We start from the raw sequence: 1,153,433 nt of genomic DNA on the forward strand, positions 1-1,153,433 counted from the left end.
AGATCACCTATGTAGGTTTATTAGTAAGGAAAAATGAACACTTCTGATCCCCCAATAACACTGCAGTCCTTCCCCAAAAAGAAATATTTCTGCATATAGGCCATGAGCGTTTGGAGGTTTAAAGAAACCCCCCCAAAAAACAACCCCAAACAAAAACTATCCAAGGCCCTTTGCAGTTGTGTCTTAGCTCCTCCCCTTCCTGCATGTGCCTCATAAAGGTGGTGACAGCTAAGGCTCTTTTCACCTGAGAGTTACTCTGCGCTTCTTAGAGATGCAGCATGTTATCAGTTAAGTCTATGCATGAAGTGTTGTTCCCCCCCCCACCCCCCCCGATAACTTGTTGTTATAATTGTTGGTATTGCTGTTATGTTCCTTTCATTGATCTCAATGTATTCAAAGAGACTGAGGAATGTTAATGATCCCCTTTCTAAAGACTAATAGGAGAAGGAAATCTTAATGCTTTTTAAAGTATTCCCCGAGTATGGATTTATTGGTTTTGGTGTATCTTGATTTTGTGACTGGTACAAAGAACCTGTGTTTTCAAGCCGAAGAATGTGGTTTCTCTGTAGAATGGTAAAAACTGGGGCTGGAAAGGACTAAGGCATCTCTTACCCTTAGGCAGGGAGCAGCTCTACTTAGACTATTCCCAGTAGGTGGTTATCTAACCTGCTCTTAAAAGTGCCTGGTAGTGGATGTGCTGCAGATCTTTTTGGCAATGTAGTTCAGTGTTTAATTATTCCTGTTAGAATAAAAACACTTTCTGAGTACCTTGCCTTGTGTTGATGGTGCTTAGTTTAGGATGACTATTCTCATTTTGTTTCGTTTTTTTTTTGGTTTTCCTACTGCTAGTAGGTTTCAGAGTTCTAAGTTGTGTCCAAATTATCCTGAGATGGAAGATTCGAAGTGCCAGGTTATCCTGAACTATATGCTTTGTTAATTGTAGCTACTAAGTTACAGGAAGGGCTAAATCTAGGTCTTGTGAATCTCCTGTCTTCTCCTATGGTTGCAGTTTTAGTTTCAATAGGATTGTTAGCTTCCCGTAACAGTTCTTTTATTTTTCTGGTTGGACTCATCCTCCCATAGAACTAACTACAGTTTGTAAAAAAAAATGTAGTAAGAGACTTAAAAATAATAAGAACATAATTTTTCTATGTATCTCAGGTTATCCCTCTTTTCTTAATTTCTAACCCCAAAATACTGGGACACCTCCTACCCTCCCAAACAAGCCCTCCTAGTAGAAAAATACTTGTTTTCTTCCCTCTAAACAGGTGCTTCCTGTCTACCTCTAAGACCTTTCTTCTTTTCCAGAAGTCTCGTTTTCCCTGTATCCTTGCATGTATTTTTGCACTTGCTTTAAAATAAAACTCCTGCCAAAATTCAGGTGCATGAATCCTGTACAAATTGCGCTTAAATAATCCATGAAACTAATATTTTGCAAATTGTGGTTTCAATCATTGCAATTTAGACCTGCTCTAAACAAATCAATTTTGGAGCTGGTTTTAAACCTGTCTTGCAAACTACTACTTTAATGAACATACAAAATTCTTTCCAAGCCTAATTAGCTTTTCTGTTTGCTTGCACCAGGCTAAAGTTAAGAACAAAAAAAGCCTTAGTAATTTCTGAAAGAAAATGCTGAGGCTTCCCCTTGTAATAGCAGAGCTTGAATCCAATGAACTTTACACTTTTGACATGACACAAGCTGCTTGTTTACCAGAATTAGGGAGCTTTCATTGCATAAGTTTGCTCAATGATGAGTAGTTTGGGGCACTCAGTTACAGAACTATTAGATAGTACTGTTACATTGTTTTGTTTGGGAAATGGCTCTCTAGAAAATTACTGGCAGTTGCGAAATGAACTGAAAGTTGTGTACCATCCTCTTCTGCTTTTTATCATTGTTAATACTTAAACTAAACTGCCCAGTGACTGATCAGAGGAGGATGACTTTTTATGCCACTTCTGAGTATTTGCCCAACAGTACAGACGCTCAGAACTGACAGAAACTTTAATTTCATTTTTTCCCTTTCCAAAAATAAAAACCAGTGACTTTGGTGGAACTGCTCTAGTGAAGTAGGGCGCAATATATGTCTTTGTAGTGTTCAAGTTTAGGATAGTGAGGCAGGAACTAGAAATGCTTAAACCTTTGTTTAAACCGTGGTTTTAGGTGAAAATCTCTGGCCACGGGCAGTTGGGGTTTTACAGGTGGGACCTGGTTGAAATGAACTCGGGCCGAGTAAAGCCTGACAGTCAGAAAAAGCAAATGAAAGTTCTGCATGCCCACAGAAGACTTCCTGGCACGGCAGCAGGCACACTGCAAATAGCATTAAGGGCCTACCTGCTCTAGCGAGGCTGGCGTTGATGTAACATGAAGAGCTTAGATGGGTTGGGACTTGCACCACATGCAGTTTACCCTGTGAGTTTGCCTGAACCTCATTGCAGAATCAGGGTCTGCCTGACCTTTTGTTAAGCATGAACTTCCATGTGGCAGTATTAAGATGTGACTCAGCACTGTTTTGATAATGGTTGTTAATTAAGTGGCTACACACGTAGAGACAATTATGTGAAATTAAGAATGGGGAAACATGGGGTGAATATTGGCAAACATTTTCTAGGAGCAAAGGCTGTTAGGCTGTGAAACGCTCTCCCGAAAAGCAATGGAAACGTCTTGCTGAGACACTTCAAGCTAGACAGAATGAAGTACAGAAGAGACTGCTGTAGGGAATTACATTGCCCTGATGTTAACCTGCATACGACCTCAGATGGCTCAGCTATTACTAAATTCCAGTGATAATTTTGGTGATAATTACTCCCTTTATTTCTAAACTGAATTGTTGTAATTCATTATAGTCTTATCTAACGGGTCAAATTACTGGGAAACTAAAGCAGATACAAAATGAGTTGCCGATAGAGTTCTTCTTTGGGGCCTTTGATCAGTGATTTGACATTAATATATCTATTTTTATTGGCTGCCAGTCACATTTTACATTTTGATTTTTAAGTTGTTCTAACTTCTACAGTTCCTGATTTACGCTGCTGTGAACTGACCACTCTGTATGTAGTTCACTGGCCTTTAACAAATACAACCAGAAATGCTTTTCTGTGGATCCTTCTCCCTCTGTGTCCCTCCCATTTCCTGGAGATGTTCTTTAGTCTGAGCTGAAGGGGTTTGTCTGTAGCATAAGCATTAGTAATTAAAGCATGATCAGGGTAGATAAATGTTCATTAAAGCTTTGTGCTGTTGGTGGTTGTGTATAAATTTAACATAATACAGTTACTGTCTCCCCAGAGCACCTGAACAAATGCTTACACTCCAGTGAAATCAAAGGGGCGTAAGTATGTGCTTACGAACTTTGAATCAGACCTGCAAAATGCATTCTTGCTAATTTGCACTAACCATTCATACTAGTGTGAATGCTTGTGTTGTCTGAATTAACAAGCAAGTGAACACCCAAGCAAAGATTGTGATTCCCAAGATGTCTTACTAATTACCCTGGCTGTAATTTAATGTTAATTATTTATTATACTTCATTATATTCTGTAGCTCAGTTAGTTCAAAACAAAAACCTGAAATGTTGGAATTATGATCCATCCTTGTGGCACCATGATATTAAATCTTTTCTAAGAGGGATTTTGTTTTAATTATAAGGTATGTACTAAAGCTTCATTAATTTATATTACAGAGCTCATTGCAGGTCTTTTTGCCCCCTTCTTTTTAGTGACAGAAGTTCTTGAAACAATGCTCATTCTACTATGAGGGCCAAATTCTGCAGTAATTGTACAGAAGGCAATGGATGAATTGGACTTTATTTGCAAATTTTCCTGCCAAATGGCTGCAGGACAATTCTGGTTAGGGTTGAAAAGGATGTTTTTAAGGAATCCTGAAAAATGAGGAATGCCAGTTTTCATTCTGAATTTGGTATTGACTAAACACGGCCACAAATTTGTAGAACTGAGTGAATTTTTTCTTGAGCTCTGGGAAACATGGACCTGGGTGTTAAGAGAAGGGCCTTCATGCTGTAGTGGTCCAAAAAGAGCCTGTCTTGATTGTGAATGTTTTCAAACTTGCAGTGTGTTTATTTTTAGATTTTTGGATTGCTCTCAAAATGGACTAAGCAAAGTACTTGGTTCCAGATATTCCCAAACTTAGGTGAGTTGCAGTTCTTTAGAATGCCACGTGTTGAGTGCTCTTTCAAACGTTATTATTGTTTCCAAGATTGTTTTCATTTGCATGTGCAATCTTTATCAGGGATGTAGAGATAAACCTGCGTTTGTCGAAAGTAGCCTATAATCCAACCTAGTTGTGGGTTCCCAGTGTTTACTCTCAAACATTGCGAGCCTGACTGTTTGTTTGTTTAGGAGGTGTTCAGTTCCCACAGTTCTGTGTTTTGTGCTGTACTTGACTAAGGATTCAATGGTCTTTCGTTTAAGAAAAGCAGTCTCTTGCGTGTTTTGAGCTGGAAACACAAAGTTAGTGTACATGATGACTTAGGAGACTTGTTTCAAGGCATATTGCAAGTTTGTGGCAGTGCTGGGTTTGCAGGATGAGCTCATGAATCTCAAAGTGAAATCTGGATTAGCAAGCTTTCCCCAGCCTGAGAAGAAAGAAAACGTTTGCACAAACATCTGTGAAGGGAAACTGATGACTTTCACAAGATCTTAAATAGATTGTACTGAATCAATTATCCAAGTCCTGTATGTTAACTACAGCTGAGACTTTAACTGGGACCCAGTGAGCTAAAAAGGAGCCTTCATCCTTTCTGAGCCAGCAGGAGTTGTGCCAAGCCGGGCTCGGCTGGAAGTCTTTCTTTGTAGATCTTGCTGGCTGTCAGCGTGAAAGGTGGATGGAGGCTAAAAATGGCTCAGAAGCACGGCTGGGTGTATGCAGGGAATAGCAGTGAGAATAGCGAAGACGCGCTTGGGTTCTCCAGTGAAATAGGAGACCAAGTCTGCAGACGTTATGGAAAGCATCCAAGAGGGTGGAAAATGTGCATCAAACAGGTTATGTGGCTACGGCGAGGAGCTGCTGCAAGAGGAAATGGCAGGAGAAGGAAGTGAGGGAGTGGAGGAAAGAAAAAAACCCCAAACCAAACAACGACGGCAAGCAAGGGGGAGAGTCAGTGAATGAGCGAAATAAAGGGTGAGCCTGCAAAGCATCCTGCCGAGCAGGTAGGGGACGGAGGTAATTGGGGCCCTCGGAGGAGCCTTTCCCTGCAGGGGACGAGCCCCCGGAAAAGGCCCGGCGCTGCGGCTGCCGCCAGCCCAAGCGCCGAGGGGACCGCCGGCAGGCGAAGCCCGGCGTGCTGCCGCGGGGTGCGGGCCGCCGGCGGCTCGCCATGCCGCCCGCCGGGCCGGGCCCTACGGGCGGCGGCGAGGGACCGGCCGCGCCGCCCCGCCCTCTCCGGAGCCCCGCCCCGCCCGCCCCCCCGCGGGGTGACGTCACCCCCAGCTCGGCCGGCGCCATTTTGAAAGTGGAGCGTTTGGGGGGGGGCCGGAGCGAGGCGCGGAGCGGGGGCAGCCCCAGGAGCGGAGCCGGCCGCACCCCCGCCGCCATCCGCCGCCATCCGCCCCCCGCCGCCGCCCCCGCCCGGCACCGGCGGCCCCGCCGCGCAGCGCCGAGACCGCCCGACCCGCCGCGGCCGCTATCGCGAGCCCAACATGGCAGGTAAGGGGAGGCTGCCCCCGCGGGGCACCGGCCCCTGCCGCCGCCGCCGGGCGGGGGGGGCGCAGGTGAGGCTGCGGCAGCGGCCTGCCGGCCGGGCGGCGGGGCTGCCGGCCGGGGGCGGCGGGCAGCGCCGCCTCCGTCCCCCGCCTGCCCCGGCTCGCTGGGGTTTTCTGCCCAGCTCGCGGAATGCCTCGCAGCCTGCCTCTGCCTTTCCCGAGCCGCGGCTGCCGGCGTGCCGACTGCCCCTGCCTCGCTCACTCCCCCGTCCCCGCTCTCCCATTCCGCCTCGCCTGCGCGTTCCTGATTCCCCCCCCCCCCCCCTTCTGGGAAATCGTGCTTTCCTCCCACCCACCCCTTCTTCCTTTCCCTCCCTTATCGGGGAAAAAAAACCCACCAACATGAAAGAAGCAAGGTGGAGGGGCTTCGATGGGGGAAGTGGTGTATTTTGAAGTTCAGTATGCAGGAGGCTTGCAGACAGGGTGGGTCTTTTGCCTTTTTTCTTTTCCCCCCCCCCCCCCACAGGCTTTTTGAATTTGTATACGTGCTTGTATGTTGCATTTATTTCTCAGGTGGAGTTAGTGAGGAGGACTGTGCAGAGAAGTGCTGCTGTGCACGGGGAGGTGTTCCAGGGTGCAGACGTGCTTGTGTCGAGAGTACAATTGCACCCTTTTGTAGGGTGCAGCTTTTAAGCATCTGCAAATGAGAGTAAAATTGGGTACAGGATGTAATTAAATAATACAGGTCTTACTGTGTTTTCTTTCTCATTCCTTCCTGTGCTTGCTCCCCATTTTGCATCCTAAAGTGCTCTTGGTAGGCTAGAAGTGTGTATGCATAAGGTATCTCTTCCTTCTTACTTTTCCTTGTGATTTCTTCATTTGGAAATATATTCATCCCCCTCCTCTGCAAATGAAGTGTCTTTTCAGCGCTTTGCATTTGGAGGAGCAAGCACGAGAGGCTGTACTAGGTTTGTGCTTTGCCTTTTTCCCTACACCATATGCACATGCTCCACCCTCCTCTTTTTGTTTTAGTTGGGGGGGGGGGGGAGTGCCAACTTGGTTCAGGTAAATTCTATGACAAATAGAATTTTAGCCTTAAGTAGAAAGAGCAGTGATTTTTCTTACAAGCTGTCCCCTTTAAATGCTTCCATGGTGCCAGCTGCTAAATGACAAATGGAGAGGTTGGAGAGAGGAAGGAAAATGGGTTGTACGGGTTTTGGAGAATGGGAGAGAGATGTGTGTGGCAAGCCTTTCCCATGTATCTGCAAAAAGCATTTTGACATCTCGTGCATAGATGGATGCTTGTACTTGCCTTCACCTTGTCAGGTTATGTAGCTTGCATGTGTATAATCCTTCAGAAAAGAAATCAAGGAAGCAAAAAATGCTGGCTGGGCTCTGATTGTATTCCAGCACTTCAATTAACATTCTGAGACACTTGGTCTTTTTTGGAAGGATGATTTTGGGGCTTCTGATTTCCTTGTCTTTGACTTTTCCCCCCTTAACTTAGTGTAGAAGAAGGAAGAACTCCGTTCTGTATTCTTTGTTATCCCAAAAGCCAAAACAGAGCTCTGGATTAATGTGTAAATGCCATCTGTTGCTCAGCCTGTTTGAATTGTGTTGAGGAAAGTTCCATTTTGACAGTGGCTTTCAAAAAAAAAAAAAAAAAAAAAAAAGAGGCAAGCCCATTTCAGCTCTTCCTGTATGTACTCAGCCCTGCAGTGATTTGCTCAGAATGAAATGCAAAAGAAATGGGTGGTGATTTTTTGTGTGTTTTGGTGGCAGGGTTCAAATGAATCACTGCCTTCCGCTGAGGCAGTAATGTTCCTGAAGTTTTCTCTTCGATCCGTTTTCTATGGTAGTAGAACTTGTTAACATCAGATTGCTTGTTTGCTTTTCTGCTCGGATTTGCTGCTTTTTTAAGGCTGATAATTGCTTTCATTACTTCTGCGAAGAGACTCTAAAATTGTGGTAAAATTTTTTATCTTTAGCCTTTAGCATGTAGGTTCAGTTCAATGTTTTTGTAAAAGAAGGAAATGAATAGCGTGCTTGGTTTATATTGAATGAAAGATTGAAATTTTCCAAAAATGTACAGCTTTTTCTGACAGTTACTGTTTGAGTTGTTTGAGCGTGTTTGTAGAGGGTTCCGACTTCTAAAGTAGGAAGAAGCTTCGTGTGAAATACGATGTTCATGCACTCTCATTTAAATGCGCAGTTCAAGTTAGCAGTAGCAATGTTACTTAGTCCAGCGAGCTTTTGGTGAGAGAGGCTTTTATCACTGTTACTGCTTATGCTTACACTGTTTTTGACAAACGTTGCATTGAACGCTGGCAAACCACTAATGACAAAAACAATATCTGTAAAGGAAAAAGGTGGGGAGGGGCAATTTGTAATTGTGCCGACAGCGTTGCTGAGGAAGTAGGCGTGTACAATGTTGTCTGAAATTTTCAGTTGGTAACTATTGTGTGCTCTTTGTGTTGCTGTGGGGGGGGTCTCATTTCTTTGATTGTGTTTTTTAGGAGCTGGAGGAGGAAATGACATTCAGTGGTGTTTTTCTCAGGTGAAAGGCGCTGTAGATGATGATGTAGCAGAAGGTAAGAGCAATATTTTTTTACTGAATGTTTTCTGACTTTTTAGCTACTCTGTAGGTAGGGAGATGTAAATGCAATCTTACTAAAATATCTCAGTGTTGCTGTATGCAACTTGAGCAAAGCAAATAGACATTTAATGTGCATTCGGATACCCAGATTCAAGATTAAACTATGATTTGAGAGTACTGTTCAGCACACTTTTAAGAAGGGCTGAATTCAGGCTTCTTAAATATTTTGCTGGAATTGTTTTCCAAGATTGTTAAGATTTTCCTGTCACTCAGCTTTTGATTTGTGTTTTTTCCTAATCTGCAAAGTGGGGAATGTGGTACTTGCATTCCACAGGGAGGTGTTGTGAGAATTAATTAATGTTTGTACTCTTTGAAGATCTAAGTACTAGATAAAGATCAAGTAATTTTCCCAATCTTTCCAGCTTCTATTAACCAGAAGAGGAAGAAACGTGGATATTTGTGTATGCTTACTCATTAAGAGGGGTTTTGTGTTTGAAGTAATATTGGAAATTGCCTAAAACTTTTCTAAACTGTCAATGACAAATGTCATCTTACACTAAGATGGCTGCCTCTGATTGTGACTGCAAAAAATGTACTTGTTATTTTCTTTTACTTGGGTTGGGGATCATTAGAGGAATCATGCTTTCTCTGTGCTGCTCTATCGCTGTGCTAGAGAGCAAAATTTCTTCTGCGATCTTTTTTGAGAAAAGTCCCATTGACTTCTAAATTTCTTTGGCCATAAAGTCCTGTTTGCACAACACAGCCTGTAAGATGATGAGTTAAATTTTTTCTTTTGCAAGCAGTTGGCCTTGTCACTTATGTAATTCCCAGGGTTTTTTCTTTTTTTACATATCTTGAATGCTCTGACTTACAAGTGAGATTAATGTTCTATTTAGAAAAGAGGTAACTACAGTTTCCGTTATTTCCCCATTTGATGTGTGGTTCAAATTAACTTCCAAAGGCCAAAAAAATCGGTATAAGCTTAAGTGGCTTGTTTTTATTTATTAGCTGCAGCATGTGGCAAATGACGCGCTTTCAGACTCCTGTCATTTACAAGCTGAAAGATGGCTTTTGGAAACAAGAAAGCTGTAACAATTTTTTTTAAAGTTTAATTTTAAGTTCTTCAGGAAGTATATTTTAAAGCTTGAACTCAAAACTACTGTTAAATGTAAAAATTTTTTCCCTGGCAGACTTTAAATTCTGTAACCTTTATTTTAATTACATATCAAACTAAATCCTTAGTTAAGTACAAATATTGAAGAAGTTGTGGTTGTGTGGCAGGTGCTTGCTTGTTCATTAAAATAGACATGTTGACATGCATGTGATAGTAATGAACTTGATATATATATATATGTAGGGTAAAGTGGCTTTTACAGGGATCTGGAAATGCAGAAGTCAGGAAATAGTCTGTCCTTAACTTCCTTAGCTGTTCTGAAGTATTGTACTTCATGTTACGAAAGATGACTTGCTAGCCCTATGCTTCCTGACAGGTTAGCAGCTGTACTGTATATTGCTGGAGTCACAGTGGGTGGAGTTCAGGGAAGCCTTCACTGTAAGTGAATTAACTAGCTTCAGTTTCAGCAAGCCAGTCAGGATGGTTTCCAAACAATTGTAAGAATGTCCATTTTTGATTTTATGGAGAATGTGGCCTTCTGATTTTGTGACCCAAAGAGCAAAGAGAAGTTTCGTTTCATTGTCAACTATAGCTGGCTTACGATGAGTCTTAAGGTGCAAACCCCAGAGCCTTGAAATACTGCAAGACATCCTGAAATTTAAATGCCTAGATCCTGGAGAGGGGTCCCAAGGTTGGTATTATACTTGGTTGTAGTGCATTTGTTGAGCTGAAATTCTCTCCTTTTCCTGTATATTTGGCTCCCACAATTCATGCAGGAAATTGTTGAAAGCCGGCTGTCTAATGAAAGTGCAAGTTTAGCTTCCATGCAATCCTTCGAGTTCCAGTTACGCGTTGAAATGTCTCCCTGTGATACTGTTGGAAGGGTTAATAACGTATCAAGCTGGTCACGTTTTTCCTTCTATTAGCTATATTTCTGGCTTTAAGGTTCACTTCAATGAAACGGAGCCTTGTGTGGTTCTTGTAAAAATTGGAACAGCAGCTTTGCATGCTTCCGGTCCTCCTTCAGAATACCCAAGGACAAGTTGACAGTGGCTCTAAGTGTAATCTGAGGACCTTTTTTCCCTCCCTGCCTTTCTGTCTGCTTTCTTGTGGCAGGCACCATGGTGAAAGCTAAAGAAAATCTTGCTGTCTGAAACTTAAATGATTGTTTAACCACTGTGGTCTGCAAGCTAACAAGTATGGACTCTAATCATGTCTGTGACTGAAGACAGTACCAATTTGTGTATGGTAATACCTAGGGTGTGGATTTTTGTTTTTTGAATGGCTTTAGAGCTCAGATTTTAAAAACTAAGTTTTGTTGTGGAATGCTGAGACTTCACTAAAAACGAAGTGGAGAAAAGAAATCTGAAAGAAATGGGAGGTTTCACTTTCTATTTTCTTCCTGTTCGTAATACAATGTTGCAATGTTTATATTGGAAAGCTAGCTTAAACTAAACTAATAGAAGTGTTAACCAAGAAAACTGCATCTGTTTAATTGCATTAATCGGTAGAATGCAAAACCAGTGGTCTCTTTACAATGTTGCCTATTAAACAGGCCAATGGAGAATAACATTTTTAATACAATGATAGTGGCAGCAACTTTAAAAAGCTTACTAAGAATGCTAGTACATAGCTTCCGGTATATTTGAGGTCAGATCTGACCTCGTAACCTTCGCATAATATGTGTAACCTATAATTCTTTAGATACTTAGGCTAGAATGGCTGTCTATTACAAAGTCAATATTTGGTGGCTTTGATGGCTGAAACATGAACTCTGATACATATAGTTTTTAATTTTCTGGCTTTCTAAGCACTGTGTGATAGATGGATGTGACAATGTTTCTTTTAGAGCTAATGAGGGTGGAAGGGAAAGAAGGGGGAAAGCTGTTACTAAAGCTTGAGGAAAGAAGATGGCAATGTGTTTATATATCTGGGGCCTGCCTGTGTCATTCGGCTGTGGCAAAGCTTTTCTAACTTGAGGAATATGGATGTGTGAGGAGCTGAGAAGTAGCCTCTCTTCTCTGGGTATGTATGGAATTTATCCTTGGTTGTAAGCTGTGACCTGGCCCTATCAGATCACAAAGTTAAGTACAGAAATCGGGTTATAAATTGAAATCTGAGTGTCAGCTTCATTATAATTGGGGTCCTTAATTTTAACTGATGGCAAAAGTTTGCCTTTTTGTGATTTAGCGGTCCATTGCATAAGGGCAAGGGTGTTGTAGCTTGTGCTGCCTCTGTTTCTGAAATAGCTGATTCTTTGCTCAACAGAAGTTTTCCTCCCTTCTTAATTTTATATTTCTCTTGCTGGAGCCCAGTCCTACAACATATTGGTGTTCAACTTTTCCGTGTACTCTGGAGAATCCAGAGCCAGGACATTAGATTAGATGGGACTTCTCCAGTGGAGAACACAGAGTCATTGTGCTTGATAAGTTCAATGATCAGGTTATCAAAAGCATCTGTAATGCATGGATTTTCTTTTTCTTTTGTGCCATCGCTGTTTCAGTGCAAGTAAGAATTAACTGTCCAGAAATACTCGAGAGAAGACGTTACCGTGTTTTCTTAGTGGAAGTTTCCTTTATGGGAATGATTATAGAAAAGGATTACAAAGATTTTCTGCAGCAGTTTTGTTGTTTTGGGACTTGTTTTTACTCTTCTGCTGTTATGTTCTCCAAGATGTGGCATAATGGCAACTCCAGTTGGAAACAACTAAGAATTGTGAGTTTAAACTGTCTCTGAAAACTAGACACTTGCTTAATGGAATAAGTTCATACTTCAGAACAAATTAAGTCAAATTTGTTTAATTACTTGGCAGAAGGAAAAGAGTCAAGCTGCTGTATCTAAATGTTCTTTCAAATGTAATCCAAAGATATGCAAAAGTCTGATAGTCTGGGTCCAAGGCTGGGAGCCAGGAACTTAAGTCCTAAGCTTTAACCCTGAGTGATTACCGCTCATCTTTGACAAGTTGTTTAACCGTTTCATGACCAAATTGTCTCTGAGAGAAGTACTGGAATATCTGCTGTGGGTGCCGATTACTGACTTAATTTTGAAGTCTGATGCTTAACCATTCTGTGCTGCTTTGTTGATAATCTATGACTTGTTTCATGTTTCCTCTTTTATAGCCAAAACGTTGCTGTAGTCTGTTTCAGTTTGTGCAGATGATGAACAGATGAAGTCTCTTACATTTCTATCTCCAGCCAGCTCGTGTGTGTGGTCAGAGATATAAGCAAGATTTGACTTCTCCCTTGTTCAGGAATGCTTTCTGTATTTGACTCTAGGTATGTTGTATCTTTCAAGTGTAGTTTTGTGTTTATTTTTGGCAGACTTCAAAATTGCAGAGCAGCTATGGGAACTGTTGTTGCTTCAGTAATGGTAGTTTGTCTTCAGTGCACGAAAATAGTTATCTCAGAGTAAGGAAAATTGAAGCCAGGAATGAGGACTGCTGTAAAAAGCAGTTTACCACAATCTGGAGTTCACTGTCTTTTTTTGCCTAACCAGAAAGCTTTCTCTTTGTCAAGTAACATGTATCTGTAATAGTGGATTAGAGCTGCTGAGCCTCCTTCAGAAAGTTGGTTAACTCTGTCCTACCAGACTGTTATTCCTGGTAGCATGTCCGGTTCTATAGGTGTACCAACAACTGACTCATAGGGGCTTATACCTTGTAGATGGAGGGATGTTGCTGGGATCAGATGGGAAGAAGGGCTTCTACCGAGCTGTGTTTGTGGGCAGGAGACACGGAAGAGAAACAATGGCATTATTGTAGAAGTTGCTGATGGGCTTTTTTAATGGGAGTTGATGGACTAGGAGGGGAGGAAAAATTCTCAGGGAAAAGTAGCAAGGGTGTGAGAGGTTGCGATGATAATGCTGAAGAAAGATTGGGGTATAGTTGTGGGAGGGAGCTTAATTTGGGTTTTTGAGGGCTGTGGTTATGTTCTGTATGCTCATAAGGTAACATAGGTTAGAAGGAGCAAGGACTAGTAACAGGTTTGGTTTTAAGGGGTAGTTTGGAATACGGTGTAGGTAAATAAGAAGACCCAAGGTTATAGTTCTATTCTGTATTCCTAAGTCTGCTTCTGTATTTTAGCTCTTTTGTCTTCAGCTGTTGTAGAATGACTGTCTGTATCTAGAGGGAGAAATAGGCTACTGTGTTCTAGGAACTGCTGGTCTAGATTGACTAAAGTGCGCATTTAAAGTGTGAAGTCCCCCAAAACAAAGAGCATTTGGCAAACAGCTAAATAGTAAGTGGCTGTTTAGCTCCCTAGAAGTTATTCAGTACTCTCTTGACATGGGTTTGGTAGCTAGGGCACTTCAGCTTGTCAGTCATGCTGACCAGTATTGTTCTGTTACATCTGTGATGCTTTGCTGTTCTTGGAATCTTTTTGGCTTAAATTAAAAATTAGCTGGAAAGAGGGGTGAGTTTTTTTGTCCTAAGTACAGCAGTTATAGTGATCAAGCAATCAGACTCCAACAGTAAAATGAAGGCAGCTTGGCTATCAGTGGCAGTCCTGGTGGATTACAGCTCTTGATCAGCTTTCTGAAACCTCATAGCTTTTGGTTTTAAAGGTGCTACCTAAACGATTCTGGTTTGGGTATTTCTAGGGTAGAAATGGGTTTCTGTGGTAGCTGTAGCTTCACAGAATGTGTTTTGAAAGAACTAAAATGAAGGATGAAACTCCTAGTGGATGCAATACTGAAGTAAGAGTTAAGAGCTGGGTGTTCCTAGCTGTACCATCTGCCTTTTTTTTTTTTTTTTTTTTTTCTTTTTCTTTCCCCTCCTTCCCCCTCTTCTTTCTGTTCTCTTCTGACTTGCCTATTTAGGCCATGGCTACATGTTTGGCAGCATTTCTGCTTAAAGAGGCACTCCTTCCCACTTTGCTGGCACAAGTGTTCATGTAAATGCACAATGAACTTGTTTGGGAAGCTGACCCAGCTGAAAAATACTTAAAATTGTGGTTTTGACTGGATTATTTTTCAGCTGAATTGAACCCTGATCTGGTTCTCAGTGCTCTGCGTTTGCCTGTGCCAGCATAGTGTGGAGAGTAATCAAGTGGCTCAAAGGAACACGAGGAACTCTGGAAGAGGGTTGGTCTCTTTATAGGACTTAATGTACAGTCGACACGAGACCCTGATCTCTTAAGTGCTATGCTACTACAAATGGTAAAATCAACTGATAAAAAGGACTTTAAACCTTTGCTATTCAAGATACATACTTTGAACATGTGCTGTCTGAAGGCCAGCAATAGAATATATCTAATACTGATACCGTAACAGTAATCTTAAGAGACTGAACTAAAGTACTGGCCAAATAAAATAGTTGAAGCTTTGGTATGGTACGCTAAAGCTTGACAGAGATCCTGCATCACTGGTGATCTTCTTTTAGATGTAAAGACGGAAGTTGGTCCAAGTCTGTGCTGCTATTGAAAACAAGTGGACCTGTAGATTTTTACTGGGTTACATTGCAGTTGAATCAGATCCCTGAACTTAAGGCTGTGTGGATGTGCAAACACTAGAAGTGTAAAGAAGGGGTGGTGAAAACGTGTGCCTGAGGGCAGATGGAGAATGCAGAACTACCTCATTTGGTAGCAGCGTGGATTTAGGTATAAGCCAGTTGTCAAACTGCTGTGCAGTGTGACAGTTCTAGATTTTTTTGAAATTAGATATCACGTACACATGTGCAAACGCACAGGCGGGGACACACACACAATGTCATTTATCACTACATTGTAAATAATCCTTTTGACATTTTTTTGCAGCAAAACTCGTACACATGGAATAGGTTTTCTTCCTTCAGTGTCCACACAAGCAGTATGTGGAAATGAGATTTGTTTAACATTGTTACTAGCTCTGTTAGTAAAAAGAGCTGTGTTAATATCAGTACAGTTTAGTTTCTTGGAAGTTGTTGTAGAAAAGAATACCACTTAAATGGGAGATGGATTACTTACTGATTGCTGTGCTGTAAAGCACTTTAAAAAGATAATCTGACAAATGATAATCTTCTCTTATCGTGTCTTATCACTCTTAATATGATTTGAAAAATTGATCCCTTGTTTGGGGTTTTGACTTCACCTAAACTAATGTATTGTCTCACATTTAGAGGCTGTAGAATTAGGCCTTCTTTGTTTTAGGTGCTGTTTTAAGTGTGCATACAATTAAATCTGCTATGTACTGTACCTCTTGTAGTAAAAACATCAATTACTGATGGTACTAAGTTAAGGCTACCATTTTTTCTTTCCTCTTTAGGAAACACTGTGCTCCCAAAGCAATTTCATTAGTATAAGACGCTTTTTTACCTGCCTTAATGGTATTTTCCAGACCTTTTTTCATATTTTCAATGCTCTATAATATGCAGTATCATAACTATGTCTACAGCATTTTTAGTATGGAGTGAAAAGTTTTGCAGAATAAGTCAGTGTTCAGTAATCATGTGACACTGAGGTTTACCCTTTTAAAGAAGTGATTGAAATGAAAATGATTGAAATGAATGAAAAGTCTTGGCATAGGTAGGCACTTATGTTGTGAATGTGGACAGAGACAACAGTTACCAGGTTTCTATGAAAATAAAAGGAGAGAAATACAGGAAGTATGATACTTGCTCCAAACCAATTTAGAATAATCTCTTTCAAGAAGCAGCAGTAGGTCTTATCGTCAAAGTAACTACATCTGGACAGTTTTCTAGATTTTAAACTTGAGTGGAATATGTGTAATTATAGCTTTGTTATATTGCTTTATAGCTCAGTTAGGCTCTTACAGCATGCACTAGCTAAATGCTACTTTTGTAGGGTTAGTGTGTAAGCTGGAAATAGAAAGGACATTGTCATTCTTTTATGCTGTTACATGAGCCTTTGTGAAAGTGGGGGAAGCCTAAAAAGGTGTCTTGTCCTAAGAGGTGAAGTATTGGTACTTTGTGTGTGTGTGCACTTGTTAATGATTTTATATAGCAGGACTTACTTTGTTGAATGTAGTGTTGCTCACTTTCTGGCTCCCCAAACAGGACTGCTTTAGGACATTGCTCTGGGCAGCAGGTAGTGTTACATGATGGTGGTCTTTCCTTGTTCTTTTCTGTGGCTGGAAGGTTTTGGGTTGTTACATTTGCCTTTAAAATGAAGATGCTGGCTAACGAGACATCAGGTACTGCTACTGTGGGTTGATAATATTACTGAGAATAATTATTTGAGGCTTCTGTGTATGACTGTAATTCAGTTACAGAAACAAGCGGCTCTAAGCTTCTCCCTTCTCTCTTCTAACTTATCACGCTTTTGTTAAGCACTGGAGGAGAAATTATTAATTTCGTCAGCCATTCTTTATAAAAATGTATTTCCCTCTTAGCGATCCACAAGTGATAGCACCATTAAGAAAACCAGCATATTTAGGTCACATGTTAAACCCCTTAGGCAGTTTTGCTTGCATCTAATTTTGGAAGAAAATTTTAGGGTCAGGAAAAGAGGGTTTAAGAGAGTTGTATTGTAAGAAAGATTGATTTCCCAGGTATACAGAATGCATTTTGTGTGGAAATGTTTCTCTTTGCATTTTCAATTGCAGTTCTTAAATTAATGCTCTGGGAATAATGTGGTCTCCAAACACACACAGCTGGCACTCTATGTTTTTGAGAACTTGAGAAAAGATAATTGCATATATTCAGGAACAGTTAAGGTAATTGAGACTTCAGACTATAGTTGCTTATTTAAAATTTGGAGTAATTTCGAATATGTTCTTATCTGTTAAATGCTAGTAGCTGTATTTTCCTTTTTCCCTGATGAATATAAAAAGTATTCCAGGAACCATTCTTTGATTCTTAAAAGTAGTGACTTCAGCTGGCCTTTCTCCTGTTAGTAGAAGGTTAGAAGATGATTTGCAGAAATTATGACCTGTGTGTGTTTGTGTGTAGTGCTTATAAATGTAGTCTGAAGGACTTAGTTTTTTCAAATAACTTAAAATTTTAAAGTAAATTGGTCCAGCAGACAAGAACTACATACTGAAATAAATTTTCAGCTTCAACTCTCATAAATATATAATGATTCTCAAAGACACTTGTTTGAGAGTTCCTGGACTTTTTTCCGATGGAATTACGTAACAGAAACCTAACTTCTCAGGTATTGTTCTTGGTGCATTGTGTAAGGATTCATTTATAGAAATATTGGAGATAATTTAAAAAAAGAAAAAAAAAAATCTTGGATTGTCTTTTAGTAGTTGCCCTGTTCAGCTTATTTTGGAGTGAAGTGGGGCCTTGGTATGGAAAGAGGAATTAGAATTCAAATTGCATCCTAACTTGCCTGTATGTTCATTGTCACTTCAGGTAGCTGCTGCTTCTGAAAGAGATGGTCCTTCCTTGTACTTTTACCAGTTACTGCTTTGAGCTGACACAGGTGTTCGCTTAACTGCAGAGTGATCACTTTGGGAAATGGACCTGAATGAAAATTACATGTCTTGGATTATTTGCTATCAGATTAATTTTATCCTGAGTTAGCTTCCCCAGACTGATTTGTCAAACTAACAAATGTTTGTGTTGGCATAGGTAGTGGTGCTACAGGAATGGGACAAGAGATAGGAGAGGTGAATGGATGGATTGCTTTTCTTGGAGACATGATAATGGTTTTAAGGCAACGTGTGAAACTATGGCATTGTGGACGACTTGCTCAGCCTCTTCCTCGGCCTTTTTGTGCTTACAGTTGATATGTGCTTGTTCATAGACTGCCTTTCATATGGAAAGTTCTGCTTTCAGTGAATTGAGATTCGTGTTTGAGGACATCTCTTCTAACAGATCAATATGAACAAACAGCAATTGAAGTTGAAGCCCTCAAACTTTGTCATTATATAGTCTAGCAGTGGGAAAATGGCACTGCTTTATAGAGGTAATAGTGAAACATTCATAAGCTATTTTAGTGGAATGTGGAACTGGCAGGAATGGCTTTTTGACCAAAATTTCAAAACTTTCTGGGTAGTCCTTCTGCCTTTTCTCAGCCTGTTCTTATCACAGCTTCATGGTTTGGTTTGCCTTTGGTTTGATTTTTCTTTTTTTAGCTGAATCTTACTTTCTTTTTGTTTTCAAGAAATATCCAGGATCTTTCATTTTACTCCAGACCCTTTTGGAAGTGATAACCCACTCTTGAAAGTGGTGGGGGCTGGTAACATACCAATTCTGTTACTGGAGCAGAACACGTGCTGTGCTTAACCCAGCAGTTTTGTCTCTGACAATATTTAGATGCCTCAGAAGAGAGAGAGCATTTAAAACAAACCAAAGCCAACCACTCAGACATTCTGCACATCAGGTTGTTGGCTCCCTGAAGCTTGTGGATTCTCTTCCTTGATTTGACCTGAAGAAGCTCGTACCAAACCTGGGAATAACAGACATCCGCTTGTTTCTGTAGCGTTCTCATCTTCCTGCTGTTTCTGAAAATCAGGGAAGTATGTTCTAAATTGTCATCTACAACTGGGCTACTAGGTCATCTCTCTGTTCTGCTGCTCGGTGTTCCTGCACAAGGGTTATTAAGCATGTATGTTGTTAGAAAAAATGACACGACCGAGTGATTGCATCCTGTGTAGGAGCACTTCTGGCTTAATCTTTCCTTCTTGCTGGTTGCTATCGTTTTGAAGAAGTCATCAAGAGAAGATTGTGTACACAACCCTCTCTGGTCTTGTAAGCTTGTTTATGTATACGTTGAAATTCTTTTTCGAGAAGTTTTGCAATTACATAACATTCAACTGGAAGTTGTTTGGCACCTTCCAGTTCACGTTCTTTCTAACCGGTGTCTTTTGACTGAGGCTCAAGTTTCTTACAGAGCTGTTATTACTCTTTTACTTTTTACCGAGTTTAAAGTTCAGATTTAAATTTAATTATCCTGGGGGGGGCGGGCGAGATTGACAAAAAGGAAGACTAGAAATGGCAATAACCGAAAGTAATCATCCAGAGTTGTTTTATCTGGAAGGTCACTAAGTCATTTTAACCTGTCCATGCTTTGTTTTCTGTATCTGTAAGACTAGCGTGCCTGTTTCCCAAAATGAAGTTCCAAAACTTTTAAAAGTTATTGCAAGGAACTTTGAGATCCTTGCAGGACAGTAACACTACTAAATGCTCTCTCTCTTGTTTTCAGCTGTTACACAACTCTGCCAAAATCCAAAGAAAAGGTCCTAATCTATAAATAGAGAAGGTGAGAGATGTAAAATAATTAACTTAAAAATAAAGGTCAGTATTTTGCTCAGATTAGTAGACTATATATATATTTTTCAGATGTGTTACAAATATAAGTGTCTGCCTTACAGAATTGTCAAGATTTGTAGATTCCATTTTCCATCACTTGGAGAAGTGAGTGTTAGGAATCTCTGAAAGTCCAGGCCAGAAACTAGTATTGGTCTCTGTTTAATAAAAATTTTTGTTAAGAAGCTGAGGCATGTGTCAGAATGTCTAGCTTGGGCCAGAATAGAAACACAGGAAAATACTTGCCAAGTGGGGAAGAAAAAATAAGAGGCAACTGGTAAAAGCAAGACTATTTTTTCAGGTTCCAAGTGCCACTAAAAATGCATCAAGTATTAAAATGGACTGATAAAGGAGTGAATGCCCATAGTGAGTGAAGTAATCAGAAATTTTTATTCCACGGTCACTTAATAGTCAGAACTGTGCATTCATCTCTGCTGGAAACTTCAGTTGTACTTGTGACCTTCACAGGCGCTGTGCTCTCCGGCAAGCTGCCTGAAATTCATCTAGTGAGTGTGCCTCCCTTCCTCCTTCCCTCCCTCCCTTCCATTATGGTAGGTAAGAGTAATTTTTGCTTTCATTTTCCTTCCTTAGAAGGAGGCACTTTACACGTTGTCTGAGGTACAATGGTCTCTTGCATTCTACAAATGAAGATTAAAAGCCTTAGAAATTTTTGGCCTTAGCTTTTGCACCTGAAGTAAAAGCTTTGGTCACAGAATGTATGAGAAGAGTCTGAAACAGTATGATAGTTTCTAGGAGTTGTTTTTTATATCTACAACAGAAATGCACACCAAGTCACAAAATGCTAGTAGCTGGTTTTGAAAGGCATTGCCAAACTATGATATTTTTTTCTAAAACACTGCTACTAATTTTTAACTCGCAGTGCATGTTTTGGAGTGGCTTCAGCAAAAAGAGAAATTCAAGATATTCCAGTGCTCTTAGTCTGTAGCATTCTCAGTGACAAGAAAGGCATTGCCTAAAGGCTTCTGTTATGTACATGCAAAACAATAGCACAGTATGTTATTTCCAAATATATTGTTATTTGCAAACAGAAAACTAACCACTGGCTTTTCTGTGCTGTGCAGCCTATTGAAATTCTGGCTGTGATTCCAGCCGAGGTTTTTCCATAAATAGCTCGGTACTACTTCGGAACACAAACAAGCCCCTGAAAAGATCTAAAGTAAGGTCTTCTGAGGGGACTATTTAGCCTATGTTAGTGTGCACTTCAGTGTAGATACTATGGTGGATGTGAGGAATGTTTCTATAGGTTGAGGTGGGGGGCTGTCAGCAGGAATTGAGAATTAAATAGTTACTGATTCAAATTACTTTCAAGGACTCATGAATCACCTGGCTTGAGCATAGGAAGAAAAAAAGGATGATAAAAATGAACAAATGTAAGCAGAAGCAGGTATGTTTTCCTTTTAGTATTGAAGTTCGTTTTTCTAAAAAGCCATTAGCTAATGACTTTAGGCATTAGGTAATGATTCAAGCAAATACAACTTGAAATAGCAATGATTTATTCTTTATTACAGACATCCAAATGAAAGCATCCTTTTAAAATTTTTACTCATTGGATGTTTGGTTATGTGAATTAATACACAGCTAATTTTGTAGTGCAGGTTTTTCAGTGCTGTGTAGGTGAACATCCTCTTGAATAAGTAATACAGGGGCAACTCTTGTGTAGGTATGTTCAGTTGTGAAAGAGCATGAAAATAACTTTGGCATTTGTGAAATACATGCTCTGAGTGGTAGACTCTTCAGTGTCCTTCTCAGCCCCTGGTTATCAAGCAAATGTGTTCATCAGCTGTCACAACAGAATGAGGATGGTATCACACAGAGAATAGGGCTGACAGGACCTTGAGAGCTTGTTAGTATGTTCTTGAAATGCAAATCTTTCAACTATACCTATTACTCCTGTTGCATGTTTATTAAAAAACCTTCATCTGTGGAGATTCTGCAGTCTCAGAAGCATATATTTGAGAGCTTAGCTACCCATAGCCTTGAATGACTTTTTTCCTAATGTCTAAAATCACCTTTGGTGAAGGAGCACCTAAAATTTCTGTGTGGGGATTGCACACTGGTCCTGAATGGAGATTAGCCCTGATACCCATACAAGGCAGTGACTTCGTGCTATTAACTGGATATAACTTAGGGGGAAGAACAGCTTAACTGCTGATGCTTTTTTCTTTTTTTTAAGGCCTAGATGGTATTTCTGAGCTTATTGAGATTCTCCCCCCCCCCCCCCCCCGGAACATTCTTTTTCATTCCTCCTAGGCGTATTGAGAACAGTTCCCCAAGAAAATGGAAGTATGAATAAAACAGCTAGGCAATATAGCAAAGCACTTCTGCTACCAAGGGGTAATTAGCCTTTTTTTGGAAAATAGATACATTGCTAACCTCCTTATCACAGTGAGAAGAAATAAAGCTTGACGAAAACTTAGTCCAGTTCTTTTAATGTGTTTTGGGGAATCCTCATACTATGTATAACTTGCATTTCGTAGCATGTCTTAGGAGAACTATGGAGCACTTCTAAGCATTATGTATAAATCCTGAAGGAGCCTAGTGAGTATGTAGTACTGCAGCTTAGCTCTAAGAATACAGGTTTTCCAGAGAGCAGTGGCTTGAGATGGGAGTTCTGGTCTCCTGAATCTTCACTCTGCATATGGTTAATAGGATGTCCTTTATCTGCAGGTCAGCAGGAATGTTTTCAGGAAGGTCAGAAATGGCAGCGCTGTTCTCCTCTGAATAGGCTGTTTAATTTCTCTGTTCCAGCATAAAGTTTATTCCGGAAAATCAGTAAACCTGAATTTTTGTCCTCAGCAGTACTAAAATTGAGATGTTACTTTCTTGGAAATCAGATATGCAGAAACAGTTTTGCTGTAGCTTTATTAATGATACGTTGTAAAGTAAAGCTCTGCAGGCAGAAAATGTGTTGGAACAAGTCATGTACCAGAGTACTAAGGCTAGACAAATGCTGTGTTAGAGCAGAAATAATCAAATCTGTTTTTATAAGCCTTTTTGTCTCAATTCTCCTCGTATTGCTCAGTAAGTCCCTCAGTTTTGTGAGTGATAGTGACAGAACATTCGGGCACCTAAGGGGATCTTATATGAAGCAATTGTGGGCATGAAGTTAGTTCCTGCTAGAGTTAATTTTGTTCCCCTATAATTAGATATGTATGATCTGTATGTGATTGTACCAAGGACAAAAATGATGAGTAACTCCTCAACTAAATTCTACACAATACAAATATAACTTAACCCTTCTGTCATCTTTGTCCAGGAAGACCTCTCATAAATCAGTGTAGGTTTTGCTGGCTGAACAGTGTTTCTGTAATGGAAATATAACTAGTGTGGACTGTGTATCTTACTGCTTAGTACAATTACTTTGTTTAAAGGGATAATATATTGTTGAAAGGCACAATCCTTGGGACAGTAGATGTTTGAAACAGGAAAATTCAAAGGGGAGGAAGCTCTTTTTCTTTCTTGTGTCATTTAGTCAGTTTATCACTGTCTGCAGTAATACTTAAAATGCTTCATCTATAGTATAAACTGTAGAAGCAGAGAACGCTGACACTGCCAGTTTCCTCCTTCAAGCAAACCATAGACTTCATATTCTACGGGGCTTACATTTTTAGCTAGGATTTCACTTGGGGTTTAAAAAAAAAAAGTTGTTTTTGGGTAGAGTTTTATTGCTGCAGCACCAAAGAGCATGTGTTTGTTTTCAATTTTTTTAGTGTATTTAAACCGCTCGAGGAAGGCTTGGTTATATGAATGTTCTGGGCTGTTATAAACTTTGTTGGTTGCCAGAATTCTGTGGCACTTGATTGAAGCCTAAGGTTTGGGACTTCTTTGTTTGCATCTAAACAGGGACACTGAATTTTTCCAGGCTGAGTGTAATTGATGCATGCTGTGACAAGAGTGGGGCACAAGCATACCTAGGCCAGGTATCTGAAATGTCAGATGGCTTTTTATTTAGTCGATGATGCTCTCAAAATGAGTAAGTTAAGAATTATAATGTATTTTGTTTTTTAAACACAGATGTTGCTTAGGTAGTGTATTTTCTCTACTTCACGTTTCCATTCTTTTTGTTTATATTTCACATCAAAAGCGTCCTTTCTGATGGAGTGTTAAATAGCAACTTAATTTAGGGGTGCATAGCCTCTGAAGGTGATGTTATCCAGAGGCTGGAAACTAGTGTTCACAGTCTTTTTTTGATAATCCTAACCTTGAGTGAAGAGGAATTTTTGTTGCAATTGAAAGGGGATTGATGCAAAACTAGGTGTGAGACATCCTTAGTAGGAGGGCCACTCTTCTTTTCCCCTTTCCCCACCTGAAAATAGATTTAAGCTTCACAAGTTGGAAGCTCTCAGTAGCTGAATTTTGCGATGTTCAGAAAACTGAACCCCATGATAGCTTTCACATTGAACAGCTGGCTGGTATTTAAAAATGCCGAGATGTTGGATTTGCTGTTGATTACTTTTTTGTTTAAAAGCAGAACAGTTCTGCTGGTTGGAGGGTGGAAAGCTTATGGACAGACTTGAGCTTTTTTTTTTTTTTTTTTTTAATAGTATTGCAGTGGCTGCAAAGAACAGGCTCAAGGAGAAGCTGAGACCTTTAACTGCTTGTTCCTAGTTGTGAATAAATGTTGTAGTTCCACAACCTGTGAGATTATTCACCCGCCTTTCCAAGGTTATTTAAGACGGGTACCAGGAGTGGGTCTGGATTTCTGCCACTTATGCCTCTTATGTTTATGATATTAATAAACTGGTGTCAAATGTCCTGGGAACGGGTGATGCAGGTTGAAAGAGCTTTGTTTCGGCCAACAATAGACCTGAATTAGTGTGAATAGGAAAAGCAAATAGGCACTTCCTGCCATATTTTAAGGAATACTTGAGTTTGGGGAAGCATGTGTATTAAGAGATTTAAACTAAATACTCATCATTTGCTTTTTGTCCCTAGTAAAATGTTCCCTTTGTATGTAGGCATATGTATTAGTCTTTCTAAATATGCTTGCACTACTAATAAGGTAGAATCCCATTTGTTTGCATAGATTCCTTATGGTATTCTTCAGGGGAAAAACTGTAAACCTATGTAATGAAGATCTAAAGAGGGGAATTGTCTTAGTTGTTGCTTTCCTAACCAGGTTTGTTCCTCAAGTTAAAACTTAGAGGCCTCTTGCACAGACTAGAAACTATTTGAATAAAAAAGATCTGGGTGGTGCTTCACACCACCTTGAGGTTCAGTTGCCTTTCGTAGGGTATTGTGAAAGTCCAGAACAATGCTGTTTGCAGTTTCAAGGCAGAGGATGCCTTTAAAGACTCAAGGGAGATCTTGTCAGGTATTAAATAATCCTTTATTACTGAGTTTGCAGTATTTTCAGGTTGATCTAGCTTGTGTTGAGTTGAAAAATGGCTCTGTCTTGAAGCGGTAATGTCTCCACTTTGCAGCAGCGTGCATATTGAATTATTTTATAGTGATAGTCTTCCAGAGTTGCGGACAACTATAAGAAGCTGCACACGCACACCCCAACCCCCTCCACCCCCCCAATTCCAGAATGGGAAGGATCATAGGATAGATCAGCTTAGGTGTATGTGTAAAATACACCCTCAGAGGTCCTAGTAATACATAGGTGAAGGCAGCTCCCAGAGGACCTCGGAACTGCACTGATAGGGCTACAACTAACATCGTGCTAGTTCCACAGTGTGTTACATTTTTTACATCAACTAATTCTGGAGCTAAGTTAACTTTATTAGTTACATATGCAGTGCCTAAGTGTGGGCAGCCAAGTAAGCAGTAGTTTTTTTGTGGTGTTTGCATCTGGACTGATCTGTTGTAAATGTATTTAGTTTCCCACTTTAGACTGACTGCTCCTTACTCTGTTCTCTCAACAAGGTGATGTCTAGCTTAGGGGCCAGACAAGGTACTGGGAACTCTGTTGGTTTGCAGCTGCTTCTGAACGAAAGATACTGCTGTGGTCAACTTATTCTCTTTCACCTAGCGGAAGAAGGGAATTTGCCTATTGGTTTCCTATGCATGTGTTCTGAAAGGAGCTGCAGTAATGTCTTGTCTTAAGGTTTAAAAATAGAAAGCAATTAATCAGAGTGATGAGGGTTAATGGTTTCTATCCAGAAACCAAACAGCTTTGCATTTGTTTATGTAGAGAGAACATTCTTCTATCTGCTGTTGTAACGAGTTTAATATGAGAGGATTTTTCACAGTAATTTTTGAAGCACTTTATTAATAACTAATTTGGGGTTAAAACCAACAAAACCAAAACTATTTAATTCTCTCATCAGATGAAATGGTTTCAAGGCACTAGTTCAAGATTGTTTTCAGCTAACATATACTAGCCCTATAGTTTTTTTTTTTCCTCTTCTGTAGGTTTACAATGAAGTGTGCATAAAAGGAATTCTAGAATGCAGTGCCAGATACGGTGAGCAGAAATAAAACGTCTACAGTGAGGTGTATCCCAGTGGTTACAGTAATTGTGCTACAGGTATTGCTTCACCAGTTCCATGGTGGATCACAGTTTTAAATCCATTTAAGGTATAAAAGTTCTTTCCCAAAGCTCATACTAATTTTTAATGTGACTGTTTTAACTCTTTTCACGAAGATCAAACTTTAAAGCAATTTTATGTCATTTTAACTGGTAGGAAGCATGGACCAATTAGTTCACATTAGTGTATGACACATCTGGTTTTGGAGTGCTTTGACCTGCTACTGCTTGTCATCTCTGTTTTTCTCTATGCCACCACAGGTGTCTTGGAGTCGTGTACTGGAGACTTTGAATTTCCTACTATAGATGGAGACAGGAAGCCAGTGGTCTGAGGTTTAGATCAATTTCCTTTCTGTTCTAGCAATGCCGAATTCTGACCTTGTTTAGCAAACTGTTGTAAGTGTAAGCTTGTGGAGACTGCGTACATATAGACAGAAATGCAGTTAATTGGCATTTTGGTTGTGGGCTTGATAGCCTTTTGCAAATAGAACTGTGCTGTCTGGAGACGTGGTTGCTCGTGAGCAGCCTGTTCCTTGGCTGCCGTGTTTCCCCCGCTTCCCCCCCCCCCCCCCAGCAAATTTGTTCATATAATGCCTTCAGTTCAGTCTTAATGAACTCTGTTAGCATAGCAGAAAACAAACTGCTTAACGTAACTGACGTGTTAGGGATCATTCACAAAAGTTTGAGGTGGTAGTAATGTCTGTCGAAGGTGGTGGTTATTGTGTTCCCTGTAGTGATTTCTGCTACTTCTGAAAGTTGCTGTTGTTTTAGCATGCTTGTTCATTGGCCTTTTGCCTTAGTCCAGAAATGGACCATGGGGGAAACTAGTCATAAATTTGATGGTGGAAACCTGACCTGAATGGAGATGTTGAAGCTTACTAATGTTGGCCCACAAACAGCAGTTGCCCAGTGAGGCACAGCAATTGTTTACCAAACACAAGGATTAAAATGTTTGGTATGCTACTCCCTATACAACTTAGATTGTAATATTGAACGTAGAGTGTGCTTTCTATGAGTTGTGTTTAAATGAGGAAGTTGCTTTGATGTCACAGTTAACTGAAGATCACTTAAAGATTTCTGAATGTGTAAGGAGCTGCTTTTCCAGATGAGAGGCACTGTATTTTGGTAGATGGTGATTCTGTTCCCTACTTTACTATTACCTCAGTAAAATACTTCATCTGTGTATTCGTTATTATTCCAACTTGTAAAGGGTTTTGAGAGTCACTTCTGTTTCAGTTCTGTTCTCTGCAGTTCTAATGCCATCTTCTCACGATTGCTTTGCAGACAGGAGCAACTTCTGTTGCGTAGGGCAGAGGGATTTGGAGTTGTATTCTTCTCTGAGCAGTGAGCCTAGTAAAGCTATTTAGGAGAATTACTAGCCTTACATAAAACCAATGGCAACAAGATGAAGGCTGGTATCCGCTGTATTATTTCACGGGGAGGGAACGGAAGTTTGCTGCTCAGTAACTGTTGTGTTTTTGAAGAAGTCCCGAGGCTTAACAAAAACAGCTGTTTGCATAAACTTATAAAACCACAGAATTAACATTGTTTTGAGCTTAGTACTTAAGTTGCGTTATCTCTAGACTATCTAAGAACATGTTATAAATGCACCTGTAAATTCTAAGCCATCCTAATACATGTATATCCTATGAAATAGTTGTCTCACAGTACTGGTTTCTTCCCTTAGCTTGTATTGTTCCTGTTTCCATTTAAAAAAGTGACTGAATTCAAGCTCCTACTTCTGAAGGCTGGTGATAACAGAGTTCTTACTGTCATTGCTAGTATGTAGATTTGACAGCATAAAGAGTAATCTCAGAAGGCTGTGGTGTACTTAAGGATTCTGTGTGAGCCGTGCTTTGCCATTGAAGAGTAGAGCCCTGCTTACCTATCGGCCCACAGTGAACTGAATCAGAGTTGCAAGATAGGCATCGGTCATGTTAATGTAACTTAGGAAGCTACAGGAAAAAGCTTTACCAAGAGGGGCCCAACCTTTATTTTAGGGAACTGAATAGAAAGTTAAAATTAAGATGTGTAATAAGTAAATCACTCTGGCTTTCAAATCCAAAGTTGAACTCCTAGTTGAACTAGGACTTGCCTGTTCTAGAAAATGTTTTTTTCCTCAAAGATTGTCAAAGTTGGAGACGGAAGGGGAGAAGAAAGAGTGAATAAAAGAAAAGAAATGGGAATATAGGAAAGTCCAAGAAGTAGAGAGAAAGTATGGGGCTTTAGGACTGCGTGACGAGGTTTATATTTGGTTATTTTACTTAGGGTGAATAGTTTACGCAGTGAACTTCGGATGTGAAGTACTACATGTATTCGCTATTTGGAGACTGGTATCTTGCGTGTGTATATGACACATAGATACATATGTAAATAGGACTGGGAGAGTCTCAACACTTAAATACATCTTTACCAAACAGGCCTAGAATGCTTTCAAAATCAATGGGGAAAATGACGAGTTTATGATGATCGCATGTTTTTTATTTTCAGCGTCATAAGGCCTGGAGCACTTGGAACGAACGTGGATGCTAGGGAGCACTCTGTAAATCTTTCTCCCTGTGTGTAAATTTCCCAGATTTGCACAAGCCAACAAAACCAGCTTAATTACTGTCTGCAGCTTGAACTGCATCTTCGGCTCCCGCATGTTTGTGTTCCAACACTGGTAGGGCCAGCAGCAATGTGAAGCTAGCTGGCCATCATACAAATTCCACGCCCCTCCCTGTTAAGGAGGGGAGCTTTGTGTGCTCTTTGTGTGCAGCAGTATTGCAGGACTGGTGCTTAGGAGAGAACAAGTAACCAGCTGGCTCTTGCAATGCTTCATGGAGTGAGAATTTTTGCCACAAGAGTAACCCCTTTCTTTACTTCTGTGTTGCGTGGATTTCATCGCGTCCCCATATTTCTGAGGAATTAATATATTTTTAATGCCCTCTCCTAGTAGAGAAGAGGTCTATTTAAAGGACTCCTGGAATGACTCTTGAGAAGTAAATGGAACAGTAGGAATGCCTTATCCCGGCTGCCTTTGGTTTTGTTGCCTAGTCACTTCTGAGAGACGGAATGAATGCAGAGAATCGCTCTTGAAAGTGAATGAAGAAAAGGGAAATGAAGTCAATAGTAAAACTGGTCATGGCAACTTTAAAGTATACAATCCTTGAGTTCCCTTCCCCCTCTCTACATACATAAATTAGGGATGAGGCTGGAATGCAGAGGGTGTGTTCTTTTATACCATCAGTACTAAACAGTGCTTGTCATTTTGCTCTCTTGTTCTCTCCCTGGTGCGTATAGTTGTGGTATCCTGTGTCAGGAGCTCTCTTCTCTGCAAACACACGTGTATAGTCACTCTTTCTTAATCTTATTTAAATAGCCTTCCTGTTCACTTTGAGAGTAACACTTTACTATCTAGCTTCAGAGACTTAATACATTAAAGATTTAATATATTAGGACTCTTGATAGGTGTGGTAAATCAAAATCATGCAAACAATGGGGTGATGGTGGGATGACTCAGACATTCAGAGTGCATTGTGTAGCTTCTTAAAGTATTTGAAGCCTTGGAGGAGCTTTTGTTTTCTCTCCAGTGTTTTTGGTTGGTTTTTTCCCCCAACAATGAAGTACGTAACTCCAAAACAAAATCATTACGGGAAACAAGAGAGTCCAATTAAAAGTCACAATTTTCTGTCACTAGCTGTGACCTGAGCTTGAGTTTTTGGAAGTTGCATCTGTTTAGTAGCCTGAAGCAGGAAGGTTTTGCGAACAACTCACAAGTGATTTCCAGACACTTAAGGTCTGCAAGTTCTCCTGGACAGATACTCTTGCTCAGTTTGAGCATGTTGACTTTATCTTTAGAGATAATCTAGGAAGAATGGCTCAGGTATGCTCAGTAATTGTGTGTTGAATTCAAATACTTCACTGTCTTTACGCCTCATTATGTTTATCCATTCCTCTGCTGCTTCCTCGGAATTAAGTAATAATCCTAAAAGTTGGTTTCTTGATGTTTCCTGTTCCAGACAGTTTCTGAAGTATCCTTGGAACGATCAATTGATGTTTAGTTTGATCAAAATAGCTTCTTCTATACTTGAGGCTGGCAAACTGAGGAAGTGGGCTCCACAGTTGGTCAGTGAATTGTCTTTTTACTCCTTAGGACAGAATTAGCAACCTATAAGTAATCTGCTCTACATTATGGATGAGATTTGTTTGAGTTGCTCCTTTGGAAAATTCCAGAAATGGTATTTTGAGCCACTGGGAAGGTGTATAAACAATGAAGAAGTACCAAAATGCTTTTTAAATACTACAATTCTTTGTTCAGCCCTTGGAAACATCAGGAGATTGCTCCACTTGTGTAAACATACTGATTTACTTGCTCTCTGCTTAGGCAGCAGATCAACGCGATTCCAAAAACTTGCACAGAAACCTTTTAGGTCTGGTGAAATAAAGACGCTCTTTGTTCACTGCCATGATTGACTTGCTGCTGTAGAGTAGGTGACATGTTTTGCCTACCAAGCATGTTTTATAAGCAGAGTTTATAGAAAGTTCATGGTACATTAAAATAGATAGCCTCTTCTGTACTAATAAAATACCTTTTATTCTATTATTGGAAACAAATTTAATACAGAATTGCTTTTCAGGTTCACAGTGGGCCTTCTGGAACTAAGTCATTGGATTACAGCATTTTTTTTTGCTTGTTTGGATTGATAAAGCTGTTTATTCCCTTGTTCCGTAGACTTGTCGACAGTGGTAAAACTTCAGCACAATATTCTCTAATTTCACAAAATTTCTCTAATATTTCAGAAAACTTGCTCATGATAATGCATGTGTGGTTCTTGTTCATCATTCACTGAAAAGTGTGGAAGGCCCTCAAAGTGTGAAAATGTGTTTTAATATCTGTCACTGAATTTTTCTTATTTCAAACATTGCTTTCCTTTCAAGGGGGAAGAGGCATTTGAGATCTGTTGGATTCCTTTATTCATCTATCTTTGAACAGTGTAATATGCCTATTTTCATTTGAACTGGTCATCTTTCATAAGTGCGCTGGCCCAGCGCCTCACTTTTTCAAACCATCTGTACGCTGCCTGACATGACGGGTGAATTACTCAAATAGCAAAAGTTGGTGTAATAAATATTGACTAAAAATTATGAAATTGTAATTGTTATCTTCAGAAGCCCACTAGGAAACAAGTTAGGTTTGTGTTGAGTGGCTGTTCTCTTGTGAGATGGTTAATCAGCAGAAGTGTGTGTCTGCCACTGGTTAAGAATTGCTTGGGAGCTTCTGGTATGTCTCCCTTTCACGTGGTGAACTGCGAACATGTTACTTCAAGCATTATCAAAACTTTGAGATAAATGTCTTGTGCAGCCCCCCCCCCCCCCCCCCCATCACGTTCTTTGTCAAAGTTGGACACCTTGTTTTGATTCTTTTGGTTCTTCAGGTTCCTGTCTCCATGTCTACCATGGGAAAATCTAGTCTTACTTGAATCTAGTGAAGATAAGACCTTGCGGTGGTTTTGATTCCTATTGGAGCACTTCAAGTGAAGATGCATCATTGAAGCAATACATAAAAAGCATAGAGCAGGTTGTGAAAATAAAGATCATGTGCAGAAGAAAAAGCAACCTTGACAGCAGTTGCAAGAAACTAGATTGTAGCTGCTGTATCGAGGAGAACTGTCAGGAGGTTTTGAGGACTCCTGGGAAAGCAGACTCTGCCCTCTTGGCACGTGCTGGTAAGGCAGGGACCAGAAGCCTCTCTTTACAGTTCGGTGGGATTTTTAAGATCACTGACTTGGTTTGGCTGTAGTGTGTTTTGTTTCTTTGAGGTAGGGATACAACTGTACAGTAGTTCTGTGTTTGATTCATAGCATTTCATTCCACCTGCTGCAAAACATTTTCCCTCGGTGATGTACATGCGCAACAATAGTAAATGGCCTTCAAGTTGTGTAGGTAATTCCCCCCCCCCCCCCCTTTGCTTTCAGATCACTGAAAACCATTATTTGGAAGTATTTAGTAGTCTCAGAAGGGTTTCTACAGTGTTAACAATAAGTGTCTATGAAGGGATATTTAAGTGGAACTAAAGGACAACTGTCTACATCTGTGCAAAGAAGTACTTTTAAACACCATAGTAACCCCTGAGCTGTCTATCCCAAGTTATGCAAGAGGGAGGAACTTAGTACAGGTATTGCAGGTACACTACAGGAATGTAGATACACATTTCTGTCCTGTTTTTTGCTTTTGTCAGAATGATGTCTTCATCTTGTGTGTTTGCTGACCTCAATCTCAGCACTTGAAATGTCACGCTTCATCTTGGTGTCAAAGATGTCTTAAGATGCTTGGGGGGGGGGGGGGGGGGGCGGGGAGAGAGACAAATCTGATCTCCAAGGCATGGGTAACTTTGTGGAAGTCTGTTAACAGATAATGCTATCTAACTGTATCCTGTGAGGGGTATGGTTATCAGATAAGGTTTTGGTGGTTATTTATCTCTGATATACTGGTGCTTGAAGAAGAGGGCATTGAAATGAATTCAGCAGTAAACAGTAGAATGCATCGCATTCCAAAAGCCATTGGTGTTGGTGACAGTACAGCACTGTACATCTGCTTCTCCCTTAAATATTCCTCCCTGGTGCTCTTTGCGTGTAGAATGGATCATTTACAAGCTTCTGGACAGTGAGAGCAGCCCTCTGTGTTTGCAAGACTCCCACCTAGAGACTGTAGCGAAAATAGCATGCACAAAAGGGAGGAGGCAGAGAGAACGCAGCACGTTCTGTAGATGCTCTTTTGCCCGTTGCGGTGCTGAAGGACTAAAATAACCCTACATGTAACTATCACGGGAATTATAGTTACCATTTGAAAAGAAAAGGGTAACACTGATATTTTTTTTTTTTGGCAACGAGGGTGTTAATACAGATGAAAATACACAAGCGAATCAGTGCACTGCGGAAGATGAAATGCTTCCCCTGTCAATTCTCAAACACTATTAAATCCGCCCAGTGCAACACCAGTGCCTTGATGTCTGTCTCTTTCTTTGACCAAGGTATGGGAATACAATATTATTAACGGTGAGTTATTGGATTTAAAATGTATGATTGGTTGCTTTGCTCTCCAGTACTGATTTTTTGTATAAAATATGCATCTCAGCCCTGGTTTGGGACTAGTTAAGCAGAAATCATTTTTATGCCTACTTTTTTAGGACGTTTGTTTTGTCCTTGGAAAGGGAACAGTCCAAGATTACAGTGTAGAAGGTACATTGGATTCTATAGATGTATCTTGAGTTTAAAAACTAATCGATAATTTTCTGTTGTGATTGCTGCTAAGGAATGTATTTTGTTTCTAATCTAAAATTGATCCAAGTACTTGAAAAGATCTTCCTCATAGTGTCGATCAGGCACTGGAGAGTTTTGAGTACCTTGTCACCACTGACTGAGCCTGCTGGACTTTCTGGAGGCGTGGGGATGTTAGTACTGGAAGTCCGTTCATGCAGTTGAGTCTGTAGACAAAGCAGAAAGCAGAACTTGCATCAGCTTGGAGATCACGAATGTTAAGTTTGGATGATCTTGAAAGTTAAAATAAATGCAAAAAGTAAGAATGTCTAGAACAGTTACAGAAAAGTGGTTAGCTTTCTGCTACATATGAGACTTGTCTAATTATTAAATGCAATATATATTACATCAGCAGACCTAAGAAAATGGAGGTTTTATCCCTTAATTTAAGGCTTTTCTGGCTGTTGTTGCTATCTGTTCTAATCGTAAGGCTTCAAGCCTAAGGCTTTTGACCTTGTAAAACTTCTCAGTGACTTCCACCAAATAAGTACTATGATGAATTTATCCATTTATTCTTAGATGGATATATAAGATTTTTAAGGCAATTTTTTGTTTGCTATTCTCCTTCCACAGGTACATATTTAGATCTGCTGATAACTTGCTGTATCGTCTTCTCTGTTTTAAGACTGGCATAGCTTGCAGTGTTAAATCTCTCAATGTTTTTCAAAATAGTAATTATTCTGTATACTTCTCACTATTGAGAGGTGGGTTACCTTGTTTTTCTTCAATTAATTGATAACTTCCTTAAGGTCTTATCCTATCAGAGGATTACAGCAATGTGGTTTGCGTTGTATGGAATAGTCAAAATTAGATTGCTTGGTTTGCGCTTTACTCTTTCTGCATACTGGATTTGATTAATTGTATGTTATCTTTATGTCTCGTTCATCTGTGAAGGGTACATATTGAATGCCATATCTTCATCTGAATGGTATGCAGTCTTAAGTCTTAAAGATGTGAGATAAATCACTTAATCTTGTTCACAAATAGGTGACTGAATGGCTGAAGTAACTATTACCTTCCGGGGGAAAAAAAAAAATTATGTGCACTCAAATCAAGGTTTTTCTATGTGTGATCTGGATCCTGGTTTATCTACATACAAGCTTACATCATATTTATGTCCTTAACACACTGTTCTTGAGAAATTTCAGCCTGTTTGTGTTTCAGCAGTGCCAGATAATCATGGCAAGGGAGGTCGATGGAGATAGGATAATCTTGTGTTTATCCTTTGTTATATGGCAGTTTGTGCTGTATATATAGAAAACACAACTGAGCTGTACGTACCCGTTCGTGCCAAGAATCTGACTCTGCATCTTTTGCCTCTGTTGGAGGATTTTGCAGCTGAGTTTGGCCTGCTTGTCTAGGCTGTCTTTGCATTGTGCAGTTTTCAGAGAGATGCGCTGCATGCTTGTAGCTGCTGTGTAATGCCGTTATTAAAGAACAGCTTGCTAATGTCCTCAGAGGCCGCTGCTCATGTGTTTGGGACAACCCGAGGATGATGTAAGTTTCATTTTGGTATTAAAATGAATAAGAGGAAAACCCTGCATGTTTCACTTCTTCAAAATGAAATATAACCCTATTGCTGTCTATGATAAGATAGCTTCCGTGATATGCTGCACAATAGTGTCTGTTTAAATTCAGACTGAGTAGCTTTTGTTTAGCAGTAGCTTTCAGTCTGTAGAGCAGGTACCAACCTTTTTAAACTCTCAAACAGAGAATGAAGAAACCATCCAATAGAAAACGTGGATGTATTGTTTATCCACATTAGACTGGTGTGAAAGTGAAATAGCCTGAAGACTTGCATATGTAAAAATCTTAGGTACTTTCTTCTGCAGAAAATTAGCTTTATATAGTTGTATTGCAGTTTGAAGTTGGCGTTCGAAGAACGGTTTGGCTTCTGGTTCTACTATTTGAAAGCTTGAGGGGCACGTCTGCGTTTGAAAACGTGAATTGGTGTGCTGGAGCTTAAGTCGTAGTTTGTTCTTTTTCTTTTTGCTGTATAAACAGATCAATGTGATACTAGGCGTGACTTGTTTTTTTGTCAATGTATATTCCCAATTTAATCTTAGCACTCCATATAAAAATACTTGTGGTAATGTAAACCTTCCTCATCCAGAAGAGATACTCAAGTTCTTTAGAGACAGTCTGTTGAATTTATTTCCTGATTTTCTGTTGCTGTTTTTGTTCCACATCCTTGCATTCCTTACACACTGATGTCTGAACATCTCCACCCTAATATGTTTTTGCCCTTAAGTTGTCAAATGTGTAGAGTCCTTAAAAAAACCAACCAACCAAAAAAAAAAACCCACCAAAAAAAAGAAAGAAAAAAGGCTTTGAGATCATATGGGTAATGAATGTATCTAAATCTTCTATCAGAAAGAGTGGAGAAAATAAAGGTAGGAATATGTATATACACAGTCTCTCTGCTGTTACAGTACATACTGAAAATCCATTTCGATACTATACTAGAGTATCAGTCGTAACAGAAAAACAGTTCTAAGAAGTGACGATATAAAACCTTTAAAAACAGTTTAGTGGACAACACTGAAGTTGTAACTCTGGCATGGTGAACGAGTAACTGGTTTTCAAATGTACAGCTTTAAAAAGTTACTTCTATATTTTTTTTAAGAAATCCGTACAAGTATGCATTTTCTTACTTATAATCGTAGCTTTCTTGGCCACTTAGTATGTAGAAGAATTACTAACTTGTGGGGTTTATTTTTGTTTCTGTGCAGCGGATATAATTTCTACAGTAGAATTTAACCATTCTGGAGAGCTGTTAGCAACAGGAGACAAAGGAGGTAGAGTTGTCATCTTTCAACAGGAGCAGGAGGTGAGTGCTAACTACTTAAAGTACATTTTATGTTCTCCTCTGTTCCTATTCATTTTCTTTTTAAAGAAACGGAGCATGCTTTTATAAAAAACTTTACACAAAGTGCATGCCTGTGTAGTAAGTGATTAAAATAATGAAATTTAAGAGTGAAGAAATTATTGAGAACTTTGTGACACTGTTAGAAATTAATTTCTCTTTAAACAAAACAAAGAAATTTGTTTTCTCTTGTGAAAACAAAAAAGGGAGGCTAGGACACAAAAAGACCTTGGGGAAGGTGAAGTTGGTTGTTTTACAGTGACTCTACTTGGCTGTGATTATTATTTCAGATTTCACTGTAGTTAGGGAAATAAAAGTGGCCCTTAAGTGAGTATGTAACCGTGACCTAAGATGTCCTTTTCCATTCTGATATCGATCAGGTAAAATCATAGAATCATAGTAGCAAAGGTATCTTTTCATTTTACACTTGTTCTTTTGGTCTTTGCAGAATTCTGCAGACAAATCTTCTTATGCTAGGAAAGGGCCTCTACTCCCACATTAAAGGTGGGAAGGCTGAAATGGAGTGCTTGGTTTTTAACTAAGGCTGTAGTTAGAAGTTGACTTGGTTAGAATTTGTTTCAGGGAGAGGATAAAAAGGCACTTCTGTCATCTCTCTGCCTAGAAAAGTCATGCTGCTACTTCTTTCCTTAGTGTTTCATTCAATTTCAACTCTAAAAATCCTAAACGTTAAGAATTCCACAGTTCTCCAGAACAAGTTGCTTTCTGCCGGTATGCAGGCAATTCGAGTGCAGTACTGTCTCTTTACGAATAAATCACTGTGGTCAGTGGGTGCCATCTAGTGGGGTGTTCCTGACTGACGAGCATCTTCCGAAGTTTCTTTGGCTGGAGTCGAGACGAACATAGTGTGTAGAGTATCCTTAGTGTAATCTTCCTGTAGTTTTGGGCACAGACTCTTGTGGTGGGTGGGGGTTTTGGGGTTTTTTTTTTGTTTTTTTTTTTTTTTTTAAACTCTGAGTTTTAGCTTGCATCCTTTAAGGATCTTTTAATGTAGGTTAAATCTTAAGTAGTTAATTGCCTGTTCTCAAGTGAGTTGTCTTTAAATGACTGCTTTTGTTTTGTAACATGGATGGGTTATGCTCATATCCCTATGATCTGTGAATCTAGGTATAGTAAGAACCACCTGGATTATCAGATCAAGTTGCTCAGAATTGGTTTTGGCATAATTTGACTCCTCGGTGTTTAGGGAATGAACAATGGGGACTGGATTCCCTAATGCATTAGTAGTTAGTTACGCCATAAGCACTACTGTCTAGGTCAAGTTTTATATGTAAGAGTATCTAAAAGACAATTGTTTAAGTATTTTGGTTGGATTTATGTACCACCTTCTATCAGACTGCATTCCAGAGTGCTTTATAGACCATACATACGGGAAGAAAAACACTAAACCACAAGCGTTCTGTAGAGAGTTACACAAGCTTGTGTAACTTCACCCACTGCCGAAAGGCTGCCACCTCTGGGTTGGAATGTGGCAGCCCTTCCGCAGTGCAAAGCAAGTGACATTACATAAGTATCAGGCAGGAAATGAATGCTGTATCTAATTGAAACCGAAGGAGGAATTTGTGTAGGCAGCCTGTAATTACCTAAATTGGAATTTAACATCAGGCACTCGGGCCAACACCTCTTCTTGTTTTGAAAAAATTTTTTTTTTTTGAGTGCCATGAGATGGTCTGATGGTTTAAATTTTGCTTTTATCCCAAGGATGGATTTCATATGTTATTGCTTTTATATATTATTCTAGTCCTGTAGAGTTTTACTAGAATACACAAGAAGTCTATTTAAGATTCAATCGTTATGGCAAGTATGGAATTGAAGGAAAGTTCACTCTGAATCATGACCAGCATTTCCTAAAGCACAATACTTTAGAAGTCGCCTGTTCTCGGCAGTGACCTTGCTTAACTTGTTAGGTCTAACTGAAACTTAGAACAAAGTTCCTTCTGTTCTCTAGGGTGGGAAAGCCAGTATAATTGATAGGTGTGGTACAATATTCTAGTGCCAAATTTTATTTATAAGCATTTTGTCCACTTTTCCCTCCCCCGCAGCTTATTGTAAATGTAAGAATTCCTGCCAGCTATTAACGTAAGGGTATGAAGCAAGAGAAAATGATGCAAGGAATGTGTCAAATGTGGGCTAGCAAGGATCATATCAAGAAGTATGTTTTAGTGAGGTATTAAGGGATGAAATGAATGGATGGACGTGAGGGACATGAGACACACAAGAGAAGGAAGGAGCAAAGTCCCTAGCCAAGAACATTTCACAGGAAAGGCATCTGATGGTGTAACCTCTTGAAATTAAGCTTGAATTAATTTCAGGTACACCTAGCGAGTGCTGTTTCAGAAATGGTTCCAGTTTTCCGTTACCTTACCCATTGGAGGGAGTTCAAGGTTCGGTCCATGCAGTGCAGTATTAGTGCTAGGAAGCCATTGCCTAAAACATAGTTTTTAGAAAGAGGAATGATGCAAGTTTGGAGGTTTTTCAGTTTTCCAAACAGTTCCATCCTGAACAGGCTAACTGCAGGTGTGACTTCTAATGTCAAAGATGTATTCAGCAGAGGTGTTAGGCTTTCTTTCCTCCCATCCTCAGAATGAGGAAGAAAAAGCTTCTTAAGCAGTTTAGAAGGTCTCGGAGAATGTGGGGATTATAAACCAGAATAGTGGAGCTGCTTGTATAAATTTAGAGGTGACGTGGGATTTCTGTAGTGTGCCTAGCAAGCCGAACTTACCCACAGAGTAGATTTGCCATACGTGTGGCTGTGTATTTCTCTTGGGGAACATTCTCCATAAAAAACAAAGGTGGAAAAATTAAAGATGAGAGAATGATGAAGATTTTTGAGTTTTTTAAGAAAAGAAAACTTATCATGCCTAGAATGTTTAGGCAAAATGTTAGTTTGTAAGTTCGGCTGCTCAGAATTAGTATGAGAACTTGCTGGAGATATTCACGTGGCTGAGGGGAGTTTCTGGAAACTTTAGGGATCGAAAGCTGCTGCGATAACTGTCTGTTCTCTGATCCTTTCTTAGCCAAAATAGTAGAAACTCTAATCAAATTCTTGCAAAAGAGATGATCCTCATTTTGTCTGTTCTACAGGCTCATTAAAATAAGGCAAGTTGTAGACCAAAGGATACTCACGGCAGATCTGGCATAGGCAACAATAGCGTGTAGAAGTCTTAACCTATTCTTGTGCTAGTTAACAGTCTGCCGATGTATCTTGCTGCGTAAATACCTAGTTCTGGCTTCTGCCTGCAGCCTTGAAAAGCATTCTGTAAACCGCATACATATCTTGATCATTTAATTCTCTTTTTAGAACAAAACCCAGTCTCACAGTAGGGGAGAATACAATGTTTACAGTACCTTTCAAAGCCATGAACCAGAGTTTGACTACTTGAAAAGTTTAGAAATTGAAGAGAAGATCAACAAAATTAGGTGGTTACCCCAGAAAAATGCTGCTCAGTTTTTATTGTCTACAAATGGTAAGTTATGACTTAATAGTTAATTTTGCATGGTAACCTATTGTTACATAGGTACGCTATTAGGATTTTTTCTAATCCTCTCCACTTTGAAAAGGCTGGAAGCAAGTTGTTTTTAAATGCAAGTATCAAGGGATGGGGCTACACAAGAGTTACGCTGTTTAACTATACTGCTGTGCTGTTTTACCTGGATACAGGAGTCCTGCAACATGGGGTGGTACATTAGTCATTTCTGATTTGGTTGCTTTATAGCAAAGGGGCTTAGCTATAAGCTGTCATTCAGTACCTTTGTATGCGTATAGCTAACTGTGTGAGAGCTTATATTAGTCATTCATAACAGTCCTGGTTCTAACTGAAACTTGCTGTAACTTTTATAAAAAGAACAAACTGTGGAGGAGGTCTTTTTAATGCTTTTTATCTTGTCTTGTTTTCTCCAAGTAGTGGTTTTGTCTTTTTTGGTACACGTAGGTGGTCTTGTCTTGTTTGAAGGCTTGATGTTAAAGTGCATCAACTGTGAAGACTAGTAGCTTTGCTAGTGCTTTGATTTTAAACTGTGGCTGGTTTATTTCAGATAAAACAATAAAGTTATGGAAAATCAGTGAAAGGGACAAAAGACCAGAGGGTTATAATTTAAAGGAAGAAGATGGACGGTATAGGGATCCTACTACAGTTACAACACTACGGGTGAGTAGTTCCCTCTCTGTGAATTAGTCACGTTCAAGTGACTTCTCCTCTCCCTCCCCCCGGCACACAGATTAGCCTGTGGCTCAGTGAGTACCTGCCCCATCAGATTATCAGCTTGACATTTTCTGTGATGCCACTTGGCAGACACATTTATTTCGGAGGTGATCTGGGGATATTTTGATTGGCTTGGTGTATTGAAGGACTGTGATTATGAGTGCCAATGTGTTCGTAGTACACGTGCACCTCAAACTTCCATTGCTTTGTATTTTGCAGGTGCCAGTATTCAGGCCCATGGACCTCATGGTTGAAGCTAGTCCACGAAGAATATTTGCCAATGCTCACACGTATCACATCAATTCCATCTCCATTAATAGCGATTATGAAACGTACTTATCTGCAGATGACTTGCGGATTAACCTGTGGCACCTAGAAATTACAGACAGAAGTTTTAGTATCTTTTTTGCATTGTTTTATATGACGGGAGCAGCTCGGTTACAGCAAAACTGTTGGATTTTATTTCCTTTCATGAAAAGCTTTTTATATAGCATGTTTCTCCATTTCCTGGTGGTTTCTCCCTAGTAGTTGTAAGGACTTTTACTTCTGGACAGGTAGCTCAGCGTGAGCAGTATAAGGAGAACCAGGGATTTGCGTGGTGAGAAACAGACTCTTTTAAAGGAGAAAAAAGCGTAAGGTTTCAAGTTAGATGAGCAGTTCTGGAAGGCAGCATTACAGTAAACTATCTTGTGAAAGTTTTCTTGACTTGCAGTAGGAAGCAAGTCAGAGGAGTACCATCCTTGTCTCAACAACGTTTATTCTTTTTTACCTTGTAACTAAACCATCAGCCCCTCTCGTATGTGCACCTACAGATGTTGCAGGCAGTGGGATCACAGGAACATGTATTCAGTCCCATTGCTGGGAGCAGAGGTTTGTGGACAAATCAGCAGGATCCTGAGCAGAAATCACACATGCCTTCTTTATAGTAGTAGTGTAATTAGAATTTAAGCAAAATAAAGTTCTATGTGAAAAAACTTGGGTGACATATATGTGGTATAGAATTAATTACTGCTGAAGTGGAGCAAAAAATTAAGCAGGCTTGTGCTGTTATCAGAATCAACTTCAGACCGATATAGAATGCAGTGTTACAGTCTTGCTTTCTAGGCAAATTGTGGAACTTAATTTTAACTCTTATGCAGTTTTTGACTGGGTCCCGCAGTCTTTGGCATGAAAGTCTTGTCCTGCTTCCTAATTTCAAGCATTATTTTGCTTTTATTGGCTTGTTTTAATTCTGTTTGGCTATTTCAGATACACTTTGGTGAACTGAAGAAGCATTGCTGCATACATTTAAAGCTGAAAAATATGTTATGAAAACTGGAGAAAGTTTCTTAACAAAATGCTGTAGATATTGTAGATATTAAGCCTGCCAACATGGAAGAGCTCACAGAGGTGATAACAGCTGCAGAGTTCCACCCAAACAGCTGTAATACATTTGTATACAGCAGCAGTAAAGGAACGATTCGTCTCTGTGATATGAGAGCATCAGCACTCTGTGACAGACACTCAAAATGTAAGTTCTGTCCTGCATTCTTTATTGTCTTTTTGTGGAATGTGATGTCTTGCTGTTAGATGAAACTAGGCACTCAATAAGAATCTGTTAAACATTGAAGTGTGTGTATTTGTGTTGGATTTCTGTAGTATATTGAATAGACCTAAAATCTAAATAAATCTTAAAATTAGATTCATATTTTGCCAGAGTAAAAGTAGTGAATAAAATTATTAGCAGCTTACGCTGGGGAGTCTGCCTAGACAATAGGACTGGGAATGGCTTTCTGCAGACTTCAGGAGGTCAAATACTAGTTGTTTGGTCTGTAATTGATGCTTGATGTCTTACATGTGTGAATGAAGACTCCAAATATTAGCGAGTAGTTCGCTTACTTAGAAGGTGACCTTGACTGGCTACGAAAAAATATTTCAGAGTATGGCAATTGTATTATAAGGCTTTCTCATTGAAAGCTATTTTATATAACACAGGCAGACTAGCCCAATGTGGCAAGCTTACTGAGAAAATGTTAACCTAATTTGTGCATATCTTGTATTGGAAGAGAGGTAAACTTACCTTTTGAAATGCCTATCTTATTTTTATACAGTGTTTGAAGAACCAGAAGACCCTAGCAACAGATCATTTTTCTCTGAAATCATCTCTTCCATATCTGATGTCAAATTTAGCCATAGTGGTCGATATATGATGACTAGAGATTACCTGTCAGTGAAAATCTGGGATTTAAATATGGAAAACAGACCTGTGGAAACATACCAGGTACTCCGTGAAGATGATGTAGGCGAGAACTTAAAACCTTGAAGGACACTGAGTCTTACTAATAGTCTTGATGTGGCAGTTAAATTTTTGTCTATAGATCACTATGTCTGGCAAAGCATCAATGAGGTTTGTGGGTTCCACGCGGGTGCTAAAGGATCTTGCTATTTGCAGGCTGATTGCAGAACCCAAAGCCATGTTTGGGTATGAAAAAGCCTCCCTCTTACACGATGGAAATGTGGAAAGGTAATCTTCAGCCATGAGATAGCGCATCTCTCTTAGAGTCTTCAGTTGACTTTATATTTTCCTGTTCTTTCCTGGAGAAAATAGGAGGTAAAACATTGCCTTTGCAGAAAACGTTTTTAGCCGGCACTGAAAATTGCTGTGGCGTTTTCTTTGTAAGAAAACTTCTGAAGGGACCCTCTTCATAGGAGGAAGATCAGTCACCCAAGCATGATTTTTAGAAAGAAGCGAAGTCTGATAAATCCGTTCAGATAGCTAAAAGGGTAGCGAGGGTATGACAGCTGCTCAGAGAGGGAAAGATTCTGAAGAACTGCCAAGTTTTGGGAGATGTCTCTTTCCCCACCCCGAGTGACTTGCTGCTATTTGAGTTCATTTGAAATCTCTGTAGAGCAGCCTATGTTAATTCATACATCTGTTCATTCTGCTCTTTATCCGTACAGTCAGAGGAGGGAGCTGTGTGCGCTCCTGTGGATAGGGTGTAAACACTGTCAGATACTTAATTACTTTTGGAACAGAATCGATGAAGGTTATTTTACAGGTATGCAAGTTCAATATTCATTCAGTTTATCTAACTAATTTTTTTCCAGGTGCATGAATACCTCAGAAGTAAACTGTGTTCACTGTATGAGAATGATTGCATTTTTGACAAATTTGAATGCTGTTGGAATGGATCAGACAGGCAAGTTTAATTCTTCTCTATATGCACTTAAGACCTTTCCAAGTTATTCTTAAAACGGGCAACTTGAAGCATGGCCTCAAATATCTGTCTGGTTTTATTCATGGACTGGCTTGGATAATATTTTAGTACTTCAGTAGACTTAACGTATGTATATTAGCTCTTAACCCTTGATGTTGTAGCATAGGATTATAGAGAATTGCCTTAGTGTACTAAAGAGATGTACAATTTGACTAGAAATTGGGTTTTGTCACTTTGCCAGAATGAAATACTTATCAAATGTTCCAGCTGCTGAAACTGGAGAGATGGGCGAAGCAGTAGGATTAGAGATGGTTTTCTGCAAACTTTAACTGGTGAAATACTACCGATACCCTAATCCACTAAGTTTATTATCCCTAGTGTTTCTCTTTTTGGGGTTGTTTTTTGTTTGTGGTGGTTTTTTTGGGTTTAGTTTTTTTTTTTTTTTTCCCCTCTGTGTCATCTGTTATGATCCGACTTCGGAATGATTTGTACGGGAATAAGGCCCATGTACTCAAACCCTGTTGTCCGATTGATGTTCTAGCTGTAAGAATCTGCACCAGGCCTGTTGGGGAACCTGTGTGTGTGTGTTCTATTTAAGCTGCCTTGTCAAAAGGTAGAACGCTTGGGAAAAACATTCTAGGCATTTTCTTTCTTACAATGAGTTGTCAAGTTTGCCTCGCTCAGGCATGGCTGACTAGCTAATAATACCATTTAGGACAGCTATCGCTTTTGTGTTAATCATGTCATTAACTGCTTATTTGCTAGATCTAAGTCAGCTCATTCTATCCCCGTCAGTATTGTCAGACATAACTGACTGTATCTGTCTGTTCAAGTCTTTTTTTTTGAGGCAAAAGGAGGACAGGAAGACTTCTAAATTTATTTGTCTTGCTGAAAAGCTGATGTAGAATAAGGATCTTCTATAAGGTGTTATCACAAATTAGGTATGTTAGTACCTAAATTCATGCAACTTGTGTGTAACTAAAATTACATGGCTAAAAATCCGATGTATTTGCCTTTCGTGAGATCACTTCCCCATGCGTGCATGAGAAGCAAATTGAATGATGACACTCGAATTGAAGTGCTTAGATAACAAAGCGTATACCTTAAAAGGTCCAGTTAAGGAAAAAGATACCTTTTCTTTTTTTTAAATCTATAAAACATTCAAATGCCTTAGTTTCACTTAGATTGTAGAAGGTATGGGCAAGGATGCCTGCTTTCTGTGTATCTAATAAGGCATGATATTAGTTGGGACCCTGAGGTTTCATAAAAGGAGAGGTTATTTTTGACTGAACCGTTACTTTCTTCCTTCCCCCTCTCTGCAGCATTGTCATGACGGGATCTTACAACAACTTCTTCAGAATGTTTGACAGAAACACAAAGCGAGACATCACCCTAGAGGCATCCCGGGAAAACAATAAACCCCGTACCGTTTTGAAGCCACGTAAAGTATGCGCAAGCGGTAAGCGAAAGAAGGATGAAATCAGTGTTGACAGCCTAGACTTCAACAAGAAGATTCTACACACAGCCTGGCATCCTAAGGAAAACATCATTGCTGTAGCTACTACAAACAACTTGTATATATTTCAAGACAAAATGAATTAGGGTTGGCATTCCTAACTGAAGAGTCCACTTCCTGCATAGTTGAAATAGTTGAATCTAGCATTTGTACCTGTAAACGAGAGCGAATGAGAGGTCCATTATGGCACCCCTTTCCAGTGTTTAAAAATGTGCCATATGACAACACACTTTTATAGCTACATGGAGAAAGCTCTGTTGATCCGTCACTGCGTTCTTCTCCATGTCTGCTAGCCATTTAGGTGAGGATAGGGCACTTTTTAATTTAAATGACTACTTGCACCATCTTGCCTAATGGACTAGATTGGACTGTATCAACATCGGTTTACTCCACTTTTTATGCCTTCCATTGTGATGACGTCAAACACAGGGAAAGCCTTCAATCATGCTATGGGATTTAATTGTGTAACCTCATTACTGTATCATTCGTGGCCCCCTTTTTTTATTAAATACAGCTCATTCTTGCTGTGGCTTGTAGCATTCCTCCTCCTTCTGGCCTCCTGGACTCCCCCTTTCCCTTTCATCCCCCTCCACCTAGCCTTGGTGGTGGTGTATAGAAAAGAAAAAAAAAAAAACAAAAACAAAATAAAGCACATGAAGTGGGTCCGTTTGGGGTCAGTGGTAAAGGCGGTCTGTGTTGCAACAAATGTTTTAATAAACAGTTGACTGTAATCACTCCTTGCCATGTCTGGCACCAAAAAAGAGAAAATAAGGAAAAAAACAAACAAACTACTGAATAAAAGTGACAAAGAATGGAGAATCTGTTTTCTTTTTTTTAATCTACCTCTTTATACAAATACTCTGTGTTTTACCTTAGATGCATGAAAATAAAATGATGTTTTTTGTAATGATTTTAACCAGTATTAATTATTTTTCATGGGAATGAAGAGAGGGAGGGATTTCACAAGTATCTGCATTCATTCATGAATGACAAGAATACCAGCCGTAGTATGTGTTGAGCACTTCCATTTCAAAACCATAAACTGCTGTCAGATTTTGCCGTAATCTGAACAGGTCTGTTAATGTTCCAGTGTCCTTGAAGGCTCTTTTTTTTTTTTTTTTTTTTTTAAACTATTGCTTAAATTGGAACGGGAATAGAATTTTCAGGTTTTAAAATCCATTTTGTGGGACTAACGTCGTAATGTTTAGTTTCGTCCTGGTTTCTTTAATGCCTTGTTTTAGGATACGATACCTTTAATGCCTTGTTTAGAGTATGAAGTCCCCTGTGGCTTTTTAAAAAGTTGTCTGAATTCTTGTCTGGCAGTATGATGTTATGTAGTACAAAATACCAAGTGATTACATAGATAATTACTACACTGCATTCTGAGATGCTCTATTTTCTGTATTTTATTGCTATCAGTAACTGAGTGGAAATGTAGTTTTACCATGCAAGTGTTTCTTCTGGCTTTTGGCTTTGCAAAGTTACTGCACTTACAGAAATGTTAAATGGTGCAACGATCAGAAAATATGTGGAGTACAGAAGCTGCATGAAATAAGTGTTCATAGTTATTTGAGAGATTTAAACTCTTCAGCAAATAAGGCTTATCCAAAGATGAACTAGATATTGATGCTTTATAAGGCTCATGAGTTTTTACCTCCAGGTATTTTTGCTAATTGTGCTTTTAGGTTTACTTTTCCTTCACGGAAATGTTCAGAATGAAGTTTAAAGTCGTAGTGAACTTACCTTGACTGGGAGAATTTTCACTTTTCAGTTACCTATATTTAAATTATTTCTGTGGCTTAGTTATAGGTAGTTATTATAATGCCTCTATTATTTGATCAACTAAGATACTGTTTCTGCTGTAAAATTATGGCGGGGTTAGAGGTTGTTAACAAGACTACTGTTGCAACCATACTTTAATTTCTTTAAGTCCTTGTGCAGTGGTTTGAAAATGTAAAAATTCTAATATTTATTAGATCTGGTTCTCTTAAATACAGTATTTGTCTTGTAACATGCATGCCTGACCATGAGCCTTTGTAAGGATTTTACCTTTTTTTTTCACCTGTTAGCCTTGTAAAAAAAATTTAACTGCCCCAGGGACAGCAACTCTTTTCCGATGGGTGAATAAACTAGTAGGCCCTACTCCTACTTACTTAGCATGTGACTAATTTTACTCAAATGACTATACTTGCTAATAGTTAAGGAAACAACTTGTTGAGTAACGTTAATCATGTGTATAGGTGTTTACGGGATCAGGGCCAAGGTTTATTCTTTATCTTCTCGCAAGGGCAAAGAGGTAATTAGATGCTTCTTTTGCATCAGAGCTGGTAAAATTAATCTCCATTTTGCGAAGAATGGCGTAGGTTTAATGACTGCTATTTTGAGAAGATTTGAGGGTCGTGGTATCGAGACTGCCGCTCTTGTGCGTATTTATATCCCGGATGATGCACTGAATACCTGAGAAGTTGCTTAGCACAGACACAAAAGGAAGTGAGGATGTGAAGACGACACAGAACTGAACAGGTAGATTACACATAGAACAAAGTGCAGCCTCCTAGCAATACTACGTTCAAGCGACACTGCCTCTCGGACCTCAGCTGTGCATGTTGGGATGGAAGCAGGGGTTTTAAAGCTAGTCTTGGGAAAGATTTTTGGTTTTGTCAGTAGCGGTGATCCCTGGCATGTCATCTGAGGTTTAATTTATCCTCACCAAAACCAGCTACTGACTTCGGTGTCATACTATCCAACCAGATAATTCTCTAAGCACACTGTCCATTGACATATGCTGTAAATCTTATATTTTATTAATAAAAGTATGCATAGAATACATTTTGTCAGGTTGCTTTTTATCCTCTTTCCTGTCCCTCTCCTTTTCTCTATTTACAGGTATTTTTGAAATTACTGATCTCTTCCCTACTGCCTGCTGAACGATACTGCATTCTGCTAGGTTCTGTGTTGCGATTTCTCGGCCTTACCCTAGACAGCTTGCCAGGCAGGGTGGGTGTGGGGGTCATCCTGCCCTCTGCCAACATACACAGTTAGAGAAAAGCAGCCGCCGCACTCCAGCGGTCTCTTCCCGTGCCCAGTGAAACCAATGCAAATTCTCCGTTCTCAGTCCTTGAATACCAGACTAAATACAGAAAAGGAGTTCTGTTCCCTAGTGTCTTGATCGAAGCCAGCGATGCTACCTAAATGCCAACAACTACCACTTAAGCGGTTAGTATCTGCAAAATTACAACCATGCTCTGAACCACAGTGATACTACTGCCAACAATTAACGTTCAGTGTAAGCTGGTTGTCCGACTGCTACAATGCTGAGGTGCAGGCAAGTTCTCTGGCTGAAGTCCCTTCACCATTTTCCGGCTGAGAAGTGTCTGCTCCCTTGAAAACATGTTGAGTATGCAGCAACACCCTGCTTGCCTTTACTGTTCTGTTGAGGCAGGACTGTAACTTCTACTCCAGCATTTAATATTTAAATACATATTCTTTTATTCTCAGCCTAATTGGAAAAAGCTCAGTTAGTGCTGATAAGCAGAAACCTGTACTTTTCCCCCTCTTGGAGAGGGGCTGCTGGATGATGGAGTACTAGTATTTTTGTATATTTTTTTTTTGTTGTTGCCGGCAGCTCTGGAATTGGTTGTTCTTAGGCACAACATAGCTAGAAGTAATGTCCTGTGCACTGGTCTTCAGCTCTTCATCTCGGGCTGTAGAGAAGGTGTACAGTCTCCCAATTCACAACATAATGCTTCTGACTGTAATCGAACAGGAGATGTTTCCTTTTGCCCTTTCCCATGTAATCAGGTGGTGTAAATCGAAGGATTGGCGTATTGAATGGCGGTGGGGAGAGGTGTGCTGGAAGTGAGGTTGCTGTGTAATGACTATCGGTGGCTTGAATGATTTGTCTGTGTTTGCTCTTAGCAAAATTGAACCTGGTATAGAAAGGTCTGGGCTTGCAAAAATGAGCGGTGGAAGAAAGCGATAGCAGTGGCTGGAATAAAACCAGTAAGCATTTCCTTCTACTGTGATACAGCTGAGAGACTAAGAAATGCTGTGAATTCCATTTCTCTACACAGTCTACCCTTGAATTTTAATGATCTCAACCCTTTGCAAACAACTCATCTATTGTTTCTCTTTTACAAGAAAAGAGCGCTTGCGGTTTTTTTCTGATGGGGGTTTTTCTGTGTCGGTGCTCTCGGCTAGGACGCAAGATGTCACCAACGAGAGGCGGGTGCTTCAAAAATGCAAGGGATCAAGGTTAGATGTTGTGACTGTCCCTCGAAGTCACCTTTGGAATCGCCAGTCGTCTGCAAGGACTGTATGTTTGATCAGTTGTTGCTAAATAGAAAATACAAGAAAAGCATTTCCAGTACACATCATCACTACCTCCAGCATAAAGAAACCAACCGACGTGTGTAGGGAAAAGACTGCCTTTGTGTTTGCTGGATGCTGGGGTGGCATCCATCTTAGCAACAGGTTAGCATTTTTTTCAGATCTGGGGCATAGAAGTACTAAATGAAGAAAATAAAAGTAATTGTAGCATGTTTAAGACTTTAGATTGTTCTTTACTTCAATTGCTTCAAACATTTAGAACACCTTGGAACCATAAGAATAAAACAGTGGGATTAGCTTGGCTCAGCTCTTTGAGATAAATCAGGTGGCTTGTTAATTGTTTGATTTCAATCAACTTAAAGGCTTTTTATAACTTTCTAGAAGAAAAACCTTTTTATTGCACTTCAGTACAAAAGGCCTTTCCCAGGAGTTTACGGCCATTGTTTCTCTTCTATTAACATGTGGTTTTTCTGTCCCTCCAACCTTGCTATTGTCATAGCATTTTTCCATCCAAGGATTCAAATTACTTTACAAACGTTAATTACATCATTCAACTGCCTTAAGGAACCTGTGTAGTGGTTAGAGCACAGGGCTGAAAGTCAGGACTTGTGAATGCTATTTCTGGCTCTGCATTGACTCACTCTATAATCTTTATCAATTTATTTCTGACTCAGAAATTTTAATAGTCCTACTTTACTGATAAATATTCATGCCACAAGTATTATGGCAAATGCTTCCTGAATGATGGAGATGACAAATACTCATGATGCTAGCCTGTGATTGTTAGGATTGCAAAGTAGGATAGGGTTACCTAGGCAGGTTTTCTATTCAAAATCATAAGTAGCTCATTGTTCTGATTCCAATCTAGAATGTACCTGTGGCCCTTCTACCTGTAAACAGCTGGTTTATTAAATTATTTAAATTCCTGCTTTCTTTTTACTACATGTAGCTAATTCTCTTCCAGTGATATCCCAGAGACATCCAGATTTTCCACAAAATTAGACATTCGGTACAGCCACACAGGGTATGCAGTCAATTTGGTAAGAAAGGTCAGCGTTACAAAAGGCGGATTTCAGACGTCCACCCTTCAGTATTTGGACGCTTGTCAACATACCATAGATGAACAGAAGATGAAAAACGTTCGAAACTGGTATTCTAGTATGGGACAATTATGACAGTTGTACATACAGGCTTTTTCTCTAGCTTGAAATAGTTCTGACACAAACAGAAAAAAAGTGATTTCTTTGCACGTGTAATGGGGAGATAAAGAACACTAATGGAAATGTATCTGCGTGACTTCAGTCTCTAATGGTATTACTGTTACTGCACTCCTACTGTGGGTACAGTAATGTAAAAAAATGCAATTTATATTCTCATGGCTGCTGATGGGAGGGGTTTATGATATAAAAGGCTCCTTAACTGCTGTTGGGAAGCAAAATGCACATATATTTATGTATGAGAGGGGGCTTAAGTTACAAAGTTCCACCAAAAAGACTCTAGGCCTCAAAAAAACCCTTTAAGTGATGTCAAATGGAGTGAAGTTAGTAAAGATGATTTCTCAAGCTGTGAAGGCAAATTAAATAATCATCTGTGAGGAAGTTAGTCTTGCTGGTTCTTTTTGTTAGAGAATGTGAGTGGAAAAGGAGATTAGAAACAGAAGAATCCTAGTAAAGGTTCTGCTAACCGCCATACCAAATATCTATGAAAAGTTGCTTTGCCTTGAGGAATTGACTTGCTTGATTTTCAAGATTAAATTGACTCTTACCTTCAAATTAGAAATATAGAAGAACCTTATTTTCTATAGATGATTATCTCATGAAAGCGACTCAGAGTAGATAATTGGTACAGAAGCTACTCATGTTACGACTGAAGAAAGCTCAGCAGGATAAGGTAGATGTTTGCATCTGTATCCCACTGCATTTGAAAGTCTCTTCCATGGAAATTCAGGGTCACTCCCAGTCTCACTACAGCAGTACGTGCACAAATAGCCTGAGGTTGCCTCTTCATTTTCATATTCAAAGGAAACTGTGGCGCACACCAATAATTTCACTTTTTTTCGCTATACTTTTGCATCCCAGTTAAGAACAAGTCCAATTTTGTTACACAGAGGCCATCTTCTCTATCTTAACTATCTGCCAGTAATTAAAAAAACTGCCATGCATGAGGTTGGTCTGTCTGCTAAACACTATCATTTCAGATGGGTATTAATCTTGAAAACCATTAGTTCTTTCAGAGTGTCTTAACTATATTTCACAGACCTACTAGTTGGCTTAAAATTATGTGAGGCAAAAGCAAGACTGATGAGAGGGGAAAGAAGTGTTCGGAAACTCGTACCATTGCGCCACGCAGGTTTGACAGGTTACCTCACACCCGTTGCGCTTAGGGAGGAGGATCTGCTGCAATCTCTCATGTGGAAACACGTCTGAGCTGGAAGCTTGATGGGTACTGCGATATGGGTTTGACAGCACAGAGTTGTGAAGGCTGATCTCGTCCTCTCGGGCAGCGGCACAGGATCCACGGCCTGGAAAAAGGCTGGAGGCCTCGGGCCTCAGCTTCCAGCCGAGGTGAGGGAACGCGATCAGCTGTCTCTTCTGAGAGGACAGTGATGTCGGATGGCTCCAGAGAGCTGTGTGGGGAGGGCCGGGCATCTCCAGCCCCCCTTTCCCGCTCATTTGAGGTTCGTGAGGCGGCTGGAGCCGGCGGCCGGCACCGCGCACGCCTCGCCGCGCTCCCGCGCCTTTTCCCTCACAGCCCGCCCGCCCCCGGCGCACGCGCGGCGGCGGCGGCGGGACGTGCGCAAGCACGGTGAGCGCCATGGTGCGCGGCACGCGCCCCGGGCCGGGCGGCGCGTGCGCAGCGGCGGAGGGCGGGAGCGGCGCGGGCCCGCGCTTGCGCAGTGCGAGGAGGCGGGGTGGCCGGGCCCGGAGCGGAGTCCAGGTTTGTTGTTGTTGTCCCAGCCCCAGCGGCTCCCCAGTCGCCTCAGCCGCCGCTCCTGCGCCGCCATGTCCAGCCCTCAGGAGCCGCCGCAGCACAACAACAACAACAACCCGCCGGCTGAGGGGACGCACACCGAGCCGGGCCTCAACAGTGAGTGCGGCCGCCGTTAGCGTATGGAAACGAACGTTATTGGGGGGGGGGGGTCGGGGGGGGCTGTGAGGGCTGCCCCGGCGGCCGCGACCCCCTTCCCCCTTCTCTGGGCCGCGATTGGCGGAGGACGGGGCCGCGCGAGCCGCCGGGGGCCAATCGGCGGCGGAACGGGTGTAATTGGTTCGGCGGCGTTCGCCGGGGGGGCTGTGAGGAGGAGGCGGGTGGTGAGGCCTGAGGGGGCGCGGGGAGGGGGGCGCGCGCGGGTGGGCAGCGCTTCACCGGGGGCTGCCTGAGGGGGAGCGGAGTTGGGAAAGGGGTGGCGGGGAGTCCGCAAGAGCTTGGGGCAGCGGGAGCCGTCGGATGCCGGGCTGGGAAAGTGGCAGGGGGCTGCGCGCCAAAAATGGGGTGAGCGCTCGGGGTGCTGTGGGGAGGGCCGTGGCCGGTGGGTTTCGGGGCCGGGCTGCTCCTCGCAGGAGCGCTGGCGGCTGAGGCGGCAGCCGGCGGGGCTGAGGTGAATCGGCCACGGCGAAGGCAGCCGGAGGAACGAGCTAGCGCTGTGGCTCGGTGCGAGCGGAGGAGAGCAGGAGCAGGTTTGTTTCGTGGTTAAACTGAGTTTATTCGGTGGCTGGTATTAACAGCTAAGATGGGGATACAGCAGGGTAGGGGGAGGAGCGTGACTGTGGGAATGAGTTTATTCAGTGGCTGAGTCAATACCACTGACGTGAGCTATTTTCCTCTATATCCGGCATCGATGTCAGCTGCTCTGCTGCATCCTTTTGTTCCTAGGATAACACTAGTAAGGCACATCGGTGGTTTTTCTGTAGGCTCTCGTACTTACTTGGCAGATGCTTTTCCCCGTTTTAAACAGCTACTTCAATGTGTCCTTTCATTTGTTTGTAATTATTAAGGATACTGCAGTTGAAGAGGTGAATAAATTGCATTAATGATTAACTGTTACCTTCGTGGTTTACAATGAAGTTAAACTGACCACGAAATATATTGGTTGGTTGATCTCCTGTAACTCAATGGGAATTGTATTAAAGAAGAATAAACTATGCCCATTTCATAACACTGCTATTGTGTTATGGTAACGCTACCTCTTGTAATAACGATGGCAGTTTACAACAATGTTCACCTGAGTCAAATAGGTATTTTAGCAAATTATTCAGGGCTGTTAGCATACTTAAATAACAATTACGCTGTCTTAAAGTTGCCACATGCCTAGTGCCTAACTCGATGCTTACTTTAGAAATTGCGATCTTTGATCCTTCTATATTTTAATGTTTCCTTTTTGTTTTCTGTCAGTACGTTAACTTACTCTGTGTTAATCTGCTGTAAGATAGGAGCGACAAGAGATGAGTGCGCTGTAAGCCTGTGCTGGATCTGCCCACGTAGATCTTATTGCTGGATCAGCACGTAAAGGCTTAGCAAAATCAATGTGATTACTGAAGGTGGTGAGCACAAGATATGAGAGGAAATGTTTGATAGTCTGCGCTCCGTGAACAAAACAAATGCAACCAATCGGCTCCATGTAGGCTTAGTGCTGCTTTCAGATGTTCAGCCGCTCCACAATGCTTTGGTGTTATAGGTACATTTTCTGCCATTATATAAGCTTTTCAGTGAACCTTTTCAGGCTAATGAGCTTAGACACTTACTCATTTTGTTCTGTATGTCATTTGTGCATGTTTAGGGCCTTTCATTCAAAGATCCCTTAGCACTTGAATTGAAGGTCAGAAGACCTGGGAATAAAACTGGTAACTGAACCTATGTTTTGTTGGGTTCACAAAAAAAAAAAAAAAAAAAGGCTTGCTTGCTCTGGGAATTCTAGATACTTGCTATATTTTAATTATTATAAAGCACTGTTACATATTGACAAAAAGAAGAAATCCCTCCTTAGGCAGGAACCCATCTAGCTCTGTCATGGAAAGTCTGCTTAATAATTACCATTATGGCAATCTGAACAGCTTTCTTTTCTTCTCTCTCTTTTTTGCTTCTTTTTTTGTTTGTTTGTTTTTGGTTAACGGTGTACTTCGTTGTAAAAGTGATACTTCTTAGTTTATTCAAGTTGACTGTGGCTCAGACTTCTTGTGAGCTACTAGTATGGAGTATTTTTATATATATAAAATGTATATAAGTATATAATTTATATATTGTCCTTGATATCTCCCCACCCACCCAAGTGAAATCACAGAGTGAATAAAGAAAATGAGACCCCTCTTCCCCCACAAGTTTAGCTACTGCTGTTTAAACAGTCCATCAGTTATGGAAAAACATGTAATTAAAGTCAGTGTGTATCAATTCATAGTGAAATAATTAGCCTTAGAGCATGGCCAAAATTCAAACAATTTTGGAGAAAAATACCATTCATATAAACAGTTGTGGCTTGCTTCCCCCCCCAAAGTGTGTGTTACATGATTTGTGAAGGGAGGAGAATTCTACCATAGTTCTTAATTCTGCCACTCTTAATTCTACCATGTTTCCCATTTTACTGTCAATTTGGAAATACGGTAAAATTAAGAGTTCTCATGTGGGTGATTAATGTAACTTCCTTAGTTTTGAAGAAAGCTTTGGGCAAAAAGCACTCTCTGTTACTTGGGCAGTTTATTCTCAAATATATTCCTGTGCATCTGCTTAAAGAAGCAGAGATTTCTGTGTCTCTAATCAGAGTCTTTGAAACTACTAGGGCTCTCTGGCTCCCTCTCCCAAACCGGTTGTGACTGCCAGTGGGAGTATGTAGCATGTTTTAGCTTGATGTCAGATTGCGCTTCCTTGAATGTATTTTGACTCATTAAAAGTGAGGTCAGATGGAGAACGTGCTGCTTGTCATGTAAACTACTGCTCGACTTGTTGGAACTCTTTACTCACAGTTTAATTTGAGTGTTCTTCCTAGTATGGCCACAACACGTTTTAGATAAATGGCAAGTTTTGCCAGTCTGGGATAAACGTTAATAAAGATTTTATTTGTGCGTAATCTTCAGTGCTGTGGAGGTGTGTTTAGTAGCTGCGTACTAGAGCAACCAGTTCTGATCATCTTCTGCTGGGCTTTTCTCTGCCTGTGCTCGGTGTCAGAGGAAGACATCCCCTTGCACCTTTGCCCTCTGTTCTTTTCACATTGTTTGTCACTCACTGCTGATTTTTTTAAAAAAAGATGTATTTGCAGATCCTGAGCATTGTAATTCTCCCAATAGATGCTCTCTTCCAAAATGGTTATTGGGGAACGTATAGCTTTCTGGCCTAACTGTCTTCTCACTGCAGTTGCCACACGCTTTTCTGCAGGTGTGGCCTCTTGCTATGAAGGTATTGCTACAAGGCAAATCCGCCTTTGTGATGTAGTTCTTACAGTGTGGCCTTTTTATTTTGAAATTTAGACACCAGCAATCATCATAAATCTGAAATAATATGGTCTCTGTGTCACATGCTGACTAGTCTGAGCAAAGGCTGCCTTTTCCCAGTTAACACTTCATTATCTGAAAGCCCAGCATGTAGTACAGAGTTGGCGTACATCGTGTGATTGTGCACAAGAGCTCTGTGCACACCCTGAATTCCTTGTTTGTGAATACAGCTTGGAGAAACCAGACTGTAAACCACCAGGACTCTTAAGAGTATGATGCTTCCATCGTCATCAGTATAATGGCGTAGTTAATAATTGGTACTAAGGATAAACTCTGTTTCAGCTTCACAAAATCAAGGTGAAAATAGGTGAACTCGTTATGACATACATCCCTTCCTGTGTCACTGATACAGTTCCCAGAGCCAAAACTTTGCTATAAAAAATAAGTGCAGGCACTCAAAGGTGCATTTCAGAAGTCAAGAAATCGGTGTTAAAATTTAGAACCTGTACAAATAATGTTTAAAAAGTAGTTTCAGCTGTTGTATTTGTATCTTTAGGCTTTCTTTTATTTCTTGAATATTTTTACCTCAGTGTTGAAGATGTCAAAATGTTATAAAAAATCAACCAAACACAAAAAACCTGAAAGTGCTTACCTTCAGGTGGCATAAATTAAATTACACAGGCGTTGTGGTGACATAATACACATGTGTGAAATCATTATCTGACCGATAATGAGAAATAATGTTGCATTGAAAACAGTATGCTTTTGAGAAATTGGAGAACTTTCCCTCCATAATCATGGCTAATAAAGTGGCTGGATGGTCAAATGATTCTTGTTACATGCCTTAATGAGAAGGCTGGAATTGCAGTTGGATAGGGAATGTTTTTATATATTTGGAACAGATAGAGCAGTACAAGTCTATTCTATCTTTACCCCTCAGGACATCAAATGGTATGTTTATGAATTATTTCCAAAACCTGTTTGTTTCCCATTGTTTCCAATTGAAACATGTCACTAATGAACATACCGGTTTTGCATTTAGTTAATCTGCACATAAAAAACAAGTGAAGACATTTAAAACCAAAAATAAAAATCCTCAACCTAACTACAGAGTATACGAACTTTTTAGCAGATGCTTTTATCATTCATGATACACTCTTCCTCTTTTGTCAAATCTCAGTGCACACATGGATATCCCATACGTATAACTACACAAAAAAGGGGGAAAAACCAGTAAATCTCAACTTGTAGGCTATACAGCCTTCCCTGGCTAAGGAAAGAAGAAAAAAGGGGGGGGGGGGAGGGGAGAGGTTGAAGTGATGGCATTGAAATTATTAACTGTTGCTACATGTGAGAACTCTGGATTTGTTATGCCACTCAGTTCTTTATTTTGGCTTATTAGCAGTGAAATCTTTTAATCTAATTGCAGTGAAATGTATGTTAGCATGGTACTTCAGCTGTGTAAGGAAATGTAATGCCTACCGCAAGCTTCTGATGGTTTGAATGGTGATATGACCCATTAAGGTTATGGTAGGATAGGAGAGGTGGCAGATGGCATTGAATGGGAGATGTTTGTTAGAGGGCCACGGCAAAGACAGTTGAATGAGGCCTGAGAATGGCAGCCTGCGTGATGTATATAAAATTAGATACATAGAAGCTTCAACCTGCAGAGAGAAATGTGGCCTATTAAAGTATTAGTAGTTGAGGAGAGAGGGGACATTTTATTTGACTAGCTCCAGAGGCAGGTAGCAATAAAACATAACCTTTTAGGGGTGTTTTTGTTGATGAAAGAGAAGGAAATGTGTCACTCTTGTCTCCAGTACATGTTTATGAGCTTTCTCCCAGCAGCAGTGTATGTTATCTGAATTCACCATATTCATGTTTTTTTCTGTGTGTAATTGATAAACTTAAGACGGGTTTTAGTTTCACTGCTTTTAATGAAATGACGTCTGTCTGGCTCGACAGGTTCCTGGGTGGAGTTACAGATGAATGGCAATGGCAATAGCAATGATAATGGCAATGGGAAAAATGGAGGTCTGGAACATGTCCCTTCATCATCCTCCATCCACAATGGAGACATGGAAAAAATTCTCCTGGATGCCCAGCATGAATCAGGACAGAGCAGTTCAAGAGGTAGTTCCCACTGTGACAGGTAAAGAACTGTTTGCTGTCCTGTATGCAATTTATTGCAGTTTTTATCCTGTAGATGTTAATGGAGGGGTAAAGCTTTTTCTCAGGCTTAAGTTTGTCCTGCTCCAGTATTCGGAGTACTTGCTGGCTTACGATAACTGGCTACCAAATAAGACATCTGACTTGAAAAATACATCATTGCTACAGAAAGCTAAGGAATCCAGGAGTGGGAAAGTCACATCAACACCACAGTTGAAATTCACATTGTCATAAATCACACATGGTATTAAAAAAATATCTAATTTTACTGGCTCATTAATAATAATGTTATGTACATGTGCTTTATATTTAGTCAAGCATAATAAAATTTATCACTGGGCTTAGCGGAAAAAAAGATTCTCAGAACTTGTACTCCTTGGTTTCAGTATTCTACTTTTTTTTTCATGTGAAGGCGAAATATTTCTTACCTAACAATATAATCCTTTGAGGCACATGTGAGCATTATGATATTCTTATGTGTTCATTATGCCTTTTTTTCTAGGAAGTTTTGGGGCAGTTTTGGAAACCCTTGAGCTGTTTCTATATATAATTTTAGCTGTCCTGCTTGTGCCTCCTTTGGTTTTGCTGGGTGAATGCTGTCTAACTGTCATGTCTACTGTGTAGCTTATATAAGTAGTTGATCAAGTGTCAAAGCTATTTAAAATTAGTTAGGCCTGATTTAATTACTGAATGTAGTAGACTGTTTGAAAGGAATCCATGTGAGTATTTCAAATAGAATGGTTACATTTATAGAAAATAAAGTTTGTTACATCTAGGTTGCTAAGAAACTAGCTGTCAGTAGTTTAGTACTTTCTAGTCCAACCAGGAATGTTTGCTAGATGATGGTTGTATAGTTTCTTTTACTAGCATAGGATTTTTTCCAATCATTACCCATGTCTTAAGTATTTTTTTCCCCTTTGTATTCCTTTTTTTTTTTTTTTTTTAAACTTAATTTTCCACTTGTTAACTTTTTGGTAATTCTTTTCCCCTTTTGGCAGTTGAAGTAACATACAAGAAAGGGGAGGTGCTTTGATATTTTGCATTCTTTTCTAAAAGTTCTAAACAGTAAGTTGCTCTTAAATGTGGTGGTTTGGGTTCTTTTTGGATATTTCTAAAATACACCTTTTTCGTGAAAGCTTAAGTCAGGTTAAAAAGATGCCCTTAGCGTTTTAATGAGACACACCTGCGTTGGTGCATCATACACCATTTTGTGTTGTTCCTGACTTAAATTCTCTAGCGTTCCCTTGGTTGAGGTGCGATAGTTGATTAATTTGTCAAGTAGATTACCAAATTTTTAATATTCAAAGTGAGCCTAACAAGGGGAATATGTATTCTTGCCAAGCATTAGAAGGTGTTTTGATGTGTGATGTTTCCACTTGTAATGATACAAAAAGAGGTATAACTCACAATACTGGCAGTGTTATCTAAAAGAAGGAAGGGATCTACATCTTCTGCGTAGCAGTTGAAGTTTTGGGCAATGCTTTCCTTGCTTCAGTGGAAGGACCATCAACCCTGTTGAGAAAGGTAGGATTATAAACGGAAAAAGAATTGAAAAGATAAGGGGTTTTGGAAGACTTTCTAATACTTATATTTGTGATCTGTAGTGTAGTCTGTAACTCATCTGAATAGTGTGCAGAAGTGCATGTGGAAATGATTCAGCTGAGATGCTATTTACACTAATGATTCTTTAAGTGACAGAGTGTAGTATGACAAAATAACATAATGAAATCAATTTTTCTTTAGCCCTTCACCTCAAGAGGATGGACAGATAACTTTTGATGTGGAAATGCACACAAGTAAAGACAGTAGTTCTCAGGTATTTTCTTCATTAACCTTAAAATACATTTTTCAGAAGCTAACGTATTTTAAAAGTTGTGGATGTTGTATATAGATCATATATATAGGTCAGTATTGGGAGTACTTGAAGGGTAGAGCAAGCTCTCTGTCATGTCAAAAGGTCTAAAAAGTTATGTATTTTATGTGTCAAAAAGTGCATTAAAAAAGTGCATTAAACTACTGCTTGCTAGCAATTTTTATTTTCATTCTGAGACCCTAAACTTGACTGTTAGCTGCAGTACAAGCAAATGAATTATATAAAACCTTACTTATTCAAAATTTGGAGGTGTCCCGTAGTCATTTGGGTAAGGCTGTTTACTTGTCTTGTACGTTGTTGTTGCAGGTTTTTACTCAATCTTTTTTATTAGAACTTTATATAGCACCTGCCGGTAAATAGGTATAGTAAATAATTTTTGTGCACTCAAGCTTATGTCAGTTTAATTAAATTATCTTTTCTTTTAAGGGGTTGTTTTCAGAATAAAGTTTTATCAAATTAAAACACATTCCAGAACAATTATTTTTAACAATGAGGCAGGGTTAGTAAACTCTGTTTAGGCTTACATTCTGTATTAACTGAAATTTGACTTGTAGAGATTAATAGGTTTGGAGTGAGGGGAAAAATGAAGCTCCGTCTCTAAAGCTGAGAAATGCCCTGTTTAGTAGCAGTCATATTATTATTTAACACTGCTTGCACTGTGTGTGTCAAACCTGTTTTGTTTTTGAAATGTGTATATTTCTGCACAAGATTTCAGGGTGTTCAGTTTACTGCTCTACAGATAGTTGGCTCACATGATAGTGAGTAATCTCCATAATACAAACTGAGAGGAGGCTAATGCTGAACTCTTAGTTCGATCATTTAATAGAATTTGCTGTCTTCAGCAGTATAAATAAAAAGCATTCCTGGACAAATGAAACCTTGCATTTAATTTTGTCAAAGACCCGGCCGAACAGTAGGGCTGTTGCAGTTCTGCCCTATAGAGCCAGAACGATCTGAATGAAGTTGTTGGTTGGGTCTGCCATCTCACTTTTGTGACTGTCACGTTTGATTACTTCTGGTTTTGGTATGGTTCCCACTTTAATGTTGTAAGTGGTTTATCTTATTTTACTAAGGGTCACTCAGGAAATTGTTTTAATACAAAGGAGGATTTTTGTACCAAAGTCAGTGCTGTTCTCTAGTCTTTCTAATTTATTTTTTTCCTATATGGTAACATGTGCATCTAATGATGTAATGTTAAATCTTTGGATCAAGACAATTGTAGTGAGTGCTTGCCTTTCCCTACTGCATCTGGGACGCACCCAGTAGAAGCTGCTAGTTGCAAGTAATATGAATTTTAAATTACTAATAACACCTTTAAAAAAAAGTCAAAATACTGTTTTTGAAACCTTTTCATTTGGCTGTCTTTCTGTGCTTTAGCCACGTTCCGTATGCTTTAAATAGAATGTCATCAACTCAGTTTTTGCCACTTGTAAAAACCTTGTTTAATATTTTTTGCATAATGCTGGTTTATTACATTTAGGATTAAAATAATCCTTTTTTTGTTAGTTTTTAAAAAAACAAACAAACAACTTGCAATGATGTGGAAGTCCTGGATATAGTAATAAAACTTGTGGTATACTGCCTTCTGTAGATCCTCCTGTTAGCATAATAAACTCTCTTCTAAATAATCAGTAGTCCACGAACACTTGCTCGTTTATCAGGTGCCACCGTTTGGTGCTTATCATTTTACCACTGTTGTTGCTCTCAATTTAACACCGTGAGGAGGAGCTAATTGAGTGTTGTAAGGCTTGTCCCATGTATATTTTCAGTCTGAAGAAGAAGCAGCAGAAGGAGAGAAAGAGTTGGAAGTTTTGAAGAAAAGTGCTGACTGGGTGTCAGACTGGTCAAGTAGGCCTGAAAACATTCCTCCCAAGTGAGTTAAACTCTTTTTTTAATGAATATTCTTTTATATGAAGGAGAGAAGAATCATAAGTCACAATTGCATGGAATTACTTTGGCTCTCCAAATAAGATCATCTTAGAAAAAGATAGATTTCTCTTTGGGGAGGCTACAAAAAGTCAAAACGGTGAAGTTTGAAAATCTTAATAGCAACAGAATTACCTTTTATTGAAAGTAATATAAATCCACAGCCTGCTGATTACAAGGTTTCTTGACAGAATTCTAATTATTGGGAGAGCTGGGTACTTGGAGCTGGGATTCATGGGATTTAGTTTTGGCTTATTGAATGGAATAGTGTTGAGCAAGTCTCCTAAATTCTCTGTACCTTTTTTTCTTTCTATGTAAAATATGTAATGTTCATCCACGGAAGGGGAAACGTTGAGATCCTTGAATGCAAAGCATTTTTATTAAAATAGAGGATGCTGTCTAAATCTGGCAGACTTCTGTATCTCTGTTTGGAACAAAAAATGAGGCTCTTGCTAACAAATCACATCCTGAAATTCCCTCTCTCGGACCTACCTCTCTCTTCAGCTACTGCTCCCTTTGTCTCTATACTGTCTGTGTAAGTGGTCTCTCCACAATACCTCCTATTATTCTCTTTGATTCCTTACTCTGTGTAAGGGATCTCTTGCTTTGATCTCTAGCTCTTTGTACTTTAAAAAAAAAAAAGTTCCTACAGAGATCTGTGCATTTGTGTGCAAAAAAAAAAAAAAAAAAAAAAAAAAACCAAACAAAAAAATCTTGTTGAATTTTTTTCCCCCTCCCCCTCTTCTTTCAGGGAATTTCATTTCAGACATCCTAAACGTTCAGTGTCTTTAAGTATGAGAAAAAGTGGAGCAATGAAAAAAGGTGGCATTTTCTCTGCAGAATTTCTTAAGGTTTTCATTCCATCTCTGTTCATATCTCATGTTTTGGCTTTGGGACTAGGGTAAGTATTAACCTAATTCTCACTTCACCTTTTGCATCTGGCTTTGCTTTTGCACTTTACTTGTACGTCGGGTGCCTGCTGGAAAGGGCTTTATCTAGAGTAACTAGAGTATTGTCGCACCTTGCTCAAGATAGACTCGGTGCACTTTTTGAAATGCAGGAAAACTTTGCAGCAATTAAGACTTTGCAGCCATTAATATGTTTTATTTCTAGAATAGGTCAAGTTTCTTACATTGAAAATGCATGGATTATCATGAATTTGCAAATAACCTTTGCAATTATAACGTGCCATTTGGTTATCCACACCTTCTACTTAAATGCTTCAGGTTATAATGTAGGGAAAGTAAGAACAGAGTAGGTGGAAAACTGCTGTAACTTTTACTAACCATTACAAAAACACATTGTACAAATAATGATGCTGAAGTTCTGTGTGTATGGCGCACACTCTAATTTCAATGTCTAATGCTGCAGTTGTGTGATATTACTGAAAGTCAAGGTTTGAATACTTAAAGATGCATGAAATACTGATATTACTGAAAGTCAAGGTTTGAATACTTAAAGATACATGAAATACTGGATGTGTCCTGCGAGATCAGCTACGACTCTGCTCAGCAATGTTTTCACTGCCTGCGTAATCTGACATAATCTCTCGGCTTGCTTAAGTCCTTATGTTATGTTTATCCATCTTGTGTTCTTCTGTGATGGGGGCAAAGACATGTGCCCAAAATATGTTTTTATTTAGCTTCATATTTGTTTCTGGGGGTGTAGTTCAAGTGTCTCTTTAAATTCTTGTAAACTATCAAATAAATTAGGAGGATAGAATATATGAGAATATAATGTTAGATATTTGTGCTATAGCAAAATTGTGTATTTCTGTGATGAATTAAATCTTGCCTGGATTGATTTGTTAGAAGTCAGCGTTTGCGTAGATCCTCAATGCTCAGTATTATAAAGCTTGCCCCCTCCCTTTATAGGCAGTACTTTATTTGTTGTACCGTAATAATCTGGGAGTATTGCTCGGCTGTTCAAGAGCCCGTGTGTCTGGTACTTTACAAACAACACAAAAGCTTTTGGACAGGGGTTTTCAAATGAGCTTGGGACTGGAAGAAACCAGCTTTCACTGAGTGTCGATAGCATCGGTCCTTCTAGGCTCATCTGAAAAATCTCACTCTTTAAGTAATTTTATAGAACAGAAGTGAAGTCCTTGGAAGAATCTCATCAAACTTACTTGAAAGACAAATTAGAATAGCCGAGTGTGTGAGGACTGTTTGGAAAACAGGGAGTATTTCTGTGAAATACGATATGCCTTATACTTTTTATTTCAGCATCTACATTGGAAAACGACTGACCACACCTTCAGCCAGCACTTATTGAAAGATGGAGTGCAAAACCTGGAAATCCACGTGACCTGTGAAGGTGTTACTGTCTCATTTAGTACATTTGACTTGAGACCATTTTAAGCATGACCCTGACTTCACCCTTTCCTTGCATATCCAGGTTTTCGCTAACTCTGGAATTCAGTATTGTGTTGGAACTCTGTTGAGGTGTTTCGCTATCCACGTTCTTTCCCTCTCTCCTCCCATTCCCCTGCCTCTTGGCCTGCAAGACACGTCAGAGTTGCTGAACGGAGTTTACAACTGTCTATATGTTGCAAGGGCTTCTCTCAATGCAAAATGCCACCAGCAAGTTTTAATTTTATCAGTGATGCTGTTGCCTCCTTAGTGCAACCTGACTTAAATTGCAGTTGTGCATGGTATAAATGTTGACTGTATTATGGTGGTAAAATTAACAGTCTCTTTGGAGGAAAATTATTGATTGGAGTGAAAATGAATTTTTCTTTTGAAAAACAAGCTGGTTGTGAAATAAACTAAGAAATCACTGGCAATAAAAAACAGTTTAAATCAGCTTTTGGGGGAATTTACTTGGCCCCTTGTATTGGCTAACACCATTTGATTTGCAGGAGGCAAAGACTGCATAAATTTTAAAGTAGGATAACTAAATCCATCAGCATATTTTAATATTAGGTAATCGTTGTAATCTTGTCTTTTCTATGAAGTCAGCTCCTTATTCCTTGTAGGAAAACCTGTCTGATGCCTAGAAAATATTAGAAGAATTGCATTGTTTGCATGTGAAGAAGCTTTTCTTTTCCTTACCTGTTTTCTTAAGGGAAAATTTTAAATGTGAAATTTTCCTTTTAAAAGTAGTTTTAAATTAAGGAAAAACCCAACAGCTGTAGGTGTAGTTAGACTCTGTATAAAAGGATATGATTCTGTTTGTTGTGGAACCATTTACAATTATGATGATATGGCAATTTCAGAAAGTAAAGCGTTTGACTTATCTTTAAGGGGGACAATCTTGCAGGTGCGTAAAGATTCAGAAATTGTAAAGCTCTGAAATGTCTTCTGCAAATGAGTTTTCAATATTCCTCTCTCTCATTGTTTACTGTACAGTCTCCTCTGGGGATACATGGAATCTGAAAGTCACTCGTGATGTCTCATGTTAGATAGACTTCTCACTAATGTTGTTGAACTTCTGTCTTAGGGAACATTAAGCCTTGTCCTCCTTCAGTGACACTTCTTTTCAAAATGTGAAGCTTTAGTACCAAATTGTTACAAAGCATTGGGACAGTCGCGTCCTTAAATAGATTTTATTGGATTTTGGAACATGTAGCATGACTCTGAAGGATAGAATACTCTTTTTTTATATATATATGAATATATAAAAAAAAAAGATATAGACTTTAATACTAAGTATTTAGGGAACCAATGCTAATTTTAAGATTGCAAAAATCTCATTTAAATAAAAACTTTAGTAGGCTGACTTGCAGAAAATGCTCAGAAAATATGGTCAGCCAGTCCGGAGAGAACAGCTACCTATAATTGTTTGCTTGCGTCAGACTTTATAAAGTTGATTGTTTGATACAGCAGTGATCGCTTGAAACAGTTGATGCATACAAGCTAAATCCCAATTGAGATTTGGTTTAAAAGAACATACTTAGCTCCCAGGAAGTAAAAAAGTTAAGTATAAATCCACTGCTAAACTGTATTTATTCTCTACTTCTGAATGCTGTTAGAGAATGCTTTCAGGGTGAGAGGGCAGTCTAACAAAAAATTCTCTTGAAGACATCTGCTTTTTTCCTTTTAGTTGCGAATATTAGTGGCACTTGAGTTGCCTACAACTGCATACTTGTTTCAAGCGCGGATATTGGGTTTCACCCAAAGGTGGGGGAGGGAAGGGGGAAGTGGTGAAGGGTGTTTTAGATAGTATCAAGTACATCATTTTACAGTCCTAAAAACTGAGGGGACGGGAGAAAGGCTGAAACACTTTCAGTTCTAATTACAGCACCTTGTTTTGTATGGAAATTGGAATAGTGGAAAAATAGATTTTTACTAAGTAGGGAGTACTTTTTTCACAAAGAAGAAAATTTGCCCCTTTCTAAATTAAAAGGTAATTCTTCTTCAGAATATCTGATAAAAAATATTGCAAGCTTCTGGCTAGAGTATCAACACAGCTTATAATATTTGAAGGAGCCGTGAAGTAAAAATTGTGAAAACTATAGATGAGGAATGGATACATGATCACTGTAACACTTGCTATGATACAATGCAGTATTTATTGATACCCTACTCTAAGCTTTGGATGAAAGTCTACAACTTCTAGTTTTACTATGAACAGAAACAGATTGTTGTATAATTTGAAAAGGGGTTTCAACTATTGATAGTTGAAGTTTTGTTAAGATAAATGTTGTTTAAAAAGCTTTATACCTGTTTACAGTTTTGGAAAAAAAAAATGCAGGCTTCATTTTTCTTACATTCAGTGAAAACTGGCCTAGAATATTTGTAAATAGGATCAAGAAAAATGCATAAACTCGCACATTAAAAATGCAGCAGGCTAACTTAACTGCAGCAAATGCATATTTACTTACTGTTTTAAAAAGTGAAAGGTGAAGATTGTTAGAAATTCAAATTTTTTAATTGACATTTGTTGAAATATTGGAGTTAACTGAGCCAAAGTGATTATGCATTCTTCATAAATTAGTTAGCACTTTGTAACATTATACAGTTTACAGTACGTGTATAAGTTGTAGCTTATAAACATTTTGTGCCATTAAAGCTCTCACAAAACTGGTTGTCTGAAATTACTTCATGCTGCGCCTTTCTTTTTATTTTCTTTATTTTTACAAGACTGCTTTGTATAATGTTTTATGAAGCTATTGTGTTCTGGGTTCTATGAACATTGAAGCTGCTTTTTATGGACTGGAATAATTTTTTGAAAGATTGCTTGGGGTTTGTTTTTTTTAATGACTTGGGATCATCCGCTTCTTTTCCTGAAGCACTTAATAAAACTATTTCCATTGTCAACAATGAATACCTGCACCAAGTCCTCCAGCACCTTGTCAAGGAAAACTTGTAAAGCAAAATAATGTAGTGGCATATGAAATGTAAAGTAGAATTGATGAGATTTTGTATAATTGGTCAACTCTATTGTACTCCTTGTATTTCTCTTCTGTTTCCTAATTCTGTTAAATTTGCAGATTAAAGAATAAGGGACATAAACCCTAGTTGATAATCTGCCTCCATATTTTTGGTTCAAGAGCACTGGTTATTTGTAGGAGTATCGTGTGAAGAGTTGTTCATTCTGAGTGTGAAATGTCATCGTTCTGATACTGTTACTGCCCGTTTTAGTTACCTGGTGATTATTTTCCATGTTTTTAATGTAAAAATCCAGAACTTTGTGAAAATGGGATATTTTTTTTTTCTTTTCCCCCTGAGGAATAATATAGATAAAATTATAAATCCTGCTTTCAGGAAGTTTAGATGTCTAGGACTTACAGTGAAACTTGGGCTTGAAGTTTTGAATTACTACTACTGTGAAACTACTTTGGAGAGCAGGGTTGTAGGGGTTTTGAGCAGATTGTTTCTCTGCAGCCAACTGAGATAAACACTTTTATTTAGTAGGTGTTGCAGGAAAAAAATTCCATTGTGTGTTTCAAAACTGTTTTAGTTGTAATGCAATGTTTTGCAAAAGAATAAAAACAAGATAATATTGCATAAAGCATCAGAATCTTTGCACTAAGGTTATTCTGGTATAAATCACATTTTGATGGAGTTTGAGGACTGTCTTCAAGTTTCTTTTCATTCTAGTACATGAGTGTTCAAGTAAAGACTGAAAAGAAGGGATTTATTTGCATACTTAATTTAGAGCAGCATAGTGGTATTACTTATCTGTTCAACTAAATGCAGTGTAGCTAGACAAGTGAGCTGCGTAGTGTCTTGCTTTCCTCTGTAATCAGCACCAAGAAGTGTGTTTCATGTTACATTCTGGGAAAGTTACCTTCTACGTTTACTCAACTACAGTGCGCCTAGAGATTTAGCTAAGTTAGCTGTCCACATGAGACTGACGGGGGATGTTGAGTCCTACTTACACTCCGTTTTCAAACTTAACTGTATACATATGAAAAGATTAGAATTTACTTTGAATTCTTTATGTTTTATGAAAAAGTTCTATATAAAAATGTTTATACGTTTGTGTGTGTGCATACATGTAAAAGTTCTATCTAAAAATGAAATCCTGATTCTGTGCAAGTGTTTGTAGGATCTTTGCCTTGTACTTAGTTATATATGAAGACTCCTTTGTGTTTTGGGTCTTGAAAACCAAATAAAATGCTAGGACTCTTGAACTATGCTGCATAGGTCAATCATCACTTCAAAAACAAAACTAAAACCTTAAGATACTCCTGGAAAAAAATCTCATGCTGCATACAGCATCCACATGAAAAAGAAAAAGCTAAATTGATTTCCGTTTCATTAAATCACTCTTTGTGTCCTGCACTGTATGTCAGCTTGGCTAAGCGCAGCTGACTCAGCCAAACTTCTGCTTGCAGTACTTAAAGCATGATTAGTCTTGACATTAGGGGGAGAGCGAGTGGTGGTTTTCCATTAAGGAAAGTAAACATGACTTAACTTTTTGAGCTGCTGCCAGAAAATTGAGAGTATGGAAACTAGCATTTTCTATTTTGAACTGTTTCCTGACACTTTTCCGATAAGATTGTGGAGTTTGTTTAGAGAGACTTTTTTTTTTTTCAATTGGTACAGTTTGTTTAACTTGCAGTTTGTTTCTAAAGACAAATGAATTTTAAGGCCAGAAAATACCATAAGTGCTTATTCTGGTGTATACAATGAAAGGGAAGAATAGTGAGTCCTACAACTGTTTAAGCTGTTAGAGTTAAGGTAGATAATTTAGGTCACAGAAGGATGTGTATATCCTTGCAAAGATTTCAGTGTATGGATTTGTGCTGGACCTCCCACTTGATTCGGCTGTTACAGCCTTTAATTTACATCTTTCTTTGGATTGAAGTTTAAATTTCAGCCACTGGAACCCAGAATGCCTTTCTGTGGTAGATGAAGGAGCCTTTGACTCTCAGGTGCATACTCCTTATAGACTGTATCTTCTAAATAAGTGTTTTAATGAAAATTTCTGTATTTTAAGACAAATATTCTCTGGGAATTTTGACAACCTTTTACTACTGACATGTAATATGCATCTAAATACATGCTGGGAGACAGTCATTTATCTGTGACCAATAGAAAAATGTGTGCAAAATCTCCAGTGAAACATACTTCTTACCCCTCCTTTCCTAAAATAAAAAATATTCCTCACTTCAAAAATGTTACGTGAGCTTTTGACCAAACAAAATATAAAAGATGCATGTGTGTCACTTCAAACGGAAGTTATGCTCATCATTCTTCCAGACTGTTTTGTGAACAGGAGCAAGCAATTTGGTTGTCCTTCAGGTAGTGTAAAGAGCTTTTGTGGGACCGTTCTGACAGATCTGCAGCTGGAACAACATGCCTCCTCTGCAGCTTACTATTGATTGAAAACCTCTTGCTTCTGCTTTTCCATTATTCACTGTAAAGTTCATTGCTTGGATGCTTCTGTTCTCATCTTGCTTCATCACGCTCCTCTTTCCTATGGTCTGCCCAGTCTTCTTTGTTGAGTGCTCCTTCCATTTCCTTCATTTGCTTGTATTTTCATGCTGCTTTTCATTTCTGGTCGGATAACATGAGCGAGCACAGTCTTTTTGTGTACCCACGTATTTCATGAAGAGTTTCCGTTCTTGAGACAAAATATTGCCTTGTTTTGTTGTGTATTTCTGGTTCCACAAGATCTGCCATTTCTTCAGGTAGGTATGTGGTCACTTACACAGCTTCAGATCTTGCACTCTGTTCATCTGCGGTTGATCTGTGTAATTGGATCTGGTAAAGCCCAGGAGGGTGTCTGTTCAAGAGTCACTGTTTTGCTTTCACCTCAAAGGAAGTAGGTTATAAAGAAAGTAGTCTGTCATGTTCCTAGGTAAGAGGGTGATGCAGGCGTAATAAGTAAGCTGAATTGGGATTCATCTCCAAACGTGGAATCATCTTCTGGACTTTGCTGTCTGAGAAGTCCTCCCGAAGGCCTGGAGGATGCTTTGTGACCAGTGTTCACTTCCAGTGGTGCTGGATAAAATGTAATTGCTTACAGCTCTGAAATTCATACGGAAGGGAGCTCGCAGAAATAAGTCACTGTTTCTGCCAGTGTTTTGCTTGTTGTTGGAGATGAGATGAAGAAGAAGCTATAGCTGCCAACATTTGAGTTTCAGAAAGACTAGTTAGGTGTTGGTGAGAGGGTAGTGAGTCAGGCAGGCACTGACAAAAGTCTCGGTCGTCTGCCTGGTGCTCTGCAGTCTGGTTCAGATGGGCAGAGGTCCGTAACGATCCCTGCCTCTACCTAGCAGTGTAGCAGAACAGCAGAGGTCTGAATGAGCTGTGGAAACTGGCCTCCTGGGACAGCGTGGCAGGGTTTGGCATGTCTGTGCTGCCCCGGTGCTGGGAAAGAACAGAGTGTTCCTTTTCCTGGGGTTATCTAGTCAGCTCTAGTTGCAGGATTCTGTTCTTTAAAAAATAGAGATATTTTGGTAAATGCTAATAAGGTAGGAACAAATGTTCGTATCGGAGTCAATAAAAGCAAGATGGATACTGGAGTTGGATTTTTCAGCTTGATCTTTGCAAACTCGGAAGTAAAACCTTGTAACGTGTGACTGCTATCCAGAGTTGGAGCAGTGCTCAGATATTTTTGCAATGAGTGTGACATAAAAATCTGTTTGTAGTCATAGGCTTTTTAGGTGCTGCTGAGTTAGTTGGGTTTAAAGCTGTGTGCCTAGAGTACCACCTTTTGAATTTTCGCAGAAAGGGCCTCATTTTTTTCCTCTCGCATGAGTAGGCTGTACCAGTACCAGAAGACTATACAGACTTGCTTACTTGATGTACCAATTGTCATTTTATTTCAGTGAGAAGCCATTGACAATTACAGCTGCTTCTTTAAGAGCACTGTTTGACAGGTAGAAGAGATCTCTGGGGTTCCTACCAGTTATTTTAATAGCTTGCTTCATCTTGTGAACAATATTACATGCCCATTTCCTATTTCTCCTAGACGGCAGCTGCAGTCAAGTACCTCTGGTGTAAACACAGCATGCACTTGCAAGCCTCAGTTTGCAGCACTGCAGCTTACCCTGATCTGATGTTGAGCTTTGCTCTGTGTGCTGAGAATTAGGTCTTGTCTAGTTAAATTAACAGAGGTATCTGGGGAAAGTCAGAACGTAGCCCTAGCTTTAAATTCTCCGCTGTCTCTTCGCAGGGTTACAGGCATGATTGGGCTATCTGGCTGGAGGTGAGTTGCTTTTAATATATTTGGGATAGAAATACAAAGACTGTTAGCTGCACAGTGTCATAACAATGAGTTAAAACGATCAGTGACTTAGAAGAGGAAGCTTCTTCCTCCCACTGAAATTGCTGAACAAAAATGTGAATCTCCAGAACCAGCAGGAAGTTCTTACATGAATCACTGCCAAAAGCCTGATACTCAGAAACGGATTTTTGCTATGCATGGTTGTTTTGCCTCCGCTGTGTTCTCTGTGAGTGTGTGTGTGCGCGCGCATGCATGCTGGAGTGGGAAAGGGGAAAGGGAGGAGGTGTGGCAAGATAAGCATCAACAATAAAAGAGTGAGTCCTTTCCCAGTGCTGTAACATTTTCCTATAGGCTTCCCTGCTAGGTGAGAAATAACGGCTGCATGAGAAACCTCCCCAATTGGCTGGTAACATAGTGGTATGATAAGTGATGTCACCCCGGCAGGCCTATTCACAAGCTTGTGTTCTGGCACTTTTCAGGCTTGGGCTTTTATTTCTCAGCAGAAATGTTTATGAGAGAGAGAGAGAATGGTGCTGGAAGGTGCTGTGTTCCATTTCCTTCTGCAAAAGGGAAAGTTGCTTATAAATCATTACTGTTCCTCTTAGGAGTGCAGTCAGAGCAAAGTTAATGTAAAATTAGTTGGGCGGGCGAATTAGGTTTCAGTACTCCTGCACAAGAGTTATGGGTTTCCGAAGAGTAGGCAAAGAGCTGCCGGAAATACTTCTGCTGATAAATGCATGAGGAAGACAAATGCAGTGGCACTGGAAGTAGTATGTTAGTCCTGAGCGTTTATGAATAGGTAATTGGATGAGTGTAACAAAAAAGAAGGAGAAAAGGCACAACAGAAGAGGTTTTCTTCCCAGCCTGTGTGTCACTTAACCCTCTGACTCAGGTTTTGTGATACTGAATTCTACAAACATGGGAAGACGTCGTTTTTGCCCCAAAGCGCTTGTATGTTGTTCTTGATGTACACACCTAGTTGAGCATGCAAATTTGCATGTATAATTGACACACCCACTGAAAGCCAAAACAGTGCAAGCTGTACCACTTCACTGTTTACACCTTTTGCTTACCAGTTTATTTTACTATTTACCCCTTCTGGTGAATTTGACCAGGTTTCTTTTAAATGTGGTTTACTTTGAATGTGTTCTCCCAGCGTTAAGGATTTTTTTTTTTTTTTTTGATTGTGCTAGAAATATGAATTGTGGTCTTGTTTTCCAGGATGAGTACTTAAAGGAGCAGCCTTCTTTATGCCACTGACTTAGTACTGGCTCTAGGAACGTCTTTGTGACTGGGTCCTCATCTGTAAAATGGAAATATTAACCTACCGTAGAAAGGTGTTAATGACGTCATTTAAAAGCAAAGGATTTCTGTAATCTTTTTGTGTGAAGATCTCAAACACCAACGATATTTTTCCCAGGTTCTCAGCCAGTGTAGATCATTTTAGTGTCAGCAAATTGTATGCAGATGTATGCTCTCTGACCTGTTCTGGTTTGATTAGTTTTTAGATTATATGGTATGCCTGTCTTTGCTTATAAGGCCAGATTTGATGACCCATGAAGCAATTACTAAATTTATATTCCTGTAGAAGAATATTCCTGTGAGACTCAAATTTGTGTGGAACTCGATTTTTGGTGAGCTGTTTTTGTGGGCCATATCTTAATGAAGTAATGAGATGATGGTCTTTAATCTTAAATTACTGAACTGGACTCGCATGTTAGCATGCTGAGTCAGTAAGTGTGTTTTTAATCTCTGTTTTTAATAGATAAAGTGTTATGTGAATATTTCACATCCATATACAGTACAACACTATTTGTTCAGTGTGATCAGGCAATGTGATTGCCGTATGAACTGTACCGTGAGCGTCAGGATCTGAAAATCTATTGCTTTGTTTCTGCAGTTAATACATGTGGAGCCTCACTGGAGAGCGGTGGGTCTGTGTTCAGTGTCTGTGGGTATCAGTTTACTTGCGTGAACCAAACTGGGATTGTGGCAGATTCTGTTGTGCAGCATAGCTGAAGCCTATAGACATACTTGTGCATTAGAATGTAGATGATACGAAGTGGGATGACTGATGCTCTCATGTTAAGATCTTTTCTCTTTCAGTGCAGACACAGAGCCTGTTACATAATCTGTTCCCTACCATTTTTATCAGCAAGGAAATCTGCATTGTTCTCAAGGCAGAATCCAGTGGCCTTCCCAGACCTCCTATGGAGAGGGATGAAAACCTCATTGGTAAGCCTGAAATGCTTTTATCACATGCAGTGGGGCAGTGAGCCAGAAACTTAATGATGATCTCTAGAGGTGAGGCAGAGCGATTAGAATATTGGTTGGACAGAATAATTTAAACCTCCTGAAGGCTTTTTTCCAGTGCACCACTAAATATCTTCTTCTTTTGACTTTAAGAGAAATGGGGCTTGATTAACATTCAAATGTACTATGCTGGCACCACTGGTTTCTTCCTTAGAACTATGATTATATTCAATCAGCAGCTGCTTTTTCCTGTTCCTGAAGTAAGTTTCTATGTCTTTTTGGTCAAGCTTCTAAAAGCTGGCTAAATAAATTTGATTTTCTCATCTCTGCCTGAGTTGCTAGCCACCTGGAACAACAGCTTTCGGATGGATGAACTGTCCCATGCAGGACTGTGTTGGCTGTAAGACCTGCTCTCGAGAGTCTGTGACATCGTCGTGCTGTCAGAGGGCTCTGCATGGCAGATAGTGTGCTAGAGCTGGGTCACACACCCGAGCTGCTGGGGGAAAGCTGTGGCAAAGTGGGTCAGGGTGGGGAAAGTTCCTACAAGGGTCCTGGAGGAGCAATGGATGCTGTGCAGTGTCCTTGCATCTGTCAGAGGAGGACTGGTCTAAAGTATCGGGCAGAGTGGCCGAGGCTTCTAGGCAGGCTGGGCACTGGATTAGAGTTACAGTAACCCAAGTTTGTGCTACGCCTCGTCCTTCACTGGGAGTTGTAGATTTCAGCAGGGTCATGCAAAGGCTTATTTTCTGAAGAATGACTATATGAAATATAAGCAGCTTTAATTCATCAACTGTACTGATAAGAGACGTGGGTCAAGTTCCCCATGTACAGGCCTTCTTTTGTGGGACATAAGTGCTGCCCAGGCCTTATGCCAGATCTCTGCTCAGAAGTGAACCTCACTCAGACCTCTTGTGAAGCAAATGCAAAGCTCTTCTCCAGTGTTCTGACCTCCCAAGTGATTTTGGGTTGCCATGGCCACGCAGCATATTAGTGGCAGAGAGCCTGATTCAAAGCCAGGGTAAGTCTTTCCACTGGCCTCTGCAGGCTTCAGCATGAGGGACAGAGCATAGGAGTCTCAACTGACAGCTATTCCTTCTGTCTTCTTGTTAGTGATCTACGTTCCCCAGCCCGCAGCAGAGATTTAGTAGTGGTCTGGCACTCGGGAGCCAGCATGCTGACACGCTTCTTTCTGTGAGCTCTTCCGCTGCATTGAGTTCAGTTCTGTCCAGATGCTCTCCACACAGCACTCGAACATGCTGTGCTGCAATTAGTCTAGCAGGTGCCTAGCACTACAGTTTATTATTAGCCATCCCTAATACCGTGCTGCAGATGGACATGATGCTTTGCAAAGAGAGGGATGGAGATTCCTTGCCCCAAGCACCCGTTTCCCTTTTGTTCCTGAAACCTCTATGCCCTAGCAACTCGGTGCCTCACAATGATTTCTTCCCCACCCCATGTGTATTCTGACAGATAATTAACCTTTCACCAGCTTGATTAACTGAGAACTCCTGCAACCTACCCTTCCTGGTAAAGCAACAACTTCCCTAGAAAACCACACTTCTCTCCTCCCAGCTTGATTGTTTAAAAAAATTAAATTGATGGACAGTGATTCTTTGTCATGTGACCTTTGTGTGTGTTGGTCCTGTGTAACATATGAAGGAAACCCAACATCTGGCTTGTGGCTAGAGCAGATTATAATTTTGAAAAGTTTAAAAAAAATCATCTATAACCTAGGTAAAACTGACACCATATTTTTTTCACAACTGTAGAGAGATTTTACTGTTACTATTTTGAATGTTTAAAAGGAAGTCTGCAGTCTTTTTTTTTTTTTTTTTTTCCCCTCTTGAGTAGGGGGATACTTCTTTGAGATAAAAGAAGATGTTTCACTCTGCATAGATTACATTGTGTTTCACTTTGAGGATAAGTACAAGGAGATTTGGCCCAAGATGAAGGGGAATAAAATGAGGAAAATCTGAATCTATTTGAACGGTCATATGAGCAAAGAAGAAGGTGTGATACGCATTTGTAGTATTAGGATCAGACAGGGAAATAAGGAATAGGATTTAGCCTAAAGATGCTTCTGTAAAGCATTTAATCACAGCAGCCTGGACAGCCTTATGTTTTACTTGTTAGGTGGTATTTTCTCTATCTGTCCGTATTTTTCCTCTCTAAACATATCAGGGTGGGATAACAGAAATTTTTATAAGGCCTTTTATACATGAGTATAAAGCTTGTAACAACTGTCTCTGTGCTGAGCTGTAGTCTCTCGCAGAGTACTGGTAGATGCATAACTTTGGATTAATCTGATGAGAAAGCAATGGCCAGCCTAATTGCAGGCGTAAGTGCAGGTAGGCTTTCTTTAGAAATTGTCTAGATTGTCAGATGAATCCGGTCCAAGCAGGTTCACAAAGCAATCTGCAGAGGGAAGGCTAGCAGCTAGGAAGCGGCTGGTGTCTCCGCGCAGGTCATGGCTGGTAAAACCACAGTACAAATGCAGTTGAGTTTCTGTTCTGCTTGTTAGTCCACTGGGGAGCCTTTGTTTCCTTCCCTTCAGCCAGTTTCTTGGTAACCATTTAAGTACGGTGACATGTATTGCTGCTGCCCTCCCTTTATTTTTGCTTGGCCAGGTAGCAATCAAGCAATGTGTTTGTATTGCAAAAGAAATCACTGTTGTCTTCCCTGAGTTGCAGCTGTATTTATCCTCCCACTCCCGTTGCTCCAAGCACCTGCATTGTTCTGTCCCTTCCAAGAGGGACGTAGAGTTCCCTAGATTTAAGCAATAAGCAGCTTTTTGTTTATGTGCTTTCACAGATCCTTGCAAACAACTCCAGCCTGAACAGCATCTCGTAACTATTCTGTGTCAATTAATGCCCTGATCTTGCTGTAGGCTGTTCTTTCACTGGTTGACTACTAAAATATCTGTGATTCAGAAAGGTAATTTTCCAAGAACTTTATAGGAAAAAATATAGATAGATTCCTATAGATTAGAACCTGTTATGCCCTAGGTAGTAGTTTCAGGGCACCTTGGGTTTACTGAAGAAGCTAAACTCTTTCAGAGGGCTGTTGCAAAACTGGGCCATGTCCATTGCTCGCACACATGCTTATCTCTGCTTCCTGTATTAGCAAAGCAGTACAGACTCTCGCCACCATTTAAGGTTGTCTCCAGGGCTTTAAAGCTCCCTGCAGCTGAGGCCCCTGTTCAGTGGCCTCTTCCTACCTCTTTCAGGGTCTCTGTCTGACGAATGAAGGGGGTGGGCAAATAAATAAATAAAAAAGCAATACCTTGTTCCTTCCCTGAGTCTCATCTCTCTTTCCTTGCCATGGAACAGAGAGATGAGAACATCTCTCTGTTCCCATGTGTCAGGAAGTTTGATGCACAGTTTGCTGGAGGCAGGCACACTAATAGTCTAGGCCTCTGTAAGATGTCTCAAGTTGGGAATCTTAATTGCTAAGCACTTGAAATCCTCGCTGTAAACACTTCAGGGTTTTTTCTGTCAGGATGGGTGTCTGGCCAGTGGGTTTCTATTCTGCACCCTCCCTTTTAACATCAGGATCTTCAGAAGCGCTGTTTATGACAATGGTGTTGAGTGTTGGGCTGCTCCCAGCTGTTATTTCTAGGATCGGCTGCCTGACTTTCCTGATTCAGAAATCATAAGAAAAACAAACACCATGGCAGGAAGTTGCTGCCCTCGAGCGCTGCAGCCTGGCTGTCAGACCCAATATTCCTGAAGTGTCACAGTAGATCCACCCATGTATGTGGGTCTGTTTGCACTAGCTTGCTCGTTCTGCTGTGCACTCCTTGATCAGACTTGTGTCTGGTGCTGTGCTGTTGTTGAACTTATTTGCGCTTATGTGTTAATTCAGAGGTGGTTTTTTTGTTCAGCTCTGCATAGAACCCCATGGAATTATTAAGAACTGCAGGTTTCAATGCCTCCCCATCTCATATGACAGGGATGAGCTGACGGAAGGACTTGGCCAGCTGAGAGCCTCTCCCTTGCCTGTGTCTGAGCGAGCAAAGGGAAGGAGGTCAGTACAGAATGAGTCACAGACTGGATGAATTGTTCTGCCAGGGCCTGACCCTGATGTATTCAGATGTATCCAGGCATAGCTGAATGAAATGTAATGGTCTGAAGTTCTGTGATGATCTTTGCCTATATTAGGGTGGGTTTTTTTCAGTGGAAGTCTGATATTTAAGCCCCTTCTGTTTCTTTACTCTGTCCAAGGCTTACTCCCCTCCTGCCCCCTGAGTTTTAAGGTTAGATGGCCATGCAGGTGCTGTCTTGTCTCCCTGCAAAAAAAGAAACCTGCATGTTTGCTACATCCAGAAAGATAGCAGGCAAATCAGAGGTACCCCAGAGCTGTTCACTGTGGAGTTCGGTAAAGGATAGCAACCCCCAGAGTGTTTTGGAAATAAGTTGCGAGGAGTGTAAAGGCCTTAGGTGATTTCAAAGGGTTGCTTAGGATTTCTCCCCCACCCCACCCCCAAGTGAAACAACATTTGTCACTAAGGTGGAAGAAATCCTTTTTTTCCTCACAGACAGAGACTCCTGCAAGAGCACTAGTTCATTTTGTTAGTTCTAAGATAAAGGAAGACACTTCCTTTTCTCGGCTCTGGGGAGTAAATAGCAAAGTGTGGCCATTTACAGTAGTTCCTCTTTCAGGATGACTTCCAAGTGTTCTACTGATGTGATGCCATGGGAGAGAGAGGGGCAACTTGAGTTAAAAGAGGGAACATGCAAGAAGGTCGGAAGCTTCAATGGGCTAAAGTAGGGGGAGAGGCTTGGCATCCATCAAGGTCAGCATAGCAGTAGGAGATAGTCTGAAGAAAGAGCCAAGTAGAAACAGCAGAAACACCTAGAGCTCTGTCAGCAATGGCAATTTTATGTATTGAAGCAGATGATAGTTTTAGGTGGTGAGGAGTTTGGAGCAGGCTCAGTCTGACAGTAGGGACTGCCTAGCACCCAGTGCAATAGGTTTGCACTTCACAACTAGAATACAAACAATTGCAATGAAAACGTTAATATCAAACTGGTAGTAGCGTGGACAGCTCGGCAGAGTTCAGTTTTGGTAAAGAACATCTAGCCTTGATCACAGAGTGTAGATGTGTAACTGCTTTCTATGGCATGGTCCTGGCTGGGACTTCTGAGCAGTAGCGCCCGCTTGAGAGCAGCATGGCAAGGGACGACTGGCAGCACGGTCAAGTGTTTGTCCACACAACAGGAACAAAGCGTGGCCAGCAGCCATGTTATACCACCCGGCCTGCAACTGTCCTGGAGAAGAGAGGTCCCTCATTGTGTCTAGGGGCCAGTCATCAAAAAGGGGTGACTTGTGATGCTGAGGAGAGTGGGGGAAAGGACTCTTGGCTAGTGTGTTAAGTGCGTAAGGATGATCATAAGCTGGGCCCTTTTGGATGATTGATTAATTACTCTCATTTTATTAAGCAAGGTATTAAGTAGGGTTCAGTGCACTAAAAACTCATTAACTAGGGCAATTGGGGACAAGCACAACGAGCACATGCAATGTGATTTTCACAAGGGTTGCAAAACACCCTCACGTATACACAAAACCCCTTTGAAGTCCCAACTCATCACATACTGCAACCTGGAAGAGCAGCACAGCTAAACTGCTCCACCTAGTACTGTATGTCTTGCAGAAGGCCTTTGCTGTCAGGACCCTGTCTTCGGAATTTAGTGGGACTTTTGCTTTGACATCTCTATAGTCAAAACTAAAAGCTGCTTGTAAACTGCTTTAAAACTGTAGTGAAAGGAAGGCAGCTGTGTGTGTGAGGAGAGCTGTGGGAAGAGTTGAGAGGCCTCGCAGCAGCCGAGTGATTTAGCCTGCATCCTTCGTATGAAGGAGCCGGTTAGTTGTTTGGGTGAATGTAGCAAACGGGCATGAGTCCGTAGTCCCTGCCTGGCTTGGAATAAAGTGCTGCCGAACTGAATTCGGGTTGGAGGTTCTGACAGGGTCTGGGCAACAGGCAACACCAGAGTCAAGTAACTCCCTAAGAAAGCAACACCAATACACATCCTCCCAACTCATTTTAGTGCACAACAGAGCGCTGCCTGATGCACCCGCAAGCCAAAGTGGGAGCTGGATCTTAAGTCCTCTTTGCAAATCTTTGGCTGTATTGTCAATAATTGGGTTGGCAGTCTGTTGTCAACCTTGAACATTTTGTGGAGATTGGGACCACTTTCGTTATCATAACGGAACTCGTAATGAAAATGTAGTTTGTTTAGTGTGCAGTATGGCTCAGTGGACCATTTACCATGGCCCCATAGACATTAGTGCTTTGTAGTTGGAGAACCATTGACCTAATGCAGTGCTGAAAGGTAATTTTACTGTTACAGTGATGGATACAGCACAGTAACAAGGGTAGAAAGTAGTGTCTATTTATAGGCCTCTCATCAGGATATATGAACTATAGAATGAAACATTTTCTCAGCGACAATCTGAAGAATTGTGTGAGAACTGCTGACAGCTTGGACTACAGCCTGTGGTGGTGAGGTACAGAGAAGCAGGAAAGATGGATACAGCAATTATGATGAAGGCAAAGTCAGCTGACAAATTGGCCGTTTCCTTTTTTCCATTCAGTTAGGAGTGACAAATGGTTTAATTTGTATTACTTCCTTACATTAAACTACAGCATGGCCAACTGCCTGGAGATTAATACAGTCTATGGATCTTGCAGATCACATTTATTTTAATGTGTTTTCTTTTTGAAGGTTCATAGTGAATTGTGCTTTTGGTTCTAGTCTGTTAGGTCCCTGAAATGCAGTGTTTGCAAGAAACCTAGCTGAAAGGATTACAGTGCAATTAAAATTCCTTGTCCTTTTTCTTTTTCCTTTTTGGCACTCCTGTGTGTAGGGTGGATTGTTTCTGTCTGGAAGATCTAATTAAGCTTGCAACACTGAAAGAGATGGTAAAGAGTTAGAGGTGGCCTTTTCAATTCAGTATAGGGTGGAGCATGAGAGCTGCATGATATCTTATGTATTTCATGTTCTTATATAATTTGCACTTGATTTGACAATTTGAAATACCATTAACATAGATAGGAATGAATGGAGTCACATTGATTTACAGTGCTGAGAATGTGGCCTGTACTTCCCAAAAATGGGATTAACCGAATCTAACTTGCTCTCTATGCAGAAGAATGCAGAGAGCTTTCTCAGTATGTATTAACATTTTAGTGGCTCTGAATCAATTCTCCCAGCCAATGCTAAAAAATAAAATCAGATGTTATTTTTAACTGTGTAGTAGTGGATACGGAAAATAGCTAGCTTCTAGGAACAGGAGAATAGTTAACAGAAACAGTAAGCATTGTTTTCACTGGATTTGGCTTCATTTTCTTCTTTAGATTTATCCACTGACACATCGAAGTTTTTCTCAATGTATCTGTTTATCAAAAGCAGCCACTGATTAATCTCTCTGTAAATTTTGGTCTGTGCTGATGAGTGTTCAGCCCTCTTAATCCAGGCTGGTTTGAGTACATGTGCCAAATACACACCCCCAGCCCTTGCCTAAGACCTGTGTGGAGCCTTCAAATCTGACTTACATGCTTTTTTGAGTAAGTTGAAATAATGCATAGGCCTGAAGTCTGCTCCTCTTGACAGAACAGAAATCACATGTCAGCAGTTACCTGTTGAGGAAGAGGAGGCTACTGACAGGGGGGGACGCTGATCTTGTGGATCCGGTGCCGGGTGAGGACTGAGCAGATATGGTTTCAAAACGGGCTGAGGTGAGGGGTACAGGCTGTATGAAGTGACCGAGTGTGTGCCCCTGCTAAGGATCTCGAAGTGGCAGCTACAGCCTTGTCGCTTCCTGCCTTTGTCGTTCACTTTGCAAACTTTGCAGACCCATCTGCTGCGCTCTTTAGAAATCCTGCCTCTGAGCTTGCATTCTTCCTCTGTAAAATGGGTATAATGGGATTTCTTTCCTCCCTTGCCTTCATTGGACTGCGAAGATTTGGGCTTTGTGCGGCAGGGACTGCCGAGGACTTGAGGCACACGCAGCACCAGTGATGCCCCAGTTTCAGTTCTGTCTCGCCGCCGCTGCTAATTGACAGCAGAGTGAGTGCCAGCTCCTCAGGATATAGGCTGAGCATATTTTGCTGTGAAACCTACTTGCGTAGTCTTTGTGGCTAAACTAATACAGTGGTGTCTTCTGCTGCTGTTTTCGTTATTTCTCACTGACCTTGTGATTTATACAAGACCTCATGAATGATGCACATCCAAGGGCATTTCCCTCAGGTTTTTTATTTATTTAATTTATTCATTTAAGTCCAACTTTCTGCTGTGCTGTCTGAGAGCAGAAATCTCTCAGTAGTATGAAAAACAGGACAAAACCAAGGCGAAGGTAGATCTCGACAGAGCTTGCAAAGGCCTATGCTTGATGATTGGTAACCAAGGCAACGAGGCCTCTTTTGAAATAAGTGCTTGCTGCAGACTCCCATTTTGTGCAGAGAACTGGTCAGCATTAAAAATTAGAGAAGACAGGGTAAGATCTATTAGGCAAACAAAGCCATCAGACAGGCAATCAGAAGTGCCTGCCATCTAGCTGACTAAATTAAAGCAGGCACCACGTAGGGACGAATGTGCACTGCTGGTTTGATCATTGCCTTGCAAATGGTTAAAGAGGCTGTTACTGCTAATCAAGAAACGAAAATATAGGTTGCAAGGAAAAGTTTTTATGTAAGAGTGGCCACAGTCTGCTCTTTTTTTACGCTGTAAATCTGTGGCAGAACTCAAGACTGCAACTGTTGTAATAGAGGGTGCAAATGTAGCCCAAAGCCGTCACTGAATGGGAAAATTCCTACAGGTCTGATTTTACTTGCTCGATTTGACATGGGGATAAATGGGAGGGAGACACAGGTGACCGTTTTAAGCCACTTTTGTGCTCCCATCATCTGTTAAAAGACCTGGGGGTTAACAGGTATTGTAGCTGCTTTAATTTACATTCATAATGTAATGTTCTTCAGCTGATAGTCTCTTTCTTTTCACTTAATAGCCCTTCAACATGCCCTGCATCTCTCCTGGTCAATATTTAAGTTGTGATTTTAGTCTTTTAGAAAATGATCTGTGGTGTAGAGAGAGGATCTTGTATGGACGTGTCTGAATCAGACCTCTGTTGTGGGTTGCTTGCAATTGCAGGAGGGTGGTCTCTCTCCCAGTCAGTCCTTCTGGTCCAGTATTCCCCAGGGCTTTTCTGCATTTGTGTCTGGACAATTAGATCTGCTAAGAGATGAGCTTAGTTTTGCCTCAGCACGTATGGAAACTTTGATCCCTAGAGCTGAACCAACAATATTGTATTCATTTCAGATGAGCCACATCCAGGACTCATGTGCTGCTTAAGCCTTAGTTGTGTCGAGTCCCGTAGTAGGGGCTAAGTCAGTCACTGAGTCCAGCTCTGCAGGTAATCTTATGGCAAGGTTTGAATCTGATCCTGAACATCTGTGATGCAGAATCCTTTGCAATGCACTTGTCACGCTGCTGGCCAGTGTGATCACATCCATTCACCAGCAAAACTTCAACGTGTTGGAAGCGGACAAATCTGTTCCAAAGCTAAATGCGTGATAAACTGTCTGAACAAAGGCATTAGTGGAGGAGTCTGTAGCCACAGATGTTTTTACTGCCCAGTGCTTTTCGTCGCATAAAGTGAGCCCAGCCTTTTTATTGTGCAGCCATGGGTTACCTGGAGAGTAAGTGGGTGGATGGTTGTCTTTTGTTTTCAGCTGGGCCTCATTTCCATGTTGTTTAAGCTGTTGAAGCTAAAATTCAGTGATCTACAATATAGGGAGGGGGGTGTATGGGCGAACTGGAGCTGATCTGTGTTTGGCAGCCGCGAAGGGTGAAGAGAAACGGACCCCTGCCTTTCTTTAAGAGCTCTTCCTGCCTCTGAAGAGCACCCATTCTGCATTCTGTTGCTATTGCTATAGTAACTTTCTGCCTCCTGATTTTGTTACGAATGGCAATGGGAAAAGCCTCCGTGCAGGCTCCAGCTGATACCCTGCTGTTTCAAACATCCTCAAGGCTTGCTTTCATTTTTAACCCATGAATGGATGGTGCTTTTTAGCTGGGGATTCCTTTGTGAGCCTGTGTTTTCTTCCTTTTGTCTCTGTGCATTCAACAACATGCCATCTGTCCATTGTACACAAAGGAAAAGTTTGGAGCAAGCAGCTTTATACAGGCAAAGATCTGGATCTTTGGAGGAGGGAGTGCTGGGCATTTTTGGGAGGTGGCAGTTTATAGTGGTGTTTTTGCAAAATGAACGAGAGCCAGTGGGGTTCAGCAGCTACCAGTGCTGGGCTCTGAAGGCTGACTTTGTCTTCCTTTATCACGATCCAGGCATCCCCTCTCCAGACACAATGCAGCTCTTTTCCTTCTGCCAGCACGCTCTCCCTCTGGGACTTGCTGCTACCATGGAAAACAGCATAAAGCACGGGTGAATCTATTCTTTAACCAGTTGTGAGCAGCAGGTCAATATTATCGCTGCCATTTAACGAATGTGTAGATGGATCCCACAGAAGCGAAGTGGCTTGCTCAAGTCAAAAGAGTGAACGTCAGAACTGGGGAAAGAGCTCCAGAATTTGGGGATGCTGGCACATTAACAGTTTTTGTTTGGAACAGTACCGAAATGATGTGACCTTGAAAATGACCTAGTGCTAGAGGCTATGCATATACAGGTAGCTAGCAAAAAAAGGATGGTGGAGGAGATAGTCACAGGCAAGAGAGAGACTGAATTATTGTCTCCAATGCAGAGACAAGTTTCCAGAGACAGAGTTCCTTGTGTTCTCATACAGGAATCAAACCCAACTTTCCAATTTAATCATTGTTCCTAGAGATAGTGGTAACCATTTCCTCCCAGCACCCTGCAATTTATCCTCAGTTAGAGCATCTTTTCTGCCTGACCAAAAAGTTTATCCCCCCATGCTGCCCAAGGTGCTGTTGAAAGATTTTTCAAGATTTGCCTTAACTTGAATTTTGCTGCTGCTTGTTAAAGTTCTAGGGCGTGAATATATTTTAGGCTTACAGAATCTGTCCTACCTTGAATTGAAAGAGAGAGATCCTTTGAAAAATGATGTGCTTTAAAACCCTGCTCCTCCGAACTGACTGGACTTTCATCGATTTTCGGATGATGGGTATACTGTTCGTGCTAAGTTGTGCACACGTTCTTATTAGAAAATAACTGCTTACCTTAGCACTAACATTTCTCAAACCTGATTTTTGAGATGCCGATTAATTAGTGTACAATGCAGTAGACCTTTTAAGTAATTTCATTTTGTTACTGTGGTTTTTTTGTTCTTTAATCCCCACATCTGAAATAATTTTCTACTCACTAAAGAATTAATGGATCTATCATCTTTGCAGATAATTAGTATTATTGCCACTTAATAGGCACAGGTGAATGCAGTGACATGCTGAAGGTCACAAAGTGAGTCAGTTGCAGAGCCAAGCAGGGAGCCCGGCTCCCCCTCTGGTATAGCAGACAACTGGCAATGCTGCTTCTCTTGACAGGTTTTGGTATGCAGCATAGACCAGAGAAGTAAGCATGATGAAGTAGGCTGGTTTGCTTGTAAAGACTCACTCAAGTATGTGTATTTATTTCACTGCAGTACCTAGCCAAAGAAGCCTTGCAGATTACAGTCCTCTGCCTAACTCTTCCATTTGCATACATTAGCAAAGCAAACAGGAAATTGTAGAGCAGCCAGTGCATATTTCCCACTGTAATGCTAATTTGTTGGCTTCTGTTTGGGAAAGAAAATGGTGAGTAATTTGAGGGAGATTGTTTGTTTGTTTTTCCTCTGTAAGACTGGAAAAACTGATCCAGATTAAAAACTAATTGGGCACTATTGGACTTGGGGAGAATTCTGCCATATTGTGGGGCTCAGACTTCAAAGTGTGGAGCATTGAATTCTGCGGAACACCTGAATGGTGGCTTAAATCTCAGTGGGAGAATTGCTCTATCAATACTGCTGAGGCCATAGCATGTTTCTGAATCTGGGCTGGTTGTTTGCAGGGAGATGCACAGATCAGTCAGGAGATGTAGGTGTGATCCATTTTCTTTTGCATATCAGTATCAGTATTGAAGCTGCTGAAGAGTAACATGTTTCTTCCTTAGAGCATTGCTGTCAGAGTTATATACTGAAGTGATGCTCGTTTTTTGGAAATGTTCTTACACTTGCAGTGGGGCAGTGCTGGCAACGCTGGGATCCCTGGGGTATTCCCTGAGTCTGTGTGTCTTCCAGATGTCGGCTAAACTGGCTTGGGTCTGGGCATTGTCCATGCTAGAGATTTGTAGTGGTTACAGTGTGAGACCTTTGTGAATATTCTTTATCCAAATGTGGGAAGTGAGTATCAAACCTATGCTTAAAATGGATTTGAACACTTTGTCAAAATGTTTGAGAGAGAATTTCTTTCCTTTTTTTTTTTTTAAAGGGTTAAAATATTCATGCTGGTTCTTGAAAAACTGCAGTTCTTCATTTTGAAGTCAGAATGTCTTTCTATGCAACCATTTCCTTTGATCCTACGAAAAGTACAACTCAACTTTAAAAAAAACCTGCTTAGCCCCCAAATGAGATATTCCATATCAGATGGAAGGCAGGTCAGTCTGAAATTTTACATTTTGATTCACTGAAGTTTGTTTAACAAATTGTTTCATGTTGTTCTCAGATCATTAAAACAAAATCCCAGCATACAAGGAGGAGGAAAGGCTGCTTTGCGCAGAATGTGACACAGAGCTTGACCTCTTGGTACTGCTCTTCTGTAAGAGTTAGTGATACCCTGCATTTTCACTACATTTACAACAGGCTCTTTGGATGATTTTAAACAAATATTTCCACATATACAGCCCATATTGGAGGGTATGCAACTTGTACTCCCTGTGAAACACCAGTACCAAATGTATGTGGATGTTAAAGCAGCATCTCAGATGCTCCCGTCCTCCCTTACTGTTTAAAAGAGAATATGCATTTCACTGGTGGGGGAAACAGTCGCACTGTGTGTCACTCCTCATCCTGCCCAGGGAAAGTGGGGTGTGACACTGGCATCTATCTCTGGCTGTGCAGGGATATCCTGGCAGAGGAGGATGAGGGGTCTCCATGTGCTGGTGACAAGTTACTGTTCCTTTCAAAAGCAGCAGCTGGCAGCCCTCTGATTAGTATGCTACAGATGGCAGCAAGATGCAAAGGGCCTCTCCCATCCCCTCACCAGAGCACCCTCCATGCTGTCACCTCCCTCCCTAATTCAAGGGAACTCATTGCTGCTTGCTGGGGTTTCCCGTTCTGACAGTCGCAGCTGCAAAGCAACGAGCTGCATCTAGGGCTTTGGCCTGTAATGCACGCAAAGTGCTCTGAGCCTGCTCCGGTCCTTGGGAGCCATGTAATCGGCAGGGATGACGGTTTTGTCAGGAGTGCCTTCTGCAAGGCTATGGGGAGGAAAGGCATAGTCCATTCAGGAGTTAATTCTCTGGGTGATCTGGGAGGCACACAGATTTATGAAATAAAAGCTTGTAATGCAGTTTAATAAGATTAGATTTATTTAATAAGTGCAACTTGAGGACGTTGGTTCATGTTAGCAGCAACTGCAATGCCCCCAGACTTAATGGGTTCTACAGAGCAGCTCAAAGAGGTCTGGTTTTTGCATTGCTGTTACTGTTTTGATTCTTCTTTCTTACTACTACTGTTATTCCTGGCTTTTGCCTGCTTCTGCCCCTGCCTAGAAAGAAGGGCTGAAAACTATGAGGGCAGAGTGAATAGAGCAGTGGTGGTGGCTAGGAGGATCCCCAAATAGGGCTGACTACAGACAAAGAAGAGCCTGGACCAGTGTCTTGCTATTGCTCCATGTCACAGGCTGCTTCTGCGGTTTTAGGTGGGTCATTTGAATTTCTATGCCTCATTTCCCATGTGTACAGTGAGGCTAATAATGCTGCCTTTGTCTGTCCTGTCTATTTAAAATGTAATGAGATGAGATTTTCAAAAATGACAAATGATTTTCGGTGCCTCATATGAGTGCTTAGCTAAAGGCGTCTTCAGAAGTGACTGAACTCTCTCCTGCTGGGCAGTATGGCCTGGTGAGGTTTTCAAGCTGTGTCAGCAAAATGAAGAAACTGAGCAGTACAGCGACAGCCCAGTGCAAGTTTCTGCTTGAGGCTTTTTCTTCTTAGCTTAACTTTTAAATTCAGCAACACCAACGCATCTTAACAGTTAGCATTGGTTCTCCCAGACATCACACTTGGAGAGAAGAGAAACCTTTGTAAAAACAAGGAAGAAAAGTGAAGTTTTTCTTTTTCTTGCTTTCCAAATTGTGGGGTTTGATGACTTGATTTTACTTTTGCTTTGAAATTTCCAGCGTGAAATTTTTGTTTAACTATTTGTCCTTCACATTCTTCTTTCTGCCATTGAACCAAATCCCAGTTCAGCATGTCCCTTGAAACACTGGTCATCAAGAAAATCTTTGCTTGAGACATTTGCGAAAGACTGCGTCTTTTGTGTATGTTTATAATATTACATAGCAGATGACATGCTGCAATAGTAATATGGAGCATATTGGGAAGTTTTAGTTCTATCCATTTCACTTGAAAGTATTGCACTACTTGGAAATCTGTTGGCTTTAGTAGGGTTATTCCCTGTTTTTGCAGTTGGAAATGGTATCAGCCTGGCACGATGGCCCAGCTTAGCCATAATGTTCATTAGCTTTCCAGTGTAGTGATTCTCTCTTCTGTACTATTGTCTCTGGTTGGCATTTTTATTGCAGAATAAAGCATGACAGTCTATTTACCTTTATCAATGGACTTCCCCTTTCTCTCTCCTTGGGTTCACCAAGTAAGTCATTGCGTGTGTGTAAACATGATTAACAGTGTATTCAGAGCTGTATTCTAAATACCTACCTGTGCAGACTGGTGCGATGTGTTTAAAATAGGCTCTAAAGCCATCACCAAACACAGAGCCCATGAGGTGAAGCTGCTTAATGCAGCTTAAGGGTAAGATGCTTTTGTGCTATGAGCTGGCAGAGCTTTCATCCAGTGATGTTGAGGAACAGAACCATCAGCGTAAGTAACGTCATCTTCTGAACTCACCTAGGCATTTTCGTCCAGCATCCCTTCTTTACCTGGACCCTGGACGTGCCCTCCCTCTCTTTTAACTTGTGTAGCTCGGATCTCTGCAGTGAGAAGTCTTGAGTCTCTGATAAGGGATAGGGGAAACATTTCTGTGCTCCTGGGACGTGCGCATGTGCACGCATGTGTAATGGATATTCTAAGCACAGTTCTGATCCAAGTGTTGATTAAATTGCTGCCTGTGAGTGCAGAAAACTGGTTTCAGTGTCCAAGGAAGCCTTCTCTGAGCCCATCATCCTGTATTATGGCCCATCATCCTATATTATGAGTGCAACATAGCAGATGGTGTCCCAGGATATTCTGTAGAGATAAGTGTTTCCATTCCAATAAATGGGGAGGCAGTTCCACTTAGTGGGAAGTGCTACAGGAATTGCCATGAAATAGCAGGGACAGGAGAGAGCAATTCTAGAAAGGGAAGGTGAAGCTGGACTGCATCTTCGATACAATAGCAGCACGTTAAGCCAAGTAGTGTTTGTTTATTGTGAGTCTGGGATGCTTCTCTTGTCGAGTTTACTGCTGACTTTTCTTTTTAGTGCTATTGTGTCCTGTCTTAAAGGAAACCAGAGTGCTGTAACACTCAAAGTCAAATGAGTGAATCATTCATAGAGCATGATATGCTTTATGACCCTTACTATTATTGTTGTCATCATTATTTATTAACATAGTGCTTAGAAGGTGTGTGAAGCCATGTGGATCACAGCTCTGGCATGCTTGCAATGGAAAGATCTTACCTGGAGAGATAGAGAGCAGTCTAAGAGATCCCAGTGACAGGACATAAACAGTAATATTCACCCATTCTTCTCCTTCGCTTTTTGACCAGAGCTCCCTGCCTTGGAAGGTCTCTATTTTAAGCCATGTTACAATAGTAAAGATTGTCATTGTCTGTTTTGGGTCCTTTTGGGAAAATGCTGGCAAAATTGTAAATAATTTCCAGTCCACAAATCAATAGCTATTTCCTGTTGAGTCCCAGTTCCATACAAATTTTAATGGTGGTAAGCCAGTAGCTGTCATATTCTTAGAGAGGTGTTCAGAGGAAATGTTAATATTTAATGATGCCTTTTTGTGGTTAGACGGGTGAGTTCTCTTAATGACACTGTCTGGAAGAAGCATACCTCAATCCTCAGCCGTAATCAATCCACACAACCCATTGCGAGGCTTCAAAATGTCACAGGACATTTACGGACCTTAATGAAATCAGCAGTTTTGCTGGAACTTTTGTCTTAAATCCTGAACACTTCAGAGAGATTTCTATTGCTCCTATCGATGATTATCATCCTGGGAACAGCTGAAAAATGTCTGATTTCAGAGCAGGCTGGTACCTTTCACATGCATGTATTTTTATAAAGACTGAATTAGTAAGGAGAGATTTTGAAGGCAGTGAGGCTCTCCACTCCCTCTGGAAGTCAATGGGAGTTGTGTGCCTAATTTCCATTTGTGCCTTTGGAAAATCCCCTTCTAATTGACTAAATATTTGTACTATTGGCTGTGGGCACGGTGGCACAATGCGGCTTTCAAACCATCTGTTTTCATGGACTAAAACCCACTGGCAACAAACCTTGATTGGCAGAAATTCACCAGGGCTAGTTTACATTAGTTGAGGTTGCTGAGGACAAAACCATAAAGGAAGAGAGAGGCATAGGATAAGCAGAAATAAAAAGGACCATGGAAATAAATGAGCTTTGTTTCAGCATTTGAATGGACTTTACTCATTTATCAAAAGACTTTCTTCTCGTCTTTAATGTTTCTGAAATAATGTGTCTCGTCTTTGAGTGCTCAACGCCAAGAAAAGCTGTCAACCACTCCAGCAATTATCATATCCCAAAGGAAAGCTGGTTAATGATTTCTCTGTAGACAACTTGGTCTTTCAGGTTTTTTGCTATGCCAGAACGATTCCAACCCAATGAAGCAGTTTCAGGATTTGGTTTGATTCTTAATGTTGAAAGAACATTCTGGAAATACATTCACTGCCACCTCTTGATACTGAGCCTGCGCCTTAGAAAATGAAAGTTACAGGGTCAGATGCAGGGATGAGCTATCGATAAGGCAACAACCAGAGAGAGGAAAGATGGCTTTCCCAGCTTGTGGTTAGGCAGGGAAATTCACAGGCTATTGCAGTGACGCATGCAACAAGTTGGTATTTTTAAGGGCTGCATAATTTTGTAAGCAGTGGTGGTTGCAGAGGTCAGCACAGGCTATCCCAAGCCCTTGCTCTGAGCATCCTTGAAATTTGGTTGTGGATTTATATTCAGGCTTTGTTCAGCTTCTTTTTGAAAATCACTTGCTAGTGTATATAAGAGTAGTCACTGGATCTCTGCTTTTAGCCTCATGCTCCCAGGCATCATGAAGATTTTCCTCTATATTCAGTAAAAGCAATTAGCTAACTTCACCATGGAGACTCCTCTCAGTGGACCCAGCTGAAAGCACGGTATCAACTTGATTTAATTCTGAGGACAAAACTGTATTCTTAAATTGTGACCCAATGAAACCTTAATTGAAGGATTGTCATTGACTTAAAAATGTCTAGTATTTCACTTGAATTTGCTCCTGACTGTGAATGTCGGCTGTGCTTCAGCTAGCGTAAGCCCATGTTTTGGCACATGCACCTGCTCCATTTGTATGGATAACTGCAGCTTTCCCTGGTAAGGTTTTGACCTGTGCTCCTTAGGGCTGTTGTTCAGATGGTGGAGGTACCTCTGCATCCAGGGACAAGTAAATCTCCCCTGTGCAGAGGGCTTTTTATGTTCGTGATTATCTGCCAGGTATCTGGACGAATATCTAGTTGCCATGAAAACTCTGGCCCCGGCTAGATCTTAGGGGCCCTACGGGGGGTCCAGGCTAGAGTTCTGTAAGCCGTGCCTTAAGATGGCATGGTGGCTCATACCGGTCTCTTTGCTCATTGTCACTGGAGAATGTAGGTTTTGTGGAGTTCTGCTTTTGCAAATATCCAGATTTCAATGGGATCCTGCCTTGCGTGATAAATTTTGTACCCACTGGAAGTATTAATAATTATTTGCAATAGGAAGAGCCCCAGATTTCGAAGTAGTTGCTGTCATTATTATAATAATGGCAATTTAATGGCAGAATATACTGCTGTAATTTCTGGCTGGGTTCTTAATCTTTAAATAATGAAGAAAATTCTGGATTTGCAGCAATTGTCTCACCTTAGGATGGTAGGCAAATAAAGCAACATAGAGCTTATATTGCATTGTTTCTAATTCAAATCAAGTTTGATTGTTCAGCCTTACCCTGCACATGTAAGTAACTATGGCAATGAAATGTAATAAAGCATCATTCGTCATTTTATGCATGAGAAGTAAGTTGGCACGTCTCAGCCAGACAGAATAGGAGATCAGAAATCACTAGAGCCGTTGATGCAACGCAGGTTAGTGAAGGAGTCCTATGCTCCTGAGTTTGTCTAGGCAGGCCACAGATGCCAGAGCACTGTAGCACAGAGGGAGTATTAGTATGTAAGTAGAGAGAGCTAATTTTCCACTTGTTTGGCGAGGAGCCTGCCTACTTCATATCTTTGTGCTCACATTTTCCCCTCTATATCAACGTAAATTTTTTTGCAAAAGGATCCTTGTGAAATCCTCGTGCTCTTCATGGGGTCATTTTTCTTGCCTTTGCCAGGGCAAATCCCCAGGCAGGGATTGTCTTTTGTCATGTGGTACTGCAGTGCTTAAGGTAGTGAGTACTTATGTCACTTAGGACTTTTGTGCGCTAGCATAAAAGAATCTTAAATTAAGCCAGCTCTGCCACAGCTTTCCTCTGCAGTTTCAGGCAGGCTGTGCAAGCTCCCTATTCATCACTTTCCTTTTTTGCAGTGTTGAGGTATTACTATTAGAAGTCACTTGCCCAGAAGTGTCCAGCGTGTTATGATGTTAAGAAAACCTGATGTTGTGATTCCACTCAGTTTTCCTCTTCCGTTCCTTTTAATATATGGTGTGTGGATAATATTAACTGATAAAATTAACTAAGTTTTCATGTATTGCTAAATAGTTTATCTGCAGATAAGTGGTCAAGTTAGTTGTTCTCCTCTGCATACCTGTATCACTGTGATATTGCAAGAACCAATTAATGCTCATTACAGAATTCGAATATGAAATCTGCTGCATGGAGACCGAAGGCTACCAGCGTAACTCCGACTGGCCTGATTCGTTTCTCAGGTTGTGTTTATGTCACTATTCAGTGTTTCTCCTCCTTTGTTGTCAATAGGGCTAAGCATGATCTGTTAGCTGAGGAATTTTTCTTATTGATGCTGGGTTTATGAAATTCAGCTGAGGGTCAGTGTCATTTTCAAAGTAATTTATGTAGTTCAGAGTGAAAATAGACACCCTGTGGAATTATTAAGCACACACGGATTATCAGTGTCTGGTGATTTTTCGGCAAAATTTGGTTATTTCCATGCTTAGAGCATGGGCAGCTGGTTTAATATATTACCACTCAGGAGTTGTGTCATGCTAACTAGCTGTAAAAAAACTCAAACTGAAATGTAAGTTGCATCAGCCTATACTCTTTTTATGATAACAAAGTTGGTGAGGAATCGCATATATCTGGCTGGGAATTCTGGGATCTTAAACGAGACCTGTGTGTCAGACATTGTAGAGGCTCAATGGGACTCATGTAGACACCAAGTTTCTATGGCTGGTCCTAAAGTCAGAGTGATTTGGGGGGTCTAAGTTCCCAGTGCACTGGCTGGTTGAGCTTTACTCATGATAGCATTCTTCCTGTAGGAAAAAGAATATCCTGGGAATAAAGCTGTGGAGTCACGTAGGTGTATCAAAACGTTTCAGTTCAAGCATAACAAAAAGAATGAGTAGAATTTTCTACAAGTGGCCATTTCTCCAGATCTGATACCTGAGTTTCACAGGTTGGAATAAAAACTTTTGAAATTACCCCAGTATTTTTCAGTGTCCATAAAAGGACTATAAAGACAGAGTGAGTGCTATACAAACACCCTGTGAAATATCCAAGAAGAAGAATATAGTCAAAGGAGGATTCCTTTTAGTAGTTCAGTGATTCTTTTGGAGTGCCTGAGTTTCCACATGGGTGATTGAAATCGTCTTTGGTTTGATATGTGAGGCCAGTCAGAGACTCAACAGATCAGCCTGTGGTAAGGTGTCTTTGATAGACTTCCAGTGAGCACAGCTGGAGCTGAACACAAAATAACTGAAGACGCTGCTGAGTGTATCCTCAAGTACATGTGGGAAGGGGAAATACTTGGAGGTGGCTGTTCAATATGTGATTGTTGTCCGTGTTCTGAGGATTTATTGGAAGAGGGAGTCAGATCTGTATGGTAGGAAACCTCAGCTTTTGGGATTGACCTTTACCAGGTCTGAAACGTTTGGAAGTTGCAGTCTTGTCTGCAGGATTTCATTCTTGTCTCAGTCACTTCACAGCCTCCAGGCTAGCTTAGTGGCAGATCATTCTCTTTCCATCCCTCCACAGAGGCCTGTGTCTGTGGCCATCTGAGCATCTTCCAAGGATGTGCCAAGTGATGGATGAGCTTTATTTAAGGCTGTCCCTGAAAGCCACTGCATACGTTTCAGCAAACTGCAGAACGTGTCAACACAATCGCTTCAAGGCTTTCAGCTTGCTGGGGCCTCTGTCAGCACTCTCTGCAGCTTCTGTGGACTGCCTGATCAGCAATGCCATGACTATTAATATTTATAAACCTTAAATAATACAGGACTTCAGTGTACCTGAGAGACCATATGTTGGCCTCCAATCCCCAGCAAAGCACCTGAGATCAGCGTGGCTACAACCCTGGCTGTTCCACTGTTATGGTCCCAGAAGGGGAAGGAGGTGGAGCTTTTCCCCTGGAGGGCCTCTGTCTTTGGATTTCTCCCTCCTTCATTAGTTACCAGAGCACATCATCTTCATCCTTCAGGGCCAAGCTGCAGGCTTTTTTCTTTCCTTTTAGTCTGGAGTCTTTTATCACTGTGCTGTGCATTTATTACAGGGCTTCACTTGGTTGTGACCTTGGTTTTGGTTTTTCCACCTTTGGTACAAATGCATAGATTTGGGTGTGGTTTGCAGGGAGAGAGGGCTCCGAGATTTTTTTCTTTTAAAATTATTTATTTATTTTTTGCTTTTAGTGTTTTTTTTGGATCTTGCAAAGGTGCTTGGTAACCATTTGGACACAGATGCCTCAATTAACATTTAATGTATGCATGTGCAAAGATGCATATCAATGAATAATGCATAGTAATAAACAGCTTGGTGATTGGGTTTGGCTCAGAGCGATATTGCGTATGGATTAGCCTTAAGGACCCAGATCAGTGGTGTTAATAACATGTATCAGGTGGAGACGGCCAAGCTAAACCTATTGTGTGCTGCACCACTTACCTTTGTGATAAAAATGTCTGTCCTCCCCTGTTCACAGCCTCAGCCGGACTCGCAGAGCTATTCGGTGTACTCTGCTGAAACAAGCCCTTCGGAAATGACTAAGGCAACCCTCCCTCCGCATCGCCAGCCGCCAGAGCGGTTTATTTAGGTACAAACCCGAGAGAATAAGTGAAAAAAAGATCCCTGACGCACACAGCTGTACCAGCCACGAGGAGCAGGAGGGTGTGTTAGAGCCCAGCAGCTCATGCAAGGCCCTGCGTGGCGGAAAGGGGGCTAGGGGTGGGCTGCGAGTGCCTGGACGTGGCTCTGAGCCCCCCCCGGGGCTGGCTCTGAGCCCCCCGGGCCGGCTGCTGGGGCCGGGCGGCGGGTGGTGCTGAAGGGACAGCGCCGGCGGCCCGGCCCGCCCCGGGGGGGCTCGCCCGGCCCCGCTCGGCTCGCCCGGCCCCGGCTCCCCTGCTCCTCTGCCCCTGCTCCCTGCCCCTCGCCTTCTCGCTCTCTGCCGCCTTGCCTCCGTCTCCCGGCGCAGGGACGCTGTCGGCATGGGCAAGAGCGGGGAGGCAAGGGGCTGCTGCTCTGTCTCCTTCTCTAGAAACCTGCATTCAGCCGGAGCCGCCTTTGGCTGCCCCCTCTGATCCCCCGCAGGGAGGGACTGGGGGCTGCTGGCATTGCAGAGGCTTAATTGACTTGCAGGTCACTAATTTCGGCTCCTGGAGGTAAGTCCTGGTTAACGGCTCATTTTCCTCTCTCCCTCGGTTCCCAGACCCCTCTTCCATCTGTCTCTCATTCTCTCTCTAGTGCCATCAATCAACCCTTTTCTCCCCTGAAGAGGGTCTACCCGAGTCACGGCACCAGCGAAGCCCCAAAACCCAGAAAGATGAGTCAGCATTTTGCCTCCCACTAGCCCCAGTAACCCAACCGCGATCTCATCTGCTCCCCGCCCTCCGGCTCCGCTGCTTTGAGAAAAGTGAGGAACAATAGGATTCCCGGAGCACTCCCTGACTCCACCATTGCGGGGCTAGGGGAGGAAGGGGAAAGGGTGGTGGGAGGAAGGAAGAAATCCTTTCTCCCCTGCCTTGGGAACACGCCTCCAGAGCAGCCGGAGGTGAGGGGGGTGCTCAGTCCCCATCAGCCTCTGTGCAACTTGTAGCAATAGCAGCACGCTGGGGAAGGGGAGGGGGGAAAGGGTGTGTGTGATGGGGGCTGTTGCTCCAACCTGATCGAGTCCATTTGCCAATTCACCAGTCGCATCACTTCCGGATCAGTCCTCAGTTTCTGCTGCAGAGTGAGGATTTTTTTTTTTTTTTTTCTCTCCTTTTCCCTCCCTCCCATCTGGATGCTGGGAACTTGAAACCTCCTCCCTTGATTGCAGCAGGATCTGCCCCAACCTTCCCTCAACTTTGCACTGCATCAAAGAAAACAGAGCGAGCCACAGGCTATATTGTACCGATGGGGGCAGGGGATCTGCCAGGCGCAGCCCTTTGCAATTGATGTGGCCGTATCTCTAGGACCCAGAGCGATCTCTCTCCTCTTTTTTTTTTCCTCTTCTCTTTTCGTGTGTGTGCGTGTGTGTGTGTGAAGGATCCTCCTGGTTACCACTGTTGTTATTTTCCCTTAGCAGGGAGACCACACAAGCCATGGCTGAGAGGAAGCAGTCTGGCCGGCAGGGTGAGGAAGAAGAAGTGCCAGCCTTCTTCAAAAACCTGGGCTCGGGCAGTCCCAAGCCCCGGCAGAAATTCTGTGGCATGTTCTGCCCGGTGGAAGGCTCCCTGGAGAACAAGACCATCGACTTCGACTCCCTCTCGGTGGGCCGCGGATCTAACAAAGTCGTGGCAAAGCAGAAGGATGTTGCCCACCTGGGTCCGGATGCTCAGTCCGTCTATTCCAGGCAGAGCGGGAAGGGAGGGGAACCATCTGTTGATTTCGGGAGAAAGGTGGAGATCAGGAGTGCCACTGGGAAGGAGGCGCTGCAGAACCTGAATGACAAGGTGGGTACATCGTGTGTGTGTGTGTGTGTGTGTGTGAGATGCAACTTGAACACGCGATAGGCTGCAGAAGGGATGTATCCTTTCCACCCTGCAGTTTCTTGCTGTTAATGTCACTTGCATGTATGTGGCAGTCAATGTCTTCCTCTAAGAAGCAGCATCTCTCCTACAGCCTTCTTGCCAGACCTCTAATGTTATCCGTGTGCTCTCTGCAGGTGTGTGTGTATGTGCACAGGGAGGAGGGCAGAAGAATAAAGGAGCCCCTGCACCCACAAACACCCTCCCTTTCCCCGCCCTGCCTTCCTATTTGGTGATAGAGACCGACTTTTTTGTTTCTTAGGCGATTTCCCCCAGCACAAGGTAGCAAAATGCCCCACCCAGCTAGTGAATGCAGCTCACGGGAACAGAAATGCAATTGTTAGCAAAAGAGCATCAATGAGCCTCCACCTACAGGGATCAAATCCCTGCAGGCTTCTTCCAGGGGAAACTCCTACCCTCTCCTCCCAGGGGAGGACAGACTCCAGAGTGACCCCTGGGAGCTGTATTTCAATACCAGTTTTGATCAAGGCCTCTGGCTACAGTGGGAATTTTTGCCTCGGGAAGATCTGGGACTTTCACAGGAATGTGGCGTTCTCTTAGAAACCCACTGAACTCCTCCCAGTCTTTTAAGACTCCTGAAGCTATTTTCTCGCTCTCTGTATGTGTCATGGTGTAATAAAGCCTATCCTCTTCCTGAGGCAAAACCCATTCAACCCATAGGTCTAGCAGACCACGCACATTTGCTTTCCTCAATAAATAGATTTAAGCAAGCTTTATTCAGATCTGAGCCATGAAGTACTCTGTGCGTTCCTCTGACAATGCTGGCTCCTATGCATAGGCTGGAAGAGCAGAAATGAATGAAGCACCGACCAGCAAACTGAGAAACTCCTAGCATACTGGGAAAGAGTTTCTGTGAGTAGTCCCCCAGTGGGTTTACAGAGCAGTCCTTTCTTCGGGGAACTGTTTCTAGGATGTGCCTCCTGATTTTTTACTAGTGGTATGGATTGCATATACAGGGCAGAAGTCTGCCTCGAATTTATAATATCGGCTTGTTCGCTACTTTCTCCTGCTTTCAGAAATGTGAAATATTACTAGGAGTATTATTGGGGGCTCATTCTCCCCAAATCAGACCCTACTCTGCTTCTTCCTACTACCGTAACCTCAGGGCTCCATCCAGCCATATTTACATGCGTGAACAACTGCCGTTTACGGTGAGATCACAAAGGTAGGCCCTGATTTTCAGAAGTGCTACGCACCAACCTTTAATTAGGAGTGGGATATGCTCCACGCCGCTTCAAACCTGATTTGCCAAACCCAAACAAAAGTTTGCCACTACAAATGCCTAGGGTTTGATTTGACCATGCTGAAGTGCCTACTAATTGAGTAACTTTCCATGATTAATTAGTCTTGTTGGACTAACCAAGGTGCATCTCAAGAATAAAGGGCATACACCTTTTCATCTTGGGGAGTCAAAGGTTTTGCAATTCAGGACACTTTCAGGACTAATTTTGGACAATTTGATGCGGTGACATAAGTATAAACAGGTAATATATTAATTCTGAAAAGATCAATTATTTTGTGATTAAAGGGTACCAGTATAATAAAAAACTTTAAGTACAATATGGTGAAAAATCCGAAGTCCACACAGAATATTAATCGCATTTTTTAAGAAGTGTGGGTTTTGGTTCTGTTTTAAAAGATTGTCATATAAATGTTAACTGAGGGTATGAAATAATGGGATAGTGAAAAACATTTGAGTTGTTTCTCATTAGCTTTACATAACACTGATGCCAACGGATTGTGTTGTGAGGGGTTGTGAGCATTTGGGTAAGTGCAGTCTTTTATTATAAATGTCTTGCTATGGATTGGCACTTTACTGCAGGAGTGTTTTAGCTTTGATGGTTTTCCAGCTGACTGCATCTATAGCTTGAATCAATGGTTAGATCCTCAGCAGGTAAAACTGGCTTTACTTCAGTGTAGTTAATAGAAATGTTTGTACGATGATAATCAAAGCTCAACGTATTAAAAAAAAGGTAAAGAAAAATAATGTTGCAGGAAGTGGCATTAAAGGAAACAGTGCATTAAAATAATTTCAGATAGGAGTTAAAAGGCTTCTGAAGTTTTGCAACTGAATTTGGCCCATTATTTTCAAACCTCTGTCTTAAGCATTTAATAACACATCTGAAATAGGTTCTCCCTGGATAGACTGTACACTATTTCCATGTGGTAGGAATCTAAATTATAGTGGAAAGGAGCAGTATGCTAATTTATAGGATCTTGAATTTATAACTTGCATGAATTATTTCACAATAGGCTAGAAATCTTACTGCTGCTTTTTATTTAGCTTGAGGCTGACAGTAGTTGCAATTTTTATCAATACATGTAACAATCAACGTACAGGATGGTCCATGCTCTGTTTCAGCAACCAAAGGACCATATCGTGAGCTGATGGGAATGGGTGCCGAACTGGAGGCAACAGAGATAGGTGGAAGTATTGTAGCCAGTGACTGGATCCAAAGTGGGTTTAAAACAGTCATCCTTTCTGTCACTGTATAGAAAGATCTTGTATTAATCTCCACTGAAATAATTAGCAAAGCAAGATGGACAAGCTATTTTTTATTTTTCTGAGCTCTTAACTGTCCAGAGGATAAAAAAAGGAATGTAATTATTCCACATTAAATTGCAATAGATTGTTCTGCAGGCAAAGATAAGGGTAATCAAATCTCTTTGTGTCTGTCCTGTCTAGGGTATTCTATAGGCATCTATCATGGCCTTGCTTTATTGCCTCTGGGCCATGCTGCCTCATAATTCAGGGTTAAGATCATCTCTAGAGGCACCAGGAAGGCTCTCTGTCTTAGTTTAAGCAGCTCTTTACAGTTAGGCCTCTGGAGGCGGTGTGACCTATTCAACAGGTCTGCAACTCAGCAGATCTGAGGCAAGCTCTGCTACTTCCCAGCTGTCAGGCCTTGGAGAATTAACTGGGCGTCTATTTCCCATCTTAAACTTTGTCATCTTCCCTGTTTAGACTGTTAATGCCTGGTCCTGGAGCTACTTGTTCAACGTCTGAGCACTGCTTAGTGCTTTGAGGCCCTGACCTCAGCTGGGCCATCACTGCAGTCTAACAAGAATGTCATGTTCAAACTTGGGATTTCTTGAATGAGACAATAAACACTTGGCCTGGCTTTCATGAATTCCTGTGCGCCTGCAAGCCCATTTCCTACAGTGGGATTTGGTATTCAGATAGCATCAGGGCAGGGACCTGTGGAACTTACTCATACCACTGCTTTGTAGTAGTCAGTGCAGGAGCTGCAAGCTGCCTTATCTCAGAGCAAGGGGACTGATAAAATGGCTTCCCAGGGCATTAGTCCTCTGTTCCTTAGGTGAACAGTCTTGAGACACATGCGTTCATCTGGATTTTGGAAAACCTTGGCCATTGCTTGCTTGACCTGGGTCATTTCTCTGTGTGTATTTCCCAGATTCCCCATGTGTATAATTGGTATTCCTTCTGTCTTGCTCATCTGTTGAGATTCTTTGGGACAGAGACAGTCTTTTAGGGAACATCTAGAGGGAGAAGCAAGGTTTGATTGCAAGAGGGATCAGCAAGCCTGGGGCTTGCTTTAATCTAGTTTCAACAGAGAGCCTCAGTAGGTGCTAAGGCACTTCAGCACAAGTACAAGCCCTGGGATCTTGTCTTAAGTTGCTGGCTAAAGTTCCCATTGCCATCTTGTTAGTCCAGTGATTCAGGTGGTTTCCCTGTGCAACAGTCGGTCACCTTTACATACCTTTTTCGCATTCCTTAGAAACAGTTCATGGACCTTTGGGAAATGCAGAGCACTGGGTGTAAACTACTGGTCTAAAACAATAAAGCTATGTCTTATTGTAATAAGATAGTAACAATAATGAATAAACAGAGACTAGGAAAATATTTTTATTTTAGAATTGACAGGAGAGGAACCACTTGCAAAACACAGTGTCATGAAGCTTTTGACATGACTGGACTTTTTGCTAAAACCTCAAAGCTCTCAGGACCATGGTTGTTCATTCCTGGAGAGAAATAATGAATAACAGGATGTTGTTGAGAGCTCAAATAATCATAGACTCTGGAACATTGTGGAACTGTTGTGTAGAACAAAGAAGCTGTTCCAGACAGCTGGAAATGCAGTTCTGAGTTTAATTTGTTACAATGCCTGCAATTTTTCTAGTCTCATTTCGACAATCATTGCTTGCAAAATAATCATACGGGAGGATGACTTGCATGTTCTTGCAATGGATCATAATGGTTTGTCTGACTACTGAAAAAAAAACCCATAGAGAAACTAACAGTAATGAGCACAAATGCCAAATTCCTCTTAACTTCTTAGATCCCTCTCAAAGCCATCAATCTGCATAGCTGGCACGTGCCACACATCGAATGGGTGTCTCGTGGAGTGGTCTGTTAGTGTTACGTCAGGAATTTACCAATACCGCTCTCTCTCGTGCAGAAATGAGCAAGGGGCTTTGATACATGGCCAATTTATTATTTGGGCTAAAGACTGGAGGGAAGACTTAAACACCTAGGGCCAGATCTCCCCGCTTTGGAGCTGAGACAATGCAGAAGTCTGGTCTTTCAGCAGCACCTTGCACTTTATCTCAGGGGATAGATGCAGCACCTGGCACAATGAGACTGGCAGCTTTGCATGCCACCCTTATGCCAGTGCTTTGGTCATCATTTGACATGAGCCATCTGTTTTTAGTAGGTGCTGAGCAGTCATTTAGGCCTGCCTGAAATTTTGTACCTGCAGGACCATGTCTAACTCCCCACATCACTTGTCTGTCTTGTGGCACATTAAATCTGAGTCTGTTTTCTGTGGTGTTGTTATAAAGTTGGGAAATGACGCAGGCAGCAAAGCTCACATGAAGTTGATGTGTGTGTTTTGCATGAACTCTCTTACGCTAAAAAGGGACAGCATCTGGGAGCAGCGCTGTAGGAAATCTACCAAAACCCAAACCTCTTTACTGTAAAATTCACATAGAAGCGCAATGTCCTGTTCTTTGGTCACCTCCCAGAGACCCGGAATGAATCTCAGGGTGAGAGAATAGAGGTCAGAATTTCATTTTCTCATTGTCTGGAGTAATGATTGTCCTGTACATCAGAGGTAGGCAGAGCTGACTGACACAAGCAATGACAGCAATTGCTGAGAGCCTGACGCTTTGCCCTGTAGGTTTTTGGGGAAGGAGAAGGGATTATAATGTTAAGAAACAGCGCAAATCACTGTGAAAATAGCCATTTCTTAGACCCTACCCATGGTTCCCATGGGCCTGGAGATGCTAAACTCTCTCCACTGGATGGAAGGGAGGAGCAATGACAAAGATGCCCAAATGTCCCATGCCTTTGTTCCAGAAATGCTGTATTTAACTACAGTGAAGGTCACAGCATGAGTGCAGGCTGTAAGCTGTTGAGAGCACATTTTTGCTCTGTATTGTACTACCCATGACAGAGTGATCCCTGTCTGGAACCCTGAAGAGGGCTGTCTCTTTCCTGATAACATGACGTGATAGTAAATTAACTGTGGAGCAGCGGCTGGGGCTTGTTTAAAGACATTTAAGACTGTAGTACACCTGAAATGCTCAGGAGGTTTCCTCTAAGAAACACACTGTAACAGTAACAGTCTTCTTAGAAGGTTATTTCTGAACCTTCTCAAGGTTTCCTGGGATTTTAAAGGAAACAAAATCAATTGGAAGGTTAATTTCAATTTGCAGATCAAATGTACATTTTTATCGACCTGTTTGTGCGGCTAGAAAGTGAATCTCCCCCTCATAATCTAAGGTAGTCTGTATTCAAAAAAGATTAGGCTGTTTCTCTGAGAAGCTGTATGATTTTTACCTCCTCATAGTAGCACATTTGACCTCTATGGTCATTTCCATATCATGACACTTAATTTTAATTTTCTCCTGTAAGATAATAAAACAAACGAAAGATGCCCATTGGCAAGTATAATTCCCCTCTGTAATTTAATTTATAGTGATTAATAATGGACAGTTCTTTCATCATCTTTTGGGAAGGACAGATGTACTCCTTCTGCCATGTATCAGCCTGTATTTAATCCTCCCAACGCTTCTTAAGACGCAGGGGGTTGCTGGATCCATGGGAGAGTCCTTTCAAGTCATTGAGACTCGGAGCTGATGCAGCAATTGGCATGGGCAGAATCATGACAGAAAATTAGGGCCTGATCGGTGAACTCATGAAAGCTCTTTTGGCCCAGTCCTGCTGCCTCTGATCGCAGTAACAAGAGCCTCGCTGACTTTGGCAGGGGGTGATTCCCCAATAGGGAGTGGGGATTATTAGCATCTAACAAGGCTAAAGGGAAATCTACAGCTTGTTGATGCTGTAGTGCGAGAATTTCAGATACTTCCAGGAATGCTTTAAATCCATCTCTGATCCCTCTTTTCATTACATCTTAAAATGTATATTTCCATTGGCAGGTTTTATAATTTCATAGCAAAATGTCCTTGTGGATAAACCTTTAAGAATTCAGTAGGAGTAAAAGCAATCAGGTGTTGCAGAAATTCTGTGGGGTTTGTTGCAATTACACTAAAATTCCACAGAGAAAGAGACTCTCTTAATAGTTTTTTCCCAACCATCCAGTAACTCCGCAGTGGGAACAGAATTCCTTGCTAAGTGCATTATGGTAGTCCACAGAATCTGTAAAGTTAAGATTCAGAGCTGATGTAAATTGATTTCCACTGATGCCTGTGATGATTTATTTTAGCATAGATTATCACTGTATAGAGATTCTCATATTCTTGTGCCATTTTCCCTCTAGACCTTTCCAGAAGACAAATTTAGACATAGACGTTCCTTTAACATGAAATGCGTTTCTGCTGCAAAGGGCCTGCACAAGATGTCCTACACCAGCTGACTGCTGTGCAGAAATGGCTGACGGCAATCTTGGGTAGCCACTGGCCCATATACCCCCCAACTACCCTAAGCCTCAGGATGGGCCAGAGACACTCTGCCAGTGCAGAGCGCAGCTCTGTATGTGGCCGGGGTAGAGGCTGGCACTGCAAATGTGGGCATAATGCTCTGTTTTGTGCATTTCCTCCCCTGTTCTGCCATTTGGGGAATGTTGTCAGGGCCCTCAGAAGTGCTGATGTAGCATAATTGAAGACATTTATGTTCTTTTGCTCTTCCTCTACTGCTGATGTGACTTGGCTGCAGCAACCTTGCTGGTCCTGTCGTAGCGGCTGCAGTCAGGGAGCTGGGTTGGGCTGGCCAGCCATCCTTCATCGCTTTCCGTCGTTAACGTTTGGCAAGGAAGATTTGGCAGTGCTTGTTCTCTGTAGCACCTTCTAATTTTAGCCTGCTCAGCCTGCCGTGTGCATTAATAGACCTATGGAAGACAAAGTGCATCAACATTATCTAGAAATCCCATCACTTCCCGCAATACCTTGGCAGGTAACGGCACCACTGTACGACAGCCAGACTGGATACGAGCCTGCAAGGATTTAAGCAGCGGGTTCAAGTCTCCTCTTTTAACCTAGGACCTGACTCCTGCCCCTGACCTTTCATAAGTAGTTATCTTTCTTCATTTAACTTACAGGGAGAATTTATACATAAACTATAGCTTTACCAGAGGAATGAACCAGCTTTTGTCTTAAAAAAAAAAAAAAAAAGCACATGTACATCTCGGTATTTTCTGACTCTGTTCCCCACTTGTTCTCATCCCAACGTTGTCCTTTAGCTAGAGCTCTTCTCCTTCCCTCCTGATCACCTCCCCTCATCTGTGTTTATACAACAGATAATATCCATTCCTTGCCTTTGTTTAGCAAGGCTAAATAAGCCAGTTTGCAACTACATTAATAATTTTTAAATTATTTATTTTGACAACCTTTTAGCTCATCGCTAAAAGGAAAGAAAATTGGGCCATATTGGCGATTGGTATAATGGAGCTAGAAGATACACCTGGGAGCTCAGTCCTGGTCCTTTGGGTACACGCTAAATCATATGGAAGTTTTTAAAATTTGGTGCCATGTAGATGTTGAATATTGAACAACCATGTTTTTCAGCCCTTTAATCTCTTCATGTATTTTATTCTGTACTACTTAGGTTCTTGCAACAGGGTGATGGGACGGAAAAGCTAAGTGTCATCTGAAGATTTGTTATTACTTTCTGAACCTAGTCACTACTGGATTCAAGTTATGGAATGTATTCGAAGTTCAAGAACTGCTGTTCTGAATTAGGCCCATGTGCAGTAAGGATTGCCTTTTAAAAAAGTATTTTAAATAGCTATCTTTGAGCAGATGAGAATAGCTTTAGAAATATTAGCGTGCCGATGACATCATCCCCTTAAAGGTGCTTCTATTTCTTCTACCGGTACTGCTGTTCCCCAACTTTTAGCATAATGTGGAGAAATGACCTGCCCAAGGTCGAGGAGGGGAGTCAGTGCTGGAGAAGTACAGTTTCCTGCACCCATGTTTGTGGTCGTTCCTCTGTAATCACGTTGCTGCTGCCAGGGCAGGATCTTGAAATGGTAGCTGGACTTTAGCACATCTCAGATCAGCTGCCCAAGGGCCTTGATGCTCTCTCTCAAACCCTTCGGCAGTGTTTGCTTCCTCTTTGACAGCTGAAGACACTCTTTTACCTGGCAAGCAACGACAAGAAACCATTCAGATATAAAATTGAGGAAAGCTAGCATTAAAGAGAAAAAAGGAAAAGTTGCACTGTCTAAATTTAGAAATCTGATGTAGATGCTTTCTGCCATGTTCTGAGCAAAAATATGCTGAGGTTTCAAAACTTCTTCCAGCACAGATCAGAGAGGGGCAGGATAACTCATTTAGTATTGTCTAATCATTAAATCAAAATAAAACCCTACAGGCTAACAAATTAATCATTTTGCTACTGTCATAATGAGCCACTTTCTCGTTTGCTACTAATTGGATATTAACTGATTGGCACGTTAGCTACTTAAATGTTGCCTGATGCCCTACCTATACACAGGAAAAGCTCTTTTACTCTCTTCCTTATAGCCTCCTGTGAACTAATGTACATAAAAGGTCCTGATAGTCATCTGTGTGAACAGATGTTGCCTTTATAATGATTTACTGCAGTAATATACTGAAGGTTTTAATTTCTTATGGGCTGTGCACAGTGTGTTTCACAGAACTACTTGGGTATGTAAAGATCACTACATTTTGTGATAGGAGAAGCTTGCAGTTTGCTTTGTGTGATGTGAAATTCACTCATGATTGAGGGAAGAAGGTAAGTCTTTGTTGGTCATTAATGGTCTGTTACAACCTTCAAGCAGAAGTGGATTTATGCTATTTATGAGTTCTCCAAAAGGTGTCTTGTACCTTCCCCCAGAGCAACTGCTGTAAGAGGAACTGGTGTAAACATGTATTTTGAATGGTTATCCCACACTCTGGCCATGAACGCCATCTCTCTTCATTGCACTGGGCAAGTGCACTGTAAGTAACGAGGAAATACTTATGCCATGTAATGCATTTCTTTCCTTGAAGTACCAGCTTATGGAGTTCAGGGACTGAGAAATTTAGGACTCCAAGCATGACTGAAACATTGAACGTGGAGTTTGCAACACTGGAATAGTAAGAAATGGCCAGAGTGACTGGAGAGGACCACCATGCCTGTGTGCGTAGCTCTGATCCCAGATTTCCCTGGCACTAAAGCTTCAGGTTAGTGACCGCAGGAGGGGGGACTTGAAGCCGGGCTGTATTTTCTGGACGAGGAGGTGCGGGAGAAGGCATTTAGAAAGCATGGCTGACGTGCTGGGAAATCAAAGGGCCGGGAGTGGCTTCAAACCTTATTTTTTTTTCCCCACAATTTGCTAATGCTTCCGAACAGCGTTCCGCTCCGGTAGCGCCAAGAAGGGCGGGGTGAGACAAAGAAGATGGAGGGCAGCGCGTTTTCCAGCGCACCGGCTCCCCGGGCAGCCTCCTCTCCTCCCGCTGGGCTCGCAGCCCCGGCGGGGGTAGAGACAGGGTGTCCGCAGCCCCCGAGGGGGGCCGTTTCGCAGCGCCCCACATCCGCGCTTGCCGCGCCGCAGGTGCTGGGCCCGCTGCGGGCGCGGGCGGCGGCCGCCTCCGCGTTCCCCCTCCCACCGGCGCGGCAGCTCCGCTGAATCCGCCGCTTCGCAGCAGCCTGGCCCCGCCGCAGGGCGGGGGAACGGGCAGCGGCGGCTGGGTTGCAGCGGGGGGACCGGGCCGGTGCAGCGGGGCGGGGGCGGCGCCCGGTTCCCCCCCCCCAGCGCTGCAGGACCCGCCGCCGCCAGGAGCGCGCTGCCCCGCGCCCGCACTGACGTCTCCATTGCGCCACTTTGCATATCGGCGCCTTCTCCTCTTCTCATTGCACGGCGGCCGCCTCTCATTTGCATCCCCGGCAGGCGCTCAGCCAATGGCGCCCCGAGCTGCGCGGCCCCCCGCCGGGGAGAGGGACGGGAGCGGCCGGGGACGCATGCGCCGCTGCCGCCCCGCTCCGTCGCCGCTGTTGTTGCTGGCGGCGCTCGCCCCCTCCCTGCGCGGCCGGGGCTGGGCTGGGCTGGGCTAGGCTGGGCTGGGCTAGGCTAGGCTGGGCTGGGCTGGGCTGGGCTGGGCTGCGCGGGGCTGGGCTGGGCTCCGGGCAGAGGGAAGAAAGGGAGACGCGCAGGGGTGGCTGCTTCTCCCCTTCCTGCCATTGCGGAGAGCAGGGCTCGCCTCCCCGCCGCGCCGCGCCCTCCCCGGCGGATCCCCCCCCCCCCGCTCCCCTTCCTTGTGCTCGCATTGATTTGGGCTTGGGGGATTTATTTTTATTCTTTTTTTTTTTTTTTTTTTTTTCCGGTGGAGGGGAGGTCGGGGAGCAGTTGCTGCACGGGAGACAATAGCGATACAGCAGCCGCCCCGCTTCTCCAGGGAAAAAAAAAAAAATTATTAAATAAATAAATTGGGGAGTGATTTCCCAAGATGTCTTATCAGGGGAAGAAAAATATTCCACGGATCACGGTGAGTTGAGTGCACGGGAATAAAAGCGGGGAAGGGGGAGGGGTGCGCGGGGATTAAGCCCTTTGTGTGCTCGGCGAGCGATGGCAGGGGTTTGTGGCAGGATAATAAGATCAGGGTCTAATGCAGCGCTTCCTGTGCTGCAGCGCGGCTGGACGCCCGGGGGGGGGACGGGGGAAGGGGGGGGGTGCGCGGCGGTTTAAGCGGGGTCGGGAGAGCCGCGGGATGCTGAGCGGGCGGTGGGCGGCGGAGCGGAGGCGCCCGGCCGGGAGCGGGGGACGGGGGGCGGATTTCATCAGCATCGCCCGCGGTGCGGAGCCGCGGTAGCGCTGCAGCCGGCCCGGAGTCGGGTGTCACCGGCCCCGGGAGAGCATCGGCGACAGCGGTACCTCCGGCCGGGGGGGGCTCCCCTGCCTGCCGGGTTTGTGCCCGGGGAGTGGGGGGGAGCTGCGGGGCGGATGGGGATGGAGCCCCCCCGCCGCCGTCCTGCCCCAGCCCGGCAAAGGGGGGCTCCGAGGCGGGGTGGGGTGGGGGGGATCGGCCGGAGCCCCCTGCCCCGGCGGGCTGGCGCTGGGGATGGAGCAGGATTTGCTTTTCTTCCCCAAGAAGCTTCTCGCAACGCGCGCGTTTCGGTCCACTCCTCGATGCAATCCTGGGGGAAAAGGGAAGGAGCCGTTATATAAACCCCTCCCTTGATTTCGTTATTGTGGGAGCTGATTTAGGGCAGGTATTGCAGATCCAAGGATACTAACTTTTCGTTACGTAAGGCAAGATACTCGCATCTAACGGGCTGTTGCAGCCGTTTATTTTTTTGACACGGAGTTTTTAATTATTGGCAGCGGCTCCTTCTCCCAGCCCCACGGACACACCCATCCCAGTCCTCCTTCCTTCGCCTCGGAGGCAGAAAAGTGAGCTCTGAAATGGAGCTTTGAAGTGTGACATTTGTGCAGGAGCTGCTGGGCTGTACAATTACATTTTAAATGATGTTTAGGAAATGCAGGGGATGCACAAAATTATTATGTGATAAATGGAGCTTCCTCTTTTTTGGGGGGGGGGGATAGTTCCCCTCCAAGAGTCCAATGGTAGAGAGTTTAAAAAGATGCCTACGTTTAAATAACGATGAAGGTTACTGCTGAATCGCTGTCACGGGCCAAAAGTATGACGCATTTTTCTTACGACTGAATGCTCTGATTGATGTTGTGTGCACCCGATGCAGTTCTCTTGTAAAGATAAGGGATAGAAAAAAATCAGATTCTGGTCTTATTTGCTGTTGTATAAACCCGGAATTGATCTACGGAGGCTAGTGCTTGAAGAAGGAGGATAATCAATGTCTAGCTGTCCTATTTTGGCTGCATCAGTAGGGTAAATACATACAGATTTAGTGGCAGGCCCTCGCACGGTTGCAAACTGCGTGCGCTTTTGTCTCCAAGGTGGTTGAAATGAGCAGAAGGATTCACACTGATTTCAGAGCCTACCATACCGCCGCAGCAGGAGACCTGTTTACTGGCAGAAGCATTCAGAGCATCATGAAAATGGTCTAGGCTGCATTTTTGTTGGTCACTATCTCTCTTTCTCTCTCTTTTCTTCTTTCCTGATGCCCAGTGCATTAGGACTTTGGCTGTCGGTGACATCGATGGCCAAACTGACTGATTTCAATAGTAGCTGGCCTTTTTAATAGCACAAGGAGTCTGCACTAGAAGTGGGCATAAATACTGCAGTGTTTCTGGAAATGGTAAACGTGTGGGACAGTTTGCTGTAGAGGCTGGCATTGAAAGACAAGTGGGTTTTTCACGCCCCAAGTTAATTCATTCAGGCTTATTGGCATTCACAGCAGATCCTAAATTTAAATCTTGGGGTTTTCTTTCTTTGTTTTTCAAATTGGTGGCGTTATTCAGAGAAACTCTTCGTTGCAGTAGTAGGAGGAAGGAGAAGGGGAAAAAGGAGGGGGAAGGAGAGACACTTAACATCTCATAGATGTTTAGCAGTTGTATAAAAGATGGATATAATGGTATAAATCAGTAGCTGATGCAATTCGTGTCGCCCTTTTGGCGTTAAAAGAGCCGTGTCAGCTTCTGTCAGTTGAGAATCTGGTGGTCCAACTCTTCAGTTTTATTATAAGCCCTTTGGGAAAATGCCTGATTCTTTTCTTCTGTTTGATCAGCGGAGTCCCAGCTTGAAATAAGGGCGCTGAGCACCAGTCATTGTCTTATATGTATTTGCTATAAGTTCAAAGCACCACTAAGTTAGAGTCCTGCTTTCTACCCCTTCTTGAAGTCAGCTTTTGGTTTCACCAATCTTTGGCTGTGCTGTTCTGGTATAGCTTTGTTCTCTCACAAAGACGTTTTTGGGAGGAGGAAAGAGGATCAGAGTAAGTACAAGTACAGATATAAGGGCCAAGGTGCAGTTTAAACTGATAGCTGTATAGCTTTGCTTTAAATATATGCATCTGTAATGTAGGGAATGAAGGAACCAGAGGAACATAGCAGTCGCTTTTCACTTTCCTCCCCATCAAGAGCTCTGCAGAGTGTGTTTCACTCTTGTTTATGACTACTGCAAAAAAAAGATAAATTTGGTTTTGACCTAGAATCTCGCAAAAGCGAGATGTAACCTGGGCTGCGATAAAAGCACATCGCCCGATAGCTGCCATGTTATAATTACCTTTCTGTTCCTGCCAAACTGTCTTCTAATTTGAGGAAATTTTAATAACCTTTTTTTAAATCCTTCTCAAACTGATTTTGCTAATATGTCCTTATTTCCATCTGGTTATGCAGTAGTGCTCTGGAAAGGCAGTAAAAGTATCCACTGCATCGAAACATCACCAAGTTGGACAAAATGAGTTTGTTTGTGTTGTGTAACCCATGGCAACAGACTTTTGGTCCATTTCCCTGACAGCAGTTGACTCACAGTTAGCCAAGTAGTGACTCCAGTGTGCGGGTGCATATAGGAAATTTTGCATACAACCAAGGCAGAAAAAATAGAGATGTGGCTATTACGCATCCCTCAAAGTATTACTTAATGCTTTTGCTGTAGGTGATGGTGGCAAACTTGCAGGTATGAGTGAAGCTGCCAAGTAGACAAGCCCGCTGGAACCCAATTCCTTTTCCGTTCTGATTTTTTTGGATCATTAGTGTGATGAAAGGACTTGCAGATGAAATAAAATATCTTTCCAGTTGAAAGTGCAGCAATTGACTTGTGTTTTGACATGCACTTTTGAATAATGCAGAGGTTTTTTCCACCTCTACTCTTTCATCTCTGAAGTGACACTGCAGACTGTCAGCTTTCTCACAGAATAATTGTGTTGTTGTATGCTTCTTTGTTGCAGAGTGATCGTCTTTTGATCAAAGGTGGTAAAATAGTTAATGACGACCAGTCTTTTTATGCAGACATTTACATGGAAGATGGGTTGATAAAGTAAGTGAAGCCTGATACCATGTTGTGATTGGAAATGTGCAGAAATGTACTGCAGATTAGCAAGCAATAACTTAGTGTCAGTGAGCTATATTAAATTGCAATGAAAAATGAATATTTTAACAATATCCTGGTGTTTGATGGAGGAACTTTAAAAACAAGGTGCTGAATTAAATAAACAAATGGGCCAAAACCCCAGTGTTATTAAAGCAGGGGTCAAAGGAGGTGCTTACATGTGCTTAATTTTAGCCATGTGAATAGCCCCATGCTGAGATGACACATATGTTTGAAGTTATCTGTGTTGTAACATTTTACTAAGTTATGACTTAAGATATTTTGAATCCAGAGTTCGGCATCCTAATACAGGTAATTCTGTTTTAGGGTAGGAGGCTGGACTTAGGTGACCTCTTGAGGTCTCTTGCAGCGCTGTCTTCTATGATTCTATGATGCAAGGGTCAATCCAAACCCCCTTAAAGTTAAAAATGATCCTGTAGTTTAAGGATTGAGGTTGAGACCTCTTTCCAGCACGCTTCTGTGTGTTCAGTCCTGAAACATGCGTTTCTGGCACGTTAAATATATTACAGATTTCTTTGGAAAATTACTCTTAGGAAAAAATGGACGAGCCAGAGGTTACAAACAAGGAATTTTCCTGTTCTGGCTAAATGGTCAGCACATGTGCTTTGTTAATCAAGGTTAAAAGTTAAGGGAGCCAGCTAAAGACAGCTAATTAATTGCAATGTGTCATCCACTATTGCACTTTTAAAAATCTGTTTGTGAAGAGCTAGACTGGAGAGACCTTTGAGGGTCTCATCAGGAATTTGGTAACTGGTGTCTGCATGGGTTTATGTTTGTGCAGGGACTACATAATATTTATGCATGAAAGGAAAGTAGACAATATAGAGGCAAAAATTCTTCCAGTGCTCTCAAAACAATACTAACATCTAAATTGCTGTTAGATAGCTAGAATCAAGCGTTGAACTGCCACTTGGCAACCCCGGTCCATTCCCAATAAAGCTGCTCACAAGGCTCTTGCTGTGTTTGGTGCAGCAATCATCTGATTATCTGCGTGGTCCCTTCTCCAGCTGCCTGCCAGTGTGGCTCCTTCTTTTCCTTCCTGTTAAGTCTAATATTGCCCTGAGGTCCTGAAGTAATTGCACACTTTGCTCTCAATTATGCAACTGCTTCAAGGGGAAGAATAAAATATTATCAGCTATGTATGCTGATCCTGTGTGTTGCTTTATATGGAAAAAGAAAACACTAGCCAAGTTAAGTAGCACAAGGGTGTATGTTTACAGGCTGTTTGCCTTGTTTGTGTCTGACTTGCCCTTTGAAACCTGTTTACCCAGGCAAATAGGAGAGAATCTGATTGTGCCGGGGGGAGTGAAAACTATTGAAGCCCATGGCAGGATGGTGATTCCTGGAGGGATTGATGTTCACACCCGCTTCCAGATGCCAGAACAGGGGATGACGTCTGCTGATGACTTCTTCCAAGGGACCAAGGCTGCACTGGCTGGGGGCACCACCATGATCAGTAAGCTGGCTGTTTTTTCTCTTCCAAGAAAGCTTTACTTTTCTCTTTCTCAGATAAGTACAGAAACTGTGGGCTGTATAAGTCATGTGATATTTCGGACCGGGTACCAGCAGTGGGGGATTTCTGATGTCTGTCCAGGTTGCTGAGGAAAGCTTGTGTAGGGGTGGGAAAAGGGGTGGAAAAGCAAGACCCCAGGATTTCCACATCTTGCAGCTGTCAGTCATTTCACTCTTGTCTCCTCTGTTGGCAGGGTTTACCTTGCTACTTGTGTGACTTTGCCAGATTCTTGGGTCTGCTCCTGCTGAAACCAGTGTCACTTTGACCTCTGGCTCCAGTATGAGTAGCAGATTCTTCACATTCCTGTGCCTCGGTTCCTTTCTCCGTGATGTCTGTGGATAGATGTCCATCATATGGTTCACACCCAGAAGCTTGATGCTAGTGTACTACGTGTCTTTGAAAATTGGGCCACTTATTTAAGGATTTGCACATGCCCACTTACATATGCAGCTTTAGCACCAGGATTTTTGTTAGCGTTGTTCCTTTTGTGCTCATATCCTCTTTTGGAGGAAGAGAGAAATTGGGAAATGAAAATATCTCAAAATAAAAAGACAGACAGACTGACTGTTCTGCTGACTCCAGGATTAGACACTCATGATGTTCCCCTCTGGCTCTAAAATGCTTCATGAATGACTTCCAGGCTATCTGTCCCTGCTTGCGTTGGCTACAAATGCTTGGCTTGTCAGAGCCAGGATCTTAAAACTCCGTGAGTCGTTGTTAACCTTGTTTGAGCTAGAGAAAAAAAAATAATCTCTGTTGCAGTGCAGCTGATCACGTGTAAACTGTAACACGGCGTCCTGGAGTCTGCTGCCGCATATGGGAATCAAGGATAAAGGTGTGAAGTGATACAATATCTGAGCATCTTGCGTTCTTTCATGTGCTTTGAGGTGCTGCTGTTTCACAGGAGGGGAGTTAACGTACAGAGAAATAAAAGAGCATGGTTCAGAACAAGTACTAGTGTCTATTGTCCGATCCACGGATATGAAGAGACCTTAGGCACAGCCAGGAATCAGCCTAACTCTCCTCAGTTCAAACCTAGCTCCTTCTGGACTAGAACATCCTCACCACTTGGAGGATGGTTATGAGCCATCTTTGATCCCTGGCCTGGTGGGCAGACTCGGGTTGATTCACATGGAGGTTGGGAGTAGGAGCCAGCGGTCCAAACACAGCTAGACTGTCTGTGTTTCAGAAACAAATCTTTCTGGGACTGGACCTTGCAAAGAGGTTGTGTCTGGCCTATGAACTTGGTCTAATGCTTCAAATAAATAACCTTAAAATAACCCGGGAAATAATTTTTCACTTTGGAATATGAAGTTTGTGTATGAAGATAACCTCGCACATACAGAGAATGTAAAGTGGGAGTGTAGCTGTGGATGGTCTCATTGTGCATACTAATATCCAGTTTTTCTTCAAATTTCTGCTGTCAATTTAAATTAATAACACTGAAATGGTATTTTCTTTTCAGCTTCAGTTCATGGACCTTGTTTCATTGGCTGTTCCTTCGTTATTAGTACACCTGGTTCACACTTGAATTATCATTGTGTTCTTCCTTGTTAAGTTGAATTAGATCAAAATAACATTCTCTGTCATCTGCATCTGACCTTTCAACAACATTATTTCCCCCGGTGGCACTTGTTAAAACATTTTAAGCAGAAATTGCTTAGGCAAAATTTTCTGAAGTAACCTCTTACTTTGGTTGCCCAATTTTACCTATGCAGAGCCTCATACTTCAGAAATGCTTGGGCCTTTCCGTACGTGCATACATGTATATTGCCTTTTTGACTGTAGTATCTGAATATCTCACTAGTGGTGTTTGTAGCACATCTCTGAGTTAGGGAAGTTGGAGGAGAGTCCCCCATTTTATAACTTCTCATGTTACAGCTGTGAAAAATTAGCACAATGTAGATTATGACCGTGGGCAAACCATGTAGAGGAGGCTGGTGGCTAAACTTGACCTTACTGCCTTCCTGAGTGTCTTGGATTAGGATACCAAAATACACAATCATCTCTGAACAAAAAACATCTTCCTAACGCGTGGCAGCAAGGACAGTAACTGGACTGCTTCGGATGATGGAGAGACATTTCTTATGGGCAGGTATCAGCAACTGGAGCTGAACAGTGGAAAGCAGGATAAATAATGCAACTAGACTTCAAAGCTTCGGAGACTCTGCTCTGTGTCAGCTCAGCTGTTCTCTTAGCAAAATTATACACATTTGCAAAAATGTTTTTCCTCAATGAAGCATGCAGAACTGCCCTTGTGAACATGCTCTTGGTGGGTGGCCTTTGGTTTTTCCCAAAGCAGGTGGGAGTTGTGGTTGATTGCAGCATTTTTTTCTTTTATGATAAATAGGACAATGTTTAGTGAACTAGATTCATAATATCACAAACAAATTGCAGCCTGAAAATGACATGCTAATGTTTATATTGTATATCATTGTATATTTTAAATACCGTGCCTGGGACTTTTCAAAGGAGAATGTGCTCCTCTCATGGAAACGTGTCTAGGCGCGTGCCTCTGTTCTTTGGGCTTTTTTGGAAAAGTTAGCCTCATGGATGTGAGTTTTGTGGAAAAAAACACCCATGTTTCTTCATTTGTGCTTTAAGCAAACTTTGTATTGTTTATCTACAAATACCTTTACTCCCATCTGTTTTTTTCTTTTATAAATAGCCCTCATTTTGGGTAAGAAAACAGGTTAGTTGGCTTCATGCTTCAATTTGTTTCACTTTTTCATGCAGGAGGGCACTTTAAGGCTGTTTACAATCTTGGTAGGGAAATATTTGTTTTATGTACATTTTTCAGGGGAATTAAAACAAGAATCTTGGATAGGTTTCTATTGGTTGTTGGTTTTATAAAACCTGTGGGTGAAATCCTGGCTTCGGCGAGGTAGCAGAGAGTTTTGTCATTGACCTCAGCAGCGCCACAAATTCACCCTGTATGTCTGGGTTGGTTTCAGTGAACTTCATTTTCAGCTCAGATCAAATTCAATGTTGTTCCTTTAATTCTCATGGCAAACGCATCCAAGGGAAGCACACAGGAGTTCAAGAATGTAACCTATTGTTTCCAAGCCCTATTCTCATTTACTTCCGTTGCCCTTTACAGTAAATTCATTACTATAGCATCAGAGATAGGAGAATCCGACTCTCAACTGGTATCGAATGGAGCAGCCCCATTTTCTGTGTGGGACCAGTGGAGATTTATCCTGGTGGGAAGCAGATCTGGCTCCAGTCCAGTGCTTCCCAACTCATCCCCTGGTCAGCTGGAATGAGGGAGAGTGGCTGGCGGTGGTGAAGTGAATTAGCCCTTTTCTGCTCTACATCACCTATGTTCCCCTAGGGCTCTCCAGTCCTTGCTTTCCTGAGCCCTCCTCTAGGTTGCTTCACTCAGGAGTCAGGGCTGATTTCTTTTTCTAGCTACTCGTTCCAGGGAGGCCATCTGAACAGGAATTCCAGCTATAATCCTTCTGTCTCTATCCTCTTCAGTGCCAAAGGCAAGACTACAGCTGACTTTGCTAATGTATGAAAAAATATAGTTGGTTTTGCTGTGCAGAGCTGCTGAGAGGTGAAATGACATATTGTGATATGATTGATTGTTTTTCTGAAACGGCAATTTGCATGATCCTTTCTCTGTCCCTACCTTAAAACAATATTAGTGTAGGTATGTCAGCCGAGGGCGATCAGCACTGCGCATGTTTTAGGATAACGTTACTCTGGAAAAAACTTGGATTATCGCCCTTTCAAAATGTCAGAATGCAGTGTTTGTACATTAAGTTGAAGGGAGGATTCCAGGATGATCCGCAGAAGACTTTGGAGGAGAGAGGAGTATTAGATAGGCTCCAGCTCATTCAGCGTAGCTTCCCTAAGCTCCCCTGTATTCCACGGAAAGAGAACAGTCCTTCTGGAGTTTTGGAAAAGGACTCCGTCTGAAGTTGCCCTTTACAAGAGGCTCTTTCTCATCCGTGGAGCCTACGGAGCCACAGTTTTGTTGAGCTAAAGATGGCATTTTTGAGCCCCTATTGTCCCAACTTGGGATAGGTTGATGCCCTAGGATATAAAACAGTCGCTGGAGCTATTAGAGAAGAAAGATATCGCTGCGAAGAACAGGGTGGCCTCTCTAAGTCTTGTGATGGTTTGGTTGCTTATTAACTGTGATGGGTGAAATCCCTATCAAAATCAATGGTAAAACTCACCGTGATTTCAGTAAAGGCAGGATTGCCTTTCTCTGCTTCTAACCCTTCAGAAAGGATGAAGCTAAGCTGTGTGTATTTGCTGGCTCTCTGATCCTCTAGCCTGTTTAATGTCCTAGTGAGAACTGCAGCTATCCGGGCCAGCTCCCACACACATTTCAGCCCCGCCTCCCGAAGACTGTGCTTCTTCCTGGATATCTGCTGTCCTTGAGTGAAATCGCTTGCTGACATTGCCTGTGTTGACTCAGTCAACCACTGTTATAATCATAGAAATTACAGTGAGAGAAATAATAGCTCTTTCTGGCTTGGTGACTTGGAAGCCAGCTGCCTTTTGAACTTGACTAGCAGTTACCCTAATAACATAGAGAATGTACGCTAGGGATATGAGCCTTTGTATCTTGGGAGGTTCAGAAAATGAAGGGGAACTTCACATGGGCTGCAGTCTGCTTCGTAATGCTTTACCCTGCTGTTAAAGAGAGAACTCGTGTGCAGGATGGCAAAGGTTTTCAGGAGTGTGTTAGCTGCTCAGCTACAATCAAATTTATAGTGAGTTGACACCAGGTCTCCTAGGTCATCCTGAAGATCACCACCTTGCTAGAAGGAAATGTTTCCAGTCTAGCATGCTTCCTCGCCTCTTGGTTTTTGAACTGAGCATGCCTTGAGAGAATGGAGCCCGCCCCAAAGGAGATCAGAGTCTAAAACTGCAATAGTGTGAGCTTAGAGCAGGGTTTAGAAAAGGGCAAGGGCAACTTGGCATGGGATGGTATTTAGGCCCACCAGTGAAGACTAGATCATATTCTACCCTACTGGGTGCTGCTGTTTTATATTATCAGGGTTAGTCCTGTCCTGGTAGAGAGCAAGAGTCTAAATGGTGGGCGGAGGAGGAGGACGGAAACAGAGACACAGAAGGAGGTGACAGCAGTGGTCATGCAGTAATTTGTGGCCGAGCTGGAAGTATAAAACCAAGCGTTTTGAATCCAAGGGCAGTGACCACAGAGCTGCAGTGTCTCACCAAGTCTCTGTGGCTGTGTGTACACAGCACTGCATTGTTCCGCAGACGCCAGCCTGAATTTTGTTTCTTTTTGCACCCAGTAGCAGAGATAAAAGAGGAACTGTGCGGCTGGGGCCTAGCACTTTAGATGGGCTGTGTTGGGGTGTATGGCTTGTTTCACTTTCTAGCAGCTGGCGGTGGTTCTTCTGCAGCAAAGAAATGTTTAATTCTATAGAAATGTAATGAAAACGTCCACTTGCTTGTATAAAAGATTGTTGGTGATTTATATGGGTAGAGGCTTCCTTGAACTCTGTTACTAAGATAATGACATTACCACACAGGAGTGCAGAGTCCCTCCGGCCCTTTCTCTCCTCTCCCCAGCTCCCCTCAGTGCTTTTTATACCCCCACACTCTTCAGCCTCTGCACTGATTCACGCTCAATCTTGTTCGCTTCACTGACTCCCAGCTTGCTGCTGATGTGTTTGTTGCTTTCATTCAGAGCGGGCTTAAAATCATTAATGAGAAAGTCGGTCCGTAAACAGAGATGGGCACTCCCCTGTTGCGAGCTACTCTTCTCAAGCTTTTAAACCCCTCTAAGTCCATTAGGCATCTCTGCCTGCAGTAGCGTGTGTAGCTACTGTACGGACGACAGCCTGTCTTGCTGGGGCCGGCTCTGCTTCCAGCCATCCCTGTGACGCTGACTTTCTGCTGAATGGGATCGCTTCTATTGTTCTGGTGGGGTTTCCAAAGGGGTCTCGTTGGAAGTGAACGAAACGAATCTGCCAAGCCCTTGATGTCTCTTGCCAGTTAGCAAAGAAGGAAACAGCTGTTCAGTCCTCAGCATGCGTTGTGTGTTATTGTGTGCGTTTTGGTTTTTTTTTCCCTTTGGGCTGCAACTATTGTTTGTCATCTCTTTGGCGCTGAGAGAATAGGGTCCTGTGAGGAACAGATGAGGACTTTAGGAGCTGTGTAGCTTTGCCTGAGGTTATGCAGGAGGCCTGCGGCGTGATAGTGTCTTTAACCCTGGCTGTCAGATATTCAGGCTAATGACTCTGCCTACCAGCTGGGCGATCTTTCCTTCTTAGTGCTGAAAGGTGAAATCAGCAGTGTCTGGTTGTGGGCTGGAGTCTGTGAAACCACTGCAGTCCGGCACGGCTTGTCTGTAAGTCAATCGGTAGATTTGTCCCCATTTTCCCATCTTCTGCCTTCTCCAGAGCTGCTCTGGATCCTGGCCCTCGCTCCTCTCCCCGCCTTCTGCCTCTTTGGCAACACTCATTTTTTTTAAAGAGCCGATGAGCGGGGCCCTTGCTCCATTTCTGTTTTGCCCCGTTCTGCTCTGGACCCCCTCTACCCCTGTCACTGCAGGGGACGGAGTGGACGGAGGCTGGCCCACATGTGCTGGAGCCTGGAGACTCTGATTTAGTTATGAACAAATGAATGTTGAAATAGCAACGCCACTGACAGAGCAGCCGTCTTCCTGCAGATGTGAGTGACCTAGATTTTTCCATGCATCCAAAAAGAGGGATTTGGCACTCACTCAGGAGAAATAACCAATGTTGTCTGTTTATGCAATAGCACTTAATACCTCTTATTCCGTATAACGGTTGGGATCAGTAGTGCTGCTTTCCCACTGCATGGAGGAGAGTTCATGTTCTTGTGTTTGAAGAGCTGCTTTTAAATGCTTTTCTTGCTTTCACGTGTCCAATGCTCTCATTCCAAGTCCCAAGCCTTATGGATGACGTGCGGGAGAAGTAAAGAGCTAACGGATATCACCAATGTGTTGTGTCTTACACAGTACCTTACATCAATGGAAAATGCATACGATACTTTGAAGGGTGCAGGTGTAAAAGTGGGGTCCTACAGCTAAAGCCTGTCTACTGTAGATAGAACAGCAATCTTAAAAAAATAAAATACAATTATCCACCTCCATTAATGTAACATCATTAGCTGTCTGTGATAGGTTTTCAGGGCCTGTGTGTTAGATCTTGCTGGATAACCTGCCTTAATCACCTTCAAGTTGAGACAAGGTCTTAAAAGAAACAGCAGGAAATGGTGCCTCCAGCTCTTTTCTTGGCTTGTTTTTCTGGGCACGGATTTTTGCCTTCCTACCAGTGTTCAGTCCCTTGGCTTCTTTTACCTTCCCATGAGCTTGACTCAGCAGAAACCATCCTTGTCAGATAGGAATTTTTAACTTTCCACGTTGGGAATTAGCTTTGCGTGTCAGGGGAAGGAAGCAAGTGATGCCTGAAAGAAGTGATGGCTGAAACTAAATGCAGTATTTCTCACTTAGGCTGGATTTGGGCGAGTGCTGTCTGTAGAGTGGAATTTGATGTCTTGGGTCAGCAGAGTCTTTTTCCATCTTTCCTTCAGCCACTGTGCCTTCAGTTCGTAGATCCCATCTGTTTCTTAGAAACTGGATTTTTTTTTAATCTTTCTGGTGAGAGGGAGAAATGTTTAAGGAATACAAATTAGCTCCTCCTGTCTAGCATACTTTAATCATGCTTATAAATTGCCAGTTGTTACCAACTTGGGGCTGTGCCTGCATCTTTGCACAACCCTAACTCCCATGGAAGCCATGTGCATTTAAAAGGAATGCAGCGATGGGCACTTAAGAGTTATGGCTTCTGGGAAAACTCTTTTCTTCCCTTGATACACTACAGTTAGTGTTAGGACTACCTCTGTGACAATGGGTATGTCATTTAATTTCTCCATGCTAGTTGGTAGTTGTCCATAATGGGAGGTGGCTTTGTTGATGATGTAAGCTTTAATTCAAATTAGTTAAGTTCACCTAGACCCTCATATTATAAGTACAAAGTGATTATTTTTATGTAGAGCTGCCTGAGAGTCCGACGTGTGAAACACTGGATGTCACCTAGCAATGAGATAGTCCCTGTCCCTCCCAGCTGGGATCCATGCAGATGCAGACACCCAGTCCCTGCAGCTCATGATGCACAGCTCTGGTTACTGTCAGGATATGAATAAAAGGAAAAACCCTGTGTGAGGGAGAGACGAGGTGAGCCCTGTGTGCGTAAAGTGCTTTTGGCTTCCTGGATCCTGAAAGCCTATTTTAAGTAATAGGAGGAACCGTTAGACTTTAACATGCACAGGTTCACTGGGAAATCTTTCGGTAAATTTTCAAAGCCCATCAAAAAGGGCTGTGCTTTTGGAAGTTCCCCTTCCTGACCGCTTCTAGGGCATATTTTCACCAGATTGCTTTGTTCCTGAAAGCAGTTACATATGTGCAGTGTGTATATTTTTGGAATCTGGGGGACTCTGTGGTGTTTTACATATGAATGAAATTCCCTGGCACAGACTGCAGGCAACGTGAGCTGGTAAAGGAGTTCCTTGAGAACTATCCTGTATTATTACACAGCACTGCTTTTGTGCAAAGGAGAAGAAGAGGGAAAGTTCCCAAAGCATAGTACAGCAAGAGATAGCGTAACCCAGTGTTGCTTCGAAAATCTCATTCCAGAAATGCGTGTCAGTTAATGATACTTCCCAACAGACTTTTCTTTATTTCAGATAAGATTTCTCAGGATTTGTGTCAGTGTCCAAAGAGAAGAGTCCAGCTACTGATGGGGTACAAAGTACTTTTCAGACAGATGTGCAGAGACTCTTTATCCACTGTCAGCTGAAGAAGTTTTGGAAAGTCTTTATAGCACGACAGTAGCTGGAGAAAAATGTAGATGTGCAGGATGTTCTTACGTGAAGTAGAATTAGACCATGGTACCAAGACCAGAGTTTGCTTCTGCTGCTTTGTGAAGCAGTTAGTCCTTTTGCTATGCAAACGCTCTATAAAAGGGGAAAATGGCAGCTGTATGGAAATGAGTCACACCGGGCTGTCCCACAGCATGGATCCAGGGGCAATTCAGGCTATTGATCAGTCTGGCTTTCGTGTTTGAGACAGGAAATTAAGTTGAGGTCTAGAATGTAAGAGTTGCCTCTAGAAGCTTAGCTCATGGAAAAAATAAAAGGCAGCGTCTTGTATGTATGGGTTTTCCTAACCAGTTTGCTGTAGGGGTCCTGGATTGGAAGAGCCACAGGCTTAGTGTCCATCTTTGGGTTGGCCAGATCAGGTGATGCCCAGGAGTGCATCCTTTTCTACCTCAAACGTGCTTTGTGCCCCCAAACAAGGAGCGGTTTCGTGGGTCTGGGAAGATACCAGACTGCTTCAGAGGCTGGACAGGGCTATTTCAGACGTGGAGGAAGGAAATTCAGCAGCTGGGGACTGTGTCACAGAATTCCTATTTCAACTAAGGATGATCTAGTTAGGGCCTCCTACAGGTTATTATTACAGCAATCTCAATAGCTATTTTTGCAGGCAATATTAGCCTTACCAAGTTGATAGAAAACCAGCAGATGGCTCGGTGTAGTCAAAAAATTGACATGTGCAGTGTGAATGTGCTGCTTGATCTCTGTCCTACAATAGGTTTGTTAGAAAATAGGTTCTGCTGCACCTCCACATCAGATCCCATAACAGTTTTCTCTATGGACACATGGACATTTGGGTCTGATTCAGTCCTCGCTTCCTTGTCTGTAGTTCTGTTTGACAGTCATAAAAGTCAGTGGTTTAACTGAGAACGAAATGGGGACTCTTAGTGTCTTACCAGCAGTGGAAGTGGTATGATGGTGATTGATGAAAACCTCTTCCTCAAAGCATGATGTCACTTCGTCAGAGCCACGAGAAGAGGAAGTGTCTGGTCCTTGTCCAGCGAGGGGAGATGTTTATATGGCAAATACACAGAGGGAAAGGACAGGTTCACCAAGTAGATTGTGTCGTCGTCGTCCCCCCCCCCCCCCGCCCTTTCCCTCACAAGCTGGTTAAAAAAAAAGAAAAAGTGATTCTATAGAATCAGAACTCTTTGCATTTAGTTTATTTTGGTGGGGGAAAAATTCATCTTCCTAGTCCTGAAAACATACAGCCCTTTCAGAACCATCACAAATTTCCATTGTAAAAATTCCCGTTCTGCAGTTGTGTTCCTCTTCATCTCCAACGCCCCCCCTGAGACAACCATGGGCAATGAAATGAGGGTGAGAAGCCAAAATCTGGTCTTGGCGACAATGATGCAAATCCAGAATTGTTCCAGCTTCCCGGCTAGTGGAAAAAGCCTGACGGGCAGGGTATATCTCCACTGACCTGAGAGGGACAGAACTGGCTTACGGCACTTGATCTTTTGTTCTCTTGTTTCTGATCAAACTTTTGCCCCTTGGATGTGGTGTTATAGTTGTGTTTTGCCTTGACTTGAAATCCATGGCTACAAACAGAGGTTTTCTCAATCCCATTCCCTCAAGGTTTACAGGCCAATTTATATGGAGTCTTTGAAGTCCTGTCTACTTTTTTTCGTGGGCTTCAAGTGTGGAGTATGCCTAAAAGAAAGAATAAATCTTGGAATCACTTAAATATCTCTTTTGAACTTGGCTCCCCGCCTCCTCTATTATGGTGACCTCCTGAGATACAAGCATAGCTTGGATATACAATAAACCTGTACTGTAAAGAAATGGAGCCTTTTTTGATCTGATCTAAATACGTAGTTATTCCAGCTGCTGAAGAGGGTCATTAATTACTGTTTGGACATACAGACCCCTATTCTTTACGTTTGTGTCCAGCTGGCATTAAATTGTTAATCATATTTTGGATCTAATCAGCTAAAAAGACAAGTCAAATATCTGTATGACATCAGTGAGGGAATAACAGAACATTGCAGTCTGAAAATGTAATCAGTGTAGCACGGATATGTCTAATTCTTCTGAGCCCGGTCCAGCTTCTGATTCTCTGCATGGAGTCTAATAAACTGGATCTAAACTGACAGAAAACAACACGCGATGTCATTTAGCCTGCCTTTTCTTCTGTTAGTTTGGCAGACACATACAAGAACAGTCCTTGTGTGGTTGTATTAGCACGGTAAATGCTATTCTGTGCAGAGTGTTGTTACTTTTCAGAATAATCTCTTTATTTCAGTATCTTTTCTTGGGGGAAAAAACCCAGCAACAATAAAATAATGTGGGAATAAATCCCCAGAAATATGCAAAGCTGAAATCTGATTGCTGGATCCAGGACGTTAAGAAAATTCTTCATTTGACTTTTCATTACCTTCAAGTGTATCAGCTTAGGTATGCCAGATATGTGAAATGGTAACCTTAAAAGCGATCTTGTAGGTATCCTTTCTTGTCCTAGATCAAAAACATGACCCGGAGTGTGGTTTAGAGGAAGAACTGGGTATGAAATCAGAATATAGGAGATGTGAGGCTCTTTTAGGTTACTCGATTTGGGATTTTTGAGCTCAGAAGAAAAGCTGAGGTCTCTTTCTAGCCTAAATTGATGCAGAGCCGGTGAGCTGGCAGTTGTGTTTCAATACTTCAAGCAGAAGTCTTGTTGCTGGGAGGCTTGACTTTTGAACAACTTTGTTACTGGTCAGGGCAGCTTTTGGTAGCTCAATTTCTTGACATGTAAAAGGGTCATAATGATATATAACCAATAGTAGAAGGGATTGTGGTATTCTGCTAGCTGAGAGTTTGAAGTCTCTGGATGCAATAAGGTCTGTGATTATGGGATAATCTTCTGTGAAGCTTCTTGGGTCAGTCAAGGGCCTGACTTTTCAGTTCACGTATATTATTTTTATTCCACTCACTTTCATAGCATTACTCCCAGTTCACACCAGTGCCAGGAGAATACTACTGCAGCCATAGACTAGCAACAACTCCAGACTTCTAAGTAGCGAGCTGTGCAATTACCAGGGCTGAATTTAATTACAACCTCTCAATAAAATGGCTTGCGACAGAATGTACAACTCAATAAATTCACCAGATTTCATCACATGCAGTTGCTGTGAAGATTAAGTAGTATTAAAAAGGCAGATGTGTTTATAGTGATCAAGCTGCTATTTAAAGTTTTGGGTAGGGGAAATCTGCCTGCTAACAGTTAAGCTTAAATGTTAAGGATTTTCACCTTATAAACTCCTCTTAAACAATAGGCACTTTTAATGCTAGTAGAAGCAGGAAATAATGTGTAAAACTGCAGTTTATAATAGCAACTGGAACCCTGCATACATGGTTTTATTACACAATTTTTGTAACGTCTGACCATAATTCACGTTTATATTGTCCATATCAAATAGTTTCTCTCTTTCCTGGTAGTGGTGTTCATTAGCTGAAGACCAAGAAAAATTTCATGCATGCTTTAGATGACACGTAATTAAACCAGCTGAAAAAAACCTTCACAGGGGAAAGCTGGAACCAAGGGCTATTAATAGAAACTCCAGGAAGGGGTTCTTAGCAAGCCAAGGCCTGCTCAAATGAGGCAGGATGCAAAAAAGAAAAAAATTGAACATGCCACAATACCAGGAAGCTATAAAACCCATTAATCCCCACCCATGAGGACATCCATCCAAAAAGTAAAGTTGTGTTTTCAAGGCAAGGCAAGGCTAATATCTGAATTCAGCTCTCCCACTGAAGCAATAATTTCTCTTGAGCTTAGTGAGGGGTCAAAAATATAAAGGCATGGCTCTTAAACTGCATTTTTTTGAGAGCTTCAAAGTGCCAGAGAGAGATTATATGGGATTTTTTATGGCTTCAGTCTCAAAGCATCCTGCAGGCTGTTGGTTAAATTCCCCAGGCTTCTGTGTGTGTGATCCCTCGTGCCCATGCAGAATAGCTACCTCCGTTCTCAAACTGGGCACTTGTTCAGGGCCTGAGCCAGAGCCGCAGATATCCCCCTGCTTCAGAAAAGCTCTTAAGGACCAGAAAGCCACAATGTATCTGAGTTTGTAAAAGGAAGCCAAGATGTGATGCAATATTTTATAAAGCTACTGTTTAAAGCTGAGATTGGCACCATTTTAAGTGTGCTGTGCAGCTAGCGGGTCGGTATGGTTTTAAAGTAAGGGAGAAGATACAGCAGCTGAATGAAGAACAAAGATCTGTTTAAAGCCAACCCTTAATACGCACGCTCACCGGTGATGTGATTAGTAAATGCTAGTGCTTTATAAACTGATGCTGTCACTTCTCCTACCCTACTTAGATTTTTCATGCTTATGTTAAAACAATATTACTTTATTTTCCCCATACTTGGAAAGTTCCCTTTAAATCAATTCCTCTAAGTTTTTGCCTTCCCCTTTCATTTAGCACTGAGTGCCAGATGCACTGGTGGTTGTTATCTCTCCCCCACAGCATTCAACCATTTCTGCTCATTGGACACATAACATTTCAATGTGGCTGAATGCCAGCTCCGGTATATTAAAGCCACACAGATAAGCTAACAGTGGTTAGTGGTGTTGTCTCGCTTCAGCTTATTGTCTGCCTTTAATCTTGAGCCGATTAATCTGTCCAAGGAGGAGCGAAGGATCATGAGCGAGACAGGCAGAAAAACAGCCATGGATGATGGGTGGGTGGGAGCTGAAATACTTGGAAGTAAGAGCAGATGCACCTTGTAAGCAATGTGAAATTGTATGTAGTGACAGGAGAGCAAAACCAGGCACATCAGAGAGGTAATTAATAGTCTTAGTGATTGTGGCTGGAACAATCATGGCATATGGGTACGCAGGTGCTCAAATCCCACTGCCTTCCAAAGGGAGGTGAACGCTCGGTTTGTCTGGGAAAAAGATAAACAGACTGTCCAGTAATTTTGGAATCTTGTCAGTATTTTACTGAGGGAAAAATTAGGTCATTTGTAAAATACAAAGTCCTTTTTCTAGGGTTTTTTTTTTTTTAAAGCAGTTACTTTGCTGATGTAAATGGGCTTGCTTGCTTCTAAGCCATAGGCTGTTGCATTTTGGATTCTGCATCTCAGAAGGTTAAAAGATAAATCTACAGAATGTTTTCTGTTCCTAGCTGAGAGACCACTGTAATCCTAACCTTGGCTTTGCCATGTAACTTGCTGAGAGTGTGTGTTAAATAAAGCGAAACATCAGGATTAGGCCTGAAATTTACTCTGATTCAGGGAGCCACTACAAGGACCACAAGCTACTTAATTCCTCCTTTGAAGGTTTCAGTACTGATGAAGTGATACTTAAATGATCTTTTCCTTTTCTCTTTTTGTCTTCGTTTTGTTTCTGGTTTTGGAGCAAGCTTTGAGCTTAAATTGAGCTGGCAACTTCCTTTTCAGACCTCAGCAGCTGACATCATTTGTACAGCAATAACCAACAACAGGAAGAAAACATCTGGGCTTGGAAGCACGAAGAGATCAAGGCTGTAGTGGTCTAGAGAATAAAGGGGTGACAGCAGCCTGTGTTGCAACAGTTTGAGTGCATCCTGCAGATGTGAGGGCACTCCAGCAGCTGCAGGAATTGAACATTCCTGGTTTCCGAGATGATGGAATGAAAGATGGGGCAGTAAGCTGTCGGGTTCCCTAGAGAGAAGCGGTTCAGTGAGGTCAGGACAGCACACTGCTTTTCACATGGGAAGCCTCCAGGGTAATCTCCACGGCTGGGTTTGCTGCGTGCTCCGGTGGGTCAGAAGACCTTGTGTCCGTGGTCCTGTGGCGGATCATACCGAAGGGTCATCTTGGGAACCTAGGGCTGTGGGAATGCAGCGGATGGAGCTTTCATCAGCTGCTTTGTGCTGCTCTGAAGCACAGGGACCTTAAAGAAAAAGCTTTTTGTTTTACTCTGAGCCCTTGAGCTGTGCCTGAGGACTGGAAGGAGAACTTCCTCTGAGCTGCATGTGGGCGATTCCTATCTGTACCAATAGGCAGAAGTAGTTGCAGTGCTTAGTTCTTTTAACAGCAGGTGAAGAATCAATCTTGACTCTTCTTTAAAGGATCTAGGCTCATTCTTACTTATTTGGGCTCCCAAAAACCCCAACCCTAGCGTGTAGGGATGTAGGCCATGATCTTGCAACGTAGTTGGCCCCTTCCATTGTAACAAGGGATGTTAAAATTGAGGAGACATTTGCATTTGTGTCTAAATTACCTCTAGTCTAGCACTTAGGGTTACATCCACCTTCCTCATGCCTTATGTGCAGCATGTACTGCTTCTGCTGCCCCACCTGTGGTAACACAGCTTCCTTCCTGCTCCAGGGTGCTGTGTGTCAGATATAGCCGCTGAGCAGCTGCAGCTGCCCTCCAGCACTTGGACCCCTGTCCGGGGATGTCCCTGTCACTGTGACTATCCCATGGTATGCTCTATCACGTTGCACCTTCCCTCAGTCTCTTTGGACTAGTTAAATCATGGGCTTTTGAAGGCTGTTGGCTTACCTTGCACATTCAGGCCGCCTTCTTGCCGACTTCTTCCACGTGAATATAACGAAGTGGTTGATCAGTGATATTTGCCTGGCAGAAAACTGCTATGGAAACAAACTGTGTTCTATTTTGATGGGGATGATGGGTGATTTGGCTATCGGTGAGCTCAAGGGAGCTGCTATGCGACGTGTCGGCAGTGCAGCTTCCATATGAGATATTCCTAATCCCCAGAGTTGACTTTCATGCACATATGCACCACTGCCTCCATCCCTTATCCTTATTGTAACCAGCTGTGGTTTGACTTTGTCAAAGATCTGATAGAGCTCCCTTACCCCCTCTCCCACTCCCTCCACAAACTCCCATTAGTCATACTTGGGCAGTGCATGAAATAAGATGGTGATAAAGCTCTGATCCTAGACACCAGAGTCATTCCTAGGGGCTCCGTGCTGGGCTGTGAGGACTCCACTGTGTTAACCCCTTAGTGCCTCCAGGCAGAATTTCCTAATGCCCATAAGGCATGTATCATCTTGAGGTTGATAGAGCTCTTAGGGCACCTTTCATCTTAAGTAGAGATGGATTTATTACTGTGATGTGTTAGAGATTAAATGGGCTTTTTTGGCTTTTTAATTAGTCAGTGGGCTGAGGAAGACAGCTCTTGTGTTAAGGCACTGGCCATTTGTGAAAACTTGGGTTTTCTCTGTATCCCATTGGTAACGCAGAGAGAATGTTATTTTTCTCCTTGTTGTTCATACTACTTAAGCTGAAGATTAACTTTGGCAGAGTGACAAGGGGCTACATACTGGCCAAGAAACAATTCAGTCTGGAAGTTAGTGGAAGGTTTCTGACCACTGGGGAGGAAGAGATCATGGAACAGAAATTGGATGATTTTTTTTTTTTAAACAGGACAGTTTATCGTCTAGTTAAACTTGGGTTGCTTTTCCCGAGGGTGGTGAAAAGCACATCCTTGATCTGATGCCAGTCACCAGGCAAATTTCAGAGCTTTCACTCATAGCATAGATTTCTCTGATGGGCAGGGCACTACTATCTGAGCAGGCGAAGGCCACCAGCCACTCCTGAACCCCTAAGGCACTGCTGATCAAAGCTGCAGCTGTACTGCCAATGTATCAGCAAAGAACTGTACATTACATCCTTCCCTTTGCAGGCTAGAGTGATACTTTGAGGGGCAAATGCAAGCCTTCTGAAAAAGCACAAATATTTTAACTGCTGTTTTGCTATCTGTCACGTAGTCACCTTTGCAAAAGGGAGAGAGGGTGGGCAGAGCTTTGCGGAAGGATGATTGTTTTGGGTAGTCCTCTCGACTTTCTACAGTGTTTGCACATCTCAAACATTGGAGACGTCATTATTGACTCGGGTGGCTGAAGCTCATGGGTCGTTCAGGAGAGCTGTACTGCTTTTGCAGTGGGTCGAGAGCTCCCAGTGTAAATCCAGTTCTTAAGGCAGTGCAAAACCAGTAAATCTAGCCTGATGTGTCTGCGTGGGGGTGAAGCAAAGCTTTGTACTTCACTGAGAGCGAGTAGGGCCCAAGGACTTTGCCTCTTATCCCAGTTGTGATTTAGAGCTAACTGCTGAGCTGATTGCAGCCTAGATACTCACCAGTAAAGTTAAAAATAAACTGCTTGAATTTCTCTGCTGATAATTGAAGCAACTTTTTATTATTTTTTGTGTGATTTGATGTAAGTCAAGCCAGGGCTCTTTCCTCCTCCCCAACAGTGCCTGCCCAGTTTGTGACCACTGAAGTCCTGCAGGCTTTTCCTACACTCTCAGCAGCAGTTCAGTTTCTGAGATGCTGGCTTGCTTCTTGTATTTCACTCTGTCTAGTGAAGATCTTAGAGATCCCGTGCGTTCAAATAAAAATTTGAATGCTATTCAAATTACTGGGAGGAACACTAAACCTTCAGATCCAAATCTCTCTTGTTACCCTTTGAGGCTGTCTGCATCTGTAGCACTGCTTCAGTTGGAGTATCCTGTAGCTGCATAGGACCCAGTTGCTGCTGGACCTAATGTGTTAGGCTAGAACGAGGATCAGACTGAGCAGATGCCAGAGGCAAGCAGGACCGTCTTGTTGTCAGGAGGTGTCTCTCCAGCCATGACAGACTGTTGGTCCTGCTTCTTCCAGACCTCACTTGTACGCCGTCTCTGGAAGGTGCTCTTGGTTGGGACGTGTAGCACAAAGCAGCTCTGATCCATGCGTGGAGTCCTTGGTTGTCACTGCGTACGTGCCAGCAGTAATACATCTTTGCACTCTTTGGACACCTTTTCTAGCATGTCCAGAGGCACAGACAAAGGCGCTGCTTGAACATGAGGTGCTGCGTACTGAAAGCTGCTGACTGATGCTCGCAGGGGATCTTGCCTGTGTCATTGTTTATTTGTCACCAAACAGGGGAGCAGTGTTTATAGAGCTCTCTGCAGTGGTTTGGGTTTGCTGCCCTAGGAGTTTCATTTGCTCCATTCACAAACAATTGCAGTAAACAGGCTGTAGTAATTGAACTATTTCCTTCAGCTTCTGCTCTGTCATGAGCTTCCTGGCTGCATTCTCAGATGTGGGGCTTTAGAAACCAGGTCTTGCAGCCTCAAATGTTTTAAGGGGAAGGGGATGTCTTGTTTTTGCGGCAGCCTCTGCAAAGCATGCTTTCTGTCTTGGACATCCAGGAAAGCTACTGCACCAGCCATTTACCAATGCTTTGGTTGTCTTTCCCAGTTGATCACGTGGTTCCTGAGCCAGGGACCAGTTTGCTGACTGCATTCGACCAGTGGCGAGAATGGGCAGACAGCAAATCCTGCTGTGACTACTCTCTGCATGTTGATATCACCGAGTGGCATAAAGGTGTCCAGGAGGAGATGGAAGCTCTGGTTAAAGATCATGGTAAGTTCAGTTACTGAAAGTTCAGGGAAGTCTTTCCCCTCCTTATTTTTTTAGGACTGGCTCCCCTATTTTTTAGGATTGGCTCTTGTGAATTATTTTACTGTTGCATCCCAATAAAGCTGTTTTGGGCCCTGATGTTAACTTGGCCCATTCTGGCTTCTTGTGAAGGTTTGGACAGTCACTGTTGTAGAGGGCAGGGAGGATGGTACGCACTGGCATCGCTGCAATGTGTTAGGTGGGTGAGCACTGATTTTGCAGAGGTGAATCTCTTGCTGCTGCCGCCATGCAGAGGAGCACCTTTGTTCAGTGGAGGCCCTTTGAATTTCATTAGTGCAGGTAGGTGATAGCTCCAGCCATTAAACTGTTGTAAACAAGGGGAGGATCGGGCCCAGAAGGAACAATCCAGCGCTGGTTGCTAAAAGTGGAGAAGAGCTGAATAAAATGACCTCATAGGTTTTTCCCCTCTTTAATTTCCTTGACGTTTCATCCTTAGGCTAGAGTAATTTTCCATCCTGTTTGTAGTTTAAAAAAACAACCTTTTACATCCTAATGAGTGCTTTCCCACATGTGCTGGGTAAGAGGTTTTACTGGTTCAGAAGGCAGGAGAGGGAAAGCCAACTTAGGAGCACTCCCTGTGCCTTGGTCAGCATGAACATGGTGGAGGGGGACATGCTTACAGACACAGATTTCCCATTGCTCTCGCAGGAGGGAGTGGGGGATCAGGCAGCCAGGCCCAGTCTCTGCTTTTGTGCGTGATGCGTTTTGCTTATATTTTTTACTCAACCTCCTACAGTGCTGAATCCACAGAATTATTCTTATTTCAGTGTTAAGTGGGAGCCTAGGGGTTTAGCCGTCCCCACGGCTGGAGTGCAGGCTCCTCTGTTCTCATCAGTTGCGTTAATAGATGCCACATGGCTGAGGAGATCCTGGCTTTACGCTGTGATCTGTTGAGAGTGCGTGTGTCTGTGTGCGCGCACATGTGTGTACACGTTTCACAGCAGATTAAAGTAATTTATTTGTCTACCCATCATTACTGTTTGCTGGGGGGCTGATTGAGGGGGATGTGTTCTCTCTACGAGAAATGGTGTGTTTCGTAGCTTTATCTGTGCCTGCAGTTTGTATGTCAAAGATAATTCCTTTGCTCTCTTTCTACTAGGTGTGAACTCCTTCTTGGTTTACATGGCTTTCAAAGATCGCTTTCAGCTAACTGATTCTCAGGTAGGAAGGCTTAATGTTCACATGCTTCTGTCACTGCAAGCTGTGCATTAGTCACATATAAGAGTTTAAATTAAATACACTGGGATCTGACATTCTCTTCTGGTTTCAGTCTTTGTGTGCATAACAGTACCTAAGATTTGCCAACAGTACCCAGAGCTCTGGTTTGAAGGTTATTTTTTTAATAAAAAAACCCAACCACCAACAAACCCTGAAAGGCTTGGCTGGGGAAAGCAATGGCAAAACCCTCATTTTGGGAGATCTAAGGTTCTATTCCAGCTCCTTTGGTGTGGAAGCAGTGGCAGTTTTATAAATTGCTGCTTTATGCCTAGGCACAGGGCAGGACAGTGAGATCTCTGGCATAACTACTCTGTGTTTATAAGCTGAAACTGATCCTGGTCCAGAAGTGGGTTTCTGGCTTTAGTGTTAGAATCACTGGGACCTTAAAAAGGAATTGCCCTCCCGTTTGCTCTTCTGGTGGATACGTTTGGGTACATTTAATTGTTGAGATGGGCAGTTTATATTTCTAAACGTGGTGGGAGGAGAGGAATGCCTGGGAGTCATTTGGAACAGTGTAGGAGGCAGTGGTGTATGACAGTTATCTCTAATGACTCTGGTAAGCATTTTAATGAGTGACCACTGACGGAGCCAGCGTCAGTTGTGGGTTACTCAACCTGAGCCCTCTCAAACTGGTTGCTGGAGTGGGAAATCAGACTGCTGCTGTCCCAGGCAGTGAGAGGGGTGGGTGCAGGTTCTCCGTGAAAATCAAATGTAAGGGGTTTTTTTTCATGCCAGGCACCAGTAAATGAAGGCACGAAACAGATACAACTCTGTGAGCTCTTTAAAATCACTCCAGATGTAGGCCTGTGCCGTTGCTGTTTCTTCCTCCAGTGTGGTAAATATACCAAACCTGGCTTTAGAATAGTGCTTCTTTGCCCTATCAGTAGCATCCGACTGTACAGATTGGGAAATTCAGTTATAGGCAGGAAAATGGATCATATCTCTCCAGCAAACCACATCTTACATTTCTTAATGTTTCTCTTTCTCTTTTCCATTCTGCAAAATTCTGTATGCTGAAGGAGTCTGGAGCATACACTTTATAATAGGTGTGTACCCGAGTGTACACTCAGGGTATATTGTAATGAGTGTTTTCTGTCTTCCAGATCTATGAGGTCCTGAGCGTAATCCGGGATATTGGCGCGACAGCTCAAGTGCATGCTGAGAATGGTGACATCATTGCTGAGGTATGTTATGTTTATTCTGTGGATTATTAACTTCAAAATGCTGGGAGGGATTTAAACTCTTAATTCCTTCTTTGCAAACAGAAAATCACCAAGACTTTTAAAAGCATGGCATAGCTGTATCAAGGATGCAAGCAGAGCTGTACATCAAATCTTATCCCCTTCATTACCCCTGATAAAGCAGGTTTTCATGGCAGCTTTCAGTTTGCGGTGGATATCGGCCATCTCTGCCTTTCTCCCCATAAGTGAAAGACTGTGTCACTTGGGTGTGACTGTCGCTGTGTACAATAAAATGTGCTGTGGTAACTAAGACCAGGGGGAATGGGAAGGGAAATAGCTTCATACAGTACCTGGGATGCTGATGTTTGGGATCTGTTCATCCTTTAAACAGCAACAAAGAAGAAATATTAATAATGTCTTTGGATTTAATCTGATCTCCAACTCATTTTATACATTATGTCTCAAGCATGCAAAACTTGGTGTTGCAGAGGATTTCTGCATTGTCTGACTGGGGGAGAGCCCACCTGAGTCTTTGAGCCCAGTGGCCTGCAGTTGCAGGATGATTTTTTTCATGAGATACTGTTTTGCCACATCTTAGAGATTATTTTATAGACGCAAATGAGTAGTGAAAGTTGAAGGGCTATGAACCCAGTGTGAAGCAAATCAAAGTAAAAGGTTTCCCTGACCTCCTGTGAACAAATCAGCAAGGGTTTTGTGAGCTCTGGTTATTCTCAACATGGGAGGTTGGACAAGACTCTGGTTGTAAGGCCCTTATGTAAAGCCCCATGTGATTATTAGCTAGCACAGATGCCTAGGATCTCACTTGTACCTCTTTCAAACATCTGTGTTTGCTGCAAGAAAAAATGCGTGTTGCTTTAAATCTTTTTCCTGCTTTTTTTACTCTCTGCCTTAGGAGCAGCAAAGGATCCTGGAACTGGGGATCACGGGCCCTGAAGGGCATGTGTTGAGCAGACCTGAAGAGGTGAGGACTTTACTGCCTTTGCATTTACTCCCCCAATTTATAACATGTCTGCATTGCTGTCAAGTACTTCATATTGGGATGAATGTGGCCGGCAACACGATTTCATCCTGGCTGTAAACATTATTGCTATGTGGGGTAAGGGAAGAGGCTAAGACACTTTAGGGACTAACTAGTAACTAGTCCCTTCTAGAGACTAACTGCTATGGGTACTTACGAGGAATTGAGGAGCTCCCTCAGCTTCTGTACTGGAGAAGGGGACATCTCCAGGGAGTCATTCATCCAGCCTAAGATTTGATTCACCCTCTGGAAAAGCTCATCTCTTTCTGTTAATTATTGGAGATAGTCTGTAAACGCTCTGCTCACACATCAGGTATCTAAAGTGAAGTGAGATGTGTTTGAACCACAGAGCCCATGATAAACACTCAAGACACAGAGAACTGTTGGTACTTAGCGCATCTTCAGTTCAGCCCTTTGATAGTCCAAACTGGAATCCTACATTAGGAGAGGTAGAAAATGTTGACCCTGCAGCACAGGTAGAGCGCAGTCTACCTGAATCAGCAATTCCTTGATTCATCTGCTTCACAGGAACACTTTAAGACGAAGTCCCTGAAGAATTACATGTTCTGATTGATGATGTTGGTCTTTATGGAGCTAGACCCTGCAGTTCTTGTAGTTTCCCATCACTTTCTGTCAAGTTTTGCATGAGTAAAGACTTCAGAATTTGGGTTTATGTAGGCAGGATTCTGCCACTGACTTTTCTAGATCCCATCTCTTGGGCTTCTCTCTTGGTCCTTATTTTATCAAGACTTCCTCTGAATCAGCAGAAATTTGTAATATATGCCCAAATCCTGACATTCTGTCTTAGGCACTTGCATAGCTTCCATTACCATAGTATTTGATCAACATTGTCCGGATGGTGGATTTTTTACACCAAGGGACTAAGTTTGCTGAAGGCACAGAAAGTACGTACCAGAGAGGGGAGCTAATTCTCAGATGTTAGCCCAGCACTTTAATATAGTTAACCTCCATGCTTCCCCACTGATTTCTCTAGGGTCAAGCACCCCAATCCCTCTCAATCCCTCTAAGTCTTTAAAATAAATCTCAAGAGTAAGAAAGAACCTTAAAACTTTGCTTTTCAGGTCAGTTCCCATTGCATTCTTCATTTCCAGTCTTTCAGTATGTCTAAGCTAGACATCTCACCATGGCATTCGGGGTTTGTGAAGTCCATCTGTTATGTACAAGTTCTTTCTATTCCTCCAAGATATTGGGGCTTTGCTGACTACCAGATGCGACAGCTGGAAGCTGGGTGTGTGAGATCATCCACACGTGCCCCTCTTGCTCCCTCTCTATTTCCTCGCCTTGGTTCAGACAAGCAGCATCCAGAGACATTTCAGTAGGAATATAAATCATTCAGTTGCTTCATGCAGAAGGGGAAAAAAAATGCTTGACTTGGGCAGTATGTGAATCCTCACAGAATTTGTGTTTGGCTCCGGGAGCTGGGATTTTTTGCTTCCTGAAAGTTGTGAGCAAACACCTGCACTGAGCTTTCCACCCATCCACCCCTGCATTTTTTTTTTACATAGTTTTTGGCTTGCATCAGGAGAGCAGGAACAGATGCTGACATGACACTTGGGGCTCATCTGTGGAGCACCCCTAAACTTTTGTTGACTTCAAAGGAAGGCTGCTCTTTACCTTAAAGGATCTGCCCTCAAACTAGCCAAGTCTTGTCTGGCTACTTCAAAGCTCGTCCTTAGTGGAGCAGGAGCTTTAAAAGTGTGAACTGTGTGGTTCCCTGGCTTGGTTGGTTTGTTACATCTGTGCAGAAATGTGTTCTTTCTCAGTATAGCAAGGAAGGCTGCCTGAGGACATGTGGCTGCCTCAAATGAGGATCAGTAAAGCCTCTTCCCAGTGTCACTGGGCAGCCTCTGTGCAGCTGAACTCAGCTGTGCTGTCTGCCCAGAGTGGAAGCATTTGGTCCAAAATTCTCCTCCTTGAAAGTCATAGGAAACAGAGCAGGAAACGATGTCATCTGTTTCCCTCCCCTCCTTTTCTCCAACGCGGGAGTTACTTTGTGTTTTTAAAAACATACAACTTCCTTTAAGCTGGCTGATGATAAAGGCCAGATTCAGAGGGTGGCAGCAGATCCGTAATTCCTGTTGACTTCAGTAGGAGTGGATGTTTCTTGGCATCCTTCTGGGGTGCTGTTAACACTAGAATTGGCTTTTCACGCTGCCCCTCACAGAGTGTAAAGCCTGTCCTAAGGACTTCATGATAGTTGTCATCTTACTGAAGAGCTGCTTAATTCAGACCTCCATCTACAGCAAACTAGCAGTTGTTGTTGAACAAGTCTAAAATATTTATTAAATCAAAACTCCCACTCAATTCAGTGAGACTTACGTCAGAATGAAGCATTCGGGGTCTGGCCACGTGCGTTTGTCTTACTTGGAGCGTACACACCTTCTGAATTCCCAGGTTGAGCAGCAGGCATGAATTAAGGCTTAAGTTTCACCGCTGACTCACGGATTTAGCTTGCTCACCTCGGTAACCTGGGTTGAGCCAAGGTGACAGTATTCAGCACGTTGTTCCAGCCAGCAAAGGGAGCCTTAATTAAGACACCACCATCCCAAGACAGCATCACCCATCACTTTCTGGAAAACTCTCCCCCTCATAGCTCAGATCATTCTGTGATGACTTTTCAGAGCGATCCATCATTTTTTGTTTGTATTTTAGCCACAAAAACGCTGAAAGCACAAGCAGTCCAAGTGCTCCAGGAAATGTCTGTCTTTTTTTCCAAAAGAACTGCTGTGCTAGGGCTTCTAATGCGTACTGGTAATTGCAAACATTCCCTTTTGGACTAGTCGTTGGGTTATTGTTATGTGCCTGTCACCATAGCATCTGGGCACAAGGCATGAATTCAGCAGCCTTGTTCTCTTCTGTGCAGAAAATATTCTCCTCCTGCTTAGCAGTTGCTCAAACGCCTTTTGGTCAAAAGCCCGGAGGTGCATGTTGTTTATCCCTGCTTTGCAAGTGGGGAAACTAAGGCACAGTGTGGAAACGTGACTTCCAAGTGCTGCAGTGACAGAGCTGTGCGTGGGCCTGCTTTAAGTGGGCAGTTTGCAAAGTGATGCCATTGCCTGGAAGCATTGGCCTGTCTGAGTTTTCTCCTTGTCTCTCAGGAGGGACAAGTATGCTTTTCTTGGCTCTTCCTTTCAGCCTCCGTCTTCCCTGCAAGTGCTGCTGGCTGTGGCATACTCTAGTCAAATGTCCTGGAATAAACACCTTTCCTTGCAGCCTTTTTCATTTGCGTGGGGCAGCTGGGCTGGAAAATGTCTCCTTCTGTATATCACCCTGCCTGGGGAGGGTTAGTCACAAGCCCTGGAGTGGTGACAGGCTAGGGCTTTAACCCTTTTGGCACTAGAGACCAACCTACTGGGTCTGGGGGGCTGGTTTTCTTTTAAAAACTCCCAGCTGTTGTCATGTTGTTTTTCTTGAGCGGTCCAGCTGCAAACAGTGCAGTGTTACAAGTGGTGGCTTTGTCCCTGTGAGCAGAGCTCTTCTGGGCACTTGGACATCAGTCTGGCAAATACGCAGTTTCCTAAGCTGATGGGTTCCTAGTCTCAGGTACTTCTTTTGGTGGATCGAGCACAGTGCTAGGAGCCAGCAGTTAATGTGTTCTGATTCTGGGACTGATGATGATTTACGGCACTTGGCCTGCAATAAGTCACTGTAGAGGAGATTTTCAAAAGTGCTGAGCGTGTGCCAGTCCCACTGGAGTCCACGGGAGGTGCTGGTAGCCTCTTGCATTTGGGAATCAGGTGGCTGATTGCTCTGGGTTTGTTTCCTGTGTTGTTCGCTTGGAAAATGTCTGTGGTATCGCAGGCTCAGTTCTCCATGGTAGTAGGCACTATGAGCATTACCCTGCTGTTAAATCTGTCGTCTGGGCTGCTTTGATAAGGATGTGTGATCTCTAAAAGTCGGCAGAGTGATGATGTTCATCCTAAGGCTGTAGTTATAAAGTGACCCTCAGTCTTGCTGAGGTTATCTCTCTACACATGCAAGAAAAAGTCGTTGATTTATGGGGTGGTTCACACTCTGTCAGATCCCAGGCCAGATATTGTAGTGGAGGGTACAATTTAGAAGGCTTGTTTGCAAATGTGGCTTACCAGAGTATGTGGCTACAGCATCTCTCCTCCGCGTGGGCTGGAATATGAATAGTTTTGTTGAGTCAACATTTAGTTGCTTATTTTTGTCTAGGTTAAAGAAGGGACTTAATCATTCTGACCTTGAGCACCTGGAGTGTTATTTTAGGACTTAGTCTGCTTGCAGAGAAACTTTGAAGCAGCCTGGGAGAAAAGGTAGTAATGAGAGGGCACTACAGCTTGATGTCATTTTAATTATCGTGATTACACTGTACATTTTTCTGGCTCAGAATCGGAGAGGTGGAGAGTCTCTCATCTCGGCCCTGCACACCTTGTTTTCCCATGAAAGCAGAGGCTGTGACCCTCTGAATTGAATGGGATATGCTAACGCGCGGGATGTTACTAACTTGCTGCTGACTTTGTTTCTCAGGTGGAGGCAGAGGCTGTGAACCGGGCAATAACCATCGCCAACCAAACCAACTGCCCCCTCTATATCACCAAGGTGATGAGCAAAAGTGCCGCTGATGTCATTGCTCAAGCCAGGAAAAAGGGTAAGTTATTTCCCTTGGATGGAAGCGCCCTATTAGCTCATGCAGTTCACCTCCTTGCCAGCATAAGCTTCATCCCTACAGGCAAGGTTTCTTTTTCCAGTGTCATCGTCCAGGCTGTTTTTTAAAAGGTCCAAAGCAACTTCTTCTGTCTCATCTCCCACAGACAAGTATTCAGTGGTCGTTTCGGTGCCAGGAGCTGTTTCTTCTGTTCAGCCTAGAGCCTCTCTCTTCATACTCATCCTACCACATTGAGCCATGCGCTTTCATGTTATCGCAGGGTAATTCCATGCTGTCTACATTTAATGAATCCCCCTGGAGATTGCAAGCTGTGTCCTCCTTCCAGCTGCTGTGGTCTTTGCTTGGTGCTTTTTGCTGAGCTGCTTCCTGGGGTCAGAAGTGATTGCAAGAGTCCTGACGGAGGTCTCGACTCACAAGCCCTGTTGGATTTAGTTGGAGTAGCCAAAGAGGTTACCGACTCCAGCTATCCATCCACTGTGCTCCTTGCTTGTGAAGTAAATACTCCTCATGTGCTGTAACTCACAGCCTGGCATCCGAATAGGAATTGGGATCAGTAGTCTGGGTTAGGCTGGGAATTACAATTGCCTCTGATAACTCTGCCTGAGGATGCTGCAAGAAGCAAGACTCAGACCTGCCGTGGATGCTGCTGCCTTGTGTCTCTTCTCTCTAATCGAGGTCTGTGAGGGAGCTGCGCTGCTCTGAGCGATGCAGTAGCTTCTCCCAAGTCCTGACCCTGCTGTCTTGCCCCCAAGGAGCAAGGGTTACAAAGCACAGTGAGTGCCTGTCTCCCTGCTTTATTCTGTGACTAAACCCTTCATTTCTATTTAAAGCGGCTCTGGGTGGGTGAGTAAGCAGAAGGGATGATTTTCCCCCTTCTTTCCTCAGAAGGGTTGGATTTAATTTTATGCAGTCTAAATAAGCCTGAATGGATATACAAATGACATCACTTTCCATCTGGGTGTTTGGTGCGAGAAGAGCTAATTTCCTACCAGAGCAAACAGATTTGTGTTTGTGTATTGGCTCAGAAGTATTTTGGTCCCATGATTCCTGTTAAATGAGTTCAGAGTTGGTGAGGAGGACTGATTTCCAAGGCATCTCTTTCTGTTCGTGGCGTGGAAGCAGCTCAAGCTGTTCGGGATAAGCCTTCCTCTCCTAGCTCCATTAGTGGAGATCATGCTGAAATGAGAAGATGTGTTGACATGGCAAAGTGGCTGCATGTTGCATTACCCGAGAAAACAACTTGATGTTATTGTGCAACTCAGTCCTGTAAGCCAGGGAAGCATCCCTTCCTTTTTCTAGGTAAAGTACTGGAGACATATGCACCACAGAGATGGAGCAGCAACAAAAACACCTTCTTGCTTTGCTCACTGTCCCCTGAGACCACTAGCTGGCAAGTAGAGAGGGGCATGGGGATGAGGGACCATACACTTCTATTGCAGAAGCCGTAAAACACAACCTGACTTAGGTGGATATTACCCTGCCTGTGAAAGGTGCTGGGATTGTCCCAGATGAATGATGCATGGAACTCACTTTACTTAGCCTCCTGAGTGAGCTAGCTTACGCAGTTTTCATTCAGATTGCATTTTCTCCTTATAAGGAGAATTTGGGGTATAAATGGCACGCTGTTCTCTGTTCTTTTATTTAAATAATTCAATTTAAATGCTGTGCAGTTACCCAACTGGGTAACCCGGGAGGGCCACACACACTAGCCTTGCCCTCCCAAGCAACAGAGGAAACATAACTGAAGACTATCCAAGGCAAAAACAAAACAGAATTGATTTGCTAAATGGAAAAGAACGAATGTTATTTAAAGCCAGATGTTCCCGGTGGCATTTGTATGGAGGAGATTCCCTGCAGACTCTGTCGTTGGCAGATCTAGGCGCTCAAAACATTGCTCCCTGCAGAACAATCCTCCCAATGTATTGGCCCACAACAGGCCTCCCATTAATAGCCAGCGTGTGTTTTGCCTTGTTCTGATTTCGTAACCCTATTTGTGGCAAGTGATGTCAGATGGCCTCTTCCTCTGCTGGTGGATCCCCTCTGACAAAGGCTGTTCCTACACCTCCTGTTTCAGTGTGGTCCTGGAAGCAGCATGAAGCCAGTTAACGCATCGTTCTGCCTCAGCTAATGCGCTCTTTCCCAGCTAGCTTGAGAGCCTATAGACGTAACGGCAGCTCAGACAATATGGTGAAAGAAAGATCATATTTTTTTACTCTGCACGGTGAGGTGTGTGAGACCCTGCTGGCCAATTCTGGGGTTGCCTTTGCCAGTCTTTCCTGATTGAAGTATTTAGGGTTAGTATTTTAACTACCCATGTCTTTTGCAGGCAGATACAAATACATGAAGTGTCTGGGCTCAGAAGCCAGATGGATAGCTATTTAACAGAGATTTCAGGAAGGTTGCATTTGGTGAGCAGATCTGTGGGGCTACCAGCTTGCTCCGCTTTTGAAGTTGCAGCATCTTGCATCTGCTTGGTGTGCAGATGTTGCTGGTGCATTCCAGCTTGCAAAGTATCATGGCCTTAAGGATCCGCTGTTCCTTCATGTGGTTCCAAAAATGTTAATGAAGAGGAAGGATGCACTGGTGGCTAGCGCACTGGACAGAGTGTCAGAAGATCCAATTTCATTTCCTAGTTCTGCCACACATTTTCTGTGTACCCATGGGGGAATCACTCAGTTTCCCTCAGCTGCATTTGTGAACCAGAAACACCAGTACTTCCTCTGTGATGGGCTTTCTCTGTAGGCAGGAAACTTTCCTGATAGGAGTTTCCTCTTATCTGATCTATGCACAGAGCCTGCTCCAAGAAACTCAGCCGTGTTAGATCTTTAATACATACACATTTATAAAAATATTGCAGGCGCTATTTTTTTCGTTCTTTTTCTTCCAGGTCCCTTCTAGATCAGACTGGATCTCCTCATGCTCTTACAATTCCCCTCAGCCTCTTTCATAAGGTTCTTGGCCCAGGATACAATACAATGAATCTTTACAGTAACCCTTTCAAGCACAATTAATCAGTGCCAACCTCAGCAATTGTGTAAAGGCATTGTGCACATTTTGCTGCTCCAAGCTCTTATAAGTAACGATATCTTTATTATTAACTCGGGTATTTAGTTGTTTGGATACTTAGTCTGAGGGACTGATTTTTGGAAAATGCTCAATGTTTCCTTAGAGATCTCAAGATAGACATGTAAATTAAGATTTTGCTTGTGAAAACATGCCCCTAGTAACATAACACAGTTTCTGAGGAGCATTGAACAGGCCAGGAGTTTAACGATGTGTGATCATCTGGTTATGCAGGCCAGTGAATTCAATCCAATGCTGTGTCTCCGTGATCACATACTTAAGAGAAAGTACCAAGAAACCCTGCAGCGTGCGATGCTGGCGTAACTTACCCAACTTGTACCATTTCAGAAGGATGCTTTGTGCCTGGAAGCCAGGCTGGAGATGCATGTTGCTTGATGCTCACAGTGGCTTTGTCTGTATTCTGGTCCTGTAGGCACTGTGGTGTATGGAGAGCCCATCACAGCCAGCTTGGGTACCGATGGATCTCATTACTGGAGCAAGAATTGGGCTAAGGCGGCAGCTTTTGTTACTTCCCCACCACTGAGTCCTGACCCAACCACTCCTGATTTTCTCAACTCGCTACTGTCCTGGTGAGTAGAGCTCTTTGTGTTCATACAACATGTGCTTCATCATGAGACAAGTGGGTGATAAAAATAATAGCTGTGGTTGCCAGCAAGCAAAAGGCTGTTTTACCTTGAGGAGTAAACCTGTGACAATAAAATATCTTAAATACCTATCATTGTCTTTCCCAGTGGAGACCTCCAAGTCACTGGCAGTGCCCACTGCACCTTCAACACTGCTCAGAAGGCTGTTGGGAAGGACAACTTTACCCTGATCCCTGAAGGAACCAATGGGACTGAAGAGAGGATGTCCATCATCTGGGATAAGGCGGTGGTATGTCACACGTGTCATAGGCTTAGGCTGCAACTAGACATTCAGAGCTGACAGAGCTGCAGCAGTGTGTATTAACTCCCCCCAGACCCTCGTTATGGTCCTTCCGCTTGAGGTTTTTGCCCCTATAGAGATCATTGGGAATCTGCTGTGTTGTCAGCTCTCTGCTTTTCAGAGTGGTCCCCACCTGGCTAATGCAGTGACTCCTTTCGTCTTTCCCCAGGTGACTGGCAAGATGGATGAGAACCAGTTTGTCGCTGTGACCAGCACAAATGCAGCTAAAATCTTTAACCTGTACCCGCGGAAGGGCCGTATTGCAGTGGGCTCGGATGCTGATCTGGTTATCTGGGATCCTGACAGTGTCAAGACAATCTCTGCCAAGACTCATAACATAGTAAGGATGTTTTCTATGATGTGAGCTCTGCTGCTCATTTCCTCCTCTCTTCCTTCAATGTCAGACTGTACTGCCAAGAACTAGAGCTCATGACAACTCAGGGCTTTGTTTTCTCGATGCCCCAAGCCCTCTCTGGTCTTACACCCAGTACAGCTCAGTTGTGCGAGCGGAAGGGAAGATGATTGAGCCCAAATCTGAAATCACATGAATACCCAGAGATTCCCCTCAGAGAAGAGAGATTGTCTGCTCTTTCTGAGTTTTGGATGCTGGGATCTGAGCACACAGAAAGCTCTTTAAATCTTCTAAAATATCAAAAAGCCTCTTATCACAATGTGTCATTTATGACCTTCTGGCTCGCTAGCAGTGGGAATGTGAACTGCCCCTTTTCTAGTCGGGGTCAGTGAAGCTTGTCAGCTCGTGGACACATTTGCTGGAGAGCTGATCCAGATCAATGAGTCTGAGTGGATTTACACCATGTACTGATCTGGCACGTGTGTGTGGAGTCATACTTAGACATGATTTTACTGGTGATCATCCCAATGTTAGTTGGCACAGGGAGGCACAAGGCAGCACCCAGACCAACCAGACCTTCCCCTTATTTCTTCTGCGGCTTTGTGGTGGCACTGTTAGAGGCAGTGTTTGCTTGTGGCCCGCAGCTGTGTCCCATACCCACATACCTGGCTCCTACAGTGAAAAAGCTGTCCCACCCCGTGGGAAACTGCAGAATGGTCCCAGTGCAAAGGTCTGGTTGGAGTCTCCCTGTGACATTCGAGCACTGTCTCAGAGAAAGCAACCACTGTTCGCATTTGTTGACGACTTGTTTCACTGCTGGCGATGAACCTATGGAATGTTTCCCTGGAAAAAAACTCCTTGTTCTTTTTTCCGTGAATGCTTTCATTCACTCTGGAGCTGAAGGAGCAAAATTTTCTTCCACACTTGGATCCCTGGGCGCATTCACAAAGAAACGTTTTTTAAAGGTTTGGTTCACTTCCCTGTGACTTAACTGTGTGTCAGAATTGGTCACAGATGGCCTGGATTCATCCTGCCTGTGCTTAGACTTCTAACAGAGGCATCCAGACTCAGAAGTGTGGTCACTTCAATCACCTTAGAGGTACTTCCAGACTCATCACACCTCCAGTCTGGAGAGGAACGACTTAGAGGGGGGAGCCCAGGGACATACTGCTATTAGGTGCCAAATTTAGTGGTCTGAACCCAGTTTTGTGCTTATGAATGGCTCAGAGAGCTGAAAGTAGCTTGCTGGAGGGAGTATTTGAAAGTCATTGCATTTAATGGCTGTTGTCTTTAGGAAATGAATTGGACTCTTTAAATTTCCTAACACAAAACTCAGAGACTTTATCTTTTGTGGATATGCTCCAGTACAATCAGGATTGACTCCATGATTTTGCCATGGATCTGGGCTCGGCTGAAGGAGAACCAGATCCACCATGGAGCGACCATTCAGAAATACTTTATACGCTAAGGACTGCAGATCCCCCTGAAACTCTTGCACCATGTAAGAGGCCTCAGCACTCAATGATCAGCTATTGCCAAAGGCTGCATCTTTAAGTTGTGCCAAGACTATGGAGGATGAAGGGCTCTCGTTTTCCAGTGGTTTGTTTAGAGCTTGAAGGGCTGTGTAAGAAATTGCAGCTTTTTTCCTTACACGTCTAGCTCTAACCTCTTCCCTGTCATTGCATCGCCTCTTATACCTGGCATTACACCTGTTGGGCGATTCTTTTGTGTCTCACACTGCACGTGTGCCTTGTGTTGGAGGAGAAGTTGATATGAGTGATGCCTTCAGAGTCAAGGCATCCTGGTTTGGTCATGTATAAAACAAAAGCCCCTTTGAAAGTCAGGCAGAGCTGTTGCTGTGACACAGGGAGACGTAGTGATTATGTGGCATCAGATGATTGTTACTTTTTTAAATGCTAGAGCAACATGTGGATATTTTCCAAGAATTCACACTGCTCTTGCCACTGTCTGGCAAGGAAACATTAGGAGCTAGAGAGGGAGATAGTGTTGTTCTTGGAACCAGCCTAATTCATAAGCTTCTAACCAAGCCTCCTCCTTTGCCACCACAACTTTTTTTCAGACTGGACCTGGTTCAGTGTCGGTTTAACCGCCATTCTAGCTAATTGTAAATCTGCAGTCAAGCCTACCCATACTTATAACACACTTCAAGAGCGAACTCCATTATTAACTCAGTAAAAAAGACCTGGATTTGTCTCAGAGATGGTCACTAGAGTAACAGTCCCCAAATAATATGGTTGTAGTGCATCTCATTCCAGGATGCTTCATGGGTGGGACATTTACCAGTGATTTCTTTAAAACTTGTCTTTTTTCCGTGGTGTAACGTTTCCAATCCTGTTAATTGAGGATGAGCAATCCCATTAGAGTAAAACAAGATTGTCCTGGTCCCTGACCCATCAACCAAAACACTGGTTTGAAATACAGCTTTTCAAAATTATCATTATTTTTAGTATGAAACTCAGATAAAACTTTATTTGGCTCCTGAATCCCCTGCAATTCAGAAGAGAGAGGTGCCTAAATGCATTTAAACAGGTAGGCTTTGAGATATTCTCATTTGAAACTGTATTTCCTCTTTATGAATCTTGTTGCAGTGGAAATTTTGCATGAGTAAATCCTTAATAAATTTAGACTGATAAAAAAAAATCAGCCTTTCTATTAAACCACAGCATTTCCAACTCAGGTAAATGCTGTTGAGTTTGCTTCCATCTGTCCTTAAAGTTTTGGCAATTAGCATGACTGGTGATTGCTAATTAAAGCACAGCAGGCTTTGCTGGGATGAGTATGTTTGCCTCATGTTGTCTTTTTGTTTGTTCTAGTCTCTGGAGTACAATATCTTTGAAGGCATGGAGTGCCGTGGGTCTCCCTTGGTGGTTATCAGCCAGGGGAAGATTGTGCTGGAGGATGGCAATCTCCATGTCACCGAGGGATCTGGACGGTATATCCCCAGGAAACCGTTCCCTGACTTCGTTTACAAGCGCATCAAAGCAAGGAGCAGGGTGAGTATAAATGGTTGGATGCACATTTGTTCTCTCACTGAAACTCCTGAGTTAAAGTGGGTGGAAAACAGATGCTGTCCCCTGGTTTGCAGACACACACTTCTGCAACAGAAAATGTTCCCTGGATAGGAGCCATATTTATCTCATTCCTCTTTCATTTTTGCTATTCACTTGAGTCATTACAGGAATATGCTTTGGCTTGAGCTTGGATTTTCTGCAGATTTTATTTTTCTGCTCTCTAATTCTTATTCTCTGTCTTGGGACACCTAGACAGCTTGTGTCCAGGAACTGTCCAATTTGGACATGAGTCAATCTGCAAATAACCCGGCAGGCTTCTCCTGTCACAGAAGTAGCGAGAGAAGTTATTGATAGCATTTATATATCAAACCTTTCAGCAACAATTTAGAATTCTAATTTATTGTTATAGATACATTATGCTGCTTTCCCTTCTGTCAGATATGATCAGATGCTCTTGTCTGGTGACGGGTGAGTCACAGGCACAGCCTACTGACTGTTTAAATGTGAGAATTTTCTATTTTTAAGAGGCTAAAATTGTTGGAAAAGTGTTTTTCTAAAATACACCCATTCAGAACCGAAACTGCCTTTTGATATGCCTTTAGTTGGTAAAAACTGACAGAGAAGATGACACTGAACTGAGCTGCAACTTAGTTGCTGGGAATTTAAGAAGTATATTTCTAGATGAAGTCAGATTTCTGAGGAGAAAAGTATTTTGGTGTTTGAAGTGTTGCCCTCTCCTGGACAAAACCAGAGCTGTGTTAGTTCTGTGGACTGTAGGTAATCTTCACATTCCCTGCAAATGATCTTTCCTTAATTGTTCTTTTGAATAAATTGCAAGTTATCAAAATTACAACCTCAGATAATTTAGCACTGCAGAGAACAGATCTGTGGTTTCTGTTGTGTTCTGGTCTCCCACAGAAATACGTGTCTGACCTATAAATCCAATTGGGCAGCATCTCAACTGGAATAATTGCATTTAACCCAATCTAAAGCTCCCAAGCTGGCGATGTGAAGCTAGCCTGGCTCCTCTTTATGCAGACCTGCCTCTGTCTCAGCATTGTTTTGCTTTTTGGGGATGAGTAATAAGTTTCATTTGAGAGTTGTCAGGAGCCTTTAATACAACAGCAGGTAGGTTGAGATCATTAAAGGACAGAACTGCGGTGCAGGGGACAGACTGGCTGTCTTCTGCAGGCTGCTCACACCAGCTAGCAACTAGCTGGGGCCACAGCAGCCCAGAGCGCGTTTCATTTTATCCGTGCTGCTTCAGAGACCAGCTACCACCCGAGGAGCAGCGCGGAGGAGATGATGGATGCTTTCAAATCCTCTTACCAAAGACAAATCTTGAAATGTGTGTCGTTGGCTTAGCAACATCTGGCCGGCTGTTTAGTTCTGTTTTGAAGGCTGTTTTGACCCTGAAGGCTGCCTGCTTCTGTGTTTTGCAGCTGGCCGAGCTGCGGGGTGTGCCTCGAGGCCTCTACGACGGACCCGTCTGCGAAGTGTCGGTGACACCGAAGACCGTCACACCAGCGTCTTCAGCTAAGACGTCTCCTGCCAAACAGCAGGCCCCACCTGTGAGGAACCTGCACCAGTCTGGATTCAGCTTGTCTGGTACATTGGGGCTAAATTGCTTTGAAATCACAGCTTGTTTATACTCCCATACTCTGAATTAATTCTGCTGAAATTGGAAAGCAATGAGAGAGACTGTGATGTGTTTTTAGCTTAGAGGTTACCCTTTAGAAATGAAGAAGAGCAGTATAGGAGCTATCATAAAGTCCTGCTTATTTTCATGCTGTGGCATGAACGCTGAGTACCCCATTGCGTTCTGGGCTCGGTCCTCAGCCGGGTGTCTGAAGAGGGCAGATGGCACCAACTTCAGCAGAGCTTTGCCAGCTGAGACCAGCTGTGGATCTGGTATGTGGCAGATTTGATTTCTCAGCGTGCTGTTTCAGTGCAATAGGGGAAAACTACAAAAAGGAATAAAAAGGCTCGCTAAGGGAAAACCATTTAGCCAGCTCTTATCTGTGCAGGGCTGGGTGGCTCAGGAGTGTGGTGCGGAGATATTAATGCAGAACAGGTTTCAGCAGAATTAAGGCACTGGAAGCCAGTAAAGGCTTTGCCTCCAAAGATGATGCATTTTGGTGCACACCGTTGGAGCCTGGCCTAAGAGGACTTGATGGGTTTCAGCGCAGCCGTGGTCTCCTGGCTCCCTTGTCCTGCCACTTGCTCACCTCAAACTCTCGCTGGCCTGGGGGACCTGACGTTGCTTCTCTCTCCCGCAGGGGCACAGATCGACGACAACATCCCGCGCCGCACGACTCAGCGCATCGTGGCACCGCCCGGCGGACGTGCCAACATCACCAGCTTGGGCTAAGGACCGACCCCTTCTGTGCCCGCCTAGCGGACCAGGGGACGGGGGCACCTGGAGACCCTTTTTGATTCTTTTAGAGCCTGTGACAGTTACTGCGGGCAACCGGTGAGGGGGAGCTGAAGTAAGGCGCCTCTTTCAGTCCCCTCCAGTTCCCTCCTCATCTTCACCAACCCCTCTCACTTCCCCCCTCAGCCCCTACACATTTAAAGAAATAAATCCTGTTTTGACACCTCTGACATGCAAAAGTAAATGTAAAGAGGATGTTCGAGATATGTGGCCTCTGACCCATTCAGCATCTTTCTTTTAATAAAGGAAGGATAAAGTGAATTTCCCGGGAGCTGCCTTTAAGACACACACAAAAAAGGAATAAATAAATAATAAATGTAAAAAATAGCTTTTTTTTTTTTTTTTTTTTTTTTTTTTTAATTGTTAAGCAGAAGAGTAGTTCAAGGGTTTTAAACTGGATATTCTGTAGGGTTCTGTGTTCCAGCAGAATAGCTAGGCAAGCACGAAGGGACACGAATCCCAGCCTGTCTGTAACCATTCCCCACCACCGCCTTTGAGGTCACTGAATAGCTGTCTGCTGCCAAGAGAGAGAAGCAGGACCCAGCAGTAGGAATTGACAAAGCGCATCGCACCCAGCCACCGGGTGAGCTAGAATCGTTGGGGACTTCGGTTCTGTTGGTTTGGTTTTTCATTTTTTTTTTCCTTCTGGATTTTGCTGCAAATTAGGTCCTTGAGGAAACTTCTTTTTTATGTTTGTGTGTGTGTGTTTTAATGTGTTTGTATCGTTGTGTTTACGAAGCCTTATCTGAGAACTGGGGATCTCCCTGTTCTTCCCGGTCCTTCCCGAACCTCATTCAAGTTACAGACTCCCGCCAGTGTCGCTGCCACTGCCACCCTGGTACTTCAGGTATTCCTAGGTTGCATCATTCCAGCCAACGCTTGCCACTTAGCTGCAATGGGAGGTCGCGGAGCAGGTCCATAAGCTATGATCTTCACTTTAGCGTACTAGGTCTTGAGCTGGTGCAAACAAAGGGGCTGGATACCAGCCGAGGAGCTGGGACGGAGTCCCTGAGAAGTTTTTAGCAGTTAGTTTGTCTTCTATACCTGGAGGTGGAAATGGATAAGCAGGGGGCCGTGGGCAAAGAGCAACATGTTGCTTGAAAGATTTCTGTAGCAGCCGTGTTCCCCCTTCCTGGCCATCGATGAGTAGTTATTTAAAGCTTTACGAGAGCTTACCTTTAGCTCTCGTCGAAAGGCTGGTCAGTTGAGTGTGTGCCCGAGCATCTGTGGCAATTCCAATTCGAGTCCAGATGCCCAGCTGTTGTAACTGGGAGCCTCAGAGCAGCTCGATGGGTCAACAGCAGCTGAGAATCTCTCATACATGGTGCGAATTTCACAGTCACTCATTCCTTCAGGCATCTGCATTTGTGCAAAGATTCATGAGAAGGCCTGGTGTTCCCCACCCTTCCTCAGATGCCTGCTGCCTCAGATTTGAGAAACCAGAGGCCATGAGTGGTCCTTAAATGAATTTAGGAGCCCCAGCTTCTGTGGCAGTCAGCAGGATCTGGGCATTTAACTATCTGGGACTGAAGGTCTTTTAGCCTTGGTATTGGAGGCTTATTATTTTCAGGACACGGAGAATAAATCTGCAGCATTAGATTCCCACTTAAACTTAGCTGGAGGGCTCGGCGGTCCCAAGGACTTGGCCTGTCTCTTAGCACAGAGAGCTTTTCTACCCGCAGTTAACACAGCATTACCTCCACTGTCGGTATGCCCTGGCACTTGGCTGCATCTTCTGCTTTCTCTTCTTTTTGTACTTTGCCACGTACATTGACCTTGTTTTTCCGTATTTGTGAGTATTCTCTTAAATGGTGTTTACAGGTTCTTTTAGGGAAAAAACTATCTATATGAAGGCTTTTAAGAAACAAGTACCAAATTTGTTATGAAGTATCAATGCTGGGATTTGCAAAGGATCTGGAAGCTACTTAGGTACCCAAACCCTCCCAGCTTCAGCACCTAATTCCTTTAGGCCCCTTTGAACACGAAAGTTAAGAAAAACATTGCCATATTCATCCATGCATTTTGCATTTAGGTTTAACTCTTGGGTCTTTTAGTTTTGCATAAAAGAGTTTGCACTTTGTTTGTTAAGTAATCCGTGAACTTAATATATATTGCAGCTATTTTCATTTTTTTTCACCTGTATGTTAAAATCAATTTGAACGAGTTGGGGAGAAAAAAAAAAGAATTGCAGATCCGTTTCAATTCTACGAAACACTTGCGGCTCTTCAGTATTCACTTAAGTCTTCCTTTTTTTTTTCCTTCACTGACTCATGATGACTTTTTAGTTTTAATTTGTTCTTCAAAAGGAAAAAAAAATCACAAAAAAAGATTTTTGCAGGCTATGTAAGCATGTTTTTTCCTGTGAGAGCTTGTCTGCTTTGTGTCTGTTTAATGAATGTCATATGTAAATGCTTAAAGAAAAAAAAAGACGATGACTTAATTAATTAATTAACCGCAGTGACTTGAAGCTCTAAAAATAAAAAAAAAGTAGAATTTAATACTAGCTGGTTTTAACCCTTGGATTTGTGATTGTGAACCATGAGTGGAGGAGCTGTAAGTGCTAAAGCTGATCATGTGTGTAGACAAAAAGAAGTACTGATATTTGACCATTGTCTCAATGGCAAAAACCCCCACCCCAACCCCAAGTCTTGTGTTTTATTCCTTAAGAACTCTGTGTTATATTACCATGGGAACTCCTAATAAAGACAAAATGTTGTTGTTTCACTAGGTGCATCTGTGTCTCAACGCGATACCTGTTCTGTGTAACTGCGTACCTTGGCTGGTGCCCTCAAGAGATAAAAACTGACTGAGCTCTGAAATCAGCATTAATGTAGGCTCATGGTAGTCCTGTGTAGGAGTGAGATGTACAGTAGCAGAGCTGAAGATAAGGTCCCACGGTTCCTTGGAAGATGGTGACGGTAAAGAGGAATCAATGGTCCACAGTGCAATTTCCTTTAGAGAAAAGCGAGCCTCTTCTCAGGGCAGTTGTCTTGTTTAAAACAGTATTTGGCAAAGCAGAGACATTTGCCTGAAAAATCCTGGCTCCACATTGCAGAGATCACTGATGAAATGCAAGCAAAAGAAGCTAAAACTATTGGCATAGCCCTCGGCCCTCCAATGTGTTTCTACTTGGACCCTCCTAACAGCCATGGAGGAGGGGAGAGAAAGTACAGCCGTAAATAGAAGCCACACACAGATAACTGAATGGGGAGTGTTAGGGCTGGCTGGAAAAATGCCAGGGAAACATTCAGCGGTGGTGGTTGGGTTTTCCTGTGTTGCAGAGATGCTGTGAGTGAGAGCGCAGCAGATCGTGGGAAGGGCTCAGAAAGAGCCAGCATCGCTGTCAGACGCTCAGACCAGTGGTTGCTGCATCCCTGCATCCACCAGATCAGCCCTCTCGGTGGTCTTCCCCCAAATCCGAGCACAGCTGGCGTTTGCAACTGACTTTGCAATGGAGCTTAGCTCTTGTTCCTTGTCTGAACAAAACCAAATGTTTAAGCACTCTGTGAAATGCAATTGGCTTTCTCCACGCAGCTTTAAACCTGGCACCCCTATCCAGTGGGAAGTTTTAAGAGGGTTTCCTTTTTATCTGTTGAGAAGGGACAATGGTCATCCACTAATAAAAAGACTTCTGGTTAATGTGGGGATCCTGGCTCTGTCACCAATGACATGCAGTTATTTGGCTACTGGCAGCTTAAATTAGATACTAGCACATATGCAATCAAATCCCACAGAGCAGGGTTAGTGGGTTGCTGTGTATAAAATTTATTAGCCTGTCCCAACAATAATATCCCAATGAAAGAGATGTTCAGCCTAAAGCACTGGTGTTTAGTTAACTCACATCTGCAGAGCCTCTATTTGTTTTTTATTCTACCACTATTTCTTCCTTCAGCGCCTAAATTGGAAAGAAAGAAACCTCTTCCTCAGGAAATCAATTCCAGGGACTCGGTGAACCTGGTCCATGTTGGAACAGGCTAAAAAATATCAACTGAAGCGTATAGAAGTTTTTGATGTCAGGAAGAAGTCATCAACAGCCAGATCTAAACCTAACGTGTACTGAGGAACCAAGCCAGTGAGAAATCTCGGGAAGATACTCAGGTCAGTGGGGCAGTGCTGGTTTGCTGCTACAGAAGAGCACAGGAATAGCCGTATTTTGTCAACCTGTTAATCCAGGTAATTCCTTATGCTGGCAGCAATGAGGCCCAGCTCATGGCTCATTACGGGCACACTGATTTGGCCTCCCATTGACTGGTCTGCGGCCATGCATGTAAGACCCAATACAGATCTAATCTGATCTTAACATTGATACAGAATTAGCGGCTAAAGGAGAAGAAAGAAAGTAGACGATGAATTTGACTCCGTGACCTGGAGCACTAGCTGTCAGCTCGTGAGGAGGGGGGGGTTATCAGAGCTGAGGACAACATGGCTTGATTTATTCCTTAGTGGCAGAATGTTTGGAACAATAATTGTCACTAGTCCTTGCATCTCAGCTGTCCTGCTTCAGCGTGTGCTGAGACCTAGCGCAGCATTTTCAAAGGCAAGGCTTCTCTGACCTGGGGCTCATTTGTATCTATAGCTGTATGTGGTGGGTTGACCCTGGCTGGACGCCAGGTGCCCCCCAAAGCCGCTCCATCCCTCCCCTCCTCAGCTGGGCAGGGGAGAGAAAATATAACAAAAGGCTCATGGGTCGAGATAAGGGCAGGGAGATCACTTGCCCATTACTGTCACGGGCAAAACAGACTCGACTTGGGGGAAAAAAAAAAAAACCTATTACCAGTCAAATCAGAGCAGGATAAAGAGAAATAAAACCAGATCTTGAAACACCTTCCTCCCACCTGTCCCTTCTTCCCGGGCTCAGCTTTACTCCTGATTTTCTCTACCTCCTCCCCCTGAGCGGCGCAGGGAGACGGGGAATGGGGGTTTCGGTCAGTTCATCACACGTTGTTTCTGCTGCTCTTTCCTCCTCAGGGGGAGGACTCCTCACACTCTTCCCCTGCTCCAGTGTGGGTCCCTTCCACAGGGTGCAGTCCTTCAGGAACAGACTGCTCCAGCGTGGGTCCCCTGCGGGGTCACAAGCCCTGCCAGCAAACCTGCTCCAGCCTGGGCTCCTCTCTCCACGGGCCACGGGTCCTGCCAGGAGCCTGCTCCAGTGCGGGCTTCCCACAGGCCACAGCCTCCTTCAGGCATCCCCCTGCTCCGGCGTGGGGTCCTCCACGGGCTGCAGGTGGATGTCTGCTCCACCATGGACCTCCATGGGCTGCAGGGGGACAGCCTGCCTCACCATGGTCTTCCCCAGGGGCTGCAGGGGAATCTCTGCTCCGGCGCCTGGAGCACCTCCTGCCCCTCCTTCTTCACTGACCTTGGTGTCTGCGGAGTTGTTTCTCTCACATATTCTCGCTCCTCTCTCCGGCTGCAATTCCTGCTGCACAGTAACTTTTTCCTTTCCTAAATCTGTTATCCCAGAGGCGCTGCCACCGTCGCTGATGGGCTCGGCCTTGGCCAGCGGCGCGTCCGACTTGGAGCCGGCTGGCATTGGCTCTGTCGGACACAGGGGAAGCTTCTGGCAGCTTCTCACAGAAGCCACCCCTGTAGCCCCCCTGCTACCTAAAAGCTTGCCACGCAAACCCAATACACTATATGTATCTGTATAAAAGCATATATATGTGCCTCTGTCTAACCCAACCGGTTTTGCAGCAGACGGGGTTAATTTGCACTATTTTCCTACAAGCCAAAACGAGTGTTTCTGCAGCGTAATACCTTCCACCACAGTCATTTGAGGGTGTCTGAGTGCATAGGCCCCCAAGGCTCCTTGGCAATATGGACCTAGTTGCTTTGCACTTCAAAAAAACCTACTGTTGGGTAACCCTTAGTGTGGGTTACCATGCCTGGCACCTTCACGTGGGCTGGGAACATGGTATCATGCCCTTCACTAAGGTACTATATATGGCTGTAGATAGCTTGTGCAACACAAAAAGCCTATGAATTAATACTAAGTTTAATTAACTTAAATTTCCCGAGATTTTTATGACTCTCAAAATATAAAGCATTTAGTACTTTTAGCTGCTTGCCCCGCACGGACGGAGGCTGTAGCTTCAGAACCGGTTTCCTCCCCTTTTTTAGCACAAGAGGTGAAGGTCGAGCTCACTGCCGTGAGGTGGCAGCAGGACATGCAAAACCGAAAACACGCTCCCTTGAGGCACAGGGATCGTCTTAAGAATGATGTAGGATGTAATAAATGTAGAACATGCACAGGGCTTATGATTACTGTGACAGAGAGATGACATACACATATATCCTCTCTATTACATTAATATATTGGATAGTATTTCAATGTTAAAGAATCATCTGAGTGTATTCTGTTATAGTTCAAGCCTAACAAGACACCCTCCTCTAACAAAAGACAGAGCAAGCCATAAACTTTATCTAGCAATTTAGTTACAGGAAAAAAAACCCCAAACATTCTTTTTTTAAACAGATTTTGGCTTTTCTCCACAGAACTATGATGTCCAAGAGCAGAGGTAAGGTAGATCTGAAGAAATGGTGGGGCTTTCTTTCCTTTGAAACGCTTCTGTTTCTTCCATGCCATTTCCTGCCCCTCTTCTGTGGTTAACAAATTTTTTGGCTTTTGGCTTTGTGCAGCCATTCCCTGCATAAGAAGCTACTGGTGGAGGGGGAAAAAAGAGGGAAAGAATGAATAATTGTTTGGTTTATCATATTAGCTGTTCCACTCATTTCTCATTGAGAAAACAGTAAAAAAATAGAAGTACAAAAACCCCGTAATGATTCTTTCCCTCTAACCTGGAAAATATGCAGATTTTTTGCTCTGCGTTGTTTTTACCAGTAGCAGGAAAATTTTTCCCTTAAAAAAACCCCAAACCACTCAGAGAAAACCAAATAATTTTCTTTCTCAAAAATAATCAAAACTAATTCTGTTCAGCACTAAGCTGTGCCACCATCTCTTTCCAAGAGCGAGCTGCTGGCTAATACCCACAGGAGAATCGTTTCCCTCTTTGCTATTGCTCCTCCTATTCCTCTTTCTTCTTGTAAAACTGCAAACTTTGCCAACTGATGGCTCTACAGTTAGAGGAGATTATCTATTTTTTCTCCCACGTAACACAGGCCAGAGAAGTTGCCCTCTGCTAACTCCAGTCAGTTGCGATTGACTTACAGCCTTGGCACTCTAACTGTGGATTTACCACTATGTACTTGAGTGCGTTGTTCTTTCCACAAGCATTGTTTTTGACCATTAACCAATAAAACTTGGCGGATGCCTTATAGTGAGTCTTTCAGTGCTGAGTTGCGAAGCCTCAAATGGCAGAAAATCCCTTGGTTATTCATTCCATGGATTAATCATCTTCATGGTTAATTTTTCTCCCCGCTTCTGATTTGAATTGGCCTGCCTTTCATTTCTCACCAGTAGTTCTTGTTATGCCTTCCCACAGTAGAGGAAAGATCCCTCTAAGACCTATGTGGGACTATTCTCTGGGGTGAAACCGGGTGGCTCAGCTGCCGAGCCGAATGCGTGGCTCTGGCCGTCTTCCACCCCACATCCCGCCACGTCCTGCTGCAGAGATGCAGCGTGTCCTCTTGTGTGATGAGAGCAATGGATCCGCAACCAACATCACACTGAATATGTATAAGCTTATCCAGCTAATGCGTGCTGATGAAGGCTGCCGTGCCCCCCTCTCGCTGACCCTTTGCTATTCATCTGAGTTACAGCCCGGCTAGCCCAAACTGATGAAAGACTGCGTTACTATAGAGGATTCGTAACACCATCGAAAACTGTGGGAAGATCTGACCCAACGAGCCTGCATTCTTCAGGTTTTGGCTATGGATGTGGATTCCAGTTGCTGGTATATGTAAGTGCATATAGAAAATGAAGAGCCTCTTTTTGCAGCAGTCCTTTTTTAAAGTTGCAAATAAGGCCAGTATTTGCTCCCCTTAAGTGCATTTTAAAAAGTAGTAATGCTTATTGGTCAAAAAAAGTTTTAAATTGCTCATTTTTCCCATGTGAACTGTGAGTGTAAGAGTCATCACATTTAACCAATGGTCTTGAGTTGTTAGGATTGGAATGTAGAGGATGACACGAAATTCATGCTTCGGTGGGCAAGCCAGACCCCATACAGCGACTGAGGGCATTCATATTTAATGTCTGTCATGCAAAACATTCCTAAGATGGAAAGCAGTGCAAATGCAAGAATAAAGCAGATCACAAATCAGTGTTACCTAGACAGTTTTGTCCGATGATAGCTTGTTCTGCTTTCTGAATTTCAATTCCAAAACATGATGATTACTCCCCTTTTTTCTGCTTTGTTTCATTTAGTTTTCTGAGACAAGTGTTCAGAAACTTGACTTAAGCTTACACACATAAATTCCAATTTCATTTGTGCAACAGCCGTATCTTGTCCTCCACCAGTCCCTAAAATAGGAGCAAACAGAATACAGTGTTCCAGTACAAACTGTCGTTTAATAACGGTTAGCTGATACGGGAATGGGCTGTGATTATTACAGCTACTCAAATAATCTGTAAAACTATCTCAGTTGTTAGCCCAGAAAATCACACAGTAGTTTTTTGGAAAATGATTAGTTAAATTGCTAACTGAGCTCTAGTTTCTGTCAGTCTTAGTCTTATTCTAAATCCAAAAAGTAATCACTACCCCAGAGACTTTTCTGCTCATTAAAACCGGCGAGGATTTGCTCCTTTCCTCCGCAGTGGCTCCTTTCCACGGGAGGGCACCAGATACACGTGTTTAAGCTGCATTTCTATTAGTTTCTTGAGGCTCTCTCTCCCTCCTATTCACATTGCTTCCGCCACAAACAGATATGGACCTACTTAAATACAAAGTACACAGGCCTTGGCATTTGCTTTTCAACACCAAAACCTGCCATATTTTACTTTGTCTTAGATTAGATAGATGCTGGTTCATACACAACTGAAATAATATTTTTTTAAAATCAAAATTGGCTGTAAGTGTAATAGGGAATCATCTGGTTTTAACTGCGTTTTTTAATTCACACACAAAATTCTGCAGCAAAGCTATAGTTTTAGTAGTGATTTTCTAAAAGCCCCGTCAGAGTCACCCCATAGGATTTTTCTACAGGTTCTTGCAAGCTTTCTGTTACAAGATAGTCAAAGCATGATGAAAACTGCTGCATCTCTCTCCCTTAATGACATCAGCTAAGCAGGAAAATGTCCTGTTTTATTCATGCATCTCTGTGTAGCTTTTTCCTCCTGTAGGACAAAGCCAAACGTAGCATGGGAGAGGCAGAGAGGTTTGGAGGTGGATGTCATCTTGGTGGAGCCTTGCATTTCTGGGAAGGGAAGTCAGTTGCCGAGTCAAACAGCAATCGGGGGTTGGCCTGGGACTCGATGACATTCAAATGTCACAGCTCGTCAGCTACACTCAGGCTTCTGGCTCCAAATGCTAGACAATTCCCAGGAATGGCTTGCTTTGTGTGATACTTTAAAGAGCAGGCACATCGTGAGATTTAATGTGGCTTTCCTTTCTGGGCCATTTCATACTACCTCTTGGTCAGAGAGAAATGTGAAGTCCCAGGGGACTCAGCCCAGCTGGACATTTCAAGGCTGAGATCCAACTTATCTGTGGATTGACCAAAGCTCTACAGAAGACCCTGTGGTTTTCTCTCCTTTGCTCTCATACCTTCTCTAAAGCTTCTCTGGTGATAGGACCAAGCTTTCCCAGGCTCTGGGCCAATTCTGTAATGAACTACCATCCCACATTTTTGCTTTAAGCCAGTTGTATTTTGTCCTTTCCTCTAACAAACTTGCAGCAGTGGCACTGCTGAGTGCAGGAGAGACCTTACAGAGGCTAAGCGGGCTCCGCTGTGACCAGGGCTTAGCACTCAGTTTGAAGTCTCCTGGGATTTTGTATTTTAAGAAATACAGTGAAAAAACTCTCCCTCTCATAGAATATCAGGATAAGCATGGAAATGAGCTCTTCCTGACTCTGCTAGCGTGGAGGCTTGGAGGAATCAGCATTAATTTTCCAGCCTCCTGCGAACCTCACTCCTATAATTAGATCCACATATTGTGCCCACGTAGAGACATAACTGGGGCTGGAAGGTTTCTTCTGCTCATCTCCAGATGTGTCTCCTACCTCAGGCCAGGTAAATGGTAGGATTAACAGCTCCTAACAGGCAAGGTCATTCAAGACATCCACTGCCCCAAACAGCCACAGCAATGGTGCTATTGCTTTGCCTCGTTCGTGGGTACCACTGAGGTTGTGTTCATGCAGATGACATTCTTTATCCTTCCAGTATGCTAAGGAGGAATTTGTTTGTTTGCAGTAGACTATTTTTACTGCACCTGAATTCATTAATCTCTCCAAAAATAACATTTGAAGGCACATGCATAGAAAAGCATGCTTTCAGTTTGCCACGGACAGGACTAAGCACCCCCAGTGAGCGCTTTACTGATGGCATTGATTTAGTATTTTTGCATGCATGCAAAATCAAATGCCAGAAAAGCACAAGCGAGTAAACTTTATCTGAAAAGAGGGAGGGAAAGGACCTCTTTTCCCTGAGCTACCATTGATTTACTGTGATGAGAGTTTTAATCAAGCCCTTGTACCTTTAAGCCATAAGTTATTAGAGGAGAGCAGGGACAGTCTTTCTGAGGAGTTGCTGACACTCTGAGCTTTCAAGATTATTAATCAAAAATGTGGTATTGGAGGAGGGGGTTTTTTGGGTTTGGGGTATTTTTTTTTGCAGGCACTGCTAAACTGCCAAATAATGTCAGATGGTAGAGAACAATGTGAATCCCCCATAGAGATCTATAAATTACAGCTATAAATGTGCCTCATAAATTACTCAAAGGGTTATTTTCTCCTACCCGCATTCCCTCCCTCACGTTCAAATTCAATTTTATTCATCCGGTTCCTCACCCTGCGCTGCTGTGTGGGAAGCTTGGGTAGAAATCTCTAAATGGACAAGGCTGGAGCTCTGCAGGGGAGATTTGCACCGTAACAGGCACAGACCAGTGCTGCAGAGAGACTCCCAACCTAATGCCAGAGCTGGTCCCCTTGTAATATGTCCCCCAAAGATGCCACACAGCCTCTCGGTTTGCCCACTGACTAGGTTTTGTACCTGAAATGAAACACAAACCGTAACGGGCCTGAGTCACGCTCCATGGAGAAAACCTGTGGCATGACAAGGTTTTGTTTCCCCCTGAACAATGTATTGGTTTTGTGAAGATCCTAGAGGGAGGGAGTAGTTCTGGTTTAGGCTTTTGAGAAGGACAGACAGAAGGTTTAAGACAAGCAAAACACAAGCTAAACAGTGACAATGGAGGGGAAAGGTCCTACCCGGCATCCCAAAATAACTCAGTGGGACAGCCAGAAATACAGAGAGACTGGCTTTGTCAAACAGCGTTGTTTCAAGAGGCATAAAGCAGTCCAGTGGGAGGAGCAAGACACAGATGGTAGATGCTGCGTACGTCTGTGTGCATGTGTGTATGCCTAATACCTCAGAAAGGGCAATTCTTGTCCACCCGTGCCTAAGCCAAGGTAAGCACTGGCGTAGCCATAGGTGGTTTAAAGTGGTCTCTGCTTATATGTAAAGATTGCCGCGTATGAAAATGATTAATTGGCAGATTAGAAATGTGACCCCAAACAGTATTGTTCTCTGTGATGAAAGACGAGCCTGGCCAAGGATTTACAGCCCAAGCGTCTTATTGCCATAGTAGGGCTGTGCTTGCAGGCGAGATTATTATGGTGAATGTTAATGATGACTGCATCTGGGTAAAAGCCTCTCCATCACCTCTCGCTGTCGCTGCCTCTTCTGTAGCTATGGAAATGGCACCTTCTGTTCAGCTGCTGCTTCTGATTAAAATTCAAGTGGAGAAGGATGGGGAAGGAAAAGCCAGGGGACAAACACAGCTGATGAGCCAAGCAGCGTGGAGAAGAGGGAGGCTACAATGTACCTGTTCAGCTTCTCAGAGAGAGAGAGGGTGCTGGACTTAGTCTGGTGGCAGCAATTTAGGGTGAGAGCCACTGTCCCATTTGCCCAGCATGAAGTCTAGATTAAGAGAGTCCCTGCCATGAGGAACTTGCACTTGGAGTACCCATAGGAATGGCAATGCCTATGCCCCAGACATCACCAACCCTCTCCCTTGCAGAGCCAGGTAAAGAGAGGGAGTTTCCTGGCTGCTGCGTTGCTTCCCATGGTTTTGGCTGCTGATTAAAACCCCTCAGTAGTTTTTGTCTCTTTAAGTCCGTAAACACATTTGCAAGAACAATAGCAGCTTAATGGCAGATTTCAAAAGTCTGTCATACATCATCTTCTAACGCAGATTTTGTGTAACTGCCTCTGGCTTCAGAAAATGGAATAAAGAAAGGGGCTCCTGCAGTATGTGTAGGAAAAGAACCACAACTTGGTTGTTACAAATTCATGCTATTATGACTATGACACAGTGGCAGTAGAGGAGCATCCAGCCAAAACTGGGGCTCTGCATTGTCTGAGGCAAACATGACCGTGCAGAGCATTCATATGAAAGACAGACAAAGGAGGTGTGTTATTGCCTCTGACACTCTCCATTTTAAAGCTGGAGAACAGAGGCCCAGAGAGGTGAAGTGAGTCATCCCAGGTTATGCAGGAATCCTGTGGCAGAACCGGGAGATGAGTCAATCTGCTGATCCCAGCCTAGCGCTGGGCTGCAGGGCACGAGTAAAGTGGCTGCTACAACATTTAGGGCTGACTCCTCAGCCTAGCCCTGGCTCCTTAGTCTCGTCTCCTGGAGCCTCGCTGAACCACAAGGTCAGAGGCACGCTCGGCAGCCTGAGGTTGGAGGGCTACGGGGAGCTTTGGCATTGTGAACGGGGCAACATCTGCTTGCTGAGCGATTTACAGAGTCAACACCTCATTTTGACAAATTCACCACAAAGAAATAGAATTTGGAGCTGTTCCATGGCCCTGCTGTGCCATCTTGGATCTCATCCTCCAAAAGCTTTTAAGGCATAACAACATTCTTTTACTGTTGAAATCCTGTGTAAATATTGAATTATCTGCCTGATCTCAGCACAAGTCGATTCCCTGTGTTTGAAAGCAGCATATGCTGTCAGCGTTGTGCTATCATTACCATCCTGTAGCAGTGCACAGCCTCCCGGGGTCAGGAGTGCTGTCCCTGGAGCACTGCCTTGATGGCTTCCTTGTCATCTTATTGCTTGGGCATAGGTCTGGAGCGGGGTTTGAGCTCAGAGACACCTGGATCAACACACGAATTAAAGGTCCAACCCTATTAATTTGCAGATAATGGGATATGCCATGCCCTAGCCACTACAGGGCAACCATGGCTCCCAGTGGACTAATTCAGGTTAGCATGAATGATATTGCAGAAGTGCTGAGTCTCTTTACCATTCGGTGAAGGTAGTAGGTAGAGATGACAGAGCGTCAGGGCTTTCTAGAAGACACCCTGCCGAGGCTGCATAGTGGGACTATAAAAGCATCTGTGCAGGAAACTGCCCATTAAAACTTATTATAAGCATAAACTTTATTCTGACCTGCCTCTTGCCAGTGCAGTGCTCTGACACTTGTGGCTTGGTAATGTTGAGCCTGTGCTCAGGGTTCAGCCTTGGGGGGACGGACCCTTACTGGAGAAGCCTAACCCACCTCCAGCCCGTGTCTTCAGAGAAAGCACAGGTTTGACTCTAGATGGATTCTTATGTTTGCAAGACATGACATGTCACTTCACTGTTCCCCAAAGTATGAGAATCAATATTTCAGGAAGCATCCTTGCTGGCAAACCCAAAGCAGGCTTATCTTCCCTTCTTTAAATGTGAATACAGTACTGGTAACAGTTACTGGTAACAGATTCTCCAGTCCTCGGGATGTCGTTAAGGCATTTGCTTACCATCACTAGATTGCACCAGCATAGACTGTGAGATCTATGGATTTGACCAACTGCTTAGATGTGAAAGACTTTGTATTGTAACAAGCTTTGGCTCAAAAGGCGTATGTTCAGATCTATTGAATCTGCGTAAATCTTTCTATTTTATTTTAGCAGAGCTACTCTGGAGTCTTATCAGATTTTGATCCCAGTTTTACTGTTGGGACTCTTACTGTTTTCACAATGTTCCTGCATATCCACGCTGGGTTTGGATCTGAGGTTATAAGGTACAAATCACCCTTGGCATGGAAAGAGTTAGAATGAGCTTCATAGGCTGGTAATTGAGATCAGATTCTGACTTACAGCATCTCCTCCCTCCCTCCAGCTCTGGCTAAACAATTGTGCTGGGAACTTCAACTAGAACAAATGAGCTCAAAATAATTCTGAACAGTTTGTTTTTTCAGTTAGACAGCGCAGACAGAGAGAGAGACATCCCTATGAATAATTATGGATCTTTTCCTTGCTAAAATCGTCACTTTCCCTCCTCCAGATTTCACTCATCTCCACATTAGCACCCAGAACATTACCTGCTTTAGTGGACAGCAATGACTCACCCAGGCAAGGGAGTACGCGTTCTCGCAGCCTGGCAGCCCCATGGGTCGGAAGACGAAGCAGTAGTTGATACAGAGGGAACATTGTGCCTTCCTGAGGACTGGATCCAGGTGGGAGGTGAGCTATTATTAGCATCTGTGTAGGTGCTTTTAGAAATATGGCTACAAAATCAGGAGGGGAAACAACGTGCCGTGGCAGAGGGGCTTCTGGTAGCTCTTGCAGGAGATGCTTTTCAGTTCATCCCACATTGCAGCCATACATCTGGCTTTGGACCATTCCTCTATTTTGCACTGCTTTACATGCACTGATTTTAAAGTGCCCATAGGACCACTCCAGGTTCCATTTGTAGGAATGGAAAGAATATATTTTGGCATGCATGTTATTGTACAAACAACTTAGCCGGCATCTTCTTGCCTCAATAGAAAGAATAAGGAAAAGAGCCCCAAAGGTGCTACTTAGAGCTCAAATACAACCCTTGTGCTGCTTTGTGATTCTGCATGTTCAATCGTCGTTTAAAGCCTGTTCCCTCCCAGAGTGGGCAAGGGGGAAAGGCTTCTCTCCTGGGACAAGCTGCAACAAGCCTAAGAGGGCTTCTTTCCCTATACTGAGTGGCAAGAGTCTCTACTCTTCTAACTCAGCAGGGGATGCCTGCACTGAAGATGCTTGAAATTGGTGCCATGCTTATGTCTGCTTCTGGTTTTGGGGCTGGCTTCGTGCCTCAGTTTACCTTCTGTAAAACAGAACTACAATTCTGACCACCTTTGTAAGCAGCTTAGACTTCTCCTCATGAAAGCTGTCACACACGAACTATATTATTGAACTAAATATGCTTAGGTTTATTCTTATGCCAGAGCAATAAGTCAGATTCTCAGAAGCAAAAAAAAACCCCTCGGGCTCAAAATTTTTCAGCCCAGATCCATTTTCCTCTCTCTTCTCACAGTCCAGTGTTGATTTCAACAACAAAGATTGTGTCCTTCGCAACCGAACTGCTCTGCCTTTCACCAACATTAAAAAATCACTGAGTAGAGCAGTTCCCTTAACCCTGACAAGGTCTAGCAAACCCTCAGAGCATCCCTGACCAAATCCCAGGGCTGCAGTGGGAGGAACCCGGCTGCAACAGGGGCCCTATGATCTTTTGGGCAACCATCTTTGTGGTTTACTGGCAATCAGTCTTTATCAAACGCGTGCGTATGGGTGGTGCTGAGTTTTATTGGGCAGCGCCTTCTGATGTGACGAACAATGGAGAACTCATTAGCACAGCTCTGAAAAATCCTCCTCCAGCCCCCCTTCGTGCAGCTGAACAGATCAAAATCTGGAAACATCAGAGGGGAAAAAATAGAAAACAGCGTTTGCCCTTTTTGCTCTTGTGGGGCTACTCTAGTGTTAACAGACATTCATTCTCTGTTACTGCAGACTTCAGCCTTCCCAGCCCAGTGAGGCTGGCTGGCGGTTTTTTCCCTAATCCAGCTCTAAAGCAGTTTTTCCTGGTACTTGATTTCTCGAGTGAGCAACTGCCACCAGAGGGCAAGAGTCCCCCATCCTGGGCTGCAGAAACCTCTCCCCCTGCAGCCATCCCATATTAAAAACAGGCTGATCCAAACTCACTTAAATCAATGAGAGTATTTCCATCCATTTCAGTGGTCTTTGGATTGGGTCCTAGAGTTCTTTTAGTATTAAAAAAAACCCAACAAAACCAGCAAGATGTTTTATGTAAACTTAGAAACAAGGTTTTATAAACTGAAAAAAGCCCCTGGCATTTATACACTTTGGGTTTCACTGTAACTTGTCACTTGGATGTTAAATGGTCCTTTTTATTTATAATAAGTTTATTTTTTAAATACCCATGTTATGAACAAGCCACAGCAACAGAGGGGATGTAATCCAAAACCCTGCAACTTTTCTTTTAAATCTTCTTTGAAAAGCTGTGTCTGCCTGGTGTTGTAATGGGGCTGGCAGTGCTCATTAATACTCGCATTCCCAGGTAGGTGCCTATAAGACAGTTTTAGGCCGTAATTCAGCAAAGTATGTTGGCATGTGCTTGGATACAGGCATAGTACCAGCTCATTGACTGCAACGGGAATTGATGAAGCCTGAGGTTTGAAGTCGTGCTGTGCCTCCCAAAGGAAAATCCACAGTCCTAATCCCAGAGCCCAGCCCAGATGCTGTCTGCAGAGCTCCCGTAACCAGCCCCAAGGACATGCGGAAGGGAGCGATGGAGACGACCCCAGCCACACAACTCACAGCTGGGGAGGAGCACGAGGAGAACTGGGCTAAATTTTCCCTCTTCTGTCTGAGTACATCTGAACCTATATTTTCCAGAAGTGTGAATATAAAGAGCCTCCGGGTTCAACACACTAAATCCCTCACCGACCCATTGTATGATTCAGGGCAAAGCCACATTTTCTAATTTTACAGTTGAAGAAATGGACATTAAAAACCTTTAATAGGGCTTAGACAGCATCTCAAAAGCTGCCTAGCTCCTCGGGCTGCCCCAGGGAAGGACAGCAGGAATTGTATATTGCCTTCAGCGGGAGAAGAGCTTTGGCCCATGCGAAATACTTAGAGAAAAATCTCCCTAATAATGTTTATAAAGCCCTTTCACGTTCTCTGATGAAAGATGCTATTGAAGTGCACTGTGTTTGCTGGAAGTTTTCCCTCCCACCTACTGCACTGTTTCTAGGCAAATATCTTGCCCTTTTGAATAATACGATGTGGAGTGAAAAGATAAACTCCTGTAATTATGCCTTCCCTTAGCGTGGCTGTGCTGAAAAGACAAACTGCCTCCTTCAGCATTACTGCTCACAGAAAAATTGGACCTGAAGCGTACGTGGGAAGATTAGACTGACTTTAAAACATCTTTCCTCATCCCCTGGTTCTTGAGGATGCTACAGCAGGGTGTAAAAACAGTTCAAAAAAGCCCTGGGGACCACCAAGACCTTATTTCCACAAGGAAAGTCATCATCTCCAAGCCGTAGCAGAGGTGAGGAGGAGCCTGGGGTGGAGGAGGAATCACTGCCAGTTTATCAAGAAAGCAGGAACGAGGAATGTGCCCAAACTCTAACACAAAGCTCTGTGTCAAAGCCATTGCTTCAACGAGGTTCTCCTGCGAGCCCAGCTGGCCTCCCCACTGCCTGGTCCCACTGGCCAACATACGTATGGTGGTCACCAGAGAGAAAGGGTTGGAAACATGCTGGTTACCCTGGCCACCCTCTGTTTTGTGTTGAGATTATTTCAGTCTTCGGGGCTGCCAAAACTTACACTAGCACTAAAACCACTTCATCTGAGCACCAAAAGAGCTTAGGAGAAAGCTCAGGAACATCTGAGAAGATAATATTAGCACTTCTCCCAGTTTGGAAGTACAGTTTGCTACCCAATATCAGGGGAGAGTGGAAACTCCTATTTTGAGAAAAACCTCTTGGCATCAGGCCTGCCCTATGAGTTTGATTTAGAAATCAGGCTGACTGCAGATGCCATAGTCATAGACCTGTGTTTGCTCTGGGCCAGAAATTATTCACCCACTGGCTTTGTGTTGCATGAAAGTATTCCCAGCGACAAGCACTCACGATGGAAAGATGCAAGAATGACTTCAGCCTGACGTCCAAAGGGAAGAGAAAATAATCTAAAGCCCTGAGAGAGGAAGGCAAGTGCTTCCTTTCTGGCTTGAACGTGAGAGGTAATGAGCTAACGTGGTACAGACTAAAGACATTTCACTGGGGAACCTTCAATAGAGACGGCGAGGACAGAAGCGTCGGTCTGAAAGCATAAGGAGATCCTACCAGGAAAGTGCCCTTCTTGTGCTGCCTTCCTTCTCCAAAGAGATTGAATTCATTAGGTACAAGTAATGAGTTGTCAGGCTACATCCAGTCCTATTTCTGGTTGCTGCAGTTCTCTCTGTAACAATCTGCAGTTTAAGAATAAAGAGAAAAATAAAATGCTGCTTCTCATTAGAAGAGAAAGTCTGAAATAATGAAATATCTGCCAGAACAATGATCTGTGCCTTTGTGCACTTAGAAAGAAGACAACCATTTGCAGTTTTGTAGCTGTCAAAGACGCTTAGATTCCTAAATATTAAGTCTTCTTTTAAACTATGATTCTTTGGTTAATTCCCTGATTTGTTCCAAGATCAGGCCCAAGTGTTTGAGGCTGAACTATCACATCCTTCAGACACTCATTTAGTCTTATTAAAAGTCTTTCAGAGACGAAGAATTTGTCATGTTGCTTGGTAATCTGTCTTGATGGTGTTTTGCTCTCACCAATAAAAAAAATGCATCTGATTTCTAATTTTTCTTCCAGACACTGACTTCTTTAAATGAAGCAAAAAGATAGAAATAGTCTCAGTTTCTTCAAAGAGATCTTAGTGGTCCCAAAGAGAATGGAAATCCCATTGCTGTATCATGCTGCTTATACTGAGCTGTTCTCAAGCTGCAGGATTGGAAGCTGCTGGATAATATTACCAATACAGATCTGAAAGAGGCAGATTCCTTTTTCTTTGGTTGTCTTAAGCGATGACTTCTGATTTTTTTAAATGTTAATTTTTTTCTGTGGCTTGATTCTTTTGTCTTTGAATAATTCCAGCCTTGCCATTTACTGAGAAGTTCTCTGTTCCAAATTTAGATTAGAGTGTTATTTGCTTTCATAAGAAGTGCTAATACCCCTTAGGTTAAGAATAATTAGATGTTAATTTTCAAAACCTGAAAGGAAATTATACCTCTAATTCATCATTTAGAGTAAAATAGCTGGTTTAAAAGGCATACATAGCTACATTAAACAAAGGTCTAGCCATTTTTTTCCTAAACAAAAATTAACCTCGATACAAATTAAGATGATATGATTCTAGTTAGATTAATGACACCAATTAGGCTAACACGTTTCTAAAGCTCCCAGAGTTCATGGGAGAAGAAGGCAGAAGATCAGCAGCTGCAAAGCAGCATAACTTCTCTGGCTGCGTATTGCTCTACCAGCTCTCAAGTCTCCAGCATTAACCCGTTTAGAGCAGCTGAACCTGTGCCCCACTGACAAGTTGCTGACAACCCGCTCTTCCCCAAAAAACCTTAGGAGCTGGGTTTGCTCTGTTGGAGTAAGCAAAATTCATCCAAAAGGAACTGGGGAACGTTGGCTGTATAAAACAAGGGTCAGAAGACCCTTGAGACTGTTAGCTCACTGCGGTGATCAAAAAGTTTCACGTGAAGGGTTAATTTTGCCATGCCAATCTTCACATTTCCTTCGCCTTCTGAGTTATTTGCAAGCATTTTCTGCTGATGTTTCTGAGGCTGAAGTTCTCCAAACGTGCCTCCCTACTGACGTCTGCCTGGCTTGCTCCGGCATCTCCCCAGCCCGCTGCGACACCTTTGCAGAGTCACCCATTGCAGGTACCTATTCAGGATGAGCCTATAGATGCCTGTATTAGCCTATACATGCCTCAAGCAGTAGGAAGGTAGATTTTCCTCCCTGTGTGTTGCCATTATTGCTTGCGGGTTCAGAAATAAAATCTGGCAGCAAAGTTCATGGCTTTGAACTGCCAGCATAAATTGGTTGTCCCATTGCAGACAGCGGAGCAATATACTGGTGTAAAATGGAAGGGCAAACAGATTGGGGGCAATTCCCTGTCTCCCCATACTTTTTCCCCATCTTCATGAGTTAAAGTAGCACTGCTTTCTCTTCCCAGCTGTGCTGTTAGATCCTCTTACCCCAACTTTGCTTTCAAACTTGCAGACCCGAGTAGACCGCAGGACGGCAAGGCCGTACAGCACATGCCCAGAACAGCTCCTGCGGCTGCCGCCGGGGTTTATTGGCCCATTTGCTGTTTGCCACCTGCTTCGAGAGATACTGAATTGTAGTTTTATACGTAGCTTCCAGCAAAACAAATGTCCCCAGTGATGTGAACGCTGGACTCTGCAGTATTTAGGCACGATCCCTTTGCAGCACCAGGAAGGGACATATGATTCTTATGAGTCCTCTGGAGCCTTTCAATATGCCCAGATCCATATGTAAATATAGCTTGAGATGAGATTTATATTCAGATATTTCCCGGTGAAGCCAGCAGACACTCCAGGCATGTTACAAATGAAACAACAACCCAACCAAGCCTTGTAATTTAATTTAACTGCCTCTTTTTGGGTATGTGTCATGCATTCAGAATTAGACAACTGAATTCCCAATCAAATGTTCTTTGGATATAGCAACATAGTGAAAGGCATAAAAGTGCCTTAAAATAGCTTGCTAACAACCACATGGAACCTATTCTTTTGGCAAAAGGAGGCGGCAATTTATGGGTCTGGACTCAGTGCTCATAAATAAGTACATGTTCCTTTTTCTTTGCGTTGGCATGTTTTTGGCTTTTCAGATTCAGCATGCACTTTATAAATTCTCATATAACTATTCAGACAGTAGATGGAAATGCACAGGCTTTTTTGGGGGACATGAATTTATCCCATTTGAACTGTCTGACACAAGTTCTGTTAACCTTGCAAGGAAATTCCTCCTGGGTTGGTTATTCGAACTTTTCCTGCAAAGCCTATTCTGCTTTAACATCCTGAGACCAAACAAGCTGCTTGTTTTACTGAACCTGTTCTTAAATATTATTTTCCTTAATGGGAGCAGCAGCAAGTGAGTTAAAGCAAACAGCAATTTTAGTTTGTTGCCTCCACGTTTTGTGATATTTGGTAGCAGCGAAATGCCTTTCCTGAAGTAGGCAAGTAATAGGGTTGAGTCTGGAGTGGAAAGACAGGCAGAACGGCAGAAACACACGGAGTCTGGTGCTTAAATGCAACTGTCTCAGTACAGGCCACCATGCAGCTGTGCCTGAACTAAGTACTAAGAAAACCAGACTGAAGAGATCTTTTTCCCTCTGATTATGCTGTGATGGGATTCTGAATGAGGAATATTGAAACTGGAAAAGAGAGTCAGTTTTCTAAGACTGTAGAGAAATGTAAGGACAATGGAATAGGAATAATCATCATCATCATCATCCCCAAACCAAATAAACCCCATCCATCTCTGAAATGGATCTCTTTCAGGATTTTTGAGAAAGCCTTATTTCTTAGAGGTCAGTTGACACACTGGATAACATAATATGTGATGAAAAGGCTGGGTTTTGTAAAAAATCCTAATATGTTAAAAAATCCACAATGGGTGAGAGGACTTAAAAGCTTGAATACAAACAAAAAGCTGTAGGTTTTATGTGTGTTTTAGGAAAAGGTTGCTCTTTGTACTGTCGGTTGTCTCCTCCCTGCACGCCCGAACATCTCTGTCAGAAATGCCAGTTTTCAGAAGGGGAAGCAGCTCTCCATGAGATCACCTTTACATTATCCCTTTGGAGTTCAGGGGTGGGATATTGCCAGACCGGGCATCCTCAGACTATAAAAGCCACTGAAAGAGGTTCTTTCCTTTTCCAAAATAGCTGATTTTTCTCTAATTCTTAGGATTAGAACTAAATAAATAAAATGTTAGGAGGGGTTTGGTGTCTTTTACTTTTGGGAGGGTGATTAGTGACCCCTGGGTTTAACAATGCTGCCTGTAACCAACAGATTTGGTTTGTCCTCCCTTTTACAAGTGCTCAAGGAAATAAATGCTTTTAAAACCTAAGACTCCCTGGTAATACTCTTCCTGCCTGCCCCCTCCTCCGCTACATCTCTGGATATAGCACCATTAGTTTGAGATTTTTATGACTCTCAAGGGAAACGCAGAACATTCCTGAAACTGAAGTAGCATTTTGGAGCCCCTGAGCTGGAGTTCAGATAGCACGGTCTCTCTCAAGAATAAATCATGGGAGCTGCCAACACAGGGGATATTTGGTTTAAAAGGCATGGGGCCAATAAACATCGATACCGTTACTTGATTCACTAATATATAGTAAATGTTTCATCTCGAAGTAGTTCAGTGTGATTTCCAGCAGCAACGTGATGATAAAGAAGCATCACAATTGAAGGTAGGTAGCGTTAGCAAAAAACTAACTTGTCATGAAGGCTTCGTTCGCTGCCAGCTGCCTCCATCTCAGCAGCTATAATGAGAAAAAAAAGACCAGTAAAGGAACAGGCAGCAGCTCTTCAGCTTGATGTCGACACCAAACAACACCATGCGATTGTGAATTTTAATAAAAAAGACTATTTAATGGTTAAAAAAAGAAACAACCAGTAAAATAAAAAGCTCTAGTATAGAAGAGCTTTAGCTGGGCTGACATACCGCCCTGGATTTCATTGAGTGCAAGAGGAATTTCTCTGGTTTTCACCCTGAGGAGCTGGTCTGTTATGGTTAAAAACTCAGGAGTATTTGAGAGATGTTTGATGGGAGGGAAATATTGTACTAGCCAGAGAATGTGTTGCTGCGTTCGTATACACTTCACTCCTCTAAATTATTGCTCCTGGGTAGGTTAACATGAAAACTGGACAGAAGCTGGGTTCAACATTCATCCGCATGTGTTGTTACTTCCCAGCTGTCAACTCCCCTTTTCACTGTATAGGTTAGGACTAATGCTATATATGTTATATATAAATAAGCCTGCCTAGCCCTAGATGCTCTCCTGGCAAACCCTGTTTTCCATGAGCTTAAGCATATGTAACTAATGAACAAAACTGAAATGTGAAAATGCTGTCTCCTCAGCATTAGTCGGTAGAGGACTCGTCGCTCAGTAAGGAAGCAGGACGCAGCTGCAAAAAGCCCCATTTTCCACAGCCTTGGCCAGCTCCATCAGTAGCGATCAGCTGCTGAAAGGAAAATGAGGTCTGTGTTTTAGGGGCGAGCGAGGGAAAAATGCAGAGCCACGTGCAAATGTGAGTGTAAGGCTGTCCATAGTGAGGAAACAAGCAACAAATGAGCTATTTAATGAAGCCCTCTAACACTTTCTTCCCTTTGCTTTGCAACAGATACAGGAAGAGGTGAAGAAACAAGTTAGGAATCTGCAAAATCAGGTATGTGCTCTTACTCTTGGTCATAAGTTCAGGGCAGGTTTTTCGATTTGAAAATAAATCTCATACAGAGCTCAAGTTTCTAAAATAAATCTTTAGATCAACTGATAGGTTTCTACTTCTTGCAGACTATATTTTTTCCCCCAGTTTTTTCAATCAGTGAAAATGCCTTCAGACATTGAATAGCAAGCTCTGGGCTAAGGTTAGACAGGATCTGCATGGGTATACATATATACACAAATACATATATGCACACATACGATAATGTGATACTGAGTGGGTTTCAGTCCATCCACTGTACCAAGTTTTCTTCTCTCTGGAGGTGCAAAGCAACTGGTGTAGTCTGGATATCCAGGCTGAAAAGGAGGTGTGCTCCTTTTAGTTAGCAGATCTATGAATGGGAACTTAACTTGTATCCCAATCTATTACTGTGCAAAGGGAACTTAAATGCTGTCTTGCCACTACCTGTGACATCACAGGCCTTTATTTCTGTGTTGCACATAAGCCAAGTGGGGAATAAAACATGTAGGTCTGGAGAATCATTTGCTTGTGCTCATTTCATTACTTGTTAGATCAAATTGTGCTCGGTTTTACATCCAGTGGAGTCCCAGTGAAGTTAATTGTTGCCAAGGTCTCGGGGCTTTGTCTAGAAGGTGATGTTACACCCCGTATGAAGAAAGGGGTGAGTTTATACTGATACGTAACAGAAGATCCTCAACCCAGTATTATATGAACGGGCTTTTTCCCTCCTATTGTTGGGGGGACAGCAGTACGACACATGAAGACCGTCAGTTTGACTCTCTCAGTACTCTTGGATCTGCAAGCATTTCTTGCTCATCCTTCTAAAAACTAGTATTGCTACTCCTTTACCTCCAGGGAGTGAATCAACAACTTTCAGCCTGTGATACTAATGTGCTGGTAATCACTTTTGTGAGATTTGGTTTGCATTAACCAGGCATACTCCTGCTGGAGGTTAAGGAGCCCAAGGTAACCCACTGGTGAGCTGTCCTGCTGGAGCTACTGGGGTTCCTTGGTGACTGACTGCTCAATATGGGTAAGGAATGCTGGGTCTGCTTCAATATATAGTTTTAACTAGGTTGAAGGGAAACGGGATCAGCCCTTCATTTTTTTTGGATTTGGGAGGCATTCATTTTTTTCTAGTTTTTTTCCTCTTTTCTGCCAAAATATGTCAGGAAGAAAATGCAAAAGAAAAAGAAAACATACCCAGAAAGCTTCTATCCATCATGTACTGTGTTTTCTTGAAAGCAAAACAGAGCACTTCAATTATAACAACTGTAAAAGCTAAAAGACATGCTCTGGTGTGGAAGTGTGTTTGGATACGATCCTCAGCTGAAATTCAATGCCACTCCTTATTTGTTGTATCTCTTCTGTTGTGTACAAGCCCAAGCCGTGATTTCAGTTAAACTCTTAGAAATGTTTATGCAGAATTTCTTACCCATCTCTCTGATGCATTTTCTGCAGGTTCTCCTTGCTTTGGGAGATAGACTATTATATTAACAAGACCACTTCTAATTATATCTGGGAATCTATCCCTTATGGAGCTAATCATTACAGTGATGAAGCCAGAAGCAACAGATCACTGGAAGCCTGTCCATACAGCTGCTCCGAATCGATTTACTTCATACAAAAGATAATGTCAACTGCATGTCCAGGCCAAATCTGGAGAACGGAGTTAGGCTTGATAGTGGGGAGAAAAAAGCCCTTTCCCCAAAGTCGTTCAGTCAATTCTGCAGCTTTCTGATAAAGATCAGCGGCTGGTAATTGCATTATGTGAACTAGTGGATTTAAACAAATACCTGTTTGGCTCACTTACCACTTTAATGAACAGCAGAAGTTTACTGTAAGAACTACGATAGCATTAGGCCAATAACAAGCTGAAAGAAAAACTGGATGTTTTCTGTCTCTCGCTTCTCCTGTAATTGCCAGCACAATGTCACTTACCATTGTGAAAGTGTTTGAACCCCAATAAAGCTCCTGACTGCTTTGACCTTTGCCTGCAGCTAGATTAACGGAACAAAAGCCGCAGCGCTAAGATTTTTATCCTGCAGGGGACCGTGATTAAAACTGTCATAAAATTTCTCGCGAGGCCTGAATCTTTATGAAAAAACCCTCAATAGTTCTTGAGAGCATTAGCAGAATTCCTCTGGAAGATGAAGCGGCACTATTAGCATCACCCATCCATGGGTTATTAAATACTGCATTCAGACGGAAAAATGCAGTTGTGTTGACTGTGTTACTGGGGCCAAAGTCCTATTTGGGCAGTAATATTCTGCCACTTGCATTTCCCTTGAAGTTCTCACTGGTGAGGGAAATAGCTGTTTCCTTATCAAAGCTGTAGTGTGATGTTAATGTAGATACTAAACCAGATGGTTGCTTTCACACCAGAGTGGAGGATGACTTTACCTTTTCATATAATTAGTTTAAAGTTACATTAAATTAAAGTTTATGAAACAGCTTGGGAACCTTTAAGGGATCTGTATAATGCAGTTTCTGTATTGGAAAGGCTTAATTAAGAAATGTTTCTAAAAGCGCTTGGAGATACTTGACTGAAGTGTAGTGCATGAATAGTACTTAGGGTATTTTAGCGACTGTGGCATGTATAACACTGTACCTTGTAATGGTAAGAAAACCCAGAGCAGCTCTGGGATTTTTTGGTGGATGACATATAAAACCGAGAATTGTTTTACGTTATTTGTTTAAACGTTATTTGTAATGCAGAGCACAGACATTAGTGTCGAAATTAATGTGTAGACCAGAGCTGGGGAAAGTGGAAATGTTGCTTTTTCTCTTGATTATGTAATTTTGGAGGAAATCAAAGACCTCCTGAAGCCTCCTGCATGTGCTATTTCACCCTGATGGCTCAAGACAGAGAAATAACCCCTAGCAGCCTCAGAAGTGGCCCTGAGCAGAACTTCTTGGCGGTGAAGGATTTAGCTGTCCTGGCCCATGGTCAGGGCATGAATGAAAGCTGTTTTGCCTTCACATTTAAGACAGGCAGAGGTAGCAACCTAATGGCTCTTCTTCACTGTGCCATTAGCAGAGCAGCAAGAACTCTGTCCTACCTTGGCCATTACAAAAAAGGATGCAACGGGGACAGTTTGTTGATGAGACTGAGTGGACAGAAGCTGCTGAGAAACTGGCAAAGACATCTGAGGAACTGGAAAGAGGTAGTAAGTTTATCCCCCAAAAAAGCACAAGCAGAATTTGCTGAATCCATGTACTTGTAATGAAATTAAACAAATGCACCAACAGGTTTTATTTTTTTCCTGTCATATGTCAGCTTTTCAAAATCATCGATGGTATTTTATGAGGCTCAGCATTCCTGGGACAGTTGGGATATATCACATCCATTGCGCAGAGGGGAGTTTAGACACAGTGTAAATGCATTGACTTGCCTAAGGTCAGAAAATCATGGCCCGATTAGGAAAATAAAATCCTCATCCAATATGTCAGAAAATGTAACTCCTTCCTCTCCTCAGCTGGCAGGTTCACAGCAAGGGAGTGTGTCCTGTAACAGAGGAAGGACCTATAGCCACATTACTAAGACAGACTGACGTAGTACTACGTAATCTTAACTGAGCTGGATTTATATTATCAAGCCAAGCAAAAACGCACATTTCCTACCATTGAATAAAAATAACTCTGCTTCTTTTACCTGACAGTAAATGTAGTGATCACAAAGGCATTCTGACACTCTAAGTTACTACTTACAGTTGCAACATTTTTCATGTCCATCTGTAAGTTTAGATGGGTATTCTTTAGAGCGAGGTCTGTATCAGTTAAGGACCAAATCTCGGTCCTTAGCGAAGCTCCCAGGCTCTAGTGCAATACAAAATAACAGCGAGTGAATGCACACTGTAAGCAGAGGAAGAACAGACCTGTAAAAGAAGCAGGAGGGCAACTGGTTGGGTTTTTTTTTCCACTTACAGTTTTTCTCCAGAGTTTCCCTGAGACCTAGGATGAAATCTTCAAAGGTTTCACCAGTGACAGCTACAGCCAGGGCTGTCTAGGTTCCTCGGGTATCAGCTGTTTTGGAAATCTGTCTTTCCTTCTCTGTGTCTCAGTTCTCCCTTTATAAATAATGGAAAATAATAATTCAGCACTGTCTTTCCCAAAGAGGATTTACATTCTTGGGTTGACAGGGATTGTTCTCTTTGTGTTTGTTTATAAGGGATACAGCAAAATGGGCTGGATTTCATCTGGGACATGATGTTTTACTGTAAGCAAACTGAATAAGCATGGTAAGGATCTGGGGCCCAAATGAACTTTTCAATTTCCTTTCAAAATTTTTTAAGAACTTGACTTTACCTTTTTACAGTAGAAATACAAGTTTGATTCCTTTATTCTCCTTGTACCTTACTCCCACTAAACCCCACTGAGATCAGCACTATTGGTAGGAATCTCTACCTGATCCTCTGCCTGAAAAATTTGTTGAAAGGGAGAAGTCACATTTGTATAAATACTTTCGGGGAAAAAAAACAAACAAGCAAACAGACTTGTAGCTCACATGTCACAAAGTGCACATTTCCCCCAATAATTTATTTGTTCACCTAGCAATATTTCATATACATTCAGTTTTGTTCAAGAAAATGACCGGCATGACTGTTCAAACATGTTGCATGATAAACAATGGGCCTTTAAAAACAGCACGTAGAAAATCCAATGACATCGGAATACCATGTTCAGAAAATGCAGTGCCCGTTTCAAGAAACATCTTTAAAAACCACTGGCAGCCAAACTTGTACAACATGCAGGCAAAATGCTGCAGCAGACAGAAGAAAAATAAAACATTTTTGCAACCAAAGACCGGCAAAGCAAAAAAAGCCCAAACCAGCTTGCATACAGTTCCCACAGTCATAACGTCAGTAAGTAGAACTGAGTATTCAGCGATATTCAGCAAAGGTTTTGTATCACACAACAATGATGCTGTGATCATCAGCCGAGTGGAATTGCTTTTTAAGTGGAAAACTGCTGAAATACTGGCTAGATTTGTGTTTTCTTACTTCAGAAAATGGTTTACAAGGACCAACTTTTTGCAGATCATAGAAGAAATCTGGATCAATGCAAGAAGGTCTTGTCATTCAGTCTGAGACAATGAGTAGTGGAAAATCATTTTTGCTTTTCAGTATTAAGTCTTGGATGTTTTTGACTCTGAAAAAGATCTTAATGTTATCATGGTGATAAAGGAGAGGGTATTTCTCAGCCTGGGCTTGAGCTCAGTATAACAGACACTAATCTGCATTAACTAGATCTTTGAGAGTGTTGTGGAACTAAAAGATGCGTTATTTCTTATGTGATAGTTGCTTGCAATACATAGCTCTCCTCCTTAGCAATTCATTTCCCCTTAGCTCATGCTTGCTATTTTTCTCCTTCTCTGTCAGTATGAGAAATATGCAGCATGCTCTGTGTAGAAGGCATGACATTTTACTCGAATCCCTAATACAAATGCTTAATCTCTTCCCAGGAAATAAGTGATTCAATTACATTTATCAAGCTGGGTGGAAGATCTCTATTTTAATGCACCACAAGCTATCTCCGTAGCGCCTTGGATTTTCATAATACTGTCATATATTAAATAATCTCCTTGGGGATACCTTCAAAAAGCAGTTGATTATGCTTATGGATTAGCTCCCTTTTACAGATGGAGAAGGTTTAGTTTACCTATGTGCATTGATAGGAAAATACAGGATTAGTCTGGCCAGACAGTCTAACGTCCTCCCTGTGAGTCTCATTATAATTATGCAAGAAACAGAATAAATATTGGATAGCTTCATTCATAGAAAGTGCTAGTTGACTCTTGGGCTTCTTGGGAAACAACTTAGAGGCTGATGTGCTAGTGAGACTTAAAGGCTCTGGGCGGAAGGGTGACTGGAAGCAGGTATGAGGAATGCAGCAAGCAGATAGAGAGCAGATACACAAAGCTGCCTCATTACAACAGCTCTCTCGTGAGCTATTAGATACCTTTTCCTTCTGGCAAACGATGACACTGCGTGGTGCAGGTCCCAAATATGCCTTGAGTTTAGTGCAACATCTTGAAGACCAACTGGCTTTTCTCTTTGGCTCTGTTGTCGGAAGCAATCATCCAGAAATAATTGGTGTCAACAGCCTGTCCTATTGAGTTGGTTTTCAGCATTGCCTTGCTTATCCAAACAATATTAAGACAGGAAAGAGGATAAAGATATCTCTAAGTAGGATACAGAGTTAATTACCAAGCATGGATTCAACATAGGACAGCTGCAATCTTCCTTGAGCGAATCCCTGAGTCACTCTGTGCCTCAGTAGCTTTATCTTAAAATGGAGTCCTAATAAAAACCCATTCAAACATGAGTGTTAGTTAACATGAGGCCAACAGGCATACCTAGGACTAAGCAACTTCCACTTCAGTAAAGCAATAAGCTCTTTTTTAACTGACTTCAATTGGTACATGATACTCCAGACTGTAACTGTTACCTTTCAGAAAATTGAAAAAGTCAGGCAGGGAAATCTTGCAAGTAAGACTGAAGAACCTTTGTGAAATCTATTTGCTGACTCTGATGAGTAGAAAAGCAAGAAATATTCCTAGCTTAATCTTTCCTCTTTTCAATGCCATGGACTTTCAAGACATTAAAGCCTGGCAAAGGAGAATATTCTTTTACACGATACATAATTTATCCTTGGACTTGGCAGAGCAAAATTAAAAAAAAAAAAGGAGGAGACATTTATTTGGATAGTGGGCAGATCCTAAGTATTTGGGATTTGAATAATCTTACAGAGTACATGAAGCCTCAAAAACATAAGACAGTAAATCTGAATGAACATTACCTGTGGAAACTGGAATACCGAACTTTCCCTGCCCTATGAGGAAGTGAGATTGATGATCTGCTTAGCCTCAACCTGTGTAAATTGAAAGTCATCTCTATGATGCTCTAGCTCTCCACTCGTTGCAGCAGAGACTACCTGCTCCACTCAAGATGGAAATCTTGGCTGTCTTTCTCAACAGACAAGATAGTGGGATGTCATATGTGTCCCTCAAAGATTTCAGTCAGGACACATCAATTGACAGGTCGGTGTGGTCCACTGGATGTGGCTTTGAGGGGAAAATCATGGCACTCCACTCTGTTCTTACCTCCCGTCTGACCACCTTCTGCTCTCTGCTCTGTGCTCTTACGGTATTTCACATGACAGAGTCCTGATCAGTAAAACATTTTACATGTGATGATGACAGATGGCAAGCCACTGGGACATCTCTTGTTCTGCTAGTGCTTTTTAGATAGACAGATACATTCAGCCTCTGTGCCTGCAGCTCTTTTACCAGTCCCAAGTTCACTTTAAATAACAGAAAAATATGGGCTGCTTAAATCAGCACTCCTTTTTTTTTTCCTTCTTTTTTTTTTCTTCCTAGAGCTCCTTCTATGGTTTTTGAGACTTGTCAGTCCAAATGTCCATCAAGATGACAAGTGCCTATGACCCTGCTTGCAGCAAGGGAACGGGCAGTTTTCATGCAGAAATTCTCTGAGCGAGCCAAACAAATTATGTATTTGTTTTTGCTGGCAAATGTGACAGCAGCAGAGGTGTGGCTGGGACCAGGCTCGCCTGATGCTGAGGTCTGAGTGCTTTTCAGAGTCACTGGACAGAGAGAGATCCTTTAGCATCTGTCTGATGACAGAAAAAAAGGATGAAGATGAGACCAAGTCTTCATCATTCTAACCTCCGCCTCTCACAAGCGGGAGTGCTGTGCCACAAAGGTGACAATCCTTGCCTGTCTATCCAGACATTGCCACCTGCATGGTGACTTATTTACCCTCGTCTTACAGATTCAGATTATATTGCTACTTCAGAATTGCTCTGGAATTAAATGACTAATCCATTTGTGTCAGCCTATGTGTAGCTCCACAACAGCCCCTCGCCTGACACCATGAAACCTCAACAAATCTAAAATTGCTGGAGAGACCCCGTGTAAATCTCCCAGCTCCAAAGGCGAGATGGCACAAATGACCTTATTGGTTCAAGTCATAAAATAAGTATACAGATAGGGTTGGGCAGCAAGTGTGTGCAGTGAAGATTTTATATCTTGCTAGTTTTGCTCCATTTAATGGGTGTTTTTCAAAATGTTGCAGAGTTCAGGTTTTGTTCAAATAAGCGTCCCACGTATGTGAACCCCGTGAGACTGAAAACCTCGGCCACGAGTCTCATGTGACTTTCTTATGAGATTTCCAGCTTTTCTGCTTCTGGTCTTGGCTTGAAGTACCATGAGAATATTTTTTTCATGGTATTTCAACACTTCTAGTTTCAAATTCTAGACTTTATTGAAAAACCCTAAGAAAAGCTTTAAGGGGTGGGGTGGGTTTCTTATTTAAACTAAAAAAGTGGGATAAATCCCAAATAAAATGGGATATATTTGCTGTCCATGAGTGCATGCTTTTGGAAATAAATAAGGGTTTGGGTCCAGGGATTTGATTTGAATTCTTCTCTAATTTTAACCTGTTTAGGACATTCTGTATCTTTCTTATGCAGCATTCATGTGGAAGAACAAATAACTATTTGCTTCAGCTAATCAGCTAAACTAGATATTTCATTTTCCCTGTGTAAGAAGAGGTAGACAGTGCCATTCACTGGCCTACCAAACACAACAAAAGCTTAATGGTCTGAAAAACACTGTGCTTCCAAATTCAAGTGTCTTCTCAATGTCTTCAGGACCACTGCAGGCTGAGTTGAGAACTGTTATCTTCATTTTCCCTATCCCCGTTTGTTTGAAGGCTGGGAGAAGCAAGCCCTCTGCTTGACGTGACATACTAGCACCTGAAAACACCTATAAGATGTATATCTGAGCCAGCAAGTGCTGCAAGGAAAATTTACTGGCACACACGGGACCTGAAGTGTTCTTGGTTATTACACCAGAAAACAGATGCCAATTTTACCAGGTCTTTTATGCCTTTCTTGTTTTCTGACATAGCTCCATCAGGCTGGTGTTGTCTGAGTAAATACTAGTGAATCTGCCCAAAGACATGATTCTTACTTTTACAGATTTTACTTTTAATCCTGCAAGATTGGCAAGATCTGTAAATGGGCACTTTGCAATAGGTTTCCTAGGCATACTGATATTACGCAATAATTTTCATGCCCTGAGAACAAGGCCAAATGTAGGGGGAAAATTAGCTGGCTTGTTCTGCCTCTGTGAATTGTCTACACAAAACACAGGCTTAGGTCCATCTGCTCTCTTCCTTCACTTTGAGCTCAACATTTATTTACAGTGGCAGTGCTTGATTAGCATCCTGGCCATGTATAGATGTGAACTGCATTTACATTCTGAGGTTGCTTTCTGTTTCCAGGACTGCGCAAAGCAACAGTATTGCAAGAACTCCAAGGATCAGATTTTACTCTTGCAAATTGTCCGATAATGTTCTAGCTGCAAATATGTGTTTGCAGGAGGAAAGAAATCTCATTCATGCATAAATAAAAGACACAGAAGACTGAAATTCTCTTGACACTGGGGACTTAATACTGAATGAGAGATGAATAAACAATGATTGCTCATCAATAATATCAAGGCGTCCTTTCAAGGCCCTATCCTGTAAAAGCTAACCTTATGTTAAGCCCTTTCCCTTTTCAAGCCAGCAGATATTCAGCACGGAAGCTGACATTGAGACATGAGTAAAGGCTTATGTGTTGTTTCAAGAAGCTGCGTTCTTACTTGGCAGGCTCAGGAGGAGTTATGTCAAGAGCTGCTTATTTCTAATATTGTACAGAGAATTCCTCCCACTATTTCTTCCAGATGCTGAACAGCTCATTTATTTATTTATTTGGATTAGCTATATTAAAAAATAACATGCTTCCAAATGCTTTTCTCCCAAATTCCCAAAGGATGGCCCTTTCTCATGGGGATGTAGTCCTTAAGTCATTTAATGTGCTAAACTCCCACTGCTCAGAACGAGGGTAAAGTTCCTGACTGCAGGGTACCCAGGATCTCATAGAAAGCTTAGAGCACTCAGTATTGAAGGAGTCAGGAAAGGAATGTAGCATAACACTGGGCAGGGAGACAGCAAAATGTCTGCAGCTTTTCCCGTGACTGTGGCACTGACCTGACTAGCAAGCACCTGAGCAAGGAGTTATTGAGTCTTTAAGCAGGTCCCTGCTGGACTCAGAACAAGGAAAACAAATGGATGAGTGAAAGTGATCTCTTTGAGCCTTCTTTGATGATGACTTACCTACTTTTGAACTTTATTAGACCCTCATCAAAGTGCAGAGACCTTCCAAACAAACCTAGGATGCATGCAAATTGTCATTTGGTTTTGTTGGGAGATTTGGGAGATTTGTTGTACAAAAAAGAACAGTTCTGGTTGACCTCTGAAGCTAGGTGGAGTGCAGCCACTTGGATCAAGTTTCCCTTGGCAATGGAGTTTACTGAAATCCACAGCACAAAGGGAAACTTCGAGCGACTCCAAGCAGGGCAGGAGCCAAGAGAGTGATTTTGCTATGCCCTGTGAGCTGAAGTGACTGCTTTTCCAGACAGGTTGAGGACAAGCAGCCTTGTGGGCATCACAGAAGACCAATTCCCCATCTGGTGCAGCCCAGGAATGAGGACCAATGAGGCTGCCCAGCTGAAGATGCAAATCCAAAGAGCTGCCTGTGCTCTTCAACAAGGCGTGCAGGACCTCACCAAGCCAGGACCTGGACAAGAACAAAAGAGGCAAGACATGGTAGGAAAACATTCTTGTCCACAGTCCCTTAACGAAAAGTAAGCAGAGATCTGTAAACACTGTCCCAAGTCCTGAGCCTCCCAACCTCAGCTCTCCTGGCTGCTGGATCAAGGTTTAGCTTTTTTGGGGCAGGGCAGAATCACAAAGTGGCTCTAAATGTGGAGCTGTCTGAAAGTATCCGTGCTGAAATCAGCATGGGGTCTTTGTAGTTTGCTCTTTCTCCTCATTTCACTTAAATCAGAGCAGTAGGAACTTTGAAACAGGGGAATACAGTGAAAAATAAAGCCTTTAAATTTCAGGCAAATGGCTTGCAGAGGCCAGTCTCTCGGAAGACCGTAGGGTGCTCACCATCCACTGAAGCCATTCGCTGTCTTTAAGGGGCTTCGTTCAGGCTGCCAGCACTCAGACACATCACTCCTCAAAAGATTTGGCCCTGTTTTACAGTATGCTATTTGTTTCACCTGGATCCTTTCAACTGTTGTAGCATCTACTTCTACTTCCCAATAAAAAGAGTAACATTCCATTAGCAGAGCCACGAGTTTGCCAGCCTACGGTGCTAGGCACATTCAGTCCTTTAGACGTCCTCCCCGTTTTCACTGAGGGAGATGGTGTGTATTTTAATGGTTGGCACTTTACAATTTTCATGGACAAGGTTCCCTGAAGTGCCTGCACAGCAGCATTCCTGGAGGAAACCTTTACTTTTCACTTTGGCTGCAGTACAGTCTTTGGAAACTGCATTTTTTGCAGGCATGCTTTGCACAGCGGAGAATATCTTCCATTCGCAGACCCCATCCGACTTGGAAATCTTATAGAAGGTTTCTCCCGAGCCGACAGGGATACGGACCACACCTTTGCCACTCTCCATGCTTTGGCTAGCGGGATGGTTGAGGTTGAAACTTGGGGATTGCTTCTTTGCTGCTTGCTTCCTTGGGAGGCACTGAGCTCTCAGGACGTTTTGGAATGCTTTCTTAAACTCTTGACTTGAGCACGGGTAGATTATGGGGTTGATGCAGCTGTTTAAATATCCAAGCCAAAATGTTATTTTAAAAAGTGTGTCCGGGGGTTTGATTGCAGGAAAGAAAGAACCTAAAATGGAAAATACACAGAGTGTTAAGGCAGAGGCAGTGAAAAATTGCAGGTAACCAAAGAAACTTAAACACTGGAAAAAATAAATAAGATTCTGTTCTGTCATGGAAAATTTATGACGCGAAGACCAATTCCTGCAGGAACAAGTCTTTCAGAATATATGGTGTCATACAATCACATGGATGTTCTATCAGAAATCAATTCAAGACATCTACTTTATTATACAAGCGTTGTATTCCCAGTTACAGCCAGAGAGGCAAGCAAGAGGACCGATATCAAGTGATAGAGGAAAATTGCTTCCTCCGGGACTTCTAATTCAAGATTAGTTAGCCAAATAACAGTCATATCTAGGAGGTTATCAAAAGGGGTTTCAAACGGCAAGAAAATCGCACCTTTTCAGAAGTCAGAGTAAGTGAAAAGTAGGGTTACTGAGTAGACTGCATTCCAGCTAGAAGTCTTAAAAATGATAAAGTATTGGGTACTCATTTTCCCTTGAAACCTTTAGAAAATCTAACTGTCCACATTTTTGTGTCTCATAGAATGCATCTAAAATTCAGAGAAGTTAAAGGAAAGGTTCCTTCTTACATCAGTGAACACTGGAGAAGGTCTCATGCCCAGCCATGATATATATATACTGACATATACTTGCAAGGTTACCTCCCAGAGACGATTCAAAGAGCAAGAACTTAGATGGCTCCTTAGTAAGGAAAGTGCTATGGGACTTTTTATTCTATAGAAGGCTGGATAACATTCAAAAAATTTGAAATCTTTTGACAGAGCTTATTCAGCATATCAGTGACAGAGCCATAAACTGTGCATTCATTAGGCCTCACTGTCTTGGCACAACAACAGTCAACTACAAGTGACCACGCAAATTGAAAATTAAATAGCATTACTAACATCATTTTTTAAAATAGATTATGATATGTGATGACATAGGATTTAATTATGAATTATCTGCTGATTTAAAATCTTGGGAACATTTTTCCTAATGCCAAACCTTTGGTATTTTGTTTAACTACAACTTGAGCTCCTTACTGCCTGTATAAGCAAGTTTTTAACTTTAAATGATTTGAATAGGATGTCAGTAAATTCTTAAGAGATGTACTCATGAGGAGATGTTATTATAAAGCTACAGAGACATATTTAAGATATCACAGAGTCAACACTGCTGCTTATGGAGAATTGTTTAGAAATTTGTTGCTTTTCTTGAATGACACTGGAAAGCATCCATTGTAACAAGATCCTGTAATTCTCTTATTTGGTACTTCTCTTTGCCTAGAAATAAAAACAATATTATCTGAAAGTGAATGAACCAGAAAACTAAACTCTGTGTGATGCTGGGGTGGGAGTAAGTAATAAAAGCACTTCTAAGACCAATTTTGCAAAATGAATGTAGAACCAGAGAAAGAAAAAAATATTTGCCGTATGTTGTCAAGGGGAAAGGCTGTTTCTTGCCTCCTTTAAAAGAAAGGGGAAAAAAAAAGTGGTTCTATCGTACCAGTGTCAGTAAGTAGTTTAGGCACAGGAAGAAAAATAATTTCCCAGAAAACATAATTGGCTTGTTTTGGACTTTATAAGCAGGTTTATAATAAAAGAACTTTTAGCACTGACAAATGTTTGTCTTTCTGCTTTCCCCCGGAAAAATTGTAAGCATGTGCATGTTGAAAGAAATACTGTGGAAGATTTAGGCATCGATACATTTGTCATCCTCTGCAGTTCAACTACATCTGTAAGCAGCTCCTAAGCTTTACAGGGATCGATCTGTTCATTGGGCCTCCCCTGACTTAGCAAAAGCTAATAATGCAATCAGAGGGTGTTCTAATTTAATTCTGAGAGCTGCTGAACTTCGGTTTGAATCTTTTTCTTCCCGTCTTTGTCAAACAAAGCTACAGCAAGTGCAGCAAACGCTTTCAAGCGGCAAAAGCCAGAGAGGAATTCTCAGGGTCTTTTTGCCTGTGTGAGAATGTATCAAAGGATTGCCTGAACCAGACACACAAAGAGTGCAGTGTGATTAATGACTTGCTCATTCTGCCGAACACAGTCTCTGCTGTGAAATGCGAAGCAATGTCTTCTTGCCGTGGCACCAGCTCCTACCCTCTGAGTGGAGCTCATGGGCCCGGAGGCCACGCTGCTGTCAGGGAAGAAATTGGAGATGCGGCAGGGTGAGAAGCCTTCCAGTTATCTCTGACTTGGGAGAGGTCCCCTAAGACCCAGGTCATCTGGTGTATGGTGGAGCAGCAGAGAAGTGAGACTGAGTCAGAATACCCAAAGGCAGTGGAGAACGTGCCACAGGAGCTCGCTCTTTGTCTCGGAGCCGCTGAACCTCTGATTGATTCCAACCCCAGTTACAACCTGGGCATCAAGCACGAGTCTCGCTGCCTCCGTGATTGCTTCTGCGTAGCTCCAAGCTAGCTAGGTAGAGCAGTTTCACCATCAACCAGTTTTTAAGACCAAAAATGTTGTGCTAAAGAAAGCAAACGCTGTTTTGCAGTTAAGCATGAGCGAGCAGGCATATCCACGACCTAGAATTTTTCTCAGCAAATTAATGCTGCTCTCCTTTAGTGAAAAACAACTAAATAACGTTCTCAAAGAACTTTCTGGCTGAAGTCATTGGCAGATGAAAAATAACGAAAGGCTTCTAAATGCCCAAATCATGCTCAATTTTTCCTTTATTTCCTCATTTAATTGCAGCATATCTACTGCTTTCCCATTTTGTGTTAAGACAAAAGGTGAAACAAATCTCGGTTTAGGGAATCAGCTGTGTGAGGCTGAGTGTAAAAATGAGTAAACAATAACAATTCCTGTTTGCTGCAACTTGCTGGCTCACTCTAAATGGAATGCTAGTGCCTTGCCAAAGTCTGTTAAAAATAGAAAATAGCCAGTGTCAGAGTCTGTCTCTTGCTCTTTTTTTGGGGTGGGGATCTGCATGCTAATTTATTAATGTAACCTTTTTTGGTTCATCAGTGTAGAGACTTGTTGGAACAACACACAGTGAAAAGGAAACGAAGTAGCTTTGACAGCATATAAACTTTGCTATCTGTAGACCCCATCACACGCTGTCTTTAACGCTTTCTTTCCAGTGGTGGATACAACTTGGGCTTTAGGACAGCAGCTTTGCTCTGCTGTGCATTTGGTTGTGCCAGCCAGTGATGTTTCATAAGTTTAGACCAGCTAAAGCTCTATCTCCAGGCTTCATTGTAACTGTGTGTTGTCACGTGAATGAAACAGTACAAATGTCAATAGGAAGAAATATTGTCAGTAGCATCTTGAAAGGGCTGAGGCTGGAATTGATAGTCAATGGACCCAATATGTAACAGAGCTAGATGTAAAATCAAAGTAGAAATAATTTGGACCCTCTTCTTACTTATGCCGACAGCTTATTCCACTTCCAGAGCGACATAAATCAGCATGTCTAAACCTTGAGCCACTGAATTATTGTGTAGGGTGCAAAAAATATTTCACCTCCTGCATCTTCTCTGTCTAATGAGCAAAATCCTTCTGTATGTTGCACAACTGCTGTGAGGAACTATTGACATGTCAGCATTTGCTTAGTGCCTCTATAGAAGTGTGATGTGCTATTCAAAGGGCCACAGAAAGCAATGCTCTTCTATTGCAGACACCTAGTTACCTCTGTAGTTCAGAAACTTTCCCTAATCTTTTTTGTTGGCTACCTGAGTATCTGGCAAAAGGGGAAAAATATCATATTCTCCAAGTCCTTGGGGAATCGTGTTCCTCCCCACAGAATGCTAAGAATGTGTTCTTTTCTTCCAGGCCTTGCATATTCAGTGATGTTGCTGTCATGATTAATATCAGTGGTCAATGTATCTGGTAGCAAGTGGGAGTCATTTTCAAACAGTGCTGCTGAGCCCGATGATGAAGTGTTTTGTTCAGTGTGCTGAAACATGGAAACGGGCAGTGGCTGGCAGCTCAAGTCAGATGAGTTTAAAGTAGAAATAAACATCGGCTTTGTGTTTTGGGTTTTTTTTATAAACAATGACCATAATCAACCATGAGATTAAACAACGAAGCAGAGTGGTGAATTCTCCCTTCTTTAAGATATACAGTGTAAGACTGTCTGATTCCTACGTAGCAGCGAGGCAGTACAGAGAAACCAGGTGGAACTGGGGCAAGCAGTTCAGAGTCCATGACCACTCAATCCTTGACCACTTGGCGGCTGCCAATTAGTGTCAGCTCAGGTGTGGACACTTGCCTACTAGCAGCCAGGACTGAAAAAACAGAATTATTATAGCATCTAACTCTCCAGAGTAAGCTTTTCCAACTCTCTCACTCTAGGCTAGGTGTAATCATAGATTAATAAAGTGCTGCCATCCAGGTATCCTCTAATAGAGCTGGATAGTGAGCAGCAGTTGAGAAGTGAAAAGTTTTCTTTCTTAAAACTAATTCTCTACCCTATTCACAGGCCTTAATATCTTCTCCGGTACACTGTCAGGAATAAAATGGTAAATAGTGGCAAAACTGATTACAGTTTAGAGGCTTCATCTTCCATTGTCTCCCTGCAGTCTGTGCTGGAAGGACAGTAAAGAAAACATCAACTGATCTTTTAATGCCTTAGAATTGTAGATTGACTAAATGATGCTTGAATTCCTGCTTTGTTTTCGAAAGGCTGGGGACTCTCAAGTGTCAGTAGCACAATTCAATTGCTTGTTATATGAAAATTAAATAAAATAAAATGTACTATTAGCCTCCTGAGATTCTTTGCCATTAAGTATTTCATCACTCACCCCTGAAAATGTCAGGATTGCATTTTCTTCCCTCATCATTTATTTTCCTGTTTGTCAACTCGAAGTTTCTTCAGATCTGAGAGATAAGTTTTCCATGTACCTCCTGGTGAGTAAGTGCCAATTCAGTCACAAAGATGTAATTTGACTTTGTCATTTGTCAGAAGTTATAGAACTGCTTGATTATAGGTTGTTTAAAAACCAGTACTGATGTCGTGCATCGTTTCACTGATGGACAACAAAGAGGGATTTAGAAGCTGCCAGACTACAGAAACTTGTGTTGTTTACTCTGTATTGTCTCCCTCAGCACCAAAGGAATAAGATCCCATACATTTTTGTGACCTGTGGACCCACAGTGGTGTTAAAATCCGTCTCTGCTACTAAATCTTGCATCTCTGTTTAGGTTTGCTACTTTTTTCCCTTTTTATGTTGTATGGCACAAATCTGGCGATTGAGTCAGAGCACAGGAGAAGGCAGGCAAGGGTGTATGGCTACATTGGCACATGGGTGAGATCAGGGCTGTACCCATGTGCGATGAGAGACCAGCAATAACCTGCAAAGCAGTCATGCCCGTGTATTCAGAGCTTGCAATGAGTAGCTGCCTGCAGTACCTAGAAGTCAGCAGCTGCAGACTCCACTCAGGAGACAACAGCAGTGCCTGTGCACCTTGTGAGCAGAGACCCAAACAGTATTTGTTAGTGTGCTGTTATCAGGGCTTAAAGCGTCCCAGGCAATGAGGAGAAGTACCCATTTTAAACCTTGCACAGAAGTCAAACAAAAATCCTAGCATCTCTTGCCTCTGACGTGTAGGAAATACGCCTCTGTGCTCACAGCAAACTGGAAACAGGGATAGTGGTCTGGTTTACAGGGAGGCAAAGCTTAAAACTCAGGTCCTGGGATCTGCCCTTAAGGAGTCAAGCTAGAGGGCAGCAGCTATTCCAGAGCAATTGCCCTAAAGACCCAGAGGATGAAGCACAGAGCAGCACTGATGTCCCCACGCAGATTAACTCTGTATCGGGGCACCCTAGATCTCTCATGAGGCAGTCTGCTCTACAAACATTGATAAATGTGTTATATCTTGTGTTCCCAAGCTCAATGTTAGCACTGAACTTTATTCCATAAGACTGGCATTCTATACTGCATCTTGGGTCAAAACACAAACCACCCTCTGGAAAGTATATTTATATATACATGTATCGCTGCAGCCATGCAACAGCTGCGCTCTGTACATACATGCTCTCCCAGCACGTCTCACCCTGCTGCTCCCTTATGGAAAGTATTTTCTGTGGGAACAAAAAATGGGATCAAAGAACCCTTGAACAGTAGGAAACACTTCTGGGTTTTGTACAATCAAATTAATGCAACAAATGCAGAATGACGGCTCATAGACTTGAGGAAGGGTAAAAGCCTGCATCTGGCAAGTCTTGCACGTTTACAGCTGTGCCTGTCCCAGGGCCTGGAATATTGCGGCTGATTCAGGGAGAAAATAAGAGTGACTTTGTGCCTAGATATCCCTGACCCATAATAAACAGATGTAGAAGGAGGAGTGAGAGTTTGTTTTTCTTCACAAGGGCCTGAATTCAGATCTCTGGGGCATCAGGAGGGTGCGGGTGCTGGGACACAGGTGAGAGGTGGCAAGGACAGGCAACAAGAATGGGTCAGTCTGGGAACGGTGCTCTGATTATTTGGATTTTTTCAGACCTAATTTATGCTCTGTTTCATATTGTACCCACTTACGATGGATGATATTTCTGGCAAAGAGCAAACATCTCAGCAAGCAACTATTTCCAGATTCACTGTGGGCAGTTGCAGATTTAGAAAGCCGATAAAAAACCATGGGAAGGTAAACTGAGGTTTTGTTACCCATGTAAACCCAAATAATCACATTGTTTTACAAATCAGTTTCATTGTCGTTGAAATTCCAGCTCCCATGCTGTTACTGCAGTGGAATGATTCTGGATCTCGTTGCTCACATTTTTAAGATATTTGATATTTGTCCCAAAGCCCTCACTCTCGGAGTCATGCACTTACAACAAAATCTTAGCTTTCCTTTAAAAATTGAAAAAAAAACCAAGCGCGTGGTTCAGAGAATAGTTTGAAAAGATGAGTCTATCTCAGCCTGTCTCACGAGTTTGTCACTATGCGGTTGTCAGTCGTGATTTTGGAATCCTTGGGGTTAGCAATACAGGAATTATCTTCTTCAGCAGAAGCTGAGTATCTCTCCCTTATGTATCCAAATTGAAGACAAATCCTGACATTTGCTGGGTGGGGTGGGAGAATCACTCATCGCCTTTCAATCACCGACAAATCCTAAATTGCTCCATGACATTTGAGAGCGAGTGAAAAATTACATTCCTGGTTCATTTACTCCAGGGACTTGCAAGTGGTGACTACACAAAGCAGGAACGTTTTGAAGACAAGGACAAACCTTCTCTGACAGGTAGTGCATGCAGGAGAGCCATAGAAGTGAATCACGAAACATAGCACAACTGACTCCACTTTCTCTCTCTTGTTTTCAGTGTAAAGGGCTATTAATATCGCCAATTCCTTCCGCTGCTTTGCTGTGTTATGAGTCAGTGGGACACAACGTTTCAGGACTCGATAATGGTAGAGAAATGTTGGCCACAGGGATGTCAGCAGGATCTTTGCCATTGGCTTCGGTGTAGCTGAGCTATCAACCTAGACCAACAAAGCCTTTCCAGTCTGTGTTTATGAAAAATGCCCCTTGTGATTAGCAAAAAACCCCCCAACTTGCCAAGGAAATATCTTGGCTGTTTATCTTCATGGCTTATTTTCTCCCCATTCAATGGCTGACACACACACACTTGTGCTCCACGACTCAAGGAGTGTAAACACCCTTCTTCTCCCTGACCTGTGCTCCAGAGAACGAGCTGGGGCTTTATTCTGGTTTTTTTTCCCCTTTATTTCTTTTTTTCTTTTTGTTGCTGAGGGAACACACTGAAATACTAATGTGGGGAATCTAGCTCTGCATATTTCCTCCATGGCTGGAGTTCAGCATTTTCTGATATGAAAACTATGTTGAGGGTTAGGTTGTCACAGCTTTTATTCATTTTATTTTATTATATTATTATCAGCTGAACCACGAAAAGAAAGGGGACTCAGATCCTTGTTTCTCTAGATATCTGGACAACCCAGCCATGACGATGTCGAGGGAGTGCATGGGCTGCTTGCCTTACTCTCTGCCCTCCAAGTAAAGGGGTAGGAAGGACAGGAGGATCCCGTGCTTATATTTACTGCTGTGAGACCATCTGTCCAATTCTAAAGAAGAAAAGAGGTGATTCACGAAAAGGAGTTAAGCTATTTACATTCTGTATGGGGAAATGCCAGGATAGTGATTCCCTGGAAGACTGGTGCAATTCTACACAGTTCTGCTTCCCAGGAAAACTTTTGCTTTCTCTTCCTTATTTTCCTCATCAGCAAACTTATTTACCCTCCCATCAGGTAAACACCTTCTCTTTAACACTGCCTTCACAGGATAAGACAATACTACCCATTGCTTCAGCATCATCGATCAAAATTGTCTCGATTCTGCAGGAAATCGGTGACTTTCTGTTCAGCTCCTACAGTTAACCTGTTACTGAGGGATCCCAGCTCACTGCTGAATCTCACACCGTGGCAGTTCCCATTATACTGCTGCTTAAACTATGGGGGATGGATGCCTTTTTATGCCCCAAAAAGACCCTAAGAAACATATTTAAACTGCTCTCAGAATCTCACACCAGTTGAAGCCTGTGTGTTACTCTGAAATGGTGTTCCCAGATTTTGCTGATTAAAACACCGCTGTCTGAAGGAGCCGGTAGGTAGGGAAGAGAGTGAATTGCAGGGTATAAACTTCAAGACAGTAGCAGGTATTTGAACTCCTGCTGTGATAAGATATGGGTGAAGCAGAGACCCTGGCTTTACTTTCCCTGACCCGACTCTGTTGTATTCTGGTTCACGATGACAAAAGAACATGGTCCGAAGCCCAGTTACTTTGACAGTAAGTGAGCAGGACGCAGGATGGCTTATCCAGAAACCGTGGGAGTTCATCTGGAGATGTTCTGGCAGGAGAACACATTGAATCGAGACTCAGATGATCTTGAAAAGAGCAAGAGGCCATAAAGCTATACCTGATATGTTTTTCACTGGTACCAAAAATCAGATGGGTCCTTGAAGCACAGCCTTTGGGAAATACTGTACCCTGACAGATAAAATGGAAGCTTTGTGTTGTCCCAGCATTGCAACATAGAGGAGAACAGGTCAATCATGCCTTAGCAGCGTGGTTAAGGTAAATGTATTTCTGTATCCGATAACAGACAAACAACTGCAGCTTTTCTGTCATGTCTGGCCACCTTTGACTTCTAAAAATAAGTTTCCCATGTACAGCTGAGTGGACTGGGTGTGAACTCATGCCTCTGGAGCCCAAGCAAGGTGCCATAGTTAAATCAGCCACCTTATTAAAACAGATAACAAGTGATGATATATACAATAAATGCAAACCTCACAGGAAAACACAGGGATAAATCCACCGACCTCCAGACATTGCTGCATGTTCCTGCTCCTCACCTTGTGACCTCCTGAGACATTGCATCAATGGTAGAGATAGAAAAACGCATTTTATTTTTCTGGTTTACCTCTAGTGAAAGCAGAGAGTCATTCTCTTTGACTCCATTTAAAAAAACAACCACAAAATAGTAATTAGAAACCAGCTGCAGACAGGCATGTAGACAGGATTAGAGGATTCCCTTGACAGCGTTTGTGTCAGCTCACAAGACTAATTTACTACTCTACAACAAATATAAATACCCTCCAGCGTATCCTCTTTTCTGCTCTCTTCATCATGAGAATGATTGACAAATGCTAAAAGCCTTCCTCTCCCTTGCCCAGTTTACTAGTCTGGATTTTTTTTCCCCTGTGACATCCTGGCTCAGACTTTCCCTTTTTTCTTCTTTCTGCTTCTGAACACAACATCTACAACCAGACAGATTTAAGCTAGCTTGCCACAGAAAGCGGACAACAAACAAAGCTCTGTGAGTTTGTTTGCTTCTGAGGGTTTGTTAAGATAAACCATCAATCCCAACTTAGGACCATTTTCATAATATCCCAGTTCTTTTTCTTTTTTCCGTGAGTTCTGTGCATGTTTCACCTCAAAACAACCTCCAAGCGCTGTCATCTATGTTGTTGAAAATAAACCATCTGAAAAATTCCCAAAGCAACCCACAAGTGTCTTCCAGCTACAGGAAAAGGTCTGCTCTGGCAGCTGGCACCACTTTCCAAGGTGATGTTGAGGACGAGGTTACACCACTACAGGCATGCACTGAATTTCTGGGCTCTTCTAGCTCTGAGTATTTCTTTCTACACCTGTCTATAGCCTTCTCTAGCAATTGCAAGAGGAAAACAAAAAACAGAGATGGAAGAAACACGCTGTGCGGCAGGCTGTTAGTGCAGAGTGCCAGGGCCCAACAGGCCTTAATTGCCTAGATGAGCCTCATCTGCGGCCTCTACCCACAAACCCTCGGCCTAGCAGCTGCATGTAAGGTCGGCTTAACCCTCTCTGAGTGAGGTAAACAAGCTTGTGCTTGTTCTTTTCTGGCTCTGTTTTGTTATTTTGTGTTTGTCTGGTGATTACTGGACTGTTAGCTGAACCTACCATAGATGCCACCTCTGACTGCTCCTGTTCAGGTACAGTGAGTGCATGCTTTTGGGGAGGGCATGGCTGTTGCCTGTGCTGTTGTCACCCTCTGTTCCTGGGTTGTACTCCCTCCTGGAGCTGCCCTGCTCTTGCTGCTCCTTGATGTTCAGGTCTCTCCAGGAGCTTGTTCTCAGGTTTCTAGTTCAGCTTCAAGTAGTCCCTGCTTGCTGGTGCCTAAGAAAATGCAGTTGCTCCAATTTGAAAAGCAGTGTTGCTTACTTTAGGGCTTTTTTTTTTTTGCCTGAGGATCTTAAAGAACTTTGGCAACATGCCAGAGAAGATCTTCTAGAACTTTGGGAAGAGAAGCAAGGTTTCACTTTATAGCTCACTTGGAAAAAAGAAACTTGGTGATAAGAAGGTTTTGACTAATGCAGAAAACAAAAATGCAGCTCTATCACCTGCTAGTCCTCCTGGCTAGATCATAGATCTTAATTCCCTTCAGGAAAGCAGTGTATTCTTGTTCATGTAAAGGAGTGCATGGGGCATAATCCCCTGTTCGTGACACCTGGCTTGTACTCCTCCTAGCTATTTGAATGGGGTGCTTTAGTGCAGTTACGTTTTGAGAAAGGAGCCAAGGACAGGGTAACCAAAGTGTGAAGGTCACCACTAAAAAGCTTTTCAAGCTATTCTTGCCGTGTAAATTAACATGAGGGGGTGTTAGACGGGGAAGCTCAGGTCACTCCTAAGTGGCTAGCAGTTGGGAATATGGTGATTAAGTGTTGCAGAAAAGAATAAGAGATTAAGAAAATGATGCAACAGGTGTAGAAGATGATATGTGAGAGCAATAGCCTTAAAGGGGACAGGGAAACATGCTTTCCAGCTATCTTCTCTGAAGGGCTGAATAATAGACTGCCTGGATGAGGTAGGATGCTCTTGTAGTCTGCTTGGCACAAACATAAGCGTATACTAAACAAGTGGCAGCCAGTGAAAGTATTTAGAGCTCCTAAACAGGCAAGCAATATATTCAGAAGATTAACATTTCCTTCGGTTTAATATATCCTTGTATACTTATCCTTATAGAAAAGTGGATGCCTAGTGTAGAATGAGGAAAGATCAGTGGACTTATCTGAAAATCTTCTGTTTGGGAAGCAATTGTAGACAGCTGGAGATGTACGTGGACTGCAGTCTTTACAACCTAATATTAGGGCTAAAGTGTTGGACATGATTGCTCTTAGGCAATGACATTTATAGGAAGCGTCTGTGAAGAATTCCTCCAATAAAGTTAATTTAGCAATGGGTTTACAGCTTTTTTTGGATAATAGCAATTCAAAGGAAGGTTTGCAGAATAAAAAAGCACTTTACACCATCAAACTTCCAGTGCTGTCGAGCAAAGCCAGAATTTGAGCTCACTAATAGGTGTCTTGTATAGAGGATAATGGGTGTAGGCAAAGGCCCTCACGGTTCTTGCTGCCTCTTCGATTACTCCTATTTAGGTGCCTATTGCTACCTCTTACCCTGCACGTCAGTCAGTCTAAGCCTTCCCTAAACAATCATGGAAAAGGACCTCTCATTGCACTAGGAAAGCTACGTGTCTAGAGAGGAACCGAGATTTAACTAGGGGAATACAAAGACTGCAGATCTAGTTGGGACAACAGTTTTTTTTAAAATAGTTTGTGAAGACATGTTGAGTTCAAAGCTTTTACAGGAAAACTTTGAGGCTAGGAGCAGATCCACTGGTCAGCTCTAAAGAGGGAGAGAAAGTGCATGCAGAAATGAAAACCTGACTTCTTCCAAGGGAAATCAGCTGTTTTGACACTCTTTTATGTTACAGAAGTTTTGTGAAGGGTGGGTTTACATTCCAGCATGCAGAGAAAAAACAAATCTTAACCTCACTTATTTTCATGCAACAGGATTATCATTCCCTGGCTTACTCCACAAACATCAAAGCCAAGTGAGAAGAAGGTGTATTGGACTACTGGACTGAAAGCCTTTGCACGGACCCTTTGTCCGGAATGAAACTTCATCCAAGAAGGTAAGACAGACATGACTTACACAGATTGCAACTGGCACCTTTACACACCAATTTCAATTAAGATATTGTCTTATGGCAGGGATACTCAAGTTGTTTCTCCAGTTACTTTCAGCAGCGTCTGCCGATATGGATATCATGCCTTTACCCCTTCTTGATATCCTTCTATCACTCTTGCCCTTCCCATACCTACACCTCCAAAGTTTCTACCCCCATTTGTTATGCACTTTAACAACCCTGGTGTTTCTTGTTTTAAAGTGGTTCTTGGCTGGTAGAGTTGATGTTAATAGATGTGGGGATCTTGAGGATGCTGTAGATCACAGTAATAGAAACTTATGTTTTGGGAACTTCTGCTGCATAGAGTGGTAAGCACCCGCCAGTTGTCTGAAGTGGTTTGTGTAGCCGAGTTTAAGAACGTCTGTCTCACGGGCAACCTTCATTGAGGGCGGCCTGGCTGATGGGACCGTTTACAGCTCTGTCCCATGGTCACAAAGCTGCAGAGCTAGTCTTCTGCACAACAAGGTTCTTGTTGCCCAGCTGGCTGTGTTGTGAACTCCACAGCTGCCAATGGTTTCAGCTACGGAGTATTCGGCACATCTGAAAAGCCTGACCTCTGCCACTAATCTGCTGCGTGATCCTGAGCGGATCACTTTGCCTCCCTATGCCCACCTTCACCTGTCTGCAGAACAGATCTGAAAGTGGTTACTGTCTTTTGGAAAGTGTTCTGCATGGTGTAGGTGTAGAGTGCCACATGCAATCATCTCCGGGTGAGGCTCTGGCTCCGGGTGGGACAGCCTGCCTCAAGATGTGGTTCCTCGTTTTTTCTGAAGACATGTTTTTTTTGTGCCACTTGTCTGTTTAATAGTGTTTTGTCTTTAAACAAAAGTAGCAAATAGGTTTTGAAAGACTTACAATAGGCTTTAAAAAATAACATAGTAACCCCACAAAGACAGGGAAACTAACCTCAAGAAAGTTTCCTTAGAAGGGATCAAAGAAAGATGCAAAGCCACTCTTGAGTCCAGAAAATTTCTTAAATCCAAAGCAAATTAATTAACAACAGCTCTGTGCGGGCAACCACGTTTGCAGATGAGAAGCGTGTTTGATGTGTTCTCACAAACCCTTTTTGGGTATGTTTCAGACATCTTGCAACCAGCATTCCAACATGCTGACATCCTGGACAGCACGAGCCAGGCCTTTCAGGGCTCCTCCTTATGAAACATCTACATCTCTTACTCCAGCACTTCCCAGCATTGACCAACAGAAAAGATTCTATATTTTGGGTTTTTTCACATGGCAATATTAGCGACAGGTTTTTGTAGAGCAACCTGGTAATCTTGGTAAATCCAGTAGAGGTTAATTGAAAAAGAACAGCTTTTTATAAGGTTCAAAAAAAAAACCTAAAAAGAAAATCCCCAAATCTTTCTTTTCATGTTTAGGTAAGCCTGGTTTTTCTTTTTCTTAATTGTACACATTGTTCTGTTAATAGCTAAAACTTAAACACAATCTTACTTTATTTTTCCTGTGCAGCATAATCCCTTTCCATAAGAAAAGCTACTGAAATTGAGCAAGTCACAGATTTAAGGTTCCATGTTTCAAAACCTAATATTTAGTACAGTTGTTGCAGAACAAACTTCAGTGTGATATGCCACATACATCACACTCAGCTATAGGTATGAAATTAGTATTCTGCTTTTAAATCCTGAAATCACATCAAAGGTGACTGAGCAAGGCTTAATTAAAATTCTAATTACTACTTTATATTTCAGTGATAGCAAAGCAGAACAAATCCCTGACTTTCCTCCCCTTTAGAATTACAACTGGTGAATAAATATTCATATTCAGCGTGATGGTTGAAGCCAGTGTTTGGCCAGTGGGCTCAGTGGGTTTCCACAATAGATGCAAGCCAGAGAAATATAAAATTAGTTTGAAGGATCCTCACTGCTGTCTTCTGACTGGCATACGTTAAATTAAAAAATACATTCATTTCCTTTGGAGTATGGTATCTAATAGTGTGAATTTCCTGATAGGAAGCTGATTTTTTTTTTTTCCCTTACAATGGGAAGTACTAGGTGCTGAGCACTCCAGGAGATCTGGCCCCAAGTCTGTGAACAGCCACTTTGACCCTGAATGCATTTATATCTTGACCTTTTACATACTTGTATCACCTGAAGAACTGGCTGCAAACTTAGATATAAACACACACACATCTAAAGATATTATTCCTACAGCAGAGTTGGTCAGAAATAGCAGTCCTAGTTCTGAAAGAGTATTTTCTATATGAAAGAGTACTAAATCCTTTCCATTGTTTTCAGAATTTTATGCTTCTCATCACCAGAGATGTTTTGTTTCATTTGAGACTTTCCTTTTTTATTTTCACTGCTTTGTGATGGAGAATGTTTTCATTTTGACAGCTTTGCAATAGAAAATTATTCCCTCAGAGCTTTTCTGATCAGCTTTATTGTACACAGGCGCAACCCTAGCCCTGCCTCCAAGGAAGGTGCTGTAAAAGGTAGAGGGTTTTGCTTTACTTACCAAGAGGCATTACTACAAAAAATGGAAGCCAGCAGAGAACGAAGCATCCCACAACTATTCCCAGGGTCTTGGCAGCTTTCTTTTGCCTGGAGAACTTGAGGAGACGCACTGAGAAATGATGCTTGCTCTTGGGGTTGGATGTTGATCCGCTCGCTTCAGGAGCATTTTTACGATGGATCCGTAGGGTCACTTCTTCGGAACGAGATCTCTCTGTCTTCAGACCAGAAGTCAGACCTTTGTTTTCCCTTTTGGCCACTACGTACACTCGGCAATACATCACCAAGATAATAGTCAGGGGGAGGTAGAAGGAGCCTAGAGCAGAGAACAGCACGTAGCCAGGCTCCTCGGTGATTTGACAGATGGTCTCATCTTCTGGTGCCGGTTCCTTCCAGCCAAAAAGAGGTCCAATCGATATTACCAGAGACAATGCCCAAACGCACAGTAACGCCAGGAGGCCTCTCTTCTCTGTCACTATACTTGGGTATCGCAGTGGGTAGCTCACCCCGATGTATCTGTCTATCGAGATGATACAGAGGCTCATAATGGAAGCAGTGCAGCAAAGGACGTCAACAGCTGCCCAGATGTTGCAGAAGATTCTCCCGAAGGCCCAGTAGCCCAAAATCTCCATAGTAGCTGAGAAGGGCAGGACAGTGGAAGTCAAGAGGAGGTCAGCTACAGCCAGGTTAATTATATAATAGTGGGTAACACTCTGAAGATGTCTGTGGCAGGCTACAGAGAGGATAACCAGAATATTACCCAAAACCCCAAAAACTATCAGCCCCCCTAGAATAACACCTAGTAAAATGGCCTTTGAAATGTTCACAGGCCCCACAGAGTGGGTGCAGTTGGAGCAGTCAGAGGAGTTTCCAGGGAGGAAAGCCATGGTGAGTGGCTGATAATGTTCACGCGAGGCTGTTGTACTTCACTCCCTTTTCAGGTAGAGAGAGTGATGAGATCAGTTCTCAGAAGGTCCTACAGGCAACATTTGCCTGGCTTTGCTGGCAAAAAGAGTTTTTAAGAATGTCTTAGAAGTGCAGCACCAGGAACAATGAGAAGGATCCAGAAACATATTACAAAATCTACCTTTCTCCCTAAGTTTTTACCATTGTAGCACAGTCAATAGCCACCAATTTCAAGTCAAATTTAACTCCTTTTGCATTTTTCTTGGCGTGCAGAAGTGAGACTACACAAAACAGAGGCTATTTATCCTACTTTCCAGGATTACGTGATAAGAAATATTGGAATTGCAGGTTAAAATCATTTCTGCCTTTTTGGGAAGATTCAATATTTAAGTAACATAAATATTCCAAAGGGTCTTAAATTTAGGTTTCTCCCAAGAGGAAATCACTGATGCTTTTAATTACCTTGTGTTAGTCCTGATTCTGCCTTACAACTGGCTTAGAAACTTGACAAGGTGGAGGCTGCTGCCGTGTCTGCTCAACAATGTCATTTGAGATACCTGCCACTACCCATCTTCAAGGTCTGAAGTGTCAATCAAAGCTTCTCCAAGCTGTGGAGCAGTTGTCACTTGAGCTCCTGGATTGCGAATTAAAGTTCATTTACATCAGCTTCTGGCTTACTCTGAAGGGGAGAGTGAAGTTTGCCGTGTCAACGATGCATGCTGTTGTGCTCTTTGCAGATCGTCACCCCCCTGAAGGAGACAAAGACACAATATGATTCCCAGAAGCAGTGTTCGCTTACTGCTATGGTTCCCATATAAGAATAGAGCGGGAGGCTATTTTAGGGAGCCTTCCTCCAGCTGGCTCCAGCCAGTGGAACCAACCTTTTTCAGCCCAGTATTGTTTAACAACAACTAAGAGACCAATGTGGATTTTGTTGCCTGAATATTCTGGCCATGTTCTCAGCAGCAGTCTGTTCTCCTTTAGGGACAGCAATCAATCCTAATTATCAGCTCACCTGCAGAGACCGGCTCTAGGAGAGAGAGAAACCTGTGGGACACAATTCAGGACTACAAACTGTGAAGCAGATTTATAAGTCCAGAATTTAGTCTAAGATTTCTTTATTAAGTGACTCCTTTACCCACTGAACTGCTCGCTAGTCCAGCTGAACTGCCCATTTTAGAAATCTATAGGGGAAAAGCAATTCCTGCCAAGCAGAAGATGTTGCAAGGAACAAGTTTCTTACTGAGTGACACAACGTTTCAGAGTATCTGGAAGCCAAGCTCAGCCTTAGCTGACTAAATATGGAGAAAAGGTACATCAGATGGAAAAGTGAGGATAAGCCTGGGAACTGAGACACAGGGGGCACAAACGGGAAAGCTACAAGTGTGGGCTGAAAAGCCTTTCACAGCACCTAGATGTGGATATAGTGTTCCCATCCAAAATATTGATCAGACAGGCGAAAAACCACCACTAAGACTACTCTTGTTAAATCCGAGATGAGGTAGGACTCTAAGCGTCCTAATATTCGGTCTTTCAGATGAGTCCCTCAGATCGCACTTTACGCAAACACTGAGCAGCAACAACTGTCACGTAGCTGAATCTCAAAACTGAATTTTCCTGCAGGCAAAGGCATTTAAAAGTCTGAACCCCTGAAATTCCCAGTTCACAAGCAGGGAGGATGGGGGAGGGGAGATGAAAAGGTATTGCACTGTGGGAATTTGCCTTCTGTGCACTGAAACGAAACTGGATCTTTATATTTTCTTTCCCACAAGAGGGAACAAGTTGGAGAATAAATCCAAGAAAAGGACAGATTTTACTAAGCACATCAATGAAGTGACTGTAGCATCAAGCATCTCTAACTATTGTAACTGTGGTCATTATAGGGTTGATGGTGGACTAGAAAATTAAGAAATGATCAAACTTGATTTTTTAAGCACATGAAGAAAAACTTCCCAGTAAGTCAAGGAGATGCAGCAGAAAGGACTGACAGATATTCATGCTCAAAACCAACCAGATAATACTCAACCTGTGGAGAGAGATGGTTTGGGGAAGAGCATACCCTAGACTCTTGTGCCTGCCCCAATCCACACTCACCTCTGTAGTCTCTAGAAGGCAGCACAGCTCCTCTGAGCATCTGGAAAGGAGATTCACAGCACAACACAGCAGGCTCCTCTCTTCATGCAGAGATGGGACTTTGTGCCTGAAAATCCATTGCTTTTCTCCCTTTATTTCCCCACTAGTATTTTGACGGCTCCCGGTTGCGCTGGTTCCCTGTATCCCTGTGAGGGGCTTGACTCCAGCATCCCTCAAGGGGTCCCTCCCCAGTTGCAGTGCTCAGCTCCACACTGTCAAGGAGCAGCAGTAACTTTACTGCTCTGCTGATGTAGCAGGCAGTATCCTTGCCATTACCGTAATCCCCTGCCATTCCCGTATTGCTCAGAAAGAAAGAGCACTCAAGCTGATGACAAGTGGTGTGTTAAACTTCTTTTTTTCCATGCAAATCTACCAGTTCCTGCAGAAATCATCAGAAAGCGGAAGGCAGCTAACGAGCTCCTGTCTACAGGCTAACAAGTAATTCTTGTGATATAACAAGAGAATTGCCTGCCAAACAAACTGAGCGTGAAGAAAATAACAAGGAGAGATCATGCAATCTGCATGCTGGGACAAAGTACTGGGGTAGGCAGCACAGCTAGCCTGGAGATGGGGGTTTAAGTATGAAATGCCTTGAGCAGAATGTGCTGTTGAGGCAAGACTGATTTTTCACATGGCTTTAACTGCTTTTTTTTTTTTTAAAGTGCCCCAAGTCACTGAGGATGAACAGATGAATATAAAAATGGTGTCCTGAAGTGAAAGGAGGGGAGCAGAACACAGATTGGGATTTTACAGCCAAAGGAAAGCAATTCCTATAGCCACAGGGAAGCAGATGAACCATGTGCCTGTTCTTGCATGACAGACTTTCCACCTCCTCCTCCTGGGCAGTAACTTTGAGAGGGAAAGTTTGTTGGATTCACGTGTTACCTGAACAGAGGCAAATTTAAAAGTGATGCTCATATTGCCCCAAGAGACCACCAAATGCAGAGCTGGGCTTCTCAGTAGCCTTAATCACTGTTCCAACAACTTTACAAGGGGAGGGGAAAAAAATTCAAACTAATTTTGAGAACCTTGCAAACTGTAAAAACGAGAGGTGATTTGTAAATGCTCAGCTTCCATTTCTCCGCAGTTTTCTTGGCACCTGTGCTGCTTGTTCTGTAGATGTAACACTTGTTTTTGAAGGCTGCTGAGAGGTCTTGAGCTAACACTGAGCCCTTGCACAGACTGGAGTGTCAGGCTGTACCGCAGTCCTTCCCTGAGTAACAAAGGATGTTGGGAGACAGTGAAGTCTAAATAAATAAAGGGAATCTTGAGTTACTAAAGACCCTTGAAGACCATGATTCAGCAGACCTATTTTAGATACCTATCTTAGGATGAGGCAACTCTATTTCACTCGATCAATTGGAAAATGAGTCTAAATGACTCAGGGGAAGGAAGAGAGATGAACCCCACCCTGGGTTTTGTTTCTACTGATACATAGGACGTCTTCATACTGGTGGCTTGTTCCAAGCTCTTAAATGCACAATGGAAATAAATTTATATTCATAGCTTCAGTCATCACCACTGTACTCAAAGTATCAGCTCACTTATGAGTAATACCCTTGTTAGAGGACATCTTTCTGGAGTGGAGGGAAGCAGAAGGAAATGTCAGACAGTAGGTTTTTTCTTAAAATCCTCAGAGAAAAATTAATGCATCACAGCAAAGTACTCCTACACCCAGAGACCACTAACAGTCCGAGGTCGGAAGGGTCACGGCACAAAGTACAGTATGTTATCAGGTACAGATGGACAGGACAGGATTACTGTCACGTGTAAGTTTTATGAAGCAATCTTTGTACTTAGCTCTGGCAAGACATGCTGGAGTTGCGTGTCCAATTTAAAAGTTTTGGACTAATCAGAAAGTTCAGGAGAAAGCAGTGAGAATGATACAAGTCTGGAAACCATGACCTGCGAAGCTGGGAAAGGGGGAGCTGTTCAATCTCAAACTTTGTATCTCTGAAGACAGGTGAAAGACTGCCTGTAGAGGTTATGAATATCCATCACTGGAAGTTTTCAAGAACAGATTAGGCAAAGATCTGTCACAGTGTTTAACTTTGCTTTCATTCTCTAGTGAGAGAGGACTAAATGTCCCGTAGGGTCCCACCCAACATGGTTTTCTACGGTTAAGATCTGCAGAGAAAGGCAGGTCTCTGAGTTCAGGCAGTGGAAGGAACAGAGTTCTGGACGTGATCCTTGTTTCTACTGCAACCTTCTTTGGTGATCTTTGGCAAGTCTGTTTCTAAGTGTAGCTTCCCTATCTGTGAAGTAGAGGAAATAATGCTTTTCTCTCCCTTCTCTTACTCGCTTGGACTGCAATCCTTCTGGAGTAGGGGTTGTATCTACTCTGTCTAGATAGCACTCAGCACGAAAAAGATCCTATGCTTTCTGCATTGTAGATTACACTCATTAGGATGAAAGAGTCCCCAAAGGAGGGCTCTGGGCAACGCGCAGCTGCTCAGCTGTTTCTAAGCCTCTGGCCCTTCCTTATTTGCCAGCTCTGCTAAAATCGGAGCCTTAAATCCTGGCTTTTGGCCAGCGTTGTCTTTTCATTACAAGTATGTCATGCAAAGGCCCAGCACCCGACTGCTTGTGTCTGATGCCGTTTAATAAAGTGCCATTGTTAATCTGCTTAGCTCCGAGCCACACCATGTAGGCAACCTGTGTCTGGGACCAGGATTGGAATAACTTCTCCGAGGTGCTAAAGGCTTTGACATGATTAGTTATTCACCTCTTCAGAAAGTAGTGAAAAGTATTGCTTTGAGAAACCATCCCTCAGTGTTTAGTAAGGGCTTAGCTTCTGCTTGGGTAAGAAAGAAAACCCACCCAAAAGCAAGCGATATTAAATGTTGTCTATTAAACTTGAAGCTGGAAGTAGACTCATTCCTCTGTCTTTTAAGATTTGGGCAGCCCGAAGCTTATAACACAGCTGAGTTGAAGATAAATTGCAAACTTCTGAGTATTTAAAAAGAAAAAAAGAAAAAAAAAATCAACCCAGCATAGTTGCTGTTGGGCTGCAGCTGCTCATACATTGAAGACAATCAGTTTGCATTGAGAATAGGGACTTGGGGGATACAGCTACACGTGGTCTGAGACTTGGAAGAGAGCAGTATGTATTCAGTACTGATGATTTACTTTTCCTGAACAGCCTCATTTGCAAGTACAGTGATGTTTAAATCTAGGGGTGACATATTGATGGAAAGATCTATATGTACTAGGTAAATGAAGTAAAGATGAAAATTATCCACGTCATTTGGAGAACTCAAAGTGAGCATTCAAACTGTGGGGTGAAAAAAGTGTTGGGCAAAAAGGGCTGAAATTTTCAAACAAGATAGATCTGCCTGTTGATTTCATACTCACTTTAAAAGTGAGACGTCCAAGTACTAGAAGTGTCTAAAATTCTCCATCCTGGGATTCATAGGGACTTTTTCCACCACGTTCCTAAATCACTTAAGCATAGGCTAATGCTGGGTAAACAAGATCCATGCTTTTGCATAAATTGAGACAGCTTCATTAAAGCTAAGGGTACTTTCTTAATTCCCAACAGATGAAGACTGGATTTTGTGTACGGCTGCAGGTCTGAAGGCTGCCTAATTACACAGAGAAGCTGCTAAATGTTTATTTCTATGTAACTCCTGAAGAATTTCCTGGTTTGATTTATTACCTGGATGATCTGATAAAGTCTAACCACATACGGAGGACAGGGCTATTTTGTAGCCTCAGTAAGATTGATTTTTACCTACTGCTGAAACAAATCTATCCAGAGATGAGTGCCTGCTTCAGTTTTCATCCCTCCTGCTTTTCTTGTTTACCTCCTGTGTCTAGCTGGGTCCTTTCCCATGATGTTAGTGCTGCTTCCCTTTAGTGAGAGTTTATGCCACCTTCCTCTGCTTTAGCTTGACATTAATCTTTAATATGGAAAATAGTTTGGGGGAATTGAAGATGTGTCTAAATCATACCTAGCTTGGACTGTCTCGTTTAAATACTTCATTTGTTTTTTATCTGCTGCCTGCCCACATGTGAGAAGCAATGAGATCCAATGCACTGAAACACCTGCCTTCACGCTACTGACTTGATTTTCTCCCTGAAGCATCTCCCTCATCTCCCTTACTCCTTCCAACTTTTGTCTGGCAAGGCAGAACTCTCCTTAGGACCAGAGCTCTGACTGCGTCCAGTGTGGCACATCCAGCTCTTTGTACAACAGTCCTGATTGCAATCCGTATAACATCACCGTGACAGAAATAAAACCAGCGTGCTGCTTTATCTTTCCCAGATCTGAGCTAGATTTAGGTCTGGTCTTGTGCCTCAGCATTCACTACAGGCCTGCAAGCTTTCTTTTCCATCCAAAGCACACAGTACAGCAAATTCCTTGACTACTTTAGAGAAGCGTGGCTCTGAAAAATCCTGGGGAAGAAATTCTGTCTTTATTCAGAAATGTTCTCTTATTCCAGGGGGGCTGGAAGTCACTGTGAGCTTTATTAGTCCCCTTGTGTTGCCTGATTGTCCAAGCTTAGGGCATCTTGCATGGCCGTGCTAGATTTCTCTTGCCACGTGACTTTGTATATAATTCTGTCACCTCTGCTAAGCCTCCACCTCCCTACTGTGCCCGAACAGCAGCTTTTGTCCACGTAATCTTCCAAGCAGCTCAGAGCATAACGATAAGTTACCTTTGATATATGGAGCCTCTCATCTACAGGGAGCCTGTGGTACTTTGGGATTGTAATGCAAAGCTCGTGTCACCCACTGCCGTCTCCCAGGCAGCAACCCCTTGCTAGCAATGTTAGAGAAAATTGTTTAGGGAAAGGATGTAGTATGTTAGTGATGTATTGGTCTTTCCATAGGCATATATTTACCCATATTTGCTATCACAGCATCTTGTCTGAGATCCTCTTGAAATGGAAGGGGCCCAAGCTGATGACAGAAGAAGTCAGCAGCTTTAAAAGAAATGTGGCAACCGCAAGTACTTTTGGTAGTGTGTTACAGGGAGCAGCTTTCTGATGGCAGCACTGGTGTGGGCAGAGATGAGACCCAAAGCCCCCTGAAGTCAAAGTCAATAGCTGGAGCTCCAAAAACTTGTCTGCTGAGGTTACTGGGCCCTTTCTCTTAGGCACAGGAATTACCATGCCAGAATAAATCAGTGCTCAATCTAATTGAGGAGCCTGTCATATAGTGGCCAGCACAGGATGTTCCAGAGGACGAGACGTTTGTAGCTTAAGTCCACAAATCTACAGATGATCAGACAATCAACGTCATACCTATGCGAGATCACTGTAGCCACTACTTTAACCTTTTCCAAGCCAACCTGTTGCCCTGCCAGCCTGCCTCCTCAGCTGATGACTTTGGCCAGACAGATGGTGAGCCATGTCGTCTTTTGCCTGGGCTAAATTCACTCCCTTCTCCTGAGGCGCCTGTTTGCTCCTTTACCCATCCACTGTGTTATGTCTTAAGCAACGTGGGGTTGGAGCTGCCTTTTAGTTCAGACCTGAACAGAACAGAGCATACTGTGTTCCTAATTAAGATATCAAGGTATTGCGATAACACCGACAACATAGAACTGTGCTTTATTTTTTCTGTCCTGATGGGTCTTTCTCTTAAGAACCTCAAATCACAAAAGGAGTTAACAGCTTCCATGCGCCTAGTACTACAACAAAAATCACTGCCCATTTCTTCTTTCATTTCCATTAATTGCCTCAAATTAATGCTGTCTGTAGAAATGTATACAGTTTGTATCTTGATGGCATGCCAGTAGACATAGGTGTTTGAGAGATATTAGACAGATTTTTATTCCCTTAAAGCAACAAGCTGTAGCTTTCTTCCTAAGTACGTGAGCATTTTAGTAATGTGTTCTTTCTCCTGTCTCTTTTTTTTTTTTCTGGCTCTCTAATTGTTATTACTAAAATACACACACCAATAATTCCCTTCCTCCGAGCCAGGCTCTTACGACTGCATAACACAATTACTGCAAATTAACATCTCATGAAAAACAAAGAAACAACACAAAGCCCAAAAACGCAAGCAAACCCTCCCAACTGCCTGACATTTTAAAACTCTACTTAAAACACCAACAGGCAAGAATGGTAATTAGATTTGCAAAGCAAAATGTTTTTACATGTTAAGGACTTAATTCAACAGTACTGTACATTTTACTTACGCTCAGAGTCCGTGTCGCTGGAAGACTTGTATGCGAAGGAGAAATGTCTTTTCTATTATGTGGCCTAAACCTGTAGGGGAAGGGAAGATGCATTGTGCTATTTATTGCCCGCCAGACCCCTGGAGATGAGGCAGGTGAGGAAAGAGGCCTTGGAGTAACTTTGAGGGCAGCCACAGACAGCTGTGATGGTGGACCGTCAGCTTGTAGATGACAGCCCCTGCTCGCTGGAAGACCAGAAGCATCCTGAATCCCCTTCCACCAAGCTGCAACTCTCCCAACAGCAAAGCACGGAGACTTGTTTCTGTGCCTTGGGTCCTTTCAAAGAGGAAACTCTAAAAGTAGTTACATTACAAAGGAGCATCTTAGTGTCCAGAAGAAGGAAAGAAACTATTTCCTATTAGACTTCCCCCACTTCTCTAAAAGTGAGTTCAAATCAAACCTCTTGTGCCCAGATATAAAGCTGCCAGTACAAATTCTCCATCTTAACATTGGAGAGAGCAAAAACCCCAGCTGCAGATGTGGCTGAACTTTTGATCAAACCCAGCTTTGCTTACTGTTTGTTAGAATACTCATGGTTTAACAAGGGTGGGGAGGGAACCCCCAACCAAATTAAAAACCATAAATGAAAATATTTATATTCTTAAAATACTTTTTTTCTACAACACAATGTTCATTTTTAATGTAGAAGGATAACGGTAAAACTGCCCTAGGCTCATTTAGCACAAATTTGAGCTTTTAGTGAGAATTTCGAGATGATACATGCTCAGCAACCCTGTAACAAAATATGAACCCAAATACGTGATTTGCAAGATTCTCTATGTCTGTTTTTAACATCATATAGATTAGAAAGTGAGTAGAAATAGACAGGACAAATCATTGAATTAGTCTCAGAAGCTCTTCAATGTTCATGCAAGGAATAGTCTTACATGAAGAAGGTGATGGAGCAGGAATTAAAGAACTTGCTCCGAATTCATTACACACTGTTTCAGCCTCCTGGAGTACCTGTTTGTAAAGCTGGCTATGGCAAAAGTTCCCCAACTATTTTTTCTATGCTGATGAATTAAAGTTCAAAAGAGCAGAGATTTATTTCTGGCATCTTTCACTGTAGCGGAAATTACTAAATAACTAAAATAGGAAATGACAAAGTATTTGGGTGAAAGCAGAATAAAAAGGAATGGTTTGTTCATTACACTGTAAAGCCTTTTTAGAGAAGAAATTATGTGTTTTGCTGTTCACGGTTCTCCAGACCCAAGTATAACTGCAAGCAGTAGGTTTTCCAAGAAACTAAGAGTGCAACTACAAGAAAATACGTATTTTTTTTGCTGACGCTTTCCAGGGAATAATCTGGCTATGTATTAAATACTAATTAAGAATGTGAAAGGAATCAGGGACTATTCCACTTGTATGGATAGGCTATTATCTAGACATACGGAGTGTTTTGTGGTTGGGGCAGTAGAAGTCGGATTCTGACTTGTTTTGTGCACTTGGGCCTGCTGGTGGCAGGTAAATGAGGTGAAAGGAGCCGTGCTGCTCCGGCAGTGGTGCTGTCTAATCGCGTTCAGATGCCTGGCAATGGAGAGTCAGCTTTAGGAGTTATCTTCTGGGTTCTGTTCTTAGTTCTCCAGCTGACACTTATGTTGCCTGTGTTTTGAGATAGTAAAAATTTATCGTTACTGAAAACACTGACTCTTAGCGTTATATGGTTGTTATCGCCTCATAAATGCCATCTTATTTCAGAGACATAAGACTCTAGCGATTCCCTTGATATCTTTTACCCTCTCCCCATGGCATATTGTATTTATTGTAGTCCTTAGATATTTCTTTTTTTAATAAAGTGGTTTCTGAGTTTTAGTGCAGAGTGTGGAACTGGTTTTGGCCTGTGGCAAAGTGATTTGTAGAGATGTTCTGCGGTCCTTTCTGAGCTGACACATGGTTGTTAGCGTTCACACAGGACTGAACTTTGACTTAGGGAGCTGCTCTTGATCAGTCTCGGAAAGATGACCAAAATATCAAGTGTCTTTATAGCTGTTCAGTTGTAGCAGTTTCCCTAGTTTATGTTTGTCACTAGGGAGGACCAGTTCAAAGGCAGACATGTTCCTAATCATATCCATGTGTTTAGAAAACGCTCGTTCCTTAGAGCTTCAAAACTCACGCATGTGAAGGTGTGAATTTCTCAGGCTGCTCTCTTAGCTTGAAACTGGGCCCCAGTGAACATGCACGGATTTTCCCAGGCTGGCTGGTGTCAGAGTGCCAGTGCGCGCTGCTTTTTGGCAGAAAGATGGGGCACGATGTTCTTTATATACTGAAGAATGGACCCAAACCAAAACGATTTTCCCCTCCAACATTTTCCATACACAAACAATACACAGAATTCCTGTGACTCAGCGTCAGAGAAACCAGTCTCGAGTGCTGGATTTTGTAACGAAACTTTGTCCTAAACTTAATACAGCATGGGGGAGGTGGAGGAAGTAGTCGCATCGCTTATTTTTAGGTGCCTAAGTGTGTTTCTAGGCAATAGAGACAAGTACTTCACAGTCCTAAGAACCTAGAGCAGGACACTAACTGCTGAATAATTTAAGTTCTTGTCTCATAGACTGGAAAATCCCGTGCAAAGAACAATGATCCAGGAGACATTTGAGTTTAGAAAGCGTGTGTGTGGTTTTGTGAGTGGGTATAGGGAGTGTTGCTCCTTTTGCTGCTTATTTGACTGTTGGTCTAGTAGACTCTGAGGGTAAAAAATGTCCCTCTTGCCTAATACTTGAGCCTGGTTTGCTCAGGAGAATAATAATCTGGGGGCACACTGTTGTTGAACTTTATCTTCACAGTGCTCCAACATGCTGGGGCTCAAACAGTGACTCATTTTAGCAAAGAGATGAAGGTGAGAAAGGAGGAGCAGTTAAATGAAGAAAAAAAAAAAATCTGTTCATTAATTCAGTTAATCAGGTAAAGAATCAGCAATATCTCACCATGTGCTCTTCTGCAGATGAACTTCCTTACAAAACCAATACTCAGGATAATAAAAAAAGACCATGCTGATTTCCCAGTGTTAACACTAACCAAGTAGTATTACCTTGGAATACATAAAAAATCATGTTGAATAATCCACCTTTGAGAGGCTGGAATAGTGTTCCTTTTTTCATATCAGCTGAGGTTGATTGCTTCCTGCACAGGGTTCTTATTCTACCCCAGTAAAAATGCACCTTAAAAATTAGTTGTGAAAGCTACATTTTCTTTTAAATGAAAAGAGCTATATAACTGGATTTTCCTCCTTTTGTTCAGCATCATGTGGGAGACTGTCTTAGTGAACGGAACTATAAATGTTTTGGTGATGGAGAAACCAGAAATGAATTGTTGTTCCTTGCAATTTTTTCCTCCTGCTCTCTACAGCATACCAGAACACAAAACTCCCAAGTCATCAGAATTGGCCAGAACTGCAGCAGTTCTCTCAGAAATTGAGTGTCTGGAGTGATGCATGGTCTTTAATAAATAAATAAATAAATAGAATACTAGGCAGCAAATACAGGTTTTTCTGCATGACGCCAGTTCCAAACCTGTACGAAGGGTGTTTTAAGACACTTCACAGACAAACAGGAGAAGCAGAAAGCCCTTAAGAAAGGACCTGGAGTACTGCGTTCAGCTCTGGGGCCCCCAACATAAGAAGGACATGGACCTGTTGGAGCGGGTCCAGAGGAGGCCACAAAGATGACCAGATGGCTGGAGCACCTCTCCTATGAAGACAGGCTGAGAGAGTTGGGGGTGTTCAGCCTGGAGAAGAGAAGGCTCCAGGGAGACCTTATAGCAGCCTTCCAGCACCTAAAGGGGCCTACAAGAAAGCTGGAGAGGGACTTTTTACAAGGGCATGTAGTGATAGAGCAAGGGGTAATGGCTTCAAACTGCAAGAGGGTAGGTTTAGATTAGAGGTAAGGACAAGTTCTTCACTGTGAGGGCGGTGAGGCACTGGCACAGGTTGCCCAGAGAGGTGGTGGATGCCCCCTCCCTGGAAGTGTTCAAGGCCAGGCTGGATGGGGCTTGGAGCAGCCTGGTCTAGCGGAAGGTGTCCCTGCCCATGGCAGGGGGGTTGGAGCTAGGTGATCTTTAAGGTCCCTTCCAACCCAAACCATTCTATGAATCAGTCAATGAAACTGGAAAGATGTGCAGCATCCATATGTTACATCAAGGGAAATTCAGCCAGAAAGGCTCTTGCTAGAGCGAGTTACCACTTCAGTGAGTCAGTATCAGAGAAACCTCACTAACTTCACGGCCATTTGTGCAGTGACCTCTCTCGCAGAAGGCAAGCTATCGACTACCTGTGCTAACTTCCAGCAGCTTCTTTTGTCCAAAAAATACGTTCTGAATTATTGAAGGCTTTGTGTTGGGACCTGGCAGTCGCTAACGGATAGCAGAAGCAGGAATTCTTTCTTTAAAGACTTCAACTGGACCTGTGCACATATGTAATCCCCTTCCTGACCTCTGTCCAAAAGTATTCATATTAGACCCAAGTAGGGGAGGATAAATCCATTTTGTTATAAGCGCTGAACTTTCATATTTCATTTTCATTCCGCATTAGAACAGAAGCAAAATCTTTCTCCAAAAAAGAATGATGTCAGTACGTCTGCTTTGGGATTACATGAGTGTTTTCATGCAGATCTATCCTTGCTCTTCTCCTTTAATGTAGGTCCACCAGCTTGCTCGGAAATAGCGAACAACTAAAAAGCTCTGGACAAAAGCTTCTGCTTGACAAAAACTGTTAAAGCTAGCACATCACTGCAAGAGAATTCACTTTCAAAATTTCATTGAGCTGAAAATGTTCTGATCAGTGGTAATTCACACTCCCCTGGTTTCATTCTCCTTTTGTGCATTACTGCTGCGCAGTGGATTGCATAAACTCAGAAGCTAATTCTAAGCAGATGGACCTGATTTTAGTTGCTTTTTTTTGCCAGCCCCTCCATTTCTGTGCCAGCAAGAAATCCAGCCACATTGGGAAACATCCTCCTTTTACTTCTATACAAGGCAAACCAAAGCTCTTGTGCTGTAGCATTTACTTTTTGGCCCCTGCAAGCTAAATGGATGCTTTCAACCAACAGCCGTGGCTTTCACTTTAGGTCGGTGTTCAAATGGTTCCCAAGCTTTTATGCCTTCTCTCATTGAGCAAACAGTGGATTCATATTTTCATGCTGTAAAACTTTTCCTGTTTACTGGCACTGAATATGCCTGTAGTATTGAGCTCTTAAGGGCAGACCACTCTGTACCGGACATCTGGGAAGTGCCTAATGGACTGAGCTGTGAGGTTAAAGTACAGACAGCAGCACGGCTCCAAACATTTGTGTTGGAAAGGATGTTTTCTATAGAAATTGCCAGGTTTGACACATTAAAATAACAATAATGCTAGCAAAATCCATAGAATATAATTTCAAAACGGAGGAAAAACTGGTTATTTCAAACTACTTGACTGTAGAATTTATTTAAAATAGCAGAGACATTAATATGGTTAAAATAAAAATGAAACTTTCTAGTATAATGGAAGGAAATGTTTCAGCTTATAGCAGGTAGTTATTTTCTTCCATTACTGATTCCCCAAAACTCCTGAAATTGGGGCTTTTTGGCCATCTGGCTCTGGGATTTGAGCATGTTTCTATGGCTTATGAGATGTGCAAGTTTCACACACTGAGGCAAGAACAAATACCTCCTACTGTTTCCTCCCTTCAAGCTAGAAGGGGGTACCTACACTTGCTACCAAAGCGTTGCATCCTTGATACCACCCCTTTTCTCTTTACTCCTTGAGATTTCTGTAATACAGTGTATTGAGGCCACGTCTGCTGTGTCATTGTTTTAATTATTTTAATTTTCTAACTGTGGTATGAACATAGAAATCAGGTCCGTTAGCCCAGCAAAGTACGTCCTGTTCTTTGATCTGTGACCTTCCATTTGCGCTCTAGCACCAGGACAGGAGTTAACTTCGTCTCATACTTACTGGCCCTTCACTGCTCACTTACTCATACTCAGATACTCTTGATGATTCATTGCCCTTTGCAGAAATGGCAGAGTATCTGGAATAAAATCTTGGTAGCCACTGGTTTATAAGCAGGGGTCCAACTTAAGGGGTTAAAAGATACAGGGAACTGATGCTGCAATACATAGCCATCCATAGCTGCCTTAATTCTAGCTCACATTTCGAAAGAGTAAAAGTCATACCCATCATTCAGCTATCTGGTGCCTTACAGGAAAGTAACATATGTCGTCAAAACACTGGAGGCAGCTCCAACTTTGCAATATTAGAGAGCCTCCTGAATGTTAAACGAAACAGCCCCTTTGATATAGGAAAGTGTTATTATTTTACTGGGGGGGAACCTGAGACAGAGATTAAATAATGTCTTCTGGGAGCATAGAATTGATCCCAGACATCCCAGATAACCTTCTGCTCTACCCTTGTGGCTTTCTCTTTCTTGTTGGTGCCACATGTCTGCAGCCATCTATAGACCTGCTGCTGCTTTGGGTTCTCAGCGAGACTTACAGCAGCTGATCGGTGCAGACTAATGACCCTGTCACAGTCAAACGTAGTGCCTTTAAATTCAGTGCTGAGGAACACTGGCAAGGTATAAGGGACACTTGCTGCTAGACTTACTCTTCGGATATGTACTTGTATTTATTTCTCCCCATATGCTATACCATATTTCACAAACATGACATTTATTAGAGATCAAGATAAAAAATAGTACAGCAGTATGGGAAGAAAAAGATTTATGGTTTAGGTACAGAGATGGGGAGAGCAAAGCTCTCCATTTTGAGTAAGGTTTCTACTTTGGTCATAAAATGGAGATAAAATTATCTTTCTTTAGGGCTATTCCTAAACTAGACTAAGTATCTGTGTGGCGTTATTATCATAACAAAGCCGACAATATAATACTCAGGACTACTTTGTTATTTTTATTTATATCATCCATCTTGTTATTGGCTTCTTCATCCCCACATCCCAGCAGCCGCTTTTATAGCTCTCCTGCCACAAAGGAGCAGTTGCCGCCTGGATCTGAAGGTCCGTGCTCACGAGGTGAGGCAGGCTGTTTCTGCGAGCATTCGCTCGCTCAGGCTGAGGATTCGAAACCGCTTACGGTGCAGAGAGCAGGAGCAAGGAACGAAGTAACTAATTCTGAAATGTCTGTATTTTTAGCAAGCTGACGTTACGCGTAAGGTGATATATTGGGAATCTCTTTGGTTTAAATGAAGTTACTCTCTTGCATTTAGCTGGCAGGCCATTCCAAGGCTTTAACATTAAAAAAGCTGGTCATTTGTGGTTAGCTAAAATTTCACTGTAACTCCATTAAGAAAAGAACAAAATGGAGAAAGAGAAACAATTAAAGTACTTCTAATGTGTTAAAGGAGGGGGGGAGTGGAATACCAGTGCAAGCTCTTCCAGGTTTCAGATTCACTTTAGTTTTTATTATTTGATACAAATGAGAAGTCTGTCTTTAAAAAATTCCTTAGAGCTCCTGGTGGTTCCTGAATTCTCTTGTACAGTGTTTGTGTGACCAGATGAGTGTAGTGCCTGGCTGCGGGCAGCAGGGAGATGTCTGACTCCGCAGGCGTTCCCGACTGGCTGCAAACCATCAAACACCCGCTGAAAATGGCAGCCTGAAATTGCCACCTAAGGAAAATCAGTCCTTTTGCCCGAAGAGCAATCCTGATGACTACATCATCAAAAAGATTACAGCTGCTGGTTTGTTCACAAAAAGCACAGATGGAGAACACCAACACCATCTCCCAGCTCTGCTTGCAGCGTTATTCCCTCTGGTTTATTCTCTATTTTGCTGATGTTTGTAAAGCATCTCAAGAGGCAGGGGTTCAACGACTCCCAACGGGAGCCAATCTCACCATCTAAAATAGGACATTTCTCTTTATTCTCGAGTAGGATGTTAGCCATCCTGGGCAATGTAGCCTGCCACAACAAGGTAGCGTGTCTGACTACAAATATCCTTCTTAGGAAGTCTGCCTCCTTTCCTGGTGATCTAGAAGATTGCATTTCATCTGTAGGAATGCTCCTTGCCTGCTTTGAAACAGTGTTTGGATATTACAGTAAATACCGCTTTAGGTGAAAAACAATCTAAGCAGGGAACTAAGCAAAATTATTAACGCTCTGCAGTCAAGCGGGGGCTGGATCCATTCATTTACTTTGAATTCCTCTGGTTTTGTAATGCAGGTTTCGCTGTAGGAAATGGATTAAACAACGTCCATGAGGCATATAAGAGAGAAAAGTGATGTATCCATTTTCCATTTTCATGGATTTATTGCTACTTTAAAGATGCTCTCAGGGCACTGGTGTATTTGGGAATTATGGTGTTGCTGGTTAGCAGCCAGCCACAGCAGTAAACTTGGATCAGCCTGGCTTACCAGAAAAGCGGTGTTTTATGGTTATCCCAATTTTTTGTTCTGCATTCAAAGATATTTCCTGACATTGACTCATCTGACTTGGAATCTGCCCATGAATCAAAACATCAAGGTCAGGAAAGCGTATCATCAAGATGCTTATCAAGACCTCCTGCCTGGGCTGAATTTGGCCAGAAACCCCATAAAGCAGGCAGTGAGATCGCTCGCGAAACAAGGGTAACTTCTACTAGCTAAGGACTGGCTCACACATTCTGTGATTGATGCCTTGAAGTCAAAATGGGGTTCTGCTGACAGGCATGGGGAGAGTGGATAGTCAAAACAAAATGCAGTCGACTGTAGATATCTATTTTTAGACCTAAGGGAAAATAACTGGTTCCAGAGTTTAGCTGAGACATACATTACTGGCCTGACTTTCGTTTACCCTGAGGACTCCCACCTTGGATGGAGCAGGGAGTGGTTTGGTTTTTATTAATGTGAGACAGTGAGAAAGGATAATAGGGCACAGGGTCAGCAAGGACCGTTTAGTTGGCAACTAGAAGAGTTTTGCAAAGCCTGTGGCTTAACCCTGGGTGAATTCAATTTTTCTGAGTATTCTTCAAAAGCAAACCTCATTGCCATGCAGCAGCAATGCTCACAAATCCCATGCTTACACAAGCAGACTCGTATCAGTGACTGCTGACCAGCTCTGCCGCCAGCCAGATCCTTCCAGGCTACCTCAAGGCAAGGAGGAGAGCCTTTGTTTTGTGAGCAAATGTAAAAATCCAGACAGTCTTGAAAATCCTGGGGGGGGAGAGGATCAGGCTTGATTGCAAAGAAAGGAATAATTTACAAAAATAACTATGGATTTCTAAAGCAACACTACTCCTCACTTGTTTCTCTGATTCAAATTCGTGTTTTTAGAAGTTGCTGTTACGGGGAACAGAGTTGTGAAAACCTAAAGCTTTTCTGCCTACGGTATGATTTGTAGCAAATTTATGTAGTAGGCACATTATATCTAAGGATCCTTCCTTTAGTTAATTTGTTGGCAAAGTACACAAACGCAGCTTCAGCAATACTGGACTTTTGTTCTCTGTAAAGTAACTTGGCTAGTGTATCAACCTGCTACTCAGTAAAAGTGCTCCGGCTATCCCCCAAAATATTAGAAATAAAAGGATATTGGATTGTGCTGCTAGAGCGGGGTCCAACAAAAAGCTTCGAACCTGAGTAATACTTATCTGAGCTCTCAAGGGAAGGTCTGGCTGGGTCACGTCTCAGATCTTTAAATCTTCCTGGGACTGAGTTGATTTTTCCCTTGCCGCCTTGGTGCTCTGATGTGCTCCATGTGCATGGTGCTAAGCAGCGAGCCGTATTTCTGTGCATGATGCTGTACTATCGGTTCCAGATCCCTGTCTAGGGGAGGCTTTACTGTAAGGCCAACAAAACCCTTTTACACAGTTTTCCCAGGGGAAGGAAAACCTTCCTATCTGAGCTCCAGGATCGGGAAATGGCCATTCAATAACACAGACAAAGCCTGAGCTCTCAAAATAACAAAACCATGCCGCACTAGCATAAATTTTCAATATTTTTAAGAGGAGGATAGGAAAGATACACTGAATTATTTGTTGATGGAGAACGGATAAAAAGGGAAAGTGTTTAATTCTATGTGTAATGTATGTGAATGTGCATATGACATTAGAAATCTGATGAAGGAGAAACCGTACGTGCTTGAAATTTGTACAAATCTTGCTATTATATCTTACCTGATCCACTTAAAAATAGACTGGACAGGGTACTTGGAGAGGCACAGAAGAGAACACCCACTAAATTGCTTCATTACTGATTTCCTACATGCTCTGAAATGCGTTACCTGATCAACTGGGCCTTCATTCGGAAAAGGACTTGAACTGATATTGATGGAAAACAAACCCAGTAATTTTTGTATTTTCCTCAATAATAGGGTTTCTGGAATGGGCATCCTTGAAGGGGGCAGGGATTAGGAACCTGCTCCCATGTAATTAAGTTGCAAAACATCACTTTTTTTTCAGGACCGAAGGGACGTTCCTTTCAAATCATCTCGTGCTAAACTGCAGTAAGATCTTCTATAGCCCATTCCTGCTCTCAGCATCCCTCCCTTTCCCATTCATTTGTGATCTGATTCAGACCCCTATTTGCTGGTGGTGCCTGCCTTTGCATCCTAATTGTTATGCTGCCAAACAAGCATATTAATTAGTGCTCTTCACAGTCCTACCCCTGTGTGCCTGGCAGGTTTCCACAGATACTGTTAGCCCAGTCTCTCTTTTTCTTTAGCCCGTTGCATAGCTAAGTAAAAAATGCGGCTTTGAGACAGGGAACAAGTTCTGCGGTGCACATAATTATAATTACAGTAGCTTTTTCTTTCCCAAGGTGTCAGATATCAGCAGTCTGTTCATATTTAGGTTCTAATCAACAGTACAGCTTAGAAGAGGTCTTAAAATGGCTGCATGGTGATTTCAGCCAATCTGTCTATTTAAGGTTGGATCCAGATTCCTGGGAGGTACGGGAGGGGCAAATTGGCCCACGTTTCTAATAACTTCTTCCTTTGTGAAAGCAGAGAGAACTATTTTTCTTCCAGGCTCTTTCCATCAATAGATATTGACCACTTAACAAAGCTGGTCTTTCAGCTACGAAAGGCCTTTGATTAAAATTTCACTTGGCAGCCTCTTGGATTAGATATTTTATCATCATCATGAACACTAGAGCCCCATAATATGAAAAAGGAAATTAAATGAGGCAGCAGTAACCTAAAGTAAGAAGTGGAAAATTATGTATTAAATGCCAGACACATACTCTTAGATACTACTGTGCCACTTTACATATTGTACAGCCAATTAGATTTCATAGGGATGGGTGTAATCACTGCAGAAAAAATCTCAGGGGCTAAAAAGATTCTATTTAATCTAAGCATTCTGGATAGTACCTGTAAATCTTACTGTTTTTGTTAAGAGGCTGTAGATTTTCTGCTGTGTTCTTGTGGTAATTGGAATTCTCTCTGCCTTAGAAAACTCAGTTTGTTTTGACTGGGAAACAAACTGTCTGCTACAAAATCTGCTCTGATATAGCTGAAGTTTCAGCTTTCTCTTTGTTTTTACCAGAAAACTCCATACCACATAGGGAGATAGCTGATATTACGAATAAATGTTACTGCAGATGAGTCAGCTGCAGAGGAGGAGGGGACTGTTCAAGTAACTTTTTGTAGAAAGAAAAAGATATCTTCCGAGATCCAACAAAAGGGAAGAAGGCAGCACTTTATTTAGCTGTAAGGCAGCAGAGATGATCAGAGATGACAAAGGAAGATTTTTTTTTTAATGCAAGAACCAGGAAAAAAATTAATCTATCGCAAGTGATCCATTCTGGCACTTTGAGGCTATTGATAATGTCTAGGTGGGTGGTTTAACCCTTTCTTATGTGGTTCTTTCAGCTGTTTCAGCAAGGAACTCTTTAGGGGACAACACAGCTAACGCCGCATTGAGCTGAATAATGAATTTGGTTAAATGTGTTTCTCCAAAACAATATCAATTTTTAAGTTCATGATAAATAGTTGCAACCACAGTCATTCGGAGAGACTGAAGTAGTAAAACCAGATGATAAAAGACTTACAGATCTTCTGCCATTTCCCTCAGTAATGGGACTTATTTGGGGACCTCCAATATCAAAGCTCTGGAGGCTTGAATATTACTCAGGAGAAACGTGACCTTCTTTCACAACAGAATCAAACTGGTGTTGAGGAGGACATGAAAGAAAGCGGACACATGACAGAATGTACTTAAAGCTATTAATGAACTGTAAATTATTTGGTTTCCTGTGCTGCTTCCAAGTGCTAACACATTAAGTCAGCAAATCCACAGGAAAAAGTTTGGTTCAACAAAAGGTAATAAGTGCCACTTTTTAGTTACTCTGTCCCGGGCAAGTGAATTAGTATATTCATCTAAGTCATTTCACCTATCTCTGCAATGCACGTGCTGATATCTGACTTAGTTACTTTGGTAGCCTTTATAATCAATAGACAAAGACACACACATACACGCAGACAAAAAGCGAAGAACTCTGATTTTTATCAAAAAACTGAAGGACCTACAGCTTATATTATCTCTCCCACTCTGTGGGAAGATAATTAAGCAAAAACAGCGATTTCCTGACTGGGGGGATCTCTTATGACCTCAAGTAGAGTATGGGAAAGATGGAAACATTTTTGTTCTATTTTAACCTAATTCTCTCACCAGGCCTCTTCTTCAAAGGCCACAGATCTTTTTTTTTTTTTTTTTAAATAGTTATTAGATTTTTATCTGTGAGTAAGAAAAATAACACAACATCTGCAAAGGTTAATACTGAGTTGACCAATCCCTCTTTAAAAGGCAAAGCCATATTTCTGTGACCTGGAGCTGCCAGTACTGCAGACATTGTGCAGTTACAGGATACAGAAACCATCTCATGGAGACGGGATTCTGTGGAAAGAACCACCAGGACAGGAGAGCAAATGATATTAAGGGGAGGAGAAGCTCTCACAAGTCCCAGTTCTCACATTTGAGGTTTTGTGGCTGTTGAAACTGAATTTGAGTTGTTCTTTAAAACCTGCGTGCCTGCCCTTATACTGCACCCACTACATAACAGAACTAGGTAAAATGGAAACACATTTGCTGATTCAGAAAGTGCCAAGTGGTGTATCACCTTCTTCCTCTTCTTTGTCTTAACGTTATAAGGTCCAGATGTCACTATGACCAGAAAAATAAGGCTTCAGAAATCACTATTACTGAATGTGCTGCAATGTAGGTTTTCTATTTGAATAAAAGGCTTTCATGGCACAGTACTGAGGATCTGATCTCAGCCTTTCTGCCTGTTTGGTTGTGGTGGGCTGGAATATTTTCTTCATGAATTTTCTCGTCCAGTCATCATTTGCAATTATTTACCGTAAATGATAATTTTGCTTGCTCAGCAGTACTAGAAGCTAATAAATTCAAAGAAAACTATTTGATACAAACAAATCAACACTCATTGATTTTACTTTTTCACCTTGAGTCTTTTGTCTGTCATTTCACTATATTAATGAACTAATTAATAGTTCTGGAGAAGACTAAAAGTTATGGCCACTCAACTCAATCCATCAGTCGCACACCAGACTGGGTTATTAAATTATTGCTATAATGGAGAGAGCAGTGTGGGTCAGTCTTCTACTATTCATACTAAAATATTTTTAGATCTTAATAGCTCTACTTTGCATTGACTCATGGGCGCATGCTATACGTATTAATGAGTTACATTCCACTAACAACAAAAGCATGATGTTGTTTTTCAGGCAACGGCATCTTTATTTCTGGTTGATGTGTCACTGTTACATGTCATCAGCCTGTATCAGCCCAACAAATCATGACACATCAGTCTTATCTTGGCAGACTATCATGCACACTTATCTCAACACAAGATATTTGCTATTGTGTTTTAAAACAAATAGGTTGCATTGCCTTGATGCTGTTGTGACAACCTCCTTTGCTGCTCTGTGGTATTGCTGGACATGGGCCAGTAAAGGTTATATACCCTGTACATACGTACAGGCATGAAGGACTTCAGCACCTGGGGGTGATCTCTCTAACCTCAGCTGAGTTAGAAGCACTGTCACCCTGGACTCTCTCTGCAGGCAATGGGGACACACAGCCATCCCCAGAGTTGGTGGGATGTCTCTGTCTGGAAGCAGCCAACTCTCCAGGGCCTGTGAAGGAATCCTTTGGTGACCGCTTCTAGCCTGAGTGACTTCAGTGGGTGACATGAATCTGTGATCTCGTAATTAGATCACAAGCCTCAGACTCCTCTGTTCTCTAAGTTAATACTACTAATCAAGGTGAATGGTTGTATGGCTAGAAGGCAGATTATGTTACATATGTAACTAAATCTCAAATCACACGAAACAGCTCATATTTATAAGACAGACAGGCTTAAGCTTTCTGTATCATTAAGGCCTTTTTTTCTATCAGATAGGGATGAAATTAGTTTCATTTATCAGTATAAACCCCAAGGCTCTGGTAGACGGCTACAGTGACTAAGTTTGCACTAATGGCTGAAATGCAGCCATCCCGGCCCTCTACACTCTTTCACTGAGGTTGTCACAGCCACTGTGTTTTATAGCCTTGCTTCCAGTCTCTTCCTGCCATGGCATGGTCCCAGTCATCCAATTATCCCAAACGCCAATCTCTGTGATAGCCTGTGCTTAACAGAGCTAGTGGCACTCAAGTATGAGAGGGCTGGTATTTCTCTACATAAAATGATCTTGATAAACTCAAGGTTATCAAAGTTTAATAATCAAAGGTTTGAGGTTGGACAACCTCAAAATATTAATAATATATATTAAACTAGGCTGCCTGTTTTGGCAGAATAGATTATAGGTGGGTTGTATTTGATTTACAAAGGCCAGAAGACAATATTAACTAAGTGTATCCCACAATCTTACGAGCTTTAAATTACCTTCTATTAGGCATACCCCTTTTGTGTTTTAGCATTCCAGAATAAATCATCCTATTTTTGTTGCTACTCCCAAATTCCAGACTAAAGTAAACCTCAGTGAAGAACGTCAAGAACCCAGGCAAGAAGGAAGGTACTAGATAAGGCACGAAAGTATGGAGGCACCAAGGCTAACAGGCAGACAAGTAATAAATAACAATCCAGATTCTTATACCTGGATCCCAAAGCCGATTGTTTGTATTCAGCCCCAAAACATAACAGATTGAAATTAATTTAGGCTATGATATTTTTCCCTTTGTTGCCTTATTAGTTTGGAAACAAAGATATTACTGTTGGATGGCTACTCAAAACCCTGAACAGTTCTCCCTCTGGGCTTTAATAATTAAACCCATTCAATGAAGTGAATTCATTGCAGTGCTAAGACAAGGTGGTTTCAAAACCATCAGATTTAATGTTGATTAAAATATTTCCCTAGGCAGTGATAAGCAGCCAACAGCTGACTCAGAGTTTCTTGTTAAGTAGGATTTGAGTGTCTAATTCTCATACCTGTAGAAAAAAAACATTGTTATAAAGGAAGAGGTCAAAGGGTGCACAAGCCAGAATCCACTATTTAATTCTACATTAAGGCGAGCTTTAAGTATAGTTGTGTCTGCAAAATGGTTGTAGTTAGGGGCGGGGTATTTTTGAAAGCCAAAGTGCCCGCTCTTAGCAGAATCACTCTCACTGAGTTTTAAAGACAGGTGGATGAAAAGATAGGCTGACAGAATTATACCCCCGAAAGGTTAAGCCTGTCAGAAACCAACCTGAAACACACTGCATTAACTTTGCCCTTTATTGAGGTAAATATTTATCGGCCACTGAAACAGAAACCTGCACATTTGTTGCAGAGTGCTCCCAAATTCATGCAAAAGACTGTGGAAGAAGCAACAAATGCAGAAGCACAAGCTGCCTGAGCTTTCATTTGTTTCTCTCCCCATTTCGATTCACAGCTTACAACGTGTTTATGATAGCACAGCTACAAATAAGTTGGCTGTTCATCCACCGTGAAATGATTTTTTAAATTTGTATCCATTATCTAAGTAGGAAGAGGCACTGCTCTTCTTGTTTATTGTGCTAGCAAAAGAGCTTCCAGTAACACAAAGATTATTGAAAAGGATAGCCGGATGTCTTCTTGTTTTGCTGACTACATTGAGCTAGTTTGCAACATCAATGCCAACTTCTTAAGAATGTTTGTTAGCCTCATCTTCTTTCAGCTAATTAGCTGGATATAATGGTCCTGCCTGAAGCATCAGACAGAAGAGTATAGAATTTGTTAACGACTGGCATTCAATTTGAAACTGATTCCTTAGCAAGAAAACTTGAGACACTATAGGAAACCAACTACTATTTTCTTCCGTGCTTTCCAAACTTTTGCTTCAGTATTTTATAAGACAGCAGATGATACAATTCCTCCAGTCACATTCAAACTGAAGTCAAAACTGGCAGATACTTGCATGTTTTACCAAGCGTATGCCTGCAGTTTATCTACTATGTGTCACAGGACAGAGCCTGGGTGATGATGTCATGCCAGTGGTGTTCACCTAGCAAAAATGAGCTATTTCTTAGCCTATCCTACCCACATGAGTAGTTCCAATCTACACTTGTAACAAAGACAGCTCTTCTATTACTGACTACTGCTCATGGAACGTATTTAGAAAGGTTTTAGCTCCCGTCGTAGCATCTTTACAGTATCCGTGTGTGAATTTCCAGTCCTAACTATAGATCTGGCATATCTGAATACGTTATAAACTTAGTTTTCAGTAAAAAGATGCTTTACCAAATAATATAGTTAGTTAGATAAAAATATGCTTTGAAACGCCAACAATACTGTTTGGTATCACACAGTGCTGCACTATTTCTTAGTAACTGGAAAGTAAGTATATCTGAAAGCAGATGTAAATTGTTCAGCCTAGTGCAATTATTTGCACTCAGTGAAAGGTTGAAAGTAAAGATCATAAAGCGAACATTTAAATTTCTTCAAATTTAATCATAAAAGTCTTTAGCAAATGATTTGACCTTTAACAAAAGTTTTTCAGTATTTCTGAAAAATGTAATGATACTCTCTTCCATTTAATTGCTACTTGCACGCAGATGAGCTTTTGTTTTATTCTTAGTACTTATGATTGCATTTGAATAATTGTCCTCCATTGGTGTGTGTATGTAGACGTCTCTGAAGTTAAAGCAAATCAGTGAGGCAACTATAATTCTACATTAGTGGTCATTTTAAATTGTAACTGTAAAAAAACCTATTCTTTTATTGGTAATTTACTTAATAGCAAGCTATACATACACTCATTCATATACAATGTAAATAAAAACAACAAAAGTTTGATTTCATCTACTGAAAAACATTGATCTAAACATTGCATTTTAATCTCCTTTAAAAATATGTATGCCTTGATCTCGCAATGAATTCCTCTTACAAACTTGAGAACAAGTACATACATTGGTGTTGATTTGTTATAGGCTAGTAAATGCTGCGCAGTGCAAGATGTTTATGAAGCTGCAAGTATAAGAAGGGATTATCAGCCGTTAATAACAGAAATGGTAGGGGCTGATGGTTGAGTTGCGAAACAGGTAGCTTTCTGAAGATGGGGAAATAGCTCAGAAACTTGTGTACAACCACAGGCGTTCTGCAGCAAAGCAGGAAGGAAATTTAACTTCACCCCCAGTGCCACATTTTAATTTCCGCAGTATGTTGTTTCTCAGGACCCTCTGGAGTACTTTGGGACCTCCTAGCTCTTCTGATTATATGAGAAGATGCTAAAACCCAGATGGAGCTGTTCATTTATTTTGCTGCTGCTAACAATGAGACGTAACAATGCTTGTCTATATTATTTATAGAAAGAGCTTTCACAATGGTTCGTATGGGACCAGCAGACGCTTCTAACCACTGTGTAAAGTACTGAATGCCCACAGCTCTCCTGGGTCACTCAGTATTGATCAGCTAATACCACGCTGTGAACAGCTGGTTGTGCTAGATTAGAAGTGTGACCTGCGAGGGTTAGATTCTAATGAACTAGCAGAGCCACAAGCTGCAGAGACCAAATGATTCATATCCTCTGAGCTTTCACAGAACAAATACTGTCACCCTAAGAGCACGCAAAACCAACAAAGAGGTTTTCTTTGGAGGCAAAGAGACATCTGCTGTAATTAGAGCGGGACACAGATGGGAAGCATTGTATCCAGGTTAACTGTCCCTTATTACAATATATGTTGTTCTCTTTGAATCCAGGTAAGCTGTCTTTTGGTGCTAAATATTCAAAGCCTCATACAAAGCTTGCCACCTTATTTTGCTGTCTTCATAGGGGTTATATGGTCCCACAAGCATGCAGTTCTAAAATAAGTAGTACTCACCCTCGCAGTGTGTGGCCAGAGAGGCTGTGGTCATCTTGCAGTGTGAGATGAAGTACAGAAAGACATCTTGCAGAGGGAGCCAGTCTTGACAGGACAGTGACCGATAGAGATTTGCAAGATACCGTTATTTGAGATGTACTGTCTCCGCATTAGATATTTTAACAACAAATGATAAGGACTCCTTGCTCTGGCAAGATTGAAACCTAAAATAGACAAGACAGAAGAAGATAGAAGTTAATGCAGATTCCCATTATATTGCCCAGTCTTCTGGATGGTCTGCAGTAGTAGGAGTTGCACCCTCTTTTTTCTGTATTTTTTAGCAGTATCTGTAATTGTGGGAAAAACCGTCGATGTAACTCACTTAACCGCTTCCATCTGTATCTCTATACAGCTCTTGAAGACTATGTAATTTAACTACTCCATCCCTCCCAGGGCATATGCAACATTTCTTCCCTTCTACAAATTATTTGGCAAGTCTAAATGTAAACATATGAAGATGCTTTAATCATCTTCTCTGAGACAACCTACAGCTTGTCCTATTCTAGAGAGATGTAGGAAGCCCATTTCAAAAACAATAATAGAACCAATTAATTTGCAGTTTATTCCTGTTAGTCTTTGGGAACTGCAATGTCTGGAAAATGCACTGCCTCATACAGAAAACTGGCAGGGAAATTTTTCTTGTTATTTAGAGCAAATTGTCAACTAGATGAATATGAAGGCTTGAGAAATCCATTAGAAGGTTCAAAACTAGTTGGTTATCTCACTTCATTCTTCTACCTCTGCACTTTGGCATGAGTCTAAGAGATTTCTGTCATCGTTTAAGAGTCATGGCTTAAATGGAGGAAGACTGAACTTGAAAATGGAATCATTTATCTACAGGCTTAAATTAAACAATGTTGAGAAATCTTTCTAGTTGCAAAGGAAAAGAAATGGAAGCTTTTCTCTCTGCAAAAAATGCAAACTTTACAAACAGTAAGAGAGAGCCGGCAGTAATCTATTCCAATGGTATTTGAGGAGGCATATGTTTATGGCAAAGTAACTTCAAGGTACCACAAAAGATAATCATAGGAGCTATTTTAGTCTCTAATATTTCACAATCTACATCACAGCATGATCCATTAATATATCTAAGTTGTAAACTGTTCTCAAAGTTCCTTGCACTCTGTTTCTCTCAAGCCCCTGAGCAGAATAGCTTTAAATGAAATAGAGTTAAGAGTCTGCTGTTGGGGATTGTATGAGATGAAAGAATGGAATGGACCTTTACTTGAAAGAGCTGTTGAAGAGATATTTGTGTTACACCACAGCATTTTTAGTAGGAAGAGGTTTAAGTAAACATAAATACGCTTTATGGTTCTTTAATGCTGCCAGCATGAGAACCAGACCCTCTTCATTGTATAGTGTCTTAAAAGGTTTTAATATAAGAAGTGGAAGAGCTGCATGGAAAGACAGAGTACCTTCAAACAGATAGAAAAATAAGTCAACTCTCTTTTTCCCTACTCCTTCAAAAGAAGGTTGCTCATCCATTCTCATCTAATTTCCCACTTTGTGCTGCCTTAGACTGCAGCGTGTTGCTTCTCTAGCCACCTCCAACCCCTTCTAGGCAGGCCTAATTTGCTTTTTTGAGTCTGACCTGAAACATGCCAAAGCTAACATCTTTTCCCATTGACTTCAGCAACTGCTATGCGAGGTCCTTAAAATACAGTTCTGATCTCAGTTCTGCTGGTGTTGCATTGATGTAAATTCATTGACTGCAGTGGAGTTTTGATAATTATGCTGTTGTAGAATAATAACTAAATCAAGGCATCAGTGACAAATGATGAAACTGAAAAAATAAACTTTGGTGTCAAAGTCCACTTCAGCTGGGGGTTGTGCAAATATTCTCCCAAAAAGCAAAGCATAAAGGGAACAAGGAAAATAAACTATCTAGCAGTTGTCCCAGCACTTTCAGGCACTGGTTCCTGTGATTCCATGAACAACAGAGAACTGAAAATATTTACCAATCCCTTTTTGAAATATTTAACCATATTCAGCTGTGATTCTTAAAGAGAACACTCACTGGCATGTAATTTCTCATGCAGAGGAAATCTACTCTTTATATCACCAACAGGTATTTTATTCTGCTTTCGTGAACTCTGTGTCAGCAGCATGAAGGCATTTCTTATCTGTAGAAATTCCCAGGAGAAGTTAGTGACACAAACAGCAGGAGTTTGAGCAGCAGCAAGAGCAGGGGAGCAGCGTGCTCTTCCCATGTTCTGTTGGTGGTTCTGATGACAAGTCTTTGGCATCACAGGATGCTCACTGGAGCCAAGAGACCATGGGCAAACTTCACTGTTTCTATTTTTGTGATTTGTAGGGGTTTTTAACAATTTCATGCTCCCTTTTCTGCTGGAGCAAAGCTGCAGCGCCTTTGTAGTCAGACCTTTCCTTGTTGGCTTTCCAGAATATTACATTACTCAGCCAGATCTGTCTAAGTGCTTACAAGGACGTGAGCTATGTTATTTACCATAAAACAAGAGGAAAAGTATACATGACACCCCCATTCCCCTGGCTGTTTTGGCATCAAGGGAATCATAGATTAATTATGAGTCCTGCTGGCTGCTTGACAGTAAAATTGTCAAGAATTAACTTCTTCAATAAATTACTGAAATGTGAAAATAATTTGGTACAATCTAGGAATGCCTTGGCATTGCAATATAAGATTTAATAATAATTCCTTGCACTTTCTGTTCTCTGGATGAGAGGTGCTTTATAAATGTAAGAGGATGTTTATTTCAAAAGAGCTCAACTTGATGGGTGCAAAGCACCTCTAAGACTGTAGGACTCTGGTTGCATGTTTCTTTCCCTTCTGTGGCAACTACGTTTCCAGAGACTCCCCTGTTCCCAGTTTCACAATTATTGCCATTTCCATAACACTCAGTTTTGTTGTTTCATATGATTGTACAGCCACGCTTTAAACCTGATTTTGTGAACAGCTCTGGTTTAAATGTTCAGATCTGCCTCATGGTGGAGGCACCAAATAGCTGGAGTGGCACTGCTGTGGGAAGAGCATTTTCTTTCCAAGGGGAGGGGACGACAGGCAGGAGACGCAGAGTGGAAACCAGATCTCCTTCCCAAGAAGGAGCAGCATGCAAAAACAGCCAAGGGGGGCAGCCAGGTGCACTGTGTGCTAAAAGCCTGTTTTATGTTTAGACACTTAACTGGCAACAGAGAGATGGAGGCTTTTAAAGATATGGATCAGCATCTCAGGGATTTTGAAGAGCACCTTGGCATACGAGCTGCCTAATTCCTGTTCATCTCAAGGCATTAAACACCTCTGAGGACCCCTCTCTTTTGCAAGTACGGACCCCGAGGTTCCAAAGGTATCCCCTGCTCTATTTGCCTCATTAGTTTTAGTGATTTTTTTCCCTGCGTATGCCCCCCACCTCTGTCTCAATCTGCGGTACCTAGGTGTATGCTGCTTTTGGGAGGCTAGTAGTGTGCGCAACATGAATGCTAAAGAAAACCATTACATTAGCAAGAACTGACAGAGAAAAATGCCGGTATGCTGGATGGCACTGGTAGTAGCTTTTATTTGCTTTCCAAACATATTTGGACAAAAGTGTTTTGCCAAGAAAGACAGTAAAAAGGAAAAAGAGCGAGTGAGTGTTAAATATAGAATGTATTTCTACATTGTGCTAATATCATCATGAGGACGTGGGTCATCCAGGCAACAGAAACAATCCATGAAGATCTCTGAGCTCAAGCATGTGATATGAATAGCAAGGCCTTAAAGCAGTGGCTGCAGTAAATGCTTTGTGACCAGGCAATTGCCAGGGCTGACTTATTCAAGGAATGGGTTATGAATATATCATTTCAAAGCAGCTACATTCCTAAAAATCAAAGCCTGTACACGGTCATTTGAAAAGAGATAAGGGAGCTACATAGACCCACTTGCTCCCCACAAGCAGCTCACTCAGGCGCAAGGTGTGTAGCCTTTTCCATGTTATACAGCTGGACAACGGAAGAGCATGGCGATTAAATGATTTGTCCTTGCTATGTATGCAGAGGACGGAGAAAAGCACACCAGAGGACATGTTAAAGCAACATGTCCATCTACCCATGCAGGTTTTTTTTCCCTGTGACAGATTTCCCTGTTCAGTTCCAGGTAATGTGAGCAATAGGGCACTCGAATCCCTTGGGAATTGTGAATACAAGGCACCTGACAACCACATTATTTACTTACACTGGAAGAGGTCTGCTATTCTTTTAATACATGTAACATTTCCTATGTCTCTGTGCAGCAGGTTTTTTTTTTTGTAGCAGGGATTTAACCTTGGATCTTTTAATTTAAAGAACAAGGCTTCGTGTCTACAGTAAAAGATTGAGCTGTTAGCTTATACCATCTTAAAGATTTCAGTCACTAGAGGGTGACAGAATTATGTAAGGGAAGCACAGACTACCCACTTAACAGCACTCCTGGTTCTAACTCATAGCTATTGAGTTAGCAGGAGGTTGTGAAAAATTTTCACATCGTTACATTAACGAAACAATTTCATTGACAGTGATTGAGCCAATCTGTTCAGCCGTGACAGTGAGAAATCTCTTCTCTGCCTGCAAGCGCAATTTGTGTAATTATATACATGTCAATGAAATGAGGTAAGGAATAAATCAGTGTCAGTGTACTAAACCACAGCCTGTTTCTTCCATCAACATGAAGGGAAGTATCTTCTTGTACCAACATCCTTTACATTTATTGATACCTTTTAGTCCTCAAACATCCTGCTTTGTCCACAGAGGATTAAGATTGTTGGTTTTCAAAAATACCCCTCATTTTTCCATCTGCTACAGAAAAATAACCCCTCTGTCCTATCTGAGAATATTGCTGTCCGATGCAACATTGCCAGGCTCCAGGACGGCAGTAGGATGGAGAGGTGAGAACCGTCGTGCCCTTAACTTCTACCAAAGCACGTGATAGCTGTCAGATACTTGTATGCTCATATATCCTGTAAGTCCTTATTTCTACAGGCAAAGAGCCAGTGGACCCAAGACAATTATTGCTCTTAAATTTAACCAGTGTGCAAGGTTTAAAGTACTTGGAATAAACAAATACTGTAAAACACAGGCTTACTGAGACTGCATCTTAGAGAAAGCTTTGTAAATAGCTGCCATCTCTCACCTTCCTTTAGATATCTGTGCCATACTGATAATGTGTATTGCCAAGACTGAAAAGCCCTTTTAGTCACGAACTAGGCAGGATTCTTGTGTTTCTCTTATAAGAACTAGCAATGGACCCTGATTTAATTTGGTGTCTCTGGATTATGCTATAGTGAAAATAACTGCATAACCACCATAACAATTGCAATAGTAATTGTTGCTCCAATTACTGTAAAGCTCTAAACAATCATCACTGCAGGGTTTTAGAAGCAGACCTGGTACAGCCAATAATAATTTTTAAGACCTAGTGTTTGATTCTCAGCATATGGTAGTCAATGGAAAGCTTCCCAACTATTTTCATTAGGTCTGGTTGAGTCTCTTTCCGTCACCATTTGAGCACCACTTTTGAAAAATATACTGAACAAACACTGCAGTTTACACCTTGTGCTTAATTCCAGTCAAGTGCAGGGTTTCACATCTAACTTGCCTGCAAGTAAAACTGCCAGTGGGATCCTCCTATACATCACCAAAAATCAGATGCTTCTTTTAAACTGACTTTGCACAGCAGAATATTTTACTTTTAGCAAGGTCAGAGTAAGTCCAAAGTGCAAATAAACCCAATTTCTCTAGCTCCGATAAATGAAATCAGTATCTTGTAAATGTCAGTGCCTCCTTTCTATGAACCAAGTGATGGTGGGTTGAGACAAGGTGTTCTCATCTGTCGTTGATTAAAACATCAACCTGCAGGCTGCTTCCTATGCTTTCTTTAGAGGGGATGCGTATCGCTCCCTGCTGGCTACCAAACATGTTGGCTGCCCTTGAAAACTTCATCACTATTGTTTGTAGGAAAAGGTAAAAAGTTATCAGCAGATTTAGAGGAAGTAAAAGAACACAAAAAGCTGAAAATGGATAGCCAGTATTAAAAACGTAAATAAAACTAGGTCGGATGGCTTGAACCATTTAACTGGGTGACTTAGCAGTAGATGTAGAAGAGGGCAGCAAACTTCAGTCTGTACAAAACCACTGAGGAGTGAATGCCATCCAAACACAGCTGAGAATTTTCTACCATTCCCTTTCCTGTACTCTCACATAGGAGGAAAGCACACAAATGGTAATGGCCCACTTTTTACAATGCTATAGCTCCAACAGATGAATAATCAGGTAAGCCATCTAAGAAGTGACAGGTAAGAGAATTACAAGAATTCAGTAGCTGTTTCTAGTCTAGGGAGGAGAAAATAATATTCATGACCCATTGGGCGACTTCAGAGGATAATTTTATGCCTCATCACAAAAGATCACCAAGGCCATTTAGGGGGATTGAGGGAAAAGAAGCAGGCGTTTTGAGAAATAAAAATTCTATATTATAATAATGAGGGTTTGTTGCCTTTTTTTTTTTTTTAAATAAACGAAACAAATAATCAACTGAAGTTCAAAACTCAAGAGCTTAGGAAAAGACTTATTTTCCTCCAGTAACAGGATTTCAATAACTGACTACTGCTGCTCCTTACACCTTGCCCTGTGGTATACATTCTCCCTGTTGCAGGTTTGGGCAGTGTTACTGACTTACTTCTCATGGCAGTTTGTAAGGTCCTCCTTACTTGCTGTGTGTTAAATCCACCACCGTACTAAAGACCAGCAGAAGTGCTCTGCGCTTTACTCTTCAAAGCGAGTCCTTGGACTTGCCTTTACTGCTGCATAGTCTATCTGCATCAAGGGTGAGTTCTGCCCTGAGAAGACAGCACACAAAGAGTGGGAAATGAATTCCTCTGGGTTTCAATTTTAACATATTCACACCTAGAAAGAGGATTTGTGCAGCTTTTCTTGGGTCTGTTTCTGATCAGCTGCTGTGAGAGCAGCATGCTGTGAGAGCATGGCCTGACCAGATGCCGCCTCATGCCAGAAAACAGCCCAGAAACACAAAACACAGCGTCCTCCTAGATTTTCTAATATCCTCTTAACAACTGTATCCTAAACTGGGGTGTTTAATGTTTGTGATGAAAAAAATTTCAAACAAATCGTCGATTTCCTCATTGACCTCTCTTTCTGTTTGTACTGTTCTAGTATGTGTGAAGAAGAGCTGTTGGCAGAGTTTTGAGATCGCAAATGCTCTGATTGCCTACAAACGAGGTACAGTGTGGCACTCACAAGACTTAAATAAAATTCTTCAGTAGTGACACTGAGAGCATTTGACCACAACAGTCAGTAATAGCTCAAAGGCCTCCAAGGAGCAAAGCATTGGTATTTATACCTCAAAGTCTATCCAAATTCAGGAACAGACCTGACTCTTTTACTGAGTGGTGCCCAAGCGTGTAGCATATTCCACTCTTTTTAATGTCTGCATCTCTCCTTAGCAAGTTCAAAACGGGTGAAACAAACCTCTGCTCTGGCTGGTACGTTCTGGAAACCCCTTAGATCTGATACACAAAAGTAACCTGATCCTGCTTTACTGAACTTAGCCTCAGTCTTTTGCAGCTGATCTGAGGAAACTTGTTAAAATAAAGCAGAAATCTTAAGAATTGCTGGAAAGGCAACCTAGCTTAATGAAACAAAAGAAGTATAGAGTTTAGCAGTAAAGAAGGCCAAATTCTAAAGAACCTGAATTCATTGAAATGTATGCAATTAATTTCAGTGGGAGCAGAAGTTGGCTCAAAATAGACTTGATTAATTAACAATAATGATATTTTGGCAGACTCCTCCTAAGCCACAGAGGAGCAGTCTATGCAATTACCATTGCAAAATCATCATAAATATTTGGCTGCATTTGCTATATTAAATAAAAAGTCTATAGAAAGCTAATGGATTGAGTGAACTTTTTATGTAGAAGAGGGCCCATGATTAAGCACCAGACTGCCATGGAGAAGAAACATGACTTCACAGAAGTCCATGGCAAAATTCCCACAGAGTTCAGTAGGATGAGATTTCACTTACTGTGACTGTCTGTGAAGGTGGGAACATTTGCCTAATGCTAGCTTTGTGCCAGCACGCTATCAGCTCTGTGAACAAACCGGCATCTGTTCCAGCTTGCCCAGACCTTTAGCTGAAAGCATCTGCTACATTACGAACTGAATTCCCAAATCCCTCCTGTCCCCTGGGTGTGACTGAAATTCTGTGAGTGCGTGACTCAGAGCTTTAACTTGCAGCCTGGGGAAACAACAAAATAAAAGGGAAACCAAACCTGACTACTGGATTTGAAGTGATGGAAGAGGGCAAAACTTCCAGCTACTCTGAGGATGGTTTTGGTTTCCTTTGTTCAACAGCCTGCTAAGTGTTAGTCACTCAGACTGTTAACCACAGGTGGAAAGAAAATTATTACTAGGCTTCTTAATAATATAAACCATTTCTAGGCTTAGAATCAAACACTTATTTAGGACTAGCTAATTAGGTGTGTATCTTGTGATCTGCTGTGTTCCCTAGAACGAACACAGTGATGTTGTTTCATTGAACAGGTGGAGAGTGACACTTTTAACCTGGATAAAGCAGAACTTCTCACCTTACTGCCCTCAGCCCATCTAGTCCTGAGAGAATGAGAGCCAACACATCCTAGACACATGTAGTAGTTACAGAGGAATGGCCAGGAACACCTCACCCTGCTGTTTCCCAAAATCCAGGTTAGCTCCCCTGCCAGAGTCTCCTACAGCAGGCTGTGCATCATTCGGTGTCTGGCTCATCTTTTGCAGCAGTAATTTCAGTGGGATGGATGATGCTGTTACTCTGCATTGCTAAGATAAAGTCTCATTTAATTCCTATCTCATTGGCACTGAGGAATAATTGAAACACAGTCTTACAGTTTGGCTCTTTATAAATAACAGTCAGTAAGAGTGGAGAATTTTGTCTTTTGAATTATAATTATGCTCATCTCTGAACTATATTTTATTAACCACGCTTTATTATCCTCCCAGTGTATTGTAACTGCACTAGTGGGGAACTGCCAACCATATCGTTCGCTGATTGACATGTGATTTTTCTACTGTGTGATTAAATGAGGGAAAATCAGAGAGAGTCCAATGTTCCCAAGACTAGCACCTTCAAAATGCTCCTGGAATTCCTTTTACCTAACCATAACCTGCTGACAACTGCGTTCCTTGCTGATATTTTAACTGACTTTCAGGAACAATGCAATATTAATTAATATTTGTCTAAAACATTTGCACATTTGATGGTATGGCTTGTTTACTGCTAGATCATGGCAAAAAGTAAGGAAGAGAATCCTGTGACAGGACAAAATTCCTCATCATACTACTCAGGGGAAAGCAAAATACAAGGGGTTAAGAAATCAAAGAAATTTAGAGCCTGTTAATGAAGAAAATCATGCAGCCTTCTTGGAGGCTGGAAAGGCCTTTGAGAGAAGGAAGGGTATTAGTGTGGCGGCCATTGATAGTATTTTCAGTCTGCATTTGGAGACAGCGATGCCTTGATCATGGTTATTGCTGTGCTATGTAATAAAAGAACTCTCCATATCATCCTTCAGCGTAGGTTTACTGTCCAGTACAAATTATAACTAAACAAGCTGAGACAGACAGCAGAAGAGGAGGAAGGAAAGAAGGAAAAGCAGACCTATATTATGAAAAAGCTGTTTGTTAAAGTAGTATTGACCCTCTCCCTCTGAATTTCTACACATAACTTGCTCAAACTCGCACTGAAATTGTTTATCCCATTAATATATCTTCCTGTAATATATACTACCGGTTTATGATAGCTCGAGACAATGAAAAGCTATGAACAATGTAGTGTGGACCCAGACATTACAACAAACTAATCACTTGTGACTGCAGTGCAAGCGGTGGTGTTAACCATCTCCAGCAATATTTTTTGATCTCTGTTGTCCGAAAGATTGCAATAAACCCTGTTCTGACCTTGCTGTCTTTGACTGAAGAGGAAAGGCTTTTTGAGACTGATTCTTCAGCTGCAGACAAAACTGTTGGAGTGCCTCAGGCATTGGGATATCCTCATTGGTATGCACTGAATTAAAGGACATCTCGCCCTATGTCCAACTGGCCTCTGGCTGTTAGGAATGAAAAGTGGGGGAGACCACGCTTTTCAGTGATGTCAGACATGTAGATGTGGGGGAATTTCCAGGATTGTCCAAGGAAGTACAGCTCCAAAGCCAGAAATGCTGCACTCTGAAATCTTCTAACAGGATTCTCAGACATGAACGCATACAAGATGCATGGAGCCAAGCTGCTCAGAAGCGTATGACAACTGTGTGGCTTTGCTCACTGCCATTAATGGATGCTCTCCCTCGCTGCCAGATCCTGCAAGAGGCCGTGAAAGCAAGAGCAGACCTCAATGATGTTACAAAGCCAGTCTGTAGTTTATGAAGCCCTCATTTACTACTCCAATGGGCTCTGTGAAAGTAAGCCCATACTTTAGAAGAAAGAATTGATTAAATCTTGCTAATAGTGCTCTGAGACTTCACAAAAATGCATACTGAGGAGGATAACATCATCAAGGTAGTCTTGGTTACCGCACTTATTCTGTGATATCTACCCAAGAATGATGAAGACTTCCTAGCAAATCCTGCTGGGATGGTAAGGATTTGATATCTGGCATTTATATAGCTAAGCCATTCTCTCAGCATTTAGACCTATGTGTATGCTCTCGTCATGGCGATATGTCTTGCTTCTGGGTTCTAAAATGAGCAAGATCCTATTAGCAGTGGGAACTGAGCGTGATTGGCTAGAGATTTGGAGATGTTCCAGTTGTGCTAATAATACTTTTTGCTTGGAGACAATAACAACCCAGTTATGTTAATTTTTTGCCTGGCGCATACAGTGCGCGATGTACAATAATGTCCATAAGTGTTTTTATGAGTGCTTAACGCACACACTTAAATTTTGCAAAGCAGCTGTCAGAATTAAATGCGTAACAAATCAGATGGATAATCAGCATGTGAATATGTAAGGAACTGTGTCTGCGAACGAAGCGTGCTATTTTTAAAACCCTGGGGAGCTCTGCCACCAGATGGCCTTTTTTCAGCTACGAGTATTCCTCAAAACAGTTTGGTTTTGGCGTTATACGATATCTAGTAACTTTTAAATACCTTTCTGAAATTGCTCATTCTGTCTCGTAGATATGCAGCTGACGTGGGCATCCTCACCTCACTAAGGGGAGCCCTTGTTTCAGGCAATTTAAGCCTTGCTGTCCTGTGATATTAATGGCTGCGGGTGATTACATGTGGATGTTTTTGCACGTACAACCGTGTTCTTTTCATTCCTATTCCACATCGCGTGTGTTGTAACCAAGTCACCTAATATTTTAGGTAGGGATTAACCAAGACTAAAGAAGTTAAGCCCAAACCTGCAAGTATTTAAAGATGTAAACTCTACTGATTTTAGGAGTTAAATGCCTAGATAGGAATGAAGTTCCTACATACCTTTGTGGCCCTGGGCATTAAACATCCAGTTAATTCATGAAAACCAGTGTAAATAAACCACTTGACATCCTTAGGCTATTTGGAAAATGTTAGGTGGGGTTTTGTCATATATAATTCAGACTTGATCAAACCATATGCAGACTTGAGAGCTTGGATTTTAGAGGAAAGTCAAAGCGCTGTAGGTAATAGCACCTGCTATTCCGTAGTTTTTCTTCCTGTGTCTCTAATGTGCTAATTCTTCTCCCTGCTCCTAAATAAGCAGGGGAGCCAACTTCCACTAAAAGGTGCGTGAAGTGGATGAGCTAGAACACAGAGGGTTTTCTACTCTTAAATGTAAGTTCCTTAGTCTCTGAAATTACTGACCAAGTGCTCAGTTGTATCATATTCCACCTTCACGACAACATTATCTGCTAAAACTCATGTCTGCCATGACTTTGCTATTAATGCAACGACATGATATGCCTCTAGCAAACTTCCCCAGGATTTCAGGCTCTAGTCTGAACAAGACAATAATATTTACTTGCACTAAAAAAGTCTTGTCAAGAATTTTGAAGTTTCTTATGGCCATTAATTAAGCTCAAAAAATGCATACCAGCACTACTATTACCACTTCACGCCTGGCTAAACCTATGCAGAAAGAAGTGAAGACAGCAGTTTGATATGCTGGTGAAAAAAATGTGCAATGAGGAGAAGATGATACAGAAACATTAATACAATCAACAGAAAACTTGTTTTCCTAGTTTGATCAAGGACTAGAGGCTCATCTCGTAACTGTTAAATATTCAAAATACACCACAGCACGCTATCAGTTATTTCTCTTTGCATGCAAATAACTACTGGAACAGGACTTCAGTATCTCATATAAATATCATTAGCACTCATACTTCTAATTCTGGGATAGTGAAGAATTTTTTCCCTCCTTTTTTTGTTTTTCTTTGTTTCCCCTTTCTCCCACTGTGACCAGGAATACCATTTTTGTTGCGTGTGGTACGTAAGTTCCCACGAAAAGTTTGAGTTTTGAGAAGCTGATCTTTTCCAACGGAAGCCCATTTCATGAGAAAATCTCCAACCAGCCCCTTCACCAACTACATCCAGTGTGCCTTTCATGGGCCCGGATCCAGCAGCAATCACACAAGTATCAACAAAGCTCATTCCATGGACCTCACAAGAGAGATCCCGACAGCAGAATCTGGCCCACTGGAGGGATGTTAGTGGGTTCTGCAAACATATTGGTACCAGCTGTTTTCATCTGCGCATCAGCTGCGTACATCATACACACCATTGCCTTAAGTTCTGATTAAGTAAATACCTCGTGCAGAGGTACCCAAAATCCAGCTTAGGCTTTGGTGGTGGCCTTCCCAAGCTATCCCAGCTCAGCCTGCTCCTGTAGAGAATGTTTATTACATAAATTTCTACCTTATTCTGGGGTGCTACAATGCTCTCCCTGTGCGGCCAGGGAAGACCGCCTGTTTTATTATAAATCTCCCTCCTCCATAGGGATACAGGCATAAAGAAACCACTCCAGAAACAAAACATGGAAAAGGTGTTATTTTGTTTTTACTGACAGTTCCTGCTAGCTTTCTTCCCCTGGGGAATGTATGCTCCCAGATTTGACTCTCGGCTCAGAGCAAAGCGCAGCAGACTCCTTCAAGTGCTCCTTGAAGATAATTTGGCTTCCTATAGAATTAAATCCACTACAGCATTAGTAAGGCTGCCAGGACTTTGCCACAGAGAACAGCAACATTACTGCTGCATACAAACCATATACACGTCACACTTAGCCAACTATTACTCCCTCCATTTTTAAGCTCATTTGATGACTTTGAGGGAAGAGAAGGGAAAGGGAATCAAGGACGGTAGGCATCTTTGGCTCATTCTTAACAATCCCAAATGGCCAAAAGGACAGAAGAAAGAGAAGAATGTGTAGTGACAAAAATGCTGCATGGCTTTAGGAGACAATATTTCATCTGAATTAAATTAAGTGGGATGAATTTCAATTTTATATTTGTGGCACAACTACTGACTTTATTGAAGGCAGTCTTCTTTATAGATTGCATTGATTCTTCAGTTTCCCGGAACATGCTTTACTTTCTAATTGTGAGTGTGCACTGTGGCAAAAACAGATTTCAGTTTGCTCTTCATCAGCAGACACACACATTACAGGAAGAAAATAGAAGAAAAGGCAGAAATTCCCACCGGTGCATAGCAAATGCTTTCCTCTGTATTTGCAAAATGAAAGTCATTGTCTAGAAATTTTCAGCACAAGATTCTGAGAAAGAAAAATGATGTATTATATATATAAAAGTCTGCCAAAATGACAGGATTTTTGCTAAATTTCTTATTTCTAAATTTTATCAGAAAAAAAATCTACATTGCCTCACTATTTTATTATGAAATGAAAAACAAATATCAAAGTTGTATTTCTTTTAGAGTTGTAAGGTAAGTATAGTTAAATACATTTAAAAGGCAAACACGGTTTGATTGATCTGTATTATTTTTCCCTAGTGTCATTCACATCTCATTTTCTTCTTCTGATTTTGACCAGGATTCTTTTCTTAATGCCCAATATTCTTAAAGGGAAAAGATGCTCTCCTCCCCATCTAGCAAGCTATCCTCTGCAAATCAAAAAGGAGAACACAGTTCCCTTCCAATGAACTCCGATGATCATCTCAGACCTATTCATCTGGACTGTAGTTTTGGCAAATATTCAGTTGTGAAGTAGACTTGAAGTATTTGGAAGTCACAGTCAAGCACCGGTGTAAGTACTGTGCTGGACAAAGCTTAGGTACACGCAGAAAGCGAATTTTAACAAAGACTGGGGTGACTCCGTGCTACTGCATTAAAAATAGGAATACTTCTCTTTCAAACATTCATTTAGCTTTTCATAGTACAGAACTGGAACAGGAAAAGAGCAGTATTATCTATCAGTCATATGGCTCTCAGCCTTTTGGAACAGCGCATGTTGTGCACTATGTATATTTACCCATTAAAAAAGTCTGTAGATTCTTTTTTTTCTCTGACATGAAAAATGTTGACGGAAGCACTAAAGGATTAGAGTGTCTCTGTGAGTTGCTTGCTAAAGTAAACATGAGCCAGTACTGTAACCAGATCACATACTTGTGGTGGAGTAAAGCGGCTAATTTAATTTTCAGCCACACTGAGAAGCAGCAGAAAGTGCACCAGGAAATAGACTGAGCTTTCTTTAGTGTGGGAATGAAAACACATGTGGGACAAATGGGCCTGATGGGGATTTTTGGCCTCATTTTACCTGTCTTGGCCTTTGGGATACATCAAGAAGAATAGTTCAGAATGCAATTATAAGGATTTTACAGACAAGTAATAAAGCGGATTGCTATTTCTTCCTCATAGAGCAGTACAAGGAAAGCCAAGCTACCAAATAACTGTAGGAGCGTTACAGTGGGAGGTGGGCTCGCTTCAGTTTCCAGGCTTTTCCTCTAGTCACTGTGGCTGATTGGGATCTCTACTCTCAGACATTGATTTCGACACAGAAGGGGAACAAGTTATTGAACTGCAGTGCTACTGAGAGGCTGGCTCCAGCCTCCCCACAACTAATCTAAACAGGGAATCAATTATTTATCAGCTATGACTTACCCAACTTCTCTTGTGTTTGCAGCAAGGCGTATAGGATTTTCTGGGGTTGCTGCTATCGTCAATTCAATGTTCGGATCTAGCTGTGACTCAGCTGCCAGGGACGGGAGAAAGGCGATGAGTCAGGAGGCTTCCAAGTCATCCTCCAGCATATTAGGCCTGAGCTCCAGTAACAGGACAATCTGGTGCCAGAACAGACTGGAGCAGTAGGGTCCCACACCCTTTCCACATGAGATGTGCTATTTCAGAATACAGTCCCGTTCCAATAAATGATGCACAGCATTTTAGCAAAATACGTAGTACCTTTGATCCTGCTGACTGAGGACGTGACAAGTAGTCTTGAAAGACATCACTTGCTTAACATGATCAGAAGTCAGCAGTAAGCACTAATGCTGTGCTGTAAGTCCTATTTTACAACGCAAATGACTTCTTCATGGATCTGTGAGCAGCAAATTGGATTTTGAGGGGTGGGTTTTTTGCAAGATTGTGGTCAGATTTTACAAACTAATCTTCAATAATTTCCATTTTAAATGACTGATAGTATCTATTTTTACTATGGTAGCGTCTGGGCAACCAAAATAGCCCACCACCCTGCCATTGTACGAAGTACTGAGCAAAACTCACAGTATGTACTGTAAGAGCACGACCTCCGTTTAGTTTAGGAAAGGATGTTTCAATGCCAAAGCATCATGCTGTGGTCACAGAAAAAAAATCCTTTCTGTCCTTGGATGCAATTGTGTCACTTTGGATCCATTCGTTGAATGGATAGTGTGTATCTGGGAAGATTCCTTAGTGGATATTGTGAAAGAATTTGAGAGGCTCTTACCAACCTGAAACACGCATGCTGCTCACAGAGTTTATTGCAGCCTGGGGGTAGGTTTGGAGGGAATGCAACCTGTCTGTTTCTGACTCCTGAAATTTGGTCCATTGCCATCAGGAGGATGCTTCAGAAAGAAGTTTTTTCAAATAAAAATTTTCGGGTACTCAGCATAAAGATATTTCACAAAGATGACCTCAGTTTTCATCTCCCTGCTACAATCAGGAAAAGAGAACCTGGTGCCTAAAGATAAATAATGTTTTCTGGATGTGGTTAGATGCAATGCATAAAGGTAAGTTAGAGAAAAAGATCGGCACTGTCCTGCTCGAGCAATCTTTGCAACTCCCCTTCACTAAGCACGTGTATTGTGGCACTTCCAGGCAGGACGGGGGCTGCACTGCTGTGCAAACACATGGCAAGAGAGCCTTTCACTCCAAAAAAACTTCAGTAGTTCAAGTGCAGGAAGGGCGAAGACCAGTACTGTCAGTCCCATTGCACTGATTGAAGTGTGAAGAGCAGAAATGTCACATATCTTGGCTAAGGTCATCGAGGCAGCTTTCAGCAGACACGTCCCTTGAGTCCAAGCATTTTTAGCTGGAAGTCACAGGAGGTCAAGTTATAAAACATGCTCTTTTCCTCACCAGTAGTCCGTTCCTTCCTTCAAGCATGTTTCTGTGCACACACTAAAGAGGATTTAACTGTAAAAGGCAGAAAAGTTTGATAATCATGAGAAATGCAAGCTGAAAATGGCACTTACCAGCTTACTCTGGGTAAAGACAAGCATAACCACAAGTAAAAGGGCTTAAAAATACAGGCTAAGAGCACACAATGGATTTAAGGCAGATGGAAGATAAAGTATTCTTCTTTTTAAAAAAATAATAACACAATAATGAACCCTTCCTGCTCCCATAGCCTTCCCACTTGGACATGCATTGCTGCCTACTTTACTTTGTTCTCCCTGCATCACAGAGATGGCACAGAGAGGTCAAATATCTTTCCTAAACAGAATTAACAAGAGAATCCAAACTCAGTATGGCAACCTTTATTATATGACTCAGACCAGCAAAAAAAAAATAGCTAGGAAACTATGGAACTTAAAAACATACACATGCTTCAAGTCTTACTTGCTGGCTAATAGGTGAGACAGGACCTTCCACACCGGGAAACTTCTGATTTGATCTTTTCTTTGGAAGGTCTGTGGAAACACTCAAAACATTTCATTGCAACTTCTCTTTTGCACGAGACTGCAATATATTAACTGATGACAAAACCAAGCAAAAGTTCTGAAATACTTCAGATCGAAAATATAAAAATGGGATGCTAGTGCTTCGTCAGAACTCCCCCAACCACCAAGCACATGCTTAAGAAACTGAAACTTATAATGGCAGTTTGAAGTAAAACCAGACTGTCCGCGATCTGAAACCAAGCAGAGCTAAATTGAGATTTCTGGATAAATCAAAGTTAAGGCTTGTCCACCAAGCCCTCGAGTTTGACATGCCAATGTGTGGGAGGGTTTGTGTTCAACCAGTTGGGTAAAGATGGGTTTGGACTTAAGCCCGTATTTAAATGCAGGAGAGACATTCTCTGTAGCTACTTGCTGGCTGTAGTCCCCATCACTTTCAATTAAGTTTTAAGTGACCTTGGCTCTCATTCTTGAGATGCATCTGGGCACCTAATTTCTGTTGATTTTGAGCGTCTGAGCGTTAGCCCCTTTCGGAACCATCATAAATTCTGACTATATCTTGCATTAATACATAATAAAGCCCTTTATTGTACAGTATTTAAATGTCAAGTGGCAAAGTATGAGCCACACAAGAAACTGGACAGTCTGCTCTAAGCGCTAGGTGAAAAATTCCTTCCAGTAATGGCATACTGGGCTCTGTATACCATATTCCTTGTTTGTTTTACAAAGAATAAAACAATCCAGATTCTCTGATGCCTGTTCTCACACAAGGAGACTGCTCTCTGTGCTCCTTTAATGACTTCCCAGGGGTGGCATCAGCCGTTACATTCTGATCTCCTAAAGCATAGAGGCTTCCCTCTGAAAGAATTATCTAGTTTAATTGGCTTTAAATTAATGGAAAGAAAGCTTGCTTATTGCAGTCACACCAGCTTAAGACTTACAAGAAATTAACTACATAACTGGGAAACAAAACAAAAGAAAAACTAATATTCTTCCTGTGAAAACATCAGTTTGTATTTCCAAATGCAATCTGGATTTCCAAATGGATACATCTCTGTTCCAAGTGAAGGAACAGCCAGCTGGAGTAAATCAAAATTCTCATCATGAGTGGCAAGCTGACGTACATCAAAGAACAGCAAGACCTCTAATCTCAGGGACTTTTAGACATAGTCAATATCTTTAGGTGCAAAATTTTGAGTTTTCTCAAAAAAAAGAAAACAGTGCAAGTGCAGAGTATTTATTTGGCTCTGGTCTGAATTGTCTTCTTTTCATTTCTGCTGGCCTTTAAAATAAAAAGGAGAAAATAGGAATATATTTTAGCAAAGAAGAATGATGTGTAAAAAAACCTGAGGTGCAAACCATGGGCCAGATCCCATGCAAACTCACCAACACTAACATGAGCTGTGAATGATTAGCATTTCTGTAACTTAAACCATTTTCATTTAGCTGTCTAACAGTATAAACAAAAGACATTCACGGATGTAAGGTGAATCCTGCAATGTCTGTCCTCCCGTAACCAGGGCAGAGCTGTCTGATGCTGTCCAGGATCCCATAAAATGCCTCAAGTCTTCGACATAAGGAGATCTCTTTACAGCTTTTATGGAGTCTTCCCTTTGGTAGCTTACAGAGATCTCTTCACTGATGGATTTTATGGAGTCCTCCCCTGATTACCCACCACAGCAAATTTATCCTTGCTGCAGGGCAGCACAGAATCAATGTCTTCATTACACAGACAGGGAGTTGCGCACTGGGAGGTGAAGTGGCACGCACAAGTTCCCTTCATCACAAGACTAGACATTTTGGGACGTGTTAGAAAAGGTGAATCAGCTCTCATTTTTGCGGAGAAGTACCAATTTATAAACCGAGTCATCCAGACTGTGTATTCAAGATGCTACAGAAAATGATTTGAGAGGCATACGGATGCAAATCACTGTAATAAAAAGGGTTATGTTTTGTTGAACTCCCAAGAAAAGGATGGCTTTTGGCAGGACACACAGATTCAGAAGCATAATATCCAAATTCACATGGTACCTGTCTACTTGGGAGATGAAACTATTTTTTCACAGCTTAAATTGTAAATGCAGTCTGGACAACAGTCAGGAACTTCCATGAAACAGTATGTGAATTTTGAAAAATTAGTGCTTGAGTTTTAGGTATCTCCTATCAGCTCAGTTATGCTTTAATAAAGGTGGTGAATTACACAGAGGCCATTGCCTCGACTAGAAGGTTTTGTACAAGGCAGAGAAGTGACTCATGAACCTATGAGTCAAAAGGGCAAAACCCACTAGTTCTGTGGCTGCTCACTTCCCCGGTATCTCCACGCTGTTTTCCCAGGTGCTTGCCTGGGACTTAATTCTGTCTTTCTCCTTCCAGAGCCCTCCTTGCTAAATTGTTGTCAGCTTTTCATGATTTATAACAAATGACAGGAAGTGCTCTGCCAAGTCACAGTAAAATGACTTGGTGAGCAAGGACCTGTTTCTGACACTGCTGACAGCAGACGTTTTAGAAGACGGAATGTGAAATTCAGAGCGTGGGTAATGGAAGAGAGCCTAGGAAGAGGATTTTTTCCCTTTACCTCCAACACTAACAAGGTAAAAATAACTGGGAGGGCTTAATCACATATGTGGATAGGAAATTGCCTGCAGGTCAAAACTTCTGAGCCGCTGAGTGTTCAGCTCCTCCTAGGTGCCACCCTGGGCCCATCTTGGGAAGTCTGCCACTGCTGTTGGAAGGGCTAGGATTCTGCCTTCTCAGAGAAAAGAGATAGTCCTGTGATAGTGCTAGAAATTTCCCTCACGGACTGGAATCTCACTGTAGTAGGGCTCTACAAACACTGAACAAAAATGGTCTAGACTGAAACGCTGAGATTTGAAGAAAAAAGTGTTCCTCAGGGTGCAGGGAATCTCGGGTTTCAGTCAACGGCTTTAAAAAACATACTGTATTTTTATCTGTGGAGCCAGCAAGATATTGCAGGTAGTATTTGACGGAATGTTAATTTAGCTAGTTCTAATGCTGTGTTAATGAATCTATGCAGTTGTGGATGGGAACTCTTTCATGTCTGGCCAGCTCAGAGCTTGGGTTTCTCCTTAGCCATCCGTGATCCAAATTCTCTCTTTCTCTGTGTACCTCTGTCTCTCTCACGTCCAGCTCACAAGATGGTAAGGAGGGTTTCTAGACAGATCTAATTGTGAAGTTCAGAGATTCTTAGGTTCAAAAATTTGATTTCTCCTGCTAAAGCTGCAAAGATGCCAACTGTGAAGCATTAATGGAGAACAAATTTGCTCCGTCATCAGACCAGGAGTTTCTGTTTCTACTCTTAGCTGCATAAACTGCTATTTGTTACAAGTTTGAAGTAATGCTGAGAAGCTTCACGTCTGATTTGACTTGAAAATGCTATTAGCTATTCTGAAAGCAAAATCAACCACTCTCCTGAGAGCTGTATGAGTATAAATCAAAGCCTGTGGATGCTGTTGCTGCAACAGTGACAGAAACAGAATAGACATCTAGTGTGTTTCACTATAATAACTTCTAAATTCAGGAGAACTTTGAAGTGCTTCAAGAATTCCTACCCATAGTTACCTCACAACAGGTAAGAATTAGATTTTTTGAAATAACGTTTTTCCACCTGGCATAAATTTGAAAAGCACTGCTGAGTTCTAAAAGGGTTGTATTTTTATTTTTATTTGGCTGTTTCTGCTGTTAAATCACAACAAGTTGCAGAAAATTGGATTAAATTAAAAGGCAAACTACATCAACATAATCAGAAAATTAGCATCAATCAGATTCTTATTTGAACTGCAAATGCATGAGTCAGGAATAACGCCACTGAAATTAATGACATTTTGGAGGTAATAACTTTTTTTTCCTGTCAAAAACTTAAAAAAAAAAAAAATCCCCCAAACCAACCCTAAAAGGAAATCCTAATGATGCAAACATTCAGATGGTCCTAGGATAACTGATAATCTAGAAAGTGAACAAAGGAAAGCTAGTGTCAAACTGAAAAATAAAGCACCATCTGACTTTCCACCCCCGCATACACACAAAACCAAAGCCCTGAGAAAAGCATTGATAAACAAAACCTTTTTTTATTAATTCCTACAGTGGGCATGACAAAGGGAAGGGAAGTCTCTCAATCAGTTCTGTCAGTGTAACGCCAAGCACACTATTACACTTAGACCTGGTCTTTCTGGCTGTTGTCTTTTTGTGTGTGTGTGTGTGTGTGTGTGTGGAAATTTAAACATCTTTATGAGGCTAAATATGCTGTAATTCAAAACGATAGATATTATTTGGTTTCTGCCTATTAAGCTCGAAGGCTTAGCGTGCTAGTAACGTATATAACGTAAGCGGTAAGCAAGGAGCCCCGGGAGGGGACCCTGTGCCGAGCCGGCGGCGAGAGCCCGACCCGCTCCCGCCCAGCGCGGCCCCCGCCGCCGCCTGCCCGCGCTCTCTCAGCGGTTTCTGGGCTCCCTCTCGTGGCTCCGCCGCTCAAAGCTTTGCTCCGTTGCAGCTTTTCTTGCCGATCTTCCGGATCTGGCCCTGTAGAGTTTCATTCCCCGCCGCCCTTGTAGAGCGGGATTTGAATATCGCAAATTAGCCAGCTGGCAGACTTGGGAGAGTAGCGACAGAGCCGCAGCCCTGCTGCCTGCTGTGCCGCAGGCTGGCTGCGACCGCACCCGCCCACACCCAGGAAACCTCCCTTCAGCCACCCACCCACCCATCCATCTATTCTTTACCTAATAGTTGTTTGTTGGTTTTGTGCTTTTGGGTTGGTTTTTTTTTTTTTTAAGATCTCTATGCTTTCTAAAGAGGCAGTAAACAGCAACCAGAAGCTTTCTTGCTTCTAAAGCATCTCTCAAAACTCTTGATTCTGACTTGCTCCGTAACGTGGAAGAAATCATCTAGAAGGAGAAGTGGACCATCACAGGCTTCAGCCATCGCTGACCTGATGTAACTGCCTTACCCTGTCACTACACTCTCTATTAGTCTGCACAGCACTTAGTCCCAGAGGTCCACGACTGGGATACCTACTACCTTCTTAGCTATGCGGAATATAAACCACTGCCTCACGTCTTACATCATCACAAAGACACCCTGATTGCACGAAAATACCAGACCATGAAAAAAGTCAGGCGTTAAATACTCAGTGTTTTCTAGGTTTTGTTTTAGATAAGAAATCTTGCCAAAAAGGTGCAAGGCAACGCCTGAAATGCTCTGTGGTTTTTCTCTTCGCATGTGAATTAAAAAAGGCTCCATAAATATAATGCATGCTGGTCTAAAAATAAGGAACGCTCCTATTTGCAAGCAGTATGTATTGTTCCCCTCCGCACCCTGAACTAATTGGCGTATGTTTTACTGTCCTGAGGTTTTATTAATGAACAATATTTCATTCAAAGCTAATTAAAATCTCTAGGCAGACCATGTTTAGCAATAGAGATGCCAAACATGAAAGCAGAGAACAGGTGAGCAGACAGCCTAATAACTATAATTATTTTGTTGGGAAGTAGGAAGGAAGGGGAATAAAGCCTACACATTAGAGACTCATAAATACAAAACACTTAAGAAAGTTGTCAGGTATCTTGAGCCACCATAAGTAATTCACTGATGCTGCTTTAAAAACCTTGTTTTAAAGATATTATTCTGCAAAACACATTTAGATCCTGTTCTCAGGACATTGCTACTCTGCTGAGGCAGAAGAATCGTACATCAGAAGACTTCTGCTAGGATGAAAGGCCCCTCCCATAGAGCGAACTTGTTGGAGAATGAGGGGCATGACACACGTTTTTTCAGTCTTTCAGAATATGTTGCTGGGGAACAGAAGGAATGGAGCAAAAAACTGCAGTCTAGCCATTCCTGAACGCTCTTGGAGGCTGTAAGAGCTCGTAGGAATTTACAGCAGCTCTGGAACTTCTTAGACTTTTTCTTAGACTGCACAGGGAAAGGGGAAATAAAAAATTTATCATAACTTCTGGCATGGGTCATCTCACCCAGGAGGAATGCGGTGAGGTGGCTAAGAAGCCATGACAGCTGGGATGTGCGCACCATCTGGTGTCTGTCTTTTACAGAAGGCAGCAGGCTACTTTGCGGCCTCCGCACTTCCCCAGCCTCATCTTGGAAATCACATTTTGCTTTATTGATTTATTTCTCAGCTTTCTCGTGAGAGGTTCCTCCCCTGTTATTTCCCCTCAGGCTTTTCTATCATGCAGAATTTGATTTCCTCCTAGCTGCTCCTTACCTGCTGCTGGAGTTAACCCCTGCCTCACTGCTTGGAGCATGTAAAGCCCATCTCAGTTACATCTAGAACAAAGCAAATCCCAAATGGTTTCTGTTACGCCAGCTTGCTGCATTTCATGTATCTAATTACCTCCCTCAGACAGTTGAGAAATCTTACACCTAGAGCAGCTCATGAGGGGGGGGGGGGGGAATCTTTCTTCTTTACTTTCACAACAAGAAGAAAAACTGGAGAAATGTGGATTTTTAGAGTCCAACCTGTGAAAAAGTTTCATGTAGTGTGAGCTCAGACATCTGAAGCTCCTTATCTGCAGTCTGGCACTCAGAGCATCAGGAAGTCACCTGAACCTGCAATCAGGAGACAAGAAAACAGTCTGATTCAAAATATTCTGTGAACTTTATCCTCTATTGTAGTCCAACACTTACCTACTGTTACTGCTTTAAACCAGAGCCCTGTTATTCTGTGAGCTAGAGAGATTAAGAGATGTCTCGTTCCTGAAGAACATAAATATAAGAGGCAAAAGATAAGAAAGGAAACAAAATAACAGACAAAAGCAAAGAAATACAGGTGTCTGAACACCTTTAAGGATCTGAACCTAACTGTTCCCCAAACAGCCACGAAGGGGTTTCCACATCATCTCTCATGCCCCTTGTCTCCAACCCCACTCCCCAATATATCTCTTTTTGAAGTCTCCTGTGCCAGCCTTATTCTGTACAGCCAGGCTCTGGGCACCAGCCTGAGGCAGCATGCCGAGCTTGAATATCCACGATGCCGGCTGAGCAAATGAGAATGTCCGCAGTCTGCCACTGCTAGGTTTTCCGACACATTCTTGTTTGAACTTCAGATAAAAGAGGAAAGAAATAGAAAGGGAAATGTACTGAGACGTGAGCAAAGATTTCTCCATTTCGCTTTTGCTGTTGTACAATCTTGCATTAGCAGCTGTAATTAGTCAGTACCAGACCATCAACTGTTATTGAAGTGTCTGCAACTAATTTGACACAAGATTTTGATGGGAATGAGCCTGTTAACCTAAGAATTTACACTGACTGTTCTTCTGAAATGATGAGCGCAAGGCTCATCACAATGCCATTTCTGCTCTCGGAAATGGTTTTAACGTCAGCCATAGCCATCAGTGTTAGAACAATTTCTCATGCCTTCTTTTGCCAGTGAGAGGCAGGAATCCATGCTAGCTGGTCAGTTTATGAAGACCTCTCTGAACTGATCGCTGGAATTTGGGAAAGGAATTTGAATTTGCCCTTAAATCCTGTCTCTTGTTACGTTTATCTTTACCCACTGCAAGTAAAGTCAGATACACAGAATATATTGGCCTGCGTATTCTCTATACACGCTGATATTACATACAGGTGATGGAAAGCTAGAGCTCAGATTGCTTTGATAGACACATCTCCCCTTTTTAGGGCTCATTTCCAGAAGCAATATTGCTCTTTCATTGCCAAATGAAACTTCAGGGTCTGCTATGTCAAGCAGCTGGCAGGAGGTATTTAGTATTACACAGGACTGAATGGCACTGTCCGTGGGCTAGAATTTCACATGCTCTGTCTGCATATATTTTCATCATTTAATGTGTGTAAGGAGTAAACCTCTCAATGTTAGGCAATAGTTCTCAAACTGGGTGGGAGGGTTATAATAGATAAATCCATTTAGAAAGAAAATGCCAATCCTGGTCAAAATCTTGGCTGTCTGCAAAACTGATCCTTTTTGGAAAGCACTTGAATTTTCACTCATGCTATATCTTATTGTTTGAGTGTCCATCAATTAATGTCAAAACACCATGAAATCTCCAGACCGGCTCTTGACACCCACTAGAATACAAAATTAATTCACTAATGAGCAGTCACTCTGCCACGACAGTCCCCAAAATTCATGACGATGGGGTATTTAGGTGCAATTCATTAAAGAGAAACGGACTGGGCAGAGCTAAGCCACCTTGTAAAACTTTGGGCAATACGGCCTCCCCGTCGGCAGGGACGGGGCCTGCGTGGCTGCCTGTCCTGCTGGCGAGCTGGCCAGCGAGCCAGCCCTGTACGCCGGGCTTGTCTGTCACCAGCTGCGGAGCCCTTTGTCCCCTGGAGCAGCTCGACCTCCCTGTAAGCAGGGCTCAGGCGCCCGCACTGGTGCAGCCCGCTGCTTTAGCCAGCGACCAGGAACGACCCCATCTCTCCCTCCTTGCCTCCCTCTGCCCTTCACGGGGGCCGGTTGAGGAAGCCCTCTGCTAGAGGGGCCGAGCAGCCCCAAAAAGCAGCAGCTTTTTGCTGGGGTGACCTCCCCCAGCTGGGGTTGAGGTCCCTGCCTGGGCTCCTGAAGAGACAGCGCTGAGCTGCGGCCAGGATGGCCAGTGCCTCTCTGGGGAGGTGGCCAGAGACCCCTGTAAGCAGGCGGGGGGCCGTGCCCCTGCCTTTCAGAGGCACGGGGCGAAGCTCGGGGGAGCAGGGGGTGCCCTGCCTGGAATGAGGGTGTGGGCCCCAGCTGGCCTGGCCTCTGGCCGCTCTGCCCTGCTGTCCTTGCTGTTCTGGGGGGGAAGGCTGAGCTCTGGGAACCCCGGGGTGTCAACCTGCCTGTAAGCAGGGTCTGGGTCTGTGTGATTCCATGCTCAGCCGGCAGCTTGTTTGGGGTGACCCCTTGCCAGCGGGATGCAGGCCAGCATGGCCCTGAAGCTGAGAGAAGGAGCCTTCTGTGTCCCCGGGCGGGTGCCCCATAGCTCGGGGACTGGCAGGTGCCCTGGTGTCCCTAGCCTTAAGCTCTCCCACCAGTGCGCTGAGCCCCTGTAAAGCAGGGTGACGGCTCTCCGGCCTTTCGTGCCCACCGAAATGTGCCCAGAGTGCCCGCCTCAGACCGCCCGGTGTTGTGCAGCCCGAGCTCCCATCGAGATGCCCACGGGGCTCCTCCCTTGCAGGCAGAGGTGTCAGCAGTGCTTGCTGGTGAGTTGAGCAAGGGGCTTTTTTTTTTAAGCCGAGGAGGTTTGGGGGGCACTTGGGAGGGAGTGCCATGTATATATAAAAGCTAAGAGGTCAGAATATATTTGATTTGCAGTTTCTGGTCTTCTGTAGTCCAGAATAATCTTCCTTGTCAGAAGGGCTTTTGATGTGATTCATCCTATCTTAAATTTATACGTTTCTCTTCCAGAAATCAAGAGGTCCAGAATGTTTTACCAATCATTACAGATACTGCAGCTTAATCTCTTCCTTAGTGTCCTGGATGTCTGTTTAATTCTGTGTCTTTAACGTGGTTCTGTACTGTTCTCCTCATAAGCACAATGATTTCTCAATAAAATGCAATCTCAAACTTCAGGGGTTTTACTTAGCAATTTTCCAGCCTGTGTCGGCTTTATTTCACACCAACCAATTATATCGTGTGTGCAATTTTACCTGTGAAGTGGTTCCTGTTCTTAAAATATGTAGTTAATGTTCATTCTCAGATGGGTTTTTGTCACAGTCTTGTTTTCAGAGATACTGTATGCTCCCAGGTCGTCTTTGGAATAGGAGTGCTTGCTACCTCTGAAAACAAGTCCTTGACTTTTGGTTGTTTCCAGTGTGTTTTTCGTCAATTTTTGTCTGAAGTCAAACAAAATGCAGAATTTCAGAAACACTTGAATGCAACCAATTCCTCTCCAGAACAGGTGCTATTGCTTTTAATGAAGTGTTTGGATATAATACTAGCCTTTGAGCACAATGCACAATTTTGGCACAATTAGAGACGAGGACTCTTGCTGAACCACCGTTAACAGTGCATGCCACTGAGTACCCCCCGCCCCAGGCAGGGCAGAACAGCTTTGTATTTTTCATGTTGTCATTATTTCTGTGCTGTTTGAGCCCCTTGAGAGCAACCTAGAAGGGAGCGACCGAAGACCAATATGACTTGCACAGAGGCCACAGCTAATCAGTTGAGAAGCAGCAATAACGAAAGCTATTAAGAGCCTATCTGTTTGGGAGGGGGATTGAGGGGAATGACATTTTTCCTGGGTCTGTATGACATGACAGTCACAACGGTTTCATTTCCAGTTGAAGACTCCTTTTACCACTTCCTTTCTCCCCAGCTTCAAGTGGGGGGTTTAAAGGCTAATGGTTTAGAGTGCTCCTTCACTTATAGGCTACCTGGTGAATATATTTAAAATCCAACAACCCAATATGTCATTTTTTTCTTCTCCAACCCCTTTTTCATCTTGGATGATGAGTTCTCTGCACTATGGCCTGGTTAGCTGTGAAAGCAAGGAGGCATCCTGAGTTAGATTAGAAATGATATTTTGGTGCCTGAGCTGCAGGCACACACCTTCCGGTGCTTAAAGTCCATGTGTGTAGACACCCGGCTGTTTCTGTGTTTGGTAAATTCTACTCGGTACCAATTGCATTTCAGATATCTATATAACATTAAGTTCAATGAGCAATGTTTTCGGCGCACCTCTGGGATGAATTACTAATGAGGGGAAATGAGTGCTAGTTACCGTGGGGTTTCTCCCAATTCTTTTTAAAGAACAAACACCTATTGACATTTGTGCCAATATATTACAAAATTGTTGGCATTTTTTTTCTTGAGCAGTTTGTGAGGATTTGTCCAAATGCAATTCAATTTTGCTGAAAGAAAACAAGACAGCTTTAGCAATTAACTTTCTCCATGTTAATTGACTTACAATTAACCTGCCGGAAATGTCTTTAATGTCAGTGTCATGTTTAAAAAGATACCTTGTTGCTTTAATCGATTGTGTAATCACAGTCTTCATAATCTGCTTTAGCTTTGTGCTCATTACACTGAGACCTGAATTGTCACCCAGAATTATTAAATCTAAAAAGTTCTCCCTTTAACGGTAATTAACATTTAACCAATTCATTTTAAATATGTAGACTGAGATATGATTAAAATGTTATTCACTCTTGCTTTTGTAATGCAAAACGTGGCTAATCTAAAGCCTTGTTTTTCGGATGGAAGGCATTGCCACCAGGAAACGGGTTGCCTTACAGCTACGCGTTTGGTTTGTTCCCGGTGCATGGGCACGTTTCACAGCTCTTGCGGATGCCACTGTCTCACAGAGCAGTTGTGTTGGCAGGAGACGACGTACACATGCATGGGACCCCAAGGCCTACAGCTGTCAAACTGTGTGTGGCCACGGATCTCATCCCCTCTGACAAATGGTGGTGGCTCTCTGCTACAGTCCTTCAGGAAAGCAGCTTATTCAAGCGACAGAAAAGCCAGGTTTTGCTGATTTGCCTCCACAGTTTATGTAGGCATCTGAATCTTTGGGGGCAAAAGTAATTTTTGTTGACCCATCTTTGAAATGTGTCTCGGGGTGAAGACTTTTGGGGTGTGAATTGTATTAGCTTGTTTGTACTAGCTAGTGTACAGTCGGCGTAGGATTAAATACCATGGTAGCTGACTATTTATATACGTAGATTTCTCTTTATAAGACATTAGTGGCAGAAGTATTATAATTATCCAGGAGACCATATTTAAAATTACGTAGATGCCTAACTATGGTGGTCTAGTGCGCTAAATTGTAGCTGTATAGATCTTCAGATGCCTAAGCACATAGCCTTCAGTGACCTGTGGCTGATCGCTTCATCCCTGACTTAAGTCTTATCCCCGTGTCACAGATAAGGTTAAGTCTGCCTCATTTAAAGGGCATATCTTTTCACAGGCAGGTATGCAGAATACATATATGAGCGGCTGTAGGTACGTGAGACCTGGAGGATGACATTGTGAAGACACGTAGATGTCAAACTTCCAGTGGCAGTTTCAGTCTGTGAATCTCTGGAGGAGGCCTTCATCCTGCAGCTCACACATAACTGTCTGTTTGCATGGTTTAGTGATTTTTTTATTGTGGTAAATATTTGCATAGCTTATGGTGTGGTATTAAAGTTTATCACCTTGGATTTTTACCTTCAAATTTTGGAAAGTAGTCTCAGAATCACTCTAGCTATGTTATCTGAATCTCAGATGACAAAAAATGTGCAAAAAAACCTGTTTGCCTTTTTAAACTGAGATTTATAGCCAGATTTGCCCATACATGTGTATCTATATCTCTAAATATGTGTGTGTGTGTATGTATGTGTACATACATATATATATATATATATAAAAATTCCAGATGTAAGCAAGGCAGGTTTCATGAGCAGGTCCCTACAGACGCCAAGCAAAGAGCTACCTGCTGCACCTCGGGTGGAGGTGACGCCATCCCTGCCTCCCTGGGCTGTTCCCACCAATTCACTCACTTCTAAGAGTGAAGCGATGTTTTCTTTCCAAAGGTGACCTTGGAAATGCACCTTCTGGAACGTGCTCCTGAAATTTCCATCATTCTTCAAAGAAGTAGTAAAACAAAGTAGCGTTCCAGCTGTTCCTGTATTTCTGCAGATTACAGATATTATTCTATTGTGCTTATTTGAACATTGACTTAATTTTTAATTAGGCTCCTGTGCCTAATTGCTTGGGAAATACACCTCCTAGTAAAAAATGTTGCTCCTTGCTACTTACAAGAAGCTAAATACCTCATCACAAAAACACGTTGCATTCTATAAATGTCTATGTTATAGCTCATTAGGCTGATATTTTTAAGTCATTTTAAATAATGTGGTTTTCTCTTTAAAGCTGAACAGAATAAAGTATTTGCTTGAAAAGGGAAAATTAAATCATGGAAAATAATAATTTATTACTCTTGCTCTGACAGGCTAGACATCAATTTGATGTTGTTCAGCTAGTACTGCAATGGCATTAAAAGTTGCCTTCCCCTCCCAAAACAACAAATGAGTTTTGATTTCTCTTCATTAAATGCATCATTAATTCCTCCTCCTAGTTTCTGTTTGTTTTCCCTTCCATACTCTCTTGTTCCTGTAAATTTAATTCAGGCAGTGCATCCATCACATTCTTGTAATTAGCACTTGGAAATATGAAGTCTTCCAGGCATTATCACTCCTGCACGAGTGCTGAGAGATGGACAGGTCTATTTGCCTCAGAACTTTGCGCTGATTCTCAAAGAGCCTTAGTAATTTGGAGCTTGAATTTGGACTGAGCAGGAAGGCTACGGGTGCTTTTTTCAAGTTCTAGCCACAAACCAGGCATTTCCCGCTTTCATCATTTGAAGTCTCCATTTTGATTTTCTTTTCACCAACGGAAATAAATGCAGCGTTACAAGGACTTGTTTTAGAAGAGCTATGCCTTTGTTGTGATTGTTTGGATTAAGTGGGACCCAGGACCGAACCATGTTTAGCTCTTTGGAATTTCAGCCTTTAAAGAAACGATGTGCCTGTCAGTCTGCTGTTCACTGAACAGCCAACTGGTGCCAGAGTTGGAGGATGCAAGGCTTTCTCCCTAAGGCTTTGCAACTTCAGAGAATTTCTATTCAAAGTACAACATTGTACCCCGATTCATGCTGACGAGGACATGCCCAGCTGTAAACATGTGGCTGTGAAAATAAAGACATATTGAACGCCAGTTGAATTGTGTCCCCCATCTGTAAGGACGTTACTGCTGAAGACCTTTGAATAATTTTTTTACTGTTAAAAAAAAAAACAAAATCTAAACAGCATACTTGGCTTTCTCTGGCTTTTTTTTTTTTTTAACTCCCCTTGGTCTGTCATAGTTGGAAGGAGTCGCAGTTTCTGTTGGCCTAAAAGTATGTTGTGATTGAACTGGACATTATTATAAGGCATCATATTTGTACATCATATTTGGGAAATCCAAGGCGGTACTTTACTGAGGAGGAGCTGAAAAGGCTGATGAGGGCCAAACAGGGCAGACCCTGCACAGGCAAAACCCTTATTGCTTTAAATGGGAGCTTGCCTGATGCAAGACTGTGTAAGCTTGCGTAGGCTTTCATTATTCTTTCATCTATTTTGCTTTTCCTCCCAGCTCTGAAGATGGCTTTCTGTCTCAGGACATGAGCAGTAAATACCCTCCCAGACGTAATTGTTTCTAAAGGTGAATAAATAAATGGCAGCGTATTGAGGACTGTAGTACAGAGTAATGAGGCCGTTGCGCTGCCTCCATTTATTCCTAGGAGCTCGGGTGAATTTAGTTTTTTGATTTAAGGAGCTGCATCCTGTGACTACATCTGAGTATTGCTGGACAAATAACAAATAACTGCTCTTCACCAAGCCACAGTTTATCTGTCCAGCTGGGGTAATGATGCTTATCTCCTTTATAAAATCCTTTGAGATGTACATTTGTGAAGTTTCATGTAATAAGTAGGTTTGATAAATTATATCACTATTTTATACATGGAACTGAAATTCTATCCAACTGCACCGTGCAAGGTCAACCAGCGTGTTTGGTAGTTGCAGCAGAGTCCTTAGCTGTCACCTTAGCCATGGTGATTTTTCTTTATGTACTTTATACTCCACTGTCTGTTCTGACCGTGGAACAAACCTTTTCTTTTGCTTCCCTCTCAGGTTGCTTTAATGGTTGCCTTCATTCTCTTTAATGATTTTAAATCACTGCTTTTGATGTCCAGTTTATCTTCCCAAAATGTAGCACCTCTGACTGCATCAGATTCACTCCTTAATCCCCTTAGCCTCTCTGATCACTCAAGACTAGAGTTAGATAAACTATCTCAGGTAGCCTTTGACGTCTTTCAAGAAGCAGCTGAATGCCATAAAAGATCCATCATGCTTTCCTTGGTGTCAAAAAGGTTTTGCTATTAAAGATTAGGGAGGCTGGAGGTCACTCCAAATCACAATATTGTTCACTTTATAAGCCCATTTTATCCTGTCATCTGGTATTACACTTTCAAGTTGTTTCTGAGGAGTCCGTGGCATATATCAATTTCTTGCCCTTCAGTCCTTTTAAACACTAGGGTTTAAGCACTGATTGATTCATTAAATGTCTCCAAAGTCAAACGATTTATCTTTTTCACTGTATTTTATTGTCTCTATTTCCTTATGCCTGACTTAGAAACCTCCAGCACAATGCTGAGTTCTTCTGTTCACTTTAAGAATCTGTGTAAATACAGGGTATTTTTACATACATGAAGAGAGGCACCCACACATGCTTTTACCCAGTATTCAAAATTGCAGTGTGCCTTATGGGAATCCCAGTGGGTTTTTGCTTTGCTTTTATAGTATAATTTATTTCCAGTTCAGATTTTCACTCTAGTTCTTTTATTCAGCCCTAGTTTCATTGTTTCGCTTCATGTTTTTAACCCAGTTAAAATATGGGATATGCCTGTATCTATTTAGGTAGTTAATGTGCCAGAAACAAGAATATTAGAATACACAGTTCTGTCTATATGCTAGTAAGAATCGACAAAGTTGCTCAATGCTTTGAAAATTGGCTTTAGCACATAGCTCCTGCTACTGCCCACCCACCATCCGACCCTTTCTATATCGACTCAGAGAGACCACACCAGGCTTGTGAACAGCATAAATACCAACATACAGAATAGGTTGAATTTACAAGGGGTATGAGCCTTTCACGTGGGTTTGAATTCAGTCTTTGAGATTTCTTCTTCCCGTTAGTTGATGTCCTTTGAGTGGGCCTTAAGATATTATGAGACATGAAAGCGCTGCTGCAGCCTGCAACAGGCAAACAGGTCGTCTGATGTCCTGCAAACCAAAAAGCCTTAGTTGAAGGTTTTCTCTGCTGTTCTTGACACTGGCTTCAACACTGCTTAAAATAGCATTTTTATTACCCTTAGGAAGCTTGCTTACCTTGATGTCCTTTTTCTTGACATACTCTGGCACTTACGCATACCCTTGTCTCCTTTCCTGCTAACACCTATTACAATTTTTAAGCTTTGCTGTGCAAATGCTGGTTCTCTGTTGAAAAGGCTCTCGGAAAACTTCACTGTTAGATTTAACATATTAGCTCACTATAACAGAGACCACAGAAGTTGATTTTGAATTAAATCTTATTAAATATTAACATGTTTACACTACGTTAGCCTACAGTTATACACAACCCTGGTGTATTCCTTAACTGTCATCTATTTTTTCTAGGCAGGCTTCCAGCCCGGGCTAATCGGCTTTCTTATGGCTTCTCCCAGCACAGATGCAGTTTCTGACTGCAAATGCTCCTAGACCGTTTCAGTGCTCTGTCAAACAAGTTCCTTCAAGCAACACTGCAGATGCTTTGAGCAATTTTGTGCTGAAACACAGCCGCAGCCCTCCTATGGGCAGTAGCCCTGTCTCAGCTGAGCAGCGAAGATACAGTGCAGATGCTGCCAGCTCTTGCGCAGCTCGGCTGCCAAGATGTGCCTGGCTTCTAGAAAAAAAATCTGTAAGTAGGAATCTAATCCTGTCTGGGGTCTCCTGTGGGGAAAGTTTTAGCAAACAAAGCTCCATAGGAATTGGCTGGTTTCATATTAATCCTTAAATCTGTATGTGTTCACATGGCAAACCTCAAGTCCTGTTTTGGAGTGAACGCTGTGGCAGTGCCAACTTTTGTGGGCCACAGATGTGGGCACAAGGCTTGATCAAATATGTTGCGATTACACCCCTAAACATGTGGCAAATATAAGCTGGAAAGGCCTGAAAAATGAAGCTTCAGCTTGCACAGCAACCATGATTTTTCTACAGGGCAGTTCTCAAAGTGAATCTCACATCTTATTTTCTGTAAGCAGAGTTACAAATGCCAACTGATCATATAAACTACTGGAAAATTTTCTCCATGGTGCTCTGCACAAAGAATCTTGTCATCCCCAAACTCATTTGGGGCAGAATCACCCAAATTAGCATAAAGACCTAATAAATTAATCTGACTCTGCCTGGAGAAGATTAGGAGCAATCACATCAATGTTTCTGCTGGTGGAAGGGTGGTGGTGATAGCTTTTAAATAGAGGGTGTGGAGAGAAAGCTTGATCTATTAGCAGCTTGGCCTGGTGAGATCCAAAGATGATACTGGGACTCCAGCAAAAAGGTAGGGGTTTAACCATGAGAAAATACTCTTTATGCAATTTACATTTGGTCTAATCTAACTTTCCAGTAGTGTTGCCCTTGATCATCTATCTGAACCTTTCTGTCTGAGTTCGGGATTATATTAATGATAGTTGTGGGCAGCATGCTACCAAATACCTGTCCTTCCTTCTCGCATTTATCTGCCTTTGGTCAATTTGAAAGGATTCATTTGTTCAGTTAGAAAAAGAACTAATTCATTTGATAAACTTTGAGTTGTTTTGCATGTACTTACTCCCTGGGCAGTGTGGTCCTTTCTCTTGTGTTAAATAAGTTAACGCACAGTATTGTATCATTATCATGTTCCTAAATGAGTGTGTGGTAAAGTGTCTGTTCTTAGGGGATGCTTCTTGCACTGTGTAAATATTTAAGAATCATGATAAAAATCCATTTTGTTTAATTAGTGCTTAAATTATGCTGGGAATTATCCAAAGCACAGTACATTTGTTTCCACAGTGAGTAATTGCAAGTCAGCGTGGATATAAAAAGTCTGATATAATAACAGAGTAACACATAGCCCAAAGGTCTGCAAGACTCAAAGTACAGTTTATTTAGAGTGCAAATGCCAGGTAAGGACACACACACACACACACGCACCCCCGACTCTCCCAAATGAAAAGCCCAAATCCATGTGTTGGGAATGTAAATCCCTAAGGACTTTTTCCTGAGTTCCCTCGCCTGCTTTGCTGCAGTGAACATTTGCTATGGAAGACTTGACAAATTTGTGTAGCCACAGAGGTTGATAATAGATGATGTAATCTAGCGTTCATGGCAGGAAAATAAAAATCAGGGCTGTTGTAAGGTCAAAAGCAAGCCTTTCTGTTCTTGCGCTACCCATTGCTCAGTAACATTTTAGCAAATGTTAGAAAATAAATTTAGATTTTGATCCCAGTTTAATACAATTTAAATGCAATGTATCCATCCTCTTGATCTTTCTTTATTCGCATTTAAGGAAAATTGATGGGAAAGAGAACAGAAGCTCTGACTTCTAAAAAGCATTGTTTTTCAATTTTTCCATTAAGAAAATAACATTTCTACCAAAAGAGACTTTTATGGGGGGGGTTGGGGGGTGGAGAAGCACAGGTTTTCCTCCACCATAATTAGCACTAGAGAATTGAAAAAAGCAATACTTCCAAGTAATTTGTCTTGAAGTGTTCAAGAACACTTTATATGTCGTAAGTTTTGGAGAAGGCAGAGTTAAGAACATGTTTATGTAGGATTGCCAGATAGTGTTTACTAAACTAGTTTGCCACTAGAAAATAGCTCGGGAAGCTCTAAGAAAAGTTATTCATTGTCTGTGAAGTATAGTTTCAAATACTTCTTCAAAAATAATTTGTTTCAGGGAGGATCTCCAGGGAAATTTTGAAACAAAAACGTTTTGAAATGTTGAAATCACTGTCAAAAGATTCATGGATTTTGATCGTATCTTAGTATAATAGCTTTAAAAGCACAAGGTAGTACCCTCTTCTTATGCCACTGAAAACAGCACAGAAAAAGAAGGCAAGCTACAAGAATCAGGTCTTTGTTATGGGAAACATTTTCTCCTCATAACAGTTTATCCTTCCACAAGGTGGGTATTATTCCAAGACTGGCTTTCTAAATCTTCCAGCTTGCAAACTGCCTTGAGAACACCTGAGAATTGTGTTTTGCCTAATGCATTTTTCTAAGCACAGGCTGCAAAACCTTTTTGTCTGGGGCATTGGTTTAACAGAAATCCCTACGCAGAGACACATGAGTCGGAGAATTCACCATGAAGCAAAGGAGTCGTGCCCTGGTTTGGACTTTGAAGACTGGTTTTAGGCTGGTGACAGAACAAGGCTTTTATTTCGCTTTGGCACTAGATGGGGCTAAGGGACTAAACAAGAAGTGAAAAAGCAATGGCTGAGCCCCGGAATGTGGAAACCCCCAGCAACACCCCAGGAAAACAAGAGGGAAAAGCCTGCAGAGGCAATCGATGCTACTGAAGTCCCTTCACTCACTCGGCTATATGATAGAAAAGAAGAGAGAACAGAATCTGACTCTGAAGGTATTGGTTTGTCAGCGCTTCCGAGAGGCCAGGGACGTGTTCTAAGATGGGGCGAGGTGCGAACCGTGAACAGGGCGCGTTGGGCAGTAGCACTCGGCAAGCATAACTCGCTTTCAAACAATTCTTTTAACTGAGCCTTTCCCTGTGTGTTATAAAGGGGCCTTTCAGGGAGCAACATCCAACGCTCTTCAGCCCCCAAACCTGCAGCACACAGAAATGGCACCAAGACACAGCGGTGCTCGGTGGAAAGAGCTCGTTTTTATGGAAAAGGAAACAGATTGCTGGGCCCGGTGACTGCAGTGTTTTACTGGGTGCCTTTTTTTTCTTTTTTAATGTTGCTGCTTATAGATGTAAGAGAAAATTGGCTTTTTAAATGCACGAGAAACCTTCTCCTATTTAGAATGTTATTCACTGGACTTTCACCTAATGTCCTGTCCAGGTAAAAGACCTGTTGGTTATCAGATAAAACAGGGAAATAGCATACTTTATTCTGAAACACAATATCCTTTGACTGTCACAGTTAAGGATCTTAACTATCCTTATCAATCCTATTGTAAAGATCTGCTGTCGTACCAGCTTTTGCCCATATTAACGTGAGTGTTAGGATCTGTTTGTGTGTGCAAGCAAAGATTTCAGTAAAACTGCGCAACCAGCTGTTTTCTCATTTGCTCCACCAGTGTGGAAACACTTAATGAAATTGCTTAAGGTTTAATGATTTGTATGACACAAAGGATGTTTTCCTGCTGTCAGTCCTCGGCCAATCTCAAATTGCTTGAGGATGTGTAAACATGAGAAAACACACCCAAACAATTTAATTTGAAATGCCTAATGTACCTGGTGAGAGATTATCTGCTCTGGTTGTATCGTTTGTTGTATTTTAAATCTTCGAGCAGCAGGAGTTCCTGTTTGTTGCTCGCTTGTTTATTGCACAAATGCTTAAGTGTCAAATAATAGCACAGGGGTGAGGGAATGGGTTTTTTGGAGGGAAGCACCAAAGAAATCCAGAAAGCCTTTTAAGCCTGCAATTTCACCTTTTCGAAGCAGATTGGAACAAGCTCTGAGAGAAAAGACAGCACTCTGGGACATGGGCAACAACCAGAGCTGTAGACAGCAAGGAAAGACTCGCTCTACAAAGGCAGCTTTGGGGCAAGAAAGAGTTTTTAGTACGCAATTACCATTTCATTCAGCATGGTGCTGAGCCAGCTTCAGCTTGTATGTTCTTGACTTTGCAACTGATCCAGGGGTCGTTCTTGGCATGTGCTTTTTACCTTCCTTCTTTTGTCCATCTTGAGTGTAAGTGGGATCGAGATGTTTGTGTGGATCAGGAACTGCCTTTCTCTTGTGTTTGTACAAAAGCTTCAGTCTTTACCTCTCTTCATCCTTTTATTTGCAAACATTAAGGGCTTGAAACGTTTATAAATGGGTAGCAAGCATTGATTCTTTGCATCCAGCAAAAAAAAAAAAAGGAGGAAACTCAGGATGTAGTTGCAAAAGCTGGCAACCTTACCGAATCCTGAAACTCCCTGCTTCGTTGCAAATGAAGCACATGGTACTAAGGCCTCAAACCATTCCCTCTGGCTGTGCAAAATAGACCTGTCAGATTTATAGCATAAATAACATTTTTGTGATCATTAGGGCAGCAATCAAATTTCCACTTGGTATATGCAACTTTGAGGAAGGTGGCTAATCACCAATTAGCGGCATTCATTTTTAAAAGGCGAGAGGTGGGAAGGCGAAGGAGCATGCCGCTTGAATCGCACACTGGCTTTGGCATTAGACAGGCAGGAACAATATATTAAAGAGAGCGGCAGGAAGTCTGATGCCACCTACCTTCCTCCCATGCAAGTTTTAATTATAGCTCTGAACTTGGCTGAGACATGTCATTGGGCCTTGTGTTAAGACAGCTTCTTTATAACTAAAATTGGCTTCCAAGGAGGAAGTATGTGTAGCAAGATGTTGAAACGCAAATGCATTTTGAAGAAGTAGTTCTGGGTAGAATTTCAGAATTAAGCTAGACCTCATAGCAAGGCAAAGAGATTAAGCCAACTAGCAATCTTGTTTTATGTTTTTCTCTAGTTTTTCCTGGCTTCTGAGGAAAGCTAAGAGGCAGCTCAATTTGTGCAATGAACTTGTGACTGCGAGAGCTTTATGGTTTTCGCCAAGAGACAGTCTGTAGTTGATTTCCTTGCACTGGGAAAAGTTATGTTTTGGAAACAGTGTATTACTTGCTACTGATCTAAAGGAAGTTTTCAAGGGGAGGCCTTTGGCATAGATGGAAAGTTCTAATTTGATCAGGCAAGGAGTGAGACTTTGCAATGCTCCACCTGGATATTGCTGTACAAAGGCTTTCTTGGTCTTAAGGCATTCGCATGGAAGAGATGTGTAAAAATAAATTTTCTGTCTTTTTTAGATGTGAAACTTGCCTTAGCCCTTTGGTTCTTTCATGACAAGTCACTGCTTGAGCCCACTGGGTGACAAGAGACAATGTGGCTAGTCACAGAGTTGGAAATAGTCTGGGAGTCCCTATTATCTTATTCCTCTTCTTTCCTAAGCCTTATTGTAATAAAGCATAGACTCACAGCTGGAATAGAAATGGAAAACTGCAGCTGCAATTAAACCTCCCTTCCCAAAGCCTTTGCAAGTTGTATTTTTACTGTCCCAGGAGGATGTCTTTTAGTCCAGTGAGGCCAAAAGACTGGAGATGTGCATTGCTTTAGCCTTTAGAGTGTATGTGCAAATGCCTTTAATACTTGCTTCAAGAAACTGAGGTTCTGCAACAGCAGTAGGGATGCTGTCAAAATAACAAGCAAGCTTTATTTTAAAGACATTGGTTTTTTGCTTGAAACATCAGCTTGGGGCATTTAAAATCATCTGTTTTCAAACTTCTGAAACTTTCTGTCTGTTGGGGCTAGATTCTCCATCATCCTAAATCCCTTTTCATGCACTCTCGTAAAATTAAGCAGCTTCAGTGTGGGCAGAAATGGCCATACTGAAAGCTGTATGAAAGCTGTATGCTGGCATGGCTCCCAGCATAAGATGTTTTAGAGGCAATGTCAGAGTATGCTTTGCAGTACTTATTTCTGGGGATCGTGTAAGGAAATGGGAAGCACAGTGTAAAACAGAGCAGCCTAGAGGGTTAGGTCATAGCCTGGATCAGTTCTTGGAACGGGATGTGAGGAGACCAGAAATTATTACAAAGCCTGCAGTCTCATATCTTTTTCAGCCTTCAACACTGGATGGTTTTAGCTCTCTGCCCTTCTCTTACTTTCTTGTGCTACATCAGAAATAAACATTTTCTATTAACTTTTGATGGAAAAAATAGAGCTTGAAGAGCTCCTGAAAGGTTGTTTTGAGGATGTAGGTCTAATCTGTCCTTTGAAACTTCTGAGCATCCCCAGGTCTCAAAGGCAAACCTGTAATGTTGCTTTACACCTTCTGAAACTCGAATCTTTCTGTCTGTGTCCTACCTGAAGTTCTCTTGGTTTGGTTTTCAACTCAGGATGGTTGAACTGGTGTTAAAGCACAGAGGGCTTTGGCTCTGCCTTGGGCCTAAGAAATCCCATACAGGGATATAAGAAAAAACCACCTATATGAAACCTAAATCTGTGGTAGGATAGAAATACATCAGTTGATTGGCTCTGCCAACATCACCCTCGATCGAAGAGTAGTTGAATGCGGTATTTTGAGTGTTTGTTTTGATAATCCCCCATTAAAGAAGTCTTATTTTGTAATTTCTGGTTTACAAGTGAACTCTGTGCTTAGAGACAAAGTGGCTTGCTCAAGGTGACAGAAATGCTGTGGCAAAGAGGGGAACTGAATACTGCCAGTGAAGGACTCCCAATTAATGGAGCAGCTTTTTCTCTGAAAAAAAACCCCATTCCTAGATAATTTACTGATAGCCACCTGGATGCCATTAAGATTGCTGGATGCAAGTGTCAGTTCATATTGTGGGTATGGGAGTAGATGTAAATGTGGCTGTCAAAGCGGAGTATATATTTGTGTATCTTTAATGCAAGACCAGTTTTAAAAGACAGAGCCTTTCTAAAAGAAATGAGTCTTGAAATCTAAGCCTTGCTGGGTAACTAACCCAAATAACATGTTACATTATTTAGGTTGTATGCAATAAAAAATATTCTTGCTCACAATGGAAAGATTTCTTCATATATACTTGTTTCTGCTGTAAAGTTGATGGATCTGTAATGTACTGCATAATTAAACATTGCAGAGGTATTACTTTGGAGGGAAAGCAAGTAATGAAGGGGATATAGTAAATTTTGGTGATTACAGATACAATTGTTTAGCCCAAGTAGAGGATGGTCTGCTTTGCTGATTAAAAAAAAAATCCGAAAGAACACAATTTTGATTAAGCTCTGCATTGCTCTGCTAGCAATGGATTAGGTTATTAAGCTATATTTTTCCATTAATAAAACAAATGTTAATGCATTGTTTGATGCTAATAATGAAAGCATTGTAAGAAGCACAGCTACTTCCATTAACATTTATCACCTCATTCGCTACATTTTGTCAAGGCTGGGGATGCATTCAATACTTTCATTTTTTTATAAAGGTGAATTGGGAAGGCACAGCACGGCTGGAACTGTGCTGCCCGCTTAGTCTGCTTCATGTTTGCTGTGTTCTCATGGACAAAGCTGAACTTTAAATACAACCCATTGAACCATCTGCCACACCACATCACTGGCTTCATTAAATTGTATTAATTCATAGTAGAGTGAGTCAAGGAAAAAAGCTGCTAACCTTTTCCTGTTTCTAGAATCTGCTACCAGGCTGTAAAATGCTCCACCAGCTATCATGTTGCTGCGCAGATAAAGATCTGCTTGTCCTACAATTTTTGCACTGCAGCTTGTGTTCAGCACAGCAATATGCGTTGCTTTTGAATTCACCCTGTCCAGCAAGTCCAGCATGGTTAGATCTGGCTGTCTTGCATGCGCCCTGAGGTAGGCACGGATGCATTGATCGGGGGATGGAGATGTTTAATACCTTGTCCAGCTTTTAAAAAGCTTGCTTGTTAATACCTTGTCCAGGTACTTGGGAGAAAGTCCTCTGAGCTCAGGAGGAAGACTTCTGGTGTCTTCAGTGGGCCTCAAATTGGGTGTTGCTCGCTGCAAGTAGAGGGTCTGAGTCTTTTTCCCCATCTGTGTATGTCAGAGGTAGTTGTGCATTAATCCTTTTATCCTTGGCAATATTGTCAGATAGTTGGGGAGAGAACAGGAGATAAAGCACCTGCATGCTGTTTATTCTTACTGTTGTAAAGCTTTCTGCAGATACTTAAACTGCAGACATTATAATGCAAACAACTATAGCTGCAGAAAAAATCTGAAAATGTCAGCTTAAGAGAATGGCTGGAGTCTCCCTCTCAGTGATTTTGGTAATGCTGCACATGAAATTTCCTCTACAACTGAGTTGCAGAGGGCACAAACAGCTTTCTGAAGCTGTTAGCGCTGGTGTTCAGTACGAGATGTTTTCAAGGTCTGCTGGAGCTTTTAGAACAGGGACACACTATACACAGGTGTCTGTCACAAATAGGATGTCAGCAGCTTCAATCAGAAATAAATGAAGTTGAAGTCAAAATATGTTCCTAGGTATCGGAGGGCTGCAGCCCACAGCTGTGCCCTCTTTATCCAGAGCAGCAATTTAATTTATTTTAAAGGACTATAAGGGAAGCACAGTTGGTGAGTCAAAGGCATAAATACCCCTAACCAAGCAGGTTCAAAGAAATGCTGCTGTGCTATTAAGGAGAATATTTCTGAGTTCTCTAGCAGCATGACTGTGTCAATTCTAAAATATAAAAATTTACAAATGTGGCTCAAAGTAAACTCGGTCATTTACTGTGATGCTTCAGAAGTCTGTACAGACCTTAATTTGTCTTATCAAAGAATAATCTATTGTGTCAAGACTTGGAAGAAGACTTGATTAAAAAAGCAATTGAAGTATGAATGCTGGCATCTGAATAGTGCAGAAGTCGTATTTATTTAAATAATGAGTGAATTTCGTAACGTGGCCTGTATTTAGAGTTGCGTCAATGACTCTTCTTTCAGCAGGCTTAGACACAAGTCGAGACTGGTCATCTTTTCCTGCAAGACTGCTTTATGGCAGTCTCCAGGCTCATGGTGTTAGACGCTGGACAAAAACAGTAGGTTCAGCACCCTGAAGCTTTTCGTGAGAGCCGGGAAGAGCAGCAGCTTGGGATTTGGGGGTTCAAAGGGCTGCTCTACCCTCATGCACTCTTGTGGCAGGTCATCTGGTCTTGCTGTGCCTGGTTCCCCATCAGCAGGGCGCAGGTAACCAGACTGCCTTGCCTTGTGTGAGCTCCTACCAGCCAGGGCACAGTACGGGAGTGTATAGCTTCAATTTTGCCAGTATGAACAGTTTTTATAAGAAGTATTTCAATTAAAATGACTGATCTTAAAGCTTTGATTAAATAACAAATGCAACCCTCTCCAACTCAAATGGAAATAAACTATTTTATTTTGGTATGAATAAAATTTTCCAGTAGGCTGCAAACAATTATTCCTTGTGGAAAAAAGCTCTAGCTAGAGCTTTGACACCTTCAATACGTAGTCCTGCCCTTCTGGAGTTACACTGTACGCAGACGTAATGGTTACTCATTCATACCTGCAAATCTTCTTTATGATCACCCATGGCTGCTATTCATGCGGAGTCACGGTAAAACACCGCTGTCATTTGGAATAATACTGTAGCAGGGGACTCCTAATCTGTTTTCTCCCGATAACACTGTTTTGTGTGTTGGGCCACATTAATGTTATATAGTATTAAGTGAAGCAAATGCAGTGTATTTGAATGTCTGCCCTATAATTATGTACGACACAGTTCGGTAGCTGGAAATAAACTAGGTTTTGACTAAAATACGAGTGTTTCTGCTAACAGTAACTGTAGTGCTTGGGCTTATAATTTCCCTCTTGAGCAGAATCTTTGTTTTTTTTCTGAAACACTTAAGTGGTACTGTTTAGGTTTTATTAGTCTTTTTTCGTTTGCCTATATTCTCCAAAGTGTTCAAAGTGTCCCCTGTTCAACTCATGTAATTTTGATTAAATTCAATAGAACATTTCTTCTTTCTGTATTAATAGATCTGTGTTGGTTCTTGTAATACTGTCCCACATATTGTGATTTTTGAAATTCAGCTCTTTCATAAAAGAGAGGAACATAAAAAGAATACAGCTGCTGAAACCAACTGTTGGAGCAGCACGCTGATGAACATAGCCTCCTGCTCAGGTCTGCCTTGCTCAGGTACAAAGCATAAAATTCTGTTCTACAGGCAATTTCCTTCACATTGAACGAGACTTGGAAACTAATTAATTGTTGAAGAGGTTTTGTATCTTTCAAAATACTCTGTAGGGGAGTGTTGTGCCTTCCTACAGGGCACACAGATGAAGTTGGCATTATCTGTGTCACACTGCTGATGGACGAGATTAGGCCTGGGTTAGCTGGCTGTTGCATCTTTCGGCATATCTGGGATGTCACAGGCAACATCGTTGCCCTTCAATGTTCACAGCAGACAAGTGCTGCCTGTGAACGCTGTGGGCTGGACAGGTTGCTCTGCCACTTCTCAGTGTTGGTGGAGTGGTGGATGGGTTTGGGTTGCCCAGGGGAGGGAATGGATGGAGAAGGATGGATCACCAGCTGATGGTTTATGTCAGCTTATTAGAGCAGCCTTTCTGCTACTGTAGCCAGAAAAGGGATGCCCTTTCTTACTGCTGGTGAGAAAACACCTTTTAAAATAAGACGTTCTTGGTCTGCATACTTCTAGTTGTGGTTGGCTATTGGTCCTGAGCTCCCTGGAACTGCATTTCAGCCACTGCTTCCCATATGCTCGCTTGGCTTGTGTGACTGTTTTATAAAGCTTTTGGAAGGGCTTGATGGGCAGTCATCCAATAGGAGCCATATCTTTCTTTGCAGATAATGTTGTCTCTGTTAACAGCAGAAAATAATCAAATATTTAAGGAGGATTGGATAAAGGCCTTACAAAGAACAATTAATTTGTTGCACTGAAGGTTTGCAGATCAATTTTCAGCCTTGGACAGCCTTACTTGACAAGCCTAAATGATATTGTCACAAAAAGGCCTGGACTAGGATGTCTGTGTGATGCAAATTTTTTGATGGTTCCTTGCTTGCTATATGTGCACTGCTATGGGAGACTCCTCTATCACCATACATCCAGGTGATCTTTTGAAGCACACTGATGTAAACCAAGCTGACACCTTTCCCCCCAGCATTCACTTCCCACCTCTTCACCAGCTTGCTTTGTGGGGTGCAACATCAACATGTTATCTGTCATGCTGTAACTGTTCCTCCATGCTTGATGCTTCCTATGATTGCTCCAGCCTTTGGCACATCACGGCCTATATCTTTCTTCTACCTTGACAGCCAGTGTGGTTTTTCACTCCCTTTGTCCGGTAAGCACAGACAATTTGATTTTGTTCTCTTGCTCAAACAGCCGTGTTGAGCAGCCTTGTGTGACAGGCGAGGAAATGATACAGCATCTGAGCTGAGTTTTAATCAGGCCCAAAAGATGTGCTGATTTTTTAAAGACAAGTAGGACCTTTCTTTGCCTCTGGCTGGGTTACCTTCTGCTCTGCAGTGCTCTCTTGGTTGCTGATCGGGAGTGAAACTGTGTTTCTGTTCCTTAAATACTGTCTTGGTTGTCATGCTCTGTGCCTGTTTGTATGCAAGCATAGTGTAGCAGCCATTTGAGCTTTGTCTTCATGGAAAAAGGTGTATATCCTGATCTGATATGGGTTGATATCTGAATGAACGCAAGGAGTGGACAACTAACACACGAGAAAGTTGAAGTGAGCCTTTTACCTAAGACAGCATAAAAGCCCGCGGTTGCGTTAACTGAAGTCCTTGTTTCAGAAACGCTGTGGCTGTGCTGGTACCTATGTACTCACTCCAACAGCTGCTGCAAACCCCGTACCAAAGGCGGCTGCAACAAGTCTTGTGTACCCAATGTTAGCTGGGTGCGTCTTCCCTCTCCTAGCTCACATTTTATCATAACAATCAAGATGAGCCTCAAGATGCACTGTGTAGAATAGAAGGAACTGCCAATGATTACACCCCCACTGGAAAAGAGCAAATACCTTTTAACAAACAAGTACTGAAAAATAAAGTTAAATTCTTTTGAGAACTCTGATTTTTTTTTTTTTAATTCAGTATTCTAAACTGAATTTTTTTGACACTTAAAATCCTGTAGTCTTGTCTTTCTATTATTTTTACCTCTAGATACATAAAACTAATTTGCGAATGCTCACAATAGCTGTCACAAGGACTTCAACGTGATTGCGAAAGACAAGGTAGTTGTTAACAAGACCTGAACGCTTAGAGATGCTCATGTGACAAGCAAGCTCATGAACACTGCAGGTAGTGGTTAGGAGTTGCTTTGTGCTGCTAAATAACTGCCCTTAGGTCTGCTGAAGTCTTTTAATCAGTTATAACGCTTAAGGCATATAATGGTCCTGATTCAGCATTTTAAATAGGCTCTGCTGGACCTGGAGCCTATATTAATGGAAGACTTTCAAGCTTTGTGTAGTGACAACAACAAAACCAAGTCCTCAGCTGTGATATTTCCATGGAACTTTCATGCTTGCTCCCTGAGAACCTAGTACAGTTTACTTGATCTCTGCTGCTCTTCATAAAATTGCCCAAGATAACTGAATTAAAAACACACAGTGTGGTTTCATAGCGTTCCTGGGACATTCTGGTCCTCTCTGCTGTGTTGTTTAGTGCCTAAGCCATGCCGATTGACTTTGAGCAAAAATTGTTGCAAGTTTAGTGGTCAAATTTATGATTTTATAGTACAAGAAATAGTAGGAGCTAAAACCTGGTGTGGCCATTCTGTGCAGTGGTCCTACGGGCTTTCAAGCTAAGAGTAGCTCTTCACGAGAAAATGTTTACTTGCTTTACTGCTGGAACAGTGTTTTGTGGAGCACACAGGGAGGAATATCTAGTAGAGCTGACCACCAAAGCTGCCATGTCTCCTAACTTCCATTCCCTGCTTGTACAACTGGATCATCTTTTCTCTTCCATCTAATATTCTTTTTTGTCTAGCACTGTGGCAAAACCAGCTGGGTTGATATGCAGAGTGGACCTGTGAACCTAGCAAAAAAGGCATTTGTGGCCCAATCCTCTCATCAGTTATTTTTCCTCCAGGCTCAGAAGGTGTAGTTAAGCCTGTTCACATAATTGTCAAAGTATTTGCCTTTTATTTTCTCTCTGCTGCTTCACTACAAGTTCCTCTACCCTGTCCAGGAGGACAAAATCCTAATTTTGCATTGTTTTCATGCTTGATAGAGAAAATTCTCTCATATTCTGTGTGCGCTCTACTTTTCTGTAAGAAACTAGATTTGGGCAGTTTCCACGCAAACAAATTCCTCTCTTAGAGGTCACTTTACCTGCTATTGCAGAAATCTCCAGAATCTAACGAGAACACAGTGGAATACAGTGATTAATTTCTTGTAGTTAGGATCGTACATCTATGTATTAGTTGATGAAGTTATTTGCAGCTCAGCTGTTGCCATGTGGTTGCCTTCTGTTTGTTCTTTAACAGTATACAGGGAAGGAAGTTACAATGTCTGTCTTCTCCTTTAAATCTGTATTCCACTGCTGTCTCATCTGTTTAATACATTTCCTTTACAAATCTAGACTTATGTTTTAGCTTAATGCCAGCAAGAGCTCTGGAAGGATTTATTCTTCTGGACCCTAATGTAAAATGAGTAATGCTAGAACTGGCTCCCTTGGTAGCAGAAACAGATTTTACTACTGATTGTCAGAAACAATAAAAAAGAGAATATGTTGGTAGTTTCTGTGCTACTTGCTTCCTGGGATTTTTTGTCCTGAATTAACCTCCACAGATATATTGCGTGAGTAACTTTGGAGAAGTTCTCGGCCTGTGTGTAGGAGAGAAACAGGGAAAAGAAATCAAGTTGTTGCTACAGTTTTTAGTAATAAACATCAAGGAAACGAGACATTCATCCCAAGACTATATGTGGCCCGTTGCACAGTAAGTGTCGGGCATCCCACTGTATTCTTCAGAGGGTAGAAGTCATCCACTGCCAGCATGTACGCTGCATACGCACAGCTGTAATAACTTGTGTTACAACTCTGCCTTTAATCTGACACAGTCTGGGTGTGTGCTGCAGGTAAGCCTTGATTCAAAGCCCCTTGAAGTCCAATTCTCTTAAAAAAAGCTGTGATTTGTCATATTCTCTGGGTCCTAGCACAGTCCAAGGTCCCAGAGATAAAGGTGTTCTTTTAAAGCAATGGTTAATCAGTTGGCTCGGTACCAGTACTCATCAGAAGCAGGATTTGTTTTATTAGTTTTGCTGGGAAATGCAAGTACTTTCTGCTCTAGTTATAAAATAATGAGCATGTCCTTATTTTATAGATACAAATACTATAAAAACTAATTTGTTAACAACCCTCCAAGGTTTGATTGAGTGGACAGAGAAATCTTAAGTGCTGAGTGTACTCTAGCTTTTTCAGTAAGAAGTTATAGGAAGTTATAAAAGGAAAACTAATGTTTGTATTTCAAATTGAAAGAAAAACAAGCTTGATATTTGAAAGTTGGTATAAAGGCCCACCTTAAAGCATGTCAGGAGTGCTTTCAGACTGCCCCACCTGCAGCTTGATAAAGTTCCTGAGATTTTTTTAAGAGTGGCGTAGGTACTATATTGCTGTCTCCAAACAACGTTTTCAGGTTTAATTCACTTTTTTGTTGCCAACGTTTCCTTGATGCCATAGATTCACAGCTTTTTCTGCTCTATTTGAAAGGAATTACAGTGAGTTATCTCTAGATTTGTGGCTATGACAAAATATCCCGAGAGGTAGAAACTTCCTTTGCAAAGGAAGCTAATGGCTAAAGATTTCTCCAAGTTTCCAACTTTTATGAAGACATTATCGGGGGGGGGGGGGGGGGGGGGGGGGGGAACAACAAAACAACCTTTCTTTTCAAACTTATGTCTCTACATTCCCTGAAGTAGTTTATCTGTTCACAAGCCTCTTCTGATCTTACTTCTTTTCAAGGGAATTGTGTACAGTAGAATGATTTCCCCCCCACCCCCCCCAAGTTTTGAGTGTATTTTTTTTGGCTTTTTAATTGCACATGCATCTGTTTAGACAGAGTTGGGGGTAGTGACTTGGAATAAAAGCCTGTGTGGTGTGGGATATGTTTGTGGGAATCGGCTCTTCACATTCAAGATATGAACCCACCGAATCCCTTTGAACTTTCCGAATGATGCTAAAACATCTGAAGTCCTTCCCTTCAAGAAGACTAAGTTAAATTTGTGGTAAACAGGTCTGAAAACTGGCAAAACAAGCTGCTGAGGAAGGTTAAAAAATCTGCTGTGAGAGTTAACGCCTCTCTTGCACATCATTTAGTCTTAAAACACATTGTACCTGGTATTTAGTGTTTTAATAATGTACTACTAAAAGCTCAGCTACTACCTTTCTTTTTCCGAGTGAGGAGGGATGGTTGAGGGGAATTGATTCCAAGAACCAGCACCTTTGGCCTGCTGGGCTATTGGGATAAATCATCCCAGGGCCCTGTGTAACTCAGGAGAGACCCGGGCAGTGAGAGCCTCTTCCAAAATACCTGCAAAGGCCCCAAGGCTGGACATGAAGCTCACTGAAGTCAGTGGGAGCCATTAACTTGATCATTAATCATTAACTTGATCAGGCTGCAAATCCTGAAAGGGGAAACAGGTTTTATTGGGTTTAGCTGCAGAGCTTTCAGGCTTAGTTGCCCACAGCTCTCCTCCCAGGCGCTGTGCATGTGTCTCTCCTTGCAGGTCACGTTCGTTAGCTCTTGGAGCTTGCATTCATGCTGTGGTTTAGGGTAACAGGCCAGGCTGACTGAACCAACAGCACTGGAGGAACCACTGAACTCAAGTGGAAACACCTTCTTTCCAAGCAAAAACTGGAGAGGTTTAGTGCTACAAGCGCAGATGCAAATCCTACTGCCTTACAGCTACGCTGCAACACGGTCATATGAGTGCAGATGCCCAAGACAGTCGACCAATACAAAGGACTGACAAAATGCTACCAGCAAATCTAAAGTTAATCTTGGGTTTTGTGAAGCTTAAAGAATACGTCACCTCAGAACTGAAAGCACTCTTTTTATTAGGAAATGTTTAAATTCTTTCTTTAGAGGTTTGAATACATTTGGAAACTTGCTGGAAAATATTGAAGTTGTAGATGGTGGAAAAATCAAAAACTGTGGTTATGAAAACTGTTAATTTCAATAGTTTTAAGAATCTTCTTTCTGTTTTCCCTTTTGTTTAATAATTAAAAGAATCAAAAGTTATAACATTTTCCTCAGCTATAAAGGAAATGATCCAATAAAAATTACAGAGGAAAATGTCCCAAAACTTTTGAGGAGGAGCCTTAGCAAGGAGGAGCCTTGCAGGGTCTAGCACACCCCATTTTGTTGTTATTCAAAATACTTTCATGACCTGTGACTGTCACAACAGGAGTAAACTGAAGTCCGATGTGAGAAGAGGCTCCAGGGAAAGGGCTCTTTCCTTTTCTCTGTGGAGCTAGGATGAAGGAAGCATCACGTTTCTCCTTGGCCAAAAGAGATTTTCCAGAGTTTTAAGGTAGGGACCTGTCGTCTTCTGATTGCTGTAGAGTGATGTTCAATTTAATGCCGATCCATGTTGTCCTTAATGACCTAATGAGATGTCTAATGCAGTTTGCGCCTTCGTTCCACCTCCAGATCTCTGCTTCCATTTGGGTCTTAGCGGGGAATATTGTTCTCCCACAGCAGTATCTACTGTTTTATCCTTTGCCATTCCCTGTCTTATGCTATGGCATTTTGTGATAGATGTGTTAAGCTACACAAATAAGTTTTTTAGAGCAGTTTCTTTGGCTCATTTTTTACAACAGTGCAAGTGGTTAAGGTTTACAAAGCAGAACAGACCCGACTGTGTTATAATTTCAATGAGTTTTGGACAAAACTGTCCCATTAAAAGTTTTCCTCTTGGCCGTGTGTTTGTGAAGTTGCTCTTCAACACCCTCACTGTGCTGCAAAGGACACGATAAGGATTTCACATTTGTTTTATGTTTGTTGGACTAAACTTCCAGAGGTTTAAAATCTAATATTCCACCTGTCCTTTCTATCGTTCACTTGAGAAGGACGAAAGGCAATTAAAATCACCAGCGGTGTCAGGAACATGACAAGAGCTGACGTTTTTAGGTTGTTGAGCGTTCCTTGCGATGGATGGTTCTGCAGTAATTGTCACATCTCATCTTTGTCTCCTGCAATGAAGCTTGCTTTTTGAAAATGCTGTTGGGCTTTCCAAATGGCAGTGCTTTAGCAACAACTACCATTTTTTTTAAACTTTTATTTTTATCTGGACAGAGGTACACGGCAGTGCTCACTGTAGTGTCATCAAAATGGTCAGCCACCAGTGCAATGCAGGAAGGTAGAGGAGTGTGTGTTTCAGCCCAGAGTCCCCGTCAGCAGTGATCACGTGTTTACATAATTAGAGCCCACAAGGAAAATCACACATTTTCAGTTTGCTGTGATTGGAAAGCAAACTTTGCATTGCAATTCATCCAAGGCAGCCACCACTGTGTAGAGAAATTGGTTGTAATGAGACACGCAGGATGAAAAGTAAAATTTTTTTCCTACTATTTAGCCATTCTACTCTGGTAGAATCCCCATGTTTGTCACATCCGGGCATGCCTGGATAAGCGATTATAAAATGTGGGATGGCTTTTGCCTCAGAGTTTATGACCTAAATAAATAGTTCACACCACAAGGAGCTTTGGGTTGAAGCGTACATCGTAAAACTGCCCAGGGAACTCTGATGTAGAGATACCTGGGCAAGCTGGATACCAAAATCAGCCCCTTCGTAGGTGGGAGTTGGTGGTGTGGAGTAAATATTGAGTGTGATTTGAATGAAATCCCTTTGGCTTTTTTCCCTGGCTCATGTTCATTCCTAGCCTACCACTTTAAACCTTATTTTGGGAGAACTTCAGTGAGGACTTGAAATAGAGTTTGCAGCTGTGAGTGTCAGCTCTAAAAAGGAGAAATAAACACTGGGTTTGAACACCTGTGAGTTTGGGATTTGGCTCTAAGCTCTGCGCTGCTTCCTCATCTCTTGTTGGTGTATATATAATCGTGCTTATGATCTGTAAGAGATATGTTTAAAATATAATTTAGGTGAAGTGTGACTCTCCGTTTGGTAAATAGCAGAAGGAAATACAGAGGAGGGAAAGGAAGTCTGAGATTTTTCAGAAACACAAATGGGATTTTGGGGCTGGATGTCCAAGTCCAATTTGTTTAAAGCTTTGGTTTATTTATTTGAAAAACTGAGCTGCAAACTTTTAAAAAATGACTTCCTAAATTGGAATAATTTTGTGCTCAAAATCAGCTGAAGAATGGAGCTTGTAACAGTAAATGATGCCTCTGGGAAACCTGATCTTGCTCTTAGCAAAAGAGATTTATAGAGAGAACAATGAGTGGAGATAGATGCGGTGAACTTAGTCTTTGGGAACTAAGACTGATTTATAAGTTTTGTTTTTGCAGTTTGTACTACCATCAGTACCCAAAGATTGATTTATAGTTTCCTATAGTAAATTCATCATCATTTAGACAAGAATTTCTTTCTCTTTTTTTGAGGAAGGTTAGATCCCACTGAAAAACCAAGCAACCTTTTTGACTCAGATATTTTTTTCCCCTTAAATAATCAAAACAGATAAGGAAACCCCACTTACATGTGTTTGCAGGCCAGCAGGGTCGACTTGTAGCAAATTACATCCTCTTGTAGAGGAGTGTTTCTGCTTGAGTGGCTGAGCCAAAGGTCCCAGATGATCCTTTCACTGGAGAGGGAGACTGCTTGTGAGTCTCCAGGTCCCAGCTTGACACCCGCAGTACTGTCCCACTTACCCATAATTATCAGTGAGGATGGAAGTCCAGCCTGTGCAGTGGGAGGAAAAAGCTCAGTCCCTCTGAAATCTGATACTTCATGCTGCTCTTCAGCAGGTTTGATAATCGTCTTTATCACTTATCTGAATGCTTGCAAAGCAGCTTCCAAATTTATTAATGGGTTTAGACTAGAAGGTGCTAAGTGACTGACTTGGATGCTAAGAAGAGTAGTTGTAAGAGCTTTTCTGTACGCCTCCCCATGACGTACCTTGACTCGTGTAAGAGCTCTTGAAATTTTCTTCTAAAGAGTAGGAAGTTAAAGGCCTAGTAAAAAACTGACTTCAGATCAAACTTTGGAAACCTAAATCCACGTTGGTCATGGTACAGTCGGAGTTTATATGTTTGACTTTTGGAGCTAAGGTCTAGCTTAGGGACTTTGAAACCTGTGGCAGATGTGAAGGGGTGTAACGCTATAGACAAGCCTTGAAAATCACAGAGGAAGTTGTTTTATTTCGTCTAGTGAGGAAAGTTACATAAAAACCAGAACATGAATTTTTACTCTTTTATTGGCTTAATATAATGAGAAATATCTAGGGGAGTTACTACTAATACAATATTGTACTGTAGGGAATGTGGGCTGATGATTAAAAACCTTGCTTTGCCATCCTCATGTCAAGCACCTTGCTGCTCTCCGAGCAGCGCCAGTGAAATCTATTTGCTGTAACTGGCCTGGAGTTTCTCAGTGGCACAATGTTTTCCCAGGACAGGCAAATAGAAATCTGAACTCTCAAGCTTTTGTTCACCTTTGTCACAGATATTAGATGGATCTGTCCACATTGCCATGTCTGAGCTTATTCCAGCACACAAAGCCAAATACCTGCCTAAAGGACCGTTAGGAGCCTTAATGAACGTGTTAAGCACTCTGAATTCCTGCTGTAAGGCACTATTCAAATGAGCACAATCATTATCCTCCTCCTGGCATTATTTCGATGGCTCAGAAATTCCAGATGACATTCATATAAAGCAACTTGTGAAAGCTGCTTCTGGTAGTCATCTGTTAGTGCAGACACCTTTCTGAATAGCATTTCTCACTAGAGCTTGAAACCCCAGCATAAGTTTTTGTGCACGTTGTGGATGGTGCTGTAGAGTAAGAAACAACTCTTGCCAATTAAACTGGAGGTGAGATGTGAACCAGCAGCACAAAGATGAAGTAGCTCTCTGAATTTGCCAGTGACAAAGCTCCATGCAGGACCTTATTCCTTGTTTAATGGCCTGCTTGCTGGGCTGCTTCTTGGGTCAGACTGACAACAGCATGGTAAACTTCAGCCTATGTAACTTGCTGTATGCTGCCTGACATACTTACTGTGAAATAATTGGTAGAGTCTGTTACATAAAACCATTAATTTTGATTTTCTTAGCTCGTTAATGGGCTTGCTTCATCTTTTGCCTTCGCTGTACAAAGCAGCATTATATTTAATTAGCATTGGTTGACCTTCTTTTTTATTTAGCTGGTAAAAAGGTTATTTAAGTCCTTAAGAAGAATTACTACATCTATAGTTGACCTGATAATTGGTATATTGTTGCTGGGGGTAATTGTGCTGGCTGATAGTCAGGCTCATGAAGTCTGTGCGCATGTGAACCTACATGGCATACAGGTACGTATGGTGCACAGAGAAGACAGTAGGTATAAACTAGTATCGTTCTCTAGCAAGGGTCAAGACACAAAGTAAGGAAATAATAAAAGCAGTGACAAACCACTTAACGGCTGGTAGGTGCTTATGAGAGAGATTGGCTCTGTCAAAGGCATGTCCTTTGGAACTTTCTGAGCAAACATTCAAGTTTTTCTTCTAAACACAATTAAGGATGCAATATAATGAATACCTGGGGTTCCTCCTGATGATGCCTGGCTAGGTAATTGCAGTGATTAATGGGGAAAATACTAGTAAGCTTGACTGTTAAAAAATTGATGTCACTTTGGGTACAATTATTTCCTGTAGAGGTAAAAACCACAGTCTTTGCAGAAGCTAACAGAGATAGTAGCAGGCAACTGTGTTTTCTCTACCTGTGTCAGTTTAATCATGTGTATTCGTTCTTATATGTTAAGTTTGTTCCTTTATTATCTTCAGTTTGCATCTCTTAAAAACAAATACTGATGTTTGCTGCACTTGGAATTGCCTGCTGTCCCCAAAGCCTCGCAGAGCCTGCTCTGAAAAATGAAAACAACAGACATTCATTAAAACTTGATTCAGAGACAAGTTCAGATGCTGAGCTTGTTTTTTGCAAGTTTCCTTGTTGAAAGCCGTGGGAAAACACATGCTTAAAAGGCTTCTTGAATCCAGGTCTAAACCACAGATCTCTTCAATTTCTTATACGGTCTCTTTTGCATCAGGCTACAAACAGTGGAGGTATCTTATTGCTTTGTCCTGTTCAAAAAAACCTTCTGACTTCTTTGAAGGTACTTATAGGCACCGTCCATTAGCACATGTTCTGTAGAAATTCTGCAGGCTGCCTGTAGGTTATCTTCCTGGATCCGCACATATCTGACAAACTTACCAGAAACTTGAATTATAATTATGTAAAACCTCCAATTATAATTATCTGAAACATACCTTTTGAATTACTGTAATAAAGACTAAGTATTATCACTCTGCCCTTTAGGGTTAAGTGTGCTCTGACTATCAATCTGTTTTACTGATCACAGACTCTAACTTGATCAAGCATCTGTATTTGCAGTGGCATAAATCTGCCAGTAGTTATGTTCAGGTCTCCACCTACAAGGCGACTTAATAGCCTTTTATGTTAGACATCCTCAAGGATACGGCGATAATGGGGTTCGAGAGAGCTGTTGAGGATCTGTGGAATAAAATGGATGTGAACTGGCTGGCTTTATGTTGATAAATTTCTTTTCATTATTTTACTCACTGTTGATAGATTGATGTGAAAAAGGTACGTAATCTCCTCAACTTTCTGGAATTAAAAGCAGCTCGCCCAGCCCCTGCGCCTTAATGTTTGTTACCTAACTCCTTTGTTGAGGTTTGTCACAGTTGTGAAAAACAAGATGGGGGTTTCAATCCCTCTCTTTCTTTCTTCCCTTCTCCTCCCACGTCTTCAGTGGCCCATTAATTCCCTTGCCATTCCAGAAAGTTACTTCCATAGGGCTTTGACAATAAGAACACAAATGTCACCTTACACGAGCTGGTCGCAGTTCTGCTGCTAAGACCAGGTTACTTTTATAAATGCTTTCTTGGTGATTTGAAGGAGAATTTCTGGCAGTGCAAGCAACCACGGGAGCTCAATTAATATTTCTGTTAAATGTAACAAAGACAACAACAACAAAAATGCTAAGAGTTTATTTAAAAAACCAAACCAAAGCTAAACAGAGGAATTAATGACTTTGGTTGATGGTACCCAGGTAATTGTCCGCCATCTACTGACAGTCTTTCTAACACTTAACTGACAATACACTGGTGTGCAGTGGGGTGGTTTCCAACATCTTCTGAAGTTTTGGTTTTGGCTGCTGGCAGAGCACGGTCTCAGTGCAGGAAGGATGGGTGGATGTACAGAGTGTTTCGTATAGGATAGATTATGGGGATATTTTCCAGATAGAGTTTCCCAGTAAAATTGTGTTATAGGTGCAGATGATACAAACTTGCCTTGTGCTAGTTATGTTTGTTTGAATTGCAGAAGCAGAAACAGATCTATAGATGTTGTATTTGTGTTACAGGGTGGGATGGGATATTTAACAAGGCTACTCATGAGAAAGCAAGTTGCTTTTTAAAATTTTAAGTCAAAAGTCAAAATACTAGGCTGACTGGAGTGGAGGCAAGCCAGGGAAATTACCGTTCCTGTTAACAGATGCTTTCTTTGAATGATCCAGGCATCCGTAAAAGTTGAGTGTGCTGCTAATTCAGGACACTGGCTTTTATTTTTATTTTAGCTGTTTATGGGGAAACAAAATCTATACACTGTAGATATACCAGCTGAAGGTAACAAAAATCCAGAGGCAGAACTCCAGTTGTTTGCCAAGGCACATGCATATTTGACATCCTTTTTGTCTGAAGGTTTAATCTTGAGAAAGAAACTTGGTCCAATCAATTCTTAAAATCTCTACGAGGCAAAAAATATTGCAATGGAAAATACATTTTCCTGTCCGCAGTGTTTGGTTCAGCATAATTAACATGAATAATGCAAGACAATTTTCTGATAGTTATTATATTAGAGAGCTTAGCTGACTCATAACTGCCCCCATGACATAGCCAGAATGCAAATTACTTGGATAGAAATAGCACAGAGCTGGTTTGATTAAAATGTGATACATATTTTGAATTAAAAATATTCAAGGTCTTGCAAAATGACCTTAATGTCATTTCCCTCCCTCCCCCAAGCCACCAAGGAATTTTGCATAACCACTTTGAGACAGCTTTTTTCTTCTCCCCCTGTGAATTGACAGAACCTGTCGTTCATGGAAAAACAGGGTGTCTTATTTTATTCCTTTTCTGAGCTCAGCTACAGTAGAATAATGATGTAGCATTTTGTCATCGTGCTCTTTGAGAACCTGACTTCTTCATCGTAATTACAAAGATAATGCATCTCGGGCACAAACCTAACAAGAAACCATAAGACTGCAATCCTCGTTAAGAATCAGACCCATCTCCGTATCTTTCTACTTGCAGCCCCTCAAATCTGACTGTGTCGAGTCACTCCCAAGTTCCTGCAAATGGCTGTAGTGAGACACAGAATGAAACGTTTGTTGAACTTCTTTGAAAGATTTTTGTGTGCTCTTAACTTTGGCTGAAGAGTCTGTAAACTTGGGGCACTGGGGTCTCTTGGGAATCTCTCTGAAAACCCTCTCCTACGGATGTTTTGCTTATGCAGCCATCAAACTTTTCATAGAATCATAGAACGGTTTGGGTTGGAAAGGACCTTAAAGATCACCTAGCTCCAACCCCCCTGCCATGGGCAGGGACACCTTCCGCTAGACCAGCTTGCTCCAAGCCCCATCCAGCCTGGCCTTGAACACTGCCAGGGAGGGGGCATCCACCACCTCTCTGGGCAACCTGTGCCAGTGCCTCACCGCCCTCACAGTGAAGAACTTCTTCCTTACCTCTAATCTAAACCTACCCTCTTGCAGTTTGAAGCCATTGCCCCTTGGCCTATCACGACATGCCCTTGTAAAAAGTCCCTCTCCAGCTTTCTTGTAGGCCCCTTTAGGTGCTGGAAGGCTGCTATAAGGTCTCCCTGGAGCCTTCTCTTCTCCAGGCTGAACACCCCCAACTTTCTCAGCCTGTCTTCATAGGGGAGGTGCTCCAGCCAGCTGGTCGTCATGGGAAAGAGTAGTGCACTGGATGGAAAAGACAGCTGATAATTAGAGAGGAGCAGTTATTACACAGACTTGCCCCAAAATACGTGATTTCAATGTCAGCTTTTGCTTGGCATCTCTCTTCAAAAACAAAACGAAATGGCTTAATGAGATTCTGTGTTACCCACTGTAGCACACTTGATCTGGCAGTCAGACACATTTACAGGTAAAAGGATTATTTTGCCCATTAACTGGCAGCCCTGCAAATTCCCCTTACGGCTCTGAGCGAAGCAGCTGGTTTTGTGTGTATTCTTATGAGTATATTTTACATAGGGTACAACCTGCGTGTGGTTGGCATCTGAGGCTGTTTAGTGCCTCTATGGCATAAGTAACGATTTGTATGGATTTGGGGCATAAAGCTGTCTAAACCACAATGCCCTTTTTGTTTTCAACCAAGCTGGATCCAGGTTCACTCAGATTTCAAAACCAGTTTGAAGGACTTGAGGTCCAACCTTAGTGGACCTCCTAGCAAACCTTTGTAGGGGTTATTTATTTGAAAACACGTCAGACCAGGTAACTTGCTCCTTAAATCTGATTTATGCAGCCAAAGTACATGCCGAATTTCTAGCATGGTTTAGCTCCTGCTCCCACACTCTCTTCCTCTGCTGTATGAGATTGTTTTGATGCAGTATTGGGAACAGATATGTGATAAAAGCTCTTTTACCAAGACTTTTTTCCATTTTATGGCCCAGAGACTTATCTTTTGTCTTCCTATTCCCTGCCATTCGTTCATTACACACACTTTTCTTTTGACCCTTTTCTTTGTTTCTCCATTTTACCTGGAGATATGCGTGATAAGGACTTATCAGTTATCACTAATCCACATTTATCTGCAGGGATGCTGCCTCACTCATCTATTAATCTGTGCACCAGAGTCTGTCTATTATTCTTCCAGCTACCGCTGTTTGGTATTACTCTTCTCTTGTATGGTTTTCTGAGAAATTTAGCAGAAAACTAATGCCAATATTTTGTAGAATGTTTTTCAGGCTAAGGATTAAAATGTGGAAAACTTACAACTCTGGGCTGAGTTAAAAAAAAAATAAAGGGCAGAGGGGGAGGCCTGGCTTTGAAATAGGTGATGCAACGTGACCATTGCTGAATAAAGAGGCAGTTCCCCCCAAGGTCATCCAAGGAGTTGTCAGCACAACTGGGACTGAGGTGGCCCTTGTGCCCTGGAACTGCTTCCCATCGGGATGGTGCCGGGTGCTGAGCCCCACTGCTTTTGGTGCAGCTCCTGTCTGAGCGCTGCCACTGAAGGTGTAAGTCCTTTTGGTTGTGACTGCAACTGCGCTGCTTGCAGCGAACTCCTCGTTTAGTTTTCTCGTGGTTATAATATGTAACTCCATCTGAATTTCATTACGCATGGGAATTAATGTCTTCATTTACGTGCCACTGCTGTTGTTTTTTGTGCCTCTGGCACATAGATTTGTTTTCAGTACCAGCAGACGCAGTAATTGAGCTGTTCCCTGACTTTACTACCACTATTTGCAAAGGTCTTGATTCTCTCTCCTAGGGAATGAACAGCTTCTAAAGACCCTGCTTTTTCCTCCTGTAACCTAATAAACCTCACTCACTGTAATATTCAGTATTGGAAATTACAATCCGTAGCGCGGAGGGAGTAGATCACCAATTTGCCTGAAGGTGGCATGATCCCATTTTATACTCTCCTTCTCAGCAGTGGGAAGAGTGGCCTTCACTCAGGTCAAATTGTTGAATAATTTGTCAATCTTATTACCAGTTTATTAATGAAATTGGTTTAAGACAGCTGAGGTAGTAGGAAGGACTGTTTTTTCCTGGCTTTAACTTGGGTTTAATCAAGAGTTCATGTCCATATTACAGCTTCTGCTTTCTATGTGACTGAAGTCACTGGACTTGCCTCCATTTCATGTGTTGTATTTGGTCGCAGACCCTCAAGACATGAGGAAGCAGATGTTAGCCTAATTCATTACTCTTGTATGCTTTTTAAATACATAGTACACTTTTTCCAAGTCAAGGTTCCCCAAAGCAGTCTTCAGACCATGTAAGGGACTTCCCAACTGTTTCAAATCATGACATATGTAATTATTTGTTCTACTCATGTTCTTTATTAGTTTTCTTGTGTGTCAGTTCATTTGCAATTGCAGTTATTCGTCATAGTTGGATGAAAATCTGTTTGGGAGGTCTCACTCTCTCAACAGCAACGATGCCCAGTTATCCCCATACTGGCCTATACTTTTCGGTCAGTAACCTGCTGATTTTATAGAACATGGTATGGGTTTTACCTAAATGTGTTCCAGTGCCTAATACAGGTCTTGGGTTTACAGGTGATTCAAAGCACCAAAATAAATTCTTTCCCTATTGCTCGCTTCAGCCACAAGTAATGCCAGCTAACTTTGTTGTGACATTTGCTCATGGCCAGGTTGATCTTCCCACTGACCCGTGCTGCCTCTGACCCATGTCCGAAGCGATGGGTGTTAGATTCTGGCTCCTCGGTGTTGTACAGCTGAGGGGCCCATCCTTGCCAGAGCCGTTCCTGACCTGAGGATGTGCCAAGCACTCTTGCAAGCTCAGACAAAATATTTTGGCTTGTATAATGAAACCAAAATGTCAGTGACACTGTTTAGTTTCCCAGTTACCGATTGATTGGATGGAGTCTAAACCATTGACTGTTTATGTATGCAAGAGCTGCATCTTGAGCTAAATCTACTAAACAAATTACACTAAACAGATAGTGAAAGCCAGAATTTCATGTGTCATAAAACTGTATTTTTTTTTTCCCATGGTTTTGTTTGAGGAGATATTTTTCCCTATAATGAATGTTCATTAAAATTTTTAGCTCCAGGATTCATAGTGGGTGATTTACTGTAATTGTAAAGATTTCTCATGTAACATTAACAAATACAAGAGTATAATTGGGTACATGAGGAAGCATTAGCCAAGCAGCATGCTGAGCTAGGGCTGGTACATGTTGTATCAGCCAACCAGTTCTGAAATTGAGAATACTCATTATGCAGCCTGACCTGTTCTGGAGCAATTCTGCTGAGAGGTGCTTTGACTGAATTTTTAGTGCTGCTGAAAGGTGGCTGATTGATGGCTATGAATAGTAACAATAATAATAAACTTAACACTTCTCACTCGCAGAACTCGGGGCACTTTTAGATTTCTCTGTTTTACAGATGGGAGAATTATGACCAATTTTCTGCAAAGTCATGAAAATGTGTTTTGCAGCTCCTTCATCACCTGTGGTTATCTGACTCACATCCTTCTTTCAAGAGCGAGCCTATTGCTGCTCCAGGATGCCAATCCCCCAGTGCATTCAATTTTTCTGCTCTGGTTTATTTGCAGCCCAGAACATGGGAAGAGATCCCTTCTGGCCCGATCAGCAGTGATTCGATTGACCCGTAGTCTGCCCCACAAGTCTTTTTCAAGGTGAAGTCTGAGAGAACATAGTTTGAGAAATTAAACTAGGCCAATGTAGACCTCGGTTAATTGTCACACAGCATCTGTCAAGAGAAAGTGTTGAAACTGTCTTCTGCCTCTCGCAGGGCACTGAACAGACTTGGCGCAAGTGCTGTTTTTTTGTTGTGCAAGGCTGTTTCCTTAGAGATGCATATTTGAATTGCTATCATGCTTAATCTGGGCCTTCTGTACACATCTCTGCTGTGCTAGGACCGATCTGTATAGTGGAGGAGAGCTCGTGTTCCACTTGCCACACAGTGGAAGACAGCAGCGACTGACCTTCCTTTTGCCTGCGCTCGCACACCCAGGGGGCACGGGATGGTGCCGTGCAGAGAGATTTTTCTTGGGCCTGGAAGCAATGTAGCATCACAGGTTATTAGCTGCAGTGGAACGCTGTGCTGACATAGCTGTGCAATTTGTTTCTGGATCTAAAGTGAGAGAGACAATAGTAATCTGTCTCTTTGCTCATGTATCCTGCTACATCTTCAAAGGTGTTCGATTTTCTTTCTTAATTTTATTGGATTCTTTTTTTCCAAGATGGTAAAATTGTTTTGGGAGTTGTCATCCACTCGCAGAAGGGCAGATAAGTTCAAATTAAAATAAATAACTCTGCAGGAAGCAGTGTTATAGCTTGAAATATGAGGGGTTTTTCTTCAGCACGTTTCAATACCTGGAAAATAGCTGTACGCTTCTTTGTGTCCTCCTCAGCAGAATGGGAATGTCTCCGTGCCCCTTTGAGGATTTTGCAGATAAATGCCATAGGGGCTGCAAGGCACTTAAGCCATACATTATTGTTATCAGGATAAATACCTAACTGAGACTGTTAGCCCAGCACTGTCCGAGTCCTGCAGAAGCAGCATGCTTGGTGCTTCTCAGAAAAGATGAAAAAAGTATTGTTTCAGTGTATGCGACTAGCATTAGACTTTTTAAAATGCTATAGGAAGACTTTTCTTACCTTGGCTTATTCCTTAGATATCGCAGTGATGAATATTTATGGATAGGTTAGCTGCCTTCATGAGAAGGATCCCCACGGAAATTGCTACTCTAGGTTCCCTCTGGACTGTTATATTCTTTCCCAAGTGATCCAAAGGGAATTCTTCACATGAAGACGTAATAAAATTGAGTGAGTGAAAATAGGAAAAAAAGGCATTTATTGAAGCGGAATGGAAAATAAGAGGTCTGGAAAACTGAGCTGCCTCTGAAAGCGATTGAGTCAAATGCCTGCAGATGCAGGCACAATAGATTATGGAAATTAGTCAGAATAAATAGGCCTGGATGGCCTCAGCAGCACTGTTGTGTCAACGGGTCTCATTGAATATGCTCAGAAGCAGGTAACTGTTTGTTTCTCTGCCACATACATTTTTCCACAAGATGAGGAATGAGCTTGAAAATGATGCCTGAATTAATTTGTAGTTTCCCCTAGACTCTTGGTGTCCTGTGGAAACAGAGCATTGGTAAAGCAGATCACATCACACTGCTGTTCTGCTTTAAATGGGTCCTCAATGGTGAGTCTTTTCTGTTTGTAATCTGTGTTTTACTGATGATTTGCCATTGGGCTACATCAAAAAGGTTTAACACCCCCCCCCCCCCCCAAATAGCAGAAATCTGTCATTTGTAGAGATGCTATCAAGGGTTGGATGTCCAAAATTTGATTAAGGAAATGAAACCCTAGAATGGATCAAATCCTACGCTGTTTTGACCTTCATCATGTTTGCCGTCACTTTGTACTCACTTTGTATTCATATTTCATGGTTATGAATTTCTTGGTTAGAAATGTTTGATAATATTTTCAACTGTTTGCTTTGGCAGAAAAGTTAGGCTTAACATGGGAGAGAAAAAAAGACTCTTCAGACTGAAAACAAACACTTTAAACTTCCTTCTCTGGTTCCTACATGTGCACTGTAGTTCAGTTACTTTTTGGATACATTCTCCTCTGACGGCCCAGTTCTCTGGCTAAGCACTTGCAACTTGTGATACATCGCACTGCCCTTTTTGCTGAGCTGCTGTGGTGTAATGCTGTTATACTTTGCCATAGTAAATCAAGAGAGATTTAATTTGGAAATTTAATTTAGACATGCCTTAGGGAATATAAGTCCGGAGATACTGCAGTGACGCTTTTGCCTCACTGTGTGTGTAGACATATGTATCTCTCAACTTCTCAGTCTGGTTCCCCCCAGTGAAAATTTGAATTGCTCTGCCAAAAGTAGACTCTTTTTTGGGGAATAGAAACCCAATATTGTGTTGAAAAACAGTGCTTCAACAATAATGCAAATGCACGTGCACAGTGCAGAGCAGATGAAGAGGCAGGCCCCATCTCTCTTTCACAGGAACTCTGTTCTTCACTGGAATTTACTTGGCGGGAGGGATTTAATACTGGAAGACCATGACTAAGGTATTTCTTTAGCTATTGTTCAAGCCAACATATTTTAGCTGCTGGCAAATACTTTTTTTTTAAAATTATTTAAGTTCGGATTCTTTGTGGGAAGAAAAATACTAATAACATGCGTGCAGGTTCAGTAGCAACAATCAGTAAATACAAAGCTCTGCTCTTAATCTTAAAGACAAATGCAGAACGTGGTTAAATGGCTGAAAAGTGAAAGGTAGATAAATTTATATTGAAAATATGATGCAAGTCTTAGTAGCCAGTGTATTTAACCCTTACCCAAAGAAGAATGGGCTGCTTAAACCAAGGCCGATTCCCTTCTAATGAACATGTGCCAATTGAAGCGCAAACGATTGCACTCAGTAATATGTGTATTTTGGGGTAAATCAGATGTGTGCTTTATCTGCATGACTTCAGTGTCTTGTATTCATGTGGCTTGTGAAAACTAGCGTTATATCCAAGAGCTGCATCCAAAAGTTGGGCTGGGGCTGGCCTTCCTTTACTACATTGCTGCATAATTTAGACTACGGATGGAGGGGATGGCTCTTATGTAGCTTGTGTGTGCACAGCTGCATCAATGGCATTGCAAACCGGCTGTGCTCTTCATTCAGATCTGGTTTATTTGGAACATTTAAAATTACAGCTAGAATTTAATGATCAATAGATCATTCACAATTCTTGAAATGCTGCTTTAGAAGAAAAATGGCTTCTGTTTTAAGGACTTAGAGCCCATCACCTTTGAAAATCCAGGAGTTCAGCGGGGGTAGAAAACAACTCAAAAAAGTTGAATTGCTCTTATTGGGTTGAAAAAACCAAAGGGCCAGCTCTCAGTGGCGTAAATCAGCCTGCCCGTGGTCTTCAGTGAAACACTGGAGACTGGCATGGATTCTGGCCTTGTCCCCACAATATTTAAGCTTCACTTAAAGAGGCTCCAATACTTGGGCTGCTGGCTTAGATGCCAATTAGCTGAGACAGCTGTATGAATATATCTAGTTTTGTCAGTGTGAGCTGTAGAAAAAAGGAGGTCTCTTGCTGTGGACACAGGATATGAACCTGTAGATCTGCATGCTCCTTTGGAATCACGTCATATTTTTTTTGGTCTTATTTGGTCTTTTTTGCTAGTTGATTTCCTTGATTAATAGTAAAGTAACTGTTCAAGTAGGAAGAACAAGGTAGCTCCATGGTTCCTTTGAAAGCACTAGAGAAGGGGAGTAGTAAATCTGCTTAATGAGCATGCATTGACACTTTACACTCCTGTTGATAACTTCAATTAATGTCAGGCATGGAGCTGTGGATAACAGGGCAGGGACAGAAATCAGCCTTTTTAAAAAGCAGAGAACTTCTCTGCTGCAACTGGTTGAAGTTATTGCTAACTTCTGCTGGGGGAAAAAAACCCCACCATACTTTCGAGTGTTGAAGTCTCCTTTTCAAAAGACACCTAGTAATTTGGGTTTCTGAAGAGTTCCTATACTGTTCCACAGGCAATTGGAAAACATGGACTGATGGCAACTTCAGAAACATTTACCCAGCTCCAAAAGACTGTTTGCCTCCTGCGACACAGCGTCGTAGATCTTACACGAGGTAACTAGAAGAAAGACCTTCGGTGTGCCTTTAAGCGGTTTGGGGGCTGAGGGGGAAAAGCAGCTGGGGAAAAAATGTGGCATGCGGATGAAATGATTTAGATGGATTCTGTTTGTATGATGCCCATATGTGTTGGGTTTGTGTAGCGAGGGAGGGGCTACAGGGGTGGCTCCTGTGAGAAGCTACTAGAAGCTTCCTTGGCTCCAACCTGGACCCACCTCTGGCAAGGCCGAGCCCATCAGCAGCAGTGGTTGTGCCTCTGTGAGGGGAAAAAAAACTCCTGAGGTGGTGAGGGTAAGATGGAAGGAGAAGAAGAGCTACAGTAAAAAAAGATTCCCGGGGTGAGAGGGTAAGATGGAGGAGGAAGAAGAGGAGCTCCAGTGAGGAGTGGGATGTGAGAGAAACAACCATGCGCAGACTGAGGTCAGGGAAGATGGAGGAGAGGGAGGAGGTGTGCCAGAGCAGAGACTCCCCTGCAGCCCGTGGAGGACCCCACGCCGGAGCAGGTGGCTGGGCCCAGAAAGGCCGCGACTCTGTGGGAGAGCCCTCGCTGGAGCAGTTTACAGAGGACTGCGGTGCGTGGAAAGGACCTGAGTTGGAGAAAATCATGGGGGGCTGACCCCCGTGAGAGGGACCCCACGCTGGAGCCGGGGAAGAGTGCGAGGAGCCCTCCCGCGGAGGAAGGAGCGGCAGAGACAGCGTGGGACGCGCTGACCGCAGCCCCCATTCCCGCCCCCTGCGCCGCTGGGAGAGAGGAGGTAGAGGGGTCGGGAGCCGAGCTGAGCCCGGGAGGGAAGGAGGGGCGGGGGCAAGGTGTGTTTTTAAGATATGGTTCTCTTTCTCATCGTTCTGCTCTGATGTGGTTGTTAACAAATGCAATTGGTTTATTTTCCCCCCGAATCGAGTCTGTTTTGCCTGTGACCATCAGTGGTGAGTGATCCCTCCGTGTCCTTGTCTCGACCCACGAGCCCTTTCGTTGTATTTTCTCCTCCCCGTCCTGCCGGGGGGGGGAGTGAGCGAGCGGCTGCGTGGTGCTTTGTTGCCGGCTGGGCTTAAACCACGACACCACAGAAACCTTATCTAAATCTTGGATATATAGATCTTGATTATGTTCCTGGTTCTGCCAGTGGGCTATAGAGTGATTTCTGGTTTTGGGGGGGGGAGGCGAGGGGGGAGGTAATATGTAAAATCAGTGTAACGATACTGTCCTCATTTGCGTAGTATCTTCAAAATTATTAGCATAAAAATCTAGCTGTGTTTTTTGCAGCAGTACTTCCATTAAAATTGCAAGTAACAGAGAGGCATCCATAAAATGTTTGAGCTATAGCTTAATCTTCAGACAAGCTTTGGAGGAGATGAAATGATGTTTCCTTCTATTTTCCTCAGTCCGATCTTACGTTTGCTAGTAAGACTAGCTTGAAGTGCAGACATCAGAGCTGAACTTGACCTATATTCAGGAGACATCCACATGGGAACATACTCTGATTTCTATTTCCTCTGAATTTTAACTGAGTTTTAAACTGATTAGGGCAAGGAGTAAGCCTGGAGTCTAGAAATGCAGATGTACTCATAGGGTCTGAGGCTACAACCCCCTGCAAGGCACTAATGTTGAACAAATGAGTTGTGGAGGAATGAACGGGTACAATTTTCTGTTGGTTTAAATAAAATGATGAAGCTCTCATAATTAGTAGAGGGTTCCACAAAATGCTGCAGAGTAGGAATAGGAAATTGGTGATTGCTTTGAAAACACCATCCAAAAGGCTTTTTTCCAAATGATTTCTGAATTCTGTTCTCTAAATGGCAATCTAAACTCTGAATTTCTCAATCTGTTTCTGACATCTGTAGAGCTATAATCATAGTAAAAAAAAAAAAAAAACCAAACCCAACAAAACAAACCCCACAACATTGTTTGACCTGGGTTTTAATATGCAGAGTCTGACTTTGCTGTGGTAATTTGTCCTCAGGTTTCATAATTTGAAGAACAAAGCAAAATGTTTTGATTTGACATTAAGTAGGTGATGAGTATGTCAAGTGAGATTTGACTGATGTTTTCTTTTGCTACTCCAATGGAATTTAAATGATTTATTCTTCGGTTAAAGTGCAGGCTAAAAACAAAATCCCTCCAAGAATTATTAATTTTTTTTCTTGTTGCTGTGGTGGACAAGGTTTTATGAAGAACTATGAAGCTGCAGTGCACATGCTCACTGGTATAAAACAGTAGTGAGTGGAGGTTTACTCTGAAACTTTCTGCTTTGTAGTCAGTGTGAAAGTACAAGTATTTTCAATAGGGATATAATTAATTTTTACTTTTTGGAATTGAACTAATTGTTCTGGTATTGGCATAGATGTGTAAATGGTGTTACCACAAAACTGAGACCAAGATAGTAAGCCTTGCTGAGAAACAAGTTGTTTTACTGCGAAGGTGGATGTTGCCTGTACAGTTCATTCTCCATCCTGTGTGGGAACAGAGCCAGGTCAGCATGTCAAGCTTTTTCTGAGGGAAGCCATATGTATACAAGGTGCTTGCTATCATGGAAAAAAAAAAAATCTTCTGGTATATCTTTGCTTAGAGGAACGGTGAGGGTTAGGCTTCTCTGGAGGACTGCACTGCATCTATACTTGTAAGTGTTGCTACCATGGTATGATGACATATGTCACTGTAGCTGGTGAAAGATAGAGGAATCCAGCAATATTTTTTTCTATTATTTCACCTCTACCCACAAGAAGCAGTTGAGAAGAAACCGAGCATAGTCAAAGACCATAGTTTTAATTCCTTTTTGGGTAATGAAGCTTTTCAGTTCTTAAAGTACAGAACTTTTTTTCCTGGAATGAATCATTTTTCTTTTCAGCTTCATGCTTTTTGCGTATTGGGACTAAACTAATTTTTTACAAACGTCTTAAAAGATCTGTACATCAGATAATGTACATAAGGATGAAACCTTCTACCTCTGAGAGAACATGTAACCCAAAGAAGAAACCTAAAATCTGATAAACTGGGATTTTTCTCCTGCCAGCCTTGAAGTCTTCGATGGTACCTGCATATCCTTCTTGACAAGGAACATGCAGTGAAGAGACGGCCCCTGCTCTGTTTTTTTCCCCATTTGACTAAACTGCCACTTTTCCAGTTTAGGTAAGAGCTGACACAGTTAAGAGTAAATCTACTGGTATGTCTGTGTCTGCTACAGAGGCAGGATTTATTTCTTTCTTGCCTTTATTCTGATGTTGTAAAACATCAGCTGTTTACTTTTTAGAAAAACTCTGCCTGTTTTTCTGGATGTATTATTAGTTAGTAGGCTTAGTTTCCTTCCTCAGCCCCTGTAGCGAGATGTTTGTATCAGGAAAGGACATCTCTCTGCCAGTATGTTTCTCTTGAAGGCCATATTTCAGTTTTAGAAGTTGAATCTGAGAACTGTTATGAATTGCAGTCAGTGCTGAGTTGCCAACCACCTTTGATGGAGGGAGTGTGAGATGATGTGGGAATCTCTGTTGCTTCTAGTGAGGATCAGCTTCCTTTTGCATCTACCCAGACTGTATTATGCACCCATATGCCTTTGTAAACCTGGCCCTTGTTCTGTTATGAGCCATGATAATTCCTGAAAATTTTACTGTAAATATAGTCTTAATCTGTGTTTAAATGAAATAGGTTTAACAATTAGTTTTGCTCCGTTCATTTTAAAGCAAGGAAGTTGCTGAGTGAACAGTGCTTCCAAGGAGTTTTACAGATGTCATTTCTCATCATGATACTTGAAGGGTATAGTAATTAGTTGGAACAGCTTAATTATCTTGAAAACAGGGCAGCACAGCTATTGTGTGCCTCCATATTTCAGTCAAAGCATGTGCGAGGTTGAGAAATCCTTGTGGCGGTGCTAGTTGTCCCTTCTTAGCCAACAGTTAAAACTGGGCATATCTTTAGTGCTCCTTATAAATGCGCTGGAAGTCTTAATGCGACAGGATATGTTAAAATCAAATGTAAGTTGTATATACAAAATGACTGACTTTTTGTCCTTGTCAGTCAGAGCTCTTGGAAGTAGCTTGATGGGAGGGTATGGACTTGCTGTCTTGGGGTTTGTCAGCTTAGGAATAATATAGACCAGTGTAGCTCTTGTGTGCATTTAAAATCTGTCTTCGAACCAAATTGCAATTTTTGGAGGGCACAATTTCATACAGAAGAGTTAGCATTGAGCTGCTGCTCTGGATGCAAGTCTGCCTCGGCACGGTTGTGGCTGTGCAAATATTCTAGAAGTAAACCACAGTGCAAATGACTGACACCTTTTCATACATTCCCTGAAATAAGAGAGTATTCCAAAAGAGTATATATTTTAAAATTTTTATTCTAAAAAGATACATATATGCATATGCACTTCTGAAAGAGCTTTTTGTACAGTTCTTTGGCTTGCCTGGAGATGGCAATGTGGCAGTATAATTGTTACACCATGGCCTACTCCCAGGAATACATAGAAATTACATTAAATTAATAATAAAAAATAAAGCTCAGTTTGAGCCAGCTCTGCAAAAATATAGGGAATAAATACGTTAGAAACATACAGATAATGTAGCTGAAACACAGCTGATTTAACTAAATGAGAAGCTTTGTGAATGGTAAATTAATTTTTTATTGCACCCGGACACCCAACATACTTTTAATGCCATGTAACATCCATTTTAGTGAATGACTTACAATAAACATAAGCAATGGCCCTTCGCTGCCGCTCATCGGCTGTGTAACGCTGGCCAGCACCGACGGCTGCCGCAGCAATAAAGTCGGTGAGTTACCTGAGCTCTCAAGGTGGTCATTGCCTTTATGCTCCTGTGCCTGAGTAAGGCAACCGAGGTTTCTTTTTTATCAACTTAAGCCTGGGAGCTTAAATAAGTTTTTCAGAACATTTTGCTTGCTTGTAGCTGAGAGAATTTTTTGAAAAGGGGAAATGAAAAGGTCTTGTGCTTAATTACAGTACTAACTGTAAGAATGCCTGCTCTAGTAGAGTATGTTTCACTTCAACTTCTTTCTAAGAGTTCCGCTATAAGTATCGGTGTTATCCTCGATTCACAAATGGAGAGACTGATGTGCAGGGAGATGGACCTACTCAGTGCCAGGTCAGCCTACAGGCTAGTGGCAAAGCCAGGGAGATAACCCAGGTCTATTGAACCCCAGTTTATTAGGCTATGCTCTCAGCAAAAGGAACTCAGACAAGATCTCCTATGTCTGTATCTGAGTAGTCTTAAGTGCAGAAAATCCCCTTGGGTTCTTTGGATCATTAAGAATACAAGGGAAAGGGTAGATGATACAATTTGGGAACCCACTTTTATATGAAGCTCTAGGGATATTAGAAGTCTGATTGCAGAATTTTTTCACGGGAGGCAATGTCTGCAAACTAAACGCAATGGGTTTGTTCACTAAAATGATCTGGCTCAAAGTATTTCCTTAAATTCCCCTTTGGGGTCAAGACATCTGAGTTTGGTGAACTGTTTTCTTTGCTGTTCCAGGTTGGCTATCTCTTCCACTGTGTTATTTCTGTTGCTCAAGCACCCACCGTTCTGTTCTAATACCTTTGCTGACGGGAGGTAAATACAGTATAAATTGTCACTTTGACATGTTACGCTTTGTACTGTGTTGAATAATGCATTTAACACACTGTCATGATGTACCTGTACCTTGCCAAATGTTTGAAATCGTGTCTGCTTGTTTTGTACTTTAAGATGTGGCTATTTGTTTATGAAGCACTTCTTGCTCCAAGAAATCGTGTTTTGCACAGTTGCTATCACTGCAGATATTCAGGGAAAGGACAGAGGAGACGTTCTAGCAAATAGGTTGAATGGCCCCACAAAATGAAAGAGGATGACTTTTCTCTTTTGGGTGTGGTGTTTTTTTTTTTTTTGTGTCGTTCCTCTGGCATGTTATTTTTTTTACCTTGGAAGCTGTTTGGAGAAGAAAGGAAGATTAGCTCTGATCCTCACAAGCGCTGCATTATATTTTTAGTTCTGTTACAGATACTTTACGTTACCCTGGTGTGCCACTCCATCACACGTAGTTCCCCAGCTCCTCAAATGGTGGCTTCGATACCTCAAACCCTTCCCTATCCAGGCATGCTTAGCTGCACTTTTCTAGACCTAGCTGTGTCGGTTGAAGACCTTACTGTCCCAGGCTGCTTGTGTGGAATATACGCAATCTCTGGCAGTATCTCGCTGATGTGATTTCGGATACAATATGAAAGAAGCAGCGTTTATTGCATAGAAATGCTTTAAAAAGACTTGAAGTCTCATAAAACTTGGCCCCATAAAGTCAGGTTCAGAAGCACCCTTTACCTTTTCTTTCCCAAATATAAACTGAGCATTTGTGACTAGCATTCATCCACAGGAAGGCAAAAACCCAAGTTCTTCCAGAGTGTGTCTATGCGGGGCTATATGGGAAAAGGAAAACTGATATTCAGTTATCAAGTGTCTCATTTGGGCACACTTAGTTAATTTGAAAAGCAAATGAAGGAAGGACCTCAACCATCTGCCTAATGCTGTGCTGCTATTCCTGAGTCTTTTTCTGATTATAATATTCTGGCAGCGCTGTGGCATCTGAGGCTACGCTCCAGACGGAGCAAAGAATATAGAGAGTGTAGGAGCAATTAAGCTGCTGTTGGGCCTGGGCTGTGTGTCATTGGAGGTGTTAGTAGAATTAACTGTGGTCAGTCATAGGAGAATAAAAGCTGAATAAACTGTTGTTAATCTTTTTACACTTGGATTAATTGCAGCAATTGTAATCTCCCAGTTGACTTCCAAATGCTTAGTTCAGGTTGTGAGTCAACTGTTCGCTTGGACAAGTGCTAAACTGTGTGTCCAGTGCCTGGGGAAGGTGCAAATGTGGGTTCCTAGAGCTGTAGTCTGACCACTTGTGGCATGCTCTGCTTGGTATTCCTTAGCCCAGATTGCTAAGAAAGCAAGTGCAGGATAAGAAGGATGACTGGCGACATGGCTTTCAATTTAGATTAAATGATAGAAATTAAAAATCAAGATGGATAAGAAGAAGAGACAGAGGGAATGATTACTGTGGGATGCTCTTTTTCACAATACAAGAAGCAGAGGGGCACTAGAAATTAGAAAGCAGTGGGTTTCAAAAATAAAATGGAAGTAGTGTTTAAGAAAGCAAGTGATTAAATTGTGGGACCCTTGCAATTGGTGCTGCAGCAACTCGAAATATAGATTAATTAAAAAAAGGGTTAAGGGATGTCCTGGAGGACGTATCCGCCAGTGTTCCAGATGCCACTTCCAGCTCTGAAAAAATGCAACTCTCTTGATTGTTAGGAGGCTGGGTAACAAATCATCCTGTGCTTGTCTTTGATTACGCTGTTCTTTAAGTATCCACTACCAGATAAACTGGGTTAGGCGGACTATTGGATTGACCTTCAGCTGGACTTGCATTTTCATGGGGAGAAGTGGTTGATAACTATATTGTTGTCTTGTGGAGTTGATGGCGCTCTCTGTGTGGAATGGAGGTTTTTTTTCACATGGTCTGTGAAGTTTGAAAAGCTTTTGAATCCTTGCGCAGCATTTGATACAAGAGGGCTTTTAAAATGCAGATCATTATTGTTCTGTGTTGAGCTCTGGGTAGTGAATGTGGATGTATTTCCTCTTCAGAAAGTTCTATTTATGCTGCAATGATGCTGCAGGCCAATTTCTGTATCATTTCTGTGCATTTATCTTTGTTGATGATGGTTTATTTGAAGAGGCCTGTCTTTATATTGTCAGTGACTTAATGATGAGAATCAAAGCTTTAGGATTTGCAGGAGAAAGGAAGTGCTTGACAGGCACTGCTGAAATGGTTTAGCCAATGTTTCATTTTAACAACAGGAAAATAAAATAACCCAAGTGCAGAAATAGATATTTTTGAAGCAGAACGTAATGCTCATCAGCATAGATAAACACATAAAGGATTGATGCGTTTTAAAACTGTTCAAAGATTCATGTTCAAAAGCCATGTTAAAAACAATTGGAGAGGGCTTGTTCTGCACGTCCTATGTTCCAGAATGGATTAAAAGGGGCTTGACAGGAAAAGGACTACTGCCTGGAGATAGGGGTCTGGAATGGCTTTTGCTGCTTGCTTCCATGCTCTGCCAACTGCATACTCTGACCCTTTGGTTAAGACTCCTGTGAATGAAGATGATTTGCTAGTTGCAATCAATTTTGTTTCTGAACTCTGAAATGGTGGGAGTGTCAGGAAACAGGAGTGTCATCTCTGCCAAATCAGTGCTCCAGACTCTGGGATAAGTACTGTTGCATTGAAGAAAGCCTTGTTTCTCTGGGGCTTTAAACTACAGCTTTAGGAGAAATTCCTGGTGAGGATCACAAAGGTGAAAAGCCCATCTGTACCTCAATTTTCCTGTCTGATTACAATGAATATTATGTCATTTCCAGGTGTATCACTTCATGGACTAATGTGTACATAATGCCTTATGAGCTCCTCCAGGAGCTCCAGCAAAGACATAAAAAGGTGTTTAATATCAACCCATTCAAGCGCATTAACAAAACAGAGCTAAGAGCATTGATTTCAATGACGTGATTCCTGTTTTCCACCCCGACAGCATAGCAAATATTGCCAACCTTGCTTGTGAAAGAAGGGTTGCTGCCTAACGCTGCAGTAATACTGCCTGAAACTGCAGTTGCTGCACCGCTGGGCTTTGTTTCTTCCCAGCGAACAGATACAAGCCTTGTGCTGGGACTATCATGAAAAGATGTTGAATTCACGTGAATACCTTCTAGAGTCCCAGCCTGGTCGCATATTCTGTGATGAGGATTTCTAAGGAATTTTGCGTGGTACGTGTAGTCCTTTGCTACGTTAATGAGAACCTAGCTGCTGTGGGATCATCCACACCTTTTTAGAGCTTCAGTAATAGTGTGAAGTTCAAATACGTTGAGTCGCTAAACAACATCTTGCCCTAAATTAGGCTGTCCTTGTTTGCAGCCAGTAGCAAAAGCCTTTCTAGGGCTGCTCTGCCAGCTTAAAATATCCATGGCAAAGTCATGACTTAACTATTCATGACCTTCTGTTAAGCTTTCCAGGATGTCTGCAGTGAACTTGGAAATTTCTATGGTTGTGTTTCACAGCGGCTCTCCTGAAGATAATTAGTTGGTTGCATAATTGCACAATTGTTCCTGTTGGATTCTGGAGTGTTTCCCTTCCTCCTTTTCCCCCTCTGTGGTTAATTAAACACACAAAATTAGTTTGAAAAATTGTTTTTAAGGCAAATGCTTGTTAGGGATCGGAGGAACTTTGTGGGCTGCTGAATGCTATTTGTCTAATTGAGAGACTTATCCCTGATAAACACATGCTTCGACCTCATCTGAGGTCCACAGAAATTAAGCAGATGTTCTGATGCTGTTGTGAACTGATACTGCTACGAATAGAGTTTACACACTACATCTTGTAGGAAGCAACGAAACAAATCTGTTCTTTGTGAACCTCAGTAGGAAACTATAGGAAATATGGGTGCTTTTGAAAATGAGATTACAGATGGCATTAATGCTGACCTACTCAAAAAGCAGCCTGTCTAGCTGTAAGTATTTCAGGAATATCTGTCATTAAGATATGCTTTTGGTAATGGTAAAGAGCTGTAGCTGAGTACTTTCTAAGACAGCATTTTTCCCTTGGAAAATACAAATCTACTGAAATATTTCACATGGTGATTTGCCAATTTTTTAAATGGGATGTTTTGATAAGGCCAGAAAACGTAATTGAAACTTTTGTTACCTAAATTAATGGGGAAGATACCAGGTTGATTTGATGTGTCTGAAGTGAAGTACTTCAGGGTTAGTTATTTTGCTTGTTTCATGGAGAATATATTTGTTTGCTTTGTACTTATTTGATGAGAGAGGATGTTTTAAAGTCTGGATGTTTTGCCATTTCCAGCAGAATGGTAACTTATGTTTTTAAACCACCAAAACCCCTCTGCTTGGAGGAGGTGAGTTTGCTTGTTCTTTGCCTGTGTGCTCCGCACTTGCAACAGAAGAAGAAATATAATGCTGTTACTGTTCACGGTTCTTGTCACACAGCAAAGTCTCAATGTTTTTAGAGGAAGAGCAAGGGAAGACCTTGGCTGGATTTGTCTAGCTTTCAGAAGCTGTTGGTAAGAATGTTTTGTGATGTGGTAAACTGAAAGACATGAGTCCATAGTAATATTTGTTAAAGATTTGAGAATTTCTCTCAATATAAAAGAGCTTTGAGTGATAAAGTCCAGATACTTGCTAAGTCTCTCAATAGCTGTGCTAGGAGAAATTAGCCAAAATTTGAAATGTAATTATAATGAGCAGCAAAAATTCTGCAAAAAGAAAACTGGCATTTAGATGTCTGACTTAAAGGGAACTGAAAAGGGACTAAAGGCCATCTGCACTCCTGCAGATCTCCCAGATAAAAGATGAAAGTCCTGATCTTTCACCACTTATTTTAAGTTTGTCTGGCAACTTAAATATTGCACGCTTGAATCCTTACTGCCTGTATTCCAGATGCCATCCCAGTGCAATCAGCCTGGCAGAGAGAATTTTACCTGGCAATATGAGTTAGGTCAGCTGCATCGCTGCAAACAAGTGTGTAAGTACTGTCAGTGTGAAGGGTTTGTACTAATTCAGTTACACACGCGGCTGAAATATCCCCCTGGATTCTGGAAATGCCAACACCAAAAGTAATTGTAATAGATATTTTCAAGAACTGCTCGTGACTTCTGGCGTCCTGACCATTGAATCCTGTGACGATATTTGCAGCTGGGTTCCCCAAATCCCCAGTCATGCAGTTCTGCCGCGTCCTAGAGAAATCCATCCTTACATGATGTGCGTATTTATGTTCCTCGCCAAGAAAAGTAGCTTCCAAAAAGCTTTCTTGGTGTTTAAAAAAAAAAAATAAATCTGCTAAGTTGCTGAAGGTCAGTGTATAACGGCATGACATCAGATGTGACACCACTGCTAATCTAATAAGAGGAAAACAGATGTGGGAAGCTCCTATGATTTCCTGCTTATTAAGATCAGATTTGTCCTGTGACTATGAGTCTTTTTTGCCTTCTGGAGATGTGGACATTTAGACAATGCTCTTAAAGATGCATTTGAGAATTAAGAGCTGGTTTGGCATAGTGTCTTCCCTGTCTGCTGTTGGCAATAGTTTAGTAATGAGATAAATGTTATCCCCTTCAGAAGTAATTAGGACAACTGTTTTATGTGTGTGTATATCTCGGACAAGTATGAAAACGCCACAGATTTCATAATCTTTGCCATTTTTTCTAAAGACAATTATCTGGGTAAAGCAAACTCTTTGTGGCTCGGTGGCCAGACTTTTGAACAATGCCTGCCTGGTTTTATTTATTATTTACTACGTAACATCAGTTACGTGTTTCTATTTACAGTGTCCTATGTTTCACACTTGATTGGATTTTTGTTTGAATACTTCCCAGTGCCAAACACCTACTTACACCTCTACAGTTAGGAGAGCTGATATTTCTTGCGGTGTAAGTCTGTGGAGACCAGTTAATTAGTACTCGTGGGGTGGTTACAAACCCTAAAACTCAGTTACATGATGGATGGGAGAATGGACTTGAAATCTCTGTTATTTTCCCTGTAAATTTATGATATGCAATCATACATTCCTTCCCTAAAGCTACGACAGGCAGCGTATTTATCCTTTCTTGGTGTTTAATAGCATTGCCAATTATCATGAACCTGTAAACAAGAAATGCCAAAGGTTCGTTAATTTTAAAACCAAAGTGAAAACGTGGACTGAGGTAATGCTCTAAAGGATGCCAGAAGGGTGGCCAGGTGAGCGTGAAAGCACATCAGGGGTTATTAGCTGAATCCCCATAACTCCAATCTGCCCAAATGAGTACACCGCAAGCAGATGTTTTACTGCCTTCGCTCAGTGTGGTGCAGCTGCCGTTCAAGCTTTGGAAATACCAGCTCCTTAGATTAACAAAGAAATCCAAGGTTGAAGGTAATGATGTCTGAAAATAAACTAGAAATGGCAGGCTGGTGAAAATTAGGTGGGGTTGATTAAAAAGAACATAAGGATCTCTAGCAGTGTTAAATACACATGCCACCATGAGATCATTTGAAACCTGTGTTCGTTTGATCGTATGCCCACTTGCACATGTCCCATATCCTTCCCTGAGAATTTAAGTGATGCGGTGTGGATGGGATGGAGGGAGGAGGGATGTAAAGTTACTTGTAAGAATTATAGCCTCAATCCCCATTGTCTTTGTAGTTCCCCTGTGAACCTGCTCCAATGTCCATCAAATCGATGAATACTGCTCTTAACTCAGTTAAGGTTGGAACCCAAAAGAACAGAGCTGTTCAAGGTTTGTCTGGATGATCATGAGTCAAGAATCCAACGATGCTATTGTAGTCCCAGAGCTTGCCTTTGGTTGCAGCATCTCTGTGTTCATTGAAATGGCAGCACAAAGCGCTTCTTCAGGCTTTGACTTTTCATCGGAGACGGATGGGGCACAGATGGCAAATACCGCAATCCTTGCTTGTTCCAGTGTCTGCAGGGAAACTGTTCTTATGAAAAAGGGCTGTGGGGTCAGACCCATGCACTTTTGTAAGATTGAATCCTCAGCTGGAATTGCATCTGCTGCACTCCATTGGTTTTACTTTTGCTTAACAGACCATAAACAATTTGTTTACATAGACAGCTTTTCATCTTCCACAGTGAATCATAAGTGAGTTCTCTAGGGATCAATCCCTGGTCTGGTTGTTGCTTTTCATTTATATACCAGGCTTGGATGATTTAGATCATCAGTGTTTCCATCTGAATTCAAAGGCAGCTGGTTTATGTCCTTTTCCTTGCACAAAGGATCTTACTAAAAATCTACATTATGGATCTGGCAGATTAAGCTTTGCTTTGAAATACTTTGCTATAAACTAGAAAAGAGATGTTGTGACCCATTTGCCACAGAGAAGAGAACCCCAGTCCATCAAGGCTAAAAATACAGGTCCCTCTCTCCAAGTGGTCGTACTTTAATGGTCCTCTGGCGACAATGATGAGCTCTTACTCTGTATGTGCTATTGACTAAAGGGAGAGAGAATGTGTGTTACAGAGGGACAGTGCCTTACAGACAGAGCTAGAAAAAGATCTGAAATGACAGAATGGGCTGAGGTGATGCCCTAAAGGTGACCAGGTGGGCATGAAAGTATATCCAAGAGTTTTTAGCTAATAACTGGACTCTATAGCACAGAGTCTGAACATCTGTGCTGTAGAGCCACGGGATGAGCTACAGTTGTAAGCCTCCTGAGAAGGGCAGCCTGGGGCTTAGGAGTATCTGGAACCAGAGAGAATTGAAGAGAGACCCTCTTTTACCTGCAAAGTTTCATGCCCAAGGCATGACTCATTTTTAGTCATCTGCATGGTAACCTACAGAGCAAGCGTGGCACCCGATTCTGATGAGTCTCAGATCAAAATTGCTGGCTGTGTTTTGAAGAGTTTGAATTTAGTTTTAATTTTTAGGTTTCTTTTTTTTTAAATGTACTTTTTACAGTTTTACATATCTGATTCAATGTACTTGTGTTTGTGTAGTTATGCCTCCAATGGCTGAAGGTTTCCAAAATGACTACCAGCTGTCCATGTTTCACATATCATTAGTTATTTAAAAACTAACCTCTCCTTCTTCTGGAGCCCTAATAATGCATGAATATTGATTAAAACCATTTCCCCTGAAATGTCAGTGTTGGGGTGATTTTCCTTGCTCAGTTGCAGAGAGGTAACAAAGATTAATAGACCATGGTGTTAGTATTAACCTTAGAGGAAAGCAGATGCTGCAGCTACTTAGTTGTGAAAAATACTGGATAAAGTAGCGTGATTATTCTTTGCAACTGCACCAAATGTACTTAATTCAAATTAAGTCTTAGAAGGTACTGCTTTTTCCTGTCAAGTTGTTTATTTAAAAAATTACTTTGGAGCAAATAATTCATTACCTTCTCACCTTGCGTTTGGTGATTGCTTATAATAAAAGTCCACTTGGAGAAGCAGTTGGCTTTTTCCTTCATTACATATACATAGACCCAAAGAATTTTTTATACTCCAGTAAACATAATTTGTATTTCACGACATGTTATGAGTTTCTCGTTGTATGAATGTCTTAAAATGAATTTATAAATAATTTTTATGGTTCAGTGAGAAAAGCCATTACGGTGTTTAAAATGTTTGGAAGTGCAAGAGTTGAAAGAGTAGTTTGATATATATGGTGCAATGGGAGTTGGGAGCTGTAAAGGAATGCTGTTGCAGTTTAGCAAAGAAATCTAGAGGGCTTCGACTAAAAATTATTAAAATGACTAGTTGTAGAAATAGTATAGAAGAGAATTTAAAGATGAAAGAACATGACCAACATTTAGTAATAATAGCACAGTGTTCATTTACTTATTGTAATCTATTTAGATCAAGGTAAATGTTAAATGCATTTTTAAATGTTTAAATAAATATGTGCAGGTCTGCAAAGAACCTAGCTGGTAGGGCATTAGCAACAACTCCTTCCCCCCCTCCCTGCAACTGTTTAGTCTAAGAAATGCCGTTGCGGTCCTGCAAAAATCTGGTGTTGGGACTCCAGGCTTGCCTGGCAACACTTAATTACTCTGGACAACAGAATAGGTAAGAAAACCACTGTATTATGTGAATCCTGGAATCTCAGAGATGAATTTCTGTTCACACATTTCCTTTTTCTCTAACATGAAAACCATAGTGCTAAATTCATGGGTAATATGTGTAAGTTGAGTGAAGTATGAGTCTGTGCTGAACTATATAAACTTTCTGCAATAAATTGCTTAATCGCCTTCATTTGGAAGAATAATAATTAATATCAGATCTAAATGGCTTACATGTCCCAGGGTAAGGTTTCTTAACTCTATTTTTGTATGGCATTTTTAATTAACTTAGAATGAGCATTTGTGCATAGAAATATCAATGCAAACGTGTGCAGGCACTTTTATATATGCATCCAGCTGCCATGCTCTTCAGAAAGGGATTTGGTTTCATTCTGGTTGCTCTTGCCAGCTTTTCCTGGGCAATGTGCCGGCATCAGCCGACAGTCAGAAGAGGGACCAAGGCTGCAGCACGTACACAAATGCCCGGGTTCAAAACGATCCCTACCCATTGAATCTCATAATAGATTAAATTTCTAGGTACTATTTATTTAATCATCTGAAGTAAATTACTCAATCTCTTACCATTATTTTAGCCACCAGCTAAATGATTACACTGCTAATTAGCAGCCTCAGAGTATCATGTAGTTTAAGGCAACTAGTTTTGATAACGTATGTGTGTTGAGGCTGGCAGGAGAGGTGCTGTCATGAAGCATAGTGATGTGTATGCTCAGCAAAGGCCTTTTTCAGCACGTCGATCTATATAATGTATGTATATTGTGTCCAGGTTTGCTTCATGGTCTTGAAAGACACATACTAACCTTCTGCATTTGAAAAAAGTAAATAAAGCGTAAAACCTAGTTATTTATTATTTCAAATGCTGGTTGTGGAGGAAGTCTGTAACCGATAGAAAATAAACTGGGCATTTCTAGGCTACTGCTAATAAACTGATAGGGGAACTTTAATCCTCTTGAGCATTAAAATGTTGTAGTTGATAAGGAATTTTCTTATGTAACTGCATAAGTCAAGCTGTTAATTTAAACAAACAAACAAAACCACCGAACCCACACACAAAACTAACAACCTGAAACCAAAAGCATTTTCTACAGAATGCTTCCCTGCTAGAAAATGATGCATGAAATACATCAGTTTTGTCAGAGTTTTATTGTACAGCAGAGAATCAAAAAGGGGCTGATGGCTCTGGTCTCGTCTCAGAATCTCAGGTTTTGAGGTGACTAGAGTGTGTAGACATTTAGAAGGACAGATTAGCTTATGGTCTCTCATTTGAAGCTGCCAGTGAGTGTCTGGGTAGGCTTTTTCTTTAAGGAGACACTTCACTAAATAATACATCTTACATAGCATGTAGGGATTGCCATGGCAACAGTTCATTTTGAATTAAAAAACAATTAGATATTAAACCCCCACATAATCCATCGCCATGTAAATTACTGCCAAAAGGCAGGTAGTGACTTAAACATCTTCATTTCCGGGGGTTAAAAAAAAAATTCAATTTGTGTTTTAATCTTGAATTTGTTACTCTCCAGTTTTCTTCTGAAATTACATCACTTAAAGAAGAGGATGGAGTAATGTCTTCAGGAAATGTCTCCTGCCCAGGGAAGAGATATGTGGTAGGAGCAGAAGTACTGGAATGGACATTTGTTAGCCACTAATCCTTCATTATCAACTGGACTGTGGCTGGATGGATTCAAACTAAGTGACTGCATTTGGATGCGCCTAAATTCTTTGGTTCCCTGCTGAAATCAGTAACTTGACTTCATGAGAATCAAGGTTTTTGCCCTTTTCAAGTTAAGGGAACACTTCAGTTCTAGATTCACGTGAATTTTGGGAAAGATGGACCAAGACAGGGTTTTTTCTGGTAGAAAACGGTGCAGCTGCAGGATAGGGAGGCTCTTCTTTATCATTACGCAGTATTCTTTTAAATCCTGTGCAGCATAACATAAGGAAACGGGCTCTGATTTTACCTGCAGCCTTTAGGTGCAAGAACTGGACATATTTCTTAGAGACCTCGAGCAATGAGAGTCAGTTAAAACAACTGGTGTCAGGTTTTTCTTATGAGAATTGGTGCATTTAGACATTCCTAAAAATACTTCAGGTTTTAATTTCAAATTACATTCATATTAAGGTATCTGCAGGAGGTTTTAAAATAAGATGATGTCCTAGTGCAGAACAGGAAACTTGTTTTGTATTGCTCTCGCACTGCACGAACAGGCACAGCTGAAATCTCAATGAAACAGGAGGTGGGGGAGAGGAAAAGACTTGTAGAAAACCCAACCACTGATCTGGAATTTCACTGCCCTTACAGTTCCCTTGCTGTACATATGGTAAGAGGTGTCAGACTAGTTGAACATGCAGGTTCACTTTCACTTGAGCTACATGAATAAAATTATATGCTAAGGAAATGGCATCTAAGGCTCTTGACAGCCTCTTATCACCTCTGGTTTAGCAAAGGCCTGTTTGCATTTGCAATTACTGAATCACTCTTGTGGCCTGAGCTGCTATTTCAGTATAGAAAATCTTTCCTCAAAGAAGTGGTTGGTGTAATCTAGAGGAATAAGATTTTTCTTGTGTCAGTGATGCTCCTCCTTAAACGCAGGGGTGAGCCTAACGACTCCTGAGACTTAAAGCACATGTTTATCACTTTATATTTAAATGCTATGTTAAATAGCCTTGCTGAACGAAAGATCATCTACTAAAAAGATGGGCCTGGCTCCAATGGGTGGCCAGCCATTATGTCTAAAGCCTCAAAATCCTGCAAAGGGTGCCTTGCTATAGGGTTCTTCTATCGTGCTGCACTGTGGGCTGAATACAGTCAGTAAATGACTATATTTGGGAATGGAAATAATTGCTTTTGGATTTGCAGGCTGCAACCACAAAGTATTTCCTGCACCCCTGTTGTCAGAAGAGACTGTTCTCGTATTTCCAGCTGAGAGACCCTTTGTGTAGCTCGTGCTGTCTGCCGTGATTAGATGGAGTATTGCACTGAAAAGCTCCTTAAAGTCTTACTTGAGTAGAAATGTCCAATTCCCTTTTGACTGAATTGGTGTCCTGTAATGATAGTGGCTTTACTTTAATTAAAACAAACCAAAAAGACAACACCATCCCTCCCCCCCGCCCCAACTAATGTATTGCTAGTGACTGACCTTTAGTAGGAAATGGTCACGTTGTCTTTCAAAAACTTTCATTGGGCAGCTTCTTAAATATTTTATTTTCATTAATGAAAACACTCTGGTGTTTTCATGTAGGAAGTTAGTTGGTTTTGCAAATTCCTTGCAGGAGTTGAAAACTTCTGCCTCACTTTCTAGGACGTTTGTCTGTGAGCAAGGCTTGAAAATGAGAGGTTTTCTCGATTGCTGGAATTCCACAGTAAATGTCAGTATGAATAGAATTAGAATTTTTATATATCACCACCCCTCTCTTCTGCTGTAGGTAGGCAGCAAAATACATGTGCTGGCTAATGGTAAAATGTCATTGCTCTGTTGTAAGCACTTGTGGGTATAATCCAGATGTGGGGGTGATATTTTGTCTGCTAGAGGTCAGTTGAGAAAAGGGCATGGAGAAAGAAGGGGAAGGAAAAGGACATTCTGTGAGCTGGAAATGATGGTAGAAGTTTTGTCTGCACTGAAAAACTGCTGTTTAAGCAATGTTGGTGTAATTGAATAGCACGTTTCCACTTCAGAATTAGATAAATTGGTATAGAAATGCTTTTTACGCAGGTAGCGTGTCCCTGTGAGAACAGGGGCTGCTACCTGGGTAGAAGGCATCTTCATGACTTGAAGTGCAAGTGTGTCGAAGCTCTGTTTTTACAGATAAAGGTTAATAAAGGTTAAAGTAGCTCTGCAGAACCATTGAAATGACAATAATGGCACGAACTCAGAATAACAGCAGAACCACTTCTGGTTTTTATTAGAAGGCAGCACCGAGGCAACTTATGTATGGCAAATTCCCTCTCCTCCCGTGGCAGGAGGCACTTGTTGCGTCTTGCTGTCACATCCTTGAGAGAGGGTCCCTTCTGCTTAGGAGCAGTTGGATTGCAGTGGCATCTCTTTATTAGCCTTGTTTCAAGGACAGAGGAGTTGTAACTAAGCTAAAGCTGGTGGTGGTGACATGCTTGCATTAAACATGAGGGGGTGTGCTGCTGCCTGTGATCTATGCAAAGCCGATGATAATATACTCGCGCCTCTTCCTCAAAACTCATGTCGATGAGGATAGTGAAAGGTCATCCACTAAATCTGACGTTCCTTAAAACAAGAGCCTCCGTTCACAGGACAAACTTGCTAAACATGTAACTTCTGTTTTGACTGGTGATCCTGTGTTTGGTTTGGTTTTTTTAAGGGAGCAGAGATGTGGATGTGGCATTATTGATAAAGGTTCCTACATCTCTTCTTCCCCCCCTCTCCTCCACCCAGTGTCTGGTAGCAGCACTTGCCAAATTAGGTTTCCATCTTAATTATTCCTGACATTTTTTCCAGGATGCTATGATCTGCTTCAGGGATTTGCAGTTTAACATGCTAGTCATTTTTATTGCATGGAAATGTGAACTGAATAAATTGATACGGGCTACTTTTGTTGTGAACTGCTTGATTTTGTATGATTGCATCAAAGGATGCACTTGAAGGATGTCAGCAAGCATGGTAGGCTGAGGGTCTGTTGTTATTAATTGGGATAGCCTGATAAGGAAAAAAATGTTATTCTGAGTATTGATTTAAAAAGATACTCTTGGGGAAATGGAGAAACTCAAATTATGTCAGGAGGTAATCTGAAAGAGTACAAGCTTTTTTACCCTCAAGTCAGCCTTTTCTGCTCCAAAGTATAGATAAAAATCTAAATAATAATATGAGATTATGTTGCTAGCTAATACAATGGGGGGGGGGGGGGCAGTTCCTGCACAAGTGATGCTTAGGACTGTATTCTGTGTTCTTAAAGAATATTTTAAGAATAATGGTATATCCAGTTTAAGGAAATTCTGGCATGCAAGAAGTATTTGAGTCAGTATTAAATAGTCAAGTCTGATTGGATATTCTGTAGTAGTTTTTCAGAAAAATTAAAATGATGCTATTAAATGTTGACGTTCCTGTATGTTAAGTTAATAAGTAAATGAATTAAGCTGTTAAATTTCGGAAGTCTGACATGTTTGGAACGTAATGAAGCAAAATGTTCTGTTTTCATTTAAAAAATAAAATACAGCAATGAACAATGGAATGATTGAAACCAGGCTTGTAATTCAGCTTGTGTCACGCTACCCCACACTTCAGTTCTGGGTAACTGGGAATATCTGTGCTGCTTGACTGTACGTTAAGTAACGTTTGTTGGCCTGGTGATTGCTGCTGGACCAAATGTGTACTGTGCTCTGCTTGTTTCCTTCAGTGGAGATCCTCAGTGTGGGTCTTTACTTTCTACCTTTCCAGGACCCTTGTTTCTGAGACTGGTTTTCATTATTTCAGCAAAAAACCTGAAAATAAATCCAGTCTTTAAAAATGGATTACACAACCTCTTCACAGGATTTTTTTTTTTTTTCATGAGCTGCTACCATTAATTAATGGCTATAGAAGCAATCTAATTGGGGAATAGAAATAGTATGACTTGCTTGATATCGTGAAGCAACAAAGTACACATGCTGAAGAACAGATACAGAAGTTTTATAGCTTCCTTAAGAGGGGGGAAACCTAAAGCCTTCAGGAATATTACAATTGCCTCATGTACAAAGAATGTGCAATTAAATAAGCAATTAGTTATGGATTATTCACTCAGCTTGACTGTTGGATATTTGAGTAGCACGTTAACCTTGAAATGACTGCTTTTATAGCCCTTATTGTTCACCAATAAATTAGATCTGCATTTTAAAAAAAACACTCTTCCTGGGCTTGATCTTGCAAAGAAATTTCGCTGCTGCTTATTGTATTGCAGCTGGGAGACTGAGGCATCAGTGGTACGAGCTGGATGCACATATGGAAGATCTTCCCTGCCTAAGATACTTTTAAATAACTGGGAGGAGGGGAGAAGAGGTAGGGCCCTTTTCTTTAAAAAGGGCAAAGCTTTGCAAAGAACTTAAAGGTCAATTGTGTTTTTTAACCAGTCAATCCCTATAAAAGCCTAAAACCTTCCTCTGGATCTCACTGAGTCCAGCACCCAAACGCAGGTGTCCCTTCCCTGTCTCAAACTCATCTGATTATTAAGGGTGTTCAAAACTGGGCAGGAATCAGCCTCTTGCAATGACAGGCAGCCTCAGGTCGTGCTCCCAGGGCCATGTAGTAGAAAGGATTTTTATATGGATAGTCTCACCTATCTGTTGCAGCAGGGGAGGAGAGAGAAAACATGGCATGAGACTATTTGATATGATTAGTTGGCAAAGCGCAGTCACTTGAACGTACGTGGCAGGACTTGTGTATGCAGCAAAGGATTGAAATGTGTGCTGAACATGTTCAACTTGTTTGGATGTTCAGTGGCACGCTACCCTGGTTATAGGTGTGCTCCCAAACTGGCACCATATGCCTGTGTAAATTGGCAATGACTGGAACGTATTTTATAAAATGAGTGTAATTAGATCAGAATTGAGCTAACTTTTTTCTGAACAGCGTGTGTGTACTCCACCCGCTTTGTGTTGTCCAACAGCAAAAGCGATGTTCAGCTTCAGTGTGTTGGCACCTAATTTTTCTTCCAGTCTTGTCTAACCAGGTAATGAATTTTTTTGTTTCTTATTCTCAGCTACCTTTCATTGACTGATACATATCTGCTTGGCCTCCTTTTTCTCGTTTCAAGTTAAATAAATAGGAAAAGAAGGAGGTAGTTCAGAGATATTGGTTGCTGTCACAAACACACATGTGTCTATGCCTTGTTGCCTAAATCCATTATTGCGTTACCCTGGTATAGACCAGTATGTTTCTGTCTGACTGCACAAGCTAAACAATCTAAGGTGATTGCTATTAAATGCCTCCTTACATTTCTCAATGCAATCCATCACCAAATAAATTCCAGATGCAGTCAAACAAAATCTAAAGCGAGCACATCCGAACGCAATGAACTGTGCAAAAGAACTGATACAACACATATCTAAAAACCCCAGAACCTTCTTTGTGAGATTGGCTCACGATGTGATGTCTGAAGGGAAGCTGATGGATACAGTAGTGTTTGGCGTTGTCTGCTGTTTGCCTTGGCGCTGACACCCTGTCCTCCTCGGCACCCGATAGAACTTTTGATTGAGCTCATTCTTCTCTTTCTGCCAGGCGTGATCCCAATGGTAGCAGGCGTGTTTCTTCTTTTGCATTATTTGTTGATTGAAAGAGGGAACAAGACAGATGAGAGTGCTCCTTCTTTTGAAGACTCATCATTGTTTGAAGTGCTGATGGAATTATATTCTTCATTATTGTATTTGTTACCACATCAAAACAAGAAGAGGGAAGAAGCTAACCAAACTCTAGAAGAAAGATGATGTTTTTGCTGGTTTCACCTTCAGATTCTTTTTCAGTGTAATGAGACAGAGCAGTGTATTACACCAAGCAGTAGAGACATAATAACATGGTCACTTAGCAGAAAGAAAAGCTGAAGAAAACCCCATCCTTCTTGTGGAAAAGAGTTGGTTTCATCTTTCCATTTTAATGCTTATAAAACCGAGTCATTTCTCATCAGACACCGCATTCTCTTCAGGGATCTGATACAAGGGCAAATGCTTTTCTTGGCAATACTTAAAACCCAGGACAAGCTCCTGGGCTGTTGCATGTTGGTAAAGTGTTGTTTCTCCTAGGGATTAATGAAGTGATAGTTAGCTTGTTCAGAGATCTGTTCATAGTGACTGTGTGGATCTCCAGTTGAAATACACAGTATGCTTTATGTTTAGGAACATTTAGGGATAGAGGACACATTAGGACTTCTCCTGCTACTTTTTTTTTTAAATGTCATCATAAAGAAAGAGCAGGTCTGTGATTGAATTTAGCCGTTTCTGTGCTTTAATAAAGAGAAACAGGGCTAGGCAGACAGATTCCCCCTGTACACCGTCAACTGATCACATTAGAAATGTAGAACAAGTTTTCATTGCTTGAAGAAGGAAAGTTGGTATTTGAATTCAAAATAAATCAGAAGTATTAATGTATTCAAGAAATTAGTTTAATGATGTATTTAAAAACTATTAATGTTTCTCATTAGTGGCACAGCCTAATCATTCTTTGCAAGCAGAGGGAAGAAAGTAAAGCAATATCGTAAAAGATCAAATAGTGATTCAAAATTAATTAATCCAGCATTATATAAATCAGGTAGCTTCAATAAAAATACTAGTTCATTATTCAATTCTTATGGGCAAAATTAAAAATAAAAAATGCCTTAATTAGTGCCTTTTCATTCAATCCAGCTGACCTATTTATTTTTAATTGAGCTACAGGGTGCTAAACATTCTGTGAAAGTGATAATTGCAGTAGTAAACTTTTTAACATTTCCCTCTGGACTTAATACCTTGTTTTCTGGAGAATATCTCAGAATAGTGAAGAAAATTGGTACCTTGCTGTGCTGGGAATTGCTCTTCTGTTTCTTCTCCGGTTGCTGACCTGCTTCATGTTATGTAAATACCTCCTTGCTCTTGTTACCACATCTGTGCTTTGAATATGCCAACATTTACTTTGCATGACATGGTATGTGAACTACTAAAAAGAACTGTTTGAATGGACAGTAGCGTAATAGATGATGATGTTAACTTCAATAATTTGTAAAATTAAAAGCATGGTATGCTTGACAACTCTTTTAATGTACTATTACTTTTATATTACATTTATACCAATATACCTCTTTGCACTGAAGTTTTCTTGCAATCCTGGAAGTAGACATGTTGTCCTGAAACAGTTTCATTTCTAATAGATAAATGAGAGAGGAAAACCAGATCAGTGACAGAGTGAAGAAGGGACTGAGATCTTCTCATGAACCTCATCATATGCGCTGAATAATGTTATCGTGGCCAATGATGTGAACTGGAGCGGAACGACTGGTATTGTTGTTAAACTGGTATTTCCCATTGCTGTTTTACTAACCTTTTTTCTGGAGATTCAGATTTTACTGAATTTTCCAAATGCTAATCCCCAGAAATGCTTTTCAGCATTGCAGCCTGAAGAATAGCTCCCTCAAAATAGGCTCTTCTCAAGCTTTCACGTGAAGAACTAAAGCTAATCTGAATGCCCAATGCTGAGGCCTCGAGTATTAGCATCATTTTGGCAGCTCTTAGGTGAGGTTGTGAAAGCAGCTTTGTTACAGACTATCTGAGAAAATATTAAAAGCCTAGATAAGATTTATGCAGTCCCCACGGTGGTTTTTAATGAAGATAAGTTAGGCGTCTAAGCCTCACGTCGATTCTGATTCTGGGGAAGGTAAGAACATCCTGAGCCTGCCTGACTCCTCCAGTGCTTAAGTATGCATTTAGCTGCTAGCGTGCAAGAAGTCAGTTTGTATTATTCACTTGATTTAAAGGCTCGGCATCTTGTAGAATTGAACCCATAGATCTAGTTCATTCTGCTGGGTCATAAATGTGATTCCATCTGGCTGACAACATTTGTAGGTTCCCTGAAATGCCTGTACGCTCATACACATGACAAACAACTTCTGCAGGTAGAATGACCTGTAACAGGAAGAATAAAAGCAGCAAACAAACATGAATTGGATTTTGGATTCTGTCTGGTTATTTTCTGCCTCCCTTTCTGACCAGCTGATGCAGTGAGAAGAAATGTTCTAAAAGGCCAAGGTCTGGAAATATTCAGCCTCATGTTAGACTTTTAAATTTGTATCTTGATCACCTAAATATTCATTACCAGTCCCAAATATTCAAAAGTCACGAACCAGGATCTCTCAAAATAATGTCTTCTGCTTCATCATCATTAAAGGCACACTGGCATGGTATGTTCAAGTTTTGGCCACTGTCTTAAAATATCTTTTAATTGAACAAAACTCATATTCTCATACATTCCAACAGCAATGGCTTGAGGATCACTTTCAAATGATACAAATCACAGAAGTTGGCAATACCAAAGATGAGGGTCAACTTTCCTGAATATACAGAGCAACCCAATTGTCCCTGTCACATACTAAGGTAGATGTACGTGCACATGTTTTGTAGCCCAAGTGTTCAAAATGAGACCTGAGCTTACATATTACCTAATTTTGGTAAAAGCAATGGAACATATAGTGAATATAAATCCCTTGCAGACTTATGATGGAGCTGCTGTTGTCCTGAAATTGTGCACAATCACTAGGTAGGAGACAGTGTGCTGGTGGCAGTCACTGGTCTCTGAAAAATAACGTGGTCCCATGCAGAAGATGATGACTGTTGAATTGTCTCGCATGTATGTGTAGAAGAAGTCCTGCTCTCCTCCTGATCATCCTTTTCCACTCTCAGACTGTCCCACAAAGCTGCTGGTTGCCTGGAAAGCAAACTGAGACTGTCAAGCTCTGCAGTCACCACTCTTTGCCAGTTTTACTGTAGTTATTCTTTATGTAAAGCAGCATTAAGGAGTTATTCAAACAGCTGTAGTGGAGATAATTTTGCTGTAGCTGAAGGAGCTATGGACCACTACAGCGCTCCAAGCGAAACTGAGACCACCAGTCTTTAGTTCAGAAATGACATACAATGAAAGGGTTAGGTGCATCTAGAACAGCAGCGTACCCTCCCCAGTACACTTGGGGATGGGAACAAATGAATACAAACAAGAAACAGTTTGAATAGAAGAAGATGCAGATCTCAATTCTGAGAGCTCAGTGAACCCTGCGTACTAGAAGATGATGAAATGCTGAAGAAGGTCAAAGCTCAGCACTTCCTCATTTGGCCTTGGCTTGTGTGGAGCATTCAGTTCAGGTTCGTGTGGCATTCCTGGAATTGTCCGTGAGCATCTAACAGGGACATTTGGGAAATTCAAAATGAAGATTAGCCGCGATCAGAAGTCAGCACCTATGTTTCAGCCTGACTTGAGAGACGGCTGTTTAATTCTCAGACTTGCCATGCCAAGTGAATTTGCAATAAAGAACTTCATTGTTTATTGATTTTAGAGATGGATGTGGACATAAATACTGCTCTGATTGTTTTAAATTTCCAGAATTGCATCTGAGTTTCAAAAGCAACCCAAGACCTCTGAAAGCCTTGTACTCAACACCATGAATCTGAATATGACTCCAAACTTTATAGTGAGGACCTGTCTCAGTTGGAATGGTCAGACTTTGCTCTTAAAACCTCTCTACTGCTTATAATGCTTTATAAGCGGAGGATTAAGTGGTAAGGATCTTACACTAGATAAAAGCATATTGAGGAACTGAGATGGAGACAGCTCACATGGTGCGCTGTGTGATCCTACAAACCTTATCTGGGGTAGCACCTTTGAAATGGATGGAGTTAATCCAGGTCTTCATCATTGTAACACAGATCAACACGTGGTCTGAATGTTCGTCATGTAACATGCTAAATTCTGAGGTTCTTCTCCTGGCACCAGTTGCTTCTAGACTAGGGTCCTTATAATTTGCTTTACAAAGGTAATATAAGTGAATTTAGATACGGATTCAGTTTTCAAATGCTTCCAAGTTTTGAGCGTCCACTTCAGTAATCCACTATTGGATTTTGGTTGGACTTCTTATAGTCTGACTGAAAAGCCCTGTTGAACCTAATTTAATTTTTTCCCACCATTTAAAAAAGAACAGATAATTGCATCTTTTTAAAAGAAATCTATTCGATGAGTTAAATCTGCATGTTTGGCATGATTTCTGTGAAGCCCTGAAACTCCCTCGCTAATTCTTTCTTACGGTATAGATGTCTCCTACCAAAGTAGCTGAATATATTTTCAGCGTTGAGGTATTTTCCTTCCCAACACCCCTGGGAAGTAAGGGCTGAAGAAACCAAATGGGTCACACAGATTTGTGCTTTTGCTTTTCCAAAAGCATCTTAAGTCCATGGGAAGCAGATGCTGTACCCAAGTGCTTTTGAAAAGCTCTACCCACATGGCTTGCTCAGTGACACTTGAGGGCTTTGTGGGAGAGTTGAGAAGGGGGTCCTGACTCCTTAGGGCCCCCACCCTTAAGTACAAGGCCAAGCTTCCAGACCTATGAGACTGCCATAAGGCTATTCGTCTTGCAAGACTACTTTAAAAAACATGGGAAGACTTTTCCTTTCTGCAGACGTGCTTCTAATTTAAATAAAAGGAATAAATCATCCAAGAATGAAATGCTGTTAGTTCCTTGTGAAAGCTTAAGAGAGTATCGCCTGTCTCTGTTATTTCTCCTGTGTAATTTCTGTATTTCTGGAGTTCCTGTAAATTTCTTTAATTCTTCTCTGCTGAGGGATTTCTTACAAAGCTTCAGTCTTAGCTGTGTGTTATTTATGATGCTCTAAAGGTATTTTGTTGTGGACAACTCGTTCTTAAATGATAATGCAAATAAATTGAAATCTCTAGTTGCAAGGGCTCCGTACTGGAGGATTGTTATAACAGATCATAAAAACCTAATTTCCAAAGCTCTCCTGAATGTGTAAATAAACAAGGGGGCAGTTCAGCCAACAGTTCTGAGAAGTTTGCCCTCTATTCAGAGCGTGCAATTATTTACTAGAGAAAGATGATTTGGCCCTGGGACTGGGAGTGGTTTCAGGCTGACACCCGTCCCCCCCTCGGCTTGGCTCTGCAAGACAGAACACCACTCTCACTTGGAGCTTAATTACAGGCTGCTGCCACGCTCGTTATCCAGGGAATTCTAAGAAATGGCTTTTGAAGGGTTCAGCTATGGTTTCAGTGTGTTAATAAAGAGCTAATCACCTGTTTAGGATTAGTGATTAAAGAAGTGTATTAAACTAAATAAAGTCCTTTTATTCTAGAATAGCTGTCTCTGTATGGTTATTAAAGAATATCTATTTCTCTTTACATTCATGCCTGACTGTAACCTTGAATTAACTTTCAGGTGTAGATAAGCCCCTAGATTAAGGTGTTTTCTGTCTGGAAGGGGTGGAGGGAAGAGAATGAGACATATAGATAGGGATGAGGAACTGCCACTAATACAGTCTTCCCATAATGTTAAACAGGGGAGAGACTGGAGCCTGGCCAGAGGAGTGGGAATACTGGGACATCTCAGCATCTAGAAAATCTCCATTACAGTATTGTAGGTACAACAGCTTCCACGATGGTTGAAACCAGTTTTGTTTCTCATGTCACTCTGAAGCTTCAAGTAGCTGCAGATTTACAGCAGCATGACACATTACTGTATGTTATTATATTAGAGAACTGTACCCATATACAGTCTGTTAGGTCCAGGCACAGTTAAGGATTAATGAGTGGCCAGGCAATCTGCCATTTTGATGAATATCAAAACTGCATGTAAACAACTAAAGTGCACCCCAAAGGCTGGCAGAAAATGGCTGGTGTCTCCCATACCCCATTACTGGACTTTCTCACCCCACTCCGAAATAAGAAATGAATTGCATTTCATTTCTAGCGATCACACATCATTTCACATCAAACAACGTGCCAGATCTTTAATACCATAATTACAGGGTATGCAAAATATCAATCACTGTCTAACTCAATTTGATTACACACCTACTGCTTTAAGTGATAGGGCCCAGCCATGGGTGCCCACCTGGAGGCAGTACAGTAAAAGTCAAGCTTAATTTGATTGCCGTTCAAAATGAAAGTAAATCGCAGTTGATATTGGGATTTAGTGTTTTCAGCACTAGAATTTAACATAAACCAGAGCCTAGACAGGAATTCAGTGGCCGTTTGGCTGCGGGCATGAGTGCAGGCACAGCAGGAATAGGCAGAATTTAAGTTTTAGGAATAGCTGCAGAGGCCAATCTGACTCAGATGGCCCTGTGAAATCAGTTGATCCCCCTGGTTTTATACAAAGGCGACTGTGGCGTTGGTTTGCTGCTTGGGAGAAACCAGGATTTGGAGGTCTGTGCAGCTCGGTGGTGCAACAAGGCTTTAGGATGTATCTGCTATGATAACAAAGGGATGGGAGGAAGCCCTGCCTGATTATCCTTTATTCCAATTAGCCTTTCCTCCCCCCCCCCCCCCCCAGCATTACAACAGCTCTGAGCAGTTCTGGTGTTGGCAGCAAAGATGCTGAAGCTCGCTCTTAGCATGGGCAAATACTTCTGAGCATCAGCAGCTTCTGCAGAGCCCGCAGCAAAGGGTGAGATGGGACTACATGGGAGAGAGCGTGAGCGTAAAAGTGGAGATGATCTGAGAGTATGAAGGCTGATGGATTTACCTTGGGGTCCTAGCTAATGAGACAGGGATGGGAAAATGATGTTAAATTTGCTAGCATAATTTGTTAGTCCTAGAGCACAGAAAGCTTTTCTACACTGACTTCAGGTCTTTGAAACCTCCATGTGAAGGGTCCCAAGAATAAAAGGCAAAAGGCCTGTTGTAAATATGTCTCCTTTGATGTTGTGATGAAACTAAAGCTCTCTGAGGAAAAATACTGTTTTGGTGCCCCTGTAAACATTTTGTTTTGGTCTTAGGGAGTAAACAAATAGACAAGTTGCAAAGTGTGAAACTGTCAGTGAAAAAAAAAAAGCATCTCTGAGTGGGCCATAATCATCTTGGAGGTAACTCTGTGTTAAAAGCTTGTGTCAGGATAAGCCTGGCCTATTATTCTTGCCTTTCTTTGCTTTAATATTTACAGGTCAACAGGTGCCACTTAAGACACAGCTCTCTCATGCTCCTGTTTGCTTTTTTGCCTGTTAACAGTATAGCCCAGCCAGCCAGAAGCTGCTGGGTAAATATACAGAAAAGCAGAGCCACTTGTGAGGTTATAAACTGAACAGTTTACTTGATTTCCATTTGCGCAGGGAACTGCTTCAAGTACAGATCATGTCAAATAATAATACAGTTTCTGAAGCGGCTGTTTGGTTAAATCTGCTGCTTTTGGGCTGCTGCTGGCTCTGGCTGTTGCGTTCTGCGCTGACCTGGAGTCAAACACGCTGTAGCAATATTTGCAAGTGCATGTCTGAATTTTACCTGCAGTTTAAATTTTATGAGGCAGTTATGTGTTAGTTAAAGGGCCTTTTGTAATGACTAAAAAGATCAGGTGAATTTTAAAATATCGGACATTTAAGACCTCATTGCTATTTTAATTAAACTGAATTTTAATATCTGAATGACATCTTTGTTAATACATTAAATATGTTTAGTGCTATTAATTGATATGTGACTGGGTAGCAGTGGATTTATTATGTGGCTTAAAATACCGACTGGTGTGTTAAAGCTATTTCTGCTTTGCAGTTCTATTAAATGCCAACTATAATTTGCTATACAGACTGCTGGAGACCTGACTATTGATTAAGTTACCTACCAGTGTGGGCTCAATTTCTGTCAGTGAACATTTATTATAAAATGGGTATGAAATATCTTGTTTGGGAGCATCAGCAGTGTGAAGGCTCTGAGCTGAAATCTGAGAGATGAGTGAGATAAGGGGTGTACATGACACCCAGCCAACAGTTTGTGCAAGGACAGGGATGCTGGCTTATCAAGTGGCAGTTCAAGCATCATTGGTTTGGCTGATATATGAAACAAGGTCACTGACGAAGCTTAAAAAATAACCCTGCAAGAAGAAAGGGTTGCTATTAACCTAGTTCTGGTTTTTAAGTTGTGGTTTGTTTTTTTGTTTGGTTTTTTTTTTTAAATTCTGACTGCCGTACAGCCTCACAAGCAGTTGTGTCTGCCTGGCTGAAAAGGCTGGGAGAGGAGGTAAGAGGGTTAGTGGAAGTGATCAGGGTTAGACAGGGATCTCAGCTGCAGCCCCTTCTGTAAAATTAAGGGAATTAGCCTTCTGTTATCTCTGGTTTTGCCTCTCTTGCTTATTTAAATACAAGCTTTTCAAGGAAGTTATATAATAATCTTGACAGAGCCTTATGGCAGTTCAATGTTATGTGAAGAACAATGATTCTCAGGCTCTTTCCTATTTCATATGCTGTCTTATGAGCTGGAGTTTGCATTTATGTATTTTCTTCTAGCAAATGATTTGCTTCTCAGGCCTCTGCTACGGGAATTCACTTAGGGTACTCTAAGCAGCATATTTATAGTGACAAAAATCTAGTTAGACTGTGGAAAAATGTGTGAACGTTTTCAGAAGGTGTGCTTGCTTACTTGTATCCCATTAATGTACGGATGCTGCAACAGAGACAAGGGCTCATTCTGCTAATCTGTATTCAGAGGCATATCAAGAAGCAGACTGAGCCCCAAAGAACTTACAGTCAAGGTCATGTGTGGTAAAAAGGAAGGTTTATTCGCTGTTTTTATTTTTCCAGGTGGGGGACAGAAATAAAACGGTTTGTTAGAATCACATAGGAAATCTGGGAAAGGTTAAGGAAACAACCTTTTTCTTTTTTAAAAGCATTTATCAAAACAGTGAAATCACCTTCTTTCCATCTCTTGAAATCAGTTTTATTTTGCTCTTATTCAGCTTTGTATTGACTTCGGAGGCAAGGACATCATTTGGATGGGGAACAACATGATGTTAACAATCACCCTCTCAGGAGAACACCACCTTGCAGCCACCTTCCCTTTGTAGCACTGTAACTATGTTGGGTTTTTATGATCTCTTGCAACTAACCTTTGTAGAAATGAGCTATGATGTCTTGCTGTGGACAGTTAGCCCTCATGGATCCATAGGCTTAAAATATTTTGCTTTGAATGAAAGTTGTCACTGGTGTAGTTCTGTTGGAGTTGGAGGAGAAGCTGAGTAACCTTGGGTTTTTGTTGAGTTTTTGGGGAGGATTTTGAGAAGATTCATAACGCTGCACAGCAGAAACATTACCTCTCTCTGCCTCTGGACTTGCTTAGGCTTTATGCAATCTATGGACCATATCGTTGTTCTCCTTTCAAGATGCCACAGCCATCAGAAAGGAATGTGAGGAGTTGTTAAAGGTTCACTAAGTCATCGAACCATTACCCTAGCATGGGGCACCTTTGCTGATGTAATGATATTCATGAAAGAACCAAAGCACAAAGGAAGGGAATCTAATAAATACCTGAACTTCAGAAGGCATAATATCACTGCAGGTCTTTTTTCTAAATTATTTAAGCACGGTGTTTGCTATGCACTTCTACCATTTCTCAGGTGAGGATTTATTACCTTTTAATTCACTTAAATATCTAAAATTTATTTGATTTGGGAGGAGAAAGCAGACAGGAAGGTAAGAAAAATGGCTTTGCTCCCTTTATGGAAAATTTAAGTGATGCTACTGGTGTTCACTTTCAGCCAGAGGACTCAAGTAAGATGTATGCAGATCATTTATTGTGGGTGTCTCTTACACTACTTTGGCATAACAAAGACTCCTATGTGAAAATATTCCATAGTGCAATAGGAATTAGACTAATACTTATGCATTTTGCCTCACAGTAAAAATATTCTGAAGTTTAAGATGTATTAATACAGTCCTGTGAGATACATTGATAAAAACAAGCTTTAAGTACACTATATGCATAAAAGTGTGTTTTTTAAATAACAAAAATCCACCTTAGATAAAAATTGCAGATGTAGGTGTGGCCTGAACCAGAAAATTTCACTTGTGTATCTTTATGAAGGGAAATAAATCATATAACTCTTCAATTCTATATTAAAAAATATAAATTATTTTTTCTGGTTTTGATTTATAACTTCACATCTCTTCAACATCGTTAGTTTCCAGAGGCAATGCTAGGATGTGTCTAAAACTTGAGGACCCATTTTGCACCAAATCCTGAACAACTTCCAAGATGCAATGGGTTGTCTGATGATAATGTAGAAGGAAGTCAGTCTTAAAGTAGATGTTCTCAAACATGTAAGGGATTTAGGAGCCGGCTCCCACTGAGTTTCATGACTGCCACATTACAGACAAACTTCCACAGTTTAATTTCTGAATTAACAGAAATTTTGAACTTGGAGTGGATTAATTAAACCACATTGTTAATCCTCATCCAGATTCAGAGTAGCCTTAGGTCAATTTCTCGTGTTCCATTTATGAAGGATATTAAACTGCACCGAACAAACAGTCTTCATGGGGATTTAATACAGTTTAATAAATCAATTTTAGGACTTGATGCAGATTAGTTTTATTGTGTTCTTCTGTAACAATAAAGATTTTTAAGCGGGGGGAGGAATTTTTAGAAAAATTTAAAAATTTTTAGTTTCAAGCTAAAAAAAAATTACTTTTTTTTTTTTGTGTTAAAGGGGGAGTTTACAACCCTAGAAAACAATACATTATGCAAAATTTAGCCAGTTAATCTGTCCATTATTTGTCAAGCAGTATGGTGAGGCTGAAATATATTCTGCAAGGGATAACTTATTCAACAGAGCTTAATCCTCCCCATCTATCACCAAATGACTTTATACTTGCATAAATTTTTCCATTATTTGACCAGCTTTTACGGTGCTGGAAATGTAATGCTTGGGCTGTTAAGCCTCTTTTCCTCTATGCTGCTAGCAACTAGCTTTGCTGCTTATAATATTTTGTGCCAAGTGAGGTTTTTCCCAATGATTTAGCCACTGTTTGCTTCAAAGCACCATCAGCCCACCTCATTGATTTGTTGCAAATTTTTTTGGGGGGGTGCAATAGCATTTGCTCACATTGAAAGTAATTTTGCAGAACTCGAGAGTTTGGTTAGGAGCTGGAATTAGGGAAGATGCTTTCCAGATGAAGTTCAAGGGAATGTGAATTAATCCACAGTTAATAAATTACAACAATAGTAGCAGCGTATTTGTAACTGAAATGAGAAGAAAGAAGAGATGTCATCCTGCTTTTGTTCCCCAATCCGATCAGTCCGAAGCTCTTTGCCAGCCATGGACCAATTTGCGTCTCTTCTCCATCCAGGAAATCCGCTGCATGGAACTAATAGATGCTTTCAGAGCCAAAAGTGTAGGGAGAAGACGTAGCTGTTCATCATTTTACGGTGTCGTTCTGTGACTCTGCCCAATGCCTATAACGTGATTCACTGAAAGGATAAAAGGACACTTAAAAATTTAGAGACACACATTCTTGGTTTTTCCTCTCCACTTCTCTCTTTCATTAAGCTTAGGTAATAGCTCAGGTAAGAGGTGTTTCCTTCCCTAGAGAATTCAGGAATAAAAATGATGCTATCTATCTGTAGAGGTCTACTTTGAAATATTTAGTCTGTTAAGCTATTTCCAGCTACTGATAATATGGATCTTTGCTCTTTGAACCAAACAAGTTTGAGAGCAAACTAGTAAAGCTTCCATATGAGACGGTTGCTGCCATCCCTTATTGTATCTCCTTTTGACAAAGTCGCCGTGCAGGGCAGGCAGGCTTCAGATAAAGACAGTTTCTCATTCACCTGGGAGTTACTCATCTGAATTTAATGGAGTCACATCAGACTAAAAGGGGAATTGGGCCCACTCAGCTCTTCCCTTAATAATTTCAGTTCAAGCTTTCCCATTGACTTCACTGGCAGTTAGGACTTTTTGGTATTGCACTTGGTTTTGAATTGTTTTGAGGTTAATAACGTGAACCCTCAAGAAAAGGGCCTCGGCTTGAACATAAGTTTCCCTGTCGAGGATACCTGGCCACTGTCTTATCTTCTATCTTGATGGGTAAATTTTCAAAGGCACTTTGAACAATCAGACATCTTTTCCCCAGAGCTGATGGCATCTGGCTGCTCCATTTGTCTGCCCCTTGCAGAGCAGCGAGATTTTCAGCAAGCAGTTTCTTTGCATTTATTTCTGAAAACCACAGTCGTGTGCCATGCAAAATCCTTCCTCTATAGGGAGGAGCATTCTCTATTGTAAAAACATTGGCACGTGAATCAGCCGGGAATGTTTTACATGTGATTTTGTCTCTGATTGTCTGCGTATGCATAATGATGGGACTCTGTGCGGTGATTAGATGAGGGCAGGGGTTAGCTGTGCATGCTCCATTTCCCCCTCTCACTGCTGCAGGGTGCAGCTCACAGAAGTACTCTGTTCTGGCACAAATGCAACAGGTTTAAAAATTACACTAGGATTTAAAATAGAAGCTTGACACTTCAGTGCTGAGTATACTTTTCCTGCACTTCTTCAAGGCTGGGCGAATTACTGGTAGTGTCTTCGGAGAGGACAAAAGTGATGGGAGGGCCTACGAAGGCTGAAAGAACCTCTCAAGTTTACTAATGCTTTGGGAACTGGAGTGAAGTCAGCTTAGGTACTGCTTCTGTTGTGTTTAAATTAAAGGGCTTTTAATTTAGTGTCTAACAAGCAACGCTGAAATGCATTTAATAGAAAGCACTGACAATTTCAAAGCTGTGGTTCAGGATCCCAATTGATGGATGAATTTATGCTGCCGAATCCCTCCTCCAGGAGAGCATTACAGACACAGTGTTTTGTTTCCAGAAAGCCAAGAGCATCACAGAGCTTTTTTTCCCCAGAACAGGAGTGTTTGTCTGACTAAGCTGAGATGATTCAGAACTCTGAATGAATGCTATGGGTTTTGCAGGGGCACACAATATCCTTTGCCCTGGTGGAGAAAGCTTCCATGAATTATATACCTGCTGCTTCTATTTTTTAAATTGCTAGGATTAAAGGCTAAGAGTGATTCCTTTGGTTTCTTATCTGGATGTTTTCTATTTGAGTTCACTTCTAATCAGAGTCTATTCCACCCAGCCCTTCTGCAAATGCCTAGGACAAATCACATGGCTGATTCTCTAATGGCAGCTCTGATATTATTGAGAGGCAGTTTGTCAAGGAAACATCAATGGAAAAACAAAGGTAACAGGCAGTAGGAGCAAAGTAACCATTAGTACATATGATGGTAGAGAGGGCCATTTGGTGTTGACTTGATAAATGCCATCACTACAAGGTCATGATAAAATACCTAAAAAATGGGATGTGTACAACCCTGCCTAATCTCCAGTTTCATATAATTGTACCATGACAAATGGAGGCATTAGACCTGATAAGGTTTTAATAAAAATGCAAATACAGAAATCCTGCACTAGAAATGCACAGGTGCCGAGTTTGAGCTAGAAGTAAGTTCTTAAAAGTAAAATAATCTACTTGTTCTGGGCATGACAATGATGAATATGAATACACTCTTTTGTGGGGCTTTTTATTCTAAATATTGTGGAAATATGGTCATGGGGGAATTGCAGTTGTACTTTGAAGGCTGCTGCAGTCCAGAGAGGGACCAAGTGAAACGAAGACTCCATTATACAGGTTGCTGTGCACACACATTTCTGGCCTGGAAAAATTTACAGTCCAAGTATTTAATATATAATAAAGCATGGGAGAGAAAACAGTAGGTACAGGGAAATGAAAGGACTTTTCAAAGTAACAGCAGGGCAGTGACTGAACTGAGGTTTCTTGGCTCATAGCCTAGTGTCTTATCTTACAGTCAGCCATTTCCAATGGCTTGTAAATCCCAGCATTTCAGTAGTGATTTGAGAGGTATCACAGTCTACCTGGGGCTTGACTGTAGGATAGAAGTCAAATGTCAACCAATTGCTCACTGGGGAAATAAAAATTCTCCTTTCCTCAGATGCTACTCAAATCCTCATAAAGTAAAACTGTGGCAGTCAACACAGGACTAAACCCCTGATTCCTGTTAGTGGCAGAGGGAACAAGCCTGGAGTTCCTCAGAGGTACCATGAACAAATAGTGCTGCAGGGTGCCAAAAGCTGAGGATGCATTTGTTTTGTCCTTGACCGGGAAAGAAACCATGAGTTAAAGGCCGGACAAGGATTGTGTGGTTTGTTTCCTTGTGTATGATGGAAGTGACGTCTCTTTAGAACTAAGCAGAGTTTTAAACTACCTGTGCCAGAAAACCTATTAGAAAAGAAGCCTGTGAAAAGGAAGTTTGACTGATTTGGAATTGGGTGGGGTGAGATCCATTAGCGTGGGGAACTCAGGAATGAGACAATCCCTTCGTACTAAAAGAAAACAAATGTGCGGTTGGACTGTCTGAGTGCCTGTCACTGGGGAGATGGGCTACCCAGCTAATCAAGGTTTCAATCAGTACCTTGTTCAATTAGTAAACTGTGCGATGCTCAACTGTCCCAGCCATCCTTTCAGTGCTCTTCAGTGTGACAGTTTTCTGTGCTGCCACAGAAATTAGACTCTTCACTGTACCCCTGGAATTATTTGCTTGGTTTTAGAAATGATGGTATATGTAGATGGTATATATTAGATGATGGTACGTGTATATACATATATACACACATGCACACACAACCGCCTCCTCCTTCTGATGTTTTTGGTCTGGCCCTGATGCTGGACTGTAACAGTGACAGCTCATTAGTGTGCTTTGCATTACTACTGAGTTTTGATTTTTCCTTTTGTTTCGTGTTGTCAGTGTGACTGAGAGTTTTGACTGCACCAAATAAGCTTTGTATTCCTAGTGGCCAGGTCAGCTCTGATAGTCCTGAAGCTGTTTGGTCTGAACGATATCCCTTGTTAACAAGTTACAGAGGATGAGTGAATCTATGTATAGAAGAATTTAATAAGAGAGAGTAGAAGTCATCCTGCAAAGCTGTCAATGGATTAGTGCTTGTGTGACCCAGATGAGAATTTGGCAGGCAGAGAAGCCATTTATTTTGATCAGATGAAGACAACATTTCTGCAGTGGTATGAATTTCTGCGCAGGTAATTAATAGATGATCCCTGTCCCAAATAACTTAGTCCTGTTATTGATGAGGGTGCAGCATCCCATTTCCAAGGGTCACAGTGCAAGATCCAAGCCCTCTATTAATAGGAAAAATAAATACCTACTGCTATTGTTTATATCTGTTTGCCAAGTGTTATGAAACAGAGCTGGGGAAGAGCCTGCTAAGCTGATCTGAAGTTGTAAATGAGGAACGCGAGTGGTGTAATCAAGGGTCTGGAAGACAGTATGCATATTAAACAAAATTAAAAAGCTTAGAAAGCCAAAGCAACTACATCAATAAATCATTAAACACTTAAGACTATTTTGTAGGTGCAAAAGCCCATTGTGAAATTCCCCATGGAGATAATTTTATTATTCTGTTTTGTGTGAATAAAATGAATCCTTTCGCTTTACAATACATCCCCAAATAGTGCAGTTCAAAAGGCTGATAATTAGCATAGACCATATGGAGGCAGGGAAGGCTTCTTTTAATAAGAGGCTGAAGCCAATTTTAAAATAGCAGAGATTTCACCTGAAGTAGAGAAATGCTGAAGAAATTGAGTAAATTTGATGATGCAAGCCTTTCCTTAACTGGGAGTGATCTATGTGACATCTTGTTGCTCAAGATGAATTTCTAATTGAGTATGCAGTACTCAAAAGCACCTTTCACAACACGAGTCTTGATGCAAGAACAAATACAAAGAAAAAGAGTTGTGACAGGCTAAGATACAGAATGAAACTTGCTTTGTAATAGCCCCAGGATTATGTATTTGCATATTCTGTTTAGTTATTGAAAAAGATATGATTTGTTAGATTTTTATCTGCCTTTGATTATTAAATGTCTTCCATCTCCTCTCTCACCTTCCCCTGCTTAAGGTTATTCCGATGTTATTAACTCCAAGAGTTACAAAATAAAGCAGTTGGTTTAAGTCCTGTGACTGTTTAGTCAAGTAACATTTTTAAAAAATTATTTTCCCTTTTGATGTTTAAGGCTTTAGGGTCCACAATGACTAATCTTCCCTTACACTCAAGAGAAGCAAACATCTCATTTTTAAATAAACTTCAGATTTTCATTGTCTTTTAAAATTACTTTGTGAGCTGGGGTTTGAAAGGAAAAAAAAATAAATCGCATATTAAGAGAGTAATTATAAAAATAAATTAATTAGCTATTTTGCATCCAGGATACAGCTTCTATATGTACCTAAAACCAAACTATCCTGCCAAAAAGCCCAACCTCAGTGTTACATGGAACTCCTTCAAGCACTCATGACTATGCTGCATCCTTCACATTATGTGCATATAACACAATGCAGGGCCTTACTCCAAACTCCAGAGAAAAGAAAGTGAATATAACTTTTTAAAAGGTGGTTGATTTTGCATGCCCAACTTGAGATTATTGAAAGAGACTATCTTTTCTGAAGGTAGGCATATGGCTTGTGCTTTAGGAAAATCAGGCTCTCTTGCAGCGTCTGAAGGTAGGCATCCAAAGCCACTAAACCTTTTTTAAAAACCCATCTGACTTTTATTATATGATAATAATCAATCTTTATTGACTTAGGGCCTGAAATGAAAACTACTGCTAATATTCACAACACATTTTTGAGAGAGCGAATGAGCAGGGAGACAGACCTTTTTTGCAAGTAAAGGAGTTGGAGCTATCAGACTTTAATATCTGCAATCTTGCTTTGAGACTATTTTAATAAATTTTGGAAATGAATGTTATATTATTGAGAGGTGAAAGGGGGAAGGAAAGGAGGAGCAAAACCGCAGTGCCATATGAATTAGCTCTCTGGAGGAGCACAGGAATGATTGTGTCTTGTAATTGCTCCTGTAAAATGCAAAAGTTATAATTATATGTAAATGTGTGTGCATGTGCACACACAAACATGATTGCCACCTATCTGTGTGTCCTTTGAAACTGAACGTATTTCTTTTCTACTTATGTGCCTATGATCTTAGAAGGCCTCCAGCTACACTGAAGCTTCCTACGAAAGGCTCTTTGGCTGCCCTGATATGATCCTTGTACAAAGGATCTACTCTGCCCTTCAGAGGGACTGCAGAAAGCCACAGCAAGCCGAGGCACAGGTAGGGAGTGAAGTGACTGACTGTAACAGTTGGATCAGTCCATTTAATTTGCAAGTTCTAATTAAAGCACGAAGGACAGGATGGAGCCCACAATACAATTTTGTTCACGTTTCTACCACTGTGATTTTCCGTCAGCAAGAGAAATCAGCTTTCTGGGTCTTAGTCTTCTATGAATTTTTGTAATTTGCCTACTGAGTCTTTGAGTTTTCTTAATAAATACATATTCAGTATCCAGCATCTCTGGGATCTAAATGTTCAATTCGGTTCTGAGGTTGGGGCGGTAGAAACCTCAGGCTTCAGTCTGGACACTTCCATAGCTTGATCACATCCCAGTCACACCAGGAAATAGTAACGCATTATTTAATTTTCCCCACTGTTTTCATTTACATATACTAAGTTGATGGATACTTTTGTGTTTTTCTTATTTTGGCCTGAAAATATGGATGGTTAACTGTGGGGTTTGGTTTTGTTTTTCATACACTAACAACCAAGATTTTGCTCCTGATGTTGACAGAAGGGATTGAGTTATTTTCCTTCTGAATGGATTTTGTTGACAGGATGGATTTAGGCTGTTGACAAAACACATTCTGTTAGCATGGTGGCCTAAAGCTTTGATGAAATATGTTTTATTGGCAGGATGGATTGAGATTGTGGTGACAAAATGCAAACAGCCTAATCCATTCCGTTGATAAAACACATTTATCTAACTATCAAATCCATCCGGTTGACAAACCCATTTTTGTTTGAAACTGAAAAGCATCTTTTTGAGAGGAAGAAATAAATTCCCACAGAGCTGCGGGAAGCAGCGCAGCTTATTGAGAAGCTGTGCTAGAGCTTCCCTCGTGCGCTGCGGAAAATAGAGATGTGGACCTCTACAACAACAGTATTAGAAATGGTAGTGAAGACAACTGCAAATGGAAATATCTCCGTTTCCGCAGCACGACGCAGCCCTGCACTGAGTCTACATGCTTCATGGATGCTTTGCAAGTTCTCTACGTCTTATAGCATTCTAGTGGACTTTCAATGGAGATCTAAAAGCTATGTTCAAAGTTGACCCTGAAAATCAAAATTAATCTCTTAATACTAAAAATCATACTGTCAATAGCTATGTTGGGTTTTGGTACCTACAACCTGTGTGTCAGTTAAAGCAGCTGGGTTTCACCAGCGATACCTGTCTGTTGTTGGTCTGCTTCCCTCTGTCCAAAGACAGTAAAGACTTGGTAACATTTCTGTCTATCTGTGAGGACTAACTCTTCCTTTCTCTTAGGCTGTCCCATTGGTTAATATAATTTAGTTCTGAGTTTGTCCATTCTCTGCTTCAATCTCAGTTTCTTTCTCCTGAAGAAATTGAGATTTTGAGAAACTGAGAATTGAGAAATTGAGATTCTTTCTTCTGCTCTGAGTTCAGTCTGACCTGTTAAAGGCTGACAGACAGCAAACAAATGACAGCAAAATTCAGAGCTGTCTCTTCAGGCTTTCATGTTTCAGATGTTTTCCTTTAACTGTATGGTCTTGAAAGCAGGTATTCCCCTCCCCTGCGTACGTACAATCTGTTTCTGATGCACAGGAAGGGAATATCATGTCTTTCCTTGACGTGTTATCAGAGGTAGCATTTTGACCATATTGACATTTAAAGTAATCAGAAATGTACTTTTCCACTCTGCCAATGGAATCATGTTCTTCATGTGTCAGAGAACGTAAGAATCAATATATTAATACCACAAAGCAAACATTTTGACATTTGAAGTTGTTTAGTTTACAGTTTCTATTTAAAAATATTAGATTTGATCAGGCATATGAGAGATGCAGAAATTAGCATTCCTCCCCCAAACTTCGTCTTCTATAAGAAAGTTTTAAAACCTGAAATTTTTATTAGCGGCTTCTTTTTTCTATACATTGAGAGCAATTTTTCCTTCCCTCTACAGGGCAGTTAACAGAAAATAAAATGATGTCCATGTTGGGGAGAGGTTTTTGGCCGTTAGGTTAGCTCTTGAAACATAACTGTGTGCACTCCTACTGCTGCAATGTAGGGGGAAATGTGTGTTGCTTATAACCCTCCATTCAAAACCGTTATTCTTTGGCACAGTATGTTTTGGGCTAATACAGCGAGGCAAAGAGCATCTGTACTGCTGCCAAATTAAAAGCATTTTACGTCAGTTGTGCTCAAAAGTAAATGACTTCACAAACGGTGAAGAAACACCAGGGTGAGCAAGTCTGGAGTGGTGAGGCAGTTTTCCTCATTAACTGTTTCAGTCTTGGTCCCAGCGACTGCCTGTTTGACACCCAGATCTAGCGAGGCCTGGGGTCCTGGGGAAGATCTGCTGCAATCAAGCTTAACTGAGCAGTAAGGACAAGCTAATGGTGTGGCTGGATAGACACTGGGGAAGGCTTTTTGTGCAAGAATATTCCTTCAAACCCTGCCATCAGGGCAACTGTCTGACTGTCAGGGTGACTTCTGACTTAGAGGAGTGTTTCCCTGTATTTATAAGCCCAAAATACAGCAGCGGCAGCTCTCGTAGGCACCTGTGTTAACTGAGGCGGGATACTGGCATCTCAGCATGACTAACATCTTGTAAGCAGCGATAGTGTTTTGCTTCTGTTTGTCAGAACTAGCATGCTTTCTACCTCCAAGGTTGTAGCCTCAGTGGCGTGGTATTAATCACAGAGGTGGTGGTGTGTGTGAGGTTGTGCTTGAGGAGCACAACTGGTTCACTGAAGATGCAAAAAAAATCTGTACAATATTAAAGGCTATATTATTTCTAATGACCTTTTTGCAATATGGGTACGTGCATATGTGTAAAAGGATGAAGAGAAACAAATTAATACTTCTGTTCTAGTTAACTGAGTCCCCAGAAAGAGTTTCCAGGCAATGGTAAGGTCTAGGAGCAATCAGACCAGTAGGAAGATATTTCAGTGCCAATCTTGCTGACAGTCAGCAAGACAGAAGGAAAAGGGAAAATGAGCCATAAATGCTTCCGTACACTACTCTCTGCTCACATTGTGCCTAAAGGCAAGGTCTAACTCTGCCTATGGAGAGCTTCAAACCTCCAGTTAGTCTGGTTTCCAGCATCTTTCCCGGGAGGTGACTCCACGGTATAATACATTTCCAGCAATAGGCAGGTTGCATTTCTCTTTGTTTCATCCCATTACTTCCAGCTGTTATATTTTACTATTTACTGAGTCCTGGCAATGTGTTTAGGTCCTTTGCGTCGTTCTGCTGTGTCTCCTCTTGCTTTGGTGTCAAAATGGGTTTACCTGACCTGTGTGAGATGGTGTTTGTTCTACCATCCTAATTAATTATGCTGACATGACTGGTGAAGAGGATGCCAAGCACCGTGGCATTAGCATTCCGAAGCATTTTCTCAGGATGAGAAAGGGCAGAGCACAGAAACAAAAGAAAGCGAAGAGATAATGAGGGAGTCTGTGACCTTTCCGAGGTCTCATTCCCAGAGACTCATGCATTATTTCAGCGACTGTGCAATTAACTCGTGTCATTACTGTACACGTGTGCAAACCCTTCCAGGGAGGTCCCGCGGAACCGAAGGGAAAATGACAACTTTTTAGTAGGCTTGAAAACAGAAAGCTGGGGCTGACTTTTGCACATAACAATATTTGTCCTGAGGGCTTTGTTGTGCAGATATTAGTGTAGAACCATGTGCAACAGCTCATTTCAAGGAAGTAGAAGCAATCTAACAGTTCTGTATGCAATATTTATTGTCGTACTCTCTAAGAAACATTCATTTGCATATGAGAGTCAACGGAGGCTGTAAAATAGCACGCATTGACTGTAACCATCATTGCTGAATAAGTTAAAATACCAAATGATTTATGAATGTTATTTTCCTTGATTAAAGGAGATGACGTTGGTTCCAGAGGGTGCTGGCTGTTCAATAGCTTTCCTTCCTCAAACTTAATGCCACAGTATAAATTTTGCTGAGTGAGAGCAGGCATGATTATGAAATGCTTCTAGACTTGCTTCTAGGTCTGATTTGAAAATTTCTAAGAGGGCAGCTCTGCCCGTCATTATTCCAGTCTTCCTGCCAATTCCCCCCTGTCCCTTTTACCTCTGCCCAGATCGTACCGAGAAACAGTCGGTCCTCGGAGAAAGATCCTGGGTCTTTTGGCTCTAATGTGCCTTCTCGAACACGATGTTTTGTCTCAGTTGTCCTTTCAGTTCCTGATTTAACAAGTCTAGGCTGACTGGTTTTTGTTAGGGACTGTCTCTTTATGCAATGTCTGTATGGTCATTGGTACAGGGGAGATGTGGTACTACAGTTTGTTCTGGGGTGCTGTTATTATAATAGTAATCCTCATCCTGGTAGTACAGACTTGTTTCGGGCAACTCTCTTTACAACTGAGTTTTTCTTGAGTATACAGTACAGTTTTTAACATATTACCCACCTATAGTAAGTAATGCACAAAACCACTGCCCTATTTCAGAAGAGAATGCCGCAAAATTTCTACTCCTGCATAAGGTCTGACTTACTACGAAACTTAGGATAAACTCACAGGATTTCTGCGCTTCCTTGATATTTCTTTTAATTTGGAAAGTCTGGGTAAATATTGGCTCCACTGAAGGTGATGGAAAAAACCTCAACTCACTTTGATGAAGCCAGGAGTTTATGCACACGATTTTGTCCTACGTTGTGCAGTGTTTTGAGATTTGGGAATGAAAATATAGAACAAGTGCAAAGCGGAGTATTTTTAAATGAAAACGAGCCAGAGAAGATTAATCTGCAGTGAATATATTTTTCTTAACGCAAAGTAGTATCAAAAATCATTCAGCTCAGATAGATCACTAATCTGATGGTTTGTGGCTGTGAAATTCTGGGGTTGAAAGAAGCTGGGGACTCTGAGCATCAAAAAATAGGTGATGATTTCAAAAACACAAACAGCAGCTGTTAGCACTACTCCAATAAAAATCAAGTGGAAGACAAGCAGTTGATGCTGGACAGTGAATTGAAAGGCTGAGTTTTAATTTTGGATTTCCAACTCCTATTGCTGTTGAATTTTAATTAATTTATATTTCTAGCACCGCTCTTTCCTTGTTTAGCTAATAAAACTTGGCTGAGTTTTACATAGCAATTACATTTATTCTGCAGTTACCTTTTTCAACTGGTACTGTAGTTACCACAGCAACAGTAAAATGGCTTAGTTATAATATGAAAACTTTCTTTACAGAAGCAAATCTGATAAAATGTCATGAACCGTCTTGAAGAAATATGTATGTTCCAATAAAAATCACTCAATGTTTCTGGGGTTACTGTAGCAATACAATAACAATTCTATAGTTAAAATCTCGTCGGTATCTCCCTTATAAATCTGCCATAGTTAGTCCTGAAACCAGCCTGAAATGTTGCATTGCCAGCTCTCAACTGGGGAATGATTAAAAAATGGCACTCCAAAACAAATTGATTCAATTGAATGCAAAAAGAAGCAGCTCCTGTTACTTCCCCACCCAACATGTATAGAAACACCTGAGGACCGATGATAAAATGAAGGTTTGAGAAGGGTATTTTTTAAATTCATGTTTCAGCAGCATAGTTTAGTAAGCGGTAAAGAAGACAGTTAGTAAGATGTGCCACTCTGGAGCAGAACGAGGGTAACCCTTGCCTGGCACCTTGCTGCAGGCATGGCCGGTGCTGGGTGCCCAGCTTTGTGCATGAAACCCATCAATAACCATTGACTGCCATGGGTATCTATATGGCTCCCATTTCAATGTCTGATACTCCCAAGGCTTTCGGTGTGTTTATCCTTTTAATACTAAGCCGAGTAGAGCAGCAGTGCTGTTATTTCTGTTACACGGATGAGGTGTGGGAGAATTACCTGCAGATTTTTCTTTTTATCTCCCAATAATTGGTTCACGCTGTGAATATGGAGAGTTTATATCCCTTTTAGTCTTCTCAACCCATCACCTTCCCAAAGGCAACAGTACACAATAGCATTTTTATAGCTAAATCATGGGTAGGAGGGGGATGAAGGTTGAGGTTATTCTGCCACTGAGGTATTACTGTTCAGAGTACTACACTGTGCTTGGAAGTTGCTGAGTTTTTATGCCACCTGTTCCCATGCGGTTATTCACAGCTCTGCCATAAATACAGGAAATTAATCTATATATTTCCATCCAAAGATGAGAACTAGGGAATGAAATTCAATTAAAAATCTGGTTGCTGAGAGCCATGGCAGAGAAGCACAAGAGCTGCCCTGTCTGTAAGAAATCCTCACGGACCCAGCAAAGCCACATCTGACACACATCTGGAAACCAGTTACACTGAAAAAGCCATCTAACTCTGTTATCCTACATTTCCAGCCAGAATTCTTGACACCAGTATTTTCACTCGATAATGAGTTGTGTTGGGATTGATTTTAATAAAGTTGCTAGTTAGGAAGAGACAGTTTTATACCAACAATGTACCGATTAGTAGGACTGGTGTACAGTTTCAGCAAAATTTAAGCTTAATGGGAGCTTTTTTTGAACTAGACCTCTGTGACAACATGACACACAAGCAGCCACTAAGGTTTTGAAAACCTTCTCAAACATTTCTTGCCTGTTAGAGTATGATTAAAGATGTGGAGCATTAAAGCAAGCATTAGGAAGAAATATAGTTCTAAGGAAAAACAGAGAAATTCTTATCAGACAGTACACTGGGGCAGCTGGATGTCTTTATGTGAGAAAAAAATACTTACAATCCTCTTAGATAATCAATTATGTGGAGACCTGAGTGCCTCTAAATTCAGGCGTCTCCCCGTTTGGGAAAAGAGGACACGGCGTAATGGATAGTGGGAACAGAGAGGCCATTTCGTGGGACATAATCACACCTTTTGGAAGATGTGGGAAACGTGAACCTTCAAGCCCTTTTCTCACTAGTGGCAGATGCCATCCCCTGTGTAGTTCAGCGCAGATGAGTTGTAGCGTGAGAGCAGGAACAGAGGCATCACAGGCTGATCCACCGGCAGCCGACGCACCGCACTGTGCCCACTGACTTAGTCAAGGAGGGACCCTGTCCAGTGGCAGATGGCAAAACACTGACCATAGCAATAGGAAAGGCCCTGAGGATCCACTGTATCTGGTGACCCTCGTAACGCGTTTTTGAGGTCTGAGCTGCAGATAGGAGGTAATTCATCAGAATACCTGTGCTCCTTGACAGCTACGATGAGGACTCTGTCAAGGTGGATAGCAGGTTACAGGCACACCGATGGCATGTCCTTAATCAAGGGAACATCACTTTAGATTTTCTTGTTGTGCTACAGAATATGATTGCAGAGTTGTGAATGGGTAGCTGCACGAGTTATATCAGCCCTTCTGTCTAGATATCAGCTATAATTATATTTTTCAGTATCTGGCCAGACTATAAGCGATTAACCTAGCCAAATTATCTGTAGTCCAGTCTTTTTACACTAGCTGTTGTAATCTAATTTGATCTGGTTACCAGTGAGGGATCTTAATTTAATATGTAATATATTTTTACTTTTTTTTGTTTTAAAATGCAAAGCTCAAGATGAACAGTTTGGGATTTTTTTTACTGTACTTTTCCTTCAGGCACGGACTCAACATTTTTCAAGCAACCTCAGAATAGCTTTTTGCTTAGGGACTTGTTTGAATACTTAAAATGAAAAATGATTTATTTCATTTGGTTAGTGTGAATGGAGTGTACTCTTTCAATGCCAGCTGGCAGAATTAGGTAGCTGGGGAAGAGATTGTGTACTGCAGTACCTAAAAGAAAGATGAAGATTTCTTTGATTTCTACAGCAGGGATATAATTCAACTATTCAATTTGATCAAAGAAAACTAGATCAACTCAATTTGCTATTTTTTTAGAGTAATTTTTGTGAATCTTTGGCTTTACAGCTGGTAGGTACATTTTTATTCCCATGTGATCTGCTTTTGAGACTGAACTTTGGTAGCATCAGTCTGACAGTAAAATTGGATTTCAAGGCATGCTGCTGTCAAAATGTCCTCTTTCTTTGGTGAACTTACACACTGATCACAAAAAGAAATTTTCAGCCCAGCCACAATGTCTCACCTGAAGTAATTACCAGCTGTGCAGGTCTGGGGTTAACCTGTGGACAGTTCATTAGATATGCAGAGCAGCACAAACAAGCAGCAAAAGGAAGAATGAAATATATCAGAAAAATGGTTTCTGGGCTCTGCTGTATCTTTTAAAATCAATGAGTTCCTACCCTAGTCTCCCAGTACAAGGGATGCTCAAATAGAGCTACGGATGCAGGTCGCTGGAGGAAGGCTCGAGCATCAGATCTGGGGGCTCGGGTTGTAGTAACAACTCTTGTTATGCCCTGATATGTCAGACACAGACCTACAGCCGGGCAGGGTCCACCAAGCATCACACATAAGTGTGTCCTGTTGTGTATTGCTAGCCAAATATCCCCGCCTCCTCCCTCCCACCTTCCATGGTGAACATGGTTTCAGTGTGAATAAAATTACATGCACTAGCAGGTAGATAAAAATCTAGTGAATGCTGGTTAACATCATGTTGAGCAACGGTAGCGCAGGCTGCAGCATGCATTTGCATACACCTTGGTAACGCTCCTGTCCATGATTATTTGTGAATTTTGGGGTTACTTTGCTCTTTGCTCTTTGCCTGTGTTTCAGTATTGATAGCCAGACGTGGTACGTTAGTGATATGGTGTGGACTCTTTATGTGATCTTTGCTATCCTTCATCTCCTTGCTGAATAAAACCAGTGCACATGCTTAAAATATTTCCAGTGTCTCGGTGTCATGTCGTGGACAGGAAAGAAAGGAATTGAAAAATAATATTTCCCTACCCCACAGGTGTTGTATGGAGATCTGCTCATAAGCAGCCTTGGATAGAAGGATGTATATGAATGCATTGTCATCATCACAGGCATGGCATACGCTAACCTTTTAACAAAAATACAAGAGTTAACATATCTGTCCCTACAAGGACAATAAAGCTGCATGCAATGCAGTAACTGTCTGGAAGGCTTGCGGAGGGGATGTCACCAGCATTCAGCATGAACGGCTAAAGTCCTTTTGCCTGAAAGAGAATTTGGAGGAAATGAGAAGGGCAGTTGCGTTCCCTATAGAGCAGAGAGTTTATTTCCAGAGGCAGGTCTCAGAAGCGTGGCCCCTGTTTGAGCTCTCTTGCCTGCATCTGAGACACTAATCACAAATGTAAAAGCAAATTTTGCAAATATAGGTTTCTCTGGAGATAGTATATTGTTCTCAGCAGCGGGACAAGCAGCAAATATTCTGAAGAACTAGTAAAATCCTGGAATGGGATTTAAAGTGAAGGATTCTTCTTTTTTCCTGGGAGTGGCTGACCTTCCTAGGTGAATGGCTGAAGACTGCTGTCAGTGCTACCACTAGGTTTCTTATTCAGATATGAAAGTAGCCTTTTAATTAACTCAGCTATTTGTGGTGTACATACTAAACCCAGCTATTTGCTAAACTTTATCTGAGCCTGTTATTGTTTCTTAATTACATAACACAGTCACAAATTGCAGCCAACTTCAACCTCACCTGTTTGAAACTGTATTGATTTTACCTATAACCTACCTGGGGCTCTTCTCAATTTTCACTTTGTCTTTGGTGGCTGCACCTCCCAGAAGGTGTATCAGTGCCTTTAAAAGCACCATCAGTGGTCACTGCCAGCCTTATTTGCCATTTCTTAAGTATGTGGCTAGTTTGGAGAAAGAGGAATTGGGTAAATAATCACTGGAGGAAAAAGTGACCAAAAAGTCTCCTCTTAATTTGGTATCTTCTGCTATTTGGCAGAAAATACCAACTTAAATTGCTTAAATGCAGTGAGTTTGCTTGTGGAGCATGCTAGTGCTGACTCTGGGTAATAGTACAAGACTGGAAATCCTTTCACCTTCTCCTGAAGTCTCCAGTCCTCGTACTTAGAGTCTCAGTGGGCAAAGTAAGGATCGGGAATAGTGTTGTCCTTGCTGTTTTACACGAAGAGGAGTATAAAAGGGGATTATGAAACAGTCAGACTTGTACAGAACTACTTAAACCTGGCTATTACTGCATTTTTTATGTCTTCCCATTATCTCTAAAGCTGATGGAATAAAAGAAATAAAATAATTTCTAAAAGGTAATTGCATCTTACTGAGATATTTGAAAGGCCACCTAATTCATTAAGTCTTAGACCAAAGTATTTCAAACTACATTAAAAAAATCCCATCCAATGTTCTCATTGAGTAGGATTCATGTGAAGGTTTCTAACGTCTCTAATCTGTCCTGAGTGCCTTAGTGATGTGCCATTTTGTACCCATGATTTCTAAGGCAGAGTAGACATAAAACCTTAACCAGTATGTATTTATCCATTTTACAGTAGGCATTGTCTCTCTCAGCCCAGCAACCCCTTAAAAAAAAAGTCTCTACTTTTAATCCAGTTTGGGGAGAAATAACACCTTTTATAACATTTACTTTTTCATCAGGCAGAACTGTTTTCCCAGCAGCTCTATTCCTGAGGTGCATCTGTAATATAATGAGGAAGCAGTTTAGGCTATGTGAATTGAAAATTCAAGTGTTTAATTATTTCAGTGAAGCATGCTAATTATAGATATTTGTGATCTTGCTCATTGCACAGCAGAATTTCTTTTATTAAGAGCAACTACAACTTAGAGAAACTCCATTTATTTTCTCTGAGGGCTCAGAGGACACTTTCAAACAGAAATGTAGATAGTAACTGAATGTGTTATAATACAAATGTTTTGAGGTAAATAGCCTGTTTTCTTAAATGTCATCAAAACATTTGTTGCATCAACAAATCCTCAAGAGTTTTCATTTTTCATATACATTTTAATACATATACAAGAAGCATAAATTTGCAGTTTAAGACACACTCCCACAGCACCAGGGCTCTTTTGCTCTGTAATTGTCTCTCTTAAATGACTAGTGTGAAATACGTAGCGCTCTCCTAAATTATAGCTTGCAGATTATTCTGTCAATTTGCTCACATATTTGTAGTCCTTTTTATTATTATTTAAAAAAAAAGTCTTTTTCCTTCATCTTCACAATCTCTGTGGGTCAAATGCAATGTCTTCCTTTCTGGTGCTTTATATCTGCTTGGAAAAAGCAAGTATCATGCTTAGTGAAATTTCTCTGTTTTAAAGGAAAATATTCAATAAGGTAGAAACAATTTAAAGATTATTTGTGATTTTAAGTTTAAGTTAGTCATTAGTGATTTTAAGATTAGTGATTCAATTATGTTTAAGAGCTGGCTCTTTCAACAACCAAAGGTAGCCTGTCATCATGGGTTGGCAACCTGCATAATTAAGCTGCAGTTTTTCCTGGGCCAGAATTTGCAGAATGAAAATAAGCAGTTGATTAATTTAGGTTTGTATCACAGGTATAGCTGTTTGTTTTGGTAGCTTTTTAGTCAGATTATTTTCATTTCTGCAAATAACTCTATCCTTTTAATAATCAAACCTCTTCTTAGTATTCATTTTCATTCAGACTGTGACAGTGTTGGATTCCTTGATACCTAGGGTAAGACACGCAGATAATATAGATGTTATCATGTCCATCAGTCACTCTCCCTTGAAGGGCTGGGGATATGACAAATTGCATCTCTCCATAGTTGTTTATTGTTCAGCTTCTTGCTTTCTGCCAGCTCTTCTACACTCTTGATTCATACTCGTTTTGATTTCTGTCTTGTGCATCTGTGAGTAATTGCTTCACCAGGCAGTCATCTTTATAAGCCATGTGACTAAAATCTTAATTTTCATCTTTTCAATTTTCTCTGGACCCTTACATTTTCTTTCTCTTAGAAGTACTTGCACGTGTTCACTGGTATGAAACTTGGGCATGAGGGACTGGAGAATGCTCTTTTTGGCTTGTCTTTTATTTTGGGTGGTTTTTTTGCTTAATTTAATTCTTCTGTCACTTTGCACATAGAGACACCAGCACACAGGCCACCAGGGACCACGGCGGCACCTTGGGAAGTGCTCTGGATTCCCCCGTGTTGCTTGGCTGATTGCATTATCTCAGCGGTGGAGTGAGAAACAGTAGAGCACAAGCCCTTTGGGGAATCACTGAATGCCTTCACACCAGCTAATTTACTGTTAACAGCATATCGTTGCTCAACCCGGGTATTTGTCTATGCTAATTCTTTTAAATGAAGAATTACTATCATGGTGGTATAGCTAACAGGAGGCACTTGAGCAGTTTTATTCTCATCATCCCGAGTCTTGCCAATCGTGATAAATATTCCTTTGGAATTAAGAGAACCCAGTTTCAATACCTAGCTGAGAATATGAGACTCAAAGTGCTTTTTTCTTCAGCACTTGTATTCTTGGGACACACTTCTTCGGTCTCTGCAAGGCAATGAGGCTGCTCACATACTCTCAGTCGTGGTCAAACAGCTGATTTTTCCTAGCTATTCAGTTGAATATATTATAGATCAGAAATCTTTAAAAAGGCCCTGCTAAGAGACTCTGCAAGAAAGCTGAAACTGCATCTTGTGAGTCTGTCGAAAGGACTGAGTGAAGGTTTTGGGCAAGCAGCTGCTTTGAAAAGGATGCATGGCCAGAATCTTGAATGCTCTGGTCTTACTTTTCATGACATTAAAAAGGCTCCCTGACCCACATATCCAGGCAGCTGTGGCTTTAAGTTATGCTCTTAATTGCCTTTCACTAAGATCTGTTTCCTTTCCTTGCAATGACTTCTTGCCTGACCTTGGATTAGTCCAAAGGGTTAGATCCGAACAAATTTGTCCAACACATACCTCGGGCTCCTAGTGAAACCCCCAACTCCCGCAGGCTTAGTGGTCATCACAGCATGAAACGATGGGAACTCGTTCTGCTTTTGTGAACTGAGAAGCATGAGTGGCTGCAGTCTGAGACTAAAGTCCTGTTTAGATGTGACACGGGAGAACACTTAACACATGCTTCCCGTGGATTGCAGAGATGACTCGAACAGCAGCAATATTTGCTATTACAATGAACAGTCTGTAATGGCATTATTACTGTCCAAATAGAGATATGAAGATAATTGCAGTCTCTATCCTCTGCCTGTGAGTGGAGCTCAGCAAAAATGACTTTGCGTGTCAAAAATGAGAAGAAATTGGGAATAGCACTCTGAACACAAGCAAGGCCAGGCAGAATAGAAAGCTCTGCAAGAAAGTTTTGTGTTGAATTTTTTGCCTGTGACAGAATCCCTGTATCTCTGAGCTTAGAGAAGTCACTTCTGCTCCTTGTATCTCATCTCTTGCTCTAAAACTAAGATGATTCTGTTTTACCAGACGGGATAAACTACCAATCCAGTTTAAGTGTCAAAGCCAAATTTTTCTTCTCTTTCCCCATATTTTCAAATAACTCTGATTGTAATGGTTACATTTGATTAATAGATATTCTTTCCCCCTCCCTGGCAACAACTTGTATACAAACTTGTCTTTTGCTTTGAACAGAACTATGCAGTCTTGGAAACCCTTGCGGCAGGGAAGGTCTTCAGGAAAGTCTCTTCAGGATAAATAAAAACAAGTGTGGGACGAGGCATGCAAACTTAATTAAATTCAATCATCTTGTAGTTTGTCTTCTCCTCTTCATGCAGCCCTGTATTTAAGATCAATACATGTTTGGGTAGCATGAACCCAATTACTGCATTTTAAAAACAGCAACAGTTGACTTTCTCCAGGTGAGCTTTGTGGTTTTTTTTTTCCTCATCAGGGTCTGACTTCAGCCAAACAGCACAGAGCAGCTCTACCATAGATCAAGATGCTCTGCCATTATCTATATTTCATGGTGTCAGTACGACAGTCACTGTCTGCAGAGCTGTCACTTGAGTCAGTGCTGTCAGCCTGCATTCTGCTCTGTCTTAAATTAACATTACTTTCTGTTGGTGTCCAGCACTCAGAAATTCCTTATTATCAAAGCGATCACTGCAAGGGTTTTTTTCCTCATCCATCACACTGTCACTGTACCACTTTCCCTTTTGCCATAGTTGTCTTTTACTTTATTCTGAGTTTTTACATGAGACTTCTTCTGTCAAGTCCATTTTTCTGTAGTAATTTGGTCACCTCTCCAGATCTTATGGATTTATTGGGATCCACAGCTGCTAATAAAATTTAATTTCTGTAAGTTCAGGGAGAACAGGTTTAGTGGTTGGGTGAAGGTCTGTTTGGGTTTTGGTTCTGTGAAGCACCAGCATATCCTTTCACAACTCTTCTAATATCTCACAAAACCTCCATGTGAACACTGGCAAATTTGTTTTAAAAAAACAGTTGAGTTGAGGTACACATAAACCTGTGGAAAGGCAAGTTTTGCATAAATCTGACTAAACCCACAGGCTGCATTTCAGCCATCTCTTGGTGCAACAGAGTTATATAAGGAAAATTGCAACAAATCCTTATTAATAATAGCAATTCTCCGAAGAAGCAGTTAGCTTTCTCTCCGCTGATGCACCCTGGTGCTTAGTGCTGAGAAGCTGTCATACTAATCAGGATGAGCCAAGTGTGTATAATGAATACAGTTTTGTTAAGGACTCATTGTGAAAGTGTGTATTGGGTTTGCGTGGCAAGGTTTTGGTAGCAGGGGGGCTACAGGGGTGGCTTCTGTGAGAAGCTGCCAGAAGCTTCCCCTGTGTCCGACAGAGCCAATGCCAGCCGGCTCCAAGTCGGACGCGCCGCTGGCCAAGGCCGAGCCCATCAGCGACGGTGGCAGCGCCTCTGGGATAACAGATTTAGGAAAGGGAACAAGTTACTGCGCAGCAGGAATTGCAGCCGGGGAGAGGAGCGAGAATATGTGAGAGGAACAACTCCGCAGACACCAAGGTCAGTGAAGAAGGAGGGGGAGGAGGTGCTCCAGGCGCCGGAGCAGAGATTCCCCTGCAGCCCCTGGGGAAGACCATGGTGAGGCAGGCTGTCCCCCGGCAGCCCATGGAGGTCCACGGTGGAGCAGACATCCACCTGCAGCCCGTGGAGGACCCCACGCCGGAGCAGGGGGATGCCCGAAGGAGGCTGTGGCCTGTGGGAAGCCTGCACTGGAGCAGGCTCCTGGCAGGACCCGTGGCCCCGTGGAGAGAGGAACCCATGCTGGAGCAGGTTTGCTGGCAGGGCGTGTGACCCCACGGGGGACCCACGCTGGAGCAGTCTGTTCCTGAAGGACTGCACCCCGTGGGAGGGACCCCACGCTGGAGCAGGGGAAGAGTGTGAGGAGCCCTCCCCCTGAGGAGGAAGGAGCGGCAGAAACAACGTGTGATGAACTGACCGAAACCCCCATTCCCCGTCCCCCTGCGCCGCTCAGGGGGAGGAGGTAGAGAAAATCGGGAGTAAAGTTAAGCCTGGGAAGAAGGGAGGGGTGGGGGAAGGTGTTTTTAAGATTTCATTTTATTTCTCATTATCCTGCTCTGATTTGACTGGTAATAAATTAATTTTTTTTTTTCCCCAAGTCGAGTCTGTTTTGCCCGTGACGGTAATGGGCGAGTGATCTCCCTGTCCTTATCTCGACCCATGAGCCTTTTGTTATATTTTCTCTCCCCTGTCCAGCTGAGGAGGGGAGTGACGGAGCGGGTTTGGGGGGCACCTGGCATCCAGCCAGGGTCAACCCACCATGAAGTGTAAGAATAAGGAAGGGGGAGAAAGTAATGATGGTGCTTTTGAGGAGAACAACAGGGTCATCTTTCAACTGAGCGTTCAATGCCTAGGGGGAAAACGGAGCAGGGAAAAACAGGTCACAGTAAGGATACACTGAATGAAATTTTGTAGAGCTAAAGGACGAGGACTGATTTGTAACTGTTATAGATCAGCTAAAGCTGCACTGGGAATGTGGAAGCTGACATGTCTAGCTCCTACTGTTGCTTTGATTGCCAACCAGCTTGGGGATGCATGCTCTTTCGTTGGCAAGGGTCACGTAGCTGAGTAGGGAGGCAGAAGGATGCAGCTGGGAAGTTATATATCCATAGGTTCAGGTTAACTGACAAGTGAGGCAGATAGCCCTGTCAGTATAGGAGCTATCTCGAAGTACCTGTGAAATATCAGACACAGACATCCATCTGCCTGCGACATCAAGACAATTGATCTTTCTGAGATCAAATTGCTCATGGTGGTGTGCTGCTTGACACTGTTGCCAAATATTCCCTCCCTGCGGCAGCGTTTGTTCAGGCCGCAGCTCTGTAAACACTTGCGTACTGGCTTTATCTAAGAGTTGGCTGAAATTAATGGAATTACTCAAAGCAAAACATACAGACAGGAGCCTCCTGTGCAGGTTGGCAATGATGTTTTTCCATTTCCAGTTCCCCAAACCGTGTGGTTTATAATCAAAGTAATTAAGAAAATGATAGGTAAAATAGTGCACAAGGGTGGTTTTCCCCTTTTTAAGCTTATTTTAACAAATAGGTATTTGGTGGAGTCTGTGTTATTTTTTTTTTTAGCTTCAAAGTGCCTAAATTTTAGCAATAGCTGTGTTGATTAACCTAACTAGTCATACATGTTCAGCTTCAATTTTACTGGTTGCTTCAGAAGTGAAAAGGATTTATCTACCCAAACCCTCGCTTGCTTTTTCGAACTGTCTATAGGTTGTTAACACTTCCTCTAGTAGATAGAATCCAGTTGTACCGTTACAGACCTAAATTATGATGGCTTTATTCAGCGACTTGGTCACCATCTTGATGGGTTTGAATTGCTACCGTTCCTTTCTTTCCTGAATTTTCCTGAATTTTCTCCTGCTGAGGATCTGCCTTTGTTAGCTTACCGGGTATGTTTGCATCAGGCATTTTGGTTTGTACTGGACCCTGGGGAACATGCAATGTTGGAGCCAGATATTTCATCATGTGACAAACGTCATGTGACAAACGTCATGTGACAGACATCACACATGGAAGCTTGAAGCACAAATGTTTAAGGGAAGTCTTATATTCCTGATTCAGCAAGAAATACAAGTACGTATTTAATTCCCACCGCAACTGAGATCGAGGACTTTGTCCAAATATTTTGCAGGTAGAAGGCCAGTGAAACTCGGTTACTTTGTGCTACGTGCCGAGCTGCCCTGTCAGCAGCGGGAGGTGCGCCACTCGGCATCTGCTCCAGCTCCAAGGGCTGCAGCAGAACACTGGGGCGGTTTTTGTTTATGGGAAGTTCAACAAACTAATAGTGAAAAACTAGGAGGAATGAATCGACGTAGAGCTACCACCAACGGTAAGATAACTCTTGGGGTTGCAGGGGAAAAAAAAAAAAAAGCTGTCTGGCAACTTTATTATTGCTATTGATCACATTTATGAAGATGACATGAAGTTGCAAACTGTTATAATACCAAAACAAGGCAGTTACAGCAATGCAAACTGGTCTATCACATAGTGTGTGTGACAACTTTATTGCTGCAATGGACTAATATCGCAGTGGGGAAATACAGTACCCGTAAGTTATTTTGAAACAAAACACAGTAGCCAACATGTTACTATATAAAATTTATTTTTTATGAGCCTCAGTAATTATAGTGAGCTGTTACCAAAATGTACAGACAAAAGGGAGTAAAGTGAGATGTCGTAGCCAGAGCAGCTCCTTTTTGTTTCATCTCTTACAATCATTTTGTGCATCTGTTAGCACTTGAGTTCATAGGGACTGATCCAGCACCAGCTGATGTTGATGAAAGGGTATCTAGTATCTTTAGGGGCTTCTGGATTAACACCAGATTTATTAAAACTTTCAGCCTGGGCCCAGTTGGCAGTTTGGAAGGTGAAAGCATCTTGTTTCCACCAGCGTCTTAAACACAAATTATCTAGGATGTCTGTCACATACTCAGTATTTGTACAGGTTTGAGGACTCTGTTAGTACTTTAGTAGGTAAAAAGGTGTATAATATTGAAATGGACTTTCAGACATGTGTATGTAACGGTCTACTTTGCAACTGAAGAAAATGCTTGATGTATTTTTGTATTTTTATTCTCTTGAAATGTCTTCATCTGGGACATTTAAGCCGAAGTGTGTAGAAGAGGAGTTGTTCATATAAAAGGAGAGGAGCTCTGAACATACAGGCTCAGGTCCTGACTCTGGCTTCACTTGACTAAGTCATAAAATCTAGACTGTATCCTTGTCTGTAAAGTACGTATATTAATACTTCCTTATACAGGAGGAAGATTATAAAACCGTTGATGATTTTGAGATCCTTCGCTGGTAAATGTGATATTGAAAGGGTGGATGGAAAATGGAAATATATCAGACATTCCCTAACTTTTTCAAAACCTGCTTTGCAGACTATAACCTAGAGGCTAACTCACCATGAAATTTATTATTCACTTAAATACTGCATTGCTATATTGTGTTCCAGCTGAACAATGTTTCCTACTGTTCGCTATCAGAGGGAACAGTCTGCTGCAACTGCTCCATAATTGTTCTATTAATGTATACTTTATTAAACTCCTGCTGTTTTCTTGAGTGGTTTATCTACTAAAAATAGTCTGATTAATAAAATGGATGTCAGATGTATCCATCTTTATGTATTTTTCCCATGGAATTAGACAGTGCTAAACAGTAATTTGATTTTTTTCTTTTTCTTTTAATGTTAAGCAATGTCAATTACTCTCTGCAGTGGTGCTAGTGGATTGCTGGTAGGATATTATAAATTTGAATTCAATTCAGGTTGGCAGTGATGAGAATTCAGGTGTTAACTGGTCTGTTGTGTCATGGCAACCATGGAACAAATTACGATGCCACTAGCCCAAGTGAACCGAGTCTGGATGAAGGCCCTTTTCTTAGATTTTTAACCTTACAAAATCTGAAAATAAACATGGTTGGGAAGCCTTCATTAAAATCACATCTGCATAATTACATGCTATGTACTTTATATTCCCTCTGTAGTTTCAGATGGATACAGTACAGGTTTGTGAGTCTGTCCCTTGCCTGCTTCTCTCCAAATCACAACAATTATGACAGCATTTCTCTGGCTGTTTTCAGGCTGCAAAGACATTTGAACACAGCTCTGGTGAATGTCGTATGCAGATGTAAAGCAGTATTTCATTCTTCATCTGTGTTATATATTCAGATGTTAATGATGTATTGTTTGGAAACTACAATTATGTCACAGGATATCAGTGAAAGAGACTCTTGACTAAATAGTTCAATGACACGATACACTACACATCACAATATTTGTCCATGCCATTTGAGACTCTTGTATGTTCCCTACAGGGTTTTGGAAGGAGAAATGGGACATTGCAGAGGGCTTGATTATCCTCTCGTCAGCAGCCATGTCACTTGGTTGATGTGATGGCATTCCCCCAGCCTACAATGCTATAAATAAAAGGAGGATCAAGTATTATGCTTACAGAAACAATGTGTTAAATTAATCCATTAAAATAACGCTGTTGGCTTCACTGGGATTACTCTCCAGGATTAACTTGTGTTTTTCTCCAGTGGTATGTAGCAGGCATTCACTGCTCTGAACAATCATGGAGTAGGTGTCACACAATCCCTCTGCATTTCTCATGTGAATGGCATCTTTCTACTTCAAAAAAACCTAAATGTGAAAATGAAAAGCGTCCTTTGTAGACATATGCAGTTTTCTGGGCAGGCTGTGAGGTGCTGCTCTGAAGCGTGGCATATCTTCCACTTCTGTCTTCCCATGCGTTTGATGAAGAAGGTCAGCAGAACACTAAAGAGAATAAGGTTTTTCTCTGTGAGCATCCATCACCTGAAATGGGAATGCAAGTTAACATCAATTAGGGTTTGACATTGCCTTAGCTGTATTCATGCTCTGTGCAACATAGAGACCGTGAGGATCCTCGCTCTATTCAAACCAGCTTCCTTGCTCAGAAGTACCAATAAGTTAAAAGACATGCCAATAATTCTCGAAGTGGAAGCTATGCTCTGATACGACCAAGCTTCAAACATCAAACTAAAAACTCAGAGGTTTTAGAACTTGACACTTCCAGTAGTATCTCTGCCTGTCAAGCTGGAGGGCACACGTATGGCTTTTTGTACCATACTTTAGAGTATTTCAGCCTTCTAAGGTGTTCGTCTGCACTGAGCCTTTCTGAGAAAAAGGGCAGGCAAAGAAGCGAGCCTCCGGCTTGCTTAATTTCAGCAAGCACAGTAAAGGGTTTCGCATGAGTCTCATTGGAACATGCGAAAACTGTGAAAAATGTTTTCCTGTAACAGGACTGCATTGATCCTGTGGATCTCTGCCATTCTTTTAATTGCATTTCCTTTTCAGTGTGAGTAATCAATATCAGTAAGTGATATTTTCTCTCCCAAACAACGAAAATCCTTAGCTAGATTTGAGGCTAAATCCTCGTGCAGAAAAGCACTGCAAATAAAGGGTTTGGAAACAGTATAATATACACGTGTGTCACACATGCATATTGCATTTAAAGTACAGAGCAACGAGGTTGGTCCATCTTGCGTGCAACAGAAAAGGTTGACGAGTGCAGTCAAATACGAGGCTCAGCAGTCGTCTTCTAGCTAGGAGTCGCTTTCTACTCAATAGTTTTAATCTTTTCTTCAAATGGAGGGTTGCAGCCTGCTCTTCAGTTGCTGATATGCTTAATTCACTCCAAGTGCCCACAGGGATATCATATTTCATACTGGCTTTTGACATTTTATATTTTAATTAAGCTTACCCTGTAGGAAATAAGATGCTAACAACTAGGCTTACCTCACTGACACAACATGATGCCTAGAATGAAATCTGCTGCCTGTGCCCCTTCCAAAGCCTGCACTTCTGTTGTGTATAACATCTCCAGAGAGACCAGGCAGGCTGTATGCAACAGCCGAGCCTGCCATTGTTAAAACAGGGCACACTTAATTTCTAGCTTACTATTATTGCATCTTCGTCGGGGTGGGAACATTTGTGTAGTTATGCCATCACATTGTCCCTGGGGAGAGAACCAGAAACGAACATAGATTGTTTATTTTAGAGGGGAAAAAAAAGTACTGAAGATTTTGGGAATACAAAGAACTTTCTTGCTTTACAGGAAGAGTGCCTTGAGAGTACAGGGGTCTTATTTAATTTGTCAGCAGCACTCAGTTTGGCAACCTCCTGGAGTTGAGAATAGCATACAGTAAGGTTTTCACCCACTTGCCCATGTTTAGCACTGGAATCTGATTGACAGGGAACAGTATTTGGCAACTTAATGTAATGGAGGGGGCCTTTAATACGTTTCAGACTCCAAGCACAGACACTTGATCAAAAACCCGTGGGGTAATAACTTACTGTGCACCAACTGATATGTGGTTTCGTGATCCCATTCATGTGGAGTGCAGGGTAATTCAGGTTGATTTAATCTTCTTTCAGTGGTGGTTAAATCAGTTTAAATCACCTTATATTTGCCATGGGAAGCGTGTATTGATGTGGGCTGGAAAGGTGTATTTCATTGCTCTGAAGTTACCCTGTGCAGTGCCAAAGCCGTGGTCCATGTACAGTACTGCCTTCTGCCAAGTGGTGAATATTTTGATAGTTTTCAGACTCGTATACTGCTTTAACTGAAGTAGCCAGCCTTTTTTCTGGGCTAGTCACTGAAATTCCAGAAAACAGCTACAAAATTTCTAGACTTAAAGAGCTTACAGGCAATGTATAAAACAAATGATGAGAAGGGATAGGGACAGAAAGGAAGCCCAAGGAAACAGTGAGACAGCTCTGACTAGTGTGAGAGGGACTGATTTCAGCATAGCTTTCTAAAATAGGAAAGGAGGAGGGAGAGTTTTGCATTAAACTGTGGTATTTTATCTCCTGCTTGCTGCAGTGACATCGCTTTGTTGAAATTTGTCCTGTCATATGTCCTGGAGCAGGAAAGCTGGTTAAGGAATAGTTTATCTGTATGTGGTTTGCAATGTTTACCCCTTTTAATCCAAATATATTTGTTTCTTTTTGTTTTGAAAAAGTTTTGAAAAAGAATAAAATGTAGTGGCAGTGAGGAATGACTATTGCTAGGCTTGAATAAAACTGCAGTGTGATTATGTGGTTTTCTTCATTTGCATTATGGGAGAAGAGCAATATTCTATTCCAGGAACACAGCTAAATCACAGGTGGCCTCAAAACAATTTTCAGCTTTGCCAAATATTTTTATGTATCAGATGATACATTATTTAAATATTTTCTTTGCCTCCATTCTCCATTTGCAGTGTATGCTAATACTTCCTTGCAACATACAGATGTTGGAAAGATGAATGCATTAATATTTTACAGAAGGGAGTGTTCAGATTTGGTATGAGACCAGGGTAGCAATGCAGATACTTAAGCTACTGAGGGGGCTAAAATGACTTTTTCGAGACCAGTCAGAAAAAACAAGTTTTAACAGTTAAGTGCCTCACAGTGCTGCTATGATCAAGGAAAGAAGGAATGTGACAATTGGGTGATCCCCACCGTTTGCTCATGCTTGGCTTTAATTGCAAACTGAATTACAGCCCTTTTGCAAACTACTAGCAGAAATTGTGGGGATGTACAGGTTTGTAACACCTATATCTTACTCTCATGGGCTCACTTGAACTGACTGCGGTAGCTAGAGATCCTGTGCTTCATGTGGGACATCTGAAAGGATGACCATTTACAAAAGCTGCTTCTGCCAGTTTAAATAGTATCCTCAAAAGACACAACCACTTCAGTGTGAAGACTGAGCTGCATCGTTTCCCTGCCCTCTTGAACTTGTTTTTCTGATGCTAGACTACTTTGTTTTTCATTTCTCTGACCTGAAACACTCAGGTCACAGATGTTTGGGAAGTGATGAACAGAAGTTGCCCACATGCACAGTCCTATTTCCAGCACCATACAGTGTGACAAGCTGATTTAGATGTCGAGGTCAAACGATTCTTTTCAGTTGACAGCGTCAGCCATCGTGGGTGCAGTTGTTATCTTCTGTATTAAGGCTTCGTCCTGCAAGGTGCTGGGTGCTTTTTGTTATTTTGACTGGACTGGAGCACCCAGTTAGGACATTGCTTCACCAGCCTATGACTGATGTGTGTCACACATTTGTTGTCAAAATGGGACACCAGCGTGCCAGCTTCCCTCTGCCTTGCCCAGACCCTTCCAACACAGTGTGGTTAATACAGCCAGATGTGATATGATGTGCCCAGGAAGAAAGACTGCAGGACAAATCACTTCATGTAGGTGCTTCTGGAGAAGAGAGACTCAGAAAATGCTTTGAAGGCTTAAAAAAGAGAAAAAAGACAAAGAACTGAATATAAGTCTCTTTCACAGGAGAGCAAAGTAAGGGATCTGATCCCTTCTGGACTTAAAATGATTGAATCAGTGCAGCCTGGTATTGACCAAGTACCTGAATTGCAAATATGTATAGTACTGGTTTTACTGGTAGGAAAACCAGAAAAAACAGTTACTATTGTTTCCATAGTACCTCAATATAAATAGCATCCGGTGGTTTCTATGCAACAGCGGTCAGCAAACTTAATAATGTACTTTGTGTTTATTAAAGATGGTGATTCTCGAGCTTTAGCAAGCTGGGTTAAATTCAAGCTTAGTAAGAAAAACACAGAGGAAGAAAATCAATGAATCACAATGGTTTTCCTTTTCCTCGATGAAATGTAAAGTCTGCACACAACTGAATCCTTACAGGTTGTATCATTTGCGTTTGGACTCATGAAAGGTCCAGGAGGGATGATCTCATTGCCTTTGCTCCTGACTGGGACTCTGAAGCCCCAGTTGACTCCCCTGGTCATTAAAAAGGGGATATTCAGATTTTTCTTGTAGCCTATCACAGGTCATTTCTTCTTTTGAATGGACACAGATAGGCAGTAGGCTGCCTGCAGATCTGGGAATAGACGCTGGGTTTGAATCCCGGGTTAATTCTTTGGCCACGAGCCCATACTTGTAATAGAGACTGGAAATTCCTATGTAGGTCCTGTTGTTGCTCTTAAGTCTGCACAATCTTTTAACAAACTGAACAAAGCAGATATGTATGGCAGCAGTCTTGCTGGCTGCCTTCCTGAGTGTGTGCTTTGCTGACTTTTTCTGAAAAAATAAGCATGCAATTAAAAAACCCAACATCCAAACCTCTTGAATGCTAGCAGAAGCTTGTTTTTAAATCACATTAACAGGTTGAGACTTAATGAAGAGATGCAGTTTCTGCTGCCTCTCAGTCACAAGTAGACTTCAGCATCCTTCTAGCTTTTCTGATTCATGAAGCGGTCTGTCTGGGAGGGGTTGGTAGGGGTTTTTTTTGCTTCGTGTGTTGTATACAGTCTTGCTGGTCCTGTAAGCCTGTGAAGAAGTGAGAAGGTCTTTACATTGCAGTGTTGGTCTGAGGCTCAGTAGATCTGCTTTTTATTTCCTGGCTTAATCCGTTTGTACCTTGGCCCTGTGTTGCCTCAGCTCTGTAGAGAGGGGACCGAGCCAAGTCTCCCTCCATCTGAATCATTATGCAAAGTAGTTCTAATATTGGTCTTGATTCTGTAAACATTTCTGTGTTTACCTATTTGTGGTGTTAACTTGAGTGGTCTCCTTCAGACGTAAAATTAGGTATGTGTGTTGCTATTGTTTCTCAGCCTCAACTTTTTATCAGGCCTTGGTTATAAGCACCTCTCATACAGATGGTGTTAGGAAGTTAAATTACAGTTTTCCATGACTGCATTGGCAATTGCTAAATTTAAACCTAGAATAAAGTACTGTTCAATTCCCAAAGCTCTGCACAGTCTGTTAGTCTCTCCTGTGTTAATATTTATTAAATAGTATTTTCTTGAATAATTTTTAGTAAAAAGGTCATTGACAATCCATCTCAGTGCCATTGCACTAGTGGTAAAGTCACCTAGGATGCTACAGGTTTCCACTAGCTTTCATAATTTCTTTTCTACTGTATCTGCAGTTATAAGATACAATCCAGAGGACTGTAAACCCTTTGAGTGATGGTCTTCCATTAAAGCATGTTTTATACAGGCTTTGCTGAGAGCAGTAATGCAGAGTGTTTTGTTCACCCCAAGCATGCCATAAATAATGCAATGTAATTTTCACACGGAATCGTCTATATATACAATGCCAGTGCAGATAAACTATATCACGGTACAGATAAGCTATATTACAGTAAGTAATTGCTCCCAAAAGTTTTGAAGTAGCGATATTTTGGGGGCTCCCATGAAACAACAGAATGTGCTATCTGTCTCCTGCTTAAAGGACTAAGCTTGGTTAAATGAAAGGACTGTAATCCTGAGATGCAAAACCAGCTTGGGAGGACAAGAAGCTTTTTCTAGTCTCTGGTTTTCCAAAAATCAAGGGTTGGGAATTTTGGTTAAATTGGCCAGCTCTCCTTGACTTTGTCTTTGGAGAACTCGGCAGCTGTGTGGGTAGGTGACCGGTAAATAGGGAAAATACCGGCAGATGGGCACTGATGAACGCATGGACTTGGTCCTGGGTTGTTTTGGGAGGCATGAGGCCACTCGGGTACTCCAGAGAGCTTCCCTGAGAGCACATCATTAACTCATTCTTTCACTTTACATCTGACTTAATTAGTGGAGTTAAAATGTCGTTTTCTGGGTCAATGGCATGAGCTGCAAGGATTTCAGTATCCCAGTGGGTGAGTGAACAGACATGTGCCTGAACTGTGGGAAATGATAACTAATACATATCTAGATAACTAAAGTAAATCAGAGGTCTGCCATGCCAGAAATTGTACAAAACTGCAGAGTGACATTGTTCCTGTCCCAGATACTGCAGTTCTAAAAGTGAGCAAAATTGGGCTGTATATGGAAGAAATAAAGTATTACTTTCACCATTTTAGATGAGGATGTAGAAAATGGATTTAGGGGCCAGGTGCTCAATACTCAGCAGCTCTCATTAAGAATTTCACATGATGTTTTAATCAAATTTGAGGTCTAATATAAAATTGCTGGCCAATTTCTTTTTAGCTTCTGTATTTGACAAAATTTATGTATGTGAGTAATTTCACCATTTTCCTTAAAAATTAATTCCCCCAAAGGAAAAGACCTTTGCAAGCATACAAAAAAGCAAATTGAATAATAGCTTATAATGAAAGTTTAAAAAGGGGTGGGGAGGAAGAGAAAAACTAGGTTACAAAATTCAAAGTGTTTTGTATAAAAATGGATCTTAAAATAATTAGAGTAGACGAAATCTCTTTAGCATTGTGCCTTTATTAAAGCTTGTAAAGTGATTTGAGATTACTTGGGGGATGGAACTCTGAAAGTGAAACTTGTCGTTGCATAGTGGAATTAAATCCCTTTTTCTTTTTTAAAATCTGAAACCAACATGCAATGCTGAGGATTTTTCATCTCAGCTGCTTAAAAGGCAGGAATTAGTTTTTATCTGAGCAACCTTGTTTATCAGAAAAATCCAGAAGTTCAAAGGAAGATAACTGAAGGGAATGGAAGAGTTGAAACAGGCTCACAAATACATTTCTGTCATGGCTTTATTCTCTGGAAATAAGTAGTACCACTGTTCTTAGCTATGCATAAATAAAAAGTCAGGCATGCCCTGAAGCAAGCAGAAAAAGATCAGTTTAACACCCTCGTTAATACTTTGACCAGCAGCCAGACTCCGTATCTGTATTATAGGTCTGCACAATTCCAGAGCCCAGATTCCCAGCCACCCTGCTCCCTGTTTTGTGTAACCTTGCTTCTCAGGGGGGCTGAAATGGAGACAAAAATTCTTGATTTCCCCGTTAATTTCTTTTCTACTTGTAATGCTCTGTTTTTTCCCAAAAAACTGCAAGCAGAAGTCAGAAAGCCTTTCTCCGTTCTCACCATGTTTGCTCTCTTACTATAGTGTCTTGGACGTTTCATTTTCTCTTCATGTTAGTCATAGACTATTTGAGACAATCCTGATTGTACGTGTCCTGTTCCTCCCCTGGAGTGCTCTTGGCAGAAAAGCTGGCTTGGTGAACTCTGATCTTTGTGCTTTCTAAAAGCTGACAGCAGAGCCTGGAAAATTGCGTGTTTCAGGGGAAAGTAGAGTGAGGTATCAGAGGTTGCCATAAAGAAAAGCACCCCAGAAAACCAGGCGAGTTGGATGGTCAGGAGCAGAACTGATGCTGCAACAGCAAGAAAATGTGAGTGCAGAAACCTGGTAAGACCAAGGGTCTGTGCAAGGAGATCATGCTTTTCAGATAGGAAAGAAAAAATACATCATTATGACCGTTAGCAAAAGAATGGAAGTCTGCATAGGAAGGAAAAATGCCTGAAATACAGCACTAGAAATATTAGAAACAAAACAACCCCTCTCCCCATGCACAGTGTTTAAAAAGGGCTAGTGAAGCAGCTGAATAACTTACCTGTGTGGTATGAATAGCTGGTTCCCATCTGTACTGGGTTTAGACGTGATGCCTGCTTGCTTCTGATGTACTCCATTTCTCTACGTGATCTCACAGTTATTCTTTAAAGGAAAGACATTTTTAGATACTCAATACTGTTGTAATTTAGTGCTGAAACAATAAGCATGCATATAGTGGCAGTTCAGTTGTTATTGAAATTATCAATTCCTCCCCGTAACAAATATACAATATAAGAGGCACTAATGGGAAGAAGGTAGCCTTGTGTGCAAGAATGGGAAATTTACATCATACTTCTAAAAAATTTATTTCAATTCTATAGTGGCTCCATGCAGTGTTCAGAGTGGATCTGAGGACATACAAAGTTTATGGCTGAGCCGTACCAACTATTTTTTTTGCAATAAATAATTTTTTTTTCACCCAAGACTAAACTGAACTGTAAGGTTGAGAGTGTTTGTGTTGTCTTTAAGAAATCAGAAGGAAGTTTTTTTTTTTTTAAAGATAAGAATATATAAAATGCTAACTTCTATTTTTCTGCAATTTTTCCTTCAATTTTCTCGATGCAAGTCGTTTACAAAATCAATTTGAATTTTAAAAACACTTTGGTGTTGCCAATTCTACGGCACTGCTTGGCTCTCTTGCATTTTTTTCCAGTGGAAAAAATATCTGAAATGTAAAGTTTCAGTTTGCTCTAGTCAAGCATACCAAGTAGGAAATGGGCTTTGCACGCAAAGATGGAAGCTGTCCAACGTTACAACGTTATTTATAGTGTATAGCAATTTTTCCTGAAGGAATGCCCGTTGTTTGAGGGAGAGCGAAGGAATTGAACAGGAAAGCCTTGGGGTCTGTGGTGTGCAGGTCACTGGAAAATCCACCAATTTTCATTAATATTACTGGATGTCTCGACTGATTTATACAATACACCGTTTCCTAATTGTGTCGGGATCTGAGATTCTGAAGTGAAAATGTGGCACTGCCACTTCAATGGCAGCAGTAGGTGGAAGATGGGTTGAAAGAAATCAGTGAGTATTCACCATTGCAGTGTTATAAATGACAGGACTAATTGCAGTCCTAATTACAGTGGTGTAATTCTGGAAAAATAGATTAAGGCATTAAAGTTAGACAAATGTAATGGCTATTAAATGACAGAGATAAGAATCAGGCTATCATTTTATCTCTCTCTATGTATGCATGTAATCTGAAGGCTTCTGTAGCTTTAAACCAACAGATTTGGATATTAGTTTATTCCAGATATTTTTTTTTTAAAACAGACTATGAAAGGTAAGCCAATAAACTTCAAGTGGTTGTCACTGGTGAATGAGCAATATTATCTCTTAGCACCCAGGCATGGAGCAATGGTGATATATTTTCCAAGCAAACACAGACATTGTAATTTCATTACCATGTTAAGTACGGTAATTGTTTGGAGTACTATAACTACATTCCTTTTCCCCTCTGAGCTTGTTCCCACATCACGAAATTAATCCTTGTTTTGACCAAAGTGTAACTCTCATGGCATGCCTGCAATATTCTTGCCAACGTTGCTCTAATAGCGCTGTGGCACTCTGTCATCAGGCTACCGTCATTTGGATAATCCATGGCTGTAATACATCATTTATGTGCTATTGTTTTGATGATGTATGAAAGTAATGCATCATTACAGGACTACCAGCAGAAATATCCCAGAGGCTGTCATGCTTTGTAAGAGGGAAAAAAAAAATCTTTATAAATGTGAAAAAGAGATTAGTTATTTATGGGAGTTGAAAAGGAGGGAGGTTAGAAGGGAAATAAAGTGAGGAGAGAGAATATAATATAGGGATGTTTTGCTTTCCAGAGGTACCTAAATCAATAGGAGCTGCAGGTGTTTATTAAATCCTAAAATTGGGAAAGGGAATTTCTGTATTTCCAGTTGCATGCTTTAAGTGTAGTGCCCTTTTCCCCTCTTTATAACTGCTGAAAGAGTGATTAAAGCACTATCTGGAGCCAGGAGACATGAACTCAGTGCTGGGCTCTGCTAACTGATGTCCTTCCCCTGTCAGTTCATACATATAGAATAGACACTTGATGTTCTGATCTGTCTATCCTATTTTGTGCCCACCACTAATGTCATTGTTAGAATTAGATGGGTAATTATTAAAATTACAGTATTAATAGAAGGACCTTTTATTTAATACTGTATATTCACGTACTGGAAGGCTACCACAAAGAAATTCAAGGCTAAAGCCCTGATGGAGTTTGGCACTTAAATAGCACATGGTTCAGGCATCTGGAGTCACTGTCAGGCTCTCTGCAACTAAGGTCCTTATTGAACCTCAGCATCAGCCCTGTAAGCAAAGATGACTCACTATGATTATTTGAATAACTTGGCACAGCAGATGCTTTTTGTTCTACTAGTAGAAATACAGTGTGTGCAAAGATGGGCTGCCTCTGGACATCTCAGTGGTTACCCTTTTTTTAAAGAAGGCTGTGTGGAGAGACCTTTGATTTCATACAGCATCTTTCATATTTTAGATTTCTTGTTGCTTTTCAGGCCAGTGCCAGCAATCTGGCTGGTCTGGTGACATCTACTCGCATTGCCTCAGTTACTATCCCAAAGCATCCAGGTTTAGGAGGCTTTCTGCAGTCCTCGTGAGCGGTCCTGTCTGTTCACAGATAAGGCAAACTGAGGAACGGAGGAAGTGTAAATATTTGTGATTACTGGAGATTAATAAGAAGCGAATAAATAAAAATACATTGAACAGACTCTGTCATGGCTCCTGGGCTGTCAGGGACTGCATGTTTAAATCACAGGCTGGGGCCTCATGAGGACCTTCTCGTCGTTCTTTTCCTGCTTGCCAAACTTGTACCTCCTTTCTCCTCTTCTTATTTCTAACAGGCTGTAAAGTCTCTCTCTGCTCTTTTCATTCTGAACTGGAAAGTGAAAAAGCCTTTCAGGCTCAGTCTCTCTCCATTTTAGGCGATTACAAAGTCGATTGTCCTCATTTCTTTTCAGCCTGCCTCAGAAGCCCTGGTTTCTATTTCCAGCTTTTGATCACTAATTCTTTCTTTGGTGAAATGCCTGTCTGTGTTGCAGCCCATCTGATTAATATGGTTTGCAGTAATCAAGAACCAGCACCTAGGTGATAGGACACAGACATCATTATGTGATGGGCAATACCTTCAATGCAGGCTTAGACATCTGGGATTGTTTTTTTGAGGAGATAAGCTGGCCAGAAAAGTGTTTGGAAAATTATTAGGGCATCTTGAGATTCCATTGGGGTAGTCCTCTGAGGCTTAATCTTACTTTTGGGGTCAAGAAACATCTCTTCATGGTTAAACAGGCTTTAAGGCTTGAAAGTTAGTTTTTATACTTGTTCTGTATAACTTCAACTGATGTGCTTAACTTTGGTTCTGACTGACATGAAAAATGTGGAAAATGAAAATGAAGAATGAATGTACATTTGGACAAGGTTTCCATAGAGCTCAGCTCTGCTTCAGAATTGGAATGAAAGAGCTGGAGTCTATTGGTAACGAGCTGTGAAAAATCTCATATGAACTGTGAGTATGATGCACCTAAAAGTTTGGACCTGGATGTTGTTTGGTTACGCCTTTTTTTTTTTTTTTTAATTGAGTAAGTGATTAAATTTGGCTTTTTCCTTCAAGTCTTTAATTCTCTCATGATCCCATTGACATTGGGGGAATTTTGAGTGCAGGGCTGGGTAGGAAAGACTTGTTGGCAAAAAAGAATACCATTTCTTTGAGAAACAAGTTGCCAGTGACATGGTTGTGTGTTCTGCTGCCTCGTCCCAACTTTCATTTTTACGCAATGTGAACTAAAATAACACACCTTGGAGAGTGAGGATAGCGCTTGCAACTTTTCACCCAGAGTGGTTATGCCTATTCTTACTTCATTATCACAAACTGGAGAGCTTTTCATTTTAATATCAGGAAGCGATACATATAAGCTGAAGATACCTGTTACCCTGGTTGCACTGTGAGCCCCGACCAGTGCCGGGTGCATGTTCTCCAGCTGCTGTGGAGCATGGCCACATGGGTTGGCTTACTTCACTGGCATAAGAATATTCACACGAAATTCATGGTATTTCCATTGTAGCTTATGAATGGGCTCTGCTAATTATTGGGGCAAAGATTGCTGCTTAATACACTTGTGCAGTGCCTTGCTAAGGGCCTTCCTTCTCCCATTGGAGGTGTAGGGGTGCTGCTGTGATGCAAAAAATATTCCCTCTGATTGTTTCCTCTCTGTCCTCAGCCTCCTTCATCTGCTTGTTGATCTCATCTCACCTGCTGCTTTCCTTTGTATGCCTTGTTTTCTCTTTTCTCTTCAAACAGTATAAACATGAAAGCAATGTAAGCTAATCCTCACCTTGCACGTACACTCTCAAAACAAATCCCATTTGGAACAAGCAAAGCAGTCCCTTCCTGAATGTTATCTCAGGGCTTCAGTCACTCAGTTTGGCTCCTGTACGTGATGCCAGTTCAGGTTTTGGCAGCTCAGCTAGTATAGATTTCTGCTTATGATGATCCCTGCAAGGAAGCAGTGGCTGGCATATAGACATGCAGAGCAGAAATAATTTGTCTGGCATCCATCTCTGTCTGATATGTTAGGTGACACCAGCAGTCCTCATGGGTCCTGGAGGATGTTAATGCTAGAAGATGCAGACTTACAAGCATAAGTGTGAATTTTGGAGACTGTTCAATGATTGTGGCTTAATTGTCCTGTGGATATGCAGTATGAATGCACAAAATAAAACTAAGGCATGTGGAGTTTGATAAAGGTGATGGCTCAGTTAAATCTTAAATTCTCTGAACACAGGAACTCGCACCAAGAAGGTAGTGACTAAGCAGGAACTCTTTGAAACTACAGTACTTAATGGCTCTCTGCATTGCCTACAAAAGAAAATGAAGCCGTTTGGGTTTGGTTTTTCAAAAAAGAACAAAAACAAAACAGTGATGAAAGACTTAGGAAACGACTTTTGATCAAAACATTACACTGAGCTACAATCAAGCTCCTCTAGTTGGATTCATGTGGAGTAATATTTACTGTTGGTAACTCAGTACAATGAAATCATAGAATCTAAAAGATCAAATCGTATTGTGAAGTTTGACTGGGAAAGTGTAGTTTGGAATGAGTTCAGAGTCAGAAATTCTGCATATGCGTACCAGCTCAGCTCGGCTGACTTCAGCACATTTCTAGGTGTTCCTGGAACAGTCATCCCTTTTACACCCCGAGGTGATTGATGCCTGAGTGTCCAGTTTGAGCCATTTTTGAGATAAATATGCAAAGTTGCTTGGGATTATGCAATAATAAAGCAATAAATAAACCCCTCACCGGTCCCATTTCAGGCCCGCCTTGAGGTTTTGATGGAATTGAACTGGTTCATAGTATTTGTCCCAACTCACTGCGCTGGACTGAGTTGCACTGAGAACGCAACAAATATTAAATGTTCAGACTGCAAATATGCTTCAAGTTACCAACCCAAGACTTAGCACTGAAGAAAAAAAGAGGAAAGAAGAGAGAGTGAAAAAAAGAATCCATTGTTTTCAGCCAGAAGATGTTTAGTACTTTATCATTTCCAGTCTCTTTCTCTCTCAGGATCAAAACTTGATCCCTTGTTCTGTCTTTACAGGCGTCTTTAACATCTTCCTTCCCCTTGATTCAATTTACTAGACCTAAATGATTGCTAGTTAAAATACACGTGTAGGGTATTCTGTGTCTTAATTGTCTGAGTGCCATCTAATAAAGAAAGAAATGGATAAAGAGAGGCTGTGATTCTGAATAAAGATTTATCTGATAGGAGCATGCCTTCCTTTCAAAATACTGGATATTTCCAAAGTAATTTTTAGACAAAGTGGCTGAGATTGTTTACCTTCATGTCTGTTCAGCAAACTACAGCTGAGGATTTTAAATGACATGTAATTTTTTTTTCCCTAGTTGGACTACTGGGAGTGGACACAAGGGTAATTAACGCCGCATGAATATGTTTATCCAGAAGAATCACATCATGGAAATGAGGGTAAAACCTGGGAGATTTGCTTCTTTTTTAATATTTTACAGAAAGCCATGCTAACTGTTCTAATTTGTTTCTGTTGATTATCATCACAGAGATTATTTCCCTTAAAAAGTTGGGGTTTCCAGGGTATTTAGAATGTCTTTAAACTGAGGAGTCCGGTCATGTCTTTTTAGCCTAGGAAGCTATTTTGTGAGCAATTGTCTTAGCATGCTCCCAATCTGTAGGATTTTTTTCTATAAATCATCCTATGAAGCTTTTTGAATGGATGAGGCATAGGCAGGTGTTAATATGTGGTGATCCAGGCCAAGCTGGACTCCAAGCCTGGCTCAGGATGTGCTGAATTTAACTGGGTTCATGTGTAGGTGTAGGTGGAAAATATGTGGTCACTGAGTTTTCATATGCTTGACTTCTTTCACGTGTTCTTCAAATGGTTATATAGGTCCAGCAAAGGAAAATAAGCTTCTGGTTCATGGCTATGACCCGTACGTGGTAAATGATTGTGGAAGGGACAGGAGTAGCAAGCGTTGCTTGTGTTTCATGTGTTGGAGGAGCTGTCTGGTTACAGGCAGATGGCCAATGCACCAGTTGGTGTTTCTCCTTTTTCCCCTCGCTTTCACCAGAAATTTAATTCTTAGCGAAAATGGAGTCTGCGTGTGTGGTTGTCATTTAGTGTGCACCAAGCCGAACTTTCTCGCAATAGCACTGTGTATTCAGGTTTATGGGAAGTGAGTCATAGTCTCTTGTCATTTATAGAATATGAAATAAAGTCCATAAAGAGACAGTGTAACAGTTGGACCTCCCACATAGCACAGGTCAGAAGATTACAGCTATTAACTTCATACTGCAAGTGTTAATTACCATACACACAATGTGCTTAATTCTCTTTTCATAGATGTTATTGTTTAGTATAATGCACAAGTTTATTTTCGTCACCTAGAGTGGAGTTATTCTTATCTCGCTCAAATGCATTTAGGCAAAGATATTGTGGCAAGCCATCGGTCTTAGATATACTAATGATAAACTTGCAGATACATAATGGTGACAGAAACACCAAAGGTAAAGAAGTGGAGTAGTTTACCTTCTTGTGAAGGGAACCTATGGCAGACAGACATACAATGAAGCTGTCTTTATTCTCTCCCTTTCAGGAAATTCAGGTTCTATCAGAAAACATTATTCTCCTCTAAGTTTGATCGTTTTTGTAGTGATACCATTCAAAATCAGAAGCAATGCAATTTAAATGAATATGGTTACAATTCTGTAAAATTGATGAAAAAGCCCACTGAAGTGGGGAGTAGGGTTGTTTGCATTCCAGCAAATGGCCTCGCAGCTCCTCTAAGTGCTTTTTATTCTTTGGCAAGTGGTAACAGTTTTAATTTTCTGCTACTTTTAAATGACTTTATATTGATGCTTTATTCAAATTTCAACTTTTTCACACAAAAAGAGCAAGAGTTTTATCTTTAATGAAGAAAGCATGGGTGAGCACCTCTCATTTTGTAATTAGAAGTAGGAAAAGGGATAAATTTCAGGGAAGATGTTGCATGTTTTCTAACAGGAACTAAATGTATAAAGGGTCGGATCATGCAAAAGTTGTAAGAAAGAGAAAAAAAATTTTGGCACTTTCAACACTCAGTCTGATTGTCCCTTTGGCATTTTCTGACAGACTGAGATGGAAATCAAGTTGATGTAGCAAAGGTTCTATCAAAGTGCAATGATTGGAACTTTCCCATAGAAATAAAACATTTTTGCAGATTCTAGTAAAAGGCCAGGTTAACTCATCTCTTAATGCTTGAACTTTATGCTTTGCTGTAAATCCCACATATCTAGAAAATGCAAGGGGTCTTTTTTTGACTTTCTGCACACATTTTATTTCTTCTGGTGGTCCCACTTCATTAAACATACATATCTTCTCATTTCAGCTGGTTTAGCTTGTACTTGAAATGCAGGGCCTCTGTATTCACAATTCATAAAGCATCCTTCCCAGTAGTCCAAGCAGGAAATCTCAATTGCCACATGCCATGTTAAGAAGAGCACAGCTGGGGGAAGAAGGATTGGAAATCTGCATGTCCTTGGAGTTGAACATCTCAATCCACCAAAGAAAACTTCATGGATTTAAGGCAACTGTCAGGAACTTGAGAGCAAAACATTCCATTCTCCGCTCAGTCACGGTACCCAGTGTGACCCCAGACACGGCTTTTACCTTCTGAATTTCAATTCCCTCCATATCAATGTCATCTTTCGCAGCGCAGAGTTAGTGTCAGGCTAAATTCATTAACGTCCATGAGATGCCTAGATACTACTCATAGCCTAACGAGTTCTGAGGTGTAGTGGAACAGCGCAGGACAAAAAGCAGATAGTGGTAGTGAAGAGAGAGGCTCAGCAGTATTATTGTATTTAATTTCTAAGCAGTTTAATGACATAGACCAGATACCACTAACAAACGCTCCCAGAAGAACTGGTAAACTGCTTCACAGTGTTTGCAGGACCAGGTTGCCTGGTTTCTAGTTATTTGGTACAAATTATAATTGCCTTTTTAAGGTAAGCTTCAGGTTTGTAAGTCAGAAGCATGTGTCATGGCGAACACTTTTGTGCCTTTGATCAATCGTGCTCCGCTCAAGATAAAGGATTTGCAAGCAGATTGTCCTGTGACTTGTGATTAAATTGCACTCTTGAATGTTTTATCAGGGACTAGGAAGGAAAACTGTCTTTGAAACATTGATAATTAAATAAATTTAGATGAAGTGTTAAACAATTTTGGTGTTTCTTGACAATTATGTTTTTTTAAGCAGTTCATTACGTGTTACCCGAAGGCCTTTTATCCAGCATGTTAACCTCACGGACCGTCCCAGCGTATGGGCTCTGTGAAAGCTGAGGGATCGGTTTCACTGCATTTACTAACTCTGGAGTCAGGTCTCCTTAGCCAAATATGCCGTTGTTTTCAGCTGGGTTTTTGACCCCAAAGTTCATACTGAATAGTATGAACATGCTTAAATATCCCTATTACACAAATACTATTAATTTGTTTTGTGTGAGGAGCAATGTGGCATATGTGATTTACCCCTTTTAAATACTACTCTCTTCCAAAATCCAGAATACCTGGATGTACAGTTCTGACTTTGGGGAAGAATTTTCCCCAATACGAATGCTCCAAATACGAATACGATCATTGCTGTTTACGCACCTCATATATGCAGTCAGGAACACCAGTACCACATGTGTTACTAGGTGGTGCCTCTCTTGAAAGGACCATCCTCGTTTTGAGAAGCCCTGGATGGAAGTTGAATAAACTTCATATTCAGTTGTGAGCTGCCTGGTAGAGGTACACACTGACACCTCATCCAGTCAAGCATGCCTCCACGTACGTTTTCCATGCTATGTGAAGGATGAAGTGTTCAATTAAAGGGAATACAAATGTATAGTACAGAAGGGGGAATATTGTCACTGGTTCCAAGTGATGGATTGAATACTTAGCTTTAGTTTTTCTTGAACTTTTAATAGGTAGCTGGCAGAATATTGGCTAGGCTCCACTGAAAAGTGGTGTCTTACTGAATTCATCTTTCCAAACTCCTGTGCTGCATGTCTGTCAGGTTTTGAAAACTCTCCTGTGTTGTTTTGCAGAGAACCTAATGTTTGGTGTAGCTGATTGAGCTAATATTGTGACACCGCGCTGTTGTAATCTGCCACACACAGCATTCTGCAAATAAGCACGTTTAGCAGTTCCCTTCTTCCATCTTGCACCGAGCCTGGTCCAGAAAGAGCAAAATACCCAAAGCAAACAAGCTGTCAGGAGCCTGCTGCTTCTGTGAAAGCTGAACCAACTGTGCAAGGAGCAAATGCAGGAACCGTTTTGGGTGTGCTCTGACTTGTATTATTCACTTCACTCTTAGAAGTACCGTGAACAGCTTGGGTCATGATCTAAACAATCCCTCTTTCAATATCCCCACGACCCCTTTCACTGCAGTACGTGAGTACTGGATCAGTGGAATGGTCCTCCCATCTCTCCACCGAAGCTGAATCATCCCAAAGTGAGATTGAGGTGTCCAAGAGTTGGAGAAAACAAATGTCGTTTAAGGCATGGAGGGGGTAAGAGGTTTTGTCATGGGGAAATCTGAGCCAGCTCCTTAAAAATCAGACAAAACTTGCACTGAACTAAGGCAAGGTGTTCCAGTGAAATGTGAATTTTAATCTCAAGTGAGAAGAGAGTCAAGGGCTTAGGATTCAAATAAAAAAGGCAAACAAACTGTTACATAATGATTTCTTCTTCCATTAAGAAAACATTGCTTTAAATATCGGGGTTCTTTAATGACTATGTTTGATTGCTTAGAGAACCTGTGCATAATGAAATCTTTTTAATATACAGTATGAATGGTTCTGTTATCATATGTATTTCCAATTTGTAATTAAGCACCTTTAAAAAACTGCTCACAATTAAAGTGTCAGTGCTTTCTTGAATAGTCTTAATTTCAGTAAGCTTTTGATGCTTTATTCATGGAGAATATTAAAAGGCACTTAGTCATCCGTGAAAATATATGCATGGTGTATAGGGCCAGAGTCAAAAGGATAGATGAGGAATAGCAGTCAGAGGTGCCAGTTCTCATGGAAGGAGAGATTTAACAATTTTCAAGAGTTACTTCAAAAGCAGCAAAACATGTATATGTTAATATCATTTCAGATAATTATCTTCCGTTAGCTAATTTGGGGCTCAGTAGTTAGATGGCTAAAAACTCAAAAACCCTGCACATATTTTATGTGGGCCAACCTTATCGCAGAGTATTTTTATACGCCTTTTCTTTGTGCCAAGTCAAGTTTCTCATTTGTCTTGGAGGAACATGGCTGTCTGATTTGGTTTTTTTCTAGGTGTGGGGTTTTGTTGTTTTCTTTTTTTTTTACTTTTAGTTCACTTCCTACATAAATGTTAAACAGATGCTGATTTGAATGGTAGCCTGGTACATTAATTACTGCACATAATGAATCTCAGAAAATGTAATAAAGGACTAATTGGTGTCAATAAAAATAACACTGACAAATCCCTTCTTGTGTAATGTAAGCAATGCTCGGTATTGCATAAGCAAGAGAAAAAAAAAATCTGCCTCCCATGGGGAATACTCTGCCATTTGATTTTCTTCTGGAAGAAAGGCTTTAGCTGGATGCTAAATAAATAAGACAGTGAACATATGAAGTACAGGTGTTCGTCAGCCTTGTTGGCTGTTTGCGTTTGGTTTTATTGATTTCTGCCCAGGAGTATTTGTTTTAAGCTCAGGAGAATTTGAGCTGTGACAGTGTGATATTGAGGCTAAAGGTGATGGCACCTTGGCTACTGTATTTCTTTCCTGCTGTAAAAGAAATGTATCACGGGGTGGTGTCCTGGTTTACATGCCCTAGACAGACACAGTGCCCAGGGCATTCCCATGGCCTCCAGAGATCCTGGATATGTTCAGGCACACCAGATGCTGAACCTAAACCCAAGGGTGGTCTGGAGTGTAGTGTGACCCTACTCACCTGCTCAGCTGGAGCCTTTCTGCTGACTTTCCTACGTTTGATTTCAAATTATGTGAAAAGGGATAAACTTGACGGCTGGTGCCACAAGATGCCAAGAGCTCAGCTCCTGGTGAAGTCACGATGTTCAACGGAAATGGCTCATCAGACAACTGTTGTAATTTCGTATCATCCCTTTCTCTTTCCCCAAAGCACAGGGCTTCTGTCAAGCACGGGGAAGGCAGAAATGACTGAGAAGGAGGTGCCAAGAGTGAGGAAAGGAGGAAAAACGTAGCTTTTGAGTTTTTATTCTGCTTTCCTCTTTCCCGCACTCCAAATCCTCATGTGTTGACATGTTCTATTTTCATTGCTTTGCCAAAAAGTCTTTTCTCCAAATGTATTTATTAGCACCCATCTGCCTAGGCTTTCTTACATCAGTCTCTTTTGCTCATCAGGCTCTTGTCATCGGATTTGCTAATAGCTTAAGCATGAATTATCAAGGTCAATGTAAGAATAATGTTGCGCTCCGATGTGGAATTTCTTGTTTGTCCTAGCGGCACTGATAAAGGCTCAGTTACAAGAACACTGCCTTATCTGCCTTCTGCTGACATCGTCTATTTCACAGTTTAGGGTAATGTTTTTGACATGTTCTTTATTTCCTTTACTTAAGGCTCTCTCAGTAAATTTCTTTCTTGTTCCATTCTTGACAAGTTTCTCTTGATGGTTCATTAGCCCTGATGCCCGTCGCTTCTCTGCTCCTCTGTCCTTAAGCACTGCACCCTTCCGTTTGCTCGCGTGCTCCTACCCTTAATAAAACCTCACTACCTTGATGAGATTTCAAAGGAGATTTGCAAAGAAACAGAACATCAGAGACATGCAGGAAAGCTCTGCGTGCAAAGAATGAATTTAGCAAGCTGGGTGGTTTACTCTTTATCCCCCATCCCAACTTAAATGTCAACACTAATTAAATTTTCCCTAAAAGTAATCCAAAGCTTACTCAAAGCTTGGGGTTTTATTTGGTTCTTTCTTTCTTTTGCCTTTTCTTCTCCATCGTCTCCTCTTCCTCCTCCCCTCTCCCTCCACCCCATCCCTGCTAGTGGAATTCAAAAGGTCTCAAGCAGACCTATTGCAGGTTCACCGGTTCCCCTACTGTCCATTACACAGAAATTCACAGCACTTCTATTCCCCGCTTCTGCCACTGACCTGCTCTATAACCTCCCCTTTACTTATTCTGCTCAATTATAGCTGTGATGGATTCAGGGCAGAGATGGTCCCATAGGATGTGTGTCTGTACCACACCAAGAATCCAGAGCTGTGGTTGAAATTTTTATTGTGTTCAGTAATTCATATTCAAGTAGTAATTGGCTGAGGAATGGAGATTGGAGACAGGTTTAAAAAACCAGAAAAATTCACATGCTTATTCCTTTCTTTTTCTGTTCTCTCCTGGAACAGTTTTCCAAAAGAAGTATGTACTTGGACCTGATCCAAGTATGGCAAGGACCAAGTATGATACAAGTATGTACAAGGACCTGATCGTGTGTGTGTGTGTGTGCAGATTTTTTTTTTAAATTTTCATATTCATACCCTTGCTCAATGATGCAGATAACTAATTTAGCAAAAAGCGTAATATCCAGAAATGGTTATTTAGCATCCTTACATATGTGCAAAATTCTCAGTATTTGGGTCTCTAATTTTGTCTGTAGCCTTTAGCTACAGGAGTATTATCAATAAGCTCCGTGTTGTGTATCTGCAGATGTTCCAAGATCTCTTTTCATGGGGAGTTATATAGCATACTAAATTTTCATGCAAGCAGTCTCTCCACCACAAAGGTATAAAATCAGAAAACTTGGATAAATCCACCAAGGCAACTGAAGGAATATGGTTATTTTAGGCAATAACTGTAATAGAATGGGCATATATATAGCAATAAACGTCCCCTCAACTTTCCAAAGAGCCTGGCAAGGGTCACAGCACAAGGTGTTTATTACTGTAAGAGTCATTAGTGCTGAAAAGACAGATTTCAAGGCATTTGGATTGTCACTATCAAATGTCATCTTTGATATAAAAATGTAAATTTCACAACTATCTGTCGACTCTTTGTTATAATTTAATTATCAGAACAAGCACTTTTTCATCTAGCGGATGCTGCTCTCAGCAAATTGAAAAAGGAGGCAATTAGCAACTGCCAGTTTCCCAGCTACACGGGACTGTTGCAGCTTCTTGTTGTTTTAACAGGTACGTGAAGTGATGTTCCCTTATGGGATCAGCCTAAAAACCTGCATGGTGCTGGAGTTCTTCCACTTCAGGCTTAACCACTGACGTAGTGACTTGCACAGCCTCGTAAATTATGGGCAGCATTGAGTAAGAGGCAAAAATAGATTCAGGTGGGACTTCGACTTCTTTACAAAATCAGTCTGAGAGCATTTTGTAGACTTAGGGCTCAGTTCACCTTTGTTTGTGACTCTGAGCTGGCTGGCGTTATTCCTCACTTTGGCAGAGGTTATTTTTCTGCCTCCATATAAAATCTGTGGAGGCTCTCGTGTGCATCAAATATTTCAGAAGGCTGCTGTGAAACTTGCTTTGATACGTTTGCAGAGCCTGATACTTCATCAAGGCTGCTAATCCATGTCTTTATTACATCTTTTAAATCTTGGGACTACTTATCAGTCATTCATTTCTTGATTTGTATTTCCCAGGTAGGGAAATAATTAAGAATTGACTTTGAAACCAGGAAACATGTAACCACTTATAAAATAAATAAATAAATAAAAATTATTGAACCAAATCATGCAGGCGAGGCTTGTCAAGGATTAGCAATGTAGCTGATTTGTAGCCTGAATGCTGTCACTAACTTTATAGAACCAACCACTTTATGAACAAAGTAATTGACTCCTGGATGCCAATTATGCCTTGTACTAGTTAGTTTTTTATAGTGCTTATACATTTTTTCATCAAATGTGGGGTTTGCATTTTAAATGCAAAATTCCACTTTAATTAACTCCAGGAAAAATTGAAGGTCCCCATTCTCTGAGGTAAAAAAAACCAACAAAGAAAAACCCTAAACCCTCAGAACGTACCCACTGCACAGTAGGAAACCTGTGTCAGTTTGGGCAATTCATCTATACAGCGTTACGTTATCCAACACTTTAGAACAGAAATAAGAAAATAGTGCCTATCTAATATTAAAGTATAGCTGCACTTTTTCTAATCTTCCTCTTTTACTTGCAAGAGCCATAGGGTGATGTGGCTGCTTGATGTTGACAGGATCAAAGTCAGATGTGCCTTTTTTTGCTAATACAGTCTTAAGATGTAGTGATTTAAAGTGTGGAGAGATTTCTGAAGCTCAAGTATTTGTCAGGTAGGTATATGAGGAAGAAAAAAATCCTTTATAATTTGTATTTGTGTTACTCTGACATATGCAGTAGATTATGCTAACTGAATGGTTTATGGAAATGAAGCCAAACAACTGGCAATAAAAGTGTTATGCACAGAAACGCGTAAGTGGCACCTGGCAGAAGCTGACTGACAAAGTATAATAAATATTTGACGTGTCCTGTAAATATGTGACACTCGGTCAAAATCCATTTGAGTCACAAAGCACCTAGGGCATAATAAAGCTTAATAGCACCATTTCAATTTCACCCATTTGCTTATGATGTTTTATTATTGGGATCTTTCAGCTATAGATTTTTGAGCTCTAAATTCACAATTTAAAGCACGGGGCTTCAAAAAGTATCAAAGGACTGACTGCCTTAGATGTGAAAGATAGATTTAATCTCCCAGTATTTATAATTTTCCATCCTTTTAGCGCAGCTACAAGTTGTGCTGAAAGCTTTCCAATGAATCGGTGTCCCCTGGAATGGAAGGAAAAGCTGTAAACTCTGCGGCCTCGTTTGGGCATCGTGTGAAACACTGAGCAGGGTGTACAACTGAAAGGGAGAGAAACAAAACAGAGGGCACCCAGAAAGAAATGAACTGGAGGCAACAAACCCAAAGGGAGGGAAGCATTGTTTTGTTGCATTGTAGTAGATGAAAGTTGGGTGAAACCAGTGATTTGTGCAATCCGACAGTCAACTGGTGATCAAAGAAAGCAGCAATAGCTGATTTTGTAATAACTTGCCTTCAGGAAAAGGTTCCTTAGCCCTCATCTTTAAGGTTGATACAGGTCATATGGTAGTTCTTTAGAGGAGGGGAATGCTGTGATTAATCAGCTGCTTCTTTCCTGGAGAAAGCTACAATCAGCTCACAAAGCAGAGGGATGCTATGGGGAAGCTCTTGCAGGAACAGCGGGGGGAAAGTGCGGCTGAGAAAATAGAAATAAGGAGGCAGGAGTTGCTTTAACTTTTTTAAGCAGAAAGTTGATTGATGTTGAAACAATAAATGCACCCCTGGAGCCAGGGACTGAAATACAGATATTGATGTGCTGCTCTGTAGATAAAATAGCTTATGAGGGGAAAAGCGGAGGCTGCAGCGGATTCTAGTGCCATGTAAGTGTTGCTCTGCAACAAAATTCTTGTTTATTTTTGGAGGTCCCTCAAACTGTAAGAAAATATTCCCCGTAAGTCTGTCTGCCATAGGTGTGCTAACAGGTTCCACAGAGTAACAAGAGCACTGTATTAAATCTTATGCTGTCTCCTTTTGAATTAATTTTGAATGCTTCTTTTCTCATTGCTTTCTTCAGCTAAGTAGTTACTTATGCCCGTAGCTGCTGTAAAACATGAACTGCGCTCCCCATCCTGGGTTGTTTATTTTTGGGGGTTTGCAATAAAGTGCAGATAATGTTGAGAAGGACAGTTTCAAATGTGTGTACAGTTTTTATCCCATTTCAAATGTCTAGAGGCCTGTTTCATCTGAAAATTAGTGTGAAGGCAGGCAGGAATCCCACATACGGACTTCACCTGGAAGGATCACAAATCTAACATAGCATTTGTTAGTGGCCTATAGGGAAACTTTGCTTGCTTGCTTTTAGCAGCGCAGTTATTCTCCTCCTCTTCTGGGTCGATTATTCACACAGTAATAATAAAAATTTTCTTTAGATTAGCAGTGAAAATAAGTAGCAGGAAAATCTGATATATGAGCGGGTCGCACTGCCAGGGTAGTGCTGAAGCTAGTAGAATATTATAGGGACAGAAGCTGGCTCAATGCTATTTAATTTGAACTCATAAAAGCTGGTTGGTTATTCTGGGCCTGCATGTATCCCTGCACAATTAGATATATGTTTGCCCTTGTTCTGTTTGTGAAATAGCCAAGTGAGGTTCAAATTCTTTCTTCCACAGCAGCTTATTGCCTGAATTCAAGGAGCAGACTTTAATGAAGTTCATGGACCTGATTATTTTTAGTTGACCGTTAGGAGCTTTGTCCCAGTTCAGTTCCCAGTGGAGGGTTGTCCAAGTTACAAAACCTGCCATTACAATTGGCACTAATTGGGCCCCTCGTCGCAGTTCTAACACGATTTCCAATAATTCAGTGGCCCAGGCATTTGAACCTCTCTCTAGGCAAATGCTCATTAGCCTCTGATGGTATCTGCTCTGAGCATAGGGACTCATTCAGCAGAGAAACTTAGATGAATGGCTAAGTAGTGCAGTGGAAAGCAATAAGAGGTATTTGTGTAATCTCCCTCCTTGGAAAGCTAAATGACAGTGTCACTGCCTTTAATGACATTCCTACAAATATTGAGCTTGTGTGTCAGCATGAAGGGACATTTTCCTGGCAATCTCTCAGCTGTTGTGCCGCTCTGCGTTACGAAGCAGCTGGGAATCTGTATGACTGGGGAAACTCTTGGTGTAACATGATGATCATTTCTCTTCCATCATCCAGTCTTACCCTCCACCCCTTTCCCAGAGGCAGGAGAACCACGTCCCCTCCTCTTGCTGCTCAGCCCTTGGGGCCGTACTGCATTTCTTAGCAGCCATTGCCATCTTGGCTGAGTCTGGAGGCCCACCTAAGGCTGATCTTCAAGGGCGATCAATCCTGGTTGCTACCAGGATGTTACACTAATTAGCTAAAGGATAGTCTGTGTTGAAGTTTTCTGTCTATAAGTGAAGCTGAATATCGCTTCAAATCTAGGCTTGTTCTATTTTATACTATTTTATTATTACCTCTCAAGCAGCTTTTGCAGGCTCTACCATGCAGAAAAGCAAGCCAATAAGGGCTAAGTTTGGCAATTTGTTTTCAGCGCATGTAGAATTAAGCACGTGCTGTGTTGTGTGGTGAAATCTTGTCCTGATTCAAAGCAGTGGAATTATACAGTGGACATGAATATGATATTCCTTAACACGTTGAAGAAAGGTCTGTTGTCTTCTAGTAGAAAGACTGTAGAGTAAATATTTCCCTCCAAGTTTTAATCTTCTTTCACCTTCTTTCTCATTTTTATAACTTCTGTTAATCCCCTTCGTTCCGGCTTACTTTACTCCAACAGATTTCCATATATAGGGAAAAAACAATTTTCTACTGCCTGGCTTTCAGTTGTAAGTCAATGGCAGATTTATTGGTGTTTTCCAGCAGTATGTTACATATACTTTTATTTATATTTGTGATCAAATACTGGCCAGGTACCTGGTAACTGAAAGGATATTTAAGCAAATAAATGTCACCCTTGCCTAGAAGGAGAAATAGTACTGGAAAGAGATTAGACTTATTCAAATTTGTGGACGATATATAAAGGATCCTCATGTTTTTTTCTTCTATGCAGTCTGTAGACTTAGAATTGACAAAAGATATGCAAGATACTCTTCGTAAAAATAGTTGGCCCGTATTTCTAGGGCTTGGTGATTAATAAGTCATGAATCATGTCACAGGTGGTTTTACATTGCATATTAAATACTTACCAGTCATCTATTTAAAACGAGTGTCAGTAATTTATACATAGGAATGGGTGATGGGCAGGGAAATATCTGCTAATCTGTTTCCAAGCGAATGAACAGTTTTGAAAATCCCATCCCAAAAGTGATTTAATCTTTAGAGCCTATGTAATTTTCATTAAGGGAGAAGGCAGAAGTACAGGCAGATCTGCAAGCTGTCAGCATAGCTGAGTTTGTACTTCTGAATGAGATTCCCCAGAGACAGGATGTACAAGAAAGAGAAAAGGACATCAGGAGCGATTCCTCTCCATACAGACAGTTGATGTGGGAGGGCAGAAACAATGAAACAATCTGTATGAATTTAGAAAAGAAATGGAGATGAGGCATTAGCTGGAGAAACAAGTGTGGTCAGATTTTTTTAATTATTATTTTTTATTTATTGAGAGAATAAAATACATCTGTACTATCTAGGGAGGGGAGCAGGTGTATTGTATCAAGGGGAAGAGTGGGCCAAGGGATGAGAAGGGAGATCAGGAGGTGGGGTGAAATCACTGCGGATGTAAAGGAGAAGAGGGGAGGATATTCCCCAGAGTGTGCTGGGGAGGAGGAGAAAAGCTACAGGATGGAAGGAGAGTCCAAGGAGGAAAAACAAGATGAGTCACTGGCAGTCGGTTTTCTTCTGGGGAAAAACCCCAAAACCCACAGTATATTGTGGATAAGAGAGATGGAGATCAGAATGGGGGAAGGTTTGCAGAGTAACTGATGGTGAGGAGTGACTGCTCTCAGTAACTTATTGAAAAGTTATTTATTCTAAGGCCCCACAGGGTAACACGGAGAAGGTTAATTAAGAACTGAGCTATCCACTATTCAAGGTGGAACAGTACTTTAAACAGGCTCAAGTAATACAAGCTTTGCTTTAGAAGAGGTCTCAAACTCCAACAGCTGGTTTTCTTTTTCCCCTTAGCTCTTTCCTTATTCCATTTTCCAGTTGCCTGCTTTTTTGACTGAGCCTTCTTCCTATCCTACCTTTAAGACTGAGCCCGATTAATACTGTGATGTGTTTACAAACACAGTATCTCCTAGCTTGTTTCCCAGTAATCCCACAGGGAGTGCGCTTCGTGGTCTGTGTCCGTGTGGACACCATGATGTCTTGCTGTGTGGTGCATTGCCATGGAGATTCGGATTGCCATGGCAACTTGCACCTTTTCGAAGGCAGCAGTGAAGGCTGAATAAAAGGAGCTTTGCAAAAGTGAAATAGTAAAATCTTGGGATCTGATATTTAAACATCAAAAAGAAGCCAAAAACTTACCTGGTCTTGCATATTCCTCCTTTGCTTTGAGGATAACCAAAGCATTAAATGCTTAAATAAATGGAGTTTTCTTAGATTAAGTATTAGTAAAGAATCTTTTGAGCAGGCTTGGCATTCATACAGGGCTTAACAAAAAAGGAATATATTTAGGAACAGCCACTGCAGAATAGCAGTTGCTATCCATCTTTCTACTGCCAGTGAATTTAAAGGCAATCAGTTTAATAGATATCGTTGCCTCAGTTTCCACAACCATAAAATGGGTATGCAAAGCAGATGAAAGGAAGGTCATGTTGTTGTGGGAGGGGGCTTTAGGCGATGGGTTGGGGAAGAAACAGCAGCAGCAGATTGTAATTTTAGTCCCTTCTTGTAGGAGGGACCTAAGAAATGCCTGCTGGGCCATCCTCACCTCTGTCCTCTCGCTGATGAATGGCAGGTAGTGAATGATGAGGAATGCTTAGAGGAGATCTAGCCTTGTATGTAGGCAATGCAGTAGTGTGCGGCACTGTAGTTACGTGGCTTTGCCCCCTTGCCTTTGGATGGGAAGATCCCTATCTCCCTGCTAACGCAGACAGGTACCACATAGCCTGCTTCCAAAACTGGAGGATCTCTGGTCTCTGCAAACAAACCACTCGGATCTATCAGGGATTTAATGTATTGCCAAGGAAAGCCAAAATTTAAAAAAAGCCCACTTACTGTATGTGCCCGTCAGAGTTTTAAAAAACTCTGTTAAGTATGAGAAAATAACTGAGTAGATCATCAAAATCTTTTCTTTGTTTTATTGAGATTAATTTTCTCCAGAATAGAAAAGCTGTTTTCACGTATTTTCCGTATGTGTTTTGCAAGTTCTGAATGACTTTTTAAAATATCGATAAGATACAGGCTTTAGGCAAAATTACTTTTCAGCCACTGCTTGGTGTTTGAGAATTTTTTAATGTTAATCTGTGCCTTTGTTTTTTAAATAAAAATCCATGTGGAGAACACAGCCAATAGCGTTGGAAGCCATAAGATCATGAAACTATATGTAACCTTTTTTCTTACCTTTAGTTAAAAAAAAAAAAAAATTAAAAATTCCTATACATATATCTATATATGAATAGTTCCAGCACTGACCTGTCTTTGTGAGAGGCGAACACGTTCTATGAAGGAAGATTTCTTTTGTGCAATGGTAGATACAGATACTTTTTTGTGGAGGTGGAGAGAAAAAGGAAAGTGCTTTTCTGGCTGCCTGTTTTCAGCAAGAAGGGGGTCCTCTCTGAAAGCCTTTTAACTGACAGACTAGCAAGCTGAAGCATACCACGTATAATTGCAGCCAATCACAAATACATAATCATCGCTATAGTGGCTGCAACAATACGTTTAGTGGGAGTGGATGAATCTACCTAGACAGGAAGAATTGAATCTTGAGCGAGATATATAACGTGTCAAAGGAAAATAATTTCAGTAATGGAAAAGTCAAGGTGACTTGGCCTGCTGGCGTAAATAGTCACTCCTAACTCTTTAGGTATGTTTACACTTTGACAGTAGGACACAACTGGGTGGAAGAGAGGTGCCTTGGCTTTGCGTCTCATTGGTATGGTACTAGGCTGGGTTTCTGTCTTTGCCCTCCTCGCTGTTGCTAGTGTTTTTCTTTCTCTCTCCCTCACTTATCCTTGGCTCATCTGGTAAAATAACATCTTCCCAGCCCCTTCCATAGCTACTTCTGGTCCTTCACTGGGTTATACAAAATGATAAAATTTGCATAAAAGCCTGCTCTTGGAGGAGTTCATCCTGAGTGCAGCCTGGATGTTTAAAGAAGTTTGCTGTATACTGCACTTGCTGCAGTCATTTCAATTCAACATATTCAGGCTACTGGTGAATGATAAAAGCATACACAATTTAGAAATCTTTAGCACTTAATTCTTAGGAATTGTGGTTGCTCAGCAAATGTTATGGTGTGCCCTTTATTCAGCAATCATGAGACAGCAGTAAATTGCTAGAAACGAGTTCAACTAAAAAAAAACCAAGGCAAAGAAAGGAGGACCCCCCCCAGTCTACAAATTACTATACACAAACCCACATATTTCATTTCACTGTAAAGATGTATTTCAAACCAATGCAGAAAGATTAAAGTTGGCAACTTTGCAATAAGATGATTTTTCCATCTTTTAAGTTAATAGCATGATAGATATAACTTTCATCTCTGAGAAGTCAAGCTTTTTTCTCTTTCCCTTTTAAGTGGTATTTTTCTGAAAGGTACAATCAGTTGCTTTTGTTGCAGGCATCTCAACATGCACTTTCTTGTGTGAGTTAAAATCAATGTCTGATATAATCTCTGTTGGAAGTCAGAAATGGAGCTGCTGGTTGCAGCTACTAAGTGAAATTTTGTGAAGATTCACTCTGGCAGTGTTCCTTTCCAGATGTCTGAACGTCTGAAGTTTTGTCCCTAAAACGACCGTGGAAAATAAGTTTTAACGGCCCGAGCTGCTACTGGAAAGTTTGCACTTCAGTGCCTTATTTTGATGTCATCTCTGACTTCCATATTTGTGTTTTAAAAATACTACAGTGATGACTACTGAGACTTCTGTAGGCCAGAAGTTGGGGGCCTTCCACATGGGAAGCTGCTTGGTTGTGTTTATTTGTATTGGCAGGAGAACATTTGCTGGTTTGGAAAGCCAAGCTTCAGGAGATGATGATTGTGTTCACTTTAAAATAAATAAGTAAATAAGAATGTGGAAAGAAGATTCTTTCAAGTGGCATTGATAGAGTATATGAATAATTTAAGATGCTTCCCAGGAGGTCTTCCAGATGAGCAGACTCCCAAGCTGCTTATTAAAGAAGAAGAAATAATTCTGTGCTGTCTGCTCATGGGATGTCCACAGACAGATCATGATTTTAATGGTTAGGTCCTTCAGCTGCTGTTCTGCTAGATACTATTCAACACGTAAAGTTGCGTCTCTCTTGGATGGTAAAAGGGATTTGGATTAAGCCCAAGAGGAGAGCTTGGCAGACTTTGGGCTATTCATACTAGAAGGTGTCTAACCAACAGCAAAATATCATGTCTAATGTTCCACAACCTGTTCTGCTGTGGAATTAATGGATGGGCAAAGGGTCATCATGGTTGCCTGGGAGAAAAATGGAGCTTGCTGTCTTAAAGGCAGTGTGGGACCCTGTGGGAAGGGCCGTCTTCTAAGCATTGTCACTCAAATCTTTGCTGAGCCTACTTTGAACATAGCTCAATTTTATTAGCTGCCTTTAAAAAAAAAAAAAAATCTTTCTTAAAAAAATAAAAAATCAGAACACCTGTCAGGGTATTTTAAGGACACTTGTGAGAGAAAAATTGCAGCTGGTCAAATCCTTAATTTTTGCCTACAGCCTGGCCATATAAACTGCAATGACAAAATCAGCTGGACCACAAAAAGCAAACAAAATAAATGGATATTTTACAATATGTAAACAATTACAGAATGACGTTTGGCTTTCAGTTAATTTCTCTGCCTACTCTGGAAAATTGCCATCTGTAAGCAAACATATTGACTAAATTATTTTCAATGATATAGAAAAAAGGGCTAAAGTACTAGGATTTCAGATAATGACATCAGCATTATTATGGAATTATGTTAACTTAAATGGCAGGTGGAGAAGTAAAATTGATCTCCTATGCTAAGCTGTACTGCATAAATAAAGATTTTATTTTTTTGATATATTGATTCTCTGTGGATTGCTTGCCAAGAAGATGCTAACATCAGCTTATCTGAATTAATACATGGTATTAGAGGAGGAAACCAACATCAATATTCCAGCACTTTGCAGACCACAACCTGCATTAAGTCATGATTCAGATTCATTGTGACGTACTTTCCATTCAGGAAAGTCCTTGCACCCCTCGGGCAATGGATAATAAACCTGGAATATTTAAATACAAGCCCGTAGGATGTTTAAAGACGATGTGTTTCTGTTGGTGCTAAGGTCTGGCTTGTGCAAAGCAGAAGCAGCTCTGTTGTCCAGCTGCTGGTGCCACGTTCAGTGGATTACGTTTGGCCGTGGGTCTTGTTTTAGGGTTGCAGAAGTGGAAGGGACTGTATTCGGAATCCACTGAAATCACATCGTCCTTTCATTGCTGTATGAACTGAAGCAACTACAATGTTGTTACCATTAATGGCATGTAGGAAGGATGCTTTTATGGCTGAGAAGTGGGGTTTGAAATACTTACTAACATCAGTTTTTAACTGCATGACCCTGGGAAAAAAGAAATCAGAAACACTTTGCTTTTTCATTTGTCTTTTTGATCTGTTTTGTATTTGTACAGCTCCTGGCACAATGCAGCCACAAACTGAAAAGGCATATGTGTCCCAAGTAACAATCCAGAAAGGCAATAGTATTAAAATACGATGTAACTCAAATATTCCAGTCATGCAAAATCCTTAATTTAAAGAGGGTGAATAGTCCCATTTTACTACAGGAAGACTACTTCAAAGCCTGAAGTTCAGTATGGAAATTTTTTTTGAAAGTCTAGACAGTAACAGAATTAACTCATAAAGATAAAGATCTAAAGATAAAGATAAGTGTTTTATTATATTTCAGCCCAGTGCTGATCAGGATGGCTAAGCATTAACCATGATAAGCAGGGCTTTGTATTTAAGTGAAAATCCATCAGGAAGAATAGACTTACAGGATGTTTCCTTAGTTAGACTGTAACAGTCATTTAGATATGGTCTTTGACTTCTTGCCCCATTTCATTTTCAGCATGTAATTTTTAAAGAAAAGAAAAGCAAATTGCCATTTTTGGATCATCAGCAATGAAGCACTGAATTTTTTAACGTAAGAAAAAAATAAGCTGCTGGAGCGCAGTACTGAGTTGTAGCCTGCTCACTGATGCTTGGTAAATTGTATAATGGTTTTCAGCTTCCCTTCATTGCTACAGCTGTTGGCTTCAATCTGTTTTTGTGGTTTGATTAAAATAACATTTTTTTTTTTTGTAATTTGTCAGTTGCCCAGTGTTGGATAACATAAACGAACTCATCCTTTTTTCTAAGCTGAGTCAAGGTATCTACTTAAGAACAAATCACCAAAATACCTAGATAAATGATACAGGAGGAAAGCAAAATAAAATCTAGGACTTGAAAAATTTTGCATAGAAAAATCAGTGTAGAAGAAAACCTGCGGAGGCTTTGTACTGTGTTTAACCTATTTAGCTAACCTCACCTCTTTTGCATGTTTAAGTCTTGTCCCACTGAAAGGGAGGACAATTTGCCATGGTGCTACCTTCACCAGACTGGTTTAGAAATGCCATATCCTTTTGTCTAGTGGAATTACTTAAGAATTTTTTAAAAAGCTCTAAAGAGAGACTGACAGTAAACTGAGGTAAACTATCGTATGTTAATTGCTAGAAGAAACTAATGAGCATTTCATAGGAAATGCAAATAAAGATGCAAAATTCTTCTCCAAAGACTGGGATGTCATTATTTTGTCTTCGTGGAAAGCAGCAGTCTTTTTTGTGCAGGGTGTCAGATTTAAATAGGCCAGAGAAATGAAAGTTGGGCAAAGAAAGAAATACTGTTCCCGTTTTACGGGTGGGGAGTTTTAGCACAGGCAGTTGAAAGAACTTACAGAATCTCATATAGGAGCAGTCAGAATCTGAATTCAGATTTAGTTCCAATAAGCAGCTTTTATCACAAGATTGTTTTTCTTCCTTTTATAACTTGTAGTTATAGCATATGCATAAATAACCAATAGGCCTTTAAAAACGGAATCCCTCTACTTCTTCTATTCCATTTCTAATTCTATTCCTAGTTACATTGGCCAGTTTATTATCTCAAATATTTACTTTCCACTATAAATGGAAATTACTTCTTTCCCTTCTTCTTCATGTTTCATGCTCATAATATCCTCTAGCGTTCCATTATCTCTTGGTACCTATGATAGATCAGAATCTTGTGACGTTGCTCTTTTTGTAATAAATTAAATTGACTATAATAGGAAACTTAAGTATCTGTAGGGTTTTTTTTATAAGTAATGGGTAAACTGGACTTTCTGTAGCTGAAATTGATTTCTAAATCATTTATCATGCTATGTAAATTAATGTAAGAATGCACGGTGTAAGAGTAGGAAAATAACCATCCAGTGTCATTCTGAATAGATTGTATATTTATAGGGACATTGTTCATTAATTTTTGAGAACAGAGTCTGAACTACTATTTATCAGACACATTCTTGGTTCAATGCTAGTTATACTGCAGTCACTTAGGTCCTTTAAAACCTTGCTGGAAAAGGGGAAAATGTCAGGGAAATTTGGATCAAATGATGCTTTAAGCATCGATGGAGATAAAAAGCTCTTCTAAATTTATGCCAATTGTCACAGAGAAAATAGGTTTACCTATAGTGTGTATTTGAGGACCCTTCTAAAATATTCCAAGTGGAAAGCTCCTGTTGGAGTTCTGGTGCTTCAGTTACAGTTTCAACATCAGTTTTTGTTGCTCTCATATTTCACCAAAGCAGAAGTATTGATCAAAACACAGAAAGTATTGGTGCTTCATCTTGAGTTGCAGTTTTGTACCTCTGTTTTGTGTTTTATAACAAACATTTTGACACCGAGCCCTTGAGTTGACTGATAAATATCTAACAGCTTCTCTGTATGCTAAATGTCATAAACTTAATGCACGTCATAATTCATTGCGTACATGTTACTCTGCTGCAAACATAGCGGAGTGGAATGGGTCATGGTTTGTTTGCTGCTCTTGAGAACTTGCTGAAATGAGACCACTGATGTACAGCAAGATGACGGGGGATGGAGAGTGGGTTTTTTGGTGAGAGACAGAAGTTGCTCGCTGCTTTGCAGGCGGGGTGCTTTGTATGCGCTGATCACCGTGAATCACCTGGTTCAGGCTTGGAATTAAGGTGAAGTACTGCTGCGGGAGTTTACATCTTAACTACAGATCTATGCACTATCGCTTTCAACCTCGGTTCTCAATTGCATTTATCAATGCACATCTGGTACATAAGGCATGACGTTACAAATGGACTCAACCTTCAGAGGATGCTTTCTGCCTAAAAGTGGCAGAGATTTAATGGAGTTACTTTACTCTGCCCCATTTTGTGGCTTGAACAGGGCATGTTGTGGGAGAACAGGAGTTCTGGGTGGGCGGTAGAGTGCTTAACTGAGCACTCCTGCAATAGCTCTGACTTGGGCTGGCGGCTGGCAGAGGACAACAGTGTTGCAAGGGCAATCTAAAAGCCTTTCATTCCTTTGGCAAGCCTGAATTAGGAGGAGAGAAGAATCTAGCTTTGCAATTCAAATTTATTATTTTTACTGTTTTTTCCTATTCTGATTTTCCTGTTCTTTCTCCTATACTGATTTTCCTATTCTTTTTCCTCTCACAAATAGTGTGTTGGCAGGATTTTCTGTATATGTACACACTGCTGTGCACTGATATTTCAGAAGATGGCTTGACTTGGTGTGGTGAGGCTCGCGCCAGTTTGCTTTACTCCTCCTTGTCCATTCTGAGCCTCTGACCTGGTCCCTGGGTGCCCTGGTCCCTGGGTGCCCTGACTTCACGAGAGATGAACTTAATCCTTATGCCAGAAAGTCTCCTTGTGCCTGAGGAGTGGACCTGTCAAACATGGTCCTGGTACTAGAGCTTTAGATGATCTTTTAGGTATTCAGATGGTCAACACTGCCCAAGGCAACTGACAGCCTTAATATCCATAAGAGGAACAGCCTCAGATCCATCATTCAACACAGATCATCTGTCAGACAGCGTAACAGCGTCTTGCTACTGTGGGAAATCCTTAAATCCATAGCATTATTGTGATGGGTTTATGCTTATCCTACGTGGATAAGAATGTTTACTGTAGGTGCAGAAAAATCTGGGGAGCATAAATACCTAAAGGAAAAACACCAGAAGCGCTTGGCAAGCCAATAAACCTGTGCTTTTGATTTACAGGTCTTCGAATGAAGGATGTCTTTTGGTGGGCTAATATAGACACCTTTCAATAACAAAACTAAGTAGTACCAATAAGAGAAGTCATTGGTTCACTGAAAGCAATCAATATCTAAAACTTTAATGCATGCAAAAAGTAACACAGAATATGTAGGATATGGAGTAAGCAGTAAGTTTAAATGTAATTTTTTTTTTAAAAGCATTTCATTAACTTGATGTTATATTGTTGTTTTATGCTGGGTTCCTTAAGTTACATACAAATTAGCTTTTCACTTCATATAGACTGTGTGCTTAATGAATATCCTAAAATGGTGTTTTATTAATGTGCCGCCTTAATTAGTGGATAAAAAAGGCTCCAAACACCTTTAAATTGTGTTATTTCCAAAGCAGCATGAGGGAAGCAGAAAGTAACAGTGAATTTCTAATTCCCTTCAGAAAATAAAAATCCAAAGTAATGGCTGCAGCTATTTGTGTCAGACATAAAAATTGATATAACATGTGGTAAACCTCCTATTGGGTATTATTACAAATGATTGATTTCTCTCTCCCCCTACAGTTTAGATGGCGCAGTGCTTACTGTACAAACAACTCATGAAAAGTCAACATGTTTTATAAGTAAATAATTTACAGCCACTCTGCGGAATACAGAATAATATTTTACATTAAGTGACATTAATTAGGGTAGAAATATTCAAATGGTGAAGAACTGGGAGATGACTGTTGCAAAGAAAATTTTTTTACTTGCAGTCTAAATGCAAATCAGAAGCTCAGAGAGTCACGAACACATTGCTCTTGAGGGAGAAATAATTCCCATTAAGTACCCGGCTCTAAAATTATTGCAAGATTTTGGGAATGTGAGCCAAATTCAAGTCAGTGACAGTCTCAGCCATTGCTGTCATTGAAGGTTTTAGATGCATTTTACATCTGTTTTAATTAGAGGTGAGATATATCTCAGAGTCTTGGGTCTTAATCCCATAAACATTAAAGCACATGGTTATCCTCACCCACAGCAGCAAACCAAGTGACTTAGCAGGATTAGTTTCATAGACCTGGATTTTTAAGGTCAGTACAGACTACTGTGGTTTAATCTTGCTCATAAAATGTGCGCTAGAATCACACGCAGTAATTCCTGAATTGATCCTGATGATAACTTCTGACTGAAGTTAAGTGTGTTTTTTCAGAAAGACTTAGTGATAGATTATCTACCACTTTCCGGGGGTGGTATTGTGTTAGCAAAGAAATCGCTGTGTGTCCATTATGGGTTTGTCTAATTTTACCTGTCCGCTTTGTGCCACTCTATGCAATTCAAAAAGTGATTTGATATTAAAAATCTTACCTGCAAATAGATATGTGATAGATGTACTTCATTGTTATTTTGTAAATTTGCAGAGGTTTGAGGGTTTTTTCAGTTTAAGCCTTGCTGCAGAATGAAGAATTTCTTCTGCTAAGCAATGCCTGTGGACATGCAGTAAAAACAAAGCCCAAGCATGTGGGTCAAGTCCACCACATACTTAAGTCAGTGCAACTCTGTCGACTATAGAGGGCTATATAGGCTTGTGTAGAAGAGGTTTTGACCACGTGTATCACATGCATTCTGACCTACATAGAGCATGAAATGAACACACCATTTGTCTGCTAGACTGTGTTAAAAATCAGATATTTAATAAATTTTTTTCTCCTTTGATTTGAAATCGGCTTGATACGATTGTTCTGCTTTACCAGTATGAATCTGCCGAGAGCTATTTACTGCAATTGGCTGTGTGCAAGGAACTCGGGGAAATAAAAATCTGGAATAAAAGGAGGTGAGGAAGGGAAACAAAGCCTGTTGACCAGACTTCTTGCACCAAATGTTGCTGCACCTCCATAAAAAAAAATTCAACCGATACCCTGAGGAGAGCTGAGCTGTAGTGTCTCTGTGTAGCATTTCTGCTCTAGAAACCTTCATTGGTTTAAGCCACCTCCTGCAGCCTTAACTGGATGAAAGGGAGTGGGAGACGGTATTATACCTTCTGAGGTATAATATAACCCTGTATAAAAAAAGTCTATGTATGTATATGTAAAGGTTAAAACAATAAAGGGCAGCGATCATCAAAAGTAATTAGAAACTTAAAGGGAAAAATTAATGGAGGGAGGGAAGAGATCTGGACACTGGTTTGGGGAGGGGAGAAACAAGCCATTTGAGATAGGAAGCCTTATTTAGCTCCTCAGTTTCACAGTACGTACCTTAAAAATCACCCGCCTGGTGTGGGAGCTGATGATAGAAAGGCCTGGACATCAAGTTTCATGTGCAAAGTGATTTTTTTTGGTTGCACACTGATAAATGTTTTCTAAGAAGTTAATAGCATGTGTACGTAAGATGTACTCAAAAATGTGCCGAATTTAATTTTTACAAACTTCCAATTTCTGTATTCAGAGTAGAAAAAAATGAATATGTGCTTTCCCTTTCTTTTTATGTGGAGATTTGTTTTATTTTGGAGTTAACTGTAAATCTAATCAAGCAGTATTATACTCTAAATAATCACTTAAAATATTGGGAAAAAAGAGCTTTTTCAGGATTTTTTTTTTTTTCACCCCCACTCTCACCAACTTGTTAGTAGTTAGAACAGATAAACACAATTACCTGTAATAAAACTGATGTGCCATTGATGCAGAACAGAAGACTTCTTTCTCTTGGAATTGGGAGGCATATTGATGACATATAATTTTCTTACAAGCATTGTGACTAATCTGGATGATTTACTTTGGGATTTCCTAGCTCTCTAAACTTCACTCAAAACCAGATTTCACGTATTAGACATCAATTAAGCTCTAATATCTTAAAAATAAACACAAACTAAGAAAAAACGTAATATGGCTGCTGCTAATTGCAGTTAAGTAGCCTCCTACATTTGCACTTAATAATTGGGAACTGCTGATGTTTGTACATTGTGGAATTTTAAATGGAATGTTCATGCTCCCTGTAGAAGTAATTTATATTATGAATGATTGTATCAAATATCTGCTAAAACTGGCAGGATAATTAAGCGACTGTTCTGTTGCTTGACATGCTACAGAAGCCTCTCTGCTCTGCATTGGGCTGACAGAGCTGCAAAATGCTGTAACCAGCTGCTTACTGCTTAGTTAACAGGAGAGAGGGTGTGGAAGGGAGGGAAATGTTTTGGGACGATGGAAATGGTGGAAATTGGATAGAGGCCCCTTTGTGCCAGTTCTCCAGATTCTTCTGTGATGCCTGATTTATTAAGGTCAGTGGCAAGGTGTTGAATAAAACACAAAGATTTGAATCTAAACCTTGAACTTGGAAGTTTTAAACATGTCTTTTGAAAATATCGTAGGTTTTACATTCTGAAAATTCGCTATGTACAAGGCAATTAAACTTAAGTGTTTTAAAGTTTGCAGATGGTACGTGGTCTTTAATGAGCTGGTCCATCATTACATTCATAAAAATATTTATATCATATATAGAGTATTTGTTACCTAGTATAGCTACTTCTGTTTTTGCAATGCTGGCATAAACTTAAACCATACTTACTGATGCAATTTCAGCCCTGCTAAGAATTTGCTAGCTGCCTTTCTGCCTAAGAAAATTGCAGAAAAGCAGTAAGTTAATGTTAATTAGCAGTCAATGGAAAAAAAATGGAAATCACTGTTTAAATAATTGATGGAAAGAAAAGTTGAGGGGTCCTAAGCTTTGTACAGTTACGCAGATTAGTGAAAAGCCATTGCAGTATAATATCAGATCAGAATAAAAATGATGTATACCCTTTTCATGGTTATAAATAATTTCACAAGGTTTAAGGCGGTGAAGAATGTTATGAAAAAAACCTTCTGTAATCTCCTGAAGTGTGAAAATTAATCACTCATAAGCATTTGGCAGCATGGGCTCCATACTTATAGCTAGAAACTTTATCTAGCAGTGAAACTTTTATTAATTTTCAATTTACCATTTATATTTTGCTGATGCTCGTTCATTTTTGTAGTGACTTTATTTGAAATTTTCGTTGACAAATCAACATCAGACTGATTATGTTGAATCTTTCAGAGGCAGTTAAGAGCCCCTTATGTGCCTCTGCTTTTGGTCCAGCCTAAATACATTTGTGCTTTTGTTCCTTCCTATGTCTACATATCCTTTGCTGTGGATCATCTGCTCGTCTCTGCACAGCATCTGATTGAAGTGCCGTAGAAGATGAGCACTTCAGATCGCACCTGGCATTGTGCAGAGTAAAATAAGTCTTGCCAATTAACTGTAAAAGCACTCTTGCTAATTATCTTCTATCCATTCCAGTTTATTATCCACTAACAAAAAAAGATGAACTGTACAGAATCTTGTTTATAAAACAGTATCATTTAACAGGAAATTAAACTCCGTGGTTCTCAGTGTGCCTGTACATCTCTGCTGTTTATCCGAGTTGTTTAAACATTTCTGTGCAGTCCTACGCTCCAGTTCTGTGCTTCTCCTCCCGGCACCTTCAATATGCTTGGCCTTGCAGAAACTGGTGTAATTTTGTCCTTTCTGATCTTGAGTGCTCTTTGTTTCACTTATCCTGCCAGCCTTTGGGGGCAGTCCATTTTTCTTGAGACATCACCTTGAATTTTCATCAGCCTTTGCCAGCTGCAGAGGAGGGATGTTGGCATTTACAGTATGGACGTGGTAGAGCCCAGTGCTGCCTTCTCAGGGGGATGTGCGATCCGTTCGCCAGTTCATGACACATATTGCACTGTACTACTGCAATGTGCATAGATGCCAATCACAGCGGTCTACGTACTTTAGTAAAATCAATAATCACACGACAGCCTTTTTTTTTTTTTTTAATCCATCCCATTCTTTCAGGGCAAATATTATGCTTAAAATATTGCTGATTTTGTTTGGATAGGTTGGATCAGCTCCTCTTTTGATCTCTCCTTTTTGATAGTTTTTAGCTGCATCCATTCATGTTATTTTGTCAGTTTGCTAGCTTTTTGATCCTCAAGTTTCATGAACTGCATGAACTCCAGAGAACAGTTGTCTGTGCGTTTTCCATCCTCTGGAGCTTGCATGTAATAAAGATGAAAACACTGTAAGTCTGATGATGCACAGTGCTAAAAGAAGGGTTGGGTTTATGGTTTAGGCACTAAACTGGCATTTGATTTCTGAGAGGAAAGCCAGAGTTCTCCTACAGGGTTTCTGTGTGATATCAACAAGCCAACTAGACTAAGATTTTAAAATAACTTAAAAGCCTCACCTGTGAAAATTACATTGAAATTCTGTCTCTCTGGGTTTCTTAAATGCTTATATTCTTGAAAGAAAAAAAGTACCGACCTTAATTTCTCGGTGTCTCAGACATTTTTCTGCCCACTATTCCTAGATCATATACATGCAGAAATACCCTTGTTATATCTATGTATGTGTTCATGGATCCACTGAGTAAGCAGAAATTGTAAGTATTTTTTAAGTTTATAAGCATTTCTTCTGCTAGATGTCAAAGCTATCCTGTGAAGATGAAAAGCCATTGTAGCTCTGCTATGTCAAATATTTATGAATTTATGTTTAAATCTTTATATTTTCCAAAACTTTCTTGAATTAACACTTTTGGGGTACTATTCTATCTTATGGAAGAGTAAACCATGGCTGAGGTTGAGCGACTTAAAGAAGTAACATCACACGCACCCAACAGTGTAAAAACTCCCAGCTCCAAACAAGTTTTGGACTCGGAAAGCTAGGTTGGTGTTTTTTGCAGAGTTAGGACCTGATCTAAGCTTTAATATCTTAACAGTCCCCAAACTTTAAGGGAGGCTGGTTGCAGGTCTGAATTTCATAGCCATGCCAAGCCAAAACCCAGGGTCCAAAGCACCTCAGTTTCACAAAAGTTGGATTCTCATCTGAGGTTAGGAGCTCATACCTGTGAAATTCCGGTCCCAGAGACACAACAGGGCTTTTGCTATTAATGTGGGTGGGAGAATTATCCTATAATCACCCAGGGATGCAATCTCACCAGAGGTCTTCAACCCATGGGACGGATTGTAACGATATGTTTTGTTGTCCCTTTTCTGTCTTTATCCCTTACCCAAGTTTGTCATCTCTTTAGGTCCTGTCTCTGCTATAAAAAGGATCTTCTGTGTTATTGTTCCTCTTCAACACCTACTTCATACAGGTTACACATAGATGCTCTTCCTACTCATTCTTTTTAAGTCTAAGATCCGCTGGGAATACAGTTTCTTGCTGAGATATGCCGCATAATATATGAGTCAACAAGTGTGTATGTGCTGTGGTTTAACCCCAGCTGGCAGCTAAGCACCACATGCTCACTTCCCCCCGGTGGGATGGGGCAGAGAATCGGAAGAGTAAAAGTGAGAAAACTTGTGGGTTGAGATAAAGACAGTTTAATAGGTAAAGCAAAAGCTGCGCACACAAGCAAAGCAAAACAAGGAATTCATTCCCCACTTCCCATGGGCAGGCAGGGGTTCAGCCATCTCCAGGAACGCAGGGCTCCATCACGCCTAACGGTGACTTGGGCAGACAAACGCCATCACTCCGAACATCCCCCCGCTTCCTTCTTCTTCCCCCAGCTTTTTATTGCTGAGCATGACATCCTATGGTCTGGAATGTCGCTGTGGGCAGTTGGGGTCAGCTGTCCCGGCTGTGTCCCCTCCCAGCTTCTTGTTCACCCCCAGCCTCCTCGCTGGTGGGGCGGTGTGAGAAGCAGAAAAGGCCTTTGCTCTGCGTAAGCACTGCTCAACAATAACTAAAACACCCCTGTATTACCAACACTGTTTCCAGCAGAAATCCAGAACATAGCCCCATACTATGAAGAAAATTAACTCTATCCCAGCCAAAACCAGCGCACACACTGTGGCTTAGCCATTATGGCACCCAAGGGAGCAGCCTTGCCACACAACCACTCCACAATTGATGGGTTGGAGCTATATGTATTATAATAAACAGATTAGTCCTATTAAATTAGCTTGAACATGGGAATTAGCTTAGTCCTGGGAAAATTCATCGTGCTCCAACATTCAGCCTGTCTTTGGAAGTGTAAGAGGAATGGGGAATGTCAAAGGCAATTTATTTATCTGTAATATGTTTCCGAAGGTTGTGTCTTGAGTTCTTTATATCCACAGTATTCGGCTGCACAAAGTAATATAATGACGCGGTTGCTGCACGCTGTCAGGGAGAAAGTCTTTAGTTATAGTGCCCCATGGAGAGCAGAAGACAGCAGCTGTTGTCTTCGCTCTTTATAGAGCTGTTTGGGAGGCTCTGCCTAGCGTAAGGTGAAACATTCAATTCAATATTCAATGTCAGAGTTTGCTGACGGCAGAAACTTTTGATTTATTCCAAAAGGATAAAGATATGAATGCGTTGCTAAATCAGTCTATGGGTAGCCTGATTTCTGTACAGGGAGAATAAGATGTGGGCTAGTATTGGGGTCTTTAATAAGGTTTCCGATCTCCGTGCTATCACTAACTGTCTGTGCTACCTTGGCGAAACTATATAGGCTTGGTTTACATGACAAAGTCTTTGCCTGAACATTTCGTAAAGTCTTAGTAAAATGTGGAACACATCTGAGTGCTTCTGCCTCCTTCCAGTGTCCTTTTCACTTTGTTTATATAGCATCTCCCATCCAGGAGACTTCTTTTTCTACTTGTGAATACAGAGATCGTATTTTAATATTGTAAAATACGAACTTTTGGGCCAAAAGCAGGTGCACCTCATACCTTTAGATATTTCCCTTTGCGTCCTATCAAAGCCTTAGTATTTCGACAAAACCTTCTGGAAGGAATCAAAGCAGCATTTTATAGCATGGAGAAAAACAGGAGAGATAATGTCTGATTTTTCTCCTCTTCCTGCCAGCATGAAAATCTGTTCCTCAGCTTTTTATTTCCTTGCCCCTACTAATGACCTTTCTTTCACTGCCGGTTTCAAAATCTTGACAGCTCGTTAGGATCAGGAGAGACTTTGCATGATCCGAGTGATAATTTTCAAATCACTTTGTGGCTGAAAGTAAGTTTGGGAGCATTATTTATTCAAATTACAAGCATGAAGGACCACATGGGAAATATGGAGGAGTGCCTTCTGTAAATGACAGCTTAGGGAGAATTTTCAATTGCATGAGACAGCTGTATCCCAAAACTTAATCTAATTACTGTAGTGTAGTGAAAAATGTCACCCTGAATGAAATTGATACCATCATATATGTTCATGGTAAGTTTTGACTTGCATATGGCTGTGTTCGGGATAACCTTTAAATTCTAAATCCAACTTGGGGCTGATGTAATGCTTTTGTAATCAGAGGAATTTGAGCGTGTGGAACTTCTTCCTTGCTCTGAGCAGATCAGCTCTGCTTGCAGCTGTACAAAGTTCAGAACAGCCCTTTCCTGGAACATATGCTTCCTTCCTAGCATACATAACGAACGGTATATAAACCTTTGTTTTGTTTCCTTTTTCAAAACCCATATTTCACAATGTTTTCCAGTTGCGTTTCAGAAATGTAAAAAGAGAGGGAAATTACTCACAGAGCACTGGTGTGCCGCCCCCATATGCTTTTTCTGTTTTGTTGCACATGAACAATTGTATGATGACTTGAAAAGTTGAGTTTCTGGAAGGCCTTCATTTTCAGCTGCTGGTGGATGCCAACGAATCTGAATATTAAATCAGATGGAAACCAGCAGCTTGAAAACATGCAATCTGCTCTGTGCTGAAATGCACATCTGTCTGATGTGTACTGCAGATCTTTGGCTCTCACTAAGGTTGTTTGAGATAACAAAAGAGCATGTTTTGAAAGCTCTGAATGTTTTTTGTTTTGGCTTTTTCTTTTTTTCATGTATAAAATGCTGAATTGACTGTACTGGAGCCAACAGCTTCTTGATTTTTCACAAAAGCAGATTTAACAGAATATAGAAATGCCAGCTTTCCTTACCCTGTTGAACCAACGTGCTCCCAACCTCTTGGTACTGACAGCGCCTTTCCTCCTGGAACGTTGTCTCAGCTAAAGACGGTGGAGAGAAATACAAATATTATTGACTTTCTGTATCTGCTTATTTCCCAGTGAATTCAGGGGAGTCAAGGACATGCTCAACACCTCAAGGACTGGTCTTGAAGAGAGCAATCAAGCAGGCATTGTGTGCGTCGGTTAGCGAAGAACTTGAGAACTGATTTCTGCCAACAACAGGTAAAAGCTGCCAGGGTCTGTTGCTTGCCTAGGAGAATCCACATCCAGCTATTTGGTGATAAACAGTTTAAGAATAACATTTGCATGCAGCAAGGAGAGAGCAGACCTGCATTTCAAACTGCTGAGGAAGCCTGTAGGCAAGCCTGGTATTTTTAATCAAAGCATCATTGAAAAATGGAATTGGTACAGATGTGTGTGTGCATAGACTATATCCAGTGCTGATGATTTTCTGGGGCTAGCTGCTGCACAGCAAAAGCTCAAATGGCTGTTGGATGTGTCTCTTGCATAACTAAATTTTTCACATGGAAGTGTACTAGGAAAAAGAAACTGTATAAATATCTTGTATTTTGAGTTCTTTAAAATAATATCTGGATTTCTACGAAGTTAACAGCTAGTCCAAGGACCCCTCCTAAGTGGACAGATCTATATCACGTAGGGAGGTTAGATGACATTGCTGAATCAAGGCTTCCTGTGTTTATCATGTTTGCTATATAACGGCACGTTTATGTATATTGCAAATTGCTAGCAAGTAGGGATGTCCTTTTGTTGACATGAATCAATACCAATGACTGAGGGCTCAAGCAAAGCTGAGTCCTAGGAAGTGGCAGTCTAGAGACCTGATTCTGTTTTCTTTCTACCTTTGTGAATTAACTTTATTAGAGACAGACACTGCAAATGTACACACAAGAGGGAACATGGAAGCTGTCTAATCATTTTTGGCCCAACCCATAAAATCTGAGGGGGTGTGTTGGGTTTGTGTAGCGAGGGAGGGGATACAGGGGTGGCTCCTGTGAGAAGCTACTAGAAGCTTCCCCGGCTCCAACCCGGACCCGCCTCTGGCCAAGGCCGAGCCCATCAGCAGCAGTGGTTGTGCCTCTGTGAGGGGGAAAAAACTCCTGAGGTGGTGAGGGTAAGATGGAGGAAGAAGAGCTAAAAAGAAAGATCCGGGCAGAGGGAAGAGAGGAAGAAGAGGAGCTCCAGTGAGGAGTGGGATGTGAGAGAAACAACCATGCGCAGACTGAGGTCAGGGAAGATGGAGGAGAGGGAGGAGGTGTGCCAGAGCAGAGACTCCCCTGCAGCCCGTGGAGGACCCCACGCCGGAGCAGGTGGCTGGGCCCAGAAAGGCCGCGACTCTGTGGGAGAGCCCTCGCTGGAGCAGTTTACAGAGGACTGCGGTGCGTGGAAAGGACCTGAGTTGGCGAAAATCATGGGGGGCTGACCCCCGTGAGAGGGACCCCACGCTGGAGCCGGGGAAGAGTGCGAGGAGCCCTCCCGCGGAGGAAGGAGCGGCAGAGACAGCGTGGGACGCGCTGACCGCAGCCCCCATTCCCGCCCCCTGCGCCGCTGGGAGAGAGGAGGTAGAGGGGTCGGGAGCCGAGCTGAGCCCGGGAGGGAAGGAGGGGCGGGGGCAAGGTGTGTTTTTAAGATATGGTTCTCTTTCTCATCGTTCTGCTCTGATGTGGTTGTTAACAAATGAAATTGGTTTATTTTCCCCCCGAATCGAGTCTGTTTTGCCTGTGACCATCAGTGGTGAGTGATCCCTCCGTGTCCTTGTCTCGACCCACGAGCCCTTTCGTTGTATTTTCTCCTCCCCGTCCTGCCGGGGGGAGGAGTGAGCGAGCGGCTGCGTGGTGCTTTGTTGCCAGCTGGGCTTAAACCACGACAGGGGGTTTGCCCAGCTAAGTGTTTTGCTGTTGGACTTGATCCTCCCAGGTATTGATCAAAGCAGAGAAGGAATTGAAAGAGCTCAAAGTTTCCAAAAACAAGATCCTTAAGACTTGCTTCTGGTCCGCTCATGCCAGTAGCAGAAGTTGCCTTGTATTCGGAGGCCAGCCATAGCTAAAGCCAAAAGCGAATGGGCGCACATCTGTGGCAGCGTCACGCTCTGCAGATTGCATGAACATCCAGAGCTGTGCTGCAAAAGATGGCTGCGGGGGGAGGGAAGAAGATGAGAACGGAGCTGCTGGCTCCAAGACCTGAGCTAAAAATCCCTTTGGCTGTGGACAGTTTATCTGCTAAAATGCCATGCAGCCCTGATGCGAGCGGGTGGTATTTCAGTATCCTGGGCCTGGCGCCGAGGGACAGCACTGCTCCCAGTACCAGGACTAGCTTCCAAAGCCTGTTGCCATTCTTGCCTTCAAGTTGCGGTTTGAGTCTCATTTGTGGCTGGCAAATCATTAGCATCAAGATTTTATCTGTGCTATAGTTTGGCCAGAGTTTGAAAGTGGTTTTTTCTTGTTTTATTTTTAAACATATAGTAGAAAAATGTTGCCTTTCTTGGTGAAGAGCTGTCACATGCAATGTGGATGATGCGCCATGTGCTTCCTATATAGTCGACTATCATCTTAGGGTAAAATCCTGTCTCCATTCTGGTCTCAGTGCATCACTCCAAGTTCAGAAATTCTGACTGAAAGCAGTGAGATGATGTCTGTGTAGAACTGTATATGGAATAGATATTAACCCATGTGTTTTCTAAAATATATGTATGTGTAGGCGTGTACAAAGGCATATTTTGTATATGTATGTGTGTACACACACGCACACTTCCTCTAGTTTTAAGTCATGCTCCTGGTAAGAAATGCAACAAATTATATTGGTGATTGACTGGGTAATGTTGTTCTCCTCCTGTTGTTACAGAAACATACATGTTCTTTATGAATGGATAGATGGAAAATAAAAAGTACATTTCTTATTTGCAAAAACTCAAAGTCTGAGCCATAAATTCTCTTGTTCCAGCAAACTAAAAATACTCTATGACATGCACACAGCTGTAACTGCACTCCAGTGTGGTTATGTCTCTGTTCCACAGCGACTATTTTGTAAGAATAGCTTTATTTGCCATTGCTAATGGCCAGCATGGATATTTACCAGATACAGGCATTTTAATTTCTGCTCTGTTACTCGCAGCTACCCTGCATACTAAAAATTCCCTTATTTATGTTGCAGAAAATGTGTTTGAGGACTTCTCCCCTGGCTCTTCCATAGATGTCAAGCCTCAGACTACACCAACGTTGTATCAAAAAGGTATATGTTAAGCATTACTTCGTGTTTCCAAAGCCTGGATGCGTATATTCTGATGATGAAGTTAAACTGTATTAAATGCTAAGTTTACTTGAGGGAAGTACTGCTGTTTGGCTAATGACCAGTGCATGGGGCTCCTGTGCAAGCCACTTGACTGGGTAACTGTCTCAAGCTGTCCTGTTTCTGATAGTATATGTACAACAGAAAGTAGTTGGAGTGGTCTGTGGATTGGATGAAAGTTCTGTGTAACATACCTGTTCTTACCACCAGTGAAACCAGTGACAGTCTTTCTGTGGTCTCCAGTAAGCTTGGGAGCATGTCCCCTGTAAGAAATGCAGAAAACAATACTGGTGATTCAATAGATAACATGACTTTGATGCCACAGCCATTTCAATTGCTGTGTAATTAGATGTCCCAAGACACAGTCATAAACCATTATGTAGGCTTTGATAATGGAAAATCTCGGATGTAACCATGTGGAGCTGGGACTAAGACTCAGATTTAGAGATGTGTATGTGTCGAAACAGTCAGGTGTGTTAGTGGGATTTTCAGGAACACTTGATTGGGTTAGATGCCTAACTCCATAGAAATCAGTTCTGGATTAAACATAGTCTTTGAACATCAAAGACATTTAGGTTCCTAATTTCTACTAGGCATAAAAGTGTCTTACTAGTTAGGATCCCACAGAGAGTTACACATGTGATCTTCGGGAATCTAGGTCTGTTCCTGTATTTTTTCAAAAAGTCCGCAATGTGCCCTTCTGCATCTTTCAGAGTTTAAATTATTTTTGAAACCTAAGAACGTCCAGTAAAACCTGTCTCTAAGAACAACACCTTTTATGGCATTTATACTCTCGTTTATAAAACCTTTGGGATAAAATGTACTCAATGCATGTAGTAGCTGTTGTGTTTTGGTTTTTTTTAAACTGACTGCTACCATTAAGTTGTATAGTTATGTCCATAGATAACTTCCCCTAAACTTACCAAAACATAGCTAACAGTAATGATTTGTTTTGTAAGGGTCCCTGAATATGGTTCGGGAAGTTAATTCCTTCAGTTAAAGATGAGCAACACTGTGGACTGTTGCTGTTTAAAGTGTCCGATATGCAAAAGATCAGACCTTAATTATTAGTCTCTAAGCACCGCTGACTTTGAGTTATCTGCTCCAGGCATCATTCGTTTGGTACATCTCTGACCTTGGTTCATTTGACTGATAACAAACTTCGGAAATGGGGGGGGGGGGAGGGAAAAGCCCAGTGAATATAATTAACATCTGCTTATTAACAAAATTATTTACGAGAGCGCTGACTCGAGTTCAGTTAATGGCTGGAATAATTTTGACAAGAGAGAAAACCTTGCCTAATTGTTGAGGTGCAGCTACGCAGCCTGTTTCCAGAGCTCGCTGCCTGCTGCAGTTTTGAGGCTAGATGCTCAGTCGATGCGAGTGGGCTCCAGCCACAGAGCTGTGCTGATCTACGTCAACTGTCCTGTCAACTCTGAAGCTGAATTTATACCTGCAGGACAGGTTCATTGATAGTGTTGCTTGGTGCATCTCCCCTTGCAGTGTTAATTCTGCAGTTCTCCCAGAGCATGAATCTGTGTTGACTTTGAAGATAAATTAATTACCTTTGTACTTGCCATCGGCCTTCCTCTGTTGGTTAAGGATTACCTTGTTCCCCCATCTTCCCTTTGTGGATCAGAAAGTCAATTACCTCGTTCCCCATCAGACTTGAAATCTGGGGGGGAATCAAACTTTTCTAAAGCTTGGACTGGAGCTTAACCAAAAGTTCTTTCTCATAACTTTGCAGCTCAAGGCAAGTTTTTATTTTCCCTGTAACACTGAGAATCCTTTGTTCAGTCCAGATTATCAGCTGAGGCTGGTTTATTTCCCAGATTCTCGCTTATTTTGTGTGTTTTTAGGCTGAAAGGAAGTTTTTATTGTTTCTCTGTTTTTGTTTTTTCTCTCATAAAGATACATTTATGTGAGTGAAAATACGAATATGAAAAATTAGGCCAACCTATACATATTCCACTATAGGTCTTTCATTTCCATACAAGAACAAATAAACCAGTAAGAATGACCTTTGTACCGACAATATCTTATCTTTATTAATGCAGTATTGTTAACAAGGTGCAAACTCTATGGACAGATAACTCCTAAGTGGCTAGAGACAGCTTATGTGGTAGGATGAAAGCGTATGAGGGATGGTTGGTAGGAGAAAAGATCTAGTTGTACTGGTTCTTCTGGCTCTTTTCTAAAGACCTGGGTTGTAGATCCTTAAAACACGGGAAAACTTTGCAAGATTGGGCCTAATTCTCTGAAATATTGACCTTTCCCAGATCCTCCCAGTTGCCTTTTGGGGTGGGGAGCACAGAAAACCCCATGCCACGTCAACAGAGGCGTTTAAATTACTGATTAAATTCCAGATCTGAAATTCCAGAAGGGTTAGCACAGCTTCGCAGCGTAGTGAGCCCTGCCTTGCCTAATGCCTGTCTCCCCCTTGCAGCTGGTGGAATGGCGTGATACGAGCAGTGTCTGATTTGAGTTGTAAAGGTGTAAATTTTCTTGGGTTTGAGGAAATAGTCCCTCTCTCAGCTGGGTTGCTGTGCACTACAACTGCTGCACCTGCTGCAGCACAAGTCTCTGAAGTCTCTGAATCATTGCCTTTTTCTCAGCTGCATAGAAAATAACCCAAGCCCCTGGGTTCTTCAATCCAGAATGATTGGGAATATTTTTGCAGAACACAAGAGTCACGCATCCTTGTAAGCAGGTCGTATTTCTAAAGGGATTACAAAGGATTACGATGAGTTACTAAAATCTGTGCATCTTTATCGGGCCTCTTGCTGGCATAGGATTTATTGATTTAGAAAAGTCTTCATGAAAATAGCAGATTTTCCCAGAGACAGCAGGGAATTTAGTATTCCTTTTGCAAACATCAAACTAGCCTACTTTGTTACAATTTCATTGTAAAAAGTCTGCTTATGGCTCTCTAATAAACACCGGTTCCATTCCCACAAAGTCACACTTGCTGAATAATGCGTTACGGCTCTCAGTGACTCCTTCCCAGAGACTTATCGTGAAATCTGCAGAGATAATTACCACAGTAGGAAATGAATACAAACAAATGCAGGTTCCCTCTTGTTTTAGCAACTTTCTGAGATTGCACTCTCTGTTGCCAAGTACATTTTTCCTATTTTTTTAGTATCGTTAAAACGATTAGATTCTGATTCATAAGATCTATCCACCTACTTAAAGGTGATTGCAACAGTCCCACTGAGTTAAACTGGAGCTGCAGCTTCATCCAGAAAACAATTGCTGTATGGGCTGAATTATAACCAGTTTCTCAAATCACCAAAATTGGTTGTCCCAGACAAGCACTAAGATTAAATCCATCTCATCTGATATTAGGCATTAATGTAGTCAGCCTTGCTTAATACACTCCTACATCAGATCTGACTCGCCTGGGAATTGCCTCTCTCATCATCTGCTGTTGACTGAATTTATCGTGTGCAGCTTCCTAATTTAGATGAGTTGAGTGCAGGAGTGAGTGCGAATGTAACGTGAAAAAGTTACCTGCTGCACTTCATTCAGTTCCTCAAAAACCAGTGATACATAGGGTGGTGCTAACTTGACTAGTGTGCTTCTAAAGCTGCAAAGATTTCTATTCTCTAAGGTTTCTCTTTAGATGAGTGAGTTCATCTTCTTGCCATGGTTCTTTGGTCTTTTAGTTATGGTTATTTTCAGGTTCTCTGTCTTGGAGTGACTGTTTATCTCTTTCCTTTGCAAAAAGAAAAATATTCCAGTCCTCACTAAATTGTGTTCTTTTTTTTTATTATTTCCTCTAACAGATGAATTTAATTTGTTTTTAAAAAAAACCAACAAAACACAAAACCAAAAAACAAACCAACCAACAAGGTTTTAAATCTTTAGATTCAGTTTTCTAGTCCAAAAATTATCCATATATTAGGATACTGGGAAAAAAAGCTGGCAAGTAGGATGTCACAAGAGATTGTAGTCTCAGTGTAAATAAGATTGATTTATATTTCTTCTCCCTCTTATATCCAATATGATTTAAGCAAATGTGGCAATTATTTCCCATTACATGATATTTTTAGCTTGACTATAGCAGTGTAAGGGGAAAAAAACACACACACACACAAAAACCCTGTAAGAGGAAACGTTTAAGTTTAATTCTGATACAAATAACACTATAAAGATGGTACAAAAATAAATGTTACTATTCCATTTAATAGTATGGTATTAAACATGTTCCCTTTACTGCAGTATGTAAGTCTTTTGTATATTCTTTATTTAGTGAACTCTTCCACCATCTTTTTATTTGTTTTGGATTATGTTTTCAGGTGCTAGTTGTTTATGATCACTCCATAATTAGAAATTTAAACTTCTCTGCAGTTGCTGTTATGGGATCAGGCAGGTTCTCTGCTGCTGTAAATTGCCACTGTTGGCATTAAAGTCCAACATTTGGTCTGTGGTTATGGGGGCTTTGTAAAGATCTGGTAGGTCTCTGCACTTTTGTACAGAGTGAAACTAGAAGTGATTCATTTTTGTTTATCTACTTTCATAGGCAGGTCCCATATTTCATAGAATGAATCATAGAGTGGTTTGGGTTGGAAGGGACCTTAAAGATCACCTAGCTCCAACCCCCCTGCCATGGGCAGGGACACCTTCCGCTAGACCAGGCTGCTCCAAGCCCCATCCAGCCTGGCCTTGAACACTGCCAGGGAGGGGGCATCCACCACCTCTCTGGGCAACCTGTGCCAGTGCCTCACCGCCCTCCCAGTGAAGAACTTCTTCCTTACCTCTAATCTAAACCTACCCTCTTGCAGTTTGAAGCCATTGCCCCTTGGCCTATCACGACATGCCCGTGTAAAAAGTCCCTCTCCAGCTTTCTTGTAGGCCCCTTTAGGTGCTGGAAGGCTGCTATAAGGTCTCCCTGGAGCCTTCTCTTCTCCAGGCTGAACACCCCCAACTTTCTCAGCGTGTTTCATAGGAGATGTGTTCCAGCCCCCTGGTCATCTTCGTGGCCTCCTCTGGACCTGCTCCAAGTCCATGTCCTTCTTATGTTGGGGGCCCCAGAGCTGAACGCAGTACTCCAGGTGGGGTCTCACAAGAGCGGAGTAGAGGGGGAGAATCCCCTCCCTTGAATCAACATTCTTTTGATGCAGCCTGGGGTATAAATGAGTATTTGTAATACTCAAGTAGCGTACAGATATCAGTGGAAGTTCTTTAGGAACATAAGTATAAGAAAATATTGAGGAATAGCTTTGAGTTGAATACTGAGTTGTTTTGCAGCAGTGGAATTGCAGGACAGAGTTTGAGTCATTTCTCTGTGCAGACTGTAACACAACCAGGAACTCAAATCCCATCTTCTGAACCCAATTCCAGTATTTTAGCCCACAGGATAGTGCTTATCACTGTTTTCCATTGGCCCTTGTCTTTTCAGTGGATTGAACCAAATTATGGATCCACACTTTCTGCTCTAAACTTCGATTGTCACCTGGGCTTTGTGGGCCAGCTGGATCTGCTTCAGCTAAGCTGCGAATAAGCTGCTTAGCCTTCAGGAGTAATTGAATCAAAGCCAAATTCCCAGGCCCAGAAGGTTCATCCCTATTTAAACAAAGAGAGATTGCAACATGTGTGTATCTGCTACTGAGGAGGAGGAGGAAATTACTCCTTTGAAATGGAATCCAACAGGGAGATTGTATGTCTTTACACTTTGTGAATTTTCCAATAAATGTGTTTTCGTCATGTTAGTTAGCTCATAAAAGTGCTTTACACGAGTCAGTCTGAAAGACTTTAGGAGAATAAATACCTCATCATCAACTCACCAGGGCAAATTTTTGCCTTTAGTGGCCACTTTTAGTCATCCTGATTTTCCAGCAGAATTTAATTTATCTATTAAGTAGATAACAATCTGGATTCAGCCCAGCACCTGTCCCCATGGAAAATTTTGACCTCAATGCCTTAGTGTAGAGGTGAAAGCTATGCACAGAGCACAAGCAAGGAAATAGGAATAACTGAGGTATTTTGTCAAACTTAGACCATCTAGTCCTTGCTTTCTTTGTTGCATCCATGTGGGGTGTGTAAGACAGATAAATTTGAAGAAATTTAGCTAAGAGAGCTGTAAACAGATAAAGTAGCAAGGCTTCACAAATTTTTATTCATTTTACAACAACTTTCTTAAAAAAACCAAAACACCAATGTTTCCAAATACTGAAATACTTTATTTGAAAATTTAACCTATGAAATACTTCTTCTATTCCTTTATTTGCAATCACTGCTTGCTTCAAATGCATTTGTTTTCTAAACTGTTAATGAGGAATGAAGCTTGTTTTCCTGGATTCCAGCAGTGAATTAATTCAGTTTTGCAGCTTCTGGAGCAGAGCTGACACCCATCTGATTAAGGAAGCGTGTAGCCGGGGTATGCTCAAGTGCGCCTACAGCTGTATGCACAAACACGTACTGGATGGTCCAGGAGATGCAATGGGTTATGCTCAGTTACATTCACCATCCTGTAATCTGGTCGCTGCAAGATCTACCAGATTGGATGACCTCTCAAATCACTTTCTCGTTGTTTTTTAAAATTCATTTTTCAGTTCTAGACTGAATTTTATAGTGCTGGATAAACGTGGAGCACTTTTCCATTGCTCAGTACGCATGTACGCAGCAGTCAGTTTTACCTAGCTGTTTCTCCAAACTATCTGTTTTTAATCATCTGTAATTATTAAAATGTTATGCTTTTTGATTGTATATCTATTCAGGAAAGCCAAGATGAAAGTCAAATATGGTAACGTTTTTCCGTCAGTTTATTCATAAGGCCTCAGGAAACTAATGAGATTTATTCTGTGAATTAGTTTATAATTGTGCTTTAACTGCACTGTGACATTTAATAATGTCAGAAGGATTTTGCTTTAGGCAGAGTGATTTCAGCCTCTGTAGAAAATTAATTACCACTTTCTGAATAAACTACTTTCTCTTTTTTTTTTTTTGTGAGCTAAGTAGTATTTTCAAGGTTAAGCTGCTTTCTGATATTTTGAGGGAAAAAATGCATTGAAGATGTAGATCTAGTTTCCTGGTTCACATACAAGAAGCTGACTGCATTAAGTAATCAGAACCTATTGTGATTATAAGATTTTTCAAATGCAGCCTTAATTTTGGTGTTCTCCAGCACCCAGACCTTGTGTGCCTGGTTTGGGGAGCTGCAGAGAAACCTGTAGCGCTGTGCAGAGCTGTGGAGGGAGCTGCTCCTGCTCCTATCACCCTTCATGTTCATATATTCCACTGTTTTGCTGGTTCAGACAAAGCCTTAACGAGAACCCAAGTCTGTCCTGCACAAATACCATCTTATTTTGATGCACTTAACAAGAGGGTGCTAGCTTATTTGCTCTTTCATTGGACCTGCAAACCTTTTCAGTACCAAAACAAGTCTCAATTATATTTTCCTAGGGGACCTAGAGGAAAAAACAGCTACTGAATTTACACATTTTATTTCACAGGATCTGAGTTTAATTAAATATTTCACTGTTTGGAAAGTGTGAATCAAGCTAAATATTGATAAGGCTTTCTTAAACATGATTATATAGGAAAAATAGCAAAAAAAAATTTTTGAGGAAAAACTAGAAGCTTGATATATAGGATAATTTCAAGTGTGCTTATATGCGTGCATTAGATTATGAAACTAAATAGATGGAATTTTTTGGGGAAAAAAAATTTGAGGTTCACATATTGCTATAAGCTTTAAAGTGTATTTACATATGCATCTCTTAATAGGAACTGCTAAAACTGTTGTAATTGTTGCTTTGCTGTGATGTCGGGAATAGGTACTTATGGGCTTTGCAAGGGTATAGCAGCAAGGCAGATTAATTTAAGCTGCCTAAATGGCAAATCAGATGGATTAATGATTTTCAAAATGACAGCTGCATTTACATGCCTTGTAGCCAGATCACTTTATATCAGATCTTCAGTGCTTACTGAAGTCAATGGAAAAAGTGGCCTTTGCTTTAAAGGGAGTGGAAATAGTATTTATGGACAAATATTTGTCCATAGCTGTATGTACTCCAGGCCTTGAAATTACTGCAAAGTTTCAGAAACTTTCAGTATTAATAGTGTGCCTGCTCCCTTTTCCTGTGGTTGGTATTTCCACTGACAGCTTCCAAAATCCTTTCACTGCAGCTGATGTAGTGAATAACTCCTTGATGATCTCATCCAGGCCACTACTAATTGAAAACTTATTTTAGGTACTTGGCACACTAATTATCATTGTCCCACATTCTGTAACAGATCTGTTTAAAATACAGCTCAGTAGGAAATTGCGATTGTCTAAAAATAAATGACTGAGAGTAAGGCGGTGATGCACAGGGAGATCTCATCAGTGCATTTTTCAGGAGGATTTTCCACCATTTCCAAGTTGGCAGGGTGTTAGCTCTAATCTGTCGGCATAGGACCATGGACACCAGTGCACTGCACTGCACTGTTGGGGAAGTTGGCTTTGTGTGTCCACTGTCCCCCAAAGCTTTGGGGGAAAGCCACAGGGACATTCTAAATTCATTTGTCTCTCAAAGAGGTGGTATCGAAGAAAAATGATAGTGGAATGACACTGGCTAGAGGTTCATTGATGCTTTGGGAACCAAAGGTGAACAAAGCCAAGACGAAGCAAGCCAAGCCCGCATGCCAAAGGGTGAGTTTCTCTTATTTACCCTGTTTTTAACATTCGTTGCTCTCCATTCAGCTGGTTCACGGAGTGTATTTCTGCCCTGCAGGTGGGATTTGAGCAGAGCTGGCTGGCTGCTTGAGGCAAGGAGGAGATGCACTCCCCAGGGTGATGGATTTAGGCTCTGGTTCATAGGAACACAAAAAGGACTGTTGAAGTTTCAGGAGACCTCTGTTATTGCAGTATAAATTTGTCTCCTAGCATCTACCTGCACTAGGGATCCTCATGCCATGGGCTGTCATTGAAAAAGCCTCCATCCTGCCAATAAAATACGAGTTAGTCCCTGAAATTCATGCTGCAATCAATAGGAATTTTTTTTCATTGACTTTTATTGAGCTAAATTTCAATCCATTTTTGCCTTTGGAGGCTCACAGATCAATCTGATACTGGAATCTCCGTTTTGATACGACTCAGTAGTTACTGCAGCTTCTCCTGTACTTGGTGTGTTGCTGTCCATGGCCGTAACCCCTCCCAGCCAGAGCTCACACAGCAGTTAGAGGCAGTTTTGCAAACATTCACCCATTTCCATGTAAAGGAGGGTGCTCGCTAGCCTTCAGTGGTTTCCTGTTTGGCTCTGAGTTGGGGACTCTGTGGGAGTTGCATTTTTTCCGTTATGACAACCACGTCTGTGAAAGCTGTCACAGCGCCACTGCAAGTTAGATGATTGTGTTGGCTTGATCAAATAGCGTGTTGACATGGAGTGGCATTAGCAAGGGACAAGAAAGGACTTGATCCGCTGGGCTATGAGCTGCAGGTGTTCACAACAAGAAGTGATCTCTAAATATCTTACAGTCTTGGTGGTGTTCAAGGTGGGAAGAAAGAATGATCGTTGACTAATGAGTGTGTATAGCAACTCGGCAAAAAAATTAGGAGCCATTCCATGTCAAATATGCACGTTACTGGTCTCAGAACGAGTCAGATACAACCACTTTCCTTTGGTGTTAGAACTCATCAAGAACAGTAGTGTTGCCCAAACTCCTCAGTTTCTCATTAAAAACCCCACACTTTAAAACAGATGATTTCTGCCAAATATTTAATCATTAGAAGTTTCGTTATAATAACAACTTCAGGGTGCTTCCAATTAACTTAACAATAACTGTATCTTGGGCTAATAAATGTTCAGCTGCGGGCCTTGAATTTATTAGCCCGGGAAAATGGTTATTGCCTCATAAACAGGAAGCACCTTCAGGTGATTTAATGACTCATGTTTCTCTCGCCCTTCTTAAATTTAATCTAATAAACAGTTGAGATGAGAAAGATATTAAAAGTAAAAAAGCCAACAACAACAACAACAACAAACTTTCCACTGGCAATTACTTAATGACAAAATTGTGTTAATACATATTTGAAAAGTCAGTCCACAACATTGCAGAATAATCTGAAGTTGTCGCTCAAGTAATTCACACAATGTTAGATAACTTCTATTTTATTTTATTATGTGAAGAGTTGAATAAATAATTGTTAGGGTAATACACTGCCTTTGCCATTAACATGATGTCCTACATCAGTATTCAAGGACTGCACCTGAAGACATACAAATGAATTGCATATTCTTAATGAGGATAACAACCTGCTCATTTCATCAGGCAAAATTTGATGTCAAGGTTGTGGGCTACTGATTTTCTGTTTCATTTTTAAAATGCTGGGTAGTATGTTACCAAAAAGAAAAAAAAAAAAAAAAAAAAGAGACTGATTGTGGTTTTTCATATGTATCCTAGCAAATGTCTTCCTCTTCGGTAATGCCTAAGAAGCAGCATTTGGGGTGGAGGGGCAGCTGGTGGTGGCCGTAAAGGCAGGCTGGTTAGGATATTTTGGTAGTGCATTATGCATCTTAGTTTTATGATTATTTCAGTGTGGTCCTCTTCTCGTATATCTGCAGCCTCTTTTCACATTCATTCAGTTCTCCTTATTGTCCATTGCTTTCTTGTTGCAAAATAGGATTTTGTAGTTTTGTAAAACTGTGAGCCAAGGACATCTAGCACCATATTATTAAAATCAAAGCATGGCTCACTTTTTACATGGTTTAATCTCTCCCTGTAAGAAAGTTCAGGACTGTGAATCCAACAGATAGCTCTATGAATAGTTCTGCACTGGTTTTTAAGAAGTTTTAACTCTAACGTTCTCTTATTTCAGCATGGTGATTTTTTTTCACAATCTAATTTGAGAGTCTGACTTTCCCTTCTCTGTTTTTCTGGACTTTTTGAGATCTCACATGTTGTGTCTTCTTGCAAACAAGTAGGATTCGCAGTGCTGAAGGCCACTTCTGTAAGGTTGTTCGGGCATTCACAGTGTGGATAGGTGACTGGGATTTTCAGAAAATTCATAATTTAAAAATGAAACTTAAGCTTCTAAATCTCTTGGACACTATTGTGAATTTTTCCTTAATCGCTTGTGTGCCTCTGAAAACCCTAACTTACAAGGCTTATTTCCAATTAATATCTATTCTGTCCATGAAGAATAAATGATACATTTCAGAAAGTTTCATTAATATTGATGAGCTTTACATATGGCTAGTTAGTATTCAAAGTATTTCAATTTGTTAAACAGAAAGAGTTTCAACCATTAATGATGTTCTGGTCATTCAATTTTCATCAGATTGAATAAAGTAATGTGTTGGAACAGAATGATGTGTTTGGACTAAAAATATCTTCACTGTTTCTACCCAGAAGCAGAACAAAAATGTGTTGCTCAGCATTTTTTTCTACATTTGCATGGCCTATATTTCACGTATTTATTTTGCTTTGCTAAGGTTATATACAAATATATGTCCAAAAGGAATATGCATGTTCCTTTGTGTTGGAAATATTATTCCTGCTTGCTTACAGATGCAGAACTGAGGCAGGCAGGGGCTTGGGTTTACATAAATATTTAACTTAACTGAGATAAGAGCCAAGTATAATTTCATGGAGGGAAGAGTCGTATAGACCTCTTACATCAGGGTAAAATTTGAATTCAAGATAATTTAATTCTCTTTGGATCAGAACTGCTACAAGTTTTTCTACTTTCTCTTAAAATGCTATAGGACTGTCCCAGTAAGAGGTAAGGAATTGAAGAAGGTAAACTTGCATTTTTCATGGCTGCCTGCAGAATATAAAGTTTTGTTTTTCATATAGGGAAACATTTTTATGTACAATGGAAATGATTGTTTTGACATGCATTTGTGTGTGCACACATCTCTTTCCCAAGGAAGCTTTGCCTTTATTATCCCAGATGACAGAAATGAACTGAAACTGTATTTTCTGTTTTTGAAAAACAAAATTTGAATTTTTGAATTCCATGTTGTTTTGGCAGAGTAAGTATGCTTACTATTTCAACAGGCAAAAACACATTGAAGTGCTTTAACAGTGAATTACACAGAACATCTAACAGGTACAAAAGAAAGCAAAGACACAGAGGGGATCATCTTTGCCAGTCATCTTCTTCAGCATTGCAGCCAATTTGGAAGCATCTTATCTGTGCTTATTTGAATGTTGCAATTACACACTTGAAAAAATACCTCAGGGTCATATGATGCCACCACACAGTAAATTAATCCAACCCATACTTTACATTTTAGCAATTAAATCAGCTATGAAATATTTTAATTAAAACCAAGCAGTTTTGCTTGTTTTTCAGTTGTTAATGAACTGTTGGTTGCAGCTTACTATGGGCCAAAGAAATGGGTATTTAAGATACTGGAAAGACAGTGGTGTTCAGACTTCTGGATCATTTAAGCACTTCTAGAAAGGTTACCCTAAATTAGCATTTTATGATGCCTACTGCCGCTATGCAGAAAATCATTCTTTCATTTTTTCTTTCCCTAAGAAGATGTCACTTTAGAGACTCGGTAAATTCCTAAAATAAGTCTTCTGTAGTTACTGTAAAAGTACTTCTAAAGTGTCAGCAATGCTCTGTCATTAGCCTGGGGTAAAAATTTAGATCCTTTCCGTAGTGTGTGTCAAAGTATGCCTTGTGGGCCCCAAGAATCGCTTTTTGAATCATTTTTATTGGGGGAGGGGGGTGAGATGGAGAATGACTCTTAGATTTTTGGAAAGATTTCTCTCCTTTCAGTGTTTCCCTGAATAGCTCAAATGCTGGCATTCACCATCGGAATCATTAGTGCTGTTAACTCAAAGTCACTTTGACATTAAAAAAGCGGTGCAGAATTGACTGCTGATTGCTGAAGAGCTCTACCAGTGCACAAATGGCAGAATATAATGGGTTTTCCCCGTTAAATTATCTCAATACACTTGCATTACCAGCTACTGAGTACTCTCCCCCCTCCGCCCCCAATTTATGTGCTCTCTGTGCATGAGTCTTTAGACTGACACCGCAGTTGACTGCAGCTCAGTGTAAGAAAAGGGGCTAGAAAAAGACATTTATTACTATTCAGAAAGCAAAGAACTGGAAATAACTGGTTATCCTTGCTTTGAACAGGGGGTTGGATCAGATGACCACGTGAAGTCCCTGCCAGCCTTAGATATTCTGTGATTCTATGAAATGGAAAAGGATGCGATGTTAGATGCTTGCAAAATTGCTTGAAGTGGAAGGAGTATTTTTTTGTTTGTTTGTTTACAGTTGGTGAATTGTAGCTCTGCTGAACAAGAAAAATTGAAAAGGTTTGTTGTTGATATTAGTAAAGCCATTTTTTTCACATTTTATTTAGGTTGCTTTTATCAGAACAAAGTTAATAGGATTACCAGTAGCCAGTTTCGTTTACCCTATCTCAGCAAACAATTCAGACTGTTTTATTTCAGAAATGGTGTCAGCAGACTTCAGTGTATGAGAATACTCTCTGGTTTTTATGCTTTTATGTTTTTGCTGGCTTCAAGAATGGCTTGAAATGAATCAAGTCTCATAGACTTTGAGAAGTCCTTTTTCATTTGTTCTTGTTTCCTGCAGTCAAGTGCCTACGAAACATGACTATAGTCAAGTAGCCAGGTATGATTACTGCTTCAGAGGAACAGATTATGAATTTGAAGGGTGTAGATCCGAGATAGTTGTCTGCCCATGTTGCCATTTTGGAGGCCAGAAAGAATTAAGTTCTATGGAAAGGCTGTGGTTGTGTTTTTGTTCCTTAAACCTTAGGGGTAAGGCTATGTCAGTGGGTGGCCTGCAGCAAGATGTGCCAAGTTGGAAGGCTTCTCTACAAGATGCCATTTTCAATCCCAGCTCCTTTCCGTGTGAGGTTTAGGTTTTGGGACTAAAATTGCCACCCCTTGGGATGGGCTAAAACTTGGTTTTTTTGATAGGAAGGGGATGCCTGCAGCTAGCAGGAACAGGCGAATGTTGCTGAGCTGCAATGGTCCATGGCTCAATCCAGTGTTCAGGAGGTCATTGGGAAGGTTCTTGTTGGCTTTAAGTAGCACCAGATCTGGCCCATGTCAGGATTCTCTGAAAACCTGAGATTGTCTTTGCATTTCCATATTGATCACACTTCCAGTTGCAGTGGTTTGTCCCAAATCAGAGGCTTGTCCCATAGCTGAGTGAACTCAGGAGACTGCTTTATTCTACCGGTCCTTCAGCTACCCAATCTTGACTCACCATGCAGCTGCAGTTCAGTTAAATTTCTCTTTACAACTAATGCGTTATTGCAACAGGTGCCATGTTGCAGTAAGTGATTGCAAGATCTGAGTAACGTTTTAGTAGCTTGGATCTAGCTGATGCGACGTTCTGCAGTGAGGAAAGGCAACTGTTGGAAAACACGCACCTCTTAGGCATGCACATACAGAAACCATTTCTCTTCTTTAAGGAGTCTAATCGAAGACATGAAGGACTGCGTTTTGTTACTATTAAAATTAAGCACTATTGAGACAGTTTTGGCTAAATCCGGGTCTTCAGACAAAGCAGGCGGCCTGTCATGAACCATTTGGGAATGTACAGGAAATGTTTTTTAAACATTTAAAAGAAAAGGCTGTAGAATCACTTGCATTCATAAAGCAGGATAATCCCTTGGCTTTATTACCAAGTAACTTTGATGTAGCATTAAAACAAATTTGCATTTTAATACCTAATTCTCTGTATTTCCTCTTTGAGGTAATCCTCTATTTTGGAGAATTTTTTTGAAGCATACTTTGGTTGCTTGTAATAGTGATCCTCTAATGAGAGATGGAATCAATATGTTACAGAAAAGTTCATGCACCGGAGAGATCTTAGGAAGATGGTGCTTGGAGAGATGTGACATTGAACTACCTGCATTCTGACTCTAAGTATTCTCCTTTATCCAGACACTCCCAAATAGAAGTTTTTCCTGGAGAATGATAAACAGTTGTTGTGTGATGAAAAGGAAGTCCCTTAGCATCTCTGCATCTTAGCTGCACTGTTAATGATAGAGTATTTACAGGGCTGTTGTGAGAGAAAATGTACACACATAGTGATGCTCAAAGGCATCCCTACTGTGTTTTGACCACACCTACAGAGGAGGAGGTTGATGCAATTCCAGGCTGGGAGCCTGTATGCCCCGAGGGAAAGGACTGTTCCATCTTGTATCCAGCAAACTTCTGCCACCACTCGATTGAGAAAGTTAGTGCGCTTCCAGGTCTGAGGATTCTTTGTGGGGTTTTTTATTTATTTATTTTTATTGGCAATTTTCCCTGCTGTGTGACTCTGCAAATCTTTTTAGTTGTGTGCCTCTGGTTTTTTTCATGTATAAAATGATGCTATTGATAGCTTCCTAAATGACTGTGTGATCCAGAAATATGAAGCACTACACGGAAACAAGAATGCTTATGGGTTTTTTTCTGTTAATAATGTGATTTTTTTTGCCTAAGAATTTCTAACGTCTATTCCACCAGAATATATTTCCAATGCTTCCAACTTTAAGTTGACCACATTTGTCAAATGATGTAATTTTTGTTTAATATATATAGTGTCCTAGAAGCCACACTAAAATACAAGATGTAATCCTAAAAGTTTTTAAGTTTCTTCCATACATATCCATTCTTGTGTCAACTGAGAACACTTCAAGCCTTGTAGGCGACATTCAGTACCATGGAAACGATATATTTTTATTCTTAGGGTCAGGTCTTCCTGAGAGTAGAATTTGGACCAACAAATTTGTCACTCTATTAATGGATCATAAAATAAACTTCAGTGCCGCAGTTCTGCCAAATCTCCACTAAGCGTTGTGCAGGAATCAATATCTTGTTTTTATATTATAGAAAGCTCTTTAAATCTTAAAGAACATGAAGAACAAGAGATCAAAGGAAGCATTGGAAAATGACATGTACAATGAGAAAATTTAGAGCTAAAATAGTGCCAGTGATCAGGTGTTCTGAAATATTGAAGGTCTGGGTGTAATTCTTCTGGAGCGCTTAGTGTAGCAGCTCCTGTGCTCTTCCCGGGAGCACTTGCTGCAGCTGGGCTGTTGCTGACAGCAATGTGGACAGGAGGGATCAAGAACCCGACCTGGACGGGCGATTCCCAATTTATTAGAATCTTCCCTAAAGCTGATGTTAGACTTCTAAATATCTTTTTGGTTCTGTTATCAGGTAGCCCAAGACAAGGAATATTCAAGGGCATAAGAGAAAATACATTATTTTATTTCTTTTTATCATGCATATTGAAAAGTGATTTTTTTTCTCTTTCTTTTCTTCCTGTGGAGCCAAGTAGTTAACACCTTCTTCTGAAGAGAATTAAAATGGGAAATATCTTTGAGCAAGAATTACAGAGGTGTATAATAATTGCCTGGCATTTCCATACGCTCTGAAAGCAGTCTGAAGCTTTAAAGCAAGCGTATTGTCCAATTCATCATCTTCCATGCAGCGTTTTTACTTTTAGCAAGGGACATACATCATAAGGCTCAGCAAGTTTTAGAAATGGGTTCTCAGCACAGACAGATGGTGTTTAAGATGCCTGATGAGAGGGCTGACTTTCTCAGAGTGTGGCAATGTCAGAAGAGAAGACAGCTTCTTGGGTTGTTGTCTTATTTTCCACGAGTGACCAGTGTTTGAAGTACAGCACATTCAGCTGCTGCAGCACTGAGCCCAGCAAAAATTCTTCAACAGACTTGAGGCAGCATTGATGTGAAGCAAACAACTACCATCCACCTATGTGCTGGCATCCTGGAAAGAGGGGCAGAATTTCTGAACTTGAGATTATGGTCTTGCTGAGCTGGGGGGCTCCTGACCACCCTAAGTGACAGATTTGTGAAACATTTTTTCCTCCCTGCTGCAATTGGGAAAGCTATCCTAAAGGGCTCCATTGCATGTTCCAGAACAGAGATGAATTAATAGCGTGATTTGCACCATGAGCAGTCTCAAGTAACTTGCAAGATTTTTGTGCTTTGAAACTATCCATGTACTTGCAAAGGTCCTTCCGATCTCAACTTCCGTTTTCTTTTATTAAAGTAGAACATCACTTTTAATCAGCTTGTGTATACATTGAGCATGCCAAGTTTATGCAGTTGCAGTAGCTTCCCAAGCAGTAATCCGCACCAGACAGCTGTTAGATGTGCTGTACACAAAATAAGACCGCCCACATCCTAGCACTTTTATTTTAACATAGGAACTGGAGCTGGGAGAAGCTAAGCTTTTATTCTGGTGCAATAGCAGGGAGAAAGGGAAATTACTTAACCTCTCAATTTCATACAGCAGAAGGCTGCAGTATATTTGGGAGCATCCACAACTCATAGGCATCGATTAGGATCCTTCTATACCACATATTAAGCAGGCAGGGAACAGAAAGACCATAAGAAATCTTTCAGTAGAATTTTAATATCTGTCTATGTGCCGCTTTGATATCTCAATATCATTTTGTCCAGGAATGGTTTGAATATTGTATGCGCTTGAATACTGAATAGGCTTCAATGATGAGGAAGCTGAAAGCAAAAGTTAAGCCTTTCACTCTTTATATTCCATGGAAATTTTATGTTTTCTTTAATATCTTGGCTGAGAAAAACCCTAATACTTGAAGATCTTTCTTTTACCTGTTTTGCAAGAGCTTTATACAGGTTAAATTTTAATTAATTTTTTTTTTTAACAGCCCATAAATGAGTAACACACGTAGCTGACAGCTTTCTACTAAAGAAGCCTTGTAAATTGTTCTTTAATGGGACTGTCAGTTTCCTTTTCCTTTAACTGAAGTTGCTTGTTTTGCAAACCTTGTTAAATATCTTCATTTTAATACATTAAGAATATTCAGAAAGAAATCAGGTAATTTCTGGGTACATCTGTCTGTACTACCGTTATTATCAAGTACTTTTTTTTTTCCCCCTTCTTCACAGATACACTTAATTGGTTCTCAAATGGTTAACCAAGGCAGGGTTAACATCATAGCACGTCCCTGTAGCCTAGGGAGGGCTACTCATTTTCTGCTCCTGAAAGGAAGATAAACCATTACTGTAAATTTGTCAAGGTCTTTTGTACAAGCATAAGCAATTAACATTAATTGTTCAAGATCATTCTTGTTCAAGATCACTCTGGTATTATTTTTCACTAATGAAAGTAGAGAGTTAATTAGTTCATTCTTACTAAATGTTTTAGTCAAATATCCTTTATCTCAAATGTGAGTGGGCATTTGGGCTACAGGACACGCCACTGAACCTTGAAAAAACATTTGGGAGAGAAATGTTGCAAGTTTTGCCACATGGTGGTAATATGTACTTGCTTTTTTTTTTCGGTCTAGGAAGCCTGTATTTTAAATTTCTGTAAATTTTTTTTCACTTTAGCTTGTCTTGTGTTAGTGATCATTTTGGGGTAATTGGCTGGCATTGGTGCATTGCATTTTGTTAAGATGGAAAACTTTGTGCTGGAATACTTTCAAATTAGCCAACAGACTACCAGAAACTGTTATTGGTGACAACCAGAGGACAGCAGGGTTGTGCTTCTGCTCTGCCTCAGATTTGATGTTAGCATACTGTGATTGCGAATACATGTAATGCATGCCAGCACCTGTGGATTGTGACTTTTGGTAGTGGCCCACAGTTTGTTTCCGTCTTGTCTGAAAATGAAACTTTTTTTTAATGCAACCAAAGTTCTATTTTGGAAATCAGAAATGTGCAAGCACTTTCTTGTGTGTCTCTGATCCGTTGTGATAAGATTTATAATTTTTAGATGCTCCCTTGTTCCTTGTGTGTGTGCTGACATGGAATTAGATATTCATCATCAGCAAATAAAACTAAGTGGAATTGAATGGGGTTTCCAAGGAGCTGCCTCTTCAAGGTGTTGAGTCTTCAGGCTGAGGTATAAAGAGCAGCTTTTTTATAATGCAGATCACAATATCATAGAATCATAGCATGGTTTGGGTTGGAAGGGACCTTAAAGATCACCTAGCTCCAACCCCCCTGCCATGGGCAGGGACACCTTCCGCTAGACCAGGCTGCTCCAAGCCCCATCCAGCCTGGCCTTGAACACTGCCAGGGAGGGGGCATCCACCACCTCTCTGGGCAACCTGTGCCAGTGCCTCACCGCCCTCCCAGTGAAGAACTTCTTCCTTACCTCTAATCTAAACCTACCCTCTTGCGGTTTGAAGCCATTGCCCCTTGGCCTATCACGACATGCCGTTGTAAAAAGTCCCTCTCCAGCTTTCTTGTAGGCCCCTTTAGGTGCTGGAAGGCTGCTATAAGGTCTCCCGGAGCCTTCTCTTCTCCAGGCTGAACACCCCCAACTTTCTCAGCCTGTCTTCATAGGAGATGTGTTCCAGCCCCCTGGTCATCTTCGTGGCCTCCTCTGGACCTGCTCCAAGTCCATGTCCTTCTTATGTTGGGGGCCCCAGAGCTGAACGCAGTACTCCAGGTGGGGTCTCACAAGAGCGGAGTAGAGGGGGAGAATCCCCTCCCTTGACCTGCTAGCCACACTTGATGCAGCCCAGGATGCGACTGGCTTTCTGGGCTGCGAGTGCACATTGCTGGATTATATTCAGTTTTTCATCCACTAATACCCCCAAGTCCTTCTCCGCAGGGCTGCTCTCAATCCACTCATCGCCCAGCATGTATTTGTGCTTGGGATTGCCCTGACTCGTGTGCAGGACCTTGCACTTGGCCTTGTTGAACTTCATGAGGTTCGCATGGGCCCAGCTCTCAGGCCTGTCAAGGTCCCTTGGGATGGCATCCCTTCCCTCCAGCGTGTTGACCGCACCACACAGCTTGGTGTTGTCAGCAAACTTGCTGAGGGTGCACTCAATCCCACTGTCCATGTTGCCAACAAAGACGTTAAACGGCGCCGGTCCCAATACCGACCTCTGAGGAACGCCACTCGTCACTGGTCTCCACTGGGATATTGAGTTGTTGACTGTAACTCTTTGACTGCTGCCCATGGAAAACAAAGTTTCTGTTGAGTCAATTCTCTGTTGTGGGTTTGTCTATCTGCCCTGACCTATAGGAAACTCACGCTATTATTCACTTCTACAGATGTTCCTAAGGGTAGGAAGGTTTCATTTTTAAAAACAACCCTTGCCCCCAGCCACCCTCCCCCAAATAAAATGAACCCTCTTATCATTAAATTGCCTTTCGTGCAACATCAGCCAGTAACAGCAGAGGCTAGCAAAGCCTTGTCTCTTCTCTTCCTCTGCGGACTTGTAAAAGGTTAAACATCTGCATGTCCTCGATGTAATTAGCATGTGATGGGACAGTGTCTTCTTCCCACCAGCTGCCAGTGAGCTTGCTTGCATGGCTCAGGCAGTCCTGAAACACTGAGAAGGGTCAAAAATAGTACGAATCCTATTAAAAACCATATGTATAAATGAAAGCTTTCTGCTCTGTGCTCAGTCTCAAGGACATATTGTGAATCTCAGCTGGTCAGAATTGGACACAGTTCATCTGTTTTGTGTGTTTAGTGCCAGGGATTAAGGAATGTGAGCTGAGCTGGGGTGGCTGAATGCCCGCGTGAAGTGCAGAGGGAAGAGCTGGGTAGATTAAGGGCAATTGGATCAGCGTGACCAGGCCACCGAGATGGCACGGCGGTCCAGATGGCAGGGTCTTAGAGTGAAAAGAAGCAATGAAAATATTTCTAGCAGCGTCAGCTGGGTGTTTTGTCTTAGAAGAGAGTCTCAGAGCGGCTGACAATGGAGATCTCAGACTGAACCCCTTGTGTTGAGGATGCAAGGGTTTGGTGCAGTTATATCAGCCAACCAGTTACTTTTATTAGAATGTAGTTTGAGAAAAAAATCAGGAAGCAGGAGAAGCCACTTAATGCATGAGTAGAAATAACGGTGGCCTGCATTTTTCATTTTACTGGAGGCTACTCCAGACGGATTTCATGCCAGAGGAAGGGACCAGGGAGAACTACTTAATGCTGCAAAGTTAAATGAACAAACAAAAACCTCCGTCACCACTGGGATGGCGGCAGCGTCTCAATCCCATTTTGTCTCTGTAATGTGTTTATGATCCAGCTTTGCTCAGTGAACTACAGGGATCAATTCCACTTTTTCTTTGCACTCTGATATTCTTCCTGACTTTCCTGCATCAACACAGGAATGTTATTCTTCGGCTTTGTAAAACAGAAATTACTTGCTTCCTCACGGAGTGCTGTTAAACCCAGAGATGGGAGTTATGCGGTATACGATCTATCCCTTTTTAGCAAATGTAATTTAAAAATATAATCAACTGTTAACCTAGTTTGTTCACATTAAGTTTTAAGAAACCATTTCATACGCTAAATGCATTGCTGTTTAGAGATCACATACGTGCTAAAGGTTGTTGAACTGAGGTTTGGATTTCTGATATAAATGTTGCACTAAAACTAATGTTTGGCTGAGATTCAGCCTCAGATAGGGTTTTTGAGGATGTATTTTGTGGTACTCAAGTTTTGAGAAATGTGAAATAGTTTTTTTTGTTATATTTCTCCAGTCAGTCCCCTGGGTGAGTTGTTTGGATGAAACTTGGCAGATATATAGAACTTGCAGATATCCCATCCTTGATTTTTTTTATCATGGGGCCTTGTCACAGTGTCAGAGAAGAGCAGAACTTGTGGAGGCAACAATTATGAAAAAGGGATTTTTTTTTTTTCTTAAATATAAAGCTGCGAACAGTAAATAGAGTTGTAGTGGTTGGCAGAAAAATATGCAAAAAGCCATAAGTTTTGCTTTTCTTTATTTTGACCTGTACTTAAAAATGCCTTGCTCTTCAGGTGGGTACTTTTGTCTTGACAAGAAATTGAGAAACATCACCTTTCCGATGACTCTGGTAACCTTGCACACCTAATTTTTGAGAACTTTGTTTTCTAAAATTAAGTTGCCTGTTGCTGTGGCTTTAATGTAAAGAGATTATAATCTGTTTGTAATCCTGTTCTCCTTTGTTCACTTGGGGACATAAGAGCCTGAGGATGCTGGACAATGTACGCTGCACCCTGTTACCAAGCGTGGTAGTACATATAAGGCTGATTGTTAGAAGTTGCAGGGCCAAAGACCCCCAAAATATCACAGCTGTGCAGTCACTGTCAAACTCAGGCTTCAAATTCATCCCTGCTGTCTTTCTGGAGAAATCCAAGCTTCTCATTTCACCTCCTTATTGACCAGGACAGAGTTCACATGCTGAGTGAAATTATGCAGGAGAGCAAATACAACACCACAAGCAAAGCTCTGCGGCCTTTCAGCTGCAAAGTACTGTGGTGGGTATGCATGGATCTAGATGTCAAATCAATTATCTGAATTTTAATTAGCTGTAATTAAAGTGACCTCTAATTTCCTATTACCTGACTGGAGTATACTAACATATGCCCTTTGCCTGTCCACTTCTGACTTCCTTTCCCTTAAAAAAAGGTGCTGTTGCTAATATGAGATCTATGGAAATGGCAGAAAAGTAGCAGTCATTTCTGCATATATTTCAATTTATGAAGAACATGAGACCCTTTGACTTAAAGGGCATCAAAGCAGACCAGATTCTGGTCCTCCTGTTCAGAGATGCATCTAATTAGTGCTAATAAATGGGTTGACTTGTGGTGAATTGTTATTAATGAAAAATAGCCTTCAGCTCTGCCCCATGGCGACAAACCACCCATATGAGTTCTCCACCCGCTTCCTCCTCCTCATGACAAAATTGTTCATTTATTCTCTCTACAGAATAATAACCTTTCCTAGCAGGACTATTATTTCCTTATTCTTAATCATACAGTCCTCATAGGGCTGCTGTAAATATACAGCTGTGGTAATAGTACACCTATACAGCATGTGTGTGTGGACTATTCTTTTAAATAGTCCATCTGACCAAGGCGAAATAACTTTTTGCTACCCAGATTTAGGAAGTGTTCAAACACAGTTAAGGAACTGATTTTCTTCATTGCTTTATCCCATCATTCTTCCTGCCTTCTGGTGATAAATTATGCAATAGCCACTCACAGCATCTGAGACTCTCTTCTATTTAATTTGCTATGAGGATATCATCATGGCAGTCACACCAAGAGCCTCTTCTGGGAGCTGGGCTGCAATTTGATGTATTTGTTAATAGAGCCACACTGACAATGTCTTCTATGATATAATTGATTGGAAAAGTAGCAGTGTTCCCAGTCTGGTCTAGCAGGTAAACATGCAATAAATTAACAAATAAAATGGGGGAAATAGTTGCCCAAAGGATTATAAACTGAGGTGACATACAAAGCACTAAAACCCACGGGCTTATGCAGCTGTAACCATTCAAAAGGCACTTACCAAATTACAGAAACTAAACAGGATTTGGCTGAATTAGCCGTGAGGTCGGAGGCCTCTGGGGAGAGCCCAGGTGCTGCCGATGCACGGGTTCAGCAGGTGCTGCTCAGTCACCAGGTAGTTAATCGGCGCCCCGGGGGAAGCGGAGAGGAGGTGAAGCTGGGGGTGGCTTGTGCTCTGCAGCTTTGTGAGGGTAGCTGCAGTGTTTCTGCTACCCATCAGTCTGAAGGTAATGTATATTCAGATTTCTTAAAATGTACTAATATTTCAGTTAGAGAAAAGTTCTTGCTGCTGTACCCTTGGAGATGTTGGTGTCTGAAGGTCTTTAGTGAACCAAGCTGATCCTTCTTCTTGAGAGCAGCCTGTGAAGTGCTGTCGGTGTTTTGAAAAGTATGTTTGGGATGAAGGGAGATCCTTGATATTTGTGCTAGAAAAGCCTATGCTATGTTAGAAAATAAGCATGTTGACAGTCTTTTTTGATGTGTATGTGATGGGTCCCTGTTGCTTATTTAGGAACTACTATAATAAAAGTGACTGGTAGTGGTGACATACAATGTGAGTCTTCCCCTTGATTTTGGTGTTGTTTACCATCTTAAGATCCTTTTTTCTTCCCTTGCTATGCATAAAGTCTATAGGAAATGGCTCTTAAAATAGCAGGAGTGTTCTGGGACTGCTCCTAATTTATCTCAAGTCTGCTTTACACCACTTTTTGCAGTACTAAAAAGACTAGAGGACCTTTTACGTGTCTATAATGGTGTTAGAATACATGAGAATAAAATCAAGTTCTTCAAATTAGAAGGTTCATATCCTGATCTAATCCCCTAGCTGCTAGGCAGACAGAGAGGATTGCTTCCTCTGTTCTTATGTACATTTTAGGATCACAGATAATACCCTGCTGGCCAGGAGCTCAGTTAGCAGTGGCATCTGCCATCCTGCTTTTCTGTTGCTATCTCCTTTTAAATTCTTGGGAAATGTGGAGCCTCACAGAGCATGGTTTTTATCAGTCAAGGGATGAGGAAAGCAATCCTTCTCCCCACCCCCGGTAGCATTTGAGGAGCTTCTCTAGATGTGTTTTGTAATATTTTGCCATGCAGGAGTGCTATTGTTTTTCTATTTCTGAGTGTAACTCAACCTTTCTCAACTTCTATCCAGCAAAACCCTGTCACTTTGTAAAATCTGCTTATGACAAATGATACTAATAACCTTTTTTGCTACCCAAACTGATTGGTGATCATGCTGGTCTCAGAGATCAGACAGGGTCAACACCTCTATTTCAAGAACCTGTGCGATGCTGAGGTTGAGTTAAAGCACTCCAATTCCTTTCCTCCACGAGAGGGAAACTTGTTTTCGACCAACAGTCCTAACAGTCCCAGAGAGGCTTTGTGCCCTGTTTTTTTTCTTGTTTTATATCTAGTGCTGAGAAGAGGAGAATACTAGCAGTCTTAAATGTATATGATTATACGAAGTTCTCTGCTTTCATCTCATGTGCTTTAAGTAAACTTCATCTTGGGTAATATTTGGTCCTTTTTCAAATGCATTAATTCCTATAGAGATCAGTAGTTACAGAATAGACTGAAATCTAATTCTGAAATCCACCTCCATTGTGAAGGTGTTTGCAGAGGAGAACAGCACCAATAGTATCTCATCTGAATCGATTGCAGTAGACGGCAGGAATACAAATGTTGCAGAAAGCAGGGAGTCCTACAGTGTACTGGCAGCTCAATACAGAGGGAATACGAGCTACTAGATTTCTATTTGTGAAGTAGGATGTTTTGTGTAATCACAGGGAAATAGTTGCCTCGTTAAAATTCATCCTCCTTTTTTCTGCACTCCATTTTTTTGTGTGTTATGAACCTTTCCTATGCACTACAGTAATATTGCATAGCCAAGTTTAAAAGAGTGTTTCAGAGGTCCCCTTTGGGCTATCCAGTTTTATGTAGACAGGACACTGAGGAGCACTGAACTGCCTATTACTTTGGAGCAGAAATGGTGCTGCAGTGAGATTGATAGCAGCCATGTGCCTCCATATACAATGCTAGCTGCATAAATTACAGCCTCTTAATGATAAGGCATAGCTAAATTTCAGCTAAAGCGTAGTTGTGCCTCTGTTATTTCAGTTCTCTCTAATACATGAATATGTAAATATGTATGCCAGGAAATGAAACCAGTATCTGAGGTGGGGAGGGAGTGTAGCTGGAGTATAAACAAATGAAAATTGCAATTAAATCTATAGAATTCACTGTATTTGAACCACACTGGATCTCAAACAGCTTGGCATTTGTAACATGGCAGGATGTTTTATTACGGTCCATTCCCACAAGGTGAATTAAAATAAGGATTAAAAAGCTCCTATAAATCAGATTTTATAGCTGCCTAAACCACCTGCAAACTGTTGGTACTTGTTTTCAAAATCCACCATCATTCTGCTGTCAAATTGATTTCGGTTTCATTAGCAGAGCTGGCATTGCCTGTGCTGGCATAATCTACTGACTGCATAAATTACTAGGAGTGTAATTGTAAGCAATGTCTTAATTTTGTCAACAGCATTCCAGAGTGCCAACGATACCCTTTATGCACTATTTTTAATTGTCTCAGCTGGATGTTTTTTCAGCAAATTTTACCTCAATGGGAAATAACACAAAGAATTATGTGAGCCTGTAGTAGTTAGTACAGGCAGGAAGTACACATGTACATGCTGTACATGAAACCCAAGAACAACATTTACCAAGGGACTCTCCAGTATTTGTAAACAGTTTCTAATTCAAAAGGTAACCTCTTAAGTACTGAGGGTAAGTGAAGGAGCATGTTTTGGTGGCCCTGTGTAGTCTAGAGGCACCAGAAAGTATTGCAAATGAAAGCTGATAGCGTGAGCTTTGCTCCAGGTGGGAGAGTTAAGCTTTGGCTCACAGTCAAAATTGTGTGAGTGCTACAGGTGATGGGAACTCTCTGAATCGTGGAGGAAGAGCTTGGTTCCCCATGGCTGTGCAGCCATTGCACCATCAGGAGGCTGTTTGCTCAGGTCGGTATTTTGCAACCTGCCACAAAGTCTAAAAAATCTGCATGAGCCCCCAGCATGTTATATGTGACCAAAATAAACATCCAGGGGTGTTACGCTTCACCTCTTCTTAAGGTTTTACCAGTGTTAGCCGCATTAAACAGACAGAAGAAGATAATGGGCTGCATGGTCTGTGTCTTCAATTTGGTGAATTGTCTCAAAATTGTTCTGTATGAATGAGGTGTCTATAAATACGTAATTAATGAACATGAGAGAAGCTAACAGCCAGCAATCAAATCTACGTACTATAAATCCTGGGTAGTGTGTGCTCAGTAAGTTACTCTGTACCACAATTGATTTTTACAGTTGAAGACTTCAAGTAGAAGATATCTTTTTCTATTTGGTCGTGAGTAAATGTAGGCAGTGCAGTAAGATTCATATTATGATGCGAGGGAATGTGTTTGCCCTGTAAATGTGGAGAGTTAATGTTGTGGTGTATCTGTGCATGAAATAAGTCTCAGTAAGGTAGTTGATAGGTTTGTTCCCTTCCTCATTCAGAAGCATTCATTATTAGCAATATTCTGTATATTAAATGGACTAGTAATGGATTTGTTAAATGTGAACGTAAGAGTCCTTCTGTTTCAATTTAAAACCCGTAGCAGATTTTGCTAATGCATGTTTTACAAGTAACCATTTATTTCTCTGAAAAACCAAAGGTAGAGCCAGGGAATTCTTAAAAGCTCTCCAAGGCTGTCTGCTGTGCTGTGCTCCAGCCTCTCTCCTTCCTCTCTTCCTTCAAAACTCTGGACCGAGATGACCGTTACAGGAAGAGCTTTTCACATCAATCAGGACTGGATTCTGGTTGCCAATACGCAGAGAGGCAATTTAGCTGTCGACTTGAGTATGTGATCTAAGTCACACTGAGGTTAAAGCCTTATCTAAATCCTATTAAAGCCAGTGCTAAGACCCCATAAACTTAATTGGGTTTAGTGTAGATCTCCTTTACAGATTTCTTTTCATATCTTAGCACATTTTGTATTTTTTGATCAGTGAGCACCTTTTGATAAGCTGTTGTTACAGGGTACTGTCCCAGACAAGTTTATCCTTACCTTCATTCTTTTAAATTAGAGTGGCGTATGTAATCTGGGAAGACAACTAATATGTCTATATTGAAGAAAAAGCATCCACAAGAAGTGAGCCTGACCTTTTTGCCGTTAAAAACACTCTCTGTTAATTTTGGTAACCTGGTAGTTGTGTTTTATGGTAGGTACTTTGGGTGGAGGTCAGTCCTGCTCCTATTTACAGGTTTTGGAATTTAATGTATGAAAGGCTAAAATGATGAAAATTAATGCATTTTTGATATTTGTTATATGAGCTGCCTTAGATATTACACTACAGAAATTGGGCAAAAGTAAAGCTGAAATTCTGCGTACAGAGAGGGCATAGCGTTAACCTCATTCACAGGGGAGAAATTTTCTATCATTCAGCATCATAAGGTTAAGTTCTTTTCCATGACGCTCCTGTATTTCCATTGACTTGAGTAAACTTAGTCTCCCTCACAAAAAAGGTGGCTGTGATAAAGGTTTTATCTGCACTTTATTTGCATCTTTATTCATTTAAGTACATTTATTGAGATAAAGGTAGAAACAGCATTTGTGCCTTGAGTAGATACTATCATCTGCACTCCAAATGATGTCTCGTATTAAATACTCAGTTTTGACAGTGGGCCAAGCTGTAGACGCCCTCTTGTTGGCAATTACTTGATTGAATGAATACTCTTACCAAGTTTGATACAAGTAATCTTACGACTAAGTGCTCACCAATGTGACAGGAGTTTTGGCACTTAGAGTGCTTTTCAGTCCTGATGATTGATCTATAGACTGGAGAAGAAATGAATTGCAATGTTATTAGCATCCTTGATAAGTTAGCAGAACTATTGAATATATGACTCATTGTCGGCTTACCTGTGATTTAGGATTGGGGTCTTAGCTCAGTGGGGTTTTCTGGTGTGTTAACATAGTAAGATGAATACTCTGTGGGAAGCAAGTATTGGTTATACATCTCTTGCACAAGGTGTTGAACTCAGTGGGACATTTTATGTTGACTTCCTAGAGACTAGCCTTCTATGAACCTGCTTTATTCATTAGCCTGAAACTCTTGTGAAGAAATAAGTGACAGCACTTACTAAACATTTGCTGCATTTAATTTATTCCTCTTAAATTCTTCTGTGGCTTAATAGCTAAGGAAAAAGTTTGCAAGGTGATAGTGCAAGACTCCATCTGTTCAGGCAGATTAAAGGAACCAGAGGACAACTTTTAAAGGATGAATACTAAAGGTATTGTTATTGCTCTTGCTGGGTTTAATTACAGAGAATAGGGACCGATAAATATGTCGACAGGACATATTGATTGCTCTGTGAATGTACACATCTATTTAAAAGCAAAGTCAAAGATGTTTCAACTGGATATGACCTATCAAGACAAGCATAAAGCTGAGAGGCGAATATTTGGCAAAGCGGACGGTTAGTTTTGTTTTACATACTGCTCTAAGGTACTTTAAAAGGTCACTCAATGCATCAGATGAGTAACTGTATGTGTTCTTCACTACAGAAGGGCTGGGGTTAGAAGGGGCCTCTGGAAATAGTCTAGTCCGACCCCCCCTGCTCAAAGCAAGGTCAACTACAACAGGTTGCTCAGGACCACGTCCATTTGGGTTTTAAAGATCTCCAGCGATGGAGACTTCACAACTTCTGAGGGCAACCTATTCCTGTGTTTGAGCACCCTCACAGTAAGGAAGCTTTTTCTTATGTTTAAATGGAATTTTCTGTATTTCAGCCTGTGCCTGTTGTTCCTTGTCCTGTCTCTGGGCAGCGGATAAGAATCTGGCTCTGTCCTCTTTACTCCCCCCATGAGATCCTCCTGAGCCTTCTCTTCTCAAGGCTAGACCATCCTGGCACCCTCACCCTCTCCTTATCTGACAGATGCTCCAATCCCATAATCATCTTTGTGGCCTTCCTTAGCACTTGCTTGAGTGTCTAATGAATGAAAGTTTGGACTTGGAATATTTTAGGTTGCATTCAGGCAAGTAATTTCATTTCCCAGTTTATTATTTTCTTGTCTGTTTAAAGAAGAAAATTCCAGACAACTTTGTGCTTATTAAAAAAACCAAACAAACACAACAACCGAAAAAACCAAAAAAGCAGCTTTGGTGAAAAAGAATTGGTAGAAATCAGAAATTACCTTTATTATGTCATCAGGAGACAGTGTAAAGGATTCATCTTCTTGCAGTGCTCTGTAATATGCCCTTTGGCTGATTGAGATTTCTAGATCTGCTGAAGTGAAGGGTCGAAGGCCTGAGCCTTGTTTATGTGGGAACATGAGATCTGAATGGATCAGAGGAGGGACTTGAAACTTTGGCCCTATAGTCCAGGGGAAAATCTTCACCACAGATCAGTTACTCTGTTAAATTACCCTTAACCCATGTTCCCAAGAAGTTCTGCCTTTGAGGATACTAATGAATTCGTATCCAGGACAACTGACACTTATTGATTTAAAAAAAAAAAAAAAGTCAGTAAACTTCTGAACACAACTGTCTTTAATCACTTAGATGCTTTCAAAATTTCTGTCAAATTTGCAATAAAATCTCAATTAACCTATCGTTGTTATAAAGAGTGAATTTAGCAAAAATAACAAATTTTCCCAGTGAGACCAATAATTAGAGTTTGTGATGTGTTTTATAATCACTTTGAGTAGGGCAGTAAGTATGTATATTTTAGGAGCAGTCATTTCATCCTTTTCATTAAAAAAATGTAAGGTTGCAAATGTGTTTTTTATTTTCCTCAAAGGTTGTCTGAGTTTTTCTGCCCTGTAGGAACCAAATGCCCTAAAGACACACTGGATTGCTTATCCAATTATGGCTGCTTTCCTAACTAATAGTTTTTAGATATTCATTTTTAATGATTTTTAGGCCTCTTGAAAATGCCAGCAATATTGCTCATAAATCATTGTCCTTTCCTTTAGCTCTCCTGGATTAATATAAATTCACTTTAATTACAATTCTAGTTGGAGCAACTGCATTTAATCCTACCTGGTTTTTGAGGTAGGTATTTAGTTCAGTACAGCTCATTAAATAGCAGTGGTATAGGTTAGTGTCATGATTAGATGTAGAATAAGATACTGGGGGAAGGGGGATTTATATGCTGCTGGAGATATTGCAGCTTGCCTTAAGAGGCATTATTCTTTAGTTACGCACAGTTATGCTGTATGTTTTTCTTTTGATGTATTCTGCTTAGTACCGTATCATTGTGTGTCAGCTTTGTACACAACGCTTATATATCTTTGAAATAACTGCATGCATATTAATGGTGATAGTAACTAACATAGGCACCGCTCCTCTCAGGGTGTCCGTAGGCAGAGGTATGACAGTGAATGCATTATATTTTAAATATGTTGTTATTTTCCTTGGGAGGTCAGCGGTTGTTGGTGGAAAGAACCAAGATTCATGACGGTTTGCAGACGCAGTCAGATGCAGGTTGAGTCAGCAATGTTTGGTGTTGCTGATTCCATGTCTTTTTGGCCAGCCATGATGTATGGAGGTATACTGAACCCCATCTCTCACATGAAGGGAGCTCCTCTGCCACCTTGGATATCCACTGGAGTATAAACGCTATCATTTCATATCCGTGCTGCACTAGAACAAACACAGGGAAAAAAATCAGCTGCAACTAAGCTGTATTGAATACGATAAAACTGCTTTTGATTTATATTCATGGGGAGTAGAAACCAAATTGAGCCCAAAGGTGAAAACAGAGGTGTAAAACCTTATGTAGCCCACTGCCTCTTTAAGAAAACATCTATTTCTTTTGCTAAATATCAATCCAGGGAAAAAGACCTGTGTATGTTTCATTTTTCTTTGCTGACATTTTGATGTGATTAAATTCATGGTGCTGCAAAGAAATATTGCCAAGCAAACCTCACAGCTGAAGAAATAGTGCGGCGTTCTTCCAAAGCCAGCAAATGCATAGCAGCTTTCTCTTTAGCATAATTAGTAAAAGCACAGTTCCACTCTAACCTCTAAATCACTTTTTTCTCTGCATGGGGCACTTCTGTTAAATGCTGACTATCTTCTTTCTATCAACTGGCACAGCTAAACAGGCAAAAATATTAACACCTTAACACTTGGTGAGATGTTTGGGAAGTCTGATGCAGATGTCATCAACAGAGAAACTCTGCTTCCATTGAGTAATTTCATTTCTCTAGCCATTCATTTCTGGGCTACTGATGAACTCATAATTTAGGAGGCTGAAGCGATATTTATAGTGATTGTGGTTTGGTTGTGTGGTTTTTTTTTTCCTTAAGAAAAAATACTGTTGTGACTTAGATTTCTTTGCATGTCTCAGTTCCCCGAGGAAGTGTTGCTTCTGGCATTTGACTAGGCACTAAAACACTTTCTTCTCAATTCTTTCACAGTGGAAAAACGTTTCTGTGAAAGACCAGTCCTACTGGTTTGAGAAGACAGGTAGTGTTATGTCTAAGCCTCTGGCTTCATTTTTTAAACTCTTTTTAAATTTTTCTGACACTCAGAATCACCAGAGGGAATTTTTGATCTGAAGGGAAAATAACCAACTCGCACTGATTTTGTACTTGAACCAATTTCAAGAAGAAAACCACCTTCCAACCAGCCTTACCAATATGTCTTTAACTGCCTGATGGTCTGGCCCCGCTCTGTTATTCTCCTTTTTTTCTTTCTTTAAACGTGATAAAAATGCTTCCCCTTGGTCCTGTGTTGGCTGGTTGGTTTGTTTGGCTGTGCGCAGGAGTGATGGGCCCTGAGTACAGCCATGTATGGCTCCTAGCGCATCCCAGCCCTAACTTTAGCTGCCAGTTTTTCTTTTCTAAGCATTCATTGGCTTTCCATAAACGTTTGAAGTACCGAGGTGATTGATTGCACATGTAATTACAGCCTCTTCTTCCGTAAAGCAAGGTAGCTATTCTACCAGGGCAGGATTTGGTTTCTTAGAAGAAATCCAGAGCTCTTCTGAAACAGTCAGCAGCCACCTTTACAATGCTTGCGTGTAGTAGATAGGATTGGTTATGGCCAGTTCTGTATTGAAAGACAGAGTAGTTATTTTCAGGGTCACAAAGTGAGAAAATGAATGAGCTGGAAATAGGAGCCGAGAGCCCTGGTTCCCCATCTCGTGCTCGTAAATACCCTACCCTCCGTTTTCACCATTACAGGCATCCTTTGCAAAGGTATTCAGTTGAACAGAGCACGAATGCACAGGAAGATTAAGCAAGACTCGCAACTTTTGAAAGTCAAGAACAAAACGTGGGTTTCCCGGTGTTGAGCTGGTCACTCTTCCACCAAACCCCGGAATCCTTTTACCCAGTACTGGGCAGTCATCTCCTGATCCCTGCATCTTTGCTCCTGGAAAGTTGGGTGTTTGGGAAAATGTGTGTTTTATGAGATGTGGAAGGCTCTGTGTTTTGAGCTCTCTCCTTTTCTGACTTTGGAAGAAGTCACTAAGCCACTTACTTTTTCAGTACCTCCCATAAAATGCAAAGTGTATTTGATGAGGAGCCACTTACACGGTTCTTTACAACATGCAGACAGAGTTATGAGGTTGGGCAGCAGCTTTGTTGATGAAAGAATAAAGAAGTAGACTTTTTTCTTCCACCTTTTGAAATGGGCAGAATAAAAATTTTAATTACTTGTTTGTCTATAAATAATTCAGAGAAGCTATAGGTTGTGCTTATACACATGCACACACAAGTGAGATACATATCTAGTGCCAGAAAATTGCTCGAGCCTCTCGTAGGTAGTAAATTCTCCTTGTATTTATGGCCAGTAGTAGATGTGCCCATGCATGCTGACAGAGAAATTGTATGTCAAGGTGATCAGCAAAGGGCAGCAGGAAAGAGTCTTTTCTCTTCCGTAAAGGCAGCCAGGTGTCAGGCTTTCTCTAGGTAGTTTTTCCTACAAAGAGGTTGGCTTACGTTATGGACAGAACAAAAATTTCTCACCTTGACAGGCTTAAAGAGCTGATCGCATGTCAGATTCCTCGGTTATCCATAGTCTTGCAGCCAGTCATCGTCATCATCGTGTTCCTTAATCCCTTATCCCACAGTTCCTTCTTTCCTGATGGTTCGTTACATTTTTAAGAATGTCCTGTACTCTGCATTTATGTTTATATACCTGTCAACGCTGTCAGTCTTTGGTGTCCAGTATGACAGGAGAGTCTTGACATGTGCATTTGTGGTGTGCAGGTGATGCTGGAATTTGCATTAAGTACCTATGTATGGCCATTTCCTTATGGATGCGTATTTCTGCCCAGTCCTTCCCCTCTCCTCAAATATTCTTGAATAATTATTTGCAAGATGAAGTGTGAAGGAATTTGTAGGTGAAATCGGGTGATTCTTGAATACATGAAGATTGATGATAGAATGTTTGAGGGAGGAGGAGTTGTGAAGGAGGACAGGTAATTTTCTATAGAAATCTGTGAATAGGAGCTAGCTACCTATCAACATAGAATGTGTGTTGCTTTATTTCTTTAGGAAGAAATGAGGTTGAGTCATATATCAATTAACCTTAAGCCAGATAAGTGGCTGAGGATTAATTTACTAGATAATACTGGAATCTGGGAGGATGTGGAGGATTTGTTGGAAACTACTTAAATATACAGAGATATAACAGAATTAGTTGAAAAATCTTTTTATTAGAAAATGGAACATTTTCAAAGGAAAATAAATGTTTAAGCATCAGTTCCCAGCTGCATGTGGTTTCATGCAAGACAAAGGAGCTTTCTAGAGTTGCAGGGTAGAGGATCATGTCCTGGTATTAAAAGGACAGAATTTGAATGCTGAGTTGCTGAGCGTTTTTGCAGGCTGCCCATTAGGATGCTGATAATGTTAATTGGAGCTCTTTTGCCTGGCATGGGGCCTCTAACGCTTGCCTTTGGAACAGGATTTGCTGTGTGCCCCGTTGCTCTGATGCACTGAGTAGCTTTTACTGGGGTCCTGAGCTGCTTCAGTTTCTGCTGGCTTTCCTTCTTCCAGGGGCGAGGTACCGGGAGAAATTGTCAGCAGTTCTCTCTGTTTACCCTTTGGGGCAAAGTGCATCTTCAAAAAATGTAAATATTTCAATTGCTAATTTATACCCTTGGCATTCAGGGTGACTTTTTCAAAGTGACTGACGTGCTGCGTAATTAGTTGCTCGTAGCCTCATAATTAGCTGAAATGTCATTTACGTTGCGTTGCCTTGTTGCATGTTCTGCTATGTGTGTAATCACTGGAAAGGAAAGCGCTCGTACGGGTACCGCTGCAGTGGCAGCAGAGCTGTTTTGCTGGGGGACAGTTTCCCTTTTAGATTAGCAACCTGTTAAAAAATAATAATAGTAATTATGTGCCACCTTTACTTCAGTTATAACACCATAAAAACTGAATCTGTGTCTAATCTGTGTGCCCTTTGAGAGTGTGAGAGGACCTGACCTTGAAGAATTACACCCATGGAGAGTCTTTCCTGTGTGCATACACCGATTGGTTTGGGTTTTTTTCCTTTGATGCATTTTTCATTTGAAGATCTCAAAACCCTTCAGAATTTTCTGCCAAGTGTTCACCTGCAACTCCAAAGATTTTAGAGGTGTTTTTTCTGTTTCTGCTATGGTTAATGCGTTTCAGAAAGCCAATGCTTTATGCTGCAGAACTAAAATAGTGTTAATATGTACCTTTCCACTGAGTTTTTGATTTTGTGTCTCATTGTCTGGCACGTTTAGCACCTAGGTTCTGCAGCGTCCCACTGACATATTTCAAGTGCTTTGTTGAAGAGAGATTACGTTTATGGGTAAGGGTCAGATTTTTAAAAGGAATTAAGCACCTAAGCTCCTTTCAAACCTAGCCTGCGTGTTACAGGAGGCAACGTGTTGGGATCTATTGTCCACTCCATTGTGGCTGGGACACTTTTAGTTGATCAGTGTTGCTATGCCTCAGCTTCTGTTGTATCAGTACTGGGTTTAATGCATTCCTGGGCACAAGGTGCTGGTAGAGAAAAAAAGCTTGAGCCAGCCGCTGCTAACAGGTCTGTCGGAGAATCCTTCAAAACCCTTTGCCATCCGTTTAGCACTGCGGGTAAGTGGTTCTGTTTAGCTGGAGAAGCCAAATTATGAGAGATGTTCTTTTATCATCGCTTTTATATCGGAAAGAGTGTGATAGTGTTTTTACCCACCAGTAGGATGCAAAAGTGCCACTTCCTTCTGGTTCCTATATAAACGGATTTCACATTACTTACTCAATACAATGCACTTTAGTGATTGGAAATGTCAAAGTGATTAGGGAAAGCTGGCATTTTGAAAGTGCTGGAGTGTGTCTATGGCTACACAGTCTGGCAAGAAGTTTCAAATTATCTTAAGCTGCTAAAACACAGACTTTGTAACCCGCAAATGTGACGTTAATTTCTCTTGCGGTGCAGATTATGGGGGAAAATGACCCTGCTCAACTTCCTCTGGTTATGTTACGCATTCACAGCAGTTTCTCAGAGAACTGACTCCACGTGATTTATTTTAGGTATGAAAAAAATCTGTCTTACATTAGCTGTAGTTCAGTATTTTCTTGCATTTAGCCAATATACTGAGATCATAATATTGATGATGATTTCATTTCACCATGAAAGGTGATGTTTTCTCATACAGTCTGCAGCTCTCGCGGTCCAAACAACTGTTACTCGGAGCTTTGCAAGATTTTTTTCCATTAGGAACAGGTTGAGCATAGCCTGGCTTATTTAGGAAGTGTATGCACAGGCCAAATTCAGAGTGACTCAAGGCCAAGTTAAATACCCGAACGCCTGAATGCAATGTGCCTGGCCCGTTCAGGTGCTTTAGAAAGTGTGCGTTAGACATCGGGCTTCTTTCACAGTGAACAAAAAGAAGCATGACCACGGTACCAACGGAAGATGATTCACACTTCTACACAAGCGCTTTTAAAACAAAAGAAAACAAAATCTTTATTGAACCTCAGATGAGTATAAAGTGAGCGAAGCAGCTTTACAGAAAATTAAGATATTAAAAGTGTTTCTTGCACCCAGCTGGTAGTTTTATGATGATGTCTCTTGGCATGCAGCTACACCAGTTAAAAATAATTCTGAAATAGCAAGGTTCTTGGCCCTGCTGATGCTTTTGTTTTTTTCCTTTTCAAATAAGGTTTTACGAAGAAGGTTTTCTCTTATTATGATTTATGATGACTTGCCCTTTATCAGAGTACTCGTTTCAACTTGAAGTCTTTGTAATAGCACAGCTGATGGAGGAGTTTGGGCATGAAGTTATCAATATTAAAAATATCCTTTCATGACAGCAGCGCCTTTGTTAAAGAAAAACTTTCATTATTTGCTAAAAATGGTCAGACCCTATACTCCTCCACGTGTCTGTTCTGTTGCCAGGCTGCCTTTATTGAGAATTTTTTTTTCCTTTCTTGCACGTTAGCTTCCGTGATGAACAGAATGAGAATGGATATGTTGTAATGAAAAATAGATACCTGAAGTCAGGTCCAGAAAGGTAAATGGGTGTGGGGTGCGGAAGATGTAGTTCACATTCAATTAAAGTCCCTTACTGCTGTAAAATATCTCCCCTTCGACTCCAGCTCTGCCTTTTGAGTTATCTTGCCCCAGCAATGACTGAAGCCTGCCTGAGGGGCAGAGTCGGGGCAGTAAGAGATCTCAGAATGGATCATTACTGCTTAAGTAAGCATAAAACATCCATGTGTTTTCCCACAGTTCTGCTATGGGAAAATAAAAACTGTCTGTTTCTCCCTATTTACTGTAGTGGGTTAGTGGTAATCACTGTTTATGAAGTCACTCATAAGAAAGTAATAGCCTGAGTAGTGCTTTGGGATTAAAGCACATCCTTAAATGGTACTATAAGGAATCATTTATGTAATGCAACACTGATCTGTAGCCCTGAGATGGGTTTACATCCCATGATTGACCAAACATTGCTGGCTTTATTACCCATGATGATATGTAGTGTTCTCGTATTTTTCTTTCTGTGTAAAAGTAGCTTTTGTGGCTGGTGATACTTGGCATTGGTGAAACGCACAGGGCAGACAGTGACTGGAGCTTTCCCGTGGCCTTGCCCGGGTGATGGAAAGTGATGTTCGCACCAGTTCCAGATCGGTAGTGGGTTTCATTCGTGCCAAGCAACTGCATTTGCCAAAGGGGGAGGGGAGCTGTGAAGTGATGAAGGTTAAGAGCTGGGTAGGTGAGTAACTGGAAAATATCCAATTGCCATTTTTCTTTTTAATGAACACACAGGACCAAATTCAGTGGCAGTATTGCTCCAAGTACTTGCATCAGAAATCATGGTGATAGTTTATTTGCATCTTGGGAATGCGGGGAACCAAGTTGTATAGCCTAGGGCCCTCTTGAATAAATGCAGTACAAGATAAATTAAAAAATAATAAAATGGTTCCTTAGCCAATTTATATGATGGTAATTGTGAAAATGTCAGCATACGAGATCGATTTTGTAGAAGAACCTTCTCAAAACATATACATGGAGTCAGTGTGTTCTGCGTTGGATCCAATCGTGGTGATGTTGGATGTGTTGAAACTTTTGTAGAAGGAAGGTTTGGACCAGATTTTGAAATATTTCACAACCATGTTTCAGTGTTAACATCAACAGGCAGACACAAATGCTCCTCCTTTCCCCTTAAACACTCTTCTGTGCTGTTTTGTCAAGAGTTGTGATCATGCTGCAGTTTTGCGTATGAAGTGACACCTTAGAAATTTCGCAGTTGAGGCTGGAGAGCTGTGACTCTTGCACTGCCAAGCAGTACCCTAAACACTTGACATCTCTTCCCGGTGTCTCATTATGAAAACTACAGCCCCTAGGAGCATGCAGGTAAGCCCCTCCCATGATTAAAGCATGGCTTCCAGGCAGGTTATACTTGCATTTGACTTGCACTTGGGTTTTTCTTCCAAAAATCTTATTCACCCTTGTAGATCTGAAACAGCTTCCCTGATGGCCTTCTGAATACTTGGTAAAAGCCATTAATTTGGAGCAAGGATGGCAATTATGCTCGTAAGAGAGCTAAAGAGACTGTTTTGCTGCTTTGGTTTATTGGATGACTGAGCTAATTCATTATTTGTATAGGAATCTTATTTTTTTTTATTGCTGGATGGTCATCCATTCAGGACTGTAAATCTAATTAATTTGAATACATGAGATTTGCAAGAGGGTCTTTCTGTTTTGGTTAAATATAAGAAATAATTAGCTAGCAAAAACTTTACTGCTTTTTAACTAACTTTTTGGCAGTTCTGCAGTTAAAGCTATAGGCAGTGTATTAAGTCCAAGAAGAGAATATGGTGATTAAAAATGAATTCCTTACTACTTGGATGGTATCAACAGCTTAGCTTGTGTTTGTTAGGAGAGGGCATCTGTCTCCCTGCCTTATTAGATGAGGAGAAGGCAAATATAAACACAAGAAAGAGCCAATCTAGCCCCCTACGTTACTTCCACTTTGCCAAAAGCCACTGTACTGACTGTTCTAGTGGGCTGCTGCAGCTGCGAATACATCTGCTGCCACTGTGCCTCTCGCCACGGGGTTTGTCCCCGTAGGTTTTCTCTAAAATGGCAATCTGTCAATACAAATATTGACAAGCGCCATCTTACTGCTGTGTATTTTAACCAGATTGGGTTCCCCAAAAGCAGTGGCATATGCAGAGGTGCTGAACAGTAGCTGTACACTTTGTTTGTATAGATAATAACTGGCAGACACAGGCTGATGCAGCGGAAAAAGGAATGTCCTGTCAGCCTTAAATATTATCTGCAGATAAATGAATGTGATCAATTCTTGTTTTGTAATTAGCAGCAGATTTACAGCGTCTAAAAAAAAAATATGTTCCTTGACTTTCCATCATTTTACATAGGATCCTTATTCTGAAATATGCTGGAAGTCACAACATATCGCCAAAAGGGCTCACGTATAGAGGAATGTCTGCAATGCCAGGATTCAGACGGTGTTGCCAAGACGCAGTGGTAGGACAGAGGGAGAAGTTGATTTGCAACACAGTTCCAAGAGAAGCCAGTAAACATATGGAAAGGACACACATTACAAAGGGTTATTTTGAGAGTGAAGACCTGGACGGAGCCGAGAAAATCTGTGTTTGGTTCCTTATGTCAGCGTAAGCTTGCCTGTAAATTTTTTTTCTTTGAATGGATTCCTGTATTCTTGGTACCTGGTGTCAGAGTGGCTGCGTCCTAGGGCAATGACAATAGACGTTAATGAGTAAAGTGGGCACTGCGAATGCTTCTCTGCTATAGGCATCCTAATACATGCTGATCGCAACCAAGGAAGCCAATACTTTGAGGCTAAAACAGCTTAAGCAGCTCTTCAGTAGAGATTGATTACTGTGGAGAAGGGAGCATGGACAGTGGCACTGATGTGGCTGTGTCCGCTCCGCGGGTGCATGCAGCTGTTTGTCCTGTGCTTGTAAAGAGCCCAGGCTGATATTAATGAAAACAGCATTTGAATCACCTTCAGTAAAAATTTATTTCCTATAATACATTTCAACGCATGTAATGGCCCTCTCGGCATTTTATATAAACCTTAGTGAAATTTGGAATGACTGCCTTAAAAGAAAAAATCTGTGTGCTTTGGATAAGACTGCTCACAAGTATATTTTTTTTTTATGGGGCTGATGGAGATGTAGCAAGATTGGACTGGGCAAAGCCTGTAGTTTAGTTTCTGGCTTAATTTTTGATGGAAGTGTGATCCCTACGCTGGCAAGCGTCTGGGTATTTTGATGAGATTCTAGCGACGTTAACTGGGAAACGGGGATGGGAGAGGAATAGGGAGAGTCTGTGGGGCTGAAACTCATTCAGATGATCTATCGGTTACCATGTCTACTGCTGTTGGTGCCTGGCGGCTTGGAAGTGGATGCTGGGGCTTTTTACAATCCTGATTAACAGAGCTGGCTTTCGTAGTGTGTCAGTAGAGCCTAATGCTGTTTGCTCAGGTCCCATCTCTGCTGCAGCGAACCACCAAGAGCGGCAGTTCAGCTTTTTTCAGCATTTTGATGCTAAAAATCTCCGATAGGGACTTTTTTGGGGTCCCTGTTACTTGAAAATTAATGTTAAGAGAGTTTTCAAAGAGAACAACTGTAGGACAGTTATAGTTTCTTCTGCTCAGCTTTGATTAAAGCCTCTTCATATTTATTTTTAAGAGAATCACAAGGCATTTGTTTGTCGCTAAATATAAGCAGGATGACTCAAAGAGAATGCTGAGGTCCAGATTTTGAGAAATGAATCAGTGAGACACTTTAAGCACTATTAAATCCCACTTCATATTTTCAAAGCTGCCAACAAATGTAAACAAAAATTAAGATAACATGTTGTTTTGGTCTGTATTTTTAGGATGCCATGCTGCTGAGCCTTGGAGAGCACCTCGCAGACATGTGAGTGCTTTAATACTGTACTCCATAATGATTCATATATATGTGACAACTTTTTTTTTTCCTAACTTGGACTTCTGCTATGCTTCTAAAGGAGACTGACTGACGTCGTTCCCATGTTAAATTGAACACTGCACCTTGCTTGACCATCCCTGCACGGTTTTGAGTCTTTTTAAGGTATTTGGGCATCTAAAGAAGCATATTGACATAAGTTGTTTGTTTTGGTGGGGTTTTTTGTGCTTAAGGTATTTGCTCTCATTTTTACATGCTAAGGTATTTTAGAAAATCCTGGAGAACATTTGTTTACATGTTCAAGTAGGTAGGCACCTTCAGAAGCTTGTCCACAGAGAACCTGCTACTTACTACAGCAGTAGGAAAGATTAAAAAAAAACCCCAAAATAAAACCACATCACTCTAGTTTCTAGGGTAAATGAGTCTGATAATGTCTCATAGATCGTTTCCAAGAGTGTTCGTTCAAAATCTGAATTTTAAGCCATGTTTCTTCCAAGAACTTCATTCATTTTGCTAAGGCTACGATCTTGTAGCTTTTAGTCCATCTTCAGTTGCATTTCAAAAGGTCCCTTCGCATGCTGGAAATATTTTAAGTCCAGATTAAATGAGGGAGCATCAGTGTAAGCATCCAGCTTCACATACAAATCTATTTCTCCTTTTGGAACTGACAAAGAGCTATTTGACTGTGCCTGAAATGCAGCTGCTTAAGCTTTAAAATGTTATCATTTCTGTCTGTGATTGTGTGGTCACACAAATATTGCTGCAGTTGACCCCAAGTGCTAAACTGAGAGAAAATCAGTTGTGTAGTCAGAGCCTAAGGATCTGGCTGAGTATGTGAGTGAATTCACAAGATGTGTATGTCTAACTCGGGTGTATGCTTTTAAAAATGAACGAATTTGTACATGTTGATGCGTATATAACTTTTAAGGAAAGAAATTGCATGTTGACTTTTTTGTTAGATGTCTTTCTGTTCACAGTGCTACTTAACTAAGGTGTAATTTTTTTCCCCATATCTTTTCATTACAAGGAAAAAAATCCCTTTACGAAGAGGCTGTAGAATATTAGCATGCAGCTTATCCTATGCAGAGGGAAGGATTTGAGATGTCATTGAAGTAACAAGAATCATTGTTCTATAGGCCTGAATTTTCCATTTATTGCCTATTTACAGAGTGTGATTCTCGCTTGTGCTAAGATGTTTTCCTATAACCCTGACAGGCATGAGGTGCCCTTCTGCTCAGGAAGTGGATTTCTTTGATTTTTCAAGTGCTGTGTTTCTGCTTTTCCAATATTGGGACTAAGACAATTCATATCAAATTTCAGATGGGAACAGAGGAAATCCAGCGGCTTTACATCACATATGAAAACTTGTATCGACTCTGGGTTTGAAGTTGGAAATCCTAATCAACTAGAGTGCATTCTCAAGTCTGATAAATCTTAACAGACCTTTTAATCAATATAGCTTAGAGTTTGTGCCAGAGCACATAGCCAGCTGTAATATATACGACTTTCGGTAAAGTTACAGAATTCCTGCACGTTTTTTTAGGATAAGTATCTCTCTAAGATGTTGTATTGTTGCTTTATGGAAGGGATTTAAGCTGACTATGAGCTTAAACTACTGAGTTTTTTTTCTTCCCAGTTTAGAGCTTTTTCAGGTGTCACAGTCTAGGGGTACTATTGTAAATGAGAAGCAGGCCTTTTGAATGGTTGCGCTAATTTTATTAGATGTGTGTGCATGTGTAGATATGCTTGTGCTCCAAATGCACCATTTCTCACTTTTTCAAGTGCCACTTTTAGTCATTTGCATGACCTTCCCAAGTGCTGGACTGAATATCACTTATGGGCAGGAGCTAAAGGCCAGTGATGTCACTTTGTAGCTTGGTTCAGTAAGTTTTGGGCTGAGCTTAACAAGAGTTTTTCTGGATTTGCAGCCCTGATGTTTCTGGCAATCTGTTTGTTCCCGCTGCTGCTTACATGTAAGAACAGATTTACCACCTCCAGGTACCTTGGAACCAACTCTGGCGTAGCTGGCCGAGTTGGTCTATATTTACGGGGTTTTGTGCTGTAGATGAGAGCACAAATTGGCACCCACTGCCCATGCCTGTGACAACAGCCTTTCCATGGAAGACGTGTAGCAGGAGCAGACTAACTCGGGCTGCTTGCCATCTCCTCCGGGCGTACACAGTCCCTGTTCCAGTAGGTTGTATATGGCATTTAGTTTTCTTGCTAGCTCTGTATGGGCATGATTCCTGTGGAAGCAAAGGTTAGTCTGGCTGAAGTGGTTTCTGCTGTAGGGAGATACTATGTTGTATGTCTTGATGTGCTATGGAAGTGTTTGGTGTAGCCCTTACTCAGTATCTCTGTCTTGGGCAGCTGCAATAAGAGTCCTACCCTGCACTTGAAAGCAGGATGGAGGGGGGAAAAACTATTTTCACTTCTCTCAACTGTATATTTACAAGATTTTAAGCTTGAGAAGCTCTCCCCCTGCCAGGATTTCTCTAAAGAAAAAAGATAACCTTGGCATGCTACTGTAATTGTCACTCGCTGTTTCCCTTGGCACTGTTAGGACAAGTGTTGCTTGTACCCTGAAGGCAGACAGCAGTGCTAAATTCTATCCGACTGTGACTGTTGCTTTATTACCATGAGGACTCGGGACTGAGCAGACACTGCAGAGGAAGATATTTCAAACTCCTCTTATACCTTCAGTTTGGGAAATTACATTTTGCCATGTAGTTTTTAATCTGTCGGTATAGACCATACAAAATGACAAGTGAGCATGATTTAATTTTATGATAGCACTGCGTTAGATGACCACTTTATGTTGCTGTAAAAGAGGGATTTGAAGTGGTGCTGTGCTTTGCTCTTCCTTCCACATTTGAGATTCTTGTTTCTTGAAGTCTGACAAGAAAATCTTAAGAATGTTAAGAACAGCTTTACTGTTGTCTCCTGGGGCCTGGTTACTCATGTGGAATCATATTTGGCAAAATAGGTATCACGTAGGCACTGAGTGGTTTGCATCATTTTATCAGGACTTGTCAAAATGTTTTATAATGGAGATCAAGCCTGATCCCTTATTTCACAGATGGGGAAAAATCAGGTCCAGGGAGTGTAAGCAATAAGCAGATGGCCAGAATCCAAATCCTAGTTTGGTTATCGGTCCATGCTTGCATGTATGAGCATGCATCACTTAGTGGAGCATGACAAAGAGCTACTGGATATGGTGCATCGGCGTGCCATAGCCAAGTACTGCCCGTGAGCGCTAGCCAGAATCCTAAAGGCTCAGGAGCGGTGGCTGAGTCCCAGCCCCACATGGACACAGGGTGCATGGCTCCTGGTCCTGGAGCCAACAGCATTAGTGTGGGCACCTCTGCTCAGAGCGCAGTTATGCCGAATAGATGTGATCTAGCTCCAGAGAGCAGAAATAACAGCGGCTAACTGCTGTGTCAGGCTGATTGTTCTCTTCGCTCGGTTAGCAGTAACTTCACACAAGGGAACGGGATGAAGTGGTGGCCAGTCTTGGTTGTTACTCGTAAGATTACACATCTTGCACTTGCCATGAGCAGCTGGGTCCTGATTGTCTGTTGGTCTCTGTTATTTTTTTTATTTATACTGCTACAAATTCAGTGCAAGTAGGCAGTGGTAGTTTCTTATATCAGCATTGCAGCTGTGCAAGAGATAACAGAATCAGAATTGTGTTGGGCACATACGTGTGAAGGAAAAAAAAGGAAACTAGTTTTTGTTTCTGACCCTTGAGTAGAAAGGAGAAGAATATATATTCTTGTATAAATCAAGAGTAATGCATTTGGCGTCACTGAATTCTTATCTTGATAAAATTGAGATAGGGAAGAACTAGTACTACTGTATATGATTCTGGTAAAACCTTGTCCAGAAAATTGTTTACAATTCCAGGCGCTTGTATTCAAGAAGATAAACTGAAACAGATGTAGAGCAGAGGTTTTAGGGTGATCAAGGAAATGATTAACAAGAGATTAGAATACTCATGCTTCATTAGCTTATCAGAGAAAACTCTGATAATGCATCATGTGGGTATACACCAGGGAAGAGGAAGAATATGCAAAAACTAAGGCTGAGGTTGACATGAGCGTAAGTGGCCAAATCCGGACCTGAGAAGAAGTTTCCTTCTCATTAGAACAAGCTCAAATTTGCTTCAAACAGCTTCCTATAACAGGAAGGGTGCAGGTAAAAATTCCTGTTTTGAGGATGGTGGTCTATTAAACTTAACTTAAAAAAACCCCCAAACACCCAAACAACAAAAGCAATAACATTAGGATTATAATCTTATTGTGATGTTCTCTATTTTAATTAATGAGCAAATTGCTTTAGTCTTTTCCAAGTCTCTAACACTAGAACAGTTTATACCATCTGAGAATCTGATCCTGAATTTCCAGAGGTAACTTAATCCATTTTGTCTGCTGCATCATCATGGGAGGAGGTATATGTTCATGCACAAGGGAAAAGAGGAGGGAAGTAGAGTTAAAAAAAGTACGGTTCCCCAGTGTCCCAGCCAACGAAAAATCCTGCGATTGTGGAAGGACACGTAAATGTTGGGCTTCTGTTTTGGGCACTCAGTGAAGGAATTTAAAGCAATGCCAAATACCTAGCAGTTCTGTGTAATCATCATGCTATCTATTCTATTGAACCATGGAAATGAAATAAAATCCAAGGTGAGCATCCACTTAAGAGTTCCTAAAGGGTTTCTTGAGAACATGCCAAATTCAATACGTCTTCAGGTGCCTTAAAGTTCATGCAGAGAAAACACGCTCTGCTGCCAAAATTTATTAGAATGGGCTATTATTGGAGCTCTGAGGACAATTGCTTAGAAGGCACTTGTTTCATCGTTCTATATCTTAATTATTGAAGTGATGGAAGTCAACAAGGCTAATCTGATTTGTGGGAGTAATTGAGGTCAGTGTGCAGGGAAGAGGGAGAGAAGGGGAAGGAGGCTTGCCATTTTAATACAAATGAAATTATAACTTTCACTTCGATAAGCAGAGAGCAACCTAGAAACAAGTTGAGTAAATTTTCCTCTAAACTTACAGGGCTTTGAAGATTTAAAAAAAGAAGGGGGGGGCAAACCCCACAGATTTTATAATACTCTGTAACACTTCATAGGAGACTAGGCAGAGAGGAAAAAATCACTACTGCACAAAACGATCTATTCCACTTTAATTATTTCACGTGCGCCATAAGTAAAAGAATCTTAATAAATTAATGCAAACTATTACATAGAACACAAAAGAAAAAAAATCTCAAACCTACTAGGAGTTGCAGTGTTGGGAGTCCTGGTGAGAGACTTAGCTGCAGGCTGTTTTACTTCCCCTCTAATCTTGGTACCCTACCTCATCCGCATTGCAGATATCACAAAGTTGTTCACTGATTTTTAACTGAACCATAAAATAAAGTAGGCACAGCTAATACACCTGAATTTCTTACTCTGTTAGGTTTCCAGTTTTAGGATGTATGATGGTCTTTAAGTTGGCACGCACTTTGTGGTGAATGCTAAATGCTTCCCCTCTCTCTCCAGGATGAAGTGGTGGGCTTTCTAGCACAGATGTGTACTGTTTTAAGATTAGTCTATTCCCACCCACTCCATCCCACTCACATAAAACACATTTAATTCTTCTGCAACTTTGCATTTTAATTATTGAATCCAGTTCTTTTTAGATGACACTGTGTTCTCATTTACCAGCAGATGAAGCTGATGATTTGAAAGAATGGGAAGCAAGAGGGCACAATTATTCCTAAGAATTTCCTTATTTCTTGGCATTACAAATTAGGGATTAGACTTCTCCAGCCCAGCTGATGTTTTCAACACTTTCCAAAGTCAGAATGACTTCGATTATTTAATTGTGAATTGAGAGCTATTTCCAGTTTAGTAGTAGCTCTAACAAAAAGAAATTAAGGGAATGGATGGTAAAAGAATAATGATAAATGACAGCTTGGGCCACCCAAATATGGCATTCCCATTAAATAATACCTGTTCACTGATGCGTAGCAGGTCCATGAGCTTAGCCAGCATGTGGGATGAGCAAAACATTCTCCCAAGTAGTTCACATTTACCTGTGCAGAAAAAAAAAATCATCCTAGGGGCTTATTAGTGTGTGTTCATGTTTAAATAGTGCTGGTAGGGTGCCAATTGGGATAATACCTCAACATCTAAGTGCAGTTAGAGCTTTCAAAATTGCCTCTGACAGGGCAATTACAATTTTCTCCACTATTGACATAGGGAAGACAATCTGCACCGTTTTGAGCCCTAGCCATGTTTGAAGCAGGTTATTTTTTCCTCAGGTATGCAGGACTTGAGGGTTAAATTGCCCCAAGGTTTTTAACTTTATGATAGATATCTTTCTACAAGATATTTCTACTGCTGAGTGTAAAGGGGAAACATGAATTTTTTCCTTTTTCTAACTTTTTTTTTAAACCCATGAGACATGCTTTAAGAGCTGCGTATTTGTAAAGGAAAAGGAGTTTGCTTTAAAACGAAGCAAATTAAAAGCTGCTTTTAATGCTGATGGTTCCCTTTATCCAAAGCTTGGGAATAGCAGCCTCCAAATACTTCCCTCCTTGTTCATGGCTCCTTGTACTGTAACCTGCGCTGGAAGAACAAAGGCTGGGCAAAAGGTTTTCCTGGCTTAAGGAGCAAGAGTGGTTGGTTATGGTCAAGTGGCACACGGTCGGAAAGGGAGCCGTCCCTCCTCTTAGGAAGGAGCGGTGCGATGGTTTGTTAGGCAAGAGACTTTGAGAGAGATGCAGGACGCTTCAGTCCCAATGCTTTGTTCAGTTCTGCAGGGACAGACTCACAGTAAGTGAATTTATTCTTTTTGGTTCGTTGCTTCCCCTTCATGGATCCGATGATGTGATCAAAGCATCTGTTAGCAGTGTGGGTCAGTTGAAAGATAACGCTTGATGCTGTGTGGTTGAGTCTGCATGTAATGCTATATGGCATGTTCCTCAGCAGTGATTACAGGAGCTCAGATGAAGCTAGGCTTTAAATATCTGCAGATACCAGGGAGGTTTTGGATTCTGCATGGTTTTCGAATTGGAAATTGTGTTCTTTTTGCAGTGAGTTGATCTAAATAGCTACGTATCTAAGAAGGAACTAAATTGATTAGCCAAACCTTGTAGCTAAGCCTTTCCAGATGACAGAGGGCTGCAGCATTAAAGAAATCCTCCGTTACAGACTGGACAATTAAGGTGGAAGAACAGGTATTGGGCTTGCACTACGTTCAGTATTTGCATGAGCAACTAACTGCAAGTTAAGGAATGCAGTACAATCAAAATGTCTCAGCTATTCTGTCTCTCCCACCAGTATGAGTGTTTCATATCCTTCCTCAGTTTTCTGGAAAGCTGATTTGTTTTTACAGCTCTGTACTTCATTGAGATTTAGAAATTAAGTTAAATAGCTTCATGTTGAAATTCTTATTGCTTTTGGTCAGTTTTACTGTCAGATTTTTAATGGACCTCTTAAATAAACTTAGCACCCGTGTTTTGTATGGCTCCTGAAAACGCACTCCCTTCAGCGCTGGGCCGACTGGCGAAAATGCTCGTGCATACTTAATCATACCACTGCTAAAATATATTTGAATTTCTGCTTTGGTTTGAATCCAAATGTGAACTTGATAAGCTAACAAGGACACTTCTGTTCATGCAGAATTCATGAATGCATGTTAAAAACTGCTATAAAAGGACATTTCTTGTCTTCAGCTAAATTGACAGCCACTCTTTCAATATATACTACTTGTGCTTGAAAAATCAAGACACATGATTTTTTTTAGCTAAAAAAACAGATTTTTTTTTAATGTCTGTATGAGTGAAAATCTATGATATTTGCTATGATGTTTTCTTTCAAGAGGTACGACTTTGTGTTGGTATATAACTATTGCTTTTCCCTTTCCTCATCTGTCTTAAAACACAAATTTCTGTGGGTATACACATCTGTGATTAATCTCCCTTCCTTCCACTGTCAGTCAGAGCCTTCCCAGTAAGAGGTTTGTTTAGAGTTTAAAAATTGTGATGCTGAGAAGTTACCCGAAGAAGAAATTTGAAGGTAATACGTTGTAGTGAGCAGGATTCTTTTTGCTTTTTTTTTCCTTATGAACAATGTTGGGCTTTGTATACCTGCTTGCAACATGCAGCAAATCAAGAAGTTGATTCAGTTGGACAAAATGAGGCTGAAGGAGAAGGGGGAGGTGGGAAATCATCTGCTTTTTGTCAGCAGGTTTTTTTCTCCCTTCAATAAGGGGGTATTCCGCATAGTGCCACTTAATGTCTAAGCAGATGCGCATTGACTGGAAATGATTAGATATTTTCTGCTGGACCAGATTGTGCAAATGGATATCCTGCCCTTAGATAGTTATCGTTGCACACAGCAAGACCATTGTCCCAGAACTCTGCTCCTTGCAGGGATCATGCAAGCTGGCTTTAATCAGCTTTGAATGAAGCCAGCCAGCTTCGCTTACAAAACCGTTCTCGTTATTAAGCTAACTTGACTGATTTTGCTTAAGGCAGATGAAGGAGCACAAGCTGCCCTACCTGGCCGTTTACAGAACAGATGCCTTTCCATTGCCTTAGTAGCAGAAGGGTTGAGATCAGTGGAAAGACTGATTTAGAAAGAATTTATTATATCAGTAGCAGTTTTTTTCAGTACTGGCATGAACAAAACCACACCTTGGACCCTCACCACAATAAAGTATATATCTAGAGATTACCCTCAACATCAGGGTAGGCTAATTTCATGTGTCTCTTAATTCCCAGTCCTCTAGTTCATACTGCTATTTTTCTGCAGCTGTAAGACTCTCTTAAAACTACAACATTCTCACATTTCAGGTACTGGGACTTCAAGAAAAATATTGCTTAGAAATATTACAAGACTGGTGACAGGATGAGCGATGGCCAAACTCCTAGTAAGCTTGACAGGCGAGCTCTGAAGAACCTTGCTTGAATGATTTGAAATCTTTCAGGGTCAGCTTTGTACCCCCTTACCTTGCTGAGCAGACACGAGCCCCAGCAGAGAACAGTGTTAGCACGACAGGTATGTGTGTCTGTTCACTGACCTTCCCAGTACAAGGCTGGGCATCTTTGTTTAAACTACTGAGAAGAGGTGTAAGGGAAGAAGAACGATGTCAGACAAATAAAAAAAAATTCAAGTGGCATCCTGAGGTTGGGACAAATTTCGAAAATCCTTCAGCTTCCCAGGACAGCGCATATTGAGATTCAGAGATCCGGTATTAGGATCTAGGTTTCTTTTGCACTTGTTTAGGTTGATCAGACAGTCCTGGCATGGATTGCGTTTTCTTCCAATGCATCTCCTTCAAAAGTAGATTGAATTTCTTCCAGTGGCATGCTGAAGTTGGTGGAGATAATTCCATCTCTTAAGCTGTTCCACATAAATAGGAAAACACTCTGTATATATTTACATCAGAAACCTGGGGTTATACACAATCAGACTGGAGATCTGCCATAAGAACATCTGTCTACCTGAACCTTGTGGAGTTGTACCAGTTCAGACAAAACCTGTTCTCCTTCAGTATCCCCAATGAAGTTGCAAAAGAATGCTCTGAGCAAACACAATTTGGCAAGGCTCATCGTATCTGGGTCACGTGCGTGAGGAAGGATATTCAAAAGGAAATCTTGAAAGGCACTCCGATTTGCCTAGGTATTAGAGTGTGTAACTGAAAAATATTTGTGTCCCTGGATTTAAAAAAAGTGTTGTAATACTTACGTACCACAGGATGGAGTTACAGACTTAACTTTAGGTTTTCTTGCCTTCTAGCCAAACTATTAATGTTTGTTGTAATATGTTTTTTTAATACCCTATACCTGCAACAGATGTGTACAACTGTATTGGAGAATATTCTTCCATATTGCAAAGGGCAGAACAAGGTTACACCTGGCACAAATCCTGCCTACATTGTATGTTGAGGGTACAGGTTGTACATGGTGCTTGTGTCACTACTCTGTGCACTTTAATCTGCTATGATTCCGTAGTCAAGAAAGAGATGCTTTTTCAGAAGTCCTGCGGACTCTGTTAGGAGTTATGTTCAGCATACTGCTCCCATCTGGGAAAATACACTGAGAAAAATGGTCCCTAGGGGTCATGGACCTGTCGGCAGCGTATGGGATGGTGCAACAAATCACATGGGCAGCACAACATTACTAGAATTGCGGGTTGGAGGCAATAATGAGCTGCGGTCTGGAGCAGTAATAGAAAATCTTCCAGGAAGGATTGCTGCTAAGAGTGAAAAGAAAGCATAAAGGCATCTTCTGTTTTTTGGGAGTCTTTTCGTTTGCTTGTTTGTTTTTGTTTTCCTGTTGAAGGAAGAAGCTGTGCTTCAAAAAAGTAGGTGTTCTTGAAATCCTCTCTCTGAACGGAGACCTACTGCGATGAAGCTGAAATATAGTGGGTCCTGGAGCTGGTACTGCAAAACAGCTAGTAACTACTGCTGCTATGATTGGGAGAGGCATTCCCAGAGGTTTCGTTTCCAGGCAGCCAAGCTACCCTTCAGCAAAATTAGTATTCTTCAGCTCCTCTGTCTGTAGAAAGGTGATAGGATTTAATTACATACTAAAAAGAATTATGAAACTGAATCTACTTGTGTTTGTAAAACACTTGGAAACCTTCAGATTGTAGAATTGGCAGTGTTAATAATTACTCTCTACGTCATCCTTGCAGTTTTCTGCCTATCAATCAAGATACAGGAGTGCTTGCTCTTGGAAACTTCAGAAATGTCCTTTGTCATTAGCAGAGCTGCTTCAAAAGAGGTGGTTGCCCATTTGTGAAAGTCTGCAAAGCTGCCTTCATGTGGAATGATGTAAACGGTCTTGCTTCTCATTTCTCAATTACTTCAAACATAATTGAAATTTTACATTTGCCAAAAAGCTCGTTTTCAATTTTAAGTACTTTAAATCTAAACTATAATTCAAGTTTTAGTAAATGCACTTAATTAAAAGCTAGTAAAAACCTTGTTTAGTGTTTTATAATTTTTTAAAGGCTTTTTTTATCACCAAAGATTAATTTGAAAAAATATGCCTGTGTGTATTCATGAGACAGGTTAATTCTGAAGGCAAAAGGTGTTATGGCATTCAAGCTCTGCTTTCTCCTCTTGAGATGTCTGTCTGGTTTTTTGGTTTTTTTCTTTCCCATTCAGTATATTAATAAAATATATTAAGCAAAGTCTTGGATGCTATGCCCTATGCTAGAGAGTTAACATGGAAACCTTCATTTTGTAAGCTTCTGGACTTCTGTATCCTCATAAAATAATTAAATACAGGGAATCTTTATTACTTAGAACTGTTTTTCCTTGGTCTCTTGCCTCGTCAATTCTCATAAAGCGAGGCAAAGTCAGATTGGGTCAATACCTGGATGAGAAATCTGAAAGAAAAGGAATTGGCATTAGTGAGTCACTGGTGAGTGCTTCTCTCTGACTCAGTGCCTTGCAGTATGGAAGTAACCGAATTATCATCCTTTGGATGACACGTAAGACTAAAGTCTTTGAGAAGTGATCCAATCTGTGAGGAGCTTGTAATGAAAAGAGAAACATAGAGCTCTAACAACTTAAATACTAGATGTTATACTGTTTTTTGTCTAATTCATAATATTGTAAGTGTTCTTCTCAAATGATTCTCTCTCTCTCAGCTCTCACCAGGAGAAATCTCAATTCAATAGCAATAATGTAATGTCTGAAGCAATGTTCTTCTACTGATTTTATTCTCACATCATCTTGTATTAACCACATGTCACTTTAATATTTATTCTGTCTGTATGTGGACTTCTGATGATTTTCAACTATCGGCTCCTGTATATTGTGGTAGGAGCCTAAAAACCCCTTTAATAGTTTATTGTATATGTATGGCCTTAATAGCGTACTCAATCATATCCTGAATTTAGGGATATGGCTATACATTCAGTTTTAAGAGGATATTCCTTAAGATTAAGGTATTGCACATGTCAACTTATAAATGTCCAGGTGGGTACCCTGCCCGAAGTGGAGATAAGGACTTGATCATCTGTTCTGTTAGTTGGGGTGTACCTATATTAGAGCTTTAGATTTTATCTGATGTGGTTTTTGGAAGGCAGTTGCTTTGGGTTTCTTTTTTTTTTTATCCCCTCTCCTATTTGCCATTCTTTGATACACATTGCAAGGTTTGTGAGCTGGATTCCTTTAGGAAAACATTTTTGTGGATTGCCTTTTTCATTCTTTCCTGTGTTGTCTCTTGAGACTTAACATGTTTGGTGGTGATGCAAGTGACGGGTAGTATGTTGTGTTGTGGTTGTTTACCTGGGGCTGGCTGGGGAAAAGCAGCATGCTTCAACTGCCTTATACTCCCAAACAGCAGTTGGGTATTACTACCTATGTGGGTTTGATTGGAAACTACCAAGGCTCTGAAAAACAAATTTAATTGTAGAGATTTGAAAGAAACAATGATTTGTGTTCAGTCTCACAGCAGAGCTGGGCTCCTGTCCTCATCCAGTGCTCCATCAGCTGGACTTCGGTGTCTGTAAAATTCTTTTCTGGCTTCTCCTGCTAGTTCATGAGCTGCTCCCAGAATAAACAAATGGCAACTCTTTATTTGCAGGGGCTCAGTTTGCTTTAGGGACACTTTCCAAGCCACGTGTTTTTTTTTTTTTTTTTTCCACAGTGTTGTCAGCTTGTCTGTTCCCACCTGCTACACTGTCCACCATGACTCTGGGAAGACAGTAAGAATAGCATTGACATTTTAGCTAGCTTTCAAAATTACCTTTGGCTGAGTAACATTTTCACAGCATTGTTGCCATGTAGAAACTTTAAATTGTTAGTACTCCTGCATTGAAAGGAATGTCATGGAAAAAATGACGGAATTATTCTGGTGTGAAGTTGGTACAAATGAGAGCAAAACCTCTCCAGAAGTAATATGATTACATGGATATTAGTGTTAGAATATTATATTGCTTCTAAGCCACGCATACCCAAAGATATAAAAAAACTTGAAATAATGTTGAAAGATGCTCTGAGAAAATCAATGACTATTGTTGGCTGCCTCAGGTAATGTGAATGTAACACACAGTTATTGTGGTGGTGTGGAATCTCTTGGCATCCGACCTATGAATTTCATAACTTCTGTGGGCACCAAGCAGATGGAAAAACAGGAGTTTAGCACTAGAGCGTGTTATGGTTAGGATGTAGCTTAATGCCGTGTATTCAAAATAGCTTAATAGATATGAGCAATCAATCGTGGCAATATAAGAGACATCACCAGAGCACCCACCCTCTAGCGTGTGCACAGCGTGCAACTATTTGGGAGCCAGGTGTTGGACATTTGCAGCCCCAGGGAGGACGAGGTTGGAAGTATTCACAGGTTTCAAGGCAGGAAAAAGCAGTTATGGTCACTTACTCAGAGCTTCCTATACACACAGTCCATTGCATCTCACCCAGCAATCTGTGCGCCAAGTCTGTAACTTGTTTTTAGATGGTGTCTGTTACAAATATGTCCAGTCTTTCTTTAAAGTCTGAAAACAATGGCAGATTCACCGTGTCCCTGGATATGTTGTTCGCTAAGTCAATTTTCCCATTAAAAAAAAAGTCTGACTGTAGTCAGGATTTGTCTAGCTTCACGTAAAGTGCCTTTCCTCCCTGCCACTAGCAGGATATCTACAGAAATCCCTTTCTTCCATAGGTACTTCTAGATCATCATATGCTAATAATGGGCTATATCCTCTTCCTGCAGTAGATGACTATAAAGCTGTCAACAATCATTTGGGTTTATAGCAATAGCAATTATACTAGATTTTTTGATTAAATTTTGAATGTTACATGAGTAGTATAGAAGAATAAATTACCCTTAGAATTATACTGGCTATATATTTCATTCATATTTGGGATCATGAAGCATTTATAACAGAATTGCATCTGCTGTAGGTATGCAGAAAGATTGCTCTTAGTATGACAGAATAGATTCTCTGTCCTTCTAAAGATGGCTCACACTGATGCAGAGTAGCTGTTCAAGTGAATATCTTTAAAGCAATTAAAAATGTGCTGAGTCTGAGATAATATGGTGAAGAAGCCCTTCGCACATATGGATAGAATACCATGAGAGATCAATAAGTTTTCTGAGGAGCAGTGTTTGGCCAAAGTCTGTGCTGTATAAACGGTCCCGATTCTGCCGAAGGTCTGTGCAGGTATCTTTGCCTCAATTTACTGCTATCGGTAGCTCTCCAAACAGAGAGATGTAAAGTTCCCAATTTTATGCTGATTTCTAATGGCCACACTATTAAGAAATATCAAAGGGTAATTCTTTATACGAAGGCTTTAAAAGACATGCTGGTTTTTTTGGACAGTAATGAGAATCTGCTTTAGTAGTAGTAGTTTTGCAGCCTGGTCTGTTGATGTCTGCCTGAGAAGTATTCCAAAGGCAAAATGAGAAACTGCAAAATCTAGTTTTTGTTGATCAGCATTAAATCGGATTCAAGATAATCAAAGGATATAACTGGAGATAAAATGTGCTTAGAGTTTAAGCAGGTTTCAAAGAAACTTAAACATATGCTTGCCTTAAATGCCATACCTAAAAGCTCTTTGTGAAAGGGCCATTTTCCTGAGTAGGCTAGGAATAGAATTGAAAATATCTTCGAAGCAGAGACTCTTAATAATGGAGGAAAAACCAACACCAAATAAATCAAATGAATGTAGTGAAATTTCCAGGAACCCTTCTATAATGTGTGTCTGTTCTACAGAATTAATATACAAAGCAAATATATAGCTGTGGCATGACACAATAATGCAGTCATGTATTGCTTGGGCTGGAGCAGAAGAAAGTGGACTAGCAAGACAGAAAGAAATAGGAGGATTAGGTGTTAAAAACGAGATGGTGGTTTTTTTTTCTTTTCTCTGTTGAAGCTGTAATGTAACAGTGTGTATTCACCATTTGGATAACCTGAAGAAAGTGGTAAAATTTGTATCACTGGATTTACTTAAAATTAGACTGGACAAAAATTTTTCAGTGCAGTCTCCTAAGTGATATTTTTATGATAGGACATGGCAAGTAAAGCTGAATACGTGTCTAAATTCTGTTGAAATGGTTGAAGTGAGCAGAAATTTCCATGTGGTTTTTGACAGAAAAAAAACTCTTCAGGCCATGTTCTCAACTAAAGCATATCTGGAGAGGTTTATGTACAGCTGCACAGAAGACAGGGTGATAAGTATCCTTTTCTTGTTCTTTGACTAGTCATGCCACAAGTACAACTTGATATTATATTTTTATTCAGTGAAATAGTCTGTGTTTGTATATTTTGCTGTCTTACATTACACACAGTGGCTTGTGTTGCCCTACCATGAAACAGAACCACATAAATAGCACTGAAAAAAAGCAATGTTTATGATCCATACAGCAAACATTAAAAACCACTAAATTTCTCAAACTTGCTAACGCAGATTTTGTGTAGCTCTGTGTGCAGAAGCACTAAGGTAGTGTGATCGGGAACAACTGCCTCCCCAAGGAAAGAGCTGAACCTCCGCAGCGGAGCAGGTGGTTAACTTGTGCTTGGTTGAGTTTGACAGCAGTTGTTTTAGATCCCCCCCCCCCCCCCCAATGAAAACGAAATAAAATCTATGCTTTGAGTCAAAGGCCCAATGGGTGCAATTTGGTATAGCCACATCCCAAGTCAGTTGAACCTGCATTGACTCGAGTTAAGGATCTGGCTCTCCATCAGCAGACGGAGAGTCGGAAACTCATCCACTTCTATCGTGTGTCTGTGTCTTTGACAATCCAGCTTAATACTGAAAAACCAGGGAAAGTGGATAGACAGGATACAAAAAACAACATGGCTTTATTAACAGCTAGCAGTTTCTTTGTATCATTTCAATTATGCTCCCCCGTAATGAGTTCAATATACTTTTGTAATGTTACTATAAAGCTGCCTATGGGATGACAAGAATATATGGTATGATGTTACAGTCCTTTCATAATATGCTGGAGTAATTAGGACATAAAACTGAACTGAAACTTTAAAACACATTTCAACTCTGTTCTATATATATTACTCTTCAGTGGGCAAGGACAGTAATTTAATATTGACTTCTGGCTGCAAGATTACCATATAATCTAAATGCTAATAACAATTAAAGCATAGTGTGGTGATTAAAGTGTCTCTTGGAATATTGGAAATACAGGTAATAAATGGTGTAAGGATGTGAAGCAAAGCTGGAATTTAAGAATCTCTTCTGAAGGTCTGTGCTGAGAAAAATAGGTTGGGCTGAAGAAAAGTTTTCTACGCAGTCTGTGTATTTCTTTCATGCCGAGCCCTCAAACACACAGTTTTGTTTGATATATTTTTATTCCAGACACTATCGTATGGAAACCAGACCTTTGAAGCCCAACTCTGTATTCTTTTTTTCTTTTTTCTTTTTTTCCCTTCTCCCTTTTCTATAAGCAGTAGTTTGCCTCAGGAGAGGTTAAAGTAATGGCTTCCCTCACAAATTGAGAGGAATATTTTCTTTTGAAAGTTAGTTCTTATTAATGAAATACTTCAGAGTTTTCTAGGAGGCAGAAGAACCATGAAAGGCAGATAAAACAAGAAAGAAATGAAATGCATAAACCCTTTAAAAATATACAGCCATATGTGAAAATGCGTGAGATTTATTAAGCAAGATGCATGCCGTGATAAATGTGCAGCACAAAAGGTCTCTTGGCTCAGCTGTTAGTTCTTCCAAAACTGTGCTTGTGTTTAGCTTTGCTTGTAGCTTAAAGCAGTAGCACTTGTTCCCCTAACATGCCGAATGTAATGGATTTTTAATGGGTTTATTCACAGTGGCGTAATGGATCTGGAATACAAGTGTTGGAGCAATCAGGATCTAGATTCTGGATCGGTACCTGCCTCGCACTGATGGCTTCCTGGGTTACAGCACCAGGGGAGGTTTTGGAGGGACCCCGGTGACATGGCTGATGCTAGTGGATCCAGGATCTGTCCTGAGGTCTTCAGTTAATCCGGTCATCTTTGCCTATGTAATAATATATTGGGGGGAAGAACTATCTATGTGGCTTCTGATTTTATATTGCCATGTCCACTATAGTGCCAAACCTTCAGAAACCCTTTGAGGATGTTCATTGATGTGCTTGTGTAGAAGGCAGCTTCAAAAGCCTCTAGTTTTTTCAGTCAACAGGTTCATTTCAACTTCTGAATTAACTCTCTTATGAGAACTGAATTTCTTTTTTTAAGTGATAAAAAAACCTTTGCAAGATTGTTCGTTTTTTCTCAGTCTCTAAATTTCTCCATCTGCTTCCACAGATGCAGAGTGACCTAGCAGCGCATGAAACAGTTGTCATAAGCCACACAGCGGCTGTCCAGGGATCTTTCCCCAGCCAGTGGCTTCTTGTGGTTTTTTCAGCCTGGTTTAATTTTCTACATCGTGGAACTCACAAGGCTGACAGACTTATTTTGCCCTTTTTCTTTTTTTTTTTTTTCCTTTGTATTTTGGGGGGATGAAAGGGGCAAAACAAGGCTATAAAAATAAATCAAATATCAACTCTTTCCAAGAAGCTGTTGCAGCAGTTTCCCCCAAGCAGTGCTCCTCTCTCTGGCTGAGTTGCGTGCTCTGAGCTGCAAATACGAAGGTGGCAGGGTCTACTGTCGCTTTGCAGTATGTCTGTTCGTGCAATTAGCCCTTGAGTAATGAGGCCCTCAACACTTCATCAGTTTTAAAGAACAGGGACGTGCATTGCTAGTGTATAAACTAAACTATGCTTTTGGTGCAATGTTTTATATCAGAGAAAGCATTTAAAAGAAACATGATGGGGAAGTGTTACGTTCCACAACAAAATATATAACAAATGACTTTCTTGTTCCCCTTTGTGCTCAGAGAAAGGCAGACAGAAGAGAAAGCTGAAATCATTTTGGTTTATATTTTTTGCTTCCTTTGCTGTTCAAATGTCTTTGAATTGTCAGGATTTATAGAGGTCGTGATGCTGTTTTGTTTTTCTGTTCTTTCTTCCATTTGTCTTTTTCCAATCCCATATTTCAGAATTTCCACTGTGGATCCAGGTTTAGCACAAGAAATCAAAACATTGCTGTCTCTAGTGGATTTCCCTACAGGTTCCTTTTGCAGGGATCTAGTTAAAAAGCCCTGGCACTGTACAGCAAATAATGTCTGTTGAGCACAAGCTGCTCAATGCTCTGAAGGGAGCCAGCTTGTTCAGTAGCTTATGGTGAGAAGCAGCTTCTCCGCTATGGGTACTATTCTACTTTTCTGCGTGACTGCTGGTTACAAAGGCAAGCTACAGGTGGTAGATCTTCACTAGTGTATATGGGAGGAGATAATGAAAGTATTTCTCAAATCAGCACTTCAACGCTGAAGGTGTTGCTATGATGGGGATTGCAGGGGAGTGAAACAGTTAAAAAAAAAAAAAATCCTCACTTATGCTCCTATAAAAGTTCATTGGCAATAGAGCCTGAGTGACTACTGTTCATCTGACCAACGTGTCTCAGCCTGCTGCTTCCCTTTGGCATCTTGGGGAAACTCCACTGAGTTTGAACATAGACCTGCTGCTTTGTTGAGTCTCTATGTCAAAAGGTAAGTAGGATGTGAACAAGAGGAGTTGTGGTCCCCAACTCTTAGGAATGTTACTTGCTCAGATCTGTACATTAAGGGCACAATATAACCCTGTGGTTTGATAAGGAGCCATCTCTGAAGATAGTTTGTTTCCTAGCTCCCAGATTACTCACAAATAGTGTAGGGAGAGGAGAAAAGGAGTCTCACCATCGCAGCACTCCATCTCACTTTTTTTATTTTTTCTTCTTTGTGAGGCCATACAGTAGGCTGTATGTGTGCCAACATCTAGAACGAGAAGCAGAAAGGCATCTCTGCAGGCAAAGAATAACAGAATGAAGTAGATAGGTCATTTTGATTGTTCAGTCTTGCTGTGGCTGACTGAACAGGGACGAAGATCCCTGTGTTGTTGTGACTTGGGAATCAAAGGCATTGAGTTGTCTGTGTGCAATACTGTTTAAAGGGAAGGGAGGGGAAAAGTAAACATTCTGGTAACCACTTGAACAAAATGCAAATAAAATGGAAGAGACTTTTGTGTCTCTTGGCGTGTTTGTGAGCTGGGATTTACAGTGCACATACATTATTCTTGATGAAAACGTTTTGACTGCTTTTTGTCAAAGCCCTTCTGTGCTATAAGTGCTTCTCTTCATTATAATGGGTTTTCCTGATAGATATCCCTGCCTGAACCATCTTAACCAAACCAATTCCAAGCTTTATATCTTTAGAATTTAAGAATGTGGTTTTTATGATAATGCTTTTACTGTGGATGTTGAGCAGTACCCAGAGGTCTGAAGCATTTATTATTGTTAATAATACATGTTTAATAGATCTGCTTTCTTCTGGAGATTGCAAAGAACTTGATTAATTCTGCAAATGGGGATTATTTCACCTGATAATGAAATGTCCTCATCTCATGGGCAAGCAGAGAAATAGGATGGGACATAGCAGTTCTGCAGAAGAAATACAGAATAGTTTATGCAGGTGTAGTACAAGAGGAGAATCAGACCGAGGGAATGGATCCCCAGCCTTCTTCCCCTGCAGTCTCAAAAACATTGCGTCTTTGTTCATACTGGCAAGGAAAAGCACGATGGCTCTTCGCTGTCCTTTTGCTCAAGGCTGAAAGGAAGCAGTTGAGTTGGGAGTAAGGAGGGCTAGTGAGCTCAAGCAAACCACAGTCTCTTCGACAGCTTGCCCTGGCATACCTACATCGGTACACACGGACTGCCCACATACGTGTCACAGGTACGTGGGCATCACTGGAGCTTTGACAACCAGATGGTTTGATCCAAGTTGCTACAAGTAAATAGTCCCTCTGTGGGTTGTTGCGCTTTTGTAAATTCTGATCTAACATAGCCAAACCAATTAACTGAATAAGAGATGATAATCTATATCCACAAAGATATTTACGTACTTAGCTCTCATTGATATTTTTTTTCCTTTGAGGATCTGGGTCATAATCTTTTGTTCAGGTAATTGTTATGGGCACTTGATTTCTGTCTTATTACTAAAACTCTCAAGTGGAATTCTGCTAATAGGCAGATAAAACGGTCAGGTTTTTGTTCAGGGTATATTCAGTCTCTTAGAGTTCAGAGCCCTAAAAATCCCTGGTAGCTATTTAGGAGGGTGTGTAGTTCCAGCGTTTTCATTTGTATATCTTTGGACAATTTTGAACTGCTGAAAATTATAGTTGCTGGGGGGGCAGTGGAGAACTTGGTGGTGGGAGGGGGGGAAATTTTGTCAAGAAGTATGGACGAGAAGCTGCCTAACTTGTCTATGCAGGAAAGAGGGGAAGGAAAGCCCAAGGATTTCCCATTGGGGAAAGGAGGGGCACAATCTCAATAGCGTCCAAATTGCTGGGCATGTTCTTTCTGCATGAGATCTTCCTTCATTGAATAACTTCTGAGTGAGTGAATCAGGAAGGCTACAGGTAAAAAATTCAAACATAAAAAAGAACAATTTTCGTGTTGCTAAAACTTGGATATCCAAATAGCCTTTGTTAGCTTTTGTTTACCTCTCTTCGTTTCAAGCATGCAACAGACAAAAAAATTTAAGAGTGATGCAGATGGAGATTAAAGTCATGGGGGGATGAGGAAGGGTTATTTGCATGAAACAACTGAACATGTGCAAGTAGGAGGAACTTTGGTTTTACGTTGTGTATCAAAAATATATTGGGTAGAGCATCTGCTCGGGCCCACAGGAGAGAATAAGTCAATCTGTGCAGAGGATTTACTGTGAAGGCATTAATAATATCAGCTGTGTTTGATTTTTCACTCTGCTGTTTGAAAGGTGTACTGCTTGACATTCCCCAGCCCAAGGGTAGGACACAGAGTTCATGTTGAGCCTCAGAACGTTGATGTTTGATAGGGCGCTGACTTTGTCTTCATGCTTATCTGTGAATACGTCTTGTATAAGACAGCGATAGAGAATTACAATATTTGAGTCTCCTGGCAAGGGGTTCTTGTAAGACAGACGGGAAAATTTAGCCGATTTGTATTTCTGTGAATTACAGACATCTTAGCAAAAGCAACAGGAACTCCTAGTAGAAAACGGTCCCCAGAAGTCCTTTGCCATAATAGCAACACACTGACTGAACCTGTAATATGTAAGCTTCTAGGCGTGCGTTCTTCTAAAACATAGTTAGCAATGATATGCACTCTGAGTACACAGTCAATGGAGAGTTTGACTCTTTGGTAAATGTCAAAGTAGTGGAATATTGTCAGGCTCTAGGCTTCTAAACTGTACATTGCTTGTGTGGAGCTATTCAAATGTACATGGAAAGAATAGAAAGTGGGCTGTGAGCTCAAGAATGAACTGGATAATAGCTAAGGCAAAGCGATAGGGACTGTGTTTCTTCAGCTTTGTTCGGAGATGTCTGTGGTCCCTAAGAGAAGGGCTTTGAATTGTGCAAATCCACAGTGACCCTTATCGTTGCTAATGTAAAGACTTTGAACCCTTAATTTTTGTTTTAAAGACATTTCCAGTCCAGTAGGTTTCAAGCTTTACTGTTGCAGCTGAGTTTTGTTCTCCTCGTGGGGTTTGTATCAGTCTAACGTTTTGCGTGTTGTGAATTCTTCCAGAAAGTGGTTATAAATTTGACTTGGGAAACTTTGCTTTGGCTGTTGTCAGAGATGCTACAGTAAAGCACACGGACTGATAGCCTATGTCAATTCCCCCCTTATTAGCAGAGTTTATCTCAGAATAAAGAAATCTTAAGGATAAGAAATGCTTACCTAGTTTGTCAAATGCCATTGTTGTTTATTACTGTAATTTTGCTGCATGTTGCATGAGATAATCGAAAAATAAATTTTACTTAAGGTTAACAGATCTGAATTTCTTTAAGTTAAATTCAACTAGGAACTAATTTGGGCTCACTAAGTTGTACCTGACAACTGCATCGGTTTACCTTATTATGTCTAATAATTTGCTTTGCATTATATTTCCTTTCATAGACTGAACTTGACTGGCTTGACATTATTTTCCTTTTTAAAATTGTTTCTAGTATTTTATTTTCTAATTAGCCCTTCATTTTTCATCTTGCTTAACCCTGTGGCATGACGATATTCTTAAGAGGAGTAGCAGCATGGATTTTCCAGCTACTTAAGTTTAGAAAAGTCCAGAGTTTAAAGCACCAGCAACTGTACCTGTTCTTCAATTATTAGTTTTAATTGACTTTAAGAGCATCCCCCCACCTTGCCCACCTTTAGGCCTCTGATCTTTGAAACTTATGCATGTGAGTAGATTGATTTATGCATAGTCTCACAGCTGGCTGTGAAATACTGCAGGTGAATGGCAGAACCAAGAAAGGTGGTCCTGACTCCCAGCTGAGTGCACTTTATTACAGGCTCCAACAATTCAATATTCAGAACAAAGCAATATTTTAAAACATTCTGAAAAGCAGTAGAGACTTTGTACTAAAAATAACAAAGGCTTTCCCATTTAGCCGCTCCAGCTGAGGACTATTGTTTGCTCTCTGAGATAATTAGCAGCCGTCCTCAGAGCTTTCTGAATGGCTTTGTACATGTAACTGACAGTTTAAAAACACAGAAGAAATACAGCAAGGCTACTTAGAACGTAACACAAAACACCGGATTAATGGGTCATCTCCCAGGCTGATGGAAGAGTAAGAAAAGTCTGGAATAAAAAGAAAAGCCACTCATTCAGTAATATACATCCTGTGTCTTTTGAGCTTGTTTCCCATCAGGCCATCATGCTTCCCTGTGAGCTTCCTTGTCGTTACGATGCAAATGCTGAATCTTTCTGGTTGGAGCCAAACGCTTCAAAGTTGAGGCCTGCTTTTTTGGGAGCAGGAGAGAAACTTGCCCCTTCAGAAGACTAATGTGAGTGTTCTAAAGCCCATACATTCAGTGAAGTGTTAGATACCGTGATTAAAACTTAGAAGAAATAGAAGTACAACTTAAAGAAATAGTCTTTTGTTTATTTTTAGTTTAGAATGCTGTAACTTCTGTGCTTTATTAAAAATAACAATTCGCCATCTGTAACAACTGATAGGCAGTTAATCTGAGTATGATCCGTATATGTGAGGCCAGATCCGCAAATATTCACACCTCTAAGTGGTCATGGCCTTAAGCTCCATGACAACCCAGCTACGTTCATTTGGTGCATCACTGTTCTGGTACTACTGAGTGTTTCTGACTTATCAATCTGCCAAGTGAATTTCTCTTCTCTTAAAAAATTATTTTTTTAAATCATTCAGCAAAGTTGGAATATTGTTTCCGTACTGATTTGCTGCACTTAGTCCTTGGACATACCTCTCCAGTCATTTTGACCTATCTAATGGTAAGGCAATCGATGACTGATAAGCAAAAGAGAAACTTCCCTTGCTCCAAATGAACAGTTTCCTGGCTCTTAGAAGTTTAGGACTCTCCCAGCCACAGGATTTGTACATCCTACTGTATGTATGTCATTGGTTGACGATGTTGGGGATTATGTTTTGTTTCATCCACAGTTGTTTAAATACTTGCCGTGATTTTTTCTCTCTTGGACAGCACAGGTTGAGAGCCATAGGCTGGCAAATATTGAGTTGTTTGTTTCAGTAGCCTGTTATTTGTGCTGATTTCTGGGTGACCTGCAGTGTGGTCTAGAGCAGACAGTTGAGAAAAGTATGTGTTAGAGTGCACTGTCCGTATCCTCACACGTGTGTGTCTCAGAACTATATTTTATGATCCTCTGATTTTGTCAGGGAATAGTGGGTGTCTTCTGCCACATTTTCCCAATGAGATTAGTGTTGAAAGATTGGGCTATAGACAAGACTATGGCTTCTTAGATCAAAATTACTATGAACGGTGTGAAAAGTTTTGATCGTCAAAGGAATGCACAAATTAAGCACCTGTGGCTTTGATTTCTCTCATACATTCACTACTTTTTAAAAAAAAAAAAAAACAAAAGCTGTCCAAGGCCATCATTTCAAAGGTACATGCGTGCTCATCTTTCAACGTGAAATGTGCATGATAAATCGGATTATTTCCTATTACAGATTTTGTCCATCACGCTGCTTGTAAAGGTTTTCTTTATCTACTAGATGTGCTTTTATGACAGTCTCTCAGTATTTAATATGATTTCAGTCTCTGTTATTGGCATCTGCATATGAAATGCAGACGAATGTCTCTGCGGCAGAGGATAATGTGACCTCAGGATGTGCTGTATGATTACAAATGATATGAAATTTGTCTTCTGAATAAACTTTTATGACCATGCATAAGGGCGATTTAAAAGCAGTAGTGTTACACATGGGGTTATTTAGAGCTAGAGAACTCAGTCCCTGGAAAATTCCTGTTAGGAAAAGCCAAATTTCCCACAAGGTACATATTAAATATTTTTTTTTTCCTGTTTAACTTGTAACAACCAAAATCATTATTTCTGGCACTGTCAAGGCAATAGTAATTCTAATCTCACTTTGGTATTTGTATTTTAATATTGCCAACATCAAAGGCTCGTTGCTGTCCATGCAGACTTACTTGAGACTATATTGAGATTTTTCACTTTGCTCAAGAAGCGTTACAGGGTGCAGATATTACAGAGTTCTTAAAATGATTAGTAACCCAACGGTTAAATTATATAAAAATAAATTCTGATGATCCTTAACATGTCTTTGAAATTGTCTTGATTATTGTCTTTTTTTAAGCATGATATGAAAGAAAACCTTGTTATGCTTTGCTGGCTGACTCACTATTTGCATCCTCCCCTAATGCAAAGTGCAAGATCTGTGGAGGATTTTGTGCTATAATGCAGCTGCACCTGGGATTACTCTGTGTTCTCTTGTTGTTCTGACTCCTGCACAAGGTTAAAGATTCTCAGTTATATTTTTATGCAAATGAGTTTTCAGTAGTCTCAGAAAACAAGTCTTTGCCTCTGCTTTGTGACAGAACTTTAACATTCTTTTAAATATGGAAAACTTCAATATTTCTTATGTTTTTAACAAATTAATCTTTAAAGTTCCAGTGTCTAATCTGTTCAGAAATCATGCATTTGTTCAGCATCATTCACGCCCAATACAGGTGGTACAAACTTCATACTGTTTGCGCAGCTGTATTACTGCTCTCTTATTTAGGTTTGTCCTTTTTGGGCCTATTCACAATATTAGACACGATCAAAACTGGAACTTCTATCCTAAAGAAAATTCTTGTACTTGGAAGCAAAAACCTCAGTTTATTCAAGCTTTCATAAACTTAGGTACTCCAAAGCACTTTTACTGAGAAATGTGAAAGGATTGTGTTTTGATAATGCTGACTGAAAATGAAACATGGTTGATTTTTTCTTTTTTCCCAGTAGAAAGTACCACAGAAAACTTTACAATATTGATCAATGCGGAGCTTTTTCATTTGCCCAAAGCACATTTTCAGACATAGATCACTTTCATTTGCGATGTTATACCATCGTTTAAATAATACAATAATGCCAAGGAAATAACTCAGCAATCCTGTCCTTAAACCCCAGCTCTAATTGCTAAAGAATGCAGTCTTTGTAAGAAACTGGTGATGAATGTAGAGCTCTGTAGTTGCTCCATATTCCTTGTGACATTTATGGATGTCACATTCCTTCCCATTTACCATTGTTAGTTCCTTTCTGTAGTTACTCTTGCAAAAACTGAAATGTGCTGAGACTTAAATGCAACCTCAGTGTGTAACAGGGCTCTAAAGCTGTTTATTCATTTCACCTTTTTGATTAGCAGATGCACTATTGTTAAAAACATCAGCGAGCCCCCGCTGAAGCCTGTTTCCTCTCTAGTGATTTAAGCTGAATTCTGAGAAATGACTGGTTTTGTCAGCAGGCGTGCCAGCTTAGCTAAAGCAGCCTCCAGTCTGAGCACCTGGAGGTCAATCTTATGAATCTTCTGGGATCTGGCCAGCTGTGGCACTTGCATATACCAGCTATTAACTCTTCCTGAATTATGGGGAGACTTCATTAACACTGCAATGGCTGTTCCCATGTATACCCTTATATAACCTCTGGCTTTACAGTGGAGTTGAAACAGAAAATTTCCCTGTGGCAGGGTGATTCCATCCAAGCATTCTGCAAGTCTCTTGCAGTTGTTTTTAATTCGGAATAATGAGCGAGGCTGGATTTGCTAATACTGCACCAAGAGCAGTGGCCCAACTTGTCTAGGTTTTGTCCCTTTTATTGACCAGTATCAGCCCCTTCCAAGAGAAGCATGGTTTCATGTGCACAGTCTACAGGCCGTGGTACAGTTCAAAGAGCAGTGACTGAAGGAACTGAGCAGAGAGGTTCTTGCCTGTGCTCTGTACGCAGAGATAAGAAGAAAAAGGTCCCTCACACTGGGCTTACAAGCTAAGTGAAAGATAAGTGTCCATAGGAGATGGGCCTTTGGAGTAATTCATAAACTCCAAAATGAATATCCCCTATTGTTTGTTTATTACTGTAGTGCCTGCTGATTCTGACCAAGATCACAGAGATAGATGCTGTACAAACAGACACTGGATGACAGCCCCTGTTGTGCTGCGCTTATCTAACTAGAGATACAAAGCGTAGAAGGAGAAAAGCATCTCAAAGAGTTGCTCACACAGCTGGTCAGCAACAAAGCCCGAAGGATGATGCTCACTGCGGTGTATCACTTGCCAGCCTAGATTCCTCAATCTTTTTTCCCTGCCCTCCCAGAGCACCAAAATATGGGAGTATAGAAATATCAGAGAATTGAGACCCAGGAGGTATTAAACAGCAGTGGCAAAACACAATAACAGGCAGAAACAAACAAAGCATCTACTTGTCAGTATGTGGAAAATACTAAGGCTCCTTTCTTTAAAACATAGACCAAAAGGCAAAAGAATTCAGCTTGATCCTTTAATATAAAAAGCTTCCTTCTGTTAGGACTTGCCAAATATGGGGACTTGGGAACACTTCTGAGCTCTCTAATCTGGCTGTCTTTCATGATTGTGTTGTGACTTTGGGCTGGAATAAGACCAAATTCCACCCGATCTCCTATTCACCTTTGACTCCGTGGGGAATAAACCTGTGTTTGCAGTTGGGATGAAGCCACGTTCGAGATGGGGTGAAGTCTGTGGAGCTCACTGTGATGCCCATCTGATGTGATTAGAACGCTGAGCCGGTGATTTCTACTGAACCAAGGCACGAGTCTGTGTGGCTTATAACAACTACATCTGGTGTGCCCCAAAAATGTCTACGCTTATGTTAATTATTTTTTTATTATTTCTGTCTCAGAAATTTTGGGCATGGACTACTATAAGTAGCTTTACTACATATAATTTTCTAATACGTTCCCGTGGAGTAATACAATATTCTAACGAGTGGCATGCTTTCTGTATGTGTGTATTGAGATAGTGTTATGCTTTCCATGTTGCTCCCTATCAGTGGCTAGTGAAGAGCTTCTCGGGCAATATGCAATTCAAATCGGTACGGTTGGTGTCAAACTATATTAAACTTCAGCGTCATTTTACTACACTAAAACTTGCTGCCCTTTGTCTTGTTGCTTAGATAAAATGAATAATCTTTACTTGCATAAGACCTCTGTGGTTTGGAAACAAGTCATGATGTTTGGAATTCAAAAGCAAGATCAAACTAGTTGTTCAAGTACAGAAAAAAACATATTTTTTTTTTTTTCCCCTCCCAGAGAGACATGAATGACTGAAGAGGGTAGATTTCATTTAAAAAGGAGGCTAGGGAGAAGACTTTCTCACCAGAGTCTGAATTTCTGGCAAACATGTCATTCCTCTGCTTATTTATCATCTACCCTTCATAAATGTCAAGTGTGATAACAAAAGGTTTTAATAAACCTGTCACAATTGTTTCATGTCAGATTGAGTGAAAAGGTTATGTATAATAATAAAAACAAGACCTAAAACAATACTAAATTCAGCTTCAGGAGGAGCCCTGGTCTATCTGTCTCTCCTGAGAACTTAGTACTTCACTGCTGCATTGGTTAGAAAAATATATTCTTTTGTCACATGCATTAAAACCTACATCAGAATCACATACATGCACACAGTACCTATTAGAAGTATTTTAAGCTAGTCATTTCAGTACTGATGACTCAATTTGAGGAGCTGATGACAAGCTCCTTTTCTGAGATATGTCAGATAACGAGAAATATCCTGGCACCTTTGTGCTCTCTGAAATTGTGGTGTGTTTTTGTTTTTTTTTTTTTTTTTTGAAGCCAACAAGGATGAGAATAGGTTTTTTTGGACCCAGTTCAGGAAAGTCAAGTACTTGCCTCACTGCTTGACTTTCACTGGATACGTGCAATTTGTTGCTATTTATTAAAAGCACAGAGTACATCTTATCACTGAGTGAGCTGCTGTCCTCCCACGCTTCCTCCAATGCATTTAATTCTCTCCTTCCCATCCGCCTGCATAATCATTCCATTACAATTGCTTGGGAAAGAAGTAATTGGTTTCAAATGTTCCTGGTTGACCAATTTATATTTGAATACTCAGTTGGGGACCCTGCGTTCTCAACGGAGTGCTTGATGTTGCCTACATTACTGATGGTTCCCTGAGTGCTCATCTTAAAGATTTCCTTCTCACCATGCTACTATTTTCACTTGACCTTGCATAGGCATATTCATAAGAGGATGTTGTTGTTAAGATGTTCTGAACTGAATGACTGCAATAAAGTATACAGACTGCCCAGCTCAGATCAGCCATTAGCTGGTATAATTACTGCTCTTGTCCATTTTACTGCTATTTAATGATTTGTATTATGTTCATTCCCAGAAGCACAAAATGAGTGGGCCCCAACGCACTGCATGCTGAATGTGCGTCTCCACAAGGTCTGTGGAGGCAAGACGCTTCTATTAACTAAACAGACAAAAGAAACAATAGGTCAAAGGGATGAATATTGGTAGCAATGTATCTGAGACTCCACAGTTTGTCAATGGCAGAGCTGGGAATAGTCAGCTTATGATTTAGGATGGTGAGTGTCTTCCATTAGCAGTAGAATTCCTTTACCCTGCCGAGTGGTAGCAGATCGTCAGCCCGCTTAGGAGCGTGTGTGTGATGTACACATACCTGTGCAGCATGTAGAACTGTGATATGAAGAGCCTTTCACAAATGTGCAATTTTGAAGCCTCTTTCACTGTTGAGAAATAAGTTGCTGCCTCTGCCATCTTGCTACTTCTGTGCTGTTCTCTGATTTCCATTCACATTCTCATGCCCCACTCCTCGGAGAAAGAAATGTGTGTGTATTCGGGGCAGCTGACCTATTCCACGTGGCAGTGTGCCCCTTGCAGCGGCACGTATTAAAGCATACCAAACTGCAAAGTGAAACTCGGAAGTCATCAACCTGCTGATGGTGACTGCTTTCACATCAGTAGTTTTGGTTGTCCATGTAATATGCATGTGTTTGATTCTTGTGCTTGTTAGAGAATGACATAAAGGTGGGGTTTTGTTCAATTGAAAAGGGAAGAAATGTTTATTAAAAAAATTAAATCTACTGATTTCTATTAAGTTATTCTCTAATTACAAAGTAGTTCCAAATGAGCTTTTTTTTTTCCCCCCAGGGCCCTAGTGAAAAATGAAGCCCAATAGTCTAACTAGTAGAGACAGGTGTATTGTTACCTCTTTGTTCCTCTCCTTTCTTTATAGCTGTTTAACACTGGCTCTTCATGTTTGATCAAAGATTTGTGTACAACTCGGGTTATTCTACTTAGCAGTCTAGTGATCAGCAACTGCCTTCTGGGACAATCGAATTCAAACAAGTCAGGCATACTAGTAGCGTGTTGATAACTTCCCAATGACAGGATTCATGAAATATTTAAAGAGCAAAATGTTTTAGGTCAGATATACGCCGACAATAACTAGCTACTGTGCTCTAAATTGGAAGAAGGATTATGGTACCAATCAAAGGCAATGAACATCTTCATGTAGGCTGCGAATTCTTTTCTGCCCCAAGTCTCTGCGTCTGTGTTAGACGCACCTGCCTCTGCATCTAATTTTGGTGTTTTGATTCTTGAGTACAACCCTAGCTGCAATGCCAGCATAAGCCCACTGGATTAAACGTTGCTGGAGTTGAAGTTCACGGTTGCTCATTCAGGAACTGTACTAGGCTTTTTCTTCCACTGATGTATCTTGGATATTAAAAGGAGGGATTTGTGGTGCAAGCTGTGTGACAGCTTTAATTAGTACGAATGCTCCTCATTGGTGAACACTGATGATGGAGGTCATAGCCGTGTAAAACGTTGCATACAGATCCTCTGCAGTCAGACCTTCACCTCAAGCCTATGAAATTAAACGGGACTTTGTTGCTTAGTAGTTACTTTGCCCTCTGGTTAGGAGGCAAGGATGCATGTGAGCATCTGTGAATGAAAAACAAAGATCAATTTTATTTTATCCAAAATATATCAGATAGGTTAAACTGTGAGGTGTAAAACTTGAGTAGAAGGCTGAAATCTGGCTCTGGAACAGATGCAGCACAACAACAAAATAAGAGGCTTTAATAATGACATGACTTTGAAATGAAAGGATTAGTTTGTTTTGCAACAAAAGCTAAGGGAAAGAAGTAGCATGAAGCAAAACAAAATAATTTTTGGGTGGGGGAAAAAACCTCTAAAGCTGTTTGGAGAAGTGAGGTTCAGAAGTTCAGTAAGGGCTGTAAAGATTAAGGTGATAACTCAAATATTGTGAAATATAATGAGGGATAGAGAACTGATTCTGTACTGTTGACTTATATGGCCTTCATTTTCTTGATGTGCTGGATGAAAGATAGGCATGAAAAAGGAGAAGTATGAAAATAAAAATAATAAGGGAAATTAGGGGGAATTAATGAAGAACGTTTCAGAAATAATTTTGCTCCCCTTGTTTATTGCTGAATATTTAGGGTTTGCCATGACGGCTCAAGGATTTAGATTCCTGACACAAACTGTAAATGTTTTACTTCCTTAAGTGACAATGTTAAAGGAGTTTTACTTGGGGCTTTGTCTCTGCTGCTCAGGATATGCTGGCTGCTGTTGGCAGTACTTAGGGAATGGCAAAGATTTTCCTTTGTTTACAGAGATGATGCTGGGACTGTTATCATTATCATTTAATACGTGATGAGGGACTCCTTGGATTTTTAGCCTGGTCAAGATCTATTATACAGCTGTCACTCACCACAATTTTAGTGCCTGTTTACAAGGCAGAGTTGCAGCGGAAGCATGCAGCCAGCCACTGTTTGTAGTCTCTTTGATTTTGAACTTTCTTCTTGAGTGAAGAGAATTAGTTGCAGAGTTTCTCAATGATTTATGCTCAGACGTTTTTCATCTGGGAACTCTTGAGAATTGTTTTAGCACTATCACACCCCTCTGATTCATTTTTCTCTGGGAAGTCATTTCTAGAAGGCCAAATGGCTGGGCAGAGACATATTGGGAGAAGGGGAGTGTTAGTGATGAAAGAAATAGTAACATTTGTTTCCTGATATAGATAGTGCTTTAACTGTAATTCTTAGTGATGGACCAATTTCAAGTTCTGGTATCTTCTAATTCTCTAGGGGATGAGGGATCTAGGTCTGTAAAATGTAACAAATATGTGGTATCTTTGTTGCGTATTATTTAAGTTTTCTCACGTGCTCTAGGACTTGCATCTATGTACTACGTTAGAACACAACAGACAAGATGTGTTTGTGTGCCAAAAGACTGCTTCGTGGTTTAGACACAAGACAGCAATTTTATTGCTGAAATTTGTTTTCTGGGATGTAGGTCCAGAAGAGAATTTGCTAGAGGGAGAAGGTGCCGTAGTTATTCCATTTGTAGTCTGACCGAAAACTATGAAATATGCAGGGCACTGTTGTGTATTGAACTTGTCTCGATGGAGGAAGTACTCAAAGAAGAAATAGACTTATATAATGTAATTACGTCTGTTTGACCCTAGAGTTATGAAGCTCACTGGCTTCATCCTTGTTTAATTTAGTTGTGGCAAAAAGAGTTTGCATAGGCCTGATACCCATTTTTATTAAGGCTGCTATTCTGATAGAGAATCTTACTGACTTTTTGTAATGCTGAAATGGAATAAAGGAGTCTCAGTGAAAATGAATGTTAAAGCTTTGGCAGTGTATGTTTCTGCTATAGGTTGCAATGAAGGTATGCATTTTTTGGAGTTCCTTTTATTAGCAATAAAGGTTGTACACAAGCAGTAGTTGAGTGGAAAACTGGAAAGTGGGATTTTAGATACAACTGTCTACCACTTCATACTCATTGTGAACACTTGGGGTGTAACAAGCTTGTGGTGGCTTTTTTATGAGTAGAAATTAATCCTTTGTCTTTATAAGTATTGGCAACTTGTATGCAGTAAAAGCTAATGATTCCCAAATATTAAAAATTATGTTATAAATAGGAGATTTTCTTGCTGTGGTTTAAATTCTAGTCCATGCCCTAGACATTATGGACATGGGGAGTGACACTGTTGTTAGTTATGTAATTGGCACACCTCGGATATTCTGTCTTGGTGCCAGTTCTTTTGAAAATGTAGGTGCTCAATCAGGTCCTTAAATAGAAAATCCACTGAATATCCAGAAAAATCTGGTTTATCATTAACAGAAATGGTATAGTTAAAACACGCTTTTTAAATTCCAATAAATCTTTAGTCTCTTACCATCTTTTGAGCTCCTAGGAAAACTGATCAAGGCATTCTATAGTAATACTATTGCAGCTGATAATTTAAGAGAATGTATTTTCTGTGGAGCCTACTAGTGACAATACTCGGAACGGATGGCCCTGTGGTTCAGATCAATAGATATTTTCTTTTAGTGCTGATTTAGCTTTGACTGCAAAGGAAAGCAATTAAGTCAGGCATGGAGAATTTCTAAGTGTGCATATATGTATTCATGGAGATGGCAGTTAGATGACCCACTTCTCATGGTAGTATTGAAATAGTAACATGTTTCAAGTAAATATCAAATGCCATCCAAACGGTTACCATAGTAATGATAAAAGAAATTTAATTTCAGTCAATCAAATGAATATTCAGTTGATCCAGTTAATTTCCACAAAGGTATTGTACACTCATTTCATACCAGTATTTGATGATATTCAAGCACAGATTTTTCTACAGTTGGCCAACAATTTTTTTTCTTCTTTTTTAAAGCATTTTTTGTGAAAATACCGTTGTTGAACACTGGCCAATTGTGCTGTTACTTTAAGACAGTGTTCAATATTTACTAGTTTTCTATATCTTTATGAAGATGGATATCCAAGTCAGTGGGAAGAGAAGTCTCTAAGAATTCTGCTTAGGGAAGAGTTATAGCCTGACCTCATTTCTTTGGAGGAAAACAGCAGCACAGGACTCAATTTGCAGTTGAGGATCTCTTGTTTTCTAATGTTTGAGAATACTGTCATGTACAGGTGAATGGACAAAGTCTAATTGATTTGTTCAAGATTTCCCTGGAAATTTCCTCTATAATCTTGGTTAGGCTCCTATTCTTAAGCTTGCATATTCATCTTCCTTGTGAAACGTATGGCTTGCGCACGTATATGGATTTAAATATCCTCTGTTTAGGATAAAGGCAGTGCCTGCAAGCAGAATGTGTTAGAGACGGCAAGAAGATGGATCTGCCTTCTATGGAGTTTTTGCTCCCCTCACCCACCCAAATCTTTCCTGGCCATTATTCCATTATTATAGGAAGATAATGAATGAAGTATTTGGCCGGCAATTGTGTCATTCCACAGAGCTGGTGTCTAATAGTGATATATCTGCTTTTTTTTTCTCTCCTCTTACTTAAAGATCTTAAGCATCTAAAATTGTTAACCCAACCAGCATCTATTGCCAAAGCTTTGCAGAAAACTGACTGAAATGGAGTGGCCATGCTCAGTTATATGTTTATTTCAGAAGGGGGAAAAAAAAAATAAAAAATGATGGTGCTTCAAATATAGTGTTTAACACAGTTTGTCCAAAACCCTGGTGCTCTTTTATACTGGTTGCTCTTCTCCGTTGTCTTGATTATTCTGGTCCATGTAAAAGGATGAACTTCCTTATAACCTAAAAGAAAACAAGATCCAAGTCTGATGTCAGCCAGAGTCTGCTAGTCAATAGACTGTTCACGAAGCTCTCTCACAACAATGAATAATGGGCAAAGGGTTTGTGTTTGTGGAATTAACCCAGTAGGCTACAGCTATTGCAATTATAGCCTAAAGTCAAGGTCTTGCTTTTTCCAGGTTCTGCAGTAGTGTCCAGTACCTCAGGGTTATGCAAATCATCACTGGGTTTTGGCTTGCATTTAGAATAAGCTAGTAGAAAACAGCAATAAGCATGGGATTTGATAGAGTTTTGGGGCTTTTTTGGGTCATCTTGTTTTTAATAGAAAAGCTTATGGAGCTTTAGAACAAGAAGCTGTGTTATACTGAAACCCATTTGGCAGCACTTCAGTTTTCTCTTATGTGCTTCCAGGTTCCTAAAAGGGCCAAGTGTATCCTGGTACAGCACCAGTCCTGCAATGGTCTCATATGATGATGAATCCCTGCCTGTAAAGTTGATGATTACATTCCTTCTGAATTACTTCAGTTCTTAATATTGCTTATGTTCATAAGCACCGAGCCATTATTGAGTAGCCTTGTCTCGCCTGAAAGACCAGAAATGTAGGTCTTAATGAAATATAAAGAAAGATAATTCACGAACTCCAGCAGACTGCAGGATCTTGCCTTGAGCAGTGACAGCTGGAAGGCAGGACTACTTCAAGGGGTGTCCTTGAAGACACAACAAGGGGTAAAGAGGTGCTGGTCACCAGGCCAGTTGGGGTTGTTGTTTGTGGTTGTTTTTTTTGTGTGGGGTTTTTTGTTTTGTTTTGGGTTTTTTTGGTTTTTTTTTGCTTTGTCACACAGGCATTGAGAAAGGCACAGGCTTGCAGAAGTATCACTATGTGTTACTATACTCCTTTAAAAATAGTGAATTTTGTTAATGGTTGCTACTAATGATAAATATTTATTTCTACTTTAAAAAGGAATGCCATTGCTGCTGTCTTCAGAATGTCCTTGAGTACATTTTTAGTGTGACTTTAATCAAATGTCATTTTAACTCTAGTCCTATTCTGCAAATCTCTAGTGAAATTCTATTAATTTTCAATTAAACTTCAAGTAAACCAATTAGCATTTTCATTTCTATAGAGCAACAAAGGCAGAATCTGTAATGAGTCTATCCAGTTGTTCACAGAGGAATAAATGGTCTGGATAGATTTCTCCAGTGTATCTTTCTGTGAAACTTTGTCAAGTATATTACCTTTATCATTTTCTCCTCTGCTTTAGGCTCCAAATTGGATTTCTTGTGATATACAAAACTGTATTCAGCCACTTCTTTCCCTAAGCTGTATTCCAGTATTCTTTCTGCCTTCATTGCATATCTTTAATATTGCACTAAGTGTGTTTTTACCAAAGTCAAAACAGTGTCTAGTTGAGGCAGGCACTGTAAAACCCTTCTTGTCCTGAACAACTTCAGGACCTCAGTTTGATGGGGGCAGGAGAAGGAATTTTATCTTTTCATTCTAGACACATGAATAGAAGTGTCTGAATTATCACAGCTGGAAACAGACTCAGACCCAGATTGTTTCTGTCTCCATCCAGTATTTCATCCTCTCTTCCACTTTCTCTTATTGCTACCTCCTCCTCACAGACAGACGTGATCCCTGCCCTGAAGAGCTTCATTATAAAGAATATATAGTCCCTGAGAGGGAATCCTGGAGTTCTTCCAGGGTGGGTATGGTATCATAAACTTTCATCATTACTTCAAGCTTGCAGCTGTCTGTAGTGGTCTGCCTCTCCTTTAATGTTGTGCTAATCTAATTGCTGGGTGCTGTAGTCCCCTACCCTCGCTTGTGCCAGCTCCACTGCTTCTCTGACTCTGCGTAGAGCTGTCGGAGGTCAGTAAGCTTAGCAGAAAGCTAATTACTGGTTTTCGGTTGGGTTAGTTTTGTGCCAGGTTAGCTGTATGAAATGGATCCACTTAAGCTGCCATGAACTGCAGCTCAAATCAGCGTTGTAGCCAAGCTGTAGTTATGCTTGTCTTTTCCAATATCCTTTAAACTTGAAAGTGTGAGAGACTCACCCTGGCTAAGTTTCATACCGAACATAAACAGTTCAGTCAGGAAGCTGGTCTGCTGAGGTCCCTTCAGTAGCTGAGAGGACTGTGCTCTCCGAGGAACACGTAGAGCACCTCAGGTAGTACCTACTGTGAAATCCTAATGACAGAGCTAGTTTCACTGAGCAAAGAGGATATCCGCGGAGTCCAGCTACCTAATTCAAATAATAAAGTTATTTCTGCTTACAGCAAAGAGACTTAGCTCAACCAAATATAAACCAGACAGCCCTGGGCTTGCAGAAGCATGAGCAGCTCTGACCACTAGCCATGACCACAGAAGAGGAGCCCATCTCTCACCTAGCTGGCACTATAACACTTTCCAGGTTGTTGTCCTCTCTGCCAGACCACGGTGCCTGCAGGTTGCCCTTGCCTCAGAGAGCCAGCATTGGCTTGTAAACACCTTTCTGTGTTGTTTTTGTATTATTTTCCTGGTAATATGAACAAAATGCGTTTCCTCAGCTGTCAGAAAAGTGAGTACACAACATGGGCTTTTGTAATGAAGCTGTTATCTCCAGTGGAAGCTGACACAGGACATGTTTGTCTCCGTAATTTGGATGCTTCAAGGCGGTGTGCAGTGTTCAGAAGCAGCTGTGTCTCAAGACAAATCCCTAATTAAGGATACCCTGACTGTTTTCCAAAGCATTCAGGAGTTGGGAAGGGGAGAAGAAATAATGTTGGGTGTGTTTTGACAAGCTTTACAAATACATGGCGAGAGCACCTCTGCTGTGTATCTGTTGCTTTGGTGTGTCAGGCCACCTGCAGTGAGATTTTTGGTATCCACTGCTAGATGTAATGCCTGACAGTGTGCGTGTCTAATGTGTGAATGAGCCTTATTCACCTGAAGAATGGATAAAGGATTAAGTCACCAGACTTAAAAATTGGGAAGCCTTGCAGCTGGAGCTGGTTGTAGTGTCTGTGAAAGGAGCTCCCATGGCAGCTGTGTGGGAGGCAAGCTCCTTCCCTGTGTTAAAGGCTAGTGGCTGGGGCAGCTTTTGCTTTGCTTGGCTGTCTGGTTTATATTTGGTGAGGGTAAATCTCCTTTCTGTGAGGAGCCGCAGCTTTCTGCTCTTGCAGAAAGCCTGGCTGTCGGAGCTGAGGGGCCGCTATGCCGTGCGGGGCCTTCGTCGGGTTTTGCTCCGACCTCTGCGGGACAGCTGGTGGCAGCACCTGAGCAGGAGAGAGGAAACCTGCAAACGGTGTTTCCTTAAGCCTGAGACCAGAAGATTGCCTTTCGGTAGTCTGGACCGGGTGCGATTAGCAGGGGTTTGGTGGCGGCGGGGGGCTGCAGGGGTGGCCGGTGTGGGAGGCCTGAGCCGGTCGCAGCCGGTTCCAGCCGGCCCAGCCGCAGACAAAATGGACCCCCTGCCTGCCGGCGGCGTCAACTGCCAGAGGGAGCAGATGGCAGCTCTGCGAAGACAGGTTTGAGACAGGGCAGGAGGTGCCTGGGCTGGGGACACACCAGGTGAGGCTGGAGGAGAGGAGGAGGCAGAAGTGGAGATACCGGAGGGAGGCACAAAGGGTGAGCTGCTGGGAGTGAAGCTGTGGTGTTTTCTCTAAGCACTTGCTTAGTTCTTGATTGCCTTTATTTCTCAATACCACAGCCAGTAATTAAAAGTTTATGCTAATTGGCAGTAAATTAAGTGAAATTCCCGACTTGAGACAGTTTTGCCTGTGACACTAGACTTGGATCCAAAGATGGGGAAAAAAAATGTGATGCCATGTACCCCTGTGAGATTTCACTGTTTTGCAGATGTAAAGATAAAGTTTTCAAAAGCTCCTAAACAAGTCTCAGTGGGATGTGCAGGTTCTTAAGGCACTCAAGTCTTTAAAATTTTATTTGTCTATGCTATCGAGAACCTAAATACTCATAAACAGCAAAATGTTTGTGTCTCGGGGTGAAGTCCTTGCTGTGTTTTGTTGAGCCAGGCCGTAACTGAAAGGAATGGCATTTTACTGACAAGGCATTTGGCCCTTTCTCATTACAGCCCACGCAGACCAGCAGAGTAGTTAAGTGGCCATAACTTGTAGAAACAGGAGTAATCATGTTAAAGTAAATACAGCAAAGAATGTGTGTTTGGGCAAGAGGGGATTTTTACAATATTGTTTTACTATTTAAGGAGAGAACAGTGGGGAGGAGAAAATCCAGACTTCCTGTTACTATTCCTAATAACATACTGAAAGATAAAGTGCATCAAAGGTGTAATCCAGCCAAGAGGTTAGGTGGATTACCAGACGAAGTACAGAAATTGCTTGGCCAGGTGTCTGTCCTGAAGCTTGAAAAGCAAAACTGAAGAGCAATGAAAACACTTGATTGAATCTTTCTGATATCCAAGGCAAAAGGATGTAGCAAAATGTAAAGCAGTGTGTGGCAATGACACATGGGCTCTGGTGTTGCGGAGATATGACTGATTGCTAATGAGCCAACAGTCACTGCTGTTGTTCCACATGCTGTAAGTGAAAATCTTCCTGCTCAGCACCTATGCCCTGGGGCAGGCATCCAAATGACATGCGAGTGGGCAACATGACAATTAGTGAGCTATTCTAGGCAGGTAATACATGCTGAGCATAATAAAATCGAATCCACGTCTTGGAGGCTATGTGGGTCTTTCTGATGACTCCATTTCTGAGGTAGTATTTCAGTTTTAAGGTATCAATCAAATAACTTAGAGTTCTTTCTACTGTTATCAAAACTATTAAGTAACCTGATGAGACAAAAGGTAGAACATGTTGAGCTAAAGGTTGAGGTTTTAAGGTAGGCAGTTCTTCTACATTTCATGTTACTTTTGCCCACATAACTGTGTTAGTCTGAGTTCAGTCTCACTGAAGCAAAAGATTCCTGAGTTATGCCACTGTGAATGAGAACAGCGTCCTTTTTTAAGAAGTCCTATGCAAATCCTTTTTCATTTTCTTTTGACATTTTTTTTGCAGCAAAAAGGCCTATGCAAGGTTATTAATGCTACAGGTTATAGGATTGACCTTATGTTTGACAGAAAGCCATTCTCAATTCTAAATTACTTTTGGGTCACATTTCTTTGTATGATAGGTTAAGCTTGAAAGAAGTTGGTTTCATTTTTTTTTTTAATTTTTTTATTTGCTTAGGATTCCTAAGCACTTAGCTCATTTCTGCCTGACAAGTCTTACTTGTGAAGAACAGAATGCTATTTTCTGTGAACCTAAAGAATTTTTGAAAATCTTAATATGAATAAGTTTCTATTATTTTAATAATAATATAATATGCAATATTATGTTGTGTGATATGAAAATATGGAAATTGAGCATTATGTGGGAAAATTGGGACAATCCTAAGGTGTTCTCTTATACTTACTTTTGGAGTTATATTCTAAGGATTTGGAAGTAAGAGAAATATCTTTGGTTTAGATTTTAAGTAAACAGTTATCACATCTAGATGCGTTTCAGTGCTGCTCCTGAGATCTTGATTCTCCTGGCTTGTCTCTAGTTCCTCTCATTTTTATTAGAGCGGAGTTGGTGCAGGATGCTACGCTTGGAGTGTAGGACAAAGTGAGCATGAATCATGACTAAAGTAGGTGTTAACAGAAGGTGCATCACAGGAGAGGACTGGGCTCTGGGTGGCTTTTGCATTTTAGCAACATGCCTTATGTTTTAGATTATAGTGAAACATTTTAAAATGATGGCCTTGAGCAGACTAACAGCATTGCTGTGACCTCTGGTATTTGGAACTATTGATAATAATAATAATTTGGGAGTCACTTTGTGGTCCCCTGATGACAGTAAATGTGTAATTAGATATTTGAATTAATTATGTTGCGCTTGAGTTAACTGAGATGCCAAAAGGCTAAATGAGTCCCCCAGGGGCTCGTGACAAGTTGGTGGCAGAGCTGAAAATAAGCCACAAATATCTTCACCTCCGTGCCTTCCCTTCACCATAGACAAGCGGTAATTGCTCTTACTTTGCTTTTTTTAAGGGGGGGCCATGTGTTCCAAAATACAGGCTAGGCAAAATGCCAAGCATTGAAGAAAGAATAGCTTTGCATAAGCAGTATTTGCTTTAGGTTGTCCTCAGTGTTATTATGTCTGTCTCCCACAGACTAAGAGGGAATGCTTTTCAATGGAAAACGTACAGGGGGGTCAAAGAGCTGAAGAGCCTATAGAGAGCTCCATTTGCAAATTCTTCATTGAAGGTAAGTTATATAAACACACTTCTGTAAATCAATTTAATTTGTATAACTGAGGCGACAGATTAGAGAAAACAACCTAGTGACAAACTATTGTAATTATGGAAAATCAGCCAGTCAACTAATTGAAGTAACAATCCATCAACAAAACTTCTATATTTAAACACCATGCTACATACAGCAATTACAAGGGTAAAGCTGGTGAAATGTCGTCTTCCCCTTTACGAGGGGAAAAAATAAGTGGAAATCTGCACTTAAAAGCCTTAAAAAGGCTCCGGTTTTGGAAGTTGTGTAAAGGTAAGTTTGTGTCATGCTTTTGTTGCTGCTTGAAGCAGTCAGCTGTAGGCAGAAACTCTTTGAATATTGGGTGAGATCTTAGAACTGGTGAACTCTTTGGAAAGGAATTTTTGTTTGGTTTGTGGTCCAGTAAAAATTCTTGTGACATGAGTTTTAATAGGTTGTGACAAGTGTATCTTATGTTGATGTACAGTGTTTTTCCCCAGATGTACTTGGACTACTATTTTCTGAGCAGCAGTAATCATAGTTAATTATTATTAAAATTGCTCAGTTATTAATTATTACTATACTTGATAATTTTGAGTAAATATCTTAATTTGCATTCATGCAGAATTTTTTTGTGCTTATCCCTAACACAAGCAAAAATGAGTGGGAGAAGAGGTAGTTCTGCTTAGCTATGTTTATTTTTGACGTAGTGTATAATTATGTCTATAATTCCATTTAGTACAGTGCAAATGCAGTAAATGAGACTAAGTATAAGCATGACTTCCCTTGTACAAGTATCCCAGCCTTCTGACACAGTCATGGTAACTGGAATGTGAGAGATGGAGTTTTTACTCTTCCAGGCTTGTGCCCTACTCTACAAGTAGGCCCGTTGAGAACATTAAGCCCATTTGCACAATAAACAGCATTACTGATTTAAATAAGTGTGCAAAAGTGAAGGAAAAACACTGCTACTTTACTTTTGGACTGCAAAGCGTTTCTCTATGGGAATGCTAGGGAAGGAAAAAATGCCCCTTGCTGCAATGCTAACAGAAACTGTGCTGCTAATAATGCTCCATGTAAACGCTTTGCAAAAAGCTGATGGTATAAGCAGTAGAGAAGTAAAAAAACGCATGTGGGGACTTGTTCAGGTTCCCAGCAGCTAGAATTTTTATTATCTTTACAACACAAACCAAGACAGTATCAAAGACAGTACCAAGACACAGTCACCATGATAAAGCATTTACACACGTGTTCTTTTCTTGAAAAACAGTGCAAAAGAGAGAAGAGATTATGAACTTCAAAGAGCTGCCTTTAAGCTAGGAATATTTATACACAAGCTGTCAGAAAGCTATTCTTCCCTTGCTAACACGGGAACAATCTTCACTTGAGCCAAGTGTCTAAATGAAAGCCAGAGCAATAGCCAGCCTTAACTTTGCATTGAGTTTTGGCAGTCGGACGATTGGGATGGCACTAATGTCAAACATCATTAATGCAGTAAATGTATGCATGCGTGCAACAGTTGTTTCAGATTCTGCAAATCTGTTGGTACCTTTGCTTTGCTGTCCAGATACACGTGTCGCAGCTACAAGCACCAGTAACAGAGGTTATTTTGAAAGGCTTCAGAGAAGCAGGGGTAAACTGAGGTGGTTTGTTCCCTAGGTGTTTCTCAGTCTTCTTTAGGAAATTGCCATTAAATGAAGGAAAGGCTGGCAAACTGAAGGCTAGGATAGATGAGGTCATTCTTCCTTCACCAAAGGAGAGCAGTTAGGAGAAATTCAGCAGGTAGCTGAGACTAGGGCAGCAGTGGATCAGATCAGAAGTGTAAGGATAGCTCCAGACTGTTGTTCTGTTGTTCAGCCCCAGCCTCGCTGTAACATTGGTGCCTTTGGAATCTTTAAAAATAAAAAAAGAAGTGTGAGGGGGTTTTTTGTTTGTTTTGGTTTTTTGTTTGTTTGGGTTTTTTTTAGTTTTGCATGCTTGGAGTGTTATGCATTGAGAATGTAGGGGGTAGGCCAGTCCATTCTGGGGGTGTTATAGGATAATGTATCTTGCCATGTGACTTGGCAAGAAGCAGGTTAAATACATTCAAAATACTGTCTGCTAAGCAGCTTTCTTCATGGCTTCACAGTTACATGGTTGTTTTTTGGGGGGAGGGGATGCTGGCAAGGGGTGGAGGTGAATTGGTTTTAGTCATTGAATACCTGAAGGAAGGTTTTTTCTATAATTCTGCAAACGTTTGTGCAAAGCTAAAACTGTCAAAATGTAATCCCCCGAGGAACTGAAAACCAAAGTAAAACATAGCATTCTTTGATTAACTTTTTCAATGGAAATAGAATTAGGCCACTGCCCAATACTTTTGCATGTGATTTTATTTAAGACTTCTGAGCTAATTTTACTGACCTTATTCAGTATCTCATTTTATAACCAGTTCCATTTAAATCAGCAGTAGCGTATAGGCATTTAAAATTTTTTGTAATATATTTCTTAGTCTTGAAACATTCACATCGTAATTCTCTTTGTCCTTGTATTTAGTCCATGCAAAGTTGTCATGAAAATATATATGACCTTTTGAGTGATTCGTTGCTATACCGTTCTCCTCGCATTCCCTGGCACAATTTGGCTTGCTCTCCTCTTTGTGACGAGATTCATAGTTGGAAGCTTTTTGTGGTCTGTGTGTTTATTTTACCCTCACTATTTTTGATATGTATCTGCAGAGAGAAATGGGCAATGTGTAGCCATTCGGTAAAGGCCGAATCTTATTTTAGTAAGAGTTATGCAAACACATTTAACTTGTGTACTGAACAAACATATATTCACAAAGCTTTGAGTTACGCTGTGGACTTCCACAATGTAAAGTGGAAATGAACACAGGGATTAAAGTGGGAGAATAAAAAAAGGAGGGATGATAAAAGTGCCATTTTTTCTGTTAAGAACAAAGCTGTTTTACACTCAGCCACAAACCCCTTCTTTCTTGGTAATATATATTTAGAATGATTTAAGAATACTTTAGCATTTTAGATAGGTATTGCAGGGTTTCTGAAGCTGTGTACTTTTTGTAGGGCTTTGAATAAATGAAATACTGTCTTAGGTATTGTCCTCCATTACTGTACTATCTGAGCAACTGTTAATCTTTAATGTACTTACTCTGGCAGCACCCCTGTGAGTTGCGGAAGTTCTATTATCTTTTTCACAAGTGAAGAACTAAGGAACAAAGAGGCTCAGACTGAGATTTTCTTTTTAGGCTCCTTGCCTTGATTTGAGTGAGAACTGTGTTATCTAAGTGTCTTCTCTGTTTGCATTTAAGTTTGTTAGTGGTGCAGTACTAATTAGGGCAACATCTAAACTCCTTTAAAAAAAAAATTAGGAAGGTCAGTGAGTAAGGAATGTTTTGGGTAAAGTCAGTGAAAGTGAAATGATTTAGGACATGATATGACTTAATCCTTTTTGCAAAAGGTAAATTGAGTCTCACTGCTTTTTAGAGGAACTAATTGGGAGTTAGGGGGATTATATGGTATGATGCCTGGGATAGCACACTGATACCTTTTCCTTCAAAATCTGAAATTGTTTCAAGTGATTTTTCTAAATATAGAAAGGGGGAATTGAAAAACCTTTAAGTAGAGGCCTGTATCACTTTGGGTTATCATTCTACCAGGCTTTAGCTGGCTTTGTGTAGGGGGAAGAAAACCCCTGCATGCTCCTCTAGTACCCAGACATAGTAAACCAATCTGTGATTGACTTAGACTGCCTAAAGTTTGCTGAGATTTGTTGGGCTGGTGAAAAAAATTGAGTGTCCATTTATGGGGTTATTCCCTAGTGTTGTGGTTTAACCCCCACCAGCAACTAAGCATCACTTATAGTAGTATACAGTAGTATAAACATTGCTTAGCCACAACTAAAAACATCAGTGTGTTATCAACATTATTCTCATACTAAATCCAAAACATAACACTATACCAGCTACTAGGAAGAAAATTAACTCTATCCCAGCCAAAACCAGGACACCTAGAAGCAGAACCTGCATGGTCTGGGCTGCTGTCCTGCAAACATGGGTTACAAAGCTGCCAGGACGCAAGCGTAGCCACTACCCTTTCCTCTTCTCCAGCTGAGCTGGCACCTCTTTAAAACACCTGTACAAATATATTATTTTTTTCTCTTACCTTTGTCTGTCACATAATTTGATTGTACATTCCCGATGGAGCCCTGATTTCAAGTGTGATTTCTTATAACTAATAAACTGTATAACTGGCTATGGTTTTCATTACATATGGTTTGAACTTTATGATTTTTTTGACCCAGAAACAAGAAAGCTTATAGCAATGCCCGAAGTCTTAGTGCAGTGTATTACTTCAGAGTCCCAGGAAGACATTTTTTTCCCAGGTCAGCAGATGCTTGTAGGTTTTGATAGATATTCTCAATTATGTCTCCAAAAATGAATTATGAGTTGTGAAAGGAACAGAATACATACACTCTTAAGTCTTTGGGGGATTCAGCTGTGTAGTGCCAGAGCTATTTCTGAAAGGAGGAGGTTATAAGAATCGGGGAAAGAAAAAACAGCCTTATTACTTGCACTAGCAGTACTGATGAAGGCTGATGTGGAGTGCATGTTGTACGTATTTGTAGGTGTATTCATGCTGACTGAAAATGTTTTATCAGTGTGTCTTTTTTTTCTAAAAAAATAGTTTTTCATCAAAATGTGACTTCTCAAGGGAAATGACTTCTTATAAACATGCTTTGGTTTTCTTCAATATGAAGAAAAATTCCCTATTTACAACATACAGACACTATCCCTACAGTACAATTTTGCGTCATCTCGCATGTGTCCAGTGCGTGGGGGACTGATAGAGACTCCAGAACTTGGATTTCTACTGCAACCCCTGCTAGGGCTCTACTTCCAGATGTTGATCAAGTCAAATAACTTGGTTTTATTTTCATATTTATTCAGTGGGAAGAATGAAATTGATTTTTTTTTAGTTGCTTTGAGATTCACTAATAAATGTATCCATTGGGTATATTTATATTACCTGTAATATACTGAATAATCATACATGCAGGTACTAGATAATAAATTACAGTATGATTATTTGTTATGGCGGAGTTTTTTTTTCAAGGGATTCTGAGAAGCCTAAGCATCAGATTGCCATGTATTTTTCTGTCATAATTGGATACTTTATGTTTCTTAAGAAACCTGCATTTTATGCACAAAACTTCTTTTTTTTTTTTTTTTTTCTTTTTTTTTTTCTGCTTCCTAGAGATGAGATGTCATGGAAGAGGTCTCTTGTAGGTCAGTCAGACTGTATGGGATGACTTAATTCTTTTTTGCTGGTGAGACTATTTTGTAGACGTATACCTGTATGTTAAGTAGGTAATGTAATATCCTAGTTAACAGTCAGAGAGAGATGCCAATACTGAAAGATTTGTCTTGTTTTGTGGGGCTTTCCTTGAATTTTAGATCAGTCTAATGCTGGGAGGGAGGGGAAACCAAGCTTCTTGTGCCTGAGAAAAGGAAAAAGGCTAGTGATATCAGCTGTACTTTATCAGTGGAGATAAGAGGATTGTCTTCACTACTGTTTACTTTCTGTCTAATTTGCAGCCCCTTTCTGGTGCTGAAAACCAGCCTTCTCCTTTACAGCCTATGGGAGAAAAAAAAAGCTCCAGTTCTTTTTCCACTCAGGTTGTATTTCTGTTCTTGCTATTTTCCTCTGGACTTTTTTTGAGCTGATGTGCATCTTTTATTGGTCTGTATCTGTCCAAAGCAAATGCAGTTCTGTAGCCAAATCTTTACTGGTGATGGACAGAGTTGTGTGTCTTCAGCTTTTGTGATTGGGATTTTCCAACATGGAAGAACTTTAAAGAAAGGCCTTGATCTGTGAAACTTAGGATGCTTTAAGTGAATCAGAGCTTCCCAGAGCCTTTATTCTTTTTAATATTTTGGCTTTGTGGGTCTATGAACATTACTTTTTTTCTTCCTATACTTTTAATGCAGCAGGAAGAAAAAATAAAATAAAATATGGTCCTCCTAAATAAAATGGTAGCAATTGAACTTACATTATTTGTGCAAGCTACAGTCTGAAGTTGAAGTACTATATTGGTTTTAAACTAGGTAGTGTCTTATGCAAAGATTAAGAGAACTTAAGTGGAAGTAGAGCGACACAGTTAAGGAATACAGTTTTAACAGCAAAAGGTGATTTTTATGAGGATTTATTTTACATTCCTAACACTTATTATACTGCTCAGTAGTGCAGATCATTTTGGCACTTTGCGGTTCCATTAAAGGTACAGATTTTCAGAAACAAGAGTATGTAGTGTGTGTGACAGTAGGCTGCAGTTAAAACCTTGGATATTGAATGGTGAATGAGAAGAGTTCATTTGGGGCATCAAAAGAAAGAATGTGCTAAGTGTATACCTACTATTTAAAGCTCTATAGTGCTTTTTGCTATATTCACTGATTAGATCAAATAGAGCTGTATAACATAATGACTAAGCAAGCAGCGTGTTTGGTACTTCAACTAGAGTTTTCTAAATGAAGTTATTTCTAGGCTATTCGTGGTCCATGGAACAATTACTTCCCGAGGAGAAAATAAAACATCTTGAGTGTTTCAGACAGCATCTTTGATAATACTGTGGCCAGGAAGTCTCACAATAAAATGTGTTTTAGGTAAAACAAGAGGTGGGGGGGAAACACCCAGAGACTGACCCACCACCGCAGGATCTTTCTTTGAGAAAATGCATGATATTTTGGATGGATTGCAACTGTATTTGTGTTCACAGGGTCACTCTTAGGTTTAACAGGAGCAGCAAATGCTCAATGTTGAGAAGAGAGTTTGGAAAGCAGTTTGAAATGCATAAGGAGCAACTGTATCAAAGCAGTAACATATAAGCGTGGCTGTTACTGCTCTTTGAAACATTTCCAATTGAATGAAACTTTCCAAAAATACCATGCGTAGAGTAATGAACAGAACTAATAAACTCTTTTGCCCAGGCTTCTGTATGCAGCACCTGAATTTGAAGTTGCATGGAAATATGCTTGGAGGCATACTTTGGGAAGTTATACTGACTATGGAAATATAGTAAAGCTTTTAAGCTCTGGGAGTTCATAAGTTTTCCCCTTGTCTCTTTATTCTGGCAGTAGCCATTTACAACTGCCTTTTTTAGCCACGGGAAATCCTTTCTCTTGAACTGAAGAGGTATGTGAAATGTATTCCCTCTAAAGGCAACATCTGTGCTTCTTTGTGCATCACCAGCCAGAAAGGGTGCTGCATATGCTAATCAGCTTACCCATGTTAATGGTAAGGAATGATAATTATTTTCAGGTGGGAGTAGGTGCTGTTTGACACCTAGGGAAGTAAGATTGAGACCATAAATTATTGCAGACATCTGCAAAATGTACTGCTACAAGTTGTCTTTTTCTTTCTGTTTAGCTGCTTGCCTGAGTGTGTTTTAGATTTAAAAAAAAAAAAGAGGGAAAACCATGCACATCAGTAAAGTCTTCAGTTAATCAGAATTTGATTACAATAAGAGCTCGGAAATCATCATACAGTGTTGTTAATTATTAGAAAGATGATGTTGTATGTTGAAGTAATTGCTGTAAACAGCCCAGCTGGAAAAAAATTGTTCAGATTTTCAGCCACTGTATACTTTGAGCTTGTTTTTATCCCTGTCTGTTAATTGCTTCATTGTTAATTTATTGCTTACTTTGTATAATGTAAATGCCTGACACTTACCACCTAGATAAGTACATCATTGTCCTAGGAATTTTTTAGACACATGAGAAAAAACTGTCTCTGAAAGACTTCCTAAACCTCTGTGCCTTGTTTGTGTAGTTAATAGTATCCTTTGTATGTCTTGGCTATTTAAGGTACTATTTTTTTCTGGCCTATCTCTGTTTCAGGTGAAATCAATTGGCCCTGGCCACACACTGGGTTAATGGTAGAGCCAGCAAACGACTCCATGATCCTGTGAGTGTCTGTCTAGAGCTTTTGGAAAAACCCATTTCTTTCAGAAATTTTTGGGCCCAGACATTTTTACCTCTCCTTAAACTCAGTCTTCCCTGCACTTGCCATCAGTTCAGGATTGCTGGACTTCAAGATGATTAAAAATACTATTTACGTATTAATCTTCTCCTCTTCAGTAAGTAACAAAGATCTCTAATGGATTATAAATTACTGCCTCATTTTACTAGTGCCTCAGTGTATAAGCCTTTGATGTTGAGGTGAAACTATAATGTTCAGGCTGAAATTTTAGACCCCTCCTGAATTTTGACATAAACATGATCTGCCAGGAGTGAGAAATTGATACAATTTGTTTATTTTATAACTTCCTGCATGGACATTTTCTCCTTAAGTGAGATCACTGCATAGAGATAAGCTGTTTCACACCAACTATGAGGTATGGGTTTATGCATACAGCATTGCGAAGGATCTCCTGATAAGTAGGAATTTGTAGTGGTAGCACAATGGTCTGTGAACGTCTTTCCACATTCTAATTTGAGCTCTTGAAATAGGTTTAAGTAGTTTGTAAGCCTCTTGTTGTTCCTCTGCCAGGGGTTTGTATTGCAAATAAAAAATATGGATGGGGCGTGGGATGCTAGCAAGAAATTCAGCGGACAAAGGTTTAATTCCTCATGACTCTGTGCATTTTGCTTAAACTATGGCTATGCTGGAAGCTGTGTTAGAGCTACTTTCTTGCAGTGTGAGGATATGGACGTTTTAGCTTTGATGCGGGATGCGATGCAGTTGTACTTTTAGCTGGCTTGTCTGATGGACCTGCCCCGAGGCTGCGTAGTCCGTTAGCTCCAGCAAAGTGTCATGGTAATGTGAAGGTTCAACAGCTGATGCTTGAACAACATCAGTTATGTCTGTGTGGCACTGTGGCATATCCATACACCTGAAGTCAGGTACAAGGCTTCTTCTCGGGTAGAAGAAATATTATGCTTTTTCACCGTTGTGATTCAGAATCCTCTTTGTGTTAAGTAATAGATGGCAATATAAAATATTGAATCTGCTCATCTTTTATGACCTTGGCAATAATAAAAGATCCCCTCTGTGTAATGTTAGAATGTTGAAATATATATTCAATATATCTCATAAATTAATGGGTTTTTGCAGGTGTTGAATTTCAGTTTGAAAAAATAGAAGAAAAAATGAATTGCTTTTTTGAACCTTAAAATTTGATGGTCCAAGTAAGTGTTAAATCCATGTATGCATATGTAACTTGATCAATAATTAAGTTAGTCCATTTCTAATATTAAAATGACATAGCCAACATTTTTTAAGAAATGGAATGGTATTGACTTACACAGTAAGTACAATTAAAAAAAACACAAGTGGTTCAAATCTTGTTAGGGTCTGTGTGAGCTGTTTTGAATGTGCATCATCTTGGATTACAAGGAATGAAAGTATAACTGATTATTGATGTGACAGTCTGTGTATTCATGTGTGCTGCTAAAAATCAACTAAAACTTTTTGCTTTGAAAAGAAATTGTTCTAAATTGTAAAATGGTTTTAAGAGTTGCAGTACACTCCACCAGGGATGGAGTAGTGAAGCAAATTATTAATTGCATTTAGAGATGGACAATTTTAGTATGCTTTATGTTGAATATTGGTAGTGGCCAAGTCTTAAATAAGAGATTGTACGGCCTCACAGCTAGTGCTGTGAACCGTAGCCTAAGATTTGGATTTGGTTTCCAGCTCTTCCACAGAACTACTGGGTGACCTAAGGGAAGCCATTTCCTAAATCTGTTCAAAAAGGAATTAAATGTTGCGTAACAGTTGCAATGACTCTGAGCTTGAATTAAGGAAGAAATTAACCCATTTCATGAGGGATATTTAGTGCAATCTTTAAGATCTTTCCAGAGTCAGTCCCAAAGGGGACTGAAATTCTTCACTGCTTGAGTAAAACTTCGAAGCCATGCAGTCTTCCCATACAGGTATTTCTTAAATTGTAGTCATAGTCTTTCATTGCAAGAGGCGTTCTTATGGGAGAATTTCATCTTAGTTTAGAATTGACCAACAGAGAGCTCCTTATTTGATCTCATTTTAAAACTTACCTTGAGATAACACTAGGGAGGTAAATTGCCCTTCCCAGATATTAAAAGCAATGTAATGACTTGAAATAGATAGCATGATGATATGACTTTTTCTTTAATAATAAAGTAGGCATGTTTTCATTAAGTTTAGGCATAGAAACAAAATACTTCAGCTTTTGGCTAATAGGTTGAAATTGTAAAAGGGCCAATTGTGTGTGGCACAGTACCTTTTATCTGGTAAAATATAAACTTTTGCAACTACAGATCTGTGACTATAGGGAGAAAAATCAAAGTTTGGAGGGGGTTGTCTGTATCCTTTTATTTTGCTACTAATCCATCCAATTCCTCATACCTACCTATCCTTTCATCCCGCCTTTATCTCAAGTGCACTTAAGCTTTTGTTGTAATCCATATGGGTAGCCATAAACTCAAAAATTATAATTTTGCAGTAAGTAGAAGTACTAGAAAAATATCCATCAGTCTACCAGGTCCTTAGCTTCAGGCCTGAACCTGAGGTTTATTTTTTCGGTCAAACAGAACTGTATTAATAATGTTCTGTTGCTCACTCTGCATGTTAAGATGTTGGGGGTAAACCCAATCGTACTTTAAGTTACAGACACCTAGAAGTCACACAAAATGACAAGCAGGTTTTTTTGGAAATGGACATCACTGCTTTAATATGAAAAATGTTCATAGGCTATAAAGAAGTAATTTCAGTTCAGATATAATCTGTGAAGGGCCTATTAGTTTTTTGATTGCTAGGCCTATAGTAGGATTACACAGCAAAGCAGAGAGATTGTATTTGTCAAAAATGACAGAGTTTTTCCAAGAAATCCATACCGCAGGAGCTAGAGAAGAATCAACTTAGTTTTCCATTATTGGAAAAACAGCTTTATTAAGCATTTAGAGAAGTACTTACGTTACAAGATAAGGTTGGGGAGGACAGACCAAGAGGCCAAACTGAAAGGTAGCTGAAAATGCATCTTTCTTTGAAAAGGGTAAGAAAAGCTTGCCAAGTAAGTATTGAAATGCTGTATGAGAGAATATTAGCACCCTGATCTGCAGCGTTGATCTGAGACTCAAAGATGTTGAGAAGAAAGCTGCAGCGCTTACTGGACTCCCCAGGACACTGTATTCTGAGTGGTGGAAATGCTGAGTTTCCCAGTTGGATGTTCCCAACGCCCTATGGTGTAAAAATAAAACCTAGCAAATTGGACAGGTGTGGATAATATAAAAATAGAGGTAACTACAGTTAGCAGAGAGAAAGGAAGGCTAAGCAAGCAAACTAATAAATACCAGTAGAAATCCTCCATTAGCTGGGTGGATTATTCTGTAAGTTGGGGAGGACAAAGGACTACCTAGAAAGGTGGTGGGGTTGTTTTTGGTTTTGTTTTGGTGGTGTGGTTGTTTTTTGTTTGTTTTTTTTTTTGTTTGGGGTTTGTTTGTTTTTTTTTTTTTTTTGGTAAGGCAGAAGTTTGTTCTGTTGGAGTCTGAATTGCATTCTGGAGGGGAGAGCTGGAACTCATCAGAAATGAAATGTAAACTCTCTCAACTTTGATCTGTGCATTAGCGACTTGCCTCAGCTGTGTGAATAGGTTTTATGAGAGATGAAAGATGGACCTCATGAATAGGGCACTGAGATGTCAGTGAGATCTGGCTTCAGGGGTGATTTTTGCTTCTGCCACAGTGTGTCCCAATGTTTCTAGTAAATCAGTTCTTACAGGAGCTCCTGCGGTATTTATTTTTTCTGGCCCTTGTCCTATGTTTTCAGATGATGCACTTTCAGAATCTTTGCTCGGTATCTTATGCTAATAGTTTTGGTCTCTAGAAGAGACTGCAGTACAGAAAATAAACTTGTTGAATGGATGGAGATGGCTTCAAGGATCACAAAGTGGGAATTAATCAAATAAAGTTTTCATATGGTGAGTATGTACTGGTTAAAATTGTTTATCTGGATTCCAAAGGCTGTTAATAAATTGCTACAAATGGAGAGGCAAAATGGCGGAAAGACTAGCTCCTCAGGCATGCGGGTAACTCAGGAAGTGCTTGAGATCCTTATCCTGAAAGGCATTGAGGATACTCAGCTCTCACAGGCTTTTCATCTCTCTCAAGTTCCTGTAGTAGCGCTAGGACTGTATGAGTATGATGCAGTTGTTCGGGGAAGAAGTGAAGAGTTTTAACTACTGAGGAGACTTTGGTTAGGTATGGTGTAGCAAGGGTAGAAAATGATGGAAACTTCTAACGGATGAAAGCCATCAGAATAGTAAAGTGTTTTCTGTAGGAGATGAGGAATGAAAGGAGACTTCTTGGATAACTCTGTGTAGGAATAGTTTGTGGCTTGACTCGTAGCATAATCACACCCAGGCCAAGACCAAGGTGTTTGTACCAGTTAACTTCTGCCTGAATCTTTATAATGCCCGAGCACTGAATTATGACTGTTTTATAGCATTATCTTCCCTGAGAAAAATAAAGTTGGGCTGAATGATCTTAATAAATAAGCCTTTTCAAAGGGAAAATATATGTAAATTTCAATGCATGCAGTTTGACTTGTGTGCCTGTGTTTGCCTAAACCTCACATCATCTCTTCTGTATCTTCCTATCACTGGGATAATAGGAAAGACAATGTATTCTTACAGGAAATCCTGTGTATGTATATGGATTTTTTTTTTTCCTCTCCTGAGAAAAACAATAATTACATGGTGAGGAACGTTTGCTGAATGCATGTACCTGGATTACAGATGTTATACATTACAGTTATGCAATAGCATTTGAAATGAGCATTTCACCCATTTTTATGAACTTCGCATGGAACAGAAAATGTAAAGGCAATATTTGGGACCTCAGGATATGTGGAAGAAGGAAACATTGGTCAAAGTGTCCCAAATAGGCTCTTTGAGCTTAATAGGTGAATACCAACCTGTGTACAGAGCCAGCTGAATGCATCTAATCACTTTATTCAAACTTAAGCTGATGGTATGCAGACCCAAGCCAGGATAAATTCTGCCCTACAGAGTGACCTTCATATTGTTTCACTGGATGAAACTGCAGAAATTTGATTGCTTATTTTGCAGGAAACTAAGTCTTCTTACATTATTGGTAAATGAAACAAAATTTTGCATTGCATGCCTTTGCTAGAAAAGTCAGAACACAGAAAAGTGTTTATGTACAGTCTTGCATACTGTTTGTCAGTTATGTCTCTATAGGTGGCAAGGTCATTAAAGATTGTCTTTTGGCTCAAGGTAGAGAGTGGAAGATGCTATGAACTTAAATAAAGCACATGCTCCCCACAAAAAAACCCCAAAACCCCACACCTGACAGACTACAGGAGTGCAATCAGGCTTGCTTATCCCTTTGAGAAAAACAGGTTTATTAAATCATAGATTAAAGATAGGGAATTGTTGATTTTATCTCTCTCACAGACAAGATCCAATTTAGCTGATAGAGAGCTAAACCTGAAGAGAATTCTGTAAGGTGTTTATTTGCTTCACAAATACATAGCTAATATTTAATTTGCAAAACATGTCCTCTGTTATGTTCCTTTTCAAACCTTTTATCTGTCATGAAGATTATGGAAAAATGTTGAGATAATTTGTTGCCTTTTATTCAGCTTCTGGAAGCAACCTAGGCTTTCTGAAGGTCGGCAATAGCCACAGGTGTCTAATTCCAGAAACTTAGAATGGGTTCTGAATGCTCAAACCCTCCTGGCTTTGCTGGAGGTTCTGCATCAAGTGTATGATTTTCCTGTTTTTTAAAAATCTCGTAGTGGCTTGCTTGTGTAACAGAGTTTACAAAGGACACCTGTAATCTCCAAACTCATGAAACTTTTAATGGGACTCCCAAGGGCACTGCTGTTGCAGCAGAAATGGACAGGAAGACGAAGCTATGGTGTTGCTTATAGACCACAAGAGCTTGGGAAACTTACTACAAACTGTACAAATAAAAAAAAAATATTCCTTCTATCTCAGCAGTGAGAAACCAAATTTTCCAGTGCAATTTTCCTCTTTTATCAAGATTTTGGTAATATTTTACCATGTTTGGTACTTCATTGAACGGTTGAAGACTCAGTTACACTGTCTTCTAAACTCGTTGCATGAGTTATTTCTATGTGAATTCAGCAGACTGATTTGAACAGGGAGCAAATTGAAGCATAATGGCGTGTCAGTTAGAAATGAAATAAAGTGAAATTAAATACAAATAGAAATATCATTTATTTTAAATGAAAAATAAAAAGGGCTAAATATCTCCATGAGGATACATTTGGTAAAATGTTTCAATTTAGCTTGTTGTTCATCTTGTATAAATACATGTTCCTCCTTCCGACCACCCTGCGTTACAGAAAGCACTGTCAGATACTGCAATCAGAAGTGTGTAAAAGCTGGTTTTAATTTTCTGTCAGTTATTCAGTTGATTGAATCTGTTGTTTGTAATTTGATATCTGGGCATCTACAGATCAGCAATAACTCAGGTTAGATGTTTACCTGTTCAAATGAGAGTAGATGCCTTGACATGGGGAAATTGGACACGTGTTGGGTTTTGTTTGGTGTTTCATGTTTGCCACGCTTGTGCTTCGCAAAGCTAATACTGCATTGTAGGATAGATTTTGCTATTCTGACAGTGATTTTTGCTTGTATGTGAAGCAAACCATCTGGGACACCGAACATTTACCCCTTCTTGTATTATTGTGTGGTTTTGCTTGGTTTGTTTGTTTCCTCCCCCCCTTCCTTTGGGAAATAGGCCTGCTTGCTACTGCTTGTTTGGGTTATTGTTTTTACTTGCTGCAGCGTTTACGTCAGAGAGACAGGGAAACTGATTGCTAATGCAGTGTAAATTTAAAATAGTAAAATAATGGTACTGTGTTGAATAGTTGTGAGTACCCATCCATCTTTCACACAATGTTCCTTGCAATACTGGTCCCATGCATCCCAGAATGTTATGCTACTGGTGTGTTTGGGATAACAAAGTTGTGGGAAAGGCGGATGGTGTGATTTACCATGCAGACTTTGATTCACGCTTTTGGGTCTTCGTGGGATTGCGATCTTGATTTGCAAACCTTTTGCAGCGCAGGTGAGCTCTACCAATGCATATACAAGTCTGTACACAAAGGTAGCCAGATCTTGGCTGGGACTTGTACATGCTTCTTGAAATGAATAATCACAACCTTCTGACTATGCTTTTGCTAGGTACACTTAAGCAGCACCTCATGCTGCTGCTGCTTTTGTACAGACTGTTAAAAAAGGAATTTCAGAGCCTTGAGAATTAAAGCTCCTTGCACAGATTTGATTATTTATGGTCGTTCTGTCAAGTGCCGTGGTGGTACTTGTGCATATAACATACAAAGTATCGCACACGTTTTCCAATTGAATGACTCTTCTCAGTGAAGAAAATCCATATTCTCTCCTCTAAACAATGTAGACCAAAAGTCAAATAAACAGTAAAAAACAAATGGAGTAACCAGGGATTAGCAGACAGTGCATTATGTTGATTATTCACATTGTCTTCAGCTTAATAAATTCTATTTTGCTGTAAGTCAGCTCAATTATGTGTGAAAATAGAGAAGGTGGAAAATGAGACTGAACAAGAGGGTTAAATGACACTGTGCCGTTCCAGAAGCAATTAAAAAAAAAACAACCCACAACCTTGAGGAAAAGAAAAAAAGGAGGTTTTGAAGTGTAAAATAAAATACACAATTCTATTTTAATGTGGGAAGCTAAAATAGTCTGTCCAATCTTCATCATTAAACCCATACAAAAGCAGTTGATGAAATACTTCTTAATGCATCGTGTGGCACTTGCAATACTGCAACATTGACTTGCGCTATTGAGTAATCGCTAAAAATGGGCAAACAGGAAGTAGCAGTAATTCTAAGTCATAGTTTTGGCATCTCATTTACTGAATCCAGATTAAGATCCCTGAGACTTGGTATGATTTAATACATGCTCTGGCAGATCCTGTTGTGGAATAAGGACCTTTAACTTTATGTCGTAAGTGAATCCCTCCAGAACAGATGTGTCTTGACTCATAAGAATAACCTTGCATCCAGGAGTTTTTTGAAGAGCTGTTTGGAAGGCTCAGTTAATATTGGCCCTTATTTATTTATCTGCTTTGGTATGCCTTGGTAATTATGGAGTTTTCACAGTAGACTGCAAGGAAACTGAAAACGCACAAAACATCTAAATGGAACAGCCTGATGAGGCTGGGGAGAGAAGAGTCAAGCACGAAGTAAAGGAAAAAGTATGAAAGAAAAACTCTGCAGTGTAGCTGAGCTGTTTATCTTGTAGTCTGTTAATTGTTTTATTTCTGTGTTGAAGTTAGGAATTGATACCCAGAACTCCTGAGCATCCAGAACTCCAGCTGGAGCCAATGAGAGGTGGAAGTGCTCAGAAACCTTGGAAAAGTGGGCTGGTATATAAGGAAGTAGTGTCATCTAGTGGTTAAAGCAAAAGACCAGGAAATAGAGACTCCTAGGTTATATTTTAAAATTTACTACCTACTTGCTGGTTGATGAATTTACTTGAAAATCTCAATATCCCATTTCTCTGGGGGAAGGGAGGAGGAGGATGACAGGTTAGCTTTTGGCCCAACTGACTTCTCGGTTTAGAAAAAGCGAAAGGCTAAATGTGGAAGATGTGTGTGCCACCATCAGAGCTCTTTTGTACAGAGGCAATCTGAAGCAAACTCAGTCCTGTTTCAGGAAACGAAGGGAGGATGCCTCTGGTGCATTTGTATTTAAATGTGACCAGAACAGTTTAGAATTTGGCAGTTTTATATCCCACGGAGTGCCAAATCCAGGCACGGGTAAGGAATGTGCTTGTCAGTCTGCTTGTGGATAATGGAGGAGAGAGTGAGCTGTTTCGTATATATATATTCACTAGTAGGCAGCTTAAAAGCAGTTTATGGTGGTTCAGTAGTAGTTTTGTTCATTGCTAATGATCGCTTCCAATGTCAGCAGTTTGTGGAGGACTCCCCGCTGTACCTTTTGTTTCTATCAACTATAATCAGTATTATCTTGTGCTCTTCTTGGCAGCAAACAAGCTGGGATGAAGGATACAGTAGTAGGGCTGAATCCCAGAAAGCTTGAATGTGCTGCAGTTAGGGGAAGAGAAATGCTGTAATGGATTTCTCCTTTCCACAGCAGCCCTTTCTGAAGAAGGGTCTCAGCCCTAGCAGGGCAAATCTGCAGCCTTGTAGTCATTGTGGATCCTTACGGCATTTTGGATACCTGACGCTGTAGTGCGCGCTTGCCCGACTAGGAAGATCCTGTCCTGTAGGCCAGTTGGAAATGGATGATGGCAGGACAAGGGCAGCAGAGCACTGTATATGGTTTAGAGTTATTAACAATTTTTTCCGCCTGAATTTTGAAGGTTTCCACTGAACAATTACGGCATAGCTAAGCCTGCCTGCTGTAAACCGTTGGCACCAAGGAATGAATTTGCATGAGGTGCCCTCCAGCTAACACAGTGCAGCAGCCTTAAAACAAAATGACACAGGGTTATTGGTCCCTGTGTTTTTGCATTCGGGGTTGACGTTCATCGCTACCTTGGTACTGGAGTGTATTACACTCCTTTATGTGAGATGACATGCGTATAGTTTAGGGAAGAGTGAGTGATTTCCTATCTGTAAAGTAGGAATAGGTATAGAGGGACTAAGGCAGGGATTTTCTTAAGTATTTGTGTATATAATTCTCGTTAAAATCAGTGGAAGCTATGCAACGGGAGTATCTTTTGAAAGAGGTTTGTTCAAGCTCCCTGATGGCACGAGACGCTGAATTCTCATCTCTCGTGTTGCATGCTGGTGCTGTTTGCTTCTGTAACTCACTCAGAGGTCTGTCCTCGCATTCAAATCTCTTCTGACATTCAGATTGGCTTATAGCTATGGCAGATACTCTGTCTTTCTTAGGTTCATTGACTTGCTGTGCTAGCAATATTGCATTGGCTCAGTGATCCCATCAATGAACAGCCTATGTGATCCCCCCCCAGAGAGGGAGGGACCTGCAAAGAAATGGTATGAGCTAGGGACATCTTCATATCTAGTCTTCAGGTGCCACATATGGGATTTTTCATGTGGGTAGAGTCTCCACAGCTCTAAATATGGGACTGCTTCAGTACTCCTCTCCTGTTGCTCAGCATGCTTTTACAATGGCCAAGAGCCCATGGCAATTTTCAGGGGGAAGGCTCCAAGAATTCTAGGATGTGTTCCTCCACCTCCTGCTTTGTGGAAGCTTTTCTCAACTACCTGATTACTCGTGTTACAAAACAGTGTAGATATTTTCATGTTGGCGGTAAGAAAATGCTGGACTGGCTGACCCCTCTGAGCAAACTTTTCTTACCAAGCTGGCGGGGAGAAGCCTTGTCTCGGTTGCTATGCGAGCCTGAGGAACACGGCAGCATTTGGATCTGCAGCCTGGGCAACGTGATTGAACAAGGGGAGCAACATAAAGGGCAACCGACTGCAAAGCTGTTAGCATTCTGCATGGCACACAACTTCAGCTCAGTGTTAGATCTACTATTATAATTCTCTGTTAATTACATAGTGTTGATTATATAACTACTTAGCAGTTCCTCCTCTTTTAATGAGCACAGCTGTTTTCTGTCCAGCTTCAACAGGGAAAATTTCCCATCTCTAATTTAAAAGTAATACACTCAAAGAAAACTCCAGAGGGCTCTTGGGCTCGCACTGTTTAATATGTTTTAACACTCAGGGTGCCTACAGGCTTTCTTAAGCCTAGAGAGTGCTTATGGCCTTTCCCCTTACCCTCTTAAATGAATCTTTATAACTAATGAACTTTATTAATAGCGTTAAAAAAACTAACAAAGCCCTCACCTCGTTGTAAAGAAAACCATTTTATTTAGGCAGACTGATACAAGCTGTCATGTAACTGTGCTAACTTGGATCCATGCACTGTATTCACTATTTTCTGACCAAGCGCTTTCTACAGTGTGGGCCAACGGGCAGTTTTCTGCCAAAAACTCTCCAAAGAGTGAGTGATATAAACATGTATTTGCTTACACTGAGGTAGCTGTGAGTTACCACTTTCCAGGAGACAAAAGTATTAATATCTGCTGGAGACCAGAGAGGCTGAGGTGCTGGAGCATTAAAGGCAAGTAATGTGTAGGCAAACAGCAGCAATATGCTGAACAAAGACCTTCAGGTCATTGCTTGCCCCCAGGTTCATGCCAGACATGCTACATCGGTGACGGTAACATCTTAAAGAGCTTGCTGAGAACTCAGTCCAGTTTTATGCACTGCTGTGGCAGTGCAAACATTTTGGGCATGGACAGTTTTTCTTTGGAAAACATGTTTTTGTCAGAATCAAAACATTTCCCAGGAAGGTGTAGGCTTAGATAGTTTTAGGTGGAAGAATTGTCAAAACAAATCACTTCAGCTTTCTAGCTTGGTTTTCACAAAGTCAAATTTATTTTGCGAAGATTTTTATAACTTTTAATTTTTCAGGTATATGGTAGTATGCTGGCATGTTTTGACACTGGCAGAATACAATTATTGTGGCCTGAACAGAATGCACAAGAACGTTCAGTATTTTTTTTTTTTTTTAAACTTTTGGTCTATAGGCGGTTCTGAAGGTTGTGACACAGGAGGAAATGGCAGAAGCGGGTCTGTAGCAGTGGCAGGAAGTCTGTAGCAGGAGTTGAGCTTTATTTCTTAACTGGAGGCCCATTATTTCTGCTTCGTGGTTCTCTGTTCTAATCTTTAACAAGATCTGGGACTTTCTCAATCTGTTAAGTTGACCCTACTAACAATATTTAAAAAGTTCAATAACTGATAAATGCTTGAGCAAATGATTGAACATGCTGTGGAGCTGCAAGTTGATTGTAACCACCTAAAAGAATTTTTCTTGATGTGCTTTTAAAGCACTACTCTCATCCATAACATCTCTTAATTATTTATTAGTCTGTGTATACTTTGTAGGTGTAACCTTAACATAAATTGAGACTGCTTGATTTGTTATTGAGAGTAAAGACTGTATTCCTAGAAAGATGATGATTTATCTGGAAGTCGCTCTTTATCTTTGCCATTTTTAAATACTGCACAGATAAATATGTCTCTTCAGCTAGAGTGTCCTTTTTGTTTCCCTAGTATGCTTGATTGTAAACATACATCAAGTTGTTTCCCTCAGGGGGCCCTGTTCAGATGCAGCTTGAGTTACATTATGGTAATAATGTTCATTCTTTGCATTAATAATTACACTGAATGCCTCCTGTTCAGCAAAGTATTGTATTTCTTTGATATTTGCCTTGCTATTTTGAACTGCTGTGCTGTTACTGTGTATTTTATGCTGACAATGCAGGTCGCCCATTCTCCCTGTTTGTTTTTTTTTTTTTTTTCCCCTCCATTACTTGTGCCTCTGGATAGTAACATATCATATTGGGTAAAACAGAGTTAGGGTCAGCTAATCCACTCGGTTCCTAGATCTGACAGGTAAAGACAAACGGAGCATTGGTATTGACTACCATGCTGCTCTAGTGAACTTTTCTAACAAACCCAGGAATTTCCAGACTCAAACATTAGAACGTTTATTAGTAATGCTTCATAACCTCTTTTTTAAATCAGCAGTGACCAAAAAGTTCTCTAATCTTTTTCTTGTCTTTTTAATGTCATTCAGTGACTGTCCCTGCCACTCCCCCCCCACCCCCCCCTTACCTCTTTTTAGATTTACAGCTGCAGCATCTGCATTAGCTATATTGACTCAAGGGAGCTGTAGCTAGTCAAAATTCGCAGTCTGCTTATGTTTTGTCGCTTCTTTTGGTTCTGTTAACCAGATAGAATGGGGGAATTTCCGTTTAATTTTTACGCTATGCAGGAAACATACTGAAACAACCAGCATGAATGAAGTTAAGCTTGGTTGAAACCAAAATGTACGAGAGATTCCCATGCCCTGAACCTTTACCAGCCTATCTAGATAGGAGCTGGGAAGAAAGAGATTATCCATTTTTGCAAAGGAGGAAATAAACTCACATGTTGACTTGCCCTAAGATCAGAATGAAGTTTGTTTCAGTTCTATGAAATTAAGGCACTTTTGGATTTCTAATCTAATGCCTTTACCATAAATTATTTTTCCTTGCTTTGAGAAGTAATTATTCTGCGTGGATTTTGCATTCCTGGGCAGCCTGAATTCATCCAATGTTCTCCTGGTGCTTTACAAATGAAGGGGGGGCAGGGGGCATCTCCATATTGTAAGTGAGGAAAGTGGACCACAGTGATCTCGCAGGGTCTTTTTTGTTACTGGTACATACATTCACTACAAAACTTCATGGAGTTTTTTTTTTATATTAGCAGCATGAATTGATTTAGGTTGGTTCATGTATTTAACATATTGCTGACTACCACCAGTAGGTTCTAGGTGGTGTGTTGAAACTGCATGTATATTTGCATGTGTTTGACAGAGGGAGCCAGTAAAAGGTGAAAAAATTCCCACTAGTGACACCTGAGCATCCTCCTCCCAGGAGGAAACCAATCTAGTGTAATAAGACAAAGCCCTGCAGCAGTGAAGAGGGTAATGGCAGCATTTACAGAACCTGCTTGCTAGATTTCCTGGGCAGAAAATATGTAGTCTGTGACTGAAGATCATCTTTTACCCTGGTTAGCCTAGATATAGAGATGGAAATGGTGGTATTGGGAAAGGTTGTTTAGCCCTTGCATATTGCAACCTTCAGTTCATTGGTCAACTTGAAAGCCAGTCCAGAAAAAGAAGTAAGGGACAGAGCATTTCTTTCTCCTGGACAAGATTAGGGTGCAGAATTGCTGAGGAGAATCATCTTTCCCCTATGAACAGTGGAAGGGATGGGTAAGGCTGGGAAGATGGCCACAGATGAAACCCCTTGCTGGCTTAGAAAGCCAGAGGCTTTGTTAAAAGCTGTGACCTCCTCAGCTCTGAAGACAGCCATAGAAAGAAAAGGTCCTTTGGATCTTTTTGTGCTTTCTCCAACCCTTTGTCTCCCCCTCTTTTCTTCAAAGCAGCAATTTTTCTTTGTGCCTCCCCCCCCCCCCCCCTTCACAGTTCTGCCTAGCAAAGACTCTCCAGGGAGCCAGTGCAGAGTTGAACTTGGCGCAAACAGCCGGGAAGATGACTTGAGCTCAGTGTCTGTACAAATGTCCAGGATAAACTGCTGTATTAGTATTTCAAATGATTTCCTAATACAGTGTGCACTGTGGCAGGGATCCAGGGAATAAGGTTTTCCCAGTGAAATCTGCCTTCTCTTTTTAATATGCAGCTATAAACAGTTTATTTTTAAAACTGTTATGTGGAAAGAGCAATGTTTTCGTTAATGGAAACCCTGACACCCTTCTTTTGGCCTTACACCAATTTTATTTCTACTTCTGTGGAATTATACCGACTTTTGTTGGGTGTAATGCTGGAGAATCTAGCTCTGTTGTTTTACAGTGTGAACAGTGCCTACTACTTTTCATGGGTTTTCCACTGTTAAAGCATTCTTTTTCTGCAGACGATTTGTATTTCTAGAGTGGGAGGTAATTCTCTAGCAAGAATAAATTTGCCAAAACTTGTAGAACTGCCTTCTTATGCGTATGTGAAGAGCAGGGAATGCTGACACTAAGTGTGTTTGAAGACCAGTGACAGTTACCTTAAGGTCTGACTCAATAGCTGTTTAACTTTGCAAAGTCTTTACTTTGACTCTCTTTGGCTTCTGGAAGCATTGAAGAAACGTTTACTCATTTGTACACGTAACTAGATGAGTCATTTCATAAAAATACCTGGTGAGGTAGGCCTCATAAAGGCAGTTATTACCCTTTTCAATCAGTTTTACCAAAAGGATAGTATTTTTTTTTTCATTACGGTAGGACTTGTCTGTTTCAAGTGATTCTGAACTTCAATATTAAATTTATTCTTGAGCTTGGGTTTTATCTTGCTTCTTGTGACTTCCATGGCTCCAGAGGAGTTGATTCTGACTCACCCACTGTAAGATCCTTCAGGTCCAAATCCTGGCTGTGAAATGTCCCATTTATATCATTGCTGCCAGAATTTGTGAAGACAATCAAATAGGATTGTTGTGACAGCTCTGAATCTGCTTTCATTGTGGAATATTCCTACTTGCATACATTCACAGGCATGTAATATACATGTTTTGAATTATGCTGTCCCTCAGAGGGATGAATTTTCTTAACCCTTTTAAGTATCTAGGGGTAAAAAGCAGGGAGGTGACTTCTATTTATGCCGGTTTGAGTCTGGACAACTGTATTGGGGTCAGTGAAATTAACTGTTAAGAGCATATGCATGGAGAAATTCAAACTGAAACCTTAATTCTGCCAGCTAAGACTCAGAGTTTCTCAGGATGCACTGTTTCCAAAGGCGCTAAAATCTGCCAGCTGAACCATGGAAAACTGAATCCCACTGTGGGTATGCATTACCATGTGCCGCAGCTGGAATCAGGAGTCTCACATGGTGATAGATACGGTGCACATGCTAAAAGACACTGCCCTGTGTAAATCCAGCTTAACGCAAATGGAGAAGATGAGAGGAGAGGTTGTACTTGCCTGCTGCCTCGCGGCAGATAAGGTTAGGATAGAAGCAGGAGTAGAAGCCAGATCTTCTGACTTATATTTAAATTATTATCAGCTAGACAATTCTGCCTGCGAGGAATATAGCTTGCAGACTCATGGACTGATTTGGGGATTTGGGATGGTCTTGAAATGAAGTAATGGTCACAGGCTTTTTTGCTGGAGTGTCTGGGGGAGAAGTGAGAAATGTTGTGCTTAGGGGATGCTTAGAGAGATGATTCCTTTTAAAAGGATGTGTGGTCACATCAGGGAGGTGGCAGGAGAGAGACTTTAGCAATTGGTAAACAGCCACATCGCAATCCTAGAAGATGACTTTATTAGAAATTTCCCCCTCTGTGTGGTGAACCACACATAAAAAAGCTGTGAGCAATGAGCTGTGCTGGGACATGCCTTTTCTTGAGTGAAATCAAAAGGTGAAGCTGTCCTTAGGGAGTCGTGGTTCTGAGATCTGCAGGGATTATGATCTGGGTCTGAAAACTGTGGTGATCGAACTAGTGGTGTGTTAATCCCGAACGATCTTGGCCCTTGCCAAGAGTCAGCCCTGCTTCCTTTAGTAGCCCTTGCAAGCTTTTGGGGAGCTTTTGTCAAGACTGCTTGAGGCCCTCAAATTGCTTTTGAAGTTTCTTTCAGCTGGCAGAGCGAGGATTTGACCAAGCTTTATCGGTAGCGTGATGTGAAAAGGCAGCTTTTGACTCAGCCCTGAACAATGCCTAAAAATCGGTGCTAAGACACTCTTGAATTCATATCTCCCTGATTACTCCATGTTGCAGACTAGATAGTTTCTAGCTGCCGGAACCTTGACACTTTTCTGTACTACTTTAAACTATATTCAGGACCTGAATAGGCATGGGATGTTTGTTGTGCTGTTTACACTGCTAGAGCTTGGACACTGGAGGGCTCATGCAGCAGCAGAAAAGCATGTACTTCTTGCTTCCTAATTTGATGAAAGGAGAGCACATTCTGAACCGCAGTATTGCTCAAATGAGCAAAATCAAGAAAGGGTGGCTGCTAATAGAAACAAAGCATTTCCGCCGTCTCCTAAACATTAGTGTTTCTCATCCATTTGATTTAACAAGGGCAATCACCCTGCCACTCTAATTATCTATCAGACACACACTGCACATAAAGTAGACCTCTAATTTTTAAGAGGAAGAGAGTACTCTGGTGCCTGCATGCCTTTTAGTCCATCATGATGCACATCTTATCGGAGGAAAGCATTTGGAGGTTGCCTTGATAACACAAGCAGATTCCTGGCATACGGCAATGGGCTATTTTTTATTATTTACACAGTTAATGGAAAGGAAACATTGAGTGTCTTTGATTAGAATTAATGGTTCATTAGTCCGGGCTGTCATCACCTGCTAGCACTGTGGATCTGGATGGCGAAGTTGATGAATTACTCTGGTTTGAAGAATAATAGTGGGGGTAGGGATTCACAGAGAAATACCAAGTCTGAGTAGGGCAGCAAAACTATGGAGATGGTTTCTGAGGGCAAGGAGTCCAAAGGCCTGACTCTGCACTCGCTCTGGGCGTAGATGAATGTGCACTTCACGAGCAGCTGTGCTTGTGGCAGATGTTACTGCCTGCCACTGTCTGTCTTCAGCACTAAGTGCTCATTTCTGCTCTGCTGATAGGGCTTACCAATTCCTAAATCTGCTGGCAGAGCTACTTGTGAGCCGTCATTTATTTGTTTCCATCCAAATAGGAGCAAAGTTAACAGAATCGAGTTATTGGAACTGTTTCAGCAGATGGTCGTCCCCCCCCCCGTGATGTGGGTGGTACTCAGCCAGTGTTGTGGAAGAGAGGAACATTTCAGGAGAGTAAACCTCCTTCGTCCAGCACAGCTGGATCTGGAAGACTTCCCTCTTGAAAACAAGTTGTAGGGGACAGATGCATTTGGACAATGCTTTCCCATCTTCTAAATTGAAATTCTGATTGAAAACCTCAGTGTTTGAAGACTAAATGCGCTATATTTTCTGTAGCGGGCTTTGGCTGTTGAGCAGCCACCAGCCTTGTTCCCAGGCTAGGTTTATGTAAGGAGGAAGTACCACAACACAAGTCCAGAGGGATTTTTACCTAACATATAGTTCTCACGTTGCTGTTGGATGTTTTTGTAACTTAGTTACTCTCTGTCACAATTTACCATGTATAAGAAGGGATTTGGGTTATGTATTTTATCAAGCTGCATTTGTGGACTTGGAGACCTGTTGTTAGTCTTTCATGTTTTGAAGCCGGAACTGTCTTTTCACACCACACTCAAATAGAAGCTGGGGGTCCCAGTGCAGAGAATAGGAGGACCCGGAAGGTCCACAAACTGTATTGACATGGACCAGGGTAAGGTGATAAACCTGAAATCAGACCTGTGTTGAGGAATCTGTTTCACAAACAACCAAAACCGTAGGCTATTCTAATGAGAGGTTTAGATTTGGGTGTTATTTCTACCCGGGAAAGTAGCAGCGGTGAAAAAAACAACCCTAAGGGTTTTCAGGGACATTAGAGAGAAAAACAAAACTCTCATGGACAAACGGATCAGTCTGCAGCAGAGCGCTTTATTTTAGCAGAGCTGGCTTTTCCCTTCTATGTTGGAACTGCAGTGAGAGTGGGTAGAGAGTTAATGTAACATTCATAGCTGGCCCCCGCAACAGTGCAAATGTAATAATTTTCTCTCTAATACATATTCTCGGTATTAGAAGCAAAGAAGCCAACAAACAAAAACTAAGCCATCGCTTTCTGTAAAATTGCTTATACAGACAGAAAAACCCCCACTGCTCCCTGTGCTGCTTTTCTTATTTCTGTTTTATTGTTTCTATTTAATGAACTGGCAAATAAATTAAAAAAATCTGTTTTATAAGCCAGTTACTTATTAATTCCATATTTTCTGCAACAGGTTCTTAGATTAATGAATCAAGGAGATGGAAAAGCCTGCTAATTTAATTACACAATTACCATTGCTGTAACATTTATTTTAAGGACATGACATAGCTAATGGATGTTTTATTTATTTAAAGTAAGTGATCTTAAAGTTAATATTTGCAAGATTTTTTTATTTCTGGCTTTTGGTATCCCCCCCCCCCCCCCCTTTTTTTTTTGCTTTTTCTGAGTTTAGTGAAAAATATTAAAAAAGAAGGATTGTTGACATGGCTAAAATAGCTGCCTTTTTGTGCAGGTTCCACTAGGGTTACAAACTACGACTGAGTTATTGCTCTAAAAATGTCTTCATTTAATGATGAGTGAAAAAAAAGTGTAGTAACGTTTCTGAATGAATACTGAACTCCACATGGCTAAATACCACACATCTCTAAAGACGCTTGTGTGCCACCTCCAGATTACACTGTTTGTACTTAGTAGGTGTAACCTTGGGTTTAAAAAAAAAAAAAAATCCAGTTCAGCCAAGGCAGTAGCAGTCTCATCCAGTCTGTAGTGAGGACTCCGCCAGAAGACGACAGAGATGCTGTATAGGTTACGCTGAAGCATCCTCCCAAAGAAAATGTTGTTTTGGTAAAACACATATGTGTCTTTGAGAAACGGTTAATTGTGAAGGAGATAGGGATTTTTGCTGCTGTAGTTGTCTGCAAAAAGGTGGAAAATCAAGAGCTATGTTTTTGCACTTGTATGGTTAAATGCTGTTCCAAGGGATACTGATGGGAGATTTGGCAGACACAGGAATAGGCATTTAGTTCCAGATCCAGTGGTCCTCTCCACAGGCTGCAGGTATCTGCTTGGTGATTGAGACCTACTTCAGGATGGGGCGAGAGGGCTGCATTTCTTCCAGTTAAAGGCGTCATCACCTTTGAATATTTCGAACATGTGTGAAATTTGTCTTTGTTCTACTCTAATTGTATTCAATTTATAAATATTTGTTCTACTCTAATTGTATTCATTTGTTTAACCAAAAAGGAGATAAAATATTTCTATATATCTATATCCATCATGTAAACATATAAACATTTAACACGTGATTCATTTCATACCTGTTTGAAGCTTCCCTAATGAAACAAATTCTTAAAATGGGGCTTTGAGTAACTGTTTTCTGCTGAAAAAGTATACACCGAGAAAGGAAACATCTCCCATTAATCTTGGGAGTGTAGGATATATTATTACTATTAATTCCAGTAATTAGGAAGAAAACATAACAAATTACTCTTAATAAGCCTTTCAGACAGGATTTTCTTTTAATCTACAGGCTCATTTATATCTCTTTACTTTTTCACCAAATGAAATTGGCATTCTCTGCACACTCTGAAATGACCTTTATTTGTTTGCTGACAGATACAACACATAGCTTAAAGTGATATTCCCCCCCCCCCCCCCTTTTTTTTTTTGACAGGGCAAGATGTGAGGGGAAGGTACTTTATTTCTTCAGTACGTGGAAGGACTTCCACACTCTCCATACATTTCTTCCTTAATTCTCTTAATATGGGAATATTCATGGTAAAAGACAAAGATCCTTCTTTGCGGGATCATATTCCCAGTAGTCCAGGAAAATGCGGACATTCCTCTTGCCTTTCAACCTAAGCAAAATGCTTCATATTCTCTCACTGATTTCAATATTTTGGCTTGCATGATTTCATCTGTTTATTTAGGTGATGGAAAAGAAAGGACTGAACTTTTAAAGTCCTGTTTGCTATGAAAATTGGACAGAACTTTATTGTTTTAATGGTTAAGAGCTTTTCTCAGTTTCCAAGTTATGTATTTCCATATGCAGCTGTACAAGCTACAGCAGAAGATGAAATACTGCAGCAGGACTCTTCCACATACTTGTTATTCTCCCTTCTCCCTATTGAAGTCAGTAGTTACTATGACAGTGTCTGCAGAGATGTTTGTAGTTTGTTTATTTACACAATATACAGCCTAAACCAGTAACTGGGACTTGGAAAACTACTGTATTTTTACTTCTGTAACATCATAATCTTTGAGTTAAGAGACAGAGCAGTGGAATCGTTTCTTCAGCTTCTGAAGCATTGAAAATTTCAACAATAAACTTAACTCTCTGCAAGTTTACTACAACTGTCAGTCACCTAAAATGAGATTATTATTTTTGTTTCCCTTCTCATGTAGTCAAATTAGATGAACCCTCATTTTCTCTTGGTCAAACGTCTAAGCCATTTTCCAGTTTTTGTTTTTTTTAAAGTTAATCTTTAGACCAAAGTATTTGTTGTTAACAATCTTCCTCAGATAAGGTCTTGATAATGCTTTAAGTTAGGATTCTCTACCAAATTAGTCAACCTAATGATTTTTGAATGATACCATTTTTTAAGTATTCTGCTTATGTCATAGGCTATCCAGAAAAAGTTTTAAACGTGAAGAATCTTGTATATAATTTCTTGTGAGGCAGAAGATGAGTAGTAAGCCTATAATCTTCTACCAATTTATTCACATTCAACAAAATACTGCATAAAGTGAGTAGCTAATACAACTTTCAGTAATTTTAACTTTTTATTTTGTTACTTCTCAAACTACTTTCTAATTATCATTAGTGCAAAGCACAAAATAAATCTTTCTTCAACTCTCCTGTTCTCTGCTTCTCCTTTATTGGAATAGATATTAAGGTGAGGAAGTTACTTTACTGAAAACTTGAATTCATGCAGTTCTGCAAATGTTTTCTTTTTCCAAATTTTCTCTTCTCTTGGTGAAGAACAACCTGCAGATTTTCTTAAGAAAATAACTTCTGGATGCTGAGATCCATAGTTTTCAAAGTACTTTGTTTCATTTAAAGAAAGGCAAGTGCTGAGACATTATGAAAATGAGGCCTTTTAAACTGTGTTCAGGTCCCTTCAAGTTAATGTCATGGTTATTTATGAAAACCTGTTGTTTTTGAGACCCAGATATCTGTTCACAAGAAACTGAGTGATAGGTTTTTTTTTTTTAATTTCTGTTTTCAAGAGAAAGTAACTTTTTACTAGTCCTTTTTAGTAACCTTGTCATCTCAAACTACTGATCTCTAAATTTAAAGTTGCTGCTCAAGTCTTTGAGGGCTCTGCTCCTGTTTATTGTTCCAGAAGCATTTTGGGTGATAGAAGATACTTCTGAAACACAGCAAGTTCTGAAGCAGTCAGTTCAGGCATCGTTTTAACAGAATACATGACTACTTAATTTTTCTGTGATCTCTAGCTATTACTAACCATGTAATCTGCCTCACTAAGAGGATTCTCATGTGTAAATCTTTGTTTATCTAAAGAGTGCTAGTATTTAATTTTTTTTGAGAGGGGAAAACTTGAGAGTTGTAGACGACCTGTGAAAGAGAAAAGTGCATTTTGAAAATGCCCTGATTTTTCAAAGTATGGCATTTTCATAGGCACTGTAGATTTTTGTCTTGTGGGACTCGGGTTTAAAATACTACTTTTGATTGTGGGATGCGATCTCCTCCATTGTTTCAGAGCTCTTTTAGCGGTTTCCATTCAGTCTTTAAGGCTGCTGAGTATAAGCATAACAAGCAATTGTTTCCTTCTTTTGATTTAAGTCCTGTTAGGAATAGATAGTTGTCTGGAAATCTTTTCTGAAAGTTAACACAAGTACACTGCACAGCAGGGAGAAGAATCTAGATCTCCTGATTTCCAGTTCTTGCCTTAGTCAGCAATTACTTTTTTAAATCGCTTTACTCAAACATAGTATTTTTCAGCTTTTTTTTTTTAAGTGTGAACACACAGCTGTAAAAGTTTCTTGCACAGCTAGCCATGTTTGTCTTCGTAACCTAAGATTAAACATAGTTGCTGCTGCTAATTTAGGTTTTCCATGGGTTGAATTCTTTTTCTTTTGGTAGCTTCTTTCTGTGGCTATCAGTTTTAGGTCAAGATCTGACCATAAGTTTTTGCTGTGCATTATAGAAGAGAACATTTTCCTCCCGGTTCTACTGAAAAGGTTGTTCAAGAGTTGACATGGAATATATAAAAAATAAACTTCACCTTGACCTCCAGAACTGTACAATGCGAATGTTGTCTCTCAATGCCTCTATGTTTTTCCCTGTGTTATTTGTTTATCAGGCAGGATTTAACATAGTCTGTTGTTCCACTTGTTTAATCTCCTTTTTCCTCTCCGAGTTCCGCCAAAACTCTTCTAAACTAAGAGATTTGTTTCAGAATCTCTGCAGCTGCCTCATTATTGTATTCCATTTTGTATTACCTGAGCATATCTTACTTTTTTCCCACTAGCAGGTGAGAGTGCAATGTATAGTGTGTTTAGAGTGGTGAGAAACTTGGAAAGAGTTAATCTGTTGCTACAGATGAGAAAGCTACTAGCCATCTGGTTGAATCAAAGTTGATAAGTATCGCTGCTTTTAAATTAATAAGTACAATGTTAGAAGAGTAATTGGAAGTTGCATAAAATACGGATTTGGGACTTTGGATATAAATAACAGAGCATATATATTTGATAAGAGCTTTAAAATATTTCTATAAAAAGTTCCACTTCTGTGATTACTGCAGGATTAAAATATGTGATGTTTGTCAAATAATCCCATCTGATGATTAGGATTAGTAGAATAGCATTATTTTCTAAACTGCCACGTCAAAGTTTCACCATTATTAAAAACTGTATTAAAGATTTGACCTTTAGAAGTAGAGTTCAAATCCCTGTGAAATGCAGGTTACCTTACATTTGTTTTCCTGTTGTCCATGGCTTTAGAAAGGATTGCCCTAATTCTATCAGTACAATAGACAGTCATAGAAAATGAACAGTGGTATGGACAAAAAGGTACAACCAGAGATCTAAACGAGGCCAGAGACATAACTGTGTTATACCTTAGCTTGGTAGTAATTAAACATAGTCAGGAATATTGCACCTAATTGCTGTTTTTCCCTGTCAATATACTGAAACAGAACTATTTTACAGGAATGCAGCAAAAAGTTTTCAAAGAAAAATGTTTTGAGTTCCAGTTGCAATAAAACTGGTGGAAGAGTACTTATCAATGCTATAAAAGCTCAGGAGTTAAGGTTATCACTTGGGGCATGGAAAAACTAGATTAATATTCCTGTTTTGCCTGAGTCAGATCAGACTTGAACATTTGTTTTGCCAGCTGTGGTTCCTTTTTAATTGCTTCCTAGCACTTCTCTGCCGAGGCTTTCTTCATGAAGAGCATCTACTACCTCTTATGTCTAAGGTGGAGGTAAAGAGTGACAATGTTGTAAATAATTGAGGAAACCCTCTCCTGCGCCATTCCCTCATGCAGAAATAGGGTAGGTCACTCGCAACCTCTTTTTGTGCAATCCTGAGAAAAGGAAGTATCTTCAGTGGTGGGAGGAGGATGTGAAGAACTACTATCCCAGTAAATCAACTTGCATATAACTGTTTGCTCTTCTCACTTTTGGTATGGCACAACCATCCACCTTTAGCATGATATATCAACGCTCTATTAAACTACTATAGTTTGCATTCCTCCTTTGTATTCATCCTCGATACATATTAAAGCTTGTTACCATGCATTTAATCATAGCTACTGTGATTTAAGCATACTGGTTTTCCAATAAAACCTGGTATAAAACAAAAGGGAGGAGGAGGAAAAGGAAAGCTCAGTTTGCAAATGGAATTGATATAACCTCCCACCAGCTGCGTTAACTACTGAGAAACAATAACTCCAAAAGGGAGTTGACACAGCATTACTATTCCTTTAATACTCTTTTTTTCTGTCAAACCCTATGAGAGATTGGAAGAAAAAGCATTTTCTACATGTGAATTAGTAGAAAAGTCCAATTCCCTATAAATTCATGCTTCCTCTGAAAATCTGAGTTTCTGAAAATTAGATTCTCTGATTAGGGTCCTGTAATAATCATGCTCACGGGCTCCCAAGTCCGTTAAAGGTGGTTTGGCAGTTTGTGAAAGTTAGCTTGTGGTAACTGCAAAAGTGCTTCTCTGTATTTGGCTTTAATTTAGAGGACTTCATACTGCAACCTGTAATACCTAGCATGTTTGATATCATGCGATAATTTTGCAGAAGTCTGAGATGGCTTCAAAAGATGGTCCAGAGCTGGTTTGCAAATATTTGTGTTCCTGTAAAATGTAGCTGCACAGCAAAAGCTGAAAGAAAATAATAGCAAAGGATAGACAAGAATCCAGTGAGATAACCACTATAAATTGTATTTATGAAGGCGTTTTCCTTTTCCATTCTGTTGGCTGTATTTCAGAATACGTTCAGACAAATAGTTGATATTTGGGTATGGGAATATGCTTTCCCCTTTAAGCAAATCACTTGGACATGTTTAAGGCTACCATAATCTGTACTAGCGTTCAGAGGTTTCAAGATCTGTAACGTTAAATGCTTTCTTGGTCATGTTCCTTCACCAGTTACGAGAGGACATAGGCTCTCGTTCTACACCTTTCTGTTTCTTAGCCATGGATGGATGCTACTCCACTATATGTGGGCCCTATGCAACAGTGTTTGCACTGTACGAGTATGAGCTGGAGATCTAATGCCATTTGGGACTAATATGGGGCACAGTCTTTTTAGTCTCCCTACTAAATATAAGTTACTTTAATATCTTTCTTTCCAGGTTAAATTCTCCCAAAGTGAAATACAGTATATCTAGGAATAAATTCTATTGTTATGTTCCCCCAAAGTGGCAAGAAATTATCAGATTTAGGACTGGTAAACTGACAGACTTCTTTTGTTCTGATAGTTTCTTAATTAGACGGAGCAACATTCACTTTGGCTTTTTTCCTTTGTTCATTGTGGACAGTTATACCACAATTATTTGGGGGGTGGAGAAATGGATTTTTTTTTTTTTTTTTTATTTGTGGATCTTTAGAAGTGGAGGAGGAATGTGATGTGCCCAGGAAGTGGGTGGATGCTTGCATTTCAAGTGAAAAGCTTACTCCATTTGTCGTGGGGGTGAATTTATGTTACATAAACAAGGTTTTGTTCTGTTATCTCTGAATGGCACTGCTATGAACTTCAGAGTGGCTCCAAATACAGTCAATAGCTTTGGCAAAGAATAACTGCATGCTGTGCTGCAGGTTATTCAGTTTAGGATGCATCACGGTGCATCAGGTATGCTGTGGAGCTTTAAAGAAGCCAGTTTAAAGTCCTTGCAAGCTCCTCGTGGCTTACGATCAGAGGCTTCTACTTCTTAGTAACATGTTGCAGTATTTCTGGACAGGAATAGAGTGAACGTAACCATGTTGTTAGCTCCTTTTTAGCCGTTTAACTTAACACACAAAGAATTTACCAGCCTTTGATAATTGATATTGAAATTTGATCTAAGTCAATTTGTTTGGAATTTAAGATTAAATTAATTTAAATAACTTTTGAGAGAATGCTTTTTTGAAAGGCTTTCCCTTGTAAGTTCCCCACCAAAGTAAATCACTTTCATTGAATTATTTACAAGACAATTTCATAGGGAGAGCTTCAAAACCCCCCCAGGCAATAATAAAATGATCTTTGCTGTTACAGTCACAATTTGTTCTGGATAATTGGCTGCCTTTTCCCATTGGGGAATAGTATGGTTTTACGTGCTAGATGGGTGCCTCTTCCTGCCAAGAGGACAAAGTGGTGCCAATTGTATGGACTGTTTGTGTCTGAGTTTTCATTTAAAAAAAAAAAAAAAAAAAAAAGGCAGCCAAACCCCTTAGTTTATATTGCAAACCTGCCATTCAGATTTGCAGTGCATTGCAGAAACAAACTTACCTGTTTTGTTTGCTTATTTTTAATTATTTTGTCTCCCAAATGGGTAACTTACTGATAAAGGAATAGCACTTACCAGACCATTTTGTTCTGTCACATAGGTGTTTAAATGTAGACTGTATGTTTGCAAATGGCTGTTTACAAAGCTTAATGGAAAATAGGTTTCTTTCGGGGGGAGGGGAAGTTAAATGTTGATTTCATAATTCCATTGAAGTACTTCAGGGGAGCTGAGCCAGTTCATGCTTATCCTATTGTTTTCATGTTCATTGGTCATCTATTGCAAGCCACTGAGGGAAAAATAACACAGAGTTAAAGGGACCATTGATTTGAACTCATACGGGTGCTCTGATGTCGTCTGCTCCCTCTCACTCCTCTGCTCCTGTGAGTTGAGCTTTTTTGATGAGATTTCTGCAGGTTATTGGAAAGTGGTGTGTCATAACAATTCTGTTAACCTGCTGTGATGAAGACGACTGAAGAGCACTTGCACCTTAGAGAAGGGAAAAAAATTGAAGCATTATGGCAGCGCACAGTCAAAATCTCTGGATTCTTAGCCTAAGTATTATGCCTTTCCACTATATAGTGAAAAATTAGAATTTTCTAGAGCAAGCAGACTTGTACTGTTGAAAAGTCAACCAGAAAAATTGTAAAAAAGAATTGCTTTTATTAATTGAAAAAAAATAACCACCACCACCAAAAAACCCCTCAGTTTCTAAAGTTCGGGCACCCTATGGTTGGATTCTGACAATGTCTCTTGAAATAATTTGAGTCCTTTAGTGGGTTGTCTTGTTTCCTTCAACAGTGGCCACCAGATTTTATCAGAGCAATAGCCAGAATATAAAATGCACCTTTGTCCCTAAATGTGGTGTTTTCTTCGGTTCAGTGGAGTCTTTGCCCAAAAGCCTCCCCTTTCCTACATGACTTTATTGCTTTAAATCCCCACATAACTTTGCAAGAGATTTTTCTACCAGAGTTCAAACAGAAGGTGTTACCTCCTTGTTGCCTGTGTGATGTTCAGTAGCATTCTTTGCATTACAAGAAATTCTGTTCTGACCAGTTTGTGGCCTTTGAGCGGACCAAGGCTGAAATGCACTGGAAAGAGAGGAGTTTGCTATGGTGGAAATCCTGTGCATTTCTCAGCTAACCATTGGAAGCTTGATGGAATTTCCTTCACTGAGAAGGAAAAATGGAAGAGCAAACTTTGGATATTTTCTCTTTGAGTCTGAATGATGTCCTGATGTTTTGTAGGAGCGTATCTGGTAAGATTTGGTGGAAGTTTTGATGTCAGAAATTGCTCATCCCTTGAAGAATTTTCTATTACATTTTAATTTTAAATAAGCTTTTCAGTCAGAATGAAGTTCCTGCTTAAAACCAGAAATAACCTCTTGAGAGTGCCTGGTATTCCCTCGTGTATTGACATTCATTTTGTGCTGGGTGAGGCCCTTCCAGTGATAGAAACCCCTCTCCAGCCCAGGGGACAATGCGGATGAAAAGTTGATGGTCTTTTAAACTGCAGGTGAGCGTTACATCTTCAGCTTTTTGTATAAAATGTAGCTTGAGTTCTCCTTTCTAACTTTTATCAGTGTTTGTTCTTTCCCCTGTTTTCATTGTAATTTTTTTATTTCTATTGAAGTAAAAACAAAACAAAACTTTTTTGTTTTTAAAAGACACTTAAAAATCAACATAATGTTAGAAAGCAAAGAGGGAAGGGACTGGGAAATGACCATGCTGTACTTTTTTTTCATTACTGTTGTATGCTGTGGCAAGTGTCATAGTTCTTTTGTCTTATAGTTCTTATTTAAAAAAACTTTTATTCTTTTCAGAACTGTTCATGATACATGCAGTAATATTAACTTAGCCTGTCTTTCCTGACAGTCACAATGTTTCAAAAAGATCATAACAAAGAAAAAATGAATAAAATACCTGTTCTTTGGTAGCTCATGAAAAGTCCCCCAGAAGATGATTTATTTAGTCTGGGATTTTCAAAAGATCCTCTGAACTGGGTGCCTAATTCTCCTAAACTACTTGAGTGAATCCTGCTCTTCTTTCAATAACTTAACATAAACATTTGCTCAAAACTGCCAAAACTCCTACATGTGCTATATGCATGTAAATATTAGATCCAATATTTCAAATAATATTTTACATTAATTTGATTAAACTCTCTGGCAATGCTTATAACTGGTATGAGAATCCATCTTCCATACAGATTTCTCATTGTAATTTATCATTATTTAATGAAAGCTTAAAATAAAGTGTCCAAACTTATGTCATATCCCCTCCAAGGCTTTGAATATTTCATCTTCACTGAATGAGCTGCATAGCAATTTGAGCACACCCTTTAGACAGATATCAGAGCTTCCTGATGGTTTTTTTTCTGCCAATATTCGCTGCCTGCCTTCTGGCTCTGACCACTGTTGATAAAATTATGGAAAGGATTATAGTGTTTCGTTCTATTAAATGTCAGGGTGGAAAACATAAAATATGTCTGCTTATGAGCAGTGCTCATCAAGGACAACCTTGATTATTTAGGCTTGTTTGTGCAACAATTCCCAGTCTTCCGACCACATTAGCGGATGTGTTTGTTTTCCTCTCAATGTTCAGCTGATTTTTCTTCTTTTTTGGGGGGTGGGGGTTTAGGTCGGGGAGTGAAGATCACCTAGATAATGCTTTCCCCATAGCTTGGGACACGGAATCTCTCCTGTTGTGTAAATATGAATGTTTTTGAAGGGTTTTCTGTCTTTATTGAATATTGCCTAATTTGAAGTTTGTCATTTATGATTTAGAGGGTAACAAAGCCATTTCTCAGAATGTGTAGCATATTGCATCAGACATAGAATAGAATGAGCTTGTGTGCCTACATTCTCGTGAGAGCTGGCTGCAGCCGTAGCTTATCAGCTTTCTGTGAGTTCTGAAGTAAAGATGATGTTATTTTCATATAATTACTGTGACTTCATGCATTGGTATAGGTAAAATGCTGGGTTTAATTCTCAGGAGTAGCTGTATACTTGTGTGTGTGTGCATGTATGTACTTTTGTGCAGAGGTTTGCATTCCTGGTAAATATACTGGGAACTGGCCTTTACGGGTGAGTCGATACGTGCTGGTAAGCTGGAGCCTGAAACTCCAGGCTCTGCTACAAATTATTGCAAGTATTTCTTATTATTATTCAAGCATTTTCTGTTCCTCGTGTACTGGTTCTCGGAAGGCATCTTGCAAGTGCCTAAACGTGTGTGTGTTCATTTTCTAACACCTGGTGGAATTCTGAGCTTGCGCACAGAAATGTGGAAACCATGTTATGTGTATGTTGATGCCTTTAGGAAAATACCTTTTTTTTTTTTTTTTTTTTTTTTTTTAGTGGAGAGGAGAATACTTGGGAATAATAAGAAAGTCTGAACAAAGAAATTCAACTTGTTCTGAAATTGTATCATTCTGAGTGAGTGGAGAATCAGGCCAGATGCGTCCTGGGAGAGCACTCGGCTTTGCTTTAAACAAGCTCCTTTGGCTCCATTAGAGTGCTTATGAGACAAAGCTCCGCAGCAGAAGAGAGAGCTTTGCATCAGATACACTAAAAATATTCCATGTAAGAAGATGCAGGTTGGAAAGTAAGAGTTATATTGCTGTTTCCAAAGATCTTTATGGTTAGATAGACAAGAGAAAGAAAAATAATTCCTGCGAGCTTTGTTGTGTGTCAGCTGGTAACTTTTGCCAGTGACAGATTTTTAAACCTGTAATATATTCGTAGACATATATATATTCATATACGGAACTATGATTGAAAAATCCTTTATTTTGAGCTAGGGCAAACAAAAATGTTTTGAAAGGAGGCGGTGGTGTTGAGACAGAATCCTAGATAAGTAATGGGGCATTTGAAGGTGAAATCTAGTTGCCCCTGAGAAATTTGTTGCTTTTGGGAATCTGAAATGTAACTTAGCATGCAATGCTTTTTAACTAAGTATGACCTTTAAAAGAGGAAGTGGGGAAGGAAGAGAAGACCTGTGTGTTTGTGAATTTTCAGCATCTGTTAGGATGTGTAAGAAAGTTAGTTGGCATTTAGCTTCTTTCTGTTCTGCAGGCTTAAAAGGGCTTGTTCAAATGCAGCTGATGGGAAGAACAGTTTAATTTGCAGATCAGGCCCATTTTTTGGCCATAAAAGGGTAAGCAACAAACAGCTTTTTCCTCTCTCCCCTATCCCTTTTAAGTAGAAAGCTGTCAAGCTTTTCAGTTATTCCCACTTAGGAACAATTGCCCAGTTGCTTAGGAGTTGGCTCATCTTTTGTCATTTGCTTTTACGTGAGTAAACAGTAGCTCCATGCCTGTGAGAGCTAATGAAGCCTGCTTTCCAGTGGCTCCGTGTCTTGTGACTTTTCTATCATAATTTACTATGTCTTATTTGAAGGTTGTATTGTGAGTTTCCTCACTTTTAAATATGGGAGAGTTTACGCTGAAAAGAGGCGGTATAAAAAATTTATTGGTGTTTGCTCCTTATTAAACAAACAAGAAATCGCGTGAGTTAAAGTTGATGTGTTGGGTATCTAAAAAGTCATAATCTTCCATTTGGGTGGCATTGCTGATGCCTGTTGTGTATGGATTCTTCTGTGTGTTATAAGCTTAGAGGTGTTCTGAATATCTGGGTGGGATGAGGGAAAAGGCATTATCAGAGACTCCCTGCTCTTCTGCGATCTCTTTCCCTTTGTGAAATCTGATTGAGACTGGTTATCGGTTGCTCCCGCTCTTGAAGGGAGACAAAGATGCAAGTGTGCACCCACGAATCATGATTATTTCAGCTTCTTCAGTCTAAAAACAACTTGGAAACTTCTTGAAATATGCTTTTTGTAAGACTGAATGGAAGGCATTGTGTTGAGTTTCACAAGAATTGGGTTCAGTTCCTGAGTCTGTCATGTGAAATTGAGGGAAAGTGTAGCTATTTTTTTCAGATGTGTTCAATAGTACTAGTTCCTACTGACATCAACTAGTCTTGAAAGTGTGCAGTATCTCTGCGTGGTTTGACCTTGGAGTCTTATCTCCACCTGCTGAAAAGCAGCAGCTTTCTGCCCATGCTGGACACTGATCGCACACCATGGCCAGGTTCTAGAGGCATCAGGATACAACAAACAGTAGTTTACTACTGTGTTATCTTTCAGCTATTTAAAACAACTGTTTTTTAAAGTATCGGGCATCACAGTATGTTACTGGCTAAGTATTGTTAATACCCTTAAAGCCAAACTTAGTTCCACACTTTGAACACATTTGTCTTATGGAAAGACAACCGTTTATGTTCTATTTCCTCTCTTCTTCAGTTTAAGACATAAATTGATAGCCTTTCATTCCCCTATTGTGACAAGTATATACTCAAAATGTGTTCATCTTGCTGTCAACAGACCTGGAAAAATTTTCTGCTGGAATTGAATCTGAGACTTTTGAATTTAAATGTATAAGCTCTCGCCACTGCAGTTTTAAAGATTCAATTACAGTAGAATAAAGGCATTAATAGATTCACACCCCTGGAGGGAAAAATGATGCTACCTGTGGCCAGTCTGTGTTACATCCTGTTCCACAGACATAATCCTTCAAAAGCCTTGTTCACAGAAATGGTAGTTTCTTTGCTTTATGTGTGAATCAAGCGTACCTGCATACTTGATTCTCCAGTGGATTTCTTGCCATACATTTCAGATCTGATGGAGTGGCATTAATTTACTATGCACTAAAGGTATTCTCTTTCTTTTAGAAAAGAGGAAAAAATAATCTTTTTCAGACATTTGCTTTTGTTGAACTTTCTTAGGGTCTACTACATGGAAGAAAAAGTACACTTTTGTTCCTAGTTTGCTGCTACTGTGCTATAATTTAGCACAAGTTAGTTGTTTGCTTAGCTTTTAGTCTTTATAGTTAAATGCTAGTTCCAGTCAAATGTTTAGGTGGTTACAACACAAGAAACATCCTTCTCCATCTGAGAGGTTTTGGATGCTACCCTAATACAAACAATAACATAATATTTAAGAAATGAATGCTTTCAGGAATTCCTCTTACCCTTAGTGGGAAATGCTGAATATAGCAGATTGGGTGTTTTCTTCAAGACTGCAAGGGGTTTACGTGGAAATATTTTTAGGGGCGGAATTTGAGAGAAAGATCTTGCCCAATCCCGAGTAACAAACAGAAGGGGCACTTAGGGCAGGAAGCAAACATTCAGGACCTTGCTCTGCCTGGTTCATTCTCCATGCAAGTGTACCGGTTGATCACTATTAGGGGTTCTCTTATTCATTCCAAAACAAAGCACAGTCACGAGAACTCTTCTAGGACAAAAATGGCCTTCTCATCCTGTAATGCTCTGACAGATAGGAGAATGTCACCTCTCAATTTGCCCTTGCATAACAGCATTGGTCAAACATTTTGTAACTTATTTTAAGTGATTTAATCCAATTAACATGCAGCTAATTTAGCATGACATGAACTGTAGCTGTGCAACTCCAGCTTTGTTTGTTAAATTCAACATTAAGTCGTTGTCTTGACACCTAAAAGATGTATAATCAGTCACCAATTAATTAGTGTCAGTATGTCAGGTATTCATTAGAATAATTGACTAAAGTCTGTCCTGTTGAAAATGGCTTTTTGCTTAATTTTATGCACTTAGTGAAATGGAAAATACAGTGCTAAAAGACGTAGACAGATCTCATAGGGCATCTGCATAATTTGTTTGCCAGGTTAATTTAGGCACGAATTTAGGCACGTCCTCGAGTGCTTTCTGTAGCTTAGCTGACATAGCTTAGGCAGGAAGTTTCTATCACTTCTTTCAGAAGACATATTTTGTATTGTTGTTAGGTGACCGTAAGTAAAAACTGCTTGTTGACTCTGACTAACCTGAAATATCAAAATAGTTTAGTTAGCCAGCTTTAGAGGAAGAAACGTGTTAGGAGAGTAGTCTGCACAAGTCCTCCTCAGACCGTCTCTGACAAGAACTGCTTTTGAGACCAGAGTTTTGCAAAGACATTATCCTTCTGTTTCATGCTTTCTTCCTCCTTCAGTATGAGATATTTTTTGCTATGTCTGTGTTGTATGTGACTGTGAAGCTAGACTCAAGACACACGATATGCGCACAAGCATAGGCAAAAGGTGAAATAGCAGCATGCGGAGGAGAGCGTTGTGCCAGATGATGTACTGTGTGACAGATTGGGCAAATGAACTTAGTACTCTGTATTATTTATATAGGATATAAGTGCACGGATATTTAAATTGGCTTTGTTTATGTGAAGGAACTTTTAAGAGACTTCTTACTTGAGCGTAGAGCCATGTGAGGTGATGAGAGATCTGCGTGTTTCTGTACTGATTCATAGTTATCTTGGGTCTGGTTAACTGAGGGGTCTTTGCACTGCTTTTGGCTGCAGGGAGTCGGTAGCTATGTCAAGTTTTGGAACCTGTGCATGTTTTCCTGCGTTGTTGTGCTCTGTTAGGTGTCTGTCTCTTCTCTATTCCTATTGACCTTGAGTTGTTACACCAAGCATTATTATCCAGGTCAAATGTCTAGATCTGGCACTTCGCATCTGCACTGAGAAGGGGAAACTATGCCAATATTTCTGAACCCGGGTGGGCTGGTGGCTGTCTCTGCTCATCACCCTTCACAGAACATACTGTTTACTTGACTATGGGACAGCAAGAAAACTGGCAGTGTTTGCCCATTCTCTATCCCCTCTGGTCACAAGCGCTCCCAGGGCTGTGCAGTTCGGTTCTCAGCACTGATGAAATGCAGCAGACATGTCACAGCAATGCGCTGAGCAGCACAGGCTGCAAATAATCTCTTATTTTAATACTTTAGGGGCCTCTCTCTGAAACAAATAGTGTGTGTGTTCTGTTTCTTTTTGGCTAGCAACATACTGTCAGCTTTAGTTTTAATCTATGTTATAGGAATTAGTATTTAGTTTGTTGGTTTAACTCATTAAAGAAATTACTTCTGTAGCTTTGCTCTAGTTCAAGCAACATCCATCACTGAAGATGATTTTCTTCAACACTGTGAGACACAATGGAAATGTTTTTATTTATTTTTATAACCATCCACAGTGATGTATGTTTTCAAGGTGAATACCAATCATGCAAATGCCCATGTTTATTTTTCCTGAACTCCCCTTAAGAAAGGCAGAGAATTGGCTGACAGGATCAGATGAACAACCTATTTAAGAATACTAATACCAGCTTATTTTCATTCATAGACCTCAAAAAACTTTTCAAAGGCAGTTAATAGCATTTTATATATAACATGCATATAATAAATAAATAAAACAGTGAGAAAAAGGAAGGGAAAGTGACCTTCCCTGAGGCCACCCAATAAATAACTAACTTTGTAGCCTGGGAGAAGAGCTCTTGTCGCTTGAGCTCCTTGCCAGAGATATAAGATTGGAAATGGCAGAATTTGGAACAGAAGCCTCAGTTCAGCGCTTTACCCAGGAACCAACACGGGGGTCTCATTTCCAAGAGTGGGATTAAAAACATGCTCTGAGAGATAATCTAAATATTAACTATCAGTTTTCCTAAACTCTGAATTAATGGGTTTGAAAAAAAGCTGTTTGAAAGCTTTTGAGATGATGGACTGCCAGTGTGCGTTTGAAGTATCCTGCACTGCCTGACAGACGATTTCTTTAGGAAAAAGGGTAAATAAATTCCTAATTTACTGGGAAGTGAATCTGAAGAAGTAGTAGGTGTCAGGCAAGGCTGGAAAAAGGAACCGTGAGAATAACCACTCAAGGGAGAATATTGAGATGACCTTTCTTACTCTGGGTTCCTTTGTTAATGAAGGCAAAGCCCCTTTAAAGGGCAGCAAGTCTGAACTTCTGTGGACGGGGTTTGCCGGTCTGGGAATTGGTCTATATCTTCTATTACATGAGCCTCTCTATGGATTGTAACCTTTAAATATTAAATACACTTCAGGTCAAGATAGCCTAGTTTATGAGGTGGCGGGTACTGTGAGAGAAGAGTAAATACCTGCATTTTATGAGTGTAATTTCAATCCAAATTCCAGGTTTGTTAGTCATGCCAAAGATGTACATAAAATCACTATAACAATCAAAACATGAATCAAGGCTCATAAAGCAAACTTGAATTGTTAATGAAGTTTCTTTCAAGGGTTTGTTGCCACTAACAAATCAGCATCGTCTGCTTTTTCACAGCCTAGAGGACAGACTGCTGTAACAAAGAGCTGTTGCCAGTTTTAGTTCTACAAGGTGAATCGCTGTAATTCTAAAAGCCTTTTCAGGAGTAATGATATTCATTGGAATACCTTTCCTGGGCATTTTCTGCATTTAGGAATATTGCAGCATGCATAAATAGAATGGGAACTTTCTGTGACTGAACCAATGCTACATTTTATTCAGGCCCAGCAGAAATTCAGAAATGTAAAAAGAGCATGATAGGAACGGGCATTACAGCTTTGTGAAATATTTTGAATGGGTAAGACTTGTAACTTCAAAAAATGTTCTTTGGAGTAATCAAACATTTTTATAAATTTGATTACAATTCACCAAATGGCTATCAGATGAGTGAAAATGTTTCGATGGGAAATAAGATTTCAGTTTTCTTTCCTGAAGTGCCATTGAAAAGTAAAATGTAGTTGAAACAAGGGAAATAAAATTAAGTATCTCAAGTTCAATTATTCTGTATGCCGTTATTTCAGGTTTTGTTTAATTAAGTTTTACCGACCAAATTACTCGTTCTTCAGATCAGTCACAAAGAAAAAGAAGCAAGTATTCACACTGACTTAATACTGCCTGTAAGAGGAACAGTCACACTCGTTCATAGTTTCCTGGTTTCCAGAAACCAAAACTGGATTTTGCATTTCTTAAAAGACATTGTTAAAAGTGCCCAGTTCTACATGCTTTAATGGGACTAAGACGGTAACCTGGCAAATGGAGGGGGTTGAAGAAAACTCTGCTGGAACTAACTGTACCAAAAGAAAACTGCAGAAACCCGTAGTCCGCTTCTGGAAGTCTGTTGATGAAGTCTGTATATGAATATGTGCGTGGTAAACTAACTCACCAGATTCCATTAAGGGAAAAATACATTTTAAAAAGACATAAATAGAATTTGCAAATATTTGCTGGGAAAGGAGAGATAAATAGGTATGGTGGGAGAGGAAGGAGCGGGCTAACGTTATTAAGCTTTTGGTGCATCTTGTGTTTTAACCATTGTGCTTCCATTAACTTCAGGAAAAAAAAGTTTACAGAAACTGAAGTCCTTTCTCTGTTCTGTCTCCAAGGTACTGATGATCCGATAATGTTCTGTACAAATGTCCATAGAAGTTCTTAAATTTTCTGGCACTTAGAGCATCTCACAGAGCTCTGCAGTCAAATGAACAAAGTGTTTCTGTTAAATCCATATGTATGTGACTTAATGCTTTTGAGCTAAGCAGAGCCTGTTAAATTTTGCTTTTAATAGAAAATCAAAGAAGAAATAATTGCTGAATTTGCCTGTAGAAAGTAAACATTTTGTTTGTTTGTTTTTTAACTACTACACAGGGCACTGGCATGAATCATGCAAATCTGAAAGTGGTGTTCTTGGTGGAAAAAAGTTCTCAGGACACTTGATTCAACACTAATATTCCTTGTTTAGACCTGGTGATCTTGTTGTAGGCCTACAGAACAGTCATTGTTTTCCGGGAAGATCACGTAAAGGTCTATTAAATGGCTTGACAGCTGGAACAGAAGCAATTGCCTGATTTGCATTTCAAGGGAGCTGTGGAGATGTGCTATCTGAATGTGCTTCCTCTGCTATATTCCTGATAGATGAATAAATACTTGATGTGACTGGAAACATCCAAACTTTATTTGTGCACAGTTAGCTCCTCTTGAAAATTTCAAATAAACCTTAGAATTCAGCAAGGGTAAGATTCCCTGTTTATCTAATGCATCTGTCTTTTAACACTTTCAACAAACTGATGTTTTTCTCATCTTTAAGATTGTTTATAGTTGTTCCAAACGTTTAAAAATAGAAATTTTTGTAGTTTTCCATGACTGGTGTTTTTTGCAGCTACCTCTGTTTCTGGGACTCTGGAAGTTGAGTGATCCAAAGAAACTGCCTCATGCCAATGATGAAGAAACCATTGCTTTGGTTAGCAGCAAACATCCAGATGTAGTATGCTTAAAGATAACATTTGCTGTGCTATCTACAAAAAACCCCTCTCCATTGAAGATGTGTTGGAAGTCACTTTAATGATAGTCAATATTGTCTTAACATTTCTTTGTATTGCCTTTATCTGTCTCTTGCCTCTTGTCTTTATGGTTAGATTATAAACTCTTGGAGTAAGCAGTATCTTTCTGGTCATATGACGAGCACGGAAAGGTACTAGTTTAGTTTATGACAAATTTTTTATAATCTGGTAAGATACTAAACTTCAGGCTGGAAGGTTTACACAATGACATGGTATGTGATCCCGGGTTCGGTCATGTGCAGTAGTTCCTAAATTCCTAACGTTTGATATGGGAACATAGGACATTGTGTTAGCATGAGCTATTCAAAAATTCTCAGATTTTTTTTTTTCCCCCCAGTAATACAAATACAAATGAAAAGACAAAATTTTAGGGTATCTCTACTCAGTTATATATTTACTTTGTTTCACTGTGGGCAAAACAACTTGACTTTGGCATTTTAATGGTAGCATATGGTTAACTTTTAAGAGTGAACATAATGATGTGGAAACAAAGCAACATTCTTTGGAATATTTCTCCAAGTGAGTTCAGAAAAAATTAAAATATTTCCATGGTTTTTTTAATATCAAATCAGTTTTTCTTCTCTTGGAAAGACATTTGGCCAGGTAAAACAAAAAGCTTTAAAGAAGCAGTTGTTTCAGCGGATGCCGTGATGAAAATCGGAGAAATTTTTTACACTAATCACTAGGTGCAAGTAGGTCAGTCACTGAATGCTATGAAAAAAATTTTTAAAATACCATATTTAAATTTTCAACTATATGTTAGGCAGTGAGTGACAAAGTTAAAAATGGAGGAACAAGTATAGCATGGGTAGGAAAAATGCAAACTCTCCCAGAATATTAGACCATGTTCTAGGGGGACCTGTCTAGTAATGACCTTCATTTGTTTGTGTCGCTGTGTTCTGTATTGCATTTTCCTTACGCCTTTAAACATTGAAATCTTTGTGGATGAAATCCATTCTTGGGCATGGTAACTTACTGTAGAGCACTAATAGCAAGAGCTAGGTAAATTTGCATCAATTTTTTTTTTTGATGTAGTGAACCACTCTTTTTGTGGATAGTATGTGGTTCATGTAAAATAATTGGAAAAAGGGAAAAAAAATGCAGTCTTCGGAGAAGATGGAAATAAATATATTAAAACCAATTTTCGTCATTTTTGTAAGGTTGTCAATTGACTGTAATTTTAACTGAAATCAACACATGGCCCACCCTTTCTATCGGATGGGAAGTGCCATATCAAATAGTATACCATACGCATTGTGCCCGAGATACAATTCCAGTGTTCTGTGAAAAGCATGCAGCCACTTGGCTAACTCCTACTAGTAACTACATCAGTGACTTTCTTTACCTCCATCTTGTGTGTAAAAATTCGTCAGGACAGATGGTGCTGACAGGAGAAAGGTCTTGCAGGAAGGAATTCAGTCATTTTTGAGAAGCAAAAGAAGCAGCTGTGGTTTTGATTATTATTAAGGTAATTATGAAAGGGAGTATTACCAGCAGACAGAAATGGGTCTTTTGTTGTGCTTCATATTGAGCCACTGATGGCCAACATCTGCCCTGTGTTAGACCAGCGTGATAATGCTTTGTGGTCACCAAGATTTATCACTTCTGTTTTTGGCACCTGAGTCTTCCCATAGATGTTGCAATTATAAGTCTTCTGTATTTGAGCAGTGTGTGTTTCTGATTTGGAGCCATGCTCAGCTCACTGCCTACCATGAAAGCTACTGACGTAGCATTTCATGCATCTTGTTTGTTCAGCAGTGAAAGAAGATCCTGCATACTGCAACTGGTAAAGCAGAGCTAAGGCTTTGCAGATTGCTATTCTGTAATGTTCAGGAAGGAAAAATCAATGAGTTTCTCGCATGGTGTCACACCATATGTTAATGTCATCCATAATTTTATATCAAAATCCTTCTGGCTACTGTTCATGTAGGGCCAAGACTCAAGTTTCTAGAGGTAAATGGGTCTATATTACATTAAATAAAAGTTAATCAAGTGGGCAATGATGCTATGGAATGCAGAGCAAAAATGTAGACGTGCATTGTTAAAAAAAAAATTGTGATGAGAAAGCTTTCCTCAAAGAATTAGAGGAAATAAATACCATGTTTAGTATAAGGAGGAAAAAACAGCAAATGCATAGTGAAATAAGTGAGTGTGTATGACTGGCTGTACCAGCCGAGGGGTGCCACACAGAGGAAGGGTCTTTCACCACTCGTGCCGTTTTATGGCAGTTTAAGCCAAGAGAGTCCTGAGTGTCATGGGCACCGATGGAGATGATCCAGCTGAAAAGTAACCCCTTTTCTGATTTTGGTTTTTGCTGTTAGCCCTCAGCTTCCTAAATTGTCTTGCTGTGCTATCACAGAAGTGTTGATACCAGTGCCAGGCTACACATGGGAAAGTCAAGTCTGGCAATCGGGAGGTGGATCTGTATCAGCCCAGGCTTAAAAGTGCTGAAGTGGCTGTGGAAGTGCAGTCAAAGGTTCAATCAGTTGTGACAGGCTGAAACTTTCTGCTTTGAGAGGTGTATGTTGCTGTGAGTGAAGGTGAATTTTTAATGCATGTTTTCTTTGGTCTCAGTTGCAGTGATGTTCAGGCATATCCTCAGGATTAAAAAAAAAAAAATCCTCCTAAGATTTCTGGGAGGCATGGAAATATTCTGAGCATCACTTCAGAGATTGACTGACTGCATTCCAGACAGATTCTGTGGCTTTTTTTTTTTTTTTTAAAAGTTCACAGTGAACTGAGGAATGGGAAATCTCCCAGCTTAGATTTAACCACTGTTGCTTCCATCTTGCAGATGTGTGGGAATCGCCTCAGTATGCAAAAACGTTGATCTTTCAGTGGTAGTGGTTCTTGGGTGGTATCCTGTTCTGGACAGACCCTATCTTTGGTGGTGGTGGGTTTTTTTGTTTTTATTTTTTTTAATAAAAAGTCACTCATAGCCATATTTTTGTTGCAGAACTAAGCTGGTGTTTGGTCAATAATACCCAGTTCAGTTGAATCATGGCACCTGTTTTGTCAGCAGCTGCAAATGAAGCCTGTAATGAGAATGCCACTTGAACTGTGATTCAACAAATGCTGCTTAGTGTTCTTCTGCTTAATAAAAAGTATTAATGGATCTCTCAGAAAAATATAGCTGTAGATTTGGTTTACTGAAAATCTTTTACGTGATGTTGATTTTTCACAGTTTAACGTTTATGGGAAAATTCAGGCTCTCTGTATATAAAATAACTCAAAATGAAGGAGCACAAAGGTAATTGTGGGTTTTAATATTCTCTTTCACCACAGTGTAAATTCCATTGGATCACACTGAATTCTCATAATTCTTACCTGTGTGGCTGATGGAAATGCTGAGTTTCAGGGTGGTAACAAAGCTTGCTGCTTTAGCTAGCCTCATCATCATGTGGCGTTTAATCATCATTGCAGTCACATCACAAAGTTTTCATTTTGTGTTTGATCATTTTGATCTAGGGCCTTGAATGACATTATGCGCAGAAGACGTGATTCTTATTTGCTGTAACTCCTCTGTGCACACACCTGAAGGGGGAACAAATTATTTACATTGGCTTCAAGTCCTCTCTTTAGTGGGGTGATGTAAAATGAACTTAATATAAATAAGTCTGACTACATGTGACATGCCCCAGACAGATGAATCTGTGGTACAAAGCTCAGGAAATGAGTCCTGAAGTCTGGACTCATTCTCTCTTTTGTCTGCTGCTATGCTTGTGATAAAAGGTTGGTTTTTATAACATGTGCAGTACAAGGCAGAAATGCGCATGTTAGCTTAGGGGCAGGCAGCAGGATAGTTGTAGTAGGAATGTTGTTACAACTCTGTCCAGAAGCAGAGCGTATAAATGTCAGTCAGGACCACTACGTTACCACTGTTGTACTATGCACTTGCTTCAGTGTTTTTTGTGTGGTATTGCGCTCTGCTGCGTAGAGGTATCTAAAGAGTCTTCTGGGGCTGCTGATGGGCTTGTGTCTTAAAAAATGGTGACCGACTTGAGAATGTTTTCAATGCAAGAAAAAGAGACCATTTGATATACGCTCTGCAGCCTGAATAGGGATTAAAGGCATTTAACTGTGAATCTTGTATCTTTCAGGTTTTATAACTAGATCCTTTTATTCTTTTTAATCTTCGCAGAATAAAAGGGTAGGGGATAGAGGAGAGGAAATGATCTTATTACAACTTTAGAAACTGTCTTTGTAACTGAGAATAAGAAACTCCGATGAAATGGGAATGAGACAATAAATTGTCTCTGCTTACATATTACTAACTTGCCATTATTTTCATTAAACATTCACAGGCACAATTTCAGTTACTTAAATCAACATGATGACCTACTTTAAAAAAATCAGTTGGAAGAAAATATACCTTTAATTATATTCAGCGATGCCTTTATAAACTTTAGAGAGTACATCAATGCATTAATGTGCATGTAAGGCTTCCACATCAGCAAAAAGGCCAGCAGAATGGTGACGGGTGTCTGCAGTCTGTGCATCCTTTTTGTGTAGTTGGCTTAAAATACCTTTGCATCCAAGTCACAGTTTAGGGAAAACATAAAGAAGTCCCTACATCAAGTGTACTTAGGCACGCTATTATAAACAATACGCTTGGGGGAAGTCATGTCCCTGTTGAAGCTGGTGATTCTCTTATTTTTGGTGGGGCCAAGATGTCAGACATTGTTCTGGCTCTGAGAAAATTCCAGATAAAAGTTCAGTACCTGCAGTATCTTCACCAGTCATTGGGAATAATCCCTGTAGTATTTTTTCTTGCAAAAGACTGAGCAGTGTAATTCCAATCCAGAAAAGTATTTGGGTCAGGTAATTAACTTCAGTTGTGTGAGTACTACAATTTAATTGATTCAGAGAATCCAAGTATTGTTTTATTACTTGCATTCTTTCCCTGAGGATGTAGAATAGGAATGTATCGAATAGTTCTCATTTCTCGTAATACTGAACCAGCCGCTTCACTAAAGACAAGAAACAAATGAGCTAGCAAACAACTAACCACTAATCCAATTTGTCCAGTGATGCGAAGGTGAATAAGCTCAGGTCTATCATAACATCTTGTATCTATGCTGAAGTTAAAAAATTGTCTAGAGCACAATCTCACTTTCATTTTTATTTTATTTTGGCTTACAGGCAGGCTGATTTCATTATGACAACTGCTATTCTATAGAAGTATTAATAATCCGTGTTTCCTATGTGACAACATAAATTTTACCAGTCAGTAACAAGCATCATAAAAATAGTTTGCAGTAGTTCTTTCTTGGCAGCTTGATAATCCACACTGCAGAAATAAGACATTCTCTGGGGCTCCTTTTCATCGCTAATGTAGTGCATGAATGCAGAGCTTTTATTTTTAGTGTATCTTTGAATCGGGCAAAGATATTATTTGGCATTATCACAGTACAAGTGCTCTTTGTTCAAGTCTGCTCCGATTCCTGTAAAACACTAAATCTTGCCTTCCTAATGCGTGATCATACCCTGCTGTAATAAATGTTAAAAACAAATGAAAAAGAAAAATTAAAGTATACTATAGTTGAGCTCCTGAGATGTATTGCAACAGCACTTTAACTTGCACTTCAATTTTGCACAAATAGCTTTCTATTTTAGGTGCTTTGCATTTATGAAAAAAAACACCCCAAAGTTCCATTTATATTGCAGATGCAAGACTACCAATATGCAGCTAGATTAGTTACTGTCATCTATTTTTTTTATACTGCAAGCCCTGTTGGCAATCCATGTCAGTTACAAATTAAGTTGCATGGAGGTATAGTTCTCAATAGAAATCAATTTTCAGCACAAAATGCCTTATTTGCAGTTTTATGGCTTAAAACTACTTACATGAAGTGATTTATTGTTTGCGGTTAGGAGAGAAGGCTATGGAGGGGGTGACTGTCTGATTTTGACTTTTTTAGTCTTTATTGGTGGTGTTTGCTTTCAAATACTAAATGTAAAATAATACACTATTAAATATAAAATTAGTCTCAATCATTACAGTGTACTAATCTGTTGTTGCATGGGAATTTGCATAATATGCAAGATTTTGCCTGGTGAATGGCATGATGTTTCTCAGATGGTACGAGCTATATTTCAAGCTGCCAAAGAGCGGAAAGGTGAAGACCAGGGGTTGCTGAAGGTAATGCAAACTGAATCTTAATTACTGTATTTATTTATAAATAATGATGGCGGTGGTGCCATGGAAATATAATAAAAGGGTAGCTGGATTACTGCGTAGGTCAGGTCTTCAGTAGCCATAAACTTGTTTCTGTGAAGGGGTACCATTTGGCTTCAAGTTAATGTAAACTGTCTACCTTACCTGAGGCTCAGTTCTAATATAACTGTATTTGTAGCCTGAAGTAAGAATCTATCTTAACAGAGACAATGTAAGAGAATGCTGAAATGGAAGTCCATTTCTGCACTTCATCTGCACTTGAAATTAACCTCTTGTTCATGTTATTAGCGGGGATGTAATCCAAATTTCATTTGCAGAAACAGAAGTCCTCTCTCTTTAGTGATCTATTATGCACAAACAGAATAACAGCAACAGGGACGTAGGGCTGTGCAGAGTTGGAATGCAGGTGTATTTTGCAGTGTTGGACACACACTCCTTTGGAAAGGAATCATGTTATTTCAGCAACAGCTTCTGGAATTTGACCTTGCATTGATGATACCGGTGTTTTGCAGGTGAGATTTGGGCTACAGTCAGGCTTTTGCACTTTATGCTTGCCTTCTCAGCAACGTTTTGTTCTGTTTGTGTTTCCAGTTTTGTAGAGTAAACGTCTGGTTGCATTACACATTGCCTAATTGTGAGATGTAACATGAGCAGCTGAAAATAATGGGGAAAATGTACCAAATGGGATGCATACTGTCCTAACACGAATGCACAGCCTCAAAAAATGAAGTGCTCTGATTGAAGGAAAGCAGCTGTCTGCAGCCATATACTTCCAGGTTTTCATAGGCTGGTATTTGACTGCCTCTCCTATGCCACAAGACTATTTCACTATCATGTGGTCACTCACAATCAATACAACAGAAAAGATTTTTCTACTTTTGTGCTTTTAGTTTCGAGCCTATTCATTACTGTTTTCCAGCACTGCCTAATATCCATCTGTTCATCCTCATTCAAGTAGCTTTTCTTCTTAAAAGATGGAAATGAGGGACACCTCTGTATCTTGATTAAAATCTCCACTTTTTTACTTTTTAACTACCACTCTGTATTTAATAATACTCTCTCTGAAGCACTGATTCCTTAATATTGTGGAAACGTACTTTAAAAATTACTGCTTCATCATTCTTCTTGTTCTAGTGTACAAAATCATTTCTGTGCACCCGATGAGGACTTCATAGTATGTGTAATCTAGTTAAATGACCCTAGTGTGGTAGATGAATTTACTGTAATAGCATCCCCTGCAATAATTCCTTTAAAGTCTCATGCTGGGACATGAGCGTTGTTGCATGAGATGTTAACTGAACTAAGTATTTGATGGACATGGTCATGATATGTGGTGTTGACATTCTGAAGCTGATGACAGTAGGAGGGATGGCTTAATGATCTAGTCGCTAGGGTTATTAGTGTTATTTTCATCAGTGACACCTACAATCCACTGTAACAGGCCATGAACCTCTTCCATTAGGTGCTGTCCAGGCAAGATAGAAAGGTGGCTCTTGTTGAATACAATCTAGGTAGAGGTGTTACTGCCCACCACCACCCCAGAAGCACAAGAACAACACACCTTTTAAGAAGATACTGTCATCTTCTGTGTGCTGGGGTCCAAATCAGAGGCAAAACCAGAGGTTTTTGCCTTAACACAAAGCATGTTAAGCTCAAGCTGAACTTTAAGCATAGGAGTAGCATATGTTGAAATGAGTGATGTCATATAGGGAAGATGTAAGGCATTAAACAAAAGGCTACTCAGTAAGATAGACTGTTGTCAAGCTTATGTGACTGTGGATTGTTGCAGCTGGGACATCTATGTGGGAGGGAAGGAAGCTGAGAGGGGGAGAGAAGAAATTTAAGAGCATTTTAGGACAAGCGTAGCGAGTTGCTTGTTCTGTCAGTGTGTGCGCTATCTGCCTCTCCTGTGCTGTATGGTGGAGGCGTGCGAGTGCCTACGTTGGAAGGAGTACTGAACCCCATGGTAGAATACAAAACTGGCACGCACTCAGCTTTTTCTTACACTTTAGTTAAGTTTGTCAGCTTGTGAGATTTGCTTTTTGTTGTTTACAGGCTCTGTTTTTCTCTCTTTCATTACTTGCATTTTATTTTCTGCAAAGATAATGTGCCTCAAAGTCAAACACAAAAGGAGGCTGGTGATAGACAAGCTGCTTTTTATCATCTTCAGGGAATTACTGTCATTTGCTAAATATGTGACCCGCTCTCTTTTGCTCTCTTTGCATCTTGGAGACAAATATGTAGTGCAGCTGGGAATCAAAAAAAAGTTGCCTTGACGAAAACAAGCTGGTATAGTAGCCGCAAGCTCTGTGATTGCCCAGCTATATTCCTCCATCAAAACAGCCACAACTTGTGCCTTGGTCATTATTGGGAATGCGTGACAACTGCCACTAAGTGCATTTGATGTGCTGGGTCTTCATTAGTTTAAAAGCATCTTGAAATATGCTGCTTTCTGCTAGTTTTTATCGGTCAGGAATCTTGCATCTATGGGTTTTTTTTCTTTTCCATGTATTTATCTCCATGGAGTCAGGAAGTATTCTTGAAGGAACTGTGTGTTGTCTTAAAAGCCTCTTGTGTGTGGAAGACACAACGCACCTGCAGCTCTGAGTTCTGGTAGAATGCAGGATATTTGGATCCTCTTTCTCTCTTTATGGTGTTTATTGCTGGCAAGATGTTCATAAATGTGTTGCTGAGATTGATAGAGGCCGTGTCAGCGTTCCCTGTGACACTGCAGACAGGGAGCTGAAACAGCATAACCCCTGTAAGACAGACTGAAGCTAGTCAGCAAGTGACAAGAGGTTTGGGGCTGGATTTGCAAAGGTGTTTTGGTGACCATGTGATTATCTGAAATACTGTTTATCCCCTAGTGTGCTAGGCACAAAACAGAGTAGTCTGTTTTTCAAAGCATTAATAATCTGAATATAAAACAGAAGGAAGCAGGTGGGTATGGACAGATGGAGTTGAAGGAAACTGTGGAACAGCATTGGTCACTGTGACAGACAGTGGTCTCGGTACATGTGTCAAGATCTTTTGTTGTCGTTGCAAAAAAAAAAAAAAAGAGCGTTAGAAGGGAGTTTGAAGGGAAATAGTAGGATGGCTCCTAACAAGGGCTGAGGTACGGTGTCTCAGATTTCATTAAGGCAGCTGGAAAACTTAGCAAGTTGGCAATGAAGGATGCAGCCCTGAGAAAAGGCAGGAATTGACTTTTCAGTACTGGAGGAAAAAGATTGCAATACGTGCGTAGTGTGTGTCCACTGACATGATGCAGGCTTATGTGGAGACACACAGATTTTATATAGAAGTACCAAGCTATTCTGAAAGTATCTCAGGAAAAATAAAATCAGATGGCAAAAGAGAGATACCTAGACACTGTTGCTTTCTGTCAATATCTAATAATCTCAAAAGTCTTGTCCCATTGAGACACCAGAGTCACTGCCTAGGATGTTTTGACGTTAATTGTGATGACACTTGATATATAAGGTGAACTTGCTGCTGAAATTTTAGCTGACGGGAAGAGCTGACACTTGGGGGGATGGGGTTGCTGCCCTACACCCCCTACCCCCACTGTATCAAATACAAACCCATAAGGATGGGTAGCGTATGGTCTCTGCCTAAAAGAGCTTGCCATTGGAAGATAGGTAGCAAAATAAGTATTTTCTCTATATAGCAGGTATGAAACTGAGTTAGAGGTGAAATGACTTGTCTCAGCTCACAGGATAACTCTACAAGGGAGTCCAGAACTCTTGAATCCTCACCCCCTTCCACAGACACCACACGCTGTTTTTTGTCCCAATTACTTGGTACTTGCCTAATTCTCTCAAGTATCCCTAGGTAAACAGATCAGCTTGTCTTCATCGGAAAGGAAATATGCTATTTGCCCTTAGCAGTTTGCTGCATACACAAAGGTAACGGTGGCATTTGAATTTGTTGCAGTCTCTCCTGGCAGATTACCATCTCCTAACTGGCAGAATGTTGAGCCCAGCGCAAAGGGGAGAGGCCACCAAGAAGACATAGCTATTTCCTCCTCCAAACTTGCCCCTTTAAATCTATTTACGTTTTGATATTTCCTCAGAGTACTTCTGGGAATTATGGAGGTCATTAGTGACAGGAGGTGAAAGAAGGAATTTAAATTATTTCATGCTCCAGAGAGAATTCCCTGGCACTTTGAAGCATATAAAACCCCTCTGGAGTCCATACCTTAAGGAACAAATGAACCTGAGGTGTTGTATCTTGAGCTGGACTCGTTAATAACTAAATGTATGCTGTAGGTACAGGGCTGAGGGAGAGCATCATTTAAACCCTGGCTTTAAAATTTGGTTTCATTTAATCTTTTTCAGAATGTTTAATTTCGACATGCTGAACTTTGTTTCTTGCCAATACACTGATGTTACTTTCTGGTCATGAAGTTGAGTTTGATGCTGGCAAAGTCCTTTCTGATGGTGATGTTCCTTATACTTCTCAGCTTTCATTTCACTAAGCAGGAAAGGCATCAGAAGATGCCTTTTCAGTCTTCCTGGGAGAGAGTTAGGTTTATTGTCCGAGTACCTTGTTGAGGATTCTTTCTCCTTTCCCAGGTCATGTGTTAAAATTACTCTGCTTCAGACCTCTTACCCTGAGGATTACTTAACTTTATTCTCTTGCCAAAATAGCAAACTGAATGTCATTTTTCTCAGCCTTATTTACAGTAAGCTCCCTTTATTCAACACAGAGGCAGGAAGGGATTCTTAAAGTGGACATAGATCACATTTATGTTCACTTAATTCCCCTTTACACTGCCAGAATGATGTAAATCAACCTCAGAATAGACCACAATCAGACACTCTCTATCAACGGTCGTGCAGTGGGAACCGCAGTAAAGCTAATTCATTTAGCCTTCCTTTAATAGTAGGTCACTCATTATTTACACAGTTTACAAGTCATTTGAAGTTATGTTTTATTAGCACCAGAGCCAGAAAGATGATGCCAGGAGGAACATTTCTGTCTATTTAGATGTGCCCCAGTTTACTCAAGGCAACATTTATAATTTTCATTTTCACTATCTATACCTGCCGTGTTTGAGCTAAATTCTGGGGGTGGGAGAGACCCTATGAAGTTGTTAGGAAGTTCCCATTGACGTAAATGAAACAGCTTTGAGGCATCTGTGTGAATAATATTCCTTCTGCATTCATTGAGCTATCAACTACTATTCCTTTGCAGAGAACCTACCCGGGTACCATCATGAATTCAGGTCCTAGTTAATCCTTCTTTAGCAGTGCTGTTGGTCCCTCTGTGTTCTGGTTGGTTTTTTTTCCTTTCTCCCTCCTGTGGAGTATTTGAGGGTGAAAATCTGTCAAAAGCTGCCTACTATGGCAGGAATATGTAAGACATACACGCCTGTCTACTGGGAAAGGATCTCTTCAACTAAACCACCAAACATTGCTGGCTGAGATAGTTAGCTGACCAGAGATGCCACTGGGAAATGTCTCTCAAGTGTGACCATACTGAACAAGAATTTTAATATTCATTACAACTACATACTGGTACAACGTTATAGCATTAAGCAGCGTGAGAACATAGTGTAGAAGAAACAGTTAAGAAGCATCACTGACAAGGGCTTCTGATACTAGCCTACGCTGCATTTGTGTAGAACATGTCCACTCTGTCCTAGCTTCTCTAGCATTGTGAAATGAAAAGGATTATTTTCTTTAGTTAATAACACTTCAAGATCCTGAATAGCTCATTCCAGGTGCAAATGATCTTACTATCCAATTATAGAGCATGCAAGTGCTAGGAGAGCAGAGTAAGAGAAAAGAGGAGCGGAAAAGGACAAAAGATACATGCTCTCATCAGGATTGTGCAATGTACCTTCTTCTGTATATCAGTTCTAAAAAAGGAAGGGATCATTAACTAGACTTTTTTCCCAAACCTTGTACTGTTAGCAATTCTATTAATAATAAGCACTCTCCTATTAAGCAAACTACCCAATTATTAGTCCATTAGCAATTCTATTGCAGAAAAATTCATTGTAATGTCTATTCAGAAGGCACATTCTTGACAGACTTTGGGGGGGGGGGGCAGGGGGAAGTATTGTTTAATTACGATTTAAAAGCATGGCTTCCTAAACTTAATGAAGAACTAATGAGTTGCGTTATTCCATAGTACTCTAGCAAAATCTGCTCACAAATTACTGTACCTCCTGTTCTCTGCCTTGAAAACTTCTTACGGCATGCTCAAGCTTTCTACCGGTTGCTCTCCTTTTCTGTTAGGCTTAGCAAGATTATGTAAGAAAATGGCAGCAATTATGATATTAACATAATGGGAACAATTAGTACAGCAAAATCCAAGTTTTAATTGAAATGCACTCATGTCTTTTTAGAAGGTCTTTGTCATATCTTGATTTACCTTCTGGTTGTTACAGTGTTCTGCTTTCTATTAGCGGGGGTGAAAGCCAAGTGAAAGCATTCAGGCATATGAGATTGTAAGGGAAAAATATGGAAAAAGAGCCTTGTAGCTTTGATATCTGACAAGGGCTCAGTTATAGTGCTTATTGATAATTTTCCTTTGAATCCTTTTGGAAAGAAGGATTAGGTGTTCAAAAAAGGACATCATGGAACCTGTATTTTGTCCTGGGAAGAAACCCTTCCAAAAGTTTGATTCTTGAAACTTGGATGTGTGGAAGTTTTCAGTCAAAAATAAAACCAAAACTGTTTTCACATCAGCTCAGCTGAGAGAAATACAGATCGTGTTCCCCACTCTCTCTCCCTGTTTGCTTTTTCTAACTTCAGACAAGGCGATTTATGTCTTAGTAACACTGTTTTCCACACAGAAAGGGATTATAAATATTTCCTTACAACTCAGGCTGTTGTTAAGTGTAAACAGTGTGTGGTATGGGAGGCTGGTAGTGGGATATAAGCTTTCTGTCCAACTTTATTAAAGCTTGTATTTAATTTTATTTGAGCAAATGGCTACATTTGATTTGAAACCTTTCCTTAGGTGAAAAGGGAACTGGAGAATGTTTCTTTTTTTTTTTTTTTTTTTTTAAATCTACTTTTGCCCTTTCTCAGGTCTTTCCATTGAAAAGAAGATCCATTTATCGTAACTGATTATAACATTCTCCTTTTCAGTTACTTGGCTCTTTGCGCTGCATTTCTTACTCACTGCCATGAATACCTAATCCCAAATGAGAATTAGAGGAGCCCCATCTGCAACGCTAAGCAACTGTATGGCAGAATTGGAGGCACACGGCTGTTTGTCTGAAGCTGTCTGTTTATCCATAGAAATTGTCTCCTTTTCCCTCAGGCACCTGAGTGAGGGCAGCGTTCCCTCCCCGCTCCATTCTTCTATCTATTATATCGCTAAATGTCATGAGCTCTGACAAACAGCTGATTTATGATGGACACTTTAAAACTGCCTAGGAAAGTCAGGAGCTGTTTCGAAGAAAAAGCAGAGTATTAACTTGAAGACATTAAACTAAAAAAGTCCAACAGTGTCCATGTTTTGGAATTCCTCTTGTTAAAGGATGCTGAAAGGGATTGCTTAGGTCCAGACCCATTCAGTCCTTTATGACTTACCTTCTGTCATGTGTTACAGGTCTGTAGATTTCTTTACAGATAGAGCTAGGAGTACAGTTTTCATAGGAGTGTAATTCCCATTTTTATACTTGGTCTGGGTACTTAGCACCCTCTGTGCAAGTCAGGAACATTTCTGGAGAATGAATATGACTTAGGTAGTTATGTACTGTACTTAGTTGTTCTGGAAAACAAGAATTTTCATCTGTGAATCAATGCCTTACTGAGCAGAACAGTGTTTGAAAATCCACGTCAAGTTGGTTTATAAGCCGTTTTCTTCCAATCCCATAGGGAAGTTGTTCCTTCTTGGTTCTGGTCTTACTACTGGATCGTTCTGGGAGGCTTGGGGATATTCTGCATCAAAAGCATTTGGCTGACTTCAGTAATGTTTAAGAGTGTTTAAGGTATTGTGAGTAGCCTTCAGGAAAAGACACTAAGATATGTAGATTATGATGATTAGATGCATGTTCTACAATTACAACTTACCTACTGAATTTTTAAAGAAACTGCAGTAGAACAGATGACAAACATTTTCTCTGTAGCTCTAGATTTTGATTAACCAAGCAAACTATGTGGTTTTTTTTCTTATTCTAAGAGTTAAGATTAATAGATTGTTCTGCACTTAAATGACACTCTGACTCATTTAGGAGGTGAAGTGTGCTGTTCTGTCCTTTGTTTTACTGTCTAAAGTACTTTTTTTTTTTTGAGACATAATTGTTTTCAAGGGATTTCATTTCCTAGTGTTATTAGTCACAGGTAAATGGAATTAACACCCGTATCATCTTTAATAATGTGCAAAGAACAATTGCACTAAAGTATCTTCACCAGCTGAGAGGACATCCCAGTTTGCTGCTATATCTTACTAGTTGACCTTTCTCACTAGACAGGTTAGCTCTTATTTTGCAACTAAGCTGTTGCTGTTGTGGTTTGTATAAAGTTGGTGGTTTACAAGTATATACGTTTGCAGTTAAAACCCTGGTGTGAGTGGTCACAATCAAAAAAAATTAATCCCTGATCAGACAGCATTTGCTAAGCTATTGGTAGTTTCTCAGTAGAAGACTCCAAATGCTCCACAGTAAAAAGCCCATGAAAAGAGTGGTGGAAGAGGAAATTGTCCTGTGAAAAAGAACTCATCCTCTACATGTGCAGCAAAGCAGAAAGAGGACAGTGACATGTTTAGATATTTGTCACTGCTTATCCAGTATGCACAATTTTGTCTAACTTGACGTGGGGGCAGTTTTAGCATTTTAATTCACAAATTATAGTTAGTCTATTATAAACCTAGTAAAGGTAGAATTGTTTTCCAGTTTATGCAACAAACCCAAGTTAGTGTAAAGAAATTCATCTTTTCATGTGGTAATAACAAGCCTCTCTTTCCCCACTGAAAATTTGACTTTATAATTGCTTAAAACTTAATTTTTAAAAGCGACTTCTCCTGTCTTTCCTTCCGTACCTTTAGAATCATAGAATGGTTTGAATTTTACTGCTGTGTGAAGCGGAGGCTCCAATGCCTGATTTGATCAACAATCCCTGTGGGACTTTGGAGAGAGCAGGAGCTTTGCCAGAGAAGCCCGTGAGCTAGATTCTCTCTGATGTCCTGCTGACACTCCAGTATGTGCTGTCATTCCAAGTATTGTTTCTTTGCCTAAAAAACCTGAGAGTGTGTGAAACTGTTAAAAATGGCAGCACAGCAAACTTCTGCTACGGTTTACTTTTGATTAATGGATAGCTGAAAGAAAGTATTTTGCAGAAAATTTATAAATTGAAAAGTGTTTGTTTCAGAATATCAGCAACATTTCAAAAATGCATTATAGCATTGTCATGAATTGATGCGTTCCATTGATCATCCCCTTCTGGACAGAAAATGAAATAAAAAAAGCCATTTCTTCAATCACAAATGGGCATAATAATGAGCGTGTTTCATTTTCAGGATGTTTGGCTTCTCATGTTTGAAAGCTATAATGTCATGTACAGAACTTAGAAATTGTAGCTGGTATGGGAGTTACGATTCGACAGCTGCTGACTCCAAATATTTAATTAAAAGTCAAGGCGGAAGAGTAATAATTTATCAGTATTATAAAAGGATTTGTCTTATAGTTAGAGGCATTTGGGGGTCAAAGATCCTAACCTTGCTGAATAAAAAGGGGCTTGGTTTAGTGATCACTGATTCAACATCATTTAAATGTTCAGCTGAAAAAAATATAATGGAATGTAATGGTACATAAATTCTCCAAGGAGAAAATAAAGTCTATATGTATGTCTGTATTTTATAACCTGAATGTTCTGCAGTTTGACAAGGACATGGATGAAGTTATCTTATGCTGGTGGCAGTAGAACGTTGATTAAGAGCCCAGTAGCAATTATGAATTGGCCGGTGCCAGCAAAATGTTATAGCCCACTAGTCTCACGTGGATGCGCTACCTACATCTCTAACTGGTTAGCTTCCAGGGAGGACAGCTTTCTGCTCTTCAACCTAACATCACATCTCTTCTATTAATTGCTTGCCAAAGGAGAGTCTGATTCTGGGTTTTTTTCTACTTTGATGTTATACATATAGACTGAAAATATTGTCTTTATTTGAGAAGCTATTCAGTACTCTAATCTCACAATTTAATGAAGCAGTTGTCTGGAAGGGTTGGAATTGGGGAGGGATGGCAGGAGAAAGGAGTCTTGGCTGTTGGCACTGTTTTGGCAAGAGTTACTTAGTGGCTTTGCAAAGTTGTTTATCCTACTTTAACCTAGTGCCTGTGCTCCAGAGTTGCCACCTCTGCTGTCTGGAAAAAAACTTAATTAGACCTTTATTTTATAGTGTCTACACTTAGACCTTGTCTCATGATTTTGAGATGGTAGAGGTGATTGCAGCATGTCAAGCCAGAAAAATAATTCCTTGTGCGTTAATTAGAGCATCTCTAAAATTGGATTTTTTTCAGAGATAATTTTCAAATTGCTTATCCCTCATTTGGAATTTTTGACCTTATCAAACGGTTTTGTTATGGTAAGATGAAATGAGTGCCTTTTGACTTCAATGTTCTGATGCTTCGAATGATTTAAAATGTTATTTTTCTGCTGCAGTTATTAATTTCTCACATGATTTCAATGAAAGCAGTGTATTTGCATAGGCTGTCTTTGCTTTTATTGATGTTCTGTAGAAGAAAGCTCTTCTGTCAGAAGAATACTGGCCAGCTCTGACCACAGGAACACTATTCTGAATCCAAACCTTATTATTTATACTTAATTTAAAAATGCTTAGTTGCCTAACCAAGATTAGAGGTCTGCTGTGCCTTCAGTAGAAATAATTACCTCCTGGAAGCATCTGTTATCTAAGCAAATGAAACAGGGAAAAGATGAGGAGTAGGAAGCAGCATTTTTAGAGACTGTGAGGAACAGGATCAGCCCTAGTCTGTGTCGTGTGCAGGCTCAGAAAGGCAGAGGCAGAGACTGAATACCTGTCTTCTAAGATCTAATCCTGAGCCAAATTCCAAGTTTCAGAGGACCAAAATTCTGCTTGATGTATTAATACTGAAAGTGTTAGTATGAAGTGAACCTGCACCAAGGTGTTCATGTTACAAAAGATTTTTCATCTTACATAATTAATTCCAGACTTGCTCAATTTTCTTCCGTTCCCTGATTTGGCTGTAAGATCACAACTAAGGCAACAAATTGCACATTGTCACTGCTCAAAGTAACGATGGCAACAAACAACTATGAGCAATTGGTAATCAGAGATGTATGTAATAAATCATGTTGAGCAATTTTGAATCACAGAAAATGCTTAAAAATGGAATCTTCATATGGATAATTTATTAATAGAGGAGGACAGAATTAGAAAAATTAGGCTGGAATTTCTGAGGATGCCTAAATTGGTATTTAGATCCCACTGAAATTCAATACAAGATCAACACCTTTTCCCTCTCCACTCTTTTCCTTTCAGAAGATCCCATTGCTTAAATTTGTGCTATTTATACTTTGTCTGTGTCTGCTTTTAGTGTTGATCCTATAAATAAACTTGACTACAAGAAATTACGCTTCAAAATGCTTAAATTCTCAGAAACCATCCATCATGCATTTCAACAGACACAGGGAGACAGTGGTATACTTGCACCAGAATTTGCTAAATGAATTATGAAGCTTAACTTATTTGGAGCACTTTGATATCTTCAGCAAAAGTATATGCATGCAAAACCAGAGCGTTGTTGTTAATATCACACATCTCTCTTGTTTAAGAGTTACTTAACTGCTCTAGCAAGTGCCCTATGCTAATTAGAAACTACAGTTACTGTAGTCATTTGATGTGCTGCCGTGGTCAGTAGTTTTCTGTTGATTCTTCTTCAGGATGAGAAATTTGCAGGCTGAACTGTAAAACAACTTTGAGACTGTTCTGACAGTCTTTTTTTACTGTAAATCAGCTGATGTGCCTTGTTGCTTGTATGAGCAGTGCAAAGAACTTTCCTTTGGTGGGATTTTTGCTGTTCCTCTAAAATGGTGCAGAATCAGGCCTGGGAGGAGTGATCTCTTAAAGTTAAGCATGTGCTTAAGTGCTTTGCTGGATCACTGCCTTGATCTATTGATGTTCTCAGTGTAATTTGCAGGAGCTATAATTGCCTTCCCACGTTTTCAGTGGCTGCACAGCATTAAATCTCCATGGACTGTCCTCCTCCTGGAGTTTGTGCATCACCACTACCTCTCAGAACTGCTCCCTAATGCTTTGACGGTTACTGCAGAGTAAGATGTCTTGTTTGACGAGGAACCAAATGCCTCGGACATCTTTCTGTGGCTGCTAATATCTCCGGTGGCAAAGGAATGGGTTAAAAGTTTTGTGGATCAGTCTCGCCATCCTTTTCAGGATGAATCAGCGCAGCCTTTTACTAGGGAAGCTGTAGAGAGCACAGGTAATGAAGCTAAGTCTCTTTAGCTTGATTTCTTGAAGGGTTGTGGATTGGGATTTTTTTTCTACCCCTTTTTTTTTTTTTTTTTTAACTTGAGTTCATTTTGGTCTAGCTATTAATAAGCAGAACATTCAGACTCTTGCCTGGGGACGGAGCAGGTGATGAATCACTCCCCGACAAGTTTGAGATCGTGATCAAACAGCAAGAACTATAAGGACATGCTGCTGATGCTCAGGCACCAGCTCAGGGTATAGAGCTCTGCGCAAGGAAGGATCCCTGAATTAGTCCCACACACAGCACTGGGTTCTCCTGACAACAGCAGAAAAACAGCCCAGCTCTTGAGCATCATTAGACTCAAAGCTGGCTCTACATGTGTAGCGTTCTGTTTATATAAAGGCTGCAGTTTTTCCTGCAAAGAAACTTTTGGTCCGCATTCTTTTGCGTTTCCTGTAGATATTTGCACCATTCTGCAGTGTGTATAAATTGCCCTATTTTCAAAGGGGAAAGTGTGACACTAACATTGTCCTGGAAGTTTGGTAGCTGCGGAGATACTGGTAGGTAGTCCAGCAGCTGCCTGTTCTTTAATACAGGAGCCCTAGTAATCTAATGACAACATTAAAGCTTTAAATAATCTTAGACTTTGTCTGAGGAATGTGAATAGTGGCTTAAGCAATGTAACTGGAGTCAGTTGAATCAATCTCATGTAAAATACAAGTAGAAACAGTTGTTCTGTAACTTTGGTATTTCTTTAGTGCTGCAGTGGGTGTCTTATTAGCATCTAGTGGTGAAGGGAGGTACTGTGCTAGGTGAACAAACAGGGCACTGATGTCCTGTTAGCAAATAAATAGCATGCTAAACAAAAATTTTTGGCATTTTATGAAGGAAACTTAAATTATGAATGGTTGTAAGGCTATTACAGGCAGCAGTGTTATAAATTAAACAGATGTTAGCCTCCTCTCTTCTACTTTCTCTGTATTCTGTACAGAAACCAGGCTTTCAGAAGGGGAAATTGCGCACTTCTTGGCAAAACATAATTATTAGAAGACTTCTCATTACCAAATGAAATTGTAATCAATCATCCTGGCGGAGTGGTATTTTTCTTTAATCTGTACCCAGAGTAAGAGCTGTGAGAGAGTTGAGTATTTCTATACAGCTTTTGTTGTACTTCTCATTGCAGTATTTGAGTGCATTTCGATGGTATATTTAGGATCACTGACAGCTCTGTTGTGAGGTTGCTTCTCCGAGCTTCTCCCTAAAAGCAGTGATGTACACACACAGCAATGTGTTTTCTGTTCATGTTTTTATGTCATTGCTTTGCTTTTAGGTTTTTTTGTTTTCCTTTTTTTTTTTTTTTTTAAAAAGCAAGGTCAAAAAAGCATACCTTTTACTTGGAGCAACAGATGCCGAGGTTATTGCAGTCCTCAGTTCCCATGGGATTTTGTGAACAAACTGTTTGAAATTCATTCCCAGACCAGCCCCAGTGAAGCGCTCTTTGCTGCGCAGAGGAGCTGCAAGCTGTATTGAGACACCAGAGCAGAAAGTGCGATCTGCGGCTTAAAGTGAGAGATGGCCCAACTAGAATGCAAACAGTAAATGTATAGGGGGGGACATTTTTCTCTGCACATCGAGGTTTTCTTGCAGTAATGAAACTGATCATAGCTATGAAGGAGGAAGGAAAGAAGAAGAATCTGCTGGTCATAACCATGTAATCTCTGAATATAGCATTCTAATAGATAAGTAACCATTTTCTATTCCATATAGAGGTAGACTGCTGTTAAGTTTAATTTCAGAATTCAGTGTACTTTTTAAATATCGAGCATATTTCACAGTGGTATATGCTAAGGAAGGGTTGAAAAATCTCAACGCACAGAAGCAAGTCTCCTAAAAAAAAAAGGGGGGGGGGGGGGGGGGGAAGGTCAGGAGAAGAAATGGAGCGGGCCTGATGTTTCCTGGAATGAAAAGAAAATGCAGCAGAAACTGGATGAAGCAATTTTAGCTTTGGTTTTGAGATTAAGGAGCCCATATGGGTAACCCATTACATTCAACTGCTGCTGCTGTGTCAGCCAATTTTCTGCTTGCTGTGCCTGAGTATAGGTTTCCCATTCAAAGAAATACACTTCCAACTTTTGTTGCGATTTCTTGGAATTAATAGCCAACTTGGTAAATCTTTTGTAGGAGCACAGTGTGTGCAGCTGTGCTTCAGGTAATCCATCACTGTGCTGTAATTTTTGTCATTTTTGTTTGCTTGATTTTTTTGTTTTTAATGGAAAGAAGGAAGCTCTTCATTTTAAAAAGGGGAATTCATACTTACTTGTAGGAGGCAGCTTCCTTGAAAATGAATATTTATAACATGCTTTATACATAGAAACTAGGAAGCTGGAGAATCTTTTAGTTATGAAGCCTTCCTGATACCATTTAGTATAGAAAGAAGGAGGAGCTTAGATGTTAGATTGTTTTGAGTTTCTTTTGGTGCTTGAACCCTGATTGGGAAGCATGGAAATTAATTCCAGAGTTATCACGTTGAATGCACAATGTTTGCTGTATGCATTAGATGTTTGGCTGAGTGGCTGGACTCCCAAACCGGGGAGGCAGGTGCGTAAGTGGCCGGGCTATCAGATTGGCAGTCAGGAGACTTGGATATATCCCTGCTTCCATCAGCTCCTCTTTACATGACCTTGGCATGTTAATTCATCTCTGTTTCTCCAGCCTGTCTGTTAAAATACCAAAGTATATATTAGACCAGTGACAGCTGTTCATGTCAGCGTGTACAATGTTTACTGAACTGGAGCTTAGATTTTGCATGGGACCTCCAGCCACCACTGTTAGGAAACAATTTTCAACGATATTTCTAACAATGACTTCTGCCCTCACAGCTCCTGCTGGAAAAGACAAAATTTGTACTTAGGTGCTGTAAGACAAATTCTCAGGTAGTTCAAAGTGCCACTCTTCCTTATGTGAGGGTTGCATCTGGGCAACTCATAGTTTTCCAAAAGCTCAACTAGTAGAAACTGGTTCACTGCCCAGTGAAGTCTCTGGAACTACATCACTTCACACTAGCTCGTGCTTTGGCCCAAAACTTGTTCTTCTGAGACTGACAAGCTGGAGAAACATTGGTATGGACAGACTTTGTATCTCTACTTTCCAGCTTCTTATTTCTTTCCCCTTCAACTGCCAATAAATTAGTAAATGTTCCTCCAGGCTGAGGTGGTGGGAAAGTCATGCTCTGCCATATTTCTTTTGTTTATTGTGGGATAAGGAGGTGGAAAAATGAATAGGTTTGTTAATGTCATTTCCCCTCACCATCTCTGAAAAGGGAGAAGAGGTCCATTCTCTGCCCTAATGAAACTGAAGACAGATACTTGGTTTCTTTTCTTCTGATCTGGAGTTTGATTTCTGTACAGTGAACTGGTAATGTATATGTAGAAACAGTATAAAATTTTCAAAGGTTTGAAGAGGAGAATGCTAGAAGATAAAAATTCATCCAATGTTAGGGATATACTATAGATTTGATGAGTGAAACAGCATTTATGTATTTTTTAGAAGTTTGGAAATCTTTTGAATGTTTAGAATGTATAATAAATAATAATGTCTACGATTGCCCTGCATCAAATTTTTAGTTGGACAGTTAAAAAAAAAAAAAATCCCCTCATCATTCCAATCTGATGAACAGAAATAATGCCAGGAAATCTGTTTCCCATTCAGCCCTATTTACAGAGGAGTTGTCTGGGTTGTTTGTGTCCCGTTACCAGCCCTGCAGCTCCTCTACGGCATCCTACGCACTCAGCAGTGTACCTTGGCAAAGCTCTACTGATTTCAGTGCTGAAGATGCTTGCCCTAGGAAGCCACTAGGCAGAAGTACATATTTTACAGCTCATAAACTGAGGGGATTGTATGGCTCCAAGGACTGATAATAGGATGCAGCCCCATTCATTCTCCCATCACTGGCTGGAATTTAGCCCAGGCATGGATGAGGTACAATACGTTGGCGGGCGCAGCAGGAGAAAGCTGGGACCAGTGATGCTCATGCTGTACCTGCTTTGCAAATAAACAACACATATATTTCCTACTCTGCCAGCTCAACACCTTCAGCAGCTGCACACAGGAAATAATCTGGAAATTGCCTGCATTTTATAGGCATTAGGCCTACAGTAAGAGCCAGAAGTTTTGGATCCAGCCCTGTATTTTGAGCAAACCAGCGTTTGCAGCATAGTTTGGGGAGAGGATGCTGCCTTTCTGGAAGATCTTTACGTATACATAGGGGAGAGCTGACTTAGTCACAAGTTCTCCTTTGTCATACAAAGTGGTACAGTTCAACTGATGCTTGTGAGAGGATTCTGTACTAAGGGACTGATGCGAATTTCCATTAGCAGAGGAAGAAAGCAGGAATGAGTGAGAGTACGTGGTAGGTTTATTCACACTGCTTTGTCTAGCTGCAGATGTGTTGGCTGAAGAGATTAAGGCCCTTTACGCACCTCCAGGATGTCTTAGGCTTTCCCTACCTGAGATGTTTGGTCAAGTGCCTATTGTTTAACTGCTCTTTCTTTAAAGCCATTCCAGTCTAAATGAGCTGGATTAGCTGAAAGAGACTTAAATACCAGGTCTGTTAGTCCAGATACTTGACTGAAAAATGCCTCGCATGTTACACAAATGTAGCAAATCAAAGTCGGATTTGGTAAGTGGGAAGTAATGGATGGCTGGAGGAAGCTGGGATCAATAACCACTGAGTCACCATTTCAACCCAGCTGTGCTCCTGGGAGAGAGCAAATGCTCAGGTCTAAGAGCAGCTGTTCTGCAGTATCCCAGATGTTTCTTACAAGATGAAGAGAAATTGCTCTTTCTGATGCCAAAGGGCACTAAGGGGTCTGTTAACCCTGTGCTTGTACAAATCACTCATACTAGGGCAAAGTGAGTGTGAAGTGCTTGGGGCTGTTTTGTATTCCTTGCATGGATGTCTTCACTCCAAGCAAGGGAAAGGCATGAATGGTGTCTAGTTGACCAATACATTTTTTGTGTCCAGCTGAGAAGCAAGGTGGCAGCAGCAGCTAAATGTTCATTTGTCAGCGGATAAAGGTTGGAATTTTTTCTCTCTTCTGTGCCTGCAGAACTTCCAACCAACCATAAAAAGTTCAGGGGTGTCAGAGTAAAGATCTATGCTCTAATCAAGAGGGATGTCTCCTCAGAGCTCTATTAGTTGCCAAGAAACTACTTTTGCAAAAGTGGAAATCTCTAACCACTCCTAAAATAATTGACTGGATGGACACAGAGTGACCTAGCTGTGCTCAGAAAGATTTCCTGGAACAGATGCTGAGATACCACAGTAAGGAGTGTGATGTAAATACATAGACAGGCATTGCCAACAAAATGGGGAGTCTAATTGGATTTAAATCCTTCTTGTATAGAAAAAGTAGCATAGATTCCTGGCTAACTGAATAGCTATTGAGGAGTGCGGGTCCAGCGACTTCAGCTTTTCTACCCTGCCTCTGGGCTGTAATATTAGCAATTAGCTCTCCTTACTTTTCAACAGGCGAGTCTCACACTGTATCGATCTTGTCTGTTTGGACTACAAATTCTTCAGTGCCTGTCTATTAGTCATTTACAAGGCAGGGTGGACCTGTCTCACCTCATGTCATACAAATCGCACTGACATGTATCAGAACTGATCCTTGAGATTTCAAGAACTTTTGGTCACACTTTGCTGCCTTTCATAAATGCAGGTGGTTAGCCTGCTCTCCTTCAGTGTGCTTAGCTGCCTGCAGTAGTTGGGTTGATGGGTGGCACTTCATTCTCACTTAATGCACATACAAGGACTGTGTGCGCACATGAACAAAAGTTAAGTTCTTGTACTGCAAAACAGCATACGTGGAAATCCTATAGAGAGCAGTTCTCAGATCAACAGATGGGAATAGAAAGTAGTGCTAGTAGTAGTGGTATTTGGGTGTTTCTGTATCAATTTGTGTAGTGTGGCAGACCAGCTCATTGTAGTCCTTTCAAACTCACTCGCTTGAAACTCCATGGAGTTACATCAGCTGAGAGTCCCATCTCGTATGAGGGTCTCATTAGCAGCTGCAGCCTTGGAACTTGAAATAGAAAAATATTTTGGAGAGAATTCTCTGAGTAAAAGTTTTGATCTAGGTCTCGGATAAACTAATTCCACCTTTCCAGGTAGTTGGCACTCATTTTGAGTGACGGATTTGCTTATTTCTGAAGGCTATAGCTGCATCTGAGAGAGTGTGCAATTCTATATTGACTTCATAAACCTAGAGCTAGAAAGCATAGACACACTGATGGTTAATATTTCTTGTCTTTTCAATGTGTAACTTCTTCTTTACTATTTGTATATACAGAAGCTTAAAACATATCAGATCTCTATCAAAACAGATAAACAGATCATTCAGAATCTTTTCAGTCCTGTGATTTTTGGGAATCTGGAGTTTGGAGAGTTAATAGTTTTTTTGTTTGTTTTTTTTTTTTCTTGAGTGTCTCTAGTCATCCCTCAGCTGCTGCTGCTGCCATGCTGATCTCTTGCCCTCGACTTTGTGGTGTATGAGGCCCCATTTTTTAAAAAGCAAAAGCAATTTTACTGTAGTCTCCATGATTTAAAGCTTTGTTCCATGCTAAAACACAAAAAACTTCTGAAGATTTAGATGCTGTACCAGCTCTTACAAGGAGAATTTAGGCTCATACTTCCCATAGACTTTTGTTGTTGTTGGCCAAAGCTGTGTGAGAAGTTTTCTTCAGTGAAGAAATGGCCAGAGCTATCGCAGGACAAAGGGTCTACCGAGACCACAGAGGGTCTTCTCCAGCATCATGTGTACGTAGCGGCTGAGCCAGGAACAGCACATAACATAGCATGAAGCCTCAGTCCAAGGTCTTTAGCGACTGGACAAGGCGTCTGCTTATAGTCAAATCCACTTCTGTGATATATTTGAGTGCCACAGAGAAAGCAGTCAGATATGATCTAAAACTCTAGCAATCTAAATGTGAACACAAATAACCTGCCCCTGTACTACTGAAAGTTTTGCATGGTAATAAAAATTAGCTTAGGAGAATTACTAAGTAATTTCAAGTACCATAAAGTAGCTGTTGGGAATAAAAAGTGTCGTAACTGCTAAGCCTCAGCCCAGTTTCTGCAGGAATGAGTTATTATCATTAATTATCACTCTATTTTATAGTTATTGCCTGTAATTTCAGACTTTAAATACTCTAAAGCGCAAACAATGCTAATTTAATTATGGTGTGAGAGTTGTTGAAATTTGCATGCAGAGGAAGAAACCATTAATAAAGTTTATTCAGAGAGAAACTTAAAATAATAATTAGCATTTTTTGGCATTTCTCGTGTAATGGAATTAACTATCCTTTCTTAGCTTGGGCCCCAATTATTGACAGAAAACAGGCAGCACAAGCTGTATTAATAATTTAGAGATACAGAAGGCTAGAGAGCCACATGACCCGTCTGTGCTGAGCAGCCACAAAAAACATTCCCCCGGTATAAGTTCCTTACGTCAGGTTCACTCACCTGTTTGTGGCTAAGTACAGTGTTGGAAGAACCGTTCTGAGCTTTGGGAAAATCCAGATCTTGATCCTGTTGTTGAAAGTATTTTCACGTAAATGTGAAACGTGCCCCCAAGGCACAAGCAGGAAACTAAAATCGCATTTCCATTGATTTATTCCATTGTTTTCCTTAATTTCATACTCATCTCCTGTCTTCTGTCAGGAACTACTTCTCTAACTCTCGTTTCATCTTTGTCAGTATGATGGTCACTTATGTCTATTCCAAGCCATTAATAAAGAAGCTAACTAGCACGGGACAGTGAGCAAATCGCTACAGTATTCTGCCGGAAACACAAACATTTGACAAGAAGTTGTTGTTTGCACATCTCTCTGTTAGTGTGAGGCCTCTTTATATTTAAAAAAAAAAAAAAAAAATCTATTTAATGTGTGTCTTTCTAATTTATGAAGTGGTCGTGCAGTGCCAAATTTATTACCAATGTCTGTGTAGATTATATCAACATTTTGCTTTTGTCATCCGTTCATATAATGCTGTAAAAACAGCGCATTGATTGATGAGGCCTATATTCCATAACTGGATGTGATTGACATTTAGAATATTACCTTTTTAAATCAAATCTCTTATTAGCTATTCTAATACCTATTGCCCAGACTGACAAGATCATCCCACTTAACCTTTTTAAGATACTGCAACAACACTGTTTCTTACTTTCTCTGGACTACTTTGATTTCACAGGATATGCTAAAAGCTACTATTATGCATCTAGTAAGGTTCTGGGCCATCTCTCAACTCTTGCATACACATTATCTAGGTCTCTTTATTTTAAAATGTTTAATTTTTGAGACTCCTGCTTCATATTGTCCCTATTTACTGCTGGAACAGAATGTAGTTAAAGCTTCTCCTAGGCTAGTTTGGAAGTGTCCTAAAGGTGTTTCCTGTATATGTAGAACTGAATGTAGGCACCTCCACTTGCTCAATCCTTGAACTCAACAGAAGTGCTCTGTTTCATGCCCAACGCCTCAAAAAAAATCATGATCTTCCAAACAGCCCTGTTCCTGGAATGGAACAAAGGAATTTGCTGCAACATTTTGATAACTCAGCTTGTGAGTAGCAGCTGGTTCCTTAAGTCATAAATTGTCTTATACATATAGCTGTATCTCAGACAGTAAAAGGCTTTCATGAATACGATAGGAGGTGGAACGTGGGCTGGCTATAACCAGCACATTAAACACAGAATGGACAGGAACGATGGCAGTCCAGGGGAACTCATGGGTTTTATGTAGCTAGCTTTTACATCCTTTTTTTTTTTCCTTTCTTTTTTCTTTAACATAGTTCTCAAAGCATGTCACAGAACAACGTCATTGCCCACAAATAAGTAAAACTGCCGGGACTAGAATCCCCAACTCCGAAATCTGCCCCTCTTTGCATTAGACCATCATCATCTGCATTGCCGGCTTTTGGGAGAAGTATAAATCACAGCTCTAGCAAATGATTTCTGGATCCCTACTGATACTAAGTAATCGCTCTGCCATCATACTGAAGTCTAATGGACCTAAACACAGAGTATATGTGTTTTAGTCCTGCCTTCAATGTGACTACCATTCTTTACAGCAGAGGATTTCTGCCATGCTCATTTTCGTAATGATTTTTGTATGGCTAAAAATAAATCAACATATGGCAAATAGGTTTCTCTCTGAACAGATTACAGCCCAAATGGCAGATTAGATAGAGCTGCTGATTTTGCATTTCTGAAGTCTGAAAGAAGTCAGCATGCCTCTTGGACTTCGTCAGGCATGCTTTCTTCCCTAATGAAGGTTATATGGTTAGCATTCCAGAATGTTCCACGTAGGGATAAGAAGACGCTTCCTATTGAATTTTATAACCCGTTGATTGTCCAGAAGAGGCAAGCACAATAATGATCACTTCTGGTAATTCAATATGATCTTGTGTGCATACAATGTTTAAATATATAATAATGTTTAAATTTTTCATATACCTAGAACATTATATAATAAAGTTTAATTTAATAAAACAATCCTTAGTAGCTTTCATTTATTTTCATCTCCATAGCATCAGAAGAATCTTGTCACACAGCACTCTACCCAGAAGATGATAAAGTTGGGTCATAGTTTGAATTACCTACTTATGAACAATGTAGTGTCAGTCTTTTTCTTGTAGATATTTCCAAGATAATTTTCACCTCTGCAACTAATTTTGTGTCAAAGCTTGTACATGCATATGATACCTAATGGCTTTTGAATGGAAATGAACTTTTAAGTGGCTATTAACAGAAATTGGCTTTGAACCTATAATCTGCATATAAAAGACCCCTTGAGCTGTCCAGGTCTTACAAGCATACTTTTTTCTGAATATAGAGATAGATAGTTATAAACTTTAAAGTATAATTATTAGCCTTTTTTTTTCTTTCATTCTTGTTTATACCTTCTCTTTCCAAGCTTATGCGGCCGACTGATCTCGCTTCATATCAAAGGAAGTTTGATGGGAATATATTTAGGAGACCGGCCTGGCTACAGGCTGTTAATGTGATGCTTTGATTTCTACTTGGGAACTGCATAGAGGTTTTCTGTGTAGGTTCCCACCTCATTGGGAATAGTCAATGTTGAAGAGAAAACAACTGTTTCTGTGACATCGGTGTCTGGTTGGGAAACCACTGCGTAGGCTCTCCTTGTCTTCTACAAGCGCCTCTTCCCAACCTTGTTTTGAGAAGGATTTGTGTGTTGTGTGGGCCCTTGGCTAACTTCTGCAGCATTTCAGCTGGAAAGTGGTGGTGTCTCTGGGTACGTTTCTGTTCTTCCCTTTTCTGTCCAGCTTCATACGGGGTCAGCCATAGCTTGGCTCTGCATATGCCATCGTGACAATTCAGGCTCAAGACTGCAAAGAACACACTAATTCAACACAGCAAAGCAGATGCGAATGCTTAACTTGAAGATACATCCTTGAATCTGCGCCAGGGTGTTTCTCTGGTTCAGGTTGCTTTTTGTATTGCAAGACTGGGAGCCTGAGGACGTCATTCTGCATTCATTTATGCCAACAACAAACTTCCACTGACTTTTGTTGGTGCCTAGCTAGATCCTCACTGTGGAAATCACCCTTGTGCTGTTTCGTGTTAATCTGAGAGATGAATTGTTGCAGAGGCTTTTATATTCTGACCCCTCTGCCCAGGGTAGTATAGAGTCTCACCCTATACCAGAACATTTATCCCTACAAAGACATATTGAGCATCTGTTTATAAATATGCTGCAAGGCTGAATTTGAAAACAAAAGGACATCTGTGTACTTCTTAGCATTTAGCTGACACTGAACCGACTGTGGAAACACCATCAATGCACAACACAGCATTCAGCTGCAAGGCTTGCTGTGCCCCGAGCGCATTGAGGCAGGCAATCAAGTCTGGTTATGGAGCATGAGCAAAAATGCTTTTCTGAGCAGAGCTTTCTGTTCTTGCTGCTCTGCGAAAATGCACATTTCTTAATTCCACTTGGCTGGAGGGGACCTGTAGGTGGCTTCTTTATAAAGTAATATCGATCTTTACTAATCACGTGTGGCTAAATCATCTTTCTGATAGTTGTAGCACATAGGCCTGGATTGCTGACATGCATTTCTTGCAGACCTGCGAGGCTGACAAATGAAGGAAGGTTGCTGGTGTCACACCAGCTGACAAGGTCAAGTGTCATTTTGTTGCAAAATGGGTTTTTTGGGTTGTTTTTGTTTTTGTTTTTTTGAGGGAGGCAGGATGATTGTAAGGAAAGCTCAAACAGGCTGTTTATTATTTATATGCTTCTGTAGTAAAAACTGAGCTGCCAAATTTGAGTGAGGGGCAGAATTACCCTGGAAATTAATATAGAAATTGTTTTTTGGGTGTCAGGCCTGTCTAGTTTCCTGTCATATTTTTTCCATTATTCATAGCGTCATATAGCGTTATGTGTTCAGGTAGTGCTTGGTAGGTAGGCAGTGTTAGTGTTATGGATAATCTGTGGTTACGACAGCCATTAATGTGATGATGGACCAATATTTGTGTTTCAATGTTCAGTATATTTTAAGAATAAATGCTTGCCTACTTTTTTTACTACTATGGTATTATGCCTGGGATCCCTTATTCATACTTCAGGTCCTCTGTTAATCTGGTTTCATTTCCCTCCCTTTTGACATAAGGGGAAATACTGCCCTGCTTACGAGATGATGACTTTCCGTGGTGATGTGCATTGCTGCACCTGCTGCTCAAATTGAGAATATTCAAAACTACTCATGCCCTGTCAGGCTTTGCTGACGTGACAGAAATGAGATGTATTCAGTCCGTTACTTCTAGAAGTAGCCAGGTCAAATAGTATTAGGCTTGTCATGAGAAAAAAAATCTACAATTCATTAATACTTTACCCTGAATGGGGGAGAGGAGGTATGCGTGGGTATGATGCTGTGTAATTTTCACTACTACTTACTAGCTCAAGCAAAATGTAATAAAAATTGCTTAGGCGTAGGAACAAATGCTTGAGGATGTGAATTCTTTAATAGGCGTTTCACTATGCTTTGTTTAATCTTCCTGCTTTCTTTTGGTATGTTATTTAAGTGATTAGGACTCAGTTTTTACCACGTTCACTTCTTACTGTGTTTAATAGGGGATGTAACCTCCTAGATGCATTTAGGAACAAATAAAAGATGGTAAATGGAATATAGATGTCTTTATGCCTTGTGGTACTCTACGGCCAAATCCAATAAGGGTTTTAGTTATCTGCATCTTTGTTATTTGTAACTCCTTTTAAGGAAAGATAAGTATTTCAGAAAGGAAAAGCTGTCTACAGCGATGGGAAATAATGAAAATAAAATTCCTGTGCTTTTCAAGCACATTTGAGCATGAGTTGAGGCTGTAAGAGAGGTCTGTATGCATATGGGATGTAGGACCATATGGGTGCACCACAGAGCCTGACAGGAAAGACTGGGGAGAAAAGGAGAGAGAATGGGAATTTCTTAAAGGGCCTTGGCTGATGAAGGCAACCCACTGCATAACCGAATCCTATGGTAATTTGCATAAGGTTAACTAGGCAGGCTAAAATATGCTGAGGGAACGGAACTTCTATCTTACTTTCAAATCACTAAGTAGGTTTTAAGCACAAAACTATATTTTTAGTCTAGTATGAAAAAATCAACTGAGTGTTTTAATCACTGGGATCACAATATGCAGAAATTCTGTACTTAGAGGCGTTAGTCAAAAGTTACTATTATCTAGCAGAAAGCGAGCTTGACAGAAACATGGGATAGCTCTCTAGTTTGTTACATCTGTCATCAATCATTTTACCAGGTCCTTCACATCCAATACAATGTCAGTGTAACCATTACGATGTAAATGTGGCTATGCGAATTCCCAAGACCCTTATTATCAAATTCATTAGAGCTTTCTAGCCACTGTATAAATGATTCTGTTTGATCTTCAGATACTTTTAGATAGCTGCGTAAATTTTTCTACTTAGAAATATTGCAGAAATCCAACCTTGTCCCCAGAATGTGGCCTGGTTTTATGTTATCTGCTTTATGCAATATTTCATGCTGTTTTCCAAAAATTAATGGTTTTTATCCTTACCAAAAAAGAAAAATCAATGCAAGAGCCCACAATAGACAAACCGCTGGCAATAAAGCAGAATATACACATTTTGGAGAGAGAAGACTGTCAATAAGAAAATTGATTTTTGTTTCAGATTTGCAACAACCACAACAAATTACAAAATTATGAATAGCCCATTAGTTATTTTTTTTTTCTCCTTTCTTTCTCATGACATCTTCTCTTGACTCTCTGTCTCTCTCTCAAATTAATTGTGTGAAGAAGTATTTCAAAAGAGCACTGAAACTGTAGGGTACCAAGTAAGGAAAAATGTTCTGATTTAAACATGCATATGCTTTTGTGCTTTAAAAATTTTAAAAAGAGACTTTTTTGTTCAAAACTGCCAAATATCTGTATTTTTTTTCAGTCAACTTCTGTTAAAAATATTGAAAGACCCAGTTATTGGGGGGGGGGGGGAGTTTGATGCATTGTTTTCCAACCTATCAGCTGCTAGAAACAGGATTTTCTAATTAGCTGAATTAGTCAGTATAGAAAAAGATGGGAGGGGAAAGCCAAACTATTTAGACTGTGATCCAGCGTAACTCTGTAGCTTTCCACTTACTGAAGTCCCGTCTGAGCTTGGTTTGTAATGAGGCAGTTGCAGGTGGCGAGTCACATTAATATGAAACCTTGGTAGTGAATATTATATAAAGTGGCATTATACAGAAAGCCTAACTCTCGGAGATGGGTGGTGAAAAGATGCCCCGCGAGCTTGCAGAGCTATTGCACCAGCTGCAGTCACCCCCAGTCAGCCTGTGCGCTCTCCTTGCACTGCACGGTCTGCTCCCCTCTCACTTGTAGGAGTGGGTTTTCTTTGTCCTGTACAAGCACAGCCACAATCCAGCCAGGCTTTGATATGTGTCTGTTACGGTGAAGAGTCTTCTTCCGAAGGGTAACTCAAGCAAGCAGTTTAGTTTCTTTCACATTTTAAGAAATATTGCTGATGAGTAATTTTAATCCAAAGTTGATTAAAGGCAATGAAAAGAGGGCTTTTTGATTTTTCTACAGAAAAAAGTCTTTCCCTATAAAATTTTAGCATTGCTTCTTCAGAGCCTTATTAATTTTATGAAAAATCCTTTGGTTTTGTTTTTTTGGTTTTTAATTTCCTTTAAATCCTGTAGAACTCATCCACCTGGGGCAGAACACAGACGATGACACCCGTATGCAGAGAAATCCAGACAGCTTTTACAGAAGAGTTCCCTTCCTAACACTAATTCCCCTGATCGATAAAGACAATAAAAATAAGAAACAGAGAGTTAATATCCTCCATTTCCTTTTATTTTTTTTCCGATTGCAACAAGCTGGATACTTGGAACATAAATACCTGGCTCTTCGTTTTTAGGAGACAGTTAAAGCCTGGATAGCAAATCATTGCACTTGCCCAAAAACTGTGACAGTGGCAGGGAGTTCCTGGGAGTGCCGCAGCTTGGAGAGCTGGCTTTTAAGCGGAGCGGTGATGAAACAAAGCTCAGGATGCTGGCATCTTTTAAAACAGCAATATGGCTTCCCTGGGTGAGAAGCCTGTATCCACTCTCTTTCAGGAGAAATCATCCTTTCTTCACTGCTGTTTTTTTCCAAAAAGTGAAAAGCACTTGCTCAAAGCCATTTCCTACTCATATCCCTATTGTATTATTACTATTACTTGCAGTTATGCAGAAAGGCTTCTTTGTGCTCAGTGCTATACAAACACAGAGGGAAGATTGGACCCCTGCACAAAGTAGTACCCCAAAAAGTCCTATGCATACCATCCCAAACAAAAAAGTTAATGTTTAAATGCAATCGATGTAGAGAATTATTTATGCCTATGGCTATATCTTCTGCATGTTTCAGAGTTTATTTTTTTATAGGGAAATGAGTAGGAAGTGGATGCAGATGACAGAATAGTTTACATAGTCCTGAAGAAACTTCTAGAGTGGGAAACGAATAATTTCTGTGTTAAATCGCTCAGCTAGAGAGTGGCCCAGTTTTCTGTTCTGCCACAGTGCTTCCTTAAGGCTCTGTCTTTTCCTACAGGGCTTGCATTGCAGGGTGCGTTGCAACATGGCCAGCTTTGCTGCTTCCCCAGTTGTGACACTGGCTTCATAACCCTCATCTTTACTCTGTACCTTTCTACTACATAAAATTCAGACTTAGTGCCTGGTCCACATTTAAGTCTTGCCGTAAGAGTCAGGGTTTGGTCAGGGCATGCTCCTTGTGTCCTATATGATGTTGAACTCCTTGTATGCCTGAATTAGCAATGGAAAGGGACAAATGGGAAACGGTTCTGCCGTATGCTGCAGGAAGCGTCCCCTCTTTGGGCTGAGATTATGGCTTTGCTGCTGCTTTATTCCTGCTAAACCGGGGTGTTCCGACAGGTGACATGGAGAGAAACACACCTGAGTGCAATGGTTCCTGGTCCAACAGAGAGGGACAGGGTCACACCTGGAAACCTGATGTGTGTTTAACTTTCTCTTTTGAGCATTTCTTTTTCTGGAACAAAGGGCAGGTTGTCTGCTGTATGTGAAGATGAAGATGACTTTTTAGTTGTTTTTTTTTTTAAATTATATTTTTTGTCTAACCTTATGTTTCTTGGACAAGCAGGCTTCCCTGTGCTCTGGTTTTCATTTTGGCCTACATCTTGTGCATAAAACTAAAATACTTTTGCTCAGGAATTTTGCTCGAGGTCTCTGTTTAGACCGTTTTCCTGTTTTTTCCCCTATATGCTGCTAACACGTCCTGTGTGAAGCACTATGACCTGTCTTTATGCAACATCGAGCCTGGGTATAGTAGAAAGGAAATTTCTGCAGTTCCCGTTTTCAAGCTGTAAGAGGGCATTTGAAGTTGCAATGAGCTTTTGTTGAAAGACTCCATAAAATGGAGCCCAGCATGCTGAACGTACCAAAATATTAGTTTAACTGCCTGTTTACAGTCCCACCATAAAAGAAAAAATATAGTCTATAAAAAGACCTCCTGAAGCAACATTTAGAATAATGGAGGAAGGAAAGTATTGTTTAAACAGATGCCGTAAATTTAATATGGTAACATTATTGCCACCCAGGATTTTATTGATTATAACTTTTCAAGTTACTTATCTAGAAATTTATTGTGTCTGTTTCCACTTTTATTTAACCATGATTTCCAAAAAGAAATTATTAATGAGCTATTATCCGAGAAGTGAAGGGGAAAGTGATTTAAATAAAATGAAGCATCAAAGGCAAACACAAATCATGATAATGTCGTCTTTTGTCTTTTTTTAATATTCTAATGAAGAAAAATTTAGAGAGGAACCAGCTTTTAGGACAACACTGTGTGATTTTTTTTCAGTTGCAGTACAGTGGTTTCACTTTTCTACTGGGTGATATATGTCCTCCAGCTTCCCTTTTCCTTTTCTCCCTCCGCTTCCCAGCCCTGCCAGACCCCTTGATGAATCTTTGCCTTGGAGAAAGAACACAATATTTCCAGGCAAAGCGATGCTGGGATTACTGTCCACTCCTCAGATGACAGGAGAGTGTTAATTTGCCTTAGTTTGCTCATCCAGTGCGTTGCTGGATGCATGCTCCACTCAAGTAATTGCTAGAAAGCAACACATGCAGAAATTGCTGAAAACCCGGTCAGTGCTTGTGTTTCTGGCATTCACGGAGAGCGCTCGGCATCTTGGCAGAGATCCAGAAAGGAGATGAAAGAATCCAGGACTGCTCTGTAATCAAGACAGAGGATCGTAACGAAGGCCATACCGGCACAGCTCAGCTGCCTGCGCGCCTCTATTTGGCAATAGTGCTCTTGAGGAAGGTCCCAAGAAATGTTTGACCTTAAGCTGAGACTGTTGGCACTGATTTAGGTCAGCTGACTGTTTTTTGTGGCGTGGAATAGTAAGGAAGCAGAGAGGGGAGCAGTCCTTAGACTATGCTGCCCAACGTAAGTGCTAGTGGGGGCAACCCCTCAGAAATCAGGTCTCTTGGACCCATTTATGTCATCTGAATATATTCTTCCCCGCTTCCTTTAGCCTTTCATCTACTGTTGCCATCTGTTCTAGACATTTTATTGATGATGACGTACACATTTAAAAAAAAACTTCATAACTGCCCATTGCTATAATCTTTTTTTAAACTATTTTAAAATGGTAATTAATAGAAAATGTAAGTAATTCTGTAGACACTGGATTTGGATGCTGTAATTTGGTATTGACTCAGGAAAAAGAACTTCAAGTGTATTCTTCCAACTTAACAGACCCACAAGAGGAGTAAAGCATATGGCAGTCCATCTTATTCCACATTCACTTACGTAATGATCGTCTCACATGCTATGTCAACATTTCTCAATATCATAAGTGCCTGTTTCACCTGGTAATTGTGCTGTCGGGTATCTACTAGTATGACAGCATTATCTGGCATAAATTCTTTTTTATGTGCTTTAATGTAGTAAACGAGGTCTGTTTACCTTACAAAGGGTAACTGTTCAGTTCCTCAGAGCTTGAAGTAAGTTTCTTGCTAGGCTGCCAAGTGACACATTTTTTACATGTACCCTAAAAGAGAAAACAAATTCTGCAGTCAGTTATCCAGAGGGAGTTTGGCCCAAAGCAATATACAGAGAAGGAAGAGAAGCTTAGGGAAGATTGCAGCTTGCCCACGGTTAAATAGGAAGTATGTGGCGGAATATAAATGGAGCTGAAATTTCCTTTTTGTTACATCCTGTTGTCCTGGTACTCACAAATTGTAAACATAAATAATTTCCATGTTGCTCTGAGTAACTGCTCACATGTTGTTGATTTTGGACCTAAAAATAATTGTAAAAGATCTTTGGTGAATCATTTTGAACGATGAGTAAACTCTAAAAAGTCTTCAGCTTCTCAAGTGCAGAAAAAGTGCTGAATACATAATTTTCTGTGATGATTTTCTATTTGCTCAGCATTGATACCAACATTACTGTGCGAAGAGAAAGTTTCCCCGTTTAGAGAAGTCTAACAACATCCTGTATACCACTTAGTGAGTCATCTTAGGCTGGCACTTTTTAAGGATCTCATAGTACATCTACATGCAAGCTGTGACATCCTCTGAGAACTGGAAATACATAAATACCAAGCTCATCAAACAACAACTAAGTTGGGTCCATAAACAATATGGTCATGTTCCTGTGGTGCTGTTTCAGAGCAGCCCCTGAGGGGCAGGAATTATTACAACAGGTCTAACCCACGTAAACAGGGCTGTACAACATTGCAAACCCGAGCTGATATGTCCAAGTTGTGTTTTGCTGCTTGGTATTTGTATGAAATAAAAGCTAGTACCTGACTTGTGATAGCTTAAGGGAACTGAGAGAGTCAGTTCTTAGCACAGAGTGGCTCCTTTTTTTATTCCCTAACCCACATTTTGAGCGATGGCTGTATTGGCCTTTGCTGACTTGTTTGAAAAGAACAGATAAAATACTAGGCTGAATGTTAAAGAGCCAAACTTCAGACAAGTTTGTTCTTTGTTCATATTGTAACGTAGTGACCTCTCTTTTCTTACAGAAATAGATGCATTCTCATGTGAAGGATGGATTGTTCGGCAAGAAAACAGCAATCTCTCCAGCTTGCAGAAAGCTCCTCAGGATCCTCATTCTGAAGTGTAAGTTTGCTCCCCTTTATTTCCTATGCTTGGCATTAAACACTCCCTTGGATATTCATTACGCTACTATGAAAAATGAATTTAATTGATGAATGAAGTCCTGGTTTGCTGCTGCTGCCTTTCCATCTTCCAGTTCAAAGCTTTCAGTCTGTAACAGATGTACAGCCAAAGGACTAAATTCATCCTCATTCAGCAGTTCCCTTGCAGCCTGATAGCTGTCACTTACCTTGCCAACCCGCATAAATGTAGTTAAAACTTTGTGTTTATATCATTTTTGACCTTGCAAACAATGTAAACGAGGGGCAGGGCTGTAAAAAGAAACATGTATGTAACGCATATGCCGTTATACCCCTCTTGCAGCAGGACAGATAAACCAGAATATGTTCTATTGAAAGAATCGTTAATTCTTTTTACTTAGAACTTATTGTCCAAAAAGCTGTGGATAAATTCTCTTCTGGAAACATCTTAAAAATTGATTTTTTGTATGTGTTTCAACAGCTAAAAAATATTTTCTGTTCTCTGGAACAAAAATATGATGTAACAAAAAACTGTAATCACAACACTGAAATGTTTTGAGATTTTCTCTTTTGATGTTTATACACTTCAACAACAGTTTGAAGTGGCAAAACAGATTTCTTCTTATTTTGGAAGTGCTGTAACATTTATTCCCTTTAAAAAAAAAGAAAAGAAAAGCAACATCAGATACGCTTTTCATGGAGAACTTCAATTTTGCCACTGTCTTACCCAAAGACATGGTGTTACATTATCCAACATTAAGCAATATCCCAATGCTGACTAATTTCTAGAAATGCTTATTTTTTTATTCAGCCATTATTTAATGCAAATGCAACTACTGTGTATGTGCTGTTGAAGCTCTCTGCAGGAATTTCAGCAACTTCTTCACAGTCCTTGTTCCTGAGCATGAGTAACAAAGCATCTTCCATCATTGATTGCCCTGTCTATTGCAATTGAAAACCTATGTGAGAAAGGTCTTTTCTTCCTGTGTCTCATTTTGGTGTATGTATCATCCTCATATAAACAGCACGAACATTAACAGAATCTTAAGGATGCAATAGCTGGAGTAAACACTTAGGTTATTTGTAGTAGAGTCTTCCAACTCATTCTATTCCAGGCCAGACTTTCTTCCCTATTAGGATCTTTTTGAAAGGCTGCTTTATTCCTAATATTTAGCTCAGAGCAGATAAGGGGAAATCCATTTCCTTAGGGGAAAAAAACAAATCAAAACAAAACAATATGTAATTCAGAACATGTCTTTCTCTTCTTTCATTGCAGTCTTTGACACCTGAATGGATTAATGCTCCATCCTTTGCTCTTTTTCTCTCTTGCTCTCTTCTCAGAAGTGTGAGATACAATAATTTTAATATCTAATACACTGTAGTAGCTCAGGTATTGTACAGTATTATGTTGACCTTTTTAGTATTCCGTATTTTGATTATCTGGTTATCCTTTCCCTGCTGGAAGGTTAGTGAGATTTTAAGGAAAAGAATGCAGTGAACAGGCAGAGTAAACAACATAATAAGTCAGAACAGTACAACAAAGCTGCTGCTACTACAATTTGCAAAATGTCGAACACATCCAAATATTTACTATCTTCTTTTATCAGCTTGCTAAAGAGAATAGAAACTAAGAAGGAATAGACTGCCATGGAAGGACAGGAAAAATGATGATGATCGAGGGTATGATTTATAAGGAGAGATTAAAGTGACAAAGTATGAATGGCTTGACTAAACAATTTTTAAAATTGGACTCTAAAAGTTATCTGAGAGCAGTTGTGCACCCACAGGGAAAGGGTGGTTTAGGGTGCTCTAAGGGGATATAACTTTCAGCAGGGGATAAAACAGCACAAAGAAAAATTGCAGAGGAATAATTCAGACAAAATGTGAGAGGTTAGGCTGCGCTATTGACTATTTGTCCCTTTCTTGGAGTGAGAGAGATGTTAAGATCTTCCTGTATGGCTCTTGATGACACCATAAGTTCTGGCTTACAAGCTGCTGGTATCAGCTGACTGCCTGCAGGAAACAAGCAGGTGGGGAATGGGGAAGTCGAGCTGGTTTGTCTCACACTCTCTTACAGTTTAGAGCAGTAAATGGAAGCCATAAGTTATTGCTGCTCTCCAGAACAAGGAGGGCTTTTTCCTTTTGGAGAAAATAGCGTAGACAACATGGTCTGTAAAACCACAGGCCAAGAGAACAGGTTTTAGCATGAAATGTTCACTGTCCTGGGCTTTGTGTATCTACTTTGAAGATACGTGGTATTATTACATAGCTTGCTGCCTTTTGACACAGCACCTTGGCTGCTTTATGATACGCAATGAGCCTGACCAGTTTGCTTGGAGTCAGTTATGAAACACAACTGCAGACCAGGACAAGGTATGTGTTGGGAGTTTCAGCTGGACACGTGAAGTCCTCCAGCAGCACATAGTGGCATGGGAGTCCACCTGCATTGTGCAGTAGTATGAATTGCTAAGTTGTTCCTGCCTACCAAAAAGCTGTGAATACAGTGTAACAGGAGATGTGAATCTGGGCAGTTAGCACAGAGGCAAGTGTTACGCATTTGCTGTTTACACCGGTAACCCCTGTGTCTAGGGATGATGCAAGCAGATGACTAAGCCCACTTGCTCTCACCTCAAATAGAGATAAGCTGAATGCTGATATAAGAAGCAGCTTTCTGCTTTGCACAGGTATGCAGCTGCCCATTCTGTATCTAGCCTTTTCTTAGCTCCATTCAGTACGAAAAGGTGGGTAATGATATTAAAAGACATACTCGGAATAATGTTAGTTTAACTGTTTGTATGGGGGATAAGTAAGCTATTTATTGTGCTCTCTACAAGCCTGCAATTTAGGTATGGAAAATTGCATTGGATTTGCTGGATTTACTGGTGGTTGATCCTGATGCAAATGGTTGGGAGAATCAAGCTCTAAAAATACATCAGTTTGCTTAGCATTAGGTCTTTGCTTTCACTCTAAGTAAACAAACCCCAAAAGAATACGAGACAGACTTTCAGGTTGTTATCCATTGGGGTGCCCGCTTATTAGCTATTGTCCTTGTGAAAAAAGCGAATTGGAAAGCAGTAGTATAAAATAGCTTTCTGTGTAATACAACATGTTGAAGTCAATGATTTAGAGATACATCAACTCTGTGTATAGAGCATCCACAGTATGAACTGGGTCCTTGGGGGTGTACACTGTTAGCACTCTGAAAACATGGAAGCAACATCACTTTACACCAACAGATGGATTAGCCTTCATTATCTTTTTTTTTTTTTAAACGGGTTCTATTTGCTTTAGTCTCTAATGGTAAGACTAAGCTGACAGAACAGAAAAGCTCAAAGGCACTTCCCACATATTCATCCTTAAAAAGATCGACTTTATCTTTCCTTTTGCTGCAAGTTAATTCATGGCTGTCTTTCATAATAGGAAGAATACTGTTACCTGCAGCGCAGTATTTGCAGCTCTGGAAACAGAAATACCTCCTATAGTTGTATACTTTTCACTGTTTGCAGTAGGTGAATTGTTTTTGGCTTAAGGTTTGTGGTTTGTGTTGTATGGCTTGGGTTTTTTGTTTGGTTGGTTGGGTTTTTTTCTTCCCTTGGTCAAAAATCAAAAGTCTGTATTTCAGCTCAGTTTATTTTTGTGAACTTACTCTTTTGATTTGTTAAGAAGTTGCCAAGTGAGAACTTGGTGTGGAGCTGAGTGGGTGGTATAGTGCTTACCCAAAGGAGAAAAACACAGTACCTGCAAGGAAAACTCTCTGCTTGCAAGAGATACTTCATCTAATAATTACCTGAAGGTTGTTCCTTTTTTAGAATGGCAACTGTAAGCCCCTGTGGAACTGTGGAAGCAGGGAGAAAAGGCAGGAATGATGGAGGCCGAAAAATTGCAAGTTGCTTATTTAACATGCTGTAGATTTAGCTTTTGTAGTTTCCACCAGAGAAAAAAATTTCTTGAGGTTCTATGTGCAAAATGAGTAAATTGGGCTGAATGGGACACTTTGGGGGAAAAAGCCAGCGTGCTTCTACTGCAGGTAGTAGCAGCTGCTTCTTCAGGGCCATATCCTTTCAACATCAGTACAGACGCAATGTCTTGTCACGGTGCTGTAGAGCATGGTGCTGTAGAGCATAGTGCTTTGAAGGAGACCTACTTTTCCAGGAAATAAAAACTGTCGTCTTACCTACGTACCAAACTGCATCTTCCTCTTTGCAAAAGATTATCACAGGCATACTTTGCAAAACCAGTTTTCCTTCCTGTTTAATATTCTTTCTATTTTCAGGAAGTTCTCAGACTGTGAATGTCATTATAAGAATATTTTCCAGTATTCATTAATCCACATACTCAGCATCATTCATATACTACTCTTTAACACTATTGTAATAGGTCAGAAGTAGATAAAAGATATCTGGTGATGCGATTCAAAATTTGTAGTCATGTTTTGTTTGTTCACTTCTGATAGAGTACAGTGCAGCTCCAAGTACTGTGGAATTATCTTGCTGCCTATCTGTTGTCTTTAGTAAGACTGTTGTATGCCAAGGATGCACACAACATATGCAAGCCTAGGAAAGCTTCTGATAAAATTAAAGTCTTGACAGTTGCTGTGTTTCTTCAAACATCCTAAAAAAAAAAAAAAAAATCATTCTTTTTTCCTGGTTGAGAAGATTGTCCTCAGAAACTGGCAGGGAAGAAGGTGATTCTCTTCTGTGAGTTTACAATAATGTTCTCTGTGTCGAATTAACTACATGAAATGAAGAGGTTTGCTTTGTGTAGAGTTGGTGCATGAGCTTGGCAGCATTTTGTCCTGGAAGTAAAACATGGAAATGTACCTGCAGTTGAGAGAAGTCTTAAAATATTCATTTTATTTGTTTCTCCCCTTGAAAATACCTTTCTAAAATGAGGCACAATTTATATGACTGCTTTTGGGATTCTGGCTGAAAGAAGCTTGGCTATATTTATGTTTGGACCTCAGGGGGCAAGACACTTTGTTCAGTTAAAATAAATCACTTTATGCCAGCACCTGATCTCAGACCCACAGATTGACTATCACCACGATGGGCTTGACACACAGCTATTTGTGGGTCTTAACCTTCGTATTTCATCTGCTAACCCCATGCTGTGCGCTCGGCCTCTCTCAGTTTATTCCTCCATTTTCTTCTCCAGCTCATGGACTGGCAGCTTGAGGCGACTACAATTTGTGTTCCCATGTCTTAGGGTCTTTGGGTGTCTTTCAAAGATGCCAATAACTCTTACTGTATTAGAACAAAAACATTAGCTCTTGTGCGGCATTTAAAGCATGTCGGGGTTGTTTACATGGTGTTAGCATGAAGTAATGTGCTGTATGAATTCAGAGCTAACCTCTCGTGGCTGCTTTTCATGCACATCAAAAGCATCTCCGTATGACACAGTTTACTGTAAAGATCTTGTCTACAGTTTTTATACGTGGCCTTGATATTTAATATTAACTGTGCTACACTGTACAGTGACCACTTTGATTTGTGTAATGTACATGCTCATTTTACCTACTGATTTTACTTTCGTTTTAAAGAAAGCTGTCTAGCACAGAGTTGCTTCAGATTATTGATGTACGAAATTACTGTGGAGTAATGCATGCTACAAATACCTGCTTTAGTTGGCTGAGCACTAAATTCTCCAAGCAGAAAAGTCCTAAAGCAACAACTGTTAAAGGGCATGCTAATCTTGTAGGACTTCTATTTCTGTCTATAGGCTCATGTAGTATTTTCACGTCACTGTGCCACTTCCCATTAAAATGTCATCTTTTACAAGGGTCAGTTCTGTATATTCTCTGATTCCTTCTCTGCTTTATTTGTGTGTTGGTTTTATAGGAGTTATTTACCTATCCTGGGCAAAAAGCCTCATTTGCATTGCCTGGCTGGGATTTGATAGCATTAGGGCATGATTTTATTACTGTTTTTGTATACCTTTGCTTGTAGTAGAGAAGATGTTTTCTGGATACTGAAGAAGGGACAGTATATGGAGGGAAATCAAGGAACGTAGCTCTCAAACGTTTTCTGTAAAGTGCCTTGAAGTTTGCAGTGTGTACCAGCATGAGTTTTGAGATGCAGAGTGCCGGAGCCTGTGTAGCTACTGGTGGTTTGGTATCTCCGGAACGCTCATCGCAACCATCTTGTTGTGTCTGGAGAGGAGGAGGCTGGGGGCTAGATGTGTTCTCAGCTTGGGCTGCAACTTTACTCTAGTGTAAATTATATTCCTGAGACAAAAAAATAAGATGTCAAGACCTCCTGATCTGCATATGCCATGTGTTCCATGCTTAGGTAGGTCTTTAAAGAGCAATGTCCTTTCACACAACAGCATTTGTTAAGTAAAGGGAGCTAGTCAGCACTGAGGTATCTTCTTTTTGTTTTACGCCTGCAAGAGCCACCTGTGTGTGAAATCCAATCTTACTAGTACTTGGTAATTTCATTTGAGCTGAAGGTTTTGTCCACAGGAGTTGTTTTGAGCCCTTTTGCCTGAAAGGGAGGAGAGGAGGGGAAGGGGATGGCTAGAAAAGTACTTCTGTGGCAATTAATACGTACAACTTACAATGCCTGGCTTGCAATATGTAATTCTGGGCTCCAGGCAAGGCTTGGGGATTTCAATATTTAATAAGCTCATCTTCCCCAACTGGGTGATGGTGTGTAAAGAGACGTAAAAGGCCATCCTGGTTTTGTTATGGCCTTGTTTGAAGTGCAGGATCTTATTCAACACAGGGAGCAAAGTTTTCAGAAGTGCCTTGCTGCGGTTGTGTTTTAGTGGAATCATCCTACATCACATCAGACTTTATGAAACAGGTTTTGTTTTGTGTTTATTCTTGCTTTTGTTCAGAACTGTTGTTGCGTAACATGGCGACTCTGTGACTTCCTGCCAAAATGTCCTTCAAGTCCAAGAATCTCAAACTGCTTTAATAATAATCATTGTAAGACATGCAAAAGGAGAGATCAAGTGCCCGGTCTAAACGGGTTAGTGAAAAACCTCCCAAATTCTGTATATCGGATTCCCATTTTCACCCACTAACAATATGGGTGAAATATGCATCCTAAAGCATCTTTACTACGCCACCACTGAAGGTGACAGCACATCCACCCAAGATGAATTTGCATGTTTGAAATTTGAATCTAGGCGAGGGGGCATGTTGCTCTGATAAATAGCTAATTAACAATGTTCCATCTGTGGTATATAGAGGTGAATAACACACTTTCATTAAATTGTTTATTCACAGAAAGGGCTGTTTAACAGATCAGCAAAACAATTTATTAATTTTGTTGAAATACCTTTAAATGAAATTCAAAATGTTTGGGAGAAATCAAAATATGTTAACTTAATATCTTCCTAATATAATGTGCTTACTGCCATTGCATGTTGGAAACTGCCAAAATACTTTTTTTTTTTTTTTTTTAAGGGATTAGAAGTTAAAAAACCTAAACCATTTTGTTTAACATAACCCCCTGGCAATATTTGTATCGTACTGAAAAAATAGAGGTTAAGTTGACAATTGGGGGAGTGTTTTTAGTTATTCAGCAAATAAAAAGGTATTAATTGATATGATCATGAATGACAGCCGCTTCTGAATTTTGCCTCCACTATATCCCATGGCAATGAGTTACACAGTTTAATTATTCTGAATGTTGAAATTCTGTTTGTATGCTCTAACTTTTCTACTTCTGAGGTTTATCAGATCCCTCTTATTTTTAGTGCTGTGAGAAACAGTGAACAACTGTTTTCCATTTGCCACCTCCACTATTCATGACACAGGCTTCTGTGATACCCTGTCTAGGTCATGTCCTTCTCAGCCGTAAGAATTCTGGTCTAAATTATCAAACCTGATATTTCAACTCTTTCAGTCTTCCTAGGGTGGGTAAAATGTGTTCGAGTAAGTGGATAGGTTTTATAGGACTGTGAACTGGAGAACTACTCTAATTACAAAGGAGAATCAAGCCAAGACTCCACTTACGAGAGCACTATTTGTTCAGTGGCATCTAATGGAAAAATAACTAGTCTAATGGGCTTTCCTTCCTATTATCCACTCGAGCAGTAGCCATACTGGGTGACCTTTGCCATTTGGAGTCGTTTACTTGGCTCGTGTTAGAAACGAGTTTGAAACATGAAGGGGGTAAAAAGTCACTAGAAGTTAGAAGGCAAATCTCAAGAGGATTTTATTTTAGAGACTAGCGCTTCCCTTTGCTCCCAAGAGCAGAATGGAAATATAAGCAGAGTTGAACTCAAATCAGCAAGTATCAAATAGTGTTATTAATGGAAGCAAAAGCAACTTTTTCCAATATGAACAATAAAAACATGGCAGAAGCTTTTGATCCAGTTATAATTCGGATGACTCTGATGTTTAAATAACTCCGTTGTTTGCTTTATAGCAAATACTTTCAAGCAGATTCCTTTCCTTTTAGCAATTTTGCCTTATTAATTTGAAGTGGTGTTGTTAGAGAGATGGTTTTTTGTTCAGGACTGAGTTATAAGCATGTAACTAAATTTTACTTGTGTTTGCATAATCATTAATTTTTTAAGAAAATGTAGTGCTTAAAAACCGGTGCCTCTGCCAGCTCTTCTGGATACTGATTACACCGTTATGTGGGACAGCCAACAGAAAATACAAGGCCACACAGTACTTTGGAGCTGATCTGGGGGGGGTGTCTTAAATGCTCCAAATTATTCATTAGGGTAAAAATGCTCTGCCAACTGAGCATGTTAAGTTGTAGAACAGAATGGACAGCATAAATGGTAAGATACTAGTTGTTTTCGTGGGCTGTTTGTTTGTTTTTTTGCAAAAGCTTGAGGCACCCTGTGTTTTTGGGATGCTACCTCCAACAGAATCTGGTTTTTTGTTGTTGTTTTTGGTTTTTTTGTTTGTGTTTTTTTTAATTGGATGTTTGTTTTATGTTTAATGAAATAAATTATGGAAAAAACATGACTGAGAAGAAAACAAATCTGCAATTTGTGCTCCATCATTAGAGCTGGTCAGGAATTGTTCTGTGGAAATCCTGATATCTCAAAATGAAATGAAGGGCTTGGAAAAATTTAATTGACAATCAAAGGTTCATCCAAAATTAAAGTTTGTCTGGATTTTCAGTTAGAATGAAATTAATCTCTGTTAATATGAGCTGGGTAGGCACATTTAAAGGCCTATTCTTTGAGTGTTCTTATGGCTCCTTTTAATGCTAAGGTATAAAAGCAATTTATCTGACCTGTATTGGAGTGGGATGAATCAGCCTGTGAAGTGCCTATTTCTTTCTTTTTTTTTTAAACCAAGTCTATAGCCCAATGAATAAGTAACCTGGATGAAACTCCTCCTCCTTTTATACAGCTAAAGTTAGAGGAAAATTGAGTTTTTGTCTTTTTATCCTGATTTAGTAGAGAAAATATTTCATTTGTTGAATGTTTTGTAGGATGATAAAACAGCTTGTGGTTTGTTTCTATCCAGTGCTCAGTACGTTTAATTCCCCAAGTGCTGTAGATTTATACTGACAATATTACTTGGGACTAAGCTTTAAGGAATGGTGAGTATTGTCATCATTATCAATTCACTGGTGGGGAGTTGAGGCAGAGAACTGAAGCAGCTTGTCCTAGACTGCACAGTGAATCCACATTCAAAGCTAAGATTAGATCTTCCCTAAACATTGTTTAGAGGAATATTAAAAAACATCCCTTGTCGATCCTTGAGCAAGCCAAGGCATTTATCAAGAGTACGGTAGTCCTGTGTGTGGGCCAGCTAATGTGAGGAAGAAGAAATTTCTAAATGCCAAGGAGTCAGGATTAAACCTTCCTTTCTGGGGAACAAAGCAGAACTTGGAGAGGGCTGTGGTTTCCTAGATGGTCCTTGGTGAGCAGGAGTGTTACAGAAACCCTGATGGGGTAGGTTGTTGGCAGCTTCCCAAGCAAACTTTGTGTTAGCTCAAATTCATGTTCCCTGTTAATCAGGATTTAATTCGAAGTCATGGTCTGTCCCTTTATTTGGGTATGCATGCCGTTTCCTCTACTAATGAGATACCTAATTCTGTGTAAAATTGCCTACATTAAAGCTGTTCTGAAAATTCAGCTGCTTTTTACATATGTCTCCCTCAATAAAACAGGCTGTGGACCTGTCTCAGGAATATAGTGTAAAGAGATTTTTCTGAGCTCATGCAAAGTAAAGTACTGCTCTTTAGAGTCTGGCTGACGAAATGAGCTAATATGGTCCCAACAGAATAAAAAATCTCCTCCCTTATGATTTCTTATTCCCACACGATTCTTATTTGCTTCTGTATTTCTGTATTAGTGTATTTAGCAGGCATATTAGTAACAAAACAATGCCATTTTCAGGGAAGCTGCCCCTTGGAACAGTCTTTCTATTCTTGTCTGAATACCCCGACCTCTGCTCACACCTCTTGTAGGTTCTGTGTTGCTGTATTCCATTTTATGTGCATGACTGCTCAACCATGCCTCCAGCATGTGTCTCCAATAATTCATTATAGTCTATATATAAAACTGAGTGCAGAGAGAAGGAGGTGGAGAGGAGGGAGCTCTTATGGGGTTGAAGGCATCCAGTATTCCTGGCAATTGTCTGATTTTTTAGAACTGGCGGCTTCCTCAAAGTCCTGTGGCTCATGGGTGGCTAATGTGAAGTGCATCTGAGTTCTGAGCACAGATCCTGTGGAGAGAGATCCATAGAAAATTGTTTGCAGCTGAAGCAGAGAGAGAATGGGTTCAATGGCATATACAAATTTATCCTGAGACACATATATTAGGAGAAATATAGCAGGAAACCTGTGCCTGTAATGCCTCTTCTTTTCACAATTCACATGCCAATGGATACAGTACTTTTCACCAGCTCACACGCTGAAGTCAATAGGGATGGGTTTGGGTAACGATACCTGCAAGTGCTTGTTTAATTTGGATCAACTAAAGGGCTCAGCATACATTTTGGCTGAAATTCTCCAACTGGGAGGTATTTTTGCTTCCTTTACTTAGCTAGTGTTTATACGAGGCGTAATTTGTAGAATGAATCATTCCGATCCAGAGTTGTACTTCTTTGTGGCTGCAATGTGACTCTCCTGTGCAATGCTTTTGAACAAACAAAGAAGGAAGTTTTTATGGTTCTTGCACAACTACCCTTTAAAGACAGCTTTACAGGTAATATTTCAGAGGATCGTGGGGTATGGCGTGCAAAGTCCCATAAAGGCAAATGGGAGTAAGAGCGTTCGGGGAAGGCAACACATGCCAGCCAAGGTCCTCTACCGATGTGCCAAGCGTGAATCAGCAGCCACAGACATGCATCCTGTCCCTCTGAGGGCTCGCCCGGGTTCTGCAGCTGCCTCCTCCCTTGCAGAAAATGTCTCTTGGAGTTACTTAAACTGGCAAGTGTTGATACAGCTCTGTGGAGAAAGGAAGTCTGCTTTACTGCCTGCTGTCTTGATGGCGCTTTGCATATTATTGCTGATTCAGTCTAGAGATTTAACTTTTTCAGGGTCTTATTTTCAGGAATGTCTTCCAGTGTCCCCGCTGCATTCCTGCCCCTGCAGGTAGCTGCATACGATGCTCAGCGCCTGTGCATCTTATGCCTCTGAGCTTTGGCAAGAGCTCCTCTCACATGCAGGCAGATTTTGACATGCTCGTGGATCTTCTTCCAGCTAGTGTATTCCTACAACCTGCGGCACTTGTAGCACTGGAACATGTTTCAGATCTTCACAGACTTTATTCTTAGAAGTGACTTACTTTTAAAGCCTGTGTGATTACTGGAAGAAACCTTTCACTGCAAAGGGATTTCAAAACAGCCCTATTTCTGGTTTCATATTCGAGTGTGTTTTTCAGTTGTTTACGCTTAAGGAAAAACTTTGCTTTAGACTCATTTTACAATTGGCACGCAAACTCTTGAAGAGAGAAAAGAGGGAACAGCAGTTGAGTCCCATATTTTTCCTGTATCTGAACATCCAGTGCCATTGGGAAGAATCCTGTGTGGCAGATAAAGTATCATTCAAAAGACCATTTATTTCAAAGGGCTGCATCCCAGACCTCAAAGTAAAAAGTAAAGCACCTCAGATGTCTGACTCTATTCAGTGCTGCTTTAGATGATTGTGAAATCATTGCTTGTGCAGAAAATAATAGTGATTATAGAAAAAGCTATGGTGGTTTTTTTGAGGTTAGGAAAATGCATTAATGAAATGTGTACAATTGTTTTAGTACCCAGTATACTGAGATATTCATAGTGGAAATCCCAGAGTGCCATTCAGGTCTGTAGGAGCTTGCATTTATATTACCAACAATGGTTATAAAAACAACATTTACAGTTCTGTTTAAAGGACTATTTGGTTAGGAATGTTTCAAAGAAATACCTGCTATCATTTTTTCCTGGCTTGATCATTAATGTCACTGCTTGCAATAATAACGTGTGCGCCCATTTTAGCTCTGTCTCACAGTTTGTGTGAATTCAGAAGTTGAGGTTAATCTGCTTTTTCAACGCTAGAGAAATAAGTTGTTAACGTGGTTTCTTTTCCAGCATGATTTTAGGATGATAGTTTGCTGTGAACAAGCTAAGTTTTTAAATGCTTGGAGCAATATTCAAGTTCATCGCTTATCTTGTTCATCACCTTCTTTAGCTCTGAGTCTGTTTCTTTCAAATTCAGGTTTTTCAAACCTTATGATGGAATTACCTTGCTCTCTATTCTAAATCTTGTGGTAGACTACAATAAATAAGAGTAACTCCTCACATTCAGGATTTTTTCCAGCACTGTACATTAAAAAAATATTCCTGCAGGGACCACTTCCAGAACCAGAAAAAAAGCAGTGTCGTCTTAAGAGTTTTTAAAATGTCAAACAAATAGACGTGGTCATGCACAGAGGTCCTGATTTCTTCAGGATGACTTGAGAATTCCTAAAACACGTTGGACTCTAGAGAATTCTTCTGTCCAACTTTTAATAGAAAAATCTTCACCTTTTTTATTTTATTATATTGTAGGAGATCTGCTAGAAATCTGCTGACTGGATTCGGTTGTGCAGATCTCATAAGCATTTGTAGCCCAGAACTAGGGGCTACTTCAAGTGACAGTATATCACTGCCATTCTCTGTCTCGGACCCTCTGTCTCATTGCTAGGAGAAAAAGAATGATCAGCAGGGACAGATACAGCAGAGTTGGTCTAAATGAGGAATATACTTGTGTAGTTATGGGGCTCTGACTTGGTTACACTGTGTTGGGAGCGTGTGCACTACACCATGCTACGTAGTGATGGAAAAGGAGCAGTGATTATTCCTTCTCCTTTGCCTGGTGAATTTGGAAACAAGTAATACCTCTTAGGCTTCATTAATGACTGCAACACTAGAAGTGGTCAACTAATGCAGCTTGAACAAACATCTACAAGAACCCTTCAGCTTTTTAAAGCCACTGCTTGCTTACATATTTAGCTGAAGGAATTCTGATGATTATTTAAATTGATGTAGGTTTGTCTACCATCCTCTTTGATCCAACATTTTGCCCTGAGGAAAGAGATTTCAGTAGGAAGGTCCTGTTCACATAGTGGTTTCAGTTTTGTGCTTTCAATAGAACTACTGTTTTGTGAAGGCATTTGTCTTTTTTTTTCATGCTGATTTATGTGGGATTATTTGCACGAATAAGATGGCCTGAAGTCTTTCATGCACACTTTCTAGAAAGTGATGTTTCTTTGGGGAAACGGTTAACCACATACTCATTTTTGCATTAAGTAATACATACCGGGTATGTGTATTCTCTTAAAATTTCAAAACCAGTATTATTTAATAGGTTAATAGCATATCTTGCTCTATGTATATATTTTAAAAGTCAGATGATAAAACAGGTTCCATCATCTCAAAGTGACAATAGATCTTGTTGGAGACAAATTTATAGCTATTACATTTTTGTGCTTGTGTCAGCTAACCTTGGCAAACAGAATCCTACTTGCTATTGGGATGAAACTTATAAATCTTTTCTTTTCCACTTTCTCTTCCATCTGGTTTTGAAACCTTGTCTTAGACCTTGTCGCCTCCTTTATTCATGGCAGCAAGAGTATCCTGTGGGTTGAAATTTCTTCAAGGACTAGGGTGTAATATTTCACCCCTTTTTTGTCCCTTTTTTTTTTTTAATTTCTCTCTCGGGCATTGATGCATAAAAAAGTGGAGACACCTTTGTGATGGCTTCTGAGATCACTGTTTAAGATATTTGTTTGTAGTCAGTAATTTTCAGAAACTGAAAGTAATCTTCTAATGCCTTCCATTTCAATGAATCGTTTGATCAGTAAGAGTCCTTGATTCATTTTCTACCATAATCCTGTTGTTCAGCATCTCTGAGTAATACAGTTTTTCTCTATGCGATTGTTGCAATAACTACTTCAGCACAAGCTGAGGAGCGTTCTGTGTCGGGACCCCTTTTGCTTTCTTTTCCCCATGTCTCCAAAATTTAGAGTAGATCTTTTAAGACATGTAAACTTTTATTGCATTTATTGCAAGATCTGTAACAAAGTAAGCAACTCACTCCAGAGCTAAGTGAAAACTTCCTGCCAAAACTTTGTGTGAAATTATTTCTTAGCAAAATCTAGGGGGAAAAAACCAGAAATATTGAATGCATTTTGTTAAAATATTTTTCTATTTTAATATTTTCAATTATTTCTTTAAAAATTAAAAATAAATTCTGGATTGAAATAATAGTTTACATTTTTCAAGAGAAAGTGAAGTAGTTATTGACTTCCATTTCTGAAACAGTTCAAAGTTTCCCTGTTTAATGGACCTGTAGTGTTCATGGTTTTGCCTTTGGAAGAGGTATGCCAGTTGCATATTCCGAACCTGTGGCCTACAGTTCCATTTCTTAATAACTGCAAAACAACTGTGGCCTCTCAAGCACACTGACAACTTTGACAAGAATGAAGTGTGGGAGAAGAATTTTAAAAGCATCTATCCTTTTTTTAAAAAAAAAAAAGCTTCTGTTTTAAAGCATTTAGCTTTAATTGCAATAGCGCTGGACTTGCTCTGTCTTAACCATTAGGGTTTTACTGCTAATCGTCTCTGTGAACAAACAATATACCCGCCTCCTTCAGCCAGCCCCAGCCTCTACCTGTTCATCCAGAAATACCTGCACTGTTGAGTCTCATTAATTCCAAAATTTTTACACAAAACCTGACCTGCGTACACTACAACTCATGAGATTCATAAAGTCAAATGGCAGATTTATACAAGGAGGCAGCTGTCTGCATGCAGAGTTACGGTGTATGGAAGAAATATGCAGATGTCAAATACAACCATGCAGTTGGCAAATCGACTTTGGGTATTTACATATAATAATTACCAGTGTGGGGAATTTGAGCATAATCCTATTCAGAGAGGGCATGCAATGCATATGGAGCAGCCCAAATGCAGACTTTTAACTCTTTGTCTGGCAACAAGGATATGTTTCTCCCCATAATTCGGTGTTATTTGCTGTACTTTTAGTTATAGGATTGCAGGAATTTTTACAGGATAGAGCTGTTTATCTCTTCCAGAGATATTTTGGGTACAAGAATGTAGAATTGCATATAAATGAACTCCTTCACTACTGCAAGCAGCAACTTATTGCAGCCAGTGCTGGCTATGGAATTATGTTCTTAGTAGCCAAAAAGAGAAGAAAATACAAAGATATATAGGTGCATCTATATATGTGGCAGTCACTTTATGGGAGAGGCTTTAGCTCGGCTATTAAATAGCAAGTACTGAACTTTCAAAACTGAGCTGTGCACATATCCACCCTCCCAAACTGGGTCAGCGAGCTGGCAGCTTGGAATGGCTGACGTTTTTAACGATTAGCAGTTACGGTGTGTAAAATGAATGGGTCTAGAGGAAGCAGGTTCCGATCCCCCGGACTGACTTTGGAGGTAAACACGTCCCAGATTAGAGTGCAAAAATAAGTATGTAGGGCTGTGTGTTTGATGTCTGCTGGATTGCACGAGGATGCTCTACTTTTCCCATTCCTTTCTCACCCACAATCTAGCAGTGTTTTCACCTATTTTTACTGTGATCATATTGCTTCTGTTTAAAGCATGTAACTTCTTCAGTATGCACAAATCTGTCTTAGAAATGGTAAAGGTGTTCTATGTTTGAACTAAAGCTTTCAGATTCGCTGCTTTACATCTTGGGATGGATGCTGTGGCACAAGGAGACAAAGCTGTTCTTGTTCGTTATTGGTCTGTAGCTATAGCTCAGCGTCGCAAAATGTGCAGTTTATTGTCCTAAGCGAGGACAATCTCCTGCCTAATATTTTTCTGGAAAATAAAGGAGGCAGCACATAAAGATCCCTCCCCTGACTCATTTCACCATCTTAGACTATTAATGCTTTTAAAATGTACACCCCTAGATGAATGTATGTTTGGTTTCCTTCCTCTGACAAGGCTTTTCTAAAGATCTCGAAGTACCAGCTTGATTTAGATGTTTGGTCCAAGTTTCTCTCCAGGGCAATACAAAAAAGGAGAAATATAATCAAGGTTTCCAACTTGGTAAAAAAGTAAAGAGGGGGGAAAGTGCTGGGTTTTTGGATTTTGAAAATGAAGTCTGGCATTTGAAGTTTGCACCTAGCAACAACGGGGCATGATTTTCTGTGGTTTTTTTCCCCCTGATGTATTCCAAGAATCGTAATTATTGTAATTTTCAACAAAATTATGGTTTGAATATGGTTCAGTACCTGTTACAAATTTGCATGGAAAAGATTTCCAGATTCATAAATAGCACTGTCCACTTCTCTCTGAATTTTCTAATTCTAACTGGGATAGGAGGTGGCTTTATGAAAATGGATTTGTTTTGCATCAACACTAGCATAATTGCTCACCCTTTGTAAGAGTTGTAGAGGCATGTTGATAGGGACAGGAAAGCAATGTTTTGGAGGATTTGATCATGGAGTTAGATGGCTGCAAGTGGCAGTGAAAATAAAAGTTCTGTGAGCCATTGGTATCTCGCACTATTAAGCTTAAGTACATAAACACTAACTATAGATGTGGTTTCCCTTTGATTTTCTTAATTTGGATGAGAAATATTAATAGAAATAACAGTAGGATCATCTTGAATGGCGCTCCCTAGCTCTTTTCTTATTTTGATTTGTTTTAAAGTTTGGGGTTTTTGTCTCAACTTTTGCTGACAACAGGCATTTGAAGTTGCTTCCAAGTTAAGTTAAGTGCTTGACATCTCTATACAGAATATAGAACCTGACAAGCATAAAATCATTGCCAGAGGTCCTTATTTATGTGAAATGCAGGACCAACGAACCTGCTAGGATGAAAAGAGGTCTGTTCTTGAAGAAGTGATAAGAAACTTTCTAAAGGTTCATGGTCTGTATTATCCTCCCTTGGCACAGGCTCATGTATTTGTACTAAGGTCAGTGGAACTATATGCAGTCTACTCTCGCTTGAAGATCTGGTCACCCTGGGTACTCTGAGTCACCTGCCTGTTTTATGCTCTATTGCCATAGAATTGCACAATTTAGAGGTGTAAACACTCTTCTCTCCCTGTCCCCTCAATAAAGGTTGGAAGTACTATTGTCTGCTTTTTACTGCTAAGAAATCGAGAATCTTTTCTCCTTGCCCAACATGATGCAGGAGGTTTGTACTGGGGCAGACTATGGTTCTCCAAGTCTTGAGCTATCGCGCCAAGTCCCCGCTCTGGGCACTGTGTGTGCCTGAAACCCACTGAAGTGCACATAACAAGTCTTAATTATCTCTCTGCTCAGCATCAAGTTAGTTGTTGCCTTTTAAACTTTTCCTTTCAGGGTCCACAAATCTGTGTTCCGTTACTATATAAATTTGCCTTAAAAAGATACGGATGTGAAAGAGAACAAAAGACGGATTCTTACATGGCACTGTTTTTTTTTGCCATCCATCCTGGAAGTATATTCATTGTGATTCTCACATGATGAACAAAAAGCAAGGTGATGATTTGTGCAGATGAAAAACGTATTAAAAGTTTCTTGTTATATTATCATTGCTGGAGAATCATTTTATCTTCTGGGAATTAAATACCATGAAGCTATGTTATCAAATAATCTCCATATATCCTGATGAAATCTCTAGGGGCTTTGTGTCTAGATAAGCACACAAATAGTAATTGGAGAGCAGAGGTAAAAATAAAAAGTAGATACTAATTTTTTTGCTAGATTTAAAATTTTGTCAACTTAGTTATGCAAATATTCTGAAGTTAGTGATGCCTTCAGTGACAGCAATAACAACATTTCTGAATCTGACCATTAAGTCCTTGGTTTTGTTCCATTCACTTGTGCCCAGATATTAAATTTCTTCTAACAACCAAGCGTAGACTCACTCATGACCCACTGCCCACAATGTGTATTTTAATTCTATTTTAAAATGTCATGCAATCTTTGTTTTATCATACAGATATAGTAGTTACTTGGATGAAAAATCACAACCTCCTAGGGAATTCTCCAGGGAATTAAAATACTGAGGATGCAGTAGATTTTTTTTTTTTTTAAACTCATTTATGTATATGAGCTAGCTTAATTTTTATCACCAAATACAGGCTGTGCAGAATTCTAACCAGACGAAGCACAGTTCTCTATCATTTCTGCATGGATGCAGTGCTGCATATTCTAATAATAGCAAGCATTTTGAAACATAAGATAGTAAATTTCTGGATGAAAGAGTAAATTTCTGGATGAAAGAGAGAGTTTGGCTTGTTATTGTCAGCCCGAATTCCAGCCCTTCTGCTGAGAAGTTAATAATAAATAAAGACCAAGGGGCATGTATCACATTATGGTTTTGATCCTACAGTTGCTCCCTGGAGATTTTTGCTTGTCTGAGGATGGCAGGATGAGGATCTTACTTGGAATATAAAGTATTGAAAATATCAGCAGGTTGAGGAGACAAGGCAGGTTTGAGTATACATGTGCTTGGTGCTTGATTTCATGTGTAGATTCCATAGATCCCCAGCTACTGGGAAAAAAAAACACCTGCCACAAAGGGATGGAGTGAAGATTGGGATTCAGATAAACACAGAAGCATGTATATGTTCATATAAATACATAAACACATGTGCAAAATGGCAACTCCTAAAGGACCTAATGAGACCCCCTGTATAGGCTGAGACTTAAGAGGAAGCTATTCTTCCTGTTAAAATTTCATAAGCTAAATAGGTGAAGAATAGCAGAAAGGAAGAACTGAGAAGCAGTGGCACTCTAGCAGTGGTAATCCTTCTGCTGCTTTTCCTTCTGAGCCATGCACCGTCCTGTTTTGGTCTGTTTGCCTCTCTTTGATACTTGGGTTGTGAGCTTTTAGGACAGGGACTGTCTTCTAAACAGCTGTGTACAGAATGCAGCACAATGTAGCCTCTTTCTTTACCTTCAGAAGATGTCCTGAGGCCTCTTGTCTGATAAATTAAGATGCTTCTGTTGAATAAAATGCTATTTAAAAATGCCGAAGTTTAACTCTGATAGATCCTCGAACACCTGAAAGTGGGTAGCCTGTGCGCAATGAATGATATACCCCTGCAGCACAGAGTTTGGTGCAGGATAAGGCGTTTTTCTCAGACCCTCAGTAAACTGAATGATCAAGTGTTGGCAGCCTAGTGACATTGCCATATTGCCGTCATTGCTTTAACTGCACTCACTGCAGTGACACCTCTGAATTAACTGTACGCGCACCCAATCAAAGTGTTTCTAGAGTAGTTATAATCTATAAATACAGTAGAAAAAATGTGAAGTTTTAGTGAGGATTTGGTTTTGTGAGTTTTCTGGTGGATAGAACTAAGAGAAAAAGCAAGCCGTGCTTCCCTTCCTATTTTAATAATTTTGTGCCATACACAGTCCATGAGCAGCATCACCTCACAGAACCATTGCGCTGTCAGTCTTTTCACTTGTGGGCAGTTAACACTGAGAAGATGCCATCTGACACATGCCTCCTCACCCAGAACAAAACTCCAGATATGATTATTTCATCACAAAAAAATAATGCTGCCCTGTTTTACAGCCTGGATTTTAACATAGCCTGACATCCTGTTCTTGTATTTCTCTGCTGAGTACACGTCTAGTTACTGCTGTTCTGTCCCTGATGCAACAAGCTGGCAAGAAAGAGCATATTCACAGGGAAACTGGGGTAGGAGCTGAGATGTGTCTTTTGAAGTGGATATATTTAGGTACATTGTGATGGCATATTAGATCATTTACCCCAAATTTAAATTTGAAGAGTTCTTCTGGATTTTGGGGTTTTCAGGTTTTTAGCTGCTTTTGTCACCTCAAAAAGGCTAGGAAGATGGAGTGCAGACCAGATGTTGTAACAAAACAATGCCAAAAATAATCCCCCAAATCCCAACCTTCAGAAACCTTCAGATTTCTGCTAAGAAAATAGACATTTAAAAATATTAAAAAAAAAATATTTTTTAACTTTTAATTTTTTTTTTTTTTTTTTTTAAAAACATCACTTCTATCTCTGTTTAGTGTATCTCTGGTATAATTCAGTGTTTGCTGATTGATAATGATTCTCCACAACCTCGTATTTCAGTGGAGGACCTTCTGCATGAGAGTGCGCAGGCCAGGAGCAATCCTTCTTAGGTGACAGAGAGAACAATCCCATCTTTCACCACTGCTGCCATCATTGAATTCCCCTTTGTACTGATATTCTTGTGGCCTCTTCTGTGCTTGTGTGGTGACCTTTTAATATTAGTGCTGATGTACTCTCATTTCTAATTCCTGGCAAAGATGTTTTCAAGAGTAGTGGTATAACAAAAAGAAAGGCTGTTGCAATGCTATGTTATGTTTAAGAAGCCATAAATGCTGAGATAGGATTTAAAGAGTTCTGCGTGCATCATAGTTGCATACATGTGATGAAAAGGAGGAAAAGCCCTGTACTACTTAGTTTTGCTTTTTAATTCGAGTTGCTATCTGATCAAAACTGGCTAGAAACTGCACTCCAAAACACCAAAGCTTCCTATTTGAACCACACAGTGGAACAAGCACGTCTCCACAAACTGCAGCACAACTGTCAGCACAAGTATATTTTTCATTTAAGTTTGCGTATGATTATTGATGCAGCTCTTTCCTTCTTCTATCGTATGTTATCTTCACTCTGAATAATGTCTAATATAGATTGTAATCTTTTAGGGCTCATAGAAGCAGCTTCTTTCTCTTCAGCAATGGGATACAGTGTATTTTCTTGCTTGTTAAACAGGCTTAATTTCATGTCAGTATTTTCAAAGAGGACCTGGAGTCTTGGGCTGAGAAAGTCAGGTTTCCAGTCTGTGCTGCAGCTTTAGTCCCTGACGGCATGTTGACACTACAGGCCGAGGAGCAAACTCAAGTGCTGGGACTTCTTCAGTTAGTGCTGTCTAAGACAATTCTGCTGTGGGGCAGGCTGGCCGTGAGGAGTGAAGGTGTGAGCCTGCCCATGCCATTTGGCTTAAAGCCAACGGCTGGTCCCTGGCTTGTCTTTATTTAAGGATATGATATAGCCTGAGCTCCTGAGAAACATTTGCAAACCCTGCAAAAGGTTGTTAGTGTATAATGTTTCTTATGAACTTCAGAATATCTTACCATTTGGTTTTCAGGTGTGTCTTGGATTCCTTTTGTATTCGGTGAGAAGCAGGCCCTGAGCCTGCCTTTTGCACCCTTTGAGAACACCGTTTCATGTGGAGCAATCTGTCTGGAGCCAGCAAGTCTGAAAGACCTGTCAAAAGTTACACTTTTCCTACACAGCTGAGATGAAACATCATCTTAGCAGATCACGTAGGAAAAGAATAGCTGAAGAAAAGCTTTAAGTAACACTTCAACGTGTTTTAAACAAAGGTACTGTTTATGTGCATGCTCTAAATGTTATATACCAGCATTTTTCTGATTGAATTTATTTCTGCGCTTTCATTCTAACGTCAAATGAGTCAGTTAAAATGGATTTACATGAATCGGGCTCCACTGTATTTATGAGGACAGAGTTGGTTGCTGGAAGTGGATCTATCTTTCTTAACTGATTCTTTGAACTAGTTAAGGAAGAAGAGGATAATGTGAGTAAAAATGGAAAGTGGGAGAGAATTTCAAAGTACTAGCGGCTGCTTTGTTTGTATACCACACAGTCTTTATCACAGTGTAATAAATGATATTGCACTGTCTGTATTCTCTCTGTGGAATGGACAAGGGTTTTTCATTTCATGCTTCATTCACAGCCAGCTACAATGATTTCACAGAGTCAGCACCTACGCTTAGCACAGAGAGAACAACAACAACAATATATTTATGGCCTATAGGAGATGCGTCACAAATACTTCCATTTCCACTACACAGCAGAACACCAAGAACAGGATCACATTGCCTTGAAAAACAGTAGAGAGGAGAGGGCTTGTGTATGCGGCCATATATATATATTGAAAATTTTTACAGAAGCATCCAACTTTTGTTCAGGATTTGCATTGCTTTTTGCAGACTCACATGGAAATGGCACTAGTGGCTTCAGTAGGGACGTTATGATTTTGGAGGAAAAGAAAAAGATGTTAATTTTATAGAAGGGAAGCCAGTTCCTCCACAAATACAAGAGGATGAATAGTCTTGTCGTGGAATATTGTTGTGATGGACTAAGCATCCACCTTCTTTTTGCCTCTAAGGAGGTGTTTTCTAAGCTAACCCTTCTCAGTCCTCCTGTTTTCTCATTCTTATGACCTGCAATTATTTCGTATCTACCCTCCAATTTCCAAGAGCAATTGAGTTTCTTTCTATACAACATCAATGGTATTCAAAAAAGTAAATTAAAAGGTCTCTGAATATTTCAAAGATGAGGCATTTATATTTTTCTTATCAGTGCAACCCATCCCACTGAATTAGGAAGCGAAATTCAAGCTCAAACCCCAGGTAACTTTTTCTTCTCTTATCAGAACTGTTTTGCAGGGTAAGGTGCTTTCTTTTACTGGAATGTGAATAGCTTTTGGTGGAATATGAACAATTATCTAGAAAGATCTGTTAGTGAATTAGCTGAGGAAAGGCAAAGAACTGAATATCTTCTGTCTCATACAAATAAATGAGCTACATCCGAAGATTTAAGCAATCAGATTTGCATAATGAACATGTTTATGCCACATTATAGTCACCTGGTTTACAAATTCAGTGAGCATTTCACCAGTATTATCTGCTGTCATAGTAGAAAAATGAAACATTTGGGCGAAAATAGTTTGTAAGGCAATGTGAATGTATTTTACTTTGTGCTTTTTAACATCTGATCTTCAAGAAGTTTCTCTTATTTGAGGAGTAAACTCACATTGCCAGATTGGTGGTTGAAAATGTAGGATTAGTGCATGTAGCTTTTGGTGATTTGGGTGGGGGATTGTTTGTCTGAATTCTCTTCTAGATTACTTAAACTGAGCAACTGACTGTCTTTTGTATCTTCTAAGATTTCTATTTCGTTGTCTATTTTCTGTTATAAGCTTTTCCACACAGTTAATTTTCTTTTTTTATACAGCATTGTCTAGTGCAATAGCGTTTTGTTTTCAGCACGGTCCCTTCAGCCTCATTTTAGGCAAGATTTTCAAGAGCACAAAGAAGAGTTTATACACTTGCGTATCTGAAAATCCTGCAAATACTATTGTACTATTTGGGTAACCTGTCCAAATATAGTATTTTTATTAATTACTGTATGGATGTTTTTCCCTTGTAGGCCTAATTAATTTCTCTCTGACCTCTAGCAAATCAGTTCACAAAATGTGAACTACCTCTCTCATCTTCTTACCATACTTTGTTCACTTACTGAGTGGGAGGTTTAGCATTACCTCTTTCCATCCATTTTGGTCAAAAAATCCATACGTACTACAAAGATGCATCCTATTAGCTCTGTGGTCTGTTCTACAGTTTTTCATACCTTGCATTTACTCCTGTGGTTCATGTTTTTTCCCCTCTCAAACTTCAAATTGGGGTCTCAGTAGAGACCTAGTTTATAAGTGATGAGGCAAAAGAGTTTTGGATGTTTGGATTTGCAAACAATGCATTTGCTTTACTTGAGGTTCGAGCAAGAAAGGCAGATTCCTGCCAAGGAATGCTTTCATGAAGAGATGAGTATTTCCAGAAGTGACAGTTTACTTAGGATGCAACCATTTCTTTGCTTGCCCAAATTCACACATCTTTTAAAGAGATCTGTTTTTCTTTCTTCTGTCTAAAACTTACTTAGTCTCTCAGTCTTGACATCCAATGCTGTTTGTCACTTTATAAAAACTGTGGCTGCAGCCTCGGCAAGCGTGAAGCTGCAAGCATGGATCTGCCCTGCGCAGTATGGTTACCTCATCTGCTCGCGCAAGCCGTATGTGTCTTCTCATTTTTAACATTTAGAAGCACTGTGGAATTTTTTTAGAGCACTAGTTTTATGTGCTGCAGTGTCATACTCCATGGAGTGGGAATTGTAGCGGTTTAGTTACATGTTAGGACCACTTCTGAGATCATCTCCTCCTACGCAGCAGATCTTGCTTTTTGGGCTGCCTTCCTTTTACCTTCTGTGAAATTGTACATCACAGGCACAGTTGCTTGTGAGAAACTGCTACTAAGTCTATGCCGATAGCAGCACAGGGTGTGAGAACCGTCCTGCGTGGCAGCAATACAGGAGAACCTGTTATTGCACTGTGTGCCAGCTGTACTCTGCTGTTCCTTAGGCTTTGTTCTCTAAGTGCCATGAAGTGGGTTGTTTATAATCTTTCTTGTTTCCCTCTGTGGAAACAGGACTTAGCTTGCAATGAATACAATGCATTTGTTTTTAATTAAGGCAGCTGGATATGACTTAGAATTATTCCTCAACTCCTTGAAGATTTTAAGTACAGACTCTGTTGTTCAGAATCCCTTAGAGTGGTGGCTTGGGAAGCGGACCAAGCTGTGTGTGCAGAGGTGTTAGCGGTGCCTGTGAAGCAGCACGGTCTGGTATTTATGTGGCAGGTACAGCTGGGTAGAGGTTTTAGTGGTTATATTCAAAACGGGTCACGAAAAAACTACTTGCAAATTCAGGTCACATTTATTAGTTTTGGCTCAGGTATGTGTATGTCTCTACACAAGTGAAGAGGAGAATTTTATTCTGTTTACCCAGTAGGTGAGGGACCTGTTACCTCCAAGGCACGAGGCTTGGATTTGAATCCATCCTCACTGCAGGAGTTTTGAACGCAGCAGCTCTTAGAGCAGGCTTTCGTGTCATGCGTACCTCTGCCTGATGATATTCCATCTTTTTTTTAAAGTACATGTTTTAACAGTACGGCTCCAATGTGTCCAGTTGTATCAGAGGACACGATGCCAAGATGCTTCTTGTTAGCCTGTTGTTGACCTCCAGCCATGCAGAGGTTATGTTCTTATAAGAAGCAGTCTTAGTAAGGTACAGGGATTTGCTAGCCAAAATATTTTCTTGCTAAAGGTAGCTGGTTTTCAATTATAAGACTGCACACTTATATATTTTTTCTATCATCAGATTCTCAGTAAGGTAATGCATCTTTAATTCATTGGAAATTAATGAAGCAGTAGGAGCAACTGAGAGTAAATAGCGGCTTCTGTGGGTTAGTGGCTGAAATGAAAAGTGAAATAACTTCATTTCTTCTCCTGCTATTGCATCCCGTTCTGTTTCCAGTATTTAACTTTTTATTCCTTTGGTTTTTTTTTTTTTTAGAAGAACCCAAACAAGAAAACCACCAACCCTAAAAACCCAGAGAGAGACAGAAAAAGAAAAAAATACATCAAACAAAAATTGAAATCACTTAGTTATGCAAATGGTTGAATTTTCCCCCTTGATATTTGCCCTTGCTTTCAGTCATGTTTGGAACAAATGTTGGTATTCATCTTTTTCCTCCTCCTCATTCTTTCTGCACTGTACTTTCCAGAGGATTTGCTAAAAATATTTTTCCAATTCAAGTGCTCAGTACCTGAGGATCAGGCTACTTTATTTTTTAATTTGCCTGTTGTTGCTCTGGCTGGAAGTAGAAATACCAGTGAAGAAGCCAGTCGTGCTGCCTTTTCCAAGCTCCTTGTCCAACTGTGTAAAATAATGAAGACCACACAAAAAGCCTACTCCTAAAGGAATACATCTTAGTATTAACATTTAGTATCTAACGTACAATCTATAATACAGAGTGCCTGTAGTGTAAGGGACCAAAATTGTCTGATTCATTCCAAATTTATGAAGTTATAATCTTCAGGCTCTAAATGAAGGACAAATTTAGCATCCAAATTCTTAGTATCTACCGTACAATCTATAATACAGAATGCCTGTAGTCTAAAGGACTGAAGTTGACTGATTTATTCCAAATTTATGATGTTATAATTTTCAGACTCTAAATAAAGGGCAAATTTAGCATCCAGATTCCTTTTTCTGTCTCCCTTTTGTAGACTCTAGGTGACAGTGTCAGATTTTATGAAGTGCAGCTTTTTTCCAGACTAGAATAAAGGTACCTGGTTTTGTAGTGATTTATACAGTGGTTTTATTTTCTTTTACAGATCTTTGGATGCGTCTCCCCCTTTCCTTTTTTTGCTCTTTTAGTATGAAGCCAATTCTTACACTAATGATACATTTTTTTTTTTGTACAGTGGCTTATAATAAAATAAAATGTTGTTAAAAAGTAAGAATATAAATAAGACTGTGTAGTGTGCACAAAGGTATTGTATGATTTGGTTCTTATCCAGTAGTAAGGTATCAAACACCATGACACAAATTTTAATTTATTAGAGACAGCTCCTGTGATAGACAAGCCCTTGAATTAGAAAACAATCTCAAAAAAGGATCCTGCTGCTCTAGAACAATTTTTTCCAGGTCTGCAAGGAGATTCTGTCACTGCTGAAGGTAAGGTGGAAGAATACACATTGTTTCACGACCACTAGTATTCAGAAGTCATAATCTGTTGAAAAATGCGTATCCTGTGTGGGGAAAAATGTCTTTCTGAATTCACACCCCTAAATCTACCGAGTGTGTACCCATTTTAGAATGTCATACAAAATAATTGGCTAAACTGGATGAATCATTGCTTGGTGTTCTGCTGTCTGTCTGAAGGCAAAAGGAGGCCTAAACCAGTGGAGCAGGCAATCCAGCAATAGCATTTACCTTCTGTTGGCTCCCCCTTCCCAAAACACAGATTTGCTCTCTTGGATTTGGACTGGCACCAATTCAGATGAAGAAGGGATTTTTAATTTAGATGAAATCGAAACCTGTGTGTGGAGGTAGATATTTGGGCGTGCTGAAGGTTGCATGGAAAGTCAATGGCAGGACGGGAACGAGAGGCCATGTCTCATAGACCTTTATTCAGTGGGTTGTTTCCTGTGCTGTTGTCCTTGATGTACCGCAGTGAGATGTCTGCCATACACTTTTCAATGAGCTTTGTCATCGTACCTGCTGCATCTGTTCCTGCTTTTTAAACCTTGATATGTGATGTTCTTAGGAAGTGACTGTGCCTCCCTGTGTTTGGCTAACACCTAATGCCGGAGCCTGACCTGCGTTTGGTCATGCCATTATGTTAGGTACTAAATAATATGGAAGTGATACATGTTATGTATTGTTTCCTAAACTAATGTTGACCTTATGAGGCTAGGAGAGATTTTTGAGACAACTTTTTACACCAGCCTTCTGAGCTACTTAGTGAGTCATCTGTCCCGCCCTTTTGACTCTCCAGGTTTTAGGTTGGTAGTTCCTTTTCATAAAACTTTTGAGGTTAAATCACCCAGTTGAACTCAAGGAAGCTTAGGCTTGGCCACCAGCCAAAAAGCTCTTGAAGTAAAGCATCCCAGAAGGATAATGTTTTCAACCTTTCAAATCTCAAATGGTTCACTGCAGTTCTAATTACAGTCTCCCATCAGAATAACCTCCCATAGTGAGAAATGAAAAAAAAAAAAAAACAACCCACAAAAAGCATAATTTCTTTATACAAAGATAATACAATTGATTGCAACCTATAAAGCTACCAATTTTACAAGATTTGCTTGTTGGGTATTTTAACTGTTACCACAGAATAAAATTCAGGTTTCCAGGCACTATCACAGTCATCTAGTGTGACTGAACTAAGGGATGCTTTAAAAAACACGCAGTAAGTCACTGAGCCTCCGAGAGCCCCAACTGTAAGCATTTAATTGCCATTGACAGTTCTGGCCAATTAAGTGTCTGCAATAATGATCGCATCAGCAAAAATTACTGGATCTTTTATGTTCAGATAACCGCAGTTCCTAACTGGTATATGGTTTCAGTGAAATCTTTTCTCTCCATTACCAAAACTAACGTTAGGGATCACAGGGATCATTGTTTTGATCAGTGGGTTGTGAACTTTGCTAGGGGTGAGAAAGGCAATCGATTATTGCAAGGCAGTGAAAATGTTAGTGTAGTTTAAAGTGAAGAAAATATTGCTCCTCCTCTCCTGTTGCCCCTCAAGATCAGTTGTTCTCTGGTTGTATTTGCACCATATAGCGTGGACTTAATGAGACAGAGCCAAGCCTGAGCTGCTGTGCTCCTTCTTTCAAAGGGAATTATTAGCCTGATGTTACCCTGGTGTGGTATATGGTTTCAGGTCAGAAAGATATTCTCTCTTTGCAACGTAAACTGCACTCGCTCGTAGTTACCAATGCTATACTATGTAGACAAACGTTCTATTGATATCTTAAGCGTGTACATGCTTCTGTGCATTTACATACAGATTCATGTTTATGTAAACATATGACAATTAGAGTATTATTCTTACTACTTGTACTTTAACCCGTGTAAGGAAATCATAGCAGTATGGTACTCAAAATAAGGCATCTTTTACATGAAAGTACTAACAAAAACTCTTGCTTGACCAGCCTTAGGTTCTACCTTTATTGTCTTGCAGTACCTATCAAGTATTTTTCAAGCATTAGCTAGAGAAAGGCCTTGTCGAAAGTATTAGCTCAACCCACCAGTCTGTCTTCTCTTCCCTGCGCGTACTGCAATTTGAAAAGTCCAGTAAGCCTCCCTGTATTTCACCTGCCCATTAAGTGTGGGACTTGAGTGACCGATCTTCTAAATCATCTAGTGCAAGTAACAAGGCAACCCAGGGGGAGAAAACAAGCTGGAATATTCTAGTCAGCCTGCAAATTGTCAGGACACTGGGGTCTTTGTTAGGAAAGAAGACTCCCCAGTACCACTGGCTGAATGCAGCCTCAGTGGGTCAGAGCACAAGCCTGATGACTTGTTCCCCCTGCCGAGTGGACTGACACGTACTCTTGTGTTATGGGATTACGTGATGTTTGTTGTTATGTGCAATATTGTGTTTTTTCACTTTTATGCATCCCTGTTAGGTTTTTATTCTTTGAATTTCAATTTTAAGCTCTTTTTCTTTAGAATTCATATCTCATTCTTTTTAAACTGATATAGGCTAATTTAATCAAGCAGTCTCTAGAATAATAGGAAAGTTATGCTAATTTTTGGAGATTAAATTGTATCTTTCTTTTTTTGCTCGTGAAATAATGTGCTCTTACTTTATGAGAAACTTGCTCTCTTTTTTATGGAGAGTTGGAATTGTTTCTTTAATACATTACAAGCTCATCAGGAAAGGATCACACGGAATGAATCCTGCGAGCAAAGGTAATCGACACTGCACCAACGTTAGCACTGCAGCCTTTTATGCCTTTCAGGAAAACCCTGTGTGGGAATGTGTTTTAATAGGAGGAGTTAAGGCAAGCCTAATAGCTGGAGTCAGAAAAAGGAAATATTGTTATGGCTATTTAAGAATGCTCATTATTTAAAGGTCCCAAAGTTGTTATTGGTGATGCTACAGATGTTTTTATTTATAGGCTCTGGGCTACAGCACTAGACTGAAACTTGCGGGGTCCCATGTTTGCCATTGCTTTCGGAATAGTCTTCGTCCCTTGCTTCACTGCTTTTATCACCAGATATGAAATGGGGATAATGATACTGGTCTAAGTTTAAGTGCTTTGAAATCAGTTGTTAAAAAGAAATAATACAAAACCTATTGGTGTGGTACCATTGTGGTTTGCCAAGGCTACAGAGTTCCTCAGAGATTCATGTGTGCTTCCCCCCCCCCCCCGTCGGATTTCTGTTTGCATAAGGAGGTTTTCGTAGCAATATTTCACACCCTAGCAAGTGCCAGTTGCAAAACACTGCTTCATAGCATTAGCTGCAGTGTATACTCATTTTCCATGGTAAAAATGACTGCGTAAGGGCAAGGCACTGGAGAATAGTACCTACTAACAGTACCTTAAAATAACTTGCTGCTCTTTAGCCCCATGGGCACTGTGGTTTTAGCTTTATTTTGCTATATGACATTAAGACTGCATCCCTAATTGCATAGCATAGAAGCCCTGGTCTCCTGTCACACAAGGTGATGTCTATGGTTCTCCTCTGGTCTCGTATTATTTATTCTGTAACTGTAAAGAGAGAGCTTGTCACTGTGATGCTTATAGGGCTGTAGTAACACTCGAACCTTTTAATAAACAAACATTCATAGGAGCGCTCAGGAAGGCATCAAGTTAGATTCCAGTGATAAACAATATGAAGAAGCCCTTAATAACACTACTTGCAGCAGAATTCGTTGTAAAGCCAAATGATTTTCTTTGCTTGGGGTGGAACACTGAGGGAAAATTAGGAGAACAAGGACACAAATTTTTATGGTTTCCAATGCGCTTTTTTCTGTGAAATGTTTTTTAGGTCTGTGGTACGAATTAAACTGAAGATGAGACTAGCCTGCAAGCCCAGATGTGCTGAACAAACACAAAGTTTGAAGTATGAGCACATGCTTGGAGTCAGAATTCAGATCTAAATGTGTGAGCATCTAGTGGGTGGAGTGTTGAACTGGGGAACGGGACGTACGAGTCCTACTCATACCTCTGGTGTTGATCTGGTGTATTATTTGTTCAAAGACAGTTCTCTCCCAGTGTCCTTTTTTTTTCTCTCCCCCCCCCCTTACCCCATTTTTTTTGTCTGCAGGCTATGAAAATCTGCCGGGATAGAAATTCTTTCATCGACCAAGTGTCTATCCTTATCCTGTCTATGATCTGTACGCAATACGATAATGGAAACAACAGGCATTAGTTCAAGTCCTAATTTCATGTCTGATGGAAACTTAAATCTGTTTAGTTTTTTTGCTTCTAGGAGGAAGCTGAGTAGATGACAATACTTTCCCTTTAGTGATCACTGTCACTTTCTGCTCTTTTCAGAAAGTGGCATTGACTTCATTTCTTGTTTTGCTCTGCTGCCGACCCAGGGTCAACTCATGGTGTCCTCTCTCTCGCTGCTACCCACGTATCTTTCCAGGAATAGAGCGGTTTCCCGTCTTGTGCAAGGGAAGAAAGGTGGTTGGTCAGCCAGTGTTATTGCCTCTGTTTTCCCTGACCTCTTTTCCCTGCTGCACAAATGAAATAGAGATCATCCTTCACGTTACACAATCTCAATTCATACTCAGCAGTGCAGGGGCCAGATAATGGAATCCGAGTTTCTACCTGTGGGTCACGAGATCAAATTGGACTCACAGTGGTAATGATCAAAACTTGCTGCAATTGAATGGCTCTTTCAGTGTCCTGCGAGAAAAGAGTGTATTGGTTCAGCTAGCTCCAAGCCTTGTTCTCTTTTAGGAAGTATACAGTATTTTAGTCTCAGGTGTCTCTTCTGCTTCAGTTAACTAAACTTTAGCTTTAAGGTTCATCAGTTTTGTACCTTCCACGGGAATTGAACTTGCTAATGAAAGAAATGAAAATACAGTGTAAATTCAGAATTCAGATATTTGATTCCTGAAAATCAAGCACAGTAGTATAATGCATGTTAGGGCCATAATTTTGTATATGTGGTAATTTCTGTACATACTCTTGAGTTTATCATGCAATTTTTTTAAAATGGGTATACATTTATGCCTGCTTTAAATCCGTTTTGCATTGCTAGAGTGGTATAAAGCAGCATTGGCACAAATGATAATACTGGCTTTTTTTTTTAAATTTTCACCTTTTGCAAATTTGTCCATATATGTTAAGTAATTACGGATCAGGAGATGTCTATTATAGATGACTTTGGTTAATAAATGTCTTGGTCTGTTTTAGTCTTTAATTACTTGAGTTGACCTACTCCAGTCATGTTGTAGTCCTTAATTACTTGAGTTGACTTACTCCAGTCAAATAATTTTTGAGCATCAGGAAATACGTTAAGAAAGTTTGACACTCTGAATTGCTGCAGATTTGCATTGCTACGTGGATACTTTTAAAAAACCAGCTGTAACAGAGGAGTCCCATACCCAAGAGATTCACCAACTCACCGCGTGCACCTGTGACTACTTTACCTGGCACAGGCTGAAAAATAGTGAGGAAAAAATGAGACTATTTGTGGCCATCTGATCAGATTTTAGATTAAAAATAGAACAGTTGCAAAATTAAAAGTATTCTGAAGTTTAGGATTCATTGGAATGCAAGCAGATCGCTTTAAAGCCTTTTACAATGAGTAAGGAGACATCAACAAACACAAGTAGTTCAAACAAGGTGAAATCAGATGCTTCTCAGGAGGAGAGCTCACATTGCTGTTTATATCTTCTGGCGCTGTCACAGCAATGTAAAAGGGCACTATGTAACTGGAAATTATGTCCAGGATATTAGGAATTTTGGGCATACCAAAGTGGCTCCTGTAGTAGTAAGTTTTCATTTGGGTCCAGCTAAACACTCAATTTATAAGGCTGTCAAGATGTTTTGGGCCACTGACTTTTGTGTTTTGTTTCTGAGAGTAGCGTTAACTAATTTTTAAATGAAAACCAGTAATTTCATGTCATGGAAAGTGGAATTATTGATGGCATTTTGTTGATGACTCTGACTACTCAGTTTTCCCTTGAAAGCCAGTTTTGTCTGTAAACATTTGCCAGCACAAATCCAAGTTCAGGTTCCTGTATGACTCTTAGAAGACTGACTTAGAGGACCCAATATATCAGTGTTAAGCTAAGTTTTTTGAACACAGTTTGTAAGCCCTTACCCTTATATTTATCTTACTGTTTACAGTGGAAGGCCCGTCTATTTTTCCATCCAGTTGCTCATGAATAAATAATATGACATGCTGTCTCCTCAACAGCTGCTTTTCTTTCCTTCATTCTGCCAGTGATGCAGAAAGTCACCACACATTTGCATATGAAATACCAACTCCAAATCCCATTTGTGTGTCCTGGACCAATGCACAGGAGAATAATGAACCACCAAGCAGTGCTCTTAGGTCTCTGTGGGCCAGGTAACTTATCTGAATGTGCCTCAGGTGGTGGCCTATGGGAACTGTTGTTCTCTTATTCAGACTAGATGTAAATTTAAGCATCCAGCACGCCCCTGCCCTTTGGAACTATCCAATTGAGCATCAGCAGTGTTTTATAGCTTGCCTGTCATAATGGAAACAGTTGGGGTCTAAACTGCTGGAAGATCATTGCACTTAAAACTGAGCACGTCTTGTGAATCGGAGGCATTGTACAGAATAGAGGGCTGAGCGATAAACTTGTATATCGTAATTGTCTGCGTTATAGAAAGAATGTCTTTCAAATGTATCTTTTCGAAATTCCTCTTATTGTTGTTTCTTCAGGGCATAAAGATCTTTGATGAAAGACAGGAAAAAATAACAACAGCAAAACTATCTCTTTGTAATGGTAGAAAATAGTTACATAAAATATGGGAGCCTGACAAATGTAAAAAAAAAAAACCCAAACCAAAATCAAACCCAAAAAAACCTCAACAGAAACCCTAGAATGAAGGAAAAAAAAAAAATCTTCAGCCTACCAGCACATATGCACATGCTTATCCCTCTGAACTCTGAATGCCTGTGTGTCTGGTGCTTATGTCCTGCACCATGGTGTCTAAAGCTGTCCTGTGTATGCCACAGCTGTGTGTTGACTCTAGTGCCCATTGCTCCTCTTCTTTGTGTTGGGAATACCCAAGTCTGGGAGTCAGAAAGGGTCGGAATTTCTCTGCTGGATCTGGGCAACAGGAAAAGGGCTTCCTCAACTTGTGGGACACAGCATGAATCACATCTGCCTTGCAGTGTAGAGACTAAATAACTTGTCTGGCAGTGCAACTATAATACACAGAGTGGTGCAAGGCTGTACATTTCTTAAAAAATAAAAATTAAGGCTTTAAATATCAGAGATGTATATAATATATAACAGTCCTTTAGAAAAATATAGGAAGCACTGGGATAAATTTAAGAAACATAAGCGGGAAGAAAAAGTCTTGTTGGGCAACTGTGATATAAACGAGGTAGAACTGTAGTGAGGTGGCAAGAGGTTGCAAGAGAGAAGGCTCTAGCAACCAAATGGTGTGTATATTTAAGTGCTTATACCCCAATATGTGTATTTTTACATGAGAACAGAGTTAAGGTTGTTGGTACAGTATAGAGGTTTTAGATATGCAGGAAAAGTAAGTTTGTAAGAACTGCAGGTGGGCATAAATGATGAAGGTTAAACCCAGAGCAATGGACTCAAATAGCGGATGAAAACTGTATCTGTTTGCTCGCAGCATGTCCCTACATCCACTTGTGAAATCTGGGTCTGTGCCCAGTTCTGAAAATCAAGATGGTAGAGTCACAGCTAAGGCATCCTACCCTTATGTACTGTAGAAATTCTTAATTTTGCCATTTTAATTTATGGTTTATTTTAGATGTGAAATTTAGAGTGATCTATTGTTGTCGTCCTTCTGACTGGATATAATCCAGTGCCCAAAGTCTTCTGAGTAGGGCAGGGTGTTAGATGGCTTGATAGAATCAATGCATTCTTTTGATTGCTGTAATTTGTAAATCATTAACTAAATCAAAAGATAAAAAGCTGAATTGGCAACGGGGGCAAGTTGGGGTTTTTGTTGGTGGGTTTTTTTTTTTTTCCTTCTTCTAGATAGAGACATATATTTGCTAATACGTAGGAACCAGTGGCAAATCCTGAAACGTCAGCTCTGTCAGTGGAAAGCACCACTAATTGTGGACAAGACAGCAATAACTGGAAAATCCGCTTGCATTAATAGTATGTTTTGGGAGAGTCCTAAGCAAATGAGAGAGCTTGTTTGAAAAATACAAATAAAATCCTTAATCGGGTATCCACAAGCAAAAGAAGGCATCTCTCTTATGGAAGAACACATTAAAGAAGGTCTGAAACTAAGACTCAAAGACAGGAAATCCGAATTATGCTTCTCACTCTCTGAGCAAACTTTTGTACAATTCCACCTTGAAATAAATACCAGCATTTTCCAAAGTGCTGGTTTCTTTGGCTGTCTTTTGAGTGCTGTACTCTTTAAAATCCTGGCCATGTATCCCAGTAGCAGCTGCTAAGTGCTAACCATTTAGGAACGTCTAGCCCCCACCAACTGGAAAAATGTGACCATAAAACTGAGATATGTAGAACATGGCAAAAAAATTTAAAAGAAATAAACGAGTAGGAATTCTAATGCTGGAGTAGTATTGAAATGACAGTATGTGGACAGGTTTCCATGATAATGAGGAATTTTCTTGAAAATAATCTGTTAACTTCCTGCAGACTGTTGAAAGTTTCCATGTTGCATGTGGTCAGTTGTGATGTAGTAGATGATGTAGTCTGGGGAGAAGATTTCTTCCCAATAATAAGTTTATGAATCGGAAAGGTGAAGTCTGAGCCTCCATTTAATTTTTTTTTGTTGTTGTTCTTTTAGGAGCCCTTAACAATATGAAGTCTTCTGCTTTAATAATCTCTTTTATTGTATTTATAGTTAAAATGCTGCTTCTGTGTTTGCTTCTGTTTTCCTTCATTTCCACCTCCGTGTTTTTGCTTCGTCTTTCCCTATAGAGTTCCTTTTGTTTTGCTGATGTGGAAGTAGGGTTCAGTGAGACCCCAGTGCTTTCTGGAACTAATTTGGGCAACTTTAGAAGCAAATTCATGTTGAATGAAGCATTTTACGAGATCAGCTTAAACCCAGACAATAGTAGGCTAAAAAGTGCATATTTTCCTTCAGTTGTTAATTCGTCTGTTGCTAATTAATGGGAGGACCAGATCAAATACTTGTTTTGCTTTCAAACTATGATTTACACCTGTTGGTAAGAGCAATTCAACTTTTAATTCAATAAAATATACTCCGTTTTATTTATGCAGAGATTTGATGCTTATATATTAGTGTAAGTCCATCCAGATGAACGAAGCCCATATGGTAAGGGGGTATCCAATTACTTTTGTCTCAGCCAACAAACATGCTGCTCTAATTAAAAGTCTGCATGGAATATTTATAACCAAGGAGAAGAAGAAAAACTCCCAACAGTAAGTGTGCCAAAACCAATGAGTGCAGAGTGGAAATCCTCCGAGTAAGGAAATCATAAACTTTTCTGTAATGTTTGTCTTTGTTTTCCCAGCTCTGAGGGCCTGAATGACAGTTTGGATAAAATTATATGTAGTGTTATTAAAAAAATAAATTGTTGCATTCACTGCAGAAGTTACTAGATGAAATTGTGTTGCTTACATTATGTAGGAGGTCAGAAGATGGTTATAGTGTTGCTTACTGGTCTTGAAAAGTGCACGAATGCCTAATAGATATAGGTGTGAGTCCATTCAGAGAACCTAGTGGTGCTGAGGGCTGAGTACAGATGAGCAGCTGATCCCAGACCTAGAATAAACTTTCCTTTTCCTCAGTAATCTCAAAATGCCTCTTAGAGTATTTTTCATCAGTGGATTTTGAAGGACTTGGCATCATTGCTCCCATGCTACAGATTTGTGGGGACATGGAAAAATGGACTGCCTTACATAAGGGTCACCTACAGCAAGTGCCAGAGCCAGAAAGAAGCACGAGTCTCTGGATCGCTGCTCTCCTCTCTTCCCTGCCTTATGTTTCCTGTACTTGGGTTGTTTCTGAGGTTTTATGCACCCTGCTGGCATTCACAAATATCCTTCATAATGGCCCTTTTTTGTGAGGTTTTGAGTTTAGCATGCTAAGCAGCACTGAAGTGAGCAGTTACTCAGCCCTGTGCTGCACACAGCAGCATATGGATTAATAATACTCCTCAAAGGGGTGTCTGTAAAAGCTGTGGGTGATGAGCAGCTTTTAAGAGGAGTCCCTGTTGTCTCTCTAGATGGGAAAATGAAGCACTGGCTGGTTTCAAGGAATGGAAAACTAAAATTTTATACACAGTGACATGTATTTTAATATTTTTTTTCCACCAGCGATGTTCCTAATTATGTATTATACAGATCTAATTCTTGCAGTGATTGTTTTATTTTTTCTCTCCTACCTTCTTCCTGGATTACTGACCATAACACTGTACCTCCTCTTCGGGGAGAAAAAAAAAAAGCCCAGTTGGGTGGTATGCGCCCTACAAGTCATCTTTCTGTTGAATGGAAAAGAGATGGGAGCAGCTGGGAGCAGATAGGAATATTACGCTTCATTTATATCATCTTTATCTGAATGAAGTTCACCTCATAATTCCTGTGAGGTCTCTTCACTTTGCCTTTCTGTAATTTTATTGCTTGAAACAGTGGCTCTGAAAACTGCTATTTATAGCACGGAGCGGGTCGGGGGAGAGGAGAAGAGAAGGGGTCTCGCCCTCTCTTGCCTCTTGCACTCATTTAGCATATTGCTTGAATAGGTGGGTTGGGAGCACACTACCAGCTGTTAAAATGAAGTGCTTGCGTTCTCCAGCCAACGATAGCCTTCTGCAGGCCTGCTCCTACAATGCTGAAGAGAACAACAGCGGGAACTCAGGTGCTTATGTGCCGTTGGGGCTTTCTTATAAATCCCTGCTATGGAAATGTCTGACCTATCTATAAAAGTCTTAGACAGTCTTTATGTTATCTATGTAATGCTATTGCAACAGCTTTTATTTTACTAATCCATGTGTAGCTATTTAAAAACTCATTTATATAGAATGAATTTTATACAGAGACTTGTTGATTTTTATCTTTGCAAAAAGTTCCTGTTAGTCCGATAGAGCTTTTCTTTCTTTTTTTTTTTTTTTGGTAGTCTTTTGATTGAGAGAGGCATGTTAATTGTTGGAGGCAAATTCAAGTCTCCCAGCCTCACAGAAATTTGTTTATCATTAAATACATGTGTACATGATACGTGATGTGTTTAAATATATGTATTTAAGCCAGGGTTTATAGCAGCATCTGCTACAATAGACTGCATTGCACAGTTCTCCTGCAATAAGTATATCCTTCTGATATTTTTAGCACCTCAGCTAATACATCCACTCTGCTTACTGCCAGTATAATTAGAGCAATCATCATCTTGTTCCACAAAAAAAAAAAAAAGGGAGATAACCAAACTTTCCTTACTTGCAGGAACTTTTGAACTGCTTCCCTGTGCTCAAGGGCTGCATTTGATCTTACGTGGAGTAGGAGGGCGTGGAGCGTGCTGTAGCAAGTGGTCCAGCGCTGATGGAGTGAATCAGGACTCTCACAGGGTCAAGCTCTTGTGCAGGGACTCACTTTTAAAGATCCTGGATTGTTTGCAACAGGTTTGCTACTCTACCTGATACGGAGGAAGGCGAGTTGTAAGTTTAATTCCTCAAAGGTTGGAAGAATAACAAGGTTAGTAGGAATATAGGTATGTGTTTCTGTTGCTTCAGGTTTCCAGAATTTTCTTTTGATCTTGCATATGTTTTTTAGTGTGTTGCTCTGGGAAAAAAACCACACCTCAGAATTGAATATTACGTGAAATATCTGACCATCTTTTTCCTTAATGATTCCTAACAATTGGATTTTTGTTTTTAAATTATTGTGGGGACTTAATAATGTACTACAATTTTCAATGTGGATGTGCCTGCCGTATGTTTTTCAGAGTAGCACTGATGTTGCTGTCAATGCTCCATTTTCTGATTTTTTGAGCATCCCTCTTTGAGGTTTCTTTCTCTCCTGTCGGAGACCTATTGCAACAAAATGCAGAAATACTTTTCCTTTTAAGATAGACTTTAAAAAACCAAAAACTGAAAGGGGCGTGAGGGAAACAGTCTTGTTCTTCAGTCTAAAAATTACGGTTTTATTACTGAGGAGGGTAGCTTGGCAGAAGCAGAAGAAATTTCACTTTGGAAAAAACTAAAGGAAAAGCTTTAAAATATTTTTTTTTCATAGTAATTTTAAGGAGCTAAGTTTTCTGAACTGGATACAAGAAGTCATTAAGCTGGAATTTGGATTTGCATCATGAAATGCACATAATAGAATCTGTATGTGTGACAGAACTTTCTCCATTGCTAATGAAAGTTCATTATGGATCTTTGCATATTCTCCTCAGCAAGGCCAACTCATTCTGCCCCAGTAGATCAATTAACTTTTCTTCGCCATCTGTTCGGCCAGCCATTAGTTCTGTCAACATTGCATCTTCTGGTGGCTTTCAACAACATAAGGGCTTTAGGAAGCTGGAGAGGAGGCAGGTGTCGGTGGTGTGCTGGAGTGTGCTTGCTGTACGCTGTGTTAGCAGACTGAAAGACCTTGAAAAGAGTCTCGAAGAGAGGACTTAGCGATGGTGGACAGTGATTCTATCTGTAGCTTATTCTTCATTCAATTAAATAAATGTTAGATTTGGTGCTCATCATGGTTTCCAGAATCATGTAAGCAAATCTGTCGCTTCAGTTGTAGCCCTAGCAGAAGCCTGATTCTGGTTTTGTAAAAAAGTGATGTAATCTCTCCCTGACCTTCAGTGAATTTGGATCAGCCCATAGGAGACCAGGGAGTATGGGGCTGCTGAATTATGGAAGGACTTTGAACAGTGTACTGTGCTCAGAATGTCATGTCTTTGTTAGGAAGACACAAAAAGTTGAAGACTTTTGAGAACAAGGACACCTGATAGCTACTGAGTCTTTTTCAAAGTGTGTGTGCTGAGAGCTCTGCCCCAAGATACACCATGTACTTATGTAGCTATGAAGGTATTTCTCATCTCCTGATGACCCTGTAGAATGGAACATAGAAATATAGCTACAAAGGGTGTACTATAGATTATACGTGCCAGTGTTAAGATGCTTGCAAATCCTGGGGTAGAAAAAGGGAGTTTCAACAAACGGGATGTTTTTTGGGTACAGTGCCTCTATAGAACATTGCCTGTTCGGGGCTGTGCAAGGCTCAACATCTGTTTTCCTTTTTGAAGAGTACCAGTGTTGCTTTTTACTTCTGAAATATGTTCTTAGCGGCTATCCTGCATTCAAAAATAGTATTGTTTAGTGCTCGGAACTCCCGGTCATCCGTGCAGTAACAAAGTGGTATGAGCACAAAGAGAATACAAAGAAACTTTAGGAAAGAAATCTATTTACTGTTTGAGAGGATTTTGCCATACAGAAAAGCAAAGAGGAGAATTTTATTTTTAAATTATGAAAAAACTGTCAGGTGTCTCTCAAAACATGGGATCATATTTGCTACATTATCTGCCGTGCCAAGTAACTGAGCTTCAACTTCAAGCACCCTGCAGGTATTTTGCCTTCTATCATTATATATGAAATACAAATACCGAAGCTATGGTCTGTAGGGCTTCTTCCTTATTTGTTGCATGAGTTAGAAGGCAGGTACAGTGGGTGAAGCAGGGGATTGTGCACAGGGAAAGCCCTACCTTCTGATTAAAGTATCCGAATGCCACCCTGGAGGAGGAGATGATGTCTGTAGCACTGGCGTAGGGTTCCCCCTTCATGGTACTTCAGTTAGGTTAGCTGAAAGTGCCACAGACAACCTCTGACAATAAAGATAATGCTGGCATAGGTGTTCATATAACAGTGAGGCAATGTATGGAACTGATCCAACTGAAAAACAGCCTATTTATTAACTTTCTTGAGGTGCTTTTAAGCTGGATTCATTAGCCAAACCAATTCACCATACAAACAAACACTTATGCTGTTGCATGGGAAAGGATGTTGCAACAGCGTGAGGGAGTGGTCAGGACAGAATTGGAGATATTTTTGAAAATAGTCTTGTCTAATCAGATTGTTATGACATGTAGTGACCTTCTTGCCACACAATCCATGAATTCATGTAAGATTTTTTTTTTAAATGAGGAAACTCTGTACATAACACTAAGGGAGGGGAGAAAAAGATTGTTTCCTATTTTCTTCCTCTGTGATGAGAATGACAGCAACCCATATTAGGAACTAAGTGGTCTGGAAAATTATAATTAAGAGAAAACAAACAGTTTTTGTTGTGAGAACACAAAACTGAAATGCAGCTTTTAAGAAAGGAGGCAAAGTATTCATGCCTACCAGTAAAACATCAGAAATTGTTTCCTTCAGAAGTATTTGGTTTTTTAGGACAACTCAGAATTCCAGGAAGAAATCTAACGTAATTCACTCTGCAACTCTTTTATTGTTGTGTTCTTTTCTTTTGAAAAATGTTATTTTAATCTGAGTCTTCTAGATGTAAGCAAGCATCCAAGCGACTGGTAGTGACTGGCTGTTACGGTGTCTCTTTCTGGAGTTTGAGGTTTTTGGGTATTTTTTTAAAAACTCAAAAGGATTTCATCCAGTGCAAAATGAGATTGCTTTGGATAACTGATGGAGGTGTTCTTTAGATACCTAAAGTTTCTTTTGTTATTTTGGCTTAAGATTCCTTATTCTGTGGATGGAAATTCTCGAGCTGGACATGAAGTCGTTTACAGAATCGGGTGCTCTGTGCAGGTCTGACAGGATAGTGAGACACCTGCTAAGACAAAACTATTCCATATATTCCAAAATATTCCATCTTTTCTTCAGTGAATATATGGTACGTGTCCCTGGCTTTTGACAGATTTGAAGCTAGAAATTCTCTCTCTCGTAGAAATGCTTATAGGTATAGTACTACTCCCACTCTTCAGTTGTTTTCTAAAAGCCACATGCAGTATGAATGGTTCTGAACAGGCTCCGCACAGTGAACGTGCCAAAAAGTCCCGTTGATTTTCTAATGTCAGGAGTTTGTTTGTAGGGGGGCAAACAGAAATAGGATAGATCTTGTTACCTCTAGATGTAATGCATTTTGAAAAACCTGGAGATTTGTGGAGTGTTAAATGCATCATCAGTAATATTCACAGCTTTATGCTTTTCAGTTTCTACTATGTTCAATAGTGATAGGAGTTTTCTCCTTCTTGCTACTACTAGCAAGCTTTTAAGTTACTCAGTCTTATCTAAAACCCTTTTAAATCTGTACCCTACAGAGTCCAGATCTTGTCCAGCTCTCCTTAGTCTGTACAAGGATTAATGCCCACTTATGCCTGGCCATAGGTCACAGCTCAGATGTGTAGATCTCCTGGTATGTTGGTATGGGCTGAGAGAGAAGTGTTTGTCTGCTGAAAGAGCCGGGTGCTGAGTTTACTATTACCCAAGGCCTCTCTATGCTTCTATCATAATGCCATTAATAAAGAGTTAATAACAACAGAAAATCAAAAGAGCCTAGAGCAAATATCTTCCTTGGAGAACAACTTGAACAAATAAAACAGCAAAATTACATCTTTTTTTTTTTTTTCGTGTGTGTTAATGTTACCTAACTTGTTATTGCTCAGTAGTATTGCAGTATTACAGACCTCTGGCTTTCAGAGTTTTTCTTTCATCTCTGCAGAAATGAATCAATATTAACAACATCATGGTTTAAAATAGTAATAATCTTTACCGAGTTCCTGTTTCCTTTGAGATAGATTACTTTTCTGCACAAATGGTTACTCTGGGCCCTTTTTCGCTTGCTGTTTCACTTTCCGCACCTTGGTACTTCAGTAAATCCTTCATTATATCAGATTTTACCTTATTTGTCAATATTGTAGCCAGCTGTTTGTGTCTCTATGGTTAATGTCTTGTTGATGCTTCCCTCAGAATTTCCCACTTTCTAAGACTTAGAAATTAGTTTTAAAAAAAGAAGGGGGGAAAAAAAAACCAAACAAAAAAACCCAAACTCAGACTCTTGTCAGAAATGGAAGTGCTTTAAAGATCTGTTAAGCTGTGTAATAGACTCTCAAGGGAAGAGACAGGAGCCCTTTTTGTTGAAATCTTTAAATGTAGCTGGGAACAAGTACTGTGTCACATACTGCAAGGAACGATCTGCCATTGGCAGAGGGATTGCTTTGGATTTTATTTGTATAGTAACAGGAGCGAGCAGCGAGAAAACAAGAAATGCCACCAAAGAACAAGTTAACAAGCATTTATTGTGAGCGTAAATCAAATGTTTGATATGTAGAGGTGACGTTGAATTACTAATAAAAATAGAATTGGGTGACCTAGTTAAAGCTTGTCACCTCTGTCTGCCAGGATTGCAACATCTGAAGATAGCCACGTAGCTTAAAAGGATAGAATATAATATAATGTGTTTGAGGACAAGGAGATAAGATATACCTGTAGCTTGGGATTCTCTGTCAAGAAAATTTCACAGAAGCTACTTGTGTAGACACCGTGCTATTTTTAATTCCTGAAGTGGTTGATTCTTCTTTCAGAAATAGTTTTCGTGTTCGCCGCTTCCTATCTGAAATGCGAGTGCATCCTTTAACCCGAAGTACAAGATCCTAAATTATAGAAATGGCTGGAAACTAATTAAGGATCAGAGGTGCCACAGTGTTGGGAGCTTTGCAATTGCACGGTGCTTCCCTTTCAAACAGTGGCAGTTGGCAGGTACAGCACAGAGATTTGCATTCATTGCAGAGGAGTTTTGACTAAGCTTTTATAAAAGGGGCTGGAGGAAGGAGTCGTAGGAGCACTCAGATTTCAGAGCAGCTGTGCAAACACCATCTTGTGCTTCTGGCTGAGAAAGGTGGCTGCTACTGTAGCTTGCTGTAGGGTCAAGGATTTACATTTAAACAATTTCTGTATTCACCTGCTCTCTGCTTTTCTCGAAAGTTTGTGGGTTGGTTTTTGGTTTTTTTTTTTTAAATCTGAAAATTTGTGTATTTTTCTGTGAGAAAACGTGCCTGGCCTTTCAAAAGTGCAATGCAAGCAAAATCTGTTGGGGAAACAAAAGGCATGTGCTGCTGCTTGAAGATAAATCAATGTTAAGACTAGGGGAAAGGACTTACTTTGGTTAATATGAAATAAGGAGTTCAGTGTTCAATGCCTTAAACATCTGACTCTAAATTTGTGTAAGTGGGTAATGCTGCCGGAGCCCTCGAGGATGCTGTACCCCAGTAGATAAGTAGCTGGAGTGGGCTGTGAGAGAGTGGCCTCTACTCCTGATTCTTTCTCTCACACTTCTCTGGTGATGGTAAACAAGCCACTTCTATCGTACGCTCCTGGACCCCTTCCTTGGCATCATGTCACGAGGGGAATGATGTGTAGACCTCTTTTACAAAATAATTTGAGGTGTGTGGATGAAAAGAATTAGATACAGGCTTTTGGTGTTACGATAAATGTTTAATAGTTGGGTAAATGCCAATCTGATAAGGTGTTTAGTGAATTTAAATTCTATTGTTGACATTAATCTTTGAAGGAGGATTAAACTGTAGTGAACAGAAGATACTTCGCTTCTGAATGACAATGCTCACGTTTCTTTTATGTTCATTAACTTGACCATTTTAATTAATGCATCTTAAATTCCTGAATGTCCATCTATAGATGAGTGCAAGATGTCTGTGGAGAGGTGTCTGGGTACTTTTTCAGATTGGGCCTTTGTTCTCCAGAGCTTTCTTAAATGAATGCAAAGACAATGCACAACAGAAAAACAGGCTCTTGTAAAAACGAAATTAACATCAGAAAGATACTTCTGATTCTGGTTCCCTCAGTTTGATCAGAGGTATGAATAGATTAAGACTCAATATCCTTATATCATCTCCTGCCATCAGTACAGAGAGGAAATAAGTATCCAAATCACTAAATTGCTTCAAAGCTGCTTGGCAACTGCAAATTACAAAATTGATCATCCAACTCATTTATTATTTCTTTCAAAGAAGAGAAGAAGGAAGAAAACCAGTTCAGGATTATCACAAAGTGTAAATCCTGTTGCAAGCTGTACTATAACAGGATCAGGGCTTCATCGGGAAAATGACAAAACGCAAAACATGCAATAGTTATATTAATAATAATAAAAACCAGCTGTACTTCCCTTTGGCTTTGTCCTTTTCACTCCATTTCATCCCCAAAGCAAGCCTAAATATGAATATAACTTACTTGGTTGTTTTTATCCATGAGTACTTCTATATGCAGATTATATTGACTGTACTTTTTTTGCCTGTTTCCTTTGTTCTTCTAACTGTTTTTTGTAACCTGGAACTGTAATAGAGGAAAAGTCACATGTAGGGAGAGTTTGTGGGTCATGCATATAAAACACTCTCTCTAAAGGATTGCAGGGAGAGAACCTTCTGTGGATAATTAAAAGTAGCTTTAAAAAAAAAAAAAATCTTTTCGTTCCATATCCATTAGCATATCTTATCCTGGGCAGAGATAATCTGCTAAATTTTAACAATCTATTTTTCCATCTGAATATTCAGTCACTTGTAGTAGGTTAACAAGAGTTGAAGTGAGGTTACGATTTTTTCAAGCAGGAGTCACGATAGGCTTTTCTACATCTGTGTAGTAAGGAACAATATATACTCAAAATTTTCTATGGACTGTATACCTGCCCTACATACCCGTAGCCAGTACTGCTGTTGTATAAATCTGGGAACCTGTGCACGCAGTTATGTATTGTGGCTTTAAGCGTTGGAGGGCTGAGGCTGCTGCTGTGCAGCTTCGCTTCATCTGCGCACGTTGTTGCCTGCACACCCATGAAGTCTGGGAGGCCCAGTGTGCTGCTCTGAGCATGAATCCTCTGGTTTGAACTAAGACATGCATCTCTCCATCTCTTTGTCTGCAATTTTTTCCCTGTCGTTTTTCCCTTTGCTATTTTCCTCTGGTTATAGTGTTTGCCGTTTATTATCCTAAATTAATGATTGTCTCCACACTTTCATTTTGTGACTTGTGTATACTTGGTGCTAGATTAAGTTCTTCTAGTAAGGACTGAATTTGGCAACTGCAGCACTTAAAACAGTATGTCCTTAATCTGTATTTCAGGAAGTGGATTAAAAAGAGGTAAACACTGAAATCTCTTTTCTTTCACAATCATTTGTTTTTGTGGAAATGAGGTAGCTTTCTGGAAATGCTATTACATTCTCTAACTTCTTGAAGAAGGATCCCAAGAAAATTTTGTCCTGATTTCAGTATATAACAAATCTTAAAAAAAGGGGGGGGGGATTTTGAGTCAGCTCATGCTGGTCTCTGTAGTTTCATAGGACTGTCTTAGGCTGCATTTTTATTTGGCTAAAGCAGAAGTTGGGTGTCATGGCTTGTCTTGAGTAGTAGTACTGGTAAAAAAATGTGTTTGGAATGGCTTTCTATGGATAAATGATGTCTTGGCACAATCGCAGTATCTTTCTTTGCCATGTTTTATTTTATTTTTGCAAAAATGTGTTTTCTTTTCAAGTGAAGATTTTTTCCTCCCCTTATGCTGGAGGAAAAAGAAAAGGGAATTTGTAACAAACTTTTCTAAAGCTGGAGTGTTTCTGTCCGGAGACTCTGGCAGACTGCTTATGCAGGTTTCACTTATGTCCCCAGGGTAGCTAAGGCTCCCTGGCTGCAGTACCTCTGATGGTGCAGCCGCCTTCCCCGTGGAAAAGAGGAGACTGAATGCCAGGTGGGTTTATAGCTCAACCTGGGACTATGGACTATACAGAAGACAGTAAGAACACAAATCCCTCGACTACAGCTGCCAGCAGGCTTCATGTCAGGAGTTCCAAAGAGAGTAATATATTTGTCTTCCCCTTGGAAAGCAAAACAGTTTTCCATTGTCTGACCAACTTCTGTCATTGCTTGTGTTATTTCTGAATGTATTTGCTTTCCTGATCAGTTTGGTTTTTACGAGTACCACAGCTGTCTCTGTTCAGCTGCTTATCCATCTTGATACTGTGTCTTTTGGATTTGAAAATGGTTTTCATTAAGCATTCTTTTCATATTAGTATTAGCTCTAATTTAACTTCTTTTTCATTTTAGTTCCTATCTGTCTTCTGCCTTGACTATTAAAATCAAGGCAGTGGTCCGTTGTTAGACTCCTATGGGTGCTCCGGTGAAGAGACGGGATGAAGGTCTGTGCATTTGTATGGATGACGCAGCCTATGTGGAGGCAAATAGATTTTTTAATTAATCTAATTGTCCCATAAGAACAGGCTTGTGGCTCCCAGAAAAGAAGTTGTGTCTCTTTTCCTTCTGAAGTTAGTCCTCTGTGTTTATAAGGGGATCAAGAGACTTTTGACTTAAACACTGACAACTCACAAGTGCATTTGAAAGTTCCTTAGATGAGAAACTAAAAAAGGCAAGAGCAGAGGCAGCTTTTTAAAAGTGATTATCTTGCAGTGTATTGACAGTTTCTGATTAATGATTACACTGCCTAAACTGCCAGTATAACACAGTGCTACAGGTAATATTTCTCAAGGCATTTATTATATTTGCAGTTACTGTTAGCAACAGCAGCTTTCTCTGTACACATTTTATTACTTGTAAGAGTATGGTAACACTGCATTGTTCTAAAAGGTTATTGTTGTTGTGGATGTTAGAATGCTGAATTCCCTCAATTAGGGTGTTTAAGATCATCAAATAGTAGATTAGCTCCACATAGATTACTTTGCTTAAGATTTTGCTTAAATTTCCTCATGTAGGTATGTGAAATTTCTTCTCGGTGCTCCGAAGTGTTATGGAAGAACTTTGTACGTGGTTCAGAGGGGAAGCTGCTCTTGCCAATAAGGAACTAGGCTGAGATTTAGGAGTGCTATACATACGTGTCCTCTCTCTGCCACAGACTTTGTGAGGGTCCTTAGGTGAATCATTTTTCCTGAGATTATTCCCATTCTCCAAGTTCTACTTGAAAGGATGGAAAAAGGAAGGAAAATCTCAAAATCGTATTCTTTGTTTTCTGCAGGTAGCGAAGTGGGACATGGAGAGACTTGGCTTTTTCAAGACAGCAAAAAAATAGGAGATGAACTTCTGCTTCTTACGTCTCCTTTCTGTAACCAGAGGATCAGCTGTCCTTTCTGAAATGTGCCAAATGTTTTATTCATTATGCAGGTGTCTCAAATCTTAGTACGGTGCTAGCTTTCCATTTTTAAGAGCTCTTGAAATCACTTGTTAGAGGTATGAAATTGCTCAGGGTATCTTGTGTTGCAGTGTTTAATACAGAAAGGACAAAGGAGGAGCACTGCATCCCAGCTCAGTCTGCCATCTCATCATCTGCTTTGCTGCTGCTTGTCCCAAACAACTGTTTCTCTGGTGAAGTCAAAGTTAAATATTCTGTGTTTATAGAAACATCTTTTGGTGCAGCAGGTAGGCACCATCTACAGGCTATTAATGGTTTTTCAAAATAAACTATTTGTCCAGGCAGTCAGCTCTTAGAGCTTGTTTGTTTTGGGTTGGTTTTTTTCCCTCTGTTTCTTTCCCGCTTTCTTCTTCTTTATTGAGAAACTTTTTGCTTCTTAGTGATGAACGAGGGGATAATGGAACAACCAGTATTTTCTGCAATCAGTAAATAATGTAGAGCTCGAAGGGAGGAAATAGGAAAGCTATTGAGAGAAGTAAATGAAAATGAAAATGGAATTACATTGCTTTACAAGATGCAGATATACCGAAAGCAGTTTTAGACATAAGAGGCAATACTTTCTGTCATTTGTATTTAGGTCTTAGGATGGGTTGATGCTTTTTGCTTTGTTTCAGTATTAACTCTTTATTAAGATCTCTGTCTGTCATGGATTTCACCATTTTATACGTTTGCTAAACGTATCTGTACAATGCAGAGAGCTTTTTATTAGAGTTTTTAAAATGAGCTGTCCTTTCACAGTGATGAGAAGAGGCAGAATACAGAATGGATGAGAAACACAATTAAAATGCACAGATTGTGCATCCTTGAAACTACGTTAAGCTGACATATCCTGCCTGTGCAGTATACTTTAGGTGAGGAGTAGAATGTAAAGATTTTCCGCAGCTTTTTTTTCAGGTGTTTATCTAGACTCCTTCATGGGTAGTGAATGACGCCTGCTTATGGGCTTTGGTCATCGACAAACCACTTAGGGAAAATTGTATCATCTCCCATTTCGCAGCAATGTAAAAATGAGGCACAGAGCAACGATGTGACTTGCCTGGAAATGCACTGGAAATGAACAGCAGAGGTAGTATCCCGAGCTGCCAAGTAAAGGTGGCTGTGCAACATGCAGGTTAAATGATTGCTTGGCATAGTAGCATAGAAGTGTGAAACAGCCACCTAAAAGACCTGTTCCTTTACCTCAAAACCTGCATGTTCTTGCTGAAGACCCAAAGGTCACCTTGCGTCTTGGGAGAAGAGATTTAGCCTTTGGAGAAGTGTCAGCAAAGCAAAGCTGCTTATAACCTTGGCTGTACTTACACCTCTAGTATTGCTTCTAAGAAGAACACAACAAAGAGCCAGAATTTGCCACTTATTGAGAGGGGTTTAAATAGTCAACTCCTGTTTATGTTTTCTCAGAAATAGCTCTGAACAGAAACACTACCAGGGAAATGGAATTTGCTCTGGGCTTATCTTTTTATTGTGACTTATAGGGATTCTGCCAGGTAAATGTTTGTGGACTCACACGGGCCTGAAGATTGCTGCTATCATCTTGATGACAAAAATACGGGACTTTTATTCGTGCCTTCTGGGAGCCACGAGGTTAAGAAAATGACTTAAATTTTTCCTTCATTTCCCAGAGTGTCTTTTGAAGTGAGAAATATACACATCAGTCCTAGAAACTCTGATCAGAGCCCTGTCCTATCTCACCCCTCCAAATGTAATGACTAGAAAATTGACAGCCAAGCTAAAAGGGGAGGGAAGAAAAACTGGTGGGGTGAGCAAAGGACACTTTTAGCTCCTCAAAATTCAACCCGTGCTACAGGAATGGTTAGGGACTCAGTTAACCTCTATTTTGTACCCAGTTCTGTTCCTTGTCTGCCAGATCACCACGTGTTCCTAAACCTCTTGGATGTTTTTGACCATCACTTCCATTATTCTACGTTTTGAGGTATGCAGAGATTGAGGACCCATCCATTTGTAGCAGTCCAGTTCTGAGTTAGTTATAAGCAGTCAGATTTCTTTCTGGTGGATACATGATTAATAGTTCAGGACTACGGAAGATGATTGCTGTTTGGTCCCCATCTGGGAAAACATGGGTCATGTAGGAGAGCGTCAGTCCTGGCAAATTGTGTAACAGTCATGGCAAAAGTCACCGTCTCTGTTGGTAAAAGTATAATATGGATCCCCCATCCTAAATATCTGCTAAATTTTATATTTTTTCTTGTAGGTGAATCTCAGATTGGTTCTTGGGATTTTAAAGGTCATGTAATAACATTAAAGCATCTGTAGAATAGTTGCAACCTAGCTAGATTTCATAACATTTTTTTATTGTTGTTGGCGGGCTTTTCATTTTTTAATCTTGCTCAAGAATAACTGACAAAATCAGTCAGAGTAATTCTCCATGTACTATTAATATTTGTCACTAGTTGGCAGTGACAATTCACTGAGCTCCTAGTGAATGGAAGAAAGGACACCATTCTGACATAACAAATAATCATTGGGGGGGGGGGGGAAGCAAGCCTGCCTTTCTTTTGCCTCTATGTTTAAAGCTAAATGGACTAGCAAGAGCAATTAAGGGACTTAATAGGTCCAGAAAGAAGGAATGCAGTATGTTGGCAGTGGAGGGATAAGATTTCACTCTTTAGCAGATGTATGCTGAAGATATGCTCTTCCTCAGCACGCAGTTAGAAAAAAGATGACCTACCCGACATGCATCATAGCATAGGTCATGTATGTTCAGAAAGCTTTTTTCCCTTTTGGAGCCTCTTACTGTACGTAGTTCTTCAACATAAAAGAACCACTTAATTTACTTATGTTTTTCCATATCACAAAAGTAACAAACAGCAAGACGCAATTCTGTGCCCAGAGCTGAGAATACAACCAGTGGTCCATGAGCCCTTAGAGGAGGAATTCTAATGAGATCTGGAGATGTTTCTTGCGTAGCAGTTGACAGCGTTGACAAAGCATTTTGCTAAGTGAGAAGGAATCATCAGTTTGTGTTCTACACATATCTGTAGCTTATGACTGGGTGGGTCTCGGTTTCTTAACTGATGCTAGTAATAGCAACATGAACGTGGGGACATTCAGTCTTTTACAAATGCATTTTATGTACCTTATGAAGACTTACATTGTTCTGTAAATTGCTGTCGCAGAGTCTGATCGTTTGGGAATTTTTAAAACTTTTTAATTGATATAGCACTGAAAAATCTTAGAACAATGGAAGTACACGTTGGCTATTGCCTCTCAAATTGCGTAGTATTTTGGATGCAAAAAAGACCAAAAAGTGGTCATTTTAATGACATTATAGAGTGGGAAGTGGTTTGGGTTTTTTTTGGTCTTCATTATGTTGAAGTTTACCTTGGAGCTGGAGGCAGAGGAGTTGTGTAGTGAAAAAATAAAAAAACACTTGGGAGGAGGGTAATTACAGTTATTAAGCAGTTGGCTAGTCTCTGCAATTCTACTGTGAAGCTTTTGTCTTTGCAGTGTCTACCTGTCTCACTGGTAATTAGTTGTTTAAGGTCTGAACCCAGGTCTCCCATTTGAAATCAGTGGAAATACTCTCCTTGAATCTTGCTATAAATGTTTGATCCTGTAAGAGCCTTTGATTTATGGGGCTGCTGCTGGTTTCAGTCAGCATTTTGTGACCATAGAGCTTCCAAGACAAGTCTCAAACTGTGGCAGATAGCTTGCATGTTAATTCAGTAGTGTATTTTGGTTTGGTTTTTATTTTTTTTAGTGAATAGTTGGAGTGTTACGGTGCTTGCATTAAAGATAAGTACTGGAGTTCAAAAACATAAAACAAGTCACTATCTCAAGAGCGACTAACCACTCCTGCGTGACCAGTTTTGCAATATATTTAAAGAAACATGATTTTCAAAAGAATAACACGTTGCAATGATACATTTGCAACAATACAAGAAGCATTAGATTCCCATCTTGGGTGCTTACAGAACACTTTAGGTTCATGAACTGGGTATTCTGGTTTACTCATCTCTAAGAATGATAACTAGGGTTGTGTTCTTCATATGAATATTATGAGAAATCTTCCTTCTTAAACATTAGGAAAAATGTTTTCCAAGCTCATAAAGTTCTTCAAGAGTCCTTATTAGTATAGCAGCAAATGCCCAGCCCTTAGATTGTTCAGAAAACAATCCTATGAATATAAAAATCACAGGGCATTAGAAATAGGATTCTCAAATAGGTTAAATAGGAATTTCACTGGAGGCAGTGAAGCCCTGTTTTCCAGGGTTCCTGTTGAGTCATTGAAAAATAGTTTCATTTAGGGTTTTTATTTTTTCAGCTAATGTCGGTTTCAGAAATCTATAGTTCACTGCTGCAACTTTCCCAGATTTGTCTCTTAATTAACTGGCCCATGTGATCTCTCACATTCTAGACATCAGAGATTTTTCCTGGAATAAGGAAATACTAAAAAGTTATTTGCAGTCATTCAGTGTTTCCTCCCCTAATGGATTCTATGGCACTTAGCATGCACTTACCTCAGTCTTTATCTCACTGCCCATCGCCCTAGCATCTGAGTTCTTCCCATCAAAAGTAAAATCTCTTTCCCCGAAATACTGATGATGAGAATGGATAGGTTGTTTGCTTTAGAAAAGCCATAAAAAGAAATCCAAAAAAGCAAAGCTTAATGAAGAGAAGCAGTTGCATTTAGGAGAATTAGTGCTCACAAACCAAGTCGAAAAGATGGGTTTTGTATTTTAGATCTGAAAGAGATAAGGACTTTTTCATTCACTCATTTTCTAGTGTCATAGATTTTAAAGGGGAGAGTCTATTTTTCCATTTGGTGATGTAACATAGCTGGTAGGATTTCTTCCAGGCAAATTGGTTATGGTGATCTCTTTGAGAATTGCCGTTGGAGCGGTACAGGTCCCACAGAAGTTCCTCTCTCTTACTAAGACAACTTTCTTTTCATTTACTTTTCTGTAAGAAGCCAGGCTTCTGGGAGGGGCTCCAACTGCAGCAGAAAATGGCCATTCTCCAGGTTACTGGAAGCGATAGTCACACTTGGAGTATCTATGTGAAGACTTTGATTGAGGTTTTAAAGACCTCTGTTTTCATTGCCTTTGGATCACGTTCTGTTATACCTGAGGAACTGTAGGCTCCTATGGAATTTATGGAGCACTTCAAGCCCACGGTTTAGAAGAGAAGTGCCAGATACTGCTTTGAAGACACCTATCAATCTTTTTGCTTGTGAGCCCAGTGTTTCCAGCATCTCCGTATTTCTTCTGATAATTTGTGAGCTTGTCCTTTCGGCAGGTCCTGTAAGCTAAACCTGTCCTATAATCCATCCTTTTCAGTTGGAAGACTGAGGCACAGAGATACTGAGTTGCTTCTCTGAGAAGAGCATGTGTGATAAAAACGGCACTTGAACTCATGGCTCCTGTTCTTTAGTCCTTTGAATTTAACCAAAGCTGCTGCTTTAAACCAAGCCCTCTCTGACCCTTCCAAGAGATCTCAAAAGTTTACTTACCCCTACGGGTGTTGTGAAGCTTAATTAATGTTTGTAAAGTGCCTTGAGTTCTTTGGATGAAAGTGCTTTGGATTATTAATATTAATAATAACAGATGAGCCCCTGAAACATTCTAGTACAGTAGAATGAATTAACATGAAGCAAGCAATCAACAACAACAAATCAAACCAGTAATGCCATCATAGCCTTGGGCAATGCATACAGCTGGTGGTCTGATAGATGTGACAGATGAATCCACTGATATTCTCTTCAGTCATTTCCATTGTAAACTGAACTGTCTCCCATGTCCTCATAACAGCAGCGTTTTAGCCAAAAGTCACCTGCGGCATTAACTGGCTTTTTCCAGTTGAGGCTTTTTTTTTTTTTTTTTTAAATAATCATCTACAGGTCATATTCAGACATGACATAAGCTGATACATAACTTTTGGGGGTATTTTTCAGGGACTTACATAAGCTATGGCAAATTGGGCACCATTCCCATAGTCACATTGGCCCATGTACCCCAAGAGAGATTTACTCCTCCTGCAGTGCTTTCACCACAGTTACCTGGTGCATATACTCATGACGGGGGGTTGCTCCTTCTACAGAAGTGTCAACAAGCAAAACGGACAAGAAAAATAACAAGAGAATTGAAGGCACAGAGACTGGATAACTCTGCCAATGCCTTTCAGTGTATCAGAGGAAAGGTAGGATATAGGGTCCCTGGTCCGTGTCAAGTATTCTAGGTACTAACTATGGTATTTCAGCTGTTGTGACCTCCTTCCCTTGCACAGGCGTGTAAAAGAGCCCAGATATAATTGAGAGTGAAATCCATGGTGCCCTTTTCATATAAGTAGATATCACACTAGTAGAAAACAGCTGCTTCATACTTGCACAATCTTATTTTTCTTTCAGTCCTCTCTTCCTTCTATCATCAAAATGCAATGAGACAATATAAATTTTTGTATATAAATTACAAGCTTAAAAGCTGCCATAACCTCAGTAGATCATAATAAAAATCTGTTATGTAGAAAAATAAATGAGGAAGCCTTAGGGCAATTTCCCTCAGAAGACGTATGGTAAGGAATATGTATTTTCTTGGACTATTGAACAAAGAGTTGGACTATTAAGGAAACTGTATTAATGATTTATGCAAGGTTTTTGGAAGAGGGTCTGCTTCTAAGATGCATATTTTGCATAGTTTCTGTATCAAAGAGCAATCGGTACTACTATAATTGCCATTGGTCATAATGGAGAGATTCACTCCATAGAAAATGGTGAAATTTCAGGAGGAGACTTCATTTGTTGTTGGAACAAGTTTGAAATTTATAACTGAATATAAACACCAAAACATTCTTACATTGGGTTTGTATGGATGGGTGAAAGAAAAAGGGAACAGGGAAGGAGTATGTATGCAATTTTTCCAAGTATTGTCCCTGAATTTCTGTGAGACCTGTTTGCTGAATTTATATGTACAGCTAGGAATCTGGCAGCCTCATTTGAGAATTATTTTATTTTTTTATCCTGGCAACTTTTGCTTCACTATGTGCAACTTCCTTTTTGGTTTAGCACGCTTGGCATTTTGCAGGAGCTGACCCTGAATTGTACTGTTTAATTAAGATAACATGTATATAGAGTGAAGATCTAACAATGGATGAACAATTATTTTTAACCTTCATGCCTCTGCTCTTCCCAACAGTATGTATATCAGCCCTGAATATGTAGTTACGAACATCCCTTATTTTCTTTTTAAGGGCTGATTGCTTATCCCATTGGCCCATTTTTCATGTGTTTTTCCGATGTGATCGTGTAAAAATCAAACATTCACCTGTCCATATATCATTAAGCTCCATCGGTGTGTGTGTCCTGGCCTTGATTCTGTGCTGAAGAAACTCAGTGAGCTTATTATAACATGATAGAGCAAAACCAAGAAATATGTCTTGATGGGTAATATTTGGAAGAGGCCGAAGGGAGGGGCACTTTCTGCTTTGATTCAATTATCGCTGATTCTAGTGAATGAGAAGTAAACGCTGCCATGTGGCATAAGCAATTGAAAAAGCACTGCTTTTGTGTATGTGGGAAGAATTTATTTATTTTTAAGTGGACATGTTTATATCTGTGCTATTCGTATTGCCCAAGGATTGTTCTTGCTCATCTTGACTGCAGCTGGCGCCTCATTCTGAAGCGTGCGGAATGCAGTCCCCCTCGCCTTGCCTGGCCATCGCTCAAGTTGTCAGATACTCTGGAAGTTGGGGTAAAGTGTCCTACAACTTAACACCCATTCCTGTGCTTTGAAAACTCCTTGTTTCAGCTCTTCTGCGCAGCTCTTAAGGGCAGGACTTCACACTACAAAGCGTAAATCCTTCCTTACAGTGTTTTCCATTGTGAAATAATTTGCTTGTTGACATGTTAGGTCATTTATTTAATGAGACAGGGCAAGCCCTCTGCTGATGCATTTCACCACAAACTGATTGGAAATAAAGTTGCTAAAGTGGTGTGGCAAGATATTAAGCCTGTAATTGTGGTAGTGGCCAGCTTTTCACACAAGACACCGCTGGCAAGCTTGTGGATTTCTTCACTCAGTATCACTTCCAATTTTTTTCTGAAGTCCAGCTTTGATATAATGCACTATTGTGGGTTATCTATTTTCACAGCCTGATTTAATCTCATTTACATATGCAACAATATGTATGGTATTTGTTTTCATTTTATTTATTCCTTGTTTGCTATATTAAGGTTTGGCAGCAAGTAGTGCAGTACTTGGTTAGGTTGTTGGTTTTATTGGTTCTAATTCCCACTGATAACATGAAATCTTGAGATCTTGGATATTTCCCTTTTTTTTTTTTTTTTTGCAAGTAAAAATGACACTTAGCTAGAGAATTCTTTTCCTTCAGCTGTTCTGTTAGAAACCATCCCCATTCTTCCTGCCTTTTAATACTTAAAAATAATAAACTTAATATGGAAATTAAAAATCAATGCTGATTAGTTCTGATAATTTTAACTCATATGCCAGATTCCTTTGCTACTTAGTTGACTTCGGCATATGTGTCTTTGAATTTTAATTTAGTCAAACATGTGCCTGTTGATTAAATTGCAAATATGTGGCACCTCTTACTTGAAGTTAGCATTGTTGCTTTTTGCAATACCCTTTTATGTGTGTTTTGATTAAAAGGTAAAGAGTGCAGCATGGAGAGACTAAGTGGACTGCCCAAGGTCAAATATCGCGTCTAGAGGGGAAAACGATGGACAGTGGGAAGGCCTCAAGAGAATCATGGCCTTGTAGGCACAAACACAGTGCTTCATCTGTATTTGATCCATTAGAGAAACGTCTCCCATCCCACTTGGCCTTCTCTGACTTATCCTGCTTGTCTTCTGAACAGCTTTCTGCTCTTTCCTTTACCTCACCAGTCTATGTACAAGCATTGCCTTATGCCCACAGTTACCCTTCCATAGATGCAGTCAAAAGACTCCTCAGTTTGCTACTGATTTGCTCAATCTTTTTTTCTGTTACAGTAGCTGTTTAACATGTCAGCTGTTTCTTTTTCTTTTTATTTATCAAGTTTGTGATTCAAGGAACTTTTTTCCAAATGTATCTTAGTTAATGTGTATCAACGGTTAGTATTTTTTCTTTTCTTCTACTGCTGTATGAGTTGCTAGGTTAAAGTGACTAACATTCCCTATAGTTTGATTTTATTCTGTCACAGTATGCAAATCAGTTTTTTCCTTTGAGGTCATGCCAATCTGTCCTTTCTGGATTTCTTTTTTTAATGTAAAGCAGTAAATAAATTGAACACATGCTAGAACAAATGTTGGAAGTCACTTCAGTTATTAGCCAGCATATAAACAAACTACGACAACTGTTGTATCCAAAGATGCTTAAGATACCGGTTTGTCTTCTGCTGATTTGTAAGAAGTAGTTCATATGTATTCATTGAGTTTCCAGCTGGGGAGCTTAATAAAAAGCTGGTCATTGAGTTCAGCATTTTCTGAAGATCAAGTCCAGCCATTGTTGGTATTTGAAACAGTTCTGAAGTCACCCTCCCCCCCCCCCCCCCCCCAAATAAACCCAAAACTCAGGCTCCTTTTAAATCACCTTCTGACAGTGGTCCTAACTTCAGGCACTCAAATGTTTACTGGTTTAAAAAAAATAACTGTAGTTTGGAAAGACATTACTGTTATTTTAAACAATTCTGGCCAACACAGATTAGCTTTTAGCAACATCATATTCAGGATAATCACGATGATTACATGAATATCCAGTGTTTTCTATTTGAATATTAAATAGCCTCGAATTCAGCAAAGGCTCTTCCATTGCATTATTGGTAAACTTTTTTTTTCTTCATTTCTTACTATTTGCAGTGCAGCAGAACAAATAAAGTGGGCTAGGAAGTGTCTGAAGTCAGAAACTCATCCCTGTCCTTCAATTTTGCGGCAAATAATTGGGCCCTGAAGGAATTGGCTGTTCAGTTGTTCTCTTGGCTGTAGTATGTGTATGTTGGCTCTGTTTCTTATAGCTGCCTGACAGCAATACATTTTGGCAGGAGCCCTAAGGACTGACACCTCAAAGGAGGCGGGGGGAAGAATGCTCTAAGTTGAGGGGTCAAGTTAATATGATGCAGAGTCCCATTCCATGGACGTATCCACAAGGGGAAAAACTCCAAACATTTTAGTAAATTCCGTTTTACTCTTAGGAAGGTAAATTCCCTGACAGGTTTTTATCGTTCACCCTATCCAGCATTGGCTACATGTCACTCTTATTAGCCTTTAAACCTTTTAGACAAGCTATTTCGCTCTACTAGTATGTGTATAATAATGTATCCATGTAAGCAGTATGCATTTGGTTTGTTGGGTTTTTTTGGGTTTACTAAGGTGTTGCTGAGTAAAATTTAGCTGGAGTACAGGGAAATCTTTCACACGTACTTACTAATTTAGGAGTATAGGTCTCATTTATGAATGTGATGTTGATGCTCAGGAGACCAGAGGGGTTGCATAGTCCATATGGAGGTCAAACTAGTAGTGAACAACTGAAGAGACAACTCACTGCTTTCAGGGGCAATGTACAATACTTGACTTTGGGCTAAATGATTTAGGTGTGGTAACATTTGCGTTCTGTTCTTGTACTTAAACTCTGCTAACTCTGGAGCTCAGTTTCCCCATTTGTAAAATGTTAGTAATCATTTTACTAATGATAGATCCTAGTAATCGTGTCCCTCCCCTGCACAGCCGGTGTTGTACCCAGTGAAGGGGCTTCAGATACTTGATACAAATGGATTACAGTTTCCTGGAACCTCAGGAGAATTCAGTTTTCTCACTGCTCAAGTTGCGTTTGAAAATTGAAATGTGACTGTAGACAAACATCTATATGTAGTCAAAAGCAGAAAATCCTTGATCCTGTATAGTCATCCATTTTCTTCAGCGAGCCTTAGCCCGGCATGAGGATCCGCTAGATAGATTCAAAATGTAGGCCTGTTTAATGCTGAGCATTATAATAAATGGTGAATGTTATTATACATTCAGGTACTTTTACAAACCTCTTTTCATGCAGTTCTTCCATATTTTCAAATAACAACACCCAATTAAGCACTTGAATCAGTGCTGCCCTCAGCAGAGATGTAATTAAGCAGGTGTTTAAATCCCTTGTTAAATTAGTCTCTTCTATTTTTCTTTCCTAATCTACCATTACTATTCCTGTCCAGAAAAATAATGGGAAAACAAATGAATCCTGAAACCCTAGCTTTGGGCTTGTACGGGTCAAACTATATCAGCCATGCAAAGTAGATCTATGGAATCTAATCAAATTTAGGTGAAACAAAGCAGATTTAAATAGAAGCTGCTGGATAACAGCAGTGAATGGCAAAAGATCACTTCTCCAGGAAGGAAAAACATTGAATGGAATAAAAATCCACTTCCAAAAGGGCATTATGTGGCACTTTTCCCAACTAATGGCTTGACTGGTGTAATTCAGAATACTCACAAAATGCATACATGGCCTGGCCATAAAGAGAATAGGGAAACAAAGAGGTTGCTAATTCAATTACAAATGTTATAGATCAAGCTCTTTACTATTCATCCAAATGGAAATTTACACTAAATAACATTATCATGAATTGGCTCAGCAACTTAATGGACTAAGACTCTCACATCTAACAGATTGCCTGGTCTCTATTAGGTCTTGAAAATTGTCTCTCTTGTGGATACCTTTAACCAAGCCTCAATATACTCTTGTTATGGAATAAACGAAATAAAGTTACATCATCATTTTCATTACGTTCACTTAGCTAATAGATGCATTAAATAGTTTCTGTGTAATGTTTGGTCCTGTCATGCTTATGGCCAGGGGAAGACATACAGGGTCTTTCAGAGGTCTGTACTTTTGGACAACTTTCCAGAGGTGTTTGGTAAGCCAAACATGCAGATGGAGCCCAATATTTATTTTATTTTTATATATATATTTTTTTATATATATATATATATTTTTTTTTTTTTTTTTTTTTTTTTAAGGATACAAGCATCTCATCTGGGACACTTGAAAAATTTTCTGGACCATTCTGGTCTTACAAGTTGGTTCTCTTAGATTTCAGCACCATGTATATTAATTGAAGTACTTCTGTTGTCATGTTCCTTGGTCCCAAGGCTCCTAGATTTTTCACACCATTGCATTAGTATTCGTTAACGGGGGTGGGGTGGAAGGGGGGTGGGGTGTGATATATCCTACTATCCAGTTATCAGAACTTACTAATACTGTTTTCACCAGAATGGTGGTGAACACACAGCAAGATTGGCCTTACGACTATTCAGGACTTAGGAGGAGCTTTTATAGCCTTAAGAACATCATATATTGTGAAGGCTTATTTAAAGTAAAAACAGATAGGAGGAAAGGAGTGTGTATGTATGCAGATGTGTATGTAGATGGGCACTACCAGTACTGGCTGATGCTGTAGCAGCTCTGCTGGAGCTGTGAAGAAGTAACCTAACATTGAGCAAACAAGACACTTTCACATGTTTTAAATATGCTGTTTCTCTTGTGCTGGTTAACCGTATTAGTTCAGCTTGATTTTGTGGAGCAAAATAGTTTGGTAGCAAAGGGCTCAGATTTCAAACTAGTATGAAAATTATGTCCTGCATGATGTTGGTTCACCCAAAAAATGAGGCTTGTCCATCGTTAGTGCACCTACACTGAACTTCAGTATTTCTAGGATAAGTTGGATGGAATCAATTTCTCAGTGGGTTTCTCTGTTGCCACGATGTATGATGCCCATGGCCAGCAAAAATTCTTTCAAAAATCTGGTTTTGGATTTTGGAGTCTTCTGCTTTGGGAAGCAACTAGGACTAGCTCTCTGAAGGCAGCTGGGACTCTTCAGACTTGAGAAGAGAAAGCTTAGGGGGCTCTTATGAGCATGTTACCTGATGGGAGGGAGTAAAAATGATGGAGCCAGACTCTTCTGAGTGGTATCCAGTCACAGGGCAAGAGGTACTGGGTAAAAATTGAAATACAGGAAATTCCATTTAAACGTAAGGAAAACCTCTTTATTGTGAGAGTGTCCAAACACTGGAACATATTTCCCGGAGAGGCTGTGGAGTCTCCATCCTTGGAGATATTTAAAACCTCACTGGACACGGTCACGGGCAGTCTGCTCTTAGCTCATCCTGCTTTGAGTTGGGGTTTGGACTGGACAATTTCCAGAGGTCACTTCCAAACTACGACTATTCTGTGGCTCCGAGATTTAAGAACCTAATCCATATTGAAAGGCAATGAAGATAAGTGTCCTAGACTTTTAAATGGCTTTTGAAAATGAGACTCAAGCTCCTCAATCAGTTACAATGCTGAGTGGAGGAATAATGTCATACCCTGAAAAAAAATTGTGTTTGAGTTCTGCGCACCCTTCAAAAAGCTTACACATAGACGTATGGTTTTGGTGCTTGATATGAAACGCTTCAAAACTTCTTTAGTATGCTTTTAAATCCCCGACATACTTCCATTTGTACAACTATTACTTAACACTTAAAATAGCCTTAATTCTTTTTGTTAAATGTTGAATCCTAGATGAAGTAGCAAAACAACACATTTCTGCTTAGTTCCATGATTATTAAATACAGACTGTGAAATACTATTGATGAAGAGTTCATTGCTTTAAAAGGTTACTTTCCTAAAAATAAAAAGGAACCAAGCAATGCTTGCTGTGCCAAGGCACATTTCTTCTGCCTAGTAGGGACAATAAGCATGCAGTTTGAAAGGTCATTGGTTCTTTTGTATGCTAACAAACAATTAGTACGGCTGGCGGGGAAGATGTGGCATCAACTTCTTTAGAATGTATTTCTGAGTAAATTAGCCATTCATGACAAGTTAAGAATACTGAGGCTAACATCTCCTGGATGATTTCTTAGCCATCATTTCAGTCTCTGTGGAAATATTGCTGTTTAATCAGCTCTGGCTAACAATTATTTTTCTCCTCGACAAGCACCTTCTGGGACTTCAGTTCACCCCGAGATTATTATTTTTTTTATTGTAACATTTTATAGCCGATAAGGAAAAAGGATTTAGAAAAAGAAAATAACTGACTTTTCCTTCCAGGCAGTTATGATGTTGTATGCATATGAAATATATGTGCATAGAATCTAAATTTGATGTTACTCTAGTCATTTTATTGCAGCGGTAGCGGTGGAGTTTCACACATTCTCATAATTACAGTCCTTCTGCCTTACCCCCCTCCGCCTCGCACGCGCGCACACACACACACACACGCACGCACGCACGCTGCTGCCACACAAAACCTGACCATCTGGTCAACATTTAGAAAGCAAAATAACTGTGATTGTGGATGGAAGCACCTAACTTGCTGAATGCCAGATACCGCAGTTTAAATAGTACCCACAAAAGACTTGCCTTTCCTATTTCTGAATTGCTCAGGAACATCTGCAGGCTAGCAATCAATTTTTTTTTTCCCCTAATCATTGGAAAACACATTTTAGACTTCCTGGAATTACTTTCACCTGTCCTATTTCTTTACTTGGCTTTCATATTAGTTCTGCCTGCCATTTTTTGGATGCCAAGGGATATTCTCTTACTAAGTTTCCAGAATACAGGAACATTGAGTCAGGAGTTTTTTTCAAACAGCAGAAAAGCTGCTGCTGCACCAGTAAGTGCAACTAAGTCGGGTGGCTGGGAAAGCAGAGTGTGGTAAGCAGGTAGGCTCCAAGCAGGCTTTCTGCCTACAGTCGGGTTTCTTGTTAGAGTTATGTTGGGGTAGGGGGGAGGTTGGAAACCCATGTAAACCTGCAACTCCTCTTGCTCCCAAGAGCGTCTAGCCAACATTGTCCTTTTTGCTCTGTCCCCAGGCTTTCTCCAGCATGCTGCAGAGTCCAAACCTTTCAGCTCAGAAGTCTCAGGAGGATTACCTAGCACAATGTTTCTCCCAGGCTTAGGAAGCATGCGGCTCTGAACATGGGGGAAAACAGGGTACGTATGCAGTGCATTTTTTTCCTGGATGTGAGGTGAGCTTTGTATATTCTAATCCCAAGTGGAGGAAGAAGCTGTGCATGCACTAGAGCTGGACAGAGCGGAATGACTTCTACTGTGCCTGAGAAACCTTAGATAACGATGAAAAGTTAGCAAACCTGCCTGGTGAAATGATAGGGCAGAAAACTTGCACATACTCAGATGAATGTGCATCTAGCCATCTTCCAGTTGCATCATGGTAGAAATAGGAAGTCCTCAGTTAGCAATAGCTTTGTCAAAAGTACAACAGTTGACTGGAGTCAAGGAGATGACTACTGCCAGTCTAGCACATTATCTTCTGCAATTACTACAACTACATATACTGCTCAAGACAAAAACTGGAAATAATGATCATTATCTTTTGAATAGTTTCATATCTTCTTTATGCAGCTCCTTTAGTCAACAAAAATATTTAGGTACTTAAGTACACTGCACTTTTTGTTTGTGGGAGATGCTTGTATAGCATCAAAACGGCATCTAAAATATCTTTAGCTGCTTCTGTTACATTGAAGTTTTCAGTTTACAATTGTATGTCGATGGTACAGGGGTCTAACTTCTCTTGTTTTTCTTTGTTTATTTTTAATTAACTTTTTTATTGTTTTCAGCACACAAAGCAATCAAATTATAGCAGTTAGAGAACATTAGTGAACAGAGATACAATCCTCCATAAACAGTAAACAAGAGAACATTTCTTAGGCAAGGTTTGCACAACTCACTACCATGCGTGAAAGCATTACATTGCACATAGGGCATGATTGATGGCATATATGCCATCAAAAAGAGATAAATGATTGGAGGAAGAGTGGAGGAGTCCCTCATTAAACAGCATTTTGTAAATGAATTAACTTGGTAAACGTGATATGCAAGAGGTACAAAGAAATTGTTCTAAATGCCAAAAGAACTTTCCCAAATTCTCATAATAAAATTTGAATTTAGCTTTCATTTATAAATAGGTTTTAAAGGATTAATACAAAAGTGAACAGGCTATTGATTTTCCCTCCTAGGAATGTTTTTGAGATTGCTAGAAGTTTGTACATGAAGACAAAGCAGATTTTCAAACTTCTTGTAAAGCTGGAGGGTGTGGGAGGGCAGAGACAAACACACAGAGGCCTTGACCAATTCCCATCCCCTAAACAGCATGCCGATCCAGGCACTTCTGTGGCAGTGGAAGACTGAACTTCAAGTCCTTGTTCAACTTGATTCAGACTGCTTGGCTTCTATGCTCAATCTAGCTAATACGTGCTTATTAGCTACCTTAATAAATCGTTATTTATAGGTTTGAAGACTAGAAGAGACCATTCAATCATTTGGTCTGACCTTTTTACAAAGTAGGTCACAGAATTGCCATATTAATGTCAATTGATTGCTGTAATTAAGGGATCGAATCAGTGAAGACATTGCTTAGAACTATGGGTTGTACTCACATCTAATAACTTTTCCAGATGGACTGCTACTGATGCTGCCACTATGCTAATAAAATCTGTTTATCATTGATAAACGAGTCCTAGAACCTCTTTTTCATGAATAATAATTCTTAAAGCGAATTTAGAGATGCTCAAAGGCAGCCTTTAATTTTGAATACTGTATGTGCAGCTTAAGATAGTCTAGGCCTTATTTCAAACGTATTACTCCCAAATCTAAGTCAAATCAGTAAGTGCTCATTACCTGCACAAGCTTCAAAGTCTAGGCACAAGGTACTTTGTGTTGTACAACCACTAAAGAGTGAATGGAAAATCTAGAAATGGAGCTGGAAAATAGAAGGAATTTTCATCCTGAGGTTTTGAAATTTTATTTCTCCCCAAAACAAAATGGCCAAGGAAGATAGAAGGAATTTTCTATGCCACAAAATAGTTTGCAGTATGTTGATTTGTCCTTTTCTGTGTTTTAGAATATAATCTTGAAACAATGGTTAGGATGAAAGTTTTGAATTAGCCAGAAACAACTTGATTCTTGGACAGTTCCTTCTATTGAAAAGTGAGGTTAAAAACTTTTCCTTCTGCTTTGGCTAGAAGGAAAGAAGCCTTTCCTTAGGCTTTGGCCTGTGAAAATGAATTTACATTGTTCTCTTATATATTCCTTCAGCATTGATGATACCGGCAAGGGTCAAGTGCGCATGTGAATGCAGTGCTGGACAACACGTCTCAACCTTGGACATCTGAGGGAGCAGTTTTGGTATTGAGAGGTCAGTTCCGGCTCAGTGCTTGCTTTAATTCTGGGTGCCTTTGCTGAGAATGACAAGAGTTGCCTAAATTGGCGAGATGTTCTGGTGTGCTTTTTACGTATTGGTATGTCAGCTAGGAAATCGCCCGAAACTAATGTATCTGATACAGGACATCTAAGAGCTCTCTTCTTTTTAACTTCCTGCCTGACCCAGATTTGAACTGATGAGCTAGTATTTAAAACACTGGGTAATAATGACCAACCTCCACATTATCCAGGAATTAGAATTGAAAGACAACTACTTCAGGTGCTTACTCACAAGCCTTTTTTAATGGGGTTTTGTCTCCTGATCATGTGTCTGTAGAATTTAGTTGAAAACCAAATGCTGTGGAAAATTTACATTACACCCCTGAGTTTCATTGAGCAGAGAGCACTTTTCAATTTAAGAGTGAGCTGCAAAGCTTAAACTGGGCAAAGAATTCATTATTTTAATGATAATAATTTACACTTGCATGGGAGCTTTCATCCAAGAAAATATCATGTTAGAATTTTCCATTCATAGTCTGTCCAAGATGGGGTAATTTCACCTTGATAAGTAGGTATATTATATTTGCCTTTGCTGTTTGGGAAGGAAAAAATGAAGATTATTATAGTTTGTACAGTTGAGTGTTTATTATAGAAATATTTTGCATTTATATTGTAGTTTTCTTAAAATCTGAATGTGGTTTTGAAACACTAGTTTAAACCTATCAATACCCCTATTATGTAAAATTAGTCCACTGCTGTATGCTTGGGGAAACTGAGGTAATAACCTCCTGGGTCTATTCTGTTTCTTGTTTTGGGTTGGTTCCGCCCCCCCCTTCAAAGTAAATCGAAGCAGTAAGTGGTTTGCCTCTCTGGAAATCAGGTCCCATTACTGCGATCAAATCTACTAGTCCAACTCAGCTGTGTCCTCAAATAGAAAATCTTTTCTCTTAAAAGGGACTTCTCATCTGCTTAAAATGAAGCATTTGCTTAAGTGATTTGTTGAATGCAGAGGGTATGCCTAATGTTTTGTTGAACTGGAGGGCAAGTCTGTGGCAAAACTAGGGATGGATGGAACTGTGCAGCTCTTATTGCTAGGGCCTGATGCAACACACCTCGTAGTCAGTGGAGATTTTTCCCATTATTTCAGTCAAGCTCTTAATATCTTTGACTATATGTGACACAGCATATCTTTCTTTCCTTCCCATACATGGTAAATAGAGCCAATTTTGCCTCTTTTGATGTGTAATAAATTCCCCATACAGAAGCTCTGTTTTCTTTCAGCTATTGTCTTTTTGGAGGCTCTGCATAAATATTCAAAAGCCTATTTCTAATTTTATCTTTTTTTTTTCTTACACAGTTCTCTATGCACTATTTACTTGTTTAAAAAATGAAATTGCCTTCCCCCCCCCCCCCCCCCGCCTTCAGAAAAAGCTGTGGGGAACCTTTCATTGAAACATGGGCAAGCAGCATAAGGCAGACCAGTAACACAAAGTCAAAGCCATTTCATAGAAAGTGTTTCAGAAATGCTAATTGATCTAAATGAGCTTAGAAAGCATTTTACAGAGAAAGTATCCAAAATACAGGACGGATTGCAAGATACATTCCCTTAGTAATATGTTACTGCAGTGTTTCGTTGCTGGATTTATATATTAGTTTTAACTACTAGTCTTGATTATGTCATAAAGATTTCATAGATTATTATTGGGGTTTTTTTTGCTCTGCCAGTAATCTACTTTATTAACTGGTGGCTGGGAGTGACAAATTTTGATCAAACTTAAACTTTTAATGTATTCCAATTAGTGGACAGATATGACATTATTATGTCTTTGTTCGTCATTATCACAAGTGTTCCACTGCTTTAAAAAACCCAACACTTTGGCTTTGCAAAACTTAGAAAACACTCTGATGTCATCACAAGACAAAGCAAGTCATCATTTCATTCTACTTGGCAAAGAAAGAAATAATATTTTTTCATTATTTATTTTCACATGCACATTGAGTAAATATCTTAAAAAACAAAACAAACAAAACCCCAAAACCCAAAAAGATAATGTTGGACTACCTATAGGAATTCATTCAGCACGGTAATATTTAATGGCTTGGGTTAATGGATTTGTTATTGCTACATCTGGAAAAACAGGGAGTAGTTTTTGTTCATATTTTCATGAGAGTAACTGAGGTACAGTAGTGATTAAAGGTAGTATTTATTTATTAAAGGTGGTGGTTACCATTCAGCAGTATGTAGCCACTGGTCCAGGGAATCAGCTCTCCAGTAGACATCTTTGGATTGTCTAATGCAGTGGGATTCTGTTCCTTGACCGGAACTACAAATATTCCACAGATTGTCCGAGGGTATTCCAAAATGCATTTCACCTGGGAAATCCCAGTTTTGTATGCTCAGACAGATTTTCAGAACAGCATTTGGCCCTCTTTGGAAGAACCATTTTTACATCTGAATATTTAAACCACTGTCGCAAGAAGATGGCTGATTGCCACCTCAGAATTCTTCTGCCAACTAACTTGGGAGGAGAGCCTTAACAGTTCGAGGATTATATTGTATATCTTTGTCAGCAAGCAGCATCTGTCAAGAAGCCAGTGTGTTGAATTCTAGCAAATATCCCCGGTAATGTTAATCCAGAGACCAAGGTTCGAGAGGGACTTAAAACAAATATGTGGACCTAACATTAACTAAAGCTCTTCATTACTTGCAAGATAAGTTTATTTCTCCCTATCCCTGCTTCTTTCCTTGCTTTCTTTCCGCCAGTGCCCTTATTAATGAACTGTGAAAGCTGACATTTCCAATAAGGAACAATTAAATCTGAAACTAAATTAAATGAAGTAATTCATTTACAAAATAATAGCTAACTAGCATGAGGATGGTGAAAAATGATTGCAAGTCATGGGGAAAAAAAAAAAGAGTAAATTAAGTCTGACTGTGTTAATGTTCTTTAAATACTTTTGCTGCTCGGAAAATTAAATGGGAAACATCTTATTAGCTATCTTACATATAAGGTAGTAATGTGTATATTCAGCATGACAAGTATTACAGGACAGAAATCCTTCATAGATGTCGGTGTAAGTAAGGTACTTAAATTCCTAACTTTCAGCACCCTTTTCTTGCAAAGGTACTACAGCAGGTCTGGAGCAAGGAATGTAATGTGGTAGGTGCGTTTAACCTTATAATGCTAGTGAACGGCAGTAATGATGGCCCTTACAGCCTTCAAAATGTTTCAGTAAGGCCCTAAGGCTTTTTAATCCAGGTAACAGAGTAATAGGCATTGTTTTCGGATGTTTGAGTTGAATGTTAGTTAGCTGCATCGCAGTATGTTCTCAGCTGCAATGCAAGGGATTTGCTGGGTCCTTCTCTGTTTCAGTAGTGTGGAACGTTGAAGTGTCGCAGAAAAAGGACAGAAGCAAGAACTCATCCTAGGGGAGCTGATTCAGCAAATACTGTGGACAGTCCTCCAGACAGTCGACGACTTCGGCCTTTTTTTCTGTTATACTCTGTAAGGCTAGAATTCACTTGAAATGTCAGTGGTTCAAGGCTTAAGTATGTCTGCCTCATTTTCAGTGTTCTGATGGCTTTACATGGATGTAGAATTTTTTCCTGTATGAGAAACTTCAGCCAAAGAGCTAAATTTTTGAGAGCTAGTAATCCACAGCTGATACTGGGTTATTTCACATAAAATCCAGCCACTCACACTTGTCGGTCTTGCAGTTGGATTTTTCAGGCTGTCCATCCAACACATACCCAACATGCTGATCCCTTTAAAACCAAACCCAAACAAGATACGCAAACACTGTAGGAACATAATGGAAAAGAACATACATTTGCTTGATTTTAAGGGAATGCTGATATGCTGTGACCAATGCCAGCTTAAGGTTTGCCATGCTACTTAATGCATTTTTATTTAAAAATACTTTTTAAGTTTATCTGTGAATCTCTGAAGTCTCAAGTTAATTTTGCAATCAGTTATTCTTATGGGGATTTGTACAATTCATAGGTCTTCCATAAGAATTTGCGTTTTACTTGAATTAGTCTAAGAAACTCTAACCTTCTTGCATACGTTCTCCAAAACCCTGTGTGCTTCCCCCCCTCCCCACCCCCCCAGGCTGAGGAATATTTGAAAAGGAGAATTAGAAAGAGATTTGGACCCAGGTTGAAAAAAGCATTGATTTCCTCAGTTATACTTAAGGCCCTTTCCTTTTATAAAACAACCTGAATAAACATGTCAGGGAAGATTAAAACCTCATTAAAAAGTGTAAACAGAGTGCGAAGAAGAAGAAGGAAAAAAAAAGCTTGGCTGAATTGAATAATGGTAATAATAAAATCACTAAACAATATTGCTAGTTAAAAGTCCTGTTAAAGTGAATGTACCGTTGAGATGGGAAGCAGAGCTGCTGTTATCTAACACTCAGGATGGAGATTTCTTTTCAATAATTTGATAACATTTTAATGAATAAATTAATAACATTATCCAGGAAATGGAGTTCATAGATAAAGTCAATTTCTCACCAGTACCCAAATCTAATCAGAGAAGTTCTGCTCGGGGATGGTCAGCAATGATGCATGTTTTCAGTAATATTTTTCCCTGCCCACCTAGAAGGAGACACAACTGCTGAGGCTACCATTATGGCACTGCATGCATAAGAGGTTTACTTCACAATATTAATGCAAATTATGGCTTTAAGGCTGGCAATTATGCATTTTTATTTTACTGAGGTGAGCAGGATTGTTGCATATATGCTTTAAAGATGCTAAAGAAAACAACTCTATCTTCTTTTTAAGTGACACACTTTTAAAGACAAATTCACAGAACAGGAGAAATATTACTTCTTACAGAGGAAGCACTTCAGCAGATTTTGAGAACAGGATGAAGTTGTGTTAATGTATTGCCAATGCATAAGATCTATTCTCAAGATTTTTAATTTAAATGGGTAAGGGAGGGGAAAAGGAGTAGAGGGAAGAAATTAATGAAGGACAGGGCAAAACGACTGCAGAGAAGTAACATTTTGATAACAAATGACAGGATCAGGAGAAGGAATTACCTTTTTGAATTTAAGGTAAAATTTAATACAAGAGGAGGACTGGAATCTGACTTAGCACAAGTACCTTGAGATTATCACCTTTGTTTCGCTTTGACAGAAGACTGCAACAGTAAATACTGTAATTGTCTGCCTGGCCTTTCAGTCAAGATCAAGCACTGGAATTTTAATAATAAGACCTTTATTCAAGGCTCCAGAGATACCTGAGATAGTGATGAATGAGCTTGTATGCCTTCACAGCAGAGTTCTGTGTATGTGAGGGTGCTAGCTTGAGTGCCAGAAGGAGTATAGCTGTTAATAGTTCTCTTCAGCTAATTAGCCCTGGTTCTTTCTTTTAGCTTATGAAGGCATTGTGTGATGTAGACAATCTCTTGATGCCACGACATCATTTATAACACAGTACCCCAACAGCACTCATCATTTCAACAGCTCACCTGACATGTGGAGAAAACCCCTCTGTATCCTTTTGTAATAACAGGATGTAATCCTCATCCTCTCCGAAATACTTGTCAGATAGCTGCTCTTTGTCTAATATCATCCATGTGCTGTCAGAGTGCTTCCGATTTTTTCCCTTCACCAGGTCTTCCTAATAATACTTTACAAACCAAACCCAGGCAGTGCATCCAACGGTGTTAACGAAATAGCAGTACAGAAAAGACTAGTCTTGACATGGGACGACTGCAGCAAGGAAGCTGCTCCAGTGCAGGAACAAACTGTTGCTGTAGATGCAGTCGAAGTGACTGCAGCTGTTATACTGACAGATCTTACGTGCTTTGCTCTTCATGAATGCTTTTCCTCATGCAGTTCTCTCAAGTACTTCATGCGCGTTGTGATTCTTAAGCTGTAATGCTAAATACAGAACATTGCTTCAGCCAATGTTGGAATTTATTTAGTATTTCTGCCCTGATTGAGGAAGGTGTTTTTCACTTACTTTCAGGGATTGAGAAAGCTACCTGGAGCCTGTATGTTGAAAACACCTCACAAAGGTAGGTAGTTGCATTTCATACAAAACCCAGTGAGGTTTCCTGCAGAACTTGCCCAGGATTACAAAGATAACATGCTTGAAGAGAAATCAAACTCATGTTTAGGCATTCCTTTTCCAGAGCTTCATCTACTCCATCATGTTTCCCAAACCTTTTACATATGATGCCCACAATCCTCCTCACAAAGCAGTCCACTTCAAAATGCAATGATCTTGTATAACATGACGTATAGCTCTTCATTAGGAATATCGTAGTCTTATTCCAGAACTTACAGTTTGCTTTTTGCTCCTTCAAATGTGTTTGGTGTGAAAGGACATCGGAAATCTCTCTTTCCAAGCTGGGAGAACTGTACTTGCCTAATCATAGTCAGGTATAGCAAGCTCCTTGCCTCGGGGTGAGGATTCTGTTTATAAATAAAAGATACTTATTTTCCAGCCCCGGTTAAGTATATTAACGTAAATGCTGCTGTTATACTTGTGCCCTGTAGACATGACTAGTTCTCTCAGGAGAGCAAGAGAGAGAAAGGCGCATATAATAATTTGTTTTTCGCTAATGACAGCAATAGATTCACCTTGATCTGCTTAACAGTATTCATTTCCTGCTAATAAGTCACTATATTTAAGTTTATTCCAGGAGTTTATATAGACCGCAGGCTGCTCAGATTTGATTAGCAAGATGTCTCACATATGGTCCTGCAAATGGATCAGTCTGTATTTGAATGATTTTCAGTCTCCTCTAGGTAAAATTTTATTAAAATGATTCCTCTGCGGTAAATGCATTTAAGCAAAAGCTCGAAGTCTTGCCTGCATTTGAAAAAGTATTGCAAAACAGAAAGTTAGTTCATGTTTGTCTTTCTGGGGCTGGCTGGGTAGCTGTAAATTTTTAGACCAGCACAGCCTGCTCTGATTTACTTCACCTGCCCTGATTTACTTCACCTGCCAGAGGCTGCGAGGAGATTTGATAATTGCCAGGGACAGCCAGGACAGGGGCTTGTGTGAGTGCACAGGAGTCGTCTTCCCTTCGCCGCTGTCAGCCTGCACGTTTTGGCTGAACACCAGACTTTATGCCACTTCTCTGCATTTGCAGGTTGAGCCTGCAGAAAGAAAATGAAGCCGGGCCGGTACCAGAGCGGCGCGGCTGCGGCGGGTGAACGCGGTTCAAATTCAAACCCTGACTGGGCGGGGGTGGTTCCTAACGGCTCCAACGGCCGCCGGGGGCCGCTGCCGCCGAGCCTGTCCCGCCGGCGGAGGGGACGGGCGGGGAAGAGGGGTTAGGACTCGTGTTCGTGCAGGGGTGTTTCTGGCAGAGGAGAGTGCTGCTCAGGGTGTGGTGAACGAGCAGGCGGCCTCTGTCCCGAAGAGGAGGCAACAGGCAGGAGCGTGTGCGCAGGGAGCGTGCCTGGATGTGTGTCATCTAATGTAGTTATCCGTGAGAGAAGGGAAAACTTCTGTATATTACTGAAAAAACTGCCGCAAAGAGGGAGGAGAACCCTCTTGGAGTGGAAAGGACTAGGCTGAGTGTGGAGATTTGGGTTGGGAAAGGTTTTGAGTGGTAACTTTCTCCATACAGTGGAGGAAGTTTGTGTTTTGGAAATGCTGGACAAAATGGCTGCTTGGAGGAAGGGCTGAAGGCTTCCTTGCTGCCTAATTTTATTCCTCCCTTTGGAGTTTCTTAGCCTGACACCAACCAAGAGCTCAACCAGAGCTCAGTTTGGGCAAAGCATGATGAGTATTGCATTGTCATGTAATGAGAAGCAGGGTCAGCCTGCTTCATCGTGAGCTTGTCTGAAAACAGTAAATGTCAGCACTGTGAAAGGTGATGAAAGTGGCTCTTTTTCATAGAGGCCCTGTGCAGCAAAACAATAGTAGCTCTTCTCTGTCCTATTGCTGTTTATTGCCTACCTTGGACTTCTCTTGTCCTTCTGTTAAATGTTTCTGTTTGTGTAACTGTGAAAATCCTGGTCAGTGTTACTAGTTTCTTACGACTCTTGCCATAAACTTACATGCTTTTTATGTTAAAGATTTTATAGTTGTGTGATTGTGAGGAAGTTTATTTTCATTCTAAAATATGTCCTTAGTCCTGGTGGCTGCCAAGGAAGGCTCAAATACTTAGTAGAAGTTGTTTCCTGGAACAGAAGGCAAAGCAATACCTAACACTTCATGTTGGTAGTAGAGTAGAAACTAGCGTGAAGCTCATGGGAGAGTTCAGGATATAATGCTGATGGATGAGATGGATAGGAGGTCCTATCAGCACAATTTTGGAGGAAGTCATTCCATGTCTTGCTGTTGCTATATATACAGTGGCGGTGTAACACTGGATGGGGAGAATCATCCCCCTTACTGAAAGCTAGTAAAATATTAGAAGAGGAACAAAAAAACCCTGTTTGGATCTTTCATAAGGAGATACCAGGGCTAATTAGGAAAGAAAGGGAATGGACAAATTAGAGATGGTTGCACAAACTGAGTAATTCATGTTACTTAAGTTATGGTAATGTTCCAGTTTATACTGGCGTTATGTGATGATAATAGTAAAAACCCTACAAAAAGTAGCAATTCACTGATATGAATTTTTTTTTCAGCTCATCTTTGCAATGCAGAGAGGAAGGATGGTTTTGAGCCAGAGAGGATGTAGGATGATGCTACTTGATAAGGTAAGACTCTCTCCATGCAGAAGAAAACAAATGAGTGTGTGCCTTCCAGAGTCTAGAAATCAGATGGCATTTCATACTGCTTTTTTAAAACAGATGTGGTCTGCAATACCAAAGGAGAAATACTTTATTTGGCTTCAATTAAGGGAGCTCATTCTATTTTATGAAGGAATGAGATATCAGATTTCATAGTTATGAGGTTTATTTATGCACACTTAAAATAATTTTTGCACTCTAATGCTATTTTAAGATTTTTGTGAACATGTCCTCAGCTGGAGAAGTGCTACGTGATGTCTGAAGAATGGATCTGCTGTTAATTATAGTGAAGTGTATCTGAAGTAGTTCAAACTTGAGAATGGTCTATTAGAAAGGCTCTGCATTTTCACGGGTGTTGACAAGATTTGGCTTTCAAACTTCGTCTGGATTGATAAGAATAGCAAGTCTTCAGTGCTAACTTTTGCTTACCTTCTTGCTTCAACTTAACAGAGATGTATTTTATCGTTGCAAGGCTGGAAATTGTGGCTGAAATTGAGATGGTGCTGAGTGGACCATGTAATGACTGCAACTGATTCTGCTTGTCTTTTCCTTAGAATTAGAAGTACAAAGTAATGCATTTACTAATTTTACCCAATTGTGTGTCATATAAGAAAAGGAAAAAAAAGTTAAATCTGACCAAAAGATCATCTTTGTTATTGTTCTTTTTAATATTGGAAATTGGCTTACTTTTAAATTGCTCCTTTTTTAATCAAATAGTGCAGAGTTCTGCTAGAAGGAGCGGTACTGCAATAATCTGTATGAGTGTTAAAAGAACAGCCTTACCTAGTGTTAACGCTGCATTCTGTCTAGTATTCTGTGGTAGGGAATCCTTTGGGCTGAAAATTGAAACTGCAGGTGTGTTTAAAAGTGTGGTTTTGGAGTTTGCATCTCGTGGCCTGGCTTGGACAAGTTGGTTGTGGACAGTGAAAGCCTAATTACTGGCTTAGAAAACAGGTTGATAATGATGCAAAAATGGTAGCAGTGCAGCATCCAAATGAAAATAATTAGCATATTTGCCTTGCTACTTAAGTCATTTATTCCCTAATCAGCTGTCCCGGAACATCCTTTTCCCATAGAAGTATAAATTTACCCAAGGATTTCAGGTATTAGTATTAGCAGCATTAATATTATTGTTGATTAAGCTTGAACAGGACTCATGAACTAGAGACTGGAAGTATGGCACAGAAAGATGGAAAAATACTGAAGAAAATGCAATACAAGGGAATGTTGCTGGCTATATGGATCCGTTTGTAAACTGACGTGCCTGTCAACTTTTTGTTTGCTTTGTATTCTCTTAGAAAAAAAAATGCAATGCTGCAATAATTATTTAAAAGCCTGGTTATTTTTAAAAATGTATATTAACCCAAATTCAATTAAAAACACAGAACTAGAAGCCTGGAATTAATCTTTGCCTCTCTTTCTGGCCTTTTAGGTGTGAAGTAATTGTGGTCAGGACTAGATATGAAATGCCAAAGAATCCACATTTGGAAACAGATTTTAATGAGCAGCTAGTACTCAGTGTTGTTGGGACAACTATGGGTAGGCATGCTGACGTGAAAGTCTAGTTACATGGGCCTTAGTTTTGGTCCTGTTAGTGTGGATTTTGAAACATCGGTAGAGGAGGACAAACCCTTTACTTAGCTACCTCTATGGGAGTTTGAATGCTTAGGTTTGATGCTTGTATTAATTTCTGTATATTAACATAAGGCTCTGTTGCAAGCACAAATATTTCTTACATAAAATATTCAGCATTCTCTATTAAATATTTCAGAACAACCATAAACTCTTATCAGTCACTTTAACAGACAGGCTCCTTGAGTTCTTTTTTGTTTTGAATAATTAAATCTTTCCATCTTCATAAAAAAACCCCAAACCTCTCAAAACCTGTGAATGTTCTTACTGTGTTCCGTCCCTTGGCAGTTGCCTGTCCTCAGAGTTTCTCTTTGCCTTATAGCCTCAAGAAAAGATTTCACTGACTACTTTCCTGAAGTTTTTAGGTCTTGCAAGAACTCATATCCCCCAGTGGTCCTTCTCCTATAGGTATTTCACACTTCAAACCAGTGAGACAGGAGTGCTCTTACTTTAGCATTAGGCTTTAGTCTTTGCATAGTACCTACTGTTCTGTGAGAAGAATAGTAAGCAGTAATGTTTGAAGTCGCGTGGATCCCATGTGCTCTGCAGGGGGTCGGCAGAGAATCAAGCCCGCCTGCTTGGTGTAATGATTTGGGGTTTAGAAAATCTAAATAAAACTCTGATCTTGCAGGCAGATCTGTGAGCATAGTTCCTTGTGCCTCTGGAGGATTCCTGTTGATTTTGCTGAGGGTCCCAGGTCTACTCAAAGAATGAATCCCTTGATGTGCAGCTTATTGGTTGAGACGCAAACAAATGAAGTTTTGGTCCAGTGTCGCAGTTACCTTATACCTTGTATCAGATACGTTCTCTTTTGGTTTTGTCTTATGTTTTCCGGTACAGCTGTTGAATAATGTCGTTGTGTTTCTGGTCCTTTCAGAATAAAAATTCTATGCTTAAGAGATAATAAATAACTAACCATATATGAAGTTCCTAAGATACTTTGACATGTTGACCAATGTAGTAAGCTCAGTCCAGTATCTTCCTTCTACTTGCAGATGCTTAAGAGGAAGTGATACATTGCTGTCTTACTACTAGTTGAAGGCTCCTGCTCCTTGTCAGGGTGCTTGGTCTTGGTGAAGTTGTGAGACTTGGTTGAAGCAAACAACCTGCAATGCTTTCTTGCTATGATTCTCCTTGACGAGGAAGTTTTAAAAGAAGGCCCTGCTTTGAGGTAGGAAGTAATTCTTGATTATCCTATCAGAAGTACAGCTCTGTAAATAATTACTAGATATACAATACTACAAAACAATGCTTATTTCACTAAGTACCATGAAATGTAAAGAGCGCATAACGGGAATGTGGGCTGTAATGAGTGAAAATGCAGCAGCAATGGGAGCCATGGTGACACTGATGAGAGAAATCTCGGAGAAGAATCTAGGATTTTGGCAATGGCAGCAATAGTTCCGGAGAAAGACTGCAGCCTCTTGCGCACTGGCACCCCAGTTTGAGAGTAGGGGAGGAGCATCCTATTGTGGACCTATTGTTAATGTGGAAGAAATGCTGAATGTCTAATGCAGAATTCAGGTTTGCTATGGCTTTGGCTGCTGTTTGAGATGCACTGGCATACAGTTAACACCAGTTTACATCACTCTGGCTTGTCTAGACATGTACATTTGCTTTCCTTCATCTACTTAATGACCTGTCTTGCTTTCTCAGAGAAATGGTGTTTAAAAAAAAAAAACCAACACAAAAAAGTAGGCAACTTGTGAACACTTTAATAAAATTTAAGATTTAATACTGTTTGCAGTAACTTATCTCATTTGGGTCTACCTGAAACTGAAGCACGGTAAGCCTTGGGCTGGCCAAGAGGTACAATTTTGTATGATTGATTTTGTGGATGACAAAGTAAGGGCCTTTTGTTTGGGTTTTGGGGGGTTGTTTTGGTTTGGTTTGGGTTTTTTTTATTATTTGTTTGTTTTTTGTTTTTGTTTTGTTTGGCTTCCCCCCAATTCCAGACACATCTGAAGAAAGCCCAGGGTTCCTGAATTAGATTTTAGTCCTTGTTCTACAGTCCATGCTTGCTTTATATAATATAGGGGAAAAAAGCTTCTGTTGCCATAATGTAAAGAGTAATCTTGGGTTTGGTGTAAATAGGTAATAGCAGCCTAGTATTTAGTTCAGTGACTCAATTCCTCAGCAAATAAACCTCTAGTCTCAATTCTATGCCTGGTAGCTATGAGAGATTCTGGCTGCAAAAACATCCACTTGCACCTTACTCTCAACAGGTCATGACACTAAATCAGCCCTTCAAAAGTAATTAGGGATCTTCTCAATTTTGTATGCCTGTGATGACTTGGAACTGTTGGACTCCATTTGTCCCTGTCTATTTATACCACAGTGGGCTGCTAAACATTTTGTCATGTGTTTTGTAAACACAGATAATCTGTGTCTGCAGTATTTAGCATTCTCTGTATGAAATGGCATCAAATGTTCAATTGTGGGGAATTTCCTTGTTTCTTTTTTGTTGTTGTTTGGGGAGACGGAAGTTCTTCAGGGTGTTTTCTGTATGAGAGAGTCTACCTTGGTGAGATCTTGCCCTTTCTGCCTGCTGCTGTTTTTCCGGACTTAAAACAAACAAACAAAATGACAAAAAGAAAACCTTATTTATTAGCAGTAAACAGGGTCCTAGGAAATAACGAGTAATGAAGGAAAGCTATTAAAATAACCCACAAATGCAAACGTAATTCAATGCATGTCAACTATGTAGCAAATACTGTGTTACCGAGTCTTAGTTCAGATGCCATCCAAGATCAGAAATACCCAGAGAGATGGATAGACACTGCATAATGACATACTTCTGGGGCAACAATAATTAAACAACTTCAGTTATTCTTGTTTCATTATGCAAACAATATTATCCAGCTTATTTTTTCAGATGTATTGGGTAATTGGACCCTCTTGACGTACAGTTGTTTCCTGTAGATTCAGGAAAGAGTTTCACTTAAGCAATGTTTCTTTAAGACTTGGATTCCCTTCTTCCCCTTCCCTCCTGCTCTAATTCTTGTATTGACTTCATTCTTGTGGTGTCTAAGTGACTGCAAACTTGGAGTAAAATCTTGACCCTGTTCAAGTCAGTGAGAGTTTTGTCATTGACTGAAAAAAAAGATAGGATTTAACGTATAATGATTATTAGAGCATCAGACTTGATTCCTGTTGAGAAAAACGCTTCTTATCCCTGCTGGTTCCAATGTCAGTGACCTTCCTTCCTGCCCTCAAAATCCCATCATCCACAAAAATAAGTACATACTACATTAGTTGAGGGAAGTTGGGAAATAAACGCATCCTCTAGTGGATCTCGAAGTGTTTGTCTTTCCTTATCAGCCCCATAATGATAGTGCAGCGATGGCAGCTTAATGATAGCAGCCCCAATGACGCCATTCAGTGCCAAAGAGGTGAAGATTGCACATTTTATTTTGGAAAATAATTATGCAGCTAATTACAGCACTTGACTTTCGTCCTTTCCTTCCCTGTGTTTTCGGGGAGGCTGGTTTGCTCAGCTTGCAAAAGACTGCGTCAGTTATTCTAAAGGTCAAAAGACTCTTGTATTATGATTTGTAATTGCTAGTAATAGTGAATAAAATAAATACAGCATCATTTTGGATTGTTTAACTCATTGCTTAACTTCTGTGTTGCTAATTCTTTCCTATTGTGTGCCTATTAGTACATACTTATCCAAGTGGTTGAAAGAGGAGAAATAAACCAGAAGTCGAGATGTGAACTCTTCTGAAATTCTTCTGAGAAATTTTGAATCTGAATTCCAAAGGTAGTGATCAGGCCTAACGATGCAGAACAATCTGTCTTGGGACCCTTTTTAAAAAAGTATGCAACTGTCTACTAGGGACAGGAGTGAATTTCAGGGCAAAGCAACTGCAATGCCATTTCAAAAGTACCGTAGCTGAAGAATCTTAGTCGATTTTGACTCTGTATGGCTTTGAGATCTCAACTGGCTTGCTAAGAATTAAGAGTATTCTTGTATTTAAGCAAGCAAGCCATAATACATGTTTTGTACAGCTTTTTTCTTCCTTTTTTTGCCCCTCCTCCCAAAACCCTGCATGGCAGCTATGGAGATGGACACCCCCCTCCCCCTTTACTTACACCATTGCTCTTGGAGAACTCTGGAGGCCAAATACGATTTCCATCCTTTATCCTCTGGTCAGCTATTCAATCCCAGGTTGTATAATTGCTCTGGCTTCAGAATGCAGCATGTTCCCTCACACTTCAGGTCAGCTGTAAGTCTCGACTCAGTCTGATTCATTTCAATTTGCATAATCTCCTCAGCCCTCTATATTTCATTTAGACACCAAAGATTTAGTTTAGTTACAGTCTTGTGTCATTTATCATTTACTTGTCGTCTTTCAGAGTTTGATTTAATCCCTTTGGTTTACTTTAAAAGACTGATCTTTTTTATCTGCACAGTGCTTTATTCCATTGTGATTTTCAAGCCTTTTGTATTTTCTATCTGAATCTTCCATATTGTGATGTTTATTTTATACCTAGAGATAAACCGCCTTCATCTATACCTTAAAGTCATAAATTTAACAAGCGCTGCCTAGGCCAGAAACCTATACAGGGACATTTGTGTACTGATGATGTTTTTGCCAGTGCTTTTTCTGATAATTGCCACGCTAATGTTTCATTGTAGGTAGTTGGTATGAACTTGTTGTTTGGAATCCAGGATTTATGTCTGACGCTGTCACTGAGTAACTACATGACCAGAGGCGTGTCAGTTCACTTTTGTCTCTTATGCTTTGTCCATTTTTTTTTGAAGATACTTGCTTTTTGAGTGTAGCACATTGCAGTTGTATATTTAGTTTACAGCATACAGCAAAGTTACACCCAACTATCTGATAATGCCAAAATGCTTGAACAAGTTGTGACCTGTAGCATTTGCACAAGATATTTTTCTCTGGGTAGATCTTCTGGATCTGATTTTCTTTATTACTGCCTGGCAAATATGGCAAACTATCTTACTGATAATTTTCTCTTTAATGGGAAAATGTATGTATGTTACTGATTTGTAGCCATTTTTTCCTAATAATACGAACCTTCCACTGAAGTACTTTACCTTAGCTGAGCAAGGTTTTCTTTGTACTTTTTTGGCTTTGAAAAAAATATTCCAGGGCAAGAGCAGCAATATTAGAGAAACAGTGGTCCCAACTCATTCCTCCATAAGTAATAGATTTTTATGTGCAATTTCTGATCTAAAATAAAAATCTAACTACTGTACTGTACCTTGCATCTACAAATTTAAGAACATGACAGATCAGATGAGATCAGAAATAAAGGTCTATCTTTGTCAGCAGTCCCACTTCTAATTAGTATTAGTAGTGTATTAATAGTATTAGTGTCTAATACTTGATGCTAAGGAAAAATCATATGAGACTAGGGCAAATACAGAATAGCGAGTGATCCCTTTCCTGAAACTTCTCCCCAGCTTCTGTGAAATAGCAGTTCAGAAACTTCAGGAGGTGGAGGTGGCATCTAGACAATTATGTTTTTATTACCTCGCAGTTGAAGCTGTGAGTGAATCTGTCCTTTAGGAATTTGTCCAATCTCTTTTTAAATCCCATACTATCTTCTATTTATTTTAAAATTGCTGTTTGGTAATTTCTCTGCATGGCTCAAATATTTGCAAGGCTACATTAAAAATCATGGAAATTATCTGCTTTATGGTCTTTGGAGGTTTGTGATTCAAATCCTTTTTTTGCAGTTACGGGGAGTGAAAGCGTCCTCTTTTCTACCTCCTATTCAAAGAACTCTGGAGCTTGGGCTTTAATAATATATTAAGTCACATGGCAATGGAATCAGAAGAGATTCAGTAACACTAAAGAAGAAGAAGAAGAAGAAAAAAGAAAAAAGGGTACCTTTATAGCACTCCTATATAATTCTATTGTAAATCACAGCGCCAAAAATGCCTACCATATTCTTAAAACAGCTGGTAGCCTGCCTCTCCTTGTGACAGCTCAATCTCATGCTATCTCTTATGTATCCATGGTAAATATTTGTATTGTAAAACGGTATTTTATTGGAGGAAAAGAAGCCTGGCTGGCTTGGCATGGGGAATTGAGGGTAGCTTATTTAAGTCTTCAAAAATGTAAAAGGCTTGTGCAGTAAGGGAGGGAATAGTCCATTTTCCATGCCTATAAGAAATCAGACCAGAAGTATCGGGTCTGAACTACCTCTAGGGAGGCTCAATGCAGAGGTCAGAAGCAGCTCTGTATCTGTAAGACTAGGTACCAGACTGGCTGGAGCATGCTGTAATTATACACACGCATCATGTGCGTATACATTTTTCATATGATTTTAAGTGGAAAACAGTCCACTGGAGGAGGGGAAGATGTTGTCTCTTTAGGATCTGTAGTCAAGCAGGCAAGTTTACAACTTTTTGTTGCTAATAATTCAGTATTTCCTAGTGTACATAGCGCCTGGATGCTTTCCATTTTGAACTGACAAAGCAGCTTGTTTTTGCAGAATGTCTTAGGCTGGTGAGCATTTATAGGTGTGAACGTTTCGAAAGCAGACTGCTGCTTTGTCTTTGGCCTATACAAGTAGACCCTCTGTAAGAAGCTGACGGGGTAGTTACAATTTCTTTGGGATAATTGGTATAGCATGGTTAGACTGTCAGATACTAGCCTGCTTTATCTTTGACAGTGTTTTTCTGTTTCTGCTGTCAACAAATCAGTTGTGTTCCTTGATATGGATGGATTGAGCAATTTTGTAGGTATAGAATGCTGTTGTCTCTAGTGCCTTTTGATACTGTGTTTTTTCAGGCTACCTCATCTTAGTGGGCTGGGATACAGGTGGAAAGCTGTGGGTAACAGTTCATCCATTTCATAGTGCTTAATAAGTATCTAGATAATCGCACTGGTGTGAGCATCACCAAATGTAACTAGCCGAGGGAAAGTGTTCTTGTTCAGTCACTGAGGCGATGGTATTGTATTCTTGACTTCTCTATATGAGTTATTCATGTATTAGAATCACTATGTTCACAAGGTACTACGCATAGGAACGAAGCTGGTGATGCATAGTACGCCCACAGGCAAGACTCCTATACGAAGAAGTGGGATGCTGTTAGTATTGCTGTGTTTACTCTGGGGGGGGTGTCTCTTACTGCAAGTGATGACAGCTCTTCATAATCCTGACCAGAGTAACTAGCTAAATCCTCGTGAAAATGAGATGAAACTGAAATCCTTCCCTTTGTGGAAGAAGAGTACAGAGCCTATTTGCTTCCAAATACTATTTGTTTTATCAAAATCTAGTTCCTTTGTTACCAGAGTAGTGTGTAGCTGTTGTGCTGCTCCTTTGCTGAGGATGAATTTCAGAATGAGTAGCTGCAAAGCAAACGTGTGTGTCGGAACACTCTGAAATTCAAAACTTTTTCATGATTATTTCAGACAGGCACACGGGGAATTTTTTTGAAGTCTGTTCTTTAGTTTATCTAATTCCAGTAGGAGGAAGATGAATATTGGGTAGTGTTGAAAAGATCAGTTCATTCTTCCCAGTGAACTTATGTTAAAGCATCTTGCTTAAGAGAATAAATGAGGTGTCATAACCTGAACCCATACAGAATGTTAATGATCCAGCATTGTTTTTCACTCATGTTGTATGAACACAAACTACTTATTAGCTCTCAGCTTCCACTGGCTCTACGATAAAAATGAAATCTAACACTCTTAAGTCTCACTCCCAGTGCTAACCTTCTTAACTGGTCTTCTGCTCTACCTACCACTGAGTCATAGATGTGGATAAAGGGGATAAACTCACCCGTTTCACGTTCGTCACTGAGAGATGTCTAAGCTCACCACTGCCTGGGCCAGGGTATGTTTCTGTGAGCTGTGCCTGTAGAAGGCAGCCTTGGGAAATCATTTGTAACACACGACTGCCTTTTGTCAGTTGGTCTGACAAAAGGCAAAACCGTTCTGTGTGTTTCTGCATGTTGTTTAGAAACATTTCTTTCTTACAATTTAAGAAATTAAGGAGTTTAAATGGCAGAAGTTGTAGGTCATTCCTGAAACTCTTGCAAATAAAATAAAGTTTTCAGTATTGCTCAAATGCACCATATTTAATGAGTTTAAACTGCTATTAACAGCTTCATCCAGGCTCTTTCGCATGGCAAATTTTGTCCAACTCAGACTTTATTTTTTTATTTAATTTACAATCATCTGGTGAAAGTCTGCACTAGCATTCTAATCTAGACTCTATTTAATATGCACCAGAATTATTGTATTTGCTATATATCAATTTTAAATCTGTTTCAACACAACCTTGAATGCCTTTCTGGCAGTATATCACTTCATCAGTCTAGCTTAACTAGAGCTGCTTTTTCATTTTTTATTGCCCCCATAAAATCTAGGAATGGAACACTTCGATTTTTCTAGCAGTAATTTTTATTACTTTTAGCCTTTTTTTTTAAGTACTTGTCAGTGAGATACAGTACTTTGTACAGAGTATATTTTTCAGCTATGCATTATATTTTTATTTCAATTTATTTTAGGCAGAATGTATAGCATACATCTAAATAATACGTACGGTAGTTCAAATGAGTGTATTATGAATCTAACTAGAACGGATATAAACTTGGTTCATCCACCAGGATTGGTGTATTTCAGTTGCCTTCCTCTAGTCACAGTCACTTTCAAGTAGGGCTTGAAAGGATAACTCATGTTGTAGTTTTAATGTTGCACATAAAATCATATTGCAACACAGGAGGGGAAAATGAATTTATTGCAATTTTTATGTTTTTATTTTAATTTTTAGGTTTTTCTAGATTTTTCCCTGGAGTGTGTTAATGCACTACTTTTTATTTTTTTCCCCTAAGAACACAGAAATTGCCGTATTAGATCAGACTAGTGATCTGTCTAGCCAGATAGTCTGTCTTAACAGGAATATGTGCCAAGCGCATTAAAGAGGAATGTAAAGGCCTACAATAGGCCTCTGTAGAAACAGTTGTTGTAGAAAGATCTCCCTGATGGAAAAGTTTGTTCTAATCACCATTAATTCAACGTTACTCTGAGCTCCAAAGTATTCGAGTTCATATCCTTTGTCTAAAAAATACGGTTTTGTTTGTTGCTCCCTTCTGTGCTGTGTCTGATCATAGTAGCTGCAAGGAATAGGACACGGAGCATAGTCTGTCTTTTGTTCTGTCACTGTTCTAGCCATCTTGTCGGCACATTATTTCATCCTTCTGAGCCTTGGTTGTTTCTTTTATAAAATTAGGTAAATGATACAGATTATCTTTCTGTAAAAAGGTTTTGAGACCTATACATGAAAAATGCCATGGAAGTTCTAGCAGTGCTATTACATTTAAGAAACAGTTATATTCTTAGCACAATTCAGATAATATATGCATTTGTGTATTTGTGTGTTTCTGTGAAGTTCTTTGTCCTAGTCTGATGATGTCATGGTATGTTCCACAGCCAACTGGTGTACGCTCTGAGGAAAATTTTTTCATTGGTGGAAGTTCTTATTTCCTGGAAGTTTAGGAGGGAGGAGTACAAAGGAAAGAAGAAAAAGATTTTGCTCTTCAGCTGGTTGAAATTATATATGTAGCAGTTAGTGTTCATTTTAGAACACGCTTTTGTGCTGTTTCCGTTAATAATGCTAAGCAAGAACCTATATAACATGAATTTAATGTTTCTGTAAGAAAAAAAACTGTGATCAGGTATGTCTAAACAGCGTTCCTCAACTCTATAGTAAGTGTCCCCTCGTTATTCTCATTCTGCTTAATGAATATGAATAACACATTTTAAATAATACCTATAACAATGGAATGTGAGGGGAGAACAGGAACACTTTTCTAATTAGAGCTTTTGAATGACATTGGAAGAGGGTTCTGGGTTAAATCATCTTTCCTCGCTCTGGGTTGAATTAGCATAGATTTAATGCCAGTGATAATTTTATGCAATTGTGAGATCAGTAGTTTAATGCATCTGGCAGTGAGACAGGGATTTTCTTTCTTTGACAGCGCTGAATAAACCCCTGTAATCCTCTTCCTTTAGTTCTCACACCCATCCAGACTTCAGCTTAATGAAAGGCCAAAGAAATCCGGAGTCTGCTGAGCATCTATGACTCAAGCGCAGGCAGAATGAGATGCTATCCTAGCATATTTTGTGGTTCAGAATCATTAAAAAGACTACTGGATGGATTGGAGGGCTAAGTTTACATTTCCACCTCCTGTGTATTGCAGAAGGCTTCAATCATAGTAAAGTGTATATATGATTTAGTACTCCAACAGCCTGTTAACAGCAAAATTGAAAATAAAATGAGATAATCTGGACCAGTCGTGATTTTGGCGTTTTACTTCAAAATATATTCGCACCGCTACATTATAGCTGGACCACAAACTATGAACTCCAACACAGATGCTGTTTAATTTTAAGGAGAATGGCATAGGATGTGTTAAAATAGTCTTTGAAGGGAAGCCATTTACAGTGTAAGTCCACAGGTTTTAGTGATTGTACAAAACCTAAGAACTGTGCAGTATAATTTTTGAGTACAGTTTTACCGGCATGTTATTTGTTAGCTCTTTATATGCCTATAAAGCTAGGCGTACCTCTGTTGAGTGTCATAGAATCTGTATGTATCGTGATGTCTATATCAGTCAGTTTGTGTGAAAGTCCAGATAAGGTATTACTGCTGGTTGAGGTCATGATCCAATTTAATACAATAGAGGAGAACCCACTATCTCTGGTCAAGTCTAAATTTGGCTTTGAACCTAATGAGTGTTGGACTAGATTCTAAATAACGGGATGACACAAAAGGACTCGCAGTTTCGTGGAGTTCAGAACTCTGCATGTGTGCCACAGACTTTGTTTTAAATCAGAGTATGCTCAGTTCTGCCATTGTTCCCAGCCCAAATGAAATCAGCGTTGCCTTCACTTTGCAAAGGCGAGCGTGGACATATGGTGACCTTTCCACTTAGTTTTTCCTGAAATTATGACAAATTGGACAGGTAGGACCAGATTTTCGCTTGTGTTTAGAAAGGTGACTGTTCCTTCAAGAGCCTAGTGTTTTGACGATTGTAAAAAGACATCTGTGTGTTCCCAAAAGGACTCCTCTGTAAGGACAAAGCCAAGCAGTAATATATTCTTGACTTTGATTTTAGACCCCTTTGAGGAAGATTTGCTCTGAAGGTCCAGTCTCAGCTGAGTTATTAATCTAATGAAAAATTGCCCATAAATGCCGTTTTTACATAATTGTCTAATATTTTCCCCGAATTATTGTCATTGCTAATTGTATCAGTTTCTTTTCTGACCTTATATTCTTGTCCTCAGAAGAGTCTCATGACAGCATGTTTCACAGCTCGCTTGTGTTTTATGAAAATGTATTACTTTTTATCTGAAAAGTTTAACAGAGATTTAATCTCATCCATGTCTTTTTTTAGAGCCTGAACAGCTATCTTTTTCCTCCAGATTTAGCACTTGAATAACACCAAAACACTGTGTTACGAGCGTTAGGGCAGCCTTATACCTGAAGAGTAGTATGTGGGCTTTTTTAGTCTCAGTAAGAACTGTGCATACGTTTCTACAGAAAACTGTAGACCTTTAACATCTGTGATTTTACGTTGGGACTGTGGATTGTACTTGACCATATAGACAAATTTAATGCTACTGTCTTGATCTCTTAACAGTTAGTAAATTAATGTGGTTTCACTGTATTCCTCATAAGTTATAACCTAATGATAACACTGACCAAACCCAGAAAAAGGTATGTCAGAAATGAGTCAGGTTTATTGCAGTTAATTCTAGAACTGTTTTTTGTTAATAAATGGTAAATCTGAATCAGAGTGATTGGAGGGGGGGCAGTTTTGGGTACAGATAGCTATGAACTTGTGTATGCAAATGGGGTTGAACAGTTTATTTTCTGTTTGTTCTATAGGAAATGTGCTATGGTGCATGTCAAGAATAAACAGCTGCTGTTGAAAATTCACATAACCAAAATGCAATGTGCAGCAGGCATTAAGACTTGTAAAGCACAGGAAGCATGTAACTAAGTCCCTGAGATCAGAGTACCAAAATCCCAATCTTTGATAGCAAAGGCTCAGCTTGTTGGTGATACGCTGTGAAGTAATAGTTAAACCTCAGTAGATTGATTGAAGTTCTTTTAATCTGAGTAAAAAGCAGGTAGAGTAAGGGGAGCTCTCCAAAACTCAGAGGAAAATTGTGAATGTATTCCTTTGTGAAGAGGGGTGGATAGAGACTTCAGATATGCACAATAAAGCTTGATCCCCCCAAGTTTAAATAAAATACTGTATTTTAATAAAGCATTCAAGAATAAAGGCCCTTTGGGAGGTGCATTGAAGCTGTTGCTAGCTGCCAGCTCAGAAGACGCACAGAAGACATGCTTTGATTAATACATCAGACTTCAGATGTTTCTCATTGCTTGTTTAGCCTTATTCTTAAGTATCAAAAGAGCCTGTTCACACAAGGGTTTGTTTATTTACAAGGATTATACTTGTTAACTGACAGTTTAAAAGGAATTAAATAGGCCTCCAACATTGATAGGCTAGCATTAAAGAAAGTATTAAATTCCGACCTTGGATTCAGTTAAAGGCCTTCTTTTCCCTTCCCTCCTATCTGCTAGTCTGGAGAAGTGATGGAAGTTTAAATATACCAGAGTTGAATAATCATTATGCAATTAGATGGATGACTGAAGTAAAATTTCCACTGAAAATGAGTATAGCTGTTTTAAGGGATGATTGTAGACCACTGCAATCCCAGGGAGATTTGCCACTGATGCTCATAGCATAGCAGCAGGAAGAAAGCTTTGTACACAAGGTGTTTACACGAATCTCTTCTGGACTTTATATTCAGCACCCAAAAATGTTGACAGAAGCTCTTCCGTTCACCTAAAAAGAAGTGGAATGAGGGACAACTTTAGCAGGAAGGGTCTTTAAAATAGTCCTGGTAGAAAAACTTTCATGTGAAAAGAAGGAAGAAGAGTCTCGTAAGGGACATGATTGAGGTCACAGCGTAACATAAAATACCACACTGAGCAGGGCAAACTTGTGGAATAACATTGTACTCAGGTGTTGCTAAGGGGAGTAAAGACAACTACTGTTAGCTGAGCATCTGTGAGAATTTGGCCTTGACAAGAGCAGCACAGGTCATAGAAAAGCAGCTAAAATGGAAAAGGACTTGTTTAATCTAAGAAAACGGTTAAAAATGTGCTGGCTACTCTTATTCTGGTCAGTGTTTTGGATATCTTTTTTGATGGAACAGTTTTACAGGGCAAAAATTTTTGATACTGAAGTACCTCAGAATATGTTAGTGTTTTGGTTTTTTTTTTCAATGCAAACGTTATGGAAATGCAAAACTTTCTGTTTCAAATATAATATGATATACTGTACCATAGTTTAATGTAATAGGAATTATCAGTAAAAAGAAACTGATATGTTTCCACAGGATTTTTTGATGCGAGTTGAAATACTTCAGGTTTTTTGTCCGGCATTTTTTCAAGTTTCAACATTTAGTCCTGATTAGGATGAAAATACATTTTGACATGACTGTAAATGAAAATCATACTTGACCATTACTTCCAACTATCTTCATGTAGTACCTTCTTAGTGCAATACAGCTGTGTGAAAAGGTCACATTGGAAACGTCTTCTATGATGAAACAATATGTGAAGGAGAACTCCTCGGGGAGCAGATGACATTAATAGGAAATGTAAAAGGCTACATTAATATGCTGGAGTTTGGGGGGTGGGTGTGTTTCTTGTTTGTTTTTTCAGGTATAAAGGACAGCAAAGTACCCCTTAAAGCAAGTTCTTGAATAAGTATGTTTTTAGCCTACAAAAAAAAGGGGGAGAGGAGAGGAAATGTTATCTGAAGGTTAATAGGAAATTTTCACAACTTTAATTAAAAACAAGTAAGACACATTTGCAAATCAGTGAGTACATTTGGAAATCTCAGCGTCTGGTCTGTGTTCCTCTTGGCTACAAAGTATTATCGCAGTTCCACTACATTTTCTGTTCAGACAGGCCCTGCTTACGCATGTTGCATATTTGAGGAATATCTTTATGAAATTCCACAGTGTATTTTTGGATCTTGGTTTTATTTCCATGTAGTGAAAGGCTTCCCCCACTGCCGCCCAGTCTAAAACCTGGATTTTTCAAGACAAAGCATTTACCATAGCAACAGAATTTATTTTTTTTTTAATAAAAAAGTAATGGGGTTCTGATAGTAGAAGATAATACAAAGAAGTCTAGAAAAATTTGTATAAGGAGCATTGTGGTGCATTATTATTGTCATCATCTCCTACTTACACGGCTGCTTTTTTGTACTGCTTTAGATGCCTTGAAGTTCCAGTCAGGAAAGAAAATTCTTTTGTGCTTGGCACTGTACCTATGTGGAATATAGTGTAAGGACAGTCTCACTTGGAAATGGTGTCTGTTTTTTTTTCACGTGCAAACAGCAAAATGGTCGGACGCTAACTGGGAGGCCTTGAGATGGCCCAAATCTGGTAGTGACTGATTCTCCACTTGCATGTTCTGGGTTTTACAGTGTTGTAACTCTGATGCAGATGAATTTATTTCCAAAAATATGACGACAGAATTGGATCAGCTCTCTTCCCTACTTGTTCTTGCTTACTCATTACTTTGTCCTTAACCAATCAAATTCTCATCATATGTTTTTTTTGAATTAGCAAGATAAACTCTGTAAAGGCTGAGTGTCAGCCCTGGACTTTGACACACATATGTGGTGTTCTCATCCCTGTGAGGGGTTATATGGGAAGACACGTGCATTGGTTGGAAATTTAGATGTATTACTCTTCCAATATTCTAGAAATTAAACACAATGGTATTTGCCAACCGTAATATTTTCATCATGTCTTCCACAAGGAAAAGGATTTTAAAAAAAAAAAAATTTTTTTTCCCCCCAATTTGCAGCTCCAGGTGCTGTGTGACCTTGGCAAGTCTTTTATTGTTTCTCTGTGTTTTCAGCATTTCTGGATAGAGAAGAAAACACTGTATCCTGCAACAACCTAAAAATACAGAAACGTTCTGAAAGCCTTTTAAAAGTAATAATTTCTCTTTTTTTCTAATTTTGATGGTATATTTTAGTACTTTTATGTGGGCTTGACTATAATATTTGGATGCACAGTACTGACTGTTCTGTACCTAAATATTCGAATGGTATTAATATCTCTATGACTAGGACTTAGGACACCTCAATTCTATTCCTGGTTCAGCTGTTGTCCTGCTGTGTGACAGCACTCAAAACAACAGTCCTGTACATAAAATGATGATAACATTGTTTACTTTCTTCATGAGGCACTAAGATCTCCGATGAAAAGCTCAATGCTCAGTCATGCTACAATAATCATGACACTGAGCAAGAGTAAAGGGAAAGGTACTTGTGGAGGTGGGTAGACTGTGGTTAGAACCGGGTGCAGACGCATAAACACAAAGTTGTCTCGTGTGTTGGATCATGTGGAACCTTGATAGCAATGAGAAATTGTGCCAGATGTGAACCAAATAACAAGTTTGTTATGAAGACTTTTTTTTCTTTTTAAATTGTTCCACTGGTTTCCACTGCAGCATTGCTACAACTGCTAACTGGGATTACAGAGCTTTGAAATAGTTCTGAGGTGGGCTATGATATTGAATCCTGCGTTTTAAGAGCAATTAAGATGTTAAAAAAAATAAGGGACTCTCTTCCCACTGGTATACCTTGAACTTTGTCTCCTGTCTGTCAATCTTGGGCGTATTGTCTGTCAAATAGTTGTAAGGCATTAATTGGACAGCCAAGGGCATTTTATCTGGGAAGGACTTTTCCTGGCATATACGGAAAGAAAAGCCTCTAATATTCGTAATCCTTCAAAAACGATGCATTCCTGAAGGAAGGGAGGAAAAAACCTACCTACCTGTGTGTATGTATATACATGCTTTTCTAGAAACTTTTAAGTGGAAGGATTCTATGAAGTGACATGCAATTCGTATAGTACAACACTATCTAATTATTTATAAGATGACAAGACTGACCTTTCTCACATTAAAAATGTCACTTTCTCAAGACCTAAAATAAGCCACAAATGAAAACTGCACTCCTTGAGCAGAAAACCTCATCCTTTTAATCCCTCCATCGTATTTTCTTGCATCTGGGTAAAGCTCAGTGAGGGAACATTACCACCATTTCAGGGGACTGTAATTTGTATAGTTGTCACGCAAGTATAAAACTGTTAAATTCCTTTCTTCCCCTGCTCCGATATAATACTTCAGGATCATTTTGTTTGTTTTCCTTGCCCAGACTAGAAAGCAGTCCTGCACAGAGGCAGACGTGCAAGTCCGACAGAAGAAATATATTCCAATTGTCAGGGTGTCAGCACAAGGCTGGGCAACCAGGGCATAATTTTTAGCACTGTCACATAGTTCCAGGATGATCCTGGGCAAGCCTTTCTCTACAGGTTTGTTGATTGATAATATTGCAGGATACTACAATTTAATATATGGGAATTAATATATGAGATACAAAATGCCTAATGTTCTCTGGCTGAGTAAAGCAGAAGAGAGCAAATAATGGCTAAATATTTGTTTGCTAGATAAAGAAAAGTTTTGGATTTCTTAGGAGAGAAGAAAGGGAATGCTAGTTGAAAAAACATAGTAGTTTGATTCATGCTGTCAAACTGCGTTTAAACCAATCTGTTTTTTTCTATTTTTAAAGGATTTTTTTAATCATTGTATTTAAATTTTCCCTGGAACAGATGCTTCCAAATAAAAAGTAATTTTTTTTTTCATTTTGAAATTTGTAAATGAAACATTTTAGCAATTTTAAATGCTTATTTTTATTTTTTTGACTGACAACACTCACCTAAGTTTCTCATTGGACAAGTATGAGAGATTTAAATCTTTGTGAAACAGAGTTGTTGGCTTATTTTTTTAAAAAAAAAAGGTTCCTCTAATTGATAGTTCTCAAATCTGATAATAGAGCTAATGGTGTTTCATGAATTAAATGCTAGTGCATTCTTCTGTCAAAAACCTGAATCCTGAAAGGTCATGAGCATTGATAAGCCCCAAAATATGCCTCTCTTGTCCTTTACCCAGATATGTGGATGGTACATTGCTCAAAGGACCATCCACGTAACTTTTCAGTGGAGGAAATTCTAATAGAACATGACCTAACTGGCAAGAAAGATTAAATAGGTATCACTCAAGTTCCACGTGAGTTTGAAAAGACACTGTTAAACTCTACTACACTGAGCATTTTGGAATTGCTTAAAACTGGTTGACATTCAGCATTCACTGACCAATAAAGAATGTAGTTCAGGTGACCAGTGAGGTTGTCACCCAAATGATGGGGTTTAGGTTTCATTAAATAAATGAAAAATATGTTTTCAGTAGTTTGTGATGAAAACAAAGATCGGGGGGGGGGGGGGGAATTAAGCGCGTGTGAACAGCTAATACAGGATGAACTGAAATGCCTTTGCCGCTCTTTTTAATTTTCCTTAGAAACTGTTGGACCACTTTGTATTTCTGCTAGCAAAAACCCTGAACGTTTGAAAGGCTTTTTCCCTATTTTTACTGTTCTTTTTCTTTTTTTTTCTGATCTATTTCATCTTATTTCTCAATTTTTTCCATATTCTGCTATATTCTTACTCAATCTGTCAACATGAGTTTTTACTCCAGATTTTTCATGAACCTGTTTTAGCTTTGTATTGTGGAAGAATCTGCTTTTTTTAGGGATGTTTCTACCTTTCAGAGCAAGAGGGGTAACCTGGGAAATTGCAATAATAGTATTGTAAAACTCAAGAGGATGATGGAATCCAAATTGTATTTTCTTAGTTTTTTAAACAGTGATTTCTAAGTAATTACATGACACCTTAGTGCTGATTCATGAATACTGAACTTCTGAAAATGTGGTTCATAATTTTTATTTTTCTCCTGAATTTTCCCCACTGAGGCCTTCTGCAGGGTGTTACTTGAAATCTTTATATTCTTACCTAAATTTCAGAGCAAAATCTTCCATTACTTTAACCCCAAAATATTAGCTGAGGTGGTTCATCTGGCTTCATAAACAATAGCAGTTTCCAAACCAAACCACTGACTTCAAGCTTTCTACTCACTACTGGAAATCAAAATGTCAGAATAGAGCAAAGGCAGCTGCTCTTAAGGGATCATAACGGGATGACGAGGATTCAAGAGCTTGAGAAAGCTAATTCTGACTGGTTTGTTAATGCAGCTTCTTTTAGTTGGATCCATGAAGGATGTGAATCTGCTTTGGTTCCTAGTTTTTATATTTAGAACCTCAGGTCAAGCTGCAGATGTGTGTAATTGAATCTAGCGAGAGATCTTAAATTGCGTCCCTTCTTATAATCAAAAAGGCAGGTCTTATACAAGCCTGTAGCTGTGAACTCTTGTTGTTCTAGAGCATTTGATTCTGATTTGTCAGAATGTTAATCCACCAGCGGTCAGGGAAAGGGGAGGAGGCTAGTACATAAGTTTTAAATTCTCCTCTTGTTTTATCATACACTAAAATATTTATTTTCAATACTATGTCTGAAGAATACATACTAGCATGAGCAATCCCTACATTTTCACTAATTCTAATGATAGTAGACTCCCAAAATGTACATATTAATGAGATTTTAAGTGTGCCTAGATGAATGTTTGTTACGACCCAGACCGGACAGACCAGAGGGTCGTAGAGGTTCTGGGATCCCCCCGGGCTAAATTAAGGTGAAACGACACCAAACGATCACTTTGAATGCTTTATTTGAACAATCCAAACTGTGGAAGGCGTAACGGTGGGCAGCGTGGGTTGCAGCAAACCGTTCACAAGGAGAGAGAAGAGAGGAAAAAAAAGAGAAAGGGGGAAAAGAAGAGAGAGAGTCACCACCCTTGTTTTCCTAATGCATTATTGCCAAAATGATGTCAACGTGTGTTCGTGAACTGCTTTGCTGTTTGTTTTCACATGGGGAAGTTTTTATTGCAGAGGGACATGCTTTACTACTTTGGGGTTATTACTAGTTTAGTAACGGTTTTTAAAAGCTAATTTTTATAGATAAGTTTCTCCAAGTCATTCCATTCTGAGTGTAATTGGTAGTAATGTCCCTATTCGGAGCTTTTAAAATACTCAAATAGCAGTCCTAAGCTATCGAGAGTATTGGGGGATATTTCACTGGCATTAGAATTCCCACTTACTTAAATTGGGACCATCGAGCTGATCTAGCACAAGGATTCTTGGCTTTAGTAGTGAAAGAAAACTGCAAACACATAAAATGGGCTGAAGAGAGAGAAAGTTAATGGAAATACAAAAACACTTTTAGAATTAAAAACAGAGCTGTTTCTTTTATGCTGAGTCTTGTTGATTAGGACATGCAGCTTCTGCCACATTAAGAGCTTGACTTCTGCATGGGTTTCTATCTGGTACCACAGTATGGAACATACACACAAGTAACCCTTTTATCTGGCACGTAGAAACTCTGACCATTAAATAATGAATTAGGAAGTGTGAAGACATTGGAAATCAGTGAAGCTAGTCTCTCAACTGAGAAGCAGAACTGTATATAGGGACTGATATGAAGCCCATTAGAATAGATAGAGTTTTCCTGTTGACTTCAGCAGTCTTTCAGTTAGGCCCATGGTTAATTAATTAAGCTGGCTTTCAAACAGCTAGACATCTCCAGGCACCTTACAAGTTATTCTAAACTGTGAGTTGTCAGCACAGAGATCGATGAGATAGTTTGAATAACGCAAGTCTGGCTCTCTAACAATACAGTTGCAAGAAGTTGTCTGGCTAGCTTACCTGCTAGGGCAAGGACAGTTGTCATGAATGTGATGTTTATGTGGAATACTTCTGGGAAAATGCTGAAAAGCAAGATTTTTTTTTTTTTTTTTTTTTAATTTTGTTCCCCTCCTTCCCTCATGTAGGAACTCCTAGAGCATTTGTAGTTTAACTGCATTTAAAATAGGTATTTCAAATTGTGCGCATGAACCGTGACAGTCTCCCTCTCTAACAGATACTCTTTCTGGAGCCTTCAGATTCCAGTTCCATGTAAGATTGTTCATTATATATGATGAACAATTTAGGCTTTTGGCTATTCTTGAGAGAGAACTTCATCTGACAGTAGTGGTGACTCTCCTGTCTCTGCAGGTAAGAGCTGCAGGTCAACATCTTTCATTTACAGAGCAAATTTTAATCTGTGAAAATACCAGTCATGGGAATAAACCAAGAGAAATCTTTGGCATTGCATAGTACCAAAACTAGCTATTTTCATTTCTAGTCTAAACTGCCAAGGACTTTAATGTCTCTGTTGAAGAGCGGTGAATCACCTTTATTGTTAGGATGGTCTCTGAGAAATGTGCAGATTTTTGTAGGACAGAATTCCAACTCCAGAAGCTACCTTCCATGACAGTAAAGAAAGGGAAAGAAAATGTCATCTCCCAAGTACATAACTTCTTTTTTTGACATTAGGTAGCGCTGTGTAATACTCCCTGGCATGGATAAAACATCTTAATCTAATTTAATTTCAAATTATAAATTACTTGCATTTACCCTAAAAGATAAGCGAGTTGCATCATTAGATTGCAGGATTTGTAGTAAGCTGTTGTCTTTTCTCACTTTCACCGTATGTCTCCCACCCTCATTTGTCTTTTTTTTTTGTTGATTTGTTGCAACTCATCTGGTGCCTGGACAGCTAGGCTCTTTTATTTGGGAACTAAATTTCGTGTATGTGTCTTAATAGTTTCATAAGCAAACAAATTTGATCCTTGCTTGTATGTTTTTTAGGTGGCCATGATGATATAGATAATTTTAAAACATATATTATTTTAGACATATGATGCACTGTCCGCTAAGTTTGTATGTTAGAATACCCTGGAAATTGTTGTGCCTTATCTATAATAATGAAAAATACGTTAAACTTGGTCTTAATGATAATTATTTTTCTAAAGCAACATGGAACCATTCCTGATCAGCCATACTAGCTCTGGCTCTAAATGTTCAGAATGAACTTCTCTGTGACTTTGTCATTCTTGCTGCGTATTTGAACTAAACAGAGATCTTACTTTCTAGTCTTGGTATGATACAAAGGGTTTATCATTTCTACAGTGCTGCTTCTGTATGAAAATCTCATTATGTATTTCAAAAAGAATGCAAGCAGTATGATTTTCAGGAAGTGTAATTACATTTGGAGCTGAAAGGTAGCTGTCTTGCAACATTTGACCTTCCTAATAGGCTGGGCAGAACATGTAATGGATACTTACGCTTTAATGGTCTTGGAGGACTGAGTAAAGGTGATCTTTAAATAGAGATCCTATTTAGTGATTGTACCAAGGATGTATTTAGCATAGGCAAATTTATAATGGGGAACCAGTGCCTCCCCTCCCCCACCCTGTATAAAGATTTGTAATAAAAAAGGAGTATTGAAATATATAGTGTGACAGATGCTGGGTTTTGCCAGAGTGGCTATATAGGGAAATCCAGGCCCGTGGGAATTAGCACCGGAGGTTTGAACCAAAAACCCCGATGAAATCAAAGGGCATCTGACTACTTAAAATAAAGGTGGGGGGTGGGGGGAGGCGGCGGGGATCAGGCCTCACCATATCAAATCTTTATCACTTTGTCCTTGCCTGTAGAAACTTACGGTTTGAACAAAGCCATGCTTAATGTTTATTTGTGTTCATTATTTCAATAATATTTTCAGAGCTGGTATCTGTATTTAAGTTGTCAATATTAAGCTCATAGTTATGATTATCTGTTCATTGCAAGAGAAATACATCACAAGTTATAATGCATTTTAGAAAAAAATCCTACTATTTTTGGATCCTTTGTATCCAGAATTCTGGATTCACCGTTTTAGTCAGTCTAGCGAGCTTTTCTTTTTGGAGTTTTTATTGTGTTAGGCATTTTGTTCTTTAGAGAACATATGAATGTACATGTGTGTGCAAATACTAATATTGCAATTATCAGAGCTTAAACAGATTCATTAGGTGAATGAATTCACCCTTGATTACTGGACTCAACAAGTAAATATCTCAGGTGAGAGACATCTCAGCTATCTTTAAAGGTAGGAATTTTAATGTGGCAAGAGGGTGGTGCAGCGACGTGATGGCAATACCCTAGTCCTTTCTGATATATAACAGTCCTTTCTGTCATAACTCATGTGATTTCCAGCAAGTTGCTTACTGTCTGTAAATGATATTTTTAATGGATAATGTTTGTCACTGTGAGACTGATCTTCCTAGGCTACTTTAGTGGGGAATGCTGTTAACTGCACTGAGCACTTAGATTGTAAAGGGAAGCTAAGGAGATGATCTTAACAGGGCTAACGTTTGCCTTTGTGAAATCCACTTCTATTTGTGTGCTTTTTATGTGCAGAAAGGTGATTATAGGACTACACTCCTTCATATGGATCTAGTGAGGGTTGTCACATCTCTGTAGTATGAAACTGAAGGCCAAGAGTATTACAAATGTTACATGTAAAAGCTCTGTGCTAAGTAGTACTCTGTATACTCCAACCATATGAATAAGCTAAATGGATTGGTGTTCATTTTTGTTACCTTTACTGCTGAAGCAACAAACAATGTCCAATATTATTTATTTAAAACCTCGCTGGAATGTTAACAGCCAGCAACAATCAGAGGCTCGAGCTGTACTAATATCGGCAAACCTTCCGCATATGGGAAGTACGGGCACTTGGAGATGTATTGTATGCCACATGACAGAGAGACTACTTGACATGTATTTTATTTTTAAAATGTCACTAGCTGAAAATTAATCAGACCTGTAATGCATGTTTGAATTCATTTATATTGCTGTTGGAAGCAATATCTCAAGAGCCTTAGACAGATGTGTGAATGCTGTAAGCAGGCAGTGTTCTCAATGGATTAGAAAATGCTTCAGAACACCACCCCCACCTCTCCCAATTCCTCTCTGCCTCTGCCTGCCTGACCTTTTGGAACAAACTGAAGAGTTTGACATGAGGAAAGAAAAAAAAAAAACCCACCATACCCGAACTCATGCCTTCTGCTACCCTCTGGACCTTCTCTAGCTTAGCAACATTTGGAGTTTTTCCTGCGAATACTGCTAGCGACCTGTACCTATTTGTGTAGCCTGTGTGACCTCTTGTTGCAGCTCTACCCTAAGTAGATATGGAGTGTAATTGAGTTTTCTGCCTAGTGAAATCCTGAGATGGTCCCATCTGTTAATAGTGCATAATACTAGGAATTGCCATTTGTTGAAGCCCTAGAGTTCGTACTTGTCAGAACTCTAAGCGTAGCAGCTGAATTGGGCATGATCATGTACAGTGCAAGATTGCAGCAAATCACTCATTTGGACCTTTTCCAGGGCTGCGGGGTCAGTCTGCACATGATTTCCCTGTGCTTCTCAAAGGTAAGGGTGGAGGAATGGCTCCCCTCCTGGACATTGTGGTTTTTAAATCATCAAGAAGTCATATGTGCGTGCTTTAATTTGTAGCCTTGCTTAAATTATCTAGAGTCCTTCAAAAGGGGGAAAAAAAAAATCAATTTGGCTTTGGCAGCTGTCTCTACAATGCCTGCCAATCACCATAGTATCTTGGCTATTTTTAAGTCTCCTGAAATCAGTCTGCATTAAGGCAATAGCTGTGCTTGGATTTAAGCCCAGGACTCTATCAATATAAAATGATTTGTTGCAAGTTTAAAGATGCTTCATCCCTATTCTCTCTCTTTTCGTTTACATTTTAAGCTTTCATCAAAATGTGGATCAACAGTACTAATAGAGCCTTTTTTCCTCTCTCCTACTTCATGCTTTCTACAAAGAATACCTGAAACTCTATGTTCTTAACCTCTGTCTGACGTGAGGATCTTCTTCCTTGTGTTCAAATAAGAAGGACCAGTTTGTCCACTGAAAGAACGTGCTGTGAGTCTTGTCAACCTTGAATGTTTTCCAGTGAAGCTGAGGGACATGAAACGCGTGTATAAGAGAGTGATCAGAAGCAAAAAGGAGATGATCCTGTATGCAATAGTTAATGGAAATAATCATTAAATAAGAGATTTTGTTTTCCCAGATTTAAGACCCAAGTTTTCAAAGTGCTAAGTGTGTTAGACCGACCCTTCTTGGTCCTATTGACAGCCTAGATATAGATGTCTTCAGGATACTTGCTTGTATCTGCAGCTGGGATGATGTTTGTGTTTCATCATTCTCCATAATCTGGTAGGAGTCATGCTCACAAGGGGGATAGTTGGTGGTGTTGGTTTGTTTGTGGTTTTGGTGTTTTGTTTTGGTTTTTTTTCCCCCCCTTCAATAGTCAAGTTTCTCTTCACTAATCTTGCCATTCACTTCTGTCATTTCAAACTTGCATGCAATCATTGCATCCATCCACACAGGCTTTGTTGTTCAGTGAGATTTCCCCTAGGGGAAACCTGTACCCTATGTTACAGTCCATGCTGTGGAGAATTGCAGACAATTAAGTACTTTAAATCACTTTGTTGTGATTGAGTAGAATAGTGTTGTTAGATTCAAGCTTGTTTTAATAATAATAAAAAAATCAAGATAATGTTCATTGCTTCAGCTTCTCTTTAGTAGAACCATAATTTCCCTGTATGTTTTTTCCCAGATTTCAAGGGATTTCTATGGCAGCCACCATCATACAGAAGAAAGAAGGCATTTGTATTCTGTGACATAAAGCCAATGATTCTGTCAATCTCAGTGGTGTAATCTTTATATGCTATTAGAAAGTATTAGCTCTCTTTTCTCACAGCTCTCAAAGCAATGTTGTTGTGAGAACTGTTAACAGAAAAGGGTATTCGATTAAATATGGACCATCCCTTTAGAAATACATTTTAAAAGTATTTTCATATTTTCATGACTAAAATTATGGTTTATTTGTCCCCCATGAATGTGGGTGACTCAAAAGAAACCTTTTTCCTTAATACCCCTCCTACCCCAGATTTATAACAGCCAGCTCCCTCTGCCTGAATAGCCCCGCTGCTTCTCATCCTTCTGTTTTTATACAGGTGACCTAGGAATAGCGCTCTGTACAGAGGTTATCCAGGGTGTGCAAATTTTTTCTTCCATAATTTTTGCCATCAGCAGAACACAGAAGTGTTTTTAAAAACTGATTGCTGTTGGCATCCCTGTTTTATAAGTAGTGAACTGCGTAAAAGTGAAGTAACTTTCCTGAGGTCAGGTGTAGGTAGGAATTAGGCCCAGGTATGCTGATTTCCAGTCGAGAGCTCTGCTTGCGTCCATCTAAGGAGGTATGTGGCTTTCCTTTAGAAGAACGAAACGTCTTACTCTGGGCTAGTTAATATAGACTGGTTTTACACTCACTGCTTAGGCCTCGCTATGTCTCCCTTAGTGTGTATGTGCGGCTGAGTTTCCTCTGAGTAACCTGGGGCGATTTTGTGGTGATTTTTCATAGTGCCAAAAATACTGAAAAGATTGTGTCGCAGCCTGCCGGGGTTTGGGAGGTAGTGGGAGTGTGTGTCTGTGTCTAGGTTTTTGTGAGTGCAAAAGCTGCAGGACTGTTATGGGTGGAGTAAGCTTAGCGTGACACAAACCATATCAGTATTATTTGTCTGTACTGGAGTGCAGAGCAAACTATCCTTTCGCCTAAATCTGTATTTCATCTCAGAACAAACTGAAGGGAGCAAACTAGAGCAGATAGCTGGTTACCCGAGTCCTGGAGCAAAATACAGAGTGAGCAAATTGACAGTGTAGACTATTGGAGTTCTTTGAGGGGAAAGAGAAAGAACCTTCTCAAACTGAAGCCTATATTTTGGCTTTTCTCTGAGTTTTTTTCAAGACATGATCATCAAATACCGTATAAAAAAATAAAATCTAAACTTTAAAACAAGTAAAAGCTATTACTTAATCTGTGACAAAAAGATTGGTCAGTATTTTTCTTGAAGCTGCAGCTTTGCTGGAAATATTTCTTAAAAACAGCATCACTCTATCTGTTGTAGCTGAATCTGATTTGTTATATGTATATGTAATTTAAAGCAGAACTGTTCGATGTTCTCTGTGGGTGAGGGAGTGTCTAAAAAAAAAAAAAGTAATCGGTTTTCTTGCCTGTCCTGTCTCAATATATGCACTAGATATTATATAAGTAAAAATTCTTGTTTGTTGTTCAGCTCTTTTTTGCCTTCAAGGCATGTTGCAGTAGCATTAACACCTCTGGAAAAAAAATAGTTAATTCTTATTCATTATTTAATTCTTTAAAGTTTCATAATTTGACAAGATGCCTAATGTGTGTGATTTCTGTACTTTTTGCATGACAACCTCTTCAGGCTGTATCACTATTTTCACTTGTGGCTTAGCATTTTGAACTCTTCAGTTTATCAGCAGTATAAGGAAAATCTTCCTGGAGACTTTCCATCAAACCCATTTGTTGATGAAGGAGGGAACATCTTTTCTAATGCTTTAAAACAGGAGCCATAAATTTTGAAGTGAACTTCCCGTGCCCCTATTAATAGATAAGTAATTTTTTTAGCATCACCCTGACCTGAGTAGGTAAAAGGGGACGTGTTGGGAAGGTGAATGCTGTGAATGGCGAGATTGACATGATTTAGAGAAAGTGTTCTTGCTTTGCTCCTTGATGCTTTGTGTGTGGGTGTCAGAGAAAAAAAGACATTAAAACTCTGTGGTTTGGGTACAACTGAGTAGTTTACTGGCTAGCTAGAAAAGGAGGTTGCTAGTTCCTTGTCTGTCAATTCTGGAACTTCAGTTACAGTAGTTCTGGATTGCCTTTCTGTGTTAAGCTTTGTGAAGCTGGTACAGCTGGTACTTGAGTGCAGCATGAATCTGCTACTTAATAGTGTCATTTGGTGCAGAAGATGTGTGTGGTGCCTCTGCTATCCTGTGAGCTCTTTCTTTGGTTCCACAGAACCACAGTGTTTCTCTAAGCCTAAAATAAAAATCTTCCAAAAGCCTGAGGCTGAGGCTTGCTCCAAAACCAAGACATTTCTTTGGAATTCAGTACGTTATATGTAGAAGAATGTAATGTGTTCTTTTGAGAGGCACTGCAAAGGAGATTGCCTGGTATATTCTATACCGGCTGATGTCTAGTAACTTCATACAGGGCCGTAATGCCTGCTTGCTGTCATTCTGTGTGAAGCTGGTTTAGAAATGTTGACTTCTACCAGCAGAGATGCTGTTTCACAGGATGGTTAACACTGAAATAACTATTGTAAAATGTTTTGTAGGGAGAAAAAAGATTGCATTTTTCAAAGCTCCCTGAGGGTGTCTGCCTTGAAAACAGCACTCTTCTGTTCCATTCTTATTTGACTTTTAAAAAAATAGCCTTGAATTACTAAGATGTAAATAGAAGGGGGAGGAAAAACAGGTACCCACCAATCGTTGTCATAAAAATAACCGAAAGAATCAGTGTGATCATAAAAGTGTCCAATTATGATGTTTTGCTGCAGAACTAATAAAAAAGATATAAACAGAATATAACCTTGAAATGAAATAAATACATTCAAATGTCAGGCCTTAGAGTAAGAAGAAATAGTCACTTGGGCTTTGTTCCAGACAATTAAATGTTGGGTTCTAATTGCTAGGAGTATATATGAGAGCCAGATCTCCAAATCCAGCTGTTCTTGTAACCCCACGACGTTCCTGCTGACAACCAGCGGGTGTCCTTTCATTTATCATGACGTTATTTACTAACAATATAGATTCTTATATGCATGGGCTATCCTTTATGTCAGAGGAACTCAGTTGCAATAAGAAAGACTGTTTGGGTTCAAGGACTTTTTCCTTTGTCTTGCTGCATGTTTTATTAATACTCAGTATTAGGATGTAGCTGTTGCTAAATTTGGTACTCGGTGCTGTGAACTCTTGCACGTTACTAGAACAGCCCCCGCTTGTCGCAGCGTGCTGTTAGCTGCAAGACTGTTTGAGTCTGCAAGTGTAAGATTGCCAGTCTCCAGAGAAAGAAGTGCTGCTACTTGTTTGCCACCCAAAATCTAGTTTTAACACTTGCTAGATACTGAAGTAAATGTTTTTAAAAAGAAACTTTTTTTGTCAATGTGAAGTTTAATAAAGGATTTACTATATAAATATCTGAAAATTCTGATCTTGATACTTAAGACTGTTTTAGTTTTTTTCTAAGATTGATTGCACTTCAGTGAGCAGTTAAGGCAAACAGTCTTAAGAGGCTTCACCCACTCCTTGACTGAGATGTTATTCCTTTAATAAGCACTATTATATTCAGCTTTCCTTTCCTGAACATGGGTAGTGAGGGCAAGTTTATTTTATCTGCAAGAATAAAGTTTACATTGAAATTCTCTCTAGGACTTTCATATAATTCTAAAGTTTTATCTGTAATCAAACAATTAAACACTCCTTACAGGGGATTATTGGTTTCTTAGAGATGCTTTAGGTATCTCTATCTGATTGTGGTAAGCAGATAGTTTGTGTTAATGCCATCACATCACCTGGTTAGAAAATAAACTATTTACTAAAAGTGAATGCAACTTCTAATGATCACCTCACTACTTAGTTTTGCTATAAATACAAAATCTACCTGTGCAGGCTGGCAGCGCGGAGCTCTTCCAGCATACGAATTGGAAACAATGTCTTACAAAACCAGCAGTGAATGCAGGCAGCTGTAGGTCTCGCTTTGGGAAGACAGGGTATAGGATAGGTGGTTCCCAAACATGACTTGCTGAGAAATGGCGTTAGCAGGACAACATATCGATATCTTGATTCTGAACGTTTGGTCTGTCAGTGCAATGTGTGTTTCTGATGTAGAATTTGGCAGATGCTTCCGAGATTGTGCTATAAATTATGAGTGAATTAGCTAAACCGAGTTTCAATTGATTCTATAGAAAGCATCATGAAATCTTTTAAAATAACATTGTTACTTTGGTCGGGGAGAAATCTTGGGTCTTTTTGTTTCACTTGAAAAATTTCCCAAATTGAAGAACAGCTGCACAAACACCACTCAGGGTCTATTTGGCAAAAAACTTTGGTTCCACGCTTTTTTTCAGTACAGTCAGAGAGCTCTGACTGCCTTTTCCGCTGACTTACCAAGTCATTGCTTACTATCAACAAAGCTTGAGGCTAACACACAAGTTGTATGTTGATGGACCTTGTTTATAAGAATTACATTGTGGCTGAATTCTCATATGTACGTCTGATTGTATGAAGACAACAAATCTCATTAGCACACCTTACTGTCATACACCATAATCAGTGTAATTCTAGTGAACTGAAGTATATTAATAAAGCATGAAATAGAACCCACCCCACCCCCATCTGTTCAGAGTTGTTTTTTCCAAAAGTAGGAAATTAACACAAAGGGAAGAATGAGGATTAAAGCAGATAGAGACTGACTCTTATTTTCAAGTACTGTTCGAGCATAAATGCATTCAGGTGGGCTTCTGGACTGCAGACTGTTATCTTTTATTGTTCAACTAGATCTGAGATAGGGAAATGAAGGTAAGTTATCTGGGAAAGACAAGTTAAGAAAAGTTGGAGTGAGACAGTGTGAATGAAAATAGATGGAAAGCAGTAGAGAACTTGCTGTGTTGGTTTTAGGATCATTTGAATTTCATATGTATAATGAGATAGAAGATGTGAATGGGAAGGACAGAAAAAAGGGATCTGGAAGATGAGAATATTTAAATGCAGAGCAATAAGTTCTTAAGGGGCAATTGAATCTTGATGTCTAGCATTGCTTTTTGTTTGAAAGCTCAAGTCTGTGCCTAACTTAGAGCAAATATCACTGAAACTGCAATCCCTGTAACCCGTTTCTACTCCTGTTAAGCTTTACCAGCACTGAGGAGTAAGATTATTAATTCCTCAGGACAGTGAGGAGCTTAGATTAAATAAAATGCACAGAGATGATGATTAAATAAAATAAGTTTGCAGATTTATAAGGCAGTGATTATTCTGTTCTGGCCTTGGAGATTAATTACCCAAGTCACCATGACTACAGGGCACACCTTTGAACTAATTCTTTTCTGAATGCAGTAATGCGAATTTTTGTAGTTGTGCCCATACATATTTTGCTGACTAATCTGCTTAATTTTATTTTCTTGATGCTTTCACATTTCATTGCTGAAGCTGTGTATTTTTCAGATCAGATTATACCTTTTACTGATAACAATTTGTTACTTTACTAACAGTCAGTAACAGTATATGTTTAAATATGTATGTTTTACTCAGAGTTATTGCATATCCCAGTTGACGTACGTTATGTTCTGTCAATCCTGTATTTTGATAGTCTAAAAGGATTACTGTGGAAATGAAGTTTTGATGTATTGCCAGTTAAGCTGAAAAATCATCTGTCTGGTTGTGTATTTTAGACTTGCAACTGTACAGCTAAAAAGATGAAAAGTTACGTGCAGCTCTGCTCAAGGTGCAGCTGGGGTTAGGCAGAGACTTCTGGATGTACAGCTCTGGAATCTTTCTGTAGCTTTGCCATAATTAGTTTTGGTTTAAACATATTTTGCTTATTATACCAGTACTTTTTGTCTTACGATATTACAACATTATCCTTACTTCTTCAGTTAAAGGCTATTCTGTGCAAGAACTGTGTTTTTATGTGAATTCACAGCGCTTTCTATGACAGAGCTTTGCTTTTGATTTAAGCCTTGGGCCCTACTGTAATATAAATATTTAATAGCAGTGTTAAAAGGACAGTGCAAAGGTGAGCAAAAGGGTAGATGCTTTGGAAAACTGAAGTAGAAGATCAGGGAGAAGATGAAAGGAATGGAGCTCTTCAAAATTTTTCTTCAAATTTTAAAAACCTAATGTAGTTGTTACTGCCTGCTATGTTCATAGGAGCCCAAATGCTATGGTTTTTCTAATTAAACTGTATGCTGCATATAGCAGCTCAGGTTTTGATGAACTTCAAACTCAGCTTTTTCTTTCTCAGTGTTGTATATAAAATAAACCTAGTGTCTATTGATATAGTTGTGTCTCTTTTCATGTTTACAGTGGCAATAGCAGACACTTTTTCTCTTTGAAGTTAGCAACACCTTGCAGATCCTGTACTTCTTGTTTACCAGATCAAATGATTATCAGTAGCGATAACTGCCAGTCATCTGGTGCCTGTAGTGTGCTGGTCACTGAGACTGAGGCTTTTCAGAAAAGCAAAGCAATGTCTGTATACCATAAATTTCTAAGTCACTGCTGTAAAAATGGCTGGAATTTGGACAGCTTCAGCTTTTTAAGCCTTTGAAAATTTTGGTCTATAAAAATCTCTGTACTTTCATTGTCTTTTGAGGCTTGTTTTTGTTCCGCTGTAGTTGGAGTTAATTTTTCTGTTAAATAAATTATTCCCTAAAATACAGTTTTAGAGGAATGAAAATGTTCATCAACTTCAGGCATGCTCACTGAAGAGTTTCAAACAAAACTGAATGAAACTGTATTGGCTTTTGATAGTTGGAATATATAGGCATCCCTTTTTAAAACAGAAGGGGAGTAAAATGAAGAGGGAGTGTTCTAGAAGTCTAAATGGAAATAATGATAAAATAGGAAAAATAGCAGTGCTTTCCCCTCACACTTCCCATTCTGAATTTTTATCCCAAACAAGAGATTTTTGTTTGCAAAAAAGAATTTGCAGAATATTCTTTTTTAAAAATTCCTTATTTTTCAAAGGTGGTTCTTTAATTAATATTTCTGTTCCTTTCATTGTACGTATTTCTTATGTCAGCTGACACTGGCCTTGTAAGTGCTTTAAGGTATGGTCTGTTATTCTGTTGCATACAGTGCCTAGGGTAGTTTGGTTTCCACTTCCTAGTCAGACCCTTTAGACTTTCTCAAAATACAAGCAGTATTTAAAAGAACTCTATTCAAATAGCAAGTCCAAGATTATAAAAAAAACCCCAATTATACAATCAGTAAAGACCTGGGGAAGTTTCTGTGGTGGTATGACAGATAGTCTTAAAAATGTCCACAGCTTTTAGTTTTTAGAATTCATCCCCTCACTGTTAGTGAATATCAGATCTCATCTGGGAAAAAGAAAATAAGGCTCAATTGGCTGTTGATAGTGCTTAATAATAGGGTAAATTTATAGTATGGATCTGTACAGTGGTGTAGCAGTCAGGTTTCTTGTTTTGTGTAAGTCCCCTGGAAATTGGAATTGTTTTCAGGGTGTCCCTGTGGTAAAAGGTAGCATCGTTACTAGTGTTCTGCTTATCCATTCTGCCAGCCTGATACAAAGGAGGCGTAGGTGGCTTTCTGTGGTGGTCCAGGCTTTATGATCTCACCCTGCCAAGTCTACAAAAAGAACAAAAAGCAGGCGTCAGACTCAGTACTGAACTTGCGATTTCCTGCTGAAGTCTTGAGTCTACTATGAAGCTAAACGTGATCTCTTCCATTTGATATGACTGTAATGTTCTTCTGTTCTTTCCAATAGCCAAGTGTTACGAGGAGACATGATAATAGATCCTCCAGCCATTTGTTGCATATTCACAGTACTTCCCATTAGCATTGGAGGGGTGATAGATAGTCTGAGAATTCACTGAAGCAAGGAAATGAGAGAGTGAAACAAGTTAAAAATTACAGGTCTTGATTTTAGCTGTCCAAAAGATATAATATAATTCACATCCAATTACATGCCATTTCCCAAGCACAGTTCTGTATTTGTGCCAGAAACAAGCTGAAAGTATGTGTATGCGGAGTTTTGATTTTAGTCCAGTTCTGAGGAATATTGATAGTTAAACAGTAGTAAAGATCCTCTTTAGTAGCTAATTACAGTCCACTTAAAGGGCTCACAATACAGCAAAGCCACTGGTATTTTCTGTACTCTTGTTCTCATTCTGCCACTCTGTAGCTGTCAGCCTCATTTGTATTTAAATCAGTCATAAGTATTTTGGCTTAAATAAGCTTTATTTCTGATCAATGTAATGCCGTGATTTTATGTCTTTTTTAGAGTCTTTAGCTTAAAGTAGATGAGCTTATCAGATGTGTTAGAAGTTGATTAAATTGGTAGTAGAAATGGACAGTAGGCAAACAGGAGGAAAAATGCCCAGATGAGCAAATTCTGGATTTTTCAGCTCTGTTCTCAATCTTTGTTAATGGATTCACTCTACTGTGAAAAAAGTAGAAATATTAAAAGACTTCTTTTAAACTGAGGATTAGCAGGAGAAAAAAAGGGTTTTTTTCCCCTACTGTAAGAAGTGGGTGCTCTGTGAGCAATTTCCCATGTCTTCTAATATAATATATTTTTGACGTTAATTAGAAAAAAAGATGTAGGAGAAAAACTCAAAATTTCTCTCCATATCTCCCCAAAGAATAAAAAATAAAATAAAAAAACCCCAAACCCAAAAGCCTTTAAGACCTTTTCTTAATAAGATTACTTAAAAATGCATGTGGCTTATTTTAGCAATGGGTGAGATGAAATTATGATTCAGAAATGCATAAATTGCTTTGCTTTAAATACTTAAACTTTGCCCAAAATGGCTTTTTGAAGTTCAAAATAAATTTGGTTGCCCATCTGCTATCAAATCCCCATGTTTCTTGAGAGTACTGAGAACAGAAAATACAAATACCTGTTTATAGCCAACCTCATCTCAAAAATTAGAAGTTTTTTTGCAAAATGTCTGATCTGTGGCCACTTCTCTATCATCCTGTACAGGAATGGAAGATGACCTTGATGGAGGTCAACAGAGCAGAACTATATACCCTAAGAATGAATTTGAACTTAGAAGCTCCACTAAAAGGAATGTGTCACCTAGAGGAATTGGAAATTATTATTAAGACAGATTTACAATAAGCAAATGCCCAGCAATTAAATATTATGATTGTGCATTATTCCACTATACTGGCTTTAAATAACAAAGTGAGGATTTTGGAGAAGAGGACAGATGTTATATCATCACCTCAGTTGTTTGTATCTGGGATACTTTGGGACAAAATCTGTTCTATCAATATAAATCTAGAAAACCTCTCTAAATATAGCAGAGTCAATCAATCTGTTCCTTTCTGATGGGAGAGTAGAATTTGAACCACTTTTGTCCTTGTTCTGTCTGTGTTGTAAATGGTTTACCTGAAAAGGCCTTTTCCTTGTGGAAAATCGTTCTGTCTTTCAATTATTTCTACGGTGATGTAGGCTCCATAAGCAAGGCCATGTGCACACATACTCATTACCCTAAAATATTTGCTTTTTAGCGTCAGTTTCTCACCCACCATATTTTTCAAAAGACAGACAGGCTGTAGTAACTGAGATGAACCGAAGTAACTCAGTCATCCTGCATGTGAACCTCTATTGAGCAGTGACTGATGATCACAAAAATGGCGGGGTCGATTCTCTGTGGTGGATGAATATTGACATGAATCTAAGCTTCACAGAGACCACTGGAGTCACTTAATTTGGAACTTAAGCCAGTCTTAAATCTAATTTCAATTGATTTAGTCAAAGTTATAATAGGTAAGGATCTGTTCCTGTTCTGATCTACAAAAGCTCTGGAAATAGAGCAGTCGAAGATTCTTCAGCCTTGAAAAGAGAACATTTTGAAGGGGGTACCTGGTAGATGTATATGAAATCACACTAGAGAATGACTCTTCACTGTCACTCGTGACCTATAGATTGTCAAAGGAAACTGCTAAGTGGGCAGTTCAAAACAAACAATGTTGCTGTGAGATGCTATGGATGCCCAAATAAAGGAAAGGGAAGAATTTTGTGGAAGAAAAGTCCATTAGATGCTATTCAATCCAAAGATAATACCTGTTCAGAAAGTCCCTGAAATGTATATCACTGCAGAATATGAGTACACATATAGTACTCTTATCTGTTTTATAAATACAGAAATCTAAAGTGTATATATATAATACATTTCTAAATATATTATACTCTTCTGTAGGTGATTGTTAGTGAGAACTGTGGAGCTATTGTACCAAACTAGATGTGTATTTGTTTTATCCAGTACAGCCACTTTTATTTAGGATGAGGCGATTAATACCTGTGCGAAGCTCTGCTCCTCCCTTCCTGTTTTTGCAGCAGCATACCCCAAACCCTTTGGATTCAGTGTGCTACAATGACATTCCCTGGCTACAGCTCCCAAGGACTTAGAGTTTTTGTCTTTCAGAAATCTCAGAATCTCTTGAGAGCTTCCACAGAAATTCTGCATCTGTATGAACACTAATATGAATTATTAGCACGTGTATATATAATATGTATAAATATATACTTTATATGCACATGTACTATACAGAAAATATTGTACATGTAGTGTAACATATAAAATATACTTCTTATATTTAGCGGGTTTTGTAGGCTTGATAAAAATTAATTCATGTGTGCTGGAAAAGGCTTTTTCTGTGTAATTCTCAATATCTGCCTTCCCTAGTCCATGTTAAATGTAGGAGCAAGTATCTTCTTTGGTGTTCAGTGAACAGTTCAAGTATCTAAATTGGGTGAGAAGTCTAAAAAGTTAGAGAAACACCTACATGCACATGTAAATAGGTTATGAAACTGTCAAAGGCAAAACATAACCAGTTTCAAGGTAGCTTCATAAATAAATGTAATGGGCTGGATGAGGCAGTTGCTTAGAGCCTCCCAAGAGACCTGTCCCCTCAAATACCACATGAAAAAAAAAAAAGAGGAAAAGAGGAGGAGGGGAAAAAAGAGAGGAAGGAGAAACCCTTTCACATTGTGAAGCATCCCACTCAGCACAGTGGGAGAAGTTATGGAGTTAGGTGTTTATTTAAAAGAATAAAGATGTTGGAATCTGTTCTGAAATTATTTACATATATCTTCCCTTAATGAAAATGAATTACTTGTATTTTGTGTAGATGTGCATAAAACACTTCATATATCAAACTCCACACTGAACAGTCTTGTAAAGTAAGAAAACATATAAGTTATTACCCAAACAATAGGTTATATATTACTGACTCTGTAACAGTAATAGAAGCCCATCAATCATTGGACAGGCTCTAAGACTTTTTTTGATGTATGCTAAGTGAAGCAGACCCAGGAAAGCAGCTCTAAGTCAAGTAGTTGCTTAGCTAAATCTTTACCTTTGTCAGCAGGAGTAGGTCATAAATGGATTTATTCCAGTGTGATTCTACTTACCAATATTTTACTGATTCAGGTATACTAAAGGTTAATACATGTAATCTGGTTCCTTCTCCAGTCAGGTTGTTACTCAAGAGTGTGTGCTGTGGTCATAATTTGAGTTTTATTAACAGTGAAACTCTGTAATAGACAGCCCTTGACTGGATTGTTACAGCCCAGTTTGATTTTTAGGAGACTTTTATAGTGGAAAAATCTTTTCAACTGTTCAGATTCAAGAGAAATCGCAAGTATAGCCTATATTTATAACCAGGTTTCTTGCAGTCATGCGTCTGTACATACGTGTATTCATATTTACAAGAGTTGTGTGCAGGAAAAGAAACTTTGATCAAATCACAGGAAGTCTAAAGACATTGCCAATGTTGTCCATTGTAAGTGTCATAGGCAAACCTGAAAATACATCTTGCGTTTGGAGACAAGTTCTGAGATGGTGCCTACATTTGGTGGCTGAGGCAGACAGAAGTGGTCATCCTGGTCACCTGACAGGGAGAATACCATAGAAGTGTGCTAAAGGCAAGTGGTTTGCTCTCTTCTCGGGTCCTTGCAAGTAGAGGACCTTGTGCTTGTTGAGTAGTGAGTGACAGTTTGGGTTTCCGTTCTCGCCCATCTCTTTTGTCTTTTGGATCCAGGAATTTCAAAGAAATATCTACCCAGCAGCTCTTGGGTTAGGCTGAAATAATGTGGAAGGACAAGATACTATATCATTGTGCTTGCGATTAATCAATACTAATGATGTGCGTGGAGGCATTGAGTAAAATGAAACTTTGGAACCAATTCCAAATGTACTCACCTGACTGCAGCCAGTGGGAATCCCAGGCTCAGGCTGCAGTTCTCTCGGCAGATTGGATTATTTAGTGGAGTGAGTGCTGTCAGTGCAGCTTTAGGAAGAAGAGGAGCCCATTTTAAATGGGGGAGTTTCAGAAGTCTCTTGAATAATGGGCACCTGTACCAATAACATTCAAGAGTTAAATTCTCTAGGGAAGGTATTTTTTCCCTTTTGAAAATTGATTATAAACAATCAAAGTTTATAACAGGGAATCATAAAAGACTGTTCTTTGATAGTCTGTTATGGTGGAAAAACAACTGAAGAAACTTAGTTTGAGATGTTTCCTCATCAGTTAATGGTGGTTTAAAACTTTTGCTTCAATGCCTGTTTATAATAAAATTATAAGGACAATTTGGAGAAATAGCTTCTTAAATATAGGTTGCTATGGAATTTTTGTAAGAAACAAGCAGATTGAAGTGACTATGAGTGCAGAAAATACATGCTAGACATAGGACCAAACATGCAACAACCTGAATCTAGTGTGTTTCTGCATTGGAAAAAAAATATAGATGGGAATAAAAATAGCTTTAGCTGCTCTTTGTACAAAACTCATCACTGATCTAGCAGAATATTACGATTTGATAAGGGGGGAAGATGGCAATTCTTGCTGTGTTGAGCAACTTATTTTTAGTCGAATTCGAAGCAGTGGAAAACTGGTAAGCGCCTACAGAAACAAAGGAGGGAAGCAAATAAGAATGTATCAATGATTCCGAGCTTTCTTTTTTCAAAAATCAAGTAATAGAATAACTTGGGGAGATGTTTGCACAAGGTGTTTACACATGGGTTGATTTACATTAGAAAGAAAATAATTTTGGCCTGGTTCTGCAAACATTCCTGTTGAGTAAGGTGTGGGGGTTTTTTTATCCATTGGAATAACTCAGCTGGTTGATATGAGACTCTTCAGACATAAGCAGCGCTTAGGAGATTGTTATACTTAATTAGTTTATAAATCTGTCTCCAATAGCTGCATATGAAAATTTAATATGCCAACCTCAGAACGACATGATGGTTTTTTTTACTTTGCTATGAGGCAATATACTAGAATAAACCAAAGATGGAAGTAATAAAGATTAAAAACCTTTAAAAATAGTACAGATGTTCCAGAGTCGCTTCCACAGCCATAACAAGAAAGTGGTGATACTAATGACAACCACGTTTTGAATACCTATCTTGATGAACTTTTCAGTAAGCTGTATTGACAATTATTCCCACCCCCCCAACCTCATCCTGTAATACTGGCTGTTGGATAAAAATTGCGATATAATTACATGTACTGTTGTTTTTGCCCGTGTGTTGTCCCCTCCCCCCAGCTGCAAAATTCTTCCTCTTTGAGGTTTCTAATAGTAAAGACTCTTTGGGTGAAGACTCTCTTTTTCCATTCTATTTTTGAGTTGCGTTTGCAAACTTACATTTGCTTTATATTCCAGTGCTGATGAATACCATATGCCCCTCAGTTTGATGCAGGCAGTTAGCTGTATATATTTTTTTTGTGTTTGGGAATAGAATTCTTTTCACAAGGTGTGCTTCAGTTGTAAGGACTACCTATGGACAGACTTGCTGCTCAGTAATGTTTTTTTTTCTTGTTTATTAAACTGAATGCGTAAATACAGTAATTGTTGCTACTCCTCAAAAGGGGAAGCTCACCCAATGTCTGGGAGGCCATCACAAGAATATAAATAGAGTAATATCCTGTTCATGCAGCTCTGAGTAATACATGCTTCACATCTCACAGGTGGTAACAGCTTAAACATTAATTCACGTGAGAGCATTATGTGATAGAAAAGGTACACAGAGTTAAGCCTTGGAGGCATGCAGGATTGATCCTTAGTTGCTATAAATTGGCTTAGCTTCATTGACTTCAAAGGAATCATCCTTATTTACACCATGGGAGGATTAAGCCTCTCTATTTTAAGATGGTTAAGATTTGAATATCTTAAATTAACATGTACAAATTCTTTATTAAAAGAAAGATATTAATTACTTGGCGTATAATAGGGTGTGTTTCAAAAAGTAGATATTAAATAGTTTTAAAGTGATAGATGGAACAGTAACCCATTTATGAATCACAAAGTTTTGTAACGGTTTAAATTTTTTTTCCTAACTGTGTCTTGGACTGCACCCATTCTCCATACAAACCAGATGAATACGTAGTGTGGTCCATATCAGAATAAAGTTGACACGTCTGATTACTGTTGAGGAACAGTTGCTTGCTTTCTTCAGTAAAATGTTTCTTCCCCATGCTGAATCAAAATAAAATTAATTTTCTCAAGTTCTGCAGTAAAAAAAGAGAAACATCTGTTTCAGGAAAGCTGAGACCCTCACCAGTCAGCTTAGTGCTTTGCCTAGCAGGTTCCGAGAATATGAATCAGGCCAAGCTGGAACTTGAAGCCTAAAGCTAGGCAAATAATATATAAAACAGACATGTTGAGCACAGTTTTGAGCCTGTTTTCTTTATATAGCAAGTGGTCTGAAAAGTAGGTTATTGTTGTTACAAACATTCTCTCTCACATTTTGACCAGAAATTGTCAGGTGTGAATGAACTTTCATGATGACTGTTTCTTGAAATGGATGCATTCCTGTGAAAAGTTGCAGCTTCAACAAATCAGTATTTTTTGACAAAAAAAAATTGCCCTGGAAGATTCGCAGTTTGCTCTGCTTCTGGATCTTGGTTGCTCACTAAGGTATTTCGTTGTAGGATTGCATGTCTGCCTAGCACAGTGCAGCAAAATGAATAAGGAGTTGCTAAATGTTAAGGATGCTTTTTCGAGGTATTCATATACAGAACATATAAGCCTGATGCCTCAAGCTTACTGTATCCTATTCTGCCCTGTTTTAACTCCATCAAATTTCCTTGAGTTGTGACCTAGACTAGCGTTTGACTCGAAACCTCCTCCAGGCTGGTGAATTTGGTTTTCGTGTGTTCTATATGTGTATGAATGCATAAATGCATACATACGAACATACATATAGATGTATGTATCTATATCTAACTATGTATGTAAGAGTATGTTTTACATTTTTCTTAAATCTTCCTAGGATTTTTTTTTTGCAAAGGTAGTTTGTGTGAAACTAGTTTCTCTTGTCCAAATAATTCCTTTAAGTTTAAAGAAAATGTTTTTTTATGAGCAGGGTGTACTAAGTGATTCAGAATATTGATTCCTTTCAAATAGCCTGAGACGCTAGCAGCTTTATCCTTTTTGTTAATTTTTTTATGGGTAATGAAAAACAGTTTAATATCATTAGGCTCATCAGATAAGGCTTAAAAACTCACTAAGGTTCAAAAGAAAGTCCTAAATAGATTGTGAGGCTTAGCGCTATGGATGACTCTGTCTCAGGAGAGCAGTATATTTTCCAGACTTCTAAATCCTGACGCATACGCCCCTCCCCCCAGTGTTTGTTTAATACGGTCAGAGAATACTTCTGGGTCATGTTTTACTATGTCAAGGGAGAATTTGGTTGGAGGAAGAACATTGCAGGGTTAGGTATTCTATAGTGTTTTCTACTCCCGTAGATACTGGCCATGCCACCTACTAAATAATGTAGCAATAATTTAGTTCCTCTTATTTGTCTTCTCTGCTTCCAGGGTATTTGTTTTACTGTATGGTAAGCAGACATAGCTTTTTAAGTGTAACTGCAGCTAGCTGTCTGCTAGAAGGTGGTGGAGAATTCATTGTTAGAGCAGGGCTCTGACCCTAGCATAGTGAAGGGCTGATACTGGGGGGAAAACCACATTCTCCATGCACATCCTTGTTATTCCTCTGTATATGCATAAAATAGTGTATTTTATCAGCACATGACTCATTCAGGTAGTGTTATGAATCTTAGTCATTGCTGATGTTCAATCTGCCTGGTCATGGTGAAGAGTTAAATCAATAAAAATCTTCTTCTTCTGACTCTGCCTAGTAAACTCTTGCCCAAGGAAGCCAGCAGATAGTCTTGCATATAAGCACCACCCCCTCCACGCATAACCTCAAAATGGTTATTGCATATTTTTGTGCATTCTGGTACCACATTTATCTAATACCTGATGTGCAGATGTGTTCTTTTATAATAAAGAGTTTACGATTTACAACCATGTGAACGTATTGCCATATTAATAATTATTTTGGGGGAATTATTTAACTCGAGTTTTTGGCAATGTTTGTTAGTAATGTGCGTAATGTTACCGGCATCTTCTAAACTGGAAGGAAAGGAAGTTCCTCACAGTCAAATGAAAAGACGAGATGTGAAGTATTGTCCATGGTGCCCAGATAGCTGGAATAAATTCCTCAGTATCTGTAGGTTTTATTGTCTAAGATTAAGATGTATTGATACTATGTGCAGGACTCCAGCACTTCCCAAAGCAGTGGGAGTTGCCTGTGTTATACCAAGTGCAAATGTCAGCACTTTAATGAACCATTATGGCACAACATTTAGGAATGGAAGAGAGTGTCACAGAGGCATCTCAAACTTTTTTCTATTGTCATTTGATTGTCATTTTTTAAATATGTCACATGCATCACTGTATAGTAGCGTCATTACGTAGTCAATGGAGTATATACTATGATGAGGGGAAATTCAGGGTTGGCTTTCATAGTTCAAATTATTCATGGAGCTTAAGAAAGGGTGCCAAGTTGCAGAAGGAACCTAAGTCTTCTCTCAACAAAATCTTCATTTGGGCTGTGGAATAGATAATGCTGGTGCAACTTTCCCTGCTTGTCTTGGACATATGCCTCAATCACTTTAAAGAAAAGATGATAGGTTACTTACCATCTCCATTCACAGCGTAGACTAACCATTGGTATTCATCTTGAGGGAAATTATGCAGATTGCATGACTGCAAAATCATGGAAAATAGAACTGGTGGGGTGTGTGAAATCATTCAACCCACCTCCTTGCCCTGAGGGATATGCATGTGCTATTCCTAACAGTTCTTTTCTCTGTGTGTTCCTGAAAACCTCCGATGGTAGGAACTCTTTGTCTTCCTAGCATTTAATTTAGGTGCTATATCACTGTCAGTGTCATAGCAATTAGAAGTTTTTCCCGATGCTTAATTTACATCTCCCTTAGTTCAATATAAGCCCATTACTACTTATGCTATTCCACCATGGACATAGAGAATAGATTCTCTTTCTCCTTGCAGAAATCTTTGTCGTATTTAAAGGTGATTATTATGTCTCACTTCAGTCATTTTCCCCCTAAGTTAATCCCTACCAATAATGTCAATATTTCCTTGTTGTTAGGGTTCCAAACGTATTCGTGGTTCTCCTCTGCATTCCTTTCTGTTATTGCATCTCTTTACTGAAAGGTGGTGCTGAAAATTGAACACTGTATTTCATATTGTTTAATGAGATGGTCTTTTAGAGCTCTGATCTGGGCAGATCCAAATTTGCGATGATTTTCTGGGATACACGAGGCTAAGTACAGAAGTAAGGATACAAAGCTGCAGATTATTTTTTTTTTTGTAAGAAAACATCATAAGTAGCTGATGCCATCCGGGGTGCCTCTCTGGGGAGAGGAAAGAGAATTTCACTGTAGATTTACTCCATGATATTTCAGGTTTGTGCAAAGCTAAAAAGTTCCTGCCCTGCCTTGTTTCGATAATGGATTTCAATCTGGATTTTTTTTAAGGCTGCCCCCGACCCTGCTCTGTTGAGTTGGAACTGCCCTGTCTTTGATTCTGAATAAGAAATTTTACCCTGAAGTTGAGTGAATTTCAGCAAGATGTTTTCATTGCAATGAATTGTCGTTTCTTCCCCGTGAAAGACTGCTTGCTCTTCAAAAGTTGCTGGTCAGTTGTATTGTGAGGTGGTTGTATACCGGAGAGGACTGCATGGTGAATACAGAAAGGGCAGTTGGCTCCTGCTCTTTCCCTGCTAGGGAAAAAGGTTGGCTGGTAGCTAGGGTAATATGCGGTAAAAATGGCACAGTAGGGAGAGGCACCAGGAGCATTTGTATCTCTCGGGAGAAATGTGTTTTTGAAGGCAGCGGTGCAGTGTGAATAGCAAGTGAAGTGTGTACAGTGCTAGCATCAGATGGGCTAGCAGTGAAAGTCAAAAAAAAAAGACCTTGTGAACAGAATAGTATCTTGTAAATTTTCTATCACAGTTATAAAGAAGCAATGTATCCTTGTCCCTGTTCCCCACAGATGTTTCATGTGGTATTCACTGCATGTATTTTCAGTCCACCAATAATAAGTCAAGTTTGCTCTGCCCTTTCTTCTATACAAATTTGCATGAGTTTCAGAAAATGAAAGATTACATGTGGAAGAGTCATTAGAGAAGAAAAGACTTCCTTAGGTTTATTAGTCGGAAAGGCAGGCTGGCAATTATGTGTTTAACTACTACTACTTTTTCTTCCACTTCAACCACTAGTAGTCATCTGTTCGTAATAATTAACCTTTTCACCCGTACTGCAAATGGAAAGATTACTGGCAGTAATTAGATGAAAAGTATTCTAAATGCACGGGCTGATCTCACAGGCTGACTCTTGGATGCCTTACAGCAATTTGCACATTAGTAGAATGAATGACACAAAACCCCCTGTACATGGACAAGCCCTTCGGAAAATACGAGCTACATCTCTTTGAAAATGTTTGATACGGAGTTATTGTCAAGGGCTCAAGTATTGACTTCAAACTTGAGCTTCAGGTAAGACGAGACTGGTTCTCCTTCCTGCTTGTGGTATTTGTGCGTGTCCCCCAGCCACAGTGTGAGGCATACGAAGACCACATGCATCTTCTGCCTGGAAGAGCTTATAAGCAAACAAGGTAAATCCAGGTAGAGTAAGGATCATCCAGTTTATTCCAAACTCTGGCAGACTGAGGAGCTGAACTGAGGACTCTTGACCCCTAAGATTGAAGCACAAAATAGTATTTGTGACATAGAATAATATTTGTGACTCTGACTCATGAGTCTGTCCTATGCACATAATTTAATTTTAAGCATGTCTTTGGTAACTGTTGTTCTGTGTGTTCATAGATTACAAAATCAGAAGGGATCATTTTGATCCTCTGGTTTACAACCACTGTAGTACATCAGCTACGGGATTCTCTGAATGAAACATGCAAAAAATCTTTTCAGGCAGGGGTTTGAGAGGCATGCGAGCTGAGCCTCCAATTAATAGTCGTGATGAATGGTCAACTTGACTTAATCGGTAGTGGCAAGCAGTCTTTAAGCGAAGTGAATTTTCTTTGGAGGTTAATGCTTTCGATTGATATAGGTCTTTAAAAGCAATGCACAGCTGACACAAATTATGTGAAGAACTATTAAACAGAAAAAAAAATCCCGGACAGCTATTATTGTCATGAAATTTCATGAATCATCCAGTAGTACTAATTAAAACAAAGAGAGTTTTAATACCACAGATAAATCTGAGAAACAGGGAGCTCTAATGATAAAGTGAGAAGTAGTATTTCTGGGTTTTGACAGTGCTGTGTAGTTTAAGATAGATCAACTTCTGTATAGTAGTATGGAAGAGATCAGGATAGGAAGTATCTAGAAGGATGGGGAAAAAATATCAGAAAAACCGAAGATGAGAAATGTGTTATGTTTATAGTGTTAAAATGGATGGGAGGTACACTTGCTTTGTGTGATAGTAAAGAATATGCGGCATTAATAGTAAAGTGATTTTGTTTGCTAGTGGCAAAAGTAACGGTCTCTGATGTAAAGATAATAGTCAAAGCAGTCGGAATTGAGATCATCTTAAGAAGCCTGGAGTTTGCGGGGTTTTTCATTTGTCTGGCTCTTAACTGCCTAAAAATTTGAGGCTGTCCAGGTTCAGTGTGAGCTGGTTCAGCAGCATCAGGCAATTCAAATCAGACCCAAATGTGCAGATACTCTTGCTGGTTATTTCACACAGTGGCCTAGTGGCCACCTGTGGCTCCGGAGGTCCCTGAAACAGTAATTAGTTGAAATCACTAGACTGTAGCAAAAAACGTACATCTTCTGTGCGCCCTGTTCTCGTATTCGCCTAATTACTTGGGGTTTTGCTTGCTGTTAGAGACAGGATGGGGGAAACTGTTGGAGACAGTGAGATAGAATGAGCTCCTCTCTTACCAGGTTTAATAATTCTCGTTTTCAGTGGTGGTCAAAATTATTTCTGAGTTAGCTGGGAAAAAAAACTACTGACAGGTCAGTCCTTTGGAATTGTGATTTACAAAAAAATACATCTTTATAGCTTGGTAAAGAATGCATATAACCTTTGTGAATTATTACCTTTCTGTACCTGTATCTTCAATATTTTATCCAGATTCACTGAAGAAAATTGTTTCAGATTGCTGAGTCAGATATTACTTTCCATGTTTATTATAATGTTTCCATAATAAGTCCAGCAATAAAGCGACATTTGTAGCTTTCTTGGGGGGGAAAAAGAAGCTTGTGAGAAGCAGTGTAACCTCAGGCAAATCAGTTGGTGCCTTGCTTCCTTCCCCAAACAGACTTCTTGATTTAGATTTTTTTTGTTCAGGTTTCATGACTTGGAGCCAGAGCTCCTTTTGATTTGTAGACACGTACCCACAGTACCTATTGCAGAGACCCCGATCTCAGTTACAGATAATCATTTAGGACCTGTCATAACAAAATGAGTACTTGCAGGGTAGTGCAGGTCTGCAGCTTTTGCAGTGTTAAGTGCTGGTCCTCCATCAGAATCAGAGTTTTTTGTGCATCTGACATTTTTGTCATCCTTTTCTTGGAAAAGGAAGGCTAAAGCTATGATGAACTTTTGTGATGAAAGGTATATATCATGCCTGTTGCCACTGAAGAACATTAAACAGTCTTTTCTGAGCTCTTTGGGAGGGTGGGGGAAGTACTGCAAAAATTTCTGCAGGAGCTAAGAATGAGATCAAGCTCAGAAGGGGTTAAAGACACTGGGTTACTTTCACCTTTTGTTTCACTGTTGGTTAAGGAATATGGAAGTTCACAACATTGTGACCAGTGTTGGAAGGACATGTGGGCATAAGCAGGAGAGCTTTCACCAAAGACACAATCGGGGGACAAATCTCAAAATGGAAGGTTGAGTTTGCAGATTAGGCCTGGCAAATGATAAATGCAGATACTAAAATATTTTTTTTCTGGTTTATTTGCATGTGTTAAATGTTAACATTAATTTGTACTTTTCTTAAAGAGTGGAACATAATGTCTGAATTCTTACTTCCACAACGTATTTAAGACATCTTGCTATTGCTAGCTCTTTTTCTCTGTGTGTAACACTCAGAGAGGCAGAATTTCTGCCTTTGTATTATCCTTTTTGGCAATCAGTGTTGCCCTCAGGAGGAGCGTTTGTGTGTGCGTATGCATCTGTGTGTACTTGATGGTCCTTTTGAATCTTCAGCCAGTCTTAATATGAAAATCAATGGGTCCCAGGGCATGTTTGTCTTTAGCAATAGATCTGTTCCATCTAAAACCTCTGCACAAAATATCTTGACATGTGAGCAATCTTGTAGCATATGGAACAGCATTTACTTGTTATACAGCATTTGTAGCAGCAGTATTATTTTTTTCATTCTGGTTCTTTTAACCTTGCATTTTCAGTCAATTTTATATGGTTTTCTTTTTTAAATTGAAATTCTCAGTAGTAAACTTAAAGCAAAATATTAACAAAGGGACCTTTCAAAAAACCTTTCCTGTAGGCTCATTGTTACTGAATAGAGACGCATTCTCCTGGCTCATCAATGTGCTCTCCAGGCAGCAAGAAGAAAGCAAATGATCCGAGTTGTTCTAATATCATGAATAGAAGGCTGAAGAATGCATACTTCATAGGATTCTTAGGAGAAAACGACTCCTAGATAATTTTGGGTGTCATGGTTTAACCCCGGTAGGCAGTAGAAAGCTAACTCTATCCCAGCTAAAACTAGTACATTGGAGACTTCTTGGTAGCTTTTAATAGACCACAGCTCTCCCATGCAGTTAGACAAACCACTTCTAAAATGTGAAAAGGAGACACTGTGTAAGACACTTTATTCTGTATTTGGGTTTTCTGCTGTACTGTAACTTACCGTGGATCTTGTTTGTGCTAGTGTTTTCAAGCGTTCAGTGGGATCTTAGATAACTAAGTTAAATTGAAACTTAATGGAAGCTGAGTGCCTAAGTCCTCTGGGCACCACTAAAACTGGCAGTTCAAATTTCTAATGATTTGTAATGACTCAACCCCATGGACTTTGAGAACGAATGCGCTCAAGGACTCCGCTGAGCTTTGGAAAAGGCCTTGAATTGGCAGTATCTTAAATTTTTATAGCAATATGTATGCCCTTGTTTTAACTGGGACCAGAATTTGATCATATTGAATACACATAGGGCAATCTGAAAGCCATTACAGCGTACTAATGCTAAATATAATTTAGCATAGTCTGTAACACAGAAGTGTATTACACTTGCACTTTATGCAAATAAATTTTATTTCCCTTTATGTGTGGGATTAACTGTATCTGTATAATTATTCCACTGCAGAGTAGCCACAGCTGTATGGCTTTGACCATTATCACTTTGTATTGTTGGTGAATCTTAAGACTTAAACACAGTACTGAAAATTGCACTGTTGTTCTTTATTGTTGGTGTTTAATACTACATGGTTTTACAAGTGAATTCTTCAATACAATGAATTCTATGCATAGATTTCTCCAATTCATCTTTGTTTTCTTCCTCAACAGACAAGCAACTTCTCTAATTCTTAAGCTTTGTAACGAGACAGGGAATGCGGCAAAAGATGCCTACTATTAGCCATCAGTACTCCCTGAAACCAGGCCCTGCTGCGATACTTGTTCCTTTGCTTCCATATAATGACATCGTAAGATAGGAGACATACAGAAATATGAGATGTGATAATACTGCATCATGCTGCTTGAAAGTAGGGCTGTTTTCATCTGAAATGTTACTGGGGGAAACCCCTGTTGAGGGATGGGTATTCTGAATGCGTCGCAGAGGTGGATGAGGAACGTGCAGGCCTCCTCGCCTTGGAAGGGGAGCTGTGGTGTCCTTCTGCTGAGGACACACCTAAACTGAGTGAGATGTCTGTCTGAGCAGTTCCCTACGCAGAGTCGTGAGGGACAAGGCTTTGGTATTCCTCAGAGGCGGAAGTAAGTATGGGGGTTTTTTTCTTTGCTTTTTTACATATATATTTTTGATTAGTTAAGTTGGTCTCACGAGCAACTCTATGTGAGAGCTGAGATACAGTATTTTCTATTTCAATGATACCGTGATAAATCTTAGCAGCCATCTGGGATTTTTTTTGATTAAACAGTACTTAAGCAGAAAAGGTTGATTGATGAAAATCAAGAAGGGTGCGAATCAAAAACCATCCTCCCTTTTTTTTGCATGAAGATTGAAATTCATTTTGTATAGTTCAATGGAGATTAATATGCAAGTTAAATAGGCAAAAAAAATTAGCTTTTCCAGAAATGAGCACACATTAGCAGAGAGAAATGAAGAGAGTTGCCTACAGCTCAACAGACAGATTCAGATCTTTGCTACGCTTTGCCATTCAATACCACAGCAATAGAGGTATTGCAGGCATGTGACTAGGAGAGTTTGCTAGAAATGGAAAAAATAATGTTGATGCTTCATCTTTCTGTCTGCAACTGTTGGACAATAGTCTCTTATAGTGACATTTGGCATAATACTGGCATAAAATTTCAAGTGTTCCTGCTTCCAGGCAGCTGAGTCAGATTAATCTGAAAGCTGAATGCTGAATCATGTGTTCAAGATGGTGAATTTCAGATAGATGGAGTCACAAGGCAAATTTTTTTCCTCTATTAGACACTAAATTATACTTGTTTCCCTTACTTGAAAGAGATTGGCCTCTATTACTCATCACTGTTTCTTAGTCTCCAATAAGAAATACTGTGTATCAAAATGGCAAGACTCAGTTATACCAGATCCTTGTTTTGTTTCCCTTTTTTAGTATCAAAGGGACTAATAGTACTTTTTAAAACATTCAGACTCGAGAAAGCAAACAGTCAAAAACCTTGAGAACATATTGTAGTGACCGTAAGAGAAATTATATGTGGAATGGAGAGTAGGTGCTTTTGGTTTGCTTTAGCTGTTTCAGATTCTTCAGATTTGTTTCCATTATGAAATTGATATTTGCTCTCTTTAGAAGTATGGATCTTTTCTTCTCTGTAATCAGCGTTTATTCTGATCCTTCACTCTTTAATGCCTGCAAATCCTGACATGATCTGAAAGTGTCCAAAAATAAATCAGACTGGAAAGATGGAAAAGGTCACATGCAATGTGAGTTTGAATAGCGTGAGCCAATTTTACCTGAGGTATAGTTGTGTGGCTAATGCTTGTCTTAACAGTTTCAACACAAAGGGCTTCATTTAATAAAATGACATTGAGGTGATCTTCGAAAAGTAAAAATAAGACAAAAGGAAAAAAATAGATTTATGCATTGAAGATGATATTAAATAGCTCACGTTTATTAGAAGATTTTGTTTGAAACATCCTCAAGACAGCCTGAAAAACTGAACAATTTTTAGTTCTTTATCACAAGAGCACTTTCATTATGTAACTGGGTCTTGGTTGTTTGGGCAAAAGTTTAAGAAGGGTTTTGCTAAAACTTGTCAAATCCAATTTATCATGTTCGTATACATGGACATGCAATGTCTTCCCTTTATTTCAGTCAAGTGCATTTTTACACTCTGGCTGAAACACGTGCTTAATCTGTTTGCTGGATATCCAGTAGAGCATGTAGCATATGGATGTGTCAGTGTGACTTTCAGTGTATTAATAACATAGTACTAAATTCCAATTCCTCTATTTAGTTGAGAAAATAGAAAGTTTTCTGCAGCTCTATGATTGATTGTTTTCCTGTAAAGATCACAATTTTCCAAGTTTTGATTTTGGAAATGAATTTTAAATTATTGTATTTTCTTACTGTAATGTTTATACACTAAAACCCCAATCTGAAAACAGTATATAATTGTAATTAAGATTAAGTCTATGGAAATTACGATGAAAAGGTTTTAGTTTTATTAACATGAAATAGTGTTGCTGTTAAGTTTTACCTTCATTGCCCAGAGCAATGTGCAGAAAATATCCAAACCAGGGTGAATTGAGTAAGATGGTTACTGGAAGGGGTAGCTATATGAGCTACTGTTGGAAAGATGAGCTACCTGCGGACGTCTCAGTAAAAGGTTGTGTTGCTTTCAGCACCTGAAACAGTTTGGGTGTCTCTGTGTCTACTTCCCATTTCACCACTGTATATGAAGGAGTGAAATCAATAGTCAGTCTGTTCCTTGCTCAAATCCCACTCAACTGTTCCAATATGTTTAGATGGTGGAATTTCACGTTACGTGTTTACTTCTTCTTGTGTGCTTATAGGTTGGTTGGGTACCTGTGACTGTATTCAAAGTGCACTCCTGTTATTTTTGATTCTCGGTTACGCAAAAGTCATCTTTCTACCTCTGTTGAAGGGTAATGGGACTAGCAAGTCGGTGTTAGTCTTTTATGAACATTTAATTTTTTTATGTACTCTCTTTAATCCAGCCTGTTATAAAAGAGCCTCAAGCTCCAGAATGATAAATGCAATTGAATTTCATCATTGTCCATCTGATCTTTCTTGGACTTTCTTCATTTAGAGGCATCCCCCGCAAACACAAACTTTCCGAAGATGGCTGTTAGGCTATCTTGCATAACCTTCCTACTGTTGCAGTACCTGCAGATCGAATAAAACGAAGGCTTTGACTTGGGTAATATATAACGCAAATGATCATGGGCTCTTATGTCTTTTGTGACACATACAGGCTCTTCAAGATTTATTCTGCATCAGTTCTTTGCTTCTGACTTGAGAAATGGTTTTGCAACGGAATAAACTTTCTAATCCAATAAGATCATAATTTTATGATTAAGAAATTGACTAAATAACTAGTTTTTTCTTTGTCAAAAAGAAAATAAATAACTGTTCAAACTCCACCACATATAAATTTGCTTAAAATAGAGAACATTAGATGAGTTAGGGACCCAGGGGAGAAATGATTAAATGCTGTGGTGATATGGCTTGTTCAATCATGTGCGTTTCAAGGGTTGGTGGCACAATGAATCTCAGCAAGCTTATTTTATAATCCTTTTCACGGTGGACAATGACAACTGCCACCTTCTTTTTGTCTCTGTGTAAGCTTAAAGATCACTGTCTTAGCTGACCTGCCAGTGCTAGGCAAAGCTTGTTAGGTCTAACTTGTCATTACAGTTTTTCTTCTCCTGTGTAAAGCTTGTTAATAAGATCTTTTTCTGTATTATATGACGGAATTTTATTGAAATGGGATTTCTGTATCTACCAACTTGATTATAAACAGAGGCTGTTGTCCATACTGCTCAAAACTCCCTAAAAGAATACTTTGAAATACATTCTTCCTGCTCATTGTACCTTAAGTAGAACTGATGCTTGAACGGTTTCACCTTTATTTGTAAAATACAATTTAGGATGCTGACTTTGATCCTGAGTCATGTCCTTTTAAGATGATCTAAATCAGACATATCTTTAGTTTTTGAAACTGCAGTTTTGGTGGTGATGCTTACTTCTGTCAAAATTATAAAATATTAGGAGAAGGGTCTGACAGGTAGGAACCTTACTGTTGCTCACAGAACCCATGTGGAATTAGGTCTCAGTAAGTAAAGCGAGTACAACAATTCTTTTCTCTGGTCTGTGCTAGAGATGTTTACAGAGTCAGTGCAGAAACAGAAAACATCCCACTTAAATATGGGTGCTGCTATGGAAGAAAAGACTCTAAGAAGAATATACAGTATGTTGTGGACCTGAGCTGGGAGAGTTTCAGTTAAGAACAGCATTTACTGAAATAAAGTAGTTAACTCATTGTCTTCTGCATTGGTAGGTACCACCTTATGATCTGTGTCCAGTAAGATACTGGACTGCCACGCAGGGAATCCGGTGACCTCTTGGTTAGGACACCAAGTTTTGGCACTTACGTTAGGAGAGCATTAGAATGAATCCAAGTCTTAATATCTGTGCCGCTCAGTTCCCCCTCTGCAAAGGGATAGAATTTTCCTACCACTCAAAAGAATCTTGTAATGACAAATGTTATTTACAGGGTGAAGTTCTCTTATAATTTTATTGCAAGTCTACTTTTCCGAAAGTGCTAGTGTCTGGAGCCAAGCAGTTACGAGCGGTTTATCTTATCCTTTCTCCTGAAGGACCTTTCTCCAAAGGACAATTCTATGCTTTACTCTTATGGACTGGTCCAGCTCGCTTCAAAAGCTCGAAGAATTGCAGTGTTCATATTCCCTTAGTTTGCTAGATTATTCCCTCGAATGAACTTCCTGTTGCTGTAAAATTTAACTAATTTCCAGGAGTCATGATTTATGAGGTTAATAATGAAGATTAGAAGTCCTCAAAAATGCTTTCTTTTCCATCCCAAAGTACACTTCTTCCCAGAGAGGCTCCTTCTTTATTTAGAAGCAAGACTCAAAAAACATAGATGATTTGTCTTCACTTTGTCAGCAGCCTACAATAAAAACTGCGTGTAAGATCTTTACCAAGCTGGCTGCAGATTTTTAGTGTGCATTTAGCATCAGGCTTCTAAAAAACAAACTTGAAATAAGAACCGACTTCTTAGGACTGTGATGGAGGAAAGTCAACCATAGCCTGTTACTTGCTATTTTTAACACACACACACACACTCTCAATCTTTGTCTCATGCAATATGTTACACAAATAAATAAATGATCTGTGGGATTTGAGAGCTTGGCAGGGCCTGATGGAGAGCTTTGGGACTGGGACAGTTTCTGAAACTGGCGAATCCTTGATGCATTTGGCAAGTTGAATTTGGCTGTTTTCAGAGCTGACTTGTTTCCATCAGCCGATCCCTCTCCCCAGCCACCTCTCTGTTCAGTATACAGAGTGATTCCAGTTTAAATGGCTAGCAGTAGATGACGTGCATATGACTAATTGGCAAAACTTCCAAGGTACCTACAGGGCTGGGGGCCTGTTTCGTAGCATGTTCAAAAGCACGGTCCTTGCATGCAATTCAGGTGTCTGTTTCTGGTCCAAAGTTTTAGCTCTTGGGATCTAAAACCTCCATAGGAATGACTTAAGGTTTGTTTGGTTAGGAGGGTAATAAGCCTTTGATACCAAAGGAGAGTCTAGAATACAATAGCCTGAAAAAATTAGCTCAGTGATTGGAAATCAAGTACCTAATTTGTAGCACTTGAGATCATTGGTGCTAGAGTGCTTTACTGTTGTAATGCTATTTTGGTCACATAACGTGGTGATTTTTGGAATGGGATCTTAAGATTGTGTTGGAGAGCCTTGTGAAAGGTAACTAAGAAAAACAAACTTATTAGTAGCAAACATAATTTTGTAGCCAGCAGTCCAGACCATCTGTCTGAAAATCAGTGGTGTAAAATCACGCATGCACAGTGCAGTCAGAGGCTACGAATCTGAAGCGATTCCTTGACTGTCCTCCTGCGGGGCTTTCCACTTAAATCAGGCAGCTTGGTAGGGGAGGATACTGTATAAAACCAGAAAATGTAAAATACTTGTGTATGGCTGAGGGGAAAGGAGTGTTGTCCACTCCTTTGAAGATAGGTTGGTATGGTAGTGAAGCAATTGATCTTCAAATCTTTATGCTTTAAGAGGTGACTGTTACATTGTTCCTGAAATTAATAAGTAACTTCAGTGGTAATGGATTAAGGTACGTGCCCATCATTCTCTGGGGTGCCAGGTATAACAACTGCTTCCTGTCATTGCAGGGGGCACTGAATTGAGGGCACGGACAAGTAAAGAGGTCCTTGAATGAGAAGGATGGCTCAGAATTCTCTCTCCTCTATGCTGACAGGTTGGATAGGCTTTGCTTGCTGAGGTCAATGTCAGCGTACACCCTAATATCCATTACTGTCTCCATTTCCTCTCTTGATCAGTCTTCTGTGATGAAGAATAATTAACACTCTGGACTGGGATTGATGAGCTCTGGGTCAGCTGGATTTCAGGGTGGATTTACAGGGGGCTTCAGTTTTTCACTCATCTTAACTCCACTAGTGTGCAGTGTGCTCCCTTGTATCACACCAGAGTTAAAGGGCTGCTTTGCTCCTTTCACATGACTAGTTAGATCCAGTCCGTTTCCTTCCTTGCTCTGCCACAGGCTACTAATGTGATCTTGAGCTTTAACTCTTAATACCTCTGTCCTTGAAAGAGGAGAAAGAAATGAACATATTAATCATCCAGCAGTATGTTAAAAATACTGACTTAATAGAGTTGTGATGCTGTGAGGATGTAAAGACATAGACTGCATCATCTGTAAAGCAAACCCAGCTGAGTTCCTTCATTTCTAGGTTGCTGTTGTACTTAGCTGTTATGATCCCTCTCCTAATAATCCGCTGTACTAGAAAGTAGCTAGAACCCGATTAGGAATTTCAATGCTGCAGCAAATTGGTTGTTAGAAAGATAATTTCATTAAATATACCAGTGTATCAGAAAGCTGTTTCCAGTTTTGACTGGATATTCCTAGATAGATTTAGATCAAAACCACATCGAATTCCACGATAGGGAAACTTTCATATTCACGTTTTAAAATAGCTGTTCTCTGTCTCTGAGACAAGGGGAAATAACTTGTTTGCAATAGAGGGCTTATGAGACACAGTTAAGAAATTACCATTTTAAGGTTCAGGCATGACAGCCAATTGATTTCAGTGTGGTTAGGATGAATGGCATTTTCTGCCACAAGAAGGAAGAATGAAGAAGAAAAAGCCTTATTTTTAGCTTTACTATTTCTGGCTTCAGACTTTTGAGACAGTATAAATGTACCTCTATCATTTGACTATAACGTGGTTTATAGGAGCTTTAGCAGATCAACACTGTTAAAGGCTAGGACAATTTCATGTATACTGTTTGAGTCTTACATTTGCAAGGCAGCATATGAAGAATTCTATTGAATACAAATTGAATTAAATTTGAAGAAGGAAAAAAAAAGTCTAGGACTAGTCACATCTGAAATAGGAGGATTGTAAAAATCGAGTTGAGTATCTTTTTATACCTGTCTCCTCCCTATCAATTTCATTCATCTCTTCAGCAAGGATTGTCAGTAACCTTGGCAACTCGGTATTTGTTTTCTCTTTTCTCCTCTGCTCCTGTGACAACTGAAAAAGCCTTTTTTTTTTTCTTTTTTTTTGTGGGGATGTAAAACTAGAGTCCAAACCACATCATGTTAAAGGAGGAAGAGGGAGGACTGAGAGGAAAAGGCTTAGAATGCTTTTCTAATGCAGATTTTATATACCTATAAAGGAAAGCTTAGGAGTAGCTGAGACAGCTTAGATATGATTGTAATGTTTTAAACAGGGTTATTTTGTCAATATATCTTGCTGCGTGGGAATTTTTTAATTCCATCTAAAATGCTATTGAAATAAATCCTTGTGCTAAAAAGCCTGATCAGCTAGGACACTGATCTTGGCTATCAGAGTGTTCCTTCCATCACAAGCAATTTGGAAAGAGGAGTGACCGATGAATCAGGTGAAGCTGAGGCCTTTAATGTGGTTGTTCTTCAGCTAAAGCCAGTTCTCTCGTAACTGGGCTACAAAGTCTTCCCAGCTCATCCCTTAAGTGTAAAGTTCAGATGTCAGTTCTGTTATTCAAAAAACATGAAAGGCTTGATATCTCAAAAGTTGCCTCAAAGTACTTCTGCTAGCACATCCGTATATATCCTAAGGACTTTTAGTAGAACCACTACGCTGACTGCTGATTGCAGCCCTTACTGATTATGCTAATCTAAGGTTAGAGAAATGTGTTGTAAACCTGGCCATAATACTGCATTCTAGCCAAATACCAGCTCAAGTATCTCTACCGAGTGCTTGTACCAAGTACTTCCCTTAAGGTCATGCTTTTGATCTTGTTTTTAGCAACCTGATTTCTTTATGGAAAATGATACAATTGGTAATAAATCTTTTTACCTCTTTGCAAGTTGCAGTGTAGGGCTAGATTCTGAGGGGAAATAATGTCCATGATTTTTTAACTTAACTTGTATGACTTGCAAAGACGGGGGTTTTTTGAGCATTCTTCTGGACATACTATGAGTTTTACAGAGCTCACACAATGCATGTCTCATACAAAGCCTGAATGAACATCAGGAATTTATTAGGTGCACATTCATTTTCCAGGATTTAGGTGTTGCATAGGATGGCCAAGTGTGCCATATTCAGCTTTTTATCTGGTTAGTCCAGATGCATTATGAGCACCTAATACTTGCTTTTTAAACTAGGATGCTATACTTCGAAACTGAAAATCCTCTGCTGTGTTGTTCTACAGTTATGATATATTATTTAACTTTAAAAGTTGTACACTGTTGAAGGACTCTGATAGAAGGTCAAGTTTGTTGATTACAAAAAAGTAATTGAAATTTGTTTTATTGGGGAAGGGGAAGGAAGGGAAAATGATTTCTATGTATCTGATAATAGAAAACATTATAGTCATTTATTTTAGTGTCTGTAATTGAATTTCAAAGCCATCAAGTTTTGGTGTGTGCACTGTAGATACATCCAGTTCAGAAACTTTCTGCAATTCCCTTGTCCACTCTTGATCAGTTTTAGTGATTGTATAGATTTGTCTTTCCAAAAGTTGATTCCCAGACTGTAGTTAAAGAGCAATCTGTGAACTAGTTATAGTATTGATCAAAAAGCTAACATAGGTCATGCTTCTAGTTGATGCTGACAGTGCCTGCAGAACAGAACTGCTTTGGAACGCAAATAGAACATCATTTCCTCCTTCCTGCACAGTCTGGATAGGGTAACAAGCATGTTCTTGAATTTGTAATTCATCATTTTCTTTTTAACCTCTTCCTCATCTGGGTAAATTTACTGAAACTCAGGAAACTTAAAACCAGTCAACGGGACTAAATTCAGAACATGAAAGGTTTGTCAATTTGAGATTTATAATTCAATGCAATCTGCAGTACTTCATTCTGGATTCATCTTCAGCCTTTAGATGTAACGTACAGCTGGCTTTTCGGGTAAAACAACATCGCACCATTGCAGTGATGTAATAAGGAAAGGAAAAGCACACTTGGGTCCTGATCTTGCAAAGACTTACCTGTGTTTGTTTTATAACTTTGTCGATGTCCCAGACAGAAGAAAGACAGGGAGATGATGGCAGGAGCCGCATTGATGAAGGCATCTGCTGAAGTAATTGCATGCATTTCTGAGGACCTGAATAGTCCCATAGTTGACCGATAGTGGTTGCTGCAGAGTGCATCTGCTTGCATGTAAATTCAGGGGACCTACTAGAAATGTTGTCCTTCAATTTGGCAGAACTGCTTTTGCACTGATAATCTTTAAGTAGTTAGAAATGTTGAAACTGGCAATGTCTGACTAGTTTTCCCTCTCTTAAAACAAACCAATTATCCATCCATGACAAGAATAGAAACAGAAGGCGGTAATTTCTTGCACTCTTTAATTGCCTCCCAAAGAGGATAAAACAGTTACTTAAAAAGACTATGTCTTCATCTGCAGTGTTGAAGTAAAGTCATTTGAGGATAACTTAAAAGGACAGATGAAGAGTCTTGGTTTGTTAAGGAAAGCCAGATCTAAATTAGCTACTGGCTTCAACAAAACTTGCCTATCATTAGGTATTCTCTCTGTCATATGAAATAGTGCAAATAGCATGGGAATTAACGCATGGGTTCCACAAAAGAAAAAGATTTAGGTAGCTGGTATTTCAGAAGCCGTTAGAAGTTTTTGCAATAGAAAAGAATGGTTCAGTAGTTAGGGAGCAGGCCTGGGATGTGGGTTACACTGTAGGTACCCTACAATATTCCTGTGTGATCCCAGGTCAAGAATTTTGGATGTCCAGGAATTCAGTCCTGAACTCTCTCCTTGCGAAAGTGTGCCATTATCGGGAACTTATACTGGAGACTGGTTTCTTTAGGTTATTTCTATAGTCAAGAAGATCTCCATGCATCTTTCCAGCAGGCAGTACATGACAGAGAGGTATAACTTAACTATACTGAATAGTGCTTTGGGTAAGTTCATCCTACTCCACTGACATTAGAGGGGTCAAGGGGAGATGTTCCCATTTAGGGTTGTTCAGACAGAGTGTTACCTCACTGATCTTCCCTGTGGGAAGCAAATGAGTAGCTGTGGTCAAAATATGTTTCACGTATGCTTACAGTGTTGCTCTCCCCATGAAAAATAGTACAGGTACAACTGTACATATAGATAAGAAAGTGATACTACAGATAATGTAGCATCCAGTAGTCTTGTAATCAGAGCACAGACACAAGTTGCAGACTGTTGCATTATTCTGCTTAGGAAGAACTCAGATCTGAATTTCTTACCTATCCACCCAGCCATAGGCTAGTCTAAATACTCTCCAGCTCTGGTGTCTTTCCCCACAAGAGTTCAGTGTCTGAAAATGCGATGAAAGTGTGCTGTGATTGTTATCTCCAAGGGCTGTCAGCAGCTGTGACGGTGTTACAGAGATATCTACAGTTAATAAAGTTTCTACAAGCACCCTATATTTAGAAACTTCCGTTGTGCAGGTGGTATGTCTTAAAAATGTATAGCAGAAAAATGCTTTTTGTTATGCTGGCTCTAAACAATCACTTGCATTAGTTTCCCACCTGTGGTCCTGTTTTCTTCTGGCTGAAGGGATGAAGATCCTATTCTTCTGTGAATAAATCTGACCTTCTGGGGACTGGCCTTTCACTTGATTAGATCTTGGTTAATCCTGGTTCCTGCTTGTGTAGTTTCTCCTTTCTTTGTCATGTCTACCTGATCTCCTGTGGCTGCTCTGTGGGGTGTCTTTCTCTTTGTGTAGGTGCGTGCCTTGAAAAATGTAATGCTCTGAATGTTTTCAAAAATCTATTTGATATATTGCACAGGTGTTTTTAAACTTAAAAATTATTTTCAACCAAAATGACAATAAAAGTTGAAGCCAGCTCTAATGAGAACCTGCAAAGAGTAGTCTCTAGGGGCTGTTTCCTAGTGGATGTTTAGTAATGCCTCCTTTTTAATTATGTGTAACATACACTAGAAAAAATACTGTGTTGGAAACCCTTCTATGGCAGACACAACACACGCTAGCAAGGGAGTTCAGGGAAGTAGCATAAAGTAGACCAGTGAAAACATGTTTTGCTGGTATAATTGCATTTCTGCAAGGAATTTTTCCAGCATAGAAATGCCTAAAAAAAGAATTACCCCATCTAGCCAACATTGTTAAGGCAACCTCCTGCAGCTGCCAGTCATACTGATTGGATTTCTCAAATGAATAGGATGTGCACTTCCTTAAGACCTGTGTAGACCCCACAGCCTCACTCATACAAGTCACTCAGTGTAGGTAATTTGTGTTCCTCATTAAGAAAAATCCCATGCTATTTCTTTATTGTTAGATTTATTGTATTTATCACCCGCTATGGTAGGATTTATTCAATTTTGCATCTTTTTCTGAGCAAGTTGTTTAAGAAAATGGGCTAGCAGAGACCATACAACCAGGAACTGCTGATTGGCAAAGTGGGCTGTTGTGTGAATTTATCATAGGTTATATTTTCTTGCTGCTAGGGAGCGTTCAGTAGAACCTTTGTGCTTTCGTCTTTTATTTCCTGGTGCACCTGATTGACACATGAATGGTGAGGCAGCCAAATCTGGAGAATCATACTGAAATGCAAAAAGGTAATGAACATTTTCTACCTTCAGCCTTTGCGTAGAAATATTTCGGTGTAATTACTGTGTCAAATTGTACTGATAAGTAGTGTTTAATCAGTGTACGAAACAGAGGGAGCATGTGCCTTTTTGTGAATATTTGGGTTTTCTCTTGAGTCTATGTTTTTTGGTTAACCTATATGTTATATAAAATACTACTGAATGTTTTGAAGCATGGCAAGCTTTACTCAACACTTGTCAAAACAAAGCGATTTCCATTTTATTACTCTCTGGTAACAACTAGCAGAAAAGACGTTTTGGGAATGAAATCGTATAAAAAAGCTACTTATTTATGACTTGTCAGGCATGTCATTGAAGAATCTGTCCTTCCATTGCTGGATGCCCAGCTAATGGCACCTGGTGGAGATGAGCTTTGAGAAGGTCCGTACACCTGCCTAGAAATCACAGTCCTTTTAAAGTATTTCTGATTGGACTCTGAGAGTTACTTTGCCCTGTTCCTTTATGTCGGGATTCTTTATATTTGACCTCATCACTGTTTTGTCCCTGCAGAAGCTGCTATCTGGTTGAATTCTGATAGTGGTGAGGTTGGGTTTTTCCACCAAAAAGCTTTCAGCAAGGATATGCTTGTTAGAGACTGCTGGTATAAGAGTACACATCTTGCAGTTAGTGTGTAAGATGGAGTGCTCTGCAATTGTTCTCAACCCTAAGGAAATTATCTCATTTACTGAAATCAGGTGCTGTGAAAAAGGTCTCCTGTGTTTCAATATAGTGAGCCTATTGTGCTGCTTTGAAGATAACGATTCAGGCTCCTAAACTGAATTGAGAGCAAACCCACCATTTCAGATCAGTGTGACCAAACTCAATGTGGCTTAGGAGTGATTATTGCTAACTTGCCACCTTCATACCAAGAGAATGGCAAACACTGGTCCGTACTGGGGGGCGGCCTGTGTGAAATGTCAAACTATCCGAAGTTGGGATATTATTTGGTACATCTAGCTCTCAGTACACAGGGTTCCCTAGTAAGCATTGATGTCAGGTGCTGAGAACCACTTGCAAAGAAAATCCAAAAAGCTTATGTGTATGAATTTTCTTTGCATTAACCTTGAAATTCAACTCAAATTTGATCATCATGCATTGTCTGTACTTGCATTACTACTGATAAAAGAGACTCTGTAAATGTCAGCATTGGGATGTCTTAATTTACGGAGCTACAATTGTTCGATCCTTGGAAAGGCTAACATGACATCTCATTTTTACTTTAAATATGCCTGATTTGGGGAGGGGCTACAGACTGCAGATTAAATCTTCAGTTCATCAAATCATGTAAGGATTGTACATTACTTTGAGAGCAGTTTTCGCATACAGAGAGCTGAACGCATGCCAAGCTGCTCAGTACTCTGCAGCAACAAACTCAAGGGAAGTATGGGAATCGAAGGACCCTGTTAGTGTTTTGGGTTTGGTTTTTTTTCTTTATTTCATACAGCAGGCATGGTCTTGCATAGCTTTCACAGAAGTCATACAGGAGGGATACAGGTTTAGAGATTGCAGAGCTGACTGCTGTGAGGTTTGTGTTTTGGGTCTTTTTCACTCTGGACAACTGGAAGGACAATTCAGCTGAAAGGGGGACTAAGGGAAACCTTTCTTAACCTGAATGATGAAAACAGAGAAAAAGTTACTGTTCAAGAAGAAAGGAACCACCACTATCTAGGGACTGGAAGAGTTTCTGAGATACTCTGCAACTGAGAGAAGCCTTTTAAGGATCTAAGCTGTGGCAGTAAATACTTGCATTGGAATATGGGTAAGATACATGTCTCTCAGCTTTTTTTCTTTCTTCTTTTGTGGACCTAGTCCTTAATTTATCTCTGTCTTCCCTCTAAATTGAGCATGAAGTGAAGCTCAGGATATCTGTTCCATTGGAAACTGGTATTTTGGAATATTTCTTGCCCGAAATGATAGTGAATAATCAGAATTCTCTGTAAAGTAGCATGGAGGGAAAAAAGGAAAAATGAAATGATTGTACTGAAACAGTTTCAGTAGCACTAAAAAACTTGCACAGCCGTTCATTGAACTGATAGAAAAGTTGATCCATTGGAGTGAGAAGTCTTAATTTTGTTCTTGTTTTAGCATTATGTGGCAGATTCCAGTGCAATTGGACTTTTTTGTCAGTGGAAATACTGCAAAAAATTATTAAGCAGTGGTTCAGTATGTGCCCTGAGATCACGGTTCTTTTTTAGTGAATAGAGTGCATATTCTTCGTGCCTCTGCAAATATCCAGGGTTTTTGTTTCTCGAGCTTCTATTTGAACAGGGAATTGTAAGCAATAGGAAGGTGCAGCCGACTGCCAGCATTGATAATGTGTCTGTGTAGAGTGTCTTCTATTTAAAAAAAAAAATAAGGTGTTATGATTGTACCTGTCTGGAGACGTACAAACGGTTGTTAGTACCTGGGGAAACTATGGCTTCTGCTAAATGGACAGTGCTAGCCAGGACCACTTTGCATTGTGTGTGAGCCCCCAGTTGCTTGCAGCAATTTGTAACTAGCAGTTAAAGCAAAACAGAAGGGGGAGCTCTCAGTGCAGGGTTAGAGGAGGGGAGCTGGGGGCTCTGCAATACAGCCAGTTGAAGCAGAACTCCACTTCACTTTTAGATTAGGAGGGAAAATCTGTTTCCAGTCTGTCCCTGTTATTGCTTAAAGCCGCTAATGGCCTGGATTTGAACTGGTCTCCTAAAGGCTGAAAGGCTCTATCTCTTATTGCCAATCCCCAGAAGCATGCAGTTGCTCCCAACACAGATTTGAAACAAATCCTGACCTGAAGTCATCAGCCTTAGGTTTCGGTTACTCTGATGATAAATGGCAATTTAAAGATTTTGCTTTTCTCCCCACTCTTCCTGTACCCATTGCACCCTATTCTTCCTTCAGCCATATAAATCCAACTAAATCTTCTGAAAGGAGATTATGAACTGGTGGATTTTAAACAGTGTAGAGCCATAAGAGAAGAAAACAAGGTGGATGTTCACATTCCAAGTCTTCCCCCCCCCATTGCATGATAGACAGAAATGTCCTGAGCTTAATCTGCCTCTTCAAAGGAAGATTCAGAATGCAGTCTCTCTTGAGCAGGGTATTTCCTTCTTCTTGATACTAACACTGGCTAACATCTATAGCTGCTGTTGTGTCAGCTGCTTACCGCTATATTCTTCCTGGCATTTACTGCTATATTATACTTTCAGGTTTTTTACAAAATCCTTATTGACTTCAGTGGGCTTTGTATCAGAGAAGACATCAATTGCTATTTTCTACCCTTTGGCCTGAATTCTGTTGCACTTAAATTCACACCCATTCTGTGTTCCTAGAGTAAAGAAGCTATAGGATAGCTGAGCAACAGGCCCTGATCTCTCTGTGGAATTACTGCTGAAGTTTTTGGATTTTGTAGCAGGCATTTGTTGTTTGTTCAGTGTTTTCATGGACTTCAGTAGGAGTTATGCATGAATAATGAGTGCAGAATATGGCTGTGGTGCCTAGTGAGGTCTACCATCTGGTTCTGGTCAGCTGGCAATTTCTGATGACTTTAAAAAAAAAAAAAAAAGGACACCAACAAAACACTGACTTAATTAATGCAAATGCAGTTTGTCTTCCAAGACCCATCCAGTGTATTGTATGTCTACTATTGCATGTTCTCCAAATGCTACTTTATGACCTCCTAAGAGCAAGTATTATTTAAAACAGCACTTAAACCAATATAATCCCTTTGTCTTTTATTTTCCTAAATGTTGTTATTGTAAAAAAAAAAAAAACCATAGCAAAAGCTATGGTCATATTAGGAAGCTCCTAGAGATTTCTTTTGTAGTGTTCAGATACAGTGGATATCATAATGTGTGCAAAGACTCTCTGTCATTGTCCTATTGAGTTTATACTCTTTGCAATACTTAGTGAAGCTGAGGCATGGCAGATGAGACTTTCAGAAGGGGCTGCTGATCTAAGGTCTTTATTTTGGTTTTGGGCAACCCAGTCTGGAATAATTTACAAGAGTCTGATTTTTAAACTTTGAGCTGTCCTCGCTTTCTATACATGGCATTTACTTGTGGGTGTCTGAAATCAGGTAAGTCAACTCTCGATCCCTCCCTAAAAGATCGCTCTAGTTAACTTAGACAATATTCTAGCAATGTGCTGTCTCCTTTCCTTCATGTGCTTTGCTGACTTGGGGCCAGCATGAGGAAGCAGCCAAGTACTAGTAAGAATGTCTTCAGCAGCCTCAGCTTCACAGACTCTGATGACTTCTGCCAAGCTGATTTATCCCTTACCTTATCTGCCCCATCCCTCTGCTGAAAATTCAGCATGGGGAACATTCTTGGAGACAACAGAAACTTTCTCTTCTCTAGTTCTAAAAAATGAAAAATCCTTTCTTGAGGCGAGTGAGGTTCCCTCCTACATTGCTTGTGGGCTTTTTCCTATTTTTACTTCAAAGTCTTGTTTATGCAGGGGTGGGGAATGTCTTCTCTTATTCTCACCTGTTTCAAATCGATATCATGACCTTCACTGAAGCTGTGATTACATTGGTCAGGGATGCATCAAACCTCAGAATATTTGATTTGTCCTCAACCTGAGGTGAGGACTCTGAATGTATTTTTTTTCTTCCTGACCCTTTGCAACTGTAATTCTGTTTAAATCTGCGGGGATCACTTTAAGATTACACTAATAAAGGAGGTAAGTTAATATCCCTTCTGTCCTTAGCTTTACTGCAGACAGTAGCAACAAGGGGCCTAATTAGTGTTTGGGTTTGGTTGTGGAGGTTGCTCCAAGAGGAACTGGACTGACACCATGAAACTCATTAGACTTAGGTCTTCCAACATTGTGGTTTTATATTAAAGAGAAAAGAAATCTAGCAAGAGGGAAGTCGAGGGAGTGCAAAGTAGAATCCTCATTAGAGTAATTAGCGTAAGTCATTATTTCCTAGAAGCCTCAAATGGCCACATTTATTCTAAAGAGATGCCAAGGGTATGGCTGAATGTAGCTACGACATCTGCCTTAGGGAGGGGAGGAAGGGAGAGTGTTGTTTGCTGCCCATGTTTGCTTACGTTTTCTGGCTTACGTGATATGTGATCCTATTAAGCTCAGTATAGCTAATCCTCTTTCATGGTACTAATTTCTTGCCATTATCTTTATTTGGCTGCTAATTTCCCTTATGGTATTCTTCTACTATCCTAATGTTTAGTGAGTAGCTTGAAATATTTCTCGAGTATCCTGTAGGAAAAATCCTGCCTGGTGTGTGTCAGTGTCCCCAGAAGGAAAAGGAATCACTGGTAAGGGTGAGAAAAAGAGTGGCTCCTAACTAATAAAACCTTTTTCTGTTAATGGCATCTCTTATGAGTATCTGCTGTGTTTCCATTTCTGAAATTCATCTTGTACTTTCATGCTAAAGCTGAGTTATGTTGCCTCAGTGCATATTAACAAGCAGCTTTGCCAGCAAACTTCTTGCACCTTGAATGACTAAAGGAGAAAAGGAGATCATGGAACAGAGAAGTAAGGTGATCTGCCAATGTCCTGGAATGCATTCCTGGTCTTTCAATTGCAATTTAAGTGCTGTGTGTATGCTAGGTCACCCTTTGCATCACTTCTCTTTCAGATTGTGAACACACCCTTCAGGCTAGTGCATAACCTCTTGCTCTTGTCTCGGGCCAGAATTCCTCGTGGATAGACCTTTTATGTGTCCAGGATATTGTTAGAAACAAGTTGGAAGTTTGGTGTTTGGTGGGGGGTGCGGTGTTGGGGATTGGTTGGTTGGTTTGTTTTTTTTTCTTTTTTATAATAAAGGATCTTCGTTGTATTTGCATTGGTGATAGAGCAGCCCTTATCTAATGCTTCTTCAGCCACTATATGCCGTTCTGACCAACATTCTCTGTCAATCTAAAGGTGATGTATAATTGGGGAACATAGCCAGACACAACCACTGGACAGTTGCTCTGAACTACAACAAAGGTTTATAGATTGCATTTCTTTCTACCTGTCTTTTAAGCATCCTTTAGGAAGGATATGAGATAGATTAAGTTCTGTGGTATGAATCTAGGCGTTACTGTATAACACTGAGTTTTTACGTGAAGCTTTTGATTGAATTATCTGGCCTTACCACTATTTATTATGTTCTTGTATTTAGTAGGCCTGTATCTAAGAGAGAGAGCGCCTGGCTGAGCCCAGTATGTTACAGTTGTCTACTCAGGTCATCAAAGAGCTGTGAATTAAAAAATGTCCAATAAGTGAAAGGATTCTGTACTTTCCTCATTTAAAAGCGGAGAAAAACCATGCGACAGCTTTGAAATCAGGCAGGGAGTCTGCAACTGAATGTAAGCATTCTGCATCTCATCTTGGATTTAGTCTTCAGGTTGTGCCCGTGGAAACTCCTGGCCAACACACAGTCAGGTGGCTGAAACTGCTTTCACGTTCACTAGTCTGCTTCTTTTAATCTTTATTTGTTGATTTCCAAACAAAGTGAACACAAATCTTCAGAACTCCTTCTTTTTTGAACGCTCTCTCCTTGTGAATGATTTACCTTTCCCAAAGGGTGAGGCATTAAATGGATCCCATAGGTCCAAAGGATTTAGGCAAGGTGGACAGGGCTAAGTGCTCCTGGAAATGAAATAGAATGCTTGAAAGGATTACTAAACTATAAGGGCACTGGGAAATTATTTGTTGTATTATTTATGAACAATACATTTTATTCTTCATAGCAAAAAAAAGTTATTTCTTATACGTATAGCTCTTAAAACTGAATCTTTTGTTCTTAAAATAAAGACATGCTTAAATGTTTTAGCTGAAATATTTAGAACTTTGCTTCTACATCTGTCTAGAAAGAGCTGTTATTTGAAAGATTTAAAAAATACATAAAATATTTGTCCCTTCCTTTGGCTGCTTATGACAGACTGGCTGCTTGTGTTCCTTTTTCTTGTAAGGGTTACTGTTTTCAAGCCAGAAACTTCTGGCTAGACAAAATCAGGACTATCACAGCAAGGAGAGAGGCAAACATTGTCTTTAAGTGGATAGTTTTTTCAGGATAAAAAGACTATTTGAAATTTACCTTTCCTTCTAAATTTCAGATAGGGATGATAGGGTAGCAGCAAGTTTTTCTTTGGAATAAGCGTATTTTTATTTTTCTTGCTGCCAGCACTGAAAAGGGAACACTCTCACTTTACCTAGCGGAATCAGTTGTTGGCTTTGCCATAGACACAGTGTGAGAGATTGATTTTCTCCATCTTCTTCTGGATTTCAGATAGAGTGAGGGCCCTTACTCTTTCCCTGTGGTGGAAAGGTATCGTGCACCTCACATCCTAGTCTATGCCTACAGCTCCTCAATGTACGCAATGCAAAACAGAGCTGCAAAACTTCTCATATAAAATGCTGTAGTCTCTTATTAAAGGCAAACATTCTGGGGTTTTTGCCTCAATTCTTTTGAAGTAGTTTCTTCTTCTTCTTCAGTGTTCTTTGTTAATTTATTTCATCTTGTTTCAATCACTCTATACTGGCCTTCTTTATTAATCAAATAAAGAGGGTAATAGTTTCATTGTGGAAAGATTATTTTTTTTTTTTTACTTCTTTTTTTTGCTTACTGTGAAACTGCACAGTACCCCGCACAGTGGTTGCAATGTGCATTGCAAGTAATTGATGACAAAGTGATATCAGCAGAGGGAGAAACAAATAACCTAAGTGATGCTAGGGATAATGACTGTTTTTAAACCTAATTTGTCAGACAGTATTTTTCCCCTGTGTTATCCTCTTAAAATCTTTCTTTGTTATGGAGAGAACAGATACCGTAAATGCAATACGATTGTGTTTGGAAAAGATCAAAGTGCTGCGTTTTGACCTGGAGATAAAATGTGTCAAATTAGACCTTTCAGCATCGAGATGTTGTGTGGTTTTAATGAAATCTGTCAGATACATGTGAATAGTTAACCTACCTTTCATTTTCACAGCTTATTAAAATCAGTAAAATACAGCAATAATTATGATACTTTCTGACTGGTGTATTTATATCAACTCCAGGGATCTCAGTATACCTAAAGAAGGATTATGCTATGATGTCAGCTATTGCAGAAGGTTAGCGGTGCTTCCTTCCTAACATCAGAATGTGAAACTAGAGTTTTGTCACCTTTGCTGTGGCTCTTGTTTTTTTAAGTGTAGGATCTGACCTATAGAACCCAAAAAGGTGAGATTTTTTTAAAAAATATTTTTTCATTTTTCAATTAGCAATTGAAAATTGAGTCAGCTTATATTCAAAACTGCACAGCTTCTCATGAGAATTGATCCTCTGTCACTTGAGACAAACTGAAGAGCATGTTTGTCCCTATGGATCTTCACAGGTTTAAAACAAAGATGATGGGCTAGAATGTTGCCTGAGGGAAGACCTAATCTTTTAAATCAATGCTCATGTGTCCTTGCAATGACATTATGTTATTTATTCTCTATTATTTGGCCTGTAGATATCTCTGTGTTTGTTTTCTCCACAGTTTTTCAACAAGTGAGATTGCTGATAAGCAGGAACGAAGCTCTAACTTTTGATTCAGGCTGTATGTATTCATACAGGTTTTTTCAAAATTCTTGATATCAGAGCTTTGGTTGTGGTTGTGCATTTTGTGGCTTTTGCTGCTTGTAATTGGTAGAATCATTTACCAACTGTGCTATGTTTTGGGGATCTATTTCAAAGGCCTGAAGTTTCAGAAAGGTGTTTTGTTAGTACTAACTGAAACAGATCTATAATGAAGGACATTTCTACAGTGCAAAATGATTTTTCAGGCTTAGTACTTAAGACATTTTTCTGCTCAACTCATGTGGATCATAGAAATGAGCATAACAGAGCTAATTTCTAAAAACTTAAAATTACTAATTTCCATGAAAATCTGTATGAAAGATTCCTGTTTGCTTTTTATCAAGCCCTAAAAGAATGCGTTTGTTCCAGAGCTACTATTTGATGTTGTCCTTGCCAGCCAAGGGAGTCTGGTGTCAAAGAATTTAACTATCAGATCTGTGTGTCTTAAAGACTTTGAAGGGGAGGGAGGGGAGTTCCTTCACATGAAGAGCCCTGTCTGGCTCTGTATCGGGATTTTCAAGCATTGGCAAAGTAATCAGTGTAATTCTTCTTCAGCACAGATTATGCTGTAAAAGCGAAAAAACTAACATCATTGATTTGGTTTTGTAATAAGATGACAAGTTCGTAATTATCACCGTTTTCGGAGATTAAAGAAATGTACTTTTCACTTTTCTGACATTATGTCAATATCTTTCTTCAACTGTTTTGAAGACCTTGATAGTTTTTATCTTAAAATCTCTTTTTGAGAAAGATAAGGGAGAAGCTAGATCTGCCATTGAAACAGTGTCACTTCTATCTCTGTTCTGAATTATTTTGTGTTTGATAAAATAGCAGTACAAAATAGTCTTATAAAGTCCAAGCAAGTCAGGGAAGGACCTTGTGCTCCACTTCAGATAGCTTGTCTGATCCTTCGTTGTTTGTATGTGTGATTTTCAGTGGTCAGGCAGTACGCGATGTCAGTCACATTTTAGGTTGTTAGATGGATTATTCTAGTATCATTGCCTTGCCAGAATTTTTGCAATGTTCTTGAGAGGTAAATAAAAATTACGTTTTTACAATGAGGACTGAGGCACAGCGAGGCTGATGTGACTTGGTCACAGCCAAATCCATACCATATAAGTAAACTACAGTCAGTCTGAGGAAAGGCAGTGGGGTCATGAAAGACATGGAATGGTTTCTATTCAGGTAGTGATAAACAGACAAGGACTCTTCATCTGAGAAAGGGATGACTTGCACGATATGATAGAGATCTGTAAAATCATGAATAACATGGAGAAACTGAGTAGAGAACAAAAGTTCAGTCTGTCTTGCAATATAGGAAATATGGGTCCTCAAATGAGAGTAGCATGGGGAAAGTTCAGAACAATTGAAAGGGCGTATTTTTCTTCTTCACGTGATTTAACACTGGATTTCTGTGCCACGGGACATTGTGAACACCAAACTTCTACATAAGTTGAAAAAGTAATGAATCACTGAGGGGAAGAGGAAAAAAATTCATCAAAGGTTGTTTAGGCTGAAATCCATTGCTCAGATTAGTGCTGAACACTGACCACTGCAAGCTGTGTAAGTGTGTAACACAGAAGTGTTGTTAAATGCTTGCCTTACCACTTTCCTTAAGCCAGTGCCAGAGGTGGACTTTATTCTAGTTCAGTGAAGCCATTTTTAATTTTTTATGCTTAATATAACAGAAGAATTGAAACCTTGAATGGGGGGGAAGTGTATGCAGGGGCTGCAGGTTCTTGTAACAGCAGCGTCCTCTACCCAAGTATGTTTCCAAACATGATCAATCCTTTCCAATGTAATCCTTCAATCTACTATGTCAAAGCTGCAGACAAAGCTTAAAGATGGAGCAATGATGGAGCTCTGTGAACTGCCGGACTCATCCTCCCAGAAGCACAGCTTTTCACCATTCATTTTTGAAATAGCAGTATTTATAAAATTATTTTGAAGGGATACATACCTTTAATTGGCTCAGCATGAATCTTGAAGCTCATATGACACTGAAATATCAAAGCTTCACAGTTCCTGGCTATGGGTTCCAGCAAAGCTGCTGAAACATAATGTCGTGGACAAGATTAATGTGACACCATAGGCTTACTCTGAATGTGCACGCAGTCAAGCCAGTGTGATCTAAAGGCCCTTGAAACTAGGCAGCTCCAACTTCAGGAAAATCTCTCTTCTGCTCTTTTTCTTTATTTTTTTATTTTTAATGAATGAGGAATAGAAGGAGAGAGACTGGAGATGATCTCTCTTGCCATGCTTGCTTTGTCTGAATGTGTCAGGGTAGCTTATAAGAGGATGTAGCAACTCATCAGTTCCTGGTCAAAGGTGAGAAAGTTGAAGGAGACAAATACTGGGGAAGCCAGAATTACAACTTTTATGATTTCTTAGGCAGGTGATCCATAGGGTTTGACATTGGGGTTCAAGTCATGCAAATGGAAGAGGGTATTAATGGTCTGTATATTCAGAATAAACCTCATCAGCATCTAACATTTTATTGCTGTTCTACCTATAAAATTTAAATTACTTAAGAGTGGTCTTGAACTTGCAGTAAAAGCTAATCCCTGACACACTACTTTTATCATGATTCTTTCTTTGTAATGAAATGAAACGGAATATTGTCATTGGCTTCAGCAGAATAAAGATCATATATAATGATCAATTTGGAACAACCTCTTAGCAATACCTCGGCTAGCCTAATGAAGTCTGTGTGTGGGTTCCTAAACCACTGTCTGCAGGCATCATGTTATCATATGAGATTTAGCCTTTTAAAAATAGGTTTCCTGTTCTTGAGGAATGCAGTCCCTTAAAATTCACTAAGTAAGGCAGACAGAAAGAAGCCAACATTTACTATCTTTTAAGATACCTTGATGTTTAAGGTTATCGGGTACTTTTTTTGGGTGGTAGGAAGAACACAGGATTCAGTTTTGCATGCTGGGAAACAGCCATACTAAAAATGGTTTCCAGCAAGTACACAGGATGGTAAGAATAGGAGAGACTTACTAAGAACCTTGCATAAAGGAATCGAACACAATGCTCTGCTGAAGCCAGTACGGAAACTTCTTTTGCTAACAGTGGATGCACTAAAATGGTTATATGTCTTTTGAAGAAATGCAACAGCAAGAAACGTGATGCTGTCGAGGAATATTTTTTTAACAGAATGGAAGCAGGCCCCACCAGGCACTTGTTTTCCCCTCAGGCGTAATGGACAGGAGTGTGAAAAAGTAGCTGTTTAAAAATAAGTACTTGCACACGTGAAGAACAGCACAAAGATGAAGCAATGTTTTGTACATCAGCTGTTCTACGGGATTTTGTTTGCTTTAGGGATACTGAGATGAAAACAGTTAGGGACTGATGCAAGAAAACCCCTACAAGGAGAATAACCTCCTTATGTTTAAGGTATTCAAACTGTGACGAAATTTGTAGCAGTGTGGTATAATGCTTAAAGTAGAAAACTACTGCGTCATTCCCGACTCTGTCACTGAATCACTAGATGACCTTGAGCGCATCCCTTACCTTCTATTTCAATTTCTTCTGCAAAGGGAGGTCATTCTTGAGCCTTGCTTCTGCTAGGAAAGTAGCCGATGCTGCCTAACCCTTGTTAATAGCTGGTTGGAACCTGCTATGGCCAAGAACAGTCATGATTAAAAGTTAGCTGCTCAGAAATAACTCTGCCCTTTTTAGTTGGCATACAAAATAAGAAATATCGGCAAGCATGTTTACTAGTTGAGATGAATCTTGTTGTGGTTGTTGGATATGATAACAAGTGCAATTCTGATAGCTTTTCTCTGATGCAATGATACCTAACTCTGCTAGGACACTGCAGAGAATTCATCTTCTGCTGAAGTTAAGCGACCTTCAGCTTCATCATACTTTACTGAGGAAATGGTCTATTGAAGTGTCTCAATTAAGGCAGCTTCCCAAACTGGGGTCATCTGGCTCTGAAAATCCCAAGCTTCTCAGACTTCCTTTTCATGTTCTGTTAGTGGCTCTGTGTAAATTAGAGCTTCCTCTACTTGATAGAAGAGCAGATAGGGGATATGTTACTACATCCAAACTTGAAAATCAAGTTTTTCATCAGTTGTTGTAAAACGTTGTGGAACGTCACTTCGATGCACTCAGTTTTATTTTCTTAACTGTTCACAGCCTGAAGCACTTTGATACCGTAAATTACTTATAAAGTTTTTAGTAATAATAATAGTCTGTAAGTGGTGTTTTACACCATAGTGTGTGCCAAAGGGTTCTGAAGTAAGCTGGTTGGAATTTTCAAATGTATTAGGCATGTAAATGCTAGTAACACTTCCAGAATTAGATAATCTTTAGACCTTTTTGGGGGGGTAAAATAATGGTTTGCCTTATTTGTTCCTGTTTTTCAGTGTATGTGCTGTTCACTAATGCAGACTTGCCTGATTGTTTCTTTGGGTCTGCTTCTGGTTTGACGCTCACAATTACCCTGTCAATAGATTTACTCTGGATACACATTTATGGCGGTGAACTCTGGACTGGATTCACCAAAAATTGCTGCTGAAAATACTGGAGCTTGATCTATTAGTTTCTTTTATTCTGTCTGCAGAGGACACAAACCCTTCTTGTCCTTTGCTTTCTCACTTTCTGTATTCTGCAATAAAGTTCCGTGAATTTAGGGAATTCAGTTGAAATTCAGGCATTTGTTTTGTGTTCATGTCACACGTTGTTTCTGCCACAGTTGCTCTCCTTCCCCCCTCAGTGAGTAGCAAACTAAATAAAAGGAGCTTGTGTGAGATTTGGCTCAGCAGACTGTGCTCTGTCTCTGTGCCAAACATCTTAAAGCTGCAGTAACCCACTGGTGAGCTATGAGCTGTAACTGCTCTGGCTTCAGTGAGTTCTCAACTTCACCATTTCTTTTTTTTCTCCCATAGCACTTTTAACTATTAGTGATTCTGTGACAGAGAATGAAATGAAGAGGGTCTAATCAGAGTCACTCTTTGTACGCCTAGTAATGGATTAGACAATATTGCGCTGGTTGGGCTGGGGTATTACAATGAGCAGGCAGGTAAGGTGGCGGTAGAAAAGCAGCTGTTTATTGGGATTCAGCTACAACTTGAAGACTCTGGGCTGATTAAACCTACATGGGGGTATTTTTTCTACACTTGCACCTTCTACCAATCTCTGTCCCTGTGGTTCTTTCTCATATACACTGAAAACATATACGACAGGGAGGTTTTGCTTTGCATGGCATAAGTGTGTTGTTAGAACGTGATGATAATGGTCAGTTGTTCAAAAATTATGCTGGAGTTTAGTGCCCAAGTTTAACTTAAACTCACTTAAATCTCCTGAGACTCCAGCTTCAAAGTCAATCAGGTTATTTAAAAAAATTTCACATAGTACCACTGCTCTCTTTCCATTGCCTCACGGATATCAGCTGGAAGCTTCAGCCAGCACATACAGCACAGGCTTAGGTCATGCCTGGTGGATTCTGTTCCTGCTGGTGCCACTGATTGCCCAGCGCTTCAGCAAACTACTCAATTGTTCCATGTCTCATCTTTCACAATGTGCCCTTACTCACCAGGCACATGAAGGAGTGTCTAAATCAATGTTAACATCCCTTGCTACTGAAAGGAATTACCCTTTGCTGTTCAAAAATGTAAATAGAAATAGGCTCATACTAAAATTTTTCAAGATGCCAAAAATGAATTATTGTCTCCTTATAGGAAACCAACCTGATTGCCAGCATCCATGAAAAGATCTTTCTACATAACAACATTGTAATCCATCTTGCAATTCTCCTTAAAGGAAAGGCTCTTCTCTCTTGCTTTCCTTTAATAACTGAATTTGGCTTTTCAAGGAGAGGGGCCTTGTGGCAATGGAAAAAGATAGAGGAGGGCTGGCAGCAATTTCTGGCTTTCCTACAGAATTTGTAGCCTCAGGCAAGTCAATTGATGCTTGTGCTTTTTCTAATATATATATATAACAAACACAAACAGCCTTCATAATGCCTGTTAATGGCTCTGGGTTTCCCTAACTGCTTGGTGAACAGCAGGCCAGGCACAGACTTTCACGATCCCTCCTGGAACCCACCTCCCCCAGCAAATGAAGTAGAACTCCACCAAAAGGGAGAGGAATAACTTCTGAACTCTCCGTGTTGGAACATGAACCTGTGATATTTAGAGCACTTTGCCTTGTCTTAAGCTTAGTGTAAGTAATGACTGTGATGTTATCATATGGGGTTGGAGATTAAATATTTTCATTATGTCTGGATTCTTTTCCACTCCTAAGAGCACTTCTGTATTACTGTTTACTAAGCACAATCACTTGGCTGTTGATGTTTATAAAAAAAAAAATTGAAGATCTTCCTTTTCTAATGTTGTTAACTCGCATTGCCATTTTGCTCCTGCAATGACAATGGGGAGAATTGCATTTAATTAAAATAACGCAGAGCAGGGAAAATTTTTGTGGTTTTGCTCAGTAAAGAAAAAAATTCGGAAGAGAGTAGATGGTTGGGAGCAGGAGAATAAATAGGGGAAGAAAAAGCTTGATGTTTTTGCATAAGCTTTTATATGCTGTAATGAAATATTTGGTAATAGGCATGTTGACAGCAGCCTTACTGTTTGGTAAGGCTTTAAGGGGAACGGCACTTCAAATTGATCCTTCTTGGATACTAGCTGCATTAGTATTCTATACCCACATCAACCCGGTCATCGTCAGCATGGCATGCTAATTAGTACTGTCCCTCTTTTTTCTCTTCCTTCCCCCCCCCATCTCTTCCCTTCCCCTTTGCTTTCCAATTCGGCCATCCACTTCCATCAGTGATATATGGTTTATATCTTCTTAGCCATTATGCTGATGACCCAGGGCAGTGCCTGCCACTTTTGATAAACTGTCAGATTATTTTTGGAACGTCCGCATATGCTTTTCTGGAGGTACAATTTAGCGCTATGATAATCTACTAAATTGCTTTCTGTGCTATGCCAACTCTCACTTCTGCTGCTCTTTTTAAGATTTACATTGCCAGACAAAAAGTGTGCCTAGCAAATTTTAGGTGATGCTGCACCCCAAAAATGGGACCAGTGTATTCTCTACTAGACTGTTTATGAAATACAGGATTAAATAATGTTTGTTTTCCTTTTTTTGTGATGTATATGCAGAATATAAAATTATTGAAAAAATGCATGTCCATTTTTTGCCTTGAAAAGTCTGTAACATTGAGCTCCCTTTAATTAATTTTACAACATAATAAATTGACAGCATTACAACATCAGAAAGACTACCTAGCATAACTTTTATGGGAATAATTAGTAAATCTACTGCTCGTAAAATATTAAAGAAAAACTGTGGTTAAAAGTTGAGTTAACTGCATATTGACAAGGACTGTGTTTAAAATTGGAAAACACATACTCGTAAAAGATATCCGCTATACCCTGTTTTTTCAGGACTCTATGCTATAGTGTGCAAAAAGAAAAAGTTGAATGGGTGCTCTGGGTGGACAGTACAGCAGTGAAGTAGAAAGATGTTGGTGGATTTATGAAGCTTCATCCTCCAAGGGCTTTGTTATGCAGTGTTCCAGTTCATAGATCCCACAAGCTGTTTGGTTGCCAAAATAATATCGGTTTTATTGGGACTTAGTTCCTGCACAGACATTAGGCTCCCAGCACCATTGGTGATCTGGGCCTGAGTATTAGCAAGGGCCAGATCGCTCAGCCTTACGTGTTTGAAACGGTTGAAACTAAGGGCAAAACTGAGTCCCTGCATTTGCAGATAAACCACTTCTAAAGGACTGGCTTTTCTGGATTTAATGTGAAGTCAGGATGGCTCTGTGAGCAACACTGTATTAGAAAAAACAAAAACTCACTTGCAATCTCGCCCGCTTTGGGACGGTGTTGATACTATTAGATGGAATTGGAGTTGTGATACCTGCTGAGGCAGGGGGGCAAAGGATTCATCGTTCTGTGTAATTCTTCTAGTGACCCTTCAGGGACAGGATCCACTATGCATGATGAGTAGAGGTGTGAAGGGGAACTTGGGCAGGGTTTATCAAATAGTATTTGCTTCTCAATAAGACAGCAAGTATAGGCTGACACTTGATTGTATTAATACAGCAGATTCAAGATAAAAATCGGTGAACCTGTGTCTATTTTGTGTTTGTGTTATGCCTTATTGGGATGGTTCTTATTGCAACAAACTTTATAGTAAACTTTTTTCCCTACTCATTTTTTTCTTAAGGAGCATGCAAATGTCTTGAAATACTTTTTAAATTATTGTTATTTTTAAATAGCACTGTGCATAAACTTTCACTTGGTTCATTTTGGGAAAAATATGGCTGACCTAAATAGAAAAACTCTCTTTGATCTTGCAGAGATTGAACTGTTAGCAAAAATTAATAACTGAAAAATGAACACGTGTGGCATTCCTCCAGAGAATAAAATATATCTTTGAATCAAAGAATCTCAGTGCATAAGCCAACTTCCCACAAAGCTTGTGCTTTTAAACAAAATGATTAGAATTTTAAGAAGGAATATATAGGAGACGAATGACTAGGCTTTGCCAATATTTTTATAAATGAAAACTCTCTATTGTGTATTGTGCTGTTCCTCATTTTGTGTGGTAAGTAAATTTGAAGTGGGTCATCCCTTACTTGCAGATGCTACCTGTGAATAGTTTCAGACTGTTGAAAGGCCTGAAACTGAGGCATTCATCTTTGAAGGCAATCTATAATGGCAGGTGATGTTGGGAAGTCATTATCTGTCACTCAGAAAACTTTCTGATAGGCAGACTGCCTTGCTTCTGACATGGCACTTGGGTGAAGAAGATGGAAAAATAAAGGCTTACATAGAAAGCCTGAAATACATGGCCTAATTTTTCAGAATTGGCAAGTGCTTAGCGTTTCTTGAATTTTGTGCTTGCTCAGCGCTTTTGAAAATGTAAGTTACTTACTACAATCCTAAATGCTGTTAGAAACTCAAATTTATACTCATTGTATTAAAATATTGTCTTTTTTTTTTTTTTTTCCCAGAATCTTGCCCTCTATCTCTGCATATCGGTTCTCCATCTGTAAATAAGGGCAATGTATTATTTTTTCTCCTGTCTCTGTCTGTCGTCTATGTTGAAATTTCAGGTTCTTCCGATGTCTGTCATTTATTACCATACGTACAGTCCTTAGCACCACGGACTTGGATTTCAAATAGGTCCTCTATGAGATTCTTTAATGTAATTAGCAATGGTCAATCTGATTTAAGTCATAAAATATGTGTAATACTCTGCCCATGGAAAGCTCAATTAATTAAAATTCATTTAATGTATCACAGAGCTTGTTCAGTGAGGAGCATGCTGGAAATACCAAGTATTATTTATTACTTCTTTAGTGAAAATGCGGATAATAACTTCAGATTGTGGTTCCAATTTACAGGATTTGTATATGAACTCAAATTCCCTAAGAGATAACTTGACCTCAATTTCCATTTATTGACAGTGTGTCTGGCTGGCTCACCCTCCTAAGGCATTGTGGTATGAAATGGGAGATTAAATTAAAGAAAGAATCAAAATTATTGCTTCTTTCTGTACCCTGTACCTGGTTTATAACAGAACTGAAAGGATATTTTATATTAAAATGTGGATTATCCAAAAGAAATACTGCTTCCAGCTCCGTGCTCCTTCTTTTTATTGTTTTTGTTAGTAAACATATAGCACATTAAGATCAACTTTTATTTCTCTTAAATTTGTAATTGTAGTTTTTCATCTAGAACTCCAGAATCTAAACTAGACAGGATGCATTAGGACCTGATACAGCAAACAAGCCTGGCACTGCTGGGCTTTACTTCCTTAATTACTACACGTAAAGGTAATTATAGCATCACCTCTATACTTAAGAATATATTTGAAAGGTAGATTTTCTTTGCTAGTGGAAGTCTGTAAATCTGGTTTACTAAGTGAAGCCATTCCAAACTCGTTGAATAGGGAATTGGGCCCATGGATTCTTGTTATGATGTAGAAGAGGAAAACTGGAGTCTGACCTTTCTGGTAAAACACCCGTACAGCTTTGTGGTGCCGTATATCTGGGCTCAAGAACATCTTGCTATTGCTGCTATTGGCTACGTACCATGAAAGTAGCGTCAAGATTGCTGAGTACCTATGAGCTGTAAAGCTAAGGAAAGGCTCTCTGTGCCTTTGCAATCAGTCTGAAATCAGTTCATGCTTTGGTCCTGCTATATTTCATAATTAAACCCTGGTGTCAGTTTTCTGCAGTCAAACAGCACAGTCATGTTTCCCATGTGAAAATAATTGAATGACGATTAAATCAATAGCATGCTTACATGAGAAATTTAGTTTTTGTATGGTGAAATCTGAGCAGTTCTCTTGATTTGTGTGACTGTACATTACGCAAAAATTGAAATCTTTGAAAATTGTGATTTCTGTCCTTTGTGATTTTAGTTTCTTGGAAATACATTAGTCAAGTCTACTGGTCAACAATTTCTCATAGAACAGGACAGGAGAATTTCAGAGAGCAGACTGCAACCAAGAGTGACATAGGTATTATAGTTATATATACTTTAATGGAAATGTCATTTCAAGACGTGGTGTTTTTTAAGCAGCCTGAAGATAGTCACTAGCAAAGGTATTATTATCTCCAGCATGACAGTCCAAAAATACCTTCACAAAGTACTTTCTTTTTTAAAAAAGAAGCATTTCTTATGGAACACTTTAGTCTTCTGCTTCTGCCACTGTAGTGTGACAATGGACTGCATCCACTTTGTCCCCAGGCTAGCATTCTGTCTCCTATAAATGTACTAAGACTAGAATGCACACTGGAAGGTTGCATGTTTTCATTGTGCTTGAGATAACTACAGGCATTAATTTACCTTTTCTGTTACTGTTAGAATAACTGTTCTGCCTAGTTTTGTATCTGGAAGAAATGCACCATGAATTACTCTGCATCTGTTCTAGATGCTAATGCTATCACCAGCAACGGGATTAGTTCATAAACAGAAGAGCTATACTAGTCTGTTCTATATGCCCTACTATGAAAATTGAACAGGGTTTACATGCAGCACACCACTTCTCTACTCTTACACTTAGCACCACATCCAAAGCTTGCAACTGCTGAAAGTCACTGTACTGATACATAAATTTGTATGATTTCTGAAAAAAAACTATATAAAAAAGTAGGAGTCGTCATATCTTGTTAGGTTTTGAGGACTATACATTGTTAAATGTAGTGCCAGAATTTATTTCAAAATATAAGTTGTTGTTTGTGACTTATTTAATCACATAATTAAAATCAGGCCATGTTACCTTAATTTGGAATTATCCTTTCATATGTAACCTAGGTTTTTAGAACCCTCTGTGCAAACAACCAACTTCCACAGTTAGTTTTGCTGAAGTACGTCATAGCTGCCTGATTCAAACAAACAACGAAGAACTCACGCACTTCCTGGGGGATTCTTTGCTATGACACTGAAGCCTGAACACTGTAAGTAGGTGCTGTCCAGCGGGGACTCTGTTCTTACTGCCTTCGTGGGATGCTGCAGTATCACTCCAACATGGCTACTACTGGCCTGGTTTGAAGGAGGCAGGTGTAGTGGATGCTGGGTTGCAGAAGTTGCTGATGGCTTGAAGTGAGCAGACTTTTTAATCAAGAGGGTATGTCCCACCTTGCTAACTGATGCAGGAGCATTTCACAGCTGCCATTCCTCTCTTCAGTCTCTGTCTTGAATCTATTTAAATAGACTTGGCAGGGTGGGAAGCAAGCAATAACAGGGAACGTTATTAATTATGCATTGGGTGTCATTCTGAAATGAGGGTACTGTTCTTCTGTATGCCACTGCCTCACTGTGTGGACAAGTGTGTTGGAAAGGAACCTGATTTCCTTGTGCTTCAGGTTACTCATCTGTAAATGGCTATAATGATGCTGAAATATTACTAGAGATTGGGAGGTGCTTGAGATTATTTTATTGCTATGTAATTCCTGGGCATTGTTGCTAAATCCAATTTGCAGCCAGTAATCAGATGAGAACACTAAACTTCCTTTAATTTGTCATGGTTCTCTTTCCTTGTTCCAAGATTGTGTTTGGAGGTAATAGAGAAAGGAGTAGGGATAATATAAGTGAGCTCTCAGATTCAGGAGCGGAAGGGGAGCAAAGACACATCTTTGCTTTTATAATTATTTCTGCAAAACTGTGTTGGCAGATTCTCCCTGTAGAACTACAACATATGCCAACAAAACTTTTCCGTTGGCGTTGCTACATGAGTTCCTCAGATGATGTGAACTAAGTTGACAAAAGCAGTATTTTGTCAGTGATGCTACATCTCTCAGATTCAATATTTCAGGACCAGACAGCGTGTATATTTTTTTTTTTCCTCCCTCACCCCCTTCCTTGCTGCTCTTCCTCTCTTTACCTGATGTCTTTCCCCATCATTTTCTCTGCTCAAGAGAAGAAACAACAGACAAACCAAACCCTTCCCAGTGCAACAACGCTGGCAGTATGTTCCAACTCACTACAGATTCTTAATTTCAGCTGTGTATGAAGGGCACAGAAATATTTTATCATTTTATGCAGCTTGTCTGACCCATGCTGCTTCCACATTTGATCCAGATTTTTTTAAAACTGGTGATCTTTGCTTTCCGAAAGAGAGAATACCTTACCAAAAGAGAGCAAATGCTCTCACTTGACCTTTTCAGCCTTTGGATTCTCAGTGTATCTGACTTGGCCAGACAGGTCTGGGGAAAAAAAAAATTAACAGCAGATGGATTTATGAAAAGAGCTCGGTGGCAGATGGTGCCTACAGACATTTACTGACATGTCCTCGGTCTTAATGGGTGTGGTTTTCCCCTTTTAGCAGCACTGATAATACATTAGTATTTGCATGTGTGCATTATAAAGATATGCTGACAGATGAGGGACTGCATTATTATCAGCAGAAGAAACTCGAGGACCTCTAATATTTAGTTTGAGTAGTTAAGAGTTCCTCTTTGCTCGTGGTTTAATCCAATGGCAAGCAACATCAGTAGGAATCTTTTCAGTCTCCTTCATGCCATTTGATCAAATCTGTAAATTCTTGAATCACCATTTTTCTGAAATCAGTTCATCTTCAACGTATGGGATTTATTTCTTCTGATAATAATTGTTAGAATAAACTCAGAGCCTTCTGGCCATACCTGTATAATTGGAAACAATATTATAATTTTTAATGTTCATTAGTTGCGTCATTTTTTGAAAAGATGCTTGGGATGGACTTAATCAAAACCCAAAGCATTCTTAGCATTAAGCATATGAGCAGACTTAGAGAATCCAGCTTGCTTGCAGCTAAGCAGTGTATTAAGTGCACTGTTGGATCTGCTGACCACTAACAGAAACTCAGCACACAGACACGGGCTTTGCTGTGGAACAACGTGTATGTTACAGACTGCGATGGAAGCTGCGTTCTGGTACAGAAATACTGTCCTAAATTCATTTGGATTTACTTGATGTTATGACCTCTTGCTTGTCCTTTGAAGTCTTTCCCTATATGCGTAATTTAGGATTCGTTCACAGAGAACTGGTACTTCACAGAAACCAGGTCTTCAGTCTACTTAACCCTGTTAGGAATCTGTCTTCACTCTGACACAGACACAGTTGAATATCTGGCACACTTCTTTGCTAGAAGCCTCAGAGAATATCCACAAAAGAGGTGATAGCAGCATTGTAAGAGAGATGATCAGGTTGATTGGTTGTCTTTCAGTGCATCCACCTTGGCAATTCCTGTCAGCAAGGTTTCCCCTACAAAGGGAACTTAAGCTGCCCTAACCTTCTCCCACAAGCTGAAAATCTGCCATCCGAAATCTTTTCTTTAGAGTAATTTATACTTCCCTGACTTAACAGAAGTAGACCTACCCAGTGACATACTCAATCCTAGACTAAATCCTGGTTTTGCCTGATCATTCTTTACTGGGTTGCTTTCAATCTTCTTTCTACATCTCGTGAAATTTTCATTGGCTGTGAAGAAGGATTGTCTTCTGGAACCAAAGTAGAAAGATGAATTAAAAATGAGGAGCAAGTGTAGTTAGGTTATAATAGGCCAAGTTACTGCTTTGGATTTTTTGTTTGTATAGAAATGTGGATGGCTATGAAATACAACAGAGAATATCTGGCTGGAGACAGACTGGAGAAACCCCCCCTGAATCTAAAGATCTCTAAACCCTAGTGTTGCACAGAGATGATGTGATCTCTGCCTATATGAAATGTCTGAGGTAAAATGTTGTTTTAACTGAAGTCAAGAGCAAATCAGGGCAGAATGTTGCTCAGGATAAAATTGTCTTTCCCAGACTAAAAAGAAGGTTAGGTGTTTATATTTTGCCTTCTGGTGCCTTTCGGTTACTTTCAGTACGTTGCACTATGGACTGTACGTTTAAACACTGTGACGCAGTGATGCTCCTCCTGTTGCAAGATTTTTTTAATTTTTTTTTTTCTTAATGTTAGAACAGTCTTACAGATACTGAGTTTCATTGGGAGGGATGTGTCATTCTAAATCTTGTGAAATTTAGTGTCTTGAGGACCGCATTGCTTCATTGGAAGTAATTTTCTCCCTTTGAGAAGTCCAAATAGATTAAGAGATTGGAAGATACGTACGATGAGTCAAACTTTTGGAGAAAGTGGTGTGAGAATGTAGTGGAAAAGATGTGTGCTTTTTATTCTTTAAAAGCAGATTAGAGAGGGAACAAACAGTTAACTTAGAGGTGAAAAGTATATTGAGGGAAAAAAGTAATAAGTGATGCAGTTCCAATATTACTGACATCTGAATGGTATTAAATTCAAACACACTTTGATCTAACACACCAGTGGAATTTGGAATTGAGGCAACTGAAGTTGCATGAAAAATCAGCATCTGGCAAATGTGCCGTTCGGCTCTGTGGAGGGACTGAGGTCTGGGACTCAACAGACCTGAATTTTGCTGGTTCTACCAGCATCCTGCTAGATGACTTGAGAAAGTAATTTGGGGGGGCGGGGGGCACTCGCACCAGTTAATTTCAGGCACCCTCAACCGGAGATAGGAAGCTTTCTCTGTAATTCACAGCCTCTGTGAAAGGAGTGAATTTTGAATTGCTTCTGGAGTAGCCCATCATTCCTTTCACTGACTGTGCTATGTTAGACTTGCTTCCTAATTTAGGCATGTTATGTCTCTAGAGTTAGGGCTTGTGACTACCCTTCCACTAATGCTTCAGTTTTTGTACTTGGATAATGGAGATAATGATGCTGGACTTGTTTATGAAAAGAGCTGAGATTCACAATTTAGAATGTTGCTATATATGAACTAGATATAATTAATTTCTTTCTGTCGTTACATACAAAATTTTGTAACAGATGGACTAGTATCGTTTGGCAAATAATTCATCTGACATCTCCCTCATCAATCATTAAACAATTGGTACATTTCTTCATTGTGTAGTCAGCTTTAAATCCTATTTTGTTAGATGTTTCACAGCATACTGATGGGATTGGTCTAGATCCATTGAAATCAATGAGGAGACTGAGTGACTTGAATAGGCTGTGAATCAGGCCTTGTATTTTTATGCCAGATGATCTCAAAAGGTAGCATCGTAATTAGTGAATTGGGGAAAGTCTAGATTAATTAGAAGTTAGCAGTGTCTCGCTTTGAGGTGTTTTTCTTGAGGTGCCCCTCTGCATAAAGCATAGACACCAATGAAACAGAAGTATTACTTTACCTCTGATTGTAGGAGCCCGTGTTTGAGGCTACGTTCCTGCATGCAATACCAGTAGATGATTTGTGAAGGAGTACAACATCACGGTCTTACTACTGAAGTCCACTTAAACCTCCCATTCCCTTCCCTCTCCTTTGGTAGTTCAGTGCTGACAATTTCTGATGTTGTGGAGAAGTTCCATGATAGTAGTTTTCTGAATGACCAGACTACTTGGTGTATATTAACATGCACCTGCCCCAAGACAGGGATTTTTTTTCTGTGTAATTGTAGGATGAAAGTTTGAAAAAGCTGACCTAAATGAATCCTGCCGGCTCATTAAACAGCGGCAACCGATAAATCTTTTTTTTAATAGTCTCTTGAATTTTTAAATCTTGGAGTTGGTAATGCCCATACTGTAGATGTATGGAAATGGATATTTCAAAACTGGGCCCTAACTTTAAGAAGGGTGATTTGGATAAATGATTTCACTTTTCTTCCACCTTTTAATTAAAACTACTGTGGCATAGACTGCGTACTTCAACAGATTTCTTTTAATAAATTGCATTAGGTGCTATTAGCTTTCAGGGTATTACGCCAGATTAACTCTCTCCTTTCTAGGATTTCCTCAACTCTTTGCCATATCATTCATAATGAAAATAGCCAGCTTTCTTTTCCTTCTTCCCCTGTCTTTATTGCATCAGTATGCATTGCAAAACCAGTGGCTTGTACATCCTAAGCTAAGATAATGAGACCAATATTAATTCCACTACAGCTGCTACAGGCATGTAAATGAACCTTTCATCTGTCCAGCAAAGCAGCTCTGAGACTTGCAAAAAACACCCGGGCTAAGCAGCATGAACAGTCAGGGAGATGGCAGAGGTGAGGGTGAGAGAAGAGGGTATGCTAAAAATGGCTGAAATTCAACATCCTGAATTAATATTTCCCACTCAAATCAATGCTGTTGTTATCCACTGCATTAATTATTGCAAGGACATTTTTTCATGTTTGGCCCTACTGATTGGGATGTAGCAATCATTGTCCTGTTAGCACTAAAAAGTACATGAACCCCCTCATACAATTTTCTTAACATCTTAGCTTCAGTCTCTGCTGGGGGCCATGTCTTCTAGGTTGTGTCCACATTGTGTATAGCAGGTTAGAGCAGGCTGATTTGTCTAAAAGCAGTATAGTGGTAGTAGGGCAGTGCATGGGCTAATTAGCTCTGCCTCTCAGCAAAGCTAATTAATCTAGACACAGTGTTGTGCTGACATGACTCTGTTGCTTTGAGTTCTGGCAGGAATTAGTTTGTGGCTGATGTGGCTTGAGTGTCTCTGCTCTGGTTTTTTTGTGCATGGGTCAGCCATGCCCAAGAAAACTTACACAGTGGCAGTTGCATAGGATGGGAGGAAAATGTTGACCCTTGGCTGTGTATTGTCTCTTGTAATGTATTTATATTTTGCTAACAAACAGAGGCTTCCCAGAGCTCTAGAAAGTAAATCTTTTTTTTTTTTTTTAAATCAGATTTCCTCTGTGTAATAGTGCAATAAGGAATTGTCTGTGGTTATAGTAACAGGAGACTGAATAACTCTGCATTGTTGTAGAAAGCTAGACCCATTCAATACATACCTAGTATTTCTACTTTTCAAACATGCTCACTTCCAGTCCTCTTCAGTACAGCACTTAAGCGTGTATGAATGGCTTCAATGAGGTTTAACCATATGTTAAAGGTAAGCATGTTATAAACGCTTTGCTGAATTGAGGCCTAAATGAAAGCAATATGCAGAACCTTTTGACAAACATCTGATTTCTCTGAGCTCAAGTGGTCCATTATTACAGGTTTGAAATCTACAGGGAGGCAGATGATGTGTGTAGAGTAAATTACAGCGGGATCTGATTATTGTAACGTATTCACTTCACTGGGAGATGGCTTAAAGGTGCCTATGCAGGATGTCACTTTTCGACTAAGTTTTGTACTAGTGGCGGCAACAAGGAGATGAACTTAGGTCTGTTTTTATCAGTATCTTTTCAAATAAAAAGCGCATTCGGAATGCGTATATCCCTGTTTAATATAGTTAAGCCAGAAATAAGCAAGGACTCAATTTGGCAAGTACTCCTCATCTTTGATGAAGCTGGAATCCAGATAGCCATTTTCTTCAGATTTCTCTCTTGTAGCTGTTAGGATGATATAGCTGTTTGATGAGCACTACTTGTTATTAATCTAGAAAACAGCGCATTTTAATGGAATAGTTATGTGAAGGGATGCAAGGCATAGCCTTGGAGTTTTGGGGGATTGATCTGAGCCTGAATTTGAAAGTTCGAAAGAGATTCTGCATCATTACTGTTAGAAAATAAGAGCTTGAAGCAAATTTTGCCAAAACAGTTGTGGTACAATTTGGAGATAATATGGAGCACGTCATGGAGGATGTTCCAATTCTCCCGAGCTCCAAGCTGGGGAGATTTCCTGTCTCATCCAACCAGTTATTCCTCAGTTGAACTTTCCTTTCTTCCTGAATCCTAGGTAATCCAAGATGTATACTGTCATTTTATGTGTTCAGTGGGATGCTTGGAGCCAAGAAACCCTGGAAATGACTAGTGCTTTGAAGCCCAGCCTTATCATCACATTTGCCTTGTGAAAGTGGCAGAGGAGGGACCCGAACACTGGCGTTTTGTTTTTGGGATTAGTTTTTTTAACTGGAAGGGAGCGAGCTTTGCTGTTTCTTGGTCTTTTTCTTTTTTCTTTTAAAATTTTGCTTCCCATTTTAGTCTTTTTCAAGACAACAGCTAGTTTTGACAACTGGTTTATTTTAGTTACTGTGTTTTGGCCTGCTGTGTAAACAGTGCAATGCTCACCCTCCCACCCCTCAAGGGGAAAAAAAAGTGAGTCCCTAGAACAATTTCTGCTGAATGTGTAGCACTAGGTATAGAACAGACCAAAGCAGCTCCTGAGGAGCTATTTAAGTGTGTTGCCTAGATGATGAGTATAAAGACAAGGTTCTTCTATATTTTATTTTTATTAAAAACCTGTAAAACCCAACACAGTTGTGAGGGGCACTTCCAAACTCTCAGGTAGACAAACGTGTTATCAGAAGATATTTCCTTATGCATTGCATGTTTTTGGGCATCTGTAATCTACATTTAAATAATAGTCTAAAGCAGCCTTTTCAGAAGTATTTCACTGTTGCTAAACAGAAATTTTGTAAGTGTGAGAAAACATTATTTATTTATTAGATTTTGTTCGCTGTGGAAGAGCTTTCCTAGATTCTTGTGTGATTCTGTATTTAGCTCCCTGATGCACATACACTTACTGAGCAAGTGCTGTTGAGAAGAGTTGTGTTAAACATTTCTTGGCATGATACTGTGTTTGCTTTGCTTGAATTCAAGGACTTTATTGGTAAGCCATCATTGACAGAGGCCAGCCAAGATCATAGGTGTCTTGTGCCACTTCCTTTTGAGTAGGGAACGTCTCTTGAGGTTCTCTGTACGCAGTCCGTGATTTGCACTCTTAGATGCCAGCACAGCATAAATCATACCTAACTAGGTGCAAGAGAAAAACCTTGTCCCAGTGGGAGGAAAGGTGAGAACAGACAGGGGAGGTAACTTGTCAAGCTGTAGCCAGAAATAGAAATCAAATTTCCAGATTCATCCCACACTGTCTGCTGAATGATGTTTTTTGCTGTGTGTTTTCCCATACTTTATTTCCTGATTTATTTTTTTTCTTCAGATTAGTGTAGGTCAGCATTTTTAGGGCATTCATAATCACAATTGAATGTTGACTCAAGTAATTATGGATCACATGATTTCCTATAGTGGATTCTTGCTTTTTTTTTTTTTCCCTTAAGGCATTTGTTGCTGAGCATAATCTTGAATCAGTCTCATGTTATGGGAGAATTTAACCCCAAATGATGGGCTTCTAGAGCTTGACAAACAGCTGCAAGGATGGGAACTAGCATTAAAAGTGATGAGTGAGATTTTCAGAGGCGTCTGTGGTAGCTGAAGATGCAAGCATTCCAACTAAATAAATGTACCTCCTTGGACAGAGATGGGAAGAAGCCAGCTACAAAGAGAACCCCCACCCTTAGCTGTGTCCTTTGTCTGTATATCAGAAGGAGTTTTGCCAGCTGCCAGAGCGTGCAGCTGGCCCCCCTTCGCTGAATGGCTTTCTTGGAATGATCTTGAGCGTTGTTGCTTCACGCATCAGGTGTTTGCCCTGCCTGACGAAGATCACCAAGAAATTCAGCGCTGCAGGGAACAGGTGAGACAGCCCTGCAGCGTCACGTTCAAAGGATGAAAGAACTCATCACCGTTGAACGTGAAACCTGCCAACTGCGGTTTGCTTGTGAGACTGAAAATCAAAGATGCAAAATGGGATGATCAGATGCTGAAAGTAATCTGTGAAAATAATTCATAGAGTGTCCCTCTTTGTCAGCCCTCTGATGAATATGTCCAGTGCTTAAATAATGTGGCACCCCAGGGAGGCATGTCTGCTATTTGGAGGGTGTAGCCAAGAATATAATTTCCTTTGCTGATTTGGGAGATAGGGGCAGCAGTTGTGTTAGCTGAAAATTGTTGTGGGAAAAATTTTCGGTTGAAAAATACAGTCTTCTTGTCAGGAAAAAAATAGACTCTTTTTGTTCATTTCAGGAGATGATTTTAGAATCCTCCACTCCACTTTCTCCTTTCAGGTTCAAGTACAAACCCACATTGCATTATTTAGATAAGTATTTAGTTCCAATGATATTTACCTAGCTATGTAATATAGTTTAGTGTTTCTGTACTGAAATAATGCAAGTTTGATCTGTATGACACACTTTGACTTTTCTTAATTTGAGTTTTGGGTTGGTTTTTTTCGTTTCCCCCAGAAGATTGTAATTTCCAGGGTAATTGATGTTCTATAATCTAGCTGTCCTTAAAGAGCAAGTACTTCTATATTATGGAGGAGTTCTGAAGATAAGTAAGAAAAGATATTAATTTATTAAGTTAGAATAAGAATCAGTGCCCTAAAAATGGGTGCTTCCTGACAATGCACATATTTTACAACAGTCTGACAAATTTTTTACATGTTAAAATACTCTTAGGCATTTTGTGCAGACTATCTAAAGGACCTCAGTAAAGATAACCCCTCACAATTTGCCCTAGTCTTATAAAGCAGAAACTAGGATAAAAAAATGAATGAAGAATGAATAATTGGCCTCTTGAGTATAATGATACTGTCTGTTTCTAAAGGACATTTGCTTGTGTTAAAATCAACCTTTTTCCTCAGCAAAAAATACACATTTCTGTGGCACTAAAGAAGAAGTAATTGCCAAAGTTATTTGTGTCACAATAACTTATTAATCTGGAAGGATGAAGACACTACCCAGAGGTCATGTATGACCCGGTAATGAGACCATCAAGCATCACCATAAATAATTAAACCAAGACACATTACTTGAGAACTTTTTTCTTTTCCCCTTCCTCAGGCACCTTGAAGTTCCTTCATTATCTATATGATTTGTATTATGCGTGGATTACCAACATACAGAGCTGCAATTTTAATCCTTCTCAGAGCATCACAGAATAGTTGTGACTGGAAGGGGTCTCTAGAGATTGACCAGTCCAAGTGCCCTGCTCAAAGCAGGGTCAGCTATAGAGCAGGTTGCCCAGGACTGTATCCTCTTGAGTTCGGAGTATTTCCAAAAATGGAGTCTCCACCACCTCTTTGGGTAACCTCTTCCAGTGTTTGAGCACCCTCACAGTAAAAAACTCTTTCTTACGTTTAAATGCAATTTCCCATGTTTCAGTTTGTGCCCGTTGCCTCCTATCCTGTCTCTGGGCAGCGCAAGGGTCTGGCTCAGTCATCTTTGCTCTTTCCCCTCAGGTACTTAGACACATAGATAAGATTCTCCTGAGGATTCTCTTCCTGAGGCTAAATAGTCCTGGCTCTCCGCCTCTCCTTGGCTGACATGCTTCTGATTTGATCTGGTTTTCTTTTCACATTTCTGTTTTCAAGCAGAGACCAAAAATTAATATTGACATAGTACGTAACTAAAACGTGAACAACGGTGTACTTGATTTACCCCCCCACCCCTCACTAAGAATGAACAGCTTTTAGAAAAAAATCAGTGAAATCTACAGGACAGAAGAGGAATTGTGAATCGTGTGTATCCAGTCAGTGGAAGATGTTTGGTATATATGGAAAGAGGAATGATTTGGGCTTTTTAGATCGTTAACGAGGTCTTGTGTTGTCAGGGTGAGAAGCAGTTGATTCGATACCTCATGATTTAGTGCCTTTGTTAGCCAAGATGACAGTCATCATGTTTACCTGAAAGGCCTAATTAATCTGAAGTTAATTGAGTAATTCTGTATTTAATCTGTTATAACAGAGAATTCAATTGACTTCCTGAACCAATCAATTTTTCTCTCTCTCTGATATTGTTTTCAGGAGAGAATTGAGTCTTTGTTGTCTGTTTTTACGTATTGTCCAAATCTGCTTGTGTTTCATCTGCAGCAGATACAGACAACTCTCTCCATTACCACTGTGGATAGGATAGTGTATACATTTCTAAAACAGTTCCTAAGGGTTTTTGTCAGTCTATCCCTTATCATTGTTGGGATTAAAAAAAGCCATGTTGTAGAAGTCCAGCAAATATCTTTTCACCACCATTTAATGTGCTTGGTTCCTAAACAATTGCAATTGATTTTGTTTGCTCTTGCAAACACGAATTATCCCGTAATCATCTTAGCCTTCCAGCCATGCTTACATTGACTTGTTTGTGTTTTAAAGTGAGAAAATGCAGACATTGTCATGAAAATACGAAAGGTTAGAGGCAAATAAAAGGTGGGGGGGTTTTCCTGGTTGGCAGGATGTGCATCCACTTCAATTAATTGTCACCCTTATAGCTTATTTAGTACACTGCAAGGAGTGAGGTAAATTTCAAAATTAAATAAATGACCTTTATTTTTGCTTTTGCTTGTGGTTTCTGCTAAGTGGCTATTTCAGGGTTCATCAGTGGCAGTCTCTTAGACTGTGTGATTGCTTGCTTTTACTCAAAACAAGTATATGCAGCAGAATACTAAAGGAGACAGTATTTTTCAACTACAGTACATTTCTTTACAAGCAAGGCTTTGTGGCTTAGTGCAGTCTAAGTCCTGGAGGATGAAACTGTACAGACAATTACCCACCATTTTTGAATAACAAAGCATTTCCTCTGACAACCGCGTAGACAACAGGGGCGAGCATTGCTGGTACTTTGACTCCCTTTTCTGGCTAGTACATTTTATTTTTCAAATGGAGTTATCCCTATTTTTCTGTAATCTTTAGATTTTTATGTGGTTTGGATTTCTACTATTTAGTGATTAAACAGTTACTTTTGATAATTTGCACTTCTTTACTCTTCTGTCCTACAATGTATATCTATGCATGCCCATTTTGTATAAATTTCTTGAAGGGGTCATATGAAATATGTTAGCCTGAAATCAAATTGTCTGATCTGTAGCTAGTTATCTTGCAGGAAATACAGGGCTTATTCTTGAAGGGGGATGAACCCCTGGTATCTTATCATGGGTAACGATAAAGCCCACAGTAAGTGAACAGGAGAGGGAGGCAGGCTCTGCCCTCCAGGAAGAGTGCTTCAGCATTCTGTCCCAGAGGATTTTGATGTAGAGTTTGTTGTGTGTGGGCCTTCTAACGGAATAGCATGTGTAGTAAAAATCTAACACCTAGCGAAAGCCTGCCAGCAGCCGTTGATGTTTTAAACGGGTCCTGTGTGCAGGCAGCTGTCCCAACCCAAACTTGCCTAACATAGGAAAAATTGGTAGGGTCAAATCAGTAGGCAGTCTTCCTCTGAGTTCCAGATAAATGCTTGCAGCACATACCCTATTATTTGTTTTGTGCAGTTACAGATCTCTAAGAAGGCTTTACCAGAAAGCACTTGCTGCTGTGGGGGCAATGGTTATGATGGCACACCCACAGAATTGTAACCCTGGGTGGGGAATAAGCAGCAGGAGTAGATGAGCTTCTTCATGCCAATGCCCTTAGCGATGAGAGTGAGAAATGCTGGAAAGCCTGTGCTGGCATGGGTAGAGTTATTTCTAAACAGTGAGTTTTTCCACTGCTTTTTTGAAGACATGGGGGGGACAGGGTTTGTCATGAGCCGCTCTGGAATTACTCCTAGATAACTCAAGTCAGAATTTGGCCTGAGTTGTCTTCAAGTGCATTTCATATGTGATAGCAGCATTCAGAAATGCAGATTAGTGGTTCTGTAAATCAGCCTTAGGTTTTATTTTCATTTTTGTTCTGCAGACATTCAGGGGACTTGCAGTAAGGCCCCATGTATTACTGTAGCATTGTAAATTATGTTGGAAAAAAGCTACATTAAGTATCTCTCCTATACAGTGTGTTCAGTTGTTTATTTCAAGTGTAATCCATGCTTGTACAAGAGGCTTCTTTGGTAACTACTTCTGAGGAAGTAAGGCTTGATTTGGTGAGGTGCTGAGTGCCCTTGATGTCAGTCGGTTTTAAGGACGCTCAGCCTCTGGAAAGGGTGCTCTGGACAAGGCTTTAACCACGCTGATAATAGCTGTAATAATGAGAAGTGGCAAGGCAAAATTTTCCTGTTGGTGCACTTGGTATTTCTTTCACATTTCATGCCTCCTGTGGGAACTTTCTCAGGTTTTTTTCATGTCCCTGTTCATAATGACTTAAGTGTTCAACCAAAGTAAGTTTTTCATAAGGAAATTTGAGAGAAGCTTTGTCTTTTAGACTCGCTTGTTGTGTAAGGTCCTTAGGTTAAGCTTGTTTATATTTAACTACGTTAGGGTAGGGCAGTCTTAGTGGAAGAATACTGAAGCTAGAAATTACAACCTCTGTAACCTAATGCTCCAGAAGGGTTCCAAATAGTATTTTCCCAATGACTAACACAAATGGTCCAATTGTTTCTGTATCCTCTTTTTCAGCAGCCGGTAATAGTAACTCCTTTAGGACACGAAGTAATAGATAAAGGATAATTCTCTCCACTAGGAAATATTCCTTCTAGCACCCATTAATAAGAGGTTGATGTACATAAGAAGATTTAGCCCCCTTTCAAAACACTTGGATATTGTTTTGCTCCTTATTAATTTGAAGGCATTGGTAATCACTATAAAGTTCCATACCTTTTAAAAAAACAAAACAAAAAACCGCAAACAAAAAAACCGAACTCAATTCGCAGATTAATGAGATCCTGTGGCCATAAATTTCCCTAGTTAGTAGTGTGAAATAAGGAAGAACATAGAATCATGGAATCGTTTAGGTTGGAAAAGACCTTTAAGACGATCAGGTCCAACCATTAACCTAGCACTGCCAAGTCCACCGCTACACCATGTCCCTAAGTGCCACGTCTACGTGTCTTTTAAATACCTCCAGGGATGGTGCTTAACCACTTCCCTGGGCAGCCTGTTCCAATGTTTGACAGCCCTTTCGGTGAAGAGATTTTTCCTAATATCCAGTCTAAACCTCCCCTGGCACAACTTGAGGCCATTTCCTCTTGTCCTATTGCTTGTTACTTGGGAGAAGAGACTGACCCCCACCTTGCTACAACCTCTTGTAGCGAGCGATAAGGTCTCCCCTGAGCCTCCTTTTCTCCAGGCTAAACAACCCCAGTTCCCTCAGCTGCTCCTCCTAAGACTTGTTCTCTAGACCCTTCACCAGCTTCGTTGCTCTTCTTTGGACGCGCTCCAGCACCTCAATGTCTTTCTTGTAGTGACGGGCCCAAAACTGAACACAGTATTTGAGGTGCGGCCTCACCAGTGCTGAGTACAGGGGGACGATCACTGCCCTAGTCCTGCTGGCCACACTATGAAAGATACGTTTCCAAAACCTGCTGAATGGTATTTTCCCAGGTGAATCCCTGAGTTGAGACAAGATTTTGTGGGTTATTTGTTGTAAGAATGATCACTTTTCCCCCCCTGAAACTGTTTTCTTTCTTTTTTCTCGTCCTGAAAAATGTATAAATAGTTAATTATTTTAACTCTGCTTGATGCTACTGTGTATTGCACTGATTGGTTCTGTTTCCTACTTTTCTGTGGTAGGAACAAGTTTCTCTGTTTATATCCACCTCTTGCTTTTTTAATTTCATTTATATTATTAGCTCCTCAAACAATGCTGTCTTTCAGTCTCTCTGCACAGCAATTGGTACCCTTGTCCATGATGGTGACTTCTAAATGCCATTGCAATGCAAACAATAAATAGTATTGTACTTAAATAACAATTATATAAATAGCAATGTACAGAGAAGGTACTCTGGAGCCTGGTATGGTTTCATATTTTCAGAATGGGAACAGCTACAGGCTGCCATTCTCAGTCTTTCCTGCGGAAATCAAGAAATAAAAAAGGAAATTACCTTTGCACAGATTCCGAATGCTTAAAAGAAACAGATTTCATATTACAGCTGGTGCTTGGAAGTGCAGTTGTTGGAGAATGCTAATAGAAGCCTTCATTGGCTTATGGTTGGACTCGATGATCTTAAAGGTCTTGTCCAACCTAAGTGATTCTATGATTGGGGTCCCTGCACCCACACTAGGACTTGAGCAGGGGTAAGCTTGTAGGAATAGGTCTGTCTTTTGCAAATCATCCTTAGTAGCCTGCCTTTCTGTCTTGTCTTTTAAGCACAGTTCCACAAACTGCCCACAGTGTGAATGTACTATACTGATGCTTACATACAATTTCAGTATATAGTTAGATAGAGGCCAGTAGTTTCCTACTCCTGTTCATCTTAGTGAGAAAACAACCTGGTGGTAATATCAGTGGAGTTTATAGTTAACCCAGGTCCTTACACTAGGTGTCTATCCTCTTCATCATCTGGGTCATGAATCTGCTAAGTAGATTGCTTCCTATGAACAGGGTTTGAGGAGCATAAGAAGTAGGATGATGAGGAAAAATTTAAGAAAGCCTTTCTGAATTCCCGAACAAATGAAAACCATAGCAAGGATTAATGCTTATGGTATTCCAGATTGTATATGTCAGATGGAATAAACACTGATTTAAAAATTCCTATTTTCGAGGTACTTCCTGTTTTGAATACACTTGCATAGAGATCCAGTTAAATATCAAATTAAAATCAGTTGGAATCTTTCACTTCAATGAGAATTAACTGTTGCCAGTATCTGAAGAGTTCATTTGTTGTTTGTTTACCCATCTGGTCATTCAGAGTTCTGGAAGAATGAAACTTAGTGAGTGCTGAGTGTTTTCTTTTTCCATTTCAGGTTCCAGTTGTGGGTACTTTGCATTTGAAAACCTATCCTTTCATGTGAGAGCATCCTATGAGGAACTTCAGTCCTGATTTAGAGAGTTGTTTACTTGCTGAACATGCTGACTGGTGCCTGGCAGAATTATACAAAAGCACTAAGGTATGCATCTAATTCACCCTAAAAGTTCCAGGTGCTTAGTTGCCTTTTATAGAGTAATTGATGCTGGAAGGGACTTCTGGACATCTGTAGTCCAGCCCCTTCGGTTCAAAGCAGTTCAACTAGACCAGGTTACTTAGCCCCATGTCCAGTCTGATTTTGAGTATATCCAAGGGTAGAGATTCCACAACATCTGTGAGCAACCCATTCTAGTATGTGACCACCCCGTGATGAAAACATCCTTCCTTCCATCTAGTTGCCGTCTCCTGTGCTGTGACTTGTATTCATTGCCTCTTGTTCTATCGCTGTGCACCTCCTTTTTCTGTGGCTTACAGTTAGCATGGCTTTTAACCTACAGTATTTAATGTAGTCCAGGATTAGGGAACTTGACCATATCCTGCAGGGATTTTGTTTGTTTGTTTTTTGTTTGGTCGCAACTTGAGAGCTTGGTTGGACTGCAAGAAGGGTAGTCATGGGTAAGCCATGGATGGAATCTGAAAAGGTGCCGGTTCAGTTCAAAGTCTGGTACAGGTATTTTGTGAGACTTTGGGCATGTTAGTCCTTTGAAGGTTCAGTTCTTCATCTGTCAAATGGGGAGACAGTCATGTTCCCTCTGTATCTTTGTTTAGCTGCTAAGTTCTCTGTTAACTGTATATATAACGCCATGCATACAGTTAGGGGAACAGTATTGCTGATTGTATATGCTGCATTAAAATCAACAATACTTTAATAGTGTAGAAACTCATTCAGGAATCCAGAAAGGGTTTTATTGTATGCTGGTTTTAATGTACCAGCCAAATGGCAATGGTCATGAATTGTTGACAATTAAACACTTAGGATATGAAGAGCTGAAGATAAGAACTTGGATGTATACATTTCCATCAATAATTCAGAGAACATTGGAGCCTCAATGTCAGAAGTTGTACCTCTGCACAGGATGACAGTATATTAATGAAGTTGCTCCAACCATTACACTCCAATTGCTAATTTATTCATAGTTTGCTAGCAGTGGGGAGGGAGGGGGAAAGGAAGACCTAAGGTCTGAGTTCAGTATCCCTTGAAACAAAGATGCATGCTAGCTTTATTTGCAGCATTTGATTTTTGAGTTGTGTATCTGTTTCAGCCTTGGTGAATGAGACCAGATTAAAAGGCAGCAAGTGAATACAGCCCAGATAAATTGACTTGAAGTAGGCCTTATCACCAAATCATTCCACTGGAGCTGAATGTTAACAAAAGTAAGGCAATCGTGTTCAAGATGATATGGTGAAACATGTTCTCATTTCCCTAAAAAACCCACCCTGAGTTCGTAGTGTTTACTCCTGTGATTTGAATTGTTATTGTTGGCTGGTTCACGTATCTCTGTACTAAGACTGTTACCCCACAAAAATGCTCACCATGAGTTAAAATGTATTAATGAGATAAAGATATGCTGAAATACTGAGCCGTTATGCTAGCTGCTGTATAAGCAGAGAAGCTTGGTCATTTCTTGTGTGCCTTTAACCAGCGTATTCTTGAAAAGTTTTACTAGTTAGGAAATATTGAGCAAAGGACATGATTTTTAAAATCAGTTTAGCTGTGCTAGTACACCTCTTACAGAGGGTGGTTCTGTCATCAAAGAGGCTGGGTGTCATCTTTACAGGATTGTGACAATCCTTCATAGCAGAAAAACCCAGAAGGTTTAGGAGTCTTTGTGGGTCAGAAACTGCAGAAGAAGATTTTGGATGGATTTGGCTCATGCTGTCACTCAAGTACGAAAGAGTTGATTACTCTGGAGAACTGCAATGCATGCATGCACACACCCTCTCTGTCTGTCCCTGTCCTCCTGTGCCTGCTGCTGGGCCCACCCCCAATGCTCTGTTTTCCAGGGAACTCTCCTAAAACAATTTAGGTAGGCAGGGTCCGATTTCCCTTTTGTACTTAACTGGCACTCATTTGCAGATACATTTCAAAACTCAATATAGGCACCTTAGAAATCACAGAGCTGTGCCCCCCTAATTATTGTTTTGCCTGTCAATTGCATTGAAGGAAGTCATGTTTTGAAAGGCTTGCCAATTAAATTTATACGGATGTGTGCAGTCCTTCTTATCTCAGCAGCCTTGTACAAAGTACATGTTAAGCAAAATTTAATGTGCAAGCTAGTTCATGAAATATGCCCATTTACATACGTAAAGACTCCTGTTTATCTGTGTATGTACATTATTAGTACATATCAAATGTGGACACATCTGTTTCATTCAAAATGTGCCAGATTAGCTTGGAGAATTTATACACATTTTTCGCCTGTAGAATTTGCAAGCTCATTTTGAATGCAGCAACTTGAAGATCTTTACTTGAAAGCTAAACAGGCTAATTTGGAGGTTTCAATAACTTCCATTGGCGATAACGCTGAGTAGTTGGAAAGAGTGACTGGTGGGGGAGCGGTGTAGCTGAGGCCAAAGAGAGCAAAGCATGTGGCGTTACAGGAGAAGAACAAGATCCCAGATGTCTGTGCAAGATCTTGCGCAAACGGGCTGCGTGCAATGGTGTTCATACTGAGGGCATGAACAAAATCTTCCCTCCATCCTCAGTGCTGGGAAACATAAACGTGTTAGTGTTTGAAATACTTTGCATGTTTGGAATCAATGATGCACCTATGATAAGATCCTCTGTTCAGCAATCTCCTTGGACTCTCAGTGTGGAGCGGGATTCCCTTTAATGAGTGGGCAGTTGCGACAGCCCCTGCCTGATAATGGGCATCTCCTCACCTTGAATCCCGGAGCTGGGAAGAAATTTGCTTAAAGGTGCAGTTCCCAATAACACGGACATGATTCGTACCTCTAACAGTCTCTTAATGAAGTACGTAGTCAGTCCTGTGTTGAGTAATAGTCCAGCTGGAATGGTCTCTTACTTCTTGTTATTTTAATTAAGTATCTCTCTGCCTCAATAGCACTTGGGGATTACAGGTAGCTTCTACCTACTCCAGAAAAACATTGTCAGCATTTTGTTTTCCACTTTGTCCAGTGCACCACACACCTAGCTAACGTGGAGGGTGGTCGAACTGTTGTGGTTACAACCATCTTTTCATTCCAGTCTCCCAAATGTTGACAGCTCTAAACATCTTAAGTATCTTTTGGCTATATCATGCTGCCAACAAATTCTGATACATGATCCTGCAAACTGTTTGTTAGAGGTATAAACTAAGGAACTGGCATTTGGATAGAAAAGCAGGGCTTGCATTTGAGGAGGAATTATGTTCTAGTTAATCTTAGGATATGCAATATCTGTATTGTTGGGCTGCCTGTTTATTTTTAGATTGGGTTTGCTAAGGCTGTTAGAAGCTTTAAAAGCAATTAGAGCTGAGATTAGACACTTGTCACTAAGCAGATAAATTTATAAATAAAAATAGTTATTAGATGTCTGAGAAAAAAATAAATAAAACCTTAATTAAATGAAGAGGAAATGCATCTTGATGGAGATGATATGCTTGTGAGAATAATGGTTTGAAAAAAAGCTGGAGAGCATCTAAAACCAGTATTTGGGCTACTGTAGAGTCTATCTTGTCCTGGAGTGTTATCTGCCATCTTGAGTGAGATCAGAGACTGAAGCTGGGATTACCACAGCTGAGATGATCTGATTCTACGCTTTGAGTCATATCAACCTTCATAGTTATAGTAAAAAGCAAAATTCTTTAGTTAGAGGCTGTGTCGGGGTTGTGTCTTTGGTTGCACATCGGAGGAGCTGTCGTATGCATCGCAGGTTACATTAGCACCTGATGAAAAAGGAGATGTCGGGAGCAAAGGCTTATGTGTGTGACTGTAGGTGACTGATGTAAGATTGAAGTTGGTCAGGGGAAGACACTGATACAGGGCTCGTGCTGAATACAGACTCTTCCGAAGAGCTCTGACTCTTAAAACTCTTCAGTAGTGTGGATTGTTATATACAGCAGCAACTTGCGCAGGAATGGGTGGCTGTTCCGTCCTTTGTGGATTTCAAATAAAGGCCACTCATCTTGATGAAATGGACATCATCACAGAAATTATGGGTCTGTTGTGGAAATATTTTGTGGAGGATTCTTGTTTTATATTCTGTCTGGATGACGCTAATAGTTCTTTTTGTGCCTGAAACCTCTAAATCTATCCAAAAAATCTAAATGATTTTGTAAAGCCTTGAAAATGCAACTCAAATACAACCTAATGGCTGAGTAGATCAAGGGGAAATATAAAGTGCTATTTGCTGCCTGAGTCATGAGCTTTGTAAACGTGGATCTGGCAATACCTTGGACAGGCCCAAGCACCTCTTAAGTTTGCTTGTTTTTCTCATGCGTTTCTCACTAAGGAGTATTTTGAATAGACTGTGCAGGAGCAGTGCAAACTTTAGAGGTCTCCATAGGCAGAAAATAAGATATTGGGCAAAGAGCATTAGCTCATTTCCTTCCAGCAGTAGTTCTACCACTGATGCTACTAGGAGTTGTTCAGGGCTGTAAATCTCCAGTAACTGAACAGCTGGTACTATAGGAAAGTATAAATACGTTCTTCTCTTTCTTATAGACAGGTTGTGAGGGCTGTTGGTGTTGGTACATTTTGCAAAGTCAGTGTACCATGTAAATATTAGTTATTTTTTTTGGTAATTTTTAAGTATTTGTGCATGGAAACAAAGTGCTAGGCTGAAAGGCTCAAGGCTGAAATTCCAAGCATACTTGACTCTGTGGGTGTGTATATATATATAGTTGACATATATATATAAAAAATAATCACAACCGTTAGTATTGATCAAAAACTTAGACATGTACAGATCCATTGTCCTGGAAGAGAAACTATAGATCTCATGACACACAAACTTATTAGTGTGGATAATTTATCTACGTAACTATTGGTCAAGTGGCAAGAAACTTTGCCAGTTGGACGAGCATCAACTGAGCACTTAGAACATTTCAGGTTTCTCTGAGCTGTGTGCAGAGATCTTGTACCTCTCGCCACTCTAAAGAAATGGAACAAAACCACAAACAGGCGTTTTCATCCTCCTTTCTTCTGTGAGGTTTTTACCTTTTAGAGTCACTTATTTAGACTGATTAAAACTTGCTCATTTCTTCCTCTTTGGCAAATGTTCAAATGGTTTTGTTCTCTATTTTATCAGAAAATGTAAAAAAAAAGGGGGGGGGAGGGTGGCATTTATGCTGTTGAGTGAAAGCTCGCTTGGTTTTAGCTCAGGTACTAAAGTTTTCTGCTTTGGAATTTGTGAACTTTTCCATTCCAGTATCACAGGATTTTTATGAAAACAAAATTATTTAAAACTTTTTGTAGGAATGTGGGGATTTTAAGTCTCAATAAGTATATGGCAGTAGGACAGCTTATGGCAATGCTGCTTCAGCTCTGATGGGATCAAAGGATCCAGGAAAAGACATCCCCTGAAAATGGGTACAGTTTCTTTAGACATTACTCTGCTCAGTTCACTCTCAGATCTGGCAGAGTTTCAAATGGACTCTTCCTGGAGAATTATCAATACAAGGTGTAATAACTGCACACTTTAGCTTTTACCTTTATTAGGAAATTATATCATGAATAAATATGAATGCTAGCTAAAGTGATACTGACTGTAATGCAGATGTAGTTAATAGAGATATGGAAAAAAGTACTTGCAACATCATTTATGGTAATTAAGTTCTGAATCTTGTTTGAGGGAGGTGTGTGTATTGCTGGCCAATTCAGAATAAAAATAGTGATTAATTATGATATTTTTCTTATGGAAATCAATCTCTGATCTATAGATAGCAATGAATTCTCATAACAGGACAAACAAAACAGGTTTTTTATTCAGGAGCTTTGAGATGTTGCAGTCTGGATGCAGATATAGGGGATGAAAAGTTGGCTTCTATGGATTGTTTTGTGGATTTTTTTTTTTTTTTTTTTTTTTCAAATGGGTTTGAACTACTTTGCCCATTCTGCGTCCCAGCCATTTTGCTCTGGTGGTGATCCTGCAGGGGACCAGGTATTGGGGCTGGGCAGGGGTAACTTCATTTGGAATGGATTGCAGGGGCAAGCAATGGTCTTTTTATCTGAGCCAGGAATAAGGAACTAAAATAAAAGAGCTCAGAATCTGACCTTGAGTTTCGTGCAATTGTCATTTTTGTTATGAAGTGGAATTATGAGGAGTAGTACACAGAAACCTCAAGAGATATGGGCTGTAAAATGCTGAGCAGGGTGCTCTTTAGTCATAATGGGAAATATTTTAAAAATATTTTAAAAAATAAATAACACATAATGGTTAGCTCATGACAGACTTTATAGAAAGCGCTTCCACCATTTTGGCATCTAAACTCAAGATTTGGGCGGGGAATTGTTTTCCAAATACCTGATGTCTGTGTAGCACAGGGAGAGGAGGGAGCAGCTGGACAGACAGCACAAATATATAAGCTTTAGGAACCCAGGTTAAAAATGTTAGGGAAGAGTACAGTGCTGCCCTCTGAGAAGCCCGAGTTTGCTTTGAAACCAAAAATGGTACGTGGGGGGGGGGCTCCACTGAGGCTGATATTCTCTGCTGCTTCTGGTTCATGGGGCTAACCAGAGCTAACTCAAAGGAGCTCTGTGTGGTACTGCGCTTGCTCCAAATCCCTTTGACATCTTTCTGTTGAACTGGGTGAGAATTAATTCAAACCCTGGTAAAGCTAGCCAGACAAATAGCAGGAGGTGAAACACTGTAGAAGCAGCGTACCCTAGATCACACTGCAAGGTCTGTGGCTGAAGTCTGCTGAAATCCAGACCAGCACTCTTGGCTGCGAGAAGTCACCGCTTCTGAATGGGGGAGAGCTGGGGGAGAAGAAGAGTTGAGAAGAAAAAAAGGTGTCACTAATTCTGCAGCTTCATTTCTGCATTGTTTATCACACTCAGTATTTTTCTGACTAAAAGGCACTTAGATTGAAAAAGAAAAACCAAGCTGTTTCGGTATGTTTACATTTGGATTTGATGCATGCAATTAAATGCCTCTTGCGTGGATGACCAGTTTGTGCATGTCCTGCCCCCCTCGACCCTTTAACAGGACTTTCACTTTTAAGCTGCAAACATTCCTTTTGGTGTTCTCACCCGGTGAATACAGGAAAAGAAAAACAGTTTAGAATTTGCCCAAGAAAAATATACAGGTCAGGTGGATTAGAAAAAGATCAGGTTGCCAAATACCCGGGGAAGAGGTGTTTTGTTTAGTGTTTTACACTGTCTGCCAGAAAATCCACAATATAAACATTTAATAATCTAGGGAAGGCAAAGGTGTCCGGGAAGGGATGATGGTGGGCAAGGCAATACTGTGTCTTTAATTTTCTTTTCTGAAGGAAGAAAGTCTGCATAGCAATGACAGGATCACTTGTTCATGCCTTTAATGTGTGATCTGTTTTCTCCAGTGGAGGGCACTCAGTGTATCACAAACTAGAACATTAGCACCAACAAGCTCCAAAGCATCATCACTCTCTGGAAAGCCTTCTGAATTAGACAAGAGCTGCCTCTCAGCACAGCTACAAAACACTTTAAACCTGACCAGCTAAATGGATAAACCTATCCTGCATAGCTTTTAAACTGGGGTCTTACACAGCACAGGAGGCCTGCCTGCTTCAGGAACTGGGAAGCTGGAGGATGGATTGCTGTGTCTGGGAATGGCAAAAGGCAGCAGAATGAGAAATGCTAGGTACCGGGAAAGATTTTTTTATTTCTCCCAGAGAAGTTGGTTTACCTTCATCGGCTGCTGTAGCTTTTCCTTGCAGATTGCCACTTAATGCTGATGGTTCTCTGATGACTTACACAATGGCTCTCAGAGCTTAGAGTCCCTCCCTACCCCCCCACACACTCCCCCCATCCTTCGTCCTGTCTTCCCCACCCCCAACCCCTTCCCTATCCTTTCCCTTCCTCATCCCCAAAATTCTCGCTTGTCCTCTCTAGGGAACTTTGTGTGGGTTACTGGCATGCACGCTGGATGGCGGTGATGTGAGTGGCAACCGTGCTGTGACATGAAGATTCTGATGGTTTAAAGAAAAGAGACCAGTTTTAAAGAGAGAGAGAGAGGGGAGGCAAAGGGAAAGCAAAAAAGGAAAGAGGGAGAAGAAAACAGCTGGAGAAAGGAAAAGGAGGACATTTGTTGATGACAAAAGGATGGGTAAGTGAACTTTTCTTGTTTGTTTGTTAGCACAGCTGCAGCTGTATGGTATATTTTTCAGTTGGATTATTAGCTGTTCAGGAGGGGGAAACAGTCTAAATAGCAGCAGTGCATTCCTTTGCCAGGTGACTCACTGTACTTGCTATTGTATTTTTAGATCATGTATTCCCCCCCCCAACACGCACATACGCACCTTTCCTCCTGCAGTGGTTTTATATGTAATTAATCTGTAAATGCATGCACCGAGTTAAGGACTGTAGAGAGTACGTTCGCTGTCTGTACAACCCACCCACACACCTGCACACGTATAGATAAGTACATGTATGCATGAGGCACGCTCACACAAAATTTCTTCTGGGTTTATATTCATATTCGATGAGCCTGTAGTGGTATTATTCAGGCTGTCAGAAAGGACTGTTAACACTTTGCAGTATGTGGGAAGCAAAGGGGAGGGGGTGATTTTCTTGTATAGGTGGTTTTGAAAAGGCTTGTTTGGTCTTTGAAAAGATACCCCTAATTTTGCTGCTAGATTTCCAGCAGTCATTTGCCAGTCTTATTTTTTCAAGTGTGACAGGTTTATTTCCCTCCCTCCTTCCTTCCCCCCAGCCCCCAAGTCTGTAACAGCCAGAACGTATTTCTAGCTGGCTGCTGCTGGCACACAGGCAGTAGCGAAAGATGAGGATTTAAATTAAAAATCTAACCATTAAAGTGAAAGGCAGACACACATAGTCAGGGGCATTTTAGATTAGGAATTATTTTGCAGATTGCTCCTTGGTTTAAAATTGGATTAAATAACTGCAGCACAGGCTTGGTTTTGTGTGTGTGACAAATAATCAAGTAATTCTTTGTCGAGGAGATACTGGCCCTTAACATATTTCCTGTTGGAAGAATGCATTTTAATTCTTAGCAAGATTGCAACTCTGGACAGAGGCACCAGTCCTAAAATTACTACAGGCTAAGGAAAGCGTGCGTATGTATGTTGGGTTTTCTGACAACCCCTCCGCCCCCTTTCATAATTATTCAAAGAATGTGGAAAATGTGCCTGTCCTCACATAACAGCATTGCTACTATATGATAAATTTGACATCTCGCATGCAGAATCTTAAAATCAGTAGAGCTGTGGAAGAGAGAGGAGAGTTGAAATAGAAATATACCCCTTTAAACTTTCTGTGTTTTGCTGCTCCTAAGGCAGTGTTTATATGTAAGTATTTGTGTGTATATTTTCATAGAGTGTATAAGGTATGTACAAAATACTAAATGCTTAGGTATTCACAGCTACATGTCGGTAACTTTAAATGAATATGTGTTAAGACTATGATTCATTTGAAAGAAATATGTCTTCTACCATTATCTTGGTATTGGGATCCCATACTAGCATCATATGGTATACTTCTCTATATGGTTGAACTTTGTTTCTGTGCATTTATTTATGTATTTTAGGTACATAAAAATAATTAGTAAACCTACTTAAACCTACTCCTAAAAACAAATCACTCGATGCAAAAAATAAAGCCTTTACTTAACGTCTAATTTTACAATACATGTTTTAAAGATGGATCAAACTTTATGATAGATAGATTTCTCACTTTTTGCAGTAATTTTTGGAGGAATTGGACTTGCAATTGCTTTTATTAAGGAATACGTTTAGCAGCACGTAAATACCAGAAGCTTTGGCTCATTTCCTTTCCAGCACTATGGAGCATTCAGCACAGTGACTTGACAAATATGTTTATTGTTAAAACCTCAGCATCTAGCGATAAGGATATACCAGCTACATTGAGAGATGATGTACAGGAGAAAAGTGAATAGAGAGCAGGCTCTTGGTCCTTCTAAGGGATCATAAATCACACAAAAGTAATTGAATAACAAGAGTAGTACTGGTGATGGTGCGGGTAGGAGAGATGGCAAGCCAGAAATTCAAAGGACAGGAATTTACACAACAAAAAGTGCAAGACAGGAGGCGAACAGGTTGTCTTCAAAATCCGCTGCTTCGCTAATGCTTTATTAGAAACCCCATTGACGTTAGTAATCTGTTGGCGATTTATTTTAATAGCTTTACAATGCACATTTGTTTTCTTTTTAATATTGTAGGTTTCCATTTAATTAAGCAGCTGAGAGGCATGAGTGTGTTGTTAGTGCTACTTCCTATGGTGCTGTTTGTTATGCTTGCGGGGGCTCAGCGAGCTTGCCCCAAGAACTGCAGATGTGATGGCAAGATTGTGTACTGCGAATCTCATGCGTTCAGAGACATCCCTCAGAATATTTCTGGAGGGTCTCAAGGCTTATCGTTACGGTACAACAGCATTCAGAAGCTTAAATCAAATCAGTTTGCGGGCCTGAATCAGCTCATATGGCTTTATCTTGACCATAATTACATCAGCTCCGTGGATGAGGATGCATTTCAGGGGATCCGCAGGCTGAAGGAATTAATTCTAAGCTCCAACAAAATTACCCATCTGCACAACAAAACGTTTCACTCAGTCCCCAACCTCCGCAATCTGGACCTCTCTTACAACAAGTTGCAGGTGTTGCAGCCTGAGCAGTTCAAGGGCCTTCGTAAGCTCTTGATCTTGCATTTGCGGTCTAACTCGCTGAAAACAGTGCCGATCCGAGTTTTCCAAGACTGCCGAAACCTTGACTTTCTGGATTTGGGCTACAACCGCCTGCGGAGCTTATCCCGTAATGCTTTTGCTGGCCTTTTGAAGTTGACAGAGCTCCACTTGGAGCACAACCAGTTTTCGAAGATCAATTTTGCCCACTTTCCACGCCTCTTCAACCTTCGCTCGATTTATTTGCAGTGGAATAGGATCCGGTCTATTAGCCAAGGGTTAACGTGGACTTGGAGTTCCTTGCACAACTTGGATTTATCAGGAAATGACATTACAGGGGTAGAGCCTGGGACCTTCCAGTGCCTCCCCAACCTGCAAAAGCTGAACCTGGATTCCAATAAACTCACCAACATCTCTCAGGAGACCATCAATACATGGATCTCGCTCATCTCCATCACTCTGTCCGGAAATATGTGGGAATGTACTCGAAGCATTTGTCCTCTGTTTACTTGGCTTAAGAATTTCAAGGGAAATAAGGAAAGCACTATGATATGTGCAGGCCCTAAACACATCCAGGGTGAAAAAGTGAGCGATGCTGTGGAGACATATAATATCTGTGCCGAAATCCAGGTGGTGGTTACTGAACGGTCATACCAGGCACCCAAAACCCCCCAGAGACCTGTCTTCATTCCTAAACCTACCGTTTCCAAACTCGAAAGCAATCAGCCAACGTCTGTTATGCCAAGCCCTTCTGCAGACCTCCCAACACCCGGAGTGGAACCAGAGTACGAGCACGTTTCCTTTCACAAAATAATCGCTGGGAGCGTGGCCCTCTTTCTTTCCGTGGCCATGATTTTGTTGGTTATCTACGTGTCGTGGAAGCGCTATCCAGCCAGCATGAAACAGCTCCAGCAGCACTCCCTCATGAAGAGGCGCAGGAAAAAGGCCCGAGAGTCTGAAAGGCAAATGAACTCCCCTTTACAGGAGTATTACGTGGACTACAAGCCAACAAACTCTGAGACCATGGATGTATCGGTTAATGGATCTGGGCCCTGCACGTATACCATCTCTGGCTCCAGGGAATGTGAGGTATGAACCATGATCCTCCTAAAACCATTTCAGCTGCTGGGAAGGAGAGGTAAATGTTTGAAGCTCTTGAGGTGTCTCTAAACACTGGAAAGATTAATGAGATTTTTTTGCTTTTGGGTTTGCTCAGTATGAAAGGTTATCTCATTAAATAAAAACAGTCAGGGAAGTGATGGTGACTATTTTGAGTCATTGAGACTTATAAAAACCATAGATTAAGTTGAAGTAAACAACTATGATAAAGGCATCTGGAGTGTTATTCTCCTCCTATTTGCACCCATTTTATTAGCAGTGGCTACAAGAGAGTCCCATTTTTAATGTATTGGTAGAAACAGAGGCATTTAAGAACCTTTTCTGTTTTAAAAATAAATATGGAAACCTCTTTATTCCAGACCTCACGTCAAATCTTGAGGGGTTTATGGCCTATTTAAAGATAATGCCAAATATTTTCTGTGTTTTCTGTCTGGTTCAAGAGTAAACCAGGGACAACAGGACTGCAGCACAACCTTAGAGCGAGGCACTGACTTGTTCTCCTGGAGGAGCAGGAACATACAAGCTGCTTTACTAGCTCTTCTGAACTTGAGCCTTGTAAAGGCCACAAGTCAAACAGTACATTTGCAAATATCTGGGTTGCGAGAGGGGGATTCTTGGGTTTTTTTGAATTTCATTTTAGTGATCAGTGAAGGCTTAGCTTGAGAGACAGCTCTACTGGAGTTAATAGTTTTACGCGCTTAAGGCCGTGTTACGATTTTGACTCAGCAACAAATAGGAAAAGCTCTCAGTGCTGCTTTTGTCTGTTGTTCAGCTTTGGCAAGAAAATACTATATTTTTTCATTGCTGTATGGTCAATGACTCTATTAATGTGTATGTAAGAAATGTTTTTACTTTTGAATGCCATTGCTTATTTATACCTGGTAAGGAGGATTTGCGCAATTACATTTCAGTACTTGTTACTTGATCCTGCACGTGGTGTGGTATTAGGGGACCGTGGTTGATTTTGCTTCCTTGGTTGTGGGCATCCTACCTGAGAGTGCTTAATGTGCCTGCTGAAATTCATTCATATCCATTTATGCAAATTGGGTTTGACTACGGTAGATTCTGACCAGCGTCTTTGACAGCCAGGTAGTATGAAAGGTGTGTTAAAGATGAGCAGCGTTGAGCAGGCTGCAGTTCTAGGATCCTGATTTTTTAAAAAGTGGATGTTTTCACTTTCTGACAATAGGGCATCTTTAAGATGTTTCATATTTGGCACCTGAAACCCCTAGCTGATTTTGGACCATGGAGCTAAGGGGAAGGGAGGGGGGGAAGTGTATGTTTGGGGGTAACTTTCTCTGGAGCAGTGTTGTCTTCAAAAAAGAAAACTACCGATCATACCTTTGTCATTTCTATCAGTATTATGTGAATGAAGGTGTGGGGTTTTTTTTTTTCCTGTTAGCAGCACAAGTAGAAAGTAAGTGATGCTAACAAAGTTATTTTGAATTTTCACTGGCTGTCACAAGGAGCATTAATTTGATGTCGACTGTTACACACAGCATTAAACACAAGGGGACCCCAGTTCGCCTGGTTTCCAGGTGCTATTGCAGTACCAGAACAATTTTATTCTGCTGCTCTGTTCAGGTTAAGTTAAGCTGGTGCAGAGCTCAAGCTGTTTATCATGTTGTCTGTGGGGTTCTTGGTTATGGTGTAAATCAGTAAGACTGTACTGAACATGATGGTTCTGTCCCAGGCTGTGACTGGTAGAAAGTACACTCTGTATTTGCGTGGTGATTTAGTATGCATTGGCTATTAGTACAGAAGACTTCAGGAGACAGAAAACAGCAGATCGTTGAAGGCACATGTAGCAACCATAAGCCCCCACTGAAATACTATCTTCAGCTTGGATTTAACATTCTTTGTCTCCATAGCTACAAGGTTCCACTTGTAAGGATAGATATGCACTGTTCTTACTTAAAAATGGTAAGAAAATAAAAATCCTTCTAGTGTCTTCAGCAGTGGAAAACTTTTATGTTTGGGGAAAAAAAAGAAAATGGAACATCTCATTATTTACTAATTTACCCAGATGTACATACTTGTGGGAAAACTATAATTTTGCACAAGTGAGACATAGCTCAGGCCCATCCTCCTGTCAGTCTGACTTGCTCATTCACTGTGCTCAGACTGAGGTTTCTCCCAAAAAAGGACCACTTTGAGGGGAGAGGAGTGTCTGGTTATCAAAATGAAGGCAGGTGGGCTTTCAGAATTCATTGCTCACGAGTTTATTGATTTTACTTCTTTTAGTAATATTTTTCAAATGATTGTCTGCTTTCACATGTCTACCCACGCACACACCTGTGAGCAGCGAAGATGTCCAACAATTGTGTGTCTTTCAGGAAAGAAATAATGGCTTAGTTCCATTTTAACCTGGGAAAGATGCGTGAGCATACTCTGTTGCTGGTAGTTGGGTGCTAATGAATGGTTTCTGAGTGTGGCCTAAGGTCGTGTGAGCACGCCTATTACATTCACAGTGATGATTTTGGTTTTAGAAGTATCCAGCTCATCTCATCCATAAACCACTTGTTTTCCATGGCAGAAATGGCCTTGAAATAACATGCGTAGGTACTTATGCAGGTTCTTTTTTTCGCAGCTGCTACGCAGGTGAGCAGGGGTGGTGTTTGTTGGTGTTTTAAGTTCAGTGAGATTTCTGGCATAGAACAAAGCAACACAGGCATATGAGAGCTGCCCTGTATTGGGTCCTTACGCTGCAAGTAGGGGAGTTGCAGGTATGGTTTGTATGGCTGCTTTTTCAAGTCCATGCTTTATGAATTACTTCTTGTACTACAGAGAGAGCGCCAAAGTCAGGCTTGCTGTAAATGGGAGCAACTCTCTTGGCATCGGTGGGATTATAATCACTGACACCTGGCCTATGGTATTCTATTTAGTCTATTGGCAAGGGTTTCTAAAATAACTGGATGCTTATGATTTTGGCTCTCACCATCCAGTTAGCAGACTGCTGCTATCTCATTTTGGTATTTGCTTTGCTTTGTGCATGTGCATCTTGTTCCCTCTCTCTTTCATATTTATTTGTACATTTGCTGAAGATCTGGGAGCTATAAAAAGCAATTTCATAAACCAAGCTGTAATATTATGTATTTCATACGTATCGCACAAAAAATGTCTGTATATAGCACACGATGAAGGTATATGGGGAGAAGGAACGTTGCTACAAAAATGTTTCGTTCTTTCTACTGGAAAGTTATTCATCTCCTGTTTCTCAGGCTGGCAGTTACAAAACAAACAACAACCAACCAAACAAGTGAACGTCTTCTCTGTGTTAACTGAGCACAGTTGATGTGAAGCCCTTTGAGAGACGATTGACACAGACCCTGTGAGGTTACTTTTTATACTTTCGTTGCTCCATGTCTAACCATACCGCAGCACTTGACAAACAAGCCCACCTGTTCACATCCAAGTACATCTCTGCTGTGATGCTCCTGGGTTTTCCATTGGAGTGAAAACCAGGGCAGTTGTCGCTTGTATTCGTACATGCTAAATCAGTCACACAAAATTATGTTCGCTATGAATTCTGCTTCCTCCCCTCTTGCCAGTGGGAAGAAATAGATTGATAAAGGAATGCAACATATGCAGAGTTGGTGGGCTGCTGTTGACCTCCTCCTTTTGAGCCTGATTTAAAAGGAAATGTTGACATGTCACTGTTGTTTATTATTTATTTATTAAACACCATCACTGTGTTGTTTTGAGCAAGATGCAAAAAGGAAAAAACAAAATAATCTCCATGGCCCAGATACTGTTTAGTCCAAGGATCCAGTTCTGCGAGGGCGTTCGTGGTTTTGTAACTCAGCTTCGGAAGGGCTGCCCAGGGGATAAGCATGAGCTTATGGGGTATTGCAACCTCATGAGAGAAATCACTCGATGATTGGCAGAATTTTTCATTTTCTTTTAAGAGCAGTGATTGTATTTCCTTTGGTCATCAGCCTTATGTTTTTATAAGGAATACTCAGCAAGGACTTGTTGGCAGAAACGTGGGTTCGTCATAGCTTGGGGGAATGCAAAAGGAAGGTGATTCCACAGGTAGTGCATTACAAAGAGAAGACGATGGGAGGTGATGAGTGAGGAGTATGAGAAGCAGTAATTGTTAATTAGATAGCCTACTGTCATCATTTAGGGCCAAGAGGTGTGGTTGTCTTTCCAGTGACTCTGTTTTGGAACACTGTAGGATGGGCATTGTTAATTTAGCTTTCTTACATCCTTCGGTGCTATGGCTCCTTCTCTGCCTCTCTGTCTCCACCTCTCTGTGATTATAGATGGACCTTAAATTCTTGCTTGAGTTGTAAACTGAAGGGTGAATCAATCTAATGAAACTCTGTCATAAGCTCTATGTTTGTATTGGGAGAGTAAGCAAAGGCTAAGCGGATAGCTGTTTTCTTCAGTGCAGTATATCTGGAAGAAATATGTCAGAAGTGGCTCAGAGGTGAAATCTTTTAGGCACAGGGCCAGTGAGAGGTTTGAGGAGAAAGTAAATTTTAGAAATGTCTTCAGGATTAGGACCAAAGGTAGAAATTTGTGTTTGTTACCATTGAGAGGCTTCGTTAGCGTTGCATACTTGTTATTGCAAGTATAATGTCAGTATACAGAAAGTTGTAGTCTAGCAGTACTAGTGATGTAGCAATAAATGCAGAGGGGCAAATTTTCCTGGGCTCAGCACTTGTAAAGTGTGAGATTTCCCACAGGTATTACCAAAATGACTGGCTGTATTTCCGGAAGAAGTCAGCCAGCTGTGCATCAGCAGCAATTAAGACACTGGTTGTAAATTTGAAAAGGGAGCTGCAGAAGGATGCTGAACACTTCTGAAAGTCTTACTCAGTCCTTATTCAGGTGCCTGGGTGAGAGATTAGCTTGTCTGAAATTTGGTCTTGCAATACAGGTGCTGCTGAGACCCTGAAAGTTATTTGCTCTACGATAATGCAGATAATCAGTGGCAAAGGAAGAAGCTGAACCCACATCTCCCAAATTTTCACTTGGGAACTTTCCAAACCACATTTCAGGCATTAAGTTTCCTTCACTAGGTCTCATCCAGAGGCTGACAGTTAATTGACAGAGCTCTGAAATTGCACTGAGGATTCATAGTCTTAAACGCAATGTCCAGCCAGGAGGGTAACTGATTGACTATCATCCTCCCTGCCTTCTCATCACCTCTTTTTCTACTTCCCCTAAGTTTGCCACTTTCTAGAAACTTCATGGTTTGAGTTATGCACAGTGAGGACTGCTCAGATGGAGAGGATGCTGCGTTGTAAAAGCTTTGTACAAGAGAAGAAAATACTTGTATTCCTATTATAATTGTTGCTTAAGCCCTATGAAGGATTCCTGCATTGCTGGAATTGTGACAGATGCGGTTTGCCCTCTCCATCTCCTTTCCTTTCTCTCACCCCTGCTTCTGCTTTTGCTCAAACTCTGTGATGTGCTGCCAGTATTTTACGGAGGAGAAAAAAAATCGATTTTAGTCCATTATGTAGCTCATGCCAGGAGGGAGAATGCTAACAGAAATAGTGAAGAAATCTGTTGAACCTATTCATTTGTTGTTGGTTTTTTTTTTTTCTTCTAAACACACACCAAAATTTTAAAAACCCCCACACTTTAAAAGGGGCAAACAATCTTATTAGTAAGTATCCCGCTGCCGGAAATGTTCCCCAAGCTCTCCTCTAGAATAATACAGTTGACCTGATTCTCGATGTTAAGACTGTTACCTAAACTACACAGGCTGTCACAGCACAGAGCTAGCTGAGCTGGTCTGGGTGCTGGAAATAACCAGAGCTGTGTACGTGCTGGTTTACTCTGCTTCTTGACAGTGATGCTCCTAGGCACATACTCCTTTTGGCAGACAATCTGCCCCTGGTAGGAGAGAGCTATCCATTTCAAAGCCTTTGGGACTACAGTTCAGGTCTCAGCTGTGCAGGTGTGTTACTTCCATTGAGATGGTCTACCTGTTATGTTCAGGAGATTGCACGCTTTTCTAGCAGGAGCTGCTTTGGCAGACAGAAGTGTGCAGCCCTCTATCATGCTATCCATGTTGTAAACGTTTTGACACGCAAAATTCCTGTGTGATTTGTGTTTATAGCACTACTAACATCCTGGTATTTGGTCATTTCAAGCCAGGTATTTTAGGACTGAACACAGATGGGCTGCAGCAGTAAACATTTTTGACACTAATCAGCTTTTATCACATCTGCCTGTTGTGCAGCCAAATAAGCTTAGATTGCTTGTAGATCTCTCCATCTACACAAAAAGATGACTGGATCAATTCTGAGGGATTTCCTGGGAGTTGTTGTCTCTGTTCCTAGCTGCAAAATTCCAGCTTTGTTAGAAGCCAGAGTATGCGGCAAAGGGACGGCGTGAGAGGGTGTTACTTTATGGGAATATTGGCTTCTTGGCCTAATGAGTTTGTTTTGTCTTTGCCTTTTTAAGTCACAAGGAAATAGAAAGCTCTTCCTGGTAGATATATCAGTCATACTGTCATCATGGGCACTTGAATGGGAATTGCTCCACCTGCAAGGATGGGGAAGGCAAGAAAGGCCAGAAAATGATCATCTATAATCTCTCACCATCTGGGGTATATTCTAGCTACAGCGAAACCTCCACCGTTGTTTCTTAGTTCAAGTATAGATTGATACATGCAAGCCATTTTAAAAATCATTTTTATGGTTCTTTAGATATGTTTAAATATAATTGGCTAGAACATGAGAAGTTCATGGATACTAGCAAGCCAGAGAGTCTTTCCTAAAAGCTTTGTGGTCCAAGGCTGTGTCTCTGTCAGTGGGCAACTTCCTACAGAAAATGACAGGACTTTGCGAGGATGCTTGAACTTCTCGTCTTTGTTTTCTATCCTTTGTGTGACAAAAAAGCAAGGACTTTTTTGCATAGTACTTTTTGTCTGAAGTTCTCAAAACTCATCAGATAAGTAATGTTATCCTAATTTTTACTTCCTCTATTACGTAGATCACGATCTTATGCAACAGCTCTTTGCTATGAAGGTTCTATTTTTTTTCTGTTCTTTCACCATCACCGTATTATTCAGTTTCCTCTGAAATACATGACAATAAAAAGAAAAATAGTATTCCTAGTATTTCTAGTTTTAGCCTATGGGGAAAACTAGCATGATCGGTTTGGTTATGATCAAAGGTGGACCGTTGATGATGTGTGCTTGTATGGGTATGTGTTTTCTTTATGTGAAGACCTAAATGGGGAATAATGACGTTAATCTTGAGTTGATACTGAATTTTGTAAGTTCTGTTGTCATATAAAAGTACATAGTCTTTTCTGTCCGAACATTTCAACTGTACTGCAAAAGTATTACATCAGGAGAAAAATCAGATGGTTAAGTCACTTTGTATTAAATGTATTGTGGGAATGTGGCATGTCCTTCATTGCAACAGGGAGAGCTTACTAATTACGTAGTGTACAAAGATCTTTTGATACATTCAGCATTGGGTGTGTGCACAATGCTTCCAACTGCATACTGATATACATATACCTTGTGGAAAAAGCAGTCGCAATCTCCAATTTTTGACAGACAGTGAAAGAACCAGTTTTAAAGCAGGAAGTTAATTTTTTTTTTCTGTGTAAACTCTGGTCAAGATTTTTTTCGTTTATGGAAGAAGCAGGCTTTTCCTGTATGTTACTTGTATTTTAATCCAATTAAGAAGCAGGCAATAGAAAGTGAAAGAAGGTAAGCTTAATGTAATGGTAGTATTATTACAATGACTATTTGTGTTTTGGTAGCAGCTGACAACTCCCAAGTTTAATCACCATATGAAAATATTGAAGGAATCATTTTGTGCCTGGGAGAACAGGACACAGCAGGTAATCTAAACACATAGGGCATAGAAAGAGGAAATGGAGGCGTGAAGAGCGATTTACTTGCCGGAGATGAGTTGACCAGTGAGTACTGCAATCCAGGTTTTAAGAAACCTTTGACAATGTTCTGTTTATTGGATGACTCCAACTCTCAGTCTTGTGCAGTGGAAAGGCCATCCCGTGTTCTGCGATTGCACTGTGCACAGGTTGAAACTCACTCCTGGGCATCAGGCCAAGGAAGGACCTATTTGGCGCTGAGCACAAGCTTCCATGGGAAGGTCAGTCTCGCTCTCAGTGCCTTGCACTCTCATACACCCTAACTCAATTTTTTTCCAGACTTCTCCAACACATAGAGTGTCTTTGATGAATGGACTTGAGTTGTGTGTTTTTGCTCATTTTCAAACTCCGTTCTCATTAAAAATCGGCTTCTCCTTCTGTGTGATGGCCTCTGAAACCCCAGATGATTCTTCACTGCTCTCATCTTTCACTAACACATCCATTTGGGTTATCTTTGTGCCGTGATGGATGCTTTAAAAGGAACCAACAAGGCCATCAAATTCTTGCCCTGGTTCAACTAGCATTTGTTAATGTTCTAAATCATCTTGGGCCTGAAATGTGCTGCTACTTAAATTTAGAACGATGTGATTGCCTGAAGCCTCTCCATGTGTTAATTAAATCATCATAATTGTGGTTTCTTGAGACTGACAGGTTATAAATAGTTTTTCTTTCCCCCCTCCTGTAGTAATTTGGTATGAATGACAGGCAAAACAGCTATTGTTTAAACTGTACATCTGACACCATCGTTCCTATTCAGACTCCATTTCTCTGCTATTATTTGATTGTCCTGAAATAATCGACAGTGTCATTCTTAAAGGCTAGTTAATTACCATGTACTTCTCACATTATGTGAAGATGAGAGAAATCATTTTTCTGGGTCATCATTACCCATTTAATTTAACAGAATGTGTATTAAGGGGTACTGAAGGTCAGGGCAGATGTTCAGTGTCTGTGTGTATACACACACACAAACGTACGTCAGAACACACAGAACAAGTCGTAAGACTAATACGTTTTAGTAATAATTTTATTTCCATCTATAATGTCATGTCTCATCCAAGGTTTTGTGGAAGTAGAAGCCTCAGTGTTCTTAACATCGTTTTCCTCTCTTGCTCCCATGTGGTAGGCCTTCACCACATAGGTGTATAATTGCTGTGCTGTAACTGGCAAAAGGCAGAACAAATTAATAAGATTAAGCATTGTTTGGAAACAAACTCTGATTACAGTTCTTTTCGTTCTTAGTACTGAGAAGGAAAAAATGCTACAAATACTGAAGTTGACCAAGACTTTGTACAAAGCACTCTACTTGACTTTTGATCTTCCCTAGCTTCAGAGCAACTCTGTCCCATGTGTGTGAGAATGGGGTAGAAATGATGTTAGCAGGAATATCCTCAGGCTTCATTATGCATAATCCCATCAGGCAATTATGCATTGCTCCACTTTAATGTAGGTCTGCATGCTGTTTACAGCTCTAATTTGTGGAAGAACCTAAGGCTAGATTTTAGTCTGCTACTCTGGATCCTCCTTACTCTTCCAATTATACAAAGAAACCGTACCACTTGCTTACTTGAACTCTTTGAGTATAGAGATGTGTCATGCTGACTGGCATAATTCAGAGTTAAATAAGATTCAAGAATATATAGGAGAGAGCTTCTGTGCAGGAAGCTCAACCTTTCTTTCCAAGGCTGGAGGATGTCCTTCCTCCTTGTGAATTTGGAAAGCAAGGCATCCACCAGTCAACTATGGCTGGAGGCCACAAGATTTAGGAACTGTTCTAAACTCTGCTGTTAGTTTATTGTCTGAGCTGGGAGAGATCGTTTCATTGCAAACTGTCAGACTGTCAAAAGAAAAAAGGGAAGCAAGGTCACGTTGACTTTCATTAGAATTTGAGCATTGAAACCAATCCTGAAATCTTTGAAGGTTTCTCCTGTAGTCTTTGCCCTCCCATCTACTTACACCAAGGGTCAGCTGGGGAGGACTGCCGTTCACTCTCTTCCTACATGGTGGCTAACAGAATAGGGTTGGGGCTTTAGCTACTACTTTAGCATGAAAGAAAAAAGTATTGTCTGGAGCCTTAAGGGACTCCTGCTGAGTCTGTTTTGTTCCTAGCATAAAAGCCAGTCTGAAGTGGTCTGCTTTGTCTTGGTGTGGTATTAGCACATGCCTATTTAGTTCTTTTAAAATGTCTATACTATATTCAGATGCAACAGAGACTGAGTTACAGCTACTCAGGTGCTCCCTTGTCCCAGTAGTTTTCTGCAGCACAGTGAAATTGCATGATTTTAATGTAAATTTCTGATCCATTTCTTTCCCCAGCATTATCATTTTCTTTCCCAGAGCCTCTAAATCATATGTTAGGATTCTGGCTTTAAAAGCCACGTCAATGTCCCATGCAAAGTGAAATGAGGAAATGAAGGCAGTTTGTGTGTTTTTGCAGTTGGAACGTAAATTGTACAAATCAAAAAAGGAAGCAACCCACTGGCGATTTTGAATTATTAGAAATTTTTATTTGAAAACAAAATCTATGGGTATTTTCTTTGCTGCCTTTTCTTTGTTGAATATATTAAGAGTCCCAGCATGCATGAAGCTTTGACAATCTGAGGAATTGATTAACCTTTTTCTATTTATGATTAGCTCCCAAACATTTATTATATTAGCTTTTGAGAACAAGGTCCAGACTTCTTTGTTTTTCTGTAATAGACAAGAGACGAGAATTAACGTTGCTTCAGTGAGTTTTCCACTTAGGTTATAAGTAAAAGGTAGGCATAACATTTTGTATTTCACTACCTCTAATGTCTAATGAAGATTGGAGGGGGGATATTTTACCCCGATAGACGTAAAAAATTCAAGTGGAGAACAGGTAGCCATCTGCTTTGCCTTTTTGTATATCAGGGGCCACAAAACTTCACGAAGTTACACTGTTTATAAAACCAATAGTTTATTTTGACGAAAAAGTGCCTCCAGAGAGTTGCTTGATGACTTAGAGAGAAAACTCCACTTCTCTGATAATTGGTTCCAAAGGTTAATAACCTTCACAGTGAAACATAACTTGTCCAGCTGTTAAAATCATTCCTTTCTCCACAATGACATTAAGCTAATCTGAGAGGACGATGTATCTGAGATTTAATGTGTGGCTGAGGATATCTGTGTATGTTATCCAGCTCAGTGAAGAGCGATTACAAACAAAACCACAGAAAACCACGTGGAGGCTTGCACACTGAAATAGCCCCACTCCTAGCTTTCAAGAAAATTACATTGTAATTGAATCACTATAGGAAAATGTATATTTCTCCAAACTGCTGAAGTAAGCCATTTTCAGCACATCTCTCCTTCTCCTGTTCCTTTCACCCTGTTTTCGACTAGGTCTCCAGCTGCTGATCTCTAACTCATGGTCCTGCCTTGCTCTGTGTTGGAGTTATCCACTGGTCTTTCATGCAGGGACGTACTGTTCCTACGTGCCTAGACCTAGAGGAGAAAAACGGAGACCTCTTACGAGATAGATTGAAGTCTGTGACCAGCTCCACATTTATTTCAATGGAACAATGATAACGATCTCAAGGTAGTGGCATTAAAAATGCTAGTGGTTTATCATACTGCGAAATACCATTTAGGGCACATCGCTAGAGCAGTGTTATATAGGTTCGCATTAACTTGGAAGTCACCAAAAGACTTGTGTATGCAAAAGTCACTGTTTGTAAACAAAGCTCATTATTATGTTACCATATTTTAAGATTGGTGTGAATTCTGAAAGTTGTGTTTCCTTTATTTTTCAGTGTAATTTAACAAGTTGTTATATATCTGCTGTCCAACTCTAAAGGGCCTTTTTAGCGTGCTTGCTTTAAAACAGCCTGAAGAAAAGGCTCTTTCACCCCCCAGCCCCCAAATGTGGTGGCTTGTTTGCCTCAACTACATGGAATTTTATTGTTTTGGTTTTAATGAACGGCTACAATGGGGATATGATTGCTAATGATTTGTTCAGTTAGCTATGTAGCCATAAGAAAACAGGCTCTTGAAGGATAGGTATTATTCTAGAATAAGTATATTCAAGAGGTACTGTAAATAGGGGATTTTGGTAATTGAGCTGAGGAAAAAATGAAGGCATTTGTCAAAGATCCCAAGTCTGTCTTGTTCTGCAGAATTAACAAATGTTCCGCTTATAGGTTATCAATTAAAAATCATTGATGAGTCTAGGAATTGTACCAGCTTTATTTCTCCCATTAATTTGGCATGATAAACTGCTGAAGATGGATTCAAAGTTGATGTCAGAAGAGTGTGGTCATTTACAAAACACTTACCGGAGTTAGCTCAGCTCTCTGTTACTTCAGCAGTCAAGAATAACTGAAATGCCGTGCAGGATCAAGCTCCATTTAAAACCACCTTGTAGTACTCCTTGGCTGCTTCAGTGCCCCAGTCTTTCTCCCTGTCTCAGTTCACCTCAATTCATCACACTGTTCTCTCCTTAAAGCACGCATCTTTCCACCTTCTCCCTAGCGCTCAGCGTTGCCTAAATTATATCTTAAGTATTGTGTGATACTTCTCAATGGTATCTTTCTGTATTGATTTGGAAAGTCAGATTTAGCACCCAGCTTACTTGGGTGTCTTTTAACCTGTTTTATTGTTTACAGTCCTATAATCTTCACAGGATTTCCTGTTACTTTATTCATTAACCATTCCTCTACTTTTGAAGAGCTACAGATAGAGAATTTGCATGATGTATCAGATATTTACGTATATGTCCTTGCAATTGTATGCATCTGAGTGGATATATTATACTTAGTGGCTTAATTTTTAGGCACTTTTGTTCTTATTTTTTTTCTTGTGTGCAACTCCCACAGTGTTTTTGACGCAATTGATCATAATGTCTTACATTTAAAAAACTGGCAGTTCGAGGGGAAAGTGGCAGTTGCCATCTTCTGGAAGCAGATGCCATTGATAGTTCATGACCGACCTTCGTCGGCCGGCACAGAGCCGGGAAGCGTATTGTAGCAACGTTATGCTAGGTATCTCTCCTATAGATCACCCGCTCATTTAGGTCAGTTGTGTGGAGTGTGCGCAGTTTTTGAGCACAGACTTGTTTGCTGGGAAGCCTACAATTAAAATGGATCCCCATAGTGCAGGTCTACTGACCATGTAAATCATAATCAAGTAATTGGGTCTTGTGAGAGCAGAATGCAGTCGAGTGGCTGAAGTGAGAGCAGGGAAGGGGGAGCGAGCGGGGTGGAAGGGGCTGTGGAAGGCTGCAGCCTTAGCGGTGCGCTGCAGAAGGGCGAGGGGTAAGGATGGAGCAGAGGTCAGCAGTTAAATACTGAGCGTAAGATTTCCTGCGCTCTCCTCCGCTACCAAAGCGTTGCAAGGGAAGAGGATGTTAGTCTTCTTTTTCTTTATACAACAGGTAAGACCCTGAATTTGCACGTACTGGATTTTGTTCAGCCTTTGCCGCTGGACTGCCGATTCATTTTGGGCACAGAAATTCAGATCCCTCGTGCTTCTCTTTCTCCATTCCTAAAATGAGATGAATAAGGCTTATGTTCTCTTCCTGGTGCTTGCAGATCTGTATAAATGGTGAGAATGGCATTTCAAGTTTTATTTTCTTAAATTTTTATTATGAGTTTAATTGCAGGTCATGCCCTGGACAGTAGAGCTGGGAGAAGATTATTGCAGGACAACAAAAAGGCAGTTTTTGTGAACATTTTTTTCCAGAAACATCTTAGGGTTTTTATACCCTCATTAAAACTTGAACCTGCAAAATTGAAGGTATTTGTTTTAAGGAGAAAAACCAACCAGCCAGCCATATCCCTAACCCAAGAATTTTTTTTTTTTTTTTTTTTTTAAGTACTTATCTCTAAAGTGTTGTCATGCATGGATGTTTCCTATGGATGCTTTCTGAACAGAAAATGCTTTTTTCACTTAAAAAAAAAATCAGTGACAATTTTAGTCAGGGCTGCTAAAGGTAGCAGTTAAATATGCTGACTTCTTTCTACCTCTTTTCATTACAGCAGTAGTTAGAATTCCTGTTCATGGTCAAGGTCCTATTTTTTGAGCTATCTTACAGGCACAGAACATTACTATAAAATAAATCCTTACCTGAAAGGGCTTACAATCTATCTTTTAGTTTTAGATATAACAGCATGTTAGATCATCACTAAGCAGAAGTACCAGGACCTGAAAGGAAAAAATATTATTCCCTTTGAAAATGTGTCAGGTGAAAAAATGGAAATGATTTCTCTTCCTTCCTAGCAAGTGTTAACTCCCTCCCTTCAGCGGGGGGATTCGCAGAACAGTTTTAATCTTGCCTGCTATGGGGGGGGGGGGGGGGGGGGGGGAAGCCTCTGAATGATTTAACTATTTCGTGTTCACTGTCTTAAGTAATGATTAAATATTAATCAAAACTAGCAGCATACAACTGAATTCAGCTCAGAGGAAATAAAGAGGCTTTTCTCTCATTCATTCCCATATATATATGTATGTATGAAATAGCAATATCTTCATTTATAATCTGGAGTTGCACTATTTCCTATTCATTTAGTGGCATTACTTTTACTGTTAGCAGCAAGGTTGTCATTTGAGGTACATTAGTTTCCTGTTGCTGAATTTCAGCTTGGATTTCTCTTTCTCTTCGGATCCTCCCTGCCCCCTGCCAACACTTTTTTTTTTTTTTTTTTTTTTTTTAAAGTAAGGAATACTCTTGGGTTTTTGATACACAAGCGCCGTTTTCTTCTCCCACCTTTCCTGGGCAGGGCGTCTGCCAGGCTGGCGGTTCTGTCCACAGTCCGTGCCGCTGTGTGCAAGTTCTCCTCCCTCTGCTGAGCCGTGCCCTCTGCAGTCCCTGCACGGAGCCCTGCTACAGCAGCAGCAGTGCCTCGGCAGCAACTCTGAGAGCCGGCCAACAGTTAGAAAGTAAAGGAGAGGGGAGAAAGATGGATGTTAAAAGCAGGCTCGGTCAAATAGTGCTCCTTTCTATGTTAAAGCACCTTTCTCAAGCAGGCAGAGCTCTTCTGGTGTCTTGATTAGTGAAGGCACAGACGCAAGGTTTGAAAGCATCACTGATAAATCTTAACACTGTGATTAAAGCAGGGCGTTAACAGCGGGAGATATTTTATGCTATATATACTGGGGGGGGGGGGGGTTATGTATGTGCACGTCTTAACAAAAAGCAGCGGAAGAGAAAGCTGATGTGTGCCTTAAATATGTGGCTATTCTGAATGCCTAATTCCAGATCAGGAATGCAATAAAGGCAATTCTTTAAGGCAAACAGTTTGTGAAGGTGACAAACCTGGCATTGAGTTTTATTATTTTGGACATAAAGTACGTTCTTAAGAATGAAAATGTCCTAGTGACTTCACAGGTGTTGCTTCGGCCTTCAAATATTGATCCAGCGATCAAATATTCAGGTGATGGGCACAGCAGAACTTCCTTCAGAGATGGATGAACGAGAGGAGAAAAACAAAGTGATGTTCACTGAAATTTCTGCAAGTCCATAGGAAGCAGTGAGAAGAGTGCCACTGGGTTACAGGCACAGCTGTATTACCTCGTAATTCAAGAAATAATATCGTCCTGCGACTCTGGCAGCGTTGGGATACAGCACAAATGATTACTTGGGAGAAAGAAGCATAAGCAAAGGAAGTAGGGAGGTAAAATCTGCACTTGGAGAAGGTGACCGTACTGACCACAGGGTCTGCATGTCAGGGTATTAAAAATGAGAACAGCCATACAAAAATGAACTGAAAACATGGGGAAGATTGTAAGCAGGCAGTAAGTGGAGGGGACTGGAGAGACTTCCAGCAACATTCAGCGATTTGAGTAGTGTTGTGGGCCAGTTAGTAAATATATAGTAAAATTAGACTCTTGTCTCTGTTGAAGTAGAGATTTTTTCATTTGTTTGCTTAGTTCTACCTACAAAATCTTCAGTAGCAAGATTCTGTGGAAGCTTCTTAATGGTTCTGTTTGACTGTAGTAGTAAAAGAATATAAATTTCTTAAACTATTTCATATACATTTCTAAATACCTTGTTGTGATAGTAGTTCATGGCTTAAGTGCAAGTTTTTGTTACCTGTGAAAATGGCTAATGTATAATGGCCTATTTGTATACGTTTGGGTTTTGTCCTTTGAGCTTCTAGGCGAGCGTTACAAACCTGGCTGTTTTGCTGGGAACGTCGTGCCTGTTATCCTGTAGATGTGCAGAGCATGCTGGTTTGCATACAGGTATTTGTGGGAGTGTAAATGCAGATGCAACAAATATCTGAGCCAGCTTTATATGTTCAGAACATACAACATTGCTTTTCAAAGTGATTTTCATCCTGTTACTAGCTTTTATTTCCAAAACTAATGCTCTTGTGGAATGTTGTGATAGGAAATAATTTTGGTGGTGTTTTTGAAAAGCTTTTAATGTGATGTGCACAAATGGTTTACCCCTGTTGCGGAGAGCTGAGGAACAGAGGGAATGGGGGACCTGAAGACTGGTTTTAAAGTGTGTTCCATTAAAGAACTGAAATCAGTGGGTTTCCTGCCTGGTTCTCCAGCCTTTAAGCCATGTTTCTTAGTAGCATAATAGCAGTAATGTTTAAGTTTTGGTGTGTGCTTATTATCAAGGACGTGAAGTTAAATTAGCACATTAATATGTTCTTTCACTGACATACTTAAAATTACGCTGCTAAATTGCTGTTCAGTTACATCAAGGCCTCCTTGCCAACAAAGGCTCTAAAAAAAAAAAAAAAGTAATAAACCCAAAGGAAAATGTTTCAACTGAAAAAACCCCCCACCCATATCTTTCCATTCAGTGAGGTTTTTTGTTTTTTAAATATATTGTTTTTACAATTCACCTCTGGTTGTTGTTCTCAATCTCCACGGGGTGGGCAGGTAAGACAGGGTGTGGGTTAGCCATATTTCAAACTTAATATAGCAATTAGTTGCTATGTGTACATTTTGTAAGAGGTTTAAAAAGTACTAGTTAATCATTGATGAATTTTAAAACAGGATAAGCACATAAATAAGAGGTCACATGTGAGTTCTGATAATTTTTTACAGCGTGTATTAATTATTTATTAATTCTTTATAAGCTATTTACAAATGCATGCCAGATCTGAAACACACTCAAATGAGCTGTAGTCATAAAGCAAATAAAAACCTCAGAAAACTAATGTCTACTTCACAGAAACAGCAGTTCACTGATTCAGGGAAATTAGGTTGAAACATTCAGTGAACAAAACATAGTTTATAATTGTTTGTATTCGATGCTGAGAATAAAAGTAGAGACTCAGGGACCCGTCAGGTAGCCAGCTCCCAGTCTGGAAGATGGCATTTTAAGAAGTCAGCTCTGTTCTAGAGGTCTCATGTTGGATTTTCTACATCGTTCAGGACTTTTTAAACACAGGGTTGTGTGGTTTGAATTACCTTGTTGTAGTCAAAAGGCTCACTACCTCACCCCCTTAGCATGGAAACAGACGTGCCTTACTACAGCTTGTTAAGTTACACTGCTTCGGGGCACCTTCATACCAAAGAGAGTTTGTTTACAGTGAAGGTTCCAAGTCATCCAGGGGGAGAGAGATGGGAGGGAGAACTCGGGCTGTCTGAAGACTCATGCTAATGCAGAACACACCGAAGTACATGGAAGATCTAAGTGACTTCTGAAAATGTTTGCCTGCACGTTTCATGTTATGCTTTGCATACACCCATGATGGAGGTCCAGTTTACTGCATAAATCAGAGCAAGACAGATTCACGTGGAAAGTGCAAGTCTTGCAATGAGACTTGATTTCCCTTCCGTTAGGAAAGCTCTGGAAGCGTTAGAACTTGAAACCGCAAAACCAGGGCACCTGCAAGACCATCGTTCCTCTCCAAAACAGAAGAAACACTATGTGGTGTTTTCTTCAGTGACAGAAATGATTCAAGTGAAGTACTTATTGCCAAAAATGCCCGCTTGTGAGTAGCTGTGTTTATAAAAGAGCAAAGTGCGTGGTGTTGTATGTGTCAGTTATGTATGGATGTGGTACTTACAGATAACATGCACAATTTGTTCTTTGAATTCCAGAGTCTTTACAGACCTTTCAAAAACAGGAAAAGAAAAAAAATCAGCTTTTCTCTCTGCTTATGTTTACTGAATCAATATTTATATATTGTGATCTCATTGAAAGCCGGCGTCTATGGCTAGTTTTCCCTGTGCATCAGGCTGTGGCTTTGTTTCAGAGCGCTGCAATATTCTTTTTCTTTCAGGTAGGCACTTAAATATTTTTCCTCTCTCCTTGAGTTGATTGCTAATTATGTGGATGCAAGGTTTGCTTTGTTTCCTTTTAAAAGCGTTTGCTTGGGACTATTTCATCATCATCTTTGAATCAGACAACAGCTTGAATATCAGAGAGCTGTTAGGAGCTTTGCTTGCCACCTGTCTCCCTTCCAATGAGTCAGTTCTGAATTTTTTTTATTTCAACTTCTTCATCCATTTGATGTTTTATCATCTGAAGCGTTTCCTCCCTTCCCCTCTTTTTTTATTTGGCACGTCTTTTTACCTACCTCTGATTTCTTCAAGGAAGGTCCTTGAACTTGCCAGATTTCTTTACAGTAAGGATCCTTAGGAAAGGCTGCTGCTGCTCTATTGCTGTCCATTTTTATCTTTTTTAAAGGCAGTTTGAAGTGATATTTCCCTCCTTGTGTTTTACAAGGCTATCTTAAATTTTCTAGCAAAAAAAAATCACTTTATCCATGGAAAGTTTGATCATGATTTTCCTCCCATTTTTGCTTTTCATAGCAATAATTTATATTTATTGTAGTGTAGTATCATAGAGGCTCTGCTGAGTTTGACCCCCCCAGTCCAGATGCTGTATACACTTTAGACTGTCTCTGCTACAGTGAACTGGCTGTCTAAACAGCCTGTAAAAATACTTACAAATTGTAATCAAATTGTCCCTCAATTTTATTAAGTGCGGGTCTGTACAGGCAAGTGGAGACAAAGCTGAGCTCACTCCATGTGCTCCGAGGTAGCGTGACATGGGGCAGTTCTAGACCAATTAAAAATATTGCTATGTTAGTGTGACCTTGTACCTGAGCTCAGGAACAGTGTGCTCTGGGCTCAAATGCCTTCCTGCATCACCAGGATACAATGAAAAAGACTGTTCCTGCTCACTGCTATTTTCTCCCTCCCTCCTTTCACTTTTAAAGCTGCTGCTCAGCTTATACACCACATACAAAGCCTTGCTTTGGCAATAGGTGGGTTTATCTGTTCCCAACTAGAGACCCACCATGCAATGAGATGTAATATTTGTCTCGGAGCCAGACAGGTCCCCTGTCTGCAGAGTATCTCTCTGCTTTTGTTTCGTAGTCTGGTGATGAGGCTAGAAGGTTTCTGTGTCTTTCTACAACTTTTTCCTCTTGTGCTATTAACCAGACCTTTGGCCTATAAATTTGATTTTCATAATCTCCTTTCTCATGTACAGAATCCTATTGGAGCCAAAATACTGTGTAATGGCTTTAACCGTGTAGATAGACAACAGGATCAGGACCTACCAGGTTTAAACTAAGTTTTCCCTTTAAGCCATCCAGATGCCCAGTATCTCTAGTCTGATTCCCATTTTGGAACTCATATTGTACAAAATTTAGCAGAAAATAACTTTGTCCTCTGGAATATAATCTCTTCCAGAACATTTTCATGGCCACACTGGGAAGTGTTGCTGTCTTCCTTCAGAAGCATTTGAGAAATTCAGATTTACCACAGCTTGGTTTAGCACACCAGTCGTATTCATTATCCGAACAGTACGGTTTCTGCCTTTGTCATGAGGGATCCATTTAGCAGGCAGTTGAGATAATGTCTGGGAGTGTTTGGAGCATACAGTCTGGTAGGCATCTGGGGTAGGTGTGAAATGCCATCGTCTCTGTCCGATCTTCTTTGGATATTCCATTAACCACGGGGATGACCGAAGGCTTCAGACCACCCCGACTCCCTTTAATTAACACACACGAATGTGCCTAGGGCTTCACTGACCGTTGCCTTTGGTGTAAAGCCAGGGCTCTCCCGCCCAGCCATTCCTTCAGGTGCCCCCGCAGCAGGGTCTGCAGGAGAATCCTCTTAATGAGCACACCACGGGGGCAAGTGAAACATGCCAATTAGGAGATTATCTGCATGCTCCCAAGATCTGAGGAATGAGCTATTCAGGAGAGACACACTCTTCCCCTTCATTTGAACTGCTTTAGAACAGGCTTATCACAAAATTGTAGTTTTACGTATATGTGCAACAGCAGAAATGGGACACAAGACATATTTATGGAAACGAAGCCTAGAAATGAGAATTGGGGTGTGTGCCATTCCTCCATTCCAAAATCACAGAAAGACCTTGAAAACCTCTTTATAATGCTGGTAGGGAGTACTAGTGTGTGCTGTGACCGATTTTGGCCACGCTGTTTGTGTGGTGCTGAGCGTTGTATGATCAACTGATGAAACAGTCATCGCAGCACAGAAAAATAGCTTAACAGGAACAAAGTATCAGGCAGAGAGGAATGGTATCAGTTTTAATTGTCGATGACCTCCTGCAGTATGTTGAGTCATCACTGCTGTCCAGTAAAAACTGTAGGATTTGAGAGAACGCGGAGCCTGGTGGAAAACACTCAGCCCCTTTCACAAGTGCGTGTCGGGGTAATCCACTCCCCACCTAAGACGGGCTTGGAGGCATAACTGTGTGTGTAATGCACGGGATATGGTATGGGTTGATAAAACGGCTTAGCAGCAGGACTGCTTAGCCCAGCTGGAGCAGCTCTACGCCACCGGCACCCTGGCTACTTTAAGTGGCGTGGTAGGGCAGTACACTGGACTAGGGAAACACGCTGAGAAGTGGAGCAGGGAAGGATAGGTGCCGAGTACGTCTCTGTGAATGGAATCTGTAAGACAGGAGACTCTCCCACTAGGCAGTCTGTATCAGATCTTACCTCCAATTTGTCAGTTTAAATCCAGCTACATTAACTACAGATGAAAAGATTCAATGCTCTGTAGTGTTCTGGCCTACGTGGAAAGTACTTACTAATTCTCAGGTAGTTTCTTAAAGGATGAATGGAAACATTTTTCTGCGTTTGTGTTGCACCCGGAACGCTGGGTTCCTGATCCACGGGTTCCCAACAACAAAAAGAAATAATACTTGCAGAAAGAGTCCAGTGCAGAAGCAGCATTTCAGCAGCTTTGACAGACATACCAGGAACTGGAGACTCAATTATTCCTTCCACCTCAGGTTTGAAACGCTCTGTGGAGGGGATGGCACAGCTGTTGTACCTGTCTACTGGCTACAGAGAGGGCTTCTGTCTCTAGAGCTGACAATCTGGAACGCTAAATTCCCCCACACAAAGAATCCATCTGCTTCAGTAATGCACATCCCAACTGTGTATGCAGTTTATTTCAATCTCTACTAAATTACATGCAAATGAATAAACAAAATAATACAGCCTGTCCCAAGCTGTTGATATTTATTTCAACGTATACAAACAGATGATAGCTGTTTTCTCTTAAATACCCCTTATGTCATCAAGAAAGTTGAGAGAAAATTGTGTTCCAAAGTCTCTCTGTACTCCCCTCACTGAGGTCTCACCTCTTCTTTCAAACCTAAAAGAAAACCTGAGCTTTCTGGATTATCTCCAACAGCAAGAGTTGTCAGTTTTTCTATTGGTACTGAAAGAGGAAAAACATAAAATTGGGAAGCAGCATTGTTGGTTTAGAGAGTGCTGCCTTGGGAGCCGCGGGGTCTTGGTCCAGTTCTCACATGTTCATGTCTAAACAAATAGCTTACTTCCTTGTAGTTCAGTCTTCCCTCTGCCTTTTGTCAGTTTGGACATTAAACTTCTTTGGGATAGGGCTGTGCAGAACTTTCTGTTCCTAGGTCTGTGAGCCTGGGTCTCCACTGGGGCCTCCGAAGGCTGCTGCAATAAAAATAATAATAAATGTGCCCCTTTCACATTAGTCTTTAGCTTTTGCTGCCATTTAGAAAAGCGGGCAGCACATAACCATAGGAAAATGTCATTTGCAAACATTTACCTCGCCAGTGCTCGCTGTGGTTTCATGGGATGCTTTCCAGAATCACATAGCTAAGAAATAGGAATCATTTAGCGCTCTTGTATGCTGGGACTGCCTGAACAGGATTAGAAAAAGGCACAAGGGAAACCAAACTAACAAGCTCTTGAACAAGGGGGCTATCAAAGTTGTTTAAAGGAAAATTAAGGAGAAGAGACACTTAAAAAGACTTCCTAATCAATATTCCTCTCTTTTTTGTGTCCTCCCATGACTTTTATGGGCCTGAGCTGGTTTGTTTTTTCTTTTTTTTTAATTGTGATAGGCTTTGGCCTTTCTTCTCCTAAGTAATGGCCAATATATTTTAATTGAACAAATCTCATTTTCCTTAATGCTTAATAAAAGCATTTAAAGACAATCTAAAAATAATACTGGTGTTTATGTGGATTTTAAATAATTAACATGAATGTTCCCTTGAGTGTTTTAGGAGTTACAATGCATACCTAGTAGGAAGTTGAATCTGGTTTTCAGAATGCTTTGAGACTTGCTTGAAACATTGGAGCTTCCAGGGCTTGGGCCCCAAGTTTGTGCAGTAGGTTGTTCCTGGTCCTTGGGTGTGCTATATGAGCAAGAGAGAACAAAAACTTGGTCTGCCGGTCTGCCAGTTGTTCTCTGAGTTCCGTGTGGGTTTTGTTTCACTTCGTATACAGACTAAATAAATATATTTCTCCCTATTACATACTGAGTCAGCTGCAGTTGGCAGAGGGTTGAACTGAAGTGAGCTGCCTTTTGTGCAAGGGAAGCATAAGCATGGACATTTGTGATTTCCACTGTGTGTGGTCTTGCATTAGCCTTTGCAGGAATTTTATCCTTTGAGAATATGAAGAATTAGACGTTATAGTCACACTGCGGTTAAGCTAGCCAGTGTGCTCCCACACGCGCCGCTGGCCAGTACCAAGGCCTTAATCCCTACCCACCGGAATGCTTCGCGTGAAAGGTTTGGCTTTCACAGCAGGTGCTGTGTGTCTGTGCGTCTGGTGCCGTTCTGTGTTCGCCGTGTGTCGTGCAGTGACGGTGCCTGCAAAGTCTCTAATTCTCCCCTACCTTGTTACCCTGGTGTTACTGTTGGTTTTATTATTGCTGCGGTAGGTAGCACAAGAGGAATTAAGCAAAGGGTATTTTTTGTCTCTATATAAAATTCATTCTGTTTATTCTTCTTATTATTTTTGTAAAATACTAAACTCAATTGCAGATAGAATAAGCCATCTGGTTCCTGTCACAGCTACTGTATATTACATACGTATGGGGAAATTGCTTATTGATTTAGCCAAGTGTGAACAAGTGCTACTAGGAGACCACAAAAGTATTCGTAATACTAATAGATACTATCAGAAGTGACATGCTGCACTTGATTCTTGGCTAGAGGGCATCAACTTTTAACCAAGGATTTAAGAAAAAATCAGTTATTTCTATATGGATGACTGCACTATTAAAGCTTTAATGAAAAATTTCTTGGAGAAAGAAAGGCAATACACTTAAAGACAATCATGTGTGTATGTTTTATTGACCTTACTGTACTTTATGTGCTAGAATTAGGCCCGGCTCCTGGAAAGTCTTTAAGTTACTTACGTCAGCTGAATCATCAAGAGAGTTATCGGTGTTGACTGCATACTGTTGTTATAGCATCTGCATACATACAGTTCACCAATTATTTGCATGACCTGGACGTTGTTTTTAACCAGTTTGACAGGTGAAACCACTGAAAGAAAGTGGTACGGGGCAACCTCAAAATTGGTGTGTTCCTCCACTGACTAAAGCCTCTCAGTTTTCAAATGAACTGCTCTTGTAGGACTGAAAGTCAAAGAATTACAATACTTTCGGGGAGGAAAATTGCAATAGAGACTGAATTTGAGGAGACTGATTGGTTGTGAGACCATTTCAATTAGAGAATGAAAAAACGGTACAGAGTCTCTAAAAATGGCCAGATAACAGAAACCTTCTGGTTCCGCTGTGTGGAATTCCTTAGAAATTCACAGCTGTGACCATGACTTCTTGAAGGAATTTTTTCTTTGGACTTCTATAGTTGGAACTTGTTTCTGCATTTATGCTATGACTATGTTCATCTCGCAGATGTTTATGCGCACTGTATTCTCCCAACATTTGTATTTTAGAAACTGTCATCTCATCTTGAAGTAATGATCCTGTCTTTTTGTTGCCACTGTAACTGAGAGGGAAGTAGTACTCACTTACAAACAATAATGGCATTTTGTCATGGTTTCCAAATGGTATCTATTTAGACTTCCTTGAGTGTGAATTGTTATTAGTTGAATTGCTTATATATCAATATATTTTTCTACGTTTTAACAAAGTTTGCAAATAAAAATGCCAAATAAAGATCAGAAACATCATTTGATTGGATGCCATGAGGTACAGTCTTTTATTTCAGCAAGGAGGAATTGCTTAGCACAGTGCTAACAGTATTGCTGTGCAGCCTTCGTCACCATTTTTAGAAGAGCAGAGATTCCAGCAGCTGTGCTCTATCTTTTTTTCTTACTCATCATCTTGTTTTGCATTGTCTGCTTTTTACTTTAGAATTACCGTCAGCCTTGTCACTGTTAATGTCTGGGGGACATTTTCTTGATTGTATTTGAAGATGGGTGCTTCTGGCTTAAGTGTCCAGACATATTTTCACAAGGCCGATGTAAGAAACCTACTTACAGATACTCTGGATTTTTCATATTTAATTTAGGAAGCAGGCATCTGCGGCTCACAGTGGTATCATCTGATCTGACTCCTTACAGAATGAAATCTGTATGTTCGTGTAGGGTTCTGTAGAGATTTTGCTCCTAAAATTATAAGTAATTAAACAGCTAATTAATTTTGTGTTATAATCTCTGAGATTACTGATCTTAGCCTTGCTATATGCGTGTAGAGAAGAAGGAGGATCAAGTTTTCAGCGAAATAGTTTAGGACTTCTGGGGTCTGCCTAGTGCAGGTCTCTGCTCTCCCGCACAATTTCTGTGCGATCTCTACACACTCACCTTATCTATTCCCCGTCGGGGTGGTAGCACTGGCTTTCTTCAAAAGGCAGGGCTTTTCTTGAGGGGTAGCGGGGAATGCAAGGTTGTGTGCTACCCACTTGAATGATGCAACTTGATGAGAGAGATTACAATAGATTGTAATGCCAATATGGCCAAGTATGTATGAATTTGTAAATGAATTTGTACGCAGGCACTGTGCTAGGCTGTGCTGTCTGTCTTCCTGATTTTTACGAAGTGGAGTCTGCTCACAAATGGACCCAAGTAAGGTAACGGAATTGTTCAAGATAAAAGGAGTAATTTTGACTCCAAAGTTAATACTGATGGCCTGTGACCTAATATCTAAAATGAAAAGGGGTATTTCAGCACAGAGCTATTGATCCAGGCTCTTGGCATACACAGATATCTGCACAGATCCTACGCTTGACTCAGATTTTCCATACCTACTTTGCAGCATAGTGGCTAACCATTCTTGTGAAAGCTTTGATCCTGGAGCACAGTGTAGTAGTCTGAAAGTGGTCTTTGCAGTGGCCGTTTGTTTTGTGGCTTCTACCCCTGGCTCAGAACATACTCGCATCTGAGGTTAGTATTTCCAACACAGCTCTCCCAAGGACATCTGTGGGTACTACTGCTTTGCAGTTTCCCAAGCTGGCACTGAGCGAGCTACCTACTAGTAGTAGTACTACTATACTACTAGTGAACTGGAAGCAGTGTGATAATTGTCTCGTGGCTCTCAAACTGGATCCGTTAGTGTTGCTGAGAAGCAGGGATAGTTAGCCTGGCAACAGTGCCATGTTAACATGGTTATATTCCTTTCTGGAGCTGATCTGGGATTTGTGCTGGTTGGTTGAACTTGTTTAGGGGTCTTGAATAAGTTGCTACACTGCACAGTGTCCTTAATTGTCCAAAGGGCAAGCTTGCGATAAAAACAGAACGTGTACAGAGTATGTTAGTGTACCGGGTAGCCTCATGAAAGTGAATGGGACCAAGGGGCACCCTGCCTGCAGTACAAGACAGTAATCAAGAATAACCCCAGGAAAAAACCTTGTTTCTGTGTCCACAATGTCTGGTCTTCTGAGTGAGGGGCTGGGGAAGAGACAAAGTTAGATATGGAAGAGGCTGTTGAGTTGGAGATGCAAGAGTTTGCTGATAATTATGTCCTGGTGAGAACATGATGTCACTTAAATCATTAAAATGATGTTTTGTGCTCATCAATGAGCTTTAGCTCAGCTAAGATGCTACACCACTGAATTAAGCATATAGTGGCTGTGATGCTGTTGAATTAATAGAAGCTGCATCAATGGCTGTAACACATTGATGAAAAATCTAGGGGGAAAATGAATGCATTTGCTGCAAACGTACGCAAGTGCAATTTTCTAAACTCTTAATTTGGCCTTGAAAAGGTGCCAACTCATCTTTTTCTTCAAGCCAGAGCTCCTTAGCCATTACTCACTGTTTGCATAGTTTAAACTGAAATGCTCCACACTAAGAGTGCTGATGCATCCATTAGCTGTCAGTTGGACCAAACGTGCGTGTGTTTGTGTGTTGGTATTTAAACTTGGACTCACAAAAGGAGGTGTGAAATAGCACGGTCCGCCACTCAATTATGTTAGTTTCACATACAATTTTAAAAAAATACACTGGGATAAGATTGTGGAGTTAGGCTCCCAGAAGAATCCAGATACAGGAGATTAATAGCAATGACTCATCTAAACATAAAATATTTGATTTTCATTTTCACACTGCGCTTGATTTAGGAGACATTCATTTTAGCATCTGTCAAGAGTAATGTATGTACACAAATAGACTGTCAGGAACTGAATGTGATTGCAAGTTGTGTAATGAATCTCCTCTCTGACTTCATAGATGGAGGCCAAAACCCTTTATGAAACCGGGCTAGATAGTTTTAACAAACAAGCTAAGCGTAACAACTGTCTTTATTAAACGGTTCCTTGAGCCATGAATAGTTACTCACATGTGGCAAAAGCACCTCAGATGCAGACTCCTCAGTCCCAGAGATTTTTAGTGTGGGGTGCTCCTGGAGAAGTTCCAGAGGCAAAAGCCAAAGTGCTTGGCCTTTGCAGATGAAAACTGACATGCGTTTTCTGTGGATCTTGCATAAAACGGATGTGCACTATATTCTCTTTCATGGATCATTTACCTAGGGCCCAGAACTATTAAAAAATGCAAATGTTGAAAGTTTTGAAAGAAAACTAGATGATTTTTGATGAAACTCCTCATGAAAAATAATCCTCCTTTCTTTTAGCATAAAAATGCAGGCGTGTTTACTTGCATTAGTGTCCTTTGGACTGAGTTTGACAGCTATAAATACCAATATACTGTCTTCCAAATGATAGTGGGCTACTCTGACATTGAAAATTTCCACTAGCTTTACTTCTTGTCTCTGTAACTGGGGGAAAAATAAAAGCAATGCACTATCTGGCATGGCTGTTCAGAGCATATTAACCTGTGATGTTTATGGATAAGTTACATTTGTCTTGTGTATAGTGGAGATTTTATTAGATTAAAAGCCCTTCGTAATGGTAATGCTGCACTTCCTCAGAGTTCTTTCTTTCTGAGTCCCGGAAGCAGACATTAAAGCTTTTAATATCAACTAGGTTTTGGGTTATCAGAGGTACTGAGCATCTACTGTAACACTCTGCAGCCTGTGGAAGCTTCTGTTATTCTGTCAAATCAAGAGTCCATCTGATCTTACCCGATAAGCTTTAGCTGGTGTGATCTCATGTGTGTCAGATAGTCACGCCTGTATTTCAAAGAAGGATCCTTTAAAATAGCAATAAATCATCTCACTTTTAATCTGCTCAGCAACAAGGGAGCTGTTAATACTTCCTCCTAGTACCTAATTTGTGCTGTGAATTTTACTTCATGACAAAGGATCAGCAGATACCATGTTCAACTGATCACAGCTCTTTGAAAGAGTGTAGGTGATATTGCTCTGAGTTATGGTAAAAATAATTTAAAACTGAATGCTCCACTTAATAATAATGCTTAAGCACATTACATCTTCAAGAAGCTGTACAAACATAACTAATTAGTACCCCCAACTAATACATAATACTCCATCATGGTATGTAATTATGTATTACTGTTAGAGCTGGAGGAATTATTCATTGTGAATAAATTATCCAGCAAATTTTGCTTTTTTTCCCTCACTGTTGTGAATTTGTTTGCAAAATATTCCCAGGTGTTGTGGTTGCAGTTGATCTCACCTTTGCCATAATGACAGCAAAGGGTATCTTTATATTCTATGTAATCAATTCCTTTAGTCATTTGATGCTGTTTGTGACTGTTATTTATTTTGTAGCAGCACCTCCGGGCCCAGTTGAGTGTAAGACCTCATTGTGCAAGGTGCTGTACATTTATACTCATTGACCTGAATGTGAATTGCTATGAAGAGAAGGAACAAAATGGTAAGAAGGGAAATGGATACAGAGGGAAGGAATAAATGATTGGCCCATGATTGTGGAGCGTGTCGAGTAAATCCATTCGGTGTGATAGTGCTGGAATTAAATGCAGGTTTCTTGAAATCCATTCCCTTAGACAATGCCTTTTCTCTTAATTAGGTCGTAACAATTTATCGCAATGTCACAGTAGCTGCTTAAGTCCCCAAAATCTCAGTTTTCTTATCTCTAAAATAGGTCAATGTTTACTGTCTTGACATGGGGGTGTTATGAGGCGTGAAGATGGCGGCATTCACACTGAAGGCACATTGCTTTTTGAACAGAGGGAACTATTCAGATAGGGCCCCTGCGTTTTCCAGGCCCTAAGTTGCTATTATGTGTTGAGATGGCTTGCCTCTGGTTTTACAAGCTGTTTGCAAATAGCTGATGTGGCAACGTGCCTGGACGTCCCAAAGCAGTTCTGCGTACCGATTTTTGAAGGGCTTCCTTGAGAAGCCTTACCATTTAGCAGTATGCAGCGATACGCACACATACGTATACCAGGAGTGAAGTATAATCTGTCAGTACTTCTTTTGCAAATGTCTCTGTATTCATGTTTGCTATTTAATTGTTGTTGCTTTCCCAGCATTTTTCGGAGCATGAGCGAGATTGGAAGTGTTTAATCTTAGAAAAGAGATGACTAAGACGAAGCATGATTAAAGTATTCTCAATAATGACTGATTTGGAGAACAGTTATTTGGAGCTTCTCTTCTGTCTCATTACTCAAAAATTAAAAGATAGTGAAACTGAAAGATAGGAAACTAAAAAAAAAAATCAGAAAAAAATACTTTTTTTCACTGAAAGAAAGAAATCTGTGGAAGTCATTGGCACGAGATGTCCATAGGTTGAGATTTCCTTGCTTTAAAGAGGATTGAACAAGAATAACTAAAAACGTTATAGGTAATGTTTTAAAAATATGCACAGATATAAAATTTCATTCTTCACGTTTAAGCCAGTCTCAGATCATGAGGAAAAAGATGACGCTCTTGTTTGGTAAATTATTTTTCATCTTCCTGCTGTAGAGTTTCTTGTGGCCTCAGCTGATCTATCTACATTTGTATGATGGAGCTGAAAGGCCCTGGCTCCTAAATACCGTGGTAGTTCTTTCGTGTGGAGCAAGGTCGTCCCTTTATGGAAAATGGCACTATATATGTATTGCTTATGGGACCTTCTCTCCTGTCTGCCATATTCACACTTTTTGTTAACAGTTGCTCTGATTTTGGTCTGCTGTTCAAAGCCATACACTAAAAATTACCGCTTTAATTTTCTGTGTTGAATGCAGATGGAACAGAAGGCTAAGGGTAACAGATCTGCAAGGAAGTCTCTCATTTCTTCCTCTTGTCATTTTTTCTACTCTGTTTTAAAGAGGAGGAGGTGAAAATACAAATATGGTCCAAATGCAGAATGTTAGTCTGTGAGATCTCCGGGGATTATTATGGTGGGCATAGCATCGTTAGGGTAACCACAGCAACTAGGTGGTTTTTGCGTTCTTTGCAGTATCAAAAAATGCCACTTTCTTGTCAAATGCAGTGAATTTATAAATATCTGCCTGGAACGTACTTTCCAGAATTGTTCCTCATAGTTTGACACTGACTGATTTTAATGGTGTTCCATTAAAAAAAGTATAAAAAGACTTTATTGAGAAAATAAAAGGAAGGGCATACATGCCTCAGAAATAAATGTGTCTGATCTGATTGCAGAATTCGTGTTCACTCCATACAGGTGCAGTTAGCTGTCTGATCTTCAAAGAATTTCAAAGAAAAAGGCATTAATTAATCCTCAAAGTAGCTCCTGTGCATGAATCTTGTCAAGAAGTAAACTATTAAGTGACGATGGGTCAGAAGTCTCTGTGCCTAGGTAGTTTCCTTTCCCAAGTTAAAGGCATGGCATCTGGAATCACGTAATGAGAAGCCAGGGCATCTTTTGGCCATGACCAATTTCTCTGAGGGTCGTGGGTGGAAAACTTGCTGTTTAGTGGCCAAAGAGTAGGATTTGACTACAATGATTGAGTGCTCAGATAGAGGCATCAACTCACGTGCCTTTAGGGAGCAAGAGTTGATGTACTAGAAGCCCCAGTTGAAAATAGTGCGTATCATTGTGAGGGGAGTGGGCTCTGTAGAGGGAGATTGCCTGAAAACCCTGAGTGGAACCTGGGTAGGTGCTGCCCTCGGTAGTAATGAAAGGCGGTGTGTCACTGGTCTGCCCCGAAGCGTAAGCGAGGCAGATGAAGAAAAGGTCTGGCTGGCTGCTCTCCTGCGTTTCAGTTACGGTTGTTTTGGCATGGTGTGTCTGAAAAAGATGTTATAAATGCCTGTTTCCTTGACAACCAAAGACTAACAGATGATTGGTCAACTGATAAATATTTTTAGGATTAAGCACAATTTATAGCCTGTTGCCAAATTTCCCAGGGAATAGGATATTTGAGAAGATCTGAGACCTGTTCCTAGCTTTTGCATAGACTATCTAGACTTGTCTAAATCTAAATTTGCTTTATCTTAGTTTTGTGCTCTTTACTGGTTCTTGTAGCTATCAAATCCAAGTGCCTTCTAATTAGTAACAAAAAAACCCCTCCACATATTCTTATGCACACAAGTATGCATAGGCACGCTTTGTTTCTTCCACTTACAGAAGTAGTCCCAAAATGATCATGGGAATATTACAAAGGGCTTATTCTGACAAAGCTGAATTAAAGAAATGGATGCTTTTTAATTTCCCTGGCTATGAGATGAGAGCAATTATGCTTATTTCTTTTTGTACGTATGGAAATCCATGAGTATATGCATCTGGCATGGATACTAATGAGGGCTACTTAAAAACTTGTGCTTTTGGTGAAAATTTGTGGTAACATTGAATTTCATGGGAATAAAGGGGCAAAGGTAATAATATTTGTGCATTTTTTTTTTCTATCCTGTCCTACTCAAATATTAAGTTAATATCTCTAAAATAGACTAACATTTGGGATGCCTGTAATTCCCGGATTTAGGGAGTCCTTTGAGTCTAGTTCTCTTCTAATTATTTAACTGTTATATTAAAAAAATAAAGCTAGCAGTAACAAAATCCAGGCTAATTTGTCTCTCCTTATTTCCTTTCCCTGCCTTGTTTTGATTATTTAGCTTATAAGTTACTTGGAAACAGAAGAGTTCTTCCTGTGAGTGGCACAAAGGGGAGTCCTAGTCTTGTTCAGTGCTTTACATCTGCCTTAGTTAAAATGGTGTTTGAGACATCTTTGCCCATTGTGCTTTTTTATTTTGTTTTTTTTATTGGTTGGTTGGTTTGTGTGGCTCTGGTCAACTGAAGTACAGGAAAAATAAGGGATGAATCTGGAGCGGTGTCTCGCTATCTAAGTTCTGATTGGTTTCAATGGGATGATGAGAGCCAAATAAACGAGGGTTATTTGCCCAAAGCTGCAGCAGTTCTGGGGTACAGCACAGAATTGAAAAGCACTCTTTGAAGCTGAGGCTTGTTCCCAAATGAGTAGGCCATCCTTCTTTTCAAGGCACCCGTGCAATAAAGAATTTTCAAAAACTTGATACAGTAGAAGGCGAAGGGATAGGCAGCTGAGAGCAGGAAGATCTGTAATTTTATGTTCCCTTTAACAGGTACATCATTTTTTTGAACAGAATGCTTTGGTACAAGGAAAGATTGTATTCTTTTTCCTAAGAGCACAGGGCTGTTGATGTTATTGCTGCATTTTGTATATTGGGTCAAGCTGCTTTTACACCTGGCTCAAAATCCAGCACAGTTGAGAGAGTACAATCACCTTATTTTCTTGCATGAGTCAACAAATAGATTTCATTAAGTAGGCTGAAGAAATGTACAAGAAATTCCTACTGCATAAGGCAAAGGAAGACGTAGCTTAAACGGTCTTCTGTGCTTTGAAGGGCATATTTAATCAAGTCTCTCTTATTTTGGCGTTTAAGCCTCCATTTGATGTGTTTTGGTTTCTTTAACTATCCTAAAGACCTTAGTTGATCAAAAGTTCATAAGAGTAGTCTGCGTTGGCCAAGTGGAAATGTAGCTGAACAGCAGCACTGAAAGGTCATATTAATTAAGGGATGGAACTGAGCAAAGATATCTTAAATCGTTTCAAGCTAATAGAGTCATTGTCATAACAAATTAAGGCATAGCTCTGTTTTTTGGTACCAAGCTATCATTTGTGGAAGGTTCACTGTTAACAGGGAGTTGTGAAAATAAGATTCCTTTATTTGCTTTGTTATCTTACTGCAGATTCTGACTGGGGGATTTCTTAAGGACAGGCTCACAAATTTTGTGTTGAGCACTTACAAAAAAAGAAAACTGTGTTCTGTATGCTAGGTGCCAAGCACTTGGAATTCAGGCTTCAAGACTGCAGATTTAATTGATTTTTATAACCTGATTTTGTAATAAGTTTAAAATCATTGAGTCACTGTTTTAATTTAATATTTTATTTTTACATTGAAAAATAAGTCTAGCTAGGGAGAAATCTATACTGGGTCTTGTCTTGCTTCTTCTAATTAGTCTGTGACTTGCTGCCCCTAAATAGTCTTGTGGGTTTTTTTCTTCCCTCAGGCTCTTTTACACCATGGGATTGATGCCAGAGTTAGGGAGAGGGATACTTCAGTTCCCTAGAATCAGCTTGTATAGCAGCTTTTGTCACCAGATCGCTAAGAGTGGATGTTGGAAGTGGGGAGCTGACCACAGAGTACCGAAGATGGCCAGGATAGCCATAAACACTGGTCTGCATGGCCTTTTTTCTGTGATGACCAGGTGTAGCAAAACTCACCAGCTTGTGTACTCAGAGAAAGCTTATTCACTTCAACAACAAGAAGGCAAACACAGGCATTGGAGTTGTGTCTTTTCAGTTTTCTTATTAGGCTCATAAATACGTAAATTAGATGATACCTTTGGGCTTAAGGAGTATTTATAAGGAAGTCTTAATTGGAGGAGTATGCACATTTTCAGGATACTATGACAAGATCTTCAGAAGAGTTTATGTGACGTTGGAGTACAAGTCCTTTTATTATAATCATCAAGAATTTTTAGCACTTCTTAATTTTGTTTCTCTGCAGTTCACTGGCAGATAAGGCAGTCAAGAGTTAATAATGAAGCAAGACTCCCCTGTACCTATTCACTGTAGCAGACAGTAGCCTTGCTGCCCTGTGTTGGAGTGGATGGCTGAATCAGGATCTTGGTTCCAGACGAAAGGTCACTTCCTGCAGATTCTCCTTCCATCCCATAAACAGCACTTTTAAAGCTCTTTTGTTCCCTTCCCCTCTCAAAGAGGCTTGGATAATGAAATGCAAGTGCATAAAAACGTACAGTGAGAAGGAGGAAACAAAAAGCAAGTCCAAGAAGATGGTGTGAGAAAAATCTGCCTCGGAAGAGCACCATGCATTGCAGCCCAGTATGGGAGCCCTAATCTGCCCTGCCACACAGAAATGAGAAATTTTGAGGGTTATTAAGCACTGAAGCCTCACAGTGCGTGAGCATAAAATTATTTAGCCCAGGTCTTTGTGTAATTGGGATGCATTTAGAATAAGCACAATGTTCAATGGCCCTCACATTTCTGCCAGTATCTGTGCTGTGGTCTCATCCTCACACCGTTGGCTAGCAATGTAAAACACAGTACAGGAGAATACGGAGTAGCTAAAGGCAGAAAGAAAAGGTGTGTGTATTTGTTATTACTGACCCACTTGAATATTATAGAAAAGAGAATTCATTTTACAAAGTACAACAACAAGGACTGGTGAAAAAAGTTCAGATGAAACTCATCTTATCAAAAAATTTTTTTTTTTTCCTCTGAGAGAAATGAAAGTTTTGGGGTTCTGAAGTATGAATAAAATGTTTCGTTTCAAAATGGGCCTCAAAGTTCTTGAGACCTGCTGCCTGGCCAGCGTGTAACTTGTCAGAGTCTACCGGGACTTTGGGGGGTTGGTAGGGCGACCATAGTCATGGTTGGGATAAAGTCCAGCTGCAGAATGGGACCATCAGAAAAAGCGGAGGTGCAGGGTTTCCTGAACTAGACTCTACAAGGGACTGACTTGAACTGAAATACTTCTGGCATTTTTCAATAGATTTGTGCTGAACTTCTCCTTCTAGCAAATGTTTTCTTTCTCTGGTTTGGATCAATAACAAATGCAAAAAACCCCTGAATTCTCTATAGAGCAAAAATTCTAGTTTTCAATCAGCCATAATTACAATAGATTTTAATTTTAGCTGGTGCCTCAGGGGGGTAGAGTTTGAAGTGTTACTGATGTAAGTTGAATACTGTGATGAGGAGAGACAGGAAGCAAAGCAGGAGTTTCATTCTATTTAAAACTATAGAGGATTAGCACTATTATATCTGGTGAGATTGATTCCTCTTGAATTTCAGAACCTGAAAACTGTATTTTATATTAAGTCTTTCCCTTCTGTAAATATTGTTAAAGGACACCGAGATAGGTTCAAAATAAGTACTCCTTTACATGACTGAAAAACAACAATCATCCGCCCAGATAGGATAGTTCCGTATAGCTGGATTTACCTTAGTAGAGCCATGGCTATTCACACTAACTGTGACCTTGACCTGGAAGTTTTATGAGGCTCTGGCTGGTGCTGTGCCCGTTCTTGTGTTAGCTCTGTACTTCTCTGTTGGCTCTATTCGTAGTATTTCACCTAGCGAAGACAGCATATAGTCCTGCCTGTTACCTGGCATATCATGATGGTGTCATACAGCATTGATATCCTGTGATCAGAAATGATTGCCTTATTTCCAGTTAAACTTAAGGTGTTGATTTTGACCTCTAAAATCTTGAATGGCTTGAAATTTGCCTGAGAGATCGCCTCTCTCCCACAGTTGCAATCAATAGAGGAACTCAAGCTTGAACTCTCCTGATGTAAATAGGAGGGAGCTGCTGGCAAGAGCACATTTTTTCAGAGACACAATTATTGTTAGAATCCGTTCTGGTTTCATCGAAGGCAGGCAGAGTTTATGAAGAATTGGAATACACTGCAAGATCTATTTATTTTGCTTGTGGAGAAAGAGGGGCAGGAGCGAGGCTAAATGCTTGTGTTGCTCAAATTGGTTTTGATGGTCTTAATTCTGGATAATTATTTCCTGGATATAACGGAACAGATATTTTCCTTGTAGCTACTCTGGCCAACCCTGCTTGAGCAGGGGGGTTGGTCTAGGTGATGGTAAGATGACCCTTCCAACCCAAACAATTTTTTGACTCTGTGATGTCACCTCTGTTCTAGATGACACGTTATTTTGGGAGTCTGTTGAAATAAACATTCTGTTACCTTAGCACTTTTGGATATGTGTCTGCACACATGCATTTGTGTTTGGCTACTGATTCATTCATGTATTTTTTGCCTTTACGTTTGCTGGCATGAGGCAACTGATTTCACTGGATTGATGACTGCAATACTACTAGCCTTGTTAGAGAAAAGTTAGACCCTTGTACAGGTTAAGCTGACAACGAGCTTGTGCTAATGAGACCCTAGATACTTTGCCTCCCCTGCTGTCTCTCATTATGCTGTAGCTGAGATTTTGCTTTTCACTGCACCTATTGCTTTTCGGTGATGGTTGTTTACCTCCCTCATCATACTTTCTTCCCACTTTTATGTCAGGGTACTGAAAAAAAGCTTCTTTTCCTTTGAAAGGATTACCTAGGTGTGTTTCCTGGGTATGTAGAAGCTGAAGACAAAATGAAATCATGTGTCCAAGAAGTTTTGTTGTTGGTTTTAACGGAACCAATATTCCATTTGAAGTGAGTAGAGGAACAATAATAGTCCAGTAGGGAATTCCGTGAAAGGAATTTAAGTGGAAGGGAATTGATTACCTGCCTGTCCCGCTTCAGAGAGAGCGCTTGCTCATTTTGAAGCTGGAGCCAATACCTGTTGGATGTTTTTAGCTATATTTACCTCCTTTGATGAAAAGATGCAGAACTTTATTTCCCTAGTAGCTGCCCTTAAACTGGCATTTCAGCGTTACAGCAACCCATCTCTGCTGAATATAAATCATCGTTTGCATGTAGTGTCCCAGGTGTATGAAAGAGAAAACTCTTACATTGTTAAAATGATAAACAAGTTACATTTCAGAAGCTAGAGAAGCAGGTTAACATGTTTACCAACTAAAATGCGTTATGGATATAATTCTTCATTGCTGACTGTAGGTATTGGTCAGACCATCATTTTTGCACCTACCTGTATGTCTTATAGCTCATATTCTATTAACTTCATTGCATATTCTTTTTTGTTCTGTCATTCCGTTATCAGGAAAATATCACTAAAAGGATGAACATTTACAAAATCAGAGTACAAAACAACACAAGAGCATCTATCTTAAGTAGAAGATAGAATAATACGTATGACAACAAAAAAAAAAGAGATCTTACTGAAAACTGGGCTGGGTATCATTTATTGGGGTGTGTGTGTGAAATTATTGCTTGTGTTATATTAGCATTTCAGGGTTCTACCTCAGATTGAATCACAGAACATGAAAATAACCCTGAAGTTGCTTACCAACAGCAAAAATGAGGGGACTTGAGCATACAGAGGGCGTCCAGGCAAGATTTTTAAAGTTATTTGAGTGGGAATTGGGGGAGCTGGTAACTGGTCCTTAAAAGAATGCAGTGCTCTGCTTCTGAGCAGCGACTGTGTAGCCAGGCAGTCAGTGAGATAGGAGTGTTCCTCCTTCACAGTAGATTCATTATTTATGTATGTACCAGTTAGCTTTTAATTATAATTAAGACTAGCTCTTGACTCAGATTTCTCTTTAATCCGCATTGAAAACCGAACACAGTTCAAAACTTGGTCTGAAGTGATTTATTTAGATTTAACAAGAATGTGGGCCTACGCAACAAAAAATTTTTAGCAGTAAGGGCCTAGTTCCCGCTTTTTCCCTTCTCCTGTTTTTTTGTTTGTTTGTTTTTTTTTCCCTGCTCATTGGCCAGAATTTGTCATCCCCCTTACAGCTCTCTGTGGTGCAGGAATTGACTCCAGGGGCCTGTCATTGCTGTGTCCATAAAGGCCACCTTTTAGTGAAAGCCACTTAAACTCAGCTAGCAGAGGACACACTCTTTGTTTTCCCTTGCTTGATGTGAAGTCCTTTATACAGGGCAAAAAAAAAAGTGTGAAATTTGTGTTCAGTCAGGAAGATAATGATTAACACCCTGTTTTCACAGCTCTAAAACAGAGCTCAAAGTCTAAGGGCAATGAATAACATGAATAAAATAAATAAATAAGATATTATCTCAACTGCTGCTGTTCTATGGCAGAAGTGACCGTAGCCAGTGCATTATCTCACAGTGAAGTGCAGAGGCCAAAATCCTTGAGTATTTGGTGAGAGAGACTGTAGGATTTAGGTCTCAGATATTTTAATTCTTTCAGTTGCTCATTAAAAAATAAGTCTTGAGCACATATTTGGTGGATATATGCAGCTGTGAATGATGAGGATTCCTTTACGTCCTTTGTGGTTGCATTTCTTTTCCATCTTGGGGTTCTGTGTGTGCCATTTTGGTAACTGGCTTACTGTTACAGGTAGTTTGGTTCTAAGCTAGACTTGCATTATACTACCCACCTTTAAAAAAACAACAAACAAACAAAGCAAAAAACCAACCAACCAAACAAAAAACCCACAACCCCAAACCAAAACCAAACCCCAAGCCAACCGTATCATTCATAGGTAGGCCAGAGAAGGAGGCAGACCGAGTGAGTTGTGGTCAGCTTTCAGTCAAATCTCTGAATCCTTTGTGCCTCTGAGAAGCTTGCACAGATACCTTGTGCCTCGGTGCTCTATGTTTAAAATACAAAGATCAACACATAATGGTCCAAAACTGGGTGCTATTAATATTGCAAGACTCTTAGTTGATGGAGACCATAAAAGTACAGTGTCTTTGTAAGCAGGCAAGTAGAATGGAATGAAATGAAGGAAAAGGGAAAAAGTGTTTGAAAGCTTGCATGTGTAAATTCAGACTCTTTTTGGATTTAGTTACTTTTCCAAGGCTGGGGGAGGATAGCTGTTAAAAGAATATGAATTGTAAATTCCTTTAAAGAACACTTAGAATTCTTTTTCTCTTTAAGAAATAGGAACAGAAAGGGACCCTCTATAAATCTGATATAATGGGCAAGATGCGTTCCAGAAAATGCAGATGTACTGTTCCATGCCTCAGGATGGCATTGGAAACACTGTAATCATTACCAGTGTTTTAGTTTTTTCTACTTACTATTCTGTTCTGGTAGTGATAGGAAAAAAGACAACCCTCTGACAGGTCTTTGAAAAAATCTGTTAAGTACCATCCTCCAGTTACACGGGCTGGGTTTTCCAGATGTTCTGACTCAGGCAGGCTTTGGAAATTGGAAGAGGCTGTTAGAGGGGATTTATCACAGTTAATTAGGAATATCAAACATTATCGCAAAACACTGGAAATTTTGGGTATTGCTCCTGAATCTTCTTTAGGTTCAGTATAACTTAGGGTTTTTTGCAATAGGCTGCCTCTTTTGTGTCACTGGATGTTCAGAAGGAGGCATCACTGTTACAGAAATGATTCATACAATGATATTTAACACTGCTAGGATTGCAAAGAAATTATTTTTTCCATGGGGTCTTTAGGTACTTTTGAAACATTAAGTGTATTAAATGAGCTTTCAGAAATACCTTTTCCTCTTCACCCCCAGAGAAATTAATCTGAATAGCAGAAAAGCAGGTTTCTATTCCAACATATAGCTGACTTCTGTCTCATAGGAAGAAAAAGATCTGATGTTCAGACATGTTCCCTAGAAAGCTCTGCAAAACTGGTATCCCATGGTGCTGATGTACTGGAGGATCAAAGAAATTATCAACATGCATCAAAGTAGAAGGAAGTCTTGACTGTACAGTATAGATTCAGATTTTAAGCCATCCTTAATTAATGATGGAGATAAAACATGGGATGGGCGATCCAGTTAAGCAAGAGGAAGTGATTAAGCCAAAGCCACAGACAAAAAGGTGTTGCCGCAGCTTCAGTTCTGGTTTACAGAGGATCGTTCTCTTTCTAGAGCAGTTGAGAAACAAGTTAGTAAAGAAAATTTGGAATTTCAATGAACATCCAAAATGAAACGTGGCGATTCAGAGAATGTCTTCCAGTGCTGAGACAGCCCTCAGAGATGTCTAGTGGGTCAGCAATAAAGTACAAGTAAACATAATAACAGAAGCTGGGGGTGCTAAGGGGGGCTGTCTGTATATTGGGACTACTAATGCTGTATGCATATGTGACCTCGTGTTCTTCCTATTCCAGTAGCGTGTGGAGGCTGGCTTCAAATGTGCTAAAAAAGTTTAAGTCCGTTGAAAGTTTTGCTGAGCTCATTGTACTGTCAGCTTACACTGATGATGGACTCTGCATGGTGTTGGGAATTAGCTGTTGGGTATTCTGAATGTGAAGGACTGCTCCCGTCCCCACCCCTACAAGTCAGAAGTTCGCATTTTCAAGACTGAGTAGAGGAATTATGCAGGTGACAAAAGAATGGCTAAAGTGTCACTGTTGGCCATAAGAAAACCTCGCATACAGAGAATTTGAGGGCTACAAGTAGAAAGAGTGAAGAAGTTTCTGGTCTCTGAAGCAGTAAGTGATACTGTTAGACATCAGTCCTTTTCTGATCAATGCCATGGTTTAGTTTTATTTCTAACCCTGGAAAGGAAGTGTGTAATGGAGTATATAGAGACTCCTGATATTCAGTCCTCAGGGGAAAAAAGTAACCTAGACTTTTCCAGATACTAATTCTTATCCCTGACCACATCTGCTCTTGTCTTACAAGCTCCTGTCATTCCCTATGTTGTCTTCTTTGAGCTGTTAAGAATCTTTTTAGCAGAAATCCTGAGATCAAAATGTATGTTTTTTGCAAGTAGTTGGGCTGTTGCAGTACAAGCATGAAAATAGATCTGCTGAACAATGAATTCACACACCATTCATAAAAGAAGGCATTTTTCTACTCATCCATCTTTTCTTGTCACTACTTTTCAATACTACAGCTTATTTTATTTCTGTAAAAGGTACTGTATTTATGATTTTTATGCATGCATTAAACAATAGGGCCTCTTAAAAGTAAGGTGATAAATTTGCTAGCTTCAGAATTACTGGAGTACTGGGCATCCAGCTTGACAGACTTACCCAGGCGGTGACCACAAAATGCAGCTGTTCATGAAGGCCCAATATGGAATGATGTCAGACTTGCTAATTTGGAAGTCTCTCATGGAGATGAATATTTGCTTAGGTGCTGCTGTTCATCATGAATTTTGCAGTCATGACTTGAAAGCCTGTAAGAGTTAGAGGACAATATGAGAAAAATACTCTTCACAAATAAACGAGAATGCGAAGAATGTTTGGTTTCACTGCGTGAAGAATAGGGACTGATGGTGTAGGAAATGGAGAAATCCCTTTCCTGACAAGGAAGTTGCTCTGTGCTGAGCATAAAAATTGCAGGCATTAAGTAAGGATGATGCGATCTGTTGCTCTGTACCAAACGTACCTAGCTGAGAAGCTCCCAGAGGAGTTATGTATTCCCCACAGAGACGAGGGCAAACATGTCTCCTGTAAATGTTTTGCACAGCTGCCTTGGTGTTTGTGGGAGGAATATGTCAGCGATACAGCCATTAGCGGAACGGGGACTTCTGAGGGGAACGCAGTCAACTAAGAGCAGACTTTGAGTGGCTCTTGCTAAGAGAGTTAGGGAGGATCTTTCTTTCTCCCTCATCTCCAGCGCCAGTCTTGTCTTGGCACTTCAGAACCTGATTTTATCATTCGCTTTTTCCCTTCCACTTGGGCTAGAAGTCAGGATGGCATGTAGGAGATCTCCAAGGACTGAAGTTGTAGAACAGACTGGAGGACAGTTCTACAACTGGATCCTGAGAGCTTTTTTAAGATTTATAATTTTATAAAAGATTTTTTCCCAGAACAGGAGAATTCCTGGAGAGAAATAATTAAGCTTCTGATCTAAGCCCTTAGATACCTAGTGCATTGGTATTACACGATACTTTGTCAGGGAACTAAGTTTCTGTCTCTTTGCGCCGTGTTTGCATTGTACTAATCCCATCCTTTGGGGGTTTTGTTGGTTGCCTGCAGAGACCAGGAGGAAAATACCTCCCCCCCGTCCCTTCCTTGATGTGTGACAACTTCTGCAAGGAGCTTGATTTCCTTCCTCTGAAGTACCTACAATCAGCAAGGGCCACAAATCAGGTGCCTGTTTGGTACATGTTGTACCTGGGCTCAGGATTAAACCAGTTGTCGTATTTAGAGTCGTGGAGGAGTATCTCCTCAAGGGTCAGGTGCCAGCGATATTCTACCCTCCTTTGTAGCATCGGGCAAGGCTGGAGCATTTCATTCCTCAGCAGCAGCCCTCCTGCTCTCACAAGGATCCTTGGTATCTTTCACCCCTTCTGCAATTTTTTCTCTTACTACAAAACTTAAGTTTTGTTCCAGGAATAGAGTGTTGCCTGTGGCATTTGTATGAGTGGAATGGTGGTGAGGTTTTGTCCAATACAGATTTCTGTTGGGTGATTGGCCTCAGGGTATAAGGGACAAGGCTTTGTCACCTGCAGTCTCCTATTGCTAGTATGAGCATCCCTACCGTTAGGGATCTTTGGGATTCAGGCCTTTATTGAAGTCAGGTTTAATACTACTATAATGAGTCAAATAAAACCCATGAATGAACCTATGCATATATGCCATTGGGCTTCCAGAACTAGAAACCTTTCGGTTACTTGTGTGCACAGACATGGCTTCTGTGTTTTTAGAATAAGAGCCCCAAATTCGCATTATGGTCCTACACACTTTTGTGGAGTCAGGTCAGCAATGCCAGGCCTCGGCCTGCCTGCGCACCAGCGATGGGCGCAGTGGCATATGGCCCTAGGCTTTTGGACTTCTTGAAAATCTGGCCCCTTAACACGGCAGTCACAGTATTCCTTTGCATATAATGTTAATAGTTGAAAAATAAAAACAGTGCATAAGGTAAAGCTGCCATTTTCTGCAGCCCTGTTACTGCAACATATGCAATGTCTTGTGAAAGAAAAGTGATCCCAACTGTTCTGTTTAATTTGTTCTGTTTCATAACTGTATTCACGTTCCCCATTTCAATAAAAACCGTTTGCTAGCAGCACAGAAAAGTGAGGGGAGGAGGGAAGAGAAGAGAGAGAGAAAGCAAAGTGGCTCCATAGAGTTAGAATTAGCATAATCAGGCAAAGCATAATAAAATGCTTTGCAGTGACAGCTCTTTTGCATAATGCCATCTCATTGAGGTGTTACTGAGGAGGTATTGTGGGGGAAGGGAAGGAGAGGACCTGCTAAAATGGGCGAGTTTGCCATTCTAACTAAGTCTGTTGGCATTCTGTTCTCAACCCTGTTTTCAGGAGTGCAGTGTGGCAGGGAACGTCAGCAATGAGGTGAAACTTGCTGTGAGGTGTCTTGATATTGGAAGAAAGGGTGGTTTTGTTTTTAACAGTTTGTGTGTATATGGCTGCTACTGCATGCTTTGTATCAGTGAGCTGCAGTCTCGTAGACCAAACTGGATGCAGAACCATGTAATCTCATGGTCTGAAAAGTTCAGGACTTTTAGCTGGAAGAGAAATTGATTAGATGACATGCAGTTCATTGGTGCAACTCTGTAATACTGTTTTTTAGAACATAGACAAACAAGAGACAGTTTCAATGCTCACTACTTCCAGGGCTGCATTTGCAGCAAGTCTTGCTCATCCAGAGATGTTGGCTTTGCTTCCCTCCTGCACACATTCGTGCACTTTACCCCAGCAGGCCTAGTACTCATTGAGCTTCTTGGAGTCAATACCTTACGTTTGCTGTTGGTCCCTAAGGAGATACCGTTCATGTAGCCTAGCTTCTGATCAGCCTTTGCCATCTTGACAGTGTTTTGGGTACTAGCTTCCAGTATTTTAGCTCTCTCATGACCAAAGAGTATTTAATCAATCCACAATTTAATCAGCAGCTTCATTTACCAATATACTTTAACCAGATTGGTGATTAATGGCAGCCATTAACCCTCTTGCAAAACCACAGGCCTAATATGGTGGGAGTGCGGATGTCTGAATAAGCTGATTCGAAGTGAACACCTTTTCTCACAGAAACCTGAGTGTCACCCAGCGTTGACTTGGTGCATCCTTCACAACTTTCCTGCTCACAGGCACAGGTATGAAAAAGTGTGTCTTTTGTCTCCTGGGCACCTATTTCTGCCTGATCCTGTGTAAGAGCTCAAAAGAACGAGACAGTGTTGCTGTGCCTAATTTTTGGGAACATCCCCCAAAGTTGAAAATTTTAGTGAAACTGAAAAAGAGGGTTGAGGAAAAACTAAACAAGCGATTTGGTTTTTGTCAGGAAAAAAATTTGTCATAAGCAAAGCTTTCTGTTACGACATACTGTATTTATCTTACACACCGCTAACCAGGCAATCCAAACATAGAAACAAAAATCCCATTTTTAATTTGCATTTAATAATAAAATATTTTTCCACTTGAAAGGATGTATATTATTTTAATTTTGATTTAAAAAAAGAGCTCAGCATTTACAGCTTAAAGATTTTTTACTTCATGAAATTTTGCAGTTGCTATTCCAATATTTGAACAGAGAATAATTACGAAAAATCAAATCCCATAAAGAAAAAAATAATTCCCCAGAGAATTCTACTTAGAATCAAGAAATTTAGGCTCAATTTTGTATCTAGACCTGTTTTTTCTAGTATCCACACGTTCATCGCAATATCCACTACGTTGTGGGATGAGGGGTTAGATTTGTTTGCTAGTTAATAGTGCTTGGGACTATTAAAAACAGTATTTAAAAATCAGGCCGTTATCTTAGTACCTTCTTCTAATGGCTGTTTCTAAAGATGTTAAGGGGAAAAACATCCTGATTCATCTAAACATCCCTCGGGGAATAACGGCATCAATTAACATAGAATTAACAGGTAAATTTTGCACTTGCCAAACTTGTGAGGGTGACAAGTGTCAAACAAATTCAGTGCGTTGTTTTTTTTTTTCTTCTCTGGTACTGCATCCCACGGGGGAGTGTTGCATTCTGATCATCCTTATGTGAACAAAAAACCCTATTAAACAAACTCTGTTTGAATGTTTATAAGTAATCTGAGGTGGGGTCAGATGTTTCGATTAAAGATCCATAAGTGAGTGGTGATGTGTGGTTAGAGCACAGATATTTCATTACTACCAGGTGGCCCATAGCCAGAACATGTTCATCTGTTTATTCACACTACTGTACATGATTAACAGTGCCATGGTTTGTGACGCTTGAATCAAATCTATTCCGTGCACATTACCATAATTAGGTCAGATACAATGCACAGGCAGAACACAGCTGTTTTACAAATTAATTGTGGTTGAAAAGAGTCTTTCTTGTGAAAAACATTGTGTACTGCATTTTTTAGTAGCAGAGATTTTAATATATATAATCTCAGGTTCTCCAGTGTTCTTTTCAGGGCAGTGTCCCGCTGGTACGATTCAGAGGCAGTGCAGTCAGTCACATCTGAGCGGGACGAGGCTGCTCTTCCCATCCCGCTCCGCCCCTGACTGGTTCTAGCTCTATCCCGACAAACCCAGCTTTAGGAAAGGAGGACTCGGACCTAATGTGGGGACATGTTGTGCATTTACAGAGTTTTTCAGCTGATAATGGCTTAGAACTATGTCGGCCACATCCGAATATCATGGATAGAACATGTTCCAAGTAGAGCGTAACTGAAACTAATGGCACTGGGCTCAGCTAAGACAAGTTTAGATTGCGTGTCCAGGAAATATTTTCAGTGGTAATGGGTTACACTTAAAAAAGCCCAATTGTTTTCAGAGGTTAAGCGCCACTAAATATCAGTGGAAGTTAGGCTCCTAACCCACGTAAATTCTTGAATTTTTTTTACCCAAAGTAAAAGCAATTTGTCTATGTCATGTTCCTTTTTCAAAGTTTGTTTATTCACTGTGCAGATCTAGTAATTAATTATAATTTTATCAGTAACAACGACCCTTAGATCTTATGAGCGCCACGTTCTAGGGAACTTCATTGCACATTGTCAACAAGTGTGTTTAAGTCAGCACATTCGTTCCAGATTAGAGATGTTGCTTAATAAAAGCACAGTACTTAACTGTTACATAAGTTATCCATTAATTTACTATAGGGAGTATTTTGACTTGCCTCTTTTACAAACACTGATGTAATCTCTGAAGAACATGGTGTTTTAGATGAATGTTTTAAGTTACAATGAATACAGCACTGTTAAGTGAAATGAATGGGAAATGCAGAAGCAGACCTGAAACTGTCTCTAATCTGGAGACTTTGAATGTGGAATGGAAGTATTGCAGCCAGTCTGAACTGTAGGTATGAGCGTAGTATGTATAGTCCATGTCACTCATGGAAAAGACTGAAGACAAGCATGATTAATCCCAGAATTCAGAGTTCATGTGTTTAAATGTGTTCCATAAAATCCCAAAGACAGTTTAAATCGACAGAACTCAGAAGCGTGCAGTCCTGAATCTGAAGTTGCCACCATTTGTTTTCATGTTTTGAGCATTTGGAGGACTCTCCATTCATATGCTCAGAATTTTCTCCATATCTGTAAAAGTTAGACCCAGAGTAGAGTTATGTTATGAGATGGAATAAGATTTTTTTTTTTTTTTGAAGCAGCATTAATCTTTTGTATTTTGTGGTACAACTGTACCTCACTTGTAAAGAGTAGATGAAATGCGGGCACAGATTCGTTGCAATTTCGTTGCATGTTTTGAACGTGCAGATTCCAGGCTGAGCAAGAAAAAATGGCTACAGTTTTCTTTGACAGTGATATTGCCACCATGACTTTTGAATTAAATTGGTTAAGGAGAAATGAGATGAGTTTCAGTACATAGCAGGTGTAAACTTGATTTATATTATTCTCATAACGAATTTAAAAGCTCTGTTATAAACACTCTGGTTCCACAGATGTTAGAGTTGAAAGTGTAGATTTATCAACCTCAAACTAATTAAAACCAAATTAATACAATTTACGTTTTATATGGAAAAAGAAAAGAGAATTAAAATAAAAGAAAGGGTTGACATCAGTTGAACAGGACAGCTTTAATAGTGTCAGGCCATTTCCAGAAGTGAAATGGATCCCAAGCTAGTGTGTGCTAGCAGATCATACCTTGGCATCACATTGCGGTCTCATCTGTTGACTTCAGTAGTCAAACAGATCATTTTTATTAGGGTCTCTTCGTTGCCTTCTCTGGTGAATTGGATCAGATTAATAAATTCCAAGATATAGCCATAAGCTGTCTACACTGCCAGTATCACAGCAGGGTGAACACTGGCATTGCACAGGTCAGTACTCTAGGAAAAAAGAATGAAACCCCCAAAAGTACAGTTACAGCAAAACTGTGCAGATTCAACTGGAATTAAGTCAGTTCTGGGCTCAACTGCAGAGAAAAAAAAAAAGGAAAAATCTCTTCTCTTCCTTCCTATTTGAAATATAATGTAATGCATGTATGAAAATGCAATTTATAGAGACATGAATTTTCAAATGCTTTGACGTAGATGTTGTCTAATTTGCATTTATGGAACTGCAGCAAGGCATTCTTGTCCAAACTGGAATATTGCTGTTTGGTCCTTACTTCAATCTGATATAATCTAAGTACTGTTGTATAATATGATACAGAGGAAAAGATTGTTTCACAGGCTATGTTTGGGTTAGTATTTTTTCATGTCAGCTATTACTTTTTTTTTTTTTAAGGGCAAACAAGTTGCTTTTATTTGAAAGGAAAATACTCTTTTAGAAATAATGTTTTTCTCCATTCTCAGATGTTCCTGATGAGCCCATCATTTCCCATTTGATCACAATGGTACTTATTTCTGAAAAATAAGTACAAAATTGTTGAGTTGGACCAGTTCCCTGATCCAGTTCACCATGCAGCTGCACAATCATCTGTGCCAGCACAATGAGAGGGGCAACACCGAGGTGGGACAAGTGTCCAGGAAGTCAGGGAGGAGGAGCAGCCTACGCCAGCACTGCTGTGGTGTCAGCCTCGCATGTCAAGTCCAGGCTTTCTATCTGATCTGCTCTGTTACCCAGTCTTTTGAAAAATTAGTAGTGCAGTACTGCATTATCCCTGGCTTTGTTTGCCTTAGTTTTCCTTTTCAAGTGCTGTATTTTCTTAATGTATGACTGGCTATGAAATACAGGTTCCAGATGCGGGATTGTCTGACTCTGAAGACAGCTCTTGGTAGTCTTGTTGCATCAAGTCCATGCTAGGCATTGAGAGTTAAAACTCAGCAGTTTGGAATTTAGCAGCTGTTCAAGTCAACCATACCAGGCTGAAACACCTTAGAGTAAGTTTTCTTGCAGGATTTCTGCTCTCACCTGCTTTTGACCCCAAACAGAAATATTTTCAGAGCCCTTCCTTGGATATTTTCATTTTTTTAGCTTCGCATTCCAGCTGGAGCAATGTAGCCTTTGGCAAAACAACAATTTTTAAAGAAACCCCATATAAACATTTCAGAGTTTGAAGGGAGGGAGAGGGAACCAAAACCAACTTCATTTTAAGTTTGCCTCTTAAAGTGAAAGGAGATTGAGTGTATTTCTTGTGATGGAAGCTTTTTTATAGAATTCACTAACAGTGGTATCCAGAGGTCTTTCTCAGGCAAAGTACCCCGTGAGGTTAATGGGGATGGTTGCCTTCATAGGACAGAATGCACTGGACCAATTATTTGCATTTTAGCAGTTATATGCAAAATTACAGTAACGGTATTGTTATGTGAGCTGGCTTTTTAAAGTGCACATGTACATAGGTTATGCATACAATGCCACTTTCTGTTGGGAGACATAGAAGTTGTCAGACTGTATATGCAGGGACTTGCACTTAAGACAGATTTCCGTGCATTTGACAGGTGGCCAAGTGAGCTGTACATAACAAGAACCTGAAATCTGAAGGGTCTTTCTGCTGCTTTTGGTGTGGCACAGTGAAAGTCTGAGCTATCAAGGAATTGCTTGCAACAGTGCTAATTTTTCAGAGGCAGCTAAAGAAGTGGAGGACGTAATTCCCCGTGAATGATCATAGAATCAGAGTGCATAAATCTTTTTGACTTCTTAAAAATCCTTCGTCAAACAGCTCCCCCCTTAAATTCTTTAAGTAAACTGTCTGTATCTTTTTGCTCCGTTCACTTCTTGGATGCATTGTGACCGGAGTTCAGTCTGGTTTAAAAGAGAGGTAGACTGCGTTATGCCTGGGGTCAAATAATCTGTTTATAGAACTCCATTCTTTCTACTCCATTGATCCAGTTTATTTTCAGTTCTATCTGTGCTGAATGGGTTGAATCCATTAGTCACTTCAGGGAAGGCTGTAAATGATCTGTTATCATCTGCGTGGAACTGCTGGGTTGGATATTGTACACAAAAATCAGAAGGCGAGGAATAGAAAATGTCTGTAGGTGAAGATCAGTCATTACTTCTGAAAAAAAAATGGAAGCTATTGTATGTGACTTGAGTTCAGAGGTGTATTTGAAATTACCTAATTTGATCGTTTACAGTTCAGCACACAAATTCATTCCTATTCAACAATAAATAAAATATGAGGTTTTGCTGTACCTTCATCTGTCACGTAGGCTTACTGCACATGAAAAGATCCTGCTTTTGGACTGTGTAGTATTTAACAAATACCATAATGTTAATTATGATAAATCATTTATAAAATAACGTAGAAAGGGTATAAAATCCAAATAGGCTATATAAAGGTTTTGCATGATCTAATTTGCTTTAAAAATTACAACGTGCTAGATCTTACATCAAAATGTACATCAGCTCTTGATCTGACATGTAATTTGTGATGCTCTGAATTAAGGGCAAGTCTCTGCTCATCAAGGAGGGCAGTTAAAGCATTGTGTAGTACTTGAATTTCACTTAAAAGCCCAAAGAATAATGGAACCTTTTGAGAAGCTGACAAGAAGCATTTAAAACAAAAGCTTTTCAGTGTATTTTTTTTCATGTTATGTAACGTAAAGTAATTCTTTGGAACTCATGACTGTGAGATGGCTTTGAAATCAAGAGAGCAACAAGGTGTAAAAATAATGTATTTTCAAAAGACATGTATGTGATTAATGAGGATATTCAGGATTAAAATTATTATTCAAAGAAGTCATGATTTTTCGTAGCGATGCCAAGTCTAATGTTCAAGGACATAAACTAAATAACAAGGGCTGAAGTCTGGAAGGTCATGATGTATCATAAAAGAATAATAGCCAGTAAATTTTAACCCATACCAGTTTCCAGCCTACTTCACGATAGGCCGCACATACTTTGTGCTAGATCAAGTTTGCTAGCTGCGGTTTGGAGAAGTATAACCTTGGCCTAAGCTTCAGTTCTGTTTTCCACCTGATCTCTTTCTGCCTCCGTTCTCTTCACTCTTTTTACCTTTCCTGCTGTTGTGGTTTGAGACTGAGTTGACAATGCGGAGATTAAATGGGCTGATACCAAGCATTTTTAATCACAGTTGTATTTAGTGTTAACGAGTGACACGATGTCCTGGTTCAGTGGAAGAGATGGTGCAATCCTGGAGGGAAGCTGGGCAGGCCAGCGCAATGGTTTTGAGCACAACCCCCCCAGTCTCACAGGGGAGGCAGTGGGGTCCAGAAGAAAGTCTGGTGGGTCATGGTGGCAGTTCCAGCTGTGGCCTGCACAGTCCGGGTGTGGGGCCCTGGGGTGGCAGCTCTTAGCTCTCGTGTACTCCCACTGCCTCTCCTGGAGTCTTTGTCAGGTCTCGACCCCAGACCCCATAGCGTATAGGACTGGATAGACAATATACAATTCTGATTTGTTCAAATTCCCATGGTGTCTTTGCTAGTGCTCACAGTCGGCCCATCTGGAAGGTTCTCCTCGTGTTGGCAATGACACAGCGTTTAACAGTTTAGTTATAAGGAAGTAATTTGGGGGTTAACGAAGTTTAACCAGTCCCAGTTCCAGACTACTACACCTGTTCAGACTGCAAACTCATCTGACATGGATGGCATAGCAAGGACCTACTAAAATAACAACAGTAATGATGACTCCCATCGACGGCCTCTTGTGAGATATTTTAACATCACCTCTGGCTTGACACCTTTCATCCAAGGATTTGAAAATAATAATAGTAGTAGTAATAATTTTTGAAAATATTATAAAAAATTAAGTACTTAAAGTGACCTAGGACAGACTGTCCAAAGGGGAGCTCTCAAAAGCATTGTGTCCCACAACACAGCTTTTCCTCCTCATTTTTTGCAGTAGTTGTGATTCTGAGCTTGTCTTGTCCCTCCTCTCAGAGTGAGGCAGATCTGCCTATATTCTCCTTGCAAGGACTGCAGTTCTTCCTGACCCTCTGTCAGCCTCTGAGAGCAGAGTTTCTCTGAGTATGTTTGGAGCAAGTAGAAATTGCTTTGCTTGATTAACTCTTAAGCTCCCTGCTCCTCTGTGAGCTGGCTAAGTAGTTTTTTTCACGGTATAAACAGAAGTAAACACTGAGGTGCAATGACTGTAAATTTAATTCTAAACTGCTCCCAGATGAAGACAAAAAGTAAGTGTAAAAGAATGCTCATGTAAATGCATGAGCTCCAAACAGCAAGGTCACCAGAATGAGCCATTCAAATAATCATCTTAACCATGACATAGGTTTTGCTTAGTTCTCATCCTCCCCATAAACACTTGTGGCTGCTTTCTCATGATCTAGTAATTGCGAGCCAAACTGAACCAATCTTCTATCAATCTTTGCACAATGCTGACTTTGCTCCTGAAAGAGAAAAGCCGGAAATACTTCCCATCCCCTTTGAAGCTGCAGTAGCATTAAACTTTCTAGAACAAACTGTGCCAAAGGGTAGGTGGGCAAGCCAGATACTTTAAAAAAAAAAAAAAAAAAAAAAAGGCATTTGGCTGGGACTGAGCACAGTCTTCCTTTTCTCTGCCAGTAAATCAAAGAGCTTTTGACAATAATTGTGCAGTATTGTGTGTGGAATAAAATAAGTACGTTTTTGCAGTTTTAGTTGTTTATGACAATGCTGTCATAAAGAAAAGGCTCAATTTGGATACCACAGTAGATAAAAAATGCTGGAAGTGAACACGTTGTCTTTACTTTGGGTTGCAGAACAAGGCAAAGTAGTAATGTGACTTTACTTGTATTAGAATAGTATCCAACTGAGAACGTGTGAATAGGATTCGGGGAGTAGAAGACAGATCCTCCTCCACAGAAGTTAAAACCAACAGGGGCAAGACAGAAAAGTCCATTATTATGCCCATTTTATAGGTTAAGAAGTGAGGAACATCAATGAAGGGAGTCACACTGATTGATCTGTGGCAGGCCCACTGCATTTCATGAAGCCCCAAACCATCCTTTTCCTTTCCTCCTACACTGAAGCATGGGGTCTCCTATGGAACAAAGTACAAAACCTGCTTACAGGCATTCTGTCAACATCGGTCTCCAAAAGACCCCTTTGCTAGAAATTCTAGTTTCCATCACAGTACAACAAATAATTCAGCTGACTAAACTATTCCACATATTACGACAACTGAAATAATTTGCTTCCCCCAGAAATTCTGACTTTTAATCAGTCTGCTTTAATGTTAGATTAGTCCACCTTGAAACCAGAATAGCCTAAGAAGCCTGTCTTCCAGGGTTGTGTTCTGAGCACTAAGTGGTGCTTCATTCAGCCAAGAAGTTTGGCCTAAGCACTAGTGAGCGTTGTCTCCCTTGTCCCACTGATGAATCCACTAAGCTCCAGCCTTGCCCACAGTCATTTACTTTTGTTTGGTGTGTCCACAAAACCTTTTTTCCTAGGGCCAGAGGGGGCTGGAGGGGAAGATGTTGTGACCCCTATTCTGTGCCATTAAATCATACACAATTTCCAAGCATTGTTAGAACCCAGGAGTCCTGGTTTTGTAGTCACATGGACTCTTTACTACACACTTGCTATGATTTGGAAATATGTACAATTCTAGTTTGCTGGTTTTAACCTCTAATCCTTACTGATTTTGTCATCGAGTCCCTTGCAAACTGATTTTGTCTGTGTAATGCTACTCCATATAAAAGGCTTGCCTTAAAATAATGAGGTAGTTTAAAATAAGAGTAAAACCATCGCTGTCCTTCAAGGTACTAGCACTCTTTAATAAGTGTTTCATGCTTGCTGGCAGACAGATAATGTGTCAAACATTTCAGGTGGCTGTGCTGCTGCCGCTCTGCTCACTGCCTGCTGGTATCCTGTATACTGTTAAACCAGGCAAAAAGCCTCAGACTGAAGCTGATGAATGGTGGAAATAATGAGGAGCTAGTTTTGCTGTTCTGTATTGAAATTGTCTGTGCTTCCTCCACCCAACCATCCAGTGCTGGACGCAGCCAGAAAGCAGGTACTGCACAGGATATACTTACAGATCCTGGTATTCCTGTTATCCTATTTGTTGCTATTTTTCAAACATAACATGGGGTCCTCTCTAAAATTTTAATCAAAATGTATCTCAGAGAAAATCACGGGCTTGGATTTTGATCACTATTCAAGACAGATCAAGCCATTTTGAACAGAGGCCAGTATTTAAACTGTTTTTTGGCATTTACCTTTTATTTAATATGAGCGGACAGGAGGCTTAGAGTGACAGAAAATTTACAGCCAAGATAAATGCTTAAGCACTGGCCTATTTTGTGTTGTTTGAATGTTTCAGGTATGATACTGGTTGTATGCTTTTAGTTCTTGGCCAGGAGGCTCGACTGACGGTCCTGGGAACAGTAGCCAGTCCTGCCCTTCAGACCAAGTAGCTTTCATCCTTGAGAGCAGAGCTTTCATCTGCTATCAGCCTCGTTGTTGAGAGTGCCAATTACTACTAATCCTGAGGTGGCTACTTATTTAGTAAGAATGGGCAAGATAGCCCTTCTCCCATTTCCTTCCCAAGCTGACTTCAAATCAGATCCTTGGAAGGCAACAGTTTCCTGTTCAGTCTCTTTCCAAGTCACAAGCGGTGACCTACAGAGGAATAACTCTCTTAATTCCCAGAGCCAGCACCTTCCCATTGTGTTGTCCCTCCCCCTGTGTTTTCGCTTCTCCGGCAACACAGTCCTACAACACACTAATGACTACCTTGGTTTCCCTCTGTTCTTTATTTCAGTTTGCTTACTTCTGCAGAAACAGATGAAGTCCGATTTGGATTGCTATAAGTAGCATGCCACTCTTTAGTAAGACCTGTGTCAGATCTATTATTTAATTTCTGCAGGGTAAGTGGTGCATGCCAACCTTGAAGCAGATTTTTTTTATTTTTTTTTTAAGTTCTGCTGTGAACCAGTGAAAATACTGGCATTACAATTCCACTGAATCCTAAGGACTGCCAAAACTGTGTCACACAATGTCTCATTCTGTACTCTATATTCATATTAATTTGCAGAGACTAATTGGCTATGAAGACTTGATCCTTGCAAAGCACTGAGGACTCTCCACACTAAAAATGCTTCTGTATAAAGTCTGTCAGTACTAAGGCAAGCGTGTTCTGAGGGCCAGTTCCACCATGTTGTACATTAATTCCTCTGGGGAAATGAGCAACCAGCACAAATCTGGCCATTTTCCTGTCAAGATGGCAGAGACCATTCTTTGATTTTTTTTTTTTCCTCCCCCTGCCCCCTCTCCCTTTATGCACTGTAGTAGGTGTTTTACACATACGGACGAACTGTCTTACAGAACTTACTTTCAAAATACATTACCAAGGCAATAGATAGATTCTAATAAGAACGCAAGTCAGAGCATTTATGTTACTGGTATTAGAGGGAGACAGAGCTACCATCTTGGCTACTGATAAAATAGTTTAATATCTGCTGGAAGAAGTTCAGATATTAGTATGATGAGAAATACAAGAACTTGTATAAACAATAAGCACTTAAGCATGTGAGTATTCTCACTGATGCTATGCCTGATTTGAGGAGGTTTACGCTAGAAAATACAGTAACAGACCATAAAAAGAAAAGCAAGGGTTTTTTTCTTTCCAATAAACTGTGAATCTGAAGGCAATTACTGCAAAATCTAAAGTTTTCCTTGAAATACTAGAATGTAAGAACAGCCTGCATTTCACTTTGCCAGTAATGAGAATGTGTTGTCAGAGTGTGTCCTGTACAGAAGGAAACAGATGCCTGACCTCATCTGAGAAGTCATGAAGGTGATTGGAAGAGAAATGAATTTTAAAAGCTCAACGTAACTATGTTGCATATTCATCATTAGTTTTGTATGTGGCAAAATAGGATGCTTTCAGAATAATTAAGCACCTTAATACATTTTATACAATAAAATGAAAATGTTGTTTTCTATCACAGTGCTACATGCCATCTCTTTTTGGGGAGGGCTTGAATTGAGTATGAGGTAGAAGGGCCTTCCTAGGTCTACGTAAAAACAAAAACATCCTTCCTTATGTAATGAAAACAAATGGTGCTGCTTGCAACTGGTTTATCTGCAGATTTCAAAGCACCTGATCGGAATAATTATTAGTGATAGTTAGTCTCAGAGCACTTTGTAGAGAAGAATTAGATATTTTTCTTATTTTATGAAGAAGAGTCCAAGGCATAGAAAGGTTATGGCCAAAATTTGATTGCTACCCTCTTACAACTAGAAACACAACCAGAATATTTAAAGAGTTGGCTTCTGCTTACTGCACTTAACGAAATGACTGGATATAGTCTAAAAAAAAAAAAAAAAAGGGAGGGGCGGGTACTTTCTGGAGCTCTTTTCAAAATCTAACCATTTTATGCAGGTACTTAAATAGGGACCAATGGACACTTTTGCATATTGAATATATGAAAATACGGTTCTTCACGTTGCCAGGAAGCTGTCCCAGATAATTTCAAAGCTGACAAAACTATAACTTCTGAAAACTAGATTATCACTGTTCCAAGTTAGACCAAACAGATCTGGTACAAACACTGATGTTAGCAGTTTGCTGAATAGCCAATTAATTATCCAGTAAAGCGCTTGGTTTTATATATGTGGGGTTTGGTTGTTAAGACCAATTCTACCCTTGGGATAAGTGTGTGAAGATAAAGGATGAATACAACAGAAATCAACCCACTGGCTTTTCTGTGTTTATGCCATGGCTAAGTTTGTCTCTTTACATCTTCGTACATCTATGGCATGACAATGTCTTCAAATGCATCAGTAGCAATGTGGCTGATCTGAAAGAAGGACAATTGCTAACTTAATTCCAAAGGCTACTGGAAAATGACTGTTTTGAAACCTTAATGGAAAATTTGTTGTGAACTTCTTGGAAAGTCAGTGAGGAGACGTAAGTGAACAGATGTACTGACTGGAAATTGTAGATAGTGTTCTTGCTAACTCCCTTATTAATAATACCTATCTTTTGTGATTTATACCTGTACTGCTTCAGTGTTCCTGTGTTCTTATATTGTTTGTTGTATTCAGTGCTCGCTTTTAGGGATCTGATCCGAGACCCTGAAGTCATGGTCCAAGAGCTTGAAGTCAGTCCGCTCTTGGATTTGTTTGGGCAAGAATTCATTCCAGGTAATGCTAGGCACTTAAGTGAGGCATCTTAGTATCACTTCTGTAAACATGCTCTATTGTCAGAAGAGATACCCATGCATCTAGTGGAAATACAGGTTTTCAAGCAATCGCTGAACTATTGTCTGGAGATAAAGAGCCTGGAGTAACACACTCCTGATGCATGTGCCTTGAGTTCTTCAGACTCGCTCGGTATGGAACTGGAGTCGTATCCAGACTCAAGTTCTGTTGATGTATTCATTAGTTTGCAGGGGCTCTGGGTCAAGACTGTTTGATGTATATTCGGTAATACAATGATAATTTGTACTCATCGTAATTCTGGTAATAAAAATGTAGTAATTAAAATACCTAAAACAAAACAAAGTTCTTGAGACACAAATGAATAATCAGTATTGACTTATCAACTGCAATGCTGGTTGCATAAAATCCACTAACAAAAATAACAGCCAAATGTACGATGAAGCTAAGCAGTAAGCTGCTCACTTATTATAGAACCATTAGTCACTTCATCACACCTCCAACCTTTCTTTTTTGTTCTTTTAATTTCTTCTGCATAGACTTATTTTTAGAGGAACTTGCTGCGCTTGGATTCATGCACAGCAACGCAGCCTAAAATATCATCCTTTGAATTAATTCTATTTTTTTCCTTCTACATCAAAACAACTAAAATTATACTGCATGGCATATCCCAAGCATTACTTCTACCCACCCTCTGCTTTTTATGTATGAAAAATATATGCAGTCAATGTGCAGTGGCTTGACTGGGCTAATTCTAGTTAATGGTGTTGAAAAATACTTTGTAGCTCTCATACTGCGCTTTCAAGTTTTAGAATAATTCCTCTGGATGAACTGCTGAAGACGTGAGGAGGATCTGAAGTGGTTTAGTTCTCTGAAAAGAACCCTAAGTCTAAGACTGGCAGGGATCTCTTCTGGTGGCTCCAAGAGTCAGGCAGGTGGACTCTGCAGGGAACTGTAGGCAGATCTTTGCACACCAACATCTGCGGGGTTTTGGAGAGCTATGAGTATTCTTTGCTTATGCAGTTCTTTGGAAACTATCTTGAGTTCTGTAAAGTTGAAATATGTTATTAGATGTGATGCTAAATCAGTTACTAGTCACGCAAATTATGGTTAAATTCTAACCTATGAAACTTAAAGAACACAAGCGATAGGACAAGATTAGCGGCATATGGTTTTCAGCAGCTGAAATATTAATTGATATAGCTCTTAATTTAGATTACAGTCGCGATGAGTTTCCAACTGATGTGACTTCAATCTCCTGAGCACTGTGCAAATGTGAAGGGACAGTCTTATTTTTTCTGAAGTAATTTGTATGCTGAGAACACTTTATGCTCCCAACCTGGTAACAGCAAAACAAAGTACTTAACCTCAAACATTTCTGAAAGAATATCTTTAGAAGAGATGCTATTTGTCCTGGGAGCATTTTCCTTAGATAGATCATCTCACTTTTGCAGTTACGTATAAAACTATAACAAATCTTTTGTCCAATGTTTTTCTAGCTGTGGCTGCAACATAAACCATATCCTTTGAGGCAGTCAAGTGCACCTTGTAGCAACAGCAGGATTCTCGGATGTTGAAAAGCATCCACATAGTCACCAAATGGGGATTATTGGTTATCCATCACCTTTGACATCACCTGAGTTCCTGCAGTCTCTGTAGTATGTCTCTGTTTGTATGTAATAATAGGTTAAAACTAGTTTCCTGCTCAGATCACAGGCTCACTTTTAGGAGTTGTCCAAGTACACTTATGGCCTGATGTGAGGAAATTCTCTTTGCCTCTCACATGCACCTTCCTCTCCCCAGTTGTATGCAGGATTATTTATTCTCTATCGTATTCCATCATGCCACATTAGAGCTTTTCCCCTACCATTGGTTTTGCAGGTTCAGTAACACCCCACTATCCATCATTTCTTTGTCTCAGAGTTTAATCATTGATCATTTAATACCTTGCTTGGCTAACTGTCATTATCCTGTTTTTCTATCCTTCACCCTTGATTGATTTGATTGACCTTGATAAGCAGCATGCATTTGAGGTAGATGATGACAACAAGGCAAGCAGCAGCAAGAACATTTGCACTGAAAGATTTGTTGGGCACTGAGATCTGTCTGAGAATAGTTGGGCAAGATCGGTAGGGCATTCCAAGAGTTGATCTTGTGGAGAGATCTGCTGATCAAAGTCTCAGGTCAGTAAGCAGACATCTTTTGATTTTCATTTTAAGAAGTAACCAGCATCTCCAGCTGTCCGCAAGCCAACTTTGAAAAGCCAGCATCTCTTCCACCTCTCCTGTTTTTCTTGGATGTTCAATTGGCAGTTGACAATTCTGATGCACTTGCTTCTGCCATTCCCTCCTCCATGTCTTATGTACCATCTCCATGTATTTAAATTGAGTATTTATGTCCCTGTGTGCATCCACTCTCAAGTAATTAATTCCTGCAGAAAACATTACTTAGGTATCCATCTAACTGCCAATTGTTGCAGTATTCAAGAGCACATCCTTGACAGTGTGCAGTGTATGGCTGTACCAGTTTCTACCTGTAGATTATTCCGAATGGCTGCTCACTAAGAGTTTTGCAAACACTGACAACACTGAGCATGCTGAGATGATGAGGATGCATCTTCCAATAGTGAATGCCTTTCCTTTGGCAGCATGGTTTACTGCTTAGACCAATGGTCTGAGGCAGGATTCATGTCCCCCACCTCCTTCTGCCCTTAGTTTTTCCCCTTATGGTGCTAGGAGTGGATTCTGCGTGTCTCTATATATTAGGATGTCTCTGGTGGTTTTCTTATGGAGTCGCTCTGGTATTATGCATTGTCTTCGCTGTATGTGTTTACTCAAGAGAAGTCTATTTATATCCTTTGTTTATCTATTTATCTTCCTTTTCCAGCTATATAATAATTTAAGCAGGTACTGTCAAGTGTGATCAGTTAACACCTGTGAACATAGGAGATACCCAAATGGGGAGATACTCTGGAGGGGCTGGTAGTGGTTGCTTTTAATTTCCTACTGAGGTGTCTCGATATTGTAAGATTCTGTATGAACGTGGAATGGTGTGCAAGACTTTGGTCCCAGTTTGTAATACTAAAAGTAGGTCACTGTCATAGAAGCCAAAGACTAATTTGAAAAGTTTTTGGGTGATGAAAGAAGCAAACGGGCTCACCACAATATTTTTGAAAGTGGTGAAGGAGGGTATTTGCCTCACTGCCACTGTGATCTCCCTGTGCTGCTGCAGGCACTGGCTTAAGGCTCTGTGAGTTATATCTGAAGCAAAACACGGCCAAGTGATAAAAACCTGAGACTTCAGGTAAAGCCAGTTTGCTTATGTTCAGTATCAAAGGAAGTCAGGCCCAATTTGCTGCAACTGGTAGCTGAGTCTCACATACAGAACTTACTTAGTGAATTACATGACTGCTAGTTAGCGGAGCGTGACCATACTTTTCACACTGATCAGTTCTCCAGTGACAAGTCCTGCTACGTGCTATCAGAAATGGCTAGGAAAGACTCATTAATCACAAAGTGTTCTAACGGCCTGTTTATGCCCGCTGCTAAATAGAGGCAGGAGCCCTCTGTTCCATTACGTGCTTTACTTGTCAACAGAAAATGCATGCCGCAAATCAGGACGCTGTCTTCTGCTCTGTGGGGAGAGGCAGCCTTGCTAAACTTCATTAATAGTGTCTCAGACTGTTGTCTCTGGAGTTCATTCATGGATGGACTTTTCTTTCCTCCCATGTCCTGAATGTTTCCTGTGTGCTCATTATTCCAGTGGGGAAATAAGTCTGATTCAGTCTTAAATGCAGCACAGTTCTGCAGAATCTTTACAAAGGCAGTGAAGTTTTTTCCTTATAAAACTGTGGGCTAAAAAGTAGAACTGCACCCAACACAGAGTGCTTCCTATGGCTTGCAGCTAAAAAGCTTGAGGGAGAATGCACCCCAGGTTGTAAGCCTCTTTAACCCTATGTATAGAAAAAGGGCACCTGTGAATACCTGTTCTCTGTGCTAATGAATAATGTGAAGAAGTAGGTAGAGCCATCTATCTGTGCTCTTTCTCTGGCACAACTGAGGCATGAAGTAGACAGTTCCTGGCTCCATTTCCATTCCTGTTTGCCAGAATTAGACTGGAAAGCAATTTACTTCTGGTATAAGCTAACGAAGAAGAATTACAAAGTTGTCAGTGTGAGAAAGTGCTTCTGAATCTATCTGTTGTTTCTGACATAATGCATTGTGCACATAGTACCTTTTTTTTTCTCTCCACTCTAATTCCAGAGGCAAAGCCTGGTTCTCCAAGGAAGTAGGGTATAGCTTTATTGACAGTTATGACAGATGCAATGTTTCCTGGAACCAATGGTAAATGCAATCAGTAGTGACTTGAGGATGTGCACTGTGTATTGTCTTTTTTAATGTTGCATCGTCAGGAAGTCGTGACGAATGTATGACTGGAATTCAAGAATCCTAGGTTTCATGTCTGTCTCTGCCCCTGACCTTGAGGGAGTAATTACATTTCTTCAGATATCCGTTTCCCCACTTGTAAAGTGGGGATAATAATAATAATTTTCACCATGAAGTGCTTGAGACCTGCTAATGCAGACTCTGTCTGACAGTGATGTGTTGTCCTTATGACTTGGGGCCTGAAAAAAATTCCTACCCATCTCATCAAGGGCAGTGTGTGGGTTACTTTGCAGTAGCTGCTGCAAAGCATATGCTTTAGCATAGCGGCCGCTGAACTTCAAGAAAAGAGACATTTTGTCGCCCCACATGTCAGATGACGGCAGATGCAGGTGGTCAATTAGCTAGATGTGCCAGGGATCGGGAAATCAGACGGATCTGAGGACATGATAAGATATAATTGTGGTGCAGAGGAAGAAGAGCACACAATTAGAAGTGGATTCTCAAATTAAAGCACAGCATGTGATGTGAAATCCTGTTCATACTCTAAAAGAATATCATATGCCAGTGGGCTATAGCATGTGTTCCTCCCCCCCCCACCCCAACCCTGCTGCTTGGTAACGGCAGTATTTTTGGGACTGATTCTTTTGCTAATTGCTAACCAGAAATAGCACCTAAGTTTGGCAGAGCTTTCAGGAGAAGAAGAATGAAGGCTTTTGGGGGGAGAAAATTCAGATATGCATAAAACTTGCATAAAAACCTGTTTTATTCGTCTCTCTGAAAATTCATCGCTTTGGCATATGCAGAATGAATATGATTATGACAAGTGGGAGAAGGTCCAAAAAAGCTGGACTGCTTGAAAGAGGTTAAAGTTCCAGCTGTTGTCTTTTCAGCCCTAAAACCAAAGCGTACCTGGTCCCAGAGCCTCTGCATGAGCTTATGGCCGTACTATGGCTGATGTGTCTCATACCTGTGTTGCTTGCAAGCTCACAAGGCTAGTTTGCTCTCCTGCTGGGGAACATGATGCTGTTATGTTGAGTGATAAAGAATGAAATGAGGGAGCAAAAGAGGATGGAAGTCTTGGAATATCTCCCCTTCTTAAAAAGTGCTACTCAGTGGGACTTGGATAAGTCTGTGAACGGGTGACTCAGAAAAAGGAAATCTGCGATTTGTGCAGTTTCTGGATCTGCCAGGGTGCTGCAGGTCCATCAGCTTTTACTGGAATTTGGGATGCTCCTAGCCTCTAAGTCTTGGCTTACAGCATGTCATGTTTTGTGGTGAAATAATGAAAGCTGGGGAGCGGAGGCCCCTTTATAAATTGTTGGCCTGCATCTGTTTCTTTCTGTTTGTGTGTGAAAAACAAAAGCAATAACTATTTAGGGACCAAATTATAGATGTTTTACTGGTACTGGTGAGCATTTACTCATGTGAGTAGCCTCATTGACTTCAGTAGTTAAATGAGCTGCATCGTTAAGCTTTTAATGCTTATATCCCTCTCTGATGATACAAATCAGCAGTATCCTTCCAGGCCATGAGAAGGCACGGCAGTGCGGGTGCAGAGTTACTTGGAGTGTTGAAGTTGGACACAGCGGCACCTGTTGTTTGAAAGCTAATAGAAATGTATGTGATTAAATATACAGGCTGTGAGGCTTTTATCTGAGCCCATCACTCAGTAGGGAATGCTATAATTATTTTGTACTGTAGGGCGATATAATATATATCCATTTTTATTTTTTCTGAGTCACATATTTTTTACGGCAACTGCAGAAAAAGAAACCAGATAATGTACATAAAGGGGAAGCTGGAAATGAACCAGCTTTGAGCTGTAGCATCTGAAGATGTACATTTAAAGTAAAAGTAGCGAAGAAAAAAATAAATGGAGTTATTTTTGTATAACATTGTCTGAGAACAAATCAAAAAACCACAGAACTTTCTTGTCCAAGGGTCTCCTAATTAACATCAGATCAGGTGGCACAGTTGATTTCTGCAAACTTTTCTCATGTTAAATTTTTTTTAAAGTATTTTTTCCATTTCTGGATGGATTATTGCAAGGAGACTGGGATTATACTGAGTACATCTCTTAGTTTTACTTACCTATTGGCAGCTGTTTTAATGGTGCTGATCCACCTCAACAGATGCGGTATTATTTCAGGCTGCTTTGAGTGTTAAATTTTCTCATTCATCTATTGTTGTTGTTATTAGTTGGACACTTTAAGTCTCTAACCAGAGAATGAGAACTCCTGGAAGAATATCCTGTATACAAATGAAGAGAGTCCCTGTTTGTGAGGATTTGGAATTGTAGCCAGTCAGGAAATGCCTTTTTTTTTTTTTTTTTCCCCTCTCTTTTCTTTCTCCAAGAAAAATGATGAGAAAAGCAGGGGAGATTTGGAGATTTTTCTGATGTCTACCCTTTTTTCCCCACCCTGCATTTACATTCCTAATCCTCAAAAAAAAAAAAAAAAAAAAAAAAAGCTTTGTAAAGTGAAGGGGAAAAAAAAAAGCTTTGTAAAGTGAAGGGAAAAAAAAAAAGCTTTGTAAAGTGAAGGGAAAAAAAACCCAAACAAAACAACCAAATCCTGATATATTTTTCTGGTGCAAAGAAAAGGTAATTGTTTTTTATTTTTTTAGTGAACTCCTTTCACTACCACCAAATTTTGTGAGATCTTGATGAAAATTCTCTTGGATTTTTTTTTTTAAGCTAAAGCTGTTTGGAGAAAACAAAGACACAAGTTTAAGTAGTAATGCGAGATGGTCATTATTTTACCTATGGTTAGGCACAAGCTTGTAAGTCAGCATTACTGGTATTGCATGCTTGAAGTTAAGCACATGTATCAGTAGTATCAGGCCCTGACGAGGCCATAGGGGAGTTAAAAGGTTAAACACTCTTGGGAAGGGGGATTCTGTATTTAAGATCCTTGAAAACAGAGGCCCTTAAGTGCTCTAGGAAGTGTCCGTATCTGAGGCCTTACGGTGGTGACCTGTGCAAATGGGGAAATCATAACTCTGCTGTTTGCAGCTACCACTGCTCAGTGTTTTCATGAGTTGCTGGGAAGATGCCGAGTCTGAGGGGATTGTGGACACCAAAACTGTGACCTACTATTGTGAGGGCTTCAGGGGCAAGTGAGAAGCTCTCCTTGCTTAGGCACGTAACGTAATAGCGCTGGGTACAATCTGCCCTTACATGCCAACTGGAAAATGAAGCTGGAGAGGGAGAGCTATGAAGAGAAAGCAAGGGTAAAAAGGATAATAGGCAAATGTTTTGGTCAGACCAACCAGAGATAACCTGTCATAAGCCTAAAAAGACATAGCCATTTAGCATAACTCTCTCCAAACACTTGGCTTAGAAGACAACAAGTAGAGATCTGGCCAGAAGCATAGCGTTACGTTTGCAAAGGAGGTGCCACTGCTTGCTATGTAGAAGCAATAAAGGAATGCTGAGTAGAACCAATTAAAAGGTTTGAATGTGATTTGCATCTTCTCTGTCTTCCAGGTCAATAGAAGTGTAAGAAGAAAAACCTGTATTCAGAGAGGGAGATGTATATACAGGCAGCTAGAGTGAAATGGTTGGGTGATTTATGATTTTTAATTAAAAGCTTTTAAGATTTATATTAATTGACCTTTTTTGTATCTGGGAAGGTAAAAAACCAAATCAAACAAAAAATAGTGAGGGGGATGGCTCCTGAACTTGCATCAATTATTTGGGAGAGAATATGCAAAATTAACTTTGAGGTCTGCATGCTCTTTTCCACATATTCCTATATCCTAACTCTCTGTCCATAGGCATGTGTGTGAAAGGATGTCTGTGTATGTATGCATAATCAGCAACACCCTTCATCACAAGTCTCCCAAGGGCATTAGGACTTTGTCAGTATGTGAGGGGTTTTTAATTGTGTGTGCTTTTTAGTAGGAGAAATATATTTCTCGGTTCCAACTTCATGTTGCCTGTTTTCCCGAAGCCAGTCTATACGACCCTGGCAGTTTCAAAGCTCACAGGGAGCAGAGATGGCCGACTCGGTACAATGCCGTGCAAGGGCATGTTCACCCAGCTGAGCTAGAACTGATGCCAGGACTCCCCGTTGGCCCTATCGCCAGAAGGTCTGATGGGGCTGCAATGGTGAGATGCATTTGAAGCGCATGATCTGTGTAGAGATGAAATACCAGGCAGTGTTTCTCGGTTCATGGCGATGTCCCCAGCTGCACCATATCCCATGGTGACTGTAAAAGGAAACCTAACTGCATGACCAAATGAAAGCCACTGTGTGCCCCCAAAAAGTTCTCTGCGTGGAGTCTTAGGAGGTTAAACGAACAAAATGTTTGTGATACTGTTAGAGCTTATGGAAATAGAGCATAACCAAGTGTCACTAAGATTATGGCCAAAAAAAAATCTGGAAATCTTCAGGAGATGGTGTCTACAGAGCTGATTTTTGAAAGCCAGGAGCCTGGAGATGGGAGAGAATGAGGTCATCAGGTCCTCTCTCCAGAGGGCCAACAGCTGGATTCTTAACCACACAAACAAATGCTGCACGTTAATTCTACAACTGATAACTGTAAGATTGTCTTCTATATACATTCTCTGCGCAGAGCTGACTGTTATTAGTTTGATTTAAAACATTATGCTGTAGATGAACCTTTGAAACTTCTGTGGCTTTTCAGCAGATCAAGGTTCCCTCCAATCATCTGGTTTGTAATGTTCTCCTTATATACTTAACTGTCCAGCAAATGAGTTATTTGCAAATATGTGTGTAACTGGGATGAAAAAATCTTTGAACTCAATTCTTGCTTATAGAAAAGCCCCTTTATATTACTGTGGTTTGTAAAAGGGCCATCATGTGGCTAGAGTATTAATTTAAGAGAGTCGCCATTTAAGGGGGTTTTGGAACTAGGTTATATACTGGTGTCCATCTTTTAATAATTTGTATAAGCTTGACTCTGAAGTCTAATTTTTCTTTAAAGACTGAATATAATTGAAAGCCTTGTTATATTCATATACAATAAATCAATTTCTCCCAAAAGGCAACTGCCTCTCAAAGTAGTGTTGGTATTCTGATAATCTTAATTCAGCATAGCTGCATTGACTTGCATGACAGACTCCTTTTGTAAAACATGCTGTGAGTTCATAGAGAAGAGAAAAGGACGTTTTGTTGGGTCAATGCAGGGACTCGATGCAGGGTTCAGGCACTCAATGCAGGGGACTTCAGTGCCTAAGACTTACCTTAAAAATGTATTTGGAAGCCTGATTGCTCAATGGTATTGAACATGCTAAAATATTCAGATCACTTGCCTGATGGAATTTCTAGAAGTACCTGACTATCCCAACTGTATAGAATGCAGAGGGGTTCATATATGTCAGAATAGATGTATGGGATGATATGCTACATATACCAAATGAAGCATAAACAGAGCCCCTTGTATTTGGATCTCCTTCCCTTAGGCTTTGGCTGTACTGGGCGGAGAGCTGTCCACATAGTATGTTTAGTTAAAATTCCAGAGCATTCAGTGTTACTGTGTACTAGATAGCAGGGGGTAAATGTTGTATGTTATGCTCAGCTGCTGCTGAGGTCTGTGCATAAGGGATACAAGTGTTTATGGTAAATTTGCCCCTTTTAATGAGGACACACTCTTAATGAGACAGTGTTTTGGAGAAGGGTTCATTAGTCATTTACTATTCTTGTGACAGCTCAGAGTTAAGCTGGAATGGCTGGCTTGGCATAGATGCACACTGTTGTGCCTCAGTGTTAGAACGTCTTGGGATACATTGTGGCACAGGGCAGATAGGTGTATTGGCCAGGAAGAGAAAATGAAAACTAATTTCAGATTGCTGTGGGTATTTCTGCACAGCAAATTAATATATGACTGGAATGCAGGTAGTCACACATGCATTCATCTTTCACCTAGGTAGTTATGGATTGCAGTTTTAAGAGAGGATTCTCCTGTGCTGGACTTTGGTCTAGATTAGATGAGCTTGCTGGGGTCTCTGGGTGTTTACCCCAGTTACTGACTTCAGAGCAAATGGGAAAAATCTATTTGTAGGAGCCATATGTGCACTGGTTTTAATCTAGTTAGCATGGAGGACAGTAGTAGTGAATTCAAAGTGACAGAATTTGGAGTGTAAACCAGTAATCTGCAAATCTACCCACAGAATTATTGTGCTTCCATATCTTGCAATTGTGTTGTGAGGATAAGTACAGTGAAGACTGTGACGTATTCAGTTACCATGGTAATGGAGGCTGTATAAGTAAATTAGAAAGGTCCATTGGAGATTGAAAACATGGAAGAAATAGGCTGTTGCTGATCGAAAACACTGTCTTTGTACAGCAATTCCCGGCTTACTCTTTGGAAAGGCACTGGTATATTGTTCATTTTTTATTATTATTATGGTGGCACTCAAAGGTAACATCTGATCCTACACACACTGTGGTAGAAGCTGTACAAACAGAGATCAAAGAGATGGCACTGGCCCGAAAAGCTTATAATGGACATACTTTGTGTGTCTTTGCACAAATACCTACTTGACTCAAATTGTTCTGTTTGGTTACCATGCCCATCCGGGATGAGAATGAACAAGCACATTTACAGAGGAACAAGCTAAGGTTAAACCAATGGCTATCTCAGATACATGTGGAAGCAAATCATGGAGGATTTGCTCATCGCTTTTCTAGCAGGTCCCACAAGGGAGGGGGAGGTGTTACAGTTGAGGGAGCCCACTATGTTCTCAATGTCCCCATGTTCTGAGGCAGGTAGCGCAGTAGATAATTATGGTGACCTGAGACACAGTGAAGGATGACAACCTTAACAGACAGATTTTTACCCAAATAGAGAATGACAGACTTGGAAAGAGAAGAATAATTCAACTCCTCTGATACGATTCATTAACGTATTGTTTAGACAATTTAAGGTGCCCCACTGAGTAATGAGCTAAGCCCCGCCAAGTTGCTCTGGTGGGGCAGATGCAACGGATCTTACCATAGTTCCCACTAAAAGAAATAAATTGCTATGGGACTGATCTTTTCTATACACATAGTAGTTTGCTGGAATGGCCTGTAATGTCACTGGGACTTTCTAGGTTCTAAAAATCATGTCTTCACTCATTTGTTTTGGGAGCTGTCAGGGCAGGGGAAGCATTCCAGAAAAGCTTGCCCTTTGCTTCACTAAATTTTATTAAAAACAAAAACCAATACCCTCTAGATTTTTGTCTGTTGACATAATGTGGTGTTATAAATCAGCCAACTCCCACTGAAAAGGAAAGTACTTTTCCTGAAAATAAAGAATATTTTCAGAAAGCCTGAGCATTTTATGTGCATCCTGCAGTGTTCATCACTTTCATAACAACTTTATAATTTTCGTAGCCCTTTGTTAATTTGCCTCTTTTAAAGTGCAGATTCCGGTTTTGTTGTTACTTTAAAAGATACCTTGACACCTAGTAATGAAAATACTTTTTCATCTTGAAAGTGTTTTAATGAAAGAACCTATGACTTAGTGTTTTGCTAAAAGCAATACTGTGTTCACTGATGTTGCAACAGAATAGCAACCTCCATAGCCATGAAATAGGTTTCTATTAAGATATCTGCGTTCTATAGATTGGTGAAATGAGAAAGCTTAGCAAAGAGCTGATTTGAGATGCAAAATTAGAAGCTATTTTCTAGTTCACAGTTTGTGATTGTATCGCTCCAGCTGATGTCATCCCACATGGGACAGCTTAAAGATTACCATGTGAATGGGGTTGTGCCTGTGTTCATGCACATATAAGGAAAATTGTTTTCTCTACCTCCAATATAAAGGTGTTTCTGTGGAGACCCGTGTTCCTTTTGACTTCCTTTTTGTATGTCTCAGAAGTAGAAATTGTCCTGGAAGAGAAAAAAATGGCACCAATTTAGAGTTGAGAATATTTTACCTTGTAGGAGGACACTGACAATTCTGGCTGAAAACCACTGAATTGGCAACCTGAGAGCAGAGTAGATGAAGTATTCACTAGAAATCTGTTTTCTTAACAAATGAATGACCTTTGAATGTTTAATTAATAGGTTATATGTTGTTTCTATTGCTTCGAGATGTTTTGTGTTTGAATCAGTTGGATAAAGCAAACATTTGTCAACTGAAATGAGAATACTGACATAGCAGTTGAAATGAGGACTTAACTTGCATGCTTTTATCAGCAGAAATACAAACAGTATCTGTTACCTGTTACTTGTATTGCAGTACTTCAGAGGGTGTTCATTGTTGTGGACTCTACAAGCCTGTAGTAACTGGTATTCCATATGGCAAGAAGCTTACATACCTTTGTAATGAAAACAAACTTCCAATGGGAGGAGCAACAAAGAGAAGGAGAGGTGAATTTTCCAAATCGCAAAGATGATTAGTGCTAAAGAGAAACAGACCTTTGAAATCTTAGTCTAGTGGCCTGTGGACTGGGCACACTGCCTCAGAAATGCAAGGTATTTTACAGAACCTAGTGCTCAGGTAGCCTTAAGGTAAGTTTCACTGCAGTGACAGAAAAATCTAACGTGTGTATGCTTTCCCTTTCTTTCTCTCTCTTCCTAATATTGTTGCAGTCATGATATTGTTATTGACAGAAGCTTCCCAAAAAGTCTGGTTTAGCAGGTGGTATGGGCTGCTGAACACAGGAACATAGAGCTGAAAGGAGCAGTGGGGTCTTACAACCCCATCCCCCATAATCGTAAATGAGCATACAACAGAATGATTCACAGGACCATCTGCTCCTTCCCTGGGAGCCTGAACCATAGGTAAAGGTCTTATTAAACCAGTTTATTGTTTTAATAAGATTACAAGTTTGATAAATGCAATAACATCAATAATGTCAACGTAAGGTAATATGATTATAAGCTCAGGTTGCAATGTCAGCCTTGAAAGGAGCAGCTGTTTAGGGCAATTGTTCGACTGTATGCAAGGAGAACAGAAGTTGTCCTGACCTCACTCATCCAAGCCACTTAGGTGGACTTTCGAAGTTATGACCTGCGCTCTGTGCCTACCATATCTTGTTGTATCTCCGTTAAATGCAAACACCTGGAACTGCCATTGCTTTGGAAATCACTGTCCTTTGCCAAATAATTTAACACAACAGCGCACATTGTAAATAAGGTGGGTCACGTAGAAAACTAATTGCATTTCCAGTGGTTTTACAAAATGTTGTAGGGGTGACAGAGATCATAGAGTAATTGCCACAGTAATCTCTCTCCTCTATGTTAGGTCATTGAGGGAAATCTTAAGTTTACTCTTCATTGCAGTCAAATATTGGAATCTATCTGGCATCCCCCAGCCATCTGGTGTGCTATAAATCTAGCCAACAACGTGGTTCTCCATCATGAAACTCTAATTATTATTCAAACCTCTATGATGAGGCCTCAACAAATAGCTTCAAGCAGGTACAAAGCTCAAGGGAAGGTTAAGTACAGTATCAAAAGTACACCAGGTCCAATCCTTGGAAAGATAAACAGAACAAAGATATTTTACCCAGCAATAATTTAATCTTCCTTGATTGCTGATTGATTCGATGGACATCACTAAAAATATGACACATTCACAGCACCTCAGCCTCTCATCAGTCATTTTAATTTGCACTCATATATTTCAAATATGTTCTCAAGGTGACTCTATGTAATTTTTTTCTTTTCCTCTTCACAAATTAGAACTAGAAGAATGATGGGAGGAGTGAAATTCAGAAAGTGCTAAACAGATGGGGATTTTTTTTTTTTTTAAGCCATAGTAGAGAAATGTTATTAGTGTAAAAATGAAATGCTTTAAGTTTGCAGTTTCTGCTAGCAGAGGAAGAGAGCTTTTTGGGGGGTGAAGATTCTTTGCAAGGTATTAGTGTCATATAATCAGCTTCTGCAAGGCGACACGAATATAATAATACTCATAGGACCTTTTTTCTAGGGAGTTCAAAGTGCTTTTCACTCAAAAAGTTTTGTGAAGTCTTATGAAATACAAAGATTTCTTTTGGGAATCTTGACCTTGTAGGTATCAGCTAAGGGAAGTCTTCCTCTTCAAAACAGTGTTTAAGGTTATGCTAAATTTTAGGTATGTACTGAAGGCCAGTAGAAGTCAATGGGCTTTTTGCTGAAGTATGTAACTGAGCGCTTCGCTGTGGTGGGATTTTAATAGAATATGATATCGGGAATCCTATTTCGGATGGTCATCCTGAAAAACAGGGATGAAATCAATGTTTCAGATCTGTGGAGTGTAGCATGACTAACATAATAACCGCTGCTGTCTGTATCAACCTGGAAAAGACAACACAGTATCATTGGATCATATTATGGGACTTCAGGAGAGACTTCCATAGCCAACACTGAATCATACCTCCTTCTGGAAAGGAGCTCTTTAACAGAGCAGATAAACAGCATGGGACGCTTCAAGATGAAACTGCAGAAAGAATTTGGACAGGAAAGTCCACTTTGATCAGGATTTCGGTTTAACACTTGAGCTAGAAGAGATGTCCTTACCAAAATACAGAGCTACTAGAGAAACAGGTCAAGGGAAGAAACTTCCATAAAAATAGTAAAAATACTAATTTGGGGAGCAAAATTAAGTCTATGTCTTGAGTGAGGATGATGACACTCAAATAAACAGTCACTTAATCAACAGTGTTTTAGTGGTGCAAGTCAAGCCAGATCTAGGGACTGCAGCACAATGCGTAGCAGAAAACAACAATTTTCTGAAGCCATACTTCTGATTATGGTTACAGACATGGCTGTAACGTGTGAGGTGTCAGTAGACAGCGCTAAAAATGTAGCAAGGTTTTTGCATTTTGTAGGACTTTCATAACTTGTAGCATATGGCTTCCTCAGGCAACTCATATTAGCTCCTGACTGGAATATTGTAGCTCAGGGAGGCTGGAAAATTAATTTTCATTATTTTCTGACTGATGTTTCCATGCTAGATATATACATTTTTTGCACAGGTGATACAGTTGTGGAAAATTGCAGCCAGACAGGATTGGTATGAAATGCAAATATCTATATAACATTCAAAATTGTAGTGTTTGAGCACCTTATAGACGATAGGAAAATAATAACACATTTTAGAGAGAAAGTAATTTGATTTGCTCGGAGGATATGTGTCTGACTCGACTAGGAATTGAACACAACAGAGACCTATAATAAGACTTGTGAAACTTGGTTTCGATCTTCAGCTCATCAGTATGATGAGTGAGCCTGATCAGCTTATTGCAATGTCTCAATTTCCCCATTTGTAAATGGCGATAATGTTACAGAGTTCCTTTGTACAGCACTTGGAGACAGACAGACTGATTGAAACGTAAAAATGTCATTATTACTCTTTATTTTCTGAGTTACAAGCTAGTGCTTCAGTCACCTGCCTGCACCCTTCTTCCTGAAAAGACTTACAGAAAGAAGTTATAATTCTAACAAAATTCCCGATGTAAATATCACAAGGTCTTTAGTATTTGCCTCTACTTACTAAAAGAGCAAGATAAATAAGAATTAGATTAATAAGTTTTGACATTGAAAAGGAAACCTTTTCTTCACTTTCTTGGTATGTGTGATATATTCATTATGCTGGAAAGAGGTAATTTACCATTGAATGGCTAGCCCAGTGCATTGCCAGGTGCTGGTGGGAAGCTCTAACGTGTATAGATCAGCAGGTGATTTTAGTGTCTGAAAGAGTTTCTTTTTCTTTCCTTTGTTTCTCTTGTTTCTCAGACACAGGTACTTTTGAAGCTTTGAAATTCTGAAACCCATACAGCCAGACAGACTGTCAAGTTCTGACATAAACTAGAAAAGAATTTGGTGGAAGACGCAGGATTTCACCTTCTTGCATCTCCTAAGAATCCATTGCTGAATTGTTTCATCAGAGGCTCTTTAATTTTTAAAAATTCAGTATATTTTTTCTTTCTTTTTTCTTTTTTTTTTTTTTTTTTTTTAATGAATAATAGATCTAGATCATCTGTGGTGGACATAAACAACCTCTATGTAATACGCTTTTTGGGTTGTGAGGCTGGAGCTAGGCTTGAAAATTGGGTCCACTTTGGCTTTTGGGCCAGGACAGAGAAAAAAGCAATGATGTGTCAGTTAGATTCAGGGTACTCCAACTTGAGTGCACCTTCCTGTTTTCCAGCACAGTCTCTTTAACAGGTATCTTGCATATCCAGTTCCAACGATTGTTAACTTTACAGTTACTTGTTTCATGATGTAAAGTTACATCTTAAAATTACATGTTTCGCTGTAACATACACACTGGATCAAGAAGCAGCATGATCTTTCACGTTGCTTAGAACTCTAAACTCTGATCTGAGTTTGCGCAAACAAGTCTGCCTCTCATTCTTGTGAACACTTAACTCCAACTCAGCTAATGAGAAACAAGGGCATCTCTCCCTGCTATAAAAAGGAAAACAAAGAACTGGGATTATAGTCTTTGGCCCTGATTCAGAAAGACATTTCTGATTGTGCTTGCCTTAGAGATTCAGTAAACGTGCTCATAAGTATTCATGCGCAATACAGCCTGTGAGAATTTGAAGTAGTCTTGGTGGGCAACTTTGATAATCTTCAAACCATAAAATTTTTTTTCGATGCTTCAATAGACGTGAGAAGTCACACCAGAAATTTTTTTAAAGAAATAAACTGTAGAATCAAGAAAGTCTGGACTAGTTGTAGAGTAACAGACAGATGTTCTGAAACTCGAGGGTGCAGCTTTATCAAGCTCATGATCACTGTTGTGTTATAATACTTTGAATACTTCCTTTATCTACTCTAGGGCAATGCATGAATGAAGTTGAGTGAATGAGAGGGTTTCTTCAACCTTTTAGGTCTACAGCGCCAGTCTGTAGTTTTGCAGTCATTTATATTTCATCTGTGCACTACCAGTAGTACCAATTTAATCTTGATCAGATGTGGGTAGAGGTTCACATTTCTTTCAAGCTAGAGAAAAAGATAATGAACTTATTCCAGCCTTGCCAGTTGATGTACACTGCTGGCTGCGGAAGGACAGGCAGTACCCAGTCTGGCCTAAATTTGGAGCGGCATGGATAGGAAAGACAAAACAGCATCCGATCTAGCATAAAGCCTGTAACACTGGTACGGTTAAAACATCAGGTTTTTTGTAATTGAATTATACTCACAAGACTGAGTTCCTACCAAATCATTGCTTTGCATCATGTGGACACCGTGGTTTTCATCTCCTTCTAGAAGCCCTAAAGCTAGATTTGCTGTATCATTGAACTGTGGCCTCAATGTCAGCCCTTTTCGTTTCTCTACTAAACCACAGATAATCTCCTACAGGCCCTATAAGACTATTTATGCTGCCTGAGAGAAAACAGACACGATTTTAGCTGTCTGGGACGGAGGGAGGGAGGGAGGAAGACGTTTGAGAAACATAAGTTTTAGAGCGGTAAAAAGAATCCAGGAAAATAATTAATGAGATTGGAACTTCAGCACTGCAGCCATTATCAGCTTCTTATAAACTTGCCTCTCTTTTGTTCATTCAAACTGATAATAGCTACAGCCTTGTAAAAGATCATTCACACGTATTCAGATCAGCACTTGTAATAACATAAGTATAGATTTAAAACTTAGTTCACTAGTGTTTTAACTTGGCTTCTACCAAGCACTGAGCTTACCCACTTTTTGCTTCTTTCAATTTTTATCATCCCTTTCAGAATAAAGGCTGATCCCCACTGCACCCTGAGAAGCTGTAGGTACAACCTTCCAAAATTTAGTTTTAATTTGCTTATTATTTGTTATTTGTATGGCAGGAACATCCAGTGATTCTAAACAGATTTTGGAAACCTGTTGTGTTTTATGCTGGTCAAACAAAATACGTATGCTTTCAGGACTTAAAAATAAAAAAAATTTAAAAAAAATACAAGCACTAAGGAAATCTAGTGGATAGTATAAGAAAAGTGGGAGCTTTGTACCCAGCTCTGCTGCTGATCTGTCACATGTGCCTGGAAAAAGCCCTTCACAAATGTGTTCATCTGATTCTTTTCAGATTACAAACTCTCTGGAGAAAAAATTCTCCTTTACTAAAAATTTGCACAGTAGCTCTCATGATACATGGGCTTTTGCTCTTTAGATATTAGTAGTATTTATAAATAATAAATGAAAATGATACTGTCTACAGTTTGCATTTGTTTCAATGAATGTTCCTTTTCCTCCTTGTATTACAACAACAAGTAAATAGTAATATCTGATTTATATGGCTCCTGTGTAACGATACATCTGACAGCTCTCTCCAGCAGTTGTATGCAGAGCCTTGATTTCCCAACACTGTAAACGAATAATGCCATTCTTTACTAATTATTCCTTAAAATGCAGATGATTTTCAAGATGCCTCAGTGGCTCCTGGTATTATATTCCTTTGCTGATTTTTCCATTGAAGTTTTAACAGTGTTGATCATTCTGGGGATATGTGACAGCCTTGTGAAACTCACTCGGAAGCAGAAAAATGGTTAAGAGGTGTGTTAATGGAGCTTTGAAAGCCAGCACAAAAGTGTTGTAAAAGAAAGTGTGTTGACTAATAAGAAGTGTGTGGATTGATCAGGCAGGATTTTTAGTTTTTGACTTGGTCCCTGGCTCCTTGTGTGACCTTGAATAAATAATTTGGTACGTTCATGTCTCAGTAGCTGCATCTTTAAAATAAGTGTAAATAGAAGTCAGAAAGGGAGTGACAGTTTAATTACTGCTAGTAAAATGCATGGTACTATTGCAGAGAAAGGTGCTGAAGAAACAAAAAATACTTAGTATGTTCCATCAGTCAAAGTGAGATGTTGAAAGTAGTTCTGAAGTGTCCTCCAAGGTGGCTCAGGAGAGACGAGGCTTGAGGCCTGCAGTGACCCTAGTGATTGATCTGTAGGTGACTTCTGCAGTGTGTGGCACAAGTGTGTGGTTCGTGTATTCTCTAGGCCTAAGCTGAACCCATTAAGCTGTGTAAGTTTTCAATGGCTGCCAAAATGGTTCACAAAGCAATACAAGAAAACTCAGAGTCTTGAGAATCTTCCTTAACTCTGATTCCACAGAATACTCCAATTTTTAGCCTGAATTCCCACGAGGTCACTGCTGAAAAACAATCATTGTGAGCAAAGTATAAAACAGGGGACTTAGGGTGTGTTTTTACAGTCACTACAGAAGTGCTCTTCTGAGTACTAGTAATTTATTACATTGAATTATTTCTGGAAAAAAACCTGTATTTAAGTAGTCTCACCACACACAAAACATTTTTCCCTCCTTGACCTGTACCTTTGTCTCTTTTTTTTTTTTCCATTATTTTCACCCTATGAATGCTCCAGTGCATTAATACATGTAGTGGCTAAGTAATATATGGAAAATGAGCAAAGCAAGACAATAATTACCATGATGAAAAGGCAGTAAGAAACCTGAGTAGTGAACAACGAGCAAAGCATTCAACACTGAATTTAAGTGTTCCGCTTCAAAATTCTAAGTTACTTGAAACTTAGGTGAGACATTGGTTTTACATCTGATGTGTTCCTTTATCATTTATGAACTGCTGGTGAGATGGACATTGATGTTTCTGAGTTTAGTACTCATTCATAACCAGTAGATGGAGCTTTTAGTAATGGAGTTTTTAGGTGTTCCTCAATTATGAAGACTTCTTGAAGAACATTTTAAATAGACAAAAGCATATTAAGTATATACAGCTATAGAAAAGAGAATATTATTTGTATGACAGGCATCTTTATTTGTTTATGCTGAGTCCATCTTACTTTGAGAAGAAACTCAGGAACTTCCATGCAGACACATTGGTAGAAATATTCAAAAGCATTTATGCCTAAGTATCTAGGTAGCAAATACACACAGGGAGTTGGAAAGAGCTGAGCTTTACCCTGAGCTGCTAAGCCAGAGATTGTAACAATGGTCAGATTTTCAGAGAGCATTCAGATACTTTGAAAGTTTGCCTTGTAAATAAACAATCAGAATTTTAAAACTACTCAGCATTCAACCACTTGTAGAAAAAACAAACACTGTGATTATATTTTATCACTTTGTTTAGATATGGAAACAGGAACTGACTACTTTTAAAACTGTGCCTATAGTTTGGTATTTTGAAGTCTTTACTGTGAAGTAGCATATGAAAAGGAAGTTTACACTAAGTTGAATTTCTTACCAGTATGATTTTGTCAGTTTCATTAGGTTGGTAAACCCAAGCCATTGCTTCTATGCACAAGAAATAATTTTTTCAGACATAGTATATGATCTGGCATGGAAGATTGAGTTATTTCAGTAGTTCAGTTTCAGTACAGCATCCGATGTCCAAACATTTCTAGCAGTGATCATATTCTGCTTTGCCATGTTTTTTATGATTGTAGAACTTAGTATGTTGCTTTCTGACAGTGGAACGTTCCTGTGATTACCCTGTCATCTTCTACGTAAGGAAATGCCAAAGACTACAAGTACATACTTCAGTGGAAAGATTTTTAAGACCATCCAGACCATGCAGATGTCCTTTTTTTGCTAATTTCATTTCACATTTTCTCTAGCCTGAGTCTAACACATCCATGTATTTTCTGGCTTCTGGGCGGTGGTGAGTGTTGTAGTGCAAACTTTCTGTTTAAAATAAACCAAACAAAAATCCCCATAACAAAACCAGCTTTAAACTCAATGACCTCAAAATGTAAGTCCTGACCTCCTTTTCTCATGGTTTGATCTTTTCTCCATCCTGTTGAAGCTATGAAGATGTTTCCCCATTGCTCTGCTTATATAATTGCTTTTTGGTTGAATGAACAGCGAATTCTGCTGTTTATAATGCTTTATAGATAGGAATTATGTGATCCAATGCATATAATTTTTCTGGATTAAATTGTATCAGCTAGTTTTCTCATACGTGATTTGACAAACGTGGCTACTGTGACTAGATAAATACTGAAGGATACCACCATTTCTGCTGTGCATCCTTTTGAAGGGGGCTAATTTATTACAAGTGAATGATAATGATGTACTTCTTGATTTTACACTATACTTTTTTAGGCTATAGTACAGATCATTCAGTTCAAGTCATGGCAGAAATTCCCAGTGGGAACTGGTGTGTCTTGTTTCTGTTTCAACTGAAGCCAGTGCCAATTTTGGCACTGATTCAGAAGGTTAGTATTTGGCTCCTGTGACTTGGATCTGTGCTATAGAGATCAGAGGTGTTGCCTTCACAACCAACGCTCGGTGCTAGAAGAACTAGTAGTTCATTTTAAGGAGTAATGAGCAGATCTGGGAAATGCTGGTTCCTTTTTATGAATACAAAAGTCTATGTATGTTCTGGTGTAGGGAACGGAAAGAGTCAAGGGAGAATAGTATAAAATAGATGCAATTTTGTGGAGTCTTGAAAGGGAGCAGGCAGAAGGATAGAAAGACCTGAGTATTAAAGAGCCAAACCGCAGAAAGGGAAGATAATTTTTAGTCATTATGCACCAGATTTTCCAAAGAGAAAAGTATCTTCTGGATAAAGACTACTGAAAGCAAATGGGACTTGAGTATCTTGAATCGTGTAATTCCACTTTGGATTTTCAAAAGAGTTTAATATGTGGGATGTTGATTAGAGCCTATCAGAAAATGAAAGGAGGTGGGAAAAAGGAAATTATTTTCCTCTGCTGAAAGTTTTGATGAAAATGAAAAGCATTTTGCTTTCAGATTTTATTTGCTTAAATTTAGGAAACACAGGAAGGAACAGGTTTTTTTAGGAAGAGGAATAATGATGTACAAGCAATATAAAAAGCACCAGACGTTAGAAGGAGTACATTTTTTGAAAAGTGGAGAAAGTCGATCAGATTGAGTAGACCTTTTTTTTTCCCCCCCTGGGTGATCAGATAACACGGTGCAGTTGTTTGACCTCAGAGCACCTTAGCCATGAAGCAACACATAGCTGCACAAGGACACTTTCAGACAGTGCTCTTCATTTAGAAAAATGCTGAAATATGTAACACCTGAAATTTCTAGGTCTAGGATCAATGTTTCACATACTGTATAATATCTGTGTTTTATTTTTTCTTCAGGAGTCAGTATGAATAATATGAGAGCCAAGCTTTGAAACAGTATTAACATATTCTTTAATTTCTGTGTCATCTCACAGCCTGTCTGCCAGCAGCCAATGACAAGGGATGGGCAACTCTGGGCTGTGGTATAGAACTTTCATAGGCTGCACAATTTATAGATCCACAGAGATTTATAGTACCGTTGGCTCAAATCCTCTCTCCAGGGAAGATTTTCCAGAGCTAGGTAATTACCTGAGTTCTGAAAGCAATGTGCCATCATCAAATACATCCTGATGTTCTCCTTCCCCTTATTCTTTTTACTGTAACTATCTCTAGTTTGAAAGCCAGTTTCTTTTTTTGTGAGCCTAGAATAGCTTCCCTGCAGTGTTTGTCGTGGGTTGTGAAGAATTCCAAATGCCAGCAAACAGCATTGCTAACAAGAATTTACCTGTATGATTCAATGAACAGAACCATCCCGCAACCATATGATCATGTAATTACTGCTGTCATATATAACAAAATATGGGCATGAAACACCAAGTGTTCATTTCTGACTGGAATTTCTTGATCCATGTAAGCAGCTCCAAGGGCAGCCGAATGGATGGACTTGTGGCTTGCAGACTAGTAGACCAGCTATGTACTTGGCAGGCAGAAAAAGCCAATTGTTGTCGAGTTGTTTTGGTGGACTTTTTACATTCTTTGCAGAATGTTCACATTGTTACTTGAGTGTTGTGAAGTGTGGTCTTGAAGTTTATCAGGTTAGTCTTCGTACATGCGCTTATACTCAAGGACATTCTCAGGACTCCCACATGTCCCATTTTGCTACCTAGAAAAATGACCACATGCAGCAGGGCAGAACAGTACTTGCCACAGTTTGAATTCAAAGGCGTGTACTCTGTAAGCTAAGAAAGCGGGTCCAATTATTAAAAGCATCTATTAGCAAGCTGGCAAAGAAGGTATATAATGCACACTTTATGTCAATATGTCTTTTGCTGTATATGCATAACGGTCTTTATGTTGTCCCTGGACTGTCCAAGAAAGAGTATGGAGGTGCTTTTTCATAGTCCTTTCCAGCCTTTTGTGCTTCTGAAGTGAGCATTTAGCAGATTAGAAAGATCATGAGATCATTTCATTGAAGTCCCCCCAATAAAGAGCTACCATGTATGTTCATGGAGAAATTTCACGAAGTGAAAATTCTCAAAATTGAATTTGGAGTATAAATTCCATTTTGCAAAAGGACATACATGCAAAGGACTCAGATTCACCAGTTTTTATGCTTGTAACCTGCAAATGAAGTCAATGGGAAATTGGGAGTGTCTATTGAATCTGGCCTAGAGGAGCCAGAGACTCACTGGGAGTTCCCTGGATACATAGCCATTAGAAGAACAGAATGTCATCCTGTGTATGTGCAAGAATTCCCCAAACGGGGAAATCTCTGTCATCCATTTACAGTCTTTCTGAGCCATCCGGTCACCTTGAATGTACTCGTCTGGCCCTTTGGTCTTTGCCCCGTCTTTATTTCCACTGCAGCCATTAGGCAAGCTAATAGAAATAAAACTTGTCCTTTTTGCCCTCTGTTTAGCATCGTGCCTCAAGCACAAGAGTGATTGAGCATAACGTTCATCCAGTAAATACAAGTGAAAAGGATACTATTCATTTGCAGTTCTATTAGTGGAAGCTATGGTTAACAATTCAAATCTAGGGAGAAAGATAATTGCAGGAGCTGATTGCCAACCATCCTCCTATGTTGACTCACAGGGCAAAACGAGTGAGAGTGAGAAAGAGAAGCTAAAATTATAGTACAACTCTCTGAGGAATATTAATGTAATAGTTTTAACATGATCCTGCTCACATTTTATCAAGTAATGTTAATAAAAAGGATGGCTCTGGTAATTTTTGCAATATTACATTTTCCTTGGAATAATTGTGACTTGACACTCACTTTGCAAACTAATGAAACTTTGACATTTCCGAATGTTGTTATAATTTTTGTTATTTAGGTGAAGATTATACCTTTGGGCTGAGAAAGTGCATTCTGGAATTTTAATTGTTTGCTAAAATATTTATGTGCAATAGTCTAAAGATACTGTACAGTGAAGGATCTTTCTTTGTGGGAACATGTTGTTATGAAATCTCTGGGATTGCTTTGAGAAGCTCGTTAGCTATGCAGAGTAGGTTCATTTTGGGTTAATGCAAATATAAAATTTTCATTATAGCCCCAGTCAAGAATCTGGGCCCCAGTGTGCCTGGCATTGCCCTTGCTTTGTAACAAACATATAGCTACTTCCCTAGAGAACTAACTGTCTGCTCACTAGATGGATTGCTGCAAGCAGATGAAACACATGAGGAGGTAACAACAGAACCAGTAGAGCTTGGCTAAAAAGCAGAATTAACAGTTCACTGCCTACATGGCCAATTGTTGAATGGTTTGTAGACACTGAACTGAAGAGAAGTCCTAGCTTACCATTAGACACAATCTACATGCCCTGTGCAGTGTTAATATTCAGCCTGTGCTATGACAGGACAGAGTGAAGATGCAGATACTATGAGCTTCAGCAGAAAAGTGACTGATTTAGGGACCTGGGCCACTTTGCAGTTGCCTTAGAGGTAGGTCATGTAGTAACTCTTTGAGAGCTTACAAGAGTCCTAAAGAAATAAGAACCATCTGTAAGTCTGATCTGAGGACAAGCAACTGAATAACAAAGGACAATGTTCTAGCTATGTCCAACTTGATTGATTACTTGTACTTTGGCTCTGCTCAGCCCGTGCTCTGTAGCCTCTCTAGTTCCTCTGTTGTGGTATCTTATGTTCTGTGTGTTTTATTTCTTCAGCTGGAGGGCCTGCCTGTAGGTATAATACTGTTGGCCAGGCATCTGGCACTTGAGCTAAAGAAGTGCTGCCATCCAGCGAGCAACTAATAATAAGCTACTGTTCTCTCAGCTGATTTACCTACAGACCATACACCCTATGTATCTAAGACAGACATTAAACCTTTCCTATAGTGGGACAAAATGGGTGTCTTTTTATGTTGTCATTACTAAGTCAGACTATACTCTTCTCCATTCCCAATGCATTTCTATGTAAGCTCATTTTTAGCTCTCCTGCTTTGCCCCTTATCTTAAACCCAGTTTATTATTTGCTACTATTTGCTAATGCTTCCCCCCCATCCAGCCAATGTGTTTTGTACACAAAACACACAAAACAGAACTGAAAATTTCTATTAGGTTTACTTTTCCCTCATATGCTAGGCAGCTTAATGAGGCCAGTCCAGGATAAAAAATATTAGCATCTGCTGTATGGAGCAGCACAGAAAGCTAATGCAGTGCATTCAGGTAGGTCTTATGTATTCTGTCAAAAGAAAGTACCTCCTGGGTGTTCATTCCTGCAAATGAGATATAAAATAGTTTCACATTTCCCTGGGGTATTGGCAGTGTTCAATCCATCAGACTGCAGTGGACAGAGATCCTTTAAAAGTTTTAAAACTAATCATCTGCTTGGTTATAGCCTCACCCTGCTTGGCAAGGTATTGTCAGCTTTCCATCACTCTGTCAACAGTGCTGGTTTGCAGTGGTTACAAGTGTAGGTATTTTTTGCAGCTATTAACAATCTAATTCTTCCAGTCTTGGTTCCTACCTGCCACCTTCTAAGCATGTGTTAGATTCGGTTTTGTAACATGTACAGTACCCAGAAGAAAAAGGTCAAGAAAGGATTTTTTTTCTTTCTTTCTTTTTCAACACGTATCTTCAATAGACGTATGTAGAGATAGCAAGCTAGCTAGGTTGAATTGTTTTCATTCTCCAGTGTAGCTGCAGTGGTACCTGCTGAAAAGCTGATGTGGTAGTACGTTCTATGTTGTAAATTATACACAGCTCATTAGACCCCCCTAAAGAGATCTGAATTCTTTTCACAGGGTACTGAATGCCTTCCAATTCTCATTGAAGTAACTAGAAATTGTATCTTGTTACTGGGATTTACTGTGTCTGTTGCTGACCCTTGTGCAAGGTGCTGTATGACACAGAACAAGTCCAAGTGGAGAAAAATCAGATGATAACTGAAGAAAGGATGATAAGATAGGCATGAAAAGTACAGTATTTTGAAGATAAGTTTTTTGAGTATACCTTTTTGCTTAGCCCCATGATCTAGAAAATTTTTTTATTATTATTTTTTTGTTCATATAAAGGCTTAAATTCTTATTTACTAGCATGACCCTCAGTTTAGACCTGTGTTTTCCCCTTCTCATTTCTGCTCTTATTTGACTGACTTTGAAAGCTGACTGATACTTTTAAACAGCTGATATTTTACCATGTAGGAGCAGGTAGATGTCCTTTGGCACCTTTAAGGTGTGAAAGAGATTCTGCATCTGCTTTTACTTTCTCTAAGACATTATTTTCTCTTCTCATGAACTCAGCTCAGCTGTCTCAGCTTTAAAAGTCTGCACATCCTATGCTAAAAACTGTACAGAACACAAGTGACAATAATGTCCCTAGGAATCTGCAACTCCCAGTGAGACTTTTTTTAAGAAACGAGAGAGATTCTCATTTAAAACAAAGGAAAAAGATGCCTCAATATGGCACGTATTTCACATGTTGCTTTCCACATTAGCAGTCTTTGAAGAGAACGTACTGATTCCTATCAGGACAGCACAATACCTTTTAAAGAGGAGTTCGTTCGGCTCTTACAGGAAGAGATATTTCTAGTTTGTAAGGAAATTATTGTTTTCTCAGTGTGTGCACGTGCATGCACAGGGAAAGGAGGGTAGGAAGCCTTGTTATCTTGATTCACAGTGAAAGTAATCTTCCTGGTTGGGATCCAGTAATATAATCGAAGGTACTGTTCAGACAGAATGGTTGCAGAGAATGGAGTTCCTGGCTGTGTGGGAAAGACAGGCACGGTCTAAACATACACATATTATATATACATGTATGTCTATATAAGAAGCATTTGTGTCCTGGTCATATAAAATTTCCTTGGACTGCAGTTTTAAAACATCTGCTACCAAATGTATTGCAGAGTCAAGATACTCTGAGAATTACTGAGGTAAACTATTATTAGAATAGCTAGCAGTAGTTCTTAACACAATATAGAAATATCCTTTGTGATTTACACCTATATTTCATCAATTGTATCATAACTGAGCTTTTTTCAGTATGAAGCCTGTATTCAGAGGTTGGGGCGGCTAAAGTGAATTTGGAATTGTTCGTTAATGCACAAAGGAAAGGGAGAGGAAAGCACAATATATTGTTAAAATGATTAACACTGTGCACTCAATTAATACATTCTAGGGCCAGAAGGGACCATTAGAACATCTAGTCCTGCTTCCTGAACATGCAGGCTGTACATTTCACCTGGGGTTATTGAACCCAATAACTTACGTTCGATTAATGCATACTGCCCAGGCAGTCATTCAGTCTTGATTTGAACACTCCGAAAGACAGAGATGCCTCCACTTACCTTGGCAGTTTGTTCCGGTGGTTAACCACCTTCACTGTATAAATAACTGAATAAATCCTGACTTCTAGTTTGTATGAGTCTGGCATTTCACATTTAGGTACTGTTTCTTTCGATATCTTTCTACACTAGATTTTTAAAATCTCTTTGGTACTATCTATTTGCTTTCTCAAAAGGTATGTATACATGATAAGCTAGTCACTCTTCTTTTTTAATGGGATAAATAGATTGAGGTCTTAAGGTCTCTTGCTGAAGGACATTTTCTCAAGCCTACCAGTCACTTTTGCCTGTCTTGCTGTACTTTTCCCATTTTACAAAATCCTCTGCAAATTGCAGTACGAAAGTGGACATCACTGTCACGTAATTCTCCTCCATTTGGTACATACTTTTCGTACATATTCCAGGATCCTACTGATCCCTCGTGTGTGAGCCAAGCATTCAAACACAGAGTAGAAGGCAATGAAAAAAGGAGAGGATGTGTAACTTCATGTTTTACAGAGGAGTCTGCTCTCCAGTCAGTGAGAGCCGAGTTTAACCAGCTTAATTTGCTGAAACATGTGAGCCAAGTTGTGAAGGATCTGCGACTGGAGTTGTGCATATCTACTTTTGGCCTGTGTTGTGTGGGTCTCCAAACAGGTGTACAGCAAGAGGGAGAACTCGAGATGTACATTTCACATATACCTTTCTCCTCAGATAAGCCCATTCACTGTCTCTGTTCGTGCCATTTCACATCCTGTCTGCTTTTTTCAGAAAGCTAGCATGTGGATTACTGATGAAATAGCCTAATACTAACCTTTCTTGTTCAGTGCTTTGACTGGCATTTGCAAAGGAAGTTCCCTCTGCAGGACCTTACAGGGTCTCAGGGGTCTGTATTACTTATGGAGCCAATTTGTCTCTAATAAGAGTTTTGCCTTTCAGTTTAGCAAGGACCCCAAATGAGCCCAAAGATCTGGATATTTGCAGCAGTGAGTCAAGAAAGACATTGATTTCAAATATGCTCTCAACATCCAAGAACGTTTATTTTTGTAAGAGGATGAGTCAATACAATCATCTGACGTGCAGCAGTATTAAGAAGGGAAAAAAGAAAAAAAAAAGAGTAGGCCAAATGTCTGAATGGATAATGAACTTTCTGCTTGAGTGATAATGATTTTAAACCAGCCCTGACCCAAGTGGCTAGAATTTATTCTCAGCAGCAGCCAGCAAAAGGTCTGGTTTTTAAGGAAGCTAAACGATACTCATTCCAGACTCTAGCAGTTTTCTGTCAGCACCATGCAAGTCCACTTTTGGGCTCTAATCTAAACCTTTCCCAAGAGGCCTGCAGACCTGACAAATCCTCTTAACCTTCCCTTTCCTTCTCTCTTTTGTTCCTTCCCCACTCTGTGGTGAAATTCAGTCATCCAGCTGAAGCTTTATAGACTTAATTTGTTTGGAATGCAGAATTACACTGTGGTAAGAGTGATGGTCACTAAGTAAGTTACTTAGCATGCACAAATAGTCCCCAAAGGTTTTGCTTAGAGTAAGGTATGTGTTTAAATACCTCGCTGAGTGAGGCAGATAGGTAAGCAGATGCTGGAAATAGGCACCTTTTTCGATTCTTTGCATTCATTCAAGCCAAAAGAAACGTTTTGCATTCATTCAAGCCAAAAGAAACGTTTTGCAGGGCACGTGGCTACATTGGAACAGCGAAACCCTGAGGGTCCTGTCAAGGTTCAGATGCTTTTAAAACATAATGTCCCTATGGCATAAGAATGTCATTTTTATCTAGCACTTTGCAGAAACCAAGATAGACGAAAATTTTCACAGGTGATCTCAGAGTTTTGGAACCTGGTTTTCAGCTCAAACTGCTTTTGTCTTGACATCCAGGTGGAATGAGTGCTTGGAGCTCTTTGTGATGAGTTGGCACTTTGGGTGCTTTGCATTTAAGATACTGAATTTGCACCAAAGTTGGACACCCCAGGATTTCAGGGAGGTGATAACTTTGCAGAGAATTTCATAATTCTGGTAATTTGGTTCAAAGAATGCGGAATCCTGTCTGAAACTCAAAAAGCAGGTGTCCAGCAGTTGAGTGTCTCCTTGTTTTGATGTGCTTCCAACTCTGAGGACTTTGTAGCCAGGAAAAGAAACCTAAGGAAGAATAGCACCTACCTCTGTTTATAAAGACTGAGAATTAAAGGGAAAAAGGGGTTTATGGGAGAGAAGTTTGCAGAAGATACTTCGAAAATAACCAATTCAGCTGCAAGAAAAAATAAAGAGTATGGGGAAGGGGGTGGAACCCCTACAACGCAAGCTGCTTTATGCATTCAAAGGCAAGAAAGAGTCTTCATGCTCAAGAGCTTAGGCTAAAAAGAGCTTAATCAAAGTCAATGGACAATTATAATGTTGGAACAAATGATGATAAAATACTGGATCTTGAAATTGGTCCAAGGGAAGACAGAGGAGCCTAATGTTTTCCATAATTGATTTCAAGGCTCAGATGGGGAATACTGTGTATTACAGAAACATCAATTGTTCCATTTTCTTAATAATTTAGACTGGCTGTTTCTTTGATAATGATGTTCTCAGCAGCTGTGAAAATAACATTCTGGGTAAACACAGGGTAAAGGCGAGTGTAAGTACTTGACATCAGAAACAGTTAAGAAAGGTTGCACTTTTTGCAGCAGTGTTAGGAGTAAATAAAAGAAAATACAAGCATTTGGAGTCCATTATTTGGTAATTTGTATGCGGACAGTTTCTCAATTACTTTATGACTGCCTGAGACTGCAGGAGACACACTTAGGGATTTCATGTTCAAACTGGATATTGCCAATAATACCTAACCTTTTTTGATAGATCTCAAGGTATTTTACAAAGGAGACCAGTACTGTTATCCTCATTTTACAAAATGGGAAATTGAGGTACAGAGGCATATATTGATTTGTTGACTGATTTTAGCCATGTATTGCCTATGAACATAGAATGTCACTCCCTTGTTCAAATAACTATATACTAATAATTTGTGGAGGTTGCTTTAATATATCTCTTAGCAGTAGCACAAGAATGACTGTTTTCCCCTGTAAAGTGATAAATTCAGATAACAGCACCCTAAGAACGTGTAAGCAGGTGATACCAAGGACGCTGTTAATTGAAACATATTGGTGCCAGAACTTGAGTATTTCAAATACTTAGCAACAAAAGTAGACATATTTTAGAGCTGTATTTATTAAAGACACAGGTTTAAGGCCTAGATCTTTATCCCCATCTTTGCTGTAATTCAGGAATGGCTGCATCCATGTCACAAAGGTGTCCCACAGTCAAAACGTAATGGCAATAGATATCCCCAAAGTTCAGAATGATTATGAAATCAGGTGTCTCATTTCTGGAAGAGCTGGAACCTTTAGGGCCAATTGTGAAATCACATATTTTCACAAAAGTTCAGAATTTGAAGTTTGGGGTGTGTCAGTTCGGGCTTTTTTTTGGTTGGTTTTTAAATAAAACAGCTCTGAGAAACAAAGGAAAAAAATCTTCAGTTTTTACTAGACAGCATTGCAGAATATGAAACCCATCCATATTGAATAAATACATGGACAGCAGTCTAATTGCCCCAGATTTTCCAATAAATTATTTCAGAAGGTAACCAAAAAATCCTTTGTATATTATACTATGCAACCCAGCTCAATATTGGGTTGCTTGTTGCCATAGCTGCAGCTCAGGAAAATGCATTTTTCTCAAAGATTTATAAACGGAGATTGCAATGTTTTAGCTCTGTGTAGCAACACACAACATCCAGTGTCCCCAAGTTGCATATAAATTCAAACACTAGGGAGTCATTCAGATCACATTTGAGCCTCGGTACACATGTAGCACAAGAATAGCGTCTCACTGGTTGTCCATTAATGTATCTTGTACTGTCCACTCAGAAGATACATTTCACCAAGGTAGATTCTGGGAGCAGAGGAAACAGTTTCATCATCTGAAACCTTTGGGACTTTTTGTTTTTTCTTTTCCCCTGCGCAGCAGCTCTGCACTTCTTGTGCTAGCCTCAATTTTAGAAATCCCAGATACACTAGTCAAGATCATTGTCAGGGAGGCTTGATTCAGTAAAGCCATTAACATGCTTTGAGGTCCAGGGTGATACAGTTTCAGAAGACAAAGCACATTATTTCAATTGTTTGTATAAATATAGCATTTTCTAGTACTTCTCTGAAGTGTATGTGAAGAAACGTTTTCACTTGTTTGGGTTGTACAATAGTATAAGAAGCACTAGTAACTCACCAGTGTCAGCCCCATGTTCTCCCAAGAGGCTGAATCCTTGATCGTCTCTGTCTGTCAGGAGTTAAGAGGAGTAGTACCACAGTGTCTGCGGTAGGTAGGGGCTGTAGTTGTAGGACACATGCTGAGCCACGGCCATTCTGACATTTCTACTGTGCACCCAGTCATGCCAACTTCTTTTGAAATTCTGGCCATTTAGGCTGAAATTTCCAGAAACTCTTTGCTGTTGTATTAGCTTTGTTCCTATGAAAGTAAATGGGTAGAATGCTGTTTAGTTAATGGAAGTGGACTTAAATGTTTGAAATCTTTTGAAAATCTTTCTGAAGTGTTTTGTTCTGGAGTTATCTCAGGAGAAGCGAGACAGGTATTTTAAAGGCAGCCTGAAGGAGCTAACCTCAGTAAAAGTGCATACAAGTCAGGGGTGCATTGTTCTCACTTTTGCAAATGCAAATTTCTTTCTTTTTCTCATACCCCATTTTTAATACTGTTAGCCCTTTGTTTCAACACAAAATTCTCTTAGGTGTTTTTTTAGAAAGGAATTCAGCTTAGTCGAATAAGAGTTTATTGCTTGTGTCTTGTTTTATGAGTCTGAAACCCTACCGTAAGATAGGAATAATGCAGAGGTTGGAGTATGAAGGACAAACTGGAGATACTGAACAGAAGGAACCATTGTTTGCTGTAATATACATCAGACCCCACTGATGTGTCTTAAGTGTTTTCTCTGTTTCTTTCCTCCCTTTTTAAAAAGTTAATGAGCCATAAGGAAAAGGCTGATAATGAGACGTTTATTGTCAGGATCATGGGTGGAGGGTATAGTCTGCTGATGTGTTGTTAGAGAGAAACATCTATGTTCTGGAGTATCATAAAATGTTTTTGAACAACACCTTTTGTATGGTTAGGGATGGATTTATTAACAGGCTGTACACTTAGACCTTGTATGTATCGTCTTAACGACAGTTTTATTTATGTAGGCTTAGACTTGGTACATTTTCAGTCTTACCTTTTGCTTTATTTTGGGGAAGGCTCAGAAGAAAATGGTATGTATTCTTCCCAGGAGCTGGGGATTTTTGATTTAACTCTTCACTGGCTTCTGATTTTACTTGTTGAGGATTAGTTTCTGTTTATAATAAATATGTCATCAGATTAAGAGGATGAAACAGTTACTTCTGGCATTAAGCTCCAGGAATCGGGGGTGGGGGGGAGAGTAACCTCAGTCAAGCACAGAAATGACAAATTAAGAACCGGTATTAGCAAACATAACTCTTAATGTGTGCCTGGCAGGTCTTATTTAAATTCTGATGCGAATCTGATGTTAGAATCCAATATCACGTTATTTATGTAAAGAAACAGAGCTTTCTTTCATATGTCTACAGTTGCACAGGAAGGTTAGAATTGTGTTTCTCAAGCCCCAGGTCATTCTTTAAATTTCTCTGTGCCCAACTCATGTTGATGGTACTGTTTGTAGTGGGACCACTCATGTAAGCTGCAGCTCTTTCCAGCTGTCCACTTCTTACGTGTCTGCATTTCATGTCCTTGACGTGAGATTTATACCACCATTATCTGTCAATCCCTGAATTGACAGAATAAAGAATTGACAAAATCTGTGAAAGTTACAGAATAAAGAAAGTTCCTTCTTACGTAAACGTGAAATATTGCAAGATTTAAATAATAGAACATTTCAGGCTGGGAGGACTCCGTGACAGATGTCTATATGAGGCTTTTGGGCAGCTATTACTTTTGTCCAGAGAATGATGGGGTTTTGAGCCATATCCTCAGAGTTTTACAACAATTTTCCAAAAGCATATTTGAACAAAATAATAGCGTGCCTTCCAATATATTAATATAATGCCAGACCTTGTCATTTCTCCTCCTTTGCCTGTTAAAGTGAAAGCTGTTTGTATTATCTGGTGGATACTGTAATGGCTATAGAGAGGAAGGGTAAAGCAGCAATCTTTAGTATCAATTCTAGTATCTCAGTGTTAACTATAAACCTGCATTAAGTATAGAAATTACACAGAAAGGAGCTACTTTCATTAGTCTATATTTTCAAGAACTAAGTATTGCTGATTCATAAGCATAATTATATTGTTCTTTTGTATAGAGAACAGAGAGCAGATCTGCTCTTAGGAAATGCCTGAAATAACCTCCATGCTAGCTTTGTGCTGCAAGGGCTGCTTAGGGGTTGCTCTAAATTTGTCTGCCTGTCCCCTGAAGACAAACTAGCACCTCCAGATACTCAGGGAGCACAGCATGTGCTGGCTGCATACCATCTCACCCACAGGATAAATATTTCTTCCCTACAGCATGAATTTCAGTTCTCTTTTATTTCAGAAGGAGTGAAGCACGGCCTGGTTCGTATCAGTAGCAGATTGTTGTCTTTTCCAAGTCAGCACAGACAAGGTCACTCAGCACCAACGAACCAAGGGCCAACAAGTGCAAATCTTGCATGTGCTTTTCATGATGCCATTTTCACTGTCAGTCTGCAAATTATCTAGAGCTCTGTTTACATTCTTGTAGTACCAGTGAGTACTGGTAGGTGACGCAAAGTAAGACAACTGATTAGACATAGTTTTGCAAGTTGTTACCTGCTATCCTCTATGGTTGTGTCGGCAAAGGGAGTAGAGATGACTCATAGGGACTGCTAAGTAGTCGTTAAGTAAAAAAGAGGGAAGAGAGAAAATAGGTGTTTCTCTTTTTAAAGGACTTACCTCATTGAGGAGGGGGAGTAGCACGCCAAGACCACATACTCTGACTCTGTCACACAGACACTCACAGTCTTCTGTATTCGTCTTAGAATGAGAAGCTTTTCTTCTTCAAATTCCATGTGGAATGGATGTTGGACTGGTCTGCTGAAACAGCACATCTGGCCATCGACTTCCCTTTAGATAAGAGCTGTTAAGAGAGGTGATAAATGCTGTTTGTTAGGTTCCCCCTAGACGGGGACAATCACTGATTGTTTTACTCGATCATCTCTGTGTGTACATCAGAGGGGCAGTGATGCCTAGTAGCTGAGCATCAATTACTGGCTTTGCCACCTATAACTGCAGCGTGTCCCTGGGTGTGTCAGTTCTTCCTTCACATTTCACATTGAATCTGATGTAAAGCTTTTGATTGCTGTGTGTGAGTGTGCAGTGATAGAGGTGACAGCCACAGCTACACGGACCTCTTGCTAACCAGATATGGTTGCAATATATTTAACTCACTGTGGTGGCATTCTGTAAAAAACTTAATAATAAAGATACAAGGTCTTTGGGAAGTGATAAAATGTTTTCCATCTGGTATTTGTATTCTGGTGACAATCACAGAATTGCAGCAAAGTGGTACAAATGGTTTGCAGTGCAAATGGCCATTGTGGCTCTTACTAAATACATGCCCTAGTCTATTTGCATTTGGGAGGGGAAGCCAAAATCTCTGCCTAGGTACAGACTGTAGCTACAGAAATCGGCTTGCCAATAGTCTCACTTAGGGAAGAAAGAGGAAACTGTTCCTTCTCTTTATATACATCAAGAATAAGGTGTCTTTTAGGAAGTACAAACCGAAAGTTAGAAAAGAGGTTGTGGAATGAAACCCCAAATGGTGCAAGCTTCTTGAATCCAGTAGTTGGATGAGAAGCGAAAGAATATTTAAAAGAATAGTTAGAAATAAACTAACAAAAACGCATTGCTTCACCCATTCTTGCTGCTGAGCTGATCAGCAGGTGTAATAAGAGAAGGAGCTTTATGAGTATTGCAGTGAATAAATCCTAGTTTGCTCCATGGATTTTCTGATTGATTGTACAGCACTTGTTTTTAACTTTTGACAGACCAGTCTCCAAAGAAACCTAAAAGGCAAAACCAAAAAGCCCAACCCCCAAACCATTTTGATATTTCTGAGATGAAAACATTTTGTGTTGAAAATGTCAAAATGGAATGTTCTTATCTTTTCAAAAAAGTTGTGTCCATTTTTGCTGGTGAAACTTTAGAGTTCAACATGGCTTCAAAGCAGCTTCAGAGCTTTAAAACTCCTCTCCCCCACCCCCTTAGTTATTTAATGATTCACTTCCTGTCGAAATCTTTAGTAACTTTACAATATCTGAAGCTATATCAGCACTTAGGAGTAGGACTCGTTCTTTGCATTTGTCTGTCAGCCTTTCATACTTTCTAATTTTTTAAAGTAATTTTTGTATAATTATGGTAACAGAATCCTATTTGGTGACACAAGCAGTAATGGATGTACTGTTCCTTTCTTCTGAGGACTTCAGATTGCTTTAGGTGAGTACAGAAAATAAGGATTTACTCAGTATGTTTGGAATATTGCAGACAAAAAGGTAACATTGATATATCTCAACTAAAACTGAACTGTCATGATCTAATAGTCAACATGATAGTAATTGAAAATTGTGCATCATGACAAAAGTAGTAACCATAATGAAAAAACTTGTAAAATTATATTGGATTCTGTAAACATAATATCATCTTATAGAAGTTACTCTGCCATTTTGTAGTAAGAACCTCTTCCATAGATTGCTTCAACTGCATTCTGATTAAGGGATTCATGATATAAGACACTTAATAGACATCTATGATGAAGATTTTCAAGACAGTCCTAAGGAATAATGCCTGTTGCCTATTTAACTTTAGTGGGACTTGGCCAAGAAAATCCCTTAAATTCTCTGAAAAACTTGTCTGCAAGAATATTCTGTATAATAGTCTGTATATTCCAGGGCATGTTTACAAGAAAGAAGATGGCTTAAAATGCATGCAGCCCATTCTCCAGTCTAGCTACGATGATGCTCCTGTCATGCACATGTGCATATACCTCTCTTTGCCACTGTAAATCTCCAACCTTCATTTTAAATTGAGAACTGTATGTGTAAGTGTGTATTTATACAGAAACTGAACCCTAGCAAGAGTACATATTGTTATCTATAAGACCTGGATTTAATTCTATGTATAAGACAAGCCCTGATACTTTTTTTTTTCCCTGACTGTGCATTCTGTATCTTACGAATTATTCTCTTGCACGTGGGATGAATTTCATCTCCACTACTTCCCAGGATAGCTATTATTTTACCTTTTATCCTTAACTGCTTGAGTTTAGTGGGACATCCACATTTTTTCCCCTTTTTGCATTACGCTGCTAAAAGGTTTCGCTTTAGCTTGTCTGAAATTAATGTTCCATTGAAAACAAGTTGTCCTGTTCTCAGGTTGATTAAGGTGACAGATCCTGTAGTATAATTGCCACTGCTGTTCAGCTGTTCTGAGCAGGAATAACCAACATTTACCAGCTGCAGACATGAAGTTTGCAAATTACTAGACTCGGCAGCTGCTTCTGGCAGTGCCACATAGGCCTTGACTGCCAGAGGTCAGGCGCAATAGTTTTCTCTCCAGAGATGGAGGACCTTTAACATAATCCAGGAGCTGGTGACAAGTTTGAGCTGCCCCCTTTTTTTTTTTTTTTTTTTTTGGGTGTGTGGAGTAATGGATGCGAGAGGGTCTCACTTCCTGAGAGAGGAAGAATTTCTCTCCCGTTTACTTCACAGATCAACCCCTCTCTCTCTCTCAGACACATCGCCGTCGGGGTATCCACGACCTGAGGTAGGAAGCTTGCTCTCTGGAAGTCTGTCACGGGGGTGCTGCCCTTACCTGTTAATCGAGGGTGCAGGGACCTCGGGGACCCTCCAGCCCAGGCCCTTGCTTCTCACCACAGCTGCTCGGGGCAGGTCCTGCCGGGTCGGGGACACCCCAGAGCTCTGGCGACGCGCGGCGCCCCTCCCCCCGCCCCCCTCACCGCCAACGGTTGGGAAGTGCGCGCGCGCGCCCAACGGCCGGGGCCGCTGTTTGAAAAGGCGCGCGCGCGCCGGGCGGGCGGGCACGGCCGCGCGGCAGCTGGCGGGGGCCGCGCGCGCGGGCTGGGCCGCTGCGGGGCGGGGTGTTCCCGCGCGGGCTCTCTGAAACCTGTGGGAGCCGGCCCTGGCTGTCGCGACAGCTCCCGAAGGGCCCCCGCGACGAGGGGGACGGGTGGCCCTGCTGATGTGTTCGTGTAGAGCAAGGCGCAGGGAGCGAGACGAGCTGTAAGTGCCGTGCTGGCAGGAGGGTGTGAACCAATCAAGAACGCATTTAAGATGTACACTGGGGAAACGCTGAGGTGTCCATAGGTGAGCTTATGGAAGGCCCTCCCTCTCGGAGTAGTTGAGGGATGTATGTTTATAGTGGAGGAGTTGTGGCACTGCTGGTGGGCCGCAGCCATCCCGCATCCCAGGCAGTGGACTCTGACTGGAAAGTCTCTTGTTTCCCCACACCTCTTTGCTGCCACCTGCTATCTTCAGAGGGGAGTACATTTCGTTGTTGCAGAAGCAAATTCTTCCCTGAATTTTCTGGGAACTGTGATCCTTGAATAGAAGGTATTGCATATGACAGATGCGGTTCTGTAGCAGCTCATTGCCTTCTCTTTTGCTGTATACTCCCTATTAAGATGAGTAGTAGTTTAAAGGGTAATCACGGCAATATCCAAAAGGGTTTAAATTGAAATGTCAATGTATTTTAATGATATGCTAAGGAATAGTCGTATGAAATCATGTGTTCTAGATAATGCAGATAATAACTTTTCTGTCAAAACCTATTGACACACCTTAATTTTGACTTATTAGCATCATGTCGAAACTCCTGATTGACTTTTTAAATTCCAGGCTTTGAACCTCCTCAAAAACAATCCGTAAGTCAGAACAAGTCATTCAGCATCGAACTTGAGGCTTTGAGCTCATTTGGAAATGTTTGCATGCAATCACCAATGGTGTTATTAGTGTACAGACTGACAAAAAGATGATTGTGCCCCATCCGTGTTTGACTATTGCCTTGTTGTTATAAGAGCTGAAAGAAAAAAAAAAAATCGTGGTCAGTATTATCTTTCGTTTCTGTTTGTATTTGCATACTGCTTGCAGATGGATTGCGGTTTCTAGGCGAATAGGCATTGTGCAAAGCTGTCTACCATCTAACTTTGTTAAATAATTCTGTCTTTACCTCTTTCAGAAACATTTGAAGTCCAAGCCATACTGAGTGGAGTGTGGAGGCCATTTAGAGTTGATACTGACAACTGCTTGAGTGAAGGTTCATTTTGGAATTGAATTATGATAGCTCATAAGTGCAGCTGTGAACTCAACAGTTCTTTGCCTCTGAATAGCTCCCTTAAAACACTTGATACAGTTTTAAACTACTTGTTTTTTATCCTAGTGCAAACGGGTCCACAAAGAAAGATTGCCAAGTGCAGAAAGGCAGCCTCAGTACTCGGATTCCTCTGAAAGTCATTAGGAGATGAGGCAAAACTTAATGCTTTGTCTTCCCTAAGCGTTCACTACAGAATAACAGATAGAGGCTGCCTAAATTGAGCTCTCGGAGCTACAGGAATTGTGCAGTCTTAATGATAACCTAAAGTGCAAAAAAAGTCCTTTCACATTTTTAACTTGTTGCCCAGTTTAACTTTCTCCCAGTTACCCAGACACAAGGAGTGAATGGGAGGCCTGTTGAGACCTGTCTGCTAGGGCTTGCTATCGGTAAGAATATAATCTAACAGTGGCTTAAAAATAGGTCTTTTTTTCTCTTTTTCCTCTGCCTATTCTGTTAACTTACAGAAAGATGCCTATGGGTGCTACACACTTGTTATTGTAGAATTGCAAGGGTTCCTGTGTAGCAAGTCTCTGAATCCATGTGACTGGATTCTGACTGAGCACAACAGTAACAGCTCTGGATCGGAAAGTCACATTGCCGCAAGAAGATAGCGTGTGCTTATCATGTTCTTATGCTCCTTGATGGCATGTAGTACTTCTAACAGAGACAGGATATGTGACTGAATTGGCTTTTGGCTTGATTCAGTAGGCCTGTTCTTATGCTTGTTCTGTTCCTCAGGCAGGAAGTTTTCATTTCTGGCTGTATAGCAAAGCATTTATGACTGTGTGTTCCCTTCCTTACAGAGCAGTGACGGTTAGGCAGGTCAAATATAGTATACTACCATCTTCCATCTATCCTTGCATAAGTGGGGAGATGTTTTGCATCTTTTGATCACTTGTGTGCTGGAGACTTGAGGAAAACTAAGACCTGGTGCTACTTACTGAATTGTAGTCTGATATTTTCCCACTCACGCTTGTCTAGATTAAATTAGCACCACAGATAGCATGTAGCACCACATGTAGCAAAGATAGTCAGCATATAATGTTGGTAATGGGAAAGCTGCATGAGATTAAAATGAAGGTCTTGATTTCTTTAAGAAAACAATTACATTATTGTTCCTGGGTTTTCATTTTTAACATATGAAAGAGAACAAAATATTCTTATTCAAGAATTCAGATGAGTATCCAGAAGAAACTGAACATATCTATTACTCTGGCAGCATTTGCTCATGATGGTCAAATGGTTCTCTCTGACAAAGGCTTCCATTCAGAATGACCCTTTATATTGCTATTTTGTATTCTCTGTGTCTTTTTTTACTTTCAGAAAAGTGCCACATTTGTTCAGTAGCAATGCCCAAACAGAAAGATCCATGAGACCTCACATTAACCTCATTGATACCTATGTGATACACAAGAAGATCCTGAGCTGGTGTGGTGATGGCCAACAATACAAACTTGTAGGTTAGAGAAGACTGTCCAAAACACTTAGCAACATCCGGTAGAACATAATTGCATTGACAAGAAATAGACATTATGATTAATGAGGCTCTCCTAAAATCCGGTTTTCTAAGGGGCTGTGGAAACTAATAACGCTGCAAAATGTGAAGTACTAAAGGGCAGCACTGCTGGCTTGTCACTCTTTTAGCCTGCTTTTACCAGAGATGCTTGACAGCTTAACAAAATGTGCCATAATCTGCACTAAAAGCTGAAAGTGTGCCTTCTGCTTACTCTGGGCCAAATTGCCTGCTATGTATGCTACAAAGCTCTATTAATTTCAAGAGGATTGCATGGGATGTAAATACAGGCAGCCCATGATTTTCAGTCTCCAGTGTACTAAATTTTAAGTGTAGCTGAAATCTGGAATGGAGGTCATTGGCATTACATGCCTTCATTGGCAGTAAATGTGTGTGCCAAAGACTAGGGCATAAGGCATTTGTTTTAAATGCTGGGTCTTAACATTAGCAATTACATAAATAATTCAAGTGTTGTTGATGTCTGGACCTAAGTTTAATGTTTGAAACTACAGTTCAGCCCTGGAATTGAGTAGCTCTTTAACATGTAGGCCATAACTTTTCTATGTTCCTGTCGAACTTAGAGATACTATCCGAAATTAGAATCCCAGTATATTTAGACACGCACTGCATGGGCAATATTTGATCCCAAAGCCCTGAAAACCTAAATAGATCAGGTGTGCGTGTCAGATTTTCTTCCCTCCCCCTGCTTTGCCATTTCTGCGCAACTGGTGGTAATGGGGGCCTGGTGCGTGAAGGAAATGGGGATATTTATCATTCAGTACACAGGGGCGTGCCTGTACTGAGCAGTGCAGTGCGAAGGCTTATGCTGCAGTCTTTGAGACTCCGGGTAAGTCTACGTGTTGCAGTGCATTTCCTAAAGCTAGGTCAGCTCGGGTATGGTGCTGAGCTGAAGATGTCCTTTCTTTTAGCTGGGGCAAATATCTTGCAGGTAACCCTATGCTGGGGTTACCTTTTTGGAACTTGCTGGTCTGTTTAAAGTAGTGATTTTGCATATTGAAGGTGGTCTTATTCCTTGTTACTTATGCCTCTGAGGTAAGGGAGATAAAAACCAAACAACTGCTTACCCCTGCAGTGCCTTTTCAAAGCAAAAGTTGTGGATCTGGCTGATACTAGCTTTTAAACTTACTGTAAAAAAAATTTACAGTGCTTTCCCCCAAAGTTTTGACAGAGCAATCGTTCATATTCTTTAGCGTCTTTCAGCTTCAGCTCCTACTATTTTTTCAGTGAAGACCAAAACCAGTGTACGCAACTGTTGAAAAATGTCATTTCCTGTTGTATCCATCCTTAATTCTGTCCTGATGCATTTTTCATGGTTTCTGTTTTGTATGCAAGTAACTCGGTATGATAAGTGCGTTTTTGCCCATATGAATTCACTGACGATCAGGGATGGCTTGCACTGGGGGACTGCTGTAGTGGTTTGCAGCTAATCCCTCTGAGTTTCATCCTTCCACTACAGGATGGCACAGCTGCTTCTAAAACAATCTTACTGAAGTTTGTGGTGACTCAGCAACTGCTGCACATGCAGCTGAGCTGTCCCTGCCGCAGGAGTGGAACAAGTACTCTGGGAAAGGAACTGATTGGAAACTACTACATCCATACTACTCATGAATCTGAGTCGCGATTATTTTAGAAAATAATATTTAGTGTTCATATGCATAGCTAGCTCTTTTAAAACCCTTTCATGAGGGGCTAACTTGTATTTTGCTAAGACTTTGTTCTTCAGAACCTGTTTGTACAAATAAACATAATTCTCCTAACATTCTACAAAAGCAAATTAGATTTATATGAAAGAGTTCAATGAAGAGCATTTTCAATGGGATCCATAATGGGCTTTTTAATTAAATGAATATAGTCATTTCATAGAGGCAGTTCTCATTAGCGTGCCAATATTGAGATGACCATTTCCTTCTAATTGCATTGTGTATTTATATAAGAGGCTCTGGTTTAGGTTTGATTTGAATAGATTGATATGTGATTGTATCTTGACACCTAGTGCACATATAAAAGGTAAAATAGCTCTGCTTTCTAAATGAAGCTGTTAAGTATTCGGTAAAACAAATGACTGTTGTTTATTGTAGCATGTCTTAGTTGATGCATGTACACATTGTAGTGTGTACCTGTTGCAGTATATATATAACTCCAGCTATTTAAAATTCCTTTGCGCAGTAGAGTGAATTTTATTAAATCCCATTGAGTTCCCACTCTAAAGGAGATGAGACACATTTTCTCTTGCATGTGAGAGGCTTTAAGGGACTGTAAATTTCCACCAGAATTCAGAAAAAATGTTTTCATCACAACCTTTTCTTTCTTTCTCCTACTTTTCTATGTATAATACATAGCAGTTATATCTTTTCCTTTACTGTTTTAACAGAATCATAATTCTGTCTTCAGAAGATTAAATTTCCTTCTTTTCCAGCGTGTATATCTTTCTGTTCTATTTTTTAATACTCGAAGAAAAGAAATTACCAAAGAGAAGTACTGACCCTCCTTGGATCAAGACCTGTGAAACTGTCAAGGAGTGACTTGTAAAAGAGGGTAAACTGTTGGGAAACTGGGAATACGTGAGGAACTCTGTCTTCAGCACCCCAAAGTCAATGTTAAATATAGTTCTGAGTTTCATACTGCAGCAGCCATGCCCAGTTTCTACAGAAATCCACAAAAACCTCCACTGCAGATGCATAAACTTAGGTCGAAGAGTGAAAGTCTTGGGTGGTACTTGGGAGCTCATGAGTCAGCAAGAAAAAAGTGTGCTCGGTTGTACGTTTCTACTTGTCCTGCGGGATTGTTCCTAAGGCTACTGCCTGCAAGAGTCTGTGGCTTGAATTGGGCATCACTGACAGCAGGAAGGAGAACAAGAGTTAATTGCAGACCTTGCCCTTTCACAAGGAGAGGAAACATTTATGTCCCATTAGTCCATCCTCTTTGGTACTTCTGCTTTAACTGGGAAGCTGACTTCTGAAATACAATGGGAGCGATGCACAAAAAGTTCTTGGAGAACCTTCAATTCCTTTTTCTTTTTCTTTTCACCAAAAGATACGTGTGTTATCAATTCACCAAGGTCAAGCTTACTGTACTTCGGTGTTGAAAGATATTATTTGAACAAAACTCTTTTACCAAAGTTAATACCACATTTTGTGTGTGATTTAATCCTGTATCAGAAGGAAGGGTCCAATACTCATCATTTGAATTACCTGAGTAGCTTGGAGCAAGTTCTTCAAATGCTGATGTACATTGCTAATGTTCAGAAAGTTACATCTGGATTCAAAGTGTTTTTCTGGTGTCAGAAGTCTAAACACAATCGGCCTCCAGTGGGTGAGTGGTTCAAACAGTTAAAGCTGTGGAGCTTCTCTATTTTACTGACACAGCTGCACAAGTGCTTTTATAGGAAGAGCTAAAAACGTCAAAGCACAATTTAAAAATGTTAATTAAGTTTCAATCTTTGTGGACAACATTGTTAATCCACAGTAACTGAGTAAAACTGCAACCCTTGGTGTTCTCTGTGTCACATCTTATTCAACAACAATTCGTTCCCACTCCTAAGTGTCACTTCAACTTACTCTATTCAATCTTTCCATGAAAAAAATAATCACTTAATATTGGTTCTTTGGTCAGAAACTTTTGTCAAACATCCAACATTAGTTGGTAAATTTAATCTTCTTCATTTTTCCTCTTTCTTTTCCAAGTTTTAATTATTACTGTTGCTTTGATGATATCCCAAAAGCTATGTGCTTTTCAAGTATGAACGTTCAATTTTTTAAGTAATAAACTAGTCTGGAAGAGGTGTCACACTCCAGAAGAGATCTGGCAGTGTCTGATCCGTATATGTCATGCAGCTTTGGTGTTGGGAAAAGTTGAAAAGCTAGTTCCATTTGGGGTGCGAGTGGGCACTGATTTCGCTCTGATTCGCTTCCCAGAGTAGAGTTGTTTTAGTTGGGCTGAGCAACAAGAACCAGGATGAGACATCCTTCAATCTTGGACAGTTGTGTACTTCGTTCATCTAATTCCAGCCTTCGGTGCCTTGGTAATACACAACCTGTGTGCATGATGAAATGTGGAGGGAAATATAAGGCAGTGCAAGCTTGTCCCCTCTTGCATCACCAAAACCAGACAAGATGTGCTTTATTCCAGATATCCTCTAGAAGCTCTAGGCTGATTAGTCGGAGATCCACAAAATGAAGAGTTGGAAGTCATGTACATCATCCATGGCTTCTTCATAGTAATGAAGAAATAGTTGTTCAAATGGTGGTTTCTGCACTTCATCGGCTTAGGTACCACCAGTTTAGAGAAGACTCCTCTATAACATAATGATAACAGCAGCAGTCTCTCACTGTGTACTGAGCATGAGTGGCTAGGGGCTGCATACCTACCCGACTTCGTGTGCATACAAGCAAAGACATTCAGCTGTTCCCCGTCTTCAGGAAAAGGAGAGTGTGATTTCACACCACCTTCCGCCACGTGTTTATCAGTGTCTCGGCTTGGGAATGCTGCCTCTTTGTCTGTAATATCTCGGCGATCAGCAGAGACAGGAGAGGAGGGAGGATGAGAAGAGGGCTAGAGGAGAGCATTCTGTTTACCTTTTCCCTTTTATTTCAGTCTTCCTAATCCTTTTACTGCACTTTGAGTGCCACTCAATGTGTCTTGGCATCTCTTCACACAGAATGTGGTAACACAAACTGAGACGATTGCTCCTTCATCCCTTTCTGTGACCTCGCAGGTGTGCCTGGCCTTAGTGACTGATACACCAGTTGCTTTCATCATCAATCACGTATTGTGTATGTCTGGTTTTTTCAGGCTGCTGGCCTTGATAATGACACTTAATGCAGTGCAGACCTTTACACTGTGCTAACGATTCTTAAATTACTTTGAATATATTTCACTTTGCTCATTATATCACGTCTATGAGCTCTGAGCTAGGCCTGGATGAGCTTTTTGACATATACAGTAGCTTACTGACACAGCCACTCAGTTTCACTTACAGCAGTATTGCCTTCTAATGTTTTCCCCCTTTAATTATTTCCATTACTCTGAGCCAACGTACATTATTTCTCTCAGCTGTCAAGCCCTTGCAGAGGGTTTTATCCCGCTAACTGTAATAACATTTCTTTTTTTTCTTTTTATTGAAGTTGCAGCTTAAATCATACTTGCTTTGTTCTCACCAAATAAAGGAGGATGCTAACAAGGCTTCCAGTGTGTGCATATGTATCCTAAATGCATTTTGCATGTATGCTTTTAAGCTGTCTAAAGGATAAGCGGAAACAATTTTGGGGAACACTGCACTTTGTTTAAAAAAAAAATAAAACCAAACCACAACAACAAAACCCAAAAAACGCACACCTTGGGTTGTCCTTTAGTATCTATCAGGCTTTGATTCATTTGTATATAAAGAGGTAAGCGTGCAGCATGGCATTCGTGTAAGGAATTTTCAGCCCTCAGTAGGGCAAGAATTGGCTTTGCACAAAAGCGTCTGCCTCTCCAAAGCACTGTGCATTTCTTTCTAAAAGTCAGTGTATGAAGGATTTAGATATAGGGAGGCAATAAGACCAAAGCTGTAGTGCACAACAGGAGCTTGCTGCTTCTGTATGATGCCTAGGGCCATCAAAAAGGAGTATATTGGCAGGAATGGAGAGTGGAGGAGGAATGCATGTGCCTATGCATATGACTAAATAATAGTTAAGCCCTGTATCTTATCCTGCTGATTTAGGAATTGCACAGTAGCCACAGGCTTTCTGCAGCTTCAGCAGTTGATCTAAGGTCTGTCTTATCTAGCTTCTTTCTAAATATTTATTTACTTTCTATAGTACTTATCACTGTGATACTCAGACCGTAAAAGTGCTTCAGTGGCTAGTTTGCAGAACCTTGTGCACCTGCACAAATTTATTCAATACTGCAAATTAACTGGTTTTGTAATACCATGACACAGAGGATGAACTGCAGTATTTTTCTTGCTGGTAAACGCTGTTAGACAAGCCATTTCTATTCCATTTCTTTGAGTGAAATACAAAAGGATAGATGTTCACAAGAATTCAAACTACTGTTTTGCAAATGTACTTGTAGTGCCCAAAAGCAGAAATACTTCAGGTTCAACTGTTGGTGTGGGCAGTGCCTGAATCTCTCACACAAAATTATACAGGGCCTCATGAAGAATTAGATGTACTGATTTAGTAATGCTGGTATGATAATCCATGTCATTGTTTCCTTTCAGTTAATAAGATGGAGGTTATTGCTGGTGGGGAGGGTTTTCCTTCTGGTTCCCCCCCCCTTCCTTTTTTTCCCTCTATGCCATAGAGTGTTTCCCAGAGCTAGGGACTTCCCTCAAAACTGGCTACAGCTAGTGTTTCACTGTGCAGCTTTGTCATCTCCTGTCTCGCAAATTAAACAAACATCTATAGGCCTCTGTTTGGGAAGGGTTCAATCTTTGGAAATACTGAAGTGTTTAAAGTTTGATACCTCAAATAGAGCCATTTCAAATCAATGTATGACTTTGAAACTTTGCTTTTGGTATCAATGCCTCCATATAACCTTTTTTTGACATGCATATAACAGCCTTCATGCTTGAAGGGAAACACAAATGCTAACAAACAGTTGCCAATCCTGTGGTTGCTCATTGCTACCCCATGACTTCAGTGGGATTTCAGTACTTGGGGGCTACAGGGTAAGTTTCAATGAATATCTCTATCCTCAAGAGAATAATAATAGAGGAAAGATGATATGTTAAGCATTCTGTGTAATTTTAGTGGATGAAGTTGTATCACTTAAAATCTGTCTTCCATTCAGGTATGCAGGGCTTGTTTCTGTACTACTTCTTTTTTGAGACATACACACACACCTCCACTAGTCCAGAGTGGAATTCGAGTGCTGCAGCTGAATGGAAACGTCTTTCTATTACCTTATGTCGGTAAAGGGCCTGTGAACTTGTTTTTTGCTAGAGATTTCTGTGTCCTGTTGTAAAGCTAGGACTGTTGTAAAACTAGGATGCTTCCAGCATCCTGTATGAATTTCACACGTTCCTTTTTGATAGCCTTTGCTTATCACTCACCTTATGAGATGATCGTAGCTCTGTCACTGTACTAGAGACCTCATCAAGATTGCAGTCATAGGTCTTTCAAGGTTAGTTGCAGTTAACTTGCTTACTGAGCCAAGGGAAAGCATATAGCATTTGTTTGAGGAAGTCAAAATCTCTCAGCGTATTTATCGCCTACTCAGGAGACTGGCTGCTTCCTCCCCTGTGTGATCTACACATACACAAAGTGAGAGGGGCAAAAAAGGTGTTACTAAACTTTGATATTTCCCACAGCTCTGCCAGTGTAGAACTCACTCTTACAGCATGCTGCAGTGTACTTGACCACTATCATCAAACTCAGACCAGACTGCTTGCTATTAAAAATAGTTCTCTTGAAAATGTATCTGTTCTTTCACCACTGCATTCAAAATTTTACCCGTGTTAGTTTGTTCATTTTTTTGATTGTCTATAGAGCCTTTACAAAGTGTTTATCTGTGTTGATGTACGAATCTAATAGTCAATTGTATTTCAGAAAAAATGGAAGAAGCTAGTACAGGTAAAGAACTTTATAGTAGTTAACTGATAAAACTTGTTACAAAAATGCTTTTTTGCAACTTTTTGTTTGTTGTCCTCTTTTGAGGACAAATTTTGGAAAGCTATCTGAATAGAAGGCCTTTAATTAACAATTTTTTGTCTCGATCTACTACCTTTCACAACTGGGACTTCAGAGTTGTGTCAGCTTTAATTAAATGTTCTCAACACCTCCATAAGATGGCAAGGTATGATAGTGAATGTGAGATTTTCAAAATCCCACTTTGTTGATCTAGCTCTCTTCTGACTGAAGTTGACAATTACCATTCTCAGTGACTTGAATTAGAGCAGATGGAAGTCAAAACTGAATGTTTTTTGCAAATCTTGCTCTAAATGAAATCTTAAGCTCATGTGATACGGAGGTGATGGTCAGGGATGGAACTCCAGAATCCACATTCTGATCCTTCTGTTCTTACCTGCTTTCTTCTCTTTATGCAACCATTATTCAGTGGAATTGAAAGAAAAGAAAACACAGACCCAGTGAGAGCAAACAGGGAATTCCTTCCCCCTTCTGGAAGTACAGAATGAAGAAAAATACAAAATACAGTGCTGAGAAATTCTGAGCCAGAAGTCAGAGGCTTCATGCAGATGCTATGACAACGGTAAATAGATCTTTTGGATGGAACCAAATGGAACGTTTTCTTGTAATGTGTTTATATTTACCAGTGAGCGGTGGGGAGAGGGTTGCCTTCAGGCTGTGTCCTTTCCTATCTCTGTATAAAGATCCCTGTGTAGTAAATCAGCTAAATTTTTGGTCTAACCAGATTTTTTTAATTACAGTAAGTGCTTGGGAAAGTTGGATTTCATCCATTTGGGAAGAAGGTAGCATTTCAGGATCATATGAGGCATGTTTAAGACCACAAAGTTGTAGTCTTGCATTGACTTTTACATGGCAGTGAATCTTACTCTATAAGACTGAAGTCAGTAGGAAAGAGTCACTGTGGAATTCTACTGGGTGGCAGCTTGCTGGATGTATTCCTTTATGCCACAATTTTCTGTGTGTCCATTCAGCGGTATCCTCATGCACACAGCAAAACATCTGCAAGAAACTGTGTGCTCAGGTGGTGGAGTCATTGGTGGTAGTAATGCCAGAGTTTCCTGTCTCTTATCCAGATGCAATATTAGTCAGAAGGTTTTTGAGAGAGAAGTTGGAATGTGACATGTGGCTGTGCATTTCGTATAAATTAAGTTATTGCAACTTTACTGATTAAAAAAAGGTAATGTTTCCTGGTGTTTTCTGCTCATTTTAAAGACTCTCAACTTATGTTTCCACACCATAGTTATTAGTGCTGTGTTAACTGTACTATAAATAACGTGTGGCAACAATAATTACGTTTTTGAACAAAGAAAATTAAGAAATTCTTCTTCAACAGGTTTTCAGCTCCTATCAGGTGGTTTCTGCTACAGACTCACAGTCTGGTCTATCTATTTCCAGGAGGTGAGCACACGTTGAGTTAGAGGCTGTTGTTACGTGAGGGGAGATGGGGTCCGGATTAACTAGTTAGCTGATTATAAGGTGAATTTGTCTGTTGCTTGCAATACAAAAAGTATGAATTCTGAAATGATGTAGCTATAGCATCATCTGTGATTTTTTTTTTTCTTTTTTCTACTTGTTTTTCAGCTGAAAGTAAACAGTCCTGTAAGCATTCGGTGGTAAACAGCTTTACACTGCTCAGCATTCATGGTCTTCAGATAAGTGCCAGAATTGACTTAGATGCTAATAAAATAAACGTGGACAGCTAGGAAATGAGGGGGAAAACCAGATAAGTTATTTGCCCCAGTCCACTCTTATAGTCTGTCAGATTTTAAGTGTGGATCACTACATTTTGGTCCTGTGATCTGACTGGTAGGGTGTGACACTTTTGTCAAGATTCTGAACCAGCTACGCTTGTTTGGAGCTTTTAATGCTTGGCATTTCTCTGTATCAGGCACTGGGTGTCACATGAAAATAAGACCTTTTTGTACTTCTGATTGAATAGAAATATAACTAAAATGATGCTGAAGACACTTTTAAAATTGCATTTAAATGAAGTTATTTGCTATGAAATACTGAAATTATGGAGAATGAAATGCTAAATATTTTGTTATGGTGCTTAAAAGCAATAAAGGAAATGATACTAAAATAAAATCAAGAGATGAAGCACCAAATCTACGTTGGAGTAGATAATGTACTCTAGCCTGGGGTGTAGGACTGCTCCAGGAGGCTATATTTGGAACCTGATGGTCTCGATGACCTCATTGTAGAGAGAATGTTGCAAAACGGAAAAAGCAGTACTGAGGGCAAGCTGATCTTACTTAGTCAGCTATAAATACACAAAGATATAGTAGAGGAGCCAAATCTGTGTTTGGGGGAAATTAAAAGAAGGCCTTGTGAATGAAAAGGTATGATGCTTATCACTGGTCCTCCATGCCTACTATATTTCTTCATTTAAGGTGTGTATCCTTGTAATAGGTCTGCGTTGTCTTGTTAATGGAGCAGCAGAAGGGAGTTAGATGCTCAGTAGAGATCAGGTCTACTCTTGTTCTGAAAACAGTAGATTAGGAGTACCAGAGAAGAGAACTGAGGCCAAGGGCAGTGACCTCTTGAAATCTGCTATAAAACACAGCTAGCTGGGGGGGGGGGGGGGGGGGGAAGGAGGGGGATTGTTTTGCAAAACTGGCAGTTCTATTATTTCCTTCTAGTTTTCTCAGTGGGGAGGTTTTCAACTTCCATCAGTTTTTCAATCATCTGAAGTACTGGCATGTGTACAGAGGGGGTTTTATTTGGTTTTCCCCGCCCTAAATTGCTTGTTCTGATGTATAATGATGCTGTAAAATGATTAGTAGCATAATGCTTTCTTGAAAGATCCTGTAAGCCTGGCTTTATTTAGAATGCATCCATCATGGGTGACATTAGCATTCTCCAGCTCAGTCTGCAATACAGAAGAATCTGCTGTGCAACAGCCCCAAGTTATCGGTATCATTATGGACAAAATACAAGTGTCACCCTTTTTTGTAGTCTTTGCAACACAAAGCTTCCTAAATTGTGATTTGTAGGTCACTGATGGTTCATGGAGAGCTAGCTGTTCCTGTAAGATCAGCTCCTCCTCCTTATTTTCAGCAACAATACTACATACATAGAACTGTATTTATCTTAGATACTTTCTTAACATCACTACACAAGCAACTGCTATATATGTAGCACTGTCATCTGATCATCCGTGAGAGGAGTGACTGAAGGACTGTGAAAGAAGAAAAGGAACAGAATTGTTCCTAATGATACAACAACTGGGTCCAGAAGGGGAAGCTTTCCACTAAAAAAAGTGCACCGTGCTTAGAAAAAAGACTAAAAGCCTTATTCTAATCCTAGTCGAAGATCAATCTCTTGATCTTTTTGACAGCGGGAACTGACTAATCATCTGAATAAAATTTAAAGCCACTGAACCACTGGCAAGAGTAAGAACTGGGAATAATTTGGAGGAGTTTTTTTTGTTTTGGCTGTTCTCGACTGTCCAGAAGAGCTTCTCCTTCCCCTTCTCCTTTTTCTTAATTCATCTTTTCTTATCCTAGAACTAGAAATGAAAAGAACTATGGCAAAAGGTTGTTCTGGTGTTAATTACAAGTTGCAACGACTGGAAAACTGTTTGGGAGATAAAAATCATGCAAGACTTTTTGGTCATATGGATCTTTGATGTCTGTTTTTTAGGGCAGTTTTGCATAACAAATAGAAGTCTGAAACCTTAGGCTACTAGACTGTGATGTGGTAGAGGCTCCTTCCACATTTGGGGAAAGAATTTCCTGCTTGTAACATTTTTAATCCGTTCCTTAGGAGATGATGAATTTTGAATCGTCATTACCTTTTTTCTTTTTTTTTTTTCCCCCCCCCCGTCTCCTTAGCAGAGCTGCATTTGATCTGGGCTATTGTATAGAGATGCTTCAAGTAGAAAACCTGTTGCTGTGTTCCACTGAAGCCTGGTTGCATCACAAGTGGACCTGTCTGAGCTAGTTCATATAGTGAGGGCATGGTGTCACTGATTTCATCGTTGACAGAGTTTCTTAAATGCCCTTGGGTCCTGATGAATGTGTACAGACTGTCTTATTTGTTTCTTTACAACACTGTTACCTTAGTTCAGGTATGCTGAACACAATTCCTGTTTGCAGCAGGGATGCAGCCTTCTAGTTTCATTAAGACAGCTGGTTAATGGCAGAAGCTTTATTTTCTACTTTGATGTTTAGGGACTATTTGGTTCACCTTGTTGCCTCACGTAGCGCAGGCATGTTTGTATACAGGAGTTTGTGGTAAGTTTAAATATAACTGTCAAGTAACTGTTAAGAAGGCACGTTATCAAGAGATAAAGAGGAGGCATGATTTACTTGCTACAAATTATGTTGTAGATTAAGCACAACTTTATAAACATCAATCTTAAAGTGACTCTGGGAGCCACATAAAATCTCACCAGCATCATCATCTATTTAACATTAGTGGCACTATTAGGTACTGAGAGAAACTGGTTTCAGTGTTTGGTAAGAACGTGAAGAAAGCAGTGGAGCGTTCTGAGCTACAGACTGTGCTGGACAGTGTGCTGTGGGCTGGCTGATATTCTCAGTAAATTATGGTCCTATTCAGTACTACCTATAGGGAGAAACAAAACTGAAATTCAAGCCTGCTCTGAAAGTTTTCTGAACTCAGAATCAGTTTTAGAAGATTTATGAGAGTTCTAGTTTCAGAAGGAGAATGTGCTGCAGATATCCTAAGTGAATGGCTAACAGCTTGTAACAAATCTCTCTACAGTGTGAGTGCTCGTTTGACCTAGGCAGTAGAAGAAGGCTACAGACAACTTTAGGGTATTCACTAACCATTTTGTTTTCATAGACTGCATGATGCGTTTCTTTCAGAGTTGAATCCGCATAACTCTGAGTCTATCTACAGTTGCAGCAATCAAGTTTTAAAATATGGCAGTATGAGGGAGAGATGAAGATGAACCCACATAAGCCTGTAAATGTTCAACCTCTCCTTAGCCCTAAGAGCTGAAGCATTGATTAGCCCCTCATACCCTTAGGAAACAAGTAAAGAGTGCAAGTATGTGCAGAGCATAGAATTTATGTTCTTATAGGGGCTGAAATCCTATTTCCAAATAGGTAGATGAGTCTGCTGAGACATGGATAACGGAGCATGGAATTAGCAGGAGCACAGGTGAGCAGAGATGCTCTGAACTCTCATGCGATTACAGCCAGCAAGACTTGTTTCTTTAGAGAGTAGAAAGATGATGACTACGATTACTGAGGGAGATTGTATCACTTCATAGTTAATTTAACGTTTCTGATAGCTCATGTACAAGTATGACAGTGTCTGTTGTAATTGAGAATAGATGGTGCGAGTTGTAATGGATTTAGATAGTGCTTTATTCAGGCTGGTATATAGTCATGATATTATTTTATCTTATTCCAGACTGACTTAACGCATTTCAGTTTAAACGAACCCCAGTTTTTCAAAGAGCCACATCCCCCTTGGTTTATGCATATCTTTTTTGACTGCTAGGAACCAGAAATGTATTAACAGCACATGGCAAACACTCTGTATCTATTACAACAGACATTTCGCATTTGAAATGTCCTAGCAAGTTTCAGGCTTAGAGTACTGCTGTGTCTCCCAGTAAGAGCAGAAAGTAGTTGTTGATACCTGTTTCAGCTATGCCAGAAGGAAGCTGGAGATACAATTGTAGATGCTGGAGAGTAAGTTCTCCACTTTTTTGCTACTGCTTGTCATCCTTTATACCTGCACAATTTGTTGAAAGAGCAGATGGAAAATCTTGAATGGGAATAGTAGGCGTTTGCAAAGCATAAATGACGCACATTGCAGTGCTGAGAAGTCATGTTTTTCTGTTTGTTTTCCTCATTTTCATTCAAACAAGTAGAATGATGAAATTTCAATTTATTTCTCTCTGTCCGTCTTCAAAGTGGATTGATCTCAAAATGTGTTTTGCAAAGGTGGATCTCTAGCTCTGCTGTAGGGCAGAGGAGAAGAAATTGCAAAGTATATGTGGTAAGTCCCTTTCATAATAGGAAATAGTGGAAACAGGTTTCAAAAAATGCAGATAGGCGCCTAATGGAGCTTTTTAAATTACTTTAAAAAATACGTCAGATAACTTCACATCTCGCATTGAAAGCACACAGGAGTTGGACAATTTAAATTGCGTGGTGTTCTTGTAAATGGTGTAAAGATGTGTAATTACAGACATCAAAATATGTTTGTAAACTTGGCTGTAGATCTCTCAAACTTTATTACTGATGTAGTTTAATTTTATCTTATTCTTTTCTTGCCAAAGTGAATAGCTTCCCAGGTTTCTGGAAGGAGACTAGAAAATAGCTCGAGTTGAGTATTTCTAAGGTGTCTTAGTGAATTTACTACATCTTTCCTTAGATACCTGGAACCTTTTTCTTTTCTCCACTGCTAAGGCCCTTTTTACAGTTACTGTCAGCATTCCCAGTTGAACTGAGTAATTTACCCTTTTAAACTGACAGCAGCTGTCATTATGAAAATTGCAGGGCCAAGTTTGACAGTATTCACACAATGGGGGAACTTAAACTTTTAACAGGCTTCAAGAAAGCCCAGACTTTTCAGCACATCTTGTCAGTCAGTACATGAGCTCATCTCTTCCTTGTGAAAAGTTGGCAGATTAGAAGATTATATCTGACAGATCTGAAACAGCACTGATGACATCCTCCAACAAGAATATCTCTGTGAGGGGTGGGGGGAAGAGGGGAAAATGGTGTAATGAAAAAAATGTTGTTAAAAATTGGGTAAGCACTTTACAAATTGAAGGATGCTTGGTGTTCGTGGCTATCTGTTTATAATTAATTCCTCTTCTGTGGGCTAAATATTCCCAGTTCTTAATTATCCAGAGATTTACTGCTTTCTTTCTGCAAAAGAATGTTTCTCAGGTTTTAAGGTTTCTTGTAGGTGAAGAAGTTGTGTTCTTTCGTATTCATTAGTAGCTAGTATTTTGACATTAAGGATTAATGGTGGCACATGTCTCGGACAAGTGTTAACGCAGCAGTAGGTATGTCTGGCATTTTCGAACTGTCTGACACTGTAAACAGTTGCTTAGCAAGTGAAGTCTTTACACTGGTGGAGTATGTGTGACTGCAGTGCCTGGCTGTCCTAGTGGTTGTGCTTTGGTTTTTTTCCACTTTTGGTGAGGTTAGTGTCACAAATATTCTTTTCTGCTAGGGTTTATTGAATTGGTTTACTGAAGATGATGGAGTTGTTTGTTTATGTCTGTCATGAGGGTGGGGTAGGGAGGAGGACCAAAAACCCTAGAAGGTTTCTACTCTCCGCTGTTCTTGTGTTTTCCAGTCTAAAATACAAAACGTGGCCTGAATTGAGGAATACAGTGCAAGTGAAAGTAAGAGGCACAAATTGCTTTAGCGTTCTTGTCAGCATCTTTAAAGTTTATCCTTTACTGTGTCATCTTGTTTCTTTTAGTCTATCTTTAGCCTTGCTTCCCTTTCTGAGCCAGCACAAGTACTTTTTTTGTTATCACTGCTTACTGTTTAAGAGCACATCGGGAAAAAAAAACCACTTTTTCTGACCATGTTCATGCTGGGTAATGAAGAGACTGCCATTTAGAAATGTGGCAAGTATTTGTGCCTTGTCTTACAATATTCCTGTAGTAATTCCCTTTCTAACAAATCCAGTGCTACCTCGTATTGTTTTACTGCCATGCCCAGTATCATCTGTCTCAAACTCAACAGTGATACAGGAAGTCATGAAGGGACATTAATGTTAAGGATGTTCCATGTTGGACTCCCTTTTTGTTATTTCAGAGCTTAAAGAAAAACAATAGATTGTACAGGTTCTAAGTTATGTAAGCTGTGTTTGAAAGCACAGAATGCTACTGTACAAGCAGTGTCCATTGGGCCCATGCTAAGAAGTGCACTAGAGCTCATTTTGAGATCCCCCAATGTTGTACAGCAAAAGGCACCTTATTTAAAATCCATTAGCCCATGTTCTGATTTGAGATACAGCAGTCATCAGGAAGCAGTAGAGACATCTCCTGAAAACTCGAAATGCCATTGCAACTCAGCTGCTCCCACATACTAGCAGCAGGCTAAAATAGCTATCCATACTGTTTCAATTGCAGTAACTAGTATTTTAGGAGATGGAGCCAAGGCTTTCTCTACTGCCAAGATGGAGTGAGGTAGAGATGTTGACTCTGCTTTGTCCTGTTTGTGCAAGTCTGTGTTAATTCTCTGTTTTGTTCTGTACCTAGCACACCACAGACTGACCTAAATCCACACCTCCATCCCCAAGAACTATGAACGTGTAGTCCAATAGCTGGCATTCTCTGCAGGCTATGAGCATTTGTTGCAAGGACAGATTAGAATTGGGTGTTTTGTTTGCTTTGCTTGTGAAATAAATTCATCCCTTTCATCTGAACATAAACCAAATAGGTTTTATTTTTATGAGTAAACTTAAAAAAAAAATTTCCCCCTAATCCGACTGATATTCTCATCTAAATAAATACTGAAATGAATGGATTGTAAATGCTAAAACCAAATTATTTCATCTCAACAAACCCAAATGTCCGGATATTCTCAGAATGAAATGGGAAACCTTGAACAAAACATTTTGATTTATAAAGTTGCTCTGCCGGTACAGACATGTTTCCGTGAAATGCTTTCAATTTTAATGAAATTGTACATTCTGATAGAAAACTGTTCCCTGAAACGTGTGCTCATCCTCACTCAGTAGTGAAGGCTCTTAAGAGCCAGGATTGGGATATTTTTAGTATTTTTCTTTCAAGTGTAAAATGCAAACTGCCACCTTCAGTTTAGCAGTTTCAGATAAAAGCAATGTCCTTTCAATAATTAAGAGAACGAAAAAGGTTACTGAATCTGCCCAAGGTCTGCGTGCTCTGTTTCGGGCACTAATGAAACTAGTTATGCTGATGATTTTGCTGACTATCTCCATAGTTACCTTTTTCCCATGAGACAGAAGAAAACTGCCTGATCATATCATGGCTGTTTCCCATAACCATCAGCCTTCATCTCATTGGGGTGAATGGAAGAGGAAGGTTTCTCATCCTCCAAAATGTTATTAATGTGTCAGTTGTTTCTCTCAATTTTATTCTTCTTAAAAAAAAAACAAACCAACAACAGAAGCAGCCATATTCAGTGTAGAAAGGCTATAAAGTGCAAAACTCATCAATTATTCAGGCTATTTATGCACATTTTAAAGTCAGAGACATTATGTGGCTTCCTTTCCTTTAAGAGAAATTGAAAAGAGAATTAAGATGAGTAGAACATCCTGCTGAGCTTGCTGAGGTTGTGGTTTAGGTTGTTTGGGTTTGTTGTGTGTGTTTCCCCCCACCCCCCTTTACAGATGTCAATAATGGGGTGACTCATTACAAACAGACAAAGCTGTAAGAGGACTGAAACCCAAAGGATTTAGATAGTCTCACTGTATCTGATGTTTGACCCAGTGGGCAGAGCACACAACTGGGACACAGCAGATATCAGTTGTATTCCCAGCTCAGTTTGGATTTTGCTTGATCAAATGATTTCATCTTCCTCTATTTCTCTCTTTGTAAACTGGTAATAAGACTTTCCTGTTGTAAAGGTGTTAACGGAGTAACGAATGCTGATTATTGGGTACTTGGGTACAATATTGATGAGGGCCAAACAGTTCCCTCCTCTGATAGGCTCTGCTTTTCAGTTGTGTGTCCAGACAACTGCATTGTGCAGAGCATCAGCCCTTGCTAGCGTCATTGTGGTACATCTTCTATATTTCATACATTCAGGTGGGAAGCATCGTGTAACAGATCCTGGTTTCAGATCCTATAAAAGCTTACCCCTAAGGAGAGGAGCTGGAAGAGTGATTTCACTGTCCCGAAGATTGTTGAGGTAGAATTTGTAATGAGGACAGTTGTATTGGTGTTCATATCTATTTGGGATTTACTGTACCCAGAGAAGATGGCTATCATGGTAGTATTTGGACAGACCAGTGAGCAGGATAGCTAGAGTCTGGCTGGGGACAGGTTGAGGAAGTGTGCTTCCAATAAATCAATTAGTATGGACAGAATCGGAAGCAGGTAACTCTTACCTACTACCAACATTGTAAATTGGCAGCTGTGAGGAACAATTCATGTTGCTATCATGAAGTGATGAGGGTGCTCAGCACATTGTAGGAGGTATTCATTATCCAACTGCACTGGACTTCAAGTGATTAAGATCATGTTATGTATTTTAGAAGTATTGTAGCAATTCGAATGGCTGTATCTTGGATAATTGTGTTTGTTTCTTTATGTTAAATTTACGAGCACTTTTATGCCTTCTCCCCATGTGCTTGCAGATTTTCCATGGTAATTTGCAAAATAACCCTGATTGCTCTTTCAAAACTCCTTTCAACGTGCTGTCTGCAAAAAAATCTAAAATGGCATTTGGGCAGTGCTGGGAGCTGACAGTTCATCATGCAGACTACTGCTGCTTTGCCAATATTCATGTATTTTCTGTCTTCTTCAGTCTAATCGTTAGCTTGAAAAAATCTCTTTATCAGGAACGTTCATTTGTGTTGGTGCATTACCAAAAGGTACCTTGATCATCTTATAACTGCTGTTGCAATATACGTGGTCATTTGCTAAATGCTGCAAAATTGTTGACGTTTATTTGTAAATAATCCCCAAAATATGTCTGATCTATTTGTGTAGGTTAAGTCAAGTGATGGCTGCATGCTCTCTTGTTGCTGTAACCGCTGCATTATGGTCTCCCTGTCCATCCTGAGTTAGAAAGAGAAAGTCTTCTCTTCAGAATGCTACCGGTATATTATACAATATGACAGTCCCTTTGGCCCTCTGAGTGATGAATGGCTCTACTTAGACTGTATTGTATTTGGTTTAATTTCAGTGGACACACATGATTCATTCTATTTTGTGCTGCACAGTCCCTGCAGCACATAAGGTATCTGAGAGTTTCGTTTTGGCAAGTTGGTAATTGCCTGCCCTCAGTATGTTTATTGTAGTATTGGTCCATATCGGTTTGTGGGAAGAGGGAAGGTTCGGGAGGAAATCATGAGCGTGACTGAAATGAAAATGTAGGATGCAAAAAAAGGGGGGGGGGGGGCAGAGTTTCAAATAATTCACACCTTTGATGAGGCCAGAAAGGAGCTCCAGAAACTAGCAGTCACTCAACATTGCTAGCTCTAGTGCTGGGTGCTGAATTCTTTTAAAAATCTAGCCTCTAGTACTTTGCTGGAGGTATTTCATTTGAATGTTTAGGGGTTTCTTCTGGTTTTTTACTTTGTGTTTATGTTGTGAGGGTTTTTTGTTGTTGTTTTTAAACCAGGTCATGTTTGGTGACCCGGAAATACTAATTCCCCTGTCACCCTTCTTCTGTCCCTCCCCTCTTCTGCCAAAGCCCCTGATTTGTTTTATTTTTCTCCCCTTGTTGTCTGGTGGGCTGACTCCAGATGCTTATATTTCCTCTTCTGCTTGGCTGACGGGGTAAACCCAAATATGTAATAGTTTACATGTGTAAAGCTAATATGGTGACAAGAAATCAATCTTGGTAATAAAATGAGCTGAGTCTTTTGCTTACTCTTTTGCACAACTGAAGACCGTATCATCTGCATTAAGGCAGTTTTATGGCCTAATTTTTTAATGGAGTGTAAACCAGCATTAATCATGTGGGGAAGGGGGAACATATCAAGCATAAATCCACTAAACCTCGAATGGTTTTCTATGCATCTAACCACATAGAGATTATGAAATGCTGACAAATTAAAAGAAATTTTGTACTGCACTTGTCAGCTCAAAGAACAGTTGCTGATACTCTCCTTGCATTATTCAGTAAAAATATCATGAAGGAGAAGAGTTAAATGTCTGAAGGTCTACTGGCTCAGCAGTCCTGTAAGAACATTCCTATGATTATGTGACATTTTTGGGCACATCTGCTAATCATATCTCCTGTAAGACTGTGCTGGGTGATATTTTTTTATTTGTTTTTAATACAATGTGCCTTGCTTCCGTATCAAAATAAAGTCATCACTTGATGACTTTTACAGTATTAAGAGCTTGAGAGGAACTACAGCAGGGAGTCTGATGTTGAATTGGCTGCAGTGTAAGAATGCTGTCCTGTACTGGAAGTCAGACTCATGCAGAAAAGGCAGAAGGAACAGTGATGACTGGCTTGTTAGATTAGGAGTTTAAAAAATCTGAAAAGAAGAAGAATACTAGTGGGCTACTTTTCCTTGATATTGGCAACCCTCCGTTTACTTGAATGGGTATAAAGTTGGACGCATTTATTCATCTCGGTATGTTTTATGGGATACAATAAGCTATGTGATGGCCTCACTTCACTACTGACTCATCTACTGACATTGAGAAATCCTTTTGTGCACTTAAAACATAGGTGATGATTCTTACCTACTTCATAAAGTAATCCAGAGACTTAACTCAATTATGGCTGGACAGTACTGCTGAAGAGTGGTTTCATATGTAGAGGAAGGTAGACGAAGATGTTCTCATGAGTTTTCCATTATTTCTGATCTCGAATGGGCAAGGCTTTTCCAGTGTTTTGAAAATTTCAAAATGTTGTTAGTATGTGCTTTTGATCTTCGTTTGCCAAATTATATTTTTTACAGTTTCTCCTATATATACTTTACAGTTTCTCCTCTTTTGTGATTGCTGCCACGTGTCGTGGGGGTTGGTGATTGAACAACAGAATTCTCTCTCTTTTTATTCTGCCTTGCACGTACTTGAAGATTTTGTGTGTGTCTGTGGTTCATATTTGTTTTCTCTCTCTGACTACACATGGCTCCAGGTTTGCTTAGGCTAACTCTCCCTTCTGGAGGAAAAAAAAAAAAATTACATTCCAAAATAGACTATGACCCATTTTTCTCATTAAAAAGAAAAACGTTTAATTTCAGGGGCTCTGTTTCATCTCATGTTTGCACACTCTGCTTCCGCCTGTTCAGTGTCTTGCGTTAGATCTTATTACTCATTGGGCTCCCTTTTCATGGTGAACTTAATGGACACACGTGAATAGCATGGAAGGAAACAAGCCCTGATCATCATCTTTGTTAGAGTTTAGCGACCGGGGTAGACAGCTTAATTCTGAGCCAGGGCATGAAGTGTGTGTGTGTTCTGGGGCCAATTAAGCATTTTCTATCTAATGTGGGGATTTTTGTTAATTTTTGAAGTGTCCTGTTTTCACAGAAAACTAAGGTTAAAAATCACTCCTCTGAGGAAATAAAATGATGAATCGAAGAACTTCTTGTCAAATCTTTCTGCATAAGTGTAGGGTTTACTGTTAGGGAAATTTTGACAAAAGTCAAAACAATACACAGAAGGGGTAAAGAACTAGGTGCCTGGGGGATCTCTATTTTGAATATGCTATATTTTGCCTTTGGCTATGTTATGAATTGGATGTCAGTTGTCGACCAATATAAGCTTTTAATAGTTAAATGCTGCCTTTGTCTGTGGGGACAAAAATGAACTCCTTAAATCAAGAGGGTAATTAATTTTCCTGACAAGCTTTCAAAATGCTCGATTGAGATTTTAGCCCTCAAATATATGACTTGACAGTTTGCATTTGCCTTCTCCCACCCCCTCGTGAAAACTGCATGCCTTGCTGAATTGTATTGTTAACATGTACAAATCCCCGTAACACCAAGAAACGAGATTGTGGTTTAATGTGTAGTAAAAACTTTGGAAACTACTCCTCAAATGCTTCCAGAGCTTGGAAGTGCATCTATATATATCTGATTTATGCATAAAGTTTCAAAATATTACTGGAAAAGGTCCTTTATTCTAAAACCTGTCATTAAGCTCTGAAGCCAAGGAGATTGCGTAATGGTTTTGATGTGATGGTGACAATGTTTGCAGTTGGAAGCAGTGGGAGAAATGGAGGCCCTGGACAGTAACTACAGCGTTGGCCCTTTGCTCCTCCTGTCTCCTCACTGGATGACTTTGTAGCTTGATGCCTCTCCTCTTTCCTGTAGTAACTCCTAAAACACAACTTCAGTGATGGTTCCTTTACAGTACTCCTAGCCCTCGGGCAAGCTACCCATCTCTATAAGCCTACAGTTCTCAAGTGTGGCCGTGCGTTTGGGGGTTAACTTGGAAGCCAGTAAAACTGTGCTATTGTGTATCTGCAGAAAATCTGGCCCTGAGGATTTTCGGCTGAATGCTTCTGTTTTGTCATGTATAGTTCCCCTTGAGCCAAATTAGTTCACTGACTAATAAATTCACGTGAAAATTGAGACCGAGAAATCTAAAAGTGTTGTTTCTAGTTCTGCCATTGCCCTTCTGTGTTAATGTCTAGGAAATTACTTACCTTCTGTGTGCAAAATATATCCATTTAGAAAAGGTCAAAAGTAGGTGGTCAGTGGATCACCCTCTGACTCAGTTTACCCGTTACTCTGTTAAAGGTCTGGGATTGTTTAGCCAGAATTACTGGCTGGATATCAATGTTGATTTCCATTCTTGCAGCCTATCTTATTATAAAACTATTCTCAGGAGCCGGGAGTATAACGGCATAATATGGGCTGAATGCAATAAAGGTGGTAGCATTTTTTTATAATTGGGTTCAGAATAGTTGGGAGCCAAGTTACATCAGGTATGTTGTAAAACAGCCTAATAAAAGTGACTTATTGAATGAGAGTAGGGAGTAATTAGGTTGTTTAATTTAGGGAGGGAAATCTCACTACAAAATGAATTGTTATTTTTATGTTTCATTGTTCATTAAACATATGACAACAGTTTTTCATGAAGATAAAAAAAAACATGTCAAAATATGCTATGCAGAAGTACAAGGAAAAAGTGATCAGGATGTTACAATAAAATAGGGACTTCTGTGAAGCAGAAATTTTCTGAGTCCTGTAGAAAATGTCAGGAGGAAGAGAGCTGGTTTCTACAGAAATCTGATTCCAGTGCTGCCTTCCCACAACACTCACAGTAACTCTAGCTTTGATTTTAGGAAAGCAGCATTTGAGTTCTGAATACCATCGGGCAAGTGTCTTAATTATAGATATGAGATGTGACATGGGGACATCAGCTTTAGATGTGGCATGTGCTCTACAGTACTACATAATGTAGTATTCTGCCTGCCTCAGTAAAGAGAGATTCATGGGAGGGGGTAGGAGCATGTCGTGGGTCATTGCAGAATGGTGGCCACTGATTTTCTTTTGTATTGGAGGAATGACTAAGTTTTATGATAAGTGGCTTCAGGCAGGTGCCATCCTGTTTGTTAGCCTGTATGGATATCTGTAACAGCTCTTGCTGTAGTTACAACTACTGTAAAACCACACGAGTCAATATTCTGTCACCTTTGCCAACCACTAAGGTTCACGTCTCGATATTTATAGAAATTGCATCACTGTACACGTGGGCCTTTGTCAAGGCGAGGCTCTTTTGATCTGAGAGCATTGCTGAGGGAGCTAAAGCAGTCCAGTGACTAGAATTGTAAAACAGAATCAGGGCTTTGATCATTGACTTGCTGTGTAATTGTGTCCCTTAATCTTCCTTGTGCTAAAGGTGCCTACTTTTGAAATCCAAGAATTGGTATTCACAATTGCCAGGCAGAATTGTAAGTCTAAACAAAACTAAAAAGTCACTAGAACATAACTGCTGCCGCTTCCTGCACATTAAAAATGCAATTGAGTGCTGCAAGGAGCAGCTAATACGATTTATCTGTAGGCTCAAATGAAGACCTCATATCTGAAGAGCACTTAGCATAGCAGTGGTTTGAATTTTAAAACTAAGCTGTCTTGTGCAGCAAACCTTCAGCTCCTGGCTTAGCACACACTGTCCAGATGGCACTGTACAGCGCTCAAAATACGCAGCTACTAACTGGTTACCTTAATTTATTTCCTTTCTCCAGAGGGCTCCTGTTTCAACGTCCCGTGAAGTGACCAAAGTTACATTTCCAATATTTGAGTTTGGCAAAAGGAGAATCTAGGATTTAATGCAGCCTGGCACTGACTTCATGGTGGCCAGATTGGATTCTGAGACTACCAAGGTTTAGTTTTGTTGTCTTGTCTTTCCCAACAGCAGTGGGAACTTACATAATTGCCGGAGATGAAACCACTTGGTGAAGTGATTCTTCTGTCAGCTAATTAGTAGATCTGTGAATTAAGTTACTTTATGATTTGTGATAGAGTGCTTGCACCAAGCAGTTTCCATCCACATGGCTGGAAGTGCAGCTAATAGTATGTTATGGCTGAACCGTATATTACCTCAGTGACATTTTCTTCATAACTGTTTGAAAGAAGTTCTGTTCTGAGGGAGGATTTGATGGGCTGGCATGAGGCAAATGAGGTTGAAATTAATTATCACCAAGTGGTGGTGGTGGTTGTGTATTTTACGCCTGTGCACTCCTGCACAAAGGGCACTTGAGGGTCATGCTTGGAATGGCTTCCTGTAATTCGCCAGGTGACTGTTAATGGCCTTTTCAGGGCAGTAAATGTCAGTGACATAGATCAAAACCATGATTATAGTAAAGTAAATATGGAAGAGAAATGTATGACTTCTCCCCTTCAGTTCCACTAGCTAATACCTCAGAATTATCTATGCCTTTATTGTCAGTTTTTATTACCTTTCCTCCCTCTCCTATACACTGGTAAATAATACTGTAGACATCATAACAAAATGACTCAGGTTAATTTCATATTAATATTACCATTTTACTGCCTAGGACACTTGACATATGTAGACTACGTACCTTGCTTTTATTTATTCCTCTTCTGTCCATTTTCATTCTAAACCTGTGGCTGTTTAATCTCTCAGATTTTTAAGGAAAGAAATTGCATGTGACAGTCCATGTGTACTGCATTTAGTAGCAAGGAACTACATTTTCAGTGAGGGACTCTGGAACTTATTGTTAAACTAACAGATAAGATTATTTTGAAGGAGTAGTTGAGTCTTGATGCTCCTGGTGCACATTTCTAAGAATGTCTTCGGAGTGGGCAGAATGACTCAATCTCTTTGCTAAAAGGTACGGTATATTTAGGGGTCATATGCCTTCTTAGTAATGTGTGAGTCGTCACAGTCAAGCTGATTTGGATCATACATATCTAATTAAAGGCAACTTAACACCCATGTGACTATCAGAAACTGATGGGTTGAAAAGATTGTGAGCGCTGTGACTGTCTAGCTTTTTCACTCTGGAATTTCACTGCAGTTGTTGCTGTGAATGTTGCTGATACCAGTAATTCCATAGTCCTGTTGTTTGAAGGGTTGCTGGAATTCCAACAGAAGTAGGTTTAGTCAATGAGGATTAAGTCTCAGTGATATTAATTGATAAATTTTCCATAGCAATGAGGCATTCTAGCATGGGGTACGTTCTCACACTGTTGCCTGGAGGTTTTTTTTCAGTCACACGGGACTCTGAGCAGACAGTGGTCAAAAACTGAGTCTGCCTCCTGGTAGCTAACCTAAAAGGCAGGAAGGGAGGATTAGAAGCAAGGATTAGAAGCAAGCGGTGTTAGTTCTCATTTTTTAGTGTCAAAGCACTAGTGAAAGCAGCACTGTGTTCCTAAGAGGCATTTCTGCCTGGAATCTCAAATTTGATGCTTCTCTTTCTTGGAGTTCTTCTCTGCTTGTGATTTCCATATGATCAGTTGAAATGATGCCTCTCACTGAATGGCCTTTCAACTCAATATAAGGAGGTGGGGGGCGGTTTTGACACAAGGTAACAAGTTTCTTTAGGTTACTGGTAGTATATTGTCAAAACACCGTTGTGGTTCCTCTCTCAGGTCATTGTAGAAAAAACATACAGAGCTAAGGTTGCTTCTTGGAATACCAGTGAATGAGATGAGGTATAGAGTATTATTTTCTTGTCCTCGTGATGAATTCTTAACATGTACTGTGAAGCAAATATGCATGTATTTTTCTATGAATTCCAAATATATCCTTACCTGTGTCATAGTTCTAACACTTGCCATTTTGCAGGGGGGAAAGACATGATTTATGATTAGCCATACAGTGTGGACACCTGCTGGAATGTAAAGACCTTTAGGAGAAACACAGTTTTGTTCATAGTTTACTTTGATGCAGGCTGCAGGTGAATCAGTATAAATTGCTTAGATTTACATGTGATTTGTGACTATCAGGGTGTTCTGTATATAAAACTGAAATATGTGGTGGTGTTCTTAGTTTTTGTGTTACTCATTCTTAGAAACATTGAAAACCTTTTGTCTACAAGGGCTGAAACAAGTTCAGATCTTTTTTGCCGAAAGTAGCAGGTGTTTTCTTGTTCCTCTGTTAGAGGAAAATTAAATCTGAAACAGCAGAATTTCCCTAGGAGGGAAATTCCATCTTCTGGGGGCAGCTGTCATACTGGCTGGTATATGTTTTCATATATTTTCTGGTCTGTTTTTTACCTCCTGATTCATGTCTCGTATCTTGAATATAGCTGTTCTGGGTCAAGGAATCAGCTTTCTGATCTGTCCGTATGTCGTGGTTTGACCCCAGCCAGCAACTAAGCACCATGCAGCACCTCCCCCCTCCCAGTGGGATGGGGAGGAGGATCAGGGAAAAAAGTAAAACTTGTGGGTTGAGATAAGAACAGTTTAATAACTAAAGTAAAATAAAATATAACACTAAGAATAACAGTAAAATAATAATTATAATGAAAAGGAATATAACAAAAAAAAGAGAAATAAAACCCAAGAAAAGACAAGTGATGTGCAATGCATTTGCTCACCGCCCGCTGACCAATGCCCCAGCAGTGATGCGCCCCTCCCAGCCAACTCTCCCCAGTTTATATACTGGGCATGATGTTCTATGGTATGGAATATCCCTTTGGCTAGTTCAGGTCAGCTCTCCTGACTGCTCCCTCCCAGCTTCTTGTGCCCCTGCTTGCTGGCAGAGCATGGGAAGCTGAAAAATCCTTAACTTAGGATAAGCGCTACTTAGCAACAACTAAAACATCAGTGTGTTACCAACAGTATTCTTACACTAAATCCAAAACACAGCACTGTACCAGCTACTAGGAAGAAAATTAACTCTCTCCCAGCTGAAACCAGGACACCATATAATATCTATAGATCCTGATGTGCAAATGGAGGCTGAGACACTGATGAAATGTAACTGCTAAATAAGCAGTGCAGGTGTTATAAGTGCTGAGCTAGACTCACATGAAATGACTGATGTAAACAAATTTGACTAGCTTCTAACTGAAGAAAGACTTCACTCTAAAATTTTGATTATTCAAAGTGGTCCGTTACACAGTGAGGCAAAACAGCAAGCAGATTATTCATAAAATAAATATTAAGTTTGTAGACATAAACCTCTGTAGATGTAAACCAGCTAAGTTCCTCATAGAAGGTAGACTTGAAATTCTTTACAGCACAAATGGATCGAGTTTGATAGAAAGGTCAGTTGTCAGGATTTTGTATTGTTCCTAAGTGAGCAGTTATTTTATCGTGTCGATTTTCTGTGTACTCATGATTTACGTTGTTAATGCTGTAGGGAGAGTAGGAATAGTCAAGCTGTGAAAAGAGGCAGCTGGTGGGCTGGGGAGAAGCAATAAGAAAAAAGTAATGAAAGAATTAGGTAGAAAAGAAGAGACAGGTGATAACGCAAAGTTAAAGAAGAAGTTGTGTCAGCTCTGTTAGATTCTGAGTCATACTCAATTCTGTTCCATTCTGTCAGCTCATGCTATTGTGATTAGGGAGCCAAAGGAAAATCTAGGAGTGTGACTGAGACTTTTGCCTTCTATCCTGTTGTTCTGTCACTTCAGTTACAGCCTCCGTCACCTTACCTTTTTCTTCAGTGCCAGGTCTGGAGCTTTTACAACAGGCATCTGAGCGACTTGAGTTTCTGGCTTTGTCTCCCTCATTTAACAGAGATCGTGACTTTCCTGGAATCTCTACAACAAGCAGACTTTAAGGGGGCAGCATTGCCAAACAGATTGTTGCTTCCATGCCCCTTTAAAAGAAATCTCTTATTTCTGTATGCAAAGGCATACCTAGATCATGGTGGGCAAATCTTTTCTAACCAGTTTTCTCAAGTGTGCATTTAGCAAATCAAGGCATGGAAGAGCCCTGCTGTTCTCACATATTCTATTCCCTGGCCACCTCTAATGTTTTCCTCAATGTACAATAGCAGCAGTACCATCTTTCCTACTGATATTTCCATTTCTTCTTGATAAGTATCCTCCAAAAATATTCCCACTTCCATGGTTTGTTACTATTCCCCAGTGGCAGACTCTCTCTGCACAGTTTTTGATGTAAAGAATTGGATGATTAAATATTTGACAAGTGCATTCAGCACTGAAATACTAATAAATTGCATTATTTCTTGGGGAGGAGGGGGGGGGGGTTTGTCATTTTAACAGCAGAATAGAGTAATGATGCTTTTGGAGGTGTGTGGGCAGAAAAGGTTACAGTTATGCTGCATGTAAATGCAAGCAAGTCCTCCTTTCTTTTCAGTAAGACTTCAATATAATTTGCAACCGTTGTTAACTTGTCATACTCTCCCCTCCCCCCCAAAAAAACCCCAGTGGTTTGAAAATTCAGTGCATGTATAGTAGCCTCATGCTTTTAAAATTCACATTTTTATCATTGAGTAAACTTGAATTCAGGTTCATTATGGCAAGAAAAATAAATCTTTAAATTGATATTAAAGGAATCTCTGGTCCTGCTCTCTAGTGTCTGATAGAAATTAACTTATTTTGGAGTTCAAAATAGAAATCTACTTTCTCCACCCCCATTCTTCCAGTGTGATAACTGTGTTCATTGTTCTGGTCTGGTTTTCTGCTACTGGTGTCATTATGGTTATGTGAACACCTGATGTGTGGTGCAGAAGAGAGTTAGCTCTCTTAACTGATGCAGCCCAGCAGAACCAAGATAGCTATACAGGCATGTGTAATTCAAGGAGAAGGCATGTATATTCTGATTATGAAGCAGCTGTGCTTCCATGGAGTTTACTCTTTAGAGACTGGATTAGCTGTTGTCCCATACCTGTGTCCCTGTTGCTACCAGCGCAAAGTGAAATTAAAATGTAATCATTTGACTTTGAAGCCTCAGTCCGCCTTCGCGCTGCTGTGAGTGAGTCAAAGTGCAAATTAATGGTCAATCTGTCATTAAGGTGTCAGTCAGCTGGGTTCTGTTTGAAATTGCTATCGACTCCTTCTGTGACCTTGAGAAATTCATTTAGTTTATCGGGTTTTCACATTTGCAAAACAGAGCAGTACTTCATTAGGATGCCAAGTTAGCTACTCTGTATGAATTTGAGAGCTTTGTCTTTTACTGAATCACACCAATGGTCTCTAGTGTGCTATCAGACAAAACTCTACACTAAAGCTTCAGAACCATGAACTTAACTATCCCTTTGTGAGGGCACGGAGGTCAGACTGTACAGAATAAGATGCCGAATCGGAGTCTAAAAATAGGAACATGAGAGTGCCAGAAATGAATATGCATTATTGATGGGATGGTGTTCGTGTCATCGTGGCAGGCATAACACACTAAACTGGGCTGTTCAGTTGCATCTCTGAGCATTAATGCATTAGCTGTAATCAGAGTTATTTCCAGCAAAACGCTGTTGCATGTGTCCACAAGCCTAACAATCATCCCCTGTCTGTTAACAGTCTGAGCCCATTCCAGAGTTGCAGTAGCAGCAAGCAGGCTTCCTGATCTGGGATGTGTTTGCTGCACAGATGCCTGGGAAATAGCCCAACTTAACTTGCTTCTAAGAGCCAGCAGAATAAAACGGATTCCTTCTGATAGCCTGGTTCTCTAATGTTATTGAGAACTAGAAAAAAATGGTCATCTAGCTAGCGTTTCATTGCTGCAAAGCAGCCGAGAGAGATCAGAATTACTTAGTGGGGGCAGTATTTTTAAAGCTGGGAAAAAATGAGTAGATTTTTCTAATATTCCTGGGGATGAACAGTTTAGCTTCATTTTAAATGAAAATAGGCTCAACATTTCTTAGAGTCTCTCTGTCAGAACTTCTAGACGAATGCCGGCGAGGCTTGAGACAGCTTTGTCACTAGGCATTTTTAGGTTTCAGTGGTAGGAGATATCCCTATCCACCTAGAGGATCCCACTTTTTACAGGTTCATGCAATGCACAAAGCATCAAGTGCTTTTCTGACAGGTTTTCTGTGTTTGAGGTGAGCCCGTTACTCCCCCGTTTTTGAGCAAAACAAAGAATAAGAGGCCTGATCTGTAAATCGCTTAGGTAGAATTATTCTCACACACTGCACTTGAAGTGAAATATAGACCGTATTCCTTACAAAGAAAATAGCTACTCATTGCTCACCTAAACCATTTTAAAAAGTGAGAATGACAAGTCCTCACTGTTTTATGACCCTTGTATATCAGATTTGAATTATTTTAAAATATCAGTTTATGTCTACAGGTAGACTTTTCTGCATATCTTGATTAAACGTGTATTAGAGCTGATTGGAAGCTTTTGTTTTGAAGAGAGAGAGAGTATCTTGAGCAAACTGAAAGGTGTTTTTCTTTACAATGACTGAAGAGTTAATTTGAAAATTTGAACTTCAAGGTTAAATTTCTCCTTTCTCTTTTTGTAGTAGATTATTTGTTTTGAAATGAACAAGAAGCATCACCGAGAGGAATTTGGCCCTGCTGATTGTGCATTATCCTGACCTGTTTCATAGGGCAAGTAACATTTGGATGATTTAGGAACTTGGTGCCTCCTGAAAGTCCCTCTGCCATGTATATTTCACGTTAGCTAATCAGTTTGGTATGGGGAGGTAATACTTAAACTAGCAGAAAATCATTAGATGATTTACAAAACAGTGAAAGCACGATGAGACTGTGAGGCTTCTTTTGGAATAGAAAATATTTAATTATTCTTTGCCGTTCAAAACATTCATCTTGGTAAAAATTAAAATGATTGTGTCAGGCAGAAAATTGTGTTCCATGTTAATATTTGCTGTAAATGAACAAATGGCAGAGTGTCAGTCGGTTTCTTTGCTGGACTGAAAAAATGAAATACATTCTGTGGTCTTTTTAATACACAGTAGTTTTTCAAAGCTAATAAGGAAATTCTATAAGCCTGCTTGTGCTTTATATTTTAATTTAACGAAGTCTGTATCTTTGTCTAGTGGAATTATTCTCCCTTTCCTTTCTTCCTCAGTGCTAGAATTCTTGCTTGTAAGGATTTGCATCTGTGTCAGATAAGTGTCTTATCTTACTGGACAGATGACACTGTATACTGTCATCTGTTTTCTATGGAGGGCTAGGGACTTGAGTGGGTTTTCCTGCATGTTGTCCTAGGGCTTGCTTGTAGTTCGTGTGGCTGCCTACCCCTGTGCAGCAGGGATGTAAAATGCACGCTCCTTTGTAGGTTTGCCAGCATTTTGTACTCATTCTACATAGCACAGAAACAATGGAGGGCAATAATAAAACTCCAGTTTCTTAAAAACTTGAAATACTAGACAGATATGCATAAAGGATTATTTTTTAAAGAAAAATTAGCTAAAATTCAGTAGAATCTGATCATGCCAGTCATAGAAATGAAAGAGACTGCACTAGGCTTGGATGCACAGTGGATTCTGCTCTTGCCTAAACCTGTGGGACTTGATTTTGCTGCCATGCAATTGGCTGTGGGATAGAGAGCATGCAGGAATGTATAGCCTGCCTGAGGCCAGAATTTGTGTGGCAGTGGTAAAAATAAATAATTAGAAACCTTTTACATACTGTTGTATTTCCATTTTGGTGTTTTGAAACTGTTTCTTCAGTAGCTCAGTGTTCAGGCTTAGGATACTGAGCCAAATAATCAGCTGTCTCTCATAGATTTCTACATGTATTTTTTTAAAGCCAGAAGGAACCTTTAGCTAATCCAGTTTAGTCTCCTCTCTAACTGAAATATTTAATTTGTTAACCCTAGATGGAGCCCAGAGATCTTTTTGAAGCCAATTCTGACTTCTTGCGCCTGAGGATCCAGTGTTTCTTGGCTCTTCAAAAGGAGATAAGGCCACAGGCTAAAGTTTAAACACAGCCAAATTAGGACCCCCCCAAAAGCACCCTGATGTGTACGAGTATGTCTGTGCATACCTTCCCTCCTCCCACACAGTGGATGGAAGCAGGGGGAGGCGGGGGAGGTTTCCAGCTGCCTGCACTGCTCTAATCTCACCATTTGGGGTAATCCATGGGAATGTTGAGTGAGTGAAACGGTTGCATTCTGCACGGTGTTTGATCTCAGCTCTGAGTCATTTTTGAACACGACAAATCAAGTGCATCCAGTGGGCAGATGGGGAGGGAGTGAGGAGGGCATAGAAGGCAAACTAGATTAATGTTTGTGTTGTCCCATATGGCTTTCAGACCTTTATTTTGAATGCGCTTAAGGTGATCAAACTACTCCAGCATAAAAGGGATGAAGATTAAAATGGTTCCTGCTCATTTTGACCTTGTTACTTTTTAAAATATTATAATATAGTATAAATAAAAATATTATGTGCTGCAGTACAGTCTGCTAAACTCTAGTTTTCAGGCTAAATCTGATGATGCTTGAAGGAAAAGATGGATACAAACCCTTCCCCTGGTAAAGGGAGGGAAATTTTAACCTTTGCATGTTACAAGGCATCCAGTTTTAAACTAGGAATCTAAATTGCAACACTTGATAGATAAATATTCTTTTGGGGAAAGCGTGGCCCAGTTATGGACTGGGATACTAGGAATAGTGTCTACTCAGAGTTGAAGTACAGACTTAGAACCACCTGACAATGTTGTTGTCAACTATAGTTACCTTTGTTTCAAACCTTTAGTTACAGTAACTTTTTTTTAATCAGGGGAGAGTATTTGCTTAATTACAGATCTGATGTACTAGGCAGCCAGGAATAATGACATTAATTAACTTTAACCAACAAAGCAATTTAACTAGCATGTCACACCTGTTCTTCACTATTCATTTAATTGTATACCGTACAGGCAAACGTCTGGTCTTACTCATTCTCTCCCATTTTTTAAAATCCCTCTTTGGTGGGATAGTCTCAAACTTATGTCCATATGGCACCATGCAAAGAGGGCTCTAACTCTGCTTGAATGAGAAGGAAGGATTGGGGTTTTTTAGCTTTGAACTTTATTTTTCCTCCCCGATTATGCTATTGTATCATATCAGGCTCTTTGCTAACATTTGAAACGCTTTTATATAAACACATGGCATGTCCTGTGGGGAATCTTTTTAGCCTAGCAGATCCTAGGGACACTACTGTAATGTTACTTTAATTCTATTATTAGCAGTTAGTTAACAGCGAGGAAAATTGAGAGTCCTCTTGTATCCAAGTACTTGAATGTGTGATATGAGCAACTACATATTTGCTTGCTATCCTTTCAGTTTAGATTTTCATTGTAATGTACATACACACATGTAATGCGTTATATATATGTATGTATATGAGACAAAGAAGTACTGCATTTTAAGTCTTGAGTTTCACAGTAGGTGGGAGGATGCTTAATTATGTTCAGGCCTCGTAAATCAGTGAGGCCAACGCTGTTTTCAAGCATTAAGCCTTTAGCCTGTGCTCAATCACAAAAACAGAGATTCCTGATGATGGTGTAATCTAAATCCATTACTGTTATGCAGAGACAATATCCCCTCAGCAGATTTGTCTAAAACTGGTAATACATTAAAAGCTTTTATATAATGAGAAGGAGTTTAGCACAAAGCTTTTCTGTATATTCTTTACAAAGTGTTTTATTTGTCATACAAGTTCTGTAAACAGTGCTGTGTTTGCAGTGGAAGATCAGAGTTTTGCTGAAGTCTCTTCCAATAGGCAGCACCATAAAATTACAGTTACTGTTCTCCTATGATAGAGCTCATTTATGAATCACTGCAGTGATCAATATAAAGAATTGTTGATTGCTAAGATAAAAGGTGTTTTCTGTAATAAAGATTTTATTATAATATATGAAGATTAAATATAGTCTGTTGACAGATGGTTAGTATTTTCCTCCATCCTTTCCTAGGGCTAGTTTTCTGATAATTTCCCAACCGCAGAAATGGTGTGTTATTTCCACTTCAGAAACACCTCTGGCTGCAGCCTGCTTTAGGCAATGGAAGAGAAAATGAGTCAACAGTAACAAGCAACTGCTGTGATACTAGTATTCCAGACCCAGGTAGATAGTTTACGACAGATAAAGATGTATGTGAAAATAAGCTGCTGGAGTTGATTTCCTTTACCCTTTAAAAACAAAAAATGGGGAGCCATACCTGTCCTGGGGCTTAAGTAGTACAGAACATGCAGGCATTTATATTGCTGAGTGTGGGACCAGACACCGTCTATGGTTCACCCACCATTAACTTATCCCTGAGAGCTTACACTGGAACTAGAGAAATATTTTTTTAGATGCCCTTGAGTAACAACATCTCAGTTATAATGGGAAAAAAGTTCCCAACCTGTTCTTTTTTAATTTCTGTCTTAATCGTAGTAACATCTGTTTGCTAGTAGTTCTCAGAATTATGCTCTTAACACTCCCTTCTTTGAGAATATCTGGTTATTTACAAATTTACAAAGCTTTAAAACTTAGAGATAAATCTTTTTTTGAAGTGTTGCTGGCAATTATAATTAATTCTCTGTCCACGCTTGTTTGTGCTGCCTGCAGATTCTTCACAGTGTTTAGAATTTTTAATGATATTCTTATGAACTAATAGGAATGAATAGGTGTTTAGTTTAATTTTTGCGTAGATCAGGAATGCATTTTCCCCTGTTTCTTGCCCTATCGATTTTTAGCTCAGTAGTAAATATATTCTTTGTTAGTGCCACAAGTTTGAATCTAGATAGGTGCTTTTTCAGTACAATTCGCAATGCATTCAGCCCAAGGTGTTTTTTTCACAACTAGAAATATTAAACTCATAACATCAGAGTTTGTAATGGAAGAATTCAGTGTTAGCTATAGCAACACTGCTTATGCACGTTAGAAATCTGTAATGTTTGCCACTCATCTGATTAATCCACAAATACAGTTCAGAGAGTTTTTTATGAGACTTTTTAAAGAAAGCATATGGATTTTGCTCCTAACTCCTATCTGTCTGCGTATCCTGCCTTTTAAAGGAAGAGTACAATAGTGAGATAATGAATTTGGGTTAGCTTGTCTGTTTTCTCAGTGTTTCTTCACTCTGCCAGGTTTTGTTTCTTTAGACTGTAAACAATGTAGCACAAAATAGCCTCCTTGCTGGCATCATGCAGTCACATCTACAGGTGTATTCACATGCTTGGATAGAATCCATCAAAGTCAGGTATTTGAGGAACTCCTATGGTGGTAAAAGTTAAATGGCATTAGCAGCGTCCTACCCTCTGCATTTGTAAATGACTGCTGTGCACTGCCCCACAGTTATTTCTGTTCTGATTTCCTGTACCAATAATTCCCCATTTCCTAGAGTAGCATGTGGAATTGTTTCTGCAGTTGCTTGCCCATTGAAGGCACAAGCCTGTGGAGACAACATTACAATATCGAGATGTGCTAAGTGGAAGAGAGATAATGGGAATCTACGGAGAGTCTGCTGTGCTGTCAAAACAAGTAGCAATCGCAGGTTCTAGCACTACTGCAGAAGCAAACTGAACTGAACACGTACTACAACAACAACAGACTTGGAGAAGTGAAATTTCATCCAGAAACTTTCACGGCAAGTCCCTGCCCTCTGGAGTTTCCTTTACCTCTGGGGTCAACAGAGTGACCCCTCTCTTGTTGGGGTCTGTTGACCCTTAGGCTGACCTTCTTGTAAAGACTTGAGACAATAAATAACTGTAGTAGGAACAGATCTTCTGGGAGTTTTGTATTGGATAAAGGCCTAAGCTGTCCATTGGGGAGTCAAAGAGTGTTTCTCCAAGATGCTCGCAGGTGAAGTGCTTACATGCCATAGTTTAACCTCGCATATGGAGTGCCTACAGCAGGAGGGAAGTAACTGGATTTAGCTTGTGTGTGAAGGGCCTGGGGCATGCATACAGCCCTGCAACTACATGTCATGGCTGAGAGAAGGAATTCTGTCTGTGTGTGTGTGCTTTTCTGTTACCAGACAAAAAAATATTATTTGTTGGACTGAAGACTTAGGGCATGTATAAGTTGTAGCCTTTATAGTGCAGTGAAGTTCAGGCTGATACTTAGAGGTGACGCACTCGTTCATGAGCTTGAAAATCAGGAAGCTGAACTAAATCAGGTATGATGTATTTGTGACTGAAGATGGGCAGTCTCTTGACACTGCAGAATTAAGAACAGTGTGTTTGTCTCAAAGGAGGTGCCATTTCCAAACTAGTTTGCCTACTTAATATTTTTACTCTGTGTTTTTGAGAATTCTGTGGGGAACATGGTAGATCACTAAGCCTGGCTACTTTGAATATTTACCTGTATACTCAAATCATACTAATTCCAGCTACGTTGACCTGCAGCTTGACTGTTCTGAACTCTCTCATTCAAACCAGATGCATACATGCAAGGATCCAAGAACTTGGGAAAACAGAAAATCCAAATCTGAATCAGAACTGAGTGACTCTGTCCCATCCCCAGTTCATAATAAGGTTGGGACAGTAGTTCTGTGTTGCTGATTTGACCTTTCTATTGCTTATGGTATGAGCTCTTGAGTGGGTAGCCATTATATGTGTATGTATTCAGTGTGTATATGTCCTTTTCAAAGTTACTGGGTTGTTTATTTTGTTTCCTTGTCAGAATGATCACAGATAGTGCATCTCTTTGAGTTATAACAGTGAGGGTCAGGACTGATAACAGACTATTTTAAGCTACTCTTCACAACAGCCTGTGAAACTGCAAGGTTGTGTGAAAGATAGCAGTGGAGGTTTATGGAACTGTGGAGTGAATTATCAACTGACACTTCTAGCCCAACATGACAAATAAAATTCTATTGCAAAAAGATGCTCAATTGTGTCAAGCATCGATTTTTTTGAAGATGTCTAACAAATGGCTTCTGGGTAAACACACTATCTTTCTTAATTTGTCTATCTGATCAGCGAAGTTGAATGGAGAGAGAGCCACCAAATAAAATTAGCATTTTCTTTTAGTCATTATCTGTGCTTTCTTAGTAAAAGACTTGGAAGCCCCACTGATTAAATGTATAATATAGACATACGCGAATTTCAGATATATTTATTTCAGTTTCCTGGTAGAATCACTGAAGGACCATGAATCAACTGCAGGCATGGCAAAACACATAATCGTCTCAATGGTGTTGTTTTTTGGTTGGGGTTTTTTTGGGTGGTGTGTGTTTTGGGGGGCTTTTTGTTTTGTTTTGTTTTAAATTGAGATATATCTGTTTGGCACACTTGCTGATGACCATGTTGTTTCATCTGGCAAACAGCATTGGTTTTGTCCACTCAGAGTAATTAGCCAGGATGATATGAAAAGGGGAGGGGAGAGTAATAGGAAACTACAATAGCTGAGTTTCTCTTTTGCAAGGCTTGATCCCTGGCTGTGGATCAAAACCAAGACAGAAGGAAGAGGAGCTACCAAGTCAGCCAAAGAGCATTGCTGCTCCATGAGTTAGATAATGGCTCCCAAGGATCCAGCCTGCGTCCAAGAATATCTTCTTGCCGATGGGTAAGATGAGTAATGCATGCTTATTGCTAATACTGTGGTGTAGGTCAGCTCCTGGAGTCGTGTGGTTTTTCACATCTAGTGCTACTTCTGGTAAGATGAGAGCGCTCTCTCAGAACACTTCTTTCCAAGCCAAGTTTTTTCCAAGCCAACACTCCTCTGCGTGTTCCCTGCCTCAGTCTGCAGCATGAAACTGTAACTCCGTGCGGTATTGGCTTCCCCAGTTTAAATGCTGGATCAGTTGATGGGTGGATCCACCTGCTGCTTTTTGGCAGCAGGAAAATGGCAGTGCCTTTAATGTATTTACAGTATTTATACTAAGTAAGTATATTTACTTTGGCAGGTAGGGCTGTACATGGCAAGGGGGAAGCCTTGCTGCTGTTGGCAGTTTTTAACCCTCTCTTGTGTGGCTACAGGACTACAAAGCATAAGAGTATAACTCCACTTCTCTGCGAACACAGAGATGTCATCTGTATTGCGCATGATGGTACAGATGGAGTGCTTTTATCAGGCATAGATTTATTTCACAAAGGAAATAATTAGAAGCTTTAAACTTGGAGGCATCTTATCCTACAGAGATACAAGGTATCTAATCATTAATGCTCAGTGTGCAGGTAATTCAGGAGTAGTATCTTACTACAGAAACAGGATGCACAAGAATTTTTCATAATAGTTTGGTAGATGAGAGACTGAGAGAAGAAGATTAATTACTTTACAGATAGCACTGTAGTGCTTGCAGTTTGCAATGGTATAAGTGAGGGAGGGTATGCAGAAAGACTACTCGGTTGAAATTTAGATGTAAAGGCTGGCTTTCCATCATAGTCACATCTCATTGTTCGTTCTTATTGCTGTGCTCAGAGTGTGAGAGAGAATGTAATTCACTGTTCTGAAGCATCTGTATTGTTTGTAACTAGTGGAATGAATTAAAAATGGAGTGTGTCTTACTTTGGCTTTTCATGTTCAAAGAGAGTACTGTCACAACTTTCTTAATCATGGTGACTTGAAATCTATTTTAAACTTTATTCTCCTCTGTGTTTGAGTGTCAGAGTAATACTATACAGGTGTTAGATACTGGGTTAGCATTGACATTTACATTGTTATTTTTTGTATTCAGTATTCTGAATTTCTGATTTGATCTAATGGACAGAGATTGGGGGGGGATAAAAGATAGTATTTTCAGCTGTGACTTACGGCCAAATCTGTAAACACTTAAGTATCTAGTGCTAAACTGGATAGGTATAAAATTCATTTCTAATGTAGATTAACTGTTGACAGACCTGCTTATGTTTTTCTAGCAATCTGTATCGTTCAGCGGAGCTCAGTATGATAATGCATCCTGAGATGTGTCTGAACAGTTGGTCAGCCATGCAGTACCAAGGGAAGGTACCTGGCATAGGTCTGGGACCAATATGACCACACTGATAGAGCCCTACACCCAAGAGGCTCAGGCTCAGCACCGTGCTGATCTGGCTGATGTTGCGCCAAGTAGCTCTAAGTGCCTTTAAAGCCTGGCTCATATTTGAGAGGCTCCGATCTGCAGTAGCAGAAGTGATCCCCAGCAGTCAATTTGCCCTCTTATCTTCCCTGTGGAAGGAGCACCTGAGTGTCAGCTCATCAGGTATAAGCTTGCTATGTGGCATATTAATGTGGCTGGAAATCACTGTGTTGTGCATTAAAACCTGAATGTTTTAATTCATGAGCGTTGATGGCTTAGGAGACACATCATGCTCAGGTAGCTTTCTGGTGAGGGCAGGAACCTGTTGGTACAGAGTGGTGCCAAGGCTCAGTCGACTTGCAGATGTGACTCAGTGATCATAGGAGCCATAAATTGACAAGACATGGGCTCTGAAGTGCCTAAATTGTTTTTTACAATGACTTTCAGGAGCTAAAGCCAGGTAAGTCCTTTCAGCAGTTTCGTCTGATTTAACGAGATTTGAAGCTAAGGCCATCACTCAAGAAAGTGCTTATGCACATTCTGTTCAAAGAAGCACTTAACTGTATTTTGCTTAATCTACTGCGTTGCTTTTCCCCTGTTCTGTTTTATACCTTGCTCTATAATGGCCAATATTTGAGATCTTTTGTTGCAGAAAAAAGCAGTGCATTGAGAATAGTGGTGTGACCTCTGCATGCTAAGAAATATTATTATGGAAGCTACAGAGAAGTTAATGTACTCTGCAACACAGGATTTAGAGAGAAAAAAAGTATTGTGAACAATTTCATTGCAAGTTTCATTATAATGCGTTGTAGGAAGGCATTTGTGTGCCCTGTTCACATGATCTAGTATTAGTGCTAATCATTCCTTTCCCTTAAAGCAAACCATTTGTCAGACACAGTTAGTCACTGCTTGGTTTTTGAAGTTTTTGAGGGTGGTGGAAGGGCATGTCAGTTGTGGCATCCTTTTTTTATGTAAGCTTTTCTTACAGAAAAGTTGCAAAACATTGTAATAGATGAGCAGAAATACGGGCAATTTCAGAGGAACATGAAAATTTACCTTTTCAGTCTTCTAGAATACCCCAGAATGCTGAGGTGAAATCTGTGAACTCCCGAGCATTGTAGAGCCAAATCACCTAAAATTTCTGACTGCTTTGACTTAAATTTTCTTTGCAAGCTACTAATCATGTCCAGCAGCAGCTATGAGAAAAGATATCACAAAGATGTAAATTAAACCTCTGGGAATTGTAACTAAAAGAGAATTGGCAACCCTGGGCACCTCGCATTAGGACAGTGGCAGTAATTGGAGTAAGCTTGGTTCTCCTGCATGTAAACACTCTCTCTGTTTAACCTGGTTCATTAGAACTGGAAGCTCTAGTTAATTTCTGCAAAGCTTTTCCATGCAATCAGGGTTCTGTGTGATTAGGGTCAGGATTACAGTCATCTTCAGTTTCTGCTTCAGGCTGTTCATTCCATGAAAAAGGGAAATTATGATTATGGAGGGAAGAGAATTAAAAAGCACACACACACGCACCACCCCACGCCCCCACCCCCCAAAAAAAAGACAAGAAAAGAAAAAGTGCTATCTTCAAAAAGCATGAAAACTGGCAAAACCTGAAACTCACTTAAATAACTTACCTTTTCCTCCCCTAACAAACAAACAGAAGGACCGGGCCTCAGTTTTGCTATAGTGCCAAAAATGAGAGATTTCAGTCTACATGGTTAAGCTAAGTCCTGATGGCGATACTACTGACCATATCCTTTAGAAAGCTATTGTTGCTGCACCAGCCTGTCTTGAAATCCTGTCTCCAAGTCTGTCTAAATAGATCAGCTCAAGATGTTGTAGTTCTTATACAAATGGATGAATGCCTACTAAAGACATCTAAATGTTGTTGCTTCCCAAAGATTACATCTTGTCTTGAATGTTAACAGCCGATATATTCCTTGGTATTTATATTCATTTCTATTCTTGGTTGACTTTACATAATCTCATGAAGCCTTTTTATTTTTCTTTAAAAGGAGATTATTATGGTTAGCAACAACTGATGCCAGCACAGATAAAATGGCTTAAAGTAGTCGATAGAAAGGACGAGAAAGACAGTAGCTTGTACAGAGCATGTAGAAAGTTTCTCCGCATTTACAACTGATTTTTAACACTAGATAATCTGACTTTTTTTCTTCCACCCCCGCCCTGGTGTTTTGGTTTAAGACCCTGTGACGTGGGATTTTGTTTCCGGATTTCCCGTTGCTTTCAAACGCTAAGCAAGGGCCCTTACACTGTGAAATGTCTCCACAGTATATTTGAAAAATAGTTTGGATGTGATACAGTCCCTTCCTGTGTAAGACAATTTCACATGGAGATAGGAACAAGAAAGGAAATTTAAGAGGAGAATTGTTAAATGAACAGACTAATTTTGATGGTTTGTTACCTACTCTTCTGAAGCAGCTTGAAGACGCTGTTACCCTCAACAAGATAGTAAGTTTGGTGGTCCATTGCGAAGACCAGAAATGTAAATTGTGTGTTCTTTCTTGAGAACCCCTTGGTGATATCAGCATATTGGCCTTCAGAACTGTACATATTCTTTTCTCATGCATGCTAGTCCGATTAAATTAGTGGAGAAAAATACAGTCATACTATGTCCATATTCTGTACGTACGCGCCCCTGAAACTCCCTATATAAATTAAGTATGTGTTCTCAGTGCTTTTCAAGATTAGCAGTGGAATGGCTGGGCAGTCTTGCGGGATCTAACCTTGAAGAACGAGCAGTATTACAGATCCATATATATATATTCTCCAGTACAGGCTTTTAGCTTCACTAAGATGAATGGAATTCACCATTATTATATTAGCATCACTGGGAGAATTGACACAACCATTTGCTGGATTAAAGCATATATCTGTCAAACTAAAATAAATCCAAGTCTTTTGAGATCCCCAATTGAGCATGCTGCCCACAATATCACGTGAAATGTTTCTTGAGTCATGAATTTTCAGGGCTTGTTTACAGGTAACTTCTTGGCTGTAAGAGAGAAGGAGAGAAGTGCTTCTAGGTTTATATTTCATAGTACTCTTCATGATTTTTAGATGAAAGCTCCTGGATGCTTTCCCTGCTGTTGCATCCATATGAGGGACAGAGTAAAATGGAGTTGACGATGATTGTAAAGTATGTTTGCAGGTACTTTTCTGTTGTTGTGGTGGGGCTGACTTAATAAATCGGAGTAATGCCAGAAGGTGCTTCTGTCATGACAGGGGTTTGTAGTCCTGAAGGAAGCATTTATGTTGTAAAATGTAAAGCATTTGTCATTTTGCAGTAATTTTTCTTGGTGCGTGCCAACCTGCCTGCTGCAATGAATTAAATTAATGTGTGACCCACTGAAATGGTTTACAGTATAGTAATTGTCACTGGCAACACAACGTTGTTTTTAAGTTGTTGTTATGCAGGCACAAGCCCATATGTCATACGAAATTGATACGCTGCATTATGTATAATACCATCGAATTAACTTGGTATAATATTTGTCTTGTTAAGAACCAGCTATTCTGTTGATGTCATAAACAAATGTGTCTCCTCCATTTTCCTTATTCAAAACAGAAAAAAAACCAAACCCCACCACCGCTCCTCAAGAGCTGAGGTCGGATTTAGTTTAGAACAAATACCTGAACTTTATTAGCATTCATCCAGGACATTGCAGAGTAGGTCCTAATAATTAAGAGAGAATGAATTAAAAATTAATAAAAGGAAATATGAAAGGACATAGTAGGCTTTTTTCCCCATACAATTAATAAATCTTCTTTGAATAATCTGAAAGAGGAGAGTAAGGTAACTGCACTTGATTTGCCCAGCCTTTTGTGGTAGTTTGCATGCTATGTTGCAGTCTGTGCGTGCCTGTTAGGCTTCCTCTCCATCATGTAAACACGTTCAAGAGGGCTTGGTGACATCGATGGTGATTTATGGCTGTCATGTACTGTTTCATTATATTCTTTTTGTGTCTGTTTGCTGTTTTCCTTTAATGAATATTCAGTTATAAGAAATCATAGATCTCTCTAATGCACGCTGGGTAAATGGGGTTTTGGTGTAGAGGTCTGATCCAAAACCCACTGAAATCAGACCATCTCTATCTGCCAGTGTCAGTAAGCTTTGTATCAGGCCAGGCTGCAATGAGAATTGAGCCTTGAAAATTTAAATTTCAGGCACAAATTCCTCCTCTCACTGCCTTTTCTGTTTTTCCTGGAGATCGTTTTAGCTAAGATGCTTTCTTCATCCTGGCCATTCCCAATTACCTGCATTAGACATAGATAATTTACAGATCCATTTACATTGCAGCACTTTTTCTTTAAGTAAGGTGGTGTGCAAGAGCTATAGGTTATAGTGAGATCTGGAACAGTGAGATGGTTTACAGGCCTCACATGGCTCTTTTTCATTAACTTTGCTCATTTACAGTGAGGCTTTTATGTGTTTCTTCTTGGTGATAGTATTGAAAATGATGGAGTAAAAGAGAGTCCTGTGTTTAATCAAGACAGGACCTCATTCTAACTCACTAAAAGATTTAAGGCTAAGAAATATGGCTGAAGAAAGATTTCTGCTTTCTCTCACTTGAAGAAAACAACAACAGCAACGAACCAAAAACCAATGAGGACTATAGGGTCTGCATACTGAAGAGATGTGTCACTGGAGCATCAGGACAGCAGGTACTAACCAGCATCCTCTTATCACCAAGACAGTATGTGGCAGATGCCACTTTTATGTCAAACCATTACAAAATCATTAACTGGCCCCTATGCATTTTACAAATATTTGCTTCCAATTACTTTTGTTGCTGCAAGGCCCACATTATTAAATCTGTTAAATGAACTCCAGGGTCAGAGGAGTAGATATTGGAGTGGGGTGGTTTTTTCCAATTTCAGGTTTTCCAGGTCCTCGCAACAGAGGATCAGATCCTGTTGTTTCATTCTTTTACCGGATCCAATTATACATGAACCATGAAAAGGCTCATTCACTGGGTAGTTTTGCTTCTTTGGCACCTTTTATTTTTTAGCTTAGTGGCAGTGTTTGCATCAGAAAGAGGAGGTAGCTGGGCCTTGCTGTAATTTGATTAATTCCCACTGAGTAAGGTAATTTCTGCGGGATTGTTCTAGTGGTATAATGGAAAGACTGAACACCTGTAAGTGACTGTAGTACAGAAGACTGCACACATCAGGCTTGGACTAACAAACGAGTCCTCTGAAACACCTTTTCCCGCAACAGATGGGTATGGTATGGCACAGTTGGATGGCACTAGATGAACTGTTGATTTCAGTACAGAATATACTTTCTACAAGAAAAGATCTGCTACAGTTAGGAATCACCTGCAAACCCCAGATCATTTTAGTGATCAAATCTAGTATCAAATAGGTTACTTTATTTCCTTTCTGTCTAGTAACTCTTCTTCATTTATTCAAATGTCTAGAAAATACGTAACCATGATATTCACTGCAGCAGTGAATTCCAGAGGTTGATAGCGCTCTCTGCCAAAAATTCCAGATTACAGGTATAATTATATATAATTATATTGTTTCAAGAGGGGTATGTTGAAGAGTTCTTAAAATGATCAAAGATGATGACTTTTAAGATTAAACTATGATTTTTTTACATTATGTCTGTGAGACATTTTAGTAACATACTCATTTTATCTTTTATGTTTCCATATAATTTTACACGCCTGCAATATGGTGTGTGTTTTAGTGATAGTCAAGCCTTTCTGATATTAAAGCCACCTGTGATCTGGTAGCTATTAGAGCTGTTAATAGAATCAGTTACTCAAAGCAACAGCCGTCTGTGTTGTCAGTAGGGTTGAATTAACAAATTGAGCAGGGGCAATTCCTGTTGGTTTTTAGCAAAGGTAACATCACTTATTGCAGGGCAGAATCTGGTTTAGCATTTAGAGTAGAGGAACCTCTGTTTCTGTTGCAGGCTCTGCCAGGCAGTGGTGAGATTTTACCCAACGGTTTTGAACTCTCTGCTCCAGCTTTTCTTCATCCATCAAAGGTGAGCAGTCATCTCAAAATTCAGCAAATTGCTAATGAATGTGCAAAATGTTGAAGCGTATTTCTCTGGATACAGGACAGAGTTCTTTTGCAGCTTTGTTGTCTTGGAAAAGTTTTGAAGCGTTACAGCGTAGTTCAGTACTCTAAGGAGATTTTCCGTAGCTGAAATGTTACATCATCCTGACTGGTTCTTTTGGAACTGATGGAAATAATGGTATGGTCTTTAGTTAGAGCTTAAGCTTTCAGAACATAGTTTTGACACAATGTATACCTGATGAAGTTTTGATTGCTAAAAAGTCGGCAACGTTCAATGAAAGATGTGATTTTAAAATACAGTTTTCTTTATGCTGAGCCAATTAAACTATAGCTGTTGTATTCCTTATCTTAATTTACAACAGATACAGTATTCAACAATGGAATATACAAAACAGAACTATGACAATAATTGAATCATTTTTGCTTTGTCTTTAAAACATACGATCAAATGCAAAATGCAAAACCAGTTTCAGATCTGTTGTATGTTCACTGTTAAAAGTTAAGCCATCTTTCTGTACCTGTCATCTATTGTATAGAACTAAAGCAGAACCCTTCCTTCTTCCAGCCTTTGGACTGGGATACTTAAATTAAGGCCTGTGTAAACATACTGATGAGTAGTGCCACCATGAGAATGAACGCTATGACATGGTAATTGGTTTGTAAGATGAAAACTTAAGCATTTGTGGACAAGGATCAACTGTTGTGTTCTCTAGTCCAGTACAAGCGTGTTCTGATGGCTTGGGCTTCTGAGACTCCTCCTTTTGCATCTCGTAGTGGCATGGAAAGTGAATTGCCTTCAGCAAGAATTTCGAGTGTTGGCAACTTGAAAGTGTGTATTTTTGTATAGAACATATTCTTTCAAATTGGATAGTTAGGCATGGAAAAACTTTTACTACTAAATTTTCTGAGGCTTTTTCCTTCTGATTTAGTAGAGCGTAGCCCTAAATATGTAGCTCTTCATGGCAAATGAATTTTGATCTGCACAGTGCCATTCAGTGTACAGAAAGCTTGTTGTTACTGCTTTTGGCATTCTTTGGGAGTTGCTGTTTGTTTTGATGTGTGATGTGAAGAATTCTGGCAAATTGTTTGTATCTCCAGGTGTTGGGGTTTTTTTAAACTAAATAAAAAAGAAATCTTTGCCACATAGCACCTTTCAGCTGTGGAACTGTATGTGAGATGAGTGTCGTTATTCCTAATTAATGTATTGAGAAACAACATGAAGTGGCTTGTCTGTGATTGTTCATTAAGTCACTGGCAAAAGCTTGGAATAAAATCAGGAGATCTTGAATTTGCATCCGTTGCCCTTCCAACAGCTTGTTCTTTTTATTTATTTCTTTATTTTTAAAGGTGTCTGTTCCCAACATCTCTGAAAATCAGTTCACTTTCAGTTTAGTGGTACTGACATTATGGCTACTGCTGGCATCTGAGTACCTAAGATAATACACTTGTAAATAAATGTTTGGATACTTTAGGAGTTAAATCTGTATAAGTTACCAGTGGGGATCAAAGATGTGCTGTTTCTTGAGCAGATGTGTTGATGAGTTCTTCCCTTCATTTCAAATTACAGGAAAGGAAGGTCTTGCACCATTTCAGTTCAGGGGAGTGCTTTTGTTAGAGCAGTGAACAAATTGGAAAATCTTTTGGCAGCTCACATATTTTCATGTGCCAAGAATTATTTCCCTAGAATATACAACTGTACTTTTAATTTTTACTGGATTTATTTGGAGAAATAAGTGAAATAGTATGATCTGGGATAGAAAGTGTCTACTTGGCTACCTGTAAAATTGCTCTAGTTAACAGATAGTGTAATCTAGCATTGAAATGTCTTTAGCAGTGAAGTACCTCTATAGAGGAGTAAAAGAATTAAGTGATAGCATAAGTGAAGAAACATACAGCTTACTTAGGTCAGAACAGTATTTATGTCTGTACTTCATAGCTGCAAAGATAAGACACAGCCTGTATTTAAGTGACCGTAGCATCTTGATATCCCTACGTGTATGTCCAGCGTACAGTGCCTGCAAGCCTACTGTAAGCCTTTTCTCCACAAGTCAAACAAGCAGCTCAGTCTGTTGAAGTCATGTGTATGTGGCATAAAATGACAATTATAAGGAGGACAGCACCAGTATAGGCTGGTGAACAGAGACTGGAGTGGAAGGCTGTGGAGCCGGGTTCGTTCTTGTGCCAGTAGTCCACTTCATGACTCCGTGAAAGGGTACGGTATCCCCTCCGTTTGGGAACAGTTTAAAAAGTGCCTCGAGATCTACCAAGCTGTATTAGAGTTACGGTATTATTGTCATCTTTCTTGGCTTATCAAGCAGCTAAAAGACTAATGTTAATAGGTTTAATTTCACTGCAAACTGTAAATCTCCTGTCAAGTGAAGTGCCTTGTATGCCACAGTTATCTCTCACAGTGCACTGGCTTGGCTTCCCTTACATGATTTCAAAAACAAAATTACTCATTCTCAGTACTTGCTCCTGAGTCTGTTCATATATATGTATATACTGTATATATGCATATATATAAAAACTATGCATATATGTAAAAACTGTATTTCCATTGGCTGTAACATGGCAGAAGGGAAACTTGGCATCACTAGAAGTCACAGATCAATAGATTCATTCAGTAGCAATAATTATTGAAATCATAAGGATGGTGAATACCTCTCAGCTGTAAACAGTTTTGAAGTGAGATCTTGGGAGTCTTTTCTGTTTTCAAAAAGCAAGAAACCTGTGTAGAATTAAGATCATTATTACAAACTTTAGTCCATGTAACATAGATCATTTTCTTGGTCTGCTCTCTAATGGTAGCTTTTTAAATTGGTTATAGCAATTTAAAATATTTTCTGTATGCAAAGATGGGGTATATAGAACCATCTGAAATTAGTTTGGGTGCACACTTTCAATTGAAAGCAATCCCTCAGTTCATATATACATCATAGGAGGGAGTTCATCAGAGCAGCTGTCAGTCCTTGGTCGTCTGTGTGGGACTGAGAAATTTAAACTACATCTGCATTAGAGCAATGCAGCACCACGTGGAGCTAAAAACATTAATTTTTTGAGATATGCAACTTTGTAGACAAAAAGCAATATTTTAGGAAGCAGACCTTTGGGGTTTTTTTTCTGTAAGTACCGTCAAAAGCCTATGTTGCCAACATCCTTCTCCCTTCCCCCTGTTTTGCGCAGTTTTATTCATGGGCTCTCTAACATGAAACATTTGCTCTCTGGTGTACACGATCTTGAAGACCATTGAAATGAAGATGTTTGAATATTTTCCATCTTCTCTACTGCAGTAGAGGCCAAACCAGATCTGCTCATTTAAGAACACTTGAAAATGTTCATAACTGGAAAGGTAGGTTGAATGACTGAGAATACTGCCCTAAAAGACTTGCAAACATCACAGGGAACATACTGTTATTCATTGCTTTGTGCTGACAAAATATGGTTAAAGCTGCACAGCCCTTGACTATGTTAGAGGGGAAAAGGCGAGACACTGAAAAAGTACTGAGATAACTGAGTGTTTCCTTGAATGCTGTAGGACTGGAGCCTGGGGTTAAAGTTAAGCAAGTGGTGAGGCCTGTTGCCTTACACAAGTGAATGTTTCATGGCTTTGATTTTTGCTCTTGTATAGCCAAATTATGACAGCGTTTAGCAATCTAAAAGGACCTGTTTATTTAATGGGTGCCTGGGATGCATCCCAAGGCTCAGAAAGTACTTTGAAACCTTTAGGTAAAAGGAAGCATATGTTAATTGTTTAATTAGTGGATGTATAGTTCTACACAGATTTTATTATTGCTGTATGATCAAGAGTAAGCAGCGCTCCTTGTTTTTGTGGTCAGTCTGAAACCAGAAGAGGCACTAAAGTTTGACAATGTTTGAGCAGTAAAATTGGACTTTTTTTGTTGTTGTTTTCTTATGCAGATGTTGTGGTGCTTTGGAGCGCTGATCTCAAAGGGGTAAACAGACATTCAGTTCAAGACAGTCCCATGCCTGGAAAGAGCTTGCAGCTCCTCATTATTACTATTCTTCTCCTGTTTTGCTAATTCATCTTTGGGTTTATGCTTAGCAGCAGCACTTATTTTGATAGAGTTAGATTATGAATTACTCTGTGGAGTTGTTCTCAGCAGTGTGGATTTTAAAAGGAGGCAGGAAGGAAGAGAGAGAGAGCAGGGAAAAAATAGAAGAGAAATTTCCCTCTGTCCTTTTCCAGCTGACTGGGAACGGGTTGAAAGTAGTCCCAAGGCATGACATAGCATCTATTAATTCTGGGAGCAAGGCTCTACACATGGCTAATGATCCACTTGTATGGATTCATTTCCTTTGGTTTCAACAGCTTAGTTCTGAGCATTAGAATGATGGATTTGTCTTGATCCTGAAGGCTTCCATTTGAAAGTCAAAACTTCTTGTGGAAGAATGCTTAACCCTGTTGGCTCCCGCAGTAAGCGTCCTGCCACCCAAAAGGCAGGCAAGCAGGCAGAGGGCCTCCGAAGGTAGTAAGCCTACATAAATCTTTACCTGGGTGCAAGTAAAAATGGCAAGTTTAATTTGGTAGGAGTCCTAGAAAGGTGAAAGAAGTTAAAGAGGATGAGAATTTGCATGGGCTGTCTTAATGTTTGTATTCAAGTTTCCACATGGCCCTGTTCAGAACTGACATAGAGAACTGGTTAATGGCAGAGTATTAAAATAAAAGCCATACAGTCATATTCTGTGGTATAAAATAACTTTGGTAATGCTAGTATAGCAGTCCAAGCTTTAAATTAAATATCACATTAAGCTAGTGCTGTCTGTGTGAATGCCTAGTGTTCTGTTTGTTTGAAATAAATATATTTAGTAGTTTCTTATTTTTTCTTCTTCACTTAGTCTTTCGGTGATGCATGTACACAGACTTGACACTTGCAGTGGTTAAATATGAAATATTTGCAACTTTTCCCGTGCAAATTATGAGCATGCATGCACTGTATCTGAGTGTCGTAGAATATTTTAGAGATTCAAGATGATTGTTCTCATTATCCATTGTGTACCATTAAAGGGGAAAGCAGTTTTATTAATTTAAAAGTCTAACAAATCGAGAGCACAAACAATTTAATACAAAAGCCCTGAGAGTGTTAATGCTGTGAACTTGCCAGGACAGCAAGTTGAGTATGTGAGCAGGCAAGCAAGCCACTGTCCACAAGGTAACTAAGGTGTATATTTACTACAGGTTGTCTGTCTTGTCCATGCTATCATCCTGATGTATAATAAGCACTATGTTACTTTCCTGTCCCAGAAAGATAGCACCTGGAACTGATTTACCATAGGATAAATGCACACGCGTGAGTGGTTACCTTTATGTACACTAAGTTTAAAACTTAATTTGTGATCGGGATTCATGAATCACATTCATTGCTCTGCAAATTACTTTTCAAAGTAACTATGGGAAAACCAGGTAGGTCTTGTCTGTGAGGTTTTAAGGGATGAGTTTGTGTTTATTTAATAATTTTTTCTCAGTGTCATGGTGCTTTAATTCGATATAGCTTTATGGTCCTTTTTATAAAGGAAAACACATTAAAGAACATTCTCATACTCTAAAACCATGTTTGTTCTGAAAAGTGCTGTCCTGATTTAACTATACTGGGATACTTAGAACAATTAATGTATTTAAACAAAATCTCGATCTGCCTGTGTGTCTCCTTGCCATTCTTTAAGATGAAGAGTCAGAACGTATACAGAGTGAGGCCTTGGAGCAACCACAGTTAAAAACATGACACAGTACCATTCGTTTCAGTGATTGTTTTAACCAGATCAGAGTCTGTCTCAATGCTGGAAACTAGCATACTAGATAGAAGCACAAGCAGCATGTTTTGGGGGAGCTGAAGCTGTGATTATGATTTTTCTATTTGTTTATTGCCTGGTTACAGATATAATATCCTTTTTTTTTTTTTTTAAATGGGAAAATGGGGCTGTGAATAGATGACTCATTTTACCAATGTTAAATTGAATATATTTTGTTGAAGACAAGTGGGCCAGGCACTGACCTAGTGGGAGAGCCTTCCATATCTGTAGAGCTTATTCAACTATCTACAGCAGCTGAGGTGATCTGCTTTCAGAGTTAGGTCCACATATAAAGTTGAACATGTGCCCTGGTGTTTAAGGTTGAAGATCTGGAAATTGTACTGGGTAAAAATTGAAATCGTATCAAAAGAATCTGGATCTTCAGCTTGACATGAATATGAGTTTCCTCCATATAAGTGTTTCTAGGCTGATTTATGATGTTGTGGCCAGCTGCTGTATAGAGGATGGTTTTTTGTTTCTTTTTTCTTTTCTTTTTTTAGGGTGTTTTCTTTTTTTTTTTCTTTTTTTTCCATTTTTTTTTAACGGAGTGACTGAAGCAGCTGCTGTCTAGCTGGGAAGAAAATTGATAACTTCACACTGTAGCCAACAGGGTGCTTGCATTGGAGTCATTGATTTCCTTCCCTGCCAGGCAGTGGCTGCTCCAGTCTCTCTGCAGAAGGCAGACTGCATCCTTTATGGACTTCATTATTAGTGCAGTCGTGCAGAGACTCCACCAATAGAATATAATGGCATTATTATGGAAGGGGTAGCATTTGATGAAGCCACTTGGTTTAGAGACCCTAAAGACCACTTTTGTTGTTCCCTTGAAATGATAGCATTGGACTGAGGCTGGAAGCTGTTTCACTGCTGTGAAGGTTTCTGCCACTTTCAGGATTGGAGTGTTTTGATGCTTTCCTCCTTCTAATTTTTCTTGCTTACTCATGAAAAAGTCAAGAAGCTAGTTGCAGCTTTGGCTGCGGGAGCTGAGCTGCAAAACTTAGATGAGCTCTTTTAAAAATGTGCCTTTTGTTTTGGACATAAAGGAACAGATTCTGATAGATACTTGACCCCACAGAATCCAAATAGCCCTAGCTATTGCTTTTGTTCTGGCAAGACATGATTGGCATTAGTAACATGAAATTCTTAAATTTCAAATCCAAATTTGTTTTAAAAAAAAAAAGAAATCAAAGCATGTAATTTTTTTCATGAAACAGAGGTAATTACTAAACAGTGCCAGTTTGACTTAATTTGACCTCAGTAGAACCAAATACTTTGAAATTCTCTTGTGAGTATTTTGATGTGACATGTTCCTGTGAGGCACTCTTACTGAGTCAGAGCAGCCTGTTTTGATACACAAAAAAAGGTTTTGTAGGAGTATTTTTGACTAGCTGAAGTGCTGAGTTTTAGTCTGGGTCATTCAGTGTGTAAATATTTGCATGAAGACCTCTTTCTGAATGTCTGAACCTAACCAACCTTCTAGCACCACAGAAGGACAGGGGAAATGTTCTGTGAATAAAAATTTTGGCAGGCTCCTTTAAAAAGAAGGTGTGCAGATGGAATAAAAGACATTAAATCCTTGGAGTGTTAAAAAAAAAAAAAAAAAATTCTTTTTCAAGGGAATGATTTTTCTAAAATGCAGAACGGAAATTCGATGCCTAATTTTACTCTCCTTCTTTTAGTAGTGCATCAAAACCCTTTGCAGCTCTGTTTATTTCTTAAGAATAAAAATTATGTGTTTGAATACCAGATGGGCACATAGAGCATACTATTCATTAGAAAACTTAGTATTAATTGAATAATATAAATGATTAATAATTGTCCAGCTTTGAAAATCAGAATTCCTATTCCAGGTCATTGATTTTTGTTTTTTGTTTGGGTTTTTTTTTTTAAATACCTACCTTGAATCAGTTAAAATAAAAATTAATGTTGTCATTATTAACTTCTATCTATTAGAGTTGATGGTAATGCTTGTTTTTTATATTCCTCAAAAATACTTCAGGCATAGTTGCTGTCTAGACACTATCATTTTCTATTCAATCCCAAATTGTTCCCAGTGTGGCTTCTGGTTGTAACATCACAGTGGAAGAAATACCATGAAATGAAACAGAAGGCTATCTATAGAATCTTCGTCATAGGAGAATTCACTTAGACTGGCAAACATGGTTCAGATTTTCCTCTAAATTAAATTTTGTGTGTTACTTGTTTACGATCAGAAAGCTAGATGATGTCCAACATTGCCAGGATTCATGGCATTCAGGTTCTTTTTATAGGGGAAAAGACAAAAAAAACCCCAAACCTGAACAACAATCAATCTGCTGAGACGTTACGACGACTGCTTGCCATGCTGATCGATGTTACTTCAGTCTTTCTTTTTATGTCCTGTCTGAGGTCTCTTGTTCTTGCATGTAAGCTTGCCGAGGAGGGGACTCCTTCAATTCTGTGTCCATGTAGCACATTAGCATCCTGGCCAGCGACAGGCTTCCTTTAGCTGGTAAGAAAGCTAGTAATGCATCCCAGGAAAAAAAAAATTCCATGGATTCTTCAACTAGCATTTTGAGCTGTGCCACCAACAAAGTCTGGCTTTTGGGAGGTGGGACAGTTGTGGAGTTTTGTTTAGTGTTTTTTGTTTGTTTGTTTGTTTGTTTGTTTTAAATAATCTGTGTCCATCACTGAATGTCTTGGTGCTTTGCCAGTATCAACAGAGGCTTGATTCTTGCAGCTCTCTGAAGGAGTGGATGGAAGGAATGAAGAACTGAGGAAGGGGTAGATTGCTTCTACCTGGTTTTAGACTGTGGATAGACTCCTACCTGTGTACCTTAAATCTGTTCAGTCAGTGGAGAGGAGTATGTACTTTCAGAGGCTAATTAAAGCTTTAACTGGGCTTCCTGATTCTCTGCACATGTTTGTGTCTCTTCTCTAATTTAGGCCTCATCCCAGCTGATGGAAAAGTTTGTGGTGACAAAGCGGAATTTGGGGAGTCTAAGACACATGGCTCCAAATTATAACTCAGTGCAATAACGATTGCACTGTGCTCCTTATCTAGGGTATGCTACAGACATTGAGACAGCCTTGACACTTTGGAAGGGACAAGCAGGATCGAGTGTCTGCTGGCTTTTGAAATGGACGTTGGTCTTAAAACATTGTGAAAAGACACAAATAAATTTCTCTCATTTATTTAAATTGTGGATAGATCGGAATTTAAGCATCTCTTTAAACATATGAACGAGCAAGAAAACAAGCAGAGCCCAATTTCAGGTAGATTTAACATGCCTGTGGACAAGTGAATTTTTAATAGCTAATCTTACCCTGACAGCTCATGGGAAATATCAATCTATTAGGCAGGATTCAAGTGTTGAATTTTTAATGCACTTTTAGTGATTAAAGTGCTCTTTTTCTCCACTGCTTGAAAGAGATCACAGTGGCTTTAAAGAACAGTTTAAAGTCATAACAACAATGGAGAATTAATAATTGTAGTTGACCATATTTCCCTCCGGGAGAGAAGGGCTGTGCCTATTTGCATACAAGTGTTGTGTTTAGAACATTAGAGACAAAAGAAAATCACTCATTTTGAGAGTAGCAAATGAGCCAGATCTGCTTGAAAAGGATCCTATGACTTTGTTGTCTCTGATAGCAAGTGATTGGACATAGTTGTGGGGCTCTGACAAAGGGAAGTGAAGCCTGAAGAATAGGAATGAGCATAACACTAATGATTTCAGTCAAGGGTTTAGGCTTGGCATTCAGCTGAGGATTATGCAAATGGACATGTAAGGATGGAATCTCAGCGTTGACCACTGATGTCAGTGAAACCAGAATTTGCAGGGAGAGAGGCCCAAATCTTACAGGTAGCTGGATTCCTTGCTGCTATTGCAGCTAAAGCAGAAAGGCGTAACAGTGTGAACTGTGTCGGATCTTTTCCCCCGGTACATGTTCTGTAAGAGAAAGTAATACTTTACCTTCCTATTGGGGGGGGCGGGGGAGAGGGAGGTAAGTGCTTGGCCCATAAGCCGTTTGCAAGGCTGCAGTGTGCAAACCAGAGCATGGCATTCCAACACCACAGCATGTACTTTCCTGATAAAAGGAAGGAAGATAACACTCTTAGTCCAGACTTGACTTGAGTGTCACTTGACTTACACAAGCAAGGACGCATTTGCCAGAGTTCACTTTGCACATGTGCACCATTCATACCCCAAAGCATTTGCCACCATGCATTATGCACATCTGTCTACAGGCCCACTTTTAAATTGGTATATGACAAATCTAAATTCCTGTTTAAGAAGCGCTTTCAGAGACTTTGCTCAGAATTGCTCCGTCCGCCCTAAATTTGTCTTTTGAAGAAGCTTCAAAATAAGCCATTGCTGGAGCTTTTCTTCTCTCGCTCTTTCTTCTTGTTTTGGTATTGCTAATGGATGTATTATTGTAATACCAACTGGCCCATGGCAGTAATGAATTACTAAATGTAATTGTGAAACTCAATCTGGGATTCATGTTGCTGTGCTGTATGTAACAAATCAATAGCAGACTAAGAGTCCTGTAATCAGAGGAGACAAGCTCAAAGCAGGCACATTTACGTTGTGTCTCTGGGTTTACAGCTGACAAGTTGAAGAAGTGTTGGCAAACCACTTTGTCTCTCCTCTGCTTGCATTGATCATATATGAAAAGACCAGAAAGTAAACTGGGAGAGGGGTGCTTGGGTTAATGAAACATTTTATTAATACTTTGCACCTGGGAAACTTGCAAAGATTATATTGTGTTCCTTATCTGTTGGCCTCTCGATTAGAAGAGGATTCTCAAGCACAAACTTCTTCTTCCAGCTGCTTCAGTTCAGTAGTTAGGATAAAACACAGGGTGCCAGTATGAATTGTCAGATATTTGAACTGACAGAAGTTAAAATATGACCCACTTCCCAGTCAAAATGTTCAGCTAATCCTTTCTCTCTCTCTGTCTTCGAGTGACACTTCCACCTTACCTTCTTGAGTAATCTGATCCGACCTGATCCAGCTAGAGTACGCAAGGTGAAGGGAATGTTCATGTATATTAAATCAATAGTATGCTTTAACAGATGATTTAAGGTATATCTAGCTTCATTGAGGATCTGCTGCGTAAACTCTTTGAAATTGGTAGGGAAATTCTCTGTTTGGTTTGGAGTTTAATGAACTAGATAAAGGGAAGAAAAATACGCTTGTCAGACAAAGAGAAGAAAGTGTTTGATACTGTAAAATATAATGATGTTGATTTGCGATTATGGTTTTGCATTCACTATTAAAATACATATTGCATGACAGCAGTTTAACCACCTACAGAAAATAAATGTTAATTACATACCAGTGTCCTTTGTGGGTAGGTCCATATAGCTGTGTTGAAGTCATTAGAGCTATCCTGCGTGCAGCAGGTGAGGGATCTGGCCTGAAGAGTGTTCATACTGAAATATGTATCTGTAATGTGGTTTCCTCTGGTGTTACCTGCTGGCCTGTCTCTCACCAAAAGCATTTAAATGCATTGGATCTTTAGCTGTTGTAATGGCAATAGGGAGAGATAAATCAGTGTACACCATCTTTGGGTGTGACCATCGTACTTTTTGGATGTTAAGTATGTGAGCAATGGAGAGCCCGTTGCAGTTGTAAAAAACAAACCAACCAAAACAAACCCCACACAAAAACGAAAACATAAAGGTGGAGGTTAATTTAAAGCAGATGCTGGTATGTATTGATAGACTCTGTTGACTTCGGTGGCTCCTTTTTGTGTTGTGTCATATGATTTGGCTTACTCTGTTTAGTAGAGGGCACAACCTTCAGACCCATTGTAAAAGGCAGTGATGAAGAGGGATCTTCCATCCCTAGATTTCCTTCTCATTTCAAATAGTAATTCAAAAGGTCATCTTCTGGCAAGTGGTGGTGCAAGGAGGAGCTACAGAGCTGTGAGGGACGGGGCCAGGGTCAGCTGGGTTTCCTTTTCTGTTGGCTGTTTCTCTGATTCTCTGTATATGGAGGTACCTTCTGTCAGAACTGGGAAGGAGGAGCCAATTCGCATGCTCAGAGCTCAACAACAAAAATGGTGACACAGCTGCAGTTTATAAAGCTGCTTTTGCCATTTAGTGCTCTAAAATAAGCAAAGACAAAGCAAGGAGCACTTAAGTCAGACAATTTTTCCTAGCCTCCATCAGTATTACTATGAAAACTCCAGCTATCTAGTAATTAAACAGCCACATTGGGTTCTTGCCTCTTCAGTGTCAGTAGAAACTGTAAATTAAGCAATGCTTCGTACTCAAACAGGTAGCTCCGGTTAATTTATGGAGAGATTTTTCTATCAAAAAAAAAAGAAAAAAGATGATTTACTGTGAAAGTAGCAGAGCAGGGGAAGGCAGCTGGGTTCTGGTGGATGTCTGGCATCTGACAAGAATGAGAACAGCACTGCTGAGACTGTAGAGGGAGAGGCAGGGAAAGATTATTTCCTCAACCTAAAAGAATGCTTTCACTGTTGTGAGGGTTTTTTCACTGTGTCCTGCAGAGGAAGCAAGATGACATCTGGGAATGTTTTTTTTTATCATAAGCATTTCTATGATTCGTCATACTCTTCTACCTTAAAGACACAGAACAGTATTTATAACGTTCCTCTTCACAAAGTGCCCAAAATACAGGGTGATGCTACCCACAGGGGACATAGAGATTCAGGTGATTTGCCTAAGATTACATTGGAAGTCTGTGGCAGAGCAGAGAATCAAATGTTTGTTTTCCCACACTGTTGTGTTTTGGAGCACTGTTTCTAGATCTTCAAAAAAGATGAGTAAAGCCATTATCTATAGATGTTACTTATTACAGGATTTCTTATCAATTGGAATATAACATGTTTCTGTAAAACACATTGAAATTACTCTTGCTCAAGGTGGGTATGAACTTGAAGTCATTGGTTTAGAGTGCTAGCTAAGCAAAAAAACACTTGAGTTAAACTGTTTTACAAATTTCCACAGTTTATTTTACTCGGCGTTTGAAAGGTGCTTTCATCCTCCTTCCTCAAAAGAGTTTTCCTCAGAGCTTTTCTTGACAGCACAGAAGCAAGCAATGATGTTTTTGCAAGATATTAACCATTAACTTTCTTAGTTTATTTTTAACTACTTAAACCTTTATGTCTGTAAAATTTGCTTTGAGATATTTGGAGACTGATATTTCTTGTAATGTCCCCTATCTCCGTCCTGCCTGGGGATGATGAGAATGCAATACAAAATCTCACAGTCATTCTGTAATCTCTGATCAGGTTGTTTTAAACCAGGATTGAGGGATACTTGGTGAGCAGACTTACGGTGCACGTAGCATGTGTTTAGTCTGGGAGCTAGTCAGCAGGAATCCCAGAGCGTTTTTGCAGTATTCCCAGGTATTTATCCAAAAAGCCCCATACTAACTAGAACTCGCTCCCCGGTGCAGCCTAATGCCTGGGTCCCAGTCTTCTGTTTCTCTGTCACTGTGCTCAGAATAGGTGAGATACCAGTGCTGTGGTTTGAGGAGAGGAACAGGAGAAAATCCTGTGTCCTAAATGAAAGTCTGGGATAAACTACTGTCTCAAAGACATGCTGTAGGATGCCAGAGAAAATATCCTGAATTTCTGCATTGTCCTAGCCAATTTGGGACAGCTAAAAATCCCGAGAACTGGGATTTTAACATTAAAGTCAAACTTTAACAAATATTTCAAGGCCTGCAGCACCAGTGATTTAAATGGAACATACTCTCTTAAAGATTTTTCAGGTGGAAGTCTGGTGTATATGTCTGTTCCGTTGTGTTTTATGTTGCCTTACTTAAGCTGACTCATGCTGATACAAATGGAAATTAGTGCAGTTTCTAATTTCCTGGTATGGCCTATGCAGAGATGCAGTAAATACTTGTAGAGTGCAAACTGTGTTCTTCATGCATGCGGTACACTGGAATAAACACTCCAGGGTGTACATTCATCATTTAGATTAGTGCCTCCTTGTGCCAAGGACCACGTTACACTGGCATTTCTAGGAAACAGAACTGCCTCCAGCAAGAGTAACTGTTTACAGAAGTGGGAAGTTAGTACAACAGAAGGCAGGCAGCCCAGATGGCGTGGTTATGAATGGAACTGGATATCTCCCATGGTGTCAAGAGACATGTAATATTTTGCTTACTCCATCCTGACATTTGAAAAACAGCGTGATTGTCAGCTCTTTCTCTGAGCCAAAATTTTTGGAATGCTGTTGGTATGATATTCTTTTCCAGCCTGGCTTTGCTATAAATGGTATAGTCCGAATTGCACATCTGCAAGAGACTGGCTTGCTTGAGAACCGCAGAATTGGGCTGACTTTGTAATTTCCTCCATTATCCATTTTCCTGTTAATTTGTTCATCTCTACAATATTGTCCTCTCTTGCCCTCTAGCCGATAAAACCTCAGTGTGCTTTCAGCAGGCTTTATGGGAAATGAGAAGAAAAGTATGTAAGAAAGTGCTATTTTCACTGAATAGACCACAGAACACCCCTCACTGCCTGTGATTTGTTCTTTTTCCTGTGAATTTCAGCTGTTAAAGCAACTAAAAGAATCATACATATGGACGAGTAGATGTAATATGTGTGTAGCTCTCTTCCTCTGTATGTATTTTCTGTTGATCTATGAGATTCCTGCTCCTACCATGGGGTACTTTATATTGCAAGATAATTTCTGTTAATTCTTAACGTAGCTCAGCTTCTAGATATATTTTTCCAGAACAAAGTAACAGGATTGGTGAAAACTGATTTTTTGAAAGTAACTTTGGCACATAACACATACTTTCATTGAGATTTAGCTTCTGGACTGGCAACTGGGAAGTCTCTAAAAATGAAACTTCAGCTCTTTACTTACATTAGTATTCTTTGAAAATGTTACTACTGCCTGGGATTGGTAGCTGTTTCATTCATTTTCTTCATTATAGTGGGGTTTCCTTTCAGAAAATTGACAAAGTCAGTCTTGTCTCTTTGGTCCTATTTTTCTCTTATTTGTACCTACTCTGTCTCATATTTCCCCAGCTGGCAGTTTTTGAATTTTTATTTATGCCCTCTTTTCTCCAACTCCTCTCCATCTTATTCCATATGTTTATTATCTTTTCCGTCACCAAGCTGTGAATATTAATCATGCAGCTGCATGGAAATCAGCTGTTTGGCACAAGCACTATGCTGGCTTGCTGGAGACGTCCCTGGGTTAACAGACGATTGCTACTAAAGTATTTTGGAGAGCACAGAAAAACATCCTTTACTAGTGGTGCCAATCTCAAGCCTGTAATAATTATGAGTTGTTATTGACTGACTGGAAAATAGTGAGTTAAAAAAAAACCCAACATTCTGTGTATTTATTTGTTTTCTGTTTCTCTTAGAGTTGCAAAGCACTGTTTTTAACTCCGGGATGAGCTAAACATTACATATTTAATGAAACTCTGGATTCTTACTTAATGAAAGGCTTAAAGTTAGGAGTATAGTCACTTTAGTCCTCAGAGATTTTCAGTGGATAGATCGGATCTGCTTTCTGAATATGCCTTAGGACTTAGGAAGTTAAGCTCCTAAACTAGAAACAGAGAGTTAGGTGAAACAAATCTGAGTCCTACCCCTGTTCATATTCATGCTATTAACCTGCCTGTCTCAGGTCTGACTCCTTTGCATTCCGTGATTCTGATACTGTGCGTAACCACTCACATCGGCGTCAGAGCACTGGTCTCCTTTGCCAGCTCTGCTTAGTTCCTGTCAAAAGTTGTATTATTCCTGTTGGCCTGAGGCTAATTAGTAGCACGCTGCCAATATACGCATTTTGTTGCATAGATGATCCATAGCAAGCAAGACAGTATTCAAAATTATGGTTACTGGCATTTATCTTTAAGGAGCTGAGAGCGCTATTTGTTTTGCTGAACAAAGTAAAGCATAAATTCTGTGCAGTTTGTTTCTTCAGTCTTTCGAAGGCGTCAGATGAAGGAAACTGTACAGGCATGGAATTAATTGTTTTTGATTTTTGCCTGATCACCCGATGGTTCAAATAGGCAGCAATCAAAGCAAAGCTCTTTCAGTCTGTAAATAATACTTTAAAGGTTCTGATGGAAGAATAGCATGAAGGGTTATCATTAGCTAGCTTTAATATCTGTGAGATCAGTGAATTATGAAAATTATATGTGAATCTACAGAAAAGTAAAGAGGCTTTCATGTTTGATATTGCCATATCAGAGGCGGTGGATTTCTTAAGGCTATTGAGATGTTCCCAGTGTGTATTGACAGCTTCTTGTTTTTCTGAAGGCACTAACAGTCTGCAGGCATCCATTGTTTGTAACGCTGTTAATTTTTCTAGCTTGGTACCATGTTAACTTGTTTATATTGCCATAAGACATGACATTTTGGGGGCATTTTTTCATGGCAACATTAGGATTTAACAGGATGGAAGAACTTGAGTCATAGAATTGAAGAAAGATTTCTTTTGGAAGCAGCCTCTGGAGGTAATCTAATCCAAGCCCCTGCTCATCGGGGCTAATTTCAAAGCTAGGTCAGGTTGCACAGGGCCTTGTCCAGTCCAAGTCTGAAAAACTACAAGGATGAAGATTCACCAACCTTTCTGGGCCATGTTTCAGTCTTTAACAACCCTCTTGGTAATTTTTTTTTTTTTTTTTTTTTTTAAATATGTGCAATCAGAATTTCCCTCCTGGCAACTTGTGACCATTGCCTCTCTGTCTTTTCATTGTATATCCCTGAAACAAGTCTGGCTCCATCTTCTGTAGACCTTTACTGTAGATAGAGGATTGTACCACTCACCCCTGTTAGCTTCCTCCTCTTCGAGCTAAACAAGCCTAACACCTTTAGCTTTTTCTCAGCCTTTTCTCATATGCTATGTACTCCACTGGGTGAGATGGGTCTGGTTCTGCCTGATGACTTTGAGTGTGCTGTCTGGGCCAGGTTGGAAGCTTTTGATGTGTATTAATTCATCTCTCTCCTCTCTGTGTGTCATCGTCCACCTCCTTTGGTAACCAATTAGCAGCTTGCTAAAAGATGTGCTTAGCAGAGTTGCTCCAGGGTAGATGTTTGGAGTATCGTATCATACGTAGATGAGAGAATTTGAGAAAATTCTGAGAAGTGTGTTTAATACTGTTACAAGTCTAGCAGAAAAGCTTTCTTACCGTGCACAAGATCCAGTGCTGTATCTCTGCTAAAGCAGCTGTTCTTCAACTCAAACCGTGGCAAAAGCTGCAGCTTCGTTGCTCTCGGTCGGTCAGTCTTCAGTATTATGCGGTGTCTCGCTCTGTAGTATTACAGCAGCGTAAGAAAAGGTTGTAAGAGAGAACTCTGAAGTGGTTTTCCGCTACCTGTTGTTTCTGTTTTTAATAGTCCCCTCCATTAATCCCCACTGGAGAGAGAACACGCTTGTTATAATGATCTTGAATAGCAACACAATCTCTTCTGCTTTCTTTTTTTTCAGTTTTATACACTTAGTTTAGAGCGATTCCACATTACTTCAGCTCGCAACAGATTTGAATGATAAAGTAGTTCAGATAGACCGATTAAAACAGAAGAAGCTGAGAACTATGTTATTTGCTGGAAGACTACAATTTGTACAAGAAGCTGTAGATAACCTATTCACCTTCCCCCACAGAGCTGTAATCCATGGGTTTGACCATATGGAAGCTGGTATTCACACAGAGTGAATGTAAATAAAGCTTTTGAATGCCTTTGATATCAAAGCTATTTATGCCTCTTTCTCAGCAAGTATTTCCATTCTCTCCCAGACATAGTTAGCATAAAAGAGCAACCTACTGTTTAGAATGCATTTAGACTAAAAAAAAAAAAACAAACCCAAAACCAACCAAACACAAAAAACCTCCCAAACCCCCAAACTTTAATCTCTTGTTCCCTGACTTTAGAAGATCATCATAAAGTTTTATCCCACAGTTATTATTTATTAGGCAGAGGATTTAGCAAGCAGTGGAAAGACTTAGGCAACCAAAGCCCACAGTCCATCACTAAGAAAATCCTGATTTGGTCTCCCAAAATTATATTAGTGAATATTTGCAAAGGCTGATTTTAGACACTTAGACAAACGTACATACACGTGTGCATCCACATATGTATGTGTGTTATAAAATTGGATGAGGTTAATCCTACCCTTGAAATCAATTACTAATAGTCTGAGCTTTGCATGCTGTGTTTTGAGATGAGAAATTCTTAGTGTTCTTTCATGTAAAAAAAATGTTTTGTTTGAACAAATTAGCCTTATTTTTAACTGAAAAAATCTCTGCCATCCCCCTTGAATGGAATGAGCTGCTCAGCTGAGTTATTGTAAGACAGGATTCTAAAACCTTGAATAATTCCTACAGCGTGTTGAGAACCCTTTGCAATTTCTTCCCTATTATGAAGTTTCCATGCGTATTAAATAGTACTATGTATAGACACAAATATATTCATTAAAGATTTGTTTTGCTGAAAAAAATTATCAGTCCACATTCTGTCAAAAGCATATGAACATTTACATTAAAATACAACAAGGGAAGTACCCGAGTGTGGCAGTGCAACACACCGATGCGCTACAAAAAGAAGCCATTTGGAAACTCTGTTTCTTCCCTGAGCCTGCACAGGAATGAATTCTCCAGTCCGACCACTGTACAAATTTCCTTGCGTACTTAGAACTGTAGTGATAGGTACACTAAAAGTGCTATAGGCAAACGGAAAAAAATTGGCCAGGCATTTCCTAAGCAAGTACAATTTAGCACAACTCTACAGAGCAATACTGAGATTTCAACAAGCTAAGGATCCAGCACTTCGTTTCACAAGCTTAAAAAAGAAGTGTGAGTTAGCAATGAGAAGCAATGTCACATTTCATTGTGCTATAGGTAGTAAATATTTAAAACCAAATGAGCCTGTATTCGCATGGCATATCTGTGAGCAACTTTAAAATCCAATAACTGCTCGTGATTTTCATTGGACTTGTACCTCTGGCAGTTTGAAGTTTCTAGAGAACATCAAAGATAAACACAAAAACCTAAAGCTTGATTAAGTGCATGAAAAACTGCTGTTAAATTAGGCCTCTAGCTTTCCTTGTGAATCCTTTTTTTTTTTTTTGTTCCCCTTGCCTTTTCTTTCATTTCTTTTTCTTTTTTCACCTCAACAGGAAGCTCTTTTGCACAGTGAATGTAACCTGTGGATGATCATAAGAAATGCAACGGGCTACTTCAAACCTCTCTGTTAGAGGGTGGACTTCTTAGATGTCTGTTGAGGATGAATGTCACCCCAGACATCTTTGTCAAGGAAAATTAGTGAAGATCCTTAAGCCAGGATCATTTCAACAAGTCTAATGGGGTCTCAGGAAGTTGGATCTCTTATATACTTCGGACATGATGGATGTTACCTTTGTAATATATGTTTACAAGGGTGAAAAATGAAAAAGACCTTAGTGAACTAAAGTGTTCCCTATGGATATATGTGAGGCATACAGTTACAATTAAATAGATGGAAAATTATCTGAAAGAACTTGTGCTGCTCCACTTAGTGCTGGGATATAATTCAGAAACAGGCGTTATGAACATGAGTCAATGGGAAAGGATCAGAAAACTTCAAAGGGAGTCCATATACAAAGGATCAAATTCACCACTGGAGCAGCTCAAAGGAATCTCTAAGCTCTCAGAGCAGCAGATTCACTGCTAGGGTTACGTAAAATGTATTTGTTTAATCTTTTCACTCTATCAACATATATAATTAAGCATATTATTATTTGTATTAGAGGAAAGCTGAGGTGTCCTGAGATGAGGGCCCTGTTGTGCTTAGTGATGTACAGGTGCTTAAGGAGAATGCAGTCCCTGCTCTCAACAGGTGAGCTACATAAAGAGGGGAATGGTATGGACCGGTGAAGTGATAGATCCCACAAGAAGTAAGTGGCAGAGCCAGGTTTTGCATTTTAATTAGATGCCCTGTCCCCTTGTTCTACCTTGCTTCAGCAAGCTTATATCTGTTCCTGGGTGTTGGAGCATGGCTGAAAGGGAGCAGAGTTAACTAGAGAGAGAGGAGACATGAGCAGTTAGCGCAATACACCTGTGAGTGTGCTCCCTTGCTTTCCAGGGACTGGTTTGTGTACATTTGTCTCTTGTATGCATCTGCTTTCCCTCTCCTGTCACCTTGCCTCCCCTTTCCAACATCTGGGCTGGCTACTTCATGTAGACCTGTGCTGTGCTCCCTCGCTACTCTTGAGACGGTCCCTTTGGTCTTTGCATAGTGAATCCATTGCAGCCACTCTTTACAGTAGTGAAGGTCAGCAAGATGCAGAAAAAGAAGAGAGAGTGTTCCTGCATCTAGTTGTTAATGCTTGGCCAGGGTTTCCAACGGCTGTGGTTGTGGGCAGGATTTTTTTTTTAATCAAAAGCACTCAGCACCAAGCATCAAATCCGAAAGACTTCTGTGGGAACTGTGGAGTTCAGAGCAGTTTTGAAAAGTTGACTACCCCTGTAGGTGCCTAAAGGAGACAGTGATCAGGTATTGAGCTCTTCTCAAATCTGGACTGTAATGAGCATGATTCACGTACAAAAGCAGCTGGTCCCTTCATTTCTGCTAACTGGAAAGGAAGATATTCTTCTTGATGGATCCTTCCATAGCAGTGTGTGTTGCTATTATTTCTAGAGCTGTCTGGGAGGTTTTGGGAAAGCCAAGAGGGAGGGCAGTGCTACAAGCGATAGCTTTTATCTTTGCTAATAGTAATCTAATGGACAGAAGAGTGGGCCTGTAATTGGATTTTGCTTCAGATCATGATTAGGAAGATTGCTTTGCGAAGTGTATAGAAACTGCCTGCAAGAGTTACGCACATCATTCTGTGATACTGAGCAAGAGTGATAGAACAAAATAAAGCTATGATTATCACATGGATCTGAATTTGAGTAGTGAAGGGTAAAGGCAAAGGAGAGGCTTCAGCTCTTCCAAAGTTCAAGCACAGAGAAACAGATGGAGGCCTTACAGTAAGAAGTCTATGTAAGCAGTAAATTATAGCTCAGTTTATGCCCTAGTATATGCTCCGTAGTCACCATTTTGCACAGAACAGCAGTGTTTACTGGAGAAAAGGTGCAAACACAATATAATCTTCATTAAAGCCCTGTTTGAAGAGACAGTTACATTCCCTTTGACATTCAGTAAGGGGGATATGTGGGGGTAGTACCAGCCTTTTCTGTCTTTTGGAAACTTCTTCATCTAGTGTGCTTATCTTTAAAGTACCTTGCAAAATCACAGAGTCACTGAGGCTGGAAGGGACCTCTGGAGATCACCTACTCCCACTCTCCAGCGCAGGGCAGGGTCACTTAGGCTTGGGTTTGGAGTTATTTCCAAGGATAGAGACTCTAAAGCCTCTCTGGGCAGCCTGCCTCAGTGCTTGAGCACCCTCACTGTAAAAAAGCTTTTTCTGATGTTCAAGTGAAATTTTCTCTATTTCAGTTTATGCCCATTGCCTCTTGTCCTTTCACTGCATACCAGAGCGTCTGGCTCTAGACTTTTGTCTTTACCCCCTCCTTCTCCACCACCCCATCAGATAACTATACCTACTGATAGGATCTCTTCTTCAGGCTGACCAGTCCCAGCTCTGTCAACCTCTCATATGTCAGATTCTCCAGTCCCTTAATCATCTTTGTGACCGTACACTACACTCACTCCAGTGCGCGCCCATCTGTCATGTGCCGGGGAGCCCAAAGCTGGACCCAGGACTGTTTCATACAGGTCCACGTGGTCTCACCGGTGCCGAGTAGAGGGAAACGCTCTGCTGAATGCAGCCCTGAATGCCGTTGGCCTTCTGTGCTGCAAGGGCACGTTGTTGGCACGTTGCTTGCATTAGCTAGATGTTAGGTCCTCTAAGAGAGGACACAAATCAGCTGTTCGCTCCTGGGAGGTGCTGGGACAGAGGCAGTGGGTCAGTCACAACCATAAGGCATATGTCAGATCTCTCAAGCTTTGGGCCTGTCGTTAATCACTTCCCTGTAAAACTTCTTAGACAGCAGAGTCTTGGAAGGTCACCTGAAATAAATCAGTCATGATTCACAGCAGATCTGATTAATTATCGCTCAAGGTCACACAGATAAATTCCAATGTGTCTCTGATTGTTTTTGAAGGTAGTGTGTGACTATTTAAAAGGCAAATCCTGTGTGTAAACTGGTTTTTGTTTGTTTGTGCATGTTGCCTAATTAATAAATCACAATAGGAAGACTGGAAATTCCTAAACTAGGGACTCAGCCAGAACTGCAGGGGACTTTTTTTCAAAACTAGAGAAAGGTGAGATAATTTCTGATACAACAGTGGTAAAGCAAGTTTGTCTTTTACACCTTTTTAGTATGGCTTTAATTGCCCCACTAGTAGAATTCCAGAGGGGTCCTGGTTTTAAACACTGGTATTTCTCTGCTGTTGGGAGAGGAGAAATGAGATCAACAGAACTAAACATGTAGTAAAGTTGTGGAAAATACTGCTTTATTGAGCTAATGGCAAAGTGTTGCTATTTAGTTGTTGCTGATTTAGTTTTATTTTAAGATAAATTAGTAATCATTTTAATTAGAATAGCACACAAAGATGTGTATGTTGTGCTAAGGCGCTGTGTATGCCCATTTGAAGACAATCCATGTGTTAAACAGTTTATGATCTACATAGTGCAGATAGCAACTACATAGGAGGAAGGAAATGTTTTCATCTGTGAATTGCAGGTGCAGACTGAGGCAGGAAAGAGAAAGCTACAAACTGCTTGTTTGCTGTCAAACTTCTATGATTTTTAAGCTGCCTTATTTCTGTCTGTCACTAAAAAAACTCTTTAAAGAGAGAAAGGGTTAAACTGAACCATTTAAATGGATTGAACTGAAAGTTTTATCCTAGACGTCGTAGGCTAAATTTAATCCACATTTTCTAAACTCTTGACAAACAGATGCCTCACATGTTATAATTATTTCTGCAGCAGAAATGTCTCGAAATTTCATTTTGGACCAGAATTCAGGCCTGTTGACTTCCACAAACCTATCCGAAGGTTAACGTAGTTCTAGCGCTTTCATCATGCGGCAGAAGTTAAAGAATAAATTGTCAGACAGTTGTTCTTACTTTTTAGAACACTAGGCTTAGTACAGGTGAAATAATAAATGTCAGAGAAGGCTTTTAGGTAGCCAAGGCAGACGTGTGGCCTGCATTGCCTTCAGGCATCTTGAGCAGTAACATTCCATGTGAGGTCACTGTGTAGAGAAATTTGTGCCAGATAAGTAAGGAAAATGAACAAAAAAATGCATCTCAGGTAGTATTCAGATGTTCCTGCAACTTGATAGAAGGCTGCAAGGGTATCATTCCAGTCCACTTGCTGTCAGAGTGAATTCAATTAACTTCAAAAAGCAAAATATATGGCTAACTGCAAAGTGATATCTCCAATGTCACCTTCAAGTTAGGGAAGTCTTGACTTGTTTCTAACTTTGTCAAACTGAAGAGAAAGTAAAAATTCATTAAATAGTTTTCTAGCATTGTTGGGTATCCAAATCCCCCCTTCCCCTTCAGAGAAAGAGATTATATTCAGTTTTCTATTTTTTCCACATTCTCTTTAGATTAAACTTTGTGAAAGTGATGGATATTGCCTGACTTTTAATTCTTAATGAGATGTCCAGTAGCACTGCAGTATCGCTAACTGTAGTTACTTGGTGGCGATAAATTGCGTGAGACTCTAAGGAAAGAAAAACATGGCTTTACCTTTTCACCTTCATGAATAAGTAAAACGGAAATTGGTGGCTTAGGTTACCTGAATGGGCAGTGTTGAGTTTGGCAAAATATGTTTATTTGGAGGCCTAATTGGTTGAGCCTAAACGAAGTGAAGGTGAGAAGAATCTCCCTGGTGTTTGTTGTAGGTAAAGCTAAAGGGTGTCTGTTATGGCTACCACCATTAGTAGCAGTTCATGAAGTACAGTTTTACAGGCATTTTTGTCAAGGTTTATGCCTAGTATGACCTGCTGCTTAGAATAAAGGTCTGTGGTATCAAAAGCTGTAGGATATTTCACTGGGCTCCGTTGCAACCTCTGGCTTATCAAAGGACGTAAGATAAGCTATCTAAAATCTGTTTCTTAGCTTGTAAAGTGTACATGTATTAAATGGCCATTTTTTCTCATGGGGTTTTGATATCTGCCTACAAGTGCTGAGTACTTTAAATCGCTTGGTCTGCCTGCATCTGTATGTTGAGGTGTGGTGTCGTTGGCCTTGGTTCCTTTCTGACTCGTGTATGTATTAGCTGCCAGTTGCATCCTGTCACTTCACTGACTTTTTCTGACTGGACTCTTTGTACAATGAAACCTGTATCAGCCCTTTCATGACATAAATATATTGTATTTTACTCTAACTAGCCACTAAAGAAAATCCATTTTCTGATCCCATTGAAATAAGGAAAGATTTTTTTTGTCTGTTCAAGTGGAAAGTCTTGGCACCATCTGAATAGCAAATAAGAAAGACTGTCTTGCGGCGTGGTGCAGTTTATTGAACAAGAACCTGTCTCTGCAGCTCTCGGACTGAGACCAAGAGCTGAAGTGGATCAGAAGGCTGAATGCCTATTCTGGTGTGGAGATCAGTTCACCAATTCAGCTGAGATATTTGGGACTGAATTAAAAAAAGAAAAAAGTAAGAATCCATGAATTAAGGACTTATAAATTTGTACTAGTTTTGTACAAAAGGTATTTGAATCCTGTTCGTGTTAATGGCAGTGGTACAGGACCAATTAATAGAAAATGAGGTCTTTGTTTATAATGCTCCGATTCCTTCGCACCCAGAATTGTTAATAATACAGACTTTATTTTTAAACCTATGATTTTCAAAGGAGCCTGACAGTTGTTAGTCTCAGCTGGATTAAAATTATCCTAACACCTCATGATTTCTAACATGCACATCCTTCATTATCTTGATGAATTTAGGACTCACTAACATGAATTTTAAAGACGAGAAAAGTAAGGTACAGAGAGAAAGTAAGTTGCCGGCTCGGATGTTTGAAGGAGTATAGTTATGTAAGTCTTGACACTTTTACAAGGGAATAACACAGAAATACCTGCGAACATAAGGGCCTACCTGAGCTGTTTAAATCAAAGTTTTGGACAGACACCAAAACCAACCTTGGTCTCTTGCATCTTAGGTGGGTGAAGGAATGACTGAGCCGCTTGTCTCGCTGAAATGCCATTTTAATGCCATTTAAATGCATTTGAAATTGCCAGCGTAAATGTATGCCTTTAAAATGGCTAAAAAAAAAATGTGTGTGTGTATGTATGTGAAGAAACTTATGTTAATATTAGAAATTGGGAAAGCTATTAATAGAGCTAGTCAGTGATGCCAAACACAGTGACAAATGTGTCGTGAATTCAAGCTAGTGCTTTTAAGTGGAAAAAGTGAGTATGGAAAGTAAATCCTAGATTTCCACTGGGCCACTGTTCAGATTAGCCTTAATCTTTCAAAACGAGAAGGGGGTGGGGAAAGGAAATCCTTTTTGTATGTTAAAATCAGTGCATCAGAGAGAGCCTGCTATACACAGCTGCTCCCGACGGCATGCCTGCAAAAGCCTGTCCCCAGTAATGGATGGTGTTGCAAAGGGAAAAACCCTCTTGCAATATAAGATTGAAATACTGACCCAAGGAACTGCACACTCTGAAGACGATCGGTTTGTGTGCATGTGGGATGCTGCTGTGTCAGTGCTGCAGAGGCTTCACAATGCAATGGGCGCTTTTCTTTTTGAACATTGCATTGCTGTGCAGAAGAGCTCTTCCAAATTGCATGCACGTTGATTAACTGTGTTGCATAATTTACGCTTCAACTTATTTAATCACTTTGGAGTTTTGTTATTCGCTGGCAGTTGCTAGATTGCTTTATTAAATTTAGGCTGTGTTGAAGGAAATTTATTTTTGTGTATTCCTCCTTCATAATTTTTTTTTCTTAAATGTTGTCACATAAATTACTGCGTTATCGATGAATCTGCATGCAGAGCCTTACTATTTAGTTCTTATGCCAGAATCCTCTAAATCATGTACTGCATATGTATTATATCTTACTTCACGCTATCCTTCTCAATGATGGATTTACTTTCTTTGCTTTCTTCTCTTTTATATCAGATGAAGGCATTCAAACTTGAAAGCAATGGAGGAAAAAAAAAAATCTGGATTTTGTCTCTTTATTCACAAAAGCATAAGACCTTGACATGATAAAGATCTGTTAAATAACATCATAACATAAAATACAGATTTCTTTTTCTTCCCTTTCCCAGAGGAGTGTTAGGGTCAGGGGAAGAGAAACGTGCCTTTTGTGTGTGTTGGTTTAGAGGGGGTTAAGTTGAGGAGCAGGTTAAACATTAGTTGCTTTCTGTAAGAATGAGGAAACTCTAATAGTCAAAGTGTTAAGCAACAACTCAGAAAATATAGATTCTTTTCTCTCTTTTGCATTACTTAGTTTCATATGTCGTTTAGGCACATGACATAATGAATATGGTGAGGCAGATAAGATGAATATTAGAGAAATGGTGTGAGATGCATGATTGCCCATAAAACTTTCTTTGGCTAAAGGAAGTCTGCCTTAGCGGTATTTTCTTGCAGCTCAACATTGTAACCTCCTCTGTAGATGCATTGGGTTTCTTCTTTGGAAAGTTCCTGCTGATACCATTACTTGTTATACATACTTTGTGTGGCATTTTATTTAGTTAAAACAGTAAGATGTTAGCAGACATAAATTTGTGACTGCATAAATCAAGAGTTAAAACAACCCAACAACAGTAGTCTTACATGTGCAGGCATATTAGAACATCTGAAAAGTTACCCATGTTTGATTTTTAAGCACAAATAGCTCTTTACAAAATTAAGTATTAGTTAGAAAATAACATTTTTCTTCTTTAAATTAGAATAGATGTATATTTTGATGCAAACAGAAAATACTTTTCTCAAAAGTTCGTACAAGAAGCAAAATATTTACTGAGTTGGTGTATATTTATCAATATATGCTGATGTGTATGTAATATGGGTTTGGATTTAATTTCCTGCTTGTTATTTGTCTGAATGTACTTGATTTATGAAGGTATGCATATGTATATGTAGACATCCTTCAGCTGGTTGAAAACTACCCCATGGAGCTGTTTTCAACGGAAAATTGTTTTTCCAGTTATTCATCTCATTGCTAGTATCTGCTTCCAGTGGTAAAATTAAGTTTCCACCAATAATTTTTTCAGACAGCTATCAACATCATACTGATTCTGCATTTCTCTGCCAAACTTACATTCTTTCTTAGCAAAATAAATCTCCCATGAGTTACAGGATTTTTTTTTTTTTTTTATCTATAAAGCTATCCCTTGGATATACAGGAGCACATAGCTATATCACTGTAAATCCTACAAAAGGAAAAAAAGGCATTTGAAATCATAGCTTTTTAATGAGAGAATTAACTTTACAGTGGTCACTTTGGGTGTTGAAGGATTCTCAACCACAAAGATTGCATTTAAGGTTTTTTCATCTGTTTTATTAACCATCTGAAGTGGAATAGGCCTAATCTTCCTAGATTAAAGTTCCACAAATTTGAGGGCCATAGTTGTCATGGTTTAACCCCAGCTGGCAACTAAGCACCACATGCTCACTTCCCCCAGGAGGAATCGGGGAGAGAATCAGAAGAGTAAAAGTGAGAAAACTCGTTTAATAGGTAAAGCAAAAGCCACACACACAAGCAAAGCAAAAACAAGGAATTAATTCACTGCTTCCGTCAGCAGGCAGGTGTTCAGCCATCTCCAGGAAAGCAGGGCTCCATCACGCCTAACGGTGACTTGGGCAGACAAACACCATCTCCCCCTTCCTTCTTCTTCCCCCAGCTTTTTATTGCTGAGCATGACATCCTGTGGTCTGGAGTATCGCTTTGGGCAGTTGGGGTCAGCTGTCCTGGCTGTGTCCCCTCCCAATTTCTTGTGCACCCCCAGCCTCCTCGCTGGTGGGGTGGTGTGAGAAGCAGAAAAGGCCTTGACTCTCTGCAAGCACTGCTCAGCAATAACTAAAACATCCCTGTACTACCAACACTGCTTCCAGCAGAAATCCGAAACATAGCCCCGTACCAGCTCCTATGACGAAAATTAATGCTATCCCAGCCAAAACCAGCACACAGTACATGCAAATATTCTTTTGTAGTCTCTACTAAAATACTCTAATCATCAGCAAAAAGTGAGCGTTAGACTGCTAATATGGAGATTCTGTGCCATGCGGTGGTTTATAGAGAAACTCTGCGTATGAACTCCCCAAGAACTGGGGATCAGAGTTAGAACTTCCAGACCTATTGAGGAATATGCTGTTATCAGATGTTTAATCTCAGGTAAATGACTTGTGTATTCATTTGGAAAACTGATATCTAATACTTTATCTATTGTATTTTTGAAATAGTTATTTGTATGAAGTGTGCTTCTATTAATGCCTTTTAAGAAATGAAAATAACCTAAATCCTGGTTGTTATTTTCTAACATAACTTTGTGACTGAAGTTACAGACCAAATTTCATTAGGAGTTGTTGAAACCATTGGCCTTTAACTTTCTCTCAAGGTAATCAATGCTTTGCATACAAAAAGTAATGTCAAGGGGAGCTTTGTCTGGAAGCGAGGCAGCAATATACAATTTCAGGGGTGAGCAAGCAGGGCGATTGCTTGGCCTCTCTGGCCCTGGGTCCAGCTGGGGTAGGGAAAGGCGCTGTGTAGCAGTGCAGTGTGTTCGGCACGTGTGGGTGGATGAGCGGAGTATGGCAGTACAGCGCAATGTAGTGTGATGCGATGCAAGCTCTGACGCCACAGTGAAATTCCTTGTTGACATTTTCCACCATTCCTTGTAAGAAGGGACTCTAAAAGTCTAGTTCTTCTTGCACGTTATTTTTGAGAGAAGCAATTGAAGTGCAAGGTGCTAAGCCTCTTCTAGTCTCTCTATCCTGGTATTTCAGCAGAGCCTCGTCAATGCCCTTTCACCAGGCCAGAGTTAATCACCAGGTGGCAGGATTAGGGCTTTCTCTGAAAAGAAAATTATGAGAAGCTCTCTAATTTTGTTATTGCTTTAGTGACTATGAAAGCAAACTGGGCTGGCTGGCTGTGGGTTTTTTTCTGCTAGAATTGCAGCAACTTGTGTGTTGCTGAGGGTCTTACGTGTACCTCATCCACATCCTCCCCTCCATACTGACTTCTTAAATAAAACTTGAAACCTAGCTGCTCTACGTACACTCCCGACAAAATTTTCTTCCAAGTTACAGCAGCAGCGTCATGGAAAATTTCATTTCTGAATTGCACTAATTCGGAGAGGAACAAAAAGCGTCAGATCCCATTACATTTCTTCAACACACTGTTCTGTAGTCAGGGCTCTGTCTGCAGCTAACATGGTTTAGCTCACAAAACACTGAGAGTGACAGTTACACTATGATACTTTAATACTGCATTATAAATCACTGTACCTGCTCCCAGTTGCACCATGCATTTGATAGAACAGGTTTCTCTGTTGTCCTGTTCTCCTCTCTCTTCTTTATCTGCCTGGCATTACCTTTCTCATACAGGTTTATATCCAGTCAGCTGAAACTAAGCATGATATGGCGGTATAAAATTTCCCCAGTGAATTCCAACTGTGCGCTAAGCAAGTGTTGTCCGCTAAGCAAGTGTTGTCCACTAATACAAATATATTAGGTTGGACTTAATTTTCTAACAGAGTGTTAATTTGGAAAATGTTATGTCTTTCACACTTCCCATACGATGGGCTGCTCTACATTTCAGCATGGATCTTGCAGGGCCAATGACTGCACTGTTATGCAGCCAAATATCCTTGTTGAGGAGCTAAGGCACTTACTCTTCTTCTGCAACCAGGAAAGCGATGTCTGTAGCGTGCTGCTGCTGCGCAGGCTGCTTTCTGCTCTGCCTGGCTGTGCTGGTACGTGGCATTCCGAGTGCTGCGCTATCATCAGAATCCCAATGAAATGTCATGCGGTATAGGAGTCTTGATTTAATATCAGAGGGTGCTGCTGTCACATCCATGGCTATTTGCTTGCACGCCTATCCTAATAATCAAATTGGCAACCCATTAACAGGGATCCACAGGAAGATATAGCCAATAAGGAGATAAGATCCAGTGGGAAGCACTGGACTTGTGTTCTTACATGGATTGCTTCCCTCTTTAATGCCTTTGTTTTTCTATGAAAAAAAATGGAGTAGTACTATTTTCAGAACCTTCCAGGTTTTGATAGTTGTAGCATCTATTCTGTTGAGATTGTCTCAAGGTCCTTTCTAAATATTTTAAACTAAAAAAAAAAGAAAAATTTCTTTGTCCTTAATCTGAACAGTCACGATAAGAAGAGTAGTAAAAGAAAGTTGTTTTCTTTTAACAGATCAAGATGGAATGATGAAGGCCTTTTTTGCATAGGAACCGTGCTGTCTTAACTGAGAACAGAATCCAGATCTCTGGGATTAATTAATATTAATTCATTATTTATGTAATATAAATCATGTAATTACCATGTGCAATTTCTGTTTCAAACTTGGTTAATTTATCATTTTATGTCTTTGTAAACTATGGTTGAATACAGCATCTCATTTTTATCTTAATGCAGTTTTTGTTAATTAATTTTTCTCTAACATAACTTTGGACTTGTTTTCTAACTGACGTACGTATAGTCGTGCTTTTAGATATGGTCTATGGTACTGAAATGTAACATTAGGGACTCTTAATCCATGGATTACCGGCTGACTCAGTGGTTCCTCCAAAGGAACTGTGAGCATCTATTAAGTCAATGCAGGTTTAGGTAGCTTTGATCTGTGCATTAAGCACACTAACACCATGAATTTGTATAATGCAGATACAGTGTTTGTACTATGGCTGCTTAAGAAAGCCTCATTATTGTGACTACGTCTTTTTTTAAATGCAGAGCTGCAAATCCTGGCTGGAGGTAGAAAGCATGCTAAATCTGAGCTACTTTTGTGACTCCACGACACAGAATCTGAGCTCCTCCTAATCTTCAGTATAGTTGCACAACCAGGTCCTTGTATGAAACAAGAGCATCACTGCATCTCTCAAGCCACGGGCTCACTATGTCTGTGTATGTACATGGATTCACATACTTAATCTACTGATATCTTAGTTTTACTGAAGTCTCTAATATACAGTATGGTACCTGGTAATAATTTGGGTCACTTTTCCATGCTCACTCTTCCTTCAAAGAATGGTTGATTGTTTTGAAATGAAACTGAAGTGAACTGATAAAGGTGTTTTATGATAATGTTTTTTATCTGGCAGAATCACAGGAAAAGGGCTCTGTGTCAGTATCATAGGTTCAGAGATGTTGAGGCCAGAGGTACTACTTACTCTTCTCATTTAGCCTCGTCAACAGGGTACAGCATTCTGTTAGTCTAAATATGCCAAGACTAAGCCCAGGAACCAGACAATTCCCTGACAAGAGTTTTTTAGCAGCCCTGAAGTTTTCTTTTTCAAAACTTAATTAAGTTTGTTGTTGTTGATGTTACTGCTGCTATGAGCTGTTTTCTGAGCAACTGGTGGTTTTCTCAGCTTCTTCCTTCCCCCAGCCTCCTCTCCAAAGGCTCTTTCTCTCCCATTCATTCTGCAATGAGGTACAGTCCCCATGAACTTACGGTGCTCTGAGTGTATGGCACGGGGCAACTTGGGTTTGATTTCCATGAAAATACAGAGCAGCTGATACTTTATTTCATTCTAAACTCACATTTTTCAATTAGCTGTCTACTAAGAGCAATGTGTCATTATACCATACATTGACATTTAGACAGTCAAAGCTGTATTTTTAGTTCTTGTACTCTAGTTTTCCCTCTAGATGCTCATATTCTTTTTTTCATAATGTAAAAATATTAATTAATGAGAGACTATCATTCACACAGTGACACTGGCTGTCAGTAACTAACAAATGTGATTTAAAAAACTGAATAACAAAACTGTGAGCACATAGCAGAGGTGGCAGTATGGTAAGGGAGATGAGAGAAGTTAATTGCTGGACTTCAAAATGTCTTGGAAAGGGAGGTGCTGAGAAAGTTTACAGGGAAAAGTAATGATGTATAACAAATTAATTAGAAAAGCTAAAGCTAGAAATGAAATCGTAGTTTTAAAAGAAGCAAAGACAGGGACTGGAGTCTTAGGGAAAATGATTGTTGTACACTAATGTTAGCAGGACAGCACCCATCTATTTGAGGACCTTGTTGCAGGTCATTCAGGTATGTGGAGTCTTGGAAGGGTACTCTTTATCTTCTGCTTCAACAGAGCATGAGAGTCTGTGATGCAGCACAGCAAGTGGAAGTTAAAGAGTTAATTCAGCCCTGCTGAGATGCGTTGAATAGTTTGGCTGTCAGAGCTGATCTTGTTGACAGGGTGAGTTGTGTTTGAGCATCCCAGGGGATGGAAGGGCATGGGTATCGTGTGTGTCAGAGGGTGCAGATATGACTGCTTTTTTCTCTATTTGTGCCTGCAGTCTCCTCTCGCTGGGGTGATATAACAGTGGGAACAAGGCAATGCGTAGGTAAGAGAGAGAAAATTTAGATGCGGGGAAATAAAAAGATGTTGTTATGCAGACTGCTGTGGAGATCAAGCATTGAGGTGCTGTTAGGGGGTAGGAAATAACTGCATTGTCCTTAAAATCTGCTCTTCTAGGTCTGCTACAAATACTGAGAGTTTCTCTTTTCTGTTGTGTGCAGTCAAAACCCTCTAAATGGTGGTGTTATGCCTCTCTTGATGAGGTCACCTGGGGATAGCCTCACTTGAGACACTTCCTCCTTCCTATATTGGCCTTTTGACTTTGTTCAAGTGCAGCAGCAATTGAACATATGATAAGTTCCCTATCACAGGGTTATCTCTGTCCTTGAAAAAAGAGATCTGAGGAGTATAATGTCTTTTTCATCTCTGAGCATGATAATGTTCTCTATCAGTCTTTCCTTCAACCCTCTTGGTATCAAAGAGAATAAAAAAATGCCCCTTGATTTCCTCAGTGAGCTCTGGATCAAGCCTGTACTTTTTACAATATTTTGGATATGAGGAGAGAAAAATGAACTGAATAATAACAGACAGCTGTGAGACAGTGTTGCATCGGAGTCCCCAAGGTATTTCTTATCTAGGTTTTTGGATCACATGCTCTATTAAGAGATCATCTATTAATAGGTTATAAAGGATTAGTCGATGATGATTAGATGTTTTCAATAAATTACAAGTCATTTGTTTGAGGTAGATGTCACGTTCAACAGGTCAATAATCAAAGCAGTGCTGTTTCTGTATTAATGTTTTATCTATACATACGGCTGTTTAATCAATTCATAGTAGAGATCCTTTCTTAACACACTCTCAAAAACTACATGTCCCTTAAAAGTTTTTGATAAGCACCTTCTAATGATGTTTAGATTTTTTTACAGATACCTTCTGTTCTCATGTGATGAGTATTTTAATGTATTGTAGTAATGTTTTAAGCAGATTCTTTTAACATCACCTGCATGTGATTTTGTATTCCATTACACATCAGTTCATCCTTTCATCTTCCTTGTTCAGCATCCCCTATAGAAAGACTTTTGGAAGTTTACTTTACATTTGACATTCTAAATTTTATATATTACATTGTCTAGCAGGCTGCTTTTCTCCCTCCATGTGACCTTTTAAAATGGTTTCAGAACTGAGCCTACAGTTCTCAGAATATCTGTGAACGTGGCTCCATCTGAACGCAGATCTTTTTGCTTGGACAGTAACAGTATTCTCTATTCAAAAAATAAGTGGTGGGGGGCATCAACCATTCATTTATAGCCTACTTCTTATTGCATTGTAATGCAAATACATTGAGGAAGGTATGAAATTGCTTGTGCTGCAGTATAATAAGCCGCATGTGTACACGTAGATTTTTTTTTTTTCAATATCACTTTCCAAACCCCAAGCCGTCCCAGAGTGCTTTACCAAGTCAAATTACTTATTTATGGACTTCTGCAAAATAAGTCTGATGTACAGTACTGCCTGTGTAGCTTTCATCACTGTAATTGTCTTAGTGTGTCTGCTAAGTAGTTACAAATATGATATCTCATTCATTACTTTCAGCTTGTTCAGCATTTCGTAGCAGTGAGCGCACTAGGATTTAATTTACTTGAATTGCTACCATACGATCTTTCCCTGGGTATTTCAACCAAGGTGCTTTGGTTCTGACTGCGGTGCCTCGTGTACTCCATACTGCACTCTGCGTTGAGTGGAAAGCACTCACAGAGCTTACACTGCAAGGTGCTTCAGCATTGACAAGGCTGGAAGGACAGAGCCCCAGCAAAGCTGGCCTAGAAGCTTTTATGGAGAAGAGTAGAATTTTTTTCCCCCCTATGATATTTGCTTTATTTCTGCTCTTGCATTTTCTCCGTTGACTTATGTGAGGTTTAAAATAACAGTCTTGGAGCTCGGCTGCAATCCCCAGGTAGTTGCAGAATGGCAGAGAGCTCGTGTCATGTGTCAGTATAGATTAAATCAGAATGTTATCTTGCCTTTCTAATCAAATCTTTTCCTTTTGTATACTGACTAACTGATATTAATAGATGACTGTTTTAGCTTAGGCCTTGCTTTTTTCATGCCCTGGATTACCAGTAAAAGCTTACTGGAATGAGGTGGCCATCTCACAGCAAGGAATGAAGCTCTCCAAGTCTCTCTGGACTGTTCCAGCATGCAAATGGACTGTTCCAGTTTACAGACCGTGTTTGTGCACATAGACAAATACGAAGGATTTAGTACACTGAGAACCTAGGCTTTGAATGGTCCCCAGAGAACTATCACCTGCGCTGCAAATCACTGCTTCCCTGGCCCACAGCTGGGGCTAAATCCTCAGATGATACAAACTGGCATAGCTGCCTTCCTTGCTTGAAGTGGTTCATCGGTGCCAGCTAAGCAGCTGGCCTTAGGGCTTTGTTTTGAGAGCTGGCCATCAGTTGGGAGACAAAATCCCAACATGGACAGGGTCTAAAAGCAATTAGTGCCTTGGCACGCTACCAGAGTTGATCTTTGAAGGTGAAAATCAAGTTCAGTGTGTCGATTTGGACTGCCTTCAAGGAGCTGTTTTTCTCCTAAATGATGTTACAGATATTTTATTAAAACTAGCAAAACTTGTGCCCCGGTGTTCTTCATCTTCAAAGCTGATGTTACTGCAGTTTCATTATTCAACCCATCAGGCAGCAACGGTTTCATAAATGAATACGTTGCATGCTGGGGTGGTAGCATTACTGAATAAACTGGATTTTCATCCAGCCATGACCGTTTGGATTGTAACATTTAGAATCCATCGCTTCAGTAACTTCTCTTAAGCAAAGATCATAGCACAACTTGAGCTTTTAAAACCACAGGAAGGACAGAGGAAACGTTTTAAAGGGCTTCAAGTTGCATGTACAGATTAAGGCAAATCCAAGTGGGAGAGGTTAATAGAGTAATGCCTTTGTTAGCAATGAGTGTGAGAACAGGAAAACAATCCTTTGTGTTTCTTAGATCCAGCATTTATCCCAAAGCTCCCGACACAAGATTTCTTCTCAGTGCTATTAACAGCTGAACCCAAAGAGGTTCAGAATTCAGCAAAGTGTGCAGATGCTTGATGTTAAAACAAAACTTAAGGTTTGAACTTAGGTTGTTCAAAAGATTGGTATCTTTGTGATGGACATTATTACTTTGGACTAAACCAGAAACTCTTCTGATCAAATACTGTGACATCCACAATCCTGGTGTTATTGATTAATGATTCCTATGGTGGCTATCAGAATGGTTGAAGGAACCTTATGAGATTCTCCATGAAAATACCCTTTTTTTTTTTTTTTCTTCTTTTTGTTGCAGATAGGAATGACCTTTTCTAACTTGTTGTGGTGGGTTGACCCTGGCTGGATGCCAGGTGCCCCCAAAGCGCTCCATCACTCCCCTCCTCAGCTGGAAGGGGAGAGAAAATGTAACGAAAGCTCATGGGTCGAGATAAGGACAGGGAGATCACTCGCCCATTACCGTCACGGGCAAAACAGACTTGACTTGGGGAAAAAAAATTAATTTATTACCAGTCAAATCAGAGTAGGATAATGAGAAATAAAACCAGATCTTAAAAGCCCCTTCCCCCACCCCTCCCTTCTTCCTGGGCTTAACTTTACTCCCAATTTTCTCTACCTCCTCCCCCTGAGCGGCGCAGGGGGACGGGGAATGGGGGTTTGGGTCAGTTCATCACACGTTGTTTCTGCTGCTCCTTCCTCCTCAGGGGGAGGACTCCTCACACTCTTCCCCTGCTCCAGCATGGGTCCCTTCCATGGGGTGCAGTCCTTCAGGAACAGACTGCTCCAGCGTGGGTCCCCCGCGGGGTCACAAGCCCTGCCAGCAAACCTGCTCCAGCCTGGGCTCCTCTCTCCATGGGGCCACAGGTCGTGGTCCTGCCAGGAGCCTGCTCCAGTGCGGGCTTCCCACAGGCCACAGCCTCCTTCAGGCATCCCCCTGCTCTGGCGTGGGGTCCTCCACGGGCTGCAGGTGGATGTCTGCTCCACCGTGGACCTCCATGGGCTGCAGGGGGACAGCCTGCCTCACCATGGTCTTCCCCACGGGCTGCAGGGGAATCTCTGCTCCGGCGCCTGGAGCACCTCCTCCCCCTCCTTCTTCACTGACCTTGGTGTCTGCGGAGTTGTTCCTCTCACATATTCTCGCTCCTCTCCCCGGCTGCAATTGCTGCTGCGCAGTAACTTGTTCCCTTTCCTAAATCTGTTATCCCAGAGGCGCTGCCACCGTCGCTGATGGGCTCGGCCTTGGCCAGCGGCGCGTCCGACTTGGAGCCGGCTGGCATTGGCTCTGTCGGACACAGGGGAAGCTTCTGGCAGCTTCTCACAGAAGCCACCCCTGTAGCCCCCCTGCTACCAAAACCTTGCCACGCAAACCCAGTACACTTGTTGATGTAGCTGGGAGGATGAATAAGTTTGTCTCTTTTCTTGTGTCTCTTCTTCATCTCAATTATATTTGATTTGAGTTTGAATGGAGAGTGTTTAGTTACAGTACTTGCTAGTTCTCTGGCAGAAATCTGGATAATTTGGGGCAATTTACTGAACCTTTTTGTGCATCAGTTACCTATTTTTAAGCGAAGATAATGAGAGTTCTGTTCTACCTGTCTGTTTGTGATGTCTCCTGATACATGTTCCTGACCTTGCCTGGGGCCCATATTTATATAACATTTAGATTGCATTATAAACAATTATGTTCATGCTGTATTTATGTTTACCCATCAGGCTTATGGGGATTTTTTTTATTCGTAACCCTTTTACCTGTGTTTGTTCAGATAGAAATTATGTATGCCATGGCATGCAGGTGAGAGTTTTGTTCTACTATTTTTCTTTATCAGACTAAAAGAAAAGGCGAGATAGACAGAAGCGCCAAAGCATTGCTACAGCTGCCTCTCACCTTGAGAACCATAGGTGAAACCCATAAATTTTAAATATTGGATTTAAGGTTTTGAAGATTCTTGATAGAAATACTACCAATGGAGAGGCACCCTTGGGATTTACACCATACTTTGATTTAATTATTCTTAGAGAAGCATTATGTCCTGTCAAGGCAGTTGTCCTTTGCTGTCAAGGCTGCGAGCACCAATTTCACTTTTCAAAAGAGGACCCACAATAATCTGAAAATAAGCAAGTACAAAAAATTGTGGATATAATTGTTATAATTTTTGGTGTCATGAAATGATAATCCCTTTAAGTATGCTCCAAACAATATATTCATCCATAATTGCACCTATTCAGACTTTCCCGTGCAGTATTTTATTTGCCTTTGTGTCAGTATCAGTATCAGCAGGAAAAAAGTGATACTGTTTGTGAAATACACCGAGGTCTGTGCATGAAAATGATGGAGAAATGGTGCAGGTGTAAAGAGGCAGTTGTTTTCTTGCTGTCTTGAAACACATTGTGGTTTCGCACATGCTTTTCAATTATGCCAAAAGATACTTTGAGTTAGGAGAGCGGCTAAGAGTTGCAGGTGGCGACTGGGGCCACTGTTTTAGCGGAGGCTATATAAATGTTTATTCATAAGGCCACCGCCTGCCCTGTGGTGTTGCCAGTCAGTCTCCCAGGCAAGGGGTTACATTAGACGAAGTGTAAAAGCTGAGCTCGTGACTGCTCTGGAGCCTTTGTACATCACTCAAACACTTTTGTGAACCCCTATAGTTAATTCTGATGTTCTGGCAATTCCAGCTTGGTACCAAGTCGGATTGACTAAGGGGAGGCGAAGGCAGCTAGCACCCTCCTTTGCTGCACTAGCACTCCCCTGTGCAGCAGGCGTTTTTCTGCAGAAGGTTGAAATTGGAGCTGTCTCCTTCAAGCACCTACCTCACCTTCCCAGGTCTTCCCGAACTTTCGGTTGGCTGTGTTGTCACTTTAATTTCATAGCATCTAAGGCCGGAAGGGACCATTAGATCATCTACTCTGAACTTCTGTATATCACAGACCATTAAGTTTCACCCAGTTACCCCTGGGTATTCTTCACTTCCAGTCTTTAAACTTTTATGTAGTGTTCCTATGCCATGTTTCATCACAGAGGTAGCTACATTTCAGTGAAATGTATTCTGTATAGAAACAGTAATGCTTGTAAAGTGCATTAGGAGCCTTCAGAATGAATGGAACTTGTATATATTTGGTCTGAGATTTTCAGAGACGCTTGGGGAATTAGGAGGCTCAGTTCCCATTAATTTTTATGAGAATTTAGCATCTAAATGCCCCGGGTAGCTTTGAAAAATCTTCTCTTTTAGTGGGAGGCATAAAAGTAACCATTTAGAATTAGTTGAATTGTGTATGTAGTTCGTTAGTGTTAGATACTTCAGAATAAGATGATAAAAAAATCCTGTTATAGACAATTCTATTATGACCTGCTCTGGAGGTGACATTTTCTTCCTGACTCTAAGCACTTCATTGTTGACTTGAAGCTTGGGAGTTTATAGTGCTTTTTAACTCCTTAGCCCACATAATATAACTCAGGAAGTTCTTAGTAACCATAAAAATGTCTAATGGTATTCTAGGTTCTACTACTTTATCAATATTGGTATTTATGAAGTAGGACAAAACTCCTAATTGTTTCACTGTGCACTGACGTGTGAACTACAGTTCTCATTAGCACCAGCTTTCACTGATAGGGAAACTTGTTTAACAGAGGAATGAATTTTCTCCAAGATAGTACTACTGAATGTTTATTACTGTTAGTAATAACTGTTCTTTGACTGATGTTTTTGTAAGGATTATCAGGCATCAGAATATCAAGAGTCTTCACTGGTGATAGGTGTGGTCCTAGTATTCAGGATTTTCTATTCAGAGTCAGAAAGATTTACAAAAACTCGAGTTTGCTTTCTGCAAAAATAACTTGTAAGACACGATGACGTTTTGGAAATGTACTAGAATATGCTACGTATGTACTAGAATATGATACACATGTATCATAATAGCTTTTCTGTAGATCATTCTCCACTTTCAGGGTGCCTAACTGCATTTGAAAAATACCTTGGATAGGATAATTCCCTATTAAATTTCAGAAAGCTACTCCATCAGCTTCCATGAAGCTGTCTCACATGGGTTAGTTATCCTGCTCTTCTCCACTGGGAGCATGTGTTACGGTCTCATAGTCTTTGGCGGGAGGTTTTTGCCCACTTACTCATTTCCAATTCCTCTCAGTCACTTCACATTGCTCTTAATCATACCCACCATAAATAATTTTTCTCCAACCTCTATTTTGTATCCTTCGGGTATTTTTAAGCAGTTACGTTCTGTCTTTATGATCAGTTAACCAAGGATGGGCTAATATAAGACAACAGCTAGTAAGAAATGTTGTAGTATGTATCAAGTACACCTGCCTTCCTAATTATTACATGCCAGGTTTAATTGTATGAGTGCAAATATTGGATCAGACTACTTCCCGTGACATATTGTGACTAAAGCAGCCCACATTTATTCTGAAGGTACATGTTGCCCAAAATTGAAATATTTGTCTTATCTGACGTAAATTATAATTATCCTAAAGAACCTGAAGGTTCTTCCTCCTACCCTCCCCCTTTTTTGTCTTCCTATTTATCACTGTAGCTCCCAATGAAAATGGTTGGTATCGCCGCGCATTAGCCAAATAATTTCTTTAGCAATTATCAGAAATTTAGGCAGCCAATTTGGAAAAAATACTGTAGTGCAAAGCAGAGCTTTTGCCTTTAGAAAATTCCCAGATGCAGATCAGGTTCTCTGTTGGTGTAAATGCAAGGAACTACATTGAAGGTAATGTAGCTGCAGTCTCTTGAAGTAGAGACAAATGTAGCTCTCACATTTAAAACCAAGACACCAAATTTTATTGATTGATATTGAAACTATAAACTGAGCCTGACTTTAGCAGGTATAAGTCTATACAACACCCAAGTGCTTCCATGGAGACACAAGATTATACTGGCTGAGTATCTTGATTGAAATGCTGTGACCTTTCATTATTTTGTGGTGAAGTGCTTTTAAGCGCAGCACTGACAGCCCTGGACGTTCGAACACCAGCCTCCAACCCCAATCAAAAGACCATGACACATGGATTTCTTTTAGGTCCTTAATTTCTTTGGAGCTCTTGAAGGTTTGCTTCATGGTCATGTTTTAGGTGAAAGGTCTTGAAACCTTTTTTTCAGTGAAAATTGTGGTAATCTCATAATTTCATGGTACCAGAAACTGAAGTATTAAGAACATAAACAAATATTATGAGACATGATAAAACCCTAAGAGTCTTCAGCACTATAAGCAGACCAAGAGTTGGCACAGGTTGGGTTGTCATTGCTCACAGGAATGATCAACTGCAGGTGTTTTTAGTCAACCTTTTCACATCACAGATGGCCCAAGGTGCCACTGGTTAGAGGGTGGTCAGCTAACACAGGACCTGGGCACCCAAGGGCCAAAGAAGTTCTTAATGCTGAGTAAAGATTGAACAAAAAGATTGGTTTTGGTTTCATTCAGGTGAGTGGAACTTTGTTGTGACCAAGTATCTCAGTTTGCCGTTTTGCTCTCAGCAGGAGTTTTTCAGAATAGGGGCTTCCAGTTTCACAGCTGTATGGGAGTGCTAATGATGGGCCAGTAGTTGTTATAATTACAACCCTGGAAGGAAAGAGGGAAGGCAGACCCTAGAAACAAGGGCAAAGGGTGTCTTAGGAGTTAAGTTCACGATCTGAGACGTTGGTTTAGTTCCCAGCTCTGTCACAGTTTTTCTGTGTGACCTTGGACAAGTTGCGTAATCTTTCTTTATCCGAGTGCTGTGTGTGGGAGTAATGATGTCTCCCTGGGCAAAAAGACTGCTTTCCTGCTGCATGTTGATGCTGAACTGTCTGGGATCACAGGTGTTTCTCAAAATTCAGGACATTACTATATAGATTGTTCTATCCTACGTGTGTATGGAGCACTCGATAGGCACATAGCTATATAAATACAGATATAATCACACAAAAGCCTGCTGTATTCCTTTATTCACACTGCAATCCTGACAGATGTGTTCTCAGCAAGATTCCACCATATTCCACAGTTGAGCGGAGACCGTATGCTATTGAAACAAAAGAAGAAGATTAATTAGGCTGTCATTGTGTGAAATTGGGTTTGTGGATGGCAGGCACGCTCAGTAGCCTGCATGGAGGTTGTCCATTTTTTTAATTATAGAAACAGAGAGAGGGAGAGAAAGAGAGAAACCTGGCATAACCGCCAGTCTACGAGTGGCAGGATGTTTACCCAAGTGGCTGTGCACTGTTTGTTCGGCAGCGGTGACACAGTGAAGGATTCGGTGTGCTGCTCTGCTACCTAAGGAGTGCACGCTGCGGAGCATGGGTAGACAAAGCATGCTGGAGTTGAACAAATAAAAGTCATCTCTGTATGCTTCTGCAAATGAATTCGCTCATTTCTGGAAGTCATTGGTCCATTAAACCCTAAAATTTCTTGCACGTCAAGTCAGGCCAGTGTCATACTCTCCAGGGTCCCCATGTATAGGGAAGGCTTGACTTATCTCACCGTAAGCGTGGAGCCCGTTTGCCAGCAAAAGCAGGTGCAGCACAAGAAAATGTACCCCTAGGGAAGGGCAGATGGTGTCTGCAGTGCCTCTGAGCCCTTGGGGCAAATGGCTGTAGTGCCAAAATCAGCTCAGAGCTCCAGCTGCTGCTGCGTAGGTGCACGCTGTTTGAGAGCTGGGGCTGGCGTGGCCTCTGCCTGGGATCTCCAGGCCCTGTGGCGTTGCTCTGTCCTGGAGCATCTTCTGCGGGCAGCTCCATAGGTTTCAGGTTTGACTTACACTGAACAGCAGCTTTTTTCCCAGCCTGAACTTGGGCTTATTTATCTGAGGGCTGAATTGTGCTTGCAGGCAAATAAATTTTTGGTATCAATTCATTAAAATTAGACAGTGTCTAGGTAGCAGACTGGAATGCAGTTCCCCTTTTTAAACAACAACAGCAGCCACCTGCAGTAGGGGAAATCTGCCTGTGTGCAATTTGAGACCTGTTGTATCCTTCTAAAGATCAAGAGATGAACATTGTATTCAAATTCTTTTCTAATTTAGTTCTGCTCCATTATATGCATCTCAGAAATGAGCACCTGTTTTATTCTTTCCTTCCTTTAAAGAGAAGGGAGGGAACTGCTTTTGGGCGTATTCCAACCCAGGTAATAATATTCCAACTCCCTCTCCTCTGCTTGCAGTTCCAATTGGAAAAGAAAATCTTATTGTGTGCTGCCTTCAGTTGCTAGAGGCAGAGTTAAAGTATTTTCTGTCAGAGAGGAGGGGTTTGTGGTGGGACAAATCTGCGTGTAGGGGCTATCTCCCCTTCTCTGCAAAAATAAAACCAACTTCCAGACTGAGTGAGAGCAGAACCAAAGTAACAGCAAATCTAGCCCTTTCTGTGCAGGTGAAGGGAAGGCCAGCAGAGCAGAAGCAGCACCTTAGACAGGAGTGGCAGGGCTTGCGAACACGGTAGATCTTTGCTATCTGTTGTACCGTGGTGGCATTAACCCCTAGCATTGCAGCCCATCATCAGCCCTTGATCGGATGCAATGCCCTGAGTTTAAGCAGTTGCACTGGGGCTGTGTCAAGGTACTTAACAGAACAGTTCATTTCTCTCTGTCCCTGCAGAACGCGCTGGTTGTTGATGCTGCTGCCCTGGAAGGAGGGAAACATACAATAAATCCTTCTGTCGTCTTGCTCTATTATAATATATATGAGTGACAGGATTTTGAACGCTTTTTCGTGCTCTCTCTGATGTTCGTTGCCAGGCTTCATTGCTTGCTTCTGCAGCTGTACTACTGCACTGGGATTGTCCCAAGGACAGACCGTCCCTTGGGGCTAAGCAGCTGAAGGCTGCACTGAAATCCCAGAGGGTTTGCAGGTATTCACGGTCCTCGAAGGCAGACCCTGCGAACCCTATAATCCAAATACTGAAGAATGTTGTATGAGTTGCCAGGATCCCCCAGCTTTTGTTGGAATCAAAGAGAGTTTGGGAAATTTTGCTTAACCTGGTATCAGGAAGCCGTTTGTGTGTCGTTATAAGGTGTGATGCAGCGCTGTTGGGTTCCTGGGAGCAAGTTCGAGCTCTTTGTGCTTGGCAGTGCATGCATAAAGAAAACGTAGAACAATGCTACAATTAACTGGATCAGCACTCCAGCACTTGCATCACAATGCGAGAAATAATTCTTTGTTTACTGTTAATTAACGTTTGCAAAGAGCTATTACCATGATAGTTAGAAAGATGTATTACGTGACCTTTTTTAAAAGCATGACAAGGCAAATGAACAGGGGGTGTCAAAGATCTTGATTCTAATGCTTGATGGTGGAATAGTAGTTTGCCTGATAAAAATTTGCTATCCCAACCCACAAGCTGGGAGTTCCTACCTATCCTTTAGCCTCTTAAAACTGGCAGATACTCCTTTCATCTGTAGGGGTTGTAGCTCAGAGAATACCTTTGCTTGTCACGTGGAAGCAGTATATTCTTTATTATCCCTATGAAGGGATTCTCATGAATACTTCAGGAGACATCCATAAATAGAGCCTTAATTATTTAAAACCGTTTTTCCCCTTACTTACTTAAGGATGTTGCCTTTCATCCACCCAAGCTGAATTTATTGCAATGAATAATAATTTTAATTTCAATTAAGTTTTGTATGTACACATCTCTGAATCTTGTATCCATCTGTTTGCCATCTGCTGATTGGTTTGCTATTTCTATAAAGCTTCTTTTTTTTAATTGTAGATGGTCATGTACTCATCATCAGTTTCATCATTCAACTCATCTTGGAGACAACACATAACTGTATTAGTCTCTGTGTATAATTAGATTGCCAAGACAGCTAAAATCATCAGATTGTTTTAATTCAGCTACTTCCCTGAGCATGCACTTCCTCTGAAGATGCTTGTACTTCTTTTTAAAAGGGACTGATTTTAGTGGACATGGGGCAGTGTGTTAGTTGGGAATTCACTCTTGATCAGCTGTAATTATGATTGTGCTGAACTCGTTCATAGGACTCTGTCACAGTTCATTTTGAGAGTCGCTGTACAAATGCAGTTGACTGTCTTGGATAACTTACAGGTACAGGAGACCACTGGTACTTCCTAACAGGAGAGTATAGCTTATTGTAGCTGCAAGCTGTACTGCCTCAGAGTAAACCTGACCTGGACGGAGCCTGGTAATAATCTGGGCCAAAATTCTTCCAGTTGAGTACTTGATACCATTTTTTAGTGCAGAAAGGATCTGGCTCCATTTGGTAGGTGTGAGGATGGACATGTGAATCCAGTCCTCTGTACATATGTATTGTTTCCATTTAGTGGTCCAATTTGTTGGTCTCAGCATAGCTCCAAGTAAAAGGGCATTCATACGATGTGTGTATAAGCTCACCCCTTTTCCCTGTTGGAGGCTTTGCAGGTAGACTAAGGAGCTTAAATCTTTGTCTGGATAAACTTAGGTTTATGAAGGTGAGGTTGGGTGGGAGTTGAAGAGAGGGAGAAGTGCTTTTCAGAAACACCCAAACAACACAAAACAGAGAACTACAGGCACGCTCAGTATATATTATATCAGATTATATCTTCTCCATAGTAACCAGCCTGAGTTTACCATTTCTCTTTTCATTGTTCGTTGCTCACACACAGTCCTGCTTGGGAATGTTTCCTGTGGCCGAGAATACGGTTTAATAGCTGACCTCGCAATCATCGGCGTGCCTTCATGTAACACCAAATGCTCAGGGCTCCCCCTGTCTCCTGCTCCATTGAACAAACAGTTAAAAAATGAAATAAAGATAAAACCTACATCAAAATCAGCAGCTGGTCTGGAGCCAGGAAGAACTAATTAACATGTAGCAGGTGCTACTACAGGTTTCCATCCGATTGCAGTCCGGCAATCTGATGCCCTGCTGCAAACCGCCTAACACAGAGTTGGGGAGGGCCAGGAGGGAAAAAGCCTTCCCTTGAAGCAACATGAGCCTGTAGTAGCGGAAGTATTATTTTTGTAGCAGTTACTGTGACTCAGTGTTTTAGATGGCTGTGGATAACTTTCTTGTCACTTCTTACACCCAAAATGTCTTTCAGCCAGAGGCAACTGTCACATTGATGGTTAGAGGATAGGACTTTGAGAAAGCAGGTTTGAGGAAACTGCCCCTGGTTTGCTGCAATTCTGAATGGGTCACATAACCATTCAGTCCCCACCCTTAGACCTGGAGACTCCAATTAGCATCAGGGCTCATTGTGCCAGGTACTATAGAAACACCTAAAGAAAAATAGTTAACCTGAGGTGTAATGCAGGCAGTTGTTTGAATGTCCTACATTCTTTCCCTGGAGTATTCTTACCTGCCTATTTTAGAAAAGTCAGAGCTTTTGTGGAAAAAAAAAAAAAAAAAAAAAGCTCTTGAGCTTTTAGAAATGCTATTCAAATGTAAGTTTTCCAAGTGTTCAGGAATATAAAGGTTCCTTTTCAGATGTGGTGTAGGCAAGTTAGTAGCCTCTCTTGTAAAAAAACAACCAACCAAAAAAACCTCTAAACCCCCAAACCCTAAAAATCTGAGCTGCTTTCATGCATCTAGGCACTCAAAATTTACACTGAAGTTTGAGTGCTTAAGTCAGGTTTGACAACCAGATTCAAGCTTTTAAGCCACAGAGACACTTTTTGAAACGTTATCCCACTTTTGACTCCCAGTAAATACGTTGTTTTAAAGATGAAATCTTAAAATCACTAGGGCTTTCAGTGACTGCCTCTGGATTTCCCCCCCCCCGCCCCTTCCCCAGCCATAAAGCCAAATTATTACCAGGGTATATTCCATGTAATTCCCTTTCTTGCCCTATCTTATCTCTAGCTCTTAGCTGATGTGATTGAAAAATTCTGCTATTCCGTGACATAAATCCAAATACCAAGTCCTAAAGGCCATCACTGTTCTTCTAGGAGCAGGTCCAGTCACTTTAAAACGATACGCTCTATTTATTTATTTATTTATTTATTAGGGGTTTTTTAAGAAAAGAAAAAGATCAGGTTGCACCTTCTATTGCTGCCCCATACAACAGTATGGGAAATGGGCTACGGTGAGGAGGAGGGAGAAGTGTTTGGTTACAACAGTTGGATACACTCGGATATGGACCTGTTCTATTTTGCAGCTACCTAAAATACCACAATTGATCTGTTTGTTTATCGCTGTTTTCAGGGTTTACTTTATATGTATAGTCCAGGGTAACTGTGAGTCTTCTGTGTGCCTGGCAGCAAACCAGCACTACAATACATTAAGATTGTAGATGCTGAGGATAGAAAGGACTAGTGGAATGAATCTGTAGAGGGACATACCAGGTATTAAAGTGATTATGATTTATTTAATGCACTTAGGATTGTAACACTCTGAAACCACGTTTCGAAAACCGCTTTCTCTTGTACAGTGACCTAGGAGAGTTCAAGTGATATAGCATAAGTTGCTTGTACAGGTTTCTCTCTCTCTGATCCTGAAGTGCTTTTTCAAAGCTACTCAGGACATCAGATTAAATTCTCCTCTCTAGGATAGTGCTGTCAGTATCTTAAACTCTGGATGGAGACCCGTGCTTAAGAGTTTGCAGATTCACGCAGATTTAACAGAGATACGAATCTTCCCCAACATATTTAATAAGAATGTTTCTGAGGTAGAATTTACTTGGACTGAGTTAGATATAATTTTTGCTGGCATGACAACCTAAGATAGAGATGGCATGCCATGGGCAGGATTTAGTGCTTCATCTCTTTGTATTCACCTCACTCAATAAGGCAGGAAATTTATTTACTATCCAGAGGCAGTTAGCTGTCTTTCCAGTGCATTGTTTCAGCAGTCGAAAATGGCAATACATCTATATATCTGTTTTTAAATGAATGACTTTCAATACCCAAGGAGAAGGATGAGAAACCCTGTTTGTTGTGGTATTGACAGAGAAATGAATTTTTCCACCAAGCTGAATCTCAGACATAGATTTGATTATTTTTCTTACGGAAGTTTTCTGTTGTGATTGTTAAGTTTCCACTGTTGATCCTAAAAGAAGCAATTTAAAAGAATTACCTATTCTGTATCCCTTTCTTTAGCAGTAAGAATGGCATGGGGCCAATCTCTGTGTCATTAATAGCCAAAATGTAACTATTGCTTAAGGGGAAAGATTGTTCCCATGTGCAAGATCTGAGGCTCCTAAAAGGCAATCTATTTTGGGGGAAAGGAAAGGAAAAGGAAAGGAGGAGGCGGACAGTTAGCAAATGTCCGAATGAGACAATCTTTCTCGCTAGGTAAGGGGAGTAAAAAGCCCTTCTGTTTACCAGCACAGCATTGTTTTTTCTGTGTTGCTCTCCTTGCAGGCACGCTGACCTGATAAAATGCTTTCATCCTACTTCATCATTGTGTATGCAGTTGCATCTGTTAGACTCATCAGAGATTTGAAATGAGAAAATAATCTCGTGCAAACTGGGGTCTGTGCCTTCTTTCCTTTATCTCTGGCAGGTGATTATATCTCCTGGAGAAGCTGTGGCCTGGAATTAGTTTATCCATGTGCTTTATCTGGCTAGCCCATTCCAGGCCCTGTTTGAAGCCCAGAGTGATGTGGGGAGGGTATGACTTTGCTTAAGTCTTAACTGAAGGGGTTTAGATCTTAAAGTACTGTGTAGAATAGATTAATTAATATATAAAATAATTATAATTTAATACATAAACTTAAAAATAAATAGGTTAATTTAGGAAGTGTAATGGGCTATTTAGAGCAGAAAATGGATATCATTGAGAGCTTTGTCTAGAGCTGTTGGTGCATTACATTGCAGTCAGATATCTTGAAGTTTTAAGTGTGTTTGTGACGTAGAGAAAATAGATACTGTGCCTTATTTTAACTACTTTTCATTGCTGATTGTCCACTTGGGTTTTTTTAGAAAGAAACAAAGAAAAAGAACAAAGAAGGGAAGGCAATTTCTTCAATATACAGGCAATTTCTACCGTATACGTTGTCGTTCCATCCCATCCTGCCCCCATTCCCCTCCTCCCCGCCCCAGTACAAGCATTTCTGAGCACTGGCATAGCAAGGAGGGTCAAATACATTAGCTGAGCAGATCTACTCCTTGCCTGACCAGGCCTTCGTTGTCTCACAGTAACAATAACAAGGTCAAATCCTTCCATTTATCTTCAGCTGTGTATATCTTTCCTTTAAGTAACTGGCTTGTGTTCCATGTAAATCATACTATAAAGCATGAATAAATATCCAGGAAGAAAACATGCATGCGTGTATGCATCTCTGAAACTGTATTTGCAGCAAGCCCCAACATACCTGTACATTAGCTACAGGTCCAAAAAAGGCAAGGTAGCAGTCAAGTTTTTCAGCTTGAACGACATCATTTTTATTACATTTGGAAAGGAAAGATCAATGGCATGTGCCCAAAATCATGAAAAATACAAGTAAGAGGCTCTTGTAGAAGACAAGGTTTAATACTGGATTTTAATTTGAAACGGGTGCAGAAAGCATTGCTCAGAAACACCCTGGTGAACCCTGAACGTACTCCCAAGGTCTCCAGACACAATTCTAGCTACTGTTGTTGACCCTAGCATTTTCTCATACAACTGAGGTAAAATTCAGGTCCTTGGAGAAGGACAGACTTTTGGTCTTGGGACTAAACTGTATAGGTTCCTACCTCTTGGATACTCTCTGTGATGTACGATTAGACATGGAGTCTTGGAGACATCAGTTACTTCACTGAGAATCCCTTCAGATTTCTATTTCCTGTATTTTTGCAGGTACTCTTAATTGAAGCTGAAAGCATTCTAGGCTTCTTGTCAGCCTAAACTATGACACAACCCTTTGCGTTGAGCTAATGAGAAATAGCAGATGTGCAGGAATTGCAGGGGAAAAGTTTAGGTTGGTGAGGGTAATATTGAGGCGCAATGAAAAATTCACAGTTTTGAGACATGAGGAACTTTATCTGGGATTGCTGAAATCTCTTCATGTGGATAATGTTTTTGCAAGATATTTTCTGAATTGTTTATTCAGTTAGTATATCAAGAAAGCCAATACAAGTATATTTTTCTTCATATCTACTATAAAACAATGTAATTGAAATAAAATTCTGAGGCTTACTGATTAAGAAGTTAATCAGGACCGATACATTCCTATGAAAGCTTTTGACTTTTGCAGAAACAGTGTTTTTCAGTAGAACGTAGTCCTGGCAAAATGTTTAGGTTCTCTCTCTTTTATGTTTTGCCCAGTTGTTTTTTTTTCCACAGGGTGCTCGAGGCTATCAGCCAAGCAATAGAAAGGGTCAGTCTGAATGGGAAACTTGCAGCTACCAAGACAGTCTTTCGAAATGATTCATGGAATCATGTAGGTAGTAAAGTTTACAAACTTAGCTGAGATGTTGTAAGTATTGCACGATGGGGCATCAGGATTGATAGCAGCCAAGTCGAAAAAGTTTGAAAAGCACTGTTTTGGAATACAGCTTGTGTCTTCAGTGAATATTAGCTTTGATGGTCCACTCCCTATAGCTAGTAAGGCTAAATAATCATGTTCCATAAAAGCATAATTAGCATTACATTTTATTTTATGAAGCATCTTTTCAAATCATTATCCTCAGAAGTGAATGCAGTTAATTTTGTCTGGTTTATTCCATTTGACTGTACTTTATATGTGATGTATCAGTACCCAGCTGGGTAATTTTCCAGTCCTGTTCTCCCAGCTTCCGTATAACTTTAACCACCTTGCCCAATGAAGAAATTTTATGTGCTCTAACACATCGTGTTAGATTTGCAGAGACTTTTACAAGTGCAAGAAAGGATGCAAGATTGCAGTGTCCTGAGGAAAAAATCCCAGAGCTGAATTGGGAACATATGATTCCACAAACTGTGTAAAAAGAGTGAACTGTCAGAGCTCAGTGGCTGGAAGGAAATGTGGTATCATCCCTACTCCTACGTGCACCCTAGAAATTCTGGCGTCACTCATAAGGAAAAAATAACAGGCAAACCACATCTTTTGCTTTCATGACAGAGTCAGCAGTGAACTTTGGATCTATACCAATATAAGTGAGATTATCCTCTTCTCTTTCATCAGAGATAAATTCCCCTCTCATTGCTGTGTTTTACATCTTATTTCATATAAGAATGACTCTTATGTAAGGAAGATCAGTCTTTCTTATGCTATAATCACAAACGTATTTATACATTGTATTTATTTGAGATTATAATTGCTGTATCATAGGTACTATGTATTATATATGTAGCACATTGTGTATACTTCTTTATGTAAACCAGAGCACTTCATTTGTGGCCATGCTATTTATTACGACTGGATTATATGCCCACAAGGGACTAAGTAATCAATCATCTACTTGCATGGATTGTATGTAATGCAAAAGCATTCCTGGTCCAGCTGGACAAAGGAGCAAAGAGAAGAAAACCTGGTTTATTTACCTTTTATTAGTTTAATAGGTGACTACATGCAAAGAGGCTGGCGATTTGCTGCTAATGCAAATGAAGGGGATGTAAGAGAATCTGAAGCTGTGCTTCAGACCTTTCCCAAGAGACCTAACTGCCTTGGTAACTGTTTGCTTCCGAGTTGTTCCCAGAGGTTAAGTCCTAGTCCTTAGCAGATCTGAATGGTTTGTCCAGAAAGGAGAGTGCTGTGATCCGAGGTGTTGTATCCACAGTAATGTTCTTGAGGAGCTTGTGTCATCGCAGGAAAATTTGTCCTCCTCTTGTTTTTTGCAGTTGTGAAATTTCAAGGGCCACAGTTTGAGGAGTTTCTAGCTACCTGTAACATGAATAACACTGATGTCTTTTGTCTCTGTTGGTATTGATTACTTTTTTTTTTTCTCTCTGTGAGATCAAACATAACAGAGCAAGGTGTATTGTTAGACCAAATAAATTCCATCTTACTAAATGCTTTATGACACTAACATAGGGTAAAAAAATTAGTTGGAGCAATGCTTTCACACACACATTTGTATGGGTTTTCTCCCAAACAATTCCTTCCCATATACAATAGGGATCTGCAACAACCAAGTTTTTCTTCCCCCTTATTGGATATTCACTTGTTTTATGTGCTTACTTAAAGTCCCAGGACAAATTAGCGGCAAAAAGAGGTTATTTTGTGATAAAACTGTAGAGTACATACTCATTTTTAACAATCAAGACTGTGAAATGTGGACTGGATTTCCAGTTCTCCTGAAGCAGAGTAGTCCCGTGGACTTTGATGGAGCTGTGCAAGTTTCAGCCATCTGAGAATGTCTTGGTATTTTTTATTTTTGTTAGTTAGCACTTACGAGCATTACATATCAGTCTGTATTGATTTGCAGATGTGATGCCAGATGAGTTTAAATTCTGATTGTGCTAATTACCCCATGCTGCTGTGTTTAATCCTGCACTGTGGTGAATGCAACTGCATAGCTTCAGGGATTATTAGAGCCATAAAAGCATTACTGGCTTTATGAGTTTTTCACTAATGCGAAAGATAAGCACTTCATACTTTCTAGCAGTCAGGTACTCTACGTATGTGGAATCATGTATACATCATTATTCGTTAGTAAGCTATAGTTTGAAAAAAAACCAGCAACTACTCTTTCTGCTCCGCTGAAGCCCTGATTCCCCATGAAGTTTGAGAGACTTTTCCTTGCTTAAAAAAATAAAGGCAAAATTAATTCGAAATGACAAGAGGAAAATGATCCAGCTGAATGCTTTGATAAGCAATCAAGGCTTAATAGATTAGAAAATATAATTAATTACTTAATTATACTCAAAGTGGTTGTTGTTGGTAGATTGTTCATTGAAAAGCCATTGTCGTATAGAAGGATATGCCCATTGCATGAATATCAGTCTCCAGGAAGCCATTGCTGCTAGCTGGGACTCTTGGTGAGCAGATTAGTTGTTCTAGTTGATACGTACCGCTGCACACTTACATTACACATCTTCCAAAAGCTTTACAAGCATTTATCGTTTATTTGCCCTCACGGTTAGCTAGAGTGTGATGCCAGTGACCACAGTATTCCTAGAGTTACTATCATTCAGATAGGCACTGAAACTAAGGTCTTGCTTCCTTTAAATAACCGGTGCACTTCTTAAAACAGAAATGTGTATTCTATAAATGCATATAAATATATAGTATACTGACCGCACTCCTGTTAGCATAATTGCGTTCTGTCTAGTCACCCAATGTTGACAGGTTTTACAATAACTGCTGCCTAGGCTTTACCTGGTAGAATCATGTGAGTATGATGCCGAGCTCCATTTGCAGGTCAAGAAGGTTTCTCAATTTAGTGGCTGCAGAAGAAACCTGAAATGATGGTGTGGATAAACTCCAAAGCTGTCCCACTGTCCTCCCTCCATCCCTCTCCCCTACCCTGCTGATAGGAAGGGAAGTAAGAAGAATAAAAATAATTGGGTTTAGAAAAGGTAGTTTTCCTAGGCCAATGCAATGAATTTGGGAGGGTCCGGTTCATTATTTCATTGTCTTTGAGCCCAGCAATACCTGTTATTCATTTGAAAAAATCACATTTTAGTATAATACTATTACTAAGTGCTGTTGTTGCAATCAATGAAATAAAGAGAATGAAATGAAATAGAGCATGGAATACATAGCTGAGTTACTTTGTGTGTCACGTGAGAGTACAATGCGGACAGCCTAGTTCCTCAGTTCTGTGGTGCAGATCAGTGGTGTTGCTGCCTCTCCAAGTGCTCTCACGTGTGTTTCTCTCGCGTATTCCAGAGTAGCTGCTTCCAAGGCTGCTTTGAGGCTTGGCTGTGCCTGATGCTGGGACAATCATAAGCAGGCTGTCCTAGACAGTGTCTGCTGATACTGGCAAATCTGAAATATCAACTGAAGAAGGCTGTGGGGTGTCTGTAGAAAAAACACAGAGATAAACATTGAGTATATTTGATGATGCTTTTTTCAGATTGGCTAAGAATGATCACAGTATCTAGCTCTTTTCACCGGTATATCCCAAAGCACTCAGTAAAAAATTGTGCTGTTTTGAAAGTCTCAGAACTGAGGAAGCGATGAAAGAACTGATCTGTCCAAAGATACCTAGCAAGCCTGAGACACAAGACAGGTCTCCTGAGTCCCAGTCACGATTTCTAGCTAGTGGTGCCATTAGAAACTATTTCTTCAAAGCAGAGTGGGAAAGCAGAGAAATTTAAACAGAAACGTTAAAATGTACTTATTTAAGGAATTCCATATTTGAAAAGGGTGTATTTTAAGTAAGAAACTCGAAGATCAGTGTTGCTTTTTAAATTGTCTCGGTTGTTTAAATTCTAGAAATTATTTTCTTTCCCAGTCTATGCCAGACTGCTAAGGAACTATGTTAAGTCACTGGAGAGCTGCATCTTACCAGTAGATAAAAAGTTTATGGGTTAAATTTTTGGCAGGGACTAGAGAATTGGGGTCTTCAGTTACCAGCTGTACAACAGAAGCATGACTGGCTGAGAGAAATTAATATCAATTTTCTGAAAATTAGACCCCTTTTTAAACATCTCAAGTTGGGCACTCACAGTCAGCAGTTCCTATAGAGGATATTGGTGTTTATGTCTTTACTGGTCTTTAATTTTCTGTATCTTTTTCTAAGTTTGTGAAGGCACTTGGAGATAAAAACTAGGGAGCAGATGAATGTAAGAGGGTTCACTTAATAATAAAAGAGCTATACGTTCGTTCTTTAAGTGCCATTTAGTTAGATGCGGCAGTAGCAAGCAGTGATGGACTGACGCAGATGGAGCTAAAGTCCGCTGGGAAAAGTCCTATTGCTTCCACATGCTGCAGCATTACCAACAGAAGACTGCAGAGCTGATTGCACTGTGTTGGTGTAGCAGAGAGTGGCAGCAGCCTGCAACAGCAAGAGAAAACTTGTCCCGATGGTCTCCATTTGACTTCATTAGCTCCTACAGTGCCTGGGAGTAGAATGGATTTATATCTCCCTGGAGCCACGCGCACACGCCTCACAGGGCAGGAGTCTTGTGCGCTCTGTGTCATTTTGCCTTCCTGTGAACAGAATGAAATTAGCTCGCTAACAGATTGTCCGATACTTCTTGCTGTACTCTACGCTGTGTTTCTCTTTGGCTGCTGCTGTTTCATTTAGCGATGCTTTCCATAAGTTAAGGTCTCATGCTGGTTTCTTTAATTGTACTTGGGTTTTGTTCTTCTTGTACATATCTTTGCTGCGTCTCTGTAAGCGTGTTATTTGCTCCTACAGGCATAAACCTGTATGTAGAAACACTTTCCTCAGGAGTTGGTCTGGAGAGGAGCAGCGTTTTTTACATTTGTTGCCTTTGTAACATCACTGATCCGACAGTTGTTAAACAGGCATCAGAAGTCTGATGACTCTGTAGTAGGGATGTAGTACTTTGACTCGACTATGGAAAAAATCAAAGATGCAGAACAGTTGAAGATAACAGTTTTCGTCTTTATCTGACTGTTTATGCACTATGGAATATTCTTATTCTTAGCAGGGTATAAAGGAAAGTCTTCACGTTACTCTTTTTTCAAGAATACAATTGCAAATCAGCTAATCCCAGCGAGAGAGTTTGTTTAGAGAGGAGTTTGAGCACCTGCGTGTAGGAAACCCTATGAATGAGACCATCCTCAACTGGAGACGAGAGCTTATTGTCCTTAATATACCCTAGAGAACAATTCCTCATTGATAGGAGAATGTCATGGTTTCTTATCTTTGATTTTGGATTCTGTGATGTGGTCCTGACATCTGTAAGACAGTTGTAGTAATCTCTTCTGTGCCTGATACTTAGAACGGCTTGTTGTGCCGCTCCCAGAACAGGCATCGAGTCAAAGACAGTTCCAGATTTAGGCAGGAATTACTAAGCACTTTAATGGTTTTGAGCACAAACTCCGATTCAAAATGCCTTTGAATTCTCAAGTAATTCCCTGAGAAATTTCAGCATGCTCACTTTAATTGAACAGGAGTTCTGAAAAAATAATTCTGAAATTCCAAAGACAATTTTACTGCAAGGTTTTCTGTACTGGTCATATTTACGTTGAAGAGACTGTGAGTTACTAATGGTATCAGTAACTTTTCCATAGGTTGTAATGAGTGACTAGTTTGTTTTTATTTCCTGAAAAACATAAATATATTTCCCATTTGTATATTAAAATGAACTAAAGATAGGTATAGGGAACTGTTTACTTTCCAGCTTTAGCTACAGAAAAGGAGAAATTACTTGGAAACGTACAGTAAAACTTCGACAGCACCAAATTAGCAGTGTTTTGCCTCACTCATTTACACAGCGTATTTTCCAGCCAGAGTTTTTTTGCGGAGAGTTTTCATTGCCTAGCTAAGGAATCCAGCGCTCTAGGTTAAATCTCTGTCAAACTGAGTAACAGGTAGGTGCAACCTATGTAATTCCTTCCCCCTCCGCATTGCTTTGTAGGAAATAGAGGACTGTCTTTTCTCTGAGTGTTGTTCAAGCTGTGAGCCAGTGTTGCCATATAGAAGAGACAGCAGAAATCTCAGTGACAAAAAGACAAGAAAATATGGTGCCAGGGGGGTTGTGGTGTCTTGGTTTCAGTGAGCTGAAATGTATCCTTGGGAGATGCATTCATCCTTACAGTGGACAGATCTGGTGGTGTCAGCAAGAAGAGAGTTTCTCAGAGTAAGCATGTACTCGCTTCCAATCGCTGTCAGAAACAAGTTTGCTTTTCCCTGTACTCTGCTGGGGCTATTGCTGGATGTGGCATATTGAAAAGTGCAATGCATGAATATAAAATTTTGGAGAGCCTTCAAATTAATTCTGTTCCACTTGCATTAAATTCTGCCTATCTACATTAGTGGCTCAAACCTAAAAGCTCTTTCCGGGGTTGTTTAGGGGGCTGGAGTTACCATGCTCATTTTGTTTTGTTCTTGAGTTTGGATCAAGCCCTGGCTAAGGACTGGAAGGAATTTAGAAAAAAGTAGAAGCCTTGCTCCCAAGTTCTGGATTCAAGGCTTTCCAAAAGACGGTTGTGGGACAGAAGAGTGCTAATCTGGGGATACAGACGTGGGAAGAGGATACGAGAAGGCCATGGGGACATGTAGGTTAAAGATGATTAAGGACAGCTGGGTATTTTGGGTTCAGTATGTGATTTGATAACATCAAAAGAACACACATTAATGGGAAGCAGATTTTTGTAGGAGGCAAACAGTTGGTGGAAATGAGCTAAACTCAGTAGGGTCAAACTTGCTTTTGAAGATAATAGCTCAGCTACTTGCAACTGTGCTCCAAACCCTCGTTAAACATCAGTTTGCTGTTAGATTCAGTGATGTACAGCACAGTTAAAAATAGTTTAAGTGCAAAATTACAAATTCTGTATTCAGTTGCATGATGCTGTTTACAAAAACTTGGGTATGGTGATAATAGTGCCAGTACACACCAATCCCTTTATTACTCAAACAACCTTCTATTTTAACACACAATTTAGAAGGAAATGTATATAGCATTCTGACGTAGAGTACTGGGTTTTGGGATGAGCAACCTTTCAATGGGTTTTTGCATTTAATGAACAATGTTAAAAATCAGTTCTGTGAAACCAGTATCACGTTACCATGGCAAAGAACAAAGAAATGCAATGAGGCTGTTTGTAGTTAGTAAAAAGAGATTGTACAGAAGTGGTGAACGTGCTGGACCTCTTTTTTACTGCTTACACATTTCTTTCCATCAATACCGGATTTCTAGAGACATCAGATTTTCATGATGGAAATCTAATGCTGTTCGCAGTTTTCCTTGCACACATCAAAATGCGCATCATGATCCTCTTGTTAGTTATACCAGTATAAATCAGGAGTAAATCTACTGGCATCAACAGAATGAGCATAACTAGAAGGAGTATAAGCCCCATATCCTTACTTCTACTTGTGTGTATAGAGAGTAATATGCATGCATTTTACATATTTATATGGAAACAGGCTCAGTTATTTGTTTCTAGTTTCATAGATTCAGTAAAGGTAAGGATTTAAGGCTGTTGTTGCTGTTTCTAATACAATTGAGTACTGATGAGTTATGATGAGATCCAAGCTAAACAGAACAACCTCGTTGAGAATTAAAAAAAGACATGTTTGTGCTGAAGCTCTAAACCAGGCATTTCTGATGCTAGAGTAAATGGCTATACACCCCCAAGCTGTTAACATGGATTTGATAGAATCATTAAAGATGCTTCGTGTTCAAAGAAATTCCTGTTAAGCAAACACCTCTGGGGAAACATAGAAGAGTTGCAGTTAATTTCATACTGATGTTTGAGCAGGGTTTGGCACGCAGTTGCAAGCATTGAGTTTATGTCTACAAAAGCAAGCCTCACCCTACTGGTCTTAGGGCATTTACACTAGGTGTAATGAAGTGTCTCTTGTGAAGAAGCCTGCTTCCCATTAAGTTTGGTTTCTCAGTTGGTTTTATCAGAAGCACTGGGGACATCTTGCTCATCTAGAAGGGGTCCAGCTTCTCCTCCTGCAGTGGACTCTGTGCTACAGATTTGAAGAACAGCAGGGCAGAATATAATTTCTAATAAGTTTTAAAAAATTAATCTGAACTGCCTGCCCTCTTTAAGCACATGTAATGTTGGAGCCAGACTTCCAAAGGCTTTCAGGTAGTTTACAGATATTATGAAAGTGATTTATGGGATTTACAGAAGTGTTCCAGAAGGCTAGGACCTGACTTCCTTAATTTTCAGCAATTTTCATCTCTGAAAACAGTTTTGAAAATCACTAGATGAATCAGTTTCCATCTTTAGACAGCTAAATATCTTGGTTCTCCATGTTTTACTTGTGACTTTTAAAAAGTTCAGTAAAAGAAAAAACAACCAACATCTGGAAACAGAGCCTGAAATAGTAGGCAACCCCAATGTTGTTTCTAGGCAGTGCTTTTGCCAATACATCTGTCAGCGGCAAAGTCTGCTGCAGGCCTGTAAAGCACTTTTCAAGTGTTTTCTCCCTGAAACAGTAAGTTTGAAAAAGTTGGAACTGATAGGATTTTATACAAGGGACCCAAACCTGCAAATGCATAAGATATTTTTACTCTCTCTGATCTTCCTGAAACCAACATATCTTGAAAGTTCCGTAATACAAAACTCAGGTTTTATACAGATAAGGTAGTTTAAAAACAAACAAACAAATCAACAAAGAAAGCTTCCTGAAGTTTATTACTGCTTTACACTGAGCTGCTAAATTAAAAAGGAAAAAAAGTAAGAATTTCAAAGTAAGTGTCAGCTTTCCAAGCCTTCTCTATGTTTGAAAATACGGAAGTGGGACAAGGGAAATAAAAAGAAATTCACCTTTGCTCAAAAAAATGTAAAGCCAGTATTACTTTTAGGGACAAATTTAAAGTAATGGATTTTCCTTAAGGGGAACAAATAACTAGCAGTTTGAGATTAAATGACACCGAGTTTTAAGAACAGGGACTTTTCTCACCTTTTTTCAACAGCTCTGAGAAGTGGAGTTACTAGTAGCCATAGCTTTCCCGTGACAATGAGTGAAGAGAATTCGTATTAATGCAACCCAGAGTGCAAAAAGCCCTTGTTTCCCTTATCTCAGTAGGCTAAGTGTTTCGGAGACAAATGCCCTTCGTTACGCTATGCCGAGAAGTTGCCTCTCTTACATGGATTGGATTATGTAATCAGTTTTTCAGTGCCACAAAAGATTGTACTGTCAAAGCTTGTTTTGTGTTAATTAGTAAACACATGTTTAATTTTACATGTGGAGATAGGTCTGTGTGCTTCAAGAAGTGATTCTCAATTTACTTTAGTGATGCTACTTCCCTTTATTTAAATTACCTAACTTTAAGTGGGATGAAATACATCTAAATGAATTGCTGTATCCAGTCCAAGCTGGAAATCAGTAATGATGTTTGATGGAAATGGTTAGCCAGAATCCTGAACTCCCTGGAGCAACTGGAAGACTTTGTGTTGATGCAGGATCGAACCAAAGTTGTTCTGCGCTGGGGGCTGGTGGATCAGTAGCAGGGGTTTTAGAACAAATCAATAATGGAATGGCAATGAATTACTAGGACCAGATGGTGTTCACCTCAGACTTCTAAGGACTACTGTAATATGAAATTGCTAAGCTAACAACTGTGGGATGTCTATTGCTTATATCAGTCACTGAATAATAAAAGTAGCAAATGGAAGATTTTTTTTTTTTTTTTTTTTTAATGAGGCTCTTAAAAACTACATAGAAATGAGAGTTGCCACTCAAAGAAATGTTGGAATCACTGTGTATGGTTCTCTGAAAACAGCTCAGTGGTGATGGGAAGAGCAAATAAACAGTTAGAAATATTTAGAAAAGAAGTTGAGAATAAAACAGAAAACATCATTCTTCCATCCTACTCACTGCATGTAAGTGTTTCCTGAAGTTCTGATCACCCCACCTCAGAGAAGATTTAATAGAACTGGAAAACAGAGGGAGAAAAGCAATAGGAAGATCAGAGGTAGGAAAAGGCTTACGTAGAAGGATACGGTAAATTAACAACATCCCACGTCTCGGAAGAGAGATGACTGAGGGGGAGATGGGATATGAAATCTCTGACGTTATAAAATGCTGTTGCAACAGTAGCCAAGGAAGGATTACACACAGTTTCTCACAGTACTGGAAGGAGTAACATCATTTTATCCAGATCAATTAAAAAGTCCTGTAAAATCTAAACTGAATTGAGCAGAAATATCTGAAAACAAATTTCAACTGGTTACAGTTGTATAAAAGAAGGTCCTTGCTGTCATAATGTCTTCAGTTCACTGGTCTCTCAAAATCATGAGAATCTTACCATACCTTTTTAGCATGTCAGCTCTTCAGGGATAGAAGCATGTTTTCTGTAGGGTTTAAGAAAGTGGAGTCATAATCTTCCTGTGGACTCTACATACTGCTTAGATTGAGCTAGAGATTTATTAGTCAAAATAATCCAGCGCAGGCTAAAATTGCCATGGAGTTAGTTTGCTAGACAACAGAGTAATGATTCCATAACTGTACTAATTATATTAGCATATCTGTGCTCTCAGGCTTGGGTAAACACAGATACAAAGGGAGAGTCAGGGATAGGAGAGACTTGCAGTAGTTTGTTTTCACAGCGAATGTTGAATGGAACAAGGTTTTCCCTGAACATGTTTTGTGGCCGTTGTTGTTATACAAAATGTATTTACAATTAATACTTGCTTCTGAGAGCATGTGCATGGGTGGGGGGAAGAAAAGTTTCTGTTGTGTCCCATTGTTAAGGTTGCTTATCAAATGAATATTCATGTTCAGGAAGGGATGAAGGTTGCAGTGTTGCAGAATGAGGACCTTGCCTCACATCTGGGTTGGGTAAAGTACAACTTGTCAGAACAGAAAAGATACTGTGGCTTGGTAATTGCGTTTACCACTACTTGAAAGGTCTGATTTCTGTAAAAAGGAACGGGGAAAGTAATTTGTTCTTCTTTCTTGCCTGAGAGGGCATCCTGCAGCCAGCCACATCGATTGCAAAGGTGCTATTAGTCTTCAGCAGGACCAGAATTAATTGTTTTGTATTACCCGAGCTCCTCAAGGTCTCAAGCTAGGATCAGAGCTCCAGCGTGGCAGCCTCTGTGCTATGGGCACCAGATCCAGCATCTTTTCTGACCTTGATCGAAACAGTGTTTCATACCAAAGCAACCATGACTCCAACAAGCTAGGCAATTCCATGGATATATCTGAGTCAGTAGTGGTTAATGGTTAACTGTCCCTTCCCTCCCTGGGTGTACAGCCAAAAAAGAACCAAACATGCTTTGCCATACGTTTGTCTTCCTATAGTTTCTACCTAATGCACTTCTATATTAGAAGGTTGGTGTAGTATTTAGCCTGCAGTAATAGAGTCTGTCTGAGAATGTTTGGAAGACCAGTCAAGTGTTTTATGCGTGCAGGTCCTTCAGTTCTCTTCTGTCCTAAATTTGTGTCAAGTTCTAATGTTTATTATTTTGTTGTGTTGTAAACTTTTCTCCCCAAAATTCATACAGTTCTAGCAACTGCATATATCACAAAGGGAACATAAATTATTAAAATTTTATTCTGTTTTTAAAAAAAGTAGGCTTAGGTTGCAGTACGGTTTGAGTGTTTCGGGGTTTTTTCCCCCAGACTATCTTGGGTGACACACATAGGAAAAAAAAATGTTGGAGCATTAATATAAGTAGAGCAGGCCAGGTGGACTGTGCTATTGCAGAGGTCTGTAGAAATGACCTGGAAACCAAGGGTTTTGGAATGAAATATCTACCAGCTTGATATTGAAGGAAAAGGATGAAGACCACTCCCTCTAAAAGCAGACTGAAGGATAACAGGATTGAAGGGACTCAATGTCAGTCTTTCAGCAGAGTCTGAGCGCAAGAACTGTCATTGCGCCGTTAGTGTACAAATTCGCACTGCATCAGGTATGCTGAGAGAACTGTCACTTATGTCAACAAGTGGCAGCAGAGCCCTCAATGAAGGGACATTTTGTGAGGGTATATGTACTTTATTGTTTGCCTTTTGTATGTGATACCTAGGCCCCACTTGCAAAAGGGGAAGAAAAAAACCAGTCCCCTGATTTGTCAGGCAAAAACCATATGGTTGAGGCTACAATTGAGCCATGGTTGATCACACTCCCCTCTAATCTGCAGCTGTTTTCTTTCTGATAGATAAATATGTGTTTAAATAATGCATCCTACCTAACTCTGTCAATTTTTTTTTAATGTTTCCTTTGACAATTGAATGTTTCCATTATGCCCAATAAACATCTTGGAGACTGACCCGTTCCTGCTTTAAATGCACATTAAGACTGCATTTCCTTCGTTTCACCTTCCAAAGGAAACAGTGCAGCTGTTCATTATTTGCAGCACTTACTACAAGAGACTCATTTTCAGGAGATAATTTTTTCCCTTAGAACTTCATAAAAATGTTTTAGTTCCTGACCACAAAGACACAGTGAATAACTATTGCAGAGGAGTGCTGTGAGCTTTGATGTCAGAGCTGTTCTGCTTTAAAAGGGCACAGAAGTCTGTCAATGGTGCATTCTTTTCTTCCATGGTAATAGGAAGAGACTGCATTGCATTGTGTTATATTGTAGTAAGGTTTTGAAGCTGAACTTACTACATACCTGTAGCACAAAAAGGAAAAGGGTAACCATGTCAACCATTGTCCAGCTGGCAACCAGTACTTTGCACTACTATCATTCACTGTACCTTGTCTTACCTTGGTAGCTTGTTTATAACAAGGAGATGAGGGCTCTGAGGGTCTTCTTTGGAGCAATGAGTATTGTGTCGAGGCAGTGAATAGCTGGTTATAATCGCTGTATATGTTGGTCTTTCTGATTGCTTTTGTGTTTTGATGCAAGTCCATGTGCTTTATTCCAGGGTAAAGAATGGGGGGGGAACAACATAATTACTGGGAAACTAACGGATACTTAAATAACCTTCCCCTGGTTTTGTTTATATGAGTGGGAGAACACACAGGCCAAAGAAAAAGGCTGTATTCGTTATTTAAACCGAGGTGGCACCCGGAGGACTCAGTTTTTCCCAAGGACCCCATTGTTTGTGTCCCTTCTGTTAAGTATTGTGATTATTAGTGAATTATAGCAGATGCTGTAAGCCTTACTGTGATCACAGCCCCGCTCTGCTAGGCACTGTGTGTGACTGTAGTTAAGGAAGAGTCGATCACCAGAACACTTACAGCGCCTTATAGGAAAGTCCTATTGATTTGATAAAGGGTAAAACCAGTTGAATTCGATGGAGGTGAAATAAAAGGTTATATATTGGGCTGCAGAAACAATATAATAGTTTCACTTTCCTGAATTGGAAGACCATCTCTAATTGATTTAATGGCCCTTGATCTGCAGCACTGGGGCCAGGTTTTAAGATTCTGAGACTTATAAAGCCCCTTTTAGTGTGCCCGTCCAAAGTCTTCTATCAGTGTGGTCCTTACGATTGACTGTATTTGCACCATATCACACAATAGAGCCTTGTATCTAAGTATTAAATTAGCATTAGCCCTAGCCAAAAGTCCAGTAGAAAATTCATGGATTAGGGAAATATGCAAATATTAAATATATAAAAGAATTATTCAGGAACTTTGTAACATCTATATCAAATATGCTGGATGAGCAGCAAGGCTGGTTCTCCTGCTGCTGGGTCCTGACAACTTGCACAGACAGCTGAGAAAACAGCAGGAGCTGCCAGGGGTCGAAGCTCATCCACAGGGTGGGTTGTACAAGTCACGCTGTCATGAACCTTCCCTTCTCAGCGAAGGCCACAGGCAAGATGCACCAGAGCAGAAAGAGGCTGGAAGGAATATGCTTGCAGAAGTGAGGCACCAGGCAAACAGTGCCAGAAAACAGTAAGAAACAATGACCAGAAACTCCATCTAAATATTTAATTAATGTAGAAAACCCATCACTCGCTTTGTTTGAAGAATATAGCAATAAGCAAGCACAGGGGTGCATTAAGGTGCAATAAATGTTTATGGTTGTTTCTAGATAGATCTGATAGTGGTTGTTGAATTGGGAGACAACTCTCAGGTGGGGTTATCTTAAAGACCGAAGATCCAGAGCTGGTCATCTGATGTTGGGCTAACAGCTTCAACTCCTCTTGTCTCTGTTTCCTTGTCGTTTTGGTAGGGATAGTGATATCAGTCTTTGTTAAACCCTTTGATGTAGGTATTTAACCCTCCAGATTGCCTTGGGGGGGTTCTTTGACCTCTACTTATTTATCTATAAAGTGAAGGTAATGATATCCACTCATCTCAAAGCAGCAACACAAGACTTATCTGAATAATGATTGCAGAGCCTTTGAATGAAAGGTGCAGCACAAGGGCAAACAACTGATGTTTGTTCTTGCTCCCATGATTTGACTTACGAATGTGGCAGGCTGAAAACACGCTCTGTATAAAATTTTGCAAAGCCCTGATGGGTGAACACTGATGGGACTGCAGTACGCTTGCTGTGAATCATGACTTATTAGTATTATTACCCATGTTTTACTTTGTGGAAGATACATACCCAGTAGATCTTCTATCATACAATAATTGTGAATTATTTCTGGTTGCCAAACATAAACCTTTCCACTGGTGTGAAGAGGATGGGTGATCATTTGGCTCCTGAAATGCCCAATAAACTCATGAACCCATTCTGTTAGTGGTTGAAAAACACTATTCTGTGTAATGTTAAAGGATACGGAGAAATGGCCAGAGCTTTATGCTCTTTTTTTACAGAGCTCAGATCATTGAGATAATCACTGTGGGATCATTTTTTTTCAGCCTTCCTCTTTCTGTCTCTTCACCAGAAAAGTGCACAGACTGTGGCCTGAAGTCACAATGGCACCTTTGTTCTCTTTTTAGTTTGGAGCGAAGAGACAGGAACAGAGCAGAGGGGTCTGACCAACCCTCAGGGCGATGGCAGTCGCAGTGCACCACCAGAGATGCACGCAAGACTCTGGTTTGCACAGGTTATCTTCAGCACCTCGGCAGTTTTTTGGGCTGCAACTCCAATTCAGAGGGGCCTGCCAAAGAGCTATTCTCCTTGTGTTCTGGGATGCAATGAGATCGCTGTGTGCTGCCTCTAGAAGGAAGCCCAGCATGACCTGCTTAAGCATCCATCTTTGCAAGTGCTCAGTTCTGTGAAGGCTTTGTTGATCTTGGATTAACTTGCGAGAAAGTAAAGAGGGCTCTTAAAAGTAGCAGTAGGCAAACCTCTTGCATGGAGGTTTGTAGCGTCACTTTAAACTATGGTGTCAAAGTTAAAAACACCTTTCAACTGGGAGGTTTGAATTCTGTTGTGCTGTCTTGGGACACTAGAGAGCTGAATCGCTTCCCTGGCCTCCACAGGATGTATTTACGTTGGTGTTTTAGTTCCGATCAGGATTGTACTTTTGACATGGGTCTCGAGATTGTCCTCCCTTAATGTGCTTCAGTTAACATTCCAGAGCAGTCATAGAGAACAGAGGCTGAATCCTTTTGAAACGAAGCTAAACTGGATCTGCTCTGAGAGTTTATGGGACCAGACTGAAGCTAGTTTGATGTAAATCCTCTGAAATGTGTATGTTGTGGACACTGTGTACTCAACACCAACTCTTGTGCTCTGCAGATTTGCTCATACTGGGCTGTGTTGCTTACAAATATATACACAGTCACAGTGGCCACATGATGAGGGAAGTCATTTCGGGATAAAAGATCTGTAGTCATGTATTTAGCTCGTGGAAAAATCTGTCCCTCAATCTGTGCATCAGTTTGGAGATCTTTTTCTTGTTTGCTATTTTCCTTTCTCCCACCCTTCATCTGTCATGCCTGTCTCTAGTACAAGCTCTTCAGGGCAAGGAGTCTTACTAAATGCACGAGCGTTGGTTACCACAGTGCAGTTTCAGTTTTGGTCGAGGCCTCTAGGCACTGCAAATAAACAACAGATTTTGGATGATGAGAGGCTTATTTATCTCTTTATATTTCTTCTCCCAATCTGTTTCACCCTTGTGTAGTTAGGGATCAGGTCATGATATCGCCTGGATCTCACCGATGAACTAGACATGGAGTATTTATTCCAGGTGGCTGCAACTGGTATAGACCCATCAAAGGGAAAGATCCCGTGCAGGCGGTTACAGCCGCATGTTCCTCCACGCCAGTAATGCACCAAAGTAATACTACACTCCGAAAAAGTTGAATTACTTACCTCTTTGCTGATCCCTCTGATACACTGGCATTACCTTTCCCAAACAGAACAAGTTTTAAAAATATCAGAGTAGCTGGAAACATTTGGCTCATGCTTGGCTGGTTGAGAGATTGTTCAAGCATGCTGTCTCTTGTTGACGTGAGCTGCAGATATTTCTAACAGCAGCTCCTTTTGGTTTTCAAAGTCTAGCTCACAGGGCAGGTTTTATTTTCCAGCAGGATTCTTTGAACCTGGTTCTTTTCATTTACACTCCATCGCTACTGCTGTGCTCAAGCACAGAAATGGTCCAAGTGGGCAACAACTGTTTTTGCTTATTAATGTTCATTGCGTCAGAATAGGTACGAGACCGCTTTGTTTGGCTTTCCTGAAGTGCCAGAGTCTGTACAGTGCAACTAGCTAGCAGGCACCAAAGTCCATGTACTCTACAGCCCTCTCCTGGCTAGATTCAATAGTGCTCAACTGTATGGGCAAGGCGCTTTATTTCTGTTTGTCTGAATGTGTCTGAACGCTTTTTGTTTTCCAGAGCTAGTCTCAGGCTTCCGGTCAGATTTACACATCACGATCTGTTTGCCAGTAATTACAGCTTTGGCTCTTGCCAGCTGACAGCTGTTCCAAAGGGGAGAGTTGTGATCTCGACACAGAGCAGTCCCAAAGCTGTTCCATCCTGAACCTATGTCTGGAGTGGCTCTCTCTCAGTACTTAGAAATGGGACAAAAATAAAAAGACTTGCTGATTTCCATCTCCACAGGGAAAAGACAGCTTGGAGCACTGTCCTTTCCTCTGCTTCTTAACCACCTTGACCATGTAGTTTCTGTGCCAGTTCTCAGTGGGTTGACCACTAAACCTTAGTTTCTGGTGTTTCAGTGTTTTTTCTGTGTAGTTGCTGCGCTCTCCCTCATGTTATAAAGTGGCTGTTTTGAGGATCTAGCATGTAGTTTGTTTGGGGTTTGGTTTTGTTGGTGTTTTGGTTTTTGGTTTGTTTGGTTGGGGTTTTTTTTAATGTCATCCAGACTTTCCTTTCTGCTTTAGAAGTGTCACTAAACTACTGTTGCTCAATAATTATTTCCATTGGTTTTGCTTTCATGGAGTAATTGAATTGATCCGCTTGGTTTTGTAGAAGCAAAGATTGCTAAGCCAAGAATATTTTCTAACCCATCTTTCTTCCAGTTTTCTCAGGGATTCTGAGTATGTCTTTACTGATGATGTCCCTGCATGTTATAAAATTTGCCCAGAGGAATGAGAAGTCATTTGTTTTCTGTAAAGTATTAAAAAATAATGCTATCATTGTGAAATGTCCTTGCCTGCAATGCTGGACAGTCTTGCATTAATTTTCTGCTTGCTTGATCTCTGATATACAAAGATTCTATAGAACGTGACTGAAGCATGAACCCATGTTTGTTATTAATTTTCTAATATTGTGTACTGTGCGAGTCCCTACCCTGCCTTTTCTATTCTTCCCGTTTGCCATTTCAGGAGTCTGTTCAGAAAGCAGTAACAATGCTGCTGTTGCATCCCTCCTTTGCATGTCACACACTCATAAATGAGCAGCGGCAGAATATGCTTGCCCTGTCACAGTAAAGAGAGGCTTTAGGAATACAGTGAGTTGTTGTAGCCATTCATATCCAAGGGTCTCAAGGCTTTTTATGAGCTTTAATTAAAGTCCTCATATTACTCTGTAGTGTCTTGTTTTGACACAGGTGGGCAGGGGGTGACCTACATAGCTATACCTACTAGTAATATATTTATAGCTAGGCAGACTGGTAGCCTCTGATGTTCAGGTAGATAGATTTTTCCTTGGAGCTGATGGGCTGAACAGCATCACCCCTTAGCATGCTAGTTAAGGAATTGAACTTGCTCTCCCATCACAGTTTGTGTGTTCGTTGGGTTTGGCAGAGGAGCTGGGAAAAGAGATGAGTGTTTATTCCCCGTCAGTCCTAAGCCAGGCTGTCTCCCAGGGTCAGGGCACGCTCCAGCCGCTCCACCCTCTCTGCTGACTTAAAGCCACTGCCTTCAAGGCGCCCTGATGTCAGGCCCTCCAGCCTTTGCACCAGGCAGCGTGTCACCCACCACTAGGCACCCTCCTGCCAATTCTTCATCCTCATCCCTAAATTATTTTCTCTCCCTCAACCTAAACCACTCATTTCCCTCTAGCTCTGCCCTGCACTACCTTAACTTATGGTGCTGCAAGATGCAGAGACTGTTCCTTAACCTTTCGGTGAAGATGGTGATTATATAAATCCTCACCCCAATATGAGTCATATATCAGTACCTTTTGGAAACTGGGGGGTTGCAGTTCTCTCTCGGCGTAGGCACGCTGCTCCCATCAGTGCTAATGGAAGTGACATACGCACATCAGGAGGAGAAGCTGTCCCTTCTGCTACTGGATTAATGTTCTTGCCAGTATGTTTGTGCCACCGTACACACTGATTCCTCTGCTAGGAGACAGCGGAGGCAATTAAAATCTTATAATTTCTCATGAATAGAGTCCTGCTGAGACATTCAGTATAATAGGAGCTCCCTCCCGTGTCCGAGAAGGTCTGTAGTGCCAGCGGTTTCTTCTTTCTCACTGGAGTGAATTTATCTCCCATTTTTCTCAGGAGAAATGAATGATTCCTTGAACTTGTGCTCAGTTTACAGTCATGATGCTTTGCTTGCTTCTCTTCTTTTAGTTTAAGACATTCCTGATAAATAGCTCTGGATGTTGATGGTCTGATGTAGACCATCTGATCCCCAGATCAGCTGAACCAGTAGCGTGAGCATCTTTTTTCTTTATTTTTTCTGCCAGTTATTCTTGTCTTTGGCACCCATTTTCTGTAAAGAAGGACCCCTTCAAATTGTCTTGAGGTGACTGAAAAATAAAACAAATGATCTGCTGTCTTAGGTCAATGCCATAATGTTGAGCATTGAATTTTAAATGATGACAGAGGAGAAGGACTCTGGCATGTTACAGCTTGTTGGGGATGCAGGGGCTGGATACTATCTGTATATTTAATATTGCCATATTAAATGAAATTAGTGTGAATTATAAATGTGCTCTAAGCATCTTTTTAATCAAAAATGGGTTGAGACCGTCATCTGACTCCAGCCAAAACCTTTTGGGTATAGTATAACTAGATAACATAGAAGGAAAAACTTCCATTTCTTTTATCAGTCTGATAAGGCACCCACTATCCCTTTCTTCTAGCACTGGTGTGGGTTTTAATCATAAGCCATCATGTTGCCTTGTTTATACCTACTCATGTCTTAAGGACAAAATATTGTGCAATTTGAGTCACGTTTCTCCAGCTTTAGGAAGTACATTTTTGGTCTCTTGATGTACAGAATCCCTGTACAACTTTAGTATTTAAAAAAAATCTTTAAAGAAGCCATCAATTTCTGGATAGCTCTTTTGCACACTAAAAATTCTAGGCAAACCTAATGAAAAGGCAGTATTTTAATATGAGACAAAGACTTATTTCACTCATTCTCCGGTGCCTTCATTTGTCACTGTGGCGGCAACATTATCGGATGTTCATATTAAATACTGTACTTATTTATTGTGAGTAATGGATGGAGCAGGTTGCCATCTTTATGATCACTGCATGGAAAAACAACTCTACCTTTTCCCTTATTGTTGTAATTCTTTTTCGACAGACGCAATGTGCTCAGTTTCCCAAATGCTGCACCGGACCTAGGGCCTGTGAGGATGCTTCAGGCTCTTAAATACATTGGAAGGTCCAGCTCCATAGCATTTCAGGCCTGAAATGCCAGCAATTTAGAAAGCTAACTGAAGCTGGGAGTGTTGGAGGTCAGGAGAATGATCTGTAGAAGTTATTACCAGATCGTTGACCTGTGCTCTGCTCTTTCTTCTTGATCCCTTGGAGACTTGGCTAGATGGACCTTTGACTTGTCCTGATAGGTTAAGCACAAATGATATACACTTTGCAGCTCTTAATGCAATGCATAGGGAGCAGAAATTCCTGGTGAGAATATAGCTTTTTAAAGTGTCTAAATGAAAGCTGAGTTGCCTTAAAAGAGAGTACATTTTTGAAGGTATGTGTATTTAGGCACCCAAAGGGATTCTTTTGCGTCTAGATAGGTAACTACTACAACGTACTGCATCGCTTTTGAAAAACTCATCTTCTGTCCCTAAGCAATGTAAAAGCTTTTTTGAACCACCAGGCTTCTATTCCTATTGAATTCTATAGGAAATTATCCTAACAGCACTGAAAGCAATATTAATGGCTTTCCAATTAGAATATCTAGATAGTTTGTTTATTTTATCGGCCCTCCACGGCGGAAAATCGAAGGTTACTGTGAATCTCACTTTAAGTTTTTCATCAGTGGGCCTTTTTGTCAGGAGCCAGATACTCCATAAAAAACAGATAAAGCAATTGAAAAGAAATATTTTGCCCAAGGAACAATAACAAGGCTTAGAAGACTTTCTTCTTTCTGGGAGTTTCCTTTAGGGAAAGCTTTTCATTTACTGATTGAAAGATCAAATCGGCCCATAGAGGGAGCAGTGGGGTGTGCATGATTTTTCTCCTGATCTCTAGAAAAGCACACTTAGTTAAACAGTCCATCGAGAGGTTCGGTTTTAAAGGGAAAGGCGTTTGCGTGATTGGATAGAAGGATTAGGAAGTTATCTGTAGGGAAGGAAAGGAAGGCTTAAAATCCAGTTCACAGTGTCAGTGGAACTGACAGGGTGATGTTATATAGGGGTTTAAAACATGAAATACACTCTGCAAGGATGACTGAATAAAATTCTGTCTTTATGGTATACCCTGTATAGCTTATAGATGGTTTAAAAAGTTGGTGAATATTTTAATGCCACATAAGAAATTAATAGATATATTTTAATTAACTTTGCTTTATATGAAATCAATTTTGTAGAGTATTATATAGTCCCATATATCCATAAGTTGCTTATTAATGACATATAATTTATTAGGTTAATAGGCTTATAATCATATCTAGTACAATGATGTTTGTTTAATTCCTGTAGTTATTAATTATCAGTTAACTTTTTATGAACTATAAATAGACCTTTAATAGGACATGCAAAAGTAGCTGGTGGCTGCACTATCTTCTGCCCTGAGTCTCCTGTCTGTTGTTTCTCTACATTTTTCATACTAAGACCTCTCTTCTGATGGTTAATGACAATTTTGGGATCCCATTTTCCCAGCCAGAAATACATGAATTGAGTAAGATTAATGACCCACCTGTCAGTCATTTGCAGTGTTTAGACTCCAAATCTCCACTGATACCAACTTTGTTTACTAGGACGTGGTCTGAGACCTGCCAACCACAACCTTGTATCTCCAGGTTAATTTTTGATAAAGAAAAGGCTTCCGTTCCATGTGTTGAAGAAGCCGTCCTGTGCCCAACCCCTACATCGTTCAAAAGATTTCAGGCTTGGTTCTAAAGACCTTGATTTAATCCTCAGATTTGGCCGGGAGCGCAGGCTTTGTCCTGGCCGCTCACTGCTTGTTTTGACTAGGAAACTGCAGTCTGCTAAAGGCACTGTTCAGTTTGGTCCAAAGCATATTCAGCAGCTGTAGTTCAGTGACTGGCAGGACTCCGCATTAGCCACAATTCCAGCTGGACTGATAGGATCCAAGTCTAAATGGATGTAGGATGCTCATAAGATCAGTTTGTAGGACTATTATGGTGGACGTAAGCGTAAGACAAGGAAAAAAAGCCGGCAGAGAAGTGAATCAAAGGAGATATTGTGCTTTGTTTAGAAGAAAAGCTTACTTGGTACAGCACTTTGACTTAAGAACATATATGCAAGTTTGTACGTGTGTGCAACTGTGCAAGAGATTAAGAGTTGACAATATTACCTATCCCTGTGGAACACTAGCCTTCTGTGGATGTTTAGCAGTATGTCCTCAATTTCTTGGAGAAAACTGGTAGATACAGACTTGGTGTTTCTTGTCGCGATGCTGATGATTTCAGGGCAGTGGGCTCAGTACCATGTAGCGTGGGACCTTTAGCTACAGACCGAGTCTTCCTTCTTGTCTGTCTCATCTCCCAGGGGAGCTGCATAGACCATTAATCTGATTTGGTAGGAAATAGATAGCGGAGGCAAAGTAGTGGTTTCTGTCTGGAGTGGGAAGGAAATTGAACATGAAATTGCAGGAGATTGATTGTGGGAATTGCACCTACAATTCAAGCTACCGAAAGACTCTTGCTCAATGCTTCATGCCTAATGTAGGCATATCAACCTCAGGCAAAAAGTTCCCAGTGGGATCTGCAACTCTTAGAGAACCTGGGCTAATTAAAGATTTTGAAGACCTTCACGTAAAAAAATCAAGTTGACAGTTTTCCTGATTTGCTCAAATGTCACACAGACAACCTCAGTAAAAACAGTACTCATAAAAACCTCATACCACCTCATAACAGAGCACTCAGGCTTCTCAGTTCTGAATTTTTTAATAAACGAGATTTTAGATTTTTTTTGACAATTTGAGAATTACCTTAGGAAACATGAATTTCAGTACAAAAGGCTTATTTTAAAAAACAGCCAGGCGCTTTTGTGTTTGTTCCAATTGGAAACAGAAGAAAACACTTATCCATTCATATTTCAGAACTACAGTGTCTGCATTTGTCCCTTTTAATGGGTTTAATAGGAAGTGCATGATTGTGCATTTTCCTGAATAAGAATGTTTTTCTGAGCTGACTCCAAAGGGATGTTCCAGGGTTGTTAACTGTGAATTTTCAGCAGCGTGAAATCCACTGAAATTGTTTATACCAGCTATATCTGCCTAATGTGCCTAATCAATCTATCTCTAAGGTGAAGCTGTGTGCTTCGCTAATCGTAAAGCTATGATAGTATATCTTGCTTATTTTTACTCTAAATTATGATAGGGTTTAAAATGAACTCTGAATTTGATTTATCAACAGCTATGATGCTAATTCAGCAATGAAGTCATGGTGTTCTGAGACTAAATATTAGCACTAATGAGAAAACATAGCTTCCATATTTTGAAACTCTGAGTTTCCACTACATACGGACAACTTCTAAAGTTGCGTGTAATTTAATCATGTAATCATTAACTAGGCAAGTATTTACACCTAAATCAGTTCACCTGGGTTATAGAGTACCAGCAAATGTGAAACCAGATAATGTTCAACTGCCCAAGAATATTCATGCTTCATTTTTGGTTTTTAGAAGGAAAACGTGTCTGCTGCAAGACAGTGGTGGTTGTCCTATCACATTTTCCATCAGGATGAATGGAGGTTGCCTTTAGTTTTAAAAACAGAGTGTTCCTTCTCTTTGAAAACAGAAGCAACAGAATTGAAGATATATAAACTGTAATGTCTAAACAGTGAAGGTATAAAGCCAAGGTACCCAATCTGAGACAGCTGAAACAGTCTGGTTCTCAGAAAGTACATCACTTCTATTGCTGGGCTCCAGGTTTTAGGTTCTTGCCAAAGCAGTTACTTGTCTGAGGATCCTGTGACAGTTTGTGCCCTTATACCATTCTCCTTTCAGGGAAAAAAAATAAAGTGCACTCCATCTCACCACAGACTTCCCCCCAGAAACTGTGCTGGGATTGTCAGTCCTTCCTTATATTACATTTCTGTCCTCTTGTTGATAATTCTGGTAGTGAGTCCTTAGACATCCACGGCCATTCCTGTTTCTCAAGAAAGAATTTCCTTCTCTGCAGGATAATGAATGGTGGGAGATCTTTCTTCAAAATTGAGCATAAAGAAAAAACTCGTAATATTTCCAACATGAAATAGATCTGTTCTGAAAACCTGTGTTTCCAAAATTTGATTTAACAGTTTACCAGGAAATTATTTCAACTGGGGACTGCTAGTGATTAGATCTTGCTGAACTGCAAGTGATTCTGAGTGAGACAAGAGAGTTAATCCCTGTCTGACCCTCAACGAGTCTTCGCTGCAATAAGTCTGTTGCTGTGAGCACAGAAGAAAATACTTAAGCAGGAGTCGCAGTCAGTATGAAGAACTTGTTATTCTGTTAAACTCTCTTGGCATTACTTGATAGAGAGGTGTCACACCTTAGAGTTCATATCAGGACCAAATTTCAGGTTGTCTGAAGCATCCTGTTAGGAGGCAGTGCAAGCAATTAAGAGTGTATGAGGGTGTTTAACGTACTATGAGAAGCGGCGAAGTATTTTAGAAATAAGGTCACTTGATACTCACTTAGGCCCCAAGCTAATATTCTTTAAAGCTCACCAGGTTCAGTGGTTATATGGTAAGGTTTCATCTTCACTGATATACTTTTCAAGTTCCAGAATGAGGATTTTTATTGATGTTTTGGTAAAATCTAGGTTTTAATGGTTGCATCCATGAGAAGCAGAAGTCCGAACTGAATTCTTATAGTTTATTTTTTTTAATAGAACTTTCTTGTGTAATAATCATCAGAAATCTGTAGAATAAGTTAGCTAATTTACCTCCCGATATTTCTGACATAAGTAAGTAAATCTGCTGATAAAATTCAGTGCATTGTAAAATGCCTGAATTGGAATGCGGATACATGTATTTGCATGTTGAAATGACTCAGGGTTTAACTGAACATCATTGTTGAATGTCAAAGGAAAAGTGGACAGGGAATGTTGAGAAATACCTTTTTAATGCAGGCCAGAATTTCACTGAATTTCAGGTAAACTCAAGGTAGTTGTTTTGAAGGGAGTTGTTATGCTGCAGCAAGGCTGTTGAGCTGTTAACCTCTCCAATGTCAATTTGACTGTGAAAGGGAAGATTTGCATTCTTAAATTTCCACGCTAAATTTTCTGTCTTCCTCCTGTAGCTGGGGATTTATGTGAATTTTGCTTGTAATAGAACCTTTGTTTCAAGTGTGTGGCTGCTAAGATGCAATATTTATTACATTTAGAGTGAAGATCTACAGAGGTGTGGACTTCAGAAGTCAATACTAGCTAACTAATCCAGCCTATTAGCCCAAAACCTGCACTGAACACTTACAGTGTTTATAAGGCAGTAAGTTCATTGCGTAATGGAGTCAAGGCTTCAGAGCACGGATTCATTCATTGACTTAATTAACTATCTGCAACACTGGGTAGACAGTACGGTCACTTATTGTAAGGCATTAGAGCAGAAGACAACCCTACTTGGTGCCATACGTACATCAGTGACTTTGGAGTTTCTTCTTGTGTTGATTTATGTTTTTCCTACTGCAAAAAGTTTTAATCCTTCAAGTAAGTATTAAGGCAGTGCCATTTTTAGAAATCAAAATAGAAATTATTCAGAAAATACTGTGAACAGACACATGCATCATCTGCTGTTAAACGTCTTGGCATTCTGTGTCCCACCCCTAAGCTCCACTAGCTGCACCGGACCGTGCTGTCATGGAGCGTAACCGCGAGTGAGCACACGAAGCCAAGAACTGAATCAGATGTTATGACAGATTATATGAAAGAAAGAGTTTTGTTTTCTATCTGTTGTGTTTCCATGTGAGCAACTCTTTATCTTCATTTACAATTGAACTTCTTCCAAAACTAAATTTAAAGAGTTTTGTAGCACAAATGGCTGTGGTTAGTGGCAGCGTGGAGGAGATAGTGGAGGACACCGTGCTAGAGGATCCCAGTTCTTTTCTTGTCTCGGCCTTGATTTGCTGGTGGGTAAATTCTCAGCCTTACTCCCGCTTCCTAGCTGGCGAAAAATGTGTCTTCTGTGGAAAAGGCCTTGAGATGGAGATGACAGGATCCCAGAGTCTGTATGTATTTGCTGAGGTATTTAGTGACCTGTTCGGATTTTTTTCGCTCTGGTCATCTGCTTTTTTTGTCTCTAGGACGCCATAGCAGCTGAAAGGCCCCAGCTTAGGTTAGAATTGTGTTGTTTTAGTTGCTGCACAAACAGCCCTTGCCTCAAAGAGCTCCAGTCTCCAAGGGCAAGCAGGGGCAGGACTTAATCTTCTCATTTTCCAGCTCATAAAATGACTTGTCCAAGGTCACATCTCTCAGTATCTCAGGCATTAGTTCCATAGCAATAATGAAACAAAAAAGAAGTTACTTCAGAACCTGGAGCAAAAATACTTACAAAATTAATTTTCAACAACTTGGATGTTCTTAAATATGTTTTGTTGATCTGTGAATCAGAAAAAATACAATAGTATCAGCTTTGCTTGGAGTGAACAATGTCATCAGTATTTTCCATCTTTTTTACTTGCACCAAAGTGAGTGGTGGTGCAGTTGCCCACATTTGCAATAGTTTCTGTAGTCAAGGCTGTGTCCTGAAAAAGCTTTTGCGGGCTCACATTTCATGTACAGTCACTTCACTGTAAATGAAAACTGATCCCTCGTGTCTTTCTGAAAATGCAACATTATGTTTCAGAGAAGTAGCTTCGGGGAAGGAAAGGACACTCCATTTTGTGGGGACAGTCCTCTGGAGGCTTTCACTTTGATCAGGAAGGTTCTTTTTTGAATTGTTTGTACAGTTGTTACCTCGATTCTAGAGGCATCACAAGAACTAATTTGGGAGGGTGGTGGCTGGTGGCATTTCATCGTCTTTACTGGAGGTGCCTCAAGGGTGATGCTTCTTACAGTCATTTGACACGATTATTTTTTTAAATTCCCCTAATGGGATCTAGCACCCAAAAGAGGGAGAGGAAGAGTAGTACAAGGGCCAGGCCTAGAACAGGGAGGTGCAAATCCATTGCTGGGCTTCGTTGTCCTAGAAATGCTTTCTACAAATTAACCTGCAACTCCTTAATCTCATGGGTTGCCTGATACACCTATTTTATTTTATTTTTTACACTGACAAAGAATATCCACCTTCCCTCCACACACATGGCACAGCGACCCTTATTAATATGACTTCAGACACATGCAAACCTGACTTTTAAGTGAAAACAAGCGAGAGATTCTATAAAACTACTGAGAAATAGTTGAAAAGGAAGCGTGTTTATCCACCATTTAGGGATGTTGTTGAGATCCTGATCCTTTTGACTCCTATTTGGAGAAGGGGAGAAAACAAGCAAACAATGCTGCACACAGGACTCGGGTGGTTAATGTACTGTGTATTATTGCTGTAAAGCCGGGACCTCAATCTCGCGACTCTCCAGAACACAAACAGTCCTTGGCTTTTATAGAATCATAAAGAGCTGCCTTAAAGGCTGAGGACAAATTCAAGCCCTGATACGAATTGGCATAGATATTACTGTATCCAAAGGGAGTTACAGTTTCTTGCACTGCGGCTGAATTTGATCCACAAGTGAACACAGTTGTCCCATCAAATTGTACCGAGCAGCTTGTCTTCTGCATTCTTGCCATTCAACTGTCACGTAAAATGACGTTTTCAGCTGAATTCCATCTAGTGGAAGAGTTTTGGAATCTCTCCAGCGTTCTGCAGAGAAGCAGGGGGAGGAATCTAACTGCTGAGGAGATCCAAATGCAAGAAGAACTCTAACCCTGCAAAACTTATAATTAGTCTTAATGCCTTTGCTTTTTTCATACCTTTTCGAATGAAGTGCGCCATGCAATGGAAATTTGTGGTAAATTAGCTCTGTAGTCTTCACTTAAAGTTCGGCATGGAAAATAAAAAGGCATTTGTTACAAGATTGAATTACGTGTAGGATATCTCCAGCTATAATGAGCTCAGGTTTTCTAGCAGCGTTAGAATAAACTCTTGCCTGTATCTCCTGCAGTGTGTGTTTTTTTTCCCTAAGAGCATATTTCTTTCTACTTGATCAGCTCATCTCTTGCAGATGATAAAATTATCTGCAAAGATTTGTATCTGATGTTGTGCCATAAATCATATTTAGTTGTAGGATTAACATTTGCAGGCATAGAACATTTATGGAATAAAAAGAAGGTGGGGGGCTGGCAGTTTCTGAGTATTTATATAAAGACGAGAGATGGGCTTCAGGATAGATCTTGCAGACTTTTCAAATACATGACCGGTTTTACAAGGTGTGGATCTGCTCAGCTCTAGCGAGCATCAGTTGAGCCGCTTTGATAGTGTGTCTCTTGGTGAGGTTGTAAGATAAAGAACCCAGGAAATCGTGACCTTGGGCAAGCAGCTTTGTCGTAGAAGAAATAAACACGTGTTCCAGCTGTGCTGAAAGCTACACATGCTGGCAGCCAGGTTTTCCAGTCCTTTGACATGCTCAGGCTGGTCTGAGTTCTGTAGAAATGCTCAGCCCCTTTCGAGGCACTGGAAGAAGGGCCAGTCTTTAAAAGGGTCGTATTACCAGCAGCTTCCAGTTTACCCTTCATAGCCAGACTGTCCAAAAGAGGTCAGAATTCAGCACGCAAGATCGCTTTGAAAATCTGCCCACAAACATAGTTGCCGAAACGGAGAGAAGCCCCCTCTAATCTGGCTTCAGCACACTGCAAAGGGCCGGAACGAGTCTGTGATTACGTAGGCTATCAGCAGATGTAACGTCCATCCACAAGCGGGGACCCGCTGACTAGCACGAATGTAAGCAGTCCTGTTCAAGAGGGATCTGCATTTGTTACAGACAACCTAGAAGCCTCAAAGGTTTGTCTTGCTGCAAGAACTGTGCGATGAATGCGGATGTGCTGAGCGCCCAGCGGGTTTGAGGCTGCATTGCGATAGATGCTGTACAAACGCATGACGAAGCACGTTATTTACATGTTTCTCTCTTTTGATCTGTTTCTCTGGTGCAGGTTCCTCACCACATGAAGACTTTACCCTATTACAGTTACGACCAACCAGTGATCGGATACTGCCAAGCTCATAAGCCTCTCCATGTAAATAAGGGGTACGATACCATGTCCCGGGAGCAGGCTGAGACAACCAACCTGGAACTCAGTCGAGACCACAGCTTCATAGCTACAATCGCGCGTTCGGCTGCTCCAGCCATTTACATTGAGAGAATACCAAACTAACGATGGAGACAACTTCTTCAGGGGGCGGAGTGGGGAGTTCTTTTGAGGGACCTTTCATCTCAGAAGAGACCAGGGCAAGAAACTAAAATCTACCATTCCAGTTACAAATGTTCCAACACAGACAAAGGGAAGGGGATAAAGCGAACTCCGCAGACTGTGGAAATGCTATCTTGCAGTACACACTGAGAACTTCAGGATTTTCTTTGCTTTAAACTTTCAAACAAATTCCTCAATGTAAATATTACAGAGAGATTGTCAAGTTCTTATTAAAAAAAAAATAGATTTCACTCTAGCTACATAAAGGGATGGATTAAGAGTTTTGTTTGTATATTTGATTTTTCTACATTGCACGGTTCCAGGGAAGGAGAACCACAGGTAAAAATAAAGGTGGTGGGGAGGGCAAGGGTTTGGGTGGGGTGGGTCAGCCATGTTTCCTTATTCAGTGTTTATTACTCTTCAAAGATTTGTTTAATATTTTTGTTCTTTTTAAAGAAACAAAAGATAGATATATATTTTCTTTTTTCTTTTGGGGGTTTGTTTTTTGATTGGGTTGTTTTTTTTTTTTTTAGTGGTCAAGCGCTAATATTTCAAACTTCAGACATGGGCATTAAAGCTTATGTTCAACCAAAAGGACATTGGCAAATGATGCAGCAGAAACAAAGAAACTTGGGTGCATGTACATTTAAGACACAGGCTGTACACTATGGAGGGTGCTTTTGATTTTTACTATCTTCATTGTGCTTCATTGTTGACACTATAATTACTTTTTCGGGCTCTAAAAAAGGGGAAAACATGCAACGGAGTAACGACTCTCATATTTACAGTCCAGCGGTGCTTGTTAAGCAAAATTAATGGACGTTTGGGAACCAAAATGGAAATGATGTGCTTGAAATGGATCAGAAGGAAAATCTTTTAAAGCAAGAGTATTTGGTGAAACTCACTGGCTGACACAATTTCTAAAACACAGGAGAATGTGTAACATTGTTTTTTGTTTTTTTAATTAATTATTATGATCAGTTAGTTTTTGTGTAGTTTTTATCAATAAAATGACAACAAAAAAAGTGGTGGAAAAAATAAACATATTATTTTGTGGTTGGGACACCACAGCCAAGCTACTGTTTGAATGATTTCTCTGGATGTGTGACACGGTGACTCAGTGGACTAAGGGAACAACGCTTTGTCCTGTTTCACCTCTATCTCGCCTCTTAGAAGGAGCTCAAGGAATTGTTTTGAGGTTTAAAAAACCTGAGTGTGAAGAAGCTCTATTTATTTGGCTTGTCTGAGAAAAGGTTAAGAGGTGATTTTATCAGAACACCCGTGTGGGCCTGCGGGAGGGGAAGAGGGAGAAGCTGCCTTCTTTTTTTTACTGAAGGGGTTTTTTTGTTTCTTCTACCAGAAGGTAGGCTTTTCAGATGCAAACCCTGAGCTGAAGCTAAACCAATTCCAATTAGAACATAAGGGATAAGTTTTTAATTGGAGGGTGAATAATACAACAGTGGGGTTTAGGACGTAATGAATTTCGTGATTGTTTCCAGTATTTATATTGGGTGTTTTTATGAGAAATACGCTTGGCCACAAGGTAAGGGCTTAATGAATTTCTGGAAGTGCTGAGTCTTGTATTACATATACGGTATTATATTGTCTTCTGTGTTTCTTACCTGAAAAACTCACATATTTTTCTCTGAAAGGAAAGGAGGAATATGTGTGGATGTACACATTCTGTGTGCTAGGCAGCTTGCAGGGAAACATGGACATACAAAGTCAACTTGATGCATCGAAGGTAAAGTATTTAGAATTAAGTGTTAGACAGGAAATGAAAAGAAAATGGAGTGAAAGGCTAGGTGATGAGTTTACAGCCAGCTCTATTAGACATCTTGATATCTGTCAGCTTTAGCAGTGCTACGGATGGAGGGAGAAGGCTGCTTGAAACATTAGTTTCCTTCAAATTGAGTTTAAAACATTGACCCACAGCCTATTGAGCTGAAAATGGAAGAACTCCCATTGATTCCTGTGGGCTCCAGATCAGCAGTAGAATACATTTCAATAAGCATCAAAAGTGTAATGGCATTCCCATGCTCCTAAAAGATGAGAATGGTAATGTTTTTATTATAAGGTTCATTAAAGACAGTTGTGTAATTCTGGTTCAGTTTTTAAGAGGGCAGTTATGTATCTGCCACCCTGATAACAGCAAAACCAGAGAAGGAAATGTCAAGCAGGAATACTTAATGTCTTTTTATGTTTTTTCCTTAAACCCCCAGTGGCTGGGGTCATGTGAATATTGGAGAATAGCTGTTTTATTTTTTAATTCCATTTATAATCTTCATCAATGCAACTTCCCCCCACACTCTGGGAAAAGCAACTTTGTAACTACTGAAAGGGAAGGTAAAACTAAACAAACTCCCTTTTTTCATTTCCTGAGTTCAAAATAACTTAATTTTAGCATTGGTTTGAGGGATGTTTGGAAATGGCATTAGACTCAGATTACAGATTTTCTTTGCAATTATTGGGAATTGTGCTGCCCAAGGAGAACAAAATATACTGCTGTGTGCACAGTCTAATGGATGAATTCATGCTTTTCTGCCTGAAATGTGGCTGGGTTTCTGCTGTTTATACACTGATGCCAGTTTGGGCAAGAACCCTATAACTTTTCTTTGTATTCTTGACAATTAAGGAGGTAATGTTCCAAGAATGTTTTGAAGGCATGAAGTTATACCTTACTTAAGTGCTAAAGGGCATGAAGAGCTAAATGTTTGTCATGGATTGCTTTAGATCAAAGCAGAAGTCATTGCAGCATGTACTGAGCTACCTGAGCTAATGTTAGTTGGTTGTGGTGATCAGACTATAAAAGGGCTCTATACAAGCCTGTCTGGGACTCTAGATGTAACAGAAATTGAAACTTAAACTACCATGGCTGCAATTAAAGCCAAAGAAATTTGATAAAAAAAACTTGCTCTTCAACTGTAATGCAAAAACCCAAGACTGTAATATGTTTATCTGTAGTCTGTTGTTAGGAGTTTCGTATTTGTTTTTTGCTTTTAAAGTCTCGGTTCCTGGAATCATGTGATTATATTACAACTTCAGCTTAAAAATATGTCCGAACTCTTCTTAGGGAAGGTCCTTCTACTCCGCTTCATACAGTTCTCGTGGGGGAAGTGACTGCTCTGAAAGGGAGGATGGAACAACTCACCAGCTGTCCAGGTAAGACCCAAGAATTACAAACTCTCTGCAGTGTCCCCTAATGATTGCTCTCCTAGCAAACAGCAAATAGGGCGTTACTGAAGAGAACTCATTACTGAATGTTTGCTTGTGATGGCATCTTTATGGTCATTGCACAGTGCCTGAGTGCTCAGTGCCACAGAGCTCCTAAAGAAGGCTGCTGTCTTGCTATGAGAGCTCACGGCTGTGCGGTATCCAGACAAGCAAGAAAAAAATCAGGCTGACCTTCAGACCAAAGCTGTTGAACTTTGTGCTGTGCAAAAGACAACAACTGATGTGACCAAATAACAGGTTCTTGAAGACTTTGGGAAAAATTGACTGTTGCCTGTCTCTCTAGCTAATAATTGTCTTGCGGGTGTCAGTAGGGCACTGAAATTATACTGTTCTGATAACGCTGTGCGTAGGATCTGCAACCAAGGAAAAAGAGCCTGTAAAAGCAGTCTGCTGCTTGGAGTTATTTCCAAGGCTAGCAATATTTTGCTCTGAGGTTTAGAAATCTTTTGGAATAAGCTGCCCTTTTCCGTAATGGATTGAAAGTATTCTGAAGATTGATAAACACAATTTTATCTTGATTCCCCATTGGAAAAGGTCCCTGAAGGAATTTGGCACATTGTACATGGGAAATCTAGAGCTTTTATGGATATTTTTAAGCTGCATGAAGATTTAAGGGCCTAATGTAGTACGTATTGAAGGTTATTAATTTTTAGGTGGTTCTCTCAATTGGTCTCCTTTAAATGTCACTAGTCACTTTTTTAAACCTATATAAAGGAAAGGGGGTTTGGTAAGGCTGTAAGTCCATCAAGCTGGAACCTCGCCTTAAATTAAGAAAAAGAAATTACCTGTCTGATATTATTGCCCATGCACAAGCATTGGAATGCCTTCCTCATAACGTGAAGAGCAATAAAGAAGGCTCTGACAGACTTTGTTGAGTTTGGGCTTGTTAGAGGGCAAGAACGAAAATCTCTCCTTGCTCCCCAGAAAACAGGGAAAGACAGATTTCAGGGGCACACAACATGTGTTCCCCGGTGCCCTGCGAGAGCAGAAGATGTTCTTCCTGATCACCGTGAAGTCCTGTGCTCATCACTGGAAAGATGAGATTTGATTATTATTTTAGCAAGTGTAATTATCAGCGGCAAATAAGAGTAAACCAGCCCTTTCCTTAAAAATACAGCCAACCTAACTCCATACTGGTAAAAGAGTTAAACAGAAAGACTTAAGTAGATAGGTCAAATGCAGAATAAGGAAACCCAAAACCACAGCAGTTTTGGGTCCTAAGTGGAGTAGCAGTACCAAATATTCCTTCATTTGTTTCTCGTGCAGTTATTTCACTAGTACTTAATGCCCATTATTTGCTTTGATGCCCTGGTGGCTGGCATTTTAATAATATGTCGGCAGGTTAAAGTAAATTAGTCTACAGAAGAGAATTATATCAGTCATTACGGGAGTCAAGGGATACATTACGCCTTCGTCGTTACTATGCTAAGACATATTCTAGTATGGCAAAAATAAAACTACATTTGAGGCAGGCAGATCACAGGGTTCTCTCCCACAAAGTCGCCGCCAAGCAGCCCTGCAGTGCTAGCTCAGCACTTCTGAGGTCTTCAATGAACTGCAGAGATGGATGTGAACATTATCCGCTAGCTTCAAAGACATGATGAGCTTCAGTGGCTTTAAGAGACAGCACCCTAGGCAATTATTTAGGGGACTTCAAAAATTGAGAGCAATATGTATATAATTTCTTGTTTATTTTTGTTGTATGATTGAACTACAGGTAAGGCAAGTTTTCTAAATAGCTACAAACAAGCTGCTAAATGTATTCGTGCTTCTTTTAGTAATTTTTTTTTTTTCTCTAGGAAGTATCCAAAATTGGGCAGAAAAGGAAGAGTCTCATTCCAAACTCAGTAGCAGCTGAAACATTGTGCATCTGCAAGGCAGCCTTGAGTAACTCAGGACTTACTGCCTCTCACAGAGGCAAGATGCAGGTGGTCAGCTGCCACCTGGGCAGGTAGTAGATCTTATTCCTGTTGCATTCCTCTAGACACTATGGAGAAAATGACTGGCCTTGTTGTTGGCGAAGCCATGGCCTGTAAGACGGCTCATTGCATTAGCGACTGCAGGAGCTCCAGGGGGACCTGCTGCCTCAACTGTGTGGAGTCAGGTGTTTCTGACGCTGCTACTGCTTTACTATATGATCTTGGGAATACCACTTTACTTTTTTAATTCCTTCCTAGCTGTTAGTGTGCCCGATGTCAATTGTGAGCTTTTCGGGATAGAGCCTTATGCATCTTATGCCCAGCATTTTGCACCAGTGCGGCCTTGGTCTCGGTGATAACTTCTGGTGCAAGTGAAACAGAAATAAATAATAAGTCAAGCCCTCCGTATCTTCCCCCCTTCCCTGTCACCCCCCAGTGATATTTTGTATATTAAAAAGGCAAGCAAAATCAATTTGGTAACGCAAAAACTATGGTTGCTTGTGACTTTCAATCAGTGCTTTGGACTCCCCAGTGATCTGAAGCACTCTTATTTGCTAAAAGTGTGTTCTCAGAACAGCAGGCATTCGGGGATCTTGATAGGCTGATGAAGAAGGAAAAAGCATTTTCCTGCAAAGTCCTCCTGGGATTTAGCGTTGAAAAAGAGAGCAGGCTAGCATATACAGTGATGTTAGTGTTCTGCTGAAAAAAAAAAAAAAATGCATGTCCCAACAATTTAGAGCAAAATATATCTTAAGTCACCGTCTTGTGACTTGCTTGTTCACTCAGGCTGAATTTTCAGGGAAAGATTGAGCTTAACTGCATTTGGACATTTCATTCATTAAAAGCAAGAGGGCTGGCCAAATTAAATCATAGAATAGCAGGAAAACGTGAGTTGGAAGGGTCCTCTGGAGGTCATCTAGATCAGCTTCCTGCTGAACACAGAGTTAACTTCATAGGTTGCTCACAGCCTGCCTTTTCTGGCTGCCCAGCGCCTTACGTGAGAAATTCCTGTGGTTTCAGTGACTACAGGATCACAGGTTGGGTGAGCTTTGCTGGCCTGCCTTGTGCAGGAGGTTAGACAAGCTGAGCACAGCAGCACTTTCTGATCTTAAAACCTTGGGATCTGTGATTTCCCCTAGATGTATGTGTACCTGTGGGACATTTTTGAGGTTATGGCAGACATGAAGAAAGTTTGACTGATTTAGGCATATTTCTCATGTATTCTCTGAAGCTGGACAAGTTGGAGCATTGCGCATTTAAGAGATACCATAAGAAAATTAATCAGACCTTGTTTGAATTAATATTTGTGCTTACCCCGCACGTGACCCCAGTCCTGGATCCAGGGTCCATAGTCCTAGCTGCTATAGAGAATGTAAGAAAAGGGTCATCTTTGCCTGAAGAACTTTTTACCTGAGGATCATTCAAGGGAAAGCAGATGGATGCAGACATACAAAAGAGCACGTGAACAGAGTATTGGCCATAAGAAGTGTTGGAAATAGGAATGTTTGGTAGCTAGTAGTTAGTTAAAAAGAAAACAGTGCCAGCCCCAAAGCACTCTTAAGGAATGTCAAGGAGCTTTTTTCCTCTTAAACTCAGGTGGAGGAGCCTATAGAAGGTGCATGTTTATGGGTAACTCCTCCCAAGCTTCAAGAAAGGCACAGCAGGAAGAACAAACACGCTTGGCTGATAATAAGAACGGAGGTGTAGCAGAGACTAGCATCAGTGAATAATCAGAGGCAAGGCTTGTATTTCATACTGCTACACCCCAAGCGTGGGGCCAGATTCCTTTTTAAATGCCTTGTATTGGGCAAAGGAACGGACGTTTCTATAAACTGTAGTTGATGGTACGCAGTTTGTAATTTATAAACAGTGTACTCAAACATTGCAGTATTTGCAATGTATTTGTATCATATTATGTAAGATAAATTGTTGGCAAACATTCATAAAGTATTTATTGGACATGCCACTGTTTGTTCAATGATTTATAAATCAATGCTGTAAAGTGGTGACAGAGTTTCAGATAAATTCTTTGCAAAATATTTGCTGTATATCAATAATTCTGATATTAATTAGTTTACAGTTTGTCTGCAAGTGCTTTGGGAATGATTTACACTTCACTTTCTCACTAGCCTGAGTCGCAAAGGGCTTGCAGTCTGGCTCAGGTTATGTGCTAGACCTGCTGGTTGCTCACATTTGTAGTTCAGTCTAGAACGGAATCTGTCCCTGTTTTGTGCATCTTCATTGAAAACTCATTGTAGCAGGGCTTGGGAACCAACAGCAAGTGGAAGTAACTAGAGGTGCTGGGGAAGACAGGATAACCCTGAATGCCTTCATCAACAGTTAGCTTAAGTTTAGCGGTCTGCTTGCAGCAGTGACCAGTCCAGTCTCTGCCATAAGCTTTTTCTGTGCTTCCAGTTGAACCTGCCACGTTCTCCACCTCTAAACTTGAGACAATGTCTTCCTCTTTTTATCATCCCTCGGTTGTCAGTCTATTCTGTTTCCATACAGACTGACTCCTTAAGTGATGCATTTCTCATTGTTTGGCTGATGTTGGAGACCTTAAAGATGTAAAAGTTTTCTGGTGCTTTTCACTCAGGAAAAAAAACCAGAAATCGTAACAGGAACTGAGATTCTTACTGTACTACAAGATCCTGGTAGCCAAGATGACTTCTCTATCCCCTCCTTTACTCTCCCTGCAAAGCATGAAATGACTCAGAAGGGTTGGAAATACTTAGGGTGAAACCCTCAAGGTTAACATAACAGAGGTGCTAAGCCTTCTGGAAAACACGGAGTTTTTTTAAGCCTGTCCTGTGCTTTCTAGAGCACCTAAGAGGTCTTAGAAAATGTTCTGTAGAAACAGTGGGTTATTAATATATGTTTGAAAGGAAGTCTACAGTTACTTCTTGCCTTAGCAAAGAGTTTTCACACTGATTAAAAAAGCCCCCCACATTTGCAGCAGCTGGAAGGTAAGGCACAGCTGAGGGGAGGGGGAGGTTAGTTGTAGTGGTTGAATCCCTTCAGCTGAAGGTAGCCACATGCTCCTTGCTCACCTGGGGGCTTTGGTTACCCCATTCTCATTCAGTTGCTCTGGGGGGTTTTGTAGCAGCAGATCTCAGTAGTGAACTTCCTTCCACGCACTTGGAAGTAAGTACCTAAAGCACGTAACTCTTAAAATATATCAAAATAAGGAGGCCTTAGTCTTTAAAGAACTGAAATTGCACCTGTTGAGATGCAAATGCATGCTGGTTTATATTTATCTATGCAAATAAGTTTTGAAGTAGTGCTTGAAATTCATTCTGGTCCAGTAGATCAGCGTGTAGTCGTCTTTTTGCTTGAACTTATTGAGATTGAAAATGTAGTTGGTTTTAGAACTGTAGAAATTAAAATAACTTGTACTAATAGAGTGTTTGTACAGTGTGCATCCCTATCTGCTTATGTGCTCGTTTACATAGATAAAACAGCCTTCTTAAGGTATAAGAAGTTAATCTTAAATAAGTGTGGAGTTAGCTTTTTTTGATGGATGGCCTCTCTGAGGTGGTAGAAACATTTAGGCATGTGTTAATGCCCTAGTGAAGATAGATAAATAGAATAAAACATATTAACTGCTATCAACAAGAGGATCCTAGAGTACGTAGCTACATAGCTAGATACTCTAGTATCTTTTGGTTGATGGCAGTTAATTGATATGTTTTATTCACATTCGATAAAGTTTTTGGTGAGTAATTGCAGCACACTGAAATGGCTCTGAGTAAAGGCATCCTAATTGCCTTTACTTGCACTCTCTTGGGAAATTTCAAGTAGGATTTGTGTAGCTCTCTTTTGCTCTGACTTTCCCTTTGAAAATAGACTTCTGGAGAACAGCTCTGTAGAGGTAAAACTGCGTTTGAGCTAAATGGGGCTATCTAAATGCATTACGGTTTATTGTGCTTGCACTTTCTTAGCTGCATTACTACTAAGAACAACCTTTAGGCAACTGAATGAAGTGGGGATAGCAACATGCAAGACTCGTGTGATTGGTGTGCATTATCAGGCTCCTGCTGGCAATAACCATCAAAAGAAAATGTTGAGTGATGGCCCTGGATAGTACGCCCAGGAAATGTCAGGTATTTCAGGCAAGGAAAATTAGTTTGAAATCTGGATGCAGTAACACGTAAAGCTTCAGGAAGCACCGCAGGGAGCCATCCCTTCATTGTGAGCATCCCTGACCTCTTCTCAGGTCTTAGATTATTAATATAATACGTTTAGGCTTATCGATTGAAAGGCAGTGAATTTGTCGTGTCTGGTACGCTTTGACAGATGTTCTGTGGCGCACTTGGCTTTCCTCTCATGTCGTGTCTTGTATCTTTTATGTGATAAGCTCGTCTAGGCAAGGCCTGGCTGGTTTTAGCATATGTGTTTGGTGGAGCACTGTGCACCACTATCAGACTTTGATAAATAATGTAAATGACAGACAGTTAAGACAGCTCGATAGAGATGTAGATGAACTAGTAGAAGTCTGTGCTGTGGCATCTGAAAGTTCAGAGTTAAATTAACTGATGTACATGATAGAAAGGGATGCTTGTTAAAGCTGCACAGAATATAGTTTATGTGAACTTCTTGTTAAGGTTTTGGTTGTGCAGTTCTAGAGACCTGCATTCAGATCTGCTACGCACAGTAAATTTCTATCTGTATCCATGCTGGGTAGCTTAATAAGTACACGAAAATATACGCACAGGCCTGAACTTGGCAACAAAATGTGGCGTGCATCAGCTTATTACATCTGTTACAGAGAGGAAAGCTGAGCAAGGGCTAACAGCAATGCTCTGCTGGTGCCCTAGAAGAAATCTCTTGCTGGCTCCTTGTTGAGAGGACCTTTACACAGGTTGTTTTGGGAGTAAAGTCAAAGGAGGGATGTGAGATTTCGCCCCAGCAGGAACCTTATGTGGTGCTTCTGCTCCTCTTTTATGTACAAAGCTGATTTTAGGTAGCAGGCAAGGCAGAGCTTGCTGTGCTGGGCAGGAGCAGGCCCCGGGGTATGTGGGGGTGTGCCGCTTTAAATGCAAAGTCATATTTTCAACAGTTATTTTACTTGCCAGGTGAGGAAAATCCTGCTCCAGAGGTCAGCAGGTATTTCCGATTAGCCTTCCACAGATGCGTGTGATTCCACAGGTCACAAGGCAGTGAGCAAGTGGGTTTTGAAACTTAATCGCATCAGTCTTTACCAGTGGCTAAAATACCCTTTCTTGTTAACAGCTGTGATGGATTATGTAATGTGAAAAGGTAGAAAGCAACTGTGATCCATGCTATTATGTAAACTGTTTCATCTTATCCTCCCCTTTTTCTTCTATAGACTGAATCCATCAAGTTTGTAAGTGCTTTTTCCCCCGAGTGCTGCCTTTGGGGCTGCCTCTTCAGCACTCTGTGCCTCAGTTTCCCTTATGTAGCTGCCTGCCTGAATTAAATCACTGTGGAAAGCACGCATGGAAAACATCAAAAGCTTTTACTTCGGGTTTGTGTTAACAGCGTGCACAGAATTTTAGCATGTTTGCAGCACTACTCTCAGTCTCAAACTGAGTGCAGAAAAGCCTTTAAGAAATGCTGGTTGGTAATACCAGTGGGCGGAGATTGTCTTTAAATTCAAATACTTTATATTTTAATATACTGAGCCCGCTGTTCAGGGGCTCCCAAGTGTCACGGAGCTCGTGAGCAGTTTGAGCGAGGCTGGGATGTCACGCGCTTCCCTGATGGCAGAGGGAACCCCCAGGAGAGCTTGCGAGCTCCTCGCCCTGGCTCTCTGATCTATATTTGTCGTATCTCTTGCGAATCTCAACTGTATAATGATTCGGTGTTTGGCTGGGAGGGTAGGGAAGACTGGCACACTGGCTATGAATATTTATGTTGAAATATTAGTGGTTGTTTTAGTGTAAATAACAGCAGCGCAGTTGAATTCTTCCCAACAAAAACATCTATATTCCTGTTAAGATATGTAAATATTATAAAAGCCTTTTAGACTGCATAGGGTAAGCTGACTACTTATCTGTGAAGATTATATGATACTTGTTTATACCGAATTTTCTTGGTGTATTCCCTGAAGTAATTGATTTTTTGGCCATAGTAGGAGTGATGTTACTAAATTAAAAAGGCTGCTGGCCTAACGTGAAAATTTTTGAACTTGTGAGAAATGAAGTTTTGGAAAAGAGAACAAGTCCTCTTTGAACACGTAAAAGAAAAAGAAGTTAATTTTTTTTGTAGGGACAAGTGGAGCATGATGAATGTCAGCTTTTAAAAACCACAAAGAGCACCTGTCAATTAAGAAAAATATTTAGGTTTTGCTTTTGTATAGATTAAGCTGCAGTATTTGAGGCTTCAAACATGGAATTGAGATTTTCAGTAGAGGTTTCAACCTTCTAAAGGGCATCAATATTTCAAAAGCACACAAAGTTGGTTTACAAACTGTTCAGTTGTATTAAATAATGTATATATACTTGTGAAGAAAACAAAAAAATCAATGGCTATTGCAAGTTTAGCTCTGAAAGAATCCTAAGGAAATGTCAACAGTTCTCTTCTGTGCGATTTCTATTGTGCCCATCAAATGGTTTGGGCTCTCTTTTGAAATGATTTTTCAATATTGGCTTTTACTTTGTGGTAAGCTTTTTGCTGAACATTCTTGGAGGAGCCTAAAATCATGTATTTTATCCGCAGTAATGAGTTTACAGAGACCTTTAAACATTTCTCAGAAAAGTGGCAAGGAAGTGATGGGTAATGAAACGTATTGCCCTCTTCGTGCAACAGGGAGCAAAAATCCCAACTGTTCCCTTATGTTGTCCTTATTTGAACTAGGGATGCTGGTTTCCTATAAATGTGTGTGCCAGGGGCTGGTTCCACGTGGTCCCCTGATGCTTAAGAAGAACTTATGGATGGGTGTGCTAATACAGTATTTCCTCTACTTGGGTTCTTATTTCTGTTGCAGAACAAAAGTGCTCCTTTCTTGTTTGACTTCTGAAGTGGACTGCAAATAGGAACGGAGAACTTATGTAGACGCTTACCGTGGGAACGTTTAGTGTGTGTGGACAGTGTAGGCAGGTAGTGTGTGTAGCTTGTGATTCTCTTAACTTCATGCCAGACTATCCAAAGGTGGCCAAAAGGTTAAGTAATAGGTTTAAACGGGCTCAAAAACTCACCTTTGTACAAACCTACGTCAGTTTGATTAGACAACTAGTAAGATTTTAGGGTGCAGTGTGGTGTAGTGTATGGTGACGTGACTCTTTCTGATACCGGATTACGATGCTTACAGATGCGTTTGCATCTAAAAAAATAGAGATTATTTGAGAAAGAATGGCTAACATTGAGTATATTATTCAATAATCTATTCAATTCAATAATATTATTAAAGATCCTCTGACCTTTTGGGTTTTAAGAGCACCTGTAACATTTCACACTGATCCATAATACATGCTTCCTTTTTTTAATAAAATCAGTTCACAAATGAGCAAGGGTTACCACCTGTGACTGTCTATAATCTACATTAAAGCATATGTATATGCTTAGAAGTTTTACGTGGAAGCTATCAAATTCTAGATTGCAGTGCAGATACTGGTGCTGAATAGTATGAGTGCTCTTGGTGAAATTAGTTGGAGTATGTAAAAAGTCAAGCACTACTTGTGGTGAGCAAGGGCATCCTAATCTTACTCCAGGAGGGAATAGATATGGTATCCCTAAAAGGATCTTCGTAGGCTCTTCTACAACATTGTTGGTACTTCAGATTACTTCCTCCTGGCATTAGTATGATTAATAGAGACCTACAGGTCTCAAAAGCTGTATCTTGCTTGAATTAGACCAGCAGTTGAAGTATACAGGTTAATGAGGACCGGACAGCTCGTGGCTCGTGTGTTTGGGCATAGCATGGCAACTTCTTGGTGGCGGTATTCATTTTAGTAGCCCCTTGCTTCTCAGTTTATTGCCTCAAGATACCTGTTTGTGCGGCCAGTTGGTAAATCCAGCTACAAATGGATCGGTTGGCCAAGTGGTTGGGAATGGGAAGGAGCAGCTGCTCTTTGAAGGCAAGTAGAAAACAGCAGCAGCATAACCTGGCATAACTAGCACCACAGTTGAATCTTCAGCCTTAATATCGATAACCACCTTCCTGCCTTGTGAATTTGAACAAGAAATGATGGGGAGTTTCAGCTGCTTTGCTTCCCACTAATGCCTGATATCACTGTATGAAAAATGAAGTTGACATAAACTGGTAGTTTCCAAATGATTTGTAAGTATCTAGTCTAATGACTGAGTTAGAGCTTTGTAAATATTTGCAAATAGGGATGTGGAATTAGCTTGTTTAATGCATGCAAGCAATGTAACTTTCAATTTACTTATCAATGTAAACATTAATTTAAACCTGATGCTAACGCTGGTTTACATAACTTTACTTTCTGGGAAAGCAATGAGATTTATAATTTGCATGCATCTTCAAAGTGAGGTCTGATCACAGCTATCCAGATCAGAGTTTGAGGCTTAAGATTATCTGGCCAGCTTTGCAGAACCCCGCTGACTCGTGTGATTCTGGATGTGGGAATAATACGTCAATATGTTGCTTGAAAGCCATGGGATCAGGGCAGTGTAACCTACTGGATGGTGCTTTAAACAAGAGCTGGGGAAACCTGAGTTCTCTTCGTAGTCCACTTTGGTCTGTGTGCGCTAACTGTTTCTTCTCCTCTGTGCTTTATCTGTGCTGTGAAGAGTTTACAATTCAGCCATGCAAGAAAGGCAAGGACCTCATCTGGTTTGCATGTATAGTGCCTTGCATAGTTCACCACAGTATTGCTTGGAGTCTTTAGGCATTACTGTTGTACAAATAACATTAACCATTTTATTTTAATGCTTTGTTTTGCTATGCAGAACTTCGTTCTTTCAGAAATACTAAATCAGATTCTTGCATCCCAGTGGAAAAAGACTTGACACGTTATTCCAAATATTTTTTTCCTTGTACAGTGTGTGCTTTTTCTCTGAGAATAGAAAGAAATCTTTCACAAAGCAAATCTTTTTGTCGCTTTCTGTTTTTCTCCATTATTGTTTAGCAGATCACAATCTTATACATAATATATATGTGACTGAAATATTCAAGGTAGTTAACATTTACCATTGTTGCCAAGGGAAGTAATTCTCTTCCAAAGATACAACTTTAATATAAAAGAGTAATAGCTGATATTACAGTGTTCGGATACAAAAAATGATAATGGAGCCCTGTTGATATTTAATATCAGCTGGATTCAATGAATCTTGCATTACGATACTTTTTGAAGGTTGGATTTGTGGTTCTGTGATGAATAGCTAGAATAATTACATCCATATAAAATATAGTGCCTGAGAACTGTGTGTCATGAAAATACACCTCTGATAGACTGCTTTTTCAATTTTAATAAAATTTAAGAAATTTTATATTTCTGGAATATGACTTAAATTTAACTTAACCTGGCAGAGAAGTTGAGTTTATTCAGAAGTTATTAACAGAGAACAACAGAAGGGGTTTTTTGGATAGCTGCTTAAATTAACCTTCCTTCTTTGCATCTCAGTTAGTATTCTCCCGGGGAAGAGAAAAAATTGCTCCCATCAAAATACGTTATCGTTTGGGTACCACAGTTTGAAGCCTTTCTGATTGGGCCTAACAGGGAAAGGTGAATTCTCTCATGTCTTGCTATGCGATGTAGACGCCACTACACCATTTCTTTTCTTATTCCTTGCTAAGTTCCCCATAGCTTTTGTTTTATGGAAGTAACTGGCATCCTGGTGTGATGCTGAGTCTCAGCCCTGATTAAATTTTACTCAATGCGAGTGCATCAAAATCTGCTGAAAGCGTTCTCCCCCACCGTCGCCACGTGGGGGGACTTTCTGGTGTTCGCACAGCAGCCAGGTACGAGACGAAGGCTTTGGCGTACCGCTGGTTGGGCCAGGCGTAGACTCGGGCAAAAAGAAAAACGGAGCCAGAGAAGGGAGGAAAAGAACCTCCTTTTTCAAGGTTTTTGCAGTTAACGTGAGAAGATGGAGGGCTTTAGCATTCCCACGTGAGAAGGCAGGAGAGCAGCAAGCCATCCTTCTGCCTGTAACAGAAGGGAGAGCCGGGGGAAGAAAGTCTGTCTCAGGGGACCAGCTGCTGCAGTAAGGCACTTGAGAAAGTAAGCAGGCATCGGAGGTAAACATCTGTGCAGGGTATAAACTCAGGGTGGGAAGGGGGACAGGAACCGGCAGTGAATCAAGATTGAGGCACCACTCTGAGATAAACAGCTGTTCTGCTTGTGCCCCCTTTTATGTCCGTTTCTTAGTACAAGTAAGTGAAGCAGCAGGGACAGTGGTGAAGAAGGGATGCGAGCGAGCTGAGCATCAGGTGGTAGGACTTGCTGGCGAAAGAAGCGTTTCTGAGAGCAACAGGACTGCAGCAGAAGATTGCTTGCAGGCTGCCAGCCGGCGTGTTATTGAAGGCTGAAGTTCTTGCCACAGGCTTTGCAGCAGGTTTCTGAAAACATTCTGGAAATGTGCTCTGCAACATGCTTTTCTGCTTGTCTAATCTAAGAAATCTATTTCTTTTCATGACCATATATTTTTTCCCTCCTTCAAAACAGCCAAGGATGTTTCCCCTTTGCGATTTCACCAAAGCTAGAAGAGGTCATTTGTCCCCATCTTCAGATGTGAGACCGTTCCTTGATCTTCAAATCCTTTCCCTCGAGTTGATGCTTATATGACGCTTGTGTATGAGAGAGGTTCTCAGCTCGATTTTGGGAGCAGAGCAGTGGATTGCTCCCTGTTGCTGTTTGATGAGCAAGTCTCTGTCTATTTCCCTAAAGTACTGGGACAACAAGTGGTTGAGTCTTTGTAGTTTTAACAGCACCTTTTGTCTAGGAACACTGAACTTACTCAGAGCTTTGAAGTGCCTCTCCATAGAACCACAGTCCAGCTCCATATTTAACCATTGAGATGAAACCAAGAAGGGCCCAACGCCCTCTAAAATTGCCTCTACTGAGACCTTCAGGTATGATGTCCCCAGCGCACAGTTCTTTGTGTAAACTCAATGCTGTGAGTCTTCACTGCTGAGATTGTTTCCACCCAGGATATATTAAATACCCCACATTTGTTTGGAGCCGGGATGAATGTGTTGGTTGCTCAAGTGGCGTTGCCTGTAGAGCAGGTCTGTTCGAAAGGCTGCATGTGCCTCTCTCCCACCCGCTTCCTACTTTGCTTCCTACTGGCACACAGGGATCTCGTCGTAAGGCGATTAACATGTCCAAGTGCTTATGTATTCTGGCATATTGTTCACCAGGCCCTTGCAAGATCAGCATGGGATGATCAGGCAGGATTCTTTTTTGTTTTCTTTCCCTGGTCAGGTTTGGTTTTTGTATCCTTTATTTTTGTTTCCTGCGTTTGACAGAGACACAGGAGGAAAAACCTTTTTTGTCACTCTCCTATTCTCACACTTCTCCAGATGAGATGTTTGGTGTGCATCGTGCCAGTGTCGGAGCCTCAGTGGAATAGATGCTGTAGCAAAAACATTGCGGAGTGGAGCTGGGTGCTCTTTCTGGAGGAGGGAAACTGTGCTCGTCACAGATCACTGGAATGGCAGTTTGATTCCTCCTGGGTTGTCGCAGTGACTTCCTTCATTTGCTCTTGCTGGATGAGTCAAACAGAAATGGAAAGACCTGAGTTGTTGTAGAGCATCCGTAGTCTGCCCTGGTTTGCTGCATCAGCTGCTCCATGTTTAGTTGGTGGCTTCCCTTCCCCTCCCCGACCACTAGTGAATTTTGAATTCACCTTCCATAAATTCATAGGCTGAGAAGCAGGACACAGGACTCTCACAGAAAAGTCAGCCATGCTTCCTGTAACAATATTATCCCAATGGAAAAGCCTCAATCATTTTTCAAAAATCATTACAGCACTCAGGAGCTTTACCTGAGAGCTACAGATACTGAAACTCCTGCTGTATTTTGCGAATTGAAAGTGGCTTCCAAGCCACATAGGTGGGCTTGGAAAGTATTGTTCTTTGTGCTGCCTTTTTTTTGTTTTTTTTTTTAATTGAAGTCTCTGTAACTGTGTCTGCAGGTACAGATGGTCGTTTACCAGGAGGCGAAGGGTCATGTGCTTTGTCCAGCTGGTACTCGCTGCAAGATGTGCACTGAAGTTGCGTGATGTGGTAGCAGGTACACAAACATGTACGCTTCCAGTCGGAAGGAATTTAGTGAATCATCCATCTGTGATAAGAGCAGAGGATGAACCCCTTATCTCACAATACCATCAATTTTCCAATGGGGAAAACCAGCCGCCATTTCTGGTTTTGCTTAGCCACATTTTGGCTGAGCTTTTGTGGAGTCCCTGCACAGCACTGAAGGTGGCGTCAAATCCTCTAATTGGAGAGGGGGTGCTGCTCTTTTTTGTCTCCTGTAGAAGTTTTGAGGATTCTTCAGCACTTCTTAAGAGAGAAAACCTTGAAGTTTTCTCCTGTTGCTAATTGTATGGGCAAGAGGGGAATAAGAAATTAGCTGTTTCAGATTTGTCAATTTTAAAATCCTATTAAGCTGCTCCAGTTTAATTTTGGTTAAGAGCCGTTTCATTATTAATGCAGAGAGGAAGTCATCTCTAATGACCCTTGGGACATGCCAAAGTGCTTTAAGATCAGTTTGGGTAGTCAGAGATGTGTGAGTAATAAAACGTCTGCTCTGTGAAGGGCCTTTGCCCACCCTTGGCAAGGGAAGCTGGCAGGATGGTCTCTGCCACGTTGCTTGCTGATCACTCCCAACCTGGTGCCTCCTTGAAGAGCCCCCTCCATCTTTTCCTTTTAATCTCTCCTATTGCTTCTCAGAGGTGTTTGGTTTTTTTTTCTTTCCCAGCACAGAAACCTCAAAAGTTAAGGCACCACAAGATGCAATATGACATAATCGATACAGTAACTTTTCAAGCTTGCCAAGACTTTGAATTTTTAAGTGTCTTGCTATCTGTCAGCATGTGCTAATTGAGCCTACATACCCATATGGCATCTGCTCTCTGGAGAAAAGTGTTTCAATAGTCCTGTAGAGTACAGCAAATAGTGGTTGATGTGTAGGGAAGCATTTGCCTGTGAATATTGTATTCTTGTAAAACAAACTTGGATTAGTACCCACAAAGCATATACCTGAGTTCAAGCCAGAGCTTGGGTTAGAGCCTTTGGTGTCATTGCTGTATTACAGAAGAGTGTTAGGGCACTGATGCTGGGTGGGTTGCATTAGGTATCGCACAAACTTAGAAATATTGAAGGTCTTAGTTCTGAGGAGGGTGAGACGGATGACAGTGGGTGATTGCTAACAAGCACAAATATGTGGCCTGTGGAAATGAGGCAACAGCTCTGTTAAACATGAGAAATGGTGGTGGTACTTCAGCCATTGCCCCCGAGCGATGGGGATGCTCCTCTAGTGGCTTGGTAACAGATGCATCTGCTTCAGTTGACTTAAGACATAGCCTGGCATTTCACATTCATAACCTCTCTGTGTGCTGCTATATGCACTACTTGCATTTCACTGAAATCCTCAAAATAGGGTGCAAGTGCTTTCTGGGTCCTGTGCAGGCTGTCTGCAAAGGGGTGAATTTCACCCTTAGAATTAATTAAGCATCTGTCACTGTGGGGAAGGTAGATGCTCTCTCAGATTCACAGATGGATAAACAGAAGGAGAATGGGTTGCCTGCAGCCACGCACTGAGAGGAAGCATAAAAAAATAGTCGTGTCTTTTGCTTTCCTAAGGAAACAAGACATACGCAATCACGTTATGTGTGTTTGTGTGGAACTGGAGTGCTTTTGAACCTGGTGAGCAGTTTCAGTCAGATGTGACAAGAGTCCTGAAAGGTATTAAATTCCCACAGATTTGTGAATGTGGGTGCTGTAGAGCAGAAGGGTGCCTCACGACAAGCATTGAGCTTGCGGTGCTGCCGGTCAGGTGCCGAAGGTTCAGAATCGGTGGAGTTGACACGAGGCTGTTCTGCATGTCCTGAAAGCTGTGAACGCCTCGATGAGCGCTTGCTCCCTGTTCAGCACCCAGAAATGCAAGTGCAGCATCTAAACACAGGAAACCGGGTTTCGATCGTAGCCCTGATTCTGGTAGGCAAATGACTGGAAATTGGGACTGAATTGCTGTGCCACTTACGATCTGTGACGTTGCATAAATCATACCATGGTTACAAGGCTTTTGCTATACCTGTCTTGCTTTGCAACCCTAATTTACTTACTTGAAATCAATAAGGCTGGGGAGGTGAGGGAGAGGCATTTCTCCCGCTGGCCTAAGGACTCGGTTCAGGTCTGAGCGAAGGCACTGGAAGCCATCCCCTTGCTCTGTGCTCTCTATGCGCAGCCATGTCAAGAGGAAAAAATGAGTGTCTGTTAACTTGAAAAAGCAAAAACATGACGTATCCATTGACAAGTACGGGAAGAAAGGGATGATGGGGATGGCAGCTGCTCCATTTTGTCCAGTGATGTTCATGATTATCTCAATATTTAACAGATCATATCCTAACATCCAGATACCCTGCAAAGTTTGGGGGGGGGGGGGCGGGCAGTGTTGTGGTTTGGGGTTTTTTTTTTCTTCTTGCCAGGTCTGTTGCTGACTTATTTTTACTTCACTGGATGCTGTATTAAAGAGTATGGAACACTGATTATTTTGTGTGTGTGTAGGGAAGCTATTGTGTGTCCAGGGTCTTCAGACTCACTTTTGAGGAATATTGATGCCATAAGCATACAGATTTGACTCTTAAAATCAATGGTTTACTCTAAAAAGGAGAGATCAAACTGGACATAGGTCTTGTTTCTTATGCTGTACTGAGTACAACTTGGTGCTTATTGAGTGATACACAGAAATTATATGGATGTGCCAAAAGCAACATGTTTGTATAAGAATCGCTGTACTTTCAGTGAATCAAACTGTGCCTTCAATCCTTAAGGTCTGTTTTGCTGAAGAAATGGTACTTACTAAAGTTTGTGTAACGATGTGCTTATGTTTGATGCTATAACTTGAAAGAGTAAGGATTATCGCTGGCTTGTGTTGCCCGAAAAGCTCAGGCTTTTTGTCGGCTAAGCGCAGTGGAGACCTGTGTGTGAACAGCAGCGCGTACGAACCGCTGTGTTTGCTGAGATCCGACATCTGTCTGATCTTTGATGTTGACCAGGGCCAACGCACAAACCTGCAACGGGCAGGTGAAATGAAATAATCCATCCCACACAACAGAGCTCTCCGTGACCAGCCTGAGAATAGCTTCACCCCTGAAGGCTAAGGCTTAATAATGTTATTTTATGATAACTTCAGATCTACTCAAAATCCATTTAGTTTTCCCATGTCCCATTATATTTTTTGCCTTGCCAATTTCTGTAAGGGTGAGGTCTGCACTTTGTAGGTATTGTTCAAAATGAGTGTACATGCCTGTTAGTTTTCGGTGTCTCGCAACTGTTATTGAGTGGACTGCTGTGGTTTTTAGACGAAGTTTCCTACAGATGTTGTGGGTTTACCGTAATCCAATAAGTTGTGAAGCATTTGTATCACTTGCTGCAAAAATTGAGACCAAAAAAATGGCTGATGAAAAGTACCAGCACATATGTGTGTAAAATACAGGTTAATAAAATGCCCTCACGATTCTGTTTAATAGATTGTCATCTGAGAATCTGTCGATCTTCGTGTTGGAGTAATGAAGTCTTTTGACACTCCTGTGATATAAACACTGATCTCCCTCAGTCACTTTGAGGGGAGGGTGGAAATAGTCTGTCCACATGTACGTTTGTATGGTTAGGACCATGCATTCATATAAAGAGTCTTTGTTTCCCTCCAGGGCTCGGTGCTTCTAAAAGGCACTTGACACTTGTGCTTGCTAAGTGGAGGGGCTTTAGTGCAGCATTATCCTTTCAGCTTCATCAAGAGCATTGATGCCAAGAGGTGTGAGGTCCTCGGTTCAATCCATGCTCTGAACTCATGGGACCAGATACTTGTTGCTATGATGTGGTGACTGAGGCTGTCTTGTGGAGTTGGAGGCTATCGATCTACCTGCTGCTCTTTCCTTGTCCTACCACATTCTGTGATGTACAACACGCTGCAGTTAGGTTCTCGATTTACTTGGGTGAGCTGCAGCTGTGACGGGACCTAGCTCTGTGACCTTTCAAAAAAGGAGGCTTGTGTAGAAAAGAGCGAATCCCTTACTGAAGCCAATGGGAATTTTGTTTAATGATCTTTATTCACACAAGCACTAGGAGCAATGGCTGCTTGCTTCTGCAAAGTTGCCGACTCCTCTTCAGTCTTCTGTAACGCTCCAGCTTTTCTCTCCCCCCTCACCTGTCTGAATAGCAGAGGAGTTTGCCAAAGCCCTGCCATTGGCTTCTTTCCCAGCCTGTTTTCTCATGCAGATATGCAGTCTCTCTTACATTGGACTTGAGTGCCCTTGACACGGTTTAATCTATATAAATTCCCCCCACAAAGTCAGTCTGATCTGAATAGCATTTCCTGACTCATTGCCTTAGCCCTCCTGCGTGCTTTGTAGGAAGCGAAGCCTTGCATACCCCAGAAACAACTGTCAGGTTAATTGAGTTAGCAGGGACCTGTGTTTTGTCTGCAGGGGATGAGGTATGCGGTGTGCTGCATGATTGTTTTCCAATTGTGTAATAAGCAGGCTTGTTTAAAGTTGTCAGTTAAGTCATTCTGTGGGGCAAGCTTGGACAGACTGGGGTGGAGGAGCACAACTGACCATCTTTCCTTGGGAAGGAGTTACCTGAGACCTGGGGCTGATTTGAAGCGATGCTTCCAGCTGGTGGGGACTGAGGGAAACCCCCCAGGGCAAAGCAGGCACCACTCTTCGCCTCGGTGACTCGCTGCTGCTTGAAACTGAGCTAAGTTTCATCTGTGCAATTTGGTGGTTTTAAGCATTACAGCATTTTACCCCGTTCGTGCAACAGTATTGCACTTCTCGGCTGCTGCTGGCTTTAACTGGGGTAAATCTCCAAGGGAGGAGGGAGGCTCTGACGCGTCAAGGCGAGACGTGGATTATGGGACTAAGTAAAGAGCCGGACTGAGCATGTACCTACCAAGATTTCCTTTGTGTTGGGATGTAGGAAAAGCTCTGATCCTGTAAGGGCTGCACACATGAGAACTGCCATTGGAGTCAAAGTGGCGATTCATTTGAGTTGACGTTTACTGCCGTAGGCTTGTTGTGTGTATCCTTCAGTGCAAAACAGGAGGGCTGAATGCTCCTTATCTGTTCTGTAGCATTTGCTACACCTGACAGAGCATATCCAGATGTGGAACAGCCACGCTTAATGGGATATAGGCAGCTGAAGTGCAGAGATGATAGGGGAAAAAAAAAAAAAAAAAGCCCAAGCCCCAGAAACTTTGCTTTGCTCTCTGGAGTTTATTTAGGAAGGAAAATGATTGTGATCAGATGTGTGTGGGTGCAGGGAGGAGATGCTGTAGGTTTGCAGAACTGATGGCAAATAGAGAGTGGGCCTAATCAGATTAGAGTAACTTGGATGCCTCTGTGCAAAAGTGGGTGTTTGCTTGGAGATAAAGCTTCGCAGTGCTGCTTTGGAAATATCCTGGGACTTTGGATAGGTGCATCCTAACTGCCTTCAACGTGTTGCAGAAAGTTTAGCGGTATCTGCTCAGAGTCTGATGTGCTTCAGCTAGGGCACGTCTTCGTTATGCAACAGGCTGAATGACACTTGAATTGAAGCATAGATGTTTGCCGCTCCGTGTGGGTGTAACTTGGTAGACAGCGATCCTCAGGTGGGGAAGGGGGAACAAGTGCCTGGAGTAGAGTGAATGTGTTAAACTCGGGTACTAATGTGGAACCGTGGCCTCAGCCTGGCTATAAATTACCACCTTGCAAAGCAATTTCAGATTTTACTGTGTTCTCACTTGCGATATATTTGCGAGGAACTGTAGGTGTTTCGCCTATGATTCCTTGTGCAGTTCTTTGAGTCTTTTCCAGGGTTTGCAGAGGGTATTTTTCTGTCTTCTGTGCACACGTACACTGCACGTCTCAGACTTGGAGACCCAAGGAGGTAGTTTTCTTAGGAAAATCTGCTGGTTGCAGAGTATTTGTCTTTCAGAAACAAAGCTTTTGAGGGAAGCATATTGTTTATGACTTAGAAACTTTTCTTGATGAAATTTACAGCCTGATGCAGGAGGTCAGGCAGGCTTGCTGCAGAACAGCCGGTAGTTGTTAGAGTATTCCCCTGAACTGTGGAAGAGCTGGGTACCCAGTTCCTGCTCTGCTCGCTTCCCGTATCCCAAAGAAGCATTTTAAGTACCAAACTGTCAGATCAGACACCGAGTTATTCTGACTAAGCTTGTTCTGTATTGTATATGGATAGGTTTACAAAGGCAGATCCTGCAGCTTTAGGAACAGGACAATCCTTTGGGATAGCAGTGATTCGGCTTTGCCTTCTTGCGCCGTACCAGATAGAAGAGAATTTGAACTTAAATCTCCTGTCGTTTCAGGTGGCTTCTCTAACCACTGAGAGGCTGCATCTTCTGGGTTGGATTGCTGGGGGTTTTTTTTAAAAAACCTTTCATAAGGTCTTGTTTTGTTCTGCTGTGCTGCGAAAACAGGTTGCAAACCATGACTTTTTTCATGAAATGTAACTTGTTTTTTTCCAGCCAGCCCACAGGGAAGACGTTCAGCACCCCGAAGAGTCGAACTGACATCCTCACTGCCAGGAAGGCAGGCTATCAGTTTAAGTGACAGCTTTGTTTTGCATTTTAGCATCTCTCCAAGGATGACTGACTATCCTAGGGAGAAAATGTCACCTGATTTGAAGCCGCCTTGTGCGTGGATGCAGGTAGGCGAAAGATGATATCTGAGCTAGCTATGAAGACGTACCCTTTGCAGGAAAAATATTTGTTCTAGTCTGTAATCAAACATGCTGTTTTCCTTTGCTGATGAATTAGGTTACTTCAAGTATCTTAAATAGTAGGGCACTTATATTTTTGAAAGGTCTTGCTGTTTATTTTATTTTGGCACACTCCCCTGTGTTAGGGAGCGACTGCATTTGCAGCTGGACTGGAAGGGCTTGGAAGGCAGATACTAACAATAAACAGTCATGGACAGGCCAGGAGAAACAGCCATTTCATGCAGGTTTTCTGATGCAGTTGTTACTGGGGTGGCACATCTCATCGCAGCTTTAGAGCAGTCTCATCTAGTCCCACTAGTCATATCCCACCACTAATGGCCCTGAAAAACTTCCGAGTTGAATAACAGGAATGCAGAAAAAAAAAAAGCTTAAATTTTTGCTATTGAGTTTACCATTGCACACATGTCCCTTAGCTGATTTGGGACTACCGTGTTCCCGTACATTGTGAAGATGTTAGAGTCCCCAGCCACCTACCCTCTCTTCAGATGCTGACTGATTTTCATATGCTGCGCTGAAAAATGGCTGTTTAGGAACTGATTCAGGAGGAGATGAGTTGCCCATGCTCTTCAGAGCTAAAGACTTTAATCCCGTGCCACATGGTGAGGGCAGTGATACAGTTTTAAGCTAGTAAACTGGAAGTTGATTATAGTGTCAGCTGGAGTGTATTTTCTGCCTGTTGATGTTGTATCTTGGAAATTTGGTGAATCCAAAGGAGTAAAGGAAGGCTCAATTCTTTGTTGCTTTCTCTGCTATCTAGTGGGTGACGTCAGTGCTGTGGGGGTGTTTAAAAACACTGCTCAACTGGTATAGTCTGGTGCTAAGGGAGAGGTGCAAGGCAGTGGAGAATTGGGCAAACAGCATACGGGATCGCTATCTGGTCACAGGCGTCTTCCCATCCAGTTTGTATCTGGTTTTGACAACAAGATTTGTTTCTGGCTCTGAGCAGTACACATGAGCAAGCAGCTGTATCTGTATAAAGTTTTTCATTTCTTGCTTAGTATCTTTCTCGGAGTGCTCTTTGTAGCCTTTGGGCGTGAAAGTCACCAATGAACAAGCAGGAAAAAAATCTTTTTGAAGGCTTATGAAAATAGCCAGAGAGATGGAACCAGTAGAAGTGATGAGCTCATGCAGCAGTAACCCTGGCTGCAGCAGCTCCTTATAGTGTTTATTCAACAAAAAAATTAAAAATGTCAGCTTTCATAGCAGGAATCTGACCCAATTGCCACTGAAACCAGTAGATTTTCTTGCTGAGTTTAATAGAGATTGGGTTAGGATCCAAGTACATAGGTTCTACTTAGGAACCTACAATTTGTAGGTAGAACAGAGCAAGCTGGGGAACCAGAGGTTTTAAAGCATATCAGTACATAAATGCAAGCATTAATAACTTTCTATGGTTTGAATTGTTTTTTTTTCCCTAAAGGTCACTGGGTTTGGAAAAAACCTTAAGAAATAAGACAGGATCTTTGTTTGGTAATGTGCTGTTAGCTTGAATCCCCAGCTGGAGTAACAGGGTGTAGAGACACTGGAGCCTGTGAAAGAGAAGCCTGCCAGCCAGATGCATGCGAACATTTGAATACGTTCAACAGACTGTGGGCAAAGCAAATGTCTGCATTCACCGCAAAATCTTGCAGTGAGAGGTACCAGTAAAAATTTTTAATCAACAAAATAGCAATTTTTTGTTTGCAATAGCAAACAAAAAAAGGGGGGAGGCTTGTCACATTCACCTGAAGCGCACAAGAGGTGAGGACCCCCCGTTCTGGAGTCTTCTGAAAGAAGAGGTAAATCTAATGACTCAGCTCACCAAGCTCCTGGAGCTCAGAATGGCTGATGCCAGTAGAAGCAGATGGTTTTATGCTTAATTGTGGTTCAAATTAAGCACTTGTGTCCATGAGTCAGGCTAAGATTAGGATGGGGTTCAGGATTAGGCTCTTAGAGAGGAACTGGGAGCAAACAATTTCCCTTTCGTTCCCAGATTCACATCCCCGTCTTCATCTACCTATGTGCTTTCCAGCTGCCGTGACAGGTTTATTTGACAGAAAGTATCCTTCAAATCCGAAAGCACATAAAAGCAATTTGTGAGGCAGCAACAGATGCATAGATGTTAGTAGCATCTGCTGAAGGCCGGGCAGGGAAGAGGAGTTGGGTAGAGCATGTGTGATGTGGGTGCTCCCAAGATTAGCACGCCCTGCCGAGCATATGGAGAACTTGAATAGCTTTTCTTTAGCACTTAGTAAGTGGAGTTCAGATTTGTCCAGATAAATGTGATGATTCTCCATGCTAAAACAGAAATTTTTTGGTTTGCCCCCCACCCCCCACAGGCTAACAGGTCTTGATGGAAGAACAGTGAGCAGATTTGAACTTGGCTTTTGACGGTAGGAAGAAAAAAATGTAACTTAAATGCTTGGCTTGCTTGGTTTTGTGTTTTCTGCGGGAAGGGTAGGAATCTGTTTTGAAACTACATAGGAAGTCTCAAAGTAAAGATGCCAGATTTATAAAATATTTTGATTTCTAGGACTCGTTTGAGACCTAGAAGTTCATAAATTTGACGATTGGTGCCCAGTTCTCCTTTGAGCTTCCTCATAGCTTGTCTGGAACATCTACTTAAGGAGTGGCAAATATTTTCTCAATACGTTTTGGGAGGAAACTTGAGAAACATATATTTATTTTTCTGCATTGTTGAATATATTTTTTGAAAATATTTGGTGTTAGAAAGTTCTCTATATAATCCAAGCAATGTAGATGAAAACTTCTGAAATAGAGGCTTGTGCGCAAGTTGATTAGATTGGTCTCCAAAATCCCGTCTGAAGTCAGTAAGATATTAATCAGCGGTAGAACTGTATGAGTGAAAAGATAAACACAGACTTTGTTTTGCTAGTAGTTTCAGAAGAGGCACATAGTTGCTTTGATTCAAAAAGTTTATTTTGTTTTCACATAGATCAAAATATTTTTAAATTTCTTAATGCTCTTTTTTACATTACAATAAAAAAATCTGAATAATTAAAATTGAAATGTATAACTTTGGAAATGTCCAAATAAAATATTGTACGGTTATGTTTCTTTGAACCTCCTCACCCCCAACCCATTACAGAAATCAAATTGCTGAAATCGGTGTCACTTTCACCGCTGATACCTGTTTTTCAGTCCCAATTTGGCTCTCCTTTCCCTACGCCTTCTGCACCCAAAAGGATTGAAGGTAAATTTTGCTGGAGTACTTCAAGATGGATAAGACATCATGATCCTTTAAAAAAAAAAAAAATTTTTTTTTAAATGGGGAAAAAAAATCCTTCTCTTACAAAAGTGCAGTAGGAGACCTACAACACCGTTCCCATCTAACTGAAGTTGTCACTTCAGCCTTGTGCTGGTGCTCAGGGGAGAACTCACCTTTGAGCATGCTGCTAACATCTGAGGGCTGACCGGGCTCTAAATCACCCATCTAAGTTACCTCCTGCTAATTGGCACTCTTATTAGTATTCTGGACAGAAAAGAAATGAATGTGTCACAGGGAATTGCCCTCAGGCTAGGTGCCTGCAGAATAGGCATGTTGGGAGAAGTTGCTGCATCGCCTCCGTACCTCTTCTGTGAATACAGAGGACTTATTTCTTTCGTGCTCTGTTTCTACAGCTGTCAGTCGGGGATGCAGCAGCAGCACCGGATTCACTAATGCGAAAAGACAGCATACACTGAAAGCCAATGCTCTGGAATGGCACCAGCTAAAAGTCAATTTTAGTTTTCCAGTGGAACTAACAAATAGGGTCCTTGGCTTCCGAAAAATGCACAGAGCATTAGTTGGAAACCTTCTCTGCTTTTTCTCTGCTTCCCTGCCCTGACTTAAAAGAAAAGGTTGAAAACATTTGAAAATATTCCTCTTTTGTTCTATTTCTGTAGAAAGTGCGTGGAGAGGAGGGTTATGCAGGAAGACCAGCAGCGTGTGTCACATAAGGCTTTGTATTGGTGCCTTTTAGCAATATCCTGAGAAATTGCAGAGTGGGGGGTCTGAACTGCTGGTCTGTACCTACCTGTACCCGAGAGGCTGCCTGCCAGGAGGTACTTGCTGAAGTTACTGCTGCTGACGGCAGTGCCTCTCCCCAGGAGCCTAGGAGGAGTCGTGCAAGCTCCCGTGAAGCCGCTACCAGCAAGGGCTGGTAAGCCCTCTTTCTGTGTAAACTGGCCTGAGAGATTAAGTGACTTTTCCACAGTCATGGGGTGACAGTGGAAGTAATTTCAAATGTGTCTGTGTTACTTCCATGTTCCATGCTGTGCTATTGTTTCTAGAGCAAACTCCTCCCATATTCTACAGATTTGTCACCATATCTCCTGCGTATACTGACAGCATGGGGGGGGGGGTGTTTCCACGTCATGTGGAAATTAGACCTGGGTTTTGAAATGTCTTCCTGAGCTGAAACTGCCACGTTGGATCCCACACCTGCTATGACCAGAGTTTTTTGTCTTGATCCAATAGGCGATTTGTTTCACGTGGCTTCCCAAATAAGCACAAATCTCTGTACGCAGTACTGATAAATAACGCTTTTGTGAGGGATCCATTTTACCTTGACAGAGAAATAGGCTTCTGCTGAAGTGGCGATGGTGATGCAGTGCTTATTTCCTTCTTTGCTTAAACCCTTGGGACATTGGGGTTTTTTTCTTTCAAACTTCTGTCATTTTTGCAGCAAGTTGATACTCCAGCCAGCACACTCTTGGCTGCTTCACGCTGTGCTCTTTAGAGGTAATGCATGCCCACAGAAAGTATCGTATGTGCTCAAACAATATTGGTAACGTTGTCAAGTTCACTTCTGTCATCTAGCTGCCTCCGCCTACGGGAATGCTTCAGTAAGCAGGCAGAAGCAATCTATTAATACACAGTGTGGAAAATTGGTGCCTGTTAACATATCATCTAAATTTAACTCCGAGAGCCATGTTCATCTTTGGTATGTAAGTTGGTTGACGTCAGCCGTCTCCTATAAATTAGGAATCAATTCTTCTGGTTTAAGGCCCATTTTAGGTTTATACAAATTCAGAATACTTTTGAGTATCTACGTGTGTAATGGATTAAATTAAATAACAGGTAATATGCTCTTTTGTTGGCCTGTGAGTTGTCTGCTCCTATAAATAGTGGAGAGAGCTGAGCTGAAAATGGAGGTGGGGGGGGGTGTCACGGTTTGTGTTGGGATGAACCACCGAGGCCTTTCGTGTTTGGAGACTGTGTGCTCTATAGTTATTGACTAAAGCTGAGCGTCTGCAAACGTCTTCAATTTGAGAATGAATATCTACTCTGTTTCTTTCTTCTATTTTGAATTGAAATTCTATTGCAAACCACTCTGATTCTTACAGAGCTGCATATTTCAACAGAATGACATTTTCCAGCAACAAAAAGCATTCCCTGAACATTGTTGACTGACTCTTAGTGTTGCATGTCTTCTATCTATGTCCATGGAAATGGAAAGACCTCAGAGCTGTGTCAAGCCATCCAGCAAGCAGATATGAGATGTTGATCAAATTTCAATTTCTATATGGTCAGTTATCTTTACTTTTTCCACAGGATTAAAACGTGCATACCAGGTACAAGTTACATACACAAGATGAATGTATCTTGCCAGTAGCTGTAAGTGGCTGCAGTCACTGGGCTATGTGTGTTCCTAACTGGGGGTCAATACAATTTTAAAGCCACATTCCCCTTTCAGTCTTGAGGGCTTGATTTGCCAAATTGCTCAGCACGTTGCTTGCACTTTGCGTTTTGTCCATGAACAATGTTGTCAAAAGCATTTGGTGTCAACGTGCTGAGCTCTGCTGAAAATCTGGACTTTTATCTGTTCTTACATTGGTTGTGGTTAGACATCTTTGGAAACAACTATTAGAGAAAATATGTTCCCCATATTCCAGCAGCCTTAAAACTCCTGCTATCTTAGGGGATGAACACATTTTTCATTTCCTAGGAGCTTGGTGAAGCTGTTCTTGGTTTGGTTTTGACATAGCAGTAAAAGACTCTTTGTGGTACCACCGATTCTTTCCTCTCCAAAGAGATCGTTTTTGGTCTTTTCTTTCCCACATTTGCAAATTATTACAGGACTAACAGGATGCTGCTGATACTTAATCTTTTTTTTTTCTTCCAAGTATACATTAAAGGTGATAGGAGCTATAGCAGCCTTTGAAACAATTCCATTTGAGAGGAACCACTGACTTTGGAAGTTACTGAGTAACTTCAGGTAAAATTAACAAACATTGTAAATAATTTATCCCCGTTACCTACCCTCTGGCCGAGTATCCATTTTAATATTGTTTTATGATAATGCAGAGCTAAGGAGTACAAAAATATACAAGGAATAAATTTTTAGCACATTTTGGGGTTTTCTATATAGCTTGAGATTCGGAAATTGCCCATTGCGTTTCAGACTATACTTAGCCGTAGGGATCCAAGGACCTGAGCTGAGCCTGGAGAACGGACTGTCGTAAGCATGACAGAAATGCCCAGTGTGAGACATGCCCCTCTCTGAGGGCTGTCTGTAGTGCTGGATGTACCAAAAAGAGCGAAAGAAGACAGGAAAATAGAGAGCAGGAATGTGACTTACACAGGGCTACCCAACTGACTGCAAGTAAATAGGAATAAGATAAAGGACTTCTGGTTTCCATGCCTAGCTGCTAAAACAAGACTGTTTGAGCTGTGGTTCGTGGACAGTGATGGTGCTGTTTTTCTTTTCCTAGTTGTTTGCAACCTAGGAGAGCAGAGTAAGCAAAATACCTCCATCCGCTGTTTTCCTGGACACTCTCCTACTATTGGACTTGCTGTACCTCTTCTCCCTGTCTGCTTGTTTTCCAGAGCCCAGGCTCCTTTCTTTTTCCAGTCTGCAGTCCGTCTGTGCTGTGATATTGCTTCTCTTCCACTGTGCCGCTGTCACAGAAGCGGCAAGCCCTCGCTCCTTCCTCACTGACAAATCAGGCTCTCCGCAGGCTCCAAATTTTGCTGTGCCCTCTTCTCATCCTGGGGATGAAAAGCTTTAAAATGAGAGGGAGTTGGATGCCCTTTATATGGTGGTTATGATGGCAAACAGAATCTGTGTATTTAAAGGGCTTTCTCTAATAGTCTACAAGTTTTCTACAAGTGTGTTGAAACAAAGCCCCAAAAAACAAACAACTTGTCAATTGCTGCATAGTTTTAGCATAGGTTTTTAGCTGCCTTTAAAACCACCTCAAAACTCAGCTTTATTGATTGTGTTGTACATGGGATTTGTAGATTGGGCGTTTAACTTTAGGTTGGTTTTATTTAAAGACTAGCTTTCATGAAAGATCCTTTGACAAAGTGGAATCTTTACTTATCCCCGCACTTTATAAACACACAGTGTAATATATTGTCAGTGTAGGGTAACACTTTCAAAACCATCTCTAAGTTTCTTAGATGTTAATGTTTTATCATATCTAAGGGGAATTCAGACAGTTTTGAGTACTTGAACCATGTATTTTCCTTTTATACAGTGTGTATTTGCATCTGTATAGGGAAAAGTTGTCTTCTGAGGTGGGGACTACCTAAATAATAGCTGCAGAGTGTTCAGGGCACTTACAGGTCTAGCTGCACTAGTGGTCTTAAGGAATTTTGAGTAGTGTGATATAAAAGCCTGCTCTGTTCTGTGTTGAATCCTAGCTTGTGCTTAAACGTCCTTGGACCAAGCAGTTCTGTAAATATGGCCAAACATAACGTACGTGACCGTAGTTAGACGTGAGTAAATGGGGTTTTGTGATTCTTTGACCTTCTGTAAGTTGAATTCTGACAAACCCGTGCCACCTACTCTCCTTCCTCTGTGGATGCCATGGTTCAGCTGTGTTATACAGTAATTTGGGGTTTGCATATAGTCATCTCATACTGGAGTTGGAAATGTTGCACCTGGCCGATTACTATCAACAGCTAGTAGAAGCTGGTTAATCCTCAATCCCTGCTCATCTCAGAATCCTTATAACTTAATTCAACCTAATAAGGTTTGTCTGGTTTAGATAGCGGCGTATCTGCTAATATGTACATCTATATTCCTTTTCATGCTTTTGCATCCTTTACCAAACCCTTGGTGTTCTTCAGGTTTGTCATTGATACGATAACATATGTACCCAGTTCTGGTATGGTCAGTCCGAGCGTCTCCCTGATGACCCTCGAATTGAGCACTTGTAACGCAAGGAGAAGTTAAAAATAAAGCTGTGGCATGGCTACTGCTGCAGATGGTTTCACTCTTGGACAGTGCTAGAAGTGAGCGGGTTTTTATCCCCTCCTGTGCTAGTCATGGAGAGAACTTCTGTTAGAGCAAAGGTAGTGGCAGATGGATTGACGGTAACTCCTATTGATGAGTGAACCTTTCTCCTGCCTCCCCGCTTTCACTATCACTGACCATGGGGAGAGAAACAAATGCCTCACTATGGCCAAGATTAAAGTTAAACCTGTAAGTAGGATCTTCTTGGTGAAATCTGTATTTGTATACTGGTACAGAAGGTTTTTTTCTCCGCCATTGCCTACTTATTCCCCTCCTGTACTTGTATCTAACATTTTTAAATCCATCTCTCTCGTGCATCTGATCTTAGTATTGTGTTGCAAACAGAAGCAGTTTTCCACGCTAGAAATCAGCACCGCAGGTTGTAATCCCTGCTGTGTCAACCTGGGTTCCTTGTCACTTCCAGAATAGGAACTCTTGATTCTTCTCATTGAGAGTCTCACCGAAGCTTGCAAGAAGCAAGCGTCTGTGAGCTTTTACATTCAACAGAGATGCTGCAGTGACATGAAAAGAATAAAATGACCTCTTGCCTTCCGCAGAACCCTGAAAAGAGGGGATTCTTTCAGGGGCAGTAAAACCAGTCCCAACATGGAAAAGCTCTGGCTTGCTGGAGGAAATGAATTCATCTTGATGTTTGAGCCCTTTAACAGTGGTCCTCTCACTGTGTAACCTGTTCTGAATTTTCAGTCTTTACAAGTTTGACACTCCCATGACCTGATTTCCATAAATGCTGCCCGTTTGCAATGCAACCGGAGTTTAATAGAAGCATGGGACAGCCTGTGCCTCAAAGGCCATGTTGAGGCAATGTAAATTCTGCTTGATCTTTTCCAAGTGACAAGGCTTTGGGCTTCGGCAAAGCCTTGAGAAATGTGCTGGTGCTTAAAGAAAGCAGAGAGCTGCCTAGCATGGACTAATAGGAAATAAGTTTCTGCACTTGGCTTGTGGTGGTTTTTTAGGTGCCTGAATTAATAGCATGCAAGTATAAAGAGAGGGAGGGCAGGTGAAGGAATAAGTTTGGTTTAGAGATGGGGGGCAACATGCGTTCAATTACTGCTATGGACTTCAAATCTGATTAGGCACTGTGGACAGTTAGCATGCTTTTTGCTATGTCCCAACATGCAGCATCTTCGGATTTGTTTGCAAGATGTTTTAATTTATATTTTTTTTCTGCAAAGCTCTGTTGTTGGTGGTCGTATTTATGGGTTGCACTAACTTTTAGTCCTAACTTTGACTATTTGTATGACAAAGTTTTGCCTTTTCTTCTGGTTGTGGAGTGCTAATTCAATTGCAGATAGTTTCAATGGGCCTTGTACTAAAAGAAGTCACTGCAGCCCCTGGAATAAGTGTAGCCAGTTTTATCCTGTAATATTTCTTTCCCCCATGCATCTTTGTGAGCACTAATTTCTATCTCGGGGAGGTTAGGTTTTTTTCTTGGACCTTTTTCTTAACCTCCTGACCTGCCTTACAAAACTGGGTGCTGTGCAGCTGTTAAAGCCACAATAAATGAAACAGAGCCGAGGTCCAGAACAACTGAGCTTTTCCTTCTGTTACAACAGTATGTTCAAAGCTACCCAAGAAAGAAGATGTGACTGTCTGACTTGGATGAAAAGGCTTGGCAAGGGGCCTTGAAGAGGCCACTACAGAGAGAACCTAAAAGTCAACGTTATGAAAGGTAGTCACAGCTCAGAAGTCGGCGCCGCAGAGAGCGAGCGCGTGACACGCCCATCGGTAGACTTTCTATGGCTTTGTACTCATTCCCAGACTTATCCAGATAAACTGTGGAGAGCCACAACAAGGAGAACCTGGCTGACCTTGGGGAGCCTTGGAGGGCAGAAGATGCACGTGGCGGATACAATAATGAGACTTACCCTATTGTCCGATCCTTCTCGTCAGCAGCAGGCGGCATGTGCTCTCGGGGCCGTTGACTAAGGATGAGGTAGTGACAGAGCAAAGGTGGTGAGACTGTTGTAACTTTGTAGGACTTCTTTTTTACTTCATCCAAAGTTGCACAGTGAGCTCGGAGCTTTTTGATACCTTAGAGGCTGAACGTTAGATCTGATGCATCGGAAGCAACTTGCTGCCGAGCCAGTTGAAACACCTGGACAACTTGTCTTTAATCCAACAAAATGCAGATTTTACTTAAACCTGCATTAGGATGGAATTTCAGATCAAAATGAGACCAGCAGTATCCTCTAGCCGAATTCATGTAGAATTAGTAAGTTACAGGGCGGTGGTGTTAATATAAGACTTAATTATCTTGTAGGCATTGCCTGCTACTGTTCACTGCAATAGCATGCTCTCCAGAAAGAGACCGTAGTAATGCCTTGATGAGAGAGAAAAGGAGCGAGATATGAGATGTTTATCTCCTAGGACAGGTTCACCTTGACTTGGTTTTGCTTTGCGGGTTTAGGTGGAAACACAGCTGTTAAGCATTAATTTTATATTTAGTGTTTGTGCACTCCATTTGTTTGTGCAGCCAGTTGCGAATTAGCTCAGGTTTTACTTCTTGCTGATGTGTTCCTTGAAGCTCAAGTCTGACCTTTAGAATTTTTATGAGGTTGTCATGTCACAGCACTACAGCGACAACCGGAGGAGGAACGGGCCTTTGGAGGAAATGCTGAGATCAGTCCCAAGCACTTGACCAAGGCACTGACAAAGGACGGTGTCAGCAGAAGGTAATATTTTAAGAAAATACTTCTTATGACCTCTGTAACGGTCATTATATTTTGTGGCCGAATTGCCACTAAAATGACTTTTTAAGCCTGAGAGCCAACATACCTCCCCAGTGATGTCTTTTGGATATAAATAGACTCAGTGAACTCTTAAATGAATAAGGCTGATGATCCCCATAGGTGCTTTGCACTTCTCCTGGATGTACGGTGCTCAGGGGCATAGATTCACGCTTGGTTTCTCTTGATTTACAGGAGTGAGGGGGTCTCAGTTCTAGTTTCATTTTTATCTTGACAGTTGATATCGTGCCCTTTGCAAGATTGCAAAGGAATGACCGCAGACCAGCAGTGGACCTAGGTGCAGGGAAGCATCTGTATCTTAAAATGTCTCCCGGGAATTAATAACGGTCAAAATCTCACGAAGTCTAGCCTGAAAACTTGACTCATGGGAACAGGTATGTAAGGTAGTTGTTTTTTTTTTTTTCTTGAGTGTCTTCTGGAAATAATGGGTTAGGAGCCAGTAAGGTAAAAGGCAGCAAAAAAACAATTTGACAGTGTTCAGTTTCTTTAAAATTCCTCTCTATTTCCAGTTGCATAGGAGCCTGGTCTGCTCGTGACCATCAGCAGTAAACTTGTACGGGGATATTTACAAGGCTAGTTTCAGTTTACTTAGGCTATTACTCTAACTTTCTTTACACTGTAAAATTTTGAGAGGTGTCCATATTTCAGTGGTGGATTACATCATGTGTAGCTGTGGATATATGATCTAGTCTATAAAACAGTAGATGCACTTGGTACATTGTTTTGTAAAACATGGAGGGGTTTTTGGAAGGAAAAAACTAGTAAGTTGCTAGGTAAAATTCTGCTTTTAGTAAAACCAGTGCTTGGTTAAATTTATGGTTTAACAAAGTAAATGAAATTGCTTTGGATTTACATTGATGTAACAGTGCAAATTGGTCCATTATCGGCTCTTCCTTATGGACACGGTACTTAGGGAAAAATTACATAGGTGCAGTTTCAAGATAGCGCTGGCAGAAACTAAGTCTGAACTGAAGCGACTCAAATTTAGCCTACAGGTAGGAATGATGATTTGCCACTTATTTCTCTTTCAAACTTAAAAGCATCTGCAGGGTATCCTGCAGTGGTCTTTTAAAACTCATCAGCTGGTTTAAAAAAAAAAAAAAAAAACAAAAGGAAGTTTTGGGTTTTTTTTTTTCCCCCACAGCGTGTCATCCAGTGGTGGAACTCATTGTCGCAGGGTGTTTTGGAGGATGAAATTTCAAATGAGTTCAGAGAGAAAATAAGATACACTTACAAAAGAACAGTCTCTAGGGACCAATAAACAAAGATGATAATCTAAGTTGTTCTGGCTTGGAAAATCTACAAATTGCTGTTTCCGTGGAAATTGGAAGAGTATATGAAAAGAAGGGATCATTAGTTGTCTGTGTTTCGTACATGCGTTTACTAAGCGTCCACCAAGATCAGAGAAGTGATCTTGGGACCTCGAGACCTTCAGCCTGGCCCACAACAGCCAGTCTTCCATTTTGCTGCCGTGAGCAAGGGTAAGTGAAAAGTTTAATGAAAAATAGGAGACTCGGACTGAGCAAAATCCATATATAGATAACGCTAAATGTTTTTCAGGCAAGGGGAAAGGTGCAAGGAAATAATTTTATAGTTTTTTTTTTTCCCCACGTTATCTGAAGGAAACCTTTTGTGTTTGTTGAAGTCAATGTTTCGTTTTGACTGGGTGAAATGCTGTAGTATCTTGGAGCTGAAATGTTCTCATTTGGGGAACGGAGGTGACTGATCTTTACTCTTTTTCCCCAAAACTTTCAGTCAAACCCTTTTTTTGTATATCCTTGAGCTTTCAGTGAGCTGGGAGGGGAATAAGAGGGTGTGTGGGGGGTTTTGTTCTTTGCCTTTTTTTTTCTTTTGTTTGGAGAAGGCACAGTGACTGATACCTTTCCAAATGACAGTCCTCCCTCAATCTTGATACTGTAGCTCCCTTGATCTTGATACGGTAGCAGGATCAGAAGATGAGCATAACTATAACACAGCTTCATAAAAACACGAGCTGAAATGGAGATTTGATTTATTTATTCTTGCGAGAGTCACAAGGCTGATCTCTCAAGATCCAAAGCTCCTGGCGTTACTCCCTTATACAGCCATCAGCTTTTCACTGTTGCTGAAACAAACTTATTTATTTTTATACCTAACAATATTGATGATAACAGAGAATCCATGTCCTTGGAAGATAAGGAACAAACAGCAAAATTTTGTTTTGTGGATTTTCCTGGTGGTATCGTTCTTCTGTGCTCCCCTCTTTGCCCATGCAATTGAATAGTCTTTGAAGCCGACAAGTAGGCTCTGGAAGTATGGCATAGTTCCTTTCATAGTAACTTTAATGCGTCCTGATTAGAAATGGAAGTGATAAGCCTGTTTTAAAGGGACTTTTCTGCTAAAGGTTTACATTAAAAATTAAGGTATTTCATTGTGACAATTCCTTGCTCTTTCTGTCCCTAATAAACTCTGAACGGTGTGATTAACGCATTGGGATCATCAGAATTGTCTCCATTTATCCAGCTTCTATGAGGACTGATTTAACTTAATAACTCTCATGTAGCCAACTTGGATAACATGATAAATACCTGCTTTACTGAACTACTGTTATTTCAGACCATTTATTTTCATTAATCCATCACTCACTTTTATGTTTCACCTCCTACCAGAGTTGCCCTGGAAATGAATTCCCATTTTTTAGGTTGCTTGGTGCTATTGAAATCATCAGCAAAACTGCTGTTGTACCAGGCAGTACAGGATGGGCTCCTCTTGGCACCCTTTTGCTTTTCATTACTGCGCCCCGCTTTCCATTACGGCATCCCCGCACAGCTTTTTAGTTCACTTGTAAACAACGAAAATGGAAAAAACTGTGAATTGCAGAGTACCCTCTCTTCCCAGGGGAGATTCTCAGCACTATGTAGGATGGGACTAAGTATTGTCTTAGACACTGATGTGATACTGATTTCTATAGTCTGAGCAATCCCCAAAATATCACATGTAACTAAGAAAGTGTTGCTAGTGTTGTCATCCTCCTAATCTTTATCTCCATTTACTCTGGTCCCCGCTATATTGATGTTACACAAGGACATAACAAAAGAAATGAACGCTTCTGAATTTCCATGTTTTATGACAACCTTGCTATCATTAGCATTTTTTTCCCCTTCAGTTTGCTGCTGCTGAAATCCATGGACGGTTGGAGGCAGCCTGAAGTCTTTGCGACTGGGGAAGGCGCTGCTTCAAGTTAAAGAATCAGAAGTAGAGAAATGTATAAAAATGCTTCATTATCATTTTGACAATTTTGTGATCTTAAAAATGAGAGAGGAAAGAAAGTTAAATACAACATTTGCACATTTGCTGAAAAGGACAACTGTTTTTACCAAGATTTTACCAGAATTGACAGGTTTCCCGGAACAATTCCATGAAATGACATTTTTCTAGAGCAGAGAGATTCTTTCAAAAGTATTCTGGTGAGCTCCAAGAAGGAGTAATCTCTAAGTGCTCTTCCTGTGTTAACCCATTAGTTCTATATTACATTTGTACCATCAGATGCCATCATCTGTGGCGTGGTGAGTGTCTGCAGATTAGGTAAAGCTCGTACTTGCAGTGTATTCAGTTCATAAACTCTCTGCAGCAAAATAGAGAAATAGTAGTGCCCAAGATGTGGTTTTTTTGAGCTCAAACAGCAAGATGTCAGTGATATGAGATGATTTTGTAGTCTTTTGTGAGCTGGTGTGATGGAAGAAGGAATTAATTGGGAATTTCTTTTTATATTTTATGGTCCTCGTTAAGAAATCGTATCCTTGGCTGGTATAAATATGTTGTGGTTTATTGATTTCAGTAGAGCAACTCCCATGTTCTTCTGCCTGAGATGTGGTCGACTTGCTCCTGTTTCTGAAGCTTGGAACTAATTATTCTTTGTCATAGTTGAACAAGCAATTCTGTCTAAATTTAAGAATTGCTGTCTGAGGAACAAGTGAATTTTTGAACGGGTGGAGTCTGATGGGAAACAGATCCCTGCCAGTAGGCTCAACCGAGTCGAGTGGATGAAACATTTATTGCATGGGATAGAACCAGCTTGTGAGGTTTGAACATCCTTCTGAGCATTCTGTTTCCTAGTTCAGCACCGCAATCTGTTCAAAACAAGCCAATTTTAGTTCTTTTACGATGGAAGCGAGCCATTTTGTTCATCTTAATTCAAAATTTCCCATTTGTGTTATGTGGAAGTTTGGGATTGACCTGTCAAAAATTTCACGGGAGGGAAAATGCACGAATTGGTAAGCTGCTTTTGGGGTAGTCAGCTTTTGTTTAACGGTGACTGGGTGCACTTCCACAGCGTTATGTTTTGGGGTTTTTTTTAAAGACAATAGAACAGAAGGATTGGGATTGGCTTTAAAGAAGTACAGAATTGTTTGCACTGACTGTGGTATGAGACAGCGATGGGAACGACTGGGTGACTTGATGGGAATGGTGGTATCATTCTCGAAAGGATCTTTTCTTCTCTCATTAGCTGTAGATGGAACGTGTAGATTAACCTCGCTAAGCTGGAGCTGGTGTCTGTGAATACCCCTCGCAACAATGCAGGGGATGTTGTGGAAGCTGAATGAGTTTACCATGAAAAGGTGGGGAATGCTCATGAAGGGGTTAGCTGTGTCATCTGGAGTGTAGTGCGTCTGCTGGGCAGATATTTCTGCTGGCAGTGGCAAGGCACATGGGAGATGGATGGTTTTTTTCAGGTGTAGGTATGACATGAGGATGCAGTGCAATCACTTGCCTCCTTCAGGGAGTGACTCCTAGCATGGATCGTGGACAGTTGTTTGCTGACCTGCTTTTGAGGTGTGAAGAGTCCTGCTGCTGAAGAGACTGCGAATGGGACTGTGATCCCAGGTCTAGCATTTCAGCAGATAGGTGTTCATAACCAGTAATGATTTAAAAAGGAAAAAAAAAAAAAAGCCCCCCAAAATGTACATACCTTTTTTCTTCCTCCCCTGCCCACATGCACACATTTACATTCCTACCATTGCAAAAGTTGACGCACATTTCAGTTGCCATGGAGGGGTCATCAAGTCAAATCCCATTTTGCATCTGTTTCCCTCTCAGTTAAATAGCATCGGGCTGGCAATACAAAATATAAAGGAGGGGAAAACAGTTTGGTTTGTATGAAATTGATGCAGCTTGTACCTCTTGGAAATTCCACTGATATATAATGGAAGCCTTCTGTGCCAGAGAGTCAGAAGTCTCTTCTGACATGTTGATGGAAGAAACTCTATGAATAGTAAACCAAAAATTTTAGGATTTGTTGAAATTTTGAGTAGTGTTTTTTCTGAGCATATGTCTTTTATGTCTATTTCTGTGTTGCATTTTTCCCTCTAACGGCTTTACTAGTGAATTTTGCAGATGGATCTGGAAATTGCAACGTGACCTGAGCTAGATTGTTTTGAAGCTGTTAGGTACTTCCAGATTCTTCTGTAATCATTGGGACATGAAGATGCTTAGCACTTGTGAAAGGTAGGGGATAGTGTTGCTAGGGGATTGTGTTGAAACCTGGTTTAAGAACTCTTCTTCAGTGTGGTGACTGGTCATCTTCCCTGAAGATGACTTCAAGTGGCAGGTGACCCAGTAATGGTCAAATCAATTGAGTAATGAATAAACAGGCTGATAAATTCTTTGAGAGGTACACTGCTCTTCATAAGATCAAACTTGTTATCCTGAAGGCAATTGAAAATAAATTGAAAATGGAGAAATTGACACTGGCAAAATAAGGCTTTCATTTTAATCCATGGAACAAGTTCTGTAGGAATGTCATTTGTTCTCAATCAGTGAAAATCTATATGATATTGAAGGTTTATGAAATGTTGTATTCCAGGCTGGTATAAATCGGATGGAGGAATGGCTGAATGCTCTTGCGTTATCTGGTTATTTCATAATTCCGTCTGGACTAAAAAAAATAATTTGCCAATTGTTTAGGATCAAATATCCTTAAAAATAACAAAAGGTGGTGCGTAAAGAAACATTTCATGAATTATTACCTGAAACATTTTTATACCTTACTCTCCCCAGCTTAAAATCAGTCAGGAACTGAAACACTACCATATGATTGAGCTTGCGGTACAGAGGAAGTCCAATATATTTGTTTGCAGTAGGCTTTTTGGTAAGCTCAGTTTACAACCCCTTAAAAAGGATCTGTGTTTTGAGGACGGGAATAGAGTATTTTTTGAAAACTGAAATATAATTAAAGCATTTCAGATGGGGTGCTCCAGCATGGAGGCCCCTGAAGTCTTCTGTTTCTGGGATCTTCTGAAAAGTTCACCTGAACCTGGAAAGTTACATGAACTTTTAGGCGAGTGCTTAATTACTGGGCTAGTTCTGGTTGGTGTCCCATTTTGGTATGTTGAGCATTAACCTATATGGAGTCTGGATCCACATTACTTACAGTCAAAGTCCTGGAACGTTGGTTCTCTTTCAAAAAAAACCCTTCTTTTAGGAGTGTGGGCTGGGATTCAGCAACTTTTCCAGTCCTTAGGCAAAGATGAGTCTTCCCTTGCATATTTTATACCGTGTTCATTTGTTGCTTGTCAGGATTCTTGGGGGAGTTGGCTTTCACCGAAGTGTCGCTGGTTAGTTTGAGTCATGACTTTTCAACTTGATTATGCTTCAGGGGGAAAAAGCAGAATGGATGCAGACAGATTCGATTTATTTGGTTCTTTAAGAGGTGCTGCTGGCTGTGATGGTCAGCATCTGGCTGTGATGGTAGGTCAGGTATCTATTTTCAAAAGGGGTTTTGTTAGTGAGTACACTTTGTGAACAAAATTGGGATGAGTTATTTTCTTTTCTGAGACCTGACCCTGCTGTCACTTGCGATGGAAACTAAACCCAAATGACTCTGCGGGTGCAGCAGCAGATTTTAACAGGGGGATTTTGTGTCTTCCAGGTCACACAGAGATGTCAGGGGGTTGTTACGACTTTGTCTTTCCCTGTTTCGAAGTGGAGGGGTGAGGTGCGGAGAGTCCCGGTGAAGCCTTCAGCATTTATCAGTTGTAGCAGAATCCAGGGTCAAAAATTGCTGAGAACCACTGATTGGGATTAAATGTGATGGATGGAAAAGTTTGTCTTTGGGTTAACCGGCCACCTCTCTGGGCCAACACAAGTAACGTGTGATAACTGCATTTCTTGAGCCTGCCTTCAAGCCCTCTGCAAAAGCTGTTGGGCTGGTGCAGTCCAGACAATTTCCAGGAATACCTGGGACCACCTGCAGTGCCGAGGTCTCTTCAGGATCTGATGCTTGTTATTCGTCACCTTTGTTCTGTCGAGATGAATGAAGCTTCTCCAGCTCTCCTGCATTTCAAGCCCTGTCTCCTTTCTCTTCCTTTCTTTCCTTTCCCTGTTTTTCTCTGTGTATGACGGTTCTCTGAGCTCCAGCTCTTCTGCACCTTTATTACAAGCTGGGTCTGAGCGGTGCCGAGAGCAGCCGGGGCAAAGGGGAGGGAGTGCAGAAAGGAGGCGGCTATGAATCATCTAGAAACTTAAAGAAAAAGCTGGAGTCTGTCCTGGTGATTTGCATGAAACTCTTATTTTCCATCACATTAGAGAAAGACCTGTTTCTTCCTTTGCCAGCCAGCCAGTCACTGTAAGAATAGTAGTGAGGGCATCCCGCTGATTCCACCTAAACCTTTGTTATTCATTTCTAGGATTGTAACATGATGCTGTTCCTAATAGTGGCTGAACCCCAAAGAATATATAGCATTTCATCTTTGTTAAAAGCAGCAAAATTCTCTGAGAATTTTTTCCCCTCCGTGGTATGTGTTAAACTACATTAGATCAAAACTTCTTTTAAATGTTTGGTATAGTGGAGATAGCTGTTTTCCCTTTCATCCCAGCTGAGGCTTTTGTTATTCTAGGCACTGTCTAAATCTGCTCCTGCCTTTAGAAACTTAATTTAATTTTTTTTTTGGTCATAAATATGCAGACAGTACTTTGCCCATATTAAAAGTGGAAAATGAAGTCGCGACAGACAAAATGATTTGTCACACGTCAAGTAAAAGCCGTGGCACCTGGTCCTTTAAGCACAATGACAGACCAGTGCCCTGGAGAGAGAACTGTGGAGGAGAGAGGAGGTCATGTCAAGGTTTTCTCTTCTGTGTATTTATCAAAGGAGGTTTTAAATTTGGAATTTTATTTCGGCCAGCGCTGTTTTCTGTACAGACATCTACTAAATGGCTCGTTGTATTCTATCAGGAAAACACATTGTTGTCATTGTCCAAATGATTCTCAACAATCAATATTATCTTTTCTGGGGGGAATAACAATAATATTTTGTGAATGTCTGGAGTCAAAGTGATTTTCAGCGCTTATCTACACTTTGTTTTCTCTCATCCTGAAGTAAATTCATTCACTCTTTACTAGTGTACCAAATTGATCCATAAACATTTCATTACCAGTAAATGTGTCGCTACTTCCATCAAGTATTTTATTTCTATTATGTTAATTGCATCCAAAGCCGAACACGGGGACGGCAGATAATGAAACCAAAGCTGCTATTAACAGACAAAAATTGGAAACTGTATTTTCTTCCAACTTTTTTTTTAAAGTAGTTTTTCTGCACATCATAGCAATCTGCTGCGTCACTTTTCAGCCCAGCGAATCTTGTATAATTTTTTCTGCTGAACAGCACAGGTCAGCCATAGCAGGGGAGTACTTCCATCCATAGGAGCTTGGTTTTATGGATTTACCTCTGGCAGACAAGGAAGAGGAGCTTTGGTCTCCCACCTCTTAGGCATGTGCCCTTACTACGAAGGTTTGTATAAAGAGGAGCAATCACTACCACTTCTGCCGTATCTTCAAAAGAAAATTATGTCCACTGTGGCATTGCAAGGAGAGAGCATGTCTCCTTAGCTGCGTGGTGGGTTTTGCTGTAGGAACTCCCAGGCAGAGCAATGCTTCCTTATTAAACTTGCTTAAACTTGAACGCCCGTCTCAGACCTGCAGCTCAGAGGGCCTGCAAAGTTGGAAACCCGTCCCGACAGCGTTACCTGCTCCCTGGAGGAGCTAAGCAGCGGGGGTACAGGTTCACGGTTGTGATTTAGCAACCCGTCCTGGTTCTAAATGGGCTGGAGTGATATAATGGAGGTGCCACGATAAGGTAGGAAGGAAGCAGGTTGGATAATGCTCAGCCTGCCCTTGAGCTCCGCTCCTTCTAGGTGCAACATTCGGAATTAATCTGTGTGGACACTGAGGGGTTGGTCAAGGTCTGAACACGGCCATAAGGAAAGGTGTTGGGTAATGAAGCAGATAACTTGCTTGTGGATGGAGTCCCAGAAGGACCTGGTGTGGCAGAGGACTGTGAATAAGCTCGGTCGTGGCGTGGGGGCGACAGGTCTGGGCTAGGGCTTGCACCGCAGCAGTCTGTGATGTGAGTCGCCAGGAACTGGGTTTGCTCATGGCTTTGTAGATTAGAACCAGGGCCCTACACTGAAGGAGAACAACTAGGGAGCTGCGAAAGTACTGGAGCCTTGAGACATAAATGAATAACTACCTTTAGAAAGCAGGCTTTTCTTTTAAGGGTGGGGAGGGGGTGGGTGTTGCATTCAGCTTGAGTAAATTGTGATAAATTACCCTGGAAGTAACTACTGTATTAGGCATGACATTATTATTAAGCATATGTTTGGATCGGCAAATTCCCCCTTCTGTTCAAGAGGTAAAGGACAATGTGTATCCTTTTTAGCTGCATTTTCTATATGCTTATCATTAATGTTCTGCTCCCTTTTATTGTAGGTACTTGGCATTGTCCACATAAGAAATAGCAATTTGCATTATAGAACAGCAATGTCTGTTTTGATTAAGAACAACACTTTCCCCTGCTATACTGTTTCCATGAATATTTAAATTAATTAAGCCCAGCAAAGATTTTATTTCCGCTTAATGACTTATAAATGTGACTTCTTATGTCTGTGGAAATGAGTGAAATGCGACAGACGCAGCTCTTAATACACCTAATTACTGAATTGATGCATTCCAAGAAGATGGGGCAGCAGGCTTTTCTCCTCAGATGTTGCATCTCTGAGCTTGCAGTGATTGCTTCTAAGCTGCATGCGTGTGTCTTCCATCCGCTTCACTATTAGATTTAATATTTAAGATTCTGCTTTGATATTAAAAACTCTCATTTTAGAGAGAATAGTCCTAAGAAAGCAATGCAGTCTGTGGCAAAAGGTGTTTGACGAACTTTGGGCAATGTTACTGTAACCCTGAGACCAGCCAGGGTTGTTTTTGAGGGGCTAAACATCACCTTGGTGAGCTGAATGTCAGCTCATATGTGCTTTAAGGGACCTGGATAGGGAAGACATCAGAGATGCTCTAGAGATAATCTTACATTTCAGTAATTTGTGGGAGAGTGGTCCCAGGTAATGATACCAGCAGAGAAATTCTGGTTTGTAGCAAATAGGTGGAATTGGATTTGCTCAGGCTTTTTTTGTCAGATAATTAAACTTCTAGACCAACTTTCAAAACTGACTGTGCATCAGAATTAGAGTGAGAGCCTGGTTTGGGAAATTGTTGGATATGCTTGAAAAATCAGTCTCTTAAGGCTTCTGTGTTGGGGCACTTTATTTAAAAAAAGAAGATAGACATAATTATTGGCTGCTTTTGAAGATCTTACTCCTACTTTCTTAGGCATATCAGAACCTCAGACACCCATAATTAAGAGAAGCTGGTATTACTGGCTGGTAATGTGGATTAAATACGGAGTCTATATTTATACATAATTATTGGCTGCTATTTGATTGAAAAGCTCGGACAGTTTGTATTTAGAAAGATGGTTTTGAAAATAACAGCCTGGGGTGATAAGTTTGTTCATCGTTTTGTGAGAAACTTGTGTTTCTGTGGAGCAGGTTCAAGGAGCAGGAAATTCAGGAGAAGACCGTTGAGCCTACCCTTTCCTAAAGAAGCTCGGGCAAGGCTACACGTTCAGAAGAGCGTACCAGCAGCTGACTTACAGCACTAAAAACTCATTCTGTGCTTGGGCAACCCTCAGATTTGGTGAATGAGGCAGGGGAATGAACCTGTCGTGCTCTGAATTGTTGAATGTTCCCAGGTTGTAGTAATATTTGACTTTTTTTTTTTTTTCCATCCTAATCCTTTCAAGTGTGGGGGGGCAGATGCAGATTCTGTCTTAAGCAGATCGGTCTTGACTCAATTTAAATCCAGCTAAGAGTGCTAAATTGACATGTAAGTAGGTGAGTCAAGTGCTAACAATCTCTTTCAGAACAAGCTGTAGATGTGTTGTGATTCTAATTTATTTCTTTATAACTCTCCTAATGGAATAAAGCGTACAAGAGGGATATAAATACTTGGATGACTAACAAGAAGGCGATGAGATATAGTTTTAAGTGAAGGCTGCATCCCCAGAGGGAAATGACAATTGAAATTAAGGAAGCTGATTAGAAGGATGTTCTCACGTGATGGAAGGTGGTCTCCAGGGGACCGCACTGAAGGGAATCGAGAGCGGTGCTCAGCCTCTGAGCTAGTCTCCAATTTTGATTCTCTCCCCATTTCTGCTACCAATTCTGCTGTGTGCTTTTGGGAAAGTTAATTATTTCCTTTTCTTTCACCCCTTCTGCCCCCCCCGGTGCAGTGAACTCTGTTCCTGTGGACACCAAGAATTCCCTCCCCACTTAATGTCTTGGGAGAGATGCTGTTTCAGATGGTTCACAGGTAGGAACCTCGGGGCTGCTTCCCGGGACAGACAGACATCCAGAGCATGAAGCAAAAAGTAAACTTTGTGTTACCTGCCACCTGCTCGCTGAGAAGTACTGCTCTGTAATGAAGTGAGCAACTCGACGCCTAAGAATTTGCCTTGACACCAAGCAGGGTAACTTGACAGGCTTGGCACGAGCGCTGCCTTTTGCCGTGATGAAGGGTCTGACGGACCTTTGGGCTTAGCTGATGTGTGTAAAATAATGGAACGCCTAAGTATCATTTTTAGAGACGATGACAAAACATAGATAACCCCCAAAAATTGTTCTTTGGGTAAAATAGATTTTTATTTCTTTGTGGATGGATAGATTAGGAAATAAGTCTTCTGAAGCATTTTCAGCATAAAAATTAGAACTTGATATTTTGCCCATAAAAAATCCTTTCGAGAGGCTGACTTTTTACCCAACTGCTGGTTCTTAAAAATTCTTTATGGTCTCTGTAAGTCGTATGTGCAAAATCCTGTCAGGTGTCACAGTGAATAGCTGAAATACTTCCTTTTCCTTTTTTTTAATAAGGTATCTCTCTTTTTTTGGCTTAAAGGTATGAGGAAGATGAAAAATTGAAATATTATAAGCCTTTGTATGGAGAACTGTCAAATGAGACAGCTTTATCTACAGCATTGAGAAGATTGGTCCGCAAATATAGGTTGAAAAAGCCTAAAATATGTCATTATTACTAATCTAGTGTATTTGATCTAGCCCAGAATCTTAATCTTCAGATATCTTACAAGGATTGAGACCAATTGATATATCAGTTTGTCTAGCCCTAACTTTGTCTGTTATGCTGCTATGGTGATGATCTCTGAGCTGGTAAGTTCAATTAACTCACTGAAGTTGCGTTCCAGAAATTCAGCAGAAAATGGTTTTAAGCTCCTATAGATTTTGCGCTAATCTTAAAGGAGTGCCTTAGATTATAATGAAGCAAATGAAGGCTCTAAGAATCTTTTTCGTATTTTAAATTCATTTTATTGCCAGTGGGGAATACCACGTCTGAGACTTTATAGACTTTTTCTTAAGATTTTCTTGACATGTTTGTAATTGCATTTTGTAATATGTTTTCTATAATAATGGGTGGAGGAAAGGTGAGCAAATGAGATTTTTAGCGGCTATCGGTGAGATTTATGCAGAAGGGGTGATTATGATTTGGAGTCCTGTTGTTTGTTTAAAGAATAAAAGGGGAAGATAAGAGGGACACTAGGAAAAAAATAAATGTGCGTTGGGTTAGAGGGAACAGGAACGTATGTTCCTAAATACATTCCAATTCAGTGAACCATTTAAGCATCCTTAAGGTATCATTGAGCGTGCAGACAGTGAGTTACACCTATAAACCCCTTTGCCCTTTCATTGCAGCAAAAACAGGGCTATCGAGGGCAGTGCCTTCCCCTGCCCTGCCGAAAGGATTGCAGGCTGGGAGGTCAGGACACGTGGGCTCTGCTCAAGGCTCTTCCCTTGGCTGGGCTCTGGAAGTGCTGTGATCTCTCTGCACTCATTTACACACCTCTGTTCCTGCGATTGAGCAACTGCAAATTAGCGTGAACTACATGCGAGTGTAAGGATTGCCCTGTCCTGACTTCACAATCTGATACATCGTTAGCGTATGCTGTTCTGCTAACTATGTATACAAATGAGCATTAAATCCACAACTGCCTGTAGATGTATAAAAGCACTTGTGAAAATCCGGCTGATTTCACGTGAAGTAGGACAACGTGAAAAGCATCCCTTACAGAAGAGAGATGCTATGGCTGAAGCTTCACTGAAGCTGCCCACGTAGGTAAATGAGCCTCGGGTCCCCTCCTCCTATCTGTGCAGCAAGCACAGGCTACAGTATTTCCTTTGACTGGCACGGTAAGGTAGGTCGTGATGACATTTGCTCTTCCCTCCTCCCAGCTGCAGCGTTGTTATTTCCAGGGCTAGGACTCTGCTGCGGCTGAGACGGGAGAAGGTCTTTCCTCCTCCGCTCTACAGACATACTGAACTTGAAGATGGAAAGAAATGGTCATGGGAACTAGTATTAAAAAGCAAGTCTAATAGCTATTGAAGTGGGACGATTTTTATTTAGCTGAAGTCAACTGAAGTTAAATCAGGCCTTAGTATTAGAGCTCTTTATTTATACGTAGTTGTATGCTCAGAGAACTTCTGTCTGAATGAAACTTCCTTGGCTTTTCATTGTGAAATGTGATTTCTGTGTCTAGCTTTTAGTACTCTCAATGTGAATAGTAGAAGTTTTTCTGTTCTTTGGAGGACCTAAAAATACAGGGAAAATGCATGGTTTGGGGTTGACAAGAAGCAAATTATTTATTTGGGCACGTTTCTGTAGTTCTGTTCACAGACTTGTTTGCTTGTTTGGCAAAGGTAGGGGCTGTCAGAGTTGTCTTTTAAGAGCTTTTAAAGTAGTTATATCTTAGTCCCTCTCTGTTTGCTCACCAAGTATGAGGTATTTGCTCCATGCTAGAGAAAATGCATATTCCCTACAGCAAGGCACTGTGCAAACTCATCAGCTTTGCTATTTAGATTATTGCCGCCTTACATGAATTCTTTACAAGAAGCTTGTGTATTATCAGAAGCTCTTGTTCTGTTAGTTAGCACTGTCAAAGGAGAGTGGATGGGCATAATTACCAAGTAGTTCTGGACTGGTGAAGTGGATAATGAAAAGCGCTACTGACATAGTCTTTGCGTGCCATTAAAAAAAATGAAGGTAATGATTCAACATCCAGAGTTTCGCCTGTACTTTTGGTAGCAGCTCTTTGTTCTGCGGTCTTCCCAAATATACGTAGCGCTGCCCTGAGTCAGAGGCTGTTTCAATATCCTCTTTTTGACAGCAATCAGTGCCAGCAAAAATACCCTCTGTTACGCAGTTGTAGAATAACATGCCCTCAAGGGAAGATTTCCTTCTGGCATCAGTTAATTGGAGCCTGGCTTGTTCCTTGAAGTAAGAAGGGGGTTAATGATTTTAAAAGTCTTGTTAGGTTGTTTGGGGGTGGGGGGTTTATATGCAACAATTCTGGGTGGTTTTGTTAGCCCTATAAATGCCCGATCCTTTTGTGACTTTGGCTAAACTCTTGTCCTGAAATGATATCCTAAAGCAGTGGTATCTGCTGGAGTCTACTAAGTGTCGTATGCTAGTGCCCAGGGTCTTCTAAAGCAAATCACATTCATCTAAGGGTAAAGGCTCTTTCTCCGCCACTTCATAAAGTTCTTAACAGTCTGGACCTGCTGCACTTACCGGAGAACGTATGACACACTTGATACCTGCTTTCAATTTTGCCTGTTAACCGAAAGAAAATGAAAGGGTTTGTTTCAGAAGCAAGCTACTGACTGCTTTATGTAGGAAAACCATTTATTTTTTAATGATGCTAAAAATTTCCAGCTTATGTAGTAGCCAGTGGATAACTTGCGCTCTTGGAACATTAAAAATTGAACGAGTATTTGGAAGTTACTTGGTCCGGAGTTAATGACACCTTTGCTGTTGACTTCTGTGGAAATGGATGCAATCATGTAGGCAATAAAAAAAATCACAAAGCCCAGTAAGAAATCAAAGGTTGCCTCAGAAATGCCTTTAGATAGGACAAGACCTTCTCTCATGTTAATCAACTTAATTTACACGGAGAACTTGATTTATAGACTAGGTGAGACTTTTTTCCCTATACCTTTAAAAACTCAACAGAATTCTTCATTAAATCCTACAAGGAGGTTCAAAACACTTAAAAATGCATGATTAATTTCTCTCCTGTTCTGTAGGGCTTTTACTGAATTGTTCATCCTTGACTAGGATGTCCTGGGAGACTTGTGACAGAATTACTCAGAAAATTTCATATTCAGGGAGATTTTATGCTGCATATCTTCTTGCTATGAAACACTGCTCAGAGAATGATGATAAGGAGGGAAAATTGCACAGGGAGTGTTACACTGCAAACATCTTTTCACTGCTAATGTGATTAAAAGCATTTTGTAATAGCTGATGAAGATCCAGTGCAATCTACCAAATTCTGAAGATTAGCAAGTATATGGATTAATATGACCAAAAAATTAAAATCCAGAATATTGCCTTGTAAAACATCCATTGTTTCAACCACGATAGCTTAGCTGTCGTCATTGAAGCTGCAAATAGATGAGGCTCTGGACTGATCCTTCTTCCCCTGAAGTAAGTGTTGGATTTGGTGACTAATTGCACAGATGATCCGTTCGGCTCAGTGAGCAGGTATTTGCCTAATAATTCCTTTAATTTCTGTGTTTAGTGGTTTCCAGTGATGGCAATGAATGCAAGTGCTAAGTAGGTTACTGCTGTGGTCCCATGTGGGCACAAAATGGACTCAAATGAGGAGACGCTGCCTCATTCCCATTGCTTCCTTGTGTCAGCAGCACTGGCAGCACGGTTAGCAAGGTGGAGAGGTTTGCTTTACAGTAAGAGGCTCTCCCCATGGGATCAGCTGAATCACGGAGGAACTTGGAGCCTTTTCTTGTTCACGTGTTGAAAGCTGTGTTTAACTAACACCAAAAAACCAAACTTACCCCAAAAGATAAGTATCTACATTGTGAACCTTTATGAAGGCAAAACACATTCTCTTTCTCCCCAGTCGCTAAATGTTATTGTTGTCCATCTCTGTGGAGCTGCATCCAGTGTTCTGCCTGAAGAACAGATTTATCTCCTGGCAGGTTAGCAATGCTTGTTCTGTCCCTACCGGTCCTCTCCTTATTTTCAGTTCAAGGCACAAAGAGAGATGAAGTTTTTTCAGTAGGGCTGGGTTCTTACAGCTCTTCTGCCTTCTTTATAAATCCCAACCTCTCTGTCTCAGTCATTTAAAAGCGCTCGGTATGCACCTGCTTGAAGTAAGTCCACTTTATAAACTGATATACTAGTAGTATGAAAGAATGTATTGGGGATGTGGTAATCAGCTGATATTTAATGAAATAGCTTATTTTATTTTTGGCACTTTGTGAAGATCTCCTACACAGTTTCTTCGTAGTGTTTACCTATGAGTCCCTCGGATAGGAGGAAGGGGGTGATGTTGAGTAGGTCTCCCAGCAGAGGAGAGAGAGATGTGAGTCATTCAAGTGGGCATTGCAAGCAAGGCATGCCAAATTTTGGCAGGAGTCTACTTTGGGAACAGAGAACATTTTTTTTTTCCTCTCTAATGAGAAAGCAATATATAATATTATGCATAATGACAAGGGCCAAGTAAGTATCTGCAGTCAAGTCTAATAAGATTAAAGACTGCAGCAAGGAAGAGCTGTTGTATATGGAGTTCACGTCCATAGCCAAGTACCACAGAATCTATAAAAGATTATGCTTTGTTCATGCAAAACAGTTTGACGCTCTGTTAATGAATTTTTATATGGAAAACACTTTGGTCAGGTTTGAATTCTCCAAGGAGGCCTGTGACTTGGTGTTATGATGGGGCAGCTGCTCAGAACAGAAGAATCTGCAGAAGGAAAAGCAATACTGCTTCTACCTTCCCTGTTTTCCTGGCCTTTCCCCGCTCACGCTCTCTGTCGCACGTATCACAAAGATCTTGGCTTTAGTAAACACCTCCAGGGTTTTATCAGCATTGAGAGATTTATTGGCCTCCCATGTAAGTCTTACTGCATATTCTCTTTCTTAACATCTGGAGCTGGCACGCTGTACTCTGTTCAAAGCAGCTGATGTACTTCTTATCAGAGAATTATACTCGTACTCCGTTGTAGCAAAAGTAACTTCTATCTACTGTGTGCAGATCAGAGTGTGATGGTATTACCAGGACTATGAATACGTCTTTAACGGCCTCTTGTAGAAAAGTTCTCGCATAAACGTCTTTTTCTCAGCACATACAGTGAGTAAAGTTTACAAGGAAGCTGGTGGCACTTTTCCTGCAGCTTAAAGTCTTGGACTAAACTTGGCCCATGTTTGGAGCAAGGGCTGAATTTGAGAGTGAAGTACTTGGCCAGTTTTAAAAGGCCCAGCCTGCTCGCAGTGCTTTCCTTTGTGTTAAGGAGAGGAGCAGAAGCAGAAATAGGTTAGGGAGTAAATTAGACTGACACGATGGAGACGGTGAGCTTCCTTGATGTATTCGTTGCGGATGTTTAAAATATGTTCTCTGTGTAAAACACAGTGCAAGACAACAGTTGCTAAGTTGAGAGCAAGATGACTGTGTGCTACTCTGACATCTGCTTGAAACCATGATGTCAAAGCAGCTACACAGTAGTTTAAGCCTCCTGAAGTGGAATGTTCCTGTTAGGTTATGGTGCTCTTGAACAACGCTCGCAGGGAGGAGGGGATGGTACAAGCCTTCAGGCTTCGTCTGAACTGGCGTGCAATTACTTATTGGCTTGTTTATTGGTGTTGGTTTTTGACGGCTTCAACATCTGCAGTAATTTGCTTCTATGGCTCAGATCAAACATTTTAGAAAAAGACAGGTCTCTTAAATAGAAAACATCTGCATACAGCACTTTAAGGATCCTTTCTGTTCTTTTTGCTAGAAGTTTGTAACAGATTCTGCAACCTGATAAAGAAGGCTAGCTCGCACGCTTAGTGTAAGTTGTGCACACTTTGGACTCTGCAAACTTTATTCATTTTCTGTTTTTTATTAGAGGGTTGTCACTGGCTTGCATACATAAGGCTTTATGAAAGGTTATCTTGGTTTCTGTAAATGAAATTCTGGCTTGGATTTGGAACACTTGGGCCAAAGGGGTGGTGACTGGTTTCTAAGCATTTTCATCTCAATATGAATGCTCAGATCTCTCCTTTAGACAGACGCTAATCTCATGGATCTTTAAGAAGGGCTGAAAGATCTACGTGTTTCTGTGGAGTCATTAGGGGCTGCAGGTACTCGCTATCTCTGAAATCCAGCCTGCTTCCACTGAGATTTCTAGTTGCAAACTCAGGTGCCAAATTTGCCAGGGATTTTTTTGCGCGTACTGTCCTTTGCTAGTGGCTCCTTGGCTCTATCCCCTAGATCCTGTACCTCTTCTGATAATTCCTATTTGTCTGCTTTGCTCCAGTGGAGCAAACAGCGCTGTGGATGCCAGTGGCGTGTCTTCTCAAAGTGCTGTAGCTCAGAGGGATGTCACTTGAATGGCTCTTAAAATTAGGTCTGTCTGGGAGAGGATCATTTAAATTCCACAGTTAAAACTCCTGGTGATTGAGAACAAATGAAACTGCTCTGAAGGCTTCAGAAACTTGCTAATGGCTAGAAAGAAGAGGGTCAGGGTCTTGTTGGGAATCATTTAAAATCCTTCCCTCCCCATTACTCACTCTTTAAGTGACGCCTTGATAGTTGCACTTGGGTAGTTAAACATGCATTGTTAATGCCACAGGCTTTTGTAGGTAGGGCTTTTTGCTCCAAAATGAAACTGATTTATTTTTGTCCTGGTTACCACCAGTCGTCCAGGCCACTAAATATTCTTAATTACGTAGAAATGGATTCACATAATAGAATCACGGTAATTCACGGAGATCTAGTAGATATATTGTTGGTGTATCATTCAGCAGTCACTCAGAAATGATGAGCCTGAAATCACCCAGCGTCTCTCGCTCCCTGACGTTTGACTGATCAGCACTGAGTAACGCGTGATTCTGCAGTCTGGCTCATGCCATAACCTCTTAAAGGAGCAATTCTGCACACAGCGCCCAGCTGAATTGCTCGCCAGCAGTATTTCTGTGCATGCTCGAAGTTTCTCTGGAGAAACCCACTTGGGGCCCTCTAGGATTAGAGATCAGAGCAGTCTCTCAGCTGTGGGTGACCCAGTACTCTGGCTGCTTTGAAGATTTGGGCTGAGAGAGATGATAGCTGCCAGGGGCCTGGGGTACCTGTGAGGTAGGCAGCGCCCTGAAAATGTCAGCAGTGGCTATAAATGCAGATAATTCAGATGGCATGTTACATCTTTCTGTGAGTTTTCAGTTTTCTGAGTCCATTGGAAAGTGATTCCAAGGCTGAGATTATTCTAGAAAGCATGAGATAAGCAAGCCTGATTGCGCTGTGTTGTCTTATTGCCCCATTTTTCCACCGATGATGTAACTCAGTGGCAGACCCAGCACCAATACTTGCTGTCTTCTTAAAGCTCGATCTTCAGGTACCCTGTGCATATGCAGGGACCTCAACCTGCTACTTTACAGCTGAAGTCTATAGCTCTAGGGAGTGTAATCTTGCAAAGGGTAACCACTAAGTATATTATGTTAGTAAGTAGAAAACAAATCAAAAGCACTTGCAAGTTACTGCTTTCCTCAGAGAACAAACTAGTCGTGTGACAAGGTTTTTCTTTAATTTACATTGTTAACGGATAATCTTCGGTATGTTCTGAGTGCTGCTTTGGAGTCGTAATGTCTCTGGGTACTACGTAAGAGCCTGTGTTACAGGGACGCTGAGCTGGCCGCAGGGGTGTTGTTAGAGCTGTGAGGTAGGGCAGCCCCTTGCAGACGCGTCTGTGGGGGTACCCACCCCGGTCTCGCGTTAGCATGGGATGTGCCAGGTTTGCAAATCCCCGTTTCTCACCCGGAAGGCAGTGCCTTGCTCTTTCAGGTACACGAGAGGCTTTTTGTTTAAGGGCAGGGTCGATGGGTGTTGCCTTGAGTGTGTTTGTGGCACATGCCAGACAGGAGCTGTTGTTCTCCAATGTGAGTAAACAGAAAGGGGAGGAGGAAGAGATTAGTTCAGGATAAACCGTTGTCTCAGTGCTTCCTTGCAAGCTGTGACTGTTGACGTCAGTGGAGCAATACGTTTCCATCTGCCAAGGATCCAGCCCATTAGAAGTGCAGCAAGCCCAATTCTCTGGGTAAAAATAAATTCTTGCAGAGAAGCTAGAATCCTCTGCAAATGTGTGTGGATTAAGCCTGGGGAATTCTCACACAAACCAGGATAGTAACACCTTCAAACAAGCCTGCGCTCTCTTACATCCCTCGAGACCATGTGCAGCAATCTGTAGGCCTGGGGGAGTGTCCTCCTTTTTCCCCCCCTCTCCTCTTAAACTGGGTCTAATTTTCTTTTTCCTGAATGCTGTAGGCACTCCCATCGTTTGTTACGCAGCTTTGATCCAGTAATTAGAGACGCACTGCGTGCTTTAGAATAATCCTCAGCAAACCTGGGGTAAAGGGGGATGGGGGAAGGACATGAGATTACACGGTCATCTCCGCTATTCTTTTTTCCTTTCCATTTGGGGGTCCAACCAGCTGACGTAAAGCAACAGTTAAAGCACTGGAAAGGGCGCAGTTTGGAAACATTATTAATGGCAGGGCAACTGCTTTCAGGGAAAGATAGCTCCTAACCTCAGCTACCATTCTGTGCCCCCCCCCCCCGGGGCAAGGGGCAGCCCAGGCTTATGGTTCTCTTGTATAAATCCAGGAGAAGATTTCATTAAAGGAGACTCATGAGCTGCTGAGGTATCTGTTAGCGTTGCTGCTGTGTGTACACACACAGGTATTTCGTTGTTGGATGGAAGGTTTGCCTCGGAGCCTGGCAGCGGGTGGCCGGTTGTGGGAAAGGCGACTGGGACGGACTGTGTGCACCGTGCAGGCAAGTCTGGTGGGGTGGGAGGAAGTTTCTTGCCCGAGTTGCCGTGAGGTCGGTGCGAGGCGTCAGCAGCTGTTTCCCTGTTGCCCGTCCTTGAATATCGTTGCCTCCTTTTCTAACAGAGCATATGGGGATATTGCTGGGGTTTGGTTTTTTTTCTGGAGCTTAACACAGCAGCCATCCAGAGCCTTCCAGGCAGACTGCAGCTGCCAGTCAAATGCTTCACTAAGACTTTTCCTCTTCCCCTTTTGAACTCGGACTTTATATGAACTTATGGAAGTCATGTGTAAGGCATTTGGGGTGATGTCTGTATGATGGATTCTCCCATTAGAGGAGATCATTTTGTGATGCTTTATACCCTGCTGTGACAGTTCAGATGTATTTCTGTACAATGAGTGATACTATTAAGCTATCAAACAAGAATTTGGTACCTAAAATGAGGTTAAAAACACAGTTTGAATTATTGAAAATGAAAACATTTGTCTTTTGGGATTTGTATAAACCTTTTCTAACTTTTTTTTTCTTTTTTAAAAAATGCGTTTGTTCTCAGATTCGTGCCAAGCCTAGTTCTCTTAAATAAAATGAAAATTTTGGCCACAACATCACCTTCCCCTGGGTCTGAGCATAGTGCTGGTGGCCTCCAGCACTATTGTTTTATGGTGCTGAGCTGGGTCCAGGAGTATTTGGAAATTGGATGGGAGACCTCCAGGGTGCTTTCCAGTGTATGTTGGTGATTCAGTAAATGCTGCTTCTCCAAACAGTTGTTAAGCACGTTTGTTGCAGCCACCAAGAATAGGCCTCTGTTATGCTAGCTACTGTACAAATCAGAATACGCTGCAGGTACATCAGTGAAGTCATACCAGATAGGTTCCAGAAAGCTTTTAGAAGGAGAAAGCTATGGCATGACCGATCAAAAAGAAGTAAGCTCATTGCTCATTAACTGTACACATCATATTCCAATTAGATTAAGATATTTGGGCTTCCTGAGAGTGCAGCAATGTCCGAAGAGATGTGCTTTGACCACAGGCTGTAGCATAGCCCGACTAACACCAGGAGCTACGATTCTCCTATTTCAGCAGCCATAAGAAGGGTGAGCTCATTGCGGCTGGACTGAGCCACTGAGAGTCTTTAGGATGAGTACTAATCAGTAATTATATCTGACACTTGGCCTTCTTGACCTGTGTATGAATCCCACAGGAAGGGCGCAGGCTCAGCTAAGGAAAACGTACGACTCGTGCGGGTGTCTCTCTCAAACTCAGAATCATTTTTAGACAGTTTTTAATCATAAGTTGCGTTTTGTAACGGTGTATCTTGAGCTCGTCCTATGACTTGCATCTCTCAGTGTTAGATATCTGATGGCATGATACGTTTTCCTTTGTTTAGATTGCAATAGACTAGTTCCAAAGTGTCAGGTGAAAAAGAATACCTTGATTATGCTTCCTAACTTTTGTTCCTAATGACTGATGTTCACTCTTGGCAGAGATGACTGATTGGATTTCCATTTAAATTTGTACGTACAGGTGAGGACCCAATCATAAAGAATAGCTTCTTAGTTGGTTGGGTTTCTGGGTTTGATCAAAATCAAGATTAAAATTGAGGTATATGTATGGTAATGTTAAAATTCTGAAAACTGTTTTCAGGAGAAGTCTGCTTAAAGTGATAAAGCTGCTTGTAAGACCTGCTGATCTTAAAAGATCTTCATGTAGTCTAAATGGCATGTGGATTTTTTGGACTGGCTTCTTGTTTCAGAACAGGACACGTTGGGAACACGTTTCTGGTTTATTTGTGCATGTCCAGTTTCTTTACATCGCTTGGGGTCAGGAATGTGTTTTAGATCTGCCAGTGGGATCTGACAAATTCTATCCATGTATTGTGTTAAGTATAAATATATATTTGTAGTATATTTTAATCCTACATGTATGTTGGAACTCAGCATCCTAAGCAGTATTTTTATCTTCATTTATCCGTTTTATTGTTAGATATATTTTGCATGAAAAATCATATATATGTTTGTATAGAGGGTTATACATTTATTTGGAACAGTATTAGAGTTTGAATCCTTAGCTGATCTCTCACTTATTCCCCAAATTCCCTGAGCTATTAGTTTATTTATAAGGCTAATGAATGCCCTATTTTTTTCTTTATCCTATGTCAACAGCATAATGTTACTCTTTTTTTAAATTAACGCTTTGCCTACAAGTCTTTTAATAGTACCTTGTTCTTCTAATCAGTAAATAATTGGAACAGTAACTCAGACTTAGAGCTGTTACTGTAATAACAACAATCACCATCTCACTGCCGTGACTTTTGTCCATCTCCCACCTAGAGCAGCGCTAACGTTAAGGCAATGCAGTGAGGAGTAGCATTTCTGCAATGTTTCCAGCGTGATCGAAACCAGAGAGGTTGCTGGCAGAAGATTTGGAAAAACCTGTACTGATAAAGCTTTCCTGTCCAGTTGGCAGAAACAGGAGGTCTGTTTAGATAAAGCACGGCTGGAAGCATAGGCGTTTCAGGGCATTTATCTAAACTGGGCCAAAAAGTCTGACACTTTGTTCTGTGTTGCATTTCGCATTTTGATTCAAGTACCTCTTTTGAAACAGTAGCACACAGCGCGTATCAGAATAGGGATTTGTGTTGGGCCAATACTTTAGCCATCAGACAACTGTTAAAATATTGCTCTGAATGTGCAGTTTAAAACAATTAGACAGCGGGAACATACTTGATTTCCCCCCCCCCCCCCCCCTTGCAGTTGAGAGGAGCTGTTTGTGGTTATTTTAAGCTTTTATTTGTGCGTGGTCGCAGACCTGCTGCTTGCCTCTAATGCTGTAAACATGCAGAGCAGATACTGGGGTTCAGGAAAGTTTGACAGCTTTGAAAGGAGTGTCTTTCCCTTGAGAATGGTTTGAGGGGCTGTGCAATGTGCATATATAGAATAATATTCTTATCTGAAAATAAATGGAACAAGATATACTTGACATTCGAAGTCTAAGAGAATAAAAAGGAATTTTGATTAATATGACATAGCACTTTTAATGCCTGGAAGCCAGTGGAAACAGTAAAGAACTTCAGGGATTTTAATCTTGTTTGTCAAGTCATTTATCACAGTTGTTTTCGTAAATCTCAGAGATAATCAGCATCCATAGCAAATGGAGACTGGATTAAACATGAGCTAGCGTGTTGTTCTGTTAAACTGTATCTTGTATCACAACATGTCAGGTTTTAACTGGGCGCGATGCAAAGCGACACGATTTCGGTAGCATGATGCAATGCAACATATCAGACAATGAAGAGTGTATTTGGAAGTGTGGTTATCTTCTAATAATTCTAAGAACAAGCGTGTTTGCATCTGCTTCTTATCACTCCTGGGCTACTGGGTAGCTGAATCTAGAAATAAGTACTTCCCTTGACATCGGAATGCCAATGTGAGCTTTTGCAAAGCTCGAGATTTCTGGATGCAGGTGATTCTAGTCCAGGTGGTCATTGCAGAGAGATCACTGCCTTTCTGTAATAGACATGGCAACTGGTTTCCATTATTAAGCATTGCTCAGGAAACTTACGATTTTGCTTGAAAGGTTCTTTTTGCCTGAAAATTGTTACCCTTTTCACTAATTTGAGAAACATTTGTGGAACTGCGCTTTGCATTTGGAGTTCTTTGGAGCAAAACCTCTTCAAGACTTGCTAATACCATGCACAATTCAGAAGCCACCTGCAGATGCGTATCTCACCGCTGTTACTGGCTGTCACCTTAATTTATAAAGGCTCATTACCGTGGTAACGTGGGGCTTGGAACCTGAGCCAGAAGGAACCTGAACCCCAAGGCAAACACCTTTCTGTCTGCAGCTCTGCGGATCAGACTGCAAGGAACATAGCTGCTGGTTTTCTGGGCAGATCTAAGACACAGCTAGGACAGTTAGAGTGAAGTGTTTAGATAGTGTAATCTTCAATAACCGAGCAGGTCTAGATCATCAAACAGGTATTTGGGGTATGGGTTTCAGAAGCGTCACCGTTTGGTGCTCGTATGGCTCCCAGGTTGAATTTGTGGCGTGCTGAACTGCTTAAGAGGGTGTGTAGGAATCTGGCTGAACACCTGGACGAAGTGCAGACACTTGTGCATAAGTTAAAACGGGCAGGAATGAATTTTAAATCAGTACTTGAAGTACTTGCTTCCTTGAATCAGGACCAGATATTGGATTTGGTGGAAAGCACTCATGCTTGGCTGAAGCATGGAGATCTGTCTCTATTAGTGTGTTCTCTGGTTTTCAGTTCAGGGTGCCTTTGGCTTCTGCATCAGCTGTATTTTATCACTTTAAAATGCTGTGTAATGCTGCATCAATAAATTCTGTATTAGTGAAATCTGCAAAGAAGCAACAGCCTTATCTTAATTAAGCATAATATATGACTCCTGCCACAGACCATACCAGGAGCCAGTCAACCTTGTAACAATCACTTTTTTCTTTTCCTTGATACTCCTTTAGGTTTGGGTGGTTTTTTTACTCTAGAAATTGGTTTTAGGGAAGAAAAGCATGCATCATAGAAGTACGACAAGTGGCAGTGACAGAAGGGAAGCAAGCTATATTGCTTGATAAAGTAGTGTATTATGTGGTCGCTCCTCTTTTAGCCCCTTCTGTACGCTTGAAATATGGACTCTTCCTCAAGATCTGACCCTGGTGCCTTCCATCTGCCTCCCCGACACCAGGGCTGACATCTTGAAGCTAAAAGAGATCTGCTGCTGGGTTTGACTGTTAAATTTTCCAAAGAACTTTAAGTGACTTAGATCAAATGGATCTGTTTTCCTACAGATTCTTTTTTGTCTGAGGTTTGGTTTTGTTTTCTTGACCCAGAAGATTCAGGCAGCTGTCTGATACTGTATGAAGCTGAAGTGGGTGCCTTGTAAATGAGGGATCTAAAACCGCATTCCGCTCTGACCCTTGCTGTATCCCTTGAGCTACCTTGACTGCTTCTTAGAAGTAGTGATCATACTGTCTTAGCTAAATGTTTGCCAAGCTGATGTTACTCTGCATCTCCAAAACGTGACGAGATGTGTTTTCAGAGAATTTATTCTTTGTTTTCCCTTTTGAGAAACTGTTGGCTTGCTTTGCAGAGAGCTGCTGCCATGTTCTGCTGCATCAGTGGCTGGTTTTATTTGGAGATGACTGACCTCTATCTATATATAATCAGGAAAGCACTTTCTGTTTTTACCGAATGAAAGGCAATGTATAAACGCAAGCTATTACTCAACATACCGATCTGGGATCATAACTCTCCAGAGAGAGACTACATATGCAGTGTTTTTGTGTGGCTGAGGAACTCCATGCTCCGCCTGGGTTCCTTCACTCAATCACTTGATTTACAGTAGCTGCTTTGCCTGTGCCTATTTCTCTTTAACTTCTTGATTTATATAGGAAGGTTAAATGACTGTGTTTAGGTAGGTAAGTGAACGCGCTTCTAAATCAGCTGCAGTGCTTGATTTCAGCACTGACCGTTTAAAGCCCAGTTAGCTCTCTCTGATTGCTTCCTTGCTTAAAGGCAAAGGAAAGGTGGCAGCTGCCTCTCTTGTTCCACTCGGTGAATTGAACTCTTTTGCTTTTAGGTGAATTTCTTGCATCCTCCCCAGCTAGCTACTTCTGTGTCCCCTAAACAATTTCTGTGTCCCCTAAACACACTGTAAGATCCACAGATAGGTGCTTAAAGTCAACCAGACTTGCTGGGAGGCTCCGCTGATTCAGTCACTAATTGTGATTTACCACGGCTAGGAAGGAGCCTCTTCTGTGTCTGTGAAGCGGGAGCAGTCCTTCCCTGCTGCAAGGAGCGTGTGTCTTACCTGAATGCTTGTTGGAAAGACAGTCTGTTTCCAGCTTTTCTTGTTGATGCTTTTGCAGAGCTTTGAACAGTATGCAGGTGCTTTAGTCTGCGTGTGGCGTGCTCCCAAAAGAATGGGATGCATCGCTACATAGCTTTGTCTGTTGCTTTGCTGTACAGGCTCCGCTCCAGGTTCTCTCATGGGAATTGATGCTGCTTAGTGACAAAAGGAGAGAGGCAACAGGGAGTAGGAATGGTTTATTAGCTGATTGAGAAAGAATTCTAGGGCTAGATAGTTATCACTGAAGATAAGGTTCTTGAACAAAAAGCTGGTATTAATGAGAGTGGTGTTAGCTGAATGCATAAGAGGAGGAGTGAAGAGCTAGAAGCCCTTGTAGCTAGTGGAAGGAAATGGAATAGATACAAGAGATGTTTTACTTCCAAGTTTTAGTCAAGGTTTTTGAAAATATATTACTAGCGAAACTGTGAGGAGTATTTTTTTGTAATGCGTGTAATAACGAATTGTAGAGGATCTACAAGACCTGAGTCAGGAATGCCTGACAGAGTGGGGGAAAAGGGTCTCTCTGTTCTCAATGAAAATTTAGGTCAACTCTTACCAATATTGGGCTCCTTCTCCTACGGAGCAGCAGAGCTGAATGGGGTGGCTACTGGGCTCTTGTGTATCCACAGCAGCTTAATTCCCGGTAGAGCTTATACTGGGAGTCAATTTATACTGGTGCGCAAGTAGGATCAGAATGAGGCTCCTTGATCTTTAGAAAACAATGAGTTTAGTGGTAGAATGGTGTTCAGTCCTCCTCCTCCCAACTCCTACAGACAATCAAATGCTATTACTCATTGCTGCTTTCTGAAATCAGAAAAGTACAGATGGTATCATATTGTTTGGAGGCTACCACAGATAAGCTGTGATGAAAATTCTTTGTTACTAGTGATTTCTAGCTCAGTTCTTCTACTTTTAAATATGTTTATTCAGTGAAGGAGAAAGAAACCATGGGGCTTTTTCATTTTAATTTAGAAACCTCACTGGCTCTCTGCTGTTGCCATTTAAAATGTAGTTATGGTCAGAAAAATGATGCTATGAAAAATAAATGACCTGGGGAGTGCCATAAATTTTGCTTGCTCTCTCCAAGACTCCCAGATCAAATTTTCTCTGCTTGCAGATCCAAAAGATGTCTGTGCAGATTGCCAGTACTGCAGCCTATGTGAAATTGCATTGGAAACTGTTCTTTCAGCCTTGCTTTGGATCTGCGCTGTGCCTGAATTTCTGCAGTCAGGACCAGCCAGGTTGCTATGGCAGTCAGACCTGAACATTGATGGCCCACAGTCTTGCATCCTATTTCTAATAGCAACAAGCATCAGATACTTTTGAAAAGAGTACAGGAAGCTCCTTAAAAAGGAACTGCGTGGTACCTTTTGATGTAAGTGTTCTTATATAGCTGGAGGTGTCTTTTTGGCCTGTAACTAGCCTGGTTTTCCGTCTTCATTGGACTTTGCAAGCAGCTGCCCATGCTGTTAATTTTACAAAAAAAGGTGAACTGAAATTTGCCCATGATCCTCTCCCACAGGTTTTGTGTTCCTGAGAACAGAAACCAGTTTAGCAAAACAGTATCGCTCACTCCCTTGCACGTCCTGTAAGTCCCACTCGTTTAGAAATAGATGATTAAGTGCTTTGCAGAAACAGGAGTTGTGAATGCAGTACGTATCCGTTCACGAGGACAGCCGAAAGCGTTGCGTGATCCGGGTTAAATGGAACGTGAGATGGCTGTTCCTTGTGCTGCTCTCCTGCCCAAACCTCACACACCGGCTCTGTGGGGACCGTGTCTGTGTAATTCCTTTTCCGATTGCTGCTCAAGTTTTACATTGGCGTAGAGTTTTCAGCAGGAAATCCTAAGGGCGCTACCCCACTGACCTTACAATAGCAACTGGAAAGCGCCTGCCGTCTTCCATGGCCAGTGCTGTTCTTTAACTGCGTTTGGTTTATATTATAAAGGGACAGATAGGCTATGCAACAGGTTTGCCCTCTTTGTGGGGATTTTCCCTTTTTTTCATTACTCAGACTTGACTTTATTGCTGCCGAGAGAGATAGGCAGTATTAAAGTGAAGAAGCAGGTTTAATGAAGCAGATTTAATGAAAAGTTGTAGGGACGATGTAACTGTGGGTGTATGTTGTGACTTGAGTCCAAATAAATAGTCCAAACAGTACATTGTGCCCAGCTAGGAAAGGTATGGCTGGGGAGCCCCGCTAAGCGGGCGTCTATGCTTTTACTGAGCTTCTGGCTGACTCAGCCCGAAAATAGTAGTCGCTGCTTTTTATACACCAAACCTCCCATGTGATACCCCTTCTGCCCCACTCCCAACAGACTACAAACATCTTTACATTTCGGGTGAATTTACTGGGTATACTCTACGCTGAAAAGAAACTTGTCGTGGTTTTCAGCACGTGTAAGGAAGGAACGAGCGTGCAGGAGAGCTGGGATCACTAGCTAGCTGCACAGGCAGATACAGGGAAAATGTAATTCACCAAAGTGACACAAGAAGCTGAGTTATTTTTCCAGAGCAGATCTGCTTTGCCACCAGAGGCCAGGAGCTCGGCTGGAGGAAACTGGAACAGCTTCACTTTTTTCTTTTTTCTTTTTAATTGTTTTCTGGAATGTTGTGCATGGTGAGAGCCTGGTGCCTGGATTACACAGCCTGGCTGTTGGTCCTGCCCCTTTACACAGCAAAAGAATACTGACAATCAGGTTGGAACACCTTAGATGTTTGGGAGAAGTTTTTTGGTTCTTTTCTGAGCCTGTCTCCTTGTATTATACAGTAGAACATGAAAATTCTTGTTCTAGTCATGCGTTAAGAATGGATCACTCTATTTTGTTACCAAATAACGGAGGAAAGTGAAGCAGCTGTGACAACTTAAGCATTGAAAAATCATAAATTATCTTCCCTTTCCCTTGTCCCCCAGCAATCGTGAAAAATAAATGTGGAGCCCTTTAGGAGATATTTTTATGCTTTTCATTCTTTATAGCTGGGAGGCTTAAAAATGTGCTGCTTTTGAATCATCACATGACTTCAGAATTGGGGATTTTAATAAGTAATAAGTGCAATTAAAATGGCAAGAGATAACACTAAAGAAGCTTTAGAAATAAAACAGTGTCACAATCCTGTTGCTCCATAAGCACAAATGTTCCTAAGCATCTACTCGATTTCTAATAGAAGTGGCAATAATATGTAGGCTTCAGCTGATAAACATATTAGGCTTTTACAAGAACTGTGCTTATTTTAATAGTTGGGCGGGCAAAAATACCTTTGTTTTGTTTAGCTTATTCTGTTCTTCGGTTGCGGATGTTCTGGGTTGATTAGTATTGGAGCCACATTACTTGAAAGCTCCTATCTACCAGTTTTCTCTTGCAGCAGATAAATCATATCTTTCTAATTTCTGCCTGTTTTCTTTCATCCTATGAACCGTGCTACGGCCATAAGGGATATTCTTGGCCGCAGAAATTTTCTTAATATTGATTTCACTGCTCGCAAATGTGAAGGCTCCTATGTTAGCATCTCCTCAAAGCTCAGCTTTCATTACTGACTGGAGGAATGGTTGCTGCTTCTGGGCTATGCCATTTACTTTTGCTTTGCTATATTTTCCTTTGGAAAAACCCATTTATGTTGTGCACCAAGAAAACCTCCTGGAGTCTTTCTTGCCGCTTCTGGTATGTTAAACACAGGATAGTTGGCTCAGTGAACACCTTGTCTGACCTACTGCAGTATTTCATCCTTTCCCCTGCCCAACTGATGTTTTCAAAATAGCCATCTGGTTGACTTAGCTTGTGCACACAAATGAACTAATTCAGATGAGGGCATGGTCTGAATTAGAGGTAGAATTGTTGATTTTGTTCAATCCAGAATTTACTGGGAATAGCACGCATGAACAATTGTTTCAGGATAGCTTCTGTTGTAGACACCAAAGTTTTGCTCTAAGGTGTTAAGCAACAGATGTTAGCTCCTTTCATTTGACCTCTTTATGGAATATGGGGACTCCTAGCACACAAGCTTTTCACTTGATATAGCCTCCTGCACCAAACCTTAGAAGTTAACTGTCTTATCATTTGCTGTATCGCTGCAGAATGCAAGAAAAATAGCTTGTGTACTTTTGTTTGAGGAGATTTTTAACCTTTTTTCTTTAAGGTTAATCAGGCTCATTAGCAGAAGTTAATTAAAGTAATTAGGTTAGTTAGCATATTCTCCTTAGTGTTTGCTAAAACTGGAAATTTAAGGACCACAGTAAAAATGCTGAGATTAATGAGAATATTCTGCTATTGTTTATTCCCTCATATTCTGGAGAGGTGATCAGTGCCCCATCAGTTCTCCTCAGAATGATTCTTTCTCAGATGACTTGATCATAAATATTGTAAGTAGCCACAGACTGTTCTTTGCTGACTGACATACTGCATTAAACTTTTATCCTTTTCATTACACCCTCTCTTTGAGAACTGGTGCCCTTAAGAATATGTTGGTGGAAATAGAAGTATTTTTCCCCCCCTGAGGGAATTACATTGTGCTCGGTCCAAGGAAGATGTTTAAAGATCTTCTATGCCATTGCTTCTGTTTAGTCTTGCAGCTTGTCTTTAGCTATTCCGACGTCTACTTTTTGAGCTGTTATGTTTTGGCTACTAGCTATTTTCTCATATACTCATAGTTCAGCCTCTGACATCACTGGACAGGCAGACTGGATACACTTCAGCTCATATCTTGTCTCCGATGAGGGGAGTGTATGCTGGAAAAATGAGATTTTTCTTTTTATGCTTTTTTCTTTAGAAAAGCCTGCTATATCCAGTATAGCAGGGGGACAGGAAACGTTCCCATACTTTCTCTCTGAAGGCTTTTTTCTTAGTAAGACCTTGAAACTTCTCCCAGCTCACTTCCTCGTTAACTCCTTGAGTCCGCTTCGCAGCGGTGCTTGGTGTGACTTCCAGAGTTTACCTTCTGCTGATGAGAAAGCTGCTGGCCTTCAGCTATCTGCCGATATCTGGCCGGTGGCCGTAATCTGGGTTTACTTGGGCTTTGTCAGGGTACTAGCAGATCATTGAATAACCCCTTTTCCATGCGCCTTGTAGTCACAGCTCATCCAGCCCTGCTTAAACTCCACACTGTCTATGAGTGCATCTCATGTCCCTCCTGAATATATTTATTTTGGCAGATTTTTTTCCTATTTTTTCCATAGTCTGCCAATAAAGTACTAGAGGGGTATGTAATTTGTCTGCATCTTACCCTAGGCAGGGTCTATGCCAAGCACTGAAGTTGGTGTATTCAGATGATCAGCGTTTCATTCCCTAAAAAGCTCTACTTCTCTTAGTATCTGAGCACATAATTTCTTCCCTTTTGCTTTCCCCATCCAGAAAGGTGTCACTTCGGGGTGAAAGGTAATTTCAAAAATGCAGATACTTTTTTTTTTTTTTTTTTTTTTTTTTTTTTTTTTAAGATGTGAAAAACACCTCTGGTTAAATCTCAAGAGAAATTCATGATGTTGGGAGGCTAGGGTTACTTGAAGTGAATTGGAAAAAGATGCAAAGTTGCGGCTGATAACACTTGCTGATGTGCAGCTCATGCATACCAAAATATACCCTTAACTACTTCCCATGGTGTTGCTTCGCTGCTCCGAAGTTCATGGCAGCAGGCAACTGAAACCTGATAATTTAAATTTGTATTACAGTACATAGGAAAGGTAAGTCTATTCCTTCTTGAAAGATCTTCAGAGTCTAAATAGAAAACCTAGACAAAGCACTAGCTGCAAATGGGATACCGATTGCATTTTGTAGATTAGTTAAATCACAGGCAAGCTGCAGATATCTTTTCAAGACTTAAAGCTGGGAGGTTGCCATCCAATTTTCAAACTGTCCTCAATTAGCTTTACCCCTTATCAGTTTAGAAGCCTCTAGTTTGAATAGAAATTGAACGTATGTCTCCTGGTGATTGCATATTTGAGCATCTGGACCAGTATCTTCCACCTTTTACCTGAGTGGTTCCCTACTTGGGTGAGAAGTAATCACTTTTGCATGCTGTAAAAAGACTGATGATAAATTCATGCACGTATAGAAAGAAGCCGTCAGGTTGTTTGACCTTGGAATGTGAAAAGAGTTGGGCAGAGACAGACTGAAGTCCCTGAAAGAGGGACTTCGGTCCCTCCCATCCCTTTTCCATTTGAATTGGCCGGTGTGGCAGGCGGCCCCTTGTCCCCAGCCTGCCACCTCTTTGCGTGCTGCCCTGCCTGTATCCCAGCCGTCTGTGCTCTGTCTTCTCTGGTACCCGAGGGATGTGAGCCAGCACTTTGATCCTGCCAGACTTGGGCTGATGCTGCTGTGAAACAGAAGCCCGTTGCTAAATGGGCCCTATGGGTTAGATGGCATCTCTCTGCTTCTCCGTGCCTTTGCTGTGCTTGCATACAGGCTTGCCTTCCGACAAGCCTGGCTCCACTGAGGGCCCGTCTCCTGAGATGCTACAGGCAGGTGGCTACAATTTGAGAAATCGGTCTTAGAATGAAGGGACAGACATGGAAGCAGACTTTAAATGCCCTCTCTTTCCTTCCTAATGGACAACTTTGGGGCGATATCAAGGAAACACACTACTATCTGTCCTGGTTTCGGCTAGGACAGAGTTAATTTTCTTCCTAGTAGCTGGTATAGTGCTGTGTTTTGGATTTAGTAGGAAAAGACTGTTGATAGCACACTGATGTTTTTAGTTGTTGCTAAGTAGTGTTTATACTAAGTCAAGGATTGTTCAGCTTCTCATGCCCAGCCAGCAAGAAGGCTGGAGGGGCACAAGAAGTTGGGAGGGGACACAGCCAGGACAGCTGACCCAACTGGCCAAAGGATATTCCATACCATATGACATCATGCCCAGTATATAAACTGGGGGGAGTTAACTGGGAGGGGGGATCACAGCTCAGGAACTAACTGGGCATCAGTCAACGAGTGGTGAGCAATTGCATTGTGCACCCCTTGCTTTGTATAGTTTAATTCTTTTAGTATTGCTATTGTCATATTATTATTATTATCATTATCATTGTTTTTCCTTCCTTTCTGTCCTATTAAACTGTCTTTATCTCAACTCACGAGGTTTTTTTTTTCCTGATTCTCTCCCCCATCCCAGGGGTGGGGGGGCAGTGAGCGAGCGGCTGGGTGGTGCTTAGCTGCCGGCTGGGGTTAAACCACGACACTATCCTACTAGGATATTTGTTCCTGACTTTAATCGCGACTTTTCCCTTCCCGTTGATCCGCTGTTGGTTGCTTGGGAGATTCGGCAGTCTCCCAATGGTTACTGCATGGGAGACATAGCAGTGACAAGAAATAGTCACAAGGATAGTAAGTGTGGGGACAGCGGGTAGTCAATGAAGACGTGTGCTTGTGTACAGCTCTCTGTTGAGACTTGAAATGAAATGCCTTCGGAACAGTCTGGTTGAACCCCGCTTTGTGCAAGAATTTGGGCATTAGCAGCCTGACTGCTAATGGGAAATGCACCGTGACAAAGTTTTTGAGTTGCACGAACTCTTTCTTCTGTTCACTAATCTACCTGTTAGACTCACTTCTGTGTAAATCTCTAATCTGATTTCTCATTAATCACTGTATTAGAACATCTGCCGATTTGTACTGTAGACAGTCTGCCATATTTATTACTTCCATGGCAGAAACACGTAAGGACCTTTATTCTGGAAAGATTCTGTGCCAGGTAACGTACAAATAGCAGTTCCACATAGCAAAACCCTAGTCAAAGTTTTTCCTCAGAAAGCTGTGCCAGCCTGGGAATGTGCCAGCCTAGATCTTGGGAATGTAACTTCAAAGGCTCTCAAAAGAGGGAGTAACTGGATGAAATTTGATGGCTTATGCTATATGGGAGTCCAGAGATGATGTTCCTCCCTGGTCTTAAAATTTTGAAACTTCCTGCAGGTTTTCCCCTCGCTACAGCTTGAGTTACTAAAAATACAGTGTTAATAACCAAAATTCTCTTGTGTATTTATTTATATAAAACTATGTGTGTGGTATTCCCACTTTTTTTTAATTGCAGGAAGAATAAAAACAAATGGGGGGATAGGAGACCTTGCTCAAGCTCATGTGCAAGATAGAGAACTAAATCCAAGTATTTGAGTCCAGGTTTGACTCTTCCATTGAACCCTATTTCGTCTCCAGAGAAAGCTCAGCTTGATAAAAGATGTAGAGCTGAGGTCATCCCGTCAGTAGCCTCTGCAACCACAAGAGTGGTGAAGCTTTCCCCCAAACTATACAAATGTTCAGTGAAAGTACCAGGCGTAAAATCCAGGAGGAATAATAATTGAGTCAAGGATAAAGGGACAAAGTTAGTAAATCGCAATCGTTATCCAGGGATAATATTTCTTACTGTCCAAAGAGAATATTAAACTACTGCTTAAGAAGGAAAAAAAAATCACTATGCAGAAAAAAGTTATTAAGAAAAGATAATGGAGGGAAGGGAATATTATGCTGATTCTCCAAACAGTTATGAATGAATATAGATACACTGTCTGTGATAAAAGAAACACATTTCCCCAAAGAGAACTGGAAAAAAACAGTCATTGCTAAACACTGATCTGTCTTTCAAATACTGAGTACCAAAATAACCCACCTTTTCAAGTTTTCTGTTGATAATTCCTAATGAGAATCTTTGAGTCATGAAGACATTTAGGGATTTCAATCTTGTCGTATAAGAGCAATAAATCAAAAAGATGGGACAGACAGCCACTTCATGAAAGTCCCTGAATCAGTCATTTAGCACTCAAAAAAAAGTGCAAAAGAAAAACCTGTCTTCTGTATAGTGTTTATAATAGATCAAATGTTTCTATTTTATAACAGTAATCAACAAAATTGTGGAAGCAGCTCCTTTGCAAAAAGCTCTGGAATTAGAAAATCAAATGGTCTCTTAACACTGCAGTCTGTTCACAATAAGTCAATTGACTGCATTATCAGAATGAATTTTAAAAAAACAAAAACAACACTCCAAAAAAATCAATTATCCTTGCAAGCTCAAACCCCCCCTTGAAGCTTAGGCACATAGCATCTCGCATCTGGTTGATTGACATGCTTGCAACTCAGGTGAGACCTGGGCTGCAGTCCCTTAAAGTAACCATTTTATGGTGGCAACGACTGAAAAATAAGCTACCAGTGGGAGCAACGCAGTCATCAGCTGCCTGTCTGTATTTCTGTTCTTCCTGTGGGTCCCCACAGAGATCGATGTCCGACGGGCTGCGTGTAGCACTAACAAAACAGCCGGAGAGAGACTTGAAGGGTTGATCATGTTAGCAAGAGTTTAGAAGAGGGAACAGGGCTGTAAAGAACAACAGTGATTAGGCAAAGGTCGTAAGAACATCACAAGGGAGAGGCTTCAAATGTGATAGATACTCTTGTCTGTGGCCTGGATCGCACTGCCATCCTCAGAAAGCTTCCTGGTACAAAATAAGGATGAAGTTGATCCTCCCAGACGTGCCACGGGGCTCCTGGCTTCTTCCCGACAAGGGACACAGCCTCTATTTATATCAAAGATGTGTGCACAGATGGGAGACACATCATGTCATGGGGAGGGTAGCGTTACTCAGATTTTAACTTCCATTGGAAGGTGGGGGACACCGTTTCTCAATTTCTGTTGAGGTTTGCTAGAACAAAGAGGAGAATAATTTGAGTTCCGTTGCTGCGTCTTTGTGATGAGGGAAGATTGATTGCTGGCCTTTTTGTTTATGTGGAAAGAAGGACTCTTCTAATATTAGAAGTTATTACCCCCTTCATTTTGAGATTTGACTGAAAACTAAAGGCTTTTTTGGTATTTACTGTCTATTTCTAGCAGATGAACATTGGTTTAGATGCGCAGGCTCATTGATTTTTTGGAAGGCTTAAAAATAACTGATGGGTGTGGAACTCTTGAGAAATTAGTGTGTGTGGTTTAAATATGTGGCTAGTGTATTGGGTGTGCATGAATGGGCTAGCCCCCTACGAAATCACGTGGAGACGTGTATCCTTGCTTCCGCAGCAAGATATTCGTGCAAATGCAATGCGTTAGTAAACGTGCTGCTGCACACATACAGCTCCGTAGGTATTAGGCTCGAGGAGGAAGCTTGCGTGCACAGCTACTATATAAAATTCTTCTAAAATAGCATTGTATTTTAGATTATGTCTGTTCTACTGTCAGTCTGACATCTGGCTGAGATCAACCACTTCTTAATTTCAGTTTAGGATTAAATCTAGACTGTCTCTTATGCCAGTGAGTGATAGTAATCCATCATGCCTTCGCTCTAGGGCAGCGCTATAATGACTTAGACTTGTGGAGTAACAGCAGCTGTTCATCTGTTCTGCCCTCGGGGAATTCAGAGCCACGAGGAAAAAGGCAAATCTGTGTCTGTAATCTCTTTTCCTGACCCCTTTGGACCAACTGGGTAGCTAATTAGATGGTTCATAGGGTACGGCCCTCAACAGGGTATAGTCACTGATACAAAGCTTTCTCTGTTCCCCTATATTCTCTGTATAGCTGTGAGCTATCGCTTTCCTTTCTCTTACTCTATTCAGGATACGTAAAAACTGGTAGCGTCCTGTGGGTGAAAATCTAGTCTAAAAGAAGAATTAACTTTTTTATTAATGAGTATTATTCCAGTGTAAAGCTCGTGTTTTGAATTTTTTAATGAATTATTTCCTTTTGGCCTGTGCTCCTTTACTGTTTAATTCTGCAGCAAAGCAGGGATCTCTTTCCAAGGTGCCAGCTCAAATGATAGCATTCCCACTGCTTCCCATTAAATGGGGCTGCACAGATTGCTTGCTGCAAGACCACTTGCAAATTTTAGGTTTCAAGGCCATATGCAAACTCTTTGTTGGATGTTGTTACGCTGCTTGTGTGAAGCATTTTGGATTGCTCTGATAACTTTTTGGAGCGTATACTGATAGACTGCTTGATTCCTCTGAATCCTTCAGAATTCCAATGTGGTTGTTTGTTTTCTGGCACCTGAGCTAGTTTTTCATCTGCGCTTTATGATTCACGCGTTGGCTTTGGATCAACATAGCATGGTTTTAAGTGTCCTGATCGATGCAAATGAGAGAGCACAGGGAAGGGTTAACTGGGAAATGTTTCGCTCTTAGCCTGTTGAAAGGACTGGAATGATTTACTGGAGATGTGCATTTTTGAACTGGCACAACTCTCTCAGGCTGGTGTGTCAGCTAATCTTCAACCGATCTAACAGTCCAACCATTGAGGCCAAATTTCCTCAGCTTCCAAATGAGACTGCTGTGGCCCAGGACCCAGTATGGTCTTTTTCCTTATCCCGTCTCCTTGATTTGTGCTGGTACGATAGCAAAAACCATTCCAGGTGGCAGCATTTTTGTATGTGAAACTTTCAACTTCTGACTTAACTAGATGTGTCATAGGCAGAATATATTTGTTACTTGCAAAGCTTGATTGATGTCGTTTCCACTGCTATCACATCCACATCTATCCTTCAGTGGAGCTATACCAGTAACAGTAACTTACAGTGATGTGTTGACATAAGATTGGGAAATGGTTACCCAGTACAATTTCCTCTCAAGCTATTTTTACCTGCGCTCTTTTCTGCCTTTTTAAAAATTTAGGGTATGCTAAATTCCATAAAAAAGATATTTGGTAGTTAAAGAAACAAGCAAGTCTTCATTGCAGTAAGAATGAGGGGAGCCTGGTAACTTTGGCTAAGTCTGAATTACACTTCTTCATGTTGCTTTACATGAACATGTGCTGTGGATGGACATGCAGGAAAAAAAATAAAGCGATGGCTTTAAAAGGGAACGGCTTAAAATTCCTATGTACCCCAGAGCTGCCTGTTTGGCAGTCTGTAGTAACTTGTGTTTGGAATGCCCCAAGGCTCAGAGGCAAAATATGGTGTGCTTGGTCTTATGTTTGTGTCAAGAGATCCTACAAAGTAGGAGTGTGACTCGACTGTCTCTCCATATATTGATTAGCTGCTATTGGGCGAGATGTTTAATTAGTGTTAACCATCACGGACTTGGGCAAGCAGAAAGACACCTTGAAGCTATGCTGATTTACACGTGGCAGGAATTTGATGCTTAGCTTAGTAATGACCTTTTCCAGTATATGCCACCTAAAGAAATATTAAAACATAACAAAGCAGATGCTTGGCCGTATAAATGGGATCTAACTTAGCATTAGTTGAGCATCTGGCGCGTTTCCTCCCTGCAACCTGTTGAGAAGCAAACTTTAGGGAGCAATTTATGCTAATCCCTTCTGCTGTTTGCCTTGGCTTTTCTAGCCATTCTGTTGGCAAACAGGATGCACAGGGCAAAGTGTCCAGTTGAATTGGTCTGACAGTGAGAGGTAAAGCAGGGATCTTGGCTTCATCAGCTGGGATCAGAGTGATCAAAGATGACACTGCTCTATGTTGGAAACTGAGTACTGGACCACAATGTTCTTGGACCAGTGCACAGCAGAATTACTTCAGTGCAGACCTAGGCTCTGAGGTCTCCGTTCTTGTATCAGCTAAATAGCGATGACTGTCACTGACCTCGTTCCACCCAGCCCTCTTTTGGGGCACCGCTTGCAATGATCATTTCTCTTGCTTTTTGGATTTGTTGGTGAAGAAGCTCGGGGCAGGGTGGTATGGCAACCAGACCCAAAGCACTCAGGGGTATGTCTCGATACTAAATGTGTAAATGGGGATTTCATTCTACTGGTTATCTGGCAGATGCAGAGGGTTGTTATTGCTTTCAGGAATTAAGTAATCCTAAAGGTTAAGCCTGCAGGGTGTTCTCAGCCCTGCAAGAATTAATATGGTGACATTTAAGTGCTATTAAAAAAAGTTTTCTTCCCCCCCCAGCTTTTTACTTGAAAACTGAGTAGTTTGCTTTGCGTGCTGGTGCAGTAGTGGCTATTTAAAATAAATCAACAGATCACACAACTGTCACTGTCATTTCTTAGGCTAATGCAGAGACAGATTATGGTTATCTCTGCTGCCACAGCATGGCAACAGTTGGCGCATGCTGACTTTTTAATGGCCACTATATTAACTCTTCTGTATAGAGTCCTTTCCCCTCAAATACAAAGAGATGGGATCCTCAGCAGATGCCAGCTGGTAGATCTCCACTGAGGATGTGTTACAGTTTTGTATTTTTCACTAATTTGGGGTTTTTCACTCGCTTAGATCCCTTGCCCATTGGGAAGTCTCTGTTCGATTCCTCAAACAAAACTGGACCCTGCTGTCAGCTTTGTGTATAAAAACTGGATGCGGTTTCATTGATTTATTGTGTTGCCTAGTGTACAGAAGGGAGGGGAAGAATGGAATATAATCAATGGCTCTTTTAGAGGGGTGTCCATACACAGGCATCGTTTTGCTACTCCAGTTAGAGCTGGTTCTGTGCTTTCTGTTAGTTTGTTGGACAAGAATGACTTTTTACATGTTTGGCTTTTTAAAAAAAAGTCTTTAGCTACTTTATTTGCTTCCTCTTCAAAGTGCCTCATTCAAGTGGGTTTTAAAGACGTTTCCTGCCTTTTCTCCAATCCAACTGGCTAAAGTAGAATGCAGCTACCAATTCAATGCAAGAACGTTAGAAACGAGAGAACAGCCCTGGGTTTGGGCTTGTTCCACAGCCAGTGAAATCTTTTCCCATTGGCTCTACTGGACTTTGGATCATGACTTTTCTCTTTCTCCTCCTTTTTTCCTCCCTTTTTTCCCCTCTCTTTTTTCTCCAGAACAATTAAGTACACATCTACTAATGTTATTTATACTTTCTGTAAAAATAAGTCCATTCACTGGAATAAATAACCACTCTCTAACATTATGATAACAAAAAATAGCTGAGTTAACACACATTTTCCTACCATGTAAGTGGATGACCGTTGTAGGACAGCATAAAAACAGATTAATGGACTTTGTTTCCCATGTTTTTCTTAAGAACTCCATTTTTTTAATTAAATATTGGGAACATACAGCCATTTTGAGCACAAGTTGTGATCTACTTGTGCAGTTTTCTATAGGTTACAGTTTTATATAATATTAAAAGAGGGTCTTTATTCCATTTAAATTAATTTAAAGCAGTTTCAATTATGTCAAGCCATATGTAAAATAAACAAGCTATACAATACTTAAGGTAGAAATTTGGTGACACTATGTAGTCGCCTTATTTTGTGGAACTCCATGTGAGACGTGCAGTTTACCTCTGTGAAAAGATCCGGTCCAACAAAGTGTCTCAAACACATGGCTACATTTTAAAAGAACTAATAATACCATTGATTTCAGTTGGCCCACCAGCTGTGGAAGGAGAATTAAGACTTGAGATGGATCACTATTGACCGTGGGGTACCAGAGGGGAAAGTATTAGGCATGTCTTTGTCAGCCCCTTTTTGGCAAATATCTATCTTGCTTTTGTACCAGTTTTTTTAAATTGTCATAGCTTATTTCATCTTATTATCTAAATCAAGTCTCTGGAGAGTAGCTTATCCCAGCTTTGATCCATTATGTTGTTTACTTTTGTTTCACAAACCATTAGGGATGCTCAAGGATGTAAAATAAGATATCCATCAGGCTAAAGCTTATGAGCTATTTGCTGCAGATGTAGTCTTGCCCTGATCACGGTGGCAGGATTTCAGTCTCCTAGCAGAGTCCTTTTCGTGCTAATAGAGCTCTGCTCTCTTGCCGCCAGGTATCGGTAGGGACCAGGGGCTACTTCCATTACTAAGTCTGCCGTGCTCTCTGGTGTCGGGCAGGTCTTGTCAAAACTCCACACTTCAGCTTCTCACCTGTGAATAAAGAGATGTGCTTGATTTGTCACGCCCAAAGATATCGGCTACGTAAGAGCTGGATATAGACCCTGTGTAGCTACCGGGACTGGGAATATGTCCTTTGTCCTTCTGAAAGGCAACCCTTTGCTACAAACTCTTCTGTGTTCCTTCTGACTTCTAATGGCATCCACTATGTCTAGAACCCAGTCTGCCCTTGGTGCCTAAAAGTGACAACTTCTGTTATGAAGCAATGGCCACAAAGCATAAGCTAATTCGTCAAATGTTGTAAGCGAATGTATAAACCGGGGTTCTCTTTGTTGCTTTTGGAGAGAGACATCAGACAAAAAATGCCAATAATGACTTGTGGCTGCACCATAAACGGGATGGAAATATTTTATTTAGTTTGTAATAGCAATAGCTGCTAAACATGCGTCTCTTTAAGCAGCTTTTTCACCGGAAGTTTTGTTTTATCCCGCAAATGGGCAGAAAATAAAGCAGTGATGTGTCCCATTCCGTTACACACACACACACACATGCTGTTATTTGTTCTGGTTTTCCAGACATTGAGACAGGTTAAGAAATATGCAGGAATGAATTTTTTAATCTTCATATTTTGTGCATTTATGTGAGTTTACTCTTCAGTTGTCTTGAAATAACTGAAGGATTAGGGGGCTGGAGGAGATGCGTACTTTTGAATCTGTGGAAGTCAAAGACAAACTGAAGTGCTCATCCTCAGCGTAGACAAAGAGGACTCTGAAGTAGTTTTCTGAGCCAGGTATTTTTTGGTGGTCGAGAAGCCTTTAGACACCAGCTCAGCGATATCTCTCCCGCATTACTCCTGGCCTCATTAGGTATAAGGGTGTCCCTTTGCTTTGCTCTCCCAAAGCTCTACGTGAGCACGCGCTTCCTCTGCAGCAGTCTTGCCTACAGAACTCAAACCCCGAGCAATTCCTCTGAGCTTTGCCGAAGCTCTGCTTCAGACTCTGTGGCTTGATTCATCGCTGGTATGAAATCAGGCAGTCCCTCTGACGTATTGGGATAGCACTGATAGGTAAGAGCTCCAAATTTGAGTTCTTTCATGCGAGGTTACTGAGAATATACTAGAAAGAGGAAACTAGAGCAAATACACGTTTATGGGAGAGGTGTGCTTATTAGATTTTTTTTTTTGGTATTCTTTTCCCCTTCTAAAAGCAGAGCATTATTTAAAGTGTAAGCCCACAAAACTCTCATAAGCAACGATGTGTTTTGAACAAGGGAAGGCCATAGGCTTTGGCTGTTGTGAGAATTTATACGGCATTCACTACGCTCCCAAAGTCCTAAGCCAGCTCTTTCCCAAAACATTTGCAACCAAACTGCTCCCTACAGCACTCGTGAATTCAATGACATAAATTGTTAGAAGTGCTATAATATAATTTGTAAATGATGTTGATTTACTCATTCCAAAGCCTTTTGAAGTAAATAGATTGTGTTAATTTTCTCCAACTAGCTGTACATTCAGAATAACCATTGAAACACTCAATTTAAATATATATGCAATTAAACTAATGATGTTTTAGAACATCCTAAATAACAACACATCGCAAGGACAGCTGTCCATATCCTTTATTTAGGTTTACATTCCGCACTGCTACACATTTTGCTGGTTTATTTTTCGTACAAATATTAGTGTGAATTATCAACTCTTCTGCATCCCAAACAGCAGCAGCTGCCCCCAACTCAAGACTGGCAATTAAAGGAGGAGGAAAGCAGGGAAACAAAGGGCGTAGTTAAAACGAAGAGCTATTCAGGTGTAATGCTTGGTGTAAAGCTTGATAGCATTAAGATGGTGTAAAGAGACTCTAGGGTAAAGGAGAATTGGGCCCTGTAATATCCAATGTAATTATGCAAATTGATATTACAAAAAGGGCTTTTAATTGGGAATGCTAAACAACATTCTAATAATGCCAGGTCATTATTCTGTGTGGGAGCCAGTTCTATCAGAAGACTTATTACTGGCTAAGAAAAAGAAACGTGCCAAGACCTTTGCTGGAAAGCGTTCACAAATGTTAACCTTGTTTCATATGAAGTATTTACCAGGAAGGGATTTTCCCCCCACAGTCTCGCAGTCACATGTGTTTTCTTTCTCTGCACTGAAATCGGTTTCTAATGAGTTTTGTCTTCTCAGTAAATAAATCTCCAAGTAAAACTAACTTCCAAGGTAATGATTTCTGGTTTGAACCCACTGTGAACTGATATAAACTCCCAACATCATTGTCACCTTTTAATTTTAATAATTACTGCTTCTGTTTGCCACTAAACCTTCTGAGGTTCTTCCATGCAGTGTAGAAATCCACTAATGTTCAGCTTGTTAGGATGTGAGACCCCTCATTAACTCAGAGTATTAAATGAAACAGTTGAGTTAGTAACCAAATCGACAAAGAAACAGCTGACTCTCTCTCTGATTAGGGACTTTGTCATCTCGTTCATGGATTAATTATATGGTCCATTATACTGAAATGTGTTTTTGATATCGAGACTAGTTTTGTTCTTGAGTTTTGTACTTGCCAGCTGCCTTCATGTTCTTTATCTTTCTGTGAACAAGCACCAAATTACAGATTTCTTAACTTGAAGGACAAATTTAGAACATAGTTGTGAATGTATGTTATTTAAAATAAGTTCAAGGATAAATGTACATAGAACAATCTTCAGAAGGGTAAGGCTGGTATAGCTCTTCTCTGCTGTGATATGTCCGTGAAAGCAAACAAGCAGACAAGAACACCCAGGAAAATTGGTTTCAATGCTGCACTCACTTCCTAGGAGCAGATGTTCTTCTGGGAGGAAAAGCCATCGAGAGAAAGTAATGATTAACTCTGTTCAGGAGGTTAGCCTGCTATATTGAACACAATCCCAAATCGTCCGAGTTACTTATTTTTGGATCCTGAAAATTAATTGGATTGTAATGTTGAACCCTTATTTCGAACAAATGTCTCAATATGTTGGCATTGTAGAAGTTTGCTGAGAAACGGCCCTTGGCACAGGAACTACATGATCAAAACAGATAAAAGATAAGAAAGAATCACAGAAATGTCATGCGTGTTTTACAGAGGGGGGAGATCCAGAATGTGGAATTAAATATCTTGGAGATGAAATCAGAAGTTACTGGCAGATCATGGTTGTAAAGCAACAGGGCTGAAGGAAATTGGAGCCCAAAGAGGTGAATTTCATTCCAAGAGCACTGATTGTAAATGTGAATGCATGGTAGCGTGGTTTGCAGCTTGCTGCGTGACAACAGTTTTGAAGAGCAGAATTAGGGGTGACAGTACTGAAGAAAAAAAGGAAAGTAAATATTTTGACACAAAAAGGAAGATAGCAGGAAATTACTGGTTTCAAAGCCTCTGTTTTTACTAACAATTGATTTTGGCTACAGGAAATGGGCAACCCTGTACAGGCTGAAGTTTGCTCTGAATGAGGAAGCCATTTGGAGTCTCTTTGTGTTCATCTCATTAATTCTGTTTCTGCCTGTTAACTTCTAAGCAACATTTTCTAGAGAGGGTGGAAGAGTCAGCAGAGGGGAAAAAAAGTAAAATTCGGTAGACTCTGAAAGCCTGCAGGAAAAGAAATTAATTGTGCAGCAGCAAGAGGGATGTTTGAAGGCTTTTCTTCTAGCAGGTAGCAGCCAGCAGAGTTCTGGGCTGAAAGCCTCAACCGGCTTTTAATCCAGGAAATTAATGGCAGAACTCTTTGGCTTGAGATGAGAGAATGGAGTTCTGTGAGGGAAAATGCTAGAGATGGATTGCATGATCAAACAGACTGAGTAAACTGTGCAGCGGCTTCTTTCCTTCAAGATTCTTCTGGGTTCCAGACCATGTTTTAAAGACCTTCCAGGTACAAGTCCCTGGGATACGTTAGCGTCCTGGTTTCAGCAGTTAGGTAAACGAAAGACCCAAATCCAGCAAGTGCTCTGTGCTCTTCTTGAGTTAACTGGAGTGGGATGTTCCTAGTGTACTCTCCTGGCAGATGGAGGTACGCGGACCCTCGTAACTGCACGTTTCCCTGTTGTATTGCTCTTGGTCTGACTGTGGTTTGGGCTTAAAGGCTGCATCGGCAGGTAAGCTGTTGTAGTAGGGTCAGATCAGTAGGTTGGAATAGTTGGTGCTGAAGCTCCTTAAGTGCATTATATGTGATCCAGAGGAAGGTCACCTGAGATAACATCTAGTCTGATCTCTTGAGCCAAGCTTTTCACAACGAACAGGATTTGAGGTTTGCAGAGAGTGAAAAGCGTTTGATACTTGCTGGAAGGTATCAGGGCACGGCTTGCGAGCTAGCTTGGAAGGTTGCAGCCCCATTAAGCGCTGCAAAGTCTTTGGAACAGAGCTTCCAGAGCTAAACTGGAAGAACGCTATTTTGCTCATGCCAAAACTGCTCTGTGGACTGAACCAACACGCTGTAAATGAAAACAGTTCGGAATTGCTTCAAAATCCGTTCTGCTGCTCCAAACCAAGCTGCTGATGTTGATACCATCAAAAGTGCTCTACAACTTAAGGAAAGCAAAGCTTGATTTGTTTGTCTGTTGCGGGGAGAAAGCTGTGGCATGCCCAGCCCGTCCAGACTTGGAGGTGGGATCACGTCAGGGTTACGTGGATGGTTGTGTTTCCCCTCTCAGGAGGGCTACGGTCCGAGCAGCAGGACGTGAGCGTGTCAGCCACACACCGAGGCTCAAGGCAGAGCTGGACCTCAGTGCTGCGGTTTCCTGCCTAGCGTTAGGAAATGAGTAGGAGCAGCCCTCTGTTTTAGAGAGGGGATTTTCAGGCTAGCAATCTCCCAGGCTACAAAGTACTAAAGTAACAGTAATGATAGGAGTTGCGTAAGTACCTAGATAAACTCAGCTGTATTTGGGCAGTGAATGAAAATTCGGTTTTTGATGAGGGTTGTGACACTTCAAAGACACTGATAAGGAACAAGCACTTGAAAATGAGGTATGTGTTTATCTACAGCAGCTGCCTAACGAGGGGAATGGGAAAATTAAATTTGTCCCGTAATTATCTTTTGTACAAACAGGCAGTGTCCCTCCAGCCAGGCAGCTTCTAAAAAGGCTACAATTATTGCATATAACTACAACATTAATCTTAGCTGTTGCTTGTACAAAAATTATAAATTACTGCACCAAATCCTATTACTGCAAATATTAAAAGTTACTAGACGTTTATTTGAACCTTGATTTTTTTTTCTTGTAACTTTGTGTTAATTTTCTCCATATTTCAAAACTCCAGCAATCGCTATAATAGAGGTTTGATAGTTTAAAAAATTCATTACTCTGAGATTGAACTAATATGAAAAAGGAAAAGGTCTTGAAGCCGGGAGGATTGTGAATATTACTCGGATTTGGCCAGCTCCAGGACTGTTCATTCTTGCACATAGGGTGTTTCCCAATAGTTGTTTAGTCTTGCTGCTGTTAGCTGGATCCCCGTAGTAGTGCATTTGAGCCCATAAACCATCCCGTTCTTTCCTTTCGGTAGACCTCAATCCTGCAGGAGTACTGACTGCTCTCTGGGGAAGCATTTAAATCTGACGGTAAATGCACTTTAGAGCTTTGCTGGAGCTATACTGGAGCCCTGAATGCTTGTGGGACTGGGAAGGAGACAGAATTATGCTCATAGTTATTATTTGCTCTTACCTATATGGATGTAATTTTCAAGGCTTCTATTCAAATCCTGCTGGATCAAGGCTTAAATGAGCATTTATCACTTTTATTGTTCTCAGATCCCGAGGTGCTTGTGAAGTCTTGAACTTTTTGAGATTCTTATGTGCAAGAGGACTCAGTTATTTCTTGAGGACCTTACAAGGCCATCTTTTGCATGCTCGCAAATTGAAGCAGGCATAGAGACAGGTTAGATAGCAGTTGAACCAAAAATATTATACGTTGCACCCCATTTTCAGATCTTTGCCCAGAAACTAAGATACCTTGTTTCCTTTTGCTATTGTGCTGAAAACCAGGAGAAAAGTTTGGGTAACCAGTCACCTAAGTCATTAAGAATTTAAAATGTAAGACAATGTTCTTCTTTGGACTGTGCTGGTAGAGAAATAGATATTTTTGAAAATTTTCTCCAAGATATTTATAGTATTCTCTCTGTTCTCCCCAAATAATCTCCTACTACTTTTTTTCCTCTCTAGTTCTCAACTTTTGAAGGTCTCTTTGGATGGGTTTTGGATACTTTTTTTTTTTTTTTTAAATTTAAGTTCAGGTTTTACCTATGCAGATGTCTCTAATACGTCATACTCGATACAATGAGCCAGCCATCTCCTGCGCTCACAGTGGGAGCGGGTGACAAACGCTTTAAAATGCTGCAGGACCTTGATGGACAAGCAGATGCACAAGGCACTTAAAGGAAAGAGAAGTGAAACCAAACTAAGTGTGTGTGAGCAGTTCAGGTGGAGTCTAAGCTGAGTCAGCTGTGCAGCAGCATCTTTTAAAACGGATTACCTTTGAATGTGCACAGAGTGAACGCAGCCCCGTATGTATGTATATCTAAGTGCTATTTGCTGTGGTGGTATAAAACCAGAATATGAATCCTATAACATGACTGTAAAGGGAATGGAGAGTGTGGTGGTATTGTCAGTTTTGCCCATACACCTTTTCCTCAGTCTCAAGCCTTTATGTTGCTTTGTACCACTGTCTCCGAGCATCTCCTGTGCATAAGCAATCCCAATAGCTAAAGGAGCTCTGCAGAGCTTCTGGTGCGTTTCTGTGTTAGGGTGGGAATGCCGTTTTGGTTGGAGTTCTGGATAAGTGCCATTCACGTGATGGCACTTCTGTGAAAAGGGGGGGCGACTTCTCAGTGAAGTTCAGGTCGCTGTGTCTGGGATCCGTCATCTGTAGCACGAGTAATGCCACTGTTCCTTGCATTTGCAATATGTGTTTGTTTGGGGAACATGGATTCTCTCAAATATTTTAATGCCTTGTTATGGAAGAAGAAGCCGAGATATGAAGTGCTCAAGTAGCTGACTTGGGATCACGTGGCAGAGCTTGGGGGGACGACTGCGGAGCCCTGACTCTTCTGGGACTGGGATTTTGTATCCCATAACAAGCATGCTCTTCTGTATTCCTACTTCCACTTGCATTAGCTGCTGGTTGGTTTTGCAGCAGCTTTTTATAGCATTCGATCCAGTTTTGCCAATAGGGAGAGTATCAAGAGGGAATGTGTGCGTGTCTAAATGCATTGCCAGGCATGGAAATGTCTGCCTGTGCAGCAGGCTCAGGGACAGGCTGCTGACAGGTTGCCTTGTCTGCTTCTTTGGCTTCAGGGAAGCTTTTTCTCCCTGAAACCATGTTGCGAGAGTAAACGATTCAGAAATCTTTTAGAGCCAGTGGAAAGCTTGATTTTAAAACAGCAAGTGATGTTATTCCAGATGTCCCTATTTAGAACTCAGCAATAGCATCTTTCTATTGTATACAGCAACCTTTGTGTCCACACTGTTTTTCCTTTTAAAAAGAATGATGATGGTTCAATTTAGAGATTTTTTCCACTGGATTGTCAATCGTTAATTTATCACTGGATCAGTGCATAAGGAATTTGTTAGAACTGAATCCTGCTAACCATGTCACATCTTCTGAGCTGTTATGACTAATTCTTTTCTTAAAATGGAATCATCCAGACTGCTGCAAAGGCACCATATATTTTCCTATATTTAATAATAATCATCTGCTTAAGGCAAACATTTTTTGCCACTCAGATTGGTTTTAAAGTAAATATACTCTGTGCCACCCAACACCAGATTCCGATCTTGCACAGCTGTACAGTTGATGGAACTGCTTATTTCAGTGTACTTAGCCCAGATTATCTGAAATAACAGCTATCTGGCTAGTTATTTCTGTAGTGCACAGCTCAGTGTGATTGCAGGCAGGATTCCTAAGTCCTGAAGACCTACAGAAATCATTAATGAAACAGTCACTGAACCAGTTAATGTGTGTAACTGTGGAAGGACAGTCATTTTGACAGGACAAGGGGGTATTTAATGTCCCTGAAAAGCAGGTACCCAGAGCTCTCTTAGATATTCTGTATTTAATTTTCTGCATACTTTGTTTTGTTACATCACAGCTTTCTGTGCTTTTGATTCAACCCAGAGAAATCAAGAATCAAATTCATTCCTCTTTATTTGCATTCTTTGCTTAAAAAGGATGATGATACTCCGGGGTATCTCAGACCCGTGGCAGAGTTGCATCTTTTGCTTCCCTGGAGTAATAATATTCATCCATTAGAACAAAAAGCCACCATGCTGACTTGGTAGCATTTAGCACTCTTTTTGCTTTAGCATGAATTACTCCATAAAGTGCAGCAAAGAATGAGGGTCATAAGTTTAAACTTTATTCAGAGCTGTAACTCTTTTCCTGCAATCCTATATAACTTTACTGGTTGAGATTAGTCCGTTCTCTGGATGTGGGAGCTGTATGCATCTGCACACTTCTCATTTGGTTTTGCAGCCACTCTCCGGAATTCTGTGTCTCACAAAAAACTGTATCTTTAACACCCCCCCACACCCAGAATATCCAGGCTAGGATAAATTCCTTTCATCTCATGTATGCGTTTTTGAGCAACATTAGGAGGCAGGGAACTCTTGGCTTTATTAGCTTGAGGGCAGCAAAAGCTAAATGACTCAGGTTGACTCGGATCTCATTCATGTTTTATGGACTTGGTTTTGCCAGGCCACAGAAAGCGGAAGGTTGCAGTGTCCCATGAGATGCTGGGGGGGCTTGTTCCATATAACTGTTGTAGCATCCTTTGGAAGGATGGAGTCTAACCCTTCCACATAAACTCTCGTTTCCTTAACTGATACAAACGATGTGTTTCTCTCAAATTCAATGATTCAATGGGGGGGAAAACCCCAACAATTATTTGTCCCTGGATGGAGATCTGCACCGATTGCTAAGGAAACATGTCTAATACTGATCACAACTTATTCTTTGATGGTGTTTTCCCGTCGCTCCCTGCCTCCGAGTGTTCAAAGGGAGTGGATGGGAAGCTAGGAATAGTTCTGCCATCTAAGCAGAGACAGCAGTCTTCTTCAGACCAAACTTAATCCTCTCTGAGTCAGACATAACTGTATTGACTTCAGTGCGGTTGATTTTTTTGTCCTGCCTCGCGCCTAGCACAGTTATTTAAGCCTGTGCAAGGTTAGTGCTAAGTGAATGTAAAATGCTGCCAAATCACAGTAATAGCTTTTCATCCACTTAGATGTTACTTTGCACATGCCTTACTATGTGTGTGGCTATAAGTAGTGGAAAATTGGGCCCATTAGGGTTAGTAGGATACATTTCAAACTCTGGAAAGTTTAAAAAATTTTCAGTCTTAAGAACTCCTGTGAGGCTGAGGGTGCAGTCCGTGTCCAGTTGTATATAGGGATACTTTTCGCTGCAGAAAAGGCAAGCTGAGCTTTGTTTTCAGATGTGATATGTGCTTGCCTTTGAAATCATTCAGCAAGTAACTTGGGCTGCGTTTGAAGCGTACTTTTTGTGGGCATCTTGATCAGAAATAGGCCTGTAACTCATCTGCCATCTTTAAAAATGCCGTTTAATATTGAGGAGCATTCATTTTGCTCTTTGCGGAACTATCCTAGTCTCTGTAGCTCTTATTCTTTAAGGTCATATTGTTGCGCTCTGTTTTTCCCTGCGTTGAGAATGGATTTTGAAAGTGGAGAGGAAAATTAATCTGGTTGTTACCACCTTGTAAATATAGCAGGCCAGGCCTAGAACTAGATTGGAAGGGGACGGCTCTGTTGAAATGGGCAGAGTTCAGGTCAGCTGGAGATCCATGAACAATACACGGTATTGGATGAATAAAGGATGGTTGTTATTAGACAAGCTTCTCTTGGTAGGAGCGGGGGACCCCTTTTGAATTATTGTAGTAATATTTGCATTTCCACAAAGCCTCGGGTACTGTCTTATATGGAACTGGGAAATGCATTCAGATTGATTTAGAAAGGACTGTGGTGTAAAGCAATGGCCAACTGGAACGCAATAAGTAACATCTTATCTAACCTCTTTAGCAATGATTTGGAAGAGAAATTGCTGTTTCTGAGGAGTCTGAATATACAGCCTTAATGCAAGACCCTGCACTGAGGATTTTGTTGTCACCTTGGATCTATCTTGTAGCAGGATTCTAGCAAAAGATCTATAGATAATTCTTATCCTGCAGCCAAACAAAGGAACTGTTTATTTTGTTAATGGCGTCTATTACACAGTGTAAGTATCATTTATAACCCTGCACCAGCGCTTGGGTCAATGGATCAATGTACCTACAACTATGTAGACACGGTTGGTTGGAAGTGTTTTCCTGAATTTTTAGGTACCAGCTGAAAAGACATGGCTTGTGTTTCATCTTGAGGTGGTATCATCCAGTCCCTTAATTTTCATCTGTTTTACTCCTCTCTGAAATTTTTAGAGGATGATACATTCGACCAGTATTTCTCAGGTTTAGCAGCAAAATTTGAAGGAAATGATGAAAAACTTTTGATGAAGTAGGACAGTCCAATATGGATGTCAGTCTTCAAAAGAATGAAAATGTTAATATTTAGAGGACTGAAAAAACTTTCTTCTTGGTCACAAATTAGTGTGTATAGTTTAGATTTTGTCAAAAACAGCCCCCACCCTGGGGAGGGAGGGGGTGCGCAGTCCCTACAATTACATCCCCAGATGCAATTCCCAGTCTGATTTCCCCTTACCCCCTCACCAAGAGTTCCTATTGATTTCAGGTGTCATTAAGTGGCCACTGATCTTAAAATAATAGTAACAGTAATCTGTACTTAAGGCTTCTCCTGATCTTACTGATATTCATGGACTTTTTTGTCTTACTCCCAGCTTTCTTGTCCTGATTTGTTTCTGAGCTGACTGGTTGCAGTTCATCATAAATAGTCCTTCTGCTCCATAAACTCAATTGCTTGTCGAAATTATCTTCCTGGAGCCCCAGTATCTCGTTAAAGACATTAATGTCTTTTAGAAGGCCTTCCAGTGGTTCCATATGGAAACCACAAAGCGGTTGTTACCGTCTGACTTGCTTAACTGCATCTGTCCTGCATTGATCTGCAATGTCTATACGCTGTCAGGGATATTACTTAGTTCTGCTACCCTCCTGGCCGCTGGAGCATGTGAGTGCATTAGGCAATGTGATTAACCTTTGTTATCCGTGGCCTTTTCCTCCTCAGTTGCTCTCCCCAGAGACCATGTAAAGTGCATTGGAGTTGTGTGTGTTGTTTAATTAAGTTATATAGGGACGGCTGATGTGGCAATTTCTACCTTTGGTTGCCTAATAAAACCGTCTGGTGAACATTTTCTCAATTAGTTAAAGTAAGGTCAGAATTAGTCTCTCCCTTTAATGTTATTTCAGTCCTAACATTAGTACTATATAGGTGCAGGGGCATCTTTTTAGTGTCTCTTGAAGTAGTATTTGCTTCAGTCTTTTAATTATCTGATGAAACTGCAGTGTCATCTCCAAGGCCAAATATTACATCGTAAAGGTTCCTGCATGATATATCCAAATGCCGCCTTCAATGAGACCGAATCTGTTCTCATCTTAACTTCATTGACTTTGGTATAATTGTGCTCTTATTCCTGGTTTATGCTAGTGTGAATGAGGTCCTTGTTCTCCTCCGTCAGCTTCTCTGTCGCTTTGGTAATGAGTGATGCTGATGGTACCTGAGGGCTGGCGAAGAGTGTAGTTCTAACTCCTTAATGGTATGCTAGATGTCCTACATCTTTTTGCCCTGTACTGTCAACTGAGGGGCTTTTATGGACCTTATGTTGTTGCAGCGTAGTCCCAAAGGTGCTCTCAGATCTGTTCTGTACTCTGCCCTCGGACGTTCCCTGCCTATTTCCGACTTGTTCCTTCTTCAAAGATGCAGTGGCTAGAGTAGGTGCAAAACTCTCTCACGTGCTTCAGGCCTGAGAGCAGGGCTCTTGCTCACTCCCCAGTCCTTTTGCACCTCCTCCCCATCCTCCTACTTGTGGAAAAGGAACGAGTCCATTATGGGAGCACGTTGCTGGCTGTTCCAACAATTAATCTGAGGCTTTTGATCTGAACCTTCCTGCCTTTTCTCCCTTGAGCCACGTAGAAATAGATTGAGGCAAAGCATTTTTCTTCGCTGGATCTGGCAGAACTGTGACACCTGGAAGAAAAAATCAGTTATGCACGTGGCATGTTTCCAGGAAAGGGGACAGGACTATTAAAGGTTTGTACCCTTTGGGAGATTAGCTCCTCATTTTATTTAATATCAGCTTGTTCTACACTGCACAATGGCACACAGATTAGTAGTTATAACAGGTATGTAGATACAGTTAATATCCTCTTGGTTTGTTAATCCGCTTAATACTTGAAGTAAATAAGAAAGTGGCTTGGAGTATACTACGTTCTTAAGGCAGAAGTGGGCCTGGAGCATTTGTTATTATAAAGGAAGGGAGGACTATCTGAAACACAGGGATTTTTCATCCATTCTTGTTGCAGGAGCAGCCGTAAGGCGCTCTGGAGCATTTGAAAACAAAGATCTCTCTTCCAGGGTTGAATCAGAAGAGCAGGATCTCGGAAAAGCAGAGAAGGAAGCACCGTTGCTGTGGTTGTTTTGGGTTTGGGGTGGGTTTGGACGGCAATGTCGTATCTTTTGTAACAAGCTTAGCTCTGGCTCCCGAACAGAGCCAAGCAGCCTCCTGGTAGCAGGTGCAAGCGATAACTGCGCGGCACGGAACTACGTGTGATAAATGCCAACACCTTTCCGTGGCCTGCCCTTACTCCGGTCTGGTCTCTAATGTGCAGCTGCATGTTGGTGTTTACAGATGACAATGAAGATAACTGATGCTATTTCTCTCTCTAGCTGGATGGCACATTTTTCCTCCTGAATGTATCAGCTAATAAACAGACTCATCATTTTGTTGAGACTGCTGTTGCTGCAGGACCTGATAAACAAGGAAGCGTTCCGATATTGGATTCTGTTGCTGTCATTTTTGGGTATGTTTCCAATTCTGTTATTGACCTTAGGCTGGTCACTTGGGCCAATAATATTCCTACAGTCTTAGGCACCTGCTTTTTGGATCCTCTTCCTAACTCAGGGGTGGAGGGAAACATTGAGATGCTGTTGGCTTCACGAAGTTTTAATAAATTTCCAGGTAAAATAGCATGAACATTTTCACATCGTTAAAAAAATGTTAAAATGTTTCAACATCTTCTGGTACTTTCTGGTTTTTAGTTAACCAAAATATGTTTGAGACCACCCAAAGAAAATCTGATTAGCTTGTCACCAATATTTGATTTCAATTGCTAATTTTGAAATTCATCCTCAGAATCTTGAGTTAAAATACCTTCATTTTTTTCAAGGAAAATCAATGTTACATTCCAGCTCTTGACAGGATCTGAGGCTTGCATTATTCAGCAACCTAAAGGACTGGACCTCGGATAAAGAAATTTACTGCCAGCACTTATTTTGTATGCTAAGTAATAACTATCTGCCGAGAATGTTACATTCAAGCAAACAAAAGGGATCTGGTTTTATGCACCTTTGTCTGGATGCATAAGCGTCTCCTGAAGAATTAGCAGTGCTTTGAGATGGGAAGGATCATATATTTGGTTTTGCATTGATGCTCAGTAGCATTAAATCTGTTGACAACGTACTACAAGAAAAAACTGCTATTGAGAGTTGGTCACTTCTTCTGTTTACTACTGAGAAATTCCAGCAGCGGTCTACCTGTGGTTTGCAGGTAGTTCAGCATTAAGCATTGCATGGAGGAGTGTTTTACAGAAGAGCAAGGACACAGGCAGAGCAGCCTCTCAGCTATACATCATGCAAGCATTCTTTTGAGCTTAGCAATTCCATCTAGCCACCAGGAGATCAGTGCAGTTTCCCAAAGCATGATTTAATGCCTTTCAAGCCCCTCCAAACAACAGACAAGTTTTATGCTGTTAGATTTAAGCCAACATAACCAAATACCAAATTTTGCTTTTTTTATCCACTTTCAGCTATGTCGAATGCAGCCGACTCCTACTTATTCCGCTACTGAGATTCCATTGTCTTCAGCTGAGTTATTTCAGATTTACACCACTGAGACAGGAGATCATAGCCAATGAATCTATATAAGACTACATTGGGTAGTAAAAATATGTGGTTAAGAGAGTGGCTTGGGAAGCCTGGATTTAATTCTCTGTACTGCCATGCATTTCCTGTATGACTAGCTGTACAAAACTTCCACAGATTCACCACATCTCATTTTAGGCACTAAAATTGCCCTATGGTGCATCTATGGCTGGCGGAGACAGGCAGTTCCTGAGACTGATTCATTGCACTGGAATGGAACGATCGTCTGGGGATGCCTATCTGGTTTCTCTCTACAGGTTTTCCAGACAGAATGTGGGACAACTGCATTTCGAACTAGGATGCCTCAGCTAAGTGCCTGTGCTTAGGCTGCCCGAGTTTCACATTGGTGTCTCTGTTCTGGAGTTCGCCGTCTTGAAAAATGGCATCATAGCTACTCTTCATCTTACTGCAGGCGCTTGTGAAGAAATCTATTATGATTATTAATTTTGCAGTTGCACTTTCTGATTTACTTTACTTGTTTAAAGGAAAACAAGTAAACAGAGAAGTCATTAAATAGTTGGAACGTTAAAAATTTGCAGCCGTAACTGACATTTAACAAGTACATTGTGAGTGTTACATGAGGACTTAATCTTTTATATAGCACCTTGTTTTGAGGGATAATGTAGTGGTATCATTCGATTAAAGGTTACATTCCCTTTTTTCTCCTGAAATGTGTTGCTCCGTTTTCTCTAATAAAGGTGTTCTCCACTAAGACTACCCTGGCTTTCACATAGGCTGAAATGGTTTCCCCATCCCAAGGGAAAGAATGTAATTAAGCATTTTGGTTATGTTAGGCTTCGTATCAGGGCTGTGCTTTTGCAGGAAAATAATAAACAGATTAGTAACGTTGCCAAAAAGAGACTTAGAGTATCATCTCTGATTAAGCTTTTCAAAACCAGCCAGGCAACAATGGAGAGAGGTTAAAGCTGTAGAAAAGCACAGTGGAAAAAAATGACACAGTTAGTTTGGTTCAGCTTATTGTCTCACAAAGCGACTGTTAAGGGCAGTGTTGCAGAAGAGGCTAAGGACTGGGGGTTAGGCCTTCTGGGGGTATATTCCTTGCTTTGTTACTGGCTTATGTAAACCCTCTGGGAACTTTATTTCCCTCCTCTTCTGTCACCTATCTGCAAGTTTGGGGAGTACAGATAATCTTCTTGGTTGTTCTTTTTATAGCGTCTCCTGTAAGAATCTCGGATGTCCTCTCTAGGCGATACTGTAATATTAATACATCTAGTAGAGCTTGCCGAATCCTACAAAGCAGTCTCAAGACTCTTACTCGTTCTTGCTGACTTTGCTCCAGTTGTGCTTGAGGCCCTTCAGCATTCACATTAGGACCACTTCATCCCAAAGCAGAGATTGAGTGCTCCAAGTTACTTTAAGTAGAACTATGGCTGCAGTGAGATTTATTTCCTCTCTTGCACAAAAACACTGTGAAAACAAAGCAAAGCAGATTCTTTCTCGTGGGTTTGTGTTATTCTGCTTCAGCTAGTCTTCCTGTGAATTTTTTTCCCCAACAGTGCAGACTGTGTTACCTCCAGGCAGGATTCCTGCAGTGCGCTCCCCTCCAGGCTCTCTTTGAAGAAGACTTGGATGCTTTGGCCGGTGCCATGTGTGTTTTCCTGGCCGCCTCTGAGTTTCCCCCTTTTTGTTGGACTAAGGTGTGTCCTTGCTTCATGTCACTAGGAAAGACTACCTGGTACCCAGGTACCGTTTTTGTTGAGACTCCTTCCCTTCCATTCCAGGGACAGAAGAGGGTCTAGAGAATATTAACCTGACAACTGCCCTGCCTGTCTCGTTGCCAAATAGCAGCAGAGTTCTAGCTTCATGTCACCTATATGAGTACAAGACTTGCCGAACGATCTCGGGAAGAAGTTGGGCCCTGTCCTAATTTCAGCTGCTGGCTGGGGTTAAACCACGACAGGCCCATGTACGGAATGTTTTAGGTCTGTACAGAAATCTTACATGGCTTGTCATCAGGTTTTACTAGACTCTTCTATAAGATAAATCTCATTAACTGCAGAATTCTTCCACTCCTACTTAGGGAAATGCAACTTACCTGCAGGTCTTGGTTTTGACTAGTTTGCCTAGTAGCAAATTTCATTCCAGTTCCCAGCATTTAAGCAAATCCAACAATGGTTTCTTTGATACTAATATTACTGGGGGAAAAAGAAAAAAAAGAAGCCCTTAAAGAAATACTCTGGCCTCTTTCTCCCCTGGTTCCCTGCCCTCTCATCTCAAAAGGAGTTTCTTGATTGTTCTTTCCAACACAGTTATAAACTTAGCTTAAAGGGAAGGGGAAAAGAGCTTTCTTTTTGCTTTTTTTTTCTCTGCTCCCCTGAGTGCTTCTGTTTTCAGTCATTCAGCCTGATCTCTGTTGAGCAGGGCTTCTTGGATGCTGACCACAAAGAAGGGAAAGAAACGCTTTGAGTTGAAGTTACTTGCTAACTTTTTTCCCGTTGCCTCAGAAAATTTCCTAATGGTGGGGGAACATCAGGAGTTCAAGGCTGCATACATGCAGCTTTGACTATTTCTGTAGGCTTTGAAATCCTGCTTGAAATCACATAGACTTATCCACGCAGACCTACTAGTAATTCTAAACCATTTACTTCCAAAGGTGACTCCCCTCAAGGAAGACAGCAGCACCAAGCGTGTGCTGTATGGTAGCTGTATCAGGCCTTTAAGTCTTTTGTTGCTCACTTAAGAACATAGGAAGCAGCGTTAGAGGTCATCGGGCTGTATTGTTTTCCACAAATAGAGACACCCATTTGGCACTACACCGTGTTTGTGTATGGGGCTGCTCAGGCAGTGGATGTGGTAATCGTAAATGAAACCTATTCCTTCACCAAGTGTACTTTGCTACGGGCCTAGTATTGCATGGCGAATGGTGTGGCAGGGAAGAATCAAGTTAATCATACTGATTTCTCAAGAGAATATACGTTGTTGTCGTCTTTTTTTTTTTTTTTCTCCTCCCATCTCCATTTCTTTTCTCAGGTCTCCTCACTTCCATAGTACTTTTGCCTTGCCTTCCTCAGTCTCTTCTTTTTCCATTTTACGAAGCAACAGGGATAACGCAGCCAGGATCAAAATGTCAGATGCAGTGCTTTGACTGGATTTAAAATCAAACAAAAAGATATTTTTGAAATCTCGGTCCTCTCAAAAGGTACAGATTAGGTGTCAGCACCTTAAAGAGTATAAATTAATAGACCTGTATGGACAACATCAGTTTACCCCAGCTGAGAATCTAAGCCTGAGTTTGTGTATTCCCAGCCTTTAGAATTCATGGCATCCTAGCAGATTCAAGGTTTGATATTCTAGGGTGGAGTACAGGCAGAACTGAACGTTGGGTCAGTGCAATGCTCTAACCTGGTTTTTTCGTGTGGTCCGTGCTTTAATGGAAGGAAGAAGTGTGTGCATCTGTGAATAACAAAATAGCTTTGGAACATTTGAGATCACCTCAGCAGAGAATAACTTAGAGGAAGACTATATGAGATAATATACCAAACATATCCTGCTGCTCCTATGACTATGTAATTGAAGATACATTTTTATGCGTGTGTACAGTTTGTCTTCTATACAAATCTATAAGCCAGACAGTAGGTAAATGCTAGACTTGTCTCCATATTTCCCAGCAGCCTGGCCCTATGAAGAGGATTATCCTCAACTCCCCTCTTCCTACCTCAGATTTTAGATCTGGCCCAGTCCAGGCCAGATAGCTGAAAAAGTTGACTTGTTCTCTGGCTTCTTGTCAGGCGCTGAGGTAAGGAGTGAGAAATTAGCAATGACTTAATGCTGCGTTGTGACCGTTGTTATGTGTTTAGAATTTTAAGTCACAAGCTCTCATAGAAAGTTTCACATTGGGCCTCTGCAGATCAGTTAATCCAGCTTCCTCCTCAAACCAGAGCTTATCTTAAAGCTGGGTTGGCTTGTCAAAGGCCTCCTCTGGTTGTTTTGAAAGTCTTGAAGGAGGCAGATGCAATAACATGGATGCAGAACCTGTTCTAGAGCTTACCAACTCTAAATGGTAAAGAAGTCTTTATGATTCAGCATGCGTTACCTGCATGCCTTTGGGGGGGGGGGGGGGGCGGGGGGGTATGTATATACCCAGTTTGACAAGATCGTGCCCTGAGTAACAGTAATAAAATCCATGGGTTTGCTATTTGCTTTTGGTTTGCACTGGTGTTGCCGAGATGGCAGTCTGTCCCGACTATTACAGAGGATCAGATGATTGAAAACGTTCTTTTCGTTCCTCTGTCTTCTTTATTAGCTTGCTAACATTGCCATTTGGCTTCTGTCTTGCTCGGGGATATTCTGGCATAAACCCCCTGTTTCTATCGCTGGATTGGGGTCAGAAGGTGGTCTGAAGGAATGATTAACAGCAAAGGTGCAGCAGCAGATAAACCCTCATAAAAACCAGTTGTAAGAATGAAGCCAAGAATATATATTTAGAAAACCATTTAGGTCTCACCATCTTGCTTAAAATGGAATGGGATAATAATACCTAGCTGGGCAATACAGTTAATGAAAAGCACCGAATGTAAAGTTACCAAATGAAAAAGTTGAATCTTTTATGTGAGCTTTGCTTTTCCAGTAAGCTTTTAAAAACCTATTCTCATTTTAAGCAATCTACTGATAGATTTAACAAATGTCAAGATGAAATGCTTCAGCAGAGATCAAAAAGACCGAGGGTTTTATTGTACTACTCTTACAGCACTGATAGCCTGTATTGAACTTTCATGCTAAGGATCAATAGCTTTATATGATCAAATATGGTGAACTATCAAAGACATCGGGCTCTACCTAAAGGACACTTCAGATTGAGCTGTCTCCCTTGAGAGCACTAGGACTCTTGAATTTGTGCTTTGAAATTTGCTCGTGTCCTTGCTTATTTTGAAATTATTTTTTAATTTATTTTTTTTTTAAACACTTGTATTGTTGTATATTATTCATGAGTATTCTCCGTGCCCTGGCACGGCATGTGGTGATCGAAGCCACTGCTTGCGATCACGAGGCCAGTGCTGGTCCTAGCAAAGCGTTTGGGTTTATCTCAACGGCGTATTTTGAGCTAATCTCTCGAAACCAAAACTTGGTGGCGTTAGAAGACTTACGATCGCAAGGAAATCGGAAGAAGGGACGCAGCGGGGCTGGGAAGTTCAAACGGACCCATCCGTTGGGGGTGAGGAGGACGGCAGCCCAGGCTGAGCTGTTTGTGCCGATGGCTGCGGAGGGAGGAGGGGGAAAACGATGCTTCCCCCGAGGCTGCCAGCCGAACAATTTGGCCCGCAAACTCCCTTGTCTTCCCCTCCCTCCCACCTCCGCAGTAAATGGTTGAGAGCTCTCAGCTGGTGAACTTAGAATAAACATTTGTCTTTGTCAGCAGAGCTGCTGAAAGAGGAAAGCGGTGGGAGCGGGGTGGAGGTGGCTGGGGGAGAGGAGGAGAACGAGGACTGGAAGGATGCAGGGAAGGAGAACTAAAAAATACCAGAATTAAGCTTTCAGCCATGTTTTAGACCAACTTGGCTAAAGCAGCATTTTAGTCTGAACAAAAGGAATGGCAAAAGCTGGAGGAAGCTGAGATGCGGAGGGGAGGGCTGTGGTGGCAGGTACTGGTAGGTGGAGAGGGGGTTCTGTAAAGCCCTCGAAGCCGTCTGTCTTCCTCTAACAATGTGCCCCGAATCACGTACCTTAAGGCCTGCTTCTAGGGGCAAAGAAGTGCTTCAGCTTCTCTGCTCAGCCAGCTGGCATGCTGGTTTTGTGGAACATGCATGTGCCTGTGTGTAGATCCACATGGGATGAAAAAGCAGGTGAGTAAACCACCTCTGTAGAGATGCACGGGTCAGAGTAAACAGGCATCCTTGTGATGAGAGCCTGTAATGTTAATAAAGAAGAAATACCAGTACCTACTTAGCACGCAAGATTGAAAGCAGGGTTTTGCTCTGAGAGGGGAATTACAGCTCAGAGAGGAGCGTAACATCCCTAAGAGTGGCGTTACAAGGAGGAATGTGGCTTTTCTCCTTTCTCCTGGTGCTTCTTTGATGCTTTCTCAGCTGGCGGATTTATTTCAGCACAATGGTGTCAGGCGGGCGGTTGGGAGCATCGCAGGCTGGACAGGAAGACTCTCCATTGTGCTAATAGTCTTGGGGGTCCAAGAGGCTGAAGATTTGAAGAAATATTTCAATAGTGCATTAAGCTACTCTGCGGTGAACCCGGTTTTATTTCACTCATTGCAGCAGAGCTTGTTCATTTTTGTACCAAACAGAAATTGGCAACCAAATCAATGGCCTGCTAGCCAGACCTTACCTAATGTGAAAATGTCTGGAATTTGAAGTAGATGCAATGTAATGCAAGAAATGTAGCTGTTCTTGCGTTAATTATAGAGCAGTGATTTTGACCAGCATTCCCCAAATGCCGTCTCTCTGCAGACATCATGAAGTGACTACTGTGCTGAATATCATTTTTAAGCCATTCCTGCAATACCGTGAATGAGATGTTAATGCGGTTTTACAAACATGTGCAGAGCTAAATATTTCTGAGCTGTGGGTTCCAGCTGTGCTGTGCTCTTAGATCTGAGGAAGCTTGGGGAGCAGAGGTTAACCTCGTCATCTGAGCCACAGACCAGCCTCTTCCTTCTGGTTAGGTGATTCATAGAAAGAACAAGGCAGAAGCCTGAAGCACGGAACCATCTTGACTTTTTCTTTTGTTTGTGAAAGCTGATGATCCCAGTTATGATTTCGGGCTTGCTGCTTTCTTGCTGCAGTTTTGTACTGAAATACAGAATGGGGGAATGCAACTGTGCTAACATTTCTTAATTTGGATAAGGATCAGTCTGCGGATCTGTGAATGTCTTCTCAGTGGTCCCGTTATCAGAAAGCAGCAAGAGGAAAAGTTTTGTGCGGGCTTCTAGTGGAGGAAAAAAATGTTGCCAAACTGGCTGTTTAAATTAGAGAACTTAACCCTCCTATTTCTCCCCCCCCCCATTTTTACAACACAACTGAGCGTGAAAGTTGGGTGGTTGGTCTGCAGTTCTAATGCCCTGGTTGTAAGGCTGTGCTGACTGCTCACGGGGCCAATATGCTGGCAAATGTTGGCTATAGTCTCTTCGCTTTGTTCCCATATCAATAAGATCTCACTTTATTGTGCAAGGTACTCGTCGTGTTGCATGAAGTGCAGTAAAGGGTATGAGAACGCTGCTAGAGCCCATGAGACAAAGTCATCTCCTTCAAGGTGATGAGGGTATCGAATTCTGAGGACACTGGGTGAGTAAGGTGCCGGTTGTTACTGTATCATACTTGTGGGCCTACAAGTTGGAAGGAAAAAAGTCTCTAAATAACTGGATTCCTGGTTAGGGTGGAGAGAGTGTAAGAAATTGATAGAAAAGTGCTTCCTGGTTATAGCTCAATGAAGCACTAGATTGCAAAAGTGAGTCTCTTATACACATCTGAATAAACCCCATATTTATGAACAGATAGAGAAAATTGTAGAAAATCCTGTGAAGTGAGATGATTTCATAGGAAAAAAAAAAAAGCTGTTTAGTACTGGAACCCAGGGCTGCTATTCTCTCTTATGCTAGTTCTTTGGAATTAGGATGTGTGTGAACAGTAATCTTAAACTGTACAAAAAGTGCGTTTCATAGAGATAACTCTTCCCTGCTGACAGTCTGCAAAGATGTGCTCGGTGCAATAGAAATCCATGCTGGTTTAGCTCTATCAGCCAATATTTCCGATGATACTTTTTCTCCAATGTTTTCTGCTCCTCAGTGTTGATAGTTTTATCGTGGCAAAGTCCTGTGTGAAGTGCTCCGGTGTGTTTCCATATAACCAGCTCTGGTTTTGTCGACTGAAAGGCTAAGAGGAATAGTATAGTTAAAGGGCTTGATACGAGGGTCTGAAATTTGACCTCTGCCACACACTCCCTTGTAATTCTGGGCAAGTTATTCAGTCTTTCAATCACTTTTCTGCAAAATTGGGCCATCTCTCTGCCCGTCTTGGTTCAGTTAAGTGTATGCTATTTTGAACGGAGCTTATACCTGCTTTGTGCGTGTGTGTGATCTTGCACGAGGGGATCTGGCTTTTGGGGGATGCTCCTGTGACTGCAGTAATGACTGGGCGTTGGAAATGGCCTTTCTGTTGACATGGTAGTATGTGTGTCTTCAGTCGTGAACGCTGAATCCTGAGGTGGCGATAATATATTCAGACAGAAGGGCAAAGGGTTGTTCTACGGCAGCTGCCCTGGGAACAGAAATAGTTATTTTCTTAAGCAGACTTACTAATTGTGTGGGGTTATTAAAGCGACTGGATAATGGCTGCTTGCTTTCTCCAGCCTCTCTAGATTTCTGGTCGGTACCTGCTGCTGCTGAGTTTTAGTGCTTTCCTTCGCTTTTAGATGCAGTGTAATCTGTATGCCTGCATTTGCAGATGCAAGGTGGTCTTACCTGATTATATCCACTGGGAGGGCAAACAATTCAGTAGGTTATTGTTTAAATCTGCACTAAAATTAGCAACTGTTTAAGAGCGTTCTGGTTTTGTATTGAGAGACAACAGGAAACATGGTAACACTGAATGGAAAATAGCATGATAGAGTGCACAAGATGAAATTCACTGTCTTAAGCGTCATCGCGTGGTCTAGGTACCATTTAAAGCCTCAAAATGGGATCTAAATTGCTTACAGGAGCTAGTCTTGTATCTCTTTATAGGGATAAATTTCATCTTACAGCAATGCCCTTCCTGATTGAAATAAATTGCTTTGGGGAGTTGATGTGCCTGGAAGCAAACGTACTGGTTGGGGGATAACTAATATTACAGAAGATTTCTCTCCTGGTGTATATGGTTTCATTCATACGCTCACAACTATTACAGTAAAAATGTTACTGGTTTGCATATTCAAGCACAGAAGTGCTGAGCAGTCAGAGCTGTACTTGAAAGTGATGGAAAACCCTGATCCGAACATGTATTATTGTCTGTATCACATTCTAGGGCACTGGAAATTAAACACCTGAAGTTAGTGGTCTCCCTTGACCATAAAGGCCTTCTTTCTCTCAGTTTGCTGTTTGTCATCTGGACATTATGTCTTTTATCTCTTAGAGATGCTGTGAAAAATAAATTGTTTCTGAAAAACTCAAAAATAGAGTGCTGAGAGCAATAAAAAACCCAGTGAGGAGCTTAATTGTGTCTTCAGGGAAGGTTTAGAGTAATATGCTGTAAATAAGGTATAGGACCTCTCACTGAACGATAAAGGACATGACAAAGTATTGAATAGCTGTTGGTTAAGTGAGGAGAACCTGCTTTGTACATCATGGACCCTACGTCTGGTGAGAGTAAGGAAGAGATGAAAGAAGGATATGATCATGAAAGATGGAACCAATCTGCGTTAGAGCAGCGCAGCTAGCTTCAGGATGTACTGGGCAACAACAAAGCTAATATTTCCCGGCTTTCAGTTCTTTTTCTCCAAAATGGACTTTTTGGGAGTGTACTCTGTCACAACCACTGTAGCCTGTGTGGTCAACACAAATGACTTGACTGCATCTGTTCCTTGGGCAAGGATCTCCTTGAGTTTTTGCTACGAAAGTTCTGAATCCTGCCCCTTCCAAACTACGAGGTGTGAAGGGGATCCATTGGTTGGCAGCAGGAGCAGGTCGCTATCCAGTAAGTTGAGCAGGCACGAGAGGGAGATACAGTACTCTTAAGGCTTGAAATTCAAAGCATGGGGTTAACATGGACCGTGAGAACCTACCACACTACTGCTTGCCATTAGTTGACAAAGCTGCTTGGTGTACTTTGTTGTGTACAGTGAGAATGTAATCTATCAAGAAATAAGAGATAATGACATAAACGACACTGTGAGGATAACTGGTTGTCGTGTGTTGCAAAGGGAAGACTACGGCGTTTCTTTGAGAAGTGTTGTGAAGAGGAGAAATAATGCTGGAAGGTCCAAATGTTGCATCTGTCTTAAAACAGCTGTGTTAAGGCATTTTCTCACAAAAGGCTTTCTGCTCTGCAGCTGAACGTGACAGAGTTATGCGCAAAGATGACAAATAGATTTTGACTAGTGGAGACTCTTTACTGCCTTTCCTGATTGGTGTTATTGTTCCCTTGTAAATAAGTGGGAATGTTTTAATGGACTGCCACTTGCAGTAACATTCTGAATTTCTTCTTTGGCCTCTGTTTTTCAGGAGCTGTGCAGCAAGATCATCAAAGCAATTTTAATGTTTGTGGCTTCTCAATTACCAGGAAGGCACAGTGCTGCTAACTTGGGGAAATTAGTAGAGGTTGCTTCGCACTATGATACAGGCTTTTCTTGCTCAAGCGTAAGTACCTCTATCTTGATAAGAAATAAGAAGATCACAGTACGAATTTCTGCCCAGTTCAGTGTCGTCGCTCTCTTTTGACCAAGCCTGTGAAAAGGATTGTCTTCCTGACTGATCTCGCACTGTCACAACTTCATGCTCCTGACCAGTTCTGTTAAGCGAGGGACTATATAAGCCCTCAGGAGCCACGGAGATGTGTTTCAGTGTTGACTGTTGTGGTACCTGCTCTGTTCCTAGTCAGTAACTTGACAAGAAGCTCTTAGAAGATAGATGCCTAAAGGCCAGCTTGCAGATTTCCCTTCCCGGCAGATAAACCTGTTTGTTAGTTGGAAGATGTCTTTTCCCTATTTGCGAGGGGAAATGGCCGCTATTGCACCAAACAAAGGGACAAACTGGAGCCCACAAGCATTATTTTCTTTAAATAGGACTAGATTCAGTCTTCTGACACTGGGGCAGTAGAGGTGCCTCTGAAAATCTCCTTATCATGCTCAGAGGGTGCTGAAGGTGGCAGGAGCATCGTTGCGTCAGCTGGAATGGAAGCTTCAGAACTCTTGTAGAGATACCATGAGGTTACAACTAGCAAGAAGCCTTGGTGGCTGTAACTAGCATTGCCTCCTCCATCAGACATCCAGCAGTTGCTCTGTAATGTCCTGTCTGTGTCCTGAATGATTCTGGGCCAGCTGAACTTACAAGAAGCACAACTCATGGCAGTAAGTGTATAACTTTACATTTCTTTGTGATTTTTTTGGTTGGTTTTTCCTATGTGAAATTATGCCAGCATGGATATGTCTCTTTAAAGAGAGGAAAAATATACTTAGTTAATATTTAATGAACGAATGTCTGTACATACTTTGAAGATTTAAAGTGTGATGGAAGTGCTTCAGTGTTATGTTTAAAGCCCCATATGTCTTGAGGTCAAGAAGGTCCCGTAATGATCTCAGTGCTGCCTGTTTAACTCCCAAAGTTTTCTTTGACTTAGCACATTTAAAGAGGCATTTCAGGTGGACTGTTTAGCTTGTCTACAGAAACATCATTTTCATGTCCAATGCTTACTAAGATAAAATAATAGTATTTGGTGAAAAAATGAAGGTTTTAGCTGCTTGTCTGATCTTGTCCGGTTTCTACCATAACTGAATTACAGAATCACAGAATTGTTGAGATTGGAAGGGACCTCTCGAGATCCTCTAGCTCAACTCCCCTGCTCGAGCAGGGTCAGCTAGAGCGGTTTGCCTAGGAATGTGTCCAGTCAATATGTCCATGGATGGAGATTTCACAACCGCTCTGGGCAACCTATTCCAACGTTCAACCACCCTCACGGTTAAAAAGTGTTTTCTTACGTTGAGATGGATTTAATCATCATGATTTGAGAGTGCAGAAGAGACATCAAGCTCTGTAGAGTTGAGACCGCAAATAGCTTAACTGTGCATTTGCAGTAGCTTAGACTAGAGTGACCTCTGCCTTTGGGAAAATTATTTTACCAGTTAATTCGGGTAGATTTGATTTTCCATCTTTAGCCATATCTCTCAAGTAGTGAGGACCTGGTGTGGACACTTAATTCTGTATAGATACTGCAGCTGGATGTGGGATTTCTCCTACAGAAGGTTTTCAGACACTTGAGTAGCAGCTAAAAACAGAAAATTGATAATGGATCATCACTGTAGCAATGTAGAGTAACGTTGTCCTGGTAAGAACGACAATATGAGAGGGAGGACAAAGTGAAGTTAAACTGTTTTATAGCAGTGATAACCTACTGGTCTGGTGGAGTAAAATTTCATTGAATAACAGAGGCATTTACTGTGACTTTGTTGAAGTGTTATGACTGTGGTAGTTTTGCTCTGTTTTTCTACTGGCCTACACATTTTACTAAATTCAAATATACTCATGGTTTTGGAGACAACTGGATTGAACAAACTGGTCCCTTGAAATGTCCCAGTCATTGCTGCTAGTCTTGATGTCTATGACCCATTCTTTCCACAAGTTGAAGGCTCACTGTTGCCTGTTGGAAGGTTTGTTGATGGATTTTAAGTTATTTGGGTTCATCAATCAAACCTTCAGAGAGGGGAACAGCGATAGTATCCTGCTAATGGCAAGAGCATACAAACGTGAAGAGAATTAGGTCATGTATTGGGGATGGAAGGTGTGCTAATGCAAAAATAAATGCCAAAGCTGGGGTGTATGATCACAGATTGTGTGCACATGTGTGTTGTTGGTTGGTTGTTTTTTAAGGGAGTGTAAATCAACATTCTGTGCCTTTATAGGTACTTTGTTGGATCGAGAACACAAAAATGTCATTTCCAAAATTTCCTCTAGCTCCTACTTATGAAGAATTTAATATCCTGAAGCTTGCTTGCTTGCTTTAGTCCCTGAAACTGTGGTAGCCCTACTGGTAATATTTTTCCCCCACTCAACTGAGCGGGAGGGCTGATTTCAGGATGTTTAATAAAAAGAAAATGGCATTTCAGTCTTTGATAATGTAACACTGCATAGCGTTATCACTTATCTGTTAACTGAAAACAACCTGGTATAAAACACTCAGAATATAGAAACTGCAAATGGAAAATTCTTCTTGCTTCAACCCACTTCCTTTTGTTGCATCAGCAAGAGAAGTATTTATATAGAAGATACAGTTCTCATGGTGAGTGACAGATTACCGTCTTTGCCCATGCACGTGACTCTTAATATATCTTCAGATATATTCTATTGAGTGTGTGGGTGTCAAAATAAAGCAAAATAATACATAATTCTTCCAAGCACCTCTACTTTCAGAAAGCCTATTGGTATTGTCAGTTGTTACATGATGAGATGCACAAACTGCATGGTGTGTATCCACTCTTCTTGGAACTAAAAGGGAACTGATATTCAGTACTTGATGTGAGTTACAGTCGTGATTGTCAGATCAAAGTTACATCCTGTCAGTTCTAATTTGCTGCTATTTTCCTGAAATTTTAAAGGGCTGAATCCTTTAACATTTCTATTCAGGTGTCAGGCTTGCATCATGATGAATTCAACCTGTTACCTTTGACATCCCGATAAATGTAGCCCAAAAATATGCATTATTAAATATTATGGAACATACCTAATATATACCAGTAAAACTGGCAAATGGAAACGATCATAACTCCTAAAGCTACTGAGCTGATTGTGTTCTTTGTTTGGCTTCATTTTTGTGTTTCTGTCAGAATACAAGATAAATAAAAAGCCAAGCTTGAAGTTGACAGTCTCAGTTACTTTTAATTAGGTTTAAATCCTGCATGATTGAAGTCTATGGTTGAAAATTGTCTTCATACCTGTGGTAGACCGTCACAAATTTGATTACTGGAAGACAATCTTACTAAATACAGGCTAGGTTGTTGGTTGCTATGAATTAGTAGGTCTCTACTGAAGTAAATGGAGTTGGCATATAGACACTGGAGGTGATTCTACCATTTTGAGTGTTTGTATGTGTGTGTATCCTTTTGTATGCATTGGTCCAAGCAAGTTAGCAATTTGGAAGCTGACCTGCTAGATACCACAACAACTGAGGAGTGTGCGCAGAATTTCCAAATTGTGTTGTCTTCCTCAGTACATGGTTAGGCAACTTAACTTAAATAGATTTTTTTACCAATGGGTTCAACAAAGTTAACTGGCTTCTCACTAAACTGTGTAAGTAGCACTTTCAGGATGCTTCTGCTGTCACGGTGTGCAATGGTAATAAGCAGCAGGGGACAATAACAGTGTAAGCTGCTCCAGGAGTATTTTTGAGATGGTCTCTAGAAGCAACCTTGATGTAAGCACCGAAGTGCCGTTGTATTGCTTCTGAAGTGGCCTGGATTAATATGGGCATGTATTTGTCTGCTTACATTCCCTCCAATTTATTTCTTTGCAAGTTGTGAAACTGCAGAAGAAATGTTTCAAATAAAATACTAAGATCTGAAAAGAATAACAGCATAAGCAGAAGGCACTGACTGATGCCAGTAAATTCTTCATAGCTGTAACTTATTCATAAACATGAGCAGATAAGTATTCAAGGGGAAGAAAGGACTAATTTTTAAGTGATTGAGGCAAAATTTCTTCGCACAAAATACCTTACACAGCACTCCTGGGTAAATCTAGTGATAAAGGTAGAGCGTTGCTCAAGAGAGGAGGAGTTGACACAAATGTAATGGAAATAGATCCCAAACACACAGCCAACATTTTTGTTATTTAAACAGAAAGGCATTTAGGCTGATCTGTACATCATTTCCTAAGATTAATAAAAGTAAGTCTCAGTGGCTCACAGGCCTTCCTTCAGCTCTCAGCTAGGTTTGTGTTTGTGTATAGGACAAGAATACAGTTCCAGAAACGAGCGCAAGGGGTTGCTCCCCCCGTCTCCCACCCCAACGTGTCAAGAGGAGTACGGCAAAAAAAGCCATGAGAAAGCAGAAGGGACGTAGATGGCAGAAGACAGTAGCGGATGTGGGCATTGATTTGAGATTATAGCTGATGGGATTCATCCAAGTGTGAGGCCTGATGCTGCTTTAGAGTGGAATCGCTGTAAATCGGGTAGCGTGGTTATATTAGGTTAATTTCAGCCTGTTAAGCTTGGATCAGAAGGATCCTTTTTTTTTTTTACCTCCTATTCTGAAGATGCTGTTGGAAGGCAGCATGTGCAGTACTACATTGAGGAACCCGATCTCTGTTTGGGGAGCTCGTTGAGGGACATATTTACTGTTAAAGCCCTTTTAATGTGGTGATTGGTGTGATGTCCGAGGCAGAGCAAATACATGTCAGTGTCTTTGCTTAAGAAGGGTTTTGCTGTGTGAAGTAGCCACCGCATCGAAGACCTCGCCTCTAAAATGCACCAGCGGAGGCAAAAGGAAGCATCGCCGTTTCCCATTTTTATGGCGAGGCAGTAAGGAGTCGCAGCAAGTGACTTGTCCGAGGTTTTGTCTGATGTCTTTGGCAGAGCTGTGAATTAGGAAAACTGGTTTCAAGTCCCACTCCAGTGTGTGAAACGAGAATGCTCTTCCTCACTCCTAATCAGCAATTACAAGAGTAGGGCAGGAAAAGGCGAACTGGAACAGCACGCCAAACCTATGCATAGATTTGTTAGCAATTTCCTTTCTTATTTAACTGCATAAATAATCAAATGTGAATATTGGAAAAGCTGAGAGATTTCCCTTGGGATCTAGACCTGCCTTGCATGTTTAAAATATTTATATATTTGAGCTGTCAATTTTTCTAACTCTATCAAGGCTGAAACAACATCTGCAGATGAAAGATGGTACTTGAAAAGGAAAAGAAAGCAGTGTGTTAGGCCCATTTCATTTAAATGTGCTGTATTAAATCTAAAGCGCTGTCTCCGCTGTGTCCGTGCAGTTTGGCTCCTTATTAGTATTACTAAGAAAGAAAAGATATTTTAAAGCAGACATGGTTTGAGATTAAGGTAATTTAAGTTAGCACAGTGGTTTAGAATACCGAGGCACTTTTGTACTGATCTCATTGTACTCTAAGGCGAGAAAGGAGGCTGGATATGTGACAGCAGGGCTTTGAAATGATAGCTTAGCCAGTACAATTCCCGCATCTCCTGAGAATACGGGAAGAGGTGTTACCTGGTGGTGCAGGGAGGAAAGAACAATGAAGGGCAACACAGAGAGTTTGCCCTGAGACTGCAATAAGTAGGTCAGCTAAGCGCAGTCCTGCTCCTGATGTTTGTTCTGTGTGTTTTGATGGAGCGCTGCTGAGCTATACAAGTAGTGAACTTGGTTCTTGTCCGTACGAAAAGCCGACGAACTGCTGCGAGCCATCAAACCTGTCAGGTGCTTACACGCGTTGCAAAACACCTTTGAAAAACTCATCAGGGAAGAGAGTCTTTTATTTATTGGTGCGGACCTGGCAGATAACAGGGTAAGATGCAATTGTGTGAAGGGTTTTGAAGTCACCTCCTTTCGGTACAAAACAGCACCACTGCATTAACCCTGATGACAGAGGGTCCTTGTTAAAGGACTCTGGCCTTTGTTAAAGGCCAGGATAAAAAAAAAACTGAGATTGCCTTCCGTTTTGTTTCTTTGGGAGGTTTTTCTTTGGTTTTATGTTTGTATAGGACCTTTCATTATGGGGTACTGGCCTGTGATTGGAATTTCTACGTGACAGTTTAATAAAAGCAACAAGAGCTCATTTTGTGATTTAATAAAATCTCAGAGCCTTGGTATTATGAGATGACAGTGCAGAATAATCCATTGAGCTACTTATGCTTGGGAGAGCATTTCTGCTCTAGTTCCACCAACCTTACCAGGATTTTACAGTGACTCCTGTGCTTAATGTTTTCCTTAGGCAGAAGAAAGGGAGCCTAACCATGTGAATATAATTGAATCTTTTCGATCTTTATGTATTTGATTACTGAGGGAAAAACAAGTAGATTTGGGTAACACAATGCTCCCCCGCCCCAGGAATCGTTGCTGTTCTTACAGATGCTTTTTTTGTTTGGTTGGTTTGTTTCCTTTTTCATTTAAGGCTTTTTCTGAACGGGCTGGTGAAAAGTTGCACGACAGCTGAGTAAGGATCTTGCTCATATTTAGCTGGGCCTTGCTGTAGAAGCAATGTCACCGGAAAAACTGTATTTGCGGTAGCATTTCTATTTGGATTCTAAAATGGATGCTGAACAAGCAGGAGCATTTGTTCTCCCTGTATTTGCAATCCCTGCAGAAAACCTCAGGGAGCTCAACAGCTCTTTTTCTCTGCTGCTTGTCTTGTCTGTAGTCTGAGTCGTACCAAGGGAAGGAGACTATGTAGAAGATGAATGTAATCAGTGAAGCTTCCAAAGACAAATATTAGCAACACCACCATTCTCGATTAGTTATTATTTCTTTGGGTGAAAATATACCCGGCATTAGATAGTGCTCTTGCAATAATTGCCTATTACGGAGGTGTTTTAAGTTAATGAATAACTAGTTTGGGGTTAGTCTTGAGAAGGGTTTGGTTTTCTTTCTCTGCTAGTGTCTGAGTGCTGCTCATTAAGTGCATCTACGGAGCACTTAATGACAAGAAAATTGTTTGATGGAACCATCCCGTGTAATGAGATATTTCAGCAATTTATTCCGTACAATATGTTAGCACCAAAAATTAGAATTTTGGGCAGGCTCGTGGGCAAGTGTGAAAACCTGTCGAGTCTCCCTGTAGACAAAATCTATTTACCATGGAAAATTTTCCTTAAGGATAGGTTTTTGTGACTGTGTGAAATGAAAGCAAAATGATGCACATTCAGAAAAGGTCATTTAAGTTATTCAACAAGATAAATTAAAGTTTACCCTTGCCCTGCTTGACATGAGCTAAAAACAGGAATTTGAGGTCTAGTAGGTTATTTTAATTCAGAGAAGAAATTGGCTCTGAGGTCAGATATCCTTTGGATTCAGTCCTTATTTGTTACGGGATATGCCTGAGCTCCTGTTTCCCTCCGTACAGCAGGAATCAAGCAGCAGGGGATGATTTCTTTGTTCACTTCTCCAGGCCTTTCTTTAGCCAGCAATTTACCTCAAAACAGCCTCTCCTTCTCTCCCCCGCAGAAGGCAGCCTCTCTGAGTGACACTGCCAGGGCTTTTCTAGGGCGATGGTTTTTCTTCCTGGTAGCATAAAAGGAATTCCATTGCTCACAGACGCCTGATACTCTGTTTGGGATTGTGTCCCCTGTTGTTTTAACTGCCTAAAACAAAAGATGGGGCTTGGTCTCATCTCATCTGAATGGAAGACAGCTCTGAAACCTTTCTGGTCAGTGGAGTTTCTTCTACGCTCCAGCCCGATGAAGGTATATCCTCCCCTATTCAGACAAGGAGAATATGGCAACTCTGTACGTTCCTGCCATGCTCCTTGTGCTCAAGCCATAATGCTTAACTCAGATTTATTTTATTTTATTTTATTTTTTAATTTGTCTTTTCAATTCTTACCCTTTTTTCCCTCTCAGGTCATCTTTCTCACCTGATCAGCCATGAAAAGCAGAAACCAGAAATTGAGTCTCTGCCTCAATTTTCTTCTGTATTCACATGAATCCAGCAGCTGGCGAATAAAGGCAGCAAATCCCGCAGAACCTGTGGGAGCTGGCAGCACTGATTGCGGCTGCCTTTGTTCGTTGCCTTTAAGCGTGGTTCAGTCAAAGTGGTGGGAAGACAAGGTAAAAGCAAACATAGGACATTTCCAGGAATTAATAGTCACGCTGGACTGTCTTGAAAGATGTCTAGCTGCTATCCTTGAGAGAAGCTGTTAAAGGAATGTCTGTTGATACCTTCTTAATCTGACATGATGCAGAGCAAAAGCAAGCATGCCTATTTTGTAGAAAGGCGGACTGAGAGAGAGACCGCCGAAGGCGTGCGGTTTGGAAGGACATGACACTTCAAGATTCTTTATGCTTGTTAGACAAAAGAGGACATAATTAGACTTCAGGCAGGCTCCGGTCCTAAAGAAATCGAGGGGGAGTTTCTTTATATGTCAGGTTAGTGACGGCGTCTCCTATAGCTATAAACCTACTCAAGTGTTTCCAAGACCTGGTTGGCATATGAGCTTGCTGCGAGCTTTGTGTATCCACAGCTAGAGGCCTGTCGCTTGAATGGTACATCCGTTTGCTGTTATTATTCCATTGTCATGTGTTTTTTGTCTATTATCGCTGCAGCCATGTTTTGAAATAAGTGCTCCCCTCCCACAGATCTGTTGGTTTGCTGTGTGCATTTGGAGATTGCTCATGCTGCATATCAATGGGATTTAGGATGAAGCAAGAGAAGTCCTGGGATTTTTGTAAGCCAATCCCATCATCTGTCTTTTGTGAGCCTGGAAAGTTGTCAGTGAGCACAGAAAAAAAATATTGGCAAGCCCGGCTGTTCCCTTGCTGCTGAATGGGTTTCTGGAAGGACAACTGAAGTCATGCAGTGAATCCTTAAACAAGTCAATAAAGGCAAATGTGGAGGAAAATGTTGCAGTCAAGGGGAGGTTCCTCCTAGATTTTTGTAGGACCAGCTTCATTTTGTGGGCTGCTGGTTTTGGGACCATCCAGCTACAAAGGGCAAAGCAGTGAAGGATGTCAAAACTCACTTCCTAGGAATCTGGGCAGCATTTTCACCAGGTGAAATAATACCCTCAGCACTCCTTTAAGACAGTGCAGAGAAGCAGGCGGCTACCATCTTACAGTCTCTAGCAGTTAAATAACCTGGCTAAATAAAGTTTAGTGAGGAAAAGTTAATTTTCAGGTCAACTGTTACATCCAAGGGCTCTTGTGAGGGAAAGACAGGTATTGCTGTCAGAAGTTGGGCAGCAAACAGTTCTGGATCTGAATGGCTGAAGGTTTTGAGCTTCTGTTGAGGCCGCTGGTAGGGTGTCTCTGGCTGGGGTATGACAAATAGACTCATAACCAGCATTGGTAAGATCTACTGGTGAACAGTTCTGTTATAAGGTAGTGAGTCTAAATAGCAAGACAGCAGTTACATTGGTAATGCTACGTGGGATCAGCATGAACCTGTAGCAAGAGAAAGAAAAAGGGTGGTTTCGGTTATGTGCTACGTTAATGAACTGTCTTCAAGAGAGGTCTGGGGCGTATCCTTCTTGACAGGAGCCCAGGACCTCGCAAAAGCATGGCTGAGAGCTTGAGGCATAGCTGAGAATCTGCAGGAGCTTTGTCGTGTTAAGTCGTTCTGCTCCTCCCTAAACCCACTTTCAAATGGTTTAATGCGTTGAGAAACTGCACAATTTGTAAAAGAGTCTGTTGGACTAATTGAAGTTAACTTGCCACAAATTCTAGCTGCAGACAGGTCTTAGAAGGCAGATGTAACGTGGAGCTTTGTTCCTAACCTGACGTGATGGCCACAGTGCTAATGATTTCGTGGGTCTGTGTCCACAGGAGACTTGTTTGGAGAAGAACACTTGATCGCTTCTACCATATGAACAAAATGTGTGTAGAAGAGGGGTTTCTTATTTTTCTTTTTCTGGTCTGCTACTTTTTGGGATTACTTTTTCTTTGTCAGGGAATTTTTAGACAGAAAGAAAGAAATCAATACCAACCAGAAAAATAAAATACCAAGGAGTGTGACTTGCAGCTGAATGAACAAATCTGACACTGACAATAAGTGTTGCTGTTCAGAAGTCACATAAATGTGAGGAAGACACGGCCACTCATTTAAAGACAGAAATTTCTGTTGCTGGGTACTAAGGAAGGCAAGCTGGAAAGCTCAGAGTCATTGCACACAGAAGAGCGAGTGCAGCAGTGGGAATTTTTGAGCTCATCTTTTCCTTCTTCGGTGTTGGAGATTGTAGAAGCTGGTTTGGAGTACTCGGAGACTTCTTTTGTAATCGTTTCTGCTGATTTTCACATGTTTCATGCAACCCAGAATCTGGGCCAGTGCATTCCAGCAACTTCAGTATTGTCACTTTATTCTATTATAGTAGCATTTCAAGCCTTCGCTGAAGTCAAAGCCCTATGCTAAATGAGGTGTTGCTAGCTCTTATCATTATGTTGTCTTTTTCGAAGTCTCATCTGCTCAGATAAGCAGCCTTACACAAGGATCCCTGTTTTTACATATACTGTACTCTTTCCTGCAGTGTCTAGACCTGAGAGGGGAAAAAAGCCTGAAAAGCTTAAATGGTAGAAGGCAAATTTAAGAAAAAAAATATATACCTTTTGGTATTGGCTTGTGTTTTAACTTTATCCCTTACTCAAGCTTTTTTGAGAGTTAGGGCTGGTAATAGCATAGGAGGCTAACCTTTCCTGGAAGGTCTTGCAAATATGCAGGACATAGAAATGAGGGAGCTGGACTGTCCTGGGTTCAAATCAGGACTCTCCCTCCCCACTGCATCAGTGTTAGAATTTTTCAGGTTGTGGAGATCTGTATTGGTCACCGGTTCATCAAAGTTCTTCCCTTCTGAGTCCCATGCACTCCTGTCTGCTCCGTTTCTAACCTTGCTGTATAGTTGGCCTGCCACCTTGCAGGGCTGATAGCAGGAGCTCAGGGAGCAAATCTGCCCTGCACCTCTTGTCTTGATAGGTTTTCTCTTTCCACAAGTCTGGTTGTATAGCAAGCATTAAGGGAGGGGTATGTGGACAGTGGCATTATCGCTTGGGCAATTGCCATGCATTTTTGATGTTAAAAAGTTCGTCTTGCATCCTAAAGACAAGGGTAAAAGAGATTAGGTAATATGTTCGATTAGGTAATGTATGTAACTTTGCTAATGTCAAAGAGGACCCTTGGAAGGGACAAAGTATGTCCGCGCTACATCGAATATATGTTAAAATGCATTTTACAGGGTCTTTTTCTTCAGTTTCCACAGTGGATTATTATCATTTTTTTCCGTCTGCTAAAATATAATACGGGCCAAAACCCTAGCTGATGTTAAACGGTGCAGCTCCAGTAAATGCAGTGGAGCAACTGACCTCTTTGACTTGATTATTTTGGAGGATAAAGCAGTGATATTAATTGAAAAATAAGAAAAGGAGAGTGACAGGAAGGAAAAGGCTTTGCTTGCAATCTTTTAAGTAGCTTTAGTTGCAGAAGTGACAATTCAGGCCACTTGACCCAGTTCCTCTAAACTGCTTCTGTCCTGCTTACAGGATGGTATGGTTTATGCTGATATTTTCCAGTGTGTTATCCTTTGCTTTTTGTTTAAAATGTTCATATCATTGCATAGAATGTGAAATTTATCTCTGTGCAGCTGGGCCAGGTTAAATCCTAGTTTAAATCCTTAAGTGCTACCTTGACCGATTATGTGGTATTTAAGTTATGTCAGAGGAAAGTAGTGTCCACATTTAAAAAAAAAAAAAGTGGCTTTGCACCATGCTCCAGTGTTTGAGGCATCGATTTCAGCAGTAACTAGTTCTGCTGAGTGCCCATCTGAGATGCCTCTAAATGAGTGGGGTGTCTTCAAGAGCATGTTGATGCAAAAATTGGGCTAATGTAAAATATCTCGTTAGGTATCAGAATTGCTAGTCCTGTCCGTCTTGTTGACCTCAGCTAGATGTTTGTATTTGGTATCTGGCAAATGTTTTGATATAATCGGCTTGAAATGTTTCAGTGATTTTTTTCATTTGGAAATTTCTGCTGTTGACCCCTTCCCTGAAAAATATCTGTTGTAAGAGGAACCGAAAAAGTCCTACTCTCATGCTATTCCTGATTTTATTATTATAATAGTTTTCTTCCAGTAAAATGTTTGGCATGGAAAATTATTAACTTTTCAATTCCAGAGCTCCAAAATTTCTGAGAAATTTGAATTCTAGTCTTGTGTCCTTTCTTATTTACCATGGATCACACAGATGATTGATGAATTGCAAACACTGAATAGTGTATGTTCTCTGGGACTCATTAAAACTTGGGACCAAGGTCCTGTTTTTATTTACCTCATCTCCAAAATCGACAGTGCTTTCAATAAAATCTTATGACAGGATTGCCAGCAACATTGAGCATTCCGTCCTCCCAAATGAATAGAAATTGCAATTGTGTGGTTGTTTTCCATCTAGCAAAAATTAGGTCCGTGTCCTAAATGAAAGTTCATACTTGATGTACCTTTCTTTTTCTGTCCTCCCTGATGTTGTGCCTGTCGCATGTTAACATTGCCAAGATACACGGAGTAGTTACAGCAGTTTGCAATCAGTCCGCATTTTTCAAAGTCTTGTCAGACTTTCAGCTCATCAGTATTCATGTAGGTGTAATCGCACCTGCAAAATTTGAATTACCATGTTGATAAGTCTGTGACAGAAATGGACTGTGACTGAATCTGGTACAAAATTGATAAGCCCTTGCGGGGAAGAACTGGGTAAAAGGGAGACACCTGCTAATACCTTCTCCACCGTATCTGAGAACTCGTGGCAGTCCGGTGAAGTTCCCACTGACTGGAAAAGGGGAAACATAACCCCCATTTTTAAAAAGGGAAAAAAGGAAGACCCAGGGAACTACGGGCCAGTCAGTCTCACCTCTGTGCCCGGCAAGATCATGGAGCAGATCCTCCTGGAAACTATGCTAGGGCACATGGAAAATAAGGAGGTGATTGGTGACAGCCAACATGGCTTCACTAAGGGCAAATCGTGCCTGACAAATTTGGTGGCTGCCTACGACGGGGTTACAGCGTTGGTGGATAAGGGAAGAGCAACGGACATCATCTCCCTGGACTTGTGCAAAGCATTTGACGCTGTCCTGCACGACATCCTTGTCTCTAAATTGGAGAGGCATGGATTTGATGGATGGACTTTTTACAAGGGCATGTAGCGATAGAGCAAGGGGTAATGGCTTCAAACTGCAAGAGGGTAGGTTTAGATTAGAGGTAAGGAAGAAGTTCTTCACTGTGAGGGCGGTGAGGCACTGGCACAGGTTGCCCAGAGAGGTGGTGGATGCCCCCTCCCTGGCAGTGTTCAAGGCCAGGCTGGATGGGGCTTGGAGCAGCCTGGTCTAGCGGAAGGTGTCCCTGCCCATGGCAGGGGGGTTGGAGCTAGGTGATCTTTAAGGTCCCTTCCAACCCAAACCATGCTATGATTCTATGATAACACACACTTGTTTTGAACTGGGCAGATACAAAACATGTCTCCTTGACGTCCCCATTCCTGAGGCATCATTCAGAGACCATTTACATCAAGAAATGGAACCTCTGGGTGTCTAGTTATGGACTAAATTGTTGAGCCACCACCCTGATGAGGTTTGGCCTCTGCCAAGAGATTTTTTTGGAACCCTTAGGGGCTTCTGAGTGCAGGGAAGGACATCACTGGTTATGTGTGAAGGTAGCTTGGATTTCCCCTTAGGAAACACTGCTAGATTTTCCTGGTTTAAATAAATGAAGAGTCTCAGGAATCCTAAGCAACATGCAACCTCACCAAGTATAGGATTTTTTTCATGAGTTCATTAAAACACATGGAAATACAGAGCCTTTCTGTTACTTCAAATGCTTACTACTAAATCTTAGTTATAACTGCATCGGTTAAAAAAAACCTCTGACCTAGACGAGTTGTTTAAGGGCATAAAATATATGTAGCTCAGACCTAAACTGTTAGCTGTTTGCAACAGGGATTATTTTTTCGTTGTTGTGAATGTTTAAAACTAAAAAAAAAAAAGATTAGTACCAATTATAAAAAAAGTTGTAATTTTTAATTCACTGGTGTCTTCCAGCTCACAATGAAGGGTGCAAATAGTGTTTGCCTGTTGCATCTCACATATAATGAACTGTGCACAAAGAACCCCCAGGTATACTTACTATTGCTAATTATGTGCTTTGTGTTTAATGAAAGGGTCCTGTCTCCTGTCAGAGGGTTTAATGAAATGTTAATTTTTGCTACTAATCAACTTGAAACATAATAGCAGCAGCTCACTAACAAATCAGTAAACTTTGTGTTTGCCCTGTACGGTTTTGGAAGATTTCCAGGTTCTTCCTAGTACTATTCATCTCTCTTGCAGGCTACAGGAAAGTAGCAGCTCAGCAGAAAACATATAAATCCATCACATTTCGAACAGTGTGTAACCAATTAAATACTTAGCCTAGTTTTATTTTAGCCTTAGAAATGTATTTTATCATTGCAGGTTTTCTTCTCACCAGCCCTGCAAAGGTTACTATGTACTCTTGAATTCTCTCCTGATAAATAAAGATGATGAAATGCTCTGTCAAATATAACAACTCACCTACCTAAATCCTGCCTCTCACAAGTCACACCGTCTTTCTGACACTGCTTGATACTTGGAGTTCTTGTGGGCCCCAAAATCAGCTGAGATCTTTGAAAATATTAATGCGAAGACTGTGTATTTCAGCAAGCTGCAATACCTCTTTAAGTCTGTATAAAACACCCTCATGATGTAGTGAACGAAAAATGTTTGCTTGAAAGTAGAGTGGCTGCGTTCATGCATTTCAGTCGAATTCAGGCACATTGCCTTCGAGTTAATACTTGCTTTCGGGATCCGTTGAAACCACTTAAGTGGAGTCAATGTTATTTGGGGAGGGAAGGGTGGAAGGAGGGAAGGAAAAGAATTGTTGGGTTCCTTTGGTTTCTTTTCTCCACAACTTTGGACGTTACATTTCTTCAGATTGCTGAAGCAGCTTAGGCATGTTTTCTTGTTCAAAAGAAACGTCAAGTTTTTGAATCAAGTATTTCTATTTGTTTTGAAAGCAATTATTACTTTTAGTATCTTTTTTTTCCTGGACCTGTAATAAGTCATTACACTGAAACAGAATGCCCAGAAGCACAGGTGAGATTTATTGAATCCAGTCTTGTGTGTGTGTGTGTTATCTCTGCCAGCCAAGCATGCAGAGATAAAATAAAATCAGGAAGGTGACAACTGAAGCTATCGAGTAGTTGAAGTAGGTGAATTTAAGGCAAGGGGGGACTGAAAACTCGGGTTTTAAAATGGCAGAGTCTTGAAAGGAAAATTGAAGCCCTAGAGATAATGATTGATTGACCTGACATTATTTAACAAAGAGTACCAAAAACTGTAAGAAGTTGAGAAATTGAATTGATGACCTGGAAAATAAGCTCAGATTAAGAAATATCATGATGATGAGGTTGCTGTAAGCCTGAAGATGAGTGAGGCTGAGGTGATTCTTGGTTTTTCCACCTGTCCTTTTTTCTGCTAGTGCATTATGAAAGAGTCTCAAGGTTGGATAATTCTGAACTCTTTGATGTGTCAAGCTGCCTCCTATCTGTGTAGGAGGACACGGGGTGATAAAGGAACATCACCGTGAGTCTTGCTGGTGGCATGTGTGATTGAAAACAAAAATGGCTTTGTTTTGTTTTTTGTTTCCTAATTAGCATGTAAATACAAGTCTGTTGTCTATGGGGAAAATATGATTCTGATATAGAAACCAGGCCTGTCCTTCAGTGTTTAGGAAATTATGTTTATTCAGGCAAAGCTGAAAAATAAATGCCAGACATCTGCTCCACAATGTATTTCCTGGCTGTTTGTTGGGAGGCTGGTGTCTTAGCTGGCGGCATATTGGGGCCAATCTTCAGTAACTGTTCTAACACTTGTTTGGAAAAAGGGAGTAGGAAGCCAACGCCGGTTTGAGACATCTTCGTGCTTCCCATAGTTCAGGGCCATGGAATTTTTTTATGAACTCAAGGTGGTGTTGGCCTCAGAAGCCAACGGATGCACATAACCGTCCTTCGTAATCAGTTTCTCGACATGTCCTTGGCTTGCTCCTCACTTCACCTTGAAAGTGGGAATGGTACCAAGAGGCGAGTCCTTACATTAGCTGTAGAGGTAACAGTCTCTGCAAAAAAGAAATTATTAGGGCCTATTTTTCTGTCATTTTACGGGTGAGTGTTACAGGGCGATCTTGGTGTAAATGAAAAAAACACCTCATTATCTGTTATCATTCTCATCCTTTTCATACTATGTCCCCATCTAATTTTCCTTGGGTTCAAATAATAGGACAAACAAGAATTTGCCCTCTCGATGTGGGCTTTCAGCTTTTGCCTTGTCCTCACTTTTCTCTCTCTGGCTGCTTCAGTCATTTCATTTTAAAGTTTGGAGTGCAGTAGAGTGTTTGGAGGGGAAAATTGAGGCTTGACTCTTCAGTTCTTTATCGTTTCTGCTGGATCTTGCATTGATTGTCTTTGGGCGTGTCACGGAGTCCGTTTTCGGTAATGCTCCTGTGACCATAAAAACTAGACCAGTCATTCTGCCCCAGAAAGCAATTTAAGATTTAATTAATACTTGAGAGCCACACTGCTTCAGTGAAATTAAGAGTAAGGTCTGTTAATTTCAGTAAGTGTCCTACATTTGCTACTGATTAAAACACCAATTTGATATTAAAAAAAAAAAAGAAAAGAAAGAAAAGAAAAGAAGGAATCCAGAGTTAAACTGATGACTAAACAGCCTTCCATATTCTTTGGGTCTCTTCTATAGTTAGCATTAAATGCAAATTGGTGGAGCCTCAGAAATAGAAATAGGTAATGAGAAATCAGATATATTTTCTTCCCTCTCACCTAAAAATACCTGTGTGTGGGGAGGGGTTTCTGTGGAATGATTAAATGTGTTCAGCAAGGTAATAAGAGTTAAGGAAAGACAGGGAAAACAATGCTGGAATGAAACGGGTGTCTGAGTATTTGTGTGGGTTCTGTGTGAAAGCAGTATTTATTACCAGTTTTTTCCTTTTAAGTTTATTTGCTTTTCAGAACTCATTTAAAAATCAAAACTGGATGTTTTCCCCTGACATGCTGTTTTTGTTCGGAAGTTCTCTGTTCCGGCTAGATAGATTTCACAGTGCCTAATTTGCTTCATTGAAAGGTTTTTAGCTTTTTGGAAACCACACCCTCGCCCACCTCCATCCCCCAAGGGAAGATGGATGGCGTGTGGCGTTCCAGAAGGGCTGTGCTCATCAGAGACTGACCAAGAGTGTGTCTTCGGCACTAAGGCTTTAAAAGGTTTTGATTGCAAACTTATACTAGTAATGGATTTTCTAAAATCAGTCCCCCAAAATTCCCACTGTGATATCTATGGCCACATTTTCAGATTGCTCGACTTTGGTTTGGTTGAGTCTCATTTTTATTTGTTTTTTAATTTGGCCATTTTCATGCCTAGCAGGGAATTAACTTTTTTAATTATGCATTACTCAAAATATACAAGACATGCTATTTCTAATTGTCTCATTTCTCCTGAATAACCTGCTTGTTCTGACCCAGTTTCCTTGTCGCTATATGAAGCCAGGGTTGAAGCATCGGGAGAAGAAACGTTGCCGCCTTTTCCCTTTGGCACTTACAGCCATATCTGCACAGCATTTTTTCCTTGGCCATAAATCAGGATGTGAACTTCCTATAAAGATTACTTTAAAAACAATCTGAAATATGACATATTTATGGGATCATGACCATATTACTCTGATATGAGAAGGAGTTAGTTTCCTTCATTTTTTTTCTTGGTAAATGAGAGTGGGTTCTCCTTTCAGTAAAGTATGCTTCATGATGTATGGAATAAAGCAGGCCAGTAATTTAGTTAAGATGATTTATATGAGCCACACATATAACTATTTTTCCCTTCGTCTTATGGTGTGGTGCCAGGAAGGCTGTAAACAAATCATTGACCTTTCTATGAGTCTGTAACCATTGACCTGAGGGCTCGTCTGTTTGATTGATCCTGTATTTCCTGGCAGTATGGAGGATGCTCCGAGAGGAGGATGAGTGCTTTTGTGCTGGTACTATCTCTGTGTCCGTGGGGGCTGTTTACATTTTGTTCGTCCTATTGCAGCCCTCTTCACTGCGTGTGAGACCTGCCTGTCCTTTTCAAGTGAGTTGCTTGGGTTTTAATAAGGGCAAGTCAACTTCCAATTCAGAGGGAGAAGGTTTGTTGCCTAAAAGAGGCGGTTACTGTCTCATTAATAATACTTTTCATTTCATATGTGGCCTTGAAGCACTTCACAAAGTAATATGAATATCATAATTGCCAGATTACGTAAAGTGACTTGTCTGCAGTGACCCAGCATATCAAATCATGGAACAAACCCGGTGTTCTGCCTACAGAATCAGGGACTTAGTCATTCTCGCAGGTTGTCCGGTAGCAGGTCATCCACATCCAGCAGTGCAGCGAGTTGCCTGGGCAGGAGCTGGTCGGTGATGTTAGCGTGTGAAAGCAGAATGAAAATCGGTTTCAAGAGTGACCCTAAAGTGAAAAGGTGGAGTGGTAACAAATACTGAGCCTCTGTTTTCAGAGGGATTCAAAGCACAGCCTAAACTTAGTGGGAATTTCAAGTGCTCAGGGGTCATGAAAGTAAGCCTGCTGTGTCTCAGAGATGCCATAAACATATTTGAGCACAATATTGGAAAAGCATATTGGGAGGGGGTGCTTTTCTCCCTCTTTCTTCGTGCTTACCATCTCCTTCATTAAAGCACCCACAAGCAGAGCAGATTCACTCAGCCAAGGAGAGTTAAACAGACTATAGAGCTGGGAAGAGATGTCTGCGTTTGCCTCATTCTCTCTTACAGTATGACCCTGTACGCTGCTCAGGCCTTGAAATTGGGCCATGTACCACTGCAGAGTCATGAACATAGTCCTGACTGTAGTGAAGAATGAAGGATTTCTCATCTTTTAGGTTTTTTATGCTTATCCCGCTGCTAAGAAAGGGCAGCGAGAGAACCACAGAGAACTAAGAATCTTCTGACAACTTACGTGTATGTTGCTTTTGTGGACTCCATGCAGTCTATCCATACAGTGTCCACAGCAAAGATGCTGTCACGTGTCTCTGTGTAACAGCACCGTGGCTATTTTGAAGGAATAAAACTTATTCCTTGACGGTCACAAGCGATTGCTGATTGTATGAGAGGTTACGGAGAGAGACCAAGCGGTTCTAGAAATGAAGAACAAATGCCGAGTGTGTTTTCTGCACCGAGAAAGTTGTCACAGGCAACCCTCTTTTGCTTGATTGGTAGCTGGTGATAAATTGATCCCCTCCATGATATAAGTTCTTTCTCTCTTTGCTTGAACTCTCATGTATTATTCTTTCCTCCAACTCTGTGCATTTCCTTTAGGGCCACGACATCAGTGCACGTGTTACTTGCCTAATCCTGCTGCTGATATGCAAGGTCTAGGTCGCACCGGGCATATGTTTAGCTGGGATTAATTAGCAAAACTCTGCTGAATGATAAAGCCATTGATATAGTCTACTATCTTAAATTGAATACTACTGCCTACGCCATGTGATAATCTGACCCATCTAGTTTGTGAAATTGTTTGTTTGTATTTACTTTTATTCTCCAAGCCAAAGCCTGTCTTAGATGTGTTTCAAATGCTGTGAGTTGTAGACATTACCAGCTCATTTCAAAAACTTCATTGTAGCTTTGCACATAATTACTTGCACATAATTTAATACCTATACTTTTTTCCATAATTAAAGCATGTAACATGAGTTATCTACTTTCACCAATTATTTATCTCTTTTATTCATAGCTACTCACAAAAGTCTTCCTCCTAGCCTAGTTTCTCCTTCAGTCTTAAAGGCTGACTGCTATTATGAATTTGTTTCCAACCCACCACATCAGGAAATTAATTATAAAACATATATCCTATTCCTGATAGACATTGAGCACTCTAAGTTTCTGGGATAAATTATTTTCTCCTACTTTCTTTGTTGTACGTAATCTCTGTTTCGGAGGCGGGGTGAGGGATGCGGCGGGCGAAGAGACTTGTGAACGCCCAAATCCCACTTCTTTGAGCCAGGCAAAAGGCTGCAAGCTCTAAGGCTGATTTGGGAGCACTTTTGTGGAGTTTGGCTGCCCAGCCATCGCCTCTCAGAGCCTAAAGGGATGCAGGAAGCTTGTTAGGAACCAGCTCAGGCTTTCTGTGCCTGGGAAAATGGTTGACTTCTGAGGGATGGGTCAATTTTATTGGACAAGCCTGACAGAGAGCAGGATTGCATGAGCCTTTTTCTATGAATAGATCGGTCTAAACAAATTAACTATTAAAGATACTGATTGAGTATCCTGTTGGCAGGAAAGGCTGGGCAATCTGGGAGTTAAGGTAAGAAAAAGAGGGGAAGGCAGAATGCGTTTGTAAACGTACTGCTGAGTCATATCACTGGATCAGGGTACCTTGTTCGGTGTTCAGCCTTTGCTGCTGGCTGCCTGCGTGACCATGTGCAATTAGATTTTTTTTTTTTTTTTTTTTTAAGAACATGGGACTTAAATATGCAGAGTCACTAAGAGTCTGAGAGTATGTCCTACGGTGCTTCTGGAAATCTTTCTTGCAATCTTTCTTTCCTCTAGATCCAGAAAATTAAAGCGCCCAGATTTTCGAAGGCATGTGTGATTCTGTGCTGTTTTGAAAATCTTGCCTTTTGCCCCGTAATGATTCCTCACGCAGTGGTGAAGGCTAAACATGTGAAAATCTGTCCTTAAAACTGCAAGCTAACTTTTTACTTAACTTTTAATTACAATGCTTCCTGGTTGGTTTTTTTTTTCCTAGGAGACTGTTTTTGTTGTTTGTCTTGCATAAAGAAGCATGCATTAGAAGGAGCAATAAGGGCAAATGCAGTGTTGAAATCAGAAAGGCCAAGGTACTGAAGAAGTTTCTGCATCGAAATCAGTGGAAGTAAATGTAGTCCTGTCAACATAATTAGTATGATGAGTAAAAGTGACCTTTATAGCAGGGAACATAATTGCATTGTCGTGGCCCATTATTTGACCTTCTATAAACCATCCTTCAATACTGCTAATGAGTACTTCTGTGTATGCGTGTTGACAGCCAGGACATTGTTGGGAAATAAGTGGCACCTAGAAACCAAGTAAAATATTAAGTACACAGTATGCTTATTATTTATAAAAGATCCCTATTAATATAGTTCCTCCATGGTGTAGTAATTGGTGAGAGCTTTACAGGACTTGTTCCCCCTGTCTCGCTTGTGGAGCCTAAGGTTTCTTCTTTGTAACATCCTAAAGCCAGTTATTTTAGTATGTGCTGCTGAGATCTTAAAAAAAAAAAAAAAAAAAAAAAAAAAAAAAAGCCCTTAGCCTACATGTTTTTCAAATTAAAAGGAATTCAGTGAGACTTAGCTGCATACTGCTGCCTGAAGGATTGGCATTGTGATCTTATTTTTTCTAGTTAATGGTTTGTTCATGGACTTTGAGTAATGTTGTAATTTACCTCAAGACATGAATTTTGATGCCATCTTTCTCAAATTCATGAAAGAAGCCTCTCATCTGAATTTTTTTCTTCTGCAGCTTCTTATTCAGAGGTACTCCTTTATTCAGACCAGAAGGAATCATTTCGATAATCAGCTTCTGCATGCCGTGAAACAGGGGCTAGAAAACCTTCCCTCCTGAACATCTGCCTTACACATACTTAATGTCTCGGAGAGCTCTTGACTATGTTTTACAAAGAAATAAAGCCTTGATTTAAGCCTCCAAGTGACAGAGAATTTGCCATTTTCCGAACTACGCTATGGGAGTAGCTGATTGCTTTCAGAAACCATGTATCTTTTGGCTAAATTTATGTAGCACAGTCTTCCAGGTATTGGCTTTTGTTTTACTTAATGTAGGGTCTCAGCTATTGTGGTACATCTCTCATCAGAGATTCTTCAACCTCAGCGGAAGCAGCTATTTCAGTGCCTCCTCAGTTGTAAGGACTTTTCTTGTTCTCGAACTTGCGGGTATTTTGGTATAAAATAAGCTCTGTCTATGGGTCTGGAAAGCATCTTTTTTTTGCGGCAGTGTTTTTTAATATTTCTATAAGTACATAAAATATTTATAGTTATAATTTTTGTATGTATGTTTGAAGGCTGTTTTGCTGCATCCCTTTGAACACAGCTGTGTTCACCTTTTCCATATGAATCACGTTTTCAGTGCTTTCCGTGATTCTTGTGAGCTCACTCTGAATCTAATCAGTTGGCCACTAACTTTTTCCAGCTGATGCTGAAAGATTAATACACTGCTCCCAAGTCTCATGGAAGCTGAGCAAATGTCTTCCTTTAAAGAAGTCCTTATAAATGATGATCAAGTCACTAATTAGAGTCTTCTTGAATAAAGAGATTGTGCTTCTCAGCTGTCCATAGGAAAATGGTTACATGATCAAGCTCGGAGCTTTCCATAGGCACAGCTGGCGGTGACTGCATTGATGTCAAAAATCATTCCTGATTCTGAATTTTGGTGTCAAAAATGTGGAATTAGAAACAACCCTCTCCGTCTCCCGTTTTAGGCACAACCATGTTAGGTGGCTTACGTTTCATTATGAACTAAGAAGCAAAATAATACTGTCAGTATAAGCACTTGCCAAATATTGTATTTATCCTGTAAAGCATTAAAATTTAATGGCTGTGAGCTCTATCTTGCCAGTGCAGTTATGGCTGTTGTATGTACCAGCCTTCTGTTCTAAAAACCTGCTAAATCCAATTATTGTCAGCAATTCTCTTCTGTCTTGACCGTGTATCACAAGCGCCGCTGTTCCTGTGTGGTCACTTGAAGGGCCAGAGAAGAGGAAATCAGAGGAGTAATTAGAAGATGTTGAACAGAGGTTGCTGAAATTCCTACCCATCTGTTGTGAGGTTGTCGTGGTTTTATTCAGGCAGTTTTCATAACTCTGACTCTTCTGGTTTACTTCATGCGTTTCAAAATTAGTCGATGACGATGCTGTTGCTGAAGAGATCTGCGTAGCCTTTGTGAGTACGGTTGAAGCCACTGCTTACTCTCACTATAGAGGTTTGCAAGACAAAAAATGTCATGTAAGATGCACAACAGAAATTCAGGAGACGTGACTTTGGTCCGTGACTCTGCTGCAAGGTCAATGGCTGTATGACTGAATTCCTTTGTGCTTTATATAACCCCTGGAAGATCCAGAGAAATGGTCCTCTCACCTACCGCTTACCTCTCTTGTCTAGGATCACTCGTAGACTGCAGTTGGTTTAGGTCTTTTCACCTATAGAAAATCTGAACATCTTGATACTGTTTCTAGTTATCCAACTCTTGAAGACTGTAGATACTATTTTGAGAGATGGCTGGCGGTAAGTGTGTAGATAAATCTGTCACTTTTGCTTTGAATTAATTTCCAGCCATTAACTGGTTTTGTATCTTTCTTTGTTGAGAGAGCCTCTTTTTTTTTTTTTTTCCGGCCCGCTCTTGGAGCAACCATTCCGCCTCTGTCATTGTTCTAATAAACTTAAACGTTTTAAGCATTTTAATTGTGAAGTGTTTTCTTCCATTTCCTCTTTTTTCTTCCCCTCAAGCAGGGAGAGTGCGTTTGACTGATTTCATAACTTCGAGTTTTGCAGTATGTTGTATGCCTTTAGAGAACTTTGCATTTTTCCTAGTGACCCCCACGGGGAGGAATTTTTTGTGCTCAGTACTTCAGCATTTGCAGAACTTAAGCTGTGGTGTACATCCCGTAGGGGATACAAAAAATGCAAGTTCTCCAAGGCTTTACATGAGTATTATAGCTGCTAAAATGGAGGATTTGGAAGGGTGTATGTGACATCGAGATCGTCCATAGAAACTCAGAATATGCCTAATCTATTGCTTTCCGGGTGCAGTGAGACCTTTGAGACATTTTACGCGTACAGAGCTTACGAAGCATGACTGAAGGGTACCTTCTGGAGTTTTCGTCATCCTATATATTTGAAACCATGTGATCATTCTGGTATGGTGCTAAGCATTTTTACAGACAGAAGGCTGTTTCCACCGAGGAGGCAGATATAGGAGGCTGGAATATCTAACTTCTATTGAGGTCAATGAGACTTGGGATTCTTAAAATCTTCGTGGATCTTGGGTTAGGTAATTTGCACGGGGGAGGAGTAAGGTAGTGCTCAATATTGACAACTTATTTCCTGTATACATCTGTTTATTGCATTACAAACTCTTTATTGACTCCTTTTTACAGACTTTGCATACTGGACTAATTATACCCATCTTGTTGACTGCATGCCCGAAGGAAAAGAAACTCTCTCTGCTTCTCAGTGTCTACCAGTGCTCAATCCTAAAGGGAATGTCTGGATAGGACCACAATATGAATGTTTACAGCTAATACTAACCCCAGAGTTGTGGTTTTCTACTCCTACTCATTTATAGCAAGCCTGTTCCATCTGAAAAAGGCAATAACATGGGTGTTGAAAACCTGTCTCTGTTCTTTTTAGCGTCAAGTGTCCTGGAAAAGTCATTAATTTTTTAGTAGTACCTGGGATTGTGTGGGTGGTGTACTGGGAATTTCAGTTTGCTCGCCTTGCATTGAAAGTGAAAGCTGGCATTTAAAATGTATTCTAACGGATTCAACAGTTTTCCCTGTGCAATCAAAGATATTAATTATTGAGCCTATTTTCAGAAAAGTGGGATTTAATGGCAATTTATAGGGATGGTAAATGATTTTGATTTCATATCTGTAGAGGATGCCAAAAGATAGGTTGCTTAAGGCTTGAATATTCGGTGTAATGAGGCCCTAGGGGATAAATAGCGACAGTCTGAGCACCCTCACTATGAATTGGAAAACACACAGGACATGCCTGTCGAGAAAGAGGCCCATTCTGATTTATTTGCTGTGTGGTGGCTACTCTGCTGACAGAGCAGTAGCAATATTCTGCATTGATCATAGGGAAGTTACCGAGAAACAGTCAGGAAAACTCATTCCTCGCACTCAGTGAACTCTAGCTGTCTTTAAATGTTGCCTTTCTAGCATTCAGACTTCTGTCAATCGCAGGATTGGTGCTCTTTTACTAACAAAGTTCCTGGAAAATGTGCTGCAACTCTGACAGAGCGGAAGGGACTAGCTCCTCTGCCATCACCAAAGTATTTAAAGTATATCCAGCACTTATAGCAACGTTTCCATACTTAGGACACAAACTAAGATGAATGCACAATTGCTTATTTTTTATCTGGGTTTTTTTGTTTGGTTGGTTGGTTTTTAATTTGTATTAGGCGATTATTACTTTACAAGGCAAAGAATTAGAACAGGAAAATCAAGGTACATGCCTTTGCAGTAAGGTGCAAGCCAGCAGGTCTGTCTAGAAGAGAATACCATGGGCCAGCAGCAACATTTGAACTGGTGCCCTTGGACAAAAAGACTCTCCTGTTCAGAAGGAGAATGCTCAGTCTGGAGGCTGAACTGAAAATACCCGTCCTGTATTATAGGAGAAAGATGTTATAGAAGAGGTGTAAGCCATATGGTTTAGCTGAACCACTGACATTAGCAGGTTGCAACTCGATAAATATTTTAAATTGCCTGGTGAAAGAATATCTGAGATCTTCCCACAGTTAGCATTAACCTTGAGGGAAGAGAAGATGGATTCTTGCACCAGTTACTAGCTTGGGTATTGCTGAAACTCATGTACCCTTAGACTGAAAGTTGTTTTGAAACAAGGAGTCTCTCTTGTTTCTAGAGCTCTTAGCCCAGCAGGCCTCATCGGAGACTCTATTAATGCAATCATGATGTTAGTAGTTCCTCGTCTGGTTTGATTTCTTTCTAGTGACGTAAAATTCCTACCGTGCTTTTTTTCCTTTTACGTTTACATGCCTCTTCTTTTTGGATTCAAAATTTCCCAGATTTCTTGGCTATACTGCTAAGCTTGTATTGCTTAAGTGACTTGTGAATCACATGAGAATACAACCCAGTGCAATCTGTGTGGTTCACCGAGTCAGCTAAAGGAAATAAAATACTAAACCCAAAAAGAAAAAAAAGAACCAACATCTAAAATGTCAAGTAGGACACATCATGAGAAAATCATTCATCCAAAGAGGGGGAGAGAACATTGAGGCAAAACTGAGGACTAGTCTAGGTAGAATTAGAAGTCTCTCTTCCAGTTACGTGCATATCATTAGCATGTAGCAAACTTGAATTTGAATGTTACGATTTCTAATAATTCCTATCCTCTTTCCAGTCGCTGCGATAGGAAGAGAGATTACTGCTGAGACTGTGCAGAATCAGTCCACTGTCATTGGATAAGCTGTGAATTAGCAGCTCGGGGATTAGCTGTAGTGTATGGATCAAAAAAAAACCCCAAACCAACCTTGGAGGTCTCTAGGCTGCAGCCCGTTGTTAAAATGATTTAGGAGCCAGGATGACACTGAAAGTCAAGGAGATGCACGTTTGTTGACAGAAACAAAAGGCACAAAGGCACCACGTACCCCGAGCAGGCTTTGCTTCTGAGGTCTGCGAGGAAAAACATTTTGCGTCAGCACTTGGCGCTCTGCTTTGCGCCACCGGCCTTTGTACTTGTGGTGTTTCGGTAGGCACTGCAAACTCGTGCCTTTCTGTCGTTACCGGTGAGAGGCTCCTGGTACCGCCACTTCAAAGGCATTTGAGGATTGCATGATCACTTGGGGACCTGAATTTATGGCATCTTGATCATATATAGAGAAGTCAGTATTTTGTAGAACAAAATTCCCCCGCTAACAACATTTTTGTTTGGTTGGGTTTTTTTATGGAGCAGCTCGGTTTTGAAAATTATCTTTTTCTACTGGCGGCTGCAGGTTTTGTGTTTCTCTCTTGCTTCAGATAACATGCGCAACACTAATAGTAACAGGTTTTCCTTTGTCATCAGACTTCCATGATTGAAAGCAAAACAGGCTTTTATTCTTCAGGGATATCACTATTTCTGAAGATCAGGTTGAGAGAAGAGGGGTGGAAATACCCCTTGCAACAAAAGTATGAAGGAGTTCAATTTATTAAGTTAATCAAAATACTGCTAAAGGAAACTTGATCACAGTCTATCCCCACAGGGAGAAGTTATGTGATTATGTCGTGGTTTAACCCCAGCCGGCAGCTAAGCACCACGCAGCCGCTCGCTCACTGCCCCCCCACCCCTGGGATGGGGGAGAGAATCAGGAAAAAAAACTCGTGAGTTGAGATAAAGACAGTTTAATAGGACAGAAAGGAATGAAAAACAATGATAATGATAATAATAATAATATGACAATAGCAATACTAAAAGAATTAAACTATACAAAGCAAGTGGTGCACAATGCAATTGCTCACCACTCGTTGACCGATGCCCAGTTAGTTCCCGAGCCGCGATCCGCGCCGCCCGGCCAACTCCCCCCTGTTTATATACTGGGCATGACGTTCCATGGTATGGAATACCCCTTTGGCTAGTTCAAGTCAGCTGCCCCGGCTCTGCTCCCTCCCAGCTTCTTGCACACCTGCTTACTGGCAGAGCACGGGAAACTGGAAAGTCCTTGGCTGAAGATAAGTGCTACTTAGCAACAACTAAAACATCAGAGTGTTATCAACATCATTCTCACACTAAATCCAAAACACAGCACTGTAGCAGCTACTAAAAAGAAAATTAACTCTGTCCCAGCTGAAACCAGGACAGATTATAAAGGGCTTCTTATTCTAAGAGATAATAAAATAACAATTTCTGATAACTGGAAGTTGTCTAGGAAGAAATCCCATCTCATGCTAGAAATCAGGTGCAAACTCTTCCAAGTGAGTAAGCATTTGGAGAAATTACTACAGTTGTGGTTTATCCATCACTTGAAAGATGCAACAAAAGCCCATGCCTAGGCTGCAGCCAGTTTGTTTCGTATTTGGCAAACAACTCCGTGTAATCACCAGAGCAGAAGGAACCCAGAGATCTATGTGCTGGTTCTGTCTCTGTCACTAACCTGCTAAGTGACCTTCTGCCTTCACTCCTCTGCCTCAGTTTCCCCATTTTAAATTGACAGGAGAGGTACTTGCCTCCATTTGTAAGAGCGTCATGTTCTGTTGATGTAAAGCACTCCGTGCAAGACCGTTGTTGTTGTCATATCTAGGATCATTGACTTGTGTGCTTGCTTTCCAGCTGTGTTTTTGACAGTTTAACAGTGAAGTTCTGCTACCACGTTTCCTCCTGGACTTATCAGGGATGCCTCATTAACATGAATCTTGAACTCTCACCGCTGCTGGGTTTCACTACGTACATTGCCACCACGACCCGCTTTCCTTTCTTGGATAAAAGCTGCCCACAAAGCATCATCATTTTCATTCTCCTCTCCACTCCCACATATTCTCCTTCCAAAACACGTTATTCCTCTCGATGAATTCTTGTGTGTGATTGTTGCCGTAAGTTACTGATCTCCTTTAAAGAAAAACTTTAAAAGCCTTTGATTGAGATTTCAGAAGAATGAAAGTCGTAATGAGAAAAAAGAAACCATAAAGCAGAAGTTAATGGATGCAGACACACAACCACAGGTCTCTCTGCAGGTTCTGGAACATTAAGTAATGCAGAGATAGGGAGGCATGCTGTCGCTGTTTTCTTTTTTCAAGCTGCTGTTCTACTTTAGTTTCACTTGGGAACCAGCCACGAATGGAAACCCGGACTTGCCAGTCACGGAGAGGCAAGCGGCATTTTGGAAATCCAGGAGCTCTACATGGCTGAAGAACTTGCTTGAACTTTAGAGCCTGTCTCCCTTCTTAGCACATTAATCTTTCAAATGCCCTGGTGAGAGGAGGGAGGAATGGAAGTGCGGTCCCCCGCCTTCTCCTCCCCTTTCAGCAGGGCACAGAGAGCGCTTACATGGCCCGACACAAAACGGTATTACTGATCTCAGCAAACGGCTATGTCTACACAGAGATATTAGCTTGAGTCCCAGAAGCAGCATCATTATGGTACTTTGCCTGGGATAATTATCTTCTTAACACGGGTAATTAGGCTGGTTGCCACACTATGCTGACTCAGCTATGCTGTGCTTGCCTGTGGATCATGCCCAGCTCGGAGCGAACGTGAGTATCCGTGCTGCACGGATACATTCCAGGGTGAAGCCCAGCTCCTCGGAGGCATTTGAGGGCTTGTATCAGAGCAGGCTGCTGAACTAGGTCACCATGAGGAAATTCCATCTGGAGGACTCCTGCCGTGGAGGCAGCTCGTGCAAGTCTGTTGTCCTGGTTAGGGTGTCCCCAAGATCAGGATAACCTGGACTGACCTTACGGGTACTGAATTCTTTTTCACGTTTATAACGTTAATTGCAGGTGGCTAGTTTTGTGGCTAAGGCGACTGATTCTGAACATCTGGGTCCATTTCTGATGCCTACCACGGATTTTGTAGCCTTGATAAATATATCAGAATCTCTTTATCTCAGTCTGTTTCACTGATTTTGGACAGAAATAGCTCTTCTCTTCCTTAGCTGTCTGCCTTGTTTGTATTTTTTTTTAATACGCTGTTGGAGGCTGGGATTTCCCTGGTATCAGTTCATGTTATTCTTCTGAGAACGGTCCAGAGTCTGCAAAACTTTGCAGTTAGGGTTTTACTTGGCTTCATGTCAAAAACCATACACTGATTTTACATGAAAAGATTCTAGTTAGGCAGGAGGTGATAAAGCAAATTGGAGTTTGGCAAGGATTCTGGGGCTGTTAAATGCCATCAGATCTCTTAATGATCGCAAGTGCTCAGACGGCTAGCTTTGCACCCCATCCAAAACGAAAAGGCAGTAGGGGTTGTGTGTGCAGATTGGAGGACATCTGGTACAAACTATTGGGATATATTTTCTCAAGAGTCAATGAAAACCTTACTGCTACCTAAATGCACAAACATACCCATTTCGATCCCAACCCGTCTGCACATGTGGGTGTCTCTAGCTCTTTCTAAAGTAGTTCCTTCAAGCTTTGCAGTTTGCAGCCCCTGTCCAGTTAACTATTAAGCTGTGGTTGGGAGACAGCCGAGTAGCTGGTGCTTCTGTATCTATTAACCTGTTCCCTTTCACAGCTGAAAGTCCCCTTTCCTTACTGCTTTAGAACTTGCTCGTGGTAAGAAATGCTTGTGTTCTGCAGACGTGACCCGGTTCTCCACCGGCCGTTCATAAGAACTCAGAGTTCCCAGCTTTTGGCTGCACATGTTGGACGATGACACGGAATTAATCGCAGCTAGAGGAAGGAGGCAGCTGGCACAATCAGCTGGTGAGGGAACATTTTCGGAATGGTTCATTTAGATTTCACCTCTACGCCCCACACTCAGGTTTGATTCTCGGCTGGTGTAAGTGAATTCAGTTCTGCTCATCTAAGGGAGCCTTCAGTGCTTTGTTTTGGTGAGCATCCAGCCCTCCGTTGCTGTCTCTCCATTGAAATGCAATCAGCATTCCAGCTAGATTCTCGTATCAGTTTCATCCTGACGTTTTTCCCTGCCGTACGGTAGGAAGAGCTCTTGTCGTGGTTTAACCCCAGCCAGCAGCTAAGCACCACGCAGCCTGCTCCCTCACCCCTGCCCCGTTCCCAGTGGGATGGGGAAGAGAATCAGGAAAAAAGATAAAACTCATGGGTTGAGATAAGAACAGTTTAATAACTAAAGTAAAATATAATACTAACAATAATAATAATGAAATATACTAATAATAATAGTAATGAAAAGGAATATAACAAAAAAAGAAGAGGGGGAAAAAAAGAAAAAAACCCAGTGATGCACAATGCAGTTGCTCACCACCCGCTGACCGATGCCCCAGCAGCGATCCGCCCCTCCCAGCCAGCTCCCCCCCGTTTATATACTGGGCATGACGTTCCATGGTATGGAATAGCCCTTTGGCTAGTTCAGGTCAGCTCTCCTGGCCACGCTCCCTCCCAGCTCCTTGCACACCCGCTTGCTGGCAGAGCAGGGGAAACGGAAAATCCTTCACTTAGGATAAGCGCTACTTAGCAACAACTAAACCATCAGCGTGTTATCAACAGTATTCTCACACTAAATCCGAAACACAGCACTGTACCAGCTACTAAGAAGAAAATTAACTCTCTCCCAACCGAAACCAGGACAGCTCTGTTGAACTTCACAACATATCACCAAAGGGGAAGAATAACACAGCGAAATGAATCGGGACCCTCCATCCACTGGGATTGAGCAAGTGCAGCTTGCTCCTGAGCTCAGCTCGTGTCTCATGAACTAGCAACTGAAGAAAACTGCCCTTCCTGCTTGCAGTATCTCTCCACAAATAGCTGATCTCACGTGAGGTTTTGAAGCGGCATCCTTTAATAAACCTGCTGTTAGAAAGTCACCTCTGATAGCTGAGTTAGTCAATGGGTTTGTTTATGTGGGACACTCAGGAAAGTGTGAATTTAAGTTGACCTAGTTTAACTTGACCAAAGTTAAATTATATTGAGCTTCCACATAGACCCCCTAATTCCTAATTAAGCAGTCTTAATTTGCTTCTGTAATTGTTTTGACTTTCCAATGTTTTTGTACTGGTTGTAGTTGCAATACTTTCTGTGCTTGCACGGAGACACACGCCCCTACCCTTTAGCCTCAAAGTTCAGCTCCATCGGAGGCGAGGACTTGGCGAGAACGCAGGGGTAGCCTGAACTGCGACTTACACCCTGCAGATAACTGCACGTGTGGAAGGAGACTTGGTCTGGTCTTCAGTTTTGCTTAGGCGCGGTCAGCGCTACAAGAAAGCAGGATCTTATTTTTATGAAGCAAATTCCCAGACCTTATAGAGAGTTTAAGCAAGCTTTTTCCCTCTTCTGCCTGCCTGCATCTTGCAAATAGGAGGAAACTGGGGCGGGGGGGGCTCCCCCTTCATAACATTTCTGCCATCGATGCTGGACTAATATTAACTACACACTGCCAGCTTGATTCTTCACCACTTTCACAAGGTTGTGCACTCGTTTTGCACAAGTGCATAAAATCTCTACCTGAGGTGAAAAGGAGGGAGAAATCGGATGCACAGCACACCTCTGAAAGCTTGCTGTTCCTTAATCCTCTAACCTAATTTGCTACTGCTTTTAGTATAACCTCTGCATTGGCAGCCGTGTGAGAAAGGCTGAATACTAAAGGAAAAAAAACCTCAGTTCTGAGTGTAATGCTTTTCTAGATTTTCTGCTTTTGAAAACTCAATAGAAAAGCAAAGGGCTAAGAAGATTTCTTTAATGTAGGAGAGACTTTCCAACAGAATGATAAATGGTCTCGCTTCTCCTATTCTCTGCTACAAATCAGAAACAACTCCCCCGGAGCTAATGATGTACTAGCAATATACTAGTATGAAAGGGGGCTTTTGGCGCTTCTTTTTTGCTGTTTTTTAATTCATGCAAATGTTTTAGACTCTGGCAGGTTTTAACCCTCTCAGTTCAACTGTATTTGAGGTATGTCGTGGCAGATTTGTGCGTGAAACCTGTACACACGAGAACTTTCTGGGATCCCAGACCTCCCTTTTAAATACTAAGGACCAAATCTTGCACTGGTGTTAAATGGTGTCAGTCCTTTGATTTGGATGGGTGCTGAGTTACACCAGGCTCATCTCTGAGCTGGCAGTGAGAAATTACGGGCGCTGTTTCTCATTTTCTGAAAAAGCACCTTTATATTCCTTTGGCAAAATAGAGAGGTCTTTGCCTGTCATTTATCTCCAGTTTGAGACTGCTGTAAAGTAGCTTTGTAGAAATGAGATTCAGAAAGAGCCAGACACTTGCTTTCTCCTAACATGAAGTACCGATTTCTGCTTATTAACGTCGTATTCGATTGCGGGGAGTGGCTGCTGATGCCATTTCCTGACCAATTCTCTTAAATTCATTTATGGCAAAATATTTGGTTATGTTGTGCCCCCAAAGTCCAAACCTGGAGATGCCCCCAGGTTTTACTGCAGTCTCAGAAATCTGGGTTCCTCTTTATAGCTTTCAGTCCTCAAACAACTGTCTTCTCAGGTCTTACCCTAAAGAGAGGCGAGAGAGAAGACGTAGGCTGTTGCTGACATTGGTCGGTGGCATCTGATTTAAAAGGAAGCGCAAGAAACTAGTGGGCTTGTATGATGCAAGAAGCCGCTATGGGATGTTAGATTTCCCTACTCAATAGATCAGACATAGGATACGTGACAGTTTCTACCCCTTTGAAAGACACCCGGTGTTAATGTTTTGTAACCCTCATCCTGTAACTCCAGATGTTCTTTGTTCTGACTCATTTTTCTGAAATTAGTTGAGCCCTTGTTTTTCATGATATCTGAATATGATGTTGAAAGAAACTATTTTTGTCCTAATACTTTATTAAGGGGTGTACAGGAATTTTCATTCTGTTTTCTCTAGGGTTTATTTCATCACACTTCTCCTCTGTTACTAGGTATTTTCCTCCTTTCTAAGATAAACAGTAGTGATCTTTCAAGATCTGTAGCATTGGCATTAAAAAAAAAAAAGACTTTAAATCATCCTATAAAATGTAATAGAAAATGTTGGCTGTGCTATATAATTCTGCTGGAGAGCTTCTAAAACCCTATAGAAAGGTTATCATTTTCTATAACAAATACAGACTTTTAATGCACTTTCTACAAAATCCTATTGGGCTTCATTCCTATTAAATTCTATAGGACTGAAGATGCCCCTAAGGATTATTCTGATAACAGCAAGAGACCGTTTTGTTGGGTAATGTATCTTTAGCTGGGCTGTTTTCAAGCTTGCTTTTTTGCAATTATCTGGTAAAACTTTATCACCCTTCTTTAATTTCTCAGCTGTCTTTCCCATTCTGAAAAATGCTGATGAGATCTCTCTTTCTGAATTTCAGATTATAAGGCTGTCAGAAGTGTAAATGTTTCATAGGTGATGATTGGGCTTTCCAATAAATTAGCACTTCTTGAAGTCCCCTAGAACCTTTTGGGCCAGGTTGATAAAATGTTGTCAGTTACTGTGCCAGCACGTTGCTTCTGCATTCGCTGCTCTGCCTTTCTGCTGCGGAAACATGCGTGGCATCTAACGGCAAGTTGCTTTATTTTGTATCTCTGGGTGGTGGATCTCTTGCATGAGGTGTTTTCATAGGTGGTGAAGGAAATGCTACGTGTTGACGCTTGCTATTTCTCCCTGCTGCCTCTCTGCCGTGGTGCGAGTGCTGGTTAGTCCCTTCTCTTTTGGTAGCAAAGGGCTTGGTGTACCCTGCTTCTCAAGCTCCAAAGTGCCCCAAGCTGTGGAAGTGGGGGCAAGATCCATTTAGACTACTTGAGATCTATCTTAAATGCTCCGACTCACTCTTTTAGCAGTATCACCTTCTTCCCCGATAAAGGGAGTTAAGGTTCTTTGCTCAAATCCACTGAGTTTCACCTCAATTAGATGCCTGAAGTATCCATGATGTGAAACCCTTCTCCGGTGATCACAGCTCAGAGGGAGTGGCAGTTCTGCCTAGGCTCACGCTGCATGACATCTTTTCAAATGAACCGAACATCAGGACGTAATGGGCCTCGCTGGCAGTCCTCAGTGTGCCATATGTTGAGTGCAGCTGGTATGTGGCACCATCGCTGAAGCAGGTAATTTACTGCAGGAAGAAGAAACAGGCTGCGCGTGCCAGTTTATCAAGGTTATAAACAGTGGCAATGAAGACACCATGGAAAGGGATGGTGTAGAAAGGTCTAGATGATTTCTTCTGAGAGGGAATAACTCCGTAACAATTCCTTCCGTCGTTCTGTGGGGCCCGGGTTTGTTCCCCCAAGGAGGAAGGTGAGGACTGCACTAGGCAAGCCTACAGGATTCCAGTACACTTACTGGAGATGGGAACTCCAACTGATGCTCCAGACCTTGGCATCATCGCCAGGTTTTTTTTGCAGTGACTTGTGCATGAAAGCGATGAGATATATCTATATGTGTGAGCTTGAAAGGGAGACGGCAGATTTGGATCGTAGTCTTACCTGGGGAAGCAAAAGCGTGATGCGCTGATCAGATGCAGCACTGTAAGATTGGGAAGATTTGTCTTCCTTCTGTAATTCATGATGTTAATGTTTCCTTTATTTACTCCGTTGATTTAGCTTGTAGGTTAATTCAAGTGGGGACTGTCTTTTTCCATGTGGGTGTGTTTGGCCGAGGGGGGCCCCAGTCTTTCCTGCGATGTCTATGCTCCATTGAAGACCAGATTTATTACAATTGCACAAAATAATGGATCTCATCAAGCATCCAGTTTCGTGAGGGTGCTCTTTATTCTCTTTCTAATTTCCACCGCAGTGAATCTTACTTTGTATCCTCGTGTTGCCTTGTTGAAGTAGAAAATCGGCGGTTGACCTGGATGTAAAATGTAGGAAACAGAAATATATTCCCTGAATGATCGTGTCTAGCACCTTTCAGAAGGTTAGTATGGCTAGCACATGCTTACCTTTTATTCCCTGGGTAGGCTGAAATACATCTGAACACCTCATATTGTTATTAAGGCACCAGTGATAATGTTGAGCAACATGACGTAACTAGAATAAATCTGAGCGGAGTGTGTTAGGAGAGAAGAATCACCATTTCTCAGAAATATCATTAAAAAAATCTTATTTCATGCAATATTCTCATCCAAAGTACCATGCTAGCTCATTTTGGCACATTGGAAATGAATCATTGGCTCTGATTGTCTAGTCTAGGAATTCCCATATATCAACATCCTTCTAAGAAATTGCAAGAAATACAAGAAAGCAAAATTAACTTTCAGACACCCTTATTCAGTCCTCTGTACCTAACTTAGATGAGATTAGGGATTTTGCTTCCCTGGCCAGACCCTAGGATTTTTTCCTATTATTAAAGATAACCAAACATCAGCCTAACACAATGTATGTCAGGGTCTTTCATAAAGCCCGATTTTATCTTGCAAGATAATCTTACTTCTTCATTAGGAGCTATATGGCTATTTTGGGCTGATGCCCAAAGGATGATGAACATTCACCACTGAAAAGAACGAACCTGCATGGTCTGAAAGAGAAAATGTGTTTGTTAGTCCTTTTATTGGCTTATCTACATTGGTGGCAACAAAGTTTTTTTTCAGACAGGACTCCCTTTCTTTTTTCCCCCCCCCTTTAAGTCTAAAGCACAGAGTCCATGAGCTAATGTCCTGAATTGATGTAAAATTGATTCCATAACCCTTAGGGAAAAAAAAGACTTTCACAAGGATAAGAGGAAGCAACTGAACAAAACCAGGTCGACAATACCATGCTTTCCCTTCCCAAATATCACTACTGGATTCTGTGCGTTCAATTTAATATGATTAACTTCATCTAGGAGAATGTGCATCATTTGACAACCAAGATGCAAGGCCCCGTAGTGGCTCTTCTAATCTAAAAACAAAGACGGAGCTCTAAGTTCAGGCCTCCGGCAGAGATTAGCTGGCAAAGGCATCAGGACAGAGCCCACAGCAAGTTATTTAATTCCCCCCACACTCATCACCTTTATCCAAATGGTTCGAGCTTACTTCTGAAACAGCCATTTTGTTCCTTCCTTCAAGACAGTTTGGGTTCTTTTATTCCCCTTTTCTCCCCCACTAACTAAATCATATTGGACATTTCACGCTGAACACACTGATAGGCTCTAAAATATCAAATGTTTTATCCCTAGGAGCCCCCTAGGAGTTGCTTTTTTTAATGGATTAACTATGACAGGGACTGCACTCCCACAGTTTTTAAAATATACAATAAGTATATTACATACTTTTAAAGCTATAAATAAGATTTATACACAACCCATGGGGATTTTCCATTAAAACTTCATAAATCACATTGTACATTATCCTTTTTAATCCTCAGCCTTGCAGTGTTAGTCACCAGAAAATATATTTAACCCTGTATAAAATTCATGATAAGCACGTATAAAGAATGTTAACGAGAGCTTTTTATGTGCTCTGTATTTTCTTACCCTAATGCATTTTTTTTCCTGGCAATTATTTGTAACAGTCGCAGTTGTCTCTTGGCCCCGCTTTATTAACTGAAAACCCAGGTGCTCTGCCTAGAATAGGTCCAGCACAGACCAGCAGAATAAGCTTTTCCTGCGTTGTCCTCTCTTTAGCTAGAGGGGTCCCTAGTGTTTGGTGCTTGGAGAAGGCAACTTTCAGATTCCACGTCTCATTCACTCTCGCCCTCCTCATTAAGCTCTTCCTTTCTGGTGAATGGCGTAAGAAGAGGAGCGCTGGTCTAATTGTATCATATTGAACTGCCTTCAGCTATTTGGCCTGCTTAATACGGCACAGGAGTCAGAATAGCGGAGACTGCCGTTGTCTCTGTCCCCTCGGCAGTGGTGTTCCATAAGGGCTATTTAATTCGCTTTTATGCCCTCTTAATATTTTGGGGACGGAGCAAAAATGAGGCTCTTATGTGGTAGGATCTTGTTGCTTGAACCATTGAAGTGAAAAGCTCTGTTATCTCCATGTGCCCCTCTTTTTGGTTCCAGAGGAGGGAAGGTGTTCAAGCGTATGAAAGGGTGCTCCTAGCCCTAAAGCTTTCACGACGTTGCAGGTTCTCCAAAGTTGTGTTGCCGTTACCGAGAGAGCGTGTCTGTGTAAGAACCAAATTGTACTTGGGATATTCAGTTGATATAGGTGATTGTCAGTTTAAAGCTTTAAAGGGCTTAGTTGGATGAGGATTCATTAAGATGCAGCTGTTAGTGCGTGGGGTTTTTTTTTAACTCACATATGTGTTTTTTCCTCTGTTGACTAGAAGTTGAAGGAGATGTATTTATTCCCATCGTATATACACATAATTTTAAATTCACAGCCATTTCACTAAGATAAAACTGGAATTGCCTGTGCCCTGGTGACAGTTTCATCAGACAAACTGAAAGTAGTGGACCCTAATGAGGTGCTCTAAGAGATCTGTTGTTATCCCTGTGATTATGGAGACATTAAGTGAACCTGTTTTTTATCTTTTCAACAGCTGAGCAGACATGTCTTGCCATTACTGACATAAAACAGTCGGAACAGAATGATCAAGCTTCCACTCTGGACTGTGGATACCCTGTGAAGGGAACTACTTGTCCTTATTTTAAAAGGTCTTCACAGCTTGGTCCTGCTTGCGCTGTCATCTCTTATGCTCTGCCTAGTCATCCGTCCATGCCCTTCCCAACTCACATGCCGGCCTTTCTCAGCAGCCCGATTTCTCCATAAATGCTTTTGTCCTCTCTGCAAAGACCCCTTGCAGTGATCTAAAAATCCACTCCACCTTCTTCCTTCTCCTCTCTCTCGACAGCTCTGTGACGGTGCCTGGTTCATTGTTCCGACATCTGTAATCCCAAGGTGGGTGAGGAAGACTTTGGCTCAACTTGGCACCGCTCTGATTTCAAGTGGCTCGGGAAGCCTTAGCTCACGTCTGCACTCAAAGCTGTGAGCGTAGCTTGCGTAGGCCTGGCCGAGCTAGCTTTGAACTACCTAACCGGGTTACCGATAACGGCACGTCCACAGCAGCAGAACTCATACGAGAGGCAGGGTCGTTATCTGAGCTCTTAGCTCCTTGTTGCCTACCACACTCACTTTGAACAAGTCTGGGTGAGGTGCCGGTACGCTCTAGATGCAGCATAGCTATACTTGCTCAACCAGAGGATGAGTAGCGAGATTAGACCCCTTTGGGCTTCGGTACTTAGAACGGGTGTATGGTATTGCAGTCCTTGACTCTCCCCACAAAGCCCTAAAGCCTGGCCAGAATTGTGAAATCTTTTTGTCCGCACAGTCTATGGCTATTTTCCACGATGATGGTGGCAACAATTCTTCTACAGCTGGAACTGGTGGCTTCAGGGCCTTTTTTTGGGTTGACCTTTTCATGCATCAGTAAAGAGGATGAAGCTGTAGTGAGAACCTAAGTGCAAGTGGTGACAGAGCAGCTGGCTGGCTGTGTCTGCTTGAAACACTGAAAATAATTGTCTGTTGGTACCTTGTACTTCTCACCCCAACTAGCTGTTGATTGGTTTTAGCTGTTATCTCCTCTTTTCATGCATTTAGGCTGTAAGCTCTTTAAAACCAGGACCATCTCTTCCCACTTGGAAGAGTGGAAGGGAAGGGTGCGTGCAAAGTAGACGCGATACGCCGTCATAGTCTTCCAGTGAAACGTGATCACCTGCAACGTGATATACAAGCAAATGTGTTGCTTCAGCGTGTTTAATGGTGTTCGGGAGGATGCTATACAGAAAATAATGACAAGGTTCTTGAACACCAGGATGCTTTTAAAACACTGGAACATGCCGTGGAGCTGCCTCCCCACCAGGAGCCACTGGCAATCTGACTTAATTAACAGATCCCTTCCCATTTTACAGCAGGGATGTTGTTTTTAGAAAAGCGTCGTCCTTAGTGCTGGGAAGAGTGGTGCCTCAGCACCACAGAGACAAGCAGCAGTCTGGATTTTGCTTTAGAGGCTTTTAGAAACAAGCAACTCTGATTAGCTTATTGCTGGCCCAGCCAAAATAATAATTCATCAGGCTTGGAAAGCTCCGTTAAGGAGGAAGACAGGCGGAGCTTCTTGTTTTACAGGTGTGTTGGAGGACGGGCAGTTATTTCATAACAGAGTATGGCAGCCTAGATGCCATGGTGATGGGTGGGGTAGATCCTGCCCTGATTTAGATGGCAAGGGTGGACTTGCAGGATTATCCTCAGCTGAATGGCAACTCCTGTTTTGACTGGTTCTGTCAGGAAGGCATGCTTCTATCTGATCATGTAAATGAGGTTTTTTTCTCACCGAATGCAAACAAGATCGAGATTATAACAATAAAGTTCATTAAGAACTAAAGAGCAGAACCATCCTAATAGGGCCTGTGCCAATACCTGTCCACGACAACCTGCAGTCTAAAGATGAGATGCAGTCTAGAGATGAAAGAAGCAGCAGAGTTGTGGAGTGATGGGGTTTTTTTACTTGAAAGAGAGAAACTAAGGTAAGCATAGAACCTGTTTGTGCCTATGTTTAGGTAGGACCTCTTATATACTGATCTACAGTGCTTGTTTAATCAATGTGACAGTAGTCTGGGAATAGGTAGCCAAAATTACATCGTGAGAAGTTCCTATGGGGGACTTGTTGAGTGTCTGGTTGTGCTCCCGTCATAGGTGAGGGATGGGATTCCAGTGCCATGTGGGAGACAGCAGAGAAAATGAGAAGGTGACACTGACAAGATGTTCGTCTATGGCACGATACCTATTAACCCAGAAGACATCTATTTTTACTGAAGAAAAAAATGAGGTATCTTCCTTAGCTTGAGAGAGCTGTATGTCAGTACTTGCTCAAAGGTGAGAAGGTTGCATAGAAGAATCATTGGCAGCTGGTAGCGTAACGGGAAGGTAGCCAGTTGATATCACACTGGGTGAACCACTTGAGAAGTACTGGCATTTGTGCAATGGCATCTGCTTACGCAGCCCATCAAAAGGTGCCAGATGCTGTCTGTGCAATAACAGCTTCTCTGGTTTGGCATTTGTGTCCCACAATTTACAGCTCTGCCTCATAAATGTTGGGAGGGGACAATCCCATGCTGCTGAGCAGAAACTCAACTCAGCTAGGTCATCTCTGTGTGAAAGTGTCTTGTCTGATCCCAGGTAAACTCTCTCCCCATCTACAGAGAAACTTGAGATCTCTAGAGATTCCTGACACCGCTTCCATGCCTTCAGGATTGTCGTGACCTCAGTGCATTGGACCAATTTTTTTGGCATTTAAGTTTGGGGGGAATTATCTTTTGTTTCGTGGATCTTGCACATAGGAAAGAGGATTGATTTGCAGGACAACTTGTGCGAACTCTGCCCTTGTCATCTACGTTTGCCTCCATCATCTTAAGTTTTAGTGGCAAGTTTGAAGAGATTGTCTAACACTAATTAAAGAGGGACAAACGTTGCGAGGCTATGTCACGGTACCTGACTTGGGTTTTTGTCGCCTTTGTGAAGGGGGAGTCACTGATTTGCCCGCTCTTTTCTTTCCCACAGTCCAAGAGTAAATATACCTGAAAAATATAAACATGCATAAGATGAAAAAGAACAGACACATGTCAAAATGTTCCATTAAGCAAGATCAGTACCTTTCGCCCATTTTAAAGATCAGGAGGACAGAGGTACAGAGGTACATCCATTAGGATGAAATAGGTTGTTCCTCATGGATTTCTTTTTTGGTTTACGCTATGAAAAAGGGTGTTTGCCATACATAAAATGTGTGGGTATTGTCTCCACTTAAAGAGCGTAGGGCAAGAACATTTGGTTTTATACACTGACATTCCAAAGGTCAGAAAATTCAGGAGTGAGTGTAATATTGGAATGTACTGGTCAGATATTTGTGACTCACAGTGCAACAGTAATGTTTTCCCTTTGGGATCTGACGCAGGAAACTAATACGGCTAATGAAGGACTTAGAGGGCTAATAAGCCCTAAATCAGGCTTCCCAGCCTTTTAATTATGCTGCATAATTATTGGAGATTTGCCATCAGCTTTTTAATCTGGTTGATTAATAGGTAGCTTAGCCAATCCATATAGCAACCTATTTACACTTCACTGATGATTGACTATCAGTTGAAAAATTACAGAGGCATTGGCTAAGCAGAAGAAAATATCAGTCGCTTGTTTGTATGAAGCCCATTTATCATGTGTGTCAAACCTCAGCAGAGGTTAAGTTTGGTTTCTTGCTTTTAAGAGGTGAGGAGGTGGTCTGTTTGTCAGCCCAAGCTCTTCCAAGAGAATCTAAGATGACCTGAGTACCTACAGAAGGGGCAAGATGTTAGAGCAAGAGGCAGTAGTTGTCCTGGGCAAGGGAAATAGAGCTACTGGTACCATTTACGCATGAAGCCCAAAGGCAGACGAGCCCCGGCTGGGATGGGATGAGAGGAAGAGGAACAGGGCTGCCTCGCCAAAGGGCTGCTGCTGCGCCACTGAATGTGTTTGGTGGTGCTAAGGGAGGAACTCCTGCTCCTTCAGCTTCTCTGTCTGTCTTCTCCCCACCTTTAAATCTGTGCCTGCTGCCGACCCATTGAAGACCTTACATCTCAGCCTTTGGCAGGACTGGGGCTTAACTGGCTTTTAGGCGAGTCATTTAGGGAGTGTGTGAGCTTGGTCCATACTGCTAGGGTGGGGAACTAGCTTTCTTTAAATGAACTTCTGCAGAGCATCGTGCTGCGCTGGGTAGATGTCTTGAGTGTCCTGGTGGATCCCTCTGCTGCTCTTAGCCCACAGCATACGCATGGCTTAAAAAGGAACTGGAAATTATTTTTTACTCTTTCCAAGGACCAATTTTTCCTGTTTTTTTACATAAATGTATATGCAGTTTGGAAGAATTCAGAGCAGGTATTGAATAAACCTGCTTTTTTATGATTCTGAGTGGTACAAGGAGGGAATGCTTTTGTTTTTATACGAGAGTTCAAATGTGTTATTGGATGCAAAGCCCATTTAAAATCTGCATCTTGCCAGCAGTAGAACTCACTACTACTTGTGCCTGCTCCTTAGCTAATACGTGCTTTGATACTGCTGCTGAATTCGAGCTAGGCTGCTCTGAGCAGATCTGACCCATCTTTTTTAATGGTACTGCCTGGTTTCTTGTTTGTATGTATATTGAATTCTACTTTGAAAACACATGTGTTTTAAATTGTTATGTATGCTGTTTAGGGATTGCGAGAGACTAGCACGTTGTGATCAAAGAGATCAGGATTTTAATACCTTCTCCGCCTGTGTCCCTCTGAACAAAGGGTGCTAAGGTAATTACACCTTGGAAAATATTTTTGTGCTGAATAATTCAGTTGAAGTGGAACATATTCTTTGTGCGATTTGCTGAGCTCTCTGCACTGCTTGGATCTTGGTGGGGCTGGAACAACGCTGTTGGCCTTGTTTTGGCCTTTGCATAGGAACGTAATTCAGCCTCGCCACTGCTGCGGGTAGCTACCTTTCATGAGCACATTTCAGTTTTCTCCATTCGATTAGTTACTTCCATCTTTCTTGTTCACTCTAGGAGCTGGAAGTCTGTGACACAAGCTCTGTCATTCATTCTGTGATAAGCCTGGTAAACCACTCAGCATTATTTTTGACTACTGATCATGCAAGCTGTTCTGGAGCAAAAACTTCAGTGCGGATATGTTTTAAAACATTGCCGCTATGCATATTCACATATGCCATTTTAAAATTCCCCTCCCCGAGACATTTTTGGCAGTGAAAAGCCAAGCACTGAAATGTTTGTAGGAAGCAAACATAAGATGTGGGCATGCAGGCAGGACTGAAATGTATCTAGTTAACCATGGCAATGAGAAAGTATGGAAAGTTCCTTTTGCATTTTCTCTTTAGGGCTGGCCATCTCTAGGCTCTCCCACTTGCTTCTCACCTTTTGTTTCATGTTTTCCCCTACGGCCGAACATCAGAAGTGTTTACTGTCCCAGAACAAGGCTTATGAACTGGTAATTCCCTATTTATACAACATCCCGTATACATAGATTTAAAAAGCTGTTGATCTTCATCAACAGTAAGACCAAGGGCTTCACATAGAACGTGGTCATTTTGACTACTTGTTTGGGATGTTTTCAGGGATTTTTGTTTGTATCTCATCTTCTGACGTTTGTTCGGGTGCAGATCCCCCGATAACTGTGTGTTTGGTTAATGCCATGTGGTTCAGCTCTGTGATGCTGGTAAAGCTAAGCCCTTAGCTAAGTCTAGGCAGAGCAGAGGCAGTGTGGCCCTGATCCGCAGAGCGAGCTACCAAGCAAGGCATTTTTTTCTTTTTCAAGAACGGTTTAGATTTGTGGTTCTGGTTCCTGGCTCAATCCCTAGTTTTAACAGCTCTTTGGATAACAGGTAAGACTTGAGACTCTCTATTCAAATGGAAGCAAAATTCCAAATAAATATAATTGGCCTCCGTAATGGAAATGCCTGTCAAATGTCAGCCAGGAATGATTATATTTTTTTTAATGTCTATATTATAAACCTTGGATAGAAGAGGTTGTAGCAGAACTGCTGACAGGCTCTTAACTGTAGTGGCACAAGAACAACAGTATAATATAGCGTGACAGAGAAATAGATTTTTCCATGTACAGGATGTGTATGTTGGTAGAATAGGTTGGACCAAAATTACCACACAAAATTGATTAGATCATCATGTAATGAGAACCATAATTTTAGCAGTGGCTTTTTGACATGATCTTGACAACATAATTAACCTGGGAGATGTTGAGGCAATGAAAATAGAAAAGAAACCTATGTAATTATTGGCAATAAAATATAAAAAAAAGTTACAGAATAATAAAAAGCTTAATCTTTTGCCTTCCTAGCATATTATCGTAATTGCACCTTTTAGACCATTGCCCCAAATCCCGTTGCTGTCCTAAATTTGAAACCTTTTTTGAAGAATCATATTCTGTATATTGCTTTGCATGTTCGGAATCGTAGGCAGCCTAATCAGTGGATTTTTGCCACGCCTAGTTAAATTACACAGCTGTTTGGAGAATTAAGTAATGTGTATTATTAAGGAAAAGGTGAAATTAGGTAAGCAACGCTCAGTGAAGAGGAAATTATATTGCTCATAACTGATGGTCTTAATGGAAATGTGTCCGTAAAGTTGCAGTATGACTTGAATTACCACTTTTGGCAGCTGAAACGTGTAGCTTTTAATTACCCTGATTTAAGTCAGATAATGGATTCATGTATATTATATTTTTATTATTGTTATTTATCTCTGCTCAACATTGTAATTTTATAGAGTATCTTCATAAACCTGCCTTCTGGCTGAATAAATACCTATTAATGCTCTCTAAACATACTATACGTAGGGCATTTGTTGTTCAGAAAGTTGAGCAAATAACTGTCCCGAATGTCTGTTTTCACCTTCCCTCCCTCCACGTGTGCATTTTCTCCTCTGGGACAGCTCTTAGCACTGAAGGGACTCCACGGGGAGGGAGAGATACTGCTTCCAGTTCTCCGTTAGCCCTGCAATCTCTTTAGTCATTGACGCCAACGTGGAGAAGGGAATTTGCAATCTCCTCCCTCTGTTTTGCACAACTCTGACGGAAAAGAATACAGAAGATACGGATCAGTAGGACAGGATTGTTGTGTGGTCCATGCAAACTTCTGGATTCGGATTCAGAGAGGTGTGGCATCAGGTTTTCAAAGGCTTTCCCAAGGTGCCTGACTTCATCAGGCACCTTTTCACCATCACATTTTCAGCTCTCAGATGTGGAGTGAACTATAAAACCTCTGTTAAAGACAGCATTGAGAACTACCACCTGTTATCCATGGATAAGCCCCATCTCTTTAGCCTATGGAAAGGATGAATCGGATTTCAGTCCTACAAATTCCTCCCTTTGTAGGGGACAGACCGCATTGTGCCACGCTGACTCATCCTGAAGATCACAGCCCCTGTACTATTTAGGAACTTAACTGTGGATACGAAGCTGTGCTTCCCTGTGACACCTCTGGAGTAAGGACAATGAAACCCCCTCCTTAGCTTAGCAGATCAAGGTGTAAAGCCTTGAACAGCTGGGAGGAGCTTGAATAACATGAGACCAGATCGGCAAGGTAGATTCGTGGTGGATCTACTTCTGATCTGTTCCCGTATGTGATATAGATTAAAGAGGATCTTCCTCTCTTTCCTATCCCACCCCAGCTGCCTGGTGTTCTCGATGGCCTTTTGGGGAAGGAGGGAGGAAAGTCTAATGCAGTTCTGCCTGTGATTTGATCGAGAGTATAATGTTTAACCTGTAAGAACAACCAGCTGTCAGCAGGCCTCACTGTACATGAAGTTGTAATGCAAACTTAATCAGCTTGCAAAGTGCTGCTAGCACGATATATGCCACCTCTTCAGCCTATAAATAATTGCGAATGACTAGGCCAGCTATTTTTTAATCATGAGCACAGGGTGAAGTTAACCCCTGCATGGAGGAGCCAGCATAAGGGTGAACTGCAAAATAGGGTTACCTAGGTTGTTTTTGCTCTGGCCCTTTGCACAACCTCGAGATGCCCTAAACACCCTTTTCACACCTCTCTCTGCCTTTTGGCTGGTGATCTCAAAGCACTCCACGGTAGGAATCCATTAAGCCTCAGAACATCCCCAGGAGGTGGACGAGGGACATCAATTCAGTTGCTGCTGAGTGGAAAAGTCACAGCTGCCCAGAACAACTCTGCAGGCAGCGGTCAGAAGGGATGCTAGCCCTGTCCAGCGACCAGGGATGCTGCCTCAGGAGCGGTTTTGCTAACGGACCACTCTGTGCAGTTGGTCTGGGTTGGGGCAACCAGGCAGGAGGATGCAGGGGCAAGCGTGAATGGAGGTGTAAGTGTGTGGATTTGTGTTGTTCAATTTGCGGAGGTCATGATGCGAAGCAGGGATAAGCCCCTGGCTCGGTATCAGGGCGATGCCAGCCGATGTCCCCGGTCCAGCAGCATGAGGAGTGTCATACCCTTCAGGCTGAAAACAGCGAAGTGGGTGGGGAAACCTGTGATTAGTGCTAATGACTGACTAAAAGAGTGTGCATATCTACTTTGTGCATTTTTTAACCATCTCATTGCTTCCCACACTCCACTACCTGCGAAAGGTGGTGGTTTAGATTGAGAACATTTGGTGGAAAAGGCTGCGGCACGGCCAGAGCTTTTTCGAGCATCTTGCACAATAGGACCCAACTTCTTACTACCGTTGGGCTTATTTAATAAAAATCAGTGGGTGATGAGGCATTGTGTGATGCCATTAGCAGATGATGTGCTTTGTATATGAAAGATCAGGAATTGTTGGCTTTTAAAGAAATGAAATTGGGAAAAGAAAATGAAGCTGTTGTGAAACGTGCTCCGCTGTATGTCCTTCCCTTTTCCTGTGAAGGATCTGGCCTTCCTCCTTTTCTCCCAGCGTTCGTGGTACGAGTCCAGAAGGAAAAGCAGGTCTTTGCCTTTCCATGTAAAGGAAAGCAATGCCCCCATGGCTCCATTTGATCTCCAGTCTCTTTCTAGCCCAGCGGGAAGAGGTAAGCTTGGCGGGGAGAGAGGACAACAGCAGCAATCCCACACCCTCACCAAAGGGATGGGATGAAGGATCCGATCACTTAGCGTGTTCTTGCAATCGTGCGACTCCAGTCTGGGATCCAGCCTCTCCGCCTTTGACAGCAGCAGCAGGAGAAAGAGGCACTTGGGGAGCTGGAAATAGAGCTTAAAGCTGAATGTTGTACGTGTTAGCAGGAATGATAAGGTGAGGGGGTGGAAGGAAGGCATCGCGGAGCCTCTCATTGCATACGGACGGGGTACCTGATCTTACCATCAAAAATGTGGTTAGGGAGAGAAGGATTTAATACAAATGCATGAGATATATACACATATATGCATTTGCACATGTGTATGAATATGTGCCTATCTTTTGGGTGGGTGAGCTGCATATATTATTATTAGGGGGAGTGATCTATAAATATGTTTTGTAGTCTATCTGCATACATTTTGCAATCCATAAATCAGATTTTCAGCGATGTGCAATACAGCTGAATATTCGAGATAAATGCAACTTTCAAGCAATGATTTCTAAATCAAAACGAAGCGTTTAAAATTCACTGGCAGCTTTTGTAAATCAGTGACCCAAGATGTAAAACCCCAAGCACTGGGATGTGTGTATTTTTAATTTCACCTTGTAAATCACAGTGGTAGGAAGCGAGAGAGAGGGAGAAAGATTGTGTTTCTTACATGTTTATTTGTAGAGGTGCCCTGTGCAGAGAAACACCAAGGAGAAAGGCTGCATCGTTCCTTCAGCTGAGTTTGAATTGAACTAGAAAAAGCTTTGCAACAAAGCTGTGATGCCTAAGCCTGCTTCACTTGTTTTATTTTGACTTTTCCTGTTCTGTTTCCAGCTTGCAAATATGGTTTGGTAGTGGTTCAACAAACCAGTGGTGGTGTGTTTGAAAAGGGAAGTGTTCACGCGATCCCGGGTCTGCTTCAGTTCAGTGCAGCCACCTGCGGAGAGGAATGCAGCCGCAGCTCTGTCCTCATCCAATTAAGGCAGTGAAGACACAGCTTTCCCTGGACTGTAGGAGCTCAGGGGGCATGGGGAGCTGTTTTGTGAAAAAGCAATCATTCCTACTTGTGTTTGGGATTAGCGCAACGTTTTGGATGTACAGCTAGAGCGCCTGTGTGCCGCGGGAGGTCTTAAGACCAAAAAATGGTCAGGACTGTGGAGCTTCTCTCTCATCCCAAAGATAAATGGCCTGGCTGGTGTCATGCATTGGTTTTTCCGAGGCAAAACTTCATTGATTCTGCCAGTGTAAGTGGAAGCAGGATTTCGGTACTTTTCAGACACGCTCCAGCTTCTGCAAGCAGTATTACAAATTAATGTTTAGCAGTTTAAACAGATGAGATGCACGAACGAAAGACAAATCAGTGTCACCATTAGTTAATCAAGCAAATAGATGCCATGATCAGCGTTGGGAAAACTGGGCCAAAATTCTTCTTGTGTAACCAATATTTAGTCATAGAATATGGAAACTCAGGCTTAAGTTGAATCATTGCAAGGCTCTGTTATAAAATAGTTACTATATATTTCTGAATAGCAGTCTAACTAGATGTACACTGAGATTGGCAGCTGCCTTCCTTGCATATGCTGGGGAAAATTCAAAAGGTTTGGAGGTTCATTTCAGATATTCAAGTTTGTCCTTGGCTTATTTGAAGTGTGAGAATTTTTGAGGTGTATAAAACTGAGCTGTAAATGTAACAGAAGACAGATTTTGTCAGAAGATGCTGCAGTTTCCACCTCTTCCCTCGTTTGGAACTAATTGGCACAAAGAAATGACCAAAGATGAAAAGAAGAAACTTTACACAAACACAAAGATAACATTCAAAGTCCATTTCAGTTTTGGTTTGACTTCTGAGCCTGGGAATGGATTCGTTTATCTTGGCCTCAATACTGAGCAACTCCACAGCATGTCACACTAGGGGAGCTAATAATTCCTTTTTGTCCTAAATTCTGTTAATTTAGCATGAGGCAGAGTCCAGCTGACGTTGGGCAGGGGCTTTTGTCTTGAAATATCTTAGGCTCAATTATCCTTGAATAAGACGGCCAGAGATGGGACATTACCAGCCTGTTACCCCACACTGGCCTCTAACTTTGTGTGACGGCTTTATTTTGGCATGTCTGTCTCCATAGACAAGTAGCTGGTGGACTTTCTTGGTTCAAGTTGCCTCCTGGAAATACGCGGATTTCCAGAACATCAGCAGAATTGTGAAAGCAAACGCTCTTTTATGCATGGGGCTCTTTACAAGAGCTGCAAAGTGACTGCTTATTAGGTGGGATAGCGAAGAAGATGGGGCTTTCAAGAATTGCATTGCCCTGTTGCTGGTGGCTAGGCGAGGGTACGTTTTGCTTCATGTGCGGTTTCTTGTACTGCTCTCCGGACGTGCCGTGCTAATACAGGGCTGGACGGACCCATTGGACCCTTTGACCTGATATAGCTGTTTTAATAAGCTCACTAAAGTGCTAAACTTAAAGTAACTGTGGCTGCCCTGAAGGAGGGTAGTAATATTGCCGCTTCAACATTGTCTATCCTAATTTTGAGCAAATCCACCCTGTGATGCGGGATATCCAGATGGTGTCTTTTACACCTCCTCTTCACCAGCTTGGGTATATCTTAGCACTTTCTCCCTTGTCGTCCTCCCTGGCTTTGACAAGACTCAAACCCTGTTTTTTCTGTGTTTAGGTCTTGCCAGTGCAGATGGGCGAGATGTGCTTTGAAAGGCCAAAAGATGGCAATTAGTGCTATTTCAAATTAATGATCACGGTGATTAAGTGGAGCGAAGGAGGCAACAGGAGAAGGGAAAATACCTGCTTCACAAATAATCAGGTTCAGTTTTAACCATCTCTGATTAAAATATTTTTTTTTAAATGTTGTCAAGAGGCAGATAAAGGTCAAGGTGGAAAATGAGGGCTTATTTATTGTGTTCCTGGTAGTCCGTACGCATTAGTGGCTACTAAAGGATACTGGAAAATTGGGAAACGAAATTTCTTGCTGGTTACAAGTCCTGACATTACTGTGAAGAGCAATGAACTTTAGGTTATGAAATCCTCATGGTTGCGTTTCCTGGTTTGTTCGCCATTAGCAATGAGCTCTGTTACTACTATTAGAGCCGTGATATCCTGAGGCCCTAAGCAAGAGCAAGCACTGACCAAACCCTGTGTTGGAGGCAATACTGATGAGCAGATGATGAATAACTACTTGTATCTCTTGCACTCGTGAGAATATAGCGTCTAGAAAGACCGTGTGATTTCTTTCAAGTCATGAGAGGGTATCTGTGGAAGAAATGGAGATTCAGTTTCTGTTTCCTAAGCTTTTCTCGAGTTCTTTCTTTTACCCAAGACCATTTTGTCATCTTAAACATTCCTGCTGAAAGCCTTCTAGCCTCCCTTGTTTCAGGGTAGATTCAAATGAGACTGAATTAGAGAAGGAAGAACTGGAAACCTCAGTCAACTCGAGCTCCTGAAGAGGAATATATTCAACAAATGTCGATCTCTCTGCCCAAGCTTATGTAACAAGGAGAGCTGCTAGCTGGCTCTGAAGAGCACAAAATAGTGCGTTTTGCAATACATATGCGAGAGGAGGAGGTGTATATAAAAAGTTTGTGCAGCTAACTGGTGTTTGCGAGGCCAGAGGAATGTCCTGCAGACAGATACACCAACAGGGTAGATAAAATTGACAGAAAGCAGCGCCAGAGATTTTAAATTCTCTCTGGCTGCATTCACATTAGTGCCGACTGACACAGACTTGAGGAAAACAGAACGCAGGCCATTCCAGAAGGCAGGGATCCTGTGTGTTTACCAGGTCCCCGTGGCTCTGCAGGTGTTACGCAGCAAGCTGGCTCCGTAGACTGCTGTCTGCAGCAGCAAGGTGCTTCCGCAGCGTGAGCAGGCTGCTCCACGGGGCCTGCAGATGCCCAAATAAATCTGGAAGGTGCTGCCCGGCTGGCCATTTCTCACGGGCTGTGTCTTGCCTCTGTGTATGGCCTTTGGCCCCTGCTGAGTTCCCGTAGGTGCAGATGTGGCCAGTCGTTAGTTGAATCTAGAAGGAATGTGTCAGCCCTGTTACCCTAAGCTGAAAAACATCCACCGGCGTTATCCGTTCTGAACACTCACAAATCTGGAATCGGGTGTGCTAAAACAGAAGGGAGCAGGCGGGGGAGAAATGTTGGGTTTGTCCTGGTTTTTGAGACTTCAAGGTAAACTTAAATTATGTTTTCAGCCTTTTCTCTGAAGACTTAGAGGCTATCATTTATCAAAAAAGAAAAAGGGGGGGTGGGATCCTCAACAATGCTTTCTTAGGCACCAAAGCACGGTCGCATTGAATTGGCAAGGCAGCTACTGAATTTAGGAGATCTCAGGAGGCAATCAAGAATAGCATGGTGGCCTTTGCCCCCAGATAGTTCAGTACATCTTCAGAATGTCTGCAACCAGGGCTGAAATTGTACAGCAGCTTAGAAAGTTTCTCTCAGGGGTCCATTTCTGATCCGTTTGCTTGTCCTTTGTCCTTTTCTGAAACTGCACCACTGAAGTTTCCTTTCTCCAGCACAGAAATATCGTATTAGGAAGAAAGACTTGCAAAAGCAGTTAATGAAACGGGGGGTCAACTGTGAGGGGTCACGCGCCCTTTCAGCAGGGAGGAGGGAGAGCCCGATGGTAAGCGCTGGCCTAGAGCGCAGCGCTTCGTGCGACCGAAGCAGCCAAAAGACACGGCACTTTGCGCAACGGGTCGTGGAGAAGGGCACGCAGAAGGGGACCAGGAACTCTGCTGAGGACAGCGTCCGCTGTGCTCAGCGATGGTGGTGACGCCGGCACGGTCTGGAGCAGCTATTCCTTATCATCGGAGACCTCGAGGCAGCCTGAGCTGCTGTGGGAGGAGGGAGCTGTGGAGGGCTTGGGCTGCGGGGAGTGCCTGGTGCCCCGCGCTGAGGCTGGGACAGGGCAGAGACGATGTCCTTGCTGGTGGGAGGTGTGCAGGAGCGGAGGGTCTCTTTGGTCACGTAAAAGGAGCTGCGGGAGGAAATCAGCAGGCTGTGCTGCATCTGAGGCGATGGGGGAGAGAGCCATGCGATCTTTTGAGACCTTGCACTTGGAGACTTGCCGGAAGCCCCCAGCTGTACTGAAGGCAGTGCGGGCAGAACCTGTGCTTAGCCACTTGGGAAACGGAGACTCCCGTCAGGATGGCAACTGGAAGCTTGTGACTTCTGGCAACAGAAGCTTTTTTTTTTTTTTTTAACTGTGCGGGTGGTCAAATTCTGGAAGAGGTTGCCCAGAGGGGTTTTGTGGAGTCTCCATCCTTGGAGATATTCAAAGCCCAGTCGGACAAGACCGTGAGCACCCTGCTGTAGCTGGCCCTGCTTTGAGCAGGGGCTTGGACTAGACGATCTCCGGTGGGGCCCTTCCAACCTCAACCGTTCTGTGTGATTCTGCGTGTGAAACTGTGAAGCTGGCCACCCTGTTACTGCAGGGTTCAGTGTTATTAGCCAGTTAAAGATGGCTCAGAGCGCTTTTCTGCATTATATTTAGCGGATTAGATTATCAGTCAGGTTGCCCTGCTATGCTAAAAGAGTACAGGCATTGAGGGGAAAGGAAATACTTTTTATCAGCTTAATTTCTGTAATAAATTTCCTGTGATTTCCTTCTTGCTGCTAGGGTGGGGGCTTAGTTCGATATAGAGGTTGACTTTGAATTGTAAGTAATGCTAGTCTCTTGTGGATTTTGTTTTTTATACAGATTACAAAGAAGGAAGAGAGAAAGAAATGCATCTGGGCTTATATCCAATTGGATTACTGTCAACCACATCCAGCTGAGAAGGGAAAAGACAGATGTATTGATGGTCACTGAAATGAGATGGAACAAAAGACGACAACCTGAGCCGGGAAGAAAAGGTACTCTTTTAAAATGGTTGTGTTTTGATGGTGCATTATTCTGGTCTTTCAGAGCTTCCTGCATACCCCTGTATGCCAAATAATCCCCCCTCCTTTTTTTTTTTCCCCCTTTTGCCTCAAGGACTTTCATTATTTTTTATTTTTTTTTTTAAATCAAAATTCAACTGTACTCCTTTCTTCTCAGCTGTCCTTCATCACAAGCAAAGTGGCACATTTTTAGACCTTTGTAACCTGTAAAAGCCTGCTGCTCTCCCCCTTTTTATGATCTGGAAGATGCAAAGCCCTGGAACCTAGGGTTTTTCGGTTGAGTTGAAGAAAAGGCCTCTCGGTTACTTCCATTTGTCTGTTGCGTTACGTTTTCTGTATGTACTTTGTCTTTTGGATATTTTTTCTGCCTTTTTACGATCTGAGCTCACATACTAGAGTGAAAACGTAGTTTTTCTTCCCCACAGTGTGCTCAGTGAGTCACCAACCACACAAAATTGTGACTGTTAGCTGACTTAGCTGCCTAAACGCAAACGGAGATAGGTCCAGCTGGCATTGTGGTGCCTGAGGGACTTCATACAGCCCAAGCCTACCTAGATGATGTTCAGTTAAACCATTTCAGTCCAGACAATCACAAGTATTTTGGCACCTGATTTCTATCATGATGGCAGGAACCGGTTGGCTAAACACCTTTAGGATCTGTCAGAAGTCCTTCCTTGTTTTGCTGTAGAGATCTTCCAAAATAGTACGCTTTCTGGAATGAGATACAGTCTTGATTCTTCCATCTATCCATTCATATTTCTCTCTGGCCATCCGTGAAACAACAACCCGTCCCAGTGCAACAAAAACACATCTCCAAAACACACAAACTCCAGCCATATAGGTATAGGCTTAATTTTTAGCTATAGTCTGATGTCCCTTTGATTTGAGTGGATCATGAGCACACATCAAAGTACTTCAGTCAATAAAGGTCTACGCGGAAATTGGTCTGCTGTGGTTTTAACTGTTGGCTGGTTATTAGTCTTTGCCTTGATGTACCTAATTTTGTGTAATGGAGAAACTGATGCCTTCCTTTCTGATTAAAGCTCAGTATTTTATTTATGGAAGTCTCTCAACTGAAAGGTGCTGTACAGAAGTGTAAACTATTATTATGATTTCTCTAAAGCATGTTGTCCATAACTCACAGCAAATATAGTTTATGAAACATGTTAGCTATGCAGTTTTCATTTTTCATCCTTATTTATTAATGCCTTTTCAGAGCACTTTAGATAAGTATTTGGAAACCTAGTTATAGGAAAGTCATATTTTGCACATTTCACTTTTACTGGGAAGAACATTGTTTTCTGATTTTAATCATAAAAATGAAATGCTCCTAATAGAGCGGAGAAACCCAATTTCCTCAAGAAGCATTTGCAGGCTGATCTGGCTCAGATATTCCTGCGATCACAGGAGAGTAATATCTTGGGCATGAGAAAATGTTCTGCAGTATACCTGAAACAAATATAGCTGTACTGGACAATTATGCGTTTAGCATCATTGACTTTCAACTAGATGGCTAAGATACTCTTTACTGTCCATTGTCAATTATTAACCTTCACAGCTACAGTGCTTTTTAATTCTGCGTGTAGGGTATGCATCAGATGCAGCACAGCAAAGGCGGCAACTGAAAAACCTATCGTCTAGAGCACTGGTAGCACATACAAGATTTGGTGATGACTCTGCTGCGTTGATTCAGTATTTGCAACTTGCTCCTTGGCTCCTCTTCCTCCTCCTAATTATTCCCCACGGGAGCAATCTAGTGACTCAGAGGGGACAAACTGCGTAAACGCTTTTGAGAGTCGGAGCTCAGTGATGAACGTAGGCCGCAGCACTGTGACGAAGTCGTACCGTTTCAGCCCTTTGCTAGGACCGCTCCTAAATACAAAATGAAGACTGCTGGGTGCAGTGGAGTTATCGGTTTGGATTTACAGTACAGCAGAACTGCTGAGACCAGAATTTATCCTCCATCGCTTTGGAACGATCAGCTGGTGGAGGCAAGCAGTGCTCGTAATGAAGAATACTGATTTCTCATTTTCTCCTGGACTGCATTCTTTTGTTCTCCTTAGCGTTTGTCATTCCTGGCCTCATATTATGATGCTTGTGCCAGAGCCTCGGTTGGCATCATCCTGCACAAATCAGTGGAGCTACGCTGATTTACACCAGCAGTCTTCTGGGCCCTTTGTATATAAAACCATCCTGTGAGTAGACGGGATGCTGTTTAACGAAGGGTCAGGCACAAGAGCATCAGCTTCTTGTGTGTTTCTTACGGGTTTAGACTGAAATTCAATGATGCCATTCATTCAATTCTTTGACCTATCCTCTGACCATTATGTTTATACCTGTAATAAACTTGCCGCTGCATTAACTCAAAGTTAACCTTGTTTTACTAGCTATTGCTATGTGAACCATAAATAGATACAAGGTTATGGAGAAAGTACGAGAGCCCCCTGCAGCGTTAAGCAGCCGGTTGTTCAGTTTCGGGATTGTAGGCAACTGAGATTTTTTTTTTCCTTTCTCTGCCCCCACCCCTTCTTCACAAATCTGAGCTAACATCACTTGATTTTTCAATATATATGCAAACAAATCACAGCAAGTGATTTCATGGTCAGTGCTAACAGAGTTCATTTGGAGTTGCACAGCAGCACGTTTTGAGAGCAGGGGGATCAAACATAAAATTATATTGGCAACTTGTAGCTGTAGCTGCTGAAGGATTAGAAAGCTTACGTGAGGACTGAAAGTTGCATTGTGGGCTCAGAAGCCAACAGAAAGCGCTTCAGGCAGTGCTTTCAAAAATGCGTAAGCAACTTTAGGAGCCTTTGACTTCCAGTTAGAGCTGTGGAAGGTTTTCCACCTTTGATTTTTTTCTGGCAAGAATACGAGTTTGCAGGCACCGAGATACCTCTTGAATTCATCTCAGCTTGACTGAATTTTTCTGTTTTGGTTGTTTTGAGGTGGATGTTTTATCTGGATAACTATCTAATTTCTTGGGAAAACTTTCCACCGATGTCCTTTTCAATTGCCTAGAGTCATTCTTTATTCTCTTTTCTTTTCTCATGTCCAGTTCCTCCGCATGCGTTCTGAGCGCTTCTGTATTGAGGTTTATTACTGATAAATTTGCTATGGTTTTGGATGCCTCGGTGTTCTGTTGGTGGACTTGATGATATTAAGCACAGGAAGTCATGTCTCTTCCCAAACGCTTAGCTTTGAAAGCAGTAGCGTTTTGGAAGTTGCCAGTGTTGTGGGTTCTTTTATTCCTTTCCAGAAGTCTCACTGCAGGATACTGGGCAGGGTCCATCTGGCTCCAGTTTGGGACTTTTTTTTTTTCCTATTTTTAGGTTCTACTTTTGGATCTGTCACTGACATTTTCATACTTAGGTCATAAGCTCTTTAAGGTGGCAGTTGGCTACTGCTAGTGGTTTGTTTGTATGCTGCCTACCATAAGGGTTTCTTATTGATCAGTCTTAACACATTCTTCCAACAAAATTATTATTACCAATTATGAAGATTAGATCTGCATGTGCCTGGGTATCTTTCACAAAAAATTGGATTATTTCAATCTATCATAAAGAACTCTGAGATTAAAATAAAACAGTAATTTGTCACCGCAGGGTATTAGTATTTCCATCTATATTGGCACACGTCGTTTGCAATATTCACAGAAATTGCATTCACTCTCTCCCATGGAAGTGTAAGTGCTAATGAAGCAAGCATATGTTCAAATATGGGATGGTATCTTGTTGGAGTACTATACTGAGAAGATGAAATTTGGCTAAAAGTAGCACACAGCATAGTCATTTTGTGTGCATTTAGCGCAGTAAATATTTATCCTCTGTTTTTAGAGGAACAAAGGCCCAAAGAAAAGGAAGATGCACATCATCAATATGTGCTGGAGCGTGATTTTGATGCTTGTTTTGGTTGCAGCATGTGCTGTTCCCTCCTGCCCTTTGTAGCCTTGCTTTACGTCTAAAATAGCTGCTTTGTGTGACTTCAGTTATTGAATTCCATGTTGATGCTGCTTTTTCATACTGGTATTTTCCCCTCAAACCTTCCCAATCACACTTTGATTGCAGTTGGTGTTTGCGTTATATGCGAGTTCCAGTCATATGCTTTCCCATTGGTTTTCATTTTTCTGTCTGAAATAATATAAAAAGCAATAGTTCATTTTTAAAGTGCTTGCAGGGTATTTGTCTTATTGGGTACGATTAAAAGAAAGCAGCATAGTTGACTTGGTGAAGCAAAGGCTTGAATCTGCTAATGCCCTAGCTCTTTATAGACAACTCAAGTTATGTATGGCGTTCACAGCAAGTCTTAATACTTTAGGGTGCAACTTCAGCACTATATAAAATGAGGAGATTGATCTAAACCAGCTAAGAGTTCCTTGCTCTGAGGGCTGTGGTTTTCTGCCGCTTGCTGTCACAGGAGGTTGTGCAGAGGCAAAGAGTATTGGAGGTTCACACGGGGATTACACAAATTCATAGACGGCGGGTACGTAAATGAGTGCTGGAAGAGCTGTTTGGTGCAACAGTTCTGGGTGCTCTGGAAACGTGAGGGGAACAGACCAAAGAAGTGGCTTGATTTGGATGTTCTGCCGGAATAGCGTCTCTCATTGCCACTCAGAGGCAGAACTGGTCACTTCCACCGGACCAGAAATCAGAGCCTGTGGGGTGTTTTGTAAGCTTTTATGTCTAGGATATATCTCCGTATAAATAATTTGGTAGATCTCTACAAATGTGTTTTTAAAAAAATGCACGTGTGGAAAAATTGTCGTAGAAGCAAATAATCAGTTGGATAAAATCGTATTGGTTTATTTGGGAGGGGGTGATTTGATGCTAAAGTGAAAATAATGAACCCATATCTCCCCAAAACAGCCATTTAAGGTATATGTTATGGTACCTATTATGCTCTGTAAAGTCATTAAAGTGATGACTTTCAGATTGTAAAAATTTTCATTGTAGTATATAGCATCAGACAGTAAAGATGACTGTGTAAGGCAGAATGCACAGCACGCAGGGAAGATGGGTTCCAGAAAGATAACAAAGGGAGGGCAGCACTGGGACCCTGAAAAAAGGCAGATGTTTAAAATGGCAGTCCCAGGGAGAAAAGAGTGGGATAGCGATCCTGTGATATTCTAGCCTAGGAGTTACTGAAAATGCTGGGTTTGGTTCTCTTATCAGCTTGAAAAGACCCGAACTACCAAATTCTGTGTCATTGAACAGTGGCTGTGCGGGGCAGAACCACGGGGTCAGGGAGCAGGAGGAGCAGGGAGCAGTTTGTGCCGCGGCCAGGACATCCCGCTCGGGAGAGACAATCCGTGGTTCCGGCACGTTCTTCAAATTATTTCTGCTTTCTGTCACTTGACAGCTGACACAAAAGGCTGAGTCATGCTTCCCATTTGCAGCTACTTTTCCCCTGACAGGATATAAAAAAAGCAAACACACCACCGTAAACTATTAGTGTGAACCAGTATGAGGCTTCTTACGTATCCGACGCTGAGTAATGCGTGTTTTCTAGCTGAACGTCACGCAGTGCTAATGCGAGATGGAGCATGCTAATTTGACATAATCGTGACTTTTTTAAGATCTCATAGATATTGTTTAATACACAAGTTGGGTTTTGTTTTTGTCTTTGCCAGTGTTCAAAGAATAATAAAATGGGATAAGTTCTAGGTGTTTTACAGAATGAATTATTTACTATACCATGGTGACATGCATTAAATGTTAACAGACAATATCTTGCAAGATTTACTGTAGGAATCTCGCTGCTTCTCCATTTTGAGCTATTGAGTAAAAATGAGAATTATTGCTAGGTATGATGAACAGCAACAGTATCTTGTGATAAGTTTGGCCATAACTCAACATTTACTGCAGGTCACCACTGCAATGATAATGCAAAGGAAATTAATCTCTGGCCCTGGTTAAATGAATGCAAGGATGAAAAGACTAGCACAAAGGTGCCTAGCACTCACATGAGGATCAGCCATTAATAAACGTATTTAAAAAGAGATTCTGTAGTCAATAAATGCTGTGCACATCATCTTTAGCTCAGATATGAGCAGAGGGTGCAGAACTTAACTCCTACCTAAGAGCCCAACAGTCTAATCCAAAAAAAAAAAAATCACGTGATCGCGGAGAGGATGGAGAAGACTCCAAAGTCACGTGAAGTCTTGGCTCTGTATGAAGTAAAGCCATGGAAATCTGTAGTAAATCCCTGCACCAAGAAATTGTCAACTTAGTGATGTAGTCAACATGGTGGAAGAAGGAGTTATTACACTCATTAAGAGCTAGGGAATTACTCTTAGGCACTTAGTTTAGTGGGTTAGTCTCCTGCTCCGAAGGGCATCTCTGTTTTTCCTGAATGTAAAGGAACTGTAGAGGGTCTGGGTGGCTATTTGGCTGACTAGGTTAGGCTTTTAAGGTTGAGTGGTAGAGCAGTCTGTTAAGTGATATGAGCAGAAAAATCAACTAGGGCATCATTTCATCTTTTTCTTTTTTTCTGCAATAGAAATTAGCACGCTTCTCCGTAGTTTCCAGGCAGGCATTCCACCACCTGAAATTTGTTTTGAAAGAAATAGTTCTGGGGATCATGTATAATGAGGTTCACAAACATGCCTGTCTTCTGCAAACCAACAAACCAGGATACTGTGATTGGCATATAATCAGTTATCAACTATGCGGTTCTTATCAGCAAAGTGTGCATGAGATGGTTCCTTAGGTGGAAATGTACTTGTTCAACTGAGACAGATTTTATGGGCCATGAAAAATTTAAGTTAGGTTTTTCAGGAGAGGGTGAAGGAGAGAAAGAGAACGCAACCATCAGTAATTCTTTTCGTAGTCTTTTTGTATAGCACTAAATACCAACTGTCAAATGTCAAAAAGAGAGCTTGGCCGTATAATGAACTGTTGGTGGTGGAGAATAATTTTTTTTCTGGCCCTTCATTGGAGCTCAGAAGTTGTTTAATTCCAGGCTTTGCCACTGAGTAAATTCAGGACTGGGAGTAAATCTTTGTCTCTCTTGGCCTCATTGCTTCACCTATACAATGCGAATCATGGTGGTTTGGGGGTGTTGTGGGTGTACGATTAAATGGCACGTGGTGCGGAGCAAGGACTACCTCTTATTTCGCAGATGATTCAGCTTAGAAAGCCAGTGGTAAGGGTGAGGCCTGATCCTGCTTGGAATGGGTAAACTTTGTGGAGGAGAAGTCTTTTAAGCATTGTTCTGAAGCACAGGGTTTTTTGAAGGCAGAGGATATGTTTAATACGTTAGAGAATCACCATCATACTTCTTTTTCCCCTGGTAAATATCATAAATGGAAATAGTTAATAAAGACAAAAAAAAAAATCTCAGGTATCTAAGGAATTACCAAGTTTTCTCTATTCCCAGTATTCTCTCTGAAACCTATCTTATTTAAAGTCTTTGATAAATTTAGCAAGGAAGAACTGTGCCTAAAATGATGTTCTTCTTTTTTTCCTTTACATCAAGAAGCGCAAATATAACTGTAGCTGCTTATAGGCGATCAAATATAGTAATATTAGTGTTTAAGTGCTAATTTACATTTATAGGCAGTCATTATGTAGGTCTGTTCCTGAAAGTGGGGAGAGAAGTGTGGGAGGGAGTACAGCGGATGAAAATCGAAGGAGCCTGCTTGATTTTGCAGGAGTTGCCCAAGTTTACACTCGCTGAAATGTGCCCCACTGACGCGCGTGCTTATTTGTTCAGAAATACCTGCGAGCTGTGAATAGCCCGTCAGAGGGGTAAGGGCTGGCTTCTGGCCAGCGCCGAGCTCTGTGTAGCTCCCACTGGGAGATGCTCTCAGCAGAGGCATGATTCCAAGTGCTGGAGCCAGGCTTTTGACCTTGCTGGAGTTAAGAAATGTTTGGAAACTTTTCGGATTCAGCCTAGAAGAAATTAAAATCTTGATTCATCCGACGTAGCGTATTTCCTCTGAAGTTCATGGTCCTTATTGAGTGCTTCAAACAGACGGTCCAGCCGGCTGAGCTGATTTCAGAATGCAATTCTGGATCTGGTTCTTCCCTACGCCGGCCTTTGCGGGTGGCCAGGAGTTAGGCGGTCAGCCCACGTTTCCATTGAGATGAAACACTGTAAACTCACTCATTTGAGGTTTCTCTTCCTCAAGTAACTGTGTCGTTTTACTTGTACCTGTTTCGCTTGGACCCCTTGCCAGTACAGGGGTTTTCAGTGAATTGACTGACTGAGACCAGTGGGGGTCTGAGCTCTGCCCTTGGCTCTGTCGCGCGACTCATTGCGACTTGACCTGAGCCTCTCCATCCCTCTTGGAGCCCTGTCAAGTGAGGAGAATCCTTTTCCACACTACTTAGCTGTCTTATTTATTTAGCTTTTTGGAATAGGGACCATCTCTGAGTTTGTGCGCTCTCCCAGCTGAGATTTCTAACTCCAGTAATGCACTGACTGACAGGAAAAGCCAGCCTGGAGTTTCTAAGTACTTGAAATGAAGCTATAAAAGCCGTAAGATCCTTTTCCATGTCCCATGGAAAACGACAGCACAGTGGGTGACCGAGACCGTTGTTGTAATACAGTCTCTCAGCACTCGAACAACCGGGGTGAGCGGCATGAACAAGAACGGTGACAGCTCGTCTGACCACGAGCAGAGAGCAAGTGGGGTCAGCACCAAAGCAAGCCCGTGGGGCTGATCTTCTAGCGTTACAGCCAGCACAGCTTTCCTTGTAAAGGGCAAGCTGGGGTCAGCAGGGTTAGACTGCACTTTGAACAAATTGCCAGCCGGTAAAAGACTCTGAGATGGAAAGCTAGATTTCAGGCACGTTAGTAAAGACAGACACTCATGTTCTCTTTAATGGGCTTCTCTAGACTACCCTTCTCGTAAAGATCACCTGCGAAACGTCTTCTTTAGCTTATTACTTCATTTTCTGCCGGTGGTACTCATTTTTCCTGGCACCAAGTCTTTCCTGAGAGTTATTATCTGAATTACTCTATATTGCGGCTATAAACCAAGTGCCCGTCGGGATGCTCTCACGGTACAAGGGACCCTCTCCTGCCGACAGGACCGCCGTCCTGCCGCTTCCTCGCAGGAGGGGCCACGCAGCTCCACGCTGCTGGGGCCTCGGAAGCAACCAGCCGAGAACAGAGACGGCTGAGCACGTAAAGAAGGAAAACAGGAGTCAGGACGATTTTGTGGCTGCTGATGGAGGAAGGTCTCCTCGCTGAGAGGAGGTGTGCGTATCGGTGAGCTCCCGTTGAAAACTCAGTGGAGTCCAAGCTCATCAAAAAGAGTCCTAGTGCTCAAGCAGGACAAAAGAGGTTCTTAGCTATTGCAAAGGTACCCCTAGGCACTCCCAGAGGGAGAAGTTACTAAAAGTTTCTTAGGTTTTTTTCCTTTTTATTTGTTTTCTGCATTCATGTTACAAAGCAAAGGTGTTCGGGGGGGACTATCCTAGATTTGAGACACCGTTTCAAGCTCTCCTGCAGATTTCTTCCGTGACATTGAGTAAGTCATTTAGTTCTTTTCTTGCAAGCCCTAAAAAAGGGATGAAAATATTCGCCTTTTCACAGGAGGATTTGGGTCCTGTGGTTGTGATGACCAGAGGAGTGTCTTAAATTCTTATTAGGAGCAACCCAGTATAATTGCAACAAGTATAACTGATGCAGATTTGTTACAGGCAGCTGTAACGATACCATGTCCTTCCATTCCCTCTCCATTTGAGGGACTATACGTAATGAACGCACAAGAAAACGAGAGGCAGTCTTGCACGTAAAACCTGAGCAGCTGCTAATATACTTGAAACAAAATGGGTGGCCTCAATTAACAGAAATGTAAAGGCTCCCTCAGAAATGCTTTACAGCGTTGTATGAATACTTTAAGAGCTCTTCAGAGCACAGTCGGTGTGACAGGGCTTTCTGGAGATCTTTTCTTCAGAGGCATTTGTCACGAACCTCGGAATAATGCATGATGCACTTGAAGAACAAAGGGAGTTATCTACTGAGTTTCAAAGGAGAGATTTTTACAATTCCAGCTGCTGGTAGGGCAGTCTATAAGCAGATGACAGTGTCTGAGTGAATGGCTCGTTGACTGTTCTCTCACAGGTTTCTTGTTCAAGAACCTGTTGAGAATAGAAGAATTGTATATACGTCTATGCTGAGACTCCAGCAAGAACTGAGGCGAGTTGGGTCCCCCCTTTCCTTTTCGGTGCACACTCTCCCAGTTTACAAAACCGCTTGCTTTTACTGTCTGGTCCTCGAATGAAAATTTCAGCAGCCTTGGGCAAGGAGGAGTAGCAGGGTATAAATATTACAAAGGGATCCTTTGAGCTCTTGTACGTATTGTGATGCCCTGATGAAACAAGACTCGAGGAGAGTCCAGGAGACTCTTAAACATGCAGATTCGCATTTTTTAAATTAAGTTTGTACAGCATGGGTTAACGCATGCTTAGGCAGGCATTGCAGGCAATGTTACAGCAGAAGCAGAGACGTAAATGGGGACTAATAACACCTTTGTAACGTTTTAAAAGCAAATTGAGAAACTCGTGGTTAAATTTTTTAAAAGCTTTTGTCCCATGTTTATCGGTGGCTTGTGCCCAGATGCACATCGGTACTGGTCGTTCTTACAAGCCTGGAAACCCATTTTCCACTGCTTTCACCATCTGCAGTCATGCAGGTGAACCTGTACTGAACGTTAAACGGCTCCCAGCTGGATACCTGGGGCACTCTGCCGACCATTTCGGTACAGCTCGTCTGCACCCAGGCTGCGCGGGGCAACCGCAATACAGCAGGGAAAGCCAGAGCAGCGTAGAAGGCGGCTTGCACCCTGAAACACAGGTCTGGAGCCTCAGCTAGCAGGACTTGGCAAGAGGGACCGTCGACTACAGTCGTCGTCCTTGGAAGCCTTGTTGAAATCGGTGCAGCTAATACCAACCAGCGCAATCAAATATTTGGCCAGTCAAAGCAAACCTGTTTGCTTCGCGGTGAGCCAGCACACAGGCTGTGCCTGGAAAGCACTTGCACCATTTTCTGTAGCTTTGGAAGAGGAAATGGCATAAGTACTTAAAGGGGAAATCTATGGAAAACAGCTGAGGATCTAGGGAAAGGTGTACACTCTAGAGATTTTTTAATTTGTTTTGTTTTACTAATGGAAAATATTGAACTGATTTTTCTTGCAGGTTCTTTTTAAAATCATGTTTGTTTTCCGTGTTCAAAGATAAGCCCAACTGGCTACCAAAGATGCTCTATTTCTCTTCTGGACTAGCAATAACCCTAGCTATTATCACCGTGACTTTCCCTGCTTGGCACCAATACAAACGATGTAATTATTCAAATAGCTCTCCTCTCCCTTTTCCTACCTGTTCTGTTTGTATCTATATTTTGTTAAGGATTTTTTTTTTTCTTCATGCTAATAGCTTTGCAGAGTCCTCTGGAGGTCAGCCTTCCTAGCTGTGCTCAAGAAGAGCAGTGGCTGTCCTTGCACTGGAGAAAAATGACCTCAGTAAAAGCCATTCATCCAGGAACGAAAAGTGGTGAACCTGGGAAACCATCTAGTCTCTTCTGTAGTGTTTTCCTCAGAGCACGGAGGGAATTTTAATTTGCTTGACACCATTATCTTTGTGCTGTCTGACATGTCATTTTAACTTGAATAAGGGGAATAATGACAAAATGATCCAGAAATTCTAGTTCAGAACCTGGGGAGAGGCAGAAGGAGAGGAGGAGGTATTTCCAGAGGAATCTGTCGTCGAGGGGCCTTGGAGGCAAGGCTTTCGCAGAGAGGGGAGAAAGTCGGCTGAAGTAAGTGGCAGAGCTGGAAGCGGTGCCCAGCTTCTCTCGCCCCGCCGTCAGCATCCCGCTCTCTGGACTGCGTTAGCTCCTCAGTATTTGCAAGCTGCGGCTCGATCCGCCCCGTACTGGACCAGCGATGGGAACCACAGTCTCATTTTTCTAACAACCTTGCCTCTGTCTGCATAAAACTTAACAATGTGAAATAAACCAAACCGAGGCCCTCGATAGCCCCGGGAAGGCTATTTATTAACATCGCACTATGTGTGCAATCCATGTATGGCATACACACTGTATGTAATTAAAAGTCTTAGAGCTGTAGCACTCCGTGATTAATGCCTTAGGTAGGCGCTTCGGCTCCTAATACTAATAGGAAGTGACTTGCTCTAAACCACGAGTGGTGCTCGGGTACCTCAGGAGTAATAAAGGTTGCTCTAGGCATATTGCATGATTCCTTGACTCATTAATTATAGCTGCCCAAAGTGGAAAGTTTATAATTAAACATATAGTTTACTCTTCTACTTTTGGATGAAGTAAATTAAAGTAATTAGATTTCTTTTCGATTAAGCATATGGAGCCATTTACAAAGTGCATAGGTGCGTGGAACAAGGAGGTTACTGTGCAAGGGATTTTGTCTTGAGCTCATCTGAGATCCAGTGTGGAATGATGTCATGTTTATAATCAAACTCATTCAGTTTAATTACCTTTATAGGCGGTTTTTGACTCTTAAAAAGGAGAAGCATAGAGTGAATAGGCAGCTTCACTTGTTTGGCAGGAACTTCTGTTGGGATGAGGCCAGCCCCATTTCCTTTACTGGTAAATTGAGTTGCAGGTAAGAGTTTTTGAACTGAAAATATCAGAACACGCAATTAAAAAAAAAAAAAGTTCAGGTGTTCCAATGCAGGCGTGTGTAGTTAAAAGAACAAGGGTTATTAGTAGTATATGTTAAGCATATTATATGTTACCTGTTCATAGCCACTACCATGATATCTGAATGTTCACAATCTCTGTGTATGGTAGGAAAGCATTCGCTCAGCTTTACAAGGAAACTGAGGCACAAGGGCCTAAGTCACTTCTAGTTCACACAGCAAATTTTAGCAAGGAATTGATCCTGAATCCTAGGCTAGTGCCCTTAACTTCAGGCAACTCTTTTTACCTGCTGAGATGAGCGTTTGTGGATTTGAATAAAACAGGAATAGAGGGACTAACTGGAAATCCTGCGAATTACAGCCCCTCCTTTTCATTGTAGGTTTTCTGATTGCTTTGTAAGAGTGAATCTGCAGCAAACAAGACAGCATTACTGACAGCTTGGCTCAGTGGGTTTGTTTTGGAATTGATGTTATAAAATGAACAAGCTCTTGGCGTTATTTTCCATTATCAGCATCGAGTCCCCCTTTCTTTCATGTGCGTTTAATTCAGCACAGACTTATACAGAGAGATAGGTATTTTTGTGCTTTTGTACACACACACACACAGACACACGTACGTATTGAGTCCAAGCAAGTTCCCTCTGTGTAGAATTGTGTGGTTCAGCCTTCTGTGAATTGTTCCGAGTTGCAGAACGAAAGCACAGAGAGCTATTTGCACAGGGTCACACAGCTAGTTGGTGAAAGACAGAAATAAATGACGGGGCCCTGGGTAGCTCGTAGCTCGTATTGGGTCTGGTCCTCTCTTCCATTGCCAAGAGCTTTTATTTGTGTATTGTCTGGAACTTGGAGGGCTGTAGCTCCAGTGTTTCTGATCTGGGTGCAATTGAGTCAATAGAAGTCAGACTCATTAATCCTGGCCTGCGGCAAGTCTTCATGGCTGAGAACAGTACAAAATGTCTCCTAATGACTCGAGCAGGGATGGTATGGAAATGAAGGAGTCGAGTACTTAGACTTCATGAACGTGTGTGGTGGTTTGTTTAGTGTCATCCCCCCCATCGGTTTTGGTTCCCTGTTGGAGGCAGATATGAGGTGTGTATTGATTACTCAGCATGAATGGCATTCGTTTCTTTGCAGAATTAAACTTGACATATACATAATGATGAGTTTGCCAGGCTCTGCCTTTAACGAGCTGCTCCGGGTCCTATTTGCAACTCTGTGAGGGTCTTTTCTGTTGTTTATTTTTTATGAAAACCAAAGATAAAGCACATTGAGCAGGATTATTCAAGTGGTGCTTTAGTGCCCGCATTGCTCCACGCCCATCTCTGGAAGACACCCCAAATGTGGGCGAGGGAAGCTGGTGCAGTTGTCTCCCATTGCTGTGAGGATTTAACTCTGCCAGCGCAAACGATTGCTTCTCCCGTGCAGTCACAGCGCACTGAGGTGCCTACGTCGGTGGCTGCCTCTCCGCCACTGGAAGGGTGACAGAGTCCTCCCCTCTGCCAGGCCTTCCTTCCTCCAATGTTCCCTGGCTTTGGCCGGCACAAGCAGTCATCAGCTACTTTGTGAGAGCCCGACATGAGGACAGAGCACATTTTGCTCTTCCTCCCCCTGCATCTGCACTGCCCTAAGCACCTTCTGGTAATTGGCTGTCTGGTACAGGAGGCCAGAGCCGAAAACATCGCGGTTAGGGGAGGCATTTGTCCTCGTGATGGTGCCAGCAAAGCCCTACTGTTGCTATATAAAGGAGCAGGCACTGACATGGGCTGGAGTATCCATCAAAAGCTTTGTTCCAATACCTGTCCTCGCGGAGTGGAAATCAAAGGCACTCTCTTTATCTGAAGGTCTCTAAAAAGGATCTGAAACATCGATTTCTGTTTTCAAGTGAAGCAGGAGTGTCACTTTGGCTTTGTGCACGAACCTTATCTCAGTTTCCTCATTGAGCAGAAAAAACCAGCTCCCTATATTTTATTTTATCCCCTTGAGGCAGGGAAGGAGAGCAGTTTTGTTGCAGTTGGCTTGTCTCGGAGCGTTGGAGCTAGGCAAGGAGTCCCTTAAGTTGTTTTGCCCAATATCGCTAGCACCGAGGCTCTTTTCATTTCATACCTGGGCACACAGGCTCCGCTGCCAGCCTCATCGTGCTGTGCCCCCGTTGTGTGCTCCTCTTCGCTCCACCAGCTCCCACCTCTCTCCAGTACCTGCCAGCACAGCATTTCTCTTACATCGGGGATTCTTTTAAACCAAGAGCTGGCATCAGTGTTGGTTCTTTAACATCAGTACCCGGGCTGAGAATTGTGGATTTTGAAATACTCTCGACTTTCTTACCTCTAGGCCAGGTTATTTCATTGAAAACACTCAGAAACTGGCTACAGATGCTAAAATAAGACATGGTTCAACAAACACTGAGTCTGCAAAAGGAGTCCCATTGATTTCAATAAGATTTCTTTGCATGGCGTGAACAACCTTGCTTCTCCGTGAGTTTCTATTTTGCTTCCTGATGCGATTCAAGACACTGTCTTTAATCTGTGAGGTCTTGTGTGCCGACAGCCTTGTACATTTATTTACATTCTTCTGCTCAGTCCTGACTATGGTAAATCTCAGAATGATGCCTGTTGGAATCGGCTTTCAATCTGAGAGGCGTAATTAGCTTAGTTGATCTTGGCTCGCGTTGAAAGGTGCCAGGCAGGAAACGTGAAGATTTTCAGAGCGGTGTATTAGCGCAGGCAAGTTAGGCGGTGACAAATACCTTATGAACTTGTTAAATATTTAAATGTTTCACACGCGGAATTGAAAGGAGCAGCAGGGGCCGTTCAAGCCTTGTGCCTGTGGGAAGAAAGAAACAAACAGGTTTTCAGATCACCTGCGGGAAAGAGAACGGAGAAGTCCCCTGGAACTGCCCGGTGCTCCGAGCAGCCCGAGCGCAGACCTTTGCTGCCTGCAAGCTGAGGTCCCAATTTGCTGTGAAACCCACAGCAAACCTTTCGGCAAACGCGCGGCTGTCAGACGAGCTATGTGATCGCGCTTCATCCTCTTACAGCAGAGAGATTATTAAACGGGGTTTTTTTAGCCTGGCTTTTAAGAGAAGCACTGTACAGCTGTCTGCGGTGTCAAGCTGTCACATGAACCGTGGCTTTTGAAGGCGTCTGCACAGGAGCTGCCATCCACCTTGCAAAGAAATGGAGGGGCATTGGGTTTTTCGTAACGGCGGCCTGTGCGGGAAACGATGGTCAACCCCTCAATCACCGCGTAGGTCGGTAACGCTGGCGATGTGACTCCGTGCAGCCCCTCTAACACGAGCAAGTCGTGCAGGACGAGGGGGCACGCGGCCGATGTCTGCGTGGCAGTGGCACAGTACATTGCAAAATTTAGGTACCAAATGAAAGCAAGGCCGCTTACTTAGCCTAAGGAAAGAGTGACTGCAGTTTGGCTATTTGCGTTAGTAATTCCTATCAGACTCTGTGTCTGCTAAAGCACCAAGTAGCTTCTTTATTTAAAGGACATCTGGAAGTGAAACTGAAGTAGAACAGGATGAAAAATGTCCAAAATATGAATGGAAGGTCATCACGTGAAAAGCTAAATGTCACATTTGTTGCTCAACTTAGTAGTATTACATCTGGAAAAATGTAGCCCTTCAGTTCTGCCACTGAAAATAACCTGAAGTCAAACAGAAGTCCTTGAGTGCAAACATACAGATTGGAATTAAATTTCCTTCTAACTCCTGGGTAATAGAGTTCTGTCAGAGCCAGGAGTCAATTAAGTGGATAAATACGCACATAGTTCACGAACACTTAGCATTTCAGTGGTATTTTGCTGAAGTAAGCACTTAATGTGATTATTGTGTTTCAGCCTGATTTAAGATGACAAGTTTTGCATTTCCTAAATATTAATTAGCCCTGAATTTCTATTTACTTAAACTCTGAGGCAGCAAGTGGGTAGTTGTGTGATTTACCTCTACCTCCTGGCACTTATCTCATCTGGGACGTTTGAAATGCAATTCTAAACAATTAGCCTTCATGCTTGTCAGCATAAAGAATGAAGAGTAGAGCTTGTTTTGTTTGTTTGGGGGAATGATCATCCTGCAAACAAGCGCAGGGATCTGCTCGTTTGGAGCTCACTGCTGGATGAGGCTTTTTGATACCTAATCAGGGAAAAGCGATAGATTTTTAAATGGAGTTTTCATTTGTTTGGTTCCCCCTCCCCCAGAACTAGGCTATTCCCTTAGGGCTGGCTTTTAGGGACAATACCAAAGGCACCCGGTGCTGCATCGCTTGGATTGTGCTACTGGTGTAAAGCACTCAGGTGTAAATGAGTAAATACCTTAGCTGAGTATATTACCTGGAAGGTTTGGGATGATATTAAAGGAACGGGAATGAGAGAGAGGTGGATCTGCAGGAGCGCGCTGCTTCTGGGATGAGAGCGCTGCCTTGCACGGGTGGCTTGCAGAAGAAATCCGTTTCCACAAGAGGAGAGTCCTCGCTATGGAGACAGAACATTTTTCCACATCAGACCCCTTCAGAGCATCTTGGGCTTGTCTGAATTCCTTTCACATCTCTGAAACCTTCACCCGGTGGTATCTAAGAACTCACAGGCGAGCTGTGAAAACGTGTCGCTCAGCTCACCGGTGGCACGGAGGAAAGATGGGTATTTAAAACTTCAAATGGGCTGAGATTAAAAGACTCTGGGCACCCAAAGCTCCTTTTCAATCTAATGGGAATTTGTGTACACAGCAGCAAAAACAGAGTTATTTTTATAGAGCAGCAGCGACTGGAGCATTGCAAATCTCCCCCCAGGACTCCTGCTCCATTTCTCCAGTCCAATTATGGCCCTCATTGCACTCTCTTTGCTATTGCTCTATATGTAATGAGGTGATGGTTGGAGTATTTCAGCTGTAATGGACGGATGGCCACTAATCTGCCTTGAAACATGCCTTTCCCTTTTAAATACTCCCTCTCTTTTAGACACTGGGATGCTGAAATATTTGTATTTCCGTGGAAGAAGTTGTTTGTAATCATAGCAAAAGTATGTCACCAAGTGGTCATCTGTCTTGCCGCCGTGTATTAAAAGCTTTGGATCGTCTTCTGTTTTGGAGACTTATTTTTAGAGCTGTACTTTTTGAATGTGTTATTGGCCACCAGTCAGAGAACAGCGGGGTTAATATAGCGCTTGGTGGAGCTCGCCCATCTGTTCCAGTTTCCAACCATGGAGTTTTACGAGAGCTCTCTAGGAGGGTTTTGAGTTATCCAATTTGTAGTATTCTCTAATATAATCATCTTGGTAGCACTTGAAAAGCTCGCTGTGCCAAACAGGAGGGTATAAAATTTGCTTAAAGAGACAAAGGAACCTGGAAATCTGAGATGGTTTTTACATTTTCAGGAATTATGTTTATTTCAATTCATATTGAAATTAGCGACTGGAACAGATGGGGTGATTGTACAGTAAGATGAGATTAGCCGAGGCTTTGACACTCTAATGAGGAATTAGACGGCAGACACTACTGATTGGGTTTTTCTTTGGGGTCTATTTGTGTTTTATTTGCCCTGTTATTTATGTCAACAGTAACACATCCATAAACAGTCTGACCCAGTCCTATGGACAAGATAGATCATCAAGACTTGTTAAATCCTATATGTGCCATCTCCTGAAATTCCCAGGCGAAATACACCGTCTGTTTTACGGAGCCATGTAAGTGTCGGTAGAACGCAGATATTTTACATGGATGGGATTTGGAAGAGGTGTTGGGGTGGGGGATTGAAGTCAAGAACGAGGGGATGCCACAAGCTTTTTGGCTGAGCTTTTCCTTAGTCTGCAATGTAAGTTATCTTAACTGTTCTAGGCATCAGGATATTCCTTTCTTCAGGGTTGTCTTTCTAACGGTGGGCTTGATCCGGCAGCGTTGTCGCTAATATGAATGTTTGCACTGATTAGATAAGGACACGGATTTTGCATGTGGATGCAGCTGCAGTGAGAGGAGGTGTGACCTGCTCTATGGATGTTATACACATTCTGTGGGCAAAGAGTTTCTGGTTTAGTTTATGATGTCAGTCTTTTCTCAGTTTCCATCAGCATTGAAGGCACAGAATTAAAGGAAATACAGTAATTGAGATCATTCCGTGCTAATACATATGGGCAGCCATTTGGAAATTGAGATGTTATTACAGAAACCTAATTAAATCATTGTTCACCACTTACCCCCCCAGCTATGAAATAACCATGAAGTGTGGTGACTTCTCCAAGCAGCCACCATGAAATCAGCACAAATTTTCCATCAAAAATGGACAACTGTGAAGATTAAACCAAAGAGCGCTGGAGGCATTAGATCTGTGCTACCTAATTAAGTGCATTTTTCTTGTGGAGTGGGAGGGCTTTTTTCCCCCTCTGTTAACTAGCACTGGGCCTGGACCTTAGACATCCTATGGAGAAAAGAAAACTAGAAAGGCAGGCTTCCTCTTCTCAATAAAGCTGTAGGCAGTTGCATCCATCAAGGTACTGGCCTTTTCTTTGGAGCGGAGCAAAGCTGGTTTTGAAAAGTTCCTGCCTGCTTCCCTCCTAACACACGACTGTTGGAGGTCAGCTAACAAGAACCAAAGAGGTGTAATAATCAGCTGGAAAGGGATGCAATCACAGGTATAAATGAGAGAGAGAGAGAGAGAGATGAGGTCAGAAAGCTTCTGAGAAATGGCATCAAAGCCTTACATGATTTCCTCTTCAGGAATATACCATATATATGGGAATATACCATACCAGTATACCATACTTTAATGATATAAATGGGAATCACATCAACCCAAAACTTGCAGAAAGTGAATTTCCCAAGTTGCAGCTAGCTCATGCACTGGTGCCTCCCTGGCTTCCTTCCTCACTGCAATGCCTTTTGGCTAAGTCCAGTCCTAGGTCTGGACTGCGTATTCCAAAGCCCTCTCTCAGAGTTGAAGGTTTCACATTTGCAACACGGAAAATATTGAGGCCGCTTTACTTAAGAATGCGTGTGTAACAACAGGAATCCTACTGCAATTAATGACTATGCTGGTGGGACTGAATGAATGAGACACATCCAGAAAGACTTAAAATGCACCTGAGCAGGTAGGTATGTCACGGCAGTGAAGCAGTGTCCGTCTGCCCCCGCAGTCTCTAAAATCAGGATTTGTTCTATTTTGTGCACCTGCGATAGAGCATTTTCATTGTTTGCTTGTCTTTCTGCGATGTCTGTTGCTCCTCTGCAGGTTTTGTTAGGAAAAATCAGTCCCTGACAGCTATCCCCTAGGAATAGCTGGGGCAGAGGAGAAGGCCTGTTGCGTTCTCTTCTTTGCCTTCCTTTCTCTGCATCAAGTATGTTCGCTGCTGGATGACTAACGTGACCAGACATCCAGTGATAGGCTGCTCTGCGTCCTGCCGAACGTTGCCGAAGAGCTGGGGTGTCCTGTTTTGCTCTTCTTTCCCTCTTTCCCTTTCTCTCACTTCCTTGCTGAGCAGTCTTCGACCTGGGAAAGGCTGATGGGACAGGCTCTCAAAATCGCCCATCGGAGGGAAGAACCGTCCTGGCGTAATTGAAGGGAGTGGGAAAGGATGATTTTGTGTTTCTTTCTAATTTACTGACAACTGTGGCAGCTAGGGCTGGTAGTTGAATCACCTCTCTGAGACTCCATGTTTAAATTGTATTTTTATTATTTTCCATTAATGCTGTCCAAGACAGGGGAGGAGACTTTCAAAGTTTTACAAATGGAGTACGATACCCAGGAGCCTGTGATTTTCAGTGGGAAATGAGCCTTTAAATGGTCCTTTGTGCCTTTGAAAACCTTCTCTGTTAAGGTTAGCTTCATGGTGGAAGAAGCCCTAGTGTGGTTTAGTCCCTGTTAGCTTAATTTGAAGAAGAACATCCTTCTAAAGGTAACTTGATCATGGTTTATCACTGTCTATGTGGGGAGGATGTTTCTGATCATAGCAGACTATTTAATCTGTGTGACAAAAGCATAGCAAGACCCAAGAGTGGGAACCTGAAAGCAGCCAAGTTCAGGCTAGACATGAAATTTATATTTTAAACAGTCTGAGTTGTTAACCCTGGAAATAACTTGACAGATTCTCTGTCGCTAAGCTATATTGATGCTGTCTGATGCAAATTGCACGGGGATGTCAGATCCAGCCTCTGTGCTGCAAACAGCATTGCGCTAATTATTCCAAACTGATGCTGGAGTATTGTAGCTACTGGGCTTCTGGGACAGAAGCTGGATCTTCCACACGGATATATGATGTTCTTTTGGACGTATCAGCTTTTTCAGAGCTAATGAGGCTGTGTCCGAGACAGCACTTTATTGCTCCGTACAGCCGGTTAAAGTTGAGGTCAAGAGCTGTAGATCAAAAAAGAAGTTGCAGGCCTGACTTGAGAGTTTCTTGCTGCGGTTCTGTGCTGGCTAGAACAGTTCTATAAACACTGGAAAAAGGGGTATTATGACCAGGTGATTTTTTTACATTTTTATGTGCCTCTTGAAAATCTGTGTGCTTTTTTGATGCCCGAAAAAGCAGCTGAACTTTGTTGAAATCCCTCCCATGCTGAAGTCTCCAAGTAGCAGTTCAAATCCAACTGTGCTTGTTACTCTCCGTGCATTTAGAGTGTAATGTCATCCTAATTTCTTTCCACTGCCTGCGGCCTTTCTCCAGGGATATCTGTTCTGAAGAGTCACGTTGTTTTGCTGCTTTGCTACTCAAAGCTTGCAGGCACCGTGGCCGAATCAGTAGCACTGCGTTATTTCAAGGACGAGGAGGAGCTGAAGCTAGCCCCTTGACTTGTTAAGACTCTTTGCTGGAATTTCACTGACATCCTTGTTCTTCAATAGGAACTTATCACTGCGCGACTCAAGATTTTAATTGAATTCACGTCAAAGCAATAATAGCGACTGGCTCAGCCTGTCCCAGCCTTGCCACTGAGGTTTTGTTTATTTATTTTTATTTTCACAGCTACCAAAGCCTTAAAGACTGCTTATCTGATAGTATTTCAATGGCGAAGATGATAGGGTCTTTTGAAAGAGAAACTAAAGTCAGGTACCCACAAGGAAAGTCTTGTACAGTCACCTACTCGTTGCCAGCCTCAGCGGAAAGCTGGGAACTTGGCAAGCAGCGTTCGAATAAAACACATACAGAGCTTGATTCTGGCCTTGCTTCTAGCAGCAGGTCAGAGCAGTCTTCCACACGGACTTCACCCCGATGGTGAAAGCTGCCGCTAAAGTTAACGAAGCTACGCTGGAGTGTGCCATTTGAGTCCAGAGGGAGTTACCTGTTGGAGGGTTTGTAGCTTCGGCTCCTCCAAGGACCTTAGAGAGGACAGCTACCGTATCAATCCCGTTGTACGCTGGGGAGAACCTGCTCTGCTAACGCTGCTAATTCGCTTCTGTGCAAGGTGAAGAGAGCCACGGTAGGGTTGCTCTCCTCTCTACTTTCTGTCTCCCATACCCCCACTCGTTACTCTGTCCTCTGTTGTTATTGCCATCAGTTCAAGGACAGGTGTAGCAGGGTTGAGCCCTTCTGCTCGCTGGATGCACCAAAGTCTTCCTCTGTTTCTGCAGCAGTCGCGATGCTTTACTCAGTTACCTGAGGTTTCCCTCTCCTTTTCAGTAATGCTGGCATCACTGATGGTTCCAGAGTGGTGCCACGTTGGTACAGATGCTACAAGCGGAGGAGCTGATAGGTGCTAGAGATGTGGGAGTAGGTGGAAGGGATGATAATGAAAAAAAGAGGGGGAGAGGGACATTCTAATCCTGAAAGTCAGCTCCTGATCTGTTCTGTGGAGTCACGAAAACAGAGCTCCTCACTGGCTGCACGTTCAGGAGCCTGAACTGAGAGGGTTGACTGCTGAAAACGCCAAGTGGTCGTATCAAAACCGGATCTAGCTACTCTCTCTGCCTCCGTTTATCACTGTAATGTTGGCAAGAGATCATGGACAGTCTTAATTTCTGAGGTCACAGTTCATGCCAGCAGTTGGCTCCTGACCACCGACATCCCTAAGCCATATCGTTCTCCTTGAGGCCCTGAATGAAGTACTTGAGGACGCATTTTGTTTTAACCGCATTGAATACTCCTATTGAAACGACTGAGAACCATGTGCTCCAGGTTAAGGGCAGTAAGTCAGTGCTACTGCAGTTTATTTTTTTTCTTAATATTTCTTCTTTTTCTTAAATATTCACCAAATTCAACAAATTCTGTTTCTTGAAGTGCAACGCTATGGAACACCCCTGAAAAGAAACAATGTTTGGCCCTTTTTCCGGTTTTCTTCAAGTATGATTTGCTTTAGATGTTTTTATCGCTCTGTTTTTTTTGGTGTAGCCGTATAAAATTGTCAGTGTCTATTAATACATTCTGCATGGCTGGCTTCAGGCCAGCAAATGTACAGGAACAAGGTTCCGGTCCCTCCCAAGGTTCGCATCTTTAAATTTGCAAGGAGGAACAAATCCTCCAAGGAATAGTGCAGAATCAACACAAGATCCTTGGGTGCAACAGATTGCCTTGGGCTGTTTACTGTAGCGAATATATTTGTACAAGCACATTCTGGCAGTTGGCTCTCTCTGGACACTGCAGCAGCAAAAGGGGAAGAAACCATTTACAAGTTCTCAAATATACCCTGCTCAATCACCTGTTTTTATTTTGAAAGACAAAGATGCATGATAGGTCATTGAGCTGCTGCAACGAAATAGAAGGTATTTTTTTCAGTCGATCAAGGCCGTGTTTCAAATCTCCACCATCGAGACTGCTCACAGGCACCAGCTAGACAGGACAGTCCGGTCAGAAGCTGAATGTCGGTAGCCCTAATGCGTGGTGAATGTTTGCAGGATCAGGGCTACCATTTCGCTGTTTGTTGGGTAGTGTTGAAAAGGATGCAGAGCGAATTTCCTAAGGAGTGAGGAGCCCCGTGATCCTGAGCCATGAAATGTTCAAGTTTAGCTTATCTTCATGTAGCTGAGCAGCTTGGTTCAGAAAAGTCGCCTTCAAGATCAAGACCGCATAAGGGAAAGGAAGGCAGGGATCTCGGGAAAGGGACAATTCTGCTGTCACACTCGGTGCACGCCGTCAAGACGTGACATCTGTGCGGTGATATAGGTGTGGGGTGTCTTTCCTCCTTTCAGAACTTTGTCTCCCAGCTTGATCATCTAAACCCCTTCAAACTCGGCCAGACTTTGTGGGCTGAGCAAGAAGCAGGTATTTCATGAAACCCATGTGGAGCTTGGAGGGGTGCCAAGACGGAGAGCAAGACACATCATTAGCTGTGTTTGCCTGACAGAAGATTCTCGGTGGGCTTTTACTAATAATAATACTTTGTACAACTGATATCTTTCATCCAAGGATATGCAAATATTAATTGATTGAGAAATTCCCTGCACTCAACTTGGTGGCATTTCTTCGTTTGTTTTTGTATAGTGCAATAACTTCTGAATGTCACATCTCATCGGTACAAAACTTGGGGGAATGTTCTATCCATCAGTAAGCAGAGCCTTACTGGTTTGAAGAGGGAAACATCGGCCTGGAAATGCCAAAATGGAGAGGACAGAAGAGGGAAGGGAGCACCTCGAGTAACAGAGATGAAGGAATAGTAACAAGGATAGAGAGCAGCCGGGGGAAGGTGTTATAGTGAGGAAGATGAAGGAACAGACAGGTCCTTTGGTATGTGTTGAGAACTGTGCTGGCAAAAGCAACGCAAGCAGGTAAACTGATAGAAAAAATATTTGAAGGTTTCATGGAAAGTCAGTGGCAGCATTGGGAACAGAACCAAGGCATTCTCATCTAGGACTTCCATATTTTAAGCACAAGACCAACCTTTTAGGGCCAGTCTCACAGCCGGTATGAGCTGGCATTGTACATGAAGCAACGTCTATTTATGCTAGCTGCAGATCTAGCCTTGGATATCTTGATTGGAATCTATGGCGGTAATTATTCACGCTCACCATTTGTATTTTGGGACTAATTAACTATTCTAGGTTCCTATAAAGAATATTGTCAACTATTTAATGGCTCATTGAGTTTAGCAGGATTTCTAGCTTCTCTTTTACAACTTCAACAGAATAGTTATTGTGATTTGTGACTTCGAGTAACAGCTAGTGAGCTGTGAGCAGACCATGCGTATTATGATGTTAGTTCTGCCCTTTGACAAATAGGTTTTAATTGGCTTTACATGGATTCTACTTGATGATACAAGGCATCCGAAGAGAGGAGATACGATAGTAGAGTTTTTCTCAAAACATATGAAAGCAGTGCCTTTGTGCTAACGTGTGTTCCACAGATGCTTTTCAACTTTAGACAATGAGGATGAATATTTAAAATTAGTTCCTGTATGTGTTAGTCCATTGGTCTTGCATCTGCCTTCATAAAGGCGTTCGAGCCAAGGTCTTCAGCCTAATTTTGCATTAATAAAAACACTTTAGATTTCTGACTAGCTCAGTGCATTGGCTGTTGAATACTTCTGAAAATGTCTGTTTGTCCAGTGAAAAGTGTGTCCTGTTCTGAATATGTAGTCCTAATTTTGGTTGCAAGGTTTTTTAAAAACGTAGCCTGGAGTACTCTTGAAATGATTAATCGTTCCAGTAAGCCTTTGTAACTGGCTTCTCTGCTTTTCATAAGGAAATGCATTTGTTGTGATCTCAAAACTGCATTTCTCAAGCTCACAGGTTCCCATGCTGTAGCATCTTATCTGAAACTACTCTGTGTGAGGACCTGAGAATGCGTGTCAAAGAGATACTCCCGAAGTACTTACTTGCCACCTCTGTTTTAGTCGGTGGAGAAGGCAGCTTGGTCACAGACTGGCTGGGGCTTTTTAGATTGAACCTGTACCCTTGCATTTCCTCAGGAAGAAAACGGGAGACGGGTGAAGCCGAGAGAGCAGGCGAGTGCAGCATTTTAATCTGATTGTGTCCTTATCCTTACTCATGGTTTCACGTAGTTTTGGTGTGTGGATCGCAGGATGCTCATAGCTGAGGCTGAGCAGGACAAGAGAAAGAAGGAACAAGTGGCTGTTTGAGATTCGTTCTATTTACAGAAGGCTCGAGACTTCTTGCCACTCGCACTTAGTTAAGAGGACAAATTTTGACACCTTGCCAAAGGTATAGCTCCGTTACCACTATTTCTTTGCCCATTTAGCTTAATTTTGTGCCGTGTGATATCCAAACCATCGAGGAATGGGGGCAATAGGACAATTCCTATTTACTTTTTGCATGGACGTAGTTGTCATGTTTTTTATCTGCCTGAAGCATGAATTGGGAGGATCTCAAGTGTTTGTGAAAAACCAACTGAACCTTTAGTTCAACTTTAATTTAGTATTTCAAGGGCCAGTGAACGAAGATTGCAAGCTCCTTTCATGTGGAGCAGACATGGGATGGTGACCATTTTAGGTTGTTGTCAGGCTGAAAGGCATGAAGGCCAATTACCCACGGGCGAAGTTCTCTCTCAGATTCTCTGAATCATCCGCTCACCTGAACGAGGGGAGAAAATAGAGCCCTTTTGTTTGCTTTGTAGATAACCATATCAGCTGTTATTATTGCAAAAGAAGTAAACACCAAAACACAGGAGGGCTTGAGCAGGAATAATATTGAGGACACCAGTCAGTGAATTGAGAGCCTACATGTCAGCAGGCTGACAATGTCATCAGGGCACAGAACAGGCTGGGAATCAGGTGGGTAAGAGACAGGGAAGGGCTGCCGAAAGGAATTTATACTAATTTCCTAGTACATGGTTCCCGGAATATTTTCTGGTGCCTGTCTCATCACCATATATTGTGTATAAAGGAACTGCACCCAACTGAAGTAAACATTTTCTTTTGCTCTGCAAGGTTCCGTCTAAGATAGGTGTGTAGCATTAAATAATTCAGTGTCATCAGTGTCTGTGATGTGTGTTAACAGCATTCAAATGAGACTTTATGGAAGACAGACTCGGTCAAAAAAAACCCCAATCTCCCAAAGTAGTTTTTTGGCACTATGTCTGCTAAATCTTTAACAACCTTCTCTCATACTAAATAGTGAAGCCAATTTGCAAATTCCTAAGTGAAGGATTGCATGTGCCGGCTTGTAGGCCACAGCGGTATGACCCAGCTTGTCAGCAGTTTCCTTGTTGCACAATCTGCGCCTGTCACCTATGAGATAATAAAGAAATCCTGGTGGAAAAAAAAACAGCGGAAATATTTTTATTGACATTTCGGCTTTGCTGGAGGAAAAGATCAGCGTATGTGGAGGTGGGCAGTTTATTTGACTGAAAAGGCAGAGAGAGATGTTCTTGATCGCATTTTACAGTTTGATATTCTGCACAGAGATTGGAGTCACACGTGTGCAATGCTGAAATTGTAGAACCAAGGCTTTGAATCAGGATTTACTTTTGGCTGTATGCTCTCTCTTATGCCCACAATAACGGCATCATCATGTTTCACTAGTGCCCTTCAACGCCAGAGGACTTAAAATAATAAAACAAGTAAGCACAAAACCTTAAAAACAGGAGATATAACTGATTATTCTGCTGATAAAGGGTTAACGTTTATCTTCCATATCTACCAAAAAACTGCCCAAATCCTCAAGCGAAAATGTTTCTTAGGCAATCTGTATTGCAGATCTCTTATCCAGGCTGCAGGTTTACTGAGTGTCTTAAACTGGTGCCCATGTCTGTTACACGGAAGAACCTCCTGGGTGTAAGAGCAATCTCTCCCTCTCCCTGTTTTCAGTCTCTGCCAGGAATAGGCAGGTTTCAGTTTTAGTTTTATTTATTTTTCCTGCTTTGCTCCTTCCTTCCTTCCTTCCTTCCTTCCTTCCTTCCTTCCTTCCTTCCTTCCTTCCTTCCTTCCTTCCTTCCTTCCTTCCTTCCTTCCTTCCTTCCTTCCTTCCTTCCTTCCTTCCTTCCTTCCTTCCTTCCTTCCTTCCTTTTTCTTTCTTTCTTTCTTTTTCTTTCTTTCTTTTCTTTTCTTTTCTTTTTTCTTTTCTTTTCTTTTCTCTTTTCGTTTCGTTTCGTTTCTTTCTTTCTCTTTCTTAATTTCTTAATTTCTTTCTTAATTTCTTTCTTAATTTCTTTCTTTCTTTCTTTCTTAATTTCTTTCTTAATTTCTTAATTTCACCCTCCGCCTCTGCTGCCCTTTGTTGGGAAAATGCCAAGTCAGATCCTCAGCTGATACAAGTCACTGCAGAGGCATTGGCCTTGATAGGAGCTGCGCTGACATAGACCACTTGCTGTATGCCGTACCACTAGAGGATGTAGAAAGATAATAAAGACCAGTTTCCCCAGAATATTTAAAAGCCTCTTCACCCCAGAGGCATAGAGCCCTGTGGTGGGGACCTTTCTGGATTGGGTGGGGGGCAGAACACCCCTTCCAGCTGGCCAGAACTGACCCTTAATGTCTTGCCTTGACTTCTTTTCATCTGCTGCCACTTGCTTTGCTTGCTTTCAGCGAGTGAGCAGGTATGGGTCCCAGTCTCAAACTGGCTCACCAAAACAAATCAATAATTTGGGTTGGGTGATGGCTTATATATAAACTCAGCTTTTCAGTTTGGGCTTCATCGATATGTCTCGGTGCATGTATGCTTTAAAAGTTCCCCCAAATATTAACCGCCGTTCTTAGATAATCACAGCTATCGTACATGGAGATCGTATTCATTTCCTTCCCCTTGCCCCAGGTGTGCAGTTTGACCCTAGTAATGTAGGAATCATGAGTTTTTAAAGCACACTAAATTTTTTTTCTGGTTGAATTCGATGGACATCACAGAGCTGAGAGAAGAAAATACAATCCATCTTCTGTGAAATGAACTCAGTCATCCTTCAGTTTATTGAGTGAGAGGGAATACAAAACAAATCCACAAATGTCAAAAGCAGTCTACAAGGGATCATTCCATTTCTTTTTCCATTTGTTTCCTTGATTAAAATGATTTCTAACTGATTCCTCTCTTAATTTAATATGACAAAATATAATTCACTTGAATATCCTCCCGAACCCCCCTGCCAAAGTTTGCGCTTGGTCAAATTTGCTGGAAATAGGGGGGCGATGGGGAGGGACTTTGCTGAATCATGCGTGTGCACTTCAATAATCTCTTTACTGTAACGGTGGGAATGTGACGAGAGAAATTCTAGCCCCATTAAATTCAGTGGCGGATTCCTACTGATTTGAATGGGCTGGCAAAGTACCCCGGCGGTGATCAACTGATTTCTTCTGAGATGAAGAGAGTAGGTCTTTTAGCGATGGTTTTCTGCCTCTAAGCTTCTTCTGCTGGCTGCAAACAGGCCTTTTGCAAGCATTGGACTGGTAATTTCTGTGGTAAAATTTAATCCCCTAGATTGTTCACAGTAGACCTCACTCTGCAATCCTGCACGTTGAGTAATTCACACATCTCAACAGACCCCCCCGCAGCCACGTTCTGCCCTCCCTGCCTGCGGCAGGAGCTCTCTGCCGTTCATGGGGTCCTTCTGAAAGTCCCAGTCCTGTACTCGCTGTGTAAATAAGGCTGGTTGAACTGAAACGCGTGATTAATTTTGGCACGAGTCAGACCAGCTACGTAAGAACATGGCGAACAAGACCAGCAACCCATCCAGCTCATCGTGCTGACCCTGGCAGTGACGCTGTAGGAACAGGGAAGTATGTGTCGTTCCCCAGTCCTTCCCCAGTCGCAAACCTTTTCAGTTAGATCATACAGTCTCTTTTCTGTTTCCTGATTGAATAAATGTTTTTGTGTAGGAGGTAGAAGGATTTCCAGCATTCCACAAGGATTATGAATGCATCCTCTTAGCAGTCACTTGGGGCTAGAAACTCTCACAAGAAACCTGTGCAACGGCTTGTCCAGCGTCATCCAGGGAGACTGGGGCAGAAACAGGATTACAATCCAGATTACCCAACCCAATTTTGCACCTTATCCGCAGCAAGGTCCTAATTCCCCAAAAGCTTCTAAATGAGAGGATAGCTGAGCTCTTTCTATACTTCTGAGTAGCTGTGGCTATTCTTTGAACTCTAGTGCATAATAGAAATGAGTAATGGAATCGAGCGTATAATGAAAATGAAGATCGTGAAGAGCTATCTTTCTGAAGCAGTACAAGATTATTTAGGAAAAAGTTTTTTCCTCTACTAAGGCCATTGTTGTTATATCAAATCTAATATCCTGAAATGAAAAGAAAGTCTTAAAAAGTTGAAATAGAGGCGTAATGAATTAAGAGCCACCAGACGTTGTTAGTTTAATATTACATTTTAAAGAGCTGAATTTAAGTGAGAGGGAATTTGACTAAGACACCATTAGTAATTTTTCTGCATTAATTTTAGAGCCAGATCTGAAACGGGAGTAAATTTGTGCATCTGCAGGGATTCACACGAGCGGAGGATCTGAGCATTTGCATTCAGATACGGAGCCAGACGAGCAGCCCGGGAGACTCCGTTCTCCCTCCGCCTGAGCGACCAGCCCCGGCAATGGAAGTGCCCGTTTCCCTTTGCTCTCGCCCTCTGCCCAGCCACCACCCGGCCTCCGTGCTGGCAACACCCTGTAGGATGCCACGGAATCCGCGGCAATTCCATGCAATCCCCAAAGCCAACATAGGAGGGTAAATTAATGCTTAATTAAAAGCTGACATAGGAAGGGAAATTAAATTAATGTCCTAATTAATGCTTCGGGTTTAGTCCAAATAGGAAACTTAATGATTCTCCTTTCCCTTTTACAGCCCTACACTTACCTCTGAGCAGTGATGAATTTTGGCTCATTTGGCCCCAATCCTGGAAAACATCCTCATTAAAAAATGTATTGAAGCCCACACTTAATTCTATTCCTGCCATGCTTAATTGCTGGCCTGGATAGGCATGGAGTTAAGTATTTGATTAAATAAGGTGGAGCTACTGGGAAAATTTTGCATAATGGTCCCCAATTTGCTCAGCTGATTTGACTCTTAAAAAACTTCACGGAACATCCTCCGTTAGAATGAATAGCGTGAGTCAGTATTGCGGTGTTTCTTTTCTTACAGTAGTCTTAGCGGAGTTGGTATTTTTGTAAACATCACTTCTTTATGATCAAGAAGAATCGAAAGTCTACTAGAGCAGCAAGTTTTCTGTGAAGGAAAATGAGAACAGGAGAAGTATTTGAAGGATTGAGACAGCACATTCACCCTATCAAGGTTCATTTCCTTCAACAAATCTCGGTTTATTCGTGACAAAGGCTTCCATTTGACAGCATGGGAAGTACGACAAAGTGTCGAACGAAAAATGCGTAGATACTTAGGTTGCTCCACTGGCTGGAAAATTAGCTTCATGGAACGGCTTTTGGATCCACCCTATAACTTCAGAAGCAAAGGCAGTGCCCCACGTGCCCGCACAAATGCAGTGCTGCGGTACTTGGGAGGGGATGGCGTACGTCGTGGGGCAGGAGGGTGAGATTCTGCACCGATCTGGAGGGAGAGGAGGAGAGACAGCAGTGGCCTCTAATGCAGGTACAGCGGTGGATGAATTGCTGACAAGTATATTTTTGGTCTCAAGGGCTATGTTTTTCTTTATCAAGGGCTTGATAAAGAAAGCGGAGGATGAAATGCTCTGGCCTATGCCACGCAGGTTGCATGAGAAGACCTGTAATATTGCCTTGTGACCTTACATTTTGTGAATTGATGGATTCAGCACAGGAGGCATTAGCATCGGCGTTGTAATACACATTTTATCAGTCATGTGAGTCAGTCCTGCAGAGAAGCAAGCAAAATTGTTTCCCTGCCTTCCTACTGTTAAAGCTCTTTTTTTTTCTTCTTCTTCTTCTTCTTTCCTAGATTAGGAAAGCTGTAGGTTGAATTGATTGTAGCCTCCTCCAGAACCTATGTGCATCACTTAAACCATGCCAATTAAGTGCATTGTGCCCCCAGATAGAAAGTCGCCGTTAGTAGGTTGGTATTAAACCTCCCCAGCACTGTCGGGAGGTCAAACCAGAGACGAAGTTGCTGTAACTGTACAGAAACGTTTGCAGTTTGAACTGCTGAAAAAGCACCGGTCCTTGCCTTCCCCTCCAACCACTTATTTCTACCCCGCGCGGCACGGCTGCTTGTGCGGATGCCCAAAGAACTGTGCTAGCTGAAAAATAACCGAGTCCAAACGAACAAAATAATAAACGGCCAAAGGAGATGCTTAAGTAGACATCCAACTGGGGTCCCCATTTCCTATAATGTATCAAACCAGTTTGCCTCTGCTCTTTTTATGATGCGAGGTGCCACATGAGTCAAATTGATTGCTGCTTTACAATAGAGAGAAGGAATGCCGTATTCCCAGCGCGTCTGGCATAGGAGCCACCACACCTACTTGTTTAATCTATCTGGATTCATATTGCATGCGTCATGGCAGGACTCACAGCTGGGCAGAAGAGCTGGTGAGGTCATTAAAAAAAAAAAAAGCCGTTCTAGCTCTTTCTTATATAGTTTGCCTTCTGGGTTGTGAGCCCTTTGCAGTTTTATTCAGAGTCCTCTGAGGTTTTTCTCTGCAACCACACGCGCTGGAAGACAAACATGCATAAGAAGCTGAGATGCTCACCTAATCTCATGGTTCCTGCAGACTGGCTTGAAAAAAATGAAGGATGTTTTAATGAGTGTTAAGAAAAAAATGCTGCGAGTCTGAGAAATCATCACAATAGGTGGCACTGAGGTTGAATAAGATTTTGACTTTGAACAAGATTCCTATTGAAATCAATGAGTTTTGCGAGTGGTACTGCTCAGGCATTATTGATTAGTGACTGATAGATGATTTGTGTGTTTTTCAGCAGCAGTATCTCCCTTTTTGTAGATGCAGTTTTCTCTCCCCAGTCAGTTTCTCATCCTTTTAGCTTTAAAAGAAAATTGGTTCTGGAAGTTTAAGAGTACAGACTCATTTTGTAAGAATCAGTCTGGCACAAGGTCTGTGCGTTTCTTCAGTCTTGTTCAGATCCCAGTTTGAATGTTTAGGGAGAATAAAAACGGTGTGGTCGTGTCCTTTTGTGGGTAGGGATAAGGTCTCCAGAAACCCTCTCTGTCCTTTCCAACGTTCACACACAAGAAGAAAGTTCCTATAAACTGGTTGAGGTCGTGCATCGCGTGGGATGACTGACTGTTAATCCGGAGGGCTGCGTACCCAGGGCAAATCCAGCTCCTCAGAAAACGAGCGCATCGGGAGCCGGCGTGTATTCAGCATCAGGGCAAGGGGGGGAAAGCCATCCGATTCTGAATCCAGCTCACGATGCCTGGATGTCTGCAGTGTAGGAGCATTTCTCATCCAGATACTCTGGCTCTAAATGTTAAATGTTTTTTTTATTAGCAGCTCTTCTATTGTGTGCACTGAAAGATGAGTCACTGCCCTTCAGAGCAAAGCAGGGAATCAATAGACCTCTGTGAATTAGATAATGCGCTAAAATATGGATATCTACAAAGGCATGGGAATTGTGATGGTGACTAATGGGTTAGTGGAAATATACAGTGAAAACAGCCCAAGCAGACAGTAATCTTTCTGGAACCTTCTCTGAGACCCAATCCACTTGTGATGGTTAAGCATCTTGCGCACCGTGGTCACGTGGCAGATGAGAGGATGTTGAAATTGAGCTCCCAGGCCCTGATGTACGGAAAATGAATCTTCTGCAAGACTTTTCTCTTAATGACAGAAACTGCCTCAGGATTGCTTGCTGGGGAAACCAGCTGCAGACACTGCACCCTGAAGCCTGATTAGAGAGGCATAGGTGGGTGACAGATGATTATTCCCCTTTCCTCGGCGCTGGTGAGACTCAGCCGGAGCACTGTGTTCAGTCCTGTGCTTCCCAGTACAAGAGAGACGTGGACATACCGGAGCAAATGCAGCGTAGGGCCACAGAGATGATTAAAGGATTGGAGGGGTTGACCCTGCGTTGAGCCGGGGGGTTGGACTGAGGCGATCTCCAGAGGGTCCCGTCCAGCCTCAGCCCTTCTGTGCGATTCAGTGAAAATCCAGTCCCATGCCAGCTCGATAACCCTTACACAGCGCTCTCAGTCAAATTTGAAAATCTATTAAGTCAGAATAAATTCAAGCTTTGTGTTAGCTACCCAGGAATAGTCTCATGGTTGCCTGAGATGTTCTTTCTCCTCTCCAAATGTTGCATGAGCAGCCTCCAAATCTTTATTACAGTTGTCCATTTTATCTAATGAACCTTGCTAGCTTCTGAAAATAATTAGTCAATGAGCTCCCTAAAAACCATGTTAGTTGCAAATAATGTGAGCTCCCGGAACGTGCTCATATATACCAGTTAAGTTTGCATCGGGGATTTTTATTGTTGTTTCTCTAAACAGAGAGGATAGCCTCAGGCAGATCTGAAAATTGCATCTCTAGCCAGTTGGGGGAAGTGAAAGTCAGAAACAATCGTCAACAAAATAAATTTTTCCTCTTGGCACATGATGCTCTGGACTTCTCAACGCCAGGTGCTAACTCCCTTTGCCCCCCAGACTCCCACTCCGGACCGGGAAGGGAAACAAGAGTCGTAAAATACAACTAGGCATGTTTCAAGATAAAAGGCCGTATTGAATCCCTCGTGTAACTCTACGGCAGAGAGAGGCAAAGCTAGAATACAAAGATTCATGGCTGTTGGTTGTACACTAGTATAATCCAGTGGATCGTGTTCAAATCACTGAGCAGAACCAAAAAAAAAAAAAAAAAATCTGCCATAGGTATTTATGTAGCCATTATCTGACTCCAGTCTTTTGCAGAGCGCGTTGATTCAGTGTGCTTTTCCTCCCAAAAACCATCTGACGTAGGCAGAAGTTCTTATCCCCCCGCAAGAGATGAGAGAGGCTCTGCTGAAGGCGGATGACAGTTATATATTTATGTATCGTTTGAAGACTTTCCCAGATTGACAGGGGAAGGTCTTGGCATGGCAGTAACCAAACCTGAACTCTTTCAAGTCCCAGGCTCGTACATTAATCATCAGGACATAGTTCTGAGACATTTCACGGGTAATATTCGTATAAATACGTAAAAACACCAGGTCTAGCCTATAGAAAGGACACTGAGCTTTATTGTGGTAATGGGAGAGTTACAGCCGCACAGTACTATCTGGCTATCGACTCCAGATTTTTTAGTTTGCAAGTGTTTTGATAGGGCAGCTGGTTTTGTTTGGGTTTTGGTTTTTTGTTGGGGTTTTTATTTGTTTTTTTTTTAAAGTAAGGTTTTGTCTGGATACAGGGGAGATCTTAGGGACCAAGGCACTGCTTTTAACATCTTCCCCATCTGACAGGCGTTCAAAGTTCCGTGCGTTTCAAAGATGATGAAGTTAATTCAGCGTTTCTTTCACCAGCAAGGAGAATATGTTAGATGTGAGAGCAGGAGCAACTGGGAGGTGAATGACAGATCAGAAGGGAAGGATGCTTTACAGATTTGTGACAGTCCTGGTTGTCTCTTGCGATCGATTGCGTTCAGTGGAACCCTTCCTGGCACGTCCCTTTCTGTGTGAATAAACTCGACCGTGCAGAGAAGAAAAGGAGAGGAAGGCATTTTGCTTTCTTAATTAAGTAGTTATGGCAATGCTGAGCAAAAATAAATAAGTGACTTGTCTACCTTTGTTATCAAAGGCCAGAAAAATACAATAATTAATTATGTTTTACTTATCCACTAGTTGCCTTGGGGGAATAAGAGGTAATTATCACACAGCCTGTGATATATGTCTGTATATATCTAGCTGACAGGTATACTTAATGCTTGAGGTCTTTGACCTAAAGCCAGCTGATATTGATTTAGATTTTCTGTAGATCAGATCCTCTTCCTGGAAAAATCTACAGATTAAACAGTGACTTAAAAAAATCGCTCAAGGTTTATACAAGTGTAAATGTGAGAGAAGAATTCAGCCCCAAAAGACCTGTCTTGTAACAGAGAGAAGAAAGCCCATGATTTCTCTATCTTTTGCTTAAAATGGGTCAGAAACCCTCCTGTATTTTTATTTTATCATTCCTAATGCTGCTATCACCGAAATCAGTAGCGTCTCATGCAGCTTGTTTCATGGAAACAGGATCTGTACTGAGATGCTTCCCCCACCCTACGCCTTGTCTTCTAAGCAGAGATTCCTAGGGAGATGTCTATTTTCACATACAATGTGAGTAGCGGTTTGCGTTGGTGAGTGCGTGCAGCTGGCGTGGCCGATTCCTCACTAGTACGCGGCGGGCACCAGCGACCTTGTGCAGAGGCCGTCTTTTTTCCCAGGAATGTTAAATTCCTCCGTTCATCATCAAGGATCAGGGCAACTAAATCTCAATAAATCCAGAGCAACTGCACTGAAGTCTCTGGAGGCTTACAGTAGCTGACGTGGGATTAGAATTTGGTCCAGAAGAGTTATTTTTGCTTAGACAAAAACAGACTCTGCCAGAGAGTAAGCTCAATGTAAACGTTAGCTTTCTTCTGTAACAGAAACTTCAGTTTATTTGGAAAAAAAAAAAATGAGGTATGCAAATTCTGCTTTTAGCTGCTTTGGTGTAAAGTGGGAGTAACTCATTGACTTTCAAATCCTTGCTCCTTTAGAAATATTCTTAACCTTATTTCTGTGCATTAACCGCAAGCTATTCTTTCCTCAGATGAAATGCAAATCCAGAGTA

General features: G+C 40.6%; 5 protein-coding genes and 2 long non-coding RNA genes across 14 annotated transcripts; 6 read left to right on the forward strand and 1 right to left on the reverse strand.

Annotated features, from left to right (window-relative positions):
- The first annotated feature begins 296 nt into the window (after positions 1 to 296).
- PPP2R2A (protein phosphatase 2 regulatory subunit Balpha) lies at positions 297 to 46,240 on the forward strand. Of its 3 annotated transcripts, XM_050910179.1 has the most exons (11): positions 297 to 305; positions 4,081 to 4,144; positions 8,172 to 8,246; positions 36,078 to 36,175; positions 39,531 to 39,696; positions 40,265 to 40,377; positions 40,651 to 40,828; positions 41,777 to 41,941; positions 42,522 to 42,691; positions 43,519 to 43,610; positions 44,951 to 46,240. In XM_050910179.1, exons 1-11 carry the CDS (start codon positions 297 to 299, stop codon positions 45,228 to 45,230), a joined length of 1,410 nt encoding a protein of 469 aa, XP_050766136.1. In that variant the 3' UTR covers positions 45,231 to 46,240. The 3 variants fall into 3 exon arrangements, with proteins under 3 accessions (XP_050766136.1, XP_050766137.1, XP_050766135.1); XM_050910180.1 differs by lacking the exons at positions 297 to 305; positions 4,081 to 4,144 and adding an exon at positions 5,590 to 5,659; XM_050910178.1 differs by lacking the exons at positions 297 to 305; positions 4,081 to 4,144 and adding an exon at positions 7,459 to 7,510.
- Positions 46,241 to 52,443: 6,203 nt separating this feature from the next.
- On the forward strand, positions 52,444 to 65,989 carry BNIP3L (BCL2 interacting protein 3 like). Its single transcript, XM_050910139.1, has 6 exons — positions 52,444 to 52,560; positions 57,858 to 58,044; positions 59,805 to 59,877; positions 61,704 to 61,807; positions 62,612 to 62,761; positions 64,086 to 65,989. The coding sequence occupies exons 1-6, from the start codon at positions 52,476 to 52,478 to the stop codon at positions 64,132 to 64,134; spliced, it is 648 nt and encodes a 215-aa protein (XP_050766096.1). The 5' UTR covers positions 52,444 to 52,475; the 3' UTR covers positions 64,135 to 65,989.
- A 30,117-nt stretch (positions 65,990 to 96,106) lies between these two features.
- On the forward strand, positions 96,107 to 149,706 carry DPYSL2 (dihydropyrimidinase like 2). 2 transcript variants are annotated; one of them, XM_050910131.1, is made up of 15 exons: positions 96,107 to 96,160; positions 96,812 to 97,181; positions 111,508 to 111,596; positions 112,940 to 113,124; positions 131,247 to 131,411; positions 132,568 to 132,629; positions 133,790 to 133,870; positions 134,781 to 134,849; positions 139,419 to 139,539; positions 143,054 to 143,210; positions 143,373 to 143,514; positions 143,735 to 143,905; positions 146,752 to 146,931; positions 148,392 to 148,557; positions 149,229 to 149,706. In XM_050910131.1, the coding sequence occupies exons 2-15, from the start codon at positions 96,831 to 96,833 to the stop codon at positions 149,318 to 149,320; spliced, it is 2,031 nt and encodes a 676-aa protein (XP_050766088.1). In that variant the 5' UTR covers positions 96,107 to 96,160; positions 96,812 to 96,830; the 3' UTR covers positions 149,321 to 149,706. The 2 variants fall into 2 exon arrangements, with proteins under 2 accessions (XP_050766088.1, XP_050766089.1); XM_050910132.1 differs by lacking the exons at positions 96,107 to 96,160; positions 96,812 to 97,181 and adding an exon at positions 108,031 to 108,188.
- A 34,306-nt stretch (positions 149,707 to 184,012) lies between these two features.
- On the reverse strand, positions 184,013 to 200,342 carry ADRA1A (adrenoceptor alpha 1A). The gene is made up of 2 exons (XM_050910220.1): positions 199,460 to 200,342; positions 184,013 to 184,524 (listed from the first exon to the last, which is right to left on the reverse strand). The coding sequence occupies exons 1-2, from the start codon at positions 200,340 to 200,342 to the stop codon at positions 184,013 to 184,015; spliced, it is 1,395 nt and encodes a 464-aa protein (XP_050766177.1).
- LOC127025309 (uncharacterized) lies at positions 194,888 to 242,192 on the forward strand. The gene is made up of 3 exons (XR_007767650.1): positions 194,888 to 194,948; positions 196,809 to 196,930; positions 242,020 to 242,192. It is a non-coding gene; the product is annotated as an uncharacterized LOC127025309 (long non-coding RNA).
- A 179,138-nt stretch (positions 242,193 to 421,330) lies between these two features.
- On the forward strand, positions 421,331 to 964,372 carry LRRTM4 (leucine rich repeat transmembrane neuronal 4). 5 transcript variants are annotated; one of them, XM_050910344.1, is made up of 17 exons: positions 421,331 to 421,383; positions 438,547 to 438,587; positions 438,679 to 438,761; positions 478,721 to 478,814; positions 561,375 to 561,471; positions 599,635 to 599,883; positions 624,119 to 624,239; positions 626,361 to 626,460; positions 632,449 to 632,497; positions 635,073 to 635,144; positions 637,805 to 637,980; positions 731,599 to 731,742; positions 739,638 to 739,851; positions 741,943 to 743,489; positions 884,511 to 884,585; positions 963,046 to 963,642; positions 963,837 to 964,372. In XM_050910344.1, exons 13-16 carry the CDS (start codon positions 739,848 to 739,850, stop codon positions 963,265 to 963,267), a joined length of 1,848 nt encoding a protein of 615 aa, XP_050766301.1. In that variant the 5' UTR covers positions 421,331 to 421,383; positions 438,547 to 438,587; positions 438,679 to 438,761; positions 478,721 to 478,814; positions 561,375 to 561,471; positions 599,635 to 599,883; positions 624,119 to 624,239; positions 626,361 to 626,460; positions 632,449 to 632,497; positions 635,073 to 635,144; positions 637,805 to 637,980; positions 731,599 to 731,742; positions 739,638 to 739,847; the 3' UTR covers positions 963,268 to 963,642; positions 963,837 to 964,372. The 5 variants fall into 5 exon arrangements, with proteins under 5 accessions (XP_050766301.1, XP_050766302.1, XP_050766305.1 ...); XM_050910345.1 differs by lacking the exon at positions 884,511 to 884,585; XM_050910348.1 differs by lacking the exons at positions 884,511 to 884,585; positions 963,046 to 963,642; positions 963,837 to 964,372 and adding an exon at positions 876,991 to 877,038.
- Positions 964,373 to 980,538: 16,166 nt separating this feature from the next.
- Positions 980,539 to 1,054,812, forward strand: LOC127025376 (uncharacterized). Its single transcript, XR_007767661.1, has 3 exons — positions 980,539 to 980,617; positions 1,052,910 to 1,053,043; positions 1,054,421 to 1,054,812. It is a non-coding gene; the product is annotated as an uncharacterized LOC127025376 (long non-coding RNA).
- The last annotated feature ends 98,621 nt before the right edge of the window (positions 1,054,813 to 1,153,433 follow it).

The sequence above is a fragment of the Gymnogyps californianus genome, chromosome 23, assembly GCF_018139145.2.
Source record: "Gymnogyps californianus isolate 813 chromosome 23, ASM1813914v2, whole genome shotgun sequence".
Lineage (NCBI taxonomy): Eukaryota > Metazoa > Chordata > Aves > Accipitriformes > Cathartidae > Gymnogyps > Gymnogyps californianus.

What these genes read in the sequence shown, in the direction of transcription:
- PPP2R2A (XM_050910179.1), top strand. An exon ending in CTGTGACAGACACTCAAAAT is followed by an intron (nt 41,942 to 42,521) that starts GTAAGTTCTGTC and finishes ATTTTTATACAG; the next exon opens with TGTTTGAAGAACCAGAAGAC. An exon ending in GACCTGTGGAAACATACCAG is followed by an intron (nt 42,692 to 43,518) that starts GTACTCCGTGAA and finishes ATTTTTTTCCAG; the next exon opens with GTGCATGAATACCTCAGAAG.
- BNIP3L (XM_050910139.1), top strand. Translation starts at nt 52,476, where the DNA reads ATGTCCAGCCCTCAGGAGCCGCCGCAGCACAACAACAACAACAACCCG. An exon ending in CACCGAGCCGGGCCTCAACA is followed by an intron (nt 52,561 to 57,857) that starts GTGAGTGCGGCC and finishes CTGGCTCGACAG; the next exon opens with GTTCCTGGGTGGAGTTACAG. An exon ending in GGTAGTTCCCACTGTGACAG is followed by an intron (nt 58,045 to 59,804) that starts GTAAAGAACTGT and finishes ATTTTTCTTTAG; the next exon opens with CCCTTCACCTCAAGAGGATG.
- DPYSL2 (XM_050910131.1), top strand. Translation starts at nt 96,831, where the DNA reads ATGGCTGAGAGGAAGCAGTCTGGCCGGCAGGGTGAGGAAGAAGAAGTG. An exon ending in TCATCTGGGATAAGGCGGTG is followed by an intron (nt 143,515 to 143,734) that starts GTATGTCACACG and finishes GTCTTTCCCCAG; the next exon opens with GTGACTGGCAAGATGGATGA. An exon ending in CTGCCAAGACTCATAACATA is followed by an intron (nt 143,906 to 146,751) that starts GTAAGGATGTTT and finishes TGTTTGTTCTAG; the next exon opens with TCTCTGGAGTACAATATCTT.
- ADRA1A (XM_050910220.1), bottom strand. Translation starts at nt 200,342, where the DNA reads ATGGCTTTCCTCCCTGGAAACTCCTCTGACTGCTCCAACTGCACCCAC. An exon ending in TTTTGTAGTAATGCCTCTTG is followed by an intron (nt 184,525 to 199,459) that starts GTAAGTAAAGCA and finishes TTTCCATTTTAG; the next exon opens with GTTCTTTCTTTCCTGCAATC.
- LRRTM4 (XM_050910344.1), top strand. An exon ending in CTGGCTCCAGGGAATGTGAG is followed by an intron (nt 743,490 to 884,510) that starts GTATGAACCATG and finishes TTTCTGTTGCAG; the next exon opens with GCTCTGCCAGGCAGTGGTGA. An exon ending in CTTTTCTTCATCCATCAAAG is followed by an intron (nt 884,586 to 963,045) that starts GTGAGCAGTCAT and finishes TCTCTGGTGCAG; the next exon opens with GTTCCTCACCACATGAAGAC.